The sequence below is a fragment of the Rhinopithecus roxellana genome, chromosome 6 (assembly GCF_007565055.1).
Source record: "Rhinopithecus roxellana isolate Shanxi Qingling chromosome 6, ASM756505v1, whole genome shotgun sequence".
In the NCBI taxonomy this organism is placed as follows: domain Eukaryota; kingdom Metazoa; phylum Chordata; class Mammalia; order Primates; family Cercopithecidae; genus Rhinopithecus; species Rhinopithecus roxellana.
Genome location: NC_044554.1, coordinates 139944522 through 141040860, shown reverse-complemented (window position 1 = coordinate 141040860; position 1096339 = coordinate 139944522). Strand labels below are relative to the sequence as shown.

The window sequence follows — 1096339 nt, the reverse complement described above, 5'->3', positions numbered from 1 at the left end:
ATGAAAGAAATACTGGGATCTGGTTAGGCCCAAACATCCAACTGAATTGCCTAACCTTTAGTTTACCTTTTGGGTTATATAAGAAGTCTAAGAGCTATAAAATTTATATTAAAAACAATTTTTAAATGTCAATGAAATAGAATTCATAGCATGCTCTTAGATTTCTTTCCTTTTGCAACTATGAGAAACATTCTACTTTGCACATCACCCTCTATAGGGCCTAAGTTGGGCGTTTTTCATGAGTTTCTTCCTACTCATTCTTTGCAGCCATTTGTTAACGTGGCCTTGCGAAAGACTAGGAGCTGCAGGCCTCCTCTTAACCCAGAGGGAAGCACAATGAAAACAGAGATGGATTCTGAGGAAATTCACTGTAAAACATCAGGAGCCAAAGGGCTCTGGAAATGCAAATGATTATCATTGGAAAGTAATATGCAACTACTGAAGAAACATTTGAAAGAGTAATGTGGTCTAGCAAAACAATCCTGCAATCTGCATTCAATCAAAACTGACCAAAAATGCTTGCAGTGGTCCTTTGTATTGTTGGAAGCCAAATGCTCTCTGGAACTCATGAACAAAGCTTTACAAAGTGGCTTATTACCAACAGAATATTAGTGAAACAATAACCAGCCTTAGAGTTGACTTTTCCAATAAGGTGGAGAGTCTCCGACTGCAATGGCCAAGGTATTCAGAGTGACAAGAATATTTATATACCTATCAAATGCTCACAGATGAACTTTGTGGGCCGATTTCTTTTTAGTCTACAGCAATTGTAACTAGACATCCTGCCCACAAAATAGCTTTTGTAAGAAGATAATTAAAATTCTGTATACAGAGTTTTGAAAATCATGTGAGGCAAAGCTATACTTAGTAGACTGGATGGGAAGAAAGCATACCTCGAACTTTTGGAAACTACTTAATTAATTTTGATTCTAGGCCACTTTAGTAAGTCTCAAGTACAGTGGCACTGAAAATCCATTAACCTTATTCTACAAGGCACGTATTCTTTATAGATTGTGATTTTCACTGCTCACCTGTGGTTCAGTGCCTTAGTGAGCCTGGGTTTTGGACTTCAATCTTCAAGTGAAAAGTCCTAAGGCTGACTATGATTAAGTTTCAGACAAATCATCTGCCTTCTCTCCTTCTGGTTCACACCTGGCCTCTGTGAGCAGGGCCGCCTCCTTGGGATGCCGACTGGCAGTCATGAGACAGAAGCCCCGTAGTTTTTCATGAAAGAACCACTTATCCTAGGGCCATAGATCACCTAGTACCAAAGTGTGTGGTTTAGGAGATGTCAAGTGCGTTCAGGGATTTTAGACCTCATTCATTTACCTACCAGAAACAGAAATAGGTTCATAGGTAGTTTGTTCAACAAGTATTTGTTCTAAAGTTAGAACAAAATTGAAACCTAATGTACTTACTGTCAAAACCAGGCAGGCAAATGGAAAGTCCAGTAAAACAAGTACCTTAGATTTTCTAACTCAAATATATTATATCTTTTAGTTTATATTTATTTTTCTGAAAGACAGTATAATCAAATTAGTTAAAATCAATATTTAACTGAAATGGAACATTGAAGAATAAGATGATGGCCTTTTTGGAGGCATTTAAGAAAAATTAAGTAGGCCATATTAGAATGTGAATATTTAAAAGTTTCCATAAATTTTAACCTTATATGAATATTTTTTCTTTATATTCTGAAAAACATTGAAAGATATATTTTTATTTTATTATCGGTGCCACCATTATATAGTAGAAAATGTACTTGCACAATAAAACCATTCAACTGTAGCTTTCATGACTCCCTTATACTTCCTTCCCTCCTTCTTTCCTCCTTCTTTCCTTCCTTCCCTTCCTTCCTTCTTTTCCTTCCTTCCTTCCCTCCTTTCCTTCCTTCTTTTCCTTCCTTCCTTCCTTCTTCCTTTCTTTCTTCCTTCCCTCCCCCCTTTCCTTCCTTCTTTTCCTTCCTTCCTTTCTTCCTTCCTTCCTTTCCTCCCTTCCTTCTTTCCCACCTTCCTTCCTTCCCTTCCTTCTTTTCCTTCCTTCCTTCCTTTCTTCCTTCCTTCCTTTCCTCCCTTCCTTCTTTCCCACCTTCCTTCCTTCCCTTCCTTCTTTCTTTTCCTTGCTTTCTTCCTTTCTACCTTCCTTCCTTCCCTCCCTCCTTCCTTTCCCTTCCTTCCTTTCCTCCCTCCCTTCCTTCCTTTTCCTTCCTTCCTACCTTCTTTCCTTCCCTCCCTCCCTCCTTTTCCTCCCTTCCTTCCTTTTTACCTCCCTTCCTTCCTTCCCTCCCTCCCTTCCTTCCTTCTTTTCCTTCCTTCCTACTTTTCTTCCTTCCCGCCCTCCCTCCCTCCCATCCTTCCTTCCATCCTTCCCTCCCTCCCTTCTTCCCTCCCTCCTTCCTTCCTTTCTTTCTTTCTTTCTTTCTTTCTTTCTTTCTTTCTTTTCTTTCTTTCTTTCTTTCTTTCTTTCTTTCTTTCTTTCTTTCTTTCTTTCTTTCTTTCCTTCTTTCTTTCCTTCCTTCCTTCCTTCCTTCCTTCCTTCCTTCCTTCCTTCCTTCCTTCCTTCCTCCCTTCCTCCCTTCCCTCCCTTTCTCCCTCCATCCCTTCTTTCCTTTCTTACATTTTTTACTTTTTTTTCCAAATAAAGATGACATTTTAATTTATTTTAAAGCTTTAAAAATAGAGCTTTAAAAATTCAAGTTCAAATGGGCACTCCGGTTTTTGAGAATTTACGTTGAGACTTTTGATATATATTGAGTATATGATATTTGTTAAAATATTCAGATTGATGGAGATGAAGAGATTAAGTTAAATAAAAGGGTGCTTTCCCAGGAGATATTGTTTTTAACAATTTATTAAAACATGCTGAGTTTTTCTGCTTAATTACAATGTGCTTAACAATAACAATCACTTTATAGAAAACTGGGCTTGGGAAGGGACAATTATCAAATTTTATGTGTTTAACAAACCAAAATCATCAAAACTCTAATGTTGTCTTTGTTTAGCCCCTCATGACGTTAAAAAATTATTTGTTTTATATAGTTTTTTATTTGAATACAACTATTTGATGCTTAAAGGCCTAATTTTCTCTAAATGCAGTTTGACCTAAAAGGGTGATAGATGCTAGATTACCAATTCATCATCATGTGTCTTAACTCACTGAATCCTCACATTGACTCTCTTAAGTGCAATTTCTTTCGTTATATAGTTGAGGAAACTGAGCCTTAGAGAGTGTAAGCAACTTTCTAAACGTCAAGTGGTCATTAAATATAAGAATCTGAAGAATAACCAAAAGTGTTGACTCTAGAATCTTAGATTACTCAACTGAAAGTCAAGGACAATAGGCAAACAATTCTGTTTAAGTGAGGATGCAGTTGGTAATATTGCCTGCTTTTTTCAAGAACAGTAGTTCATATTAAGCATAAAATTAACATTTTGTCTATTGTAAATTATATCAGAATGTTACGATAAGTAATAAGAACATGAATACTTGCAAACTTCACACCTTGTCTATTGTTCTTTCACCCTGCAGAAAGGATGAAGCATGGTGAATGTTAGTTAAGATCCATTTACTTGAATCTTCTTCCAATTGTGTGGGCTTTGGAAATGAGAAAATTTTATTTTCTTTAAAGTCAAAATGGTGCAAGAAAAATATATCAAGAGGATAGAATAGACATATAAAGGTAGACCCCTCCTCAATTGCTAATATATGCCATCATTATAAAAAAAAAACAAAGAGTATACTTGAACAAAAGAAGTGCAATATGGTTTGGAATTGTGTCCCCGCCCAAATATCATGTCAAATTGTAATCCACAATGTTTAAGGTGAGGCCTGGTGGGAGGTTATTGAATAGTGGAGGTGGATATCCCCCCTTGGTGTTGTCCTCATGATAGAGTTCTCACGAGATATGGTTGTTTAAAGTATGTAGCACCTCCCTCCACTCTCTCTCTTCCTCCTTTCTGGCCATGTAAAATGTGCCCCTTTATCTTCCACCATGATTGAAAGTTTCTTGAGAAACTTTCCCCAGAAGTCACTATGCTTCCTACAGCCTGCAGAACGATGGGCCAATTAAACCTGTTTTCCTTATAAATTACCCAGTTTCAGGTATTTATTTTAGCAACGTGAGAACCCATTAAGACAAAGTGTATTATTGAGGCTAGGCACAGTGGCTCATTCCTGTAATCCCGGCACTTCGGGAGGTCAAAACAGGTGGGTCACATGAGCTCAGGATTTTGAGACCAGCCTGGGAAACATGGTGAAACCCCGTCTCTATCAAAAATACAAAAAAATTAGCCAGGTGTGGTGGTGCACACATGTAGTCCCAGCTACTCGAGAGGCAAAGGCAGGAGGATCTCTTGAGCCCAGGAGGCAGAGGTTGCAGTGAGCTGAGAACGTGCCACTGCACTCCAGCCTGGACAACAGAGTGACATCTGTCTCAAAAAAAATAAAATAAAATAAAATAATAAAATAAAATAAGTAAATAAAAACAAAGTCTATTATTGAATTTTTTACTATTATTTATTGTTTTACAATATATAACTTAAAATTTATCATTTGAAACATCTGTAAGTACACAGTTCTGTGGCATTAAATTTATTTACGTTGTTGTGTAACCATTACCACCATCTATCTGCAGAACTTTCCCATCTTCCTTAACTGAAATCCTGCAGCCATTAATCACTGACTCCCCACTTCCCTCTTACCCCAAGCCTAAGAAACCACCATTCTACTTTCTGTTTAATAAATTTGATGACTCTGTGCACCTCATACAATTGGTATCATGTTATATTTTTCCTTTTTTTGACTGGCTTATTTCACTTAGTGTAATTTTTTAAGATGTATTGATGTACCAGAATTCCCTTTGTTTCCAAGTCTGAATGATATTCCTGATGTATGGACCAAATTCCATTTGTCTTTTCATCTGTGGATGGACACTTTGGTTGCTTCCACATTTTGGCAATTGTGAATACTGCTGCTATCAGTATGAGTGCACAATATGTGTTTCATCTACAATAACAGATTACAGATTTTATCTGCAACACCCTTAAAACCTTTGGAAATTCCTGAGTTCTATGTCATCCACTATCAATGCAATAAAAATATTTCTTTTTTGCTTTCTCAGGAGCTGCACATACTAAAACTATATAAAGCAAATAAGAGCAAAACATTACCATAAAAAATAACATTTCCAAAATGTCTAGAATTTTTCTGTTGTAGTGAACATTAAAGTTAAAGAAGGAACAAAGGAGGGCTCCAGTTTTAGATAACATATATAGTATATTGAACCTACAAACTTATGTCTTCTTCTTTCTAAAAACCTATTGCATTAAGAGCAATGGAATAAAAGGTATGTATCTACAATGAAAATAGAATAGGAGTAGAATAAGAGGGAAATGATTAGAAAGAAGCTTTTTGGAAGTTGGAAAGCCAATTCATAGATGGGTAGTGACTGGTAAAAGAGTTTTGTTTGGGTCCAGTGAAGTGTGAGTAGAAGGGGCTCTAACTTAGGAAGAAGTAGTTTTGCCCCTAAAGAGTCTCAGTTGATAGAAATAGGAAGTAGGAATAAAATGTGGGCATTAAAATAATAATCAATTGAAATTTTATGTGAAAGACCTCTCTACACTTAGCACGAAATGTTAATAGCCAGGTGATACCTCCTTAGAAAGGAAAAGTGAGAATTCTTCTCTAATGAACTCTGAATAATTTAGGAATTGGCACCTACTATGGTTTGAATGTCTTCCCAAAATTCATGTTGAAATTTAATTGTCTTTGTAACGGTATTAAGAGGTGGAATCTTTAAGAGGTGATTAAGTCATGAGGGATCTGCCCCCACGAATAGATTAATGCTGTTATTGAGGGAGTCGGTTCATTATCACAGGAGTGGGCTTTACATAAAAGGAGCTGAATTCAAAAATTCAGCCCAGTTCTATCTACGTATCCCTTGCTTGTGAGCCTTTTCACCCTTTCATTTGCTGCCTTCCATCATGGGATGACCTTTGCCAGATGCTGGTGGTGCCCTGCCCTTGGGTTTCCTAGCCTCCAGGACTGTAAGCCAAACAAACTTTTCTTTATAAATTACCCAGTCTGTGATATTCTGCAATAGCAACAGAAAATGAACTAAAACAGAAAACAAATACTGAGAAGTAGGGCTGCTGCTGTTACAAACACCTGCAAATGTGGAAGCAGCTTTGGAAATCGGTAATGAATAGAGGCTGGAAGAATTTGTAGGAACAGACTAGAAAAGGCCTAGATTGCTGTGAATGAAGCATTAAGTGCAATTATAGTGAAGGCTCAGAAGAAAAGCAGAATAGGGAAAGTCTAAATCTTCTTAGAGATCACTTAAGTGGTCATGGCCAAAATGGTGGTAGAAATGGATAATAAAAGACATTCTGGTGAGGGTCTCACACCTCACCAGAAATGAACAAAGTATTAAAAATTACAGTAAAGACTATTCTTATTACAAAATAGGAAAGTCCTTGGCAGAATTGTGTTCATGTTCTAGGACTTTATGAAATGCAGAATTCAAGAGTGGTGAACTGGAATATGAAAAAATTATCTAAGTAGCAAAGTATTCAGGCTGCTATACGGTGACTTTCAACTGCATACAAGGAGATTCTAGAGCAAAGAAATAACTTAAAGATTGTACTTTTAGTTAAGAGGGAAGCAAAGTAGAAAGATTTGGAAAATTTGTAGCCTGACTACATAAAAATGCACAATCAAGAAAGAACGCTAAAGGTACAGCAAAGCAGCCTTTTGCTAAACAGATTACTGTAGATAGAAGGGGACCAGGTGTTATTCATCAAGATAATAAAATAAAAAGCCCAAAGACATTTCAAAGATCTTGGAGGCTTTCCTCCCATCACAAACCCAGAGCTCTAGGAGAGCAAAATGGTTTGGGGAGATGCCCCCAGAGAATGCCCCATAGGTTTGCCACTCAGAGCCATCTTGGGACTCTCCTCCCCTCGTTCTAGCACAGTACCCCTGTGGCACCCCAGCCATGGTTCAGGTGAGCTTGAGCGTGGCTTCATCTCCTGCTCTGGAGGGTAAAAGCCATGGCAGTGTCTACCGGTTGATAATTCTGCAGGCTCACAGAACGCAAAAGCTCTGTGGTATAGCTGCCTCCACCTGGATTTCAAATGATGTTACATATAGCCTGGGGATTCAGGCAGAAATCTGCTGCAGGAGCAGAGACACATGGAGTCTCCACTAGGGCAGTGTCTAGAGGAGTCATCAGAGTGGAGTTTTCTCTGAGACCCCAGAAATGTAGAGTTACAAGTGTGCAACTTCAACCCGAGAGATAGAAACTGTGAACTGAACCTAGTGAAACTAAAGACTTCAGGGCCTCTACCCCTGCCCTAGTGTGTTCCCAGAATTTAGGAAATGGAGTCAATGGAGATTGTTCTCCAGCTCTAAGACTTAATATTGCTTTCCCTTTTGGGTTTTTGACTTACTTGAGAAAAGTCATCCCTTTTTTCCTGCATAGCTCTTGATCTCAGAATGGGAATGTCTGTTCTATGACTGTCCCACCATTATATTCTGAAAGTAGATAATTTGTTTGATTTCACAAGCTCACAGCTGGAGGAAATTCGCCTCAGAATAAAGGGTGCTTTTAGTCTCATTCATATTTGATTCAGATGAGACTCTGGACTATGGACTTTGGGGTTGATGCTATAAAAAGTCGAGATTTGGGGGGTTATTGTGATAGCTCCCGATTGATGTTATGACCCCTATTGTGATGGATGGATGTGTTTTAAATGTGAGAAGGACGTGAGTTTTGGAAGGAATAGTGTGGTTCAAATGTCCCTACCAAAAGTGATGTTGAAATTTGTCATTGTAACAGCATTAAGAAATGAGACCATTAAAAGGTGATTAGGTCATGAGGGCTCCACACTTATGAATAAATTAATGCCATTATCACAGGAACGGGCTCCTCATCAAAGGACAAGTTCTGTCTAATTTCCTCTACCTCACATTCTTGAGTGCCCTTTTGTCCCTCTGTCTGCCATTTCCTGCCATGTGATGACCTTTGCCAGATGTCCATGCCATGGTCCTGAACTCCCTATCCTCCAGAACCATAAGCCGAATAAACTAAAAAAGTAAATAAATAAATTACCAGACTGTAGTATTCTGTGATAGCGGCAGAACATGGACTAAAACAGTGCCCTAGAAGAAAGTCTCCTTCCTTCTGGTGTTTACTACTTACGAAATGTTACATAACACTCCTTCTTGTCCACCTAAAATCTAAATGTGGGAGTCAAGAAGCTGCACTTATGTTCTAAGTACATACAGTACTTTTTTTTTTTTTTTTTTTTTTTTTTTTTTTTGAGACGGAGTCTTGCTCTGTCGCCCAGGCTGGAGTGCAGTAGCACAATCTTGGCTCACTGCAAGCTCCGCCTCCTGGAGTTCATGCCATTCTCCTGCCTCAGCCTCCCGAGTAGCTGGGACTACAGGCGCCCGCCACCGGGCTGGCTCATGTTTTGTATTTTTAGTAGAGATGGGGTTTCACCGTGTTAGCCAGGATGATCTCGATCTCCTGACCTCATGATCTGCCCGCCTCAGCCTCCCAAAGTACTGGGATTACAGGCGTGAGCCACTGCGCCTGGCCACATACAGTCATTTTTAATAAAGCCTCTTTCTCAGATGGAAAGAGGCACTAAGAAAACACCAGATACAGGAGAAAAAGCAGCAAAACAAAAGATGAACACCGATTTATACAAACAGGAAAACAAAAACAAACAAACAAACAAAAAAGGTCTACAATCAGACACATCACCATTAGATTTCCATGCACTAAGTGTTTCCAGAGAAAAAGACAGATTATGCAGTAAATGAGTTTCAGACTTCTCAAAAGGATTATTCTGCAGGAAAGCAGTGCAATAATGCCTTCAAAGGCCTGAGAGACAAGGAAGTTTAACCTAGAATTCTGTATCAGTCAATTTATCAATGAAGTCAGTAGTTAGCATCAAGATATTTTAGTCATGCAATGATTCAGAATATTTCTCTGCAAAATTCCCTTCTTAGAGAGTTATTTGAGAACATATTCTGGCCAAATATTGAATAAAAAGAGAGGAGATGGTAAGGCAGGAACAAAACTCCTCCAAAAGGGCAGTATCAGGATGTCCCAGGATAACGCTAAATACTACTAATAGGGATTGAACCAGGAAGGAGTTCTGCAGGCTGAGGAGGGGTGAGAAGAGTGGAATACATAAAACGAATAATACAATTAAGACATTGGGAATAATTGACTATTTATTGGGATATATAATGAAAATTGATTTTAATTTGTGTCCCAAACATTTTTTATTGAGAGACATATGGTGGGCATTGGAGTCATAAAAGAAAGCAATATCATTATGTAGTAAACACTCTTTATTGATTTTTACATTCACCTTATCCCCCAAAAGAAATAGTAGAAAATGTAACTGTGTCTATTGAATGGAGAGTATATATATTTACCTTGGAATTATAAAATTGGAGGTTTAGAAGATAAGCAGGGGAGTGTAAGGGGATTAAAAAAGTGAACAGAATGATGGAAGATCAAATATCTTCTATGTCACCGAGTAAGAGTTAAGATATGCTATTTATGGCAAATGGCCAGAAAACAGAGGTTTAAGAAAGTCTTCTAAAGTAGATGAAAAAGAAAAGTGTACTGGGTATCAAATATGAGCCTGTTACTTTCCTACCAGAAGAAGAAATCAGCAGACAATATCTACATTTTGTGAATCAAGAAAAAGTGTTACAAAAAATTAGAAATTGATGTATAAACCACTGGAACTAAAACCAGAAAACAGCAAGAGCATTTGCTTCACGAAGAACAGAAGTGTTGATAGGTGGCAAGACTGTTTTTAAATGAAATAATGTATCTTTGATAAAAATAAAAGCAACTAATTTAAAGAAAAATAAAGACCAGAGAGAAGTTTGTATGTGCTAACAAAGAAACATCCTTTTCATTCTTTTCATTATCTAACATATTAACTTTGTCATTTAAAAATTTTTTTGGTATGTTTCAAATGCAAAGACGTCATCTCATTAAAAGCAATGTAGTTATGTCCTTTAATTTCTAACAATTTGGATGGAGCAGATGTATTCTCTCATCTGCAAAATTAATCTAGATCCAACAAAAATGTTTTTAAATCATGTTTTTTCCTCCCCTTATTTTAAAAGAATCAGATTTGCATTATCTTTTTATGTTTATGAAATTCTTTAAAAATACCTTCACAATACCTTTATTTGCTAGGCAAGAATGAGAGATCTAGTTGTGAAAGATAAAATGACATGTCTTGATCATATGATTATCCAGTGGTAAGTCATAATAACTCATGTCTTTTTGACTCTTGGTCCCAGAAACTATTGTCTATACTTCTGTTTAGTTGTGTATAGCATCCTGCACATTCTGTCAGAAACTTGTGATTTCAGTAACACTAAAACTTCTCATTCAAATGATACAAATATTCAGTTTTAAGACAAATAAGCTCTGGAGATCTAATGTACAACACGTTGACTATAGCTAATAAATCTGTATTGCTTACTTGAAATTTGCTAATACAAATTTGCTTAAGTGTCCCTGACCCAACTAATACATAAATTAAGTCTAGTGAAGGATGTGATAATTAATTTGATTTTGGTAATCATTATACAATGTGTAAGTATATCCAATCATCACATTTTACATTTGAATATATATAATTGTTTCCAAATAACCTCAATAAAACTGGGATAAAAACTATGTTGTGGTTTCTCTTGATACAAGAGAAAGTAAATAATACAACTTCTTGTCTGCACCCATACATTGTATAAAATATCCTTTCTGATTGCAAACAAGAAGCATTTCTTTAAATATTCATTTGAATCCTAAAAATTAGGCATATTTACGTGCTCAAGGGAAAAACTGAGTCAGCTGTAAATCAGAAACTTGAACATGGCTTCTCTCTGGGTCCGTTTATATTCTGGTCTTCATCATGCAGAGGAAAAAAGAGGAACAAAGCCCGAAGAAAGAGGATAAAAAACTCTTTTCATGCTGCAATCACATAAAAGGAAATGTAAATAATGACTGTATGTGTTTGCTTTTCATTTTGCTTTTGATAAATTAGGTAGGTATAAATCTTGAAGTATAAAAATAGAAAAAGGTAAATTTAGACTAGTGTAATGATAGCAATTTAAAAAGTGGCAGACATGAAATAAATGTTAACTATTGTTCTCAACACTATTACGTCGCTACTCTTTGTATATGAAGATATCATTGCTTCCTTGTGATCTTGGTTCTGAAGTTCCATGCATCAGTAATAAATCTGCTCTGTGATGTATATAACATATTAAAGTTTAGTAGAACTCAATGGATACTGATTATGTATAATACAAATTTCATAGTAAATACCTTTCCTATTTTTAACAGAATTCTCAATTTTCAATTTTCTTCAGCCTTGAATTCCATATTTGTTGATAAATTAATTTGAAAACTCTGATAAATAATATTTAATCTATATATGATGTTTTATTTAAAGTAAGTTAAAGTTCTATAACAGTGAAAATAGAATGAATGACAAGGACTACTAACGTTATTATCATTTAAAAATTATATTCCATTTTAAAGATTAAAATGCCATGTGAAATATGTAATTTCCTTTTTTGGACAGAAAATCATTTGTTGAATTATCACTGAGATATATAAACAAAAGAAGAGGGATTAGACCTTATACAGATAGGAGAGAGAGAATAAAAGAGCCAAAAATAAATAAGTATATAAAGAAATAGGGGTATATATGGAAAACATTCAGATGTTTATTGTTTTCTTCCACTGGAAACACCATAATCCCTATCTACATTAATTACATGAAGTTTCCTCCAAAAATCATAACCATTGTGTGTGTTAAAACTACTCTTCTTTGTCAGACTGATGCTTACACTAGCTCTAGCAATTCTGAGTGAGTGAAACTGGAAAGAAGAGAAAATAATACTCCCTTTTGTACTGGAAGATAGTTAAAGTAGCTCTTTTCTTTTTTGATACTGACATCTATTGGAAAAATGGAAGAATATATTGATATGTTTGCTTTTTGAAAGCAAATAAAAGCTAATTAGATTTAAAACCCAAATTTAAATTAAAAATTATGAATGTATAGTACATTAACCACTTTAATAGCACTATTATCTAACTGCTTGAAAACATAGATAAGTTTTTAATCCTGTAAACCTTTTTAAATTCAGTAGTTGTTATTGCAAATACAGTGATATATCCTTTAAAACTCATTCATTCTAGACAGGATTCATGATTCAAACTATTGAATATTAAATAGTAAAAGAAAAGAATAAAGTTTGGCTTATATTCAAGTTTTGCCTATAGGCTCTCTGAATATTTTTTATCATTTGGATTGATGATACATAAAGAAAATATGCTTTCTACAATAATTTAATTCAATCTGTGAATGTCCTTTTCATAGAAAAATATTTTTGGAATGTATTAGCTAGTTTTGTTTTTGTTTTTTTTTCCAAATTTATTTAAAATATGTGTGCTCAGTAAGGCATGGATACTTACTATGTAACTACTACTGTATTATGTCTTTAAGTAGATCTGGGAGTGCTTGGTCTACACAGGGTGTTTTGTGCCTAAATGACCTCTCTTGCATTTCTATGGGAATATAGAGAACACAGTTCTGAGGAACCACTCCTATCTGGTAAAACAGTCTGTAAAGTACACATTTTGTCTACACTGAGCTGGTTGGAGAGTTTACCAAGGAGTCCATCTTTTTCTTTGAGCTTTTTCCAATATGATAAAATTAAGCATGTGATAGAGAAAAGTCTCTTTCTTAAAATTTAATTTATTTTTATTCTCTATTAGAAATTATACGTTAAAAATTACAAAAGCAATATATGATTACATTACAAATGCATATAGTACATGCAGATCAAAAAGTGATGATTCCTCCCCTAATACCATGACTCCTCATCTCCCAAGTAAAACGGTTAACTTTAGTTTTCTAGACTTTATGTATTTACGTATCTGTGGATGTGTATACACAAAAGGTACAGTGCATGTTTCTCTTATTTCTATTTATATCTAATTTGTACATCTACATATTTGGGGGATATATTAATTTTAGAAATTCAAGAAATACATTGAAGTACCAAAAAATATAAAAAAGAAATTACCAAGTCCCCAAATGCTACCATCAAGAAATATTTGCTCCCAATATTTTACAAACATCATCTCAGGCTTTTCACATCTCTAAACAGAAATAAAAGAGAAACATAAAATGGGATCATATACTTCATGTCATCTGAAAGCTTAAAATGTATTAAAGATAGCATGAAATTTGTAAAATTTTTAAAAATTGAAATAAAATAAAAAGGATCACTGAGTTTTAAATGTTTCTTTACCTAAAACATATTATTTCCTAAAAATTAGATCCCACTAAACATAAGAGAAAAAATAGAAAGAAAATGTGAGAGAAATATGAAAAAAACATAACTTTTCTTTAAACGAAGTTTTCAAATTTATATCTATTGGTTCTTTGATATGTAAAATAAGGAAATTTGTAAACTTAAACTCCTAACTTCCTTTTTATTCCTTAACCCATTTTCTACTAACCATATTAATGGTATATGGTCATGATTCTATAATGCATAGCACTACAATTTAATAGTTTTTATCCGTACCTATTTTATATTTCATTTGTAGATTTTTATTTTATTGTCTTTACACTTCTTTGCCCTGTTAATTTGTAGTTTCATTCTGAATCTCATGGTGATGATCGAGGGACCAGATATACAATTTAATTTTGACTTGTGTTAAAGGAGCTAGATTTTGTTCATACCATTTAAGAAATCAATGTGACTTTAAAATGAATCAACGTGACTTTAAAATGAATCAATGTTATATAAAATTCCAAGCAATAACAATCTGGTCCACAAAAGTAAATGACATTTTATCCCTTCCTATCAAATCAAATATACCACGCTGTTCCTTTGAGTTTTGTTTTGTTTTCAAGAAATAGGAATGTCCTTTGAATTAGTTTCTTTGCATGCCTTTGGGCCTTTTGTAGTGATACAAGTAAATAAATTTACTTCAGTAAATGTATTCAATAGATTTACTTCAATAAATATATTCAGTAGATTAATTTAACATATTTACTTTTCAATAAGGCAAATATATTTAGTAAAAAGTATAGAGGAAAAAAGTTACAAAGAAATATTTTATGTCTTAAGCAGATGTAATGAGATGTAATTATTTGAGAAGCCCTCCTCTTTGAGATTTGCTTCCCAGCTAAGTTGTGTGTGCCTATCACTTGTGATGGTAAATTTGTTCAGATATAAAATATTTGCTGGGTAGTTTCTATGTATGAGTGAAAATGAGGTGAATGAAAGAGTGCCACCCTTTTCCTTGAAATCTCCCCACACAGTCTCCACAACGCTTGACTCTGTTCTTCACTTCACACTTCACCTGTGTCTTCCTCTTCACCAATTCTGGATTCTAGATAAGAATAATTCTTCCTCACACTTCTGGAGCAACAGAGAAGTTTTATTGCTGAGACCTGAAAATCCACCGGGACTGGAGTTTGAGGAACTCTTCTGGGTCTCTCTCACTGGAACTTTCAAAAACAAAGCGTACTCAACCACCAATCAAAGTCTTAGGGAAGCCTGTCAACAAATGTCACTCTTCACTCCAACTAAGTCAGATGGCAGGTTTTCTTTAAGTGTTGATGCTTTAGTCAATCTAGGCATGATCATGGAATCTACCTCACTCTTCTGAAGTCTACAAAATGATTGCTGCAATCCCAGTTGTGGCCCTCTCTATGGGACTGAAGGTAACTAAGTACCATCTTGAACCCTAACCCAGGGATGGCTCTGGAAGAAAGTTGAATTGGAAAGGTATGCTTTACACTCAACTTATTTAAATGTACTTATTGAGATTCACTTGATGTCTGGGAATGTATCCTCTGTTGACAGCTCTGTACCTCCCTCTGGAATGTTGGCAATGTTGTACACAAAGGATGGCCACGAACACTTACTTTATTTTTGTATCTGAGGATGGGACACTCTCAGGGATACAGTGAAGACTAACTACAAACAATTAACTTCCAAATGTAATCTGGAGCTTCTGCTCTAAGTCTTGCTATGGTGAACAAAACACTCTAGCATGTCTTTGTGTGGGAACCTAAAAAACGAGCCCATCACTGTCTCATTGAGTTGTGGTTATGAATTTTAGATCTGTGATTATCCCAGGCCCTCAATACTTGTTTTGTAAGTGGCCTACAGTGCTGAGCCACAGAGATAGGTATTTAGATATCTGGGTTTCTCCACCTTTGAGATAGTCAATTTCTTCATAATTTCTGTCATTCTTTAAAGTCAGCTTACATTTGTGGCGTGAATCTTTCCCCCAGATTTCTCAAGTTTCTTGATATTTATTGCAATGTTTATAATAGAGAGATAAAAGGCATGGTGTTAATGTTAATTAAATGTTAATAAAAGACTGGTTAGAAATAAATTATAAAACACACATGGTGTAGACAGCCAATTAAATAATGATACAAATGCTATAATTTATGACATAGAAAGATACAGTAAATTGTTTAGTGAAATAAAGTGCTGATTAAATATATTACACATCACTAAATGAGGAAAGTAGAAAATTCCCCCATGCAGAATAATTCTAAATAATTTGTGTTGATATTCTGCTCTCCAGGAGGTAAAGCTTAACTCCTCACAACCCAAATCTAGACTAAATACAGTGACTTCCTTTCAAAAAGTATAGTATGGAAAGGGGAAAGAAGTGTATACTTTATACTGACAGATACTACTGTGATGGATGATCAAGGTCAACCTCAACAGTGATAAGTCATGTTGACAGTATATACCCTTGATAGAATGTGTGGAAAATGACTCTTTTCCTCTGTGGTCTTCCTCCTGTAAACCATAACCCAAGTCTAAATATGAGAAGAAAACAAGTCAAATCCAAATATAGTAACATTCTACAAAATACCTAACCAGTACTCTTTAAAACCATCAAGATCTTCGAAACAAGGAAAGTCTCAGACACTATCACAGCCAAGAGTGGCCTAAAGAGACATGTCAGCTACATAGAATGTATCTGTCTGAAATGGGATCCTGGAACAGAAAAAAGGCCTGAGGAAAAAACTAAGGTGACATGAATACAGTATGGACTTTAGTTAATAACAATGTATCAATATTGGTTCATTAATTATGACATCTGTACTCTGCTAATGAAATTAACTTGGAATGGAGTATATGGAAATACTCTATACTATCTTTACAAATTTTCTGTAAATTTAAACTAATTCACAATTTAAAAATTAAAAAATAAAAATAAATATAAGCCTTTGTTAGTGGAAAGTTCATACAGATGTATGCATGTATATATATAGCAAGACAGCTAGAATGACATTATAATACAGTAACCTCGGCTATTCCTTGATTGTGGGTATACTTTTTTTTTGTTTGTTTATCTGTATTTTTCTATGTTAATTATTTCTTGCTTTACTACTGTAAAATTACTTTTCCGTCTCCTTTTATACATCTCATTTCAACTATTAAATACCAGCTACAGAAATAACACATAATAAATAAATGTATTTTCTGGAAAATCAAGAGATCCAGAGGTAAGGTTGATACTCTGATGCAGAAGTCAGAGCTCTAGGAACGTCTCTCTCTTTCAGTTCCTGGCCTTCAGCATGACAGTTTCGTCCTCAGGTTTGCTCACCCCTGGTCAGAAAATAGATGTCAGCATTAATTACATGGCAACATGCTTTTTGGTTTATATCCATGGAAGAGGGGAAAACATCTGCTCCAATCTTCCTACAAGATTTGAGTCAACTCAGGTAACTGTACCCACCCTTAACTAGTCACAGTTGCCATCACATATTACAAATGTTCACTGGCTTAAGCCAAATTCTGTGAACCAGTCACTGTTAATGGAGTAGAGAGTTACAGGTAAGGCCTAATCAAATCCACCTAGAACCAGAAATAGAGTCACCTTCCCCGATACATGGGTTGCCTGAAGAAGACTGAAACAAACAACTTCATTGACTTCTTATTTGTCTGCAGATGGGACATGAGTGGTCACATTACTGACTCCAACTGTTCTAAGTAAAGTGTAAGAAAAGACACCAACTGGCCGGGGGTTGTCTCGCTCCTATAATCCCAGGACTGTGGAAGGCTGAGGCAGGTGGATCACTTGAGGTCAAGAGTTCGACACTGGCCTGGCCAACATAGTGAAACCCCATCTCTACTAAAATTACAAAAATTAGCCAGGTGTGGTGGTGGTGGATTCTTGGAATCCCAGCTATGTGAGAAGCTGAGGCAGGATCACTGCTTGAACTCAGGAGGTGGAGGTTGTGGTGAGCCGAGATCGCAGCACTGCAATCCAGTCTGGGCGTGACAGATTTTGAGACTCTGTCTCAAAAAGAAAAAAAAAGAAAGAAAGAAAGAAAAGAAAAAGACACCAATTACCCACAAACTACCTATGATTCAATATCTTAATTCAGTCAAATTGAGAAATATGAACTAATGGTGTAATCAGCAATCGGTATATCAGTGGCAGATTCACATTCATTTGTTTACATATTGTTTGTGGCTGCTTTCGTATTGCACGATGGAGAATTGAGCAGTTATGGCAAGGATCACCTGGCTTGCAAAGCCAAAAGTATGTTCTGGTCAGCCCTTTATAGGGACAGTTTGCCAACCTGACCTAAAGTCAATCAGGGACTTTGCTCTCCCTGGCTTAGTGAAGAAGGTCAGCAGTCCTACTGCTCATCTGTCACTTTATTGAGGTCTCTCCACCCCATGAACTAATGCTCATCTGGTTATCCACCTGGGACCAATAATAGGCAAATGAGATTTTCCCCTAGGACAACTCTGAACAAGGTCAAAACATTAATCCAACTTCAAGGCTGAAGTTCCATTGTTCGTTCTAAGTGACTTCCAACTATGTTTATCCATAGAGCCTATCAGAATTTCTGCAATAAGAGTGGTACTAGGAATTTATAATGAAGGCATCCCCAATTGCCAGCTTTATTCTAAGTGTCTTTGTTTCACATCCAGCGTTACTGAAAGCATCTTCATTCTGTTGTTTTTTGTCATATGTTTTGACACCCCAAAAACTGCATTGAGTGTGGGCTCCATCTAGTGACAGAGCGTGCGTACTTCCTTTTCAGTTCTGAGTCTGAGTAACTATTTCTATTGTCTCATGAAAATGCCTACGCTTAAAAATAGGCTGCCTCTTAAGGAAACAATCTTTCTTTCTCATATGTAATTAGCCAATGCAGAACCAAATGAAGACCAGGTGCTAGGGATGATACCCATGTCTGTGGACAAGCTCTTGAATTCAAGGTCAGCCTCCCCACATTTCCCTTCTTAGCTCTGGATGCATGATAATATTTTGGGCAGCACATGCTGGCTAAGCAGGTGGTGCCCTAAAATGTTGGAGGTCAGGGCTTCATGAATGCTTTTGAAACAGGAAACATTGATCTAACTATTAATGCATTACAGGGCTATAAAGCCTCTCCCTTTTTATTTATTTATTTTTCATTGCTTTTTCTGATTCCTTACTTCTCTTGCACTAACTTATTAGGGCTTGAGACCTACCACCAGCATATGCTGACGATCTCCTCTCCCTTCAGCAGGTGTCCTAGGCATAGTTAAAAATTAAAATCAAACTGAGCATATGTGCCCTGAGGCTGCCTGTGCTGGCTAATAACCTGTAAATTTACTGAGGCCAGTGCAGCTGGTATTAACTGGCCACACCCTGTGCAATCAGAATCTGCAATAAATGTCTGTGTGGCTAACAGGTCATTCAAGGCCTGTGAGCTTGTATGTTTGCTGAGATATATTTAGCCTCTGCACCATCGCTAGGATCAGCTTTGATTCTTGTGTGTTCATCGAGGTCTAGCATTTCTATACAGACAGCTCATTGCCTGTAGATAAGATCACTGTGTCCTGCCATGAATGATGATGTCTATATCCCATATTTATTAAGGTTTAGAAGTGCTCCTTGAGGACACAGCATTTAAAAATTAAATCACACTTTCATTTCCAGAACATCTTCCAAAAGTGCAGGATTTAGAATTTTAAATGTTTACTGCCATACAGCTAAAAGACAGGTTGACGATGCCAAAGCACTGACAGGTGTAAATGTCTAGCTTGAGTTGACCTCAGAGAGGCTTCTAAAGTGGTTGAAAAGCTTTCAGAATCGTAATCTTCGCCCTGCAATTTTAGATAGATGTGAACTTTTGGTTTTCAGTCTAAGAACCTAGTGAATGGCTAAAATGTGTTAAAATTGTCTTTAAAAATGTTCCATGATATTTTTTCTTTCCTTTTAGTGTTTGGAGGTTGTAATTGCCAAAGCAGTATAACGTAGTCACCCAGTTTTTTTGTTGCAGTCTACTCTTTAGCGTCTCTTGCAGAATGTTACTTGTGATGTGCCTACTTATTATTATTGAATATAAGTCTCTTCACAATCCTTTTGAACAAATAAACTCTGAAAGAAACTATTTCTTAATTTTAGAGATATTAAATAACCAGCTTAATTTATAAAGCAATGTTTGAAATAATATTTTATGAGTTGTTTACCTTCAACACCATATATAACCAAAATTTATCAATCATTATTTCTAAGTAGTGTTTTTCAAACTCTCCGCAGAATAATTTTTAGTGTATTCCAGTGAAATAGCTTTTCAATATTCGTGGACATTGTTTTAATCTCTATAAAACTGGTTGCTATAAATTTTCATGATTTATGGTGTTATTTAGAATCTTAGATTTTTTTAGAACTTATTGATAAAATTTAGAACATCAGTTTAGATTATTAGAACTTTCCCAATGTGAGAAAAAATAAAAATAGAATCACTGTCTATTATCTTTTCTCCGACTATCTACTGGACTTTCTACTGAATGGATAAGAGCCCTTTTAAATTCAGGATTTCTCAAACTGAGCACCTGACCTCCTTCTTACACCCCTGATCTTGCTCCATCCAAAGACTTCTCTATCTCAGTTGTCAGAAATGCCAAAATTCTACTTTCTCAAGCCAAAAGCTTGGATCATCCTGGACTCCTCTACTTCTTGTACTCCCCACACTGAATTCATTAGGAAATCCTATTGATGTTACACTAAAAACATATGAAGAATGTCACCACTTATCACCTTCACTGCTTTTTCTCCCATCCCGCTTCTTACTGCATGACTGCAGTAGCCTTCTAACTGGTTTCTCCACTTTTCCCCACTTTCCCTTAAATAGTCTTCTTAATATAGCACCTGGAATGATAACTTTTCTTAAAACATAAGATGGATCCTTTCCTACTCTTTTTAAAACCTACAAACAGCTCAGCATTTTACTGAGAATAAAAGCCAAAGTTGTTACAGGGTCCAAAGGGAAATTGTATGATGGATGCCTTCTTCCTCTCTGACTCCTCTTTTACTACTCTCTCCCTCCCCACTCTGGTCTCTCGACACCAGCATATTTGCTGTCCCTTGAATACACCATACACCCAGCTGCCCTGGGGCTTTGCACTCACTGCTCCCTCCACCTGCGTGGTCTTTCCCGACATGTCAGGATGGCTCCCTCTTCATTCATCTCAAGTCTTTGCTCAAACACCCTTCTGGTGATTCCCGTTAATAGAGCAACCTGCTCTCGTCACTCAGCACCACCAATCCTTCTTATCTGGCTCTGCTTCATCTCTTTTTCCTCTCACATCTCTAGTATCCATATAATAGCCTTATTTATTATGTTCATTACTATCTGTCACTTCCTATAAGAATGTATACAAGGCCTAGGGTTGTTGTCTGTTTTGTTAACAATGTATCATGCTCAACACATGGTAGACACACAATTATTGAACAAATGAATGATATAAGTAATATTTCATATGAATGTTTACATATTTATATACATACCTATAATTCACTTAAGGTATATTTAAAATTATCTTGTGTGAGTACACAACAAATTCTTCTATTAATTCCTTACTATGGAGCAATAATATTCTTTAAGTTCCCATTATTTTAATCTTTAATGAACAAGCATGTAAGTAAATATTTTTATACTTTCTCATTTATAGAAAAAGTACCTTGGGTAGTTTTACAATATCCCAATTAACCATGTATTATATCCCATTTTAAGAAATTAAATTATATGTCATATTGATTTAAGTAACATAACAGAAAAAAGTTGTACTAGACTAGGAACAGTAAAACTTTTCAGATATGCTACTCTTTACTTCTGGGTAAGTTATTTAAAATTCTTGAGCTTGTTTTCCTCAACTTTTAGAATAATATACACTTTATTTATCATCTATCTCATTTGTTTATAGGGTTAAATACAATAACATAAGGGTGATTATTTTAGGAACTGTAAGACTCTATTGAAGTGTAGTTTTACCATATTAAGTTACCCTCAGACTCTGAGTTGTAATTTTCCTTCAGACTGTTATCTTTTATGCTAACTTTCAGAAATGTTTAATGTTTATAGATTCAGGGAGTATATGTGCAGGTATGTTACATGGATATACTGCATGATGGTCAGGTTTGGGCTTCTAGTGTACCCATCACCTGAATAGTGAACACTGTACTCAATTGGAAAGTTTTCAACCTTTATTCTCTCCTCCCTCCCCACTTTTAGCATCCCTAGTGTCTATTATTTTCTTTGGTATGTCCATGTGTACACACTGTTTAGCTCCCCCCATAAGTGAGAACATGTGATATTTGTCTATATCTTGAATTATTTCACTTGGAATAATGGCCTCCTGTTCCATCCATGTAGCTGAGAAAGACATGATTTATTCTTTTCATGACTGTGTAGTATTCCATAGTGTATGCGTACCACATTTTCTCTATCCAGTGATCTGTTGATGAACTCTTAGGTTGATTACATGACTTTGCTCTTGTGAATAGTGCTGTGATACACATATTAGTGCAGGTGACTTTTTGATATAACAATTTTTTTCTATGGATAGATATCCAGTAGTGGGATAGCTGAGTTGAATGTAGTTATATTTTTAGTTCTTTACGAAATGTACATACTGTTTTCCATAGAGGTTGTATTTTACATTTCCACTAGCAGTGAATAAGCATTACCTTTTCTCTGCATCCTTGATAATATTTGTTGTTTTTTGACTTTTTAATAAAAATCATTCTGACTGATGTGGGATAGTATCACACTGTGGTTTTAAGTTTGCATTTCTCTGACAATTAGTGAGGATTAGCATGTTTTCATATGTTTGTTGACTACTTGTATGTCTTCCTTTAAGAAATGTCTGTTCATGTCCTTTACCTACTTTTTAATGGGGTGTTTTTGGCTTGTTGAGTTTTTGGGTTACTTATAGATTCTGAATACAGATACATAGTTTGCAAATATTTTCTCCCATTCTGTGGGTTATCTGTATACTCTGTTGATTATTTATTTTGCTATGTCTAAGCTCTTTAGTTTAATTAAGTCCCATTTGTCTATTTTTGTTTTTGTTGCATTTGCTTTGGGGATTTTAGTCATGATTATTTACCTAGGCCAATGTTTACATAATGTTTCCTAGGTTTTCTTCTAGGATTTTTACAGTTTCAGTTCTTACATTTAAGTCTTCACTCCATCTGAGTTAATATTTGTATATGGTGAGAGATAGGGGTCAAGTTCATTCTGCATATAACTATCCCATTTTTCCAGCACCATTCATTGAATAGAATGCTCTTTCTCCATTCTATATTTTTGTTGACTTCATTAAAGATCAATTGGATGTAAGTATGTGGCTTTATTTCTGGGTTCACTATTCTGTCTTATTCATCAATGTGTCTATTTTTATACCAGTACCATTCTGTTTTGGTTATCATAGCCTTGTAGAGCCAGTAATAAAAATTCCCCCAACGACAATAACGACAATGCCCAGGACTAGACAGATTCATAGCCAAATTTTACCAAGCACACAAAAAAAGAACTGGCACCAATCTTACTAAAAGTATTTCAAAAAATCAAAGAGGAGGGATTTCTCCCTAACTCATTCTATGAAAGTAGTATCATCCTGATATCAAAATCAGGCAAGGACACAACAATAAGAAAAGCAAACTATAGGCTAATATCCCAAATGAACATAGATGCAAATTAAAAAAAAATACTAGCAAACTGAATCTAACATGTATGAAAAAGATAATACATCATGATCAAGGGATTTTTATCCCAAGGATGTAAGGGTAGTTCAACATATGCAAATCAATAAATGTGAGTCACCCTATGAGCAGAATTAAAAACAAAAAACCATATGGTCAATTCAATAAATATAGAAAAAGCATTCAATAAAATCTAACATCCCTTTAGGATAAAAATCCTCAACAAACTAGATATAAAAGAACATACCTCAAAATATAAAAAGACATATATGACAAACCAACAGTCAACATCAAACTGGGTGGAGAAGAGTTGAAAGTATTCCCCCTAAGAACTGGAGCAAGACAAGGATGTCCACTCTCACCACTCTTATTGGACATAGTACTGGAACTCTTAGTCAGAACAGTAAGACAAGAAAAAGAAATAAAAAGTATGCAAATTGGAAAAGTGGAAGTCAAATTATCTCCGTTTGCTGAAAACATGATCTTAAACCTAGAGAACCCTAAAGATTCCTTCAAAAGACTCCTAGACTTCATAAATGACTTCAGTAAAGTTTCCGGATACAAAATCAATGTACAAAACAACAACAACAACAATAACAACAACTAGCATTTCTGTACACCAATAACCTTTCAGCTGAGAACCAAATCAAGAACTCAGTTTCAATTATGATAAGCCCCTGCTAAATGAAATACCTAGAAATACACTTATCCAAGGGGATGAAAGAGCTGTACAAAGAGAACTATACAGCACTGGTTAAAGAAATCAAAAATAGATGATACAAATAAATGGGAAAACATCCCATGGTCATGCATTACAAGAATCAACATAGTTAAAATGACCATAGAGCCCAAAGTGATCTACAGATTAAATAAAATTATTATCATATTACCAATGACATTTTTCACAAAATTAAAAAAAAAAAATCTTCTACATTTATATGGGACCAAAAACAGCCCAAATAGTCAAAGCAATCTTAAGCAAAAGAATAAAGCTGGAGGTATCACTTTATTTGACTTCAGGCTCTTCTATGTTAACATTTGTAGTAACAGAGAAAGAGACAGTGATTACCTTTTATTACTTCTTTTATGATTTTATTATTACTATTTTCTGAGACAGCATTTTAGTCTGTTATCTAGGCTGGAGTGCAGTGGTGCTATTACAGCTCAATGTAGCCTCAAGCTCCTGGGCTCTGGTGATCCTCCCACCTCAGCCTCCTGGGTTGCTGGGACTATAAGTGCATGCCACCGTGCCCAGCTAATTATTTGCCTTTGTTGTAGAGATGGGTTTCTACCATGTTGCCCAGGCTGTTCTCGAACTCCTGAGCTCAAGTAAGCCACCTGTCTCGGCCTTCCAAAATGCTGGGATTACAGGCATGAACTACCATGCCTGGTCACTTTGATTATTTCTAATCACCCCATTCTAAAATGGCATAGCAAACCTATGATAAGATTTGATCATACAGAAACCTACCTTGAGTTGTCAACTATTTGCAAATTATTAAAGTTGTATTAGTCCGTTTTCACACTGCTATAAATATACTACCTGAGACTGAGTCAATTATAAAGGAAAGTGGTTTAGTTGAATCACAGTTCTGCATGGCTAGGGAGGTCTCAGGAAACTTAGAATTGTGGCAGAAGGTGAAGGAGAAGCAAGGCAGGTCTTATGTGGCAGCAGGAGAGAGAGAGCACAGGGCAAACTTCCATTTTTAAAACCATCAGATCTCAAGAGAACTCACTCACTATCATGAGAACAGTATGGGGGAACCGTCCCCATGATCCAACCACCTCCCACCAGGTCCCTTTCTCAACATGTGGGGATTACAATTTGAGATGAGATTTGGGTGGGGACACTGAAACAAATCATATTGTCTTATTGAATTGAACCTATCTGAAATGAACCTTCTGAGGCAAACAATTATCTTCACGAAGACAAGAAAAATGTCTTGTTCATCTGTGCAGCCCACATACTAAGAGGGTGCCAGACACATGGTAGATATATTACTCAGAGTTCTCCAGAGAAACAGAACCAATAGGGGGTGTGTGTGTGGAGGGGTATACATGTATGTGATTACATATGTTTATACATACACACACACATATACGTATACATATACATATATGGCATTAACCCTTACATAGATTATATATGATATATCTATGCATAGATATAGGGATATATATGGATTATATATGGATACATATATGCTTATATACACATATATGTAAAATCCACATATGTGTGTATATATATAAACTCATACAGATTATATTAAGGTTACATATATCAAGGTTACATATATGGATTATATATGAGTTAAAACATATATGACATATGTGTATATGCATACAAGCATATACATATATGTGAATATGTCTGTGTGTGTGTGTCTGTGTGTGTGTGTCTGTGTGTGTGTCTTATAGAGAGAGAGAGCGAGAGAGATTTTAAGGAGGATGCATGGATGAGTTGATATTGCAGCTTGAGTCTAAAGGCAATCTGCAGGCAGAATTTGCTCTTTCTTGAGGAATATTTGTCTTTTTTCTTGCAAAGTTTCAACTGATTAGATGTGGCCAACCTGCATTATGGAGGGTAATTGGCTTCATTCAAAGTGTACTGATTTAAATATGAATCTCTAACTGTCTGGATGTGTGCCTCAAAAGCATTTGTTGGAATCTTAATCTCCAGTGCAACAGTGTTGGAATGTGGGGCCTAATGAGAGGTGATTAGGCTATGAGGGCTCCGCCCTCATTAATGGATTAATGCCATTATGACAAGAGTGGGTTCATTATTGTGCAAGTGGGTTCCTATAAAAGGATGAGTTTCATTCTGTTTTCCATCTCTCTTCCACTCTTTTGTCCTTCTGCCTTTATCCATGAGATGATGTAGCATGAAGCCCCTTATCAGATGCTTGCGTTTTTATCTTGTACTTCTCTCCTCCAGAACTGTGGGAAATAAATTTTTGTTCACTGTAAATTACTCAGCCTCATGCACCCTTTTATAGCAGCACAGAGTTCATTAAGATAAATCTCATCTAAAAAATACTTTCACAATAATAACCATACTAGTATTTGACCAAATACCTGCATTCCATGGCCTAATCTATTTGACACATGGAATTAACCATTAAAGCAGGTGACTAAGAAATATTTTTGAATGACTATACTGGATAATTATAAATATATTTGCATTACTGTTTATTTCCATAAGGTATCTATGGTAGTTTATTAATTTTTCAGATATGTTAAATTATATCCTTTCAAGTTTTGTTATTTCATATGTGTACATTTAGGTAGATTAGATTTATAGATAAATAGATGAATGGAAATAAAAGATGGACAAATGGTATATGGACAGATAGACCCAGATAATACAAATATACAGTTCTTGTTAATAATATTTTGAGAATGTAAAACCATTACAGATTTGTATTTTATAGTTTTTAATACTTCTTTGTATCAGACACAGGCCTGACAAAATTTACTATCAAGGTTACTATAAACTGAGATGAACACAATTAAGAATTTTTCTCCCTGCCATTGAGAAAGGAAGAAATCCTTCTGACCCTTGTGTGGTAATATGAAGAAGAAGGAAATAGTAGTGACTGAAAGTCAGGTGTTAATGTTAAAATTCCTGCTTCTCACTGTTCCCTGATCAATCCCGTTGAAGTTTAAGAGTGCTGTGAAAATATCAACGTACATGAGAAGTCCTCTTCATTTGGCATGAGATTACCTGTATATTTCCAAGAGAACTTTGGGATTTGGCTCAGCTTCATTATCTGATATAGTGCAAAAGTGATAAATCAGCACTCACCAAGGGTGGTGAGTGGATAAACAAAAGTGAAGGAGCATCTTTAGCTTCCAGTGCCCAGTAGGCAAAAAAACAAGTTTACACATGTCCTGGGAGAGAAGTACATCGGATCTGAGAATGTTGGAGGAATGATATAGGTGTAGGGATCACAAGAAGAGACCACACAATATGCAGGACCTTTGTCACCAGAAGCAAATGAATGGATACATTGGACCTTAATGATGAGGGTCAGATGCATTGTGAGAATCACATGTAGAAAATCTTATTTATAGTATGCTTTGAAATATTTTTTTTTTCTGAGAATTCACAAACTAGCAAAGTTGACGCAACTGGAATATCTTTGAAAGTATTATCCTGTCCCATTTGCAGTCTGTTAGTATTCTCTCTGTATATTGGGACAGTGGGACAGCGTCATGCCTCAGGTTGATGTTGGTACAGATACTTTCAGTTGCTTACTCCTTTAAAGCTTTCTTGCTTAGTTCCTGTTTTCCCTAGGAAAGGCAATGACATAATTATTTTTTAAATGTGCCTTCTAACTGAGAATGAGCCTGGGGAGAAAGTAGTAAACCTGTGTTCTTTTCCAGTCCTGGACTCATGCCCTAGGAGCATGCAGTGAGAAGAAACAGAAGAACTGAAATCTCAGCAGAAGAATTAAAAACAAAGCAATCAATCACTGCACTGTCTTTTACCACTTGTGTAGAGCTTAAAGATTTTTATCAGACTAAAACCTTGAGATATTTTGAAAAGTTTATTTCAACCAAGGTCTGCAAAATTTGCCTCATCATAAACAGGTTTATCACATTTCCCAATCCCCTTGAATAACTAAAAATATGTTTTTAAAGTGTATCTCAAGTTTTTCTTCTTTCATTTTGCACAATCAGTTATTATTGAGGGACCTGTACTTTTGTGGTAACACATGGGGTGTTATTTGGAATAAAATACAAAGAAAATATAATCAAGAAACTATTTTATTTCTTGATTATCTTGCTTCTTGATATATTATAAGAAACTAATATGTGTATAAGAGATATACACATATTAGTTGCTTATGAGAATGTAGTTTTATCTACTCTTCATCCCCACCCCAAAAATAGCAACATGCAGTCCAATTCTGGATACTTGCCTTTGCTCAACATTTTGTATTTATTTTTAAGGACTAAATAAAATTTACTTGCAGACTTGATTTTTATCTTTATTTTTTTTTAGGAGTCCACATCGATTAAAACACTGTCCTAAGTCCTGACATATATTATGCAATTTATTTCTCCCTAGAAAGAAGATTAAAATTTAATTCAGAGACAGGAAACAAATAAGAGCCAATCAATTATATGCTGGGGCTTTATAAGCACAACAGACTGAACGATTCTGCTTTATGAATGGACCTAGTTTATTGTAAGTTCCCTTTGCCTTTGGACCTTAATTCTCAGGGGCTCACAAGACATATTCATTGGCATGAAACTATTTTCTTTGCAAGAATGTTATTGTGATTCCACAGTAAGACTCATGCATGGGAAAAAACAAAATCTGAAAAACCAAATGAATAATGAACAAAGTTGAAGTGAAGCATTTTTGGCTGCTAGGTTTTGTTTTTGCTGACATGATATGTTGTTATTACACCTTTAAAAAGTGTTTCCCTGCAATTGTGCTTCTCACAAATGTAAAGGTTGGTTTTCATTGTTTCTCTTTTAGAATGTGACCACAGAGATTTCCTGAGGTCCTGAAACACCTGTGTCCTATAGCAGTGCTGCTCACACTTGCCTAATGAGAACAATTGCCAAGGGAGGTTGCTAGAATGCATATTCCTGAACCACAATCCAAACCTAGTAACAGGGCCAAGTTTTTCATTAGCCACAGTAGGTATGGTGCCTAGGGTTCATGGTACTTTTAGGGATTTAAAAAAATGCACTAATTTCTTTTGAAATCTGAAGAAAAAATATAATCCATCCTCAATTATATTTGTCTTTATATCAATACAGTCATAAAATATAATATTTAATAATTTTATGGATAAAAGAGTCTCTCGAATATAATAGTGCCTAGAGCCCCTGAAAATAAAAATGGGATCCTGCCTAGCAACCAGAATATTCAAGGCAAGAGCCCCAGAATCTGCATTTCAACTAGTACTCACAAGGAAGTTTTTGAAACACTCTTGAGCAGTATTTTTAAAAAGCTACATCCTTTCTGAGTTCAGTCAGGTTTCAATCAGAGAAATGGAATTATTGCAAGTATTACAGAAGGAATTGATCAGAGGAGTTAGACCTTCTGTAATACTTGCAATAATTCCATTTCTCTGATTGAAACCTGACTGAACTCAGAAAGGATGTAGCTTTTTAAAAGTACTGCTGAAGTACAGAGAAATAAGGTTGAGAAATGAGATGTGGAGGATTTGAGAAGTCACCAGCAAGCTTGAGCCTGGATGGGAGGTTAGAAACTCACAGATAATCTGGAAAGCCAGGCTTGTCCCCCTTTGGAGGTAGGACAAACAAAACGAAGGTCAGTTGGGATAAGTCTCTTCAAAGCTGTTGCCTCTGTGTCTACAGAGATGAGAGTGTGGGATCAGGGTTCACTGTTTATCACCAGGACCTGCAACTTGGCAAAATGAGAGTGGGACACTGAGTAAGAAATAGCAAAACAAGCTTGAATGTACCTGTAGATACCTCCAGCTTAGCCAAGCTGACACGTACAAAATGCAGCCTCTTCTTCTCCTCAGATGTTAGAGAATTTTTATTTACATAACACATACTCTGCCCTCGTGGGCTGATCACGGTTGTGTCACTCCACTCTTTACTCTCCTACCCTCTTACTTACCAGTTGTTGATCTGGGAAGGTATCTTACCGTCCTAAGCCTCATGGTCCTTCCTCATTTGATCATAGAGAGAATAAGAGTGCCTGCTTCAAAGCATTGCTGTGAGAACTGAATCTGATGAATAAGGTAGGGTGTTTTTCTGCCAGACTGTCAGGCACATGATAAATGTTTGTTACTAGTGCTATTAATAATAATAAAGCTTTATTAATAATAAAGTAGACCACAATTCAAGTGAATTATTATGATATAACTGTAGCAATAATTCTAAATCTGCAATAAACTACAGTGCTATTTGTTGTCTTACTGGTTTAATAGCCAGAAAAAATAATTAGGAAATTAAGTAGGAACAATAATTCGATGGCTGACTTTGTAGTAAAAACTTTGAAAGCGAATAGAAAACAAGGAAATAATATGTCCAATGTTCTGAAAGAAAATAATTGTAAGATGGAGAGCCAAGATGGCTGACTAGATGGAGCTAAGAAGAGCTTTTCCCACTGAGAGAGACTGGGCCATGAAATAGACTGGTGCATCTTTGGAAAGAAGGCATCTAAAGTGGACAGAGGGAGGATACACACCTCAAGCTGAAAGGGGAGGAAGCTACCAACACTGCATGTGGTTGCTGAGCATGAAGACTTGTTCCTGGCCCTGAGTGGTTCCTAGGGAAGCAATAAATGAAACAAAAGTGGAGTGGCTTACTCTCATCATTGACCTCCAAGATCAGAGCTGCAGGAGATTCCACAGCCCCCATGAACACCTGAGCTGGCAAGAACTCCCTGGGGAGCTGGCAGAGACAGAACTCCAGCCTGCAGTGATCCCAGAGGGTTTGAGCACAGCCACGGGTGCCCATGTCCCAAGACTCTAGCTTATATTGGCTGCTGGAACTGGATAGAACAGGGTGTCTTGCCCATGGGAGGGGGCCAGTCTGATCTGAGCACCCCCTATCTGCCAGCCTCTCCCAGGGTTATTACCTAATTATACCTGCTTGCAGCACAGCCTCAGCTTGCCAGCAGCCACTGCCATAGCTCTTTCACTGGCAGATCTTGCCTAAGCGCCACAATGTTTTTGCAGATGGACCCCTGCCAGTGCATACCCACCTATAGCCTTTCCCTGCCAGTGTGCACTTGCCCATAGCCTCCCACCACCAACTTGCTGGTGCACATGCACACACGGACTCCCTGCCACCCTGCTGGTGTGCATGTGCACAAGGGCCCTCCACCACCTCACTGGAGCACTATTACCAGCAGCCCCTATTAAAGTGTAGTTGCCAATAGCCTGGGAATACCTCAACCCCTCTATCACAGCAGGTTGAAAAGAAATTCCACCTTGAGGGGCCAGAGGACAAAGACAGAGTCCTGGTTACAACCCTCCCAGGGTTAGAGCAAGTAGCCAAGGAGTGCTGGGCTGAGCCTTGCCTGCCTGAAAGTATCCAGAAACAAACAAAATAAACTAAAGCCAACTTATTCCACAGTCAAACCTTCAAGGGCATCAAAGAATATAAAAGCAAAATGTCCCATACGAAAGATAGCCACTTCAAAAATTAAAGGAGCATCGGCCAACACAGATGAGAAACAACCAGTGCAAGAACTCTGGCAAGTCTCAAAGCCAGAGTGTCTTTTTATCTCCAAATAACTGCACTATCTCCCCAGCAATGTTTGTTAACCAGATTGAAATAGATTGAATGACAAACATAGAATTCAGAATCTGCATGGCAAGGAAGTTCATCAAGATATAAAAGAAAGTTGGAGCCCAATCCAAAGAAAACAGTAAAATAGTAAAACAGTACAATAGTTGAAAGATGACATAGCCATTTTAATAAAGAGCCAAACTGAATGTCTGGAAGTGAAAAATTCACAACAGGAATTTCAGAATGAAAAAAAAGAAATTTTATAATGCAATTGGAAGTATTAATAGAATAGTCCAACCTGAGCAAAGATCTCAGAGCTAGAAGACTGCTTCTTTGAATCAACATAGGCAGATAAAATAAAGAAAACAAAAATTTTTTTAATGCAACAAAACCTCCGGGAAATATGGAATTACGTAAAGAGACCAAAACTGTGACTCATTGATATTCCTGAAAGACATGGAGAGAGAGCGAACAACTTGGAAAACATATTTGAGGATACCGTCCATGAAAATTTTCCCAGTCTCTCTAGAGAGGCTGAATACAAATTCAGGAAATTCAGGGAACATTTTCAAGACGCAATACAATACAACTATCCCCAAGACACATATTCATCAGATTCTACAAATCAACGTGAAAGAAAAAATCTGAAAGGCAACTAGAGAAAAGGGGCAGATCACATACAAAGGGAGCCCCATCAGGGTAACAGTTGACTTTTGATCAAAACCCCTAAAAGACAGAACATATTAGAAGCCTATATTCAGCATCCTTAACGAAAAGAAATTCCAACCAAGAATTTCTTATCTGGCCAACCTAAGCTTTATAAGCGAAGGATAAATAAAATCCTTTCATACCAGAAAAAGCTAAGGAAATTTGTTACCACCAGACCTGCTTTACAAGATATCCTTAAGGAATTGCTAAACATACAAACAAATGATTAATACCTGCCAACTCCAGTGGCCTAGTACATAGCTCACTGACACTCTAAAGCAACTATATAATCAAGTCTACATAACAACTAGCTAACAGCACCACCATGTGATAAAATCTTCACATTAATTCAAGGTTCAAGATTAACCTTGAACTCATATTGGCTAAATGTACCACTTAAAAGACACAGAGTGGAAGTTGGATAAAGAAGCAAGACCCAGCTGAATTGTGTCTTGAAGAGACCTCTCTTAGATGCAAGGACACCCAAAGGCTCAAAGTAAATGGATGGAGAAAGATCTATCAAACGAATGAAAACCAAAAAAGAGTGTTACTATCCATGAGCATGGGATGTGTTTTCACTTGTTTGTGTTATCTATGATTCCTTTCAGCAGTTTTTTGGAGTTCTCATTGTAGAAATCTTTCACCTCCTTGCTTAGGTATATTCCTTAGTATTTTATTATTATTTTTTGCAGCTATTGTAAAAGGGGTTGAGTTCTTGATTTGATTCTCAGCTTGGTCACTGTTGGTATATAGCAGAACTACTAATTTGTGTACATTAATTTTTCTATTCTGAAACTTTGCTGAATTCATTTACCAGTTCTAGGAGATTTTTTGGATGAGTCTTTAGGGTTTTCTAGGTATATGATCATATCATCAAAAAACAGTAACAGTCTGATTTCTTCTTTACCAATTAGGATGCCTTTGACTTATTTCTCTTGTTTGACGGATCTGGCTAGGACTTCTAGTACTATGTTGAATAGAAGTAGTCAAAGTGGGCATCTTTATGGATGGGTAGAATCAATATTGTAAAAATGACTATATTGCCAAAAGTAATCTACAAATTCAATGTCCATCAAATACCATCATCAAAATACCACCATTAAAATTTGTATCAAAATACAATCACCATTCTTCACAGAACTAGAAAAAAAATCCTAACATTCATATGGAACCAAAAAAGAGTTTGCAGAGCCAAAAGCAAGACCAAGCCAAAAGAATAAATCTGGAGGCATCACATTACCTGATTTCAAACTATACTATAAGGCCATAGTCACCAAAACAGCATGGTTCTGATATAAAAATAGGCGCATATGCCAATAAAACAGAATAGAGAACCCAGAAATAAACACAAATACTTACAATCAACTGATCTTCAACAAAGCAAACAAAAACATGAAGTGGGGAAAGGACACCCTGTTTCAACAAACGGTGCTGGGATAATTGACAAGCCACATGTAGAAGAATGAAACTGGATCCTTATCTCTTATCTTATACAAAAACCAACTCAAAATGGATCAAAGACTTAAATCTAAGACCCCAAATCCTAAACATTCTGGGAGACAATATTGGAAAAACCCTTCTAGCCTTTGGCTCAAGCAAAGCCTTCATGATCAAAAACACAGAAGCATATACAACAAAAATAAAGATAAATATATGGAACTTAATTAAACTAAAATGCTCCTGCAAGGGGAAAGAAATAATCATCAGAGTTAACAGATAACTACAGTTTGGGGGAAGATCCTCACAATCTATACATCTGACAAAGGACTAATATCCAGAATCTAAAAAGAATTTAAACAAATCGGCAAGAAAAAAACAAAATCCCATCAAAAACCAAGCTAAGGACATGAACAGACAACTCTCAAAAGAAGATATACAAGTGGCAAACAAACATATGGGAAAATGCTCAACATCACTAATTATCAGGGAAATCCAAATCAAAACCACAACATGATACCACCTCACTCCTGCAAGAATGACCAAAATCAAAAAATAGTAGAAGTTAGCGTGAATGTGGTGAAAAGGGAACACTTTTACACTGTTGGTGAGAATGCAAACTAGTATGACTGCTATGGAAAGCAGTGTAGAGATTCCTTAAAGTACTAAAAGCAGATCTACCATTTGATCTTGCAATCTCACTACTAGCTATCTACCTAGAGAAAAAGAAGTCATTATACAAAAAAGATACTTGCACATACACCTTTATAGCAGCATAGTTTGCAACTGCAAAAATATAGAACCAGCCCAAATGCCCATTAAACAATGAGTGGATAAAGAAAATGTTGTATATTTATACCATGGAATACTACTCAGCCGTAAATAGGAATGAAATAATGGCATTCACAGCAACCTGGATGAAATTGGAGACTATTATTTTAAGTTAAGTAACTCAGGAATGAAAAGTCAAACATCATATATTCTCACTCATAATCGGGAGCTAAGCTATGAGGATGCAAAGGCATATGAATTAAACAATTGACTTTGCAAAGTCAGGTGAAAGGGTGGGAGGGGTTTGGAGGACAAAAGACTACACACTGGGTACAATGTACACTGCTTGGGTGATGGGTGCACCAAAATCTTACATGAACTTATTCATGTAACCAAACATCACTTGTTCCCCAAAAACTTATTGAAATAAAAAATAAATTTAAAAAATTTGCATACCTTCAGTGCAGCCCTGAACTGCTTACCATTTGATGCTGCCCAATTCATGAATTTCTATTTGTTCAAATAAACTTACAAAAGTTTTAAAAGAAAACAAAAACAAAACAAAACAAAAGAGTGTTGCTATTTTTATTTCACACAAAACAGACTTTAAACCAACAATGATCCAAAAGGACAAAGAAGTGCATTGTGTTACATAATAACAAAATGTTCAATTCAAAAGAAGATTTAACTATCTTAACTATGTATGCAGCCAACATGGGAGCACCCACATTCACTAAAGAAGTTCTTAGGGACCTACGAAGAGACTTAAACAACTAGACAATATTTGGGAAATTTCAACACCCTGCTACAGAAATTTCAGAATGCAATTTGAAGCATTAGAAACAGAATAGACTAACCTGAAGAAAGAATCTCAGACCTAAAAGACCAGTAGCAGTGTTAGACAGATCACTGAAACAGAAAAGTAACAAAGATGTTAGGGACCTAAAGTCAACACTGACCAAATGGACCTAACAAGTATCTGCAGAATACATCACTCAACAACAACAGAATACACATTCTTCCCATGTGCACACACCACATATTCTGAAATGGACCATATGCTCTACCATAAAGCAATTCTCAACAGATTTTTAAAAAGATCCAAATCCTACAAATCATACTCTCACACCACAACACAATAAAAATAGAAATCAACACCAGGAATATTTCTCAAAACCATAAAATTACATGGAAATTAAACAAACTGCTTCTGAATCACTTTTGCATAAACAATTAAATGAAGGCAGAAATAAATAATTCTTTAAAACTAATGAAAACAAAGATACAACATACCAAAATCTCTTAGATATTGCAAAAGCAGTGTTAAAAGAAAAGTTTATAGTGCTGAACACCTACAGAAAGAAATTAGAAAGATCTCAAATCTAACATCACACCTAGAGGAACTTAGAAAACAAGAGCAAACCAACCCCAAAGCTAGCAGAAAAAAAGAAAACCACAACAAGCGATGAACTGAACACAAATGAGATGCAAAAATCCATACAAAAGATCACTGAAACCAAAAGCTTGTTCTTCGAATGAATAAATAATATGGATTGCCCACTAGCTTGATTAATAAAGAAAAAATAGAGAAGACTCAAATAAACATGATTATAAATGACAATGGAGAAATTATCACGGACCCAACAGGATAAAACAAACAAACAAACAAAACTTAGAGACTGTTGTGAACCCTTCTATGCACACGAACTAGAGAACCTATGAGAAATAAATACATTCCCAGAGATATACAACTTCCCAAGACTGAACCAGGAAGAAATTGTAATCCTGAACAGATCAACAACTAATTCTGAAATTGAAATGTACCAACCAGAGAAAGTGCTGGGCCAGAAAGATTCACAGCCAAATTCTACCAGACATATAAAGAAGAACTGGTACCAATACTACCAACATGTTTCAAAAAAAATCAAGGAGGAGGGATTATCTCCTAATTCATTCTATGAGGCCAGCATCATTCTGATATTAACAAAACCTGGTAGAGACACAAAAGAAAAGAAAACTTCAGGCTGTTATCCCTGATGAACATAGGCACAAAAATGTTCAATAAAACAGTAGCAAATCAAATCCAGCTGTAAATTAAAAGGCTAATTTACCATGATCAGGTAGGCTTTATTCCTGAGACGCAAGGTTGTTTCAATGTATGCAAATCAATACCTGTTTTTCACCACATAAGCAGAGCTAAAAACAAAAACCACTTGATGATCTCGATAGATGCAGAAAAAGGCTTTCAATAAAATTCAACATCCTTTTATGTTAAAAACCCTCAACAAACTAGCCATTGAAGGAACATACTTCAAAATAATAAGAGCCATCTATGACAAAACCACAGCCAACATCATACTAAATGGGCAAAAGCTGGAAGCATTCCCCCAGAAAACAGGAATAAGACAAGAATGTCCCTTCTCAGCATTCATTCCTATTTATCACAATACTGGAAGTCTTAGCCAGAGCAATCAGGCAAGATAAATAAATAAAAGGCATCCAAATAGGAAGAGAGGAAGTAAAATTTTCTCTCTTTACAGATGATATGATTCTGTACCTAGGAAACCTCGTAGTCTATCCAAAGTTTCCTACAACTTAAAAACAACTTCAGTAAAGCTTCAGGGTATGAAATAAATATAGAAAAATCAATAGCATTTCTATACTACTTAGACCAATAATGTCCAAGCTGAGGGCCAAATCAAGAATGCAATCCCATTCATAATAACCACCAAAAGAATAAAATACCGAAAAATGCAGCTAACCAGGGAGGTGAAAGATCTAAACACTAATGAAACAAATCAGACATGACACAAACAAATGGGAACACATTCCATACTCTAAGATAGGAATAATCAGTTTTGTTAAAATGTCCATATTGCCTGAAGCAATTTACAGATTCAATGTTATTCCTATCAAATTACCACATCATTTTTTTCCACAGAATTAAGAAAAAGCGTTCTAAAATACATGTAAAACCAAAGAAGAGACCAAATAGCCAAAGCAATCCTAAGCAAAAAGAGCAAAGCTGGAGGCATGACACTACCTGTCTCCAAACTATACTACAAGGCTGTAATAACCAAAACAGCATGGTACTGGTACCATGCAGACACATAGACCAATAGAACAGGTTAGAGAACCCAGAAATAAAGCCACACATTTACAACTATCTGATCTTTAACAAAATGGGCAATAGAAAGCAATAAGCGGAAAGACTCCCTAGTCAATAAATGGTACTGTGGTAACTAGCTAAACATATGCAGATTAAAACTGGATCCCTTCCTTTCACCATATAATAAAATCAATTCATGATAGATTAAAAGCTTAAATGTAAGACCTAAAACTATAAAAACCCTAGAAGAAAAGCTAGAAAATACTTTTGTGAATGTTGGCCTTGGCAAGGATTTCATGATGAAGTCTCCAAAGGTAATTGCAACAAAACAAAATAGATAAGTGGGACCTAATTAAACTAAAGAACTTCTGCATGCTAAAAGAAATGATCAACAGAGCAAACATACAACCTACAGCATGGGAGAAAATATTTACAAACCATGCATTCAACAAAGGTCCCATATCCAGAATATATGAAGAATTTAAATCAACGAGCCAAAATAAATGGTTTCATTAAAAAAGTGTGCAAAGGACGTGAATAGATATTTCTCAAAAAAAGACATATACATGGCAAATGCATATAAAATAATTCTCAACATTACTAATCATTAGGGAAATGCAAATTAAAATTACAACGAGATACTCTCTCACACTGGTTAGAATGGCTATGGTTAAAAAGTCAGAAAATAACAGGTATTAGCAAGGTGAGGTTGTGGAGAAAAGGGAATGCTTAAATATGCTGCTGGGAATGTTAATTATTTTAGCCACCGTGGACAGCAGTTTGAAGTTTTCTCAAAGAAACAGAACCACCATTTGACCCAGTAATCTAATTCCTGGGTATATACTCCCCAAAATATACATTGTTTTACCAAAAAGACACATGCACTTATATGTTAATCCTAGCACTATTCATAATAGCAAAGACATGGAATCAGCCTAGATACTCATCAACAGTGGACTGGATAAAGAAAATATGGTACATATACACCATGGAATACTATATGCAGCCATAAGAAATGGAATCATGTCGTTTCCAACATGGATGCAGCCACTATTCCAAGCAAATTAATAAAAGAACAGAAAACCAAACAGTGCATGAATTCCCACTTATAGGTGGGAACTAAACCCTGAGTACACGTGAATATAAAGAGACAACAATGGATACCAGGACCCACTTGAGGGTGATCCACAGGACGAGGGTGAGGGTCAAAAAACTGTGTACAGGGTACTATGCTCTCTACCTGGGTGATGAAATCACTTGTACACCAAACCCCAGTGGCATACAATTTACCCATGTAACAAACCCGAACATGAACTCATTGAACCTAAAATAAAAGTTGAAAAAAATAGAAAATAACTGTAAACCTAGAACTCTATGTCCACAAACCTATCTTTGAAGAATAAGAGCAAAATACATTTTACTCATAAGAGATTTACCACTAACTAACAAATCTACCCTAACAGAAAATCTAAAATACGTGCTTTCGGCAGAAGGAGAATATTTCCACCAAGAAGGGCCAAAATATAAAAAGGAATAGTAACGCAAATAAGGAAAATGTTAACTAAGCCTAAATAAATAGTAAGTATTTTAAAAATAAAATTAATACTATTTGTAATTGATTCCTTCTGATATGCTTTACCACTGCTTTAGTTTGAGCCTCCCCTCTTAAGTGATTGGAAAATATTCCAAAATTGACACCTCAATTTGATGCTATGATAAGCATATTTTATACTGAATAATAGTCAAAATAATAATGCTCAGGCTAGTACAGGTATAATCTCCAAATCAAGACATGATTTTATGTTTCAGTACTTTTTTTTACCATTGCAGTTTTTCAGGGACTTGCCTTTTACAGTCTGTGTAAGTCTGACTACGGCAGAGGCTAGTAGGTTTCTCTTAGTATATATTTTTCCCTCTTTGATAGAGACAGAGTTCCTTATTTTTAACTAGTCACACAGCCACCCAAAATGGAGCCTACATTTTTCAGTCTCCTTGGTAGTTGGTTGTAGCTCTGAAATTTAAGTTCTGGTCAAGGAAATCCATTAAAAGATATTTGGTATGATATGGCTTGGCTGTGACCCCACCCAAATCTCATCTTGAATTGTAGCGCCCATAATTCCCACGTGTCATAGGGTGGGAGGTAATTGAATTGTGGAGGCGGGTCTTTCCTGTGCTGTCCTTGGCATAAGTCTCACAAGATCACAAGATCTTTTTTTTTTTTTTATAAAGGGGAGATTCCCTGCACGTGCTCTCTCTTGCCTGCCACCATGTACGATGTCTCTTTGCTCATCCTTCATCTTCCGCCATGATCGTGAGGCCTCCCCAGCTGTCTGGAATTGTGGATTTAATTGAGTCCATTAAACCTCTTTCCTTTATAAATTACCCAGTCTTGGGTGTGTCTTTATTAGCAGCATGAGAACAGACTAATACAGGGTACAATTTCTAGGATGTGTATATAAAAGACAGGAGTGTGCTACTGACTGCCCTCCTGCTTCTCTAAGGTTGGGGTGTGGTCCTGAGCCATGCATGAGCCACCTTGGACCCTGAGGAGGAGGCACCCCATAGAAGGCCAAGCAACAAGAGGGGAGAAGCTGGGACTTCAGACACATGCAGAGCACTTTATTATTCTTTACGCCATTGTGGTTTTTTTTTTTTTTTTTTTTTTTTTTTGGTATGTATTTTTTAACATTTTGTGGAATGTATATCCTAAATAATAAAGTGGTTATAAAAAATACATACGTTAATTTATTGGCATACGGAAACTCATTATTGTAAACACTGTTTAAATCTTTACATTTCACTGAATATAGTGTTAACTCCTTTTTATGTTGTCAATACTTCACTGATTTTCAGATGCTACTTTATATTTTAGAAGATGATGCCACGATCATGAATGCACTAGAGGAATCTGCAGGGAATGTTTTATGGTGATACTTGCATCTGTGAAGCACTTGTCCTCCAAAAAGAAAGCATGTACTTTAAAGGTTAAATTCCTGTGCCCTGTTCAAATGTACAGGTAACTTTAAGTAATAACAAGAAAAATAGAGAATGCTTGCTGGTTTTAGTTTTAATAAAACTGGAATGGAGACTCAGCTAAGACAACTAACATATATAATTACTTCATTTTAACAAAGAGTACTTTGGTACTTTGACAAAAAAAAGTAGCTGCTTCCTTTGGCTAGACAAAATCACTTTGTAATCTTTGTAGAGCTAGGTCTAGGAAATGATTAAGTTATACAATATTTAAGCCTAGTTTTCATGCAACACTAATAATTCTATCGCATTTTTCTTTCTTTCAGTAATTAATTTGGAATTACAATATTTGAGCCCTACATTAAGCCTGGTGTTTCATATATAAATTATTTACATTCTTATTTTAAGAAACCTGTTTCTGAATAAGCTAAATTTACAATAAGAAAATATTAACCTTTCAAGAATCTGAAAATACATATTTTATAACATAATCTTTATTTGATAAGATTAAATGGTTATATTTCAAATATTATAAAAGTATATTAGATTTAATCATGTGGTTATATTAACTGTGCTATAGTAGATTTTTATTTGTTAGCTATATTTTGAGTGAAGGATTAGATCTATGTTTTGTTAGTTTTTAATATTAAAATGCACTGAATAAATCAACCCATTCCATGAACAAAAATTGTTCAATTTTCTTAAGTAAAACATAATTGCATAAACATTTTAACAATCAAATACCTTCTGCTTCATTGCTAACATAAACTTGCCTTTGAGATAATTATAAACAATACTTTAGAGCATATTACACCAAACATTTGAAGATGAAATTAGAGTTTTCTAATTTGTTCTGCTTTGGAAGAAAGTCAATATAGGTTATAGGATTCAGTTTGTATGGCGTAATTGTGTAATGATGATTACATATCTGTTACAGAATATCATCAAAAACCTATGGGTAATAGCCTTTGTGTCTTCTACTGTGGGCATAATGGAGGCTGACATTGTGAAGTTTATGGAAATACGTGAAAGGTGAAAAGTAATTTACTCTAAAATAAGGTAAACATAAAATTTATTTTTCCTTTAAAACACTAGAGTTTAAAGGGTTAAAAATACCAAAAATACAGTAAAAACAATTACCCATAGTACTACTATCTTAAGATAGCCATCATTAATATCTTGATATATTTCTATTCTGTTGTTTACTTTGAACATATAAGCTTATATATCTACATACCTACATATTTATGAAAATCATGAATTTTTATTGTATTCATACTATTAGACAGTATTTTCATTTATTTTAAATATCTTTTTAAATAACCGTGCTATTATACTTTATAGGATTTTTATAATCATTCTTCATTTTGTAGGCATTCAGGAAGCAATTACCTTTTAAAATACTATTAATAGGAAAAAAGTTGACAATGGCAAGTAAGACATAATACATCTATTTATTATTTTACCTCATCTTTTTTCAAAAATATAGGGCAATAGGCAGGTCATATTTTGACGCTATTGATGAAAATAAAGTTATGCCAGCCAGGCGCAGTGGGTCACGCCTGTAATCCCAGCACTTTGGGAGGCTGAGGCAGGTGGAACATGAGGTCAGGAGATGGAGACCATTCTGACTAACAAGGTGAAACCTCATTTCTACTAAAAATACAAAAAATTAGCCAGGTGTGGTGGCGGGCACCTGTAGTCCCAGCTACTTGGGAAGCTGAGGCAGGAGAATGGTGTGAACCCAGGAAGCGGAGCTTGCAGTGAGCTGACATCGCGCCACTGCACTCCAGCCTGGACAACAGAGCAAGACTCCGTCTCAATCATAATAATAATCACAATAATAATTTTAAAAAAAGGAAAGTTACGCCACTTGTTCTGCCTCCATTGGAAATCAGACACAGATGTAATTCCTAACACCAGTATGTATACAGAACATCTTGACATTTAAATGGTGATGTAATTAAATCTTTGTAGCCTGCTGTAAAGCAGCAAGTGTAGACAGTCATGTAAAATATCATTACAACTGAAGAAGTGCAACTAGAGGTAAATATAAGGTACTTTGGAAGCATTTATTGTTCCTGACTAAAAATGTGCATGCACATACTTGAGTACCATTCTCTAAACACATACACATGTTGAGGTGTTAAGGATTTCTGAAAATTCCTCTTCACACATCTCTTTTGATTTATTTTTCTCATTTGCATTTCTTATGCTTTTCTAGGTAATAGGTAAACAAACACTTGAGATATTTAATTACTATTTTTCAATTTTTCAGTTTCTACTCTGTCAAAAAGATTGGGAAAAGTATTCTACCATTTAAATAATTAAAACATCATTTTCTATATAAGTCAAAGATTATATGATGTTATTGAAAAAAATCAGACCTGTGCATTTTTTTTGGATTATCTTATGAAATGTTTGACTGAATATATTAGGCATTATTCATCTGCCTAATAACACCAATGTTAGCTAAGTTTCTAGACTTAAGAAAAAAAAACCCAAAGAATCTAATTGCCTTTCTGGTCTGACAAGTTTATGCATTTGAAAAACATACATTTGTAAATATGATATTCAAATTTAACACTGATATGTATCTTTTTATAGTGGCCAACTAGTAAAAATTTAAAATAGTTCAATAAGTCAATGATTGTCAACAACACCAAATACATGTGTTGTGATAATTTGTTTATACCTTAAAGATTCCTATTGAAATGTATAATTTTCAATGCATGCTACTTATAAGTTTTTAAGATGTACAATGTGCTGGCTTTCTAATTCCTGAGCAATCTGTCCTATTTGAGCATTCACAAAATGATTAGTACAGGAATAGCGTTGTTCACGATGACTAAAGCTATTCTCAAAATCTTACCGTCATTCCTTCCATTCTAAGAAAACATGAAGTTTTAATGAGCAAGCTGTTCTATAGTGTCAGAAACTATTGCTGTATATGTTTTACATGTGTTTTAAGTAAAAAAAACAAAAGCAAAAACAAAACAAGCAAACAAACAAAAAACTTCAGTGCCAACTCCTTCTGTTCATCTTGTTTCACTGAATGGAAATACATTTTTAAATATTTCTGAATATACCCATAGTACCAAACACCAAATATTTAAAGTGTAAATATTTACTTATTATTGCCCAAAATGCCTTTTACTGTTAAAGTACTTCTGAGTTTACTACAGTCTACAAGTTCAGTTAGTTAGATGTTGGCATCCAGTGGGTTATGCCATGTTTATGGTAAAGGGAAGGAATTTGAGAAGGGATAGGTAAGAATTCTAGCCATATCTATTGGGTAGACAAATTGAGCACCACCTCAGCGTGTCACATTTGTTAGGGCAATAATAGCGTGTTGGTCCATCAGATTTACAATGCATGATGTCAGGGGTTTCTGTGGAGTGCCCTGTATGTATAAGCCTAGTTTGGTGTATTTAACCAAATTAATTTTTATTCGTTATTGCTTTAATTTCTTGGAGCTCAGTCTCAAATGCCTGAATGAAACTTTCTCTACATTTTATGGCAAATGTTTATACTTTTGATATTATATTTTTATAATTTATATTTGATTTCCTACAGCTAATATATAGTTTATAACTTTATTTTTGCCAAGTGCAAATCTCCTTTTTTTTTGTCCAGTTTTACTTCTTCTTAGCCTGAAACTCTACTTGTATTCTATTTCCTACCATTATAAGGTTCTAACATATTTAATTTATTCTATACATTGTACTTATATACTGTTGTATTAAATGCTGACTAATGTCAAGAAAGTGAATCAATGCTAACTTACATACTGTATTATTATTATTATTATTATTATTATTATTATTATTTGTCTTTTGAGACAGGGTCTAGCAGCTTTGTAGCCCAGGCTGGAGTGCAGTGGTGCAAAGGAATATATTGGAAAGAAATTTGGCACAATCTCGTAAGATTAATCATTCGTATACCAAATGATCCAGCAATTCTATTTCAGTATGTACCAACTCCTTGCCCCTAAACAACTCTAATACCTGACCATCAAAAGAAAAGAAATCTATAATGTCACTACCAAGAGTAAAAAATTGAGAGCTAACTGACGAGAACTCATGAACACAAAGAAGGGGACAACAGACACTGGGGCCTACTTAAGTGTGAAGAGTGGGAGGAGAGAGGGCAGCAGAACAAATAACTAATGAGTACTAGGCTTAGTACCTGGGAGACAAAATAATCTGTACAACAAACCTCCATGACATAAGTTTACCTATGTAACAAACCTGCACACGTCCCCCAGAACCTAAAATAAAAGTTAAAGAAAGAACAAAATATTGGAATCAATTAAAAGCCCCCTTTTCAGGAGAATACTATAAACAGTGAAAAATGAAAGAACAACTACATATACCAAATGTGGATGAAATGTAGAAATAATTGCCAGTGGATAAAGCAAGTCAAAGATGACATTGTTCACCATAATACCATTTTAGAGAACTCAGAAACAGAGTTAAAAGTATCTGTTACCTGGAGTTACATATTTTATGTGATAAGAATAATAACATGGCAAGTGGGTGATAAATTAAAATTCCAGAAAGTGGTTAATTGGTTGAGAGTAGGAAGAAGAGTAGATAGGAAGACACAGATAGAAATTTAGGTGTCAGGAACGCTCTAGATCTTAATTTGGGTAGTTAGTTCAGGGAGGTTATTTATTTTATTATTAAGCTTTATAAGTTACTTATGTGATATATGTAATATATATAAATATACATAATGTTTATAATGTGTCAAATATTACTTAATAACGTTGTTAAGAACTAAATGAAAAAGTCAATTTATAATTTTTGAGAATTTTATTTCTAGATTCAGGCCTTACATTTATTTTATTATGCAAAGTCTCCATGGGCATTTTGTCTTCATTCAAAAAGATTTAATTTTCTATTGATCAACCTTATTAAATTGATATGCTACCATCTCAGGCTATACATTATTTGTGAATGGGTAAGTATTGAAGCATTGGTATTTAGATAACGGTTTATTAGGCTTCTCTCAGCTTAATTGACTCTTGGTTGTATGTGTTGCTATGTAGTGCCTAGAAATACAGACAGTTTTAAATGCTTTCAGGTTACTTTATGTATTTTTGGATAGGATATTTTTCTCACATAGATAATTGAAATCTTATTTTATATCACTAAACTTGATGAATACTGATTCAGCAGATCATTGTTTCAGAATACAATCTTTGAGATGTCAGTATTATGATTTAGCCTGTCCAAGTGGCACAGTTGAATTTAATTACGTTACATGCTTTGTGTTTAACTCTACTGAGATCATCCAGGAGAGAGTAAAGTCATGAAACTTATACAAAATGTACCTCGCCATTACTTTCTAACTTCAATTGCACAAAGTGTTTCTGAACATAAGAGAATGAAACAAAGTGCCCTGGCTCCAGGACTTTGGAAAGGAACGGGTTCAGAATAAGTAACAGTTATGCAAGGTAAAGGTACCAATAATAGATGTACTAAAAAAAGGAAATGTCATCCAAGAGGGGAGGGCAATTCTAACTTTTTGAGGGGCTGGTGAGAGAGTGAATGGAGGAACAAGAGAGCTTAGCTAGATTTGAAGTGGGTGTACAGTATTATCTGGGGGGAAAGAGAGGATAATAGCCTTTGAGGGCCAGGATATGGCTTAAGCAAAGGGCCGGAGAGTGTTGTGGACTCAGAAGTGATGAGGGGACTACTGTTCTCATCAAACAATAGAGCAGGGAGAGCAGTTGTTTCAGTTAAAGCCTTTTATATTGTTTCATTGCCTCTTTCCTCATCTCCACCCTCTCTCTCCTCCTTAACCTATCATTCTGCTCTTTTAAATGTACTTTTAGTCGTTTCACTCCCCAGCTTAAAAACATTCACTGACATTCCCTTACATATGATGACATTTATTCTGGGGCTTGAACTCAAGGATCTCCTCAACATGATCATTCTTGCGAATCATCATTCCTACTAATCTTCCGCTATAAAATTCTTTCATGAAAAAAATGAACCGATCCATTAACTTCCATCTTTGGTTTGGATGCTGGTCTGCGCTTGATTTTACACATTCACCTCGACCACCACTGCATCACAACCTTTGCCATCTGTTTCAGGACTCCTATCAAGCCCTCCTTCCTCTAAAACTTTCCCCATATTCCTGAGGAACAATTTATTCTTCAACATTCTCTACAGTACTGAAAGTACAACACTAAACTAACTGTTAGCGATTTGAATAACAGAAATCAAAGAACTACGGACAGGGAAAAAATAAATAAAAATAAAAGAGAAATATTCATTACTGAAGAAAATACGTTATCAGATAAAAAGTATCCAGGAGCTTCCCAGCAAAATGCATAAAAAATTGTTCCAGTATACATCATTCAGAAGTTTCTGAACTGCACTGATGAAAAGAATATGCAAAGCTTTCTAGAGATACAAGTTACTGACAAATGTGTAAGAAATATCAGAAACCATGAATACTTGAAGGCTGTGGAAGAAGGCTTTCAAATTGTAAGAGAAAATAATTTTGAACCTAGGCTTCTATAGTCAGAAAATGCACAACCAACTGTGGAATGTAAATAAATAAATCACTGTCAGACACAGAAGACCAGAGAATCTTACGTTCTGTGGAATATCTTACTGGCATCTTATGAAAACAGGATTTGGCAAGCCAAAGAATTAAGCTAACGAACAGGAAGTCATGGAACCTAGAGAACAGTCTTTAGGCTAGAATTTCAATGTAGGGAAACCTCTGTAGGATACCTGTATAGCACATCTAGACAGTAAACCATCCCACAGGAGGATTCTGGAGGGGGAGAACTTGATAAGAGGTAGGTAGTGGAAGAAAATAAAACCAAGAGACTCTTAAAGCAAATACGCACGTGCACACACACACACACGCACACACACAAACATTACACAACAATAAAGGCGGTCTTATTAGGAATTAATTGCTTTCATATAGAGCAAACAAAATATGGCATAAAACAATTTATGAACTGTAAGAAAACACATTATTTTTCCTTCATGCAGGGAACTTCAATTTTCAGGTGCTCCAGAGACTGAGATTTTGGACCCAGTGGGGAAGGAACATAATCCCAACACACTATTAGTGACAGAATGGAATCTTAGTAATAATGTAAATGCTCCTTTAAAAGAAAATTACAGATTTTAGAGTCAACCAATGCTAAAGCAATGATGACTCAACTGCAGAAGGGAATGTGGGTGTACATACCATCATTATATAAATGGAATAGTGCAACTGACAGTAATTAGGTAATAAAAAGCAGGGAGGAAATGTCTAAGAAAGGGTAGGGGTGCTTGTAGCCCTTTTTTTACAACGTGACACATCAAGATATGATACTAGGCCAGGTGTGGTGGCTCATGCCTGTAATCCCAGCACTTTGGGAGGCCGAGGCAGGCAGATCACTTGAGGTCAGAAGTTCGAAACCAGTCTGACCAACATGGAGAAACCCTGTCTCTACTAAAAATACTAAATTAGTGTGGTGTGGTGGCACATGCTTGTAATCCCAGCTACCAGGGAGGCTGAGGCAGGAGAATCACTTGAACCCAGGAAGCAGAGTTTGCAGTAAACTGAGATCACGCCATTGCACTCCAGCCTGGGCAACAAGAGTGAAACTCCGTCTCAAAAAACAAACAAAACAAAACAAAACAAAATAAAGAAAAAAAAAAGAAAAGAAATATATAACATTAAATGTTGAGAATAAAACATAGTTATTTCATTACATGACTAAAAAATATAAAATTTTAAAAATGAACATTTAAAATAATAAGTAGCAACTATTTGAAGAAAGACAGCTGGAACAAGGGGAAGTAAAAGGAAAAAAAAGTCCTCATCTTTCCTATGGGAATATTAATACATTTGTTTAAAGTTGGCATATTGTCTAAAATCGACATATTAAGAAATAGAGGAATAAGCAGATTACCTGAAAATATAAAGATGAATACCAGAAGAAATTAAAACAGAAACAATTTAAGAGTCCTCTGAGGAACAGGACTTTGGTATCAGATATAATTTCTTCTTATCCTAAGGTTTTCATTATTTGATATACTACTATATTAATGAATATTTATAAAACTATAGATTTTTACAGCAGTATTATGTGATTTAAATATGCAGTTTTTTTAATTAAAAAACCCTTTACATTCATTTTCTAAGCTAGCCTGTTTCCAAATATTGAAGACAAACTCATAAAGTCAAAATATATGGCTGTTTCATTTATTATAGCAAATGTTACAGCCATGAAGACAAGTCAGTGGATGCTAATTTGAGAGGCGATGTTCTCCACATTTAGAGGGGGGTGGATACCTTGAGCAGAGAGGAAGTTCAAAGATTCTCTTCAGCTTCGATAGCTTCCTGGGTTCCATTTTCATAATGAGTCTTTGTTATCATGCTAAAAAATTCTCTTAACTACCAGTTTGGTAGAAAAAATTATAGGCACACGTATATGCAACACACACACACACACACACACGCAAACACACTAACTCTAGTTAGTGTTTAACTAGAGTTATTAATTTTAACTAATTAAAATTAATTTATTAAGTTATTAATTATTAATAATAAGTTATTGTTATTAATTTTAACTAATTAAAATTAATAAATAAATTTTGATTAGCCCTGCTATTGTTCTCCACTTATATGCATATACTTGAAAATATATATTATATATGTTACATATGATATATATATATATATATATAATTTAAAATTTACTTATGTAAAAATAATTTATTCCTGGAATCAGATGGATAGAAATTTAGTTTTTTTAATAGCTGTAATCTTGAAATAAGGAGAGTTACCATGAAGTGACATATTCACTGAAAATATGTGAATGTCATTCATGTGTAAACTAGAAGTTTCCACTGTTGACTTCATTAGATTTAATTCCCTAGTCACATTGCGTTAGCTCTCAGTTATGTGTATGTGAAGTGTTTTGCAGAAAATCTTTTATGTTCCCCAATTTCATTATCAAACTGCTTTCTTTCCCTTTCTTCCTCAAAAACCCCCACTCCACTATTCACAACACCAAAAGAATGGAATCAACTTAAATGTCCATCAATGGTAGACTAGATAAAGAGAATGTGGTACATATAACCATGGGATATTACGCAGCCATAAAAAAGAAAGAAATAATGTCCTTTGGAGCAACATGGATAGAGCTGGCAGTTAATATCCTAAGCCAACTAATTAAGGAAGAGAAAACCAAATTCCACATGTTCTCCCTTTTAAGTGGGAGCTAAACTTTGGGTGCACATGGGCAAAAAGAAGGGAACAACGGACACCAGGGCCTACTGAGGATGGAGGGTGGGAGGAGAGTGAGGACTGAAAATATCTATTGTGGTGTATTGCATAAGCTCAGGAGTTTGAGACCAGCCTGGGCAACGTGGCAAAATCCCATTTCTACAAAAAAAAAATACAAAAACTAGCCGGGCATGGTGGTGCACACCTGTGGTCCCAGCTACTCCGGAGCTTAAGGTGGGAGGATCACTTGAGCTCAGGAGGTGAAAGTTGCAGTGAGCCAAAATCATGCCTCTGTACTCCAGCCTGGGTGAGAGAGTCAGACCTGTCTCAGAAAAGAAAAAATAAAATAAAATACCTATTAGGTACTACACTTATTATCTGGGTGATAAAATAATCTGTACAGCAAACTCCTGTGACTTGCAATCTGCCCACGTAAAAAACCAGCACATGTATCTCCGAACCTAAAATAAAAGTTAAAAAATTATGTTCTCAAATTCTCAACGGTATTTATGATATAGGGAACGTAACAGAAAGGTGTGCAAAAGTTTATGTGCTTAAGAACTGGAAAAATTGTCAGAAACAGTTTATTTGGGGAAAGAAGCCAGTTTGGAGGCAATGATGAGGTGTTCAGTTTTAGATCCACGACATTTGAAGTGTTGGTGCGCTGTGTGAGTGAACACTTGGCTGGCAGAACAACTAACTTGTGTCGCTGCTGGAAGTTCTCACCCTCACCTGGGTTGTGTTAATGTTGGATTCTGGGGTAACAAAGGCAAAACAGTTATTAATTTAGTTTTTCAGATTATAGCCTTGATGATGTCACCTTTCCTATATATCACCATCCTCTGCCTAGCTTCAATTGTTTAAGTCCACTTTTATACTTCGAAAAAAAAAAAAAAAAAAGAAATCCCAGCTCCTTTGACCCATATATCTTTGAATTTATTACTTACCTATTTTTATTGATGCCACTGACTTGCCTCTTGGTCCTTATTCTTTTTCACTGATGATTTTAGCCTCCAGCTAATGGTATTCTCTCTCCATTCTATCTCTTCCCTGTTGTCATCCCTACTTCCTTAGAGTCCATGATCCGTATGATAACTACTCAACTAAAACCATTTCAGCACTTTTACCATCTTCGTTTATTGTCTCCACCTGTTTAGTTGTTGAAACCAATCATCCACTTTCATTTCGTCTTTACCTGAGTAGCTGGATATTGCTACAGACACTTACACAATAGGAACAGCTACTGTCCCGAAGTGATGCCTGCAATTCCTAAATAGGTTATTGCACTGCTTGTCAATCATTTCCTAGCATACTCTTTCCCACTTTCATACAGGATTATGTCACATTTATTCTTCCCTCCTCAAACTTTCTCAAAACGCTAAATAACTAATTTGACACAGCTTTATAGATAAAAAGGAATAAGTTACACAGAAATGCTCAATTTCCCACTAAATGTAATCACTTACCATATGTGGCCTCATATTCTTGCCCGTCTCGGTTGTTTTCATAGTGAAACGGTTCTGTCAAAGTTTGACCGTTACAACTGTGCTCCCCTCTTGCATCCCTCTTGCCTTTCTAAAGACTTAACACTTGTAATTGTGAGCTTTTTCTCTTGAATTCTTCACATGTCTCTGAATCAGATCATTCTTGACAGACAAATAAGCTGTAATAACTCTCTGCTGTAAAATGAAAACAAATAAGGGAAAAACCTTCCTTGACTTCACATCGTCTTTGTTATTTATCTATGTTTTAATTTTCCCTTCTTAAAATCTGAGTACAGTCTTCATTGCCTTGATTCACATTCTGTTTTCAGCTCACCCCATTTGATCTCCAGCCACGGTCACTTTCCCAAGATTTTTAAATTAATGTCACAAGTTGCCTCTATGTTGTTAAATCCACTTTGCTTGTATTATCTTCCAGGACTTAGCTTAGTGCCATCCCCTCAGAGACACTTTCATTGACAATTGTACCTAAAAGGAAACCTGCAACCCTAAGTCACATCAGATTTTTCTGTTGTCTTTACAGCACTTACCATTAGCTGATATCAATTGATTGGTATTTGTCTTCCCACACCATCAGCTTCATAAAAACTGAATCCCAACTCTGACAGTAGTGCCTGAAATATTAAAGTATTTCATCTAAATGTTAACTATAAGTTGTTGAATGAATTCATGGATGCCTAAATAAAGTTAACATTTTTTACACTCTTCTAATATCAGCGAACACCAGAGTTGCCTTCTTGTAATTTTGATTTGATGTCTTCCAGGTAATAATTCCAGTGCTGCATGGCATCTTCTGTGTGGCTCTTGAAATCCATTCTGCACCCATCTCCACTCCTCTCTGCCTCAGAAGGCTGGCCTGTATGGATGCAGCTACAAGTGTTCCAATTCCCTGCTTTCTGATAAGATTTGAATGACTGTGAGTCCAGCAGGAGCTTGGAGGCAGACAGGAGAGTGGATTCAGGATCTTTATTACTCTAGATCTTTCTCTGTGGGGTTGCCTTAGGCCAGTTCCATTTCCTCAACTCAAGATGGCAGTTGTTCTCATGGCAGCTTGCTCTACCCAACTCTCTCCTTTTGGCTTCTATGCGTGCCAGGAATTACTCCTACCTTTGTGTGTGTGTGTGTGTGTGTGTGTGTGTGTGTGTGTGTGCGCGTGAATTTGTTTGGCTTTTTGAGCCTAAGTGTGATAACAGCTTTTCTGTTACTAGGTCCACAGTACTGCCTTTTCCTCTGTGTTTTCTCTACATCTTATCCTTACATTTATAAATTGCCCCTTTAATGAACTAGCCTCCAACAGTCCTGTTTTGAATATACCATCTACTACTCGCTGGAACACTGAAAAATGCAGAATAAAAACAAATTCTGCGAAGTAGTCAAACAATTATCATGTCTGCCTTGACTGTGGCACAAGTTGTGGATGATTACTTAAATGATCTTGTTGTCTTTTAAGCTGTGGAGCTCTGACTCCACTTTACAAATGATTCAGCAATTTTATGCCCTTCCTAAAATACTGTTTTATTCATCAATGACGAAAACTGTTCTACAGATCAACAAGATTCTGTATGTTGATGAAATCGTTGTTTAAACCGAGACTCTTATGAGGCTATGAAAAGAACGCCTCCTTCTGATATGTGTTTCCAAAGTTGCCTCCTGTTTTACGTAAGTGGTTTCATACACACACACACACACACACACACACACACACACACACAAATACAAGCAAAAATTTGGAACAGAATAATATAGCTATTGGCAATTAGAATTTCAAACGTTTTTAAAGCTTAATAAATTATTTTGATCTTTTAAAATTCTTTTTCATAAGCCAAGGTTCTATGTTAAAGGAAGTTAATTATTTCAAACAATAGAGCAGATGGAGTGCTCAAGAAAAGAATGAAAAGCATTGCTCATGTATTACTCACTCCTGATAAATATCTTTGTATATATACATAGCACACACATAAATGCCAGACATGTCACTGAGATTAAAGTGATGTCATCATTTCAACACTGTATTTTCTCACTTCTGTATTCCTTTAAGCAATATTTTAACAAACACAAAATATTCTTCACTAAAAAACCAATAGCAAAGTGTGTTAATTCTAACAATTATATAGCTAACATAACTTAAATATTAGTATCCTAATCTGTTCCCCTATTTTCAACTATTCCTTTCCTTGTCCACCTCTTGTGGTGTAGTATTCTTTACCACATTTTATAGCGATTAGAGAAATTTTTTGTGAAATATCATATTAGAACAATGTTTTAAACAATGTTCAGAGCTCATCATTTTTAGGGGGACTGAGTGGAGAGTGAGGAGTGGAGAAAGATGTTGAGAATGTGCTATTAACATTCAAGAAAATGTCTTGTTCTGGAAAATCATTTTTAGTTCTAGGAGAGAAAAAAGAAAAACAAGAACAAAAATAATAAAAATAGAATTTGACTATTGTCAGAAAAAAAATAAAGGTGGGGTATTTGTGAGATTAAAAGATATGCCGCTTTGAAACATGAGAGAAAAATGGAAAATAAATATTAAGAGTTCTGAAATATAATTATCATAATAATTTGAAAACCATTGCTCTAAACAAAGCTGGGTGAGCAGAGAGCAATTTTAAATATATTTTACGCTATCATAAAATAAAACTGTATTTCTAGCTTGATTCATATGTCCAATAAACTAAGATATTAAAATTGCAAAGGGGGAGGATTCGCATGTATCACTTTGCAATTTCCTATTTCTGGAACATATGTCCTAGACCCCCAACTCTTATACAATACAGGCTTTCTAATTCTCTCTTTAAATTAAACCTTTGGGATTACTCGAGCATGGCTGATACACTTAGATAATATCAGGCATTTAATACACACGATGTGCCTTTGATTTACCTGACAAGTGACAACAAGGCTGTATTGAGTTAAGCAGGCACTATCACTAAATGAATATTTGCAGAATCTGCCTGTGGTTATTGTCATACCAGAACAGAATTCTTGTTCAATATCCTGTTTGGGAAGCAGTCTCCACCAGATGCTTCCAAAGCAGGGCAAAACCACCCATAATGCAATTGGATGGATATGAAATTCTATACCCCTGAGGGAAAACACTTCCTCCTGGCCCCGGGTGGTGGGCCACTAATACCTTATTTGTGTTCCTAAGAGAACTTGTATCTTTAAAGAATATATTTTTAAGTGACTCTTTAGTAATATGGACTTTACCTTTCTAACACTGATTATTTTTCTGTGATTATAAGTCACCACAATGGGAAATATTAAATTGTTCAGAATGAGTTGCTTTTCCTTATTTTTCACACAGAAAAAGATTCTTTTATTTAAATGTGATGTGAAACACATAGAATTATCTTCCTATATTTTATTAATTTCTAATTTCCTATACATGTTCTCTGAAATAATTTGGTAAACTACGTAGTAGAAATAAAATTGATTTATGTGTTAACTGAGAAGCTGGATATACAACTGAACAATGGCAGGCAATATAAGTAAAAGAGAACAATGACCTACAACCCTGTAGCAACCAGCCCTGGAAACCAAGCAACAACTTCTGCAGCAACTAATTTCAGAAGTCAAACTACACTTACGTAGCAATCATACTTTGATGATTGACTTGGTCCAAGACTTCAGCTCACCTGTCCTCTCCCCATCTCTTACCTGCCCCCAACTCAGGATCAACCAGAGAAAGCCAAACATGCTTCCCAACTAATCACATAGGATGCTCCACTTCCAGTAAGCCCACCACCACCCCCATTCAAACAGCCTCCCATTAGGGGAAACCTGAAGCCTTTCCTTTTTTCACTATAAAACTCTTGACAACCCTGACTGCCTTTGAGTATCTGCCAAATGTAAGCAACATTGTCTGACTCCCTATCTATAGCAAAGTGACATTGGCTGCCATCCTTGCTATAGCAAGTTGTTAATAAACAGACTTTATTTATGCTAATTTAAGTGCTGTTTGTCTACTTCTGCTACATGTCAATGGTCTTAAAGCATATTCATAAAATTTTAAGATTTTAGATTACAATTGGTTTTAAGGTACATTTTAAACTGTTTCAAATGATTATTTCTGGGGAATGGATTAGATGTAATGGGTAACTTTCTTTTTTCTACATATACACATACACATATAGATATATATACTTATGTACTTTTACTGTATATATATTTTACTTGAATATCACTGATTCCAAAATTATTTACAAACAATAAGAAATAATCTTGGCTTCAGTTAGAGAGCTAAGCTTTATTTTATGTAAAGAACTAAGACACATTACACATCCAAAGGAATTATCACAAAGTCCATAGCAAGCATATAGATAAACAACAGTTTTATAGGCACCAATAAGTGACTACTAATAACAAAACAAATTAAAATTTGTTTTAGAAAAGCAGTTCACCTAGCATATCTTCTATTGTATTGGTGACTTGGGGAAATTGAAGAGTTTCTTCAATTTCATTAAATTCATCTCTTCCTTTTCTTTCTTTCTTCTCCCCAGCTATATGGAGATATAACCACAGCTGCTGCTGCTTTGCCTACCTAGGAAACCAGGCATGTCTATTATCACACATGCTTGGATCGGTGCCACCTGTTTTCTCCTCTGAAGATGTCTTCCAGAGAAGGAAGCACTACTGACAAGAGGCAAACTTGGGCGGCACTGGCAGGATTCAGGGCAAGAAAGGCAGGACTGATGCTCCAAACAAAGAGGAGGAAATAAACACAGAATTCAATATGAACCTTGTAGTTGTATATCCAAACTACAAGCAATGGCTTAGAACTAGGGAAATTATATGAATATGGATGGCAGGAATTGAAGGAGGGAGGGAAAAAGCATGTCACTAATGGAGAAAGGGGTGAAGAAAACACTGTAAATTCCTGAAGATATGGGAAATAAACATGAAATCAGATGGATTCTAAAAAAAACTATTTTTACTACATTTCCAAAACTGAAAAATTAAAATAATTAGAAGTTACATTTACAAGCACAGAATAAAATATTTAAAAGACTTTAGAGAAAAATGAACATGTGATTTCATTAAAGTATTGACGAGAATATTGTTTAAATAGAAATATAAAATCCAATTACCGATAATTTTAGAAAAGTTATTCTTAGTGATAATTCCATAGTAATCGCTCAATTTTGATTCACGAATTTTGTTATGGGATGATTTAGACTTTTTTATCTAGACTAAGTGAATTATTATCACCTGATCTTTGAAAGGAGACAGTCATTAATTTGGAACATATTTCCTTTGATGTCTTCTGTTAGAGTGAGTTTAATAAGCTCTCTCTCAATGTCAAAAGATCTTGGAGAACTGTCAATATATACTAGATAATATATTTTCTGAAGATTTATTTATGTATTACTTAGTAAGTTCTAAGGTTGAGAAAATTTTTGTTATTTCAACACAAAAGGCAACAATGGTGCCATATTATAAAAAGAATACCTTGGCAGGAATGAGTCTTAAAATCATTTATTTGTGTGTGTTTGTTGATGAAAAGAGGCAAACTCTGTAAAATATTTATAGATTTATTCTGAGCCAATTATGAGTGACCATGGCCTGTGACACAGCCCTCAGGAGGTCCTGAGAACATGTGCCCCAGGTGGTCAGGGTACAGTTTGGTTTAATATATTTTAGGGCAGCATGAGACATCAATCAAATACAGCTAAGAAATACATTGGTTTGGTTCAGAAAGATGAGACAACTCAAAGCTGGTGGGGGGACTTCCAAGTTATAAGTAAATTTAAACATTTTCTGGTTGACAATTAGCTGAGTTTATCTGAAGACCTGGGATCAATAGAAAGGAAATGTTCAGGTTAAGATAAAGGATTGTGAAGGCCAAGTATCCTTGTACAGAGGAAGCTCTCAGATAGCAGACTTCAGAGAGAGCAGGTTGTAAAATATTTCTTATCAGACCTAAAAGGGTGCCTGGCTCTTAGTTGATTATCCCTTGGATCTGGAAAGGAAGGAAGGAAAACAAGGGGAAAGAGAATTCTCTATAAAATGTGGAATTTTTCCCACAAGGGACAGCTTTGCAGGGTTATTTCAAGACATGTCAGAGAAACATGTTTTGGGGTAAAATATTTTGATTTTCTTCCTTGTTATGACACAGTCAGATTGGAAAGTAAGTAACAATATCCAGGGTTAAATAAAATCTATCTGATGAGAATTTATGGTTTGTAGGGCATGACTCCCCAGACCCCTTAGATAGGAATTTGGGCAAGATTATAAAAAAATCAGAGCTTAGTCCTGCTTATTTTTCACTTTTGGATTTGATCACTTGAACTTTACTTTATAGGCAACTATCAGAAGCACATATTCTTTATTTCCCATGATTATGGGCAGTCATAGATCACAATAAGGGGCTACTAAAATAATTTAATAGTTTTTAGCCAATAGGCATGCTCTATGATTCATATAAATTTGGATATGATTACATTTCTTGCATTTTTTTTACTTCACAGTGTAGGCTCCATTATACAAACACCACATTTATATTTAAAATGTTACTAAGATAATGTTAGCATTGGCTTTATATAAAAAACAGACTTAAGGAGTTTAAGTATTTTTTATGAAAATATACAGCTAGTAGGTGGTAATGTCTAAATCAGAACCCAAGTCTTCTCATTTCAAACTGAGTGTAATTTCTATTATGCTATGTGTGTCTCATCAGAAGGAGGCTTCCGTTTGCCTAGCTCCTAGCTCATTTTGAAGTAGACTATGCTACTTCACCAAATGCCTGAAGCTAGTTACAGGCAATCCTAGCATTTGAATAGCATTCATTACTAATTAATATACTATTAAGTACCTGTTAAGTACCAGGTGCTGTATTTGGTGACTTACAGATATTTTCTTTAATGCTTACAATAATTTTTTAAATGTAGGAGATATTTATCTCTCTATTACATAAGAAGATTGAGATTCAGAGAGATTAAATAATTTGTGTAAACTCACATAGATGACAGAGCTAGGATTCATACCCATGTCTATTTAATTTTTGTTTTTTTAAGGATCTGCTCCTTTTGAGATAGAATACCTTCTTATTTTTATGTGACTATTGTTGAATCTTCTTTCTTGATTCTTTAAGGACCAATCAATTGGCTAGTTTACTTAAGGCCTCTTTTTTTCTAAGCTGATGGTCATATATAGGTATTGTCTGGAAGAGAAACAGAAGACACCTGGTAAGCATAAACACTTTTGCAAGAGCATTTTAAAAAATAGAGAGGATTGCCACAGAAAAAGAGTAATAATAGCTAAAGCATTCTGGAGATGAAGCAGAGGCATACTTCAAAAAGTTGGAAGTTATTTAAAAAGTTATAACTCTATGATTTTTATATCAAAATCAGTCACTTCTTAGCAATAAAGTACGGGACTCTTGGTAGTAGTCTGAATGGAAACCTACCTCCACTGCCCTTCTAGCCACAAACTGCAGACTGCAAACCTCATTGGTCATTGTGTGAGTAGGGCACAGAAGAGGTAAGAAGGAAGTCACAATTCCAGCTTCTGTGCTCTGAGGACAAACTCGTGCCTTCTAATTACAGGTTCAACTTTTCAACTGGAGAAGCAGCTATTAAATATCTTCTGAAAGTGAACAAACTGCAGAATACTGTTTGTGTGGGTTATAAAATAGACAAGAACTTGCACATAGGGGTATATTGGTTTTGGAAGTGATGAAAAATACTCCCAGTAGGTGGTTCCCAGCTCAACTGTCATTTCTTTTCCAAAGGCATCTCATTCCAAAAATACTGTTTTAACTTTCTCATTTTTTTTATACTTTCACATTATTTCATAAATTTGTTATAAAGTTTACCAAACTCTATTTTGTGACTGATTTTTGTGTCCCCCCTCTATCTTCAGCCATCAGACTATGTTCTAGTTAGCAGCGGCTTCATTGCATCTTGTTCAGTTTTATAACTTAAGTGCTTCCATGACTTCAGCCTTTGTGGGAGGCACTATTTTCAGGAACACTTGCTGAATTTCTGAATCCAGTTACAAGTAATCCTACCATTTGCATAACATCCTGAGAAGTGGTTAATTGATATTATCCCTGACTCAAATGTAAAATCTGGTAAAGACTCCAATGTTGTTGAAAAATGTCCATCTTCAGTTATAAAGAAATGAAATCATTTGAATTCTAAAGAGATGGAGGGGAGGACAACACCATCTCTAGCTTCCTTCTAAAGATCAGAAGACTGGGAGAGTATGTCAGCAAATTTAATATTTTCAGCAGGAGAATATGTCAGCAAATTTAAGCAGGAGAAGCTTTAGCGGATTCAAGTTCAGTGACCTGATTGAAAACTGTAAATTGCCCCAACTTCTTCATGGGATCTTCTTGTATCCTGGCTCATGTTAGGCCAAAACGACACAATATAGACTGCTGGAAAATTCTATTGTCATGATAATTGGCAATCCAAACTGACTATGGAAAAAATTTGGCCATGCATATTGGATCATACAAAAAGAACATTACCAAGGAGACACCATCGCTACCACAGAGATAAGTGGCTCAGGTGAAAGGCAAGGTAGGGAGAAAGCCTGTCAGCCATCACCAAACAAAGAGTAATTCTGTTAGCAGGTTTGCTGGTTGGGTGGTTTGTTGGTTTGGGTTTTTGTTGTTGTTGTTGTTTTGCCTGCCTTTTAGTGCAGGCACACAGGGAAACTCTAAGTGGGAAACAATGACTGTGCAGGACTGCATTTTCATCAGTTACACCATCTCTACTGCAGGTCTTCATTCTAAATCTCATCAAAACCACAAGCTTTTTAAAACACTCTGGCTATACTACAAGGTACTAATATGAGACATGTCGTAAGGATATTTGAGATTGGCACTGATACAGATTTAATAGATAAGCTACAAGAAGTTATCTGAGTAAGAAGCTTGTCCTAGCAAAACATACACTCACTTTACTGGAATAAATTACTTCATTTTACTGCTTCTCATGTCAGTTTTTATGTGATCTAAATCAACTCATCAATTATTTATTTAAAACCTGAGTCAATTAAGTTATTTCTTCAGTTGGATAATAGCCAATTTCTCTTTTTTTATATGTCATTTTTTATTGAAGCATAATGACTAAGCTCAAACTTACTTTATGATTTCTAATTTATCTTATGTTCATGTTTCTAACTAGGAGACAGAAGAGATTAGCAGGTCTTGAAGACTCATTTTAAAGTAGGAGTAGCAATATTTACATTATCAAAGGTCTAGAATGAGAGTCAAGTATAGTAACATGTTAGAGATCATTGTAAATTTTGAAGTCCTGTGCGAGTAGAGGTATTCATTCATCATTCATTCATTCCTTTGTTTTTTGTTCATTTTTTTATCCACAAATATTATTGAGGCCTTCTCTATGCCAAATACAACACTAGGCACTCAGGATACATTGAAAAAATACGTTCTCAGATCTCATATGGCTTACAGTCTAGTAGACAAATCAAAGATGCAACATACTTAATAGCTACACTATATACTATCTTGGAATGTTGGAGGTTCTGTAGATAAACAAAAATAAAGGACAGTAAGTAAGAATAGACGTTTCAGGGGTGAGCTGTTGAATTTAATTTGTAAATCAAAATAGAGATCATTGAGCAGATGAGTTTCTAGCTAAGATTTGCTGGAGGTGAAGGAGTTGATAATGCGGATATTCGGGAAAAGAAAACAACAGAAAGAGAAAACACCAGTCTAGGTCCCTAAGATAAGAGCACGACTAACATGCTCTAAAAATGGTAAGGAAGCTGGTGTTCAAGAAAAGAGAACACGAAAGGGATGAGGAAAACATGTCAGAAAGCATCAGCAGGGTCAGATTATATACTATCCTGTGGGCAACGTGAGGACTTTGTTTTTTACTCTGAGTGGAATGTCTTGAGGAGAGTAGTGACATGATTATGTTTAAGTTTTTAAAGGTTCACTCTGGCCACTCTGTTAAAGCAGAATGTAGAAATTAGGAGAGAAGTGAGGAAAACAAATAAGTGTATCACAATAGACATAGTAGTGGCTTACACCAGGGTGGAAGCTGTGAAGGTAGAAATGGTTGGATTGTGGACAGATTTTGAAATTTTATAAAAACAATATTTCTTAGAGAATGGATGTGACTGCTACAGAAATAGAAGACTCAAAATGGAATGCAATGGTTTCGGCTTAAGCAAGTGAAAGGGTAGAAATGTGAGTGACATGGAGTAAGACAAATTTCTGGAGGAGCAGGTTAGGGAGAGGGTGAGCAGGTTAGGAGCTCATTTTGGAAATGTTGATTTGAAATCTCTGTTAAAATAACCGGTAGAGATGTTGATAAGCAATTGAATATATGAATCTGTAGTTTGGGAGAGAAGTGTGAACTGGAAATGTTAATTTAGCAGTTGTTGGTGCATTGATTATATTTAAAGTCATGGAATCTGACGGGAACAAACATGGTGACTGCAGATAGAGAAGTACACAGCAACAATGAATGAGCCTATGGATAGTCTGACATTAAGGGGTCGGGAAGAAATTGAGGCATGAACAACATAGATTAAGAAAGAGAGAAGTGTCTGTTCATATCCTTCACCCACTTTTTGATGGGGTTGTTTATTGTCTAGCAAATTTGTTTAAGTTCCTAGGAGATTCTGGATATTAGACCTTTGACAGATGAATAGATTGCAAAACTTTTCTTCCATTCTGTAGGTTGCATGTTCACTCTGATGATAGTTTCTTTTGCTGAGCAGAAGCTCTTTAATTTACTTATATCCCATTTGTCAATTTTATCTTTTATTGCAATTGCTTTTTGTGTTTTAGTCATGAAGTCTTTGCCCATGCCTACATCCTGAATAGTATTGCCTAGGTTTTCTTCTAGAGTTTTTATGGATTTAGGTTTTACATTTAAGTCTCTAACCCATCTTGAGTTAATTTTTGTTTAAGATGTAAAGAAGTTTCAGTTTTCTGCATGTGGCTAGCCACTTTTCCCAGCACCATTTATTAAATAGGGAATCCTTTCCCCATTGCTTGTTTTTGTCAGGTTTGTCGAAGGGCAGATCGTTGTAGTTGCGTGGTATCATTTCTGAGGTCTCTGTTCTGTTCCATTGATCTATATATCTGTTTTGGTAGCAGTACCATGCTGTTTTGGTTACTGTAGACTTGTAGTAGAGTTTGAAGTCAGGTAGCATGATACCTCCAGCTTTGCTCTTTTAGCTTAGGATTGTCTTGGCTACTTTTATGCAGCCAACATATATATGAAAAAAAGCTCATCATCACTGGTCATTAGAGAAATGCAAATCAAAACCACAATGAGATACCATCTCACACCAGTTAGAATGCTGTTCACTAAAAAGTCTGGAAACAACAGATGCTGGAGAGGATGTGGAGAAATAGGAACACTTTTACATTGTTGGTGGGAGTGTAAATTAGTTCAACCATTGTGGAAGACAGTGTGGAGATTCCTCAAGGATCTAGAACAAGAAATACCATTTGACCCAGCAATTCCATCACTGGGTATACACCCAAAGGATTATAAATTATTCTACTATAAAGACACATGCACATGTATGTTTACTGCAGCACTATTTACAATAGCAAAGACTTGCAACCAACCCAAAGGCCCACCAATGATAGATGGGATAAAGAAACTGTGGCACATATACACCATGGAATACTATAGAGCCATAAAAAAGAGTAAGTTCATGTTCTTTGCAGGGACATGGCTGAAGCTGGAAGCCATCATTCTCAGCAAACTAACACAGGAACAGAAAACCAAACACCTCATGTCCTCACTTAAAGGTGGGAACTGAACAATGAGAACACATGGACTCAGGGAGGCGAACATCACTCATGGGGGCCTTTTTGGAGGTGGGGGGAAAGGAAAGGGAAAGCATTAGGACAAATACCTAATGCATGCAGGGCTTAAAACCTGGAAGATGGGTTGATAGGTGCAACAAACCACTGTGGCACATGTATACCTATGTAACAAACCTGCACGTAGAGTACATGTATCCAAAAACTTAAAGATAAAAAAAAAAAAAAAAAAGAATATAGTTCCAAATAGTGTGAAAACTTAAAAAAAGAAAGAAAGAAATATATTATCTTAGCTCAGGTTGCTTTAATAAAATACTGTAGACTATGTGGCTTCAACAATAGACATGTAATTTTTATAGTTCTGGAGGGAGGGGAGTCCAAGTTTAGCATGCACACTGATTTATTTCTAGGTGAGGTACCACTTCCTGGTTTGCTGAACACCTTCTGGATGTGTCCTCACAGGGTGAAGAGTAGGAGTTGTGGTCTCTTTTCTTCTAAGGACACTAATCCCATAGTGGAGTCCCATCCTTCTGACATTATCTATAACTAATTACCTCCCAAAGCCTCCATTTCCAAACACCGTTACATTGGGGTTAGCGATTTAACATAGGAATTAGGAGAGGACACAAACATTTAGTTCATAACATATTAATGTATATTAAGAAGGAAGAACTAATCATCCAGATCAAATGCTTCTGATATGTCAATTAAAATGAGATCTTAGGATCGACCACTGGATTTATAAGTTTGAATATCACTGGTGACCTTGGGAAAGTACTTTTAGTGGAATGGTGAGGGTAAAATCTGGTGGGAGTGACTTCAAAGAGAATGGGAGAAAAGGAAGTGGAGGTAGTAAATGAAAGATCTTAAAAAAAATGAGCCTTTTTGTTCTTTTTTGGTTTTTGTTTTTGATTTTGGTAGGGAGAGGGTAAATTGCAGCATAGCTTCTATGTCAATGGAAAAGATCCAGTAATGAGTAAACACTCAAAAATGGGATTTCAAGGTGTGAATTGCTGGAAAGATGTTCTTAATTAGGTGATTCAGGAGAGGAACCAGTGCTGAAGAGGAGAAACTGGATTTAGAGAAAAAAAAAAAAAAAAAAGAAAAAGAAAAAAAAAGCATGCATGGTTTATCTCTGGTACTACATTTATAAGGGAGAGGGTGTGAAAACTAATGCTGGGAGGTTGGAAGATGTGTGATGGAAATATGCACAAGTTTTTTTCTAAGTGTTTCAATTTTCTCTGTAAGATATAAAATAATTAGCTCAGATTGAGTCTGGGGGAAAAAGTGTCTAGTTAAGAAAAAGAATGTCTATAATTGCATATAGTATAATTGTATGGAAGCATAAAGGACTGCTATAAGGTTCCTGGTCATGTATTAAAAGCAAAATCAATCAATAGTTTGTGTATTTTTCTCCAGCCACATTCAGCTGCAAGAGTGTAGGGATTAATACATTGGATATACTTGGCCAAACAAGTTTCATAAAGTCAGAGATGTTGCAGGGAAGCTGAGGATATATACAAGGAAATGTTTATGATGACTGACCTTAGAATTTAAGTTAGGTAAGTAAGTAAGAGAGACATCAAGACAGTAGAGGATAGTTAAAAGTTGTTAGGTTAAAAATTTAAGATTGTAGAAATTATAAGTATTAAACTGGTATAAAGAAACAACCAAGACTGGGTAATTTATAAAGAAAAGAGGTTTAATTGGCTCACAGTTCTGCAGGCTGTGCAGGAAGCATGGCAGCATCGACTTCTGGGGAGACTTCAGGAAGCTTTCAATCATGGCAGATGGCAAATGGGAAGTGAAGCACTTCACATGGCCAGAGCAGGAGATCCAATCACCTCTCACTAGGGCCCACCACCAGCATTGGGGATTACATTTCAACATGAGATTTGGGTGGGACACAGATCTAAACCATATCAGATGCCCAGAACTCCTTCACTGTTCATGTCTTGCTTTCAGAGCAGGTTGGAGGAATCTCTATTAGTGAAATTAATATCAATCAATTTTCCACTCATATTTAGTTCTTATAAAGGTCAAAAGAAGGAAAAAAAATAGCTTAATTCTGTGTTTTCTATCATGCCACTGCACTCCAGCCTGGTGACAGAGCGAGACTCCGTCTCAAAAAAAAATGTACTGACATCTGGGCATTATCCGAGACACTAAAATATCTGGGGTAAGAGGAGAGGAAATGTGACACTAAGTTTCTGTATTTTTTTAAAGCTCCTCAGGTGGTACTAAAGGAAAGCCAGGGTTGAAGACCAATAGCTTTTAAAAGAAGTTTATTTATCTAGTCATATTGAGCTGCACTTCCTTTAGCAGAGATAATCAGTGGTTGACAAAGGCAAATTATACTCATCACTTCTCTGGTTTCATAACTATGGAAAGTGTCATTAGTAACATATCTACACAAAAGACATTAGAAATGTTAACACATAAGGCAAATCAACAAGGAAATCAATTATTTTTGTTAGATAGGAAAGCTGTTTTTTGTTAGATAGGGAAACTGTGATAGACCGAGTGAGCTTATGCTGAGAAAACATGATCTGTTTATATAATCAGTAGTGACAACCCTCTAAGTAAGAATTGCTCCCTGGAACATGACTGTTTTATAATGTTGATATGTAGTTGATCAACTTTTCAAGTAACATTACAAAGGGAGATTATGTTTGCAATAAGAAAATTTCTTTTGTATTTTAGCTGAAAGTATTTAAAAAGCATTCATTTCATGTTTTTAATCAATGCCATTGTTGGGTGAAATACGTTTTCATCACACTTGGCAGTTTCAATTAAAAAAAAAAAACAACCTCATCTAAAACAAGGAGATTTAGAACTGAGAGCAGGAGATAGGAGAATAATAAATACATTAATAAACCATAATATACTAGATTATCCTTTCCTGTACCCTTAACGTGGCTGAGCACTTTACCTATCTTTGGTTAATCTAACACCCATCTGAAGTTTTTTCATTGGTCATAACAGTAAATAAGAAAGCATGTGGCCATATGGACATTTGTATCTATAGTTTTCTTCAATTACTTCTCTTTAAAAATTTTACATTCAAGGGGTACATGTGCTTGTTACATGGATATTATAGGTGTAATGGTGAGGATTGGGCTTCTAATGTACCCATCACCCAAATATTGAACAGTATACCCAGTAGGTAATTTTTCAACCCTCACTCCCCTCCTTCTCTCAAAAGTTAGGTGTATTGGAGCACTAATTTACAAACAGTGAAATTTATTCTTTCTAGAATTAAAATTCTTTGAGTTTTGACAAATGTACAAAGTCATATAACCCTCACAACAATCAAGGTGTAGAATATTAACCTAGAAATGTTAATACAGGTCAATTATGGACGTTTACATAATATCCATTACATCAGTTACATCATCCTAATAAAGTCCTCCCTTGTTCCTTTGTAGTTATTTCCCTCCTATCATCTCCAAGACTTGGAAACCACTAATCTGATTTCTGTGGTTATATGTTTGCCTTTATTACAATGTGATATTAAGGTAATCATAGGTCACAGTATTTTGTATGTAACCTCTTTTATTTAGCCTAATGCTTTTTAGGGTCCTCTATGTCATTACGTGTATCAGCAGTGTGCTTCTTTTTATTGCTTAGTAATAACCATCGTCACAATTTAGTTGCCCACTCATGAATTGATTGATATTAGGGTTGTTTATAATTTTGGTGTGAAGTATAAGGCTGCTATGAACATTTGCATACAGGTCTTGGGGTAGACATGTATTTTTATTTATTGTGGAAAACTGCCTAGAAACAGTATTATTGGCTTGTAGGTAAGTAGGTATTTTAATGTTAAGAAACTGTCAAAGTGTTTTCTAAGTTTTCTGTGCCATTTTGCTTTTCTAGGAGCAATGTATGAGAGTTGCAATTGCTGTACTCCTTATCAGCACTTGGTGCCGTCTATTTGCATTTTGATTTTCACATTCTAATAGGTGCAACATCTCTTTGTAGTTATATTTACATTGCCCTTATTACTAATAGAGTGCTTCTTTGCCATCCATGTTTCCTCTTTGATGTAGTGTGTGCTCAAATCTTTTCTTGATTTTTAAAAATTGGATCTTACTTTCTTTAATTGAGCTGTGAGAATTCTGTTAATATTGTGGATATAAGTACTTTATATAAATAGGTCACTTGCATCAGATATGTCATTTTTCTCCCAGTCTTTGCCTTATCTTCTCAGCTTCTTAATGGTTACTTTAGAAAAAAAAAAAAAAAAAGACGTTTGGTATTTGATGAAATCAATTTATTCACTTTGTTTCATGGGTTATATTTTTATGGTCTTATCCAGAGCCACAGTGATTTTCTACTATGATCCCTTCTAGAAGTTTTATAATTTTAGGTTTTACATTAAAATCCATGATAAATTTTGAGTTAATTTTTATAAGTCATATGAAGCATACATTGAAGCTCATTTTTATTGCATATGGGCATCCAATTTTCCAGCATAATTTTTTGAAAAGATTACCTTTTCTCCATTGAATTACATGGTCATCTTTGCCAAAAATCAATTGGCCGTATATTTGTTGGCCTATTTCTACACCCCTCTTATGTTCCAGTGATTTGTATATTTGTCCTTTAGGCAAGGATAGAATGTCTCTATGTTGTAAACTTACAGCTAAGTCTTGAAATCAGGTTGTGTGATTTCTGGACCTTTCTTCTTTTATGAAAGTACCTTGGCTCTTCTTGGTCCTCTACTTTTTAATGTAAATTTAGAAATCAACGTATTGATTTCTACCCAGAAAACCCTGCTGAGATTTGGTAGAGATTGCATTGACTCTATTGTTTAATCTGGAGAGCACTGATATCTTAAAATGTTTTCTTCTAGTCAATTAACGTGGCATATATCTCTATTTATTTATATCTTCTCTGATTTTTCTCATTAAATTTTATAGTTCAAAGCATATACATTTTACACATGAATTTTTCAGGTTTTACTAAATTTATCTTCACATGTTCTGATATTCCGTTTTTGATGACATTGTAAATTACCTTAGTTTCTATTTCAGTGTCTAATTTTTCCACTGTTAATATGTAGAAATAAAGTTGATTATTTACATTGACCTTGTACCATGGAAAGTTCCTAAATTCATTTTCTTCACACGGTAATTCTAGTAATATTTTCTTCTACTGTTTTTTGGTGATTTACTGCATAGACAATCACGGGATCTGTGAACAAAGGCATTTCTATTTTTTGTTTTCCAAGTTGTTTGAGTTTTTTCTTTTCTTTATTACTGGTTATAATCTTCAATATGATGTTTAGTAAGAGTGGTGAGAGAAGACATCCTTGACTTACTTCCACTATCAGAGGGAAAAATTAATCTTTTACCATTAAGTATAATATTAGCTGCAGGTTTTTCATAGATGTATTATGAAGTCTTATATTAATATTTGTAGAGTTTTTCTCATAAATGGATCTTGGATTTTGTTGAATGACTTTATCTGTTAAAGTAAGTATATGGGTTTTGTCTTTAGCTAATAACAATTCTAAACAACATTAATTGATTTTCAAAAATTGAATCAACCTTGAATTCTTGGGATAAAATGACTTGCTCATGATATATGGTATTTGATATATTGCTATCTTTGATTTTCTATTAATTTGTTTAGTATTCATCTATCTATGTATATGAGGTATATTGTTGCATAGCTTCTTTTTTGTAACATCTTAGCCTAGCGTTGGTCTCAGGGTAATGCTGACTTTATAAAATGAGATGGAGAATGTTCACTCCTCCTTTATTTTCTCTAAGAGTTTGGGTAGAATTAGTATTATTTATACCTTAAAATTTTGGTAGAATTTTCCATTAAAGCTTTCTGAATGTAAATATTCCCTTCTGGAAACTTTTAAATCACAAAATCAATAAATTTAGTAGTTTAAAAAATTTTAAGTTATCTATTTGTCCTTGAGTGAGTTTCAGTAGTTTATGTCTGTTAAGGAATTTATTTAATCTATATATTCAAATTATTACAAAAAAGTTTTTCATAATGTTTCCTTTTTTATCCCTTATGACTGTCTAATCTGTAGTGGCATCCTTTCTTTTGCTCTTGTTATTAGTAATTTTTGTGTTTTCTTTCTTTTTCTTTACCTTGATCAATGTGGTCAATATTTATCAACTGTATTTATCTTTTGAAAGAATCAGCTCTTGGTTATATTGATTTTATTTGTTATTTTTAAATTTAATAACTCTTGTTCTTCTCTTATTTTCTTCCATTTGTTTTAGACAAATTTTTAGATACTGGCAAATGGGAGAGCAGCACCATATATTGAATAATGATTTACAGTATACACCACACCCTGGAAAACATTGCTCCAGTTCTGCCAGGGGGTGCCATCTAACTGATAGTATAACTGACCCTTCCAAAGGCCATTCAACCATTTTAACAGGCCAGTGGTTTCAAGTTCATAAGAAATGTGGTAAGACAAATGAATTCTATGAACACGAACCAATTGCTCTACTTCTTTTGTTGTGAAACAAGTCCTTCACCAGAAGCGGTGTTAGGTAGAATACCATGATGGTATCCACGATGATGGTGGGTAAGTCTTTCTGTAAGTCCAAGAATGATGATTTTGGCAAGATGCATTGAGGATAGGAGAGGAAAAGCTATATCCAGAGCAAGTGTCTCTTTCAGTGAGAATAAAGTAAGGCCTATGCTAAGATGGAAATGACTCAACGTAATCAACCTGTCACTGTGTAGCTAACTAATTCTCCCCTAGTAAATTATGTTATATTCCAGGCTAAATGTTTTTATCTGATTGGCAATTGGGCAGTGAGAAGTTGCTTAACCTTAGTGAGTAGCTCAGCCTTACTGAGTAGCAGTACATGTTGCATGGCCTCATTTCTGACAAAACAGTCACTTTGTTCATAAGCTTAATATAATGACAAGAATTATAGAATGATCCATCTTCCCACCTTAGCATTAAAATTCTCCTCTCTTGCAGTCACACATTTGTGAGCATTTACATGCAACATAAATATCTTCAACTTGTTGTCCACTTAGAAATATCTATCCAGGTATCTCTCCCTGAGACTAGTTTTCTAATTGTGAATTTTGCAACATTCAGTGAAACTATTACCCCACTGTTTGTAAATTGGTATAAACCATACCTCTCTTTCTCCCTCCAACAAAGGGACTGGTTTTATTGCTCAAAGTTCTGCTGATCAAGTGGCTTTGCCTTAATTGGAGTCAACAGGGCACCACAGAGTAGAACTATAGCGTTTCAACCGGTCACATTTGGATGGAACCTACTTATCAAACAGAACTCATATATTTCAAACCCTACTTATTTCTTTTCAGTCAATTAGTCAGAGACACTCCCAATGAAGTCATAGGTGAAGGTTGAGTAAAAGAATGTAAGTTTTGCAGGAGTAGGAACCATGGGCTTTCCGGAAACGTTCTCATATTAATTATATGTGCCCGCACAACCTGCTGAAGCCCAATCTCAAAGATATCATTTTCACTTGATAACAGCATGCTGCTGTCCACACACAAATGTATGGTTTGGTAGCTCAGACAATATCCAATTTAGGATGAGCAGCTCAAGTTGCATGATAATTCGGGGGTCATGGTCAGGCATTCAGTCTCTCCTAAAGCCTAATAGCAAACCAGAATCTAGATAAACATCTCAAAAACAGAGTAGTTAGCCACCAGAAAAAAATGATGTTGCTTTTCATTACATTGATGTTATTATGCTGACTGGATCTGGTCAGCAGGAAGTAGCAACTACTCTAAACACAGTGGTAAGACTCTTGTGTGCCAGAGGTCTAAAAACAAAATACACAAAAAAGAAGGATCCTTCTACCTTGGAAAATTTTTAAAGAATTTGGTGGACTGGGTCGGGCGCGGTGGCTCAAGCCTATAATCCCAGCGCTTTGGGAGGCCGAGACGGGTGGATCACGAGGTCAGGAGATCGAGACCATCCTGGCTAACACGGTGAAACCCTGTCTCTACTAAAAAATACAAAAAACTAGCCGGGTGAGATGGCGGGTGCCTGTAGTCCCAGCTACTTGGGAGGCTGAGGCAGGAGAATGGCGTAAACCCAGGAGGCGGAGCTTGCAGTGAGCTGAGATCCGGCCAGTGCACTCCAGCCTGGGCGACAGAGTGAGACTCCATCCCCCCAAAAAATAATAATAATAAATAAATTTGGTGGACTGGGACATATTAAGATATTTCTTCGAAGATTAAAAATAAATTGCTACACCTGGCCCCTCCTACCACTTAAAAAGAGGTAAAATATCAACTGGATCTTTCTGCATGTAGGATCTTTCAACATATACTTCACATGTGAGGATTACTTTAAGACATTTTCTGAGTTATATAAAAAGTTGCAAGACTTCTGCAACAGGTCCACTGAGATCATTGAGAGGTGAATCTCAGTCAGATCATCTGACTTCAATAAACTTCTACCTGGACTGGTGAACCAACATGAAGTTTTGGTTCTGCAAAAATTAGTGTCAGCTCAGATTCAGTAATGAGTAATATCCTAAAAGTCTATTTCCTCTTCTCCAATGTGTAGTCAGTCTTGTAAATGGCTAGAGGTCTCTGAGGAAGGATAAGAAGGTTATCCCTGTAAATATTTTGCAGAGTGGAAGGGTCCTTCCTTAATGGAACCCACCTCTCCTCATTTAAGGAATTTGGGACTACAATCTTGTTCAAGTTTACAAATTGATTGAGGGTCCTGCCTCTTTGTTTTGGTGATTCAAGTCAACCTTTAATTACTAGATCTAAAGTTTTCCACTTACGCAAATCAAATGAGACTTCAGTATGTCGTGTACCTATTTCAGTTCTAGGGACACTATAATCAAGTTGTCAATAACACAAATTTTTGTGGATCAGACTATTCTGATCAATGTTCTGACTCTGTGTCTAACACGATAACCATACTCACTTGGTCCTTGAACATTAAATGACACTACTTGGTCCCTGCAACCCCAGGATTCTCATTGTAATTATAGATTCCTGTTTAACTATAGCAGTTTCCTCTGTAATAACTGGCCTACAGAGAAGAGACACTATGGAGCTCTTTAAGAATATGGGGAAGAGGAGGTAGAGATTTTCTTCAAAATTTTTCCCACTTTCATAAGAAAGAGAGTGTACTTTAGACCCTGGAGGGTATATTTAAGGGATGAGAGGGTTGAGTAGGTCTTACATGGTAAATGCAGCACATCATTCCAATTGCACTAAGCCTTTGGATGACTTCCTCTACAGTTTACTAAGACAGAGAAAACATTTCAACCTCATTTGATGTGGGATTATATATGTACATATATACATATGTACAAACACACACACACACATATGCACACATACACATATACATATTTTTTAAGGACATTTTTACAGAGATTTGCCTTTATGCTAGGGCAGGCAGTCAGGAAGTAAAGATGGATGTAAAGTTTAGAGGACATGTGCAAGGAAAGCCATGAGCACAAACTAGAGTCCGTAAGGCCAGAACGGAGTCTATACACTTCTCATTTACTCCAGCCTCGATTATGTCTGTGTCCCATGGAAAAGTTAGTGTCATTTGTTACAGAGTTAAACATACACTTGGCCCAGGAGTTGGGAAAGCTGAAGGAGGATCAGTTGCTAGACTCTCTGCTGTCTGACACCACTAAGGTGAGCAAAAAGAAAAGCAACAGCATGCATTAGCCTGAGCCCTGGCATTTGAGCATAAAAAACATGGCTGCTGCTTCACTTCCACAGTCTACATCTCATGAAAAATATCTTTTGAAGCTCACTATTATTAAGAGATGCACACACACCCATGCCTATGCAAGTGTATGGAAATTCTGAGAAACAGAGTTCAGCCCTAGCCAAGTGAACACACCCTCAAATCTGCCTATCCATGGCTTTCAGTCAAATGCATCATTTAAAACCATACAGAGCTTTACCACTTTGTATGGTCTTAAAATACAATAGCAATTTTGGCTTTCATTTTAAAATGAAGGTAGATGAAGTAGCAGTTCATTTAAGCTGATAAGTTAATATAAAAAGAAGACTATATTAGATGTCTTAAAAGAATAACAAAAGAAAGATCCATTGTATAATTGGCATGATAATAAGAATTATAAAATGTTTGTTTGTTTGGGAGAGGCCATATGATTGGGCACCTGACTATATTTTGATCAAGTTGATAGATGAGATTATTGTAAGCTAAAGAAACTAAGTAAAAATGGTATAGATTTAAAAAAGATATGTTACTAAAAGTGAGGGATAAATTTGTTCAGAAGATTACGTGTGTGTGTGTGTGTGTGTGTGTTTGTGTGTACGTGTATTTGCATGCATATGAGCAACAGAAATTCAAATAGATATATATATTTAAGCAAATTCCAGGAAAACAAGGGAGAAATAGCCATAGGTGAATCTGAATTTGAAAGAGTAAATGAGTTTCCCTCTGTACCTTTGGAAGATCAATTCAAATTTCAAAGTAATATAGAGGTGCACTAGATGAAAGAGAGAAAGAGGAAAAAATACATTGAAAGTTAATGAATATTAGCTGGTGCCAGTTAGAAGAAATTGAGATGGGATGTTTGAGTCACTGAGAAAGTCAAATCCATATGTTTTTATAATAATTTGAGGAAGGTTGCTGGAGATAGTAAGATCAAGGTCAAAACGGCTTTACAAAAGAAATATTGAAAAATTATAAATAGCATTAACTTTTCATATACATATATTTTCATTTGTGGAAGACACTGTGTAGACATTGGAGATACATAAATACGTATGATGTGTAGTCTCTGCTCTTATGAAGCATAACATCTGTTTAGGAAGATGGACAAATAAGTATAAGACAACAAGGCCTATGAGGAAGGTATGAACAGATTTTGGAAGAACAGAGACACACATCTAGTTAGACTAGGGGACCAGGGAGGACTTCCCAGAGGAAATGACAGTAGTTATTCTCCAGGTAAAGATGAGATTGTGACCAGATGGAATTTTGTGTCAAGAAATTTATGCAATTGTATCAAGCAATTTTGTCCATTATGTGCCTAGTAACATCAAGCAATTACATCAAGCAGTGTACATCTGGAATAGCTGAAGTATTGTTTCTTAACAGATGGGTTCTGTGAGATGAGTAAGGTAAGGCAAATAGTAATCAAATCATCAAAACTTGTATATTTAACTAAATATATGGGTTTTGTTATATGTTTGTTAAGCAGGAGAGGGACATGATGAGTTCTTTATTTTCAAAGACTACTCTATGGAGGTTCCTCAAAAACTTAAAAATAGAACTACCATATGATGCAGCAATTTCACTACTACATGTATATCTAAAGAAAATAAAATCAGTGTGTCTAAGAGATATCTGCACTCCCATGTTTATTTCACCACTATTCACAATAGCCAAGATATGGAATCAACATAAGTTTCTATCAGCAGATGAATGAATGAAAAATGTGGCATATACACAATGAAATATCACTCAGCCATAAAAAAGAATGTAATTCTGTCATTTGTGGCAACATGGATGAATCTGGAAGGCATTATATTAAGTGAGATAAGGCAAACATAGAAAGAGAAATACCACATGACCTTACTTATGTGGAATCTAAAAAGTTGATCTCACAGAAGTAGGGAATAGAACAGTGGTTACCAGAAACTGGGGAGAGTAGAGGGAAGGGGTAAAAGGAGGGAGTTTGGCCAATGGGCACAAAGTTAAAATTAGACAGAAGAAATTAGTTCTAGTGTCCTATTGCACATTAGGGTAACTATATTTAATAATGTATTGAATGTTTCAAATTGACTAGAAGAGAGAATTTTGAATGTTATTACTACAAAGAAATTATAAAATGTTTGAGATAATATGCTACTTGTTCTAAATTGATCATTACATGATATATGTGTATATATATATATGTTGAAACATCACATTGTACCCCACAAATACATACAATTAATGTGTCAATTAAAATAAAAATAAGGAGTACTTTCAAAGAGTGGTAAGCTTGGAAAGATGAAGACCAATTGGGAATGCATCATATAAGTCAAGGGTCATGTTCTGAAGATCTGAATCAAGGCGGAAGTGTGAATAGAGATATAGGAATAGATTTGAAATGATGATTATGATGATGGTGATGGTGCTAATGATAGTGATGCTGATGCTGATGAGGATGTTGATGCTGTTGCAGTTGCTGCTGCTGCTGATTACAGGTAGTATCTTTGAGCACTTACTAGTTTACATGCACTGTGGAAAGTTTATTACATAGATTATATCAAAGAATCCTTATGGAAGCCTTCTAAGATTAAATTTATTTTTATCTCCATTTAAGGGAAGAGGAAATACATCCTTTAAAATTTGAGTATTTTGTTCAAGATCATAGAGACACTAAAAATTGTATGTGGATTTCAAACCAGGCTATCTAAAGCTCCTCCTTTAGGGCCACTTTATGATTTTCCTTCTCTACAAATATTTAGGAATGAAAATGGTCAAGTGGAAGGTAGGGAATGAGTTTGAATTAGATTAAGTATCTAGGATTTTTCTCAACATTCTAACTGAAGTAATTAGAATAATAGTATTTCCATGTATTGAAACTGAGAGTGCTAGTGGAGGTACTAACACTAACATTATCAGTTGTTGAAATAGCAACAGTATAGTGAGATCTCGCCTGAAAATATATTTGAATTTATCTTCCTAGAGAAATAACCTCACCAGGAAATTTTCTAAAGAAATACTGTAGGGTAAAGGAAAATATTCTGCAGACGCACACAGCTGGACCAGGAATTGACCATTATTGTATTAACAATGTATTTTGTGGTTCTTCCTGTTCTTCATTTTGTCAATGTCTCGTATTGTTTTTCCTTATTCTGTTGGGTCATTTCATTTTAAAAATCTGAATAAATTTAACTCCACATTGATTTATGAGTAGCTGCAGAGTTAAAAACAAACTGTTATCAGAATCACATAAATATGTATCTTCAAAGAACACATATTCTGAAGAAATTTATTAACAGTATGACAATAATGTCTAGTCACACTACAATTCTACCTGAAGAAAATAGATCCCTATCCCTCTACTCTAATTTGGATAGTAACCTCTGCTTTTGTACTGACACACTATGATAATTGTGCCACCTCTAATTTTACATCTTTATTAGCTTTTGTGTGAAGCTAGCTAGTCTGGTAATAACAAAAATTCTATTGCTTTCTTCATGGATATTACTTTTCACTTTAACAACAATAAAAAAATACTAGGAATACCCCTTGAAAACTGCATTCCTTGTAATAAATCTTATCTATAAATAGTTACATTCCTTGTAATAAAACTAATCTATAAATTGCCATTATTATTATTATTGTTAATATTTATAGTGATTAGGCTACAAATGAAAAATATCAATGCTTTCTCAAGTAATTTGTCCATCATGTTTAAAACTTAGGGAGACTGATAATTATAAAGATTAAAAACTTAGGGAGACTGACAATATAAGATTAAAAACTTAGGGAGACTCCTAATTATAAGATTGAAAATTTCCACAGTAAAAAATATAAAACTTAGGGAGACTGCTAATTATAAAGATTTAAAACTTCCACAGGAAAAAATATAACTGTAATGCTTTACTTTGATGGTTTTTTTCATTGTAATGAGTTGTTCCTTTCTGAAAGTGTGGATACAAGTCTGTGCATTCCTGCAAGCTTGTTAATGGTATTCTGTCACCACAGAGCACATGAGGTGAACCCCCTGTGGGGGAAAACAGAATGTCTTATCCTAAATGGACAGCTAATGAGATACTTAAAAGCACAGCCAGTGAAATGTGTTACTGGAATAAGGTCTGTACAAATTTGAGACTTCCAGTCCATTGATTTGTTTATAGAGATCTCTTAGATACATATCTCTTTCACTGCTATAGTCTCGTATAGACCGAAGTCATACTGAACATTTATTTGATGAGCGTCCCCAGAGGGAGTATCAAAATTAGCAGTCTCCATTAATAATATTTGAGGGTCTTCTGCTTGATTGAAAAACACTAATTTAATTAGTCATTTCATTTCTTCTCTAATGCTGTTTGCATTTCATCCAATTCTGATTGTTCAGTAATTTCCTCTGAAGAAACAAACAAAAACCACATGTTCTTAATATTGTCATTACTGTCCATCTAATTTATAACTAATTTAGCTGTGTCTAAACAAAGAAAGAAAATGAAGAATTAGGCAATTGAGGAGGGAATTTATTTTCAACTTAGCCAGACTAGATCACAGTATTTTTCACAACATTTCTCAATGACAACATTGATTCTCTACTTTCATGTCCTATAAGTAAAAAGGCAAACTAAAATTGAAGCATGTGTTTATACAACATATATGTTTACGAAGATATCTGAAAAAGATAGTATAGAGCAGGGAGTGACATCAACACTCTTAGAGGGGAATGAACCCAGTTCAGGATGTCTTTTGAGTGGAAATCTGACAAAAACTGAAGTGGGTAATATCAAAATGTCACTCCCTGATTTTCAAAGAGAAAAACTGAAACTTAAATAGTATCAATATAATTTTTAACATAAGTACTACTAGAATGGAGAGTTACCAGAATCATATTATAGAAAAACAAAGATGAGAGATGTTTAACCAAACATAAGGGGTTCAAGAAAAGTACACACACACACACACACGCACACACACACAGAAATATATATAAACTATACATATCTATCTCCCTAGATGTATATGTATATAAATGTAATATATGTATATTATATATTGTATAAACATTATACATTATATTCTTATAACAGTATATACATATTGTATACAATACATGTATATAAATGTAATTACATACATATATTACATTTTCTTGAACTTATGCTTGGCTAAACATCTCTCGTCTTTGTTTTTCTGGGATACAAATCTGGTAAATCTCCAGCATATATATACATATCCTGGGGAAATATTTTATATTCGTGTGTGTATATATATGATACATATATATGATATATTGTATACAATATAAGCAACTCCAAATCAATATATATATATATATATATATATATATACACACACACACACACACACACATACTGATAAATCTGCAGCATATGTATACATATCCTGGGGAAACATTTTATATGCATGTGTATATGAAATACATATATATATGATATACTGTATGCAACATAAGCAACTCCAAATCTGAATATATATACATTCAGAATATATATATATATATCACAATCAGTAGGGAAGCTATTACATTTACAAACAAGTTAAATACACTACAAGGCTCCATGCATTTGTTAGTGTACCTAAGGAACACCATTTATCCTGGTGCTGCATTATTTTTTCTCCTTACCTATTATATTCCTTCAAGTTGTCTTTTTTCCACATTTTATTTTTCCTGCCTAATGTTTATGGATACATAACAGTTGTACAGGTACATGGGGTACATGTCATATTTTGACATAAGCATGCAATATGTAATGATCAAACTTAGGGATATGCATCACCTTAAACATTTATCATTTATTTGTCTTGGAAACATACCAAATCTATTCTTCCACTTATTTTGAAATATACAATAAATTGTTGCTGATTATATTTGCCCTATTTGCTACTGAACACTAGATCTTATTCCATCTATCTAATTGTATTTTTGTACCCACTAATCAACCCCTCTTTATTCTCCCTCCGCATTACCAATTCTAGCCTCTGATAACCAGGATTCTGTTAACTATCTTCCATGAGATCAACTTTTTTTAAGCTCCCACATGAGTGAGAAAATGCAACATTTGCCTTTCGTTGCCTGGCTTATTTTGCTTAACCTGATGTTGAGTTACCTTAATCAGTATTTTTCCTAACGTTTAGTATTCACAGTAATTATTTTAAGTATTGTCTCTATGACGTTAATTTATTTTAACCAACCATTTTTATTATCTTTCTTGTTTCAAACTCATTACTTTTGTTAATAGTATTGCTTGCTTCATTTGGTTAAGTTCTTCATAATTCTTTTACTACCTGATTTAAGTCTTGTTTGTCTCCAGAACCAAGATTTTATTTCAGAGATGTGAATTGTATGTTATTACTGGTTTTCTACAAGGCTGAGTAGGGGCATTGTGTGTATTTGTAGGTGTGGGGGAAAGGTCAGAGTGGGTTAGAGTCAAAAGTGCTAAGTTAGAACGACTTATTCAGTATGAAAACGTTAGTTTTCCAGTAAATTCATATTTTTCCAGTAGTTTGAGTATAGTACCTACACCGTCTGCTTGGAATATATGTGATCACTTTTTTTGGAATAATCTTGAGCTGTGAATTTTTTCCCTAGTTGTATAGGATACTTTCATTTTGTGAAAACATGACAGTTCAGGTGTCCTCATTCCCTACTTTATCCATATCCACAGAGCTGTCTATTTATACTCTTCTTATAACCATTTAAAGAATAGAAAAAATAATTAAGGAACTTTAGCCATGATTTTTATTTATCTGCCAGAGCATGGGGTAGCATTTTCCCTAGACTTTCCTTCATGTGTCTTTTCTAGAACAGTCAAATGATCCTATCTTTTGTCTTCTAGTTTGCATAATGCCATGAATTTATTTCTTAACAATAAGTAGCTCTAGGTAAATAGGATCATTGTACCTTTCCCATATAGTTTTCCTCCCACAAGAAAAACTGTAATGCTAACCTGTTTTGGTGCTTTCTTTCACACTGAGGCATAAAGAGAATTTCTGTATTGATTCTTAAGACAGCATGCTTTGGAACTTTCAACAGTAACTATATAATACCATATAGTTTTCCTCCCACAAGAAACACTGTAATGCTAACCTGTATTGGTGCTTCCTTTCACACTGAGGCATAAAGAGTATTTCTGTGTTGATTCTTAGGACAGCACGCACCTTTTAATTCAAATTAAAAGAAACTTCAGACTTTTGTGTGCATACTGGAATAAGAACTATGCCAATCTTTTTCTAGTAGTGCAGGTTATGAGAATCTTCTATCTCTCCCTAACTATATTCAATATTTTAAATTGTACCACAATATTTTATTCCTTTTATGCCTATATGTGTGTGTGTGAAGGGGCAGGTGGGATGCTTTCTAGCTTTACCTATCTTTTGTTAATTTTATTAATCTTAGAGACAAAACATTCCACTGTCACTCAATCGTTATTCTGCTGTTTTATTCAGAATGTTAGAAACTATTATAAATGTTTTCACTTTTTCAATTCTAGAAATGCTTCAAATCAATTTGGAAGGAAGTAACATATAAATAATAAATGACAAAAGTATTAGTTATAAATAGTTGGTGTCCCCTGTAAATCTGTATCAATAGCAGGAGAATGTGGCTTCGGTTTTGTCAAAAAAATATTTTGAATTAAATTTAAGTAGATTTCTAGCTTCATTTTTTCCTTTTATAATCAGTTTCACTGCCTGATATGAAAAAGTAGAGAATTTTAGCTTGCAAGGCATTATATAGTTACTGTTGAAAGTTCCAAATTGTGTCAAACAGATGGGTTTGAACTCAGACCTGGTTTTGTTACTAATTGAGTGATTCTGTGCATATCATTTTACCCTCCTCCCTCTGAGTTTCCTCTTATATTATCTATATCTTTGGGTTGTTGCGAATTCAACTGTAGGTGAAGTGCCTAGTATAGTCTGGCATATAGAGAGCTCAATAAGTAGGAGTTATTATCATTAGTTGATGTTTTAGTGTTTTATTCAATTTTAATAGAAACATAAAGTGACAACTACACTGTGGCTTTGTCATAAACATAAAGCAGATAAATGCATATAAATGTTGTAGTTACATCTTACCACAATAAGACATGAAAAATTATTTTCTAAATTCTGAGGAATTTTAGAGGAAAATTCCTCAAAAACGAAACACATTTGTTGACGTTTTTTTGTGTGCTTGCTTAGTAGATCTGAGATATAATAGTTCTGAGATCAAGCACATCTCATTTTACATCAGAGTCAACAATTTTTTAATTCTCAGTTATTTTTAAATTTTTTTCCCTACTGATTATAATTTATCATATTTCTTTAACATTTGGAATAATAACTTCAGTTTAAAATCTTGTAACAAATTTATATCCATTTTAATTTAGAAAACTAAAACACTAACAAAATATGTCTTCTGGAGACCTGTGTTTTCCATCTTTTCTGCTTTGGTAATCAACTGTCTCATAACTCTTCTGGGGAGAGAAATCTAAGATTGCTATTTAATAAATGAAGAGGTGGAGTACAAGGATTTGTTAATGCAAATTAAATTAATGGATCCTATTGACTACTGTGCACTTTAAAACTCATTGACATCTATCAAAGAAAATTTTGAGAAGAACCATGTTTTGATAGGCCAGTTTTTTGTCTAAAAAAAATAATGTTTAATGCCATTACATTTTTTAGTGCATTTGTTAGTTTCCTACAAGCAGGATACTCAGAGAAAAAGCATATGTTGATTACGTGTGCGCCATGTTTTCTTCCTTATATTTATTTTTAACTTCCAGATTTTAAAAGTTAAGAGAAAATCTTTTTAAATCAAGAGCAAAATTAATTGAAAGCTGCTTCTCTAGGGAAAGTACTTAAAAATCAGAGAAAGATCTATACAAAATTTTTTGGGCCTCAGGAGAAAAAGTCCCATAAATGAATCCCAGCTATTTTATTATTTCAATGTTCATAGCAATTATGTTTTGTCCAATTGGTTCATTTGAACCATGCTTTTTTTTGTTTTTTTCTTGTTTTGGTTTTTGAGATGGAGTCTTGCTCTGTCTCCCGGGCTGGAATCCAGTGGCTCAATCTCAGCTCACTGCAAGCTCCGCCTCCCAGGTTCACGCCATTCTCCTGCCTCAGCCTCCCGAGTAGCTGGGACTATAGGCGCCCGCCACCACACCCGGCTAATTTTTTGTTTGTATTTTTAGTACAGACGGGGTTTCACCGTGTTAGCCAGGATGGTCTCGATCTCCTGACATTGTGATCCGCCCGCCTCGGCCTCCCAAAGTGCTGGGATTACAGGCATGAGCCACCGCGCCTGGCCTGAACTACGATTTTTAAGATAGCCATTATACACCAACAAATCTATTTTATATTCTTTTAGTACCATCCTGGTGATCAGCTAAATCAAATTCAGACAGACAACTGCTGTGAAATTTTCATATTTTTTTTTGAACCTGAATAGCTTTTTCAGTATGGCTGTGGACATGTAGACCCTTAATGCGTTATTTGAACATAAAAATCACTCTACATCTATATTTACGTTTTTCTCAATTTTTCTGAAAATAATTTATTTTTATACAATTATGCGATAATAAAGGCTTTCTTCTTTATTAAGTATTATTTGATTTCAGAATTTTACTGAGGAAATTATTTCCAGGTTTCTAATAAATGATTTACTTATAAATAGAAAACTTGTATGGGTAGTTTTTCCATAAGTACTAATTTCACAAAACAAGACAATTTGTACTTGAACCTCTGAGAAATGATTCTACTGATCGCATTTCAATATTCAAATGTTTCAATCATGCTTATCATTCCACAAATGTACAAATATTTCACTCATGCTTATTATTGCCTTCAAACACTAAGTTCTACTAAGGATGTCACTATCTTTGCTTGTTAAGCTTTTATGGCACCGTTAAGCTTCTTAAAAATCCAATTCCTATATGTTAAGTGGTGTATATGAAAAGAGAATGCAGGTCTACTCATTTACATGGTCTTCAGATTTTTTCATTACCTCCATCTTTGTCTTTTCTCCTACTTTCCATAACTGGAACATATTAAATGCATTCTGTGATGGAGAGACTGTGAGTAGCATTCTCACAACCATTACTCATTTACTTTACATCTTGACACCACAGATGAAGCTCAGTTCAATATCTGTGGAAATAGATAAAATCTCTCATATTGTTTATGTTCAACTAAGTAAACCCAAAATGTCACCGTGAGAAAATCCATTTTCAGACTGAAGAGATTTCTCTTCGAAGGAGCAACTAATGACTACTTTTCCTATTCCTTGTCTCCTTCACAGGACAATTATGATGGCACACGGTGAAAAACCAGTCCTCTCTAAAATGACATGTGGCATTTAAAAACAAAAATCTCTATTTTCAGTGCTTGCATAAATCTGATGATTTTCTCCTCTTGAGCAAAGAAACTCTAATGCCTTCCTGGTGTGTTTTGCAGAGCATGGGATCAACATCACACATGGAATATATTTGTGAAGAGACAGACAGAATTATGTCATACCCAGGGGGGAAAATAATCAGATATCAACCCTGCATTTGCTGCATTAATCATATTTTTGTGACTAAGAGAAGTAAGAATAGAGCTGATTATTAGACTTTTGATGACCTCGTTCCCAGTCTCCAGTTTTGGTGCGGCAAATATGTTCATCTGTCTGCACATTGGGTTATTGGTAAAGTAAGGATAATCATGCATAATACTTCCTTACTGGCTCAGAGCTTTAGAAAGTGATTTCACATTTTCTTGTGTTACTTGAAAAATTGTGTGCTATTCAGGTGCTAATGGCTCTCTCTGGCAAAGAAAACTAAGACATACTCTCTTATAATTTCAAGATGATTTTAAGTGTATAATTGCATTTATATCTAAAGTAAATGGCATCTCATTTTTACATCATAAGAATTAGGGTTATCAGCATTAACAAAATTCAAAATGCAGGAATTAAGGATATTATTATTAGGGAAAAATAACAATATGAAATTTTAAAGGAAGGATTTGGTTTTAGGAAAGATACTGTTACTTCGTACCTGGTAAAAGATAATTCAGTAAATATTTTTGAATATAAATTAGCTTTCAATTGAAAATGGTTGTGATTTTAAATGTCAAATTTCACTAGAAGCCTTTGGGAGAAATTTTAGGTATTGAAGAAGTTAAAATATATACAATTTTACAACCTATGAGATATATTGCTAATATGATAAAGAAAAGTCTATGCGACTATTTTGAACCTTAAAATATTTATATAAAAATAGTAATGAGTGAAAAAAAATTTATTTCTGGAGAACAAACTGAACACTTTAAGCTATAGAATTGTGTTCTGTATTTTCTGTGTATCAGTCTTTAATATTGTGCAGGCAACTCAATTTTAATATATAAAATAGTCTGCGTGATGATACTCATGCCCAACAATGTATCAGTTGAATTGGAGTTAAAAGCACTGCACCAATGTTATTAATTTATACTTGTTCATTTAGAATCACGTAAATATGCACATAACTTTTCTGATAAAACTCTAGTTAGAAAAGCCATAGATGGAGAGGAAGACAAGGCTTCCAAATGGAGAATGTCAGTATTCTAAATATCTCATTGCCAACAATTTTGCGTGTCTATGTCAACTTACAAAGAAGAACGGAATAGAACCAACATTACAAGTAAGGTAAGGTAGAATTGACAGCCATTTCTCCTTTTTTGTTGCCAGAACATTAGTCCTGCTTAGGATACCCATATACTAAAGATTATATTTCAAAATTTGTATACCAGAGACATAATTTTGCACAGCTAAACCTATGATGGCAATTTCAGTCATTATACCAATGACTGAAAGATGAGGAAAAATCTACAGGGGGATTTTGGAAAAGACTATATTATTCTCACTGATAACAAGCAAAAGTTGAGGAAAAATAAAAAGTCTTCTCTTTGTTGGATTTTTTTTTACACTTGAAATTTTGGCAGTCATTTTTGGGAACATAAGTAGAGCAAGCATAAGATAATTAGTCAACACACATGTAGGCAGAGAAAGTCATAGAAAGAACATGAGTCATTGTGATGTAATTTATACACTAAATTAACTGACCATTCTGCCTCTGATCATTTTATAAGCAATATTAAATTTATATATTGTGTAGTTATTTTGTTTGGCTCTTCTCCTACTTGCGTAAGAGACGATACTTGGTATTTAAGGCATGGAAGTGCCTATTTTATAAAATATTATTTCTATCTGAGATGAATTTGAGAGCATTGAGCATGTGTCAGTGGCCCAGGTACTAGTATAATTGTGTTCATCTAAATTTGTGGGACAACTTTTAGTCAATATTGTTGAAATTTAAAGCAAAAGAGGACCTTGGATAACTTTACCCACATTTTATTTTCAACCTCCATATTTTACAAAGAATATGCTGAACCGCAGAAATATTAATTAACTTACTAAATGTAGCCTAGATCTCTGTATTTACAAAAGTTTTATTTAGAGCTATATGTAAAACACTTGTCTTTATTCCTAGTTCAATTTTCTTTCCATTATGCTATGCTTTTCCTAAAGCCTAGAAACTAAGTCAATATATGATTTTAATTATCACCTTAAAAGTCTTGTTATGTAGTTGATCCATCTTTATGAAACCTGTGGTGTTTATGAGCTTTCCAGATTAACTGATGAACTGGGCTTAACTATTGGGTTTGGTGAGTCACTGTCCATGGTACTGTAATAGTAGGGATGGGGGGCACTTTCCAATTATTGTTTGACCCTTACTTTTTGATAGCAGTCATAGGTGCATGATATCATCCAAATGTAAAATTTATTCCCTGATTATTGCCCTTTTTAAAAATAACAAATTTACTGTTGTCTTGGAAATTAAGAATCTGAAATTTCCCTTATATCCTCGTTAATCTGGCATCAGTTTAGATGAGTTTGGTTTTTATTCTTCTTCTTCTTTTCCTTTTTTTTTTTTTTTTTTTTTTTTTTTCCTGAGACAGGGTCTCACTCTGTCACCAAGGCTGGAGTGCAGTGGTGCAGTCTTGGCTCACTGCAACCTCTGCCTTCCAGGTTCAAGTGATTCTCCCACCTCAGCCTCCTGAGTAAGTATGTTCTTAATACATTAGATTCTACACAGTCTTCAGTAAAAGAGTTTTAAAATATAACAGGATAGTATAGCAATGAAACAATTGACTTTTCTTAGAAGACCACAGCACTGATTTAGAACTGGTAAAGTTATAGTTTTTCTTTTTTTTCTCAGATAAATATTGGCATCTCATAGTGACATATCATAACATTATCCAGAATAAGTTATAATGAAGACAGTTTTCTCTGAGGATGGAGAATCTCGGCACAGTTGACTGACTAGTTGGTCATAAAGGAGAACAAGAAATTCCATACAAGTGCTTTCTCTAAAGGGTCTGCAATCAGGCAACAGAGATTTCACCTAAAAAATGTTGACTAGTGTATATTTCTACCTGTGGAAGTTTCCACATGAAACTTGATCATGTGGGACTCTCACTCACTTGTGTGAATAAAGTATTTTATAGGCCTCAGTATTTCCAGAAGAATAGGTCGAGACATGGTTTGAACATTCACAATAAAACCACCCATCTTCTGTCTTTCCCATCTCAATCAGCTAGAATCCAAAGAGCACTGTGTATTTGGAGTAAGACCACCTCTCTTTTGACTTTCTCACCTTACAGTCAAGTGGTCGCCTCATAACTTTGCATGTTCATGACAATTTTTTTTTTCTTTTTCTTTCCTTCCCTCAACACTTCCCACTTATCACCTTAATCTGTTTTCAGGCCATTATTTCTTATTTCATCATATTATTATTTCTTGTTTTTGACAATCAATTTCAAAAGCTCAATCTTCCAGTCCATCCATCATTTCCTTGCTCCAAATCAGGAATCTGTTCATTCCTTTATCTCCCATTCATCACTAACATCTAAAAAGCTTCAACAGTTTCCTGGTGTCGGATATTAGCAAAATCCTCCCTATCCGACACTTCTTATTGAGTTTTTATTTTAACTTCCTGTTTTAAGTGGTATATGGCTGTCTTCCACAGCTTCCTCTGCAGCCATTCCAGTTGTGTTTATCCTGTCTCATACACTCATCACAGGCCAGGGCATTCAAGCGAGGTAGTTGTCTTCCTTAATCCTCATTACCACATCCAAAATATTCTCCCTCCTTCCAACTTAGAAACCCAAACTGTGGTTCTCATATATGCATACTGTAATACTCCCTATGTGCATACTGTAATACTCCTCATATGTGCACACTGTAATACTCCTCATATGTGCACACTGCAATACTCTTCATATGTGCACACTGTAATACTCCTCATATGTGCACACTGTAATAGTCCTCATATGTGCACACTGTAATACTCCTTACAGCTGTCGGTTACTTATCACACATTTACTCACATCATTTCCCTTCATTTCCTAAATATTTTGGCTCCTGGATAACTTTTGTTCTTTTGTCCACTAATCCTTGAAAATGTGGCCTCTCCTGTCTCTGATATCTTATTCTCCAGTGATCCTGTCCTCCACCTTGCCACATGTTGGTGGTCATTTCCTATATTTTGTCCTTAAGACTAACTCCACCTCTCCAAGATATCAGCCGCATGCAACCAGGAATCCAAGTGTCATATCTTATTTTTGTAGCCCACTCACAGTTTCTTACCACTGATGATCTCACAAATATACTGAAATCTACAATTCACTGATTCTATCACTTTTTAACCATTCGTTACACCCCTTCACGTTCACATTTTTCGCTATTAAAATTACTTAGCCAATCATCATACTCCCCATTGCATATACCCTTAACTCATTTTCCCTACTCAAACTTTGTCCTCTTTACTTAGGACAATCATAACCTTGGTTTCCCTTACTTACGTGTGTACCAATGAAGCTAAAATTAGATGTATAAGCTACAAATTGATTGTACTGTATTTTATTTGTCCATTTACTTTCTCCTCTTTAGAACAAGTGTTAACAAACTATGTCCCATAGGCCAAATTCAGCCTGCTGCCTGCTTTTCAAAATAAAGTTTTATTAGAACACAATAATGTTCATTCATTTACATATTGTTTATTGCTACTTTCATGTTATAATGACAGAGTTGAGTAGTTGCACAGAGATCACATGGCTCCCAAAGTTTAACATATTTACTCTCTGGTCCTTTATAAAGTAAGTTTTCTCATTGTTGTTCTAGATGACTATGCCATTACCTTTTCACCCATCCTTTTACATCTAACATATTCTCTCCAGTTCTCACTTTCAGTGGGTGAGATTGCTTCCAACTGCAAGAAAACCAGAACAGTATATAGATACGCCTTCCTGCTCACATCATATATGTAGGTAGGTAGTATGTGTGCTAGCTACTGACATAAGTAAACCTAAGCTGAAAATTTGGCCTTCTCCCTTGATACTGTAGACATTATTATATACATGCATTAGATTCTTCACATGAGCATTAGATCTTACAACTTCTCATCTACTAAAGGACATCAATTTAATAGTTAACTTTTCTCTCTTGAATCATCAATTTCCTGATTTCTCTTTTTGTTGTATTGTTCTCATGAATATACAGATATGCTTTTATATCTTCTCTTTTTAAATAAAATCTCCTGATAACATCTCCCTCTCTAGCTTCTTCAGTAAAACCCAAAAGTATTTTCTACACTTACTGTTTTCAATTTATTTCCTGTCATTCTCCTTCTAATGCATTCTCATCAGTCCACAAAAGACATACACATCGCAAAATCCAGTGACTGAATCTCAATATTCATTCTCTTTTACCTATTAATAGCATTTTCATTAAACAAATACTTACTAAATACTTATGTATGTGGACACTGTTTAAAACATTAGCCAAAAATGAAAAAAGATAAAAATTTCTGCCTTTAAAAGGTATATGTTTCACTAATTAATCATATTTAATCATGCATTCTTCCTTTCTCCCCTCCTACACTTCCTCTCAATCTGCTTTATAGTTCTTTCTATTCTCCATGACCACTTAATGTTGCAGTATTCCAAGGATAAGCAATTAGATATTGTTATTTTCTACCTGCAGACACTAACTCTATGAACTCATTCATTCCTGTGGCTTTGAGTTTATACTTTTTGAAACTTTAAATGTGTATCTCTAACCTGTACTTCTGTCCTGGACTACAGATTCATATATAATATATGCATATATGATTTATATATATTATATTGCCTATTTAACTTGGATGACTAATAATCATTACATACACAACATGTTTTCAGATGAACTAATGATCTTCTCCTCCAACCCTTCTGTATCTCAGTTGATAGCAACCCCATCCCCAGTGACCACCTCCTGCAAGCAACCATCCCTTACTTGACTTGTCACTATAAACTCTTAACAGGTCTTCCACCATGTATTTTCAGCACAACAGCCAACGTGACACCTATAAAATGTACACCAGACCATGTCACTCCTCTCCTCCAACCCCACTAGCGGATATCATCTCATTCTTAAACAGCAATGTCCTTACGAAAGCCTATGAGGCACTATATGATCTGGTCCTCCCTAGCCTCTTTCACCTTCTGCTTATCTCCCCCTCTTCTACTTGTTACAGTAGTTGCTTCCTTGATGTTCCAGAAAGAGACCCAACAGGCTCTCATTTGCAATTTTAGCTCTAATTGTTCCCCCTTCCTAAAATGCTCTTTTCCCCATATATCCACTGGACTTACCTCCCTCCAGTATAGGCGTAAGTGGCACTTTTCTCAGAAAAGATGGCAAAAAAAAAAGTGCAAATAAAATTGGTTAAAATACTGACAGCATGACATTACTTGGTCATATGATAAAAGACTCAAATAACCATACTCATAACCTCCTTAACTATTTTCATAATTTTATAATATGTGCATAAGAAGCTTTTATGACCCCAATAGCACAAAATAGCTCTCTTTGTAATTATATATGTAACGGAGCCATTAAATTTTGGTATGGCTTTTCATTTAAACAGTTTAATGCAAGGGCTAATAATATTTTTCTCACATTCAAGATAAAATATGACCAGATAAATTTTCTAAGACCAACTAACTTGAGAGTAATAAAGCTAGAAAAATACATGTTTTTAATTAATACACTGAGCATCTACAAAGCATAATATTAATTTAAGAACATTTATAAAAGTAATTGTTGAACATTCCTTTACTTTTTGCTTTTTGTTTAAGAGCTTTCTATAGCTTTTCAAAGATAGTTTACCTTATTTTTCTTTCGCTTAAATTATTTTCAAGATAAAAGAATCTTTATCCAGCCATATGCAAAATGCAGTACATCGTTCTTTTTCACTAAAAAGTAGAATTTTTATCATCTAGATCATAAAAATCTGTAGAATTTAAACCAGCATTCTTGAGTCCTGAAGACTTTTTCATTTTCACCCTGACCCTGGACCCTAAATTAGTTTCTCCAATGGCTCTATTCCTTTAGGATTTACAATTACATAAAAGAGAGTAGACTAAAAGAATCTCTAATAATCTAATAATCTTAGAAGCGAAATTGAGTAAACCATGAAAATCATGTCTGTCTATGACCCCAGTGGATCTAAAAATATTCATGGTCACATGGGAACTTTCGAATATTTCTGTATATCATGAACAAAGTTACAGCAGTCCAACCAGTTTAGAAACTTCAAATGCCTTGAATCAATGGATTTTATTAACATATTACAAGTTTACACTGTGATAATTCAACCTGTCTATTAAAATTACTTCCATTAGCCCATGATTGCATACTCTGTTTGCCCACAAATATAAATAGTTATTTGAAGCACTGTAATTTACTAATCCTGAAATGAACATTTAAAAGAATAAAGAAAAAGAAATCACAATTAAAAAGGAAGAGTGAAAGAGAACTTTAAAATTTAGAGAAGATCTGTTATCAGGGTACTAGGGCAGGTACCACGATACATATTTTCTAAATAAAAGAGGTTGGGGAGTGGGGGAGATTTTTATAGGAATTAATTACTGAGAAGCATATGCATAAATGAAAAAAAGTATTATTTTCCTAAATTCATCATCATTCACTGTGGGAGAGAGTTAACAGTATTTCTTCCCCATATCTGCATACTCTTTTTTTTTTTTTTTTTTATACTTTAAGTTCTAGGGTACATGTGCATAACGTGCAGGTTTGTTACATATGTATACTTGTGCCATGTTGGTGTGCTGCACCCATCAACTCGTCAGCACCCATCAATTCGTCATTTATATCAGGTATAACTCCCAATGCAATCCCTCCCCCCTCCCCCCTCCCCATAATAGGCCCCGATGTGTGATGTTTCCCTTCCCGAGTCCAAGTGATGTCATTGTTCAGTTCCCACCTATGAGTGAGAACATGTGGTGTTTGGTTTTCTGTTCTTGTGATAGTTTGCTAAGAATGATGGTTTCCAGCTGCATCCATGTCCCTACAAAGGACGCAAACTCATCCTTTTTTATGGCTGCATAATATTCCATGGTGTATATGTGCCACATTTTCTTAATCCAGTCTGTCACAGATGGACATTTGGGTTGATTACAAGTTTTTGCTATTGTGAATAGTGCCGCAATAAACATACGTGTGCATGTGTCTTTATAGCAGCATGATTTATAATCCTTTGGATATATACCCAGTAGTGGGATGGCTGGGTCATATGGTACATCTAGATCTAGATCCTTGAGGAATCGCCATACTGTTTTCCATAATGGTTGAACTAGTTTACAATCCCACCAACAGTGTAAAAGTGTTCCTATTTCTCCACATCCTCTCCAGCACCTGTTGTTTCCTGACTTTTTAATGATTGCCATTCTAACTGGTGTGAGATGGTATCTCATTGTGGTTTTGATTTGCATTTCTCTGATGGCCAGTGATGATGAGCATCCTTTCATGTGTCTGTTGGCTGTATGAATGTCTTCTTTTGGGAAAGGACTCCCTATTTAATAAATGGTGCTGGGAAAATTGGCTAGCCATAAGTAGAAAGCTGAAACTGGATCCTTTCCTTACTCCTTATACAAAAATTAATTCAAGATGGATTAGAGACTTAAATGTTAGACCTAATACCATCAAAACCCTAGAAGAAAACCTAGGTAGTACCATTCAGGACATAGGCATGGGCAAGGACTTCATGTCTAAAACACCAAAAGCAACGGCAGCAAAAGCCAAAATTGACAAATGGGATATGATTAAACTAAAGAGCTTCTGCACAGCAAAAGAGACTACCATCAGAGTGAACAGGCAACCTACAGAATGGGAGAAAATTTTTGCAATCTACTCATCTGACAAAGGGCTAATATCCAGAATCTACAAAGAACTCAAACAAATTTACAAGAAAAAAACAAACAACCCCATCAAAAAGTGGGCAAAGGATCTGCATACTCTTATACATCATTTTTTGAATAAGCAGTCATGTGCAAAACAAGTGGTCTTCTGACCATGAGCCTGCTAACTTGGGTATAATTGCTCTGTCACAATTTGTTTTTATACTTCATTCTACATTTTCCTTTTGCTGCTGCCTTTTAAACTTCCTGCCTCTATTTGCTAAGGTGGTTGATGACTAAAATGTCTAGCCCTGAGGAGACAATCCTGAAATGAAATAAAACATGATACGCACGATGTCTGCAGGTAAATCCAGTTCCTAATATTTGAGCTGTTTCAGTCTAAGTGTAATAAAAACATCAGTTGATCTTAAAAAAGCAAAACAAACAAACAAACAAAACCTTCATTAACCTTGTCAAAAAAGAAAAACAGCTTCATTATTCTGATAGAATTCTGGGATACTCCCCCGAAAAATCTCCTAAGACACAGTCTGTTTGTACCATAGCAAAGTGACCTCTTTGATCTAAGATAATTTACTCCTCAATTGAAGTTTCAATTATTTTATTTTTTCTGACATCTGCTAACCTTGATGGTATTCCCAGAATCTCTCAGCATTACTACAACAGTGCTCATTAGTATAGGAAAACTTTTAAATGAAAATCTGCATTACATTTTAGTAAACACTTTACTAGCACTTAGGCCTAGTTATAAAATATCCTATTGCTTTCTTTTCCTTTTCTTCTCCTTTTACTTTTCTCTTTATTTTTATTTCTTGCATTACTATAAGAAAAAGCTGAAATCACTTAGATCCTTAAATACAAGAGTGTTTAAATATCACTACTGTCAAGAAAAGTTATACAACTGAAGGGTGCATTGGAAAGGTATGAAATACAAAACTCAGGAAACCAAGTTTCCATCATGGAGTTCTTAATTTCTGTAGTCAAGTGCATTCTAGGTAGCTATACTTGACTTTTCCATTCTTTGTAAAGTATGTTTTCACCATTTCCATCATTTGTCTTCCCTTGCTGCCACATATATTCTCCATGAAATATTCTACTTCCTCTATATTCTGGGTTACTAGACTCAGAACTCTACTTTTTGTAGTAACATGGTTAGCTCCCTAAACTCAAATTTTATATTTGCTTTTGCTGTACAAGGAAAAAAACTATGGAGGTAGAGTAAATTTTATTTCAAAATTGTATGCAAAAAACAAAACTTCTGTGCAAGTTTTCAAGATCTTAATCACCCCTAAATCTCTCCCCTACTTCCCACTACTATAACATGGCACATTACATAAAGAACACATAAAATCTTTAGATTGGAAAACAAAGTGGGGTTTTTGATGTTTACTAGCGTCTTTTCTTCCCTTGCTTCGTCATTGTCTATGCATCCTGCTGTCTCCAGTCTTCCTAGATTTTTGAACTTTCACAACATTTAAAATCTACATCTGGCTGATAATCATTCAGTTACCCACGACAAGTTTGTGTCTGTTCCACTGAGCTCACTAAGCTTAGTGTTTTTCTCTCCTGGGGAACCTCAGCCTCTCGCATGACTTCCAAGTTCTATGTTTCCCAAGGTAGAGACATGGGTACCACCTCTTTCTGGACACAGCTCACGTGAAGGTTAATGGCTTCTAGCAGCAGCTGACATATTAATAGTTGATCACTGTCTCTTTTTTGGAACACTGACTTCTCTAATTTACAAGATACAACATTTTCCTGGTTTTCTTATTTCTTTGACTTCCTTTTCAGTTTCCTTTTTGCTGATTCCTGTTTCTGATTTTACCTTGTAATCTAAACATGGAATGTGTGTGGCTGTACTTTAGATCCTTCTCTTTTTATATATGTCATAATGTGTCTATGTACATGATATATGTCATTCTATATATGTTCTATATATATCATCTCCCTATATAATGTATCTCTCTATATGGATCTTCTCTCTATATAACAATGTATCAGTTATTAAAATACTGTTGAGAAAAGAAATATTTATATTCAAAGATTCATGACATATTAATTATAAAAACATGGAAGATAATTTGTGATCAATTAGCATGATATAAAATGGAGATATGCTGTGTAATTGTTTTTTACAATTGAGAGATGTGATACCTATTTTTCTTATATAAACTATTAATTTTATTACTATGTATGTAGTACACATAATATATGTGGCATAAACATATATTATAATTCATACAGGTGTGAACCATCTTGCGTGCCTAAACAATGTTTGTTTTATGTGATAGTGTCAATGCATAAAATAATTCTTAAGATGTGTATAGATCATTTGCTCCATTATTATTTAGCTTGCTTTTAGATACAGAATTCACTAGATTCAATGGATGTTACTATGACATTTATGATGAAATAACAATGAATTAAAGTTTTTTACTGTATGTATCATGTGCTAATCACATTTGGTGGTTCAAATGACCAAAATTACCAACTTGGAATTACTGTGTTGTGTGGGATTTTCTAAAGACTTGTAACTGGAGCCACAAATCAAAACCAGCTTACATAACTTATTGCCGAAAGTAGTGAATTTTCTAAAGAATTGTATTTGGGTTTTCTAAAGAATTTTCTAAAGAATTGTAATTGGAACCATAAATCGGAATCAGCTTAAGTAACTTATTGCTGAAAGTAGTGTATCGATTTTCTTTTGACACTGCAATGCTGCAGAACAAAACAGCTGATAGCTCAATGGTTTTAAACAATGACCGTTTATTAACACACAAGCCCTCAGTTCTGTGACTTAAATTGGACTAGATCATTTTGGCTAGACTCACTTACAGGGCTGAGAATCTATCAGCCAGCTGTAGGCTGATGAGGACTGGCTGTGGAAAGACTGAGGCAACTAGTTCTCTCCACGTGTCTTTAATTGTCTCTGCTCCACTTGTCTTTAATTGGCTAGCCTTAGTCTATTCTCCTACCAATGACAGATACAAGGGCACAAATGAAAGCTTGAAAATATTTTTCAAGCCTCTGCTTTTGAAAAAACATTCCATTGACCAAAGCAAGTCACAGAGCCAGATCCAGAGTTAGAGTGGAAGGATACCACAAGGTTTTAGGTCAAGGAATCTGAATACAGGGAGAGGAATAGATAATGGACAATAAAGAAATCAATGTACCACATATGCTATAAACACATTGAACGTTACCATAAGGGGTCATTATCGTCTGTGGAACATTCCAAACTACACACATACATTGCCTTTCCCCTTCAAACCTTCTCATTCAAGGTGCCTATATATTAAAAAACCCAGAGACTAGTAACCTGCATACTCTTGGTTACTAGACTCAGAACTCCACATTTTGAAGAAGCTCTGGATTAAAAAGAAATGATTTGATTGAAGTATATAACCTGATTGAGAATGATTAGCTTAAATTAATGCCAGAAGCTATGGCATGGCAATTTGATTGGCTTAAGCAGAGTATTCTTCTATTTTAGGAATTGCCAATTTACCAGCTTCAGGCCATCCACAAAAACTCTAGGAGAAGAAAGATGTAAATACAAAGGAAACTTCTTAGGTCTTATGATTTCCCCATTGTTCTTGCTTTTCAGAATATAAAAATTGAGCACAGTCATATGTCTAGATTCAATAAAAAATTCTTCTTAGATTCCCTGTCTTACGTTTTCACTTGATCTTACTACCTACTTCATTTTCTAATCGAGTTTTTCCACTTTATCTAGATTTCCCAAAGGATCTATTTTCATTCTGTGACTCGCTCTGATTGAATGGACTATTCTAATAATAACTTAGTAATGAACTCCTACTAAAGCCTGTGTCAAAAATCATTTTAGTCTTCACTCTTTTCATAACAATTAATAATATGAGAGCATTATTTCCCACTTCCTTTGTAGAACATGTTATTTGATGATAAATATCTCGATATAACATAAATCATGTTAAAATAGAGAAATAATAAAAATATAAGTGAAAATTGACTCACGAGTAGACACAATACATACCAGGACTCTACTAAGTTTCAGTCAGACAAAAATACACACAATCTTGTTCTTTTGTTTTGCCTATTTTTTAATGTCCTTCATTGGTTGACTTTTAAAATAATTCCTCATCAAAAAATCTTCACTCTTACGAAAAACTAAAGTTATGTTTGATGATCAAGAGTATTATGGGGTTAAAAATTAGCATTTAATACCTTATTGAAAGAAACAATTTAAATGCATTGTCGACTTCTTCAAGGTTTGAGCCCTGATTTCAGAAAGTTGGGCCAGAGAAACCCTCTGAAATGCTTGAGGCATGTTTCCTGGCTGTGTCTTGCATCACCTTTTCTGACTTTGTAGCCAAGGCTCATAGCTTCAAGAGTTGGATGTTGATTGTCAATGTGTTACTAATAAAAAGTTAAGCCCTCATATTTTTAAACCAGACATATTTGCAAAAACCATTGCAATTTCTTGTTTTTCTTTCTGTATCAGCTATTCATCTCACACTCCTAAGAAGCAATACATGACTTCATTCATTATGATCTATGCTTCAGTCTGAACAATTTGGGAATATTCATCAGGATTTGCCATTAATCAGTTAAAGATGTTCATAAACAAAGCCAATGAATAATTCATATAAAACCAAGTACATGTGCTCTTATGATGAATAATCATGAACTGATCTGGAATTTATTAATGACTTATGAATATTTATCTCTAGATTGTACTCCTGTGCAATTCACAATTCCACAAAAACTGTTTCCTTTTACATTTCATCCTGTACTTTTGCTGAAGATGCCTTTGAGACCATTAAATATTTTTCCAAGAGGGCTTTAATATGACAAAAATTGTGAATATGATGTCATCTAAAAGACCTTACTAAACACACCAAAAATTGCTCCTTATTTCCATAATCCCAATCTAACAGATTTTTCTTAGGTAATATTGCCTTTCACCATATGATGTTTGTATGTATGACAGAAAGATGGCCATGTGAAGCCCACTTAACTAGTCAGATGTGAAAATGCAAAAAAATAAAATGAACTGAAAGCTGAATGCCGGAAATAACGTTTTCCTTGAGCAGCCACTAATCTTATGCCAGGTGCAGGCTGTGATGCCCTACAATGAATGTCTTCTTAGTGTGCCCTCTGGCCACTCAAAAATTGGAAATTTCACAGCAACTTTGGACTGAGTATTTATATGAGATGAGACACTTCAGGCTAGGATTGTCATCAGCTGGCCCTTCACAGGATGAGGAGAATTAACAAGCAACATTTTTGGAACTCTTCAAGTGTTCTGAGTGCTTGGCAATCATTTACCAGTTAATCCTCCTTTGAGGGAGGTCAGTCCTCCGCTTGAATTTTCACATGAAGTATTTCACACAGATGTGAAGTGATCTCTAAAGGCCACAGTGCAGCAAATCTGGGGTAATAAAAATAATCAGAGACAGACTTGGACAAAATTGGAGAGTAGGAAATTGATAGTTTGGGTTACCCAGTTGGATGCTCTTTCTGAATACTTCTCGTAATGAAAGCATGGTTATTCTTTGCTATATATCAGGAACTATTCTAAACACTTATGTGCAGTAGTTAATTTAATCTTCACCACAATCCTACAAGGTGGGTAGTATCATTATCTCTATTACACAGATGAGGAACTGAGGCACAATGTGGTTAAAACAATCGTCCAGCATACAGCTAGTAAGTGATTGAACTAGAATTCAAATCTATGCATTGGGGCTCCAGGCTGGGCTTGCAACTTCTTCCCTGAGATGCCTCTGCTGCCCCATTTTTGTCTTGCCAATCACAAGCATCCTACCTCAGCTTGTCCACCCCGGCAATTACCTGGATTATACATTTCTGCCAAGTCTTTGCAAAAAAAAAATTGTTTTATGTCCAGTCACTCACTGTCTTTTCTCTGGTAGGGAACTACAAAATTATTCCTACAGTGGGCCTGTATTTGACCGCTGAAGTATTTTGAAAGAAAGAAACATTCAAAAATTCTTTTAAAATATCACTGAAGTAAATACATACTGTGTTCGTTTTACAGGACCACCTCTGCAGGAAAATGTGGTGAAATTTTACATCATTTTTTTTTTCTCTTTTCAGAAGATCTTAAAAGTTACCGGGTCACTTAGTGGGATGCTCGTGCAGTTAATTCAGGCAGAGGTTCAAAACTAGCTGGTGTGCACACATCAATGATTAGTGAGAGACTGAACCAGTAAAGTAGAGTGCATCTTCGCCCAGACTTTTTATCTACTCTGCCAGGATATATTCATAAGTATAAATGGTTTTTCGGGTGTGTTCAAATTACTTGGAGACTGCAGATTCCATTGATGTCACACACTGGGTGGTTAAATTCCTCAATTTATAAGGAAAGTTAATAGTTTCTATGAGATCAGCCTCTATTTATAATAAGTATTCCATTTAGGGGGAGAAATGGGAGTCTTTGAACTACTTGGCTTTCCTTAAATTCAGGACTATTTTCACACACTTTTAAGTGTTTATCTTTAGACTAAGCTTTTAGGTGTATATCTACATTTTTAAGTCACTTCTTCATGAACCCCGCTCCATTGCATCCAAGGATATTTATATTTGAATTACCCATAACTAATTACAAATATTAATGGTAAAATGAGATTAACATCCGATTGCTTAAATAAAAGGGGTCACAAAAAGGCGACGGTAAAGACAATGATACAACAAAGAAAGAAATTTTGAAGTCTGTGTAAGAGGCCAAATGGAAAAAGGCATGCCTTAGGGTCAATTTAAAAATTACAAAAAATCCTGATGTTCACAGCACCTCTTCCATTTATAGAACAGGTTTAACACTTTCCCTGTAAGAGATTGCCAGTTGTTTTTCTAAATGTCTATAAAATGTTATGACATGTATTTTATTCCTCATTATATGTATTTATCTCTAAATAAAATTAAGCAGCATGAAAATGTATATTTATTAGAATTAATAGCAATTTTCAATGGAATAATTTTATATCCAGAATTTTTCAAAACTTTTAACTCTCTCAACTTGCTAATACTTTGTACAACTTTATACATGATTAATATGAATTATTTATTTGTAAATGTATTATTGTCATCAAGAGATTTTTCTCATTTAATATTTCATATTACTTATAAAAATCATAGTTGCCACTTTTTATAAAAGTGATATATGTATTTAAAGTAAATGCCATGCATGTATTCGTTCATTTATACTTTTATGCCTGCCTTAGGTAGTTACCTTCATTATCCCTCTTTTCATAAGGAAGAAAAGATTGAAACATAGAGGTTTCCTTAGTTACGCAGAGTCGCTCGGTTAGTAAGTGGTCAAATTGGGGGTTAAACATAAGCCTTTTAAATACGAGGTATTGCTTAAGAGCAATACTCCATTTTGTTTTAAAATATCTAATAATACTACAAAGCTGATAATAAAATGCCTTTTCTATGCCATCATTAATTACTACTTCCCTTATACCCTCCATCATGCTCTTTTTAAAAATACGTATTTCCAAATTTCTAAGCAATATAGTTTATAGAGCTATTTGTTTATTTTTCAATGTTAGACATTACTTATTGACTTACATTATAGAAGAAAAGTATTGCTCATAGAGTTCTCCCTTTCGGCACTTCTCCTACTGTCATCCTCCTGAAATACTAAAATCTCACTTTCTAGTTAGGTCAAATTTCAGAATTCATATTTTACGGTTTTGCAAATACTACCGTTAGTTGTGTCATCGATCAAACTTTCTCACGGTTTTCATTGAAGACACACTTTATTGGATGCATTATTTTGTTTGTTTATCCTGGAGTTACCCATTTTCTTCAGTTGCTTTTCTTCCTATGTACCTGTCATTAACTCAGCACACTAACTCACTGACAGAATTGTAAAATTATCCTCAATACCTCTCTGTTTCTCTGTTTCTCTCTTCTCCTGGGACCTTTTTATTCACAAAGTCTATTACACATCTGGCTTTGGAAAATTACCATTTTCTTCATTACCTTGAGAATTTTCTTTCCCTCTGCTCTCTGTTGAATCCTGTTTATCTTCGTCTAGTATCTTCCTTTCTAGTATTTACTCTCCAGCTTTGGTGGAGTATTTTCTCTAAGAGATCAAGAGTTAAGAGTTTAAAGATCTATACTTCTAAGCATGAATTTATTTCACGTTAAGTATATTGAATTGTAGCAAGCTGTATTTATTTTACCAGTTTTTAACTTTGGACTTTTTAGGCAAAGTGATTCAGATGGATTATTTGCATAAATAAAACAAAAATTTAAATTATTTCTTTTTTTTTCTTTTTCTTTTTTTTTTTTTTTTTGAGACGGAGTCGCGCTCTGTCGTCCAGGCTGAAGTGCAGTGGCCGGATCTCAGCTCACTGCAAGCTCCACTTCCCAGGTTTACGCCATTCTCCTGCCTCAGCCTCCCGAGTAGCTGGGACTACAGGCGCCCGCCACCTCGCCCGGCTAGTTTTTTTTTTTTTTTTTTTTTTTTTTTTTTTTTTTTTAGTAGAGACGGGGTTTCACCGTGTTAGCCAGGATAGTCTCGATCTCCTGACCTCGTGATCCACCCGTCTCGGCCTCCCAAAGTGCTGGGATTACAGGCTTGAGCCACCACGCCGGCCTAAATTATTTCTTTTCATCTGTATAACACTCTTTTATGGAGGAGGGAGTAAATGTTCAAAATGAAAAACTAAATAATAATATTGACAGTAGTCTTCTAATATTAATGTGAATGAATCCAGTATCCTACTAGCCCTTAGTTTTAAGAATTTTTTTTTATTTTCCAAGTAATTTTAACTTAAGAACAGTTTAATTGAATTCTCTAGAGACATCTGTTAATGTAATTGTGAACATTTTGTTTCCTAGTGGCTCAGGATGTGTGGAGTGATTTTATAATATAAATTATTCTTTAATTTAAGAGAAAAATCTAAGTTCATTGTGGTGTTTGATTTCAGTTCCCTGGGCATTTATTTAGGATATTAACATCTGTCTTTATCTTTTTGTTCCTAAACAATGTTTTTGAGTCTTTTATAAATACATGTGTATGGCTAAACTTTTACTACTGATTTAATCTATGCTCTGTGCATATGAGACTATATGAGAAAACATTAATGCTATTCAATCTAAGTGACCAATAATGGATGCTGACTTAGCAAATTAGTTATTTTAGTTATTTTCTCCTTTTTTTTTTTTTTTTTTTTTTTTTTTTGTCTTCTCCCTCCAGGAGGCATTGACTCTATAGCTTCCAAAAAGTGAAAAATAAGACAAAAGTAGATTTTTTAAATACTTAAAGTAGTTGAGTCCCTTTGGATAAGAAGTTCTAGATTAGGCATCAATATATATCTGCCAGTGATATGATTAAATTAATTGGCCACTTGAGCTAATACTAGTAGTATTATGTTGTGTATTCTTCCAGCTCTTATTCTTTTGTGAGGTTTGATTGTTCAGCTGTTTCAATTTCTTTTAGCCTCCTCAGATATCCATGTACTAAATTCCTATGTCCGAATTAAGCTTTAGATATCTTGGCAACCTAAGGGAAACATTGAAAGACTATATAGCATTGAATTATCCATTATTTGAAAGCTTGAAGGAATTCACTGGTAAATTCTATTATCTGAGAGCTTTATTTGTAAATGTAATTCATGAATTTTTATTATGTTTTCTGCAGTTATCTGTGTATTCATATTTTCCCTTTCTTGAGTCAGTTTCATCTATCTATATATATATAGATAGAAAAATGTTAACTTATTATAATTTCTTGTTAATTAGCTTACAAATTGACATAGTTTTTCTTTAAAATATTTGTAATCTCCTTTACATATATTGGAAGTATTCAACCATGTAAACTCTTCAGAGCTGTCGAATTGCTATAGGAGATGGGAATCCAGAATGACAATAGTTTTTATTTGCTGTGAAAGTTAAAACATTCAGTCACCTGCAAACATTGCAAAACTTTTTGGAAGGTTACCTGCTCAAATTACTTCAAACTGGAAGGTAGTTTCTCAATTTATTGCATGATGAATTTCTGAAACATCCATGAACTCATGACTTAGTAACTCAATAATATGCAGCTCATGAATGGCCATTCAAACTCATAGGTACTTATTGTCCCATGGTCATTACCTTTCTCTAGTAAAGACTGGTAGCAGATGGAGAGATGTTTCTCAAACTAGAATTTTTTCTCTGTCATAGTAAATATGTTTTTGCTCCAGATTCCAAGGGATCTGTATTGCAACTCATCTATTAGGTCTTATCAGAGACCCCATTCAGCATCTCCATTCACAAGGAAAACTCCAGCCCTGTCAAAAGTTTTGGATAATATAGCTGAATTGGCAGGGAAACTTAAACCATAGTTTGAACTTGCTTCAGAGCCCTCCCTTCCCCTGGGACCTACTTATAACTAACAGCCTTTCACAACTTGTGATAAATGAAGCAGAACTATATGCTACTTTTTAAAGTCCCAGAAGACCTGACACTGTTGTGCTTATTTCTGAGAAAGAATAAGGTTCAAAACTTGCTCATCATCTTAGAAGGGACGTCCCAGAACATTCTAGACTATTGGCATGTTCTACCCCTAAGTTGAATCAATGCAATAAGCTCCTCCATGTTTGTAGAATTTGTCCAGTGCTGTTCTGGTAAATTAATGTTTAACAGCCAGCTCTCCAGGTAAAAACAAAAGGTCCTGACTTTCAGTTTTGTTATTTTTTAAAATATAAATATTCCCACCATGTCGGATTTCAAAGTGTTAATTGGGCACCCCTGAATGTGTCCTTGGGAAGAGATATGTACCCCCAAGACTCAGAAAATACCATAAACCAGCTCCCAAAAATGTCTTTTACACTCTGGCGCAAGTGAATTACTAGAGCACCTAGGATACTTGCAACATTCTGCTTATTGGGAGCAATATAGTGTTATTGATTGTAGAGCATGTATGATAGTCTATAGGCCATGTATGGCTCGTGTTTGTTGTTTTGTGGCATATCAAGAAAAATCAAAACCTCTATGAATACATTAGATACATGGATGCATTACGATACAAAGTCTCTATAGACAGAAAAGAGTAGAATTAATCAGATTTCTATGTTTAAGTTGTACTGCTGGTCTTAACATATAAAGGCAAACTGTTTGATCTCCCATCTTGGGTACCAAGAAGATATATTTTCCAAATGAATTTCTGCATACTAAATACCAGAGGCTGTGTTGATCTGATTCAACCCATTCCATGTCAGACACAGCAGTTTCAATTGATATTACTCCTTTAATAACTTTACAATAGGTCACCATTATACACCATGATCAGTATGAGTTTTATCAGAGGCCATGCAGGTGAATTGAAGGGTAAATAATGGAGCCTAGCATTCTGAATCCTTCAAATCTTTTTATGTGTGTGTAGTGCTTATATCTATATTATCTATTGATATATTTTATAAGTAAAACCAAATATAGGTACAACTCTGATACTTTAATTATGAATGGCAATGATTTGGAAAGAACCCTATGGTTCAAAAAGTTTATTATACGGATAACTTTGAAACAGTAAGAGTTATACATAAATTATTTTAATAATTTTTGAAAGATACAGTTCTTTCCAAATTATCTTTATTAATTCAAATGGAAGCATTCAGAAGATAATCTTTCATTTTCAACCTTTTGTTAAGTATAATATTTATCAGCAAAGAACTTATCTGAAGTGTCAAACTCAATAACTATTCAAACAATTGGGCACAACCACATGAATGGCACTCAATCAAGAGGCAGAGCATCATCAGAACACCAGAAAACTACCCTGTGTACCCCATTTCACTTAGTACCCCCATAAGGATGCTAAGTGACTTCAAAAACATAGGTTAGTTCTGCCTTTTTTTGTCCCTAATATAAATGGAATTATACATTTTGTACACATTTGTGTTTGCCTTCTTTTTCTCAATTTTTTTTGGGAAATTCATCTATGCTGTTGCATGTAGTTGCATATGATTATTTTTATTACTGAGTAATATACTATTGAAAGAATATTACATTTTAGTCATTCTAGTGATTTAATAAGTAACATTAAAGAAGGTCAGTACTTTTTCAAATATTTATTGGCTTATTAGATAGTATCCTCTGTGAAGTGTCTGTTCAAATCTTTTGTATATTCTTTTTTAGGGTTTATTTCTCAAATAAATTTAGTTTGAAAAATCAGTTTTTGTTAGATGTATATACTACAAATATTTTCTCCACTCTGTGGGCTGCTTTTGCACTCTTTTATTGGTGTCTTTTGACAAATATTAAGATTGTAATAAAAGCTTGGTCAAAAGAGGATCCCTTAAAAGTTGTATTTATGTGTATTCCATCCTACCCTATCCATTTCTGTTTTTTTGTTTGTTTGTTTGTTTGTTTGTTTGTTTTGAGACAGAGTCTTGCTCTGTTGTCCAGGTGGGAGTGCAGTGGCGCAGTCTTGGCTCACTCAACCTCTGCCTCCCTGGTTCAAATGATTCTCCTGCCTTAGCCTCCTGAGTAGCTAGGATTATAGGCCCACACCACCATGTCTGGCTAATTTTTGTATTTTTAGTAGAGATGGGGGTTTCACCATGTTGGTCAGACTGGTCTCGAACTCCTGACCTTGTGATCCGCCTGCCTCAGCCTCCCAAAGTACTGGGATTACAGGCATGAGTCATTGCACCCAGCCCTATCCATGTCTTTAAAAAATTTACCCTTTGATGAATTAAAGAATAAACATTTTTTTCTCAGTTTTTAAATTAAAAGTTTTTTTTTTTTTTGTTACCAATGACTTTCCACTACCTGAATTATCAGGTTGATTTGCACAAGAAAGGCCGTTGGCATACTAAACTGTTTTGCACCAATTAGATAAAAAGTTAAGATGCATCCATATTTAATGAACTACCATATGGTTGATATTGTAGTCAGTAGTTGTATCAACTTATTTCTAAACGTCAACATTTTAAACAAATTATTTAAATATTAAATTCATTTTTTCCAGGAGATATTTTAACAGTTCCCTGTCACATTTTTTTCAGTAGATAAACTGGCAATTCTCTTACGTATGAATGCATGCATGGATATGTGTATATCATGTAAAGACACATGCATTGTAACACTTTATATATAATTTAAAACAGTCATTTACTAAAGGAAAAGAGGCAAATTATGTTTTAGGCCCGAAGAATATTTAGGTTGCAGATATCAGTTTGACTACACTTATTACTGTGATTTGTAACAAGTGTGTAAGATTAACTTAAAGTAGAAGGATGCTAGATTTCTTCTAGGAACAGTCATTAAAATTAAAACTTTTGACTTCTTATATGCATATACATGTAACTATTTTATCCTCAGAAAAATATGTCGGGAAAACGTTGGAAGGGCCAGCTGGAGTTGTTATTAAACACTTTAAAGCACTAATTTGTTTTAAAGTATGCTTTAAAAACAATCTTTATTAAACAAAATCATTTGCCCATAAGCAGGAGTGAGAACACAATATAACAGAGAAATAACACCATTATTATGGAATTATGATTTTGCAATTTTAAAATTCCTACCATTGTTCAAATTAGCCTAAGGTTTTCTGCAGATTGCATTGAAGTAATTTGCGTGGTGTATTTTCTTCTTCTTTGACTTGTTTTTTATGACTAGTGATTAAAGAACAAAAAGAGAAATGTTTCTTTGTATTAATTCTCAGGTTCAATTGATTCCTTAGAAGACTTTTTTTTTTCTCTTTCTCTATTGCTTGAATTGAAAAAACATTAATGTAAGTTGAAATACGTTCTCTGATGCATCAGAAACTTCTCCTTTTTGTTTTTGAATTTGCCTCAAGGGATAAGATGAATTCATGAAAATTGAGATGTAAGTTTTTTTAGCATTGTTTAATATAACACTAATTGTTAATATAAAAGAGCACTGCATTTTTTTATTATTATACTTTAAGTTCTAGGGTACATGTGCACAATGTGCAGGTTCGTTACATATGTATATATGTGCCATGTTGGTGTGCTGCACCCATTAACTCGTCATTTACATTAGGTATATCTCCTAATGCTATCCCTCCCCACTCTAAGCACCCCACGACAGGCCCCAGTGTGTCATGTTCCCCTTCCTGTGTCCAAGTGTTCTCATTGTTCAGTTCCCACCTATGAGCAAGAACATGCAGTGTTTGGTTTTCTGTTCTTGTGATAGTTTGCTGAGAATGATGGTTTCCATCTCCATTCATGTCCCTACAAAGGACATGAACTCATCCTTTTTTATGGCTTCATAGTATTCCATGGTGTATATGTGCCACCTTTTCTTAATGCAGTCTATCATTGATGGACATTTGGGTTGGTTCCAAGTCTTTGCCATTGTGAATAGTGCCACAATAAACACACATGTGCATGTGTCTTTATAGCAGCATGATTTAAAATCCTTTGTGTATATACCCAGTAAAGGGATGGCTGGGTCGAATGGTATTTCTAGTTCTAGACACTGTCTTCCACAATGGTTGAACTAGTTTACAGTCCCACCAACCTGTAAAAGTGTTCCTATTTCTCCACATCCTCTCCAGCACCTGTTGTTTCCTGACTTTTTAATGATCACCATTCTAACTGGTGTGAGATGGTATCTCATCATGGTTTTGATTTGCATTTCTCTGATGGTCAGGGATGATGAGCATTTTTTCATGTGTCTGTTGGCTGCATAAATGCCTTCTTTTGAGAAGTGTCTGTTCATATCCTTCACTCACTTTTTGATGGGATTGTTTTTTTCTTGTAAATTTGTTTGAGTTCTTTGTAGATTCTGGATATTAGCCCTTTGTTGGATGAGTAGATTGCAAAAATTTTCTTGCATTCTGTAGGTTGCCTGTTCACTCTGATGGTAGTTTCTTTTGCTGTGCAGAAGCTCTTCAGTTTAATTAGATCCCATTTGTCAATTTAGGCTTTTGTTGCCATTGCTTTTGGTGTTTTAGATATGAAGCCCTTGCCCGTGCCTATGTCCTGAATGGTACTGCCAAGGTTTTCTTCTAGGATATTTACGGTTTTAGGTCTAACATGTAAGTCTTTAATCCATCTTGAATTAATTTTTGTATAAGGTGTAAGGAAGGGATTCAGATTCAGCTTTCTATGTATGGTTAGCCAGGTTTCCCGGCACCATTTATTAAATAGGGAATCCTTTCCCCATTTCTTGTTTTTGTCAGATTTGTCAAAGATCAGATGATTGTAGATGTGTAGCATTATTTCTGAGGGCTCTGTTCTATTCTATTGGTCTTTATCTCTGTTTTGGTACCAGTAACGTGTTGTTTTGGTTACTGTATCCTTGTAGTGTGGGTTGAAGTCAGGTAGTGTGATGCCTCCACCTTTGTACTTTTGGCTTAGGACTGTCTTGGCAATGCAGGCTCATTTTGGTTCCATGTGAACTTTAAAGTCGTTTTTCCAATTCTGTGAGGAAAGTCCTTGGTAGCTTGATAGGGATGGCATTGAATCTATAAATTACCTTGGGCAATATGGCCATTTTCACAATATTGATTCTTCTTTTCCATGAGCATGGAGTGTTCTTCCATCTGTTTGTGTTCTCTTTTATTTCGTTGAGCAGTGGTTTGTAGTTCTCCTTGAAGAGGTCCTTCACATTCCTTGTAAGTTGGATGCCTAGGTATTTTATTCTCTTTGAAGCAATTGTGAATGAGAGTTCACTCATTATTTGGCTCTCTGTTTGTCTGTTATTGGTGTATAACAATGCTTGTGATTTTTGCACATTGATTTTGTATCCTGAGACTTTGCTGAAGTTGCTTATCAGCTTAAGGAGATTTTGGGCTGAGATGATGGGATTTTCTAAATATACAGTCATGTCATCTGCAAACAGGAACAATTTGACTTCCTCTTTTCCTAATTGAATATCCTTTATTTCTTTCTCCTGCCTGATTGCTCTGGCTAGAATTTCCAACACTATGTTGGATAGGAGTGGTGAGAGAGGACATCCCCATCTTGTGCCAGTTTTCAAAGGGAATGCTTCCAGTTTTTGCCCATTCAATGTGATATTGGCTGTGGTTTAGTCATAAATAGCTCTTATTATTTTGAGATACATCCCATCAATACCTAACTTGTTGAGAGTTTTTAGCATGAAGGGCTGTTGAATTTTGTCAAAGGCCTTTTCTGCATATTAAGTTAATCATGTGGTTTTTGTCTTTGATTCTGTTTATATGCTGGATTATGCTTATTAATTTGCATATGTTGAACCAACCTTGCATCCTAGGGATGAAGCCAACTTGATCATGGTGGATAAGCTTTTTGATATGCTGCTGATTCATTTTGCCAGTATTTTATTGAGGATTTTTGCATCGATGTTCATCAGGGATATTGGCCTAAAATTCTCTTTTTTTTTTTTCTTTCTCGCTGCCAGGCTTTGGTATTAGGATGATGCTGGCCTCATAAAATGAGTTATGGCGGATTCCCTCTTTTTCTATTCATTGGAATAGTTTCAGAAGGAATGATACCAGCTCCTCCTTGTACCTCTGGTAGAATTTGGTTGTTAATCCATTTGGTCCTGGACTCTTTTTGGTTGATAGGATATCAATTATTGCCTCAATTTCAGAGCCTGTTATTGGTCTATTCAGGGATTCAACTTCTTCCTGGTTTAGTCCTGGGAGGGTGTATGTGTCCAGGAATTTATCCATTTCTTCTAGATTTTCTAGTTTATTTGCATAGAGGTGTTTATAGTATTCTCTGATGGTAGTTTGTATTTCTGTAGGATTGGTGGTGATATCTCATTTATCATTTTTCACTGAATCTATTTGATTCTTCTCTCTTTTCTTCTTTATTAGTCCTGCTAGTGGTCTATCAATTTTGTTGATCTCTTCGAAAAACCAGCTCCTGGATTCAATGATTTTTTGAAGGTTTTTTTGTGTCTCTATCTCCCTCAGTTCTGCTCTGATCTTAGTTATTTCTTGCCTTCTGCTAGCTTTTAATGTGTTTGCTGTTTCCTCTCTAGTTCTTTTAATTGTGATGTTAGGGTGTCGATTTTAGGTTTTTCCTGCTTTCTCTTCTGGGCATTTAGTGCTATAAGTTTCCCTCTACACACTGCTTTAAATGTGTCCCGGAGATTCTGGTATGTTATGTCTTTTCATTGGTTTCAAAGAACATCTTTATTTTTGCCTTCATTTTGTTATGTACCCAGCAGTCATTCAGGAGCAGGTTGTTCAGTTTCCATGTAGTTGAGCGGTTTTGATTGAGTTTCTTATTCCTGAGTTCTACTTTGATAGCACTGTGGTCTGAAAGACAGTTTGTTGTGATTTCTGTTCTTTTACATTTGCTGAGGAGTGCTTTACTTCCAACTATGTGGTCAATTTTGGAATAAGTGTGCTGTAGTGCTGAGAAGAATGCATATTCTGTTGATTTGGGGTGGAGAGTTCTGTAAATGTCTATCAGGTCTGCTTTGTCCAGAGCTGAGTTCAATTCCTGAATATCCTTGTTAATTTTCTGTCTCATTGATCTAATATTGACAGTGGAGTTTAAAGTCTCCCACTATTATTGTGTAGGAGTCTAAGTATCTTTGTAGGTCTCTGAGAGCTTGCTTTATGAATCTGGGTGCTCCTACATATTTAGAATAGTTAGCTCTTCTTGTTGAATTGATCCCTTTACCATTATGTAATGACCTTCTTTGTCTCTTTTGATCTTTTTTGGTTTAAAGTCTATTTTATCAGAGACTAGGATTGAAACCCCTGGCTTTGTTTGTTTTCCTTTACTTGGTAGATCTTCCTCCATCCCTTTATTTTGAGCCTATGTGTGTCTCTGCATGTGACATGGGTCTCCTGAATACAGCACACTGATGGGTCTTGACTGTTTATCCAATTTTCCAGTCTGTGTCTTTTAATTGGACATTTAGTCCATTTACATTTAAGGTTAATATTGTTTTGTGTAAATTTGGCCCTGTTATTATGATGTTAGTTGGTTATTTTGCTCGTTAGTTGATGCAGTTTCTTCCTAACATCGATGGTCTTTATAATTTGGCATGTTTTTGCAGTGGCTGGTACCGGTTGTTCCTTTCCATGTTTAGTGCTTCCTTCAGGATCTCTTCCAGGGAAGGGCTGGTGGTGACAAAATCTCTCAGCATTTGCTTGTCTGTAAAGGATTTTATTTCTCCTTCACTTATGAAACTTAGTTTGGCTGGATATGAAATTCTGGGTTGACAATTTTTTTCTTTAAGAATGTTGAATATTGACCCCCACTCTCTTCTGGCTTGTAGAGTTTCTGCTAAGAGATCTGTTGTTAGCCTGATGGGCTTCCCTTTGTAGGTAACCTGACCTTACACTTTAGCTGTCCTTAACATTTTTTCTTTCATTTCAACTTTGGTGAATCTGACAATTATGTGTCTTGGAGGTCCTCTTCTCAAGGAGTATCTTTGTGGCATTCTCTGTATTTCCTGAATTTGAATGTTGGCCTGCCTTGTTAGGTTGAGGAAGTTCTCCTGGATAATATCCTGCAGAGTGTTTTCCAACTTGGTTCCATTCTCCCCGTCACTTTCAGGCACACCAGTCAGGCGTAGATTTGGTCTTTTCACATAGTTTCATATTTCTTGGAGGCTTTGTTCATTTCCTTTTGCTCTTTTTTCTCTAAACTTCTCTTCTCGCTTCATTTCACTCATTTGATCTTCAATCAATGATACCCTTTCTTCCAATTGATTGAATTGGCTACTGAAGCTTGTGCATTTGTCATGTAGTTCTCATGCCATGGTTTTCAGCTCCTTCAGGTCATTTAAGGATTTCTTTACACTGTTTCTTCTAGTTGGCCATTCATCTAATCTTTTTTCAAGGTTTTCAGCTTCTTTGCGATGGTTTCGAACTTCCTTCTTTAGCTCAGAGAAGTTTGATCACCTGAAGCCTTCTTCTCTCAACTTGTCAAAGTCATTCTCCATCCAGCTTTGTTCCATCACTGGTGAGGAGCTGCGTTCCTTTGGTAGGGGAGAGGCACTCTGATTTTTAGAATTTTCAGCTTTTCTGCTGTTTTATTCCCATCTTTGTGGTTTTATCCACTTTTGGTCTTTGATGATGGTGACATACAGATGGGGTTTTGGTGTGGATGTCCTTTCTGTTTGTTAGTTTTCCTTCTAACAATCGGGACCCTCAGCTGCAGGTCTGTTGGAGTTTGCTAGAGGTCCACTCCAGTCTCTGTTTGCCTGGGTATCAGAAGTGGAGGCTGCAGAACAGTGAATATTGCTGAACAGCAATGTTGCTGCCTGATCATTCCTCTGGAAACTTCGTCTCAGATGGGGTACCCGGCTGTGTGTGGTGTCAGTCTGCCCCTACTGAGGGTTGCCTCCCAGTTAGGCTACTCAGGAGTCAGGGACCCACTTGAGGAAGCAGTCTGTCCATTCTCAGATCCCAAACTCCATGCTGGGAGAACTACTACTCTCTTTGAAGCTGTCAGACAGGGACATTTAAGTCTGCAGAAGTTTCTGCTGCCTTTTGTTCAGCTATGCCCTGCCCCCTGAGGTGGAGTCTACAGAGGTAGGCAGGCCTCCTTGAGCTGCGGTGGGCTCCACTCACTTCAAGCTTCCTGGCCACTTTGTTTACCTACTCAAACCTCAGCAATGGTGGGTGCCCCTCCCCCAGTCTCGCTGCTGCCTTGCAGTTCGATCTCAAACTGCTGTGCCAGCCTTGAGCAAGGCTCCATGGGTGTGGGAGTCAGGCATGGGATATAAATGGTGTGCCATTTGCTAAGACCGTTGGAAAAGTGCAGTATTAGGGTGGGAGTGACCCGATTTTCCAGGTGCCTTCTGTCACTGCTTCCCTTGGCTAGGAAAGGGAATTCCCTGATCCCTTGCACTTACTGTGTGAGGCAATGCCTCGCCCTGCTTCAGCTCACACTCAGTGGGCTGCACCCACTGTCCTGCCTCCACTGTCCAACAAGCCCCAGTGAGATGAACCCAGTACCTCAGTTGGAAATGCATAAATCACCCATCTTCTGCATCACTCACACTGGGAGATGTAGACTGGAGCTGTTGCTATTCGGCCATCTTGGAACCACCCCCCTAAAATAGCATTACATTTAAGCTAGAGCTACTTCTTTACATTGAAGGCATACTTCCAAATAAAATTATCTACACATACTCATGAATATAAATTAGTTAAGCCACACAAGGCAGATTTTTTACTTGAAATTTTATTTCACAAAATTAAAAAAATCTGGCTAGAAATAAGTAGATTGCAGAAAATACATAGCTTATTTTTTGTCAAACTCATTCAAGCCAAATGGCTAAATGAAGCCAGCACTCATCAAGGGGAAGACAGGGAAGTAAAGAAACAGAAATATTTACAGCTCATTTGCAATCAACAGAGAAATATGATGAAAGACAAGTGAACGCATTCTGCTGAAGGACTCCCTTTGGAGTTGAGGAAGAGCACTTGTCTCTCTATTTTATATGAGAATACAACTGGGCTTCCAATCAGCTTCTTTGTGCTTGTTGCTCTTAGGGGTGGGAGATTTCCTAATCTTGGCTATATAAAAATGTCTGTGATAGTGTCCTGCTGGGAGCAAAAGTATAAATGTCCAATGACATATCAGTCTTTAGATTTTCACACACAAAATATTTTTGAACATTTCATTCTGATGAGTCTGTCAGAATGAATACAGGTGTTTTTATCCAAACACCTAATGCATTATCATATTTAAGTTAATCTTCTCACAGTTTAATAGCTTTCTTCTCTAAAGTTCCCAACAAGGACTCCTAAGTATGAAGATGTATTTCAGAAATGTATAGCCCTTTAGAAACAGGTTAAGTTTGTAGATGACATCAGTGTCCTTGAAATATCATAGCAAATGTATACTTCCAAAGCATTAACAACATATTATAATCTCATTGTTCAACGCAGCCCACTCTCCCTTCCTAAGTCAATACTTTGGAGGTAGGATACACAATTATCTTGTGTTTTTCTTCAAACTTTTAAATGCTATATGAAGACAATTTCATAGAAGTTCACTGGGCCTAAAAGTACTTCTTGGGTAAATTTTTAACATTTCTCTAATGTTTGCCACAAGTTGCACTAATAGGAAGGAAAAAGATTACTAGCAAAAATTGTCAAAACCCAAAAGCAACCTGGGATACACTCTGTAAAAGTTAATTATACAAAATGGGTCATTCTTATTATACCTAGCCAAAACAGAGTTTAGGGGAAAGAGCACTTAGGGCGCACACACATATTGCTCCAAGAATATAACTCTTTGCAAGACTAGCTCTTGTAACTGCCTGCTGTAACCAAAAACAAGTTTATCTAATGTCTACGAAACAACCTGCAGCGATTCTAAGACTAGTTTTACCTGCCACTGTTGCTCACCAATCAGAACTTGCCAGTACCTCAGAACTTTACCAATGAATTTTCTCAAATAGTGATACTCAGTCTCCTTTTTATAAAACTTCTAATCTCCTCTTTGTGCCGCACACATAGAGGAGACCAGCCAACATGTGTGGTCTGTGTGTATGCCTTGAATTGCAACTCTTTCCTCCCAAATAAGTTAAATTTAGAGACTTGTCGCTACATGTTTTATTTGAATTTGACAAGTCTCAGTCTCAAAACCAAATTTTCTTTATTTTAACTAATCCAATTTTAACTGACAAATGTATTGAAACAGGGAATTTAGATTAAAAAGTTTTCTACAGTCTTCCATTCACAAATTCAATAGAAATGTAGCAAAAGATGAGATTTCTTTTTCCGTTTAGTGAATCATTACTTGATGTAAAATCCTAATACATCCTTTTTCTCTTAGAGTTTTACTTTCTTTTATAATTCACTCAAAATAACATCAAAATAAACACAACTTTATTTTCTAGGCAAACTGTGATTGCTTTTATGTGATTTGGCTTTTATTGTGGTATAATAGGATATTATGTAGGATAAGGGTGGGTATCTAGCTCTTTTGTCCAAGGGAATTTTCAGTGTGTGACTAGAAAAGGGTGAGAGAGTGGTAGAGAGCTTTTATTTTCAGAAAGTTTAGCATATAGCATTGGCCTCTCTGTAGTTTTTCATCAGTGGCTTGCAGAGCATCATTATCTGACAGACTCAGTTCACATAACTTAGTAAAAGGGCATGGCCAATAGTGTTGGGGAGGGTAAAGGTAAAATTCCTTCTAATCAGTGCAAGTGAACAGTGGTGCCCATGAGCATATAACAGAAGGACTGCATGCCACTGCTGAATCTGAGCTCCGTACCTTACATATTTCATAGATATTTCAGGTGGACTTTGTGTTCACTGCCTTGTGGCTATTGATATTTTGGAATATGAAAGAATAAAAAAAAGAATCTACTTGTCTTGAAATATTATTACATGAGACAGTTTAATATATCCCCACAAAGGAGCTTTGCTTGATCAGACACAAAACAATCTATTTTAGTTCTTTGTCATACTTTTTTTTTTGATGATAAGGTAATATAAAATCAATGTAAACATGTTAAGCAATATAGAAATTAGACGGCCAAATTCTCCAGGTGCGGTGGCTCACACCTGTAATCCCAGCACTTTGGAAGGCCAAGGCAGGTGAGGTTGGGAGTTCAAAACAAGCCTTACCAACATGGATAAGCCCCGTCTCTACTAAAACTACAAAATTAACCGAGTGTGGTGGTGCATGCCTGTAATCCCAGCTACTTGGGAGGCTGAGGCAGGAGAATAGCTTGAACCAGGGAGGTGGAACCAGTTGTGGTGAGCCAACATTGTGCCATTGCACTCCAGCCTGCGCAATAAGAGTGAAACTCCATCTCAAAAAAAAGGAGAGAGAAAACCAAATTCCCCTTCTTAAAGTATATTTTTCAAAAATATAAAAACTTGACTCTTATACATATATATATACACACACACGTATAGAATGAATCTGTATCAAAGATTTAATTCATTAGTAAAGGTACTTGGAAGATGTTAAAAACAGTTGTCAGCACACTGAGTATTAAAAGGTATTTTTTAAAAGGAAATATTGGAATAAGTTTTCTAGCTTAGATATAAAAAATCATTAATGTCTTACAGAGCAATAAAATCAAATCCTTCAGGTTTATTTTTTCTGTCAGACAGAAATCTAGAAGTTACTACATCACTTCTTTGTTTTTTGAGCGTTAATCAAATAGTAAATAACAACATCAAACACAGGTACATTGTCCTAGAGGATTTAATAACCCTTAACTGGACCTGTGAAAACAGCTCCAATATAATATTGAAAGAGTGTCATGTATTTTCTTTTGTCTTTCATCCTACTTTTGAATAGTTTTTCTCAACAGCTCCCTCATTTTGATATAAAATTTCCAAAGGTTATTCTTGAGCACAAAGTTTGTGCTGCTTATTTGTATTGTTTCAGTAAAAGGTATTGATTAACCAGATATGTGTCTTTGAGCGCTGTGGTCTGAATGTGGTATGGTTTTGCTCTGTGTCCCCACCCAAAACTCATCTGGAATTGCAATACACACATGTCAAGAGAGGGACCTGGTGGGAGGTGATTGGATCATGGGGGTGGATTCTCACATGCTATTCTCATGACAGTGAGTGAGTTTTCATGAGATCTGATAGTTTAAAAGTGTGGTACTTCCTCCTTCTCTCCCTCTCCTGATGGCTTGTAAGACATTTGCTTTCCCTTCCTCTTCTGCCATGATTGTAAGTTTTCTGAGGCATCCCCAGCCATGTGGAACTGTGAGTCAATTAAACCTCTTGTCTTTATAAACTACCTAGTCTCAGGTAGTTCTTTATAGCAGTGTGTAAACAGACTAATACAGAATGTTTATATCCCCCTTGAAATTCACTTGTTGAAATCCTCACTCCTAAAGTGATGGTATTAGGAAGTGGGCCCTTTGGGAGGTGATCAGTTTACGAGGGCAGAGCCCTCAAGAACTGGATAAGTGCCCTGATAAAAGAAGCCTAAGAAAGCCCCTTTGCCCTTTCTGCCATGTAAGATTAGAGTGAGAAGCAAGCTGTGTAAGAGGAAGCAGGTCCTCACTGGACAACAAATTTCCAGCACCCTAATTTTGGACTTCCCAGCCTCCAGATTGTGAGAAATGAGTTTTTGTTGTTTATAAACCACCCAGTCTATGATATTTTGTTATATTAGCCCAAAGGGACTAAATTATCAGGCAAACAGTTTTGAGCAAGTACTAAACATCTACTAGGAAATTAACTTTGTCTACAAATTCTTGTAAAGAATCTCAGTTTGAATTTTTATAAGTATATATTATTTAACTTTTTATACTAAGACCAGGAAACTAAGCCCAAGAAAGTTTTTCCCATAACGTTGGGGAATTCTACTTTGTTTGCAATGTGTAAAATCTGCTAAGATCTTTGGTCTGTCAGGAAGGGCATTCCGTACTGATGAAGCTAGAAATATGTAACAGGTAACTCGTCCAGTTTACCTGAGCATTTCCTCCAAGCATTGGCTCTCTATGCAAACTTATTCCCTAAGTGTGAGCTTGATACCTTGAATAAACGAGAAGCATTCTCAATATGACACTCTAGGTATAATCTTGGATTTATGACTAATATTTCCAATTATATCTTAGTAAAAGGCCAACAGATTTTTACTTAACCTATGCAAACGACTATATTAACATAAAAAGTACAGAAACTTAGTAGAGGTGTTTGCTTCTGAATTATGAGGAGTAAATGAGACTTGCAAATTGAGGGTTAGCCTTAAATTAAGAAAGAAACAAGCTTCTTTTTAATATACCAGCCTGAAAATAGAACTGTAAAATTAAATCAACAATACTGTAAACAAATAACCACAATTAAATTTCCCTCATTAATTCATTCAGTCCAATGGAATTAATTCAGGTCAGCTGTCTGTTTTTAATGAAATTTTCTGCTTCTAGTTTTTAAAAAGACCTAGCTCTCCTGACTCAGTCTGCTGGTATGATCTGACACTTGTCTGAATGATGTCAGCTTTAAGCTCCAAAGCCTATAACCATGAGTCTATGCTGTGAAGCATCAATAGGTAAAAGTCCCAGTATATTGCTTTCCATGAGTCTGTGAGTGCAGCTTTCTTTATTGAAGAAAAAAATTTACTCTATAATTTACAACAGAGCCGTCAGGCAAGCATAAGATGACAGCAGCAAACGTCTGTAGATGGGAGTCAATCGTTGTGGTTAATTTGTTACAGAAACGAATGATATCAGTTCGGAAAGGAATAAAGTTGTTTAATAGAGTACAATAAATAGCACTTCCATAAGAATTGTATCAGTGTTGCCTCTGATAGTATATTATGGGCAGAGAGAGAATTGACAACTCTTGAGGGCCTTCAAATCCATTTTATAAATTGGAGAATCTCAGAAATATTTATATAACTCACAAGTCACTTTTATAAAATCATAATTTGGTTTGGAATCTCTTTCTGTGCAGCATCTTTTTTTTTTTTTTAAATAGTGTGAAGCAAATCGAGAAATGTGCAGCATACCAAATAAATGTTTTTGTTTTCTTTTTTAGTGGGGGTAAGGTGAAAGACCTTTGTGACTCACCAGAAACCCTCTGAGAAACTCAAACTTTAGTTGTAAATGTAAAAGACATGCACTCTTCCTCACTAAATTTAGGATCTGATTTGATAGAAGAAAAAATGTAAAAGATTCGCTGAGGAGATTTGGTCACTTGATTAAAATAGGATTACTGATGCCTAAAAACAATCACTCAATGTGACAGTATAATATCTTAAGTAAACATAGGAGAAGGAAACTCAATAGTTAGGAACCTCAGCTCCTTCAGATATGAGCAATAATTCATCACTGTTTAAATCTCAAGAACATGATAAAGGCAAAACAAAGCACTGAGAATGATTCAGTTAGTCTGATGAGGCAGTTGTCTGGTCATACCATTTTAATACTTCTTGTTAGGAAAAGACTAGATATATCAATTATTACTTTAATGGATAATAAAATTTAGTTATGCATTAATATAATATGCATTAGTAAAAAATTCTAATTTATTTAAAAATACATTATTGATAAAGCCATCAAAAATAAAATTTTGCCAAATTTTTAATATATTTTGTTGCTTCTTTTCAGGCTCATTATTTGCAAGAAACCTATTTCCACGGCAAGTGAAATTAACATCTGTCAAATTTTCTAAAACTTGATACACACGTTTAAGCGTTTCCTTTTATTTCACTTTCGTGTATTCTGAAATGACCTGACAAGTTTACATTAAAACAAAACCTCTTTTTTATCTTAAAATGAAGAACTTTTCTCTTATAGAAAAGAATTGCTTTTCTACAACATTAACAGTCCTAGTATAATCTCAAACATCATTGTTAGTTATAACTTTTCATGAATGTAACTTCTATTACACAGAGAAAACTGCAAAGTAGTGATTGATACCTGACCATCAACAGCAAGAATGTTGGCAGACAGCAAAGGCTCATGAGAACATCAGTGATCACCTACTGAGACCCACCTCCCTTTCACTCATTCTTAAAGTGGCTAAATATATATGTTCATTAACTTGACCCAAAATACAGCCATTATGTAACATACTAATTGTTAAAGAGAATATACATATAATTACATATATATGTAGTTAAAGGTAATTAAAGTTACAATATCCAACCTTATTTTTCACTAGAAGTTTATATATTATTTACTAATCCGTGATTAAATAACAGAGAAATCTTTGAGTAAGGACATAGGAAATGATTTTAAGATCATGTACCTAAAACCATATAGAGTATGGTTGTTATTAATTATTAAAATAGTAGTACATTTAAAATGTTGGTATTGCAGATGTTTTTGTTTCCCTGGGAATTCTTGATTTCCCTAAAATTTGACTTATGTTACCCTTGTTGGTCTCTATTAACTAATTAAACAAAGTTCCTTCAATTTAAGAGACTTTATAATCCAAGTTATTGATATACTCTGAAGGGAAAAAAGTGTTTTAAACTCACAAGGAGATGTATAGGTATTTCCCAGTTATAAACACACGGATATAGAAAGAGCTTGCAGTTTAACTTCCACAACCTCAGTCACAAGTTAAACACAGAGGAAAAACTTTGCTGTTGAAGACCTCAAAGGGCTGCTCTGCTTTCCAGTGTGCAAGAAATGTTTTCTTCATTGAGGTAAGTTCCACAATAGAAAAGCACACAGATACAATAAAGAACCAAATAACCAGATTTCTTCCATGTCTCAACTGCCAAAAAAAAAATTTTTATCATCTCAATAGAGATCACCAAATATTCAGATCATAAAACCAGTACCCTTTTCACTGTTATCTCCAAATGGGGAATAACTTATTGGACACATGCGAAGCAGAAGCAGAACCAAACTTGATCAAGAAATTGAAACAAAAACAAAACAGAATTGAGAGAGAGAGAGAGAAAGAGAGGCAGAGAGACGGAGAGATGGGGTCAATTTCTATTATCACTTGGGAATAACTCTAGGGTTCCAGAAAGATATATAAGCCATTAATGAGGAAATCACTAAAATGATAAAGCTGATTTCCTATAGCACTTGAGAAGCTGGACATTTATGGGTATACAAAGAGAAGTAGAAAGAAGAAAAGTAAGAATAGAAGACTGATGTAAGGATAAGTTTGTTAATTAGTTACAATCCTGGTTAATGTCCTACATGGCAATAAAACCATAATCTTTGGGGCTAGTCTTATCTATCAGATAGAAATCTAGAGATTAATATATAATATTACAGTGGGCTAAAATTACATAACAAGTAGGAAAGTCAAAAACAGACACACTCCCCTAGGATGTAGAGATAATTAAACGATCCTTTTAAAAAAGGATCCTTTTAAAAAAGGATCGTTTAATAATATTCTTAAAAGGGCAGGCTTTTTATCTGTTGGAATTCTTTTCTACTTGCAAGTTTGTATTCTATTTCCTAATACTCTGTAATTTCAGTGTTCAGAGATAACTTTTTTCTGGCACAGATTTTCTATATATATATACTTATATTTGGGAACTTAATATGGGCCCTTACAGTATGAAATTTACTAGCTTAACGTTTTTTCACGGTGGAGTATAAGCTGAATAATTCATTTTAGATCTCCTAAGTAATTAAAATGGCCCAATGATATATTCTTCTCCTTTTATCCTAATACATGCCTTCATTGATTGTATTAAATGATTATATTAAATTACTTGGTAAATTTTAAACTCTTGGAATTTTAATCTTACATTAAAGAAAAAAATCTTTAGAACACATTTCTAAATTTATTAGTAGTAAAGTATTTGGGAGATTTTGTGCTATTTTTAGTTCACAGTGGTCAATGAGGAAATAATTTCTTAATATATTAGCTTTGAACCAAGTTCATTTTATTTATATTTTATATAAAATTAATGAATATTTGTGTCCCACTGGTTTCTCAGTAATGTTTATCCACTTACTTTGTCTTTAGATTGCTTCCTCTACCGAACAAGAGAGGTCATGTCTAGTGATAGCATATTATTCTCTACAAAGACTCTGTATATTCTATCTGGTTTTCCTCAGGTAAACCCCGAAGGTTACTAGTAATGTTTTGATAACTTACATTTCTTGAGATGAATGAGGATGTTTTGAATGTCAGAAAAAGATATGGGATACAGGAGTGGAAGAAGAATGAAAGAGAAAAGGAAGAAAATAAATAAAAAAGATACTTCAAAATGTAACACCTCATGAAGAAGTAAAACCCCATATATAACATCATAAATATTTCATAAATATATTATAGGTACATTGTAGAGTTATCTTGCTTTTCGATTTCTGTAAATAATTTCCATATTGAAAATAATTATCCTTTCTTGTGCCCCTTTAATTTACAAATGCAAACATTTTTTACAAATAAAACCATATTTATATTTTCAAATATTCTCCAAATTTTTAATTAACACAATTATTCAAAATGTATATTTATAAATGTTTATTTCTCAATATTCCCCATATTTGAAGACTACTAAATTACTGAATTTTTGTAGTCTCCTCCCCTGAATTATGCACATTTTTTTTTTCATGTTGCAGAGCTTACCGAAACAGTCTTTTCCATTCAAATGCATCATACTCTTTTCTCCAGACATCTTTATACCCACTGAGTTACTGGGTTCAGCTGATTCTAGTTCTCAAAACCACCAATCCCATCTAAAATGTGTGTTCTAATGCCAAGTTGGACTTTTGTGCCAGACATTTTTCTTTATGATGAATTCTATCAAACACCTAATTAGTTTCCTACAACTTGATTTCCATTTGGACCTCCAAATCTGTCAAAAATATATATATATATGTCCTAATGTCAATTACAGATTTGGTTAAAAATAATTTTCCCCAAGGAGTTCCCCAGAGGTTGCCATGTAAATGAGCGCATACTACTATTCAATACTTTTAAGTTCATCTGTCAGGTTTATTCTCTTTTAACCCTCACCTAGAGTGGGCACTTTGCTACTTATACATATAACACAATATAATTCAAGTTTTTGCGAATTTTAATATTATTAACTTTACATGACATATTCTGAGATATTACTGTTTAATATTTTATAAATAAAAATAGAAGTGCATAAAAGTTTTCATATTATTTCTTGGGAAAAATTCAACTGCCACACAATGTATTGTAAATTTATAGCTTGACACATTTCACAAAAATTGACCGAAATCATGGATGTCAGAGAACCTAGAGCTGATTACTAAATATTTGATAAATATCAATAGTTTTATTGACTCAAGAAGAAAATTAACTAAACAATTTTCCACAGAAAAATACATTAAATAAAATTATTTTTTATTTGAGCAGTATATTTTTAAATGAAGTTTCATATTATTTTTCTAAACTTTGATAATACTACTTTCCAAGTACTTTTGCAATTTCATTGTTTTATTATTATTATTGTACTTGTATATGTTTAAGTTTCAATGATAAGTAGTTTTCCAAAGACAAAAAGTATAACTATTAGAATATAGGCACATTGGGTTTTAGATGGTATACGTTGTATAGAGATAGATAAATACCAATACACAATTTTTCACATCTATCTAGTACCTACTGTTAATCCCTTTGGGAGTCTGAAATGAGCTTTCTAGATTATTTTACTTCTTTCTTCATGCTATAGACTTTATTTTTCTGCCCAATTTATACTATAAATATAAAAGGGTTCAATTTCATTTAAATATATGAATATACTATTAATATGTTATCCAATTTAAGAAAAATATTTTGTAAGCCTGCTATGTTCAGTCAGTGTTAGAGTTTTTAATGGGATTGAAAAAGAAAATAAAACTTTAAAAACACATAAAATATATTAAATGCAATTTCATCAATATAATTTTTAATATATAAATATTTTGAGTTCATGTTTGCCAAATCAGATATATATAGCTTTAGGAATGCTGAATACCATTTACAATGTCTTACATTTTTCAGCACTCAGCAGATTTCAAGGAGCTTCAAAAAACATGATCTTATTTAATTACTGTAACTTTATAAAGGAAGGTAGGCAGAAAAAGAAACAGATTCAGGTTCATAAAGCGACTTGTTTGAAGTAAAAAATGGAGTAACAGCTGCATATGAATATGCCTTTTAGACTTTTGATTGTAAGCACAGGTCTTTTCTCATTATAACTTTAGCTCATTTTTCAGGAATATATTATTTATCCTAAAAATGAAACTGTTTCCTTGATGCCTGGGACTAATTCTAATTTGCTTTCTCACTCTCACTGGCATCTTTTTGCTTCAGTAGAAATATCACTGACCTGCTTGAATATGTGTGGTGTACATCACATAGATTTGCAGGTGTCCAAAATACAAACTTTGTTTTTTCTCACACACTAATATTAAAAATTTGGATGAGTGTCAATTTCTCTGGTTATAGTATTCTGTGAAATGAAGAATCATTAAGTTAAATATTTGCTCAAGTCCATTCCAGCCCAATTATTCTGTTCTGTAAGTGGGTTATTACTCTACTATAAGACAGAACTTGGAAGCAAAAAAATGTTTGTCAAGAAGGAGTTTCTAATTATGGCCCATTACAGGTAACTCTTTACTTCTATATGTTTCACTATACAGACACATGTCTTGTGTGTACTTAATAAAATGACAAACCTTCAGTTTGGATGGAAGATCTTATTAGGATAAAAAAAATCACTATAATCACAAATTTAAATATACCGGATATCATCTCAAAATACATGTGTAATTAGTTAAAAAGCAATGTTAGCCTTCTCTAAGGATACTCTTTCTCACACAATAAAGAGGCAATGATTTATTACTGATGCCTAATACACCACAAATGTTGAGTTGTATTATTTTGTTACAAATTTGAGAATACAAATCTTGTATTTTCAACTTCTTGAATTGTTGGCCTTCAAACAAGAGTGGTTCTTTTCCAAATACTCTCAGCCTGACATTCTGTTACTGTTACATGTCAAATTGAGTTACATCATGTAATAAAACTTACTCAGAAAGGTGTACAATTTTACAGAACTTTTCCAAGGCTCGGAACAAAACATCTTGTATACATTTTTCCTACATGCGTTTTTTCATCAAATAGAAAAATCAAAATGCCATAATTATAAAAGCAAATCATATACCAATTGAAGCATCATGTTAGTATATCTTTACCAGACTTTTGAAAACATTACTGTGAAGTTGTCTGCATAAATATCTATCTTGGAACATACATGATTTTGGTAAGGAAAATTTGGAAAATTGGTTGCATAAAAAAAGTGTCATCAGCTTTATTCACAACGGATACTTGATATCAACAAGGATGAGTTTTCATCCTTCTTTGACAGCAGGTTAGTCCTATCTTCTCTACACAGTAGAACAGTTGTCCATGAAGCCAATGAGGAAAGGTACAAGCTTGTATTCAGTGAGGATTTAGACATGATTTCTTGGCCCCAATTTCTAATTTATGTTACTAAAAAACTTTATCTCTGATCAGATTTTTTTCACCTGAGGCCAGTATGTAGAGAAGATTATACACTCACTCAGTCAAATTTAAATTTCTATTACTTGGAGTTATATTTGCAATGCAATTGCCACGTCAGATTTTAGCTTTGTAAAGAATTCTGTCAACGCTTACGTTTAAGGACACAAGTACAAAAATTTTGAGAACTATTGACTGGGCATGGTGGCTCATGCCTGTAATCCCAGCACTTTGGGAGGCCGAGGATAGTGGATCATGAGGTCAGGAGATCGAGACCATTCTGGTTAATACGGTGAAACTCCGTCTCTACTAAATATAAAAAAAATTAGCCGGGCGTGGTGGCGGGCGCCTGTAGTCCCAACTACTCGGGAGGCCGAGGCAGGAGGATGGCGTGAACCCGGGAGTTGGAGCTTGCAGTGAGCCGAGATCGCGCCACTGGACTCCAGTCTGGGTGCCAGAGTGATACGCCATCTCAAAAAAACAAAACAAAACAAAACAAAAAAAACTATTGAGAACTGTTTCTAGAAATATGAAGTAAATAATATTGAAATAGTTTTGAATTATTAAATATATATGATAGAAAACACTAATAAGTAATTTTGTTAATGCTTTTAAAAATTCAAAAATTAATACGTAAGAGAGAAAAGGAGAGGGTCCTTTACATCAGTTGACTCTCATCTGCTAGAATGTTGGCTTCTGTAGTGCGCTAGTCTTGGTTGCTCTCTTATGCCTTCAAACATATGGTTTTATTTCTCTATTCAGTTTTGCTACTTGTTCTTGACAAGAAAATTGGTCCCATATATTAGCTAATCCATCACAGTGGAAAGCATATGGGGTTTTTTGAAATGTAAAGATAAAATACTAATTATAAGATGACTTGAAAATTTCAAATATATAAATAAACATGCACAGTAAAAATTTCTAGTGTAATAAAGAATGAAATTAAGAAATTCATTTAACATGAATCAGATGCATTTCTAACGAACACAGGGGAAAAAATCATATTCTCATTATTTTAAGCTACACCATATTTTCCCCTCATGGCATTTGTGGATCGTAAAAGGAATACTACATAATAATAAAATAGAATTTGTAGCCATTTTAGATATGCATGTCTGGAGCAAAATAGTCTCAAAATATATAAATATTTTCAAATGTTGAAACAAACTTGAACACCTGGAATAAATCCCACTTAACCATGCTATATAATTATTCTTATGTATTGTTGGATGTGATTTGTTAATACTTTGTTGAGAATTTTCATGTCCATGTTAAGACAGACATTGCTATGTAGTTTTTTGTTCTTCGCCTAGTTTGAGTATTAGAGAAATACTTACCTCATAGAATGTGGGGTTACAAAGTGTTTCCTCTGCTTCTATTTTCTGGAAAAATTGTGGAAAATTTATACCGTTTATTCTTTAAATGCTTGCTAGAATTCACCAGAAACCCCATCTGGGCCTGGTGATCTCTGTTTTAAAAGGCTGTTAATCAGTGATTCAATGTTTTGAGCAAGTAGTACATTCTGCTTATATGGTGATCAGAGTAAAGTTTATAAATTTGCCAGCACTTCTCCCCACACAGCTCTACCGATGGTGTGTTCTGGTTGCCAGAGACTTGTTTTGTTTCAAGGTAGGATGCTCCTAGAGTCTGGGCAGGAAGTTGTAGTCCACAGGTTTCAACCAGAGGAAGAGCTGCAGTGGCCAGCAGATCTATGGAAGGTCTACAGATGGCCACAAAAGCTCTTTGCAACTACTCCTATGGCCACTGCATGGTGCACTGAAGGTGTCATTTGAATTATGGACACAAGGCTAAGTCTGTTTGGGATTCCCTTGAAAATTTTGGTATGTGCTGTTTTAATTGTTCTTATTGTGCATAGCCATGACTATGAAGGGAAAGGAGCTAGCACAGACACTTGCTGACTGAGTTGAAGAGAGAAATGTAAAGACAGTGGGAATATCAGACTCATTATTAAAGCCTATGAGTTATCTAGTCACTTGCATTGGTGGTCAGTCCTCTGATGTTAAAAACTCTGTGTTTGGCAATACCTAATAAAGATTCAAATGGGTCCATGATTTCACTGTGGGATACAGAAGAGCCTCATGACTAAGAGCAAAAGAGCCAATTCCACAAAATGTTATTTCCTGAATGATAATGGCTCATCTTAAAAGATAGACACAGTCATTCAAAAGAAGCATCACAATCCCAACAGTGCCAACAGTGCCAAGTAACTGAGGCCAAAATATGTTAATGTCATTTCAGAAGACTATAGGACAATATCAGAGAGAAGTTGTTAATGGTTTTGATAAAAATGTTCAGCTTGAAGAAGCTCTTTGTCCAAGAAGCTGCTGGAAGAAAAGAGTGTGGGACCTAAAGAAACAGAAAAATATATTAGAAAACATCAAAACACAAAGGGAAAAAGAGGTCAATTGTAAAGAGAACCAGTAAAAATTTGTAATGGACTCTATTCTGAAGATGATAAACTTATCTTCTCCTTTTAGAGAAGATTACACAGATGATGACAAATTGACAACTCCTTTTAGACAAGATTACACAGATGTTGACAAATTGACATTAGACAAAAAGAGTTTTAGAAAATGGAAACCAAGATTATCAATTTTCTTCAAATATCAATTTGAAGAAACTCATTAATGCTGTTAATTTAAATATTTTCTTTAAAAAAAGTTAAAGAGAAAAACAAGCAGTATTTTAAGAGTTCCCAATTAGAGCAGTGCAGTGAGAAATGCACAATTTAAAATTGAGATTCAAAAGCTTCCTTTGAAACTCCAGACACTGCCTGAACTAAATCAAGAATGTGAAATGAAACTTTGCAGAAAATCAATGGAGAAGGACATGCATCACATAGAAATAGAGGAGAAACTTCCCAAATTATATGAAAGCATCATCCTTTTACATCAACACCCTGACTCCTATGGAAAGATGTCTGAAGGCTTGGAGAAACAACTGAACAGTTTGTTTCATTTAATCAAAGGTGGATCATCTCTCATGAGAAAATAGCTCAACAAAGCTTGTCAGCTGTTGTTATGATCAAGAGAGTGCAATGATCTAAGATAACAGGATGGTCACAACACGCAAAAATTGTCTGAATTAGAGTTTGCAATCCAACTTTTCCCAAGTGGCCCCTTTGCACCTACTGTTCTACGTGTAGCCCAGTGTGGTAGCCAGTGAGAGTATCAGATCGGCTCCTGAATCCTCAGGTTCCCTGAGGAGTAGGAGGGGTGAGATGTGATAGCTCAAGGATGCAGAGTGATGTGCAGGTATGACTGAGGTTTCCAATAGCTAAATCCTGAACATCCACATACTTAGCCAGATATCTGATGTCTTTTATCCGTTTAATTAATTCTGATTGACACCTTTTGATTTAACTTATTACTTAATTGATGCTGCATTTTCTCTATTCAACTTTTATATATTAATAATGATAAAATAAGATATTGTTTTCAGAATATAGATGGTTTCAATATAGTTCTTAAGAGCATATTATTTCATTTTATCATACTTTCTAGAATTAGATCATATAAGTATTGTGCTTTAATTTACTTAAATGATAACTGAAGTTGAACCCAATCAGGAAACAATGGAAACATTAAAGATCTTTTCCATATGCTGTGAGATATGATAACAAAAAGTAATATTTACATCAGTAAATGTTGATTGCTGTTAAATACTTCAAGAAAACAAAAAAGCCGTATTAAACACAACCAAATCCCCAGCCTAATTTGTAAATACTTGTGTTTATTTATTCCATATTTTATAAATTAAGTTTGGGAAGTTGATAGTTGTTGATATGGTTTGGATCTGTGTCCCCGCCCTAATTTTGTCTTGAATTGTAATCCTTCACGTGTGTCTTGGGAGAGACTTGGCGGGAGATAATGGATCAGGGGGCCTGAGGCATCCCCTGCCATGAGAAACTGTGAGTCAATTAAACCTGTTTTCTTTATAAATTATGCATCTGAGGTAGTTCTTTATAGCAGTGTAAAAGCAGACCAAAACAGAAAATTGGCACCTAGGAGTAAGGTGCTGCTATAAGCATAACCATAAAATGTGGAAGTGGCTTTGAAACTGGGTAATGGGCAGAGGTTGGAGGAGTTTGGAGGGCTAAGAAGAGGACAAGAAGGTGAGGGAAAGTTTGGAACTTCCTAGAGACCTGTTGAATTGTTTGATCAAAATGCTGATAGTGGTGTAGACAATGAAGTCCTAGCTGAGGTGGTCTCAGATGGAGATGAGAAACTTATTGGGAAATGGAGCAGAGGTCACTCTTGCTATGCTTTACCAAAGAGACCGGCGGCATTTCCCCCCTGCCCTAGACATCTGTGGAACTTTAAGCTTGAGAGATGATTTAGGGTATCTTGCAGAAGGAATTTCTAAGCAGCAAAGCATTCAAGAGGTGACCTGGCTTTTTCTGAAAGTGTACAGTCATATCCTTTCAGAAAAAGATGATCTGAAATTTGAACCTATGCTTAAAAGGCAAGCAGAACATAAAAGTTTGGAAAATTTGTAGCCTGACCTTACAGTAGAAAACAAAAACCCATTTTCTGGGGAGAATGAATAGCCATTAGCTGTAGAAATTTACATAACTAAAGAGAATCTAAATGTCAATAGCCAAGACAAAGGGGAAAATATCTCCAGGACATTTCACAGATCTTCATGGCACCCCTTCCCATCACTGACCCTGAGGCCTAAAAGGGACAAATGATTTTGTGGGCTGGGTCCAGGGCCTCACTGCTCTGTGCAGCCTCAGGACATGGCACCTTGTTTCCCAGACTCTCCAGCTCCAGCCGTGACTAAAATGGGCAAAGGTACAGCTCAAGCCATTGCTTCAGAGGATGTAAGCTCCAAACCTTGGCAACTTCCATGGGGTGTTGGACATGTGATGCAGAGAAGATATGAGTTGAACTTTGGAAGACCTCACCTAGGTTTCAGAGAATGTATGGAAATGCCTGGGTGTCCAGGCAGAAGTCTGCTGCAGGAGAGAAGCCCTCATGGAGAAGCTCTACTAGGGCAATGCAGAGGGGAAAATAAAGGGTTGAAGCCCTCACACAGAGTCACCACTGGGTCACTAACTAGTGGAGCAGTAAGACGAGGGCCACCATCCTCCAGACCCCAGAATGGTAGATCCAGTGACAACTTGCACCATGCACCTGTATAAGCTACAGAAATGGCCAGGCATGGTGGTTTGTGCCTATAATCCCAGCACTTTGGGAGGCCAAGATGGATGAATCATCTGAGGTCCAGAGTTTGAGACCAGCCTGTTCAACATGGCAAAACCCTGACTCTACTAAAAATACAAAAAAAAATTAGCCAGGCCTGGTGGTGAGCACCTGTAATGCCAGCTACTTGGGATGCTGAGCAGGAGAATCGCTTGCACTTCTGTGTGGGCCACAGAGTAAGATTCTGTCAAAGAAAAACAAAAAAGAAAAGAAAAAAGAAAGAAAGCCATGGAAACTCAACTCCAGCCCATGAAAGAAGTTGTGGAGGATGTACCCTGCAGAGCCACATGGGTGAAGTCCAACCCTTGTATTCAGCATGACCTGGATGTGAGACATGGAGTCAAAGGAGATTATTTTGGAGCTTTAAGATTCAATGACTGCTCTGTTGGGATTTAGACTTGCAATGGGGCTATTTCCCATTGGTTTGGGCCAATTTCTCCCATTTGGAATGGGAGAATTTACCCAATGCCTGTACCCCCTGAACACTAATGTCCCCTAGAAGCCCTCTTTACTTTCAACCCACATACATGCAATCAAAAGTAACTAAGTTGCATTTGATTTTACAATATGATAAGCAGAAGGGACTTCCCTTGTCTCAGAAGGGAATTTCACTTGGACTTTTGTGTTAATGCTGGAATGAGTTAAGACTTTGGGGGACTATTGAGAAGGAATAATTGTATTTTGCAATGTGAGAAGGACATGAGTTTTGGAAGGGGCAAGGGATGGAATGATAAGGCATGGCTCTGTGTTCCTACCGAAATCATCTTGAATTGCAATCCCCATGTGTCAAGGGAGGAACCTGGTGGGAGGTAATTGCAACATGGGAGTGGTTTCCCCCATGCTATTCTGGTGATAGTGACTGAGTTCTCAGGACAACTGATGTTTTAAAAGTGTGGCACTTCCCATTTGCTCTTTTTCTCTCCTGCCACCATATAAGGCATGCCTTGCTTCCCCTTCACCTTTGACCACAATGGCAAGTTTGTTGAGGCTTTCACAGCCATGCAGAATAGTGAGTCAATTAAACTTCTTTTCTTTATAAATTACCCAGTCTCAAGTAGTTCATTACAGCAGTGTGACAATAAACTAATACAGTTGGCAACCATTTGTTTCTTATTTTGTTTGTTCTTTACAACCCTTGTTTTGCTGTTTATAATATTTTTTACTGTTTAAATATTTCTAAATTGTATACATCCAGAATAAAATATAATTCAATTGCATGACTCCTGAGCTTCATTTTTGACTTACAAACAATCTTCTTATCTCTTTTTTTAAAACATTCTGTTTCTCTCTGGTATATTTATGGTTACAATTTTTCACATTAAATGTTTGATCCTGTCCTGCTTTGCATAAGAAAAAAATTATAAATCTAACATCATTTTTCCTGAAATCTTAATGCAGTTTTTCTGAGAAGGTTAACAAGTCAGTTTATGCTCTCCAATTAGTTAACATGTCACTTTGGTCAGGTATTAAATTCCCATATGTTTTTAGATCTATTACTACTGCTTTTTAACAATGATCATAGAGATTTTAAAATACTCAAAAGGATAGTGAGTTCCTCATTTATTTTTTTTTTTCTTTTTACATTTCTCTTGGTTGTTTAATATTTCCTATGACTATAATAAAATTTGGTCAAGTTCTCATCTCATTCCTCAAAACACAAAATGTATACATTAATTTAGGAGAGTTGACATTTGTTTAATGTCTTCCTATCTAAGGACAAGCACATTTTATACTTACTCACGCTGTAATTTATATACTAGAGTTTTCCTAATCTATCACTTCACATTTATTTTTAGGGTTGTTGGTAGGCCTTTAAACTTATTATTAATCATAAGTGTTTAATATTTTGAGATTTTAATACATATTTCCTTCATTCTATATTTTCCCTTTTTCTTTTTTTCATTATGTACTTAGTATAAAGCCTGAGCAAGCGGACATGATGGGAAGATAAATCCAAAGTGTTCAGAATATTCTTGACTTTTATGTGGCAAATCTTAAACCCTAGGATGGAGAGTTGATTTGGAGAGTAAAGAATGTGCCTTGATAAGAAAGATGACAATAGTAGAATGCTCCTCTCCAACTACTACTTCACAAAAACCACAGAAACACATGTACATGTCCCATTCAGACTCCACTAGAATATGAGAAGACAGATGAAAGAGAGGTAGAGCTGGATTTTCTAGTATTCATTCTCTTTTCAACCTTCTTTGGGACACTTAGAGACTTTCTTCAGCAGCAGGCTGAGGGACCTAAGAATCATGGTAGAGTAAGACAATGTCACAGGAGATCATAGAAGTAGATTTTGCTTTCCTGACAAAACTTTGGCAATACGTGGTCACTCCCTTAATAACCACACATGCTAATGTCCCCGAGAAGCCCTCTTTACTTTCAACCCACATCCATGCAATAAATTCAATTTCTTATACTCATGGTATGTTTTTTCATTAACCCCCACCCCCTGTGATTTTGTGGAGTCCTTTGAAATCAGAAATACTTCCACATCCCTTGATTTTGTCATTTCAGGAAAGAGGTAATGAGCCCATATATCAGTTGCTGCGATTTTTACAGAATTCCACAGGGTTCGCAAAGTGTAGAGAAATATGTTTCTCTTGAACTCTTCCCTTAATTTAGTCTATATTGTACTAAGTTTGGGATGTAATTTCATAGTGTAAGACTTAGGATTGCAGTTGTTTCCAGGTTTGATTTACTTTTTTTTTTTTTTTTTTTTTTTTTTTTTTTTTTTTTTTTGAGACAGAGTCTCGCTCTGTCGCCCAGGCTGGAGTGCAGTGGCCGGATCTCAGCTCACTGCAAGCTCCACCTCCTGGGTTCCCGCTATTCTCCTGCCTCAGCCTCCCAAGTAGCTGGGACTACAGGCACCCGCCACCTCGCCCGGCTAGTTTTTTTGTATTTTTAGTAGAGACGGGGTTTCACCATGTTAGCCAGGATGGTCTCGATCTCCTGACCTCATGATCCGCCCGTCTCGGCCTCCCAAAGTGCTGGGATTACAGGCTTGAGCCACCGCGCCCGGCCTTGATTTACTTTTATAAACATTTAAGGTCAAATATTTCACACAACATAAAAGTTAAGAGTGAATATACAGTCAATAATTACAAAGCAATGTCTGTCACAGCACGATGGCCAAAAAAAAAAAAAAAAAGTATCTGCAGTACTCCCAAGAGCCACCTTCCATGGCTTGCAGGGCTAGGTAGCTTAACTACATGACATTTTGTTTTCTTAGTATGAATCATTAATAAGGCTGGGTTTTCTTATATGTATTTTATATTAACATAGAATTTACACACAAAATCTTTCACGCTTTCTGTGTATAGTTCCGTGGGTGCTGAGAAATGTGTACAGTTGCATATCCACTACCACAATCAAGATATGGAACAGTTTGTTTATATCCTAAAAATTAGCCCCTCTCCTTCAAAACTGTCTCTCCAGCTCATGGTCCCTGGCATCCATACATGTGTTCCATGTTCCAACAGTATTGCTACTGCAAGAACATCATACAAATGGAATCAAACAGCATGTAGCATTTGAGTCTGACTTCTTTTACATAGATTTATCCATTTGTTGCATGTGTTAGTGCTTTGTTCTTATTATGAACAGTACTCCATTTTACAGGTGTACCACAGTTAATTTAATGCTTCATCAGTTAAAAACTATTTGGTTTGTTTCCAGTTTGGGGTGATTACAAATATGTTATATACATGTGGTTTTAATTTATCAAGTGACTAAGAGATTGAGCATTTTTATATTCTTGTTACCAATTTAATGTCTTCTTTGGTGAGGTGTGTTTAAATCTTCTGCCCAATTTTTCATTACTTTCTTAGGAGTGTTTGGGAACTGTTTGCATATTCTGCACACAAGTCCTTTATCAGGCATATGATTTGAAAATTTTTCTCTAATTGTTTACATTGAGTTTTCAATATCTTAGCAGTGATTTTTACAGAACAAAAGTTTATTTATTTTGATAAAGTACAAATTATTCTCTCTCCCTTTCTCTCTCTCTCTCTCTATATATATATACATATATGAATATGTAATATATAATGATAAAAATCAATTGAGCATATATTCTTGTGAACGTATTTCTGGACTCACTCCTCTGTTCCATGCATCTCTCTTTACATATACATATATCCTTTTCAAAGACCACCTGATGTTAAGTACTATTGTTTCATGATAAATCTGAAAATATGGCAGCAAGAATTCTCCAACTCAGTTTTCATTTTAAAAATCATTTCATCCATTAGAGATCCTTTGTCTTTCCATATAATTTTAATGATTTATTAATTTGTCCACAAAATCCTGTGGGAAAATTTTTTTAGAATTTTACTGACTCTACAGAAGAATATGAACAACTGTAGGCTCTATAGAATCACGACAACCAGGTGACCTCTCCTCCCCGGTAGAAGATATGATTAATTTGTTTGAATTGAGTGGGTAGCAGGAACTAAAACCTACCAGTCAGAGATGAATTCATACAATAAGATATTATTTAGCCTTAAAAGAGAAGCAAATTCTGTCGTTAGTGACAGCATGGATGAAGCTAGAGAACATTATGCTAAGTGAAATAAGACAGACACATGACAACACGATTCCATTTATACAACGTATCTAGAATAGTCAAACTCAGAAGCATCAAATGGTGAATGCCAAGGACAGTGGGGAGGAGGAAATGGGGAGTCAGTCAATGAATAAAAGTTTCTGTTATGCTAGATGAGTAAATTCTAGAGATCTGTTTACAACATTGTGCCTATGTTTAACAATACTTTATTACACACTTAATTTATTAAGAGAGTAGATTTCATGTGAAGAGTTCTTGTTTTTAAAAAAAAGGCAAAAAGAGACATTTGGAGGTGAGGTGTATGTCTATTTCCTTAATTTTGGTGACAGTTTCACAGGTGCGTGCCTATGTCCAAGTCATGGAATTGTATGCATAATTTATGTGCAGTCTCTGAGAGAGAAAGACAGAGAGAACCCAGCATAAACAGGAGCTGTGCCTAGTTCCCCTGAAAAGAAGGGTGTCTTGGCTGTGGACCTTATCTTCGGGAGGAGGGATCAGAGGAGAATTTGCAGTTAGGACGTCGTGGTATACCTATTTATTCTCTATTTTACATTCATCTTTTTTTTTTCTTAAAATTATAGGAGTGCCATGTTTAATGTTAGTGGAATCTCCAATTATAACTAAAATTCGAATCCCAGTATTAATTAAAGCTGTGAAGGTTTGTGCAAAATGCAATTAGTGCATTTTAGTAGATGGTAAATTTAATTTTGAACCTATGTTGTAGAGGTGCAAAAGCTGATCAACTCCCCTTTATATTTTTGTTGTATAAATTATTTTAGTAAAGTTTGGATTTCCAATTGGGTCAATGTGTGCACCTACTTTTTTCTAGTTTTTTTTGTTTTCTCTCTTTTTTTTTTTTTATCGTGGTTTCTTCCTCCTTTCCCCTCGTCTTTCATTCCTTCCTTTCTCTTTTTGTTTTCCATGTTTGTCACTGTATATACATGAGTGTGTGTGGGGTGCGGGGCTCCTCTCTACTCTACTCATACTTACAAACTTATTCCTCCAGAGAGCCTCAAATTAGTATCATTGTGGTTAGAGACTTTCCCGATGGCAATGGTTGTTTTATAGGGATGAAGGACCTCGAGCTTAAGTCAAACTAAAATTAACTCTTATTGTGCCTCAGTGGTGTCTGGGGTGTTTTCCCTACCACCCGGAGAATCAGGATGTTTGTTCAAAAGAGATAAAGACAGCAGAGTGGCACAGTTAGAGTGCTGGGCTCATAAACCAGGTATGGATGTGCTGTAACCATCCTCTGCTATGGCCTTACCTTTTCTGCAGTGCAGGCTTCCTTTTCTTCCCCTCTTTTCCTCTGTACACATTCCTTCAGAGTATTTTGAATTTCTAATCACATAAATCATGACTTTTAGTTTCTATTTCTGTCTGATGATTCAGGGTGCAAAGTGCATTGTGGGTGGTGACAGGGAAAAACCCAGGAGCCCAATAGTCGCTCTCATGAGTGCCTCCCTCCTTCTCCAGGGAGTGCCAGTCAATCTTCTCAGGTGAGAGCTTCACAGTCATAATTTCATTTTATCTTGCTGGGGGTGACAGCCATCAAGCTTGTGATTGCAAGATTATTCCTTTGGTCAGCTGGTAAGCAGCAGCACTAAGCAAAGCCTAGACACACTGGCTAGGGGTTGTGCATTCTCCTTCCCCTTTTCTCATCAGTGTCTGGGCCACAGGCTGCCATGGTCAGGCACCTCATTACCCTGGGAGGTCAGGGAACAACACAGGGCAACAGCAAAAGAAGCAGAAGCACAGAACATGAGCAAAACCACTACCCTTGCCTGAACATCAATGACTCACATTAGGCAATTAAGTGCCACGCTTAATTCTCTCTGGAGTGGTGGTCATCTTCATTCCCACAAGCCTCACAAAGGTCCATTACTGGTCCTAGCCCCACCTATCTGCCTATCTGCCATCCCATTCTGTTTGTAATGCCAATTGATAAGGCTGCCCCAAACCGCCAATGATCGTCACCAGGACAAATGCAGTGAGCAAAGAGCTCCAGCCTGTCCCCTGTTTAGTGGAACTCAAGCACAGGTTAGTGAAGGCACTGTGTTGTCACTGCTTTTCTGACTTGCCAAACATGTGCTCAGTCTGACATTAGGCTATGTTGGGGTATAGTCAAATAATAGCAATTCTGGTCTTAGGGAGAAGAATGTTTTAGGGTGGGCATTGATGGAAAAACTCAAAAAAGGTACAAACTGCACAGACAAAAGCATAAACCAACAAGTAATTGGAAGTTCTGTCTCTAAAGGCTTCACTGTATCACAGAACAAGTTAGTTAGCAAAGTACTGTTAATTAAAGCTGAGCAGGTATAGGTTATGGATGGGCCATCCTGTTCATTATGCCAATTGTTTTAATTGCTTCAGATTCTTCCCATTGGTTCAGGATGGATTTCACCTTAGGGTTAAGCAGATGGCCAAACACATGCCACCTGACACTGGACAGATGTGATCTACAGCACTTCATTAGTCACATATACTCACAGCCTGTGGAAGGAGGACCTGCTTGCCACATAGGGTTTACACTTGGGAATGGAGTGAACAGGCAGGGGCTGTGGGAGCCAGGCTTTGTAGTATCAAGGTGAGATGACCCCTTGTTTCCACTAGAGGATGTGATTGACCTGTTTGAATAATTCCATTGGCTGACAGGGAACTGAAATCCACTATTCAGAGGTAAGCAGGAACTCTGCCTGGTCCCCTATACTAGGAGACTTGTACAAATGGGAACTTGCTGTTAAGCCATGCATGTCTTTATTTTATGAAAATATCGTGACGGCACAGATGAATAGTTTTTTGGGTCTTACATTTGGGTCTTGCACCACATATATGTTCTGTCCATTTTTGCAGAATATATTTTGAAACTCTGTTGTTAAGTACATTAACATGCATGTCTACTTCCCCGTCTTGAATCATGGATCTCTTTATCATAAATATTGGAAAACCATATATTTGATAGGGGATTTGTATCCAGAATGAATAAAGAAACAACAAGAAAAAGACAAATTATCAAGTTTAAAAATGAACAAAGGGTTTGAATAGACATTACTCCAAAAATAGCCAATAAGCACATGTTCAACATTTTATTAATCACACAAATGCCAATCAGAATCACAAGGAGATATTAAGTTTTGGAGAGGGTATGGAGAAGTTGGAACACTCATAATCTGCTGTGAGGATGTCAAACAGTGCAGCCACTTTGGAAAACACTTTGACAGTTACTCAAAAGGGTAAGCTTTCAGTTCGCATAAAACCAAGCAGTTCTACTCCTGGGTATATACCCAATAGCATTGGGAACATATATACAAACAAGAACTTATACATGATTGTTAATAGTAGCATTATTCATAATAACCAAAAAATTGAAACAATCCAGCTATCTACCAACTGACATATATTAATAGTTAAATAAAATTTGGTATATCTATACAATGTGATATTATTTACTAATAAAGAGAAAAGAATTAGTGATACATGCCATGGCATAGATAAACCTTGAAAACATTATAATAATAAGAATCCAGTCACAAAATATCATAATTTGTATGATTTAATTTAGATGACATGTCTAGAATAGGGAAGTCTACACATTTGGAAAGTAGATTTATGGTTGTTTCGGTTTGGAGGAGTTGAGAATAAATGGGGAGTGACTGCTAATGGATATGGGGTTTCTTTGCAGAATGATGAATATGTTCTGAAATTGATTGTAGTGATAAATACATCACTCTAGAAGGAAACTGAAAACATTGAATTGAATACTTTAAATGTGTGAATTGTATGGTGTGTGAGTTATGCCTCAATAAAGTTATTATATCAAACAAACATATGCCTGCCTCTCTACAAAGAAAACAGCAGACTAGAGGACTTCATTGGTAAGTCAAAAAGTACCAAATTTACACAAGATGTTCCATATGACAGAAAAAAGAATACTTCTCAAACATATTTTATGAGGCCAGCATAACATTGATATCAAAACTGAGCAAAAGGTTATGAAAGAAAAGTTGCAGGTGGGTCTTCTCATGAACATAGATATTAAGATCATTTCCAACAAAATTTGAAACATAAAAAAGGCATAATACATCAAAACCAAGTTGGATTTATTTCAGGGATACAGGCAGATGCTAACAGTCAAAAATTAATGTACTTAAAGCCCTTCCCAAGTGCTGGCAGACAACTGCGCATGCGAACAGCTCACCCAAGGAAACATCCAGGGAGGAGAGACACAAATCTCCGGAACCACGCCAATGTATAAACCCCAACTAAAGGGCTGAACAGCACACTTGGATCTCTCAAATTGCCCACTTGACTCTCTTCCAAGTGTGCTTTACTTCATTTCATTCTTGCTCTAAAACTTTTTCATAAACTTTCACTTCTGCTCAAAAACTTGCTTCAGTCTCTCACTCTGCCTTATGCCCCTCAGACAACTTATTTCCTTTGAGGAGGCAAGAATTAAGTTGCTGCAAACTTGTATGTATTCACTGCTGCTAACACTAACACAGATATTTTATTCGTATTTATTTTTGACATTTCAATAGGTTTTCTCAAAAAGATCAGAGAAACTTCCAAGTATTCCATCACCCATCTTGATCTATGTATTACATTAATATACAGTTGTTATCTAAAAATATGACTACTGCACAAATTAATTTTAAAATAATAAGCAAATTCTCGAGAATAACAAAAGAAAGAGTGAAACTGTCTATATGCTTCCAAAACATTAATGACTTTCCCTGGTTATTTGGGAGTTTTTATTAATATAAGCTTCACACTAAACATTTTGTCATGGCTAATAGAATTAAGCATCTCATATGTTATAAAACAAAACTTTCAGTATAGTATGTCTAATTTGTGTACCTACTGATTTAAGCTTTGGAATTTACTATGAATACAGCCAAATATAAGTGAGCATATCCTGAACATTATGAAATGCACTTATGCATTTTTATGAATTGGTTTCTTTCTTAGCTGGTTGCATAGCCTCCATAAAATTGAATACCTGAAGAATTTCAATACCAAATAATTGACTTTCCACTTATTTATTACTACTACCCCTCATTTCTGTTTTCTTGGCACTAAATAACCTAACCTTAGAAGCATGTATTGAGTAGTTTTGACATAAATGGAAAATTGACATTGTTTGCTAAAAGAGAGCACTAGCCAATTATAATAAAAACATTGGACTGCCCTACTTTTTAAATATAAACTGTTATATGTTCTCATTCAAACACCCTTTAATATTCTTGGTTCTCTATCTCCATTGTCACTATCCTACTTTAAATCCAGTTATTTTATTGTTGGATCCATATACAGCCTCCTATCTGTTCTACTTACATCCACCCAACACATCTCCAATCATCTTCCATACAGAGAGATCCCAATAATGGGAAAAATGAATTATGTAATTTTCTGCTTAGAACTCTTCAATGTTTGCTCAATGTTTCCACCCTTTTCATTATCACTCTTCCACTCATTGTGGCTTTCTTTTAAACAGCTTCTTCATTAAGACTCTAATCTGTTTGGAGTCTTGACATGCACACTGTTTCCTCTGCTTAGAAAATACTTGGTCTTTTACTTCACAACCAGATTAGTTTGACACTTATATTTTATTCATTCAGGAAACTTCTATTTATCATGTACAATGTGCCAGATAACTATGATAATATTGGGGAGTAACTTCAGACATGTGACCTGACTCTCAACGTTACTATAGTCCAAGGACCAAGAAAACAAAAACAAAAAAACCCCAACAAATTATTGCACAAATTAATTTGCAATTCTGAGAAAGTGTTCCAAAAGAAAAGTGTGTGGTTGTATGAAAACATATTCTAACAGTGTAATAAAGAGATTTCATCTAACTATAGAGGACAAAGAAACTTTCCAGGGAGAAAGGATGATTAGCTGACTTGTGAATGAGTAGCAATTAACTAGGCAAAGTGAAGGAAACTGCAGCAGGAATGGTGAGATCAAGAGGGAAGACCTGAATTTTCCCTTCCTAGTGGAAGGCCTCCCAGACACCCCAGATGACAATAAAGTGCCCCTGCAATAAACTGCCCCAGGTCCCTTGCAGTCTGCCCTCTCTTGATCCTGTCACTCAGTTCCGTTTCATTTTTGTACTGCTTCCCACCACTGCCATTCATCTACTTTGTGGCTTGTAATAATGGCTGTTCCAAGTTCCTTGTTTACACAGATTAGCATCTAGAACAGAAATATACTCCTCCTTCCTTCCCCGACCCCCAGAGGCAAATTCCAGGGAAGGGCATTGATTGACCCTGCTGGGTCACAGACTGGGGCATTATTGTTGGCTATCCCTGGATTCTGTGCTCACTACTGTACCCAGGGTCAGGCCTTTTTGTCAGAAGGTGCACAGGGGAGAATCATACTGAACAACCAGAAACTATCACTGTGACAATTTTCAACCACACTCAAATTTTGGCCCCCTCCACTAATTTTTTTTTACTCTTATTTACTTATTTGAGAGTACTTCACTTTGAAAGGTGGTTCAGTCTTCTTTAAATATTTAGAAAAACGACAAACTTAAAGAAGTCTAAGAAACCATTTACAATGTGACTAATGTAAACTTTTTTTTTACATTAATAAAGTTGTTATAGTGGAATACTTGAAATTATATCACATACTAGAATTCAGAAGCATTTTATAACCACAAGAGAATTATAAAATTTTAAGCCAGCTGTTTCAGCTTTCATAAGAGCTAAACCTTTTTCTGCACTCATTCATAAGACAAGAATGGATTGTATTAACTTTTCCATTATACTGAAAATTACTATGTCACCCGTGAAACCCCTCAACACCTGGAAAATTCATCCAAAGAGAAAATAGTGCATCTAACATGGAAATATTTCACCATCCTCGATAAAATGTAATATGGATGAAAATATAAGTGAATAAAATAAACAGTTATAGTAAACTCACCAAGTTGGAATGTTAACTGTTATTTTAAGAGCTGCCAATCTACGTTGCATACCATAATAAATTTCAGAGTAGAGACTGGTGTTTTTCTTTATCGTTTGGGATCCCTGGGACTCATTCAAGGGTACAAAGAAAATAAACCCATAGTCCTAAATTATCTATAGTAATATGTTTGTCTATATGTATGTTAAAATTATATATAGCAACAATTTCATTTAACAAGAGTGAGCATTTACAAATTTATTGAATGCTTACTCCATGCCTAGCACTGTTCTTGGTATTTGGGATACGTCACTGAATAAAGTCAAGTCCTCGGAACTTAAAGAATTTATGTCCTAGAAAGTTCTAGTAATTATTTATATTGATAGTTATGTGAAAATTTCAAAGATATCTCACAATGTAAGGAATCTAGGATGGCATGCTCCTCAGACCCTACAAGTAGGCATTTATCTTGGTTAAATCAGTGTGTTTCATAGACTGGCTTTGATCCAGATAGATTAAGAAATCTGACATTGAGTGCATCAAATGGCTCTATGTCTCTCACAGGTGGAATCAATTAGCTAAGTTTACAGACATCAGTGACTATAACAAAAACACTGATTTATTGGCTTACATTGATAACTACAAAGGCTGTTATCCAGGGACTAAACAACCTTATGCCTTCTTTGTAAATAGTTTCTGAGAAAAGCCAAACTGTAATAAGAAAATTGCTTGTAGAGCATGATATTAACAACATTGTAGTTAAAAATAGGTTTCAAATGTTTGCAGTATCAGGCTGAACATATATGCTAATACGAACATTCTATGAAATATCTAGCTCCAAATTTCTGTTCAAATTATTTTGCCTCATCTGATATTACCCTAAAATCCACCCATAGAGAAACAGAGATGCTCATACTTCTCTGCGGCTGATTATAAAAAGAGCACTCTGATTGTCTGATTAGAAACATTATATCCCAGTCTTCCCATTGATTTTGCCTCAAATCCACCAACTTGGGAAAATAAAAGGAAAAACATGCAGAAAACACACTTGTCTCTGCTTTTGTTAATTGCATGATCTTCCTACTTTCCAGCCAACCTGCCTTCACAAAAATAACACTGGATTTCAATCTATAACTCCCTTTGTTTCTCTAAATAGACAATATTCTCAAATGACTTTTTTTTTTCTAAATGGTAAGCTCTTAATCTGTGACACTCTCTGTTCCTTGACTTACTCTCTGAAGGTTGGTTTTATGCAGTCTTAATGATATTCCTCACTTCTTCCCCACCAACCACAAGTATATTATTTTAAACTGTCCCTTGTCTGCTCACTATAAACATCTCTGTTTGCTTGCTTGTTTGTTTGTTTGTTTTGAGATGGATTCCTCCTCTGGCACCCAAGCTGGAGTGCAGTGGTGTGATCTAGACTCACTGCAACCTCTGCCTCTCAGGTCCAAGTGATTCTCCTGTCTCAGCTTCCTGAGTAGCTGGGACTACACATGTGCTACCGCACTCGACTAATTTTTGTATTTTTACTAGAGAAGGGGTTTCACCATGTTAGCCAGTTTGGTCTCAAACTCCTGACCTCAAGTGATCTGCCTGCCTCAGCCTCCCAAAGTGCTAGGATTATAGGTGTGAGCCACCGTGCCTGGTCTGTAAACGGCTCTTTAAAATTGTTTGGCCTTACATGCTCCTGGTACATCCTCTGTAGATGAGTTTATTATCTTTCTTACTCATTTCCCCAATTGCTGTGTCCTGTGTCTCCATGAGGAGTTGTAAGTCTGGTTTATATACGTAACACAAAAAGTGATCCCTATAAAAACAATGGCAATTGTGCAAAATGTGGTGCTTTCAATGAACTGTAACATTGAAAAACAGCACTTATGATATTGAATTTCATGTAAATAATGTATATACAACAAGATCAACGGTGTGCCTGTTCTTAAAGGTCACTCTGAAAATGGCTTCTAATTCACTATATAACCCATGCTTCTCAAATTAACATCAGATCTGCTTCTCATCATTGCCTGAAGTCGTAATGTCATGACCCATCAGATAAATCTAATTTAATGTTTGGTTATTGGTATGTCATAGACTTACCCAGGACATGTTCCTTTACTACTAAAATCATTGCTGCTGAAATATTCATTTATTCTTTAGTTAATTAGTTAGCTATTTTTGACAGACAAAGAGATTCACCACTCAGATCTTTCTTCCTTCAAGCATTAGACTCATTTCCCAGCTGCAAACACTGTAGGGAGCCTTACAGCTTTAACTCCATCATGATTTGATGGCTGTCCTTGCCCACTCCTGCTTCCTCTTATTCCCTTTCCCAGGTGTGTGTTTGCCCAATATAACTTTTGTAGTCCTAATTCCAGTCAGTATCTGTTTCCAGGAGGACGCAATGATACTACAACTGAGGTTTTTGAATTGGATCACTTACTGCCCAACTGGGAATGAGAACCACATATCGAGTGAACTGTGAGTTATGGATAGTCCCCAGCTCAAGCTTGCAGTCCAACTGCTAACATTCCGCCATGTCACTGGTGCAATGACTCAGGCTATGAAAAATGCAGAGAAAACAATGCATACAAGGTAAAAAATGAAATTTGTTATTAAATTTCATTGCCAACCTGCTGAAAGATACTGAAAAGCTAAAAACTGAATACTTGAAAACTAAGTGTAAAAGCCAGCACCCCTAATATTCTGCAAGGAGAGAAAATAAAAAGCTAAAGACAAACTCAGAATTTAATAGAATGGCCAAGTTTGAATGACATTTGAATATTCAGCTAAAGCAGGTCTATTATGTCAAGGCTATGGCTGTGATTGAGAAAATCTAGGTCTCTGACACATGGGATCTAGGTGAATGAACCCAAAGGTATCAACTTCCCAGATGTCTCAGAATCATTAGAGACTGTTTATGTGGCCCATCCTTCCCTACTAAGAGTTGTGATTTCCCTGTGTGGGAAGACACTGCAGAAACCTCCCTTAAGCAAAGTAATAGGGCTAACCTTGGGATCTGCCCTCACCATCTGTCCTCTCTTCAAAGCCAGTGGCTAGAAATAAGTAGCAGCATATCTTAGCCGACAGCACGCTACACACCCCTACAGAGGTAGGGGACTCTGTCAGAAGAGCTGTAATTATCTGGCAAGTAGTGGCAGGAGCTGGAGGAGTATCAGTGAGACTAGATTTTGAGAAAGTTTGCTGAAGAGGATCATATAATAAGATTAGATAAAGGAGGATTTTTTGAATTAGGACCTCCTTGGGATACACAATTTAATATCATAGCAAGCACCCCAGCAAATTTCCTCCTAGAGTGGTACTAAAAGCCTGAAGAAAATGATGGTTTTGTTGAACCAACTTGAAATGTCAGATGCCTTGGCAGAAATGGAGAAATGGATTAAAAGGCTCAGGAGGTGAGCGAGAAGAATGGATATATTCTATGTAAAGCCAGATGCTCCACCAAAGGATGACATTTCTGAAAAAGGCAGACACACAGTTCACCGAGACCACCAACAATGCAATGGTAAAAAAGACACTAACATTACTAAGAAATTAAGTGATGCCTCTCCTTTGCACTTCCAGGGCTGCAAAAGTGGCTGTCATAGAGTGTGACTCATTTAATAATGTTGAGGATGATGAGTTTATGAAACGATAGAGAACCTGTTGTGGTGCCTAACAACTAAAGCTGGGTGTGGGGGGAAGCAGAAGTGTCACAATTTTATAATTATTTACAAGGTTGGAGTGCAGCCTAGGGTATCTGACATTCAGAAAGTTATGGAGATGATTAAGTTAATATGGTGCCCCTGGGAGCAAGACAGAGGGGCTATTAACAAGGTATTGCTTAATATATAGAATGTAAATAAAGTAAGAACAAATCACAAAAGCACTGCAATGCTAAAATGTCACCATCCCTTGTCAATTTTCCTGGACTCAAACCACTTTTCAGACTTACAACCTGTTGACTGAAGAGATGAATGGTTCCCCAGGAAGAGGGAACCTCTAAATCTGTAAGCAGTATGTAAGAAGGACCCTCTAAAACTGTGAGTAGTATGTACTGTAATGATTCCCTTTAGTGGTGTGTGTGTATGTGTGTATGTGTGTGTGTGTGTTTGCTTTGTTGTTCTGAGTTTTCGTTTTCATTGTTTAGAAAATGCTTTCTTGACCCACTTTTGAAGTTCTGGTCAGTTTCCCTTCTTGAGAAGTTGACTTAAGTTCATATGCCAACCACTGTCCTTACTAGGCTCTTACACAGTGGGCCACTATTCAGTCCCTAATTGTCCCAGAGCCAGATGGCAGACAATTAGGGACAACACCTATGATCCAGAGCCTGCAAAATCATTCAAATTAGCCAATCTAGAGAGAGCCTACACAACTTAACCAACCCTACCACACTTGCTGTACATAAGCTGCCCTGTAGAGTGTGAGCCTGATGTTACAATGTCCCAGGTGCAACCCCGTATGTGGCTCTTCCTGCAGCCTTGTTTTGTATGAAGCTGTAACAAAGAGTTCTGCCTTCACCTACAGTTTGATTTATAGTTTCATCTACAGTTTCATCAATGGCGTCTGTGGTGTCATTGTGTTGTGTTCCACTATCAAAATTATCATTAAGTCTTATAAAACACCCAGATTTTTCCCAGTGAGACCTATGGAATTTACTAGGGTAACTCCATATTGAGGAAAGATAAGTTGCCATACATATTTAGAAATCTGAACTGTTATTCTAGTGGGGGGATGAAGGGCTCAGGTAATACAGAGAGTCTGGTTGAGGTTGAGTTTATGGTGAATTCACTGTACCTATAGACAAAACTAGGGGCCATTTCCAAAATTCTGGAATGTATAATTGCTACAGACATATATAACAGTTGGAGTAACCATTATATTGGTTTCTTATCCTGTAGATTAAGGGCTATCATAGTACATAAAAAAAGTCGAATTAATCTGAATTACACTCCAGCCAGTATCTCTATGAGGATATTAGCAGAAATATTTTTAAAAATACGATGGCAATTGTCTCTATTATATATCTCCATTACATTAGTAAGTATGCTTTCTACAGAAACTAGATAGATCTTAAAGTATAACTGGACTACCAAACCCCTCCAAGAAGTAGACCTGCACCATGCTCATGTGGTTTATTGCTAGAGCAGATTAATGTGTCTTAGGTATGTGGTACATAGCCACAGATTTCGTGAATAAGTTATTTTCTATCCCAGTCAGGAAAGGGGATCAGTTTACATTATTATGGAGTATACAGGGCAGCAAATGGGAAGGTATATTATCAATGGCTCAGACCACTCTACTTAAATATTTTTTACAGGAAGATTAACTCGTGATTTATTCTCATAATTTGAAAGCTTTGCTCTCTAAGCTCTCCTGTGAACTTTTCTCCTGTGAACTGTTCTTTGGTTGGTTAGTTTTTCTAATCAATTTTAGATGACATCTAGTGCTCTATTTCTAAAACTGCTTACAGTGATACCAGAAGTAAGTTATATATTTTGAACAATGACTAGTCAGTAAAGGCTGATATAGTTAAAAAGAATCAAACCTTTTCAACTAATTTGAATCAATTATATTTTTAAAGGCAATCAGAATAATTTTACTGATTTACTAACTACAGATTTAAATTGTGAATATGTTTTTAAAAATTTATTTACTTTTTGTATTTTGTAACGTACTGTATTTTTGCACTAATTTTTAATTGATTTTCCCTTAGGTTTAGTGTGCTCATATTATAGACATTTTAGAATTTTATACTTATGTTTAAAATTCAATGATACATAGGAAAAAATAATAAGCAGTTTTTGAGGAAAAAGGATAGTTTTATAGTTTATGGTTTCCAGTTTTACAGAAAGAAAAACCTCAGAACCTTAACTGGTGGTGTTTCAGAAACTGATGTGAAGTTATGAAAGATAGAAAATGTATAAATTATACAGATGAAAAGGGCTGATAAAAAAAGAAAAAAAAAACAACTTTCTTAGAATGGAATGATAATGATATCCAGAGGTTTTGAGGAGGTAAGATTAAAAGAATTTAAATTACTTGGTCTTCATCCTCTTAAATAAAGTAAAAATTGAGAAGGAAAAATGAAGTCTATAGTGATTTCTACATATATTAATCCATCCATTTTACCTATTAATTCTAAAATACTTCAATGTAACTTTATTTTATATCATGAAACTATCCCTGTATCCTTGTTTCAAATTCTATCTTTTCTAATTTTTTGTTGTTCTCCGTTCTTCCTAACAATTTTAATCTCATGTTTTGTATTTGGGCTGCATATTTATACTCTTATTTCCATTTATTCTAATCCTCATAGATGTCTCACTATCTCTTAATTTAGTTCTATCAACTACACATGCAAAACACTGTAGTATAATAGCAAGGATTTGCTGACGTATGTGGACATGTAAATCTGTCTTAACCCTCAACTGTTGTTATCCCGTTTGTTTCTTAGTTTGTATTGTTGAACTCCATATAATATTCTGTAAGATCTTAATTATTTTCCCATTATTCATTTGTTTATTGTGTTTATTGTTATGTTTCCTTGACTATGTCAGTCATGGGTAAAAATATCCAAAGGATACACTCTTCCCTATTATGTAGAAAATAACCCACTGGATTAGAATCTATTATTAGAGTGTTTTTCTAGATGGTATATAAATCTTTTAGTTTAGCGTTCTCAATGTTACTTACATTACAACATTATTTAAGAATCTGCAGTAACTGAAATAAGAATAGACAGTAAGCATGTAATTTCCAAATACACTACTGAATAATTCATTTCAAAATTCATTGCTTTGGAAATATGCCATCTATTTAAAAAGCTTCAGATAGGAACTAAAAAAGTGGAATATACTTTTTAAAAATGGGCTTCGAAAGACCTTTGCAAGTATCTTAAAACTGTGTCTCTATTTTCTTAGAGCTGTTTGATAATGAGAGATTTAATCTAGACTCAAAATTATAAAAATTCTAAGGCAATTATTCGTGAAAGAAACATAAAGAGAAAAATAATAATCTAGTGTGCAATCAAAATAAAAGTGAGGATATATTCAGGAAATTGTGATTACTCACATATCATTTATGACTATTTTCTTATTTCAAGTAAATGGTTACTTGGTCATTTCATTTAAAAGTTTAAAAAAAAATCTTGACTAGTTGTCCAAAGAGACTTAATCAATTTCCTTAGGATATTATTTTTAAAATTATTGCAATTATCTTTTAACAAGCTTTATATATTTTAATGCAGAGTGTGAACATCAGCCTACTTTATTATAGCATTATCCAAATCTTTCAAATGTATTGATACTAAAGCAAACTTAATTATGTGATGAATATGACATTTTTTTCTCTTCTATGTTTTTCTATTTCATTTCACCCAGTGAAATACTTTTGTGAACAATTACCAAATTATCTCATCCATGTTCTTCCACCCTAGTCCCTCTTTACCTTCTTCCTTATTTCTTACCATTTTTTCTTCACATACACTACTAGTTTCTACTGGCATCTAAATACCACGTTCATTTTAAAATGACTCAGATTTTTAGATTCGTGATTGCATTTTGTTGGCTAATTTATCGTAGTGCTTTTTCCAGTCCATGTCATCTATATCAGAGAAAGTTCTCCTGGAAGTTAAATTGCAGAATTCTTCAACATGGAATTTCAAACAATTTAAAAATTTACAAAAACAAAATCTCATGATCCTAGGTAGGCAAATAGAGCTATACCCCTGTATTAGGGTTCTCTAGAGGGACAGAATTGATAGGATGATGTACATATAAAGGGGAGTTTATTAAGGAGTATTAATTCGCATTATCACAAGGTGAGGTCCCACAGTAGGCTGTCTGTAAGCTGCGGAGCAAGGAAGCCAGTCTGATTCCCAAATCTGAAGAACCTGGAGTCTGATGTTCCAGGGCAGGAAGCATCCAGCACGGGAGAAAGATGTAGGCTAAGCCTGTCTAATCTTTCCACATTCTTCTGCCTGCTTTTATTTTGGCCTCATTGGCAGCTGATTAGATTGTGCCTTCCCATACTGAGGGTGGGTCTGCCTTTCCCAGTCCACAGAGGCAAATGTTAATCTCCTTTGACAACACTCTCGCAGACACACCCAGAAAGAATTCTTTGCATCCTTCAATCCAATCAAGTTAACATTCAATATTAACCATCACAAACCCCCAGGGCCAGTTGTTAACATTTGCTGTCACACTACTGAGTTCGTTAACATTACCTTCCATTTGTAATTGAACATTCCCCAAATGATGCCTTATATGTGCTCTCAATCCAATGACTCATCAGTGAGAATCTCATTCTTTCATGAAGAGATGGTTCTATCAGTTTCTGATCTTCTATCTTATGGAAACACAGGCTGAGGATGTATACCATATCCTCATTTCCACATGCATTTACTCTCCATACCCAAAACCTGTACAAAGTAGGATAACAGAGGAGCAGGAACACATAAAGCATTGCCCCACTGCTCCCAGAAACTGAGCTACAGCTAAACTAGATACAGATTTTTGTTGGGCCTGTTTCCCAGGGGACTAAAAGCTTCTGTAAGACAGCAAATGAGGAAATACGATGCCTCACCATGACCAGCAGGGATCTGGACCCATGTTAACCTTTCATAAGAGCAGTTGATGTTCCAAAAAAATTAAATGAGGAAGTATATATAAAGATAGTTTTTAAAAAGTAAGCCCAAGTTTCCCATTATTATAAACACAAAGAATAATGTTAAAATGTGTAGTTAATTGTTAGGAAGTTCTTTTACTTGTATATAACATATAACAACCAATAAATTGTTTTCAAGCAACAATGGAAAAAAATAGCAGAATTTATATGAAATATGAGAGAGAGAGAGAAGAAAAAAAAAAGCAACAGATGGCTTTTGTAAATTTTTTTTTCCTTTCATATTAGCTGGCAGCCGGCAAAGAGGTCAGTCAGGGTGTTCTGCCTCTTGGCAGTCCGACGGGTCATCAAAGAAAACAATTTTAACTGTTTATGGATTCTCTTGACAAACTTTGGCGCACGCATAACGGGCTGTCTCTGTATAATACCTATCAGGGTCCTTTGTTAATACTTTCTTCTTAGAATAGTTCTGTACATGGCCCTTACATCAGAATTCCTCAAACTAGAGCTGGGAATCAGGTGATATCGCTAAAATTCCTCAATGAAAATCTGTACCACCTCTGGAAATAACATAACTTCTCATTTATTTATTTTTTGACTATATTTTTAAAAATCAGCATGTGTTTCCACTTTTATCAGCATGCTGTTATGATATTACTATAAACTAATAAATATTTTAAACTCCCAATTGCAAAATAAAAGTTCTGAATGGAATACCCACCACCATCAACAACCTGCACATCTCTCAGTCTTCTCCATTGCAAAACTTATTTGTTCAGTTGTCTCAGAAGAAAAATTTAAATATGAAATTCCTGGGCCTAATGGGCCCATTAGAAGCACAGCAAGTAAGCCTGGGCCATTTTTTAGTAGAAAAGCAGCAGATGTGGCTTGTAGAGCTCTTGATCATGTGGAGTTTTGAGGCCATTATAAGGACTCCTGCTTTTACTTGGGAGAATTTGGTGCAGTTTACATTTTAACAGGAGCCCTCCGTGTGAGTATTGAGAAAAGAATGCTGGGTAGAAATGGTGAGTACATGAACTCTTTTAGGTGGATTTATTGCAATAATCCAGGCAAGAGTTGATAATGGCTTGGACTAAAGTGTAGCTATAGAAATGGTGAGAAGACTTGGGATGCTGGGTAAAAGATATTTGTGGAAAGAATATAGTATATGAGAGAAAGAGGGAAATCAAGATCGACTCTGATTGTGTTGAGGTTGAACATTGTACTGAAGAAGTTTTATGCCTTAAACATTCTGCTGAAGTCATTTTAATAAGGTTGTGTGTTTGTACTTGTGGAAATAACTGAAGAATTAGAACAGCTGCATTTCACAGGATTATTTTGGACATCTAGATATGGGGTAGAGTTGTGAGACATTGAAAGGATGCTCAACCCCATTCATGGCTAAATAAATGCAGTAAAAACACCAAGGAGATATTTTTCTCTTATCAGTTTGGCAAAAGCACAAAGTTTAATAGTACACAGAATGATAAGGGAAGGAAGGGATTTTCATATACACCGAATGAATGTGGGAAAGTAATTTGGTAAGACCATGGATGGGGGGGTGATATGGTATCTAGCTTTTAACCAGAAATTGTACTGCTCAACATTTAGCCTACAGATAAATTTGTAGGTATGTTTCACACATAAAGATATGCATTGTAGCTCTTTGTTTTTTATTTTTAATTTTTTGCAATAAAAATCTAAAAGCAACCTAACTGCCCATAGGTCATTGGTTAAAAAAACATTTCTCTCTCCTGTGTACATTCATTTGAAAGATTACTATGCAATAACTTTTAGAAGGTATATAATTCATCTCTATATTCTCAAGTAAAAAGTGAAAGGTAGATAAAGGTTTATAATATATTCTTTTAATATGAAAAGGATATGTGTATGTATTGGTATGTAATATCTATGTATATATGCTTTTCTATACATAGAAAATTTCTTGAGGAGAATATAAACAATTAAAAAAGTAGTGTTTGTGAAGAAAATGTATTACTTGTAAACAGAGCTTTGTGCTGGGCCTTTTTTGCAGTGCTGGATTTTTTTTTTCATTTGCATGTAATACATATTTAATTTTAATTGTTAAAAATATAAAATTTGACTACTGTTCTCCTCTGTTTCCACATGCTATCAACATTTAGCTTAAGGACACTAATGCCATAGGAATACTTAGGACACTGCTTAGCATGTTGCAAATTTGAAATTATTACCTGTTTATTAATTAACTATCATTTAATAATTCTGTCTTTAGTTCATGAAAAACACCAGGACTGTGTTCTATATGTTTCACCTTCTGACTCAATGCATGCCAAATTTGTCTGTAATTTTAGTTTCAGAGGTTCTGAAATAACAATTAATTTATTATCATCTAAATCCTATCAAAATCTTATTAATCTAAAAAAATAAAATTTGACTATCACAGTGAAATGGTGTGATCTAGTATAGACCACAGTAATGTAAAATATCCCTATTTTTATCTTTGGAATTGTTCTAATTTTAGTTTATTACAAAATATCTATTAAGTCTAATGTATATGGTCAAAATTCCCTGAATAATTGCTTTATTAAATAACTCTTAAATTATATTTTGGACTCAAAATGAGCATTGAGTTGTTCTTGTGTACTTAGTAGAGACTGGATCAATGAAATGCCAATGACTTCCTGACTGATAAACTTAATATTTGCTTTTCAACCTTTATTCTATTTGATCTCCTTTAAGCATTGCATTGCACTGTCAAACACCTACTGATGGATAACTGTATTCTAACTTTACTTCCAGATATTACGCTCTCTTGAATATTTTTCTTTTCTACTATTACTCCTCAGGTTCTTTTACTGGTAGCTCCTCCTCTTGTGTATCACCCTGAAGAATTCATTCTCCCCAGTGTCTGTCACTCCAAGTCAAGCATTCTTAACTTGAAGGTTCATAGGCTCAAAGTTGTTCCTAGAATTCAAGGTATCTAGAAACTTGGATAAGAAAAAAAATATATATATATGTTGTATTTTATTAAGTTATTACTTAAATTTTAAATATACGTAAGAAGCCACAATAGTATTACAGTACCTATATCTTGTCGCTAACAGAAATTGAGTATGTTGATATCATGTCATAGTTATCATAGATACTCAGTATACCTTTTACACCCATCACTAGTTTAAAGTTATAGTAGTTAGATTTTCCACAGAGCTTGTTATCCAAGTTGTTAGTAAAGATGCAGATGTATGTTCATAACTCAAATGTATTTTATAAATATTTTGGTAATTATATTTTAATAAGTGGTTTTCTTCCAGACCCTATATATTTAATATGACACATTTAGAAGATTTATCCAAGTTTTCAGAGACTTTTCCATTTTGTCAAAGATGCCAATAACATAGAAAAGTGAATTTTTCCTTTGAGAGAAGAGAGAAGGAAACCCCCGTCCCCCTACTCTTCTATATTGTTTTATGCTCAGTACCTGATTTAAGAAAAAGACAAGGAAGCGAAATCAAAGGCAGGCAGCCCGGTGCCAGGCACCAGACCCAAAACCACGCCTGGGTCTGCCTGACCTTAGTCTGATAGTTAAAATTCAACCCATGACTTAGCAACCAATGTTATCCATAGATTTCAGACATTGTATGAAAGGACCCTGTGAAACTCCTCGTTCTGTTCTGTCTCACTCTGATTACTGGCGCATACAGCCCCTGTCACATACCCCCTATTTTGCCCAATCAATCTCGGCCCTGTCATGTAAAATCTTTAGTGTTATGAGCCCTTAAAAGGAACAGAAATTGGGCAACCAACAAGCTCGGATTTTGAGATGCTAGTCCGCTGATGCTTCCAGCTGATTAAAAGCTACTTCCTTCACTATCTCAGTGTCTGTGGGATTTTGTCCACGGCTCCTCCTGCTTCATTTCTTGGTTCCCTGACCGGGAAGCGAGGTGACTGATGGACGGCCAAGGCAGCCCCTTAGGCAGCTTAGGCCTGCCCTGTGGAGCATCCCTGTGGGGGACACTGGCCCGCCTGAGCAAGGCGATCCAAAGAGGGCTCCTAGGTAGGCAATTGCCCTGGTGGAAGGCCTCACCAGAGCAGCGCGTGGCAGGCCCCCGTGGAGGATCAACGCAGTGGCTAAACACCGGGAAGGAACTGGCACTTGGAGTCTGAAAATCTGAAACTTGGTAAGACTAGTCTTTGGAACTTGCCCACTCCATCTGAGTGGAAGCGTGGCCTTATAACCCAGGGCGTGCCTGTATCGGCACTTTTGTTCTGGTTTTGACTTGACTTGATTTGCTGGACACTTTGGTTTTGGTTTTAACTTGGCTTGAATTTGTTGGTATTCTGATTTTGGTTTGGTATAAACGATAAAATTGTATGTGGGGCTGGGCACGGTGACTTATGCCTGTAATCCCAGCACTTTGGGAGGATGAGACAGGCGGATCATGAGGTCAGGAGATCGAGACCATCCTGGCTAACACGGTAAAATCCCGTCTCTACTAAAAATACAAAAAATTGGCCGGGCGCGGTGGCTCAAGCCTGTAATCCCAGCACTTTGGGAGGCCGAGATGGGCGGATCACGAGGTCGGGAGATCGAGACCATCCTGGCTAACATGGTGAAACCCTGTCTCTACTAAAAAATACAAAAAACTAGCCGGGCGAGGTGGCGGGCGCCTGTAGTCCCAGCTACTCCGGAGGCTGAGGCAGGAGAATGGCGTAAACCCGGGAGGTGGAGCTTGCAGTGAGCTGAGATCCGGCCACTGTACTCCAGCCTGGGTGACAGAGCAAGACTCCGTCTCCAAAAAAAAAAAAAAAAAAAAAAAAAAATACAAAAAATTAGGCGGGTGCAGTGGCAGGTGCCTGTAGTCCCAGCTACAGGGGAGGTTGAGGCAGAAGAATGACATGAACTTGGGAGGCGGAGCTTGCAGTGAGCCTAGATTGCACCACTGCACTCCAGCCTAGGCGACAGAGCGAGACTCCGTCTCAAAAAAAAAAGTGTGTGTGTGCCCTCTTTACCCGTTCTTTGTTTTGTGGTGAGTGTATGGTGTGAGTGTGGTATTTTGTCTTGAGAAAACATGGGCCAGGCACAAAGTAAGCCCACACCATTGGGAACTATGTTAAAGAATTTCAAGAAAGGATTCAATGGAGACTATGGAGTCACTATGACTCCAGGAAAACTAAGAACTTTGTGTGAAATAGATTGGCCAGAATTAGAGGTAGATTGGCTATCAGAAGGAAGCCTAGATAGGTTTCTTGTTTCAAAGGTATGGTACAAAGTAATTGGCAAGCCAGGACACCCAGATCAATTCCCATATATAGATTCTTGGTTACAGCTAGTTTTAGATCTCCCGCAGTGCTTAAGGGGACAGGCAGCAGCAGTACTAGTAGCAAAGCGAGAGTTAGTTAAGGAAGGTTCTCACTCCACCCGCCAAGGGAAGCCAGCCCCTATAGTTCTGTCTGACTCTGAGCCCAAAGACTTGTGGCAGGAGATGGCACCAACAGTGCCCCCCCTTACCAAGTGGAGAGGCCCCCTACTCCTAAGCCCACAGCCCCCACACCACCCAGAGTAGATAAGAAAGGAAGTGAAGTTGCAGGAGAAACTCTTCCCTTGGCGGCCTGCTTACGGCCCAAGACTGGAATCCAAATGCCCCTGAGAGAGCAGCAATACACTGGGGTAGGTGAGGATGGACACATGGTGGAAAGGTGTGCCTTTGTATATCACGCTTTCACCTCTGCTGACCTCCTCAATTGGAAAAATAATACTCCATCTTACACTGAAAAGCCTCAAGCTCTAATTGACTTGCTCCAAACTATTACGCAGACTCATAATCATACTTGGGCTGATTGCCACCAGCTACTCATGTACCTCTTTAACACCAATGAAAGGTGAAGGGTGCTCCAGGTGGTAACTAAATGGCTAGAGGAGCACATTCCAGGCAATTACCAAATTCACCAGGAATACATAAGAATTCAGCTGCCAGGAACGGACCCTCGATGGGATCCAAATGAAGTACTAGATATGGAGAGGTTAAGACGATATCGGGAAGCATTAATTGAAGGGCTAAAAAAGGGGCTCAAAAGGCACCAATGTAAATAAAGTTTCTGAAGTCATCCAAGGAAAGGAGGAAAGCCCAGCCCAATTCTATGAAAGACTGTGTGAGGCCTATTGTATGTACAATCCTTTCGATCTGGATAGTCCTGAAAATCAGCATATGATTAACATGGCCTTAGTCAAAGCAGGGAAGATATCCGGAGGAAATTGCAAAAACAGGCTGGTTTTGCAGGAATGAATGCCTCGCAGTTACTGGAGATAGCTAATCAAGTATTTGTAAATAGATATGCAACAAGCTGCTGAGAAAGCCTTAAGGAGGGTGAACGCCAGGCCAGGCGGAACGCTGATTTGCTGGCTGCAGCAATTAGAGGGATCCCCTGAAAGGCAAGGAAAGGGGAGTTCTGGGAGGAATGCCCAGTCCAACCGCTCACGTCTGCAGCGTAACCGATGTGCCTACTGTAAAGAAATAGGACATTGGAAAGGTAAGTGTCCTCAACTAAAGGAGTAGCAAGGTGATGCGGAGCAAAAGACTACAGATAAAGATGAAGGGACTTTGTTCAATCTGGCCAAGGGGCTACCAGACTGAAGGGGATATACATATACACACACACACACACACACACACACATATATATAAACATATATATATAATATATCCTGATAAATTCTGGGGGAAAGGACATAAAATATCAACAATAAATTATGCAATTATTAGAGGCAGTATGGAAACCCCAAAAAGTGGCAGTCATGCACTGCAGGCGACACCAGCAAGCTTCCACCTCAGTAAGCCAAGGAAACTCGTGAGCTGACACAGAGGCACAAAAGCAGCACCTATTCCTTACTGGACATCAGTCACAGCTCCCCTACTCCCTCAACCACTTGATCTGGTGCCTACCTATTCTAAAGAAGAAAAAGACTTTCTTCAGGCAGAGAGAGGACAAACAATAAAAGAAAGATGGATAAAGTTACCAGATGGGAGAATAGCTGTGCCACAGCTGCTAGGAGCTGCAGTCGTGCTGGCTGTACATGAAACTACCCATTTAGCCACAAGTCAATTGAAAAGCTGTTAAGCCGGTACTTCTACGACTCACACTTGCCAGCTCTTGCTAAAACAATGGTACAGTGATGCATTACCTATCAACAGCACAATGCAAAGCAAGGTCCCTCTGTTCCTCCCGGTATACAAACCTATGGAGCAGCTCCCTTTGAAGATCTTTAAGTGGACTTCACAGTGATGCCCAAATGCGGAGGTAAAAAGTATTTACTGGTTCTAGTGTGTACTTATTCTGGATGGGTAGAGGCTTATCCCACAAGAACTGAAAAAGCTCATGAAGTAATCCGTGTGATTCTTTGGGAGTTCATCCCTAGGTTTGGACTGCCCCTACGGATTGGCTCAGATAATGGGCCGACATTTGTGGCTGACTTAGTACAGAGGATGGCAAAGGTATTCGGAATCACTTGGAAGCTACATGCCGCCTGCCGACCTCAGAGTTCCGGGAAGGTGGAGCGAATGAATCGGACTATCAAAAATAGTTTAGGGAAAGTATGTCAAGAGAGAATTAAAATGGATACAGGCCCTTCCTATGATATTGTTTAAAATTAGGTGCACCCCCTCTAAGAAAATGGGATACTCCCCTTATGAAATATTGTATCATAGGCCTCCTCCTATACTGCGAGGACTTCTGGGTACTCCCCAAGAGTTAGGTAAAATTAAATTGCAGCGACAGCTACAGGTCTTGGGGAAAATTACCCAGACAATCTCAACTTGGGTAAATGAGAGGCGCCCGGTCAGCTTATTCTCCCCAGTTCACCCTTTTTCTCCAGGTGACCGTGTGTGGATGGAGTACTGGAAGGTAGCTCCTTTACGGCTCCGGTGGAAAGGACCCCACACCGTAATCCTGACCACTCCCACAGCCGTAAAGGTGGAAGGAATCCCGGCCTGGATTTACTGCAGCTGCATAAAGCCCGCAGCCACTGAAACCTGGGAGACCAAACCAAGCCTGGACAATCCCTGTAAAGTGACCCTGAGGAGGATGATAAGCCCCGCTCCAGTCACATCCGGAAGCTGACTGGTCTACGCACGGCGGAAGCATGAGGAAAATCATGGTGGGACTTATTTTACGTATGACATGGACTTGTGTGGTAAAAGCTTCCACTGCCTCTTTTCATATGGAGGACTGCTTTCCATGTATACATCAGGTCACTGAGGTAGGACAACAAGTTAAAACAATCCTTTTGTTCTATAGTTATTACGAATGTCTAGGAACTCCAAAAGGAGCATGTTTATATAATAACACTCAGTACAAAGTATGTAATCCAGGGAGTGATCAGCCTGGTGTGTGTTATGACCCCTCTGAACCTCCCATGATCACAGTTTTTGAAATAAGACTAAGGACTGGTCCTTTTCTAGGTGACACAAGTAAAGTAGTAGCTAGAACAGAAGAAAGAGGGGTCCCCAAACAGGTAACTCTAAAATTTAATGCTTGTGCCAATATTAATTTAATCAGCAAGGACTAGGATGTTGTTCTCTAGATTGGGAAAAAAGCTACATGGCAGAAAATAAGTATATCTGCCATGAATTGTATTTATGTACAGATGTGTGTGAATACTGGTCTTGTGTCATCTGGGCTACTTAGAAAAAAAATAAAAAGGATCTTGTTTGGCTTCAAAAAAGAAAAAGTAGCCCCTCCTGCACAAGTGGAAGCTATAACCCTTTAAAATTAATAATTACAAATCCCTCAGACCCAAAGTGGGAGAAAAGAGAATCCATATCTTTAGGCATTGATGGAAAAGGACTAGACCCTAAGGTAATACTTTAATAAAAGGAGAGATTTGAAAATGCTTTCCAGAGCCAGTATTTCAGACTTTCTATGATGAGCTAAATGTGCCAGTACCTGAAATTACAGGAAAAACTAGAAATTCATTTTTGCAGTTAGCCGAGCATGTAGCTCAGTCTCTAAAAGTCACTTCATGTTATGTTTGTGGAGGAACTGTAACAGAAGATCAATGGCCATGGGAAGCCCGAGAATTAGTTCCTACAGACTCAGTTCCTGATGAATTCCTGACCCAAAAGAACCACCCTGCCAATTTCTGGGTTCTAAAAGCCTCAATTATTGGACAATATTGCATAGCTAGAGAAGGAAAAAATTATGACTTAGTTGTCTTGGACAAAACTGTATAATGGTACCACAAAAACAGTTACATGGTGGAGTTCCAATTACACAGAAAACAGTAAATTTCCAAAATGGCAGACTATTTGGGCCCATCCAGAATTCCACTGACACTGGACTGCCCCCACCAGGTTATACTGGACAAGTGGACATAGAGCCTACGCTAAGCTACTTGATCAGTGGACAGGTAGCTGTGTAATTGGCACTGTTAAACCATCCTTCTTCCTACTGCCCATAAACACAGGCGAACTCCTAGGATTCCCTGTCTATGCTTCCCGCAAAAAACGAAACATAGCCATAGGTAACTGGAAAGATGATAAATGGCCCCCTGAAAAGATTTTGCAATACTCTTGGCCCACCACTTGGGCACAAGATGGCTCGTGGGGATATTGGACCCCCATCTACATGTTCAATTGAATCATACGGTCGCAAGCTGTTTTAGAAATTATTACTAATTAAATCAGTCAAGCCTTGACTGTTCCTGCCTGGCAGGAGACTCAGATGAGGAATGCTATCTAACAAAATAGACTAGCCCTCGACTACTAGTTAGCAGCTGAAAGAGGAGTTTGTGGAAAATTTAACCTTACTAATTGCTGTCTACATATAGATAATCAAGAACAAGTAGTTGAAGACATAGTTAAAGATACAACAAAACTGGCACATGCACCCGTGCAAGTGTGGCATGGATTTGATCCTGAGGCCGTGTTTAGAAATTGGTTCCCAGCAATAAGATGATTTAAAACCCTTGTAATAAAAGTTATGATAGTAATAGGAACCTGGTTCTACTCCCTTGTTTGCTTCCTGTATTTCTTCCAATGATAAAAAGTTTCATTGCTACCTTAGTTCACCAGAATGCACAAGTGTATTATATGAATCACTATCAATCTATTGCACAGGAAGACATAAGTTGTGAAAATAAAACTGAGAACTTCCATTAATAAAATGAATGAGAATCTCAAAGGGTGGAAATGAGAGAATAGAGAAGGAGACACCCCCCCCCCCCATATTGTTCTATATTGTTTTATGCTCAGTGCCTGATTTAAGAAAAAGACAGGGAAGTGAAACCAAAGGCAGGCAGCCCAGTGCCAGGGACCAGACCCAAAACCAGGCCTGGGCCTGCCTGACCTTAACTTGATAGTTAAAATTCAACCCATGACTTAGCAACCGATGTTATCCATAGATTCCAGACATTGTATGGAAGGACTTTGTGAAACTTCTCGTTCTGTTCTGTCTCACTCTGATTACTGGTATATACAGCCCCTGTCACTCTGATTACTGGTATATACAGCCCCCTAGATTGCTCAATCAATCATGGCCCTGTCGTGTAAACTCTTTAGTGTTGTGAGCCCTTAAAAGGGACGGAAATTGTGCACCCAACAAGCTCTGATTTTGAGACACTAGTCTGCCGATGCTTCCAGCTTATTAAAAGCTACTTCCTTCACTATCTCAGTATCTGTGGGGTTTTGTCCACAGCCCTTCCTGCTATACCTTGGGTTAGTTCACCACTTCTAAGACTTCATTAATCACTAAAATGCAAGTAATCCTTTAATTTGCATCTTCAATAAAGACATTTCTCCTGAATTAGACCATACACAAGTCTCACAAATTTGACTCGTCCAGGTTGAGACTCTATTTGTCCATCACTCCTTACTTTCTACATCTCCACCTTCAAACCTGAACCCTCCTATAATCCCTGTATTTGGTCATAATGCCCACATCAATCTAGTTTTGTAAACCAAAAATTATACAATCACTCTTCCTCTGGCTTTATTTAAAAAAAACAGAAAAATCCCACTTGACAATTTCTGTGCCAGGAGTTATTCAGGATTTGCATCTCAATTTCATTTTATCTTCCCAAGAATCCTACACACAAAGGCAGTTATTGTAAGCAGGAAGACTCCCTAGCATAATAAACTGGATATTACTAATGGACAAAATTAGGATTCAAGCCCAGATTTGTCCAATTTAAAAGCCTATGCTCTCTCTTTCACACAGGAGGTGAATAGAGTTCATTATTGTTTTTCTTAGCCCACCAGGAACTCAAGGAAGCAGGACCCACACCTCTTCCATTTATTCATTCTTCAAACATTTATTGGTCTTATTCTATGCTTTAAAGATCCTAAGTTCTTTGTTCGGAGGAAACATAAAGTTATATGAGACAGACTCTCAAGTACCTTAGAGTTTACTTTTTCTGCAATTTAAACATTACCTTCAGGCAAAGCGATTTCCATGAATTGGAAGACATTAAACATTGCCTTAACATTTGGATACTTTAATAATAAGGATACCGATTATTATTGTTAATGCCAATTGAAATAATAAAAAATAAGTATGGCTAAGGATAGCTTCCAAGCAGCAGTAACAGGATTTGTTCTGCTATGTTGGATTTGTTACCCAATCACATTCTTTTTGGTGAACATATTCCGTGCAAGGTTTCCAGCACTGTCACAGAGAACAAATTTGCTTACAAATGCGTAGACTGCTATGACAGAGACCATATATTATTGTCAGTGATAAAATCCGAGTTTCCACATTTTTTTATTTTCTCGCTGTGACTAAAATAAATAGGTTTTGTAGGTTCTTAAGAATTTTCACCATAAGAAATATAACTATATTTAAATATTTGAATAGTGGTTTTGGAATGACTGATTTAATTTTTTTGAAAAATAAACAATTAAAAAATATATATAAATTCAAAAGAAAAAGGTAGTAGATCATCTAATATCTTATATGCACATAAATATGATTGATAGATTACCATCTCAGGCAACTCTATCACATGCACAAATGGAAGAATACATAGATAGAGACATATAGGTGGAAATTTTTAAATTAAAATTTGATTATACATGCCATTTTGACACAAAGCATGAATAAATAGTCTTTTTTTTTTTTTTTTTTTTTTTTTTTTTTTGAGACAGGGTCCTGCTCTGCTACCCAGGCTGGAGTGCAGTGGCATGATCACCACTCACTGCAGCCTCAACCTCCTGGGCTCAAATTATCCTCCTACCTCAGCCTCCTGAGTGGCTAGGACAACAGGCACATACCACCATGCTCAAGCTAATTTTAAAAAATTGTTTGTAGAATCAGGGTCTCACCGTGTTTTCCAGGCTGGTCTCAAACTCCTGGACTCAAGCTATTCTCCCACCAAGGCCTCCCAAAATGCTGGGATTAGAGGCATGAGCTACTATGCCTGGCCAATAAAGTCTTTTAGAAAGGAATATACGGCTGGATGCAGTTGTTCACGCTTGTAATCCTAACGCTTTGGGAGGCCAAGGCGGGTGGATCATGAGATCAGGAGTTCGAGACCAGACTGGCTAATATAGTGAAACCCCATCTCTACCAAAAATACCAAAGTTAGGCAGGCGTCGTGGTACATGCCTGTAGTCCCAGCTACTCAGGAGGCTGAGGCAGAAGAATCGCATGAACCTGGGAGGCAGAGGTTGCAGTGAGCTGAGACTGTGCTGCTGCACTCCAGCCTGGGTGACGGAGCGAGACTCTGTCTCAAAAAAAAAAAAGGGAATATATTTTGCATCTCTTGGCAACTTTTAATTTCCTAAGTGTTTTCAAACAAAGGAGAAAAATCTGGTTCAGAGTCTAAAAATGTGTTTAACTTTTCAATTGGGTGAAGAAAGTCTGTTGTAATTGCTTATTTGACAGTTTTAGACATTGTTTATGAGGCATCCAATAAAATTAATTAAAGAAGAAAACATTAGCATAGAGGTGGTCCTCAATAATTGAGAGGAAGGAAACCTTGCCCTCAGAAACAACCTGGAGAGCTGTTCCATTGTAGTAGCTGCCTTCATGTTCTTTCCATAATCACTTTGGCATTTTGAGCCTTACTTAACCTTGCTGGTGGGTCTTTCTCATTTTGTCTCCTACTATGGTTACTGTTGGACACACGGTTATTATTCCTGGATTTATTTATTTTTATCTCTGTGCCACCTTGCTTAAGTTTCTCCTCCATTTGCAGCCATAACAATTACCTTTTTGTTAAGATTGTATGTTCATCCAGGGACTAATAGTTCCCACATGAAGGAATTGTGAGTTTTCATACCTATATTACTTACTTTCATAAACTGTATGTCCACACCACATCAACAAGAGGAAGTTGCTGAACACATATGGTTTTATACATTTGTAAGGTGCTTTGCATTTTTTAATTTATTTATTTACTAGTCTCACAAATCTTCAGAAGGAGATATGTTGTATTGCTCTTTTAAAAGAAGAAAGAATTGAAAGAGTAGCAGTTTTATGGTTTACCAGAAGGTATAAAATGGATTATAGCAGTTATAACTAAAGCTGGGAACCCAGTGTCCTGGTTCCTAAAGCAGGACATTCTCTACTACATCAAGACACACGCCTTAATTGATATTGCCAGTGAAAAAGAAAATACAGTCATCACTTAGTATCCATCATTCCAGGACCCCCGTCAGATACCAAAATCCAAGGATGCTCAAATCCCTTATATGAAATGGTATAGTATTTGCATGTAACCCATGCATATATACTTTAAATCATCTCTACATTATTCATAATATCTAATTCAATGTAAATGTTTTATAAATAGTTATATTTTATTCTTTAGAAAATATTAACAAGAAAAAAAGTCTGTGCATGTTGAGTAGACACAATTATCCTTTTTTTTTCTACTAGATTTTAGTAGAATACATGAACATGGAACTCACAGATAGTGAGTTCTAACTGTAGTAAGATCTAACTGTAGTAAGAACTTCACAGAAAAGTACAGCAGGAATATTGTCTATTGCATTTTAGTATATATGAGCTATTAATGTTATCACAAACTTATTCTAACTCCAACATACTATGGTTAATTTGATTCTGGAATCACATTTTACTTGATTTCTTTTAATTCATTGCGGTCATTTCCTTTGAGAAAAGCTCATTAGCTGAACCAAAAATAGAAGAATAAGTTGTTCGATGCAATTTAGAACATCTGTAACTAGGTGCAATTTGTGTGTGTGTTTTAGTCTTAACAAAACCAAATATAATTGTTTTGTTTTTTCTAAGACCACCAGAGCGGGTACAAAAGAACCAGCGACTAGGCAAGGGTAGGAGCAAAACTGCAAGTTTAGCGTGTCCGGGGGCGTTCCGCAGGTGCGACCAGGTAAATCTTGGTCTCTTCAGATTGACATCACCTGGCGCATGCCTAGTTGGTCTGCACCTTCCCGGGTCCCGGCTGGATTTTCGCGGGCGCGGGAAAAGTTGGTGGGGGGAAATGAAGAACCCGGAAGTGCGCCATCTTGCCTCCGTTCATCCAAACAATAATTATGTTTGCAAGAAAAAGAATTTGGGGTAGGCAAATTGGGTATCTTAAGTTTGATTGACTATATTTTTATGTAAAGTTATCTTTTTCTTCCTGAGCTAAGGTATAAATTTTAGAGACTTAAAGGCTGAGCAGTTTAAGTATCAAATCATAGATCGGTGAGCCCCGAATATCTGAGACAGGTCTTAGTTAATTTAGAAAGTTTATTTTCCCAAGGTTGGGGACACGAACCCATGACACAGCTTCAGGAGGTCCTGATGACGTGCCGGAAGTGGTCAGAGCAGTTTGGTTTTACACATTTTAGGGAGACATGAGACATCAATCAACATATGTAAGATGAACACTGGTTCAGTTTGAAAAGGCAGGACAACTCAAAGCAAGGGTGGGAAGACTCATGCAGGGAGGGGGCTGCCAGGTCATAGGTAGATAAGAGACAAATGGTTGCATTATTTTGAGTTTCTGATTAGCCTGTCCAAAGGAGGCAATCAGATATGCATTTATATCAGTAAGCAGGGGGGTGACTTTGAATAGCATGGAAGGCAGGTTGGCCCTAAGCAGTTCCCAGCTTGCCTTTTCCCTTTAGCTTAATGATTTGGGAACCTCAAGATTTATTTTTCTTTCACAGATCTTTAGTGCTAACTTCCAGTGATTACATGATATTTGTCATTCCTGCATATAATAATAAGCCCAGAAAAAAATTAATGTAGGAAAATCATTCTAATGGAACCCCAATGTCCCCTTTCTTGGTTCCCTTCCTCAACTCTTTATGTCCTCCAGGGCCTCTGTATTCATGGTCTGGCTTCCCTTCAAAATCCATTAAGGCTGAGTTATTGTCCTCAAATGTGATGAAGATTTATCTGAAAATAGAACTGGTTGATTGACATAATTCATTTTACTCCTGAGTTCTATTCATTGTGATTGCTGTGTTGAACTAGTATATGAAGGGAAAGTTGTTCCTCGTGGCTGCTCACCCTTTGGCACCTCCATACTTGTCTTGAAACACATTCAGCCAGCTGAAAGCTAGAGTTGGGTTTCACAGGCTCAAAAGGATTGTCTTGCATCATTATTTTGTTTCAGGTTTATAATCCTTGCACAGCTACAGACCATTCACTATAGCAGCTGAGGGACAAATCACCAAGTTTTACATATTTAATCTAGGGGACTAGAATGTCAAAGTGTGTGGCCTTGGCAACACCTGGCCTTTCCTTAATGGAATGAGAATGGCTTCCGCAGATCTAGCCCTGACTCAGCTGGGAAGCTTTTTCATTTTAATGAAGCTCAGACCCCGCCACCAGAGGTTTGATTTAACTGGTCTTAAATGATCCTTAAATGACTCTAATTTCTAGCCAAAGTTAAGGCCTACTGGTATTGCATTGGTAATCATAAATGCTTACCAGCTGGGTAAGAGACAGGATGCCAAGTGATACCTTAAGGTAGAACCCAGTTGCTTTACCTTTGCTATGGTCTTGATTTCACAGCAAAGCAAACCCAGGGCAAGGTAAATCTCATAATCAGTATATCTACAAATATTATAAAAATAATTGATGCCAGTTATTTGACTGAGGATTACTCCTTTGGTTTATATTTAGCCTCAGCATAGAATATATATTCATTCCATTTATATACCCACAATCTGGCTTGTTTTTCTATAAATAAATTTAAATTGGCTTTAGTGGCTTTGGTCTCTAGAACTCTACTACATCAAATATTCTGTAATAGAAATACAAATATAATAATTTTAACCACTCCTGTCTTTGTTTTAAGGGTAGCTCTACTGCCAACTAATGTGACTAGGGCACTTGGGGCATAATAATCATGATTTCTCAATGGTATCTGGCTTCTGTAGCTGACAGGCAATTGGGGAGATATGATTCCAACATCCACTGAGAGGTACTGGAATCATTGGCTGATGTCAGTAGTTTGGGGAGCATTTGCAATTTTCAGCCTTCCTGGAGAATAAGAATCTTAGTGTGGAAATTATATATATACTGCATAGTAACAAAAACATACCTTCAACAAAGGCAATTAACAGAAAAAAGCAACTATACTTGTGTTGGAGTTCTATAAAATGAACTCACAAACAAAGCAAACAAATCTGAGTTTGTGAGGTTGTAAGAATATTGGAAAGTTAAGGAATGGAAAAGACACCAAAGAAAGAATAAGAAAGTAGTTGGAAAGTCAAAGTGTAATAAAATATCTCAGTTCCATTAGAGGTAAGTGTAAATGTGTGTGTGTTTATGTGTGTATGTTAAGCAAGCTTTCCCAGAGAAGGAAAATATTTTGTTAAAAAGGTATTATTTTTTAACTGTTGAGTGAAATATAATAATATAAGTAGAGCACAGCATATAAATTGTATTAGCCTTATTTAACACAAGGGGGTTGTAAAATATATAATTTGATAGTTAAGTACAATCAATCATAAAGTCACTATAACCTCATGTGTCATTAGAACAAAGTACTGTAATTTTTTCAAACTGAGATTATTTTTAGAGGGCATATTACTGCTAAATCTCTCCTCTTTCCATCTCCCTTCTGTAATTGTACAGTATCTCATGTTAAGAAGATGTGGGGTTTCCTCTTGGTGCCATAAAGGAATAATACCTACTGTTTTCAGTCATACAAAAATGCCTTTAAAACAAAAATATCAGCAGTTTTCTGATGATTTGTAATAGCTGTCTCTCCTTGAAATATATTTTAGGAAAGTCAGCAGGTAGGTATAAAGTTTTCATGGAGGAATTATAAAGTTTTTATATATTTCATAAATATATACGTATATTCCTGCATGATTCTTTCTTGGTGCCCTTCCTGCTTAGAAAGAAGCGCAAGTTCATTGATGAATAGTATGGGTTATACCAGGCTTTAATGCTGATGTCACTGAGCTTCTGGGGGGAATGCTGTGAAACTGTAGGAAAGCTGTGAAATAGTTACTATTATTCAGCAATGACAGCATCACACAAGTCACGACTATACAAAATATTAGCACCTGTCACTGATTACTGGGTATTTGACTATCCTCAGGGGATGGGTCTAGTGGGGGACTGCCTTTGTCTGCCCCGCTAGTATTTGAATCTCAAATGACAGGTAAACCAGTTTTCCAAGGCAGAGTTTTAGAATCAGATGAACTCTGCAATTTAGTACATGCCCAATGAGAAAAAGTGTACCTTGCTCTTAAAAACTGACATAGGTACAGATACCCATGTAAATATATACATGTTTATAAATCTATTTACTCTTGTTATAATTTATAACTGGTCTTATTTATAAACTTAACCAAATTTAAATCATATTTCTTATGCCCCAAAGTCTTCTACTCCAAAGAAGAAATTGGCCTTAATTTACCTTCTATTTATTGTGGAAATGGATGTAAGTTTAGGATTTTCCCATATTGATCACAGAAATGTTCTTAGAAATGCTTTCTCTACAATGTAAAGTCAGATACTGTGAAAAAGAAAAGAGATACCATTAGCTGTTTTTCTCCTAGTGTGGATAGTTCCATGGTCTAATCAATGCTGAGATGAGAAAATTACTTTTTCTAGATCACAGCTGTGCATAGGCATCTGGCTTAGAATTAGAAGACCAGGTGTTATTTCTGGCACAGCCATGTAGTATTCTGGGCCTGTCATTTAGCTTTTCTGATTCTCACTACTCATTTTTAAAGTGAAGGTAATACTTTTGTCTCAGAGAGGAATTTTAAGGATTCATTTTTAAAAAATCTTTTGTAAACTTGTAGTGAGTGGATTATGCAAATAACTGTTTGCTAATTTTTATCATAATTTATAAAGGATATATGAGGTAGCAAATATGTAGTGTTTCATACACTTTATTTTGGTTTATTTTCAAAACAACCCTGTTGCGTAGTGTTTTGGTTATCTATTGCCACATAAAAAACTACCCCCAAATTAGTGGCTTAAATCTTTTTGCACAATTTTGTGCATCATGAATTTGGAAAGTCTCTGCTGGAGGGTGTGTCTCAGATCCACTTGTGTTGTCAGTTAAGGCAGCTGGGACCAAAGGCTCTAGCTTTAATATGCTTCTGGACTCACATGTGTGGTGTCCCAGGGCCCCTTGGGGGTTCTCTCTCTCTCTCTACCTGGCTTCACATCCTTTACAGCTTCTCTATGTGGCTTCTCACAGCATGGTGATCTCAGAGTAGTCACTCTTCTTATGTGGTTTCAAAAGAGAGGAGCAGTCGAGCTCAGTTAAGGGTTTTGTACCCAGAATTTGTTGCATCATCTCCACTGGAGTCTTTTTATTCATCAAAAACAGTCCTAAGGACTATGTGGGTTCAAGGGTCTGGAAATATCTATTCACCTGAAAATTCCACTTACTTCCATTACATTGAAGATTGATAGTTGTATAATCACTCTCAGATGCTGAAATTTTTTTTTGTCTGATACTGAAAGATAGAATATTTACCCTTTATTTTGGCCAAGTCATGAAGGCAGCTACCTCCTCTGCGTGAAAGCAGTCATGCTTTTCATAAGTTTGAAGTGTGGAAGTACATTTGTGGTATATGTGGTATATCAATAGGACTTATATCACCACTATTCCTTGGAATAGTTGATTAACTAGACCACCACATTCCTTCATGAAATCAGGAAACAGAAGACTTGTTTTTCTAAAATTGCCATGAGTTTAGAGCCATAATAGCATGACCTCTATATGAAGCTTAGTTACCGTGGAAAAATCCTACTGTGGCCATTCTTCAATACTGTGAACTCGATGTTGAGGGACAGTTTGCTTTCTATGTTTGTTTTTAACCTCATTATTTTCCATCTATTCTGGAGTAATCTCAATATCACTTTTCATCATCTATACTTTGTATCATCTCTTGGCATCTGTTTCTCTGACTTTCTCCTCTCGTTCTCTACTTGCTCCCTTTCTAAAAGGATTTGGCCAGGCACGGTGACCCACAACTGTAATCCCAATACTTTGAGAGGCTGACGTGAGAGGATTCCTTGAGGTCAGGAATTCAAGAACAGTCTGGGCAAGATAATGAGACACTATCTCTACAAAAAATAACATAAAAAAATTAGCGGGGCATGATGGTGTGCACATATACTCCCAGCTACTTGGGAGGCTAAGGTAGGAGGATGGCTCGAGCCTAGGAGTTCAAGGCTGCAGTAGAATATAATCCCACCACTGCACTCTAGGAGGGATAACTGAGAGAGACCCTTTTAAATAAATACATAATATTGTTTAAAGGATTTGGTTATTCATCACAGTGAAGTACACCCCAGAAAGAGTCACATCATTTATAAGCATCAGGATCTTAAACTGTATTATGAGCCCTCTTCTCACTTCTGTCTATAATATGGGCTGGACACAAGTGAAACTGGGCCTTCAGACTTTATCTATTTTTCCCTATTTTTTTTTCCTATTTGTTTACCCTCTTGAGACATGAGTAAACAAATATTTCTCTACTATAAAAAATTTCATCAATAGTAGCTGATACTCAGCCTCATTGTAGAGGAGACAATGAGGTGTAGTGAACACAACAAGTGCAAGGACATAAGCCCTATGGAAGAGGCACAGGCATCACTGAGCTCCAGGTGACGAAGGTCATGTGAAAATGCAGAGCTGCTATATTAGTATCACATCTCATTGTGATAGGAATTCTCCTGATTTATAAAAGTTGATGACTATTTAAAAATTAAAAACATGACAAAATATTATATAGGCCAGTGGAACATATCTGTGAGCCAGATTTTCCCCATGGACCACTAGTTTGTAAATCTGTTCATGACTCTAGACTCTTATCTTCCTCTTGAGCTCCAGATTCATACCCAACTGCTTCTAAATTTTCGTCAAATATCTAAAACTGATCATGCTTCATATATCTAAATCAGAGCTTTTACTATTTTCCTTAATTTTTTCTATCTCAGGAAATGGTTATCAACTTAATAATCACTTAATTATAACTTTTTTCTATTCTTACCCATAACTCAATGCACCAACAACTTATGTCACTTCTAATACTCAAAAGATAGCTAGAATGCATCTGTTTTCCTGTCTTCACTACTACTAATCTTTACTGTAATTTTAAACTCCTGGATTAATACAATAACCTTTAGATAGATCTATCTGCTTTGATTCTTTCTCCTTTTCGATCTATACTCTGTCAGCAGTGGAAAAATATTTGACAATAGTAAGAAAAACAACAACAACATTTTTCCTCCACATATCTTTCAGTGACTTCCATTGCTGTTGAAATAAATGCCATAATTTTCTCTATGGCCCACTTCTTAATAATAGACTATTCCCATCATTCACTATTGTTGCCACATAATCCTTCCTTCTGTTATTGAAGAAGTCAAGCTGTTGTACCTCTCAGGATCACGGTGTTCGCTTCTATCCTGGTGATTGGCTCCTTCTCTATTTCATGTCTCAGCTCAAATGTTTCCTCAGAGAGACATTTCCTGACCATCGTATCTAATGCAACCCCCTCCACTCCATTTCTCTCTGTAACATCACCCTATTTATTTCATGATTTTAATAATGAATATTAATAAATTTAATATTTATATTGTATTTATATTACAGCTTCTTTTTTTTCTTCACCAGCATTAACTCTTCCCAGCCCCACCCTCTGCAATGTAAACTCTATGAAGGCAGTTACCTCATCTTTCTGTCTTGTTTGCTATAGTAGCGATAGTATCTAGCCTGGTGCATGGTACTTTCAGAACAAATATTTACAAGAATAAATGGCTTGAATATCTATGGAAACATACTTAGCATGAGGACATCACAATTTTTTAATGAGTTTTAAATTATTAACATGTTCTATGTTATCTTGACCTACCTACATGCATCATGTTGGTCAGCACCAGCCTTCTGCACTCTTTTGAACCAGTCATGTAACTCCCTCACTCAGTCATAGATGCTGTTTCTTCTGCCCATAGTGACTTCCCAACTCTTGCTCCTTTTAGCTAACTCTTCCTCATTCTGTTATCCCATCAAATCTCAACTGAAAGTTATTTTGTCAGTGAAGTTTTCCCTGCCTGACTCCCATCCCACCTCCTGAGTCTTGCATAGGTTCCCTCCAAACTGTGGTTTTATGTACTTTAAATTTGTATCCCTATCTAATTTGTAATTAACCTATCTTATTGATATAAGCATTTGTTTACCATCCTTAAGGACCAAGTCTGCCAAATTTACTGCTTCTTACAAACTTCCTAGAGCAGAACTGAGACTAAATAAGTGTATTAGTCAGGGTTCTCTAAAGGGACAGAATGAATAGGATAGATCAATATATGAAGGGGAGTTTGTTAGGAGAATTGACTCCCACAATCACAAGGTGAAGTACCACAATAGGCTGTCTGGACACTGAGAGCCAGGAAGCCAGTCTGACTCTCAAAATCTGAAAAGTAGGGTAACCGATAGTGTGGTCTTCAGTCTGTGGCCTAAGGCCCGAGAGCCCCTGGCAGATCACTGATGTAAGTCCAAGAGTCCAAAAGTTGAAGAACTTGGAGTCTGATATTTGACGGCAGGAAGCATCTAACATGGGAGAAAGATGGAGGCCAGAAGACTCAGCCAGTCTAGTCCTTCCATATTCTTCTGCCTGCTTTTAATGCAGCCTCACTAGCAGCTGATTAGATTGTGCCCACCCAGATTGAGGGTGAGCCTGCCTTTCCCAGTCCACTGACCCCTCAAATGTTATCTCCTTTGGTAATTCCCTCACACACACACCCAGGAACAATACTTTGCCTCTTTCAGTCCCATCAAGTTGACACTCAATATTAACCATCACAATAAGTATCTGTTAAGTGTTTGTGGACAAGAGGCAAATGAAAATTTAGAACTCATGAATCTGTCATTCCTGTTCCCCCACGGTACAAATTACTTAACATTAACACAAATCAATTTGTATGACACTGGCTGTTATCCTCACTTACTAATACGGGATATTCATTCTCTGAAAAGTTATCTTCCATTATTTTTTGGAAGTCTTGAGGGATTTGCTTATGTGCTCATGAGCCATTTTCATCAGCCATCATGAAGTCTGCTGTTTTGTCTCCTCCTCTTTGACCCATTGCTTTCTTAATATTTGTCACCAGCAGAGTCATGTGTAGGTACTGTGCCACTGTCCCTCAAACTCTCAGAAAGACAGACTTCCATTCGTTACCCTTTAATAACATCACCAATCTCTGTCAACCTCCATGTCACTGCTGCTCTGGAAGTGTTGGGTGAAACATTTTGTGAGTACTTACTCTGTTGAGTAACATACAGAAAAAGAGAGAAGGCTCCTTGCTTTCTCCTGAATTTTACATCATGAAATAATAACATCTTGTATTCCAGTGTTCTGAAGATTTTTTAGAGAAGAGTTTGATAATTTATTTATGTTATTTAAATTCATGGCTACCTCTTTTAGAATTCAGGCATAAATCCATGAGGCCCCGAATGAGATACAAATCTAGAGACGGTTCCATGCTTTTCTCATAATCACTTTACCCTTCTGATAATTGAGGCTTTGACGTGGTTCAAAAACAGCTCTCTCTCCACGGAGAGTCGTTTTACATCCCGTACACACATACATATCTAGAGAACAATTCTCAACTGTTTTCTGGACATGGAACACAACTGAGGATCCCCACACCTTCAAATTTTGTTTCAGTAAGGAAACAAACATAGCAGCCAGGCAGCTTCAGATCTGTGTTCAGGTCTAACTGTGAATGCTTTGCAATTCAAGCATGATGATCCACCTGGCATTGCTATGTGTTGTGACATATACAAAGGCAAAACAATGAGTGTGGTTTTTGTATCACAGAGGCAGCAATTGGCCTAGGGTACAGATACAGCAAATCCATCAAAATCATCAGGGATCCCAGCCAAAACTTCTTTCTTTCTCCTTTTCGCGTACCACCACTGATGATTCCAAGGAATTTCATATACATATAAAAGGAGAAAACACTAATGTGAGCCTAAGGACTAGGAATGATGAGGACTCTGTATTTTTGCAGGGAACGTTGTTTCAATGTGCACAGTGACTAAACTTTTCCATTGAAAAAATTTTCCACCCGGATAAATCTGCCACACTTTATGAGCAAATGCAAAACAGGATGATAGACACTGAACAGCATAGAGATAGCCTGACCTGCCTTTTATTGCCTTCAAGGAGCCAATTTGAGCTCTGAGCAATGAAATGAGTCAGTGCTTGAGAAATGTAGAAACACCAGGTGAAACTTCAGAAGAGGTTTTTGTTAAAATGCAAAAGGTTTTTTTGTTAAAATCGAAGTCTTATTCTTAGGAAAATTAATAGATACAGAACCACCCTGAGAGCAAATGTTTAATTCAAGGATAATAAAAATCGTTAAGGAAAGCATAGACGGAAGAAAGACTTTACCATTTCTTAGACCTTGTTTGTAAAAAGGAACCAAAAGGAAGAATGAATATAACTGGAAACAAAAAGCATTACTGTGAACAACTTACTTTAGCACAGAACTTCTATGTATTACTTTTTAAATACTTACAGTAAGATTTAAGAAAGTATCCACATAGCGATTACAACTACATGCATCACAATGTCTTTGTTGATTTTTTTTTTTTTTTTTTTTTTTTTTTTTTGAGACGGAGTCTCTCTCTGCCGCCCAGGCTGGAGTGCAATGGCCGGATCTCAGCTCACTGCAAGCCCCTCCTCCTGGGTTTACGCCATTCTCCTGCCTCAGCCTCCCAAGTAGCTGGGACTATAGGCGCCCGCCACCTCGCCCGGCTAGTTTTTTGTATTTTTTTAGTAGAGACGGGGTTTCACCGTGTTAGCCAGGATGGTCTCGATCTCCTGACCTCGTGATCCGCCCGTCTCGGCCTCCCAAAGTGCTGGGATTACAGGCTTGAGCCACCGCGCCCGGCCGTCTTTGTTGATTTTTACCACATGAAATAGTGCTGTAAGCTAATACTCCATGTCAGTGACTAGAGATTATAAAACAGCATTATTTACAGTAGGTATCAACGTATTTATTCAGATGTGCACAGAAGCTGGGATTCTTGTTGTAATTAAATAGAACTCCCACTAGGGGGGGCAAGAAAATAAATCTCAAGGCCCTATGTACAGGCACCTTTCCAACCGAAGGTACGCTAGATACCAGACGAAACTGCTCGGTATTTATTTATTTATTTTTCTTCCTGGTGAATCATTTGCAGCCTGCTTTTTCACTGTGGGAAGTTTCTTTCAGATTTATTTTCTCTGGTTTTTCAGCAGCTTTCTTTGGTTGTAAATCCATGCTGTGGTTGAGCAGCAAAGCAATATTCCAGCAAGCTCCAACAGGGATATATTTTTCTACAGGATTTTTTAAACCTTGCAAACTCAGTTTCAGCAGAGCCTTCCCCAGTTCCTTGCCAAAGGTAGCGCTCTGGTAACAGCCTGGAGCTGATAGAGGGATAAAATTAGATGAGGAGGGACACATCGCTAAGGGAAGCTTTTGGAACTGCTTAGTGACTCAGAAAGATGAACTGGGGAAGCAGGCAGGTCAGCACAAAAGAATGTAATTAACAAATGCAATTAGCATCAGCGCATAAATTCCTCCCCCTTGACATTCTCCTTTGTATTGCCAAGGCAACCCAGGCAGCCTCCTCCTTTCCCACCTCCTCCATTCCAGCAACCCCAGGCTCCCCGCCCTTCTCACTCACTGACTTTGCCCTTGGAGTTGATTTTAAATAGGTCGCACCTGGATTAACATGTGTGAGGGTGCAGAATGGGGAAGATGGAGGAGTGAAGGAAAGGCGAGGAGAGGGTTGACCTAGGTTTAGCAGTTGCAATTTTTATTTTTTGCTGGTTCATAGTCTTCGGAATGTAACCCATGCTAGTTTGGGAATATTACTATTTGTGACCATCAGCTGGCTTGAAAAATGCCTATCTTTTCATCTATCCAGTTTGCAGATGGTTAGACGTGCACTCAGGCACTTCACTCTGTGCTCTAAGTGTACATATTCTATGCTTTGGTGTGTCATTTCAGCTAGTTTGTTGTCAGATAAACAATGTTTCCAGTTAATTTTCAGGGTCACTAGTAGCCAGAAAAGAAATGAACAGCACTAATATATAATATACTTTATTATATTATATTCAACATTAAATGTTATATCTATATAATATGTATATTTATATATGGACAGTAGTAACATCTGAGTGAGAAGTGCTGTTGAAGGCAAAAATAGGTACTTTAACTTTTATTTAAATAGTTTTGTTTTTTATCATATTAAATACAAATGTTTTGCTTTTTAAAAACGTAAAACTAATCCAAAAATTAAAATAAAATGCCTTTAAAAATAAAGATATTATGATCAGTTGGAAAAAAATATGTTATAGAATATGAATGAAGCAAATAACTCCAATCATTACAAAAACTTCTATTGAATGTTTTCTGAATGCCAGGAAGTATTTAAGTACTTAGTTAAGTCTCAAAAAAAAATAAATAAATAAATAAGAAATAACTATTTTTATCCCATTTGTTTTTCCAGATAAGGGAGCTGAAGAACAGATAATTTGTTCAATATTTCTTAGCAGTATAAACTACCATGTCGTAACGTTTCTCATAATAAAAATTATGTTGCAGTTTGCTCATGACATTATATTAGTTGTATAGTCCTTTAAGAGAGAAATTACAGAGGAAAGGTAGGTAGCTTGATAACATTAAACATAATTAACCCTCACGTAAATGTGACTTTGGTGTCCTGAATAATCTTATGGATTTTGGAGTCACCTAGAAGTGAACTCACATCCAGGCTTCACCCCTTAGGCTTGGTAGGCTGCAATCTGAGCCTCAGTTTCCACATGTGTAAAATGATGTAGTAATAGGCATCTCTCTTCTGATCTGCCCACTTCCCTTTAGGACCTCATTTCCCCCACACCCACCACCAACCCTGATTTTAGATACTGTCTTCTTCCTTTTTGACAAGGAAGGAAAGACCTGATAAACACATTCAGATAATACTTTAGTTTCATAATGCCTTCTCTAGAGTATTGACACTATTTAAAAAAGATCCAATCAGAAGTAAAAATACTTATACCAAAGGCATGGTTTATTTATGAAATATTGTGGGGATGAGATCCTTAATGCAGCTACACCCTGATTTGCACTCTCTTTGTTATTTGCACTTTCTATTTGTTCTGTGGTAAGCAGGTCCCAAAGTTAAAGGAAGCTGAGAGGCTGAAGAAAGAGGCTGACAAATCTAGTTTCTCAGAAAGAAACATTTAACAGAGACTTACGAATAGCAGCCATAGACTTGGGCAGCGGTGAGATACGACGATCTGCCTCACTAACCCCCAGACTCAGGCTTATATACCATAGGGAAAGGGATATGTACAGCAATTGCTTAAGGGCTAAATTTATGGTACATACACTAACCTCAAAGTTGTTTTGACCTAAGGGCAGGAATTACAGTAAGTAGTACATGCTATTGCACGAGGAACAAGGGATAGACTAGAAATCTTAGAAGCATTCCTGAAACTGAGGTTAATCAGAAGTCAACATGGTGAGGCAGGGCAAGGTGGCTGATGCCTGTAATCCCAGCACCTTGGGAGGCCGAGGTGGGAGGATCACTCGAGCCCAGGAGTTTGAGACTAGCCTAGGCAACACAGGAGACCCAATCTCTGTTTAAAATATTGAAAAATAAGAAGAAGAAGAAGTCAGCATGGTGGATAAACATCCAAGATGGAGTTGCTTTAGCCTCCACACTACCTAGGACTTAAATGTAGTTTTCCAAATTAGTCATATATGTACAGCACATACAGAGATTTAGAAATGCTGGGAGACTTTGCAGCACACTTCACATAAACGCAAAGCCTTTCCATAAGGACGAGTTCACATGGATGACGCAGCCACAAATCAGGCCCCTCAATTTTTTTCAGCTGCTTTTTCCTCCACAGGCTATTTTATGAGGAAAAAATATATATCAAAGGCTCCTGTTTCACTTTATATGGTGCCCTTGAATGTGAGCTTTAAATGGCTTATATAACTCACAGAAAAACCTGCTGTCCTCATTGCAGACTCTGGACTTGAGAAGTAAACAACTATTAGTCCAAAAGGGACCCATATCGCTTTACTGGATAGGATACCTGCTTCCAGAATCCAGGAATCGGAAACTTTCCTTCAGCTATGTTCAGGCTACCACTTGTTAATGCCAAAAACAACGTGTTAAACACCCAGAAATATATATATATTTCTGTGCAGGCAGGGAATTTGGTTGTATGCCCCAGCTGCTTGGTTGGTGCCACAGGGTTTGGCAACTTTCTGATAACAGATTGTAGGAGAGGAAAGTTTGAATCTGGAAGGGACCCTCCCACACACACGCTTGGGAATCCATCTTTTTAGCTGGCATTTTCAGCAAATATTAACATGGCTAAGGGAATAATATCTCGGCCTATTAGAAAATGGTAGTCAAATGGGGTAGAGCTAGAGAGTTTTCTTTCCATGAGAATGATTTTGGCTTCACCTAAAAGAAAACTTCAACTCAAAATGTCTCAAGCGATTAAGAAAATGTATTATTTCACGTTGTTAGGAGCTTGGCAAAAGCTGATTCAAGGGTGGGATGAATGAGTGAATCAACAATGCAATCAAGGACAGAGTTTCTCGCTGTCGTTCCCTTCTGCCATCCTAACAATGTTGGCTTAGTACCTTGGCTTTGTCCCCTTATGAACACAATATGACCTTGCGCTTCCAAGAGTCGCATCCTCAAATACAACATCCAATGTTCCAAAGCAGGAGCAGGGAGCAGTGTGTGGGGAGGAGTGTGTGACCTCCTTGTACACTTTTGAAGAGCCTGTGAATTCTCCTGGCAGCTGCTTCAGTTGACTTGCCTCTCACCTCTCATGGGCCCGCATCATGTTCCTATCTCTGAATCAGTCATTGGCAAAGAGAATGCCAGTACTGTGACTGGAATAGAATAAATAAGATCCATCCCTGCCTTATCCTGAGATAATAGTCACATCTCTGGAACCAAAGGAGTTCCATTAGCAAGGAAGAAGTAAATGAATGTCAGTCAATGTTGTCTGGGCAAGGGCCAGTGAGCATGTTCCAGAGACAACCTAGGGAGTTAATTACAAATTATCTTCTCTGCTGTAACTCTGGTCTGTTACCCTTGAACCCTGAATGATATCTGGACAACCTTTTTTCATTTTGCTGTGTGCCTTACAGGAAAGGCCTGTGGCATACCTGAGCCAGAGGGGTAAGCAGAAAGTGGCATAACCTGGAACCTTCCATGTCACGGCGGCTATGCTTAGTAGATCACAAGAGAAAAAAGAATGTGGGGCTACGAGTTGGGGCTTTGAGATCCATCTACTGTTTCTCAAGTGGATATCTCTGTCCCAATTTTCTCCTTGGAGGATCCATTTGCTCATTCAACAGATTTTATATGAATATCTAGCATACAATCAGGCTTAGTTCCAGGTACTAGGGATGCATCAGCAAACAAAACAAAAGTCCATGCCCATGGTGCTTATGTTTTAGTTAGGTTAGTGGGGGAAAGAAACACTAAAAAACAAAATAAATAAGGAAATCATTTAGCACATTGAAAGATCATAAGCCCTATGGGCGGGGTGGGTGGGGAGAAAAGCAGAGCAAGGAGCAGAGGGGACTAAAAAGTGAACAATTTTAAACATGGTAGTCAGAAACAATGACACTGAGAAATAGCATTTGAGAAAAGTCTTGAAAGAGGCCGGGGGAGTGACCCTTGCAAATGTAGTTGTGAGAGGAGCATTCTGGGGATAGGAACAGCGCATACAGCCCCACAGTATGAGGATGCTGATGCATCCCAGTAACAGGAAAGAAACCAGTGAGGCTGGGGAGGCACACTTTGCCTATAAGAGCCACAGTAAAGTGAAACAAGGTTGTCAAGAGGCCTGACTTTTGTCAGTCTAATTTTTGGGACACCAGTCATTGAATCTAAGATAATCAGAAGATAAAGAGAAAAAATACCCCCTTTATGTGTCATATTTCTATAGTGATTGCATCTTCCAGTGAAAATGGGTTGAGGGTTTGCCTCCAATCCTGACTCTGTTAGTAGCTCACTTTCTCACCTTGGGCCAAGTCACGTCATCCTTCTGGATCTCATTGTTTCTTTTATAAAAGTAAAGTGGCTTCACCAGATTATCTGAGGTTCATTTCAGATTCAACGTTCTATGATTCTTTATGTCTATTATCTGATAGAGCAAACAGCTCACTCTTCAACTGTAATTGAGAATAATTGTAAAAATATCACAGAAAAGATGGTCAAAATGACTTTCTAAATGTGTTTGGGAACCATTTTAATTCGGAAAGGAAGGCAGAATTATTTTAAAGCATTATTAGTATATAAATTATAGATATTTCTAAAGGTCCAAATATTTGAGCATCAGAAATATTTGTTTACAAGTAAGATAATATCAAGTAAGATAGTATATTTTTGTAAGTTTGAATGAATTGCAATGTTTTCTTCCCTGAAGAGAAGAGTCTCCTATTGGTCTTTATAGCTTAATTATAAACCATTTAGGAAACTTCAATTAAAACCAAAGGTATGTCTCAGTAAAAGTTACAGAAAATATCATACCGAATAAGTGGATCATTGACAGATTACCAGGTTTACATTATCTATCCATTTATTTCAATAACATTTATTTTTAAATTAATCCAAAATTTAAATTTGCTGATCATGAAGCATTTATTCTATGGCCCAAATCATCCTTCAATGAGTCATTTCAAATAGTCATTCAAAATAAAGCCATTCAAATAGTCATTTCAAAATAAAGCCATTCAAATAGTCATTTCAAAATAAAGCCATTCAAACAGTTATTTCAAAAAAGTCCTCTCAAAGGGTCTCATTACAAATTTTCTGGGAAACTGAGATTCTTGTATAAATTATTCTCATAGGTTGACTGTTCAAAAGCGGTTAATTACTTCATTCACTCAATAGACATGTAAAGAGCCTATTATGTGCCAGGCACTACTTTGTATCTTGGAGACAGAGCTATTAAAATAGTTCCTCGGCCTACAGAACTTTGCTTTTAGTTTATTCATGTTTATTTTTACGTGTGAAATGGAATAAGTTAGAAGAAACTAGGGTGCAATATTGAGTATTTAGAGATATAATTCTTAAACAAAGGTTGCTGCCTCATATGTTTAAATTCAATTATTAAGTATTGCTTTCAATTTTTTAGTTTTTAACTCTTAGTAGTGCTGCCTGGCACTGATAAGTAAGGTGGAACTTTTAATAGCTTTTCATAGACAAAGGATTTTTTCAACTAGAACAAAAAAAGCGTACTTGTTTGTTTTAATAAATACAGGTACAATTATTTGGAATGAAGAAATTGTTTTAGAATCAAAAGTTTAAGCTCTAGCTCTGTCATATACTGTGGACTCCAGCAAGTTGTTTATCTTGACTGAGCTGAGGCCTCATACGTGAAATGGAGCCTAGGAACAGGTGCCTCTCAAGGTTAAATCTCCAGTAATAGGAAATATCCTATTATTCTAAACTCTAAAAGCATATCCTATTATGCAAAAGTGAAACACTAATTTTTATTTAAAACCATAACAACTAAATTTATTGTAGACCTATAATATAATACACACCTGTTAAAAAGAATAAAAATATAAATAGCATTTAAATAACTTGAAAATTTTATCACATCACTTCGTTTATTGAATATACCAGATAAGTCCTAAAAATGTATCAATGCATTTCTATTTTTTTTTTAACTTAGATCAGAATAGCACACTCAAAACAGAGTGTGACAGAAAAGAAAATGTGTTTACTTCTGCTGATCTAAAAAAAGATGAGCAAGGATAATTCATTTTAAAATGAGACTTTTATGCATCCCAAATAGAACACACACATGACCTAAGAGAATATTTTTCTCATTTCTAGTATTATATCACCCTTCAGAGATTTATTAAAGGTGACAAAAATATCCCACAGGTACTATTGATTAACTCTCCAGGATTTGTTAGACTCAATGAGATAATAAGATAAAGTACCCACTGAGAGAATTTACAATCTAAATAGAGAATGGAAAATGAACAGCACCAACCAAAAATATATCCCCACAGATAAGTTAAAATGGTCTTTTAACCTTTCACAATCAATTTAAAGACTCCAATGAGCAGAATATAAATAATGGCAATGCCCTGTCTGGAATGAAGCATAGGTTATATACTAAGTGCCTATCACTCATCTCAAGCAGAACAAGCCATCATTTTCAGCCAAATGTTAGTCTCATATTTTACTCTCTATGTCTCCAGGAATGTCCTAGTTCTAAAGTCTTGCTAAAAAGATGTCATATTTTAAAATATGTACCTTAAATATTTGCAGGGTAACATTTTATCCTTATTCATTTAGCATTTGTCATAAATGTTGTAAGACTTCAAGATGATGTCACAGAAACTAATGCTTGGAAAAAGAAAAAAAAAATCTATATGATGATGTACATTATTAACTAGCATTTCTTACTATAAAATAATTTGGGTAACTCATTAAGCTGAGGCAGGAGGATTGTGTGAGCCCAGAAGTTCAAAGCTACAGTGAGCTATGATCATGCCACTGCACTGAAGCCTGGGCAACAGAGCAAGACCCTCTCTCTTAAAAAAAAAAAAGAAAAGAAATACAAATAAAAATAAAAAAGAATTTTGTGCCTAATCCTGTGATCCACATTTTACAAATTACTTATTTAACTTCCATTTTGCTTGATGAAGTACTAGACATAGCCTTTGTGGACCTGAGGACGGCAGCAGGAAATAGACTTTAAAAAAATCAACATTTATTTGATATTCAGAAATTGAATGAAGAAAACGTTTTAAAAATCATGCATGAGACCATCCTGGCTAACACGGTGAAACCCCGTCTCTACTAAAAAATACAAAAAACTAGCCGGGCGAGGTGGCGGGCGCCTGTAGTCCCAGCTACTCGGGAGGCTGAGGCACGAGAATGGCGTAAACCCGGGAGGCGGAGCTTGCAGTGAGCTGAGATCCGGCCACTGCACTCCAGCCCGGGCGACAGAGCGAGACTCCGTCTCAAAAAAAAAAAAAAAAAATCATGCACACATATGTATACATATATAACAAACCTGCATGTTGTACACATGTACCCTAAAACTTAAAAGTATAATAAAAAATAAAATATTTAGAAATAAAAAATAAAAATAAATAATAAAAAATTAATAATTTCACTAAAAAATACAAACATAAATGGTTGTTTTACATTATATCACCATTTAAATAAATGAATCAAGTGGCAACAATTTCTTTTGTAAACCAAATGCACTTGCAATCATATATTAGCATGTGATTTGTGTCCCACATAAATTCCCCTAAAGCTATTCCTTTCTTCTATGCAATATCAATTGAATGGTCTATGGAGAAAATTTAATAGCTATGCTGCACTTGGTACACCACTTGTCTCATGCAGCTTCCCACCAATTTTGAGTAAGGAAAAGAACAAAATTAGAGTTAAACTGTTATGCCATTGACAAAATAATAAGTAGGAACCCAATAAAATATAGTGAAAGAATAAAGACATGAGAAACCCATTACTGAAGACATTTATTTCACCCCCACATAAACCTAGTTAAATATTCCAAAGAGTAAATACAGATCAGAAAAGTGAGGTAAAAACTGCAGCACAATCATCTACACGCACAAAAGAGATGAGTAATTAATTTAAGGAAGTCTTAATATTAAGTTTAATAATAGAGACTCATTCAAACTCCTTTTCTAAATAAATCTTAAGTTAATATTTGGCTTTGCTTACATTTTCAAAGGTCAAATAGAAGCTGAACAGATATCATGTCCTAAAACACGACAGTAAACAAATGTGTCAATTTGCTATAGTGAATTTGCTCCTTTAAGACCAAAGCACTAGTTTCCCCAGGTGCTGAGAGTGATGCCTGACTCACAGCAGAGTCATTCCCCAATAACTGCTTTCTGCCAAAAGGAGTCATCTCTCTCCACTGGTCCAGGAGTGGAAGAGTATAAAGGCTAAGCCCTCTTGCCTCAGTCTGGGAAAATTCTGAAGGGCCATACCAACTCCAGAGCTCCCCCTACGGATCAGCTAAGTCCTATTTCAGCTCTATCACTCTCCACCTTCTCTCTCTGTCCAATTCTGTATCCTTCACTCTCTTCCTGGTGTTGCTCTGAAGGGCTCCACCTGATAAAACAGATGCATGCAAATATAAAATCTCAGAGTTGGCCTCTGGACCTTGGCATTGGTCTCCTTTCTAATTAATAATATTTTGAAACTGCACACATTGTAACAGGAAATTGAAAAATCTATGCATGTTCTCATTATTTTGCCATCATTTTATTAAAATATTTTTCCTATTTGTCTCAAAAATCCTTATAATGCTTTCCTCTTTTTCCTCTATTATATCCTTGATCAAATTCTGATCATATCAAGAATGCAGGACACTGACTTTTTCTTTTCTAAATGATAAAAATCATGATTTAATAAGGACAAAGAAATTTGAAAGGTCATTGAATTCAGTTTTAGTTATAGTTTTTAAAAACCAATAGACTATGAACATTTTATTTAGTCCTCCAAATTAACATTAGTCATCTCTGTTCAAAGAAGCCCTTGTCCGATAGTTCAGATTTATATTTGCAGACATTGGGTTACTACGAAAATTAAGTTTAAAAGAAATAAACCAGAAGTTATATCCAGAACACTGTTATATTTCTATTAGGGGCAATGTATATTTTTTAAAAAAATATGAATAAATCCAATGTAGTGATTCCTGAAAGACCTAAACACAGAGCTACCATTTGACCCAGCAATCTCATTACTGGGTATATACCCAAAAGAATAGAAATCATTCTGTTATAAAGACATGGATATGCGTATGTTCATTGCAACACTATTTACAATAGCAAAGGCATAGAATCAACGTAAGTGACCATCAATGATAGAGATAAATCAAGGATAAAGAAAATGTGACACATATATACCATGAAATCCCGTGCAGCCATTAAAAGGTACAAGGTAATGTTTTTTGTGAGGACATGGATGGAGCTGGAGGCCATTAACCTTAGGAAACGATCACAGGAACTGAAAACTAAATACCACATGTTCTCACTTACAAGTAGGAGCTAAATGATGAGAACACATGGACACATGGAGGGGAACAACACACACTGGGGGCTATAGGAGGGTAGAGACCGGGACAGGGGAGAGGGTCAGGAAAAATAGGTAATGGGGACTAGGTTTAATATCTGGGTGACGAAGTAATCTGTACAACACCCCTGTGACACAAGTTTACCTGTATAACAACCCTGCACATGTACCCCTGAACTTAAAAAAAAAAAAAGTTTGACAGGAAAGAATAAAAAAGTTAATGGCTAAATATATATAATACTTAAAAGCTGATTAAATAAAGGTCAAGAAAATCCCCCCAAAACCCATAAATCTATTAATTTTAAAATGATTTATTATTTACTATTTAAATTTTTTATATCTACTATGTATCATACTGGATACTTTTTATATACCTTTACTAGACCTCTCAACATACTAATATATATTTATCAGTATTATACAAGGAAAAATAAATAAGGTTCATGAGTATTAAGTAACAAGGCAAGACTGTGTTTAATTAGTGGTATTTTTGAAGCTCATTGAACAAAGGCTGCCAGGGATACATCAGAGCTTGCTGTAGCAAGAAAGAACACTCCACAGGCAAGTTTTAGGAGTTTCTGAATCTGAGGAAGTCAGGACAGGCTTTTTAAATAGAGTCTTGGGGCTTGGTTTAAGTGACTTTAAGAAGGATTGTGCAAAAGAGAGGAGGTTAAAAATGATAAACTGAGATAAGCAAGGGATATTTGCTGATCTCAGCTTATAAGCAGAATCTATTCACCACCTTCTGCACACATTACTCCTAAGGGAACTAGGGATGTTTAAAAGACTGCACTCACTAAGCATCACCCATCCTGAACCCCTGTGGTACCTTTTGCTGAAAATATATTATTTGACCTCATCATAGAAAAATGTAGCTTGGAAACAATTTAGAGTGCTCACATTCACCAGTTCTCAAAATGATCGACTTTAGTTATGATGTAGATAGCTGGAACTAGCAGAAACTTCTGACAAATATATATGTTTAGACAGGACATGAGCTCTGCTTTTAATTTTTCTAGGTCATATGATCAGTATATATACACATTTTTTTATTTAAGAAAAATTATTTGAATTTTATGTACATAACTTACACTGAACTCAAGTTTGAAAATACGTTGGATTCTTAAATGGGACTTTTTTTTTTAAAGAGGACTTTTTTTCCTTTGAACATTATTTACTTAAATAGATTTCCAAAGCAAGAATTTCATTATTATCAATTTGCACATTTAAACAAAATAATATATCTGAGGTTACTAATTAAACTAATAGTAAAATACATGTGTTCTTTTTTTAATCAACAATTCATTAACAAGTGCATAAATTTCAATGTTTGACATCCTCAAAAATCATAAATTAAGAGTTGCTGGTTTGTAAACATGTCATCAAGTAAAATCATCATTGTAAACTGTATAATTGGCAGTGAATTACAACGAGAATAATTTTTGTAAAGTTTAAATATCACCACTGGCTTTACTTTTAATAAAACTATGTTTTATAATTTATCTTTATTATTTAGACAGATTAAAATATTTACTCTAATTATATTTGAAATTATTTCCTATTTTCATAACTATTATATTATGAGATTTATAACTTTATTCACTTGGTAAGCATTAATTGAGCTTCTACTCTTGTCAGACTGTTATACGGATATAATAATGCATGAGACCAACTCCATCCCCATTGTTCTGAAACTTACATTTTTTCTGAATGATGCAAACAAAAAAAAAAAGAAAAATAGCTAAATATAATATGACACAGTAATAAGTGTCATAAAAAGTTAAGTCAGAGAAAAAGACACAGAATAAAGGGTGGAGTGGGCAGGGATACTTTTTCAGGTCATATGGTCACCCAAGTCTTTTCTATGTAGGTGCTATTTGCAGATGTTAATAAACTGAGAGTGAGGCATGCATGACTCTGCATCAAACAATCTCTCCTTCCCTGACTAGATTGCTGAACTGTTTTATGGTACTAATTAATATCTCATTATATATGAAGCTATTTTATTATCTGCTCCCTTGGAATGTGAGCTTAAGGATGACAGAAATTAAATCAGTCTTATTCATCATTATATCTTCAAAGAGAGTACTATAAATATATCTAGTTTTACAGATGAGGCAGCAAAGGCCCTTTGGCAATCAAGTGCCTTAACCAAAATATCACACAACCTAATAAATAGGATGAGAAGTTAGGAAGAAGAACAGAAAATATGTTAAGTGCTCATATGTGCCAGATATCATGACAGGTACTTTATTTTTATTTATTTATTTATTTATTTATTTATTTGAGACAGAGTCTCCCTCTGTCGCCCAGGCTGGAGTGCAGTGGCCGGATCTCAGCTCACTGCAAGCTCTGCCTCCCGGGTTTACGCCATTCTCCTGCCTCAGCCTCCCGAGTAGCTGGGACTACAGGCGCCCGCCACCTCGCCCGGCTAGTTTTTTGTATTTTTTAGTAGAGACGGGGTTTCACCGTGTTAGCCAGGATGGTCTCGATCTCCTGACCTCGTGATCCGCCCGTCTCGGCCTCCCAAAGTGCTGGGATTACAGGCTTGAGCCACCGCGCCCGGCCGACAGGTACTTTATATTATTAATCCTCAAAGCACATGTAACAAGCTGAGTAATGACCCCCTAAATATCAACATCTCAATCCTTAGAAACTGTGACTGCCACCACATAGGTAAAATGTGTACCATATAGGTAAAATGTGCAGATGTGATTTAGCTAAGCATCTGGAGATAAGGAGACTGTTCTGGATTGCCCATGTAGGCCTGGTGTAGTCACAGCAATTTTATAAGAGGGAGGCAGGAGAGCAGAAAGGAAGTGACTTTGGAAACAAGAAATGGGCATGATGAGAGGAGGAAGCATGAGCCAATGAAGGCAGGTGGCCTCTAGAAGCTAGAAAAGGCAAGGAGATGGATAACTGCCTAGAGTCTCTAGAAGGAACAAGCCCTGTCAACACCTTGACTGTAGCCCAGTGGAACTGATTTTTGACTTCTGGCCTGTAGAAATACAAGAGGATTCATTTTAACTTTGTGTTGTCATAAGCCATCAAGTTTGTGATAATTTGTTATAGCAGCCAAAGGAAATTAATACAGCAGCTCAGCTGGGGAACTCAGGTAAAGGTTAAATAATTTGTCCAACATTACAATACCTCTGTAGCAGAAAGTTAATGTAATTTTCCTGTATTCTCAGCCAAAGCTCCGAAGCTGATAATACTAGGCAGAAATTGCCCCCATATTTTAGAGTGTCAAGTAGTTACAAGTAACCCTTATAGTATTTAATCCAAGATGGCAGCGTTAAGTCTTTTGACCCTCATGCCCACAACCCATCCAGACTAAATAAGGCCAGGTCTAGAGGAGTTTACGTATAGAGGGAATTCATTTGGGTTGTTGGCTTGTCAGACCAGAGGAGAGTAATGGGTAATGGAAGCTTTTTCTCTCCCAAGGCAATGTAACCTTAGAAAAGCATGCAGAAAGACTGGCAGTGGCTTTAAAAGATGTAGATTCTTTCTCACACCATAGTTGAATGTTTATGAGCCACAGATTCTCAGTCTTATCTTGGAGCATTTCTTGGAGGAGAGCACTAGACAGTGCTTAACTGAGTCCTATGAAGGGTGGATGCATTTATGCATATGAAAGCTTAGGCCTCTTTACTGCATGGAATCTTCAATGGATGAGAATGTGACTTGAGCAGTCCACTACTGCACAGGAACGTGTAGGGTAAAGAATAAAGGGACTTGCACTTCCACCATTGGAACTGGCAAAGGTGCATGGGCCAATAGAGTCAGAATAACACAGCCCAGCTTAAGTCTTTTTGAATGTACCCTAAGAAAGAGGGAAGCCTACCGAAAGGAGAGTCTCCAGAGCCTGACACCCATGAGACCAAATAGTGTGCATTGTAGAGGTTCCTACAAGAACTCTTTAAATATTCACACATATACCTTACATAAACAATCGTATATGGATGCTGCCAGGCAACAAAAACAAAGGCACAACTATAAAAATAGGAGGAAGGAAGACATTTGTATCTCTTCTACCAACTCCCCTTTCTCTCCTCAGTCTAGAAGGAGGTAGAAAAAGAAAGAAAAGGATGATGGAAAGTGAAAAAAAGTCAACATGCCTTTTGTCACTAGAAGCCTTTGAGCCACAGATCAATCTTGAGTTGTGCAGAAGAGAGAAACTTTGAATGGAATTAGAGTTTGGAGCTCTGATTTAGATTGGAAAAGAACATCTGAATAACAGAGAGTGAGTCATAATGATTGAAAAGAAAATAGAAGTGACTTGAAAGTTATGGGATGTTCATAATGTACCATCAGGGGGTGGAAAGATTTTGAAGAGTTCATGAAAAATAAAGGGGCTTCTTGAACACATTTTTAAGTTTAGCTCACTCAATAAGCCAGTTAACCTTGTAAGGTATGGAATGAAGCAGCCAGGGCTTGAGAACAGACCTCCAATATTTTTGTCAAGTTTTCTACACCATAATTGGTTTCCAATCCTCCTATAAATCACTTTAATATTAAAATATAATCTCTTATGGATTTTACTTCCAGTGAATGTGCCTTTCTAATACATTGTACGATGTACTGATTTTAGTAGTCATCCATCACTTCTCTTCCTGCGTTAAAGAAACCACTTGAAATTTACACTTCCTCAGTGAGATGTTTTTCTTTTTCTTACTAATTTATCCTTTCATTTTCGGGTTTGCCTAACTTCGTTCTTCCTTGGAAATTTGCCCATTTTTTATATAGTGGCCAAGAGGTAGAGAGATAAAATTCTAAGCAATTAAAAGATTTGTTTCCAGGAAAAAAAAATGAGGTTACCTTTAATAACCTGGGGGCAATTTTAGTGTAACCTTTAGGATTTATGATAAAATGAAAGGAATGAAGAACATGAAACAACAATAAACAAGAAAACAAAAAACTGGGGAACATTCTTTTGTCTAAGTGCTTTCTTGAACAATTCAAGGTGTCTTGAATATCAACCAATCAAGAGACTGTCAATTTGAATAACTCAGTTCTGCTAGTAGAAAACAAATAAGCAATAATGACGGAGAAAAAAATTGTGTTCAGTTATTAAACAGCCTAATTACATTTATAAGATAATTAATTAAGCACCTCTTGAGACAAATTAAAGCACAAAATATTAGTAAAGCTGCCAACCTTATCCAACCCAGGGCCCGCGGGCCACATGCAGCCCAACATTAATTCGTAATCTTTCTCAAAACATTATGAGATTTACGCATGGACCTTTTTTTTTAAAGCTCATCAGATATTGTTAGTGTTAGTGTATTTTATATGATGTGGCCCAAGACAATTCTTCCTCCAATGTGGCCCAAGGAAGCAAAAGATTGTACACCCCTGTCAATTATACAAATTATCGTTGGAAGAGTGAAAGCGCTCTTCTTTGTCCCTATTACTTGAAAATTGCTAAGACTGAAGATTTCTCAATTTTCTGTTTCATATCATGAAGTTTAACACTATGGTATTTAAACTGACATATATTAAGTATAAGCCTGGATGACTCCTTCTATTCTACTTAAACATCGTAAAATATATGTGTCTATCAAAAATGTTTCAGCCTACTATGTATGTGTTATTACAGTATTTAATGGTCATATTCTTTCCCTTCTTATAAAACAAGCAGTTAGTTACCGAGTTGCAAATTGTCAAATCTAGTTGGCATATTAGCACTTGTCTAGATTCTACTCCCCTCATAGTGGAAGTTGGTTATCCAAGATTTCTCACCTAATCATTTGTAGAACTTGAATCCATGAGCAATTCGACTGAGTGCTGACTCCTATCCAGTGCGTCCACCCTCTCGGAACAGCATTTTTTTCTAAGCTCTGAACAGCACATATATTTACCGTCCCCACCCAAATAATACGAGATAAATTGTGGGACAAAATATTATTTGCTATTTCCGATTTTCAAAATGCAAAACCATGTTGTTTTGTGAAGTGCCTTTCCTCCTCTTTTTTTGCCTCCTCATTTCTGTGGCTCTAATCCTTAATACTTTTAATTATTCATGCATTTGAACAACTTTGAAGTGGAAACTGCTACCTGGGACCTGGGGAATCAGTTTTAAGAGAATAGCACAAAAAGTAGGAAGATGACAAACCGGAGAACTCGGATACAGTAGTTTGACCCATTTTCCAATCACTCAATGTTACCTTATAAGGGTTTGCTCTATTTTATGCCAAATTAGGTTCTCATGACAGCATAAAAATAAAATAATTTCCATCAAGTTTCTGTAATCATTTCTGAATGAGATAGGGAAGACTAAAGCTCTTTAACAATAGACTCAAAATCTAACGGCTCAGAAAAAATAGACATTTGTTTCATTCTATGCCATAGTCTAAGGCAGTGCTCTCCAAAGTAGGATCCGTGTAGCCATAACCTGGGAGCTGTTAGAAATAAAAATTCTTGAGCTCCACCCTCTATCTATTGAGTCAGAAACTGATACTGGAGGCCGACAATCTGTTTTAAACAAATCTTCCTGGGTGATTCTGATGCAAATCAAAGTTTGAAGTTCACAGAGCAATCAATCCAGGAAAATGTGTGTGCACAAGGATGAGAAGGAGGTTGTCTCTACTCCATAGAGTCATTCAAAGACCCAAGCTGACTGAATCTCTGTCATCCTCAACGTGCCCACATGAAAAAGGGAAGTGTAAGTATATGTGGGATGTTTTCTAGGACAGTTACAGTGCTTCTTTATAAGAAATTCAGCACATGGTCACAGATCACTGCAAGGGAGGGTGAAAAATGTAATAGAGTTTAACAATAACGTACTCATCTACTCTAAAAGAAAGGAGAAAGGATTTTGGTAGTCAGCTGATGGTCTCTGCAATGATGACATAATTATCTGTGGATGATCAAGTCTGCTGCTCATGTGTTGTACCTGTTTTTTTTTTTTTTTTCTTACATTCCCATTGTTTTTGCTTTAATTCAGGTACTTGCTTTAATTCTGGCATTGGTCAAGTATATTGCATAAAGAGAGCTGATGATTAAGCTGATGAAGTAACAGGGTCTGTTAGTCTGTTGGTGTTGCTAAAAAGGAATACCTGAGACTGGGTCATTTTTTTTAAAGAGGTTTATTTAGCTCAGTAGGTTTATGATAAATACCAAACTTCATAAATTTAGTAAGTCTCCCAAGGCTTCAAAATTAACACTCATGTAAGAGGTTTTAATAATGTGACATCATTTCTCATTTATTGGAATTATAGAAAATTCTAAAAAGAAACTCGTCAAATAAGCCAATACTTCATGTTTATTAAAAATAATTGGCCGGGCGCGGTGGCTCAAGCCTGTAATCCCAGCACTCTGGGAGGCCGAGACGGGCGGATCACGAGGTCAGGAGATCGAGACCATCCTGGCTAACACGGTGAAACCCCATCTCTACTAAAAAATACAAGAAACTAGCAGGGCGAGGTGGCGGGCGCCTATAGTCCCAGCTACTCCGGAGGCTGAGGCAGGAGAATGGCGTAAACCCGGGAGGCAGAGCTTGCAGTGAGCTGAGATCCGGTCACTGCACTCCAGCCCGGAGCTAAATAAACAATGGGAATTTAGCAAGACTCCGTCTCAAAAAAAAATTTAGCAAGACTCCGTCTCAAAAAAAAAAAAAAAAAAAAAAAATTAAGAAAATTGAGTACACATATTAACATTCAGATTTTTTCCCCAGCATTAAAAACAACATGCATTTCTCGATCATTATTTTAAAAATTAAGTCTCTAGGTGCTTACAGATTGTGAGCTGGGCACTTATCTAATGCCATGCTTTTCATCCTAGCAGTGGGACTTCTTTAGACTTCTGAATGTGTCATGTACTTTGCTAAAGCTCACCATGTTGCTCTGAAAAGTTGAGTCAAGCCTAGGTGTTCTCTGAGAGCAGATTCAGAGATTCTAACTACTGCTTGAGAGTAAAGATTCACCACTTACCTACAGGCTGAGTAATCCAGGATGCCCTACCTCTCAAAGCACAATACACTAAAATCATATAGAGATTCTCCTGAAAATTCATTGTCAATACATTCACATACAATTCCCAACATTTGTTAGGAATTGAAATACTTAATTTGATCCATTAAACTGTATTTGCATGTCCCAGGTTGCTTATCTTTCTAAGTAGGCATATAACCTATTTTTGAAAATAATTTTTAGATGTTTGTTGGTTGGTGGTTAACATAGGTTTTCAAATAACATGGGGCTCCCTTGAGTCATTATTGGTAGAGGCATATGTAAGTATCTTTGCTACCTGAGATGTCTGTGATTTGTAACTAGTTCTTTTTCTACCTGGTCTCTACCTTTAAAGGTGGGTATCATGAGAGAACATATTTATGGTTGGCCTTTATAGCAATGTTTTCCCACCTCTTCAGCAGATGTGAGAACACAAATGGGCTTTATCAAATTAGATTGCCATAATTTTTACAAATCTATATTGGATGATTTCTTTTTTGATTTATGTGAAGCAAAGCCTGGTTTCATCTGACTGTGAGTGTTGAAGAACTTTGTAGAATTATCAGTGCTTTCTAGAAGTGGTATAATTTTTTAAATGTTTTATACTGTCTCAACTACAATAAAGGAATCCAAGAAAGACCACAGAATCAGAAGAACTATCAGTTATTTAGCCATTTAGATAAATAGTTTAATTTCTATAAGTGAATAATTCTTTTAAATAATTTCAACATATATAATGCTGTGGTCAACAAGTTAAATATCCCACCCTCAAAAAAACATAAAACAGGCTGGGCACGGTGGCTCACGCCTGTAATCCCAGCACTTTAGGAGGCCGAGGCGGGTGGATGACAAGGTCAGGAAATCAAGACCATTCTGGCTAACACGGTGAAAACCCATTTCTACTAAAAATACAAAAAATGAGCCAGGTGTGGTGGCAGGCGCCTGTAGTCCCAGCTACTTGGGAGGCCGAGTCAGGAGAGTGGCGTAAACCCGGGAGGTGGAACTTGCCATGAGCCAAGATCGTGCCACTGCACTCCAGCCTGGGTGACAGAGGGAGACTCTGTCTCAAAAACAAACAAGCAAAGAAACAAACAAACAAAAAACATAAAACAAAATGAAACAAATACAGGCAGATGGCAATTTGGCATAATTGCATTCCATTTTTGTGGAATTGCATTCCACATTAATTTCATTTTTATATTCCTCAACTTTAGTGAAAATGGATTATGTATTTATCCACATAACCAATTATTATTTTGCAATTATATTTAAAAGTTTAGTAATACAAAGGTTTCTCCATTGATTATATACTAAATTTTAGTTGTTGCTGCATAACAAGAGGGCCAAAATGTCTATTTTCAGGGTCACATCCTTACTGTCTTATTTGACAAAGCTAGGTTCATGAGTAATTGGTATTTTTATTTCTTCTCTGATCACTTATTCATTCAGCAAGTAGTTATTAGGCTTCCTATCATTTGAGAAGCATTTTATAAGGATTGTGGATACATAGAGGAAAAAAAATAGAAAAAGCTCTGCCTTCCTGACACTGGAGAAACCTTGAAAACAAACAAATTAATATATATTTGTTGATGAAAACTGGAAAAGGAAATAAAGCAGAACAAGAAAGCTAGAAAGCACTGGGTTTATTTTATACAAGACACTCAGGGAAGATCTCTGATATGGTGACATCCAAGCAAAGACCTGAGCAGGTGACTTAAATGAGGACATTTTGAGGAAAAAGAATTACACTGGAGTGCATTCAAGGAAGTTCAGAAAGGCCAATGAGACAGAAGCAGAGTAAGTAAGAAGGGGATACAGGTATGGTCAGATGGTTAGCAGCATCAGATGGGGAAATTAGGGATTATAGGCCATGGTAAGGACTTTGACTCCTACTCTAATTAAGGTGAAAACCCACTATAAGAGTTGAACAGGGAAAAGACATGTTCCGATTCAGTTATAAAAGGATCATTATTATGGCTTATTTGTGGAGTATATCCTTCAGAGGGATGAGTGAAAGCAGGGAAGCCAGTTAGGAGGATATGTTAATAATCCAAGTAAAATATATTGGTCACTTGGACAAAGAAGAGGTGAGACACTTAGTAGCATACTAGGTATATTTTGAAGGTGAGTTGGCAGAATTTGCTGATGGGTGGTTGTGGGTATGAGAAAAATGTATGAGGAAAGAGGCAATGATGAATATTCCCTATCCTCCAGCTACTGGAAATTGGAAGAATAGCATTTCGACTTATTTGTACAAGCAAGAGTGCAAAATGTGAAAGTGAGGTGGGGGTGGGGGCTGGAGTTTGGTTTTAGATATGGTGAGTATGACTAATGTAGATTGATATTATTTGTAATTACAAATGTAAGATAGATAATTGAATATATGAACCTGGACTTAATTGGAGAGTACCACAGTAGAGATAAATTTCAGAGTTATCAATGAATGGATGGCTGAGATCATCAAGGGAATGGATGTACATTGAAAAAAAAAAAAAAAAAAAGATGTTAGGGCCAAGGACTGAGCCCTTAAATATTTAAGGATTAAAGTTGGAGAAATGAGGGAAAGCCACTTAGACTGAAAGGAAACCAGTAAGTTAATAAAGCACCCAGAAGAGAGTGATAACCTTAAAGACAAAGGGGGTCATTATCAGCCAGATCTAATATTGATAATGATAAGAAAGAGAGGGAGTAAGAATTGGTCATCAAAAGTGGGACTGGTAAGTAACTACTTCTCTTAAAAAAATCACAAATAAATCCACATTATTTTATTTTTGTTGTTAGTGTACTTGCAGTCTTGATGTATTTCACCTTAGTTTTCCCTCTAATTTAATGTTCCTTATATTTTGATGCTAAATTATTTTCCAATAAAAATGCAAACAAAATATTTAATATCTCTTTTCTTATTCCCAGATCTGTTATTTGGTATTGCATTTTGCTTTGAAATATAAAATCTGCAGCAACATTTTAAACATTTCATACTTGTGGTCTGTATTAAATGGAAAAGAAAGTTTTATTAGCAAGTGAAGTATCACTTATTGGAGTTTTACTCTAAAGTTAGTTTTTCATGTCAAGGAGTCATAGTCCCTAATAGATTAAGTCAGTTACCTTTATTAATTTATGGCTGAATAATGCTTGGAAATAAATTTTGTATTAGACAATCCTCACCTTAAGTGAATTATAAATTATACACTAAAACACAACATAATAACATTTATAGTATTAGCAAGATATACAAAACACTTTGCCCAATATTGTTACATGACTTCATAAAATAATTAATATCAAGTTTTTTATTCCTTCATAAAAATTCCATATACTTGTTGAATTTTTATTAGAGTACAATGTGCTTTTACAGCTACACTATATATAGTATACCCACACTGTATTTTATATATATATATCATGATACAGTATTTTTATTTGCAGAACTTATCAAAATTATGACTAAATAAAGATTTGTATAATTATGCAATTCTTAATACATCATATACTCACACAGTTCAAAAAATATTCATGCAGTTTAAAGTCTCCAACCTGCCCTGGGTGCCTTCCAATAAATCTCACCCACCTCTATCCTTGACTTTCATTTACCATCAATGTTAATTGTTAATGTCAAATTTTTAGTTATGTACACACATGCATGCACACACACACACAAACATACTTTGCTTATCAAGCAAGTACGAATAGGATTCCTGTTGTCTACCTTTTTTAACATAGAGGTTGTTGTTAGATACATTGTCCTATACTTTTTTACTTAACAATTTACTCATAAAATAATATAAAGCTTTTTGTATTACCTCATAAAATACTAATACTATATATTTGTTGAGTTTTTACTAGAGTACAATGTACTTTTATAGCTATGCCATGTACTATATATGGTATATTCATACATCTATGGCATTTCAGGTGTATTAACTATTATTGAGTACCTTCTGTGTTTTGGGTGCTATTCTAATAAGTGGATATACAATAGAACACTGTAATTTAAAAACTGCTGCCTTTATGGCTTTCACATTCTAACATGAGATAGCTTGAAGATATTGTTGTTGTTAGGGTTTTTGTTTGCAATTTGTTTTTTCCGTACTTACCATTTTGTTGAAAAGATGGTTCATAATTTAAGTAACACTTACTGCTATTACCAGTAATTAAACTTTCACATTTATAGTTTTGGCATGGCTTTAGAGATAGCTGTAGAATAAATGTTCCACAGGGGGATGTCTAGATTATAGGTATTTGAATTATAACTTTTGTATGTTTTATCAAATTGTCATCCATAGCATATATAAGATGCTTCTATCTATTCTTCATTTATGAAATATTTTTATCAAGAATGATTGCATAAATTTCCTGATGTGAAGTTCATTCTCACACTGTTATGCAGAAAATCCTATAGAATCCACAAAAAAAGCTATTAGACAAATAAGTGAGGTTAGTAAGTTGTCAGGATCATATTATCTGTGGATAAAGACAGTTTTATTTATTCTTTGTCCTTCTGGATGCCTATTATGTATTGATTGCCTTATAGCACTGGAAAGAACCTCCAGTGCAATTTTGATACAAACCAAACCCACACAAAATCATCACAAGAAACTATATAACAATATCACTTCATGAATATAGATATACATATTATAAACAAATCAAATCTTACAATATAAAGAAGATCATACATCATGATCAAATAGGTTTATCCCAGGAATGCAAGGTTGGTATTTGAAACCAGTTAATGTAATACACCAATATTAACTAAATAGAAACTCCTATGGGAACAAAAACTTTTTTTGAAAAAAATTTAAATTCCATTACTAATAAAAATCTTCTTCAAACTAGGGATACCTGTATAAGGGAAGTTCCTTAACCTGATTAACAACATAATTGAAAAAGCTAAAGCAAACATTATACTTAATAGCAGAAGACTAAATGCCTTTCCTTTAAGTGTAGGAAAAAGACAATGCTGATTAAGATGTGAGAGACTTGGAAAGAACTTCAAAATAATTTTTTTTTGTTAGTTTCCATTTCCCAAGATTTCTCATCTTCATTGTTTGTGTCTAGAATTTCATATTTTTGATGCTACTGAAAATTTTAATTTCAAATTGTTTATTGTTAGTATATAGAAATGAAATAAAATTTTTGTATGCTAATGTATTCTGCAACCTAACTTATTGAATATATAGGCATATAGATGTTCATAATATTCTCTTATTATTTTTTAATTTTTCAATAATTTTACTGATACAGCATTTCTCATTCTTGATATTGGTAATTTGTGTCTTCTGTGTATTTTTTCTTTTCAGTCTTACTAGAGATTTACCAGTGATATAGATAATCTCACAGAACATGATTTTAGATTTATCAATTTTTGTGTATTCCTTTTTGCTTTGTACTTCATTGATTTGTGCTCTGATCTTTAGTTTTTTTTTTTTTTTCATTTACTTTGACTTTGCATCTTTTTCTAGTTTTTAAAAGTGGAATTTGAAGTCATTTATTAAAATCTTTTTTAAAAAATTTTAAGTTCAGAGGTACATGTGCAGATTTGTTGCATAGGTTAACTTTGTCACAGGGGTTTGTTTCATCACCCGGGTTTTAAGCCTAGTAACCATTAGTTGTTTTTCCTGATCGTCTCCCTCCTCATAGCCCACAGTGTGTGTTGTTCCCCTCTATGTGTCTATTTGTTCTCATCATTTAGCTCCCACTTATAAGTGAGCATGTGGTATTTGGTTTTCTGTTCTTGTATTAGTTTGCTAGGGATATGACCTCCAGCTCCATCCATGGCCCTGCAAAGGACATGATCTTGATCTTTCTTATGGCTGCAGAGTATTCCTTGGAGTATATGTACCACATTTTATTTATCCAGTCTACCACTGATGGACATTTAGGTTAAGTCCATGTCTTTGCTATTGTGAATAGTGCTTTAATGAACATATGAATGCCCATGTCTTTATAATAGAATGATTTATATTTCTTTGGGTATATATCTAGTAATTGGTTGAATGGTATTTCTGTCTTAGGTATCACCATACTGTCTTCCACAATGACTGAACTAATTCACACTTCCACCAACAGGATATAAGCATTCCTTTTTCTCCACAACCCTTTCAGCATCTTTTATTTTTTGACTTTTCAGTAGTTGCCATTCTGACTGGTGATAGATGGTATTTCATTGTGGTTTTGATTTGTATTTCTCTAATGATCAGTGATGTTGAGCTTTTTATCATATGATTGTTGGCCACATGTATGTCTTCTTTTGGAAAGCATCTGTTCATGTCATTTGCCCACATTTTTATGGGTTTGGGTTTTTTTCTTATAAATTTGTTTAAGTTCCTTATAGATTCTGTATATTAGACCTTTGTCAGATGTACAGTTTACAAAAATGTTCCCCCATTCTGTAGGTTGTCTATTTACTCCATTTATAGTTTCATTTGCTGTGCAGAAACTCTTTAGTTTAATTAGAACCCATTTGTCAATTTTTGCTTTTGTTGCAATTGCTTTTGGCTTCTTTGTCATGAAATCTTTGCCCAAGCCTATGTCCTGAATGATATTGCCTGTGTTGTCTTCTTCCAGGGTTTTTATAGTTATGGGTTATATTTAAGTATTTAATCCATCTTGAGTTAATTTTTGTATATGGAGTAAGGAAGGGGTCCAGTTTCAGTCTTCTGCATATGGCTAGCCAGTTGTCCCAGCACCATTTATTGAATAGGGAATCCTTTCCCCATTGCTTGTTTTCGTTAGGTTTGTTGAACATCAGATAGGTGTATGGTCATATTTCTGGTTTCTCTATTCTGTTCCATTGGTCCACATGTCTGTTCTTGTACCAGTACCGTGCTGTTTTGGTTACTGTAGACCTATAGTATAGTTTGAAGTCAGGTAACATGATGCCGCCAGCTTTGCTCTTTTTGTTTAGGATTGCCTTGGTAATTTGGGCTCTTTTTTGGTTCTATAGGAATTTAAAAATAGTTTTTTCTAGTTCTATGAAAAATGTCAATATAATGGAAATAACATTGAGTCTATAAGTTACTTTGGGCAGTATGGTCATTTTAACGATACTGATTCTTTTTATCCTTGAACATGTAGTATTTTTTCATTTGTTTGTGTCCTCTCTGATTTATTTGAGCAGTGGTTTGTAGTTCTCCTTGTAGAGATCTTTCACCTCCCTAGTTAGCTGTATTCCTAGGTATTTTATTCTTTTTGTGGCAATTGTGAATGTGTGTTTGTTGGTGATTTGGCCCTCAGCTTGACTGTTGGTGTATAGGAATGCGAGCATTTTTTTTACATATTGATTTTGTATCCTGAGACTTTGCTGAAGCTGCTTATCAACTTAAGAAGATTTGGGCTAAGATGATGGGGTTTCCTAGATGAAAGATAATATCATCTGCAAACAGGGTCAATCATGTGTGGGTGTATCTGTCTGTGTGTGTGTGTGTGTGCTGAATTGCATCCCTCCAAAATTCATGTTGAAGTCTTAACCCCCAGCACCACCTCAGAATGTGATGACATTTGGAGATAGAGTCTTTAGAAATGTGATTAAATGAAAATGAGGTCATTCAGGTAGGCTCTAATTCCATATAATTGGTGTCCTTATAAGAGGAAGAGATTATGACTGAGTAAATAGAGACGGAAGAGCACAGGGAGAAGATGGCTATTTACAACCTAAAGAGAATGTCTCAGGAGAAACCAACCCTGCTAATGCCTTAAACTTTTAGCCTCTAGAATGATGAGAAAATAAATTTCTGTTGTTTAACCCAGGTTGTGGAACTTTGTTATGGCAACCCTAGCAAACTATCTGTCTATCTATCATCTATCTACCTAATCTATCTATTTTTATATGTAAATATGTGGAGATGTATACTGACATATTTGATTAAGAAGTATGAAATTTGTTACTTTAAATATAGACAGCTTATTTTATATCAATTGTACTTCAGTAAAGCCACTTTTTTCCCTTAAATTTGTGCAATATACCTGTGAAAAGACATATAATTTATTGTAACTGTCACTACCGTTTATTCAATATAAGACATAGAAATTATATTAATTTATTATATTAGCTATATATGCAACTTTTGAGAGTCATCAGCAGAACAAAGAAAGCATTAATACCTGTTCTTTCTTCTGAGACACTTTTTGTTTGGGCTTATGCTGTTGTTTTAGCTAGCAATTTATGTCTGTAGTTTCTTGGGAATTTAGAAATGTAAAAGACAACACTTTTATTCTTCCTGTCTCAGAAATGGACATTTAAAATATGCAGATAACTTCCTAATTCAATCATTTTAGAATAAGAATTTTCAAAATGAATTTTAAAAATTAAAAATTATTACCACTATTAATTCATAATCCTGTTTTACCTGTGGTATAATGTAGACATACAGTTTTTTATTTTGGAATTTTTATTTTTTTAATATGTTTACTTGGTTTTGAGATTCTGGCTAGAGACTGGTCAATTGCCCTTTCTCAGAGTCTGAGATCTTCCACACTCCAACCACTTCCTTAATCAGGTTCTTATACTGTGGGTCACTATGCAGAAGCCCCAATCGCCCCAGGCAAACTACCAGACAATTAGGAACACCATTATAACCAACGAGAAGGCAGTCTGAGAAACCTAGCTAACCCTGCCTTGCTTGCCATGGATACCCTAAATAACTGCCTCCTACAGCTCTCTTTTTCCTGCTATCCTGTCCCTGAGTGCAATTCCCTATATGGCCCTGCCTGGCAGCTTTCTCTTATTAATACCTGAAAGTAATAAGATATTCTGCCTTTCATGTATTTGAGTGACAGTGTGTTGTATCCTTCCATCAAAATAATCCTAAAATCTTATAAAACAATTTGCACTGTGAGCAGATAGCATGGCTGTGACTGCTGACTCTTGGATAGCTTTTCAAGAGGCTGCTCTTGGCTTACTAATTGGTTCCAGACCTCTATGAGAGTGGCTTGGACAGAAATTGAGCTTGTGCTTTAGCCTTGTTGCCTGCTTGCTGTGTCTGTCTGTGCTTGCCGTGTATCCCCACATCTCTCAGAGTATTCTAATGAACAGTGCTACCAGATTAAACTCTGGAGGCTCAAGAAAAGCCTTGGTAGAGGCTCACTCCATGGATATGCGAGTGATGAGCCTCTAAAATTGCACTTTCTGGGGCTAGGCATTCTATCCTCTTTCTAGTCCCTGTGTTCAACAGAGGCTGACCCCAGATGCCCTTACCTCTTTGTTTCCTTTTTTATTATGTATACCAGAAATAAAATGTTAAGCCCACCAACTGACTCATAGACCCTCTCCTTGGCCAAGGGCATTCCAAAGTTAACCTGAAACACTAGTTCAGGGCCACAATGGGAAGTAGAGGCTGGACATGCCTCATTATACTCTCCTCCCTTTGAAATTCAGGCACAACTGAACAATACTAACATTAAAACAGAGACCCTATAACTGATAGAGCAGACTATTTCAGTTTGATCAGAAACATTTACAATCTATTCTCTCTGAAGCCTGCTACCTGATGGCTTCACCTGCACAACAAGAACCTTGATCTCAATAAAACTTGTCTTAATGCAGTCACTTTCTTCTATTCCATATCTTTAGATAAACTCTTGCAACAAAGTGTCAATCAGAAAATCTTTGAATCTACCTGTGACCTGGAAGCCCCCACCACTTCAAGTTGTCCCACCTTTCCAGACCAAACTAGTGTACATCTTACATGTATTGATTGATGTCTTCTGTCTCCCTAAAATGTTTAAAGCCAAGCTATAGCACAACTGCCCTGCACATATTGTCAGGACTTCCTGAGGCTGTGTCACAGGCATGTCCTTAACCTTGGCAAAATAAACTTCTAACTTGATTGAGACTTGTCTCGGATACTTTTTGGTTTGTAATTATTACTTAGGGCAGAATGATGATTTGTCCATGTGTTTCATGCAACCTTTAAATAAAGATGTTGGCTGGGTTCCCCCATGGTAAAGCAATGGCACCTCTGTCTCATAGTCAGTGTTGCTCTGGTCAGGTAGTTGTCGACCTGTCTTCTTTGCTGCATATTTTGTTGCTGTTGTTTTTAGGGAACTTCAAGTTCCCCAGATCCTCAGGAATATCATGGGCTACCCCGTTGGATACCAGCCATTCAATGTTTAACCCTGAGAGGCTGTCTGTGGCAAGAAAACAAATATCTCACCCCAGCAACCCCCTTCTGAACACCTGCAAAAGTTACCCAGTTGTTTAAATGATGTAAGACCCCTAGCCAGTGTGATTGGGCTTTAGTAAGTGCCCCTGCAGGTCAACATGAAAAGGGACAAAAACTTAAAGGAACTTATTGCCTGACCCAAGGAGAGGTGACTACAGCTCTCAAGTGAAATCCCAATCTTTCACAGGTAGACTGAGAAGCCTTAGGATGAAGAATGGCTGCCTATGAGGCAGACCACTGGGTTCTTTCCTCCACTTCTTTCTTGTAACTGTGAGACACAGATGGAAACTAAAAAACATGACTTCAGGAGGCTAGAAGCCCAAAACAGAGGAAAAATACTGGAATAAAGAGAAAACCAGCCGGGCGCGGTGGCTCAAGCCTGTAATCCCAGCACTTTGGGAGGCTGAGACGGGCGGATCACGAGGTCAGGAGATCGAGACCATCCTGGCTAACACGGTGAAACCCCGTCTCTACTAAAAATACAAAAAACTAGCCGGGCGAGGTGGCGGGCGCCTGTAGTCCCAGCTACTCCGGAGGCTGAGGCAGGAGAATGGCGTAAACCCGGGAGGCGGAGCTTGCAGTGAGCTGAGATCCGGCCACTGCACTCCAGCCCGGGCGACAGAGCAAGACTCCGTCTCAACAAAAAAATAAAAATAAAAAAAAAAAAAGAAAACCTTGACACAAGAGAAGAAATTTTAAAATAAATAGTGTGTGTACATAGATATATATTTATTTACTTATATAACTCTCTCTATATATATGTATATACACAAAAAAATTGTACATAAATTAACCCAATTAGAAATCCAAAAATCTGCTAAAATATTTTTTATAAAACTAATATAAAAATTGTACTGATCAGGCTTTTGTGTCTGTAAAATATAGGTTCTAACTTAACTTTAAGATCTGCTAAAATACACCAATTGACAAAGCTTTACAGACTTAATCATACTGGGTCTCAACTTGTAGTTCTACTCAAGGATCTCACTAAATTTAAACATAATACTTCCGATATTCTTGGGAGAGTAACTAAATATAAAATAGAGCCCAGTCCAGTAGTACATGCCTGTAGTCCCAATTACTTGGGAGGCTGAGGAGGATCACTTGAGGCTAGGAGTTTGCAGTTGTAGTGAGCTATGATTGCACCTGTGAATAGCCACTGCATGTCAGCCTTGCCAACATAGTGAGACCCTCATCTCTTAAAAAACAAAACAAAACAAAACAACAATTTTTAAAAAATTTTAAATAGAGAAAAAATAGGTATTCTTTTCATTATAGTATTTTCTAAATTCCATTTTAAGCATATATGTTCTGATACAATGAGTAATGCATTAAAATTAAGTTAAGTTTTTGTCATGGAAAAATTAGCTTGAGAAATAAGACCCTATGGGTCCCCTTATTACAACAGTTAAGATGTTCCAATGTAAATTTTAAAAGGACCTTCAAGAATTCAAACTTATTTATATAAAACCTAACTAATATTTGCAAACCTCAAAAAAATAAGTAAAGACAGATGCATCAGGGTGGTTTATTACAATGCCGTGGTTTCGTCTATTGTGATCCTCATGCATAATACCTAATATTAAAATTATTGACATCATTTAACTAATCACCAGTAAATACTTTGCTATTGTAGATTTTGCTAATATTTATCTTTGGTGGCTATTTCAATGGCCTCTTGACTGTATTTTGCCTTTATCTCCAAGGAAAAACGTATACTTTTCCTAGGTCACCTTGTAGGGCAACTCAATAGTGTTGCCATTGCATGCAATCTTTGCAGACAAGAGCTTAATTGCACCCACCTTTCTCCAGCAGCACAGGTTTGATGTTAAGTTGATAACATCTTCCCCCGAGAAGTTTTATTTGACATACTCATTATAAATGTAAACATTCAACATCTTTTAGTTCTTTTTTCATTCTGGAGGCAATATATTCCAATTTGCAAATTCTACTTAATGTCTCTGATACTGCTGTTTCCAAATAAACTCACCTTAAATGGGGACCACTCAAATAAAAGGCTCTAAATTCCATCCATCTTAAATTTAGCTGATCCTGCAGAGGCCCGTGACTACAAAGGGTGTGGCAAAGTGTTCATCGGGAGCTACCATCTGAATTGCCACATCCTGATTCACATTGGATAAAAGCCTTTTATTTGTTCTGTTAATGGCTGTGATAAAAAAAAAAAAATCCCACACAAAATCCAACTGGAAGAAGCATTTTGCATGCAAACATGAAAATCTGCAAAAGCAATATGTATGCAATTTTGAAGGATGTAAGAAGACCTTTAAGAAGCATCAGCAGCTGAAAATCCATCAGTGCCAGCATGAAAATAAACCACTATTCAAGTTTAACCTTGAAGGATGTGGAAAACACTTTGTTTCACCCTGCAGGCTGAGAGGACAGATGCAGGTTCATCAGAAAAATATATGTCAATAGGGATGTTATTTTGTGGCAGAAACATGGACAGAGCTTCCAAAGCACATGAGAGAAATCCATAAAAAGGAAATAACATATGATGTATGCCAGAAAACATTCAAATGTGAAGATTATCTCAAATAATCTGTGAAAACTCATGCCTCAGAATGAGATGTATGTCAACATCCAAGAGACGGCTGCAGCAGAACTGTATTTAATCTCCAGAGCTGTCTTCTTTCTTTTCATGAGGAGAATCAGCCATTTATGTGTGAACATGCTGGCTGTGGCAAAAGGTTGGCTATGAAACAAAGTCTCACAAGACATGCTATTGTGTATGAGCTTGACAGGAAGAAAATGAAGACCAAAGTAAAGCTATCTTCTGAAAAATGAAATTTGTCTTCTCATCTCAGTAAAATATCCCTCATAAGAGGAAACAAGAACAAGGTTTATCTTTTCATAAAAATGGAGAGTCATTGAATCGTATTGATCTCGACAGCTTCAATGCTTACTGTCAGCTAAAAATCAGATTTCTTTGTTTAAAAGACTACAGACCAATGAGCTCAGTTATTTTCCATCAGAAGTATATTTTTTGTTATTAAAATCATTGATTTAGGAAAAAAAGAATGACAGGCACTTGATAGATTCACTATAGAAGGTTTAGCAACCTCCTTTCATATCTCCTGAAGTCTCTGGACAACTATGATGGCCATAGGCAGCCCACAAACTTTTGAAACGAGAAACCGACATTCCTGACCCTGCACTATATATAGCATTAAAGCAAAAAATGTTGGCCACATACTGGGACCTCCTGGAAATAGAGGCCCTTGCAGACCTTGAGCCTGTGATTCTCCATAACCAGTTGCCCATTATGCCTTCGGTCATAAAAGCAGCATCCCAAAAACTCAGCACTGCTACTGAGTCCTCCTTAATATAATATGGAGCTGAACCTGGTCCCTCTGGATTATTAACCTGGAAGGGGTGGTCTCCACTGTTCTCAATTCCTTGACAGATGCAATGGTGTTAGATGAAGTCACCTTTCCCTCAAACCCATTGGTTATATGAAGAGCTCCTTGGATTTAACTGAGTGTTCAGCAATGGGAGTTTGTAGGCTGTATGGATGACACTGTCATCATTGTAAGTGATAGAACTCACTGAAATTTTGTTGCTTTACCTTCCGATAAAAGGACAGAACCCCAGGGTCAGCACGAGTGGCTGGACTTCAGGCAGTCATCTTAGCACTGGATGCCCTGGTCAGCAAATTGCCTCACAAGAAAATGTTCACAAATTATTTGGTCATTGCCTAAGAGCTGTCCCTTCAGAATAAAGAACTCTGTGAATCCCTTTTTTCACAGATATCCAAAATATAAATCAAAATCACACATATATGAAGCTTCTGTAGGACACTCCTTTTTCTCCTTGGAGTTCCAGACATTAGTGGTAGTAATCAAAGCACACATTTCATGTCTCAGAATCACACCAGGCTCTTGAAGAAGGCATTCAATATAACTTTCATATCCCAAATATGTCCAAGACAACTGGTTTAACTGTGAGGCCTAATGGGCTCCTCAAAGAACTTGTATTTAAGTTACAAAATAACCAATTAACCCCTAAATGGATATCTCAGTCCTGCCCCAGGCATTAATATCTCTCAACTCAAGGCCCTTCAGCCAACTCAAACCACTTTAAACAAATCTTATTTTGGTGTTTTAGCCGTGAAGTCTTTGCCCATGCCTATGTCCTGAATGTTATTGCCTAGGTTTTCTTCTAGGGTTTTTTTATGGTTTTAGGTCTTATGTTTAAGTCTTTAATTCATCTTGACTTGATTTTTATATAAGGCGTAAGGGAGGGTTCTAGTTTAAGTTTTCTACACATGGCTAGCCAGTTTTCCCAACACCATTTGTTAGATAGGGAATCCTTTCCCTATTGCTTGTTTTTTTCAGGTTTTCAAAGATCAGATGGTTGTCAATGTGTGGTATTATTTCTGAGGCCTCTTTTCCGTTCCATTGATCTATATATCTGTTTAGGTACCAGTACCATGCTGTTTTGGTTATTGTAGCATTGTAGTATAGTTTGAAGTCAGGTAACATGATGTCTCCAGCTTTGTTCTTTTGGCTTAGGATTCTCTTGGCTATATGGGCCCTTTTTTGGTACCATATGAGATTTAAAGTAGTTTTTTCTAATTCTGTGAAGAAAGTCAGCAATAGCTTGATGGAGATCACATTGAATCAATATATTACTTTGGGCAGTATGCCCATTTTCATGATATTGATTCTTCCTATCCATGAGTATGGAATGTTTCTCCATTTGTTTGTGTCCTCTCTTACTTCCTTGAGCAGTGGTTTGTAGTACTCCTTGAAGAGGTCCTTCACATCCCTTGTAAGTTGTATTCCTAGGCATTTTATTCTCTTTGCAGCAATTGTGAATGGGAGTTCACTCATGATTTGGCTCTCTGTTTGTCTATTATTGGTGTATAGGAACCGGGATCTAAGTAAACTAAAGAGCTTCTGCATAGCAAAAGAAACTATCATCAGAGTGAATAGGCAACCTACAGAATGGGAGAAAATTTTTGCAATCTGTCCATCTGACAAAGGGCTAATATCCACAATCTAAAGGGAACTTAAACAAATTTAGAAGAAAAAGATAACCCCATCAAAAAGTGGGCAAAGGATATGAACAGACACTTATCAGAAGGACATTTATGCAGCCAAAAACATATGAGAAAAAACTCATCATCACTGATCATTAGAGAAATGCAAATCAAAACCACAATGAGATACAATCTTACACCAGCTAGAATGCTAATCATTAAAAAGTCAGGAAACAACAGATGTTGGAAAGGATACGGAGAAATAGGAACACTTTTACACTGTTGGTGGGAGTGTAAATTAGTTCAACCATTGTGGAAGACAGTGCGGCAATTTCTCAACGATCTAGAACCAGAAACACCATTTGACCCAGCAATCCCATTACTGGGTAAAAACCCAAAGGATTATAAATCATTCTACTACAAATACACATGCACACATGTTTATTGCAGCACTGTTCACAATAGCAAAGACGTGAAACCAACCCAAATGTCCATCAATGATAGACTCGATAAAGAAAATGTGGTACATATACACCATGAAATACTATGCAGCCATAAAAACAGATGAGTTCATGTCCTTTGCAGGGACATGGATGAAGCTGGAAACCATCATTCTCAGCAAACTAACACAGGAACAGAAAACCAAACACTGCATGTTCTCACTTATAAGTGAGAGTTGAACAATGAGAACACATGGGCATAAGGAGGGGAACTACACACCGGGACCCGTCGTGGGGTGGGGGACTAGGAGATGGATAACATTAGGAGAAATACCTAATGTAGATGACAGGTTCATGGGTGCAGCAAACCACCATGGCATGTGTATATGTATGTAACAAACCTGCACATTTGGCACATGTATCCCAGAACTTAAAGTATAATTTAAAAAAATTAAAAAATTAAAAGAAAACCTTTCTTATCACCCTCTGCTGTATTTTTAAAGAGAGGAAAATGTCTCATTTCTGTTAGTATGAAGACTCATTTTATATGTGGCCCCTTATTAATGTCTCCTCTTATCTTTTTAGATTTTCTATTTTGCTTCTACCCCATAAAGTCAATACACCAGATCTAAGCAAAGATGCCTTTGAAACCCATTAACCATGGATTGTCCCATAGGCCAGAACACTGCCCATGTGCTATGGGAAGCATTTGAGTCAAAATTTCCACCATCCAATTCACTTTCTTTAATGTTTACATTTTACAAAGTGGATGATTAGTTCAAGCTCTCCCTCTGATTCTCTCTAGAAAAGTTAAAATTGGTTTTCCAGGGCCATTCCCATAGACAATGTGGACTACCAAGAAAAGAGATAGAAAACCTCACTTACTGAATAAAATAAAAGTAACTTTCAAAGATAATAGTGAAATCAATGTCATATCTCATAATGACAAAAGCGGACAACACCTCACTGGCAATAAAACGTGCTGGTGTAAAATTAGCATGAGACAACAAAGTCCTGTCAGGTGCAGCTACACACCATTCTGTTGACCATTGGTTTCACTACTGTAAGTCTAGATACTTACATTGGTTTGCAACCCAGAGGCTCAAACTCTCCAAGTCAGCCATTGTTTGACCACAATAAATGCTTAGGTCCACATTCGATTGAGTTTGACAAGGTGAGTAGAAGCCCGACAAACAAAATACTCACCTGGTTTTCTCATCTGCAATCAAACCAGCAACTGAGGCAAAAGGCACATTGGCTAAATTGGAGGGCCTGCCTACATGCTGATGGTGATCCTCCAAGCTCAATCACAGGTATTTTAATAGGCGAAATTGTGACACCCTATTAACCACATGCATGCAAATCTGGACACATCATTTAGAACCTATTTGCAGCAAAACGCTCCCCATCACTCATCCAGACAAAACCTTGGACTATTGGGAGCTTTTTGGTTCAGGTACTCTTAAGGCCTTAATTGTGCCAGCCAGGTTACAGGATTTGGTTCAATTATAACAACATCACGAACGCCAATATCACCATTCTTAGCTATGTACTCATAAAACCCTGTCTTAAAAGATATTTATAAGTCAAATTCCCAGGTGAAACGTTGCCCTAAAATTTCCCAAGAGGTTCAGTCTTACCATAATACTGGTGAACAACACCCACAGCAACTCAAGTGGCTACCTACTTAAAAAAGATACCCTAGTTTCATAGACCACATCACATTGACCTGTCCTAGGAGTTCACCATTGGGGATCACATCACCCCAGGCAATGTCAGCCCATCCTGAGACCACAGAATTGGTGATGGCTTCATCCCCTGTGCCAAAGACAACTTCACCTCAACACCAAGACCACCATGTCAACAACACTCCCGGGATACCTCCCCTGACGTTCTTTCAAATTGAACACTGGACATTTGTTACTATTTTTTCTTTTGATATTAGGTTTTATACTACATTTCCTGAGCTTGCTGTTTGGTTAGCCCAGAATCCTGGCATGCTCCTTGCTCTCTATCTATACTCCCATTCCTAAAGGGAAGCCTTGTGAGGTTCTTTCTATCTGCACCATTCTAAAATTAATGTGCATTATTGCCTCATATTGATCCATGCTTGGACTGGACCTCTCACTCCTCAGAAAACTTCTCCTACCCTCCCGCATCCCCCAGCTTGCCACTGCAACCTCCTGCCTTGCTTCTCTATGGCCATTACAACTACTCCTCCCCCCAGTTATAAATGCTGTTAACCTTTACATATATCTTATTAAACTTTCAGTTCATATTCTCAGCAACAAAACTGCCATACCTACCACCTTGATTCAAGAAATACACTGAGTTATTATTACCACAAAACATAATATAACTCATAAGTTAAATATACTTTATTGGAAGTATCTGAGCATACACTGGCGTAAGAGGTTTTCAATATACAATAATAGTGAAAAGAAAACACAGGCAATAACTCCACCAACACACTGTTAAAGACCCCAAAATTTCAGAATGTTTTTGCCATATACATGGGAAACTTGTTAACAGGATGGCCTGCAAGGACTCTGCATATTTCTACTTGTTTCCTTCCTTTCTACTCTTATACTGAAAAGTTTTTTCTACACTGCGTAGGGGAGCTTATACCCTACTGTTTAAAAGTCTCCATTACTCTTTGGGCCACTGTAATACCCCTAGTAATTGAGTTTACCACTAATGTCAAGACAACAAGGGGTCCAACTAGGCATCTTGACCTAGTTTTGAGTCTCTGACTAGAGGCCAGTCAGTTCCCCTTTCTGAGAAGTTAATGAAATCCACACTCTAACCCCAACTTATTGGGTTCTTGTATGCTGGGACCAATATACATCCCCTTATGCCCAGAGCCTGCAAACTTCTTAACCAGCAAATTTGCAGGGGGTCCATGTAACTAGACAAACCCATGCTATTTGCCCCTACAGCTATAGATTGTCATTACCCTGTTCCTACATACAATTTCCTATCTGGCCCTATCTGGCAATCACATCTTGTTTTGAGCAGTAAATAGCAGAGTTCTGCCTTTATCTATCCTAGTATCAATGTGCTATGTCCAACTATCAAAAAACTCTTTACATCTCATGAAACATGTAACTTATCCTCTTTTACTATAAAGCAAGTAGAATGCCCTGCCCAAATCTGAAATTTTCTAAATGCTTAGAATTGTCCTCAAATAAAAAAAAAATCACATCATTTAAACAGAAATTGATAATATGACATTTCCACCTTAATAAGGGCATGTAACCCAAATGTCAAAAGAAGGTTAAACTGATAGATATTGATTCTTCATAAGTATTATTTTTTTGTCTTAGTGTTTATTTTTTTCCTTCTGTTCAAATCTATTGTGTCTGTTTCTTCTGGACTCAATATTTTTTTTTTATCATTGGTATTCTAAATTGCATTCTTCAATACAGTAGCTACTAGTCAAAATTAAATACAATTAAAGCATTTAAAATTTCAAATTAACCAAAAAGTAATTTGTAAATAAAATTAAAAATTAATTTCCTAGTGACTAGCTATATTTCAAAGGCTCAATAGGCACATATGACTAGTTGCTATGATATTAGTCAGTGCTGGAGAGTCTTTTTTTCATAGCAGAAAGTATGATTGGAGATCTTTTATCTAGAGTATGCATGCCTATTAATTCCTTCATCTACTACTGGCATTATTTGTTAGGAAGAGTTTTATGGAGTATACCAGAGATATTTTATTTGAATATATGTTAACCTAAGTGTAAGATCAGCTAGTCTGGGAGAAAAAGTTATGGGAAGTAAGACACAAAACACAGCAGATTTTTTTTTTTTTCATTTTTTTTAAGCTAAAGGAAACAGAGATGAAGTGTCTGTTATGATATACCAGAAGTAACACATTATCTTAGATTTGACCTCTACTCTTCTGGGTGGTAAAGGTTTTTCTTAACACGTTTGGGAAAAACAAAAACAAAAAAAACAAGTATATGCTGTTTCACAAAACCAAGAAGACTTCCTTGGATGGCTCTGAAAATGTGTTCATCACAAGATTGTTAGCCCTCCAGACAGGGCTTGTTCATAATGTTAACAGTCTATCCTTTGGGATTAGATTTTCTGGCAAGGCCTGCTGAATTGAAGAATGGTTACTTTCCCAATTATGTATGCATTGCAGCCAGACATATTCACTTTGATTCAATAAATTACATGCCCATGTATGTCTTATATAACCTATAAGAAATAGTGTTCAACACGGGTACTGGTTTTGAGGTAGCCTAGTTTTCATTGTCTGAAAACTAGGATGGTACATCACATACTATGTTTAAGATTAAGCCTTGTTACATTAACATCCTCATAAGATGCAAATGATCTAATCTGTTCTTTAGGGTCAATGAATGTGGCCCTGATTATCATTCAGTTTTATGTATCTCGTGTGTGTGTATATATGTGTATGTCTATAGCAGTGTTTTCCAACTTTGGCACTGTTGATATTTGAGGCATTTAAGACAGTATAATTCCTTGTTGTCAGGGTCATAGTGTCCTATGTATTGCAGGATGTTTGGGAGCAACCATGGCCTCTACCCACTAGATGCCAGCAGCACCCCTCCACCTCACCCAGTTGTGACAATGAAAAATGTATCCGGACATTGCAGATGTCTCCAGGAGGGCAAAATAGTCTGTATTTGGGAAGCACTGATCTATGATAACCTTTTAAAAGTGAGACTGCAAAAGAAGTGATAATGACTAAACACAAATGATGCAAAAAGAAGTACATTTCATTAGACAATGTATGTTTATAAATATGTTTCTATAAATGAAAATATAATGTGCTATTAGGAACATGTATTTAGTGCTGCTTTTGGCCTTCAATATCTCCTTACTAACAATGTAGTAAAACTACTGGGACTGGGAGGTATTTATTTAAGGTCTGGACCTCAACCTTCCATTCTTTCATGATAATTTTTAAAATTTGATAAAAATATTATATAAATTACATACTATTCTTTACTATATGATCAAATCTCTGTATTAGATCTTTTAATAACAATGAATAATCTTTTCAATCTCACTTTAAGCATAGTTCACAAATTTCTAGGGAGACTTCTACCTCTGTTCTTAGTTATCTGGTATGAACTTGGAAATATCAGGAAAAAACACAAAACACAAAACAGAAAACCTTCAATCCTTTGCTAGGCTCATGCAGAGGGATGTCTGGTAGGACTTTTGGTTTGAGTGGAAGGAAAGCACACTCTGAGTTGAGAATCCTTGGTCAAGTTCTCTATCACTATGCAAAAATCATTAACTCCTTGATACCTCCTGTATCGCAATAGCAAATGTCTCTCTTGAGTATAGCCACACAAAGTTATACTGTTTAAAGCAGACATGGCTACATATTGTATGGCACAGTATTATAGGATAGTAAAAAGTGAATTTTCTTTATGACTTTAGAGCTTTACTCATCTACTTTTTTTTAGTTACAGCGATGCACTGACTTAGACGTAGTTTAATCAACCTTCTCTAATGCTACATGACATTGGGTTGGGCACATTGTAATTAGAACTTTGTTTTCTTACGTATAAAATAAAAATCGGATACCAGTTTCTGAGTTTGTTAGGATTTGAAAAGCTAACATATGAAAAGGCCCTGGTCTAGTGGCATTCAGGGAAGGTCGAGTCCTTTTTCCTAATAAAGGACAGATAGAGAAAGTAGTTATTATATGTTATGCTCTAGAAGTCCCTTCTTAGGCTCTGATAATATAAGGAAGCAATCCTCCTGTCTGGCTGAAATAGGCCTGGGCTCAGATTTCATAGCAGTTGTAGGTAACAGCAGAGTAGCAATGGTTGCCAATGAACCTCATCCCTGGCTCAACTCTATTGGAAACAGTTGCAACTTTCTGCTTCAGTGGCAGCCCCAACAAACATTAAGATAGGACAATCAGGGCTTAGGAAATGTGAGAGACTGGCAGGGATTCAGGCTGTACTGGAGTGTCAGATCAACTAAGAAAGAGATGGTGCTTAGAAGCCAAAATAGCCACACCATATTCTGCCTCTTTTGTCTCAAATGGCTCACGTTTCAAACAGTCTGAGAATGTGTGGCATAAAATACATATTCAAAATATCATATGTCAAATCTGTGGCTTGTGAAAATTTCTGTACAAAAAGAAAATTCTTTATTAACAATATGGAATCAAAATTAGCTCTATGAAAACCTTTCTTAATAGAGCCCTTAATAAACATACCAGTTTTTTAATGATCTCAAAAATGGTCTTTTCAATGTAGACTATTATATATGATCATATCTAAGTCATTATTTCTGAAGTAAAATTACAAGGGTTACAAAGGAGCAATGCTGCTTTTCAGAGTCCAACCAATGAGAATGATAAATGGAGTGAATAGTTAATTGAAAGTAGTCACATTGCAATTCTGATGGTTTATCATCTACAAACTGAGAATTTTAACACAAATCAAAAAATATTTATGAAAATAATGTTACTTTGCCCAGAGAGCCTCTGATACCCCTTTATTTAAATTATTTAAAATTATCTTAGCAGATGAAGAATTGATGTTGGTCTAGATTCACACATTTGTGAACGACATCATGGTCTTCTCAAAATGAGGCTGCACAAGCCATCAGAGATATGCTTCCAAGACTAGAACAGGGAGTAACTTCCTTCCAGATGTCATCATGCGAACAATATGATCAAAATCCATGATTGATATAGTTTGAATACTTGTTCCCACCCAAATTTCATGTTGAATTGTAATAGCCATTGTTGGAGGTAGGGCCTGGTGGGAGGCATTGGATCATGAGAACAAATGCCTCATGAATGGCTCGGGCCAGCCCCTTGATGATAAGTGAGCTCTCACTCTGAGTTCACATGATATCTGGTCATTTAAAAGTGTGTGGCACCTTCCTTCCCATACTCTCTCTCACTTGTTCCTGCTCTTGCCATGTGACGTGTCTGCACCCCCTTTACCTTCTGCCATGATTGTAAGCTTCCTGAGGCCTCCCCCAAAGCCAGGCAGGTGTTGGCACCATGCTTCCTATAAAGCCTGCAGAACCATGAGCCAATTAAACCTCTTTTATTTATAAATTACCAAGTCAGGTATTTCTTTATAGCAATGTAATAATGGCCTAACACAATGGTTCATTATGAATTATTATTTCAAAAATAAATCTTATAACATTTGTCTGAAAAGTTCAATTATTTTTATCATAGTTTAGTGTTAAAATAGTTTACAGGAAAATATTTAAATATTTTTAAAAATTATAACACTTTATTTTTTCATTTTTGATATGATGGTGACCTAAAAATTGGAGCTCTCTATCTCTGAGAGCTTTGCTAATGTCATTCTTATTGTTTATTGTAATGGCAACCTGCATAGCACCAGAGCAGGAGGTAACTGGGCCACTAAATAACATCTGAAGTTTCAATAACAGCCCTTTGTCATGAAAGATGATGACTGAAAGCATTTTGTCAATGTTCTGTAGGATAGAATCCAGAATTCTGGACTATCACCACTATATCACTCCTGGAGTCCAAAAAACATTAAAAAGGATTTAACAAAATAATTAAATTGAGCTCATGACTTGAGGAGATTTTGTATTTGGCAAAGGCACTTGAGAGCAAAATCTTCCTTAGCAACCGGTTAATTATGATCTCTTGGCTATGTTCACCAATACCCTCATCATCCATTCAGACACTGTTTTTGTCTGCATTTCACAGATACATATAGCTATCAATTCATCTGAAGTCCTAGGTGCTCTACTTAAGAAAGCAATTTACCTGTAATAGATTAAACAGTATACTTGATGACATTTTGAAATGTAAAACACACTAGAAATCGGTGCTGTTATTTTTCTCAGATAAATCGCTGCACTGATTACCATGAAGTACATTGATGTCACTATCACTATGACAACATTGTGACAAGAACTAGTCAGTCCAAGCTACCTAGTAAAAGGAAATGTCATCTATATTTCTGAATAAAATATAACACACAGGACCTCTGCTTTTGTACATAAATTAGTACCCTACTGGCTAGGGAATGTTGAATCACAGTTGGATGAAGAAACAATTCATATTAATGTTTCTCTAAAGGTAAGATTTGAATATTTGAAAAATGTATACTTTAACTTTTTGATCAATTAAAAGGGAAGCATGATTTTATCATAATATAAGGACCTATTCGATGGAATAAATGCCCTTCTCTTTATTTGATTATATTTTGCACTTAAAGTACAATTCAGTTATAGGAACAAATAGTCTAAATAGGTGAGTTTTGAGATATATTTGAAGATTATTATGTGAAGCAACATTTGAATCAGTCTTTATACTCTTAGGATATTGCATAATTTTTAATTTTCAGCTTTTAAAGATAGAAGTGAGTCATCTACTTGTACTATTCCTTTTTTAATTAAGCAAAGATTTAAAATCTTTGTTGTTGTTGAAAAATAACTTGTTTCTCATGTATTTTCTGCCCCCTTTCCCCAGGGGTGTCCTACAGAAAATACATGCAGCATGTTATAACTGTAGGAATAAAGTATTAGTCATCACAAACACAACTCATTTACAAATGCACAGCTGCCAGTATTTTTGGATTATTTATGCTCAATTTTGTACTTGTTTTAGTTTGTACAGTATAGTGTCAGTATTCTGACATTTGGTGTTTAAAGAACTGTATTACCACATGATATGACATGGAACAGTTGACAAATGGCAATTTTCCCAGTAATGTTTGCCTTTTTATTTGATCTGAGCCAAATCCGAAACTCTTAAGAGGAATTCCTTCCTGATAAGACTTGGTTAATTTAAATAATATATTTTAAATAATATGTTTTAAATTTATTTTAAATAATTTAAAATTTATATGTTTTAAATTTATTTTACATATTTATAAATTTAAATATTTTAAATTTATTATAAAATAATATATTTTAGATTTATTTTTATATGTATTATGTATATGCAACCTGTCTTAAATTTAAAATTCTACTATTTATTTTGGTCAATTAAGACAATGTGACTATTATACATAATATATAATATGGGTTGTAATCTCAGAGATGGACACTTTAATGCCTTATAATTTCTTAATTGCATAAACATGATTAAAAGGCTATTTTTTTTCTAATGCATTATTTGGTGCTAGAGACACTGAAAGAAAAACAGAAATATATTTGGTGAAGGGTGTATTATTCTGAGTGTATTAACTAATGCAAAAACTCAAAGTATGTTTTTAGTATTACTCAAATACCTATTTAGAACAATTGAGAAATAGAAAAATTGAGCATGGAAAATAAGTAGCTCCAGGTCTCTCTGATAAATAGTATGATTAACTTAATTTTCAATCCATATGTTATTGTATCAATTTCTGTTTTAGAGTCCAGACACATATATTTTGATTATATTAATTTAACTAAACAATATTTTCTAACTTATACTGACTATGGCTATAATATACACAATATAGATAAAGAAGAAAATACATTTAATTTCAATTAAAATGTTTTAAATATTCCTTAATAGTATTTAAATAAAAATTAAATAGAGGTAAGCATAGACATAAGCAGAGAATAAATATATTCAAAAGTCTGTTGGATACATAGAAACTTCAAGACGGGAGGATTTCAGACTTGTATTTTTAGTGAAAAAAATTCAAAACTGATTGCCTTGTAAGAGATTTATTTTCTAGAGGCATACTTCCCCTACAAATTATAGTTTCTATTTTAAAATAAGCCTTTAGCAGAGCATATTGTATATCATTAAAAAAATCTGTTCCAAACCATCCATCTAACCTATTTTTATCATATAATACAAGCATTAATTGGATTTCCTAGACCCTATATAACATTAACTCACTTTCTGCAAGCTCCCACCTATACATATATGTACACACATATGCAAACATACATTCACATGCTTTGTGTTTAGAGTGGAAAGATAAGTATGTGCATATTCCTCTTTGTAATCCAATGGTATATTTCACTATAATTACATTTTAATCTTTCTGTTAAAAATTTTAAAGAGGTAAACAAACTTAGAATCCAATTTCCTAATAATAATTTTTTATTTGAAGATTTAAGCAACGATAGATTTTGTCTTTTTTTTTTTTTTTTAACAATCTTTGAGAGGACATCAGCAATCATGTTCTTATAAGAGGCATTCAAATCTTAAGAAATTGAGTTCAGATCTAATGGAATACTAGTCATATCTTTAATTCATCACTTCAGTGTGATGATTACTCCTTCATCTAATGTTTTAAATTTATTTAAGTTCAGTGATTTTAGAGCAAGTCAGAAGGAGAAGGTAGCAAGTTATTTTTTCTTTTCCTTTCCTATGGATTAGAAAGCAAATGCTTTAGTTAACCAATCTGGAAATGAATAAAAAATTGTTGCTTATAAATTTAGGATAAAAGGAGAAGCACCATCTCTGTTAGTCACAAAATGATATAGTCCAGTTTGCCAGCAAAAGTTACATCAAATAGCTTTTAGAGTACATAAGGAATTCTAAAATTTAGAAATATATTAAATCAAAAATGGAGATTTTTACTAGTATTTATGTTATAGAATGATGATATATTAAGCTTTAGTTTATTTTCAATACATGGTGAAAATGGCACTTGTGAATAAAATAGGCATTCCAAACTCTAATTTTTTTCACACCTAGAACCTAATGTAAAGTGGCCTGCCGTTATTGTCTGTAGCAACATCATCTTGAGTTGCTTTAAAAATGCCTTCAATAGGCCAGGCGCGGCAGCTCACATCTGTAATCCCTGCCCTTTGGGAGGCCTAGACTGGCAGAGCACCTGAGGTCAGGAGTTCAAGACCAGCCTGGCCAACATGGTGAAACCCCGTCTCTACCAAAAGTACAAAAAATTAGCCGGGCGTGGTCGTGCACGCCTGTAATCATAGCTACTCAGGATGCTGAGTCAGGAGAATTGCTTGAACCCAGAAGGCCGAGGTTGCAGTGAGCCGAGATTGTGCCACTGCCCTTCAGCCTGGGTAACAAAAGTGAAACTCCATCTCAAAAAAAAAAAAAAAGTGCTTTCAATATCCTTTTGTAGGCAAGTCTAGGCATTGCTGTGACTTTTTGAAGAAAATAAAAGTAAATAAAAGGTTTTCATCTATCCAGGAATTTTTCCACAGTGTTGCATTTGATAAGTTTAATTTTAATGTACTTATTATTTCTTTTTTTATTCTTTTTCCTAAATAAGCCTAGTTGGTTTCACAAATGTTGCTTTAAATTCAATTGACTGTCTTGCAGTTAGAATATGAAAAATTGGCTAGGAATTTTTACTCAGCTACAAATCTTGAACCAAATAATTCTTGTAAAAGTACTGTATTTAATGTTCACACAGTCAGCTATCTTGTGGCTAGAGTTTTCTGCCAAGAGTACACCACAAGCTTTTTGTTAATATTATTCAGAAGTGGGAAAGGAGGTAGGAAACTTGATTTCCTGCAATACGAATGAGATTTTTCCCTCTAATATCTCAGAGTTCAGTCAACATAGGGGCACTTTGAAATATATTTATTTGTGACTATTGTTCCTTTCATGAGCCCAAGAATTCTCCAGCTTCTGAAATACACGTCTTATTTACTTGCTATCACCATCTGTCAGAAAATATTTTGAGTTGAACAGAAGCAGCAGAAGAATAATCCCACCTGCAGATGCTGTTCAACTGAGAGATTAATCCCAGCAACTGAAATCATCACGAAGAGAGCTCTGACTTAGTTTTCTTTTCATTGTGACACAAAAGTTTACCTTATTTGACTCCTTGGGAAAAGGAAAGTAAATGCTAATTATATTTCATTCAGATTTGCATTTGAAACTTTAGGGCTTTACAAAAATATTATTCAAGAATTCTGTGACACCTTCCCTGCCACATCCTGGCCTTGTTTCCCTAGTATCTGTGCCATCCTAGTATACACTGTCCATCTGCACTCCAGCCTGCCATTCAGAAATGGTGTCCATGGCTGAGGAGGAGTTTGGGGTTAACATTTGAAAAAGAGATTCAAGGAATACTATGCAGTGTATTCCTGGCTTCAAGATTTGCATCCCTGTTAAAGCAAGATAAAAGTATTGCCTTTGAGAGTCAGGAGGAGAATTACAGCAAGGCAGTCATTCACCTTTGGGGAAAGGGTATGAAAACAAGTGAGCAATTTTACCTGCTTTCACTTTGTGATTGATGACATGGGAGGATTTTGAGGATATGTTATGTGTTTTTTTCTCCTTTGGTTTATTTACTTATTTATTCCTTCATTCCTTTATTTCATTTTTCCTATGAGTAACTCACTTTTTCATGTATTCAATCAACTAACATTTATTGAACATTATAGCTTTATAAATCTTTTTTTTTTTTTTTTTTTTTTTTTTTTACTTTATTTGCCAAACTTCTTTCTGCCTCAAGGTTCTACAGTTTCACATTACCCTGTTTTATTTCTTCATAGCACTTGTCACTTCTGGAAGCCATACTATTTTTTTGGTATATTATCTGATTCCCTCTTAGGAAGTGTTAAGTTTCATGAGAAAAGAAACTCTATGTTGTTCATTGCTGAATTCTCCAGATGTAGGAGGATGCCTGGCATGTGATGCTAATAGTTAATCATCATCATCATCAGCAGCAGCCAATCTTTACAAAACTTTTAATTTTTTTTCAGTAAATGAAAGAATGAATGATTGAAGTCACATAATATAATTCGTTGGGATTAATTAAGCCCAACCCATGTTACTGCACCTAATGATCTGTTGATCCCATACATTTTCACTTTCAAATACAGTCACATGCCACATAATGATGTTTCATTCCAGGACGGACTGCTTGTGCAAGGAATTACATGATAATTACACTATAATAATTTATAGTAAAAATGAAAATTTTCTATAGTCTAGTGATGTCTTAGACTTCATAATGTCATAACGTGTTGGTATAACACATTGCCTTTTCTATGTTTAGATATGTTTAAATACATAAGTACTTACCATTGTGTTATAATTGCCTACAATATTCAGTTTAGTAACGTGTTATACAAGTTTGCAACCTAGAAGCAATAGGCTATAACATTTAGCTTAGTTGTATAGTAGACCAGTGGTCCCCAACCTTTTTGGCATGAGGAACCTGTTTCATGAAAGACAATTTTTCCATGGGGGTGGGAGGATGCATAATTTTGGGGTCATTAGCCATTAGACTCTTAAAAGGAGCACACAACCTAGATCCCTCGCATGCTTAGTTTACAATAGGGTTCATGCTCCTGTGAGAATCTAATGCTGCTGCTGATCTGACAGAAGGCAGAACTGGGGCAGTAATGCTCACTGGCCCACCACTCACCTTCTGCTGTGCAACCTGGTTCCTAACAGGCCACAGACAGATACTGGTCCTGTAGTAGTCTGTGTCATCTAGATTTGTATGAGTACAGTTACAATGTTTACACAAAGAGGAAATCACCTGACAACATGCTTCTCAGAAAGTATCCCCATTGTTCATTGAAACCTGACTGTAACTTAGTTTCCTAAGCTGGAGGGTATCTGCAATCACCCTTCTTTAGTATCACCCAGACATATTTGTGTTAGACAGGGATTAGCATCAGTGTTTTGCAAGATCTGAAAGTATGAAGTTGATATTCATCTAAATTTGTTTATGATACAAGAAGTCTTAAGAAAAACTGATAGACGGTAATATCATGATTCTGCCTTCCTTTGGTTGTTCTCTGGTATCACCATCATCTGTTGCTGCAATTGTTATGATTGTTTTTGTTAAGTCTTTCACAAATAGCATAATGCTGGTCAAGACAATGAATCATCAAAATAAATGACAGACTGGAAAACCAGTAAAAATAATTCTGCAAAAATGAATGGACTCTCTTATATTTAGGTTTAAATATGTAGCTGAAAATACATAGTAAGAAAATGCCCAAAATAACAGTATTAACTTTTAAACAAATACATCACATTATTTGCATGATGCAAATGAATGGTCAATATGCTAAAAACATCAAATTACCTGTGATTTAATAAATGTGTATGTTCAAATAAAGAATGCCATATGCTACATTTCAAGAGAAATGTCACATTTTACTTCCATTTAGACAGGATCAGTTTAATTATTCCATGCTTTTCCAGAGCAAAGGCCTGAATTTTTTCACTGGGAATTTTTGGGTAAAGAATGAGTAACTCTCTCCGTGGCCTTGTAGGGAGAATCCAAACAATGGCTAATAGAAATGGCTGGATAACACTCAGCTTCCTTCAAAGTTGAGATTTGGTTATTAGGTAAATTACTCAAGGCAAAAAAGGAATCCCAGGAACGTGAATGGGAAAAGACAGTTAGGATTTTTATATTTCCAGTCATCAAAGAACTTATTAAATATTTTTTTCACAAAGCGCCCTCTTGAAATCCTAATATTTTGATTCCATCTATATTTAAAGGAGCCACAAGTAGGTAATTTATTACCATAGATGCTTTTTACTGTGAAAACAATATTACATTTAGCTTGATTCAAGTAGTCATATACACAAACACAATAGATCAAAGATTATTCAAATAAAATGTTCTAAAGCCTCAAGTTAGAAACTAATTTTAAAAAATTGTTCACGTTCTAATTGTTACTTATCAACTAAAAGCAAGCTTAGTGTTCCTTCACTAATGTGAAAGTACGTCAATGGCAGTTTGTTTTTATACTTTCCATACTTTAATGTTTTGTTGAAAAAAAAAAGAGATGAGAACAAAGATCAAACTTGGCTTGAGATAAAAAGACATGAAGGGGATCATGTTAATATTTATTACCTATTTGCAACCAGTAGCATTAAGCAGAAAGTGGACAAAGATATTTCAGTTTTGAATTTATCTGCTATATCGAGTGTGGCTGAATGAGCTGTCAGTCCTTTTTCCTCACTATACGTTTGTCAGAAATAGAAATACTCATTGATCCTCAGCAATTATTAGAGTAAGTTATTGCCTTGCACTAACTTTAGATTTTGTTTCTCTCTCTCTCTCTCGATCTCTCTAATACATTTTGCTCTAATTATTTTATCTGTGTAAAATTTTCCACTGCAATTCATTAGTCTTACATAAGTTACTTACTTTTAGCATTTTAAACAATTTACCAGTAAGAATATTTCCAGTTTCTTAAGCTCTATAATTACATTATTGCAGAAAAATAAGTATAAAATCGGGCCAAATCAAAAAATGAAGGTTTGTTTTTAATTATGAAAGATATATATATACATATATATTTAAAGAGTCAATCACATACTTCTAAAGTCAGAAAACAGGGGGTGGGGGCGGTGGCTCACACCTGTAATCCCAGCACTGTGGGAGGCTGAGGTGGGTTAATCACTCGTGGCCGGGAGCTCAAGACCAGCCTGGCCAACATGGTGAAACCTCATCTCTACTAAAAATACAATAATTAGTCAGGCATGGTGGTGCGTGCCTGTAATCCCAGTTACTTGGGAGGCTGAGGCAGGAGAATTGCTTGAACCCAAGAGGCAGAAGTTCCAGTGAGCTGAGACAGTGCCATTGCACTGCAGCCTGGGCAACAAAGACTGTATCTCAAAAAAAAAAAGTCAAAAAAATATATACGGAAATAAAAATAAATGGAGTCAGAAAACACTTGTTCTTTAGGATGTGCTGTGGATGAAATAGTTTGTTTGCATTCTTATGTAGGAGTTTTGAAATCCTCCTAGATTTTCCCCAGCACATATGGATTAAGGTTTTCATTTAAAATTTTCCATCTTTCAAGTAAAAAATTCTGCAACTAACCAGCTGAAGTTTCAGTCTAAATATAAATGTTAAAATCAATTCAGTAGTTTAAGTGAACCAATAACTACCACAAGGCATTTCCCTAAATTGGTTCATTTCAAATAACTGGTTTATTGCAAAGGTTTGCATTACATATAAAATGAATAAAATACATCAAAAGCTATTGGACAATGTACAATTCATGCATAATATTTCCTTAAGATGAAATTTGAAAGGGCTTTATATATTAAGCATCTTGCATCATTTTATTTTTATTTAACATTCTGCAATGTAGATTGTATATAGTATGTAATGAAATATTCTCAGTAATTATATATAGTCCCTTCTCTGATTCTCAATTATTTATCTTTATAATATCTCTATATTTGAGCTGACAAAAAAGGAATGAAAATCAAAAATTAATTAGATTGCCTGAGGTTATTCCATGGAATAGAGCCAAAAATAAAAATCCAAACAAATCTCTCATCTGGTCAGTCTGTTCTAATGGAAGCAGCACAAGCTCAGGCAGTAAACAACTTTGATTGAATGTTCCCTTAAAGGCCAGGCGTGGTGGCTCAAGCCTGTAATCTCAGCATGTCAAGACCCTGAAATGGGAGGACTGCTTGAGGCCAGGAGTTCGAGACCAGCAGCCTGGGCAACATGGTGAGACCCTGTCTCTATTAAAAAAAAAAAAAATACACATATATATGCACAAACGTATGTATGCATTCCCTTGAAAATTTCACCATTTATATCTAATTAGAATTTCCCCTTGAATAAGGAAAAGGATGTGAATCCATTCTGATAGTACCAACTTGAATCATTAAAAATTATTTAGTAAGCTTTTATTACATCTTTCATGTTGTGCTATGTGAGATATAAAAAAGTCTCTTAAGACTTGGTTCATCAGTGTACTACATGTCTAATCAGGGGGACAAATTTAAGAGTCAAATTATATTTTACTTTTTAACCTGTAGAAAATAGGAGAAGGAAATTGTTAGCATGGACTGTTGTAATAAAATTTTTATGGAGGAAAAAACTTCAACCAATATTAAGATTTTATTTTAACCATTAAATAGAAGATTTTAGACAGTTTAAGTTTAAGAACTTCTGAAATTGTTTTAGAATATTTATAAAATTATTTTCAATAAACATATTCTTCAAGAAAAAAAAAAACTTCAGCAAGGGTGTTAGATTTGGGAGGATATAGTTTTTTTTGACAGAAGTATAGAGTCATATGATGCACAAAAATGTAATCAAAGGAGCGAAATGGAAATTGCTATTTTAGAGTATGCCTATGTGTGAGTTGAAAAATGGTTTTCATTATGTAGGACCAATGCCAAATAAAAGAGAGCACTGAAGGGCCAAACACGTGATTTTTTGAAATAATGAGACTTCTTTTTTAATAGTTTTATATTCTTTTGATGTCAGGCCAATGTAAGTTTAACAAGGTATGAAGGGTGGTTTTGCTATATTATTATCACTCAGTTCTATTTCATTGCTGTGTGTTAAACCAAATTATAATTTTACTTATGAATGTACGTGAGATTAGTAATCATTAATTGATAACCACGAATATACCCTGCTACTAATCCATAATAAAAAATTGTTTTTGTTTTGTTTATTTGTTTTATTTAATGTTCTAAAACTTGGGGCACATTTTTCTTAGAAACCATGCTATAAATGGTGTCAAGTTTCTATTAGCAATTTTCACAAGAACTTCTTAATAAATTCCATCTACTTGAGATAAGTTATTCATATAAAAATATGCTCTGAGTTCTACTTGGAGTATTAAAAACTATTCTCCTACTCATACTTGCATATTAGTTGCACACTAATTTTTATAACTCCTCTCATTCTTAACTATATACTTATGACAATATATTTATTTTCAAAGTACAGTGTACACAACTATCTCCCAAATCTGTGTCTTTAAAATGACTTAACCCCATTCAAGTATAAACCAATATAACCTACTGCTTCTAGGATTTTTCTACTTGCATATCTAGAGTATATTCAATACTACATATCAAAATAAAATGTATTATCTTCCAACTAGACCTGTATCTTATACTCTTCTGATCCTCCCAAATGAAATTGGTGTTAACATCATAAAACCAATCATCAAGAAAGAAATGTTGTGAATCCATTCCCTCTACCGCTGCTTTTTTCACTACTCAGATCTAGTCAATCCATATCCCTTATTTATTTTATCTTCTCTACTCTATTCAAATTGTCATCATAGTTAGGTTATGATCCAGTACTATCTGTTGCATAAGCCACTCTTAGTTGGGTTTCAGTCACTTGCAACTAATGAAACCCTGAATACTATAAAAGCCTATAATGTAAATCTTGAGTGTCATTGATTTGGTTCAAGAAATTATCCCTTTTGCATCTTATCTCATTTAATGACCAACAGTCAATTCGTCCTCCATATTTCCTCCTCAGTCTTACCAGCAGGATCTCTTAAAAATGAGAGCTTCATTTTCTCACTTCCCCCTAACTAGCCCAACTCCTGTTTACAAACTTCCAATTATGATCAAATAAATTCTAGTACCCTCTGCATAACCTACAAGATCACTGATTTACTGGCCTTTACTAACCATCTAAAATCTGTCTGTAATACTCATATGTTTTATCTTCCATTTATCTTATTTATTTATTTATTTATTTTTAAGACAACATCTAGCTCTGTCACCTAGGCTGGAGTGCAATGGTGCGATCTTGGTTCACTGTAGACTCTGCCTTCTGGGCTCATGTGATTCTCCCACCTCAGCCTCCCAAGTAGCTGCGACTGCAGGTGCAATCTACGCAGCAAATTTTTATAGTTTTTGTAGAGATGAGGTTTTGCCATGTTGCCCAGGCTGATCTCAAACTCCTGAGCTCAAGCCATCTGCCTGTCTGGCCTCCTAAAGTGCTGGGATTACAGGTGAGCCACTGGGCTGGGCAATCTTAAATATTTATAACTCTTCAAAATATGATACCATTTTGTAACTCTATGCCTTAACACATATTATGTAACTTATTCATAACTCAACTGATAAGCAGAGTGATTCTTCCAAATGTTTACTGGACATCACCTCCAAAGTGAAACCTCTCCCTATTCCCAAATTTCCACACTTTTTCTTATAAATAATTTTCCTACTGAAAATTTTTCAGTATATCTTTATTATAACAAATATCCTACATCTGTATATATATATGTATATATAATTTTATTTTTACCTTTGTGTCTTCCTCATTGTGCTACGTGCAGCTGCAGAGCAAGATCTGTGCCATATGTATTCATGTTTGCCAGTGATTGACTGTAGCATGGTAAATTTTATTAATATTGATCAAATTAGAGCAAATCTCCTGGAAGACCAAAAAAACTCGATAAATGTTAGCTAAGAAATGGGAATTTAGCACATATTTAAAACCAGGAGCACTACAACAAGCCTATCTGGCAATCAAATCTTTCTCCATCACTCCCTAGCACATCAAACAATTGTCCAGCCGTTGTCTCTGAATTTTAGTAAGTGAATCGATTCTCAACAGGCAGATCACCATTCCCCCACTCCAGTGTGAATTTACTTTTAAGGAAACACCTGATTAATTTTTCATAAAAGGGTTAAACTTTTTTAAATTCTCAAATATTTGTTCATCTTACCATTTACAAACTAAATAAATTGAATTCTAACTGTTCCACTGAACTTTTATTTTGGCAAATTTGATTACTTCAATCAAATACTTAGAAGGAACTTCCACTGAAATAAATCAAAGGAACAAATGTGCACATCCACTGATTTTCCCTGGCTGCCATACTTCCCATCATTTGTTAGACAATGAAAAGTACATTTTGCATATTTGCATATTTATTTTGTCCTTCCAAAGCTCAGGGTTCCCAGAGCAACTATTTAGTTTTATATAAGATTCTCCTTTCAGTAACTCCCCTCCTGGAAACAGAAGAGAGCATCCACCAAGTAAAATAACAAAACATTTCTGCTCATGTATTTTTAAAGCTGGGGTTATGGGATAAAGATTCTTTATTTTGGAATGGAAACCTAAGAGGGGAGAACCTGAAAACCATCTGGTCAATGTTTTTAGCTTTATAAAGACAGCTTGAGAGAATAAGATAAGCAGGGCAAGAGAAACAAATATGAGAAATGAAGAGAGAGAATGAAAGTGCTCAATTGGGCAAGTGGCTTATAAAATTTTGGCTCTGGTTACTTTGAGATCTACAGTTTAATTAATGGGTCAATATAGTTTATATCTTGCCTAAGCTCATTTTTGTTGAGTTTTTGTCACTTGCAACTGGTAGAATCTTGAATTATATAATAGCTTATACATTAGTAACCATGACATTGTATGTTTAATGAAAACATTAAAATGGAAAAGGAAAAATTGTGTCTCACTTGAAATCATTGTAAGGAAGTTTATTAGCCTTGCCAATTTTACTAACATGTTTTCTAGTCATTTGCCTGTATACGTGTGCACACACACACACACACACACACATACACAGCTATAGCTATTTACAGAGCACTTTATAAATATTAATCTGTTATGTGAAAGCACAGGTAAATATTTCATTACATTTTGAATGAGTAAAAAGAAAAAGACAAAATTTGACCTATCCGGATCATGATGAAAGACATCTATTTATAAACATGAACACATACTCTACCTCCAAATAAATTATTTCATTCAAAATCTAAAATGATTAATGCAATTTTGATCTTTAAAAAAGATCAACACAATGCATATGTTGTTGCTGCTGCTATTACTTTAATCACTACAGCAGGAAAGGTCAGATGTCTTTTAAAATTCTGTTGCTGAAGTAAAAGATGCAAATGGAAACAGCCATTCTCACACTGAAAATTACCTTATTCACTTCTGAAATTGAAGAAGTGGTACTCAGAATATGGACATATAAGTTTTTTCTCTATTTTGAATATCTGGAAATGCCTCATAAAATATGTAAACCATTACATACATAATGAATTAAACTGATGATTGAGAAGTATACACTTGTGTCACATACTATTCAAAGTTACAATTTTTAAAGTTCTAGACAAATGGTTTTATGTTGGTGACATTGAAATTTTAAAGAATTTGTAAATATATCATCCCACTTAATGTGAAGGCTGAGAGGACATGTTTTTACCCATTGGAAAGATAACGTAGTTAATTAGTCTGCAATACTTTGGGCTGTGTTACTAGTAGATCATTTCTGCATTGTGTGAACCTTAGATCCTCTGAGCAGCAGAGGCTGAGACTGAAGTTTAGAGAGGCTAGAAAAGTTTATTGGAGAGTAACACCTATTAAAAAAAAGTGCTGTGGGTGGGGTGAGAAAGAAGCAGGATTGTGTAGGAGGAAATTTCAGACCACATTTTGGATTTTATAAAATCTACCAGCCCAGCAGGGAGATCTGAAAGAAACATTGCTGGTTAGGAGAGTTCCGTGTGTAGCAAAAATGGCCCAACATTTGTATCATAGTTTGCTCAGTTATCTGCTGTGGCCACTTCAAGAAGAGTGACCCCAGCTCAAAAGCTGTGATGAAACAGAAGGAGCTGATAGGTGAAAGCTGTTGATCCCAACCACACTTTTCAGATCTGGGCAGTTGGTTCTCCCTTGCATCTCCATAGGCAGGGCCATGGCTGCCACATCTCAGCCACATGAGACTAATAAAACGGAGTGCACTTTAATCAACTTACTAAACACAATTCATTGAGACAGAACATTTAATAAAATCCTAAATTATATGTGCTTAAATTAGAAAGGTTTGGTTACTAAAGAGTCTTGGCGTTACCACCAGGGTGTGTCTGAAGAGAAAACGGAGGAATATGGAAATAAAATCAATGTTTTGTTCAAAAAACTTTATTATATGGAAAAAAATAAAAGCTAAGCTGCATGCACACAAATCTTCCAAACAAATATAATAAAATGTAAATATTTTCAAAATAAATTAAAAATTCAGGAAAAAGCAGAAATTGAAAGCATTATAACTGAAGATATGTCAAAGATGGATGGAATGGAAAGCTCCCCTGCATACACATTAAATAGATTTGTATACTTTTTCTTCTTAGTCAATCCACCCCATGTCAGTGATTTTTAGTGAACCGTTAGGGAAAACAGCCTATAGCCCTCACAATAAACTGTAATAAATCTTTAAATTGGGATGTCATGTCCTCTCATGTTTGTCCTAAGCCCTCCGCCTGAGATCATGGGTAATAAAACACTTACCAATGGCTTATCTTTGGCTTAATTTGACAAGAGAAATATTTGTTAGTATAAATTATCACATCTGGGAGGAAGGTAAGATAAATGTATTCACAGTACAAAGTGTACAGTATTCACAATGGTGTCAGAATGTACAAAAAGATGATTTGTGATGTGACATTGATAGTAATAACACAGATTGACCTTTGTTGGTATCAAAAAAGTTTAGGGAAACTCCTCACTTTCACTGTTTGACTGGATTTTCTCTGACTTCATTATACAAAATTATATTTGTATAATCATTTTTTCTCAAATTATAATATACAGGAGCTTATATTTATATTCTTCATACTCTTATTTACCTTTACCACAGTAGTATTTCTTTATTGATGATACTTTCAAAATATATTTTATTTAAAAATAATACATTTCTTAGGTCCATCTTGTAAAACACAATAAAAAATAAAGTCAGAGGATTACCTGTAGTTTTAGTATACAAATGTAAGTACTGGTAATATTTTGGATTCATTAAAAAAACTTTTTAGGTGAAAACTTCTTTTCTATAATCAAGTAGTATAAAAAATTCATATTTTCCTTCTTTAAATAGATCACAATTTTCCAAGCTGTTATATATTCTTTAAGTACTGTTTTGAATGGCAGCAAAATATTCAAAGTGAACTAAATGCATTTGTCACACCTCACACTTGATTCTTACGTTTCACAAATTCATCTTCAAAATATATAAATACATCAAAGTTAAGAGGCTGATCTTAGTTATCATCTATCTGTAACTTCGAAGTTAAGTAAGTCTTCCAAAAGTCACACTGAGGTAAATTTCTAATTTGTAACTCATACCTGTGTTCATAAATGACTGATGATGAAGTTGTCTTCCCTATAAAAATACAGCCAGTGTGACCACTTTGTGGAAAAGTGATGAAAGAAAATGTTATGTTTTCCCTCATAAATATTAGAATCATTTTGCTTAAGGAAAAGCATGAATAATTCTTATAATAGGGATACGTGTACATATTTAGATATTTTTATGTATATAGATATTTTCATATGAAGTGGGATAAAATCTTGTAGGTAAACGGATTTAAAGTGAAGGATAAATACTATAGAAAATGCTGTTTTTTTTTTTTAAATCTCAGTGATAAAATCTAATGCTATAGAGCTTTTCATTCATTTCTCTCCACAGCCATGATTGTGGAGGAAATACAATCACCTCTTCAGAACTGAAATTCTCAAATTAACTGAGCTTTCCAGTTACTTCTTTCACGCACACTGAAAGAGCACACTGGAGCAGTTACTTAGTAAGTAAGCATGGCAATATGTAATTTGGTGACAAACCTGGTTACTAGGTTACAAATGAGTTATGTTGTCCTTAGTGAATCCTAGGGCTGTAAATACCCAAATTAGTTTCCTCCCCCAAATTTAAAAATATTAAATTCAAGAAACTGGATTATGATGTCAGATTGAAGGAACAAAGGCATATAACTCCCCTCCCATCTAAAATGCCCTGAGGATAAAACACATATATATTTTTTAAATCTCTCTATTTCACTGGAAAATGCAGGTATAAAATCAGTCAGCTAGGTATAAAATCAGTCTGTCAGAATCAATAGCGTTCACATAAACCAGCTGTAACCCATTAGCAAATGTAACTGAAAAAAACTATAAAGTACCTAGAAATAAACTTACCAATAAATGTACTAATTATATGACAAAATGCATAATAGTTTTTCAAAGAATATAAAATAACTGAACAAATGGTAAAATATTCAATTTTCCTAAATGAGAAGACACATTTGGAAAGATGTCACATTTCATCCAACTGTCCTCCTGTTGATCTATACAACAATAAAATCCCAAACAAAATACCATATAACACACCACATCAATATCAGTGGTGATTCTTCAACCAAATGACAGAGATGAATTCCAGAATAAAACTTTGGAATCATGTAGTTAGGTTTTTATTTGGATTCTGATATTCTGAATCTGGATTATTCATTCAGAAATAAACACAGTCATTTTCTTATAGATAGGATTTTAATCCACCTAAAGGCTTGTTCTTAAGGGAGGCTCCCATGGAGGAGGAGAGATTCCAGCACGCTATGTGGGGACAACATCCTCATAACATCCAGCTCTCTGCCCAGCAGGTGCCAGGAAACTTGCTTTATGAAAACAGTTACATTTACATATGAGGAGGTGATAAAAACATGGCAAGGATATGCAATCATATGACACAAACAGACTAAAGCTGAAAAGGCTTGAAGCAATGAAAATACTTGTTACTTTCAGAAAAGGAAATGGCATCTTTGGGACATTTTGTCATAAAGCCAGTAATTAAAGGAAGAGTACTGAAAGAGAAGTTTCCTGAAGTTTAGGCTTCTTTGTTTTTCTGACTTTATTAATATCTCCTGGGGTGTGTGTGTGTGTGTGTGTGTGTGTGTGTACGTGTGTGTTGGGAGAGGTATTGGTGTGGGATTTGCGCTTAACAATTAGGAAAACTCATAACTGTGTAACACGTTCAGTCTTACATCTACTCCCTTTATTTGTCTAACATAAAACCATTATGTTGTATGTAGGTTTCCCTCAAGGGATGAGCTCTTCCTCATGAGACCATTCAGCCCTCTCAAAAGCTTTCTTCATTCTATCCTTGAAAACTTTGCGGCTCTAAGGAAAACTAACCTGTTAGATGTGTGAGTCTCCTCTATAGAGTAATATGGACACTAGGATTGACTGGATGTTGACTTAATTTTTATAAACCAATGCTGCCAAAATTGTTTGAATAATATAAGAACAATCTAGAATTTCTATAAGGGTTACAAATTAATGCATTTAAGTGGTACATATACAGTATAACAGATTCTACCTTAAACTGATTCTACATAAACACAATATTTATCAAGTAGTAATTTGTTAACAAGGTTGTATTTCTATTAAAAAAAGTTAAATAAATATTTTTAAAATTTATGATTTTATAGTGCTATGAGTGTCAACTGAATTTTGAACTTTCACTATCTTTTTATTTGTATCATTCATTTAAGACTCTAAATGAATCTATTTACTTTATTGTCGAATAATTTCAGGTACACTATATGAAATACTTTGGGGCAAGTAAGAAAAAACCTTGAAAAAAAGTAATAAATACAAATGGCAATACAGAAAAAGTAATAAATAGAAACAGGCATGGTTATATATCGTGGCAGTGTCATATGAAATAGAAACAATTAACAAAGCAAGATACAGTATATGAATGGCAATACGTAACTTATAAAAAAGGAGTTTCAAGATCACTGTTGGGTGCACAAAAGCTAGCCTTGGGAAACGTATTCATATATTCCTCCCAATTGTTTGAGGCACATTTCTATAGTCTCTTCAACTTCTTAGTTGAAATTATTCTCTCAACTTCTTATATTATCATGCTCTTTTGTACCCCAGTTATCACATTTTACTTTGTACTATAGTTGGCTACATAAGAAACTGTCTCCAATGCTAGGTCACTTTATTTATTGTACCACTCCCATTAGTATCACACAATAAATAACTCTTCAAATAGACCAAAGCAGCATTCTAAATCTTTCTTCTCAGGATATCACTAGAAAACTCCATAAGTAATGTAGTCTTTTTAAACAAAGGATTGTTAGGGATGTTCAATTTCTGTCTGGGGAACCCTCTTTTTAGTCATTGAATCAGACTAAGCATTTTAAAAAATGTTTTTTTATGCCCTTTGTTTTTTAAAAACTGAGATACTAGATTTAATTAGACGTTAAACTTTGAAACGGAAATTTTCAACCATGAAACTAGAAAGCTCAAAAGGTTCACAGATTCCTATTTGGGCATTTGATAGCCTCTGAAAAATGTTTGTGTACGATTGACAGGCTTTAAGTGAAATTTTTAATTCCTCTGCAATGGACATGTGAAGGTTGGGTTGGAGGGAGGAAGCCAGGAGGTGGCAGACAAGAATAAAGGCTACAAGAATGTTTAATTTCGTGTTAACTGCTCATTTGCCTTAAAAAAAAAAAAAAAAAAAAAATGAAATGACTTTTCCCTCTAGTAGAAGTATCACAGTTCAGATACAAACAAAAATTCACCTTAATACTGACACTTACGGATCTTTACATCTGCTCCGTTGCACTCATGGGGATATTTATCTTCTTCTCCTCAAGTGCCTGTATATTTATATGCAACTACATTGGTCTTTGATGTTACAATAATATTTCTTGTATAGACATTGAAGTTTTACTGAAAGCTAAGAGCTTCTAGAGGTTGAGAAGTTGTCTTATTCATGTAGCCTCTTTGATACTAATAGAATGTGTATTAATTCTTGGTTAAAAGGAATTAATTAGCAGTTCATTTTCACAACCCCTAAAGATATGAGCCCATTAGTAAATTACTCACTATTTTGCAGCACTTTTTGATTTTTAACAAAGGCTTCCTAAAATCCTTCCTAAATATTGACCAAAACTTTAATTTATTAAATTGCAGCACATAGGTGTGTGCTGGTAGTGAACTTTGCTGAGTAATAGAACTCAAACTTTTAACAAATTTATTGAGTCCTTTATTATGTAGACATAAGAGTCATTGTAGGGGGCAAGATTCATTCTGGTATTGGAAGGATCCTACTATTCAAATGCACTGCATTTGAAATTATCAAAATGTGTGAAATCTCCTTTATGGATAAATGGAAAAGGCAGTTAATTTCCTAATCTCTATTTGAAACAGTTTTACATCTATCGATTATCATTTTTTCTTAAAGTTATCCTGAGATAAGTCTTAGCATATTTTGAATTGCTGTTCATTTGTTTTACATTTTGATATACCTTGTTATCATGAGTTTTGCCAATGTTATTTGTATGATCTGTCTTAGAATGATCATATTTACTACATGACAGGTGCTACTCTTATTCAGGCTACACACACCTCATGCCTACCTCTTCAATGTCACTCTAGTAGTTCTTACAAAGTAGTTAATCTCCAATGGCCTAAAAATCAAATTAGGTTATGAGGATCCTACAAGTATTCCATCTGTTTATATTATTTGTAATAAGAATGACTTACATGGTGATTACCTATATACTTATGATTACACATATCATCTGTGAAGTTTTCTCTAAAGAGAACAGCTACGTTTATCAGCAGCAGCATTGTTTCAGCCAGACATTTTAACTAGGTTTATCATTGCTTTCCTGTTTCTTTTGTGTGTTGAAGTTTTCAAGCATTTCTTTCTATTCTTTCAGCTGCTTCATTCTTTCCTCCCAGTATCTTGTTGGGCAGGGAGCTTTAGGCTTTACTTAAACTGAATATTTACATCAAGGCTGTTAGTTATTTCCCTCTGAGATGCCTACATTCTTCTGAGATGCCTCTGAGATATGTTTATCTTCAGTCACTTGAGGCTTCCAGAAGGAAGTTAGTTGAATATAAATAGCTCTGAGGACAAAGTTTTGCTTAAAGGAAGGCGTATAGTTCAGATGAGGTAGGAAAAGTGTATACAATAAGAGGAAAAAAGAGAGTAATTCTAACATTTTGGAAATTGAAAGAGAATGAGATTCTTATGAAGGCGATTAAGAAGCACTAATTTTGGCAAGAATTTTTCACACACATTTTATTTCTTCTCCTCTTATTCACTCTGAAACTGGAAGAATGGTAACAAGAAATCTTGGTTCTGCCCTAAATTTTTTATTAGATTTGTTCTTGCAAGTGATTTTTGTTGTTAAATTAAATGTCCACATTTATCTCCTGATTTTGTTCGATTTCTCAGCAATTTTTTTTATAGTGTTGATCTCACCATTATTCCAGAAACATTATTTGCTTGCCTTTCACAACCCTACAGTCAGCTGGGAGCTCTTCCAGACTCCGTAGCTGCTTCTCTTGTCTCCTCTGTTGTACTCTTCCTGTTCCAAATCTCTTAATGTTGAAGTTTGTTCAGGCTTAGTTGTAGATCAGTGTATCTTTGTATGCTCTACCTATGTTTGTCATGGATTTGGAAAAAATACATACATACAAAGTATATGATATGTAGGTTCTCAAATTTGAACTTGAACTTAAACTTCTCTTAAGCATTTCAGCTCAATGTAACCAGCTATTTACTGGTTATCTCCACTTGGCTATCTAGTAGGTATTTACAATTTTATATATTTTATTATACATATGTCTTATTCTTCATATCTCCTTTTCTTTCACCTTATATCCAACACATAAATAATTATTTGTTCTTCCTACAGAATGCATCTTAAATATGTCCACATTTTATATCTTGCCACTATTATTTTTAACCCTCCCCCAAAAATCACACTTGCCTGGATGCCTATAATAGCCTCCTAATCTTCTAACCTTCAAGTTTGGTTTCTTTTGAGTTTATTCTCAATTCAGTGGCTGGAGTAAATTTTTAAAATGCAAATCAAGTCAAATCACTATACTGTTTAAATAATTAATGATTTGCTTTAACTTAGGATAAATTAGAGGCCTTGCAAGGTTTTGCATGATTTTGCTTTTTTTCTTTTTAAAGCCTTATCCCATACCTCTCTGACACTTAATGTATTTCTCCAAACTTTTTCATCTTCAGTGCTCACCTGCCTGAAATGCTCTACATCCTCTCTACCAATAGACTGTTCTTATGGTCAGCAACATGGACATCAATTGCCAGCTTGTTAGAAATGCAGAATCTCAGCACGGAATGAACATTTCAGTTTGAAGGTAAAGAAGACAGAGATGATGCCAAGTTTATTGACGTAGGCAAACAGGTCCACACCTCCTTCCCTTTCTACACCTATTGTAGGCCTCAGAATAGATAAAACATCTTCAAGAAGCCTTCTTTGATCCCCTAATAAAGTGATTAGACCGGTATCAAAGTCACCTGGAGGGCTTAGTAAAACACAAATTGCTGGGCCCCAGTACCAGAATTTCTTCTTCTGTTGGGCTGGTGGGGAAGGCTCAGAATTTGCATTTCTAACAAGTCTCCAGGTGATGCTGATGCTGTAGGTCTGGGGGCCCGTATATTAAGAACCGGTGGTGCTCTCATAAGCAACTCTTAGCCTTTGCTGTGCAGTAGAGTCAACTGGGAGAAGATTTTTATTTTAACCCTAACATTTGGATTCTTTACAGTTCTTGTCTAGTATGAATAATGTTACTATGAACGTTTGTGCACAAGTTTATGCATGAGCATATGTTCTCATTTTTCTTGGGTCTACACCTAAGAGCAGATTTGCTAGATGAACTGGTAACTCAAGGTTTAACTCTGAGGATCTGCCAAAATGCTTTCCAGTGTGGCTGCACTGTTACATGTTCCTATCAGCAGTGTGTGAGTTTTCTAATCTCTCCATTTATGGCAACACCTGTTATTATCTGTCTTTATTATAGTCATCCTAGTGTGTAGGAAGTGGTATCTCGTTGTGGATTTGATTTGCATTTTCCTGATGACCAGGTATTTTGAGCATTGTTTTATGTGCTTATTAGCCATTTGTATATATTATTTGGAGAAATGCCTGTTAAGATATTTCTCCTATTTAAAAATGATCAGTCCTCTTATTATTGAGTTGTAAGGGTTCTTTACATGATCTTGATAGAATTCCTTCATCAGATAAATAATTTACAAATACTTTATCCATTCAGTAGTTTTGCTTCAATTTTTTTTGATGGTGTTCACTGAAGCACAGAACTTTAAATTTTTGAAGTCCAGTTCACTTATGTATTTTCTATTTTTGCTTCTGTTTTAGTAAAGTATCTAAGAAGCTATTGGCAAATCCAAGGTCAGAAATTTTACCCTGATATTTTCTCTAATAGTTTGATAGCTTTTATACTTACATGTAGGCCTATGGTATATTTTTAGAAAATTTTTATATTGGATGTGAGGTAGTTAGGGGTCTAATTCTATACTATTGCATGTTCAATTGTTAAAGCACCATTTGTTGAAATGACCATATTTTCCCCATTGAATTGTTTTGTCACTGTTGTTGAAACAAATTGTAAATGTGATGGTTTATTTCTAGATTTCCAATTATATTCCATTGATTTATATAATATCCTCATGCCAGAACCACTTTCTTAATTTACTGTTGCTTTGTGGTAAGTTTTGAAATCAGGAACTATAGGTCCTCAAACTTTATCTTTATTTTATTTTATTTTATTTTATTTTATTTTATTTTATTAAGACAGAGTCTTGCTTTGTCACCCAGGCTGGAGTCCAGTGCCACGATCTCTGCTCCTGCTGCAACCTCTTCCTCCTAGGTTCAAGCAATTTTCATGTCTCAGCCTCCTGAGTAGCTGGCGTTAGAGATGTGCGCCACCACGCCTGGTTAATTTTTGTATTTTTAGAAGAGATGGGATTTCACCACGTTGCTCAGGCTGTATTTTTTTGTTTGTTTGTTTGTTTTGAGGATTATTTTGGTTCTTCCAGCTTCCTTGAATCTCTATATGAATTTTAGAATCACTATATTAATTTCTTCAGAGAATTCAGTCAAACTTCTGACTTCTTAGATGTCAGTGATTCTGTAGATTAACTTGGGAAGTATTGCTATATTAACAATATTAAGTCATTTGATCCATGTACATGGGATGTTATATCAGTTTGCTAGGGCTGTCATATCAAAGTATCACAAATTGGGTGGTTTGGGCAACAACGATTTATAGTCTTATAATTTTGGGGGCTAGAAGTCTAAGCTTAAGGTACCATCAGGGTCATGCTCCTCTGAAAGTGCTGAGGAAGAATCTGTTCCAGGTCTCTCTCCTGCTAGTTCCTTAAATTGTACCAGCATAACTCCATTCTTCACATAGCATTCCTCTGTGTATATGTATGTGTCCGAATTTTCCCTTTTTGTAAGGATAAAGTCATATTGGATTAACCGCAAACAACTGCCTGACCTCAACTACATCAATAATATCCTCAAAAACCCTATTTCCAATTAGGTTCACATATTGAAGTACTGAGAGTTAAGATTTCAGCATATCAGTGGGGTGGGGGGACACGGTAACCTATAGCATACCTTTCCTTTTGTTTAGAGCCTCTTTAATTTGTTTCAACAATGTTTTATGGTTTTCAGAGAATAGATTTTTTTTACTTGTTTTGTTTTTATTTTTAATAGACTTTATTATTTGAGTACTTTAATGTTTATAGGAAAATTGAATAGAAAATAGAGTTCTGTATACACCCCTAATGCCTCCTCTCTCCAGTTCATTATTAACATCTTCCATTAGCGTGGTAAACTTTTTATAATTGATGAGCTAATATTGATATATTATTATTACCTAAGCACATAGTTTACATTGGGATTTGCTCTATATTGTACATTCTGTTGGTTTTGACAAATATATAATGACATGTATTCACCATTATTATATTATACAGAATCATTTTACTGCTGTAACAACTTCCTCTGCTTCGATTGTTCATCTCTTTTTCCTCCACCTTATCCCCAAACCTCTACAACCCCCTGATGTTTTTACTGTCTTCATAGCCTTTTCCAGAATTTTACATAATTTGAATAATACAGTATGTAGTCTTTACAGATTGGCGTCTTTCACTTACATTTAAGGTTCTTCCATGTCTTTATGTGGCTTTGTCCATTCCCATTGCCAGTTTGTGTATCCATTCACCCACTAAAGGATATCTTGGTTGCTGCTAAGTTTTGACAATTATGAACAAAGCTGTCAGAAACATTTCTGTGAAGGATTTTGTGTGGAGTAGAAGTGGTAACAGCAGATACCCTTGTCTTGTTCCCATCTTAGGAAGGAAAATTTCAGTCTTACTACTATTAAGCGGGATGTTAGCTGTGGAATTTTTATAGATGCCCTTTATCAGATTGAGGAAGTTACCTTCTGTTTCTAGTTTTAGTGATTTTTTCCCACTAATCATGAAAGCATGATTAGTAGAATTTTGTCTAATGTTTTTACTGTGTCTATTGACATGATCATTTGTTCTATTAATATGATATGTTATATTAAATGATGTTTGGATGTAAACCAAGCTTACATACATGGAACAAATCCCACTTGATCATGGTGTATAATCAACTTTTTGTTCTCTGGATTTGATGTGCTAGTATCTAACTGAGGATATTTGTGTTGATATTCATAAAATATATTGGGCTGTAGTATTTTTTCTTGTAATATCTTTATCTAGTTTTGTTATCAATGCAATCCTGTCTTAATTGAATGAGTTAGAGAGTGTTTATTTCTCTTCTATTTTTTGGAAACAATATTTATTCTTTAATATTTGATAGAACCCACCAGTGAAGCTATGTATGCCTGGACTTTTCTTTGTAAGTAATTTTTTGTAACTGATTTAACCTCTTGCCTTATTATAGGTCTATTTGGATTTTCTCCTTAATTCTTGATTTTCATAATTTGTGTCTTTTTTCTTTTTTCTTGATCAGTCCAACTAAAATTTTGTCAATATCTGATCATTATAAATAAAAAGTTTATGGATTCATTAATTTTCTCTACAGCTTTTCTGTTCTCTGTTTCATCAATTTCTGCTCTAATCTTTATAATTTCCTTTCTTCTGGTTGGTGAAGCTTTGATTTTTCTCTTCTTTTTTCTGGTGACTAAGCTGAAAATTTAGATTATTAATTTGAGCTATTTTTTTAATATAGGAGTTACAGCTATAAATATCACTTTATACATTGTATTAACTTCATTTTATTGGGGTTTTCTTATAAGAAATGAGTCATATTTTCGTAACTGCTTCCAAGATTCTCCTGCAATCCCAGCACTTTGGATTTTCTCTTTGTCTTTGTCTTTCCAACATTTTTACTATGATGTGCCTGTGTGGATATCTCTGCATTTATACTATTTGGAGTTTGTTGTGCCTCTTAAATTTGTAGATTAATGTTTTTCATTAAATTCTGTAAGTGTTAAGATATTATTACTTTTTCTTTTTCCTTTTTCCTTTTTTTTTTTTTTTCTTGAGATGGAGTCTCGCTCTGTTGTCCAGGGTGGAGAGCTGTGGTGGGATCTCAGGTCACCGTAAGTTCCACTTCCCGGGTTCACGCCATTCTCCTGCCTCAGCCTCCTGAGTAGCTGGGACTACAGGCGTCCGCCACCATGCCTGGCTAATTTTTTTGTATTTTTAGTAGAGACAGGGTTTAACCATGTTAGCCAGTATGGTCTCGATCTTCTGACCTCGTGATCCGCCCGCCTTGGCCTCCCAAAGTGCCGGTGCTACAGGTGTGAGCCACCGTGCCTGGCCTCAGGTATTATTACTTTGAATACTTTATTGCTTCTAAATCTCCACTCTTATTACTTCTGTTATACATATATTGATTTGCTTAGTGAGTACCACATTTTTCTGAGCATGTGTTAATATTTCTTCTCTTTTTCCTCTTTTTTGTTTGAGTATAATGTTTCTGTATTATGTTTACAATTTTCTGTATGATATGTGTAATTTTTCTGTTAAAGCATCTCTAACATAAAACTTACTAAAAATACAATTAGAAGTGGTTTTCCAAAATACTTGTACCAATTTAACACAATCATATGCTATAATACAACCCTTTGCTATAAGTCATCTCCAACGTGTAGTATTGATATTTGCTTAAGCAATGACTGTAAACTAGCATCTTATTGCTTACTTTTTGCATTTCCCTATTATAAATGAGATTGAATATTTCTACATAGATTGTTTTATAATTAACGTTTCTTTTGTAAAATACCTGTTTTTTCATATTTTAAAAAATACTGTTTGGCTTATAAAATTTCACTTTGTATACTGAATATAAATTCTGTGCTGCTCATATGAGTTGCAAATGTCTTTTCTCAATTTGTATTTTGTTTCTTCATTATTCCTTTCTGTATCCGAAATCTCTCATCTGGGTTCACTTTATTATATCTTGCAATATATCATTTAGTTGTTTCTTGTTTTTTGATTTTTATAATGCAAATCTTTTGGCATATTTCTATTTATTTCTTTATTTTTCTCTCTTTTTAAGGAGTTTGTTCTCTCTTTACTGAAGATGTTACTCCCCTATCTTCTAGATTCCATTATTGCTATTGAGAAATCTGATATTAACCTATTATGTTGTTAATGTTTTTATTGATTCTCATTCTTAGTAGTAATTTTGATTATAGCTCATATTTTACTATGTATAATCGATAGAGAATACCATAACCTTAAATTGGTAGTAGATTGGAAGTATCTGCTTCCTGACAGAATTTTAGTCTGTTTCTGATGATGAGCAGAGATGCTACTGACAAGTTTAATCTTTTTCATGGTCTTTAGATTAATGTGAAAGATTTAGCTTCAACTTCTTCACATTCCTGGAAGATCTATTTTTTAGTATACAAATCTCTGATTGCTGATATCTTAAGGAAGACCATTTTATGTTTTATATTTTCCTTGCCTTGTATCACTGCTAAATTTGTTGCTGTTGTTTTAAGCTTCAGAAATTTCCTTAACATTCTAGTGAAACCAGTAGTGCATGACACTTATTGTGTGTTGTAGTTCCTGCAGAGGCTTAGTTCTATCTGACATAACATGATTTAAATGCCATACTTCTAAATCTGAAGTGTTACAAGGAAAATTCTGTGCAAAGATAAGAGGTAAGAGTTGTTTAACATTTTTATAATAAATAAAGTTAAAATAAATTATCCTTTAGTATAGATTAGAAAAAGAAATCTGGTAAGATTTCCTATTCTATTTCAGATGTTCTGATACATTCTTGCTCCTGAATTTCATTCTCAGAGTGCCATAAAAATTATTTGCTTTTGTTGATATGGTCCCCTTCAAATAACGAAAATAAAATTGCCAATATATTAACTTCAAATTTGTGAAAATGTAACCATTCCCTCTGAGCAACCATTTAAAGTGTTGCTTCAGGTGTGTTGGTTGAGCAAATGTCTGAAATCCCTTCCCTGAAGGAAGGGATTGTTTAAGTTCTTCCTTTCAATCATCATAATATTTTGGTTTGGTATGGAAGTCAATGAATTGGAAAGAATAAGAATAAATAAGGGGAGAAGTTCTGCAATGAAAGTAGTAGATGAATGATAACGGGTTTGTTGGAATTATGGAACATGTTGCTCTGGGAAAGAATAACATGCTTGGACCAAAAAGGTTCTGGGGAACTGAGTATATACCACTCATCTAATACAACTCTTTCCCCAACTTCTATTTGAATATACAGGTTAACATATATATGATATAAATTAAAATACCTACACACAGACACAGCCATAAAAACTTTCAGGTTTGTTTTGAAAGCTCTTCATATATCTATACGAGGAAGAACATTTTTCTCCTATGAGTATCATTTAATATATGCTATTGTATGAGCATATAATTACATTAAACTGACTCTTTTATGGCTCTTTATTTTAACGTAAATGCTTCAGTTAAAGATATGCATAATTTCTATATATGTTTCAAAAAATTAAAGATTGGAGAATATATCTTTTAAAGTAAAAGTTTACATGTTAACAATAATTCAACCAGAAACAAGTGGAATGCCAGAAACATAAATTAAAAGATCCTTAACAGAGCAGTTTTGTTTTTCCATTTCTATATAAAGAAGTTTGTTTTACAAGCAAAGTAACAAATGGCTTAAAACAATCTTCTTGTTGCTAGGCTCTCAGATACCTAAACAGACCTTATACTTTTTAGGTTTAAACCTAATGAACTGAAACATTATAAAAATACTTAGTAAAATAAGAAGGTGAATCATCTCAAAAATTAGAATTTTGCTTTCCTAGTAAATGTCCTTGATATTGTGTACAATAAATATTGATTTCTTTTTTTTTACTTTCTCCCTTTTTAATCCTTCCCTTAAGTAAAACAAACTCTCTATGCTAATTAATCTTTTAAAAAATACAATACTTCTTAAAATATGTTCTTAGAATATAACTTATTTCCTAATTGTTATAAATAAACTATTTCATTTTGAAGTGTTCTAAAGTTATTTATATCAGGTAATAAATGTGGGTTTGATGATTTGTTGGATTATAAAATGTCAAGTATAATATAAAAATAAATTGAAGAACTTGATTCAAATGTTAGAGGAATCTTACAAAGTAGTACAGATACAGTGGTAAATAATATTGAGAAATGAGCTTAGAACTATACTTTCAGAAGACCCAAGTGACTTTCCAGTTTCTATTCTTCAATGGCAAGGATATTTGCTACAAGCCACATTCCGTTTGAAAACTTCTTTGTTTCCCACTCATGTAACAGGTTCCTTTGTGGTGCAAGACATTTTGAAACATGAGGGCCTGATATTTGTGTGTATGTGTGTAGTTTCGAAGTGGGGTTGTGGATTGTTGGGGACTATTATTGAACTATGTTATATTAAGAGGTAGGATTAAATATCTCATTGTAGATTTTGTTTTATTTTATATGCTGTGTGTATGTGTGTTAGATGAGGGAATTCAGCTTGAATAAAATAGTGCCATGATCATGATGCATATAAATATATTAAGAAGATAGTGTAAAAACAAATGGGAGTTTGGCTTGGATAAATGTACTTAAGGAAATGGAGGGTCCATCCATTTTCTCTTCAAGCCTTGGTCTATGATTTCTTTTTCTCCTTAAATCTCTGTCAAAATTCAAGATTAAATTCTACTGGAAATGTTAAGCAGATTATGAAAAACCAAAAGTACAAATGCTATAAAACCTATATGAAATAAAACTACAAAATCAACTGGGAAAATTATGGAAAACTTAGCAAGAAACACTTAATACTAAACAGTGTGTGTGTGTGTATATATATATATATATATATGCTCAAAAAATCAAAATGAAAGAGATCTCAAGAATACCCATATATTAATAATATTTTATCTATTCATGTCAAAATAATACATTAGATGTTTAATATACATTCATTTTGATACATCTGAAATGAAAATATTTAATTATGCAGTATCTCAGCAATATCAGTAATGAAATATTTTCCCCTCAAAATTCAAGATTTTTCTTTTAGATTATAGATGTAGAAAACTTCAGGAAAAAGTTGTGACTTGTCTACTATAAATAAAAATTTGTTAATTTATTTAATATAAATATATTGCACATGTTATTGATAAGTAATCAAAGAATAGGAATTTTACTAATTCTAACAAAAGTACAATAAATAAACATAAAGAGCTGGAATATTGATGTTTGGTTCTACCTTGTTTTTTCATTTATCTTCATTTTAAAAAGTTGTATTTCTATTAATAGAATATTTGTAATAACATCTATCAGTTGCCTCTGTTTAGTGGCATGTGTTCTGATTTAGTTGCTTCTGATGTGTGCGGTCTTCTTGCACTTTTGCGTGTGCCTGTGTGTGAACGTATAGGAGAACAGTTATTACAGTTACTAAAAATAATGAATGTTTATAAAAGATCTGATTGTGTATGTTTATTTGTAACCAGAGCAGTTTTTAATATTGTAAGTACATGTTTAATTGATAACGTAAAATAAAGAAAGTGGGCAAATTATAAGTGTGCAAGGCAATACATTTTTAGAAATGAAACACCCCCATGTAACCAGACCCACGTTCACGAACTAGAACATGATCAATGTGCCTACTTCCTTCTGGTTACTATCACCTCTCCAAAGACAAGCACACCCCCAACTTCTAACTCTATAGATGAATTTTGCCTGCTTTTACGTTTCATGTAAACACAATTATATAATATATACATTATTCTGTCTTTCTCAGCATTATGCCTGTAAAGACTTATCCCTGTCATTGCTCGTAGTTGTAGCTGATTACTTTTTGTGTTGTGTAGTATCCATTACGTGAATTATACTGCAATTTATTTTTCCATTCTTCTGATGTGAATATTTAGGTTATTCCCACTTTGATGTTATTATGAATGTGCTGTTGTAAACACATGTATATGTACTTTAGAGAACACATGTAAGTCATTCTGTTACATATATACTTCAACGATTGTTATTTTTCTACTAGACTTTTTTCAGGTGATACTCATATGATTATGGTATGATTATCATCTGAATAAATAAATTATTCTGATTCTTTCTAAGATTTATGCCTTCTGATATACTTATGGTCTATACAAACTAAATAAAATGCAGATTTAATTCAGGTTTTTTCCATCAATCTCAGCATTATTGACATTTTTGATAGCATATCTATTGATTGTGGGGTTCGTCTGTCCTATACATGGTAGGCTAGTTAGCAGATATCTGGCCTCTACCTATGAGATGTCCCTATGAGTAGCAACTTTTTCACACACACAGTCATGATCAAAATTGTCATCAGAAGTGCCAAATGATCTGGGCAAGGCGGGAGAAATCATCCTCCATTAGGAGTCACTGGGATGAAATTTCCAGAAAAATTAATAAGTAATAGTGATGTATGTATTACAGAAGAGAAATTATGTGGTTTGATTCTCAAGAAAGTTCATAAACAAATTCTTTAAAAAATTTTTTATTATACAGGCAAATGTGATTATGAACTTCTCATTTTCAAAAATAATCAATTCCAAAAGAACAATGTTTAGTTACTCTAGATTTCAAAATCCTTGTCATCAGCTGTTACTGTCTTCTGTTCTCTTCACAAATATCACAAATTCCTATTTTATTAGGTAATTTCAATACCGACAATTCTATTACCTGCCATTGGGGTTAAGTGATACAAAATAAATTCGTATTCCTGGATCTATCATTTACTAATTTTATGATCAAAAGTGAGCCAGTTAGTCTCTGCAGTCCTCAGTTCTTCCAGCTGCAGAACATTTTTGCCACTAGCATGTGGAATTATGAGAGCTAAGTGAAATTCTGTATGTAAGGTATCAGGATAAGAAAAACAACACTAATGAATTTATTAGGTAATAGAATGAAATATAATTTTAACAATGACATCAATGATGAGCTTTAATTCATTTATCAGCTTGCAGAAAAGCTCTGCTGTGTAAGTAAATTGGCCTGTGATGAATACATTTGTCAAGAGGGTGAGAAATAGCCTCTTAGGGTAGTGAGTTAAGAGTGATCCACTAGAGAAAAGAGATGAAACCTTAAAAGAAAATAACGAGTTGTGGGGGCCAGGTAAGGAGTTAATTGACTTAATAATAGTGAAATGTAGTAAATAATTCAGAAGTAATAGATTTTTAATATTCATTTCCTTTTATTTTTAATATAAAAGTGTAAGTTAATTTAATTTTAATGATAGCTGTGTTTGACAACTGCATCACAAAATTCTTGAAAATTTAATGATTGGCTCTTGTCCCTTGTGAGTGGTTACTGTGGAAACACATGAGTTATATATACATATATTTGTGTGTGTGTGTGTGTGTGTGTGTGTGTGTTTCACTTCAAAACTAGTTATTACAAATCAAAGTTCTTTGTAACAAATGTCTGGCCACAAAATGTCTCTGGATTATCAAAACATCTAAAAACCCAAGTTTAAGACTTATATTTATTATTCTAGAACAATAAAAATAATGAGGATGATTTCTTCTCAGAATTGTCTGTTTAAGCTTATCTACTGGAGTGGTCCATGAACACAAATTGTGTCTATTCAATAAGCGTCTAGAAGTAATCATTCTATCTATTGTATACTTCATTTGATTTATTATGTCAATATGACTTTTAATTATAGAGGTATTTTTCTTATGGCATATTATGCATAATACTGGAATTCAGGAAAGAAATTAATTGATGTATATGAACATGTTTTTTTCATTATAAAACTGGGACTTCATTAACTTTAGTAATGTATAATATATATATCTAAGAACAATGTTATAACACAACACATGGACAAGTTTAAATATATCTCAAGTGAAGGAATGCAAGCATGACATTTTAAAAACACTTTTCCATATCGAATATAAAAAGAAAGAAAATAAAGCATACCATTACCAGTAAGTCATTCAGTCATACAACTAATCTTTAATGAGCAATTACAACGTGGTCGTTTAATTATTCTACATATGTATGAAATAGACTACATTCCTGTACTCAAAGAGATTTTATTCTAGGGATAAAAACAGACAATGAGTAAATGAAAAAAAATCACATGTAATTCTAGGTCAGACTTTGAGACAAATTAAGAAAGTGCTATGAAAATAAAATAATGCATGATAAGAAGATTGCAAGTGAAATGCAAAAAGTATTTTAGGTAAAGGGATAAGGAGAAGACTCTTGAAAAAAAAATGAGTTTTTATTGGGGACTAAATTAAATAAGGAATTGAGTCATGTAAATATCTGGAGAAAGAGAACTCCAGACAGACAAAAGGGAAAGGTCAAAGAACCTGAAAGGGAAGCATGTTTGGAGTTCAGGGAACAGAAAGAAGTGAGTAAAGCCGGAGCACTTTAAACTGGAGGAAGAGTGGTGGATGGAAGAGATACCAGGTGCAAAATCACAGCCTGAAGCTGTCATTACTTCAGCACTGTTAGAATATATCCCACTATTAAGCCACAAATGAGAGTATGACCCCAATCATTCACTTGTAAAAACACAGAACATGAAAGAACTTTAAAATAAGGATGTGATTAATATTAATAATATAAAATGTAATATAAATGAACAGGAATGGAAATAATGTTATTACTATTAAATTAAGTTGTATCCTGTTGCTGAATATATCATGTTTTAAACCAGCCTAAAACAGAAGTAAATCATAATGCATGCCTTTCTCGCCTCTCTTTTTCTTTTGAAAAGGGATGGAGCCTTCTCTTCATTTTCAGTGGTAAATTAGTCCTTAACAATAGTCAGATTACCATTTAGGACAAGTCTGATTCAGGATCTGGAATGAGGAAAAGAGGTCACCTTAATTAAACAAATTGCTTTGCCTAATCTAAAAAATTTTCTTTTTAATCTGGGGTCTGCTAACAAGGAAGCAGGGATTGAGCAAAATAGTGGTTGAGTGGACAAACAATAAATCTGCCATTTTATATTACTTGATTTACTTAAATTGACAAGTCTTTCATTCAGTTGCAAAAATAAGTTTATGAACCAATAAGCAAAAATGAATGAGGCACCAAATATATGATTACGTACTGAATTCTAAAATTAACTGTTACTAAAGGTTGATTGAAGTAATGAATTAATACTTTTTGAAATTATACCTTATTATATCTATTTTGCTTTTAATCATCCCTTTTATTCATCTGTATCTAAATCATTTAGCACAATCTTTCAGTGTCTTTCCATTATATTCAAACCTGAAATCTAGTACCATTAAAAAATTTTATGTAACCTTATTGTATGATTAGGAATTGACTCCTTTAGCTACCCAATTTCTCATAATGAATAAATCAATTGGTTTTTACATTTAGTACCATTCACCAATATTTAAAACATCCTCATTAATTGTTTAGGTGCCATTTCAAGAATTTTAGGTAAACTGTAAACCATCTCCACATCTCCACAAATAACTATATAAGTTTACAAATTATGCATACATTTTTTGGAATGAACACTCACTCACTTTGTATGAAACCCATTTAACTATGCTATAAGTCTATGGACCTCAGGATAAGAATCTTAATGTAAATTAATATTTGAAAAAAAACTCCTTTGTATTCAATTTGATCAGCTGATTTTAATTAGCTGGATCCCAAAATGATATAGTTCTATCCAAAAATTACATATCAAATACTTTTGTGGATAAGGCTGTCAGTTCATAAGACCAGATTCCATACAATCTCAGATTAACATTCTTTTTCATCACATAGAGCACTACTGTTTTAATAATTTAGTTTTTTGCAAGTACTTGAAAAGTAGTAATTTTTAATGACAAAATCAGTTCTATTTATATTAATTCCTGCATCCATGCCCTACTGAAGTTAGTTGGCTTTTGTTTTCAGCCAGATTAAGTAATTCATCTCATATATTTTTATGAAAAAATGTAACTCTGTCTTCCTCACATCTAGTATTTAAATTATGGTCCTGACCATAACAAGAAGTATGATCTGTACACTTTGAGAATTCAATGATACATTTACGTTCTCTCCTATCAAAGTCTTATTTCAGACCTAAGCTATTTGAGAGAGACAGTCTAATAAATTATTAAAAATCAGTAAATATCATGCTGCATATTCATAAAATAAAATACTTGGAATCTCATCTCTCTGTCCAAAGCTACATACCTAAACTGAAATAAAGTTTATCAATGTAAATAGTTTTTATAGACTAATAATACAAGAAATGTTAGATTTTGAATGGTGATTTTGGGTTCTTGATAAAATGTGGTCCCAGACAAATGTGCCTTACAGAGAATTTCAGAAATATGTTTGTCTTTCTGTCTACAGATTTGTTTATACATTGTATCAGATAGGAAAAATAATGTAACTGAAAATTTTCTTTATTTATTTTAGTTAAGAAGGAAACTCAGTCCCTAATTATGTGCTTATCTATTATCAGTCCATCTCAAACGCCTAAACATGTTTACTCTCTAGCTCTTCTTACTTGCTCTGTATTCTGTTTAATCTCTTAGACACCACCTTTAAAATTATATTCGGAGCCATTTCAACATCAGTAGGCAATATATGCACATTTTTAAAGCACCTTGATTGTGTGTTCCGAGGACTAAGAGACCACATACAGAATATCCATAGTTTTCTAGATTCCTCTTTGCATATGGGCACACTCACAGTTGTGTACCTGCTTAAATACTTGTGTATTTGTACGCACATATTCATATAAAATTGACCCTTAAACAATATGTAGGTTAGGGGGACCTATCCCCAGCACAATAAAAAATTTACATATACCTTTTGACTCCCAAAAACGTTGACTGTTGGCTGAAGCCTTAATAAACAGTCAGCTAATGCATGTTTTATTGTATTATAGACTGCATTTACAACAAAGTAAGCTAGAGAAGAGAAAATGTTATTAAGAAAATCATTAAAGAAGAGGAAGTATGTTCACTATTCATTAAGTGAAAATGGATCATCATAAAGGTCATCATCCTGTTGTCTTCACAATGAGTAGGCTGAAGAGGAGGAGGAAGTACATGGTTGTTTTTGCTGTCTCGGGGGTAGCAGAGGCAGAAGCAGAAGAAAATTGCATATGAGTGGACCCACAAAGTTTAAACCTGTGTTGTTCAAGGGCCAACTGTATATTAGAGCAGGGAAAAGGGAGAAACCACAAAAACAGTAGGGAAAAGAAAAGTCAAGAAACACATACATATTTCTCATTATGTGTCAGATACTAAGATTACTTCCTTTAATATTAGCAATGATGCTTTGAAGCTGGTATTAATCATCTTCCTATTTTACAAATTATACATATACACACAGACTATCTATAATAATGTTATTTAAAAAAATAAACTTGGAGTCTCCATTAATATGTACCTGTGAATGTGATTGTTCACTGATTGGAGCTGATTTGCCCATATTATGCTGAAAATATGCAATGTATCTGGATTCTTGTAAATATAGATATACATGATTGTCTCCTTTCCTTGAAAGGAGAGCATCTTTTTATAGGGGAGTCTTCATATAACCTTTATATTTAATCAGAATTTAAATACACTTAAAAAACCAAGCTATATTTAGAAACATGAAAACTTGTTTTATTTAAATTCTATTAGTAATAGATTAATTGATTAATACATTGATAGTATATACATTGTAAAAACCATGAAGACATGTATTACATAGACAATAAAAACATTAAAAATATAGCATAATTATAAATTTAACAAAAGATGTGTGTGTGTGTGTGTATGTGTGTGTATAGTGAATGGACATAATCAGATCAATAGCTGGTTTTATAACACTGAAGCAGGAAGTCATTACAAGGAGATATTTAATCATTTATATCATGTGAGAAACAAAGACGGGGCAGGGACCACCCTGATATAAATTAAAGGCTAGTCCCTTCCAAGTGCCACCACTGCAATGATTTAAGTATTCTCTGCCCTTTTGTAACACTGCTCATGGTTCACATTCCTAGAAAGGCAAGTTTTATTGGCCTGGAAACTTGGAGGCCTGATAAACAGCACAGCAGGATGACATGGGAATGGTAGAATAATCATTTACCAAAGGAAAGTCTAAGTCTGCTGCCAAAAGAAGGTGGGGGTGAAAGATGCCGAGCCAGCAAAGAGGCTTGCCCTGTGTTTCCCTGCAACCCTGAGCTATGACCACCTCCATTCCTTTTTTTCCTTCCTTCCCTACCTCTTTTTGAAGACATATGAAAAATCATTATAGACAAATCAAAGCAAGGCATTTAAGACATTTAAGGATTGGTAAAGAAATAGAAAGTGTACTTTAGCAGTATTTGCCACTTTATGAGTTCCTCCTATTGTGTCCTTCAGAAGGTTCCAAAACCTGTCTTTAATTACTCTCTAAAAATGGGGACAGTGTACAAGGAAATTATGTACCTCCCACGTTAGTTTGCAAAACGTAATGACCTCATGCTCAATTTTAGCCTCCTTTTCATTTTGCTTCTGAAATAGGAGTTTCTCTTCATTCAAATGTGATATTTCTACTTGTGATTTTGATCCAATTTAGTCTATTTTTACAAAGACAAGTTCTCCATCACTTTTCAGCATTCTTGTTTGTACAGTCCAATCTCTATCTAGTGACCTCACTTTCCCTGAAAATACATTAGAGTTTACCTGTATAAACCATGTTAAAAACCTGCAGAGGCTCCTTATGGCTCAAGCTCATGGCTCTGAAAAATCACACATCTTAGTTTCTTCTTTCTGAGACTCATTGTCAACATCCTCTGTTTAGCCACCCATCATTACTTGCTGCCTGAATTAGCATTTCCCAAACTGAGTTCTATAGTCTTGCTACTCAAAATGTAGTCGATGGACAAGCAATGTGGGCATCACCAGAGAAGTTTTCGGAAATGTAAAATCCCTAAACATTTAGAATTTGAATTTACATTTCAACAAGGATCTAGGGTGACTTGTTTTGAGAAGCACTTTTCTACAAAATATTAGTTCCATGAGATTTTTGGGGGGAAATGGGGAGAAAGAGTGAGAAATGAGAGAAAAGGAGAGAAAAGAGGAGAGGAAAGAAGAGGAGAAGATGAGAAAACAAGTTATTTGCTTCTCGGGTATCCACAATATAATTAGTCTGTTTAAAGCTAATGCAAAGTCTTACCATACAGAAATAGTATTCTGCATGTATATACATTGAAGATCTTGTAAAGATCATCATATACATAGTAACTATTTTATATTTACTCATTTCCTCATTTTCCATAAAATTACTGCTGCTGTTTATGGTTACTATGATCTGACTGAAAATAACTGATGGAAAGGTTTATTTGCATGCATTCAGTAGAAAATGCATATGTAGTTTCATTTGTTTTATGTAAATGTCTTTTTTTGTCAAAAATTCTCTGATGGGATATTTTAATTCCAAAAAAAAAAAAAAAAAAAAAAAAAAAAAAAAAAACCTTTTGGGTAGGCATTCTAGTCATTCATGCCTGTTATTAAGACTTAGTGAAACTCTTGTAATTCAATCAAAACTCAAAGAGTTCATCTTGCTGTTGTTGTAAAAGAAATGTTTTTCTCCTTGATAAATAACTTGGTGTGACACACCTACCTCTTTTACAATAAACGCTGTCTTTTTTGTTAGTTATTCCCTTTAAAAACAGCCACAATTCACAGATCGATAAGCCTGCCAAAGCCACTTTAAATTGGAAAACCATTTGCAGTCTCATTAGAGCACATAAAGAGACAGGCCCCAGCACCACGATTTGTCAGCTGATATTCTCAGAAAGAAGCAGGCACTTGAATGTTTTCCTGTACAATAATACTCAAATTAGCTCTAAGGCTTCTCTCAATGTTAGTACATAATGTACTTTCAGAACCAGGAGTCTCTAAATGTGACATTAGGCTGTAAGTAGAATTATGACTGCAAAGAAATTCAGTTATGTTGGTTTACTTTCATTGGTTTCAGTCACTGATAAAAATGCATTAAATTTAAAAAGTTGGACAGATGTCAAAGTACAGATCAATAACCACATGGAGTTTTAAATTAAGTTGGGGGGTTGATTGAAATAGACATTCTTTATTATAATAATTTGACTTTGTTTCTCACCTGCTTCAGTATTAATTCTGAAATATACCCTTCTTTGCGTTTTAATTTTACATGATAAATTTCATTATGTTAGGTAGAATATTATTTTAGAGTTATAAACAAAACAAAGATTGGTGTAATGTATGTATAAAGATCACGTTTCCTTGTTAAAACTGGTATTTGATGATTTCTTATTGCTTGTCTCTTCTCTAGTTTGATGTCTACTTTGCACATTCAGAAAGTAATAGCTTAACCCTAAAATGATTAAAAATAAATAAACGAAAACCAATTTTTAATTCAATGAGATTACAGTATGCCAAGTAGTCTGGCACTCACAGAATTGATAATCTAGCATATTTTCACATAACTGCTTGCTTTTCTCTATATCACACTTTTAATTCATATTACAAACACTTATTTAGAACATCAACACACAAATACATAATGCTTCTTTTGAAACTTTTTAAAAAGGGATATTTCTCTCCTGTGAGCAATTTATTACATAAATAATTTTGGATATTAGTGAAATCAAGAGGGAAACATAATCTAAATTATTTCTCTGCTGATCAAATAAATGGAAGTTGAAATTATTCATGAGATTGAAGCACTGAAATCTTGTTTATTGAATCCAGAGCTGACAAGTTATTCAAATGCTCAGTTTTTTCTGAGGAAATTGATCTTCTGCAGAAATAAGACAACAAAAGAATATTCAGGACAGTAGTATATTGCTATGCTATGGAAAAAAATTATTACTGACAGATCGTCATTTTTCTACAGGCTTAATAGGTGGATTTCAGAGAGGGACATATTGGGATATCATATAGTCAGGAACACAAGCTTTCATAGTTTTTGGCTTATGTACTATAATTGATTTAAAAGAGCAATTTTTTTGTAATTTTCAGATATCAACCAAACAGAGGAACTTCTAGGGCTGTTGAAAATTGGATATTTTAAATATCTTAAATATTAATCATAATGGAAGAGCAGCAAAACAAAAGACACAAACTAGGAAAGTTGTATTCCGTAGAAGCTTGGTAAACTTATCAGGTTCCTAAAATTTAAATTCATGTATTAATAAGACCTTAGTTGCTTTTTTATCCTTTTATACATTAGTTTTGTAAATTGCATAGGTTAATAAACATTTAAATTCTGAGGACTGCAGAGAGGAATAAGACATAATTTCTATCCTGAAGGAACTTTTGGAGTGATGCAATTAGCACAACAATATTTGTTTGAAGACAGAGGCAGAAGAGATACAAATGTCAATGAAAAATGCATTCTATTCATTCAATACATAGAGTACTCATATATGATATGCAAAGCACTACACTAAGAGTAAGAATTTAACTGGGGGCACAGGGAGAATTTTTATAGGCCCATCAGATTTAAGAGAGGAACTGAAGGATTGATAGACAAATTTGCAGTTACAGAGAAGGAACAGGACATGTCCTCCAGCGATACAAAATGGTTGTGATATAGTGAGCATTATAGGAAAGTTTAAATATGTTCTGTTAATAGAAAATAATTGGGCCGGGCGCGGTGGCTCAAGCCTGTAATCCCAGCACTTTGGGAGGCCGAGACGGGTGGATCACGAGGTCAGGAGATAGAGACCATCCTGGCTAACACGGTGAAACCCCGTCTCTACTAAAAATACAAAAAAACTAGCCGGGCGAGGTGGCGGGCGCCTGTAGTCCCAGCTACTCCGGAGGCTGAGGCAGGAGAATGGCGTAAACCCGGGAGGTGGAGCTTGCAGTGAGCTGAGATCCGGCCACTGCACTCTAGCCCGGGCAACAGAGCAAGACTCCGTCTCAAAAAAAAAAAAAAAAAAAAGAAAGGAAATAATTGAATAGAAAAAATTAGTGAAGCTTTAGCAGTAGATTAACAGGGAAACAAAGATTTATTGTAAGGGAGGGAAATGCTGGTGGTTAGTTCCTCTCAGTGTCAGGTTCATCATTTTTATAATATGCTCTGTTACAACAAAGGTGTGAGTTTGCAAATCCATCTTCAGATTCCCTTACCATCTGAGAGGTAATAGTGAGAGATTGAAAGGACAGAGGAGCAGAGAGGAGACGATTCTTGCCCCCAAGTTGTTTCAGCTTCAGTAGATAGTAGCAGCTCCAGTGCCATTTGATATTACTGGACCGACCAAATAGCACTTTCCAAGGTGGCCCAAGACGACCCATAAAGTTCCTATCACTCACTGCCTCTTTTTCCCCCCCAGCCTCCCACTAGGTACCAACGCCAGTTGCCTGGAAGCCCTCTGGTGGTCACCAGATTAGCTTTGATAAACTCCTAGTTTCTGGTGACCCTTATGATACTTTCGTTCTCAAGCCTAAGGTGTTATAGCTGCTTCTTTTAGATTCTATATAGTTTTGCATTTTTAATACCTGAGGAACCAATTATTTACATTAAGTGACTTATGTTTGAAATTCCTAGCATTATGTCTATGTGTTGAATGTGCCTTACCTGATATGGAAAGCATTGAGATATTTTGCCCATAGGGGTGGCATAAAGTGAGGTACTTTTAAAAGTGTGATTTTGTGGTTTGCAGTATTAACAGAATATACAATAATCTGGCTAATGGTGTTCATTAGGAAGAATTATTAGTAGTTTGGGTGAAGATAGACAGTCTTTATTTTTTCTAAGATGGCTGAGTAGAAGCATTTCCATCATGCTTCAACCGCTAAAAAGAATCAAAACCGTGTGTGGTCAATCACACTTTCAATACATTATCAAAGAGCAAACATGGGAGTTCAACAGAAAAGCAAAGGGAAGATTTGAAATCTAGGATGAAGAAAGAAAATAGGTAGCCTGAGTGTCTGGGACTGGCTGCGAATCAGGAGTAAATCCCCACCACAGGAGAGAATGAGTGAGTGCCTTTCTGCAGTCCATCTTCCCATGTGGGATTTGTATAGTCCAGAACATGGGAGAGCACCTTGACCCTCTCAAGCTATGAGCCTAACTTGGGTAGCAGCTGGGAGACTGTGAGAAGAAACTTCTCCAATCTAGGCAGCTATTTTGGAGTGTCATATTCAATCCTAGCTCTCAGGAGTCTGTCCATGGTCCTGGGAACCAGCAGTGTTGATTGCAACTGTTGGAAAAACTCAGGTGGTATTTGCAAAACCAGGGCTTGAGCAGAGGATGGACTTCTGCAGCCATTTCTGAGAAGTGAGTGTGTAGTGGGTTCCAGAAACTGGCAATGAAACCAGGTATGCCCACCCGCCACTTACTCTCCCGCACCCTGCTCCCTGGGACCTGAACAGGAGAAGAGTTGCCACTGAGGCTTAGTCTTGAGCCTGGTGGTGTATCTTATAATCCAGGACTTAGCTGCAGAATAGGTGCAAACTTCTGGGAGACTGGGTGGCAGATTGTCTACCACAGCCGTGGCCTGAGAGGAATCCATGCTGGGACTGGGTCATAAGAGGAATACAAGTTCCACTCCCTCCAGCCAAAGCTGTGGCTGCGAGGACTGTCCACCCTCTGCATGCCAAGACCTCAGCACGCAATGGTCACTTCACACCCAAGCATTTTCACCAAAGGTCTGAGGACTGCCCCACTCTCCTATCTAGATACCAAAACCAGACAATGACACAACAAAAAATAAAACCCTACGAACCAGTATTTCAGATCAACATAGATACAAATATGCTTTAAAAGTACTAGCAAACTGAATCTAACAGCACATCAAAAAGTTAATACACAATAATCAAGTAGGTTTAATACCAGTGATGCAAGATGGTTTAACTTATATACTAATTAATAACTGTGATACAACACATAAACAGAATTAAGGACAGAATCACATGATCATCTCAATAGACAAAGAAAAAGCATTCCATAAAATTCAACATTCCTTCATGATAAAAATACTCAACAAACCAGGCATAGAAGAAACATCCCTCAAAATACTGAATATCATATCCAACAAACCCATAGCCAACATCATACTGAACAGGAAAAGTTGAAATCATTCCCTCTAAGAACTGGAACAAGACGAGGATGCCCATTCTCACCACTCCTGTTTAACATAGTACTGGAAGTCCTAGCCAGAGCAATTAGACAAGAGAAAGAAATACAAGGCATACAAATTGGAAAAGAGGAAGAGAAACTATCCCTGTTTACTGATGACATAACATCATATCTACAAAAACCTAAACACCTCACCAAAGAACTTTTATATTGATAAATGAATTCAGTAAAATTTCAAAATAAAAATCAACTTACAAACATCAGTAGCACTTTTATATAATAATGACCTAGCTGAAAACAAATTCAAAAATGCAATCCCATTTACAATAGATATAAAAAATTAAATACTTAGGAATATATTCAAACAAGGAATAAAAGGTCTCTACAAGAAAAATACAAAACACTGATCAAAAGAATTATAGATTACACCACCAAATAGAAAAACATCCCATGCTTATGAATTGGAAAAAATAATATCATTAAAATGACCACACTGTCCAAAGCAGTGTACAGATTTAATGCAATGTCTATCAAAATGCAAATTTCATTTTCATAGAATTAAAAAAAAATCCTAAAATTCACATGGAACCAAAAAGGCACAAAACAGCAAATCAATCCTGAGAAAAAAGAGCAAAGTTGGAGGAATCATGTGACCTGACCTCAAATTATGCTATAAGGCTATAGTAACAAAAACAGCATGGTACTGGTGTAAAAATAGACACATAGCTCAATGGAACAGAATAGAGAACCCAGAAATAAAGCCACATATTCTCAGCCAAGTGATCTTTTATGAAGCTGACAAGAACATACATTGGGGAAAGGACACAGTGTTCAATAAATGATGCTGGAAAAATTGGATCGCTGTAAGCAAAAGCATGAAACTGAACCCCTATCTCTCACCATATACAAAAATCGACTCAAGATGGATTAAAGACTTAAATGTAAGACCATAAACTACAATAATACTAGAAGAAAACTTAGGGAAAATTCTTCTGGACATTAGTCTAGGCAAAGAAGACCTCAAAATTATGGGCAACAACAACAAAAATAGATAAATGGGACTTAAGTAAATTAAACAGCTTCTACACAGCAAAAGGAAATAATCAACAGAGTGAACAGACAGCCTGCAGAATGGAGGAAAACATTTGCTAACTGCATTCTACAAGGGTCTAATATCCAGAATATGCAAAGAACTCAAATAACAACAATGAAACAAATAATATTATTAAAAAGTAGGCAAATGAGATGAATAGATATTTTCCAAAAGGAAGCATACAGATGGCCAACAGGTATATGAAAAAATGCTCAACATCACTAACCATCAGAGAAATGCAAATTAAAACCACAATCTTACTCTGATCAGAATGACTGCTATTAACACATCAAAAAATAACAGATGTTGATGAGGATGCGGAGATAATGGAATATTTATACACTGTTGATGGGAAGTACATTAGTACAACCTCTATGTAAACAGTGTGGAGATTTCTCAACTAACTAGAAATTGAATTCCCAGTTGACTCAACAATCCCGCTACTGGTTAGCTACCCAAAGGAAATAATATCATTATACTAAAAAGATACCTGCACTCATATGTTTATCACAGCATTATTCACAAGAGCAAAGCTATGGAATCAACCTGTTTATCAATTGATGACTGTATAAAGAAATGTGATGTATATACACAATGCAGTACTAGAGTGTATAAAGAAAATGTGATTGTGTGTGTGTGTGTGTATATGCACACACAATGCAGTACTTTTCACTCATAAAAAAAAGAATGAAATTATGTCTTTTGCAGGAACAAGCCATTATCTTAAGTCAGACTCAGAAAGATAAATATTGCTTGTTCTCATTTCTAAGTTAGAGCTAGATAATATGTACACATGGATGTCGATTGTGGAATAATGGATAATGGAGATTCAGGTGGATGAGGGAGTAGGAAAGGGATGGATGATGAGAAATTACTTAAACGGTACACTATACATTATTCTGTGATGTATATCCTAAAAACCCTAACTTCACCCCCATGCAATCTACACATGTAAAAAAGTATTGTACTTGTCCCCCATAAATTTATAAAAATAAAAATATTAAAATAAATAAAAATGAACATACACACAAAAAGAAACAGTGTGATTCTGTTTTGACAAGAGGTCACTGATGACATTCTTAAAAGCAATTTCTCTGGCAAATTGAACACAGATTGCAGATAACAGTAGGATGAGGCACTGAAGAAGTTAATCTAGCATGTGTATATCACTAATTAGAGAAGAAGTATTTATTTGTGAAAGAACAGAGAAATTCTATAACATAAATATGTGTGATCAGAGATTATTTTTAAGTGAACAGAGGAAACAAGATATATATTTGTTCATTATTTTGAGAAACCAACTCAAGTGAATTTCTAAGAAAATTTTAGTAAAATCAGTGTATCAGTAGGATAACTAGGTATTTAGATGGTGGAAGTTTTTTGAATATTTGAAAATTCCTTGTGTCTCCATGATCGCAATTAAATAGATTTCTATAAACTCATGCACTAAGATGCAAGCTCTACAAGTTCAGGGCTGTATGTTCACATCTGCTCATTAAATATCTGTTGAAAGAATCTATATTTTGGCATATTTATCTTAATTCTTATAAATATAATGTTAAATATATTCTGTTTTCAAGTTGAAAAGACTTCTATTTAATTAGATTTTTCAAATTCACAGACTATTTCATTAGTTACACTTGTCATGTCATCTAGATGTAGTACTATGAAGGATATATTTGTACTAACTATGTTGCCTTTTTATAGACTTGCTCAGAATTTACTATAAATTGCCTCCAAGATACTAGCCAATAATGTAATTCTTGTAAATTGAATCTTTACTGAGATCTCAAAATCAGAAATTTTAGAGCAGATTTTACATATAAATATTTAGGAAAAGAGAAGATGCAAATGTAAGTCAGCTGCTACTTTATGTACAACTTGTTATCATGTTTTGAAATATTCTTTTGATGATCCTGAGTTTGTTTTTCATTCTCTGATATTTTTCTATGAACACAGATATTGTAGCTTTAGAGAAAATGAGGAAATGGTAATTGAAAAAGGTGTATTTTTTCTTCATAAAAAGCAGAAAACAGTACACCTTTCTTAGAAGTATATATAATTACACTTTTATTTTAATATTTTTTGACCATGACTTCTGTGTTTAATACTGCCAGATTTGTGTAGGAGTTTGCTTTGAATTTTTTATAGTTTTAAAATGTTTCAATTTGAGAGCTGATATAAAGCAAAGCAAAGCAAAACAAAACCTACCTAGCATCCTCATAGATCAACATGGATATTTTTTAAAAGATAAGGATAATGTGTGGTAGAACAGATGTTTTGCCATACCCACTTTCAGGAAGCAAACAAACAAAAAAGTTAAATAAAATGTTTCAAACTTAAATCAATGAACTGGAAATAAAATTATTTCTTAGTGGTTCAAACTAGGAAAGAGAGGAATCTCAAACTAAGGAAAAGAAGGAAGTCATACTTAAGGAGACCATTCTAATGAGCTACTGTCCTCCTTATCCCTTAATAAAATCAAACCCCACAAATTCTAAATCATCATTTATATAGATAAGTAAAAATATCTCCCAGCCAACCACTCCAACAGGAAACTCCGAGAAACTTGGCCTGTCTTGAAAGTTGATGCTTGGTGTAGACAAATAATAATAGTAATCATCATTCCAGTGAATCTGTAATAATAAACATGCTTCTTCAAGAGTCTGAAGGCCAAATTTTCACTAACCTGGTATTTCAAAACTGAAAGCTCAGAATTATACTCAAATGAAAGGGTCACCAGAACCCTTCCAATTGGATGGAAGCAAATGCAAATCTTCTGTAGGGAACCACATTCAGCAAAGCATCAAAGGATTTCCATGGTAAATTTTAAAGAAAAATGAACAGATTGCTGAAACGTACAAAACACAAAAAAAGAAAGCAGGCACTACCAACAAGAGCCAGAAGAAATAATTAATACCAGATTCATCTTCAGAGATACTAAATACTGCGTATATCAGAAATAAAATACAAAATACTTATGTTAAATATATTTAAAGAAATAAAAATGATGGTTAAGAATATGAGACAGCAGCACAAGGCATAAAAATCGACCAATTAAATTTGTAAAAACAAACCAAAAACATAAAAAAATCTTGAAATATGGGACTTCTGGTTCCATGACGATAGAGAAGCGTATTCTTCACAGATCCTCCCACTGACCACTAAAAAAAACTAAACATAATGCAAAACAATGAGAAAAAAATTGGAAGATTCCGAAAGGTGGAAAAAAAGTAGGCGAGCTGTCTAGGAACTGCAGGACTTGAAAAATGAAACATTCAAATATTCAATCAAAAATGACTCATTATATATCAAGTGCAAGGGAAATCACAAATTGAATGAGAAAAGAAAGTCAACAGATGCCAATATGAAAATGAATCAAATGGTGTGGTTGTCTGACAAGAATTTCAAAGCAGCCATAATAATTTGCTTCAAAAAGCAGTGATAAGGTCTCTTAAAACAAGTGAAAAAAATGCATCTGTTTCTTTAAACAGAAACAGTTTAAAGAAAAATCATATGATATTATACTAATAGATGCAAGAAAAAAGTGTTTGGTAAAAATTAATTCATGATAAAACTCCCTGAAAACTAGGATTATAGGATTTTTCTATCAATTTGGTAAAGAAAATTTACAAAAACCTACAGTTAACCTCATACTCAATGGTGAAAAGCTGAATATTCGAGATCAGGCAAGGATTTCTGTTCTCTCTACTCTTATTCAACACAGTGTCAGAACTCTTCTACCCACTGTGATAAACCAAAGAAATAAAGACATGTATATTGGAAGTGGGGGTAACCCAACTATTCCTATTTGCAAATGACATGAATGTCCACATAGAAAATCATATCGAAACTAAAAAACTAAACCAAACAATACCTTGGAACAATAAGTGAATTTTACAAGGTTATTGGATGTAAGATCAAAATATAAAATAACTTGCATTTGTATACACTAATTATGAACATATGACAACTGAAATAAAAACACAATGTGATTTACAATTGCTCTAAAGAAGATGAAATATTTAGGTACAAATCTCACCAAAGATGTGTAGAATATATATGCTGAAACTTAAAATTTTTTGATGCAATAAATGAAAGAAGACCTAAATAAGACATACCATCTTCATGAATTAGACAACTCAGCATAATAAAATCTATCAATACTTCATTAATTGACCTATAAGTTTAATCCCTTTCCTATAAAAACTCAAGCAAAGCCTTGTATCTGGAATACATTTTAAAAATCTCCAAACTCTACAGTAAAAATCAGGCAATCTGCCTAAAAATATGCACAAAAGACATGAACAGATATTCATCAAAGAAGATATACTGATGACAATTGCCATGTGATTCAATGGTTTTACTCTTCAGCATTGATCCCAGAGAAGTAAAGCATATGTTCACACAAAAACTTTTTCATTGATGGTCACAGTAGATTTCTTTGTAATGGGCAAAAACTGGAAGAAACTTAGGTATCCTTCAGTGGATGAATAATTGAGCAGACTTTGGGGCAACTGTATCATCAGATACTACTGGGCAATCAAAATGAAAACATTATTAATACATAAAAAAACTTGAGAGAATCTACAGAGAATTATGGTGAGTGCAGAAAGCCAATCATTATAAGTTACCTACTGTATGATTCTATTTATATAACAAATTTAAAAAGACAACATTTGAGAAATAGACAAAACATTTGTGGTTTCCAGGTTGGAGACAGGGGGAGGAGAGAAGCTGTGCAGCAGGGAGGTTGATGTGATTATCGAAAGGCAACCTGAGGAATCACTGTAAGTCTATTAAATGCAATAAAATTGTAAAGTTTCCCATGAGAGGAACTGCGTAAAGGGTACAGTGGTGTTTCTGTATTATATAACTGCATGTGACTCTACAATAATCATAATAGAAAGTTTAATTTTAAAAACATCATGCTGTGGCAAATTACACAAAATTTAATGATTACTATTAAAACAATCTAGAAATTAAAAAATATTACAAACCTTTGATGGATGAATTTTTATTAGATTAACCCTAGATGAAGAGGACACTAGTGAACTATGAGATAGATCTGACCAAATCGTAAAGAATGCAACCCAGAGAGGAAAAATACGAGAGTTTCAGGATTGTAGAATGAGAAAGAGTCTAATGGATATCTGATTAAAACTCCAAAAGGAGAGAGAACAAAAGTAGCACAGGGGAAATCTCTGAAGATATAGCACCTGAGAACTTTTTATAACGTTGGAAAGATTCAGGAACCCCATAAACTAAAAAGAGAAGTAAGTATCATAGTGAAATTAGAAAATACCAAAGAAAATAGAATTTGCCTTCTAGGAAATCACAATTTGACTGACAGCTGAATCAATAGCAATATTAGAACCCATATGACAGTGGAATAAAAGCTTCAAACTGCCTAGAGAAAATACCTGTTTAGAACTGCACACCCAGCAAAAATATTTTTCAGAACTATGGAAAAATAAATACCATTACATAACAGGAACAGAAATCCACAAAACCAAAAAAACTAAACAGTTGGAATGAGGACATGAGGACACTGTCATTAGAGCTCAGTTACAAATAGTTAGTAACCAAGACAGACCTGCCTTCAGGTCATATTCAGAAACTTTATCGTGAGAATAGGACAAAGCTTTTTTTTTTTTTTTTTTTTTTTTTTTTTTTTTTGAGATGGAGTCTCACTCTGTCTCCCAGGTTGGAGTGCAGTGTGGCACCAACTTGACTCACTGCAACCTCTGCCTCCCGGGTTCAAGTGATTCTCCTGCCTCAGCCTCCTGAGTAGCTGGGATTACAGGCATATACCATCACACCTGGCTAATTTTTGTACTTTTAGTAGAGACAATTTTGTACTTTTAGTAGAGACATTTTCATCATGTTGACCAGGCTGGTCTCGAACTCCTGACCTCAGGTGATTTGCCCACCTAGGCCTCCAAAAGTGCTGGAATTACAGGCATGAGCCACCATGCTCAGCCAGGACAAAGCTTTTATATAGAGGAGTTTAAAAAGATTTTGATGGCTGCTCCATGGAGAATGCATTAGAAAAATGGAAGAATAAATGCCAGATATCAAAAGGGATGAATACAATGTTTCAAGGAGGAAATTATGATGGCTTGAACTACAATACAGAAAAGGAAAAGGAGGATGTATTTGAGATTATGAATTTCAAAGAATTTTAGATAAATTTTCTTCTAACTTGCATATTCTACAAATAAGGAAACAGAGCTTTGAGTGGAAAAGTGACTTGCTTAAAAATCATAAAACTATACAATCTAATATATATGTGGAATCAACAAAAAACAATCTCATAAAAATAAGTACAAAGGGTCTCGTAGATATCTGATTGGAGCTCCAAAAGGAGAAAAAGAACAAAAGTACAATAGGGAAATCACTCTAGATATAGCACCCATGAACTTTCTATAACTTTGGAAAGACTCAGGAAGTCCATAAACTAAAAGCAGAAATAAATATTATAGTGAAATTAGAAAATACCAAAGAAAATATAAATTGCCTTCTAAAAAGTCATCACAATTTGACTGACAGCTGACTCAATAGCAATATCAGAACCCATAGGAGAGTGGAATAAAAGCTTCAAACCGTGTACTGAAAATACCTGTTTATAATTGGATACCCAGGAATTCTAGAAGAATGGTTACCAGAGGCAGTGGTGGAAAAGAAGGGATGGAGAAAGGGGAGATATTAATCAAAGAATACAAAGTTTCAGTTAAACTGAAGGAATATATTTTAGTGCTCTATTGACTGCATAGTGATCACAGTAATAATATGTTGTCTATTTCAAAACTGCTAAAAGAATAGATTATTTAATGTTCTCATCACAAAAAATGATGAGTTGGTAAAATGATGGGTATGGTTTTTAGCTTGATTCAATCTATCTTCAATTTACACATAGCTCAAAACATAACATTGCATCTCATAAATATACTCAATTATTATTGGTCAACTTAATAAGAGTTTTAAAATCACACAACTATTTAGTAGCAGAGAGAGAATAAAAATTCAGGTAACAATAATATCCTCGCTAACAACTTAGGATATTCTTGGCTACATCATGCTGAAATGAAGCAAGGATATATGCTTCTGCCTCCTGTGTTCTAAACCCTGCTGGTATTCTAAATCATTTCTGTAAAGAGTTTCCCACCTTCTCTTTCTCTCTCTCTCGCCATACCCACCCTCTTTGATTGATGGCACTAGCTAGAACAATGTAGTATGACAATATTTATTTTTATGAAGAGCCATACTATTCCCCTAATAAGTCTGATACACACACAGACACACACTCACACACACACAGAGTGGATACACACATATATGTAGACATATATACATACATAGTCTTCATGTTATACTAGAGACAGTGGGAGTATAGAGGTACATTGCACCCCATCCCTGGAATCTATTAAATTAATCACCTACTCTCCCTTCCCTTTCTATCATTGCTTTGGTTTAGCCTTTTTAATTCTCTGCTTCAGCCATAGAAACAGTTTGTAATTGCTCTTCCGTCATGCTTTTCTTTCCATTTTTTTCTACATCGATATTTATGAACATAATTCCACCTCTACTAAACATCATGGTGCATATCATTCAGGAAAGACACTCTGTGCAAGTCACCATTTTAGCATCTCTTCTGAAAAATGCACTTATTGTAGGGTTTTTTTTTTTTTTTTTTGGTAAAGATTTTTGAAGTTCTGATTGAACGATAAATAAGATAGTTTGCAACATACCTCCTAATCAGAACACAGTGGATTGGGAAGATACTGAGGTTAAGAAAAGCTTTTCTATACTGTTACCAAAATGACTGGTATAAAATGTAAATTTAATCACATTGTATCTTGCTAAAATTTCTTTGAAAGACATCCACAGTATTTAGGGTAAGTTTCAAATTCCTTAGTGTGGTTGTCAAAATAACCTATGGTTTAAGTCTTGCCTTCCACTCTTGGGCCCACAAAACACATTAGCCCAAGTTTCCTTAATTTCTGCCATATTGATATTTTGGGCCAATTATTTTGAGGAGCTTTCCTGTGTATTATAGGACGGTTAACAGAGTCCCTGGCCTTTACTCACTTTATGTCACTAGAACTGCTCATACCCTAGTCATGACAATCAAAAACATTTGCACACATTGCAAATGTTTCCTGGGGAGGACCTGGGGTTCTCCTTGGTGGAGAACCACTGTGATATACAAACAACTTACATTTTTCACATAGGTTGTTATTTTCTAATTATGTTTGGTTTGGTATAGACATCACTTTTTAAGAATTAATACCCTTTATTTCTTAGGAGAATATTACCTTTGCAGAGAAATTAAGCAAATAGTTCAGAATTCGTATATACCCTTCTCCTTCCCCATTTTGCCAGCACACATCTTGCATTAGTGTCCTACATCTCTTATAATTAATGAACCAATATTGGTACAATGTTATTTCATGCATCCACAATTACAGTTTCATGTAGAATAGTTTTGACACCCTAAAAATCTCACCTACTCACCACTTCTCCTCTCCCTCCAAAACCTCTGGAAATCACTGATTATTTTCCTATCTCTCTAGTTTTGCCTTTTCGAAAACGTCAGATGGGAGGAGGTGAGGATTGAAAAACTACTTATTGGATACTATGCTCATTATCCAGGTGACAAAATAATCTGTACACAAACTCTTCACAACACACAATTTACCTATGTAACAAATCTGCACATGTATCCCTGAAAGTGAGAATGGAAAATCTAAAGTGGGAATGAAAAAAATTTTTATTTAAAAAGAAAATGTAATTTAGTATGGGAGCCTTTTCATGCTTACTAAGAAAAATACATGTAAGTTTATTTATGTCTTTCCTTGGCTTCATAGCTCATTTCCCTTTATCACCAAATAATATTTCATTTTAGAGACGTACCATAGTTTACTTCTCTTTTTGTCTGTTGAAAAACATCTCGGTTGCTTTCAGTTTTTTGCAATTATGTATAAAGCTGCTATAAACATTCCTGTGAAGGTTTTTGTGTGGACATAAGTTTTCAACTCAGTTGGGTATATACTTAGGAGTGTTATTGCTGGATCATATGATAAGACTATGTTTAGCTTTTTAAGAAACTGCCAAACTGTCTTCCAAAGTCACATTTACATTTTGTATTCCCACTAGCAATGAATGAAGTTCTTGCTGTTCTACTTCCTCACCAGCATTGCGTATTGGAGAATTTTTGGATTATAGACATTCTAATAACCGTATCATGGCATCTTATTGTTCTTATAATTTGCAATTACCTAATAACATATGATGTTTTATATATTTTCATGTGTTTATTTGCCATCTGTATACTTTCTTTCATGAGGTGTCTTTCACATATTTTTCCCATTTTTAAATTGTTTCCTTATTCTTGAGTTTTAAGGGTTCCTTGTATATTTTTAATAAAATTGCTTTATCAGATATGTAATTTGTAAATATTGTCTTTGAGGCTATAACATGTCTTTTTATTCTCTTAACAGTATCTTTTGCAATAAATTTTATATTTAATGTCCAAATTATCATTTTTCTCTTCTTGCATGTTTTTCACTTTTGGCAGTGTATCTAAAATCTCATGAGGAAACACAAGTTACCTAGATTTTCTATGTTATCCTCTACATGTTAGCATTCATTAGTCTGTTTTATGTTGCTATAAATTAATACCTGAGACAGGGTAATTTATATAGGAAAGAGGTTTATTTTGGCTCATGGTGTGCAGACTGTACAAGAAGCATAGTGCTGGCATCTACTTCTGGTGAAGGCCTCAGGAAACTTACAATCATGGTGGAGGGGGAGCAAACATGTCACATGGAGAGGAAGGGAGCAAGAGAGAGGGGAGGAGGTGCCAGGCTCTTTTAAACAACCAGCTCACATGTGAACTAATAGAGTAAGAACTCATTCATCATGAAGGGGATGGCACCAAGCCATTCATGAGGGATACACTCAATGACCCTAACACTTTCCACTATGCCCTACCTCCAACATTGGGGATCACGTTTCAACATATTTGGAGGGGACATATATCCAAGTAATATCAATGATTTATAGTTTTGTCTCCTACATTTATTTCTATAATCTGTTTTGAATTTTTTTTGTGTGTGAAAAGTGTAAGGTCTCTGTATAGGTTTCTACATGTATGTATGTATACATTTGCATATGGATATCTAATTTTTCCAGCAGCACTTGTTGAAAAGACTGTTTTTTCTCCACCAAGTTTCCTTCACTCTTTTCTCAAATATCAGTTAACTATATTTCTGTGGGTGTATTTCTTGGCTCCCTGTTGTATTCCATAGATCTAATTTTGCTATTTTTTGTCAATAACCTGCTGCCCTGATTACAGTAGCTGTATAGTAAATATTGAAGTTGGGTGGTGTCAGTCCTCCAGCTTTGTTTTTCTTCAGTATTGAGTCACCTATTTCTGGGTCTTTTTTTTTTTTTTTTTCTTTTTTGTGAGGTGGAGTCTCACTCTGTCACCCAGGCTGGAGTGCAGTGGCATGATCTCAGCTCACTGGAGCCTGCGCCTCCTGGGTTCAAACGATTCTCCTCCTCAGCCTCTTGAGTAGCTGGGATTACAGGCACCCACCACCATGCCTGGCTAATTTTTTGTACTTTTAGTAGAGGCGGGGTTTCACTGTGTTGGCCAGGCTGGTTCGAACTCCTGACTTCGTGATCCACCCGCCTCGGCCTCCCAAAGTGCTGGGATTACAGGCATGAGCCACCGTGCCCAGCACCATATAAATTTAAGAATCATTTTGTTAATATCTGAAAACAACTTGCTGAAATTTTGATTGGAATTGCATGGATTCTATAGATCAAGTTGGCATAGAGATCAATATTGACATAAAAAAATTGAATATTCCTACTATGGATATGAAACATCTTTCTATTTATTTATTTATTTAGATCTCCTTTGTTTTTTTAGAACTTTGTAGATTTTGTCATATACATCCTGTATACATTTTGTTAAATTTGTACTTAAGAATTTTACTTTACTATTTCACTAATCTTAGAGTAAATTGTATTGTGTTTTAAAATTCAATTTCCAATGGTTCATTGTCAGTGTATACAAAGGCAATTTAATTTTACATATTATCTTTGTATCCTGCAACCTTGCTACATTTGTTTATTAGTTCCAGGAAGCTTTTCCTTTGTTTGTTTCATTTTTGTTGTATTTTTCATACTTTTATACAACCATGCCTCCTGTAAGAGTTTTGTTTTTTACTTCCGAGTATGAATGCTTTTTGTTTTGTTTTCTTATCTACTATGTTACCTAGAGCTTTTAGTACAATGTTGAGTAGGAGTGGTAAGAGGAGACATGTTTTTATTGTTTTGGATTTTAGAAATAAGCCCTTATTTTCTCATCATTAAGTATGATGTTAGCTATAGATTTATTGTAGATATTCTTTATCAAATAGGGGAATTTCTCTCTTGTTAGCAATTGAGATTTTTCATGAAGAATGGGTGTTGAATTCTGGCAAATGCTTTTTCTGCCTCAATTAATACGATAATATAATTTTTCTTCTTTAGCTTGTTGATGGGATTTATAAAATTACTGATTTTCAAATGTTCAACTAGCCTTGCATTCCTGGAATAAATCTCACTTGGTAGTGGTGTACAGTTCTTTCCATACGTTGTTGGATTAAATTTGCTAATATTTGGTTGAGGATCATTTATGATATATAATTATCTGCAGTTTCTCATTCTTATAAAGGTCAGATTTGGATCTGAGGGTAATGTTAGTTTCATAGAATGAGTTGGGAAGTGGTCTTTCTGCTTGTATTTTTTGCAACAGATTTTAGAGAATTGGTATTATTTCTTTCTTAAATGTTACAATTCAGTAATGAAACTGTCTGGGAATGGTGTTTCTGCTTTAAAAGGTTATTCATTGTTCATTTAATTTCTTCAGTAAATATAAGCCTATTCGGATTATCTGTTCCTACTTATGTGAGTTTTGATAGATCATGTCTTTCAAAGAATCGGTCCGTTTTAACTAAATTATAACATTTGCGAGAATAGAGTTGTGTATAGCATTTCTTTATTATATTTTTATTGTAAATGGGATCAGTAGTGATGATCTCTATTTCACTACAGATGCTAGTAATTTGCATATTCTCTTTCTCTCTCTTGTTAGTGGTCTGGCTAGAAGTTCACTAATTTTATTGCTTTAAGATCCAACTTTTGCTTTCATTGATTTTTTTTTCTATTGATTTCATGTTTTCCATTTTTTATCTCTGCTCTTTTATTATTTGTTTCTTCTGATTGTTTTACATTTATATAGCTTTACTTTCTTTAGTTCTAAGATGCAAGCCTCAATTGTTGATTTTAGATCTCTCTTCTTTTATAATGTATGAATTAGCGCTACAAACTTACCCTCTTAGCCTGCTTTTGTTGTGTTCCACGTATTTTGACATAAGTATTGTTTTCCTACTCATTTAGTTTAAAATATTTTAAAATTTCTTCTGAGACATTTTATTGGACTCATGTTATTTAAAAATGCTGTTTAATTTCTAAATATTTTATTATTTTCTAGCTATCTTTCTGTTACCGATTTCTGTGTAGTTCCATTTGAGAGCATACGTTGGTTGACTTATAACCTCTTAAATTTGTTAAGGTGTGTTTTATGGCCCAGAATGTGGTCTATCTTAGTGAGTGCCCCATGGGAACGTGAAAAGAATGTGTATTCTGTTGTTGTTGGACAAAATCTTTTGTAAATGTCAATCAGATGCAGTTGATTGATGATGATATTCAGTTCAATTGTATCCTTACAGATTTTCTGCCTGTTGGAGCTGTCAATAGCAGTTATAGAGGTGTTGAACTTTCCACCTATAATAATGAATTTTCTATTTCTCTTTCTATTGCTATCATTTTTTGTCTCATGTTCTTTGATGCTCTGTTTTTAGGTGCATACACTAAAGAACGGTTATGCCTTCTTAGGGAATTGTCCACTTTATCCTTATATAATGCCTCTTTTTATCCCTTATAATTTTTATTGCTCTAAAATAGACTTTGTCTGAAATTAATACAGTTAATCCAGCTTTACTTTGATTATTATTATCATGGTTTATCTTTCTCCATCCCCTTAATATACTGGTTGAATCTGTTTTACATGTCCTCTGTCAAGTTTTTATTGTACGTATTTAGATCTATCACATTAAAAATGACTATTTATATAATGGGATTGGCGTGTAGCTTGATTGTAACTGCTTCTTACACATTGCACTTGCTATTTAAAAAAAACTTTCCCTCTTTCACAGCTTTCACTTCTTTTAACTGACTATTTCATATGATTATATTATTTTCTTCTATATTAATTATACTTCTTTGAAAATGTTAGGGGTTATCTCAGAGTTTGCAATATGTATTGGCAACTAATCAGCATCCACTTTGAAGTACAGTATACTGTTTCAAAGATGGTACATGCATGTACCAAATAATAGCATAAAGCCTATTTTTCACTTTTATTCCATATAACATTGTTGTCATCCATCTTACTTATCAATAAACTATAATCACTCCATACATTATTCTTATGAATAGTTATCTATTAGATTAAGAATAAGAAAAGCAAAACATTTTATTTTACCTTCATTCATGCCTTCTCTGATACTCTTTCTTTGATAAATTCAAATTTCTGAACTGTATATTTTTATTCTCTCTGAGGAACTTGTTTTAACATTTCCTGCAAGACAGTATTACAGGTGATAGATTCCCTGTTTCTCTTTTGTTTGTTGTTTGTTTGTTTTTTCTGAGACAGTCTTTATTTTTTCTTCCCCTTTGAAGGATAATTTTACTGGATATAGAATCCTAGGTTGGTGGGGTTTTTTCTTTCCACACTTTAAATACTTGACTCAACTTTCTTCTTGTTTACATTGTTTCTGATTAGAGGTCCAATGTAATTCTTATTCTTATTCTTCTATAGGCAAAGCATTTATTTTCTCTGACGTTTGTCAAGATTTTCTCTTTATCTTTTTTTTTTTTTCTGCAGCTTGAATATAATATGCCTGGAAATATGTCCTGCTTAGTGTTCTCTGAGCTTCTTAGATCTGTGGTTCAGCGTCTGCCATTAATTTTGGAAGAGAGCTGTTATAACATCTACAAATTTTTCTTGTTCTTTCTTCCTTTTCTTATGGCAATAGGGCCACATTCGGTGACTAAGGCTGGAGTGCGGAGGCTTGATAATAGCTCACTGAAGCCTCGAATTCCTGGGCTCAAGTGATTCTCCCATCCCAGCCTCCCAAGTAGCTGGGTGAGACTAGAGGCATGTGTCACCAAGCCTGGCTAATTTTATTTGCTGTATGTCCCAGGCTGGTCTCAAACTCCTCAGCTCTAACAATTCTCCCAACGTGGTCTCCACAAATTCTGGAATCACAGGTGTGAGCCACTGTGCCTGGCCTCTTGTTCTTTCTTATTTCTTCTCTTTCAGATGATGCTTATGTTTATAATTCTCCCATAATTCTTGGTTAGTCTGTTATACTTTTTAAATTATTTTTCCTCTTTGTATTTTATTTCAGAAAACCTTCTTTTCCTCCTATCTTCAAGCTCATTGATTCTCTCCTCAGTTCTGTCCAGTATACTGATGAGGTCATCTTAAATCTTCTCCATTTTTATTACAGTGTTGGTATTGTTTTGTTTTTTAATTTCTAGCATTTCCTTTTGATTCTTTGTTAGAGCGGTCTTCTCTCTGTTAACATTAATTGTCTGTTCTTGAATGTTGTCTACTTTTTCTGTTAGATCCTTTAACATATTAATCCTAGCTTTTTAAAAATTCTCTACTTAGTAATTTTAAAAATCTGTGTCATATCTGAGTCTAGTTCTGATGCTTGCTTTGTCTCTTCAGACTTTGTTTTTTTCTTGCTTCTAGTATGCTTTACAATTTTTTGTTGAAAGCCGGACATGCTGTATTTGGTAACTGAGGTAACTTAGCCTTTGATGTGATCATTTATGTTAATGTGGCTAGGAGTGAGGGTTGTGCTTGATATTTGCTATATTGTATGTGCTAAGGGACTTAGTTTCTTCTAGTTTCTTTTTCTTTCCTTTTGTTATTGGGTTTCCCAACGAACTTCTTCTTAATTAGAGTCTGTATCTTGTAGCTCTTTCAGTGGTAAGCCCTGTTGATGAAGTTCTAAGTATTTGGGAGTGTAGTTTTCTATAATCTTATGATTAAATCTCAGTTTTCTTAGTGGGTCTGATTCCTTTGGCAGAGACCTGAGATGCATATATCAGCCTTTCTTTTCCTTCCCCTATGTGAAACAAGAAGGGATGATGGAGTTGAACTTTTTAATTAATATTTTTCCAAGTCAGAGAAGGCTCTGGCAAAGTATTTCTCTTGAGAGCAATTCTTCATTATAAATACTATGGACTTATTTCAAAATCATTAATTTCTCCTGTGATATTTTAAAACAATTACTTTTTCCCTTCCTCTCCCTAAAGTATGAGGGAAAGTTATTTTTCTCCAATTTTCACCATGAGAACCTAGTAGGGCTACATTTATTTATTAATACCAGTTACTTGCTCAAATGTTTTCTTCTAGGTAAGCTGATCTCAGCTGTGATTCTCTATGTTTGCTTGCCGCTTTGATTTTGTGGGTAGTAGTTTACTCTGTGAATTCCATTTGTTGATTAACCTAAGAAAAGTTATTGATTAGCTTGTTTAGCTTTTTCTTGATGTGTGGATGAGAGTGATGACTTCCATGCCCTTTATATGTTGGAGTGAGTTGAAAGTATAAGTCAAAAGATTTTACCATTATTTTTTATCTACAAAGTCATCCTTGAAAATTCTCCCCAAATATCAGCTACCCCAGGAAAACCTTCCATGTCATTTTCTTCCCATTTTAATTTAGTTTGCCTGCTTTTTTGCTCTTCCATACCTACTTTTCCTATTGTTATCACTTTCCTCTGAAATATTAGAATTGTTTCTTGGATTCCACCTAGTTAAAGGTCCTTAACGTCAGAGAGATATGTGGCATTTGTGTTTGTATTTACAGTGATGAGCACAATGTCTAGCATGTAGGACACAATTTTCTTACTCAAAGGTAATAAATATTATGATGATTAGGATACATAACCTCAAGAAGTTACATGTTTTAGTGGGAGCAACAGGAGCATTCACAGAAATTTTCTAGAAAACGTAAAAAGTGCCATAATGGTGAAAACAGAATAACTGCTCAGTATGCATGTGCAAAGGGAGTCAACAGGAGGGGGAAATCATATATTTTCCAGAGGAGAAGAGAACAGAGCTGAGTGTGACATAAGGAGTTACTGTGTGCCAAACAAAGCAAGGAAAGGTCACAGCGTCATCAATGTTTCAGGGCAGAGAAGACATCTTGAGTAAGGGTATAAAGGTGAATGACAGGACAGTAGTATGAAGACTCTGATCCACAATGCTGGAACATTATGAGTGAGGCTGGTAAAGCTAAGAAGAGTGCTAACCAGTACCACATTTCCTGATGAAATGGAAGGAAATGACATCTTCTATGAGAAAGGTTGAACAAAGTGGGGCACTTGATGAGAACTACAAAATCTGAAAGACATGGGGGAGAATAATTACCTGTGACAAGTGAAATAAGGAACGTTCATTTAAAATAATGAGGGACAACTTAAAGGAACAGAGAAGTACTTTCTGTACAAGGCAATATGAAAGATGGTCTGTCTGTAGGTAAGAGGTAGACGTATGGGACACTCATATGTGTGGGAAACTCTGCACCCTACAAGAGAAATGGAGCCTGGAGCCACAATTAACATCATAAAATGACATAAGTGATAAAACCTATGATGACAGATTTCCACTACAATATTTAGCCTTGACATTGGCATCCACTTAGTCCTACTTTGTTGAAGCTAATAAAAGAAATATTGATGAATTTAGTGGCTGAATCTACATAACACTAAATACTTTTTATTTTAACTCCTTTAAAACAGTTCTGACTTCTCATGTAAGCCATTAACAGCCTCCTGCGTGATCCTCCAAGTACTTGTCTCATTTTGTTCCGGCACATTCTACCTATTACCATCAGATGAATTGCCCCAACCAGTCCCCCAGTGAACTCATTCCTCTGAGGCACACTCTAAATGTTTCAGTGTTGCTTGATCTAACTGCTAATGTTCTTATTGCAGGAAAGTTAAATAAATTCTGCTTACTTGATGCAAAATTATAATATTCAACAAATATGAAGTAGTTGACTGACTAAAAGAAACCACCATAGGACTGGACTTAGAAACATTAGGAAATAGGCCTATTTGGAGATCTAGATATGAAACATATGAGGATGTTTCTTGAATTTATCACCTCCAACAGCTTTGAATGCTTTGGAAAGCTTAAATTTCCAGACAGAGAATCCATTTCATCTAATATATGTCCACTTGACCTTGGAAACAAAGTTGCCTTTATTTATATTCCAATAAAATTGCATTCAAAGAAAAATCAGAATTTGTTACCAGAAGAAGGACACTGGACACTGAGTAGAAGCAAACAAACTAAAACAAGTACAAAACAACCAGAACTCAGATGTGTTTTGAACATAGTCCAAACATTTTAGATATTAGGCAGACTCTCCTTTTTTTTGGCATCCGCATACTGTTTTATTGACATATAGTATTCTAACATGTTATTATGTAAACGGAGTTAGAAACTCTATAACAGGGAATGGTCCATTAATTTTACTAATTGCCTTCATTTTTATTTGCACATCTTTGGTCTCCCATCTGAGATCAAATGAAACAGCGTTGTTGAAGTTTTGCTGTCCTGGATCATAGTACCCGGATACTTTCCCTATGGCTGTGGCACTTGTGAAAACCCCAGGTGAACACATACACTTTTTCAGATGATATAGATTTGAAAAAGCCAGCCTGTTTTTTAAAGGGAAACACAGAAAAAGAAGAGATCTATCAACAGTTCCTGAATTTGTTAATTCCATTTACACTTGGGTAGTTAATAAATCATTAAACTTCAGTGACAAAGCACCAGGCATTGAACTAGTGTTGGAGCCATAGTGGGAGGAAAAAACTCTGAGAATCCTGGTACTTAAAGAGCTTATATGTTAATGATATTGAAAAATGTTTAAAATAATGAATATACTGTATAATTAATTATCCTAAGCCCAATAAAAAAATGAGAAAATATAAATAGTTATACTCCAACACCAGACTATGAAATAACTTAAGATCAACTATTTAAAATATTTTCAGCATTTGGACAGATCCTTACACAACTACTCTTATTGATACAGTGATAATTTTGGTAGTGCTTCTAATTCTATTATTTTTTTCAAAGAATTAAAGATAAGCAAATAAAATGTGGCCCTTCTGTCCATGAGTTCATACTGTAATTGGAAATCACTATAAAAAATTGATAACTATAACAACATAACTTATTTTACTACATGTATACATTGTAAGGTCTATATATATATATATATAAAGATTAATGAATTAATGACTGTATACAGTTATATCTTACTTTGGCATAAAGTATATGATACATACTATACATTGCAGTAAATATGCTTATGCTTGAGATGGATTACAACATGAAAAAATGAAAGAAAGTTTGAATTTGGAATTTAATTAGGTGATTAGATTATCACCCCCCAGGTGATTTAAAGCTAATATAAAATATCAAAATTTCAAGCATTAGTGATATTCTATACTGATTAAACATAGATTAATCAACTACCTGTTGTATTGCCCTCACCATTCAAATTTCAAATATTAAATCTATTTGTCTCTCTAAAGTGGAGAGGCAATATAGCAGAGGTGTTAAGAACAGGAACTTTGGAGCCAGATTATCAGTGCTTTTGTCATTCCCACAGGCTGTATATCTTTGGATAAATTAGTTAAGTTCTTTGTACTTCTGTTCATTCATCTGAAAATTGAAAGTAATAAGAGTATCTGCTTCCTAAGATAGTTATAATAGTTAAATAAGATGTTACTTCTTGATTATGTATCTTAGACTAAATCCTAACTTAAAAGTATTTTTTTCTCACTAAAATGAGCAATTTTGGTGGACAAAAAAGAAAACAAAAAGTTTCCATAAAGGTGTATGTCTTCCAGTCTCCTAATATATAGGGTTCTTTCTTTTCTTTCTTTCCTTTCTTTCCTTTCTTTCCTTTCCCTCCCTCCCTCCCTCCTTCCTTTCCTTTCCTTTCCTTTCCTTTCCTTTCCTTTCGTTTCCTTTCCTCTCCTCTCCTCTCCTCTCCTCTCCTCTCCTCTCCTCTCCTCTCCTCTCCTCTCCTCTCCTCTCCTCCCCTCCCCTCCCCTCCCCTCCCCTCCCCTCCCCTCCCCTCCCCTCCCCTCCCCTCTCCTCTCCTCTCCTCTCCTCTCCTCTCCTCTCCTCTCCTCTCCTCTCCTCTCGTTTCCTTTCCTTTCTTTTTTGTTTCTCACTGTGTCACCTAGGCTGGAGTAAAATGATGCGATCTCAGCTCACTGCAACCTCCACCTCCCGGGTTCAAGTGATTCTCCTGCCTTGGCCTCCCGAGTAGCTAGGCACTACACTAGTCACTAGTCCCAAGTAGTTGGGACTACAGGCATGAACTACCATGCCCAACTAATTTTTTGTATTTTTAGTGGAGACGAGGTTTCACCATATTGGCCAGGCTGGTCTTGAACTCCTGACCTCAAGGGATCCACTTGCCTCAGCCTCCCAAAGTGCTAGGATTACAAGTGTGAGCCACCGTGCCCAGCTAATACGTGGTTTTGATTATTTAAAGCATCATTAAGTCACAGTGTCCCAAGATTATCCCAATGGAACATAATTTTCCCCTCCTAATTTTGATGTCAGTTTCTATTGATGTAAAAGTACATATTATGTGCTAATGTTTTATTAAAAAAACTATTCAACCTCAAAAGCCATTATTAGATAAATCACCCAGGACAAATATGGTTTCTGAATTCAGGTCATCCCAATTGAGGAATAAAGTGTCTGATTTTTAAATATATATTTAATCCTTGTTTTAATTATGCAATGTATTCTGATTTTGCAATCTGACATGTGATAAAGGCCATTTGCAGATTTAAATTTTTATACTAGCCAAGAAACCTCAATTTTAAACATTGGGCTAGGTATAACTATTTTAAAATTGTTAAATGAAAAACAATTTTATTTACATTTCTACAAATCATTAAAGTGCTTCTTAACAACACCCTAAAAAGACCTATGAAGCTAAATCTCAATAATATAGTGCTTGCATAATATTGATATTCATAACAGTAAAGGTTCTATTAAAAGCATATAAGAATGATTAGTAAAAGGCAACATTGCACAAAACACCCCCTCTTTCAGCATGTCTTTATGCTGAGTTTTTTTGAGAATCTGTCATTTTAAAACATGGTTAAAATATAAAGACAAGACATTATTCACTGTAGGATGAAACCAATTGGCTTTAATAGACATAGCTGTGTGAGCTGCACAGTACATACATGATTAAGTTTTTCTTCTTCGATTCTTCAAGTTGGATGCAGGGAATGTACAATAGAAAGTCATTGCTAAAAGCATAAGAGTTCAATTTCAAGGACATTTAGTTGAGGCTTAGAATGAGCCTTTCTATTTTACAAATACATTTTATTATTTTAATATCTGTATTTATCTTCCAGCCAGTCATAGACTGAGAAGTTTAGTTGAAGAAATGCATCCTCACTTTTTCAAACTAACTTCAAGGACAAATACCACACAGATGGCTGATTTACAACAGTGAAGGTAATGATAATGAATTTTGTTATTAAGTTTCCACAATTATATAGCATCTGTTTTTTCAACAAAGTGCTTTGTTAAAGTCACCCCAAAACCTGTCTATCTGTATATGCATTTTGATGCATACTGTGTGAGGCTATCATTACTGTTACAAATTTTTCCACTCTTCCTTTAAAGTTATCTGTCTGTATAGAAGTTACAGAAATGTAAGATTTCATTTAATAAAAAATAACTTTAAGGTTAAATCACATATAAGATATAATAGAAAGCTATTCAAGCCCTCCCCAACTCTGCCAAAAAAATCTGCTTTTATCTTAAGGCATTCTTCTCTAAATTGTAAACAATATAAACAGATTTAATCATTCAGATGGCTTAAAGCTAATGTATTTATTTGCTTGCAATTTATAGCATGGTGTTTTAAAGATTTAGCTATTAGATGAAGGTTATCTGTTTTCTTTCAAAACTGACATTTAAAATGATTATTTGATTTAAGTCCATATCAATGCAACTGAAAATCTTTTGAGTGCCTTCTGTGTGCAGGGCTCTGTGTAAATATGAATATAATTTGGCCTGTAAGTCTAATGTAGAGACACGTAAATTACATCCAGAGTGTTAGGAAAAATGATGGGATATTGTTCAAGGGTTAGAGTGGGTATAGAAGAAGTAGTTAAATAGGCCTATGTAGTTTCTCAAAAAATAAAATTAAATAAAAAGTCACAACAATATGTACGCCTCCTCTTTTTTTAAACCATTGGTCTAAATAATAAAGTGAGGTCATGCAATATAAAACATGGACATTTTCAGGAACACTGTGTGGATGACCATTGCTAAATCAATTATAGTTTACTCCACATCCATCACTGAGACAGCCAAATAAATGGCTGGGCTATATTACAGTCTGCTAATTTTCCACATAAAATTTCAGTTGGACAACTACAATTTCTCTGTCATGGAATTTCTATGCTGTACTTTAAATCGTGTTTTGCTGCATTTTCTGTGGTTCCTTAATTATGCATCCAACTTAGGACTTCACACATTGTGGGTGCCTCAGAAAGTTTGACTGAATATCTTCTTCACTAATTCATATTATGTATCATTGCTCAGACCATTTTATAATACCAGGTACCTTCACTGAAGCAGAGGAAGAATTCGCTTTCTGATTTAAAAAATTGCCTACGGTCGGGCGCGGTGGCTCAAGCCTGTAATCCCAGCACTTTGGGAGGCCGAGGCGGGTGGATCACGAGGTCAGGAGATCAAGACCATCCTGGCTAACATGGTGAAACCCCGTTTCTACTAAAAATACAAAAAACTAGCCGGGCGAGGTGGCGGGCGCCTGTAGTCCCAGCTACTCGGAGGCTGAGGCGGGAGAATGGCGTGAACCCGGGAGGCGGAGCTTGCAGTGAGCTGATATCGCGCCACTGCACTCCAGCCTGGGAGACACAGTAAGACTCCATCTCAAAAAAAAAAAAAAAAAAAAAAAAAAAAAAAAAAAAAAAATGCCTACTAGGTCAACAATAAGCTTGTTGCCCCTAAGAATCATTCAGATTCTGTCACCACCATTCAATTACATTTTATGTATAAAGAAATAAGAATAATTTGAAAGTCATATACTTAAATGTTAACCTCAGAAATTATGGTTTCAATGAAGATAGGGTACACAGTTATGAAAACCATTACACCTGTGCACGTGTGTTTGTGTTCATGCACGTATACATGTAACTGCACACGCAGAATGCTACCAGGCACTGTGCTATGTGCTTCACACATGACACGTTATTTGATTCTCTCAACCACTTTGTGGGGTAGGTCCTATAGGCATCCTCATTTTATAGGTGAGGAAACTAAGGTGTAGAAAAAATTATTTTCCCAATGTCATAGAGCCAGTAATTGACCTAGCTGGAAATTGAAGCATGTCTGTTTTGTGACAAAGCCAGGAAGTGCAGTGGAAAGACCTGTAAATGGCCTGCCCAGAAATAAGTGACGGTGATCTACTTTGTTAGTTTCCTCTCCTGTAAAAGAGGAGAATTGGACCCAAAGAGATCCGAAGGCCTATCAAATCCCATATTTTGTGATCATTATTCTTTTCAAGGGGAGCGCAATATCATGTCTTTTCTGAATCTCTCCTAGCCTTTCAGTTTATGTCCCACTGATTCATTGATTTAAAACCAGTGGAAAAGTTTCCATATGACATTTTGTTAAATTTAGGAAGTAGCTCTCCTCTCATTATTAAAGCCAAAGTTGGTGAAGATTTAAATTATTGAGCAATTTAATTTCTTTGAAAGATAAAATACTCATATAAAAAATTTAAACTGAGAATACCTTTATTTATGGGATTGTATATTCTTTAAAAGACAAAGCTATATCCTATTGAACTATGTTTCTTTTCCCAATGCTTTGCAGATAATAGATGCTTAATAAGTGTTTGTTGAATAAAATTAACATGACAAAGTAATTTTTAAGCACCAGTTTACATAAAGTGCTATGATTAAAGATGGATTTCTGGAGGCCGGGTACAGTGGCTCATATCTGTAATCCCAGCACTTTGGGAGGCCGAGGTGGGTGGATCACGAGGTCAGGAGTTCGACACCAGCCTGACCAACAAGGTGAAACCCTGTCTCCACTAAAATACAAAAATTAGCTGGGCATGGTGGCATGCGCCTGTAATCCCAGTTATTTGGGAGGCTGAGGCATGAGAATCGCTAGAACCCGGGAGGCGGAGGTTGCAGTGAGCTGAGATCCTGCCATTGCACTCCAGCCTGGGTGACAGTGCGAGACTCCATCTCAAAAAAAAAAAAAAAAAAAAAAAAACGCCGGGCGCGGTGGCTCAAGCCTGTAATCCCAGCACTTTGGGAGGCCGAGACGGGCGGATCACGAGGTCAGGAGATCGAGACCATCCTGGCTAACACGGTGAAACCCCGTCTCAACTAAAAAGTACAAAAAACTAGCCGGGCAAGGTGGCCGGCGCCTGTAGTACCAGCTACTCGGGAGGCTGAGGCAGTAGAATGGCGTGAACCCGGGAGGCGGAGCTTGCAGTGAGCTTAGATCCGGCCACCGCACTCCAGCCTGGGCGACAGAGTGAGACTCCGTCTCAAAAAAAAAAAAAAAAAGATAGATTTCTATCTAATGTCAATAACTTCTGATACTTTACAATTTAAGCTCTGTCTCTCATCATTTATTTTGTTTGTTTAAGAATTACTTTATTAAGAGTGATTAAAGGTAAATGAAAGTTGTCTTGCTTGTGATCCTTGATATATGACTAACATTTTAGGAGCAAGCACACATAAATGTGTAACAATCTGTTTTTTTTAAGGCTCTAGTCCAGTAATCACAAGACTAGGTAGGGATTTAGAAGTCAAAGGCGAGTAGAGAGCTGTGCCTTTCTTAGGGATTAAATAGGACCTTGAAAATGTCAGGAAATTAGATTCTAGATAACTTTATTGATTGAATCTGTATAGTAGAAAATTCATTTTGGAGGAATCTTAAGGACAGGCATTATTGTGCAGTTTTGTGGAGCCTGTGAGTGATAGACATGAAAGGACACTTGGAGACCCTGAGAAGTGCATCACATCTTTAAAGTACCAGTTATTTAGCAGCAGAAAAAAAGACGAAAAGAATTCAAACACCCTTATTTCCAGCTCACTTACCTTCCCAATGCCCTGTACTCACAGATTAATTCATTCACTCACTTATTCAAAAGTTATTTTACTGTGCACATACCACTTTCTAAGCAGTTTAATAGATGCTAGAGGCACATGGATGAACTAAGCAAACATAGCTTGCTTCTACTGTTGTACAGTTCGCAAACTTTTGGGTTCTCTTCAGTAAATAAGTGTCATTAAATTACAGAATTTAGTTTGGGAATACTTGTTTTGATGATGAAGGAGATGTAGATGAAAATTAATATGATTCCTGTCTATATATTTTCACAAACTGATGATTATGTTGACAAACGAGTGTTTATAGAGCAAGTTCATTTTTCTCTTACTTATTTTTTAGATTGATGAATGATAAACAGATTCCCATGAAGTTTCTGAAAATATAGTGATGGGAGCAGAGAGGCATCTTGGAGAAATGGGCACAGTGTCGTAAGGGAGTGATTTGTAAGTTTTCCCACAAAATGGAAAATCTTGAGTTATGAGTCAGGAATAAAATTCAGTCATCAATCCTTAACTGAAAATTTTCTTCCTCTGTTACCAAACCTTGTAGTTTTAAGAGAGTGTTTTTGTTTTGTTTTGTTTTGTTTTGTTTTGCTTTGTTTTATAGTGAATCTTAGTAATGCTATAAGCTGTGGGAAAAAAAAAAAAAAAAAAACTTACAAGATAGATGCTAAACACTCATTACCAATTATGTTTAACATCTTGTGGCTCTTCCATCTCTACCCAGACCAGATGTTTAGACTCCTTATTTAGAATGAAGATAGCTAATAAATTATGTCTCTCAATAATGTTTAAAGTGTTAGTGCTCTTCCTAAATATTATTTAATTTCAAAATAGGAGTAAAGGTAAAAACAAAAAACAATAACCAAAAAATCAAAAAGAAAACCCTGCCAAACTACAAATGGTAAGATCCTGCTAGTTCTAGTAAGGGATGAATGTGTGGAGCAGGGTAAGTTTAAATTTGTACCATTTGTGGATAAAATTGGCCTTTTGTATCAAAATGTATTTCTATGTGCTAGAGACTTCTTTTGCCTACTTCCTTACACTGCAGTGTACACAGGTATAAAACAGGTACTCTTCAGACTGTTAATAATATTAATTGTGTGATATAATAATTATTTAATGGACAGACAACAAATGAAGAGAAAAAATAGCAGCTATTTGGCATCATGTTTAATTAGAATTTTGACGTTAAAAAATTCTGGATACTCTTTGCATTTAAGGTATTATATGATTTTTTTAAAAAAAATTAGCCTCTGATAAAATCTGTTAAAATTGAAATTAGACTGGCTTTGGCAAATTGATATTTATTGGATAATTGATAAATGCTTTGCTCATTAACTGGTCTTTGTTTAGCTAAAGGCAGTAATTTTCTAATATAAACACATCAGGAAAAGATATATTATTTAATCCTTTTGGGTTCTTTTCTTCCTTCTGGGTCTTTTCTTATACTTTCTTTTTTTCTGTGTTCCCTGTGTTTAATTTAACCCTGATTACACAAGCCCTAACAACTGGGAAAAAATACGGCCAATATGAAAAGTACTCAGAGGCAGAAATAATTAAAGGTGTGCATTACAAATGAAATCAAAAGGAATTAAGTTTATTTTTAGCTCAGACAACTGGAGGCTGAAAGTGGATTAAAAGTACTATTCAATTAAGCGAGGTGTGTGTGTGTGTGTGTGTATTTAGAAGGGGTTGTTCATGATTACTCAATCTACAGAACAAGAAAGTGAAGACAGATTATTACTAGAGCAAATGTTACTAGTAATTAAGAAGTATTCTATTCTTTGGGGGATTTGAGAACGTCTTCCATTTCTTAGTTCTGCTGAATGTCAAATTTTTTATGAGAATATGTTGGAGATTAATGAGAGCAGCCAATAAGGAGAGCAAATGAAAGTTAATAGAAGACAGAAACAAGTTGGTTTTACCAGAGTCTGTAGCTGAAGAAGAGATGTTAATGCACTGAAATAATTGAGAATATTATATAGGTAAGTTAAGAGCAACTAAGGGACTTCTATGTCGAGATACCCTGTGTTTAAGTTGGTAAGCATATTGCTTAATAACTATCTGGTTTGTACACAGTCCACAAAAATCTTGATTATTGACTGACTTACGTTTTTCTTACCCTAATACACTATTTTACACACATGGCTAAAAATTGTTAATTTTATCTGTGCCCTGATTGGTTACACATACACAGAGTTTCCCTCAATATTTAACTGCCTTTCTACTTCATCCATCCTCCAGTCACCTGCTCCGAGGTTACCAAGCTAGAATGCAGCAAGAGCGTCTACAGCTGCTACAATTGGTAGAAGTGGGTTAGGCAGATGGTTGCGGAACAATGACCCATCAAGGACTATAGTTGTAGAAGGGGAGGGGAGACAGGTATCATATTTCCTGCCTGAGATGTATACTGAGTGGTAGTAATTGCAGTGAATCCAGCTCACTGCCTCAACAGCCACTCACCTGCACCGTCTCCTCCCCTGTCTTATAACTGGACCAGCAGTTAAACAGCTGTATAGCCTTGTCTCCCCGTCTCATTTTCCCCTGAGCTCCATCAGCAAGAGTAGCAACAGCAGCTGGAGAAGCGGCAGCCAGAGATAGGCAGGGCTGGTTCTCGCAGCCGCGCAAATCGCCTCCTCTTCAACACACACACACACACACACACACACACACACACACACACACACACTGCACAGACTTCCAATATCAACGCGTCTTGACATAAATCAAGGACTAAGAGAGACTAAAGAAGAGCGTTAGTCATGGACAACAGGTATTTCATCTCTGACAAATTGTTTCCTTCAGCTGCTTACTGATTTGGATGATAAAATAATCATTTGTGATAGCTAGCTTGAGTGGGAGACTGGAGGACTGGGGGGTGGCCGCGATAGAGGAGCGGGGATGAAGTGGGAGGAGTGAGAGGTGGGGAAGGGGGAAGCCAAAGATGACTTTCAGGCTCCGAAAACCTACGTCTTTCAGCCTCCGCTGTTTTTGAGTTGCAAATGATCAGAGAAGGGTGAACTGCAGGCAGCCTGTGTTGCTGCCTGGAAGTAGATTTCCATCTTTCAGACACTAGTTCCAATGGGTCGGGTGTTCTGGAAGGGGGTGGCAGTGGAGAGGAGGATGCTGTGAGCAGAGTTCTTGAAGCTCCACTCCTCTGGGGAAGCCGAGCTGTGTGGGAGCCTTCTTACTGTGCGGGAAGCGTGTGAATTGGAAAGGATCCTGAGAGCTGGCTAGTCCCAGTTCCTCTCCGGAAAAGCAGTGGCTCTCGCTTCAGAGATGCGCCCAGCTTTCGCCTGCATCACACTGCAGTAAGTTAAACTGGACATGGTTGGCAAATTGAGTGGCTTCTGGGTATGTGGTGCGGGGGAAGGGAAGCTGAGAAGAAATGGGGAGGAAAGTTAGAGAAGCATAGCTTTGAATTCTCCGTGAAATGTTAAATCGGTTCGTCTCCCTGACTCCTGTCCTAGTTATGCTATAGTAGGGGTGCTCTGTGATTTGCAGGCGGATGCCGCTTGTGTATTAGCTATGCAGAAAGTGCCCTGTCCATTGTGATTTTAGGCAACACAGCTGGTAAATGTTTTCTAAATTTAATTCCAAGAGTGGTCTCCTCAAAGTTACCAATGAGATAGCAGCTTGTCTTTTCAAAAGGTAATTCATAAAGAGGTCAGCTTAGACTTTCAAATGCCCTAGTTAATTGTTACAAGTTCCAGTCCAGATTTATTCCTAATCTGTGAACTAAACAAGCAAGCAAGCAAACAAAAGTCTTTGATTCACCTTATTACATTAAAATAAAATGTGAAGTAGGTCTCTAGATAACTGCTAGGCAACAGCCTAGGCCACACTGATGATATGATAAACATTCAAATACTATTTGGTGAGTGTCACATGGAGGGTTCCCTCAATTTCTTCCTGCTGTAATAATCTCCTCCACTTGCTGAACAGTTTCTTTCTTGTGATTTCAAAGTGGAGGTTTTTACATAGATGGCTCTATACTTAGAAACCAAGCAGTATTGTGTTCACTGGCAGAAAATGAAGGCTTAAAACTTTTAAAAAACAACTTCAACTGGTTGCTCAAATTGCAGATAACCAACTCTTTTAAAAACAGGTCAGCAAGGACCAGTCCATTGTAAGGCAAATGACTGAATAAACATGAATGCAAGCAGAATACTGAAGGTCTTTTCTAGAAAAGAGATCAGAAATAATTAATCTAAAAATGTTGGGGTACCTAACCAGGTCCTCACTCATTCACCAGATTTTTATAGTGGTTGTGGGTAGTGGGGAATCCCACAAGCAGAAAGGAGATATTACACAAAAATGTTAGACTTAGTTAGAGGATCATTGGAGAAAACACTGTATTAGTACATTTTTCTCCAATAAAAATTATTGACAAAACAGAAATTACCTAAAAGAGAATGTAGGATTTTAATCTGGATACGTCCATAGGCTAGCATAAATTCCACAGGATAAGAAGGCTTCAAATTTTATAAAATAACAATTGTGAAAAGCAAAGTAATTTTAAAATAATCTGTCCTTAGAAAATAGGTAACTAAGGACTACTCTTATCCTATAATTTCAGTTTTAAATTGTGCTACTCTTTCTCTAATCCACCAAATTTCATGCTTTTACCAAAAATAAAACATGTCAAGAATGTCATTGGAATTGTGTTGGCTAATTTTCTACTCATCATGAGGATCTCTAGGTATAAAGGCTTACTTAATATTTTTTGGCATTGTTAGAATACCCAATTTGTTATTCGTGATCCATTCCACACATATACATAGTATCCCTGGGCATAAAGTCTACATGTGACTTTGTGAATCACTGAGTAAAATATAATTCAGGGAATATATTTGCTACAATAGTGCATACATGAGGGTGATTAAATTTTTTTGACACCAATGAGAAAGAAAACAAAAAAGTCTATATGAAGAATAGAAGAATATGGTTGGAAGAAATTTGCAAGCAGTTCCCTAATACTCTAGAGTCAACTATTATTAACTGAAACCTGTATATAGCTAAAGAGAAGGAAAATTAGGTTAAAAGCACTGATGAAAATTTGACAAAATTTTTTAAAATATAGAAACTTATGTAGTTGGAGTTGAGTGGTGGCAATGCCTTTGCTTCATACTTTCTTGTCCTACTGGTAAGCAAAGCTCATGTTTTGACTGAGAAGAAGATTATCAAAATCGTTTGTATAATAAAACAATTATTTAAATTGTTTTAACAATTTAAGTTAAAACCATTGGTAAGTTTTTCTGGGATAGTATCTGAACTAGTATCCTATGACTGATGCTTTTTCTTGCACACTATTGAAAGAAGGGAGAGTTGTAGCCAGACAGGCCAGATGAAGATAGCTGCTGATCACGAAATCTAATTCTGCCTACTAATAATGACTGTGATGTGATGGATAGGCTTGAAATGACATTTTAAGATGATCCTCTCCTGGATGCCGCTTCTAGCTGCCTTCAGGAACAGAGCTGTATTTATATATGCACAATACTGTTGCAGTATCCTCTAAAGAGTAATACCTCTAGCTGAGAAGCACTTGCCCAGAGCAAACTCCAGGAAAAATTGTGAAGAAGCCTGTTCCTGTTGCCCCTCTCCCAGCAATAGCATTTTCTTTCTCTTGTAAAACACCAATGCAAATTCTGACCAAGTGACTCACGTATGGTATGTCCCAATACCACAGTCAATATCTTGGGTATTTACTATGAAGTAGGTTCAACTACTTGATAACCCTGGATTATTTCCTCATATGCTTTGTTCATCACACAATGAATGAGTAGTGGGTGGTTATTTTGAGTGTGGCAGTTGCACATACTGGGTCAAGAGCTTTACATATGCCTTCTCATTTATGGTATAACACCTACAGGAGGAAGATGGCATTTTCTCCCCCTTAGAAAAAACTCAAACTCAGAGGGAATAAACAAATTTCTGAAAGCAACATATTTAGTGAATGCTGGGTTAGAATTAACCACTCAGTGTGTCTAACTCTAATTCTTAATTGCTTTGCTACTTAAAAAAAAAATTAAAATGGTACTCCACTATGGATCGGGGTGGGGTTGAGCATATTATTTTGCGGATGCCGTGGGTGGGTAGTGTTTGAGTGGTCTTCCTTCTCTGATGATACCCAACCTTGGATTCACCTAAATTGAAATCCACCTGATTGACCCCAGATCCAAACTTGGCACACTCACCATTCCAATTTCAGGCTCTGCTTTGGCTACACAAACTCTGAAAATGAACATGGGGACATTGCCAGGAAGAAAGATAATGCAGTTAATATGGGAGGAGAAAAGTTGGAAGACCTAAACACAGATGGGTATAAAAAGAAAATAAGGGAATCATATAGTGAAAGGCTGGCCCAAAATATGTCCACATTCTTTGTCCTGAGGGACACTAAATAACAAACTCTTTGGACTGTGTGTGGGGTAGAGATCTTTAGTCACAGATAAAGTGCAGGCTCAAAACATCTCTTTAAATAGTTGTAAGGTCTTATTACAAAAATTAGATTATGCTTGTCATCAGATAATCTCCTTTACATACTCCTTTTAAAAGTGGAAAAACAATGATTCAAAGAAAAGTGGGGGAGAAAGGCCAGATGCTGACTGAAGAGGTAAAAGAGTAATTGGAAATATCACTAGTTCTTGCATAATCACTTTCTGAAAACGTGCCAGGAAGCAAAAGGCCATCTTTAACTGGTGAGGATAAAAACAAAATGGTTCATTTAGGTAAAATGTGAAGTGTTACAGAGACTAACATGATTACTGTCACTTGTCTTCTTATCACAGAAGACAAACACTAACAAAGAATAAAGTGAAAATGTTATGGGCGTAGAGCCAAACAATATTTTAAGATTGGTCTTTCTCAGCATGCTAAATTTAAACAGCCAAAATTCTTTTTTAAGGATTTTCTGAGTCAACAATTTGAAATGAAGGATTTGCCTTTTAACAGGGAATTTGTATTGCATTGTGAATTTGAAACACAATGTCCTCAACTCAGTTATTTTTGATTGGCAATATGCCGATCACTATAGATGCAAGGAGCACAAAAACTGTTACCTTCAAAATCAGAGAAGAAATGGACACGCTTCATAAATGAACTTGATGCTCCTGAGTTATTGTCAGATGTGTACGTGGTGACAGAGCTTTGCAAATACATTCACATTGTTGGCCCTGATTCATTCTCTTTTCATTTGTGACACTTCAGGTTAGGGTTGGGAATAGAGTTAGTTTTCAGGGTTGATTTTTGAATGTGGTGCTAAAATCAGCTCTCTTGCCCATTGGCTCTCTTCTTCTTCTAGTTTAAAAATAATGATAGTAACTTTCACTGAGTGCTTACTACATGGCATTTGCCTTTATAAATATCTTGCATATTTAATCTTGATCATACCCTTTTGGGATAATTTTATTATTATCCTCATTCCCATTTTATAAAAGAGCAAACTGAAGGACAACAGGGTTAAGTGACTTATCACAGTTACAAACTGGTAGGAATAGAGCCAGGGTTTGAACCCAGGAAGTCTAGCTCTGGGGACCACTCTTCTAACCAAAAGGCTCTAAATCCACTATTATTATATTATATTGATATTATATTAAATACCACTGGCTTATTATAACCCTCCACAGTTCACACAATGTTGCACCTTCTTTGTCTCTGCTTATATTTGCCTCTCTGTAATTTACTTTTGGACACCCAAACCCTTCTGCCCTCTCTCCACGCTAATGTGTTTCATTTGATAAATTAAAGGACAAATTAAAGTCTTTGTCCTTTAATCTCCTACTCTAGTATCGTGACACTTTGAGGTATCTAGTTGGTTTCTGCCACGGGCCCAACAGTTTTTCTATGTGGTTCCACTGAAACTTGTGCTTGCCTTTATTATTGCATATGCCACGGAGAATTGAAATAATCTGTTTTCTGCATTGAGGAAGGGGTTCAAACTTCTTTATCTTTGAAAGTTTAGTGCTTAACACAGTGTCTAATATTGGATCTTAATAAACACTTCCTTTAATAAACTGTATTATTATAGGCTCTAATTCTATCCACTGAAGGAATAGGTAGTCCCACTTCTACAATATTTAGCCTTTGCACCCTGCCCACCAAAGACAAGAGAATTAGCTTTCAAATAAAAACTATGATGTCTGAAAGCAAGTGTGTATTTTAATAAGTAGAAGTCATGATTAGCATAAAATTACTCAGAACACATTTATTACCTTCTATGGTATTACATATTTAGAATACATGGGGCAATATTTTGGAATATGACAGATAAAATATTTATTTCCAGATCACAAAATCAAAATTTTTACTGATACCTATTTTCTGGTTTTAGGTTATTAACGTATCTTCAGAGGGGGGAAAAACCCAAATAGTAAAATAAGTGGCTCATCAAAGATGTTTTGCTCTTGTGGGACAATAATGTGAAGTTGTGAAAAGGTGATTTTTAATTGTTTCTTAAACTCTTATTTCCCTTGAGGAAAAACACACTGATTTTAATTCAGTCATAGCTCATAAATTGTGAATCATATCTGCAAGCAGACATTCAAGACTTCACTACCACTAGAGAAAAGTGATCGTTGATGGTGGGAAAATCAATCCAGAAACCCTGTCCTACAAATTATCAGGTTATGTGATCATTCAAATTCTATTTTTAAGTGTTTTTATACATTTATTTCATTTACTATTCTAATATTGTATCTATGTGAACTGTATAACACATAGGGCTTTCCAAATACATTTCTTTTCTTAAAGTACCATCTTAGGTCAAACTATTCTATTTTAGTCTTCTTTCTAATCCACATGAATCAGTTATTGAATAATCAGGGGAAGGGCAGATGGGATGAGAAGTGCGTAGCTATTTAAAATGTCTTTAGAGTCCATCAATAGAGTAATCTCAGAATGAGTTTCCCCCAGTGAGGCAGCTGGGCTGTGCTTTATAATACACATTTTTTTTTTAGAATCCCAAGTTGTGTATTGTGTTTTGATTGTTCATAATGAGATGGAATTGTGAATAAGGATATGGAGAGGTCAACTCCATATATAATTTCTCAATATGAAAAGAAGCTTTGTTGAGTTTCATCATTTTCCTAGGTTTGACGATATAGGACTTGAAACTTAGTTTCTGCATTCAAACTGACTGGATGTAAAATCCTTACTTTTTGGATGAATTTAAGGAAGTAACTTAATTTCTATGCTTTAGACTCCTCCTTGTAAAACAGTGATAATGAAAATGCAATCCATTTCATAGAATTAAATGATTTAATCATGGATGTAACGGGCTTAAACAGAATACACATAATAAACACTAAAAAGTATTAGCTATTATTTCCAACTTACTTGGAATATTGTCTCAGAGAAAAAGTATCAGTAGTAAAGAAAATGTTCTAAATAAAATCTGAATCTAAAAATGTTTCTTAGTTTTATATTAATAAAATATTCAGGCTACAAAATTTATTAAATATTATTATAAACACTTTGTAAGATTTCATTACTTACCATTGTGCCCCAAATATTCTTATTAAACTATAAAAAGTGGTAACTATTAACCTACATAAGTTAACCAACACACGTAAACTACCCAGAATAATGGCTGGCATGCAGTTAGTCCTCAGAAATTTTAACTCCCTTTCTCTTACCTAAAATGATGATGAAAGGTCTTTCATTCTTTCTCCTCTGATCTTCTTAAAACATAGTCATAGCTATCATCATTTAATATACAAAAGTATATTCTGTTTTGCTCTATATTGACTACTCTGCTATTTGTACCTAAGCATGTTGGGGAAACATGACCTCTGATGTGAGGAAACCTATTAGTTTCTAGATCAAACTCCATTTGGACTATATGAACTGGAAAGGAGGAAGAAACAGAGGTGCTATAGAAAAACATGACAAGATCCTTGACCTGAAAACAAAACTTCAGGCAGAAAAATGAGTTGGTAGTTTATTCAGTAACTTGTTTTGCTGAGACAGAAAATATAAGGAGGTGTTTCTTGTTTGGCTCTTAACCAAGGAATCTGTTTGTTGGTTCCTTAATGAAAAGAAATAAGGGCTGGGGAATTCTCATTTGTCTTGCCTTTCCTAGTATGTATGATGGAGATTGTCAGTAATATTCAGCTAGTTCTGGGAAGTCTAAGATTCATATAGAGATATGAAAACTATCCCGTAGGAGACAGAAGTACTTACTTATACCACAGCCCTGTATCCTATTCATCCTTCAGTCATTGATGGGCTACTCTGTCAAGCATTCTGCCAGGATTGGTGAAAGAAGAGGAATGGGTGGAAAAGTTCCTACAGTACTAAAGAGTTACACTTTGGTGGAAGACAGATGTGAACAGACCTAAACAAGGAAACAAGTGCATAATTTGTTGTGGTGATAGTGCTGTGAAAGGAACAAAGAGCTGTTGAGATGAGCAAAAGATCCTATTTACACAATAGGAATAATATAATTAATAGGAGAACAAGCTGGTTTCAGGAGGCATAAAGACCACTCCTGCCCCACCCGCAAACCCCCATTATGCTTTGTTTTCATTGTAGACCTCATCTGTCTTGTGGACAGTGAGTATAAGAGGTGACAGTGAGTAGAAGAGGCTTAAACACCTGAAGTAATTTTTAAGACCAAAACAGATGAACTCATAGTGAATCAGAATTTTAGAATTATTAAACAAAACATTTTCATTCTGTCAAAAACATAACTCCCACATTGCTTTTCCTGTTACCTGTGTATTATAGGATTATTCAGCTTTGGACAGCTTTTAAAGATTAGAAAAATGCAAGTATTTAATGTTGCTTAGTAACTTCTCTTGCCTGTCATTTTGGGCTGCACATAAACAACTTGTAACTTCCCCACACTTGTCCCAAATAGAAAAAGAGCACAACAAGCTGATGAGTCATTTTGCTATCATGTTGTTCTTAATGAGAATTCTGATTACTAGGAGGGGTGCTCTATTGTTATATGATGTTGTTTGTCATTATATATATTAAAAGTTTCTGTTTGGCAAATAGAGATTTCTTCTTTGTTACACATTAAAGATAACATAGCATAAAAGCCATTTAGGGGAAGACTGTCATTTTACGTTCTGATTTTGAATGTACTCTATCCAAACTACTAGACAACATGTTCTGAAAGTAAAGTGATAAGGTTTTTGAGCTTGAAGTGGAAATTTTGTTTTAAAGCTATTAATGCTTTTTTTTGTTCAAGCTACCTGCATAACTGCATGGTGGTACATTTGGTGCTTAGGCAACTATATTAGCAAAAAGATAATATCAAAAGTGAAAGAGCACTTTCAGTAAACAAAACAAAACAATGACTTGAATGTGACTATTATTATATTGCTATTCTTTATGGCAATGTCCTGAATTAGTGACTTTGTAGAAAACAAAACACAAAAAGAATATGTTAGATTTGATGTATTTGTCAGTACATAGCAGTGCCATGTTCATAAAAATTTTTTCTCCACTAAGAACTTTCAAAGTTATATTAAAGAAATTAGAGCCTGTATCTTATCATCATGGAGCATCTGGATCAAAGAGAAGGAGCCATCCTCTCTGGTTCTTTAATATGTGTTTTGCTGATCCTCATGAGTTAAAATTCAAACTATGTTAAGAGATAAAGAAAGACTGTTTGAGGAAAGCTAATACATATGTTAAAAGAGGAAAAGAGAAAGACATCTTCCTTATTTAAATATTAAATAAAGTTGAACAGTTTTTTATTTTAAGAACTTCTTACAGTCCTTCACATGTGAATCAGCATCTCTAAAACAGAATTTAGTACAAACTTCCCTGGCCTTATTTAACCACAGAATCCATCCTTCTGGGAGCATCTATTAATATATATTTGAAAACCCTGGAGCACATTTTAGGAAGTACTGGTCTATTGGCATTTAAATGTTCACTTAAAATTTTTGAGCACCTACCAGACATCAGAGTAGTAGATTCTGGAAGAAAATTATGAATAGAACCTGATTTTGACATTATGGAGATCCTATACTGGGAGTTGGAGGAAGACACATGTATAAATTATAATACCATGGGCTATGTGCAGTTGTAGAAGTAGGCGCGTGTTGCTATAGGAGATGGGGAGAACAAGAGACTCAGGAATTAATCACAGATAATTTAGAATTTGAGTTAGATCTTGAAGGAAGAATAGAAATTTACTCAAGAAGGGAAAGTAAAAGCAATTCCTAATATATATCTAGCAATCATTATTCTTTTATCCTCTTATAAAAACTGGTATTTCTTTCATTTATTCAGGCATAATTCTAGATTAAACATTTGGCTATGCGATTAAAGAGATAATGGCAACGAACTAGGAAAGAGATATAAAAATTTGGTGGTATAGATGGGGAATGAAGTCTTGGCATTGCTACAAATCTCTGGGAAGAGAACGTAGAATGAAAAAGGAGGTAATTTTAGGAACAAATCTTGATATATCCTAATACTTTTAAAGTGCATTGGAATAGATGAGTTTGCAAAGAATGAAAATGAATTGTCCTGGAGGAGGAAAACAACAACAGAAACCTGGCACATTCTAAAGACCAGGAGAAAAACGTCTTATAAGAATGACAAAGTAATCATCACTGTTGGATGTTGCTGAGAGGTTAATTGAGATGAGAACTAAAACATATGCATTGGATTTGAACACTGGAAGATCACTGGTGATTATAGCTAAACATGTATTGCTGGAGTGATGAGGAGTGAAACCCAGACAAAAACTTGTTGAGTGAGTAGGAGTTCAGGAAATGGAGGCAGAGTGACTCATTCAAAGAGTTAATCTATGAAGGTTTAGAGAAAGGTAGAGCTGTTTCTCGAGAATAATAGAAGTTTGAAAGAGCTTTTACTTTTCTGAATTGGGAACTTTTGATTATGTTTAAACATCTATGAAAAGTAGGGTGTGAATAGAAATACGGGGGGAGCAACATACACTAGGGCCTGTAAGGTGTGGGGTAGGGGGAGGGAGAGCATCAGGAGGAATAGCTAATGTATGCTGGGCTGAATACCTAGGTAATTGGATGATCTGTGCAACAAACTACCATGGCACACATTTACCTATGTGGCAAATCTCCACATCCTGCACATGTACCCTGAACATATATATGTATGTGTATATGTATATATACATATATTTATGTATATGTATATATGTATATATACATATACACACATAGATGCATATGCATATACACATCTATGTGTATATACACACACACATGTATATACACATATATATGTGTATATACACACACACATATATATAGGGTGTTGGTTGACTTTGACTGGAAGGTACTCTGCCTATAAAGAAAAAGCAGAGAAAAGAAAGAATATAACAATTTGAACAGGTATTTAGGTTTTATAGTCGTAAGTTAGGTATATTTCTTTAATTTAAATTTTCTCTGTAGAGTTTGAACAAGGTGGAGAAAATTTGAAGTTTATGGATAAAATTAGACAGATTTTGGACCAGAGTCATGTATTGTGATCTAGGTTGTATTGTGGGGGCAGGTAGGAGTGGATATTTGACAAGATGATCATGAATTTATAATGATAACAATTTACCTCAATGTGTAACTTTATTCGTATTTATTTATGTGTGTGTGTGTGTGTATGTATATATATATATATATATATATATATATGTATATGTATATGTTTTTCATTTTGCCTTGACTTACATTACCACCATCTACCCCTCAGTGCCATCTATTACCTTCCTTATTACTCTTTCTGATTTAGAAGTCTGTATGGCAATGTTCCTTTATTTATATCTCTTGTCATCGTTAGGATTGGTTAAAGTACATAGGTAAGGTAAGTCAATTATCCTTGGCAGAAATCCCTTAATCACCTTACCTTCATTGACATTCCACATCTTTCCATGTTATCCACTGGGCATTGCCTCCATTCTGGATCTTGGTATTACCTGGAACTTCTCCACTTTGAAATCATGAGATACTCTAAATGATCACATTACTCTCTCTTCCTCCCACCAATATCTAGTAGCTTGACCCACTTCATTTTCTTGATGACTTTTTTCTCATTCTCCCTCCCCTTACTGTCCAAACAATACCTAGTATACAACACAAATAGCTCTATTGCACAAATCTTTATTTCCCTGTATTACTCTTTTCCTTCCTTTTTCTATATGGCAAAATCCTTACCCTTTCTCAGTTGAGCAATCTGGCTTTGCATTTTCAATTGGGATATTGAATGCTATTGAAAATCACAAAACTATGAAAACTGGTGTCATAATAAGTCTATGATCTCTCACCTCAGTCTGACCCTGGTAATTCTTCTAAATGTCCACGTTTTATTTTTCTTTTCACTGTCCACAGCAGTTTTCTTATAGAGCCCTGCTGCCCATGTACTTCATATTTTCTTATGAAAAGAGAGATAAGTATTTTGACTTCTTTGTGTCATTTATTTTTATTTTGGGTACTAGCATTTAGACATTTGAATTAAATTTGGATTTTAATTTAAAAATCATTAATATCAATATCAACGATGACTTTAACCCTGCTTCTCTCTGTATCCCTTGCTTTTAGGCAAAGCTTCATAGCATGGTCCCTCTTTATCTCTTCAACAATGTCTATTGTCACTTTGTTCTCTTCCAATCTAATGTTCCTTTGACATTAAGCTGCTTATTCATTCTTTCAGTGCTGCTTTTCCACTTTACTTGTACTCCTATTGTGTCTCTGGTTCTCCGTTTTTTGTTTTTTTATCCAGTGGTTTGAACATTGCCTGGCACAAAACAGGTACCTAAAAAGCACTGAATAAATAGGTGAACTCTAATAATGCACCTTTCTTGATTGGGGATGATGAGTTATCTCATAAAGCATCCCTCTGGGTCAATAGTGTTTTTTATTGTTTTGTCTACTTTATTAAAGAGGTAAGTGACTATCTTCATTCTCTGAAATGCACTACATTGTAGTATAGAGTTTGGTACTATTCGTGGTTTCGGGCATCTACTTGGTGCTTTGGAATGTATTCCCTGTGGATAATGTGGGAGTACTGGTACATCCTCTTGGTCCATTTATCAGTATGGTTTGTATTGATGCTGAATAAGTACCTGTACGTTAGCATATTTTCCCCTCTTTTATATTTAGCAGTAATACCTATGTTTTCTCATTCTGGAGATAATATTCAATAATGCTATTATATTTTGAGAAAATGAAAGTATTTTTAATTTGACTAAGTGTAGTCATTGGAACTTTCTTTATTCAATTTCAAAAGCATAAGTTAGACTTAGGGATTTTTTTTTTTTTTTTTCATTTGTGGCATTCTGTAAATTGGTCATTGGTATTCAGATTGTGAGCCTGGATATAAAGAGGAGGGATAAACGTTATTTTCAGTGTCTGACAAGAACAAGTATGGAGGCTTCGAGGTCTTACAGGAAGTAAACAGAAGGCTAAGAGGTCACACACATGGGGAGAATAGATGATTAGCCGGTGTATTTTCCCCAGTGCTATGTCGCGTTCTCAGTCTCATTTAAATGATAATATGCCCATGGTAACAGAAAGAAAACATTTTTCTCAGACATATCCCATATTTACTATGTGAAGTGTGGAGAAATGCTTATTAAAGATTTTTGTCATGGTTTCCAGGTTCAGTTCAGGAGTGGGTGGTCACTTGTGCTAGGACTTTGTTTCTTACAGCCCTATCCCCACATCATTCTTTCCATGGAAGCAAATATTATCTAATGAGATAAGTGAAGGCATTTTAGGGGAAAAGCATGACTTATAGCAAACTGTAGCTTCAAATGGATTTATCCGTAGTAGTATACTAGTCTATTTTGCAAGTGTACATTTTTCATCTATCAAAAATCATGTTATTTAGCTTCAGAAATCATAAAATGAAATTGTCCCTGGAATAACTTTTAAATATCTGGCATTTCTTTCCTATATAATTTTATGTAAGCTATATAAATAGGGTTAGCTGCGACCTAAAAAAAGTATACTCAGTCATTTTGTCTGAAGCACAATATAGCATGTGCCCTCATTAATTTTATCTGTGGGATTTTTAATGGTATAACTTCGCAAATTAATGAAAACTGTATGGAATGAAAACTCTCTCAGGCTGAGGAATATCATTAGATTTTATAATTAGGTAAATTCTGACAAGTTGCTGCATTTTTTAATGCATACTTGTTTTACTTGTCCTCTTTTTCATTGGTTTTATACATCACCCAAAGGGGTTAATATATTTCTGTATTATATTTATCGCAGGCAAAACAGAAAAATAATTGAAAAACTTATTTGACTTTGAAGAAATACTTCCTTGACAGGTCTGAGTTAAAAATTATGCCTACTTCTATCAAGTCAAAGTTGTCCCTATCTTATGCTGTTCAGATTCCAATTCTATACTTTTTGTTTTTGTTGGTTTGGAGTGGAATTTTATGTCTTTATTTTAGGACTCTTTTCCTTTCCATTTCAACTTTAGATTGCTTAGAGATTGAGTATAAACTATTAATTGGTCCCTATGAAACTTGTTTTTTCTTTCATAATGGGAAAACTTTGGTGGTCTGTTACTACCCAAGGTTTATTTATTCTTTGCTAGCTGGATGCGCAACTTCAATTTCCCAAACCAAGCACTGATTTGTGAGTTGAGCTTCCTCTCCCATCTCCCATCTCCTTTTCAAGTGGGTTTTCAGTGGGCCATAACCAGGCCTACCACACTGGAAGTTTAGATGGTCTAAGAAAGCACTAAGAAATAAAATGCAGAAGTGTTTATCTGAAATGCGACAAGAAGCTCCCCAAAAGGGACTAGCCCTTTAGTCCTGACACAACCTCCCATTCAGACGGTTATAAGAGATCAAACTCCCATATTTTGCACTTTGCTGACTGAGAGGATTGCAACCTCTGCATGGAATGCTGGTAGAGCTGAACTTTGGATATGCCCTTGTGTGGAATAAAACCAAGCCTCAGAGAGCATCTATTCACTTGCATTCTTAATCTTGTGTTTATTCTTCACAAGGATAATTTGCTGGTATGATAGTAAATCAAAGTGAATGCTAAATATAGCTGAGTCATGGTCCTCATTATTGCCAATGCTATAACCTGAACAGCCTTTTTGTTCTGACCAGCTTGGAGTCTTTTGTGGACTGGTTCCTACACTTCTAACTGCTTTTAAAATAATGTAATTAACATTTCCTGGCTGCTGCAATCCATGGTGTTACTGTTTCACCCAGAATCAAACACCTAGATGCAAGCTATATAGTCTAGCTAAGTGTTTTCAAAATCATTAAACTTAGAAAATTATGACAGGCCAGGAAATGTTAGGCTAACCAAATACTTATGTACTTATACTTCCCAATTTCAATATTTAAATAAGAAACTTCAAACACTACCTAAATGTAGCCACCTTTGAAACTTAATTTCACAACGATGTTCTACCCTGACAATTTTCAGATATATAATACCTTCTTTACACAAAGATGAAAGTGAAGGAATAGAACCAAGGGAAATTTTGAAGAATTAACAAATATTCTCTTTTAGATTGCTCAGTCTTTTATTGGTATTCCAGTTTCACTTTGCTTTTAAATCTACCAGTGATGTTTTATTTTCCTTACACTAGCAAATAAATAAGGGGATATCATTTATATTTTCGCTGTAATGCCTGAAATGCAAAATGAAATGTAATGTATTCTAAGCAATGATCGATCCTCACAACTTTCAGATGTACGGCTCCTTATTCACACAAAGAGGAAAATGAAGAGGGACAATCCTTTAGGATAGCCCATAAGGAAGAGGACTCTTTAAGTATGGGTGAGAGGGGTATGGCTATGTTTGCGCAGGAAATTTCAACACTGGTGTATGGAATGAAAAGAACCGATGTGTTTAGAATAGTATCTACCATCTCATGCCTACCTTTGGAGCCTCTGTCTCTGTGCCTTCCACTACTTCCTTAGCCAGTTATCATCTGCTATCAGTATGCACCATACTTAAATTGGCCTTAAAATGATTTTATAACTTCCTAATTATTAAATACATTTTCCTTTTACCAGTTCCTGTCGTTCTCACATTTCCTGTTTGTAATAGATTTACACCTTGTTGCAACTCTGTCCTCCTTTGTCATTGTAAAGATTGCACTATCCTGATAGTATTTCTACTGATTCAATCGGTCAGAAAGCATTTAATAATACCCATTCAACAGGTATTGGGAAAACAATGATAATTAAACACATAAGAAGTTTCTGTCTCCATTGAGTTTTCAGTGTAGTGACAGTGATTGGTATTATCTGTGATGTAATTTCACAAATATATTTTGAGCAGCTACTTGATGCCAGGTGCTGTTCTAGACACTGGAAATGCAGTTTTAAAGTAGCATATTTTAAAATTTACATTTTCTTGGAGGAGATAGCTAGTAAAAATTAAATATGTGATACAATTTTATATATATATGTCATTAAGAAAATAAGTCAGGGCAGGAGGAACAAGAGTGATGGAGAGTGGGTGCTATTTGAAATAGTGTGCTATTTTAGATTTATTTTTAAAATATGTTCCATTCTTCTATTGACATAATATATTTGAAATGTCTCTAAGATTTCCAAGTGATGATGTTAAGTAGACAGTGTGTATATGAGGCTGAAATTAAGGGGAGTTGTTGGAGACAAAAATCTGGGAGTTGTTTGTAGACCTGTAACCAGAAGAGAACCCCTAGGGACTGAGTGTAAGTAGAGAAGAAGGTCCAATGCTAAGCCTTGGAGTAAACCAATTTTTTGCAATAGAGAAGAAGTACAGAAATCTGCAAAGTAATTAAGAAAGAACAGGAAGAGAAAGCCAAGAGAACACATTGCCCCTGGTGCCAAGAAAGGAAATGTTTCAAGAAGAAAGAGCTGTGTCAATTGCTACTGAGAAGATCGGCAAGATGATTGCGGATCAACTACAGGATTGGGAAAGATGGATCTTTGCTGGCCTTTTAAAGGGAAATTTCAGTGGTGTGGTGGAGTAAAAGCCTGATTAAGGCAGGTAAAGTGTGAATTGTTGGTGTTAAAGTGGAGAGAAAACATATATAATGACCACACAATTAAATAGTAAATCACACCAGAAATGTTCTAAATAACACAGTATTATCTGTCCTAGTGAAGAAGATTGGAAAGGCTTTTTGAAGAAATAATTATAAACTGAGATTTGATGGATGAGTCGGTATTAACTAGATAATAAAAAGAATGCAGAAAAGCATGTAAAAACACTTTATTGCAAGACTGACTTAGGAGCTAGAAGTCCATTTTGGCTGGAGTGGGTATGATAAGAGATTAAGCAGGAGTCAGATGGCACAAGGCTGTTTTATCTTTAACCTTAGAGCATTGGAAATAATTGAGGATTTAAGGGAGGTGAGGATATGTGGACAGCATAATTTATATTTTGATAGGATTACTCTAACTGCAATGTGCTGGATGAACTGCAGGTCAGCCAGATGGAAGGTGGTAGCTCGCCAGCCATGGTAGTAATAAAGGTGAGTGATTATTTTAGCACGGATTACTGCAGTAATGGTGTCAACAGTGAGAAAGAGAAATTGTAGTGATATTTATGACATGAAATTGGCAGGGCTTGTGATAGTCTGAAATGAATATATGAGGAAATGATGCAGAAAAGTCAAGAATGACCTTTAGCCTTCTGGTATTTGCAACAGGGAAGCCAGTGCCTTGTACCAATTGAGAGAGAGTTCAAAACAGAAGTCTTTGGTTTGCTGTTATTTTTGTATCTCATGAATTTAATTTAAACGTGTTGAATTTGAAGGACTTTTGAGCCATCCTCATCTACCTACTAGATTTTTCTGTCTATATATCTTGCTGTCACCTCAATAATAGTACCAAAACTGAGTTTATCTACATCCTTCCAAACATTTCTTCCCATGTTTGGATCTCAGTCACCTTGAAATGGTCCCTCTTTCTAGTATCTTCCCAGCTTCCGTATTGGCTAATTCAAATTCTATCTTTTAATCTTTTCTGTCTCTATTGCCTCTCACATTTGTCCTTTTCTTTCAATTTCTGCCTGTACTAGACAATTACAAACTCTTACATTTCACTCGACTGTATTCTTAACTTGCTGTATGGTCTCTTCATTTCTAATGAATTCTTGCTTAATACTTGCATTCTATCCTCCTCACTATCAATTTTCTTGTACAGGGTTTTGATTTTACCATGTTCTTGCTCAAAATAATTCGGTAGATCCTTCCTTTATTTTTTGTAAGTCAGTCATCGATTCACCTTGGCCTGGCATTCAAGCAAAAAGAAAAAAAAAAACTGTAGATTCCCCTTAGCTTGCTGCAATTGTTTAGTACAGTGATTAAGAAAGACTTGGTTTAAATCCTGGCTTTAGCACTTACTAGTTGTCTGATTTTGATTAAATAATTTAATCACAATGTTCAGTTTTTCAAATGGGATTAATAATAGCTACTCATTAAATTGCTATTTTAAGGCCTAAATCCATGATATTATGGATTATCCAACGTAATCCATAAATTATCTTAGCACAGTCCATGGTACAAAGTTAGCATGAATTGATGCAACTCCTATTATTAATCTATTAATAATAGAGTAATTTTAACTGTGCCCCATCCATGTATGTAGGCACATTTAACCACTTAATGAAGCATACCTTTTATTTGGTCTCTATGTGCCACTTTATACTCCTTGCATTCTCCTTCTTCTCTCACAGCAGTTGACCCTCCTCACAACGGTTTCTTCCTAATTTCTTTCATCTTTCCAGGAGCAGCTCTATTCTCACTCTCTCCAAGAAACATTGTTTTCTCTCCCAACCCTTTCTTCATCCACAACTTCAGGTTCTGTTACTCCACCTTTGTATGTATTTTGATGTTAATCTTGTTTGCCTCCTGTATGTCTGTAGCTTTCTTAGATCTTCTACTACATGGTTGTCCTTGAGTACAGGAAATTTATTTGTGTAGTGCCCATAGTTATAACAATATTTGAGAAAAAGTGATTGCAGTGTTAGGAGTCCCTTCAGTTACATGTAGATATTCTCTCCTTTCCTTCCTACACAGACTGATTTTGGCTCTACTCATCATTCAAGGAACATCAAGTTACCTCGCTCGGATGTTTCTTAAATATAGAAGCTTTCAAGTCAGCAATCATCTAAACCAATCAAGGCTAATGCATTTTTCTGTGCTCCCAGGAAGTCTAAGAGCATTTCAGCTAAGCCCTTCTGTCAGTGATGGGCCTGCTTTTGTGTTCTAAGTCCTTAGTTTTTTGTTGTTTTTCATTTTCTCTGAGTTTTACGTAATTTAAAGAAAGCAGGCTTCAGAGAAATCATGAGGTTAATACTGTTTCGCTCAGAGATCTCTAATCATTGGCTTCTTAACAAAAAGGGGCATGAAAGAGAATATTTAGTGTCTTTTCTGTTTCCTACCTAATTTCCCCTGGTCTAAGTTCTGACAATGGCCTTTGGAGCATGAGTTGCTGTTTTGTAGGATGTTCTAAAACATGAATCAGGATTGATTCTTATTTTATTCATGGCTATACTTGACAGTAATTTACAGAGCCTGAGATGAGGGTTTATTTTTCCCCTCTGAAGGTTTCAGGGATGTTTTTGTCAGGATTTGGAAAATGTGCTCAAGGAGCAGAGTGATGAATTGAGTGCTGCCTCAGAAAAAGTCAGGCTGTCAGGGAACATATTTATCTCCACGTTTGGGAAGCAGGCAGGAGAAGTACAGATATTTTAAAAAGCTGTGTGGAAACCTTCTAAGGTAAGGGACAAGGTCAATCTGACATGGCTTTCTATCCATTTTATTTATAACTAAAGGCTGCCTGGACATAAAGAATGAACTGAAATTCACAATAATTCAAGGATGGACTTTTTTTCCCCGGTAATACTGAGGGAAAATGGATAGTTAAATGGTTCAGTTTCAATAATGGATATAGTATAAGAGAAATAAATAATTATATTAAAAATTCTTTCAGTGTTGCCTGGAACAAGGGTCTGATTGTATTTTTAAATAAAGTTTTATTGGAATATGGCTGAATTCTTTTGTTTACATATTTTTTAGGACTATTTTTGCACTGCAACAACAGAGATCACTAGTTGCAACACAGACCTGTTGGCCCACAAACTCTAAAATATTTTCTATCTGGTACTTTAAGAAAAAGTTAATTGACGCCAGGTCTAGAAGGACACTTTAAGATTCAAAGATGTTTATTCCTTTTGATTCACTTTGTTTTCTATAATGACATTAATACAGAGTTGGCTCTCATTGTGAGAAGTGGCAGAATGGTGATGGAAGCAGGTATTTATTAATTGGTGGTGTTATTCTACTGATTCACTTGTTTGTTGGGTACAATTGAGTTGAGAACAGGGCTAAAAGTGAAAAGAAAATAAATTTATATGTACTTCATTCGCTACAGCATTTGTTATGATCCTAGTTAGATGTGGCACATAATTAGGTATTATTTGCCGAGCTCCTGAATCCACTTATGTGTGCAAAATGCCAATTAAGACTTTAAGTTCAGGTCTCTCCTTTTCGTAAGAAGTTCCGAAAAAGGGACTCTCAAATTTGTTCAAAAGTATGAATAGTCACAGTTGTTAATACAAAACCACATGGCTCTGAGTGTACACTCCAAGGAAAAATCTTGCAGCTATCTCAATCTCTTTATAACTAAGTATCATCTCTATATCTCTATCTTCATCTCTGTGTGTATATGTATGTATTCTCCCATTTTCATATTTATTTTAAAAAGCTAGAAAATTTGATTTCATTCAATATATTATAGATCTACATATTTTGTGTTATGGTATGCATTTGTTTGTGGTTCACTGGCATTCAGTGATACTCACTTAATCAAACATTACCACTGTGCTCCATCCCAAAGGTGAGCAAAATGGCTTGCTTCCTAATTTTATTGAGGCTCCATATTTTAGGGGAAGAGAGACTCTTAAAACTTTGCAAACAAATATATAGATATATATTATATACGTGTACACATATGTATATATGTAACATTTATAAGTAAATTACAAATCTAAGTTAGGCAAAGACAAGAAAGGAGGAGGAGAAAATATATCCCAGAAAATATCTTTATACATTCATGATTATAACCAAGTTCTCCACTGTAATAATTTTACATTTTTTCTGGAAAGCATGCTTTCGTGTCATCAAAAATGACACAACTTTTCTATTCTTCTTAAATCTTCAGCCATTACCTTTCACCCTACTCTCAGATAGCCATATTCTGTATTTCATATAGAAATAGAAAATGAATAATATGTCAAAAGATACCTGCGTGCCTGTGTTTATTGCAGCACTATTTAAAATAGCAAAGATTCAACCTAAGTGTCCATCAACCAGATGATAAGATAAAGAAAATGTGGCATATATACACAACGTAGTACTATTCAACCATAAAAAAAGAATGAAATCATGTATTTTGCAACAACGTAGATGGAACTGAAGGTTATTATCTTAAGCAAAACAAGTCAGACATGGAAAGGAAAATATTGCATACTCTCACTCATAAGTAGTTGCTAAAAACTGTACACATGTATATAAACAGTGGAATGATAGACAATGGAGACTCAGAAGGGAGGAGGGATGGGAAGAGAATGAAGGATGATAAATTATGAATGAGTCAATGCATGTTGTTCTGGTGATTGATACACTAAAAGTTCTGACTTGACCACTACACAATCTATGCATGTAACAAAATTGCACTTGTACGCCAAAAATTTTCAATACTACCTACTATATAAACCTACCTCATCCCTACTCTTTCTACTCTTGCTATTGTGAGCAAAGAAGATATGGTCCTTGTGTGAAATTCAAGACTCTGGTATAAACTCTGATTGTCAAACAATGCCCTTTTGTGGACTACATCCTTCAGGTATGCATTCTCATTCCCTCCCTCTTTCTTTCTCTCTTATCCTCAATTTCTCTTTACCCTCAGACTCCCAAATACATCCATATTTACTTTCTCATTTTTTTTTTAACTCCAATACTTTCCTTCTCTCTATTAATCATCTTGAGACCATGAAAATCTCTTGCCTGGGAATCTTCTGTTGAAGTAGAATTTTTTAAGTTAAACATATAACTTACATAAAAAATACAAAATGAGCTTATTTCAAATATGTTATTTGGCTCATTCATTAATAAAGGAACTAGTAAAATAGCAGGAATGATTCAAAAAAATTAAGAAATGTGAGATTTATAGAGTTGAACAGTTAAAGGAATGCAGAAATAAATTTGCCAAAGGTTACTGGAGTGGTTAATGGTGTACAAGGCAATATATTCTAACCTTTGGGTTGTGGTATAAAAGTCATTTGCACTACTTTTGGATAAATAATATTTAAATTTTTCTGAAAGAAGAATCATTAGCATTTTACTCAATCTTCTACAGGTTAACTAACTATGGCTCTTAAAGAGTTCAACATATTCACGTCAATAGCAAATACGAAGTTGAAGAAAGGCACACAACCCTACAAAATCAGAAATCTCCACCACAGTTTTCCTGGTACAAAACAACCAGCATTCTACAAACATAATATCTAGCAATCTTTTTTTTTTTTTTCTATTTCCTAATGCTAATAAATGTTTATGACTTCATTGTTCTGCATACACTGTTAATTCCCAATTTGCTTTTGAGAAAATGGCAAGAATGTTCTTTTGGCAATTTTGTTACACAGAAATTTAAAATATCTTAGAAAATTTATCTTAATAAAAATCAAAAGCAAGTGATTTGTTGAGAGAAAATACTTGTCATAATAGGCAAAGGGTTAATTTCCCTAGTGTTCAAGGATGTACTAAAATGCTTCAAAAAAGGTGACAGAACTATGGAAATAATTCAACAGAATAAGAACAATCAATTTATAGTGGTGACTGTAATGGCCAAATATGTGAAAAGATGCTCAACTTCAATAATAGTCATAGAACTGAAATAATGATCACAATACCAACAATAACATTATAAGCCAAAGTTCTCTCATCAGATTGGCAAAATTTTAAAACATTTGGTAGCATCTAGTCTAGTAATGGTATAAGGAAGTGGTTTCTTATAAATTGTCATAACTCTGAAAATTACTGTAAAATATTAGAAATATATTTTATCATAACTTATTAAAATTCAAATTTCCTATAATCTTTGGCCTAAACAGCCTCATTGTATTTATTTATTCAATAAAATAGACACTTGAATAGAAAGACATATGACAAGGAATTTTTATTGCAGCATTGTTTACTATAACATAAAACTGGAAACGAGCAATTAAACATATATAGGTTGAATTAGTAGCAACACATTATTCACTATATATTATGTAGTTGTATAAGCAAATATAAATCTATACACTGAGTTTTAATGGTGATTAAATTAAAGTTACAAGCTTGGTATGAGACTTCTAGAGACAATGTTAGTTTTGATACTTAAGCATTTTGTTAAAAAGAGCATTAATTTCATAATTATAGGAATGAATAATTATAAATTATTGTATGTTGTTATGTCTCAGTTTCCCTGCTCAGAGTCTTTTGAGGGGCTTCTTATGGCATGGGGATGCAATCCAAACCTCTTCCATTTGTAAGATCCTTGCAATTCAACTATGCTATTGTTCTAACTTGACCTTGAGTAACTCTAGCAATCTGTTGCTTCATCTAGAAACAATATACAACTTTTATTTGCTTTATTTTATTTATTTATTTATTTATTTGAGATGGAGTCTCTGTTGCCAAGGCTGGAGTGCGATGACACGGTCTTGGCTCACAGCAACCTCCGCTTCCCAGGTTCAAGCAATTCTGTCTCAGCCTCCCAAGTAGCTGGGTTTACAGGTGTATGCCACCACACCTGGCTAATTTTTGTATTTTTAGTAGAGACAGGGTTTCACCACGTTGGCCAGACTGGTCTTGAACTCCTGACCTCATGATCCACCGACTTGGCCTCCCAAAATGCTGACCAACTTTTATTTTATTTTGAAAGAATGCAACTCTTTCTTACCTTAGAACCTGCCCTTTCGTGACTCACTCCCTCTGGCTGGATACACTTTTTCCATATTCTGTTACTTCACTTTAAATATCACTTTCCTGAAATTACCACTTTGATCCTTCAACTGAAATTATTTCCCCCAGTTATAAATTCTCATAAAGATTCTTAGGGACACAATTTTTTAAATAGAAACCAAATTGACATCTTGTGAGGCTGAGAAATGCTAAGTAATAGGACGATTTTGAGTATGCTAGCATGATGAACTAGAAATTAAATATAATTTTTTAAAACTAGAGTCCCATTATGAGAGAAAACAAGAATCAGACACACAATTGTCATTTACTAGTCATTTTGCACAGTTTCTGGATTATTTCACTTTAAGAGGATTTTAACTTGTCATACAAAAGTCTTAAGAGCAAAGATTCTTTCAGCATTGAGGTATTTTACCATGGAGAAGAATGAATAGCTTGTTGATTATTCTTCCCAACTAAAGGGACTGTTACTATGAATGTTTTTGTTGGGTCAAAGAAAGGGGTTTTACAAGTTTGTGTACTAACAGAAATATTTAGGATCATAGGGAGATACTTGGGGCTTCATAGCTTTAGGTCATTTCAGATATTTTTAAAGAGTTTCTGCCACTCAGGTCAGTATCTTCTAAAGACATAAATATTTACATAGAAAGCAAGTTTTACTTTAAGAGAGCCTGGCAAGATAACATATGAAATAGCCAAATAACTCAAAAAAAAAAAAAAAAGCAAAGTGTTTTACATTTAAAGAGCAAACTCACTTCTGAAGTGATAGAAACAGTCATTCAAATAATACAACTGACCCTGAACGCATTCATTTACTGAATGCAAAGCATGGAAGTTTACCATATTAAATATTCTTTTAGATAGTCTGGGCTCCCTAACATAGACAAAGCAGGAATCTAAACAGAATATTCTATACCTCAGGTCATGGATATTTTGAAATAGATTATTTTTATTTGTCATTATTTGAGAAGAGCTACTTTACCTTAATCTGAGAATCATTGTCTTGCTATACATTAGTTCTTTGCTAAAACAAATATATCAAGGATCTGCATGACATTTTGCTGTGTCTAGTGACAAGACCATGAGTATTTAATTTAGTATAACATAAAAGAATGTGTTTTTGAGCACCAGAACATGACAGTTTATAGAGTTATAAAATTCATTTTGGTAGTGATGTTTAAATAGATATTGATGACTTTTGATACGAAGTAGAATGGCCAGCATATCTTATAAACTACAGCCCATTTGCTAAAACATACACAAGACTTGCAGTGGATTCAATAGAAGGAAAGCAAAATTAGTTTATGAGATGTTTTAATAAATCACATGATATAAATAATAAATATTTAAGTCTTTGATTTTTTTTTTTTTTTTTTTTTTTTTTTTGAGATGGAGTCTCACTCTGTTGCCTAGACTGGAGTGCAGTGGCACGATCTCAGCTCACTGCAAGCTCCGCCTCCCTGGTTCACCCATTCTCCTGCCTCAGCCTTCCCAGTAGCTGGGACTATAGGCGCCCACCACCACGCCCAGCTAATTTTGTATGTGTGTGTATTTTTAGTAGAGACAGAGTTTCACCAAGTAAGCCAGGATGGTTTTGATCTCCTGACCATATGATCCGCCCGCCTTGGCCTCCCAAAGTGCTGGGATTACAGGCCTCAGCCACCACTCTTTGATGTTTTTAATACCCAAATAAAATTATAGTTTATAAGTGACTCTTCACTTACCTTGGAATTATGGAGTGAAATCTATAGTCACATAAGTGCTCTGACTGCTGACAATCTTAAAGCTATGATGCAGAAACATTAGAGCAATTGCAAAAGAGAAATATAAAACAGTAAAAATTTTACTCTACATTTCCATTTAAGAATGTAGATAAAATCAAAAGGTGAATGTAAAAACTATTGTTAACTTGTGAATTATTATTGCCATGAATATTTTCTTGTCAACTTGGTTTAAAGATTTAAATGTACAAGGCTAATACACAAAGAATTTTTGTTGACAGGCTCTATTTGTGTATGTACATATTTCACTGACAAAATACTGTTGGCTTTTTTTTTTTTTTCTGTTTTGGGGCAATCCCAAAGTCACCATAAGTTCGATGAGTTAAAAGTGTCTGTATTTGTCCTTCTATAAGAATTATTGTCACAAATAGAGATTCTTTATTTGAACAAATACATAAAAATTGGCACTAAAGATATAAACATTTATAACATAATAATCAGGCTCTCAAAGCTGGAAGTTTGATTTAAGTTTTCTATATATGATTTTTCCTGATAGCAACTCAGTATATTTTCAAAATCTTCGAGGAACTATTGTTTGTGGAATTTAGCATTGTGAAGAATTATTTATTTCTTGGTAAAAGGTTAAAATTTGAAGTCAACTTGGTAAATAAACATTCCTTAAGCATTTATCACAAGCTCAGTTTTCTGCAGAACATTTGAAAACAAAGGTTATAAGTTATAAACCATTTACTTATGCAAACTTCACAGGGTGATGGAAATGCAATGCCAGAGGGGTCACCCAAAATAAAATTTTTCTTTACTTTTCTTTTTTTTTTTTTTATTTTTGAGACAGAGTTTCGTTCTTGTTGCCCAGGCTGGAGTGCAATGGTGCTATCTCAGCTCACCGCAACCTCCTCCCAGGTTCAAGCGATTCTTCTGCTTCAGCCTCCCAAGTAGCTGGGATTACAGGCATGTGCCACCACACCCGGCTTATTTTTTGTTTTCAGTACAGATGGGGTTTCTCCATATTAGTCAGGCTGGTCTCGAACTCCTGACCTCAGGTGATCCACCAGCCTCAGCCTCCCAAAGTGCTGGGATTACAGGCGTGAGCCACCGCACCTGGCCATAAAATTTTTCAAAAGGATATTTAAATAACAATGAGACCAAAAATTTGGCCAGCTTTCAGAAATAATATAATAAGGGGTAAAACACATGTGAATTCTGAATTCTCTGAGATTAAAAAGAGTGACAACATGTGGTATATAGTTATAAAACTTCCCTAGCATCCCAGCATTGTTATATGAGAAAAAAGTTACTGATTAACTGTGGTCATATGAGTTCTTTTATGTATTTTCCACATATTTAGTGCTTCTTTGTAGCACTAAACACAGTTTTAGCACATAAAATGTGCAAAATATTGAAATCACAGGCATGTCTAATTTTTCTATTCTGTAAACAGAATTTGGAGGATATTACTAATCTGGTTTAGTAAATAACATATAAGAAAAGTAGTGTGAAATATAGGTTTTTATTTTTAATTGATTCAACTGAATACAAATATTTACACTGAATGTATGATAATTTTGCTAGGCACAATGTACGTTTAACATATGTTGTCTAGTTAGTTGAGGAGGTATATAGAATTTTGAGTCTATGTCATTGATTGACAATATGTAGCATCACATGATTGAGTCTCAACATTAGTTGTACAGCTAACAAGTCCAGGAAAGCAACCAAGTTGTATGAGCTGAATTTGATGCTACTTATAAAAACAACAATATAAAACTTACACCATATCAAAACTGAGAGTAAATAAGCAACAAAATCTAAGAAACCTAAGAAGTTTAGGAAAGTTGGTTGAGTGCTAGCTTGATCAGTAACTGAGGTGATGCTGCAAAGGCGAGCTCCAAAGTGAGGCATAGCCTGTGAGTGTTCTTGGCCCTGCCCAGGAAAGAATTCAAAGGCAAGCCAGAAGTAGAAGAAAACAGCTTTACTGAACAGGCAGTGCTATGTTTCTGGCCTTGTTACAGCTCTGTCCCTGCTCCTGCAGAGCAGGGCTACCTCTTAGGCAGAGAGTAGCAGCTCAGTGCAGTTTTTCAGTCATATTTATAACTCCTTCAATTACATGTAGATTACAGGCCATTTATGCAGAAGTTTTTTAAAACGGGGTGGTAACTTTTGGGTCATTGTGTCATTGCCATAGAAAAAGGCAGTAACTCCCTGGTATTGCCATGGCAATGATAAACTGACATGGCACACTGGTGGGCATGTCTTATGGAAAGCTGCTTCCACCCCACCCTGTTTTAGCTAGTCCTCAATTTGATATGGTGTCCAAACCCTGCCTCTGGAGTGGAGTCCTGCCTCCTACCTTAAAGGCAAAAATGTAGATATGATAGTTATAAAGGTCTTATTGTTTACCTGAATGATGCTCAACCGTGTAAGGAGATGATTTCCTTTTATCCCAAGGGTGTCCAATCTTTTGGCTCCCCTGGGCCACATTGGAAGAAGAATTATCTTGGGCCACACATAAAATACAACTAACACTAACGATAGCTGATAAACAACAACAACAACAACAAAATCACGTATAAAATCTCATAATGTTTTAAGAAAGTTTACAAATTTGTGTTGGGCCACAGTCAAAGCTGTCCTTGGCCACATGTGACCCAAGGTGGGTTAGAAAAGCCTGTTTTATCCTAATCTGTTCACTGGGATTAAAATGTCACACCCACACAAATATGCAATGTATTCAACACATACACACTTATTAATTCACATGAATTTCATAATGATCTTCATTGATAATTATTGAGCAACAAGATCAACAGTGGTCCTAACAGTTTTGCCTTATCTACTTTTACCAATAAATAAATAAACAAAGGTGAAAGCAAAAGACATTATATTATGCTTGACACAGGCATTCTTATTTCAAAATGTTGCAAATTGGTATATTTCAGATTATAGTGTTTAATTACCTTTGTGGCTTAATTTTTTCAAAAAGCATGGTGACTCCTAAAAAGTGAATGATTAAAGTACTCCCAGATTTTAAGTTATAAGCTGATAGAAGGAGCAGAATTCTGTTTTTGAATTAAAGAAAGTTAATTCAATGGCAGTCAATGTGGATGTTAGAAACAGCCAGGTGGCAAATAAATATAGAGGTATGAAACTTATTTTGTTTGTAATTAATAGAGACAGATTCGTTTCTTCATAAACATTTATCTTACTATGATATTGATCAAACTGTATGATCAGTTATTGTTATTGTTTTTATTATTATTATTATTTTGGTGTGCTTCCTATGGCTTTCAGGGAAATTCATCTTAGCTCCATCACATCTATTTAATGACACATCAAACTTCTCCCTAAACAATGGGTATTTTTTTCTAACAGAAGAAAAACTCCTTACCATGTAAAAGCCCTTGTGGGACTATGTAAAATATCTAGCTATGTAATTCTTTTTTTTTTTTTTTTCTGTTTTTCCCTTACACTAGCAAAATAAAAAAGAGTTTGGGAAGGGAAGGTACTGTAAAGCTCTTTTTTTTTCCTGCTTCTTTTGGAAAAACAACTCGAATATTTATATGCAGGGGACTGTGTGATCTAAAACTTTATATTGCATCTACTAATAATCTGTGTGGGAGAATTGATTTAGAATAATGCCTAGAAGATCGGGATATGATTAATTTTGTTGCAGTTCTTGCTTTTTTCAGTTGTAACTATAAAAAGCAATATTTCAGATGGCTTTAATCTTTTATAGCAATATTCCCTCACATCTTTTATTATTGTTTTTCCATACAGAGGAAACATATTATCTACCCCATTTATATATAGATATGTGTTTTTATATATATCCTTCTATATATAGAAAAAGAGAGAGAGAGAAAATTATATGGTATTACATGCTTTGTAAAATATTGTAGTGAACTTTCCTCACTATAATCTCGTAGGATTTTTGTAGATACAAAAATTGGGATACTCATAGATTATGTTCATCTGATAATATTAATACAAATGAATGAAAACTATACATTAATGTTAGTGGACTAATCTGAAATGTGGAAAATGCATGCTGTTTCCAATGCTAAGCTATCAACTAACTTGTCTCTCTAAAAATTGTATTTTTGTAAATGTATGTCTGCTTCAATTATCAATGAGTTCAAGTGTGATTTAATAACTCCTAATTAAAGAAAAGTGAGTAAGGCAACCAAAGAGCCTGAAACATACCACAGAATATCAGGCTCTGATTTTTTCATGTATTTTTAAAACTAGTTTCTCAGGGAAATGTTTGTGTATGTGTAAGTGGTACTGCTGGATAACTGAGTACATCCCTTCTTCATCTTCAACTAGAGAAACTTAACATTTGTTTGATACATAGGTGTACTGGTAGAATTTTATTTAAAGAGAGATTACTGTTACTAAAAATGTTTTAAAATTACTACTGCCTATTATTTGTTTCATTCTTAGTAATACAGCATTCTATTTTATGTTTTGATTAATAAGTTTATTATTCCATATTTTATACCAACTACTTATATCATATTTTATAAAGAGGTTACCAATGTAAGACATAGTGTCAGTCCTAAATTCTAACTATTTCTTTTTAGAAGCTGAATAATTTTAAAATAATTTTCATTTAATTCAGACTGTTGGCAATCGTGAATCTATAATTTTGGACTGTAAGGGCAACTTTGCTAGAAACAGTGGACTCAAAGTTAACTATAAATTGTTGTGTATGTACATATTATTGAAAAAACATTTGCATACATATGTATGTGTGTGTATATATATATAGTATATATAAACTTCCATAATAAGAAATTAATGGAGATTAAGATGGCAATATTTATCTTTATTCTTTTGATTTGAGTCTTTTCCCACCAATATTATAGATATATTGTTCAAAATAAAAAATCTAATGTTCTTGAATTTCTATAATTTGTTAAACTTGAGTAAATTTCTAAATTTATAGCAGCCTTATTATCTTCCTGCCTTATATCTTTACTCTTACTGTGATCAGAATATAGAAAAATTAATTCATTATATGTTTTAAGACGTTTTCAGTTATGGCACTATTAAGCAGGCTATTATCATGATTAAGAAAAAAATATGAAAATGCCTATTCGTCTTTTATACTTGAACAAGTAAAAATGGGCTAAACTGAGTGTTTGATTGCAAGACCACAGAAAGTATAATAGAAAGGGGTGCTAGCCCCATTGACCTTATGTCAAGAAAATTATTACCAGACAGGAACTTCCCAAAGATAAAAGTTATTCCTGAGAAGTTTAATGAACATTCATGAAAATTCTATTTCTCAGCAAGGATGCTTTTTGATAACAAAATCTTTTAGGGTAGTTTGAATTTCCCATTACCTGAGTCAGTTATTGTAGATTATTTTCATTTTTGGTTACTTTTTAGAGCTTACACTTTGGCATCAGAGGAAAGGGATTACATTTTAATGTGTTATGATTATCATTAAATATTTGTGTTCTTACTCTCTTGATTATCAAATAAAATGTTGAATTCTTAGCTCCTTTTGTATCAGCTCTGATTTTTAAATTAGAAAATCTTTTATATATTAAAGCTTTATTACATATATTATATAATATATATTATAAATATAAATTATATTATATAAATATATGTTATATAAACAATCAAATTTAGGATTTTAGGAAGCAGGTCTCCTTTCCCAGAAGCCAAGAGTGAAGCTGAAAGAGTGTCCTTGAGTAAAGAAACCTTGAGGCCACACAGTATCTAATGTCTGTGAGACAAGCTTCAATTTCAGAATTTTTGCAGCAACTTGGGTTCTTTAAACAGTGAGTATAATGGTGTCACTGTGCTTTATAAACATTCACCAAAATACTACATTATTCATTTAACCAAAATTTATCCAGTATCTACATTAAATCAGGAATTACGTTAAGCATTGAGAGTGCATATAACATAAGGCAGAAACTTAGCTGTGAAGTTACTTTCTGTAAATTCTGCAATTCTAGAGCAGGTGTTGACAAATAGTTTTCATCACATATGCCAACATCAGTCAACTGGTAGTGTTTGCCTATAGTGTGCTCTGTGGAGATCCTGAGTCTGCTGCCTCTGGAATCATCAGCAAAGTGTTTTAACCATTTATTTATGATTGTTGCTAGTGGTAGCAGGTATAGTGTATGTTTGTTATTCCCGTTCTACCACTGTTATTTAGAAATAACATTTCATTGGAGAAATTGGTATCATTTATAAGTACCATATTTATGCAATGAGAAATATGAAGAGATTAATATATGACAGATTCTTATTATATTAAACCCCAGAGATGACTTATGATGCTTGATCCTTCATCTTTGAAAAATTTATATTTATTTTTAGATCTAGTGAATCACCACTTTGCCCTTTGCTTTGCAAAGAACTTGCAGAGGTTAATGTTCTTGAGAATCCAAGTCCTGTGTCGAAGATCGCTTTATTTAGGGCAAAGTGGCGTATAAATCATCGAAGTTTTAGCAAAAAACTTCAGAGAATACTTGTGTTTCAAACTTCTAAAGATTATTTAAAATAAAAGTATGAAAACTAAATGGATAAAATTGAAAATTCATTTTAATTATAATCCACTAATGTCTGTATGATGCCATCCATCACCACACCTCCCCATATATAGCAATCTGCATAATAAAAATGTTAATATTTTTATAAAATATAGACAGTGCCAGGCACTTAGAAAAGGCTCACAAAATGCTTATTAATGATTTGATAGATGAGTGAGCTTCATGTTCCTAAAATATTTTCTCAGTATTGTGTTATGCATATTTTATGAGAAACAAAAGGCCTAATTTTTCTCAGTCAGTCTAAATTCCAGGTACCAGATACCAAATATCTAGGCATATTAACATCCCCAAACCAGAGAACATCAACAGCTTCATAAGTAAGTGATAAACTGTACAGGATTGATTCTGAGGATAGTAAATTGGAGTAGGGTGGATCACGGTAACTAAAGACAATCTTTTTCAAGATGATTAGACTTTTTACTCTTTGACCAGCATCTCCCCTTTCCCATCACATTTTCTCAATCCCCACCAGCCTCTAGTAACAGGAGGAATGAGTTCTGGTGATCCATTGCACAGCATGGTGACTATAGTTAATAAAAATGTATTACATATTTTGAAATTGCCAAAAGAATGGATTTTAAGTCCTCTCATTACAAAGAAATGATACATATACAAGGTGATGAATAAGCTAATTAGCCTGATGAGATCATTCCACAATATATATGTACCAAAACATCATATTTTACCCCATAAATATATAGTTATTGTTATTATTATTTTTAAGATAAAGTCTCACTCTGTCACCCAGGCTGGAGTGCAGTGGTGCTATCTCAGCTCACTGCAACCTCCCACTACTGGGTTCAAGCGATTCTTCCACCTCAGCCTCCTGAGTAGCTGAGATTACAGGTTCACGCCACCATGTCTGTGTGCTTTTGTATTTTTAGTAGAGATGGGGTTTCACCATATTGGTCAGGCTGGTCTCGAACTCCTGACCTCATGATCTGCCCACCTCGACCTCCTAAAGTGCTGGGATTAAAGTGGCATGAGCCACTGCACCACCCGGCCAATAATTTGTTAATTTAAAGTAAAATATAATGATAACAAAAGTTCGTACTTAAATCTTTGTCAGGATTTCCATAATTAGAGAAAATAGGAAAATAATTTTTCAGAAATGCTTGGGAAATTTTTCTGAGCAGAAGGCAAAAGTATTTTCTAAAGAATTAACTCATTAATTCATGTGTTTACTCATTTCATTTTACGCATGTATTCCATATCTATTGTTTGAGCACATAAAATACAGATTACAGGAAGCTACAAGGTAGGAGAAACAGGACAGCAGAGAGGGCAATTTATCTGAAGTATCTGTAGGTTACCTAGTTAAAGATCTCCAGTGAGTATATGGCTCTGTGGGCCTGGATGTTAGGTGAGAATGGTGGACTGCAGATAAGTTTAGAAAAATTTTTCATATAGGTGGCAATGGAATCCATAGATGCGAATAAGATCACTCGGGAGGCCGGGCTCGGTGGCTCAAGCCTGTAATCCCAGCACTTTGGGAGGCCGAGACGGGTGGATCACGAGGTCAGGAGATCTAGACCATCCTGGCTAACACGGTGAAACCCCATCTCTACTAAAAAATACAAAAAAAAAAAAAAAAAAAAAAAAAAAAAAAAAAAAAACCAGCAAGGCGAGGTGGCGGGCGCCTGTAGTCCCAGCTACTCGGGAGGCTGAGGCAGGAGAATGGCGTGAACCCGGGAGGCGGAGCTTGCCGTGAGCCGAGATCCGGCCACTGCACTCCAGCCTGGGGGACACAGCGAGACTCCGTCTCAAAAAAAAAAAAAAAAAAAAACCACTCAGGGAATAGCATGTAGAGCCAAGACACCCAAGATGGAACTCTGGGTCTCAATATTTAAAATGATGATAGACAAAAATGGATCAAGAAAAATTTTAAAATAAGAGAGGTTGGAGAAGTCAGGAGAGAGTGTAATAAAAAAATCATGGGTAATAAAACATTATTTAATATTGTCTTCCAAATCATAAACTAGATCTAGTATAGCATGAGCATTAGTGAGTAATCTCTTGTTTGTTTATTACTGTGTCATAACCCATCAATACTGACTGGATATGTGTAAATGTATGTAAATATAAAGCAAAATTAATTTAAATATATGAATATATATTGTGTATATAACTGTTGAAAAACATTAGTAACTGAAGTATAGAATAGAGAAGGGCCCATGCATAGTAATTATGTATAATATATTCTTCCCTATTCATGATCTATTTTCACATAGTTCAGTGAGAATAAACTCACAGAAAAGCTTCTGTCGAAGTACGATTGATTATATTTCATTTTAAAAGTAAAGCATGTAATTGCTTGATATGAATTAATTTACTTTTTCAAGAATGAGCATTAATAAAAAATACTATGATAGCACATGACAGTTTAAACACTTTCTAAAACTACAAAGAATGTTTCTTAATTGGAGGAGTGTATATTGATTGTAAAGTTGTAATACAATGTGTCAGAAAAATTAAAAGAAAACCTTTAAACTTTAAAATACACAAGAAATTATGGACCCAGTTAAACCTTAACTGTATAATCCTTTCAAAATCTGACAAGATTTCAAAGTCTCCAAGGTAAACCCCAATGTGAAGTAAAAGGCAAGGCTAAAATCTAAATTGAATTTTGTGTTCTAAGAACTACAATAGGTTATTTTTAGTTTTCATTACTCATTTTGATGAAGAACAACTTTTTTAAATGTAATATTCCCTTTGGCAAGATGCCATTCCTTATCTGTATGGGCTTGGTTATTTTAGAGATTGCTATGCCAGGTCAGAAATGATAACATCTAGTCATGAAGAATTCTGACAATGTTTAGATTATAACATCTACAAGGACTGTCCTTACAATTTGATAAAAATGTTCTATCTTTACCTCTAAGACAAACAGTGGTGAGGATTTCTTTCTCTAAGTGTCTTCATGGAGCTGTTTTATGTCTTCATCTTCCCTGAGGAATTTAAAATTTGCATCTGTGCAAGGAAGCAAAGAGCTAACAGTTTACTAACACTGATTTAGTGCTTAAATATGCAACAGAATCTGTGCTAGATTCTGAAGTATTGTCTTTAATTTTACCTCAGCTTTTGAGGTAGGCATCACTTTTCCACATTATATTTAAGAGGAAAAATTTACCTTCTCTTCTACTTCTAAAGAGGAAGAGGCCGGGTGCGGTGGCTCAAGCCTGTAATCCCAGCACTTTGGGAGGCCGAGACGGGTGGATCACGAGGTCAGGAGATCGAGACCATCCTGGCTAATATGGTGAAACCCCGTCTCTACTAAAAAATACAAAAACCTAGCCGGGCGAGGTGGCGCCTGTAGTCCCAGCTGCTTGGGAGGCTGAGGCAGGAGAATGGCATAAACCTGGGAGGCAGAGCCTGCAGTGAGCTGAGATCCAGCCACTGCACTCCAGCCTGGGCGACAGAGCAAAACTCTGTCTCAAAACAAACAAAAAAAAAGAGAGCGAGAGAAGGAATGGAAAGTGGAAAATTGGAGAAATTGAGGAGAAGAGCAATGCTCATTAAAGGTAAAATGATGGGGAGAGTTAAAGGGAAGAAGGTGAGAAGAAATTGGAATGAGGGGCAGAGCTAGAGCTACTATTCCACATAGAAGGTCTGTGAAGTCCGAGGTCAGGAGTTCGAGACCAGCCTAGCCAACATGGTGAAACCCCATCTCTACTAAAGATACAAAAAATTAGCTGGGCATGTTGACACATGCCTGTAATCCTAGCTACTCAGGAGGCTGGGGCAGGAGAATTGCTTGAACCCGGGAGGCAGAGATTGCAGTGAGCCAAGATCTTGCCACTACACTCCAGCCTGGGTTATAGGGAGAGATGCCATCTTAAAAAGAAAGGAAAAAAAAAAAAAAAGAAGGTCTGTGAAGTCTGACTCTAGAAAAATGTGGCAAGAGGCAAGCGTACGGGGCAGTGACAGAAGGGGCATTTTACTTTGAAAAATGTGTACCATAGCTGCTGCCTCTGTATTTTTCCACAAAAGTGTCCACAAAATTCACATTATTGTAAGTGAAAGACTGACCCTAGGAGGGTGCTTGGTTACATCAGAGCCAGAAGAAGAAGGTCCAGTTACATGGACATATGTTGATGATGAAATGGAGACGCAGAGGTGTTCATTAGGATTAAAAATTGGGATTCAATCCAGGCCAGTCTGACTTCAAATCTCAGTTGTTTTGTTCCTATATCTCTTTGCGTGAAATTTGAAATAAGCTATAAATCCAATGGGGAGCACCTCAAGAATGCTGCAGGATTCTTTGCTGAAGCTACCTTAATTAGTGCTAATGATGTTTGACTGGGACAGCTGATTTGATTGTTTTGGCAGATAACTCAGTTAAAATTAGACATTGGTTAAGGAGTCCATGCTGATTGTTTTTACATGCATATGCTAAGGAACTGTATTTTCTCTGCTTGGCTAGTATATTTATAAAGAACATTCTCAAAGGAGTAAACAGAAGCTTAAATTAGTTTCATGATCTATTAAAAGAAAATGAAAATATGATTCATTAGGGGTATTTATATGAGTTAATTACATTTATATTTTAATAATTTATACATATTTAGAGCTTTATAATTAGTTTTCACAAACAGTATGTGGCAAATGAGGTTGAAAAAAGTTGTGCTCCAATATCAGGAAACACAAAATCAGTTTTTAAATGTAAGGAATAACACACCGGAGCAAAGATAGTCTTTCAACAAATGAACATCCACATTTTGAAAATATGGAACAAGTGAACATCCACATTTAAAAAAAAAAAAAAAACAGAATCTAGACACAGACCTTACATTCTTCACAAAAATTAGCTTGAAATTAATTATAGATCTAAATATCCAATGCAGTAGTACAGAAATCTTAGAAGATAAGAGAATACTTAGATGACCTTGAATATGGTAATGACTTTTTAGATACAACACCAAAGGCAGAGTCCATGAAAAAAACTGATAAACTGAATTTCATTAAAATTAAAAGAAAAACTTCTGTGAAAGACAATTTTCAGTGAATGAGAAGACAAGGCACAGACTGAGAGAAAATATTTGCAAAACATGTATCTCATAAAGGACTTTTATCCAAATTACAAAGAACTCTTAAAACTCAACAATATGAAAATGAATAACTCAATTAAAAATGAGCCAAAGACTTTAGCAGACACTTAGCCAAAGAAAATATACAGATGGCAAATAAGCATGTGAAAAGATGCTCTACCTCACATGTCATCAGGGAAATGCAAATTAAACAACAGTGAGATATTACTACACACCTATTAAAATGGCCAAAGTCTGGAACACTGACATCAAATGCTAATGAGGATGGGGAGCAACTGGAACTCTCACTCATTGCTGGTGGGAAGTAAAATAGTATAGTCACTTTGAGAAACAGTTTGGTGGTTTCTAACAAAATGAAACATATTCTTTCTGTATGATCCAATCATCAAGTGCCTTAGCATTTACCCAAAGGAGTTGAAGAATTGTTTCATAAAAATCTTCATATGAATGTTTTTAGCAGTTTCATTAATAATTGCCAAAACTTGAAAGCCACCAAAATGTCCTTCTAGGGTGGCTACATAAATACATGATGATATATCCAGACAATGGAATATTATTCAGTGCTGAAAAGAAATTAGCTATCAAGCCATGAAAAGACATAGAGGAAACTTAAATGGAAATTACTAAGTGAACAGCTATATACTATATGATTCCAAGTGTATATAACATTCTGAAAAAGGCAGAATTACAGAACAGTATAAAAGATTAGTGTTTGCTAGGGGCTGGGGGGAAGAGAGATAAATAAGTGGAACAATAAGCATTTTTAAAGCAATAAAACTAATCTATATAATGAAGAACACAAGTCATTACAGAATTTGTCCAAATCCATAGAATGTGCAAGAGAGATCCTAATATAAACTATGGACTTTGGGTGATTATGATGTCTCATTGTGAGTTCATCAGCTGCAACAAATATACCACTCTGGTGGGGAATTTTAAAGAGTGGAGACTATGGATGTATATGGACAGGGAGTACATGAAAAATCGCTGTACCTTCCTCTTAGTTTTACCATGAATCTAAAATTGCTCTTTTAAAAAAATTAAGTCTTTAAAAAATAAGTCTATGCTTCTCTTAGCCAGGACTCTTGTGTTGGAAGTAACCTTCTTCTATTGCCACTTCTCATCTCCCTTCTATTATTATCTGTATTTTTGTATTCATCTCTGTGTCTTTGCTTATACAGTGAAATGCCTTATTTTCTACCTTAATTCATTGAAGTTATATTTTCAGTGGTCTCTTTAGGTTTTACTTTTTCTTGAGTACATTTCAAATTATTCTGAGCCATACAAAGTCCTCTGTCCCTCAACCTTACCTCTCTCATTTTAGCTTATTCATGGTCTTCTTTTTACTCAGCACATGCTCTTGGAGTAGTAATCTCTCTTATGCACATCAGGACTCCCAAATCTTTAAATTTGACCTCTAACTCCACCCTGGATTACCACTCTTGCATTTAATCATTCTCACTGTATATGATAGTTTGAATATTCTACATAGAATCCACCAAAGTTCAGCCAAGATACAGGAACCATTTTAGGCATTTGGTAAAAAAGACAATAGAAAAAGAAGCCAAACAGAGAATGGCAACAGCGGGAAGCCACTAGTACTTTAGGATTGAAGACATTAAAGAGAAGTTTTAACAATAAACCAAAAGTTAAAGCTGTCCTGGGCGAGCTTAGTCCACAGTGGGATGGCCAAGAAGGTGAGGAGCTAGAATTATTTTGAGATGCAACCAACTGCCAGAAATAGAACTATCCGCATGCAGGCAGGGCAAGAGAGAAAGAAATACCTTGAGAACTCCTACTTCCTACGCTTCATTCCTATGAGATAGTTCGGTAAACCCAGATGTCAGGGGAGCCCAGGAAATGTAGCAGGAGAAAAGGCAATGGAACTGAGGATAAATAAGCAAGAACTGGGATTCACAGATAGAGAAATGCAACATAATTTTTATTAAAGTCAGTTTTTCTTAACCCTAACACAAGTCTGTTGCTCCTCCAGAGTTCCATTAATGGAATTAACATTTACATGGGTCATCTTGATCACATTTTAGTTCACCAATAGGTCATCAATTCTTTATAATTTTAACTCTGGAATTGCCTTTTCCTCTTCATCCCTCATCTCCGCTGCTATGGCGTTTGCGTCTATGCTTAATATGTCTCTTCTAGTATCCATGCAAGGCATTCTCATTAGCAGCTCCACCGCCAGTCTCTCTTTAAATGCCAGCAGAATTCTGTCTGGAAAATGAATGAAACCATGAGATCCTCCCACTTATATTTTAAAAATAGTTACCCATCCCTAAAGGATTAAGTCTTATGACCTGATCTGGCTTCTGCCCCCCGCCTTTTTTTTTTGTCATCATGTCTTATCCCTTTGTCCATAGCCTCTGCTCAGTCCCATTACATGGTTTGTAACACCCCTGACTGTTGTACATTTCTCTGTCTTAAGTATATTGCTCTTTCTGCCTGGCTAATCGCTACTGCTTCTAGAGGATTCTGCTCTGATATCCTATTTTCTGTGAAACCTCTTCTTTAAAGCCTGGAATCGTTTCCTACCACTCAATATGCCTGGGTGTAACTCTATTTGTATTTTTCTTTCTATATTCAAAACACATATATAACATTTATTTCCAATCAGACTGTATAATTTTCAAGGTTAAATACTGTGTTTCATTTACCTGTGTATCACTAGAACTTGGTAACAGGCTAGGCTTGTTGTGGATGCTACATAAAGGCATATTGATTGAAGGGTGGTGTATTTCAAGTGCTCATATAATCCTTTAAGATAGCTCTACTCTGATTACATGGGTGTGTTTGTATGTGTATGCGTATGTTTGTTGTTATTGTTTTTCAGTGAATATTTGACATAGATTCTGCTATTTAAATGATTTAAACACAACCAGGAAAACACAGAAACTTAACTGTACAAAACCATTATGTGAAATAAAAATACTATAATTATAAAATAACAAATACAATTGGTTATAAATTTTCAAATAATTTCAATTTTCCAGTGTCAATGTTCTTTTTCTTTTCTTTTTCTTTCTTTCTTTTTCTTTTTTTTTTTTTTGAGACAGAGTTTTGCTCCTATTGCCTAGGCTGGAGTGAAGTGGTGTGATCTTGGCTGATCACAACCTCCACCTCCTGGGTTCAAGCGATCTCCCTCAGCCTCCCTAGTAGCTGGGATTACTAGGCATGTGCCACCACGCCCGGCTAATTTTGTAGTTTTAGTAGAGACAGGGTTTCTTCATGTTGGTCAGGCTGGCTTAAACTTCCAACCTCACATGATCCGCACTCCTTGGCCTCCCAAAGTGCCGGGATTAGAGACGTGAGGCACACCCGGCCTCCATTTTTAAGTTAATATTTTTTTTAAATTTAACATATAGTGCCCTAAAGTCATTCTTACCCCCAAAAAAGTGAAAAGTTGATGAGGTGATGGATGTGTTCATTAGCTTGATTGAATCTTTCTATAATGTATAAGTAGATCAAAACATTTCATCGTATCCCATAAATATACACTATTATTATTTGTCAATTACAAATTAGTTTAAAACTTTAAACTATATTTTAATTCATATCATAGCATTTTTATTTAGGTACCAATATAAATATGTAGTATATGCCCATCTCTATTGTGTTTACAGTGATTTTCCACTTTCTCCTATATTAAAGTGATGTGGTTTAGAATTAATATAAAGATAAAATTTTCCGAATAGTGTATTGGGAAATTTTAATTTTATAGTTAATTCTAAATTATTTAATTTTTAATGTAAATATTATTACTTTCTTGAACATAGTTTAAAAATATGACTAATAATTTTTAAATCTAAATGAGAAAAATATTTATAAAACCTAAAAGACACAGATGGTTAGTACCTAACATAAACTATTATATTAAGAAAATTAGTAGAAAAAAATTCAAAAATTTGAAGAGGCGTTTCACACACAAACTCACACACACACAATTACAAATGTTTAATAAATATAAAAAGTTTCACAACATCTCTAAAATTGAAGACGATACAATTTAAATGGTTTGAGGTTTTAAACCACCACATAAAAATAAATTAAAAATAATATTATTAAAAATAATATCAAGCATTTAATTTGAGCCCTCCACCAAAACCAAATCTACATTTCCTGACTTTTTATACAAGTGTTCCTATTGTGACCTCTTACAGTATCTAATGTAAAATGAGCTCTGTCAAAAGTCATTTAAAATAATCATTTCAGAAGGAAAGCATAGAAAAAAATCAAAGGTTAGTATACTAAATTTTGTGGGTGTATAATATGTTTAACATAGTAGAATTAAAGTAGCTGAGAGAAAACACAAATATCCAAAATAATTGAACGTTGAATGAGGATGTAAAGTTGCATTATATATTAAAAAACAGTGAACAATTTGCACAGAGAAGTTATAGGGGTTCTTGATTCTTTTCTTTTAACTTTTTTCTCTTTGAATTCTGTACTTTGAAATACAAGCAAAAAGCATTTAGTCCGTATATAAGGGAGGCAACAGAGTATAGTATAATTACAGTTGGCTAAGAGTTGAGACTCCTTTATTGAACTCCAAGAGTTTGAATTCTGGTTTCATTGCTTATTAACTGTGTGACTTTTGGCACATAATTTAAAATCTTCATGTCAGTTTTCTTATCTGTAATATGAAAATAATATTATTATAATACCTCACCCAGAAAGTTGTTATAACCACTAAATAAACATAAATTCTAAAAAATGTACTTAGGTTATAGAGAACACTTAAAAATCATTAGCAGCTGTTGTAATGTACAGCATGGTGATTATAGTTAAGAACACTGGATTATTTACGTGAAATTTGATAAGAGGATAACTAAGTGTCCTCATCATGTACATACACATACATACACACAGTGGTAACTATGTCTGGTGATGAATGTGTTAATTAATTCGATTGTGGTCATCATTTCACTATGTGCACACATATCAAATCACCTCATTGAATGCCTTAAGTATACACAATTTTTATTGTCAGTTTTACCTTAGTGAAGCTGAGGGGAAAGAAAATAAGATTATCAAGTTCATTAATAGTTAAGGAAGCAAAAATTTAAAATCACAATATCATTTCATATGTATCATGTCGACTAAATGTAAGAAGTCAGATATTATCAAGTATTGGTGATAATGTGGATCGGTGGTAAGTGTTGATGGTCATATAAATGAGAAACACTCTTTGGAAAGGAGTGAATGACACATCACCTTACAGGTAGAAGAATGTTCCTAAGAGCATTTCCATAAGAACAAATCTTGCAAGCAGCTCAAATGTCTTCAACAGTAGAAGAGAATAATTAAGATGTATTCAGACAATGGAATTGTCACAGCAGTAAAAATGAAGGAATTCAGTTCTATGCCTCAATGTAGATGAATCTCAAAAAACATAATACTGAGGAAATGAAGGAAGCACAAACAAATAAATAGAGTATGATTTCATCACTATAAAGTTCAAAACAGGCAAGGCCATAATAGGTGGTAAAACTATATAGATAACCATAAAAACATAATGAGAAACAATGTGAAAGGGAGTGCTCTAAGAGACAGGCAAACAGGTCTCTAATGTGCTGGCAATGTTCTATTTCATAAACTGAGCAGCAGGTACAAGGGAGGATATTTTATTGTTTTTCTTTCAACTTTTTATATAATTTTATACATTTCCTATATGTAAAATATATTTCACAAGTGAAATGTTTAAATAATGAAAAAAAAAGATCAGCTATGTTTACTATATTTGAAAGTTTATTGCTAACTTTTTTTTGGTTTTTATTTGTAGCCATATCAGAAATTTCTTACATATGGATTATATTGAAAGTCAAATATTTTAATTCGTTTTTATACTTAAAAAATCTATGTAGTACTGGTATTTTCTTTTTGAACATGTAACTGAGCAGAAATAGTTTTGTACATCTTATTGGATGCCTTATGATTGGAGAATATAAAATATAAAATATACAAACAGTATGATTTATATAACAAGTCAGAGAATTTCAGTGGTCTAGAATTTATTACGCACATATGCCGGGTACCTGGCAATACAAAGAGACTGTGTGAAAATCACTCAGGTTTTGCATTCTGAGTCTGAATTCTCCCTATATTGACCTCTTACATCTCTGCTAAGAAAGTGATTATTAATAGCAACTAATTGCCACGGATATAATGTGGCATGCAGTGTTTATGAAGGACATACATTGTGTCTTTTTTAATTCTCAGAAAAATCTATTATCTTGATATTTATAATTGTATTTCCCTAAGAAAATGTTGCAAAATCTATAAATTTTCTAGGTATGCAACCATATTCATACAGTTTTGTACATAAAATCAGGTTGTTCAAAGACCCCTGAAAATGTACATGAACAACTTAATGCCATAGGGAAAAGACTCAAGCCAAGGAGGTTGTTATTGAAATCTTCTAAACATAGTATAACTGTGTGCTTTGAAACTCCAAAATCAATAAATAACTAACAGTAAAAATCATCTAATTAAAATTTTTCTCTAGATAAATGTTCAGCCACTGAAATCTTAGGATTTATGTACTACTCATTTATAAGAGGTGACAAAAAAGAATGGAACATATGTCTTTGGAAAATTATAGTAAAATACCATTTTTAAAATCCTCTCTTCCTTACCTACTTATTTTGGATTTTGTCTGCCCTTCATGAAATAATTTCCTGAATATTAATTTATTAGGCATCAAGTATACATACAAAAGAAATAAACAATGGGAGACATATGTGAATGTATGCAATTGTCATCAAAATTCAAATTTGGTCTAAGAAACACTTATGTTACAAGGCAGGTGATAAATTAAAATGAATGAAAGAAATTTTTGTAAGAAAATGCTTACTTATAGATTTGTAATCTAAAATATTTTAAGTGATTTATGCTCTGAAATTTCACAATTTCTAAAATGAGAGATATTTTAAGTATACATCGTGTTGTCCTTTTTAGTCAAAGGCAGTATTTAACAAGGAAAATAGTTGGCATATTGTTGTTAGAGTATATCACGTAAGTATGAAAATACAGAGCTGAATTTTCCATTATTTCAGTGCTTAATGAAACTGTTTTCTTTATGTCATTTTGTTTTCAACAGTGACAAATCAGTCAGTAGGTATCATCAAATTGCTTCTTATTTCTTAAGAAGAAAACTTTCTGGTTAATATTGCCTATCTTTTTATTTCCGGGCTTTGGGTACAACTTTGGCGAAAGTTGGTGCTGTGTCCAGTCAACTGCCCATGTTGTGTATTATAAAGTGACGTTATTACATAGATGGGATCATTGGTTTTAACACAAGCTATTGTGAGATGCACAGTTATGCATTTCACGTATTTGCATTTAGTCAGGAAAGTAGTTAAGGGGAGATAGGAAAATATTATTAAACAACATGTAAATTTCATAATTAAAATTCCAAACTAAATGTTGCATCAAGATAATGTAGTTGCTTTCAGTGGGTTGGATAGAGAATGGAAAAGAAAATTTGTGAGTTCTAACAACTACAAAGAAAACAAAAACCCTGAAAATGTGTATTTTCTCCCATTCTCAGCTTCTTCTTTTATACCATTGCTTGTATATCTATTATAACCCACTAGTTACCTCTTTCTCACTCTTGCACATTCTAAAGACAGAGTGCAGTGTTCCCCTGTACTTGAGCTCTCTGCTTCACCTTTTGAAGTCGTTTTCTTATCTTCTTTCTGACTCACCTATATGGTCTGTTTCTGACTCTGAACAAATATATCTAATGAAGTAATGACATTTTGTGGCTTTCACATATAGCTGGGAAATCAAATCTCATTACTGAGACTGACAAAGGAGCCTCAGACTTTAACTCTGCCTCCCTTTTTACCTTCCTCTTTTCTTGATATTCAGGTCTTTTGTCCAGGTACAAACCACTTTTTTCCCAGACTTCAGTTTCTATATCCAACATCCACCCACAGCCCATACTCTCTGTCTCGATCATTTCTTGATTACTGATCATGACATTTCTGCTGCCTGGAATTTGCCTTCTCTCATGTTCTCTCTTTTGCTCCTGGTGAACAACACATAATCCCAGGTCAAACTTTGATTCCACTTCCTCTTTGTAGGTTTCTCTAATCACTCTAGTTAGAATCACACTTTCACATCTATGCTTCTCAAGCATTCTGTTATTTATCAAGCTGTCTCATATAAACATGAATATGTTTGTCTGTTTTCCCTAATAGTCTGAGATTATTGAGATCTGAAGCACTGCTTTATCATGTTTACTTTTCCCAGAACCTATGACAGTGACATGCACTTGTCACTCAATAAATGTTTGGTTAGGATATCTGTACCCTGTTTTGCTGGCTAGTCTTTATCAACTGCCTTGATGATTTACTTTGTCTCCATCTTTTGGTCAATTACCTACAACTCCTACTAATATCTCTTGGCTTTCTGCGGATCTGGTTGATCTTTCTCTTCTCCTCTACTCCTTGATCTCTTGCCATTTGACACTGTGACAACTTAATATCCCTCACGGTGCTCTGCCACCTAATGATAATCCACCTTCTGCAGGCCCAGTAATTACTGCATAACCCTTTGAAGCTGCCACCCCACTTAACAAATCTTGTTTGTTTTTGCTCCACAGGGCAGTATCTTAATCAAATGTGGAGGTTATTGTCCCCTTTTACAAAAGTCTTTCATTGCTTTTGCATATATTCATATTTTTCTGTACATATTTTCTATTTTTATTTTCTCAGAAGAAATATATTCATATCCTAAAATGAGTAAGAGAAAAGTATATTCATATTTTTATTTGATGTGTATTACTATTTATTTTCAAAGTCCTACAGTTAAATTGTGGTCATTCTTGAACATAGATATCTGCTGTAGACAATTTGACTGTGGCAATTAGACCCAAGAACATAAACACGTTGAAATACTGGCTGTTTCCAGTGAAGCAGCATTGCATTGTGGCAATTTAAAGCAAAAGAGAAGTCCTCAAATTGGTTCCAGGGTATGTTTTTAAACTGCTGAATGTTAATATCAGAAAACAATTTTACCATCACATACCCATTCCTCACTCCTGCCATGAATATCCATTTGCATTACAATGAAAAATGCCGTTATATGTGACTGGAATATAAGCCTTAATTATGGCTGAGAGCTACTATCCTTTGAGCATTTATTATAAAGGTTCACCAGTCAAGTAAATAGTTATCCATATGGACACATTTACATTGGACACATATTTTCTAGACTTCATGTTTCTTAACTGAAATAGTTAAAACTGAATGTGATATGAAAAAAGTATATGATAAATTATAAAATATATATTGATACATTTAAATAAAGTAAAATTTAAAATCCTAACAAAAAAGGCACCAACTAGTACCACCAACTGAAAAATGCTTTAATCAAAGAAGCTATATATGAATAACCCCTATATATAAAAAAGAAAAAGGAAAGCATCCCAATAGAAATGTGGAAAAATGATACAAACAGGCAGTTTATAGAACAGAATATTTGATGTTTCAAAAAGCACATAAAATATGTTTAGTGTTTTAGAATTTGAAATATGGAAATTAAAACAAAGGTAAGATGCCATCTCATAACCATTCTATTACTTTATGTTTTAACAAATTACCACAAATTTTGCAGCTTCAAACATCCACTATTTATTATTTCAGTTTCTGTAGATCAGGAATCTGAGCCTGGTGCACGTGAATTCTCTGCTTAATATCTCACAAGGCTGAAATCAAAGTGTTTGTGGGCTGTGTTCTCATCTGAAGATTTGACTAGAGAAAGATCCACTTTGGGGCTCCTTCAGGTTGTTGACAGAATGTATTCCCTTGAACCTGTGGAATTCATAGAAGCTTGCTCCTTCAGGGCCAGAACACACACACACACACACACACACACACACACACACACACACACAGCATGGGGTTAGATGGGGGGGGGGGGAGAGAGAGAGAGAGAGAGAGAGAGAGAGAGAGAGAGAGAGAGAGAGAGAGAGAGAGAGAGAGAGAGAGAGAGATCTTACTTGCTGCTTCAATTCTCTGACCTCTAGACCTTATTTTTAAAAATTCATCTACTAGATGGAGTTCACCCAGAATAAGCTTCTTTCAGTGAACTTAAAGTCAACTGACTAGGAATTTAGATTGCACCTGAGGTTGTACATATAATGTCATCTAATGCAGGGAATGACATCCCATTCATGTTGCCATGTTCTATTGGTCAGGAACATGTTGCAGGTTTTACCCACATGCAAGCGGAGGGGAGATGATGTTAGGGGTGACCCATAGGTGCTTACCCTAAGGTGTGTTCCCCATACTCATTTATGGGCAAACACTTAAGAAGCTGAGTAAAGTAAGTCCAGTTTGAGAGGAATTTGGCAGCCTATAATAAAGCATACCCTAAAACCCAGTAATACTATGCATAACAATGTGTCCAAGAGAAGTGTGGGTATGTTTATTGCATTATTGATTTTAATAATGAAAAAATAAAAATAAACCCTAAATCTTCATTAATAGAATACTAGATGAATAAATTTTATATATATATATATGTATATATACACACACACAATGAATACTTTTACTCTACAGCAGTGACATCAATGAGCCAGAGCCACATACACTAATATGAATACATCTGAAAATCTTGAATAAAAAATGCAAGTTGCAGAAAAAGGCCATCTGATACAAGTTGTATAAAAGTTCAAACATGTAAAATGGTATTATGAAGTGTGGATACTATATATATTACATATTCAGTAAAAGAATAAAGGAAGCATAGAAATAATAAACAGTGGTGTTAACATCTGGAATTTAAAAGGTGTGAGTTTTCTGTGAATGTGGAATAAAATGTAGGCTTACCAACTGAAAAAACATCAATCATCGTTGTATACTTTTATTTTTGTATCTCAATCAGAATCTTATTTCAAACGATAGTTCAAGATCTTTGTGTGTTTTCTGTTCTACTGAGATGGTTTTCAAATTTTAATCTGGAATTTTACAACTCTTAGAAATAAGCCTCAGGAGACTAATAAGGAAACATTCATAAGTTGAAAGTGATTCACTTATGGGTTCCTTATAAAAAGTATTCTTAATGCCATTAGACTTATATCTGACTTTCAGATCTGATTTTATCTGTCATTAAACTTGATAGGCACATGTGCTTCAAAAATTCAAGTGCACTGTAGAGGTTTAGGAATATGTTAATTATTGGTATATATATATATATATACACACACACATTATCTAAGTTAGTATATTGTGACTAAATACTACTAGTATTATTAGAAAAGTAATAATATTTTAATATAGTGTGTCCTACATACTGTATGTTAAAGTTTTATGTTTCTATTATTTATGATATATTACTCAGGATAAATATTTTTTAAAGGCATTTATGAGTTGCTCTTCACAGAATAGAATGGAAGTTGTATCAAAAGTCATATCTAATCCACATCAAATAAGGTGTTAATATTTAGGAATGAAAATGAGGACAAGAAATTAAATATGAAAAGAATCTGGGCTTTCCAAAAACATTATAATCAAAAGAATCTTTTGGTAAGTAAAGCAATAACTGAGACTTTCCTTAAAGAGCTTACCTATAACCTAGGAAGGCAAAATGCTGAATCAGCATCTGACAAAATGTGTGCATATGCATGGGGGTATGTATGTATTGCATGTGGGTGTGTGTTTGTGTGTGCCTGTGTGCATGCATGTGTGCTTATTTGGGTTGGAGGTCAGCTATGTCTGTTGGTCAATGGAAATATAGATTTATGTAATGAAATTTTCAGTTCTATATCTTTTTTCTAGTATGTCCTACTGTTATATATAGCACATATTTATAATAAATACCTCAAGATTAAAACTATATACCTAAGTAGAAGGGATATATATTCTGTTTCTGAAGGAACCTTAAAGAAATAATCTGTTAGTTGGAAGTCAATGTCACGGTGTGATTTAGGCTCTCCCTGGATTTCCAAGTGTTGCTAAATTTAGTTCATTCTAACCAGGAGAGGCTGAGGCATGCTATTTCTCTGCTGATCTCCAAACAGCTGCTGCTGTTCACCAATCTTTTTTTGAGATAGACCTAATTTAAAATATTACAACCTCATTTCACACTTTGAATTTGTCTTAAAAAGGAGTAATTTATTTCTAGTAGCTTTTTTTAGAAACCTACATTAGAACCTTTATAATACGGTTCAGTTTTTTAGAGTTTCTGTTCTTTTGAAGGGTGTCTCTTGGGTTCCCTTGAATGCATTACATCTCATCATGCAATTATTCCATTTCAGAATTTGTTCATTTTTTAAAATCATTATTTGGTTTTAAGAGCTATTACATGTCTTTTTCCCTTCATGTTGGCCAAGTAACACAGAGTAGACCAATTTTATTAATCAATCAGTTATTTTGTAATTCTGTGGATAAACTTCTATAGATTAAAAAGAAAATCATAGCTTGTACTAACAACCCCTCTTTCAGTTCTGTCCCTACTACAGGGGTCCCCAATCCCCAGGCCACATACCATTACTGGTCTGTGGCCTGTTAGGAACTGGGCCGCACAGCTGGAGGTGAGCAGTGGGCCAGGAAGGATTACCGCCTGAGCTCCGCCTCCTGTTGGATCAGCAGCCGTATTAGATTATCATAGGAGCACAAACCCTATTGTGAACTGGGTATGTGAGGGATCTAGGTTATGTACTCCTTATGAGTGTCTAATGTCTGATGATCTGAGGTGGAACAGTTTCATCCCCAAACTGTCTCCCCTACTCCATAACCATCTGCCTCCACCCCCGTCCATGGAAAAATCGTCTTTCATGAAACCAGTCCCTGGTGCCAAAAAGGTTGGGGGCCGCTGATCTACTATAATAAACATTGTGGCAGGCACTAAGTGGCTTACACAACAGATTTAGTTCTCCTGAGATCATTTGTATTATCCTTTTGCTCACCATGAGAATGAGGTATAAAGAATTTAAATATCAAAGTGACAGTTTTAGGCAGATTAAGCTCCAGAGTCACCTTACTGAAATGTCACATGCTAACCAGTTCAGAGTGTATGTCTAAATTATATATGTCTAAGTTTGCAAATTGCATATAATCCTATAGGTAACATAAAACTATTAAAAGATGCCAGATGAGGAAATCACATGCAGATAGACTTTTAGAAACGGTACTTTGATTTTACTGCAGATAATGAAATAAAGGGAGCTTACTGCTAGTGATTCAGGTGAGATGTGATAAAGGTGTGAAGTAATTCAATGACCAGAGGGATAAAAGCAAAATATATTTTGCTAATAGAATGTCATGTGAAGTTTCTACCAATTACCATTTTATGATAATTTTTCTTTTTTTCTTTTTTTTTTTTTTTTTTTGAGACGGAGTCTCACTCTGTCACCCAGGCTGGAGTGCAGGGGCGTGACCTCACCTCACTGCAACCTCCGCCTCCTCGGTTCATGCCATTCTCCTGCCTCAGCCTCCTGAGTAGCTGGGACTACAGGTGCCCACCACCACACCAGGCTCATTTCTTTTCTTTTCTTTTTTTTTTTTGTGCATTTTTAGTAGAGACGGGGTTTCACCATGTTAGCCAGGATGGTCTCGATCACCTGACCTCATGATCCACCCACCTTGGCCTCCCAAAGTGCGGGTTTATGGGCCCGAGCCATTGCCCCCAGTGCCGATAAACTTTAAAGAATAATTATACTTCAAAAATTTCTGAAACTCACTTCTCAAAGTGTTTGCAATTTATGGTTTAAACATTCCTAGTCCTGTATAATTTTTTTAAAAATCAAAGCACGCTTAATATTCTATCAAGCAAAACAGGCAATATTATAGATTTTGGTACTAGCAACAATACAGAAAACAAGTGAGAAAATGATATTGTAAATGTTTCTTAGTGATGTATTTGGTGAACCAATATGCACATGAAAGGTTTAAGGCAATGGTTTTAGAAGAAAATAAAACCATGTACAGTCAAAATATGTATTTTTCTATTGGTGACATCTATGCCTGTGTAAATTGACTCCATTTCTCTGTTTTTATACTGTGATTTACTATAAACATTATTTGTTTCTCAGTGCAAACATCAAATATCATTTGGTAAAAATGTCCCTCACGTACTTCAATCGTGATTTTCCTTAGACAATTTTGTTCTCTGTCTTGAGGTTGAATAACAGCATTAGAGTAGATTATTTTCCAGGGATTAAAGGTTTGAAAGATATGAGTTCCTTGCCAGCAATCATCAGTTTCCAGGAAGTGCTCGTTACTAAATTTATTATTTTTTAATTAATAGAAAAATTTGTAAAATTGGTTAGCACATGAATTCCTAATTCAATACAAATCAGAATACGTATTATATCATAGTTTCCTTGGGAAAGTAGTTTTTCGTTGGAAAATTATTTTTAGTAAGTTTCTGTTTTCTGAAGCTGGGGATGGAAAATAAAGATAAATTTATCAACTTGCAATAATCAACATTCTAGGAAATATCTGTTTCTGTTGAAAAAGCCCCAGGTCAGACAGATTGAGAAAGCCATTCAACTGTGTTCTTCCTTAGTTGGTATTCTCTCCTGTTGGGGAAGGAAAGAGTTCTTTATTCACAGTCATTTTTTTCCTCTTCATTTGGGCTCATGTTTATGAAACATCTTTATGAAAGACACAAACAAATATAACAGAAATAACAAAACATGTCCTACAAAATGGATCTTCTCTCTTTCTGGGGTTAGAACCTTTTTCTTTTCCAAATGTACTATGCTTGATTTCTATTTTTTATTTTTTGACTTTCACTATTTCAGCTATTCCTCTCTGTAAAGTCCAAAGCAAGAAGAAAACTCAGATTAAATATTTATATTCAACTCCCAGAGCCCTTATTCTTCACTTCAGAGGAAGATGAGAATTGATAAATAATATGCACCTGGCTATATAATGTAAGAATGGTAAATTAAATTGAATACACACACACGAACACACACACACACTTCTTTCAGTATATGCTAAAATGTAAAAATGGTAACAATAATAACTTAATAAATTAAGAGTTAAACATACACACATACATACTTCTTTCAGGGCATGCTAAAATATAATAATAATAACTGGAATAGTAACAGTATTTTAATTTCATTTTATATGTGTCAAATGTTGCCTGAAGTAACTTGTTCTAGTTAATATTGCATAACCAACTACCAATAATTAGTGCTGTAAAATAATCGTTTTACTGTGTTTATAGATTTGGTAGGCCAGGAATTCAGAATGGGCATAGTAGAATTGGCTTTTTCTGTTCTATGGTATCCTGGTAGCTCAGCTAAGAAAACTTCAAAGTTGGAGAATGGGGCTACTAGGCAGACAGCTTGGGCTGCAATCATCTGAAGGCATCTTTCCTCATATTTGGGGGTGGAAGCTGGCTTTTCGACTGGGACTTCAGCTGGGCTGTTGCCTGGTATACTTATACATGGCTTCTTCAAGTAATCTCTTCACATGAGCTACTTTGAGCATTCTTAGGATATATTGGCAAGCTTCCAAGAACAAGTATCCCAAGAAAGAAAGGCTGAAGTGTGTGACAATTTATGATGTATATACAGATGTCATATAGCATCACTTCTGCTATAAGTTATAGCTTCAGAAAGTCATAAAGGTATTCGCAAGTGCAAGGGGAGAAGCCATAGACACCACCTGCTGAAGAAGTATAATAGTGTTCCTGAAGACCATGTGAGATGAAAGATATTGTATCATTGTTCTTGAAAAATAGGATCTATCATAGCATTATTTCATATTGAGAAATATTCTATCCCTATGGATAGAATCTATCCTTATTTTCACCTAACCTGCCAGTCTCAATTCTAAAAGATGTTTTAAAATCATATGTGAAAAGAAAGAGAATAGAAAATTCACTGGAAGTAATTTAAGAAGAATAAAATAATAAACCAAATTCAAAATCTTTATTTTAAAAACATACACAATACAAAGCTTGCTGTATTTTCCTCTTTTGCATCACCAAAGATTTCCCTTGAATTTTTTCTTTTAGATTTTTTGTGTCAGCAGAGTCCAAAAATAACAAAATTATGAATTTTATATTAAGCCACCCACATACTCCTCTAAAAGAGTTTAGATTTCCAATCTTTTTTCCTTGTATATGTACTGTATATATGTCCACTTTCAATTCTACTAATAAAAGCAATTCTACTTGTAAAAGCAAAGAGAAAATAACCATTCTTGAGAATCTCTTATTAGTTAGTATTGTGCACATGCTATTTCTTTAAATGCTAATGCTCTGTGAAGTGGGTGGTATTATCTACTTTTCATGAGAAAGGAAATTGAGGCTCAGATTTAATGATTCACTACACAGTGAAGACACATAGCTCAGAAATTGAATGAGGATGCAGGTCTATTTGACTCAAATGTGTAAGAATATGATTATTTGTCCTTTAGATTCCTTCATCTATAAATTAATCATTAAAATTGTTTAAAATTGTTATAAATTGAAGCAAGCTGATTATTATAGTTCTCAGCTAATGAATAGCAATATGCATTGACTTTTAACTCTATCTGCTGTTTTTACCTCATGCCTTTAGTGAGATCACCACATTTTTATGTAATTTTTTCATATCTTCACACTGTTACTTACCTCTTGCCCCATCATTTCCTCCTAAGTCAACTCTCAGTTCATCGCTAAGACTTATACATCATTGAGAAAACAGAAATAATCAACTGGACATCCTCCATTTCCTAAACACTAAGTCCACAAAACTACTCATCTGTATCCATCCTTAAGATTAATTTTGGCCCTCACAGACTTTCTGGGACTTATCTCCCCCTCTTTTCTAAGTAGTTTAAAACATTAGTCAGCTTCTCTCTCCTGAAGTTTGAACCAGTCTCACTAATAAACTCTTCTCATTAACTTTAAAATTGATTCCAGTAATTTCTACAAGAAAAAAAAAAGTTTCTTGATTTCACATTTTTTCTCTGGATAGCTACTTCTCTCTCTCTGCTTCTCACAATTACACTCTCCAAGGGTTGAGGAGTCAGTCTTCATTTCCTATTCTCAGTTTCACCATGCCACCTTTACTATCTAATGTGCCCAACTTCAAAGAAATTGCTATTGCTAAAGTCACCAGTGGCCACCATGTTGCCAATGGATGCTTCAATTGTCATTTAATTGCTCAGAAACTTTTGAAAAATGTCTTCTAGTCTCTCCTTGGTGGATTCTTTTCGTTCCCTTCTGTTGTCTTTTTTGACATCATATTCTTTCAGTTGTTTTTAGGGGACGGGTGGGGGTAGGATAAAGTGGGGGAGGACTTTTTTCACTTCTAATCTCTAAATAAAAGAACTCGTCTCCTCAGAGTTTTGTTGTGTGCCTTTCTTCCACTATACTCTTGCCCCAGATGTGATGGACAGTGTATATTTTTCCCCTTTAGATCCTCCATTATCCTTGTCTTGAGGCTCTGTACCTCAAGGGATTGTTTGAAATTGGTGAGACTGATCAGTGGTGGTCTGTGTCCTCTGGCTTATGGTGAGGTTTGGTCAGTGTGAGGCACTGGAGGAGAATGGAGATTTGGAGAAAGATAACATTAGAGAATTTATTACTCCACCTCATGCCCAGCTAGGTCACTCCAAAAAGAAATGTGTCCTGTTATCAAATGAAATGACTCCTGTTTCAGTCCATTTTGTGCTGCTCTTAACAGAATTCTTGATACTGTGTAATTTATAATAAACAGAAATTTATTTTATAACAGTTCTGGAGGCTGGAAAATCCAAGATCTAGGTGCCAGCATCTGGTGAGGGCCTCCTTGCTGCACCGTCACATGGTGGAAGATGGAAGGGCAAAGGTGCAAAGGAAGCTGAACTTGCCCTTTTATAATGGCATTAGTCCCATCTGGAAGGGTGGAACTCTCCTGGCCAAAATACCCCTCAAAGGTCCAAATTGTTAATATTGTTACAATGGCAATTAAATTTCAATATCAATGAGGGGGACAAATATTCAAATCATAGCTGCTCCTATCAAATGACCCCCTATATACAGCTACTCTGGGGTTCGTTAGCTAAAACATCCTTAGTCCCTTCAGGAGGTTCAATAAGTTTCCTACTATTGCTAGTTTAGGATACTGCATTAGTCTCTAATAGCTTTCCTTACCTGTCCACATTTCCTAAATAATCTTTTCATTAAACTCTTAATTATCAATTTTAAGTGTGCCATCTGTTTCCTACTGGGATCCTGACATGTGGGATTCTTCACAAGGAAACAAATACCAAGATGGAGATAGGGATGCAAACACATATCAGATAATTATTCCTATGAAACATAAAAAGGGGAAAAAAACAAGCAGAGTTGGGCAAGGAAAGCTTTCAGATTGTAATACAAAACTGATGCTCGTGAAAAGAGAAGGGGATATGCAGGGTTGGTCAGAAATAGCCTCAGACCACAGTGCAGACCTGATAAATTCTCAACCAGCCCACTGGGGAGCTCTGGAACAAAAAAGGACAATTTAAGGGGTCTTCATCGGACAGAAATATCATGGCCCTAGTACATCCATCACCTTTTTGTTATTGATTCTTGTCTGGGAAAAATGTGACCTCAGTTCAAAACCTAAGTTGACTTCTGAAGACAAGAAGAAGTACAGGCTGTCAGAAGTACAGACTGCTAATTGCAGTCTTTGCCCTGAATGGCAAGTTCTATCTTGAAGCAGAGCTTAGGGGCATAGCTTCTTTGTCACCACATCAGGGAAACAGCCATTCCCAATTCTTGAAATATCATCTATACAGGAAACTCAATATTATACCTATCTCTTATCTTAGCTCTAAGCTTAACTCAAAATCTACTAGTACATTCAATTCAGATATATGATAATCATCTCAACTTCAATACATCCCAAAACAATATAGTGAGTTTTCTGTTCTCATCAATCCTGGTTCTATTCTAGTATTTGGAAATTGTTTAAATTCTACCTTTCCATTTCCAGCACTCAAGCCAAAATACAGAAGTTACTCTTGATCCCCTCTTTCTGCACAGAACTTATCCTATTCATTATCAAGTCCTACTTCAAAAATATGTCTTGAGTTCAGTTATTAACCTTGATCTTTATTGCCATTCCCTAAAGCCACGAGCTCTCACACAATATTGGAACAGCCTCTTAATTGGTCTTCCCTCTTCCATTCTTGTCCTTTTCATATCCATTGATTAAAGTGGACTTCTTAAAATATGTCAATCATGTTAATCTGCACAAAAATGTTTCAATGGTTTCATAATTTACTTACGACAAATTGTACTGTCCTTAACATGGCCTCTAATAATCTCACTTATGTAGCTCTTTTTAATTTTTTCTGCCTAATTGTGTTCTCTACTTCTTGCTTACCAGGATCCAGTCATAACTGACTTCTTTATAGATCTTATAATATTTGTAGGTTTTTTTCTTTACTTCTAAGTTTCTGCTCAGAATGTTTTTAATCTTCATTCAAGTTTACAATTATTTAACTTTTATCAGTTAGTTTAAATAAACCTTGCTCTCTGAATTGCTCTCTGAATCTCTTAAAAGAAATAAGGAGTTGCTGTTGTGTTATAGACTTTGTTGCCTTTTTTATGCATTTATTTATGGTCATAGTTGGTTTAGTTATTATAGCTCTTTCCCACTAAACACGATTTAATAGCTCAAGTATCATATCCGTTTAGCATAACACTGCATCCCCGGGGTCTGGCATGATGCTTTGCATCCCATTCATTGGGTCTCAGATTTAGACTTCTTTTTATGGTTAAATGAAAAAGCAATTATAAACTAACCTATAGAATTTATATTCCATGTAATTTCATCCTACTTTTTCTTCAGCAATTCTATAGTTTTTATTTTGGCTCTGCATCCTTTCCCATCCCTAGGATTTTTTTTTTTCTGTTGGAAATCTTACAGTTTGGAGTTTATGACCCTTGAGACACAGTATACATATATTATATATTCTTCAGTGTCTTTTTTTTTTTTTTTTCACTGCAAGCGCTGCCTCCCAGGTTTGCCATTCTCCTGCCTCAGCCTCCCTAGTAGCGAGTAGAGAGTAGTTGGGGCTACAGATGCCCGCTACCACTCCCGGCTAATTTTTTTGTATTTTTAGTAGAGACAGGGTTTCACAGTGTTAGCCAGGATGGTCTCGATCTCCTGACCTCGTGATCCACCTGCCTCCGCCTCCCAAAGTGCTGGGATTACAGGCATGAGCCACTGCATCTGACCCAGTGTGTATTAATGTTTATTAACTTCTCTTCAATGATTGAAGTCATGGCATATTGACTTCTAATAATTACTTATAAATTTACACTTGATATGACTCACAGATAGCGCATCCAACCCAACAGATTGACTCATCTAGATATTGCCTAATGGCTTCTTCATGAGGAGGTTGATTTCTCCCCTAATTATAGGGATTGTGTTTTAGCCCAGGTACAATGGCCCAAAGAGTCTTTTTCAACTCTTCCAACGTAATTATTTCCTGCTACAAACTAAGCAAAGCGGCACATCCACTGACTAGAAGAGAAAGCCAGAATTAGACTGCTTGCTAAAAGCCAGCAAAGTACATCCCTCCTGACGCTCATTTTATGTGCCTAAAGAAAGAATTCTGCAGGGGAAGAGGAGATTTGTGAATGCACCACAGGGAATCTCAGATGAATATTGTCACATTCTTTCTACCCATTTATGAAGAGGTGGAGACTGTAAGAATGTGCTGCCATCATTTTCATTACCTTCTGAGGCATGAGATATAGCTGTGCCTCTGTATTTAAAATTATACATGAAACATTTATCTTTTCATAGGTTTGTGTACACCAATTCAAATAGTAAAAAGATTTGACTAAGAAAAAATTATTCACTTGAACCCCACCCTTATTTTTACTATTTAGCTACATGTTACATCACATGATGAGGGTTAGAACTATGAGAATGATGAGAAATCAATGGCTTACACTAGAAGAAAGGTGAGAAAGAGAGGATTTATTCAAAGCATTTTGGTATTGGAATAAACAAAATCCAACAGCCAAAGTAAATTTACTGTGAGCCCCTCAGAGATACCATTATTTTGTAAATATCACATGTCAAAATGCAAATGGGGTAGATCAATCCTGAGAAGCTTTTCTTGTAACAAAAAGTGAAGACCTAAGTTGACCAGGTCATGCTAAATGAAAGAAAGTTAAGTAGTATTTTTGTTAGATATTGATAAATAATTTAAAATATACTTGGTGGTCATGTGTAAGTGTTGTTATGGTAAATTGGTTAGCTGACATCACAGGGCGTCCCTTGGGAATGATGCGTATTTATATGGAGTTAGTTAAAAAAAATTCACAAAATGTGAAATAATGACATCCATTTTCAACTCTAAAAGCTTGGTACCCTGAAAGTGCACTTTTTTTTTTTTTTTTTTTTTAATGCCCATTCAGTTGAAGAAAATGGATGTAGTCCCTAGGAAAACTGAAGCCCAGAGTGACTTCTGTTCTTGTCTCCTTTATGCACTATTTTCTCTTTCTCAACCTCAGGGCCTCCTTCTAATTAATTCTTCCACTCAACCTTTTCTTTATGAACAAAAAGGAAATAAGTGAATTCATTCAAGAAATATTTATTGACCTGAAACTATATACCAAGCACTCTTCTAAGCACTGGGAAAACAGCAGTGAATAAATGAATAAAAATCCCTGCCCTCCATGGGGCTTGCATCATGGAGTGTAGCACAGGATGGTGATGCAGAATCTAACATACAGTTTGGATGAAAATCAAGGGAAAACCTAGTACTTTTAGTTGCTTTGTCCTTTTTGTGAAATTCCATTAAGGCTCAAAACAACTTACATTTCCCCTAATTGTAGTGTGTGGAGACAAATGTTAAATAATATACTTAAGTGAAGTATTTGATATTAAAATATTATATTCAAAACAAATAAAAAAATGAATGAAGGGATGGTCTGTAGGAGTGTACAATTTTAAATTAAATAACCAAGTGAGCCTTGATACATGGTTAGCATTCCTGTACAGATCTAAGGATGACAGTTCACCAGTCATTTTAAATTTAAATTTCTCATAATGAATTGGGGGATATTTTTCTTCCTTCCTTTTCTTTTCTTTTCTTTTCTTTTCTTTTTTTTTTTTTTTTTTTTTTTTTTTTTTGATACAGGGCCTTGCTCTGTCACTGAGGATGGAGTACAGTGGTGCAATCAAAGCTCACTGCAACCTCTACCTCCTGGGCCCATGCAATCCTCCCACCTCAGCCTCCTGAGTAGCTGGGACTACAGGCACATGCTATCATGCCCAGCTAATTTTTGAATTTTTGGTAGAGACGGGGTTTCTCCACATTGCCCAGGCTGGTCTAGAACTCCTGAGCTCAAGTGATTCCCCTGCCTTTGGCCTCCCAAAGTGCTGGGATTACAGGCTTGAGCCACTGTGCCCAGCTGGGGGTTTTAATAAATTTCAGAGCAGGTTTCCAGGTGGAAAGATATAATTAAGACAATTATTAAAATTATAATTTATTAATTAACTTATTGGTAATTTGTCAGACAGGCCTCAGGAATCATCCTAGTTCATGACCATCCAAGGACACCAAGGGGGTTTGGGAAATGGCCATGTTAAGAAAGGGCGAGACCTCAGGGAGTGAGTTAAGAAGCTATCACAAAAATGCAAGTGAGAGAGAAAGGAACTCATTGAAAATACTGACATTTCAGAAATGTAAGAATGATCAGGTTTGTGGGTTTTTTTTGTAGTCCTTTTGTTGTATCTTATTTCCCCTGAGGATAATGCCCAAGCCTCTTTATTTAGTATTGAAATCCCTTCAAAAACAACCTATTGCTGGTTTCTCTTATGGATGTGTGCTCCAATCACCTATACTTACAAAAACAGGTGGTGGACCAAATTTGTTCCCTAATTAGTTATTGGCTTACCTCTGTCTAGTTTATGTGGACCTCCTATCCTTAACACATAGCTTCCATATTAAAGTTATCTATTTAGTACAAGAAACTTCTGGATTTGCAGCCAACATGTCACCATTTCAGGTAGTAAGGTGGAGGAAAAGAATAAAAGGTTGCTTTAAAGGGCACTTGCCAGCAACTATTTCCTCTAACAGAACTTTTCTATATGCTTCACCAACATCTACTTACATCTCATTGGCCACTTCTTCATGTAAGGAACCTGGGGAATTCAGTCATTTAAACAGATTTATTTTCACCATCTTTCTTGTTACCAAGTAAGCAAAAGAGAAGGGATACTGGGTGGAATAGTCTGTGCTACACCTACCAGATTCAGTCACCAGTGTCACTTTCTCCATTTGTCAAAAGGGGAGACTATTAGCACCTACCTCACAGAGTTGCTTTCTGAAGATTGAATGACCTAACACAGTAATGTGATTAGGAGAGTGCCTTTTGCTAACTGTAAGTTCTCAATAAAGCTGATACATTGTTGGAGTAACATTATTTTCATTTTTTATATGTTTTGATCTTTGATCTATCTTCATTGCCTAGAAAGCTTTCTGGCAGACAGCAAGGCTCAAAAAATATTTGAATAAACAAATAAACTGTTGTTATCACCAGTTAAAATTTTTGCATTGTTGGCAATTAAAAACTTATTCTGTCTCACTTAATCCTTGACTTTAAAAAAAAAAGTTATTAACATTTAACTAACAAATAATAATTGTATATATTTATAGGGTACAGTGTGATGTCTTGGTATATATATACATCTAATCCTTTTTTTTTTTGAGACTGGGTCTTGCTCTGTTGCCCAGGCTGGAGTACAGCAGCATGATCACAGTTCACTGCAGTCTCAACCTCCTGGGCTCCAGCGACTCTCCCACCTCAGCTCCTCCACTATTCCCCCGGAGTAGCTGAGACCACAGATGTGCACCACTACATCCAACTAATTTTTTTAAAAAAATGTTTTGTAGAGAATGGGGTCTCATTATGTTGTCCAGGTTGGTCTCAAACACCTGGGCTCATTCCATCCTCCTGTCTCAGCCTCCCAGTGTGCGGGGATTATAGGCATTAGCCACCTGCCTGGCCTTAATCCTTTATTAAAAGAATATCACAAGCTCCTGGAAGTGACAAGATAGCTGGAGAGTCAGGTTTAGACAGGAACGAGTATCCAATTATTTCTGTTTTGATTTAGGTACAGCTGTTTTCACCCTGTCCTTGAATCACTCCACTCAACATTTAAAGTCCTGGAAGACAGGGTGTAATGTGCAAATGTGACAGAATCATCTGTCTCCCTTTGATTCGAGGACAGAACACATCATTTCACAGTCCCACCAAAACTGCCTGTAACCGGAGAGAGACAGAGAGTTAGGATGAAATTAGTGTGAAAGATGAAATCAGCAGAAGGAAACTGGGTGGAAGATGTCCACAAATGTCATTGCATATTCCCCTTCTCTTTCAGTTGTATTGCGTCCCCAAACCCATGGTTGCCCCTGGGAGAGAAAAGAGAAAAGATATCCAGCAGTTTGGCCTCTGTGAACACATCAATATCATCATTTTCCCCATTGTATAGTAAACTACCATATTGTAAAACAGTGCAGGGATATGATCCCACGAGACCAAAAAAACCCAGTTTTTAAAGACAAGGATGACAGGATTTGACAGTGAGGTCCTGGGGTTGATATTGGAAGACAGTAAAGAGATGTTGAAGAAAGGCAAGGCACTAAGACCAAATGAGTCTTGTCCGTAGAAGTACGGTGACTTTAAGTAATGCCATATGTAATGACATAAATGAACCTTACAATGATTACAATTTTACAAATAATTCTTGTGAAATATTTCATTTTCTATAAGGAATACAGTGCCAATCTGACTGATTATTGAGCAATTGATTATAGTCTCTGATAAAAACGTTGAAACCAGATGGTTTTTCATTTTGTTTGCCTTTACAGATATAGCCAGTAGATGTAGGTCCATGACAACCTAGAGATTTATTTTAAGGCGTGATTCACAATAGAATCATCTACTGTCATTACACAAGTCTTACAGACATTTGGAGTTGCTTTAGTTGACCAATCTTTTGGATATTTTTTAAATCATAAAACTAAAACTTTATTTGATTGCTAGAAAAAAAAATTATATGACTTCTCCAAAATTAATTCATATGATTGGAAATATATATACTAGTGCCGATGAACATTCCAAGCAATTATTGGCAGTCTATACTGTAAACTAGCAAATCATATGCATAGGGAGCTAGAGATCTTATTTTAGCCTCCTTGGATAATTTAAGTCTAGATTTTATACGTAATGTTTGCATATTTAAAAATTGGTACAGACTGATAAAAATGATACCACTGTCTACTCTTGGAATGTGGAATTTGTAAAACTGGACATAAAAATTTACATTTATGAAAATGTACTTTATAAGATTCTCTTCACAATTTGTACTCTTAATTTATATGATTTTAAAAATATTTAACATTCTGTACCTTGACATTTTTTTTCCTTTGTGCAATCATGTTAATTTTTTTTTTTTTTTTTTGCAGTTCTTTAACACATTATTGAGATTACAAACATCCAAAGCAGTTTCATGTGGACAGATTGCATATTTTGAAAGCCTGAGATATTTTATCATGAAACACGCCATGTGGAATCTTTGAAGCATAGATCTCTGTGCAACAGCTGAATAAAGAATCTTTCACCTGGTATGTGACAGAGCTTCTCACCACCACCATGACAAACCAGGAAAAATGGGCCCACCTCAGCCCTTCGGAATTTTCCCAACTTCAGAAATATGCTGAGTGTAAGTATTCCTATTGATATTATGAGATTATTTGACATTTGTGCTAGACAAAGTATCATTTATTTATAAAAGTGGATCATAGATCCCGTTCATCATGGGGATAGATCCAGGTCTGCCTTTTGTGTTTACAAGTCAGGTTGACTTGAGACTACCTTTCTGATATGAGAGAAAGGAAAAGATAAATTAAATCAAGTATTACATCTTGCAGGAAAGGAACTAAAATGTTAGATGCGAAATTAGGCTTGGAAAACACTCTAGCTGTAATAGAAATAAAGCAGAGGATGAGACAGCCTGGCAAAATGGAGAGTGGTTATACTGTAACAGACAGGGAGAAGGACAAACGGGCGCAGAGAGTGAGAAGGAAGGAAATAGAGAAGAGAAAAGCAATGCTGTGCTTGAGACAGTATGGTCTGACTCATAGATACCAAGAGGGAGGGAAAAGGGAGAAGTGTGTGTGTGTGTGTGTGTGTGTGTGTGTGTGTCTGTTTCTGTTTGATAACCTAGCATTTCAAAAGAGAGTAGGCAGTAGGGAGTCATAGATACATTATGGAATTAGAATCAGAGTTTGTAAAAGAAAGAGGTGTCAGGACCTCAAGTTAGGATAGAACAACTTTTTTAGTGTGTGCATTGGTATAAGTGATAGGCTATGATCATTCACTTCACTGTAAGTTTTTTTTTAATATTGTTTCTTTGCATATGTAGAGTAATCTTTTATTTATAAGAAATTTTTTTAACCCTAGATGATCAGGAATACATCTATTTCATAAAGTGACTTTCAACTATAAATATGAACAGCAGTTGATTCATGTGTTGAAGAGAGGAAAAGAAGCAACTGATTAATAGCAAGCACCAAAAGGCTTGGAAAATGATGAGTACAGAAAAAGCAATATAGAGAGAATGCAGTAAGAAGAGTAAGAATAGAAAGAATGACATGGTGACAGGGAGAATAAAATGAAAGTAGTGGAAAGGAGAAAAAGAACCAAACAGCACATGATAGTGAAAGAGGTAAAAATTAAGGCATCTGGGCGACTTGTGCAGAAAGATGTTGTGGGATATAAGAGTTGTGTATCAGGAATGAGTTGAATGATATTATAAAGTAGAAGCAGAGAAAGGGGTTAAACACATATTGGGACTTAGAACATGAAGATAGATTTGGTGGTAGTGGTGAATACTATCACTCACATTTATAGAGTACATATTATGAGCTGGGAACACTAATAAATGCTTCATGTATATTATCTGAAAAGACTAGTTTCAAAGGTATTCTAGAACCTTCCTAATCTGTGGATTGAATGAGGGTATGAGAATGCTTCTGGGTATTTGTAAGGAAGTTCAAAATCTATGATTTCATGGGCATTTTTAAAAACTTTTAGGAAAATGCCTATGACTATTGACTGAGTCAATAATAATAAAAATATGATTACAAAATATATGATATTTGGAAATTTTGCCATCAACATATGGTTCTCACACTCAAAACTGTTTAGGGCCTCTGAATGTATAATATATGCATTTATCATATTACGAATATTTACATTTAGGTTTGGGAGGCGTAGGCAGAAGGATTGCTTGAGCTCAGCAGTTCATGACTAGACTGGGCAAAACAGTGAGACCCTGTCTCTGTGGGAAAAAAAAAATTAGCCCAGTATGGTGACATGCAGATGTAATCCCAGCTACTCGGGAGGCTGAGGTGAGAAGATTGCTTGAGCCCAGGAGGTTGAGGCTTCAGTGAGTCATTGTGCCACTGCACTCTACCATGACTGACAGAGCCAGAACCTGCCAAAAAAAAAAAAAAAAGAACAAGAAAAATAAAGAAAATTTAGTTCAGAATGGCCTAATTCTTCTTTTTCACTTGCAGTCTTATACTCAATACTTTTTAAATTGGTTAAAAATTGATTAGCCTATGATTTCAAATTTCCATATGCTCTGCTCTTTGCTGCTGTGGTAACCTAATCATGAAGTAAATATTTCTGAGCATCTTCTTTAGAGTGAGTTTTCTGCATGGTGCTGCAGGAGATGCAAATATGAAGAAATATGTGTCCTCCCTTCAGGGAATTTACAGTTTAAAAAAGGCTAGAAACTAATAGAAAAATAATTCTATGTCTAGCCAGAATGTTGTATGTGATACAAGCAGACTTTAAGGTTATTTTGGGTTTTACAATTCCACTGGAGATAGGAAAGGAAAGGGAAGTCTTCATACACGAGGCAGGATTTGAAACAAATATTTAAAAATTAGGTTTAAGGTAAATGACAAAGGAAGTGATATGGATAAAAAGGAAAATTTAGCATAAATTTAAGGAAGGATAGGTGAGGCACATTAAGCCCATTACAATTTAAGGGAGAGAGTGAAGTCTATAAAAATGAAATGGTATCAAAATATGCCATACTTGAGTCAAACAATGAAGTCATTGTACAGTTATAAGTGGTAGAGTGACAGAAACAATGTTATGCTTTGAGAAGTTTACTTTGATGACTGAGAAGATGGTATATGTGATGGAAAGATACTAGAGACTAGTTAGCAGGGTGTTGGCATAGACTGTATAACATAGATTATGGAAGACGACTGAAAAAGTGAGGATTCAGATTTTATCACATTGAAATTAACAGAGGATATCTTGGAAAATAATAAAATACAACAACTGACAGAGAGAGAGAGAGATGAAGAGAGAGAGAGATCTGAAATTTTCCTCCAGCTTTAAAAGAAGGGATTATGATGGTATCTGTCAAGTAAAGAAAACACTGAGTTTGGCTTAGGTTATGTTGAATTTGGCTTGTTTATTAAAATATATTTTCCAGGTTTGAGTAGTCATAAGAAAAGTTCCTGTATTATATGAAACATTAATATAAAATATGCAAATTATTGCTGTGATAGCTAACATTATTCATAATTGCTATTGCTCAGCTATAGAAAGAAATTCCATTTGAATTGATTAGCAGAAACACATTTCTACTAAATTATTAAATGTATTATAGGCTGCTACTTATATTTTATTGGCTAATGAATATGGTGATGCATTTAATTATATCATAAAAATGCACAAATTAGTAATAAATTTGTGAAAATTCCTAAAACAAGTGGTAACAAAAATTATCATAAGTGTAAAACTTATACTGAGACAAACATCAATGGATGTTCAGTAAATTGGTAATATGAAATGTCACACTGAGTGTAACAGCATTATTAAAATGGATTCAATGAGAAGACAAATTAACAGATGAACTGTAACTTTTTTTTAAAAAGTGCCAATTCCAAGATTATTACAGTCTTTTTAAATAACGAAGACAACATGAAAAGTGCTAGATTTACTGCTCCAAGGACTTTCCTGTATAATTAGGAAGCAAAGAATATCATGATTAGAACGTATTCTTGTGTGATAAATTGCCAGTGCCAAAATATAATGGGAAACAAACATCATCCTGAAGATTGTAGAAGTCATTGATTTTTCATGCTGTTCAACATGCATGATCAGTTTATCGGGGGCTTTAAAGACTAAACTTTTCATGTTGTAACACAGTATTGGTAAGTGACATTTCTCCATACTCTATTAGAAAAATGATACATTGCATTCACTTTCTTGATTTTAATTGATTTGTATTTTTAACAAGAATTTCTTTGTATGCATTAAAGAAGTCTAAAAAAACAAGTTATTGATTTAAAGTTAAATTTGCAACATGCTAAGATTATATTTCGTATGTATCAAAGAAGTGTTTAATTTGCTTTCTTGGGATAAGGTGGGGCTGTGGAACTCTTGGGCAAGATGAGTGAGCTCCTGGGACCCCAATTCCAGCAAAACCAAATCATTCAATGTTGGACCTAGAGAATACCATAAAGATAATTGTCTCAAGTTATCTGATTTTACATTTTCTCCACAATTGCCAGAATGCACCTTGTAACTATGATTGTTCTCCTAAATGCTATGCTTTTCTTAAAAATAATTAAGGATAAGTAGGGTGATACTGGCACAACATTCCTGGATAGGTATCTAGCATACCAGACAGCTTGTGTTTAAATACTGCTCCTACCATACTTCAGATATCTGACTTTGAGTAACTTAACATATCTGTGTTTTATATGGGAAAAAATATGTCCAGTGCTGTAAGTATTAAGTTGAATGAATTCATATATATGAAGTAATGAGGGCCATGCCTGGCAAATTGCTAGTGATATGACAGTTTACAATTATTATCTTACTAGAGAGGGAGAGTGTTCTTCTGGCTGTTTGAACATATTGTTAATGATCAAGTAGAAAAGAGCCACATTTTGGAGCATGAAGAGTCAGTGTCTGTTTCTCTGCCACAAGATTAGACTCTTCTCACAAGGTAGAAGCTTCTGGTGTAATTGGCAGCCTCTGCTCTGTGTTGTCCCTACAAATGCAGAAGGCAGCTGATGTGGAGCCTGCTGTGGCTGCCTACAGCATGCTGTGACCGCACTCCTGTTTAGGGTTTCAGGCTGAGTCACTCCATGGGAAGCATTTCCCTTGATATGTGGGAGAGGAGTATAATTTTCTTCCTCACTCTTGATATAAAGTCATCCAAACTGTTGTTATAGGATAGAAAGCTCTCACTCCTGCCCTTTAGAGAATTAAGCTTATTACGTATTAGTCTATCAGTGCTTTCTGCTATGGTTCCATGGAACAGCAAAGGGTTAAGAAACTCCTGGGCTTTTCATGGATAACAATATTTTCTATGTGAAATCTACGTGATATTTCCAAATGATTCATTATCTGCCCACATATTGTCACTTAGGATTAGCTTTTTATTTGCTATATATAACACGTGTTATATAGCATGTAAATTATTTTTGAAAAATACTGTGTTATTATGGTGGGAACCTTTCCAAACTTTCATAAATTTCGTACTGTTTATAGCAGCTGGCATTGTAAGGAGTTGCAAAATTACGGTGAATTTGTTCTTTTCAATAAGGACCAATGTGCATAACGTTTAGACCTGGTCTGCAATTTCTTCCACTGGAGTGAGGTATGTGGTGTGACTTCGTGGAAAGAGCTTCGGTTTCGCAGGCAAATATTTGACGGTGTGGAATCCCAGCCCTGTTTTCTACTTATTAGTGGCACGGCCTTCGTAATGTAACATAAACTACCTGAGCCTCAGCTTTCTCACTTGAAAAAGTAGAATCCCACCTCAAAATCTTGTTGTAGGATTTATTGAGACAATAATCAGCATCATACTGAATAATGGATTTTTAGTGCCTACTGTAAATAGTATACAAGTATTAACTCATTTAATCCTCAAAATAAGCCTCAGAGGGAGACAAATTACTGCTGTTTATAGCAGAGTAGCTGGACCAGAACTGTGGCACAATAAGTGATAACAAAGGTCAAACCAGTAATAATTTGTTTATGTTTTTAATGAAGATTGATAAACAGATTCTTAGTCATGTTTCCAAAATAGGAAAAGCTAGAATCCAGGATTCAAATAATGTAATATCTCGGTCATGAAAGGGGAGAGAGACTTGACCTCCTCACAGGTGTATAGTCAATTTATTTTTAGGCAAATTTAGATTACACGCTAGCCCTCTTGCCCATTTGTCATGCTGAGATTAGCTTTTACTTCTGTCCTGAGCCCTGTGTTAGATTGGCTCTATTTTGGGAGGCCCAGCCACTTATTGATAATTACCCTCTTTGTATGAGACAGAAGGATAAATGGCACAGGGCCATTTTGCAGTGTCTGAGAACACATAATTTGATGTCAGACAAAACTGGGTTTGAAGGCTAGTGTTGTGATGTATACTTCAGTTTCCTCTTAGGGTTGCCTTGCTGATTAAATATGGAAATGTATGTGAAGTGCTTGGAATTCAATATATTACTGTTATAATTAGGATTGTGATAGTGGTGGCTGAGACAGTTTATATGAAATGCGGACTTTTAAAATATTTAAACCTTTTCAATTAAAACACTTATCTGAAATGTTTTCACTTACCAGAAATGTCTTGACTTTACCCTGACACTTGGTCTGAAACTTGAATCTGAAACTCTGTTTTAGGTAATTCATGTCTCTCGTTTCTGACTCTTTCTTCTGATTCACACTGATTAACTCAGCCGTTCCTGGCTCTGACCCAGATTATATTTCTAGAATGTATGTTGGCTTCATAATCTCTTTTGCTTCATCTCTGGCTCTGGTTCCTATTTGTTGTACTGCTTCAGACACTATTTCCTGTTGGTGGCTTCTCTGTGTCCATATGTCTTAAATCTCTCAATACCTAAATTTTGCAATAGTAAAAGAAAAAAGTAACTGTGAATGTCTAGACTCCCATTATTTTTGTACCCTAAAGATGCAAAACTTTGGGTAAGTTCTTTTCAGACTTGACCCCCCCCCCAAAAAAAAAAATCCAATCGAGTCCAATTTATGGTCAAGCAAACATTGATATTGAAGTAATGGCATCTGTGGAATATTGGTCAAAGTGAGCCAAATCATGACATGTCTGAAAAATTCACAAAGTCTCAGTGGGTTAACACACCAGAAGTTTATTTTTTGCTCATATTACATTTCCAATCTGAGTCAGCAAGTGGTTTAATCTCACATAGTCTACAACGAAGTCCCAGTCAGATGGAGCAGGCATCAGCTTTAAAAATTGACAGTTGCTGTGAGAGGGAGAGAGAGAGAGAGAGAGAAAGAGAGAGAGCACTTGTGACTGTGTGCTGGCTCTGAGACCTTCTCCCTGGTAGTGATACACTAATATTTCTTTGGCCTAAGCAATTAATGTGATCATATTTAATTTTAAGGGAGTAGCATTTCTTCCATCTGCCCAGTGCCAGGGGAGAACTGAGATATTTGGTGAAAACTATTAATTTGGCCATTATCACAGGAGTAAATAGAACCTACCATTTACCTTGGGACATTAGCCAAGTCATCACAATTTCTTTATACTTTCATTTCATCCCCTCAGTTTATACTGAAGATAATAATCACTGTGTATAAATGATAGCTCTTATTTTTATTAGTGATATTATAACAATTTATAACAAAAATTATCACCAAGGCTTATGTATCTTAATATGATACTTTATCCTTAACTCAATTATGGTTTAAAGGTTGTGATTAACTAGAAGTTTCCAAGTTTCCTTAGTTGCCACTTTCTACATTATTATGGAAGCACCACAATAACTAATAAATAAATAGAGTACACAAGTTAGAGGAACTTAACTGTACTCATTCAGCAGCCTGTTCGGAGAGACAGATCGGGTGGCAAATGATGACAAAGCAATGAAATGCATTCTCTGAATGTTATGTATGCAAGATTCTTGGAGAGCTTTTAACTCTGCTGCATATGGATAGAAGTTGAGAGAGGAATGGGATTTTAATTTGAATAGAAAGTATTGAGTAGAGGTAGGGGAAGAAGAGAAACTCCAACCAGTTATCAGAGCATGTGGAGAAGCAGGAATGAATGTTACCTATCAGGGAAGAACTTGAAGTGTGTGTTGGTGTATAGATATATTTGTGTATGAGCATGCATGTTATGCATGTGTGTACATGGGCATGAGTATAAGCACTGAAGGTAAGGCTGAAGAATTTAGCAATAGTCACAAAAAGTAGGTCTTTAGATGCCATTGATAAAATATTATCCATCAATATTGCCTAATAACGAAATGAATACACACCTGAGAGGAAGTCAAGCCATTCTCCCCTTTGCTGATGGAGGTGTTAAAATCAGAATGCTGGAGTCTAGCTTTTCCTATTTCTGAAACATGATTAAGAAACTTTTATTAATATATCAATCTTCATAAAAACACAAACATAAACATAAATCTTCATAAAGACATAAACAAACAAACAAATTTTTACTATCTCCAGAATTAATGTCTTTAATATTAATTCTGGAGATAGTAAAATATCTGAAATATTGAAGATTTTAATTCTGGAGATAGCAAAATTGTAAGATTTAAATTTCAGAAAGAAGTAAATAAATTGTATCTTTGATGAAAAGGAGACTAAAAACCAATTAGGAGATTATTTTATTAGGGCAGCCTATTGAATATGTGGGGTTCCATGAAGGTTAAGGCATTGTTAACTGAGAGAGAGGTAAGAGAAGAGGTAAGCACATGTTACAGGGAGTATCTAGAGGCAGAATGAACCAAATTCAATCACCAATTGAATATGGGGACTAAGGAAGAAGGACGGGGCATTTCAGCTTTTAGAAGTAAGTCAGTGTGGGTCACCCAATTCAGGAAAGGAAAACAAAAATAAATAATTGAGAGGGAAAGTAGAGTGGTTTGAGTTTGGACATATGGAACCCTGAGTTTACAGGTTATGAGATTGAGATATAAATTAGATACTTGGAAATACATATCTGAAGCTCAAGAAAGAAATCAGAGCCAGACATATAGAATGGGCGTGCCTTTGCATTGTGAGTAGTTATCAAATTATGGGCATAGATGAGATGATTTAGTGAAAGCAGATTGAGCAAGGAGAGAAGGATGGAGATGAACTCTAGAAAGATTTATTTATAAGACAGTTGGAAGATGAGATAACCATGAAAACAACTGAGAAATCATAACCAGAAAGAAAGAAGAGAATAAGTGATTGAAAGTATTCCACAATCCAAAGAAGGAATGGGTTTTCAAAAAATGAGATTGAACTTGAGATAATAACCAAAACACATCCAGAGTCTTTATCATTTAGAATGTCACTGGTGATTTTAATATGGATTTTTTTAAAAAAACAATAATAGATGAGATGGATGGAAAACAGGAAAGACAGAGAGAACACATGTAAGCTACCCTTTATATAATTTCACCATGAAAACAAAGTGGAAGGATTATAACTAAAGTAAATAGTGTAAATAGAGGGATTTTGTTCTTCCGCATAGGAGAGAAAGACATGTTCACAGTGGACAAGTGGAAGATTTAAAACAGAAAGGAAATAATTCGTGACAAAAGATTGTGATCCTAGGGCCAAATCTTGATTTTTGTTTTTGGTTTTATTCAGTTTGCTTGAATCTATATCAATTGTTTATTTTCTCAACTTATTAGTTTTGGCCGTCAGCAAGTTATGTAACCTTTTCTAAACTTTAATTTTCTCAACTGTGTAATTAAGAAAATAAAAAAGACTATTTCAAAGGTTGTTATAAGACTCAAATAAAATAATATGTGGAAATGCGTTGTAAATTGCAAACCACCATATGTAAGTTAATTATGCTTTCATTGGTATGATCAGAATGTACTGAGTTATTGTTCTACTATATTTTCTTTTTCTGTAGTTCTATATCTTGGCTTTTCCCAGATATATTATTTATTGAATTTGCAATTTGCTTTGATGAGACTATGTGAGAAATGTCCTTATGCTTATAGTGGTCTGATTTTCTTCTTTTACCTCTTGGAACGTAAATAAACGAAGTTTATCTTCAAATCTATTAGGAGCAACGATTATTTTCTCATACTGAAAAATGTATTTTATAAGAAAGACCATTGCCCAGATGGTGGAAGGTCTGAGATATTTCTGTAATAACAATGTAATAAGTTAGCCTGCTGCAGATCCTTGGATGCTAGGAGAAGACATGAGACTCCTAGCTCTGAGACAAAGAACTGTATTTATTATGTCATAGCAAACAGCATGTACCTCATGTTTGTTTCTGTTCCCCTACTTCAGTTTTATTGGGAAACATGAAAAGGGCCAGATCACATCTGCACAAGCAGAGAATTGTGTCAGGAGGAAATCCCCAAATTTAGGGAATCTGAGTCTTTCATAAACACAATAAACCCATCTTCTTTTTGCTCAAGGGGGAGTTATAATCTCTGTCTTCCAAGGCTGTCTACTACGAAAACATCCTTGGAATGACAGTCTGGAACATAGGCTGTAAATGCTTATCCTTGTAAAATATACAGAAACATGAAGGAAACATTGAGAATTATCTTTCAATAAATATTAACATGAAGTAGACATTAACATCATTATCAGTGTCCAGAAGGTAATGAAAATACATATTTCCCCATCAGGTTGCCTTTTGGTCAATGTAAATATATCCTCAGATTTGTTCACAGAAGTCTCCTTGTCTTGGTCTCTCATTGTTTTTTTTTTTTTTTTTTTTTTTTTTTTTTTTAATCCCTTTGCCCTATGACTAAGTTCTCAGATCCAGCTTATTTGTGCCCTACTTTTTCAAAGTAGAAGGAGACTTACTCACTTTTCTATATTTATCCAGGAAGAATGAAGGGGAATTCATGTATTTGCTGTGTTTAGTAGAACCTACCCATGAAAAATAGTCTTAACTCTTCCATTTCATTTAAAAAATTGAGTCTCTTAAGACACAGATATTCACACACACACACATGCACGCACACACAAACACATGCATGCGTGTGCACAGTTTTTCTTTCAAATATTAGTCACCATTAAGTTATTTTCAGTACTTTATTGTAAAATGAACATAGACAAAAAAAAAAAGAATTTGGGGCAAGAGGTCAAATGGCCCTTATCCAGCTGTAGCAACTCCTTTTGTAAAATGCCTTGAAAACTCTTGCAAGTGAATGAATCTCCAGCATGCCATTGATATCCCATATGGTGTCATAGTGTCTTTAGAGCAGGGTGTGTTCCTTTTTGAGTGACTGCAGCTGCCAAATGATGAAAAGCTTCTAGAATATTTTTCAGGTTAGTTTCTTACTGAATCAAGACAATCCATTTTCTCTTGAAACATACCCCAAAACTGAGGTCAGTGGAAAATGAAAGCTTTAGAGTAGGACATCAGGAAAGGAATAAAATGCTAGTAACTATAGCTTTGACTTTGAAAGGAGAGTTCCCCAGATATTTACAAAGTTCTGTTAAATATGTCTGGTTTATAGTCTCACTGTGGATATTAGAGAATAGTCATGGTATTTTTTAAAAATTTCTGCCTAATAAAATTATTTCTCTAGAAATGGGCTCTTGAAAGCTATGCCTTGGTTAGAAGGAATTCAAGGAGGAAGTTTGTAATGAATAAACACCCACAGCATTCATGGAACAGAGAGAATAGATTCTGATTATTCATAGGATATGATTTGGTATGACTGCTGTAAACTCTATTACTAATATCAGATTAGCTGTTTCTAATGGGAAAAAAATCAACCCATACAATTTTTTTTTATTATTATACTTTAAGTTCTAGGGTACATGTGCATAATGTGCAGGTTTGTTACATATGTATACCTGTGCCATGTTGTTGTGCTGCACCCATCAACTTGTCAGCACCCATCAACTCGTCATTTACATCAGGTATAACTCTCAGTGCAGTCCCTCCCCCCGCCACCCCATAACAGGCCCTGGTGTGTGATGATCCCCTTCCCGAGACCAAGTGATTTCATTGTTCAGTTCCCACCTATGAGTGAGAACATGCGGTGTTTGGTTTTCTGTTCTTGCAATAGTTTGCTGAGAATGATGGTTTCCAGCTGCATCCATGTCCCTACAAAGGACACAAACTCATCCTTTTTTATGGCTGCATAGCATTCCATGGTGTATATGTGCCACATTTTCTTAATCCAGTCTGTTACTGATGGACATTTGGGTTGATTCCAAGTCTTTGCTATTGTGAATAGTGCCGCAATAAACATACGTGTGCATGTGTCTTTATAGCAGCATGATTTATAATCCTTTGAGTATATACCCAGTAATGGGATGGCTGGGTCATATAGGACTTCTAGTTCTAGATCCTTGAGGAATCGTCATACCGTTTTCCATAATGGTTGAACTAGTTTACAATCCCACCAACAGTGTAAAAGTGTTCCTGTTTCTCCACATCCTCTCCAGCACCTGTTGTTTCCTGACTTTTTAATGATTGCCATTCTAACTGGTGCGAGATGGTATCTCATTGTGGTTTTGATTTGCATTTCTCTGATGGCGAGTGATGATGAGCATTTTTTCATGTGTCTGTTGTCTGTATGAATGTCTTCTTTTGAGAAATGTCTGTTCATATCCTTTGCCCACTTTTTGATGGGGTTGTTTGTTTTTTTCTTGTAAATTTGTTTGAGTTCTTTGTAGGTTCTGGATATTAGCCCTTTGTCAGATGAGTAGATTGCAAAACTTTTCTCCCATTCTGTAGGTTTCCTGTTCACTCTGATGGTAGTTTCTTTTGCTGTGCAGAAGCTCTTTAGTTTAATTAGATCCCATTTGTCAATTTTGGCTTTTGTTGCTGTTGCTTTTGGTGTTTTAGACATGAAGTCCTTGCCCATGCCTATGTCCTGAATGGTATTCCCTAGGTTTTCTTCTAGGGTTTTTATGGTATTAGGTCTAACATTTAAGTCTCTAATCCATCTTGAATTAATTTTTGTATAAGGAGTAAGGAAAGGATCCAGTTTCAGCTTTCTACTTATGGCTAGCCAATTTTCCCAGCACCACTTATTAAATAGGGAATCCTTTCCCCATTTCTGGTTTTTCTCGGGTTTGTCAAAGATCAGATGGCTATAGATGTGTGGTATTATTTCTGAGGACTCTGTTCTGTTCCGTTGGTCTGTATCACTGTTTTAGTACCAGTACCATGCTGTTTTGGTTACTGTAGCCTTGTACAAAGCTGGAGGCGTCACGCTACCTGACTTCACATACAATTTTTTTAAAAAATTACTGGTCAGATGCATTTTAAATAAACCTTCCTGGAGGGCTCATTTTACTTTCCACTCTCCTCCCTATACTCATCTTGCAGGTGCCAGAATTAAGAATAATGGTTCTTACACACTTTTTATTTTCGGGACCAGAAATACTGCCCAGTCATCTCCAGAGCCTCCTCTCTTCCTAGGTATGAGATGATATCCAGTGCCTTCTCTCTCCCTTGGTTTCAAAGACATGAGGCATTGCTCTCAGCATCTCTGGGAAGTATTTCTGAAGTAGCAATAACTGCTGCCACAAGCCACTTATGAGGCACTACTATGTGATACCCCTCAATTAATATTATTTTTTTGTCTTTTCCAAAGCTAATTTCTAGTGAAGGCATCTTGAAGAATTTTTTCTTCTTCTATTGGCTGCCATAATCATAGAGTTCTGTGTTAATTTTCCTTTTGTTACCTTGTCTACAGTATGATCAAAAAAGCATGGAGTTCAAAATTTAAAAAATAATACCATTAACATAAGAATTGCTTCATGCTAAGAATCCATCTTGGAGACACAGACGTTCCTAAAGCGTTCACTGATAAAATTCCATGTGTCCTAGAATTGCATGTTGCTCCACCGTTCCTGAGGCCACGTTGCACAAAACATGAGAGAGCTTTCCCTCCTCCCTTCTGGTTTCCCTGTCACAGACTCTTTCAAGTGCTTGGGTACCTAAAACCTTCCAGCGTCAAAAAAGCTTATACTTTGTGTGTGACTTCTTTTCCCAACAGCCTATAGACTGAGATACCTGAAAATTTTCTCATGATACTTTCTGACTTCTATCTGATTATACAAGTAGGCACAAAAGCATTTAAGGGGAGCATGATAAGATGTCAGACACTCTTTTCCATAAGTGGTAATGAATAATGGGTCAATACCCAAAAGAAGTTAGAATTTGCAGACAGCACTGGTAGCAGAAGGTAGGGTACCCTTTTGAGGGGAATGCCATGAACTTGCCCATGACGCACCCCTAGCCATGAAGGTAAAGATTGGAAATTCTCATTCCAACCATCCAACACATCCTGTCAGCTTTCAGTGAGACACATCATCTGAGTTGATTTATGATCTTTGCCTCATGAACCATTTCTATTTTTTTTTCTAGGTTGTTGATAAACCTCTGACTTATATTCTGGCTTAGCAACATTATTTAGCAACATTAGTCTGGTTGCAAGTTCTGGCTCCACATGTGTCACTTCTCTGATCTCCTCTGGCAACTTCAGGGGCTCTTCAGCACAGCTTGCCCAGGTGCAGATAATATCCTACATTCAGACTACTGAGTGTTATGTCAATAATCACTGTGGGAAAATGTGGACACTGATGCCCAGAAAAGGACTAAATAATAATGGTGCCTTAAGAGTCTTTGTCCAGAATTCATCTTTACTTGTTAGTGCAGAAACTTTAGACTGCTCACACTTCTCTCAGAGTATTGCAAGATAGGAGTTCCAGTAGGATGCTATTGCCAGAACCCAAGCAAATCCAACACCATGACATTTTGTCCAACTCTAGGAAAGAATTCCTTAGAAGTAAAATTTACTACCATGTACTAAATGCTCTCTCAGATAGTACTGGTAGCAGAAGGTGGGATGTCGTTTTGAGGGGAATTCATGAGCTTGCCCATGTTATACCCCTTCCCATGAAGGTGAGGACTTGCCCATGTTACACCCCTTCCCATGAAGGTGAGGACTAGAAATTCTTTTCCAACTATCTAAGGTATCTACCAATATGCGAGCTTTCAATAAGATACATCATATGAGTTGATTTATGATCTTTGCCTCTTCAACTATTTCATTTTTTTTTTCTTGGTTATCAATAACCTCTGATTTCTCATCTTGCTTCTGTTTGAATTAATGAAAATCACAGGGATGCTCAGACATCTTGGAGAGATTGATGTTGTTAGGCAGAGCTTGACACTAGGCTATATATTAGGGATCAGCTCTTAACTGAGTCTCAATTGGTTCTCTTTTCCTAAGCCTTCCTCTCTAATATCCTTTTTAAAAACTTTCTAGTATATCACAAAATTGCATATGTTTTATCTGCTCTTGTCTAGGTGGTTAAGAACTTGCATATGTATCTTGGCATTTTTTAAACTACTGAAGACTTACTTTCTAAACTACTGATCACACAGACCTCAGCAAAACAGTGGTGCTGCCACCTTCTCCACGTTTCTCCAGATTTTCCTCCATAAGCCACCTCGAAGCTGACATTCTAGCCTCCCACATTTCACATTCATTTCAGAGTTCATATTTCTGTGTGTATCTACTGCTTGTTCAAATTTTCCTTCCCTGTAACTTTCTCAATAGCCTGACAAATATTTTGAGTTTTCAGTGCCTAGTGACATGTAGCAGAAGCTATGCCACTTATCCATCATTGTCTACAACACAGGGTCTGTGTGGAGATTACCCAGGTATTATGTAGACCGTCAAACTAAACCATACCCCCATAAGTCTTTCCTCTCCATAAGGCATCTCCACATTTTAAAAATAAAAAAATGCATAATAAATAAGGGATAATTTGTTCTATAACAGGCTCCTTGACCCAATATTTCTGGGAAGAAATTTCTTTGAGGGATCAGTCTGGTAAACATACATAATATGGGTTAGTTATGACTTTGGAGTAGAAACAGCATTTTCAAAGAGTAGGTTCTGTCAGCAAGTCCACTGCTAGAGGCTGAGATATCTCCATCTAGTTAGTCTCTCTCTCTCTCTCTCCCTCTCTCTCTCCCCGCCCCTCCCACTGCCTTTCTGCCCCGCAAATACTCTAAGTCTCTTTGTTATTCAGTTTAAATACAACAGAAGAGTCCTCTGAAACTTTCAGTGGCATACTTGGATTCAGGTGTGACCATTCCACAGGTCAAAACTTCGGGGTAATGCCTTATCTAGTTGTTCTCATGCTATTTATTACTCCACACAATGTTTTAAAGGTAGTCCCTGTACAGTCCACGTTCCACAAATAATGTGATACGATGAGAAACTAATCAAAAAACACACCTGGAATACACAGGATGGCTCAAAACATTTGGTTATTAGTTGTGTGACCTTTCTTCTGTTTCCCTTCCTTCTTTCTTCTTGTAGAACATTCTGAGTATTTTGACTCCATCCTGACTGAGTCCCACAATGTCAAAGCTGGCAATGCCATTTTTTTGGCATCATGTGTCTTCAGGGTTAGCCATTATTCATGGGTGTACCCATAAGAGCAAAAGATGGCTCAATGAGCTATTTTAGAGTATTCACAGTAGTGCATTTTTAAGACAAGCTGAGTGTTTACATGCTGGTATTTATAATCACTCAGAGAATATCTTAGATGGCAAATATAATATCTAACACTTATAAAGAGCTTATTATTATAGGTCACATTATTCTAAATGTCTAAATGTTAACTATGTTAACACATTTAATCTCCATAGCAACTCTACCAAGCCAGTACTTATTATTATTATTGTCATTTTTCAGATGAGGAAATTAAAGCCCAGAGAAGTTCAAAAATTTCTTTGCCTAAGGTCAAAGAGATCTTAAACTATAGGGTCATGATTCAAATCAGGTAGATTGTTTCCAGAATCCATGCTGTTAGTCACACTGCTATACTGGCTCTTTATACATTATCTTTTAGGTAATCGTTATAATAAAAACAAACTGCAAACTAGCAAAACTGCTATCCAACAGGAATGCAAATAGAAAGAAAGAAAATGAATATAGGGACCAGGAAACCCTCTTCTGCTACAAGTTCAAATTATTGATAAAAGATGAAAATGTTTGATATGACTAAGACAAAATATAAAGTATGGTAATTCCTGGAATCAATTGAGGCAAGAAAGGATAATTTTGAAAGTGATTCCTTTAAGACAGATTTGAGATAGTTCTGATTAACAGGGAATACAGAGTCATTTTGAAAGCATCGAGAGTCCCACAAAATAATTAGAAGTTATAGGCAGAAGCTTCCACGAAGAAAAGGATCTATTTCTCCCAGGCAGAATCCATTTCCAGGTGTTAGTAGGAAGAAGAATGATGAGGTCAGCCAAGTTGTTTGAGTAAGCACTTAAAGGCTTGGCTCACTTTCACTGCAAGTTTAACACTGCTACTTTGTGCAAGCCCCAGAGCAATGTAGGCAAAATCAAATAGGCTGCCTCAGGCAGCAGCAGTAAGGAGAAATGCTGAAGTTATAATCCAATAAGTGGGCAAAGGGAACTTTGGCAAGTTAATGCAATTGACAAAAATGACAAGAATTAGTCAGAAAGCCCAAGGGACCTCCGTGTTTGTGTTCCTTCAATCCTCCTTCTAATAGTATATCATCTGTTGATGTAATACAGAGGTAAAAGCTCACTTATAGTTTTGTTTTGCATAGAGAATTAATTTTAAGGAAGAGAAAAATTGCCTGGATCATTTGTTTAAATTGTGAACTTTTTCTAATGTATTTATGGAGAGCTTAGTTGATCTAAAACAGGGATCCTCAACACCCCTACCACTGACCTGTACTGGTACCATGGCCTGTTAGGAACCAGGCTGCACAGCAGAAGCTGAATGGCAGGTGAGCCAGTGAAGTTTCATCTGTATTTACAGCTGCTTGTCATTGCTTGCACTACCACCTGACCCTTGCCTCCTGTCAGATCAGGGGTGCCATTAGATCTCATAAGAGATCTAATGTATGTAATGTATCTAATGTATGTATGTGCATGTAAACTGCACATGCAAGGGACTAGGTTGTGTGATCCTTATGCAAATATAATATCCGATGATCTGTCACTGTCTCCCATCATCCCCAGTGGGACCATCCAGTTGCAGGAAAACAAGCGTAGGGCTCCCACTGATTCTATATTATGGAGAGTTGTACAGTTATTTCATTATATATTACTACAATGAAATAATAATAGAAATAAAGTACACAATAAATGTAATGCACTTGAATTATCCTGAAACCATTTCCCCACTCCCTGATCCATGGAAAAATTGTCTTCCATGACACTGAACCCTGATGCCAAAAAGTCTGGGGACCAGTGATCTAGAACACAGCCCTGCTCTGAAGGGCAGCTCCTCAATTCAAGCCAATTGCACGCCAGACATTTCACACCACTGGGGAACACATAGAGAACAATGGTGTTGATAAATTAATGCTCTATATATCTCTGCTTACCTAGTACATGTGAGATACACACACACACACACACACACACACACACACACACACACACACATACACATATGAGATAAATATATGGATCTATGTACATATTAGTTTGTTAGTTTGGCTTCAGTTTACGTGTCCAGCAAATCAGCTATTTTTCTTGGGACTGGTCAATGTGGGATAGATTATATTATTACAACAATCAAAAAAATCTAAAAATATGTAACATTGTAATCAATAAAAATAGACCTCTAAATGACGTTTTATATAAATTCATATACTATGATCTTGAAAGACAAAGATTAGATCAATTTAATAATTTTTAAAAGTGTAAATGTACATAAACAACACATTCTCTAATTTCTCATGTAACTCACCTTGGATCAGAGCTCAGAAAACATGTTGTGACATGCTGTGACAAAGCAGATCTTTGCCAATATTTCTCTAAGTCTAGATGAATGAAAACATTTTTGAGGATCTTGATTTTTTTTTCAACTATATTATATAATGTAGCTTTCTGAATTCTGATTAAGAATAAAAATAACTTGGTAATTTCATTTCGCAAAATATCTAAATTTGATCTATCTCCCACTCCCTCTTTTGCTCGGTCTGTCTCCTCACTTATTTCTATTTCTCTCCTATTTTTTCTCCCTTATACCTTCTATGTCCATACCTAATTCTAAAGCCAGACAGAACAAAACAAGTATTCTAAAAAGCAAAAACAAAATTATTGTATTTCTAACATGAAAACTTAATTTATCAGTTACTGTTTAGAGAGGAAAAAAACAATAAGGAGAACATGGTTATACAGTGATATGGTTTGTCTGTGTCTCCACCCAGATCTCATCTTGAATTGTAGCTGCTGTAATTCCCATGTGTTCTGGGAGGGACCTGGTGAGAGGTAATTGAATCATGGGGGTGGGTCTTTCCCGTGCTCTTTCCCACGATAGTGAATAAGTCTCATGAGATCTGATGGTCTTATAAAGGGAAGTTCCCCTACACAAGCTCTCTTGCCTGCTGCCATGTAAGACTTGACTTTGACCCTCATTCACCTTCTGCCATGATTGTGAGGCCTCCCCAGCCGTGTGGAACTATGAGTCAATTAAACCTCTTTATTTTATAAATTACCCAGTCTCAGGTATGTCTTTATTAGCACCATGAGGACAGATGAACACATAAAGCTAAAAGAAAAGTCAATGGTGATACAGGTGATGTTAATATAGATTAGTAGGCAAAGGCAACTGATGAAATTACATTTTATTTTTAAAAGCTATATGAATTTCTTTTAGGTAACCTGCAGTATATGGAGAAGCAGGGAAGGCTTAGAAGGGAAGTTTAGAAGAAAACCTCACTTTCTTCTAAGATTGTTTTCAATCACAGTTTTATTGTGTTTTTTAATTGCTGTTATTTTGTTTGGGGTAACAAATTTTAAACATTGTTTATTTTTTTCTTTTTCCCATTGTCAAAAATAATGATGTCTTTAGTGCAGAGATAAATTTTAAAATCTGACATTTTAAAGCATGGATAGTCAACTCTTTCAATTACTTCTCTCAGTTTTCCCAAACCGTTCTCTCAGTTGAAATTAACAAAAATCTGAAATTCTCTATGTCTTAGTGATTTTTACCTTGAATAATACATTATAATAACTATGTTTTTTCTCCAAAGGCTAATTTCTAACACAGCAAAAGCATTCTATGTTTAGTCTTACCACAGAGACCAAATTTTAAAATTGAGAAAATATTTTTAATCTGCTGGTTTTGGAAAGAAAAAGTAGTAATTAAACAGAAATAGGACTTAAAAATCAATTAATAATTATATGTTGTAGCTTATCTACATATTTCAATACTTTATCTATTCATTTGCCAAATTTTATATCCTACGTAATTTATTTTATATAGAAATCTCACTGCTTCTTTACAAATTTTGAATAGTTTTTTGTAACTTAATTTTCTTTTAACATACAAAGATATCTTGAACTCTTTGTAGTTGTATGAAATGAGATGATTAGACATATGTAATTCTTCATTTTTTAAAAAAAGTACTATTTACAATAGAATAGATAAATTGGGTTAAATGTTTGGTAAATTCAGCTGAAAATGGATTGAATCATCCAATTATAATTAAGATATTAAGTAGAAAAACATATTTGAAGACATCTCTGATTTCTGAGATGAAAGAACAAAGTTGGTAGAAATAGATTGTCAAATCAAGTTCAAGTCTTTAATTTGCAATTTCATGTTTGTTAGAACAGTTGTGGAAGAAACTAACACTTTGATCTGTTATTGAGTAGTTAATATTTAACCTTCTATTAACTCACTAGCTCTCAAGTTGATTGATTGCAAGGACTTCCTCTATTCTGTAGACCCACAACTACAATTCTTATTTCTTATTTTCTCTATGATTCTATCAACCTCCAAATATACTGTAGAATAGCCTGTCATATAACAGCTTGACCAAACATATCTACTCCCCATTCTACTTATCTGTCGGCTTCTGCTCTTAACAATCTCTAAAACTATTAAGGCTAAGGTTATAACGGTCAATAGTTTTTTTTTGTTTTTTGTTTTTTGTTTGTTTGTTTGTTTGTTTGTTTTGAGACGGAGTCTCGCTCTGTCGCCCAGGCTGGAGTGCAGTGGCCAGATCTCAGCTCACTGCAAGCTCCGCCTCCCGGGTTTACGCCATTCTCCTGCCTCAGCCTCCCGAGTAGCTGGGACTACAGGCGCCCGCCTCGTCGCCCGGCTAGTTTTTTGTATTTTTAAGTAGAGACAGGGTTTCACCGTATTAGCCAGGATGGTCTCGATCTCCTGACCTCGTGATCCGCCCGTCTCGGCCTCCCAAAGTGCTGGGATTACAGGCTTGAGCCACCGCGCCCAGCCGGTCAATAGTTTTTTACTTCATTACCTGAGCTCTTCAAATTATTTGACTTAGTAACCACTCATTTCTCCCCCAAACCCTCAACTGTCTTGCTTCTAGATCTATCATTTCTTCTTTCCTACCGTATATCTGATCATTATTTTCACTCTTTTTTTTAGAGTCTTCCTTCTAAACCTGACCTCTAAATCTTGGCTGGTTCCTGGATTATGTTCCCTTTTAAAACTTAACTTTCATTTCCTCTGTGATCATCTGTTCCAAAGCTTTAAATATCACACGTGTGACAATGACTTTCAAATGTATATTTCTAACCCAAACCTCTCCTCTCAATTTCAGGTTTGAATAAGCAGCTGTCTAATTGACATCTTCAATTGGATGGCTCACTGGAATTATTCATTTAACAGTTTAAAAATGCATTATTTATTTCCTTTCTGCCCCATTAAAATAAACTGAAAATTACATACATCTCTGTCTCTCCCTTAGGCTATTACATTTTTAATTTGTGCTACCATCATTCCATAACTTTGGGGGAAAATAAAGTTATGACTCAACCTTAATGCATCCAAGATGACTTGTCCTCACTCTCAACATACCAACTACTAGCAGGTCAACTCTCTAAAATAATTTCACTTAATTTATGCTGTTCCCACTGTAAGCTTAGTCACCACTCTTTCCTGAACTACCACAGGATCCTCCTTATTGGTCTTCCTGTGTCTTCTCCACGCCTCTCTCCGATATGTCCTGCACACAGAGAGGCCAATAAAATCCTTGAAAAATATAAATCCAACTGTGTCATTCCCCTGCCTAAAATCTTGATGTCCTGATGTACATAAAGCAAGATTAAGAATCCTTATCATGTCCTATAAGATGTATATGGATTTTCTCTGGCCCACCTTTCAAACCCATCTGAAAAACCACTCTCTTTTACCTTCTATGATCAGCCACACTAGTCTTGTCGTATTCTGCTCCCTTTTTCTGAATGTATTTTTATGTTTATTTTTCCCAAGCTTCCTTTTCACCTTTCAGTTTTCGCCTGAAATGCCAACCCCTCTATGAGACCTCTCTTGACCACTTGAACTTCCTCCTCCTTGATGTTATCTACGTCTATAGCCTGTTCATTTTCTTCAACACAGTTAATATGATTGAATTTATGTATTTCCTATTTAAGTTATTTGCATTCATCATCTTTAGTTTCTGAAGATAGTTTGCTTATTCACAAATATGTACCCAATCTATAAACATAACATTTAATATATAATGGGTGTTCACTAAGTATGGGTCAAATGAATCAATGACACCTAGGGTAAATCGAAAAAAAAAAAAAACAAAACCTATAATCTTCATATATAGAAAGAAACTTGTTAGGGGATAAAAGATGCTTTGATACAAAAATAAACTTTTCTAACTTTAAGATTTTACCCTTTTTAGACAAAGGTATATTATTGACTAAAATGTGAATAGACCTTTTTTTTATCTCTAAGTAATTAAGTGGTTATGGGGTAGGAGCATAGGCCTTTCCCGAATCTGGTGAAACATGTTTCTAGAGAGGACAGATAATTCAGTCTATTTACTATATATACCTAAGTTGTTTCTGAAAGCCTGGTCTAAGATAATAAGTCTGAAATTTGGCCCAAAAAGTCTTATGTGGACTCAATGCAGTTCTCTGGGTCCAGTTTGATTTAATTATCGAGCCACCTTGTGCTCCCGAATTTTTCAAAGTTCTGTCTCTGAGATAACTCACTATGTTAATTTTGGGTTAACATAGTTAGAGTTTCTTGCCTTAAACCCAACAGAATGGTCATGTCAAGGAAGGAGCATTATCCTCCATAGCATTTCATATACAACACACTCACATGAAACATTCCCCAACTATCCATCCAAGGATATTTAAAGCATTTGCTGTTTTCTTGTACTTTCCTTGATTAAATTTGAAATAGTTTGAAGTTTACAATAAGCTTAGCTAATGTAAAACTTTAATTAATTGGAAACAACAAATAGTAAAACACAATTTCCTGATTATATGTGCAGTTTAAAATGATTTGAAATGTTCTAAAATGCCCAACCCAAGAAAATTGTTGCATGCACTGTAATAAGAGGCATTGCAGAATACCATTGCCAGGGTTTGTATAGGATTTTAGCATTTGGCACACTATACTGTAGCGTTTAAATAATACACTGTGGCACAAGCAGTTTGGAAAATAATGAAAAACCATTACTAAATTTCAAGTTTATTTAATATGAGATTGCCTAGATATTATTATAATAATAAAGGAATAGTATTTTCTAAAAGATGTTTTTAAAAAAACATGAATTAAAATTTGGTTTGGAAGGTATTTTTTATTGATCTAGGATCTATATTATTTATATAAAAGGTGACCAAGGATGGCCTAAAGCCATAAATCATCATTAGATGATCGAATGTTACTAGGTAATTCCTACTACAGTGAGCTAGCATCAGTCCAGTATTAAAAGAGAGATAAACAAATTTGTAATTTCTACCTCTCTTTTCTTTACCTTCTCTTTTTTTCAAAAATCTCTCTCCTGAAAAGAACCCCAAAAATGATATGGGTTGTGTGTTTGTTGGGGTGGAGGGTGGCTGTTACAAAAACCTCTCTGAATATTTATACCTATTCTAATCCAATCTTGGTCTCTGGAATTTATTGCATTTCTTGGCTATGCCATTTATTTGACCCTTCTATTAGTTTTAATATTTTACCTAGTGTGTTTACTTCATATACTTTTTTTTTTATTCTTAAAGATATATGGTACAGATATTAAGAACATGGGCTTGGAATTTAACTCCCTAGGTTTAAATTTTAACTCTACAAACCATACAACTTTGTGCAAGTTACTTCATCTCTGGGTATCGGATTTTTCATCCGTAAAATGTGGGTAATTATAGTACCATATGTACGTCATAGGGATGTAGTACTAGCAATTATTATTATTATTTTATTTTTACATTTTTAAGACCGTGTCTCACTCTGTCACCCATGCTGGAGTGCAGTGGTGCAATCTCAGCTCACTGCAACCTCCGCCTCCCAGGCTCAAGTAATCCTCCCACCTCAGCCTCCCAAGTAGCTGGGACCACAGGGATAGGCCACCACGACTGGCCAATATTTTTTTGTATTTTTTTTTGTAAAGACAGGGTTTCCCTTTGTTGCCCAGGCTGGTTTGAACTTCTGGGCTTAAGCGATCGCCCGTCTCTGCCTCCTAAAGTGCTGGGATTACAGTCGTGAGCCACCGCACCCAGCCAGCAATTATTATTATCGTTACTCACTATTGTTATACACTTAGGAAATTATTTATCCAGAGAGAAAACATATAACTTAAATGCAGGGCCCATATGTCCCATTTATCCAGCGGGGTTATACATACTAGGTACTCTGTATGTATTAGACGAATGGAAGAGGGGAAAAAATAAACAGAATATGAAAAGAGAATGAATCATTGGCATCTGGAAATGACGGGCATAGACTAAGAGAAAACCAGGAGGAAGTGGAAGGCGGACACATGAAGAGCAAATAGCCTAAAGATTTGATACACTCAGTTCCATAATCAATAATTAAATATGTGCTATCATATTCATTCTTAGATTGCAGAGCTATGCCTATTTATGTAGTAGACACTTAAATCTAACTTCAAGTCTTGGTGCTTCCGCGTGACACCATCCTCTCTTACTGTTTTTTTCTCTTCCTCAAATCCTACCACCCCTAATATATAGAATTTTGAGCATAGAGTAGTCCAAATATAGATTCAACTGCAATTAACATATTATTGCCTTTATCCTCATTCCCTTCTCCTCACTAGAAAACTTGCATTTCACAACTAAAAGTTGAATTTAGAATCCTGACTGATAAACTAATCTGACTGGAGGTGATTGTATTTTTCAGTTTTTTTCTTTTCCAAACAGCCATTGCTTCTATTTCTGTTTCCATTATGTTGTAGCTGTTCTATAGTTCCTTTCTTCATGTCCTCTACTCAGAATTTTACCCAATTTTTGGATGCTGTGGCAATAGGGCAGGAGGCAGAAGGGAAAGCGTAACTGCAGAAGTATAGTGGGCTGTTTCTCCTTACCACTGGGGAACAAAGTGGGTAACACAGCCTGGCTATTTGTCACTCACCCCTTATGTTTTCAGGCTGCCATTCCCATCAGAGCCTGATGGTTCAAGATTCTAGAACTACATGCATTAGAGGGGACAGAATTAAGTATGTGAATTAATAAAGAATAGAAATTGGACCTCCCTTGAGTTAGTCATTTTATTTATATTTCTGGAAAATACCTTTAAACTACTTTCAATAGTCACTTGTAGGAGGATTATTCAATGGCCCTTGATGCTTTTGAAATAAATGTGCCTTAGTTGTTAAGGGGCCCCCTTCAGTGAGCATATACAGGTTTAAGGCTCTTAAGAATTCACGTTCTAATCTTCTGCAATATTGTTATTATCACGGTTTCCTAACAGAAGTCATAATTTGTGTACCCAAGAGAAAATTTGGAGTTTTTCCCAGTTGGTATCTGGGCTGCTCTCTCTTATATTAGCACCTAGTAAGAAAGTCAGAATTAGGCTTGGCAGATACATGAAATGCCTACTGATTTTTTTTTTTTTTTTTGTCACCAGAATTGATTCTTTCTGTCAGCATCATGCCATAATTTGTGTGCTTCTATTTGCACATGTACATTTGCTTCATTACATTTCAATAGGAAGCATTTAAAAATAAGTCTATTTTTTATACTTATTTTTAAAGTATTCTTATACTTTGCGCTATATCATTATTGTCAATATCTGTAGCAGGGATATGGAAATAGACACTAAGTAGACAATTGGTTTTGACAATATAATCTAAACATTGTGTCATTGGTGCTTATTTTAGATGAAAATATGCATTTCCCTGGCAAGAAGGAAAAATGTATATTAATTAAAAGACCTAGCTCTTATTCAAATTCTAAAACTGAGTAAATTACTGTAGAAGCATAGATATGAAATGCCTCAATAAAGAGAAAAAATTTTAACATCTTACAAATCAAAACGCAACGTTTACTTCATTTTCAAATTACTTTGTTACCACTCTCTGATTGTTTTTATCATCCTTAATACCTTAGAAGCTTTTCTTTATTTCTATTTGATTTTGTTTGATTTTTTAAAAAATATAATAGCATCTGGCTAGATTTCATCTTTTTTGTTTGTTGTTTTCAAACTAAAACCAAATTTTGAGCCTAGACACTTGCCAGTCAGTTCTTACTCTGGTGTAACTATACATGTATTATGATTGACAAATTAAAACTTTACAACATTCATCAGACTATGAGATGCACTCTCAGTGGAAAAAGTAACTAAAATATCTCAATAACATTTAGTCAGATATGTGCATGTGTTAGGGGCAACCATAAAGCAATATTATCAGAAGTGAAAGTCACGATACTGAGGAAGATGATCTTCTAATCAAAATAACCTGGAGATGGACTTCAGGAAACTATTAACCCTTAGCTATTTCCTGAAATCTAAAAAAATAGAACTGGATCTGAGCTTTAGAAGGGATTAGAAAGTAGCAAAATAAAAAGATAAAATATTAGTGCATATTATGAAAAGAAATATCTTACATACAGAAAACTGTGTTAATAATCTGCAAGTTTTTATATTAGTGTGTCCCACTTGTAGCAGAGAACACAAACTCACCAGTTTATCCCTGAATAACATTACATAAATAGGTTGGGTACCTGGAGAAAGTCATTGTTATTATCAGCATATATTGGTTCACAGGTGGTTTTATTTTTGCTATTACAAAGTATTGACAGAATGCAGATACCATCCTACTGGAATAATTAAATTCATGCATATGTAAAAAATTATGCTAAATCCTTTGCTCTCATCATCTCATTTAATCTTTACATCAAATGTATGAGATAGTATTGTTTTTACTATTTTTTTCAACCAAGAAAATCAAGGTTTAGAGAGGTGGCACAGTTACAACATGCAGTCAGAAGTGTAAATCTGGTCTGATTCCATAATCCATGGCCTTTATTCACTTGCTATTCTGATGAGTAGCCACGAATCCTTTTGCCTAACAATGACTAAAGACTAAAAGCAATGATCAAGGATTGTTTCAATAACTTCCAGGATTCAACATGGACAAGAGTTGAGAAAAACAAACAGCAAATTGGCAGTCTGGGTGGAGAATGAAAAGGAACATAAGGATTATTTCTTTCTTTCTTCTTTTTTTTTTTTTTAGACAGCATTTCACTCTTGTCACCCAGGCTGAAGTGCAGTGGCATGATCTCGGCTCACTGCAACCTCTGCCTCCCAGGTTCAAAGATTCAAGTGATTCTCCTGCCTTGGCCTTCAGAGTAGCTGGGACTACAGAACCATGCCACTATGCCCAGCTAATTTTTGTATTTTTATTAATAGAGACGGGGTTTCACCATGTTAGCCAGGCGGGTCTCGCACTCCTGACCTCAAGTGATCTGCCCACCTCAGCCTCCCAGAGTCCTGGGCGTGAGCCACTGTGCCTACCCGAGATAATTTTTAATAAAAGAGTAGGACTTTGTGGTTACTCTCTACAGAGGTAAAATATAGCCATGCCTAATATTATAACAGCTTGCAGTGTGAGCCATTTACATTTAAAAGCTGCATATTCTTCCTTCAGTTTCACCTGAGCAGTTATATTTTATCCATCCCCTGGTGCCCAACAAATCTGGTCCAGGGAATGCTTTCCCCCAGTGTGTTCCCAGCAATGTGTTCTTATCATGCTTGTACATAGTCTGTGACCTCCTCATGAACTCTTTTTGTGCTGCTGTTGAATAAGGAAATAATCAAAGGGAGGAAGAAGGAGTTCTGAGTCTGCTTGGTGGGTAGTTCTATGGCTTGAAGTTCTCCATCCCCAACACTAAAACCAGGGAATGGGTTCTCCAAGAGAGCCACTCCTAGAGATCAGGATGACTGGAAGAGAACAAGGCACATAACTCTTTGTCAGATCTCCAGTTAGACTTGGATAATGTGCCATAGCACTTCTGTAAACGAGAGAAAAAAATAATCATGTGGAATGAATAGCTGCAAAAAGAGAGGGCAGAAATGGGGCAACCTGTATCTCATCTTTTGGCATGGCAAGGATGTGTGAGTTCCCCATAGGTTAAATGGATTTGCCAAAAGATATCTAGACTTGAGCTATTTTGTGAGTGCCCTAATCAACGGGGAGGCCTGCTGTAAGGGGACCTGGCAGCAAGGACTCTACTAATTTAATCTGGGCAAGAGAGGATGAGCTGGAGACACATTTTCTGTATCAGGGTCTGTGAATGGGATGCCCTGAATGCAGACTTTATACCTACACATGAGATTGCTGACATTTGATACCTGTCCCACAGTGAATAGTGACAGCCAGCAGTCACAGTTAGATAAGCAGCCACCATAAAGATGGAAACAAGGAGACTTCAATAAACATAAAAAACAAAGTGGAACATGTTTTCTTACTTTCCATATCAATCCATTTTCTGTTTATACCCCTCTGTATTCATTCGTAATTCATAATATTTCACATGTAATAATGTAGAATGACAGGAAAAGGATTAACTATTAGAAACAAGAAAAAATATGGAGGTTAGAGAAACTATAAAATCTGTAATCAAAATGCCAGAATAAAAGAGCAAAAGGAATCGATCACAAATATTAATTAGTTATATATTAGAATAAAACTTTTCTGAGCTGAAGAGCATAACCTTGTTGATCAAAAGGGTTAAATGAATAAAGCTACCTAGAGTATATTCATAACATTTTAGAATTTGAAGGATAAAGAAAACATTTACAAGCACCTTAAGCAAGTAATCTAAAAGAGGAATATTTGGTCAGATTTCATAATTTACCTCTTCAGAACCAATTTTCAGAGAAAGATAAGGTTTGTCAGTTGAATGTTGAGGGGGAATTGACTCCAGAATTCTTATCTCAATCACATTTCCATTCATAAATGAGTGTAACAGATACCAATACCAAAATATTTATATAAAGGTCTTTTGATCTTGAAAATTACTCATTTTTAATAAAAAATTAATTTTAAAATTCTTATTGTAGAGAATGTTTTCAGCCACAATAACAGAAATCCTGACTCAAAGTGGCTACAATACATATCTCTGTGTTTTTTTCATACAACAGGAATGGAGAGGTAATGTAGGCTTCAGGCTTGATAAAAATAGCTCAGTGTTACCATTTTTAAAATCCCGTTTTTTTCCATCACTTTACTTTGCTGTTCTTGGTACTGGTTTGACCTCACTCTGGTAATAAAGTGGTTGTGACAGTCATAGCCAATGTCCAGAGAAAGAAGAGAACCAACTTTTCTTGCAGTTATGTCTTAAGAGAGAAGATACGTTTTCTGGAAGCTCTCTGAAAGATATCCTTTTACATCCCATGAAATAGAATTGGGTCACTCACCATCCCTGAACCAGTCTCTAGTTGTATACCTATGAAACAAATTTCTCCAACTTTTCCCAATGAGGATTGCTCTTGGGAATGTCAAGACTGGATTACCATCTTGGGTGGAATAAAAACTGAGGAATCAATTGTAATGTTCACTATGGTCTTCCAACGACTGGAAAATAAACTAAAATACAGAATTGAGAAAATGTATGGAATATAAAGATTAATGGCAATTACTAAAATTGAATATAAATAGAATGAATTGTAAATATTTGTTTAAAATATGTTGATAGAATAGAAATTTTCAAAATTGTTCATCAAAAGCAAACACCTAATATAAAAACACAAGTAAACAATTTCATTTCTTAGTTTTCAGATAACACCAATAAAAATGTGTAAATATAACGAATGGATCATGATAACTGCTGAAGCTAATGAAGGATTTTAAAAAATCACTACAGTAAAAGATTCAATGAAAGAAAACATTATATATTACAAAAGATATAAAACAAAACAGCTTAAAAGCATAAAACAAGATGACAGGAGTAACTTATTACAATAAATGTATATAGATGTAATTTTTCTGTTAAGTGGTATACAGTTTAATTTTGAGTTAAAAATAACATACAGCTGTATACAGTCTGTAAGAGACAAAGGTAATACAAGGTGAAGCAAAAAGGTTAGATAAGAAAGAGGAGAGAAATGTTCTTTGGGGAGAAAATATCTGGTGGCTGCTGAAGGGCTCCACAGCCATCAATTCTGGTCGCTCTCAGGCACACTCCGCCAGCCTGAGGTTGTGCTGCCGATTGCTTTGTTTCCATGTGATCTCTCTCATTGCTACTTATTTATGTGGTTGCTTGACATTCCCAAGAGCAATCCTCATTGGGAAAAGTCGGAGAAATTTGTTTCATAGGTATACTACATAGGAGAGTAGTTTGTTTATTGCACTTGAAGCAAAAATTAAATGTTGCATTATTTACAACTGCTTATCTTTATATCTCTTCCTTCTAAGACTTGAAAATAAAAATAGCTTAAAGCAAGGAACGACGAGCGTTAGAAATTCAGTCAGTGAAAGTCCTTCGAATAGTTCTGGTTATTAATAAAATTACTGAATGCTTCTCACACATCTTTGAACATTCCAAATATGGCATTGAAAAAGTTAGATAACAGTCTACTTTTTCTCAGGATTTTATGAGCTTTGCTCTCCTATTTTTAGATCGTATTTGTTGCTTCACTGTGTTTGTTTAATTTTTTCCTTGGTTTGGATCATGTGTTCTCAAAATCATATTTACTAGAGGGGAATAAATCACAATGGAGAGTGAGTTATGGATTGTGGATAAAAGGGAATTGGAGATAGGGGAAGCACTTAACTGATGCTGCAAAGTTGCTAAGGTGCAGTTTCATAGGACTAAATTTACCCTAATCAAGCACACATGGCATTTTAGTTGTTGAAATTGTGTTGCTTTAAAAATGAGTTTTTAATACCAAGAATAGTTCACGTGTGGGAGCTAAGAGAAGAATTAATAGAGTGAAGAGGGTTGAAAGATTGAAACCTGGGATATTTGACAAGATAAATTCCGACAGAAAATGTGAAACTGGGATAATTTATCTGGGACCCTGGGAGCTGTAGCTTAGAATATTCTATAGACATTTTCAATTTTTAGAATTCAGCATGCTAATATTTCTACAGGTGAAATGATTTAATATTCAAGAAGAATGACTTTAGAAAATATATAGTGGAATCAGAACTGGAAAATAAGGGGCAGAAAAAATTTAAATGTCCACTTGAGTGAATGTATCTGTTCTATTAGGAAGAAGGACTATAAATATTATCAACATACACACATAAAAATGCTTTATTTATTTCATTCTAAAGTGAAAGAAAACTTTAATACCATTTTAATGAGATGAAAGCATGAAAAATAACTGAGCCCCAAACTAAAGACAGATAATAAAAGTTAAAGCCCATGACTCAAACAGGTATTAGGAAATCATGTTCAAAGTAGCATTATTCATAAAAACCAAAAGCTCCAAAAGCAACCCACATGGCTATAGAAGCATGATTTGATAAACAAAATGTAGCTTATACATGTAAAGAAATATTAGCCTGAAAAAAGAAGGAAATTTTGACACATACTACAACATGAATGAAGCTTGATGACATTATGCTAAGTGAAACAAGCCAGTCCTCAAAAATACAAATGTATGATTCCATATATACGAGATACCTAGAGTAGCCAAATTCACAGAAACACAAGTAGAATGGTGTATGCTAGGGCTGAGAAGGAATGGAAGGAGGGAGTTAGTTTGATGAGTAAACAGGTTTCAGTCAGGGAAAATAAAAAAGTTTAAAGATACATAGTGCTGATGGTTGCACAATACTGTGAATATACTTAATGCCACATAACTGTATACTTAAAAATGGTTAAAATAATACAATTTTTATGTGTGTGTATACATATACACATATATATTTATATTACATATATATATATATTTACTTACCTAAAAATAAGTGATAGCCTAACTTTTAAAACTCTAGTGGCAGGATAAAAATGATCAACTCAGGGAATTCTGAGATTAGAATATTGTTTTAATCAATTACATAAGTAATTTGAATTGTCACCTTCACCTGAAGTTGATATGATATACTCATTTTTCCATTTCCACTATTATATATTTGGAATAATTAAATATCATATGAAAAGAATTTCAGGTTGAATAATTTCACATTTGAATAATAAGAATTTCATGAGAAGCATGGGTTTTCATCTAGAAAAGCCAATGTTTAAAATCATGTAATCCTTCTTCTTTTGTAATTCTGAGTAAATAATTTAAAACTGAGAGCAATTTAAGTATTATTAAAAATTTCTGTCACTAGGCCAGGTGTGGTGGAGTTCTCCTGTAGTCCCAGCTACTCAGGAAACTGAAGTGGGAGGATCACTTGATCCTGGAAGTTTGAAGCTGCAGTGAGCTATAATCACACCACTGCACTCCAGCCTGGGCGACAGAGCAAGACTACATCTCTCAAATAAATAAATACATGATTTTTATAGGGATTATGCTAATAAATGTTGAGGAATCTGGCGTATTTCAGCGAGATCTATTCTGAGCTTCCAGAATGCCACTTTTTAGTTATACCATGACAATCAAAGAGCATTTTAATAATCTTCAAGCTCATGGTGCTCTGCTTGGACTGTTTAAAGGATTTAAAACTGTAACTTCATTGTCTCAAATGGTTGCCACTAGCCACATATGGCTATTGAGGTGAAACGTGGCTACTCCAAATTGAGATGTGCCATAAATATAAAATGAACATCATATGTCAAAGACTTTGTAAGTAGGCCAGGCACTGTGACTCACACCTGTTATCCCAGCACTTTGGGAGGCCAAGGCAGGCAGGTCACCTGAGTCCAGGAGTTCAAAATCAGCCTGGCCAACATGGCAAAACCGCATCTCTACCAAAAATACAAATAATTGCCTGGCCTGGTGGCACATGCCTGTAGTTCCAGCTACTTGAGAGCCTGAGGCACAAGAATCGCTTGAGCCTGGGAGATGGAGGCCGTAGTGAGCCAAGATCGTGCCAAGATTGTGCCATTGGACTTCAGCAGGCTGCATGATAGTGTGAGACTCTGTCTCAAGAAAAGAAAAAAGGCTTAGTAAGAAAAATGTATTCCTTAGTATTTTTAAAATATAAATGGGCCGGGCGCGGTGGCTCAAGCCTGTAATCCCAGCACTTTGGGAGGCCGAGACGGGCGGATCACGAGGTCAGGAGATCGAGACCATCCTGGCTAACATGGTGAAACCCCGTCTCTACTAAAAAAAAATACAAAAAACTAGCCGGGCGAGGTGGCGGGCGCCTGTAGTCCCAGCTACTCCGGAGGCTGAGGCAGGAGAATGGCGTGAACCCAGGAAGCAGAGCTTGCAGTGAGCTGAGATAGTGCCACTGCACTTCAGCCCGGACGACAGGGCGAGACTCCGTCTCAAAAAAAAAAAAAAAAAAATATATATATATATATATATATATGACATTTTGAAATGTTAATATACTGGGTATATTGAATAAAATAAATTATTAAAATTAATATCTGTTTTTATGTTTCTAATGTGGCTACTACAAAGCTTTAACTTGACATTTGCAGAACACATTTGTGGCTTGCATTATATGTAAATGACAGTGAGCTATCCCATAATGTTGTAGCCTAAACATGGCTGAGAATAACAACGAGAGTCATGTTCAAACCAAGATCCATTTGGTCTGGATATAGATTAATTACCATAAGTGACCAGGTTTCACTAGATTGGTAGAAACCAGACAATAGGTCACTTGTTTCCAAATCATTGTAGCATCTTGAGAATGGCACCATGGCTGCTTGTGTCATTGACCTCTGAGCCTAGCCTTTAAGGATCATATTTCCTACTTTCAGGCCAATTCCCAAATATATAAAATAATTCGTGTTTGCAATATGCATGAATTCTTTCAAGTCTCCAGGAAAAACTGAAATAAATTAAAGGACTTGATGAAGAGCAATCTGATTTGAAGGAGTTAACACAGAATCCGAACACGTTTAACACTGATTTGCTTGTGCATCAGATTTAGTGGAAAACAGGAAAGTCAATGCAATCCTAGAAGTTTCAGATTGAAAATCAACAGAAATACATTTTTCTTGTTAATGCAAACACCCCAATATTCCTAAAATTTGTTAGGGGATGCTGAATCAAGGATGCTATTGGTCACTTTTATACATGGTAGTTTAGAGCAACAAGATTACAATTTTCTTGAGGTAACAACTGTATTCACCATTTTTAATGTTCCCAACTCCTTGCAGTTTTGTGGTCTAAGCCACTGCTACATCATTGGCACTGAATTATTATACACGTTTGATTAAGATGTTTGTCAGGCAGAGATTCAAATTAATTATGCAAAAGATATTAAAATTTAAGAAAAATGCTTTTGGCAAAAAAAAAAAAAAAAAAAAAAAAAGTCCCAGTATTATGCATTCTTTACTCGTAAAAACTTAGTAGGGGACTCCAAATTTCTTACATGTCTCTTGGAAAAGCCCTACAATTATTACATGGATGCTATTAAAATGTGACCTCCATATTCTTGCGATTGGTGACATCTCCTACATAATCCACACACTCCTTGGTCCCAGCTTTGTTTGAACTTGAAATCTTAAACTTCATGACTCCCTCCCTCATGTTTCACTCCCATGTTTTATGACCTTGAAAACATGGCCTCTATTTGTATTTGACCTGAAATGCCAGAGGTTGAGGAGCACTAGGTCTATAGCAGAAATCCAAGGGCTACCAGGTGAGTAGTTAAAACTATTATAAATTAAATCACAGTCTGTACATATAAAATACTATTAAGTACCTGATATAAATAATATAGTTAGAATTCTTAAATTTCCAGATAGAATTTCTCATGAGATATTCTGATCACATGTTGCTTTTTTAAAGTGGTTTTATAATGCAGTAACTGAAAGATAATACTAAGAGAAAACTCAACCTACATTAAAGTTATCACTTTCTCATTATTTGTTTCTAGAGTTCTCTTTAATCTCTGTTAAAACTGAATGTTTTTATTTCTACAATATTTGCAAACTTCAAGCAGCTACAAGTATAATGGAGTATGGCTGATGTGGCCAAGGTGCTCTGGAATTAGTAGGAATTTGGAGCTGTACCTTAGTTGTCATCTATTTCATTCCTCTGTTTTCAGTAGAGGAATAGATCTGCTTCTTGAGTTACACAAGGTCACAAAGCTGATTACAGATCTAAGATAAGGACTTGGAGTACCTATACCCTAGTGTAGTGAATTCCACTGTTTCATGAAGAACCTCTTGGCATTTGCTGGCCAAATGAAAGCTACAAATTAAAAGCAAACATTCTATTCTCATCAGTTTTCACCTGGGTTACTGTAACAGCCTGTGTTTTACTTCTTTTTTACAATCTCTTTTGCTGAATTCATTTTGTACCCAATTATTATTTCCATCAAGTCTTTATCCCGTGCAAAACTTTTTCACTAATGACAGATTCAAGTTCAGTGTCCTTATTCTATCCTTGAAACTCTTTACAGTGAAATCTCTCTTTTTTTTCTAGTTAATCGTATTACATTTCATTTGGACTCTTCATAGTTACAGTGAAGGATGGTGAACATTTAGGAAGTATTAATGTATGATTTTTGAATAGTTTGGGACATTTTCTATAACTACCTCAATGTGCAAGTGTATTTACCCTTTTCATGTTTCTAAGTATTTATTAGTTTTGTATAGGATTTTCTACTGTAAAAACTTAATACTATTTTCTGTGTAGCAAATATTGTCACTTTTGGGACTAGTATTTTGGGGAACATTCAGGAAATGATCATCTAATCTATTTGTTCATATAAACATCACTTGCAAAAGACTGTTTAGTCTATAATAAAGAAAACAACAATTTGCAATACTTCTGTCTATCTAAAAGAGGAACCTCTAAAGAGCATTCTTACGACAACTGAAGATATTAGAATATGGCTTGGATATTATATTGTAAATGGTTGAAAATTATTTCAGTCATTATAATGACATTGTAGCTTTGTAAGAGAACATCTCTATTCCTAGGAGTTACATATTAAAGAATTTCTGATGAGACATCATGATATCTATCCCTGGCTTTAAAATAACACCAAAATATGCATGACCACAAATGAAATATAAATAAATACGACAAAATATTAAAATTGTTAAAGCTACTTTGAGGACATGCTTTTCATAATATACAAATTTTTATAACATAAACAAATAAAAAACCCAAAAGGAGATGCTTTAAAGAGCAATAATGCTCAAAATTCTTCTACCATAAATGTCTGGTTGATGACATCATCATTGAAAGCAAGAGCTTCTATGGCAGAGAAGAGAGGATGCATGTTGAGCTATTTCCAGGACTATATTTTCAAATCCATCCCTTTCTATATAATTTTGTGTCACTTGTGAAACACAACAATACGGATCTTATTTAATCAATATGATTTTGACACCATAGTTGATAACTATTTTTCTAATTTGAATTCTGATTCTTCATAATAATTTTCCATGGGACAGAGTAGGAGAAAAGTCATATTTATTTTCTGCCAACTTAATATATCAAACTGAGAATTATATAAAAAATTATCTATTGATCATTTTACTTAATAACTACAGCCATCTATCTATGAACATTCATATATTTATTCATGTATTCTTTATTAAATATTTAAGCTGGTCATTGTGGTAAGAACTGTGCATAAAACAGATAATAAGAAATCATCTCTGTTCTCAAGAATCATAAAACACAGTAGGTGATACAGAGGAGAGACCAGACAATTATATGTGTGAGGTAGAACTCCTGCAGTTAGAGAGAAACGAAACTCTTAATTGACTACTATAGAAAGAAACACAGAGGGAATTTATAGACTTAACTGAAAAATATCAGAACTGTTATAGCTTCAGGCATAGCTTCATGCCCTCAGGAATTTGTCTTCATCGCTCAGCATTTTTTTTTCCCCCAAGAGCTTCGTTGTCTTTCCTTCTGATCACAGGATTACTCCAGCAGTGATAGGTAAATACCCTACTAGTTTGCAAACCTGGCAGAATAGGCTATCACTGTTTTTAATTTTTCAGGATAAGTCCTGAAATTGGCATCCCAGCACGCTTGCTTATCCATACAACAAATGCTCTGGCTCTGATTTTCTGGGCCTAGGTTATATTTATCCCTGTTGCCCTGTAATAAGGGAGACTTCTGGAGCAAAATGATCTGAGAATAGGAGCATCAGGGATTCTTAAAGGAAATTTATATGTTATCAGGAAAAGGAGGGCAGTTTATGAATACCAAATAGGCAAATATAGCAGATATTCATTATCTAGAGCAAGAAGATGAGACCGTTACAAGGTACTACAGAAAAACAGAAAAGACACTATATATCCATAATAGAGGTGCCACATGAGTTAAGAACATGAGTACAATGCCTTATTTTAATATTTTTGCATTAAAATCTAAAACAATATAGATGCTGTTCACATTTTTACAAAATAGAGAATAATTATTAATTGCCCATTTATGTTTACTGTTCTCTCAATTTGAAGTTACATATTTACATCACTAGTGGTAAAGAGCTAGGTATTAAATGTTATGAGCTTAACCAAATTTTAATGTATACATGTATAAGACCCAGATTGTTTTTAAGAATTTTAGTGTAGACTCTGTAGCCATATAATGTATATATAGTACAATGTTAAGCAATATATATAATCCTATTACATATATATCCTAACATACATATGAAAGTATTAATTAAAACCATTCAAATATCAATTGGATGAAGAATAGATTTTGATCTTTATAAACATCACAACATAGCACTTTGAGTTAAAGTTAGGTCTTCATGAAGACTGAAGATGAAGCTAGAGTCGTAACGAGAATAGAAACTGAGCTTCTCTGCAAACCTATGATATGGGAAGGAAAGAATTTTGTGCCATTTTGTAATGTAAATTTATAAAAAAAGGATTTCAACTACTTTCTGGGTAAAATAAATTATTAATGATATTACTATATGAAAATTTTTAGAAAAAGAATCAAAGTTAGAATAATCTGAAACCATTTGAACTGGTATAGGATATTTTCCAAAATATTATTATAATTATAAAATATATTTTAATTAAAGAATGTAAATATACTTTAGACTCAAATTCTCTAAATTTTTGGTAAAATTACTCTATATGGAAGTTTCGGCTTAGAAAATTTGAGAACCAGAAAGATAATTTCCTTGGGATTCTTGCCAAGATAGAATTGCAAGTTCATATCATTTTGTTACAAACATTTACTATGTTGATAAACTAGATATTTCAAAAATTGGAAAAAAAATATTTCTCTAAAGAATAAGATAGACATCTCCATGGACTAAAAATTGGGAGAAATAAAAATAATATATGTAACCAAATACGCACACATGTTGGACTTTGTTTTTTGTTCAAATAAAAGAGGTGGAAGCTTCCGTTGCTTTAAATCCATGGCAACTGAAAAAAAAAAAAAAAAAAAAAAAAAAAAAAAAAAACACGAAAAGTGAGACACAAGAAGCAGATTCAAAGGTCAGATCCAGATACTATGATGAATTTAACCAGTTAGTGAAAAGAACTTTAAAAATGAAATGCCTGCTGCTTGGGACAGTATATACAGAGAAAAAGAAAGAAGCAGCTAGAATCTTACATTAACCCACTCACAGGTTTATTCCTACTTTGACTGTTGGATGGTGTCCCCTAAGGCAACAGCCTACAGTGTGTAGATGGTGTATTATACAATTCTCAGAACGATCACTCACTTTGGAGTCCAATTAAATGGGTCCATTGGAGTTGCGTAGTGATAGCGTTATGCTGCAGTCCTGGAAATAGCAATTCACTAACATAAATTTTATTTTTTGGCAGTTGGATTTAGGATTGAATGGAGGCAACTAAAAAAATTCTATAAAGGAAGAAGTGAGAATAATACAAGGAGAAGAATATATTCTACTCAAAATGTGCCTAAAACATCAAAGTGCAATAACTAATAAAACCGACTAAATGAAAATCAGACAATAAAAATTGGCTCTACCACAAGAATTAATAATTATATAATGTCTAAACATTTTGAGAGGTAGGAAAGAAAACATATAAATAGACAACAGCAATAAGAAATAATGAATTAAACAGAAATGAAACAATAATAGGGTACTTGAAAGGAGACAGATCTAAGAAAATATGGTCACTGAGATGCTATAACCTCATTCGATGGAAAAAATGCCTGTATTGGAAATAATCAAAGAGATTAGTGGATTGAAAGAGAGTAGAGGATTATTCCCCAAAAGTATTATAGAGGAAGTTAAAGTAACAAAGGAACGGTTAACAGATACCAACAATAGTTTGGAAATAGGCCAAATAAGACTGTTATGAGTGCCAAGGAAAGAGAATGGCGGTTGAGAGTTGCTATTTGGAAGATGATTTCCATGAGTTGTCTAGAATTGAAGAAGGACACATGTTTTCTACCTAAAGGTGAACACCTAGTGCTGGCCTGGAAAGATAGACACGAATGGACAAATGATGGATGATTAAATTAATAGAAATAGGTCAAAATAATAATACATACATACATAGGCATTTATGTTTGTAGAGAAATAGAAAGATAAAAATATAAGCATAAAAACTATATACTTAGACTATCATGCTGAAGCTGCAAAATATATAGGACAAGGAGAAAAATCTTAAAAGTGACTAGAGAGAAAGGCATGTTACCTATGTTTTTTAAAGACAGAAGATATCCCCTGCAATAAGAGACATCAGAAGACAATGGAAAAATAATCCAAAATTGTCAAGCAAATTGACTGTAAAATAGAATTCTGTAAATTGACAATAACTTGTTCAGGAATGGAGGGAAATAAAGCATGCAGTCACAGAGTTCAGTACAAATATGCTCTCAATGAAAAAATTACTAAACACACACACTCAGAAAGTGAAGTCAATGTGAAGAAATAACTGGCAAATGTAATGAGTTACAGAGTGGTATAAATAATAATAAGTAATTTCTTTATGTTTCAAAAGAAAGTACTAAAATTCTGGATAATGATTCCACAGAAACTAAGGGAGATGTTCACTTGTGAGTAAAGCATGCTAAGAATCTTTTGGAACAGTAATAAAGATATTGAGCTCTTTTAGACTTCATTGAAAATTGTATTGATCATTTGTATTAAGCATATAAGAGTAATTAACTTGAAAAGTGGTATACACAGTTTTCAAACACCGTAGTAAATACCAAGAAAATACAGAAAGCTTTATCTGTCTTCAGAAGCCAGAGAGGAAAAACAAATAAGCCAAGAAAGATCTTAGTATACCAAAACACATGCATACACAACAGGTGTCAGAAATAAATTACATTAAAAAGCAATCATAATAAATTCAAACATACCTAACTCAGTCCAGAAGGGACAGTATCTAACAGTGTTGAAAAAACAAAAAGCCATTTGATTCTTTAAAGTCAACCAAAAACTAACAAATGAGAAGCATACAATTAAAAATCAACAGGTAAAAATAAAATAATGGTGAGAGATGTTTAGTTACACTGCAATCACTTTTTACGCTTCTTACATCTTACACAGAAACACACTCACGTAGAATTAACTGGGATAATAATATTAGATACAAGGATTAAAAAATAAAAGCATCAATAAGGAAAAAGAGAGTTTTATCCTTGGAGACTCAGACAACTGTAATAATAGATGAGGAAAATAAATCACTTTCTCTTCTCCTTTAATTGTTTGTTCAAGCCTGGTGCTGTGACTCACACTTATAAGTTCAACTACTCCAGAGGATGAGGCTGGAGGCTTGAGACCAGGAGTTCAAGACCAGCCTAGACAACATAATAAGATCCTGTCTCTAAAATAAATAAATGAGTAAATGGAAAAAAAAAAAAAAGTTTGTGCAAATGATACCTTCTCCAAGAGGCCTACATTCACATCTCTATTTAAATTGCAACCTATTCCCAGTTAGCATACTCCAAATTTTCCTTATGTGCTTTATTACAGCACTATCATTGTCTAATTTTTTAAAATTATGTTTTCTTAATTGTATGAGTGAGATAAGTTTGTGAAAACTTTTATAACCATTTATGTAAATATTAGAAACATAAGCATTCTCTATGTGAACATATAAATAAATATGCAGCAAACATATGAAAAATTGTGATGGTGAAGAGACACTTTACTTTCAGGAATATAGCTATTTTCAGGGAAGGTGAGAGGAATGTATGTGCAGATTTTAGTAAATCTTTGATTTTTATGCTGATTTTTATAAATGAACTGAAGAAAATGAAACATTTAACATTTGTTAAATCTTTGTGGTAGGGTCACAAGTATTCATGGTTTTACTCTCTAAACTTTTCTGTATATTTGAAATATTTCTAATGGGATGATAATTTCATCTACCATAATTTGGTAAGACTTCAATTCAGCATTGGTTTATAAATTGAATTATATCAAGAATGTTACCACAATTTTTAAAATCTTCAGAGACATTTGCAGAAATTAAAAATAATACTTGGAAAATCTTCAAAAAGTAGTCTGAGAGAAGCCAGAAAACATACTACTGACATTATTAAGCTGACTAATTTTTAGTGGGTCTACTAATTTAAATGCTACAACACCCACTATAGCCTATGGTTTGCAGTGGACATTTCCAGAAAATTGATTGCTTTTGTAAAATTGATAAGAAAAGAAAAACATGAGAAAGCTAAAATTTGTGAATTATAGATATAACTACTACTTAGAAAATTCAGTGTCAGTATTAGTGGTGGCAGTAATTGGAATCACTGGAAATTAAATCAAGATTAGCAATGATTAAAATTATCTTTATAGTTTATAATAAAAGTTAAAGTAACCCAACTCTTACTTTAGAGGGACTATAAATAAGTGGGACAATTCCCAGACTTGGACAGCAATCGTAATATTACATATTACATATTAGTCAGGGATCTCTGGAAAAACTGAGCCAGTAGCATATATTTGTGTGTTTCTCTCCAGAAAAACAAAACCAGAAACACATATATGTATGTGTGTGTACGTGTGGGGTGTATGTGTGTGCATGTGTGTTTGTGTGTGTGTGTGTGTGTATGTATATACACGTATATATACACATATACATACACATGTATAAACATATATAATACATATATACATGTATATATAGATACACGCACATATACATATGTGGGGGGAAAGAGAGAAACTAATTTATTATGAGTAATAGACTAATAAGATCATGAAGGCTGTAAAGTCCCTCAATGTGCCTTCTGCAAGCTGGCGATACAGGAAAGATGGCGGTGTAATTACTTCAGACCCAGGTCAAAAGTCTGAGACGGGGGAGCTGATTGTGTAACTGTTAGTCCCAGGAAATGAGAAAATGAGACAAGATGTCCCAGCTCAATCAGGCAGGCAGGAAAAAAGGGGCAAATTCTTCCTTCCTACACCTTTTGTTCTATTAAAGCTCTGAGTGGACTGGATGATGCCTACTCACATTGGGAAGGGCAATCTATTTTACTAAGTTCACCAATTCAAATGCTAGTCTCATATGGAAACATCTTCACAGGCACATTCAGAAACAATGTTTAATTTGAGAACCCCATGCCCAGTCAAACTGACCCATAAAACTAACCATCAGGTGTCCACTGCTTGTCAGCTGAGCATCCATGCACACCCCTTAAACCATTCTTAATCTCCAAACAAAGACAGTAACAAGATCATAATTCTGCCTAACATGATGCAACTATCCTGCATACAACCGAAAAGGCACTAGCCTTTTCCCAGAAAAGGAAATAGAGTTTGTGGAGTGATGTCTGCTCTTCTCCTTGGTATCCTGTGACATAAGCCCTATGATGTATCCTGTGACATAAGTCCTGTGACATAAGTCCTATGATGTAGTCCTATGATGTAGATATGTCTTATGCGACATGATAAGGGAATAAAAAAGGGAAGGAATCAAATATACATATGCACACACACATACACTTATTCATAACAAAATAAGGAGGAAACACTTATGACCATTACAGTCCTTGTTTCCTTGTTTCTATAGCTGATCACATGGTCATAGGGGGTGTTTATAGCTACCTTCTACTACTACTCATACTGTATTCTCTTTGCTTTCAACATGTACCTCAACTGTTCGTGGCTCTTTTCCTGCTGGGGTGACTCACACCTCCATTCCTGGAGGATTGGGGCCATTACTATTTCTGCTGGATGGGATTGTTGTAGTTTTCCATTGACAGGACATGGTAATACTAAGCCAACATTGTAACTCAATTCTTTGTCTGTTGATTCAAAGGCATGAAAAGTCCAAGTGGCCTGGCAATCTTAACTTCCAGTTCAGTAGAAACATTGGGTTTCCTGGTAGAAGCATTTCTCCCTCTAGAACCAAAACCTGTAGACCAGCATAGCATGAAGTCAGGAGAACAGGAAAAAAAAAAAAAAAAAAAAAAAAAAAAAAAAAAAAAAAAAAAAAAAATGTTAGTGAGTCTTACAAGTAAGAGAAAGTAATACCACCCACATTTCTACCCCTTGATTCATGGCCCCAAGAATCCTGGCCATGAAAGAAAGGGCACGTTTATTGGACATTGATTCAGGGCATATACAGCCTTCTGAAAAACTTGCTCCAGCCCTGCAAAGTATTGTTATGCAGCCGATGTCATAACTGAATCTTTAAAAGGCCATTAGACCAGTATATAGATCCAGTTCCTTTGGGATGATGGGGAACATGGTAAAACCAGTGAATTTCATGAGCATGGATGGGTTCATTGCCACACTTCCTTTGCTGTGAAGTGAGTTCCTTGATCAGAAGCAATGATGTTGTGGACTACCTGGATGGAGAAGGCATTCTGTAAATTCACACATGGTAGTTTGGGCAAAAGCATTGTATGTAATGAAGGCAAATCCATATTAGAATAAGTGTTGATTCCAGTTAGAGCGAAATTCTGTCCTCTCAAGATGGAAGCAGTCAAATGTAATCACCTTGCCACCAAGTAGCTGGCTGATTATCCAGGGGAAAGATGCCATATTATGGAGTCAGAGTTGATCTCTGCTGCTGGTGGATTGGGCACTTAGTGGTGACCACAGTCAAACTGGATTGAGTGAGTGGAAGTCCTTATTAGGGACTCCATACATAACTCCATCCCTCCCACCTGGCCACCTTGTTCATAGGCCTGTTGAGTGATGACAGGCGTGGCTGGGAGAAGAGGCTGACTAATATCCACAGAAATGGTCAGCCTATCCACTTTATTATTTAAATCTTCCTATGCTAAGGTCATTCTTTGGTAAGCATTCATATTCAAATATCTTCATGTTTTTTGTCCATTCAAGAACTATCCACATACCTCTTCCCAAAAACTTCTTTGTTACTAATTTTCAAATCGTATTCCTTCGAAGTTCCTGACCATCCAGCCAAATTATTGACCGCAACCCATGAGTTGGTATATAAACACAATACTGGCCATTTCTCCATCAAACAAAGTGAACATCAAGATACACTGCTCCAAGTTCTGCCCCTGGGAAGATTTCCCTTCACTACTGCCTTCAGGAATATTCCAGGGATGGACTGTAGTGTTGTATTTGTCCACTTTGGGGTGGTGCCTGCATATCCTGCAGAACTATATTGAAATCAGGTTGGAGTCTTTTCTCCCTATGCCAACTTATCTTAGGGAACTCCTCATGCAGCCATAGATGTTGGCTTGGGGATAGAAAACAGTGTATAACAGGAATGAGGAACTTGGGCACTTGGGTCAACAGCTACTCAAGCCTGATCCATGTGATGAAATGTTGCCATAAATACCAACTTTATGGCTTGTTGAGTCAGGTAACATCCAGTTCATGGGCATCTCAGGTTGTGTGGTAGCTTGGTGACACATGGTTAAGTACTTAGTCTTTACTCTGTAAAAGGCAGGGTTCTCCAGAGGGACAGAACCAATAGGATATATATATATAAAGGGGAGTTTACTAAGTATTAACTTATACGATCACAAAGTCCCACAATAGGCTGTCTGCAAGCTGAGGAGCAAGGACAGTCAGCCTGAGTCCCAAATCTGAAGAACTTGGAGTCCGATGTCTGAGAGCAGGAAGCATCCAGCATAGGAGAAAGACGTAGGCTGGGAGGCTAGGCCAGTCTCTCCTTTTCACGTCCTTCTGCCTGCTTTATATTTGCTGACAGCTGATTAGAGTTTACCCACCAGATTAAGGGTGGATCTGCCTTCCCCAGCCCACTGACTCAAATGTTAATTTCTTTTGGCAATGCCCTCACAGACACACCCAAGATTAATACTTTGTATCCTTAAATCCAATCAAGTTGACACTCAGTATTAACCATCACACTCCAGCCTAGTAGCAGGACCAGAATTGTTTTGGAAAAGGAGAATAGGCCAGGCCTGGGGGCTCACACCTGTAATTCCAGCACTTTGGGAGGCTGAGGTGGGCGGATCACGAGGTCAGGAGATTGAGATCATCCTGGCTAAAATGGTGAAACCCCGTCTCTACTAAAAATACAAAAAGTCGGGCTTGGTGGTGTGCACCTGTAGTCCCAGCTACTCAGAAGACTGAGGCAGGAGAATCACTTGAACCCAGGAGGCGGAGATCTCGGTAAGCCGAGATAGCACCACTGCACTCTGGCCTGGGCAACAGAGTGAGACTCTGTCTCAAAAAAAAAAAAAAAAAAAGAAAAGAAAAGGAGAATAGTTATCTGCATACAGGCCCTTGCATCAAAATACTAAAAGTCCACACCGTGCTTCACCAATAGAATTCTACCAAAGACTCCTCACACTATCCCAATATGCTGGTTCATATGGCCCAATTGCCATGGCAGCTTGCACGGCAGCCTGTACTTGCTGCAAAGCACTCTCTTATTCTGGGCCCCATTTAAAACTAGCAGCTTTTTAGGTCATTCCTTAAGTGAGCTGAGGTAACACATCCAAATGAAGAACATGTTCCTTCTAAAATCCAAATAGGACCATTAAAGGTACTTCTTTCTTAATTGTAGGGAGAGCCAAATGCAACAACTTTTTCTTCACCTTAGAAGGGATATCTTGAACTTCCCCACACCACTGGACCTCTAAAAATTCCATTGAGACAGAAGGACCTTGAATTTTAGTCAGAGTTTACTTTTTACCCTCTGAAATACAAGTGTTCTACCAATAAATCTAGAGTAGTTGCTAATTCTTGCCCCCTACATCCAGTCAGCATGATGTCATCAATGTAATGGACTGCTGCCATATCTTCTAGAAGGGAAAGGTGATCCAGATCCCTGTGAACTAAATTATGAGGCAGAGTGGGAGAATTTATCTATTGCTGAGGTAGGACAGTAAGAATGTATTTCTGGCCTTCCCAGCTAAATGCAAACAGCTTCTGGTGGGCTTTATGGACAGGGATGGAGAAAAAGGCCTTTGTCAGATTAATAGCTGTATACCAGGTACCAGCAGATGTTTTAATTTGCTCAAGCATTAAAACCACATCTGGTACCGAAATTTCAATTGGAGTAACCACCTGGTTAAGTTTATAATAATGCACTATCATTCTCCAAATTTCATCTGTCTTCTGCAATCAACACACATTCCAATCAACACACATTCCAATCAACACACATGACCAATCAACACACATTCCCCCATTCTAAGCCCATAAAACTGTGGACTCGGCCTCACAGACAGCAGCCTGATTTCAGGTCCCCTCTCCCTGCTGAGAGCTTTCTTTCTGTTGCTGAATAAAATCTCACTCTGCCTTACTCACTCTCCGGTGTCCGTGTACCTTATTCCACTTGGTCATGGGACAAGAACCCAGAACTTGCCAAACTGAGGGCAGCGGGAGTAAAAGAGCTGTAACCCTCCCTCCTGCTCTGTTGAAAACAGGAGAAGGAGCCACTGGGCGCCACTCCCTCCAACTCACCAAACAATGGGAGAGAAGAAGAAAAGTCACTGGATGCCACTCCCTCCTGCTCACTGAACTACAGGAGAGAACAAGCTCCAACATTATTATGTAGATGAAACCTCACAGATGGCGGTCCTTAGGAAAAAAAAAAAAAAAAGATGGTAAATATTCCTTTTAGAATTTTAAAGTTTCCGACTCTCAGTTATAACTTTCTGAGATCCAGACAAGGGAGAGCCTCTGAAAAGTCCTGATTTTATCCATGCAGATTTTCTTTACAGATGTAAATATATTCCACAAAAGACAGCTTTTCAGTTACTCTTTTATTTGTAGCCCTTCTGGATAAGCATCTTGAAATATGTCAAAGGAGTATATTTGTGAGTGAATTATTTTGGTTTCCTTGAGCATAATTATCCCGATAAAATGCCATAAGTCCTTTGGGGAAAGGTTAGAAAAAATATTAACATTATAATATTTTGGAAATGCACAGGGTCCCTTCCTCAAGAGGACCTGGACTAGCCTTTATTCAAGGAGTTTGAGGTTTGTAAACTGATTCAAATATGGAAAATGATTGAAGAGCCATGACTCAGGTTAGACTTTTGTTCACTTAACCTAGAACTTTTCTGCTTGCACAAGAAGACTTCAAAAAGATCATGAAAAACATGAAAGTAAAATATAAAAATTAAAAACATTGACTTTATTTTTCAACATAAACTTCACCAGTCAAGATGCGTTTGTAAGCAATGATACCAGTCATTTAGTCCATCCTTAAAAAACTAAGGGTTTTCAGAATGTAGCCATGTCAGTTTAGTTTCTACATTATTAACTAAAGAAAAGTGAGTAATTTTGCCTTTAAAGATTTTTTTTAAGGTTTGGAAACAAAAAGATGTCAAAGGAGTCAAATCAGGACTGTAAGGTGGATGATTGATGATTTCCCATCAAAACTCTTGCAAAATTGCCTTTATTTAATAAGAGAATGATCAGGAGCATTGTCATGGTGAACGAAGACTCTCTGGTTAAGCTTTTCTGGGAGATATTTTTGCAAAAGCTTTGGCTAACTTTCTCAAAACTTTCTCAAAATAAGCAAATACTTTTTTTTTTTTTAACTTTCTAGAAAGTTTACAAGCAAAATACCTTCAGCATTCCAAAGACTGTTACAATGATCTTTGCTTTTTAGCAGTTCACGTTTGCTTTGACTGGACAACTTCCACCTCTTGGTAGCCATTGCTTTGATTGTGCTTTTGTCTTCAGGATTGTACGGGTAAAGACATGTTTCATCTCCAATTACAAGTTTTCAAAGAGATGCTTTAGTATCTCTATCCCACTTGTTTAAAATTTCCATTGAAAGCTTGGTCTGGTCTGCAGCTGATCTGGGCACAACAGTTTTGGCACCAATCAAGTGGAAAGTGTGTTCAACTTTAATTTTTTTAGGCAGAATTGTGTAAGCTGAAGCAATTGAGGTGTCTATGGTGTTGGCTACTGCCTTTGCTGTTAATTATTAATCTTCTTTAATTACAGAATGCAAAAGATAAATTTTCCATGAAAAATTGACTTGTGGTCCTCTGCTGTGGGCCTTGTTGTCAAAATTGTCTTGCTCCTTCTTAAAGCAAATTATCTATTTGTAAACTGCTATTTTATTCTGGGCATTGTACCCATCAACTTTTTGTAAAGCATCAGCGATTTCACCATTCTTTCACCCAAGCTTTACCATAAATTTGGAGTTTGTTCTTACTTCCATTTTAGCAGAATTAATTTTGCTCTCAAAATTAATTCCTATTAGAGATAAGGGCTATTTTCAAACTGATGTCTTAATCTCCTTAGTGCCTCAAATTAGATCCTGTTAAGACATGTCATAACTTTAGTACAAGTTTATTTTGGTGCAAACATTTTTGAAATTCATGCCTAGTTTTTTCATAATATGCTTTTAAATAAGCTTTTAAAAGACCCCTTGTACAGATTAAGTAACAATTTGATAGATTTTCTATTTCATGTCTAGAAATGCCATGATCAGTAAGCCTAGTCCATAGGTCACCATAAGTCAGACTATTATGATTGTTGCTTTAACTCTGCTGTCCATTACAGTAGCCAGGTAACCAGCTCTACCTTGTAGGTGGTGGCTGAGTGGCCCCTCCCACTCCAGGATCCAATTACTCTAATTGCCTTTAGGCTTCTCAATTCAGTGACTACAGTTTCCACTCCGTGGTCTGGCCTACAGACAGTGATCACAGAGATCTTTAAGGATGACAGGGCTCCACTCACAAATTTATTACTCACAGTATTAGTGAAAAGTATGCCTTCTGGACTCTCCCACTATGAATAAGTAGGCCTTAAATGACAGATCTACCCTAACATTACAATATATCTCTAAGCCTTTGTATTTCTTCTACATTTCAATAAGGCATGTCAAGTATTTTCAACTTTCTCATGCCGGGCTACCATTTGGTCCTTATCTCAGCAGTTAACCAACCAACCTGTTAGAACCAAACTGCACAAGCTGCAACATTTAATACAGAACCTTTACTTAATGAGTTCATGCCAAATTCGGCCTGATCCAACATTAACTTCCTTCCACCATTATCCCACATCCTTAGTCATCAATTCCTGTACATGTTCTCCAGATTTCTTTCTGTGTAAATTAAAAACTCAAGTAGTTTGTTTGAATTTAACATACTTCCCCATGGGTCACACATTGTACCTCACCTTTAGGAGACTGATGAGACTGGAGTCTAATTATAGGTCTAGAAGCAAAAAGCTGGGGTGAGGGTTGGTTCTGCAGAGAATCAGCATTGTATGGCAACTGCATTGTATGGCAATTGCCTTGGGGGAGGTCAATGTAATGTCAGTCTTTTATAACTATAGAGGCCGAGAGACCAGTACCACTATGGGTGGGAATACTGCTGTCACTGTGGGTAGAAGAGGCCAATTCTGCTGGGAGTTGGGGAGATCTCTTTTACTGGTAATGAAGACTCACCAGAATTTAGGGGCTCAATGTCCACAGCTTCATCAGGATCTCTCCCACATGTTCCCTTTCCAACTTGGAATATCCCATTCTTTTTCGATTACATGCCTTCATTTTAACTATAGACCTCCTGCCAGACTGAAAGCTCAACTTGCTTTGTAATTCAGCCAGTTTCAAGATAATGTAGATTTTGATTGTTGACCATTTCAGTCCTGCAACTCTAGGAGATAAGGCTATTCTTCAGGGCGTACATGGAAGCTCTTAAGTCATTTATGCAGCACTTGAGCTGGGAATTCAAATCCTTAACTTATCCTTTTCTCTTACCACTTGATCAGCAACATCAGGAACAACCAACCCTTGTCATTTTATTAGTTAGTTTTCTGAAAATCTTCAAAAGTATTTTATACAGAGGTATTTAGTTCTTTGCTTTTTGTAAGTAGTTGATTAGGAGTATCCAATGCAGATATTTTCTATATCTCTATTAAAATTTTAGGCCATAGTCTATCAGTGCTCCCTTTACTACTGAGAATAGAGTTATTAGTGTCTTGAAATATCATCAAATACAGAATCTCTTCTAGAGACTCCAGAACCAATTTTGAAAACTCATCTTTAAAATTAGGTTTCTCTAGAACCACTAGTGTTTCCAAATCTGTGTTAATCAGGGCTCTTCAGAGGAACAGAACAGATTTATTATGAAGAATTGATTTGCAAGATTAGAGAGGCTGAGAAGTCTCACAATGTGCTTTCTGCAAGCTGTTGACCCAGGAAAGCTGATGGAGTAATTTAGTCCAAGTCTGAATGTCTAAGAACTAGTGGAGTAGTTGGTGAATTCCTATCTGAAGGCTGGAGAAAATAAGATGAGTTCAGTCAGGCAGGTAGGAAGCAAAAAGAAGTAAGTTCTCTCTTCCTGCACCTTCTGTCTTACTCAGGCCCTCAGTGGACTGGGTAATGTTCACTCACAGTGGGGTGGCAATCTACTTTATTGAGTCCACAGATTTAGATGCTAATTTCATGCCAAAACTCCCCCACAGAGACACCCCAAAATAATGCTTAATCTGGATATTCTATGGCCAGCCAAGTTGACATACAAAACTAACCATCACACATGTAATAGGATAATTCCTCATAGAGATAGTTAATTTCGTCACAATTTTTCTGTCAGCTTATGCATATACTCTTCACAAACACAGAGAGTCTGTACATCCTTCTTCTCCTGGCAAGCAGTATTAATTATCATCATAAAAACTGTTGTATATTAATTACAGAAAATATTTGAGTTATACTTTAGAAAGTATGTAGTCATCCCTGATTTCTAGCGGCTGAAGATCCTGAGGCTCAGGAACCTAGGCATAGAATACAAAACAGACAGAAGGCAAAGCATCTTCAATCCGTTCAGGAAATAGAAAGGAGCAATATGGTATTTAGAATGTCCTAACTGAGATGTGTAGGGGAAAAGACAGGAATGTTTTCTTGGGGTAGCTGTGGTAGGAATGCATGTCCCAATCAGGCAGCATTGGGGGATAGCAATTCAACCATTGTCTTTTCTGAATCTAAACAATTTTACATGACATTTCTATCATATAGAATGCATTTCTAATATTCTTCTATGAGAATAATGTCAGTATTTTTCTTAAGTGTCATTATAATATTTACGTAGAATTTTTATTAAACCCTTTAAGCATTCTAAGAAGTCTGTGGCTCCTGTGTTTACCTTCTTTCCTCTAAAATGTGTATTACATACACATATGTTTGGTAGGGGAAGTCTTTTTGCAAAAATCTCATTTGGTGTTTTTGCCTCACATGACTTTTTGTGTCTGTGTATATCTTCATATACCTGTGTTTTTCTTCTCTATTGAATTCAAATATTAGTCCTTGTGACAAAAGAGCATTTTTCTTTATAGAGTTAATTTATATGTTCATTGATTGATGAATTCAAGGAATTTAAACTAGCAGTAATTTCCTATAGAATTTATTTTTATGGGACTAGTATTATGAGATACGTTTCTTCAAGTGGATTGAAATGGAAGTATTTGAATAGAACAAAATGTCAGGGTATAATAATCATACTGTAGATATGGTGTCTTTTCCTAAAAGATTATGTAAAAAGATGAAGTGTAACTATATTAAGCAAGCAAAACATATTTTAACTTACATTTGCAAAGTAATCTTCAAACTTTGCTCAACAGATATTTTTTTGTTTGGTTTAGTGTTCCACTTCACTTGACTCTCTGCCAGCCTATTTTTACTGTAGGTATGAAGATATTTCAGGGAACCAGGGTTGTCATTTACAGTAAGATTAGAAAAAAAAGGATTCCTTTTGCCCAAAATGGATGAGTTCTTTTTCTTAGTTGTGCCTATCACTGTCCACCTACTTGAGTTGAGACTTTCCTAGTCCCGGGCCTTCCCTGAGTGGCTTCTAAGAGATATTATCTATTCCCATTCTACTTCTATTACCTGAATTTAGGAATAAAGGATAAGAGTGCTGGTGATGATAATGGATATTTTAAAACACAAAGAAAGCACTTAATGTATACCAAATACCTTATATTCATTATTATATTTAACTTTCATTACATTCTTTTGGATTCAATAGCATAATTACTGCAAATAATATAGCTGAAATTTACAGAGATGCTAAGTAACCTGTAGGTGTCATGTAGCTAGAAAATACAAAAAGTAGATTTCAAATTCAGGGTTGTTTGATCTAGTGTCCAATCTGGTTCCAACTGAGATCTCAACGATGCCTCCTAACCATTCATTTAAATGAAACAAAAAGTTAGTTATGGCAAGTCTCATTTCCATAGCAACAAGAGGGTTTCCCCATTCATCCCTGTCCTCATCTCTGGTTCTCTATTGGTAACTCTTTTTATTAGTTTCTTATTTACCATCCCAATATTTTGTCTTGAAAATATAAGCAAAATCTAAATATATATTATTATATTTCCCCCTTCTTAAACACAGCTTTTCTAAGCTGCATATTCTCTTTCACTTTGCTTTTTTAGTTAAACCCTGGAACTATTCTTACAGCAGTCTACAAAATCCATTCTCGCTTTTTTTTCTTTATAGCTACATTGTATTCATTATTACTTAATGGAATTTTCTCTCTAACAGTCCTTGGCTTCATATCCACAAAGCTATGTATTTTTTTATTAATTGGGCAGTATCCTTCTTTGACTTATGGCAGTTATCAAATTAATTTTGCAGAGGAGGTAAATGAAAATCAAAGAGGCTATCTTCTTTGTAAAATGGGGGAAATAACATATATCTTAGAATATCATATTAAATGAATTCATTTGTTCATTCTAAAGTCATTTAAAATAGATATCTCAAAGACTCAGCAAGGTTATTGAAAGAAGGTATAATTATTGAGAAGCAAAGAATTTAATTGATAAATTAGAAGATAGAAATACATAAAGGTAGGCATGGAATACCAACCATATCTACCTTAATCACACTTTGGTCTTTATCACAACTTGGTCTTAAAGAAACCTGTATTTGAAGTCTTCTCTGCTACTTACTGTATCCACAAACATAGATAAGTTGTCTAGCCTCCTTCATTTTTCATTTATCGCCTCTATAAAATGAGGAAAATAACATGTATCTTAGAGGATCATTATAAAGATGAATGAGATGATTCATATAATTCTAAACAGTATGTGATATATAGTAGATACAATAATTATGTTGTTTTCTTTCTAGATCATATTGTTCAAATTGATATTTTAATAATAAGAGTATTATATGATTTTACATCTTCCTCGTATAATTTTATCAATGAATTGTTTAAAGCAAAAATGTCTTTCTTGGAATACATCAATGTGATTTCCTTTTCAGCTATTATGTAGTCTCTGTCCTTCTGTTGGATCTTTTTCTCTGCAAGGCTCCCAATGGTTATATAAGAGACAACATAAGTGATCAAGGCCACTCACTGTTTTTAATCAGAGCTCCAGAACTGCACATAGCTGAAAAGGCCTATGTGGCAAGGCTGAATGCTAATTGGATTTGGGGATTAGGGTGGCATGAATAAACAGCAGGGTTTCCTCATTGTTATACTTGGTGACTATTAGAGCATTTTGCTCTGGGAAGGCAAAACAAATGATAGGTTTGAAACAAGGTGAGTGACTGTAAAACTATCAATCAGAATTCTGTCAAGGCTCCCTGACTTTTGTTAGCAAATCTATTTCCAGAATAGTAATAACAATCCCACCCACCTAGTTGGCTATTTTAAGGAACACACTACTGAAAACTTTGTCAGAATATTCTTTAGACAATTCCAACTGGCTAGATGCCCTTTGATCTGTATTCCATCTTACTATCTGTTTTTGCCACAAAAATAGATCACTTTGAAACATTTGACAAAAGAATAGCCAATAAGAAGAATGACATGCCCATATTTAATTTCCAATAGAAAGTATTAGATGCTTTATATTAAAGCTGAAAATAACCTCTGTGGACTATTCAGAAAACTAAAGACCTAATTTATAAGATATGCCAAATAGATTTGTTTTAAAATGTATTTAAACTATACATATACATATCAGCAAAATAAAGCTGATCATTCTGCCTTTATCATGCTTCTGTTATTTCTCTTCAAGGACTGGTTTGTGCCTTCGTAGGCCTCTCTGTGTTAATATCTCACTACATTGCTCCTGTAGCCTTCCCTGTAAAAGCTGTCTTTTAAAAAAACATGGTTGGATTTGTTGACTTACATGGAACACCCACTCTACTTCAGGTGTCAAGTTTTATAAATCATATACTGGCATAGAATAGCATACTAGTGTAAAGATTATAAGTGAATGATATACAGAAATCTTACAGATAATCCTGTTCAATTGCAGTCTTACTGCTTCTATTTCCTTCCCCACAATTATGAATAATGCTGCTTTGAACGTTTGAATACAAGTCTTTGTGTCCATAAATATTTTTATTTCCCTTGGCAAGTGCATAAAGGTATGTAGAGTAAATATTTAAGACAATTATATTATTAACAAAGCCTGGTAAAGAGATGTAAGGGAAGGTATAGAACTGAATAGATAGCTAATACATAAATCCACACATTTACAGCCAACTGATTTTTGACAAAAGCACAAGAACACACAATAAGAAAATGAGTATTCTCAATACATGGTACTGAGAAAATTAGATATCCATATGCAAAAGAATGAAATTAGATATTTTTCTTACATCACATACAAAAGTCAATTCCAAGTGGGTTAAAGACTTAAACGTATTACTTGAAACTGTAAAACTACTAGAGGGAAACATAGGGGAAAAGCTCCATTACATTAATCTAGGCAATGACTTTGTGGATATGACCCTGAAAACACAAGCAACAAAAGCAAAAATAGGAAAAGGAAATTACATGAAACCAAAAGGACTCTCCCCAGTGAAGATAGGAATCAACAACATGACGAGACAATCTATAGAATGGGAGAAAATATTTATAAACTATGCATCCAATAATGGGTTAATAGCTACAATGTAGAGAATGACAACTAAATAGGAAGAAAACAACCTGACTGAAAAATGGGCAAAGGACCTGAATAGACACTTCTTAAAAAGAGACATGCCAATGGCCAAGAGGTATATGAAAAGAAAATGCTCAACATCGCTAGTTACTAGGCAAATGTGTGTTAAAACCACAATGAGATGTTTTCATACCTGTTAGACAAAAGGTAACAAGTTTTGGTGAGAATGTGGAGAAAAGGGAGTATTTGTAAACTGTTGGTGGGGATATAAATTATAATAGTATAGCCATTACAGAAAACTATATGGAGGTTTTTCAAAAAATTAAAAATAGAAATACCGTATGATCCAGCAAACCCACTATTCGGTATATATAGAAAGGAAATGAAATCAATATGTCTAAAAGCTATCTGTATTTCCATGTTTATTGCAGCTTTATTCACAATAACCAAGATACGGAATCAACCTAAGTGTCCAACAAACGATGAATGTCAAAGAAAATATAGTATACATACAGAATGGGATACTGTTCAGCCACAAAAAGAAGGAAATTTTGTCATTTGCAACAACGTAGATAAACCTGGAGAACATTAGGTTAAGTGATATAAGCCAGGCACAGAAAATCAAGTACCACATTATCTGACTCATAGGTGGACTCTAAGAACATGAACGTCATAGAAGTAGAGAGTAGAACGATGGTTACCAGGGCTGGGGTGGTTGGGGTTAGTGGTGGCAGAGATATTGGTCAAATGATACAAAATTTCAGTTGTATAGGAGCAGTAAATTCAAGAAGTCTTTTATACAACATAGTGAGTATAGTTAATAATGTATTTTATTCTTAAGAAATGCAAAGAGAGTGAATGTGAAGTGTTCTCACCACAGAAATGGTAATAATATGAGGTAATACATATGTTGATTAGCTAGATTTAGTCATTCCACAGTGTATATGTACTTCAAAAAATCATATTGTACATGGCAAATACACACAATTTTTTCTGTCAATTAAAAAAAATTTTTAAATGTAAAGAAAAACTGAGAATTACAGTTGAAGAATTCAATACTCCTATCTCAACAATTGGTAGAACCATTATATAAAAAAGAAACAAGGATATAAAAGAACTATCAGTCAACAGGATCCAATCACTATTTATTGAATTGTCTATGCAATGATAGCAGAATGCACATTTGTTTCAAGTGGCCCTAGACCATATCAATAGACATATCCTGGGCCATAACACAAACTTAACAAAAGAATTGAAATAAACATTGTGTTTTCCTAACCACAATGGAATCAAACTAGAAATCAATAATAGCAATATAATAAGAAATCTTAAACAGATTGAAAACTAAACAAACACTTCCAAATACACAACTAGTCAACGAGGAACTCTCAAGGGAAATGACACATATTGAGCTGAATTAAAATGCAACTAGTCAAAGAGGAACTCTCAAGGGAAATGACACATATTGAGCTGAATTAAAATGCAAATATATCAGTAATTGTGGAAGACAGTTAACGAAGTATTGAGGGGAAAATTTATAGCACTAAATGAATATATTAAAAAAAAAGTAAAAGAAAAATTCCAAATCACCCCTCTAAGCTCTCACTGCAAAAACCTAGAAAAGCAAGAGCTAAGTAACCTAAAAGTAAGGAGCAGGGATGAAATAATAAAGGTAAGAACAGAAATCAATGAAATTAAAAACAGAAAGGCTGGAGGGAAATTAAATTTTTTAAAAAGATGATTCTTTGAATACATCAATAAAATTCATAAACCTCTGGGAAGAGTGACAAAGTAAAGAGAGGGAAACAGAAATTGTACCAGAAATGATACAGGGTATACTACTATGGATTCATTACACAGAAAAAGGATAAGGGAATATTATGAACAACTCTTTACACAGAAATTTGATGACATATAAATAGACCAATTCTTGGGGGGAGGGGGGGGAACTACCATAACTTACCCAATATGACATGGAGAATTTGAATAGTCCTACAACTATTAAGCAAACTAAATTAATAATTTAATTTCTTCCAAAAAAGAAATCTCTATGCACACATGATTTCTCTGAGGAATTTTATCAAACATTTAAAGAAGAATTAATACCAATTCTACACAGTTTCTACCAATAAATAGAAGGGAAGGGAATACCTAGCAATTCATCTTATAATGCTGGTATTACCCTGATACCAGAACCAAAGAGTAAAAATGTAGAAAACTGCAGACCAACATCCCTCATGAATACAATGAAAAAATTCTTAATAAAATGCATAGTGTAGAATTCAGGAATACATAAAAGGATACATCATATCCGATTATGGTTTAGTGCAGGGATATGAGGTTAACTCAATATTAGAAAATCAATGTTATATTTCATTTTAACAGGATGAAAATAAAAATTTCATATTTTTATTAACAAATACAGAAAATGTGTCTGACAAAATCCAACACCCATTTGTAAAATAACAAGAAACAAAACAAAACTTCTCGGATAAAACAGGAAAAGAAGGGAATTTCCTCAACTTGACAAAGAGCATCTACACAATACCCACAGCTAACATCTACATAATGGTAAAAGAAGACTTTTCTCCAAAGATTGGAAACAAGAGAAAGATGTCCATTATCCCTTTTTTAATTCAATACAGTGCTTGAATTTCTAGCCAGTGCAATAAGACAAGTAAAGAAAATTTAAAAAAAAAAATATATCAGAAATAAAGAAATAAAACTACCACTGTTTACAGATGACATGATTATTTTGAAAATCTCCAGGAATCTCCAAACATAGCTCCTTAGAATTACTGAGTTTAGACAGTTTGCAGGATAGAAGATAAACATCTCAAAGCCAATTGTATTTCTATATATTGACAATGAAATTCAAAATGCAGTATCAATTATAATTCCACAAAATACTTAGGTGTAAGTCTAACAAAATATGTGCAAGACTTGTGTGGTGAAAACTAAAAAATTCTGCCAGGCACAGTGACTCACACCTGTAATCCCAGCATTTCAGGGGGCAGAGGTAAGAGGATCACTTGAGCGTAGGGCTTCAAGACCAGCTTGGGCAACATAGTGAGACCCCATTCTTTACAAAAAGAAAAAATGTTTTAAAAATCTGATGAAGGAAATTTAATAAAATCAGAATAAACGGATAGATATACAGTTCATGGTTGGGATTCTGAACATAGCAAAGATGGCAATTCTCTCTAAAATAATATACAGATTTTAATGTAACTTTAATCAAAATGCCAGGAATTTTTGTGGTAGATATAGACACGGTTATTTAAAGTATATGCAAAAAAGGCAAAGGAACTAGAATAGCAAAAATGATTTAGAAAAATAAGAATAAAGTGGAAGGAATTTGCCTACCCAATTTTAAGACCTTACTATGTACAAGCTACATTAATCAAGTCTGTGATATTTGCAGGATTAAAGCATAGATCAACAATGACAGAGAGAAGCCTAAAATAAACCCACAAAAATATGCCCAACTAATTTCCGACAAAAAGACAAGAGCTCAATATTAGAAAGATGCCCTTTTAAACAAATGTGCTTGAGTAATTGGACATTCATTAAATAAATAAACCAATCAACAACAACAAAAAAATGAGCCTAAATTATGCACCTCAGAAAAATTAAACAAAATGGATTGTGGCCTTATAGTTAAAATATAAAACTGAACAGTTTTTAGGTGAAAATTGTAACATAAAAGAAAGTCTTTGGGAACTAGTGCTAGGCAAAGATTTCTTAGACTTGATACTGAAAGTGCAATCTATAAAAGGAAAAATAAATTGGACTTCATCAAAATAAAAACTCATGGTCTTCAATAGATTCTGTTAAGAGAAGTGAAGAAAAGGGTTGACAATGGGAGAAAATACTTGCAAAACATGTATAAATCACAGGACTAGCATGCAAAATATATAATGAACTTGCAAAATTCAAAAGTAAAAACAAAACAAACAATCTAATTAGAAAATGAGCCAAAGGCATGAACAGATATTTTCCTGAAGAGAATATTCAGATGGTAAATAAGCACATGGAAAGCTATTAAACATCATTACCCGTTAGGGAAATTCAAATCAAAACCAAAAAGAGATATCATTATTCAGCTATTAGAGTAGCTAAACAAAAAGTGGTAACAACATCAGCTACTGGAAAGGGTGTGGAGACACTGTATTGGTCATCCTCTGCTGGTGGGAATTGAAAATGGTTTTCCAGCACTCCGGAAAAGATTTTGGCTGTTTCTTAACCAACTAAACATGGCACTACTATATGACTCAGCGAATGCATTCCTAGGCAAATGCACTGTGGGAGGAATGAAAATATGTTCATATGAAAGCCTGTATGAGACCCTAACTCTGCAAAAATTTTTAAAAATTTGCCAGATGTGATAACACGCACCTGTAGGTCCCAGCTACTAGCGAGGCTAAGGCAGAAGGATCACTTGAGCCAGGAGTTCAAGGCTTTAGTGAGCAAAGATTGTGTCTTTTTTTATGAGACAGGATGAGACTGTCTCATAAAAAGGGGAAAAGGCCTATACACAAATCTTTAAGAGCACTTCATTCATAATAACCTAAAAACGAAAACAACCCAGATAGTTTTCAATTGGTGAATGCTTAAACACACTGTGGTAGCTCTATACCACGGAATAGTATTCAGTGATAAAAAAAAATCGATGGATCAATAATAAATGCAACAACCTGGATGCACATAGCATTTTTGAAATGACACAATTATAGAAATGAAGAACAGATGAAAGTTTGCCAGGGGTTGAGGAGGAAGTGAGAGACAGAGGGAATTGTGTACAATTACTAAAAGGCAGAATGAAGGACCTTTGTGGTGACAGTGTTGATCTGTATATTGACCATATCATGTCAATATTCTACTTATAATTTTGTACTATAATTTTACAAGACATTACCATTTAGAGAAAATGAGGAAAGGAGACACGAGATCTCTATGACTTATATCTACAAGTGAATCTGCAGTTGTCTCAAATTTCAACATTTAATTAAAAAAAAAAAAAAATCCTCCAGTGGTAAGCTGCAGCTTTTTTTGTGCTTAAGGTTGGGTCTGGAGTACTGAGTTTTTCTGTGTTCCTACTCCACTGTTCTCCTTCGGCAGTCCTGCAGTGCTGTGACACAGAACGGGCTTTATCTGTGTTGCCTCCCATCTTTGGGGAGAAGACTGCTATTGGATTTTCCTGGCCATACGGTATTTTAAAAAGCAAGTTTTGTTATTTAGGCATCACAAGGCCAACAGATTAGGAGCTGAGTGCCTTTGAGAAGGTAGTTTGTTGTACTCACAAATCCCAAGAGAAAGGTACCCACTGTACCATGGGGCAGGCGGTACCCAGCGAAGCATCATAGGAGACAAGGAGGAGAGAGGGTGAGGAGAAAAGATGGGCAAGAAACTTGATTGCGTTGGCCGGGCACAGTTGCTCATGCCTGTAATCCCAGCACGTTGCAGTTGCAATCCTAGTCTCTGATTAAACAGACTTTAAACCAACAAAGATCAAAAGACACAAAGAAGGCCACTGCATAATGGTAAAGGGATCAATTCAACAAGAAGAGCTAACTATCCTAAATATATACATACCAAATACAGGAGCACCCAGATTCATAAAGCAAGTCCTAAGAGTCTTACACAGAGACTTAGACTCCCACATAATAATAATGGGAGACTTTAACACCCCACTGTCAACATTAGACAGATCAACGAGACAGAAAGTTAACAAGGATATCTAGGAATTGAACTCAGCTCTGCACCAAGCAGGCCTAATAGACATCTACAGAACTCTTCACCCCAAATCAACAGAATATACATTCTTCTCAGCACCACATCGCACTTATTCCAAAATTGACCACATACTTGGAAGTAAAGCACTCCACAGCAAATGTACAAGAACAGAAATTATAACAAACTCTCTCTCAGACCACAGTGCAATCAAACTAGAACTCAGGATTAAGAAACTCAATCAAAACCGCTCAACTGCATGGAAACTGAACAACCTGCTCCTGAATGACTACTGGGTACATAACGAAATGAAAGCAGAAATAAAGATGTTATTTGAGATCAATGAGAACAAAGATGCAACATACCAGAATCTCTGGGACACATTTAAAGCAGTGTGTAGAGGGAAGTTTATAGCACTAAATGCCCACAAGAGAAAGCAGGAAAGATCTAAAATTGACAACCTAACATCACAATTAAAAGAATTAGAGGAGCAAGAGCAAACACATTCAAAAGCTAGCAGAAGGCAAGAAATAACTAAGATTAGAGCAAAACTGAAGGAGATAGAGACACAAAAAACCCTTCAAAAGATCAAAGAATCCTGGAGCTGGTTCTTTTGAAAAGATCAACAAAATCGATAGACTGCTAACAAGACTAATAAAGAAAAGAGAGAAGAATCAAATAGCCGCAATAAAAAAAGATAAAGGGGATATCACCACCGACCCCACAGAAATACAAACTATCATCAGAAAACACTATAAACACCTCTTTGCAAATAAACTAGAAAACCTAGAAGAAATGAATAAATTCCTGGATACATACACTCTCCCAAGACTAAACCAGGAAGAAGTTGAATCCCTTAATAGACCAATAACAGGCTCTGAAATTGAGGCAATAATTAATAGCCTACCAACCAAAAATATCCAGGACCAGACGGATTCACAGTCGAATTCTACCAGAGGTGCAAGGAGGAGCTGGTACCATTCCTTCTGAAAGTATTCTAATCAATAGACAAAGAGGGAATCCTTCCAAACTCATTTTATGAGCCCCACATCATCCTGATACAAAAACCTGGAAGAGACACAACAAAAAAGAGAATTTTAGACCAATATCCCTGATGAACATCGATGCAAAAATCCACAATAAAATATTGGCAAACTGAATCCAGCAGCACATCAAAAAGCTTATCCACCATGATCAAGTGGGCTTCATCCCTGTGATGCAAGGCTGGTTCAACATATGCAAATCAATAAATGTAATCCAGCATACAAACAGAATCAATAGCAAAAACCACATGATTATCTCAATAGATGCAGAAAAGGCCTTTGACAAAATTCAACAGCCTTTCATGCTAAAAACTCTCAATAAATTCAGTATTGATGGAACGTATCTTAAAATAATAAGAGCTATTTATAACAAACCCATAACCAATATCATACTGAATGGGCAAAAACTGGAAGCATTCCCTTTGAAAACTGGCACAAGATAGGGATGCCCTCTCTCACCACTCCTATTCAACATAGTGTTGGAAGTTCTGGCCAGGGCAATCAGGCAGGAGAAAGAAATAAATGATATTCAATTAGGAAAAGGGGAAGTCAAATTGTCCCTGTTTGCAGATGACATGATTGTACATTTAGAAAACCCCATCATCTCAGCCCAAAATCTCCTTAAGCTGATAAGCAACTTCAGCAAAGTCTCAGGATACAAAATCAATGTGCAAAAATCACAGGCATTCTTATACACCAACAACAGACAGACAGCCAAATCATGAATGAACTCCCATTCAAAATTGCTTCAAATAGAATAAAATCCTTAGGAATCCAACTTACAAGGGATGTGAAGGTCCTCTTCAAGGAGAACTAAAACCACTACTCGAAATAAAAGAGGACACAAACAAATGGAAGAATATTGCATGCTCATGGATAGGAAGAATCAATACCATGAAAATGGCCATACTGCCCAAAGTAATTTATAGATTCAATTCCATCCCCATTAAGCTACCAATGACTTTCTTCACAGAATTGGAAAAAAAACTAAAGTTCATATGGAATCAAAAAAGAGCCTGCATTGCCAAGACAATCCTAAGCCAAAAGAAGAAAGCTGGAGGCATCATGCTACCTATCTTCAAACTATACTACAAGGCTACAGTAACCAAAACAGCATGGTACTGGTACCAAAACTGGTACCAGATATAGACCAATGGAATAGAACAGAGTCCTCAGAAATAATACCACACATCTACAACCATCTGATCTTTGACAAACATGACAAAAACAAGAAATGGGGAAAAGTTTCCATATTTAATACATGGTGCTGGGAAAACCGGCTAGCCATATGTAGAAAGCTGAAACTGGATCCCTTCCTTACACCTGGTATGAAAATTAATTCAAGATGAATTAGAGACTTAAATGTTAGACCTAAAACCATAAAAGCCCTAGAAGAAAACCTAGGGAATACCATTCAGGACATAGGCATGGGCAAGGACTTCATGTCTAAAACACCAAAAGCAATGGCAACAAAAGCCAAAATTGACAAATGGGATCTAATTAAACTAAAGAGCTTCTGCACAGCGAAAGAAACTACCATCAGAGTGAATAGGCAACCTACAGAATGGGAGAAAATTTTTGCAATCTACCCATCTGACAAACGGGTAATATCCAGAACCTACAAAGAACTCAAACAAATTTACAAGAAAAAAACAACCACATCAAAAAGTGGGCAAAGGATATGAACAGACACTTCTCAAAAGAAGACATTTATGCAGCCAACAGACACATGAAAAAATGCTCATCATCACTGGCCATCAGAGAAATGCAAATCAAAACCACAATAAGATACCATCTCGCACCAGTTAGAATGGCAATCATTAAAAAGTCAGGAAACAATAGGTGCTGGAGAGAATGTGGAGAAATAGGAACACTTTCAAACTGTTGGTGGAACTGGGGACTACTTCAACCATTGTGGAAGACAGTGTGGTGATTCTTAAGGGATCTAGAACTGGAAATACCATTTGACCCAGCCATCCCATTACTGGGTATATACCCAAAGGATTATTATTATTATTGTTATTTTATTTTTATTTTTTCTTGAGACAGTCTCACTCTGTCACCCAGGCTGGAGTGCAGTGGCTGGATCTCAGCTCACTGCAAGCTCTGACTCCCGATACCCAAAGGATTATAAATCATGCTGCTATAAAGACACATGCAGACGTATGCTGATTGTGGCACTATTCACAATAGCAAAGACTTGGAACCAACCCAAATGTCCATCAATGACAGACTGGATTAAGAAAATGTGGCACATATACACCATGGAATACTATGCAGCCATAAAAAAGGATGAGTTCATGTCCTTTGTAGGGACATGGATGAAGCTGGAAACCATCATTCTCAGCAAACTATTGCAAGAACAGAAAACTAACCATCGCATATTCTCACTTATAGGTGGGAATTGAACAATGAGAACATTTGGACACAGGAAGGGGAATATCACACCCTGGAGCCTGTCGTGGGGTGGGGGTAGTGGGGAGGGATAGCATTAGGAGATATACCTAATGTAAATGACGAGTTAATGGGTGCAGCACACCAACATGGCACATGTATACATAGGTAACAAACCTGCACATTGTGCACATGTACCCTAGAACTTAAAGTATAATAAATAAATAAATAAATAAATAAATAAATAAATAAATAAATAAATAAAATAATTTTAAAAATATATCTGTTGTTTTCCTTTTATGCATCCCTATGTCTATCACCCTTTCTTCTTGGTCTCTGTCAGTGGTGAAACAATGCATATGTTCTTCAAGGATTTTGTCACTCTCTGGAATGAATTACAATCTACTCTGAAGTCTCAGCTTTTACTTTGAAGTCTCAGCTAAGTTTTGGGATTAACATAAAAGATATACAGTGTTTTAGACTAAAAGGCTTTTTGTTCTGTTTGATAAGAGTCACATTCGCTTGCAGATTTCTCTGTAATAAGTAGAACTCTGAACTCAGCTTTATTTCTAAATAATTGCATTGCTGGTGAAATGCTAATTAATTTTTAATAAATTGCTAATATGTAAGCAATTGAAATGGTACATCTTCTGCCCCAACATTCCACTATAGAATTTTGTCCTACTGTTATTGCTTAAGCTGGTCCTGAGTTCTTGTCCCACATCCAGGATGAATGAGGTATGCATACCTCTGGAGGGTGAGTAAGGTGAGGTGGTGCTTTATTGAGTGACAGTACAGCTCTCAGGACACCCAAACTGGGTAGCTGGTATCTACTGGCAGGTCGTCCCAACATCTGCTCAACTCTCAGCCAAGAAGAGACCTACAGTGGATAGTTCCTCTCTGCAGCATGTCGTCCTGATGTCTCAGCTGTCAGTGGAGAGGAGATCCACATTGGGTAGCTCTTTTCCACAGGCAGGTCACCCCATCGTCTACCTGAGTCTGGCTGAGTCTCGGGGTTTTTAGCTGTCCATGCAAAGGGGCACCTGTAGGCCTACGCCGAACCATACTCAGTGGCCCCTTGGTTTCCCTGCCATGCTCATCGGCACCCAAAGTCCAGAGGAGGCTGAGGTGGCAGGGGACTGATGTGTCAGTGCCACCCCAAGTGCATACACATCTGGCCAGGTCATGACACAGGCTCCGCCACAACTTTGCTCTGAAATCAGAGTGGGTGCCGGGAGCGAGAAGTCAGGCAGTGAGAGCAGGTACTTCTGAGCACAGGGATGCTTGGGTCTGCAGCTGCGTCTGGGAGTGCAGGGCTCCTGGCCCACCACCTCTTAAGGGGACAGGTTTCCGCCTGTTCCTGGCTCCTGCCAACTCCAAGGAGCACACAGCCGTGGCCATGCCTTCCCCACTGGAGCCAGTTCCTTTGCAGCAGCCGCTCCAGATGGGCCACAGCTGCCGTCAATTTTACAGGAGTTGCTCAGTCTGTTTTGGTAAGTAATTGACATGGAATTTAGATATTTTCAGTTTAAATATGGAGGAATAGCAAAAATGTTCCAAAGACGTTACAACCTGATTGGTAAAATATAAACACACACATAAGCATGCACACATTCAACCAATTATAACCAGTTAGAATTAGTTAGAAAGTAGTTATTTGTAGATAATCAAGTTCATAGGAAACTAGTCACTATATACTAGAATATAATATTGTAAGGCTGTGTGTGTGTGTGTGTGTGTGTGTGTGTACGCGTTCCTGGAAATTTTTCTAATCTTTGATTGCTATGAAGTTTGTGACACAGGAAATCTCTGTACAATTGCTTACCAATGTCATGAAGACCAAAAAATGGAAAGATGGATGATTTTCAAAAAGGATTTTCTGCCAAGGAATACAAAATCTATTTTGTAAATAACTCTTTAAACTTAAGGAATAAAAACTTGAAAGATGACTTTCTTTATCCATAGATCTTATAGCTCTTGCAAAAAATAAAAGAAAATCTCCCTCCTTTAATGTCTGAGAATTGTACTTTCTAATAATATTCAGATAAATTTGATGTAGTCTACATTTTGGAGTGTAAAATAAATGGTTAATGTCATGTGGTGTTTCAGAAATAATAGCTCTCATGGCTTTTGAATATACAATGGCTGTGTATTTCAAGGTTATGGATCAATATTTAATTTTCTATTTTAGAATTTCGGCTTGGCAAAGTAGGCTTACATTTCTTTGTGACATGCTCTTCCAGTTATATGCTTTCTCCCACATGTTTTTGAGGCAGGTGGCCTTGAATTTTTAATTCAGTTCTGAGGAAACCTATGGCTCTTTTAGTTCTGCAGACAAAAGTATAGCAGTTAATGGATTTAATTTAATTTAATCGTGACTTATGAGGTTTATGCCATGTGTGCACATAATTATATACATATACATGTATGTGCATACATGTATACATATGATTTTAATGAACTAATATATGAGTGAATAGATATTAAGAGCCAAAATAAATCAAATGACTGGGTAAGAAGATTAGAAAATGACACTGAAACTATTTTAATGAGCTAGTGAGTTTGCCTGCCATTTTCTATACTGTTTACAAAATAGTTATAATAAGATACCTGAAGAGAATTTAAAAGTGCCAATTTGTTATTTATAAATCTTTAAAGTGCCATATTTTATACAACATTACTTTTTTCTTTATTTTTTTTTCTAAGACTTTGAAAGTTATGTGATAAAATAAGTATAAAATGTCAAGGGGAAATGAAAAATATAGATAAAATCATTCATGATATTTAGTTGACTCTTTCTTGCCCTTTCTTTAACCACGTTGTGACCTCCATCTCACAGTTGACAGAGATAATGAACATGCTAGTGTGATATATATACAACCTTAGTTCGTAATAGCTGTGCTGTCATAAAAGAATGAGATACCAGTAGTGTGGCAGACTAGACATATTGAAAAGTATTTCAGCAACAAACGTACATAGAAACATATTGTTGGGATCATGAGAAGTATAAAAAATTTCCAAAGGTCAAAAAACAATTTAAAACAAACAAACAAAAAACAGCAGTTGGCACAGGAGGTAAGAGAACAGCGAAGCCAGGTTGCCCTGGGGCAAACAAAATTAAACAGATCTTAAGTGCATAAGTAATTGTAATAATTTCTAACAATGACTAAAAAATAGATAACAAAAATCCTTATCAAAAATAGCATATAAACTGTGTGTGGCGGCTCACACCTGTAATCTCAGCACTTTGGGAGGCTGAGGTGGGTGGATTGCTTGAGGACAGGAGGTCGGGACTAACCTGGCCAATGTAACGAAACCACATCTCTACTGAAAATACAAAATTAACCGGGCGTGGTGGTGTGCACCTGTACCCAGCAACTGGGGAGGCTGAGGTGGGAGAATTCCTTGAACCTGGGAACCTGGGAGGCAGAGACTGCATTGAGCCAAGATTGAACCACTGCATTCCAGCCTGGGCTACAGAGTGAGACTCGGTCTCAAAACAAAACAAAACAAAAAAAGCAAAAAAAAAAAAAAAAAAAAGTGTATAATTTGGACGGAGGTGAACGTGATCAAAAAGGTTTTTATATTGCTTTGATTTGATTAAAAATAGACTTTAATAATGTATGTTGTTCTCTCCAGTATAACCAAAGAAAAGCTTAGAGGATAGAACATACACAGCAGTAAGGTAAAAGAACAAAAAAGAGCTTCAGTTGAGGAGGATAAGTCAGTAGATTGTAGTAAAAAAAAAAAAAGCAATATGTATCATAATCTAATTATATTTACTTCAAGAAAGCAAAGATGTTTTAACACTTAAAATACAACAACCACAATTTACGTTAAAAGATTCATGTTTAAAACATGAAATGCATTCAATAAAACTCAATATTATATTTATGATTCAAAATTCAATATTGAATATTTGTGATTCTTGTAATTCTTTGTAAACCAGGAAAACAAGAAAATTTTCTCAAATTGATTTCAAGTATTTAACAGAAATTTAACAAGGGATCATTTTTATGCTTATTCTTGTATGTGTGTGAAATATTTTATATTAAAAATAATTACTTACTATGAAAAAGATCCAATTTCTTTCATTCCCTACTTCGGAAGCCATCAGGAAATCATTGAATCTATCAAGGTCTGTCTTCTCATCTCATCTTTCACTCATTAGTGAAAATAAATTACACTAAACATCCTTGGTATTTACTTTTTCCCTTTCTTTGTATGTGTACAGTCTGTGGAGAAAGGTAATTGCCAAATTTAATGATGACAAAAGGAAGGCCAAAATATTTGCACTTGTCAGTGTCGATAATTCTTGTATTAGAGTTTCATAATGAGCAGAATTTATTGTAGATAGAAATGACCATACATAACCACTCCATTAATTGCCTAATGTCAAACAGCAAAATCAGGCAATGAAAGCAGGATGAAATGGCTTCAATAAGTGAGAGGAAATTCAGATGTAAGGGCAAGTTGCAGTGGGAAGGCAAATTAACTTTTTTCCAGGTTCATACTTGCAAGGGTTTCAAAACCTTCAAAAATCTTTGAAATATCTTGTGATCAGTAATTCAGGAGTACATATTTCTTCCTCTTTCATTTATGTGGTGTGACAAGCAAATCCGAGTTTTGGAATTCTTGCTCAATGTATTCTCTTTGGTACAAGAATGAGACATATTTTGAATAACCATATCCTGTAGATTTGCCTAAAATTCATGTAATTTGATCAGGTCGACTATCAGCTCTTTTATTCATTATTTCAAGTAATATTTAATCGTGTTACTATATGTTTCTTACTTACCAGGGATGGTGAAAAGGACTGAAATGATCTGAGCCTTCAAAAACTTACAGAAGACTTACATAATAGCCAAATGAAAAGTTAAGAAAGGCAAAGTTCATAAACTTTTATAGAGAATAGTATGAAAGAATATGTTCACATAGCCAGACACTGTGGCTCACGTCTCTAATCCCAGTGACTTGGGAGACTGAGGCTGGGGGATTTCTTGAGCCCAGAATTTCGAGGCAAAAGGGAGCTATGATTATCACTGCACTCCAGCCTGGGCCACAGAACAAGACCTCATCTCTCTTAAAAAAAAAAAAAAAAAATATATATATATATATGTATATGTGTGTGTGTGTATATATATATATGTATACACACACACACACACACATATATATAATCATGTGAGCAAACTGAGGTACAATCACACCGGTCTCCTTATTCTTCCACTTTGCCTTTACACTAACCTAGAATAGGCCTTCCCACCTTCTATGGGGCTTTCTCCTTTAGATCTTTGCTGAATTGTCACTTCTTCAGAGGGACATTATCCAACCCCCCTATTTAATTCACTCTCCACTACACACTCACTCTCTTCTTCATCACCTGTAATTCTCTATTACAATTTTATCCCTACTGGTGTACTATTTGTCTTCTTTTCCTCCAATCCCTTCCCCATGAATTTTTCCAAGAAGTTAATATTTCTTTTTGTTTCTTATGCTTTTATTCCACATGCCTAGAGCAAAGGACAGAGTAGGCACTGAATAAATATTCTTGAAAAAAAGAAAATGATCACAAATGAGATATACCCAGTTAGAGGGTGAAAGTTTTTTTCCCAAGGTTGAAGAAACAAAATATTAAAGTCTAAGTATGATGCAATCGTAGTATTCGTTACTTAACTCATTCATTTAAAAATTCAGGCTGGGGGCACAGTGGTTCACGCCTGTAATCCCAGCACTTCGAGAGACTGAGGAGAGCAGATCATTTGAGATCAAGAGTTCAAGACCAGCATGGACAACAAGGCGAACTCCATTCTGTACTAAAAACATAAAATATTGCCAGAGTTTGGTGGCACAGGCCTATAATCCCAGTTAGTCAGGAGACTGAGGCATGAGAATTGCTTTAGCCTCAGTGGCAGATGTTGCAGTGAGCCGACATCTCACCACTGCACTTCAGCCTGAGAGACATAGCAAGATTCTGTCTCAAATGAAATAAAATAATTCCATCAATTATGTTTTCTAAGAAATGCTTTCTACTTTTGGCCAGGTATTGTGCTAAATACTAGGGATTAAAGATGACAAAACTCTGTGTCTTCCTGGAAGGAAGGAAAGAAGAAAAAGAAAGAGGGAGAAAGGAAAGAAAACACCATTTTCTGATTTAGCTTGTTATGGCCTAACACAAAAACTGCATTATTCAAAAGGATTGTAATGATATAAACTTGAGAAATATATTATTTTAGGGTACAGTAATGAGGATAAGCCCAGAGTTATATGTTATAATACAAATATTGCATATAAGAATGGTGATTAAAAATAACTACATGCTTTTCAAGTAGAATAGTTTGTTTGAACAAAGACGGACATGATCAAATTTTCTGATTAAAACAAGTCTCTGAGTAATTTCTATTACAACTGCAAAATAAATGTGATTTGACAGCCCAGAGCAAAGAAAAAAAAAACAAGGAAAAATTGTGATTAAGAAAAAATGAATATAGAAACCACTGGTTTTAGACAGAATATTAGCAGGTGAGGAGAGCTGTGGGGAGGCAACCAGAATAGTTCGTAGAAGGGAAATGGTGAGTGAGTTGCAGCAGTTTTCTCCCTTCCAGTATACTCAAAGATGTTGGATGTGGAGTATTTGCATTTAGCTAGTATAAAGAATACTAATTTCTAATTGAAAATCAAAGTGTACTTATGGAGGACCCAGAAGGTGAATACTGAATTGAAAGATAAGCGGAATAAAGCAAATCCCATGTAGGGGTGAAATATACAAAAGCACTTTATATCAGAATATTGCCCTCCACCCTTGTTATTTTTGAAGGCTATGAGCTAGTCGGCCCCTTACTCAACCACACATCTTAAGGGGAACGTACCTTTTGATAGAACCAGTCTTTTGTGGTTAAACAGACTTACAAAACTGGGAAAGAAATCAACCATAGGTACTTATTGCCATCAAGTTGGAATGTTTAATCAAGAATCACAAAATATTTGAAGAAAATGAACAGCCAGGAAGAGAAACATCAGAATAAGAAGTGACACAACTGAATCTGAACAAACACATGACAAGGAAAAGAGACCATTGGGAAGCAAAATGTGTTTCTATGTACTATTGTTAGAGCTGCATTATAAAGAAAGGCAAGTAAGTGTATGCTGAGGTGGGAACAAAGATTAGCAAGCCTTCTCAGAAACTACATTATGATGCCAGCATAAAGAATGTTAAATAATGCAACTTATATGGGTGAATAAGATCTTAATTATCTAAATATAAAACCCTGGATCTATTTTGCACATAGAGCAGAGTATGAGAAGTATGGAAGGTCTAGTGCTCATATAGTAAGCACCTCAGTAAGAATAAAGAAAGGCACATAAGCATTGTGAAAAAAAAAATCTGTAGAACATCATGCTCAAAATGCTATGCAAACTAAAATACAGCATGGGTTCAGCTACTGATTGAATATAAGAATAAGAATATGGAATATACTTGATGCTTTGAACATTCTCCAAGTGGCATAGAATTAACCTAGCATCACAACTGCTCTCTCAGGGGCCAGCCACACTATTTGGTGAAGAAATAAATGACACTATTATATACCTATTGTTGTAAATGGTGCTATGTGGTTTTGAAATTGTAGAATCAAAAAGTAGGCAAAATACGGAAATGTGTTTGTTAGGGTGGGCGAAGATGCTAAAGCAGAGAACAAAAATTCCGAGATTTAAAGAACAAAGACATTTATATCCTTCCTGCACAAAAGAGTCAGCTGGAGAATGTTCCAGATCTGTGGGTGGCTCTCCATCACAGGGTCATTTATAGACTCATGTTACTTTCATTATGTGCTTTAGGCTGGGTCTAGGTCCTACTCATTTCCCAGTTGGCAAAAGCAGGACAGAGAAAGCATGCAGAAGGCACACCACTATTTAAGTGTCCCAACATAGAATCAGCACAGATCACTTCCATACATTCCATGCCCCATTTCTACATCTTAACTGGCCATGCACCCAGCAACAAAATTAAATATAGAAGAAGAGGAATCTCCATGGAGGAATATAAATGTAAAAATAAAGGTATAGTTAAGAAAAGGTGGAAAAAGAGTGGTGAAAGAAGAAAAAGCTAGGTCAAACCATTTTTTGCAGAGTTGGTAGAGAACAGACAATAGATACTCTGGAATTGAAGAATTAATAAGTAGACTTCTTAGTAAAATACTTACAGTTATAAAGGGCCAATCAGAAGACTAAAACCAGAAATAATTTTGAATCTCTCTGCGTATGTTGGATGTACATTTCTCACCTTTTATAGCAGGAAATAAATAGATATTATGACAAGAACGGGATGGCTAAACAGAACAGAAAATGATAAAATATCCAATTCTGGAATTTGTGGGAGCCTTCACTTTTTATTTTATACCTTTTGTTATTTTTTAATATTTTGATTATTTTGCTTAAACTAGCTGAATCTTAAATGATGGTTATAATCATATTCTTTTTTTCTCTGTTGCCCAGGCTAGAATACAGTGGCACAATCTTGGCTCACTGCAGCCTCAAACTCCTGGGCTCAAGCCATCCTCAGCCTGAACCTCCTGCGTAGTTAGGACTATAGGCGTGTGCTACCTGACCTAGTTAATTTTTGTATTTTTTTGTAGAGACGGAGTTTCACCATGTTTCCCAGGCTGGTCTTGAACTCCTGGGCTCAAACAATTTGCCACCCTTGGTCTCCCAAAGTTCTGGGGTTACAGGCATGAACCTCACCCCTCTCCACCTACTTTTACAATTAAAAATAGAATAATGTTAAAACAGGGCAACTATGTGTCTTAAATAAAAATGACAAACTTTTCATATTTTATTTATTTATTTTTGAGATGGAGTCTCACTCTGTCTCCCAGACTGGAGTGCAGTGGCACGATCTTGGCTCACTGCAACCTCTGCCTCCCATGTTCAAACAATTCTCCTGCCTCAGCCTCCTGAGTAGCTTGGACTACAGGCATGTGCCACCATGCCTAGCTAATTTTTTGTATTTTTAGTAGAAGTGGGGTTTCACCATGTTGGCCAGGCTAGTCTCGAACTCCTGACCTCAGGCATTCTGCCTGCCTCAGCCTCCCAAAATGCTGGGATTACAGGTGTGAACCACTGTGTCTGGCACAGAATTTATTTTTATTAATTTAAGCAATTGGAGTAAAAATGAAAATAAATATTTTCTTCTTCCTACTATGTAACTCATAATTAAAAGTCACAAAAACGTGCTAATAACTACATTTAAAATACTTGGTTATCTATAAGAGTCAAGGTTACAAGTCAACTCCCTCTTCAGCTCTCTCTTCTAACTGAATAAAACCAATCCTTTCTTAGTTTAGGCATATTTTTCTGTTAGTAAACTTTGCATGAGATCTCAGTTAACTAGTTTATCTTTACCTTCTAGTTTGTCAAGCAACTGGAAGAATGATTCCATCTGCCAAGGGCTACAGAGTAATTAATACTGGAAAATCAATTATTATTTTATTTTTACAATCCTGTGAAATGAAATCTGATTAATAAGTAGCCTAGCATGCTCCTTTAAAATAGACTGTAATGTGGAGTGTGTAGCACATAAAAATGACTGTTTTGCAAGGTACTTTATGCAGTAGGTTCTATGAAAAAAAGCTTTGAGAACAGGTCGTGGATATTAGCTTAATGGAGACTGCAATATACAGGGAATGTTTTAGAAATGGAAAGGCCTTGAGATTGCTCAATCTGTCATCTTTATTTACAGATAAAATAACAATAGGGTCCAAGAAATGTATTTACCCTGCTTGCACAGGTCTTCTAACTCTGAATCCTGTTCTCTTTCTGCTTCAAAGCACTTTTCTTCTTCAGTTTTTTATCTTTAAGAACATGGTGTTCAGTAATCACTCTACTACAATGCAAGTAAATCAGAAAATTTACTAATACTGATGTCTCCTTAATTAATTTATGATGATATAAAATCTGAATTAATGTGACATTTTTACTTAAGCATGTGATTATTGTAGCTAGATTTAAATAGATTTGCTTCACATTAGAATTACTCCCAGATTCTATATACAACAGCCAACATTTCCCTCTAATACACTGCTATGACAAATTAAATTAGTTCAAACTTACTGAAACACATATTAAGCAGGATATTAAAAAAGAAAAAACACCTTAAATTCTGTGAGCCCTTTGACCCATTCACACTACCTTTAAGAATTTATGGTAAGGTTCAGATGAAATATATTCTAAATGTATATGTATTAGTCCATTCTCACACTACTAATAAAGACATACCTGAGACTGTGTAATTTATAAAGGAAAGAGGTTTAATGAACTCACAGTTCAGGATGACTAGGGAAGCCTCAGGAAACTTACAATCATGACAGAAGGAGAAGCAAACACATCCTTCTTCACATGGTAGCAGCAAGGAGAAGTGCAGAGCCAAGAGGGAGAAAAGCCCCTTGTTAAACCATCAGATCTTTTGAGAACTCACTCACTATCATGAGAACAGCATGGAGGTAACTGCCACCATGGTTCAGTTACCTCCCATCAGGTCCCTCCCATGACATGTGGGGATTATGGGAACTATAATTCAAGATGAGATTTGGGTGGTAACATAGCCAAACCATATCATTCTGCCCCTGGCTCTCCCAAATCTCATATCCTCACATTTGATAACACAGCCATGCCTTCCCCACAGTCCCCCAAAGTCTTAACTCATGCCAGCATTTACTCAAAAGTCCAAGTCCAAAGTCTCATCTGAGACAAGGCAAGTCCCTTTTGCTTATGAGCCTATAAAATCAAAAGCAAGTGAGTCATTTCCCAGATACAACGAGGGTACACACATTGGATAGAAACACCTCTTCCAAATAGGAGAAATTGGCCAAAACAAAGGGGCTACAGGACCCACGCAAGTTTGTAGTCCAGTAAGGCAATAATTAAACCTCTAAATTCAAAACTGATCTCCTTTGACTCCATGTCTCACATCCAGGTCATGCTGATGCAAGAAGTGGACTCACACAGCCTTGGGAATCTCCACCCCTGTTGCTTGCAGAATACAGCCTCCCTCCTGGCTGATTTCACAGCTGGCACTGAGTGTCTGTGGCTTTTCCAGGCACATGATGCAAGCTGTTGATGGATCTACCATTCTGGGGTCTGGAGGATGGTGGCCCTCTTCTCGCAATTCCACTGGGTTGTACCCCGGTAGGGACTCTGTGCTGTATGAAGGCTCCAACCCCACATTTCCCTTCTCCTCTGCCCTAGCAGAGGTTCTCCATGAGAGCTTTGCCTCTGCAGCAGACTTCTGCCTGGACATCCAGGCATTTCCATACATTCTCTGAAACTCAGGCAGAGGTTTCCAAACCTCAGTTCTTGACTTCTGTGTACCCACAGGACCAACACCACATGAAAGCTGCCAAGGCTTGAGGCTTGCACCCTCTGAAGCCAAGGCCCAAGCCATATCTTGGCTCCTTTTAGCCACAGCTAGAGTAGTTGGAATGCAGGGCACCAAGTCCCTAGGCTGCACACAGAAGGTGGGCCCTGGGCCCACTCCAGGAAACCATTTTTTTCTCCAAGGCCTCCGGGTCTGTGATGGGAGGGGCTGCCATGAAGGTCTATAACACGCCCTGGAGACATTTTCCCGATTGTCTTGGTGATTAACATTCAGCTCCTTGTTACTTATACAAATTTCTGCTGCTGGCTTGTATCAGAAAATAAACTTTTATTTTTTATTGCATCCTCAGGCTGCAAAGTTTTAAAACTTTTATGCTCTGCTTCCTCTTGAATGTGTTGCTGCTTAGAAATTTCTTCCACCAGATACCCTAAATCATTTCTCTCAAGTTCAAATTTCCACAGATCTCTAGGACCGGGGCAAAATGCTGCCTGTCTCTTTGGCTAGCAAGAGTGATCTTTACTCCAGTTCCCAACAGCTCCTCATCTCCATCTGAGACCACCTCAGCTTGGACTTCATTATCCATATCACTATAAGCAATTTGGTCAAAGCCATTCAACAAGTCTCTAGAAAGTTCCAAACCTTCCAATATTCTTCTGACTTCTCTGAGCCCTCCAAATTCTTCCAACCTCTTCCTGTTACCCAGTTCCAAAGTAACTTTCACATTTTTGGATATCTTTACAGCAGCACCCCACTCCTCCCAGTACCAATTTACTCTTTTAGTCCATTCTCACACTACTAATAAAAACATAACCTGAAAATGGGCAAATTATAAAGGAAAGAGGTTTAACTGACTTAAAATTCAGCAGGGCTGGGGAGGCCTCAGGAAACTTTCAATCATGGCAGAAAAAGAATCAAACACATCCTTCTTCACATGGTGGCAGCAAGAAATGCACAGCGAGGTCAGGGAGCTTTTTATAAAACCACCAGGTCTCATGAGAACACATTCACTATCACAAAAACAGCATGGAGGTAACCATCCCCATGATTCAATTATCTCCCACTAGGTCCCTCCCACAACATGTGGCAATTCTGGGAATTATTAGGTTGGTGCAAAAGTAATTGCAATTTTGGCCATTACTTTCAATGCCAAAAACCTCAATTACTTTTGCACCAACCTAATACAATTCAAGATGAGATTTGGGTGGGGACACAGCCAAACCCTATCAGTGTATGGATATCACATTTATTTTACTGTTAATATTAATAAAAATTTAACAGTTATTTAAATGCTCAAAATAAGAGGCCAGTTAGTAAATGAAATTGTGGTCTAGCTATAAAGGAATTACCATTCAAGCAATATGGTGGTAGTATCAATATATATGTATTAACATGAAAATAAATTTAAATATATTAAATTAAAAAGTAGCTTCAAAATGTCATGTAATCCCTAATTCCATTTTAGTAATTTTGGATCCAAATTTTCTAAACATGTATTTATGCGCACATATTCAAAATATTCTAGAAGGATGTCAATACAGTGATAATAGTAGTCGTTTCCAGGTAGATAAATCATGGATGATTACATCTTTTTATATTTAAGTGCTTTTACTTTTAATGAAATGGGCATTTTTAATTATACAATCATAAAAATGCAATGATCTTGCCTTTAAACATAAAAGTCGCTTCCAGCTTAACATCAAAAAAACACATGCCACTTAATATGATGTCAATCTGGACAATACAGCCAAGGCATGCCAAGAAATCTGTGATGGAAAGAAGATTTAAGACAGGGAGGAAAGAAATTAGAGAATTCTAAAACAATAACAATTTGTTTTTTAAAAATCTTACAACTTGAGATAAATTTGCTGCCAATTTCACTTAGTTAACCATCTGTCTTTATTATCTTGGATTTCCTGAGAAAATGTAATAATTTGGAGAAGACTGTCACATGTGACTATATATATTCTAAGGTTGAAAAAAGAATAATTGATATTCAATTATGATCTAATTAAGTTTTAAATAACATTTTCAAAGCACCAGTGGTTCAAGTCATTAATCAGATAACCTCATTTATAGAAACATTCAAGTAAAATCATCAGTATGCTATAGCAAAATAATAGTGATAATAATATATGAGTAAGAGGAGTCTTAAGATTTTTCACATTTTCCATTTCATACAGCCTGTTTTGGCTTTTCTGTAACTTCAGATTTCAAGTGGAACAAATATTCAGTCAAGTTAGAATCTTCTTTATACTTCTGTAGTGCTTGGACAATGTGCCTTAGGCAAAGCTCTTCCAAGGTAACAATCAAAGTTTATGTATTTTCTTGAAATACTCTTTATTTAGATGGCTTTTCTACAAACCAACTTTGGAGGAGATACTTTCCAAGTGTTTTCTCAGGCTCTTCCTATTACAGAAGCAACAATGCCTAAGAAATTTCTCTATGGCTTGAAAATCTTTTATGCCCAGTCATTCAGACAGACTTTTAACTTGTCCTTCCACTCTTCCCAAGCCTATGAGTGAGAATAAATGACACTAATGGAGAGTCAGGGCAAAAACAAACAATCAAACAAAAACCCAAGGCAACTGGCTGTCACAAATTCTAGTAATTTAAGCCCATTTGCAAAAGCCATACCCTCATGGAAATGAGCTTATTGTGTAGAGCTTTTCTTTCCCCCTTTGCAGAAAGACTACAAAAAACTTAAAAGGCAATGTGGGTTCATGAAAATGTAACTATTTAGCACTCACTTGCCTCTATCATAATGTATGAGAGGACGCAATGTAAAAGAATATCCCACAAAATGTAGGCCAAGTATATATATATACACACACACACACGTTTTTATTTATGATCCATCTACATGTCCTGGTGATGTCAGCTTTTGCCCACAGCAAAAACCATCCCATTCTTCTTTCTGGAACTTTTTCTAAGGTAGAGGGTTTTGATCATGTGTTTTTGTGCCTCTCATTATTGATTATATTACTATACATGAAGATAGAACCCCTTATTTAGAGCAGCTAACAAAGGGGACTACACTGTTCAGGTTTAGTTGGACTGTCCCATCTGCTTGGTTAACGTCCAGTGCTATTTTTTGCTTTTCTCACTCTTGTGGTCTCTTCGTTACCTTCTCTGTCATTCTTCATTTACTTTAAATTCACTGACTCTATACCCTAGTTCTACATAATAAGAGTAATGCATATATCCTTCATTATCTGAATCTAATACATTATTGTAAACATGTTAAACATTGATTTTTTTTTTTTGTAGTAGGGGCCTGTATGCTGTTATTTTTAGTAGGGAAAATAAGAATGCATTCTCAACATATGAAAACACCCAACCAAATTTTCCCAAGTAATAATAAATACTGAAACATGTATATAAAACTCGACAAAGACTTTTTCATAATATAAAGCACTAAAGTATCAATTATTTAATCATTTAACACCTAATTATTTAGCACTTTATGTGCTTATTAGTACATATCCATGCAATGTACAATGATGCTGTCTTGTAAAGTATTAGATGCAAATTACATTTTTCTTCTAAGCAGAAGCTTGACGAATAAATAATATGTTAAAAACACAATGAATATAATTAAGTCTTAACAAAGCAACATAAGGAGACAAGGCATGTTTTGTTTCTTTTGAAAATTAAAGCATTGAAGATATCCCAACTGAGGTACAGTGGTTGAAAGAGAAAGCTGGAAGATGTAGTCAGTGCTGCTGCTTGCTGAAGGGGAAGGATGAGCAGGAGGGAGCATGTGAGGGGTGAGAAAGGCAGAAAGTAAATGCCTGAGGTCTGGCCATGTCCAAATACAGGCAAACAATGGACAATTTCCTCCTGGTTGTTTGACTCTGGAAATGGATGCCTGTCCATTATCAACTATCAGCTGATGCCATAGACAACAACAATGGGAGGATTAAAATTCACATTCCATGTCTCCTTCCATTCACTTTCCTGGTGTTAGTGTAACAGGTGACAGGGAGAGTGTGTGATATATTAATGTCATAATCACATCCAATTGCCACATTATTTTATCTATATGATCTAAACTTTAAAGATTTTCATCAAATATGCATGCTTTCTCTTCTAATTCACAATAATTAAGTTTAGTAATTATTTTCTGTAATTGTATTTCACAAAAATTCTTCAACATTTTTACTATCCAATGTGGTAAAACAGGCCTCCATACCAGATTAACGTATCTGTTCTGTGTAATTGTCTTCAAAAAAAAGTTGGAAGTTTAGCGACAAACTATAGAACCATTTCTTTTTTCATACTTTATTTATTGTTAGGCATGAGATTCTTTTCATAGCCCAGTTGACCAATTTGAGTACCTACTTGCTGTTGACGAAAAGAGTCAAACTCTGTAAAATGTTTTAAGAGATTTATTCTGAGCCAAATGTGAATGACCATGGCCCTTGACACAGCCCTCAGGAGGTTCTGAGAACATGTGCCCAAGGTGGTTGAGGTACAGCTTGGTTTTATATATTTTTAGGGAGGAATGAGACATCAATCAAATACATTTAAGAAATATATTGGCTTGCTTCAGAAAGGCAGGACAGCTCAAAGCCGGGGACTTTCAGGCTCTAGGTAAATTTAAACATTTTCTGGTTGACAATTGGTTGAGTTTATCAGGAGACCTGGGATCAATGGAAAGGAATGTTCAGGTTAAGATAAAGGATTGTGGAGATCAAGTATTATTATGTAGAGAAATCTCTCAGATATCAGACTTCAGGGAGAGAGCAGATTGTAAAATGTTTCTTATCAGACCTAAAAGGGTGCCTGACTCTTAGTTGATTATCTCCGGATCTGGAAAGAAATAAAGGAAAACAAAGCGGGAAGGGGATTCTCTATAGAATGTGGATTTTTCCCACAAGAGACTTTACAGGGCAATTTCAAGGTAAGGCAAGGAGATATATTTTGGGGAAAATATATTTTGATTTTTTCCCTTGTTATGCCAGAGTCAGATTGGAAAGTAAGTGACAATATAGAGGGTTAAATAAAACCCATCTGAGGATGGGAATGTATGGTTTGTAGGGCATGACTCCCCAGACCTCATAGAAAAGAATTTGGGCAAGACAAAAAAATCAGAGTTTAGTCCTCATTGCTATCAAGACCATTTAATTAATCTTTCATCAAAGCAAAGTCATCTATGTAAGCACCCCCTTTAGATACTGCATCACCAACATTGGGTAATATTGTTCCCAGTCCAAAGCGAGGGTCAGGCTGTTTATTCTTGCCTCCCAATAACGAGATGCAGAGGAACTGGGAAAGAAGAGAGTTGATTTCTGTTACCAGGTACAGATAACTGGGAGAATGCTGGGAAAATATCACCAGACCAACTCAAAATTACAGTTTTCCAGAGCTTATATACCTTCTTAGCTATGTGTCTGCATGTAAGTTTGTATTTATCTAAAGACATATGTAATTAACTTCTAATCTATAACTAAGATCTGAGAGTCCTGAAGACCTTCCTCTGGAGCCTCAGTAAATTTACTTTATCCACATGGCTCCAGGTGCCAGGGGTGATTACCCTTATTTTATTCATGCTAAATCAAGGAGATTTGGGGAGATCATTTAGACCCCAATAAAACTTGTTTATGGAGGTCTGAGGAGTTTCTTCAGATACCCCAATAAAACTTGTTTAATTCTAAACAGATCCTGTGAAAAATTCCTTCATTATCTTGTTATGCTTCAAGGCCCAGGAATGGCCTAGGCAAAACTCTTGGTGGGCATTTGTTACATTCCATCCTTTGTATAAGAGCACTGGCTCTATCTGCTTTTAATATTTAAATTAACAACTCAGTCAGTGCTGAAATAGTTGTCATGGAGGCCTGTCTGTTCAGCTGTTAGAGAAACCTGGCCTGCCACAATATGCCTTCAAGGTTGCCAATACCTCTTGGCTCTAATCATAACAGTGGCGCTAGGAGACATAAAGATCTCTTGGATATTGTCTCATAATCACCAATCCTAGAAGGAAGTCCTGGGTTGTTCTAGAATTTCCTAGAGATATCAAAAGAACTATGTTTGCAAAATTTTCCTTCTTCAGTTTTTCTTGGAATTTTGATAAATGGTTACAGAAAACTTCTCTCATGAGCTTTGACTATCTATTCTTCATTTAGGCATGACACTTTAGATTTGCTACAGTTCTGACATGGAGGCATGTTCTCCCTGGACTGTTCCCAGGCAATGACCAAATGCAGTTGTGAAGGTAAATCCAGGAGATTTCTTTATAACAGAGAATCACAACAATGGATGATGTTTGCTGGAGAACCCCTCATTGGCCTTGTGAAGACATTCTCAGAGCTGTGCCACAGTATAAAGTCTTGCTACCCAATCCTTGTCTTTCTTGTCCCCTCTTGCTGCTGTTAGACCAGCATCACAGTCTGAAGGTGCTCCTTGCCTACTCCTGCTCTTTGTCCTTCACAGGTGTTTCTACCAGCTTCTTGCAACTTAAGGCTTCTCAGAGACCCTAAATGAACATGCCACTTAATAACTGTACAAAATTCCATTAGGCCCTGGGATTTTAAGGCTATGCATCAGAGGAGGTTTGGCTGAACATTACCTTTAAAGTTTTGCCTACTGAGTTCAATTAGTTTCTCCTTTAAAAGAGATATGTCCAAATCCTAACCCCTGGATACTGTTAAGATGGCTTTATATTTGGGAAAAGTAATGTAAATTACTTTGTAATTACATATAATGTGATTTGTATGTGTAATCAAATTAAATATATCAAGATGAGATTATCCTGGATTTCTGATGGGCTCTAAGCCCAATGATTAGTGTCCTTGTAAATGACAGAAAGGGAGAAGATCATGTGAAGACAGGGCAGAGATTGGAAGGATGTGTTTGCAAGCCAAAGGTTGCCAGGGATTTCCAGCAGCCACCAGAAATTAGAGGAGAGGCGTGAAACAAATTCGCCATGAGAGCCTTCAGGAAAAAACAACCCTACTGACACCTTGATTTCAGACCTCTGGCCTCCAGAATTATGAAAAAGTAAATTTCTGCAGTTTTAAGTCACCAGGTTTGTGGTAACTTTTTATAGCAGTGCTAGGAAACAAATAGTGTTAGCTTTCCTTTGGCAGATTTTACATTTTATGTTCTTGGCAGTTTTTTTTTTTTTTTTTTCCCATTACTAAATGAATTTATGAGATGGTGTTTGTTAAAAAAAAAAAAAAATCCTAATATCAACATGACTGAGAATGTTCTTTGTAATATAAGCACATTGGTCAAATGAATTCTACAATTCACTTTGAAGACTGCTGCAGCCTCACTCATTGGAACTGCTCATCCTTGATTTTCAGATTGTGCAATGTTGCATGGGCTATAAATCTCTGAAACCATCTCAAACTGACTTTGTAACTAAACTCCTTTACAAAATTTTTCTTTCTTTTCTCTTCTTTCTTTCTTTCTTTCTTTCTTTCTTTCTTTCTTTCTTTCTTTCTTTCTTTCTTTCTTTCTTTCTTTCTTTCTTTCTCTCTCTTTTTTCTTTCTTGCTCTCTTCTTTCTTTCTTTCTCTCCTTTCTTTCTTTCTCTCTTTCTTTCTTTCTTTCTTTCTTTCTTTCTTTCTTCTTTCTTTCTTTCTTTCTTTCTTTCTTTCTTTCTTTCTTTCTTTCTTTCTTTCTTTCTTTTTCTTTCTTTATCTTTAAAAATGTTTAAACAATGTAGGACTACCTTTGGTTTTACCAAATGAATGTCTGAAATACAGCTAAGATACATCATAAACCATCTCACTTAAAATACCCTACACATTTAGCCAGTATTTGAGCAGGCATTTTTTAATTTGATAGCAAATTATGACAAAGTTTGTTACAACAAATATTCCAATGTAAGAACATAGATTGTGAAAGGTGCCATTTTGTACAAATGAAGATTTAGATTTCCCTTCTATATACTATTTCACAGGGATTTTCAGAGCTAAGAAACAACATGCATACCTGCAGTGTTTTGCCTCCAGTCAGTTCTCCTCCCCCACATTTTTTAAAAATATAAAGATTGATTGTCACATTGTAGGCAATGTTCACAGCTTAATGCAGTCAATATAAGCTTTTAGAGAGCTTGATCAAACGATTATTTTTTACAGTAATAACTATAATTCTGAAGATATTCCTGAAATATAACACCAGTGCCAATATTACTGGAGGTAGTGATACCACTGGGGAATTTGACGTGCTAGAAAATTGATCTCTTTCTGAACTGAAATATTTTCTTCGCCTTCCTTGTATTTTTCAGTTTACCTGGTGGTGGGATTAGAAACTGCTAAGTTCCTTAATGTAAGCTTGCTGTTTAAAAGTGTGGTAGGGATTGAGAGGAGTGAAAATTAGAGACAGGAATATTAGGAAGGGAATGTTTAGGAGGTGTGAGGCTGCAGGTCCTCGTAAGTGTCTGGAGATATGCATTATCATAGAATCAGAGAATGCTGTAGCTGGAAGAGTCCTTAAGTATTGTTTCTTTGAAGTATCAGAAAGAGAAAATGAAGGTCTACTTTGTGAGAAAACTATGCTATAGATCATCTAAGAGCCAAGATCAGGAAGCAAATCCTTCAACTATATTTAATTATGTGTACAGTTAGTTATAGCCTCCTTCTCACATTAAAGCTTCATACCTCCTGACGTACTGTAAAGATGAGGGGATGCATAAAGTCACAAGGTAAATATGACACATTCCTGACGTTTTTTCTCTATGTAAGATTTGGGGACAATATTTTTGAGTTTTATGTTCTTTAAACTATGTATGTGAGCAAATAATATTCCTTAAAATATATATGCTCGCAGGATAAATAGACTTTGGTTTCTCCATACTGCCTAATATTGTGTTTGTTGATAAGTGTACAGAGAACTGAATCTTTTTATGTTCAGAAACTAATTGGAAACTTTAGTAATTTTGTATTGTCTTAAAACAGGATGTTATTAGCATTGTGACTATAGAATGCGGAATTGTTACCAGAATGTTTGGTTTCTCAGTAAGTGTTTTGCAACCCACATAAGAACTTAAAAAATAAAATAAAATGAAACTGTCATCTTCTGAACTAGCGTGGGTTTAAATATTTTTAATGTACACATTCAAAAATATAACTCATACTTGCATTTCCTTAAACGTTTTGATCTAAACACATAAAATGACTGCATTTAATTCTATTGCCCACAAAAGTGAATTTTCCATCACAAAAAAATATACAATTTCTATTTTACACATAACTTTAAGACATCTTATATTGTATTCAAGTTGTTGGTTAAAGAGAGGAAGTTAAAAGCATTTAGTGAAAACGTAAAAGAAAATTAAGAAAATTATGAATAATCTGAAATTAAGGTTTTAGAGAAATGAAATCCCCAGAGCTTAGCTTAAGCCTGATGGCACAGGTGATGATAAGGGCTCCCTGTCAATGAATATATACTGTGCACCAGCTACTAATTCCGGCCTAAGGACAAAGATAACATTATTATTATATCCACCTAACAATAGCAATGATGTCACCACAAATCGTTGCTGTCACCACAAATAGTGAATGGTAGTTAAGCAGCACTTGTCAATCTTCCTTCCTACTTAGGTAAACTGTTCATGTCTCCACTCTAAGCCAGACCTTCTGCTGTGAAGAAGATTGCATTCTCTCTTACTCACTAAAGGATAACATTCTAGTGGGTGTTTAAAAATTTTTTTTAATTGTTTATGTTTTCACTCTTGACTGGATAATTTCTATTAGCAAGCTATTTTTTTTCTCTCTTTTCTTAAAAAAAAATATTTTGCCTTCACTTCTTGCAGTCTAGCTACTGCCCAAATTCTTTCCTTCTGTAGCAAAAAAAAAAAAAAAAAAGTTTTTGAATGAGTTGCCTATATTTGCTGCCTCCCATTCCTCTCATCATATTTTCTCTTAAACTCACTCTGTGTTTTTTTTTTTCCCCCAGCTACTGAGTTGAAACAGCCCTTGAAAGTGACACAAATGATTTCCGTCTTGCTAAACTTAAAAGTCTTAATCAATCTGCTCCTCATTTAACTTGATATTATATGACACTTTGCTTTTAGGACATATTATTTTACCTGGTATTCTTGCTATTTCACTAGGCATTCATTATTAGTTTCCTAGCAGATTGCTTCTCTTTTCCTGGTGCTTCAACTGCAGAGTGCTCCAAAACTCAGTCCTTGCTATCTTACTCATCTATAATCACTATCCATGTGATGTCATCCAGTTAAATACTGATTATATAGAAATGACATTCAAATTTAGTTCTTCAGCCCAGGCTTTTCTACTGAATTCCACACTCATAAATAGTTGCTTTACTAAATGGCCACACTTGGATATCTAATAGATTTATCAAATATAAAATGCCTAAAACTAAAATTGAAGACTCCCTATTCCAAACATGGTTTATCAGCAGCGTTCCTCATTTTACTTATTGGCAACTATATCCTCCAATTGCTCAAACCTACAACTTTGGGACTCTTGACACATTACTTTCACAACCCATATCCAATCAATAAGGAAATTCTTTTGGCTCTACTTTCAAAATAATTCATCTTTCCTGCTCCACCACTGACATTTTCATGCCATCACATCTCTATACTGCATTGATATAAGAATGTCTTAATAATGTAGTATGTTTGTATTCTATCTTCTTGCACTAGAATACAAACTATAGGATTAGGCATATTTTCTGTTTTGTTCAATGATATATTCCAATAGTTAGAACAGTACTCGTTCTAAACTCAATAGGTGGCTTGAGAATATTTGAAAGAATGATTAAGAAGTCATAGCTGCAGACTTTTATTTCTGTTCTTTATCTCCAGATTTGTCTTGACACACCTATTTATTCTTTCTAAAGTACATAAAATCCCATATAGATTGATTCATTAATTATTGCTTATCAGAGTTGAATGTTAGCATTCATTCCCAACTCCACATTAATGATGTCATGTGGGAGACTTGAAATTGTCATGGTGGAAATATTTATAACACAGCAATTGGCAAACACTACAGTATGTACCCTCCACGTACTGAACAGTTGTTAAACCTTTACCAGCACACTATTTGTTCACACCAGTCCATTCTGTCCCTAATAATATTTCCTAATTAGCAATTATGTTTTCAATAGAAATTTTTAGTTATAGTATAGATGACTGGCTCGAAGGCAAGTATATTCTTTTTCTTAATGTATTTTCTACACAATAAAATATGTATAAAGGTGGAAATTATTTCATATGTTCCTAGTGTCTGGATAGGGTTTCTGGATAAATTAGCAGATATTTGTCTGGGTTGCTGGCTAAATTAGCAGATATTTGTCTTTCAAAAAAAAAAAAATCACTCTTACAAATATTTTGTGCAAGGCATTGGATTAGATTCATACATCAAAACATTAAATGTAGATAGATGAAGGAGTAAAAATTGCTAGCAAATACAAGAAACAGTTAATAAAAACTGATGTTTAAGAGAATTAACAATGATAACAAATATGAAAAGGAGAAAGGAAATTTTCTTCATATTCTCAAATCTATAGTCATTTTGGAATTAACTAGTTTTTGTTTTTCATAAGTAGAAATACTTATTGCTATATGTATAACAGTTTGCTCAAATATATTATGCCCATTATCATTCTAAGCTAACAATGATTCCAAGAGCTTGGCAGGAATAGATAGAGAGTGACTCGCACTCAGAGCAGCTTAAAGGATTTGCCCAGAATCCTGTGGTGAGCTAGAAGCAAAGACCTGAACAGAGGGTTTGGATTTTGTACAGCTTTTCCTTGTGTAGCAGTATCCTTAGAATATTATTTTTAGGATTTTAAAAAATCCAAGTGTATAGATTTCAAATAGAATATAAACTGCTACAAGATAGCTGTTATTATTTTTAACAATAGTTCCATATTTCTTTTTCAATCTCTTTGTACTTTTATGAAAATTCTCACATAAGTACATATAAACTTCTGTTTCTTAGTAACTAGTTCTCTAAATCTCTTATTCTATAGTCCTGTAGGTATTTCCTTTCTGTTGCTGGCTATAAGTATAACTTCTTTTATATTATCTGGGGGAATTTCATTTAATGACAATATTATTTTCTGGATCTCTCTGCTGGATTCCAAAATGCTATTTTTGCTATTGTGACCTAAGGTGAGAGTAAATAAATCTTTAAATAAAATGTTCTCACGAGGTTTTTTTTTGCTTCCCTAAAAGAAGTTCCCCGTGTAGCAATCAGACAAAATATATATTCATTCACAGGAAAATTTAACAGGATACAAATCGCTGATTAACTCTTACTTTCTTTATGCATGTGATTAAGGATCAGAGCAATGATTAATTCCATCTCAACTGCCTATAAGACTCAATTGAGAAGCTTTTTTAAAGGTCCTCATGACTAGCCAGTTATGGAGATGTAGGCCAATTAAATCTGCATCACTGTGTTTTGAGCACAGACATCAGCGAATATTAAAAGCTCCCCAGATGATCCTGATATGGATCCAGGTTTGAGTATTACTAGATGAAGATAAAGCACTGTTTCACCACTTTTAAGTACTATATAGCTAAGGGAAACTTTATGAAATGTAACATTGGACTGAATGCTACTATATTGTCTATACAACAGTTATACAATTTAAGTATACAATTATACAATTAAATTATATAATTTAATTATAACTTTACATTTAACATTTATATAATTGATAAAGATATCAGACACATTAATGCTAGCTAAGTATCTAAATTAGAAAAATCTTCTCTTTAAACAGTTGAAGTTGCAGAGCCCTCTCTACTACAGGGTTAATACAGTTCCTGAAAAAATGCTTTTTGCTGAGCACAAGAAAAGTCTTCTAGGCCATGAGTATGTTTTGTGATAAGAGGAAAAATCTGTGTGGGGAGGCTTAGATTTTAAAGGAAACTTTTGAAAGCACTGAATTGAGAGACCCGAAAGATGACTTTTCCATGGTCCCACTGAACCTCTCTCACTTTGTAAAAACTATCATATTGGCCTGGAAAACCAACATCTTTACTGAACGTGGGAAACATGGCACTATTTTGGTAACACAAAACAAAACAAAACAAAACAAAATCATATAATGAACCCACAGTCAGTCCACTAAAAACACATTATTTATAAAAATGACAAATGCATTTTGTAAGTTGGGTCTTGACTTTAACAGTAGAATATATGATAGTCTCTTCACAGCAGCTATGACTACTATTTAGGTGGCAAAATTATTGGCCTTGACTTTTAAAATATATTTACTGTACAGGAGTTCAAATCACTACTGTACATTCTTTTGGCTGTGTGATTTTAGCCGTGTAATAACAAGGTTCCTAAGCCAAGTTATAAACTTGTATTTGCTCTTTTTCCAAAGTGACGAGAATGGTTTTGGGTCGTACACAATAGCCTGAATCATTGTATCAAATTTTTTTAGCTGTGTGATCCTAAGTAGGTAATAATTTCCTTAACTTTGATCTCTTCATGTGTTAAGCGAGGGAATATTTGTTAACATTATTGTGAGTTTTAAATGAGATAATAGAACACTTTGTAAACTCTAAAATGCTCATGCATTCAAGCTATAATTAATAGCGTTACTAGTGCCCAATACGCAAATTGGATGCAGATTCTAAGAGAGTTATTATGGGGTGTCCCATGGAGCATGAGTTACGACCTACTGTGTTTGAGAAGGTCCTGAGAGATTTTATGGATAAGTTAACAGATAAACCGTGCCATACATTATGTTGAACTTCACTCAACATTGGAGGGATTCCTGAGGAAAAAAAATCATCAGCAAAAGAAGAGCTCTAAAATCATGGGATGCCTTCAGAATTGGATGAATGGATATTGAATAGTAAATATGGAAGGTATAGAAAATAACTGTTGGAAGACAGGTTTGGATCATATTTTTACACATCTATGGTGCCAAGAGGAGGAGTTTGTGCTTTAATCCAAAGGCAAGAGGAAACTGCCGAAGGGTGATGATTTGTTTAAAGTCACGTTTAGGATGAAACAAAGGAACAAGGATTTATTGGGCACCAGACACTCTGTTAGACACAGTACTGCCAGATCCCTATCATTATTCTAATTTTAAATATTAGAAAACTGAACCATAGAGAGGTTAAAAATATGCCCAGGGACATTCAGCCAAGAATTCCAGAGCCAAGCTTCAAACCTAAATCTAGCTGGCTTTAAATCTCTCCATTACTTCATGGGGCCTTTGAGATTAATCTGACAAGTGTGTGTTGAGTTTTTTCGGAATAAAGAGGCAAAGAGGCAGGAAAATCACAAAGGAAGCTCACTCAAGATGTAACAGATGCCTAAAGAGATGTGAGAGGAACTAAAAGTGTTTCATTTTTCTTGTAGTACTTTTTTAGGATCCATTTGCTATTTTCTAAACATTACCAAATGCTATTAGTCATTTATTTATTTTCAATTCAGGCTAATGTAAAGGGGCTTTAATTTTTCTTGAAAATCAAGTAAAAATTCTGAACATTGTAAAAGTAAATAAAAATTTAATATTGATCCCTAAAATGTAGCTCATTTAACTCGCATGGCATTGTTTATTACATGACTCAGCCAAAATGAGAAGATTCACAGGATGTGTGCATTTTGGGGGGCCCCTGGAATTACTCAAGTACCAGAGCAGGTGATAGAAAGGTAAAGTATAAGAGAAAGTCAACTCATCTACCCATAAACATTTTCTTTGTTCTTTCCCAGCTCATTCCAAGAATGTTTGCTTAATAAAACACCTCCCACTTTCATGCTTAGTACCATTTTCAGCTCTAAGGTGATTCTGATAGTCATGAAAAAGACAGCCTATTGTCTCAGCTGTAGTTATTGGTATAGTATTAAATTACTTACTGGAAAAATGGATATGTTAGTCAAAGGGCAGTAATTTGTATTCACTGTTGTTTTCCAAGTATCCTGCCCTGCTAGTCAAGCCAAGCATAGGAACCTCTGAAATTAGCTCCATGTTTCAGAACTTCCCCAAGTCATACCCCTCCTTTGCTTTCCAGGAGATCCAATCTTTTGTGCTGCGCATCTGTCCAGCTCCCTTATCCCAAGAACTAAACCTGCCATTTTCAACCTGGCTGCTTAGCACTGAGTTGCATAGCGCTTCACTGGTCAATCTTCCAGGTTCTTTCTCCCATTACAGACATGTGTTTACTAAACTGATCTCCAAGCTCACAGCTGTCTGCCTGGCTGGCTGCTTGCCTGGATTTCTCAGCATTTCTCAGCCCAGTATCTGTCACTGTGCTCTTTCTTGAAGCTCTATTATTAGCTGAATTATGACTGAGGTCACATCTTACTATCTGTTCATCCAGGTATAACTTCCTCTGTTTATTTTGTCCTAGAAGGCAGGTCAGGCCTAGTTATAGATCCTTTCCCCTCTCCACTGCCCCAATGTAGTTTTGGACAGAATGTAACTCAGAGTTGGCTCAATAAAAAAGATAGGAATGTTTATGGTGATAGCTCATAGGAAGAAATTTGGACAAGCAGTTAAGTTACAAATAAGATAAATGTGTGTTCCCCCCCGAAAGAAGGTAAAACATAGCAGTAGGATTTTCACAACCTAGTGCAGTTTGGGTGCCCGAGAAGACACGTAGATAATTCACGTTAAAAAAGTGCTGTGGAAAGGTTATGGATATGCCGAACTCTCTGATGTTCCATATGCAAATCCTGATCTTTAGAAGATATCAGTCAAGTCAGGGTCTCAGTCTTAGAGAAACTGGGTCCAAGAAATGTTATTGAGACAGGAAGACAAGAACAAGATAATGCTCCAGTTTCCAAACTAGATTGTGAAATGGAGATCGGGTCATAGTTAAACTTCAGATATTAAGATATTAGAACTGGAACTTGAGAATTGGAGAGGCAGTGAGTTGAATTGATAGTGATTCATCTGAATATCAACTAGAGCAGCTTAAATTGTCTCAGGCCACGTCATTATTGAGCCCTAGTTCATGGAAAGGGGAGTCATATATCTAGAGGTTTTTGGCTGTTAATTTAGCTCATGATTTCTCTACTAAGAATATTCAGTATAAACTATGACCAGTACATTTTATGATTAGTAAAATGTTGTAGGAATAATTTTATGAGCTTTCCCTTTTTCTGCATCGTTTATAAATAATTATTGAATGTGTTTTTTACTCTCATATAAACCTGAAATGAAAAGGCCATCTAAGCAGTGTCTCTAAAGTTGTGTGGGAGGCCTATGTGGGAGAAACTAAAATTGTTTTCTCTGCCTTCCATTTTATCATTGGCTTAAGATATGGTTAAAATAAACATAGTCTATTGAGATATGATATTCCATAATGTATGCATCTGTTTATGTGTGTGTCTCTGTGGGTCTGCACAGTATGGGTTACATCTACAATTATGGATAAAAAGAAGTAAAAGCGGTTCTGCTAACTTATAATAGTGCCTTATTATCCACAAAGAAGGATTTGAGACTAAGAAATCAGCTTCATGTCTCTTTTTAATATATAGTTTGGTCTCAGTAGTGTAAGTTTTCTAACAAAGTACATACAGAAGCAATTACTGTAATTTATTGCCATTTAGGAATAGCTCTGATTAATTTAATCTCAATATTTATTGCATTTCTGTTGTTTCAACTTTGTGATAAAGGTGAAAGGTGTGCAAAAATGAAAATACACATTTTCTGCCCTAGAACAACCTCCAATCTAGCAAGGGACATGATATAAAAATTAACTCTGATCACAATGTGGAAAGCGCCAGCAAATTATATACCAAAAAAGAAATACATAGGAAACTGTATGGGCATCAAGCAAATGCGCATGCGCGCACACACACACACACATACACACACACACACACCTCAGAGGATGTCCACAACAAAAAGACAAACCATCCAATTAAAAAATGGTCAAGGAACTTGAATAGACATTGCTCCAAAGAATATACAAATGACCAATATGCATATAAAAAGATACTCAACATTATTAGTCATTAGCAAATGACTAATCAGATGTGAATCAAATCATTTCACATCCACTAGGGCAGCTAAAACAAAAAAACCCTTATACCTTACTGGTGGGAATGTAAAATGGTACAGCTGTTGTGAAAATCAATTTAGCAGTTCCTCAAAACGTTAAACATAAAGTTACTGTATGACCTGGCAATTTTATTCACAGGTATATAGCCAAGAGAACTGAAATATATGTTTATACAAAAACTTGTACACTTGAATGTTCATAGCAACATTCTTAACATCCAAAACTGGAAAGAAGTCAAATGTACATCAGCTGATAAACAGATTTTTAAAATGTAACATATTCATTATAATGCAATATTATTCAGCTATAAAAAGGAGTGAAGTACTGATACATGTTATAACATGGAAAAACCTGGAAAACACTAAGCTAAGTGAAAGAAGTCAGACACAAAGGAAACATATTATATGATTCCATTTACATGCAATGTCCAGAATAGGCAAATCCATCGACACAGAAAATAGATTAATGATAGCCAGAGGTTAGAGGAGAGAAAATACAGGCAGTAACTATTTAATGGGTATAAGATTTCTTTACAAGGTGATGAAAATATTATGGGATTAATTAGTAGTAATGATTGCACAACATCATTAATATGCTAAAAATTACTGAATTGTACACTTTGAAATTGTTAATGTAGTCAATTTTATGTGACATGAATTTTATCTCACTTAAAATTACTGTTTCACAGGCTGGGCACTGTGGCTTATGTCTGTAATCCCAGTTCTTTGGGAGGCAGAGGCAGGCAGATCACCTGAGATCAGGAGTTCAATACCAACCTGGCAAACATGGTGAAACCCTGTCTCTATAAATTTTATAATTTTATAAAATTATAAAAATTAGCCAGGCATGGTGGCGGGCCTCTGTAATCCCAGCTACTTAGGAGGCTGAGGCAGGAGAATCAGCTGAACCCAGGAGGCAGAGGTTGCAGTGAGCCAAGACCATGTCATTGCACTCCAGCCTGGGCAACAAGAGCGAAACTCTATCTAAATATATAGTTTCACACACATACACAAACCCACAGAATTTACCATATAAAGAAAGGAAATGGTACATTCCAAGTAAAAGTAAAATTCACAAAATATAGGCGTTATGTATTCAATGGGCATGTATGAGAGAGTTTTCTAGCAGGATGTTTCAAAAACTAATTTGTGAATTAGTTTTCTGGAACTGGGAAATATTTTGTGGTAGTCTACATGTCAGACTCTTAGCGAAGCTCAACAAGAATTATATGCAAATAGTAGCAAACAGTTTTCCATGCTCTGTTCCATAAAAGAAAACTGGAAAATCCACGTATTTCCTACATTTTAATTTTGAGGTGGTTTTTCATTATTATTCAAACTTGATTAAATATTCAGATGACTTATCCATATTTCTTAGCTGTTATTTCCTTCTAACTTAAAAATGCATTGTAATTCTGAGATTTCTCAATCAAAAATTATATTCCAATATGTATAATGAGCAATATTTTAGTAGACTGAATGAATATATCTATATCATATTAATGTATTTAACTTTAATTGTAATAATACTTATGATAATTCTTTTATGACATTATTTTATTAACTTAAAATTTCTTGTCACCAATTAATAAGAGGAAAGGTTTAAAAATAATAGTACTTTTGAAGAAAATAATTTATAATTCTTTTGGTAATATGTCTAAGCTTTGTTTCTTCATTAAATGGGGTAATCTTTATACATAACAAAACTAAAATGTTATTCACAATGCATATATAAGGTAAAATACATGACATAACTAAGTTAAAGCTTACTTACTAAAGCTTTAATTACTAGAGTAAGCTTTAGTTTAGTTGTGTTATGTGTGTAGAGAAAATTCTCCTTAAAAATATCTACAAGATACTAAAATCTATAGCTTTCCTCAAAATGGACTCACCATTGAGGCTTAGCTACACATTTTATTTTTCTTATCCAGCAGTATTGTTTTTATTTAACGCAGTGATCTTTTTGTTTCTTTGTAATTTCTTTTCCAATCAAATAGCCTTTTAAAAATGGCAAGAGACATTTTATATGTTGGTTTTTAAATTTAGTTTCTGCTGATGCTTATTTACATTTTAAGTGGTCTCTGTTCTGGACTGGGCTATACAATCACAATATGTGCATATAAACAATTTTTGTGTTTTCTGTTTTTTATAGATTCTACAAAGAAATTAAAGGATGTTCTCGAAGAATTCCATGGTAATGGTGTGCTTGCAAAGTATAATCCTGAAGGGGTAAAACTTCTTTTTCTTTATATCAGTTTCATATATATGCTTGGAAGAAGATATTTCTTAATGAAAAATTCTTGGAAAAATGTATGTGTGTGTGTGTGTATATACACATATACGTTATATATGTATGATACAGATGTATATGTGTGTGTGTATATATATGCACACCATAAACCATTTACCATGTACTGTAACATAAACAAAATGAAGTTCATCATGCAGTGCTATTCTAGAAGATATATTAAATGTTGTACAACATTTTTCATTCAAATAACTCATCTATATTGTATGCTTGAAAGAATATGAATCATTTAAGTGTAGTGTTTGTTATTTTCCTAGAAGTCAGGAAACAGCATTGGATAAAAGAGAGAAGGAATATGCTTGGCTCTCAGTCTATGACCCACAAATTTCAATCCAAAATGGATATTGGTGTAGGGGTAGGGAGTTACCCCTTTCGGGCAATTATTTCCTTGACCAAGGAAGGATTTTGTGTTGCTTATACCAGGTCTGTAACCTTAAGGAGCCAACTTGTACAAAAAGGGAGGAATTTTTTTGAATCTTCTATTTTACCTTTTACCAAAAAGCTTAAGATTTCTTGAAATTATTTTCTTATGAAAACTTTGCATGTCTTGTCAATTGTTTTTGAACACTATGCTTGAATGAATGCCTTTTCCTTCCTAATTGTTTAAGTAATCTATTTAATATTAGTTGAGAGATGTTACATGTTTAATGTTTGATCACCATTACTGTTAGTTCATTTGTAGCTTCAGAAGGCAACATTAGGTTGCTTCAAGCTTCTCTTTGCAAAAGATTCTTTTGTCGGGATGTATTAACTAGATAGATTTGTTTGCTGACTAAAATGTGACTTAAATTTTGCGATTATTGTTTCGTTTTTGTATGTTTGCAAGAACAGACTTCTTAGTTATCTTTCAATATTGTACTTCCCTGGGATTTATAGAACTTAATTTTAGTTATCATAACCCTCAAGCTATTCAAATTGTTTTGAAATTTCCTATCAGTATTTCTCATAGTTAGCTATTTTTCATGTCACATATTCTTATTCTCTCTACATTCTGGTACATTGCTGTGACTTTTAAAACTCTTTAGGCTGGAATTTATTTTCTTAAAAAATAAAATTAATATTTGGTGCCTATAAATGATGGAGAAAATAAAGGCTATTTAAAGCCATTACCATTGTTCAGTATTGGAAAAAAAAAATAGATGTTTGACCTACATTTCCCTCATATTGTATTTTTCTAGATGGCATAGAGGAGGGGGAAAATAAAGTTAACAGGTAAACTTACAAAACTGAGAATTTCAAAGCCTAAGAAAGCAGAGTGGGAAAAGTAAAGATGAATTATAGCACTGAATTGCTATAAGAAACAAAAATTGTCATTAGTATTTATATTCACAACAATACTTGAAAACTTATTTGCTTATCTAATCTATATACAGGGATAAAACCTGTTTTTCTCCCTAATGATAGCTGCTGGCTACAAACTCTGTTAAGTGATCTTGTTTGCAAAGCAGCCTTTTTGCTTCAATTTTTTTTTTTTTTTTTATTTATAGGGCTCTCAAAACTTAGTCTTACTGTTATTATATATTTCATGAGAATTATCATTCACCATATGCTGCATTTATTTATTAAGGTAGTTATTAGACACATTATTAGACACACATATCACCCTTTTCAACCGTGTTATACCTTTCATAAATGTACAGATGTATTGTTGAAGCATGTTATTAAAATAATGAACAGCTGAAAAACAAAAAGATCTCATTACAACTCAAGAACAATTCCAAATTAAGAGCAAAACCACTCTCTGATCTTAATTAATTTTGATAACATTTTTCCTTCAGAAGAAAATTTTAAGGTTTATATAACCATTTTAAAAACTAGTATGTATCTTCTAAAAGTCAATCGAAAATAATTAGGACTATCTAATGATGAGAAATAAATCTTTGATTTTGAGAAACAAATCTTTGAGAAATAAATGACCTTAAAGTTCTCTTCAATACATGACCTCATCCAATTTATAAAAAGTTACTCTTACAATATGACAGAATTCCTAATGTCAGTTCACATGTGAAGTTATCACTCTCCATTGGCTTGTTAAGTTGATCCCAAAGTTGTTTGCACTGATGACTAGATAATGATGCTCAATTATACAAGAAAAAATGGACAATTGAGTAATCCAGCCTGAATTTGGAATGATAATTAATTCATTGTTTTCCAAAAGGAACATAGCTTGTATCATTTACATAAAATGTATTTGCAAAAATTAAATTGCTTATCCTCCTACAACATAAAGCTATTTAAATGGTAGATGTACTATTTTGCTCATAATTCCCTTGAATTACTGAATTTTTAAAGTGCTGGGGATAAAAATTTAACCCAAAAAGATGTGACCTGTTGAAGTCTATTTTAATAGAGAAAAAATATTAAGTATAATTTGTGAATGAATCATTTACTTTTAATTCCTATTAAAGATCAGTTGATAATCATTACTTGAAGAAATGAATAAGAGAAATCTAAACAATGGTCTAAAAGATTCTGTAGGAATAAAAACCTTTCAAAGGCCTTGAGATTCCCAAATTAATAAAATTACAAAGTCTTTAAATAAAGAAACTATTTTAAGAAAAGTGAAATAATTTGTCCAAGACTCACCAGCTAGCTCACAACAGTAACCACAACAAAAACCTAATTGACTAGAATCCCAGTTTAAGGCTAATGCCCTGTGCTCTTCACTTCATTGACCAAGCCATAGGGGAGAGGACTGTCCTCTTAGATAGGAAGGAAAAAGGTTAGGGGAAGGCATGGGAAGACATTTCTTTTGTAGTGAGTGTGGCACTTCCCAGTACACATACATGTTAATGACTCATGCCTGACAAGGGGAGAGAGTCTTATTAGTCTCCACCTACTCTTGTGTAAATAATATAATGTTAAGAACATTATTACAAGCTAGTTTGTAGCAGAGATCCAGTCTTAGTGAGATTATTCACAGTAAAACATGGTCAGGCCATATAAAGAGTCTCCTGAGGGCAGTAGAATTTGGTAGTACGAAGGGAAGACAGTTTAGCATGTGTTTTTTTTTTTTTTTTTCTTTTGGTCTTGGACTTCAAGTTCAATTTCAAATTTTTCTACTCACAGCTGAGATATGGGAAGAAAGTGGCAGATGTATATAGAAATATATTTTAATCCTTAAGGGTATGGAGAGATGCTAGGTGTGATGCTGATAGAAGGAAACCTTAGGAATGGGAAATACATATTCAAAATCTAACATACCTTTATATGCATGGTTATATTTCTATTAATCCTCTAAAATATTTTAATCATACTATGTGTGTTACATATTATATTTATCTAATATCGAACAGGTTGCTTATTATATACAAAGATTGATCTAGTCATTGATTCTCACATTTTAGTGTACCTCAGAATCAACTGTGGGGCTTGTTAAAACATGGATTGCTGCCTGCCTCCCCGCTACCCCACGCAGTTTTAGATTCAGTGTTTCTGGGGTGGGGCTCAAGAATTTGCATTTCTGTCAGTTTCCCAGCTTATGCTGATGCCGCTGTTTTGGAACCATGTATTGAGACCTATGGATCTAGGGTATGTTTTAAAATCAATTGTAAACTTGAACTTTTAGCTAAATAATCAGAGATATGAGATAATGAGTATAAATTATCTTACATTAACACATGTATTCTTTCTTTCCTTGCATGCACAGAAACAAGACATTCTTAACCAAGTAAGACATTTTCTTTTCTATTAAAGTCTGTCTTTTCTTTCTTTATTCTGATATGACCTATGAATTTCTCATCCATATCACTGAACTATACTTCTGTACCAATACGATTTCTATAGTATATGAGATTGCCTATAATACTCATAGGTTATAATTGAGTTGAATGTGACACATTCTTTTTAATCAGTCAAAGGATTTGATGCCTTAATAGGAGCTGGTACCTTAATAGACGAAAAGGGTCTCAAGTGTGGCCTTCAGTTTTGTAGACTCTGGAATTAATTTTTCTAATTTCGCCAAGATATATCAGGCTGTGCTATTATACTTTATTTAGTAAAAGTCTTAATTTATTAATTTACCATGGGAAATTTTAAAATTAAATTTAAAATGCAGTGATAAGGCTTTGTTTTGTTTTGTTTTGTCTACAGTGCTGTGATAGAATCTGTGGGGGAAACATAACCAAAGAGTTGTTGATTTTTGCCCTCCTGGGAAGATTATTCAATCTGTTGCTTCAACCACTCTTCCTGAAAATCTATTTTGTAAATTAAGTTTTAGATCAGTAGTTCAGTTGGGTGCACAGAATTCCAACACATTTTCAGGTGCTCTAAATGGATATTTTTCATCACACTAGAGTAGCTATATCAACTGCTTTCGCCACTGTAGAAATATTTCCTACCAAAATGCATGAGTTGTCTAAAACTGTAATGTTGTCTCCTTTGGACAATCTTGTACTAGCTGCTTCTTATTCTTAAATTGTTTGATGGTTTTAATGACAATAGTCACAGTAATTTCATGTCCAACATGTAAGGTACAATTATAACATCAGAATGATACTGGTGGACTTAGATACAGGTCCTACATCTTACAATATCCTATAAAGAGGCACTGGTAACACGACAACTCATCGACTGTGACGACATTTGCTAGCCTCCGTTTCAGAGGATGGCCTTTTCCTGATTTCACCTGTGACTTTTCTGGAAACTTGTTTCCCCAAATATGGACTAAGTAGGCTTTATGACATTTAAGAGGCAATCCCTTGGAGTAAATGATTGTTCTCAAGAATGTCATTCAAGAATTGTCATTCAAGTATGTACGTTTTTAGGACTTGGCTATTAAATGGCTTTTGTTGAGCACCCAACAAACACACCTTTCTGCACAACCTGCATCCTTTCTAGAGGCTCTCTGAAAACTCATGTCAAAATAAGCTCTAGCTTTTGGGGGGGGTCAGCAGAATGAGTTTCTTCCTTTTCCTTGCCCAGTCTTTGTTTCACGTGCAATGACTTAGCAGGCAAGCAATTGCAGTTACAGAATAGAAAGAATTGACAAAACTGAGGGTATTCAAGGGGAGAAGAATGAGAGCCTGCACATGTTACCGCTCTATGTGTGCTCTTTGTCTAGCAGTGTTCTCTGAGCATAGGATTTTCTCCATACATGTTTCCTGTCAGTGGATGTTCCTTGCCCTGAGGCTGAGTTACGCTTTTGTAACTCCGCAGGGGCTTTCTTTATTTGTGCACTTGGTACGCTGTAATGTAGTTTCTCTTAATGTGTATACCCTTTACATTCAGACAATATGCTTTTACCCCTTAGTAAGGAACCTGGGGATTCAAAACCTACCTTTTGTAGTGCTGCTGCCTAAAGTAATATTTTAAATGTCTTTAACAAGGATAATGACAATGATATAATTATTAACAATGATATAAAAACCTTTTTACTGTAAGCTATAATTATCCTTCTAGAACCAAATTCAACCCTTTCCATTATGGAAAGCATAAGGAAAGTGTGACAGAGAAAATATGGTCTGAGGAGTCTGACTGAACTGAATTCATCTTAACCGGCTTTGGATAAGTTTTCTATCTGTCGTTTGTTCACCTATAAAATGAAGAGAGCATCAGCCTTATCGGACTGTTAAAAGGGTTAGATTCTAAACTGTATGTATAATAAATAGCTCTGCATCTTGCACATAACAGGTGTTCCACTAATGTTTAGAGACAGTGGCTATGGTCATACTTTAATGATCAATGTGATTTCATAGAAAAGTTCCAGAGCACATGCCAAAGATGAGAGTGAGAATATTGGCGATATACCACCAGCAAATTCTGTTTCCTTCATTTTCTCAGGACCTCATTTTCTCATTTTAAATTGAGGAACTATAACTCTGATGTCTTCTGCACTCAAAAATAATTTCCTTCCACCATGTGGTAGGAGTGGGGATCATGCCATGTAATTTGCTTCCCCTCCCAAACCTGGCCACAATCCGGAGTGTTGTCCTGGTAGCAGAACTATTATCTGTTGTATTGCTCCACTTCCTACAACTACATGGTACTAGGACAGTTGGTTAGCAAGGAACAGAAGAAGCATGTTAACCAGTATTTCTGCTTCTCTTCCCTATTACCATCAATACAGTTTCAGTGATGTTCCTCTTCTTATCAAATCTATCTATAATTATAAAATACAATTATACCAATTGTGACCAATTGCTTTCTTTACAAAGAAGTTTGAAATCAAGCATAAATACATTTGGGAAATAAATAAACAAATAACTCTCCTTAGTTTAATAATAAATGCCAACTTTGAAAAGTGGTATTTAAATTCACATTGTAGAATGTTTGTTCTTTCATTTCTTTAATAACATTTATTAAACAATTGGTATAGAATTTAAAAATTAATGTTGGGGTTTCTAGGTGATCTTTGTACTTTTCCAAATATAAGTTAAAAAGTTAAAACCAACATTACTCTGTCACATCTAAATTTTATTTTCAGGGTTTATCTGTTGTTTTTACTTGTGCTTTTACATCATTAGAAGTAGCTTTTTTGACCAGGTATGGTGGCTCACACCTGTAATCCCAGCACTTTGGGAGGCCAACACGGGCCAATCACTTGGGGGTCAGGAGTTTGAGACCACCCCGCCAGCCTGGCCTACATGGTGAAACACTGTCTCAACTAAAAATGCAAATATTAGCTGGGTGAGGGGGCAGGTGCCTGTAGTCTCAGATACTTGGGAGCCTGAGGCAGGAGAATCACTTGAACCCAGAAAGTGGAGGTTGCGGTGAGCCAAGATTGTGCCATTGCACTCCAACCTAGGCAACAGAGTGAAACTCCATCTCAAAAAATAAATAAATAAATGAATGAATAAATAAATAAATAAATAAATAGAAATAGCTTTTTCAAGCAAAAGAGCATTGCAGGGTACTAAAGGAATATAAATCTAGACATTTTGGTAAAAATGCTTAGAATGTCTATAAAGTTTAATTTTTATAGGTGAAAGAAATCATAAATCATATTTTTAGGTGAACAAGTTAAATTTTCCATTTAGAAAAATACCTCCAGTAACAATGTGGGCCATGGACTTGGGTAGAAGAGAAGACTAGATATGAGTTATGGAGGCAGTCCAATCAAGTAAGAACATTAGATGACAATGGGCATCAGAATGGAGGCGGGGGGTAGGCAGATTTGAACCATTTCAGATATATGACCCAAAGTAATAGGTTATACTTTGAACACCAAAGGGTACAAAAACAGTTACAGTCAACACAGGGTTTTCAAGAGTGGGAAATTGAATAATCATACCATTACTTTTAATTGTTATACCTTATTTTTGTATATCTTTTTTTTATCTGAAATGGCAGACCAATTTGACACAGCGGTAAATGCATCTAATACTGATAAACCAGTGGGAAATTACCTTATACCTTGTGTTATTATTGCAAAATCTGTTTAGAAAATTATACTTTAACTATAACATAATGCACATTGAAGTTAGAAATATTTATGTCTTCAGTGTCAATTAGAAGCTTTTGGTGTTGGGCAATTTAAGGAAATTTTCTGAGCCTCAGTTTCTTTGTCCATAGGTATTGTGATGATTAAATGATAGCACACATATAACATACTTAGTGCAGTTCCTAAAACATAGTAACATGTGGATAGTGTTACATAATGTAAAAGACTGTGTGATGCAAAATCGTGTTGGATCATATAGCCCTTCAGGAAAAAGAAGTTTTTAATTGTCTTTCTACTGAGTCTTCATAATTGTAGTCTTAGGTAAAGCTAGAGTTAATGGAGTATGTGCCTCTGAAGTGCTAAAATAGTTTTCATTTGCCAAAACTAATTTAAAAATTAAAATTCAGGGTTTTCACACTTTGCACTCTTTCTCTTCAACGGAACTATCTATATGACAGATTTAGGGGACTATCAAAGAACTCTCTGAAATTTGAAATAATGAATAGTCAATTGCAGTGCAAGATAAGCATAAGAAATGCAATATTTAAAATATAAATTTTTCTAAATGAATTTTAATATAAAAAATTGTATTTTGAAATCTCAGTAAGATAGCCATGCTGCATATTTAATCAATATACTTTCACTCAGTGACCTTCATATCAATTTTTAAAATTTAATATAATTAGTTAATGATATAAATTAGAATGCAAAATAGAAATGGAAACTGTAAAAAAAACTTCTGATTAATTTAAATTATTATCTATTTAATTTCATCAGAGTTCTTTGCTCAGTAAGTGCATAGTATTTTACACATATAGGTACTCAGTTAACATTTGTTGATAGATAAAGTGATTTCTTTGTGGTTTCAAACAGTTACTTTAACTATAATAGTTGAATGATTCATTTTTGTGTTTTAGGGATCATTTATTAATTTGTGGTGAATACAAGTTAGAAAAACATAAAAACTGCCCATAGGCTCTCTTTTGTCTGATACTAATAAGTGTTATCATGGTCACATGGTTCTGTTAAAATATGAGTCAGATCATGGAATTTCCTACTAAAAACTTACTCCACGTTAAAGCTATAACTCTCTTTTGATGATCTAATATCCTGTATGCTCTGCCTGGTCCACACATCACCACGGCTTGAGTCTTTGACCTTGTATTCTATTACTCTAGTCCTCCCTCACTCCTCCTTCAGTTTCCTGCTCCTCCTCACTGGCTCCAATGGAAATTTCTCTGGAACAGGAGCATCCTTATAACTCAGGGCCATTGTACTAGCTGTCTTCTCTGCCTGAAATGTGCTTTCTCCAAATATGTGCAAATATGTGCCGCATCATCTTTAAATCTTTACTGAAAGAATAGCTTCTCATTTCTTGGTAATTGGATTTAAAAAACTATAAGCACATTCCCCCAAGAAATCTTTTTCTTCTTTATTTTTTTTTTCTATAGCACTTAATACCATTAGGCATTGTAGATTCAGCACATTAATGTTGCTATTTTCTTATTCCTTTCATTAGAAGCTAAGCTCCCTCATGGAAGGAATTTTGTGTGTTCTAGTAACATCTTTACCCAAACACCTAGAACAGAGCCTGGTGCTGAGTGGGTGCTCAAAGAACACTTTTTGAATATGAGAAAATCCACAACCCAAAACTACGAAAATAAATTAAGGATAGAGTGATGACATTTATTTTCATTCACTTTGAATCTGCTTGGATGAATACTAGTGTCTTCTCTTTAGTATTAACAAGGATTTAAAAACAAAGGATCCAGATGGTCAGAAATAATAATGAAAGGCATATAGAAATGTGCCTTGAATCTGTGCCAATTTGGCAGCGACATCTGAGCAGCTCCCTCAGTCAGTATTCTTTACAAATTCTGTTATCTCCCTAAATAGTCGGTGGTTGTTCCTTAAGGAAAAAAAAAAAAAAAAATGAAAAAGCAGTTTTAAAAATTTTGAACATTTGTGTGTGTGTGTGTGTGTGTGCGTGGATGTGCGTGGATGTGTTTGAGCCTACAGCAATTCAATTTTTGAGTAGTCATTCAGTTAAGTCTGACCCAATTTTCATCATTAATGGCTTCATTGATATGCATATAAATGATCTCATTCTATTTAAAGGTCACAGTCTTCCAAAAGTAATTCTAATGCTGTTACATGACAGCAGTAGAAACTCTGATGCCTAAATTTGGAAATTTTCTTGTAAGTCATGATCTAAGGAAAATGTACAGATGAGGATATCATCCATTTATTAGAAATGTCTAATAATATGGACAACAGAATTGTAGGAGATATTTGAAAAGACTTTACTTACAAGAGAAGAAAAGGGATGGGTTAACCAGGAAACTCACTGAAGACACATTTCTCAGTGAATTGAAAACTCTGAGTTAGAAAATCAAAAAAAAAAAACCATTAACCAGGCATGATGGCACAATCCTGTGGTCCCAGATACTTGCGAGGCTGGGGTGGAAGGATTGCTTGAGTGCGGGAGATTGAGGCTGCAGTGAGCTATGACTGGGCCAGTGTACTCCAATCTGGGCAACAGAAAGAGACCCTGTCTCAGAAAAAAAAAAAAAAAAGAAGAAGAGGTTTGTGTTTTCTCACATTGTAAGCCCTATCTATTGCCAGAAAATGTGAGATAAATTAATTTTGCTCCAAAGAACACGGTGAAGAAGTTTGAGAAAGAAATTTACATTGTCAGTAATACTTCAGCAATAAATATTGTGATGTCATCTTGTAGAAATAATTTAAGAATTGAGGAAATTTTTACTTCATTCTTATATCTGTAATAGGCTTTTCTTTTTCAAAGGAAGATTTTTTTTAGAATTATTGCCTTATAAAAGTTGTTATTTGTCTCTGTTACCTGACACAGAAATGTCATAGCAAAGTATTTGAGACACACAAAACCTGAAGTTTTTATTCAGAAAGATGCAATGAACTTTACAGTTTTCTGTACCAATAAAAAGGCAAATTGGCTGGGCATGGCGGCTCACACCTGTAATCCTAGTATTTTGGGAGGCCGAAGCAGATGGATCACCTGAGGTTAGGAGTTCATGACCAGCCTGGCCAACATGGTGAAACCCTGTCTCTACTAAAAAATACAAAAATTAGCTGGCATGGTGGTGGGAACCTATGATCCCAGTTATTAGGGAGGCTGAGGCAGAAGAATCACTTGAACCCAGGAGGCGGAAGTTACAGTGAGCCAAGATCATGCCATTGCACTCCAGCATGGGGGAGAAGAGCAAGACTTTGTCTCAAAAAAAGAAAAAAAAAAAAAGGCAAATTAAGATAACTTAAAAATGTGTCTAAGCTTAGGACAGTGCTTCCTTTAACCTACTCCTTTTATTTATTTTATATATTATGTTCCCAAGTGCATGCTAAGTGCTTTACGTCAATTTTTATTACATTGAGACAACTCTGAATGATTGATTCCTTTTTTTTTTTCTATATGGAGTCTCTGCCTCCAAGGTTCAAGTCATTCTTCTGTCTCAACCTCCCGAGTAACTGGGACAATAGGCACATGCTGCCATGCCTGGCTATTTTTTTTTATTTTTAGTAGAGACGGGGTTTTGCCATGTTGGCCAGGCTGGTCTTGAACCCCTGACCTCAGCTGATCTGCCTGCTTCAGCCTCCCAAAGTGCCAGGTATGATCCAGCATGCCCAGCCTGAATAATTGATTTCATATACCACTTTATATGGAGGGAATTAAGACTTAGAGCTGTCAGAAAATAAAACAGTATTTTGCTTGCTGAGCCAGAGAGAACTACACTTCAGAAATTTCAGAAAGTCTTCCTGAGTGCTGAAAAAAGAAGAGTCAAGAAGAAATGTATTGCTTATTAGGAGAAATGCCAATGATTCAGGAATTTTTACTCCTTAGTTCAGCTAAATCCAGGTTCTTGTCTCACAACCAGGAAAAATTAAGCATGCGGACACATTGAAGGCTGAGGAGAACAGAATTTATTAAATGAAAGGAAAGTGCTCAGAAAAGAGGGTCCTACACACAGGTTTTCACCTCACAAATTGAATACCAGGCCACCACACATGAGATGAAGAGGTCAGGCTCCTCCCCTGCATAAAGCACAAATTTCTGGTGGCTTTGCCCCATCATTCCAGTGCACATGTGGGTCCTTAGTCTGAGCCACTACACGTTGATTCATTTCCCTACTGAGCATATATCAAAGGACAGAATTTTTCTCTGTGACCATGCTTAGGCAAGCCCCCCTGTGCACAATGGCCTGGGTGGATCACAGGTTCTCTGCGGACCCTCCTTTATCTGCCTAGGCATTTTTCTGCCTCCTACCTCTATTATTCTCCCCTCTAAAGTGGTACACAAGAGGTACTGCAGTTAGAATAGGGATGAAGACTGATCTTAACTACTTCCTGCTGTTAGGGGGCGCTGTTTTGGAAATGTGGCAGTCATAACTCTCTCAAAAGCCTATTTAAGGTTCTCTGTTAAAAGGGGCCATCATTCGAGACTCTGGTTTTATGACCGCTTGGAGTTTGATGGCCTGAAGGTGAGAAGAGACAAACGGGGTTATCAGAAGACATACATTAAAACCAAACAAAGAGGGATGGGTAAGGGCAGCTCAAAAATCCTAAGACTGCCAGCATGCCCAGAAAGCTGGTGGCTATAATTATGCCTGCAAGATTTGGTTGCATGGGGCTTGACTTTGATTAGCTCCTTTCCTCTTATTTTCCCAGAGGAACCTCTGGGTTATGGGCACCCTATTTACTCCTATCATCTGTCGGGATTTGCAGGATAATTTTTCAGAATAAAAATATTGATCCAGATTATTACATTACCTATGCATTTTGTTTCTTCTGAGTTGTAGCCAGAAATTGCCAGTTGGTTCACAGGAATAAGAGGGTTAATCTAAAATGTAGGCAAAAAAAAAAAAAAAAATTAAAAACAACTAATGAGACTAGAATTTGATGACAAATGTGTGATAAGTTTTGAAACATAATTTTTCTCTCTCCAGTCCTCATTTTTGTTAAAAACAAATCATGATAAGACTGAGTTGTTTGCAAAATAGACTTCAGTCTTATACTTGGCCTGACAGTTTGCATAAAGTGCAGCAAGAATAATTATTTTTACATAGGCTTTTAAAATTGCTTTCAATGGAATTCTATTCCATAAGGAATCTCAGATAGGACTTGTAAAGTCAAGCCCAGCCATGGGTTAGTACCCTCAAATACCTAAGAATTGGGTGAATTCTTCTCTTCTTGAGGTCCCTAGAACATAGAGTTCGTGGGCCCATTAGAAAGTGACATTCTTTACTCATCACAGATTAGGAACCCAGAACGAGGGCTGTGTAGACAAGGTATGAAGCCAGTTTTCCCAAGGGGCTTTTATTGGCTCTGCAAGTCGAGCTTGATTCCTTAAAGGGAAGCATACCTCTCCAGTCAAAGCCTTAGTAAAACAACCAGTTTCTCCAATTGTGTACTGTTGCCAAAGAAAATGAATTCTTATTGCAGTGATGCAAATAACCATATTGCCATAAGTTAATAATACTCACAGATAGTTTCCAAATTCTAGAGGAACCAGGCAAAGAGAAATAAGTATGCTCCAAATTTTGTTCACATGAGTATACCTTACTCAATTATTAAAGACTGTAAACAGCTAAAAATAAAAGTTTTCTTGACTCTGAATAACAAAACAAGGATCAGCAATGTTTCAAGCAAAAAGTTTTAAAAAGGATTACTTCAGTTTTCTATTAGTTCAGTCCATTCAGTGAAATCTTGTTCTGCTTGATATCCATGAATGTTTCAGCTCTTCATGAATCCTGTACGTTTTCCCTTTAGTCCAATGTTACAGTCTCCAACGTTATCAGAAACTTGTATTTGAGAACACCCATCAAAGTTTTATAGCTGATTATAAACCAACTTTTGAAGATGATCAAAAGAAGACAATTGTGAATAAAAAAATGACCAGGGTAGTTACAGTCAGAAATGTGATTGACAAAATGTGGTTATCTCTGTGGTTTACAATAACTTAATATAATAACCTTAATTGTGATTGATAGCATATGCTCAAACATTAGAATTTTAGAAATCTCATACAATTTTGGGACATATGCTAGTATTATTCACTAAAATATAACCCAAAGAAAATTAAACATCATTTTGGCAATCCTGTGTACCTAATCATGTTAAAGTATTCTGTTTACCTCTCTTCTTCTGGATGCTCTAGGGACTCTCTGTAGCATCCAAAAGCTAGGGGTCAGGAAAGACAACCTTGAAGCTGAAATTTGATTATGGGGAAGGCTGTTAAACGTTAGAGGTTTAAAACATTGATAATGTGAAATACAATCCCAGTTAGTTATTTTGTTAAAATGATGACTCAAAAATTTTAAAACGGGGAAAACCTTTACTCATTAAGAGGAAGGACTTCACTTTTCAAACAATTTGTCTCCTGTCTTCTCTTTCTTTTCCTTGACAGTCTATTTACAAGGCAAATTAAAATCATTCATTATTCTTTACTATTACATAAAAATCTTGAACAAGGGCGAGAAAGCTAAATTTTACCCTTACATTAGTTTACTATTAACCCAAATTTTCTAATGAAATCTTATAGACAATTCTATACAGTCTAAACCAGTTTGACCATAAGGTAAGATTCTTAAAAACCTTTTATAACCCATTACAAAGTTTACTAAAGAACAAATTAGTGCCTTAAGAAAACCTTGTTGTGCTTTTATTTCATTGTTCAGTTTACAGAAAAAAAAAACCATATAATATCCTTTGAATTTAGTCTATGTTCATACATAGAATTTCTTTTACAATATTAAATTTGGAAAACTTCCACAACTTGTTTAAACCTTTAGCTTGACCTTATCTAATTTAAAACAATCCTTTAACCCTAGGCAAAAATTTACTTACATTTCCATGCCTTCTTATAATCTTTTACTGAAAATACATTTTACTATTCTTACACACCTTGCATGTATACCTATTTTCAGTGGTGGTCTCAATTACATGTTATAATGGTAACTCTTAGCAATTTTTGACTTTAATGTAAAATCCAGTAAGTTGTTTTAATTATGCACTAGGCACCAATAAAGTTTGATTCCTTCTAGCTTATTCAAGGGTTTGGTTAATTCTGTATGTCCTCAGGCCTTACCAAGTTGTAAAGCAGGCAAGTTGAACAGTCCTCAAAGGCCAAAGAAGCAGTTTACAACTTTAAAACATTTAGCAAACTTAGTATCTGACTTGTACAATTTAGACCACCTATTAAAATTTTAATGACATTTGAATTTTACCAATAATCTTTAAGACTTTTTATTTCTCAAAGATTAAAACTACATGAACTAAAAGGTATAACAGCTTTTATTTTCATTGAAAAAATGTTTGATCTAGTGCTTATTTTTCTTTAGGCCAATTAATTAGAATGCTTTTATATAAAAATCACATATATAACTATATAGACAAAGAAGATCCAGTAGTTTTAAGATTTTTCATTTGCCAATCTCCTAATTGGATAATTGGCCTGAGGGCAGAACCCTTTAAGAAACAGAGGTAACAGTACCTAATAAGCAGATATAGGTGGAAGACAATAACAGATTTTGAAAGGGATTATCTGCCTCTAATTACTGGGATTCCATGAGGAAAACAGAGGTTTCTCCAAAAATGGAATACATTATATCTTTTCTGTTTTTCCCAAGTAGTTTCAGTTCATCAGAAATTATCTTAGGGTGTCTCATGAGTTCATTAAGAGTGGCAAGACAAAATGGAGAAAAAAAGTTCAGTTGATGGGGAAGAAATCTTTCTCAGAAAAACAAGATCCATGAAGAGAAAGACATAAAGGCCTTTTAAATATCCCTATAGCTTGGATATCCACTTTTAATTAAGTTGAACATTCTTTAAGAAAATCCTTTTAAATCCCTGGCTCTCAACTTTAGCCACGCCAAATGGCTCATATTTATGGCTTTTGAACTTTACCAAAAGTAACCTCACAGATGAAACCAACAAGCCTCAAAAGGTTATGATTTAACTGTGAGTGTATGAGGTATTTTCAAAGGGGTGGTAAGCAGTTTTTACAAAAACTAGAACTTTTAAGGGTAGCTCAGAGAAAGGAAGATTCACAAAAGATAGCTAGAAGTTGTTCATGGAGTAGGAGAGAATCAGCAAATGGCAGAAGTCACATAGGTATCTACCAGAAACTACTCATTCCCTAAGCCAGGACTGATCCCAGGCTGCCACTGTAAAATGGCAGGGATGAAAACAACATACTGCCACATGGTTACAGGTTACCCTTCCAAGGATGTAAAACAAGATGGAGACCTGCAGAGTAGTTTGGTATTGGGCAGTTTGCAAGGCTGACTTGAACAGTGGGCTTATGGGGTACTAGGTCCTTATCCCATCCTAATGTACTCCTCTTTCTGACAGAATGATAAAGAAAGACATGCAAAGCACACCAGATTGGCTACAGCTTGAGACCAATCTCATAAATCCTTTTTGATTAATCAAAACTTTACAGATAATATAAACAGTGATCCTTACCTTTCCTTTTACTGGTTTGCACAGGGAGAGGGAGGCCAAAAGTCTGATTGTTATAAAATATTTTATTTCTTTTTTTTTTTTTTTTTTTTTTGAGACGGAGTCTCGCTCTATCGCCCAGGCTGGAGTGCAGTGGCCGGATCTCAGCTCACTGCAAGCTCCGCCTCCCGGGTTTACGCCATTCTCCTGCCTCAGCCTCCCGAGTAGCTGGGACTACAGGCGCCCGCCACCTCGCCCGGCTAGTTTTTTGTATTTTTTTTAGTAGAGACGGGGTTTCACCGTGTTCGCCAGGATGGTCTCGATCTCCTGACCTTGTGATCCGCCCGTCTCGGCCTCCCAAAGTGCTGGGATTACAGGCTTGAGCCACCGCGCCCGGCCAAAATATTTTATTTCTTTGCTGGCATGTCAGGCTTCTGGGTTCCCCTCCCCTGAGCTCAACTCTAAGCCAACTAGTTTAAGGTTTGAGAAATAAACTTTTCACAGGTTGAAGGATGCATCCGAGAGGAGTGTCCTGTAGTATGGAGACATGATTAACCATCTGTGAAGAGAGGACCAAGGGGGAAAAAGAAGGCATTTTTTCCAAAGGAGCCCCACGGCTCAGAATGTATCTGTAAGGGGCACAGACTGCAGATGAATGGCTACTCATCTAGAAAGAGGGAACAAGGTGTCCCTGGTTCCTTTCTTTTCCTAGTGAATGCCCAGGGTACATGAGAGAGAGAAGGAAAAAGCTTCCTCTTTCCTTCTTTCATCCTTATATCCCCAAGTCCTGGTGACCACAACAGGGTGCCATCCATGGGTGTCAATGCAGCTTTCACTCATGTTAACAGGTGGGCCTCGGGCATGGGATTATCCGCACTTCCCCATGCACTCACTGCCTTTCCCTCTGCTATAAGTAGCCTTTGAGTTCGCGAAACCTCATTTACGCCATGGATACTAGCATGACCTCTATCCATGAAACGGGAGGCTTGGCTTAATCAACTGGAATTAGTCATACTCATGTGTGGTGTGTGCCTTTTAACTTCCGTTGTTGTCTGCTTCTGGATCCCTAAGATCCAGTTTTCTTTCCTAGGGCTTCAATCCAAAGCTTGGAATTGAGTTAGGGACAAAAGAATTGCCTCCCTATCATAAGCCAGATGCTAAGGTGAAGCTCTAAAATTGGGTCCTCTCAAACAAGAGAGAGAAAAGGGTGTCCTGTGTGTTGGAGTCCTGGCCTAATAAAACACCTTTCAAGAAAAATCCTTTAGCATTGAGAAGCCCTCTGTACTCACAGGGCTGTGTTATTAGGTTGGCGCAAAATCAGTTGTGGTCCCTGCCAATCTAGGTAACAGCAAAAACTGTAACTACCTTCACACCAATCTATGAACTACTGACATGGTGGAGAAAAGAAAGAAAGAAAAAAAAGAAAAGCTTAAGCATAGGGCAGGGAAATGCCTGGGGAAGAAACCTCTTGTTCTTATGCAAACAGAGAGAACATTTTAATTGTTGTCCCACCAAGCTGGACCCCTTGGCCAGGGGAGAGGAAGACTGTTTGGATGTGTGTCAGGGAACACTGGCCACCTGTCTGCACAGGGTCTCTGGCCCCCAATATTGCCCTAGGGCCCAGGAAGCAGCTTCGGCTCAGTCCCACTCTGCATGGCTGTTGGACGCCGAGTGTACATACAGCAGACATGGCCATGTGCCCCAGCAGGGAGGGAATGGGGCACAAGGAGCCACCACTTTCACATCTTTCCATGTGGCAGCCATTGGGGTTGGGGTGGAACACCCTTGATACTGTAAAAGAAAAGATAGGTGCCATTACAGTCCTGAAAAAAAAGAAGAAAAATGCCTTAGCAAAGACTGGGTTGGACTGAGGCCGACATTCCCAAATCCAAGAGTGACGCAGGGGATGCAGTTTCCTCTGCCTTCAGAGAAAGTCTGAGGACTGGAAGGCCTACAAACGAAAGTGAAAGGAAGGGTTCACATTTTACTCACCCTTCCTCATGTCCCCATATAGGCCACCAAATGATGCAGGCATTTTCGGTTCTTAATTCAGCTAAATCTGGGTGCTTGTCTCACGACCAGGAAAAATTAAGCATGCAGACACATTAAAGGGTAAAGAGGGTGGAATTTATTAAGAGAAAGGAAAGCTCTCAACAAAGAGAAGGGTCCTGCATTCAGGTTTCCACCTCACAAATTGAATACCAGGCCACCACACATGAACTGAAGAGGCCAGGATTCTCCCCTGCATAAAGCATGACTTTCTGGTCGCTCCACACCATTTTTCCAGTGCACATGCGGGTCCTTAGTCTGAACCACTTCACAATGATTTATTTCCGTTACTGAGCATGTGTTAAGGGACAGAATTTTTTACCATGGGCGTGTTTAGACAGGCCTCCTGTGCACAATGACCTGGGCAGATTGGAGGTTCTCCGAGGACCCTCTCTTATCTGCCAAGACATTTGTCTGTGTCTTGCCTCTATCAATAGATATTAAAGTTCATTTTTCCTTTTGGTTGGTTATTTTTCTGGCTTTCATCATTAAATTACAGGCAGTGATTTTAATGACCATCTACCTGGGTTCTGAAAGGCTCTGTAAAGAGCACACACTTGAGATTTGGCATGTTTTTCCTTCAAAAGAACAGATAAATTCCTTGCCCCACATCAGTTAGGTGGTGAGTGGAAGTATTAGAATTTGAAACACAATTGCTTTATTCTGAACTCTTTGTTTTTGTTGGTTTTGTTTGTTTGTTATGTTACCAGGTTAAAATCTTGGCTTGAAAGAAGTGCTTTAAGGTATAATTATGGTCCAAAAGCAGATCCAGAGAAAAACTTTCACTAATTTCTAGTCCTTTACTACTTCTAGAAGTTCACATTTTATTACCAGCTTTTAAAATAGCAACAAAGACAACAAGGAACCGTGCATGGCTTGTTAAATGCATATGAAAACATGTGAAGTAATGTGGCTTTAGGCTTCTTCTTCAAATATTGTTTGGAATTGTGAATTTTTAAAATGAAGATTCTTTACACAAAAAGTGATTTAATTACATACAGTGTTTACTGTGTGCCAGATGTCATTCAGATGCTTTAAAAATAGTAAATAATATGTTCCTCCTAACAAATCAAGAAGTAGGTGCTATTATTCTCATTTTATAGATGAAGAAATTGAGGCACAGAGAGCTTAAATTGTCCACAGTCACACAGCTTGTGTTGGATTCAAGAGTAGATTCAGGTAGTCTGACTTCAAAGACCATGCTCCTTATCATCTGTTATGTTGCTAAATAAAATACTGACTATGAAAGACCTAGGAACAGAAGGAAGTGCTACCATAAGTAACTTTGCTTCTAACCATAATGCTTGTGAATATTTTCATCCCACAGACTTCCTGCAACTTTGCAATAAAATCAACTCTTGGTTCCTCATGGGCCTTTATACATGTTGAAGATTAGCTATCAATTTTGGTCACTCACCCAAATGAATGTGGAATACTTCTCTTTAATAGGCCGTCTCTAAGGAGCCCTCTTAGTAAGAGTAGTTACTCATTTTCAAGGAAACTATTTGGATCTCATGTCTGACTGTTGGCCTAATTGCCATGTTTTTAAGTGTTGGCTGAACTCATTGTAGCAAATCGCTTTTTTGGAAGTACTACTCCTACCTGAGGCTATTCTTCACATTTTTTATATTATTTAGAGTTTTTAGTTATGTAGTTCACTCTTCTACTAGAATTGACAATCTTCTTCTTCTTCTTTTTTTTTTTTTTTTGAGACAGAGTCTCGTTCTATCACCAGGCCAGAGTGTAGTGACACAATCTCAACTGACTGCAACCTCCACCTCATGGGCTAGAATTGACAATATTCTATGGTGGTGGTAGTGGTAATTTATTAAATATGGAAGAAAATGAAGTCTTCTTACTGCCACCAAAATAAATATCTGAAGTGTCCTTGTGAGAATCAATAAGCAAAGTGAAACTAAATTAAAAAGTTAGATTAAGGTATAGGCGGAATCTTGGGACTATTAATAAATAAAGTGTTTGGTTTCATTGTTTTATTGTCTGAGATTCTATTAGGTAAAAAAGCAAACATCGTATGTAAACTTAATTGGCACATGATCAAATCTATACAAATTTACTATCTCTAATGATATTCCTGAATGTCATATTTAATTTTAGGTTTGTCCCAAATAATGCAATAATAAAATCGGTCATTCCCTGTGTCTTTCCCCCAGTATTATTACATTGGAAAAACAAACTTTCTATTCCAAAGTTAATTTTATTCTTACCTGCCAGGAATGTGAACAGAACTGAGAGTATCCGCCAGCCAAATTTCCTCTTTGTCCTATTTTCAGTTGCATCTCAGCACATTAAACTGGGGGAAAAAATTGCCCTTCAAGGACTTACTATCAAGCCCATCCCTTGCACAATCTTTTTTTTTTTTTTTTTTTTTTTTTTTTTGAGACGGAGTCTCGCTCTGTCACCCAGGCTGGAGTGCAGTGGCCAGATCTCAGCTCACTGCAAGCTCCGCCTCCCAGGTTCACGCCATTCTCCTGCCTCAGCCTCCCGAGTAGCTGGGACTACAGGCGCCGCCACCTCGCCCGGCTAGTTTTTTGTATTTTTAGTAGAGATGGGGTTTCGCCGTGTTAGCCAGGATGGTCTCGATCTCCTGACCTCGTGATCCGCCCGTCTCGGCCTCCCAAAGTGCTGGGATTACAGGCTTGAGCCACTGTTTTTTTTTTTTTGAGACGGAGTCTCCCTCTGCCACCCAGGCTGGAGTGCAGTGGCCGGATCTCAGCTCACTGCAAGCTCCGCCTCCCGGATTTTACGCCATTCTCCTGCCTTAGCCTCCGGAGTAGCTGGGACTACAGGCGCCCGCCACGTCGCCCGGCTAGTTTTTTTTTTTTTTTTTTGTATTTTTTAGTAGAGACGGGGTTTCACCGTATTAGCCAGGATGGTCTCGATCTCCTGACCTCGTGATCCGCCCGCCTCGGCCTCCCAAAGTGCTGGGATTACAGGCTTGAGCCACCGCGCCCGGCCCTTGCACTCTCTTGATCTGGGTACATGTGACTTTATTCCAGCCTCTTCTCTGTAAGTCTTCTAGTCCTTTCAAATGCCCTACTGGAGAGAACCCAAGACCACTCCATCAGCCTTCTCCTCCATGTGGTCTACATCTGTTTCCCAGAAAATAATCATGCACCATTGTTCCTGCAGTCACGAGGAGTTTTGGCCAACTTAAAATAGCACCATTTTCTTGCCTTTGTCCCCAGAGCACCCATGTGCTTGTCCTCAATTTCCTAGGAAGGAGTCAGATCCTGGCCCACTGCCTTCATCTGCAAGGAGAAACCAAGCTCTTCACTATGGCTGCTGTGAAAGGCTTTGTTAAGCTTGAGATTGGAAGTTGTCTTCTATCACCATTTCCCCTAATGGGCATGGAGATCCTAACACCACCAAAATTCTCTCCAAATAAATGTCTACTCATTTATATAGTTCTACAATGAGTATCAGAGAGTAAGATCTTAAAATATGTTTCTTTGGAAAGTCTACATATGTAGTTTGAGAAGGTTATATCAATTGAGCTTGGCATTTAGTTGACACATTAAGGTTAACCTCTTTTTACATTGTCAAAAGCAATAAGCACCATTAGTGACAAGCAAAAAAGATGGAAAATTCCTTTCTCTCTGAGTGCCTGTTGTATATAAATGACTCTGTATTGGCTTGTTCACAAGGATCGCCTGATTGAATCACTGCAACAACTGTGTGGGGTGGGATTATTATTATTCCCAATTTAGACAGGAGGAAACTAAGTTTCAAAGAGTACATTTTTCAAGCATTACAGATAGTGGAAATAGAAATATCTAACTAGAAACTTATTCCTCTTCCTGCTATGCCATCACAGGTAAGACATACATATCCCAATGCCAATGTTAGCCCAGGACGGCCCACCCTGTTTCTCAAATAGGCACTTTCCTTTTGTTAAACTTGGATATAAAAATGGTTTGAGGTCATTTCTACTTCTAATGATTTTGAACACAGCACAAAATTTTAATATTTGGTTGGATCTTAAAGTATATGTTTAAATTTTTTTTTTCCAGACAATAGATTTTGAAGGTTTCAAACTATTCATGAAGACATTCCTGGAAGCCGAGCTTCCTGATGATTTCACTGCACACCTTTTCATGTCATTTAGCAACAAGTTTCCTCATTCTAGTCCAATGGTAAAAAGTAAACCTGCTCTCCTATCAGGCGGTAAGTTTACTTACTTTAAACGTTTATATAATACAAATTTCAAAGGCTAAATAAATATCTAGTTATCGTAAAAAAAAGAATGATGATTTGCATAAAAATTGTTTTGTTGCAGGATTTAGACTTTCACAATAAGATTGTGTGAGTTATTTAAAATGCTTCCAGTATAATTATAGCTAATTAGAGAAAATATAATTTTTCCTTATCTATCACTTGCTTTAGAATTCTATGTTTAGGTAATAATTTGAAGAGATATTTCCATCAAATTTGGAAAACTACTCTTTTTAAATAGCTAGATAAGTATAGATTGCTGAGTATTTGAAAATGTGGTCATAAAGCAATTATATCTAAAAAACTTACAATATTTAATATCTATTGTGCTAATTGCCAATATACTTTCACATATTTAGATTTGTAAGCGCAGAACAGAGATTTGATTTTTCTTTTAGGTACCTTAAATTTGTGTCACCATAGAGATGGTGGTTCTCTCATTATGGGTAGATTTTTAGAGACGCATAATTACATTAATACCTGTTGTATAAATCTCCCTCCAGTCAGGAAAACAGAAATTTAACTGTATTACCCAATGTAAAACAGTATAATTGGTTAAACTGTTTTGAGGGTTGAAAAAGCAAAAAGAAAACACAGGTGATGTAGATAGACTCACAGGAAACATGTGCTGCCCTTAGATGGCGATAATCACAACCCAGAAGCCCTGAGGAAGGATTCCTTGGAGCTGGGATGCAATTCTGAGGTGAGGGGTTGCCTAGCGGACCCAGCTTTTGTGCTTCTGTGGCAATAATAATTCCCGGCTGCCTCTGGAATTCAAGCTCAGGAATTTAAGACGGGTCTGTAGCCCAGGAACTCAGACCTGTGAGGAGGGTGCATCACCGTGGCCTGTCCCAGATTGCCTAGCGGGGAGCTCATTGTGCCTTTGATGGTGTGAACATGAGCTAGAGACTAGAGCCTACACTGGACAACCCAGTACGGGGCTGAACGGCTGCAGAGATTCAACAGGAGCAGCAGGTTCTCTCTCAGGGTCCACCCCTTCTCCCCCAACTCCCCACCCCACCGCCCCAACCCCTGTGCCTTCTCATCTCTCTCTAGTGTCCTCTATGGACAGAACAGGAATCCACTGGCAATGAAGAAATATCTGCAGCAGTGTTTCTCACTCTGATCACAGGAATCTTTGAACTCTTAAAAACTGAGGACCTGAAGGAACTTATGTTTATGTGAGTGATATCTATTGAGATTTACCATATTAATGATAAGACATTCCAAAAATAACAAGAATCAACCCACTACCTGTTAACAAAAAATAACCCATTCTTATGAAAAATAACTATTTTCAAAAACAAACAAAAATAGTGAGAAGGGTAGCATTGTTTTGCATCATTGCAAATCTCTTTGATGCCTGGCTTCATGGAGGACAGCTGGGTAAATTATATCTGGTAGTATGTTTCTGTTACTGGATCATATGTCATATAGCCTCTTGAAAACTTCACTGTACACTCAAAAGAGAATGAGAATAAGAAAAGCAAATAATATCTCAATTCCATTATGAAAATAACTTTGACCTTAAAAATCCCCTGCAAGGAACTCAAGGATCAAGGAGAGCCACAGGTCTAGAGATTCTCAACTCTAGAATCACAAAGTAGCATATAGAATTGTTGGTATAGAGGCCAGACGCAGTGGATCACGCCTGTAATCCCAGCACTTTTGGAGGCTGAGGTGGACAGATCACAAGGTCAGGAATTTGAGACCAGCCTGACCAACATGGTGAAACCTCGTCTCTACTAAAAATACAAAAAAAATTAGCCGGGCATGTGGCAGGTGCCTGTAGTCTCAGCTACTCGGGAGGCTGAGACAGGAGAATCACTTGAACCCAGGAGGCAGAGTTGCAGTGAGATGAGATCACATCACTGCACTCCAGCCTGTGTGACAGAGCGAAACTCCATTTCACACACCACACACACACACACACACACGTGTTGGTAAAGAGATAAGTTCAATAACGGACATTCTGAAAAATAAAAATGCAAGAACATGTAATTAAGAAATAGATGGTTGAATCATAAATGAAACTTAGACAATATGATGAAGAGTCCATAATATTAAGCCTTACATTGTACTGCTTCCCTCCCTCCATCCCTCCCTCCTTCCTTCCTTCCTTCCTTCCTTCCTTCCTTCCTTCCTTCCTTCCTTCCTTCCTTCCTTCCTTCCTTCCTTCCTTCCTTCCTTCTTTCCTTTTCTTTTTCTTTCTTTCTCTCTCTTTTCCTTCCTTCCTTCCTTCCTTCCTTCCTTCCTTCCTTCCTTCCTTCCTTCCTTCCTTCCTTCCTTCCTTCCTTCCTTCCTTCCCTTCCTTCCCTTCCTTCCCTTCCTTCCCTTCCTTCCCTTCTTTTCTTTTTCTTTTTCTTTTTCTTTTTCTTTTTCTTTTTCTTTTCTTTCCAGAGTCTGGAGTGCAATGACGAGTCAGGCTGGAGTGCAATGATGTGATCTTGGCTCACTGCAACCTCTGCCTTCTGGGTTCAAGGGATCTTCCTGCCCCAGCCTCCCAAGTAGTTGGGAACTACAGGTGCATGCCAACATGCCCAGCCAAAGTTTATATTTTTAGTAGAGACAGGGTTTTTCCATGTTGGCCAGGCTGGTCTCGAACTCCTGGCCTCAAGCAATCTGCCTGCCTCAGCCTCCCAAAGGGCTGAGATTACAGGCATGAGCCACGGCGTCTGGCCTTCGCATCTATTAATGATGTAACGTATTTTTCCTAAAGTAATCACATGTTGATAGAAGCTTTTTTAAAACAAGTGTGCCTATTCCACATGATAGCCCTTCAAGATGTATGGTGACTAATACGTTTGTCATCATTTTTCTCTTCTTATAAAATATTTTTAGATTCTTAAATAATTATCTTTCAATCATGAATTGAGAGACCTCGCCACACTTTCTGTTTTTCTCGGAATGAGTTTCAGTGGATCTGTTCTTAATATGTAGTATTACAGTTTAATAGTGTTTGGGGCTGAATATTTTTAAATGATTCTAGAAATTAAAACTTCCATGTTCTCTGTTGCATGCTATAAATGTATCACACATACCTTAAATTGAATTAAACAAGAAAGTTGTCCTGTATTTAATTCTACATGATATGATATTGTCCTTGAGTTTTGGGAAAGAAGAGAAAATCCTTCTGGATAATTTTGTCTGTCTAAAAAACTGTATCACACATAGAAGAGAACAATTCTGATAATTTAGGTGATTTTGTAAGAAATTCAAACCTAAAACTTCCTTTTCTTCTAATAGCATATATTTACTACTGAATAGAAGATGTCAGATTTATTAGAGGTAAAAATCAAATCAGGTTTCAAAATGGAAAAAAAACAAAAAAACAAACAAAACAAAACAAAACAAAAAACCAAAAAACAGATTGTACTTGATTTGGGAAAAATTGCACAGACAACATGAAAGGAATATGGGCTATGTAATCCTCATGCAGCAATGATTAATTAAACTCGGATTCCTTTTCAAAGCTTGGTCTCCACATTTTAGAACTAAGTACATAGTGTACTGTCTAGGACTATTTCTAACCCTATATATTTTTTCAGACCCACCTTTGATAGTTTTTGTTTTTGTTTTTGTTTTTTTCCGTGAGGAAGAAGGAACAATAGACAACAATAAAATTTTCAAGGCTGAGGTAGCCTTGACTCAAAAACTGACAAAAGAAATGCCTTTCCATTCATAGAATCTTGCTTTGCAATAATCTGTTATCTAATGTATAATGAGGTGTTTTTGTGGCTGAAAAATAACAGACTTTTGAACAGAGAGGGACTATAGTCTGGTTTGGTTTTCCTGTTATAGTTCACCATATTTCATTACCACAGTTCCAGCAGGAATAGAGTAGCTAGTCTTTTACTCTAATAGCAACTAAAAAATAAGGGCTTCTCAAGAAAAAGCAACACTGAAAAGGAAAAATAATTATGCTCACTACAGAACGATAATCAATTATAAGATATATGGTAAAAGTAAAACATTCAGTTTTTATAGAATAAAAATTTTAAAATAATTATAAATAGGCATAAAGGTTGTATGTATTTATACATGTGCATATGTATATCTGGGTTTTATTTACTATAGTATGTAATGATCCATTTGGGATTTCATGAAGAAGATGACTTATTTTCGTAATATAATTTGTTATAATATAAGTGCCTCTTATCACCTATTTAAAAATAATGTCACTACTTCTACTGTTTCCATATTTGACTTTTGGTTTTTGAAGATATTCCTAATGCATTATCTCTTCAGCTTTTTCATACCACTTTTGCGTCATTGCAAATGTCAGGTCTCTAATCTCTCATCTCTGCCAGTTCAATGACCAATTTCTGATCTTGCTTTCATCCTTAGGGTCCACTACTTGTTAATTACCCTGTTTATACACTTTTAAAATCAGTTAGAATCTTTCTTTTTCTACAACATGGTTGCAGAAAGATTGTTGAGGCTCACAACTTCAACCATCAATCAAAATTGTTATCTCCTGTATCAGTCCCTACAACTTGAACACTCAACATAACCTGAGAGAAATTTCATAAATATGCAGATTTCTGCCACTATAAGTTCCTAGTACCCGATGTTTATATGACCTTAACACTTCTTTAGTTTTTTTAAAAAAGTAACAATTATTTATTGGCACTGTACCCTAGATCAATTATGTTGATTTTTAAAACTTTTTAAAGTTTATTTAGATACGTCTTCTCATTTCAACGTGACTGTTTTTGCATCATATAACACATTGGCACTGTCAGACATAATGTACCTCAATTACTCCCCACACAACCCACACAGATCACAAATAATATTTATTTACTATATTTTAGATGGAACTCTGTCTGGATGTCCAAATATTTCAAACAGTTAGATACCAAACTGACTGTGTTTGAAACTTCATTAGTTAGATAGTACCCAAACCTGCTACTATTCCTACCTTCTATTTTGGTGAATAGCATCCAAGAATCTGTCCACTTCCCGGTCCTAAAATATTGGAATCCTCCTACCCTCCACTGTGTCATTTCCCATATTTAGTTAATCACAAAATACTCTCTAGTACTCTTTATAACTGCTTCTTCCCAAACGTTCTGCCAGTGTCATAGTTTAATTCATCATTGCATCATAAACTATCAATTAGCAGGCTCTCAGAGCAGGCTCTGACTTCCCATTTCCAAAACGTCCTTTCAAACAGAAGCCTGATTCTATTGCTCCTGAATTTCTAAATTTCAGGCCTTCACTGTCAACTATCATAGCATTTTTAATTAAACTTATTTTTCAAGCAGACTTAGATCTTCTATATGTAAAGCTAACTAAAGCAGAGTTGCTTTAGTGAAGGGTATGGGTGCAGGAGATATATGAGTACATGGAGTCGTAGTCATCCCCACCTTTTGAGACATTCATTCCCACCTGGAGTTACTTTAATGAGACTCCAGGATCCAGAGTCACAGTGAAGAAGTGATAAAATCTGAGTTCCATGGACATGAAGCACAATGCCACGTAGGCTATAGCATCTGCCTACAGCCCTATTTGCTCCATCTCCCTTCCCTATGCACCCCATATCCAAATATTTCCAGTGACTTAAACCTGCTCTTCTCACTTAGGACTGAGTTTTCTTACATGATGTTTCTTTGCCTTTATCGCATGAAAATCCAACGCTTCCTTAAAGCCTCAGCTAAAGTGTCACTCTTAATTAAATAGCGTGCAATGTGTTCCGTACTAGGAATTCAATGATTAATAAGATGGCACACCTGGAGTGTGCAACTCGGAAGCAACCCTGGCACTCTTGTAATTTTACAAGACACCATTTGTCCCTTGTAGCATCCCTGTCCCTTCTCTAGCCCCACCCATGCCAACTCCAGCCATTTAGTATTCATTAATTGAATTAACTGCCTTCAGAGAAATTATCTTTCTTTACATATAGTGTAGAAATCAACAGCAATTACTAGTAACTGGTAGTTTCCTGAAGAATATAGTAATTAAAAAAGGGCGTAATATAGTATATTAACTCACTTAAGCACTCATACTGTTTGTTTCTGTTGTGCAACACAATGTCCAAAATGTTGCATCTGCAATAGGAAATGTCTGGTACTTGTTGCAGGTCAGTGTGACAGTTTTTGTTGTTGTTTCTTCCCAATTGTTTTATAAGAAAGAAAGAGAAGATTTTCCTGGCACCCTTTAAATAATAATGGGCGCTCAATTGATAGGTGTGTCATTTAGTAATTTATTTTATTCTATTTTATTCATTCATTAATTCATGCATCCCATCATCCATTTATTTAAACTCATTATATGCTAGGAATTCCATGGGAAAGCTGAGGATTCTTTAAAGTCAAGCAGAAAGATGAACAATTATGTGATCAATTATATTATAATAAATATTATAACCCACTTTTGAACTGACTATCTGGAGAAAACAGTGAGGTGCCTACAGGAGCCCAAATAAAACTAGAGGAAAAGAGGAGGTGAACCATTGCAGGAGTTATTCAGGATAAATTGGAGTTATCCAGTATAAATTGGATTTATCCAGGTAAAGTTGGGGAGGGGAGTAGGTACAGATGGGAAAGGATGCAAAAGGATTTCCAAGGAGAGAAATCAACATATACATTTCTATTCAAATGTTTTTTTAAATGTCCCATCAAAGGGCAGTGTATGAACTGTAAGGCATTCAGTATTCATTGATTCAAAATTCATCACTTACAAATTGATATTTACTGTTCAAGTTGTTAGGGATACATCAGTGAGCAAAGTAAAACCCGTTTCCCCTAGTCATTTACATTCTAGTGGGGAGAGGCAGACAAACGGAAAAGTAAATGTGTGTACCATATCAGATGGTAGTAAGTACTATTGGTAAAAATGTATACAAAAAGAGGCTGGAGGCCGGGCACAGTGGCTCATGCCTGCAATCCCAGCACTTTGGGAGGCTGAGGCAGGCAGATCACAAGGTCAGGAGTTTGAGACCAGCCTGGCCAACATGGTGAAACCTGTCTCTACTAAAAATACAAAAATTAGTCGGGTGTGGTGGTGCACAACTGTAATCCTAGCTACTCAGGAGGCTGAGGCAGGAGAATTGCTTGAACCTGGGAGGCAGAGGTTGCAGTGAGCTGAGATGGCACCACTGTACTTCAGCCTGGGTGACAGAAGCAAGACTCCATCTCAGAAAAAGGAAGGAAGGAAGGAAGGAAGGAAGGAAGGAAGGAAGGAAGGAAGGAAGGAAGGAAGGAAGGAAGGAAGGAAGGAAGGAAGGAAGGAAGGGAGAGAGAAAGAGAGAGAGAGAAAGAAGGGAGGGAGGGAGGGAAGGAAGGAAGGAAGGAAGGAAGGAAGGAAGGAAGGAAGGAAGGAAGGCTGGAAAGTGCAGTTTGAGGCTGAAGATGACCGGGAGTCTGGGATTCTCATAACTAAGATAGGAGATCAAAAAGTTCATTTCTGTTGGTCCCAGAGCAGATGATGCTCATGGCTTTTTAAGTATTGGGCATGGCCTGGAGTGGAATGAGGGAAGAGGGCCTGTCAAGGTCATAGCCCCAAGGACCTTAGGAGACTGGAGGAAGATAGACTTGTCAAGAGCACTGAGAGGTCTGGGTCTGGCCTGGACTCCAGTTGTGCTGCTGCAGATGAGGCGAGAGAGGTAGCCAAGACCAGGTGGTGAAGAGTTTTGCCTGTCATACTAAGTGATGCATTTTATCCAGAAGAAATTGGAAAGTCATTATGAGATTTTAAGCCAGAAAATAATTACACTGCTAGTAATGTAGAAGCTATCATGGAGAATGAGGTTGAAGATGTAAAAGGGTCCAGAAGATATTTCAGATTGAGAGGAGATGTAGTAACAGCTATCTCTGAAAAAACATTAGGTGCCTTATCATTGGTTCCCAACTCTCCCATTGCTTGTTTGATGAGGCAATGGTTAATTTGCACTGTGATGCTACACGTATCAATAAGCTATAATATCAATAGGAGGATTATGTCATTTTATGTTTTCTGTGCATTGAAGTCACACTCCAAGTACTTTTTAGGCAGAAAAGGAAAAATGATTATTTTATGTCTGTCAGAAAGTTAATCAATTAAGAACAGAAAATTGTACAATGAGAATGAGATACTTGAACCTTGGGAGAAATGTTCTTTCACCAAATAGACTTACTGAATGTTCTTGTCCAAAGGTATACTTTATTAATTGTGCTGAGAAGAAGATATTTCTCTTATTAGGACTGTCTTGAGGATATTAAATATATATGTGTGTATGTGTATTTTTTATTACTGTGCTGTACCTTAACAGATCTTTTATAATTGATAAGTTATTTCAGTTTCCACAATGCAAACAAGGAAAGACAGGGTCCCCAAAACACAAACTGAACATACTACATAGCTTGTGTGACTATGAGATCGAGGAATTCCTGACACATAGTAGATTTTTAAATATTTTGATATTTATTAATGTCGATATACTTATTACTGTTGAGGTAATAAACTTACTGACATAGAAATGCTCCAGGAATAAAGATGAAATAAATTCTGTCTACTGGCCAATTCACATTTATTTATATCAACATTTACATTCCATATACCTCTGTAGTATTTAATTCATACTTCTAATTATTATCATTAGAAGTAATGATCCACAAATTATTTTACTTCAAAAAATATTTTATCCTACCAACCTCTTCCTTGCAATAATTTTGTGGTCTTGTTTTTAATACAATTACTGCCAGTAAGGGACGATTTCTCTTCAAGTCTCTCCTTTAAACATTAAATGGTTTTTAATATATTAGACTTGATTAATCAGGTTTCTTTTTTCTTCTATCTGAATATTCCAAGTAAAATTTGGTCCTCAAATTTTCCACCTTTACTTTATTATTAGATTTATTCACCCAACACACAGGGATTTCTGTATTTTCATTTGCATCTTAATGATTGCATACTAAATGATAGTGTTGTCTTAACATTTTTGTACTTTCATATTCAAAAATATTTATTTACAGTTTGTAATATTATAGTAAAAGGAAATAAGAGATTTAATACCCTGCAGAGGCCCAAATCTATCATAACATTTTTTCACTCATAAAAACACCTAGTCATAGCTAGAAAATATGCAATGGTGTTGGACACTTGCTTTGATCCCCTGGAATGAAAAGTCTGTGGAAATGGGATTTTCCTCCTTTGTTCAAAGCTTTATCCTCAATACTTGGGATCTGGTTTTACATGACTAATCTTAAGGGTCCTGAATATTTATTGTATTTATGATTATAAAGGGCATGCTAGTTGTATATCTAACAAAAACACAGATGAGCAATAAGAAAAATCATACATAAAGATTTGGCAAATATATGTGCATGTTTACACATGCAAGCACATATATAAATACATGTTCACAAACATATTAAGATGGATGGCCCAAGACATGGGCCAAATGGAAGATGAAAATTTAGAGTTCTCAGCTATGGCTATGATTTCTAATATTCTTTCAAATGTTTACGACTTAATCAATGTATCCACTCTTAAGAGTCTTGAAAACCAGACTCTTGCCGGGCGCGGTGGCTCAAGCCTGTAATCCCAGCACTTTGGGAGGCCGAGACAGGCGGATCACGAGGTCAGGAGATCGAGACCATCCTGGCTAACACAGTGAAACCCCGTCTCTACTAAAAATACAAAAAAAAAAAAAAAAAAAAACTAGCCGGGCGAGGTGGCGGGCGCCTGTAGTCCCAGCTACTCTGGAGGCTGAGGCAGGAGAATGGCGTAAACCCGGGAGGCGGAGCTTGCAGTGAGCTGAGATCCGGCCACTGTACTCCAGCCTGGGTGACAGAGCGAGACTCTGTCTCAAAAAAAAAAAAAAAAAAAAAAGAAAACCAGACTCTTAAAAGGAAGGTCTTTTATTGAGAGGCAGAAGACAGTTTCCTCTGATTTATTTTTCTCTGACCAGCCTCACAGAATCATGCTTAGAGTATAAAACTCCAATTCAGGCCAGGCACGGTGGCTCACGTCTGTAATCCCAGCACTTTGGAAGGCCAAGGTGGGTGGATCACCTGAGGTCAGGAGTTTGAAAACAGCCTGGCTAACATAGCGAAACCCCGTCTCTACTAAAAATACAAGAATTAGCTGGGTGTGGTGGCAGGTGCCTGTTATCCCAGCTACTTGGGAGGCTGAGGCGGGAGAATCACTTGAACCTGGGTGGCAGAGGTTACAGTGAGCTGAGATTGAACCACTGCACTTCAGCCTGGGCGACAGAGCGAGACTCTGTCTCAAAAATAAATAAATAAATAAATAAATAAATAAATATAATGAAACTTCAATTCAGACTGCATTTTGAGTCATACCTGTGCAACTCGTTCTCACTTCTGCTTTCTTAAATGTAAAATGAGGATAATATGTGTATGTTTTTTATTAACGATTGTGAAACTGAAAGAAAACATGATGCATGTAAATCATTTGAAATACTATTGTGTACATTATAAATGCTTAATAAATGTCAGTCATTACCATTATTCATTAAATAAATTATGTTTCAATGTTTTGGTGTGCATACATAGCATAAAGGTCAAATTCAACATATTGGTTGCGCATGGTTGCTCGCACCTGTAATCCCAGCACTTTGGGAGGCCAAGGTGCGTAGATCACTTGAGGTCAGGAGTTTGACACCAGTCTGACCAACATGGTGAAACTGTGTCTCTACCAAGAAATACAAAAATTAGCTGCGTGTGGTGGCTCACACCTGTAATTCCAGCTTCTTGCAGGCTGAGGTGGGAGAATCTCTTGAACCCTGGAGGTGGAGGTTGTAGTGAACGTGCCACTGCACTCCAGCCTGGGCATCACAGAGTGAGACCCTGCCTCAAAAAAAAAATCGACATATCACTTTTCTTAAAGATATTATACATTCTGAACAATATCTGTACAGTGAAATTTAAGAAGATTATTGAAATTTATTTTCATGTGATAAATACAGAAAATTTGGCATCATGAGCTCTTTTAATATGTGGTGGTTTAATTATTTTTGTCCCATACTTAAATATATTCAAATTACTGAGAGTAATTTAAATAGTTTTCAATTATTTACCTGCATACAGTATATAGCCTACACAACTGTATTATCTGCATACAGTATATAGCCTACACAACTTGATATGGTACCCACTAGCTATCCATTGCTATTTAAATTTAAATTCACTAATAATTTTGGTCAAATAGTCATAGGTAGTTAATTTTATTGTATTGAAGAGTGCAGAAAGGTTTTTTTTGTTTGTTTGATTGTTTTGTTTGTTTGTTTTCGAGAGACAGAATCTTGCTCTGTTTGTTGCCCAGACTGCAGTGGTGTGATCATAGCTTACTGTAACCTTGAATTCCTGGGTTCAAGTGATCCTCTTGCTCAGCCCCCCAGGTAGCTGGGACTACAAATGCATGCTACCCTACTGGGTAATTTTTAATTTTTTTATAGAGATGAAGTTTCTCTATTTTGCCCAGGTTGCAGCTCGAACTCCTGGACTCAAGTGATCTTTTTGCCTTGCCTCCCAAAACACTAGGATTATGGGTGTGAACCACTGCTCTCAGCCTGCAGAAAATTTTATTGGACAGCACTTGTGTAGACAGATCTCATTTTTACTGCTTTTAAAAAGATTCCAAAGTTTGGAATTAGATGATTTGTCCTCACCTTTTTGCTCCGTTGACTGACTGGTATGTGATCACGAACAGTTTACTTACTGACTTTCCACTTTCTCATCTTTAAAACAGAATTGTAGGGTCAAATAAGACCACTGTACAAAAATAGTGTTTGCACACAACCAGAGCTGTTATTAATATTGTTCCTTCACAGAGATTACTCTGCTTTTCAAACATTATCCCCAAAGACCTGCACTTTAAGTCCTTCTCCCTATAATTGCTTGTTTGAGGTTTTTGCCAATGTCCAAACAGATGAAAACCAGAGTGTGTTCTCAGAGAGGTTTGTCTGATCCCAGTTTCATATCGGGGACTGTAGCTCATAGTCTGTCTTCTCTTTATAAAGAATCACTATCTCTATTACATTTCTTATTCACTGAAAATGCCATCTACCTCATTTTGCTGTCGGTTTGGATAAACATAAAGAACAAAAGATAATTATAATATACTACAACAAGCATAGTTGAAAGATTAAGTGTAAAAATCATGAAATGTATGATAATACTGGTATCAACTATTTTTATTCTGATTATCTATGCTACTCATTATGACTAATAGTAAAGATGTTGGAAATGTAATTATATTATGTGATAAATAAATCTGATACATTTCTGTAAATTGAACCAATATTTTAAAAGAAAAAGCTAAATTACCAGTGTTTTATTGCCTTATACATTTAGAAATGTAATTCATGTTACTGTTTTTGACTATTTCATTAAGAAATAGAGAAAATGTCACTGTTTTCATTATCTGAACTGCAAGTGTTTGAAAATAAAACAAACTGGACCAGAGGCACTAATTTAACAGGTACCTAAAACTTATCTGCTAAGAATTGAACCTGAGGCTGGAATTAAAATTATCTATTAAACACAACTTTTGAGGTTATTGTTTCAAGAAGTGAAGTGTCTAGATTGGAGGATAATGAAAATCATGTGTTTAGAAATACGATAACAGTAGGCAACATTCAATTTAACTAATGCTAACTACTTTTTGTAACTAAAGCTTTGAAGAATGTGTATATGCATATGTATGTATGTGTATATATAATGAAATTATTTTAACAGAAATAAATGCTAAGTACAAGATAATTATTCCTAATAAGACTAATATGCTCCAGTTACAATGGTTATTTTTCACTTTATTTTGTACTTTGTTATATATTATAATATATACACATACACATATATATGTATTATATATATATATATACACACACACACACACACATTTACTTCACTTTTGTGATGAAATATTTAAAGTAGTATAGCCTAGGGCAAGTAGAAGAATCTGCAGATTATACTACTTTAAGTTTCAATTGCAATATTTACTCTGAAGCTCTGAAGCAATATTTAGCTCTGATCACTTGAGGCCAACAAACAAACAAACAAACAAACCCATCCTTTTGTTTTGCCCAGCTATATGTTTCGTTTTAGTTATAAAGAGAGAATTTCGCTGATGACTGGGTGGGTAAAATTGACCTTTGTTAATTAAAGATAGAATTTTGAGCTTCCTCACCAGAGGCTGTTGCTGTTAGAGAGGATCCCACTTACTATTTCATGTTGTCATTTTACCATCTCAGCTGTAGTCAAGAAGCCTGGCTTGCAACTTCTTGGTTGCCATACATGTTGTCTCCTAAGCTTCTGAATAACCATTAGATTAGTGCAAACTTCTTAAAAGGAAAAAGGACTTTTCTTCAGGGTAGTGAACTGCATTCGAGGAAGTAGTGAGCTTCAGCCAGATTTAGGGAAAGGGCAAAAAAAAAAAAAAAAAAAAAGTAGAGTAGAGTGTAAAAATAACCCCTATGGAGTTAGATTGAGGACTAGGGCCTGCTTTCAGAAAAATAAACGATAACATAATATAAAGAAACATAAGAGAAAGTGGGCTGATCTTGGGGAGGTGGTGGGAGCAGGAATAAACCTGTGAGCTTTTTAATTTTAATTTTATTTTTACTTTTATTATTATTATTATTATTATTATTATTATTTTGAGACAGTCTTGCTCTGCTGCCCAGGCTGGGGTGCAGTGGCACAATCTTGGCTCACTGCAACCTCCACCTCCTGAGTTCAAGTGATTCTCCTGCCTCAGCCTCCGAAGTAGCTGGGACTACAAGCATGCACCATGACACCCAGTTAATTTTTGTATTTCTAGTAGAGATAGGGTTTCATCATGTTGGCCAGGATGTACTCGATCTCTTGACCTTGTGATCTGCCCGCCTCGGCCTCCCAAAGTTCTGGGATTACAGGCATGAGTCATGGTACCTGGTTGAGCTTTTTTATTAATTAAACACCTCAAAATTTAATCAAGTTGATGAATGAATAAACTGTAGTACCTCCCAACAATGCAATGTTACTCAGTGATAAAAAGAAATGAGCTATCAGGCCATAACAAGACATGGAGGAAATGTAAATGCATATTAATAACAGAAAAATCCAGTCTAAATAGCCAGTCTGTATGATTTCAACTCTATGACATTATGGGAAAGGCAAAATTAGGGAGAAAATAAAAGGTTCAGAGGTGGGTGGGAGGGCAAAGATAAATAAACAAAGTAGAAATATTTTAGGGCAGTGAAACTTCTCTGAAAGATACTATAATGGTGGACACATCATTATACACCTGTCCAAACTCGTAGAATATACAACAAAAAGAGAACCCTAATGTATATTATAGAGATTGGATAGTAATGAGATGTCAATGTAGTTTAACCAATTGTAACTGATGTACTACTTTGGTGGGGAATGTTGGTAGTGGGGAAGAATATGCATGTGTAGTGGGTAATAACTTTATAAACAGAAGTAGAATTAATGTGAAACATAGAGAGATATTTGAAATAAGCAAGGCTTTAGTAAAGAAAATGAAGGAAAGATGTAAAGCAGTGTTCAATCTCTATGCGGTCTCAATTTTGTTGTGAGCCTCAAACTTTTTAAAAAAGAATAGTCTTTAAAAAATTAAGTCCTGTTCTATAATTTTCTTTTTATCAGGTAATCATAATAAAAGGTCTTTGACATCTTATCTTCTTCTTCAGTGTCCTCTATAAATCATTGCAAAAGAATATATTTTACCCCTCATATTTGGCTGCTATTGGACTTAAGGAAGAGTTGATTAGTTCTTCAATGTATAGATTGAATATATGCCCATATTTCTTTTACATAAACTTTAAGCTATTTAAATGTAAAACTATGACACAATTAAATATGTGATATAGCTTTAACATTCAGTTAATAATATTTCATGGAAAGAAAATACATGATACAGCTTTAAACATTCAGTTATCCATATTTCATGTAATAAATACATGATACAGCTTTAAATGTTCAGTTAACAATATTTCATGAAAAGAAAATGGAAAATATTACTTATTTTTTCAAACAAAAATAATTTAGTACAGTAGCATATTCCTTGAAAAACGTGGTGCTAAATACAAATTATATGTGTACGTTCATGCTCAATTTATACATTACATACAGAAAAGACAAAATTATGTGATCCTTACATTCTCAATTGTTTGTGTTCAGTATGCTGAAAGCTGATAATTAAACACCGTGTACCTTAGTTGTGTAAGTACAAATGATCATGCCGTGTTCTGAATAAAGTGAAGATCTATAATATATTTGACTTTCTTTCAAATAAATGTCAGAGCATTTTCTTTTATTTCTTTTTTGTTTTGTTCTGAATTTTTCTATAAAAGAGTTAAATCAAGCTGATTAAATCATTTCAGTACCACAAGGGGAAACGTTGGAAAAGAGGATTAGCTCATCAGCAGGATGAGTTAGGTCACAGCTTATCCGACCATAATTCAAGAGCTGTGTTCTCCAAGTCTGAAAGTTATGGTCATGTCAAGGGTCAGCGCCAAATGTTTTTTTTTTTTTATCATAAGTTGGAACTGCTTATTCCTGCAGCTGGCTGAGCTTTAGTTGACTAGTTTCAATTACTCGGGTCATTTTTTTTTTTTTTTTTTAAAGCTCAGGATTGTCTTCAATTTTCTGCCTTCCTTGGTTCATAAATAACTATTAGTTTGTATTAGATATATATTGATACTTCTATTAAGAAGGAAAGTCCATTTACAATATATGTCTCTGTTGATAACTTTATAAACAGGAGTAGAATTAATGTAAAACATAATGCCACATTTAAAATAAGTAAGACTTCATTTAAAAAAGAAATGGGCCAGGCATTGTGGCTCACACCTGTAATCTCAGCACTTTAGGAGGCTGAGGTGAGTAGATCACGAGGTCAGGAGTTCGAGACCAGCCTGACCAACATAGCGAAACCTCATCTCTACTAAAAATACAAAAAAAAAAAAAAAAAAAAAAAAAAATTAACCGGGCGTGGTGACATGCACCGCTAATCCCAGCTACTCAGGAGGCTGAGGCAGGAGAATCACTTGAACCCAGGAGGCAGAGGTTGCAGTGAGCCAAGATTGCGCCATTGCACTCCAGTCCCTGGGTGACAGAGCGAGACTCTGTCTCAAAAAAAAAAGGATGAAAGACAAAAAAGCGTGTTTTTTTCAAACTGTGATTTTTGGTCCGTTGGTGGCTAGTAAGTTCAGTTTAGATGGTCTTTGAGAAAAATTTTAAGAATAGAATAGAATAGGAGTAGGTTAATATAGAAAAGAAAATATTTGAGCAATTATGAATCCCACTAGTGTGTGTGTGTGTGTGTGCATGCATGTGCATTGTGTTAAGATGGAAATTATTTTTCTTACATTTTTATGATTGACCTTGAACAAAAATAGTTTGTAAGCTACCAGTGTAGAAACAAGAAGGTGAACTTGTCTTGCTGGTTATGAAACTCTAGGAAATTGAAATCTGTAAGACTGTCCCTAATCTGTAAAATGGGGAAAATGCACTCTACCTCACAGGGTTCAGGTGATAATAATGTGCGATAATATGTGTTAAAGCTCCTACCATGATTTCAGTCACATATTAGGCACTCAGTAAATAGTTCCCTTTATTAAAAAACTCCTACTGTGATTTCAGTCACATATTAGGCACTCAGTAAATAGTTCCCTTTATTAGTGACAACATCACCAATGATAAAACTAACTTGGGACATTTCACAACACATTGAATTATATGCCTGGGAATCTTCAGATGTCTTGACGAGATGATGGGTATTCATGGAAAGTTACAAATTGAAAAACTAGACTAGAGCGAGAGATATGCAGGTAGATCTGTGCTAAGAACAGGGTTCTAGAACTGTATTTTGTTCCAATTATTCCTTACAGTAGCTTCTGGTTGATTAGGAATCTAGTAGTCATTCAACCCATTAGTTATTGCTCCCAAATACCTCTAAAAATGTCATATATCCCTCAAGGGATAATTGGAGTTTATCTTCAGGCCTTGTCAGATACACACAATCTGACTTCAGTGGCTTCTGGGTAAGACAGAACTAACGAGTTATTGTGAACATATTTCAGTTAGATTATCACCAGGCAGGTAATAAGCAACCTATATCCTTGTCATAGCACAGACACAGATAATGGGTTTCAGAAATAAAGTGAGAACCATTTAAAAACCAAACCACTAATATGTTTTTACCTCTCTAATATCGGTCATGTTTATCCAGAGTTTTGCTTATGTTCTCTTTATTCTTACTCATGGGCAAATCCTTTGATGGTAAAAAAGGATGTCTTCTTCATGGTACTGGCAAATATTTAAAACAAATACATGACTTTATGAATGGATGATTACTTATTATCAATAGAGAAATTATATTGTGAAAGACTCACATTTTTTTCTTTAGTATTTTGTGAAAAGTCCATTTTAAATATCTTCCCAATGGATTTATAGCTATCACTACCTAAAGCAGAGAAAGGTGGGATAGGGAAGTGGGTCTTCAAGCATTTACATGTGCACCAATTCACCTAGGGTAATATTATTTTGACCCGAATACCATCCAGTGGGAGACAGAGCAGTGCCATGTCTGTGGATCCCAAAGAACTCTCCTTCATCTACAACAGTCGTAGGCTGTGTCTAGCTGCTATACTGATATTCCAGAGAATTTGGTTATTCTATGCCTAAAAAATATGATTTTCTATGTAGCCTGTGTGTTCTCTCTCTCTTTTCTTAATTTGTTTTCTGTTTGAGATCACTGTAAATAATTAACAAAATATAAAGACAATTTTTTTTTCCAGGTCTGAGAATGAATAAAGGTGCCATCACCCCTCCCCGGACTACTTCTCCTGCAAATTCAAGTTCCCCAGAAGTAATCCACCTGAAGGACATTGTCTGTTACCTGTCTCTGCTTGAAAGAGGAAGACCTGAGGATAAGCTTGAGTGTATGTGTTTCTTCATTTTGTTTACTTACCACCGTTGGGGGCAGGAGAGAAAGGACTGAATATTGATTAACTTAAAATTGCATTAGTACAGTTCTATACTTTTTGTGAAATAAAGTGACCCTGCTTAATAGTAAAAATTTCCTCCTGCTGATAATCAAACAATTAAAAGATATTAAGATCTATTAATTTCAGGTTCTTATTTATCAAGTTCCATTTATTACTGATTATTTCTTGATTATGTTTGTCATATGACTTTAAAAAACTGTTCCTCAGTTCTTTGGAGTTAACAAGATGCTATTAGAAAGTAGCTTTTGAGTTGTTTTCATAAAGCATTTATTTCTAGTGTGTGAAGAAACCTTCCCATTAGTGAGTAAGAAACTTGCCTGTAAGTATGCAACCTGCACCTTTTCCCCAGTGGAAATCTCCCTTGCAATCTTCAGCACTAACACTCTTGTTGGCAGAGACACATTATTTCTCAAATGCTAAACCTGAAAGTGTCATTTATAGTATTTGATACTGGATATTATAAATCATTAAACAATAGCTTTGTTTCTTTTAGGATATGGTGGCTAGAGAATTTCTATTCAGCTGAGGGAAAGTAAATAATTACTGTCTTTAACAAAATATAGTGACTGAGCTCTCTCTGGTGGCTAACTATGCTCATTGCAATATAAGAAAATATTTTTCAAGCATTTACTCTAAACCTGTTCATTTGATCATCTATTCTATCTCTGAGGCTCTTTCTAAATATAGTCCTGGCAACTTACTCAATAATCTGATAAATTTGATTATATAGGATATGGTAAATTTAATGAAGAATGCTTGCTACTAGAATGATAGTGAAGATAATAGATCTAAACTTTAATATTTCTAAAGCAAATATAAATAATCATGCTGTCTCAGAATTATTATTGGGAGGCATTTTTAGTTAAATTTAATAGTAACTTTTTGATAATATTTCTCCTTCCAATAAAGGATTTACTGTAATGTGATTATTTAAGAGTCACACCTGCTTAGGTTATGAATAAACCATATGAATATCATTCTTTAAATATATATTTATTATTCATAAATGTTGAATATTTGCATTTCAAGATTTATTTTGTATTCCTAAGAAGTTACAGAAATCTGTCTCATTCCAAAGTAAATATTAATGTTCAGTGAATTTCTATTGAAGTGACAGCCAGAGAGAAAGTTTGCTCAGGTGTTATCAGGAGCACGTTTGGGATGATTATAAACATATAAAGACAAACATTTTTTCCACATCTGAAAATGAATAAAGGCACCATCCATCCTCCCCAAGATGGTATTTGGTCTTGCAGTTTAACTATTTCTGGGTCAACTGTATGTATATTGCTTTTAAGGTGGAATTCCTGAGAAGAATGCTTTTGAGTTTTCACTGTGCATCCTTGAGCCCACATAGATTTTGTCCACAGTTGCAGATAGAATGTTAACTCACCACACTTTTCAAAAAGATGTGATGAATCTCATCCAACTGACCTGCCATTTACTTTTCTTTAGTGTTGCCAACTCCCTTCTCCCTTCTCTCTGTTTTTTTCTTCGACTTTCCCAGCTTTCTTTCAAGCTTACACTAGATGCATTGCATTTTCCTTTTTTTTAACCATTTCTTCAGACGGTTCTTACAGGCAGTGTTGTTATGGCCCAGAATTATCACTATCATTTTCACCAAACTCTTCAAAATACATGATGCTGTCGGTCTGTTTTCTCATATCCTCTAATTTGGTGATTCTTACCACGGCTATACATCAGAATCATCCGAAGTTTGGTTTTCCTTTTCTTTTTTAATGCCAGTGCCTGGCCCTTTCCTATGTCAATTAAATAACAATCCCTCTTCCTCATCCACTTTCTTAACAATTTACCATATATTTTTACTCTTCTAAATTGCATATGTAAAAATTACTAACATGTATTCTTTTACAGTTACAGATTTTTAAAAACGAATTCTCAGTAAGACTCCAAACGTTTGTATTGATGGTTAGTTTAATACATACTTACTCCAAAAGGGTTACAACTTATTAAATACAGTATAGACCAAAAGAATGAAAATGAGAAAAAGCAATTATAATTAACACAGAGACACACGTGAACAAGCACCTAAAATTAACTTTTGCAGGTCAATGTTGAATTTGGATCTTATTTCCAGGTAGCTAAGCAGAAAGAAATACACACACGTTGATTTAGGTTAGAGGTTCTCAAACTTTGTCACACATCAGAATCACCTGCAGGACTGGTACATCTGATTCAGCTGACCTGGGGTGGGATCTGAAAATGTGCATTTCTAAAAGTTTCCAGGTGATGCTGATGCTAATGTTCCAGGGACCACATTTTGAGAAGCACTGGCTTATGCAATTCCTTCTGTCCAGTGAAAACACACATACACAAAGAATTCACCTGAAATAACAGTTGTTTTTCTTGGAGTTGATGAATAGTGACAGTATTTGTTAGGTACTTTTACCTGAGTTATTAGATAAAAGAATTACACTGTTGTCAATGTTTATATAAGTAGTACTTTGTTTCCCCAAATAATATTTTAAAAATCTATTCAGTGCCTCCCACCACTTTCCATTGCCTGTTTTTTCTGCCAGGCATTTATAAAATGTTTATTATAAAGCTTATTCCATTAAAAAATAGCAAACCAAAGTTCCCAAATGTTTTACTGATTACGGGAAGTCCTCACTTAACATCCTTAATAGGTTTTTGGAAGCTGTGACTTGAAGTAGAACAATGTATATAACAAAACCATTTTTTTTTTTGCTCATCAATGTTATAACAAAATGTCATGGAAGGAAAGGATGTTATTCGAGAACCCTCTGTACATTGTTTTGCTTGAAGTACAGTTTCCCAGTATCTAGCAATCATATTGAGTACTAACCATGTAAGTCATGTCTTCAACTTTATTTCCTTTATGCAATCCTAATTCTTCTCTCTGAGGAACTTCCCCGTCCCAAGGCTCTATCAGGTAGAAGGTGATTGTTACCCTTAGACGTGTGCTTTGCATGCATGCATACGTGCATGTGTGCCTGTGTGTGTTGGGGTTGTGGGGAATTCCATTTTTATCTCCCCTGGTTGGTGCCAAGTACCAACCGCCCCTGTGAATGAACAAGGACGTGGTCTCAGGGCTGATTTGCCCTTCTAACTTCAAGCGCTCCTTCATACTTTATGCAGAGTCATCAACCTCTCTTTTACCCTCAAATCCTGTGGCTTTGCCTCCATTTTATTTCAGCCCTTCACTTCTATTACAATACTCCAAGCCTTGTAACTGCCGAGAACTGCTATTATTCTAAAACTAAACTGTCAGCTTTACTTTGATCCCAGCCCGTATTCACTTAGCTTCTCACTCTCCTATTTTAATTTAATGATTGCGTAGTACAGTAATTAAGAACCTTGACTCTTCATTTATAATGATTGAATGCAAACCCTAGGTTGAGAATTAACTGTCTCAGTGATCTGAGTACATTTTTAAAACTTCCTCAGGACTCAATTTTCTCAACTGTAAAATTGGAATGATTAAATAATCTCTATCCCATAGGATAACTATGAGGATTAGATAAACTAATATTTTTTCACATATGTCCCTTCACATTTATTACTTCACATAAATGCATGTTAGGTGAAATAAAAGTAAATTAAAACTGTTTTACCCTTGCCCACTTTACTCTCTCTTGAATTTGCCTGCTGACTTTTGGTTGTCCATCCTTTCAAATTTGAACTGATCTCATAATCCATGATGTCAATTAGTTTTTCACACTTAATTTCAGATATTCAACTTATTTGCTCCTATACTATACTGAGTGGCAGAGAATTGGTGAAATAAAAATATAATTCTTTGGGTTGTAGCTCTACTCAAAACCTCAGCTGGCCTTCAGTGCTCGGTGTTTCTCTCGTCTAGTTTTCTAGTTAAAAGTTAATCCATATAATGTTTTCTTTTTCCAAACAGCTACCTTTTTAATCATCATCTTATTCATTTAGTGTATGTTCTTGCAACTTCCTTTTATTTTACTTAAAACCTTATCAACTAATATACTTTTTTTCCTGTTTCTCTTCTGATTCAGAGTGAAAAATTCCCTTTGATAGTTCCTGATTTCATAATGCATATAATTGAAACCCTAAGGGCATACATACACTGATCTGACCCCACACTCTGCCAGGCTTGCTTTGACTGTGACCTGCACACATATGCACAAACCATGTCCTAGTCACATGGGTCAACTTTTCTAACATCAGACAAACCCTGAACTTTTCCACTTTCATCCCTTTGATTACAATGTGCAATTGCTGGGTTTCACCCCCCTGCCTCCCCACAGTGTAGATTTGATCGAGTCTAGTCCACATTTGAGGTTTACCCTGCATCATGAATCTCTTGCCATCTCCTAATTGGATTTATTTTGCTCTCTTTTGTACCCTTGCACCTACATCTGTGTGTGTGTGTGTGTGTGTGTGTTTCAACAGGTAGATGCTCAATAAATGATAGTTAAATGGAAGTGTATTAAAGTCAATGGGTAAAAATAAAGTCAATGAGTGCCTGAAAATATAAAAATAACATCAACTGTTTAAGATATCGAATAATACTAACTTTATATTTTTGACTTTAAAATACATGATATTCACATTTGAATTTGTGCTTATCAAGTTATTAATGATTCAACAAGAATTTTTAATATTATCTTACATTTTCTTAAAATGTGTCACTGAAGAGAAAATCAGTAGGGAAATATTCAGAAAGTAGATAACTGACATACAGAGATTGAACACCCACCTACATATTAAAAGTTACTTCCCCGTGCAGTATTAACCTTAGAAACAATGAAATTTAATAGTGAAGAGACCTTAAAGATCACCTAGTCAACTTTCCTATAGTTTGTCAATGAAAAAAAAAAAAAAAAAACCAATAGAGGGTGGTTATTAATTACACTACCAGTTTATCTAGTTATGACTAAAACCCATAATTTCTGAGCTACTTTATAGGGCTCTTTTTATTTTGAAAAGCTGTCTTTTGTTGTTTTTATTGTTTCTCTCGTGAATAAAAGGAGAATCTATCTCTCTGTTATACTGGATGTGAAACACACCTAAGCAGCTGATAGTTTTCACTCTGCTTTTAAAGTTTATTAAATCAGTATTGAAATATACAAGAGTGGAAAACAGTGAATTAAAGAAATTCCAGCTTAAATGCCTTTTATAAATATATTTTACATTTTATATTAATAACATATCATATCATATCATATAATGATCATATCAACAACGTATAATGGTAAGTGCAAAACACCAGAGTATGTATAGTAGGATATATTCATTATGAAAACAGATAGAAACTTGCAAATCTTTTGGAAGAGAAAAAAATTGGGATATAAAAATTTATCTTGCATAATATGCCTTTGCTCTGATCTTTTAACTAAATACATGTGTGGGCATATAATTGTTTCTATATAAAGTGAAATTACATGAGCATAAAAATAGGAAAAATGTGGGTTAAACTAGTTTATAACATTGAAACAGGTACCCCTATTTGGAAGCTGTCATGTTGTCAGAATAATTTTAACATTGGGCTTTTTAAGTTTTTGCAGCCAAATATCTATATATTTATTTTGTTTTTAAAAATAAGATCCTTTTGTTCAGTGATTCCCTTGATCTTCAGGCCTGACTTTACTTTTAAATACTAAGAAATAGTCTTACTATATAATTTGAAAATTCAATATTAATAATGTCAATATTATTTTTAACTATAGTTTTAAAAGGGAAAGGTTTTATAGGCTCACCAGGCCAAACAAATTTTATTTTCCATGGAGTTAATAGCTGCCTTTTTTCTAACCTAATTAATTATTTTTCTTATTTATTTATTTAGAGACACAGTCTCACTCTGTTTCCCAGGCTAGAGTGCAGTGACACAATATTGGCTCACTGCAACCTCCGCCTCTTGGGTTCCAGTGATTCTCCCGCCTCAGCCTCGCTAGTAGATGAGATTACAGACACGTGGCACCATGCCTGGCTAATTTTTGTATTTTAGTAGAGATGGGGTTTCACCATGATAGTCAGACTGGTCTCGAACTCCTGACCTCAAATGATCCACCCGCCTCATTTTCTCTATTTCTATAACTAATCAATTCCCAATTTCTCCACCATAAATTTATGTTCGTAAACTTGCGCTCTTCATTTGCTCTTGAATATTTTAATTGATAATCACTTTCACCCTTTATTTTAGTTGTTCTCTTTCTTGAACCAATATGATTTGGATGCTGAACATCCAAGATAGAACTCTGAATTATTATTTTTTCTTGTTTTTTTTTTTTTTTTTTTTTTTTTTTTTTTTTTCTATTTTCCACCTTCTTTTCTTTCTTCTTACGTTTTTCAGTCCATATCTGGGACATCTTTTTTACCTGGTGATGAGATTTTTCCCAATTTTTCTTACATTTAACTTCACAGAGAATCCATTTTATTCTTAGCTTGATCCTTATATGTTCCTATTTGTATTTCATGGATTGAAACTTTCCTTTTAGTTTTAAGGTTTCCCCTCCTCCCTCCTTTGTTGGTTTCTTCCAAACTACTTGTGTTGAAAGAACTTTTCTGATGGTCGTACTTGTATAGATGAGTACTCATACCAATGGTATTGACTTACTGGGGATAAGGAAAGGGACTTATTCTTTCAATATTCGGTATATTCGCTTTCACGTAATTACCTTGTTTTGGTCTTGTGTCCTTACACTCAGAATTCCTGAGTACCTTTAGCCCAGAATTCCTTTCATTTTCACTTTTGCGGAACTCAAAGATCTAGTCTTCTGTTGGGGGAGAGAGCTTACATACACCCCAGACAATCCTGTGAAGATTATCTGTTAATTTTCCAACTCACCACCTTTCTAAGCAAATCTATGCTTCTTCACCTCTACCAGCTTAATTTATATTTCTAAGATGTCTAAGTCAACATATATGTGTACATATTTTCTCCAGCTCCTGAAAATTGTGTTAGTGTTTTCTGCTCTCGAATTTTCTTTCTGCTTACAGATTTATTCATATTTTATCTCTTACTGTCACTATAGTGGTAATTCAATAGAAAACCAAGGTAAATATGTGTGTTCAATACTTCGTGTTTTGCATTACCTAGCTACAATTTTAAATTAGAAAAGTAGACTTATCACTGAAAATTAAAGTCTTAGAATTTCTCTTTCTTCTCCTGGATGAAAGAAAAGTTTTATCCTTGACCTTGACTTGGTAATATTTAGAGTACACAGTACTTGGTATTCAATATATGTGTGATATTTTTATTATTGTTATTATATTAACTAGAGCTTAAAACTCTTCAAACTTTTTTCCTTGATGAATTAGACAGAATTTATAGAGAGCATTAACTCTTGTTAATGTGTTTAGGAATAAATTATTTAAAATATTAGATTCTTCAGGCACTAATGAAGTAGAGATTTTCGGACCAACTTTCCTACTGGAATCAACTGGAAAACTGGAACAAATGTATAGTTTTAAAACCTGTTTAAAAGTTTCAGGAAAATATCAAGGCAACCTGGATTTTTAGGGCAAATTTTCGGGAGAAAGAAACATGGCTTTTTCCATTGAATTTAAGAAATTAAAGCACAAGTCACTTATATATTTTTCTAGATAACGAGCAGAATGGAAGCCAGATATTAGCAATCAAGTACAGTTATATATGTAAAGTGGCTAGAATAACATGTCCAGGTTCAAGTTGGGATTATTACAGACATTTAATTTTGGCCTAACATTAGAAAGTGAAACAATGTATTTTGCCACATTAAGGGAATAAAGAAGAAAATCATAAAAGTATTTTATCACATTCCATATGTATTCTATTCATAGTTGAAAGCAAAACAACTGTAATAGCAGAAATTCTTAAGTAACAGAAAGTAAAGAACTCTATTTATCTAATAATGTGTATATATAGGAAATTCCCATCAAACTTTAAAAGTGAAATATTGAAGTTTCTCTCATTGATATTGGGAACAAGGCAAGAATGGTCACTACTCTAAGTATAATTCAACTTTGTGTCAGAGATCATTGCCCATGGCAATAAGGCAAGAAAAATACATGGAGTTTAAGAGGATGGGAAAGAAGAAATTGAAATTCATTGTTTGTTATAGACTACTCAGTAATCTACAGATAGATCAAATACTTGAATTAATAAGTGTGTTTAGCAAGAGCTGTGCCTACAGGGTAGAAATAGAAATCACTTGTATTTCTGTATGACACCAACTAATAATAAGTAAATAAAATTTAAGAAATTTTACCATTTATCAAATCAAAATTAGTAAATACCTGGGAATAAATCTTTAAAAGCTATTTGAAAGGTATCTAAACAGAACAGTATGAAACATTATTGAGAGAAATTAAAGCTCTAAATAAAGAGGATTATAACATGGTTGTAGATTTCAGGACGCAGCATTTTAAAGATTCTCCCCCAAACAGATCGATAGATTCAGTACAATCACATTAGAAATCCAGCAGTGTTATTTTGGTTAGTTTTTTGTTTTGTTTTGTAATAGGAGAAAGAAAAGATTGGCAAATGTTTTCTAAATGTCATATTCAATTCAATTCAAAAGAAGGGATGTAGAAGTCAAGATAATGGGTGTCTTTGGAGAGAGAAGAAGAAATAATGATGGAGGAGGATGAAAGGAGTTCTGATTTGTTAGTAAGAATTTGATTTCTTGATTTAGAGGTAATAGTTACATCGGTGTGTACACTTTAATAATGTATTAAATAATACATTTATCTGTAAGTGTAATATTTCAATAGTAAGTTCCTTTTTAAAACCAATGTTAAGTATACACTACCCTTGGGAAAGACATAGAGTCAGGTTTGTTTTAACTGGTTGTTTTTAATAAAGCATGTTATTATTTTTAAGCAATATTTAGGAGCACACAGAATCATTGGGAGAGGTACAAAACAAATTCTAGAGGCTGCCCCTTCAGGAATGATGACCAAATGAAGTATAAAATTGGGCTGGGATGGTTTCTTCCAAACACCCGACTCATCCAGAACCCTGGATGTTCTCTCTGAAACCACTGCCACCTCCCGTCACCAGAATGGATTCTGTGCAGACTTCTTTTGCTTAGGTCACTAGCATCTGATTGATAACCTAGGACTGTGCTTCTGTGTGGTGGAGCCTGGGTCATGTGCACAGTCTAGCTTCAAGTCAGGCTAGTAAAGAAAAGGTATCCAGAGTTTTCATTTTCTAATGGTCTTCATAAAGTGTGATTTCCGGAAAATAGGAAGAAGTTTCAAACACTGTCAATAATGAATGCCCAATATCTACACATCGTACCCATGTGTGTTTCTTTGAGTTCATGTTCCCAGTAAGGTCAACAAATAGGAACAGGGTTTCCACAAATTTGAGCAATGTGAAATGGTCATTTTTGCAGTCATTTACTACAGTAAGGGTTAACAGAGTCATAAATGTCCCTCAATCTAAAATATATTTAGACTTTTCTAGGTATTTGCCTTATTCCTGGTAGTTAATCCTTTCTCTGAGTAGTCAGTCAATTCTTACCACTTACAAAGATATTTTTTACTATTTGCTGCTGCACTGCAATCTCTTGGAATGCTAGGTATGCATAATGTTGTATGTTGCTGTTTCCTTCTGCATTTTATTTATTTATTTTATTTATTTTGTTTTGTTTTTTGAGACAGAGTCTCGCTCTGTCGCCCAGGCTGGAGTGCAGTGGCGCGATGTCGGCTCACTGCAAGCTCCGCCTCCCGTGTTCACGCCATTCTCCTGCCTCAGCCTCCTGAACCGCTGGAACTACAGGCGCCCGCCACCTCGCCCGGCTAATTTTTTGTATTTTTAGTAGAGACAGGGTTTCACCATGTTAGCCAGGATAGTCTCGATCTCCTGACCTTATGATCCACCCACCTTGGCCTCCCAAAGTGCTGAGATTACAGGCGTGATGGATTTTATTTTATATATTGACTATGTGAGAGGGAATCATTACCATGATTTATAAATACAGATATGTATGTCTTTTAGTTGGCTTAGTATTATCGCCCTTAAGTCAATAGACAGACATTTGTTTTCTTACACTTTAACATCTTTAACATTTGTTTGCATCTTACAATAAATAGAATATTATAGTTATATGGCTAACGTTTTATTTCTTTTTAGCAATATATAGACCAATTATGCATCTTGTTAATAATCATATATTAGAATTGGTGAAATGCAGTAACCATTAAATACAAAAATAATCACCTACAGATAGACTATCAAGGTCATTATATAATTATGCCTCTTAGTTAGCAACGTCTTTATTAACATTATAGACCTCAGAATCAAGATCATTCAGGAAATTATACAAACTCAACATAAACCCTTACTTCCATTCTTCTATTTTTACAGCTGTGTCTTTCTTCTCTGTTTATCTCAAAATGGCACCTGTGGCCTCTTCCACAGCCTCCTGGGGATGTGTGAATTATACAAGGGAATCCTCAGGCCCATCAGGGACCTCTGTCATCTGCTTTCCTGAATCCCCTAACAGAGAGCCAATGTTCTCCTTTTCCTTACTTGATTAGTTCAAAGATCAGTTACCCTCTGAAGCTCCACCTCAGATTTAAACAAATAAACCACGAAAGCCATGATCGTAATGCAATTTTTCTGTGCTGGCTTCCTCCATCAGAAAGAATCTGTTATTTTGCACTCCTCCTTCCTCGCCCATACTGCTTGGGGATCAATCCTAACAATGGCATCTATTTGTACCATGATCTATGGCCTTCTGTTCACTTTTATATCTATAGCCTCCCTTAACTTTCATGGTAAATGTGTGTTATGGTAGAATGATTATTCTCATTTCACAGATAAAGAAAACAGTTTTTGACCAAGCTCTTGTAATAGTGAATGATTGATTTCAAATTATACTTGATTTCGAAAATTTCACATTAGTTGTTTTTCCTTATGCACTCTGCTCTTTAATACCCAGGATTTGAATATTTCAACTTCTTCCCTTTTATTTTTGAGTTGACATTTAATGATCTTGTAATAAAGAGTTTAAACAAATAATAGTACTTTTTAGTGTCTTCTAGAAACAAACAAAATTTAATAGACATTATATGTGCTATCCAGTATTTCTATTAATTGATTCATTCATTTTCAATTAAGTTTGAGAAATAATCCCACAAATTAATTGTTTGGAGCAGGGTAGGAATTTAGTATTTGTTTTCAACACAAACTAAATGTTAATGAATATACTTTAAACTAACATTGATCTTATTTGCCTATAATCTTGTTTTCAACACCTCTTTTATTCTAGTTATGTTTCGCCTTTATGACACGGATGGGAATGGCTTCCTGGACAGCTCGGTAATTTTTTTCTTCAAATTTTCTGTGAAAACTTCAAAGAGTTTCTTCTGAAAAATGCAATGAATAAATGTATAGTTATTACCACAGAAGTCACACTTAATGTAATTTACATCCACTCATATGGCATTTTTATCTTTTGACTCTTTGAAAGAGAGTGATCTGAGGAAACTGTTGGGATTACAGTTGTTCTACTGAATAGTTTTGCTACCACTACACGACTTTTTAAGATTTTTTGTTTTCCTGCACTGAAGTTAGGTAAAAAATGAAAGGCCCCAGCCTTGTCTGAATAAAACATAAGATTAAGTTGAAACCATTGATCTAGAATGAAGGAAAAACTATTCGTAACATTTGGCATTAAGGAAACTTGAGACTATAAGTAGAATTTTAAGGATTTGTAAAGTCAATTTAATTATCTCATTCTTTTCCCAGTTTTACATGGTATCTTTAGTCCTATATGCTGCTGAAATAGGCAAATATATTTACAGATTGCTTTCACAAATTTTGCTTTTTAAATATCTCATCCAATTTAATATTCAGTTTACATTCTTATAGTCATAAAAAATAAGAAAATACCATCTTTCTATGCTTAACTGAAAGGAAAAATTAAACGTTTGTTTGTAATATATGGAAATCATTCCTAGCTTTCAGAGAAATAGAAAGTAGTTTTTCATCCTAGTGCACAGATCAGTACCATGCATGAAAGTCCATTTCAGGTTCTGTCCAATAATCTACCTTATGTTTGGTAACATATTTTGCATATTATATTATTTCTTGTTCTATCAAGGAAATAAAAGAATAGTAATAGAATAAGTGTCATATTATGGAAATTTTGAAGTGCACCATTTTAAATATATTTAATATTATTAAAAAACAAATGTTTTGATATATTTAATAATGACTGAAATAGACATGATCTCTGAAAATGAGTGAGGTTTTCTTGTCGTCTGATAGACCACCCTATGGCAGCTAAAATAGACTTTTAAAAGCAAAGCAATGAGGTTGGAAGCCTATTTACGTAACTTTGAGTAGGATAATGGTATATCAGCTTCTCCAGAGAGAGATTAAAATATATAACTCCTACTCTAGGAAATGACCATCACTCTGAATTGATGCTGTTACTGTGGGATTTATTATGTTTAAGTCTCAGTAATTTTTCAAATACTGGCCGGGCATGGTGGCTCATGCCTGTAATCCCAGCATTTTGGGATGCCAAGGCAGGCAGATCACCTGAGGTAAGCAGTTTGAGACCAGCCTGGCCAACATGGTGAAACCCCATCTCTACTAAAAATCCAACAATTGGCCAGGCGTGGTAGTGGGCACCTGTAATCCCAGCTACTCGGGAGGCTGAGGCAGGAGAATCACTTGAACCTAGGAGGCGGAGGTTGCAGTGAGCCGATATTGTGCCATTGCACTCCAGCCTGGTCAAGAGAGCAAGAGTCTATCTCCAAAAAAAAAAAAAAAAAAATTGTTTTTTTTTTTTTCAAATGCTATTATTTTTTAGTGCCTTGTGGTCTTCAGTTTCCCAGTAGAAATACCAAGCTACATAATAAATTTGCTCATTTTATGGTGCCATTTCATGACTAGAACTTTTCATTTCTTTTGGATACTTTAATATGTTATTATAGCACTTGTGACTAAACTAATGGAAATTATATTTTAATGGAGAGTTGTTTTATTTAATGTTTCTTTTTAAATTAAATTAAAATGATGATTCTTTACTAGGCTTTAGCCATGGGTTGGCAGTTGATTTGAAAATTCAGTCAAATAGTCCTTATTTTATTTTTTGGTCTCTGGCCATTTTTTGTTAGCATATACAGCAGATTACTAGCAATATTTAGAACTGTAGTCCCAATATTAAACAATGAATTGGAGATAAATATATTTAGTTTTGGTTAAACTAGTCTCTACTGTTTGTAATTAAAGGTCTGGATTTCATTTCTAGGTTTTTCTCCACAATACCTACTGCTCCAATATTTTTCCTTCACTGTCAGGTTTAAATTGTACCTTCTGACATCATGTGTCTTGATAACGTTAAGGTGTGGCAGTTTACCTACTGGGGGCAAAACAGAAAGAAAATGATAATTTGAAAATTGTCACTATTTCTAATAATAATAGTTAAGATTTGTTGATCATTTGCAATATGGCAAACAACAAAATAAATGCATTTTGTATAATAACATGTTTAATCTTTGCAGCAATACTGTGAAGGAGTTAAAGTTAGAGTAGCTATTTTGCCAATGAGAAAACTGAGTCTTAGGTGGGCTGGCATACCTAATATCACATGCCTACATAACAGTCCACCAAAAATAGTTTCTGTTCTTAAAAGATATCCAGAAACTTTAACACTTTCAAACCATTAATGCATATGTAAGCAAAGATGGAGTAGGTGAGAGATTAGTCATGCATGTGTGCACACACATGCACACTTTTAACCTAGAATTCAAAGGGATTTATGTTTTAAAATCTGTTAATCTATAATAAATACATTTATATTTGTATTACTTTTGGGGCAGACTGTCTTACTTAAGTAACATATTCATAATTATTTTTTTTTCTGGAGAGAGGGAATATAGCTTTTATTAGTTCCTCGGGGGGATCCACGGCTCCCCAAAAGAGAATCTGTCTTATCGTATTTCTTCTCTATTCCATGAACATCGACTACATATATTAGATTAGAGATTTGAGTAGAATAATCTTTCACTACTGTACTTTCAAGCTTCATTCTTATATACTTCTTACATTTTAAATCATATACCACTTTTCAAATTGTCACGTTTTCAAGTAGAATTACAAGCATTTCACAAAGCCATGTTTCATCTTTTCTGTAGATAGACAAAAATTAAAACATTCGATAAATAGGTAGGAAAATGTTTCAATTAATTTAGCCAGGTCGTATGTATTTGCAATTTGAAGAACTTGCAATTCTTCAAAGAGTTGTTAATTGAGCAGAATAATATGGAAATTCAAACTAAAATTTCATCCTCTCACAAAATAAATGCTACATATACTTGCCCTGCAAACTTTGACCCCGAACACTCTTCTATCAAAAGCAAATTATTCGATACATGACTAGAACAGTCAATATACATTCTCACTGTATCAAGATAAAAATAGACTTCTCACTTGTCCTCAAATGATTTTTCCACCCTTTCACATCTGTTTTCAAGCCAAAGGTTCAGGGAATTCAGTGTCTTAAAAATCACATGTGACAATATATAATCTGCTCCTGCTTTCTTCAAGAAAATGTATTTTTTGTACAGTTGTGCCCTCTCCTGGTGAACATTTCTAGACAATGTGTAAGATAAACTTATATTTAGGATTCTCTTTTCTTTATATAGTTAATTAGACCTTTAAAAAGGATTATGTACATATATATATTCCGATGGAACTCATTTAACTTTTTAAGTTACACATTGAACGAAACAATTCCTGCAAGTGAAAGATTTAAAACTCACTAAGATCTTGTAGTCATATTTTTTATCTCTCTTTCTCTTCCAGGAGCTAGAAAATATCATCAGTCAGATGATGCATGTTGCAGAATACCTTGAGTGGGATGTCACTGAACTTAATCCAGTAGGTATATGAATGGTTTCACTATTGGCTAAATTCTGGAGGGCCACTCTCCTCTCCTTCCCCTTCCCCTTTTCCTTCCTCCTTCCTTCCTTCCTTCCTTCCTTCCTTCCTTCCTTCCTTCCTTCAGGAAGGAAGGAAGGAAGGAAGGAGGGAACGGAGGAAGGAAGGAAGGAAGGAAGAAAGAAAGGGAAGGAGGGAGAAAGAGAGGGAGAGAGAAAGGGAGGGGAGGGAGGGAGGAGGAGGGAGGGAGGGCGGGAGGGAGGGAGGGGGAGGGAGGGAGGGGGGGGGGAGGGAGGGAGGGAGGGAGGGAGGAGGGGGGAGGGAGGGAGGGAGGGAGGGAGGGGGGGAGGGAGGGAGGGAGGGAGGGAGGGAGGGAGAGAGGGAGGGAGGGAGAGGGAGGGAGGAGGGGAGGGAGGGAGGGAGGGAGGGAGGGAGGGAGGGAGAGGAGGGAGGGAGGAGAGAGAGGGAGGGAGGGAGGGGAGGGGAGGGGGGAGGGAGGGAGGGGGGGGACGGGAGGGAGAAGGAAGGAAGGAATTAAGGAAGGGAAGGAGGTAGTCCTTCCTTCCTTCCTTCCTTCTCCCTCCTCCCTCCCTCCCTCTCCTTCCTTCCTGTCTTTCTTTTTGTCTTTCTTTGTCTTTTCTGGGACCCTAATATACTCCTGTCACTTGATTTTGTCTTTTGATAACTAAGTTACTATTTCTAATCTGAAGACAAAGTGGATTCTGAATAAGATAACAAGGTATATGTGGAGTTCTGAAGCTCTTAACAGTAACTTTTGCTTTCTTCCTCATGGAATTTATTTTGAATGGTGGTCTTACATACATGTGGATAAGCAGAAGATCCTGATAGACACTGCCAAGGTCATGCCATGCCATAAAAGAAGATGGTAGTTTTCCAGGCACAGTGCATTGTGTTACCTTGCATATATGTGTTATATAATGCTTTCAACTCTCTGAGGTAGATACACTATTTTTTTTTTTTTTCATTTTGCAGAGGAGTAAATTAAGACACAACTATGTTAAAATTACTTGCCCAAAGCTCTTTAGTTAGTTTGAATCAGGAATTTTTAATTAAATTGTTTAGAGAAAGAGTATCTAAAAATGCTTATAAGAGCACAGCATTCTTATTTTGAATAAATTTCAAAATTTCAACATTATTCAAATACATTTTAAAATATACTTGATTTGAAACCATAATTTTGGCCACAAAAATATTCTGGGGAAATTTGATAAGAGATATTGAGTTTATATTGTTTTTAAAACCTTTAGTAAAGTGCATATGAATAAAGCAAATGCAAATAAATTTTATTTAAATGATTTACATTTTATGCAAATTCAAGAAGTGTATATTTAACCTCCGTTCACATTTATGAAGTAAACAACAGGATAATGGCATGATTATATGCTGCAAGAACTCTGATAGCATTTTCCTGTCTTACTGGGATTAGAATTTTTCTAGTTTTAAATCAACTATTGGGAAATGCATGTGCTGTGCTTATAGTGAGTGGCAGATGTCATTAACAGGTTGCCATTTGTATGTGGAATAATTAAGTAGATGGTAACATGTATTTAATTGTTTGTTTGACTCACTTTAATATTTTCACTGAAAACCAGGAATTTCTGATTAGTTCTGTTGCCCTTTTAATCGACAACAGCTTTCTCCTCTCCTACTCACCTTGCTACCTGTGCAGATGAGTCATCTATCAATCAAGCCAACTTGTTACTAGAGGGAGAGTGGGAGGGGGATTTGCTTTTCCATTCAGGTTTCTAAACAGTGAGCACTACCACTTCTCATCAAAAGTATTTTTGGTATGTGTGTGTGTGTGGGCGGGGGGTGTTTGTAGCTTTGAGAAAAAGGAGATCAGGATGCTAGGAGGAAGGGGAGGGCTGGTGGCTGAGTAGTCTTTCTACAACAAATACCTACTGTATTTGTCAGACTATTGACTGGAGAATACAAGCAATAAAGTATAGCATTATTTGACATGTGTGTTACTGGTAAGTCTGCTACAATTCTAGGGAGCTGAAATGGTACAAAGTTATACATTATGTCTGCTGTCATGGAAACTGCCTCATCATCTTGCCTAAGGCTTCAGTAATAGCTCTCATTGTAAACAAATGTACACATCAGTAGGCTTCTGATCGTTTGCATATATAAATAAAGAGAAATGGGCAGGTCTCAGTGGCTCGTGCCTGTAATCCCAGCACTTTGGGAGGCCGAGGCAGGTGGATCACAAGGTCAGGAGATCGAGACCATCCTGGCCAACACGGTGAAACCCTGTCTCTACTAAACACACACACACACACACACAATTAGCCAGGCATGGTGGCGGTCACCTGTAGTCCCAGCTACTTGGGAGGCCGAGGCAGGAGAATGGTGTGAACCTGGGAGACGGAGGTTGCAGTGAGTCGAGATTGTGCCACTGCACTCCAGCCTGGGCTACAGAGCGAGACTCCGTCTCAAAAAGAAAATTTAAAAAAAAAAAAAAAAAAGGGAGAGAGAGAGAGAGCGCGCGCGCGAGAGAAATGAGCATTTGAGGTTGATTGTAGTAGTAGGGAAGACTGGAGTGTCCCTAGAAATTTTTATCAAATTAACTCAGGCTCTACACTCAGTTCAATCTTATTTTTTTATGAGGCCCACGGGATTGGAGACACAGTCAGAGGACGTCTTTAACGTGAGATTTACTAGGTACAAAAAGGAAAGCATCACGCATCTGAAACAAATGTCACTGTTTTATTTCTCTTATGATTGTTACATTTCTACTAATTCATCAGCAAGCTCTTGAGAATCAGGGGGAGAAAAATAATCTAATTTTCAAATACGATACTTCCTGAGTGAAGACACCAAGCACAAGAGTGTCGAGGCAGACAATACTTCTACCAACAAATTAAATATTTCATGCATTGCATCTTTTCCAATCTCTGTTCCAATGCTCTCTGCATTTCTTTTTTCCGAATTGATTAACATTTTTGTATTATATAAAGACAGTGAATTCCTTTCTTCATTAGAATTCTTACCATGTTTGCCATCTTGATGCCATTAGATGGGAAGCACTTTGCTTTCCCAGCAACCAAGGGTAATATGTTTGGAACTTATATGTAATTTCTATTAATAATAACACAAACAACACTATATGACACTGACTCTATATGCCAGGGGCTGCTCTGCTTATAATACATTAGCTTATTTAATCCTCACCACAGCCCTTCTGAGTAAGTACTGATACTGCCACCATACCACAGAGAGGTAAATGTATTACAAACAAACACCGCGGAGAACATTTTAAGACATTACGTGCAAGTCATCTTTAGAAACGAAGTTTAATTAAACATGATTTGATCCTTTAACTTCTTGACTCTATTAAATTCTGATAGGCAATTAAAAAGCAACTGAATTCCCTCGCCCCTTACTACTTAGCAAAGAATTATATGAGCTCTTTGCCATGAAGTTAATTTGTTCAGACATTTTCTGGCATATATATAAATCTGAAAAATAATCTGGAGAAAGTTATTAAAGACTACTTTCACACTTATTAAAGATTCTTCTTGTTTTAGCTGTGCTGTTCATTGAAAAAATATTGAAAAGTTAAGCACTTATTTCTAAAAAGTGATCAGTGTAAGTGGCCAGGTTTAGACATGCTAACAAAGTCACTACTTCATCAGTAATAGAATTATGTTGTACTGAGTTACCAAGACAGTTATCCCAACTCTCCACTTAGCTGTTAGTCACAATTTCATATGTGGTAGCCTATGAAATTTATTTTATTGATTGACCACACATTTCCCTTATCTCCTCTACTCCAGATCCTCCATGAAATGATGGAAGAAATTGACTATGATCGTGACGGAACCGTGTCTCTGGAGGAATGGATTCAAGGAGGAATGACAACAATTCCACTTCTTGTGCTCCTGGGCTTAGAAAATGTAAGTATTTCCACAGAGGAGGGTGGCCTGGTGGTGAGTCAGTGGGGCTCTCTATTACACATTTTGATTACAAATTGATCTGACCATTTTCTACCATGAAGCATGTAGTGAGTGCCTGGAACTTTTAATAAGTATGCCACGGTGCAATTCGACAGTAAATCCTTGTGTAATAAACTTGCCACACACATATTGAATCACTTTAGGTATTACTTTAGGATCAAAAATATATTCTCTCTCTTTTGTTTTCCTCTATTTAAAGGGCAATCTAGTGTTTTTAAGTTACTGACCTCCTTATATAAAGCAAGAGACTCTCCAATATTATTGTATTTTGCAGTTCTTGTGGTGCTTCATTTCAATGTTCCTCCTACCTATAAAGGTAATCTATTTTATTGATAATTGATACTTGAAGGAGGCAGTTAAATATCTGCGGTGGTTTAAAGAATAGTGGTACAGAAGTCATTGGGGTTTCTGCCATTAAAAGTAATGGCAGAACCTATATAAACACCAACTTATATAAACGTAAGTTTTTCTTGAATCAGCAGCAGCCAAGTTCTCATTCTATGCTCATCAAAAGTTTTCTTGGAGTAGTTCCTCTAGATGCAGTTAAATACCATTGTGAAGGAATAAAATAAAGCAACCTAAGATGAGAATGTAATATAATAATGACGTTGAAAGCAAATCTTGCTGACCCAGCCTTGAAGCAGATTTTAGTCATTGTTAGTTTAAAAATCTGATGACATCTATAGTGGATGCTAGATTTTTAAATTCAGCATTAATAGTTATATAATAATCTGATATAATATGTGTACAATAACATGTCTACTTAATTTCAAAGAACGTTGGGGTGGAAAGCACAATGACATTGTAATATTTAGAGTTTTAAGGTGTAAGACTATAGTATTCACCACTTTGCTGTCAAACCCAAAACTTTTCGTACTTCTTGTTACCAACTGAAACAATTTTACAGATTCAAGACTATATCATAATTATTCAAGACACCAAATTTTTAAAAGTCATTTCTCAAGATATCTTACTGTCTGTGTTTGTAAAACATATGAGTGTATATAAAAATATGTTGGCACGTATGGGTTTAGGAATATATAAACGGGCTTTAGGAATATACAAATGAGCTAAGGGTTAAGGAATATGTATCAGTTTAGGAATAAATAATGGGCTTTAAGAGATCACCGTTTGTTTTCTTTTTTACCTGGGTCTTCAAATTCTTCTAAACTCAGTTGAATCTTACTTTTCATGAGGCCCATGGGATCTGAGACATGGTCAGAGGGTGGAAAACAATAAAATACTAATAGGTGACATATGGAAAATTACCCTTAAACTAATTTATTTAAACCAAAGATAATATATATATATATATATATATATATATATATATATATATATATATGTATTATTGTTAATAGGTATGTACTTCTACACTTAAAAATTTTGTGAAACAGTATTTCCTTGTACCTGAAGTTCTTATACTACACATAACTGAGTATCTTTTTATAATGGTATTTGGCATCATGATATTTATCTCTATAAGTATTTATTTAATTGTTCATGTACCTTATGACAAAAAAGCATTATGTAAAACAGACTACTGGGAGAAAACAAAAGAAAAACTGACAAAATGTTGACATTTTAAGGTTTAATGTATACTTTATCCTGAAAAATTGTGTTCAGATAACTTTAGTCTGGAAATTCTAATAATAAGGGTTCCCTACAAGGACATTTTATGTTTGTAATGCCAAACTTTGTATATTCTAAGCATTTATGGAAATTTTAAGATGAGAGAAGGAGGGGAGATGCAGGAATGAGCAAGTATATCATCTGGTAGTTGAGGGTGGGATAGAAAAGTGCAGAAAGGGACATTCAGATGGCTATATTTTAAATATCACAAGAGATTTTTTGAAAGATGTTTTTCATTGGAAACTATTGCTGATACATTATTTTTTATTTAATTTATCAATGTAGATATTTGTGAAGTTATAAAAATTAGCACAGGTAATAGAGTCCACAAATCTATATGATTTAACTCAAAGTATTTTAAACCAATATAATGCCTCATTAGCTTCTAGTGTAGTATTATTTCAATTGTAAGGCGATTCTATGCATGTAATGTGCACTCTATTAATTATACATAATTTACCTTCTAACAGTATTTTTAAATTTTTTTTTTTTAATGTTTTTAGTTAAAAGGGAGTGTTTGGAGCTAAATAAGAGAAATCTATTAAGAGCTTTATGATAGCAACAGAGCTGGGTTCCAGAGTTGTGTTTCCAGTGATGGCCGCTAGATGGCAGAGCCACATTGTTTAACCTTAAGAGAGCACCTTAAATCTGAGATTAGATTCTGCCCTCGCCCCATTTCTGTGAAGAACAACTTTAAAAGAAGAAATTTCCCTTTTCTTTCATCTTTGTGAAAAAAATAAGCCACCCACATTTTAAGCTGTCTTTTAATAAAATGTATAAGCCATATAATCATGTGTAATGATCACAAAATACAGCATCTATTTGTTAGAAAGAACTGTTTAACTCTAAGGCATGGTAATTGTTTTAAAAAGCGGGAATGACACCGAGACAACTGAGTGATGAGAGCCTTTTTTAGTAATTGAGATATATTTCCTTTCTGTAGGCAGTTAATGTGTTACGTTATTACCTGGAGAGAATTTGATTCATGAATCTATCCCTTCACCTTTGCTTATTTAATTGAAAATCTAGATACTGCAGTTTGAAGTTGGCCACTTATTGTAAAGCTTGTCATGTTAGGTTGTCCTATATATTATTGTCTATTGTCAATTATGAGCTCGGGGAGTAGATTCTAAATGATAGTGCATATAAAATACCGCAGTGTATTTGAAAGTGACTGTGGTATCCTAGCCAAATTACACAGAAAAGGAAGTAGTCCTGGGAGAGTAATCTTCACTTCTAATGTAAGGCACAACAACAGTTACGATTTCAGTGCAATTTATTTTTCTCTATCAAGAGTAGTTTAAAAGCTAGCCTTTTTTTTTTTTTTTTTTTAAAGAATATCTGTTTCGGTACCAAAATCAGAAATGGAGTTGATGGGGACCAGATTCTATACCAAATAGTAGAGAGTAAGATCCATTTCTTTTCTCTTAGGAGAGGCTCTACAAACTTTACAAAATACAAGATTAAACAGTCAGAAATGGTATAGAGTGTTAGTGTATCTTACATTTGAAGGAAAATCGAGAATTTGGATGGCTTCGTGATTCTGATTACCACAATAAAAATTTATACCTGAGACTTATTCATTCTTCCTTCAGAATTCATCTCACTGGAAAATTGTTTTTTAAAAAAATATCCCATGTAATTAAAACACTTTGTTGAATAACTTTATCTAGAGGTAGATTCTGTTCCAGTGATTGGAAACTGTCTGCAGAGGAGAGATATTAAATAATTTTGGCTGTGGGGCCATAAGGTTTCTGCCACAACTGCTTAACTCTGCTGTTCTAACACAAATGCAATCACAGAAATTATGTAAATGAACCAGAAAAGTTATGTTTTAATAAAACTCCATGTGCAAAAACAGGTTGCTGGACAGGTTTGACTCAGTGTCATAATTTGCCAACCGCTGATCTATCACCAATTTCTCAGATTAAAAAACAGAAAAAGTTTTTAATTTATTTTAAATAATTTGGAAGAAAGGAGTTTAATACCTTTTACTTGGCAAAATCAGACAGCCACAGCAAGACATGAGGACGAACAGACAGAAAGCATAGGAGCAGTGAACGTCATCAAATTAATCAAATAACAGACCCTGGCTCTGTTATTAACTTACTAGGTCATTTTGTGCCAGGCAGTTGCTCTCTCTGGAAAAATGAAAAGTTAGTCAAGAAGAGAAGTTAGTGTTTCCTAATACTCTTTCAGTCCAAACATTCCTTTTCCTGCATGAACGAGATGATTAACAATGCTTCAATTTCTGAAATCTCTAATTTTGGATCATCATTTAATTTTTTTTCAAGGAAAATTCCTGAATTTATATTATAGGGAAAAGAGAAATGTACGTTTAAGCAGTGGCCTAGCTTGAAGTAGCGATACCTTAACTTGTTGTTGTGGATTGTTGCACCCACATTTAGCCTGCATGGTTTCTGGATGGTTTATATTTCGGTCTCACTATATGTGTGCAAAAAATCCTGGTCTTCAATTCTTATAGGTCATTTAAACTTTGCCTTTGATTGAGATGGTTTAGGACACATTTTTTGCTTGACTCTCAGTAAAGTAATATGCGAAGTTTTCTCTGATGAAATTCTTGAGCGATGGAGAATTGAAGACAACGTACTCTTGGTAGATTAAATTATATTTTGGAAGCTGATGTTCAGCACATCAATTTTTAAAAGTTTTTAATTTGGTTAAGAGTTTTTCTTCTGCTGTCTATACTTTGCTCAATGTAGAAAGCAGTTACACAACTAGATGAATGCAAAAATTACTGAGATTCCAGATTGTGTCATTTAAGAAAAATGACTACGTGGTGTAACCTGCTGTTGATTTTGCATTTGAGCCTCAAGAATGGCAGGTGACCTTACAATGTGTGGTCTGGAGATGAACAGTTGATGACAGCTCCACTCAGAATTTTAAAACTTTTCTCTGCATTCTCTTTGCCCAGGCCTAATAGAGCTCATCTTTTTGTCTAAAAGAGAAGCTTATTTCACATTGTCATAATTTTTTTTGGAGACCTTGAACAAAAAGTAAGGTAATTTAATAGTCTTTGTTATTTAATGAGTTGGAGGTAACTATTTGTAACATTAGCTCATATATATATATAATACATATATATGTGTGTGTGTGTATATATATATATATATATATATAAAAGTTAAGTCAGTTGAAACATAACTAGGTGTGGGGGGAGAGAAGCATATGGGTTAGGACATCAGTGAAATTTCTCCTTGAGTTCTTCTGAACAAAAATTATTTATAGTAGCCCTACTTCACTTGAACATTTTATGTGATCTTGGAAGTATTCATGGAAAAACTAAAACTTTAGAATCACTAGGATAATGAAATAGGTTTTAAAAGTTCTAAACAGCATTATTTCCTTTGAAATATCCCTTTGCCTTCTAGGGAACTAAGAGTTGGGGAAAAATGTAAAGTTCCTTCTCAGCATGGAGTAGCCTAGGATTCATTAAGCATTTCTCTGTCATAAACACAGACCTGAACAGCTTCATTACAATATACAGTGTTACGTCTGGTGATGAAAAAAGAGCACATTTTAATGAAATAAAGTGAAATTTTAGGTATTTTTCTCAGTTCTTTTGGCTGAAATATTGGGATGTTACACAACCCCAATGAGGGTAATAATATTTGCTGTTTATATAACACCAGTCTTCTGAGAAACCAAATTAACTTCACAGGTATTGTATAATGAAACCTCACACCACAGTCCGGAAAAGGGAAGTGGGTACTTTCCTTTCATTAGAGAGGAAAATAGGAAGAAAGGTGAAATGGCTTATCTACATTTTCACAGTAGGCTAGGAATCAAGCCTTTCTGGATGCCCTGCTTATTTCTGTTTTATAAAAAATAAATTCCCTTTTTTGACAATAAATATATATTCGCAATGGAAGTACTAATAGGAATGTGTTCTACTGGCTGATAGAATCTAAGGGACAGATTCTTTCTCTCCCCGTTAAGTTTACATTCTAAGTAAGATAAACAAGACAAGACATGAAAATAGAGAGCTGGAGTATAATTTGTACTGCTGAGAAGTAATTGGCTCCTGGTTTCAATTTCTTCTCTTAAAGAAGTCACATACATATTTCATCCCTTGCATATTTTGGCAATGTATCCAGCTAAGAGCTATAAAGCTATTTAATTTGTTTTTTTGGTAAAGCATTTTATGTCTGAGTAATGGATTTGTACATCAGTTGCAGCCTGTAACATGGCTAAGTGTTCTGATTGACAGAACACCCACGTTCACACTTGTTTATTTTTTGATAAGGAAAATGCCAGCTAACTTACTCCATATGTGCTCTTCAAAGGATGAAGCTTATTCACATGTAATGGACAATCATTTAAAAATAAAATGACAAGAATTACAAGAACAGTAATACGTATGAAAATTCGATTTTTGTCCTTTTTACTTAAAAATGTTTTAAAGCACTTAGCTACTACTTTTAATTTTTAAAATATTAATTTAGTTTGTAAAATATTAACAACCCCATATTTAATCTTTCCACACAAGGATGTTTAAATATTATTTGAGGGGATATAAATTTTAAAATATAGACAGTTTTGAAAATATAGCAAAATATAGCAAAGTTAAATATATAAAGTATTCTATTCACATGATAAAGCTACTAGAAATCTATGACTCACCAAACCAAAACAGGAGATTCAGAAATTTCTTAGGTTTTGAAAGAAAATTGGAACACCTGTGTTTTCTGAAGTTTTCTGTATGACACCTGCGTAGCTGTATTTGTTGAGACCTTTGTGAGCCCCTTGTCAGAAAGGTAAATCTGGGCAATGTCAAGAACTGTAAAGGGTTTACATTTTACAAAATTTACCCTACTGGATATTAATGTGTTAGCTTGCCACAGTTTTATGGATGCTGCCAGAGGACATGAGACTCCTGAGTCAGAGACAATGGACTTTGTTATTCACAACAAAGAAAGTAACAGGAGCTTCACGTTTGAGTTCACCTTGCCTCCCAAATCTCGTGGGAACGACAGAGTGGGACCCAAGTAATGATTGTACACAGCATCAAGTTTTGGAAACCCTGACTTAGGAAAACTAAATGAATTATAATGTGTAGGAAACGAACCCATTTAACCTTTGCCTACAAGAGAGAGATTATTTTTATTATACTCTAAGTATAGTAAGCAAACCAGCCCTTACCTCTGGAGGGAGACATGTCTCTATTGTCCAAGGCTAGGCTGTTTGTTACTCAAACATCTTTGAAAATATAGTCTTAAGAAGAAAAAAAAGAAAGGACAGTGCTTCGGCTTTCAAAACATGAAGAAATTCAAGAGACCCACCGAGAATTATCGCCCAGGAAGCATTTCATTAATGTTTCATGTTATGATGCAAATTTGACATTTCTGGTTCTAATGTAAGAACTAGTTACTGTAGATTTTCTCTAGTATTACAAATTTAGTGGTTTGTGCCTTGACTGGGAATAGGAAAGGTAGTTAAGATCATTATTATTAATATTTTATTATCAAGAGAAACAAGATGATCTGAATATATTTATACTGACTCACTACTACAGGACTAATGTTAATGCCCAAGCACTTAATAGGTGCTCAAAAATTATTAGGTGAATGTGTTCTGAGAAGTACGACAATTTGGCTAACCTGAAAAATTATGACAAATAATGTTTTCAATAGAATACCAATAAATGTTTATCTGTTTGATTTAATTTGGTGATTAGACTACAAAAAGTACATGTTAATGGAGAAAATGATGGTAGCAAAAGTAATGATATATAATAATTTCATTTAATATCTTGACCTTCTTGTAAGGAGTTCAAGGAATTCCTAAGCATCATATTATTTAATTTTATTTTAATCTTGAACAATGCAGCTCTGATTAAACACCTACGTGAGTAGCTATTATGATACAGAGAGTTTCACTCAGAAGAGAAAAAAATGAAGTGTTTTGCTAAAGTGGGAATTAATTTAAACCTAAGTTTGTATTGTGGCAAATAACTATAGTGATTGTTATAAATAATAATATTAATACAGTTTTAATATTTTTACCTTCTTTCTGTGAGATTAAAACTACTTATATTTTATAAGAGGGGGTAAACAAAATGTAACATCATTAAATCCTTTAAAAAGTTTACCTTTTAAAATACACTATTTCTGGCATACTCAATATATTAATATAAATTGGAATACAGTATAAGGACTCCTGGAAGCCCTAGAATGTCACCAATAACTTATCTTTTAGTATTAGTTTTGCATCCCATCCCATTTCTCTGCCACCTTACATGACCTGATCACCATCATGAATTTTGTATATTAAGTAAGCAAGGGTTAATGACGTCTTTGCAAGTTTTTATTTATCAGGCTCTTCCACTGAAGGGTGTTTTGCCTTTCTCTTTATTTATTTGTTTGTTTATGGAATTGTGCTAAGGATAAAGTATTTAAAGGAGAGGCAATCACGTCCCTGATCCATTTGGCAGGTCATGACGATGACCTGGGGTATGCTGTTGAGCTGTTAATATTAGACAAGAATTTGTGGGTTGCTATAGCATCGGTGATTTGTTAACACTATCTCATTTCACTGGAGCACATGTGTTTTTCTAAAGGCTCTGCGGTGATCTTGGAGAAAGTCAGGGATGAAGTAACAGATTGTCTTCACATGCTTCGGTCCAGCTCTGAATTTTATTGGCACTTACATCTTTCACTGTTTATTTCATTAAGTGAAATCTGTTTCTCTTACGTCCCATGCAGAATGTGAAGGATGATGGACAGCACGTGTGGCGACTGAAGCACTTTAACAAACCTGCCTATTGCAACCTTTGCCTGAACATGCTGATTGGTGTGGGGAAGCAGGGCCTCTGCTGTTCCTGTGAGTACATTTGCTCTGCCTGGATATCATCTCCTCGAGTGAGGAAAGGTTGATTTTATGGAATAGTCTTATTTGTAGATGGAGACCTAAAATCCGATCCAGACTGTCTCTGTACATGTGATTTACATTTTCCTGTACTGTGTTTTTGAATGTTTAGGTTACTCTAATTTCTTTAGTTTTGGAAAAACCTACCCTTGGAAAAAAATGAAGGACATTTTCCAAGTCTTCCGCAATTTTCTTTCCACTGTAGTTTAATTTATTCATGTTTCCCATTTCTTCAGGGATTATTTTGAAGATTTCTACTAGTTTTTCATACTTACATCTTATTCATATGTATCCCCCTCTCACCACGTTAGTCACTTTATTCACATGAGCATCTTATAATGAGTTGCTTCCTTTGGGTATTTTTGTAAGTTACATTAATTGATTAAAAATAGATTTGCACTAAAATTAAGAAATCACAAGATATACAAACTAATTTTACACCTCAAGCCTATTAATTTTAATGCTAACATAAAGAAAATCTTCATATATGGTTAACAGATATTGGAATGCAAAGCATTGATGATTAATGAGTTCTGGCCACTTAAAAAATTTCAGTTCACTCATCTTTGCAATTTTCACTTTATTCTGTTAACTCAGTACTGCCAATTAGAATGTTCTTATAGTGTACATAACAGTTAGTTTATAAAATCACCTAAGCAATTTTAAATCTACAGCATATCTACCTGAGAAAATTTTACAATCCACGATATTCCTGATAGAGAAGAGTAGATATTATAATCCCTTCATTTAAGATCTCCATTAATCCATCAATTTATCTCTCCCCAACCTTTTCAGCTTGTACAGAATTACTGAAACTGTCAAGTGCATTAGACACATTCCATTGTTGTGCATTTAATTAAATCTAATGTCTTACCTGGCTTCCATACCATTCATGGCTTATAGGTTTTTTGTTTGTTTGTTTGTTTGTTGTTAGCTAGCAGCTTCTTTGGTAATATGTTCGATAATTTCCTTTCTCTCAGCTGTATTATTTGAAATTTAATACCATGTTTTAGTGCCACATATGCATGATTTCTGAACTGTTTACGAATTTTGATAGTTACCTGAAATTTGCACATATAACATAGTCTATGACAGCTACCTTTGAAAGGTTAGTTACATGTTAGTTACACTAGAACATTCTCCATACACAAAGGAAGTACTTTGTTTTTAAAGTTCTATTATTTTTAAGAAAAGGAATTTTTGTGGTAGAGTCTGTTAATAAGAACACATAAAACAAAATGATAGGTCTCAAATAAGATGAGTGATATATGAAGAATGAGAATTTTGCTCATAAGCTTTTACTGATTAGTGTGGTGAATGCAATACTCAATATTATTTTTAATATAGAGGACAAGAGAAAGCATCTTTTCTCCCTCAATGTTGCCAAAGAAAATCACAGATATGAATATTTTGGAAGAGTTTTACTATATAAATATTATGTGGATTTAGTGTTTTTCATTTTAATTTGAGGCAGTGGTTAGTTTTTTGTTTTTGTTTTTATTGAGGAGGTTATATAGTTATTTTTAAGTATTGTTTTATTTATTTATGCATTTAGAACTCTTAATTTGGAACCAACATTTTATTAAAAGAATACATGTAGTTGACCCTAAATCATATTCAGACTCAAACCATAAAGAATTTGAAGATACCAAAATATATGTCTTGGTTTTCTGACACATGTTATATATATACATAGATACATATATTTGCTTATGTGTATGTATACATTTGCATAGTAACATAAATTTTTGCATATGTATACAATATGCCGCCCAGCAAAGGCTGTTGCTTTTGGACAAATGATGCCATGATGGCCGAAGGCCTGGCATATATGATGAAATCTATTCTCTGGAAATAGACTAATCAGCCATGTAAGATTTAAATAAGAGACAAAATAGCATAAACTCATGGGCTTTTATTCCCATGCCTGCCAGCTGCTCTCATGCCTATACTTTGTAAAATATAGATCTCTTCCTTCTAGCAAATGACACCAAGCCATTTGGCAGTCATCAATTTGTCTTTAATATCTTTGTCATCTGGGAATTATTGTGAAAAATTTGAGTGAGGACTGATTTAATTAAGCATTTCCTGCTATGCCATGATAGAGGAGCCTTGGTTTTTCACATGCATAATATTTCCTGTACTAATTGGCCTTTTATATTCCATGGTAAAAACAGTCGACTTGGACTTCTCCTTGATGTGGCTGATTGGATTGATTAGGGAGCAGTGGATATGAAATGAGGTTCTGTTAATGTCATTCTTTCTCTATAAAATTACAACCAGGACCAGGATTAGCTCTGAATTTGTGTACCTGCTTCCTTTCAGTCTGCAAGTACACAGTCCATGAGCGCTGTGTGGCTCGAGCACCGCCCTCTTGCATCAAGACCTATGTGAAGTCCAAAAAGAACGCTGATGTAAGTTTGTGTGCATGCTTGCTTTCTGAAAGTGGCCATTCTGTGGTGTGTCCTCTTACCACAATGATGTCATTCTGTTCTAGGTCATGCACCATTACTGGGTTGAAGGTAACTGCCCAACCAAGTGTGATAAGTGCCACAAAACTGTTAAATGTTACCAGGGCCTGACAGGACTGCATTGTGTTTGGTGTCAGATCACAGTGAGTAACAATTGGAAAACAAATCCCAGCATTCACCCACTTTGAAGACTGTGTATCTCATGTTCTCTGAAAGTCTTGCCCTAGAAGGGCTTCCTGAGACGCAGTGTAAGCATATAACCATGGAACTTCTTATTTCAGCTTGTTTGCAAAGAGATAGTCTCAGGTTCAGATTTGTCCCCATAGAGTCCAGAATTTTAGAGCTGGTGACAATCTAAGAGATGATACCGCGGTATGGTTTTTCAACTCTGTTCCATGGACTGCTAGAGGTTCCCAGGAAGGTAATCAGACGCCATGGCTAGGATTAAGCAATGAGAATAGGATACTGATTGGGTAGAACTTGTCTCTCCCTTTACTCCACAACCCTGTGTAATAAGGGTTTTCTGGTTTGCTTATTGTAAATTTATTTTAGTCATAAAATCTATGGGCTTAAAAGGGTTAGAAAAATGAACAATGAGTTTCAGTGATTTAAGTATATAGTGAAGACTCTAAGACCAAAAAAGTTAAGCAAATTGTCCTTGACCACGTGACTAGATGGAAGTGCAAGTAGGCTGTGTTTTATTTAGGTCTTGATGCTTCTACAAATTCATCTTACCCTTCTTCCCAACATATTGTTGCGTTCCTGTTTCAGTTAAATCATACGTTGGGGTATAAGAGAGACTGATGTAAATGCTGGTCTTGATGGTGTTCACAATTAAGTGAGAAGAGATAAATTGGTCTTTTCTGGGACACTTTGGAATTTCACCTGGCTTGAATGACTGTCAAATCTAGCTTGAAAAAATGTTTGGAATGAATGCAGTTGTTAGATGGTACTTCTACAGTTATACGTGTAATTTCTGGAAGTTACTTAGAATCACACATTTTCAATAATAGCTATTTTTGATAATGTAGTACAAAGTATTTATGGGGCTGGAGTTTTCCAGCATAGAGTGAGTATTCATATTACAGGACTAAAGTTTTTACTTCTGTCAGAATAAAAAAGTAGGAGGCTCTGAAGCAGTTAAGCAAATAACTGTCTCCACTGGGTCCCCAAGTGCCCCACCCTCAACCCAGGGATTAAACAATTCTCTTAAATGCTCTCTCTTTCTCTCTGTTTCTCTCACACACACATGCACACACACTCACACACATGCACACACTCACACAGGATGATGAGAAAAACAACTGACTTTCTTTTCAAAAATACAATTAAGTACTTTCTTTGAAATGAACAAATTTTCTGTAATCATTTTCAGCTATTAGTTAAATTATGTTTACATTTGAAATTTTCCCAATTATGAAAGATAGCTTTTTAAAAGTGTTTGGTTCGTATAATAAAATGTCTAATGATGATTCAAATTTTACACACGAAGTACTCAAACATTGAATTCTCAGTTTTAAGAAGATCATAACTACTTCATTTTTAAAACATGCATGTACATTTTTTAAAATCAGGTGTCTTTTTTTGCTAAGCATTTACAAAAATATGTAGGTTTTGTTTCAGACCTCGTGGGAGCTTCCTCTTATTTTTTTCATATAGTGAATATTTCACTGGTTATATCTTAACTTTAACATAAGCTGAGATTAGAGAACATTAGAAATAATTTCTTCTTTATATCTCCAATTGTTTTCCTATTCTTCATAAGTTACAAACATATTGTCTTAGGTTTATTATTCATATTTTCTTTTTTATTTCTTAAAAAATCAATATTTTAAAGTGTGCACTCAGTTTGAACACTCTAAAAACATGCATTGCTGCCTTTTCTAAGGGAAAAGCTTTCAAAGCTGTTAGAATTTTCTGTACTTGAATCCTCTCATTCTTTCTCTATTTAATCTCCATGAAATCTGTCTTCTACCCTTTCCAGCCATGGGAACCACTGTCCTCAAAGTTACCATTGCTAGTGGTCTCTTATTGGTACACAAGGCATCTTAAAATTCTTCCTTTCCTTGTTTTATATTCCATTTTGTTTTTCTCATTGTTTTCCTTTTTGTTTTAACAGTTCTTCTTATCTGGTACTCCAGAATCCAAACCTAGCCCTACCATTCATAAGTTACGCATTTTTCTTTGGTCTTGATCCTGAGCCTAGCCTTACAAGAAAAGAGGCACTTTCTTTCACAGGAAAAAGGATGTCGCTTTTCAGTAAACTGTACTTTTAAAAATCTAAATATCATATGTCCCAAATCAGATAAGACAATATACCCTTAACATTTTATTCTTAGACTAAATATCATTGAATAGCTGAATGTGATTTTGTTTGTCATTATGGCAAAGCACAACATAAACAGCAAATGTCTTAAATCCCCAAGTTCAAAATTATTAATAAATAAATCAATTAATCAATCTGACATTTCTACTTAGGAAACAAAGCTAACCAGGGATCTCTGATGGAGTTAAGGCAGAGTCAGAAAGAAAAAAAAAAGCTCTCCTCTTACTAAGCTCTCTAAAGTCCTGAGACTTTTAGCCATCCTCAGCGTCATTTTCTATAAACCATGAGTTCCAGGGGTCTTATGGGTGTGCAAATTTTAAAAAGTTATCATATATCTGGGAGACTATATCAATTTCACAAAAGTCACTTCAGCCTCTGTCCAGTTCTGGATTTTTAGTTTTAAGCAATTTTAGGGACACATTTACTTAATTATTGATTTTGTGCCTTGGTTAAACAGGATATATTTACCTCAGCACATTTATATATTTAGTAGTATTTGTAGTTTTCTATTGAGCCATTGCATGAAAATTTCAGCATAAAATTGATCTGCTCTTGACTGATGGGTATCTACTACTACTGCTTGCCTTTAAACAACTGAATGTACTTTCTTTTGCTCTTATACTTTCCAGAAAGTACTATGAACATAACAAAGAGCTAGCAGAAGTTATGGAAGTAATGGGATATGGCACTGCCAGTGCTGGCTTCAGAAAGGCCTATCTGAATGGGTTCCATGAAGAATATATTATAGAGAGAAACAGAAAGAATGAAGCGTGGCTTTCTTTCGGGGTTTGTCCAAAAGCCATTACTTCCTTTTATATATTACTTTTGGAAATGACTTGACTGTTGTAAGTCAGACCAACGAGATTCTTAAGATTGTCTCCTCACTTACTGGTTGTGCCATCTTGGGCCGTTTATGTAACCAGTTTGGGCAAATTTCCTAACGTGTCAAGTGGAGTTAATGGTACCTAAGTTATTAGATTGTTATGAGGATTAAAGGGGCTTAAAGAATCTCTGTAGATATGTTTAGGACAAGGCCTCATACATATTAGTGCTCAATAAGTAACAATTATATCTGTGAGTGTTATGAAATACTATTTGGGTGCATATAACCAACCCCTGGTTTCCAGAGGGCACTCCATGAAGAACTTATGTCGTTTCTGTCTCACCTGTAGAAGGATGGATAGTTGCCCAGTCTGATTCAGAACAGCACCTGCATGCACTCAAAAAAACATCCAGAATCCTGTGGTCCTGAATCTCACTAAATCCTAAGCCAAACTGACTGATTTTCATTCCCAAAGACTACTACTACAACTCTCTCATTCTATCAGACCTGGTATTGTCATGCTTCCAGTCACTGGAAAAAAAGTTAGAAGTCAATTTTTTTTTTTTTTTTTACTTTTGTCTTTTACCTTTATCTCATGTACACAACCTGTCAGTGAGTCTTGTCATTTCCTACTTAAAATATCTCTCTCAGATTTGAGGTTTTGTCTCCACATTCGCAGCCCTAGTGCAAGCTCTTAGCACCTCTTGACTAGATTAGAGTCAAAATCTCTTGGATCATCTCCCTAACAGAAGGTACTTTTCCTATAATGCAGGCTGCATACCACCTCCAGAAAGATCTTCTGAAAATACTGGTTTGTTATATGCCTTCTTTAGCAATCTATAATAGTTCTGTGATAATAAATGCAGCCCTCAACATCCCTTGCCTCAACTTGTTTTTTAGTAGAAATCAGAACCAAACCTAAACATAACTGTATATAATATTCCTCTTCTACACACACCCTCTGCCATAGCTGTGTATTTCTGTTGACAGTCCCTTGAGGATGTCATGTTTCCCTCATGCCTACTATTTTGTTCATCCCCTTCCCTTGAATGCACGTATCTTAAATTCTAATCATACCCTAAGAGCCAAGTTAGGTTACTTGTCTTCCTTGAAATTTTTTTTGACACTAATATATCTTGATTCGGAATAGCTTCTGTACTTATATTCCACATCCAAAGGAAAAATTCAAATGCTCTCCATTAGTTTCACACTGCAGGCTAACATTGTTTGCAATGTTAACTATAGTCCGCTCCTGTTGCTTGTCCATATCACACATTTTTTCCTAATCACCTGAAGTTCTTGACAAAGTACTGAGTATAGAGAAGTCTTCAGTAAGATCACTTTAATCTTTGATATGCTCTTCTTACAGTAGAATATTAAATTTCAAACATATGTCCTATTTAAGTTTTGTTTTATAATATCATCCTGTAATACTCAAATCTCCATCAGATATGCAAGTAAGCTTAAACAAACACTTAAGAATCCATTTTCACACCCATATTTCAGTTCATACTTGTGGCTTCTTGATGTACTTTTTGGCCATCTTGTAGACATAAAATTAGGCTCTTAGAATGAAATTTTCTTTTCATTTGTAAATCTAGCCACTTCAAAATTAAAAATACAAAAAGCTTAGGAAAAGTCAATGGAAAACTGCCTTCTGATATTTAGGCAACCAGTCTCTGTGTTTCATATTTCAATTCTCTGTGACAAGCAAAATATTCGCCTCAGTTATCTTTTCTGTCTTGATTACTAACATCCTTAATATCCCACTGCTTATGCCTGTTCATTTCTTCTGAAAGTGTGTTTTCTTGACCTTCTTTGTAGAACATGTTGTGAATCATTGTTGGTCAAGGTAAGCTGTCACTGGTCAGGCAGGACTAACAAGGTTGGGAAGTCGAGACATTTTGTTTAGGCTTGAAAAAAGAACACCTATTTCATAGAAATGATTTACTAACTTTTGCTATGATCTAGAGATAGTATTATTTATTAAGATACTAAATTCCTATAGGTGTGATTTACTAACTTTTGCTATGATCTAGAGATAGTATTATTTATTAAGATACTAAATTCCTAGCAATAATATTTAAAAGTTTCCAATGCCATGGAAACATTTCTGCTTCAGTAAATGCCAGTCTTAGGAAGTACCCCAAAACTGTGAAATATTAGGGGCCAGTGCAATTAAATTATTACTGACTGTAGTCACCCTGTTATGCTATCAAATGTAGGTTTTATTCATTCTTTCAAACTATAACAGGTAAACCAATAAATATGTGCCTCCAAATCAGGCCTTCAAATTTTTCTTTAGAAGAGTAGTTTATTTCTCTTCTTATTTTCCTCTAAATTCCTATGAACACTTATTTTCTAATTTTCCTCCTTTTGACTTCTTAGATTTCATTTTCTTCTCTGACCAGCAAAGCCACTCTTTCCTCAACTCCACCCATAACTATATGCCGGCACACATGCACACAGACATCCACACACTATCTTTTTCTTTTTATCTTGAGACAGCTTTTTCTAATAAACATAGATCTGGCTCTAAATTAGGTGCTACTGGAAGTTGTCATAAACTCTGAAATTATTTCCAAGTGTTTAATTCACTTCCAGGAAAAGCTGGTTTCTATTATATGACTTTGCTACATATGGCACTGAATCTCTTAACATGAATGGGAATTTCTGGCTGTATATTTAAAAATGAGCTAAGGATTTCTATGCCTTAGCTTGAAAAAAATACAAAGATAACTGAACAAAATGTTTTTTTTTTTAATTTTAATTGGTAAACAATCCCTTTTCTCTGGTGCGCTATTAGTTATTTTACTCAAGCGACAGCATCTTCAATGCTTTAGTTTATTTCTATTCTTGATGAGAATCTCTGTGTTTAGGATTTTGCTGATTCGGGATACAGGTTATCTTTAAAACAATTGTCAGTCTTCAGCATCTCATTTACACTGAGAAGGACTCAGCTGTGTCTTTTACTTATATTCTTGTCCATGAAATATGGTAACAAGTTTAAGCAGCTTTTTATTGTTGATGATATTTACTTATTTATTTTTTTATTTTTAATTTTTGTGGTTACTTAGTAGGTATATACATTTATGAGGCACAGGAGATGTTTTGATACAGGAATGCAATGTGAAATAAGCACATCATGGAGAATGGGGTATCCATCCTTTCAAGCATTTATCCTTTGAGTTACAAACAATCCAATTATCCTCTTTAAGTTGTTTTAAAATGTGCAATTAAATTATTACTGACTGTAGTCACCCTGTTATGCTATCAAATGTAGGTTTTATTCATTCTTTCAAACTATAAAAATCTTTTTATTGAAGGAAAGTGTACATACAGAAAAGCATTTATATCCAAACGGCAGAGCTTGATGAATTTTCCCCAAATGAATATTCTATAAGCAGTACCTGATCAGGAAACAAAATATTATCAGTATCTTAAAGAAAAAAAAATTGTAGCTTTTGAATCCTATTGTATAATTTTGTTGATTTTTGCTTTTTAAAATAGACTTTATGATTTAGAGCAATTTTAAGTTCACAGCAAAAATGATGTTTGCTTTTACACTTTATAGGTAGTCCTGAAAACGATATGTATTTTTCACACTGGCTTTCACATTGTGTATTTTTTCCTCAAGTATACCTCCAAGAAATATGATGCATAAACTAAACCTGTCATACAAATTTGACTCACAACTTGTAAAATGATCCGTACTCCTAACATGATGCCCTCAGTTTTAACACTCTTGGCTACAAGCAATGTCATAATGTTGATGGCTATGCAAATGTATTTATTAGCTGCCAGATTCTAGTCTTAATACAAGCATAAGGTATTACTGCATATTAGCAAGTATAGTCTTCTTGGTTAGGAGAATTTTCTTGCATTGTGTGACTCTGTTTAACAGATGATATTACGACTGCCTAGACAAAACTCAGGGATCTGGACCACAGTGGCAATCAAACCGGGAAATCCCATACTAGCTTTATTTGACTCTGTAAAGGCCAGAATTTCATGGGATTGATTGTCAGTACCTATGCTCTGAAACTCCCAAACCCCGATATATAGAACTGTCCCTTCACACACACTCTGGTAAGCTCATCTATTGCTTGATTCTATCTGAGTCTTCGATTCTTTCCTTTCATCTAGGAAACTAGTCTAAATGCTCCCAAATCATCATTAAATTAATTTTATTTTTGCCATCCTTTCTTACATTAGTAACCCTCAAATAACTATACAGAGAGCTTAGTCGTCCGTTACCGTATCAGTTGCAAATTGTTGGAAACACATGGTTGGAGGCGCGGAGGAGGCTGAGGCCTCTGACTGTGCATCTGTAGTCAGTGTTGGCATGAGACTCAGTATGTCCTGCCCCTGTGGCCTTCAGAGTCACGTGTTTAGCTTTACACTGTAATCAAGAGTAATATTTCAACACTTTCTTGCTGTAAACACACATAGATTTTTAACTTGGATCTGTTTTTTGTAGAGAGTTCTTAGAGTCTGTTTTCTCAGTTTTAAGAAAGTTGCCCAAGATTAAAGAGTAAAAACTCTTTCTCTGTGACGTCCATAGTGCAGCAGAATCTTAAGATCCATAGTCTTTCTTCGGTTTCAGTGCAGTTTTCATAGTACTGGGTTTATTAGTTTCCTAAGGCTGCTGTAACAAAATGCCATGAAATAGGTGCCTAAAACAACAAGAATGTATTCACTCATAGCTCTGGAGGCTGGAATTCCAAATGTCAGCAGGTTATCCTCCCTCTGAAGGCTTTCTGGAAGAATCCTTTTCTGCTTCTTCCTAGCTTCTGGTGGTTTCCAGCAATCCTTGGAATTCTTTGTCTTACAGTGCATCACTCAGATCTTGACCTATGTTATCAGATGGCCTTCTCCTCTCTGTGCCATTGTCTCTCTTTCCAGATTCTCCTCTTCTTACAAGGACACCAGTCATTGGATTAGGGTCCAGCTAAACCAACATATTAATTTACATACATCTAGAAAGGCCCTATTTCCAATTAAGTTCACATTCAAAGGTCCCAGAAGTTAGGACTTCAGCATATCCTTTGGGGGGAATTGATCCATCCCAACACTTGATAATCTATTAACTCTAAATCCAAACATCCATGGCCATGGCATACTCTAAGAAAGTTCATTACTAAGTCCAATATATTAATAATACATTTTAAATCAGTCACTGATTTTATTTTGAGGAAACTATGCATTTTAATTTGCTCTGAGTATCAGTTTATTTAGTTCTATTGTGCATTTAACTGCTTCTCTATCTTCAGTACTTCTTGACTCTTGACAAAGACCAGTAGTGCCTAATATGATTAAATCACTTTTTTATAGAGAAGTTTATATGCCCCTGAGAAGCAGAGCTGCTAATTATGGATGAACGTGTTAAGATACTTTTATTTCATGTAATGTAACCTAATGTGCATTAATTATAGTACAAGTCACCTTCACTCCAATGCAGGGAGCTAGCATGACGACAGTTTTAGATTCTAGGATGGCAGAAATACCTCTTTGATACTATTCTGTTACTAAAAATGAATCAACACTCATTAGACTCCTATGCTTAGTTGATAATTAACTGCTCGCAAAGGTATGTATGTTATGGAAATTAATGCAGCCAAGGCTTAAATGGGGTAGCTTTTGATTCAAAATGAAAAAATAATGTGGCTCTTTCTTGTTTTGAACATGACATGTTGTCTTATTGAAATGTATTTTTTTTTCTAAAGTATGAATAGTTCATATGAAATTTATGCATAGTACAGAAGGGAGAAATCTCTAGATGCCTTCAAGCAAGTATTATTTTACCAAATCTGTGTAATTCTTTAAAAAACTAACACTTCAGTGTTAAAACATCACTATTTAAAACACCATGTTATAACTCCTTCATGTAAACTTATGACCAGGTTAATAAAAATATTAGTTTTGGATCATACATATTAAAAAATAAATAAGACACTGTATGATTATATACTAACTTAATGTTGAGCTGATAAATACAATATACAGATAAATTTTTATAATCATAATCATCTTCTTTTATTTATATCCTGCTCCTACTGAGATGAATCTCTGGTTACATTTACATATTGAATTACAAAGTTAAAACTAATGATGGGATCAATTATGCCCCATACTGAGCTGTGCACTTTGGAATGACTTTGAGAAAACAGGAGGGTCAAAAAAAAAAAAAAAAAAAAAAGCGTACACAGGCACAGTGGTTTCAAGATTATGCTAACGGATAAGCAAAGGAAGAACTGTAATGGACAATAATTTGTGTTTGTCAAAGAAATCAGGCTTCTTTGGTGCAAAACCTGAAGTACATTTTTAATATAAACATTTCTGAAAATTACAAGATGTATAGAATAGGTCACAGAAGCTGCTGAATGGTTTATTTAGGGTACATATATAAGGACAAATGTATTATGAATTATTGTATGACTGTTTATTTGTTCTTATAATTTCTTTATTGTACTTTTAATGTGTTTGCAATATCTCGATTGAAATATAGTTTCCTCCATGTTAGGCATTGTCATGTAGAATTTGACACTATCCCCCTTTCTCTTTTTCTAGCTGCATAATAAATGTGCTTCTCATCTAAAACCTGAATGTGACTGTGGACCTTTGAAGGACCATATTTTACCACCCACAACAATCTGTCCAGTGGTACTGGTGAGTTTTTCCTTATCATTCTGCTATAACTCAGGGTTGCTGTGACTAATCAGTATCGTATACCATTAAAAGCTTCTAGAGATAATTTTTCATCAATCAAGGTAGAAGTATATAGATCTAAAATACATCATTCCTCTGGAACAGCACACCTTTGCCCACTATATTTCCTTTTTCTTTCATGTCACAATAAACTTTTTAGAACGGTATGCTTGAACTGAAGCTTACTTAGGTTTTATCACTTAGTCATGCTGTACTTACCAGGAATTGTAAAGGCAGAACACTTCAACATTTTATATATTTTAGAGATCTAGCTTCCCAGAATAATGAAATTATTCTTATGGGCAAATTTGCTGGGGACCACATTGTATGTCTGCAACGTTGAGGGCTCTCATCTAGGTTAGAGGCTACCTAAAGTGATGATACAACCATGAAGAAAGTTATGCACTGCTATTGCTGTTTTTTAAAAAATTTGTATTGAACAATAAATTTAACTACCTGCAAAATAATTACTTAATTCAATAAATATAAAAGTGAAAATGCATGAGTAAAGTAACTCTGAAAAGAACGAACCTTGGTAGGAAGAGAAGCAGATACTCAAACAACATTCATATTCAAAATCCAAATTGCCTCGAAAGTTAAACAGTTATTTTAAAAAACAAACTATTTTATATCCATGATGCACTTCTCATTTTGAAAAACAATATGGAAATTAAATGGCTTGAACTTCCATTTGTTATAATAAAATTATAACAACTAAGAAATCTTAGAAAAATACTTTTCTAAAGGTCAACCTAGAAATTAATCATATTACTCATTTTGTACCACTTGTGATTCATTTTGTAATTATCTGTAAAATACTGGTTGTATTTTAAATGCCTTTATTTAAAAAAATTATTAAAAACTCTTCATTTTCTCAAACTACAAAAATAGAGGAAAAGAAAATACCTCAATATTGCTAAGTATAGCAATAACTAATTCTAAATTTCCTTTCTTCATGTAAGGTTTATTAGACATCCTATGGTAAATAAGATTAATTAAATATAATGAGAGCCATATAAAAATATTTTACATTTTAGTTTAATTTAGTGTTGTTTTTATTCATTTAAGTATTGTCTTGAAGACTTCTAGATTTTTGTATTATTTATATTCTTATTTTGAAATACAGCAATTTTATTGGTTTAGATCATTTTTGATCTCAGATGTTAACTCTAAGATGAGATCTGCAATTCCTTCCTACTATCCATCTGCCTGTGCAAAAGACCCCACTCAGTTCATTGAGTCTGGGGACTGCCTCCTTGACGTGCTTATGTCAACCCCTAGTTATATAAATTCAAACATAAAGTGTATTCTTTTTGTTATGCTATCACTTCTTTGTTTGAGAGAATCAAATGTAAAGAGCATGTGTATGTGAATTTTCTTGTCTTTGAACAATCTTGCAAAATCTTTCATTGCTACTTTTAGACATTTTTTATTCTGAAGATTTATCTCCAATGATTAAATATCCCCACAGTTTTAATACTGATTTGTATCTCATCGTTTGCTGTTTACCATTTTTGTTGTACTATCTACTCTGAAGTGTGTGATGACTGTTGAGCATTCATCCTTCCAAAATGTCTACCTTTCATTGACTTCTATTATATCTCACTCCTGGTCCTTTCTCTGTTTCTCTGGATACTTGCTTCCAGTATCTTTCCTGGGTTCACAATGTCGACATGCCCATGTTGGTGCATCCCTGGATTCTACCCTCCTATGTCATGGCGTTCCTCTCTTAGTATTCTTCTCGATGAGATCTTGTTTATTGAGTTGATTGCATTCCCATGTTAATTTATATTCAGCTCATCCTCCTAAATTCCAAACCTAGAACTGCCACCTGCAGGACCAATATTATTTTAAGTGCAACATGCCCAGTGTATTATTATTACTGAAATAATTATACCTCTTTTCATTGAACATGTATACTATCCCAGGGACTATGCTAAAATATTATTTAATTTTTCAGTAAATATTCATTGCATGCCTAGTATGTGCCAAACAGTATTATAGGTAGGAAAGAAAACATTAAAAGCAAAGGGAAATCTTTGCTTTTATGGAGGTTACATTCCAGCAGAGGTAATGTAGACAATAAACAATAAAAATAAATAAATTATTTAGTACCTGGTTGTACTAAAATATATAAATAGAGTAGAATGTTGATTCCTGAAGATATGAAGAGGGGAGGACTGGGGGGGATGATGGTCAAAGAGTACAAAATTGCAGTTATGTAAGATGAATAAGTGTAGAAATCCAACGTACAGTATGATGACTATAGCTAATATTGTATAACATGGCTGGGCACGGTGGCTCATGCCTGTAATCCCCGCATTTTGGGAGGTCAAGGTGGGTGGATCACTTGAGGTCAGGAGTTCAAGGCCAACCTGGCCAACATGGCAAAACCCCTTCTCTACTAAAAATACAAAAAATTAGCCGTGTGTGTTGGCAGGTGCCTGTAATCCCCGCTACTGAGGAGGCTGAGGCAGGTGAATCTCTTGAACTCAGGAGGTGGAGGTTGCAGTGAGCCAAGATTGCACCACTGCACTCCAGCCTGAGTGACAGAGTGAGATTCTGTCTCAAAAAAAAGTATATATATCTATATCTATATATGTGTATATATATGTGTGTGTGTGTATATATATATACACACACACACACACAAAGGTAACTATATGAGGAGATGGATATGTTAATTTGCTTGACTATAATAATCATTTCACTATGAATATTTACACTATGGAAAACAAAATAACAACAAATTTATTTATAGATCAAATTGGCATTTATTCATGAATTAGGACAGCCTCCTTTCTACAGAGTAGAATGAGAGCTCCCACTAGACCTAGAACAGTGGGTTTTGTAAGGTGGGAACAAGAAACACAACAATACAAAACAAAAGCTGATTGTTTAACATCATGTTATTTCAGGTTACTCTTTGGGTAAAGAGTTAAAGCAGAGGTTACATCCTTATTATACCAAGTCAGGTAGACTTGAATTTCACATTTTCAGAAACAACTGATGTTTTTGGGGATCAGTTTGCTTCCTTAAAATTTCAGCTTGATTATGTGACACTTTAGTACAAGTTGTTTGTACTAAAGTTTGGTTTACATTTTGGTTTGGTCCGGTCTGTTGGGACCTCCTGTAGGAGCTCAGTCCAAAATAATGGCCTTTGATAATTTTTATTTAACAATATCAAAACATTAATTATACAGTAATTATATGCCTTAAATACATACAATAAATAAGTACTGGTTTTGTTTAAATTGTTAAGGGAAAAATTAAAGAAGAGAAAGAAGAAATGTTGGTTCGCAGTGATAAAAGAGGCAGTCAAGATATTCACTGACAAAATAGTTGAGTAGAGTTGAGTGATTTGAGGGAGTCACCCCTGTAGCTATCTGGGTACATAACTTCACTGACAGATTCTGAGGCAGTAGACACTTGACAGATCTCAAAGGCATTGGGGGGTTTAGTGGCTAGCCTTGAGTGTATAGGAGGAAAAATAGGAGTTCGAAGTTATCATAAGATTTTTATATTGAGTGGGACAATTTAGGCCATTGTAAAATCTTTAGCCTTTACTCTGAATAAAATAGGAAGCCATTAGAGGACTCTGACCAGAACCAGAAATTATCTGACTTATATTTTAAAAGGAACAATCTGTGCTGTGTTGAGGGGGCAACAATGGCAAAAAGATATAACACTTCTGTTTTCTCAAAGAAATAGAAAGCTGGGTCATTAGCTACAGTGAGGATGGTGCAAGATGTATAAGAAGCCTGTGGGAACAAAATGGATCAAAGAAACTGTGATTTTCAAGGAGAAAAGAGCAGCTACCTCTGGTTAGTAATCATCCATTTAGTACACAATTTCAGTCAGCTTAGATGAGTATATTTCTCTACTCATATTCATTCACATTTATCTAGTTACATTCCAACTTTATGAATGGAATAGGCATAGCCCAGTCTTCATGTGACTGTGTCTTTTGGTGAATGTGATATACAGAGAGGGCAGCCAGAGAGTTGAGAATATACGCAAAGGAGTAATTGTAAGGCTTAACCATGGAATTTAAGCTGGAAATAAAGGAAGTAAGGACATTAACTATGAGGTACAGTAATAGCTTTTAGGAATAGTACATTGTAAATTACAGTGAAGTAAAAGGTTGTTGGAATCAAGGTTAATGGTGTCAGATTGAGAGTGAGTGAGGTAGGAATTGAGATTATGAAGGGGTATATTTATAAGTAACACAATATATGAATTCATTTTGTTTCCACAGTGACAACATAAGATAAACATTATAATTGTTTCCATTTTACGTATGAGGAAACTGAGAAACAAAGAGGTTAAGTAAATTTCCCAGTGTCCCATGAGTAGTACTTGGCAATTTAGAAGTGGAGCCCGAGTGGTTATCACTCCAGAGCTGTGCTCCGAGATTTTCATTGCCACCCTTTCTCCAAATCCCAATAGAGAGATTTTATCTGTAATATCTCAGCTACTGGACCCTTCACACCCCACCTTTCCCAAACTAGAAACCTAAGCAGCATTTTTGATTTCTCATCTGGAATATCAGATTACTCAATTCTGTTTTAATGTTCTTAATCCTGCCTCTTTACTTCAGCCCAACTATGACTGTCTTGTATACCAGCCTTACAAATTTTCTTATAGGATTGTCCCAGTAGCATCCTTGTGAACTAACTCCTTTCTGTACACCCCAACCTGCTTCCTGGGTCAACTTTCAAAGAATGCAAATATCATAAGTCTCTCTCACTCATAAAATAGTTTTGGTGATTCCCTATTTGAATCTCAAATGCTCTAAAATGGTAAACAAGGCTCTTTAACTGGATCAACCTACTCATTCTCTCCTATAGTACCTTATCCACTGGAAATCAAGGATAATTGAACTACTTGTAATTCTTTAAGTACACCTGTTCTCTCAAGCCTTTGGGGTCTCGTATGTGTTAATAAATCAATCTAAATCACTTCGCTGTAAAATTTTGCCCACCTCGCTAAGTAAGAATTAAAAGGTTACTTTCTTGTCATGGAATAAAAATATTGACAATTGTACACATTAACTATTTAAATGATCATACTTCAAACAAAGTAATGAAACTGTTCTGCCCACAAAATTGCTTAATCTTCTCCAGCTGATAGGCTCTGAGCCTTTTCAGCCTGTGAACCTTCAGTAACTTTCCAGGAATAATTTCACACTTCATGACCTGTAGCCCTTCATTTAAAGCAAATCATTAGTCCTGACATATAACATGTTGTTTTGTTTTTTATTTTTTAATACCAGTTTCCTCTTTAAGAAATTGTATGCCACAGTTTCTTGTGCTAATCTTCTGTAAGAGGAGCAGGTGAGGTTCAGACTCAGTTAATACAAAGTGAATATTGATTGATATTATCTCTATCACATTATAGAAAATATTAAAGAACTTAAGATGCCTAGTTTTATTTTTTTCCTTAGTCTTTGACTCTGTAGTTAGGAATTGGTTATTGAATGACTTCTATAAATATAGCGTGGGTCCTTAATTTCTGGTTGAAGCTCACATAGCCTTGTAACTTAATGACATATCACAAGGTCAAGATCCGTACCCAATGTCTTCTTATATTTTTGAACACCTTCTCCAGCGTCATTAAAAAAAAAAAAATTGTACCACCCTTCTCAGCCATTCCATCCCTCCCCCAATAGTTGTTTTAAGCTGTAGGTTAATGATTCAGTAGATATATGCTCACCATTTCCAGAGGTTAGCAAGGTAAGCATCTCCTCTGCACTGATGAAATGCTTTTTATAAGCATGCACTACAAATGGCTTCCACAAATAATTGGCCTTGATAATGGCTATTGCCATAAAAATGGGTTAAAATCAAGTAGTCTGAAGTTAAAATCATTATCAGATGATTTTTTCATTCAAATAAAAATTAAACAATGATTCCCTACATCATATATAATTAGTTTTCTGAGGTTGCAATTGGCATCCAGTAGCTTTTGAAAGTACTATCAAAAACCTGTATTACTTAAAATTTATTTATTGTGGGATTTAGTCAAGATTTTTCCATGACTGTGTTTAGGTACGTAGAATGCTTTTTTTTTTTTTTTTTTTTTTTTTTTTTTTTTTTTTTAAATGTTCTGGTAGCAATTATAGCTATAGTTCATTTGCTGCCATATTGGAGACAGATCAGGAACTGTTTACAAAGACAGATTTCCTTAAATCCTCCCCTTATTGTACTTCCAAACAAATGTAGGATGAATCCCAACTCATCGAGACTCATAAGCGGCTTAATTTCTATAAAAGGCCATTAACCCTTCCCAGTTGATTGTCAAAACAGATGTTCCGCCTTTAATAGAATATATTTCAAAACTGCACTCTTGGTTCTTGCTACAGATAACACACTGAAATCTTAGCTGTCCAATCCAAAACAAAGTGACATTGCAAATAAATTTTAATAATCTCATATGGAATATGGCCTAATGAGACCATATGCAAGCCACTCACTCTTCTATGTTCTAATTTGCCCCTAACTCAAGACAGATGTAGTCTTTGTTGTTTTAGCCCTTCGCAGTTTTGCTTAAATTAAATTGGGCTTCAACAATTATGTCATCAGCCTGCAATGAAAGGGATTTTTAAAAATTTTTTAAAAATCATATAAAACTCCCTATTTTAACAAAAAAAGATACGTTGGAAAATCCTTCATTACCTGACAAAAGTTCTTCTCAGTTCTGTTTATCACGGTGTTATCTCTTAGACTTCATGTGTCATTACCATCATGTTTCATTTTTTTGTATTTAAGAAGCTTACAGTTAAATTTATACCAACATTGAACTATGATGTTGGAGTATATGTTATTTATTTGTATGTTTTATTATATAACTTTATTACTATTCTATTCATAAATTTCTCTTCTGTTTCTCTATACTGGCTTAAGTTCATACTTTTAAAATTATTTTGGGTAGTACATAATTTTGTGAAGTCACAGAAATCAATGAAATAGGCCTATAGAATCCCTTTGATTTTAGAGTAATCTCATAGAGTAAGCTACAAATCTGATCAATTTCTCTAGAATTATATTTTAGTTTTATATTCATTCTAAGTTTTATATCTTTTTTATAAGGTAAAGTGGCTCTATAAGAGTGCACATGTTTATGTAATTATTTTTCAGTTTTGAAGGGGCCTTTGTTTAATTAATTCTGCCACTATCAACAAAAGAAGACTTGAGATATCTCATGACAAAATCACATTTTAAACTTTGAAGAGTAAACTCGAGCAAATTATCACAAAAATCATTTCTGTTGTATTTACCTCCATGATTTAATTTTGTTTTCTGTGTGTACATATTTTGTGTTATAATTTAAAAACAATGTTCTTATTTTAATTTAACTTTTAGGTTCAGGGGCACATGTACAGGTTTATTATATAGGTAAACTTGTGTCATGGGGGTTTGTTGTACAGATTATTTCATCACCCAGGTACTAAGCCTACCACGCATTAGTTATTTTTCCTCATCCTTTTACCCCAACCCTAAGCCCTCCATCATTGTTGCCCTCTATCTGTCCATGTGTTCTCATCATCGAGCTCTCACTTGTAAGTGAGAACATGTGGTATTTGGTTTTCTGTTCCTACATTAGTTTCCTAAGGAAAATGGCCTCTAGCTCCATCCATGTTCTTGCCAATAACACAATCGATCTTGAAGAGCAAGGTTCTTAATTCTCTAACAAAGGGGTTAATTACTTAGCCATTTTTCCATATCAATAACAATATTTTAGTGTCGATAAATTGGAATCATGAATGACATAGTTTTAATATGCTGATTATTTAAAGTTGAAGCTGTATGATATATATAAACCATTGTTTTATATGACTTGTGGTTTTTATTTCTTAAAGGTACCTTAAAGATCATTGCATTATTTTATATACATCTGCAGTGCCAGCTTCCTACTGTTTATACTTCTTCTATTTCCTCTTTCCTTCCTTCCTTCTTTCTTTTCTTCCTTTTTCTTCCAATTAATTTTTACTAAAGTCACTGGAGCTAAACATCCACATAAGAGCAGTTCTCTTCTCTCCTGAAATTCAGAGTAAACTAGATGAAGCATCCAAAGAGATTAAATATTATGATGTGATAAATATTCACTTATAGGAGCTCTAGAGGTGGGAATCTTAATGCATCCTAAGGGTAAACAGTAAATGTCTGAGTATAAATAAGTATTTTGAAGCAAACTGTAATGTGACATTTACATAAATAGTCTCAGTGACAAGAGAATACACAGTGTGATCATGAAACTCCAAAATATTTTTTAAAGGTTATGTGTAAGGGTGAGGCTGGAGAGGGAGGTCCAAGATAATGGCTTCCTGGCCTGTCTTGTCAAGGAGATTGGCTTTATCCAATATAAATATGAGCTTAAATGATTAACTTTGTGTTGTAGAAAGACAACTTTGCTAGCAATGTGGTGTAAACTAAATGTAAAGCAGGGAGCAGAAGAGATATGAGAGTATCAGTGGGAGATTGCAATGTGAATAGTCAAGATACACCAACAGAGGAAGAAAATTAGGTAACCAGGAGAGAAAACTGTAGCAGAGAGTAGAATATTAGGATTTGATGTGATTTCAAAATAGATTATTTTCAGATGATGGTAAGATCCAATATGCAGTCATGAATCTGAGTGACTCCACTGATGTGCAGGGGATGTTCATTAGATGTTAGAAAGTAAGGGAACTCTGAGAATGGCTTATTGGTTGTTATCCTTAAAACCACCCAGGATAGTTGCAGAGTCTTAAAAATAGTTTTTACTTGACAGTAAAGAATAAAGGTAGAGAGAAGAACTATTAGATTTCATGAACCTCGAATGTAAAGAGAATCTACTTTGGAGCTGGACAAGTGGTAATTTTGATGCAAGGCCAAAATATTGCCCTTAAACACAGAATAAGGGTAGGGAGGAGAACTATTAGATTTCATGAACCTCAAATGTAAAGAAAATCTACTTTGGAGCTGGACAAGTGGTAATTTTGATGGAAGGCCAAGATATTGCCCTTAAAACTATGACACTTGAAAGGATTGGGAGAGTGAGCTGCCTCTTTTCAGAAGTGTTATTAGCAAAAGTGGCAATCATTTGGAGAGGAAAGAATAATTTGTTTTATTGCACAATGGTTCCAGAGAGTCCAGTGAAAAGTTTTAGAAAAGAGGAGAAGTGTGGAAGATTGATGAGAGAGAGAGAGAGAGAAGGGAAGGGAGGAAGGAAGAAAAGAAGGGAGGAAGGAAGGCAGGCAGGCAGGCAGGAAGGAAGGAAGAGGGGAGGGGAGGGGAGGGAAGGAAGGAGGGAAGGAAGGAAGGAAAGAAGGAAGGAAGGAAGGAGGGAGGGAGGGAGGGAGGGAGGGAAGGAAGGAAGGAAGGAAGGAAGGAAGGAAGGAAGGAAGGAAGGAGAAAAGAAAGAAGAGAAGGAAAGAAAAGAAAGAAAGAAGAGAAAGAAAGAAGAGAGAATAATGATAGCCAGAAAGTGTAGAAGACTAGAGTCCAGAGTTCTAACATGAACTCCTAATCTGTGGGCAGGTCATTTCCATCCAATAGTTTCAGAATGGTGACAAATGACTTGTGTATGAAATATAAAAAGAATTTATATAAATCAATAATAAGCAAACAATTCAATTGAAAAGGGAAGGGACCTAAACAGGCATTTGAACTAAGTCTATTTATAAACCACCTATAAACATATGAATATGTATTCACCATTATTATTTATCAAGAAAATTGATATTAAATATCAGGAGATAACACTAGACACTGAAGAGAATGATACAAGCACATTAAAGAGCCTAAGCTTTGTTAAGATGGAGCCAAATTGTTCATCCATTGCAAGTGAGAGAGTAAATTGGTTCAATCACCTTAGAACTATGGCAGTATACCATTTGTATTTTAATCCTGGGATTTTCACTAGTTTTGTGATACGAAGCAAGCTATTAACATTTTGTCCCTCTGCATTCCATTTGTAAATAAAATTAAATGAGTTAATTCATGAAAATTGCTAACAACTATGCTGGTGGTGAGTGCTAGGGTATCATCTAATATTGCTATTATAAGTGTTATGCTATAATTTGAAAAGTGAATTTTAACATTTTATTATACCATAACTATGTACTCAAACAAAATTTTAAAATAATAAAGAAAAAGAATTTAAAAACTTCAAAACCTGTGATATAGCTATATAAGAAGAATCACAATTAGTATATAAATAGAAACACTATTAAAATTACCTTCCTGGTTTTTAGATTTTTTTTCACCTTTTTAAAGTTAACCTGAATATACCATGTGGCATTCTATTTTAACATTTAATCTGATATCATTAAATGTTTATGTATTTCCATATACTGTGGGACATCACTATTAATGCTTGCATAATCTCATTAAGTAAAGATGTCATATTTTAGTTGAAACTGTTTTTGTCTAGCATCTTTTCAATTCCTCATTGTGTGATTATAAGTAACATGATAGTGAACATCTTTATGAAGAATAGTTTCTTCTGGCTGTTCTCTACTCAAAAGTGCAAAGGATCATTTTTCCCACACTGTGTTATTTTGTCCTACAAATAATTCAGCTTTTACAGTTGTTTAATTCTTTCTGTACTATAAAACCATTCCTAATGAAAAAAATAATGATTAAATATTTCCTAAAACAGAAAATTTGTCTTAGAATGGAAACTTATTTACAATTTTAAAATCATTTTTAGATGATTATTCATCTCACTTATTATTAACTATATTATTACTATCCATTAGCAGGAAATGATAGGATGTGAAACAATGAATATGTGCAACACTATATCCCTTTAGACCAGTTATGGTGTGTTCTTCCTGGAATACATTCTCTTGTCATAATATCTGATGAACCTTTAAGAATAGAGTTAATACAATGAGAACACATGGACACAGGAAAGGGAACATCACACCCCAGGGCCTGTCAAGGGGTTGGGGGTTAGGAGAGGGAGAACATTAGGACAAATACCTAATGTATGTGGGGCTTGAAACCTAGATGATGGGTTGATAGGTGCAGCAAACCACCATGGCACATGTATACCTGTGTAACAAACCTGCACATTCTGCACATGTATCCCAGAACTTTAAAGTAAAATTAAAAAAAGCAAGAATAGAGTTAACAAAAATAGCATCAAAATAAATTAGGAAGCTTGTTAGTTCACAGAAAGGACAACAAAACTGTTTGAAAATGTATATTTTAAAATATTATTTAGTTTTCAAATGAATTAATCCTGTTTTACTCTTGTAAACATAATTTTTAAAATTATAAATATTTATTAAAAGTATAAATATAAAATTATACATTTTATTATTTATCAGTACATAATATTTGTACATATTTATGGGGTACATGTAATATTTTGTAACATGAATAAAATGTGTAAAGATCCGGTCAGAGTCTTTAGGGTATACATCACCTTGAGTATTTTATTATTTCTTTATATTGGGAAGTTCTCTCTTCCAGCTATTTTGAAACATACAATATGTGAAACTATTGTCATCCTACTCTACTATTGAACATTAAAATTTATTTCTTCTATCTAACCACATGTTTGTATCCATTAACCGACCTTTCTTTATCCTCCTACTCCATAAACATGCAAACTCTTCCCATCCTCTGATAACCATCATTCTACTCTCTACCTGCATGGAATTAACTTTTTAACTCTCACATATGAATGAGAACATGTGATATTAATCTTTCTGAGCCTGGCTTATTTCACCTATCATAGTGACCTCCAATTCCATCCGTGTTGCTGAAACTTAAAATGGTTCCAGTTCTACATCTCTTTTTTCTTCACTGTAACTCTGAAAACTTGGCTAAGTTGTGATGTTGCTGAAGGAGCGATCTACGTATCTCTACCTATAACACCCTCAGAAAACCATATGTCATATTAACTTCTCCTCTTCTTCCGATGTTGCTTGCTCTTCCACAATTTTAAGAATTCTACTAAATTATGCATTGTAAATATGGTGATTAAGTCTTAAATAGCATAGAGTATGTTAAATCTTTCCTTAGAGCATGTGTTTAACTAAGTCATTATTTCTCAGCAATGTCAGAAAGTTTGTTAGGAAGTAGAAGTATGGTATATGTGTCTTTCTCACAGCTCCAGTAGTATGGAAACTTTCTGTATATTTTTTCATCTGACTTAATTCTAATCAGCAAGAGTTGATAATGACAATCCCAGTGCTACATATCAGCTAATTCAAGGAGGGTGGGAGATACTCAAATCCTCTGTGATTCTGAAATTTGAAAATTGAATTCTCTGTAATATTGTTTCTAGGCTAGTTATAAAACTTCCAGAAATGCAGAGTCTAGTTGGGAGGTGTGAACATATAACTAAGGATGTATCATACTGCACTGAGCTTCAGCTTTTATTTCACATCATTATGGCTGTTTCACCCTTCTTTTAAATTTACCTCTTTAACCTTTAAGCAAAGTTACTAAAGTCATCTATTTTCTTGAAATCCTATGTCATCTACCGAAGGTTTGTGCCTATGCAACATTCTTTTTTGTTGAAAGAGCAGGGAAAAAGCACATTGTCAGCTCTCAATAAATGTTTCATCAGTGTCATTACTTAATATTCATTTAATTAATATTCATTATAGATCAATTCATAATTGTCATCATAGTAATGATAGGCAAAAAGAAACCTCATTTTTCCATATTTTGGAAATCTAACTCAGACTCAGTTTCATGGTATTATTCATAAAGGATAGCTGCTTTTTATTTATTTAATTTTTTAAATGTGTAGGATTCCATTCTCACTGATTCAAATTCTGGAACATATTAAGAACTAGGGTGCTAATACTATTTATAAAATATGTTTAAATTCGTTCTGGTTTAAAATATTCTACATGTACATATATTTTAAAGAGACATAGCATAAGAAAACTGGAAGGGACCCAGCCTTACTAACTGATGATTTCATCATCTTACCCTTGGGAGGTTAACCAACCATTTATCTGTTACATTGTCTTAGATTGGTTTTGTTGCTTTCTGACAAACTATCTTTACATTGAACTAGTTTATATTATGTAAAATATGTATAATTATAAACAGGGTCTAGTCTAAAAGAAAAAGTTCAAGTGTTACGGACAATTGTTTTTGTTTCTACCTAAGTGCATAAGGTAGGGTTGTATACTTAAAGGGTTTTTTTAAACAGGGATATATGTGTGTATATATATCCTATATATCTACTACATATATAGGATATTTGTGTATATATATCTTATATATACTGTATATATAGGATATGTGTGTGGATATATATCCTATATATATATATATACTGTATATATAGGATGTGTGTATGTATATCTCATATATATACTGTATATATATCCTATATGTATAGCTGTACCCAGGGTAAGCAATAATAATTTTTTTCAAAAAACAAACTTGTGCCACATTGGGTTTGCCATGATTTATGGAAAAGTCAAAACAAAAGCCCGATAAGACATGAATTGGAAGTTCAGCTAAGAAGAAATCTGATGAAAATCTTTCATTTTAATAAATGAACAATTGAGATGTTAATATATTCAGGATGCAATGTCCTATGGATTGACTCTTGACACCCAAGAGTTCACAGTCAAGAAGATTAATTAGGCCATCATGCCTATGATTAATTTAAAATGTCAGTTTTCTTCACTGACCTCAAACCTAGAACAAACAACAAAATTTAAGTATCTAAAAAGCTATTACAGGTAGAAATGTTCTAAAACTTTAAGTTCAGATCATAGGTGTCTATGTAACATCTAGAAGGTACATTGAAATTGCCATGAAATTTATATTCCCCAAATCAAAAATAATAATGAAGTCATAAAAAATCTTTAAAAGTTGTATTTGCATGATTTTGGTTGCTTTTTTGCAGTTTTTGTTTTCTTCACTTTATCTTTAGTTACCATAATAATTTTACTTATTTATAGGATGCAGAATGATATTTTGATGCAAGTATGAAATATGCAGATTAAATCAGAGTAATTAGTATAACCATCATCTAAAACCCTTACCCTTTCTTTGTACTGGAAATATTCATAATTCTCCATTCTAGCTTTTTGAACATATACAATAAATTATTGTTAGCTGTATTCACACTATAGTGATATAGAACATAACTTATTTATTATATCTAGCTGTAATTTTGTAACAGTTAACCAGCTTCTCTCTTTGCTCTTCTCATCCCTAACTTCTCAGACTCTGATAACCACAATTCTAGTCTTTTCTTCCGTGAGCTCAGTTTTTTAGCTCCCATATATAAGTGAGAATGTGATATCGATCTTTCTGTGCTTGACTAATTTAAGTTAACATGATGCCCTTCAGGTTCATCCATGTTGCAAAAAAGAACAACGTCCCATTTCTTTTTATGGTTGAATAGTATTCTATTGTGTATATATAACATAATTATTTTATCCACTTATCTATTGATGGACATTTAGGTTGATATCGCATCTTGGCTATTGTGAATAATGCTATTATAAACATGGGGTAAAGATGTTACTTTGATACACAAGTTTCCTTTCCTTTGGCTAAATACCCAGTAATAGGATTGATGGATTATATGATAGTTCTATTTTTAATTTTTTTGAGGAACCTCCATACTGTTTTTCATAATAATTGTACTAATTAACATTCCTTCCAACAATGTATGAATTCCTTTTTCTCTGCATCCTACCCAGTATTTCTTATTTTTTGTCCTTTTGATAATAGTCATTCTAACTCGTGTGAGATGATATCTTATTGTGGTTTTGATTTGCATTTTCCTGATGATTAGTGATGTTGAACATTTTTTATATACTTTTTGGCCATTTGCATTTCTTCTTTTGAGACATGTCTTTCAGATTCTTCTCCACCTCTTAATGGGATTATTGCTATTATTATTAGTGCTTTTAAGTTGCTTGAGTTCCTTGTATATTCTAGGTAAAAGGCCCTTGTCAGATAAATAGTTTGTAGATATTTTCTCCCCATATACAGATTATCTCTTCACGCTGTGATGGTTTTCTTCTCCGAGCGAAAACTTTTTAAAAGTTTCGTATAGTCTTGTTTGTCCATTTTTCTTTTTGGTATCTGTGCCTTTGTAATCTTATCCATAAAAATCTTTGCTCAGACCAGTGTCCCAAAGAAATCCCCCTCTGCTTTCTTCTAGTAGTTTTATAGTTTTGGGTCTTACATTTAAGTTGTTAATACATTTTGTGTCAATTTTTGGATCTGCTGAAAGATGGGGATCTGGTTTTATTCCTCTGCATATGAATATCCAGTTTTCTCAACACTATTTATTATAGAGGGTGTCTTTTCCCCAGTGTACGTTCTTAGAGCCTATGTCAAAAGTGAGTTGACTGTAAATACACAGATTTATTTCAGGGTGTTCTGTTCTATTTGTCTGTGTGTAAGTTTTTATAGCAATGCCATTGTGTTTTGGTTACTATTGCATTGTGATATACTTGGAAGTCACATAGTGTGATTCCTCCCTTTGTTCAGTATTACTTTGACTACTTGCATTTGTTTGTGGTTCAATATAAATTTTAGGATTTTTTTCCCTATTTATTTGAAGAAAAATGTAATTGCAATTTTTAATAGGGATTACTTTGAATCTATAAAGTGCTTTGGGTTGCATGGTCATTTTGACAATATTAACTTTTCTAATCCATGAGCATGGGATGTCTTTTGATTTCTATGTCCCCTTCAGTTTTTTTCTTCAGTGTTTTGCAGTTTTAATTTTAGAGAGTATTAACCTCCTTGGTTAAGTTTATTCCTAAGTAGTTTATTATTTTATTTAAGCTATTATAAATGGGATTGCCTTCTCCAGTTCTTTTTCAGTTAGCTTGTTTTTGGTAAATAGGAATGGTAATGATTTTTTTGTATGTTAATTTTTATATCCTGCAACTTTATTAAACTTATTTATTAGTCATAGGAGTTTTTGGTGAAGTCTTCAGGTTTTTATATATATATAAATTATCTCATTTACAAGGAGGGATAAGTTGACGACCTCTTTTCCAATTTGGATGCCCTTTATTTCATCCTGTTGACAAATTGCTCTGCCTAGGTCTTCTATTACTATTTTGAATAAGAGTGGTAAAGGTGGGCATACCTGTCCTGTTCCTTCTTGTAGAAAACGCTTTAAGTTTTCTCTATTCTGTATAATGTTAGCTGTAGGTTTGTCATAAATGGCCTTTATTGTGTAGGGTCATATCTAGTTCTGTGTCTAATTTTTGAGAGATTTTATGATGAAGAAATTTTAGGATGAAGTTTTATGAAACTCTTTATTTTGATTTCTATTGTGGCAATCGTAAGACTTTTTCCTTTATTCTATTGATGTAATATATCACATTTATTGATTTGCATATACCAACCATCTTTGCAACCCTAGAATAAATCCCACTTGATCATGGTGAATTATCTTGTTAATGTGATGGTGAATTTGGTTTGCTAGTATTTGGTAGAGGATTTTTACACTCATATTCATCAGGGATATTGGCCTGAAGTTTGTTGTTGTAGTTTGTTGTTGTTTTGTGTCTATGTTTTGTTTTGGTATCAGGGTGATGCTGTACTCTTAAAATGAATTAGGAAGAATGGTTTACTTTTTTGTTTTGTGGAATAATTTAAAAATAATTGGTTTAGTTTATCTTTAAAACTTTGGTTGAATTCAGCAGTAAAACTATCTGTCCTGGGCCTTGATGTTGTTGTTGTTTTCTTTTTGGGAGACTTTTTATTAATGATTCAGTCTTGTTACTTGTCATTGGTCTGTTCAAATTTTCTATTTCTTCCTGGTTCAATTTTGGCAAGTTGTAAGTTTTCCAGGAATTTATATATTTCCTCTAGATTACCCAGTGTGGTGGTGTATAGTTGTTCATATCAGTTTCTAATGATCCTTTGTATTTATGTGGTATCAGTTGTAATGTCTCCTTTTTTGTTTCTGGTCTTCTTTATTGAGATTTTCATTATTTTTTTTCTTAGTCTAACTAATTGTCATTTTAGTTTATCTTTTCAGAAAGCTAACTTTTCATTTTGTTGACTTTTTGTAATTTTTTAGTCTCTATTTTGTTAAATTCTGCTCTGATCTTTATTATTTTTTTCTTCTACAAATTTTGAATTTAATTTGTTCTTGCTTTTCTAGGTCCTTGAGGTATATTGTTGGTCTTTATTTTAAATATTTTAATGTTCTTGATATAGGTGTTTATTGGTATACTCTTCCCTCTTAGTACTTCTTTTGCTCTATCTCATAGGTATTTCTATTTTCATGTTTTCAAGAATTTTTTTTACTTTCTTCTTAATTTCCTCATTGACCTGTTTGTCATTCAGGAGCATATTGTTTAATTTCCATGTATTTGTACAATTTCCAAAGTTCTTCTTGATATTGATTCTGATTTTATTTTATTGTGTTCCGAGAAGATACTTGAGAGAATTTTGATGTTTTAAAATGTTTGAGACTTATATTGAGGCCTAATATATAGTCTATCATTGAAATGTCCCATGTCCTGAGGAGAATAATATGTATTCTGCAGCTGTTGGATGAAATACTCTGTAAAAATCTACTGGGTTCATTTGGTCTACAGTATAGTTTAAGTCCAATATTTTACAATTTATTATCTGTTTAGATTATCTGTCTAATACTCAATGTGGGGCATTGAAGTTTCTAGCTATTATTGTATTATGGTCTCCAATGTAGAGTGTGTATGTATATGTTTGTTTATTTTTCTGTAATTGTTATAGCCTCTTACTGAATTGACCACTCAATTTTTATCTAATGACCTTCTTTGTCTTGTTTTATGTTTTTTTGACTTAAAGTCTACTTTGTCTGATATAAATATAGATAATCCTGCCTACTTTTGGTTTCAGTTTGCATTGGAATATCTTTTTCTATTCCTTTGCTTTTAGTCTATGTGTGTCTTTGCAAGTGAAGTGAGATTTTTGTAGGCAGCATATAGTTGGATCTTGTTTTTTAATCCATTCAGCCAATCTCTTTTAATTGGCGAATTAAACCTCTTCATAGTTGTTGATAGGTGAAGACTAACTACTGTCCCATTGGTATTTACTTTCTGATTGTTTTGTTTCTCTCTTTTTCTCTCATTTATTTTTTGCAGTTTGCTGGTTTTCTGTAGAAATAACATTTCATTCTGTGTCTTTCTCCTTTGTTATCATAATGGCAGATATCATCCTTTTGCTTCCAGATGTAGAACTCCCTTATGTATTTCTTGTATATCCAGTCTGGTGGTGATGAATTCCCTCAGTTTTTACTTGTCTGAGAAAACTTTACTCTTCATTTCTTAAAGATAGTTTTGCTGGGTATAGTATTCTTGGCTGATAGTTTTTTTTTTTTTTTCTTTCAGTATTTTGTATATCATCTCATGCTCTTCTGACCTATATGGTTTCTTCTGAGAAATGTGTTGTTAGTCTAATGGGAACTCCCTTGTATGTGACTTGATTCTTTTCTCTTGTTATCATTTACTGTTGACTGTTTGACTATAATCTGCCTCAGATAGTGTTGTGGCTTTTTCACTTCCACAGTTCAGTGAGTGAGAGTAAGGGCATCCAATGGCTTCTTTGCTCCCATTATTCAGCAAGCAGGAGAGGGTGGCACCCAGTGACTTCTCCGTTGTTCAACAAGCGGCAGATAATGTTACCACTCTTTACTCTCACCACCTGCCCCTCAGCAAGCAGGAACATTACAGCTCTTTTGCTCCTGCAGTTCAAAGATTTCAAGTTTCTTGTCCGTGACCTAAAGGAACAAGGTATGCACACACTAGAAAGTGAGTAAGGTGAAGTAGAATTGTATTGAGCCACAGAAGGAAAGCTCTTGGCAACGAGAGAGGACCCCCAAACAAGTAGCCATTTGTGAGTCTGAGTCTGGGGTTTTTATGGGCTTAGAATGGGGGAATGCATGCTGATGGATCCATGGGCAGTCTTGAAAAAAGTATAATTTGATTGGTTAAAAGACATCATTCAGAAGGAACCAATCAAGGGCAAGTGGGTGAGATGGAGATAGAAGTTCTCATGCCAGCTGTGGACTCTATCTGGAACTGGCATCTTGGTTTTCAGGCTTTAAACTGTCCTTGGCTTGAAGGTTGGGTTTCACTGGGGCCCCATCCCTGTCTGCCTAGGAATTTGTGTGTCTCCTGTCACTATCAATAGGACCTTTTTAATTTAAGTCTATTTGGGGATATTTGAGCATCCTGTATCTGGATGTCTACTTAATCTCCCAAGACATAGGATATTTTCAAGTATTATTTTATTCAATAGGTTCCCATGCCTTTCCCCATATTCTCTTTCTGGAACTCCCAGAATTTAAAAATGTGTTTGCTTATTGTTCTCCTGTATGTCACATAGAGTTTCTTCACTCTTTTTAAAAATTCCTTTTCTCTTTTTCGTGTGTGACTAGGATGCTTCAAAAGATCTGTCTTTAAGCTCAGAAATTATTTCTTCTGTATGACAAGTCTATTGTTGAAGCTCTCAACTGTATTTTTTATGTTTTCATTGAATTCTTCAGTTCTATAATTTCTGTTGTATATCTGTTGAATTTCTCATTCAGATCATGAATTCTTTCCTTGATATCATGGTGTTGCCTATCTGTGTTCTCTTGTAGTTCACTGAATTTTTGAAAGAGATTTAGTTTGAATTCCCTTTCAAGTATTTTATAGATTTTTTTTATATTTGTGGTCTGTTACTGCAGAATAATTATTTTCCTTTAGAGGTGTTGTGTTTTACTGCTTTGTCATGTTTCTTGCATCTCTACACTGATATCTACATCTCTGGTATAGCTGCCACTTCTTTCAATTTTATGAAGTAGCTTTCATGGGGTAAGACTTTTTTTCCTATAGATGTATCTGTAGAGTCAGTTAGGTTAGGTGCTTCGGTTTTGGTTCTACGTAGGTACAGTAATGTATTCTCCATATGATTTTTTTTTTGCTATAATCAAATCAGTAGCATATGTGATTTACTTGGTAGTTTAGGCTGCAGTTGTTTGTGGAGGCTGTGTAATAACTTTCTTTGGGAAAGCCCAGGTAGGCTAGTCTTCAGGACCCTAGGGGATATTTGCAGGCATGGGTGGGTGTTGGTGGCAGTAGACCCTGGTTGGTCCACTCCTCTGGCTCCTAAATGGTGTGCGAAGGTGCACAGCAGCCCCACTATTGGAGTGGTCAGTGTTTTGGGGTTGAAATTGCAGCAGTTCCTGAGGAGGATGCTCTTGGGCCCCTGGATGGCACACCCTGGGGCATTGACAGTGGACCTCAGTTAAGCTGGTTTGCAGGTTATTGACATTGCACATGGATATGTGGTGGCCCCACTGCTAGAAAGGGAGAGATCACTGTTGGTGGTGGCAGATAAGACAGGTGGCTCTCAAGCTCTGGTGAGCACATGCTTCAGCTACCTATGTCCTGGAGGCAGCCTTCCTAAGGTTTTAGATCATCTATTTTCTGGAGTACAGGGAGCTACATGGGCTCAGATACTGAGGACATGGTTGTACCACCTGTTCCAGTTGGTTTCATGAGACTGTAGCCTTCTCAGTGGATGTGGGGGAATATCAGTGGAATACTATGGATGTAGAGATAAAGGGGATATTGGCCCAAGTCAGAATGTATTCTGGTCATGGTTCTTCTCTCAAAATAATGCCATGATGTGTCAGCTTGGGTCCCAGAAGTGTGAGGCACCCAGCTTGAATTTCCTCTCTGGAACAATACAGTCATGTGAACTCCAGGAAACATTCTGTACTAGGCTCAGGGTCTGTGAGGGCAGAGGGCTTTTCTCTCCCTAGGATTCTAGACATCTATGATGGGAATGTAGATGGCTGGGGAATCTCCCACCTACCTTTTCCCTGCAAAGAAGAGTCTCTCCTACCTCTATGCTGATCCTGGCTAGCTGCTTTGCTTTTATTTTTATGGTGCCATCAGGAGTTTCCATGTCTTAGAAGGGCTTCATCATTTTCTTGCTGAATTTATGTTCTCCCTTATATGCTCCATTTGATTTGTGGTTATTTATTTGCTGTTGTAGCCTTTCTTTGTATAAGAGATGAGTGCTAGGTTCCTCTAGTCAGCCATCTTGATGGTGTCTGGAGATCTTAAACATATAGCCATACATGAGCATTATCCAAAGAGAGATTGAAATGTATTAAAAGCTAAATTTTAAAAATAGACTTAAAACAAAGAGTATTGTATATGTCTGATTCTAAAGTGAGGATGGTAAATTATATATTCATGAATGATTTAAATTATTTTACAAGTTATTGCTAACAGTATTCAAAACAGCTTATATAATATACCATATGCAGCAAAATAAAATATAGTCAGTTTGTGCCAAAATTAAGTTAAAACTCAAATTTATTTGGCAATACCATTCAAAGTTAACAGAGGTACTTTTTCAGAATTTCCCTGAGTTTCTTGGTAGCTTTAGCAAAAATAAATATTATAGGCTTGATTGTATTCAATTAGAGAAAATATTTTTTATTATTTTGTGGTTACTGAGACCTGAGATTAATTTTTCTGTATGAAGTTGTTTCTGTATTGGACAGTACCTAAACAATAGTGCAATAATCAGTGTAGTTGTATTTGTTTCCTTTGACTTTTCTCTTTTATAACAACTGCCAATGCAGACTGTTTATGACCCAAGTGCATTTTGGTATTAAAGAGTCTACCTGTTGCCAAATAAAATACTAATAGCTATACAACTCAAAAATAAAGAAGGATGGCAGATAAAAGTGAGATGAATGCCATACATAAAGTTTTATTGCACCAAACAGAAGAAAATGTCAATAGCAATTGTTTTAGGTGGTCAAGAATACTAAAGAAAACGTTTGTTTTATAATGCACTGACTTGAAAGAAACAAAAGAATTAAGAAAGAGCATAGAAAAAAATAATGTCTTAGCATATCTGTATTAAAATAAGGCAAAAATCAACACAGGACAACTAAATAAGTAATCTGGAGAAGAGGATGAAGAAAAGCTCCTTTTACTACTGTGGAGAATGGCAACAAAGTGAAAAGAGATCATGTTATCCCTAAGCAAAACAGACAGATAAACGAACGAAAAACTAAAAAAACTAAATTGTTCTCTTAAGTGTAAAGAAAATTAAACTGAATGAAAAAGAACCTACGTCACTTCAAATTAATGTATCTACTTGGTGCAATTTGCATGCAATTTTTTGGCTGGACAAAATGGTTTCTAATTTTTCCTGGAAGAATAAATGTACATAAACATTATAAAGTCTTAAAATGGAAGAGTAATAAGATAATGCTTATTCTAATGAAAAATCTTAAAAATATGTTTGTTAAATTTGCAATGATCAAAATAATATGGCTCTAAAAATTGTAAAGATGTGATAGAAAGTCTAAAGACATATTGAACTATATGTAATTATGTAGTCTGTAATAAAAGTCATAAATGAAATCTGGTGGAACATCAACAGTGTCAGGATTATTGTATAACCACATGAAAATAGAGTAAGGTAAATTCTGCATTACATCTATTACAAAAAAAAAATCAAATGTGAATTAAAGATTTAATTTTCACCTAGGCATGGCCTTTTCTTTTTTTTTTTTTTTCCCAAAACAAGAAAGATAAAATGTTGACTGCCTTGAGCAATGAAAATTTATTTTAAAGAAAATGCTAAATCCCAAAACTTACAAATCAAGTTAAAGATAAGGATCATAGCAACAACAATAACAATAGCAACAACAAATCTTTGTATTGTATAATGCCATCGCTATATTGTAAAACAAATCACTGTATTGTAAAAAGTAATGAAGAAATATAAATTAACACAATGAGATTTAATTTTTCTATCCATTTTGGCAAATATTTTAAAAATTGATAATACCCAGTGTTGGCAAGAATGTGCAAAACTGGTTATTCTCAGTAAACATGAGTGAAACTAAATTGCTACAAACTATAGCATAAAAGCTCCCAAATATGTGAACTATGTTGATATAATATATCTTCTACTCTCACCTTTCAAAGAAATTTGGGGTTGCACAAGGCATATATCTAGATCCAATAGCATTACACTGGAAACTAATGCTTTGTATCATTTGTATCTTTTAATTTTTAAATTTTGAATGCAGTCAAAACCAGACATTCTTAACCACCACTAGACATTGAAAGATAAATTTCCCCTTGCAAGGGTAACCTGTAGTTCTAATGATTCCTACTGAAACAGTGGTGATCAGAAATTATTTATGTACATGGCTTCTTTTGTTTACTATTAAATATAGCTTGCTTATTCTCAACTTTTACTTGAAACCTGATGAAGAATTAAGTCACATATAACTTTTGGTCAACACATCAATTTTGTAAATAATACCACAATCTCTGTCTCCTTCCTGTCTTTGTTCCCTAGTTCAACCCGTGTTCCCCTTTATGTGGAATAAGGATAGTTATCTTGAGCTTTCCATGACCACACCTTGCTGTCCAGTCTAGTTGATAAAAATCTATCATTGAAATTCTGTTGCTAATACTCTAAAGAGCTTCGGCTTATTCAGCCTTATTTGCCCAAGGAAACCCAAACCCTGAAAGGTTACAGCTCTGTACCTAGTGATCTATTCTTCATTACATTACTCTCATGTTATCTTGACCACAAATATTTTCAAATTACTTCCCTTGATTATCATTTCTTCAACATCCTTGAGTCACCCAATGCATATATTCTTCAGATTTCTTTCACTCTAGTATTCTCTGCCTTAATTCTCCTGGAATTCCACGTTTTTCTCCCTTCATGGCATTTGTCACAAATCTTTAATAAAATATCAATTTCCTAATTCACAATAGGAAAAACCCAGACAAGGTATAATCCAGCACACTTACGTAAGTTAGTACTAAACAGGGTCATGATTTGAGTCCAGTAGTTCAATATTGTTTTTACTGTTAGTGTGTTGTAGAACTCATTCCAGTGAAAGGGCTGCTCGTCCTTCTCCTGTGCAATTCTATTTCCTGTATTTGCATGCTGGCTCTTGTCTGGTTCTTCGCATAACCATAAGTATGTTTGTGCAGGTGTGTAGATACACCCACTGTGTCACATTCCTCTCTTCCTTCTCAGCCCACATTAATGTAACTTCTGACTGTAACAGAGATATGAACTTGTTCTTGCTATCCTTACTAAATCAAATTGCACTCTTTTAGGTGGGTTTCCAAGGAGTAGAGCATTAAGCCAAGATTTGGCTTTGTGTGATTTATGGAGGGAGAAAAAGTTCTTTAGATAAAACAAACCAACGAACAAACAAACAAAACCTTTAATGAAGGGAGGGAGGCAGAAAAAGGAAGAGGCAAGCTCTAAGCAAGAAAGTTGATCATAGTGACAGTTTAGCCTTGTCCTGTACCTTTAGGGCCTTGGAGCAAAAATCCTGTCATAGGATCGTTTCCAACTTAAGGCAAGAAGGCTGGCCTTTTCTCACCTATATAAATCAGTCATTCTCTAGGGCCTCCTAGCACAGCCTATTTCTGTGGATAAAGGTTAATTCTTAGGGACGGCTGCAAGCTTTCGTAAGTTAACATTCATAGCAACTGGTGATAATTGCTCTGGTAAGGTAGCATAGGATCTGCTTTGAGCTACCAACAGCATCTACTGGAAGCCCTTTCCAAGTATAATCTTTTTTGAATGCTCTGCAGTGCTTGACACTGAGATGCTTACCTTTCATAGCCTCTAACACTCATCCAGCACATTTCCACTAGGTTTTCTTTTACCTTTTAAGCCACACTTTGTCAATGTTGCTAAATCCCTAGTCTTCCTTTCATTCCTTAATATGTATAAAACTTCAATTTTTTGTTCAATTCTCATCTTATTACACCCACAGTTTATAAATTATATTATCCAATTCCAGAGCTAGAGCTACCACGTTTTAATGTGTCTGAGCCCACTCTCCCCACATGCATCTAGATCGAAATGCTCACTTCATGTTTTTTAATTTAATTTGATTTAATTAATAAATTTATTTATTTATTTTTGAGACAGAGTTTCACTCTTGTTGCCCAGGCTGCAGTGCAATGGTGTGATCTCGGCTCATTGCAACCTCCACCTCCTGGGTTCAAGCGATTTTCCTGGGTCAGCCTCCTGGGTAGGCATGATTACAGGAGCAAGCCACCATGCTGGGATAATTTTTGTATTTTTTTAGTAGAGTTGAGTTTCACCATGTTGGCCAGGCTGGTCTCAAACTCCTGACCTCAGATGATCTGCCCACCTTGGCCTCCCAAAGTGCTAGGATTACAGGCATGAGCCACTGCACCAGGCCCTACTTCATGTTTTAAATCTTCGCTCGGATATCCCACAGAAACTTAAAAGCCAACATAGCAGGAATTGAACTTGAAAAGTTTCTTGTGAAACTGTCCCTCATGCTCATTGACTAGCACCCCCATTATTTTTATCACTCCAAGCAAAAGGGTTTATCTTTGTGTCTCTAGTGCCTGGTTTGATTTGGACATGGACTAGATGCTTGACAAATATTTGCTGAGTGAATGAATAACATTCAGTCAGCTTTTGAAAATTCCCATCACTTATCACTCTTTTCCTTGAGTCAAGAAAAAATATATATCAGACAGTAACATATATATTAAGTAAAAATTAAAACAAATATATAACAAGGCGGCTTAGTTTTAAAAAGTCATTGATAACTCATAATTAAATCATTTTGTTACAAGCTAATAAAATTGAGTTTAAAGTGTGTGATGATGAGGAAATGTTAGTGGATACCAAATTAGCATTGTATTTAGTTTCCGGAATGGCTCTTGCAGGATTTTATAGTTACTACTAAATTTCGAAAAGCTTGAGATTGTTAGGTGTTGTAGTTATAGAAAATATCCAATAGATGGTACTGTAAAATGCCTCACATGTAAAATGAGGAGTTACAGCAGGTAGAGAATATAAAGGGAACATCTTCAGAATTCTGAGGAGAATTGAGATGTTTTTCTCTGGATATTAAATTGTGTTTAAAAATCTGATTTTTAAATATAATTTAAGCAATATAGTTTTCCATGTAAAATATAATAAATATTCATTCTTCTTTGTGTTCAGAAAATGAAAATTGATGTTTTTTATAAAACGGAGCTTCAAAAATATTCACATTCTCTTGTTTAGAAATTGTGGCTTTTTGGTTGTAATTACTCTTAGTTAATGTGGCATTTTAGTGAATGTTACTCCAGTAGAATATTTTCAGCAAGCAGCTATAACTACATGTATTTATTACTGAAATTCTAAACAAAATTTAAGTTAACAGTAAAGCAAACCTTTTTGAGACAATCTTCATTTGCTTAGCAGAGTGGAACCATTATTTGTCTCACTTGTGGTCTCCACCAAGACCAGTTTAGTGTCTGAATAGACTGGTATACCAGAATGTGATTACAACATGCATACATATATTTATGAATATATGTGTATATATGTATATAAAACATATTTTTGAATGTTGCAATCACAAGTATATACATGTGTACACACATATGTGTATATATATACACACATATAAATATATAATCTTATAGAGTTAAACATTCTTGTAAAAAAGAGTAATAATTTCAAACTGGTTGGAGTTTGCTCCTAAAGAGCATATAAAAAGTATAAATTTGTAGATAGCCTAGTTTATCTTAATACTTATGCAGAATTTCCATTACGAAGTGGTGCATGTCTACTTATAAAAGTGAATGCCAAATTTTTATTACCAGAACTATGTTTTATAAAACCTATTTCTGGATCTAAAAATTTCTGAGGAATATATAATAACACTGAAAGCTTGAAAATATGTATATATCTTACTTTATTACGTGTAGCTCTGAAATTTTTGTGTTAACAGTTCATGACATTGTTTCTGACTAATGCTGAGTATTCCTTTGTACAAGGGTTACTTATTTATTTAACAAAGCTTAATTAAATATAACTATATGCCTGGAGAAATAAAGATGAATAGTTCTTAGGTAGAATGTTACTGTTTGAATAAGCAGCTTCTTGTAGGCTGTGTATCGTGTGTCCCTCAGCTTCTTTGAGCATCTACTATTTTTAAATATGTTTTTTATAATCAGAATGTGTGGTATGATGTATTATTTATTATTTTAAAAAGAAGATATTCTGAGCTGTATTTGAATGTGCTGCTTAAAGAAAATATGCTACTGTAATAACTTGAGCTAGCTTAAGGAATTCAGGTTATTTTATAAAAATACAAAAATAATTATAGTTTTCACAAATCTGGGCTTTTCCAGTTGTTGTCTCCTAAGCCATATTGGGACAAATATTTTCAGATTTGTAATATAAGGCTGTAGGTTAAACCAATAATTGTTTAGATAGTTTGAGTTAAAATGATTTTTGCCCACCAGATAGATTCTATCTGATGATAACATCTTTATGGAATAATGGGGCTCTTAGATTCCTACCCAATTCTTAAAGATTTTATAGTTATCATATCTTATACTCCTTTAAAAAATGATGACATGCACTGATTTATGTACTCAGATTTCCTAGTACACTGGATGTATATAACATTACATAGCAAAGTTTCTATTTCAGCTAAATGGATTTAAATATAAACTGTGCATGCAGATCTCAAGTGATACTCTCTTAATAGATGTCAGATACTCTTTATTGCTACCCTCTTTTATTTCAGTAACATTTTAATTAATTCACACTGATTGAATAAATGTACATTGAGACTTGTTTCCTAATGAGGGCGCATTTAGAGGAAAGGTTCTGCATCATTCTGATATCCTGTGGGTAATTATATTCTAATTATATGGTCGGGGAAAAAGAGTCTATAACTCAGAACTGATATTGTTCGTTGGACCCAATTAATTACATGCACATAATGAAAGTTCATGATAAGGTTGACTGGCAGTCAGTGTAAAATTTTAACTCAATTGAATCTTAGCCTAACGTGAGTACAGAATTGGACTTTAACCTGGTTAGAAAATACTTTGGCATGAGATCAATGGATATTTAAAGGAGCAAAAGACAAGAGCAAATTCCATTATAACCTCTTTGTTTTTTAATTCAAGATCTTTTCCAAGGAGGGTAAAAAGGAGATCTAGGCTTTAATTCTAAATATTATTATCAATGTACTTTCATTACCTATAGTACTATTTTTGTTTTCTGGAAAGCAGCAATACACTAACTATACAATGATAAATTTCTAGAACTGGCTCATGTTTTTATAAGGAGATAAAATAGGTATAATAGGAAATATAAATTAATTTTATGAACATGAAATTTATATGTATCAGTCTATTATACTGAGTTCTTTGAAGGGGGTGATTTTTTTCAAGTTACCAACATCCCTCAGACCCCTGTCCCAAACATAAACAAACATAATCACATATACATACACACACTCATAAATAGGTTTCTATTAATGAATTATATGTAAATTAAGAGTTCTGAAGAATAATCTGAAAAAATAAATAGTCTATAGGATGTGCATGTTTCATTTTGAAATGTGTTTTGAAGGTGGTTGCTCTAAATATCAATTCCCATCTTTCTGCTCCTCGATTTCATTGTTTTCTTTGCTCAGTCTTTGGAAAGAACAGTTTCCATAATTGAAGAAAACATCAGAGAGAGAATTTTGTTCTTTCTTTCTTTTAAGAGCTTCCTCTGTCTCCATTTTTTCTCCATTGCTTTCTCTCTTTCATTTGTCTCTACCCTCCTCCACCATTTCTACTGTATAAAAACAAATAGATGTTTTTATTTTTAAAAATTCTGTTGGTTCTCATCCACTTATTAGCAACAGCAAAAAAAGGTTCAGATGAAGAAAGTGTAACCCATCATTTCTTGCTGAGTTCTTAAGCAGGCAGTGAAAACCAAGGGAATAATTTTGGTTCTAATGTTAATAAAACAGTTAACCATCTATTGAGAACTTAAATGTGTCAGACATCATCCTTTTAATCCTACAGGTAGGTATAGTTATGATGCCTAGTGAACATTTGAGGAATGTGAAGTTTAGGGAGATTAAGAAAATTACCTAAAACTACTCAATTTGCAAGTGGCAGAAGCAATAGTTGCTTTACTCAATACCCCATGTTCTAAAGCTGTTTTTATGTTCATGCTGCAGTCCCCAACAATTAATAATGCTTGAAATAAATTCAAGGAGCCTAGACCAGCCTTTCAGAAAAGGAATGGAAAGAAAAACAACAGATTAGAGAAACTAGAGAAAAATAGACATGAAGAGTAAAAAGAGTAGAATATACCAGAAAGTGGGGTAAAAAGAATGAGTAGTCATTGTAAAATTATTTTACAAGTGTGTAAATATTCAAATATTCTTATGGTCACGACTTAAATTAAAGAACACCTTTTTAATGATATTTACTTCTAATGAGTTTATGAGGCCTAGCTAAGTAGAGGGTGTTACTCATTTCTAGTGACGTCTTTTGCTAGCTAATCAACTAGGCAAGCCAAAAATGCTAAAATTTGTTTTAGTTGTTCTTGCTGATTGCTTTTGTATTTAGAAATCCATGTTTGAGATGATTTGGATATCTCTATAAAGATAAATTCTTTACATTTTTATTGAAAACATTTGATATCTTTTAAGTTTTTAAACATCCATTGCACTAGGTACCCATTGCACTAGTTTTACCTTTCCTGAAATTTCAGTTGCATGTCCTTGCCAGACACACCTAAACACATATTGAGGGAGAGAGGATGGATGGTGCCTCACACTCCCTTCTTATCAATAGCCTCCAGGCAAAACTCTACAAATACAAATAGACATAAACACTCATATTTACTAAGTAAGTATGGAATATTTTGTGAGCAATTACAGTTGAAGGGTAGTGAAATAAACACAGTTAAAATATATTTTACCATTAAATTTCTGTTAATGCAAACTTTATTTTTTTTTATTATACTTTAAGTTCTAGGGTACATGTGCATAACATGCAGGTTTGTTACGTATGTATACATGTTCCATGTTGGTGTGCTGCACCCATTAACTCATCATTTACATTAGGTATATCTCCTAATGCTATCCTTCCCTGCTCCCCCATCCCCACAATAGGCCCCGGTGTGTGATGTTCCCCTTCCTGTGTCCAAGTGATCTCATTGTTCAGTTCCCATCTATGAGTGAGAACATGCGGTGTTTGGTTTTCTGTTCTTGTGATAGTTTGCTGAGAATGGTGGTTTCCAGCTGCATCAATATCCCTACAAAGTACATGAACTCATCTTTTATTATGGCTGCATAGTATTCCATGGTGTATATGTGCCACATTTGCTTAATCCAGTCTGTTGCTGATGGACATTTGGGTTGATTCCAAGTCTTTGCTATTGTGAATAGTGCCACAATAAACATACATGTGCATGTGTCTTTATAGCAACGTGATTTATAATTTGAGTCAGGTGAGAAGTAGTCAAGGGACTCTAGATAAGATTACAATATGTGTAGCTTTTAAAATGTTTTATTTTTATGGTTGCATCTTAATTATACATATCAGAGTTTTTATGAAAAAGAGAAATGATTTATGATTCTTTTCATTGTCTTGCTTGCATTATGACTGAAATAATCTTGTACTAAACATTTTAATAAAGACAATAGTATTGAAATCATTTTTATCTCATCTCCTTTTTAAAACTTACATTGTGTTCATATGTATGAGAGTACACAATTAAGGACCTCAAGAATTATAACGTTTAAACAAATTATATGAAACTGAAATATAAAAATAAAATTCATGGAAGCCAAAAATGTATATAATGTTTATATCCTAGAGATAATACATTTTATTATCTTGTGTGGGAGAACAACTTTACCTGTTCAGCTAAGACAAAGTGTCATTTTATGAAGATAACTTTTCTTTACCTTACCCTAGTCTTTGTCTCTGTCTCTTCTTTTTTGATGTCAGAGATATCCAATTGTATATGAAGGAAAAACAGCTATTTAATATAGTTTTATTTGGAACACTTCACTGCATTTGAAGTTATTGTGTTAAATTAATTCATACTATTATTCAAACCAGTTTTTCAGGCAAAACAACAAGTTTGTGTGTGTGTATCACTTTGTAGATATAGTGATTTCTAAATATTTTTCATTCTTCATCAATATTTTAAAATAATTTTATTCCCAAATCACTTAAAAAATGAAGGCATGGCTAAAAATAGTAATTTTTAAAAAGTCTCTTCTTGCAGCTACTGTTATTTGAATAAATAGAGCCTGGGTTAGGGAAGCAATATTCTGTCACTAACTTTATTTTCCTGGGTTAGGCATCTAAGCTCTCTGATTTTCAGCTTCTCAATCTGAAAGAAAAAGTATCTTGGTTTAGTGGGAGTATTAAATGAGGCAAGATAACAAACATGAAAAATATATAAATTTTTTTATTTATATAATATGCATGTATATGTATAAATGTAAAATATATATGTATAAATGTAAATGTTCTTATATAGGTATAAAGTATCATTTTGAAATTTTTCCTTTAGTCTGAAATAACTAATGACCCTTTTAATGTGAGTACTGTGCTCTCATTATATCTTAACTAAGTCAAACCTCCAATAATCTCCACCAAAGATTTTTCTTTGTCCTATGACAATTTGGATTAAATTGTCAATTTAAAATGATTACACATTAGAAAATATGAAGACAGGAGATATCCTAATACTTAAGAATAATAGAATTTTAAAAAATTCTTTGATATTAAATTGAACTTAGTAAGTGCCCTGAAGGCAAATGCATCTTTTAAACTAATTATCTGTACTGTGTATTCTATTTAATATTAAAAAGATACTGATTAAATAAAATCAATCACATTCCTCTGTAGTCACACTTCACATTGGATTAAATAAAAACATACAGTTTCTGTATTAATTCTGATTAAAAATATATTACATTTAGAATCATGCACTAATGATAATTTTCAGAAAAACTAAAACATTTACTCTGTTCATCTTTGATCTTTAAAAATTAAGTACAGGAGAGTAAAAAAGGAAGTAATATGATAGCTAAATTTATTTTCTAATAGGTTTCTACTTTTCTTTTAGATCTAAGTACCATGGTTTGCTAATTGTAACAGAAATAAACTACCAATGGGTGTGTACATTTAATATATAACTCTTTGTCTACACATTTTGATTGTAAATTAGCTTAGATATATGTTGGTTTTGTCACTCTTATTCTTGGAGTAAATTTGTAGTGTTGCTCTCAGAAGGCTGAGTGTTGCATAAGAAAATTCATAGGGCTAGTGGCTTTCTCTCTTACATATTTAAAACTTCTAGCTCCAGCTGGGTCATCAGTGTTGGTTGATCATTCTACTCATCCTTAGCAAACTGCTTTTTTATTTTCAGAAAAGAAGTGACAAACCTCTGTTTCATTACCTTTTTCGTTGTACCACCTCTCTGCCAACCTCAGTTGTTCTCTATCAGTAGATATCTCATATCCCTGCTGCTCTGAGAAAGAGGAAGACTGCAGGTATGTTATCCATAAATTACTAATTAATAGCAAAGTGGTAGCTAGGTTTCAATTTCATACCACAATGTCTTTTCTTTTTCTTTTTTGGATAACTTTAAATGGGATGTGTATTATCCAGCATGGCATAGTCTGCCTTGGCAACGTCAGACCTGTCTTACCTATTTGTATTATCTTCTTGGCCCCTGTGGGTTTCTGGATTTGAGACCCAAAAGGAACACATTTGGAAAAGTGCAATGCCTGTCAATAAGGGCTTCTGCTCTAACTGAAATATTGCTTTTTCAAAAAGCCCTTGTTTTTCATTTATCTTTAACAGTTCCCTCTCTCTCTCTCTGCTCCTCTTTCCCAGCAGCCTAGAAACTTACCTCTATTTTTTCATTTTAAATGAGAACTCTGTTTCTATGAAAAAGTGCTCCTTATTTCTCTTCCACCCACTCCCACGACTTCTCTCCCAACCTTCTAGCAACTTCATAGTTTTCACTGAGATAATGTACATATTTTTATTTCATTGTAGAAACATCTTTTACACACTTTTAAGCATTAAAGGATATAATGAAGAAGTAGAAAGAATTTTTTCTCTCAAATTTGATTACAAAATATTCACTAACAATACAAAAATCCAAAGTATTTCCCACATATAGTCAATAATTGCTATTATGTTGCCATAAATTTTTTTTTTTTTTTTTTTTTTTTGAGATGGAGTCTGGCTCTGTCGCCCAGGCTGGAGTGCAGCGGCCGGATCTCAGCTCACTGCGAGCTCCACATCCCGGGTTCATGCCATTCTCCTGCCTCAGCCTCCTGAGTAGCTGGGACTACAGGCGCCCGCCACTGCGGCTGGCTAGTTTTTTGTATTTTTTAGTAGAGACGGAGTTTCACCATTTTAGCCAGGATGGTCTCGATCTCCCAACCTCGTGATCCGCCCGTCTCGGCCTCCTAAAGTGCCAGGATTACAGGCTCGAGCCACCGCGCCCGGCCCATGAATTCTTTATATATACTACTCTCTATATGCATATATGTGTATGTATATATATATAAAGCTGAAGCTTTTGAAAGTAAGCTGCACATAGTGTAACACCACATCCGTAAATATTTCAGCAAGCACCTTCTAAGACTAAGGACAGTTTTCTACCTAATGACATTATTATATTCTCATCTAAGAAAATTAACAATGATTCCATAATATCAGTCATTATCTTGTCCATATTCAAATGTCTACAGTTATCCCAAAAATGCCTTCTGTTGATTTTATTTGTTTACTTTTTGGGCGTGGTAAAAGTGGAAGTGGACCGGGATCTATTTGAAGCTCCTGCATTGCATTTGGTTGCTATTGTGAAGCATTTAGACAGCCATAATCTTTTCACTTGGCTTTCCAGGCTGCTGTCAGCAAATGTATGCTTAGTAAGCATACACTCTTCTAAGGTAAAAGGCATCTCTGACTCATGTTCTGGAGGCTGCTTGAAGTCTCTTATTTTGGTTGCTTGTGACTCTCTGAGAGTTTCCTGGGTCCATGGCACAGAATAGGATAAGGATCCACAGGATTACATTCCTGATCTGAATGAGAAGAAGAACAAACTTGTATATATTATGATAAAGATGGAAGGACTATATCCATGTTTTGCAATGTTCATTCAGACCTTAAGCTTCAACCTGAAGCTAAGAAAGAATGACAATAAGGTTGGCAAATATCTTTGTATTGACTCAGAGAGAAGCTAGCACAAATATTCATTGTCCCTGGTGTTATGTAGACTGATTTGGACTCAGAAGTCAAGAATATTACTGAAATCAGGAAGTTTTCAGTAAAGGCTCTACCAAACCTATTGTCAATTCATCTTCAAACAGCAGTAATCATTAGATTCTCCTGTAGAATGGCATAGTTGACCAGAGCTCATACTCTTCCACTTCATGGCTTCTTTTGACTAGATCTGCAGCTACAGTACTTTCTACTTATATTACGGAAATATCTTCCAAATAGAGCTGGATTCCTGAACACCTTAATTTTTTGTGGGGCTGTGCTAGACCTCTTCTTCTTCTTTATGACTTCTGAGTGCACTGAATTCTTTTAGTCCATCTCTATTCTGTGCAGCTGTGAGGGTGTCAGGTTTTACCTATCTCAGGTTCAGGTATTTTATTTATTTATTTATTTATTTATTTATTTTTATTTTATTTTTTTTGGTTCTTGCTGCCTTTCTAAAATTATCCTGGGTAAGGGAGTATAATAATACCTGGAGGCTCAGATTTTTCATACCCATCTTGGTAATCTAGCATTGCCCAGACCCTCCCTCAGATACCTCGTATCTAGGGAAGAAAAGGGAATATTCTGACTACCTCCTTCTTTTCAGGGACACACAAATATCTAAGAACTCCTGGCTTCCCATCCAACTTTTCTTCTCCTGCTCCAGTATGGGGAATCTTTATCTAGTATTGTGTGTGTGATTTGTCAACTATTTATCCAAATTTGTATTTTATGTTCTCCTTTCCATAGAATGCAGGCTTCTGAGGTGATCTTTTATCGTTTCTTGAAAAAAAAAAAAAAAAAAAAAAAAAAAAAAAAAAACCTTTCTAATGTGAACTACAGAGTGGATAGTGGTGGTAGATAATGGAAAATACAGTCATGAAGACTAATGTCAGTGTATTTAATCCCATCTTAAAAAAATTACTCTCCAGTAAAAATCTTGTCACTTATTTATTATTTAATTATACTTTTTATTCTTTTACTGATATTAATGGAATATGTTTCCTTATTTCCAGAGTATCATGAAACAAAATGAACATCATAAACTATGTCTATGTTGAAAAGACACAGTACTTTTAGGAAAGAATGAGAGTTGGATTTCAAAATGAAAAGTGGGATGGGTAAAGGGGCAAGTTAAAAACATTAGTGGAAATTGTTTATTAAAGATAATGGAACTTGGAGCTAAAGCTGGCCAAAGATGTTGATCAGCATGCTTTGGGTAGATGAAGTTGTGTTTTGGATAAATAATTTCACAACCTAACCCACTCTGTGTTAGATAATTTCTTATTAAATGAAAAGATATTTAATTATTTAATTCAAGGAAGCAGTAAAATTATACCAAGGAAATGTATTTTTAATTTACTCATTTATTTCACAGGAGTATAATGATATGAGAAACTTCATTGATACTTTGTTTTGAGTTTGACTCTTTTTCAGCTTTCATATGAACTTCTCTTTTTCAGCAGACTCTGCCCACTTCAGGAGTTTCTGTTCCTGAGGTGCGTAAGCAAAAACAGGTTTTCACACTTACAATTATAGGTCATTATACATCTTGTATAGCTATAAAGAACATTTTGTGCTGGCTCAGTGACATTCGAATACCAGCTTTTATTTTTTTCATATTCTGCTAATTGGAAGTGGTGGTTTTCATATTTTCGGTGATGGGATAGCCTTGAAGAATTTTCAATCTATATTTGTGATAAGTGTTAAGAAAACAAGAAGTTATGTGACCCAGACTTCACAGAGAAAAATAAAGGTTACTCTACAAAGAGTTTTTACTAGCACAGAAAAATAATACCATTCCCATTTTTTCACATTAAAATGTAGATACATTGCAAGAAATCCAAAACAATTTATTCTTTGACCCATCAAAATGTAAGTTTCAATGGCAGTATGTTGAGAGACTCTTGCTTACTTTGAAGTGCCCATCACTTTCAAATGAATACAATTACATTAATCACCTAGTCCATGCCATTGTATAGAAAGACATCAGAATAAAATATAGTCACAGAATAAATGACTTTTAATTTGAAAATAAATGTAAGCATTGCCACAACAATTATTTTCAGTAACATTTTTGCTTTACCTTTGCATTGATGATGCAAAGCCTCCACATTGTTCTGTGACAATATCCTATTCAATTGTTATTATCTCTATAGGAAATGCCCAAATGGTCTTGTTTTCCTTAAAATTTTAATTTAAATCTGCTTATTTTAGAAAGTGTTACTTATATGAATGCTACATAAGATGATGAATTTATTTAGAGGATAACATGCTTGCACAAAAGGGTAATAACTGCTCTTTTCTCCCCACCAAAAATGGCTTTTTAATCAGTGTAGACTCCTTCGTTAAATTTAAAAAAAAAGTTCTCATGTTTAACCAGAGACATACTGAAAAATACTTGGAGATAACACTTAAATATAATGTTTCTAATCTAAGAACATGTTAAGCTGATTTTATATTCTTTGAGTTGATGACATTATTATCACGATTATTATTATAAAATAGAGATGCTAAATTACACACTTAAGTGACAAAAGTATTAGGACAGTTTATTATTTCATTGGGTTAAGTGTGAGAGAATTAATTTTGCATCTCAGGTTCTTGAGTTTGTTTCTGCCCCTGTTATCAGCCCCATCAAGTGAATATAGCCATTGCATTTGAGATGTAAATTTTTTCTTTAGATCTGTTAATCTCCAAAGCATCTCTATGTATTCAATTCTATAATTTGTGTCATATAGATTGAGTAAATAGATCCAAATTTTTGTTTTTATATATTTTTTCATTTTTTAGGATAAAAGTATTTTGATATGAAGTTTTTAAAAGTCTTCCTATACTTATTTTTTTTTCTGGCACTATATATTGGTTTACATTAACTTAAGCTTTCCAGTATCCCTCAAAGTCATTATATAAGTTTTTCAACTTTGTTGTTCCAAAAATTTCCTTAAGCCCTTGCATGGATATATGCATGGCTGAGTGTGTGAATACACATATATACACACAGAGAGACAAGAAACCTTATGTTCTACCATCAGGAACAGTTGCTTCTTGGTTAACGGAAAATGTGGTTAAAGTATATGTGGGAGAACATATAGAAAGATATATACATACATTAAATGTTTAACTTAAAATATGTAAATTTATATTCATTGGCTATATTTTTGAAGATTAAAGGCTTTTCTATGAGTACAGATCTTCTAATTGGAAATGGTATCTTGCCTTTCTTGCATATATCACAAGCTTATTATCTATAATAGTTTCAGTTCTTTTAAAGTATAACAAAAACTCAAGAACATCTGTGAAGTAATTTGAGTGTAAAAATACTTACTATTTTTATTATTAATACCTAAAGCTTGCACAGTTGTTCTCTCTAAACTTAATTTGACCACTCCTCATATACACCACACACACATGCCACACAGGCGCACACACACGCACACACACACACACACACACACGCAACTTGTGTTATTTTGTTTTTCTAAAGCTTGCAGATTATTTTTTATAAAGACAACTCTTTCATTTTGTATTCAAAATTCAGTGATGTGAGTAATGATTAAATTACACAATTACAATTACAAGATAAGTTTTACTTAGAACTGGCATAAACAGATTGAGGGCTAATAAGTCACTATGTTGAGCATTTAGCTTAGGTGGTACAAAGAGACAATGAGTGTGAGCATAAAAGAGCTGCCTCCTGGTACTTACTTTCAGTTTGCTGTGGACGACAGTCAGTATGGTTTACAGAGGTATTGGAGAGTGAGGAACATTGAAGTTGGTTACAAAGTCTGCTTTTTTTTTTTTTTGGAGACAGAGTGTCACTCTGTCACCCAGGCTGGAGTACAGTGGCATGATCTCAGCCCACTGCAGCCTCTGCCTCCTGGGTTCAAGCGATTCTCCTGCCTCAGCCACTGGAGTAGCTGTGGTTACAGGTGCATGCCACTAGATCCAGCTAATTTTTTGTATTTTTAGTAGAGACGAGGTTTCACCATGTTGGCCAGGCTGGTCTTGGACTCCTCACCTTGTGATCTGCCCGCCTCAGCCTCCCAAAGTGCTGAGATCACAGGTGTGAGCCACCGCGCCCAGTCCAAAGTCTTCTTTTGTATATAAAGTATATACATACATATATGTGTATGTATACTATATATATACACACATACACACACACACACACACACAAACATTATTTTATGATGGTGCTGCAATATACTATCACATAGCCAAAATTAAATTATTTTGGCATACACCCTCTTATTCCTAAATTTCATTCCCTTCAATAAGAATTTCCTTAACAGAAATCTTGTAAGTGGTTTATACCCAGGATAATATCCTAGGAGAAAAATATGAACTTCATGTGTAATGTATGAAAACTTGGACTTATGGATCAAGTCACCAAGTGTACCTTCAAGTTGAGGAAGCAACTAACATCCCCAGGTACTTTAAGACCAGTTGTCATTTTGTCTGCTTTGTTGCTCCCCATCTCTCCCAAAGACACCACCCAGATCACCACAGCAATTATTCTCAGCTATGGTGACTTAGTGGGCAAATAAAGTACAGGATGTTAAATGAAACACTTCTTTACAACACTTACCTTCTACTACTATGACCAAGCAGTTTACCTGTGATTAACTTAATAATAAAATATGTAAAAATCTTTATCTGTACTTCAAAATCATTGCCATTTACTGAGTGCCTGTTTTATGTCAGTACTTTTATCTAAATTTTCTTACTTTTTTCTAACATAAACTTTCCAATTTGTAGTTTAAATAAATGGTAACATAGCAATGGTAAATAACTTGCCCCAGCTGACACAGAAATAAAAGACAAACCTGCATTTTGGCGTCTAAGCTCATACTTTTGCCTTTACAAAAAGTTGTTTTTGCTTTTTTTAAAAGTACCTATTTAAGTTTAAAAGACATAAAAATCTTTAGACCTTATATTGTTTATTACATTTATGTTTAAAACTTTATAATTAAAAAAAAATCAAGACTGTTTTTTCTAGTCAGCAAATAGTTTTGCTGCAATTTTTAAAGAGTACTAATAGATTTAGAGCCTTCATCATTTTTGGAATGAATTTGTTTCCTTCAGCCACTAAAATGTTCAAATCTCACATTAAGTCCATATTGGTTAAAGGTGCAGCTATACAGTTTGTTAGTAAGTTCGTATCTCAGACCGAACCTTTGCAAGTCCCACTGAATGTGGTAACATTTCTGCATCAGAGAGATCTTAACTGCTGTGAATCTTTGTGATACCTTGGGTTAAAACTCTAGGGTTTCAGGAAAATTAGTGTGGCCTAGCTCCAGCGGCAGAAAGGACTAAGTCTCCATCCAGGCAAGTTGTGCAGTAGTAGCAGCTAAAGTAAGTTCTACGATTCAAGTGATGGCTGCTGTTGGCAGGAAAGCACTCGCCTTTGTAGCTTTGTACCAGTGGAGGTGCTTTGCTGCTGCCAGTTTCTCATGCTGAGATTGGACAAAAAGAAGAAAACCCTGTTCTTGAGGTAATCATCACTTGCTGCTTGCAGTTTGCCAGCGATCAATAACAGCAGGCTTAAGTATTGTGGTAAACAATCCTTTTGTGAAAGCAGTTTTCACCAATGTACAAATACTCTACCTCTGAGAATCAGCATGATGTAGACAAAGATTTTTTTTTTAGAGCACATATTTAAAGTGAGGTCTTTTTATTTTATTTATTTCATCTTTCTATTTTCTGTGAATGGTCTTTTTGGCTTTTCTTCTCTGTTTATTATGATGATTATTCTTTTGGAATTCTAATACAATATAATCCCCAGTTAAGATCTGTTGTGCTGCTTGTCTAGTCTACGAATCACAAAACACTGAATTCTATATTTAAAATGTCTACATAGCAAACACAAATGGCTGATATTTGAAAATGCTCAAATATCAATAACTGTATTTTATATTTTGTAGTTATATGTTCTATATTCTTTCATGACTTTTTTTTTTTTTTTAGTTAGAGTAGCTCTTTTCAGTGTTTGAATAATTTCTATTGATTAAAGAAACAATTTTCCAACTCTTTGTGTATCTAGGATGATTTATCTGGCAGAAGGAAATTTGCCTTAATTACAAAATGTAATTTATTTTGTGGTTTAGAGCCCCAAAACATAAAGAAAGAAACTGAAGGTTAAATGCAAACACTGTCCCCTGTTATCAGAGAGCAATTTTTATCCTGAATGATTGTGCAAACTAAGATTGGTGAGCTCTTTCTGAAACTTTTCAGTAAGTTCAACATTGGTAATTAACTCTCATAAATATCATAATAGAGGTCTTGCTGCCAGTCAGGGTCAATTTACCTCCCAAAAAAGCTAGTGAAACCTGATGGAGAGGAAATTTTTCAAGGATGCAATTGCCTCCCCCTTCCTGTGCCTCATATAAAAAGGAGAGACAATTTTCTCAATGCAAACAGAAGAACAATTAAATAGTGATGAGGCTCTCCTGTTTTTAAGATTTTAGCCTGGATTAATTCCACAAATTCCACACATTTGCATTTTTCCCCCAAAGAATTCACTTGGTTTTCTTGATGCGTGTGTCTGTGTTTGTGTTTAAATGAATGCTCACCATTTTAGTATTAGCTAGATACTATAATAAAATACACAGACAGATGGATACACTGAGAATTTTAAAAATTAACTTGTTATATGCCTCTGTCTCATAATTCTGGATATCATAAATGAAATCTCATGAGTTGAAAACTCTAGGGTTTTAAAATTTGTTTTTATTTATATATTTATTTTTTGAGACAGAGTCTCACTCTGTCACTCAGGATGGAGTTCAGTGGCACAATCTTGGCTCACTGCAACCTCCACCCCTAAACTCAAGTGATCCTCCCACTTCAGCCTCCAGAGTAACGGGCCACAGGTGTCCACCATCATGCCTGACTATGTTTTTGCATTTTAGCAGAGACAGGGTCTCACCATGTTGCCTAGGCTGGTCTTGAACTCCTGAGCTCAAGCGATCTGCCTGCTTCAGCCTCCCAAAGTGCTGGGATTACAGGCGTGAGCCACCACACCCGCCTGTTTGTATTATTTCTGATTGCTTATGCTAAAGCAATTGTTTAGTCTCCTGCCCAGCTTACTTAGGGGGCTGACAACTTGGAGGGACATGATGCCATTTAGTCAACTGCTATCTCTGCCAGTTGGAGGTTCTTATAACACAAGAATTGCCCTAGATATATGTGTGGCTAAGAGTAAAGTAATATTAAGAGATGGTTTCGTAGCTCTTTAAAAACATATACTTGCATGTCTTAAATTTCCATTAAAACATAAATACATAATCTGGTACAAATTTCCAGTTCCATTGTAACTAATCAAATTGAATTTTATTTAATTCTTCAAATGTACGCATTTTATAAATTGAAGGCCAAACAACAATTGTTGGATAATTTGGAAGAATAACTGTATTAAGGTATATCTTTCACATTGCAGATTTTTACAAAATATTGATTCCACGTTTTATATATGTGCATGCAAGAATGCTGGAGTAAATTATTTCCACACTCACCAATAGCATTAAGTTTTTGAACGGCTAACACAAGCTATGCGTTTTCAAATATAAGCATTGAACTTTTCAATTTTAAATATGTTCCTAATGTAACCACTGATTTTTTTTTCATACATACACACATTTGGAAATACAAAAACAATGTTGATGAGCACCCAAATAGGCAACCACAACTATTTTACATCACTCATAGTAACTTTTATATTGAATACATACTTTAATGTAGGGACAATATTACAGACTATACATTTTCTATTAAACCTTACACAACTCTGAAAAATAGGTATCACTATCTCTATTTTGCCAAAGCGTAGACTCTCTAAGTTACATAATACTTAAGTAGTAGAGATGAGATTCAACTCAGGCATTGTGATTCCAAACCTCATCTAATAATTCACTCCTCTTATACATTATGCCATTAACTGTCTATGAATGCAATTATAATGTGCAAACTTAAAAAGAAGGAACTTTCTTTTAAAAATCAATATTTTTGCCAGAAATTATGCTTATATGAAAGCATATCATTTTCCAAACAACTTGAATTTCAGGAATCCTATTATGGCATCCATTTGCAGCCACACACAAAATATATTCAGTGTTTTTGCACCATGGAATTGCAAGGTAAATGGACTATACAGATTAGCATTTATTTTAGTCAGAGACAATTTCTGATCCATCTAGCCCTAATATATTTAAAAACAGCTCTACTTTCAAAGCTACTTAAAAATGTCTTTCTAGGAAAAAATTCAATGCTTGATAGCAGATAAAGATGATTATACTTTAAATATGTATTGTTCTTGGGCGATGATCACTCTAAATACCCTTACTTGATCACTATATATCATATATATGTAAAACATTTCTCAGTTACCCCATACATTTGCACAAATAAAAACCGATCTTTCTAAACTGCAGAAATTGAAATGATACTCTAACAAGCAAATATAGGAACTAGGAAATATATATAGCTGAGTAAGTGATAGGAAATGTATGGCACTAAAGCACTTAAGCACCCATGGCACACATTGCTGATCAATTAGAACAATTTTTCACATCAAGCCTATGTCCCCAAGAATCCTTCTCAATAGTATGCTTCAAGAACTTAGAAAACTTTTTAAAAAAGTTTTCCTTTATTTCTTCATTCATTTATCCTGACTTTTTTTAGTCACTGATTTAGAATCTGATATAGACCAGTGAAACAAAGAAAGTTCTTTTACTTATGGAACTTTGATTAAGATGAAAGAATGCAGGCAATTAAACAAATCAAATACATAACACTTTAGGTTGTAATAACTGATGTTTTAAAAGGCGGCTGAAAGGACTAGAGAAACTTCTCTGACATTTTACCACATCATGAAGTGAGGACCAAGGTCAAGAAATGTGCAGTGGCAAGTTTTCTAACACACTGAAGAATGTCTGCAAAATCTCTCAATTTAAAGCATGATTGTTATGATCAAGGAACAGTGAGGAGGCCAGTGCAGCTGGAGTGTAGTAAAAAAAGGGATGAGTTTGACTTTTGTGTAGAGAACTGAGTGTAGGAAGACAAAAATGGAAGTAGAATGATTCATTAGGTGATAGTTACAATAATCCAAGCAAAAAAAAGATAACGGCTGTTTAAACCATATAATGAGGCAGGTGGTGAGTAGTCATCCAGTTTGAGATTTATTTTCAAGAGACAGAATACGCAGGACATTTTTAAACTAATCTTAGAGATTTTACAATTACGTGTTTTAGGCCCTCATGTGGACATATAGAAACAGTGTCTGCATATAGAAATTAAGGCTCAGATAGAAATCAGAACAAGGATTATACATTTAGAAATATTCATAAAAATGAAAGCTGTGGGGATGAATGAAGTTACCTAGGGAGTAAGAGTAGATAGAGAAGATGAGAGGTCCAAGGAAGAGGCCGAGTCTTACAGGTTGCAAAGCTGGAGAAGCAATGTGCAAAAGAGACTATGAGGGCGAAGTTTTGAAGGAAGAACCCTCAGAGAAAGAAGTGTCCTGGAAGCCACGTGAGGCAAGTTTTCAAAGAGTAAGAAGAGATCAGTTCTGTCAGATGCAGCTGAAAGATTTGAGAAGATGAAGACTGACCTTTAGATGTGAAACTGAGATGGACATTGGTGATTTTAATAAATGATAGTTTGTTGGAGTAATGGTGATACAAGTTGATTGGGTTGTGTTAAGAGAGAGTGAAAAGAGAGGAAATAGAAACAGAGAGCAGGCAATTCCTAAAAGAAATTTTTTTACTATGAGGAACAAAGTAATTAGATGAGATGGAATGTCAGTTTTAAGATATATGCTATTTTTGATATAAATAGTAGCTTAAAAATCCATCATGCAATTAAAAATAATTTTCAATATTGCACATATTTATAAGCTTTTCTTAGTAGTCAATACCACATTCTTTAAATTATAATCCTATACTCGTTATCTGTATCATTGCATATGAAAATAATCAACTTTAGTAATCCTTAATAACTTTTGATAAAGAGTCACAATTGGGCACATAGGGATAATACAATATGGTATTCTTTCTCATTATTTCTTTAAATGGTGGTTCGATCATGAAGCTATCATATATATTGAGCCAGCTGAAAACAACAGCTTCCACATTATTCACTAGGAACTTCAAATTAGAAAGTTGAGCCTGGGTTTGTACCCATGAAACTCTTCTATTAGTAAAACGACTTACTTTTTTTAATGTTATTTTCGTAATTTTTATTTTTATCAAAGATTTTCTTTTTTACAGGAAAGACAATCAACAGTGAAAAAGGAAAAGAGTGGTTCCCAGCAGCCAAACAAAGTGATCGACAAGAATAAAATGCAAAGAGCCAACTCTGTTACTGTAGATGGACAAGGCCTGCAGGTATGATTTTTTAAATCAAAATTTTAGTAGGTTTCATATTTGATACTTCTAGGCTCTCAAAGGGGCATATGTTCAGCTATCAACACATTTGTTTAATCTGCATATTAGCTTAGTAGACTCTTTCAGAAAGATCTTTATTAATTTATCAAGATGTCAGTCTTATGGTTGATTGACAGAGTAACATTCTGGTTAAATTAATCATTTATGAGTTTATCTCCATTTAAACTCAAATTGGCAAGTGATCTTTTGAAAGATTTGCAAATTATTGCTAAATATACACATTTATTAAATGCATATGTGTTATCTATTTACAGGTATACTTTATATCTCTCTATATATTTATATTTAGTGTGGGTATGATTTGAAGTGTCACTTTGATAGCAAAAACGTCTTTAGGAAAGAAGAAAATGAACTCTGAATACATATTTTCTAAATAAATAATTTTTAATAATAAAGAATTTATTGTAATATATTTCCAGCTTTCAAAATTTTAAGGCAAAATTTAAACCCCAAATATATTTCTAGGTTAAATAAACACAGGTAGTCATTTTTTAATACTATTATATAAAAACCTATAAGTTATCTTTATGGTCTCTAGCATCAAGAATGACATTTTAAGACATTGCATGGGGTGAATGTATAACATTTACTTACCTCTGTTTTTTACCTGTATTTCTTACTTCAGCAGGAAAATGGTCAATAAATTTCACTTAATTTATGACATTGTGGATTTAAGTATGTTTTTCTACTTATGTTTTTGCATTCCAATTGCCTATACTTCAAGTTTCACATTCTCTGGGAATATTTACCAACAATTTAACATACAGACATTATGTTACACACTTGCACTCATTATATTTGATTTTCTATCTTTTTTTATTTCTTACTTTATTTCTGATACTATAGATTATGTCTTTTGTATTTTTCAATATGCACAGTTCAGGGCACGTAGTAGATGCCTAAATGCTTGCTTCTTTATCGTCTTGAATGTATCATTAAAATTTAATAATAATTTATTAAATATTGATAACTAAGTTACTGTTTGTTTTTTATCTAAAAATCTATTGTGAATAGAAAAGTTTTCATAAATTATTTAACTCAAATATAAAAGGAGGGAATTCTGAATAATAAAATTATATATTAGAGAACAGAAAATGTAATTATAAAAAAGTAAATCAAGATGTACATTTTGGAACTCATATCCATATTTTAGAAATTTCATAGAAGCTGTCAAATATAAAATCTATCCACAATTTTATTAGCCAAAAATTCATTAATTAAATGATCCTATAAAATTTTTATTGAAAAAAATCAACATTTTAATTCAATATGTGGATGGCTAATATTGATAAGTTTCAATTTTCAGCTACTCTGGATTCCTGGGATGAAATTAATGAAAGGGAAGCCTAATTCTGAAATCTAATTGTATTTCATATGACTAGGCACATACTTCTCATCACAGATGGGAAGCATATATCATTTGTTAAATAGGATAGCTTAAGCATTATAATGGTATTTTATACATATTAACTACTTTAATTCTCTTAATAAGCATATGAGATCAATACCATTATTATTATTATTTTCAAAATCATGTTGATGCTCAGAAGTAAGATACATTCCAAAAGGACACAGTCAGTGGTAAAACCAAGGTTTGAATGAAGACCATCTGACTAGAGTTTATGTGTTTCATTCCCAACGTACCCTGTTTCTTGGCTTAAAAATTTTTAACATGTATGTAACTGCTAAACTTCTGGCCGTCTTGTTCTTCTATGTACTTTTATATTGCTGCAGGCTTTGAGATAAAATTTATGTATGCAACAGAATTTTAACTCCTCTAATCTCAGTTTTCCAACATTTTCATAATCATATCTCAATTTTCCCAGACATCAAAACCAAAATTAAATAGTACATGCAGTATTTTAAAGGTTTTAAACCTACATAGTAATATGTTTCATTTTATTTGCTATTTTAAAATGATCTGAAATATTTGACCTTATTACAACTAAATTAGTCACATTAAAAATCTTAGATGATTAACATTCTTCGTGGATGTGTTTCATCTCTCTAGCCAGATAATAACTTTTTATAACTTTCTTTGGCATACAAAAGTGTCAGCTAAAATTGTGAGTGGGACAAGTATAGAAGTCAGCCCTATCAAAACATCAGTAAGAAAATACCATATGTGTAGTAATAATTTTTTGAATTAAAAAAAGTTGGTATAGAATCATGTGCAAAAGTCTGTTGTACCTCAGCAGAAAGGACCAAAATAGAATACACATATATAGCCACATAGTTTTGGAGAAAAAATAAATAAAAGAATAGAGTTCTGGGTAGCTATTATATGCAAAATGAAAAAAAATAGTAATTTTGTGTTGTATTTATCAATTTTAAATACCAAAAGGCTTGTTCATTATCAAGAAAGGTAAAAAGATCTACCATAAAATTAATTTTTTCCATGAGCTTTAAAAAATATGTATCATTAAAAAGCATTGAGTTGCAGCCCGGTTTGCATATAACTCAGTGACAGAAGAGATCTACACTGCTTAAAGAAGACTATTAATCATAGTTAAGCACATTCATCTTATTTCTTTCCAGCTAACCAGCATAATGATCAGGATTATTATTTCTAATTAGAGGAAGTAATAGATCATGTATAACCTTAGGATGAGTCTCATTAATTAACCCAAGTCCTAGGGGACTTCAAATAGAGGTAGTTAGGCACTCTGTCTTTGTCATCACTCACACCATAGGTTTACACTTAATACATATGACCAAATGTAATTGAAACTATGACTTCTTAACATGCAAGAGATATAAAATTACAGATGGCTCTCCCACATGTGAACAAATAAGGAGAAAAACAGAACAATTGTTTAAACTCTATTTACGTTGAAGTTACCTTGATCTTAAATATTCATTGAGAAACATTTCAAAATAAAAGGGTTATTAAGAACTAACGAATCTAGTTTGTAACACTATTAGCGCAAGAAAGAAAGGAGGACCCTTATACTTAAATATCAAAAACTGAACTAGTGTCTTTCCTCACAAAACTACCTCTTTCTTTTATCTTCCTTATTTGTAATATTTTATTATTTTAATCACCAAGACGATAAACCATACACCCATGCACTAAATGTAACTGGTATAGTACATATGTATATTAAATTAATTATCTCTATATAATTAATTCACTTCCTTTGATGTATGTGTGTGTACGTGTGTGTGTGTATGTCCTTTGCTCATTTTAGCATTCTCAACCCTGTTGACTTTTTCATAAATAGCCCTTCATTGACATTCTAATTCTCTATCTAAATCCAGAATTATTACTCTACAGTTTTGAACATTATAGCAAACTTTAAACTGAGTATCTCCATATATATACAATGGTAGATAATAAATGATGTAAAAATAGAGCTGAGTAAGATAAGAAGTATCAGGGCTGAGAGTCAGAATTGTCTATAATTTTAAGTACAGTGGCTAGATTAGGCCTCATTAATAAAGTGATATTTGGGTCAAGACTTAAAAGAGTTGAAGCAGTTGGTCATTTGGATATATGGATAATGGACAGCCCTAAGATAAGTATATGCCTGGAGAGTTCTGGGGTCAGTAAGAACTGTAGCTGGAGTAGGGTGGGCAAGATGGGAAGTGGTAAGCAAGTAATTCAGAGAAGTAATAGGGATGAGAATTTTTAAAGGCTTGAAGGCTTCACTAAAGACTGACTTTTGATCTAAGTGTGATGAGAAGATATTGGTGGGAGGGATGAGCAGAGGAGTTACATGATTGAATGGTGTTTTAAAAGGCTTACTCTTATAAAGATTAGATTGCTGGGGAGCCAAGAGTCCAGTAGATTACTGTTGAAGTTGTTCAGGGGTTATAGGATGTAGGCTTATTAGGATGGAGCAGTGGAAATAGAGAGATGTGATGGGATTCTACATATATTTTGAGGAAAGAGCAAAAGATATGCTGATGAATTGACTACAGGGTTTACAAGAAAAGTGAGGAGTCAGGAACTTCTCCAATATAGTAATAGTTTGGACCATGCAACTTAAATGATGAAATTGCCATTGACTGAGATAGGGGAGCATCTGTATGAATGTTTAGAAGGAAATTTCTGTTGCTGTTAGATATCCAAATAAAAATATCAAGCAGATAGACCAATATGTGAACCAAGAAATTAGAAGAAAGGACAGACATGAATTTGGGAGTGAAAGGCATTGATGGCAGCCATCAGATAAGATGAGATCATTAAAGAACAGAGTGTGTATATAAAGAGAAGTGATTGAACTGGGATTCAAAACCAGTCTAACTCTAAAATCATGCTCTTTAAATGTACTATTTTTAACTGGCCCTTTATATGATCAAATAAGATTTTACATGATGAATTCTATTCAGTATGGTGGAGAATCCAGTGTGAACAGTCTCCTGGAATGCCCTGCACATCAAATTTATGACCATTCTTCAAGATTTCAACTACCACAGATGCTTTAAAATCTTCCTAAACACTTTCTCTCTTCATCAGTTTTTTTTTTTTTTTTTTTTTTTTTTTTTTTTTTTTTTTTTTTTTGCATGTGATACCATATTACTCTATCTCATTTATTGTTTAACTGTTTTGAAAAGACATTCCGTTCTGTAGAGAGCCTCAAACACAATGGAAGAGTCACGGGAGATTGAGAGCAGGTTCAGGGTTCTTTCATGCTTTAAACAAATCAACTAGGATGTCATCTGTTCTATATGCTGTTCTACTTCAAATGATCTCAAATGCTGTATAAATATATACTTCAAAGAATGAATAGTTTTAAGCTGACAGAATTTTTGATATAGTTGTGTTTTTGTCTTTCACCTCCTACTCCACCAAAATCTATCACAAAAGGGACACAATATTTTAGGATGGTAATAAATATGTTTTCAGAATAACTGAGTTTTACATCTTATTTCACAATTGTTTCGTGAAAGTGACATTTCTAAATTCATAGACAGATTAGATACAGTTCAAAAGAAAATTAGTAAGCTTAAATATAACATTGGTACCTAACTACATTGGTACCTCAGATCCCATTTAGGTTTCATCAGTTGTCTCAATAATAGTTTTTTTCCACAAAACTAGTCCAGAATCATATTAATTTTCTGTTATTGATGGTTGCATTGTGTGTATATATATATATATGTATATATGAGAATGTTTTCATATGTAGGAAATACTAATGTAAATGGGAGTGGTAGTGATGGAGCAGAATTTTGGCAACTTACTCTCAAGTGGCTGAGGGAAAAAGTTAATTATAGAGTCATTGCAACTTTTCTGTAAATTTAAGATTAAAAAATAAAAATATTACTGTAAAATTTAAAAAATATTAATGTAAGATATTTCCATAAAACTTTATTCACCAAAATCAGATGTACTGAGTTTCAGAAACTAATGAAACTATTTATATTCATTTTATCAGTAGACATGTTTTGTGTTGCAATACAATGCAAAGATAGTTCTTACCTGAGTGACCTCTCTGAAAACCAGAATCTGCAATCAAACAGTCAGATCAAATTAAGTAATTGAAAGACTGCATGTGATAATATCTACAATTTTACTTATCTCATACTTTATATGTTAGGACTGTCTGAAAATGCACTCATACTCAATAATGAGAAAAGTATTATGTAAAATGATGGTTGCTAATTGATTGATATTATTCCTGTATATCCATATTGAATATTCAACATTTGCCACTTGTGGAATATCATCATTGTTCTAAGCTCTTTAAATTCACTGATTTTTCTAAACATTTAATCTGTTTTTCCGTTTAACTACCCCTAAAAATTGCATCAAGATTTTGTATTTTATTTTGAGATGCCTTACAGACTATAATCTATTCCAGTGGGATATTTGTTCATAACAGTATATAACTTAAAACACAATTTTAATTCCCCTTTACTTAATAATTTATAGTGATGTCTATAAATATTCTAAAAATTAAATATCTATGAAAGACATTTCAAAGCATAGTTTGAAAATAATTTGATATATTGGACTCAGTATGAATTTTTATATAATCTTATATAGTTATAAAATGAATGTTGACTTTAGGGAGAAAAGGAAAACTCATCCTAATGAGTATTTGGGGTTCAGATTTAATACTTTGCTCAAGCTTAAAAATCTATTTACCTTGAGATTCCCATTTCTACTTAGAAACAATTCAAATTGACCAAAAAGTCAACTAAAACTACATCTATTTATTATTGTGTATTTGCTTATGAAAACATTAGGAGTTTCAACTTTGTAATAGGCTGAGAAATAAAGAAGATCGAACACAGGTTTTTAAATGTAGTTGTTTTTTGGTGTTTTTTTTTGTTTGTTTTTCATTTTAGTTTTTAATGGGAGGAAGGGGTACCCATTGCAATCTGAGCCACCATGGCTTAAAGATGATAGGCACTTTATATAAATTAATTGATAGCACACATTTGGTTCAGGGGAGACCTGGGAAGTTAGTGCAGAAGTTTCTCCTGCTTATCCTTCTCCCAGCTGAATTGGAGACAAATTAGGAAGAAAGAAACTTTGTCCTCTTTGCAATGGAAAGTAAAATAGAAACAAACACAATAATTATAATGAGAGCTAGTTAGATACGAATAGAAAAATTATGAGTATCTCATTTAGTCTTCCCATTTCGGTCATGTGAAGATTTTAACATTTCCCTGTTGCCTGTTCTCATTAGAAAAAATGCCATTTTACTAAATAAGTGGAGGAAAATATGTTAGTAGAATATTTTAACTTATATAGTTAAACAGGCAGGAAGGAAGGGCATGATATGGTAAAAATTTGTGTTTTTAATTGTTTCATTAAATATTTAAGAATACTTTCTAGGGGAGAAATAACACTGCAGTAAAGATAATTTGAATCTACTTTCAAAAAAGCAGATTGATCCAAAACTGTTCCACTTAGTATTTAGATGACACAATTAGCTGAATACTTTTGTTATTAAATTTTTTTTTCATCAAACTGTATTTAGATGGGTGTTATATAGGGTTACATTAAATAGGAATACTTTTATTTTAAAAAGTCTATTATTTAACATTGGACTCAGGTAATAGACAACTCTACCCATACAAATACGTGCCATCACCTTACCTGCTTTATTTCCCATCATGGCATGTTTCGTTACTAAATATGTATTTGTTTATTGTATATCTCTCCACTATAATATAAGCTCCATTAGGACGGAAACTTTGCCTTTCTTGTTCAACTGAGAGCTGAGTTGTGATGAAAGCTGTAGCACATGATGTATAGTCAAGTCAATTCCTGTTACCTGAAAGAGAGATCAATAGTTAATGGACTCTATTTAGCAAATAGACTTGATTAACTAGCAACCTATTCAGCAAGCAGGAAAAGAAAGCACTGAACAAATTGTGTAGATAAGGACTCTTAGGCCAAAAGGGACCTCAAAGGATCTTACTGAGTTTCTTTCTAGGTCACAGGTGGTTGGGAAGATGGATTCCACAAATGCCTCAAAACTCTCACTTAGGACTCCTGCATAAAAGGAGGGCTCTCTATAAGTTGATCTCTTTCTTTGCTTCTCATCCCTTTTCCCTCAAATTCTGCTTTATTTTGGCTTATTCACTTACTGTCTGAAAATCGTAACGTTTGTTTTCATCTTACAGGATTTACAAATGTTATTCCCTCTTCCTGACTGCCTTCCCCTCTGCCCTCTACCTAGATAGGCATGCCTTTCTTTGTGGAGGAAGTTTTCCTGTTGAACACACCACACACACACACACACACACACACACACACACACACACACACATTGCAGAAAGTAATATTATTGAAATTGCCTATTGGTATTTTATAATTTAGAAATAACAAGGAGTCTTATTCATATATAATGGGCCTAATAATTTTTCCATATATATAATTTTTCTTATAGATCACTCCTGTGCCTGGTACTCACCCACTTTTAGTTTTTGTGAACCCCAAAAGTGGTGGAAAACAAGGAGAACGGTATGTTTTTAAATTAATTTTAGTGTCTATTTCACATATATGTTAAAAAAAATAGACAAAACGATGATGTAAAAATGCTTAAAAACAATTATTCCTCTCTGCTAATTTTAATGTAAAATAAATGATGCTAGCATGTAATATGTTTATATGATCTTGTTTTTAGGATTGAAATTTTAATACAATGGCCTTTTGTAACTATTTTTATTATTATAGCTCAAGTGTTTGAATTCTCTCTACCCCACCTATCACCCCTATCCCCTAACAGAGAGTCTGGCTTCATAAATACTGTTGAATGAAAATTGGTTCTCTAAATGATTACCAAGATGAATCCAGGTAAATCATAACTCAGTACTGAGGAACAGAATTTATACCCAACTCCTAGGCAAAATATATTATAATGATTTTCTGCATATGCTTTTTGGAGAACATGATGCCATATTTCCTGGAGAAGTACAATATATTTAATCTGAATACTAATGAGTTGCATTATCAGGTATTTCAGCATTCTGGCTGATAACATTTTATTCTGTAATGAATGAATGATTAAATTATATTATTTAATACAAATATGAAAATCACTATATTGAAGAGTAAATCTTATGTCTTACTAAAGATGACATTCATGAACAAAAATGCAGTTATACCTGCCTTAATGCTTTTTAGAAACCTCTCCTAATCTCAACCAAAATAAGCAAGCAGATGAAAGCACTCATAACAAACCTGACAATAGCATAACAAATTTCCTTTGTGGTTCACCAAATAGCAAAGTTGAAATGTTTCCATGAATAAAGTAATTTTTTCTACCATTTAAATTTCTAACTTTCTTTCCATGAAATGAAGAATGCTTTTCATTATTGAATCAACAAAACATTGTTGTTTTAAAGAGTGTAAGATTTTATCCTAGCACTTTGGGAGGCTGAGGTGGATGGATCATGAGGTCACGAATTTGACACCAGCCTGGCCAACATAGTGAAACCCCGTCTGTATTAAAAATACAAAAAAATTAGCCAGGCATGGTCCTGGGCTCCTGTAATCCCAGCTACTTGGGAGACTGAGGCAAGGAGAATTGCTTGAACCTGGGAGGTTGCGGTGAGCCAAGATCGTGCCACTGCACTGCAGCCTGGGTGGCAGTGTGAGACTCTGTCTCAAAAATAGTAATAATAATAAAATAAAATAAAATAAAAAGAGTATAAGATTTTTTCTTTTCATCAATATCTAGTTATGTTTTACTCCTATAAACATGATAGAAATTATTTTAAATAAATAATGTTTTAATAATTAAAAATATTCCCAATGCTTTATTAAAAGGAATAGCTTTATTCATAAAATAATAGTTAAATAATGATGCTGAAATTACTTTCTTCTTTACTACTTACAGTCTGTTAGCTGTATATATTATTGATAGCTTGAACAAAAAAGAAAGCTTTCCACAAATAATTAGATGAGACTTAAATCCACATTGGAAATTACAGAAAATCGAAGTCTGAAGAGGAAAATAATATTTTCAAAGGAAAATAATTTTTTCTCAAATTAAAATAATATGAATCATGTAGAATGACCCTTAATTGAATATTTGCCTTCTCTTTCTGCCAGTACATATAAATAATTTTCCCTAAATTAAAAAAAATACATATACATATATATAGTTACACTAAAATCTTAAGGAAATTAAACTTACTGGAGGCTTCAACTTTGAACTCTTCTCTATACACATTCACTTGTGTTTTGTTCTTTATTCATTGACTGGGACCACGCAAAATCAATTGTAATGTAAATATGTTTTAAAGGTGATCTGTTTTGAATGCAAACATAATTTTTCTGCCTGCATTAGAGGCACCTTTCACAAGGTGATCCCATTCAGTGTTTTCTTTTCCAAATTTCTTGGCTTTTGTGACTTTGATATGTTAGACAAGTTGTAAAAGGTCACAGAATCATAAATCCACATAAAGTTTTCCATATCAGTCAATAAGTCTGAAAATGTTCACATATGTGTTCAGGCAGCAACGCTTAGTTGAATCCAAACTCTGCTGCTAGTGACTGGGAATAAGAGGCATAAGGCACAGTCATGCAGAGAGGCAGGGACATAAATAGATCTATTGCAATACTATATATTACACGTTAAACTAGAAATGTTTAAAATAAAAGTTCTATTGAAGTTCAGAGAAAGAGATAACTATCTCTGAAGACCAAGAAGTCTTTAGAGAAGAAGTAGCCTTTGTATTGTTTCTTATATGATAGATGTTTGCCCGATGAAAGAAGGAGAAAGACAGACTTGTGAAATGGCAGGGTGTCAAGGAAGAGGAATTTACCAGGATGACAATGTAAGGAGAAAGAGGGGAAAGATGAGAGAGAAACTGTGGCTGAATTGTGAAGATGTCTGAATTTTATATTGTGAATAACTGGACACTGGCATAAACTTTGCATCACGGATAAGGCATGACTGTACTTAGACAATAGTATAGAGGAGGGCTGGGTTGCCAAGAATTTTATAAAGCTGGTGAAAGAACTTGAAGACCTTAAGGCAGTGGGATAGAATAGCCAGGTTTGATAGGCATTTTTTAAAGTTTGTTGCCAAGGACAACGTCAGATAGGCTATTTCCTAGGTTTTCTTTTAGGAAGGCACAGAATTGTCCACTAGTAAGTTCAGGTGCCAGGGAAAAGAGGGTATTGAGAACAACTCTAGGTGATATAGGCAGATATTACATACTGAATTTGGAGAATTTTATCAGTAAATATTATAAGAAAGTGTTTATAAAATATGTAATCGTATTTTCATATGTGTATAAAACCAATTTAGTAACCTAAATATATCCCTTAACTTTAAAAAAATCTTTTTAATTTCAACTTTTATTTTAGATACAAGAGGTACATGTGCAGGTTTGTTACATGAGTATATTATGCTCAGGTAGCAAGCATAGTACCCAATAGGTAGTTTTTTTTCATATCTTCCTCCACTCCTTCCTTTCCCACTCTGGTAGTCTCCCATGTCTGTTGTTCCCATGTTTATGTCTGTGTGTTCTCAATGTTTAGCTCCTGCTTAACATTGCATGCAGTACATGCAGTATTTGATTTTCTGTTTCTGTGTTAATTTACTTAGGGAAATGGCCCTCATCTCCATCCACATTGCTGCAAAGGACATGATTTCATTCTTTTGTAATGGCTGTGTAGTATTCCATGCTATATATGTATGGCATTTCCTTTATCCAGCCCACCATTGATGGATACCTAGGTTGATTCCATCTCTTTGCTCTTGTGAATAGAACGGGAATGAAAATAAAAGTGTAGGTATCTTTTTGGTATATGGTGTGTTTTCCTTCGAGTTTACACCCAATAATGGGATTGCTGGGTTGAATGGTAGATCTGTTTGAAGTTTCTAAAAAAAATATTCAAACCATTTTCTACAATGGCTGAACTAATTTACATTCACCACAACAGCGTAGAGGCATTTCCTTTTCTTTGCAGACTTGCCAGCATCCACTGGTTTTCGACTTTTTAATAATAGCCATTCTGATTGTTGTGAGATGGTATTTTATTGTGGTTTTAATTTTCATTTCTATGATGATTAGTGATGATGAACATGTTTTCATATGTTTTTCTCCTGCTTGTATGTCTTTTTAAGAAGTGTCTGTTCATTTATTTTGCCCATTTTTAATGGGGCTATTTGTTGTTGCTTTTTTCTCATTGATTTAAGTTCCTTATAGATTCTGGATATTATACCTTTGTTGGATGAATAGTTTGCAAATATTTTCTCCCATTCTGCAGGTTGTCTCTACTCTGTTGATGGTTTCTTTTGCTATGCAGAAGCTCTGTAGCTTAAACAATTTCTGTTTTTGTTGCAATTTGAGGACTTAATAAAAATGTGTTGCCAAGGCCAATGTCGAGTGGGATATTTCCTAGGTTTTCTTTTAGAAATGCAGTTTGGGGTCTTACATTTAAATTTTTAATCCATGTTGAGTTAATTTTTGTATGTGGTGAAAGATAAGAGTCCAGTTTCATTTTTCTGCATATGGCTAGCCAGTTATTCCAGTATACATATTGAATAGGAAGTCCTTTCCCTATTGTTTGTATTTGTTGGCCTTGTTGAAGATCAGATGAAGGTTTGCAGCTCTATTTCTGAGTTTTCTATTCTGTCCCATTGGCCTGAGTGTCTGATTTTATACCAGTACCATGCTGTTTTTGTTATTGTAGCCTTATAGTGTGATCCTTCCATCTTTGTTCTTTTTAGCTTAGGCTTGATTTGGCTATCCAGGCTCTTTTTTTGGTCACACATGAATTTTAGAAGAGTTTTTTTCTAAGTCTTTGAAGAACGACATTGCTAGTTTCGTAGAAACAGTGTTAAATCTGTAAATTGCTTTGGGCAGAGTAGCCATTTTAACAATAGTGATTCTTCCATAAGCATGGAATTTTTTTTTCGTTTGTTTTGTGTCATCTCTGATTTCTTTCAGCAGTGCTTTGTAGTTCTCCTTGTAGAGTGCTTTCACCTCCTTGTTCAGTTGTATTCCTAGGTATTTCATTTTGTGTGTGTGTGGCTATTGTAAATGATATTGTCTTCTTGACTTGACTCTGCCAGGATGTTATTGAAGTGCTGTTGATTTTTATACGTTTATTTTGTGCCCTGAAACCTTGCTAAAATTCTTCAGTTCTAGCAGCCTTTTGGTGGAATTTTGAGTTTTCTGAGTATAGACTCATTATCAGTGAAGAGAGAGAGCTTGACTTATTTTCTTATTTGGATACATTTTATTTCTTTCTCTTGTCTAATTGTTCTAACTAGAACTTCCAGAACTATGTTGAATAGGAGTGGTGAAAATGGGCATGTTTTGTTCCAGTTCTGAAGGGGAATGCTTCCAGCTTTTGCTCGTTCAGTACGATGTTGGCTGTGGGTTTGTCGTAGATGGCTTTTACTATTTTGAGGGATGTTCCTTTGATGTCTAGTCTGTTGAGGATTTTATTTTTAATGAAATGATTTTGTATTTTATTAAATGCTTTTTCTGCATCTGTTGAGATAATTATATGGATTTGGCTTTTAATTCTGTTTATGTGGTGAATCACATTTACTGATTTGTGTATGTTGAACCAACCTTTTATCCCAGGAATAATGCCTGATTATGGTAAATTAACTTTTTGATGTACTATTTATCTCTTTGCTTTTAGTATCTGTCTAAGCATTCATACCATGTGAGATATGTGCATGCATAGAAACATTTTTATTGCATTTATTTATAAAGATTGTTTTCTTTTAGAAAAAAAGAATTATTTAATATATGCTGCTAAGACAGTTTAGCAATTTTGTGAGATGACTGGTCAAGATCTTGTTTATATGAAATGATTAGGCCAGATGAGGCTACATTCTTTGCTTACATGTACATATATACAATATACAGTCCCATTTCATATAGGGGATAGATAATTTTCAGATCTATTAGAGATCTATAGAGGACAAATTATTCACAAGGATTTATTGAGAGAAGATATTTAAGCAATTTTATACTGAAATATTTAAAAAATATGTATTTATTTGAAATCTAATTAGCTAAATAATGTTCAAAAGAGGGTTAGAGAATATTCTAAATGCATATGCATATTAAGGATGCAAGCAATATTTCTAACTTATGAACTATATTGCCTTAATAGTGACAACTAAACATTTTAAAAAACCATTAGTTCCTATTGAGCTGTTGGACTTCTGATATTATTGATTCAAAATTTATTAAATTGATAGAATTTTTAATTAAATTACATAATTAATTGCAACTATATATGTTTATAACACTGAGAGACGTTACTTATTTTAAAAGTATTGAATATTATTGACTTTTTCCCGTATTTTCACCTTTATAGAATTTACAGAAAATTCCAGTATCTACTAAATCCTCGTCAGGTTTACAGTCTTGCTGGAAATGGACCAATGCCAGGGTAAGTCCAAGGATAATATTATTACCATTAACTCAATTAATGTTAATTAATTAAATAAGCTGCCAGACATATCAAATAATGTTATTTGAATACAGCAGCATATTAGTACACAAAAATGAAATATCAACTACATAAGAGAAACCAGTGCAAATACTATTTTTCCAAATAGTCCATTTCTAGCAGATTTTTCTTCTTTCTAAATATGGTGAAGTAATGCTCCTTATTGTACTAATAATGATAATAATCACACACACAGAAAGAGACAAACTAGCTGAATGTCAGTTTGAACACTGCCACACCATGTATTTGAAGAACCGCTCTCTTTTTTGTACTTCTTATATTAAAAAAAAAAAAGAGAGAGAGAAAGTAAAGAGCTAGTTAGCCTGTTTATGCCTAGTGTTCCATTATTGGAACACTAAGCATGTAGGAGTTATTTATATCCTACAGCTCAACATCATCACCAAGATCTGATTTTTAAATTCAAGTTAAATTTTAAAAACTGCAACCTCCAGCATAAATGGTTTAATCAAAAAAAATCATATGATTTATTACTTACAAAATCTAATCACTATCTCTCTTATAACATACTTCATCATTAACAGGTAAGATCTAGTAAAATAAAATATATTTTTAAACGTAAACTGTATACTTTTGATGTCACTAGTATGCACCTAAACAAATCATCATTAACTTGGTTTAGTTAAATAATTAATATCATTTTCTTTCATTGACCTCTTTTCTTTCTATCAACATGAGGGTAAACATTAGACTACATGAAGTGGACAGAAGCTCTATAAGCTTTATGCATGCTTCATATTTTTTTTAAAAAGCAGTTGATTTAAAATAAGTCTTACATCTCATTCTCAGGAACCAGAAACCAAATATTTTAATTGTACTCTTTTAAAAGCTCAGAATAAAATTTATACCATAGTGTCTGATACAAAAAAAAATACATTCATAAAGTATAATTAATTAGCATAGTTTTCAGTATTATATTCAGCTCTTTCTTCTACTGCCTTGCTGCCTGCTGTCTGGGATCAGTTTCCCAATGCTGAGCAGCAGTCTGCAGGACCTCCTTCCTGTAGATGACAGGCTTACCACAGAAATTCAGTTCAGAACAATGTCTTTGTCAAGCTCCACACTCCAGAATCTAGAGGATCATGATCAGACTGTTGGCTAAGTGAGCTAGCTACATGCAGGAAGTCCCCATATAGATAAAGCCAAGCAAAAGTAAAGTATTGTAAACTCAGAAGCTCAGTCAGAATGGCTCTTTTTCTTGTCGTTTAATATTCTCTGGAATTCAAAAAAGTAGCTTTTCTGTAGAATTAGGATATTGTGCATTCAAAACTGTTACCATTCCAAGACCCCTATAAGTTGAATCAAACTAAGTTAATCCAGGATTTTCCTGTATTTCATAAACAAGAGGTCAAATGGCTCTGTTAATTACAAGTCTTATAGTTTAACCTCTGTGTGACTTCATTATCTTATCTGTAAAATGAGCATTTGTGCCTGCCTTGTAGGATAGTTGTGAAGTTAAATGGGATAATGCCTATGAAGCAAATAACAATGTGCTTACCGCATAGCATGCCCTCAATGAATGTGGCTTATTATCCGTATTATTTGTACAAATATGAATTAATAATTAATAAAAACATGACTATTGTGTAGCTCTATGTAAATACATTGGAATAAATTTGATTTTAGCCCTGTTCTCTCATTTCACGTTTTTCCTACTACCCTTTAAATACGAACTACATGTTTCCTTCTACTCTTTCAATTCTAGGCATCCTATTATCTTCTGCTCTATCTTAACATATTTAAAAAATGAAAGTAATATATGTAACTGTAAAAAGCCTACACTACAATAAATATTATTTAGAAAAAAATTTAATGGTCCCACTTTGAGCACTACTACTCCTCAGAAATTAGGAGTGGTTGTTTGGTGTATCTTACCAAACAATCTAATACACACATGTAAATGAGCATATTCCTATCTATCCGTACTATATTTATACACACGCACACACACATATATGTTGGAAAAATAAGTAGATAGTTTTTTACATAACAGAATATAGATTTTATATTGGCTTGCAACTTCCTTTCTGTACTCTAAAGCAGGTGATACACATTATTCCGTTTCAGTAGATATTGATCAGTTTCATTTTTCTAACTGCTGCATATTCCATAATTATGTGGGCCATCCCATTACTGATGAATGTTTAGATTGCCTGTGTTTTACAATTATTACCAAATATGCTACATCAATATCTATCAATTTATCTGCATATTCTTGAAAGTATGTTCAAATATTTTTATGGAATCAGTGGCTATGGGTAGAATTGCCTGGCTGAAAATATTCAATGTTAAAAGTTTGTTTTAAAAAATGAACTTAAATATTTGTGTTGAACTTTTAGCTTCATCTTGATTACCATGAGAATGTCCTGTTTGCCTCTGATACTGATGCCAACACTGCATCCCTAGTGTCAGACTCAGACTTCTGTTAGAGAGCTAGTCCTTGTTTATCCTAAAGGCAAATGCCACAGGTAGTTGCTCAGAATGGGGACTGTGACCAGGCTATGATGTTGTCCTTTCTTTGAACCCAGTGACTGATCTCCTCCCAACCCTGTTTCTAGCTGTATTGCCCCTCATCATGCTAAGAGTGTCCTATTGCAGTGATTCCCTTTTAATGTATGGCTTTAGAAGTTTCTCTATTTCATAAAGTCTCCCTATTACTCTGATACTCTTGGTGATTTATACATTCTAGTTTTATCACCATTTCTAGTTTATTACTTTTCCAATGCTAACAATAGATTTTTTGAATGCATACTCTTGTAAGTGTAGTATGCATTTTATCTGTCACTTTAAACCTGCAGACGTTCATTCTTCCAAATTCTTTCAAATTTTTTTTTCCTTTTTACCATACCAGATTGATGTATTCTTTTGGTATAAAACTCTTCTTTTATCCCAACTTTATTTTTTTTCAAAAACTTTGTTTATAAGAGGAAATAACTTTCTTGAACTAAAACTATTCCTAATCTAAACTTTCTGGCAAATACTAAAACTTATTGGGCATTTCATTTTTATCTTTAATTATTTTTAAAACAGAAATGGGTGTGTATTATGTGTTTCCATTCTATCTCCTTATATAAATCATCTCTCCCTGATCCTGATTATTCTGTTTCAAGGTGTCTGAAACAATAGTCTATTTCAAATCATTGTTTCCTTCCTAATGGAACATGTTGTGATATAATTGAATGCATTATTTGGAGGTATAGGTTAGCTAGAAGAGATGAAATATAAAATATAAATTACTCTTGGGTTTTGCATAGCAATATGTTTTCCTTCACTACATTAAAATAAGTATATATAGCTCTAGCTGTACACCAACTTCACATGTTAATGTGACTTATGAAAAGTTCATATCAAGTTTTTTGTATACTTGTGACATTACTTTTCCCCTTCTGAGTCTAATCTTCATGAAAATACAGATGGTCTATTCTCACATTATTTCTAAAATTTTAAGTGAGAAATAGGAAGTACTTATTGAATTGAAATAAAATACAAGTTAACTTTAAAATATGTAAATTATTTTTCAGATTGATCAGGATAATTAAGAATAATTAATTGTTTGTGAGAAAGCTGCTCTTAGAAATCTTTGCTTTCATCTACCTGAACTAAATACAAAAGACACATAATTTTAAAACTATAATGCAACAGTCAACCTACAGATTTACATATTTCAAATATCATGCATATCTCTATAGTGAAACTTTGGAATACATTCTCCTATTAAAATAAATGTATAATTTAGAAAATGCGTAACAGACTCCACAGATTTCATTACCTTCTCAATTTAAAATATCATTTTATATAACCAAATTTCTACCATATTTTATTTAAGTAAAATCTCTCTTGAATCCGAGCTTATGACCTTTTACATATGCCTCTTGTTATGAAATTATGACACAGAAATGAAGAGAATCCTCAAAAGGCTAAGGAAATGTTCATCAAAATTTAATTGAGCGCTTTTGCAAATTTCAAAAATAAAAATTTTTCTTTACTAATATAAAAGTGAAGCACTCAACTCTCTCCTTCTTATGATTAATCATAAAATAAAATGCAGATGATTCTGCAAGCTCTCCCCCAATTAAATGTGTAAGCATAATTCTGATTCTGCCTTGGTCACTGGAGTGATAGAGTTTGAAAATTGATTCATGCTTCTAAATTAAAGATCTACAGATTAATAAAAGTAACAAAAATATGTTACCACAATTAATAAAGTCACATAATTCCTTGTCTTTCACACAAATTCCCCCCTTGAGTCATAGTAGGTTTTAGTCACTTTTTACATGCATCCTCAAATGCACTATGATTTTAAAGATGTTGAAAAGTCTAACTTTTATTATCTATCTCACCAACAAAGGCCAAATAGCAATTAGACTAGAGATCTATGTGTCACTGTTTAAAAACTATTGTCTATCAAAATTGCTGAAACACTCTAAAGAAACAAACACGTTGAATGACCAGTTCATATTTGTGTATGTGCTTTAACTTGTGTTTTATTCTGTTCTGGCTGCTATAACAGAATCCCTTAGACTGGCTAATTACAAAAATAAATAAATAAATAAATGTATTTCTCACAGTTCTGGAACCTGGGAAGTCCAAGATCAAGGGACCAGGAGATTTGGTATCTGCTAATGGCTCACTTTTTGTTTCCAAGGTGGTGTCTTCTTGCTGCATCCTCTGGAGGGAATTAATGCTGAGTCCCCAGAAGGCAGAAGGGTAGAAAAACAGCTGGCTAGTTTCCTCATGCCCCTTTATGAAGGCACTAATCCCATTCATAAGCGCAGAGTCCTCCTCACCTAATCACATCCTCAGTACCCCACCTCCTAATACTATTTCATTGGGCACTAAGTTTAAGCATTAATTTTGGAGTCATATGAATGTTCAAACCATAGCATTCTGGACTGGATCCCCCAAAATTCATGTTCTTCTTACATACAGATACATTAAATTCATTCCATCCCAATAGCCCCCAAAGTCTTAATTTGTTTTAATACTGACTCAAAAATCTCTAATCTGGAGTCTCATCTAAATATCTTCTAAATCAGATATGGATGAGACTCAAGATATGATCCATCCTGAGCTAAATTGCTCTTCTGCTGTACCCCTGTGAAATCAAACCATTTCTGTTGTTTATAAATTACCCTTCATGGACTTTCAGACTTTACAGTCTAAGGTAGTTTGTTATAGCTGCCAGAATGGACTGAGACAGAATTGGTACTGAGGATTGAGGTGCTAGTGTAACAAATTCCTAAAAACGTAGACAGTGCTATAGAATGGGTAGAGGCTACAATATGGAGGAGGAGGAGAAAGAGGAGGAGGGAGAGGAGGGGGAAGAGGAGAGAAGGGAGGAGGAATAGGAGGTAGAGGAGAAGGAGGAGAGATTGAGGAGAGAAGAAGAAAGAAGACCATAGAGAGAGCTTCAGTCTTAGAGATTACCTACGTGGTTGTGAACAAAATGTTGCTGGAAATATGGATAAGAAAGGCCATTGTAATGAGGTTTCGTAGGAAAACGAGGAACAAGTTATTCGCAACCAGGGGAAAGTCAATCCTTGTTATGAAGTGGCAAAGAACTTGGTCGAATTGTATCCATGTCCTACTGTTTTGTGGGGGGTTGAATTTGAGAGTGATGAAATACCACAGTGTGATACTTGGTAAAAGAAACCTCTAAGCAAAGTATTGAGGGTGTGGCATGGCTTCCCTTGACTGCTTATAGTAAGATGTGAGAAGAGAGAAATGAATTAATGACAGAATTTGTCATCAAAAGGGAAACAAAAATTAAGGATTTGACAAATTCTCAGGCTGACCAGTTTGTAAAGAAAGAGAAAGAGTGTTCACAACAAAACACCAAGGGTGTCACCAGTGAAAGTTGGATGAGTAGATTAGTATGTCTAGAAGGAATCCAGAATGCTATTCATCAGGACAATGGAAGAGTGGCCCTGAAAATGTTTCAGAAATCTTCAAGGCTGCCACTCCCATCACAGGCCCACAGTGTCAGGGCCTTGAGGATGGAAAGGCTTCAAAGGAGGGATTCAGAGCATCTGTGGGATCTCAGGGCTTACTTCCCAGAGCTGCCTCAAGTTTCTGCTCAATGCATTCTGGTCCAGCGCTCCTGGGCCACTCCATCTGTGGCTAAAGTGAGCCTCAGTGCAACCAGGGACACCCTTCAGGAGACAGAGGTGGTAAAAGTTGGCAGCATCCAGCTGGTGCTAACTCTGCAGTCACAGAGTGCAAAAGCTGAGAAGGCATGCCTACCTCTGCCTAGATTTCAAAGGCTGGAGAGGTCCTGGAGGTCCCCAAGCCCCAGACAGAGAACAGCTACATGGTTCAGGCCCCTGCAGAGAGCCTCCATTAGGGCAATGCCTGGTGGAGCTATGGGGGCTGGGCCACCTCTGAGACTCCAGGCTAGTAAAGCCAGCCTGGGAGAGCTGTCGGCATTTAACTCTAACATGTAAGAAACGCAGTGTGGGCTTCACACAGCAAAGCCATGGAAGGAATGGGGTTTTCTGGAGCCTTAGGGGCTTAAACTCTGCACAGTGTGTCCAGAAGGCAGGACACATAGTCAAAGCGGGTTATTTGGTTTTTGTTTTTCCCAGTTTTAAGAGTTAATGTTGTTTGCTTTGCTGGGTATTGGACTTACTTGGGACCTGTTACTCCTTTCTTCCTTCCTATTTATCCCTTTTCAATGGTATTGTCCATTCTATCATCCATCATTGTATTTTGGAAGGACCTAACTTGCTTGATTTCACAGGCCCACAGCTGGTGGGGAATTTTCCTCAAAATAAATTGTACCTTGAGTGGTAACTCTATATGATTTAGATGATGATGAGAGGAGACTCTGGACTCTAGACTTTTTAGTTGATGCTGGAAATTGTTAAAACTTTTAGGGCTCCTGGGATAGAATGGATGTATTTTACGTATCAGAAGAATGTAAATTTTGGGAGAGCAGAGGCAGAATGCTATGGTTTGAATACTTGTGTCTCTCCAAAATTGATGTTGAATCTTAATCACAAACGCAATCATATTAAGAAGTGGAGCAATGAGTAAATGATTAGCTTATGAGGGTTCCACCCACATGAGTTGGATCAATGCCCTTATAAAATGGCTCAAGGGAACTAACTCTCTCCTTTCCCTCTCTACTGCCATGTGAAGATATAGCATTCATCCCTCTGCCATGAGTGAATGCATCAAGAAGGTGCCATCTTTGAAGCAGATAATAAGCCTTATCAGACAACAAATCTGTTGGTGTCTTGATCTTGGACTTCCCAGCCTCCAGAAATGTGGGAAATAAATACCTGTCGTTATAAATTATCCAGTTTCAGTTATTTTCTTGTAGCAGCACAAATGAACTAAAATAATCCCTTTCTGATTTTTTTCTATAGGAGTTAAGTGTTTAATAACATATTTAACTTAAATATCCTCCGATTTACTGTTATCTAAGCATACACAGTAAAATTACTGGCTCAAATTTACCTCCAGCTCCAGGCAGTTAAATGATCATAGCTTACCAATAAGTAAAAATAAGACAACCTATACCAGATAAATTGATTCAAAACATTTATTCAGTGGCTCCCAGATACCAGGAACAATCTTATCACTGCCAATCTACTCTGAACAAAACAGATAATAACTCTTGCCCTCACAGCCTTATATTTTAGTGATGGAAAACATATACTAAACTAACAAACAAATGAAATATACATATATTAGCAGGGAATGTGAACAAGGAGTGTGCATTGTTGGTGAGGATTCTGTGGTTGTTCTTTTAAATGAGGTGGACAGAGAAGGACTGGCTGAGTATAGATGTGAAGATGAGGAGGTAGCTCATTGTCATTTTGAAGAAGAGCTTTTAAGGCAGAGAGAGCAGCACGCATAAAAGCATCGTGACTGGAAAATATTGTACAAGTTTGGGAAACATTAGCAAGAAGGCCAGGGAGACTATAACAGAGTGAAGGGCAGTCGGATGTCAGAAAGGTACGAAGCACTAGTTCACACAGGGTTTCAGGATTACTGTGACCATAATAATTAGGTTTACCTAAGACTCTTCGGGGTTATTTCTGGTGTCCTAGCTTCTGTCCCAATTTAGCATTTGCCCAGGACTGTTGTATTTTAAGTATTGCTATTAATAAATGCACTGCAATAAAGAATGATGATGATGTGTTTGGCAACCCTCCAATTTCTAAATCCACCTTTTGCTATGTTATCCTCTTGTAATGTGTAAGACACACGTCCAAGGAACAGAGATCTTACTTTAATAGGTAATCATTAAACCTAAAATGTGACCAAAAATAAACTCTTTTCCAATGTTTTTTAAACACAAAAACAAGTGACAACTTTTGAAGAATTGGTATCCCTTTTATGCCAGTCCATTATGCTGTGGTCTGGGTTGCAGAGCTCTCTGAGAGTTGCAAAGGGGCACAAATATGCCAATCAGCAATGCCTGTGGAGATATTGACAAATCATAGGTTAGACGTTCATGAAATGTATGTGAGAAAAAGAGCATGAGCAGTTTTACCAAGAACGTATAGTGACTGGCTTGAATATACTTCCTCAATGTTTTATGTTTCGTTAAATATATAGTTTATAAATATTTACTTTTATAATAGATTTTTATTTTGCAATAACACTTTTCAGCAAAAGATAGCTTAAAAATAAAATGTCTTTTAAATGAAAATAATCTGAATTTCAAAACAAAAATAGTTCTCAATTTCTGTTTCTTAAAGTGTTGATGAATACATAATCTGTGTGAAATATTTATGAACATTTATCATCTGCAATGAGAGCTCTAGTGATATCATTGACTATGCAGAAATCAGTAAACACAACTATGCTGAAGAAACATCAGCATCTGCTTTAAAATTAATTGTTAATTCTCTGCCCCAAAGCAATCATTTAATATGCAGAAAGTCTCTTTGCATATCAGTCTTTGAAGCATGACTTTTCGTTTAGATCAAATGACTTTTCAAAATTAGTGTTCATTTTCAATTCCAAGTTTCTTTATGTGTATTATTAATGAAGTTATAGCTGTTAATATCTTGACTCCATTAGCAGAAGAACTTTTCCAAAAGATCAAGTAATGCCATTTTTATATCAGAGTGATCAGAATGTTTTAAATGAAACATCTGTTTGTTGTAAAGATGATTTGAATTCAATTCATGCACTCTAAATTAAGTTTTTGGAAGTTCATTTGGATGAGGGCGAGACATTAGATATTAGTGATAATGCTATCATAAAATCAGTATAAAAGTTTAGCACTACTGATATAATGGTTTCCTTCTGTTTTAATAATTTGAATGTAGATTTTGATGAAGCACACTATCATGGCAAAAACATGATTTCTAATAAAGTAATGAATTGATTGATAAAAATTGTACTTTAAATTGGTTGCTCACATCAATTATAATCATATCAAAGAAATTTTAATATTCTAATAATTAAAATAAAAGCCATAATTATCATATTGCTTGTATGCATGCATACACACATACACACACACATAAATTATTCAGTTATTCTACTGATTCAGTAGTCACCCAGGGACCTTCTGTACCAAAATAATAATAATAATGACTCAAGTCTTAGGTGACTAAAGTAATAAAGTCCTGTAAAAATCTCTCTGGACAACACTCCTTCAGCCAGTCTTTTCCTGCTTATACATACCCTCCTCTTCTATTTAAAATCTGCAACTCAAGGAGCATGAAGGTTTAAGGTAATTTAATATAGAGGTAATCAGCATATAGAAATCTACAACTTGAATTATATAATTGGATAACAACGTTGTTCGTAATCAAGACAAGTTTAACCTAATAAACACACTCCGAAAAGACAGATAATTGGATTTGGAATATAATACATTTGATAAAATTGATACAAATTATATTTACAACTGTTAAAACCATAAATATCTTGGTGTCTAAGATACTAATCTTCAATTATGTACATGTCATTTCCTGAAAATGGCAGATGTTTGTTGAATTCATAATGTTTTATTCTCCAATTAAATTATTTACTTTTATTTATCTCTTCTTGATGAGTCATATTTTTTCATTTAGTTACCTTTATGCCTATAGTTAGAATTCTGTGTAATTAAGTTATTCTTTTTTTTTTTTTTTTTTTTTTTTTTTTGAGACGGAGTCTTGCTCTGTCACCCAGGCTGGAATGCAGTGGCAGGATCTCAGCTCACTGCAAGCTCCACCTCCCGAGTTCAAGCCATTCTCCTGCCTCAGTCTCCCGAGTAACTGTCGTATTTTAAATTATGGTCTCTGACCAGTATTACGCTATAGTAAGATGTGTGCACAGAAGCAGATGCTCTTGAAGGCAAGGAATCTTCAACTTCAGTGTCTCTCACTTGCAAGGACTCCTTTCAAGACTATAGGAAAGATCTTAGCAATGTGGCTGTATTGCCTTTCTCATTTGAGTTTTTAATATTTTAAAAAGAGGGTATTTTAACTACAAGAATTTTTACGAACAATGTTAGTTAAAGCAGCTCAGTAGTAATGCATAGAGAGGCAAATATATCAATGGAAGATAATTAAGAGCCCTCCCCAATGCTCTGTATATGTATTGGTATTAACTAGAAAAATTGGGCATCTATATGGAAAAATAAAAGTAAAACAGTAAAAAAAAAAAAAAGACTTTTGTCTCCATTCCAACTCCTTTTTTCATCACACTTTACCTAGTGACTAGTAGCATTGGAATGAGCATGAGCATTTTAGGATTTGACTAAAAGAGGATGAGATCCAATTACATGATTGAAATCTGAGGCTTATAATATGTGGTTCACTGATTTTTTTGTCTATGGTTGTTATTGCTAGTTCTCCTGGTGTAAAAATGACTTCCAGGCATATCCCCGTCACCCAGTGTGACTTTACACTGGTTTTCTGACATAAATTTAAAGAGCCAGAAGACATGTCTTGATAAAAATGGTCCAGAGCCTGCCTGTTAACAGAATATGTGTATAGTAGAGGAGAAATGAGGTTTGAAATGTACAAAGTTCAAAGCTTATCTGTGAAAAAATCCTTCTAATCATCCCATTCAGTTCTCTTTAATGCCTCATCAAAACAGAAGCATAATTCTTCCAGGAATGCAGTTAACAATGTGGTATAAACAATTATAAATTTTTATTATTGATGAAAGTTACATGATATTAAATTTATCATTATTCCTGTGCTTGTAGAGCACAGTCTATATCAGCTCCACAACCAGCAGGCATGTTTATGTGTAAAGTACATGTTTTATAAATCTCTATGAAATATCGCCATCAATGAAGATACATAAAACTCACAATATGTCATGTTATTAATATAACAATGGTTAATGTATATCATTAATTCAAAGAGTACTTAAGGTTAATCATTGAACAAAAAATCTAAATGCCTGCAAGTCTTACAGCTTGACTGTGACCAAAAAACAAATATTGATTTTCACATATTTAACAATAATCTAAAAATTTACTTTATCAATGATGACTTGTGAAGCTGAGTGGAACATTCCTAATAAATCATCAATTTAAACGTATCTTAATAAATCATTCTAGAGGAAAAGAAAATCATCTTTTAACCTCAATACAAATATCATTTAAAATTGTCGTATAAAAATGTAAAAACGAAGCATTAGGCCGTTTATTAATTCACAAAACTTTGTTATTATTCTAGATCCCATGATGTAATGTTTGTAAGTTATCTTAAATTTACAATGTAATGTGATTTTTATTATAAATATTTATTTATATATATACACATCACTTTTATAAAAGTTTATACACATTTATTTTGCATATTTTTTCTTAAAGAGGGCCTCAATTTTTATACATAATCAAGATTCACTCTCCTGCTCCTTATTTATCAAAGAGAGATCATAGGAGGAAATTAACTTATTATTTTAAATACTCCATGAACACAAGTTCCATGGGTATCTCAAATTCCACATATCTATTACTAAACTAATTTTCTCACCTTTTCCCAAATTTACACACTTTTTATTCTCTAATTTGATGAATAAAAAGGCCATTCACTAAAGCACTGCTTTCCCATTCCCTCTGACAGTACGTCACTTCAGGCTTTCAAGATTTGTCATGTAACCACTCTCCTAGAATCTATATTTATTTACCCTCCTTCTTACATAATAACCCTTCACTCAGTTTCTCCTCACGTCAGTCCCTCCATTCATCAGCTAATTAACTTTACCCAAGCTTCAAGATTCAACTCATGTGTCTGCAAGTCCACATTAACTGCCCTCAAAGAACATCTTATAGTGACCTGAACTGTGTGTTTTCTTGTCTGCCTTCTCAGTTAAGCCAGTGAGATACTCAAAGGCAAGAATTCTACCTTGTTTTTGAATCTCTGGAATCTAACTCAGTTCCTAGTACATAGTTGTAGTTACTATATTTATATTAAATAATATAGATGTATAGATGCAGGTGACATTTAATTTATAGTTATTCTTTTGTATTTGACCCTAAGCAAAATATTTTTTCCTCTAGAGAAGTCTAGAAGTATTTCTTTTCAGAATACATTCTTACGTCACACTCTAAGCTAACTCAATGGGATGATCTGATCTGTACAAAATAAAAACACATTCTAATTATTAATATTAAAAACATTCACACGACAGAATGGATTTCAGCAACTTTGTCAAACAGTCTTGAGCAACCTAAGCACTTGTGCTGCTACATTTTAGGGGTTAATTTTATAGACTATGAATTTTGGACCATGAATGGTATATATGTGCTTTCCAATTAGAAGCAATAAGAATGAATCATTTCATTTTAACTTCTTTCAAATATCAGGAAGACTGTGTAACTTCTGTTTTAATTGACACTCTGTCGTATTTTTCTCTTCATTTTCAACTCATTACATCAGAATTGTCTGTCAATTCTCTATGTTTAGTCATGTAACTTACAAGTAATATTTTAAACTACATTTCCAAACATATATATACATATCAGTACACACATAACTTATGCATATTCATTAGTACTTTTAGAGATGGACTTTCATGTAGCATGACCATAAATTTTACTGCATATTTGTAGCAGTAAATACAGGATGCAAATATTGAGTTCAATTAAATCCCTCCCTTTCTAGTGTAGAAAACAACTTACAGATGAGAGAAAATGGCTTTTAAAAAGGTGTTTTGTGTTCTTCAGTGTCAAAAAACAAAATTATAACAAATTTAGTTTAAAGATCTCGTTGGCTTATATTTGCAATTCTAGAATTGGGTAACACCTAATTCTATAGAATAGAATGAGTGTTCCAACGAACTGAGCACAGGAGTTTGACTTTACAAGCAGAAGAAGGCTAAAGAAAGCAGAAATAAGGAATGAAAGGTGGATTGGTCATTTCAAAGTTACTTTTCTCACAGGGTCAAAATAGAGGGGACTTCCTTATCACGCTAGCTCCGGTGAACTGGGCCCAGTCAGATTGGTTGCTGCAAATCTCCTTTTTTTTTGTTTGTTTGTTTTTTAACTGAACCATTTCAAGTTCAGTTTGACTACATGGCACTTAGCACAGTGACTCCATTCTGGTTTGGTCTGGCCTGTTGCGGCCTAGTGCAAAAGTTCTGTCTAAAATAATGACTGCTCATAATTTTTGTTTAACATCGGTTAGTTGGTTTTTAAATATTAATTTGTATATTTAAAAAATATCCTTAAAGCATTATAATTTTCCATGCGATAGAAAAAAAATATATTTTAACAAAATATATTTACAGAAGTGTTTTACTTATACTAATAAAATTATAAATATTTTCTATATGAGGGCAAGAATATTTCAATGAAATATTAATGTTTCTATTCACTCAGAAATGACTTTAAAAATTTTGATATTTCTGCCAATATTAATTTTTAAAGAAATATGTACATTAGTCAAGAAAGGAAAAACATTTTAAGGCTACATCATAGAACCTGTCATTTACTGACCTTTCATTTCTAACTCATTTTATAGTAGGAGGAATATTAAAGTTATTTAATGAGATAACATTATAAGTTCCCCAGGAATAAACATTCACTCATTTTCTGTGTCTCATGCTCTCTTTTGTCATTTCAGTCTGTGTTTTTCCCTTTCTCTGTCCCTCTCTCTTTCACTTTTAACACACGTAAGCATAAAAGATTTGTTTGAGATTTCCAGAAATAATGAAGTGAACGTTTCACTTATTAATGGTCCACTGGAATATGTATATTTTTCAAATACTCTAAAACTTATTTCTGGTTATTATGGTAACAGAATTAAGTTGCACTGGGTTTATAAAGATTAATTCAAATTATTTTTTTGTAACTATCCCACTTACCCACATGGAATGTCTTCCCAAAACAGTGTAAATTCAGCTTCTATACAATATCTCAAAACTCTCACCGAATTTCTTGAAACAGGTGCATTTCCTAGTTTAACTAAATTTTATAATGTATTGTTGAAATAAAGTACATAATATATTAGATTGGAGGATATTATTATAATTAATTTTACTTTAAATTAAAATGTTGAGAGCCACATTAAATTCATGAAACATCAAAATCTACAGAGAAAAACATGAAATAACCTTTCCCCCATTTTGTAATATATGTAATAGAATGAAACTTTGGGGACTATAAATAATTCATGCATGGAGTTTTAAAAGATATTACACCAGCAATAATAATAATATCAATGATACCAAGGTATGTATAAATACAGTTTGGGTATTAATAAATAAGCTGAAAGTTATTAAAAATTGGTTTTCTAGACCATAAATATTGTTTCAAAAACAATGGTAACCTCACAAATCAGAAAACTCAGCCAGATTTTATTGAGGAAATTTTGAATCCATCTAATCTTGTAACTTTAAGAATAATATAGTATGTAACTGTGTACATGCAAGTATAAATATGAATTGAATAGAATAATCAGAGGCAAGTATGCTTCTTTCTGTCTCTAAATGCTTAAATCAGAATGCAGTCCTTTCTTAAGGCAAGCTCTTGAAATTATTTGTTCTAAACAAGAAGGAGGAAAAAGAGAATTGATGACGTATGGTAAAGTCATTTTGGATCCTTCAGCCTTGTGTTGCTTTAATACAAAGAGATATGAATATGTATAATTAAAGTGAGCATTCACCATGCGTGGATATGCTGAAAATATTTATGATTCTCATACTGATTTCCTCTAAGTATCAAAAATATCATTTTATCATCTATAACATATATATATATACTACTTATAGCCATAGATTTATTTATTTTATATACTTGATCTGTTTCTAACCCATATAGCCACATTGTATATAAGTGACGGTATTTTTTAATAATAAAGTATAAGATTGGAATGAAAAGTAATATTTACATACTGAAGTTAAGAATTCTGATTTATGACACTTTCCAAGATTCTGGAATCACTAGTATAATTTTCTTTTCTTTTAAAAAAGGTTTTCCTGTTGTGCTTTGTACCTAGTAACAATTAGGTACAAATGAAAATTTACTGCCTTTTCTGTATCTATTTTATCTTAACACAAGTAAGCCTCTGAATCTTAGATGAAATTTTCTGGATTTGTTTTTGGTAATATTAAGCATCACAATTTCCCCACCTGCTCTTTTGTTGTGGTGGTGGTAAGAACAATGAACATAAGATCTACATTCTTAAAAGCTTTTTAAATGTACGAAACAGTATCGTTAACTATAGGAACAGTGTTGTGCCGTGGATCTCTAGAACTTATTCATCTTGCATAACTGAAACTTGGTGGAATGTTATAGTGGTGATTATAGAGCAAATATGATAAAAAAGAAGCGTCTGACAGAGGGCTGCTAAACCCAAATAATAGGCCCGCTTTCAAATTTAGCTATTGCAGATACATAGGAAACTCTCTAGATGAATCAATGCTCTAAAGGCCAACATTGCAAATTCATCATCATTCATTTTCTTCATAAATCATTTGAACTTTTAATTTCAAAAAAATTCATAAATTGATGCAAATAAATTCAGGACCCGAGCATGATTTCATTGCAAAATGTTTATGCTTATTCATTCTTCACATGGAACACTGTGGAACTGATAGGTAAATAGTACAATACACAGTACAAAAATTTCCCCAGAGCGAAGTCCTTCCTGACACTCCTCATTTTCTCACTTCTCCCCATTGAAATGGTGACTTGTGATGTGGAAGCCTCACAGCTGCTCCTCATCACAGCCTTCCTGGGTGAAAAGTCAGTGCCACGCAGGACCTTGCATTTTGGCTCTTGCTGAGTCTCTTCGATTTACTTGTCCTCTATCACAGCTGTTTTCCTCTGTACCTTATGTCTGCCATGCTATAGGCAGGTCTCCCAATTGTCCACTGGCTAGTTTCAGATTGGATGCAGAAAAACTCTGCTTACTACTTGTTAGAAAATTGTGACTATTCTGCCAGAACAGTGCAGGCAGAGGAGGTAGGGAAATCGAGGAGTGGCACTCTGATCTAAAACACACCTATACTACTTTTAATAAAGAAAAAAATATAATTAAATTAGTAATAACATGTGAATAGTAAATTGCATTTACATATGCATTTTCTTTATGTGTATATAAAGAGCCCAGCAAACCACGTGGTGTTAACTCCACTCTAAAGTTATGGAAACCGAGGGTCCGAATCACTAGATAAATCCCAAGCATATTATTCAATGAATGAATGCAGTAAGGAATGAATGAGTTTCTAGGGAAAACTGCATGGATTGAATGGATCAAGAAATTGAGATAAAGAGAGGTCAAATTTTCCAATTAGCCATCAATTTACAGACAGTAAGCTGGTCTGACAGTCACATGGGGTTTATGTTTGGGGGTAGGATGCTGCTGAAGAACCAATGATGACAATTTTTAAAGAAAACAAGAATGAATAAGAGATGAAACATCATCATGGAATAGAAGAACAATGGTGAGTCAACTGAATGGTTAGGCTTTCACCAGAAACAGCTAGCTCTGTGGGAAATGTTGCAGCTACTGCTGTGTTTTACAAAGTTTTCTTAAGTTGCAGTGCCAATGTTTGAAAATCTGGGAGGGAGAATCAAATGGCTACAGGAATATAGCTGGAAAAGAAGCTGACTTAAGAAGAATTTAAAACCATAAATTTTAAAGAATAATTACTAAAGTAATTTAAACAATGATTTAAGACTTTTCTCTTAAAAAAAAAAAAAAAGAAATTTAGGTTTTATATGCAAGTGCTACCAGTTTTCAAAGAACTTCAATAACTATACAAGTTCTTCCACACAAATAGTAAAAGGGGGACTACTCTGCAACATGTTTCATGAGGCAGTATGATTTTAATTTTAAAAAGTAGATAAAAGTGGTCTGAGGAAGAAAAATAGGTCAATTTGTTCATAAATGTCGATGCAAAGTTTCTAAACAAAATATTAGTAAAGAGATTCAATTATCTTAAAAATATTAATACACAAGAATCAATTCGGGTGCATGAAAGGATTGCAAGCATGGTTTAATAATGCAGAAATATATAAATGTTTATTCTCACACTAACCAATAGACCTTGTCAAATCTCAAAAATGCAGAAAAACTTAATATTTATGTATAATAAAAATTTTTGTTATGATAGGAGTAGAAGGAAAACTTGTTAACCTCATAAAAAATCTCCATCAAAAAAAAAAAAAAAGGAAAGTAAAAAGAAAGAAAAATAAAATCTCAATAGCAGATATCCTAAATGGGCGGATTCCAAAAGTAATTCTTAGCTTCAGGAAGAAGATCTGGATATTCACTATGAATACTCCTATTCAACAATATGTTGGAATTCTGTCAAGGAAAAAGAAACAGGGAAATAAATAACAATTACAAGGACTGGAGATTACTAATAATACCATTGCTATTAACAAATGCCACAATTACATACATAGAAATCCAAAAGTATCCACAAACAAAATGTAAGCAATAGAAAAACAGTGGTAATGTGATTATTTATAAAATTAATGTGTAACAGTCAAATATGTTTATATACACCAGCAACAAAAATGTTAATGTTATTAATAAACATAATTTTAAAATGTTTAAAATACCAACAAAAGCTACAAAACAACCAAGAATAAATCTAACAAAATATGTGCAATAACAAAATATGTGCAAGACCTGTTAGCAGAAAATTTAAATCTTTGTTGAAAGATTTTAAAGACTATCTAAATAAATCAAGCAATACTACATTCATGAATAAGGAAACTTGATTCATATTATACATGTGTTATTGCTTCCAAAATTAATATATAGTTTTAATGCAACTTCAGTCAAAATCATGATTGGTTTTTCTCACTATTATCTTAATTTTTATGAAATATGATGAGTTTAAATGTATATGAAAAAAAGAAATAATTAGTAAGATTCTTCATGCCCTGAGATATGGACTTACTGGAAAGCTATAGTAATTGTGAGAGTTTGGTACTAGTGCAGAGATGGACAAAGTGGTGAGTAAAACATAATAGAGAATACAAATAGAAATGTACTCATATGTGGAAGTAATATTCATTACGGACTTTGCATAGTAGAAAGTTGAATTATTCAATAAATGAAAATACGGATAAAAAATAAATAGAAAAAATAATGCTGCACTACAGCTAAAAGGAAGAATGAAAGGGAGTGAGAAAGGAAGAGAGGGAGGGCCAGAGGCCAGGATAAAGGGGAGATGGGAGAAAGTGGGGAGAGAAGAAAAGAAAGTACTTCACACCACATCAAACTAAGAATTTCTATGTCGAAAGTAAAACTGACATTTTAAGAGAGTATATGTGAGTTCTGAGCTCTGAGTAAGGAATCTTGTCTTACAGAACACTGGTTAAGGTGCTAACCACTTATCAAAGGGATGATGAAATTGAATATTAAAACTAAGTTCTTATTCATTACAATGAAAGTAAAAGAAGAAACTCTAAATTTGTAGAAGATATTTGAAAAAATTATCAAAAAAGGACTAAAAGACATGTAAAACTTTTTTTACAAACCAACAAGGTGAAAAGGAATAGATAGTAGAAACAAAAAGGATAAATAGGCATTTCATGAAAATAAGAAATAAATAAAATGAAAAAGTGTGACAAGTGTTAAAGAGAATGGATTCAATAGAGCACATCCATTGTACATTGGTGCAACTTCTTCGCAAAAAACATTGACCTTATCTGGTGAAGTTGCATATTAATATGCTTTACTCTAAAGTGGCCACTGCCCTTAAGCACTAAGATGTATGTACAGGCATACCTTGGAGATATTGTGGGTTTGGTTCCACACCACCACAATAAAGTGAATATCACAATAAAGTGAGTCACACAAATTTTTTGGTTTCCTGATACATATAAAAGTTATGTTTATACTGTTGTCTATTAAATGTGCAATAGCATTATGGTTTAAAAATGTATATACCTTAACTTAAAAATAATTCATTGCAAAAAAAATAGTAACAATCATCTGAGCTTCCAGGGAGTCATAATGTTTTCTCTTGTAGAGGGTCTAGCCTTGATGTTAATGGGAACCAAATGATCCGAGTGGTGGTTGCTGAAGGCGAAGGTGGCTCTAGTAGTTTCTTAAAATAAGACAACAATGAAATTTGACCCATTGATGGATTCTTGCTTTTATGAAAGATTTCTCTCTAGCGTGTGATGCTATTTGCTAGCATCTTACACACAGTAGAACTTCCCCAGAATTTGAGTCAGTCTTCTCAAATCCTACTGCTGCCTTATCAATTAAACTTATGTAATAATCAAAATCCTTTGTTACCATTTCAACAGTGTTCATAGCATCTTTACCAGGAGTAGATTCCATCTCAAGAAACCCCCTTTTTTTGCTTATCTCTAAAAATCAATTCCTCATCCTTTCAAATTCTATGATGAGATTTCAGCAATTCAGTCACATGCAGGCTCCACTTATAATTCTACTTCTTGCTATTTTTATGACATCTGCAGTGACTTCCTCCACTGAAGTCTTGAACCCTTTACAGTCATCCATGAGGCTTGGCATCAACTTCTTCCAACTCTTGTTATGCTGATATTTTGACCTCTGTCCATGAATTGTGAATGTTCTTAATGACACTTAGATTTTTAAATCCTTTTCAGAGGTTGTCAATTTACTTTGCCTAGATCCCCAAAATGAATCACTGTCTATGGCACCTATAGCCATATGAAATGCATTTCTTAAATAAGACTTGAAAGTTGAGTTACTCCTTGATCAATGAGCTGCAGAATGTATGCTGTGTTTGCAGGCATAAAAACAACATTAATCTTTTTGCACATCTGCCTCAGAATATTGGATGACCAGGTACATTGTCAATGAAAATAATATTTGAAAGGAGTCTTCTTTTTTTTTTTTTTTTTGAGAAGTATGTCTCAATTGTGGACTTAAAATACTCAGTAAACCATGCTGTAAAGAAATGTGCTGTCCCTCAGGCTTTGTTCTACTATTTATAGTGCACAGGTAGAGTAGCATAATTCTTCAGGGCCCTAGGATTTTCAGAATGGCAAATGAGCATTGGCTTCAACTTAAAGTCATCAGCTTCATTAGACCCTAACAAGAGAGTTAGCCTGTTCTTTGAAGCTTTGAGGCCAGGCATTGACTTCTCCTTTGTAGTTATCAAAGTCCTAGATGGCATCTTCTTCCATTAGAAGGCTACGTTGTCGGCCGGGTGCGGTGGCTCACGCCTGTAATCCCAGCACTTTGGGAGGCCGAGGTGGGCGGATCACAAGGTCAGGAGATCGAGACCATCCTGGCTAACACAGTGAAACCCCGTCTCTACTGAAAATACAAAAAAATTAGCCGGGCGCGGTGGCGGGCGCCTGTAGTCCCAGCTACTCAAGAGGCTGAGGCAGGAGAATGGCATGATCCCGGGAGGCGGAGCTTGCAGTGAGCTGAGATCGCGCCACTGCACTCCAGCCAGGGGGACAGAGCGAGACTCGGTCTCAAAAAAAAAAAAAAAAAAAAAAAAAAAAAAGGCTATGTTGTCTACATTGAAAAATTGTTGTTTAGTGTACCACCTTTATCAATAATTGTAGCTAGATCTTCTGGATAATTTGCTGCCACTTTTTCCTCAGCACTTGCTGTTTATGGAGCTTCTTTCCTTAGGCTTCAGGAACCAACATCTGCTTGCATCAAACTATTTTTCAGCTTCCTCACATCTCTCAGCCTTCATAGAATTGAATAGAGTTAGGAGCTTGCTCTGGATTTGTCTTTAGCTTAAGGGAATGTTGTGGCTCCTTCGATCTTCTGTCTAGTCCACTAAAACCTTTTCCATATCAGCAGTAAGGATCTTTCGCCTTCTTGTTTGTGTGTTCACTGGAGTAGCACTTTTAATTTCCTTCAAGAACTTTGCCTTTGCTTTTACAACTTAGCTTACTGGCACAAAAGGGCTAGCTTTTGGCCTGCCTGTGCTTTTGACATGCTTTCCTCATTCAGCTTAACAATTTCTACCTTTTGATTGAAAGAGAAATGCAACTCTTTGTTTCACTTGAACACTTAGAGGACATTGTAGCGTTGTTAATTAGCCTAATTTCAATACTGTTGTATCTAAGGGAATTGAAAGGCCTGAGGACAGGAAGAGAAACAGGAGAATGGCTGGTGGGCAGAGCAGTCAGAACACACACAATATTAGCGATTAAGTTATCTGTCTTATATGGGTGTGGTTCATGGCACCTCAAAACAATTACTATAATAACTTTCAAGGTGATCACAGATCACCATAACAGATATAATAATAATGAAAAGTTTGAAATATTGTGATAATTACAAAAATGTGACACAGACACCAAGTGAGCATGTGCTGTTGGAAAAAATGGCACTGATAGACTTGCTAGAAGCAGAGTTGCCACAAACATTCAAGTTGTAAAAACTGCGATATCTGCTAAGCTCAATAAAGTAAAGAGCAATACAATGAGGTATGCCTGTACAAGAATGCACTTTTTGCAAGAATGTAAAGCAAACCAGTTGAAATGCCCATTGACATGGATTTTAAAAGACATATAAGTGGTATTTAACACAGCAGTAGAAGTAAAAAGAACTTCAACTACATGTGGAAAAAGCTTCAGCTACAACATAAATGAATCTGAGTACCAGTACTAAGTGGGAAAAGTAGAAAGACACATATTGATTATGTCAGACACATGGTAACTCAGTATTCAGAATAGTGCTCACCTTTGTAAATTGGAAAGAGCAGTGCTATAGGGAAAGAAAAGAGAGAAATATGTAAATTATTGGAAATGTTCTACCTCCTGGAATGGGCAACTGGTACATATGTGTTTATTGTATTGTACATATATTAGTATAAGCAAAAAAATAAGTATTAGAACCGAAGAAAATATTTGCAACATGTCTCACAAAGGTTAAATATCCACAATATAATAAATGAGAAAATGCATGAAAGTTTCCTGTTCTAAATATCCATGGATATTATAATAAGATGACGGGTTTTAGTAATTTTTATACATATTCTATTATGTTTATGCAGTGTTGGTATTACCTTGACAAAACTTTTTTAAATGATGCAAATTTAAATGCAAAGATTGCTATAATATGCAAAGAGTTTGTAAAGTATTATTAGAAGACAACTCGCCCAGCGCAGTGGCTCACACCTGTAATCCCAGCATTTTGGGAGGCTGAGGAGAATGGATCACCTGAGGTCAACAGTTTGAGACCAGCCTGGCCAGCGTAATGAAACCCTGTCTCTACTGAAAATACAAAAATTAGCCAGACGTGGTGGCGGGCACCTGTAATCCCAGCTTACTTGGGAGGCTGAGACAGGAGAATCACTTGAACCCAGGAGAAGGAGGTTGCAGTGAGTCGAGATTACACCATTGCACTCCATACTGGGCAACAAAAGCAAAACTCCATCTTAAAAAATAAAAATAAAAAATAAAAAGACAATTCAATAGAAAGAAAGGTGCATCTTTGAATGTTCTTTGCATAGGAGAGGTTACACATCTCCAGGAGATGTATAAAAATATGTTCAACTCACTAGTAAACAGGGAAGTGTGATTTTACAACAAATACAAAGACATTGGTTTTCACTCATTATTACAGAAATATCATAAAGTTGTTCATATGTAGTGTTTTGTGGTTGCAAGGAAATGGACCCTTGCATATTTGACAGTGGGAGCCATTCAGAGGGATATAATGATGTAATGGAATATTTTTCTCTAGAGTAGCCTTCAAAACACATGTGCATGTTTACACAAATGTTCTTCAAATAATGTTAAATACGACACTTTTTTGTAATAATGAGACATTAGAAAAAGCTTAAAAATTCATAAAAAAGAAATCATTTATTTTATCTTGTAGTATGTGCACTTATTATAAAACATGATGCAGTGCTTAAAAATAATAATCTGACAGAATACCACACATGACATCTGCATATGTTATATACTGATACACAAAGTTCTCTAAGACATATTTGAAGTTAAAATAAAACCACACAAGTTAATGAACAGTATGTATAGCACAATTTTATTTGTGTTGAACATATATGTGTGATAAAGACATGTATGAAAATTTATATATATAAGTACGTAGAAAAATTCCTTGGATAATTGCATATTATATCACTAACAGTTGTTATCTTTGAGACAAGGGAGGTGAAGGGACACATACCAAAATTTCTGTCCTGTTTCAAATTTTTGTTGCAATAAAGTAGACTATGACTGTATAGCTGGCTGCATTACCTGCCTTTGCGGCTTTTCCCAAGGTAGGTTGCATTATTAAGCACACTGCATGCAGTAACAGCAGAAGCAGTGGGTATTTACGGCAGCTGACCCAGCAATTAGGCTGGAGTGTTTCTGGATAGAAAACACTGTCAACTAGGTCAAAATACAAGGTGAAGCCTGACTCCTACTTGCAGATTCTCAGTCAAAAGAAAAATTGGCTAGAACCCCAGTTGCAGTCTGAGCAATTTCTCCCAGTAATGGAGAAAGTACAAAATTGTTAAAGACATATTTACTGACATAACTGTCACATTTATATATTCACTCAAAAGATAATTTTGGATTGAAGAAATTTATTAAGTGAAATAATGTTGTATATGACATTCTGGGTTATGTGAACTGCAAATCACATCTAGGAGAATATCTTAATGAAAATTATTATAATTTGCTAATTTTATTCTTAAAATTTTAGAGTCTATTAAAGAAAAATAGAGTATATTCATTATGGAATCTAGAATATATAATTACAAAATATTTTTAAATTATAGAATCTTGAATATATAATTATAAAATAGGATTAAAGCTATGTAAGTTATGACTGAGATATTTTAAGTTTTTATAAAATAAAAATGTATTTCATCAGGTAAAATACTAATGATACAAAACTGAAAATATCTTATTTTTAAACTATTAATCATGAGCCATAACATGCTTATTTTTCAGGTTAAACTTTTTCCGTGATGTTCCTGACTTCAGAGTGTTAGCCTGTGGTGGAGATGGAACCGTGGGCTGGGTTTTGGATTGCATAGGTAATGCAGACACATACTTAACATGACTGGGGAGAGAGCAATAGCTTTCAATCCTGTTTCATCTGTGTATCTATTGCTTGTATCATTATCTTTGGAAGCAGTGATATAATTGGACATCTGGAAGTTTGTACCCTATTTACTGGTTTAACATATTATTCTATAGTTCAAAAATTTAACTGGCAAAATAGTTTACAAGTATCTAGAAGTCCTTCCTTTCTAATCCACTTCTTACAGTGTTTACCAAATTTTCAGAGTTGTTTTCAAATGCGGCTCTAGGAAATCAGATTGTTTGTGTGCCCCAGACAAGGAGCTGAAGGAGCAGTCTTAGTATTTGTGATAAAGTCTGTGCCAAATTGATGTTCTTACATTATTAAAACATGGACCCTCAAAACCTTACCCTCTGTATACATTCATATCGTTATCCACCATCATCATCATCATAGCTAATTTTTATTCATCATGTTGTCTTGTTTATTCCTCACAACTCTATGACACAGATAGTATTAATAATCCCATGTAGAGATAGGGAACCTAAAACTTGGTAAAAGTAAATAACTACAATAAAGTCTTATAGTTGTGAACTGAGAGAGCTGAGATTAGAACCCACAGTTAAACCTTATTCTATATTGCCTCTCTATTTAAATTGAAAAAACTCGATTTTTATAAGCAAACAACACAGGAACATCACTGAGGATATAAGGTAAGTATGCAGCACAAGAAAAACTATAAATTCAGGAAAATTATTTGGTTTTTCAGATATAGTCAGTTATCAGAACTGGTTACTAGCTAGAAAAAGAGATCATGAATAGACCTTTATGAGGAAATAAATCCAAAACAAATATTGACTCTCTTTGGTCTCATTTCAGTTACTGCATTGATCAATTCTTTGTTTAAAACAGGCCCTTTCATAGAATGAATTGATTCAAAAGAAGTTTTACCTTCTGTATAAATTGAAACAGACACCTATTTAGTCAATGCAGATAACATTCTGTCTTTGCATACACTAAAAATATGCAAATTAAAAATAAATACATGTCGGCAACACTTTTGATAAGGATTTAACAGCTTTAATCTATTAATATTTGATTTAAAAAACAACAGTGAAAATTCTGATCTGACCTTCCATTAAACAATGTAAATCGTATTTATATGTTTAATCTGAGAAGACAACCAGAATTCAAGAATTACAAAAGTTAATGAATTCGTTGGAAAAGTATCTGAGGACCTGTAAGGATTTTAGAGGAAAACTAGCAGGAATTCTTAGCTTGTTTTAGCCCTCAAAATCTTGTCATCGGCTATTTCATTGTGACATATCCCTACATTATCTAGCCCCTCTATCCTACACACATATGTACACTGATTTTGAGGGGCTAAGGAGGAAGAAAAGATAAAAGAAAGTAATATACATTTGTGAGATTAATTCAAGGCATGCGATGATTCAAGCCAAAGCATATGGGATGTCAGCAGCAGAGATCTTTACTGCTCTGAACCCAAAACATTATGTGATGTAAAGATTAATCTCATGGAAAACCTGCTGATCTCGGTGTACTCCAGGTGTTAACGTTGTGTTCCGTTTGCTCTGACACAAAGCAGCACCATAGGTGGGAAAAAGTCAAGGACATTGTTTGCAATTTACTCACTTTTATAATTCAACAGTTTGCAAATATTTTATTCCTCTAAGTAAAATGTACCTGGAATTGATGTTGCAAAAGGACTTTATATAGGAACCTACCCATCCATCCTAGTTGTGTCTCTGTATTGTAATCTTATGCTGTATATAATATCCCTGACTATTGTAATGGAGACAAGACACACAACAATTTTTAGCTCAGTTAAGATATTTAAAAAGCTTTCCTCTTGCCTGAGTTTTGAAAATTCCATCATTCTGTGAATAATAGTATTTGTGTTTTATCAATTGCTACAAATGTTTACAAATTATCCATAATTCATTATTGTATATATCTTAAAAATACAATTATGTTTTGTTTATGAGTACCTATTGATATTCCTTCATTTAATGTCATCAGCCTATCTTTCTATTTCCATTGTTTTATTTGAATTTGAAATTTTCTTTATTTGTATTTTTTTTTTTTTTTTTATTCTGCAGAAAAGGCCAATGTAGGCAAGCATCCTCCAGTTGCAATTCTGCCTCTTGGGACTGGCAATGATCTAGCGAGATGCCTGCGATGGGGAGGAGGTAAAGCAGCTGCAACAACAAAAGCAGAAACAGTACACAACACCCCTTTCCCTTGCAAAAAAAAAAAAAAAAAAAAAAAAGAAAGAAACAAAAACCATATGATTTCAGTGAATATAACGGATGTGGTATATATAATATATCATTTTGAGCAATAATCTTGGATAGAAGAACAAATAGTGGACAAAGAGACCATGGGTATTGGGTTTTAATGTGGTATTAATTACAGACTGAAACTAGACGAGTGCAAGTTTCCAAACATCTCTGGTTTTTGTTTTTGTTTTTTATTTTCTGTTTTTATTTTTTCTTTTGATTTTTTTGTTAGAAAATAAGGTACACATGGATGCACTTAATTTTTATATTTTTAATTTATAAGTTGGGTGGTGAAATCACAAACAAAGGAAAAATGAAAGGCTTAACGAATTAGTTTCCCAGGAGTGAATACATTAAATGATACTCAGTTTTTAAGACTCACTCTATGCTAGCCAGCTGTGCTCTGCACTTTGGCTACAGAGTTGACAAAATAAAAACAAAAAGTACCTTAACTTTTAGTGGCACATAAAATCACACGTGAGACTTTACACTAACAAGTAAACAAATGATCATTGTAAGGAAAGACATCACTGAGGATATGACATAGAAAAGAGAAAACTACTAGCTAGATAATGACACAGCCATGTAAAGCTGGGTGTGAACTTCATAGGCAGAGGGAACATCGAGTTCAAAGGCCCAAAGTGGCAAGGCACTTGACGTATTCAAGAAACTGAAACTGAAATAGTGTGGATGGAGTAGGGTAAGCAAAGAGAGAATATTTTGAGATGAGGTCTTAAAACATTTTGCAGAGTCACTAATAGGCTATATTTATCTGAAGATCACTGAACACCACCAGATAAGATCACTAAACACCACCAGACTTTGGTAAAGAAGCAGGACTTGAATGCTAAATATTTTTAGCATCAAAGCTCATTTAGAGAAGTTTGAAAAGTGTCTACTAAGACAAGGTGAACAGAGTCCCTGGGGAGCTTGTTAAAAATACAGTGGCCTGATCCCACCCCAGACGTGCTGAATGGAAATATCTGGAGTTGGGAACTGAGCAGATTACTTTTTTTTTTTTTTAACAAAGTCCCTAAGTAACTCTGATTTACAGCAAAGTTAGAGAACAATTCCATGAATATCTGACCAACTAGCTCTAAGCTGTGTACATGCTTGACTAAATCAAGAACTTAGTACGTAATCTATTTGGGATCTTCAGTAAGAATATACTTAAGGAGTATTTTCATGAGTTGCATTAGAGTTCATGAAATCTAAAGAAACGAGTAAAGACATCACTATTTCTGATAAGATACTTGTATTTGCCAGGGTTCATACAAGTGCATTGATTAAAAAGAAAGAATATATGTGTGTCTTCTTGCCATAATCTTCGGTAACATATATTTGATGTATATGAAAATTAGTAATTTTATTTTTGCTTCCAAATTAACAAATGGCCTAAATCTCAAATTTGATAAAGAAGTCCATGTTTGGCATACTCTAATCATTCTTGTGAAACTGCATACAAAGTACTAACAATGGACAAAGGCAAGGACATGTGTCAAAGTATCTATTAGTGTTGAATTCTCTGTGAGTGTCTGATATGTGTTGGCACTCTTCTAGGTACTAAATATACAGTGAGGAAATAAACAAATGGCTTCTATCCTTCTAGAGATTACATTTTCATTGAGTATAATGGACAATAAATCAAACAATAATGAAACATATAGTTATAAAATGATATCAAGGAATCAGAAGAATGAATAATAGGATGAACTATCTAGCTAGATGGGAAAAAAGGTCTCTCTGAGGAGGTAACATTTAAGCTGGACCTAAAATATAAGAAGGAGGAGAAATAGCTCTCTGTGTTTCAAGGACTGAAGGAAGGAATGCAGGTGGGGTTGCTGAAGAAGCAATGCAGTGGTGGGCAATTAGGGGTGGTGAGTATTATGACTTTGGAAAGATAATTGGGAGCCAGATAATGCAGGAATCTGTTTGTCATTCTAAGAGTTTTATTTGATTGAATTTGACATGCAAAGTGAAGCTTTGAAAGTCTCAGAAGCAGAGTAACACACTGACACATTTTCAAAACAGATTAATTTGGGAGTAGAAAATAAACTGGTCAGAAAATGTGAAAACATGCAGAACTATAGTTCTCCAAATGAGAACTTCTATTATAGCTGTTCTAATTACATAATAAAGTGAGTAGACTAGAGCTTGTATGATGTAAATCAGGCAAGTAGACAAACTGGAGGTACGTTTTCAGGCTCAGTTTAATTGTACTTACCAGTGGATTGGTTAGGAGTTTTAGAGAAAGCAAGGTATCAAGATACCCAAGTTGAGCAATTAGGGAAATGAAGATGCCATTTGCTAGAGATTATTAACAAAGAAATATGCTTTACAGTGGGATTATTTCTTGACAGATGTGAAACTTTGAGCACGTTACCTAAAAACTGGATGTAGATTCCTCATCAGAATTTGAAGAAAATAATAGTGTGTACCTTGTAGGTTCTTGTGCTAAACTGATAAATTGTTTGCACAGTGTTTGTGTTAGTTTGTTTTCACACTGCTATAAAGACATACCCAAGACTGGGTAATATGTAAAGAAAGTTTTAATTGACTCACACTTCCAAATGACTGGGGAGGCCTCAGGAAACTTACATTCATGAAGGTGAATGAGAAGCCAAGGCATGTTTTACATGGCAGCAGGTGAGAGAAACAAATGAGCAAAGGGGAAATAGTCCCTTATAAAACCATCAGATATCATGAGAACTCACTCACTACCACCAGAAGTGCATGGAGGAAACCACCCTCATGATCTAATCGCCTCCCACCAGGTCCCTCCCTTGACACATGGGGATTATGGGGATTACAACTAAAAATGAGATTTGAGTGGGGACACAGAGCCAAACCATATCAATGTGTGTGTTAAGAACTTTATGCAGTTGCAGTAATTATTATTATGCTTAGTATTTGTAGAATAAAGTACTTCATTCCACCATTAATCATTTGGTTCACTTAAGATTCAGGGAATCTATTGACTTGAAGCCTCTTTTTTATAAGCATATATTTTCATATTTTGGAAAAGTTGACACTGTAAGTCTGTAGGATATCCTAGCTTAATTAGCATTATTTTTGTAAATTTCTGGCATTCATTAGTCTCTCTTAACAACAATTTAATGGCAGGGAAAATCTTGTTAGTGTAAACTAAGGAGGTAAGTAATAGTTGTAAATGGGACACACTTTTATACAGATTTGTTGTTGCATTTCTTTATGTGATTTTCATTTGCAACAATTTCTATGACTTTTTAGATTCAGTCATTATAACATTATATCATTAAATATAAAATAAATATTAATTATGTTTTCATTTTGTTTCTTAGCCTGGAGTGATTACAGGCTTTAAATCAAAATAATAAAAGTAAAATAACATTGTTCTTTTCTATAAAAATCTTTTGCTGGCATATTTAGTGGATTTGATTTATCTTTTTTAAAATCATGATCTTCTTGGGTACAGGAATCCTATTAATAGTTACATATCATTATTTAACTACCTTGAGAATACATACAAGAAGTAGGGAAAAGATATTTGTTAAAGTTCATCTATGTGAATCACTTCTGAATTGCAGATGTTGTAATTCTCAAGATTTATCTATTGCCTCTTTCTACTTTTGCTTGGCTAGAAGACAGATTTAAACTAGCCTTTTTCATGTTTAGTCATAAAAATCCCTATACACATATCCAGTGGTAAAGATTTTAAGCTGAGTGATCCTGCTGCAATCTAGCAGTGGTAATTGATTTTCATTACATTCATTCCTCTCATGTTCTCTCCTGGTTAGGTTGCTGTTCCTACATTGTTCCAGTGTTATGTTGGACGGTACTGCTATTAACCTGAGACATGACTGAGAACAAATTCAACATATCTTAAAGCACTGTTATTTACTTGTATTTCTACTGCTTGTGTATATGTGTACACATACACACACGATACTCCTATATTATAATATATATTATTATATGCAAATTAATTTATGTCTAAAGACTATCAAGTTTATTCTGAAATGAAAGCAGAATTTGGAAAATAGATGAATATATTTAAGTGTTTTTATTTAATTCAGTAGGTAAAATAATATATATGTATATAATTTATTTGTGGAGCTATTACTTCTTAAAAGAAATTAACACTTAGAAATGAATTAAACATTTAGAATAAGGTGGCACTATTAAGAAACATGAAATGTTAGTAAATATAATTATCATAATCTTGCAGTTTAAACCATTCAGTGTTTTGCCACTGAGTACAGCTATATGCATATTAATAATATTTACATCTACAAATTATACTATAGGATATATGATAGCTTTTAAAATAATATTTAATGTTTTTAATGTTTATGTAATCATTACTTATTGTACCCTTTACTGTATGTATTAAATAGCACGTAATTACTTTTTAAACCTGTGTAAGGTAAGAAGTGATAATGGGCTCCAGAAGAGGTATTCTAGTTTCTGGTGGCCTTCACCTTCTGATAGTTAATTGAACAGATACACCTTAAGTGTAATATATTCCTCTTTAGGGAATTTTGGCATATGAGAGTGCCTGTTTTCTTTTAACCCAATGAGTTTATTCAATGATATGTATGCAAATAGCTCTAATGAGGACTCATAGCCTCTGGCATTTCCTTGTTCAACAATTAAATAATGAACAGAAAAAAGCAAAAACTGAAAATATTGTTCCAAACAAAATATCATTTTAGGGCTATATGTGTGCTTTTATATGGGTGAAGAGAGAGATGATTTAATTTAGTACAATATTTCAAATTCTGATGATATCATCATCAGTAGTATAATATTATTGAGAACTTTCTATTCTCTGTTTTAGGCCTCATGTACTGAGATCTTTTTATACATTATCTTGCTTAATCTTCACAAGAAACCTAAGGTTTTGACAGGGAAGGAACTAATGTTAAGGGAGATTAAGAAACAGAAAGAGTAACTCTGTCAGGTTTAGGCTGCAGTGATAACTATAATGTTATATACCTACAGGTAAATTGAATATTGATAATGCAATATTGACAAGACTTTTATTTTCAGGTCATGTTGACTATCTATCATAGATTCATTAAAAAACTGATTTGTTGAGCATTTACTCTATGGCAGGCCGGGTTAAGAGGAACCTGTAGTGAGAAAAACACAAGTAACAGCAAGGTGGTGTACTAGTTCTAAGATAGGGCCAGTTTTGAGAACTGTGTGTAGGGGACTGAAGGAGGGGCATCTGAGCCATTATTTTAAAAGGGTGCTTTCCAGAATGAAGTGCTAGCAAATTTATTAATTTTATTTAAATTTATTGTTTTAAAGATGGAATATTGCTCTGTTACCCAGACTGGGATACAGTGGTACAAACATAGCTCACTGCAGCCTGGAACTCCTGGCCTCAAGTAGTCCTCCCGCCTCAGCCTCCTGAGTAGCTGAGACTACAGGCATAAGCAGCAGCACTGGGAAGAAGTATTAGCAAATATAAAACCGTGCCAAGGAAATAGATGCAAACCAACCAGAAAGAAAGGGGGTACCCTGAGTAGATAGAATAAGAAACAAAATTTTAAAACGAAGAGTAAGACCTTTGACTTAAATTGAAAGTTTTATATCACTAGAGAGGAAAAGGTGAGGGTAAGAGAGTGATGGAAAGGAAAAAGTCTAAAATGACATCCACATTTTTGACTTTAGCAACTGGGTAGAGGATGATGTCTTTGTGAAGTCAGCTGCACAGGAGGAAGATATGGAAGCAGAGAATTCATTCAATTTTGAATCTATTTATATAAAGTTTTGTGGGGTATACAGTACAAATGTTCACTTGGCAGTTGTATATGCTGAGAATTGGCACCACAAAAGAGAAGAGAAATACAGTACGTGTTACAAATTAAAGTTAAGAATTAAATGTGGGTATGAGTATAATGTTATAATTAATTCTTCATTTGGTGGTAGAATGTGCTTCAAAATCATTATTTATCTTTAGAATATTACATATGCATAAACATACGGAAACATAAAAATACAGCTTTTTTATTTGGTTGGAGTTCTTTTCTCAAGGTATTTTTTTTTCCCCATTAGGTTATGAAGGTGAGAATTTGATGAAAATTCTAAAAGACATTGAAAACAGCACAGAAATCATGTTGGACAGGTGGAAGTTTGAAGTCATACCTAATGACAAAGATGAGAAGGGAGACCCAGTACCTTACAGTATCATCAATAATTACTTTTCCATTGGCGTGGTAAGATTTTCCACTAAATTTTACCTTTATACCTATACTGGATAATCACAGTAAGAAAACTTTTACACTATGAAACTTTACTGATTATAAATAATTGATTTTACCTTGTGCCATCAAAACATCTCTTCTAATAGGCAATTATTATTGCTCTAATGACTAATTATTATTTTTATCACTTACTAATTTAAAGTCAGAGTATCAGCAACTGACATATTTTTCATGTTTTAAACAAGGGGAAAAAAACTATATTCTTTGTAATTGGTTTATTTGTGTTACCAAAATGAAGCTTAGAATGATTTAATATACTTACAAGTTTTAGAGTATAAGCTAAAGCTCCATGTTATTGAAAATGTGAAAATATTGCATTAGATTTTATCTTACTTTGAGATTTATTTTATAAAATCATTATAGCTTACTCAAAATCTAAGAAAAGTCTACAAAAAATCCTGCTACTATTCTCAAGTGATTAATAAGTCAGAAGGCTGACTTTTCACTTCATTTCTTTTAGAATTTTACACAGAGTAAAATATTATTTGGCAGTTGAAATAGTTGTTAAAATGTTAATCCTAAAGGAATAATTTTAACAGTGATTATATGTATTTTTAGCCAACGATTATGAAATCTAAAAATATATAAAGCATTACATTCCATTTAATGTATGTCACGCCATGCTAATTTTATGTCATGTCACATCACACACACACACACACACACACACACACACACACACACACAGTAAAAGGCTATAAAAAGGCTAGTAGAATATAGAAAACATTGGTTGTGTCCATGAACTTAAGAGGTAAGCTACCTGGGTAAGAGTCTTTAAGCAAATTATTTAATCTCAGTATCTCAGTACCATGCTGGTTGTCATTTCCTCTCTTATACAGTTACAAATATGATTGTACATTTAAAGAATCTCATAGAATGGTAGATAATAAAGGCTAAATATATAATGGTTACTAATACTGTAATGACTATTTTTATTTGAAAGAAAAATGCAATGTCTCTTGATGCAGAGAAGCCCTCCTATTCACACTGGTATAAAAACAGTATTTTTAAGGGCTTTCTTAGTGTATCACTTAGACACAACCTAATTCACTCATTGTAAGTGCACTTTTTAATGATTTTAGTAAATTAATCCATTTTTAGAACATTTCTATTATGCAAATCAGAACCCTCATGCCCATTTTTATTCAATCTTGGCTGCTTTTCCCAGTTTCAGGAAGGAATTGATTGGCTTTCTGCCTCTAAGATTCGTCTTTTATGGACATTCTGTATTTCAAAATATCCAAAATCTCACAAATAAGCACTAAAGGACTTACTCATGTAACCCAATACCACCTGTATGTACAATAACTTATGGGAAAATAATTTTTAAAATCACACAATATAGGACTTTTGCATCTGGAGTCTTTCACTTAAGATGAAGTTTTTGAGTTCATTCATGTGAATTGTATAAATACTGTTTTCCTTTTTAGTTGTTGAATAGGATTCTGTTGCATGGAGGTATCAGATATTGCTTATCCCTTCATCAATTGATGGACATTTTGATTGTTTTCAATCTTTAGATATTAATGATGCCAATCTCTTAAGTCTCTTAGGATTCTTTGTTTGTTTTGGTTACTAGACTTTTTAACTCCCGAATTTCTACTTGGTTCTTTTGTTTATAATTTTGTATCTTTAATTAACGTTTTCTATTTGGAGAGTCGTTGTTGCTATACTTTATTCTTTAAATGGTGTTTCTTTTAATTCTTTTGACATATTTATAATATATGTTTTGAAGTATTTATCTGTGAAGTCAAACATCTGTGCCCCCTCAGAGACCTTGCTTGTTTGCTTATTTGTTATTTTCCTAAATGTGTGACACATTTTCCCATTCTTTTGCATATCTCCTTGTTTTTGCTGAAAACTGAAAATTGTTTATATTTTTAATTCCCTGGATTTTTATTTGCCCACAGTGGTTATTATTGTTCCTATGTTTGTCTATTTAGTGACTTGCCTGTGGAGCCTTTCTTTCTTATGGTGTATATTGCTTTGCTAAAGGTCACCACTGTGTCAAAATGGTTGTCTAGAGATTGTTCTCAAACACTTCGAGCCAGTAAGTCTTTTGTTTGTCATCGCATCCATGTGTTCATTGAAGAATACATTCAAAGTTCAGGCAATTAGAAATCACCTTCAGCTTTTAACATAATCTGCCCTTTCTTTTGTCTCTTCTGCTTATGTACAAAACCTCTCATTTAACCAAGGAAGTGTAGATAATTAGGATCCTCTTATGTCTCTTCTGAGCATTTGTGTAGCCTTGCAAATCCATACAGATTTTCAGACAGCCAGGAATATATAGAAGTTTATCACAGTTCATATGAAAGTTTGATTCCAAGATCTTTTGTTAAATTTCTGGCCAATCTGCTAGTTAATTGCTTGCCCTAGAGTCAGTTTCACAAACTATAACACTGGCTCTCCCTGTTCATTTGCCACAGATATCACTACTGTAAGTGTAAGCTGTAAAACAATGTTCTAGGCCATAGAGATTTTCTGGCTTCCATTTCAAATCAAGTCAGCTCCACACAATGAAGCTACTTGTTTTCTTAGCTTATTCCACAATAAGGACTACAACACCCAGGAACCTGAAGGCTAAGGAAGCAGCCCAAGACTGAAACATCACTAGAGAGTTCTTATCTGAAGCTCAATAGTTTTTTCTAAATATTTCTCATTTTTTATATGCTTTGGTCAATTTCCAGGGATTCTCAACAGAGGAGAATTTTGCTTCCTCCCGGAGGACATTTGGCAATGTCTGCTTGATTGTCATGACCAGAGTAGGTTTTTTTGTTTTTTTTTTTCTTCTAAGTAGTAGGTAAAGTTGGGAATGCTGCTAAATACCCTCACTGCATAGGACAACACCTCAAATACAAAGTAAAGAATTATACAGCTCAAAATGTCAATAGTGTCAAGGTTGAAAAACCCTTATATTAGTATACAGAAATACACTTGACCTTTGAACAACACAGGTTTGAACTGCACTGGTCAACTTACAGATATTTTTTCAATAAAAGCTATACCCAGTGTAATTTGGCTCCCCTTTCACCTTCTCCACCTCTTTTGCCTCTGCCACCTCTGGAACAGCAAGATCAACCCCTTCTCTTCTTCCTCCCCTTTAGCTTACTCAATCTGAAGATGATGAAGATAAAGACCTTTATGATGATCAACTTCCACTTAATGAACAGTGTATATATTTTCTCTTTCTTGTGGTTTTCTTAACATTTTCTTTTCTTTAGCTGACTTTCTGGTAAGAATAGAGTATATAATATGTATAATATACAAAATATATGTTAATTGGCTTTATGTTATCAGTAAGGCTTCCAGTCAACAGTAGAGTATTGGTTGTTAAGTTTCTGGATAGTCAAATGTTACACTCAAATTTTTTGGTCTGCAAGAGTGGTCGGCGCCCCCAATTCCCATGTTGTTCAAGGGTCAATTCTGTTTAAATACAAAAAGTCAAGGTGTTTGAAAAGGAGAAATGATACAAAACCAAAAAACTTGAAAAGGAACGCTATTACAGAAATGAGGCAGAAAATAGCAGAGAGTAACAACAACAAAAATTCATAATGTTGACAAAACTGAAAGCTGCATTGTTGAGAAAAGTTAATCAGACCTATTGAAAAACTGATTTAGCAAAAGTACTATAAAGAAAATTATAAGTAAACAATATATGGTGAAAAAGAAAAAATACAAAATGTAAAAAATAAATGATAAATACATATATATATTTCAATTAAAAAATATATAATTGAAAATATATTATGACTGGTATGAGAGTATAGCAAATTTGCCAAATATAAAATCAACTTAAATATTCACTAGTATATTCTTATATTAGCAATAATCAACGAGTTTCCAAAAACAATAGCCAAAAAATTGAAAGTATCTGGGAATTAATTAAAAATATACATGACCTAATAAAGAAAATGTTAAAACTCTCTGCAAAGACACACAAGATCAGAATAAATGGAAACATTTTCTATTCTTATATGAGATTTCTTGATATAATATTCAAATTAATTTATAATTTAATGTATAACTACTCAAGATTGGAGCTGGAATTTATGACAAACTTATTTAAAATATGTATGACAAAAAGCTAAGTCAATTTTAATAATAAGGGCAGAAATAAATTTGTTTTACCAAATTAGACATGCTACAATCAGATTGGATAATTATAACAGAATGGTCCTATGAAATAATAGATGAATGAATCAATGAGGAAGTACAGAGACACATACTGGAACTTAGTATAGGGATGGCACTAAAATTCACTGGGGGAATGACAGATTATTTAGTTGATAATGTTCAAAACTAGCTCCCTAGGAAGAAAAATATTTTGTTAGAACTCTACCTCACATTATATAAGTACATGCCAGACTTATTGCAAAACTAAATTTAGAAGGCATTTAGAAACTAATAAAAACTGTGTGATAGAACGTTTATGATTTAAGGCAGATCAGAACAAATTAAACAAATAAGGTGGCTTTAACTGAGTTTTCTTTTAAAGGGTCTTTTTCCCTTTGACTTGGAGCTCTTTTGGCTGAGCATAATATGGGGATTAGGAGGATGAAGGGAGGAGTCATTCCACCTGGAAAGATTTACTCCTGCCCCAGGAACGTAAAATCTCAGTGCTCAGGGACATAATCACAGCAATAGATCTTCTACCTTGAATGTCATTCAACAAAGTCATCTACTCAGCAACTTGCTTTCCTCTTCCTCAATCAATGAATCTAGAATATAATGAAATAAAATAAATTAACTATCTCAAACCATTCTTGAATATATAACAAATAGTGGAGTTGAAGGATTTAAAGCATATGGGATGCATCTCAACTTTATGCTATAACCAGCATGAAAAAGTTTAAGATGAGCACATAGTTTGTACTTGAGATTGTCTCTGGGAACCCTTCTGCTGTCTAGTTACAAAGTGATCTCCAAGTTTGATTCTACTCTCAGTATTGTTTTCATTATATCAACTATTTTCCCTTATTTACTGACTGCTAGCATTGCACAATCTACAAAGAAACTTGCCTCAGATTTTTAGAAAATTCAAGAAGGTTAGAAATATGTAGCTATATCATCTTTATATTCATCGTGATATACCCTTTGTATTATTCAGAATGGGTTGACTGCTGGTACAAACAAACTCAAATTGTCAGTGGTCTAACAGTAATAAAAATCAGTTTTTCCTCACGTGACAGGTCAGGATGGGTTAAAAATTGGGGAGAGGCTCTGCTCTATTTTGTCAGTCAGTGACCCAGGCTCCTTCTATCTTGACTGATAACCTTCTCTATTCAACAACTGAATGGCTAAAGAAAGTGGATTTCTTTTTAGTGGGCCCATACCTGGAAGATGTAGCATCATTTCTACTCATAACTCACTGGCCAGATCTCAATCACTTGCCTGTACATAATTGTAAGGAAGCTGAGGAAATAAATTTGTCTACCTACGAAAAAAAGGGAAATTGATCAATAACTAGACACTATGCCAATTCCTTCTTTTTAGTGCTTTTCCAATTTAGCCAGAACTATTGGAAATGATCCTGAAATCACAATTAATTCTAAAAATAGATATTCTTCCACAGTGATGGTCCATCAATAAAAGCATATTTATTTAGTACCTTCTATGTACCAGGTACTGTTTGAAGATTAGCAATGAACGTGATAGAAGTCTGTTTAGTCACTAAGCTTACATGGCAATGAGGTGAAAGAAGATTGTCATGAGATACTAGACAGCTGGACATCAGAAGCAAAAACTAACTATAGATAACTTTACATATCCAAGGAATAAAACGTTCTACCCCATTAGTTTTATTTCCATAATTGATTCTTCATTCACTTATTTAATTAAACAAACAAGCAAAAAAAAAACTAAGCACTTATTTTTTCCAGGCTCTAGGGTTATGGGAGTGAATTAAAGACACAGGTCATCTGGCTGGGCTCTGTGGCTCACGCCTGTAATCCCAGCACTTTAGGAGGCCAAGGAAGGTGGATCACCTGAAGTCAGGAGTTCAAGGCCAGCCTGGTCAACATCGTAATACCCCATCTCTACTAAAAATACAAAAATTAAATGGGTGTGGTGGCACATGCCTGTAGTCCTTACTACAGGGAGGGTGAGACAGGACAATTGCTTAGACCTGACAGGCAGAAGTTGCAGTGAGTTGAGATCGCACCACTGCACTCCAGCCTGGGCAAAAAAAAAAAAAAAAAAAAAAAAAAAAATATATATATATATACACACACACACACACACACACATATATATACACATACATATATATGTATATTATACATATATATATACACACATACACACATACACAGGCCATCTCATTATTAGAACTTGGAGTTTAATGATGCAAGGAGATATTTTTAAAAAGTAAAAAACCAATGCACAACTACAACATTTTTGAAAATTATGATAACTACTGTGAAGGAAAACAAAAGCTACCGTGAAGAACATCAGCTATAGATTTGAGAGTCAGGAAAGGCTTATATAAAGAAGATGCGTTTAAGATGATATCTGAAGAATATACCTAAGTGAGATGGACACCAAAGAGTTGTTATGAGCTTACCAGGCGAGTATAACTGTATGTGAAAGACGAGATAAGAAAGAGCTTAGTGTCTTCGAAGTTCTGCTAGGTCAATGTGCCTGGAACATGGAGAGGGATAGTGGGAGTGAAAAACATGAAAGGCTGCTGTTAACACAGCTGCCACCATATCTTGAAGTCTCCTGGAAGACTATGGTGTGATATTTGCCTTTTAAGTGGTAGGTCACTGAATAATTAAATAATTATAATTAGGGAATGAGGTAACCCAATCTATTTGCAGCAGAAATTCTTCTACTAAACGTGATAGTTGGATATTAATTGAAAAATAAAACAATTGTCATAAAAATGACACAAACAACTTTAAATATTTTCTTTCTACCTAAAATCTATAAATATAATTGAATTGGCCATCTTCCCTAATAAACCCAGCCAATGTCTTAGTTTTGAATGTGAGTCACTGAGGCTCTACAAACTCTGCCTTGTGTAAACCACAGTCCATAATAAACCATCTATTGTTTTCAGTTTCAGTTTATTTAAAGTAGAGTAAAAACTCAGAAGATACTTGTGAAGCCATATGAGTAAAATCCTTCTAGATACTTACAATTGTTTTTAAAAATCTTTTATAATTATTACCCTTACATATAATTATATAGCAAAGTTTCAGCATTTCATTTATATTAAATTTTCCTAAAGCATTTGACTTCGTTTCTATAAACTGCATCTTTTTAAAATTATACTTTCCAATTATATGGAAAATTATACTTTCTAAATATAGGTAATTAAATTATATAAGTAAAATACAAACTAAAATAGGCATAAACAGGTTTGGAAACAACACGAGTGACTCTTGGTCATCGTAAATCTCAAAAACTAAAAAGAAAAATGTGCAGATTTACTAGATGGTAGTCTATTAACAATATTTAGATTCAATATAATTTATGAAAAAAATATTAAACTGGCCACTCACTTAAAGGAAGCTCAGTCTTTTAAAAAAATTACTATATTAAAAAATCATTCTGGTTGTCACATGGAGAATGGCATGGGAGTTTTCAAGAATGGAAGCAAAGCGACCATCCTAGAATATCTTCTAGTAAAATAAGATCAGATGAGTACACTAAGAGCCATGAATACCAAGAAAACTGGAGAGACTTAAGAAATATTTTGAAAATAAAATTGACAGTGTCCAGGGGATGGAATGAAATAAAATATCCTGAGGTTTTATGTTTAAAAATTAGATGGTCTCATTTACTGAGATGGGCTTAATTATTTATGATTCAGGTTTGGTGGAGGATATAAAGACTTGCTCAATTTGAGGTGCATGTCAGTGGAAATTTCAGGGCTATGGGTGGATATTTAAGTTGGAAGCTTAGAAGACTAGCTCAATTAGGGAGAATTTGGAGTCACTGACATATTTATTATTTCTATATGGCTATATGAATCACCTTCCTAAAATTCAGTGGCTTAATATGCTAACCATTTTATTATTCACAAGTCTGTGTGTCAACTGGGTGGTTGTGTCATTAGTGGAAGATTACCTGGAGCTAATCTATGCTGGTTTCCCTTGTATATCTGGCAGTTGGTTCTGGCTGTTGGTAGGATGATGATGATAAGGGGCCATATGATTCCCAGCATCCAACAGGTTAAGCCAGACTTTGTTACATAATGGTGGAAAATTTTTCAGTAGAAAAAGAGGGTAAAGCCCCATGCAAATCTCTTGATGCAAACTTCTGTTTGCATCCAGTTTGTTAATGTGGCATTAGCCAAAGAATGTCACATGACTAAGCTTACATTCAAGGAGAGAAGATGTAGAAACTACCTCCTGATGGAAGACAGTTACATTGCAAGGGGACATTCAGGAATGGGAGAAAAGTTTGCCCATTATTTTCCATCTACCTAAACATATACTTAAATCAGTGTGGACTGATAAGTATAATAGGGAGAGCTCAAAAAGAGAAGAAATGGAACTTTAGGATAAACTCTTGACGTTTACTAATACCTAGAGTCTGCTAGAGGAAGATTACATGGGAAACGTCCTGGAAAGCAATGACCAAAGAAGCAAGAGGAAAATAAAAACTATACAATGTTTAGGTAAGCAAAAAAAATAAATAAATAAAAAATAAAAAATAAATTAAGAAAAGAATGGCTTACTAAATAGAAAGCTGCTGAGAAGTCTGGTAAAAACAGGACAAAATAGAAGAAACTGGGCCAGTGAAGATGCATTTATAAAGACTATATAGTAACAGATGAGATATTTTAAAAATGAATTTTTACATTCCATTTGATATTAAAATACAAATAACAAGAGTGATATCAGCAACATGGCAGACTAGGAAGATCTTCATCTTCTTCCCCTGACAAACATATAGCTTCAGAAATATTTTACAGACTAATTCCCTTTGTGAGAAATCTGAAAATCTTTGAAACACCACTGTACCTTGGGAGAATGCAAAACCAGACTCATTTAAGTTGGTAGGGAGAATCGGGTTCCCTTCTCACTGGAGACCAGGCCCAGGCACATCATCATATGATCAGTAAGAAACCCCTCAACCTCCAGCTTTACCTACAGGAAGGGGTTAGTTTGAATGTCCAGCACTTCTACTTTTCCAAGGTATTTCCCTGGAAGGCTAGTTTCTGTCTTTCCAGGTTGGAACACTAATGAGTCCAGCAAAGCCAGCCACCTAGGGGAGAATACAGGCAGTGGCTTACACTAATGGACAACATTGATCCTTCTCCTTGCTCAGCACAGAGCAGGGAGGGAGGGAGGGAGGGAGGGAGGCAGGCAGGCAGGCAGGCAGGCAGGCAGGCAGGCAGGCAGGCAGGCAGGAAGGAAGGAAGGAAGGAAGGAAGGAAAGAAGAGAGGAAGGAAGGAGAGAAAAGACAAACAAGAAAAGAAAAGAGAAGAGAAAAGAAAAGGAAAAGAAAAGAGAAGAGAAAAGGAAAGGAAAAGAAAAGAAAAAAGAAAAGAAAAGAAAAGAAAAGAAAAGAAAAGAAGAAAGAAAAAAATTGAAGATGCTTAAGTTAGAAATAGCCCGGTGCCCACTGGGACTAAGTGACATCCTCAGCTTTCACTAAATAGATGAACAGCTCTCTTCACGAATGTTTCAGATCCAAGACTTTGGCATCTCAGTGACTTTAGTATTATGATTAGGCAACTGCTAAATATTTTGTTTTCAATGCATCAAGTTTTTGAAATAATTTAATAAACTCATGATCTAACAAAAAATTCAATTGACAGAAGTAGTTGAGTTTTCTAAAGATAAATTGTATAGTATAAACCCCATTACCTCTAAGGGGCATATGTTGTAGGTAATAGAAGGTTGCATAAGATTATTGTCTTTACCCCAAAACTAAGGCCCAACCTGAATGCATACTAAAGAGACTGCCTGAATTTTAGGTCAGCAACCTTTACAGAGAGCTTTTTGAGGGATTTCAGTTCAGAATGAGTAGACCATTATGCTCTCCCCTGTTTCCCCTTCCTTCAAAATGATGTAGGAGGACTGCAGAGCAAAAAGTAACTGAGACTTTAGAGACATAACATGGTATAATGTATAGGGAGAAATTCTTTAATAAACTTGGTATATGCAATTGACAAAGAAAACAGCAAGGAAAATATAATAGATTTTATAGGTTATTCTAACCTAGAGTACTACAGAAATTTGGAGATAGAAAAAGTTTATGTGCTAAGAAAGTTGATGTAATTACAGAGTATTTCTACATTTTTGAAAAAAATCACCATTACGTTGGAAATGGTATTAGGTCATGTTGGTCACAGGGAACACATACTAGCACGTTTCACACATACCTGTGGGCTTCCCCAGGGGAATATTTGGAGGCTTCTAAGAAAATAGGGACATGCACGTGATCCGCTTTCTTCAATTGCTTCAACTCTCCTGATTCAAATGGATGCTGGAGATCAGGGGCAGCTGGGAGCTAGTATACCTTGGCTTTGCTGGAGTCTTAGCTGAGGTACTTTAGGCAGGGATTTCTCCCCAAGTGGGCCGAGAAAGCAAATGGAGTCTAAGGACTGGAAAGCAGCAAATCTGAGGAACACAGAGTCAAACATACTGAACCTATAGGAGTGTTCTGATCCCCAACAGCCATAAAATTACTGAGCAGGTGAGTTGAGTTTCTTACTCAGATATCTAGATACAGCCTCTTGGTTTTCCTCAGCGGCTTGCTGGATTTTCAAAAGATACCAAGAAATTTACATCCTTAGGGAATAGTGTGTTTTCTGGAATATCCATGAACAATTTATTAAAATCAATTACACACGTGGCTACAAAAAAAAAATCAATTTTTTTTTTAGAAAAAGCAGAAATTTTAAAGGCAAATTGATCTCATATACTTCAGTCATATTAGAGGTATGCAAAAAGTTGGTCTAAAAATCTTAACATTTGAAAATTGTAAAACATTTTTGTTTAATTATAGGGTCAAAGTTGAAATAAAAAGGAAAAATGGCAAACTATACAGGAAATATACAATTCTAACGTAAAATTGTGAAAGGCATCCTCAGAGGAAGACTAATAAACTTTCAGTTTTAGAACATAAAAAGGAATTTAATATTTATAGCAGAAATTTAGATACAAAGATAATATAAGAGAAAATTCATTACTAAGAATGTTGTAATTATGATATACTAATCCTCTATACAGAAGGTTTACGTATGTATATATATCTAAATTATTTATTATATAAATATTGATCATAAATATATAAATGGCAATTATATATAATAACTCTATATAGATATATAGAGAGAGATAAAAATGTGGAAATGTGGTTCCAGACAAGACCAATACTGGATGCATCTAGAAGGAATTTCTTGAAAAAGAGCTATGAAAAAAGAACATCTTAGAAATTTCATTACAGCTAACAAGTAAAAGAACAAAATAGTAAACATTGAGAAAGATAAATGAGATAAAATAATCAACCAATATTGCAGTAAAATAATTTTAAGAATTTTTGTATACCATAATAAATAATAAATATATAAGGAGTCTAAATGATAATTTCCTTGATGACAAACAAATAAATTTGGAAATAAAAATAAACCAAGGGACACCAAAAATACTAAGAAATTTAATAATTTCCATAAGCAAAATTAAAATTTTTTAAAGTAAAATGGAAATAAAAATGGAGAAAGCATTATTTACAAGTTAACAAATATATGAGGATTTTCTATCAAAAGCCAATACGCATATGGCCAAAACTGTGTATGGAGGAAAAAATTATAGCCATAAAGGTGTTATTTTATAAAAAAGATAAAAATAAGCAATATTCAAATTAAGAAAGAACTAGGAAAAAGCTACAAGACAAATAGAAAGTTAAGATGTAATTGACAAAACGAAAATAACTTGGAAAAAAATAGCAGAAGTATAATGATAGACAAAACCTAAAGCTTTTTTCTCCTCTAAAAAAAATGGCAAATAGAATACAAATAAATGGGCACAAGTTTTTTTAACAGAAAGAAAGAAATACACAGCATAATAAATTTAAAGACATAGCCACAGCTATGGAAAATATTTTAAAAAGTATAAGTATATCATCTGTGTTTATATGGCAATAATTTTTTTATATAGAAGAAATGGAACATTTTGCATCCAAATATAAATAGCTAAAATTTGCTGAAGAACAAGCGGTAGCAAATCTAAAACAGTGGTTCTTAAATTTAAGCATAAATTAGAATCACCTAAAGGGCTTGTTAAAATGCAGATTACTGGTCTCTACACCCAGGTTTTCCATTTGGTTTGTCTGCGATTGGGGGCGGGAGCTGAGAATTTGCATCTCTAACAAGCTTCCAGGTGATCCTAATGTTGCTTGTCCAGTATGCTATTTTGAGAACCACTGCTTTCAGTTAGCCAAAGGGGAAAAAGTAGAAATGTAGTAAGAGAACTACTAAGCTTGGTGTCAATTCCATTTACTATTAAGAGCACAAATAGTTTTTATATTTTAACAAAATTTCAGAATGCAGATTAAAAGGGAATGTTTCTCCAATTCGTTTTACATATATTGAAAACCTCAATATCAATACCTCATAACCATAGCTTCCAAAATAAAATGTACGTGTGAATATAAATGCAACAATTGCAGACAAAAATAATAGGAAATAAATTCAAGTAGTATATCTAAGAACAAAAATCTATTGACCCAGTCAGGTTTATTTCAACAAAGCCAAAACAGGTCAATATTACTACAATTATTTGATTTAAATAAAAAACAAGAATTGCTGTTTTTTGTGATTAAAAACAAATGGAAAAAAAATTAAACTTTTTTTTATAAATCAACATACAGGGGCATAGTGTATGCATTCCAAATAAAATGAGGAGGAAGACCATAATTCTTCTATCACTATTTCAGTAAACAATTTTTTCCAAGTGAACTAATTTAATAATGAAAAATTAAATGTTTAAAGATATAGAGAAATCAGTTATTAATATTTGAAGGTGATTATTATATATAATAAATATTCATCAACTAGAAAGAAACTAGTAAAGCATTGTAATGAATACTAAATATATATTTTTAACCTATAACTTTCCTTTGTAATAATACCAGTTATTATGTTAATATGAATAAAATTTTGTTAACAATACCAGGAAAACTAAAAATATGCCAAGGTTTACATTTAGTTAAAAAACCACTCAGCTTATATGAAGAAATCTAAATAATTGTATGCAAAGTTATAAAATAAGGCTTGAATGTTAAGAATTTATCTTATATTTCTGTTACAGGAAAGGGGTCTCAATCCAGACCCCAAGAGATCATTCTTGAATCTCCCGCAAGAAATAATTAATTAGAAAAATTAATAATTTCACTGTAAGCTGAAAGCAACTTTATTAAGAAAGCAAAGGAATGAAAGAATGGCTATTCCATAGAAAGAGTAGCCCCAAGGGCTGCTGGTTGCCCATTTTTATGGTTATTTTTTATCATATGCTAAACAAGGGGTGATAATTCACGCCTCCCCTTTTTAGACCCTGCGAAGTAACTTCCTGATGTTGCCGTGGCATTTGTCAGCTGTAATGGTGCTGGCTGGAGTGTAGCAGTGAGGACTACCAGAGATCATTCTTGTGACCATCTTGGTTTGGGTGGGTTTTGGCAGGCTTCTTTACTGCAACCTGTTTATCAGCAAGGTCCTTATGACCTGTATCTTATGGCAACCTTGTATCTCATTCTGTGACTTACAATGCCTTAACTGTCTGGGAATGCAGCCCATTAGGTTTCAGTCTTATTTTACCTAGCTCCTGTTCTAGATGGAGTTGCCCTGATATTCCTTCATGGACAGATTCAATATTATTAAGAGATCAGATCTCCCCAAATTAATTTATATATTAATTCCTTTATTCTGAGAATTCTGATAGGGTCACTGGGGATTGTTTTTGATTAATTTTAATTTGCAGTTGAACAAAAATGCCATTAAAATATTAGGAAATAGTGTCCTACAATGGTCAATTTCCTTGCCATGTACTAAATGTTACTGAATTTCTGTAACTAAAATGCGGTGGCAGAAAACTAGATTAATAGAATTGAATATAAAGCGAGACAAAAACAAACAAAGTACAGAGATACAGAATATTTAATATTTGTTAGATGTTAAAGTATCAGATCATTGGAGAAGGATGAAATGCATAATACATGAAGTGACAGAATTGGTTATTCATTTACATAACAATAAATTCATATTTCTACTTCAAAGCCATGTGAAATATACATCAAATAGATTAAAAATACAAATAGAAGAAATACACTTATATTAGAAGAAAATATAGAAGTAAATTGCTATCATCTGGAACAGGAGAAACTTGTCTGAGACCAGCAAGAATCTAGAATCTAAAAGGTAAAGGAAATTACGGTTGTGTTTTCTTGATCTTTCCTTTTAAAAATATATATTAAAACTCATTAACTTTTAAATTTCAAAGAAATGTTTTCAACAAAAATAATAGAGTTAATAAACTTAAATATTGAATTCCAGTTTAAAAAATAAGCATGTAATAGAAAAATACTGAATAGCCAGATAAAAAAAAATTCCTAATATTTTTAGTTAACAATGAGAGATAAAATTATGCAATAGGTTACCATATTTTGCCTTTCAAATTATTCAAAATTACAAAGATTCATCTCTATCCGTCAATAAGTCAATAAGTATGATGCTGTCAAACTTATTGACATGATGATGTTAATAGAAAAATCGCCACATTCATATTGTGTGATGGACTTATAAATTTAAATATTTTTATTATGTGATAGTATCTATTAAAATTTAAAAATGTGAATACCCTGTGAGCCATTCATCTCATTTTAAAAATCTGTTCCACAGGGGAAAGAATAGAAAAGCATAAGCTGGGCAAAACATATTTAAAGACATAGTAGTTGGGGAAACCTAAAAATTTATCAATTTGAAAATAATGTACAACCAGAAAAGAGGTCTGCAAAATTTAACATTAAATTACCAAAACAAATTGTCCATAAATAACATTATTTCTCATATCCTACTTTGGTGAAACAGGACAATACAGAAACGACCTTAAGGAGTTGTTTGGGACTTTTAAAGCTCTTACAACACTTAACAGTACTGCTCAAGAAACATTAGGGAACACAGTGGTGATCAAATATCAATGTCTATACGTAGCTGTCTCCTAAAACATATAAAGGAACACACAAATATATATATCAAAATATATATACCAAAACATATAAATGAGTCCACAAATATATGCACCTCCAGCATGCGAGGAGACAGAGGGAAATAAAACTTCTTAATGTAAGTTTAAAATGTGGTGGGATTATGGGTGATCTTTAAAGTTTCATAACATTATTCAATGCATTTTTTTTTAATTTTTTTATTATACTTTAAGTTCTAGGGTACATGTGCATAACGTACAGGTTTCTTACATACGTATACTTGTGCCATGTCGGTGTGCTGCACCCATCAACTCGTCAGCACCCATCAACTCGTCATTTACATCAGATATAACTCCCAATGCAATCCCTCTCCCCTCCCCCCTCCCCGTGATAGGCCCTGGTGTGTGATGTTCCCCTTCCCGAGTCCAAGTGATCTCATTGTTCAGTTCCCACCTATGAGTGAGAACATACGGTGTTTGGTTTTCTGTTCTTGATATAGTTTGCTGAGAATGATGGTTTCCAGCTGCATCCATGTCCCTACAAAGGACTCAAACGCATCCTTTTTTATGGCCGCATAGTATTCCATGGTGTATATGTGCCACATTTTCTTAATCCAGTCTGTCACTGATGGACATTTGGGTTGATTCCAAGTCTTTGCTATTGTGAATAGTGCCACAATAAACATATGTGTGCATGTGTCTTTATAGCAGCATGATTGCATTTGTAAACCCATACATACCATGACGCTAACATTCCCATTCAAATATTCACTTTCAGCTCGCTCTACAGTGCTGCCTCTTATTGAATTGTTTTAATAATGATTTGCGATTCGATGTGGTTTTACTTGCTTTGATCATATTTTAACTGTATAGACAGAACTAGCTGCTGTTCTACTGATTCTTTTTCATTTCATTTCATACAATCTTGTGTCTTTTCCTTTTCTTCACTTACTTATATAGCGATTTGTTTATTTATGTGAGTAATCACTATGTGCTGGATACTCTTCAAAGCGTTAGAAGAGAAACAGAATTAGTATTGGAGAACACAAGAGGGAAAACCAGTTCTCACTCAGTCTACATTTTCTTAGGAATAGGACACAATAAACAAGTGCTTTTATTTTCTAACTTTATGGTTTATTGATAGCTGTGGCTTTCCCAGTCCATAACAACGCTGACCCTGCTTTATCATGTTCTTGTCCTTGTGGCTTTGAGCTACAGGATCAATTTCTGGTTAAAATGTTGGTAGAAAGTCCACACATCTGAGAACTATAGATCCATATTTTGTGATAGCTCTCTATTGAAAAACATTTTGTTTTTCCTAGTGTAGAGAAAGGAAAACAGATTCCTTACTTAATATGCTAAGAGTGTAGTCAAATTCATGGTAGCTGCCCGACAAAACAATTATTTTAAGTCTTTTTAAACCTGATAGCTTTTCACATTTAAAAACATAAAAAACATGGTGACATATTCCTTATCCAAGCAACATGTGCAACAATGCAATAGGGAGAGTATCATGAGACAGGGAGGGAGGAGGGTTAGCACACAGTATTATTCCCAGTGGATAATCCAGTTAAACAGATTTGCAAAACATACTCTTTATGGGTCACTTACTGGGCTTTACAAATGGCATTGTTGAATAAACACTTCTTAACTACTTCTGACAGTGTACTTACATTAGTATAAAAATCTAAAATATTGAGTTATCATGGGCATTTAGCATTTAACTCCTTGGTATTTTAATCACAAAGGAGTGCATTTATTAGTTCATTCCACAAATATGTGTTGTCTAATTGCTGACATAAGCATTATAGTGGATACAAAGATGAACTTGGTGCCAGAAAGAAGTGTGAATTCTAGTATATTGGAAGTAAAACATTATACACAAGTATATTTCCTTGCATGTGGCTAGAAGAGATACAAATAAGTAAGAGCTCAGGGATTTATTACCTTTTAAACTGTTAGCATATTTATCCTGTTGTTTACTATTAAGTATAATCTTATATAGCATATTTAGCCCTCCAAAAAGAGATGTAAAATATTTTTAGGTCATATGTTGGCAACTACCTTATGGTTCTGTAATTAGAACATTAGGGCATAATAAACTAAATCCACAAACATCTGTATTATCTTTCAATTTAATTTGTGAAGAAAAAAATGTAAGACTCACAGTGAGACAGATTGCAGTAACAATAATAGTCTGACTTAGTGTTTCTACCATAATAAATGTTAAAATAATGAAAGATTTAAGCAAACCCATTTCTTACTAAGTGTAACAGTGATCATCTTTGCAACTGAGAATATGCATAATTATGCATAATTAAGACCTATGAATTATCTTCCTCACCTCTTATGTCTCTGAGGCCGAGTCTGAAAAGCTCATGTATTATATCCATGGAAATGCTTCCACCGAGATAAATTATATTTGGCTTGCTGACATGAATAGATACTCAGCCACAAAATAGTGCTCATGTAAGACCATCTTAGCCCAATTCTGTTTTCCCTACATAGAGTATTGATTTTGTAGCAGCTGTTAATCATCCCAGTAAGTTCCAATTTGGACACTCTTCAACACAGAAGTCAGCACTGAGAGAAGAAACAAGCAAGGCAAAAAGAATTGCAAAGGCTTCTGGAAAGGTCCTCCGGTTTTTGTAGAACATATCCAGAAACAAATTAGTATCACATGCTGTGTAAAAAGTGAAAGCCAACATGAAAATGAAAACCTTATCCACATTAGTTCTTCTGAAATCAGAATTGGGTCTATGTTCACTGTAGAAATCTTCTCTAAGTCTGGAAGAAATCTGACAAAGACAAGTGGACTTTTACTGCACATATATATTACCACCCAAATGTCCTATCAAATAGATATTTGCATGGTTATGATTTAATATCCTTCAGCCTTAGTCAGTCACTAAGAGCCTCTTATTCTGCCAGTGTAGAAAAAATATGACTACTTAATTCTCATAACCATAAATTTCAAGTTAGTGGAAGAGTTAACAAGAGAATTTCTCCAATTTTCAGCCCTTTGTAACACATTCTCCTATATCTTTACTGAAAACACAAAGGAAATATCTTAACCAAAGAAATTTAGCAATACTCAAACTCATTAAAAAGGAAGAATTTTTTGTCTGGTCCTATGATGAATATAATTGGGCTTTGAAAATAATCAAAGTCATTTTTTAAAATTCCATTTTCTTTTATTTCTACGTTATCTACCTCTTTAGTAAAACTGTGATATAATTTTTAGAAGCTGTCATTTTTTATTACTTTGATTTATATTTGTTTTGATCAAATTCTGTTGGTCTGTAGATAATTCTGTCATCATGTTAATGACAATCATTGTTATTTGGTACTTAAGTGAGATTGGAGTTTACATTTGAGAAATTGACAAGTTATGGATGATCATAGCAACCAAATGAAGACTATAAAACTCATTAAAGAAAGACAATGTCCACAATTGTATTTTTTATTATTTTGTGATATAAAGACATTTTTAAGGACATTAATGCTATACTGCTGTAATGTTTTTCTTGGAAAATCAACTTCATATCATTTTGGAAGATGCTTTTTAGTAGGACATTGGCTTCTGAAACAGGTTATTTATCTCCAGAATGACTTAGATTATTTGAGTAAATTATCAGTCACAAAAAGATTCTTAATCTCAAATATTTGATAATTTTACCTCAGAGCAATTTATTTTACCCATAAAATTTCATTGCAAATGTAATTTCAACTATTTTCTTTCAATGACATTTTGTTTCTGTTTTATTAAGTAGGTCACACTAAACTCCCTAGTGAATAAATATTTTAGAAAAAAGTTAACCTAATCTCTAATGAATGATAAATAAGTTGTATATTAAGCAACAGATTGAATATAATATAACTTTTTCAAAACAGATCCATAATATAATAACCAATAATGAATAATATGTTTTTATCTGCAATACTTAAAACCGCAAACTAGAATTTTAAATGACAGAATAAAACAAAATTGCTGTTTTAGTTTTATTAATGAATTTTCAAAAATTGCTTGTTCATTAAGCAACTAATGGCTAGAGTTTGTTTGTTTGTTTGTTTGTTTGTTTAGATGGAGTCTAGCTCTGTTGGCAGGCTGGAGTGCAGTGGCAGGATCTCAGCTCACTGCAACCTCCACCTCCCAGGGTTCAAGTGATTGTCCTGCCTCAGCCTCCTGACTATCTGGAACTACAGGTGCATGTCACCATGCCCAGCTAATTATTGTATTTTTTAGTAAAAACGGGGTTTCACCATGTTGGCCAGGATGGTCTCGATCTCTTTTTTTTTTTTTTGTTTTTGTTTTTTTTTTTGTTTTTTTTTTTGTTTTTTGTTTTTTTTTTTTTTTTTTTTGAGACAGAGTCTCGCTCTGTCGCCCAGGCTGGAGTGCAGTGGCCGGATCTCAGCTCACTGCAAGCTCCGCCTCCCGGGTTTACGCCATTCTCCTGCCTCAGCCTCCCGAGTAGCTGGGACTACAGGCGCCCGCCACCTCGCCCGGCTAGTTTTTTGTATTTTTTTAGTAGAGACGGGGTTTCACCGTGTTAGCCAGGATGGTCTCGATCTCCTGACCTCGTGATCCGCCCGTCTCGGCCTCCCAAAGTGCTGGGATTACAGGCTTGAGCCACCGCGCCCGGCCGGTCTCGATCTCTTGACCTTGTGATGCACCCGCCTCGGCCTCCTAAAGTGCTGAGATTACAGGCGTGAGCCACCACGCCCAGTCAGCTAGAAATTTTAATTGTCTTTCCTTTCACCAGATAACTTTTCTGTATTTTTAAATGTTCAGACTTAAATATTTTCAGTGTTACTGCTCCCTGCATTTTCTTTATCGCTCAACAAAGTTTAAAATGGGTTTTGAATACTGAACCGGAATTTCTGATTTCTGAAAATAGTAAATGTAGTATTTAATATAAAGTATTCTAAAAAATACAAAGTATTAAATAGAATATTTAAAAATAACTATATAGGTTATTTGGTGAAAGTAAAAAAACAGAAAATATATATCAATTTGTTTAAAAAAAAATTCCTAGGCAATTTCTGGGGGTAAAACAACTTCTTTTATGTTACGACTTCACCATTTGTGGAACCAGTGCAAACTGGTTTCTCAACTTACTTGTACTCCTATCACATGCCTAAAACTTCTTTGGCTATGGTCACCCTTGATGTTACAGTAACCAGTTCAATGATACCATCTTTCTGAGTGTTTTGCAGCACTTAACCTTGACTCAGTTTCTATTTTCTGAAATATTTTTCTTACTTCATTGGGCTTCCATGACCTTACACTGTCTCAAGTCTTATAATTCTCTGACCACCTTGCTGGTTTTATGTCACTTTCTAGAGATTTTCTAATTTTACTTGTCCTTTAATTGCTGATGATCACCAGGATTGTTTTTCTGTTCTCCTCTTTCCTCTCTGCATTGCCCTGGGTTATTTTACTCCTCCTCATTGATTTCAACCACCATCTATGCAGAAGACAGCAGGCCCTAGATCACTCATCTAGCATTTCACTTCTGACCAAGAAATCCTGTTCATTTTATCATGCAATCTTCTCTAAATATTTTCTGTTTTTATTTGTATAGTCCCCTAGGTATCTGGGACTCTCATTGCCTCTTACCATTATAGTCACCATGCCTCCTCATTGCTCTGTCTGCTTCCAGTCTTGATTTCTCAAACCCTTGTTCCCCATAGCTAGTCATGGCTCCAGTGGCCCTGCTGTTGCATACAGATGAATTCCAAGCTTCCTATCATGTTCTGGGCCTGCCTCATCTCCAATCTCATCTCCAGAAACTGCCTGTAGTTTCTAAGATGCTTTTACTTTACTCTATTCCTTTGCTTCTATCATCAATTTTGGATGAAACTGACCATTCCCATCCCCTTCCTCCAATTTCCTCTTTACATCCACCTTTTCCTCATTCAGGAGTTACAAGGCTAGCTCCTCTCCATTTCTGAATAATCAGTGGAAGCCTCTCTTCCCTCCAAAAGCCTTTTCTGACCTACCAAACTGGGTTTGCCACTCATTTTGGGCACTCCATATTAATTGTTGCATATCTTTATGTAACCTTAATCACATTTAACACATTGTTTCTCAGTCGTGCCTTTTTGTCTATTTTCCCCTAAAATCTGAGCTCCTGCAGTTGAAGGAATGTAAGTTATTCAAGTGTGCCTGCTCTGCACATACATTGACACATAGTTCTCAAACAGATGTCAAATGATCGTTCACATGTAAATAAATAAATATTCTATGGTATTCAAAGCTACAGACAGATTTCATTAGCTCTTTCTATGTTCACAATTAAGAACATGGCCATCATTAGGTAAAAGCAAATGGTATAAATTTCCCATCAGAATTTAAATAATACTTTCTAGGTATAGATAAAGGTAACCGTGTTATTCTTTTAAATATTTCTAGCAGTTAGAAAATGTGAATAGTAAAAAGCTGTGTAATGTGTGCTGAGGAATTTATAATGTGACAAACATTTTTCATACACATATTTCAAAGCAAGGGATCTTCTAAAAAATGCTCTAGGATGCAGATGAAGCCTCTGTCTGACATGAATGATTTTAACAGAATTTTTATTTTCTTACAGTCATTTAATTTCTAGGACATGAACTTTCTTAATGTTCCATAGCTAATTTAATCTTACCTGCTTTTAGCTGTCATGTGTTTTTAATGACTAAACTTGCAAAATGTATCACAGCTAAGGAATTTTTTTAACATTAAAAAAAAAGTTCTACACTCTTGCTAAAAGCTATAATGCTCCAAGTGACAATGATAAATGAGAGTGTATTCCTGAAGATGTAATTAATCTGTAACAGGGTCAGAACAGCTCCTTAGGTAAATGAAACTAAATCAGCTGTGTAGTCTATAATTAACTTACAAAACCATATTAGCCCAAGTGTAATATTATTCATTATATATGTAAGGTATTATTTTCTCCATACGAAAGTTGTAATTTGCTAAGTAATGATTAACAATTCATCTTAATACTTTAGTCATATTATCATAATATAATTGTCAAACATTTTCCTTTTATTCCATTTGCCGTTATTATCTGAAAGGCAGAAGTAACTGTATCATTTATGTGGTATGTACAGAAATTAAAAATTTGAAAATAAAGCTGATTTCGTATGATTAGATTAGTTATCACTGGCACAGGATGTAGCAGGTTTATTTTGGATTCCTTGAGGATGTGTAGGTGTATGTAATCAATATTGAGCCAAAAGCGGAGGCATAGCACTGAGTAACATTAAGTATAGAAAAACTCAGAAGAAATAGAGAAAAGGATTTTGACCTTTAAAACACGTATCAACAATTTTAATTTCATATTGCTCATTCTGTATTGAGCAGTGAATTTATGGCAAGCTTAGTGATTGCTTTTAATATTAGTTAACTAAGAAAGAGCCTATTTTGTGCAAAGTATGGTGGTTTTAGAAATATTCAAGAATATTTTTGGAAAGTTGGGAAAAATATTAGACTAAGTACAGAAAGAAAACATGTTTTGATCAGGATTGCTTAGGATTCAAATGGCCAGAATCCCACTCATGTAACTTTAAACTGAAATCAGACTATATTCACTCATCTCCCTGGTCCAGGAGTGTTTCTGGCATCAGGCTGGATTTAGAAACTCAACAGCATCATTAATGCCATATCACTTGTTGCATCTTTCAGGTCAGTTGGGTCCATTCTTTTCTAGCTGGGTCCCAACAGTATGGTCTGGATTCAATTTCTCTTTCCACTTTTGGATCTGCTTGCCTCAGATGCTCCTGACCTAGTGGAAATTTGCAGCCTGAAATTCCAGATCTGTAGTGGAAAGACACAATCTTACCTTCCAGTTACACCAGAAAACCTTAGGGGGATGTTAAAATGCAGTAGTTGAGCATTAAATTGTGAGGAGACCCTGATGAAGGCTAAGCCCTGCTCTCCACCAGTTACATGCCCATGAAGACAGCCCGGCATGTACTCAGTCTCAACTGTTTCAGAAGTGGCCTGAGTTACAATCATACTAGAGAAGAGGAGAGGTAATGTTGATCAGGATATTTCTACCTGAGCCACAGGGAATATGTTCTGCATAGTAAAGAGAGTTCTATGTTGCTTGACAGGCAAAGTCATGAAGTTGTTCACTAGAAGTTATTTTAAAACTTGGGCAGTCATTTGAGAAAACAAAATTAAAAAATAAATTCAAATGAAATTAAATTGGGATTGGTTGGGTTCCATATGTATGCAAGGAATTTTCCTTGGTGGTATGAATCAAGTAAGTACCGTAATGAATAATATTTCCTCCAAAGATGTTTGCAATGTAACCGAAAAGATTTGACAAATCGTTAGAAGAAAAACCAGAATATTGGAGATTGGAGAACATGTCTAATGATTATCAGTCAGCTCCTTTGCTTAGAAAACACTCAGTTTAATCCCTACACCACACCCAACACACTCATTCCCTTATCAAGGGTGTTAACTTTAAAGTCCCTGTGACTTCTGTGCAGACTGGTCAAAGTCCAGATGTTCTGGCCTAATCATAATTGTCTCTTCTTCAAGAGGTGATAAAAGTAGTCTGCTTCAGTTCTTATTATGGCCTTTCTAGAGGTAGAGACCTAGAATCAAAAATAACAAGTTTCCTGCCCTTTTTCTTACCCAGTATATGATGACAGATCAGGAACAAGTTGACAAAAATAAAGTTCCCAGAAAGGGAAGAATGGGCATTGCCCAGCAGATCCCAGTTTGTAGCGATTCTTCAATCCTGCTGAGCAGCTGTTGTGAGGATTCCAAGTGTGATATTTGTGGCGGAAGCTGATTAAGCCTTTAATCTGGGCTCCATTGTCCCTTTTTCTTCATAGTTCCTTTGCTCTAGTCTGTTTTATTATCCTCTTTGGCCACATCTGATGTAGGCATCTCGTAATACATGTCATTTTTGAGAAGTGTTTTCTCCATACACTTTCTGCTCACAAACTGTTGAGGCTCCATGGCCTATTGCAAGTCTGAAAGAGTCCCAATCGCTTTTCATCCATGCTTTTGGCAATATATTTCACAAACTTCATTAGATTCTTACCTGTTTGATTTCAGTCAGGAACATGATCTAATACTCACACTCACAGTTAATTGTATTTGAGGTTACTTTCATCACATAGACTTCAGTGGGAGTCTCTCACCCTTAATCATTTTTCCCCAGAGTCATCTTTTGTGACTGAAAAAATGTACTGTGTATCATGTCATTAGCCTAACTTTTTTTTAGTGTGCCTTAATTGTTATCACAGCATAGATGCATAGAAATGAGTACAAAAATAAATAAAAATTTTAGAAAAAAATTGAAAGATAAAACATAAAGAGGGAGGCTGAAGAAAACAGTGATAGAAAAGTAGCAAGTATAGTAGCAAGTATGAAGAAAATGGGAATGGTTAAAATCTGTTTTTTTTTTTTTTTTTTTTTTTTAATTTTGGCATTGACATGAAGAAGCATCTTTCAGCAAAAATACAAGTGGGAGTGAATAAAGGGGAAAATTGACATTTGGGAGAAAGCCTAGAAAGCAGAGATAGAGAAAGAACTGACTTACAGGAGAAAAACACAGTATGATGGGACTGGAAAGCAAAGATGGATTTCTACAAAAGAGACAAAAACACTCCTGAGGAATTTAGCACCCTGTCCTAGAAGACTTTTCCTGTCAAAAAACAACATGTCACATTTTTATTATCATTACTATTATCTAGACTCCAACATTTTTGACTATCCCTGTAATTATAAATGTGACTAATATAATTTAGAATTTTTTCTTTGGAAAATAGTAACCTAAATTGCTTTCCATTAGACACTGAAGTTTGACTTGTGTATCAGCAATGTTAGAGAGCTTGTGGGACTAAAAGGAGATGTCACTGACATTTTTATATACAAAAATGAGTGAATTTACAAATATGTAACTCATTATGCAATTTAAGTTAAATGATATTTAAATTTCTATAGCACAGGTTTTTCATTATTTGAATGAAACTGTATTTTACATTTATTCACTTAGATCTATAAGCAGTGTATCCTTTGATTAAAATGTCTTCAAGGCTAATACAAGCCACTACTATTCTACTGAGGATTTGCAAACAAAATGTCAGGTAAATTGACACTTTGTAATTCTTATTAGATGGTTTAGTCAGTTTATATTTCCAATAACTACATCTGGTCCATTTTTAAAGGCCTTCAAAAGTGAGAACTTTTTTCTTCCATTATCTTATAACCAGAACAATGACAACAGCTTTGTTCTGATGTTCTGCTGAGGTTTTCTAAATATATGTGATTTTTACATATCAAATGATGTCTTACATCCGTAACTCAAGGAATATTTTCAGTTATCTCCTGATTTGGATTCTCAGAAATAATCAGTCCTAGGGAAATAAAAGGGAAATAAAAATCATATACTAATAGCAATACAGTTTATTTAATAAAACATGAAAATTAAATTTTAGCACCTATACATGTTTATGTGTTTTTTTTTTTTTTTTTTTTTTTTTTTTTTTTTTTTTTTTTTTTTTTTTTTTTTTTTTTTTTTAGCGGAGTCTCCTTGTCGCCCGGCTGAGTGCAGTGGCAACTCATGCAAGCTCCGCTCCGGTTTACGCCATTCTCCTGAAGTATGGTACTACAGGCGGCACCTCGCCCGCTAGTTTGATTTAGTAGGACGGGGTCCCGTGTTAGCAGATGGTCCGATCCCTGACCTTATCCGCCGTCTCGCCTCCAAAGTGCGGGTACAGCTGAGCCCCGCCCGCACAAGTTAATCTAAACACTATTACTTCATTTAAAAAATACTCTACCTGTCCCTTGTTGTATTATATAATCATTGTCCTCCTCTTGGAATCCCTGTGGTGTATGCAGGTGTCTGGAAAAGATTTTTGGAGCTTTCTCGGTAAGAATTATAATCAATCAGTACCTTCTGAGCTAGGAATGTCTTAATTTTTTAAATTCGTGGCCATAACAAAGTTTCTGACTATTATTTATTGAGTTTCTATGTGTGAGAGTAACATTGTGCTAGATTCTTTACAAATAGTTTTTAATTTAATTATCTGCACATCAGTGTGAGCAAGTTACTATTATTGTCTCATTCCACTGAAGAGAAAAGTGAAGTTCAGGGAGATTAATTTTCTCAAGTTCGTGCAGCTGGTATTGAGAAGGGAATATCAAAATGCAAACAGTGTTTTATTTTCATTCTTTCAGATAGAACTTCTAACTCTATTATATTTAGGTCTTTTTTCTTTTTTTTTCTTTTTTTTTTTTTTTGAGATGGGGTGTCACTCTGTCATCCAGGCTGGAGTGCAGTGGTACAATTTTGGCTTACCACAGCCTCGACCTCCCCAAGCTCAGGTGATCCTCCCACCTTAGCCTCCTGAGTAGCTGGGACCATAGATGCATGCCACAATGCCTGGCTAATTTTTCTATTTTTTGTAGAGTTGGGGTCTTGCCATGTTGCCCAGGCTGGTCTCAAACTCCTAGCCTCAAGCCATCCTCCCACCTCCGAAAGTGCTAGCATTACAGGTGTGACCAACTATGCCTGGCCATGGTCTTTCTTGACAAACATATCTTTTTCATATACTGTAGTATTAACAAAATGGGCACTTGCTCATCATTGTGTATACATTCTTTCAAATTCTAACAGTTTTGAGATAGAATGAAAAATGACATGGACAAGTAATATGTTACAACCCAGAGTGTAACACTAGCTCACACACTGACATACCCATATCTTTATCTTTATCTCAAAATCCTTAATTGGCCCAAATGAACCCATCTCCATTTTTTAAAATCATCACAGCAAAGTCAGCTGAAACAACACTCCCTGGGATCTGTGTAAACACAGGTTTAAGAACAGTGTGGTTTTAGAGATAGGGCATTTTCTTTGAGTAACAACAGATAAAATCTCCAAAAGTCCTCTGATGTGATTGGTAAGTAAGTGGCAACTGCTGGGACAGGAGATACATAGTTAAAATCTCAGGCAGATATTCCCATTTGAAACCCTTAGCATCAGAGACCCTTGAATTCTGTGCTTGGACCCCCGGAAAGCAGAAATATTATACCGCTTTTATACATATATAAAAGATAATGTCTGAATTTTTTGCCTCTGCTGGGGAGTGGCAGCTACAGAATGGTTCAGGTGACCAGGCAAAGTAGTGAAATGCAAAACTAGTGAAATTATATAGGAAATCTTCTTTAGGATCATGTAAGGGAGTGTAGGTATTAAATAGGAAAATATAGTGTGTGAGGGTTTTCTGGGCAAGAAGAATGATGTGAGTAAAGCTATGAAGTAGAGAATACGGGTAGTACAAGTCGTGCTTAGGGAAGGTGACTGTTGTGCTGTAACAGAGGATAAATAGATGCCGAGGAGAAGGAGATGATCCTAAAAGTTAGGAAAAAGCAGTAGGGAGCACCTGACTTGCACCAGCACTTTGGAAAGACGAGGCAGGATGACGTGATTACTTGAGACCAAGAGTTTGAGACCAGCCTGGGCAACTTAGCAAGACTCTGTTTCTACAAATAATAATAATAATAATAATAATAATAATAATAATAATAAATAGAGATATGAATTTATTTAAACAGATCATGGAGGTTAAGAATGGCCCATGAAGAACCACTGTAGAATTTTGTAAAAGCAATTGATCATATATAAGGAATGGTGTTTTAAGAAAAGTACTCTGACTGCAGACAAAAAAAATCTATTTAAATTTGAGAAAAATGAAGGCAGGGAGGCCAATAACAAGTGAGGAGGCTAGCAAAGTCGCAATGCTGTGAGATGATATGTAAGAAAATTGGGTAGGATAATTTGAATGGAAATATTAGAAATCTAAATGTGCTGAGAACAAAAGAGACTATTGACAGCATATGACAATGAATTTGGCATTGAAATTGAAATTTCTATTAAAATATTATCACATTACAACATTCTCTGACTTACTGATGTCAAATTGGGAATGCAGGTCTGGAACATGGAAGAAAGGGTTTCAGCAATAAAAATTAAGGAGTAGATTGATGTGGATGTGATTGCTCAGAAAAGCCTACAGAATGTGTGACAACGTAGTCTAGGACGTAGTGAATTAGTCATGATGTGCTTCGGGAAGGTTTTGGATTAGGTTGCTTCCTTGTGGTTCTCTAAAAATAACTATCAGTCTGTTGTTTCTAAATATGACATATATATGTGACCTAATGTAAACATGAAAATTTACTTTCAGATGTGCTATTCTATACATGTATTTGTGGTGGCATTTCAGTAATGTTTTATCTGTTTATGACTTGCTTATTCTCAGTAGGTGCAGTTCATTCCTGTTCCATTTGCTCTGTTACATGAGAGTAGGCTATGTTGACTACAAAGTCACTTTTTCTTTTTGGTTCTTCAGCATTGCCAAATATTTTCATGCAGTTTAGAAGCACGTCAGTGTGCTCACAAGTGAAGTGATATTGATAGCTGACCTAATGTTTGTAAATGATGTTTATTTTCATTTTTATTAGTATAGCATCATTATTATAACCATAATACTACAGCTGCCACTTGCTTGGGCTATTCTCTGCTCCCACAAGTGAAGGAATCCCACAGATCTTTAGACATGACATCACTTGTCATATGAATGTGTCTAGAAAATAAAAAAGGAGACCAACAATATTCTTAATGCACTGTTTCTCAAGGTGTCAACTACCTATTACTAGTGGATCATTGTGGTCTATCAAAAATATCAAGGAGTCTGGTAGCTTTGGATGCAACCACAATGAAGTAGTTGCGTTCATATACATTGCATGAATTTGAAAAGGAAGATTATCATTTTCATAGATATTCTACCATACTATAAATCATTGAATTTGAAAGGTTCTATCAAGACCGAAAAGAAGACAGTGTTGATCAGTTTGTCTCAGAACATGTTCAGCTGACAGGCTACATTTCCCCTCAGCCAATATGTTCATATCATTTGCCTGTTACTGCTTATGTGTTTTAAATATGTAGTTGGCATTGTTACTATTATGTTGAGTTCTTTCCACAATTTGTAGAAAATGAAACAAAAGCTTGAAATAAATCACTGCAATAGGAAAGTAATGATAAAATAAAACCACTCATAAATTTGTAACTCAAATAGTAAACTAAACTATATTACCAATGTAGAAGGTAAATTTGTATATTCTCAGATAAACAAATTAGCAAGTGTGATGACTTTGCACAAGCAGTCAAAACAGAAAAGTATGATAGGAATTATGAAGATAAAAGTCTTTTAAAATGAGATTTAATTGGATTGATGATTTTTTTAACTTACCCCAGAGCTTTTTAGGTTAGACATCCCTGCCAATTTGGGCCATGAACTTTTGTTTAATTTTCAAACAAAGCACAATAATCTCTCTGGTAAACCAATTGAGTTATGTCAGAACATACATAATACAATGTTTATAGTATAAATTATTATTATTTTCGCCAAAGGCAAGGAAGAGACCAGCACTTCTAAGGCATCATTAAAATTGCATCTTTATAGTAAATATGTCACATGTTTGCTGATAGTATTATAGCAACAATTGCAAAGTTAATAACAAATATTATACCCCCAAAAATGATGTATGGGAATGTTCCTTTATTAAATGATACTATTGATTCTGGCATAATATCATTGGCTTCTTCCTTGGAAGACCAAGTACAGTGTCTGTACATGTTAATAAATATTTTACTTAAGTGAAATATTAAGTAAATGATGTGGTAAGTCCACAAATGGTAGTATATAAATGAGAAAAACATAGTCAATGATTTTTTTCTGCATATCACATGAAAATTCATGCTATAGGAGATTAGTTAAAATTATTTTTCAAATTATTATGGATAATTAAAAAGGTATATTGTGATTGGTAATAAAAACCTGAGTATTATACCCTGAAGTGGTTACTTCTGGAAGTCACTCAACATACTATGAATATTTAGTTTGTGATAAATACAACTCTGGATTTTGATTGAGAATTAAAGCAAATCAACAATGGGAAGGTAAAAAAAGGACATGTACTAAGTGTAAACCTTTATAGTGTGCTGTAATTCTAGGACTGTGCTTTTCATTACTGAGTTAACATGGCTATCAAGAAGACTGTATATTATGTAAGATTTGAAATTACAAGTGAGATTTAAAAAAAACTTCAGAAGAACTTCTAAGTTGCCTGCTTAACTTTTATATCTCAGCATTAAAACAGGGTTAGGAAATAAAATTTGCATACCTCATGATTAATCCATTCTAGGGGTGAAGTTTAAGATTTTTTAGTAAATTTATAAAGTTATACAATCTCTTTCATGAATGCTATTTTATTTTTGCCATATTGATTAAGCTTTATTAATCTTTACAATACTTCATATATCTTATTTCATGTATTAGTGCAAGGAAAACATGACAGTGTGGGATTTCTATTTGGTGAGTTTCCACATGTATACATTCTCACTACTATCACCATAATGAGGGTAACAAACATATACGTTACATCCAAAAGTTCCTTTGTGTCCCTTTGTTTTGTTTTTGTTTTGGATTACGAACAATTAACAAGATATCTATTCTGATCAGTTGTTAACTGTCAGTAATTTATTATTAACTATGAGCACCATAGTGCTCAATTTTGTAATTGGTCCAATTACAAAATGGATTACTCATTTTGTATAACTAACTTTACACTCATTAAACAGCAACTCCCCACATCCCACCTCCACCATTGCTTGGTAATTACCATTTTACTGTCTATTTCTATACATGAGACTGTTTCAGATGCATCATGCAGTATTTGTGCTTCTGTGACTAGCTTATTTCACTTAGCATAATGTCCAAGTTCATCCATGTTGTCACAAATACTAGGATTTCCATCTTTTTAAAGGCTGAATAACATTCCAATGCATGAAATGCCAAATTTTCTTTATTCATTCACCTGCTGATGAAGATTTGGGTTGTTTTCATGTCTTGGCTATTGTGAATAATGCTGCAATAAACATGGTGTGAAGATATGTCTTTGACGTCCTGATTTCCATTATTTCAGACACATATTCAAAAGTGGGATCACTGGAACATATGGTGGTTCAATTTTTTTTTGAGGAATCTCTATACTATTTTATCACAGTGGCTGCAACATTTTCATTCTTACCAAAGGTATACAAGCATTCCAATTTCTCCATAATGTTACCAACAGTTGTTATCTTATGTTTTTTGATGATAGTCATCCTGAAAGGAATAAGGTGATACCACATTGTGGCTTTGATTTGCATTTCCTTGAGGGTTAGCAATATTGAGCATCTTTTTATACACCTGTTGAGCATCATTGCATCTTTTTTGGAAAAATGTCTGTTTAAGTCCTTTCCCCATTTAGTAACTGGGTTATTTTGTTGTTTTTTGTTTGTTTTGTTCCACTTTTCAAATACATAGCTTGCAAATGTTTTCTCCTACTCCATAGAGTACTGTTTCATTTTGTTGATTGTTGTGCAGAAGATTTGGTTTGATGTAGTCCCACTTTTTTTTTTTGAGACAGAGATTTGCTCTTTCTGCCCAGGCTGGAGTGCAATGGCATGATCTCGGCTCACTGCAAACTAAGCCTTCCAGGTTCAAGCGATTTTTCTGCCTCAGCCTTCTGAGTAGCTAGGATTACAGGCACCCGCCATCACGCCCAGCTAATTTTGTATTTTAGTGGAGATGGGGTTTCTCCATGTTGGTCAGCCTGGTCCCAAACTCCTAACATCAGGTGATCCACTTGCCTCAGCCTCCCAAAGTGCTGGGATTACAGGCATGAGCCACCACACCCAGTCCAGTCCCGCATATTTATTTTTGTTTTTGTTGCCTGTGCTTTTGGTGCCACATCGAAGTAATCATTGTCAAGATCGATGTTAACAAGGTTTTTACCTATGTTTTCTTTTGAAAGTTTTCTTTTGTTGTTGTTATTGTTTCAAATTGTGCATTTAAATCTTTAATCCATTTTGAATTAATTTTTGTCTGTGGGATAAATGTCTGATTTCATTCTTTTGGAGGAGGATATCTAATTTTACCAACATCATGTATTGAAGATACTCTCTTTACTCTGTTGTGCATTCTTGGCATCTTCCTCAAAGATCAGTTGACTGTATATCTGTGGATTCATTTCTGGGCTCTCTATTGTATTCCATTACTCTATAGATCTGTCTTTATGTCAGTACTAGACTATCGTGATTGCTATAGGAAGTGTGATGCCTTCAGCTTTGTTCAAAATTGCTTTGGCAATTTGTGGTCTTCTGTGGTTCTGTATGAATTTTAGAATTATTTTTCTATTTCTGTATAAAAATGTCTGATATTTTGATAGGGATTGCACTGGATATAGAGATCAATTTTAGCTAGAATGAATATTTTAACAATATTAAATTTTCCAATCCATATTCACGGATCACTATCCATTTGTTTGTGTCTTGTTTAATTTCTTTGATAAGGGTTTTATATTTTCAACTTGCTAGTCTTTCACCTTCTTGGTTATATTTATTCTTGGGTATATTTTTCTTTTTGGTGATATTGTAAATGGGACTGTGTTTCTAATTTCATTTTTGGATAGTTAATAGTTCGTGGATAGAAATGCAACTGCTTTTTCTGTGTTTAATACATATTTTGTAACTTTATTCATTTTGATTTTTAATTCCCTCAGTTTTGAGGTTTTTACAGTTTCCTTGATAGAATATAATGCCATCAGCAAGCAGAGATCATTTTACTTCTTATCTAATTTGGATGCCTTGTGTTTTTTTTTTTTTTTTTTCCTTTCTTAATTGCTCTTGCTAGCACTTCCAGTACTATGCTGAATAGAAGTGGTGAGAATGAGCATCCTTGCCTTCTTTCACATCTTAGACGAAAAGCTTTCAGCATTTATCTGTTGAGTATAATTTTAGTTGTAGGATTTTCCTAAACGACCATTATTGTATTGAGACAGTTTCCTTCTATACCTAATATACACCTAATTTGTTGAGGGATTTAGCGTGAAAGAGTATTGAATTTTGTCAAATGCTTTTCCAACGTCTTTTGAGATTATTGTGTGGTTACTCTCCTTTTGTTTGCTAATGTCATGTATTCCATTGATTGATTTGCATGTGTTAAACTGTCCTTGCATCCCAGGGATAAATATCATTTGATCATGGTGCAAAATTGTTTTAATATGCTGTTGAACTTGATTTGCTAAATATTTTATTGATGATTTTTGCATCCAGGTTAATTAGGGATATTGCATTCATGTTCATCAGGGATATAATTTTCTTTTCTTATAGTGTCATTACTTTGTTATCAAGGTGATACTGATCTCATATGAGTTTGGAAGTATTCCTTATCTCTTCTATATTTTTGGAAGACTTTTAAAAGGATTGGTATTAATTATTTTTTAAATGTTTGGTAAAATTCACCTGTAAAGCCATCTGGTCCTGGGATTTTCTTTATTGATAGGTTTTTACTGCTGATTAGAACTCTTTATTCATTATCAATCTCTAAATGGTTTCTATTTCTTCTTTCTTAGTAGATTGTATATTCCTACAAATTTATTCATTTCTTGATTCTCCAATTTGTTAGCATATAATTGTTCATAATAGTCCTTTTTTTCTTTTTATTTCTGTGGCATTGGTTTTATTGACTCCTGTTTCATTTCTGGTTTTACTTGAGTCTTCTCTCTTTTTTTCTTAATATGTCTATTGATCAGAATTCTTCAATTTTGTTTATCTTAAAAAAAACAGGCCAGGTGCGGTGGCTCATGCCTATAGTCCCATTATGTTGAGAGGCTGAGGTGGGTGGCTCACAATGTCAAGAGTTCGAGACCATCCTGCCAACATGGTGAAACCCTGTCTCTACTAAAAATATTAAAATTAGCTGGGCATGGTGGCGGGTGCCTGTAATCCCAGCTACTCAGGAGGCTGAGGCAGGAGAATTGCTTGAGCATGAGAGGCAGAAGTTGCAGTAAGCTGAGATCACACCATTGCACTCCAGCCTGGGTGACAGAGCAAGACTCCCTCTCCAAAAAAATAAAAATAAATGAATTTTTAAAAATAAATAAAAAGCAACTCAGTTTTGTTGATCATTTTCTATTCTTTATTTCATTTTTTTCTGTTCTAATCTTTAGCATTTTCTTTCTTCTGCTAACTGTGGCTTTAATGTGTTCTTTTTGTAGTTACTTGAGGTGTAAAGTTAGGTTGTTGATTTGAGATATTTCTTCTTTGTAATTTTCTTCTTCTTCTTCTTTCTTCTTTCTTCTTTCTTCTTTCTTCTTTCTTCTTCGACAGGGCCTTACTCTGTCACCCAGGCCAGAATTTTATGGCACATTCATAGCTCGCTACCCCTTGAACTCCTAGGCTCAAGCAATCCTGCTGTCTCAGCCTCCTACATAGCTGGAACTACAGGCTTACACCACCCTGCCTGGATAATTTTCTTGTTTGTTTTTTATGTTGAGACAGTTCTCACTGTGTTGACAAGGCTAATCTTGAACTCCTTGTCTCAACAATCCTTCTACTTTGGCCTTCCAAAATTTTGGGATTACAAGTGTGAGCCACTGTGCGTTGCCATTTCTTCTTTTTAAAAGAGATGCTTATTGCTATAAACTTCCCTCTTCACACTGCTTTTGCTGTATCCCATAAGCTTTGATATGTTGCTTTCATTTCTGTTTGTCTCATGATATTTTCTAATTTCCTTTTTGATTTCTTTTTTCACCCAATGACTTTTCAAGAGTTTATTTTATTCACATGTATTTGTGATTTTTCAGTTTTCTTTCTGCAATCGATTTCTATATTTATTCCTTTCTGGTCAGGAAACATACAAATAATCAATCGTCTTAAATTTTAAGATTTATTTTGTAACTAGTATGTGCTTTATCCTGGAGAATATTCTGTGTGTGCTTTAAAAGAAAATGTATTCTACTTTTTGTCTCTCTTTCTCTTTTTTTTTTTTTTTTTACTTTGTCTATTTTGTCTAATTACAGTCATCCCAACTCTTTTGGTTTCCATTTGCAAGGTTATCTTTCTTCTATTGACTTACTTTCAGCCTATGTGCGTCTTCAGATCTAAGGTGAGTCTCTTATAGAGAGAATCTAGTTGGGTCATGTTTTGGTAGAAAACATCTAGTTGGTTTTCTGTTTGTTTTTGTCCATTCATCTACTCTATGTCTTTTGATTAAACTGTTTATTTCATTTACATTTAAAGTGAATATTGTTGGCTAAGGTTTTACTATTCCCACTTTGTCCATTGTTTTTTGTCTGTTTTGTAGTTATACTGTTCCCCTCCTCTTCTCCTGGCTATCTTTCTTTGTGGTTTGGCAATTTTATTATAGTGATATGCTTTGATTTTTTCCTCGTTATCTTTTGCTTGTCTACTACCTTTGTTTATTTTACAGTTACCATAAGCCTGCACTAAACACTTATAACAGTCTATTTTTGGCTGATAACTTTTCTTTAACTGTTCATGAGCATTCTATAGTTTTATTCTCTTCCACGTGTAGTGTATATTATTAGTATCAGAGTTTACATATATATATATATATGTTTTTTTGAGACGGAGTCTTGCTCTGTCACCCAGGCTGGAGTGCAGTGGCCGAATTTCGGCTCACTGCAAGCTCCGCCTCCCTGGTTTACATCATTCTCCTGCCTCAGCCTCCCGAGTAGCTGGGACTACAGGCTGCCCGCCACCTCTCCTGGCTAGATTTTTTTTTTTTGTATTTTTAAGTAGAGACGGAGTTTCACCGTGTTAGCTGGGATGGTCTCGATCTCCCTGACCTCGTGATCCGCCTGTCTCGGCCTCCCAAAGTGCTGGGATTGCAGGCTTGAGCCACCTGCGCCCGGCCGAGTTTACTTATTTTTATATTGTTTATTTATTAAACAAATGTTGTGGTGATAGTTATAATTAGATCTCTTAATCTTTACACTAGTATTTAAAATGATTTATATAACATTTCAGTATTAGAACATTGTTTATTTGCCTCCATATTTACCTTTACAAGTGAGATTTGTACTGGCATATGCTTTCATGTTGCTAAATAGCACATATTCTTTTGAACTTGAAGAACTTTCTTAGTACTTCTTGCAGGATATGACTAGTAATAAGGAATTCCTTTAGTTATTGTTTATCTGGGAAAGTATCTATCTTTGATTTTTGAAGGACAGTTTTGCTGAGTACTTTTGTTTGACATTTTTTTTTTTTCTTTCAGTACTTTGTATCACTCCACCCTCTCCTGGACTGAAACATTTCTGCTGAGAAATCTGCTGATAGTTTATAGGTGTTGCCTTTTTTTGTGATGAGTGATTGCTTTCAAAATTCTCTCTCTGTCTTTGCTTTTTAACAATTTAATTATAATACTTCTCATTGTAGACTTCTTTAGATTTACATTATTTGAGTTATTTGTGGCTTCATGAATCTGGATGTCCATTTCCATTCCCAGAATTAGGAAGTTTTTAGCTATTTTTTTTAAATTAAGTTTTCTTCCCTTTTCTTATCTCTTCTCATTTTGGGACTTGTATAATGCATATATTGTTTCACATGGTGGTATCTCAAAAGTCTTGTAAGCTTCATTTAGTCTATTTATCCTTGTTCTTTTTGTTTTTATGATTAGATAATTTCAAATGAACTGTTTGCAAGTTCATTCATTCACCTGATTAATTGAGTCTACTATTATTTATTCTGATTCAATCTACTATTGATTGAGTCTACTATAGAAGTTCTCTGTTGAATGTTTTAGTTAACATTGTCTTCTTCAGCTGTAGGATTTCTATATTTTATGGTTTATGTTTATTTGCTGAACTTTCTGATTATATTCAGTTGTTTAGTTGTCTATCTGTGTTATTTTTTAGTTCACTGAGTTTATTAAAGATAATTAGTTTGAATTATTTGACAGGTACTTTGTAGACCTTCATTTCTTTAGAGTTGGTTATGGGAATTTTATTAGATTCCTTTAGTAGTGTCATGTAACCCTTATTCTTTGTGATCCTTTTATTCTTGCAATGGTGTCTGCACATTTGCAGAATAGTTTGCAGACTGACTTTGTCAGGGAAAGACATTCACTTATAATTTTAATTGCCTAATATATTGTATTTCCTGAGTAATATTCTATGGACACTCTAAAAGAACATGTAGCTCCTGTTGGTAGGTGGGGTGTTCTATGTCAGTCTAGTCTATTTGCTTGATAATGTTTAGGACTCCATGTCTTTACTGATTTTCTAACTGTCTTATCAAATATTAAGAGAATGGCATTTACACATCTGCATATAAGTGTTAAATTATTTCATTTCAATTTTCTCACTTTTCACTTCATGCATTTTGGTGATTTATTGCTATATGTATATACACTTATTATTATTATATATTTCTTATATATTCACTGTTTTATCAACATGAAATACAACTGTGAATCTCCAACACTATTTTTACTTAATGTTTATTTTCTCATATATTAATAAATCCACTCCAGCTCTCTTATTTTTACTATTTATGTGGTATAGCTGTTTTCTAGTCTTTTGCATTTTCTCCATATGTATCTTTGGTTCTAAAGCATGCTTCTTGTAGACAGTATGTATAGTTCAATCTTGTTTTGTATCCTGGCTGACAATCTCTGCCATTTGTTTAATGTGTTAGTCCATTCATATTTGTGAAATTATTTATGTGATTGATTTTGCGTCTACCATTTGTTTTTGTTTGTTTGTTTCTTTGGTTTTGTAGGTCTCATGACATTTTGGGTTTCTTGTTGTTCCCTGTGAAGTTTATTTTTCTGGACTATTCTTTTGGTGTTATATCTAAGAACATTTTGCCTAACCCAAAGGTCCTGAAGAATTTCTCCTATATTTTATTCTAAAAGTACTACAGCATTAATCGATTTATTTGGATGTAGGATTCATTGCAATTTTTGTATATGGTTTAAAGGGAAGGTCTAACTTCATTTTTTGCATATTGATATCTAATTATCTCACTAGCATGATAAACGTTCTATTCTTTCCTCCATTGAATTGTTTGATACCCTTCTCAAAAATCTATTGATCATAAATATAACAGTATTTTTTCTTTAATTTTTCATTGATTTATATGCCTATTGTTATACCAATATCACAATCCTGATTTCTTTAGCTTCTGCAGCAAGTTTCTAAATCAGATAGTGTAACTTTTCCAATTTTCTTCTTCCTTTTCAAAATCTTTTGGCTCTTCTGAGTTTTTTCTCTCCACATAGAATCATCTTATTGATTTCTCAAAAAGGAATCTGCTGTCATTTTGATAAGGATTTTATTACATTTATTTTTCACAATTAGTATCTTGTCATATTTATTTTCCAATCTATGAACATAAACTCTCTCTTACTTCATTTAGACTTTCTTCAATACTCGCAGCAATGTTTCTTAGTTTTTATAATACAAGTTTCCATTCTTTGGTTAATGCATTTCTAAATATTTTAGTCTTAGAAACTACCACACATGGAATTATATTTTGACTTTACTGTATGATTATTAATTGCTAGTATATTGAAATACAGTTAATTTTTCTGTATTGATTTTGAATCCTGTGCCCTTGCCAAACTTCTTTATAAATTCCAGTAATTTTGTGGGGGGCTCTAAAATTGGAATATTCTACACATAAGATCATTTCGTCTTCAAAGAAAACATTGTTTTTTTTCCTCTCTCTTTCAATTTAGATACTTTCAATTTATTTCTCTTTTTCTTTATTGTTTAGTTCTAGCCTCCAATGAAATAGCCTCTAATGAAAGATTGATTATATGTGGTAAAAGTCAACATTTCCTTTGGTATAGCAGATTTTTAAGGAATAGATAAGTATATTTGGAGAAACAAGCTGCTCTTTGCGTGTATTTTCTGATATAGGAATATAGAAGTAATTATGACATGTCTGTGACAATATTTGGTGGTGATATTAAGTAGTCTAAAGTTATCATTGTATTTCATATTTTACAGAAGATTTTTTTTGCTTTAAATTTAGATTATTTGATTACATTGTATATATTCTTAAGTTATTTTATAAAGAAAATAGCCTGGATAAAATGAACTGGGAAATAAAGTTTGCATTCATTCATGACATTTTCTGCTAGCATCTTTGTCTTATAGAAACTGGCATTCTATACAAGAACAATGAGTTAGTGGGAGAAATGAGAGACAAAGGAAATATTTAGTCTAATTGTAAGTCATATGAATTATTCTTGGTGAGATTGTCAAGTAGTCAGTTTGAACTACCTTGTTGTATCTTGTATATGGTACATAGCTCCTCAGGAACTCCATATAATGGGTAGCTTGATCTCATCTGTATTTTCATGACAATCCTAATATCATATGGTAAACTCATTTAAAACATGGTTTCATGTTTAATATATGTGATTTAATTTTCAAGTCTCACCTCTTTATAAAGGAGATATAAATTTTAAATTGAAGGTTATATAAGTTAGGAAGCAATCAAGGGAGGCATGTGAAACTATTTATATGTCAATCATACTTTAATAGAGGGTTTTTTCTGAAAAGGGATCAAGGGAGAAGGCAATTTGAGATGAGTTATTGTATATACAGGATGGCAAGCCTTGTTAATTACTTATTAACTCCTTTTCTCAGGATGACCAAAGACATAACTCAGAACATGATATTTTTTCATTATTTCCCCTTTTTGTTTGCTTCGTAAAACAGTGTATATAATTTTTTTAAAAAATAGGACTGTAAAAACATATTTTTTAAAAAGCAATTGTAAATAATTTTAAGTTATTACTTAAAAAATATAACCTTAATAAAATGGCATTTCCATTTTAGAAGCATTATTGACATTTTGATTTAAAGCAGAGACCTTTAATGAGCTCTCAATCAAAGGAAATACTTCAGTAATGATACATTATTTAATCGATCCTGATCAAATAAATCTACTCCAGTCCAATTTGATTTCACTTTATGAGTAGCTGCTCAGGTCAAAAGAGTAACAACTTCGTAAGTTACTACTAATAGCATTTCACTTGACTAAGTATTTGTATCTAATTGGACAAGAGAATATTTGAGAGGATTTCATACTTTATTATAGTGTAGAATTCCATAGAGAAGGAACATACCAGGCAAACAATGTAAATTGACAATCCAAAATAAACCATGCAACAATACTCAAAAGTGTATTTTGTTTCACGGACCTGTTGGAGAAAATAGAAAATCACTAAAAAATTATGATAGTAAAACTTTGTCAAATAAACAGAATTTGAAAGTAACCAAGTTTAGTTTTGATAGCATTATCATTTCTTTAGACATAGTCAAATTATTCACATTCCTTAGGTAAGGAATTTATAACTATTGCTCAAAGATATTTTTCATGTAGACTGATAAATTCATGTAGAATCCATTTTTCATATTAGAGTTCCATACCTATGTTAAGTACAAAATATTATTATAATTACTTCATGATGGAATCAATATGATCTTTGTTTCAGGGTTCATATTAATGTTTCTAATCATGTTACCAAGAAAAAAGTAGTTATTTATTTAAATAGACTTTAAAGATTACTCATTTTTAGCATCATTGCTCAACAAAATAGTTGATTTTTCAGCTTTTATAACAAACACACGTTAAGCCATAGTTTCTCCAAACACTTCTCTTCTTGCCCATCTTCAAAACTCCACCATTTCTGTATTTCTTCAGGAAATTTCTACATTCAGCCTACATCAAATGAATTTTTAGGGGAAACTTCTTTATTATTTCCTTTTCTAATTTAAAGTAGCCGCTTTTAAAATATTTTAGGTAAAAATTTTTAGTGTGTTTCAGAATCATTGTAAATACTTATCCATATACTTCTCATGTTACTTTGTTATTTTAGGAAGAAAACGTTGAGAGTTTGTGAATGACTCCAAGTTGGGTCCCAGTAATTGCTAATGAAGTTAAACTACCCTCTTGATTGGGTTTAGCCATGAATCCCAGTGCAATGGACCAGTTTCTCAACTCCATCTTTTTTGACCTTCCTTTTATCTGTCACTGCCCAAGTTATTTGCCATATCACAGCAATTTTTAAAGAAATATGCAAGGAAATTTTATAAGAACTATTAAAAGGTACAATGTCACTTCTGTATGTTATAGACAAACCATAGCAATTCTAATTTAAAGTACCAATTACCTGTCTTACAAATGATATATCCCATTCACATATTTCTTTAATGAATCACGTAATATTTTTGGTTAACATATTTATGCTCTATTACCATAAAGTCTTGGTAATTTTTTTCTGTTATCGCTTCATAGAATGTGTATTACCATATAGCTACTCTGCAATTACTGTTCAGGAGTACCACAATACAAATACATTTTCTACAGATTACTTCATAATTATACTGCAAGTTACTATGTAGTTCAGTGACTAATCACCATGTTACTTGCAATTTTTGTATCTTGTAAGTCTGCAGTTTAAAAGACAGAAATAATCAGATAATTAGTCTTTGATTACATAGTACTCACCCTGTTCTTAAATGTACTTAAATGGTCAATAATTACCATGTAATTACAGAGCAATTATTATAGACATTCACACCACCATATGTAAGGCATTGTGGGTGATTTCATCCCCTGTGTTTAGGGATTTATGACTCAGTCATAGAAAGGTCACTGCAGTCTGCGTCAGGGCAAAAACTGCATGAGAGAGTGGGCTATTTTATAAAGGTGAGATCAGGTGTCAGTGCAGTGGAAAGGCCTGTTAAAGGAAGGTCGTGGTGACTGCCTTTTAAGATTTTTGACTTAGGAAATGAATACAAAATATGTATAAAAAGAGAAAATCCAGAGCTTACACTGGCTGTTGAAATTTTATGAAATTCATCAACTTGTACTTTTCAGGAACTCATTTTTCTCTAAGGTACTTATTTCACTCTACTCAAAGATGCTTTTTTGAATACTAACAAACCATTTAAAATCACATAGTATTGGTTTCACACACTAAAAATTTCCGTCTTACTTTCATATAGCAAGAAGTTTTAAGTGCCAGTACTCGGCACCTCTACAAAAGATCATAGTTAGCACGTTTTCTTTTTATTGAGTTGTTGCATGGCAAGAATTGATAACTTTTTACCCTGGGAGTTAAATAAAAGTTGCTGCTTCAGAAATCATTTTTCTATGATTCTAATTTCCTATTAAACATGTAATTTAATTCTACAATGTTGTATTTTATAACTGATATAATTATATTTCATTAAAAATGGAAGTATTCATGTTAACAGGGAAGAATAGATCTTAAACCCAACAAAAATTACAGCTTTTCAGGACACTCTTATCCTACACTTCTTCTGAATTTTCCAAAAATGATTTATATAGGGTCAAGTATGCATAAGGATCTAGAGAATATTTTCAGTTGAAATCCAGTCCAACTCTAATGTTCTTGGTGCATGCTCCAGTATAATAATTGCAGAACTGCTAATATGCCAGAAATTTGGATGTTTATTTTATTTTTCTCCTTTTTTTTGCCAATTAATGAGAAAAATAATACCTACAGCTTCTGACAGAGCTACTAAAATGACCATAAAACAGAGGAAAGCTCAATATAAGTTTTCAAATATTGATCTAGATTTACTAAACAAATTACTAAATAAATTCCCAAATCTGTTCTGTATACAGTGGACAATGCTAACCAATCAATTGTGTCCAATAAAAGATTATCTCTCATTGGACTAATGATTGGATACATGTCCTTGGCAGATCCTTTAAGTAACTTTCTTTAATGACTTTTCAATTATAGGCATAACGCTTAATAGTAGGCAAGACCTGGTGACCCAACTGGACTAACTATGTAGTTTCAGAGATGAAAGAAAGCAACCAGAAATCAATGCTGAGATATGACAGTAAATTCAAAGTAGTGTTGCACCACCTTTGAACATAAATGCTGAGGATATTTAGCATAAAATAGAGGTTCCTGAAAGCTAAATAAATGAATTGAACATATTACTAGTAGGATTTGTAAGCATGTAAGTGTAAATCCAATTAGGTCTTCAAACAACCAGATTTAACATTAATATTTGATGGAAAAAAATGGTGGCCACAATAGGTGAACTGCTAAGTAAGTAGGAAGTAAAGTATTTATTCACATCAATGTGTGTGTGTCTGTGTGTGGCGTGTATGTAACTAGTTTTGGTTTGTATGTATGCAGGTTTAGAATTCATTCTTTCTCTATTATGAACTGCATTAGATGCACAGATCAATTTCAGTTTGATGAAAATGCACTGTTTAATATCCTACCATTTCTATGGCTTTGGAAGCAACTTGAGTTTTTAAATATCAGTTCACTATGGCACTATCTTACATACCTTCACATTAACCACATATTATTTTTTAAAATATTTACCCTTAAAAGTGTTTTGAATTGGAAAACCTATCTCTTATCACAATGTCTTTCTCAACATCTTTAATTCTTTTTATTTTTTGACTCTTCCCATTATTTGAGCTGTAATCTTTTGGAAAGTGATTAAAATTTAGGAAGATGTAATGCAGAACTCATTGCTTTGAAACACAGGTTCTTAGTGGAGTTGATTTCGTCCCCAGGGAGATCTCTGGCAATGTTCAGAGACATTTTTTATTATCACAACTTGAGGGTGGGAATGCTATTTGTATTTAATGGGTAGAGACCGGGGATATTGCCAAATATCCTGTAATGCGCAATACTGTATAGCCCCCCACAACAACGAAGAATCCAGCTCAGACTGTCCATTGCGGTGAGGTTTTAAGAAACCTGATTTAAATGAATGAGCACACTTTGAATTGACCTTGATAGTATATAATTAATCACATGGAATTCCAGCAGAATGTTCATTTTTTTTCCTTGAAATTATTTAAACCACAGATAAGTGAAGAAAATAATCTTTTGGGAAAATATTTATATGTGATTGAATTTGAAAAACTAATGTCACATAAAATATAGAAATTAGTTTGCTTAGCTTTTTGAGAATGTGCACATATTTTTCAGCATATGTAAAATGTCATACTAAATCATTACTGACTTAAAATTTTTAAACTTTCCATTCCCAATGCTATATTTCTTCAAATATTGTTCCTTTACTTCACAATTTAACTTTGCGGTTCCAATGTAATGATGACAACACATTAATAAGTACTGGAAAATATTTTGAAATTCTAGTTACCTGAACAAATAATAAAAAAGACCAAAACAAAATTTTTCTATTACACAAATAAAACTTTTGCTTTGTCTACTGTTTTTCTTTTTTATTGTCAGTGTAATTGGCATCATATCTTGACTACTTGTCAAGTATTCAATTGTCAATAATTGGATCATCATATCTTGACTATTGTCAACAGTGTTATGTCTCTAATTTAAAGGTCATTAGAGCAAGTTACTTAGGTGACCTGCTAAGGACGTGTACCCAATCATTAGTCTAACAAGAGAGAATCCCTTGTTGGGCAGAATGATTCTTTCCTTGCTGCTTAATGGAGACAACTTGATAACACTCTTTTCAAGATGGTATAAATATAGCAAAAGAGTATAATTTCCAGAACAGTCATTCTTGTTTCCAGAAGAGTCTAACTCAAACTACTAAGAATATTTCCTTTTTAATCTGGAACTAAGGTCATATATGTACCTTTCAGCTTCCCTGGAACAAATGAAGATGAAGTTTGGGATCATGCATAAAGAAGTTTTCAACTGGAATGGGGAGAGCATTATTCAGATCAGGGCTACAGAATGGAAAAAAAAACAAAATAGTGACTTACTTAGAAGTGGTTGTTCCATTTGAATTCATGACAGGGTTACCAAACCAGAGATCATAATTGAAAATAACTTATCAAAGAGGTTGAAAGTACCAACAGTTCAAAAAAAAATTCCAAACTTTTTTTTTATGGAAGCCTTCAATTATACCACAAAATGGAGAGAAACATAGGATGACTACCATGTGCTCATCACACAGCTTCAATCATGATCAATAGTGTGTCAGTTTTATTCTTCCCACCCACGTTTTTATATATATTGCAGAAATTAGGTCATTTTTCCTACAAATATTTTAGTGTGTATATCTTTCAGTGATAGAGGCTTTTTATTCATTATACATGGTATATGACCATCTTCTGTCATCTCTCACAAAATTAACAGTAATTTCTTAGTATTTTAATTGTCTCATCAGGAAAGAGATGGCACGTTTAAATTAGAATCCTCTTTTTTTTTTTTTTTTTTTCTTTTTTGAGACAGAGTCTTCACTCTGTCATCCATGCCGGAGTGCAGTGGTGTGATCTCCGCCCGCTGCAACTTCTGCCTCCCAGGTTCAAGAGATTCTCCTGCCTCAGCATCCCAAATAGCTGGGACTACAGGCATGTACCACCATGCCCAGCTAATTTTTCTATTTTTGGTAGAGACCGGGTTTCACCATATTGTTCAGGCTGTCTCAAACTCCTGACATCAGGTGCTCCACCCACCTTGGCCTCCCAAACTCCTGGGATTACAGGCATGAGCCACTGCGCGAGGCCTAAATTAGGATTTTTTAAGAATAGTTTAATGAACAGACTATTTCTGAAGGTGTAAGCAGGGTTTGAAGATAGCCGAAGAGACAAGGGATAGTTCAGTAGCCTGGCAAGTATCTAGGAAAAGGTATTATACTACCACTCTATTGACCTGAAGCCAGAAATGGTAGCAGTTACCTAATGCCAGAGAGACAAAGAAGCTGAAACCAATTCCTTATGAATACTCTTTTCCAGGAGCAGTAGGTTTTTTTTTTTTTTTTTTTTTTTTTTTTTTTTAAATTTAAACTATTGGTGTATCATCTAAGAAATTTTTAGAATATGAAATAGGTCTTATATTCTGAATAAAACACAATAAATATAAAATATAAACATTAGACAGTTTCTCAGTATTCATTAAATATATGTTAAACAAACATTTCTAAAACATCAGTTGGAGAAGATACAAAATTATCAGCTGATTTGATATGCCCATGTGTCTCAATCTGAAGCTGGGAAATGCATAGCAATGAGCAGTATTAGCTCTTGTCTATACGTCAGATTGGTGTTCTCTATATAGTATAACCATTTAGTTATTGCAGAAACATAACACTGTAACCCCTCGTTAGTAAGATGACTAGTGTATAGCAAGGAGAGACTAAATTACATTAAATCACATAGCTATTAAGTAATAGAGTTAGGATTCAAACACTGTTATGTCTCACTCTAAAACTTAAGCTCTTTCTACTACAAAACACAATGTTCCCCATGAAACATACTCAGTAGCAGTTTGATTCCATATACCTCATTATTGTTCACAGATAATATTATATTTATAATAGAATTCATTGTATTATATACATTTATATTATATAACAATTTCCAAACAATATAACATATGACTATTTTATTGATATTATTCAGATTATGTTATAATATGAAAGCATTTATGTTTTATATGTGGCCTTGACTGGAGTATAATTTTAGCACAAATATCCTGAGATCCTGAGCTTACTGTATGGAAGACTATATTGTAGGCTGTTGATTGAACTATAAGAAGGAAACAGTTCAATATAGAGCACTGACCTATTTTTCAGCCAATTAAGAAGGCTGAACCTGAGGGAGCATGCATGGCTATGGCTCATACCAGCTATTGGAAATAATGTAGTCATTTCATTCTGAAACAACTTTCATGAACAAGGAAATGGTAGTCTCCTTTCAGAGGTGGTTTCCATGATGCCTTCTTCAAAGGAGATGGTGCCAAAATAAAGTGGTTTTTAGAGAAATTATGACTGCTGAGAAAAGTTTTCACTTTTAAACATGCTTTCAAAGAGAAATCATTATTTAGGAAAGAAATCTACTTAAAACCATAGTTTAAAAATATACCTAACATCAATTTAATCTTGGTTCACAGCTTCCTGTTATTAACGTTTACCTTTTATTTTATAACCAACAGCTATGAACTATGAAGTATAATTTTGAATCCTCTGGCCTCAGAAAATATCAGGCCATAGATAATATGGTACTGTTAATCAGAAAATTGGGTTTATATTCAACTTGGTCATTAACTTTTAGTGAAAAACTAGGCCAATTCCATATGCTTTCTTGTCTCAGTTCCTTTATCTGTGTCAGAATACCACATATTTCTCTATCTAAACTTTTGTTATTTTTAAGTAATTTTGTATAAATCAAGCAGTCAAAAGTCAATGGAAGGCATGACAAAGTGAGAAGTTGACAAATTCTTTCCCCAAAAAAGCTGTAAAGCTGGACAAACTTGTCAAAAACAAGTAATTCTTTGCTCCAGAATCCAACCAAAGGCATAAAACCAACTGAGAAGTGTTTATGAATGAAATGCATGAACTTCAGTTGTGAGTCCGTGGCATTTTTTCCTGGTCATGCTCCCATCAACCCCATTTCCAATATGGTAGTTCAACCAGGACAGGGCAGGGCTTGCTGCCACTGCCAAAGGGGCTCATTTGATTTGGAGTATCATCAGTTTAAGTGGCCATCTCAATAGCTAGAGAACAGGAAGGTGGCAATTTTGTTAGAATGAGTGTGCACATTTATATGGTGCATTCAGTACATCAGCGGACTAGCCAAGGATTTGACAGACATTTTTGGAAGGTTGGATAGTCAAAGATGGCTTGATAAACACTCCAAATATCCCAGGTTGACTGGAGTTTATGTGCATGAATGACAGATAACACAACAGGCGAAAGCTACCCACACCTCCTGGGCCTTTAAAGCCTATGCATGTGCAGCAAAGATGTCAGAAAGCCTTATTTAAAGTTAAAGTCTGGAAAAACTTCAAATGTAATCTGAAATGTAAATGTTCTATCTAGGCCACATATATATCTATCAGCAGAAAATGAAACTTTAACCAAGGTGGTAAGCACAGCTCTGACCAATCTTTGGGTGAATGCTAAGCTACGTGTAACAGCAACACACTACTACACCCTTAGGATGCAAGGCTTAAAAGTAAAGAACAAGAAAAACAAAAGTAGAAGAGGTCTGTGTTGCAGGAGGTCATACACAATGAAAAGACAGACTTCACAGATTTAGTCCAGGCAGAATTATGAAATAAATAACAAGCCAAAAAAATAAATACATCTTAAGAAGATAAAGTAAAAATCAAGAGTTGCTATGTTACATAAAAAGTTCAGTATTCAATAGAAAATTATGTGATATGCAAATAAAGAAGAAAGTGTGACTCATACTTAGGAAAAAAAGCAGTCAGTAGAAATAGTTTCTGAATTTTCCCAGATGTTAAAACACAGAAATTGTTATCAAAACAGTCATTATAAATACGTTTTAAAAATAAAAGTTTTTCAAAGAATAAAAGGGATCCATGAAAATAACTCACTGAATAGATAATTTCAAAAAACAGATAATAATTACTTTAAATTAAACAAGTGGAAATGATGGACATGAAAAGTACAATAACTGAAAAATATAAAAATTCACTAAAGTGGCTCAACAGCAGGTCTGTGGTGTCAGAAAAAAGAATATAATGTTTGAAAGTTTCTCAAACTTGATGGAATACATTAATCTACAGCACTCTAAAATCAACGAACCACAAATAAAATAAATATCAAGTGATCTGCACCAGGATACATTTATTTGTTTATGTGCATGAACATAAACAAATATGAAACAATAACCAAGGTGGTAAGCACAACTCTGACCAATCTTTAACTGTGGAAAGACTGTGGAAAGACAAAGAGAAAGTGAAAATGCTAGCCAGTTATTCCAGCACCATTTATTCAATAGTGAATTCTTTCTCCATTGCTTGTTTTTGTCAATTTTTTTAAAGGTCAAATGATGGTAGGTGTGCATCCTTAATTCTGGGCTCTCTATTCTGTTCCATTGGTCTATGTTTCTATTTTTGTACCAGTATATTGTTTTAATGTGCATTTGGCAAATGTTTTTAAACAGAAGTATTACATATATCACACAAAGTTTGAAGACAGCTAGATAAAAATAACTCTTTACATACAGGTAAAGGACAATAAAAAAAATCATAACATCTAGTCAGAAACAACAAAGGCCAAAAGATAGTGGAATAACATACTCAAAGGGCTGGAAGAAAAAAAGCCTCTCATATAGGAATAGCATGTTCAGCAATATTATAGTCTAATGAAGATATTGGATAAACATAATAGTGTGATCATCAATATTTTCATTTAATAATGAAAATCTCTGAAGAGAGATCTTCCCAGATTAAAAAAAGACAAATATTCCATTGCTGGCATCTCTAGACATATATTAAGCACCCTACCAAATGAATGCAGAATGTACATTCTGTTCAAGCACTTGTGGAACATTTTCTATTAGGAACCATTTACTGTTTCACAAAACAAGTCTCAGTGAATATTAAAAATTGAAGGCATACTAAATGTTGCTCTGACTATGACAAAATTTTATTAAAAATTCACAACAGAACAAAATCTGGGAAAACAATAAAAAGTAAAAATTAAATAAATATACTTTGAATCTCTCATGGATCCAAAAAAACACAAAGAAAAATAAAATATATTTTTACCTGAATGAAAATTTAACTCTAACATGTAAAACTTTATGCGAAGTAGCTAAAGCAGGGTTTAGAGTAACATTTGTAGATGTAAATGCCTATAGTAGAAGAGAGAAAAAAGGCCTTAGTAACCTAAGTTTTATACAGAAAAAAAATTGTATCAGAGATTGTGTGAGGCTGGTGGTCAGAGGAGAGATGGATTGCAAACAGATTTGAAAAAAAAAAAAATTGTAGCTCTAAATTTATCTCTAAAACGGAATTTTGGTATAGCTACACAACTCTATAAAATATTTACCAAAAATTATTGAATTGTATATTTACAATGAGTGAATTTTATGATACATACATTAACATCAATAACATTGTTTAAAAAGTGAATAGTGGTTTGTAATTTATTCCTTTTATTTAAATGGAAAAACTCCATGTGTAGGGGTTTCTCAAATTATGACCAAAGTAGGTTGGTGATTCTCAAAGTATGATTCCTGGAACAGCAGCATCACAATCACTTGGGAACTTGGAAATGCAAATTCTCAGACCCTATCCCATACCTACTGAATCAAAATGTCAAGGCAAGGACTCAAAGAGTCTGTATTTTAACAAGCTCTGGGTGATTGTGGTATGTGCTAAAATTTAAGAGCCACATTCCTGTAAATTCCTATAGTAATAGAATTCTCTCTTTTCTTGGGAACAATTCTTATCTCCTGAGTCCTCATGAGCCAAATGCCCTGGGTGATGGTGGTATATACTAAAATTTAAGAGCCACATTCCTACAAATTTCTATAGTAGTAGAATTCTCTCTTTTCTTGGGAACAACTCTTATCTCCTGAATCCTCACAAACCAAATACTTATTTTTTAATGTGAGATTGGCAAATATTTTTAAATAGAAGTATTATATATTACACACAAAGTTTTAAAGTTCACATATCTCTGGAAGAATCACAAGATGTGTCAGTACTCCTCTCATCTTTTTTTTTTTTTTAAAACTTTTAGGTTCAGAGGTACATGGGCAGGTTTGCTATATAGGTAAATTATGTGTTGTGTGTCATGGGGTTTGGTATACAGATTATTTTGTTACCCAGGTAATAAGTACAGTACCCAATAGGTAGCTTTGCCATCCTTGCCCTCCTCTTCATCTTCACCCTCAAGAAAATCACAGTGTCTATTATTCCTTTCTCTGTGTTCACATGTACTCGATGTTTAGTCCCACTTATAACTGAGAACATGAAGTATTTTGTTTTCTGTTCATGTGGTAGTTTGCTGAGGATAATGGCCTCTAGTTCCATCCATGCTGCTGCAAAGGACATAATCTCATTATTTTATATGGCTGCATAGTATTCCATAGTGTATATGTACCACATTTTGTTTACCCAGACTACTATTGATGGGCATTCTACATCTTTGCTATTGTGAATAGTGCTGTAATGAACATATGCATGCATATGTCTTTATGGCAGAATTATTAATATTCCTTTGGGTGTATACCCCAAAATGGGATTGCTGGGTCAAGTGATAATTCTGCTTTAAGTTCTTTTAGAAATTGCCAAACCACTTTCCACAGTGGTTGAACTCATTTACATTTCCACCCAGTGTGTAAGTGTTCCCTTTTGCCCACAACCTCGCCAACATCTGTTACTTTTTTGTTACTTTTTAATGATAGCCATTCTGACTGGTATGGGATGGTATCTCATTGCAATTTTGATTTTCATTTCGTTAATGATTAGTGATGTTGGGCTTTTATTTATATGCTTGTTGGCTGTGTGTATGTCTTCTTTTGCCGTGTCCATTCCTGTTTTTTGCCCACTTTTTAATAGGGTGTTTTGTTTTTTCCTTGTAAATTTGTTTAAATTTCTGGTAGATTCTGGAAATTAAACCTTTTTCAGATGCATAGTTTACAATTTTTTTTTTTCCATTCTGTAGGTTGTCTACTCTATTGATAGTTTCTTTTGCTGTGCAGAAGCTCTTTAGCTTGATTAGGTCCCATTTGTTAATTTTGGGGCTTTTTTTTCCAATTGCTTTTGGTGTCTTCATTGTGAAATATTTGCCAAATCCTGTGTCCCAAATGGTATTTCCTTGGCTGTCTTCCATGATTTTTATAGTTTTAGGTTTTACATTTAAGTCTTTAATCTATCTTGAGTTGATTTTTGTATGTGATATAAGGAAAGGGTCCAGTTATGATCTTTTGCATATGGCTAGTTAGTTATTCCCGCACCATTTATTGAATAGGGAATTCTTGTTTTTGTCAGTTTTGTTGATGATCAGATGGTTGTAGGTGCATGACTTTATTTCTGAGCTCTCTATTTTCATTCCATTAGTATATGTGTTTGTTTTTGTAACAGTACCATGCTGATTGGGTTACTGTGGCTTTGTAGAATTGTTTAAAGTTGGGTAATGTGATGCCTCCAGCTTTGTTCTTTTTGCTTAGGATTGACTTGACTATTAAGTTTCTTTTTTGGTTACATATGAATTTTAAATTTTTTTTTTTTTTCTAATTCCATGAAGAATTTGTAGTTAGATTGGAATAGTATTGAATCTGTAAGTTGAGTTGGGCAATATGGCCATCTTAACAATATTGATTCTTCCTGTCCATGAGTATGGATGTGTTATCTCTGATTTCTTTAAGCAGTATTGTGTAATTTCCATTGCATAGTCTGCCTAATAGCTCCCTGATCTGATATACTACTTCAGCAGAGTTTCAGGATACAAAATCAATGCATAAATATCAGTAGCGTTCCCACACACCAACAACATTCAAGCTGAAGTAAAATCAAGAATGCAATCCCATTTATAATAGCCACAAAAAAGAATAAAATTCCTAGTGATACAACTTCCCTCACATATTTCTGATATGGCAGTGTTGAACTGAAGCAGGATACCAGATTTCCCTTGAGAGGGGAAGGGCTCTTCTTCAGTGTGCCTCTGAACCACACAGCTTTCTTCACTCATCTTCACTATGTGAATGGCCTATTCCAGATCAGATCTTCAACTTATTTCCAAACTATGAAGCAAATTAGATTTTGGAAAGTACATTGAATGCTTCAAGTAGGCAAGAAAGTATTAGCAGTATTGTTACAAATGTCACTGGGAGAGACTGAGTAGTTTGATTTTTATAGACGTATTTTTTTGGCTTCATTCAATGACTTTGTTTAAATATGCACTTCTTTAAAGTTCACTTTTTTTGTTTCATTTGCTGAGAATTCCAACAACATATTTCTCATAACTAGAGTAATACATTGTTTAGTTTACTTGAGATATGAAAAATTGTTTTTCTTTAAAAATATGACTGAGCACAGTGGCTCATGCCTGTAATCCTAGCACTTTGGGAGGCCAAGGTGGGCAGATTGCTTGAGCTCAGGAGTATGAGACCAGACTGGGCAACATGGCAAAACCCCATCCCCCAAAAATGAAAAAAATTATCCAGGTGGTGGTGGTGGCACATCCCTGTAGTCCAGGCTACTGAAGAGGCTGAGGCAGGAGGATCAGCTTGAGCTTAGGAGGTCAAGGCTGCAGAGAGCTATGTGCTCGCCACTGCACTCCAGTCTAGGCAACAGAGCAAGACTTTTCTCTCAAAAAAATAAATAAAATAAAATCTATCTCTTCTAACATAGCAATTTGGAATGAGAAGTCTTCTTATAGTTCTGTAATAACTACATTATTTACATATAATCCAAGTAGCTTTAAGAAAAATAGTCAAGGTAATTATTCAAATAATTTAGTGATGAAGGTTTTATTTCTAGATGACAAAGACAGAAGGTTGAGTTTGTTGGTCAGATTACAACAATGCCTAGTAAACACTTTGGTATTGAACACTTAAAATGTGAAATTTATTGATTTTTTCTTTTCCTTGATTTATACATCTTTGGATAAGGTGCCTAAGTCTCTTTTTGAAATTAGTTGATGTGCAAGTTTAGTAGATAAATGAAAACATAGTTTAATATATTTTAATTATTAAACATGTTAGATTGTTTGATTCAGTTTCTGACTTATTCGTAATAGCAGGGAAAAAGTGTCTGGTCTGCCTGTCAAGGACATCAAAGATACAATCCATCTCAATGCAAATAACTTTTTTCCTTACTATGGGGTCTCGAATACAGTTATCACTGTATTCTGATTTCATGTTTTCCTGGCAAATAATCACAGAATCTGCCATAATCAGTTTCCTCAGAGATATTGTGTAATTTTTCTACAATTGCTAATTGAGGAAAAATAATGAAATAATATATTGATGTCATAATGTGTTTCTACTTTTTATTTTTATTTGATTTTGATATTTGTTAATCAACTCTTTCTAACCCTCTAAACCTAAGAATTGTTAGTTAAGAAATATCCATTATTCAGAGAATGTCCCAGCTCTGAGTTGGAGATCTTGAGGTCACTAACCCTTAGTATTCTTTTCTTTTATTTGTTATTTGTTTTTATTTTCATTTTGAGACAGGTTCTCACTCTGTCATGCAGGCTCACTATAGCCTTGACCTCCTGGGTTCAAGTGATCCTCCCATCTCAGGTTACTGAGTAACTAGGACTGCAGACTACCACTGGACATTTTTTTTTTTTTTTTTCTGGAGTTGTGTTCTCCCCATGTTGCTCAGGCTGTTCTTAAACTCCTGGGCTCAAGCAATCCTCCTGTCTTGGCCTCCCAACATGTTGAGATTACAGGTGTGAGCCACAGTAGCTGGCCTCCTTTTTTTGAAAATGGGACACTAATGGTATCTTTCTCATAAGGTTGTTGAAACAATTAATTGAGAACATGTATTTTATTACTACATGTGATACAAGATAAAATTAAAAATTATTTGATATAAATAAGATCTCAATATATGTGATTCTGATGAGCATCTATCTTAATAGTAACAGAAATATTTAATTATGTGCTGGTTTTATAATTAAGTTACCCATCCATACTAAATTATATATTCAAATTTGTCAATAAACAATTATTTGCAGTTATAATCAAATTCTATGGAGTGCGAGTAAAAGCTGAAATTATCTTCACATTGTCCAAAGAATGCAAGGGATAGTTCTAGAGTTCTACTTGTAAGTAGCTTTGAGTAATGTCAAGTTAATATCCTATTTTTCAAAAGATTATTTCAAACTGGAAAGATGACCCTCATATATTGATGCTTTCATTGTCAATTCTGAGCTAAATGTTTAATTTGTGAAGACAGCAGTCTGTTCAATTTTTTTGTATATTTTGGGAGGAAATGTATCGTCATGGTTCAACAAGAAAATCAAATGTTTTTAAAATTTATATCACAATTTAGAAAGAGATTATAAAAAGAATTTCATTAGCTAGAACTACAAAAGCCTTGTGATTTAAGTGGTACCCAAAATCTAATTGGTTCTCAAGTTAATTAGTAAGGTTTCCATTGGCATTTTATAGATGCTTAACATTTATCATGTATCTCATGGATTTTAAGATTTTAATTTACATTGATATAAAAAGTAACATGTTAAAAAAGAATCAGATTACTTTTGTGGTAATTAAACGCTAGAAATGTCAGTAGACCGAAAGCAATACCAGCAAATATTGGGATAAAATAAAAGGTAGAACATTTTAACAAGTTAGTAGCTAGTAGAACATTATAACTAGATAAAACATTTTTATATTTAGAAAACCATCCATATGCCCAATTATTTTAATTTAATTCTACACTTTTTAACTTTCTGCTTAAACTAAACATTATTCTAGGTCCTAGGACGTATACAAAGATGAACAACATATAGTTCCTACATATAAAGACATTCACAATTTAGTAATAAAAGATTGTGTTTTATTTGTATTTTAATGTAAAATTTGACACTTCTCTTGTTTAAAAATGGCCTTCAACTATAGTGCCTGAAATGCAATAAATGTGTTAAAAATATTGTTTTAATAAAATTGTTGTGCTGGCATGGTATGAAAATACAGGTAATAATTATCTGAGTGCTAATTGCTCCCAGAATGAGACTGTTTGATTATGTCTTAAAGTTGAATGAATAAACTCTCAAAGGTCTTATGTGATTGAGCTCACATAACTAATCAAATCATTTTAATTTTATGAGAAAGGACAAAATACACAACAAATTTACACTCAGAAAAGGCAAGTTAAGCTGTTTACATAAATATGACAGCTTAAAACAGGCACAACAACCATCTACTGTGTCCCATATGGATTAAAAAAAGAGAACTTTAGCTTTATTCTTAATTATATGTAATACACCCGAATGTGGTCAAACCTACTTAATACATGTAGAAGATAGAATAATAAAGTATGGATTCTGTCTTAATCACTCTTCCCTATTAAATATTAAAAGGCTGTTATTAATAGCACTTTTATAATGGATGTCATTTTCTACCTTGAATGAAAACCTCATCTCCTTTCATGTATTCATTGCAGAAGTTATATAATCTTTTCAATTATGAACCTTGTACCAAGGAGGAATTTTCTTTTGGTGACATGCCATGTCTTCTTTGTATCTGCCCCAGTTCTTGACACATAGTAAATTTTCAACAATTACTTGGTGAATGAATAAATGACCGCATGATTGAAAGAAGGAAGGAATATAGAAAGAGAGTAAAATGAATGATCATAAAGGAAAACTTCCTTGTTTAGTTCAAATAAACTCTTTCAGGTTTTAGTGTGTAAACTTTGGCTGATAGGGAGATTTTATAATTTCTGGTGTTTCAAAACCTGTATAAAAATAAGCTGTGTTATAATTGAGTTCTATAATATGTAAGGGACAGGGAGCCATTTAATCACAGTTAGTAGAGAAGAAAGGGTGTTAAAACAGTAAATTTTGATATGTACACCTTAATTATAATTTGAGAAAACCATACACTACCATACCAGTTTCTTTGTTTTCTCAATGGCTGGAGGTCAGATTCTATAATCTGAGGTATCTGTAGGAATGCTTTAAGAAAAATTTAAAAAGAAAATAAAATATTGACTTGTCAGGAAGAGATTTTAGAAAGAGCATTCCAGCAAGCTAATGACATTTTAATCTATCTAATGTACAAGTTGAACTTTAAGAGTAAGGCTATCTCTTAACATGTTAATATATTACAAGAAAAACACAGTTCTGATAGAGAAAATTCTACTCTTTGGATAGTCATTGATTATGTATAACTTATTAAAATCCTTCTTGGTAATCAAATGAATCCCAATAATTCCGTCATGTAAAGAAAGTAAAAATAATGTAGATTTCTCAAACATCAATTTCTATAATTGTGTTTCACGTTTTGCAAACGTAAGTATGCTGGTATTGTTCTGAAGTACAGGCATATCTCATTTGATTGTGCTTCGCTTCATTGTACTTTATAGACACTGTGCTTTTTATAAATTGAAGGTCCATGGCAACCCTATTTTGAGCAAATCTATCAGCACCATTTTTTTAAATGCATGTGATCATTTTATGTTTCTGTCACTTTTGGGTAATTGTTGCCATATTTCAAATATTTTCATTATTATAGCTGCTTTGGTGATTTGTGATAAGTAATCTTTGATGTTACTATTGTCATTGTTTGGGAATAACACAAATGCACCCATAAAAGAGAGTGAACTTCATCAATTCTGCATTCTGACTGCTTCGCTGACTGCTGGTGGAGAAGCTGCAGCCATTCCTCTGTCTCGCCTTCTTCTCAGGCTTCCCTGTTCCCTGAGACACAATACTGAAATTAGGCCATTAATAATCGTACAGTGGCCTCTAAGTGTTCAAGTGAAAGGAAGAGTTGCATATCTGCCATTTTCTATCAAAAGCTAAAAATGATTAAGCGGAGTGAGGAAGGCAATTTGAAAGCCAAGAGACACTGAAAACTAAACCACTTGAGCCAAACAGTTAGTGAAGTTGTGAATGCAAAGGAAATGTTCTTGAAAGGAATTAAAAGGGTTGTTCCCATGAACTATGAATGTTAAGAAAGTAAAACAGCCTTATTACTAATATGGAGCAAGTTTTAGTGGTCTGGACAGAAGATCAAACTAGCTACATTTCTTTAAGTCAAAGCCTAATTCAGAGCAAGACCCTAACTCTCGTCAGTTCTATGAAGGCTAAGAGAGGTGAGGAAGCTGCAGAAGAAAAGTTAGAAGCTAGCATAGGTTGATTCATGAGGTTTAAGGAAAGAAACCATCTCCAGAGCATAAAAGTACAAAGTGATGCAGCAAGCAAGTGCTGACAGAGAAGCTGCAGCAAGTTATCCAGAAGATTTAGTAATTTAGCTAGATTGATGGAAGTGTACACTAAACAACAGATTTTCAATGTAGACGAAACAGACTTTTACTGAAGAAGATGCTATCTGGACATTCATGGCTAGAAAAAAGAGGCCAGTACATGGCTTCAAAGCTTCAAAGGACTGGCTGACTGTCTTGCTAGGAGCTATTGCAGGTGGTGGCTTTAAGCTGAAGTCAGTGCTCACTGAACATTCTGAAGATCCTAGGACCCTTAATAATCATCTCAAAATCTACTCTAACTGTGCAATATAAATGAAATAACAAAGGCAGAATAGAAGCACATTTGTTTACATTATTGTTTGCTGAATATTTTCATCCTACTGTTGAGACCTACTACTCAGAAAGTAAGATTCCTTTCAAAATGCTATGATTCATTTGAAATGTACCTAGTTACTCAAGAGCTCTGATGGAGATATACAAGGAGATTAATGTTTTTTTAATGCCTGCTAACACAACATTCATTCTGCAAGCCATGGATAAAAGAGCAGTTTTACTTTCACGTCTTATTATTTAAGAAATACATTTTGTAAGGCTATAGCTGTCATAGATAGTGATTTATCAAATGGACCTGGGAAAAGTAAACCTTTCTGGAAAGGATTTGCCATTCTAGATGCTATTAAGGACATTTATGATTCTTGGGAGGAGGTCAGAATAGTGACAGTAACAGGAGTTTGTAGAAGTTGATGACAACCCTCATGTATGACTCTGAGGTCACACATGTAAGACTTGAGTGGAGAAAGTAACTGCACATGTGGTAGAAATAGCAAGAATAAGAAATGGAGCCTGAAGATGTGACTGAATAACTGCAATGTCATGAAAAAATGAATAAATGAGGAGTTATTTTTATGGATGAGCCAAAAAAAAGTGGTTCCTTGAGACAGAATGCACTCCTGGTAAAAATACTGTGAACATTGTTGAAATGACAACAAAGGATTTAGACTATTATGAAAACTTAGTTGGTAAAGCAGCAGCAAGATTTGAGAAGATTGACTCCAGTTTTGAAAGATCTCCTGTGGATAAAATGCTATCAAACAGTATCAAATGCTGCAGAGAAATCATTTTTGAAAGGAAGTGGCAATGGATGTGGCAAACTTGATTGTCGTCTTACTTTAAGAAATTGCCACAGTCACCCCAGCCTTCAGCAACCACCATCCTTATCAGTCAACAACCTCAGCATTGAGACAAGACCCCCTACCAGTAAAAAGATTATGAGTAACCAAAGGCTTAGATGATTGTTAGCATTTATCATCAATAAAGTATTTTAAATTAAGGTATGTCTACTTTTTAGACATAATGCTATTGCACATTTAATAGGCTACAATATAAAGTGATTATAACTTTTTTTTTTTTTTTTTTTTTTTTTTTTTTTTTTTTGTTGAGACAGAATCTCACTCTGTCGCCCAGGCTGGAGTGCAGTGGCCGGATCTCAGCTCACTGCAAGCTCCGCCTCACGGGTTCACGCCATTCTCCTGCCTCAGCCTCCTGAGTAGCTGGAACTACAGGTGCCCGCCACCACGTCCGGCTAATTTTTTCCATTTTCCAGTAGAGACGGGGTTTCACCGTGTTGGTCAGGATGGTCTCGATCTCCCTACCTCGTGATCCGCCCGCCTCGGCCTCCCAAAGTGCTGGGATTACAGGCGTGAGCCACTACCCCCGGCCAAGTGATTATAACTTCTATTTGTACTGGGAAACAGAAAATTTTGTTTCTCATTTTCTTGTTGGATTTGTTGGGGAAACCAGCCCCACACCACCCAGAAGGTACCCTGAGTCTGGCGGAGACGAAGGAGTTAGAAAGAGACACAATAAGCGTTTAAAAGGCGGGTCCAGGGAAACGGAGCGCCAGAGACTTTCTCACCGCCCAGAGCTCCCGGGCTCCGCCGAATTTATTGGTTTACAAGCTCTTTTGTTCTTAGGGCAGGGATAAGGAAAAGGATTAATTGGTGAAGGAGAACTCGGGAGTCATTCAATAAAATGTATAGCAGTGGCGGTTTCTGTGAATTTCCTTGAGTGTCTAAACTACTTAAGATCTTTAACTTATCAGGACTGAAATGGGTGGGAGTGGGTTTCAGGAGGAGCCAAGATGTTTGATTATACTCCACTGCTTCAAGGTAGTGTTATCTCCCTGAGCAACCTGTGGCATGCCCCTGAGCGATTATGCTCTTGGGGCATAAAGACATGAAGGCAATAAGGAGACTTTTCTCTTCAAAGACCGCCCATGGCTCCCCATGGGTGTCTCATAAGGGGAGACCAACTCAACTGGCACCCCAGAAACTCTCTTTCCCACAGTATTAGCTTTATGTGGTGTTCTAGAACTGAACCCTCAATATCTCTGAAGTATTCCTGTATGCCTTCAGTGTTTGGTATACAAGATATACCTGTAGGCAATAGACATAAATTGACCAGGAATCAAAACATAAATGGCAGTATGGTGTCCAATCAAAAAAGAGACCCAATGCTATGGAATTTAAGTAATTTATGGAAATATGGCAGGATGTAAAGACTCACTTTTGAAAGGGCAAATTTTTTTCTTCGTGTTAGATTAAAATTCTAAATTTATATGACATTGTTCATAAAATACTCACTTGAAGAGTGAATGTGATGTTCCTACATATACCTTAAATTGAAAATGCTTATATAAATGAGCTAATTCAACTCTGTAAAATGTCAGGATGATAGTATAGTAACAAAAACACTAGATTTAGGGTCAAGAGACATGATTGAATTATATGACTTATTAAGCAACATATTAAATAGGTCATCTATACCCCAAATTAATTTTCAAAGTATTTTCAACCTTACCTCTAGAAGTTCAGTATCAACTTATCTAACAGATGCCCTCTCTAAAACTGATTTAACAGGAATTGTCCTTACAAAAGCTCGTAAGTAAGGTGTAGAGATTCTGGGAGCCTTTTACAGTAGTTGCTAAGCAGCATTTACTGCAATGATTAAACTTCATCCTACCTATATATTCAAAACCTAATTCTATTCTTTTCTCAATAAAATTTTTCCATCTAAAATCGACAGCTTCAGGAAATACAATAGCTTAACCTAAGTGGCAATAACTTAAGACATTTCAGGCAAACTGACAAAACAGCAGAAAATGGATTATTTAAATGAATAAACCTTTTAAAGATCTTCAGATCAGGTACTATTCATTTTATGTGTTCACAGATCCAATCCTGATAATGAAGTTTACTAGTTTATAAAACACAATACATTTTTTTGATCAAGCAGGCAGAAGAGGCCAAGGAAGAGTATTTAATAGAGCTGCAATTTGAGCCCTACTGTCCTAACAGTATTTCGTCTCAGTGTATAGTGCCTTAATATTTTTCTTGTGTTTTAATCTATAGTTTATATAAATAAAGACAAGACACACTTTTCTCCTTTATTCATGACTAGTATAGGTAGAAATAATTGTTTAAATGTGCCACCTGGTTGTCTATTGAGAAGTCATCTGGGTAAAGACAAAAGACTAAATACCAACCTTTGTTGAATCATTGCCTTATTGTTACCCACAGTAGCCAAAAGGAGATTTAAAATCTTTTAAATAATTGATCTAACTCAGTGCTAGATTATTGCTGACAAATCTGTGTCTCTTAAGTATGTACTATAAGCTTAGGATGGACAAGTGTTTGGACCTGCATTTCTGGGAATTTTGCCATCAGTACCCACAGTTGACTCACATTTTTTTTGGCTCTTTACCCTCCTGCCATCTGCATGTTTGGCATTGTGCCTACTTGCAAGTTGGTCAGACCTGTGCCAACATAATGGAATTTCGATAGATAGTACATAGAATGCTGCAAGATGTAGCATACTAAAGAGGAAAACCTGCTTCAGGGGGTATCACATTGGTTCAACATATGACCCTCCCTGGATACCTGAAAAGAAAAGGTGAAAGAAGAAATGGAAACCACAGATACCTCCGAACAGCAGTAAAAAATGAGAACACTGTGAAAATTTCTGTGCAAAGTGTAATACAAAATGCAAATATCTCCATATACTTTATGGTTTGACATATTTATTTAATTATTAACTAGTATGTGTATTTTCCATTATAATGTTGATTAGTAAGAGACCATTTAGACTTTGATGTAGCACATTAAAAATTTTTGGAGCATTTCTGACAGTATGCTCAGGGGAATTAAGTATTTCATTAAAACTGGCAATATGCCCTTTAGAAAATATCAGAATCTAAATACTACTTTTAATTTATGAGGGCCAGTGAATAAGATACTAGATTCTAAATTGCCATAAAAGCACCAAAAAAAAAAAAAAAATTGCTCTTAATTTTAGATGTCATTGAGTGAGATTTATAATAATATATAGTTATTTGAGTTAAGCACTCTAGGCTAGGTGATGCTGCAACAACAAGCAGGCCTTCAAATCTCTATGGCTTAACACAATAGAAGTTGTTGTGTTATATCTTGTCTATTGGTCAGGCTGTCCTCTTTTAAATAACCCAGACACCAGGCACTTGCAGCTAGTGCCTCTGCCATATTTCTCCTTGTAACGTGAATACAAATTTGTATGTCACCTTGGCATCATCCAGCCTGCAGATGGAATAGAAAAGAGGGCAAAAAATGGAACTCTTGATACATAACTACTCTAGGCCAGAATTGATATATATATGACTTCTACTTACAATCCACTGGCCAGAGCTAGTCAATGTTCAGCTTGCTGGAAAAGACAGCAAATCACAGGATATCAAGGAGTATCAGCAGCCTTAGCCATAGCAGAGAATATCAGCAGTCAGTGTTCTTTTTTTGTGTGTGGAAAATTCCAAGGAATGGTATGTCTATTCACCCACTTATAGTATCCTGGTCTGGCAGGGACTCTAGGGATTCCAGGTATGCTGCCCTCAGAGGCTAGTGCAGGCTCTCCAATTTTCCAGTGCCATGCTCAATCTATGGCACATCTTTGTTTTGTGAATGAATGAATTCATGAAATCAGAACTCTTATTTTGTTTATCAGATCAAGAGAGATTAAATGACTTGCTTGAGTTCCCAGAGTTAGCTATGCCTTCTAAATCCTGGTACAGCTCTCTGCCAATGTACAGAAACTTTATTTGCATATTGTCTACCTTTTTGTAAATAAATGTTTTATAGCTAGTCTATTTTTTCTCTTTAAGAAGTTTAAAACATGATTAACCAATAGTTTTTGACTGTAGGAATTTTCCATTTTGCCTTACAAAATCTTTTACATCATATGAAGGTTTGGACTTGCGCTAAGCTTGCTCTGTGGGGTCAAGACAACATCCTTTATGTGGGTGAGTTTACATCTATTGATTTGTGGGAGGCATGAAATTTTATACTCTAATCAGAAAATTTTGCCAAAATCTTTATTCTGTGTTACCAGGAAGTGTGGTTAGTCATAGTGTCTAGAGAAGTGTTTTGTTGTATAGTCTTTGGCTGTTTGCACTAGAAACAGCTGGAATCCACAACTGTAATAATTTTTGTGGTTCACATTGTGAGCTAGAGAGTATGCATTTAACAACGAATGCCATAGGCCTGCTTTGTATTACTTGAAGATATTAGGCAGAATTATGAAAAAAATCTGGATATGAATAAAAGTGAGAACATTTTTAATTACACTACTGACAATGGAAGAATGCTGCTCTGCCTTTTAAATCAGCAGGAAAGAGGCCTGGAAAGTAAGCAAGTGTCATGGTAAAGAAGCAAATTACTGGGCATTTGAGCGTCATTCACATTTTGTACTGCTCTAGCATTTTCTACTTCCATATCTTCTTGAGGAAGTTTTGCTAACATTTTCTTCTAGCTTACAAATAAAGATGTTATCATAGTCTAAGGCAGATAATTATACATACACACATTCAGGAGGCAATTTTACATTGGTCTGTGGAGGCAAATGATGGGTAGCATGGACCGAGTGTTTTCAAAACTTTCACAAGGCAGCAAAGTTGTAAAAGGTAGAAGTTAGTGTGTAAAGACAATGAGTGGCGAAGTAAGTTTGCATTTATTTATTTATTTATTTTTATTTTTTTCTTTTTTTGAGACGGAGTCTCACTCTGTCTCTCAGGCTCCCAGGCTGGACTGCAGTGGCACAATCTCCGCTCACTGCAACCTCTGCCTCCTGGGCTCAACCGATTCTCTGGCCTCAGCCTCCTGAGTAGATGGGATTAGACTGCATGCCACCACGGGTATTTTTAGTAGAGATGGGGTTTCACCTTGCTGGCCAGGCTGGACTCAAACTCCTAACCTCAAGTGATCTGCAAGCCTTGGCCTCCCAAAGTGCTAGGATTACAGGTGTGAGCCACTGCACCTGGTCAAGTTTAGTCTATTCTTGAAACAAGACAAAACATATTCATAAGAACATAAACTGCATAGAATATGAGGGCAAAGAATGGATATAACATCTGAGCTCTATGCTTTCATTGTGGCCAGGGATTAAGAGATAGTACTGTAGAGCTTTATCAACATGAAGGCTTATTCTTCACTTCTGACCCAACAGGTGCTGATTTCTGGCTCTCGTTCCTTTGAGGATTTGGAAATGTGTTAGCATGTTCAAGAGATGACTATAGAATTAACAAAATTACCACTGACTATTCTTATCTATCCAATTTGCTTGGTTGAAAGAAATCATCTAGTATTTAGTGGCATGTTGACTAGTGTAGATGCAGTCAGCTCTTAGAAGTTATCCAGTAAAATACCTATTAGAATATTTAAAATAAAAATCAGCCTCAACTCAAGTTATAAACTTTTGTGGGAATCATACCTTCTTTTTATTTGTTTTAAAGAAAAATAGTACTTTCTGATTATTCTTTGTGTTTTCATATACCAACAACTTCTTATTGATGTTGATCTTATTGATGTGACTACTTGCTTCAGAACATTCATTCACTTGGAAAATTATAAGCAGAAGAGTGCTTAAAATTTTACAGTGCATTAGTAATCACACATCTCAAGTAGACAAATGACATTCTGTGAATCACAAAGCAAAAGCTATAGGGAAAAAATAGTCAACAAGTTCATTTCTACATGCCTCTTAGTTGTAAACCTCCAGCCACTATTTGTCAATACTAAACTTTAATGAGTCCGGATAAGAAGCTAGTCAATGGATATCCATTTAGCTAGTGACAATCTGAACTCCAGCTGATTGTCCTAGCAGCTGTGTGACTTCATTACCATTAGAAAGGCGCACAGCCAAGCCAGCTGGTATCCAAACCAGCTACTCCATACACAGAGCCTCTCTATTTGTTGGTTTACACATCGGAATTACACAAGGCTCCATGAAAAGTTTGAAGTATAAAATAGAATCTGCATAAAGATTTAATTTAAAGGGCTTATCATTACTATGCCAAGTACAGCTAGTTTGTTTTGTTTCTACTGTGATATAGTATATTGTGGTTGTTTTCAGTTCTTCCATAAATGCAGCCTACATGCAAAATTTGCATTTAGATACCAAACATAACAGCACATCATAATTTCCCAGTTAAGAAAACATCTTTTTGGTTGTGTTTGTTTTAGTGCTTACAACAGTACATTTTCATTTTCTAAGGCAGATTTAATAGAAAACAGTTTCAGGAACTTGTTAATAGCTAGTTTAGCTTCCATCTGTCTCCTCCTTTCTATTCCTAATATTTCTGCGTAGATCAGGCCTCTCCTGATACCTTCGTTGGACTTTTGCAAAGGATTTTTAACTGGACTCTGCCCTTTAGTCACTCACTGCCTTACATTACTGTAGGATATTGTCTTAAATCACATCCGCATTGTCTAAAGCAGTATTTTGTTGTATAGTTTTTGGGCATCTGCACCAGAAACAACTGGAATCCTAAAGCAAGTGAAATGCAGATTCTTAGCCTCATCTCAGACCCATAGAATAAATCTAGGAGTTAATCTCATTTATACTATTTGTTGAAAACCACTTTTTTATTTATATAACTTTTTAAAACCACTTCTATAAAAAGATAAACATCTATTTTTTGCCTCAAGGGTACTCCCAATATAATTAAATGATTAACAGTTTATATTAAGTAAAAATGAGTCAAAATATAGATCATGATATAAATTTAAAATAGGTAAAAAGTAAGGTAATAGAAGTAATTCATGCAGTGTTATAGAAGAGAGAAAGCAGTCTGTTCAAATGACCATCTCCTCTTTGGGAAAATGTGATAGGCAGGGATTGACTAATCTTTGGAGATGATAGACACACAAATGTGGAGTTAGTTTTCCAAAAGAGTTTTAAGAATCACGTCTTACCAAACTGTCTCCATAAACTTACAAGCTTTAAGCTTGTAAGTATTTCTTTTTGTCTCTATAAGAACAATTAATATCACATAGATTCAGCAATAGATCTAACACAGATGTTGAAATAGATAAGAAACATATTTTTTGAGCAATTGAGCAACAAAAAATGGTAGAAGCACAAGCATGCAGATATTTTATAGAAATTAGATTCTGGAAAGGCATAAATCACAAGGGAGAAAAACGGTTACCAGAGTGAAGGCAGAAAGTCAAAGAAAGAGCTAGTTCTCTCAAATGTTAAGCTGTCTAGTGGTTCTTTTGTTGATTCCAGTTTTCTGTAAGTAAACTGATCCTTTAGAGAAAGACTGGAAAATATTGAAGATGAGAGGAGTAGGTGAATAGAAAAGAGTATTAGAGTAATAGAGTAATAGAAAAGAATCCTAGCTATGTTTTTTTTCAAAGGAGAAAGAAATTGTGATGGGATTTGAATGATCAGTGCATACGGCCAGAGTGCTTTTGCAGTTGGGGTGCTCTGTGAAGAGAATAGTGGTAAAGATTACATCATATTTTTGAGAATTATGTATATAGATACTTTATATGTAACCTAAATCAGGCCTCAAATGAAGTTTCCAATCTAATGTCAAAATTTGTGATCTCTATATTTCTATCAATTATATTTAAGGCTCCAACCTGTAAATATAATATTTTCCCACCAGAAAACTAATTATTGCCAAACGTACTTCAGAATCATAAATGAATCCTGAAATGACAGTATAGCTGTGTTTGGTTTACTTAAGAGTTATATATTGTGTAACATGTGACTCTGAAGTATAATGGCTTTAAACAACCATTTTATTTTACTCACAATTTTGTAGGGGGAGAATTTGGAAAGTGCATAGCTGGATGTTTTTTTTCTCAATTTTGGGCCTTAACTCTGGAAGCTGGTGTTGGGGATAAAATTCTAAAATATTTTCTTAACCCATATGCCTAGAACCTTGGTTCTACTTGACTTCTCTCTCTCCAGGAGAAGGCTTCTTTCTCATCTCAAAACATGAAGGTAACAGATTAGTTGGACTTCTTACATGAAAGCTGTTTTTCCCAAAACAAACTTTCCAAGAGAAATAGGTGAAAGTTGCAAGGCCTAGAATGCCACTTTCGTTACATTCTATTAGTCAAGCCTGCATCCAAGACATGAAGATAAATGGACTTCCTCTTTCACTGGGATATGACACGTGTGAACAAGCAGGGAAAAAATAATGGCAACTACTATTGAGACAAGCTACAATGTCCACCCTCTTAACCCAAAAATATATTGCAATTCCATTTGCAAAATATACTCACCATTTTCCAAGACCCTCAAAAACCTCATTCCATTGTGGCATTTGTTCAAAGTCCAGACCCCATTATTTAAATCAGGTCAGGGTATAGATGGGGTTCCTGAGTGTACTTCCTCAGGTACAGCTCCTTGAATATAATTCATCTTGAAATCCAGACCTATTAACTAAAGAGACAAATTATCTGCACCCCATATATACATCTAACATAAAATGATATAGGATAACAGCAATAAACACTCCCATTCAAAAAGTAAGGAAACGCAAAATACATAGCAGTCATTTGTTCATAGCAATTCTGAAATTCAGCAGAACACGTATTGCTAGTTTCTTGTTTATAATTCAGTTCAGCTTCCTGGAGATGATTCTCTGAGCTCTTGATTCTGCTGTTTGAGTCATTACTTCTTTTCCAGAGGAACATATTTGTGTTGTTCATTAAGTAGGTTTCTCCACCTGCTGCCTTCTCACAGTAGACTGGGGGTTCAACAACCTCTTTTCATTTTGTACTGTATCTATCACTTTTAGCTAAACTATAAGCATTCCTTTAAAAACTTTGTATGTTTCTTATGTATTAAATTATAAGTCTGCTCAATCAGACAAAAGCCATAACCATATACCTCTTCCTGATGATATTTTTCTCACTTGAGATGCTACTTTGAGACACTGTCCTTAAGAAAATCCCTATTAATTGAATCCATCTATAAAGCATACTCTTAAGAGCTTTAGAAGCCCTCCTGGGCAGGCTCTTAAATATTTTTAAGGTCTCAACAAAAATCATACAGTGACAACCTTGTGATTCCTATAACCCTAAATCCCACCATTTTATTGGTAGTACATTGGATTTGATTTTTTCCCTGAAGCCAATTCTTATCTTGAGAATATTTTATCTGGGATGGTCTCAGGATGAGGAATAGTTTTATCCTCAAACTCATCAAGCTTATTAATATTTTCTGTAAACTTTGCCTTAAAACTTGTAAATTCCTTTATTCTTGTCCTGTTTATTATTATATGCAGCTAGAATATGTCTGAACACTTTTGTACATTTTGCCTAGAAATATTTGCAGCTATTGTCATATTTATTGATATCTTTTATATTTTTCATGTAAAAAGAAGCAAGAATATTGCAAAAAAGAAAAAAAAAATTCACCATTATACAATAGAAGTCCTCTTTCCTCTAGCCCCCATAACACTTTTCTCCCTATCCTTCAAACCTTCACCAGTAGACTCCATAAGGTCCTTTGAGCTTCTGTCCATCACCTAGTATCAAATGTACCAAATCAATTTCACACCCAACTACCAGACACCATGCTTACAACACCACTAGATTGCTTACCTGTAGGAGTAAAGATATTATTTACTTTTTTTATGGTTAATAATAATAATAGTGAAATTAAAAGCATGGAGGTAAAAAGATTTTTACCAAATATATGGAAATGCTACTTGAAATATAACTTGTACTCTTGATTGTACTATTTGAGGAAAGATGACAGCAATAAAAAAAAAGAAAAGAAACTTTTTAATTTTGTTCATTTTCTTATCTTAAACCCTTTCTCCAGTACTACACATAGAATAAGGGTTCAATGAATAAACAAATTTGTATTAAAAAGACCTATTTTTAAATGCTGATAAAGGTAAAATAGTTTTATTTAAAATGCTGATCAATAAAAATAATATGAAAACACTTTTTTTTATCAAAAAGGTGAAGCTTAAGAAAATTTATAGTCTTGATCAATACAGTTAAAGGGCAAAGATGTTAAGAAAATTTAGACTACAAGAAAGGAAGATATTATTTTATTTTTAAAAGTTAGCTTGATTTATAGCAAATACAAATATTTAAAAGTTTTAAAATGTTATGGAGCATATAAAATTAGGGAACATAAAAATATGTGAAATATTGAAAAAGGCCAGAAGGAATTTGTGACTATTAACTCCACAAGGGAAAATAACCTGTTTAGGTTATAGTAGTCCTGGTTCAACTTATTTGAGTTTCTAACATTTGAAGTTGACCTGTGGGAAAAGAAATGTATTCTCTCAAAGCCAATGCCTAAAAGAAAACACCTGGATGGGCCACGGGTCTGATTCACTATGACAGTTCTTAGGTTCTTTCCACATGTGGAAAATATTTAATCATTCTTTCCTTATCTTACTACACTAGGCTATGCTTTGAGCAATTTCTGCCATTTACGTTTCAGAAGAATATTTGATTTCTCCACTACTTGACATTACTTTATGTAGTGTAAAGGTTATACACTAGGAATCATGAAGCATAACCCTGCCACCAGCTCATTATTTGTAAGTCATTCCATTTAAGGTGTTTCCTCAGTTTCCTTGCTGAGGAATTTTCAAACAAGATGATCTGTGAGGCTCTACCTTTGTGATTTTTTGTGATTACGGTAATCTATCACTGATCTGCCATGTCTTCATTTTCACTTTTGGTATTCAAGAAGACTTAAGCCAGAGGGAGAGAAATCAAACCAAAAGTAATCTTTCGGGGGTGATAGCCAATAATGGTTTCGTGGATTGTGGTAGCAAATACTCACCCATCTTTCTTTCGAAGAATTATTCTGAATGAGCAAAACATACTGCAAAATTAACCATATTTTTCAAATCAAATGAAGACTTGCTTCCTGCCAAAGTTATTAAGTCTCAGCCTCAAGCAATAATAATAGATGATATTAACTCCTAGATGCCAACCCAGAACAAACTTAGTTACCTTTCTGAGCTAAAAGCAGTAAAAGAGACAGAAAATAATTTTAAGCATGTAGAAGATTGCAACTATTTGCTACATTTTACTACTCAAGCAATCAAAATTTATCATTTATAAAATAATAATAATAACTCAAAAACAGAACCACAGTTATCTTTTTAGAATGATGCCCATCTCTAAGAAACATCTTTTCTCTACCTCTATTCAAGATTGTTTAATTCAGAGGACTATACTTCCAATCAAATGAAATTAAAACTCTTTACCTTCACACTTTCAAAATCCTTCATGTTTACACACAATGTCTTTTCTTCATCCTCAAAAACCAGTTTCCAGCCCATCTCCGAGTGATTCCTTTCTCTTGACTTTCCTTACCAAATATAATCTATTTCCCTCATATGAGCAATTGGTAAACTTACTGCAAGTAAATAAACTATATTGCTGTACAAGGTAATTGGTAATTCTGGCATTGTTATTCTGTTGGAATTAATATTTTCTCATTGCAAAATACAAATTAGTTGGATTCTCTTTTTCTTGCTAACAAAAAGTTTACTACTACTACTGGATAAATTATAGCATGCATTGACAAAATGCTGTAAACTTTGAGGCAAAAATATCAACTAAGTTAGCAATTCCCCAAAATTACCTTCAGTTGACCTTAATTCTGATGATTAATCCTAACATTGAAAAGGATGCTTGCATTTTAGTTCAGAACACTTTAGTTCTACTCCTGCTCAGCATTAACATTTAGCCAGGTTCTTTTTTTATCTGAATCTCTGGTCTTGACTTTCTACAGACCATTCAAGTTTTTAAAATTTGATGGCTTGTTACCTATTCCATTTTCCTTTTAAATTTGTATCATTATGATTGTATAATACTTTGTGTTAATTAAGTTGTCTATATTAATGTATCCTTAGCAGAGCAATTTTAAAAATGGAGCACTTGTTTGTGAATATATTTTAAAGAGATTTAAACACATTTGAGCAAGGTAAGCATCTTCAACAAATGCTACTAAGGAGAATGTGTAAGGTGGCAAATTTGCTTCACTAAGACAATTACTGTTTCCTTTAAAGATTGTTTTCACAAATTAAGCAGAAATAGATATAAATTACCTTTTTAGGTGAAAAATATTTCTATACTTGATTAAAACTCTCAGATACAATAAAGCATGAATATTCCCCATGTATTATAACTGTTAAGAATCTAACTCAAAAATGGAATATAATCCATAAATAAGAATATATTAAATGCCTCTTTGTGTCAATAAAGTTAAATGTACCACAAAACTTGTACTTTGAGTGCTAGAAGATCAGTTATCCTTCCATGAGTGTCACTTGGTTATATAAAGCAATTTTTTTCAATATTCAGTGGGTATTGTGGAAATAAGATAACTAGCCATCTCCTAGAACAGAAGGAAGCAATTGAACTGTGTTCAAATACCAGCTATACTCACCTATTGGTTTTGCAGTATTGCACAAATTACCTAGCATTGTTGAATGTCAGTTTGTTCACTCTTTGCATAGTAACATACAACATTCAATAATTTAGTGAATTATTGTTATTCGGGTGATGCAGCAAAGTTCGAATTCTTGTTTGTTAGCTCCAGGACATTTGGTGCTCTGGATTATGCAGCAGAGGCTATTTATGGTCATTTGTGCCTGGCTGAAAGTGCACTGAGAAATATAGTGACCTGATTGTTACCTACCATTAGGAGAGCGTAGGAACATAATGCTAAGGAAGGCATTTTATGATATGGGGGGATGGACTTCATAGTTCTTTGTAAAGTCATCACAAAAGTATAATACAGTCTCAATATAGAGGCCTAGCATAGAAACTAAAGATGTTCACTTTTCTTTTTTTAAAACATTTCCTATGTTTTATTTTAAATTTTTTATTTTAATCTCTTTAGAAGTAGTTTTTGGTTACATGGGTGGATTGCATAGTGGTGAAGTCTAGGATTTTAGTGCACCCATCACCTTAATAGTGTACCTCATATGCAACAGGTATTTTTTCATTCCTTGTCCCCCTCTCTTTCTCTCTGCTTCCAAGCCTCCAATGTCCATTATACTACTCTGTATGCCTTTGTGTACCCATAGCTTACCTCCCACTTATAAATAAGAATATGTAGTATTTGGTTTTCGATTTCTGAGTTACTTCACTTAGAATAGTGGCCTGCAGTTCCATCCAAGTTGCTGCAAAAGACATTATTTCATTTTTTATGGCTGAGGAGTATTCCATTTTATATATTATACCACATTTTAAAGATGTGCACTTTGCTTACCCCTCCTCCACCTCCTACGATATAGACCTTGAAGCGCCCTCACATATTTTTAGAAATGTATCCTTATTATCTGTAGTGACTTTGGATACCATACCTAAAAATGGAACTGCATAATCACCAACAGAAGTTTTTAGTAATCAAATTATTATAAATATCTGAAGCAGCTTTATCTTCTGTTTTCATCTTTGTAGCAAAAATTATTGCTTCTGTTTTCAAAAATTTTAGAATAATGCTTCTGCCTCTTTGTCACTGATGCATTCCCAGTAAGTTTCAAAGAAAAATGAGTAGTGAAGGGAAGAAGAGATTTACAAATACTATTTTCCTAACAGAAGGTCTATGTTTTATTTAATTTTTGTCTTTTCAGAACCTAGCACAGTATTTGGCATACAGTAAGTGCTCAATAAATGTTCTGAAAATGACTTTGCAGGTTATTTTGATGAAAATCTTCCTTTTGTGCAAAATATTATATTGTACCCTTATACCACTCATTTTTGCTTGATCATTCTGATATGAATAAAAGAACCCCAAAGGCACCATTTTTGTAAATCATAGCCGTTTGTAACTGAGAAACAAATACCCATCCATCTATCTTACCACCTTTTATATTTTTATATTTTTAATATGCCACCGAGGTTTATCTTCATAAAAACCCAAGAACAAATTGCTTCAGGCGATTATTATAAGTTTGACCATATGGGCATTACTTCTGCAATCTACATTTGAAATTCAAAAACAAATCTTATGCACATGTTTGATGAAACATGAACTATTTATTTGTTAAAGGTAAGGCAAAAGAAAAAGCTACTTCAGTAAATTTTTTAAAAATGCAAGTCAGTAGGTTAATTATTAATTTGAATGTCTACAATAATGGGTACCTCTGCTATTTAAGGAAGTCGTTATCCCACTGTGTAGTCAACAAGTATATTGATTAGAATTAATTCACTACAAGAAGTCTCCAATAATATTTAACATAAGTTTTGCCTCTTTAACGGTAGCCTGAGCTTGTCTCTTTTCTTGTGTGGTCAATTTAGCAACGAATTTGCAATTAATCATTTACTGATTGCAATGAATGGTCTGTCAATAATACACAACTCACATTGCTAAAAGGGTTACACTAAGCTTTATTGTTTTCTTTTTGTCTTGGGAATCTTTGTCTAGCTGGGCTTCCTAGAATGGATTTTGAATAGTTGTTTTGAAGTAAACCATGCCAGTTTTAAAGAGACACTACAGGCTGCTCTGAGGGTATTAATCAAGATATGCCCTAACTTTCTTTTGGCATTACAATATTTGGACATCTGTTCTGACTCCTTATATGTGAAATAAAACTCATACCAGATAGTAGAATAAATGAAGGATTTCATTATCTTAAATGTCATAACATTTGTTTGAATTATCATGTGTAGATTTTAAATGCTGAAATTGTCATCTTGGTTTTGCTTCGTCTATTTTGCTGTCCTTTCAAATGACTGTAAGCCTGAAAAATTCTTTTTTCAATTGCATTAATAATTTAAAAGAAATAATTTACAATTTTGTGTAATAACAGTGAAATTGTTGTGCATGGGCTATGTAGTCTGGTAATTTCTAAAAGCATAAATATTTTACTGAGAAACATACCCTTTTAAAGCACAAAAGGTTTCTTGGTTATAATGGCAGTGTATTTAGTGACAAATAATGCATTTTAAAAGAGCCGTTTGTTGACCATTATTCTCTTTGTGCAATGGTATTATAGATTCTTATGTGTTCACTTATTAAAGTATTTTCCATTGTGTGTATCAGGAAGGATTTGTCTCTGAATTCAATGGTGCCACTGATTAGCGGGGACTACATCTAGAGAATCATGGGTCAACTTGAAATACAATAGGAATATATTTGTGCTTTTCATTTAAGCAACAGAAAATAAATAATTTGATTCTGATAGATATCAACAATACTATCAAATTTGGTCTATTTAACCTTTGTCTTTCTTGACGACATTTTAAAAATAGTATTACTAATCATGTGAAGATAGTTTACTGTTTTATTATAAAGCCACATAACATGCAGATCCATGTGGATTGTATATATTAGTAAGAGTAGATACTGGTTAAGTGTATGTATTTTTTTAAATTTCATGTTAGAGTGAAACAAAGGCATACATTTGAAATACATAAAATGATTTAACTAAATCATGGAAGCAAAGCAGTGCTTTACAAATGTATAATTTTGAATACCTTTAAAAAGTTATGGGAGCTTTCAACCTTCTACTCACTTTGCATATTTGATGTCAGAGAATGAGTGATGTTTTGCCTGGCAAAACATTGCAATACAAGGTGTCCCATAATATTTTGTTTGTGAGACTAATTTAAGGTAGTTATCATTCTTAATAAGTGAATGCCATATTAAGCCATAAGTGGGGTTAACCCATAAATATTGCTTATTTGAAATGATGAAAAAGGCTAAATTTATATTCCTGTATTTGCAAAGACTAATTTTTATTTCTTTTGGGGGGATAGGGTCACAAATTAAGATTAGCACAGCACAGAAAAAAAGTGTCCCACTTGAATCACTAAATGTAGATTATCTCAAGATGCTTATACATTTTGTTAGGCATCTAAAATCTCATTTTATAAAATTCTAAAATTAAAATACTATGTGAATATAAAAGATAAAAATGCCAGATAAGAAATGAACTAATACTAATACTTGACTACTAAGTTAATATCATAGAAAATGTAGTCTTTTAAGGAATACTTCCATAAGACAATATATTTTGATTATGTATCTTTTCTGAACAAGGGGGCCTTTAAAATAATTTAATATGCAGAGCATTTCCATATATTTTAAACCTTCAAAGAGCTTGAAACATTGAAGCTAATACATTGGTACCAAAATAACGTGGAACATTTTGACCATACATGTAAGTATAGATTTTATATTGGATATGACATATGTCTAACATCACATTTCAGTTTAATTGCTATGATGTATACATAGCCGTGTGTGTGTGTGTGTATGTGTATGATACCATGATAGCCATGGTATTTTATGATGACATTTTAATATGTGAAAAGTTTACATGGTGGGTAAGTCCAGAAATATAGAATGCTTAATATGACAGTAGTCCCCTTTATCCGTGGTTGTGCTTTCCACGGTTTCAGTTACTGCAATCAACAATAGTCTGAAATGTTAATCAAATATTCCAGAAATAAACAATTTATATGTTTTAAATTGCACACTGTTCTAGTAGCATAATGAAATCTTGGACCATCCCTGGATCTCCCACCCAGGTCCTGAATCATCCCTTTGTCCAGGGAATCCATGTTGAATTTGCTACCTGCCACTTAGGTCACTAGTAGCCCAATGCTACCTTCATGGTGCCTATTCACTTCCCTTTATCTCATCCTGTAAGCTTCATATCATCTTGTTTCATCACAAGAAGTAGGGTGACTACAGTACACGAAAATATTTTGGGAGAGATAAACACCACATTCACATAACTTTTATTACAGTATATTGTGATAATTTTTCTATTTTGTTATTAGTTATTGTTATTATGTACTGTACCCAATTTCTAATTTAAATTTTATCATAGGCATTTCCATATGTATGGGAAAAAACCATATATATATATATATACATGGTTCTGTACTATCTGCAGTTTCAGGCATTTACTGAGAGTCTTAGAATATATACCCTGTAGCTAAGGGGAAAATATGGTATGAGCATTATATTAGCATTATATTAATAATTTGGTTAATTTCAATTAGATATCTCAAAGTGACAGCATAGTTTATTTATTTGCATCTCATTTCATCTAGGCAGCCATGTGCCCAGCTAATAAACAAAATGATGAAATACTATTTCATCAAGCATCACAATCTCTTCCTTTTAGTCTTCAAATAGCAAAGCAGAACGTAAAACTCCATTTTCAATCCATAATTTATTCAAACAAACATAATTGATCACATATACATGCCTAATTAGAGAACCATTTTGCTGGAAACTAACATAAAACTATTTTATCAAAAATACTAACACTAGGCAAATATGCCTCTGAAAGTTTGCATAGATTAAGCATTCAAAGTAGAGGTATTGAAAAATGGTTATGTCTATGTAAGCATACAGGGATAGTTCCATGTTTGCAAAATTTGACTATGGCTATTACTATTTATTACAATCTACAAACAGCATAATTATAATATTTCTTTCAATCCATTAAAGTTTAACCCATTTTTGTCATGTACTTTAAATGTGTAATTGCATTGAGTTATTATTGCTATTGAATGTTAACTGTCAAAAGGATTTAAATTTCTTGGCCCCTGTTATTTTTGAGGTGAACCATGTGTTTTATTTTTAGAGGTGTTTGTGAAATTACTTTATCTTGGCATAATAGGTCAGACCTAGAAAGACATCAGGTCTAGAACTGTAGAAACCCATCATAGGCGGTTCATGGTTTGCAGAAAACAGAGATTAAAGTAATATATCTAATATCCATTAATTCTGTGAATCCCTGTAAGCTGTACCACACTAACAAATGTGTCAATTGTATTTACTTTTCTTCAAACAATCCAAAATGTAGATAATTTTCCTTGCATAAAGACTAGACCTTTGTTTTTAGGTTGGAAAAACATGAGCAAATATTTTAAATGCCACCAAAGCAATATCTTATATATGTTCTTTTACTGATATTTTAAAATTTTCCCTCAGGACTTTCAACTCCAGCTGTAAGCCCCACGCTAGATAATAGCTACCCCCTCACTCCATCAACAAGATTTGATCCTTCTGCAGTACATAAAACCTGTTCACATTATTGTTCTTTTCTCTGCTGCCCATTGGAAAGTCTTCAATAGACTAGTTATAGCCCTGTTTTGGGGTAATAAAAGCAAAGATTAACAGGAGCAATTTCCCCTTATACATTTTATGTCTAGAATTTTTTCTAGATACACAATAGATTTTAATTTTTATATTACATTATAAACAAAACACTTTTATCTCTGTAATCTTTTATGAATTAAATATTAATCATTTATGAGGATAATGTAATAGGCCTATATTCTCTTTCAAATAGTAGTTTAGTGTTGTGGGAGTTCTGCAGTCACTTTTTGCAATGTTCTTTGTAGCACTGAGGTATGAGATATTTTTGCTGAGGGATGTTGTACTCAATTTTTCTAACTTAAGTTAGATAAATTAGGAGTCTCTCATTATGGTTTTAAGCTATTCATTTACTGATTTGATTTTCTTTAATTACTATGATTACAATAAAGGACATTTAAAATAATTTTATTATTGAGAACAAAGAGTAAGGACAAATGCTATTTATCATTTAAAAAGAACCAATCAACATTATTTTATTTTTTGACATCCTCAAGGAACTAAATCATTAATTAAATAAAACCTACCATTAGGTTAAGAATAGAATTATGGACAAAGGCAGCCTCTAAATTTCTGAATAATATGTGTTCTTTTAGGAAATATTGGATGCTAATGGCATTAGCAACAATAAATGATGAAATACCTTAGAGAAAAAAGCAGAAGTGGTTCTTCATGAAAATTAACATCAAGTGAATTATCCAGTAATCCATATTGCTTGGCGAGATGTGTATTAGTCCATTTCCATGCTGCAGATAAAGACATACCTGAGACTGGATAATTTATAAAGAAAAAAAGATTGAATGGATTCACAGTTCTATGTGCCTGGGAAGATCTCACAATCATGGCAGAAGGTAAAAGGCACATCTTACATGGCAGCAGACAAGAGAGAGAATATGAGAGCCGAGTGAATGGAGTTTCCCCTTCAAAAAACATCAGATGTCATAAGACTTATTCACTACCATGAGAACCATATGGAGGAAAAGGCCCCCGTGATTAAATTATCTCCCACTTACTCCCTCTCATAACACATAGGAATTATGGGAGCTAAAATTCAGGATGAGATTTGGGTGGGGACACAGCCAAACCATATCAATGTGGAAGTAGCACCATGAGTTATGGATTGGGAGTTTAAAGACTAAACTCATTCTCACATCTAGGGAGCTGCATAATCTCTAGAAAGTCCCTTAAACTCAGATCCATTCTTTCTAAAAGGCAGACATTAACATCTCTCCTTTTTCTGCATTAAAAAAAAAAAATTACCACAATTAATCAGGTCAAAATGTATAATTTACCAGAAAATCCTTTGGAAATCATGCAGCTCTATATAAATACAAAGCTTTGTAATTTTGTCTCTAAAGAAAAATAATTAAGTGAAATATTTTGTAGAAATATCCATTACAGAATTCACTGACTCCCTAATTCTATGTTCTCACAGGAATGAGGCACTGCATAAATGGTAACCTTTGTTTCAGTTAGGATCGTGATAGGCTTTATGGAACAATAACAAAGTTCTAAGTCCCAGACTTCTTTTCCCAGGACAACTGAAAGAAGTTAGTTCAAAGCCAGTATGATAGCTTCAAGTTGTCTTAAAGGACTGGACTCCTTTTTTCCCCTTTTTCACTTTTCAGGAATTAAGTCCACATTCCCATGAGTACAGTGGTAGTGATGAAGGGTGGAATGGACCTCTATCTAGATAACCATTTCTAGTTACAAAGGAACCCAGGAAATTCAGAATTTATTTGTTTATTAGCTGGGCACATGGCTGCCTAGATGAAATGAGATGCAAATAAATAAACTATGCTGCCACTTTGAGATATCTAATTGAAGTTAACCAAATTATTAATACAATTGTCTTTCAGGTATAAAGAATATAACTATATTTTGGAAATTATTCTTATAATAAAGCTTGACTCTCTTTGGAATTCATAAGCTAAAGCCTTTTGAGATAGTAGACTATGTAACTATGTGCTATTTACATATAGGTACATATATTCTGTTTTAAGTTTTGGCTACTTTAACTCGATTTTTGCTGAGTTATGTAAACGAATTAAGTTTCAGTTGTTTTTTTTTTTCTCAAAAACAATATTTACCTCATAGATTCACTAAGGAAATTAAATGGGATTAAAAACTATATAATTGCACTTTGCACTCTGTTCTTGGTACAGCATCGATACTATTGGTATTCTTGAGTTAATGAATGTTATAGAAAGCCTTACTTTCAGACTTTTGCCATGAAAGTTATATTATTTCTAGTTGTGGTTCCACCACACTATCCAGTTCCCTTCTCTCTGTCCCAATATAACTCTCAAGGGACCCCTTAGCCTCAATTGCAGGCTTATTTCCTCCCTCACCTTTGAGATCTATTCTCATTTCTACTTGTAGATAGTAAACATGGTTTTTTTTCTACCTCATTTCCCCTCCTCCTTTGTGTCCACCTCAGACTCCACTGCTGCCTGTATCCCTACATCTTACTCTCCCATCTCATCCCAAGTTACTGGTGACCACTCATACCACTTTGGTCATTCCTCACTTCAGTTTAATGATTGCAAATGCACATGAGGTTTTGACTTGGATTTATTTTGCAAAATAAGTATTATGCCGTCACATTCCAAACTCTTGGGTATTCAAAGATGATACGTCTTTCTTTGCAGATTTACGGAAATTACATCAAAGCACTGAACAAATGTGCAGCTTTTATCAGATTGAATGAATACAGTAATGACCGATCAACCTGAGACATAAATGTAATTGATGGATACAACTTTTGTGCATTAACTGAAAAAGATATCTTGATTATTGAAAATGATATATATCAGCAGAAACACGTAGGGTTTCCAGAAACTAAAACAGAGTTAAATATCTAATTTACTGTGAAATGAACAATTTGAAATATATTATATTGACTTGATTTCTCGATTCAAAATCTCAAGCAAGTGATTATAGTAAATATTTTAGCTATGTAAGTTTATCTACCTGTCATTGTTTTCTAATTGACAAACAGGAATGGAAACTATGAAATACGGATTCTATTAGAGGGAGACCAAAACACATTGGAACCATACATTATTCAGTAGATACAGGCAGAGTTTGTGAAATATTCTAGGCCTATGATCATCTTAGTAAAGATTTTTGTTAAGTATTTTCTTGTCAGATGAGACTCAGGGAAGTAGACTGATTCTATGTTAAGACACAGATGATTTGTTTCTTCTGTGACATGTTGGATTACATTTTTAATTCAGTTGCTGATTGTATGCTCCGTACAATTTTCTTCATTTTCGATTTCTAGACCTAAATCTAGAGGTTTTGGTTTTTGTTGTTTTTGTTTATGTTTTTGTTTTTTTTGGAGACGGAATTTTGCTCTGTCATCCAGTTTGGAGTGCAGTGGTACAGTCCCGGCTCACTGCAATCTCCTCCTTCTGAGTTCAAGCGATTCTCCTGCCTTAGCCTCCTGAATAGCTGGGACTACAGGTGCGTGCCACCACACCAAGCTAAATATATATATATATATATATATTCTTATGTATATAATATACTTTTTATTATATTTTATAATATATTTTAAAATATATACTTTTAAATATATTTATATGTATTATATATATATATATATATAATATACTTTTTTTTTTTTTTTTGAGTAGAGATGGGGCTTCACCATGTTGGTCTCAAACTCCTTGTCTCAAACTCCTGACGTCAGGTGATCTGCCCACCTCAGCCTCCCAAAGTGCTGGGATAACAGGTGTAAGCCATTGAGCCTGGCCTAAATCTAGAGATTTTTAATTAAAATAAATGCCTTGAGAGAAATTCCATCTCTTTAATCCATTAAAAATGAATCTGGAATTTGCTTGGTAGAAGAAATTTTGTATTTAAGAGAGTATTTTAAACACAGAAATGTTATATTTGTAGTTATAGTAAGTGTATGGTAAGTTTATTCTTTCTACAAGTTTGTTCCTGAAGCTTACAGTTAATTATGTGAAAAGACCATACAGAAGTTTTCTGGCATTGCTAATGCTATGTATTGTATACAGGAAAGAGCAAGAGTGGGATTTATAATTTATATTCTCTTCTTGGAAGTTGTCTCTAGACTCTCTGAGGTCAATTTTTTTTCATATTTTGAATTAGTCTACCCAACTTCATGAAGTCTTCTGTATGAAATATTTGTAACCTAGAGAAATTCTCAGTAAGATTATTAAAACGTAATTAAAATCTCCTCATCTGATTCCCTAGCTGTAGTCATGGGTTTCTGTTTTGGAATTGAAACTCATAGTAATCATTTGTACATTTGCTTTCAATCCTGCCATATTCTGTCATAATTTTCATAAGTTTTTATTTACAGCAGATGAGAAATATGTTTTATTTCCAATAATAATTGATTTGTCAAAGGTAATTTTTGCCAGGTACATTGGCTCGCACCTGTTAATTCCAACACTTTTGGAGGCTGAAGTAGGAGAATCACTTGAGGCCAGGAGTTTGAGAGTAGCCTGGACAACATAGCTTGACCTCATCTCTTGTCTCTAAAGAAAAAAACAGAAACATTAGTCAGGCATGATGGCTCATGCCTATAATCCCAGCTTACTTCAGTTGTCAAGGCAAGACGACCACTTGAGTCCAGGAGTTCAAGGCTTCAGTGAGCTGTAATCACACCACTGCACTCCAGCCTTGGTGACAGAGAGAGATTCTGTCTTAAAAAAAAAAAAAAAAAAAAAAGGCCGGGCGCGGTGGCTCAAGCCTGTAATCCCAGCACTTTGGGAGGCCGAGACGGGCGGATCACGAGGTCAGGAGATCAAGGCCATCCTGGCTAACACGGTGAAACCCCGTCTCTACTAACAATACAAAAAAAAAACAAACAAACTCCCGGGCGAGGTGGCGGTCGCCTGTAGTCCCAGCTACTCGGGAGGCTGAGGCAGGAGAATGGCGGGAACCCGGGAGGCGGAGCTTGCAGTGAGCTGAGATCCGGCCACTGCACTCCAGCCTGGGTGACAGAGCGAGACTCTGTCTCAAAATAAAAAAAATAGTTTCTTAAGAACTTTGACTTTTTGGAGTAAACTGCAAATCTAGGCAGTAGGCATAATTAAATATTTAGAAATAGTTACAATGATCAACTTAAAGTTCACATAGATAATTACTAACATTCGCTTATGGTAGAAGCCCATAGAGTTTTAATCCAGCTCCTTTTATGCTTATTGGTCCTATTCTAGATTCATCTTGGCTTTTAAAAACCACTTTACTTGTGTAACCTATGAGCATTATTTAAGGTCAATTCAAATTTAAAATTCTTTTCAATACATGAAAATTAAAATCAAGCAAACAGGAGGAAACTGCTAGGGACAGGCATGTTGTTTGCAGCAGGATGTGAATGTTAAACAGTCTAATATGATGGAAGAGGAAATAAGTTAAAAATCCTGAAAAGATTGAAGGCACAACTACCACTCAGCAGTCTGGAGTCATTTCATGGAAAATGAATAGCCTTACACACTCTGCCCACCACAGTACATGGCGTGTGTTACTTAACAAGATGACTCTTGCCATTGTGAAAATGTTAAAGGTAATACTATGTATCAATTTTAATAAGACACAAGATTAATCTTTTACTTCAATTAAATTAAATCTATAGATTTAATGAAATACTTTTAATCTAAATTATTGAAATTTAAATGTAAATGTTTAATGCATAATGTATAGTGGCAAATATAAAACAATTTATATTGATACTCTAGTGGTCACCTTAATTATTAATTGTCAATACTTTATCATAGATTTGGTACTGGTGCTTTTTAGACTTCTGTGCACACACAGCTCTCCATTCTACCATAAGTATTAAATCTCAAGGACTGTGGTCCCTGTGTTCTGGGTGCTTCTGTTTGCCTCTCTCTACATATTCTCTCTGCCCTTGTCCATTCAGCTGTCTCCCTTAGAAATGTCCTGTACAGAAGACAGCAAAGTTCCCTTGCCCTCTTTCTTCTAGTGGAATTGGCCAGTTGAGATCTCTGCAGTAGATGAGAGGAAGGAAATCAAGGTTTGAGTTCTTATGTTCCTGGATACCTCGGTGAAAAAGTCACCTGGGGCTGGATGTCTTTTCTTCCCAAGGCCGTTTTCTCTATGGGTCTGGTAACTAACTCCTCACATTGTCCCTTTGGACATACAAATGTTTTACCTACCACAGTATTCTGCATGATCCTATGTGGTTTCCCCGCAGACCTTTTGGTAGTCATTTAAAAAGAGTAAACTTTCCTCCAATTACAATAGTGCACTTCTCCAGATTAGAGGCCACCATCTGTTTTTGATGGGATAATGATGCTTCCCCTTCTCCCAGTGTATAATTACTACTTTGCCAAGGGGCCCTTCCTGAATGGGAGGGACAATGGGAAGATGCTGAAGTAAGGCAGGCCTTATCTCACAGATAACCCAGTTATCACTGCCCTCTGTAACATAATTACAAGAGTGATATGACTGTGTCCAACTTTATATATCAATAATTTTTTTAAAAAAAAAGACTAAAGTGGATTGTAAAGTTTGAAATTAATAACTTAAACTGAATTCTAATATAAATTTTGCCATCACCCAATATCAAATACCCAAGAAATTAAATAATTCACTTGGAACCTGCTCATGGGTGCAGCCTCCTTTATACAAAGGTGTCCCTATTTTTTTTTTTTTTTTTTTTTTGAGATGGAGTTTTATTCTTGTTACCCAGGCCAGAGTGCAGTGGTGCAGTCTCGGCTCACTGCAACCTCCGCCTCCTGGGTTCAAGTGATTCTCCTGCCTCAGCCTCCCAGTAGCTGGGATTACAGGTGCCTGCCACCATGCCTGGCTTTTTGTGTGTGTGTATTTTTAGTAGAGATGGGGTTTTACCATGTTGGCCAGGCTAGTCTCAAGTGATCTGCCTGTCTCAGCCCCCCAAAGTGGTGTGATTACAGGCGTGAGCCACTGTACCCGGCCAGGTGTCCCTATTTAAAATATGGTTTTAAATTTTCATGTACCATTCAGCAAATCCGATATCCTACTCTAGGGATTTGCTTTATTCTAAATCCCATTAACTTGCTTTCAATCATGTATTTCTCTAAGTCTTTAAGTTATTTCATTCTAGAAAAATGCCCTGGTTGTTCCAGCAATGTAATCCAAAACTAAGTAACAGAAATCCACAATGGGTTCCATCTGAAGTATTCGCAGCAGGCGAACTTGCAGATGTGCAACATAATGCTTCTGAGTTCCTGTGGAATCACACACACACACACAAACACACATACACACACACACACCCATCATGAGCCTTAGTTCTAAAAGACAAAAAATGCATTCTAACAGAGAAAAGTCCAGGTGCTCCTACCTTTGCTCACATTTAGAAGAGCTTCTATCATTCCTCAGATACTGTAACATCAACTCCCTAAATCTTTGTAACTCAGGATAGCATGCATCTCCACTGATTGTGTGTGTGTGTGTGTGTGTGTGGTGTGTCTTTCAGTAATTATCATTTTTCAACCATAGGACTCAGATTGGCAGACGTTTTACCTATATATTTATAATTACTTTTGCCATTGTAAACGATATTATTTTCTGTTACTTTGTTTTCATGTTGTCAGTTCCACTAATTATTATATACTATACTTATATCTGGGAAACTTCATAACTCTTCTCTCAGTTTATGTGGATTTCAGTTTATTTCTTTGAATTTGCTATATAGAACATTATATCATGTATAAATAATGATAGCCTTTCTTTTTCTTTATGATACATGTAACTTTTATTGTTTAACTCTTGATCTGTTATATTTCTAAAGACCTCACATACAACGTTAAATAAATACTCAGCAGTGCTATCTAGGGTGTGTTAGGCCATTCTTCCTTGCTATAAAGAAACACCTGAGGCTGGGTAATTTCTAAGAAAAGTGATTTAATTGGCTCAAGGTTCTGCAGACATATAGGAAGCATAGCACCAGCATATGCTTCTGTTGAGGCCTGAGGAAGCTGACAATCATGGTGGAAGGCAAAGGGGCAACAGGTGCCTAACATGGCAATAGCAGGAACAAGAGGTAAGGGGGGAGATACCACACACTTTAGGAAGCCAGATCTCACGAGAACTCACCCACTGTGGCAAGAGCAGCACCAAGGAGATAGTGCTGAAGCATTCATGAGAAATATGCCCCCATGATCTAATTGCCTCCCACGAGGCCCCACCTCCAACACTGGAGACCACAATTCAACATGATATTCAGAGGGGAAAGCATCCACACTATATCATCGCGTTAAAATAAGTCTTTCTGGCCGGGCACGGTGGCTCAAGCCTGTAATCCCAGCACTTTGGGAGGCCAAGACGGGCGGATCACAAGGTCAGGAGATCGAGACCATCCTGGCTAACCCAGTGAAACCCCGTCTCTATTAAAAAATACAAAAAACTAGCTGGGCGAGGTGGTGGGCGCCTGTAGTCCCAGCTACTCGGGAGGCTGAGGCAGGAAAATGGCGTAAACCCGGGAGGCGGAGCTTGCAGTGAGCGGAGATCCAGCCACTGCACTCCAGCCTGGGTGACAGAGCAACACTCCGTCTCAAAAATAAATAAATAAAATAAAATAAAATAAAATAAAATAAAATAAAATAAAATAAAATAAAATAAGTCTTTCTTTTCAAAACAACCATTTTTACCTCTAGAGTTTTGCTGTTTGGTTGTTGTATGTTGACTTTGTGGAATTGACATGTATATAGACTTTGCTATGCCTGTTCTAATGTGCTCATATGCCTTTTTGCTAAGTTATAGATTCTAAACTGCATGTTAAATACAACAAATAATGCAAATTCGAAATAAGAGGATAAAAAAACATGGATTCAAGAAAGAATTGAAATATTATAGAATAATGTTTTTCTAAAAAAAAAAAAAAAAACCCTACATGAACAGATGAAGTATAAGTTTCCCATGCCTGCTATAACCAAATTACCACAAACCCGTTGGCTTATAACAGGTGAGAAATGTATTGTCTCACAGTTCAAGAGGTGATAAATCCAAATTTAGTATCCCTGGACTAAAATCAAGGTGCTCCCAGGTTTATGTTCTCCCCAGAGGCGATGGGGAAGAAAACATTTCTTGCCACTCTTGGCTTCTGGTGGCTTTCAGCATTCTTTAAGTTGTAGCTGCACCACTCCAATGTTGGCCTTTATAGTTGCATCAACTCCTCCTGTCTAATCTCTGTCTCTGTCTCATAAGGAAATTGTGAAAGGAGTTAGGTCCCACCTGGATAATCTTCTCATCACAAAATTATTTATCATATTTTCAAAAACCTTTACCAATCTAAGGTAACATTTCAAGGTTCTAGAGATTAGGACCTGATATGTTTAGGGATCACAGTCATCCCACTGCTAACTGTCCTCTGGCCCCCAAAGATTCATGTCTGTGTGCAAAATACATTTACCTTATATTGATATCCCCAAATGTCTCAGTCCTTTACATCATCAACTTAAGTAGAAAATCTGATCTAAATATCTTCAGCTCCAAGTTCCAAAGCTTACCATGTAAATAATCTAAATCAGATATAGATGACATTTGGTATGATCCATCTTCAGGTAAAATATCTCTCCATGTATGGACATGTGAAAGTAGAAAACAAGTTATGTGCTTTCAAAATACAGTGGCAAAAAAAGCATAGTATGACAGTTGTACACATTCCTATTCCCGCAAAAAGGAAGTGCAATGTAGAGAAGAGAAGAGTCACTGGTTCCTATCAATATTAGTCATGAACTTGGTCACTTCTGTAAAAAAAAGTTACCAGGTTCCAGCTATTAGGATCTGATAACATTTTGGGGGGCACCATTGAGCCCACTGTAGATGAGGTAATAAAAAGCATAATTTATGAAGAGATAGAAAAACTAATATATCAGAAAAAATAAGAAAACCAAAATGTTAATCTCTCCAAAAAAAAAAAAAAAAAAATGCCAGGCCAACATTTCACAGATGATTAAAGAGCAAATAATTCCCATGCATTATTAACTATTCTGCAGCATAAAGAAGAAAACCTTCTGGCTCTATTTATCAACCCAGCACTACAGATATCAATATCTGATACAATCTGCCTGGGAAATAATCCCACTTGTGGCTATTAATTGTAATTTTCTTTAAAAATATTAACAGGTAAAAATAGTACCTTATATAAATAGTATATTCAGGTAATGATTGTCAGGAGAGCACAGTACATTCAGGTAAAGATTGTCAGGAGAGCAAACATTGCTTTATTCCAGATGGGAAATACAGAACCACAACCTCTTATCTAAAAGCTCAATCTAACAAAGCTTTGAAAACCCAAATTTGTATAGTTTCTTGGTGAGAACTATAACCTGAACTAAGCTGCTCTTTGTAGTATTACAAAGTGTAGTGTTTCTAGTGTAACTGTAATTACAGTTAGCTCTACCTCACATTGTTGATTTATCTTTCCTTGAGTCAATATTCATATGTACTAGTGCAGAAATATTTATGTGAAGTTAAGTATAGTGTGATATTCCTGACCCTTTTGAGTTTGTTAGATAATTTATCAAATATGAATGCATAACCCATAAAATTCTGAATACCAAAGCAAAAATTTCCTCATGTATTTCATCTTAAAGATTATGCAATTTATTTAATTAACCATCTCAATAAACCAAAGGAGAAGGTATTATGAGTCTCAAAATCATGAATATATTTCAATAATAGTAACAGCTAGCATTTATTTTCTTGCTTTCTATACACCAAGCACAGTTTCAGTTATCTTCCAGGTATTAGAGCACTAGATCTTCAAAGCAAGGCAGATATTAAAATTATTCTTATTTTAATACAGGAAAATGACAATAATGAAAATCTAAGCAAACTTTTTGAGGTAAAATACTCAGTAACTTTTAGAGCTGGGTCTTGAACCCAGTCAATTTAATATACAGAGACAAATGGACACAGACTTCAATGTGTAATCCACATACGAAGAAATATGAATGAACAAAAGCATAGGAAAAGATTGTTGTTACTGTATACCTTTGACAAAACTTATTGAAGTGTACACTTAAAATTGACAATTTTCTTGTATGCAATAACACTTCAAAAATATTAATGGAAATCTTTAATAAAATATTCAACAAATAGAGCACTGAAAACTTCAGCTTTTGAAACTTCTTAGTAAATTACAATTTTTGAAGAAAAGAAAAGTTTGCACACAGGGATAAATTGGAATTTATTCCTCCAAAACCAAGGAAGAACTAAATTATTTCAACAATAAAAACCCATAGAGTATGCAAGATTATTTTTAATTTTAAAATTTTAATTCTAAAATTTAATTCTAAAATTAGATTTTTAATAACTCATTTCTAATTGGATACATTTATATTCTATTCTAAAATGGAATAAAATTGAAAAGATATTTAATGTGGTGCAATGGCCAAATCATCAAAAACCAGAACAATTTACTTGACAAATTTTAGAAACTATTTGTGAGAGAAAGAGTCTTTAAACAGAATAAAAGATAATATTGATAACAATATTTGGGTAGATATATTTTACATTTTATAAAAACAATATTCTCCTCAGCAAGATTTGCTATAGGCTCTGAGATCTCAACACATATAGAATAGTCTCTCAATTGAAAAGTTATGATCCATAGAAAATAATCAGCTTTTCAAATTAATATCATAAAATGCAGATTTGGAGATTTAGGGCAATTTTATTTAAAACATAAATAAGCCTATACAGAAAAAGGAAAAATACGTTTCAGAAAAATACTAGTGACCAAGTATTGGAGACGGATATGGCTAATAAACTGATTATTTGATATACATATATTAGTATATACTGATATATGTAAATATAGCAAAAATGTTGCTAATTACTTTTTTACTGTTTGAATAGCACAGTGAGGTTTAAATTTGTTTTGCTTTAATAAAATTGATTTATTTTCATTTCTTAGATATGATTTTTTTAATTAAAAATAAAGCTATATAGGTTAAGGAAATAATAAAAAGCAATTTGAGTCTGTAAAAATATATTTCAAAAATATGTAACTTAACCATGTTTAGCATTCTCTTTTAACTTTAAGAAAATACTTGTTTGTATATAAGATGTATGAAAATCCCAGCTATATAGAATACTGTTCCAACTGCTATAGAGAATGATATTAAATCTCCACCAAGGTACTTTGAAGGGATATCAGTATCCTCTTTTAAAGATAAGGAAGCTGTGATTCTCTTATAAGTACCGCGCGCTAACCGATTGCGCCACTGGAGCCACAGGAAGCTGTGATTCTCAATGAACAAATAATTTGTTTAAAGTCACAAGGCTTGGAAGTAGAAATTCTGAATTCAGAGTTTCTGCATTCTAGGAAGCGGAAGTAATGCTGATTTATTTCCGTTGTCTAAAAACTATAATGCATTCAGACAGAAATGGTAAAATTTATTTTAAAATGGCATTTTAGCTTTTTCTTATTTGGTATGTCTTTAGAGAACCTTTAGTGTCTCTTGAAAAATGGCTGCTGGATAATGTTGCAGATTTTGGCAGTACTCTATCAAACCCTTTGGGGTTATGCCAAAGGGACAGGGTCCCATGTGAATTGAGTCTGAATTCTCATCCAAATGAACACCTGCTGTCATTGTTCCTTATCAACCCTGTAGTCGGCAATGCCAGCTCTCTTTTTATGGTGGAACCTATTCAACACATGGAAAAGACCTACTAGTGTTTGACACTAAGTTTTATTTTTTCCCCTCTTAACTAAATGATCCATTGCCCAAGAATCTTGAAGATAGATAAGCTAATATTAGTTTTATCTTTGGCTATGCAGTCCTGTGTTTCTAGGAGTTTACCCGATTATAGTCAGTCTACTTAAATGGTCTTTTGCTATCTCTCCCCTCTCTTCTCCTCCTTCTTCTCTTCTTTCCTCTCTCCCTTTCTCTATTCTGTTTATGTTGCTTTGAAAAAGGAAGAAATTTGTTATTACAAAAATATACACTTGTAAAAAAAAAAAAGCACTACACAATCTATTTTTAAAAGTCTCAGTCTCCCCAACTTAGCAGAAACAAATAATTCAAGCAGAAGTAAATTCAATGATACTCTCCCTATGGGAAGCAATACTGATCATTAATTTTTAGTGTTAGATTCATATTCCTTTGCTTTTGTTTAAATAGTCTGCTGAATGTATGCATTTAATTGGAAGGTATTCCAAATTGATTTTGTACCAGATTACGGATAAAGTAAAAATAAATGCTTTTCAAAATTAATTAATTGATCATGCTACATATACCATAAATAGCCCAGTTCAGATGTTTTTCCTGTAATCTCATACCACAGTAAGACAACTTCATATTATAAAGTATAACATGTTTATGACATAATAGAATTAAATTTATAAAAAGGAACTCTGTGACTAGTTTGAGAGTTATCACTGGACCAATAAAAGTGAACCATCTTGATATTTGTACTTCCTAGCAAACCAGGAAGTTGGCCATGTATATATAGCAAAATAAGGTCTTAAATATTAAACCGTAGAGGGGGATTTTTGTAACCTTTATTATAAGCATTGTTTCTGTACACCTCTATCTATGTGTCTGGGTGATTTTCATTCATGGATTAATTCAATTACTTGACAAATTTTAGGGTATCAAATGTTTGTACAGAAAAAATTACAATTAGCTCTATCCTGCAACTCTCTGCCATCTGCAGTGGGCATTGGTCCCTCTCCTTTTGTGCTTCATGCTTTGTTATGCATGAGTAAGCACATTAGCCTTTCATTTCATTCATTAGACTTTTAATCCTTGATTAGTGTTTTCAAGATTCTCTCAAATACACAACTTCTTTATTTCCTTGCGTTTGGTTTTCTTTTACTTTTATCTCCACTTTGAAACAAAATTAACAGTGAATGTCAACAATAGCCCTTTTCTATTGAGGTGACTGGTAAATATATTAGTTTCTCATTTGAGTGATTAATCATGTGTGGATGAAGAATGGGAAAATATCTCCACACTTGGAATAACAGAGATAATTGTTTAGAGTCAGTTGCAGCAGTCCGTGCTTGAAAAGCTTGGAAAGCAGTATTTCACCAGTCTCACACATTGAGTATGATTTCTATCTCATGAAAAAAAATCTGTATTTGCTAAAAGTAAGAAACATCCATTAGGGTCAGAACTGATGCACTTGGAGTCTCAGAGACAAATTGTATTTGTCACCAGTTCCCCAAAAATTTGCTCTTTGTTGTTGTTGTTTTTCTATTCAACGAGATATGCCAGAAAGTAACTTGTGGTACAAACTATTATTAATTACACATCAAGACAACCTAAGCAAATTCTGAAGTCAAGTATCACACTTATCTTTACTAGACATGCACCCTCACACTATCTTTTTACCCATAATTAATATCAAATAATTAGGAGCTTCTGTACTGATCATTTCTCCACTTACGCCATCCTACTAACTGTTGTTTAACAATATTTTTAATTACTATTTGACATTTACGCTTATATGTGCTATCTTCAACATATGTTGAACATGAGGTCAAAGCCGGTCATTAAAGGAGATATAGAAATTAAATAGCAATAAAGTCTTAGATGTAAATGTAACAAATAATCAATTGTGAAATTATTACATAAATCACTTCTGCATATAATTTATATGGATCACACATTTTTACCTAATTTCACATCATCTTCTTGGCAATAATATTGTAAAGAAAAGTTCATTTTATTTTTTTTTAATTTTAGTCTACATTTTCATGAGATAATAGGATCATAAACCATCCTGTTTTTGTTTTCTATTTTCTCCCCTTAGGATGCCTCCATTGCACACAGATTCCACATCATGAGAGAAAAACACCCAGAGAAATTCAACAGTAGGTAAGGCAACAAAAGAGATGAAATTATAGATATAGTTGCTGAATTTTGCCATAAAAAGATCACTAGATGATATAGAATATTTTATAATGTAGCGGCTTAATGAGGCTTTGTGTGTGTGTGTGTGTGTGTGTGTGTGTGTGTGTGTGTGTGTGTAAGTATTAAGATGATAGGATAAATGAATTAAATTTTTCTTAGGTTGTGATGAAACTATAATGAGGAATGCAATGGGTCATCTCTGTTTCATTTTCATGTACTGTAAAGAAAGATTTCAAGTAAAAGATGAAAATGATAGTTTTAAGATACACTGAAAGTTTGCATGACTTATATGAACAGCAATCAACCTTAATCCCAAGGAAAAACACAGGGTTTTGATTTGATAATGCTAAGTGTATATTACACAGGGATTATATATCTTTGGACTATCAGCTTCAAACTGGCCTAAACTAAATGCGAAAGAAATTATAGTAATATCAATGCCAATATAAATTAGTTTTAGAGACATTTCTTCAAGGGGAAAGCCTTGACGAACAAAATCACTTTCCTCATAAAAGCAATAGGCAAACATTTTTTATTCAAAAATGTAGACATTGTCCTTCACAGTTACTCAGGGAAATAGGGAAAGCCTTGGTTCCATATCTTCCCCATTTCTAGAAGGAAATATGGCTCTCTCCACCTCACTCCCCTAGAAAAGTGGGACAGAAGAAGTGAATTATCTTTTGCTTCAATTATTTATACTCATTTCCACTCTATTCAGCTCACAAAGTCAAAACCATAATTAGCATTTCTGTATAGATATTTAAGTGACTTTATCTATTGACATTCAAAGTCAGGGACTTTATTGTCTCCGCATTTGGCTTACATCTTGCCATAAATGTTACAGACCATTTATTATATACCAGCCCCTGGACATTCTTACATTTATTTCAATTTTGTCACTCATGAGTACATTGATGTAATCTTCTCTCATGTGGGTTCACAATAAATAAATGCTGTTGAAAACTATTACAAAATTGTTTTATAGTTTTCTAAATATTAAAATTGAGTGGAGTAATTTATGCATAAATCATCACAGCAAATGTTTCATGATTAGTGAGTTTGTATCTAATTTTTCATTAAATTTACTTATTAAGGTATTTTTAGTAGGCCAGGACACAGTGGCTCACGCCTGTAATCCCAGCACTTTGGGAGGCCAAGGAGGGCAGATCATGAGGTCGGGAGTTTGAGACCAGCAGCCTGACCAACATGGAGAAACCCTGTCTCTACTAAAAATACAAAAATTAGGGTGTGGTGGCAGGTGCCTGTAACCCAAGCTACTTAAGAGGCTGAGGCAGGAGAGTCGTTTGAACCCAGGAGGCAGAGGTTGCAGTGAGCCGAGATTGTGCCATTGCACTCCACTCTGCGCAACAGAGCGAGACTCTGCCTCAAAAAAAAAAAAAAAAAACGTTTTTAGTAACTAAAAACATAATCTAATACCTATGTTAAGTATTGCCTTGATTTGTTTTTTACCCTACAAATAAATCATGACCTTATGATTTGCTTTTTTCCTCACAGTTCAGAAAACTATACTTTTTATTATAAAGAAAATGAAAAAATCATGTATGGATATATATATGTACATGTATTTTCAGAATAATTCACACAAATTTTATAACTCTGGTTCCTTCTGGAGAGGGGAGCAAAGTGGTTGTGGTGACAAATGTATTTTTCTTTATTGTACTGTCTGAATTTTGCTCCAGGTGCATTTCAAAATTAAATCAAAGTAATCTAATTAAAATTTTGCACCTATCAGTTGTCTTTGTACCTAGAATAGACATTTTTATTTTACGAGATTTAGTTTCAGTTCATGAAACACATATAAAAATACATTGACATAACAGTCAAAGTATATGTACTGTATAGATTTCAGCACTTGATTATATACCTGGAATATCCTGGAAATGAATATAGCTATTGATGTATCCAAAACATATTATGAGATAGAGTAGCCTATGCTTTCCCATGTCATTCTACAAAGCATTAATATTTATATTCATATATATTATTTGTTTTGTTTATAAAAATGTGTATATTCATATATTAAAATAGATTTCAAGCAAAAAATCAAAAGCTGTGTTTGGATAATAACACATGGAGTGTGCCTCTTAGAGAGTTTAACATAAAAAAGTTCATTAAAGGCTCTAAGAAATATACCAAGAAAATAAGTGTTCGCAATTTATAAGGCATTACTGTCCTAAACCTATTGAGGAGAGAGGGAAAGAGAGAGAAAAAGAGAGCCACAGCAACAGGAAAAGGAGACAATTGTAGTGGCATGGTGAGAGGGCAGGGGAGAATTGAATGTATGGAGAGGTATACCAATATATTTATGTGCTAATCAAATTTGACAACCTATATGTAGGAATGCCAATATTTATTACCCTCTTTCAAGTGGCAGAGGTTAATGAATTTCTTTCTGCAGAATAATTTTTAAGTCTTTGTAATAATAAAGACTTCTATTATTCACATATCGATTTAATTTTTTATTATTAATAGCTCTACTAATTTGTGACATTCCTCACTGCTTAGTATGTGATTAGATGCCATTTACAACAATGTGTTTGTAAACTTCAATGTTTTTTATAAGACATAAAGCTAACTTTATTAAAACTTCTTTGCAAATTTGAGTCATGAATGAATCTTGCTTATAAATAGCTTATAGGGACTCTTTGCTAGAGATCGTAACACAAAAAATGCCCTCTAAAATGACACAAAGTCACAGGTTTCTATTGTGAGTTCAAGAACTGGGTATAGAGTAGATGTTCAATGTATTATTGGCCAAATATTTTTTAAGGTAATAGTCAGCCACAGAATTCCATATATTACCAAGTCAATTAGGCATGTATGTTTCAATCTATACATTTGCAGATTAAGTCTACACTTACCATTTGAAGCATTTAGGCAATTCCCTAAACCATAATGTGATATATTCAGGATATTAACATTTTCTGATGAATTTCTGTGAGGAAGACATATTGTACACAAGCAATTTTGTACCTACAATGGCAGATAGTTCAGATTTCAACATTGCGACAGGTTCAGCCATAGCACACTTTCATATTTTCAGGAATTTGCAAATGGATTTTTTTAAGTACTCCTAATCATGGTATTTCAGATCAGATCTCTTGTCACAATAAATCACTTCCATTAATATTATCCTCCAGCATGCTCACCTTGAAATTCATTTATATTTTAAAGAACATGATGTTTCTAACATTATCTTAAGGAAATTAATTACCAAAATATATAGTTCTGTTCTCTATGCTTCTTATGACAGAAATTGAAAGAACTGGGAAAGGTAATGATTTTTCCGGTGCTTAAGAGAGTGCTAGTTGAAAGGTTTATATCATATTCTTTCCAAATTTCTATATAAATCTGAGTTAACTGTTAAAACAAAGTATGCTATTTAACTTTCTAAACTTTAAGATATTCTTCCGTCAAACTGAATTTGAATAAAAACTTCCAGTCCTTTAGACTCAAGGAAAAAAAAAATTAAATATTTATGCTACTAGAATTTTAAACTATTTATTACATAATATTGGTATTTAAAATATTTATATAAATTGACAATTAGTATTCACAAACATATTTCCATTCATAATACACACACATAATACTTCTCATGGTGCTATTTAGATAGATGACTTTAAATACTTCCTTTTTTGAAAAAAAAGATATTGTAATTGTTTATTACCACACTAAAATAAGCAACATTAAAAAGGGCAATTATCAAGGCATCTAATGATTTTAGACAAACATGCAAAGCACTGTGGAATTCCATGTATAAAACTATGTAACACTGAAAAGGACTTCCAAGTGATATGCAAAATAGAACCAGTTATAGGAAAAGTATTGGTGGTATATTAGTCTGTTTTCACACTGCTGATAAGGACATACCTGAGACTGGACAATTTACAAAAGAAAAGTTTGTTGGACTTACAGTTCCACGTGGCTGAGAAGTCCTTACAGTCATGGCGGAAGGCAAGGAGGAGAAAGTCACATCTTATGTGGATGGCAGCAGGCAAAGAGGGAGACAGCTTGTGCAGGGAAACTCCCCCTTATAGAACCATCAGACATCATGAGACTTATTCACTATCATAAAAACAGCAAGGGAAAGACTTGCCCCTATGATTCAGTTACCACCCACCGGGTCCCTCCCACCACACATAGAAATTCAAGATGAGATTCTAGTGGGAACATAGCCAAACCATATCATTCTGCCCATAGCCCTTCCCAAATCTCATGTCCTCACATTTCAAAACCAATCATGCCTTCCCAACAGTCCCCCAAAGTCTTAAGTCATTTCAACATTAACTCAAAACTCCACAGTTCAAAGTCTCATTCGAGACAAGGCAAGTCCCTTTTGCCTATGAGCCTATAAAATCAAAAGCAAGTTAGTTACTTCCTAGATACAATGGGAGTACAGACATTGGGTAAATACGCCATTCCAAACGGGAGACATTGGCCAAAACAAAGGGGCTACACGCCCCACATAAGTGCAAAATCCAGCAGGGCAGTCCAATCTTAAAGCCCCAAAATGATCTCCTTTTGACTCTATGTCTCACATCCAGGTCATGCTGATGCAAGAGGTAGACTTCCATAACCTTGAGCAGCTCTGCCCCTGTGGCTTTGCAGGGTATAGCCCCCCATCCTGGCTGCTTTCATGGACTGGCATTGAGTGTCTGAGGCTTTTCCAGGTGCATGGTGCAAGCTGCTGGTGGATCTATCATTCTGGGGTCTAGAGGATAGTGGCCCTCTTCTCACAGCTCCACTAGGTGGTGCCCGAGTAGGGATGCTTTGTGGGGGTTCTGACCCCACATTTCCATTCCTCACTGCCCTAGCAGAGTTTCTCTGTAAGAGTCCTGCCCCCGCAGCAAACTGCTGCCTGCCCCTGCAGCAAACTGCTGCCAGGTGTTTCCATACATACTTTGAAATCTAGGCAGAGGTTTCCAAACCCCAATTCTTTACTTCTGTGCACTCTTAGGCTTGGGAGCTGCCGAGGCTTGAGGCTTGCACCCTCTGAAGCTATGGTTTGAGCTCTATGTTGGTCCCTTTCAGCCAAGGATGGAGCAGCTGGGACACAGGACACCAAGTCCCTCGGCTGCACACAGCATGGGGACCCTGGGCTTGGCCCACAAAACCATTTTTTCCTCTTATGCCTCTGGGCCAGTGATGGGAGGGCCTACCGCAAAGGTCTCTGACATGCCCTGGAAACATTTTTCCCCATCGTCTTGGGGATTAACATTTGACTCCTTATTACTTATGCAAATTTCTGCAACCTGCTTGAATTTCTCCTCAGAAAATAGGATTTTCTTTTCTATTGCATTGTCAGGCTGCAAATATTCCAAACTTTTATGTTCTACTTCCCTTATAAAACGGAATGCCTTTAACAGCACCCAAGTCATTTCTTGAATGGTTTGCTGCTTAGAAATTTCTTCCACCAGATACCCTAAATCGTCTCTCTTGAGTTCAAAGTTGCACAAATCTCTAGGGCAGGGGCAAAATGCCACCAGTCTCTTTGCTAAAACATAATAAGTCACCTTTGCTCCAGTTCCCAACCTGTTCCTCATCTTCATCTGAGACCACCTTATCCTGGATGTCATTGTTCATATCATTATCAGCATTTTGGTCAAAGCCATTCAACAAGTCTCTAGATTGCTCCAAACTTTCCCTCATTTTCCTGTCTTCTTTTGAGTCCTCCAAACTGTTCCAACCTCTGCCTGTTACCCAGTTCCAAAGTTGCAGTCACATATTTGGGTATCTTTTCAGCAGTGCCCCATTCTACTGGTACCAATTTATTGCATTAGTCCATTTTCATGCTGCTGATAGACATATTAGAGACTGGACAACTTTCAAAAGAAAGGTTTATTGGACTTACAGTTCCACATGGCTAGGAAGGCCTCACAATCATGGTGGAAGGCAAGGAGGAATGAGTCACATCGTACGTGGATGGTGGCAGGCAATGAGAGAGCTAGCTTGTGCAGGGAAACTCCTCCTTACAGAACTGTCTGATCTTGTGAGACTTATTCATTATCGTAAGAACAGCATAGGAAAGACCTGCCTCTGTGATTCAGTTACCTCCCACTGGGTCCCTCACGCAACATGTGGAAATTCAAGATGAGATTTGGTGGGGAAATAGCCAAACCATATCAGATGGTCTTACAAAGATTTCTTAAAATTGTAGTCAGAGCATGATTTTGATGATTCAATTCAAATTCTTAATGTATAACACCTAAAACCATTTTACTAGAATAAACTAAAAGAAATTAGCTAGTAAGCACTCATGGCCAGTGATCACAATAATACTGTTTAAGTCCACTCAGCTTGTTTAAAAGTATCTGGTCTCTAATTTTTGGAATGAAACAAAGATAGTTTCTCAGCCCCCTGGTCAGAAGTATGTGATTTATTTCTGTTCTACTTTCTGCTTTTTCTCTCTTGGGCCTTAGTAACTACACAGTTTGTGGAACATACTATATACTCAATAGATATTTATTCTTTAAGTTATTTACTATTTCACGGTATGTTTATCTTCTATACATTTTTTATATATCTTACTGTCTTTACAGTTTATTCTTTTATAGTGCAAAAAATGCAATAAAGACTGAACTGTGATATGTAGAGTGAGTCTTGATTCTACATAACTCTTATTTCAGGTATTAATACCTTTTAGTTTTCTCAGCCTTTATGTACCTAACCTTCAAGAACCAGCAATGCAAAACAAACAACAATTCTTCAACATAAATCCTTGAGCATTGTGTCTAACAAATAAATAATACGAGATTATTCATAGATTAGTTTGTGCTTATTATCAATTTATAAGTCAGCAGTATGCAATTTTCAACTTATTATTCTTTATCTGTTGATGGTATTGAACTGAAGACTATATAAAATATCACTCTCCTTATACATATATGTATGCTTATATATGGGTGTGTATATATATGTGTGTATATATATATGTACACACACACATACACACACCATTATATATGGAAAATTATCATTTCTAAGAATAGAAAAAAATCAAACTTGTCTATTTTTTTAACTTTCTATTTTGCTATAGAGACAAAGAAAAGCCCACAGACTAGAGTAATAGAACACAAAATTGCCATTTGTTATCCAGAGATAAAAAATTCCATTAAAGTTCTAGAATATAATGAGAAATTAAAAATAAAATATTTCAGTAGTGACAGAAAACTGCTATATTAAAGCCAAACATTTTTACTTACCATGTAAAGTGCCATTGAGAAATTATTTCTGTGAATTCAACAAAATAATTTTTGAAGTTCCAGAGCAATTCAAATTGCCTTACATTATGATGGTGTATTTTGTTGATGTATTCATATTTATAATTTTCTTGATCTTCTGTAAGAATTTTTAATGTACAAATGATAAAAGCCAATTGAAAATTGGCATCCAATGGATTTCATGATATATTCTCTTATGTGTATATCTTACATATATTTTTGAGTCAGATGTGACATAGCAAATAGAATATAGAAGATATTTGTATTCATTTTCCTCTGAAGGCTTTTAACATGTATCTTTGTAGAATCACATTTGTAGGAATTCACATTTTCTTTCACTTTAAACTTTTAGGAATTAAACTGTTATTTCAGGAGTACAATTGATGTTTAAATTACTGACATTCACGATCTATTAAAAACAGTGAAAGTAAAGAAAGGATGAAGTCTATCACAGTGTCATCATTCAGGTATTTGACTTCACTTTCTCCTCAGTCAAGACAACTTCATTAATGTAGACTGATTTTTTTTCATTTAAAAATGTAAATTATTATCATGTTTTAAGGCACACTTCTACCTATGTGTATGTCACTATCTTTTATAAGCCAACTAGGTGAACAGTACTACTGAAATTAAAAGTTAAATGTTTGTCATTTTTAGTGTTCTGAATAAAATCAGTTTTATTAGAAATAGTGGTGTCGTGCAGGGACCTTTTGAAGAGAATCATATCTTCATGAGAGTTTCATGTGCTGAAGCACTTTTATGTCTTTAGTTTCTGTGTACTAGAACGAATTGGTGTGTTTTTAAATAAAAAACATACTCATTTTTCATTCTAACTTAGAATACTTCACTATATCATTTAAATGAAATTTTCAAAATTTGTGTGTGTAAGCATTATCATGAGGCCAGTTTTTCCATATGACTAAATTATGGGTTGCCCATGAATCATATGGTGTACAGATAAATAAATAGGTAAACACATAGATGTATATATGTGTATACATATATGTATTTGTGATGCCTAGATTTATATATTTGTATACATATATATTTGCTAAGAGTTTTCATTTTATCATATTTATATAAATCTCATAATTATGTGTGCTCTTCTATGTGTGTATTTCTAATGTAAAGCTTTTACAATAATGTACGATGCTCCTCAATTCATATATTTTTATTTGTATGTTGAGACTTGTTTAAATCCTTTGTTGGATCTGAGCAGGTAGAAATGAGAATGGTAAAATGAGTCAAAACTGTATGTGTTCTTATGCAGGGGGTTTCAATTCACCTGAAGCTTCCTGCATCATTTCTTGGCACCATTAATAACACCAGAACACTTACTTCTGTATCCAGGCTGTTTAAAATCATGTTTGTAAGACGGCTCTTTGGAATAGAGTGAGTGAGGACTGGAGGATGAATAAAGAAGAGAGTTAGTAACTTTTCTCCCTTCTTTTTTTGCCCCTCACTCCCTTTCTTCTTTCACACCAAATTTTTTATTCTCCTGTTCATTTTTTACTTTTGCCACTGCAGTGAAGTAATGAAAAACATTAATGAAATTTCTGAGGCTTGGATAAAATACTGCTTATCTGCTATTGATTTGGTTGTTTATTTTTCTGCAAACATTTACTAAGGAGCCCTGTTTATGTGATGGACATTCAGCTAAAGGCTAGATTTTTAGAATCTAAGGCAAATGAAAAAATGGAACTTGGGATTACAGAGAGCTTAGATAATCATAAGTTCTGCAGAAGAATATAAACCAGAGAAAAATTATACTTTGTAACTGTACAGAGGGAAGATATTTCCTGGGGCTCCCAAATTAACGTGACCATTGAGCTCTAACAGATATATGCTGAAGAAAGGGTTGATTGTATATTCTCTAATTTAAATAAAACAAATATTTATTTCTAGTTTCTGTTTGCAAGACACTTACATTTTATTATTATCATTTCCATGCAAATATTTTAAATATTTTCCCCTTGATTTTGCCTTTCTATTCCTAGGGTTCGTATTATTACTTTACATGAATTTGCATGTGGTCTATGCAAAAATTTTATATACACACACATACAAATACTTCCAGGATAACAAATAAAGAAACAAGATTTGTAAAGTAACAGTAATTAATTCAGAGATGTCCACAAGATTACAAAAATAATTCAAGTTTAAGTATCATCTTATAGGGAAGAGTATTAAACAGTAAAAAACCACTTTTAGAAAAAATTTCTACTCATTACTGTAGCTTGTATGGCTACATGCAAACTTTCAGGAAGTATTCGTTAAATTAAAACACAAAGACAATTATTTATTGTTCCTTATAAGCTGACAACAATATATATATATGTAATAGATATATAACATAGATAATATTTTGTATATATATATGTATATAATTTTAATTAGTCCATAATAAGTAAACTATCAATTTAGTTTAAAGGGAAGAAACTGCAGATAAGCTTGGACAACAGTTAAATCTATTATTTCCAAAAACCCTATCCTCAATTTATATAGTTATGGTGAAAACACTGAAGCTTCTGTTCCCTTGTGTTCAGCCTGACACCTAGGTTAGCATCAGCCTCTCCAACTGCAACAAAATTCAATTGTGTTCTGGAGACAGAAGGGATCCTCTAAACTAATTAGACAATGGATAGTCTACTTTTGGGAATAAACCTGTGACCTTAACCCATATCAATGATAGAATTTTCTTCCCCTTTGATGTTCATAGATAGCCGATAGATCTGCATTTGGAATTGACTAGAGTTCAATTGCTATTTTGTTAGTATAAGTAAAATCAGTGCCATATAATTTAGTTAATTTGATATGAAATTTAAATACTTACTTTCTAGTATCTAGATGTGTTAGGATTCATTCTATCCACAATATAATAAAAATGCTTTTTGGTTCTTCTGGAATAGAATCAATTGATTCTTGGTGGAAATTATCCCAGGGAACAATTTTGAGGACCCTCGTTGTAACACTTCTTTAGAGGACATATTAAGTAGAAAGTAAGCCTGGCTACAAAGAGGTTAATCACCTCATTATAAGGTAATCTTACCTAGAAAGTAATCCTCTGGCATGACTAATTGGAACTAATTAGACCCTCTGCGTTGCTTCTCCCTCCACGTAAGCATTAGTTACTCATGCATTTCTTTTGGAATACATCTAGTTATGTGAACATGTTCAACATTATTTTCTGACTGAACAAAGTTAATTCTACAATATTAATCTTGAATGTCTGATTTATTTTTAAAAAATGGTTCACTCACAAACATTGCTCTTTGAAGAGAAAAATAACATTCTCACATATGCAGCATTTTGAAATTTGTTTTTTCTGCATTAACAATGTTTTCATATTGGGATATGTAAACCCATGGTTCCCAAACTTCAGTCAGCATAATAATTATATCATATAGAATTAAAATATATATGTTATGTTTTGTATAAGTATATATATGTACATATATTTGTCTATGTTACTTATATTTTATATTTTTTGTTAAAGAACATAAGTTGTATTTATTTATGATGTACAATAGGATTCTTTGATATTTGTATACATTGTGGAATGGCTAAGTCAAGATACTTCACGCATGCATCAACTCATATACTTTTGTGGAATTAACACTTGAAATCACTTTTAGAAAATTTCCAGCAATTTTATATAAATAATATAGTTAATAATTGTATAAATTAGTATTTATGTAATAAAATACTTAAAATAGTAATAAAATAATTATATAATAAATGTATTTATGACAATTAGCTTATATAAATATATAATAGTTATATACATAACATATAAAAACTCATAAGTATAAATATGGTATATGTTTATACAACTTTCTGTCCTTTTTATGCTTTGATTTAATTGGTTCAAGGGGTAGTCCAGAAATTTTCATTTTTGACCGTGTCCCCAAGAAACTCTGATGGACGTAGTCCAAGAACTGTGCTTTGACAAGCACAGCTCCACATCACTCTCTAGATAGGAACTTTGGTAGCTTGACTGGTCAAATAAGAGACAGTGAGTGCAAGTCATCAGGCTGAATTCATCTAGCCTCTCTATGTAAACACCATCCTTAGTAATGTTGCTATTTATTTATTTATTTATTTATTTATTTTGAGACAAGTCTCGCTCTGTCACCAGGCTGGAGTGCAGTGGTGTGATCTCTGCTCACTGCAACCTCTGCCTCCCAGGTTCAAGTGATTCTACTGCCTCAGCCTCCTAAGTAGCTGGGACTACAGATGTGCACCACCACATCCAGCTAATTTTTGTATTTTTAACAAAGACAGGGTTTCACCATGTTGGCCAGGATGGTGTCGATCTCTTGACCTCGTGATCCACCTGCCTTGGCCTCCCGAAGTGCTGGGATTACAGGCGTGAGCCACTACGCCTGGCCTTAATGTTGCTATTTTAAGTATGGTCCAAAGCTCTGTTGATCAAAGCTTGTTGAATGCTCCTAGGCACTCAATCAGAACTTGTTCATATTTTTCAATGAAAGATAAGACCAGTTTGATTACCTCATTCCTGTTTCATCGTCACCGAACCACTGACAACTCCTGCCTTATTTAACCTTTTTTATGTTTATGATCCCTGAAAGTAGATGTGTAACTGAAATGTTTAGGTTTTATATGATAATTACCCCTCCCAGTTGATGGCTCATTTCTGTTCCTCGGCCAGCTTGTGTGCACATGCAAACATCTACTTCCAACTCATGCAAATCCCATGGATGATGCATCACAGAAAGTCTCAGTATTTGTGGTGTACACCAGCAGCTAGGAGTAAGGCTCACGCTACATATATCATATGTGAGCAAGTGTGACCTATGGGCCATACTTCACTATGAAGAATTAAGACAACACTAATACATAGGGGATCTTATTGGAGAGTCATGCTTGGGTCTCCTCAATTTATCTCTTCTTTCCCCCAGATATTTATAATGTGCTAGTTAGGGTTCCCTGGCTTCGAGCAGTGGCTCTTCCACCTCCTAGCTGTGTGACTTTAGGAAAATTGCTCCTCTCTCCATGCCCCAGTTTTCTAATCAGTATAATGAGGATTGATATTAATGGCATCAACCTGAGGGGTGTGTTGCAAAAATAAATTAACATTGGATGAAGAACATTTTCACTGTGTCTACCAAATATTGTGTTCCCTCAAATACTAGCAGTTATGATTGATCATCTTATCACTTATTGCCTCCAAGTCCCACCATCTGGCATTTCCTTGTATTCATTCTATACCTATTCCCAGGACATTCTGACTCTCTTTCAAACTTTCCTCATTTTGCCTTGATTGTTCTTTGAAAGTCTGAATTCGTCATCAGGATCATACCTGCAGATTCTTATGTTTTATTTTCATTATTTTGTGTAGCTTGAGAAATTATTATAGTTCTATAATGTGAAACTATTTGGAGAATGAACAATGTTAATATGAAATATCCTCTCTGCTCTTGAAAAGCCTTTGGGCCTACAGGGAAGACAAAAGTCAAACATGTAATCACAATAAAATATGGTAAAGACTATCAGTGAGGTAAATGCAAAATTGAGTACAATATGCTACTGGGAGGAGGTGCCCCTTTCTGTGTGAGGACTGGAGAAGACATCCCCAAAAAGTATTCTTCTCATACCCATGTCCAATGCCCACAGCATCTTCACCAAGTTTTTCTACTGGGAGTCACCCATGTCGCTGCTACTCATATCATGACTTAATGACCCAGCCACTCTTAAAGCCAAGAGCTCAGGAAAATGTGATCTCTGGGTGGGGGGGGTGGCGGTGTCATGTGCTCACATAAAGTCTGAGAGGTTCTTGTGCACACAGAAAGAAAGAAAAATGAATACCAGGGGTCAAAAAGCACTCTCGGCCAAAATCTTCATATATTTAAAAATTGAGTTGGACTTTGCAAAGGCTAGGTTTTGCAATTCATTTCTCAGCTTTAAGGTAGTCACTTAAATTGAATTTCTATGATCCTCATCTGCTACTGAAACTTCTTAATGATATGATAAAAATACTAACAAGTACAAGGAGAAATCCCGATGTAACAAAACCATTTGCTGCGCAAGCAAGCATCTCTACATTTATATACTTTTTAAGAATAAAGCTTTACATGTACATTTATGTCTACGCAGAACACACACCACTTATGTACTCTTCTTATTTACTGATAAGTTTATTAGTCACTGTGATGGCATAATTTGTTTGATTTTTAATATATAGACACAGTTTGTTCTTTATACATACTCTTTTAATTTTTTGGTTTACTTATTTTTCATCTTACTCTTACTAACTTTGTTTTATTTAATTAATTTTGCTTTAATCTTTACGGCATATTTAAATTACAAAAGTCATTTGGAACTTTGGCAATAATTTCTAAAATACCAGAAAGTTTCATTTACTGTGATTCATGTAGTTTGCAAATTTAGGAATATAAAATTCATATATGTTCAAATGCAATTACTTTAATTATTTTGGCTGTTTTACCTTTCAACCTGGATGCTTTAGCCTGTTTTCTACTCACCTAATGATCAAAATTATTTTCAAATATATCTAAAGTAATTTAAAGTATCATATGACATACAGAAAAGAACACAAAGTTAAAAAAAAAAAAAAGAAAGAAAAAAAAAGCTCTATTGTTTTTCCCAGATCTATAGATCTTACTTCTGTTTATCAGGGGGAAAAAAAAGCTTGGTTACCATGAAAACTTAAGCTAATATCATTAATCATTAGTCCCAATCTTATTTTTATTCTCAATTATTATAGCCTGATAAACAGTTGTAAATATAATAGTTGTGTGTCCTTGTGCCAATAGAGAAAATAAAACTCATCATTTATATTTCTTTTTTTTTTTTTTCTCATTAAACTTTTTTAATGGGTCTCAAAATTCTGTGACAAATTTTTGGTCAAGTTGTTTCCATTAAAAAGTACTGATTTTAAAAACTAATAACTTAAAACTGCCACACGCAAAAAAGAAAACCAAAGTGGTCCACAAAACATTCTCCTTTCCTTCTGAAGGTTTTACGATGCATTGTTATCATTAACCAGTCTTTTACTACTAAACTTAAATGGCCAATTGAAACAAACAGTTCTGAGACCGTTCTTCCACCACTGATTAAGAGTGGGGTGGCAGGTATTAGGGATAATATTCATTTAGCCTTCTGAGCTTTCTGGGCAGACTTGGTGACCTTGCCAGCTCCAGCAGCCTTCTTGTCCACTGCTTTGATGACACCCACCGCAACTGTCTGCCTCATATCACGAACAGCAAAGCGACCCAAAGGTGGATAGTCTGAGAAGCTCTCAACACACATAGGCTTGCCAGGAACCATATCAACAATGGCAGCATCACCAGACTTCAAGAATTTAGGGCCATCTTCCAGTTTTTTACCAGAACGGCGATCAATCTTTTCCTTCAGCTCAGCAAACTTGCATGCAATGTGAGCCGTGTGGCAATCCAACACAGGGGCATAGCCAGCACTTATTTGGCCTGGATGGTTCAGGATAATCACCTGAGCAGTGAAGCCAGCTGCTTCCATTGGTGGGTCGTTTTTGCTGTCACCAGCAACGTTGCCACGACGAACATCCTTGACAGACACATTCTTGACATTAAAGCCCACGTTGTCCCCAGAGAGCTTCACTCAAAGCTTCATGGTGCATTTCGACAGATTTTACTTCAGTCGTTACGTTGACTGGAGCAAAGGTGACCACCATACCGGGTTTGAGAACACCAGTCTCCACTCGGCCAACAGGAACAGTACCAATACCACCAATTTTGTAGACATCCTGGAGAGGCAGGCGCAAGGGCTTGTCAGTTGGACGAGTTGGTGGTAGGATGCAGTCCAGAGCCTCAAGCAGCGTGGTTCCACTGGCACTGCCATCCTTACGGGTGACCTTCCATCCCTTGAACAAAGGCATGTTAGCACTTGGCTCCAGCATGTTGTCACCATTCCAACCAGAAATTGGCACAAATGCTACTGTGTCGGGGTTGTAGCCAATTTTCTTAATGTAAGTGCTGACTTCCTTAACAATTTCCTCGTATCTCTTCTGGCTGTAGGGTGGCTCAGTGGAATCCATTTTGTTAACACCAACAATTAGTTGTTTCACACCCAGTGTGTAAGCCAGAAGAGCATGCTCTCGGATCTGCCCATTCTTGGAGATACCAGCTTCAAATTCACCAACACCAGCAGCAACAATTAGGACAGCACAGTCAGCCTGAGATGTCCCTGTAATCATGTTTTTGATGAAGTCTCTGTGTCCTGGGGCGTCGATGATAGTCACATAATACTTGCTGGTCTCAAATTTCCACAAGGAGATATCAATGGTGATACCACGTTCCCGCTCAGCTTTCAGTTTATCCAAGACCCAGGCATACTTGAAGGAGCCCTTTCCCATCTCAGCAGCCTCCTTCTCAAATTTTTCAATGGTTCTTTTGTCGATGCCACCGCATTTGTAGATCAGATGGCCAGTAGTGGTGGACTTGCCCGAATCTACGTGTCCAATGACGACAATGTTGATATGAGTCTTTTCCTTTCCCATTTTGGCTTTTAGGGGTAGTTTTCACGACACCTCTGTTCTGGCGGCAAACCCGTTGCGAAAAAGATCATCATTTATATTTCTTAAAGGCTGGGCTATGTTCTGGATACTCTACTAAATGGATTTTTCTGGATTATTTTATTTAATCCACACACAATCTTAGGAAATAGTTACAATTATTACTTTTACTTTACATATTAGAAAACATATTCAGAAGTATAACTTGCTCTAGTTTACATATTTAGCAAATTACTAAACATTCTGTCTAGATAAATACTCATTTGATGCAAGGCTCATATGTGCCAGAAAAGACTTCTTTTGTTCAGGCTAGAAGATGAGTTTGACACCATTACAACCACTTAAGAGTTTATAGCTTAGCTGGGAAAAGATACATGCAAACACATATATAATACTGTAAGATGAGTGCAATAGTTGGAGTATCATACATAGAGAATACAAAGGAGAAAATACTTCTTATGCAGTGATGGGATAGCATTGATTAGGAAGGTTTTGTATAAAACCTAATACATAATTTTAAAAGATACATAGAAGTTGTACAAATGACTTTGGAGCCATATGATATATCAATGAATAGTGGTGACCACGAATAGTTCAAGTAAATACAAAAATAAGTAAATAAATAAATGTGAGAAACAGAAGATTCAAAGGAATATGTAGATCATAGTCAGATCTCAAAGAACTTGGGTAGTCCTACTGGAAACATGCCCATTATCCTTGATACAATATGGAACTATAGATTTTAAACGAAGACTGGATAAGACCAAGGACATTGATTTGTAGAAGAGAAAAGGGGTTACTAACATCAAGTTTGGTCATTGATATTGGTATGAATGTGAAAGGGAATGGAATGATGAGTGAAAATATGTGAATGAAGGTAGAACGTTGGCAATACCAACCAACAAGTGCATGTAGAAGAAGAGATGTTGTGTAGGATCAGGATTATGCATTTGATTCTGTGTCTGTTAAATGTGAGGTATTGGAGCATTATCTAGGTCAATTACATAGACAATACATTTTACTGGCCTGGATTTAGGTGAGATACGATGAGATATGATGAGTTTTTATGAGTTTTATGATGGAGTTGAATAGTCATTGCAATAAAGGAGCCATTATTGTTTTATTATCTGCAAAGTGTAGTATCAGTAAAATCCAGAGTAGTGGTAACTCAATTAGTTGACAAAATTTTGTTATTTTGAACCATACTCATTGTAATCTGATTTTTTTTTAACGATTGAAAAAGTCATTGGCAAATTGTACTTCATATATAATGAAAAAATTACTAGGCACCCTAAATTATTATTATTTTTTATTTTTTATTATACTTTAAGTTCCTGTATACATGTGCAGAACGTGCAGGTTTCTTACATGGGTATAAACGTGTAATGGTGGTTTGCTGCACCCATCCACCTGTCATCTACATTATCATCTACATTAAGTATTTCTCCCAGTGCCATCCCTCCCCTAGCCCCCCACCTCCCGACAGGCCCTGGTGTGTGATGTTCCACTCCCTGTGTCCATGTGTTCTCACTGTTCAACTTCCACTTAGGAGTGAAAACATGCAGTGTTTGGTTTTCAGTTCCAGTGTTAGTTTGCTGAGAATGATGATTTCCAGCTTCATCCATGTCCCTGCAAAGGACATGAACCCACCCTTTTTTATGGCTGCCTAGTATTCCATGGTGTATATGTGCCACATTTTCTTTATCCAATCTATCATTGATGAACATTTGGTTGGTTCCAAGTCTATGCTATTGTGAATAGTTCTGGAATAAATATATGTGTGCATGAGTCTTTATAGTAAAATTATTTATAATCCTTTGGGTATATACCCAGTCATGAGATCATTTGGTCAAATGGTATTTCTGGTTCTAGATCCTTGAGGAATCACCACACTGACTTCCACAATGTTTGAACTAATTTGCACTCCCACCAACAGTATAAAAGTGTTCCTATTTCTCCACATCTTCTCCAGCATCTGTTGTTTCCTGACTTTTTAATGATCACCATTCTAACTGGCATGAGATGTTATCTCATTGTGGTTTTGATTTGCATTTCTCTAATGACCAATGATGTTGAGCTTTTTTACATATGTTTGTTGGCTGCATAAATGTCTTCTTTTGAGAAGTGTCTGTTCATTTCCTTTGCCCACTTTTTGATGGGGTTGTTTTTTTTTTTTTTTTTTTTTTTTTTCTTGTAAATTTATTTAGGTTCCTTGTAGATTGTGGATATTAGCCCTTTGTCAGATGGATAGATTGCAAAAATTTCCTCCTATTCTGTAGGTTGCCTGTTCACTCTGATGATAGTTTCTTTTGCTGTGCAGAAGCTCTTTAGTTTAATTAGATCCCATTTGTCAATTTTGGCTTTTGTTGCCATTGCTTTTGGTGTTTTAGTCATGAAGTCTTTGCCCATGCCTACACCCTGAATGGTATTGCCTGGGTCTTCTTCTAGGGTTTTTATGGTTTTAGGTCTTACATTTAAGTCTTTAATCCATCTTTTCTTCTTATTATTATACTTTAAGTTCTGGGGTACATGTGCAGAATGTGTAGTTTTGTTACATAGGTATACATGTGCCACTGTAGTTTGCTGCACCCATCAATCCGCCACCTACATTAGGTATGACGCCCAATGATATCCCTTCCCTAGCCCCCCATTCCATGACAGACCCCAATATGTGATGTCCCCCTCCCTGTTTCCCTGTCTTCTCATTGTTCAACTCCCACTTATGAGTGAGAACATGCAGTGTTTGGTTTTCTGTTCTTGTATTAGTTTGCTGAGAATGATGGTTTCCAGCTTTAATCCATCTTGAGTTAATTTTTGTATAAAGTGCAAGGAAGAGGTCCAGTTTCAGTTTTCTGCATATGGCTAGCCAGTTTTCCCAACACCATTTTTAAAATAGGGAATCCTTTCCCCATAGCTTTTTTTTTGTCAAGTTTGTCAAAGATCAGATGGTTGTAAATGTGTGGCATTATTCCTGAGGCCTCTGTTCTGTTCCATTGGTTTATATATCTGTTTTGGTACCAGTAGCATGCTGTTTTGGTTACTGTAGCCTTGTAATATAGTTTGAAGCCAGGTAGCATGATGCCTCCAGCTTTGTTCTTTTCGCTTAGCATTGTCTTGTCTATACAGGCTCCTTTTTGGCTCCATATGAAATTTAAAGTATTCTTTTCTAATTCTGTGAGGAAAGTCAATGGTTGCTTGACGAGGATGGCTTTGAATCTATAAATTACTTTGGGCAGTATGACCATTTTCACGATATTGATTCTTCCTATCCATGAGCATGGAATGTTTTTCCATTTGTTGGTGTCCTCTCTTATTTCCTTGATCTGTTCTCCTTGAAGAGGTCCTTCACATCCCTTGTAAATTGTATTCCTAGGTATTTTATTCTTTTTGTAGCAATTGTGAACGGGATTTCACTCATTATTTGGCTCTTGGTCTATTATTGGTATATGGGAATGCTCTTGATTTTTGCACATTGATTTTGTCTCCTGAGACTGCTGAAGTTGTTTATCAGCTTAAGGAGATTTGGGGCTGAGATGATGGGGTTTTCTAAATATACAATCATGTCATCTGCAAACAGAGACAATTTGACTTCTTCTCTTCCTATTTGAATACCCTTTATTTCTTTCTCTTGCCTGTTTGCCCTGGCCAGAACTTCCAATACTATATTGAATAGGAGTGGTGAGAGAGGGCACCCTTGTCTTATGCCAGTTTTCAAAGGGAACAGTTCCAGCTTTTGCCCATTCGGTAGTATATTGGCTGTCAGTCTGTCATAAATAGCTTTTATTATTTTGAGATACGTTCCATCAATACCTAGTTTATTGAGAGTGTTTAGCATGAAGGACTGTTGAATGTTATCAAATGCCTTTTCTGCATCTATTGAGATAATCATGTGGTTTTTGTCATTAGTTCTGTTTATGTGATGGATTATATTTATTGATTTGCATATGTTGAACCAGCCTTGCATCCCAGGGATAAAGTCAACTTGATCGTTGCAGATAAGCCTTTTGATGTGCTGCTGGATTAGGTTTGCCAGTATTTTATTGAGGATTTTGGCATCAGTGTTCATCAGGGATATTGGCCTGAAATTTTCTTTTTTTGTTATGTCTCTGCCAGGTTTTGGTGTCAGGATGATGCTGGCCTCATAAAATGAATTAGGGTGGATCCTCTCTTTTTCTATCACTTGGAATAGTTTCAGAAGGCATGGTACCAACTCCTCTTCGTACCTCTGGTAGAATTCAGCTGTGAATGAATCTGTCTGGTCCTAGGCTTCTTTTTTATTTGGTTTGTAGGCTATTAATTACTGCCTCAATTTCAGAACTTGTTATTGGTCTACTCAGGAATTTGACTTCTTCCTGGTTTAGTCTTGGGAGGGTGTATGTGTCCAGGAATTTATATATTTCCTCGAGATTTTCTAGTTTATATACATAGCGGTATTTATAGTATTCTCTGATGGTAGTTTGTTTGTGTTTCTGTGTGATCAATGGTGATATCCTCTTTATCATTTTGTACTGTGTCTACTTGATTCTTCTCTCTTTTCTTTATTAATCTGGCTAGTGGTCTGTCTATTTTGTTTATCTTTAAAAAAAAACAGCTCCTGGATTCACTGATTCTTTGAAGGGTGTGTGTGTGTGTATGTGTCTGTGTCTCTATCTCCTTCGATTCTGCTCTGATCTTAGCTTTCTTGTCTTCTGCTAGCTTTTGAATGTGTTTGCTCTTGCTTCTCTAGTGCTTTTAATTGTGATGTTAGGGTGTTGATTTTAGACCTTTCCTGCTCTTTCCTGTGGACATTTAGTGCTGTAAGTTTCCTTGTAAACAATGGTTTAGTTTGTTCCAGAAATTCTGATATAGTGTTTCTTTGTTCTAATTGATTCCAAAGAATTTATTTATTTCTGTCTTAATTTCATTATTTACCCAGTTGTCATTCAGGATCAGATTTTTCAGTTTCCTTGTAGTTGTGTAGTTTTGAGTGAGTTTCTTAGCCTGAGTTTTAATTTGATTGCACTGTGGTCTGAGAGACTGTTATGATATCTACTCTTTTGCATTTGCTGTGGAATGTTTTACTTCCAATTATGTGGTCAATTTTAGAACAAGTGCAATGTGGTGTTGAGAAGAATGTATATTCTGTTGATTTGGGGTGGAGAATTCTGTAGATGTCTATTAGGTCCTCTTGATGTGGAGCTGAGTTCAAGTCCTGAATACTCTTGTTAATTTCCTGTCTTGTTGTTCTGTCTAGTATTGAGAGTGTGGTGTTCAAGTCTCTGTGTAGGTCTCTAACAGCTTGCTTTATGAATCTGCATGCTCCTGTATTGGGTGCATATATATTTAGGAGAGTTAGCTCTTCTTGTTGGATTGATCCCTTTACCATTATGTAATGCCCTTCTTTGTCTTTTTTTATCTTTGTTGGTTTAAAGTATGTTTTATCAGAGACTAGGATTGCAATCCCTGCTTTTTTTTTTCTTTGCTTTCCATTTGCTTGGTAAATCCTTCTCCATCCCTTTATTTTGAGCCTATGTGTGTCTTTGCATGTGAAGTGGGTCTCCTGAGTACAGCACACACAACGGGTCTTGACTCGTTATCCAGTTTGCCAGCCTGTGTCTTTTATTGGAGGATTTAACCCATTTACATTTAAGGTTAATATTGTTATGTGTGAATTTGATCCTGTCATTATAATGCAAGCTGGATATTTTGCTCTTTAGTTGATGCAGTTTCTTGATAGCATTGATGGTCTTTACAATTTGGTATGCTTTTATATTGGCTGGTACCAGTTTTTCCTTTCCATATTGAGTGCTTTCTTCAGGAGTTCTTGTAAGGCAGGCCTGGTGGTGACAAAATCTCTCAGCATTTGCTTGTCTGTAAAGGATTTTATTTCTTCTCCCCTTATGAAGCTTAGTTTTCCTGGATATGAAATTCTGGGTTGAAAATTCTTTTCTTTAAGAATGTTGAATATTGCCCCCAACTCTCCTGGTTTGTAGGGTTTCTGCAGAGAGATCTGCTGTTAGTCTGATAGGGTTCCCTTTGTGGGTAATCCGACCTGTCTCTCTGGCTGCCCTTAACATTTTTTCCTTCATTTCAACCTTGGTGAATCTGATGATTATGTGTCTTGGGGTTGCTCTTCTAGAGGAGTATCTTTGTAGTGTTCTCTGTATTTCCTGAATTTGAAAGTTGGCCTGTCTTGCTAGGTTGGTGAAATTCTTCCGGATAATATTCTGAAGAGTGTTTTTTAACTTGGTTCCATTCTCCCCATCACTTTCATGTACACCATTCAAACATAGGTTTGGTCTTTTTACATAGTCCCACATTTCTTGGAGGCTTTGTTCGTTCCTTTTCATTCTTTTTTCTCTAATCTTGTCTTCATGCTTTATTTCATTAAGTTGATCTTTAGTTTCTGATATCCTTTCTTCTGCTTGATCAATTCAACTACTGATACTTGTGTATGCTTCACAAAGTTCTCATGCTGTGTTTTTCAGCTCAATCAGGTCATTTATGTTCTTCTCTGAACTGGTTATTTTAGTTAGCAATTCACCTAACGTTTTTTCAATATTCTTAGCTTCCTTGCATTTGGTTAGAACATGCTCTTTTAGCTCAGAGCAATTTGTTATTACCCACCTCTGAAGCCTACTTCTTTCAAGTCATCAAACTCATTCTCCATCCAGTTTTGTTCCCTTGGTAGTGAGGAGTTGTGATCCATTGGAGGAGAAGAGGCTTTCTAGTTTTGGAATTTTTAGCCTTTTTGCACTGGTTTCTCCCCATCTTTGTGGATTTATCTACCTTTGGTCTTTGATGTTTGGATGGGGTTTCTGTGTGGCCATCCTTTTTGTTGATGTTGATGTTATTCCTTTCTGTTTGTTACTTTACCTTCTCACAGTAGGTCCCTCTGCTGCAGGTCTGCTGTAGTTTGCTGGAGGTCCACTCCAGACCCTGTTTGCCTGAGGACCACCAGAAGAGGCTGCAGAACAGCAAAGATTGCTGTCTGTTCTTTCCTCTGGAAGCTTTGTCCTAGAGGGGCACCCACCAGATGCCAGCCAGAGTTCTCCTGTATGAGGTGTTTGTCGACCCCTGATGGGAGATGTCTCCCAGTCAGGAGGCATGGGGGTCAGGGACCCACTTGAGGAGGCAGTCTGTCCCTTAGCAGAGCTCAAGTGCTGTGCTGGGAGATCTGCTGCTCCCTTCAGAGCCAGCAAGCAGAAAGGTTTAAGCAGCTGAAACTGCACCCACAGCTACCCCTTCCTCCACATGCTCTGCTCCAGGGAGACTGGAGTTTTATCTACAAGCCCCTGACTAGGGCTGCTGCCTTTCTTTCAGAGATGCCTTGCCCAGAGAGGAAGAATCTAGACAGGCAGTCTGTCTACAGTGACTTTGCCAAGCTGCGGTGGGCTCTGTCCAGTTCAAACTTTCCAGTGGCTTTGTTTACACTGTGAAGGTAAAACTGCTTACTCAAGCTTCATTAATGGTGGACGCCCCTCCCCCCACCATGCTGGAGCATCCCAGGTTGACTTCAGACTGCTGTGCTGGCAGCCAGAATTTCAAGCCAGTGGATCTTAGCTTGCTGTGCTCTGTGGGAGTGGGATTCCTTGAGCTAAACCACTTGGCTCCCTGGCTTGAGCTCCCTTTCCAGAGGAGTGAATGGTTCTGTCTTGCTGGCATTCCAGGAGCCACTGGGGTATGAAAAAAAAAAAAAAAAAAAAAAAATTCCTGCAGCTAGCTCACTGTCTGCTCAAAAAATGGTCACCCAGTTTTGTACTTGAAACCCAGGGCCCTGGTGGGGTAGCCACCGGAGTGATTCTCCTGGTGTGCGGGTTGCAAAGACCATGGGAAAAGCTTAGTATCTGGGCCGGAATGCACCATCCCTTATGCCACAGTCCCTCATGGCTTCCCTTGCCTAGGGGAGATAGTTCTCTGACCCCTTGTGCTTCCCGGGTGAGGCGGCACTTCAGCTCACCCTCCGTGGGCTGCACCCACTGTCTAACCAATCCCAATGAGATGAGGTGGGTACCTCAGTTGGAAATGCAGAAATCACCTGCTTTCTGCGTTGATCTTGCTGGGAGCTGCAGACAGGAGTTGTTCCTACTCAGCCATCTTTCCAGCCACTGCTGGGCACACTATATTATTAATGATTAGTTTTATCAGAAGTATTTTTTTCAGAATTTATTTAAACAACTTATTTAAATTATTTTATTTATTGTTACACTATTTTATCAGATAGTTCACTTATTTATTACATAGTCATAATAATTTATTAAATTTTTAATTTAATTTTATGATAAGAAATTTGGGAATCTAATTTTATTGTGATCCTCATATATTCAGGTGGTTAGAATACCTAAAATCAAATTAAAATTTAAATTTTTAAAAGGCTTCCCATAGATTCCTAATTCCAGAAAGAGAAAGAATCTTTAGGGCATCGTTTTTGTTATCAAGGCTAGATTCTTGATTTAAAGACGTTGAAGAATCCAACCAGCAGAGGGCGCTAGTCCACATGCACTCAGCCTTGCTGCACTTCCCGCAATCCGGAGAACACTGGATGAGTCCTTCCTATTAAGCACATTGGCAAAGTCATTGTTTTGATTTGAGTTGCGTTGCCGGGACTTAGATTTTTTACACTAGTAGTCCTTCTCATGTAGATGTATACAATTCTTTTAGCCAAGTGTAATTTGAGTTATATTTGAATGTCAGCCGGCATACTTGAGAGTCTGTTGTAAATGCTAAAATGTTAGCAATCTGTCACAGGAGGTCAAAGGGCATCTGTGTACCTTAGTCCAGCCTACTAATTAAGGAGCTTTTGATCACATTTGATGAACAAGACCAGTTTTAATCTTACGTGAAAGGGACTTTGCTTCAGACCAACTAAAAGTCAAAGTGTTGATACTCTTTCGTAATTGCAGCATTGCAAATTAAATAAATGCAAAATGTCTGAAATAATTTGCTAATTGGAACTGAGATCAGTCTTTTAAGAATTTTTTTATTTATAAGTAATTCAGTTTAGAAATAATAGCTTTAACATAGCAATTAATAGCAAGAATATTATTTTTAAAAGTTTCCAAAATGCAAGCAATACTATACTTACTTTAAGAACATTTTAACAAATTTGTGTATTTTAGGTGCCTTTATTACTGTAATTGTAATCACTTTCCCCATTTAGGTAAGCAAATAAGGAAAACAGTTTTAACATGTGCCAGCTCTTTATTGTACAGAAATTATAGGCAGGTGTCCATTTTAGGTAATTACTTAATAATATCAACTAATTGTTAATAATGCAGTCCTTTTTACATACCCTCTTTACTAGTGCACTATGATATCATATTATTATAACATGCAGCATACATTTTAACTTGTATACAATTAAATATATGATGTATCTGAGTAGTGACTAAAGTCTGTTTATTTTTCAAAGCTGATATGAAAGATATTTGCTTCTTATCTCTTGAAAAGCAGTTAATGTTGTCATTTCTGCTTTATGATTCAGCACAGTGAAAGTGTAAGAAACTGTTTAAAAACCTGTGGGAAGTTAATTTTAATGTGTAATCATATGAGGGGGGGTCCCATCTCTTTTCTTCATTCTATGAAGCTTATAACAAAGATGATGATTATTTAAGCAAGTGACAAACTGTCCCACTGATAGGATACATTAATTTGCCTGCAAAGCTGTTCCTTGTCCTCTATAAGAAGGTGATAATTAGGTTTTCAGATTAGAAAAAAAAAAATAATGTGAATTATGTAGATGCTTGTTAAAATATATTTAATTCTTTGTATAAGCTTGAAAGAATTACAAGTTGAAGAATATTTTTGTGTAAACTTTTAAGTGAATACAGCTAATATATCAAATTAATATTAAGTTAGCACAACTCTTGGGAAGACTAACATTTGGAAAAATAATATAAGAAGTGATTAACTTCTCAAGTAAAGCATTAGGTTTTCCCAGAACATCTACCTAATAAAACATCATTTATTCATAGCATGATTTAATTTATTCATTTGGCCATACTGAGTATGCAATTTCATCTTTGGAAAGTTATATAGAATTGTTTTGTGCATGTATATTAACATCCCCAAATTCTAATGATGTTGAAAACTTGAATTACCACCAGGTACTGCCAATGATTATGTTTTTTGGCTTATATTATACACAATTCACTCTACATCTGAGTGCCTAAAAGCATACTACAGGTTCAGTAGCTCTTATGTGAAATGTTTGAGATCGTAAGTATTTCAGATTTCAGATTTTTAACATTTTGGGATATTTCCATATACATAATGAGGTATCTTGATGATATGACCCAAGTCTATCACAAAACACAAAACTCATTTATGTTTCATACATACCTTATATACAACCTGAAAACAATTTCATGCAATATTTTTAATAATATTGTGCACGGAACAAAGTTTGAGTTAAGTACTTATGTGTTGAATTTTCCACATGTAGCATCACGTTGGCCCTCAAAAAGTTTTAGATTTTGTAACATTTTGGATTTTGGATTTTTGGATTAGAAATGCTAAACCTGTATATGATATATACATTTTAAACAGTGAAGGCACAATTTATAAACACAAAACACTAGTGACTTTTTAAAGGAAGACCCTTGCATTGCCTTGGAGTTGATTTTAGCACGTTGTCTTAAAGTTCTTAAACCCAATCTTTTCTAGCTTTAAATAACCAAAGGTAATTTCCTCTTCTTAAAAATTTCAGGGTATTAAAAACTTTCCTATATCTATTTCCTGAACCAAGTTGAAGAATGTTCAGTGCACATTCATTTAAAATACCTTTAAATGTTCCGACTCAATTACTTTTAATAGAGTGGAGAATGTTTGGTGTTTCTCAGAGTGCACAGCCAGAAAGGTTCGGTTTTAGTTAGAAAACATAGAAAATTACTTCCTGTGCAAAGGTACTCTCTAGAGAAATATAAGTAACCAGAAAACCCTACTGAAGACCAGTATATGTACGGTAAATGTCATGTAATTTCTCTGCACTTGTTGTGAACAGAATAATGGCATAAATAATGTTATGGTAAGACATTGACAAGATAAAATAAAAAGAGATTTTTGTTGATAATATGCAAAAATGCCACATCTGTTTTTATTCATTCTGCACTTATTTCTTTGAGGGAGCATTTCTACAGCTGTGAAAACCTAGGGAGTTTTTTACAAAACAATTTTAACAAATGTTCATGATTCCACACCAGTGAAATGCATTTTAATTCCATTCAGAATGTTCCAAGCTCTCTAGCAGATAACCAGTAATAAAACTCATATTGAAGTTATGTCTGTGATTTTTAACTTCACTGCTCAAATGATATAAGCAAGTTTTCCTGGTTGTCATAAAGAAATACAGAGAATTCTAAACAGAGTTTATAGAAAATTAAAAAGTATATTGATGGTTGAGAAGTTCAAACCTGATATTGGGTTCTATAGATAGCCAGGAGACACTTCTGATGTCATACAAAAAAGACAAACTTTCAGTTCTATCTGTGTCTGAGTTCTGCTTCTGCCTCTTACCATCTCTGAAGCCTAGGGTAAATTATTTAGAATTTAGTAGCATCCATTTCATCACCTATGAGAATAGAATAGTGATTCTTAGTTCTCAGGATTGTTATACTATTAAATTAAATTGAATAATGCATGTCATGTAGCTAAAGTAATACCATTTCTTTTGTCTTTTATTCCCACCAGAATTTACTATCAAAACTAGCATGTGACTCAAGTGTATGCAGGCTATTGATGCTATAATGCAGGGGTCCAATAACTCTCTGGGATTTAGGAAGATGTGTCAGAAATATTAGGTGATTCTTGGAAGGTGAAAAATGGAGTTGAAAGTTCATTGAAAGCTTTATGATTTAAAAGTTAACATGCATCTGATAGTAATCATATGTGATTTCCATATAATGCAAAGATAATGTCACATAATCACAAGAGCACAAAATTTAGATTAAAAAGCCATATTATAATTCCTGAATGTGGAAGCAACTTTTGTAAATTGGAATGGTTTTCTTAAGACAATCTCACAGATTTACTGCAACTATTGAACATGAATGTTTGTAAAAACATAGGCTACTAAAGAATTGTCTTAAAATGTGTTTGCAGTCAAAATCATAGTCAAGAAAAGAATATAGGTTTGCTAGAGACATAGAGGAAATACCATAGAATTAAGTGATTTTTTAAAATAGGGAAGTATTTTCAAATTAGAAGTGGATTAATGGGTACAAAAATATACTTAGATGGAGTAAGTTGTAGTATTCAATAGTACAGTAGGAAAATTATAGTTAACAATAATGTATGGTATATTTCAAAACAGGTAGAAGAGAAGACGTGTAATGTTCCAACACTAGAAAAGTTGAATGTTTGAGGTGATGGATATTCCAGTTACACTGACTTGATCATTACACATTATATACGTTTCAAAATAGCACATGTATCTGCAATGTGTATAACTATGATATATCAATAAGATATAATACAAAAATAATATTAATGAAACGCCTCCAAAAAGCCCCTTAATTATACTCCCCTCAAAAAAGACAAAGCAAGATATAAACACTTCCCACTCTTGAGTAATAAGACCGATCAGAGGTCAGTCTTAAACTGACTATGGCCTATATGCCAGTTCTGGCCCTCTGCTTACTTTATAAAAGAAATGTTTTGTTGGAGCACAGCCATGCTCACTTGTTTTTCTGCTATCTATGGCTGCATTTGAACTACAAGGGCAGAGCTGAGTTGTGACAGAGACCATATGATCCATATAGCCTAAAGTATTTACTATCTGGGCCTTTACAAAGAAAGTTTGCTACTCCTGTGATAGATGAAAAACTGTAGTCTGAGAGAAAGTGTTCAAAAAATTAGAGATAAATTTCAGAACATATAAAAGGAGTAAAAACTTCAGGTTCTGTCATATAGGGAACTATACAATGGAGATGGTTAGAAATGCAGTGGATGGGGAACTTAAGGAGATTCCTTGTCTTAAGTAGCATGGGAATTTTGAGCCATGGTAGAGAAACAGACTCTGCAAAGTGGAATGTTTTCTAGTCCGGATCCATATGTGCTACACAAAATGTATGGAATAGAGACGCTGGAGTAAACTAGTCACTTCTCTGTGTTGATTTGGCTTATTTGTTTATTAGAAAAGGTAATACCTACCAGGATCACGTAACTGGATGCTTGAAATAGCTGTGGTGGTGACCAGAAATGACTGTGGTGGCTCTGGAACCTGACAGCCCAAGTCCAAATCCAGGCTCCTCCACTTATTAACTGGGTGACCCTGAACAAGCAGCTTAACCTTTTCTGTGCCTACTTTCCTCCTCTGTAAAATGACACAATGATAGTTCTTACTCCATAGAGTGCAAAAGAGTAAATAAGTTAATGCATCTAAAGCACTAAGAACAGTGCCTGGCGTGTAGTCATCACTATATGTGTAAGCCATTGCAATTTCCATTTACATGCACATGCATACAGTCATGGACCATGTTACAATGTTTAAGCCAGTGACAGAACACATATGTTCTGTAAGATTTAATGGAGCATTTATAGAAATTTAATATAGGGCATTTGATATTGGTTTTGCAAATCAAGTAGAGGAAATGATTGATATTCAGTAATGGTGCTGGGACATTTCGTTTTCCATATAATATATATATAAATAAAAATATACAGGTTTGTGTAAGTACACTTTATGATATTTGCACAATAACAAAATTTCCAAACAAAGCATTTCTCAGAAGGTATTTCTGTAAAGTGACACATGACTGTAAATTAGCTTATATTAGTTGTTTCCTTTTTTGCATTCTACCTATGATTTTTTATTATATAATATAAATTCAGTCAGTTTCACTTGACCCATTTTTGTCTTTATAGTGTTCTGAGTTAAATTCACCTTCAGGTGATTCTTATTAAAAATTTCAGGAAGAAATGCCCTTATCAAGTTGCATTAAAAACCATTTGCCAAGAGTAGTTATCCAAATGTTAGCTGCTATCCACATATTGCTTTAGAGACTTAATAGATGAAATGAAGCATAAATATTTCATTCTAAATGATACAATTTGAAATTCTAGGATCACAGATATTTTTCTCAATTTTCAAGTAAATATTATTTTTAAATATCTTGTCAAATAATTTGGAATTTATTTTCAGAACAAGGTTGTTCTTAAATTCTAGGAAATTACCCTAGTTGTTTTTACATTCTGAGAAACCTATTGATCCTTATTATTATTGCTTCAGTAATAAAATAACGTGTGCTTACTGATTTATAGTTTTAAATAATTGCTTTTGTATAAATTATTTTATTTGCTCTTGAGATGTTTAAGCCCACATATGTATGTCATGCATGCTCTTTTCTATTTGGCAGGAAATATTGCAAGCATATTGATGGTGATAATTAATATTTTCTAAACAGTCAAAAACAGGTGTACCTTTCCAAATAAATCTAAATAAGATTCAAAACAAACTTGTTGAATGACTTCAGAAAAGACTCAAAAATTCTCTTGATGAGCTTCAGATAGCAATAACCACTTTAATACAAGCAGTAAAATACAAAACAATCATAAGTCTGACTTTGCAAAAGAGGGAGTTTCATTAATTTCTATAATTGATCCCATTTTGTTTTTGAGTCATCACTCTTACTGATGAAGTAAGAGTTTGGGGCATCTGACTTATGAAGTAAGCAGCTGGTCTTGTTCATTAAAAGCACTTCAGTCTTCTCTGGTTTAACACATTTTCTCATTGGTGTAACTACCCAGTTTTTCTTGGTGTCTTTCTCAACTCGCTGGTTTTGACTTTCCTTTCCTCTTTCTCAAAACAATGTTTAAGTACAAAGGTTGTAGCACAGCTACTCATAATATAGGAGTATTTTAGGTTACTCCAGAGAAACAGAACTAATTGGAGATTAGAAGGAGAGTGAGAGCGCGCGAGAGAGATTTATTATAAGGAATTGGCTCACATGATTGTGGAGGCTAAGAAGTTCCAAGATCTGTAGTCAGCAAGCTGAGCTCAAGGAGAGCTGATGCTATAGTTCCAGTCTGAGTCCAATAGCCTGAGAAGTAGGAGAGGGTAATGGTTTTAGTTGGAGTCCAAACCTGAAGGCAGAAAACCAATCTCCCAGCTTAAAGATATCAGTCAGAGAGAATAAATTCTCCTTTACTCAGCTTTTTTGCTCTGTTCAGACATTCAACACATTAGATGAGGCCTACCCATATTGTGAAGGGCAATCTGCTTTACTCCATCTACCAATTCAAATGGTGATCTTACTCATAGACACCTTCACAGGCACACACAGACTAATGTTTAACCAAATATCTGGGCACCTCATGGCTCAGCCAAGTTGACATATAATATTAATAGTCACAATAGGGAAAGATTCTGTCTCCCAGATGGCAGATGGTCTCCATTTCTGCTGAAGTGTAGCAGAAGCCACCTGGTCTCTGGGCATCTTACACTGGTATCCGCTGTGGAGACCCATCTGATATTTTGGGCATCTGACTGATAGCTATACCTGATGGTTGTAGACTGTGTAATTACCTTCATTCTCAACATCCCACCAACTACTTGTCCTAGTTCCTCCTAGTTCATTCTCTGTTTCCTCCTAGTTCATTCTCTCAGCATTTTTGTGTCCACATTGTTCAAGGGTCTTGTCATTCTAAGGTGCTTTTTTTCCTCCAACATAATAAGGTCTATGTGACTCTGCGAGGACTTTCCTCAGACCCACTTGATAGGACACCTCATTCTGCTCTTTGCTACTTTCTACTTCCATGCAATCCATGGCATAGAATTATGAAAATGGGCATCGTTCTTCTCAGTCACAGAAAGGGTCTCTCAAGACTACCCCTAGGATTCTTTGATTGCCATATTTTACTTAGGAATTTTTTTTCTGCTCTTAGGTGTTGACCTGAAGAATAAGGGGACCAATCCTGACGTCCAATCTCTTGTCTCTCTAATCCCATGATTTGGGCTTTGCCACCCACCACCTCCAGTCAGCCACTGTAGGGCTTTGCCCTCTTAGTTTGGCAGAAATCTCCCACTATGCCTTCTTATTATTAACTTCAGCATATTAATTATCTTGTCCTCAGTCCTCTGGGACTTGTCTCTTGATCTGAAATCTCTGCTGTGGAAATACAAAGAAAAATGCTTTATCATTCAGCAAGGCCTAACACTTGCAAAAGTAAAAAAAAACATGTCTTTAGATTATTACCTGGACAGTGGCATCCCTATGAAGATATGCATGTTGTTGACATAACTGGTATGAGATTCACAGGCATTCAGGAATTTGGTGTTAACCAGCATGGCAATATATGGACTTACAATTTCAAAAATTAAAAAGAAATTGTCTCCATTTCATCTATTTTGCATATTGATAAAATGTGTTCTTGTCATAGCTTATTTTTTTAATCCCAGGGAACAATTTATCCAAAATATAAAATCGAAATTAGTTCCTGTCGCCTAGCAAGTAATATATAATGAACTTTGAGAAGCAAAGTACACTAATTTAAAAACAATTCACTACTTTGTTTACTTTCCACACTATCATATGTTCGTAAAGAACTAATTAGATAGTGTCACTCAACATTCTCCATGAGAGTTTGGCATTAAATCCTAATCAGAACACCTAACTGGGTTGGCTGAACATTTTGATACAAGAGACAATGTTAATGCTCTTATTCTTTTAAAGCTGATATTTCTTTAATCTGTCATGGCAGAAATATTTGTAAGAATATATTACTACTCTAAAGGAATATAGATATTGGAGAGGAGGTTACATACCTCTGCAAGATATTTAGAAATTATCTTGTCTTATGGATTTTATAATGGTAAAAGATGTAAGCAGTGTTCAAGAAAGTGAATGCAGATATTATAGGCAATTGAAAGTAGTAGGTGGTTATTGTCGCTGGAATGCCTCCCAGAGCAGATGGTTTTTTAGGAGTTTTTGAAGGAGAAGAGCAAGGTGGCCTGCATGGCGTATATTAATTGGGTGCCTGTTCCAAGTGTAGGGGGTGTTTGGAAGAATGTGTGATGTCTTGAGTGGGCGAATGATACAAACAGGCATAACTTCAAAATAACCTGGAATTTATATCCCAGAAGGCTTACAGACAATTATCAAAGACATAGTTTCGTCTGTAGGGAATCAGTAAAATGCAAAGGTACACAAACATAAAGTTAACACCACGTAAAACAGAACATGACAAACCATAGGCAATGTTTTCCACATTTAAACTTGGCTATTGCTCATGAACAAAAAATAATAATTCCCTAATTAGGAAAAATTACTTACTAAAATTACTTGCTGAGTTTGTATGTAAAAAGAACAGATCTTATCAAGCATTTAAAATATGTGATTATTAAGTTCTAATATTTTCTATGCATGTTTGATAGACATAGATTCTTTAAGAAATTACATGGTTTAACTTACTCTATAGATTTTATGTGTAGTTGTGAGTTCCTAAGGACACTTGTATCTATTTCATCCATCCGTTTCCAACAGCCACCACGCTGGTTTAAATAACATTATCTCATGTTAACACTGCTGAAAATTCTTCTAATTGAATTCTATTCTTAGTCTTTCCAGTTCTTTGAACACATCTATATTTGCACTCAAATTAATCTTAAAATCTAACTTTGTTCCCTCACTTTGATAGTGTAATAGTTAATAACACAGAATTTGAAGCAGACTTGTCTGGATTTGAATCCCAGCTCTACCACTTCCTAATTGTGACCTTGAGCAACTTACTTAATGTATCCATTTTTTAGTTCTCCAAGTATGAAATACCTGGACAATGAAACTAACCATCTTAGAAAGTTGCTATGAAAAGTAAATTACTTGTTTATTGCAAAAATATTTTAAACAATGTACATCACAAGTGCATTTGTAAGTGTTTAACTTACAATGTCACGGTCATGCTCAGGAACATTTAGGATTCCCTGTTGTATAACGGAGCATTCAGAATTCTTAGCCAGACATTCAAGATCTTTACTACCATCTGCCTTCCACTTTCCAGTCTTATCAAAACTAGAGGCAGACATTCTAATCAGTGTTCAGTGTATGTTGTGTTTTCTTGTTTGTATCTTTTAACCTGTAGTTTTCCTCAGACTAGGATGCTGATTATCATTCCAACACCACACCCATCTCTACCCCCAAATTACACATGAGATCAAACACAACTTCTCAGCATCCTCCTTTAACTCCACTTTCTGCTAAATGCTTTCTTTTCCCACCCCGTTTTCCTAAGTATCTTTCTCTTCCAAATGCTCCCAATACTCATAGAGGAGGTCATAACAGCATTATGTGGCTCTTTAATTATTTTTGTAATTCATAAACTCTCTCCCACTATATTGTTAAATTCCTCGAAAACATCACACCAGCACTCAGCATACTGTCTTGTACACAAAAGTGCTCAATAAATTTATGGAGAGTGAGAAAATTAATGAGCAGATTAGTGAATTCATGCATAAGCTGGAGTATTCAACAAAGAGATTTATTGTGTTTTAAAGAGATTGAAATGTCTAAGTTTCATGGCATTTAAATGTCACTCTGTGAGTTTTTCGATGGTTTTATTTTAACCAAGCACCCTCTAAAAATCAGATTAAATCATCTAAAATTCCCAGTGAACTGCGGAAATTAGGATTTCCTGACACTGTCAAAGTCAAGAAAAAGCTTTTGGATACACAAAATAAAAGCTTAGAAAAAGTCAGTGGTTATAACCAGTAAGTATGCTGTGACAACTTGGCTGTGATACATTATATGATTATTAACATAGGTTTTTTGGTATCTAGAAGTGTTTTGAACATTTTCATGTGTGAGATCCAGACATGTTGCTAGCTCTACTTTTAGGACGCAATGATGGAGAAAATTAAAAAAATGATAAAATGATGCAAACTAAACATGAATATACCAATGCTTTAAATTAAATTTATCTTATAATCTAACTTAAAATAAATATCTTCACAAATTATCAGTATATATCAACACAAAACTATTTCTATAGATAAGTAACTCTGCATATGTGAATTGTCAGACCCATATCAATAAATTAATGTACCCTAGTCTTTATCCATGTTGTGGAAGCTATTGTCACCATCTCCTTATTCTTTAGTTTAGGGAGGTCCAGGTTATTGTCCTGTGACCAAGAATAAGGCACACAGACACCAGAAAATGAGAAAGGCAGAGTAGGATTTATTAAGCAACAGAAAAGCTCTCAGCAGTGAGAGGGGCCCCAAAAGAGGGTTGCCAGTAATGGGGCTGAGTTCTGTTTCTTTTATGTGGAAAAAACAAGGAAGTCTTCTGTGGGTTCCACCCTGATGGGGTAGGTAAAGTTGCCCCCTAGGGGTGAGGCATCTGTGCATACCTAGGGTTGGACATAGTGACTCCATCTTGGTTACTACCCTTTTTAGCCTAAGTGAAACCCACGAGGAATGCCAAAACCACAACGATAATGATATTACAATTAGTAGTGGGTCAAGTTAAGGACATTTAGTCAATTTATTGTGCCTGTGCCTAAGTTGGGACAGTCCCTTCTGAGCAGACATCTGATATAAGAGGAAGTTCTTAACCACATTTCCACCTGCTAGTTACATCACAGGGGCGATACGGGTGCATTCCCTTGGGCACTGACTCTCTCTTGAAACTCTCCCTCTCTCTGCCGAGCCAGCTTCTAACTGTTGGATTAGAGCCTGGCATTAATGAGACCAAATGTATGAATTTGTTTTTATATGAGCCTCTATGTGTCCCTGGACAAAAGTCTTTTTGACAGAACCCTGTGCCAGGTACTTTAAACACATCTTTACATACAAATTGAGCAAATATTGAGCTAAGTAAGAGGAAAACTTAGAGAATGCTAGAAAACATGGCTTATAAATTTGTGTTTTATCATATTTTGTTGAATATATTACCATTCAAAAATTTGATCATAAGTCAATGTTTAGTTGAATTGTTTTTTAAGTTGCCATTAATGATCCCACTCAGTGTCCATCTACATGTCATGTGCTAAAGCAATATATGAAAGGTGGTAAAAATTAACAAGGTGAATTTCCGTTAAACTGTTCTTTACCCTTATTGTATCACTCTTAAAGAGTAAACAGGCCGGGCGCGGTGGCTCAAGCCTGTAATCCCAGCACTTTGGGAGGCCGAGACGGGCGGATCACGAGGTCAGGAGATCAAGACCATCCTGGCTAACACGGTGAAACCCCATCTCTACTAAAAAATACAAAAATCTAGCCGGGCGAGGTGGCAGGCGCCTGTAGTCCCAGCTACTCGGGAGGCTGAGGCAGGAGAATGGCCTAAACCCGGGAGGCGGAGCTTGCAGTGAGCTGAGAGCCGGCCACTGCACTCCCGCCCGGGCGACAGAGCGAGATTCCATCTCAAAAAAAAAAAAAAAAAAAAAAAAAAGAGTAAACAGAGCGATTGATGAAAGACTAAGTAAATCAATTTACCTAAGTTCTCAGGAAGCTTTGATAAGGATCTTGGAAGAGATTTTAAGGATGTGCAAATAACTATCCAAGAAAATAACCCCTTTTGATTGAATGAAACATTGGTTAAGTAGCTGCTTTTTGAAACAGAAAAAGTTTGTTTGGCTCTTGGGTCTACTATTGCCTGGATTTTCTCTAAGTCTTTTGGAGGACAAATTGACTTCAAAGAGAATTCCCTTCATGGGATACCTAATACATTGACTAAACAAGAGATTACAAGAAGTATTTGGAGAAAGTTTTAGTTGGGATATGTGTGAAAGGAGAACTAGATATTCAATTAAGTCAACAAAGCACGGGTTTTCCTTATGTCATAAATTATAGTGATAGAAATTTAACTTGAAAGTAGAAAACGTCTGTGAGCCTTTCAATGTAGATACGCACTTTTGGTAGAACTTAGAATTCTAGTTAATTCCTACAGCATAAACAAGTATACTTTCATGGAAGGCAACTTTAAGACTACGCTTTAGAATATTAAAATTATTTAAAAAGGATATAGCATTTTCATAAGATGATGATGGTTTATAAAAAACATGAAACTTATACCTGTGTTTCATGGATATAAGTCGTTAGGGACACTATTTTTTAACATACAGATTTTGCTTTATGATCCTTGGGAAAAATTTCTACCTGTTAAGATCAGAAATTGTAATCATTATGGAGCAGTTCCTTCCATTTATCTTATAATCACTGTTAATTAAAGGCAAATTGTGACCAATGTACACAGAACTTCAGATTATGCATTTTACCTTAATGTTATTACCTCTTCATTATCTCCTTTCTGCTGGTTCTTCTTCTTTTTTTTTTTTTTTTTTTTTTTTTTTTTTTTTTTTTTTTTTTTTTTTTGAGGCGGAGTCTCGCTCTGTCGCCCGGACTGGAGTGCAGTGGCCCGATCTCAGCTCACTGCAAGCTCCGCCTCCCGGGTTTGCGCCATTCTCCCGCCTCAGCCTCCCGAGTAGCTGGGACTACAGGCGCCCGCCACCTCGCCCGGCTAGTTTTTGTATTTTTAGTAGAGACGGGGTTTCACTGTGTTAGCCAGGATGGTCTCGATCTCCTGACCTCGTGATCCGCCCGTCTCGGCCTCCCAAAGTGCTGGGATTACAGGCCTTCTTCTTTAAATACATTTCTGAATTTTATATCCTAGTAAAACATTTTGAAGTAATTTAGGAAAATAAAAAGAAACATGGCTGACAAATAAAGAAAAGGGCTATTGCAAAGTTTGGGGGATAGTTGATTTGGATTTTTTCCTCAGTATCAATTGACTTTTCCTTGATAATAATGACAAGTTTCCTCTTTCACATAATAAATCAAAGCAATGTAGCAGCTCTTGGGTGAAATATTTAAAATGTGTAGTGGGAAAAGGGAAATCAAGAAATTAGAAACTTCACTCTTTCATTTCCTTCAGTGTTTTTCATCCTAGAAGACTTGAGAGTTTTTACTCTATACATTATGGTGAGGAGCTACCAAGAAAAGAAAGAACAAGAATAAAGGAACAAGACAGAGAAAAGACCAAAGTTTTCACAACTATTTTCTCAAAGGAAGAATAAGAATATATAAGTGATAGAGGTGGGGACAATAGTGGTACAGGTAGAGAATCTGAAATACATAAAGAATTAATGCCATATTTCTATTACTCAGCAACTGAAAAAAAATGGCACTTTGAACTAATAATTAAATAGTTACGATATTTCTCAAATATACTTATTGTAAGGAATTAACAGAAATATTTATTAGTGGCCCAGTGAATCTTGGTTGTGACAGTATATTATCTATATTTTATGTTTTTTATACCACTCTTAAGAATACAATATTCATGAGTTCATCCTAAAATTGAAGGGTTGTAAACATAATAATAACCATTACTTTTTGGAAATATATATTGTAGTAGGCAATATGCTAAAAGCTTTATGGCATTACATATATTTGTAAAGTGGGGATAGTAATAGGACTACCATCATATTCTCCTTTGAGGATAAAAATGTCTAAGTGATATCAAAGGCTTATTGTAATTTTCAATAAACATCAGATGTTAATTATATTATTGCTATTTTATATGTTAGTATTTAATGCTACCAATTTACTATCCAAATTTTCTAGATTAGGAAACTAAAGTTTAGAGAAATAGAATAAGTTACAAAACTTGTAATTGTTGGAGACTGCATGTGAATTCTTATCCATCCACCTGAAAAGTCCATACACTTGTCAACTATTATATAATGTTGCTAATGAACACATAGCTTATCATTTTGTCATACAGGATATTGCTATAATGTTAAGTGAAAATTTACTAAGAAAAAATAACTCATATATACAATTATCAATAAGATAATGCATGTACATGCCAACTGAATAAAACTAAGATAATAACTATCATATACAATGTCAAAATTGTACACAAAAATGTTAGAATCTTTAGGGAAGAAAAATAAAAATGTTGCAGTTATAGATATAAAGAGGATTTATAAAACTCAGGTGATATTATACCAATATTTTTGACAAGGTCTCACTATTGTTTACGAAGCCAATTTATTTGAAAAACAAGCCAAATTCAATGTCTATAAATGTAAAATATGAATATTTAAATTTGAAAAAAATCCTTAGTAGAGGATTGATGAATATTAAACACAGGCTAAAAGAGTATTAATGAAACAGAAGATATAATTAACATCTGATGTTATCTTCCTCCCACAAAATTGTTTGCAGATATAAATTTCCTGTAAATTTCTACAACAATTCTGTCGTAAGAGTTTTAATATGTAATATTTTACCACATATTATTTCTAACTTTTTTCTAATGTCCAATATGATTCTTTCCTTTTTGGGATAGGATCATCTATAACTGCAACATTTTTATTTTCCTTCCCTAAAGATTCTAACATTTTTGTGTACAATTTTGACATTGTATATGATAGTTATTATCTTAGTTTTATTCAGTTGGTATGTACATGCATTATCTTATTGATAATTGTATATATGAGTTATTTTATTCTTAGTTAATTTTCACTTAACATTATAGCAATATCCTGTATGACAAAATGATAAGCTATGTGTTCATTAGCAACATTATATAATAGTTGACAAGTGTATGGACTTTTCAGGTGGATGGATAAGAATTCACATGCAGTCTCCAACAATTACAAGTTTTGTAACTTATTCTATTTCTCTAAACTTTAGTTTCCTAATCTAGAAAATTTGGATAGTAAATTGGTAGCATTAAATACTAAAATATAAAATAGTAACAATATAAAACTCTTAAGATAGAATTGTTGTAGAAATTTACAGGAAATTTATATCTGCAAACAATTTTGTGGGAGGAAGACCAAAAAATTAATGAGCCAATTATCAACTTTAAAAGCTAGAATGAACTCCAAAAATTTGAGGAGAGTTAAACCCATTTGTAAGAGATGATATTCAAGTTATAGAATAAAAACCTAGAGAGAGTAAACAAAGTTAGATACTTGTTTATTGAAAAGACAAATATTCTACCAAAAGAGGTTGAAACAACAGAAGTGATCATGAAGAATTTTAAGTCATTATTAAGAATATTAAGAATTAAAACATAGAAACCCAAGTAACAAAAAATATATTATAGAGAAATTTATTTCCATGTACTTGAAAACTAGAACTAGAACAAATAGAAAAATGCTATTTACAAAACTGATAACAAAAGAAATGAAAACTTTAAAAGAAAAAACTCATGAAGGAAATTCAGTCAGTAATTAAGAATCAATTCACTCCTTCATTCACTGATATTTTCAAAGGCAATTATAACAAATATTCTGAAGCATACTTACAAATCTAGAATGTATAAAGAATTTCCAACTCATTTTATGACATTTGAATCTAAGACAGAATGAGAAAGGAAATTAAAAGCTAATATCAAGTACTAGCATAGATGTAAAATTATAAGGAAATACTAGGAAATCATATCCTAATATATATCTACTGTGTTATGACAAAGTTGTATGATATCTCCAATATACAAGGATGACTCAATATCGGGGTATTTATAATAGAATAAATCTATCAAAGGAGAACATACATAGAAATGATTTGTTACATGTGTCATTAAAAGCAAAAAATAAAGGCAGTTGATAAGAGAGCAAAAAACATGTAACTGTGTACAAAAAACTTTAACAAACCAGACACATAATGATGAAAATTAGAACCATTCCTTTGATTCAGGAATGATCCTAAATGCTCACAAGTATTATTTCTGTAAATTACACAAAATAATTTGCACTGCACTGAAGATCTAAATGTAATAAACACAATTTTAACACTTTTACAAGAATATATAGGAGAACAATTTATGAGTCCAGAGTAAAAAATAATGTCTTAAGCAAGACAAAATCATAAATATTTTTATAGTTAAAAATTTTTAACTTTGTCAAAATTGAAAATTGTGCATCAAACAAATGCAAAATGAAAGACTAAAGATAAACTTTATTCAGAAAGTTCAAGGTCTATAATTGACAAATGATCATTATTTGTAATATGAAAATAACTTCAGTGAATTTGAAGAGGAAGACCAGCGAATCTGCAGCATGAGGGTCGGGCACGGTGGCTCATGCCTGTAATCCCAGCACTTCAGGAGGCCGAGATGGGCAGATCACTTGAGTTCAGGAGTTTGAGACCAGCCTAGCCAACATGGTGAAACCCTGTCTCTACTAAAAGTACAAAAAATTAGCTGGGTGTGTTTGTGCATGCCTGTAATCCCAGCTGCTAGAGAGTCTGAGGTAGGAGAATCGCTTGAACTCTGGAGATAGAGGTTGCAGGATCATGCCACTGTACTCCAGCCTGGGTGACAGAGCAAGATTCTGCCAAAAAAAAAAAAAAAAAAAAAGGAAAAAAACAATTCTAAAAGAAGAAAAATGAATGCTCAATAAACAGAAGAAAAACTATTCTACTGGTTTCAATTAGGAAAAATCAAATAAAAATAAGAGCTGTATCACAGCTATCAGAATACTAAAAATGGTATCTTACCATACCAAGTGTTGGCATGAATTGGGTAGCAAAAGCAAATGTTAAACAATGTCCATTTGTATATACATTGATGTAAACACTTTGACGAGCAATTTGTCAGTAGACATAAATTTAAATACATGCTCATGTTAACACTCAGCAATTTCCTTCCTAGGTATGCATAAGGATAATTGTTTAAGAGTGTTAAACATTTGCATTACTTATGCAAAATTAATTGGAGTCAACCTACTGTGCCATCCACAGTGGATGAATAAGTAGACTGTGTTAGCAAATTAAAGGAATAGAATATCAGTCAGCACTGACAATGAAGGAATTCAAGTTACCTCTGTCAATCTGAATGTATCTCACAGACCCACATTTTGGCTTTTAAAAGAACAGACTACAAAATAAATACATACCTTTATTTGTTGAAGGCTGATAGAATGAGGGTCATGATCAACTCAGTATACCACTGGAGGCTACATGAGTAAACAGCAAACTGTTCTCATGAAAGCAAGATGTTGACAAACTAACAAACTGCATCTGCTGCCAAGAAAAAATGCTGAGGGCAGTCACGACCCAGGCACAAGTGTTTCTTGTGATTAGGCAAATCTGAAGCCTGTTAGCTATAATGTGAACCTGTGATCAATCAAGCAGCTGACCAATTGTTACCTCCTCCTCCCTGCTCTTTCTACCCAATAAATACGAAGGGCTGTAGAAGCTCAGGGCTGCTGCCATTTGCTCACTAGAAGCAGGGAGCTCTCTTCTTCTTTCCTGGACCCTTCCTTGAAAACAGTTTCTTTTGTTTTTTTGTTAGCATTTCTGCATTCGTCCTCCTTCGTTCAGTCTTGTAATGATGGTCTCAAGTAGTAACAGTAGTGACTGTCGTAATGACAGTCTCAGTCTCAAGCAGTAACAGTAGTAGGTGTCCTAGTGACAATCTCAAGTAGTAACTGTTGCAGTTTGCCACATTTACTCATTACTTTTTTTTTTTTTTTTTTTTTTTTTGAAACAGAGTCTCTATTGCCCAGGCTGGAGTGCAGTGGCATGATCTCAGCTCACTGAAACTGCTGCCTCCCAGGCTCAAGCAATTTTCCTGCCTCAGCCTCCCAAGTAGCTGGGATTACAGGTGCCTGCCACCATTCCTGGCTAGTTTTTGCACTTTTAGTAGAGATGGAGTTTCATCATGTTGGCAAGGCTGGTCTCAAACTCCTGACCTCAAATGATCCATCCACCTCGGCCTCTCAAAGTGCTGGGATTACAAGCATGAGCCAGTGTTCCTTTAATGTTTATGTTTTAGAAACCCATACATACATAGAGAAAGCATAAATTCATGGAAATGATGAATGCCAGACTGAGGAAAGTGCTTATCTATGAGGACAGAGGATGGGAGAGGCAGTGAGGAAGTCAGTACAGGGAGCTTCACTCATTATTTGTGGCATTTCATTTCATCAAGGGGTGAAGAGAACACAGGTCTTTTTTGGGAATTATTTCTATTCATCATTATTTGGGCAAAGATTTTAGATACTTTAGAAATATTTCTATTTCCTTTACTGTATATTTAAAATTTGCTTAAACAAACATTCAGAAATATCGTGAAAAGGCACATTTTCTTCTCTACTGAAATAGAAGTAACACTGATGACATTAGCTAATATATCAGGAATGAGGCCACTGTCAAATGTAAAGGGGAGCGTTTAGGGATTAGTACCTATAATGAAAGTAACTCCTCCTTTAAAAATCCAGACCCCCTTAATGTATTTTTGTTTGTTTTCTAAAGACACTTTAGGTGGAGACATTTCATCTGGCTATGTTGTTTCCAATGAAATACAAGAAACTCTTGGAAAAAACTTGAACTAAAAGAAAAAAAAAAGTGAGGCTTCCCCCATTATAATGTAATTTTCCCACATAAAGGATTTGAAGTGTTAAAAAAAAAAAGTCTTAGAAATTTAAAGGTTAGGGAGTATATTCAGGTCACTACATTTTTTTCCCTTATTACTTAGATTTTAAAACATGAAAGTGTTAACCTTTCAAAAGATATAAGGAAGATAATTAGGTGACAATTATCTGCTTCTTTTAGAAATGTATTGTTGGATTGAAACCTATTCTTGCTGCCAACACTTACTAAGATTGCTAGAAGGACATCTTGCTTCACAGTGTCTCAGTCTAATTTGAGATAAAATAATGCATCTAACTATGCTGTTATCTGTAATTCCTGGCCACTCATAATTGTAGTTCATTGAAATCTCACACTTCAACCTCTGTCATTCCAGGAAGCAAGATTCATAGCACTTTTTTCTTTCTGTTTTTATCTAGATGATTGTGTTAACTGTATAGTGGCTTTGAGCAGTAAATTGTTCTCAGTAAACACGTAATCAAAGTCAGGCTTGACAATATCTCTTTAATGAGAAGGTCTGCGTTTGATCCTTTTTATATAATGTTTAGAACATGAGTACAAAATTAACAAAATGTTTTCGGTGGATTCTGTGCTGAGTCCTCCAAATGTGACGTGCTTGGTAGCACTGTTAAAAAACTGACTAGCTTTGCTCTCTTGACCTACTAATTCGATTCCATCAGCCTCACTAAGAAGCAGTGACAACATAGAACCCGATAACGAGGCAGAGAGCTTGAGCCCCATTTTCTTAATCCTAACTATTCTAGTGTTACACTGACAAGTTGGGTCAGAAATCCGTCAAGTTTGAATTAATGTCTCCTACTATCCCTGCGTTTTTATTCGATTTAGATAGATACTCGTTCTGGGGGTTGTGGTGCGGGGAGACTTGTTTGGAAACTTCAGAATTTCTCAAACTACAGTATAGCAGTATAGATAATAAGGCTTTGTCATTTATGTACTATAACACCATTTTTGTCATTCTGTAATGCAACAATGAAGGAATTTTTGTAATTATATCACTTCTATGCTAAAGAAAAAATATTGAACTCTGAGCTTCTATTTCTTTGATGTGTTTTTCAGTTATGTAAAGACCAATAAGTCCTGTCTTTAAAAAGCTTTCTCTAGAATTCTCTAAGGCACAATCTTATAGTCATTTCCTAAGAAGGGCTTACAATATAACCCTAGGGAAAACTTTGGGGGTTATAGAGTAAGTGGGGAATTAACGTTTAAAAATTATATCATAAATTATTGAAAAATATATTTTTAATTCACCAGAGATTACCTTGAAGACAATTCTGTGTCTTGAAAGATTCCCTTTCAAGATGCAAATTAACACAATTATCTTAGTTGAAAACATATTTAGGAGGTATGCAATCAAAATATTAAATCAGTTAAATAAAGCCAACATGTGCAATCATATTTGGTAAGTAAATAATTTTTAATTAGAAACTTTAAAGAATATATTTAGCATACTTTTAAAAGTGGAGCATATTTTCTGCACAGTTAGTACTGCTCCTCAATTTGTGTTTAACTTTATTTTTCTAATCCAGAAACCAATGAGCTAGTAAGTGTGTAGAAAACTCAAATACAAAAGCATGGATAGTTTTATAATTATCAGAGTGATTTAACGTTAATTCTGCATTACTGACTAAAGAAAATGTTGTTCTCTACTCTTATGGACTTGGTTACTAAATTAATAAACTCTAGCTTAATTTTTAATTGGAACCACTTTTTCTGGGACTGATATAAAGTTTTTTCTTGTTGCTGTTGTTTTTCAGATCCCCTGTATATTTAAAAATAAAATACCTCTCCATAAATCATTAAGTCATGGCTCCCAGGAAAATATTTTGTGTTCCAAAAATAAAATTTATAGTTTGCTGAGATTGCAGTTCTTTACTGCTAAAACACATAAATAAGCAGAAAGAAACCCAAGAAAGAGGAAAAAATGCCAAATGCCAATGGAGTTACGTTCATTCAGAAAGGTGAAATTAATTGTGTTAATTAATGGATACTAGGAAAGCATTTTAACTATAATATAGTTTTTAATAATTCACCTAGCTAATTTTACTCTGGGGTTCATTAAAATATTTTTGAGGACGACTCTCACTTTTTTTTTTTTTTTTGATTCCAGCACTTTTAATAATTTAATATTGCCACTTCATTAATTAAAACAAAGGTCAAACTCTTAAAATTTGAGCTAAGGTTAGACTATCTTTAATGAGTTTTGTGGTAGAAATATGTGTACCTCTTACAAATGAATCACAGGAAAATCACTAAGAGTGAAATAAAAAATCAAAGTAATATACTTACATCTAATAGCATTTAAGTATCTAATTACTGAATTTAAGTTAAAAACAAAATGCTGCACTTTGGAAAGAAGGGGGGCGATCTGCTTTTTCTAGGGAAAGAGGCCAGAGAGTGGTCACAGCTATAGCAACTTGTCCCCAAGTAGACAGCATACCAAAACAAATGTCCAGGGAGTCAGAAATGCTTATGAAGAGAGAGGGCAGGAATTCTCAGTCCTCAGCCATGGTCCAGAGGAAAAGCAACATCCATAGTGTTGGTAAGTCAATCAAACTCTTGTTAAACATTAGTTTGATGAAGTTAGTATTCGCCTGTATTTATTTAAAAATGCTATTTGGTCAAAGAGTTAAACATTCAATACTATTAAAAATAAATCGACAATAATCATTGGTATAGGAAATTAATTTTTAGAGTTCTCTGATTTATTTTCTTTTACTATAGTAACAATACTTAACATGAGATCCACTGTATTAACAAAATTTTAAATGTACACTACAGTATTTTTAATTACAGGGACAATGTTATGCAGCAGATCTCTCAAAGTTTTCTATCTAGCATAATCAAGACTTTATGCCAATTGTAAAGGTCTATAGTATCTAAGTTAATATGCCAGCACATACAATGGGAAAAATTAGGCATTAGATTCCATTTGAAATATTTTGTGCCAAAAAGACTGATAACTTCTATTGAATTTCCCTTTGATATTATTCTAAGTTCTAGTCTATTAGACTATCTACTTGCCATAGATGTCCAGAAAAGAGTATTACAATAGTAGGTGCCAAAATTCAAGTTATACACAGTTGTTGATAGCTCAGAACATATTTCCAAAAATAGTTTTATAAATAATAAACTTGCTTTCTGACATAATTTATAATAGAAATTTAAATATAATTTTCAAAAACCAAGTTTCAAGTTGATAAAACCAACTATTCAATTTCACTTTTTTCTTGGTTATTGTTGCATGAATAATAGACCATAAATTAGAAGAATATGTGAACATGGGCACAAAAGCTATCAAAGTTAACATGGCATTGAATATAATATCGGGAGCTTTTTCAGGACAGTATTTATTATGTCAATGGTTCTTATAATAAAAATAATAATATTTATTTAACGTTTATTATTCTATTATCTTGCTATAGTACTTTATGTTCATTTACTATACTCACGTAACTCTGTTGGGTCAGTATAGCCCATCTTTCATAGGGGATAAACTGTGATTTAGACATTTAAATAATTTCCTTGACATGAGATACTGACCAATTGGAGGAGCAGGAACTGAACTGGAGCCTGTGTGATTTTAATTAGTCCTCTACATACTGCATTCTTCTCCTGAACTCTGTATTTTGTTCAAATCACATAAAACCTCAGGGATTCCCTTTCTTTAATTTTGATAAATCAATGGATGTTTAGTTGTGATTAGAGTCTTTCCTCATGGTACAAATAAACTATGACAACAAATCAAGCGAGAGCAATGCTTATTTCTGCAGAAATATGAAGAAAAATGTTAATTTAGATAGGGGTTGAGAGATAAAAATCTAGATCAAGAGCTAGTTTGAATTAACAGGGTGTTAATATTAAGCAAAATAAGGTGAGCAATAGGAGGCAAAAATAAGGAAAGAAAGTTTTCAGGTATTTCTCAATGTGATGGAAAATATAACTTTTCTGGTTATGTATGCAATTGAAAGAAAATGGGGAAGAGAAGGTGCATCTTAGAAGGTCAAGAGATGGAACTGGTAAAACAAGTTTAGTGTGAAAGAAACATGTTGTAAATGTACAATCAACCATTGGTATATGCCAAATATATTTTATTCCAATGATTAATGTCATGTTCTTACTGGTTTCCATCTTGTTCCCTTTCTTTCCATGTGGTTGAGGCTCTTTGGTCCCTAGACATGGCCAACTGGTTGGTAACCTTTCCATGAGTTACGAAAAGTGTACTCGTTTTATATTTCTGCTTAATAAATCAACTCAAATTTAGTAGCTTAAAATAACATACACATTTGTTAAATGTATTATCTTACAGTTCTGTAGGTCAAATATTCAACACAGGTCTCACTGAACAAGAATCAAGGTGTCCAGCGAGCTGCTTTCCTTTCTGGGGCTCTACGGGAGGAGCTACTTTTGTGTCTTTTCCAGCATAGCTCCTTTTCTTCTATCTTCAAAGCCAGCAATGACAGGCTGAACTGATCTCACATTGCATAATTCTAACCTCTTTTGTAGTCACATCTCCCTCTAATTCTCTTCTGCCTCTCTTTTTTGAGGACTCTTGTGATTACATTTGGCTCACCTAGAAAATTCAGAATAATCTCCCCATCCCAACATCCTAAAATGTAATCACATCTTCAAAGCCCACTTTAGTACATAGTGAAACATATTTATAGGTTGTGGAGATAGAGATGTGTACATATTTGGGACAGGGAAGGACTTTCTGCCTAACACAAAGAGTTTACTATGTTCAAGTCAAAATGAAGATAACTGAGCAGTGGCAAACTGTCCATCTTAATTTGTTTATATCCAATTGAAGTAATGGAAAAATCTCTTTGATTCTAAGATAAATATCTTATACTCCAAAAATGAAACTGGTGACCATCCCTAATCTTAAACTCTGAAATGCTAAATGTTTCAATATCCAAAATTTTCTGAGCACTGTTATAGCTCCACAAGTGGAAATTTTCACACCTAACCTCCTGTGACAAGTCATAGTAAAAATACAGTCAAGACTTTGTTCCATGCACAAAATCATTAAAATATTTTATAAAATTATCTTCAGGCTATGAGTGTAAGGTGTATATAAAACATAAATTAATTTCACATTTAGACTTAGGTCCCATCTCCAAGATACCTCACTGTGTATATGAAAATATTCCAAAGGCAGAAAAAAATGTGAAATCCAAAACACTTCCAGTCCCAAACATTTTAGATAAGGAATATTCTACCCTTAATTAAATTCTTAATTAACTGTTTTGGTTGGTTACCTTCTTATTTTCCTCAATCTGTCCAAAGTTAAAAGGGGGGAACAAAAAATGTATTAAGTGTCTACTCTGCAACAGTAACTGCTTTAAATATGTGATTTAATCTTTCACTTATGTAGTGGTTTTTTTTCAGGGAATTATGTTGTACAACTTCACTGATGTCACCACCATAGGATAATCCTGCCTTCTTATTACCCATTTTTGCCTATAGAGACAATAAACCCCAAAGTACCACAGCTAGCAAGTAAAACTGCAGTTGAATTCAAATCCAGATCTCTCTGACTCCCAAAGCCTATTGTTTCAGGTCAAGTTTATTGGATAAAAGATTCTGATATGGAAATTTGCATGCAAGAATCTTATTGCAATCAATACTAGCAAAGCAGTGGAGGAAACTGGATTGAGAAGAGTTGAATTGCAATGAAGTCTCAAAAAGGCATCGGCTAATCTCATGGGGGGGCTCTAGAATTGGAATGACTCTTGACAGTAATCCTTGAAGCAGCGGAACCAAGACTTTTATCTTCCTGCTAGCCAGTCAATAGATGTGACGTGCTCCCAGGGAGAGTCTGTGACTTCAGACAAGGAGGCTCCCCCTGCCCAGTTGTTGTCTGTTGTCAGCATTTACAGCAGCTGGGAAGAATGAGTACTTTAGTCTTTAAGGAAGGGGATCTGGGAATATCACCAAAGCATCCACTCCACCATGCTCTTGTCATGTGTGTTTATTACAGTTCCTTCCATTCATTGCATTTGACTTTCTTCCCTAAGTTTCTAGGCTTTATATTTCCTCATTTCTCCCAGGTGATAGTTCTGGAGTGTGTTACTTGACATTAAAAAAAAAAAAAAAAAAAAAAAAGAAAGAAAAAAAAAAACGGTTCTGGAGCATTTAAATAGCAGAAAGAAAGACAAGGGAAAGAGAGAGAAGCATGAAATGAGGGAAATAGAGGAGATAAAATAAAAACTGAAATAAAGCTAAAAAAAATCTAAACTAAGGCACAGGATGAAGGTCAACATGGAAACCACATCTCAAATTGTTCTCCTTTTGGGATTATGGTTGATGGATCCACTCTTACAGATCAAATCTGTCTACAAATTTTAAAAAGTAGTTGCAAACCAGAAAATCTAGTGGATACAATTCAAGCCAGAGGTCACAAAGAGTAACTATCAGTCACTATTTAGAGAGGGGAGAAATAAATCTGAGGGAGTAGAAGTAGGATAATAAATGAGAAACAGAGTGAAGAGCTAAAAGTAGTTTGAGCTGGAATTAATTTAGGAGTATATCTTGAAAGAGTAAATACATGTGGAAAAGTGCTACAGACATGGATGGTGTTTACAGCCTATTGTTTTGCATGGAGAGAATGATGATGGGGCTTGAGTACACAGCGCTTAGAAGGGTTATGTCTACTCCTCATTATTGCCTGTTTTGCAAATTGTTCTATTCTTACTCAAGGTAAAAAAAAAAATCCCTTTACAGGGATGGTAGGGCAACAGGAAGTACAGAAACTTACAAAGGGAAATGTAGCAACTTCTGTACTTTGCAGTGAGAAACCAGTAAATGTTTGCAGGAGATTTTGTAAATCAAAAATTTTTCCTGTATAGATGCTACCACACTGAAGTCTATTTTATCAACAGACACAAAAATGTAAATATTAGGAGAAGACACATCATTGTTTTTATATTTCTGGGTAAGCACTTTCATTTTCCACTGAAACATACCTGGCATAGTTTTTCACAGCTAACAAATGTCAAGACATTGCAAAATGTACATTTATAAATAACACATGTAAACATAGATGTGAAGGTTATAATAAGGACATGATCTCCTATACCATAACTACAATATAAATTCATGTGGCTTTCCCATTATTGCATATGAGGGGTTATTTTTCTTTCATATAATTTTTATGAAAAATCTCATATGAATCAATATATACATCTTTCTCAACAATGTATCAGGTCTATAGTAATATAGATAAAACTTAATTTGATTATTGGATTAAGTGCAAAACTAGTTAAGATATTGTCAGAAAATTTGCTAGATACTTAATGACTTACCACAATAAAATATAATTTTAAAAGTACTTTTTATAGATAAAACGTATTCATTAGGGCACCTAGAGTATTGCTTTTAAAAAGTAAACAATGTTGTTTGATAATACTTAGAAAGTCTATTATGTAAGAGCTACTAAATTGTTTCTTTGGTTCATGACATGGTGTCAGAGCTTTGAAGTAGAGGAGTTTGAATTTCGAACATTTTCAGCAGCACAGTTTATGTTTACACTTAATATTAGGTTGATCCAATTAAATTGCTAATATTCAACTTTTCACTTAAAAAAACAGAAAAAAAATCTGTTGTAAATGAATATCACAAGCTTTAATATTACAGTTTAAAGTTATATCACAGTCTCAGCAGATAAAAATGTAAGGTTTAAGGAACCCTAAAAGGTGTTAAAAGTTCCACTGCAGAACGGGGGATGGTTCAGCGGTCAGGTAAGTGGTCATGATGATCCAGCTTCCAAAATGGGAGATCAGGGAAGAAAGTCAATCAATCATGCAGAAGAAAGGCTTACACACATAACAATGAAAGAGAAAAACAGGAGACAGCTCAAGGGAGAAGAGGCCTTTTTATGTTGGGAGCTAGTCAGAGACCCAGGAGAGCAACTATAGCCAGGAAAGTCACATTGCCTGAGAGATCAAAATAAGAAGTCAAGAAAACTGGCCACAGGAAAACGATACTTCAGAAGGAAATTCCTCTCTGAGGTAGACTCTTCTAGGTAGATATATCTATGCAGAACAGAACAAATCTAGTGGTAGAATTGTTGGCAGGATAGTTATAATTAGATAATAAAGGTAGATTCTTAGATAGCATGGTAGAATATGAAAGGAAGTATTCTTTTCACCCAATCATAAAGAGCTTCTGTGACACATAAAAATGTGCCAATGAAATTACTCAGAAATGTGAAAGTAGTAATATATTATAAAATGCGGATATCTGAATAAAGTCACTTGGATGGTTTGCCCAAATATACAACAAATATTCAACTAATAAATCAATTTATATTGTATTCATCTAAAATGAAACTTTGTTGGCATCTTAGCACTGAACATAATTTAATAAACATTTATTGAATCAATGTGTTAGAGACTTGGCATGGAGGATTCTGTAAATTATTAGAGAAATTTGAAATTTTAAATCTTAAAACTATGTATGTAGCTTCCAATAACTTTTTCCTGGATAAAATTAATGGACCAACTTCACATGTGAACCAACTATGATTTTGGATCCAGATGTCATTGAAAAGAATGATAAATTGGCAGATTGTGACTTATATCTCAATAGCCAGTGAAATATTTTAATCACACAAAAATATAGATATAAGTCACATGGATCTCAAAGATTAACAATGTAATAAGTATTGTTAGTCTTTCAAGACAAAGAACTTTGATGAAATATTTTTAAAAGACCGTTTCATAGCATGGTCTAAAGGTGTATATCTTGGTCCAAGTCTGACTTCATTTTCCTTTGAATTTTGCCATCAGTGTGTGAAAGTGCAAGGAAGTCATCAGCCACTTGCTAGGACCCAAAATGGGCCACAGAGAAACGCTATATATTTTAATAACAAGTCGAACACAGTTCCTGTGAAAGAATGTAACTAAAAAGTCTAGAAGGAGCAAACAATCAGTAAAAAGCAATCATTTCCCAAGTGAAGGCACACCAATACTTGCTAAAAAAAAAGTATACTTGCAGGAATTTCCCCAAAATACATTTTGCTTTTTTTTTTTTTTTTTTTTTGAGACAGAGTCTCGCTCTGTAGCCCAGGCTGGAGTGCAGTGGCATGATCTCCGCTCACTACAACCTCCACCTTCCGGGTCTCGGTTCAAGCAATTCTCCTGCCTCAGGCTCCCAGCTAGCTGGGATTACAGGCACGCACCACCATGCCCAGATAATTTTTGTATTTTTAGTAGAGACAGGGTTTTGCCATGTTGGCCAGGCTGGTCTTCAACTCCTGACCTCGTGATCTGCCCGCCTCGGCCTCTCAAAGTGCTGGGATTACAGGCGTGAACCACCATGCCTGGCCCCAAAAATACATTTTCATTCGGCCAGGCTGGTCTTCAACTCCTGACCTCGTGATCTGCCCGCCTCGGCCTATCAAAGTGCTGGGATTACAGGCGTGAACCACCATGCCCGGCCCCAAAAATACATTTTCATGTGCATCCACTATAAAGTGGAAAGGGCCCAGAGTGAAGAGGTGATCAGACTCTTCAGATACATCTTCCATGTGACTACCAGGACTAAAGGAACCTAAAAGTGATCATAAATGTCTTAGCTCAGAGTGCTGTTTTAAATTTCCATAGGATGGGTGACTTAAATGTTCAGGACGTACAGGTTTGTTACACAGGTAAATATGTGCCATGGTGGTTTGCTGCACCTATCAACATATTACCTAGGTATTAAGCCCCACATGCATTACCTATTTATCCTGATGCTCTCCCACTCCCCACTCCCTGACGGGCCCCAGTGTGTGTTCCCCCTTGTGTGTTTTGAGTGTCTCACTCTGTCACCCGGGCTAGAGTGCAGTGACACTATCTTGGCTCACTGTAACCTCTGCCTCCCAGATTTAGGTGATTCTCATGCCTCAGCCTCTTAAGTAGCTGGGATTACAGGTATGCTCCATCATGTCTGGCTAATTTTTGTATTTTTTTTAGTAGAGTTGGGGTTTCCTCATGTTGACCAGGCTAGTCTTGAACTCCTGACCTCCAGTGATCCACCCGCCTTGGCCTCCCAAAGTGCTTGGATTATAGGCATGAGCCACCATGCTTGGCCCATAGTGGAATTTCTGAATAATACAGAGTTAGTGGAACTAAGTACACAAATTCAACAAATTTTAAGTTCAAGGCCCCAGAATAGGTTTCATCCGTATGTCTAGCCTGTTAAATAGTTTGCCTTTTCTGAGCTCATAATTTTAGCATGGTTGCCTAGGATACTTCATTCTCAACAAATCACTCAGATCCCAGTAGGCAGATAGGTAGTAGTGGGGTAGCATTAAAGCTGTTTTAGTTTGGTCTCTATAAAGACTTGTTATTTCCAGCTGTGCCCCCTAACTATTGAGGTACATGACTTTATTGTGCAAAGAAGCCGCTCCATGCATTCATGCATCCATTCAGCAAATATTTGCTGATCCCCCATGGTAGGCTAAGCACACATGAATGCTACTTCCTCACAAATAAAGCTTACGGGTTTGATTCTTATGTCTCACATGTACACTGCATGGCTTTAAATCACTTACTTAACTTACAGATTTCTAAGTCCAATCTTATCCTTTATACATAAATAGCAAATTTTCAGTGCAATGTGCCAGCATCTCCAATAGTAGACAGAGCCATTGTCTTCCAGGCCTATAGGTAATCTGAGTTCAATAATTCATAAAACTTTGAATTGACTACACATGAAACTAGCTTGTGGTATGTTTCTCTTAGAAGTAAATCTTTCATTTTCTGTTAATTCACATATAGCTATTAGCGGTAGCCACAATAGTTGTTTAAATCTGGATTCAAAAATACAGGAGTTTCAGGTTAATTAGATAATATTTGAATTTCAACAATCTAAATACCTGTGGCATTTTCTTTCAAACTGTTACCCACAAAAATTGAATTAAAATATTGTTATTTTGTTTGAGATGGCTTTGAGGGAAAAGGAACATAACGATTTTACTACTGTAACACTGACTTAAAGTGATCTAAAATACTCATTTCTGTATATGCTATGAGACTGCACTGATTAGGCACCAAAGAAGATACTGTTAATCATCTTTAATGCAAGTTTAATTATAAGATAATGTCAATGACATACTGCAGGATGTTGTCACAAGATAACTTGTCTTCTCTCTCCTGCTGTTACATAAATGCTGAGACAAAACTGAAATGTTTATTCTCAAAGCAGGAGACATTGCTCTTGTAATCAAGCTCTATTTCAGTCACTTTATGTCTAATATTGACTATCAGATTATTGCTTGTATTGATTGTTTCTATATGTTGGATATAGGTGTTCCAGTAGTAGCTTTATGTATCTTGCAAAAAATTTGAAATTTAGGACTTTCATGTCAGGATTATATTTGATTTCAGTATGAAAATGGCATTTATTTTTCACCTGTGACAATTAGTAAATTCAATTAAATATATACAGGCTGATTTCTGTATAAAGCAACTATATGGTGCAATTGATCTTATTCTTTCACCATGTATATACAGACAAGTGAGAATTTTTATTATGGCTTTAGTCTAATGGTACATTGCAAAGATTCTAATTGAAAATGTTTTATATTATGGATAAACATAGTTGAAATATGTCCTACTTATTATTTTAGAGGGATTTTAATTCAATGATCAAGCATGGATATTGAACAAAGCAAAGTTTAGCAGTATGTTGTTGAGAGGATAGAATATTAGCAAATAATAGAAGAAAAAAATGAATGAAAATCATTACATTTCAAGCCTTAATTTTATAATTTCTAGAATAATATAATATTGTTAATGTTCTATATCATATGTGCACTTTTCTTATATTTCTACATCAACCAAATTATAGATCTAAGATAAGTATATATTTATGTGAGACTTGAGTAAGTGAGCAAAAATAAAGCTCAGAAAAATGGAAAGTGAACACACGTCTTATCTTTGGCTGGCAACTGGCAATAAGGACATCACCTTGTCCATAGGAAGGCAGTGTGCTACAGGAGAGTAATCATCAGATTTGATCAACCTACATTTGAATCCCTGTTCTATTACTTACTTGCTGTGTGATCTGGGCAATTATCTCAAATCCTTGAGCCTCACATTCCCTATTTGTTAAATTGGGAGAGTTTTGAGGCATAAATGGAATTATGCAGTTGATGGAGAACAAGGACTGAGGAATCCAGAGACCCAGTTTGAACCTTAGTCATACCTTTAGTGTGTTAAATTTTATTCAGTTACTTAAGAGAAATAATAAAACCTACCTCTCAGTAGTGTCTTGAGGATTATGAAATAGCAGATATAATACATTTAGCAGAATGCCTAGAATATAAGGGATGGTTATTATTAATATAAAAAAGCTTGCAGAGAGTGATAGACCTAACTCTTTTATATAGGGTGGTCAGAGAAGGCTTTCTGTTAAATGATATTTGAGCACAGACTTAAAAAGAAAAGAGAGAGAGATGAAGAAAATGTGACAGTGGAAATCTGGAGGAAGAATATTTTGAACAGGGAGGAAAATGGGCATGAAACATCCAGGACAGACCCAGATTAGGTGTACTCAAGGAAAGACTAATGTAGCAAGAGCTGAGTGATTGAAACAAACAAACAAACAAATAAACAAAACTGGGCAGGGAGAATGAGGACAGAAAAAGGGCAGAGGTTCAGGCCACACATGACCCCAGAGATAGTGATGACGATTTGGTTTTACTGAATGGTAGGATTTGGCTAGATGAACAGGGGCCAATCCTGGTTTTTGCATGGAAGACACATAGAGTAAGGATTTAAATGGTGAAACCAGTTAGGGGCCTATTGCCCAAGACCAGGCAGGGAGTAATATTGGTTGAACTGAGGTGATGGTGTCGAAAGTGATGAAATATGGCTGGATTCTGGATACATTTTGAAGTTGATATTAATGAGTTTTACTGGTTTATTTAAATGACATGTAGAAGACAACTAAATGATAAAGATTTGGGCCTGAGCAACTACAGGAGTAGAGTTACCATTTACAAAGAGGAAAATACCAGGCCAGAAATAGATTGATGAGAAAGCAATTAAGAGTTTTAGATTCAATATATTGCCATATACCAAATTCAAGGGTTAGAGCAGTGATGAATGTTAAATGTGTGTCAATGATTTTAATGCAGTCATCATTGAGTGAAATATCAATTATCTCTGTTAACTTTTTAAGACAAATTCTGTTCTGAATTTTAGTCCAACTTTATACTGAATCACTTTTGCATGAGTTAAAAGTTGCAAAGTTATTGTAAACGCTCTCAAAATATATCAAAACCAATTTTATGAACTGCTAATCAGTAATTACAGTTAAATGAAAATGTATGTGCACCTAGAGTCACTGATTTTTACGTATTAATTATGAACCAGATGATATTTGAACACTCATTTTGTGAAATCTAAAAGTATAATAGTTAGGAGATCATTTAAAACCTCTTAAATGTCAGACAATTTTACTAATTTTCACATAATTAATATTGCTAACTTCAAAGATAAAGAACACTATTCTTTTTGATATTTATTTTAAAGAAGAGCCATTTTTTAAATCTTACATTTTGCAACTGAATAACAAGGTATGTAGTTACTAGTTCCTAGGATGGCAAAAACATTTATGAATTTTTAATAACAGTGATATTATTCTGGCTATTGTCTAGGAATCCAGTTATCTTACCATATAGTTTTCTATCTATAATTTGGGTCAGCTATTTCCTTCTTGTCAGGGCATCTAGTTTAACCAAATCATACTGGTTTTCTTCTAAAGTAGAAAGAGTGGTAGAACTTGATTATTAAACACAGGCTTCATCTTCAGAATGTAATTTGGGTCCCAGCACTGCCAAGAGTTAGCTATATAATATTGCATTAGTGATTTCATTCCTTAGAGCCTAGTTTCCCTAGCAAAACAGGTACTGGTCTCATGGATTTATTTGGGGAATAATGTATGTAAAGAACTTCACCTCATACCGGTGAGGTAGAAAGTACTCAAAAAGAATGTTTGCTGTTAGTATTCTTTATATTGTTGCTATTTCTTATTACTACTACTATTATTATTATCATAAACATTATATTGCGAAAAATCTATTCACTATTCTACCTTCCACCTTTTTAATGAAACAGTCCCATGCATGACAATCATAGGATTAAGTACTAAAATGTTTTTAATTGGAAAACTTTTTAGCTAACTGCTAAAACAAACAAAAAACCTATGAGAGAAATAGAGTCTTAAGACTTCACTATCAAATAAAATAATATAAAGGTATTTTCTTCTCAAGACAGTTTTGGACATTTGAAATTAATAAAGCCTGGAATGATTTTGTGTCCTCTGCTGCTGTATGTGAGTAATTGTGGAAAAATTACATGATCTTCTGCCAAAATAAAATGTACATGGGTTTAAGTCTTTCTGATTCTAAGAAATAATCAAAAAGTATACATGTATTTGTAATTGTCTGTTTCTTTACTAGCAGTTTTTGACTGTACACAATGTTTGTAACAGAAAAATCTCAACAATAGCAACAAAAAGTTAACTTCACAAAAATAAATATGTATTTACTCTATTAAAAGTTGTCACCCCTTCCTTGACTTTTTAGAGGCCAGCAAGCAAATTCTGAAGTACAGTGATACTTTGTTGACACCAGATTAATCATATTTAGAAACAATTGAAAGGAGACTAAATTTAATTGTATTTTTCCTTTTAGGTTAATGGAACTGAAGAAGGTAATATGATTCAGCAAATTGATAAAGGAGATTAGTTGTCACAAGTGCATTTTTAAAAATAGGTAAACATAATGTATCAGTATTTTTATATATAACTTCTACAAATATGCTTATTATTTTCCCAGGAGACTGTAATAGCTTTTTTGGGTACTAAGGAGTGCCTGAAGTGAATTTTTATGGCCCAGTTATAAATGCCTAAAGAAGGGTTTATAATGGAAACATGGTGAGATATTTAATATTGGTACTGAAGTAGATACTTCTGAGCCCCATATTTGTTTGAAAATAGTAACAGCAGTTACATTTTCTCCCAGAGGTATATTTTCTTTAGCAACATGTCTAAGTATCTCTAATTACATCAGTGCTCTTTGTGCCTATTCAATGTTGATACTAAATATTGCTTTCCATTATCATCACTTTCTTATTTTAGAGCTTTTTAAAAGTACTCTACCCAATAAAATATCTGTGGAACTTGCATTTTGAGACTCAGTGAAAGATTTTCCATTGATAAAGATTGAAAGGCAAAACATTTCCTTTTCTTAAAATCAAAACTCCTAGAGGCAATTGATATTCGAATAAGACAAAGGCCAAAAAACATTTGAATAACTTATTTTACAACAGATATTATCCACTTTGATTAGAAAAAGATAAAGATAACAACAACTCATTTATTACATACTAGTTTACAGTTTACTATGCACTTTATAAACATACATTATTTTATTCAAAAAGTTATTTTAAAAATTAAAATGAGCATATATGTTTGTAAAGTATGTGTTACTAAAGGGTTCTGAGAGTGAGTCATCTACGCTCTTGGTGTATTAAACAAAGAATTGAACAGCATGCATGAACAAGCAACAAAAGCATAGGTTTATTGAAGCAAAAGACAACAGAAACACAGATTTATTAAGGTGAAAATAAACTCTACAGAATTGATGCGGGCCCAAGCAAGCAGCTCAAGAGCCCTAGTTACAAAATGTTCTGAGGTTTAAGTACCCTTTAAAGGTTTCCCATTGCTCATATCCTATGTAATGAAGGATGGAAGTGGAGGTTTTGACTCTGGCCAATCATAGGCTGAAATGGATTGGCACCTTATGCAAATAAAGGATTGCCCACGCTTGACCCACATCCAATCAGAGGTGCTTTCCATTTTCCATTTGTGATGCAGTGGGAGGGGTGGAAGTTGTAGAAGGAGTAGCATTTGATCCTTTGTCACTTGGGCATGGAGAGGTGGGGTTTTCCTTTTGATCCAGTTCTAGGAAGTCAGCATGAATTGGTCTTAGCGTCCCTGCCTCCAGACCATATTCTCCTGCTTCGTATGGGCAACTCTTTCTTTCTCATCAGCCAGAGAAGGATTTAGTTAGTTAATATTTGAATTGAACTGAATCAGCATGTCAGCCCCATATAGGTGAAACTTAAATTAGAAGTTTAAGGTAAATGAAACTTCATGCAGTAGTCCATGTCTATAATAATTTCCAACGAAACTGAAGCTTATGAGTTCATATCACAAATGGGATAGATTTAGAACAATAGCAGTCACTTTCACTTTTAAGCTACTGTGATGATTTATTTTTCACTTCAGAAGTACAGAGAAAAAAAAATAGATTCTGAAATATATTTACTAATATAAATAGAATCGATACTGCCCCCTGCCCAAATCTGCTCACTTCATAATAAAGGAGATACTTTACCAAAACTCACTCTAAATGTGATTTTCTAGCAGTTATATTGACAAATGAATTAAAATGGAAATCTGAAAACCCTCTTGCAGATTAGCTTTAGGAACCTAAGGATCAATAAGACAAGAGAACTTCATAAAATGTAAACATATTTTTGAGCCATGTCACAATGAAAATATTACCACTTGAATTCATCTTTAATACAGAGTAGATGTATTACAATACAAAACATAAAATACATATACAAACAAAAAATTTGTTTATATAAAATGTAAATAATGTGTGTGTGTGTATATATATATATATATATATATATATATATTGTTTAGAATAAGACTATTTCTTTTAAACACAAGTTTTCTATGCCCAGGGCTGCATTTTAGTTAGAATCTCTTAAAAAATGTTAAAATAACCAATAATATTGATGTTTGTTCTTGAAGTTTCAGTTTAGATGTATTCAAAGCCTCACGCATATCTGTCCAATAAAAGCATGGCAGTATAAGTTGACATTATTTAAGAAATTAGATGTCCCTCTCCCGTGTCCCAAATACCAGCCAGACACAATGTCCATTTTGCTCTTTGATCTGGACAAGCATATTTCTCTTTGGAGATCCATGGACCATATGGAACACAAGGACTTTGAGACGGCTCTTATCTTCATGAAACAAAGCCAATGCTTTGGTATTTTACACTCATTTGTCACATAGTTTATATCTTGATTGTAAAGGCCACTCAGAGCTAACTGAGAGCCTATATGTCTCCATGTCTAATAAGATTGTTCACTGTTCCCTGTTCATGATTTCTGTCAACTTTCCTGGAACACTATCAGTTACAGTCCAACATTTTTTTTGAAATTAAGCCCATTTATCTTCAATCATTTCAACACAACTTTAAGGATAATGTAGAGGCTGGTAATGATCACCAAAATCTCACTAAATAACATTTTTCATATTGTCTTTTGCCACATAGCAAATATAAACAAATAGATGATCATAATTTCCTTAACTGTAACTAAAAGCCCAAAAAGGAGTAATGATCTGAATTTTGCAAAGTTTGCATCTCCAAAACTCAGCAGTTTTACAGTTGACTGAGAATTGGACAAAGAAATATTCTGAAGTATCTTTGCATATGTATTTCCTAGTACAATTTTGATTACATTATAGTTTCTATTCTAAACTAAAAAGTGTGTTATATATCATATTAACAGTCGAATTTACTCAATTACTTTCTCACTCTTTTTCTTTTCTTTTTCCCATAGTATAGATAATTTTGCTGAGGTTTATTTTCTTCATACATTATTATAGTGAATTTATTTTTTGAATAAAATTATAATTGTGTAAAGAGGTTTTTTAATAGTACAAAACATTCTGCTGTCCCAGAGTAAGGATTCTATTATTCTCCTTCCTCTGCTTTCTCAAACACAACAATCATATTCAATGATGGGTTTAATAGAAGTGGGTCTTGTCTCCCTAATATGCTATGCAGAACATATGGCCTGGAATATTGTGAATGTTTATAAATGTTTATATTTTAGAAGCAGCCTTATTTCCTGATTTCAGGTTCAGTTAGCCCTCACTGAATGCCTTCTGTGTGATAGTTTTGTGATAGTCAATTTCTCACCTTTTTGTCACACTTATTTTTAATTTGCTACTCATAAGGAGTCTGAGAGATAACCATTATTGTCCTGTTTTTAAAATCTAAGACAACAAGCTTAAGGGTAACCATGCTAATGAAATTAACCTAGCTATGAAGCAACATCGCTAGGATTAAACCTAGTAGTGTGTTGACTGCAAGCCTAACCCATTTTTCAACACAGGCCAAGATTGTTTGTTATTTATGTTTGCATCAGAATGATAGCCTATTAAAAAGAAATAAACGGATTGATACAAACCATCAGGGTTTCTATAGCTATTTAATAGTACGAATGACAGCTAACATTTGTAGGGTGGTTATTTTGTAGGAGACACTCTGGTTCACTTTGTATTGTATGCTTTATTATTATAATTAGAAGGAATTCCTATTTTACACCCTGCCATAAAGGAAATATGTATACTCACACGAATATGTGTGTGTGTGTATATATATATATTAAAAAAAAAAAAAAACTCTAACTCTAGAAGCATTATAATCAGAGGCTGTGTAATGCAGCAATATAGAGACGTACAGAGTCCTACAAACACCACTGTGATATAGAAAGCTGCATTCCTTAATAAGCAAATGATGACCAGGCATCAGCATGCCTAAGTTTACTTACATTTATAACTCTCTGACATTTTTTGAAAGAAGCAAATTAGTGTATAATGAATTCGAGAAGGTTTGCATCCAAACTAGATAAAAAGTTTTTTTGTTTTATTTTCTCTCCTTTTTTGCTGCAAGGTAGAAACTCTCAAATATCCTGAAGACCTTGCTGTCCAAACTATCCTTCTCATCCAAAACGTTACAGCAGAAAGCTTTACAGAGGTTTATATTTAATTATTTATAGTCATAGTAAAATAAATGTATACTGTACAAGTTAAAAAAAAAAAGTAAAAATCACCAGAAGCAATTTATTATACTTGCCAGTTTTCACATGTCCATGCAAAAATTTAACCAGAATTGAGCTGCAGATTATTATTTAGGGAGTTTCTTAAATTGGGTAAATGATTTTTAATCATTTTAAATGTTATTTATCAAACTTCTCTGTTGAGGTTCAGGAATAATTTTTTCCCAGCTGAGATAAAAAAGAAAAGTGTCCATAAAGTATATCTGAAATTTAATATTCTGAATTAGTGGATACCTCATAATTCTAACAGCTCTTACCATTCAAAAATTTTTATAGCTTAGTTCACTGAGCCAGGATAACTCCACTTTAGTTATGTGTCTTGAAGTCTTTTGTGTGAACATTAAAGTTGCCAGTTACTTCACAGTTTTTATTTTGTTGTAATACAGCATCTGCATATAACCATCTCAAAACAAGTTTATACTAAATATTTTAAATTGTGGAATTAATTATAATTATAATATATTCAAAAATGTAGAAGCCTAAAACTTTAGAGGAAATGTAATCTTGGAAAACACCTAATCATTATGGAAACCAGCAGGGTGCAGAGAACTTAAGTGTTGTTCTGAAGGTCCCAAGGTAATTTATTAGAAACAATAAAATACCATATCTGTTCCTGTGGTCCTAGTTCTTTCCATTAAAACTGTGTATCTCTATACTCAAGAACATGTACAGTAACTGTGAGAATGTGACACTGCTGGATTGCTTACACGAAGGAAGAAATTGCCCAGTGAGTGATGCCTGGGGAGCAGACAACCATCTTGTTCATTGAAGGCAATGGTTACCTTCAATGAAGGTGGATCACCAGAAAAAGGGAGCCTTGAGTAAAACTACATGTACATGTAGAAAGTAACTAATTTAAACCCAGTTAAAAGGGACTTGTATTAGTCCATTTTCAGACTGCTGATAAAGACATACCCGAGACTTGGTAATTTATAAAGAAAAAGGTTTAACGGATCACAGTTCCACGGGGCTGGGAAGGCCTTATAATCAAGGTGCAAGGCAAAAGGCTCGTCTTACGTGGCAGCACACAAGAAAGAATGAGAGCCAAGTGAAAGGTATTTCCCGTTAAAAAACAATCAGATCTTGTGAGACTTATTCACAATCATGAGAACAGTAGGGGGGAAACCACCTCCGTGATTCAATTACCTCCCACCCGGTCCCTCCCACACCACGTGTGAATTATGGGAGCTACAATTCAAGATGAGATTTGGGTGGGGACACAGCCAAACCATATCAGGACTTGAGGCCAAAGGTAAGAATTTGGTCATAATCCATAATGTAAATCAATTTGAAGGGTATATATATATTTAAACAGCATACATTTTACAAAGTTCTTAGCAATGAGTAAGAGTGGAAGGGACATCCTCTTACCTTCCAAAATTTCAGAAGTTATCCTGATTCTATGAAACATAACTGAAAAAAAAAACATAGAAATTTTTCTTAAATGTATTCACATCAAAAGCTAAACCCTATATAAAAAATATATGAATGTCATTTGACTCAACATTAATCATTAATTTGATACATAAAACCAAGCTAATCTTAATATTCACCAGAAAATAGTCAAATTCCAAAAAGGAATAAAAATATATTTATATGTAATCACTTTATATAATATGTATTATATATTCATTATTTCATATGCTTATTTTAATGCATTTACTTTTAGAAATACATATTTTAACTTTTAAACCTGTTCTCTGTTGAGACTCTATAGGAGGGATTTTTTTTATTGTTTGTTTGTTTGTTTCAACATAGATCACATCAGAAAGTCTTGAAATGAGAAGGCTCTTTCTTCAGAGTATTTAAATTTTATGTAGTTGTTAAAAATTATGTGCACAACAGATAAAATTTTAATGGATAAGTTACACAGGGAATAATGTCAAATGACTCAGCTTGTCAGAAATGTTAAGTGCCCTTCACACATCCCCAAGGCTGGAGAATGTCATTTCACACCCTGTCAACCTATTTTGAATTAAGTCAAGGACTGTGTGGCGCTTTTATTCTCACTTACACAGGACCTACAAAAAAAGTTCGATAATGTTATGCTCTAGAGATACTTAAGTTTACCTCAATGTATATATTTTTTTCTTACAGCATACCTATTCTCTTAGTTATAGAAGTAGAGAATTTTAATGCTGTAAGAAACTTACAGAAAATGTAGGGAAACTCTTTAAATACACAAGTTAAGAAACTAAAGCTCTTATTAATTAAATGACTTCTCCAAGCTACTGCCTTTTATTATTGACACAGATAAAACCAAACCCGGTGCCTGGCTTCTAGGGAAGGGCTGTTTTGCAGCTGTACCACACTATGCCATCTCCAAAACAATTTGTATGTCATATAATATTGAAATAACCTTCTTACTATCACAGGAGTCTTTTCAACTCTCTCATTTTTAATTGCTCGAGTTAAGTTTAAAAAAATCTTCCCAGGGCCTGCTCTGTTGTACTTTTGGAGGGTAAATTTTCCTAACCCCCTCCAGATTCTTTATACTCAACTTATCTCTAACTTGTTCTATCCCAGTCTTTTACAATGATTGTTCACCTTCTAAGCTCCAGACATTTGTAAAGGGTATACAGATTCCTCTAATTCATCTACTTTATATTTTTATTAATATATTTTGAAACTTTGTATCTTTTATTGCAATCTATTTAATATTTTTTTCTTGAATTATCTGCGAGATATCACAACTTGTAAACTTAAAAAATGTACAAAAATCTGTTAAAACAGTATAAATATTGAATAAAAGGACTTAGTGTGGATTTAGCCTTTAACTTCCAAGAGCGGATCTCTACTCTTAATGTGCTCAAATCTCTCCCATTAAGAAGCAAATTCTACACTAATTTGCCTTGCACATGTTTTTCTGGTGAATATTCTTCGTTGTTTCTCCTCTTTATAGCCAAAATACTGAAGGTGTTTTTCATACTTTTCTATTTTCACAGCTCAAGTCTGATCCAATACTGTCTACACGTTCATCACTCTTGCCCTGGCTGCCAATGACTTCCATCCCTCTTTCTTCAGGGAGATTTCTTTTATCTACATCTTAAATGAGTTCTCAGCAAGATTTATTACAGTTAGATACCTGAAACCCTTTTTTTTCCCTTGGTTTCTGTGACATTATGTCTCCTACTCTTATCTCCCTTCAGGCTTATTCTCCTTTACCTTGAATACCTCCAGACTCATTACTGGGCCCTTTCACCTTTAGCTTTATTGACCACATATGTAACCTCGTAATTTCTGTACACAGCCCAGACCTCTCCTCTGAGATCCATGCTCATTTTCCCAACTACTACATTGGCATCTCCTCTTGAATATTTTGAAAATAATTTAAAGTTATTACATGTAAAACTGAATTTATGACTGTCCCCCTCAAAACTAATACTGTTCCCTATCTCCCATCTCCATGAATGGCAATGTTATTCATAGTGTTATGCAAGTAAAAGTTCTATAAGTCACCTTCATCAACTGCTTCCCACTCAACATCAGTCCCTTTCTGTGCCTGGCCCCGTGTGAGATGATGAAATGGCGTATTGTTTTTTTCATTCTTATATCCTTGTGTGATAGATATTATTATTTTGTCCATGTTGCACTCTCCATATCCAATCCATTGCTATATCATTTTAGTTTTGCCCTGTAAGTAGCTCCTAGATCCTTCACCTCACCTCACTGACTTTTTATTTTTTATTTTTTTTTGAGACAGAGTCTTGCTCTGTCACCCAGGCTGGAGTGCAATGACGTGATCTCAGCTCACTTCAACCTCTGCCTCCTGGGTTCAAGTGATTCTCCTGTTTCAGCCTCCTGAGTAGCTGGGATGACAGGCATGCACCATCATGCCTGCTAATTTTTGTACTTTTAGTAGAGATGGGGTTTTACCATGTTGTCCAGGTTGGTCTCAAACTCCTGACCTCAGGTGATCCACCTCCCTCAGCTTCCCAAAGTTCTGGGATTACAGGCGTGAGCCACCATGCCTGGCCTTCCTTGGTGACTTTTGTTCTCCTATAGTCTATAGTTAAAGTGATGTTTTCCTAACAGATCTCTGATAATTTCTCTTCTATGATCACCTCCTCAACTCTCCTTATACATCTGTTTTGATCTATCACCTGCCTCTCCAGACTGCCTGAGCCCCAGGCTCATCTATTAAAGCCACACCGAATTCCTTTGCTCCTTTTCCTGGGCTCTCTTTCCTCCCCATTTTGCTATGTATGTCTTGCACTTTTTGCAGATTTCAGTTCAACTGGGTCTTGAGCAGGGAATTCTGACCTGCTTTCAAAAGTCAATGTGCCTGTTATATTCTTCCACATCACATTGTCCCTTTGTAGCATTGTCCCAGTCGCAATTTGAAATCTATTTTAGAGATTATTCTAACAACATCTAGCTTCCCAATATCTTCTTTGCTGTACAAATTTGTGTTTGTCTTTTCTTACTGTTTATCACCAGAAGTTAGTATGGTATCTGCTTCATAGCAGCAATTCAGCACATTTTTTTTGCATAGGTGAATGTTTATAGACTTCTTGTCTTTCTCTGTGCCTATGCATACAAATACACAATCACACATGCATATACATCATATCATGCTCATGCATGACCCATGCAGAGAAATGCCTGCCCTTATGGGCATAACCACCCCCGACACACACACGTAAACAAAATTGTGATAATAAAACACGTATTACTTTAACAACTTGATTTTCTGGTATATCGATATCACTTGAGCATTTTACTAAATAATCTCATTAATTTTTCTATAATATGGTTTAAATGGTCACATATTATTCTACTATATTAATATGACAATCATGTATTAAACCAATGCCCCCATATTTTACTGTTAGAGATGATACTTTGGTTAACAACTTTGTATACAGAGCTTTATATATCTATAATTATTTCCAGAGAAAAAGAAAGAGGTAGGGGAGAATGATGAGAAACTATTAAAAACTATTAGAATGATGAGAAACTATTTAGGGCAAAACTAAAGTGATGTAGCGATGGATTGGATATGGAGAGTGCAACATGGAAAAAATAAAAACTGTTGCCTGAAGAACAGTTATCATTTGTTAGAAAATGTGTTAAGATGTTTCTATTATACTGTTTATCTTACAGCCACCTTGAAAGATGGTTGTTATGATCCTATTATGCAGAAATTTTAGCTAAAACTCATGGAGTAAAATGAGTTACTGAGATTACATAGCAATCAAGTGGTAGACCAACAATTTGAACCCAGAACTCTGATTACCATAAGACTTGTTAAATAATACACTGTAAGTATTTTGATGTTTGTAGTCAGACATTCTCCAGAGATTTTATATTAATTTATCGTTCTTTACTCCCATATCTGAGCCATTACCAACTTATTAAAGAAAAATATTTTGGCCATTTGAAGATACAAATGCTCCCTGACTTACAATGGGTTTACATCCTGACAAACCCATTGTAACTTGAAAACTACAACAAAATGTCAAATAAGTTAGATGCACTTAATACATCTAACTTACCGAACATTATAGGTTAGTCTAGCCTAACTTAGACGCACTCAGAACACTTATATTAACTAACAGTTGGGAAAATCATCAAACGCAAAGTTTATTTTATAACAGTGTTGAATTTCTCATGCAATATATTGACTACAGTACACTGTAGACTACAGTATTGGTTGTTTACCCTCCCGATGGTGTGGTTAACCAGGAGCTGCAGAAAGCTGCCACTGCACAGCATCGCAGGGGTATTGCGTATCACTAACTCGGGAGAAGAACAAAATTCAAGACTTCAAGTAAGGCTTCTACTGAATGTGTATATCACCTTCTCAACATTGTAAAGTCAAAACAATCACTTTAAGTCAATGAGCTTAAGTTGGGGACCTTCTGTATAGGCATTCATTTTAATACAATTTTATATATTTGTATTTCAATAGAAATTCAACACATTTTCATTTTTCTGTGAGTTATCTTTTATTTTAATTTGATATAATTTTAAAAATATTGATTCCTCAGAGCTCTTTTTATATTAAAGATATTTATGTAGCTCAGATATTGTAAATATTTACTCATTTTGTCAAATTTCTTTTAATTTTATTTGTGGGATACGTATGTGTGTGTATATGTGTACTTTTAGTGTTACAGTCATTTTAACCTTTTTATGTAGCCAAATTTATTCAGTCATAGCTTTTGTCATATACAAGATTTGACATTTGAAAACATTTTAACAATGGATAAATGTTAAATAATTCTTGAAAGAAATGTGTCTGGAAATATAAATATGTTTGGTTATATAAATGAATGCAGATAAAATCTATTTTAGATGTGTCTTGCTGAATAAAAGTGTCTTAGAGATAGGAATAGCAAAAGGTTTAGAAATAGAATGAATGTACACATGAGATGAATTTGGAGAAAAATGAATAGAAAGTTATACAGAACCAGACTTTATAAAAATATACAACTATATTAAAATTTTAAAATATGTTAAGCTTATCTGAAAGATTATAAAGAGTATATATATATATATATACACACACGTGTGTGTATATATATATTTATATTTAGTGTGTGTATTATATATATTTAGTATAATTAAAAGGTCAGAAAAATTGATGGAAGTATACCTGAGACATTGAGTGTGAATACAGATTTTGTTAATTGTGATATCAGAGTGTGTTGGCTTATAGTTGACCCTTGAACACTGCAAGGGTTAGGGATACCAACTTCCTACACAGTCAAAAATCTATGTTTCACTTTTGACTTCCTCCCAAATTTAACTGTTAATAGCCTATCGGTAAGTAGAAGCCTTAGTGATAACGTACACCGTCAATTTACACATATTTTGTATGTTGTGTGTACTATTACACTGTTTTCTTAAAACAAGGTAAGCTAGAGAAAAGACAGTGTTATTAAGAAAATCATAAGGAGGAGAAAATACATTTATAGTACTTGTCTGTTTATAAGATGAATTGTTTTTGTCTGAAATGGGGACAAATGTAACTGCGGACTTCAATTTACAGTATATATCAAGCAATTCAACTTTTTCTTTTATGTCATGACTTTTTTCTGCTTCTCGGGAGCACATCAAGCATCATTATTAGCACTTCATGCGGGTTTCATGGTATTATTCAAGGTTTATGGTATTGCCCTAAACACGATGAAAATTACGCAAGGACTGAGAAAGATGGATTTTTATTCTGCTGCGGAATTTACTAGAGAGAGGAACTGTTCCCTCAGGATGAGCTTCATGTGGAGTTTTAAGCAGATACTCGCAACACTTGAGCCCATCACAATGGCAGTAAGAGATAGTGACAAAATTATTTCAGTAGTACCTTATGTACTACAGTTAATTTTATGCAAGTCTGATTTGCCACTGAATCTTTGTTTGTTTACATTTCTCTCAGCTGCAAATAGTTCCATGTACTGTTTGCAAGTGTTCCTGTGTGTATGTTCCAATACATTTTCACTTTTAATAATAAATTTATGTATACTTTGTGGTAGTAAATGATAAACTAAACCAGTATCTACATATATTTTATGAACTCATGACATATCTAACTTTTTCTTCATGTTTTTCCATATTTCTAGGTTATAGGGTTCATCTGTGAGTTTTTTTCAAATTGTCCCAAATCTTCAAAGGGTTTCCAATATATTGATTGAAAAAAATCCACATACAAGTAAACCCATGCAGTTAAAACTCATGTTGTTCAAGGGCCAACTGTATTTACTCATTTTTTAGCTTGTTTTTAATGCTTGGATTCATTACTTTATAATGAACCAAAAATATGAAATCCAAAATACTATATTTGAAATTTAAAAGAATCAGTGAGCTAGAAGAATAGGATTATAACATAACTTAGAAATGACAATTGTTCTATGTATTTGGAAGGTTGTTAAATGTATCCTCCAATGGTATTTTACCCGCACCTCAATATATAAATTATTCAGACTTTTCCAGTTCAGCCTACAACCAGGTAGTATTAATAGTGTGGCTAATTTTACCCTATGAAAATGATTGCTTTGTCTTACAAGCCTACTATATTCCCCATATTGCTAGAACCATACCAGTCACATAAACAATTGCTTATTGATTTCAGAAATGTCCTTATTCTGTTCTTACTCCCTCTAAGACAAAAATCCTAAGTACTTCCATGATAATTAACCAGGTTATGGGTGCTTTTCCTGCCTCCAACACCTAGGGTTTATTAATGACAAGTTCTATAAAATCCCAATCAATCACACTTACTCTGATATCCTCAGAGAACAAAACTTCAACTGATCATTAAATCCTGAAAGAGGGATGTGCCTACTTTGTCAGGAACCACCATGTTTTTTCTTCATAACTGTGTTTGATAAAATATATTTTGTCTTCTTACAGGGCGTGTTCCACAAGTTAGCTTCTAATGACTAATAATTATCAGTATGCCCTCACAACCTGCTATTTATGGTTTGTGAGGATTGGGGGAGGCTAGTTTCTATTTTTCACTGCCTTAGGCCCTATCCAGACTGTTATTCTTCTATGTTCTTGTAGGGGCATGGAGAGGATCATGGGTTTTCTTGAACATTAGTCCCTAATTTTGTCTATTCTATCTCTCTTGTTGCTGGTCACTGTTGACTTCCATTCACTTGCCAATAGTCTCAAAGTCTACTGAAGCACATGATTTATAGCATTTGTCTTCATTTTTATTGTATCATCATTTGAAATATTTACTCTGTCTTTAACCAAAGATTTTGCCATATGATTTTATAATACAACTCATTAGAAAACCTCTTATTAATTTGTTTTCAATTTATTTTAATAAAATATGAATTGTTTTGGCCATCAAAATTTTAGCAGATGTGAAGTGAGTTGAGGCTTTAATTTGCTTGTGTGACTAGGTTTTGCCTCCTGTACTCTGTCACTCACAATGAGAAGAGCATACCCAGGTAGCTTCTTCTCTATCAGCCAGCCCTCTAAAATGAACATGCATAGAAAAGACTGAAATCCTGGAGCAAAGTTTTTCAGACCCACACTGTGGAGCCAAATGGTCCAGCCTAGATCAACTGAAAATAGTCAAACCACAGTCTGATAAGCACAAGACACAATGTTATTGTAAGCCGATAAGATTTTTGAGGTTGTTTGTTATGCAGCAGCATTGACCAATAGACATAATAGCACTTACTACATTTGATGAATAAATTAAGGACAAATTTCAAACCCATGTGGGCAACTTTCTAACTCCCTAACATGATAGTTCCTGGAACTCCTGAACAAGAACTATCACTTCCATTCTCTTCAGCCACTCCCTGTCACATTCGTGCACTAGAATGCCTCATTGTCCAAGCTGACTTCTACTTTACATCCTTTAGCTTTCACACTTCTTCACTCCTTCTTAACTACTGTTTGACCTTCTGTAGACCTCATGTACTGGATCCTGCATTTTCTTTCATAACTATAATCATCTTCTTGGACTAAATTATCTGCTTAATACAGAACCCATAATCACTTGATTATATTTTCAACCAATCTGTTCTTCTTTCATTTCCTATATCTTCTCTGAAAACCTCAAACATAGATCAAGCCCTCAATGTATTCTCTTCACTCCTACATCCAGACTAGCAATAGCACTTGAGAAAATTGTATATAACTTGAGTAATTCCATAAGATGAGATGCAATATGGTCATATCTCATATTGTACAAATAAATTGTTCGACGTGCTAGTTAGCTTAAAAGCAGAAAGTTTAGCATCTTCTAAAGGTTTCTCTCATTCTGTGCATCTTACAAGATCCCAAGGGATAGACAATCCCAAAGTGGGTCAGTCTACCTGAACCTAAAAGCATGTTTTTTTTAAATAGAAACAAGGATCACCAGTGATTGTTATATGGTTTTCCATGTAACAGCCACTTTTCAGGAAGTTAACCATTTAGAGCCCGTAAGTGCTGTCATGATCAGTAGTACATGGACTTGTAGCGCCGACAGTTTTTTCTGATATCCTCATTTCTTTATATCAGGGTCAGGAAGGATTTTTCTTTATATACCTAACATACGACATTTTAAAATTCATCCTCTTTCCCTGCATAGTGGGATTATTTTCCCAAAGTATTAAAGCAGTTGACCCTTAATGACTTCAAGGGTCTACTGTTCTGAGCCAGCTTGCTCTCCGGGCAATTTCTTATGCTTTGTTCTTTCTATTGGGTGTATTGGAGATTGAATTCTTAGACTGCATTTGCTAGGCTGTTGTATCATCTGGCATCTGATTTGGTTCAGTCACTGGAAGTCGTTGGTGGTATAATGAATGGAGAGATTAAGGGAAATTTTCAAGATATCTCTCCTTCTCCCTCTGGGGCAGCATCTCTAATAATGGCTGTATCTCTTCTTTGGATTCAACTTCTCTTGAATATACCAACTAAGATTCGATGTTATGCTGGGTTACTCCACCCCTGGGCTCTGGTAATACAACCTCCTCATTTTTCTCCTGCAAGCTAAAGATAGTAGCAACTTCCTGCTGTTGCTAATCTTGTGTTGCTTCATTAGCCTAAGATTGGATTTTCATCTTTTCCTAAAAGACACCAAGCTCTTTCCTTCCTCAGTTCCTTTGTCCTTCCTGATGTCTCTGGCTTAGAATGGGCTTTTCTTATATTTTTTCATGGAGAGCTCCTTCTTGTTTAGGTCTCATTCCAGACATCATCTCTTACAAAGCTGTGTCTGGTTTCCATTACTCTCTCACATACAAAGTCCTTTTGTTTCATGAGGCACAGCCTATATAGCTTGCAGGATTATTGTTTACTTGCATGCTGACTTTTTTCTCCAAATTGATTGTAGCTCAAGGGTGGCTAAAACTTTGTCTGTCTTGCTTGTTTCTGTATCCTCAACACCTACAATGAAACATGTTAGATTTATGAAACAGATTTCTTAAATGAGTAAAAGAAAAAAAGAATGAATACAATCTGATTATAGCCTTTAAGAAGCCTATCTCATTTAATTCTTACTACAAGCTGATTTCATAATTGCTATTATTATCCAAATTTAACAGTTGAGGGAACTGACATTTATAGAGATTAAGTAGCTTGTCATGAATTATTTCAGAAGTCATAAGATTAAGTAACTTATTAAAAAGCTAATAACATGGTGGATTCTGTATTTTAAAAGTAGGTTTTTGTGATTCCCCAGCTCATACTCTTTACTGTAATTTATTTTTAAAAAATCATTAGAATGATACTGACAAAGTCATGTAGAAGAATGTTACCCATTCTTCTGTTGACTAGATTATGTCTCAGTTATCCACATATGCAATACTGTACACAATTTCTAGTCGAGAAACTTGAGGTAGAATAGATTTGAAATGTAGAAATCAAGAATTTCAATTTAGATGTATTAAATATGAGGTCCAAATGGTGGAATCTAGTATTCTATTGGAGTTTGAAATTTTAGGTATAAATCCGGAAATGATCAAGTTCTATGTGATGCTTTCAGCAGCAGCACTATATGAGATTACCCAGAGATTAACCAGGGAGAGGATGGGGACACAGCACTGGCCTGAAGCTTGGGTTGCCTTAGTGTTTAATGGCTGAAGTGAGAAGTGGGAGTGACTAAGGAAGCAGAATAGGAGCAGTCATCGAAAGACAAGGAAAAGCAGAGAGTGTAGGTTCCCAGACATGAGCAGGAGGAGCAATTCAAGAAGACATAGTGGTGAAGGCCCAGTAAGACAAGCAGAGCACAAAAGAACACTTCTGGTATACAGGAGGGGACTGAAGGGAGGGATTGAGTGAGAAGCAAGATGAAGTGTTGGAGAAAGTGACTAGAGACCACAGCCTTGGGAAATGTTGTTTCAAAATGAGGCTGCAGCCCTATTTCCATAATTAAGCTTAGTTTCTGGCACAGAGTGGCTACTCAGTAAATGTTAATTTCATGCAACTAGATTAAATGGGATGCTGAGTTATAATTTGTTTTAAGGAACAGTGTATAGCAGAGTGGGCAGTTGAGTGTGCATGCTAATTTGCTGTTGGGTAGAATGGACAATGAGAAAAAGTCACTTGTAGATTTGTTCTTCTAAGCATTTGACTCCCACAAGAGTTGGAAAGGTGTGTATGTAACAGTATAATATTCAATAAAAAGAAGGCCATGATAACATTTCTTGTTTCAGAGGCTGAAAGAAAAAAAAGGGCATTGCATCCAAATTGAACAGTAGGTTAAATGGGGATATCCGAGACATGTGTATGATTCATCTCAAAATATCAGCATCCAACAGTTTCTCACATATTCTGTTACTTTTAATCTAGTATCCATCTATGTTTGATTATTAGAACAAAGTAGATATCCAACCTTACTAAATAAGTAAGCTTAATTTTGCACCTTACACTAAGCATGCCTTTGGCCTGAAAGTGACCCACTTCTCTTTGATGTGATAAAATGCCTTGACTTTTGAAGACTACTTTCCTCAAAGAACTTTTTACTTCTGTTTTGGTGAGAGGTTTTATTCTGGTGCCTAAGGAATTATAATTATTTAAGTGGGGGTATCATTATAATCTTAGTTTTACATATGAGAAAGGTGAGGGACATCATCATTAGGTGAATTAACAAAGCTTAGATGAGTATCACAGGTTCTGATTTTAGGTGTCTTTGGCCAGATTCCATGACTCATGTAGGGTTTAGTGGTTTCAATAATAGTCCTCATCAAAGGATATTTGAAAAAAGCAAGCTAGTGTGGTGGTTGATAAATGGCAAATCAGTCATATGTAAATAGTTTCCGAGGTTTTTACATAAGAAGTTTACTTCCTTATTGAAAACTAATGGATACAATGGGACACTAATTAGGGTTCCCTAAGAGTTCTCCAAGAGGAGTTGCATTGGAGTTGATGCGAATTGGCAGAAAGCAGCATGAATTGATTTGATCACTAAAAGGCCTTGCATTTGGGGCTTTTTTTTAAAATGGAAAATGGTTCCCCAAAGAAAACATATATCATAGGAGAATGAGAGGAAGAGAAGATAAAGAAAATTGAATGTTCATTGCTGATCAATTATTCAGAATCAATTATGGTTTGCTAGGGAAAGCATACTGTGCCAAAGCCAAACCAAACTCCAGTAAGCATTAGGATTAATTACTCTCATGCCTGTATAAGCTAGAGGAAGGAGGGCTGGCATCTACTGGCAGAACTTGACTGTTCTCTAGGAGCAGAAAATGATTGTGACACAAAGAGAGAGAACATCCTGTTTCAGAATATCAGACTTTACTTTTTCTAATTAAAAGAGAGAGTCTGTGTTCAATTTATGGGAGGGGTATGTAACTATATATAATTTCTTCTAATAAACACTGTATTAGTGTTCTCCAGAGAAGCAGAACCAATAGAATGTGTGTGTATCTATGTATGTATATTCATATACAGATAGATGGAGTTGAGAATGATACATAGAGAAAGGAAGTAAGATTTATTTTAAGGAATGGGATCATGATATTGTGAAGCTGAAATGTCCGAAAACTGCAGGGCAAGACAGCTGGCTAGAAATTCCTCCAAGAATTGATGTTGTAGTGCATAGTCTAAAAGGCTAGAAACTCAGACAGAATTTTCAGGTTGCAATCTGGATCCTTTGATCTCTTTTCTTAAGGCTTTCAACTGATTAGATGAAGGCCCACCTACATTAGGAAGGATTATCTGCTTTATTCAAATCTAATGATTTACATGTTAATCATATCTATACAATGTCTTCACAGCAACATCTAGACTGGTGTGTGGCCAAACTGGGTATCATACCCTAAGCAAACTGACACATCAAATTAACCATCACTCTTACACTACCTACTTATGGTTCAGGTCAGTGCTATAGATAATAACTTTTCACATTTTGATAGCTATTTTTACATACTGTCATAGTCATAAATTTCATATTCTCATAACAGTAGTGTAGGTTAAACAGAGTAGCAAATTTTACTATAATGACATAAATGAAGAGACTGAGTCATTTAAAACATACAATTCCTAAATTGTAGACTAGAGCCCACACCCAGTGTCATAAAGAATTTTATTAGCAGTCAATAAGGAAAAAAAAAAGCAAAAGCAATGTCAGTAAGAAACTATGTTCCTGGAATGAAAATTAGGCATTGATATGGGTAGGAGTATCATCTTTATCATTAAATTAGAATTATTCTGTGAATTTGAAATTGCAAGCAACTTTCATTTAGCTTGAAATATTTTCACTCACAGAAATAGCTAAGCTGTGATAAGACAGTTTAATGGTAAGAATGACACAATCTTCCTAATTTCTTTTAAAAAATAATAAGGATTGAATGTCATATATGAAATGAAATAGATCTATCTCATATAATCTATGTCTATATATAGAAATAAATAATTAAAAATAGAACAATAATTATTAGTCCCTGCCTAAGAATCTGTAGTACCCCACAGCCCACTCACTGAGAAGGATTTAAAAGGAAAAGGGCAATGATTCATCATAGCTGAATAGGGTGTGTGTGTGTACAAATTACTGTGTTTTTTTTTTCTTGACATGTATTTCCTCCTCTGTGGAGGCTCTCTTTATTCACAGGTATCAGACATAAGGGAATAAAAATCCTATCAGTATTAAAAAGTCTTCCCCAGTGAGACAGTATTTTCCTTTCACATTTGACTGCCGTTGAATGGTCTTTTGAGTTGAGAGAGATTGAGAGATCTTTCTCATTTTTAAAGGGTGAATTGGTTAACTATAATGCCAGAAAGGGAATATCATAGCAATTATTTGAAACATTTAAAAACTGGGCCTATTGCAAGCAATTATGTTTGGAGTTAATGAAGCGCTGATACCCCTAACATAGTAAAGGGAAGAAAGATCTTTTGCCAATAAAATCTCATCAGATGATGGCCTTGACAGAACATCCCACTATTCCTGTCAGCCAGAGCTGTCATAAACAAAACATTGATGAGACAATGACAATAATTAACACAGTGTTAATGGGATATGGAGCCTCACAGTTATTTTTTCAGCTACAATGAACTTAATGCATGCCAAGCAGTGCACTGGTTTAACATCATAACATGTTTCTCTTGTATTTACTGTGGCTATGTTGGCTCTCTTGTGTTACAAATCACAGATATGCTTTCTCAGGCTTATGAGAAGGTAGATAAGGGAACAAGATGCTAGAAATCCAACAGCTATGTTCACATTACTATTAAAGGTTGAGAGTTAAGAAATTGGCTTGATCTGAACTGTTTAGATAAGACTATGGCCAAATGGAAGACACTTTGGATTATGATTGTAAATCTAGTAGATAATATTCTTTTAAAAGTAGAAACCTTGAGCCAAAAGTTAAAATAATCAGAGACATTGGATTTTGTTAGAGATGCTGTCACTGGCAGAATTAGGTTAATAAGGTCATGCAAGGTATTGGCTGCCGCTACTATAAGCAGACATATTTGGTGGTGATTATGTAGGCAACAAGACAGCATATCTGGTACAGGACAACAAATTGAGTGGGGAAGCAGTCAAGGATAGCTTGGTAGGTTCCCTGAATATAAATCTCTGGACCCCCCACTGAGTATGACCTGCTTAAACTTGACTATCTTTTCAAGGGTATATCTAAGAGGCCTCTCCCTCTTGGCATTTCTGTTTTTCAATAAGATACTTATAAAACATATAAATATGTCCTTAAGTCACATTTCAGGATTAATAAATTTCATCTCACACAAGGAACATACATGGTACGTCTAGACAGAATTTTTTTTTTTTCATTTTAGCCTTTCTGCTTGAACTCGAATCAAAGGAAATAACTGCATTACATAAAACGCATTCACTTGTGGAAATGGTAATGTTTTGATCTCCATTAAATACTGGAAATAAAAAAAAAAGTTTGAATGTACGCTGAAAAGCAGGATTATTTTTACCATCCTGAATGACAAATCTTTCTGAACAGGCTTTCCAGCAATTAGTCTTGCTCTAATGCTATTTCTACACTGGCAAGATGAAGTCTGTTACTTGCCAGATCTCTGGAGAATATGGTGCTTTCTGTAGAGGCACAAGTATATGTCCAAATGCCAGAGTATATACTTGTACTTGGCTAGTGTAGAAACAGCAGAAGAGACCTGAAATACGCAAATTTTTATTGGATTAGCTCAGTGATTTCTCTGAGGAATCATGCTTAACTTCTCTAGGAGTCACAAATTATTAAACATAATGTAAGGAAGTCTGTGGGTTATTCTGACTATTTACTGAACATGCATTATGTTTGGCATGACTGAGAGTCACAAGGAAATGAAATCATGCTCCTTACTCTAAAGGAGACCATAAAGGGTATTTTCCTCTTTGATTTGCAATTTAATTGAAGAGATTAATATGATGCTTCAAAATGGATTTTTAGAAACTATTTTTACATGCACTTCAGCATACAAATGCTTTTTTATGGAGAGTCTGTTAAATACTTTAGAACTTCTTTTAAAATAATATGAAAATATTATCATTCTAGTCAAAATTTATGGTGTTTTTTGTAATATTCTAAATTTCTTGTTAATATTGTCCTTCGTGTATCTCTTCTATCAAAAGAGAAAAATCTGGCAGTCTATGAAGATTGTTTAAAAAAAAACTTTCATTTTGTCATTTTGTTAGATTCAAAGGCTTCAGAATAGTCTGTTCCCTATTCTGTCTCTTTTTGAGAACTTCAAGAGGAATGACTTTTTCAAAGAACACCCTGTTGAAGTAGATTTTCATTGCCACTCTAGAAACACATAATTTGGATGTCATCCCATAGTCTGTCTCAATTAAAGTACTATCAACCCTAAGTTTTCTTTTATCTCAGGCTAAAATCAAAGCTTGCTTTTTTATACAAGTAAATATATAGGACAGTCACTATGTATGGTACTCAATTCACATTTTTTCCTTAAATCTTAGCACTTAGTTATAAAATTAATTAAAGGTTGTTTGTCTTATAGGTACTACTGTTTCACGATGGCAGGTACTATGAGTATTATTATTAATAAAATATATTTTTTTCTAAATTTAATATCTAACAAGTTACATACTTCTCTCTAATATTTAGGTTTTAGGGCATTAAATGGAGTTATTGATTATAAAATAATGGAAAACTCAAATATGATAAGTTATCTTTTTCTCACATAAATAGCTCCATATACAAAAAAGTTGTGGATATTTAACCATTATTATATATTTATAATAATGAATACTAACGTATTGTTTTCTGTACCAAATGCTTTCAAATACATTTTTTATATATCTCAATAGCTTTAGACCACTTTTATTCTAGGAGTAGTAATGGTGGTGGTAATAGTGGTATTGCCATTTTGCCAATCAGAAAATGAGCCTTAGAGAAGTTTAAAAATCAACTTGGATACATATGTTTTATAACTTGCCGAGGAAACTCTTGAGTCCAAATCTCTTACTAATTTCGCTATACTTTCTCTTCATGTCTATGGGTTGTAAATGTGAGATATTCAGATCTGCAAGTTTTACAGGCATATAACTTGTTGGGGTTACATTCAAGCAGCCCCTAGATCTTTTCCTAAGCATCAGTCTGGGCCCACAACCAACCTGAAAACCTTAATGAATTTCAAAATCATAACCTTCTGCAAGTCAATGTCTTGCCCCACTCTTGTTTCTGCAACTATTTTTTTAGCCATAGACCATGTGTTAGCATCCTGAGCTCACATTACTTCACAGATGACTCCAGATAACAAATGCCAACAACTGTTCACTCTGATTCCATCCCCTTGATGAGTTTCTAATCTCTATTCTGGCTCTACTCTCATTCTAGCTCATCAGAATAAAGTTACTACTAAATCTTTTACTTCTGTAGATGATTTGCTCATTTTGGAAGAGCAAAATGATAATAAAAACAGAGTCCAAGATTTTGCCTTCACACATCCCAGTAAGTTTTCTTTTTTATAAAAGAATTTTATAGCTTTGCCTCACTATTTCTTTTGAAAATGATAGTGTGAATTTGTCAAAATCATAATGTGAATTTGTGCTCAAAGCATTGATTGTCAGTTACTCAGCCTTTTGAATGAATTATGCCTTTAGTACCATATACAGATCCTACTGATGTTCATTATAAAGTGCCTGTTTTTCTAATTTTCATTTTGTATTCACAAGGACAGTCTCAAGGCCTCAGCTCAAGGAAACATAGAAGACCATTTATTTATTGGTAAATGTGGTTTAATGTAATGTTTCACAATGAGATACTGTAAAACTTGGCATTTCTTCATTTTTCCTATCTTTAATCTCCTCACCCAGTCATTACCATTGATCAAAATCATTCAAGAGGATGAGATCAAAGTAGATATTTAGATAGTTGCAGTAGGTGAGCATTTATGGTGTCTATCTTGCATTTGTCCAATGCATAAAACATTCTTTGAAGTGATTCCAATGTTTATATTGATGCTGAGTGTTCAGATATTTCAGCAAAACTGTGGCCATCTGAAATCAGATTTTTTTGCACCACTATTTTTTGCAGCACTATTTTGTACCACTATTCATTTTGAAATAACAAACAAAAAAGGCGGCTCACAGTTCCTTGAAAATAAAGCCGAATTGTTGAGCACCCAAGAACAATTAATTTATCTAAAAGGAGAAAACCCAAATATTACACATGATAAAAGAAAGCATTCATATGAGAAATCTTCAAATTACCTAACAATCACAATCCACATTTTTTCACATGAAAGCTAAGAAGTACAAGAGAAGCAACATGAAACAAAACATACCCAAACAAAAGTGAAATATATAATCAAAAGGAGCAATATATGGCAAAGAAGTGTCCATTGGACCCTGGTGGTGAACATGCAGGTCACACGTAGTGACAGAAGTGGTAAAGAGACTGTAAGGGGGGGGAGGGATTGCATTGGGAGTTATACCTGATGTAAATGACGAGTTGATGGGTGCTGACAAGTTGATAGGTGCAGCACACCAACATGGCACAAGTATACATATGTTACAAACCTGCACGTTATGCACATATACCCTAGAACTTAAAGTATAATAATAATAAAAAATATATATATAAAAAAAGAAAATGAGCAATGCAGAAACGCAATGACAAAAGCAACTTTTTGACTAGAAGGACACAGCAGTTCTAGACTGCTGTGAGAGGTGATCTTCACTATCTTAAAAGAAGTAAAGAAGAAAAGGACTAACTTTCCACAGTAGAACCCAAGAATACACTCACAGAATACTTCTAACAACTGAACTATGGAAAGAGGGACAGGTGCAAATATGCAATAGTACTTCTATTCTCCTAAGATAGTCCACATGTTAAAAGTAGGCCAAACACTATGCTTAAACCTTCAGAGAACAGCAAACTCCCATAGGTCAGTGAACTCACAAGCCTTATTCCCTGCCCAGTCTTGTACTAATGAAAGTGATATTTGTAACTTTACCTCTTCATATAGTACACTACAATTATTCATATTAATAATCTAATTTTCTATCATCAAGAGCATTTAAATCATATCCTGTTTACCTATGTAAAATTGTGAGAAAATATGTAACCCTTAATAGAGATTTCCATGCCCCCCAATTTCTTCTGTAAGTAAACTTTTCTCTCTCTCTCTCTCTCTCTCTCTCTCTCTCTCTCTCTCTCTCTCTCTCTCTCTCTCTCCCCCTCTCCCTCTCTCTCTCCCTCTCCCTCTCTCAGAAAGCTTGAAAAGCTTATTGACTGGAATAATTTAATCTGTTCAATATTTCCATATAACATAATTTTTGTAAAAAAAATCATGGAAATGAAGTCATAGCAATCTTCTCAACCTTGTTCAAAGTCAGGAATTCTTCTTCTTCTGAATTAGTAAGATACAGAGACTAGGGCAACTATTCTGCCTGTTTTATTCAGAGAAAAACCTGTACATGTTCATTCTGGCTTCAGTCTTCAGAGTTTTATTACTCTATAAACTCAGTAGATAGTCACATAGCATGGCAACTTTAGCTGAAAGAGAGCTTGGTGTGGATTGAAGCATATTGTCACCCTGGTGTGAAATGTGGTCCGAGCACTTTAAAACATACTGCTTATAGCAATTTTAAAAATAAATACTGGTTCTGTTTAAATATGCCATCTGCTTTAACCTACATATCATTAAGGTTGTTGAATATCATGCTTTTTGAAGAAGCTCATCAACAAATCCAAGCTCAAAACAGCCTTTTGGTCCATGGCCACACAGATGTGGGGCTTTCAGCCTTGCGGTGAACTTGAGTATCATCTTTGCATTAAATTTCAGTATGTAAGGTCTAACAAAGAGTGCTGTGAATCTAAAATTAATGGAGTCCCTGATGGTAAGGCAACATAGCTTTCTTTTTCTAGAAAATATAATCTGTTAGTAATTAAATGAATGACCCAAACTATTTGTTCCATGTAGGTTTTGATAATTTAGTCACCATGAAAGGCTAGGCTACTGTGCCTCTTGTTTCTTACAAGATATGCTACTTTATTTCACCTTAAAATTGTTTTATCAAATAAACAAATCTTCAGTTAAATTTAGAAAAAAATGTGAATCAGGTAACAGACTTTGCAACTATTCACAGTTAATATATTTAAAATATATTAATTCCTAACCAATAAATATACTCTTTCGTAACAGAAGAAAATCTCATCCTAACCAACATGTGAGGTTAACCTTCTCTACCGTTCTCCAGTGATAGTCATGTAATTACAGTCTAGGAAACTAAACAATTCACACATTGATGAGTCATAATGAGAAAAGTTATATTGAAAGCAATCCTTCAAATGTATATTTTAAAACCAAGAAATTTTACCTTATTGAAGTGAGATACAAAATAACTCACAATGCAGATAGTTAGATCATTTTAAGGAAATAAAGCATTAACCCTTTTTCTTAGAGAAACTAGTAATCCAGTAGGTTATATATATAGATGTTCAAGAATTTTTTCTTAAAAAATTTCTTGTTTATTATCAAGAACTTCTGTTTATTATCAGTGAAATAATTTATATCTTAATTTCTTTCAGAAAAAATGTGAATAATAAATGAATGGAACCTAAAAATGACTTTAACAGATTTAATATGTCAGAATACAGAATATTACATGTTTGGTATTTGCACATATTTTATGTATAGTAATATATCATTTAAGCATGGTAGTTCTCTGAAATTTTTTACTTATCTAGATTTTAGAATGCTAAAATTCTTGTCTAAATCTCATCACTATGTGATGTCTGAACATCAACTTATAATAAGCAACTTTAAAATGTTTACCCATATCTTTAAAACTTTAATAGGGATGTCCAAGTATGATCAAAGATGAAAATTCAACTCAATTTTGCAAATAAATTCCATAATACATTTTTCCTTTTTGTTACATTTATTCTGGAAATAATGTCAAAATATTGTGTAACAGGTTTATCTATTTAAAAAGTATATTTACTAAATTATAAAAATTATTTTGTTCCAAAAATAGCTTTGAAGATATTATTTTAAGTGTTTCTAATGTGTGAGCAAGAAAAACAGCAAGAGGTAGGGTGAGAGTAAGAGATACTAGTCAAAATATTTCATCATTGTATTCATTACCATAAATCAAAGGCACTATAAGATTTGCCTTTATGTTTGGGAGAACAAGCTTTTTATTGACTGTCTTTCATAATTAATAGCATTTACTCTTTAAATCAAATTAGTCTACTTTCCTATTAAAGCCTTACTGTAGGATCATTTTTTAAAGCACAAAATGACCTTGACAAAAATGAAGGATCGATAATATGTTGATTAGGAGTCTATTTGCTCTAATAGCAAATGTTTCCTCGTTGTTAGTTCCTGCTGCAACACTCTCAGAGGTCGTAGTTCATTACTATCTCCTGGCAGTGGTATTTTCTACATACAGAAAAGTTGACCCTACTGAGCAAAACACTGATGGATTGAATTAGTCATATATATGGATTTCCTTAATACTTCTTTAATCAGCTCATTTTTGGATTCAAGATTGTGTTACAGGATATCCATCAATTGGGCAGGAAGAAGAGAACAGTATGCTGTTGAACCTAGCATCCTTAGAATATCTCGAGTTAGACTTAATCAATGAGGGGTATGGGAGCCATGTTTTATGGCAGAAAAAGAAAAGCTTAATGTGATTGAGGTTTCAGAAAATAAAAAGATGGTCATTGATGGGGAAATGAATAGCAGGAAGAAAGGTAAAGATACAGTAACAACTACATGGCATTCATGTTCGATGGGTTGAAGCTAGAAAAGGTGATACACGGCAACTGGAGCCCTTTCTGAATTTAAGAAAATTTCCTATGAAATATTGTTATTTTTAATACAAAATGGCCTCCTTTCCACTGTGGTTTCTGAGCAAAAGAACAAAAATATTTAAGCAACAATTCAAATAATGAACAGAAACAATTAACGATATATTATTTGTCAATAATATATGTGGATGAGCTGGTCTAAAATAAATGTATTCAAAGAAAAACAAAGTTTGCTTTGAGTAGCCAAGAGGAATAAAGGAAAAATGAGACGCAATTAAGCAGAGAATAATTTAGTATAACTCTAATAGCAAAGTCTTTAATGATGCTTTGGTACAGATAAATTTGATTTAGAAATATCTCCCAAGTAAGTTGTGGAAACCCATCTCTTTAGTCACTTAAATTTGGACAGGCCAAAGTTAATATGCTGAAAGAGAAAATTGGAACCTTGGAAAGGAGCTAAATGACCTAATTGATCTTCTCCATCACTGATTTCTAGATACCACTATGAATTAAATGACAAAAATATAATTTTGTGCTATTTAAGATAAAAAGAAATGAACTGAACTGGGTGTTTTTTTTTCTTTTTAAAAATTCACCATACAGCCATGTCCAGCTAGCTGCCCTCAGATTTGGTCAGTGTCATCAGATTCATGTTGTTCTTAGCTGCATGGCTTTAAGGTGGTATACACAATCTTCATGTTATATGTAACATCAGTTCAGAGAGGTTGCTTATGGTTTTTCTATACCAAACAGTAGACACCAAGTTTCTCGTTCAGATTTAGAACAAAGAAATGTTAGACACTATAAAAACATTATCCTTCAGGGTTCCGTAAGCAAGGTGGATTAATAAGATAGTTAAATAGATGGTGAAGTGAAGGGAGAGAAGATAAAGGCCTAAAGATGTTGTATGAGCTAAATTAGCAATGTAAGTATTTCATGATCCTTAGAGAGCAGTGTGATACACTGGCACTGGGATTGGCAAACTTTTTCTGTAAAGGCCAGATAATGAATTCTTAAACTTTGCAGACCAAGATGCAAAATTAAAGATATTTATGTAGATTATTATATAAAAAGAAAGAATAAATTTCTACATAGTATGCATTAATAACATTAAAAATATAATATTAATTGAGTGGTTTTTTAAATCATATGGTATACTAATGAGAAAGATGGTTATCTGTTTTGGGGAAATAACATTTTGCTTAATAGTGGTTCAAAATTTGTGTTCCTTGTCATCAAATCACTTACACATTAACAAGCTGTATAAAAACAGGTCTGTTTTGGCCCTCAGGTTATAATTGGCTGAGCCCTTCCCTAAAATGCTTTTGATGTAGCACAGAGCTATTTCTGTAGAAGTTTTATCTCCTATGTGAAAGAATGTTAGAGAAATTCTTATTCCAAAGCTATCTTGGTGTATAGAATAAATGTCTTCTAGTCAGTTGAATGTGACTGATCAAATTCTTACTTTATTCATTGTAATTGTTTGTTATAGCCACTTTTTGTGAATGGGATTTGGAATTTCCAATAGGATTTGACCAAAATGTTTTATTCCCAACCACTCACCACTCTCCACTCTCTGAGTTTAGACGACAGCACCAAAACAGCTTCACTCAGTTAATTCATTCTGTCAATGCCACTGCATGCCCTGGTAAGACCCCAGGGACACAATTAATAAATTGTCTAAGCTGCTGCTGCAGAAACAAAATAGTAGTCTTTATTTATAATCATATATTCATTTACATATTCATTTATTTATGTTATTTTAACAATCATGTGTTGAATAGATAGTATGTCCCATTCACTGATAATTATGAGGATGCAGAAATAACTTATGAATGTTTCTTAGAAAAGTGATTATATTATATTAACTCAAAAAAAAAAAAAATAAACAACTAGATTCTCACTACCTTTTTGTGTTGGCAACTTTATCCAGCACTGACAACTGCCAGATAAAGGCTATAACCTTACAATCTTGAAAGGTTTTGACTGGCAAATCAAACCCTATTGATATAAAAATATGTATCTATATATGTTAGTGTTTCTCAAACATCAGAATAAAAATGAAGCTAATACAGAGAAAATTTACATGCATTCATACTTCCAAATCAGTTGGTACTAAATGTTTCCTGACAAGTAAGAAATAGATACATTTTGGTATTGTCAGGTTTTGGAAAACATATGAAATTTATATTATATATGTACTAGGAATTATAATTCTTATGTAAATTTTCACACAATTTAAGTAAAACTTTAATAGGGACATTCAAGTATAATCAAAGATGAAAAATCAACTTAATTTTGCAAATAAATCATTTCTATCTGATTATCATTTCATATGATTAGTAAAGTTTCTCAATATTATATCATTCCAACCCAATTTTAGAATGAGAATACAGTGAGCATTTTGACTTTAGCTTTATGCATGTGAAAACTACTGAAGAATTAAAAGTATGAAAAGCAAGTGTCAATATATCTAAAAGACAGAGAAGAGTCCTTTGTCTTTACCATTTTTTTCTTTCTTTCTTTCTTTTTTTTTTTTCTGAGACAGGGTCTCATTCTGTTGCCCAGGCCAGAGTTCAGTGGTGTGATAACTGCAGCCTCAACCTGCCAGGCTCAAGTGATCCTCTTACCTCAACTTCCTGAGTAGCTGGGACTATGGGTCTATAGGCATCTGCCACCACACTGGGCTAATTTTTCTTTTCTTTCTTTTTTTTTTTTTTTTTTGTAGAGACTGGTTAAGCCGTGTTGCCTAGGCTAGTCTCGCCTGGGCTCAAGCGATCCACTTGCCTCAGCCTCCCAAAATCTGGGATTACAGGCATGAGCCACCATGCCTGGCCTCTATTATCATTAAAGTCACCTTTTTCTCTCCCCCTGGGAAGAATATCAGCCATCAAATAAGATGGAGAATATGAAAGGTGATAGTGAGAAAGTTGGCTTGGCTTATGAGGAGCAAAATCTGTCACAGTCAGATTCTCGGCATAGACTTCTTCAAAGTACAGCAAAACCCAAAATCGATAAAATTCTACATTTCCATGAAAAAATAATTAACTGAATTCTTAAAAGTGAATTTAATGTGGCATTAATAATTAGTAAAGTTATTATTTAATCACAAAATACCTCTAGCAAATGTAGTTAACAAATGTATCAAATTGAATACAAACTTTCAGGTTGATTTTTATTGAATTTAATTTTTCCCCATAACATTTCAAAATAATTAAGAATTATCTCTAAAACAAACTTTCTGGAAATTGAAGAGGTGAGTCCTTGAAGAAGGCAGCAGCAAAAATTTCTGCAGGACAAGTCAGTTTCATATGCTAGCTCAATATTAGTCATTAATATAACTTTCATTCCTAAATGAGTATATGTTGCATACATATTCTACCTCCTAAATTCTGTTGTGACTATTTTATCTGAATAATTTATTTCCCTTTATTAATTCTGTTGTGATAATTTTACTTAAAAAAATATGAAAACAGGCCGGGCAGGGTGGCTCAAGCCTGGAATCCCAGCACTTTGGGAGGCCGAGACGGGCGGATCACGAGGTCAGGAGATCGAGACCATCCTGGCTAACACGGTGAAACCTCGTCTCTACTAAAAGAATACAAAAAACTAGCCGGGCGAGGTAGCGGGCACCTGTAGTCCCAGCTACTCGGGAGGCTGAGGCAGGAGAATGGCGTAAACCCGGGAGGCGGAGCTTGCAGTGAGCTGAGATCTGGCCACTGCACTCCAGCCTGGGCGGCAGAGCGAGACTCCGTCTCAAAAAAAAAAAAAAAAAAAAGAAAACAATCTCTAAATGAAATACATACCAAGACATAATAAGAGATCCTTGGGACCTTTGGAAACACTATTGTTGTTGTTTTGTTGAAGAAATGTCTTGGATACCATGAATACCTACATTTGAAATTTTCAAGTAATCATAATTCATTTTTGTCTTTGTGGCTCTTATCAAGAAATCGACAAAATGACATAAAAATTAATTGTATAAAATAGTACAAAATAAATTATTCCTACATTATCACTTCTTCACATGAAGCCATAATTATGAAGCCAGGATGGAATTTAAAGGATAATTTTAGCTTATCAAGTTGAAAGGCAAGGGGAAATTAATTTAAGGAATGGTCTTTTTTATCCAGGATTCTTATCTTCTAAAACCCTGAAAAACTGCATTGCCAAGCTGTTATTATACTCATTATTAAATTAATAAAGTAAAATTAGTAAAGGTATGAGATTCTCCATTTGCTGACATGGAGAGGTGAAAGCATGTTGGTTTAGTACATCAGGAAAGTTCTGAATAGCTTTTACTGTTCAGAATCACAGGAGTATTTAAATAAAAACATTCGGGAAGGACTGGTAGGAATAATGAGAGACTCTCTAGCAAATAGCCTTATGTATCCTAGTATAGTACACGCAGAAATGGGCAAGTAGCATTTCCTAGCTTGAAACAGGAGTAAGATATGCCTCCTCATACTCAAATTACTGCCTCACCCCCATTTAGGGTTTTTAGGCCATCTGCCAACCAGTAGAACTTTGAATTATAATTTCTCCTTCACTGTGTTGGAAGTGTTTCACTCTAAAGGGGGTTGAATGGGATGCCCTCATCCTTTAACTTTAACAAGGGCTGCTGATGGATGTAGTCCATTTGAATGTACAACAGAGAGCTGAACTAGATAACGAACTTATTATTCCTCTCAGAGGATTACAGGCTAGTCCCGAAGGAGTTCAGTAAGCCAGAGAAATCCATATCTACTGGCTAAACAATAGCCAGAAGGCTGACTAGAAATATTGATTTACTTTCTAGGCCATTTAGGCCTTAATGGCAGAGAAAAGCTGAAGTGCTGTTTACTTTTCTGCCAGAATCGACCAAACAACCAGTCCATTTTTTACAGGTTTTTGATTGATTTTGCTTAGAGGAATTAGAGGTGATTTATTTTTAAGCTGAAAGCAACCTGTAAATATCTTCAACAGCACAGGTTCCCTGAGAGGAAATGTTAAGTGGAAATACTTATTGAGAAAGACTTTGTTGCAAATCAATGGGAACAGGTACCATGGCTCGCTGTGAGCCGTCAGGTGTCAGACACCCTTTCCAGAGCCCTGTCAGGACTATAATCTCATCCCTTCAGCTACTCTCCTTTTGAAAGCTCTCAAGTTCACCAAGCTTGAATAAATTTAATCGCCTGACTGAATTTCAGCCAGATGCACCCTGCTGACTTTCAAAGGGTCCTAGATGGGACAACATAATGGTGTGCAAGGCTCACATGGAGCATTTTCTATGTTTGATGGGTGAAAACAGTAATTTATCACACAAGTGGCAATTTTCCGTGATTCCTCTGTCCCACACACAGAAAATGTGGAACTTCAACAAAAGAATAAAGCAGACACACAAAAGAGGCCTCATCCGAAATGCTGCCATATTAGTCTGACTTTTCAAAATACATCAACTCTTAAATCAGTGATAATATTGAAAGCTATACCTCAGCAATAGCAGCAAAAAAAAAAAAAAAAAAAAAAAAAAAAAGGCTTATAATTTATTGTTCAAGCTGGCAAGGTTTGAGAAGGCTATCATGAAAGGGCAGTGAGTGTTTTAAAGGATTGTTCCAAGAGTGCTTGTCTTCATGCTTAGAATGAGTTAACAAAGGGGTAAAGGACAGCACTTGGAATTCTATATAAAGGCTCTCTGTTCCAGGTTGGCAGGAGAGAGAGAGAAGTAGTTCAACAAGCTTCTGATTTTGTCTCTGTGCTCTTTCCTCAGTTGTCACCACCATATCCACTATCTTGTAACTATTTCTTGAAATGGTGCTGCTTGGGAGACTTGTCAGTGTTTTTTTTTTTCTCCATCTTCCTGAAAGAATTTTATTTAAAAGTCTATTATCAATAGAAGTTAATTTTTGAACTTTGGAATTTACTAATTTACTTATTCTTACAATTTTAAAAGATATACTATCAATCATCATTTTTCATAAGAATTTCTCTTCCTCTCAATAAAAGCATACTTACTGTAGAAAATGTAGATAATACATAAAATTTTAATTTTACGAATCAGCACTGTTGCCTTTTCAGCATTTTTAATTTCTTTTTCTCTTAGATACATATTTTATATATAATATATATCCACATATACAAACACACACACCTATATATAAAAAATATACACTTAAATAAATATATGTGTATATTTAAATGTGTATATATATTTAAATGAATATATGTATGTATTTGCTTAATATTTTAAAAAATAGAACAACTGCATATGCACTTTTTTTTGGCTTAACATTGTTTCAGGACCATTACCAAATCTGCAGAAGTTTTTTTTTTTTTTTCCCAAAATATGGTACCACTATTTTCTAGCAGTGAGAGATTGAAAAGGACACCTCACATCTGTAATCCCAGCACTTTAGGAGGCCAAGGCGAGTGGATCATGAGGTCAGGAGTTAAAGACCAGCCTGGCCAAGATGGTGAAACCCCATCTCTACTAAAAATACAAACATTAGCCGGGCATAGTGGCAGGTGCCTGTAATCCTAGCTACTTGGGAGGCTGAGGCAGGAGAATCACTTGAACCTGGGGAGGTAGGTTGCAGTGAGCCAAGATGGCGCCACTGCACTCCAGCCTGCGCGACAGAGTGAAACTCTGTCTCAAAAAAAAAAAGGACATTTCAACTGATGATACCTGTACTAACCTATAAAATGGGAATAATAGTAGAGCCCACACCTTATAAGATTATTGAGACAATAAAAACGTAAAAAAGGAAAAAAAGTAACAAGAGTGGCAACCCATCATTTAAGTTTATAGCTCTAAACTGTTTTACATGAGGCTAGGCATGATGGCTCACACCTGTAATCTCAGCACTTTGGGAGGCTGAGGCAGGAAGATCTCTTAAGCCCAGTAGTTCAAGACCAGGCTGGGCAACATAGTGAGACCCTGTCTCTACAGAAAACAAACAAAACAATCCAAGCATGTTGGCAAAGATCTATACTCCCAGCTACTCTGAAGGCTTAGGTGGGAGGATTGCTTGAGCCCAGGAAATTGAAGCTTCAGTGAACCTAGATTACACCATTGCACTCCAGCCTGGGCAACAGAATGAGACCCTGTCGTCGTCGTTGTCGTTGTTGTTGTTGAGACGGAGTCTCACTCTGTTACCAGGCTGGTGTGCAATGGCGTAGTCTCAGTTCATTGCAACCTCTGACTCCCTGGTTCAAGCGATTCTCCTGCCTCAGTCTCCTGAGGAGCTGGGATTACAGGCACATGCCACCGTGCCTGGCTAATTTTTGTATTTTTAGTAGAGATGGAGTTTTTCCATGTTGGTCAGGCTGGTCTTCATCTCCTGACCTTGTGATCCGCCCACCTCGGCCTCCCAAAGTGCTGGGATTACAGGCATGAGCTACCGTGCCCAGCCAGGATCCTGTCTTTAAATAAATAAATAATCAAAACAAACAAACAAAACTGTTTTACATGAGTCTCACATATATTTTACTTTCACAATAATTAGCTCCCTGCCTGCTTTAGACATCTATTAATAAAAATAGCAAGTACCATTTAGTTCTTAATATTTTAACTGTTTTAATCGTCATTAAAATAACAAGTATCATTTAAAGAATTCATAACTGAGAAATAAGGCTTCTACTAGATAATTTTAAAAGAACAAACTTAAAAACTACTTTAATTGATGTAAATAATGTTCCTCTTCCCTTTTTCCTCATCTTTTGTCCTTCTGCAACCCACCCTCAGAATATCTGATCATTTAGAAGAGGCCAAGACTCCCCAGAGAATTGTACCTGAATATGCTGATAAACTTAAAAGACCATTTTGCTACAGATCATCGGAGGGAGAGTTATCTACAGCTTCACTGTAATTACTGTAGACTGAGGGCAGCGGTAATTTATGGGCTGACAATTTTCACTTTCTTACTCACTTATCTCTTGCATTTCACTAAAATCTGTGCAACTATTTCAGCAACTGGCACATGGTTGTGTCATATTCCTGTGGCAAAAATTACCTTATCACCACAGGGCTTTCTTGATGAATGAGGTTGCTTAATTAGAAGGGAGTTATACATATGTGATGCAGGAGTCACATGTTAGGGCAAAGGACCACAGGCAGCCTAGATTTTCTAAGTGTGGAGGTGTGAGACAACTCATTTTTATTTTCATTCTGAGAATTTAAATGGAGATACTTGCTAAGAAAAAGTATGAAGTTCAAAGAAATTTTTTAAAAATCATATCTGAAAGTGAAATACATCAGTAAAGAAAACAACAGCTGTTATCATGGAGCTGAACTGGATTTGAAAACGCTAGCTTAAAACAATGATTATAAATGCAATACCGCATCATTACATTAGAAGCTTCCAGGCGTACAGCACTAGCTGAAGGCAACATTTCCCACATGGCATGTGAAATTATCTTTTCAAAATATATTAAAGTTTCTATATTCAAATAAGTTCAAACAAGTCCCACAACCCTTACTTTTGGAAATTCACAAGTAACATAACATTTTAAAGGCTCTACGATGGTTTAAACCTTAGTTTTCACTTCACTGAAATTTAGCATTTTCTTCCATTTGAATGAAGATAACAAGCTATAGTAATATTATCAGTACTTGTGACTTTGTCCCCCCAAAAAATGACAGATGTTTTCATATCACATCACAGATATTGAAGCTGTCTTGAAATATTCTTTATACTCACTACTATTTTATGTTTTTCTTTCAGAATTTTTTTTTTTATTATACTTTAAGTTCTAGGGTACATGTGCACATCATGCAGGTTTGTTACATATGTATACATGTGCCATGTTGGTGTGCTGCACCCATTAGCTTGTCATTTACATTAGGTATATCTCCTAATGCTATCCCTCCCCCCTACCCCTTCCCCACAATAGGCCCTGGTGTGTGATGTTCCCCTTCTTGTGTCCAAGTGATCTCATTGTTCAGTTCCCACCTATGAGTGAGAACACACAGTGTTTGGTTTTCTGTTCTTGCGATAGTTTGCTGAGAATGGTGGTTTCCAGCTGCATCCATGTCCCTACAAAGGACACAAACTCATCCTTTTTTATGGCTGCATAGTATTCCATGGTGTATATGTGCCATATTTTCTTAATCCAGTCTGTCACTGATGGACATTTGGGTTGATTCCAAGTCTTTGCTATTGTGAATAGTGCCGCAGTAAACATACGTGTCCATGAGTCTTTATAGCAGCATGATTTACAATCCTTTGGGTACATACCCAGTAATGGGATGGCTGGGTCAAATGGTATTTCTAGTTCTAGATCCTTGAGGAATCACCACACTGTTTTCTACAATGGTTGAACTAGTTTACAGTCCCACCAACAGTGTGAAAGTGTTCCTATTTCTCCACATCCTCTCCAGCACCTGTTGTTTCCTAATTTTTTAATGATTGTCATTCTAACTGGTGTGAGATGGTATCTCATTGTGATTTTTATTTGCATGTCTCTGATGGCGAGTGATGATGAGCATTTTTTCATGTGTCTGTTGGCTTTATAAATGTTTTCTTTTGAGAACTGTCTGTTCATATCCTTTGCCCACTTTTTGATGGGGTTGTTTTTTTCTTGTAAATTTGTTTGAGTTCTTCATAGGTTCTGGATATTAGCCCTTTGTCAGATGAGTAGATTGCAAAAATTTTCTCCCATTCTGTAGGTTGCCTGATCACTCTGATGGTAGTTTCTTTTGCTGTGCAGAAGCTCTTTAGTTTACTTAGATCCCATTTGTCAATTTTGGCTTTTGTTGCCGTTGCTTTTGGTGTTTTAGACATGAAGTCCTTGCCCATGCCTATGTCCTGAATGGTATTACCTAGGTTTTCTTCTGGGGTTTTTATGGTTTTAGGTCTAACATTTAAGTCTTTAATCCATCTTGAATTAATTTTTGTATAAAGTGTAAGGAAAGGATCCAGTTTCAGCTTTCTACTTACGGCTAGCCAATTTTCCCAGCACCATTTATTAAATAGGGAATACTTTCCCCATTTCTTGTTTTTCTCAGGTTTGTCAAAGATCAGATGGTTGTAAATGGGTGGTATTATTTTTGAGGGCTCTGTTCTGTTCCATTGGTCTGTATCTCTGTTTTGGTACCAGTACCATGCTGTTTTGGTTACTGTAGTCTTGTAGTATAGTTTGAAGTCAGGTAGGGTGATGCCTCCAGCTTTGTTCTTTTGGCTTAGGATTGTCTTGGCAATGTGGGCTCTTTTTTGGTTCCATATGAACTTTTTTTTTTTTTTTTTGAGACGGAGTCTCCCTGTCTCCCAGGCTGGAGTGCAGTGGCCAGATTTCAGCTCACTGCAAGCTCCGCCTCCCGGGTTCACGCCATTCTCCTGCCTCAGCCTCCCGGGTAGCTGGGACTACAGGCGCCCGCCACCATGCCCAGCTAGTTTTTTGTAATTTTTAGTAGAGACGGGGTTTCACCGTGTTAGCCAGGATGGTCTCGATCTCCTGACCTCGTGATTTGCCCGTCTCGGCCTCCCAAAGTGCTGGGATTACAGGCTTGAGCCACCGCGCCCGGCCCCATATCAACTTTAAAGCAGTTTTTTCCAATTCTGTGAAGAAAGTCTTTGGTAGCTTAATGGGGATGGCATTGAATCTGTAAATTACCTTGGGCAGTATGGCCATTTTCACAATATTGATTCTTTCTATCCATGAGCATGGAATGTTCATCCATTTGTTTGTGTCCTCTTTTATTTCCCTGAGCAGTGGTTTGTAGTTCTCCTTGAAGAGGTCCTTTACATCCCTTATAAGTTGGATGCCTAGGTATTTTATTCACTTTGAAGCTATTGTGAATGGGAGTTCATTCACGATTTGGCTCTCTGTTTGTCTGTTACTGGTGTATAAGAATGCTTGTGATTTTTGCACATTGATTTTGCATCCTGAGACTTTGCTGAAGTTGCTTATCAGCTTAAAGAGATTTTGGCCTGAGATGATGGGGTTTTCTAAATATACAATCATGTTATCTGCAAACAGGGGAAATTTGACTTCTTCTTTTCCTAACTGAATACGCTTTATTTCAGGCTAGGCCTGATTGTCCTAGCCAGAACTTCCAACACTATGTTGAATAGGAGTGGGGAGAGAGGGCATCCCTGTCTTGTGCCAGTTTTCAAAGGGAATGCTTCCAGTTTTTGCCCATTCAATATGATATTGGCTATGGGTTTGTCATAAATAGCTCTTATTATTTTGAGATGCGTACCATCAATACCGAATTTATTGAGAGTTTTAACATGAAGGGCTGTTGAATTTTGTCAGAGGCCTTTTCTGCATCTATTGAGATAATCATGTGGTTTTTGTCTTTGGTTCTGTTTACATGCTGGATTACGTTTATTGATTTGCGTATGTTGAACCAGCCTTGCATCCCAGGGATGAAGCCCACTTGATCATGGTGGATAAGCTTTTTGATGTGCTGCTGGATTAGGTTTGCCAGTATTTTACTGAGGATTATTGCATCGATGTTCATCAGGGATATTGATCTAAAATTCTCTTTTTTTGTTGTACCTCTGCCAGGCTTTGGTACCAGGATGATGTTGGCCTCGTAAAATGAGTTAGGGAGGATTCCCTCTTTTTCTATTGATTTGAATAGTTCCAGAAGGAATGGTACCAACTCCTCCTTGTACCTCTGGTAGAATTCAGCTATGAATCTGCCTGGTCCTGGACCTTTTTGGTTGGTAGGCTATTAATTACTGCCTCAATTTCAGAGCCTGCTATTGGTCTATTCAGGGATTCAACTTCTTCCTGGTTTAGTCTTGGGAGAGTGTAAGTGTCCAGGAAATTATCCATTTCACTAGGTTTTCTAATTTATTTGCATAGAGGTGTTTATAGTATTCTCTGATGGTAGTTTGTATTTCTGTGGGGTCGGTGGTGATATCCCCTTTATCATTCTTTATTGCATCTATTTGATTCTTCTCTCTTTTCTTCTTTATTAGTCTTGCTAGCGGTCTATCAATTTTGTTGAACTTTTCAAAAAAACAGCTCCTGGATTTATTGATTTTTTGGGTTTTTTTTTTTTTTTTTTTTTTTTTTTTTTTTTTGTCTCTATCTCCTTTAGTTCTGCTCTGATCTTAGTTATTTCTTGCCTTCTGCTAGCTTTTGAATGTGTTTGCTCTTGCTTCTCTAGTTCTTTTAATTGTGGTGTTAGGGCATCCATTTTAGATCTTTCCTGCTTTCTCTTGTGGGCATTTAGTGCTATACATTTCCCTCTACACACTGCTTGAAATGTGTCCCAGAGATTCTGGTATGTTGTATCTTTGTTCTCATTGGCTTCAAAGAACATCTTTATTTCTGCCTTCGTTATGTACCCAGTAGTCATTCAGGAGCAGGTTGTTCAGTTTCCATGTAGTTGAGTAGTTTTGATTGAGTTTCTTAGTCCTGAGTTCTAGTTTGACTGCACTGTGGTCTGAGAGACAGTTTGTTATCATTTCTGTTCTTTTACATTTGTTGAGGGGTGCTTTACTTCCAACTATGTGGTCAATTTTGGAATAAGTGCGATGTGGTGCTGAGAAGAATGTATATTCTGTTGCTTTGGGGTGGAGAGTTCTGTAGATGTCTATTAGGTCTGCTTGGTGCAGAGTTGAGTTCAATTCCTGGATATCCTTGTTAACTTTCTGTCTTGTTGATCTGTCCAATGTTGACAGTGGGTTGTTAAAGTCTCCCATTATTATTGTATGGGAGTCTAAGTCTCTTTGTAAGTCTCTAAGGACTTGCTTTATGAATCTGGGTGCTCCTGTATTGGGTGCATATATATTTAGGATAGTTAGCTCTTCCTGTTGAATTGATCCCTTTATCATTATGTAATGGCCTTCTTTGTCTCTTTTGATCTTTGATGGTTTAAAGTCTGTTTTATCAGAAACTAGGATTGAAACCCCTGCTTTTTTTTTTTTTTTTTTTTTTTTCCATTTGCTTGGTAGATCTTCCTCCATCCCTTTATTTTGAGCCTATGTGTGTCTCTGCATGTGAGATGGGTGTCCTGAATACAGCAGACTGATGGGTCTTGACTCTTTATCCAGTTTGCCAGTTTGTGTCTTTTAATTGGAGCATTTAGTCCATTTACATTACATTAAGGTTAATATTGTTATGTGTGAACTTGATCCTATCATTATGAAATTAGCTAGTTATTTTGCTCTTTAGTTGATGCAGTTTCTTCCTAGCATCGATAGACTTTACATTTTGGCATGTTTTTGCAATGGCTGGTACCTGTTGTTCCTTTCCATGTTTAGTGCTTCCTTCGTGATCTCTCGTAGGGCAGGCCTGATGGTGACAAAATCTCTTAAGCATTTGCTTGTCTGTAAAGGATTTTATTTCTCCTTCACTTATGAAGCTTAGTTTGTCTGAATATGAAATTCTGCGTTGAAAATTCTTTTTTTTAAGAATGTTGAATATTGGTCCCCACTCTCTTCTGGCTTGTAGACTTTCTGCAGAGAGATCTGTTGTTAGTCTGATGGGCTTCCCTTTGTGGGTAACCAGACCTTTCTCTCTGACTGCCCTTAACATTTTTTCCTTCATTTCAACTTTGATGAATCTGACAGTTATGTGTCTTGGAGCTGCTCTTCTTGAGGGGTATCTTTGTGGTGTTCTCTGTACTTCCTAAATTTGAATGTTGGCCTGCTTTTCTAGGTTGGGGACATTCTCCTGGATAATATCCTGCAGAGAGTTTTCCAGCTTGGTTCCATTCTCCCTTTCACTTTCAGGTGCACCAATCAGATGTAGAGTTGTTCTTTTCACATAGTCCCATATTTCTTGGAAGCTTTGTTCATTTCTTTTCACTCTTTTTTCTCTAAATTTGTCTTTTCACTTCATTTCATTCATTTGATCTTAAATCACTGATACTCTTTCTTCCAGTTGATCGAGTCGGTTACTGAAGCTTGTGCATTTGTCACATAGTTCTCGTGTCATGGTTTTCATCTCTATCAGCTCTTTTAAGGTCTTCTCTGCATTGATTATTCTAGTTATCCAATCATCCATTCTTTTTTCAAGGTTTTTAGTTTCTTTGTGCTGGTTAAGTAGTTCCACCTTTAGCTCTGAGAAGTTTGATTGACTGAAGCCTTCTTCTCTCAACTTGTCAGTCATTCTCCATCCAGATTTGTTCTGTTGCTGGTGATGAGCTGTGCTCCTTTGGAAGGGGAGATGTGCTCTGATTTTTTGAATTTCCAGCTTTTTTGCACTGCTTTTTCCCCATCTTTATGGTTGTATCTGCCTTTGGTCTTTGATGATGGTGATGTACAGATGGGGTTTTGGTGTGGGTGTCCCTTCTGTTTGTTAGTTTTCCTTCTAACAGTCAGGACCCTCAGCTACAGGTCTGTTGGAGTTTGCTTGAGGTCCACTCCAGACCCTGTTTGCCTGGGTATCAGCAGCAGAGGCTGCAGAAGATAGAATATTGCTGAACAGTGAGTGTTGCTGTTTGATTCTTGCTCTGAAAGCTTCGTCTCAGGGGTGTACCCAGCCATGTGAGGTGTGAGGTGACGGTCTGCACCTAGTAGATGATGTCTCCTAGTTAGGCTACTCAGGGGTCAGGGACCCACTTGAGCAGGCAGTGTGTCCATTCTCAGATCTCAATCTCTGTGCTGGGCGAACCAATGCTCTCTTCAAAGCTGTCAGACAGGGAATTTTACGTCTGCAGAGGTTTCTGCTGCTTTTTGTTTAGCTATGCCCTGTCCCCAGAGATGTAGTCTACAGAGGCAGGCAGGCCTCCTTGAGCTGCGGTGGGCTCCACCCAATTCGAGCTTCCTGGTGGCTTTGTTTACCTACTTAAGCCTCAGCAATGGTGGGTGCCCCTCCCCCAGCCTCGCCCCTGCCTTGCAGTTAGATCTCAGACTGCTGTGCTAGCAATAATGGAGGTTCCATGGGCGTGGGACCCTCCAGGCCTGATGTGGGATATAATCTCCTGGTGTGCCATTTGCTAAGACCCTTGGTAAAGCGTGGTATCAGGGTGGGAGTTACCCGATTTTCCAGGTGTTGTATGTCTCAATTTCCCTTGGCTAGGAAAAGGAATTCCCTCCCCCCTTGCACTTCCCAGGTGAGACGATGCCTCACCCTGCTTCACCTCTCACTGGTTGGGCTGCACCCATGGATCAGCACCAACTGTCCGACATGCCCCAGTGAGATGAACCCGGTACCTCAGTTGAAAATGCAGAAATCACCCATCTGTGTCACTTGCGCTGGGAACTGGAGGCTGGAGCTGTTCCTATTCGAGCGTCTTGGGTGCCCCCCTCACTACTATTTTAAAAGTATGGTAGTTAGTAGACCTACTGCTAGCTCTTATTATTTAATGTGATAATAAAGAGATATTTAAATTCATATATCACCAATTTATTTTTATGTTTTGTTAATTACACTTCAATACAATTTATTTCCTTTGATACCCTAAAAATTTTGCTTTATGTATTTAATCACATTAATTTGAGAAGGGATCTGTGATTGCCAATATGGTTTATCACACACAGAAAAAAGTGGGTAAAAACACTTGCTATAATTAAACTTGTTAACCTCTGTAAAAGCTAGTAATCTCTAAACTCATTTACTTAGGAATTATTTTATTTTTCACTCTGAGAACCATGTTTGAATAAGTCATCCATGAAACACTGTTTAGAAGATTCTGCCATGATTGCTTCTCCTCTGACCTAGTACATCGTCCCTGGAACTAGTCTACAAATAGCAGCTTCATCAGGTTTCACATCTCTAGAGTTCCTAAGTTTCTTCACCACCAGTCTTCTGAGTGCCATTAATATCTGGGAGGTAAACAGTGAACCTCCCAGATGATGATATTGTGAGTGTTCTTCCTCTAGTTCTTTTGGCCATGGAATTCATTTTTCTCTCTCAGAACACAACTCAGGAGTTAGCATACAACATGCATGACATTGTGGGTGAAACACTGTGTCAGCCCATTTGAAGTGATTAATGGCAAACTTTGAGCTACTAATTCAGGTAAAAATGGTGTTTTCATTTAGAGAATAAAAACAAGGAAGGAATACAGCAAAATCTCCACCACCAAGAAAGAATGCCACAATTATTTTACCTTTAAGGAAAGTGGTTTCTCCTTTTGATTATTGACAACTACCTATTCAGTCCTACGGAGTTCTCACTTACCATAGAGTTTCTCAGTCTTAGCACTAGTGACTTTTGTGCCAGATAGTTCCTTGTGTTGAGTGGCAGTCCTGTGCATTGTAGGATGTTTAGCAGCATCCCTGACCTCCACCCATCGAATGCCTGTGGCAGCCACCTCCCAACCCCAACTTGTGACAACTAAAAAGGTCTCTACATATTACCAGATGTCTCTGGCAGACACAATTGACCTCAGTTGAGAACCACTGAGGTAAAGCTTTAGTCTGTTTTAGGAAGGAATTTGCCATTCTTTAGGAACATCAGAGTCGTTAAAAATGGATTAATCTGCTATATAATTAAGTAAGTATTAAGCAACTTTTCAGGTGATTTCTGTGGGCCCTAACTTCTAAATATGATGGAAATTCATTGTGTCCTGTATTTTGTTTTGCCTATGCCAGGGATCAGCAAACATTGTCTGTATGAATCCAGATAATAAACACGTTGAGTTTAGTGGTGGGGGTGTCTAATACAACTACTAGGTTCTGCTGATATAGAGTGAAAGCAGCCACTGAAAATATGTAAACATATGAGAGTAACTGTGTTTCAAAAAAACTTTATTTACAAAAAAGGAAGTAAAACAAACTTGGCCTGTAAGCTGTATTTTGCCAATCCTTGCCCTAAATATTACATAATAATCTTAGGTCCAGAATTTTAAAAATGCTAAGGTAGAAAAAGTTATTTATTTGATATATGTTTAACTAACCGATCATTAAACCACACTGATTTTCAAATTTATCATTGTCTTATCTAAACATTTACTTACATGAATTAAATTAGATTGGACTGTTCCTCAAATATGCTAGCATTTGGTATCGTGCACCTAAAATTAAGGTAGGAATGACTAAGTGTGTTGTTACTGAATGTTGGTCGGTACATACCTCATCTTCAAAAGCCTTTCAGTCCATGATTAATGATGACCAAAGTGCAGTCAATCTTGTTCCTCATAAGCACACTACATGCTTTATTAAAACATCAGTATGAATGCCAATTAGCACGTCCTCTGTTGACAGGCTATGCCAAATGACACCGCTTAATAGCCATGCTCTCTTTCTCCCTTACCATTAGAACTCAGATTTTAATTCCAGGATGATAATGCATTCAGCTAAAAGATAACATCTTCCAGCCTCTTCTGAAATTTTGTGTGTCCACATAACTAAGTTTTGGCCTATAAGATATACGCAAAAATATTGTGTGGGACCTTCAGGACAAATGCTTAAAGAAAGTTGACTCAGTTAGGAAGGAGCCTCCTTTTGTTCTCCTTAGTTTCTTCATTCTACTGGCCTAGTACATTGATATGTGGGCTGGAGCCAAAGTAACTACTTTGGATCATGAGGTTAGAAACCACACATTGAAGATGGCAGAGCAGAAAGACAGGAATCTGGGCCCCTGATGTCACTGGAAAGCCAACATATAAGACTACACACCTCCTGACTTATTCTAAGTGAAAAAATAATAGACCTCTGTTTTCTTTAAGCTAAAATGATTTGGACTTTATGATATATGCTGCAAAATATGATCATAATTGATTGAAATACACTACAAGTTTAAAACTGATTCTAAATATCATTTGATGCAAGTCAAGTTGACCTAGGAAACACTGACTTTCTTAGGTATTGCTTTAGGAACTGGTCTACTTCAGATATAACCAGGCATCAGTTCCCCCCAAAAAGATGTGGAGGGACAAGAAATGATATTTAGAGACCCTGTGATCTCCTCAGATGTTCTTCCCTGAGAGTAAAACAATCCATTTTAAACAGGAGATCTTACTGAAAATAGAAAAATAAAAAGCAGTATTCCAGTTGAACCTTGTTTTTTTACCACAGGTCTTTCACTACCACAGTGTACTCCAAAAGAAAAGGAGAAGGAAGTTCTTATTCAAAACTGTCAAAATATTACCAAATTGTCAGTAAAAACAGGGATGAGGTTATCCCATTTCTTGCCTGGACACCACATTTTTATCATATTTTTATCCTTTTCTTAATTTCCTAAAGGATCCCTCCTGGCCCCTTCCTCATCCTCTGTTCCACTGTTGCTGTCCACTGGGCACCATTGCTGCTGGACAGTTCACTCTGGCTGAGGGTCACCACCATAGGCCATTCAGAGATTCAGAGATATTGTCCTAGTCACATCTATGCTTCAAGCACTCTCTGTTAGTTCTCCCCAATCTAGAACTACAAAAGAAAACCCAAGGGAGTAAAAACATAAGCTTTATGTTCCTTCATATCATAAATACTCCTCTCTTAAACGTTATCTGTTGGGTTCTCCAAATGTTCAATTTCCTGTGAGTTGCTATTCTGGTCCTTAATAAATCAGTAAATTTTCTAAGCTGGTTATACCTATCAATAGCGATGTCTAAACATTACCCCTGTGAATAGGATCAAGTGTTTTCCTTCCATAAAGCAAACTATAGTTTTATGAACTTAAGGATATGTTTTTGTGTGTGTGTGTGTGTGTGTGTTTATGTGTGTGTAGAGGCATGCACATATGTAAGCACTGAAAAGATTATGAGCAACAGATAATGGAAATGCAAAAAAAAAAAAAAAAACTATGTATTTGAGCGAATAGAGAGGAATCTTCCTCTCTATAGGTTGTATGTGGCTTGTTGAATAATCCTTTGGTGGACAAAAAAAAAAAAAAAGTGCCACTGTTTGTGTATCTGTGCACAAGTGCTCAGCTCTACTGATTATGGATAAGAAATTCATGGTAGGCATATCCCCAGTCTCCTCTTCTAATTGTGCTCTTTCTTACTGCATCTACATGCAGCTCCTTGGTCCCTCCTGACAGGACTATTCAGACAGCTGCTACCAGCCTATCAGAGGTGAAACCTGAGACAAAAACGATTTGTAGTTTAGACGTAATTTTTTGTGTAAATACAAAGTAGACGAAAGATGACTGAACTTGAATTCATGTCCGATGCATACCTCAGACTCCAGAAAGAAGTCATACTGACAAAACAAAAAGATTTTATTATGATAAAAACTTTGCAGAATCAAGAACTAGAGTTCTGAGTTTGGGTGCTATTCCTCCTAAAGTACAGATGGAAACTGAAACTGTAGCAAATATCATTACTATTCTTCTGGGACCAATATAATTTAAGAAAACTTTTGTTATTTTTGATTAGAGTGTGGCTAGAAACAGGAGGAAGCTGAGCACAGTGGCCTAAACCTGTAGTTCCAGCTACTGGAGAAGCTGAGGTAGGTGGATGCACTTGAGCCCAGGAGTGCAAGGCTGCAGTTCACTATGATCATGCCTGTGGATAGCCACTGCACTCCAGCCTGGGCATCTCTAAAGAAAATAAACAAAACAAGAGGAAATTGGGGAAGACAACTATTTCTACCCTCCCTTTAGTCAACAGATTTCACAGGAATGCTTTCCATTAGTAAGATTCGTTAGTAAGATCACTCTACTCCTGTAATGTCATTTACTCATCTCTAAAATGTGTAAACACATTATTCCTACCTCAAAGAATTATCTGAATTAAAAAAAAATAGTACATGCCAAGCTGTTTGCATGATATCCAACACACAGAGGACATTGAGTAAGCATTCAATAAGCTCGTTCTTCAAATTATTATCTCAGGCCTACACCTGAAATTGTCAGGACCTGGAGCAAAAGTACAAATGGAGGTCCACATAGGACATTCCTATATATTTAAAAAGTTTTAGATCACGCTGACCTACTTGCTTATTGGAATTAAATAAAAGAGACTCTACCTTATTATGACAACATTGAAGGCCAGGTTCCAACACTGGAGTTTCTCACCTAGAGATGGCAGCACAGAGAGAACGAGCCCCTGAGCTCTCAGCCAATGGCCTTCTCTCTTGTTTTCCCGCCCACAGCTCCATCACACACCGTGAGGAGCCTTCCTTCGAACTACAGGGTGTCCCGGTCAGCATATATCTTCTGCATGTAGTAGTTCTTTACTTTGAAGAATTTATTGGACTTAATGTTCCTATTTTAAAGTTCTTAACCTTAATTACATCTGCATAGTTCCTTTTGCCACGTACCAAAACATAATCACAAATTTCAGGGATTGGGTATTGGTAGCTGTTCTGCCTAATACAATGTCTGTAGAATTAAAATATAGTCCATATGCTTTGATTGCTAAGGAAATAAGAAATCAAGTTAGAAAGAAAAATTGGAAAAAATATATACTATTACAGCATAATTCTTTGTACTCAACAGACCCTCAGCAAAACATATTTAATTAATGTGTGATGAAAGCAATGAATACTCCTTATTTTTAAATTTGTTTTTTAATAATCACAAAATAAAACATTTAAAGTTAATAAGAATAACACTATGTTGTGATAATTAACCACATAATTACATATTTTGATGATGTGCAGAGCTGGTATATATCCCATTTGAACACATAAAGCAAAATGAAAGCAATATGAGTGATATTTATTTTCTATGCTAAAGGGAACTTTTGCCAAAACAGTAAAACAGTATGATTATTTAACTGTATTTTTAAAGCACTCTGGTATTGTTTATAAAATTTACATTAAGAAGAATTTTATTTTCTTTAGCATAACAACTGATTATCAGATTTTTCATCCCCTTTTCTTTACCTAACTTCCAAATGATTTTATTTCTTTTTCAATTAGGCATAATTAAAAACATGCTGCCATTGTCTTTTTTGTTGTTGTTGTTTTGTTTTGTTTTAGATTGACAAGGGGTTTCTAAATGTATACAGTGTTTATAAATCTTTTAGGACTGGGCAGTGATAACTGTTTTAATCACTGAAGACAAATTTCTGCCAGTTTTGGATATAGCTAAGTATGCAGCATGTATTTGATCAATTCAATAGGGACATAACTATAATTGCCAAGCGCTTATCAGTATAGAGTTTCCACCAGCACTTCAGCTGGACTTTACAATTACCAAAACCAATTCCTGACTGTAGCCTCACAGTTAATTTAGAAGAGGAATTATTGTATTAAAAGCAATTGCTTAAGGTGGCTCACACCTGTAATCCCAGCACTTTGGGAGGCCGAGGCAGGCAGATCACGAAGTCAGGAGATCGAGACCATCCTGGCTAACATGGCGAAACCCCATCTCTACTGAAAATACAAAAAATTAGCTGGGCATGGTGGCATGTGCCTGTAATCCCAGCTACTCGGGAGGCTGAGACAGGAGAATTACTCGAACCCGAGAAGTGGAGGTTGTAGTGAGCCGAGATCGTGCCCTCCAGCCTAGGTGACAGAGTAAGACTCCATCTCAAAAAAAAAAAAAAAAAAAAAAGCAATTACTTAAAGCCAGCTGAAATCATCCACTAGGGGGTTACAAGACACTAGTCAGAGCGCTCCCCACTCTCTTTCCTTATTCTTTGAATCACCAAATTTCTCAATAACTGGCAAGAAACAGAAAGTGGAAAAAAAAAAAAAAAAAAAAAAAGACACTCCATAATTTCTTTGAGTCGCCTAATGATGGATTTCATCCTAGAATTTCTAGTAGCAGTGGTGCGTGAACTGGAAAGTTGGTTCAACAAAAATGATTTTGTACATGGTTAAGAACTTACAGATGATGAAAAGAAATGGGAGCTCTTATTTAAAGAGGGTTTCAAAACAAACACTCGCTGAATTCAGCATAATGAGACAAGAAAATGAAGCCAGAGAAATGAATTCCATTTACAAATAACAAATTTAGAAAATGAAGAAGTCTAGTGTAATGGGAAAAAGTCTTAAAAATGTGTATGTGACATAATTGTCTGCAGTACTCTCAAAAAAGGATGTTGGTAAAAACTGAAAAAAAAAATGAGATTTTTTTCCTCAGATGACATTTTCCCCAATCTCATTATGCTTTACTTTATTTTTAATCAAAATTTCCTCCTATCCATCCAAATCAGTTTTGCTAACAACCACTTTCCTACTTCACCAAAATGCGTAAATATTTATAATGGACAAGAGCAAAAACATAGATTGTTTTTTTTCCCTTTTAAATTCTATTTGCATAATCATCTAGTATAAAGGAAGCCTGAAGAAAATGAGTAGGTAAATATTTTTAAGTACACTGTTGATTTAAAATAAGGGACTTTTTGTACATTTTGAATTTTAAGTTTTCAGTATATGTCCTGCTGCAGACCTCCCTCTAATTCTGAGTGTTTTACACAGAAGCACACATAGGTTGAGGCATTTGATGTCAGTCTCTAATGCAAATTAATTATCAATGTATCTAGGAGAGGCGTTGGATCACTTTCTATCCTCTACAAATATTGATTGTATCATTCTCTGAGATTTAAGTGACTTTTTGTATCACTAGGGTCCCCTTCTATCATCCACAGATTTTTTTAATTTATTTTTTTATTTTGGAGTAACTAGATTTACAGAAAGTTTACGAAGATGTTACATAGATAAACTGCATCCATTTTATCTATTTTTCCCTAAAGTTAGCGTCTTACATAATCATGATACACTTTTCAAACTAAGAAATGAATATTCAAAACCAAGAAATTAATATTACTGGGCTTTTTGACTCTGTTTATGTGGGCAAATGGATTAGAGTATCATTTTCTCTTCCCCTTGGAACGACTGGATCTCCAAAGAGAATCAATGTTCATAAAAAGGTCAACTTCAAAATTAGTAGCCAAAAAAAAGGGACCCCATGAGCCTAGAATCAAATGCATTTGTCTTCCAATATGTCCTGCTTTCAGTGGAAGTCTTTCATTTTCATGGTTACAAAATGTAACACTTTTGGCTCAGTCACCCCCTGTAAAGTCTAATCTATTTCAAGAATGTCTGACTAAGTAACTCTGATGTTTCTACTATACTCCAGAATCACAGGGGGATTTTAGTAGGCTAGCAGATCCAGAAAATTCTGAACCTAGGAAAAATCCTTTGTGGATTAGAAAGACAGAAGTTTTAGGACATTATCAAAGGAGCTCTCCGAGAAAGGGACAGTATTATATTGATCACAAAGACTCTTCTGTGGGACAATCCCAAACCATGGCTGTGAAGAACTGTGCAAAAGGTGTATAACTTACCCTGGGAACTGGAAACTGGATTTGGCAAGAATCCCAGGAAGATCCCAGGGATCCAGGAAAGTGATCTAGCCAAAGTAAGGTATATGGTGAGCAATGGGTGTCAGGGTATTTCATTGTTCCCACAGGCATATTGAGGGCCTAGCTAGGTATATGGTTTGCATATACACTGTTTCAATATGCAACCTTTTTGGCTGCATTTGCCACCAAATTACAAGTACACAGTATATGTTTTTATTAAAATCACTTATCAATTGTTTTCATACCTGTCCTAAAAGATAAGAATGGTTATTTAGAAGTTTTAAAATAGAAGACAGAAGCATGGCCCTCAAGAAAAGAAAGTCCATACTTTAAATCATAAAGCAAATCAAAAAAGTTTAACAAGACTACCATCAATGCAATTTTTCATTTTAAATTAAATCATGGGAATAAAACAATTTTCTTTTTTCTTTTTTCTTAAGAGCTTAGTACATTATAATAGATATGACATTGAGTGATTGTTAAATTAATGAAACCATTGTTAGAGTTCTCTACAAGTTTAGAGATAGATTTATAAAAGGTACATCTGGCTGGCCGGCTGCTCAGCCCTATTTTAGTCCCTTTTAGCTTTGACACAGCCTAATCAGGAAACAGTTCTGCACTATGGGTCACAGGATAAAATCCCTTGAGACAGAGCTCAGAATATCATGACACAAAACGGTCTCAAATTTAGGGGTTCTCATGGTTCAGAACCCCCCATCCTATAACCCAGATGCTGTCACATCATATCACTTAAACATGTAAAATACAGAGACAATTGTACTCACACTTAAAAGAAATTAGCTGAAATTACATAGTCCACGTCCACAAGGGGGCCTTGCATTATGGGTCTCTTGAAAAACTTGCCCCTGGCTTTAGGGACTGAAACTCAAACTCTCACTGTCAGCAAAATTGCCCTTTCAAGTTCGGTCATTTATAGAAAGCTTACTTCTGCTTCGAGGAACAAGATTACAATTTGAATGTCACTAATCTGCCTCTGTGGAAATATCTAGGCACCTTACTCATCCTAGGAAAGTTATTTAGCACAAAGTGTTCATAAAATGGCTTTGCACAGGTTTAGTATTCAAACAAGCAACACACGTGCTGCTGAAGGGGCTAGGGGGAGTCATGGTTTTATAAGGTTTTTATAATTCTAGTTCCTAAAATTTAAAGCACTGTAACAACGGTTTCATTAATTTGTGAATCATTCAATGTCATCTCTGCTATAAAGTACTGGACTTTTAATGGGTTTAGAGAGAGAGGAAAATTATTCCTATGATTTAATATAAAATGAAAAATTGCATAGTTAGTAACTTTGTTAATTTTGGGGGCGTGAGCTGGTAAAATTTTCATCTGGTGTAAGGTTATTTTTGTGATGAGAGTATACATCTGTTTCTATAATTTTTCAGACAAGAAGGATAGAAAATGTATTTTAAAAACAGCATGATGGATTTAGGCTACTTACATAAATTAAGGCGAGTTTTGAGAAATATAAAATGTTACCAAGGTAGATTATCACAGCAGATGATTTTGGTGCACCATGAAAAATTTTCCTGGCCCAGTCTATTTTTGGCCACAGCTGCCGTGGGTGCTCCAGGCCAGGTCAAACTCAACCCTGGCTGACAGGCGGCCAACACAAGTGAAAGCAGGTTGTCTACCTGCTTTCTGCCTCAGGGTCCTCCTCTCTGGAAATAAGCTATGGAGGCAGGAAAGAGTCACTTCTACTCTCTTGAACCCTGGATTATCTATATGTACCCTGGATTACCTATATACAATTTGCACAGTCTTGTTTATAGAAAACGAAAATGAAATCATTCTTGAAACAAGTTTGAACCAACATTTCACTCCAAGACTGTATGCCTAGTTCAAATACTAAGGCCTTCATATTGAGCACTGAAATTTACTCATCATTTATTCAACAAATGTTTATGGTGAACTTACCAAGTGTGAAGCATGTTTCAGGTACTGAGGATTTAGCCTTGCAACAAAATCATTGCCCTTGAGGAACTTCCAGTCTTTCAGAGGAGAGAGGCAATCAAAGTAAACTAGCAGCATTTCAGATGGCAGGAAGTGCTATGGAAGAAAGCAAGGCAGGAAATGCCAGCATGAGGCATCTATTTATTACTTAAAATAGAGCACTCAAGAAATCCTACCCAAGCAGGTGACATTTGAAGAGAGACCTGGAAGGTGAGGAGAAAAGGCATGTGGTTAATTGGGGGAAGAAAATTCTCAGCAGAGGGAACAGCAGTTATGAAGAATGAAGGCAGATCTATGAAGCCAATACCTGATCTGAAATGAATACTTTATTCTCTCTGAGTTGTGATTTTGTCTTTTGTAAGATGAAGCTAGCTAGTGCTAATTCATTGTAAGGACTGAATGTGTTATTTTATGTAAAGCACATAGTACATGTTCAATACATTAGCTCTTATTATTATCTCTCACTCAGTTTCATCCATTCCACTTACAAAAGAAACATCAGCGAAGGCTTTTGATTCAGCCAATGACATATCTAAAAGAGAAAAGATAAAATTAAAACTGTTCTGCCTGGAAGGTTCTCCAATGAGGTCTAGGTGTTTCCTCAAATTTCAATTGCATTATAAAGGCCTAATCCTGTTGTAGTGGCTGGGGTATGTGGCATATGCCATAAACCAATGCTCCAAAACTATCTCTGTGGGAGGCGGAGAGAGGGAGGGCTGTAACACACCTGGGTAGCTACAAAAGAAAAGTAATATACAAGATGCTTTATCACCAGAAGAACTGACTTAGTTTTGGGAAATCATTCAGGGATAAAGATGAGTAGGAATTTTTTAGGTAGAGAATGAGCAAGATAGACTTTGAGACAGAGGGAATATCACATATGAAGTTTCTAAGGCAACAGATGGACAATCTGTGCCCTCCTCAGGAGACATTCGGCAATATCTGGAGGCATTTTTGATTGTCACGACAAGATTGGGGGTAGTAATCACATACAGTTGATAGAGGCCAGGGATACCGCTAAAAATCCTACAATGCACAGGACAGTGCCTTATAACAAAGAGGTATTTGCCCAATGAATGTCAATAGTATTGAGATTGAGAAACCCTGCTCTACAGCAAGAGAGTTCTTTCATAAGAGAAATAGAAGACTCATGCGACTAGCTCTGATTATCATACCAAAGGGTTGTTAAGACAGGCAGAATTTGGATCATGTAGGATTTAATTAGATTTTAATCCTAAATTCAAATGAAGCCTCTGAAGACTTTTTATCAGAATGTGTGTGTGTGTGGGGGGGTGGTGGTGAGGGTATATGAGACAGGTGGAGTTGGCAAGACTTGATTTCTGTTTGCAAATGATTCTAATGGAAATTTCAGCTGAGGCACATTGCAAAGAGAGATGCTAATGCAGAACCAGTTTGAGGACTGTTAAAGCACTCTATCAAACCAAAAGTATGGAAGAGTACCCATGGGGAGACGGGAAAGGTTTTTCAGAGGTGCCTCTGGAGAGAGAGATGCTGTCAGGTCCACTTCTTTGCTCCCAGTGGCGTAACCACTCCTAACCCAAAGTCAAAAGAGGAAGTTTAATGTCTCGCTTGGAGGTCTTAGAATCCACTGCTTTGTGGGTCATCAAGTATGAGTCACGTATGAGCAAGTAAAGGGTGGGGAGCTACTCATAGTAGAGTAGGGAATTGCAGTTCGTGGAAATGTTGTGGACCCTGAGTTTGCCAGGGTGAAATTCAGCATGTAGGCTAGAGAGAGAGATCGGAAGAGAAGAGAAGAGGAGAGCATGAGCTGCTTTGGACTGTCTTAGATCTTTCAGGAAGGGCAAGGGGACCTCAGCAGAGGAAATGAGAATTAAATTGGCAGATGCCCAGGGGATAAGGAGAAACTCAAAACATGCACTTGCGTGTGTCAGGGCACTGGTTGTGTGTAAAAGATCGGGAGAAATCTCAGAAAAATGAAAAAATGAAAGCATGGGCCCATCAGAAAATGAATTTTAAAATATGGAGAAAGTAGAAAATACTAGTGGGAGTTGTCTACCATGGTACCAATCAAGGAAGAACTATCCCTTCTCGCCTTACCTCTTCTACTGCTTGTTCCAAATTGGAGGAGTCAGAGAATATGGATAGCCAAGATAGAGCAGGAGAAAAGAAGTCTTAGGTGAGAAATGAGTGAAGAAGTTGTCCCGTCTCTTTCTTTTTCATGGGCTTTATTCTTGCATCAGCCAATAGCTAAGGCAGGGAAGTAACCTCAACTTTAAATTAGATTCAGAGCTTTGATGAGACTAGCATTTTAATTACTGAACTCAGATTTTATTTTTGGCAAAGAACTAACTCTATGGAATAAATGTAAGACAAATTTTAAAATTTTATTTACTTTATGATAGCATCTTTCTGTCATTTTTATTCAATAAAACAGTTACTGTTTCACAAATAGAAACAAACAAAAACGTGGTTCCTTTCTGAAGAATAATTTGGAAGTGGAGCAACTGTATTTGAAAAGACACATTAGTGCATGTTTTAAACATGTTAGGAAGCGTTACACCAAGGTAACAAAAAGCCCCAAAATAACAATGACTTAAATCCACAAAGGATTATTCTCTATCACGTTCCAAATTCTTTGCAGGGGTCGCGGAGCTCTGTTTCTGTATTTATTCAACGGTCCAAGATGACACAGTGGCCGTTAACTTGAATTTTGTCATTCAGTGTGCAAGAAGGAAAAAGAATTCCAGTGAATGTCATGTAGGTAATTAAGTATTCCAGACTTGAAATTACCCACATCATGTTTCCTAACACCTTATTGATCAAATGTAGACTTGTGGCCTTATCCCCTCCATAAAATGGCCAGGAGATATACTCCCACCTTGCTCCCAGAAGGGGAAGTGGAAATATTTGCCAGATGTCATTGATTCAATAATCAAGGTAATAATTAATTGGATAATTAGTAGGACTAAAGAAGGATAACAGATATGAATTGGCAGATTCAATGGATAAACTTGAATAAATCCTTCTAGAGCTAAAATGTTTGAAAAAATAGCCATTTATACTATTTATATGTTTTCCAAGAAAGTATGTGAGCCCCTAAAACAAGGTGAGTAGATAAGAGTATAGATTAATAAATATAAATATAATTTGTTTAGTACCTATTAATTAAGAAATCATCATTTGTAATTCTTTCTGTTATACACATTTCTAATAATGGTAAAGATATCAAAAAGCAAGTAGCACCCAAGCCAAAGGATGTAAAGATATTTATCAAGGTGTTACTTTGCCATGTGTTTCTTTCACTTGTTAGCTACTTGTTGTCACAAGTGATGTACATGTGCTACTTAACTTATGATGAGGTTAAGTTCACTATAGAGCCATTGTAAATTTAAAATATAGTGCCCCCCTCTACCCACTCCCAAGATGGCAGATTAGAGGTAGCGTGCCTCAACCACTTGGAAGTAGCAGGATAGTACATAAAGATAAACTATGTGAGTTTTAATTCAAGAAGGAAAAAAGGAATCAACCAGAACCAGGAAAGACACCCCAGGTAGTGGGGTTGTTGGCAAACAGCTCCCTTGGTAACACCTGGATGATAAACATAACTGAAGCCCAGATAGGTGAGAGGGGCAGAGAGTCTCCCTCTGTGACTCACATTTCCACTGGGGATCTGAGCAACCTAGACCGAGGAAGAGCATTTTGTTTCTCCTGAGCACTGGAACTGCCTTGGAGAGAGGCTTGGAGGTGCTGAAAGAGAAAGACACTGGGAAAAGCTGAAGACATTCTCCCAGACTTGGGACCAAGAGCAGGATGCCATTTTTAATCCAGGTGCACACAAAGTCATTCTTTGGAGACCTGGCAGCATGGCCATGGAGGCATTTTAGTCTCATGCCAGAGATTGGAGTGCCTTCTCTGGAGTGAAGCAGGAGCCTCCACAGCCAGAACTGTGGAAAACACCTCAGCAGTAGGTGCTGAAATTGTGCTCTCCCTCATTGCTAAGTAATGTTAATACAAAATTTAAAACTATAAGAATCCTAGAAGAAAATCTAGGAAACATCAGCTTGGGAAAGAATTTATGACTAAGTCCTCAAATGTGATGGCAACAAAAGCAAAAATTATCAAGTGGGACTTAATTAAACTAAAGAGCTTCTGCCTAGTGAAAGAAACTATCAGCCTACAGGATGGGAGTAGATACACAACCTACAGGATGGGAGAAAATATTTACAAATTATGCATCTGACAGAGGTGTAATATTTTGAATATATAAGGAACCAAAATAATTCAACAAGCAAAAAACAAGTAAACCCATTTAAAAATGGGCAAAAGACATGAACAAACACTTCTCAAAATAAAACATATAAGCTGCCAACAAACCTGAAAAATTACTCAACATCACTAATCATCAGAGAAATACAAATGAAAATCACAATGAGATACTATTTCACACCAATCAGAATGGCTATAATTAAAAATCAAAAAGCAGCAGAAGCTGTTGAGACTGCTGAGAAAAGGGAATGCTTGCTTATATACTGCTGGTGGGGATGTAAATTAGTTCATCCACTGTGGAAAGCAGCTTGGAGATTTCTCAAAGAACTTAAAACAGAATACCAATCAACCCAGCAATCTCATTACTGGGTATGTATCCAAAAGAAAATAAATGATTCTACCAAAAAGACACTTGCACTCATATGTTCATTGTAGCACTATTCACACTAGCCAAGACATGGAATCAACCTAGGTGCCCATCAGTGGTGGACTGGATCAAGAAAATGTGGTATATATATATACCAAAGAATACTATGCAGTATTCATGTCATTTGCAGCAATATATATGCAGCTGGAGGTCATTATCCTAACTGAATTAACTCAGGAACAGAAAACCAAATACCATGTGTTCTCACTTATAATAAGAGCGAAACATTGGGTACCCATGGACAAACATGGCAACAGTAGACATTGGAGACTACTAGAACATGGAGAGAAGATCAGGGACAAGAGTTGAAAAACTATTGAGTACTATGCTCACTACCTGGGTGACAGGATCATTTTTATCCCAAACTTCAGCTTCATGCAATATACCCATGTAACCAACATCCACATGTCCTCCCTGATTCTAAAATAAACGTTGAAATTATGCTTTAAAAATCACAAGGGAAGGGAAGGACCTCTTTAAGGATAAGTACCAATTGCTGCTCAAGAAAATAAGAGGGACACAAACAAGTGGAAAAACATTTCATGCTCATGGATAGGAAGAAACAATATCATGAAAATGGTCATACTGCCCAAAGTAATTTATAGATTCAATGCCATCCCCATCAAGCTACCACTGACTTTCTTCACAGAATTAGAAAAAACTAAATTTCATATGGAAACAAAAAGAGCCCCTATAGCCAAGACAATTGTAAGCAAAAAGAACAAAGCTGGAGGCATCACGCTACCTAACTTCAAACTATATTACAAGGCTACGGTAACCAAAACAGCATATATAGACCAATGGAACAGAATAAAGGCCTCAGAAATAATGCCACACATCTACAACCATCTGATCTTTGACAAACCTGACAAAAACAAGCAATGGGGAAAGGACTCCCTATTTAATGTATGGTGCTGGGAAAGCTGGCTAGTCATATGCAGAAAACCGAAACTAGACCCCTTCCTTACCACTTATACAAAAATTAACTCAAGGTGGATTAAAGACTTAAACATAAGACCTAAAACCATAAAAACCCTAGAAGAAAACCTAGGCAATACCATTCAGGACTAAGCATGGACAAAGACTTCATGACTAAAACACCAAAAGCAATGGCAACAAAAGCCAAAATTGACAAATGGGATCTAATTAAACAAAAGAGCTTCTGCACAGCAAAAGAAACTATCATCAGATAGTTCTTTCCAGACAGATAGTGTGTATTTACATAATTTTACAGAATGGGATAAAATTTTTGCAATCTACCCATCTGACAAAGGGCTGATATTCAGAAGCCACAAGGAACTTAAACGAATTTACTAGAAAAAAACAACCACATCAAAAAGTAGACAAAGGATATGAAAAGACACTTCTCAAAAGAAGACATTTATGTGGCCAACAAACATAAGAAAACAGGTAATCATCACTGGTCATTAGAGAAATGCAAATCAAAACCACAATGAGATACCATCTCATGCCAATTAGAATGGCAATCATTAAATAGTCAGGAAACAACAGATGCTGGAGACGATGTGGAGAAATAGGAACACTTTTACAAAATTGGTGGGAGTGTATATTAGTTCAACCATTGTCGAAGACAGTGTGGCGATTCCTCAAGGATATAGAACCAGAAATACCATTTGACCCAGCAATCCCACTACTGGGTATATACTCAAAATATTATAAATCATTCTACCATAAGCACACATGCACACGTATGTTTACTGCAGCACTGTTCATAATAGCAAAGACTTGAAACCAACCCAAATGTCCATCAATGATAGACTGGATAAATAAAATATAGCACATATACACCATGGAATTCTATGCAGCCATGAAAAAGGATGAGTTCATGTCCTTTGCAGGGACATGGATGAAGCTGGAAACCATGATTCTCAGCAAACTAACACAGGAACAGAAAACCAAACACCGCATGTTCTCACTCATATTTGGGAGTTGAACAATGAGAACACATGGACACACAGAGGGGAACATCACACACCGGGGCCTGTCAGAGGGGTGGGGAGGGGGGGGCTAGGGGAGGGATAGCATTAGGAGAAATACCTAACGTAGATGACGGGTTGATGATTGCAGAAACCACCATAGCACATGTATACCTATGTAACAAACCTGCACCTTCTGCACATGTATCCCAGAACTTGAAAAACAACAACAACAACAACAAAAACACAGCACCGTTGTCCAGAACTTCTCTTTCTCTTTTACAGCAATTGGATCTGCATGATGGTCTGAGGGCTCTCCCAGGCTCTTTCTGTGCCTACCTACTTTTCCCTCACAAGCGTTTTCCCTAATAAATTATCTTGCATGTCTAATCACATTTGGGCTGCATCTCATTGAGTAAAAACTAACATACAAGGCTTGATTCTTTGCACTTAGCTTTTTTTCTCTGTCTCTCACCTGTAGTCAGTAACTTTGTCCTAGTGTTTTCTGTGTTACCTCTTTTTCGTTATATCTGTGTATTTACATAAACTATTTTTCATACACACACACACAGAAAACACCTTTTGTATTTTTTCTTTATTTCTTTTGCAACCATTTACTTTTAGTCCTCACCAGTCAACTCAAGCTGACGATTAATGCTAATGTTGCCTATTGTTAGTGGGCACTTTCTATGGTCCAGGCCTTGTGCTAAATACTTTACCTGTATCTCATTTGAGTCATAAAATAACCCTAAAAAAATCTGGATGAGTTGGTGGAGCACAGAGGATTTTTAAATCAGTGGAATTATTCCGTATGATACTATAAAGGTGAATACCTGACATTATACAGTTATCAAAACCCACAGAATGTACAACACCAAGAGTGAACTTTAATGAAAACTCGGGATTTGGGGTGGTAATTATGTGTCAGTGTAGGTCCATCAATTATAATAAATGTACCACTCTGGTATAAGGTTTTGATGGTGGGGGGACTGTGCATATGTAGGGGTAGGGAGTATATGGGAACATATGAACATATGTCTATATGTTCTGCACAGTCTTGCTGTTAATCTAGAACTGCTCCAAAGAAAATGAATTCTATTTAAAAATAAAAATTAAAAAAAAAGAAAATATCATGTCAAAAATGCATTTAGTATATGATATGGTTTGGCTCTGTGCCCCTACTCAAATCTCATCTCAAATTTTAATTCCCATAATCCCCATGTATCAAGTAGGAACCTGATGGGGGGTGAATGGATCATGCGGGTGGTTTCTCTCATGCTGTTCTCATGATAGTGAGTTCTCATGAGATCTGGAGGTTTAACAGTGTTTGGCAGTTTCCCCTCTTCTGTCTCTCCTGCCACCCTGTGACAAAGGTCCTTGCTTCCCCTTCAACTTTCCACCATGACTGTAAGTTTCTTCCAAGCCATGTGGAACTATGAGTCAATTAAACCTCTTTCCTTTATAAATTACCCAGTCTTCGGTATTTCTTAAGAGCAGTGTGAAAACAGACTAATACAATATACCTAACATCATATGAGCATCATAGCTTGGCCTAGTGTATTAGCCTATTCTCACATTGCTAATAAAGATATACCTGAGACTGGGTAAATTATAAAGGAAAGAGGTTTAATGGACTCACAGTTCCATATGGCGGAAGGTGAAGGAATAGCAAAGGAACATCTTACATGGCAGGAGGCAAAAGTGTGTGCAGGGAAACTCCCCTTTATAAAACCATCAGATCTCGTGAGACTTATTCACTAACAGGAGAACAGCAAGGGAAAAACCCACCTTTATGATTCAATTACCTCTCACTGGATCCCTCCCAGGACACATGGGAATTATGGGAGCTACAATTCAAGATGAGATTTGGGTAGGGACACAACCAAACCATATCACCTAGCCTATCTTAAACGTGCTGAGAACACTTGCATTAGCCTACAGTTGGGCAAAACTATCTGGAAACACAGTACACTACAGACTATCAATTGTTTATCCTCAAGATAGCATGGCTGGGAGCTGAGGTTGACTGACGCTGCCTGGCAATGCAAGAATGTTGCACCACATGTGTCTAGCCTGGGAAAGGGTCAAAATTCAAAACCTGAAGTATAGTTTTTGCTGAGTGTGCATTGCTTTCACACCATTGTAAACTATGAAAATCATAAGTTGAGCCATGTAAATTGGAGACCATTGTCCTTACACTGAAGGCTATAATGTAAGTTACAGGTTTCTTCACATTTTGTCATTAATTTTCTACAATTTTGACACAATAAAGTATATAATTACAAACATATGTTCCTTTCCAGAGAAAATCTTTGAAGAAAATTGAAGTTCAAATCTGATACTTAGCTTTTAATAGCATCTATATTTAATATTAATTTTTCTTTAAAAATATGCCTAATTAGATGCCATAAAATCCTTTCTCAGTTCATCCTATGTGTTGAATTGAGAATAGATTGAATTTGGCTTCAGGTACAATAATTTGCATTATGAAACAAAGATTTGTCAATTTTTTTTGTCATGTATTAAGACAAATGAAAGAGAATAAAGCAGTAAATGTGAAAATAATGCGTTGTAGGATGCGAATACAGATGTTCCTCTCACTAACAGCAAGTCAGCTTCCCATAGGTCAAATGTCAACACATTCAGGATACAGCAATGTCAATTTGCCTGAGGCAGGAGTATGCATTAATTAGGTTCTGAGGGTTAAAAACCCACTCATCAGATGTAAGCAACTCTAATTTTGTGAATGCTTATTAGTACTGCATAACATTACCTGAATACAACTCTATATATCACGTCCAGAAATATACAGTGATGGTAAAATGTGTCTGTCTTCTCAGTTTTAAATGAAAAGATTCATTATTTTGTTTTATGTGGATTTCATGTGGATATATGAAAACACAGTTTAAAATTGTAATCTAGCATGATAAATTCTGGTATTGACTAACTTTTTGGATAAGAAATAAAAGACAATCTACATCTAAAGTCTGTCATGTATGATGAATTCCACCTAAGATCTTTGTTAATTTCTCAGATTGCAAATACAACTATAGTCAGAACTTCTGAGCTGGACTTACACAGTCCTGGGCATTATTAATAGATTTCAAGACTGTAAAACTCCTGAAATTTTAGCCATAATTCTGCACATATATATCATGTGTTTATATCAAGGTAGATGGTTCACACCTGTCATCAAATTCTTCAAGTATCTGTGATCCACAGAAAATTAAAAACCACTGCTCTAAGTATTAATATTTACCTAATACAATTTATAAAGCTATTTTCAGACTAATTGGCTCTAGCAACCAGATTTCTTTTTTGTGCTAATTGTATTTTTTACAGAAAAGAAATGAAAATAAAAGGCTTAATAACACTTGACTAAGATTTCTGCATTCATGGGAAGTAGAGAATAATGAGGCTAAGTGAAGTGTTGGACGGTATAGAACTTAGGTTGGTTCAAGAGTTAATAGAGATCTCATACCTCATCTTTACCAGGTCTTTGCTTTTGTATTATTTGCCAGTAGCTAAGAATATAAACATTAATAATTACAAGGTAGATATGATCTATGTATTATACAAATATACATATATAAATATACTATATACAAAAAGGAAATTATTTTGTCCAGTCCTTAGACTTGCATCACTTTGTGACAGGATTTGAATTTATACTGTCAGTTCTGGGCTATCCCTTCTCCTTCTAACTCTGTTCTGATTCTTTTACATATATCACTCCAGCAATGAGTGAGCAAGACGTGAAGTTAAAGATTATAATTACTGAGACAAAAACTCTTAGAAGATATAGGTACATTTATTGACTCTCAGAAGATAAATTCTGGTACAAATTCTACTGCATTAAGACTTGGCTTCCTCCTCCACTGGAGAAAAAATTTCTGCAAAACTTTTCTGCCCTAAAAGTAGGATTCTACCATTAATAAATTTATTCTCATTATTAACTCTCCAAATATCAAGTACTTATAAGGACAAACCACTATGGAGGTGATAAAAATTAAACTGGAATGAAGAGCCCCTACCCTCAAGATGTTGACTATCTAGGAGGACATAAAAAACCATAAATGATCACAGTATTTGAAAGTGGTAAGTTTCAAAAGAAAAGTAGAAATTTGATGTTTACAGCCAGTGTCATAAAGTGGTATTAGGCCTACCAAATATATTCACTTATGTGACACATTTGCAGATGGTGACCTTCTATATGATAATTTTGGTGCATTTCCTTAGAAAATTCTGTTTTTCTGAGGTCTGTTGCTCCACGACTTTTGGTTCTTGAGATTTATGCTCCTGTGCAGTCTGGGCCTGAGCTTCATTAGCACCTGATTTACCATGAGTGCAGATGGTTATTGGAAATAAAAAGTCAGCCATTTCCTATGATTAAATCTCTCATGGGCGGCATCTCCCTCTTAGCTATTTCCTTACTATTGCATATGATTCATTCGCAAGCAGAACAGTGATTATTATATGATTGTTAAATCTAAAGTGGAAAGGAAAGTAGAATATTAGAAAAAGTCTAGTAGCTTATTAATATATATTATGTGCTACAATGAAAATGATTTTACCTACGTATTAGCAAGATGATAGATTTATGGATGATGAGAGAAAATTACTCTATTGTGATGACTGAATCTAACAAAAATACAGATTTTCTCCTTTTCCTTCCCTTCCATTCCTTCCTTCCTTCCTCCCTCCCTCCCTCCTTCCCTTCCTTCCTTTCCTTTCTTCCTTCCTTTTTTTTTTTTTTTTTTTCCTTTGCTTGCCCTGTTTGAAGGAGTTATTGTTTAAACCAGTAATCCCCCAAAATGCCTCCTCATTTTGGTCACTTGCCAGCACTTCTGGGCAATAATTTTATTGTGATTCTTGCAGGCAAAGGACGGGAATTTCAGGGTTGTTAATTGCTATGTCTATATTTTTAGAGCTTAGAGGAAAGCAAACCTTGTTTTTAACAGAAATGTGCACTAGTTGTTTTATTGGAAATAATTGTTATTTTTTCATTTGGCACATTTATGAGAATAATAGTAGTGTCGGAAAAATTTCATCACTTTCAAAATTTTGCATATTCTTTATATTATACTGAGTCAATAAAGTCGATGGCCACACAGTATAGAGCTAACCTGTAGAATAGAAACTTGTTGATTTGCCTGGTTATATACAGTATTTAACTGTCCTATCATATTTCTTTTCTTTCCTATTAAAGTCTAATTGTACAATTGAAAGACAATCACAATTACCAAAGCTCATTTCTCTCTAATTCATTTTCATTATTAGATTTATTTAGGTTACTTAGTTTCCACTCTAAGAGTTTAGATATGAAAGAAGCCTTAGTAATGAAATTTAAGCACTGCCTCTGCTGATTTTTTGGAGCATGTTTTGCTTCTATTTCCCGAATGCTCTTGTAGCAAATAATTGCTTAAAAAGATAAAACGCACATACACAAAGAAACCCCATTTTTTTTTTTTTTTAATACAAGCACTACCACTAACTGTATCCTCCACATGTCAAATATGCTACATAGCTAAATGCCTGGCCATAACCTACTAGCACAATCTTATCTCTTCATGAGCTAACCCTCTATTGCAGGCTCATAGGCCTTCTTTCCACTGGTTTCTGGTATCAGCTCCTTTCTCCCACAGTGACTTTGCACTTACAAGTCGCCTGTGCCAGAAATGTGCTTCCCCCTAGGAATCACAACCTATCATAAAATATTTTTACTTTTCTTTCTTTTACATGCCACCATAGCAATTTCACAATATTTGTGTGACTATTTGAAGAGTCCGTGTCTTTTCCTCTATACAATACGTTAGAGACTATAGACAAAGATTATGAAAGCTTTTGCTGAGTTTTGCATATGTTGCATTTATCACAGTGTCTGGTATATATGTTTTTGTGTCTTTTATCTATTTGTTCTGAGCACACCAGGCTAGTTTTAGTTTTATTTGTTCTTAGCACACGAGACTAAGTTTTTAGTAGCTTTAATCAGCAGTAAGTTATTGTTTCTCATATTTCTGTGAATTAGCCTGGCAGTTCTTTAGCTATAGTAATCTGGTGGAGGAGCCAGAGGCTAAGCCCAGCCAGGATACTGTGTCTCCCTCTCCTAGTGGTTTTCCATTCGGGGCTTATTAACACAGAAGTCTCATGACAATGCTCCAAGAAGGGGAAGGTGACATTTATGTACCCCACAAAGCATAGGATCTGGAGCTTACACATCACTTCCGTAATGTTCCATTTGTCAAAATAAGTCAAATAATATAATAATATGAATATAATTGTCATTTAATTATAAAACCTAGCCCAGAAATTGACTAGATTAACTGTTTTATGTTTTGTTGAATTTTGTTTTGGGTTTTTATTGTATATACACTTTAAGAATGAGAAGAGGTGGAGAGAGTGTTATATTAATTCTAAGTTATATAGGCAATCTAATCTTACAGTTATATAAATAATAATTATAAGCAATATGAGGGCAGAAACTTTGTATATTTTAATCATTGATGAATTTCCAGCAACTAGAATAGTGCTTCATGCATAACAGGTGTTCAATAAATACTTGTTGAATGAATGAATGAGCAAAAATAAAAGACATTTTCTCTGTGGTCTTCCCTTTGATGTTCATTGGGAAGTTGCCATTTGTTCTCATCTGTCTCGAATGATTAAATTCCAAATTTTTAGAGAAATAACTTAACAAGAAATAGAGGTCCTGCTCACATATGTTGTTCAATGAATTCTTGATAATCAAATGCCAAAATGTAAGGACATTAAAACTTACAAGAATAATCTTTATGAGTTATTTTATGAACATTTGATCACCCACTAAAAAGAGCTTCCAGGAGATTTTGCTTTCTTATTGATTGGTACAAAATGACAGTAATATATTTTATCTAATCTCTGTAATCTGTTCAGTATAGAAAGCACATCTAAATGAGTCATTAACCTAAATGAGTGACCGTAAATATCCAATAATATTCAGAATTTGATTTCAATACTGTATCTAGATTCAGGCTGCAGTACTATTTCTCTGGACTAGAGTCTCACTTTGTTCTGACTCATGTAAAAATACAGGTCATTTTTAAAATTTAAATCTGGTAAATGAATGCCACATGTTGCTAGTATTTTAATATAGAGAAAAAGGGTGATTTGGCTATTTGTTGATGATAATGCAAATTGAAACTAGTTTTATCTTATAAAATATTCCTATTTGGAATTCATCTCCATTTATTATCTGTTTATATGGTCATAATTTCAAATAGGAGAAAATGGTATAAGGGCTAGGCATATTTTAAAAATAAAATATTAGATAATATTGGAGAGAAAAGGAGAGGGGATGTTTCCTTTACATACATCTTAGAATTATTTAACATGTACTTGAATGTACTGGCAAAATGATTAATCCCCAAATGACAATTCCTACATCTGTCAATTAGTTTATGTACAAGTCAGCTTGAATATTTTATATAAATTATAGCATCATGACTGGAAACAAAAACAGATCATGATATTGCAGGGAGTCATCTGAGTCCCTCAAGATGTAAATCAATGACAAAAAATGCAATCTAAATAATAATGGATTTACTGATTCATGTGTTAGACTATATAATTCTTCAATTTGATTAAAAATATCAATATTTTCAATATAATTCAAGTAGCCTGATTCTTATTTCTTATCATTTTTCTACAAGATAATTAATGTGTATGTAAAACCACTCTTTCATAGCATTAGAAAAAGGAGAATTGTTCTGTTTTTTTCTATTTCTAGCATGAGAGAACTTTTAAGGTGATTGGCATTTTCAAAATGCAAAGTTATGCTTCTTGTTACAGAATTGGAAAAAGACTGCTGATGTGTGAAGAAAAACAAAAGGTAAAAAACACTTAACTAATTTTCAGAGAATAGAAACAAGTTTTATTAGAAGTATTTCTTTTTAAGTTGTGAAGCTGTGGTATTCTTCACAGAATATAGGTAAGGGAAATAATGTGTGAAGGAGCTAGAGAGGTGTAATTTTTTTCTCGAATTTTGCAAGTTTTACAAAATACAGCATCTAAAAATTGATTAAGAAAAATAGATTAGAATGTAGCAGATATAATATGTTCTAATGTTACACAATTATTGATTTAAAGTTATTCTATACCACTGAAGACATTTGAAAAGTATTAATTGGCCTTTCAGTGATGAAAGTAAAGGTATTTTTCCAAAATAAATGTATACTCTCTTTTTTCACATGTTGAACTGCCTATGTTGCATTTTGAAATTGCTTTGTCTGGTGATTTGGGGTGTCATTCATATTTGAATATGCCAAGCAAATATTAATAAACAAGGTTATTTAGCTTAATAATCTGAATTCCCTTCAAATATTTGTTAGATGCCCAAAGTTACCAATTAATGTCTATACTAGTAGCAAAAAGTTGCCCATGATTTAGGATGGGAAATCTGACCTGTCTTTGAAGTCTACTGAAAAACCTACATTAAATTAACTTCCTGAAACTTAGTAGGTGCTCCTTAAATATCTGTTGAACTCTATTAAAACTATTGAACTCTATATTATTTTTTAAAATATATACTTTAAGTTCTAAGGTACATGTGTGCAACGTGAAAGTTTGTTACATAGTTAAACACGTGTCTTGTTAGTTTGCTGCACCCATTAACTCGTCATTTACATTAGGTATTTCTCCTAATGCTATCCCTCCCCCAGCCCTTCACCCCATGACAGGCCCCAGTGTGCAATGTTCCCCTCCCTGTGTCCAAGTGTTCTCATTGTTCAGTTCCCACCTATGAGTGAAAAAACATGCAGTGTTTGGTTTTCTGTCCTTGTGATAGCTTGCTCAGAATGATGGTTTCCAGCTGCATCCATGTCCCTGCAAAGGACATGAACTCATCCTTTTTTATGGCTGCATAATATTCCATGGTGTATATGTACCACATTTTCTTAATCCAGTCTATCACTGATGGACATTTGGGTTGGTTCCAAGTCTTTGCTTTTGTGAACAGTGCTGCAATAAACATATGTGTGCATGTGTCTTTATAGCAGCATGATTTATAATCCTTTGGGTAAATATTCAGTAATGGGATCTCTGTGTCAAATGATATTTCTAGTGATAGATCCCTGAGGAATAGCCACACTGTTTTCCACAATGGTTGAACTAATTTACACTCCCACCAACAGTGTAAAAGCATTTCTATTTATCCACATCCTCTCCAGCATCTGTTGTTTCCTGACTTTTTAATGATCGCCATTCTAACTGGTGTGAGATGGTATCTCATTGTGGTTTTGATTTGCATTTCTCTGATGGCGAGTGATGATGAGCATTTTTTCATGTGTCTGTTGGCTGTATGAATGTTTTCTTTTGAGAAATGTCTGTTCATATCCTTTCCCCACTTTCTGATGGGGTTGTTTTTTTCTTGTAAATTTGTTTGAGTTCTTTGTAGGTTCTGGATATTAGCCCTTTGTCAGATGAGTAGATGGCAAAAATTTTCTCCCATTCTGTAGGTTGCTTGTTCACTCTGATGGTAGTTTCTTTTGCTGTGCAGAAGCTCTTTAGTTTAATTAGATCCCATTTGTCAATTTTGGCTTTTGCTGCCATTGCTTTTGGTGTTTTAGGCATGAAGTCCTTGCCCATGCCTATGTCCTGAATGGTACTACCTAGGTTTTCTTCTAGGGTTTTTATGGTATTAGGTCTAACATTTAAGTCTCTAATCCATCTTGAATTAATTTTCGTATAAGGGGTAAGAAAGGATCCAGTTTCAGCTTTCTACTTATGGCTAGCCAATTTTCCCAGCACCATTTATTAAATAGGGAATCCTTTCCCCATTTCTTGTTCCTCTCAGGTTTGTCAAAGATCAGATGGCTGTAGATGTGTAGTATTATTTCTGAGGACTCTGTTCTGTTCCATTGGTCTATATCTCTGTTTTGGTACCAGTACCATGCTGTTTTGGTTACTATAGCCTTGTAGTATAGTTTGAAGTCAGATAGAGTGATGCCTCCAGCTTTGTTCTTTTGACTTAGGATTGTCTTGGCAATCCTCTTTTTTGTCTTGGCCTCTTTTTTGGTTCCATATGAACTTTAAAGCAGTTTTTTTTTTCCAATTCTGTGAAGAAACTCATTGGTAGCTTGATGGGGATGGCATTGAATCTATAAATAACCTTGGGCAGTATGGCCATTTTCACGATATTGATTCTTCCTATCCATGAGCATGGTATGTTCTTCCATTTGTTTGTGTCCTCTTTTATTTCACTGAGCAGTGGTTTGTAGTTCTCCTTGAAGAGGTCCTTTACATCCCTTGTAAGTTGGATTCCTAGGTATTTTATTCTCTTTGAAGCAATTGTGAATGGAAGTTCATTCATGATTTGGCTCTCTGTTTGTCTGTTACTGGTGTATAAGAATGCTTGTGATTTTTGCACATTAATTTTGTATCCTGAGACTTTGCTGAAGTTGCTTATCAGCTTAAGGAGATTTTGGGCTGAGACAATGGGATTTTCTATATATACAATCATGTCATCGGCAAACAGGGACAATTTGACTTCTTCTTTTCCTAACTGAATACCCTTGATTTCTTTCTCTTGCCTGATTGCCCTAGCCAGAACTTCCAACACTATGTTGAATAGGAGTGGTGAGAGAGGGCATCCCTGTCTTGTGCCAGTTTTCAAAGGGAATTTTTCCAGTTTTTGCCCATTCAGTATGATATTGGCTGTGGGTCTGTCATAAATAGCTCTTATTATTTTGAGGTACGTTCCATCAATACCGAATTTATTGAGCGTTTTTAGCATGAAGGGCTGTTGAATTTTGTCAAAAGCCTTTTCTGCATCTATTGAGATAATCATGTGGTTCTTGTCTTTGGTTCTGTTTATATGCTGGATTACGTTTATTGATTTGCGAATGCTGAACCAGCCTTGCATCCCAGGGATGAAGCCCACTTGATCATGGTGGATAACCTTTTTGATGTGCTGCTGAATCCGGTTTGCCAGTATTTTATTGAGGATTTTTGCATCGATGTTCATCAGGGATATTGGTCTAAAATTCTCTTTTTTTGTTGTGTCTCTGCCAGGCTTTGGTATCAGGATGATGTTGGCCTCATAAAATGAGTTAGGGAGGATTCCCTCTTTTTCTATTGATTGGAATAGTTTCAGAAGGAATGGTACCAGCTCCTCCTTGTACCTCTGGTAGAATTCAGCTGTGAATCCATCTGGTCCTGGACTTTTTTTGGTGGGTAGGCTATTGATTGTAGCCTCAATTTCAGAGCCTGCTATTGGTCTATTCAGGGATTCAACTTCTTCCTGGTTTAGTCTTGGGAGAGTGTAAGTGTCCAGGAAATTATCCATCTCTTCTAGATTTTCTAGTTGATTTGTGTAGAGGTGTTTATAGTATTCTCTGATGGTAGTTTGTATTTCTGTGGGGTCGGTGGTGATATCCCCTTTATCATTTTTTATTGCGTCTATTTGATTCTTCTCTCTTTTCTTCTTTATTAGTCTTGCTAGCGGTCTGTCAATTTTGTTGATTTTTTCAAAAAACCAACTCCTGGATTCACTGATTTTTTGGAGGGTTTTTTGTGTCTCTATCTCCTTCAGTTCTGCTCTGATCTTAGTTATTTCTTGCCTTCTGCTAGCTTTTGAATGTGTTTGCTCTTGCCTCTCTAGTTCTTTTAATTGTGATGTTAGAGTGTCAATTTTAGATCTTTCCTGCTTTCTCTTGTGGGCATTTAGTGCTATAAATTTCCCTCTACACACTGCTTGAAATGTGTCCCAGAGATTCTGGTATGTTGTATCTTTGTTCTCATTGGCTTCAAAGAACATCTTTATTTCTGCCTTCATTTTGTTATGTAGCGAGTAGTCATTCAGGAGCAGGTTGTTCAGTTTCCATGTAGTTGAGCGGTTTTGATTGAGTTTCTTAGTCTTGAGTTCTAGTTTGATTGCACTGTGGTCTGAGAGACAGTTTGTTATAATTTCTGTTCTTGTACATTTGCTAAGGAGTGCTTTACTTCCAATTATGTGGTCAATTTTGGAGTAAGTGCGATGTGGTGCTGAGAAGAATGTATATTCTGTTGATTTGGGGTGGAGAGTTCTATAGATGTCTATTAGGTCCACTTGGTGCAGAGATGAAGTCAATTCCTGGACATACTTGTTAACTTTCTGTCTCGTTGATCTGTCTAATGTTGACAGTGGAGTGTTCAAGTCTCCCATTATTATTGTATGGGAGTCTAAGTCTCTTTGTAAGTCTCTAAGGACTTGCTTTATGAATTTGGGTGCTCCTGTATTGGGTGCATATATATTTACGATAGTTAGCTCTTCCTGTTGAATTGATCCCTTTACCATTATGTAATGGCCTTCTTTGTATCTTTTGATCTTTGACGGTTTAAAGTCTATTTTATCAGAGACTAGGATTGCAACCCCCCTTTTTTTTTTGTTCTCCATTTGCTTGGTAGATCTTCCTCCATCCCTTTATTTTGAGCCTATGTATGTCTCTGCATGTGAGATGGGTCTCCGGAATACAGCAGACTGATGGGTCTTGACTCTTTATCCAGTTTGCCAGTCTGTGTCTTTTAATTGGAGCATTTAGTCCATTTACATTTAAGGTTAATATTGTTATGTGTGAACTTGATCCTGCCATTATGATATTAACTGGTTATTTTGCTCGTTAGTTGATGCAGTTTCTTCCTAGCCTCGATGGTCTTTACATTTTTCCATGTTTTTGCAATGGCTGGTACCGGTTGTTCCTTTCCATGTTTAGGGCTTCCTTCAGGGTCTCTTGTAAGGCAGGCCTGGTGGTGACAAAATCTCTAAGCATTTGCTTATCTGTAAAGGATTTTATTTTTCCTTCACTTATGAAACTTAGTTTGGCTGGATATGAAATTCTGGGTTGAAAATTCTTTTCTTTAAGAACGTTGAATATTGGCCCCCACTCTCTTCTGGCTTGTAGACTTTCTGCCGAGAGGTCTGCTGTTAGTCTGATGGGCTTCCCTTTGTGGGTAACCCGACCTTTCTCTCTGGCTGCCCTTAAGATTTTCTCCTTCATTTCAACTTTGGTGAATCTGGCAATTATGCATCTTGGAGTTGCTCTTCTCGAGGAGAATCTTTGTGGTGTTCTCTGTATTTCCTGAATTTGAATGTTGGCCTGCCCTACTAGGTTGGGGAAGTTCTCCTGGATGATATCCTGAAGAGTGTTTTCCAACTTGGTTCCATTTTCCCCCTCACTTTCAGGCACCCCAATCAGACGTAGATTTGGTCTTTTTATATAATCCCATACTTCTTGCAGGCTTTGTTCATTTCTTTTTCTTCTTTTTTCTTTTGGTTTCTCTTCTCGCTTCATTTCATTCATTTGATCCTCAATTGCTGATACTCTTTCTTCCAGTTGATCGAGTCGGTTACTGAAGCTTGTGCATTTGTCACGTATTTCTCGTGTCATGGTTTTCATCTCTGTCATTTTGTTTCTGACCTTCTCTGCATTAATTATTCTAGCTATCAATTCTTCCACTCTTTTATCAAGATTTTTAGTTTCTTTGTGCTGGGTACGTAATTCCTCCTTTAGCTCTGAGAAGTTTGATGGACTGAAGCCTTCTTCTCTCATCTCGTCAAAGTCATTCTCTGACCAGCTTTGATCCGTTGCTGGCGATGAGCTGCGCTCCTTTGCAGGGGGAGATGCGCTCTTATTTTTTGAATTTCCAGCTTTTCTGCCCTGCTTTTTCCCCATCTTTGTGGTTTTATCTGCCTCTGGTCTTTGATGATGGTGACGTACTGATGGGGTTTTGCTATAGGTGTTCTTCCTGTTTGATAGTTTTCCTTCTAATAGTCAGGACCCTCAGCTGCAGATCTGTTGGAGATTACTTGAGGTCCACTCCAGACCCTGTTTGCCTGGGTATCAGCATCAGAGGTTGCAGAAGATAGAATATTGCTGAACAGCGAGTGTACCTGTCTGATTCTTACTTTGGAAGCTTCCTCTCAGAGGTGTACTCCACCCTGTGAGGTGTGGGGTGTCAGACTGCCCCTAGTGGGGGATGTCTCCCAGTTAGACTACTCAGGGGTCAGGGACCCACTTGAGCAGGCAGTCTGTCCGTTCTCAGATTTCAACCTCCGTGTTGGGAGATCCACTGCTGTCTTCAAAGCTGTCAGACAGAGTCGTTTGCATCTGCACAGGGTTCTGCTGTTTTTGTTGTTGTTTTTTAGCTGTGCCCTGCCCCCAGAGGTGGATTCTACAGAGACAGGCAGGTTTCCTTGAGCTGCTGTGAGCTCCACCCAGTTCGAGCTTCCCAGCGGCTTTGTTTACCTACTTAATCCTCAGCAATGGCGGGCGCCCCTCCCCCAGCCTCGCTGCTGCGTTGTGGTTAGATCGCAGACTGCTGTGTTAGCAATGAGGGAGGCTCCGTGGCCGTGGGACCCTCCCGGCCAGGTGTGGGTGTAATCTCCTGGTGTGCCAGTTTGCTTAAAGCGCAGTATTGGGGTGGGAGTTACCTGATTTTCCAGGTGTTGTGTGTCTCAGTTCCCCTGGCTAGGAAAAGGGATTCCCTTCCCCCTTGCGCTTCCCAGGTGAGGCGATGCCTCGCCCTGCTTCAGCTCTCGTTGGTCGGGCTGCAGCAGCTGACCAGCACCGATTGTCCGGCACTCCCTAGTGAGATGACCCCAGTACGTCAGTTGAAAATGCAGAAATCACCGGTCTTCTGTGTCACTCACGCTGGGAGTTGGAGACTGGAGCTCTTCCTATTCGGCCATCTTGCTCCACCTCAACATTCTTAAAGAAAAGAATTTTCAACCCAGAATTTCATATCCAGCCAAACTAAGCTTCATAAGTGAAGGATAAATAAAATCCTTTACAGACAAGCAAATGCTGAGAGATTTTGTCACCACGAAGCCTGCCTTACAAGAACTTCTGAAGGAAGCACTAAACATCGAAAGGAACAACCAGTACCAGTCACTGCAAAAACATGCCAAATTGTAAAGACCATAGATGTGATAAAGAAACTGCATCAACTAATAGGCAAAATAACCAGCTAACATCACAATTACAGGATCAAATTCACACATAACAATATTAACCTTAAATGTAAATGGGCTAAATGCCCCAATTAAAAGACACAGACTGGCAAATTGGATAAAGAGTCAAGACCTATTGGTGTGCTATATTCAGGAGACCTATCTCACGTGCAAAGACACACATAGGCTCAAAATAAAGGGATGGAGGAAGACCTACCACGAAATGGAAACAAACAAACAAACAAAAAAGCAGGGGTTGCAATTCTAGTCACTGATAAAAAAGACATTAAACCAACAAAGATCAAAAGAGACAAAGAAGGCCATTACATAATGGTAAAGGGATCAATTCAACAAGAAGAGCTAACTATCCTAAATATATATACAACTAATACAGGAGCACCCAGATTCATAAAGCAAGTCCTTAGAGACTTACAAAGAGACTTAGACTCCCACACAGTAATAATGGGAGAGTTTAACAACACACTGTCAATATTAGACAGATCAACAAGACAGAAGGTTAACAAGGATATCCAGGACATGAACTCCGCTCTGCACCAAGCGGACCAAATAGACATCTACAGAACTCTCCACTCCAAATCAACAGAATATACATTCTTCTCAGCACCACATCACACTTATTCCAAAACTGATCACATAGTTGGTAGTAAAGCACTCCTCAGCAAATGTAAAAGAACAGAAATCTCAACAAACTGTCTCTCAGACCACAGTGAAATCAAACTAGAACTCAGGATTAAGAAACTCACTCAAAACCATACAACTACATGGAAACTGAACAACCTGCTCCTGAATGACTACTGGGTAAATAATAAAATGAATGCAGAAATAAAGATGTTCTTTGAAACCAATGGAACAAAGATACAACGTACCACAATCTCTGAGACACATTTAAAGCAGTGTGAAAAGGGAAATTTATAGCACTAAATGTCCACAAGAGAAAGCAGGAAAGATCTAAAATTGACACCCTAACATCACAAAATTGAAAGAACTAGAGAAGCAAGAGCAAACAAATTAAAAAGCTAACAGAAGGCAAAAAAAAATAACTAAGATTAGAGCAGAACTGAAGGAGATAAGAGTCATTTAAAAACCCTCAAAAAATCAATGAATCCAGGAGCTGGTTTTTTGAAAAGATCAACAAAATTGATAGACTGCTATAAAGACTAATAAAGAAGAAAACAGAGAAGATTCAAATAGACACAATAAAAAATGATAAAGGGGATATCACCACCAATCCCACAGAAATACAAACTACCATCAAATAATACTATAAACACCTCTATGCAAATAAACTAGAAAATCTAGAAGAAACGGATAAATTCCTGGACACACACACTCTCCCAAGACTAAACCAGGAAGAAGTGGAATCTCTGAATAGACCAATAACAGGCTCTGAAATTGAGGCAATAACTGATAGCCTACCAACCAAAAAAAAGTCCAGGACGAGATGGATTCACAGCCAAATTCTACCAGAGGTACAAAGAGGAGCTGGTACCATTCCTTCTGAAACTATTCCAATTAATAGAGAAAGACAGAATCCTTCCTAACTCATTTTATGAGGCCAGCATCATCCTGATACCAAAGTCTGGCAGAAACACAACAAAAAAAGAGAATTTTAGACCAATATCCCTGATGAACATCAATGCGAAAATCCTCAATAAAATGCTGTCAAACCAAATTTAACAGCACATCAAAAAGCTTATCCACCACTATCAAGTTGGCTTCATCCCTGGGATGCAAGGCTGGTTCAGCATACACAAATCAATAAACATAATCCATCACATAAACAGAACCAACAACAAAAACCATGATTATCTCCATAGATGCAGAAAAGGCCTTTGACAAAATTCAAGAGCCTTCACGCTAAAAACTTTCAATAAACTAGGTATTGATGGAATGTATCTCAAAATAATAGGAGCTGTTTATGACAAACCCACAGCCAATATCATATTGAATGGGCAAAAACTGGAAACATTCCTTTTGAAAACTGGCACAAGACAGGGATGCCCTCTCTCACCACTCCTATTCAACACAGTGTTGGAATTTCTGGCCAGGGCAATCAGACAAGGAGAAAGAAATGAACTTTATATTCTTACAGTCTCACACCTGTGCTTAAACAATTGCTTGACTTAATGCATTCAATAAAGACCACTAAATAGGATGGGGGGGGGGGGTGGAGAGAGACAGGGAGGGAGAGAGAGAGAGAGGGAGAGAGCCAAGAAAGTCAACTGGTGAATAGCAGAAAGGGGATGGGGGAACAAGCAATTCTTCCACTATTTGTTGTCTAGCTCAACATAGTCAGCTAATATAATCCAGCTAGTTGTTTCTGCTGCCTAGGAAGGTTATTTGGGTTTTCCAGTGGGCACTGTCTTGATTATGTGATCATCCATAGTCCAGAGTCTCACTCTCATCTTGGTAAATGCAGAGACATAATTGAATCATGACACCCAGAAATGGTCAGGCTCTTATTCACTTGCTCAACTTTACCTACTATAAAATATATATACCACTTATACATAGGGGAGGTGATGATAATTCCTTTCCAGGGATTCAGACACACAATTCCATAATTTAAAACATCCCATTAATGATATCAAAATCCATAGAAAGCCAAATTAACTTCCAGATTTCTTGGTTACTATGGAATTTCAGCAAAAGAACCTTTGGAAGGCCTAGCCAATTTCCTTTTAAGGAGAGCTCTCAACTTGCTTTTATTGTATACACACATACCATCTTGTGTATCTCCTTTATAGCACTTGATCTCAGTTTATAGTAAATAATGTATTTTTTCTAATACAAAGTAAGTGTTCTGCAGAGATCTTTTCTTGTATAAACATAATTCCCATTCTTATCACAGTACTGGACCTATAGTAAATGCTCAGATTGTTGAATAAATGAATTTATATTCTACTAGAAAGAGGGTTATGCTAACCTCCCCTGATATCCAAAGTCAGGAGTAGAAACATGCTAATATGTGCATTTGTAGTGCCCTCTTATTTTTTAAGTCTTATTGAAAACAATTTTTGTTTGTTGGACACTTTTTATTTATGATTATTATTCAATTAAATAAACTACAGCTTTTTGTGTATACAGGAACACATACCTTATTACATTTTGCTATCAGTTTTCACTAGGCTGTACATGTTCCTATTTATATTATAGAGAAATACCATATCTTAAATATTTTTGCAGATAATCTCAGACATCAAGGTATATTTTATTAATTCAAACACCACAAGGTGACTCTATTTGTAAGTTATTGGATGTGAGATGGGGGAATATGAAAAGTGTCAACTTACTCACCACTCACTGGTCTATACAGACTTCACTGACAATGATAAAATATCAGACGCAAATTGGGAGTCCTCCAAAAAAGCAACATTTCATGTTTTTTTAAAAAAAAATTATTTCACTCATATAAGTGTGAAAATGACTCTTAGAAAATTTAGGGGGACAGCAAGTCAGATGAGGAAAGTATATTCAGTGATATCTGCATACCTTGGCACAAGATATAAACAAGGAATTATGCTGAACAGAAATTCTCTACTTTACCTCCTTTATTTCAGCCACTACCAAGTTTCATATTTAGAAAAATAATATTGTATGAAAAATATATCACTTCATTTATGTTTTCTAGTATCTCAATAATATATGTGAAAATTCTCTTATAAAACATAGTGGGTTATGTTTTGAGTATGCTTTGGCTGCAAGTGACAGAATATGCAAAATAAATAATGAATCTATTTATAAATTTCTCATGAGTAGAAATTCAGAGACTATTTCACAGTTACTGATGAGCCAGTTCAGCTCTGTCCATCATCTGGGTCATCTCTGGGTTTACCTTGTCTTTTCCTGCATGGAGGCAAGATGGCTGCTTCATCTTCAGTTATTTTTCCTTCACAACATGCAAAAACAGGAAAAGAGAGGCAAAGCTTTTACTTTGTATGTGTCTTGATCAGAGAAAAAAATCTTTCCTAGATGCCCACTGTATACTTCCCTCAGGTTCCATTAGTCAGCTCTAGGTTACATTGTCTTCTTTAGTTGGCTTATTTCAGAAGAGGGAAATAAAGGCACTTAAACAGAAATATGAACAAAGGTGTCTTCTAATGATGAGCTTTCTGGCCTATAACATTTTCCTTATGGCTAAGGAAAAAAAGGTTCAAGTGATGCTGCATTCATTATTGTATATAATGAGAGACATTTGGGGAAAAAAAGCTAGGGTTTCTTGAGCTAGATTTTGCTACTTCCCATGAAATATTGGAAGCATCACTTCTAAGCTCATTTGAGACGGTGCTATGATCTGTAACAACAGCAATTATTACTATCATACATTTCATTAAATCTTTCTAACAAATTTCTTAGGGACACTTTTATTATTATGAAACATTTATTTTTGTTTGTTTGTTTTTGAGACAGAGTTTCACTCTTGTTGCCCAGGCTGGAATGTAATGTCACGACCTCAGCTCACTGCAACCTCCGCCTCCCGGGTTCAGATGATTCTCCTGCCTCAGCCTCCCGAGTAGCCGGGATTACAGGCACATGCCACCATGCCGGGCTAATTTTTGTATTTGTAGTAGAGACTGGGTTTCACCATGTTGGTCAGGCTGGTCTCAAACTCCTGACCTCATGATCCGCCTACCTCTGCCTCCCAAAGTGCTGGGATTACAGGCATGAATCACTAATAGTAAAGATTTAATTATTATTGAAATATATTCAATTCTCAACATGATTGGTTATTGTTTAAACATTTTATAGGTTTCATTTTACATTTCATATCATTATGAATTTATCACTGCTCTTAGGGACTTACTTTGTGTACCTTTTTGGTATGACTCTGCAATGTGGGATCACTACTGCTTATATACTTTTTCCATTTTCATTCTGTTAATTAGTTCTAATGTACAATACAAATAGAGAACAAGAGAACACTTAGGTAAGAAATAATTAGTATTATGATAGAAAATTCTTATACATCAAAACACTTAAAAAACCATGTTTTTTCCATAGGGAATTGTTGAAATAATTAAAAACTAAAATATTTGATCTTTGGGTGCATCCTTCTCATACACTTACATATAAAAAAAGTTTCTTTACTCCTGTAAAAGTAATTCAGGTTAAAAATTATAGTTTTAGAATATCCATCTTTTCTTTTACAAACTAAGATGGAATATCATATGATTCTGTCTGAAGTTTCTACAGCTTGTTTCATTGTCTCCCTGGGACTTAACAAGCACATCTTATGAATGAGCATTAGATACAAGCATTTTTATATGTCATTTGAATAAATTTATATCTCTACCTGTTGTCTGGAAATATGAAAAATGTTTGCTTTCTTCGGTATGAATATTAAATTTCTCCACTGCAGTGATTATAGTTGTGTTTCCTCCTTATAAAATAATATTGTCAACATTATTCTCTTACTCCAAAAACAGTACACATTTCTATGAACAAAAAAGCCTGGGTTTAGGGGTTTAAATAAAATGGAGTTCTTTCTATAACATGTATAGAATTTAGGGTCACTTCCACCACTAATGTGTTCATATGAATAGTAATTGCCATAAAATTGTAGTTTCAAGTTTCTATGAGCAAATACATAACTTTTTATATACTTGAATTTGATACTATAATTTTTACAAATTTGAGTAAAAGTTCTCATTCATGCCACTATTACATACTTTGAGCAACCTTTTTCATAACTCTTTATTGGTGATTTATAGTTGTCAATAAAAAAAAATTACACGCTGATTTTATTCAACTGGTCCAGGACTTAGTTCTTAACAAATACCTATGGCCATAGTTCATACAGATGACATTTAATTTCCCAGGGGACTTCAAGAAGTGATGAAAAACAAACTACAAATGTATCCTCCCTTTCCTTCTGCACCGACCTAGGGCTCCTTTGCCGACCAGGCTCCCTGTGCCCTGCCAACATTCTGCCTGCTGCAGCTACTCTGGAAGTGCTTTTCCCTCCCTGAACTAAAGCTTTCAGAAACTGCTCATTCACTGGTGAATCAGGTCCCACCGAGGCCCTTCCATTTGACTTGTGGTGTATTTTTTAAAGTGATACCTCACTACATTTAGGAATAAATGAGTAACCCTATAACCCATGTTTAGTGTAACGTTTCTTGGCAATGAAAAAGTGAATAAAACCGAATTGATTCTATGACATAAATGTACCACTTGAAACACTTACTCTGCAGTATTACTATAAGTCAACATTTCCCATTAACCACCATAGTTAAGCAAGTCCAAATTCCTGCTATGCTTCAAGGGTATGGCATAGAATTATGAGACTGAGTTTTAGTACTAAAATAAAGTTATTGCATAACATAGTTAAAAACTATGTTCTCCATGAGAAAATTATTTTAAAACCAGATTTGAAACAAACTTAAAATATTTTAATAATAGAACAAAAGTAAAAACAACTCATTAAAAATATGGTATTTCTGAAACATCCTTAGTAATTAAATATTTAATTTCATTTTAACTAAACTACTTAGAATATTATTTTTTTATTTGAAAAGCTAGTATCAAAAGAGATTTATTTTCTCCTCTGTTGAGCATGTTATCTACACAATATAAGTCAAATCACTTAGTTAAGGATGCTTGAAAATGAGTTCAGTGTCTAGCAGAAGTCTTTCTGTTTTATACATATAAATATTTTTATACATAATAAATTATCTTCCTGTGCCACCTAAATCCCCACTAAATACATGAAAAATAATAAAACAAATGCACCTGTAAGAAAAAATATGACTTCTCAGAGTAATTTCACTAAGTTAGAACTTTTTCGTTTGCTTATGATTTTTGAGCCTTCTACAGTAAGACAAATGAGATAATTTCATAGCCCTCTGTATGTTACATCTTTGTTAGAAATGAGTTTCATGTTTGATTAGGTAACTTTGTATTCTTTTTGGAAAATGCACTGGTACTTTACTTTCATTTGTTTGTTTTGTTTTATGTTTGCTACATTAACGTTACTAAGCCAATGAAAGCCAAAATAAAAGACATGTAAGGCAGGAAGAAAAACTCCAAGGAAAATATATTGCTGGAAATTAAATTACCCATTTGAAAGCTAAAAACGTGAAGAACTGAATATTAACTAAATTTCATAGCAACAAGGATTTTGCTTGAACAAAATCTCTGATAGTTCACATTACTCAGGACATGTAAAAGAAGCAAAATTAGTATAAAAATGCCAGGTAAATGGGAGCAAATTTCTTCATCTTTACCTGACTATCTGGTAGCCAAGCACTTTAAGTATTAAATGGAAACTTGTAGATTTACAATTACATTCATTGGCATAGGGTTTACTATGTTAATTCAAATAATAATCATATGAATAACTTTTTGTGAGGTTTATAGGACCTTTGTTACTATCCTTGGAGTCACGAAATCTGTCCAGGAATACGATAAACTTGACTTTGCTGTGACCATTTCACAGTAGGTTAAATGTCCAGTTGCCATATTCTTAAAGCCCAAAGCTATGTTTTCACTGACAAATTTAAGTTTGAATTATTTGGATCATTTTCTAATGTGAGCCATAAAAGCAGATAGCATAAATGCTTAAATGTGCTTTTTTGCATTTCTACAACCTAAAACCAGTTTGGTTGAAAAAAAAATAAAATTTAACAGCCTTTAATTTGTCATGTGGAATCTGATAACATGTGCATTTTATTACCTCCATATATTTATCTAAGTGAAACATAAAATGGTTGTAATAATGGAGAATTTAAAGTAGCTTTTGCACATGAGCAGTAATCCTAACTAATATGGTGAATAAGGGCTGAATGTAAATTCTCAGAATTTCTGTTTCTTGTGATATGTTTGCTAAAGTGAGTATATCTTGGATAACTGATAGAAACACACATAATCCCAATTAAGCTGTGAAGAACTTTGATGGGCATAATGTAAATACAAGGAATAATCATTTCTATACAAGCCAAAGCCTTGTGTGTATGTATGTGTATATATATATTTTTTAATTTTCAAACTACAATATAGTGTACATTAAATCACAGAACCTGCCAAAATATAAACCCATATCTCTTTGTATGCTGGATTAAGACTCTGGTATTCTCATCTATGTATTCAGAGATAATCTACGTATGGAATAAATCAGTATAATCAAATATCACCAGTTCCTATTGATTCTACCTCATTTACAGCTCTTGAATTCAACCCCTCTTTTCCATTTCTCTTGCCATTTGGTTAGGCCTTCAATTATATTTTATATGAATTATTCCAATAACTACAGTTCTCTTAATGACACCAGCATTTCAACGCTCCAGCCCATTTTTGTGTTTCTGACAGATTTGTTTGCCCATAAAACAAAGTTCACCATGTCACCCCTCTGCTAATAAACTTCTGTCAGCTTCTTCTTAATCCATAAGATCAAGTCTAAAACCATTAACTTGACTTACGTGTTCTGAAACAGACCGTACCATACTTGTTAGTCTGTATTCAGCCTACTCTTAAAATCATATAGCACTCCCAAAGGTGCACAGAACTTGTCTGTTCTTCCTTCTCTGCTTGCCTTCTACTACTTATTCATTCACATGCTACCTTTTATTCTAAAGCCTGAGGGACTCTTGAGATAAAATTAGTTGAATCATTGAAGTGTGTTCCTCCTACAATAGTTGGCTCATATTTCATTTAGAAATTATATTTATTATATTTTATAATAGACCAATGTTTTTATGTTCAGCTTTATTGAGGTACAAATCACCTGAAAATTACATATATTCAAGATTTTTTTTACTACTTTTTTATTTTAGTCATTCTGATAAGTGTGGGGTGATACCTCATTGTGGTTTTAACTTGTATTTCTCTAAAAGCTAATGTTGCTGAGCATCTTTACATATTTTTTTTCCATCTGTATATCTATTTTGGTGAAATGTCTGTTTATGTCTTTTCTTTCTTTCTAATTAAATTGTTTGGGTTGTTTTTACTGTCAAATCATCAGAGTTCTCTATATATTCTAAATACTAGTCCTTTACTATGATGCATTCATACCATATACTACTACTCAGTGATAAAAGAAACTGTTGATACATGAAACAACTTGGATGAATCTAAGTGAGAAATTCAAATGCCAAAATTTGCTTATTATATAAGTCCACTTATATCCATTCTTGAAATAAAAAAAAAAATTATACAACTGGATGACAGATTAGTGGTCGTCAGAGTAAAGGAAGGAGTGGGGGCAGGTGGAAGTGGATGTGGTTATAAAAGGGCAACATAAGGGAACCTAAGGGAACCTTGTGGTGATGGGAATGTTCTGCATCTTGACTGTATCAATGTCAGCACTGTGGCTGTCCTGTTGTACTAGTTTGCAAGATATTTTCATTGGGGGAAACTGTAACGGGCACATTGGACTCCTCCATGTTACTTTTTACAACTGCACCGGAATTTAAAATTATCTCAAAATAATGTCTACTTATTATTCTCCAGCTTTATTAAGGTATAATTTACAAATAAATATTGTATATATTCAAGATGTACAATATTATGTTTTCATATATTGTGAAATAATTATCACAATGAAGCTAATTACATATCCATCACTTCATAAAGTAACTTTTTGTGGTGAGAATACTTAAAATCTACTTTTCTAGTTAATTTCAAATATGTAATACATTATTTTCCCCCTTGCTACCATACATTAATTATAGCCATCATACTGTACATTAGGTCTCCAAAACTTACTCATCTTATAACTGTAAGTTTGTATCCTTTGACCAACATTTCCTTATTTCCCCCATCCTTGACCCCTGATAACCATAGTTGTACTCTTTGCTTCTATGTATTTGACTTTTTTTGATTCTGCATGATCTCAAGTGAGATCATGTAAGATTTGTCTTTATGTTCTAGTTTCCTTCACTTAGCGTAAGATCCAAGAATTTCATCTATGTTGCATCAAATGGCAGGATCTCCTTCTTTTTTAAGGCTGAGTAATATTGTGTGTGTGTGTGTGTGTGTGTGTGTGTGTGTGTGTGTACATATATCCACTCTTAGGTTGTTCATTCATCTTGGTGATTATGAATAATGCTTCAATGAACGTAGGAGTGCAGACACCTCTTTGAGGTACTGATTTGACTTCTTTGGGGTATATATACAGAAGAGAGATTGCTGGATCATATGGTTGTTCTATTTTTTAATTTTTTTAGGAAACTTAGTACTGTTTTCCATAATGGCTATAGAAATTTATATTCTCACCAACAGTATACAAATGTTCCCTTTTCTCCACACCCTTGCCAGTACTTGTTATCTGAGGTGTTTTTGAAAATAGCCATCCTAACAAAAAAAGAGGTGATATCTAATTGTGGTTTTGAGAGAGTACAGGGAAGAGACTCAGTCCTGGTAAATAAAGGACATAATAACCAAGATCCCAGTGAGCCTCACATGTCCAGGTATACTCCCTCCACTACGTTCCTGCCTCCCTTAACAAACTGATATGCCCATAAATTTATAACATTCTTAGCTCCTTGGGGACAAAGGTAATTGCATTTATATTTGTACCTTTAGTGCTTAACACAGCAAATGTTCTCATTAAACTTTTGTTGAATTAATGAATGAATCCTGGAAGATCTGGAGAAAAGAATAACACAAAAATGTTATTAGGAAGTTGCTGAATATAGAAAGACTGTTCCAACAGTCATAACGTATTCATTAAGAATGTCTTCAGACCTCTTTGTATAAACCAATCTTTTTCTCGCCATCTACAGAATGATATGTTTTTCATCAGAATGATAAATCTCAATAGTAAAATATTTTAATTTTACATGACTTCAGTGTATAAATTTACAAAAGAATATCGATTCTATAAAATAGACATTTACATTAATTTAATATAGATGCATATGTAGATACAGGCCCATAGATCTTGTCATTAAATGTTTACCTCCTACCAATCTCACCAGCTATCATCTATTTACATCTGCTCACATATATGAAACCCGGCCATAAACTAAGTCAAATATTCTCTGGAAAAGATTAAAGATTCATGGTGCTAGAATCCTATGAAACTTATACTGACCTTCAGATTACTGGCCTGAATATGACTGATTCATGAAGGGATTGTGAATTTTGTAAGCAAATAAAAACTTGTGAGAGCCTAAACATTATTGACTATGTTTAGATAGATAATATAGCATTACTTTGTATTTTATAATTTTATATCAGAGAACTCTGCATAATAATAAGCACTCTATTGGGTTTAACATAGCATAATAATAAGCACTCTATTAGGTTTAATGTCATTTTCCAAACCAATAATAGGCTTGAACTAAGTAGTAAGGCCCTTGCCAGATGTCTTTTTAATTGTCAAAATGTTTTACATTCTAATGTAAGAAGCAGATATCAATATTTATAAGTTAAACAGAATACTTCAATTTGATATGAGAGACATACTCGAATACCATAACAAAAACTTCTTTGTTTCATTTCTATGTGTGAAAATGTCTGTCACTTACATGTATTGTCTTCTAATTGAGGGCATGATCACTATTAGAACTATGTATAATCAAATAGTGCATTTTTTCACAAGAACAAAGTTTCAAATCCAATACTAGATAATATAAAAATCTATTTGACCTTTGTAAAATTACATTCAGTGATAACAAATTTAATTACCTGGTACAAAAAGCCAAAAATACCATCAAGTCATAGAAGAAAATAAATTTTGAGTCTTTTACTTTAAGATTAAATACTGAAATTATTTTAATTATATTTTCTTTGCAACTTTTATTGATATAATATTATTACATTCTTAGTTATTTTATTCTATATTAGTTCTTGAAATAACTAAAAAAAACTTTATGCTGTATCATAATTTCCCACTATTGCACACTCTTCACTTGTTGCCTAAGAACAAGCTAAGAATCATGAGCATTAAAACCATTTTTTAAAATGTGATGAACCAACAAAAATTTAAAGGTGCACTTGAGTCTGCTAGATCAACACATTCTTATAATCCCCTCAAGGCCATCATACAGTTTGGCACCAACATTAAAGCTTTGAAAATTATATGACCATCTATTACATTTTAGATGTCACATGTCCTCAGACCTTTTCTATTATAACACAAGACAGAGTTACATCATTTTTTAAAAGATCCCTCTGTTAATGATAGTTGTCTAAGGTGCTTCTTCCTTTTCTTTTTCAGAATGAAGAACAAATTTTGGTATTTTGAGTTTGGCACATCTGAAACTTTCTCAGCCACCTGCAAGAAGCTACATGAATCTGTAGAAATAGAAGTAAGAAAAAAATGGATTCTCTTTTGTAATACAATGAAATGGCTTGAGCTTGGTTGTTAGTATGTTTGCATTGGAGCCCATGGAATGAAATATATATTAGCAATCCACAGAGACTTACTCAAGATTTTAAATTGTCATTTCTTTCACTCATTTGGAATACAGCACTATCTGACATACTAAAGTTAAGTGTAGATATGGGTTGTTTTATGATAGTATAAAAGAATGAGAAGTGGAACACAACTTTGGAAATCGATGCAGTTGTTACTGGGCATAGTGCAGCTAGTAATGTGTAAGATAAAAGCAGTTGAAAAGAAAAAAGTTGCAGAATACATAAAAAATATTATTTTGGGGTCTCAATATCGTATAACCTTTAAAACACAGTTTGCTAAAATTGTACTTACTTTTATGAATAAAGGTTAAAAAGTATACTTTTCCATTCCATTCCCATTCATTAACTAGGTTTTCTCAGTTTCCAAGGTTGCCATTTCCCCATTACATTTATAGAAAGTGGAAATGCCAAGAAAGAGAGCAAAGATAGCAAGAAAAGACACATTTTAAAAAGACTTGGAGCAAATAGGTCTATAAAAAAAAAAAAAAAGACATTGTAGGACTCAAAATTCTGGAGAAATATTATAAAAGAAAATGACTTCGTTATATTGAGAGATTTTTAGGGGTTAAAGAAAAAAGAAAAGTTGTATTTTGATAAATGATAAAGACAAAACCAGAAGAACAGAATTATGAAACATGAAACATTTAATGACTAGTTAATATAAATTGAGAAACATTGGCTTCAACGCTTTTCATTTTAAAAATAAATGCAAAAATTTGCTACTGATTCCTAAATCATTAGTTGCTTATATTCAGGTAATAAGTTTGGTAAACAGAAGTAGTTATGGACCACACAATGGCCTGACTAGGTTCTTCATTATCCTAACTTTCCAATTTGCTGTTATTAATAATACTACTACTCTCAGTGTAACCTTTTAGCACTTTTATCTCATCATGATTGGTAAATATAATTAAGTATTAGAATAGATGGTCACTGAATGGGAAAAAAACCTTCATAACGGGATCAGATCATAACCTTTGAAAGGAACATAATAACAGAGGTGAAGGATTTGGGTTCAACATGGACTTTCTGTTATTACTATTTAGGATGATATATCTGTGTATATGTATATGTACACATATAACTGTATACAAAAATGATATATATATAAAACACATATATAACTATATACATGTATATCTATGTAACTATATATGTACTACAGTTACATATTTAGTTATATATTATATATGACATATAACTACATAAATATTTAGTATATATAGTTATGTGTCATATGTATTGTTATATACATATAAATATTTATGTGTATATATATTCAATAAAACATATACATTCCCCCTTTACTCTGAGAATCATTATTTTTTTTAAAAAACTGCTTTATATACTAGATTTTGAGTATTTCTTAACCTCAAAAATTATGCTCAAATACAATTTGCAGCAGAAACTGAAACGTTTTAGAAAAATTAGAAGTATGGCTTTGGTTGAATATACATGGAGATCCTGAATCCTCCTGCACCTCCCTTTACTTTATTCTACCCTTGAGCACAGATTGAAAAGCCGTTGATCTATAAAATAAGATTCTATGTATCATGAAGTAAAAAAAAAAAAATCTTTAAGTGTTGTATTTACAGCAAAATATTTTGAATGAAAATACATTTCAAAATGGTGATTTGTAATGTGATAAATAATGATAAAATTAAGTGGTTTTGATCCACAGAGCTTGAGATCTTAAACTATTTAGAATGTTCTCCAAGAAATCTGGGCCTGTAGAAAGAACTAAGTTATGTTTCTTGGAGTGCTGTTTCCACTTACTCTCTCAGCCTGGCCTTCTAGCTCTGCATCCCTGGCTTATTTTGGGTGCTATTACATAATATTTATAAATCACAGCCGGCACTGTGTGCATGCCCCCTTGTATTTTTGCATATCTTGGTGTGTGTGTGTATGTGTGTGTGTGTGTGTGTGTGTGTGTATGAATAGCAAGGCAAAATCTGCTTCTCTGCTCACTTTTTAATGAATCCTGTCTATCATATTAGCAGAATATGCCTTTCTACCCTCAAGGTTAGTTTATAATTAAATATAACAAAAACAGCAATTCGAAGATTTGATTCTGTTTGTTGTTGCTTCCTATTTGTCCTAAAATTATACCTACTATGGTTTGAAAAATATATAACAGAATAAACTACTTCAGTAAAAACAGAACCTCCAGCAATAGATACATGTTTTATAGGCAGCTTTTTCAAAATCAAACTCTCTTTTGTGTGTCTTTTTTATTTAATATTTCTCTTTCACATATGAGTTCCTCCCAAAGAGGGCAAACATTTGGGTATATATGAATATCATGGAATAATAGTTAAGATTTACCTATTATTAACTGCTTCACAGGTGATGCTAAACAATGCACATATATTATTTGATTTAGTCTTCATTAAAACCTTATGATACTATTATATCTCCATTGCAGAGATAAACATTTTCTTCAGTAATTTAAGAGAAACAAGAATTATGTTGCTGCCACAATGTTTAAATCTAATGAGCAAATTGATTGAAAAAAATATATATTTACATATATATGTAGAGTTAATGATACACAAAGTAGAATTTTTTAAAGATATTCATTTATCTTCTAACTTTATTATAAAAGATAAAAATAAATTTTTTTAAGTTACAAGAAATTTTTTTTTTTTTTTTTTTTTTTTTTTTTTTTGAGACGGAGTCTGGCTCTGTCGCCCAGGCTGGAGTGCAGTGGCCGGATCTCAGCTCACTGCAAGCTCCGCCTCCCGGGTTTATGCCATTCTCCTGCCTCAGCCTCCCGAGTAGCTGGGACTACAGGCGCCCGCCACCACGCCCGGCTAGTTTTTTGTATTTTTTAGTAGAGATGGGGTTTCACCGTGTTAGCCAGGATGGTCTCTATTTCCTGACCTCGTGATCCACCCGTCTCAGACTCCCAAAGTGCTGGGATTACAGGCTTGAGCCATCGCGCCTGGCAAGAAAATATTTTAAAACCAATGTTTATATTAAAGTATTTAGGGCAGGGGGTGAAATGTGTGCCTAAGAAACAGGTCAGCATTTGGAATTGAAGATACAGAGTTCATGAATGTTTAGTTTGCACAGAGTACTGGGCAAAGTTAATGAGAGAATAAGAAAGCCTATTCTATAGATATTTCAGTCTTTTGGTTGACAGGGAGACTGGGAAAGATGGTAAATTTTAAAGCCAAGAATTTCCATCCCAAAATACTGATTTATTGTAATTATTAAATACCCCTAGAAACCTAAATGATCTCGAGAATTAATAAATGGCATGAGTAGCATCAAAAACACAAAATAAATTAGCAGGATTCAAAAGACAATTGCTCAGCAACCTGGAAAACAGAGTTCTTAAAGGCAATAGCCAGAATTCCCAAGCACAGTCTCTGCCCCATGTGTCCTAATACCGAAATTACCTATAAAATAATGTTTTAGGTTTCATGGAGTAAAAATAGAAATTTTTATCTGATATAGACATAGAATCAGACCCACTATGGAAAAAAATTACAGTTTATCATTAATTGTATCTCATCACATTTACCATCCACACTCCAAAGTTCTTTACATGTTTTAAATAGTCCTATCAACTGACATGTTAAGTGGATCTGAAACACTAAAGTCACATATAAAGCTTGTTTTTAACACCTCTGTACAATGTGACTCAGGACTCATTTATTCATGAAGATTAAAACACATTGGCAGAAAAACTGAAACTGTCTTCTTTTCTTTTAGACAAATTTGTCTCTGGAATAAGATCTTCCATTTTAAAACTGAAAAGAGTGGACAATGGCATCACAGCCTTGCACTCTATAAATAGCTCCCATAGTACTATATGTTAACGACCTTTTTTCTACCTAATAAAAATACTCAGGATTTATTGACTAACTGAGGCTGTTAGCTTTTAAGCTTTTATATTCTTTTCCTCTGTAGCTACCTTTTTAAAAGTCATAAATCTCAAAGGGAATGAAAATATTATCTGACACAGTACTATAACTTGTTTATATTTCATAGCCTTCACCTCAGCTTTTATTTTCATGCACTCAACTGGTATGCTACAATTACTGGTCTCCATCAGAACCAGCACTGAAATTTTCCAGACTAATGAACATAACGTTAAAGCAAACAGAGGAAGGTAGCCTGGGGTCAAGAACAAGTGGAAACAAATCATTAATAAATAGCAATTTATTTAAGTACATTGTCCTGCTCTCAAAGGAACATCAATGTTCTTCATCAGTCCTTGTTCTTTGCAACTCTTTCAGAATTTTTTTTTTCACTTCTCAGAGAGCTACTTACTCTGTTTCCCTAAAACTAAACATGACAAGACTCTGAAGAGTGAAAACATGAATAATGGCATACACTGATGTTTTTCAATTGTCACACGTAACTCAGCTGCTTCATTTTTTTTTTTTTTTTTTAAAGAAGCCTCTTTGCAACATGCTCTCCTTTTCTGCAGATGAACAAAGGAATCCTCCTTCAGTAATTCTGAAAGTAACTTGTCACAGTGGGGTTCTAAGGCCTAGTCAAATAATTGTCTTAGTGTACTACCTGCTGTGTTCAATATTGAGTGAAAATGGAAGCCAGGCCCCGACTCCAGCTTATTTCATGATTCTTCTGTTATTTAAATGATTTTAGTCAGTTTGGGGGAAGCCAGACCTTTATAAATTAACAGCAGGGAAATACCAAAGGTGTCAGATTGCATATTTATCATCTTTTTCGTGTAATACTTAAATATGTATTAAGAAGTGACTGACATAAATTAGGCAGATTTCAGAAGCCACAGGCCGTGGCTTGTAGAGGACCCCCTTCTGCTTGACATTTCATCCTTGTCAAAGATCAAATTATTTTAATTTAGGCTGCAAATTATAAGGAATGAAGACTTCTTTGTGGGAATTCCCTGTGGTAATCTGACTTTTGTTGTTACTGCTGCTTGTCAGTGTGCAAAAGATATAATATGCATGCAAATAAGGTTAAAAAATATGTACTATCTAATTATCCAGCCAGTACATTCCACTTGAAGACAGTGGGAGGCCTGACACACAGTATGTGTTTGATTCATTGAGGCCTGCAGGGTATTTACACAAGATTACTTTTAATTATGAAATTAATATCTGTTTATCTAGAATATATAGCGGTAAGTGAGTATACACATGACCAGAATTCTTTAGTAAAAAGAAATCATCTTAATTTAGCACAAGAAAAGGAGGAAAAAAGCACTGCTTTCTGGCGGGGCGGCGGGGGGAGGGGACATCATCCAGATCTTGGTTTCGCCCTCATTGAAACAAATTAAATGAAAACTTGGCACTTTCTCTAGAATTTGTTTCTACCCCTGCCAAGGAGTCTCAAGATGTGTTTCTTTATTTCACAGTTTTTATTTTTCGGTGAACAAGATGCAATCCTAGCTTCAGTATGATGAGGCGAATGTGGAAAAAGAGAGGGCTTTTTTTGTTTTGTTTTGTTTGTTTTTCACCATTTTCATGGAATGCTGTGTCTTCTGAGTTCAAAAATCATGACTGCCATGAGAAATGATGAAGTTAGTGTCAATAGCGTTTCCTGTACTAAGACATAGCAAATGAAATAACGCCACTGTAAATATATTTCAGTTTAGGAAATGCATATCCCTCACAAAATTCTTTAAAAAACAAAGTGCTTTTATCTCTTTTCATATTCACTTATAATTGAAAATGGGATAATTTCTAGAATGTATAATAATAACTAGCATTTTAGAGAAGACAAATGAATAAATAGTAATTTTAAAAATACAGAATAGTCTTGTCACTGTCCACATATGTCCCTTAGTGGAAATGAATGGAAAATCCCAAAAACTAAAAAGTGACCACTCTGAATATAACAAAACATTGTTAGTGAATTTTACATTTTTCATAATCAACAGGGTGTTTTGTCACCAGGAATTTAAGAAAAATTGGGCTGATTAACCTTCTTTTTTTAAAAACCCATTTTTGCAGCAGCTATAAAATCATGCTGGATTGAAGGTCTTTTAACTGCTACTCCTATTTCTCTCACTCAATCTGCCTGGTCCTCTATATTCATTTGGACAACTGTGCCTCTCATGGCTTTTGACATCTGCTTAGGACTTCATCTAGTCCAAGAAGTCATCCTTGGTAAATTCAGTGTGATTGAAATCTCTTAGAATCACTGTTTTGAATTTTACTTTTTTTTTTTAAACAAGTATTTTAAGCTACTTCTTTCTTTGCCCCAAAGGTGTGAGACCAGGAGGCATCAATTTTGTTTCTTTACTTTCCCCCAATAGTACCTTGCAGTGTGTTCTAAATAGGGGCAATCATCACAATTTCTTCCTAAAATTTGACCATAGTTTCCAGAATTAACCTTTGTGTAACATATTAGAAATTTGCAGCTGGTCAAATATATATGCAGATACTAACAAGTCTCTCCCAAAGGTTTCCTACAAACAAAGATATACTGGTGACTTAATTTGATCATTATTAAGGACTACTAGAGATAACTGGTTAATGTTAGGGGTTATTTCATCTTTTATATTACTCAGGGTAAGCGTTTAACTGTTCTTGAAAGCCTTGTGTGGAAATGACAACACTATGGATTTCAATGCTCTTATTAAAAGATGAGGAAATGAAAAAGAAGAAATCAGGGAAATAAAGATAAAATATTTTACTGTTTGTTTCTTTCTTTTTACCCATCAGTGTGATGGAGTACAGATAGATTTAATAAACATCTCTCTGGAAGGAATTGCTATTTTGAATATACCAAGCATGCATGGAGGATCCAATCTTTGGGGAGAGTCTAAGAAAAGACGAAGTCATCGACGAATAGAGAAAAAAGGGTCTGACAAAAGGACCACCCTCACAGATGCCAAAGAGTTGAAGTTTGCAAGTCAAGGTCAGTTTTCTAACAATTAATTGTTAAATTGCTTGTTAACCTGCTTTCAAAGGCTTCTTTAAAAGTAAAGAGTTTTCCATTGCACTATAGTAATGTATATATTTTTACAGTTGTATTTTTCATATTATGAGATACCCATGTGTGATTAACTTATATCACAATAGATTATAACTCAAGTATAAATTGGCTACATTTTTCATTATTCTTCTTTGTATATAGCTCTTCCCACAGAAAATAGAATACATTTGGGGTATTTCATGGATAATAAAATAGAAGATATTATACATTAAGCTCTTCTGAAATGTGATTGCCTTAAATAGGACATTTGAGTTGCTGGAATAAGGACTTGGTTAAGGCTTTTCTAAGGTTGTGTTTTAAGGGATTTTGTTCTTTTATGCTTTGGTCAGGCTATGAGATTGAAGCTATTTTACATAGCTGTTGTTCTAAGTACCACATATAACAGAACGTTTAAATATCCCATGATAAATTTTGGTTGTCTGCTGAATTTTTCCAGAAAGTTCTAACAACAAGTAGGAGACCTGGGAAACAGAGAGCAAAGACCTAAAAAAATAGACTATACTAACTATGGGTCAGAATTTTCAACTCTATTATAATATAGTTCTCATTGGGACATGATAGCTAATTCTTAAAAGATTTTATAAACTAAGATATCAATGTGATATTCTGATAACTAATCATGTCCCAATAGTTTACGTATGTAATTCTACAATATCATTTTTACCTTCTAGAATTTACCTAATACTATTGATGACACTGAGAAATCAAAACATATTGTCTCAGCTCAGTGTACCAAGGACAAAATATGAAGAGATTTCAGTGTTAATAGACTAATATAAATAAATTACTAAAAAATGAAATAGAATAAAGTGAGAAAATGGTTGGTGGGCTTTATGGTGGTGGGCAATAGCTTTATGTTTTGGTGTCTTTGTGAGTACCTGGTTCAAGTTTCAGTAACAGGCAGTGACTTCTGTTATATAAAATTTGGTACCATGAAAGTGAAAAAGATTGATGGAGAAAGTGTTAGGTATTCTCTTGAAAGAAATGCTTATCACAGCCTGCCAATGACAGGTGGTTTTGATGCCCTTAAAATGTGTAAGTAATCTTGGAGAACTGTATTAGTACAAGCAAGGTTATAACAAGTCAATTAAAAATTATATACTCAAAATATAACTGTATGAAAATATCAAGGAAAATAATACTTTGAAGGAGAAATATAGAGAAAAAATGAGAGGTTTGTGCTATATGAATTAGAGGAGGAAAATAAACATAATTATTATAGAAGTTATTGACATTAATTTATATTTGTATTTAAACATACATTTAAATATAAAATTAGATTTCTAAAAAGGGTAATGAAAAATTCTAAGTATTGGAATTAGCTTAAGGATCATACTAAGACCAAACTTAAAAAACTCTTTTGTAATCGTGTAGGCTGTATCATTAGGTAGTACATATGTACTCCTTGCTTCCTTCCTTAAAACTATTTTTACTAAATAATATATACAAAATAATTTCCAGGTTAAGTTTTCTGTTTGGTCACTACATCCCAATACTTGGTATGTCATTCTACACATTCCCGATACTTATACAAATTGATTCTCAATGGCTCAGCTGCCAACTACATTCACCGAGTTGCCAAACATTTCTTAGATACACGACTGTGCTTCACCCAAACACATGTCTGTACATTCTGGAGCTGCTGCATACATGTCATTTACCTGGGCTCACTCACCCTCCTTTGTATGATTTTTTTTCAGGAACACACATTTGGAATAAACTACATATAAACCAGACTCAAATATTGTCACAGGCTGTCAGCACCTATAACTATTGGAAAAGCGTTCTCTTCCCTTTCTGTCTTCTTGCTTTCTACTGTGGAACTATTAGAACCAATTTCCCATAACTACTGGGAAATGAGGAAGTGGGAATATATAGGCCTGGTGACTCAGTAATACATTTTTCTCAGGACACAGATGGGAAAAAGTTAAAATACAGTAGAGCTCAAAGAGGTTTCAAAGGTCATTATATGAGCAAAAACAGAAGTATGTTAGGCTCAATTTTTGTTCCCTGACTTAACTGACTAGCTTATAGTTTTGATTTAGTATTATTTCAGGATAAACATAATCTCAGAACCAAGAATGACCTTTTGAGTTGAATATTTTTTAAAAACCTGTAATATATTAGTCTTTTCTTTTTAGCAATTTCAGTATTTTCACTTTGAGATATTTTGCAACAGAATACCAAAAGTATCTCAAAATGCTTCTAAGTTTTGATTTCATATTTATTCTGCTAATTCTTCAATGTTATACTTAATAGCCAAAAACAAAATTTGCTACTGAGTTAGTCACATTTACCCCTTTCCTAAATAGTAATATTTCTATCACTTGATTTTGTTTTCAATTTCTTGACATTAAAACAGCGATAGGGCAGGCATGGTGGCTCACACATGCAATCCTCACACTGTGGGAGGCCAAGGTAGGAGGATCACTTGAAGCCGGGAGTTCAAGCCCAGCCTAGGCAACGTACTGGGAAAGGAGGAAGTGGAATAGCACCTAGTGGGTGACACAGGCCTACAGTCCCAACTACTCAGAAGGCTGAGGAGGGACAATCCCTTGACCCCAGGAGTTCAAGACTGCAGTGAGCTATAATTGAGTCATTACACTCCAGCCTGGACAATGGAGCAAGGACTCTGTCTCTAAAAAAAAAAAACAAACAAACAAACAAAGCAATAGTATTAAATATGAGGATCAATCAGTATTTCAAATTTAAATGTATTTCAAACTCACACAAAATTATTATAAGCACTGACTTTAGAATGAATATGGCCAATATGGTTCTAGTCCAACTCATTTTTAACTTACAATAAAATTAATAACTTTCACTGTTAGAAAATATATGAAATGAAATGAAAAACTTAATAATGTAATTTTCTTCTTGTTCTTTCTTAAAATATTAACTAACGCTGTTTCTCATATGCCTCTGTAAAAAATCATCAGAAGTTTCAACTAAATTTTTACACTGTTGAAATAGATACTTGCTTTCATAAACTTTAGTTTCTTTTGGAAGGGGAGAAAATGGGGGAAGCTTATAACTAAATTCATGTAATAAATGTACTTATTTTATTCAATGAAAGGATTTAATTTGTTTTAAGTTTACTCTTTTATTTTAATTTAAAGAAGTATCATAGTCCAAAGGTATGAGATCAGGTTTGGAGCATTAAGTCCATATTTATACTAAACCATACATAATCTGGGACTTATGCACAATTTATTTGCTTGCAGTCTTTGAAGACACTCACATAATAAAATCAGAATATCTTCAATAAGTTCATTGGTTGGAAATTTTACTGTTGACTTTACTTTAGAGTTGACAAAATTATAAGTAATACATTTAATTACATTATTCCAGCAAAATATTCTAAAATAGTTGGATGAAATTCTGAAACATATTCACATTCACACTCAACTAATGCAGTAGACATTTTCTTTCTGTGCATATGTGTTTGTATATACAAATAAATGTATTATATGTAGATGGCATAGTCTTGAAGCAAAACTGCAAACTAGGCCAAATTAGTCTTCAGTTCTCTTAGCCTTAACATTCGATCTTTCCCATCTCTTTCAGTAGCTGAGTTCATCTTTTTCTCCTCCTCTTCTGAATTAAACTCAGAAAGATGTCTAATAAATTCATTCACATTAATGTATAAATGACTGATTGCAGATGAAAGTAGAGGTATTTGCATTTTAAAAGATATAAAGGCCTTCAGCTAAAACATTATTTTTCAAACTGTATTCCATTGAGTTATAACTGCAATTCTTCAGCAGTTCTGTAATAAATGTAACAAAAAATTCATTGCCAGATGTTGGGACAATAAAAAAAACTATAATAAAAAATATATTTATAATATTAACAGTTATCAAATCATTAACTTGTGTTACTAGACAAAAACAACTTCTCCTCTTTTTCTTCCTCCTTTTTCTCTCTATATAGGTAGATGAATATATAAATAGTTATACATACCCACACACACACACGTATGTATATGCATATAAAGAAATGAACAACTGGCATTCCTGGAAAGTCTGTCGATCTGCAATGGACATTTAAAAATATGTTTCTGCACATTTCGTGAGAAATACTGTGCAAATGGGCACATTAGCACTACAGTGCATGGGAACCACATGCAATTAAAAGGCCAGCAAATTCAGCTACTTTGGCATGGCACAAGCACCAAACAACATATGGCAATCAGTGTACATGAAAACAAAGTGACAATACCTAAATGAAAATGTGGACCACCGTAAGATGTATTTTTCTTCATAAAGAAATTGTATCAGTTAACTAACTCCCCCAAATATTAATAATAATTTTGTACTGGTTTATATATCAAGCACACTTTTATCAGAGAAGATTTAAACATGCTCACAACTGCATGTAAGGAGCCAGCAAATGAAATTGGAGCATCTCAGGTATGTACACAGAATAAAATAAACTTGACTAATTGAAGCTTTGCAGTTCAATGACACAGCAAGAATCATTATGTCATGAATTTGTTTTGTCGAAGGTGAAAAATTCTGTTAAAAAGACACTTTTGAAAAGTATTTTTTAACCAACAGTGAGGACCTCTCAAGGAATATGAACCAATTTAGTTATTCCAATTGATTTAGCTTTGAAGATCCAAATCCAACTATTCCAGTTTTCAGTAGTGGAAACAGAATGGTTCAATATGGCTGAGAAGCAACACACTCATACTATTTAATTATATATATATGTGTGTATCAGGATATTGCCAATACCACAAAACCAAAACAAAATGCAGAAATCTATGAAAAATAAGATATTATCGCAATGCAACTGTCTTCATCAAAATAGATCCATATTCTCACAGATTGATTGTGGGTTTTTTGTTGTTGTTGTTTGCTTACTTTGTTTTGTTTTGAGACGGAGTCTCGTTCTGTTGCCTAGGCTGGAGTGCAGTGGCGCCATCTCGGTTCACTGCAAGCTCCACCTCCCAGGTTCACGCCCTTCTCCTGCCTCAGCCTCCAGAGTAGCTGGGACAGGCACCCGCCACCATGCCCAGCTAATTTTGTTTTTGTATTTTTAGTAGAGTCAGGTTTCACTGGGTTAGCCAGATGGTCTCGATCTCCTGACCTCACGATTGACCCTCCTCGGCCTCCCAAAGTGCTGAGATTACAGGCGTGAGCCACCGCGCCTGGCCTCTCACACACTGATTGTATTGAGTGTTAGCAATTAGAACTTCTAAAATGGATTTGCACAAATAAAATTTCAATGTTCTCTTTTACTTACTGGTTTATAAAATGTCGATTTTTTAAAAATTAAGTTGTTGACTGCTTTAAAAAGTTTGATAACCACTGAGCAAAAGTAATTATATTCAAATTATAGAGTTTCAAACATTTGCCAGAAGCTAAGGGAGCAGCTGGACTTTCTGCCTGAAACCTCATTAAGTAGGTGACTGTCTACCCTGCATATGGATACAACTGTCCAGGTACCCATCATGCAAAAGTTTATTTAAAAAGTAATTAACATATTATATTGTCCAGACAAGTTTCAGTGATTTCATTCACATTTAACAGCTACTCTTTTCTTCGGGCAGAATTTCCCAAAACCCAGCAAGGACTCCACTGATGGAAAATGAGATAGGTTAGTGGGTACATGGATGAAAATTTTAAAAGTTTAATGGTTTCATATTTACTATTACAGTTGTCTTCTCTTTGTGGTAAGAAATGCTGAGGTGTTTACTATCATTCATAATATTAATCAAAATTTCTTTTAAAAATTAATTCATCAAAGTAAAAATAGAGTAAAACAACCTACCTGATAATTTAGAAGATACTTAGATATTGCCAAAATGGTGAAGGTGAAGTCAGAAAGACTGAAGTTTAGAAAACTACATTCAGCTGTTACAGTTTTCACCACCTTGAGAGTGTCTGCATAGCCCCATGTGGGAATACTTAGTTTAATCACTTCTATGCATTTCACGAAGGTGGCATAGTGTTCATGGTTCTTGGTGCAGCCACCAGATTCCAGTGGCTGGGCTCAAACCCCAACTCTGCTGCTTATCTGGACAACTTTGGGCAAGTAACCTCATCTCCTTGTACTTTAATCTCCCTATCTCTAAAATGGGCACAAAGAATGATGCCTTCCTCATATGGTGACTGTGAGAATGAGAAAAGATAGGCCAGATTAGAAGCTTAGAATAGGGGCCAGTACGTAGCAAATGCCTAGTTAATAATGCTAGCTAATATCTCTCATGGAAAAACTTAGGCCAAAAAAAAAAAAAAAAAAAAATCAAATAAGTAACCCCACGTGGAAATACTTTACTGTAAACATTGTTTTTATTCTTCATCATCTTGGATAAAATTTACTATGTATCATTTTCCCCAGAACAAACTTTTCCATACACTTTGCACCAAACATATCCTCATCCCACCCTATTTGATCTCTCTGTGCACTGTTGGGAGAGACTGTGTATCTGACTGGCTGTCAAGGAGTCTCTCTACTCAAGTGACTTTATTACTATTAATTTTGTTAACTCCCAGAAATTATGAAGAAAAGCAAAACAAAGCAATACAAACCAAATTGATCAAAGAGAATAAATGAGCTGATGTCTGTGAAAGCTTGGCAAAACTTAAATTTCTTTTGCTTCTGAAGATAAATATGGTTTCTACCATCATTCTTAGCAAACTATCACAAGAACAGAAAACCAAACACCGCATGTTCTCACTCATAGGTGGGAACTGAACAATGAGATCACTTGGACTCGGGAAGGGGAACATCACGCACTGGGGCCTATCATGGGGAGGGGGGAGGGGGGAGGAGGGAGGGATTGCATTGGGGAGTTATACATGATATAAATGATGAATTGATGGGTGCTGACGAGTTGATGGGTGCAGCACACCAACATGGCATAAGTATACATATGTAACAAACCTGCATGTTATGCACATGTACCCTAGAACTTAAAGTATAATAAAAAAAAAAAAATATGGTTTCTAGCTCCAATGTCTTCATCTTTAAAGATGAGTTTTGGAAGAGCTCACTGGTGGTGAGTGCTGGAAGAAATGAGATTCATCTATGTGTGCTTTACATTATATTATCCAGATAATTGTACGAAGTATTTCAATATTAAGATTCTCACACTTTGTAAACCTTGTAAAAGTTATTCTTATTTGAAAGTTGATGGCAATGGACATTTGTCATCCATTATTATCAACTTTTCTAGACATTTCTATGGGTTATTTAGGGTAATTTAGAAAGCAGTGTTTTAAGTTGTCTAAATATAAATGCAATATTCATTTTAGAACTGTAGATGATATATTTGGCGTTCGAACACCGGCAAGCAGAACAATTTCCAAGCATTTAATTTCAGTGATTAAATCAATTAAATTTAGAAACGAGAAAAGGATTTCATGCAGCATTATTATACCTGGTTGTGAGAATTGTTGAAAAAGATAATGGCATTTGAGATGCTCCATTTCACAAAAATATATGCATACACTAATACCATGATATTTTCATTGGTTGAAAATAGATAGATCCAAACATTTGCTACCTAGTAACCTTTAAGTAGATGTTTCAAAATGAGTTCCTAACTATGTTTTTAAACTGCCTCCTTTGAAATTTTTTAGCAATGTTAATGCAAATAATAGCACATGCTTAATAAGACTAAATATCAAAATTGCTGTTAAATTTAAGATTACATCATATACCTGGGTTTCTTAATGTGATGGCTCTAAGATTTTTTTCAAGTTATAATTTTAAAGTTTGTAAAAAGTAATAAAAAGAAATTAGAAAATATAAGGCATATTTCTAAAATGTAAAAATAAAAATATTTTCAATATATAATACCAGGTACTTTTATCTTTTGTTTGGCTATCCTATAAAAGCATATACATTATCGAGAAGCATTAATGAAATTTCTATTTGTCATAATACTGTAAAAACTGCAGACACTGGTAGCTCCTAGAAATTTAAAAAGCACAAACTAGAAATATGAATAATATTTTAGAGGAACTGAGCCACTAGATGACAATATTTAGAATATATTCTCAAATCCCTTCTGAAGCTATACAAATTACCTTTTCATGACCATCATTATTGTCCCCTTTCCCCTTGTTCAACAGTAAAATTTTAAAAATCTGATGTGCAGTATAATTTTAAAAACAAAATCTGACAAGCAGTATAATACTATAACTTTTTACAGTAAAATTGGTAGGACTGCAAAGCCATTTTAAATTGAATGTAACAGATAAGTAATCATTTAAACAGAAAAGTGGTGTTTTCCAGTACATAAATGAAATCATCACAATTGATCATCAACTTCTTCATTCCTGAAAAGAAGTTGAAATTAGGAAAATGGACAAAATCCAAAAAGGTACACAGGAATGGCAGAATAATGAGCAACTTTCTATCACCTAATGAATGTAGGGAAACAAGAAAAATGAGTTTTTAGCATCAGTCGCATTTTGAAAAATATCCGGTTTATTAATCAATTTAATAGTTGCAAGGGAAAAAGGAAATGAATGTGTTAACTCCGGATTTTAATTAAGGCTCAGATTGTTAATCTTGTATAACTTCTGAAGAAGAATATACCTTGTTTATTTTCAAAATTCTACATGCTATTCTAAAACCCTTCTATATTTCTAGCCATTGATTTTTGCAACTACAGACAAGATTAGAAAATACAAATGCTTTAATGGGTATGTTCTGTAGACCCTGACATCTGATATCAGTGTAAAATTATCATCTTATTTGTTTCTGTGGCACAGTTGTCTAGTCCTCTGTCTATTGAAAATAGTGGCAGATCACCTACCTAGAGTAAGTCTGCATCTTAACTTTAAGTCAATTTAACATACGCAGTGGTAGAAATATAAAACAGATTTCCAAACTAAATAAATATTGCCTGATAATATAATGCTTAAGTAATTAAATAACACATATAGAGTATACCTTCTAATAGTAGACACATAAAGTTTCCAAATATGAATCCATACAAATTTCCTAAATATAAAGCTTGATAGCAATCTCGCTCTTTGAGGGTAATGATTTGAAGCTAAGGTGGTAGATAGCTCCCCAGAAAATTACAATTCTTTTTTCTATCATCAGGATATCTGACAATAAATTGGGGAGGATTTTTAAATAACATAAGCATTAAAAAACTATTAAAAAGACATGAAATCAATTACAGAAAGTATGAAACATAAGTCATAGTTACTTTTTTATTGATATTAAAAACCATTTTTTCTTGTTCCTCCAGATAGAGAATAATAACTGAGAAACACTATAACCTAATTGAGAATAAAACTTCAATTGTACCATTTTGTGAAATGACATCTCACCAGCAATTTAAAGTTATACCAGAAGAGATATCAGGCTTTTATTTTACCTTCTTTATTTATATTTTGTTTTCTAATAACTTTAATGGATGTGATATAATGGCCACACTCTAGCACTTGATTCTTCTTGCACACATTTATCTAAGAAGGGTGCTAGGAGGGTCCAGTGAACTGCAAAGAAACTTGTTTCTTGAAAAATCAAGTCTCATCATCTACTAGTATTTGAGCTGTATGAATCTGAATTAAACAAAGCAGCTAACCATTGGAGTTCCACTGCCATGAGTTTAGTTTCCATGAATATGGTCTTTTATTATATAGAGCTAATTATCACATGAATAGTAGCTCCTTGGAAGTGTGAAGCCATTCTGTTTCGTGGAAATACATAGAAGCTCATATAGTTCACGAGTTCCACCACACTGAGAGTAATCATTCTCTTGGCTTAATGAAAATAGTTCCATTGTTCTTCTTTTAATAAATTTGAGTTTATCAACTCAGGTTATTATTTTAATGTCTGCTTTAGGCAAGGTTTGTTAGCTGTTGTACAGTATCAGATATTAATCAGATTAAGTATTGACGTCTGAATATCATAAGGTGACAGACATTTGCAGGAAGAATACAAATCTACATGGATAAACATGACTAATTTAAAATAGCCCTGGGGAGCATTTTTTAGAAAGTTCAAATACCTGAATGAACGCTGCACTGTTATTTCAATTATCCCATAATATGGCACAAAATAACAATCTCATTTCATCCTTTTATTTACAAAGCTGTTTCCATTATCATTATATTTTACCTGCTCAGGCTCTGAAAGATTACTCCTCGTTGAGAGATTCATTAGAAGAGAATAATTATATTATATTTCACAGATTGGCAGAAAGAAAATGTATCTTTGAACAATTCCATTTCCCTGAGCAGTTGTTCATTTCAGAGTTGAAGACAGGTCTATTAAGTACTTTCTACCCTTTTTAAACATGTCAAAGCTAACTATTAATACTGAAATCAGTAATTTCGCTCTGGTTTAATAAAAAATCAGCTGCTATTTGTAAAACTGATTTTTTGTGAATAAAACACAAACAATATTTTCAAAAATACTGAATAGCAAAGAACATTAATTTTATTTTGCAGAATATATAAATGCATGTCTCTTCTGATAATTAAAGCCCTTAGCACACTGACTTGCTTTCCTACTAATGCTTCTTAACCCAAAAAACTACATAAAACATATTTTCTTACTAAGTCTATGATATTCAAATTTTCAGAATATCCTGTTAGAAGAATAGTAAGAGATGGAAAGTCAACTAGTTATCAGAGAACATTCCATTTTTAGATTTACTGCAAGACTGTTTCATGGAATTTGTGATAAAACGTTTTATTCAAAATTAAAAAGTCATGTGCATAAAAATGTGACTTCCATATAAAATAGGTTTGAGAAGTCATTTCATATTTTAACGTGTTTTTGCCATGAAATAACCTAATTATGGTCACTTGCAAGTAACTGAAGATACTACTTATACATTTCTCTAGTAAGTAATTGAGCAAAAATGAAATACCGTGTTAATCAGTGACAGCTTTACAAAAACTTTTATACTTGATGATAAATACTTTTTTCCCCAAATGTCCTCGGTATTTTTGTCTTTTTTTCATGACATCACTCTGGCCAGCTCACCACGAGTGCAGTATCAGAATATCTAGTGAGTCTAGTGGGAAGCAAGGAGTCAATGCATCTTTTACTCAGTCTAAAAGTATGAAAATGCTCTTTTGATTTTAAAAAGACAGTAATTGTATCAAATTTAACAATTTACAATGTGTGTAGGATTTGAGGAGCTCTTAGATATGCAATGAAGTAGTCTGCGTGTCTCATTTTAAAAGTATGTTAACTAAAATATACTGATATATTAACAGTGGTGTTTTGAGTTGGATATTTTATACCTTTGTGTAGTTAGATATCGTTTTCAATTCTTTGTTAATACATTTTCTGTTTCTTTTTAAATTACTGGAAACAGTTTCTTCCAAAGGTTTTCAATAAATTCTTTATTGTAATTGTTTTGTAAAGATAAACTATTTTAAATTTCTGTTTGCTTTTTTTTTTGTTTCTCATTTCTGCTCTTTGTCTTCTGCATATTGTATATGTTATCTTTGTAAACATTACTTTTCATCCAAATGTTCATATAAAAGTCAGCAATCAAAAAGGAACTATAACAGGTGTTTTCATTCTTGAGGAATGAAATGAATGTGCTGTTTATGGTAGATACTGAAATTTAACTTCCTTTGCAATTCAAGAGCCATTCTGTTGTCCAAAACATTAAAAAAAAATCAAAACTGAAATAAATGAATTACTATAGATATAAAAGTTGAATTAAACTAAAAAACACAACTGACATTTGAAACCCCTGTGGTAGACTTTAGTACACATGAGTATTTACTAGTGAGTACTCAGGTATGTCTAGTGTATATGTGTTGTAATAGAGTGTGTGTGTTTGCATGTGTACTTATTTTGTTAATGGGGACAGGCTAATAATGGACATGTAGATTATCAAAATGAAGCATGGAATAAAAACATACTTGAACACAAATTATTTTGGAAGCCCTAATCAGAAAATCAGGCATGCAAAGTATCACTTCAAGAGGAAGGCGGGTTCGGGGGTGTTTTTGTTTTGCAGAGGAAGCTGATAGTAGGAAACAACAAAACAAGGTTCTCCAAGAAAACAAATCATTACGCCATTACCCCAAAGGAAAGGAGGATGGAAATGTAGTCAGGAGAAGGGAATTCCGTCTTTTGTCTTATTTTTTTTTTCTTCCACTAGTACTATCTCTTGAGAATAATGTTTTCTTCAGATTTCATTACTAGTCCTCCTCCAGGTGAGAATGTCCACTCTATGGTGATTCCTGCCACAGTAGTTGAACAACCCACTCTTCTCGGTTGACCCTTGTAGCACTGCTGCACCTGACTCATGCACCAGAACACAGTAGCTTGGGTGGGAAGACATTAATTCTAAGACTGTATTGACTTTTCTTTTGGTATTTTTTGGTTTTCAGTCTTCCCAAAGGTGCATGATAAAAATGAGTTATCATATTCCACGGGCAAGGGAAAAAAAGAGCAAATTAGTATCATACCAACTGGTTTATCAGAATGCTCAACTTACCCAGGCTGCCTTCCTTCAACTTTCTTTTCCACGTAGTAGCCGCTGATAGGGAAGACTTTTGACATGGACATTAAGGGCTACTGTGTTTCCTACACACAGCTTTTAGTTTTGTGCACTATAAGTGAGAGGTGACAACGTGCCAGCAGCCCTCGCTCGCTCTTGTCGCCTCCTCGGCCTTGTCGTCCGCTCTGACGATGCTCGAGAAGCCCTTCAGCCCGCCGCTGAGCTGTGGAGACCCCTCTCTGGGTCTGGCCGAGGCCAGATCCGGTTCCCTCTGCTCACCGGGAGGTGCGCAGGAGCCGGAGGTGTGTGTGGCGCTCGCGGCAGGTGCGGGTTCTGGGTGGGCGCAGGCTCAGCGGACCACACTCGGTGCGGCCAGCTGGCGACGAACTCCCTCTGGGCTGCCGCAGCGCCTGGGCTGGGTGCTGCAAAGTCTCACCATGGGTGCCAGTGAGAGGACAAGCCAGCTGGGCTTCCAGGACAGGTGGGGACTTGGAGAAGTTTTCTGTCTAGCTAAAGGATTGTAACGCACCAATCAGCGCTCTGTGTCTAGCTAAAGATTTGTAAACACACCAATCAGCACTCTGTCAAAACAGAACAATCATCTCTCTGTAAAACGGACCAATGAGCTCTCTGTAAAGTGGACCAATCAGCTCTCTGTAAAATGGACCAATCAGCAGGATGTGGGTGGGGCCAGATAAGGGAATAAAAACAGGACATGGGTGCTAGCAGCAGTAACCCAGGGAGTTCGTGTTGTAGTTTGTGGTGTCTTTGTTTTGTTGCTCTTTGCAACAAGTCTTGCTGCTGCTCACTCTTTGAGTCTGGTGCTTTTTTGTTAAAAACAAAAAAGAAATCTGTGATCTAATTATCTTTGCCACGTCTGTCTCATAACCTATATAAATGGACATAAACATTTCTGACTTTTCTACCTCCTTGTGTGATTTTTACAGCTCTACATTTTAAACAATGATTAAGTAGAAATATAAGATAATACTCTGTAAAATTTAAAATATGCACAAAGCTACCCATCTAGAATATTTGAAGCACATCCAAACATATAGCCCACATTTACTGCAGAAGTGAAGGGGCCATTTTCTAACTGTGCACCAGTAGCCCTTATAGAAATGAGTTCTGGCACCACAGAAGAATAAAAATAAATATGATCCATTTTTTAGTTTATGGAAAATTTTAAGTTTTCTAGAAAGTTGTGATTAAAGTAGTAGAGTCCTCATGACTGGACATCTTTAAATCAGTTTTAATGAAGAATTAGGTTCTGACTGCTTTCTGGTCCAGCTTTGATTTATGATGTGTTTTAATCATCCTTTCTGAAGAAAGGGGCAATTCCTATTAAAATGTTTGTCCCAATAAAAGTTTACTAAAGTTCACTCTTTTCAGGTATTGGGATGATTAGAACGCCTTATTTATGCAGGTAATTTCTTACTGTCTCGTCTACTCATTTGTTGCTTTCTTCTTCATGGTGAATCGTGGGATATCGTATTTTCTTACTGCTTTCCCTTCCGTTGCACATCTACATCGCTCACTTTCTTAAGATTGTATTGGCCAACAGCACTGATCCCCTCGGAACCACATAACCTAATCACCATGATGACCCTCACTGATCTATAAGCAGAGACCACGTCACCTCAGCAAATAGTTCAGGTTGTCCCTGTTGCTCTTAAATTTCTGATTTCCCCCTAGAGGTGCAATGCATTTCTGGTGATGCACAGAGCTGTTCGTAAGAGCACTGTCTAAGTGGCTGTAAGGGAAAGTACAGGCTGCCTAAGAAATTAATGTGAGGTGTGGCTTGCGGGGTGAAAATAAAGTGTAAGAGAAAACAGAGAACAGGTAATGGGCCCTACCTAAGCTGCAAAACTCTTTTCAAACAGATGGTGACTGCGTGCCAATAGATGTGGCAATAACTGTCAACAAGATTTATGACGCTTTAACATAGACTCAATACGAGAGGGAAGGTTGAAAGAGTTCTATGATTTTGTTTAAAGTTTAGTGTCTCCTGCTTCTGAAGCAACTGTTTTTAGGCAGAACTCTTGTCTCATTGCAGGACACCCGCAACTCTCAGGGAAACTGTGAGGTCTCAAGACTTTGAATATGTATCTTGTCCTCGCGTGTGTTATTGTTTTATTCTTGGTAGTGATTGTTGATGCTGCTATTTTTAAATTAAAAAGGAAAACATCACAGGGTAAAGTGCAGTATGTCTAGGTTCTTAGAAAATGTAGAAAGTATAATTATTGTTTTTTGCCACCTGGTAATGAGCTTCCACCTCATATGACGTTGCTCATTCTTCATGGACAACCCTAGATAATTATGTCTTTAAGAGAAATAAGTCCTTGAAAGAATGATTTTCTATTGTTCGGTTTCCATTGCTGCTGGTGTCGTGTCTTAAATCTGACATTATTTATTTATTTATTTTCTTTTGTTTGCCTTTTTCTTTTCTTTTTTTTTTTTTTTTTTTTTTTTTTTTTTGAGATAGAGTCTCATTCTTTTACCCAGGCTGGAGTGCAGTGGTGCAATCAATCTTGGCTCAGTACAACCTCTGCCTCCTGGGGTCAAGCAGTTCTGCCTCAGCCTCCCAAGTAGCCGGGATTACAGATGCATGCCACCATGCCTGACTAATTTTTATATTTTTAGTAGAGACTATTTTGCCAAGTTGGCCAGACTAGTCTTAAACTCCTGACCTCCGGTGATCTGCCGGCCTTGACCTCCCAAAGTGCCGGGATTACAGGCATGAGCCACTGTGCCCGCCAAAACTTTCCTATGTATATATAAAATTTGCATACAGCTCTTTTACCATAAATGATCAGAAAATGAGGAGATTATGCTTTTATTAACATATTTTCCCCTCAACTTAACTAATATCTTGATTAACTTCTGGTTTCTATCTTTTTCCTTCATTAGGAATTGTGTAAGATGAACAAAAGATTTTGTCCGGACTTTGAAGATTTAGTGAAATGGAATTCAGTTCTTGAACTGAGTGAAGTGATTACTCTGGTGTTAAATCTGTTGTTTTCTAAGGCTAATAGACAGGTTTTTTTAAAACCATTTTACAATGTTTCATGTATATTTAATGGACAGATAACAAGAAATAATCATGCCAAGACCAGAAATGTCAATCTTCATATAAGCCATTCACTCAATAGTTTAATATGTGTCAGCCAATCTAATTTGTGACAACTCTTCTCACTCTACTCAAGCCCAAGTAGCCTTTTGGATACTCATCAAACACATCAAATATGGTATCATCTCAAAGCCTTTGCACTGATATTCTCTCTACCTAGAATATTCTTATCTCAGATCTTAATATGACTTTCCGTGGCTTCACATGGCTTCTCACTTGCTTCTTTCAGATCACTGAAACAGGTCATTGTTAAAATATGCTCTCTTAGAAGAAGCTGTCTCTGATTCCCTGTCTAAAATATCACCCCATCTCCTCCCATTCCCTACTCCCTCTCTATGTGTTATCCTTTAAATGAACCTGAACGCTGTCATAAACTATAACATATGTGCAGAAAAGTGTATGTGTCTTATATGTGCTGTCAATGCATTTTGACAGTCAATACACCTATGTAACCACTCTCTCAGATCAATAAATAGAACATTACCAGCACCACAGAAACCCCTAGTTCACTTGCCCTACTCAATATGCTGACTTTTTTCACTATGAATAAATGTTTCCCATTTTTATATTTTATAGTAGAATGATATAGCATATATTCATTTGTGTCTGGCCTTTTAAATTCCATATTTTCATTATTTTATAGTATTCATTTTATGAGTATGCAGTTTTTTCCAGTGGGAAGCTATTACTAATTTACTGCTATGAACATTATCATTGAACATTATTTGTTTTTCTAGGTATAAATTGAATAATAAAAATTGCTGGGTCATAAGGTATGTGCATGTTCAGCTATAGTAGACACTACTAAAAGTGATTATACTGATTTGCGCTACAATCAGCAGTGGACAAGGGCTATTGCTGCTTTACATCCTGTCCAATACTTTGAATGATGAGTCTTTTTAATTTAGGCATCCTAATTTACTGTTCTGTAAATATGCATTTTCTGATGACTAATGATGTGAAATAGCATTTTATGTGACCAGATCATTTGGACATTTTCTTTTGTGAAATATCTGCCCAAGTCTTTTGCCTATTTTTTAACTGGTATCATATATTATTTATATTTGAAGGAATTAGAATCTTTTGTTGTCTCTATGGGTTACAAATATATTGTTTCACTGTGTGCCTTGCCTGTAGTTTACAAAGTCTTAAACATCAGAACATCTTAATTTTATTAAAGTCCAATGTATCAATTTATTACTTTTTTCTTATTGCTTTTTATCTGTAGTATTTAAAAATAATTTTGAACATCTGCTATATTATTTTTGAGAAGCTTTATCTGCTTAACTTTAACATTAAGATGGAATTGATTTTTGTGCCTGGTTTAAATTGAGATCAAGAATAATTTCTTTTTTCATGTAATTATCCAACTGACCCAGCATTATTTATTGAAAAGACTCCTACACCTACTACTCAGTGGTAACATAATCTTAATCCCAAGTTTCTATTTATGAGTTTATTTATTTCTGAACTCCATATTCCACTAGTAGGGATCAGAAACCTTTTCCTGTAGTGTCAGATAGTAGATATATTAAGCTTTGGGTCATATACTGTCTGTCATACCTACTCATCCCTGCCACTGTACCCCCAAAACAGCCAAAAACAATACCTAAATAAATGGGCATGGTTCTGCTCCAACAAAAACAGGCAGCAGGAAACATCTGGCCCATAGCCACAGTTTGCTGACACTTGTTCTACCCTATGGGTCTATTCATCAGTCTTTATGCCAATACTACAGTTTCCTAATTAATGTTTTGTTAATCAATTTGTTAATATCTCCCCTCTAAAATAAATAAATAAATGAGTAAATAAAGAAATAAATAAATACCACAAGGATTTTGAATACAATTACGTTGACCAATTTAGGGAGAACTAGCGTTTTTACAATCTGAGTCTTCTAAATGGTGAACATGGTATAGCTTTCCATGTTTTTCATTTTAGTTTCTCATAATGGTTTATAACTTTCTGTGTAGCTGTCTTATGCCTAGATATTTGGTGTTTAATGATGCTATTCTAAATAATATATTTTCCAACTTTTACTCTCTAATTGTTTTTGTTGTACCGAAATACAAAGCTTTCTAAAATCACTTATCAATTCTAATACTGTGTCTATAGACTGTTGGACTTTAAATAAATATAATCATGTCATCAATAAATGATGACGGTTCATTCCTTCCTTTTTACCCTTAATCCTTTTTATTTTTATTTTTTTTTTCTTATTTCTCTGGTTAATGTCTCCAGTGCAAGGCTGAATACATGGGATGATAATGGACATTGGTGTCTTGTTCTTGATATCAGAGGCTATGGGCGAGATTTCAATATTTCACCATTTCTCTAATGTTCCTTATATACTTTTATGGATACTGCTTTTCAGGTTAAAGATTTCTTCTTTATTTCAAATTTACTATGTTTTTGTTATAAAAACATGTTAATTTTTATAAAATTATTATTTTTCATCTATTGAGAGAATCATACTTTTTATTCTTTATCCTGTGGATGTGGAGAATTATATTGCTTAAAATTTTTTTTGTGACAGGGTCTCACTCTGTTGCCCAGACTAAAGTGCAGTGGTGTGATACTGGCTTACTGCAGCCTCTGTCTCCTGGCTCAAGAGATTCTCCCACCTCAGCCTCCCAAGCGGCTGGGACCACTGGCGTGTGCCATCATGTCTGGCTAAGTTTTGTATTTTTTGTAGAGACAGGGATTTGCCATGTTTCCCAGGATGGTCTCAAACTCCTGAGCTCAAGTCATCCACCCGCCTCATCCTCCCAAAGTGCTGTGATTACAGGCATGAGCCACATTTCCCGGCTGCTTAATTTTTAAATTTTAAAGGAACCATATATTCCTTAAATAAATCTACTTGGAATGATATGTTATCTTGTTATACAACACTGTATTTTATTTATTAATATTACATTTAAAATTTTGCATCTATGTTCATGAGAATGGTCATGAATTATTTTTCCTATCGTGTCATCGTTAGGTGTATTTAATAAAGTTCTGCAAACAAAAAGGGCAAAGTTGGTAGGCAGTATGATCTGCACTTGTGAGTATGGCTCTAAATACTTTATCTAATAACACAGAGGTTTATAGCTTTGTGTCAGACGCAGACCATAAAATGATTCTATTATAGGTCAAACTGAAATGCAAGCAGCCCTATAACTTAAGCTATAGGACAGACCCTACAGTACTATACACACACACACACACACACACACACACACACACACACATTTTATTTCGTTTTCCAAATAAAAGATAAAATATATATATGTATGTATATGTATATATGTGTGTGTATATATGTGTGTGTGTGTATATATATATGGAAAAGATGCTTTGTGGAGTTGATGACACACTTCAATAAGAGAATCACAATGTAGTCTAAGGCTATGGAGCAAGGCTATGGCATTGGCAGCAGAAAACTATATGTCAACTGAGAACCAGATCTGGACATGCTACTTGGACTCTATAAATATGAACATCTGACCATAGCAAGTGACCATAATGAAATCACAGGGCCCACCATATGCTGAGTTTTGTTAGACCAACCAAGTCATAAGCTCAGCAATTCATTGTAAGATAGAAGTAGAACACCTGAGTCAGACATGTGTAGGGCCAGAGAACAAGGAAAGCTGCATGAGTGTCTGTTGTTCCCTACCACGGCTGGATCCCCACCTCTCCCTCAGCTCCCACCTATGACTCTTAGGACCAAATGTCAAAGAAGGAAAAACTTTAACCATGGTTCATGAATGGTTTATCTTGCTTTGTTAGTGTGCTTCAAATAAAAGGGCTCCTATTCCAGCAGTGCTTCTTTTGGGGTAGTGGAAAGGAGAAATTCCCAATGAGCAGAGCTCTGGGAAGCCTGCCCACTTATCCTCTGTATAGAGAGTAGCCCAAGGTGAGAATACACATGGACCTGTGTATCTTAACAAAGTGTTCCAAAGAAGATGTTTGTGGATGAACTTATAGGAATGGGGACAAGGTACGAACATTGCACTTTTTCTTAGTGCTGGTAAGTACAAAATACAATAGTTTATCTTTTATTTTGGAGAACATGTCCTGACATACTACAGACCACTGGATCGATAATACAAAGATGAATCCCTGACTCTTTACAGAATTTGTCTTTCACACCCTGGCAAGTCACTATCTTACAAGATCTACAGCCTACATATCACTTATTGCTCATCTAGCCCAGTTAGCAAAAGAGTACACTGGTTCTCAAACTTTTAGTCTCAGGATCCCTTCATACTCTTAAAAATTATTGAAAATCCTAAAGAACTTTTGCTTATGTGAGGTACATCTATTGTTACCATATAAAACATTAAGGTTGAGAAATTATAAAAATATGTATTCATTTAAAAGTCATGATAAACCTATTACATGTTACCATAAATATATTATTTTTAAATAACTATATTTGAAAAACAAAAATGTAGTAAGGAGAGTCGCACTGTATTGCTTTTTATAAATTTCTGTAATGTATGACCTAATAGAAGACAGCTGGATTCTCATATCTGCTTCTACATTGCATTTATTGCAATATGTTGTTTTAATTGAAGTCTATGAAGAAAATCAAGCCTCACACAGATATGTAGTTGGAAAAAAGAGTGTTATGTTAATAGTCTGTTCAAATACTTTTGGATATTATTCTTTGACATTATATCAAAATTCAACAAGTAGTAGTTTCTTAAAGGTTACTTGCAATGTGAAATATAGAAATAGATCAATTTTTGTACTGTTTTGCATTAAAATCTACAGGTATGTCTTGAACTTGAATGGATTTCTTAACTATGAGTGATTTTTAACACCATGAATTTATCATTTGAAAATAATATCAGTTCTGTTAGGCAGGCTTTCAAATATTGACACAGTTTATTATACAGTATCAAAAATCATACTTGTTGATTTCAAGCTAAGACTGGTAAATACAAAAATTTCTAAATTCCTAATTTTCACTTGAAACATTGAATTTTATTATTGGAAACAAATACTGTCAGTTGTTTTCCATCAAACTGAAAACCTCCTTCCATTTTTAAGAAAGTATCTGTCAACTACCCCAAGATACCCAAGTCTGAATAACCATAATTTTTTACCATCAGTACCTTTGAAGGTGTTCCATGAACAAAGCGGCTGATTTTGTTCTCAATCACAGGAGGTTTTTCTTTAGACAAGTATCATGGTTTGTTATACAGCACAATTACTTTATGCATATTCCCTATTTCACCCCAAACAATACTAAAACATTGTACTCAAGCATAAATATTTAATAAATTTTTTACTGCTTCATCAAGGACATTTTAAAGCTTTGTTTAAAAACTGTAATTCATGGCAATGAACAAGGCATTAATAACAGGTATAGTTAGCTGCTACTTGTTTCATGCTGGAGATCCAGTAATTTTACAGAACATTGTTTTGCCTCATCAGTGCAAATGTTAACACAATGCATATAAAAATAATTCTGACCTCATTAATCTCTTGAAAGTGTTTCAGGGACCTTCAAGATTCAAAGACCACATTTGCAGAACTGCTGATATAATGGACCCATGTGGTGTTCCACAAACTGTGTAAATGTTTCAGGTCTCTATAGTGCATTATGATAGGGGTCAAGAGAGCTAACAGAACTCAAGTTAAAACTCTGTAAGTGTGTTCTTTTTGTTCCATGTGGATCTAAACTGATTCTGATTTTTCTTTTTGAAATGGCTGGAAATAAATGCATTTTCCATTTTGATGGCTTTATATCTCACACTGAAGGCTGTGTTAATGTGCTTCAGAAAAAAATAACGTATCTGGTGCAGCAACAGCAATTGGTGTTACTGTCTGGATAAGTTTACAGTTATCCACTGTCATGTACCATTATCTATCCATATTTTTATAGTTGCTAGACTAGTGTCAAAAATGGGAATATTTCAGAGACCACCTCCCCTGCCTTATTTAAGAACAAAATGGCTTTAACCCAAATGATTTACTATAGAAGTATTTTGATATTATACCAAAAATATGAAAACATTGTAAAATACTGTTTCTGATAAAATAAATTTTAGGAAAATCAATAAAGATTAAAAAAATTAGCCAGGCATGGAGGCTCATGACTTTAATTCTACCACTTTAGAAGGCCAAGGTGGGCACATCACTTGAGCCCAGGAGTTTGAGACCAGCCTGGGCAATGTGGCAAAACTCTGTCTCTAAAAAATATACAAAAAGTTAGCCAGGAATGGTGACATGCACCGGTCATCCCGGCTACTAGAAGGCTAAGGTGGAAGGATCACCTGAACCCAGGGAGGTGGAGGCTGCAGTGGGCCATGAACATGTCATCGTACTCCAACCTGGGAGACAGAGTGAAACCTTGTCTAAAAAAAATAAATGATGAAAAATGAGTAAAGTTGTGGATGAAGTAATAGCTGTTACATATAGAACAAAAAACCAGTGTGGGGGATCTGCCAACTACCAAGGATGTATAATCCAGTAATACCTTGGAAGATCTTGGAAAACACTATCTGGTTGGTCTGTGGACCCAGTGATTACACTGTGAGCCAAATGCCAGCCAAAACTCTACTTACTGTCTTGCTCCCATATGCCTTCATTCTATTAGGAGAACTATGCAATCAGTTTGGATGTCAAAGTATTAATTTCAGTATTTTGTTTTGTTTTGTTTTGTTTGGATATAGGGTCTTGCTCTGTTTTCCAGGCTGGAGTGCAGTGGCCGTGACCTTGGCTCATTGCAGCCTCAACCTCCTGGTCTCAAGTGATCCTCCCACCTTAACCTCCTAAGTAGCTGGAACTGCAGGCGCATATAACCACACCTGGCTAATTTTTGTATTTTTGTAGAGACAAGGTCTCACTGTGTTCTCCAGGCTAGTCTCAAACTCCTGGTTTCAAAGCATCCTCCCACCTACCCCAAAGTGCTGGGATTACAGGCATCAGCCACCATACCTGGCCCAATTTGAGTTTGGATTCTGAATCAAGCAAACCTCAAAAGTTCTGGATGTTCTTTGTTACCTAGTATATAGTCACTTGAGTAAAGGGTTTCAGGTCCCATTGGAAAAGGACTGGGAAGATTACAACTTCATATGTTAATGGTATTATTAGGTTATTTCCCTAAAAGATCTGTCCTCTACTTTATCAGTCATCTTCAATTAAAAATCTGAGAAGCAATGCAGGTCTAGAAACTGAGTAAAAGATAGAGAGTTGTGGAAGAAGAAGAAGGGTTCCTGCCCTTAACCTCCTGATTATCCATTCTTGATTGGTTTTGGTTGTATAAATTAATCAAAATCCTTGGTGGCTGTCCATCTGTCTTGCCTACAGGAACTCCATACTCTATTTATTATTCTACTGTTTTCTAAATTTTAGACTCCATGTTTGCCACTCCTGTCTTCCTTCTCATTTCCAAATCTACATCTGTGTTTCTTCTCTCAGTGAAATACCACCTCTTGGTATCTATTATTTAGAGATGCTATCATTCACATTTTTATTCAAGAATCCCTGTTCTGTAACGTGTTCTCCTACTAGCTGGCCTTCAGAAGACAGTTACCACTGAGCTTCTCAATAAGACTGATATCCTTCTCCACAACACACTCTTTATATTTCGGTAAATGGAGTGTCCAATGGTCCATCCTTTGGATTATATTTATCTTGCAGGATATCTAGCCTTCTGTATATATATTTTCTCAGGCATGCTGAATACACTGAGCCCTTTGATCCCTTCTTCCTTCATCTTCCATGGCAGTTCTGGAATTTCTACCTCACTTAATGTGAGCCATAAATTTTCCAAGTACCATCCTAGCAACTGTTAACATCATCTAGGGTGTGTGCCAGGATTTTAAATCTTAATATCATAGTAGAGTGCTTCCATATCCATTAGCTACTGTATCCAAATGTGTATTCTTTCAGCCTTTGTCAGGGCCCCTCAGGCTGCACGCTCTGTGTACTCTTCCTATGCCTGCAGATCCTTCAGCAATTTCAGTGATAGCCCTTCTCCTGTCTTATCTCGTAGCATCTTTGTTCCAGTTGTGCTGATATTTGACATTCAGTATTTGGCTGGTTGTCAGAGGGAGTGATGAGAGTAATCCCTGAAGGGCAAGGATTGTCCTATAAGAAATCTACCCCTTGTCAGCCTCTGTATGACCTTCAAGTAGGTGGAAGATACTATCTTGTGAAAAGAGGAAGTGAACCACTTCTGTAGGCCCAGAGAAAATCTAGAAATCTAGAAGTTCAAACTTTTAAATTGCATTGCTTCAGATATTCATGTATCATTATAACAACTATTAGGGTTCTCTGATCATGGAATAGACCAGAATTCTTTGAAGTCTGCTGCTTTTATGATTAGATTCTGAGCTGGGTTCTCTGCTATCCTTGCTCTTTGGCTGCAGAATCTTGTGTAAGAGGTCTTTTGGCTTTTGCTTTTTGCTTTTAGTTAGTGTTTAATCAGTGTGATGTTTGCTTTTACACAGAACCATTAACATAAATATACTGAAGATCTACTATGTGCTAACCCCTGCTGATACATGGTGAAAAAGACGGACAGGGCTCTGCTTGCAAAGAAAACAGTATTTTACTTTTTTTTTCTTTTGAGACAGGGTCTCACTCTGTCACCCAGGCTGGAGTGCAGTGGCACAATAATGACTCATTGCAACCTGGACTTCCTGGACTCAAGTTATTCTCCCATCTCAACCTCTCAAGTAGCTGGGACCACAGGCAAGCACCTTGACACCAGCTAAGTTTTTGTATTTTTTTGTGAGATGAGGCCTCACCATGTTGCCCAGGCTGGTCTGGAACTCCTGGGCTCAAGCAATCCTCCTGCCTCAGCCTTCCAAAGTGCTGGGATTTTAGGCGTGAGCCACCATGTGCAACCTATTTTACCGTTTTTAAAGCTGAAGAAACTCAGACCATTTAACTCAAATGCTGTAACAAAAGAACATCGAGATTGTTAGAAACCTACTTGTGGAACTGAAAAAAAATGAGTCCCAATTGTTTCATTTATTTTACAAAGGAGACCTCATTCTATCCTGGCATAATCTCTAAGGGCTTTCTTCTCTTAAGCTTCCCACCGGGTTTAATAGTGCCTGATCCCTCTTTCGTGTCCTTAATATAGCCCACACATTTCCCTTTCATCTACCTTCATGTTGACAAATTCACACTTGTTTTTAGGTTTAGCTGATAACTTTCTAACTGTTGTTTAATGTTTGTGGTCTTGTAACTAATTCACTCATATAATATATCAAAGAAGATAATTATGCCTTAATATTACTTTCTTTGTTTATTATAAGATATGGCAAAGATATTTCTGATAAAAGAAAAATTTCATTTGTAATTTGGATATTCTTTTAAACACATTTTTATACAAGTTAATAGTATCTTAGAAATATCCTATTAGAGGTTTAGGTGTTTTAATTTCATAATCATTATAGAAAACATCTATTACAAATTGCTAAGTACAGAAAGCAAATTATATACAAATATCTTCATTGCATAAGGATAAATAATAAACAATCCAAATTTAGAGGTATTGTTAAATTATTCGTGGCATAGCCATTAAAAATCTGAGGTTAAAGCTTTTAATAACATTTGAAAATGTTTGTGACATGAAATTACATGAGGAAATCCTGGTATAAAATCTTTATGATTTTATTTTTAAAATATATACATTCTTGAAGTATATAAAAAAGAAAAGCGATTATCTCTAAAACAGTATAATTTTTACATTATTTTAATTTTCTCAGATTTTCTGAAATTAGTTTGCCTTACTTTTAAAATCAGGAAAATGTGTTATTTCACAACTTTTTATTTCAAAAGATTCTTACTGTATTTGTTCTTAAAGTCCTAAGCCAGTAAGATCTTTAGATAAATTCATTGACGCATATGAGCTGGGGAGAAGGAAACTTCCACATTTAATTTAAGGAAGTCAATGTGGGAATATTTGAATGGCAGAAAAAGCTAGAGCTTATATCAGATTTTGACTAAGACATTATGATTCTAAAAGAAAAAGAAAAACTCTATGTGATACAATTCTATGTTCAGGGAAAAGCACAGTAAATATAGTTAGCAATGTATAAGTGAAACAAATTACCTGCTTTAAATTGTCTAATATTCTTTTTATTCATATTAACTACAAATATTATATTTTCTCCACAGATTAGTCCATTTGTAAATTGATGTTCAGTACAACACTTGGTAAAGATCTGTATTTTATTTGTACAGTTTTGAGCACATTTCTGTATCCTAAGAGAAGTTCCAGCTGTTCTTTGCCTATATGCATATACAGCAGCAAACTGCTCATCTTTCATTTAGAACATCCTCTAACCTTTAACCTTTACTGTTATTTAACTCTATTCAATTAATACGCCTAGTCATACATTAGAAATATGTTAAAACTTGAATTAAATGTCTTGGATCAAAGCTTATAACACCACATCATTTTCTTTTTTTTTTTTTTTTTTTTTTTTTTTTTTTGAGACGGAGTCTCGCTCTGTCGCCCAGGCTGGAGTGCAGTGGCCGGATCTCAGCTCACTGCAAGCTCCACCTCCCAGGTCTACGCCATTCTCCTGCCTCAGCCTCCCGAGTAGCTGGGACTACAGGCGCCCGCCACCACGCCCGGCTAGTTTTTTGTATTTTTTAGTAGAGACGGGGTTTCACCGTGTTAGCCAGGATGGTCTCGATCTTCTGACCTCGTGATCCACCCATCTCGGCCTCCCAAAGTGCTGGGATTACAGGCTTGAGCCACCGCGCCCGGCCACACCACATCATTTTCTAAGACAGACTTTAATTAATTGAAGTCAGAAAATATTAAATGATTATCAGCATTTTCTATACTATTAAAATTCTTTTGTTTTAGAAATTAGAAAGAGGTATAGTTTGAGATAGTGACCATAGGTATTAGATATTGGATTCTTACTATAGTCCAGATACAATTAAATGTAACCCTCAATTATTTATCAGTTTTCTACTAATATTATTGTGCTAATATCATATGCCAAGAAATGTGGTAGGTTCAAATAGAAAGAAGGTGGAAAAGAAAATTAAGTTGGTAATTATAATAAAGTATGATAAGTGCTATAATGAGAAAGTACTGATAATAAAGGCACACTAAGGGCATCAAATCTTGTTGAAAAGATTAGGGAAGTAAGAGAATACATGATATTAAACTGAGACCTGAAGAACGGGAACAAATTAGGTAAGCTAAGGGGAAGAGGAATGCTCATGTTATTCCAGGTTCCCGGTAGGGCAAGAGGACACATTTAAAGAGCCAAAGGCATCATAGCATGAAATCACAATGGGATTAGCTAATTATTGGCCCCTACAGCTTTTGTTTCTTTCTTTCCTAATAAACTTTAGCACCGTGAGGGCTCATAAAGTTGGTGTATAGTGAAGATAAGAACTCAATTGTCAAAGCTGATGTGGTTTCCCACACAACATTATGCCTCTTAAAAGAAAACCCATGGCCCAGTTCTGAAGCACAGAGCCAAAGGATGCAGGGAACACTTTATTTCAATTATCTGCTGTACCGACTGGACTATCCACAGATTCTCAGGAAAAAAAAAAAAAAAAAAAAAAAACTCTAGTGACTTTGTGAAATCCCAAATATGAACGTGGAATAACCATTTAATGGCTAATATCCTCTTAGGCATTGATTTTATTGTTATTAAAATTGGCCAGAAAAAAAGAGTGAGCACTTAAAACCCCAGCTGACTCTTGTGAAATCAATTAGCACCTCCTTCTTAACAAGGAAATATAGAATCATTTATCCCTCTCCTAACTCATCTGCTTTTCCCCTAATGTTTTTTTTTTTTTAATTTTATTCCTTGCTTACTTTCTTTTGGTATTATGCATTATTAAGCTGATTCCAGTCTATTTAACTTTTAAAATCTTGCTTTATTGACAATATTAATTCATATATTTAAATATATGTGTATACATGTATATATTTAATATCACTGGGATAAAATTAAATTAGTCCAAATAAGTAGATAGCTACTTAAGAATTTTAGCTGCTTTAGAATGAACTTAAAAATCTTATTTGGGAATATTATCTCTGAGGAAAAAAAGAAAAAAAGAAAAAAAATCGCTTAGATTTCAGGTCAACTAGATGAATAAATCTAATCTTCAAAGTTCTAGAATTAACCTAGGTCTCATGAATTCTTTTTATTCCTTGAAAGTTCATCTGCTTTCACTGTCTTCTATTCTCATGCTAACCAACATTAATTTTTTGGAAAAAAGCTTAAATATAGACCTCTGAAAAAACAAATTTGAATAGACTGGTAGTTTAGTCATCCTGTCTGTTAAGACCTGGTCAAGCTATGATATTAGTGTAAACCTGCTTTCTAATGTCAGTATTATAAAATGAGAAAGCTAAAGAGAATATAGGGATCACTACAATGATAAGATCATTGGCAAATCAAGGTCTTGAAATTACACTGGTACAATCATGGGACCACTGCCAGGAAGACCATCTACCCCGAGGCTGGTAGCAATTGTGCCATTTGATGGATCGCAAGCCACTAGAACTATAAATAAATGCTGCCGTTAACATGTTTAGAATGCTTTGAATTCCAGCTCTGAATAGGAATCCCAAATGTATATCCATGTATATGAGAGAGTTAACCGTCTTTAAAATCATTTCAGCCCAAATATGACTGTCTTATTCTCCTCCATGTCAACCTCAAACTTGACCACTAGGTATTAGACTTTTATTTAATAATATCAAAAATGAAGCAAGAAGGCACAGAAAGACACATATCACATGTTCCCACTCATATGTAGAAGCAAAAAAATTGATCTCATGGAGGTAGTAAGTAGAATGGTGGTTACCAAAGGCTGGGAAGTATATCAGAGAGAAGGGGTCAAAAAGATGTTGGTTAACGGGTACAAAAATACAGTTAGAAGGAATAAGTTCTAGTGTTCAATAGCACAGTAGGGTGACTAGAGTTAACAATAATTTATCGTATATTTCAAAATCACTAGGAGAGAAGATTTTGAATGTTCCCCACACAAAGGAACAATAAATGTTTGAGGTGATAGATATCCCAATTACCCTGATTGGATCATTACACATTGTATGCCTATGTAAAAATAGCACATGTACCTCATAAATGTGAACAATTATTATTTATTAATTGTTTAAAATGGTGGCAATCTCAAATGGTGTCTTTATGAGAGATGTATCTACTTTGAGTGAGCTAAAGTCATAGATAATACAGTAATAATCTGTGTAAACTCCAAAGTTACAAACTGCTTCTGTCGAAATGGTTTTGTAATAATATATTGTCAAAAATAGTCAATATCAATAACATAAACTCCTTAATAGTTTTCATTAGGATTAAAACAGGCCTAATGAAAAAATGTTTCCTTCATTGAACAATTGAGAAATTTCAGAAAATTTCCATTAAAATTTACAGAATATTGAAAGAAACATTTTATTTCTCAGGTTAAAAACTGAAAATCAAATGACATTTATGAACTGTAAACACACTACTGGACACTAAATTGGCAATGCTTACCTACCAGGGGAAATATCTGTGAACTGAGCATTGGTTAGTTATTGAAAAGAAAACAATCTGTTTGGGCTGTAATGTAAAAAAACTAAACCAGCAATTTCTTTTTTCTGAAGCTCAGCTCATTACCTAGCCTTCTGAGGCAGAAAAGTAGATGTAAGTGAATGCTATGAGATTTGGCACAAAGTGGAACTGTGGGATGTTGTGTATTATGACAAGAAAATCTGGGAGTATTGCAGAAATCAAAATGCTCTTAATGGTGCAATAAAAAAATCTATAAAATACCGCAATATAAAAATAAGCTGTCTTACATTAACTGGGTGTAATGATGCCAAATGTGGAACTCTGACAGGCTAGGTGGATCTCAAAAAAAATAAAAAATAAAAATAAAAAGATAATCCATCTGAAAGGTAGTAATTTTAACTTGAAGCAAACACATAAACCTTACCGTTAGTGTGAAGAATTACAGGTTGATTTGTTATTTTTGAGAAAAAGAGTTGCAACCTCCTTTGCTTGAGGTAGGGGTGAGAGTGTGTGCATGTGTGTGTGTGTGTTTGTGTGTGTATGTGCGTGATGTTAGTTCAATAAGAACAAACTGTTACAATAGCAGACAAGTAACATTAAAAAATTAAATAAAAGAGAAAAGAAATGCATTATCTAATCCAGGGTTTCATTAAAACACTAAATTATCTGTATCTGTGAACCTGTTAGCATTCTCTCCTCTAATACTTGATAGACTTTTCAATCCTTGGGTAATTTTCATGGTGGTGATAAATGCAAGCAAAGTGCATGAAAACTCTGCAGCAAGTGCTGGGCTACCTTCAGTGAAAGGCTCCTGGGCCACATCACTGTTCACAACTAAAGAGATGACTAAGTGTTTACCTGGAGTCAATGTTGCAGCACAAGTGGCAGGGACCTTTGGAATATCTATCCCTATTCTGGCTGATTTTCTTTGATGCCTGTAAGGTGATAGAGAGTACTGCCATGATTCACTAGATGCATTTGAACTTGAATGCAAGCACGGTGCAGCTAGATCAAGACTAGGTTTGGTCTGAGCAAAGAACAACAAAGAGTAAAGAAAAAAATTAAATGAGAAAATAAATTAGTATTCAAATAGTAAATATGGCAGGTAAGTTATTTAATTTTAATGAAATGGAAAGAGATACATTATTGAAAAGACCAATAATAACAAAAACATAGTTTATTAATTTAAGGATAAATATTCATTTTTTACTCTGAAAAGATGAATATGGCTTTAAATGAAACATTCTTTCTTAAAAACTAACTATGGAGGGAAATATAGTCATTCACACCAAAGTAAAGTTTCTAAAGCAGCATATGTAATTTCTCAAGTAAAAATGAAATGCAATAACTTTAGCATTACAAATAACTTTTATCATTACAAAAACTGTCATTACTACCTGAAGTAAGATATTTACTTTTCTTTGTGTATAATGTCCCTGAAAGAAATATTTCACTTAGGTGTTGCCATAAAAAGATGTCATTTTGAAAACTGGCACTGGACACATATGACAATTTGTCTAAGATAATTCTACATATCTGGGCTAAATAAATATTTGTATTGTTTAGCAGCATAACTAGGGCAACCAAATTATATGATGAGATCCTAAGTTTCTCCTACCACCCATGGTATAATAGACTAATTTTTAGGAATTGCCAAAGTCTTTTCTCAAAATAATTTTTATTAGCCTATGATTCATTTAGTGCTGAGAATAAAAACCAAAAGTATACCTCTCATCATAGATCTTACATTACAGCAAATATTTTACATTGGATAAAAGATATATTAATTACAAACTGAATGTCATCATCTGCTTTCCAATATACAAGGTAATAAGGAAATAAACAAGGTGATATGGAGCTTTTGTTGGGTTTTCAGTTGTCAATTTAGAATGAGTGATCAAAGAATACATCTCTAAGAAGGCTACAATTAATAGGAGGCTGAAGGATTGGGAAACAATTATGGATCAAGTCAATAAAAGTGTATTGCAGGAAGAGAAGAAAGTTCAAGTCCAAAGACTAAAATGGGCAAGATGTTTGTCCTTTTGAACAAGAGCAAGGAATTCCATGTACCTAGAGTACAATGAGCAATGGGGCCAGGGGCAGACTGTTTCCAGATCCTCTTATGAGGATTAATTTAAACGGTAAGATTTGCAGATGGGATTCAAATTAGATCAGTATTGCTGTTGTCTCTGCAGTACATGAAGATATCTTGACTGGGTATGGTATTTGTGAAAATAGAATGTTTTTTCTTTTGAGTAGAAATCTCATGACTTGCCAATTGTTAGGATGTGTAAGATATAGGAGGTAGACAATCACAGGTAACTGGAATATTTTCAGTACAGAGTAATATGATCTAATTTACAATTTAACATTCTTAGTATAAATACAGCACACAGGTACACAAATTTCAAAATAAACTATATACTTACTGAGTTATCACAAAGTGATCACATTGTACACATCACTCCAAAATAGAGGAAGATTGGCAGCAACACAGATTTTCTTATGTTCTCTCTCCTCTCTATACCAGAGGAACCATTATCTTGACTTTTATTAGAAATACTTTCTTGATTTTTCATATGACCTTAACAACTAAGAATATATTCCTAAACATTATATTTTAATTTGTGTGTTGAAATAAATAAAATAACTTAGTATCTATTCTTTTGCAGCTAGATTCATTTATTCCATATTATGTGTGTGAAATTTGCTTTTTGTTGCCTTTGCCTTTGGTTTGTTGATCGTCATTGCTCTGTAGGATTACAGAAATGGAGAGAGTCAAAGCAGAGCTGTGGTCCTTGTGAGAGTACCTCATTCTGATTTTCTTTTATTGCTAAAGCACTGCCATTTGGGGTCCCAACCCAAGACCAGGGGCATTTGCCAAGCCCCATACTTTGGTAGACCCTGGACTCAGTCCCACAAGTCTGACAAAAGCACTGTAGACGTTATCAACCATCCCTCCTGAAATGAATGAAAGCCCATAAGGCAAGAGTAGCCCGTCTCTCCAAATCTCTCCAAATCATTTAGCCAGATGGTGACCCATTTTTTTTTTTTTTTGCTCTCTTATTAGCCTCCTAAGCCTTCAAATGTGTGTGTGTGTGTGTGTGTGTGTGTGTGTGTGTGTGTGTGTACACACCTTTTCATGTATATATACACAGAGGTGCATCTGGAAATGTATATGTATACAGCAGCACAAGTTGTCCACATTGGTAGGATTGGCCCAAATTACCAAGTTCTTATTACAATAAGTAACAGTCCCTAATCTATCTTTTTAAAAGATTACTGACTGCTCTTATGAAGATTAATTTAAACGGCAAGATTTGGAGATGGGATTCAAATTAGATCAGTATTGCTGTTGTCTCTGCAGTACATGAAGATGTCTTGACTGGGTATGGTATTTGTGAAAATAGAATGTTTTTTCTTTTGAGTAGAAATCTCGTGACTTGCCAATTGTTAGGATGTGTAGGATATAGAAAATAGAAGAGATAGAGAGACCAATGCCCAAGAAAAGTTGCATTGAGGATCAACTCTTCTATCCCATTGTTACTATGTAGCCTAGTGAAATGAGATTTTCTTCTTTGGTGTCATTGTTTAACATTATAATGTAAAAATACATCCCAAGATTTTAGGCTTTGGAAATATATTTAAAACAAATAAAATATCAAATACTGCAAACAGATAAACTAGAGAGAAAGTGTCATCTTTTATTTTTAAAACCATGGCTATTAAAATCCTGTCAAATATATACAAATATATTACAGACTGTGTGTGCCATATGAAATGGTGATGTCTGATAGTGTAGGAAAGCTAAAATCCAATCTAATCTGCATCCAGTTCGAGGATTTCCTCAAGAAAACCCATCTGGCTCAAAACAAATGTCACCTTTGACTGGTAAACCAATGTGTAATAAATTTCTGTGTTGAATGAGTCATTGAATTCAACAGTCATTTGCTCTAGTTGAAATGAGGTACCTTAAAGTTCATTGTTGATGACAGAAATAAGACTATTCAAAACCAGGAAATGGAAAAAGAGTACAGCCATATAGGAGACATTTTTTAAAAAAAATGCACTTGTTAAAACTGGATTCTCCATGTCCTTAAGTAAGTCAATATGTTTAATATTAAAATCAAAAGTGGCATTTCTTTAAAAAACCAACAAAAAGATCTAATGTAGAGAGGAATTATAAAATTAAGAGAGTATGTAAATTTGGCTGAAAGTATTCAGAGATTTATAAGAATATATGACTCCATTAAATGGCTTTATAATGATTAATTACTAATAAAAATAAACAGTCATTTTTCACACAGGGCTTTTAAATGTAGAGTAAGTGATACAATGGGTGATTTTAACAATATCATTGTATGTATCAATGTATGAGTCATATCATTAACCATTTAAGAAAAGTCTGGTTGTACCAGCTGCACAGTTGATTAGTACACGGTATTTTTGATGCCATGCCAAGGTTGTAAGTTCATGCCTCACCTAGAGTACTCCCTACAAAAATAAAGTCAGATTGATGAGGAAAAAAAAATGAAATAGCAAAAAGGGGGTGTACTTTGCTATTATATGTTAACATTTAAAATAATAGTGAGATATAAAATAGGAAACATTTGTCAAGTCAAATTTTAAAGAAAATTTTTATTTTAAAAATAAAACATAGGATTTGAAAATATTGGTGGACTTTGGAAACTACACTGGAGCTCTTTTATAATATTTTATACTATTTTTTGGTAGATGTCTTTCAGAAATCATTAAAGTATGATAACATAGTCTTCCGTGTATATCTGGAAGTGGTTGCTATATGAATATAGTGGCCATATATCCTGTATTATAGAGGATCATGCCATTTAAAAATATTTTTATATGGTGCTAAATACAAGGTTTTAGCTTTTTTGTATTTTTTCGTGTTTTGCTTTACTTTGAAGGGTTTTTTGGCTGAATAACTTTTAGAGAAATAATACCTTGATTAATATAGCTCACTGGCTAGTGCTTCTCAGAAATCAGGAGTGAAGGGCATGCCTCATGGGGATGTTTAACAAAGTGCGAGGGAAGCGGCAGGTGCGAAAGCATTCCTCATGAGCTGATTCACTGTGGCTTCTTTCCTTTTCTTCCAGAACCTCTTCCCCTCATACCCTTTCCTTTTCATTCAGTCAAATGATGTGACTCAATTTTTTATTAAGAAAATGTTATCACTATGGGTATACATTGTGGGTGAGGAGCAGCTAAAACAGATAATAGGTTTTCACCTGTTAACTATTGTTCTTGTTGGTCTGCATGAAGCATCTTTGTAATGTTAAGTTTATTTAGCTTTTTGTATTTCAACAAAACTACTTTTTCTTCAAAATCTCTCACTAATGTATTCTGTAATTTATCTATCCATTCATTTAATATTGAGTCTTTAAAATTTATCAAAAACTGTTCTAGAAGATTGTGATACATTGGGGAAAGGATTCTTGTTACAGGAATGTAATTCTACATATTAAACGGGCTTTTCTATCTAGGCATTTCTATGTTTACTTTTCCTCTGAAAACTATACATTACAGACAACCTGAAATGATTATGAAATGCCTCTTTACTTTTTCTATCTGCTACTACTTACCTTTTCTCCAATACTCTCCTTCTACTGCCATGCCTCACTATAATTTGATAGATTTGAAATAGAGTTATGAGGATTGGTTACTATTATATAAAATAACATTAAAGCCTTAAAACAAATGTACACTCCCACCAACAGTGTAAAAGTTTTCCTATTTCTTACATCCTCTTCAGCATCTGTTGTTTTCTGATTTTTTAATAACACCATTCTAACTGGTGTGAGATGGTATCTCATTGTGGTTTTTGATTTGCATTTCTCTAATGACCAGTGGTGATGAGCTTTTTTTCATATGTTTGCTGGTACCATAAATGTCTTCTCTTCAGAATTGTCTGTTCACATCCTTCACCTACTTTTTGGTGGGGTTTTCTGTTTTTTTCTTGTAAATTCGTTCAAGTTTTTGTAGATTCTGGATATTAGCTCTTCGTCAGATAGATAGATTGCAAAAGTTTTCTGCCATTCTGTAGGTTGCCTGTTCACTCTGATGATAGTTTCTTTTGCTGTGCAGAAGCTCTTTAGTTTAATTAGATCACACTTGTAAATTTTAGCTTTTGTTGCCATTGCTTTTGGTGTTTTAGTCATGAAGTCTTTGCCCATACCTATGCCCTGAATGGTATTGCCTAGGTTTTCTTCTAGGGTTTTTAAAGCTTTAGGTCTTACATTTAAGTCTTTAATCTATCTTGAGTTAGTTTTTATATAAGGTGTAAAGAAGGGGTCCAGTTTCAGTTTTCTGCATATGGCTAGCCAGTTTTTCCAACATCATATATTAAATTGGAAATTCTTTCTCCGTTGCTTGTTTTTGTCAGGTTTTTCAAGGATCATATGGTTATAGATGTATGGTGTTATTTCTGAGGCCTCTGTTCTGCTCCATTGGTCTATATATCTGTTTTGGTACCAGTACCATGCTGCTTTGGTTACTGTAGCCTTGTAATATAGACTGAAGTCAGGTAGCGTGATGCCTCCAGCTTTATTCTTTTTGCTAAGGATTGTCTTGTCTGTACAGGCTCTTTTTTGGTTCTATATTAAATTTAAAGTAGTTTTTTCTAATTCTGTGAAGAAAGTCAATGGTAGCTTGACAGGAATAGCATTGAATCTATAAATTACTTTGGGAAGTATGGCCATTTTTGCGATATTGATTCTTCCTATCCATGAGCATGGAATGTTTTTCCATTCATTTGTATCCTTTCTTCTTTCCTTGAGTAGTGGTTTGCAGTTCCCCTTGAAGAGGTCCTTCACATCCCTTGTAAGTTGTATTCCCAGGCATTTTATTCCCTTTGTAGCAATTGTGAATGGGAATTAACTAATGATTTGGCTCTCTGTCTATTATTGGTGCATAGGAAAGCTTGTGATATTTGCACATTGATTTTGCATCTTGAGACTTTCCTGAAGTTGTTTATCAGCTTAAGGAGTTTTGGGGCTGAGATGATGGGGTTTTCTAAATAAACAATCATGTCATCTGCAAACAGAGACAATTTGACTTCCTCTCTTCCTATTTGAATACCTTTTATTTCTTTCTCTTGCCTGATTGCCCTGGCCAGAACTTCCAATACCGTGTTGAATAGGAGTGGTGAAAGAGGGCATCCTTGTCTTGCACCAGTTTTCAAAGGGGATGCTTCCAGCTTTTGCCCATTCAGTGTGATATTGGCTGTGGGTTCGTCATAAACAGCTCTTATTATTTTGAGATACATTTCATCAATACCTAGTTTATTGAGTGTTTTTAGCATGAAGGGGTGTTGAATTTTATTGAAGGCCTTTTCTGCATCTATTGAGATAATCATGTGGTTTTTGTTATTGGTTCTGTTTATGTGATGGTTTACGTTTATTGATTTGTGTATATTGAACCAGCCTTGCATCCCAGGAATGCAACTGACTTGATCGTGGTGAATAAGCTTTTTGAAGTGCTGCTGGATTTGGTTTGCCAGTATTTTATTGAGGATTTTGGCATCCATGTTCATCAGAGATATTGGCCTGAAATTTTCCTTTTTTGTTGTGTCTCTGCCAGATTTTTGGTATCAGGATGATGCTGGCCTCATAAAATGAGTTAGGGAGGAGTCTCTCTTTTGCTATTGCTTGGAATAGCTTCAGAAGGAATGGTACCAGCTCCTCTTTGTACCTCTGGTAGAATTCGGCTGTGAATCTGTGTGGTCCTGACTTTTTTTTTTTTTTTTTTTTTTGGTTTGTAGGCTATTAATTACTGCCTCAATTTCAGATCTTGTTATTGGCCTATTTAGGGATTTGACTTCATCCTGGTTTAGTCTTGGGAGGGTGTATGCGTCCAGGTATTTATCTATTTCTTCTGGTTTTTCTAGTTTATTTGCGTAGAGGTGTTTATAGTATTTTCTGATGGTAGTTTGTATTTCTGTGGGATCAATAATGATATCCCCTTTATCATTTTCTATTGTGTCTATTTGATGTTTCTCTCTTTTCTTCTTTATTAGCCTGGCTAGTGGTCTATCTATCTTGTTAATCTTTTTTTTTTTTTTTTTTTTTTTTTAAAGAAAAAAAACAGTCCTTGGATTCACTGATTTTTTTAAGTGTTTTTTGGGTCTCTATCTCCTTTAGTTCTGCTCTGATCTTAGTTATTTCTTGTCTTCTGCTACCTTTTGAATGTGTTTGCTCTTGTTTCTCTAGTTCTTTTAATTGTGAAGTTAGGGTGTCAATTTTAGATTTTTCCCGCTTTCTCATGTTTGGCAATTCCTCAAGGATCTAGAACCAGAAATACCATTTGACCCAGCAATCCCATTACTGGGTATATACCCAAAGGATTATAAATCATTCTACTCTAAAGACAGATGCACAAATATGTTTACTGTAGCACTATTTACAATAGCAAAGACTTGGAACTAACTCAAATTCCAATCAGTGATAAACTGGATAAATATAATACGGCACAAATATACCATGTAATACTATGCAGCCGTAAAAAAGAATGAGCTCAGCCGGGCATGGTGGCTCACGCCTGTAATCCCAGCACTTTGGGAGGCTGAGGCGGGCAGGTCACAAGGTCAGGAGATTGAGACCATCCTGGCCAACATGGTGAAACCCCGTCTCTACTAAAAATACAAAAAGTAGCTGGGCATGGTGGTGCACATCTGTAGTCCCAGCTACTCAGGAGTCTGAAGCAGGAGAATTGCTTGAACCCGGAAGGCGGAGGTTGCAGTGTGCCGAGATTGTGCCACTGCACTCAAGCCTGGTGATAGAGTGAGACTCCATCCCCTCCCCCCCCAAAAAAAGAATGAGTCCCTGTCCTTTGCAGGGACATAGATGAAGCTGGAAACCATCATTCTCAGTAAACTAACACAGGAATAGAAAACCAAACACCACATGTTCTCACTCATAAGTAGGAGTTGAACAATGAGAACATATGGGCACAGGGAGGGGAACATCACACACTGGGGCCTGTTGGGGTTGGGGGGATAACATTAGAAGAAATACTTAATGTAGGTGATGGGTTAATGGATGCAGCAAACCACCATGACACATGTATACCTATGTAGCAAACCTGCATGTTCCCCACATGTATCCCAGAACTTAAAGCATTAAAAATAAAAATAAAAATTCTTGGAACCAGGTAGATGGAGGATTGAAGGCTGGCATATTTATTTACTGGGAAGCAAGATGATGCTCAAAATTTTGAGATAGTTGTAATGAAAATAAACTATCACAGAAAACTTGTCTATAGAAAAAAAAAAAAAAAATAGGTGAGCCTCCAGGATCCATAGCTCCAAGCTTAGGCAGGAAACAGATATAGGAAAGATATAAATAGACTCTTGTTAAACAAATGCAGATTTTAGGCTTTGGAGAATTACAATTCAAACACACTTTTGGCCCCCAAAACTCCTTTAAAAGCTAAAGGAAACAATGTTTATTCTTCCATAATCGTAAATAAAGAAATCTAACATAGAAAGCTCTGGTTGTATAAACATTTATTTGAGATTGAATTTCTGTCAAAATGGTTATCAGACAATGATGGTTACATATTGCTAACTAAAAGCAAACATGTTACCAAATAGGCCATTTTGTATGCTTCCTTTCTATAAAGTAAAACTGCATATTTTGTATACATATATTATTCTCATATTCAGCAGATATCAATAGAGAACTTACTATGTGCCAGAAACCAGTCTACACGCTAGGGAAACAGTGATGAGATGAGAGAAGTAGGAGCCTTTCATAAAGCAACTTCTAGGGGAAGGAAAAATACAACACAGAAAGAAGTTTGATACCTGTTGACGGATGCTCTTCCTCAATTGTTGGTTCATCTCCATTTGGAAAAATTGGGGGAACCTTTCTAATTTAGACTGCATTAGGTCACTCTTTCTGCTTAGACTCTTTTGAACTCCCACAAAACTCTCCAAAACCCAGGCTAACTCCTATGTAGTCTGTATGTTAAGTGGTCACTTATCTGATTATCTCAGTAAACTAGTGAGTCACTTGAAAGACAGTTCTAGTCTCATTCAAAACTATATCCCCAGGGCCATCCCATATAATATATTCAATAATCTTTGAGTGGTTGTATAATAGGTTGCAACAAAATGTATTACCTGTTTTTGAGGAAGTTCTCTAAAAAGAAAAGAAAGCTAAAGTCTATATTTGGTTTATTACAATAAACTGATGTCAGGACAATGAAACAAGTATTTTTATTAGCCCTATAAATTTTAGCTGAATAAACTTGCACTTCCTCCCAATGTTTCTCTCACCTTATACTATTTGCAATATTCCAACAGTTCTGACTTTTCAATTTATTCATTTGGTCAAGTATGGTAATCTTTATATCACAGTGGCTATCACTAGGCTAATGCAGAGTCTCCATGCTTGGTGAAGTTAGGGGTAATGGGTAGTCATCTTTGACTCTCTAAGGAATGCTTCAGAGTGTGATAGAATATGGTCTCTCTCCAAAGATGACTGCATCCTAATCTTCAGAATCTATGAATACCTTATGTTATAAGTAAGGGAGAATTGAGGTTGCAGATGGAATTAAGGTGGCTAACCAAGAGATTATCCAGGAATATTTAGGTGGGCCCAACATAATCCCAAGGGTCTTTATAAGTGGAAGAGACTCAGAAGGAGGACCAGACACATGACAGGGTGAGACTGAGCCAAACATTGCTGCCTTTGAAGGGGGCCATGAGCCATGCAATACAGATGGTTTCTAGAAGCTAGAAAAGGCAAAGGAATGGATTCTTCCATTGAGCCTCCAGAAAGAAATGGAGTTTGCCAACACTTCAGTGTTAGCCCAGAGAGACCTACTGTTGACTTTTGAACTCCAGAAGAAAAAGAAAAGAAATCTGTGTTGCCCTAAGCCACTAAATTAGTAGCAATTTATTTCAGCAACAGAAAGCAAACAAAAAGGAGGAGAGTAAGAAAATCAGACTGTACAAAGTCAGAGAGGAAGGTTGTAAAAGACTCAGCAAGAAGAACATAAGGACTTTGAAATGTATTCCAAGTGCAGCAGGAAGCCATTGGAGGGTTTCAAACTAGAGAGTTTTTAAAAGTAAACTCCATCTAGCCTGTGAAGGATGGATTATAGGCATGCCTAGAGGATATCACCTAGAAAAAGAATGCAGATAGAAAAGAGAAGGCGGCCAAGGAAGAGATGAGGCACAGACATAGAAAAATTACCGGAAGGGCAAACCATATGTTACCATTAGTTATTTTTGGTGGTGACGTGACAGATGATTTATGTGTTTTTTATTTCTTTCTTTCTGTCTTACAAGTTTCTTTATTGAGTACATTTTACATGGTATTTTTTAAAAATAACAATAAATGGCATAACATATGGAGAATAAATCAGACACAGGTATGTTAGTTCCTATTTTGTAAAGAAAGAAGACAAAGAATAACCCAGCAATGCAATAGAAAACAGAAACCATTGGAAGATCTTAGGTGTATTTATTTGCCTTCATCTAGGCAGGTACAAATAGAAGCTGGGCACTGGGATATTTTTATCATGCACCTGCAAATTCAGACAAACGGTTCTTGACATGATTTCTGCAGAGCTTTCCTGCTTTTATATGAATGAATTTATAAAAGAAATTTTGTTCCCAAATTATTCGATAATTAAGATTTTGTTAACATAATGCCTGTATTAAACTGCCTATGTGCATATTTAACAAATAGCATTATCTCTAAGTAAAATATAAAGAATACAATTTTTAAACATGTACTCAAAGGACATGTCAATATGTATCCAATGAATCTTTTTCTTTTTTCCCTCTTTGTCTCTCTCATCCTAAGAATGATTTACAGGCAGTAATTTTAGTTTTCTCAGTCTCTGAATTGGCCATCCAGAAAAGCCCAGAATACTGAATGATTCATTTATGATCTGGCATTTTGCATCATGTAGAAATGGCCATTGTGGAACAAGTAGTGGTCAAACCTCTGTTTGTCTCATTCTTTCTTTAATAAAGAGTAGCCACTGTCAAAGCCAGCACCTCTGAAAAACTGATTTCATAAACAGAAGCCTCTCATTTCATGGCTTGAAATCAGACAGCAGGTACACAGAGGCACTAAGTGCAGGTAGGTTAAATGGTTTTCTTGGGATAGCAGCAAAATTCAGCCATAAGTAAGACCACCCCAGGATCTGAATTAGAATGAGCCATTTAATAAAATGTAGTCTCACCTGCTGGTTTAGGGATTGATACTCCCAAGGACGGAATGGTATAGATTTGTATAAAAATTGGTTTCCTATTTGGGGGCTCAAAAACACTGCTAAAATATGCCTTTTATTTTCTGAAACAATTGATAAAGAAACAAATAACCAGGTTTAAATTGTAGTCAATCCGAGATATGAATATGAGATACAGTTCAGCTGACACAGAATGGGAGTATTGCTGTGACACTTTTCACAGCTTGAATACACATAAAATACCGTGAGAAAGGCAGCCTCGCCATGTTCCGCATTCTGAGTCAGTGCTGACAGTGCGGCGCCATTTTGCAAGGGAAGACCCCATAGGAGGGAGAAAAGATGACATAAATAATCATGTCATATCCACCACAGATGAAAACGCATAAATGAGAAAACTTCTCACAGAAAGGGACTCTTGAATTTAAACCTTAAAATTCATATTTTCCCAAAAGACTTTCACAATTATTTCTTTAAATCCAAAAATAAAATGACTTTTCATGAACAGAGCAAATAAATTGTCATATTTTCTGCTGCTTTCCATACCAGTTCTAAAAATAACATTCACACTTTAAAAGGAAGCATGTGTCCTTCAGAGATTGTGCCTTTTTTTGTGAAAAAATTGAAAAGGAGGTAAACAGTAGAAGCTACTGACAACTTTTAGAAGTTACCCATCTGAAACTCCTGATATTACCTCCTGCTGCTCTATGCCAGTGTTTGCCTTGTTGTCTAAAATGACAACCTGAGCTGCTGATTAGAGAAGCAAAATGTTTAGGGCAACAAGATCTTTGCCCCACAGGTTTCATGATTTCTCACTTATAATGGTGGTGTTTTCTGCTTTCATTGAATAATTCTGTTGGATGTATTCCTGGTATTCACTGTAAAAATCTATAAAAATGTTCTGGGAATATAATTTTAAATTTGGAACTTTTATCTGGGTCCTATAAAAGTGATTACATTGAAAAGTTTTTCCATCAAAACAAAAATGTCAGAGAGAAAGAGTTCAAGCTTCGTTAGAGATCAGGTCTTCAGGACCTCAAAACTGTAGATTCTCTATAATAATGATAGGAGAATTCACTGATTTCTGAACCAAACCAATTTTGGGATTACCAAAGAAAGAGCAAAAATCTGAGAAGATATTTTAGACCTCATTTTACTTCAAGCAGTGCAGTGTCATGGATACTTAAAGCATGAGTAAAATTCTTTCCTATATCTGGGTCAAAAATGAAGAAATTCCTTGAATTTGCAAGAAAGGAGATTGCTTAATATTTCATCTCCCTATACTTAACATTGAATAGAATTTGCCAGTTTATAGATAGCATGATACTTTGCCATGTCCTCCCTAATACTTTAATGGTAGCTCCATGGATCTGCTCTTCATGGCGATTGTACTTGGCCTTACTTAAGTCATAGCTCATCCAAGTATCGTATCAGTCTAACATTTTCTCTCTTTTTTTTTTTTTTTTTTTTTTTTTTTGAGATGGAGTTTCGCTTTTGTTGCCTAGGCTGGAATGCAGTGGCATGACTTCTGCTCACTGCAACCTCTGCCTCCCGGGAGCAAGTGATTCTCCTGTCTCAGTCTCCCAAGTACCTGGGATTACAGGCATGTGCCACTATGCCTGGCTAATTTTTGTATTTTTAGTAGAGATGGGGTTTCACCAGATTGGCCAGGCTGGTCTCGAACCTCGACCTCCCAAGTGCTGGGATTATAGGCATGTGACACCACGCCTGGCCAACATTCTCCACTTAAGTCCATAGTAGCAGGCCATTCGTCTACCTAACTCTCAGAATATATGTTGCCTGTTACTACCTGTGGTAAACTATATTATTGTCCACAGACATGTTTTCTTGATGGGAGATAGTTATATTTGCTTGTATGACCTGTTGACATTCATCATGGCACGGCACTCTTTGCCCAATAGCATGTGAAGAGTAGTTAGTGTCTCCTCTGGGAAGAAGCTTTAAGAGCTAACATGTGGTTGGTATATACTTTCCCTCTACATCACAACCACCAACAATGATCAGGTAGAGGGTACCCAGGCAGCCTGAGTCTGAGCGAAGGAAAGATGAAGCCAATTGATGACTCAGCTTTGATGGACATGAGCATCAGTGAAAAATAAAACTCCATGGTTGTAAACCACAAAGACATTGAGGTTCTTTGTGTGCAGGATAACCTAGCTTTTTGTGAGTAGTATTATATCTCTCTCTCATAATTTATAGGCTTTCAGGCCATAAATGAAGTCTACACTAGATATGCAAATTGGAGAAAACCAAATAATTAAATTTCAATCAGTCATTCTCTGGAATTCAATTATATATCTTTCATCAAGAGGAATAAGAAATGTTATTTTTACTCTTTTATTTTCCAGATCTCTTTCTAGGTATTAAATTCATTGAAACTCTGAGGTTGTTTGGAATGAGGCACACAGTTTTTCCTCCAGAGCCTGTTTGGGCTTTGAGGTCAGGTACCTGCAGTTTGTCTGTGAACACAGGCAAGAAGTTGGTTGCAAACCCTTTAAACTGGTGGTTGTATGTTGCCCATGTTGTATGACAAATTCATAGACTTGCAATATACATTTTGGGTTGGATTATAACATTTGATTTTGCCTACATCTTGAGTGTCAATTAATGAGTTTGTAGTTCAGATTAACCACCTGAAGTAACAAGCATGAAAGGCAGAAAAATGCCACCGTTTTTTCATCTTAGTAATGATGATATTTGATTTGCAAAGTCCTGTTTGCCTTTATCAAGGTGTTTGCTTAGAATAGGCTAAGGACATGTTTCTCTAACCACATTTACCCCTAGAGAATTGCTTTCATTAGGGTTTATTTAATGGTCCATTTCTGATTTATGTTTGCTTTATTTATTTTAAAACAATAGTGATAGGTAAAGAAAGGGACTTTAAAAAAATGAAACCAAGATGATTATTTTTTAATAGTATTATCCTTCTTTATTATGGCATAGTGCTATGAAGTAGATGGAAATTTATAATAGATTATTCTTTCAAATCACTGATGACAAAAATATGTACTGATATAATGTGTGTTATTAGACAATATACATCATCTTCTGAATAGAATGTGTAAATGTCATGCTTATTTTTTAAACACGTTAGTGTAGTGTATAACATGAATGTATACTCATGCAAATATGTTGTTATTGTTCAGAAACTGCCAATATTATATTTGTGAAATGTCTTTAAATATATTTGCTTTAGGTTTTAAGCATTTTACTTTTATTGATAAATTTTCACCATATTTCTCTAATTAGAGTCAAGGATCACTGTATTAGTCTCATTACTAATGTTGCCCTTTTTACACCCTGGAGAAATACATAAAATTAGGTGGTTTTTTCAAGCACGAGTCACTAATGTAACATTTCAAAATAAATTTCCAAGATATGTATACTAAATATTGAGTTTAATATTAAGTCAATCAATTGCCTTCAAATCTATAGTCATTTTTAAAGCCTGATTCTATAATAAACAATATGTCTTGGGAAAATTAGGAGAAATCTGTTCTTACATTCTGAAAAAGTGTGCCAAAGAACAGCATGCTACAAACAGTATTCCAAAACTCTGTCGTTGTCACATCATTCTGTATTGCTGTATGTGCTAAAGGCTAAGTTTTGGCTGAGGCCCAGTCCATGTGGATGCTATCACAAGCCTTCCACTCAAGAGCAACAGTGCATATGGGTGTGGGCTGTTCTTTCTGATAGCAGAACCAGACTGACCCACCACAACACATCAAGGAACCTCCTGTTTGGATGCGTCTGTCTGTGGGGAGGTTTCCAGCTGGTCTATTTGCTATACATTTGGATGCTTTCATGTAAACAATGAAAACATTGACGGAATTGCCCATGGATTCTGACTAACAATCAAAGGCTGACTTGAGCTACTCTACAAGGACAAAATGATTCTGAAGGCAAGTAGAGTAGGAATAAGGGGTGTAAGGTGGGTGGCCATGAGGAAAACAAAGAAAATCAGGAAAAACTTTGCAAGGGAAGAAAAGGAGAGAGTAATGAATGACTGAAAGTGCAAGAAGCACTTTATCCCTGGGACTATTAAATTGGCCAGAAGTAAATGACAGCAATTGTCAATTAGGCATAACTACTAGAAATATACCTTTACAATCGATACCTGAGAGAATTCTTTTTAAATTGAGGAATTTGAATTCAGTATATGAAATATAACACAGAAATGACACTAAAGTTTATTTAAAAAATAAACACTGTAATCCTTCTCTCCCAGGTCTCAGCAGTATAGAGTTATACCAGTAAAAAAAACTCAGGATAGTTTCTCTCTCTCTCTCTCTTTTTTTTTTAAACAACAACAACAAGAGCAACAAAAACAGATTATCAAGAATTCTAGAAACCCTGAAATTCTGACTGATCAGTTCAGGTAGTTCAAAGTATAATTTCTTATATACAAGCAAACATGGTCTTTCTGGCTCCAATATGATACTATCTGCCATTGCTTCTATTCCTAATTTTAGCAATATAAGAATCATAAGAATCTTAAGAAGCTATTTGCAGAGAAACCTTGCACTATTCCTGAAGCATCATAGCCTTGACTGGTTCTGTCATTCCTCTCCATTATATGGTTCAGTGTATTCCAACAGGACTAATGTGGAAATGAGGCAGTATCAAGGGGATAATAATGTTTAAAAATCTCACCTTTTAGATATACTTCACAATGACTTCTATGAGGTCAGGCTGTCCTTCTATTAGTTAAATTTCTTAAAATGTCTTAGATCTAAACATGTTCATGAAATATTAAATGATAATTGGACACCAACTTCTGGAAAGCTCCATTTCAGGACCCATGTGTTCAGAGATACTTTTCTATTTTCCATCTTCATGACTCCTCACCTAGTTTAAGAACATGCTTAACTTTAAAGCTTTGATTGAAGTCTATCAGTTGTCTGTGTATTCCTGTTGAGGATCTATTATCACATTAACCACAGATACTACTCTTGTATTTATAGTGATGCAGTTTCATTATCAGCCATGTAGATCATGCGGTAGAGATCAGTAAAAGACAACTATAGGGAAAGAAATTGGTATTAATTCAACAAATCTTCATGGTGCATTTACCAAATGCTAACCATGATGAAAATCATTTAGAACAACTTAGAAATTCCTAGAAATTTTCTATTAAAACTTCTAGATATAAGAAAAAGTGGTATCACAAATGCTATTTCATTGAGATAAAGCTAATCTTAACAGAAGAGATACTGAAATGTAGAACCCAAGAACCCATTAAAATGTTTTAAAAGGACAGATGGTAGAGGGATCAATAAAATCTTAAACTCTCTAGTTTCATTTTTTAACATCAGATATATTCAACATGCTCAAAACCTAAATTTTATTCTGTCATGTTTGAATTCTAGAATCTTTAGAGTCTGATTAATAACTCTATAATAATAATAAATTCACAAATCTGCTTTTCTAATGGACGAAAATACTATATTTTACATCGTAGTCACAGAATTTTAATGCTGAAATGGTAGAGATCACATGGCCCTGCTTTACTTCCACTCCCACATACACCAAAAATAACATGTTTTGTTATAAAGGTTCATGTGTGTATGTATATCACTTTATATAGGAAGATGTGACCAATAGGAAAGGTAATGTAAGTGGGGAATGTGTTGATTGCAGGTGAAAAAATTTCATATTGTTCATGCCTTTTTGTCCATTGAAACATTTTTCTAAAATCATCTTAGGTTGTTGGCACATATTTTATAATTCTAATAATAACCAAAATATGTTAAGTTATAATATGCTTATGTATTTATAACTACAGTTATTGAAACACAGTCTGGAATCTCAGAAATTATCCAGACATTTAATGTTCAATAAACTTAGGAAAGTTTCCTATCCAGAAAGACTTGAAAAACACGTATTTTACAGCATATTTAAAGGACTGCAAAAATGGGAATTTAGGGCAAAGAAAAGTATTCAGTATAAGTAACAAAGTCAACTGTAAGTTCACAAGTAAACTTTTCCATTATGTGACTATTTACCTAATTCCTAATTCAGACGTATTTCCCATTTTAAAATAGTGATAGTTAACCATAAGAGATTCTAACATCCAATTCCAAATATTGGTTTATCTTATATCCTTTAGAGCAGGACTTTAGAACCCAAGTAATACATTCTCTGTATTCTTTCCCTATTCAAAGTTTAGATGCCAAAAAGTTGGTATCATCACCATGCTAACATGTGAAGCTATACTGCATGTCTTCAGTTATAAATGCTCTGTCCTTCCAAAGTATTATGCCCTCTCAGTGAGGCACATTTTTCAGATGGATAGGAAGTGAAATGACATAGCACTGGGCAAGGCTGGCTCACAGGTATTGTGTGAAATCTATAAGATAGATTTCATGAAGGGCTTCCCTAAAATTTCTTTATGGTTACAGAGAGGCTCTGGTTGTGGAGAATGCTTGGTTGTACACTGGCATTAATTGTAAATAATGATTTCCAACACTGCAAACTTTGTGAGTCATAGGCAAGGAGATCTCCAGCCTCTAATTTCTGTCACCTTGTAATGGGAGTTAGAAAACTACAACAACAGAAACCTATACTGATCCATTGATGCATACAATTTCTAGTAATAGAGAAAAAGCAGATCCAAACACAAGGTTTTTTTTTTTTTTTTTTTTGTTTTTTTTTTTTTGCACAAAGAAGATGTGATATTTAAGCATTTGAACCTACTCCAAAAATACTGACTGCCATTAGGGATTTTAAGGTCAAGGATTTCTCAAATATGCTAAATATGGATTTGTCTCATAAATATGTTCTTTGTTTCTCTAAATTATTTATATAACATCTTCCCACATACATAGGTATACCTTCCAAAAATATATTTCATAATTATTTTGAAATATAAAAAGCATTTCATATCTGTCCTTTGGCACATATTAGTGTTCAATTAATATACAATGTGAATTATCAGGTGCAGTTTAGTACAACCTTTAGTGAACCCAGCCCAACTGATACTTCATCCATGAAGTGGTCTGTGAGACTTTCAGCTGAAAATAATATTTTATTGGCCTTTACTAAATCAGTGTATATTTAATTTTAGGCTTTTTTGTCTTTATTCAGACTTCTGCACTTGTAATGCCTTGAGAAAGATGAATAGGATGAGCAGCTGAAACACCAGTGAAAAGGGCATTTCTGTATGAGACATTTACTTACTACATCCTCCCACCTCTTTGCTCCAATAGTAATTTGTAGTCCCTCTGCTAGAACAGTAGTTGTGGTGGACTCAATCAATGATTTGCCTCTGGACAAGCTAGTAAGTTGCACATCTCGTTCAACTTTGTAGCACCCGCCTAATGGCAGTATATTTTAGGAGCCCTATTAGGGCAGAGTATACGTGTATGGTCAAATCAATAGGGTACATATGTTAGAAAATAGGAGTAAATCATGTTATTTTTGATTCAATGTAAAGAAATAATGGTGTCTAAGGATGCAGAGTGAGAAAATATCACTAAGTAAGGTTTAGAAGTAGAATTTTCCAATTCATTTCTTAAAAATAATAAACATTTTACCCACTGTTAATTGGGTTATTTATTTGCTTCCTATTGAGCTGTTTGTGTTTCTTATATTATTATCATTAGTATTATTTTGCTTATTAAGTCTTTATCAGATGTATAATTTGCAATATTTTCTTCCATTGTGTAGGCTGTCCTTTCCCTCTGTTATTTCATTTTCCATGCAGAAGATTTTTAGTTTTATGCAATCCCATTTGTCTACTTTTTTTTGACTGTGCTGTTGGGGTCATATCCCCAAAAATCATTTGCCAGACCAAAGTCATGAACATTTTCCCCATATTTTATTCTAGTAGTTGTATAGTTTTAGGTCTTGTATTTAAGTGTTTAGTCCATTTGAGTTGATTTTTGAACATGGTATAAGATAGAGATCAAGTTTCATTCTTCTGCATATGGATATCCAGGTTTCCCAATGACATGTATTAAAGATACTGTCCTTACCTCATTGTGTGTTTTGGCATCTTTGCCTAAAATCAATTGATCATAAATATATGGGTTTATTTCTGGTCTTTCTGTCCAATTCCATTGGTCTGTGTGCCTATTTTTATGCCAGTACTATGCTGTTTTGATAGCAATTACTTTGTAATACTTTTTAAAATCAGGGCATGTGATGTCCCAGTTTTGCTCTTTTTACTCAAGATTGATGTGGTTACTCAGGGTCTTTTGTGGGTCTATGATAATTTAAAGAGTATTTTTTTCTGTTTCCAAAATGACATTGGGATTTTTATAGGAATTGCATTGAATCTGTAGGCATTTCTGAAAAGAAGACATACGAATGACCAACAAATTCACAAAGAACATTCTCAGAACTACCAATCATTAGAGAAATGCAAATTAAGACCACAGTGAGATACCTCACATCTGTTAAATTGGTATTTATAAAAAAGATGAAAGATAACAAAGGTTGGTGTGGATGTGGAGAAAATGGAACCCTTGTATACTGTTGGTGGGAAATGGAAATGTAAATTAGGGCAGCCTGTATGGAAAAATGGTATAGAGATTCCTCAAAAAATAAAAGTAGAACTACTATATGATCCAGCAATCCTACCTTAGGGTATATATCTAAAGAAATTGAAAACTGAAATCAATATGTCAAAAGAATATCTGCATTCTCAGGTTCATTATAGCACTATGCACAGTGGTTAAGATATGGAATCAGCCTAAATGTTCAACAGATGAATGGATAAAGAAAACGTGGTATGTGTACACAATAAAATACTATTCAGCCTTAAAAAAGAGGGAAATGCTGATATTTGTAACGACATGAATGAAGCCGGAAGATGTTATGATAAGTGAAATAAGCCAGACACAGCAAGACAAATACTGCATTAGTTCACATATATGCAGAAATTTGAACCCTTGCCAGGTGCAGTGGTTCACACCTATAATCCCAGCACTTTGGGAGGTCGAGGTGGGTGGATGGCTTGTGGCCAGGAGATCGAGGCTAGCCTTGCTAATATGGTGAAGCCCTGTCTCAACAGAAAACAAAAACAAAAACAAAACAAAACAAAAAGTACCTGGGCACGGTGGCATGCACCTGTAATTCCAGCTACTTGACTGACTGAGGCACAAGAATCGCTTGAACCCCAGGAGGTGGAGATTGCAGTGAGCCGAGATCATGTCATTACATTCCAGCCCAGGCAACAGAGTGAGACTCAATCTCGAAAAAATAAAATAAAATAAAATAAAATAAAATAAAATAAAATAAAATAATCAAAAAGTTGAATTCATGGAAGTATAGGAAAGGAATAATGAGTTGTTGGTCAAAGGGTATCAAATTTCAATTAGATTTTTTTAGAAATAAATTTAGAGATCTATTGCATAGTAGAATGACTATAGTCAATAATAACATATCTTATATTTTAAAATAACTAATAAAGCAAATTTCAAATGTCTCACCACAAAAAAGACATGTTAACTAGCTTGATTTAATCATTCCACATTGTAAACATATGTCAAATCATTACATTGTACCCATATATATACAATTATAATTTCCATTAAAAAGAATATTAAAAGATGTAAAGTTACAGAGCAATAATAATAATTTTAAAAATATAAATGTTTTCTTCCTTTATCTGTGAATTAAAGATCATAATATTATCTACATCATGTGATTATTATGTTAATTGAGATAATCCATAGAAAATATCTTAGCAAAGTGGCTCACACATTCTCTAAAAGTTAACAATTACTATTTTTATAATACTTAAAAACCATTCATAGTAATGCAGTTTAGCCTTGATTGCTCTAATAATTTACTATATGTGTTCCAGTAATTTTTCTAACATATGTATGATGTATATTCTCCATAAATGTAGAATAGTAATGTGTATATAATATTGTAGAACTAAAATTTTCACTTATGTACTCTGGGTATTTCCTTTATGTCAGAAGTGTTTTTAAAAATATGATGGCAATGGCATTATAGTATTCTATCATGTAGATATACTGTAATCAGTTTAATTCATGTTTTATCATGTCTTTATTGATATTGAGAAAATATCTATATTTTTGATATTTTCAAAAAGTATTTTCTCAATACTTAGTACTGAGAAAATACTTTTTGAAAGAACAATAGCAAGAAATAATAAACTATTAAAAGATATTGGCTTGCATGGTATAGATACAATGTAAGAAAATATATAGTCCTGCAATAAGAATGATGCATAGACTTACTTGCCTTTCTTTTAGGAAATGGAGAGCTGTGTGGTATCATTGGAAAATTTTCTGTTACTAAATGGTGAGGCAGAATTCTTTGCAGGGCAGATTACATGTAACTGTGCTAAGTTAAGAAACAATAAAGCTTCAGTGATTTACCTTATAGTGATGTGAACTTTGTACCATCTAATTTTTGAATATAAAAAGCCCCCAATATTCCCCCGTATGCGAATAGATCTATCACTACTGTATGTGAGGCTAGCAACTAAAAGCATGAACAGGATTTCAGAAATTTGTGTTTATGTTAGTAAAGAATAATTTCTTTACTCTATGAATTAGATAAGAATTAATTAAACACTCACCTACTGTACAAAGGCAGGACTAAACGACAGGTTATTTTGCTATTTAAAATTTGCATTGTGCCAAAATTTGGCCTCATCATCATATCATGGCAATTATGAATTAGTTTTAAAGGTGTTTCCAAACTTGGAATTCTTCTAATCTGTTACTGGTGGGACATCACTGACATTATGTGATTGTTAAACCTAGCACTATTAAGAATTGCTAGTTGATTTTTTAAAAGACACTATTTATTTCAGCTGTTGCTTGTCTTCTGCAAATATCTGAGGCAGAGGAAGTATGGCCTTTCTAGACGGCAGAGACCCTATGTGGATTGGCGCTATTAAAAGTTCCACACATGGACACTATTTGACTCATTCCCACACGCTGCAATTAGGTGCTTGTTAAATATTGCTTTCCTCTATCTGAATGAAAAGCTATTTGAAGGAAAAAAATGTGGAAAGATTTAAATGTAAGCCTGGATTAGTTGAAGAAGTAGACTCATGTCAAATTATGACCAAGGACTTTGTGTTTCATCCTTGGTGAAAAGAATGCTCACAATCCAATATTATTTCAAGAAGTATTCATATGAAAACTTGTATTGTGTGTCAACCCTATAACAGGGCCTGTGTTAGGAGTTGGGACTATCAAGATGTATGAAATATGGTAACTGCCTCAAGATGAGAAGACATGCACATTTAGAAACAAAACAATACAAAGCAAAACAAAACTATAATGTCATGAGAATAAACATAGAAGTTAACTATATTCAAGGCAATGGTAACATAAAAACCGTGAATTATTTCTGCCCAGAAATGACAGAGAGATGCTTCAGAGAAAGTGATGTTTAATCTGAATTTTAAAGAAGGAAAATACTTTCATCTAGGCCAACAGAGAAGGCTATTTCAAACAGAAGAAATCACATTTATAACACACACACACAAACACACACATACACATACACTGCTATGGACTGAATGTGCAACCCCCAAAAAATGCATATTTGACCTTCTAATCCTCAATGTGACAGTATTTAGACATGGAGCCTTTTACAGGTCATGAAGTGTAGATGACGTAATGATGATAGAGCCTCTATGATGGGATTAGTGCCTTTATAGGAAGAAAAAAAAAGCAGACCAGAGCCCTCTCCCTCTTTTTGCCATTTGAGAATACAACAAGAAGAAAGTGTATGCAAACCAGCAAGAGGGCCCACCAGATACCGAATACCAGATACCAAATTCACTGTCACCTTGATCTTGGACTTCCCAGCCTTCTAAACTGTAAGAGATGAATATTTATTGTTATGTCATTCAGTCTATGGCACTCGTTTGTAGCAGCAAACTAAGACACACATAAAGTTAGAAACAATAGAGTGAGAAACTATAAGTCTGATGTTAATGAGGAAAGGTATCAAGCGATAAAATAAAAGCAAGCAAAGAGGGCCTTTTATGCCATGCCAACAATTTTGAGTTTGGGGTAACTAGGATTCATTGAAAGGTTTAGTAGAAAATGACTTGAGGAGGTCTGCATTTTAGTAAGAAAACTCCAGCCAGGTGGGTTAACGTATGATTAGTTGTTGCCAAGAGAAAGAATAAAATAAAATTTGGAGGCTGTTGCCAAACACAGAAAACATCACTGCATATCACCTTCAAGGAATCTCCTGAGTACAGTGCCAAGAGCAGAGGAACATGTGGATCATGGGGCTGTCACATTCTTTCGAGGAGCTATTCAGGAGCTAACAGCCATTCATTGACCACACTGGCAATCACTTGCTGCTGCAAATCCTGGAACTGGCTTGCAATTGAGCAAAGCAAATTATGAACACCTATTAGCCAAAGCCCCACAAGTGTATCTGAAAGGGTCATTGGTCATGAGGTCTAGGATAATCTTCGAAAAAGCAATGAAATACAAATATGTTTCTAATAATTTAAAATCCTATAAAGAGTAATTCCTGAAGTAAAGTTTGTAAATAATCTTAGATATTGACATCTTGATTATCTGTGAGTACAATGAGAAATTACTGATATTCAGATATCTTTTTCGCACACATACATACTTACCTCAATATGAACTGAATTTTTAAAAAGTAAATTAAATAAATAATGAACTTAAAGCTACTTACCAGTAACAACTGAGTAGTATCATATCTGTATAGTTTTAGAAGACACCTTTTCAAAACAAAAATGAGCTTAGCCAGTGGAGATACAGCCAGTATTTGTATGTAGAGTTGTCATTCAGTTTAAATCTGTCTTCTGAACCTTATCATGTGCAAACTCACCATTCAACTAATATCCCAAATTATTCTCAAAACTAGCACTTCTGCCTTGTGTCAATACAACAATATAATAAATCAGAAAGCCCACAGTACTTGATATAAATATCTTGGCTATGCCTATAGAACAATGACCCTGAATCCATAAACTACATATGCACATTGTTTCATATCTTTACTGTTACATCTGAAATGAGATTGCCAAACATATTATCATGTATCCTGTTATAGACCTTTCTTTTCTTTCTTTTTATGTATTTTTTATTTTTTTGTAAAATGGATCTAGGTCTGTCACCTAAGCTGTAGTACAGTGACACGATCATGGCTCACTGCAACCTCCACCTCCAGGGCTTAAGCAATCCTCCCACCTCAGCCTCCTGAGTAGCTGGGACTACGAGATTTCCCCACCATGCCCAGCTAATTTTTTGTATTTTTTTGTAGAATTGGTGTTTCACCATATTGCCCAGGCTGGTTTCGAACTCCTGAACTCAAACCATCCACCTGCCTCCACCTCCCAAAGTGCTGGAATTAAAGGCATGAGCCACCATGCTAGACCCCATCGTGAACTTTCTAATGAATTCAGCACTTATAGTGTAACAAACATATTTGGTCACATTGGCTCCATTTCCTGGTCCTGGTGTATCTGATATTATCAGGTGCATCCTTTCAACTATTCCATGTATTCCCCCAAATAGATTTCTCTAGTCTCAATATGCAAATCTACACATTTTATATCTTTTTTTTTCCTTTCAAACTCATTATTCAGAATGAATTTGCAATTGGAACTTATCTTTCACTTAAGGATGGTAGGGCAATAGCCATTTCTGCAAGATAAGTGAAAATGTTAAATAGTTAAAAACCAGCAATATGCATTAAGATCATCTCCTAGTTCTTACAGGCTTTACTTTTTTATGTATGTCTCATAGACACTAATGGGTCTATGAGAAAATGTTTTCAGTCATGTAGGACATCTGCTTTAAGCAACAAAAGTAGAGTGACAATACACTTAGTTAAGGAGGTGCTAACAGTATGGCAGATAAAGATAACTACTGCGTAATGAATCTTGAAGTCATTATGTGCATAGCTTCTTCAAAGACATAAATCTCAATAGAAAAATGATTGGAAAATAGGTTTTTCTGAACTAAATCTTCAATTTTTTATCATTTATGCCACCTATAAAGATTTATAAAATGCATTTCTCTTTTATCATACGAGATTTTTCTTCAAAACTATAATTTTACATATATGTATTGCTAATAATGATGCCTGACAATTGTGTAGAATTTTTCATATACCCAAAGGATTATAAATTAGTCTACTACAAAGACACATGCACACGTATGTTTATTGCGGCACTATTCACAATAGCAAAGACTTGGAATCAACCCAAATGTCCATCTGTGACAGACTGGATTAAGAAAATGTGGCACATATACACCATGGAATACTATGCAGCCATAAAAAAGGATGAGTTTGCGTCCTTTGTAGGGACATGGATGCAGCTGGAAACCATCATTCTTAGCAAACTATCACAAGAAGAGAAAACCAAACACCGCATGTTCTCACTCATAGGTGGGAACTGAACAATGAGATCACTTGGACTCGGGAAGGGGAACATCACACACTGGGGTCTATCATGGGGAGGGGGGAGGAGGGAGGGATTGCATTGGGGAGTTATACATGATATAAATGATGAATTGATGGGTGCTGACGAGTTGATGGGTGCAGCACACCAACATGGCATAAGTATACATATGTAACAAACCTGCACGTTATGCACATGTACCCTAGAACTTAAGAGTATTAGTACTGAGAATCTATGAACAAACACCTTGCCTACCTGAGTGGGGATACTAAAAGATTTTGCATGTTTTATATTGTCTTAAATTGAAACCCCATTAACTTACCTAGGTCTTCAAATAAATACACTGTCATCTTGCATTGTTTATGAAAAATAGTACATAAATAACAATTGGTTAGCATGAAGTGTTCAGTTTTTAATCTCTTTTTGTCTTGCACATCAGATTATTAAGTTGTATATGCATATATGGTACTGTATGGTTATCTACAGGTTTTAAATCAAAATATCAAGGAGAGGAGATAACAGAAGACATGCAAATATAGTGCTAACATGGTACAATTATTGCATGAATGATCTTTCAATACCTAAATTAGTAAGAACACAGGAATATCAGTTTTGCTGTCTTTATCCTTATTAGCAAAATGTTGGGTTTTGTTCTAAAGAAGAAACATAATTCAGCTAGATTTTGGAAAATCACACTTTGCCTGTACCCTCGCCCTCTTGGCACCAGCACACACAAAAGGATACTAGTAAAACCAATTTATTGGGAGCTATTTTCTTTTTCCCTTCTAAGTCCCAACTAAAAGCTTTTGTGTTTGGGGCATTTAAGCTGAGAATACCTTTTTTGTAGTGCTCTCTTTCAGAGCACTCAGTTCATGTGCTTTGCCATTATTTTAGAATGGTAATGCTTTCCTTTTAAATGATGCTTCCCTTGCCCCTCAAAGGCCCCATTGTCTGCCTGGGATCCTAAGTTTGGTTGCTTTTAGCCCCTGATAAATTAGTAATGGAACAGAATCAGGAGGCTTTGTGGCCTCTGTGCCCTGTTATTAAATTGTGGTTTGGTGCTAAAATGTATGTGTACACCGCAGCCTCTGTAATGACAGGTAACTGTTTGACTAATTGGCTCAGGCTCAATAGAATCACAGAGCTACAAGGACCTTTAAGATGCTTTGGTCTAATCATCTCGTATTTTTAAGGAAGACTGAGGCCTTGGATGTTCAAAGATGTGCACATGATCATAAAAAATAGCAATGCAGTTTGGACAACTATATATTGTGCTTCTCATGTTATCTCTCTTTGAATGGAAGTTCAGATTTCTGTTAAAATACAAGGGAAAGTGAACTTAAATTTGGCCACATTTTGTTAAAAAAGATATGAGTCTTATAAAAATACGTTATGTAATTCAAGTCAGTTTAAAAAACATTGCCCTGTAAATGATTTCTGTTATTGTTTACTCATAAGACAGCTTGTATTTCTGTAGAACTATGTTCTCTCCAAAATCGTCCTTCTAGGCTTGTACCTGTATTATATCAGTTAACATGTTAGCAGTTCTATAATATGGAAAAGAAGATATTATTTTTTCTGATTTACTTGGTTTTAATCTGGACTCCAGTAACCATATGTTTAAGTTTTCTCTCTTCTTGAAAAATCACTTTCTACGTCATACTTTACTTGTTTGCTTGAATACCTAACCTCTCTACCCCACCCCCCAGAAAACTTTCGAAGGCAGGAAATCTTCTTAAGCAACTTTCAAGACCCACAAATTCCAGCACAGGGCTTCACAGGCAATAGGCCTTCAGGACATCAATTCAGTAAATGATCAAATGAATTTCTGTTTGACAGATGAGAAAATATTTCTTATGTATATGTTTTCTTAAGATCATTAATAAGTAAAAGAGAACCAAAATGCAGTTTTTAACTTACGCACCTATTTATTTATCATTGCACCACATGGACAAAGACTCAGATTGCCTGTACTACCAATAACTCACTTTTGAAAGGAATAAATGTGACCACAGCCATTCCTGAAAAGGAAGTGCTTTGTAAACCCTGGGCGCCTGTCTGCCCCATCTAGAGCTGATTGGTTGATAGGATAAGAGGGACCCTGGCCCATATTCCACACTACAGACATAGACTGACCAGTGACGTAGAAGCTAACGACAAGGTATAAAGAGAGGCAAGAGAGGCTAGGAAGGTTCATATGCCAGTTAACATTGTGAGGGAGCAGAAACTATGAGTAAGCAGAGGAAATTGGTTAGAAAGGAGAAAGAAAAGAGAACACAGTATATGTGCACTAAAAATGGAGATGCTTCTCTCTCATAGCCTATGAGAGAGAAACTGAGTAACCTAAGGCTAAAACTGCATAACTTTTGACAATTTTACTTGTCTGTTTCTACTACCATCTCACATGCACATTATATATAAAACTCCTTTATCGTGAAGTACGTTCAGGAATCTCTCTCTCTCCTCTCTCTCTCTCTCTCTTTTGCAAAAACAATAAACCTCATAATAAACTTAGTGAATGGCATAGGAATCAATGACCCTTGACTGAAAAAGGTCAGTACATTTTAATCCTGCCAACGTACTTACTTATTAATTCCTTGTCTTAATTTTATGAAGTGTTACAGGCTTTTAATACAGATAATTGAATATTTGCCACATATTTAAAGAAGCTGTGTTATAAAGTCTTCTCTATGTAGTTGATTTTAAGATTTATTTTGGACTAAAATCATATTACAATATTCCTCAGGAGTGAAAATAAAATTTCCCTAACAAACAAAATAAAGAAGATATGTAGATTGAATTGAAATAGGAAGTTTCTACATCCATGAACTGCAATTCCATTCTGGTTGTTTTCAGCCTTTCACTATTTCTCCCAATCTAGCTAACATCTTGACCTATAATGGTCCCGCTCTACCAGATATAAGGTTGCATTCTGAGAAGATATATTTGATTCTTGTAAGACTCAGGGGTGGAGTCAGGGAAATAGTGAATTCAGATAACACCTCTGAAAGAATATAGCCTTCAAAATATATACTAACCATGGCTCATAGCAGCAAAATGTTCACTAGTTACACTGTCACCTCTAATTCAGAACCAAACAGACCATTTAAGTTGATTCTTGCCAAGTCTTTACACCTACTTGTGGTGGTCCTAAAATGTGTCCAGAGATTCTTTGATGCTGCTTCCATTAAGTGGTGGAGCTTAATTTCCCTCTGCTGGAGTGTGGGGTGGACTCAGTGGCTCACTGCTAATGAACAGAATAAAGCGCAAGTGTTAGTGTGTGATTGCAGAAACTAGGTTGTAAAAATCACTGCAGCTTCCTCCTTTCTTCCTAACTGTGCACTCTGGGTAAAGCCAGCTGCCATATCATAAGGAGATCAAGCAGCTCTACAGAAAAGTCAGCATGGCAAGGAGCTAAGACTTTCTGCCGATAGCCTCTAAGGGACTGAGGCATCCAGTCAACAGCCACGCAAATGAGCCATCATGGAATCAGATCAGCCCAAGTTAAACCTTCAGCTTCTTGATGATGGCTTACCTGCATCATCATGACAGACTCAGTCAGAGTCACCTGACCCTGAATCCTTGACCCACAGAAACCGTGAGCTAATAAATGTTTATTGTTTTGAGCTGCTAAATGAAAAGATAATTTATTATTTACAATAGATAACCAATACACTGCTCTTACATATTACAGAGACACTATCAAAGCAAAAGTTAATGTTCCGATATTCAAATTATTTTAATAACTCTTTCTCAATCAAAAGTGATACATAAAATGTCCAGTATATGTTCTAAATAAGTTGTGCCTTATAGGAGTTAATTAGAATAAATTGCTAAACCAACATAAGATGTACCTGCTTCCTTAAAGGAAAGGCAAAATTTCCCCAAAACTGAATGCTAGGAATCCCCAAAGAATCTACATCTTCTAACATATTTCTTTTATTCATTTCTCAAATTGCACTAATCTCATTTTTAAATCTTAGAAAAAAACAAATGAAAGAAGAACTTCTCATGTGCTTTTACATTGTTATTCTGAGAACTCTTTAGGCACCTCCTCCTGCTGAATTCTAAATCAATAACCTTGCATATGCTTGAAGTATCTCCGTGTATTTATATATGTATATCTGAATACGAAAATACGTATGTTGTTTTTCATTTCATGTTTTATTTTTTTATTTATTGCTGTTGTAGATTAATTCCTTTTCAGAGCAGCTGCCTGTGGGTGGTGGGCTGAATCTCACAGCATCCTTATAAAATGTCTTATAATCTGGCGATGTGAGAGAAATATTTGAAGAGAGGCAGTATGTGTGTGTGTGTGTGTGTGTGTGTGTGTGGTACGGTGACTATGAGTGTGTGTGATTTTAATGTGTAAGATAAAGGTTTTTAAATCTAGAGGTCATGTAGTTCTATACAGTGGTTAGATCAGTGAGCTAGATAGTAAGCTAGCAGACTTGACTCATCTCCAAAATGAATATAGAAATTGGGTAATACTTGGCTGGCAAAATCCTGACTTTTTTCATTAACCCTGGAATTACAGACTTAATAGTTTCAATATTTCTGTGTACCATTGTGAGTAATTTTCTGGTATTTCAATATTTATCTTGTTGTAACCTGGTTAGTAGAATTGTTCTAAAATGGTTTGATGAAAAAAAATCATAAAATGGGGTGCCAGCCCAGATAATCACGCCATTTACCCTATGTTCTAGTTATGTATATTTATATAACACATCCTTTGAAATTTAGTGACTGAAAACAATAGGCCGGGAGCGGTGGCTCACGCCTGTAATCCCAGTACTTTGGGAGGCCGAGGCGGGCGGATCACAAGGTCAGGAGATCGAGACCATCCTGGCTAATGCAGTGAAACCCCGTCTCTACTAAAAAATACAAAAAATTAGCTGGGCATGGTGGCACATGCCTGTAGTCCCAGCTGCTTGGGAGGCTGAGGCAGGAGAATGGCGTGAACCCAGGAGGCGGAGTTTGCAGTAAGCCGAGATCGCACCACTGCACTCCAGTCTGGGCAACAGAACAAGACTCCCTCTCCAAAAATAAATAAATTAATTAAATAAATAAATAAGCACTTATTACAACTCATGGTTTTCTGGGCCAGCAATTGGGCTAGTCATCTTTCTGCTCCATGTGGCATGACAAGATCACTTGGCATCTTAGCATGGGTCTGAAAGTCTGAGTTCACCTAGGTCCACGTTCCTCTCCATGTAGACTCATGGCCTCTTCACATGCTTTTTGTAGCTGAATAGCTAGTTGAATTTCTACACAGTTTCTCAGGGCTCCAAGAACAAGTGTTGAGACAGGAGGTGGAGGCTGCCACTCTCCTAAGATCTGGCCCAGAAATGTGCAGTTGTCTTCTGTTACTTTCCTTTTGGTCAAAGCAGTCATAGAATCTTCTAAGACTTGATAGGAAAAACATTAAAAAACTTGTGGCATTTTTAATCTGTCACACCATAGAATACATACAAAGACATATACTCATTCTATACTCATTCACAAACATATTTCACATATCATCGATATCTCTAGGGGTAAACCAACTCGTTCATTATCTATATTATAAAATAAATTGGCTTTAAAATATAAGGTAATGTTTAGATAACAAAGAAATTAAAACAAAAAACCTTCAGTTACAGTTATGTACATCAGTCTGCTTAAGTATTAATGTATTTAAACATAGTGGTGATCATAAATATCAAAGAAACTGATTACAGAATGATCACCTTAGGTTATATTAAAATAAACAGTATTGTCCATTTAGTTAAACAGTTGTATATTCCTTTGTATATTAAAAGCAACTGAACCATTAAATCAATCAAAGGGTTAAAGAGACATAAATTGATACAGTGGAATGACAAAATGTTGTCATTTTATTTTGAGTGTCGCTGGATAAATAATGGTAGATGTATTTTGGTACATTGGTATTTAGAATCTCAATAGAAATACTTAAAAGGTCAAAAACACAGATGCCTCTTTACCTGTAACAGCAAAAATGACATCATCTCTAGCCTTTATAACTATAAACATTTTTCAAAGACAGCAATTTATGGATGCTGTTCTAAGAATTAGTCAATATATTAGCTTTCTTTAAAACATACAGCTGCAGCGGTAAGCCACATATATTTTATTTGGCCTTGCAAATTTTCTGTTGAGTTCTAGGAGCTATGGATTTTTGAGATATTTGGCTGAAACTCAAAATGAAAAAATCATTTTAAAAAATAGAAATGCATTTCATTCTTTAAAAATGCTAAAAATATATGATGCAAAATGTCATAGTTTGGCTGTAATAGCAAAATTCTTAGAATCAATCAGTCAAAAATAACTGTGTTATTTAGGCGCAATTTGAAGGCATACAAACTAAAAACAGTATTTTAAAACCAGCTATAAGAGCTTGATGGCTTCTCTACACACTGATAGCTATTTGCCTTATAAAAATAACAATTGAATGAGCACAGAGAACAGGCCATCACAGAAAAGGTTGCCTTTTATGTAGCACTAACATGTACTCAGTAGCATTTACCTACTGAGTCTGGGGCAGAGGCAAGAGGATGCTTCAAAAACAAAACAGGCTACCCTCTTTTGCCACCATTCTCACTATATAATCCCCTTGCAGTAAAGATAAGAAGCAAACTAAAATTCACATAAACACCCCAATTTGGAAATTGTTTTATGTATGTTTACTTTTCCAGAGTGAGCGTGGTATTGGAAAAAAGTAAAAGTACACAAGTATGTGGCCCAATCATCCATTCATATTTTATTCATTCATTTAAAATATATTGATAAAGAACCTCCTATGCACCAGATACTGTTGTCAACCATGAGGGTATATCGAAAAACAGACACAGTTCTTGTCTTCAATATTCTGAGTATCTAAGGGGAAGGCAGGTACAAACAGGTAGCTATACCAGAGCTTAAAAAATGTAATTATTAGAGCAAGGATGAGATATTATGGGATATATGAAGAAGTCATCTAACTCAGTCTTAGAGAATTGTGTAAAGATTTTCCAAAAGAAGTACCAGAAGGGCATGTGGGAATTAGCCTGACCAAGGAAGGGGTATAGAAGACACAATAGAAAGAAGCTAATATGAAACTGTCACAGGATTGTGGGGGAAATGTGCTAGCTGGAGTAATTAGCACAGTATGGGAGAGTGGCAGAAAAGCACAGCTAGTTAATTAATGTTAAGATGGGTAATATCTGAATGAGACTACTAAACAACAACAACAAAAAAAATTAAAGAATGCAAGAGAAAAGAAAGCATTCCAAATTGAGAAAGTGTATGCTAACCAGTAGGATCAGAGAAATAAGCTCAAGCCAAACAATGAAGCTCCCTGTATGAAACTGAAAAATATTGGTTTGTGTTTAGTGAGTGTCTCTGAATGTTTTAGAATTGTTTTTAGGGGGAAAAAAAAGGATCTCCGAATTGGAGGCAGGAAGATTAAGATGCTGTTGCATAAATTTGGGTGGGGCAGGGATAGAAACCTGAAAAAAGAAGTCCCTCCAGCTTTTATTGACAGTCTCCTTAAAGTCCTTACAGATTCTGCCAGTGTCCATCACAAAGCAAATGCCATACATTTTTATTTATGTTACAGCAAAGCCCTACTTCTGGTAAAGTCTTTGTTTCAGTTATTTATTACTATATGACAACACTTCACACATTTTAGTGGTTTAAAACAACAACCCCCATTTTTCTCATGATGTTGTGCATTTATTTGGGCCAAATTTGGTAGCTTTTCTGCTTCTAGAGATGTTGGCTGTGGCTGTGGTTATCTGGGTGCACAAATGGACTGAAATATCCAAGATGTCTCATTTACATAGCTGCCACCTATACTGTGATACTTGCACACCTTGACCTCTCTTTCTCTCAGGGACTATCACTCTTGACATGACTTCTCTAAAAGTAACTGTGTAGAACAGCCAGACTTCTTATATGGCAACTCATAGTTCTAAATATTACAAAAATAGAAGTTCTTTGACTTTCTTAAGATTTAGGCCCTGTTCATTAATAATCTCTAGTACTCATGAATTGAGCCTCTACTCTGGGTGAGATATTTAATTACAGTCAGGACTTACCAATATTCTCTTAGGACCTCTGCCTGTAAAACAAAGCAACAGAGGCATGCCTATGTGTGTCACCATCAGGCTACTGAGGTCCCAGAAGCACCTGTGTTCATTTGTCTTTAGGGTCTATTTAATATAGACATCAGGGCCAACATGAAATTATGTGGTTTGGCCTATTTCAGATAAATTTCTGATAAAAATGCATTCATCCTAAGAAAAGCTGTGAATTATCTTTTCCTGGTTCTCTGCTTCACCTGGATATGTCATCATACAATAAAGAACAGAACATATAACAGTCAATCCACTGTCATCTACCAATATCTAGTTCATACCGTTAAGTCCCTCATCTTACTACTGGCAATTCATTATGAATCTGCCTTGATCACATGGAGCTCTGTGATTCTACCTGTTGGAAGTCCCTGATACATTTCAAAAGTAGAACTGCACTCCCTCTACAAACTTCATAGAGGCTCTTCCTATTACAAAAATCTTGATATTTCTGCAAAATATTTTTTTCTAGATGCCAAGACTCTGCCCACACAGAAGCCTTGCTGTACATAAGAATAAATAATCAGCATTACTTGGAAACTTAACTCTCATGTTTCAGTGTAAACCTCCAGTGTGCGAAGTGGCATATAACATAAAGGATTCCTTTGGCCAAAGAAACAAATACAATAAAAAATGATTGCCTAAGGGATAAAGAAATTTCAAGTAGCAATTCTTAGGACAGTGGAGTTCCCAGATTAGGAAGATCTTGCCTTTAACTTTATGAATCTACAGTGTTCTCAAAAATGATCATTTCTCAACCTGGGTTCTGAGGAGTTCTCAAGAGCAAGAAAGAACGTTGCTCTTCTGAAAGAGGCCAGCGTAGATTAGGAAGATTTTTGGAAAAGGTAATGTCTGAACTGATTCCTAATAGATATGCAGGATTTAGCCATGCATAGCATATAAGGAGAGCATGTCATGTACAGAAACCCAGAGGCAAAAGAGAAAATGGCATACTTCAGGAATAGCAGTCTAAAAGTATGGCTGGAAAATGAGTTGTGGGTTGGGGAAAAATGGCAATAGATGAGTTTAGGGAGATAAACAGATTTTAAAAAGCAAAGGTTCATCTCATCATTATATATCCACCAAAATATTTTAAAGAGAGCTATAGCTACAGTGTATTAGAAATACTAGTCTGAAAGGAAACTGTAAGACAATACAACTGAAAAAGATGATGACAATCGTAGTAATACTACCTGCTGTTGTAGGGTTGCAAACTCACGGTTTACTCGGGCACATAGAAAACATTTAGTTTATGTTATCAATAATTATCTAGTTGAATTTACCTCCATTTGCTGAGTAGTGGGGAAGAAAAACAAGATATAGTCCTACCTACTTTAAAACATATTTATTCTGATTCTTAATGAATCCCTTTACATAATGCATAGTATTTCTAAGATAAAATGTGCAGCCCTTCAGGGTGTTAGTTACCCATCTTAGTCCTCAGATTCTTTCCAAGATGTCATCTTGATGTGTGGTGGGAAAATTGTGGCCCATGCTACCTCTTGCTGGAAAGGGAAAATATGATTTGTTTAATAAAATGTCTTCTGATTTTCTTGGTTCCCTGGGCAATGACCCCTGTTCAGTTTACTGCTGCTGGCCCAGTTAGTGTTCTAAGCGTCAGTCTGGTTCTACTTTAAAGTGGTCAGATTAGTTGGAGTTAGTTTGGCCCTAACTCTGAGTTTATCATTCCACATGCACTCCCTATCTTGTCCCTTCCTCCTCTTGGACTGTCCTTTGCAATAGCCTTGAGAAAGATGCCTGGCTCTGAGTCCAGAAATCTTCCAAGCTATTCTTCCAGGAACAGTAACTACATTTGGGTCCCATATGTGTTAGTTTGTTTAGGCTGCTGTAATAAAATATCACACACTGGGTGGCTTTTAAACAGCATAATTTATTTTTCAGGGTTCTGGAGGCTGGAAAGTGTGAAAACAAGGCCCAGGCAGATTCAGTGTCTGAAGAGGACCTGTGCTCTCACTCTCACTCATACACAGCTTCTTTTCATTGTGTCCTCACAAAGTAGAAGGGGCAAGCAAGGTCCCCTGGGTGTCTCTTATTAAAAAAGTAATCTCATTTGTGAAAGTCCTACCCTTATGATTTAATTACCTCCTAAAGGCACCACCTCTTGATGCTATCACATTTGTCATATGAATTTTGAGGGGACACAAACATTCAGACCACAGTACCATCCATTCTACAAGGTAAATTCTACAGGGCTCAATTATGCTAAACTCTTTCTGCCCAAGACCATTGGACTATTGGGTTTCCCTTTTTAGGCTGCAAATTCAACCGATATTCCATTATCTTGGGAGCTCCTATATTCCAGAGGACCCCTCTGCCCTCACTCACACTTTCTCCTAACCTAAGACAAGATAGGATAAATATATTTTCTTGATTATTCACCACACAACCCAGGATTCATTCAAAGTTTTCTGGAGTGTGTAAGGCACATTTCACTATGCATAATCTTATTATCATGGCTTGCTGTTAAGGTATTTAATTAAGGAGCTTTACATGGAAGAATTTATTTTGGCTTTGTGTTCTTAATGACATTTAATACCAATTGCTTTCCAAGAAAAATATGAAATGTACACTTTTGGAATACTGTGTTCAGTTGTAAAAGAATCAGGCTGACAAATTAAAATATTGAATTCTAGAATATAAAATTCAAAAATATCACCAGATTATTTTATCCCTATTAAAACATCACAAATTATATCTGTATAAAATATGTTTTGGTTTCTTTCCTATATCCATTTTAAGGAAGAAACTGCTGCTCTATCTTATTTTATATTTAGTCATGTATAGGCTATATATTGTATTGATTATGGATTAATTGAATCCAAATATAATATCTAGTTTTTCACCTAATTGAGGATTGACTTTCAAGTCAATCACTAGAAAGACAAAAATATCAACTCTAGGTGTTTTCGTTGAATAGATGTGTCCAAAACTTCTGTTCCTCACTCATCCTTCACCATATGGTATATGATATCTAAAGTTTACAGACGGAGAATATTGTATTTGCTTGGAATGATGTATGCCAACATTTAGGTATTTCTGCATAAAGATATGAAAAGGCAACCTATACATTATGAAAATCATTGATTTAAAAGCAACAAATTCAGCCTACAACACTAGTTATTTTATTTCTATGATACAAAACGTTTATAGCTTGGCTTTTTTTTTTTTTTTTAACTGAAATGACAGATTTTTCCCACTATAATATTTGTCTGAATTATTTTGGCAGTGGGCAACCCAACATGTTGAAAAGAGACTGAAAACAATTGCCTGCATAACTTAGACCAGTTCAAATATCCTTAAGAAAATCTAGCAATTGCCCAATTAACTTTTTTTATATTTTCCTATATTCTCCATATGTAAATACTACCATTCTGGATAGGGTTTGTCATTTATTTAGCTAATTTGATCAAGTAAACTACTAGACACACTTAGTGAATAAAATCTCAGGCTTGTTTCGGTTTTAAGTGGTTTTCATGACTTTTTGATTTCACTAAATGTATAACCAATCATAATCCACTTTACTTTGTGTAGACAAAATCTTCATGAGCAATGAATTAACTTTTTGCAGACGTAAAACAAGTTTTAATAATAACGTTACCTGATATAAATGTTAATGTTTTGGTTAGTGGCAACATTTACTAAAAATAAAATGTTGCTATTATCCCATGGTATTAAGGAGCTCTACTTAAGCCAAAAGGGTTGCTAAAATTAACTAAAAGTGCCTTATTGCCTGAACTTTAATAAGCTGAGGTCTCACCCCTAATTATACTGGTAGAAAGTTCCTAACCTAACTGATGTAATAGGAAATGAAAGCTAAACAAACTGCCTTATTTTATTAGTTGCAATAATGCCTATTGTTTTAAGGATTAAAATTCCCAAGACTTCTTACAAAATGATAATCATCATGAAAACAACAGCCCTACTGAGGTCTGAGTTTATTGGCATGTGCTGCTGGATGATCAGCAGCAGGGTTTGATTTTAAACTTGCTAACATAAAATAGTAACTGGAAAGCTATTTGTTTCCCTTATTCTCAGTAAAATTATGATGGAAAACTGTTCACCTGGGAAAATCCAAATTCATACCATAAACATAATGCTGCTTATAAGGAGTCCTAATGATATACTTTATGAATTTTAATTTCTGTTTGGAAGTCAGCAAGTGTGCATTCTATAAATGTAAACCATCTGTTGGCACCTTCTAAAAGACTAGATTTCAGTCCATCCCAACATGAATTATTTATTTTGATGGATTTCTTTCCTAAGCAAATTCAACCGTGTGTGTGTGCGTGTGTGTGTGTGTGCATGTGTGTGTACACATATGTAGGGATGTATATGTGTTTTAATTTGTTTTTAATCTGCAATAAAGTTTCAAAGTCAGGACATGAATAATTGCAAACCCAGAAGATAAAAGTGCTCAACTATTTGAAATGTATTTATTTTACATAACATGCTTGTCAAATTAAGGAACACCATTTAATATTGGATCAAAGGTAAAAAGAGAAATGGTAGCAAACAATAAAACATTCCTATAATTTTAATGCTTCAATGACAATGTCAGACATTCCTATTACGAACCAGAAAAGAGAACTCCATAGCTACCCACTGGGCACTACCCGAGACCTGTAGTTACAAGGCAAATGCAATGACAGTGAACATTTGAAATACATTGACTTTGGCTGGGCATGGTGGCCCATGCCTGTAATCTCAGAACCTTGGGAGGCTGAGGCGGGTTGATCACCTGAGGTCAGGAGTTCAAGACCATCCTGGCCAACATGGCGAAACCCATCTCTACTAAAAATACAAAAATTAGCTGGGTGTGGTGGCTTACACCTATAATCCCAGCTACGTGGGAGGCTGAGGCAGGAGAATCACTTGAACCCGGGAGGCAGAAGTTGCAGTGAGTCGAGATCACACCACTGCACTTCAGCCTGGGTGACAGAGCGAGACTCCATCTCCACACACACACAAAATATATATATATATAGGTATGTGTGTGTGTGTGTGTGTATGTGTGTGTGTGTGTGTGTATATATAAAGAGAGAGAGAGAGAGAGAGAAACTTTACTAGGTGAGAATTTACTATATTTTGAATAAATGCAAAAGATTTGATTGATGTTAACTTAATAGACCTTGTTAAATTGCCAGTATTGCATTTTTACATAATTTTTGTTCATAAATATATAAAATAGGCTCTTATATGTCAACACTTTCTACACATAATTGCACTATCATCTTTGAGTTGTATTCACCTTTTGCCTTTCTATGAAGAAATTCATTAGGTAGGACAGAGATAGTCAATGCCCATTTGTGAATCTGTTCTCTATACTAGGAGAGACACAGATGAGTGTTCAAGGGTTTTTTTTTTTAAACCGTGTTCAACAAGGAAAGTTACACTGTATAGAATGGTTGCTTTGAATCTATTCAACAAATTTCATAGACAAAGCCACCTAAAATCTACATTACAAATTAGAGCAGGACTTAAATCAGGCTTTAAGAGTCAAAATTTTCTTGGTTTTTTAAAAAAAGTGCCTCCCAATAATAATTCAAAAGCTGCAGATTTTCCTAGGAAGAATTGCATGTTTTTGAGGGATAGGCACAGTTGAAGCAACACATGTACCCTAGGGCTATGGATTCTTTTTTATTCCTTTATATGATTACTATTCCATTTATAACATAGACAAATTAAATCAACTGTGAAAAGTCTGTTCCTTTTTGCACCAAAGACCAAGTTCCTGCTGTACATAGACTTGATTGTGCTTATGTGTATTTCCATAACACTTGTTGCCATTGGAGAGCTGCAGCTGCATTTGCCGTCTCTGGGGTTGTTCCCTCCCATTCCTTTCACCGTCTAGCAATTCTTGTTCTCTTCCATTCAGGCAAATTTGAACTCATTAAATGTTCTTGGATTATGCAAGGAAGCTATAGGACAAAGTGGCAGAGAATATCCTGTTGCATTTCCCCCTAATTTCAGCTGTTTATAAATTTCATCTGTAGTCTTTGAAAACATATCTTTAATTATTCTCCTAGTCAACAAATCTAAAAAGTGTTTAATCCAGACTATTTACTGACTCTTAACTTTAAAAAGCTATAATGTACAAACAAAACTAATCTATATTTTTCTTCTCATCCAAAATACCTTCTCCAAGCATGATTACCTCTATTCTTAACACACAGTCTTCTTATTCTGGTATTCTTTTAAAAATTAAATTCAACCACACTTGAATACATGGTATCACAAAGTCCTACTGGTCTACAAAACTGTGAATGTTGAACAAAACTTATATTAATCCATTTCACAGTTAGAAGAAATTTTTCTGTTAAATATGTCAACTTTTACTCATTTTACTAGTCCGTTCTCACACTGTTATGAAGAAATACCTGAGACTGGGTAACTTATAAAGAAAAAATGTTTAGGCCAGATGCGGTGGCTCACACCTGTAATCCCAGCACTTTGGGGGGCAGAGGCAGGTGGATTATCTGAGGTCAGGAGTTCAGGACCAGCCTGGCCAACATGGTGAAACCCCATCTCTATTAAAAAATACAAAAATTAGCCAAGCGTGGTGGTGGGCACCTGTAATCCCAGCTACTCGGGAGGCTGAGACAGGAGAATCGCTTGAACCCGGGAGGCGGAGGTTGCAGTCAGCTGAAATTGTGCCATTACACTCCAGCCTGGGCAACAAGAGCCAAACTCCACCTAAAAAAAAAAAAAAAAAAAAGGTTTAATTGACTCACAGTTCCACATGGCTGTGGAGGCCTCAGGAAACTTATAATCATGATTGGAAGATGCCTCTTCACAGGGGTGCAGGAAAGAGAACTGCCAAGCAAAGGAGAAAAGGCCCCATATGAAGCCATCAGATCTCATGAGAACTCACTATCACAAAAACAGCATGAGGGTAACAACCTCTATGATTCAATTACTTCCCACCATGTGCCTCCCACGACACATGGGGATTATGGAAACTACAATTCAAGATGAGATTTGAGTGGGGACACAGCCAAACCGTATCACGCATCATAGTCCATTGGTTAATTTGGTTATCCTACTCAGAGACTTTTATAAAGAATGCCATTCTTTTGTATTGACAACACTTACAGTCTGTTTCCCAAGCTAATAAAAATGTCTATGTTTTGTTGAGGGTAGAAATCATAAATGCATTTAGTGTTCAGATAACAGAAAGCCTAGAACTAATATGAGTTATTCTAATGTGAAAAAAAAATTAGAATAAAATTGTATTCTAATAACAGATTACATTTTTAATTTCATTCTAATAAATGACAGAATAAATTCTGTCTAATAAATGACAGAATAAAAAATCTGTCACCCAGGCTGGAATCCATTGGGAAGATCATAGCTCACTGTAACCTGGAATTCTTGTGTTCAATTAATCCTCCCACCTCAGCCACCCCAAAAGCTAGAACTGCAGGAGTGTGTTACCACTCCTGGCTATTTTGTTTGTTTTTAGAGATAGGATTTCACTATGTTGCCCATGCTGGTCTCAAACTGCTGGTCTCCAGCGATTCTCCCACCTCAACCTCCCAAAGTATCAGGATTACAGATATAAACCACCGTGACCAGCTGAGTTATTCTCAAAATTTAATTAGAAGAGATACATATATAAAAACCAAGGAGAAGCTACTTGGCCCTGGCCCTTGCTCCCTCTTTCCTCACTTTTCTCTTTAATGTTATTCTTGATGCTACTACTTATTTTGTCCGTTATACCTTCAATGCATGTTTGAATCTGTCTACATCTCTTCTGCCTTTACTGAGTATCCTAATAAAACTACCATCTTCTCTCAATCTATGCAATAACCTCCAATTTATTTTCAAAATATCCACTCTGGCTATATTCCATTAGCTATCATAACAACCTCAGTAATCTTTTAAAACACGTAAAACAGATAATTTCATTTTCCCACTTAAAGTATTTTTTATAAAATTCAAAAAATAGCGCTTCAAGTATTCATACGTTTGGAAATTCTAAACTATCAAAATGAAAAAAATAAGTACAATATTTTAAAATGGGAATAAAAATTAAATACTGTAGATTAAGAGAGGCTTTCAAGTGGTATTTAAAGGGAAAATTCTATAAGTACTACAAAAAGATTAAAAATTAATGAGCTAAGAAATCAATATGACTATAATACAAGTACTAGGAAAGAAGAACGTACTAAGAAAGAAGTCCCAGGAAAGAAGAAAGCATAAAATTAAATGAGCTAAGAGATCAACTCAGAAATTTAGGAAAATGGCAGAGTTAATGCAGAAAATGTGGAAGAGGAAGATAAGAGATAAAAGTAAAAACCGATTCAGTAAAAAGCAAAGATTCAATAGATAAGCAAATAAAACAAACAAGCTAGTTCTTTGAAAGTCTAGTGAAATGGACCAAACTCTGCCAGTATTTAGACAGAATGATTAATAAAGAATGAGGAGAATCGTAAGGGAACACTATCTTAAAAAGCTAGAAATAAAGGTTTCTGGCACATAGAATTATTTCATGAGCTTCAGAAAGGTCAAGAATATAGGGACAGAAATATTTGTACTGTGTCTCACACTTAATAGAACCTCAGTGATCTTTGCTGCGATAGGTTCATTGGGGTTGGAGCACATGCTCAAAGCCTGATTGCAGTTTACAGAACAGTGAAATGGAAGGTGAGAAAGGGAAGAAAAAAGGACAAATAACCATGCTAAAAGCTTAGCTGCAAGGAGAAGAGGAGGGAAAAAAAGAGATGGGAAGACAGTGTAATAAAGATGGAGGGCTTTTTTTACAAACTATGGTGAATGAATCAATAGAGAGAATCAACATTAAGTTCAGGAGCTTGGAGTAGACATACATTATATTATTTTTTATACGTGAAAGGTTTTAGCAAGGGCATTATTGTAACGTTGTTAGTTATTCTTACTTTTGCAGCCACATAGGGGTCACCAAGTAATCTCTGCATGTGCTTCCTGTTTCACAGTGCTCTGAAAAGATTTCAAGAATTCTTATTCTTTTTTTTTTTCTTCCCACTTAATTAGGGGCCAAGGGAGATGCTGCAAGTAGAGTGAAATGTCTTTAATTGAATTCTATGTCTTGATCTTTATCATCATAAGAGTATACACATATTGACTCTGCTGATTGCATTATGTGTAGTAGCAATAGGAGGGTGATTAATATTAAAATATTTAATCACTAAAACACCTCTAATTAAATTATTTTATTTTTTTCCAAGGCTTAAATGGGAATGTTTTCATTTTTGTTTCAAGTTTACATCTTCTTTCAAAAGGAGTTTTCAAGCTGGTTGATTACAAATAATTCTGATCCAGGCAATGGAGAACAGTTTTAAGAAAGCTACTTTGTTCTGACACCATATTCAGGCTTCATCACATTGTCGTACCCATTTGTCTTTTTTTGATAACTTATTATTTACTTTAAAATTTTGTGAATTTTTTATATTGTTACTATAATGAATTGAATGTGGGACTTCCTCCAACTTCTACTGGATGCCTTGCCACTTTTAAAAGGAAAACCCAGTTGTTTACACTACCAGTGCTAGGGACACTGTTAACTCTAGGGAATTAATCCGAATTTGTAAATACTCACAGTAACAAAATTCCTTACAAGGTATTAGGGAAGGGCTGAAGATGGGGTAAAGAAGGAAAAACCTGAGATGGGTTCTATTTTTCATTTCTCATTTTACTTTTAGAGTATACTTGATCACATACTGCTGCATTTGCTATGGAGGAAAACAAACAAAGAGACACAATTCTGCACAGAAAGAAAGATTTTTAGGTATCTAGAAGTAGCTAAAAATAATTGAAATACACAAAGTACTCTATGTACATATATGTAGGGTTGATAAAATATATAGAGAAGTACTTTCCAATATATATTACAACAGTTTAAAATAGATCAATGCTAATTAATATGCATGTGGTTAAACTGAGTAAGATTCAGGGTTGTTGGATGATGTAACCAACATTTTATCTAGTGTACATCTGAGTTGAAATTCAAATGCAATCATCTGATTCTATATTCTGTGGTCCATTTTAAATAGCACCCTTCCTAATTAATGAGGATAAATTCTATGTTCTATCATGTGATGTCAAGATCAGAGAAATAGATTCATTTTGTCCAATAATTCACTAGCTGCATGTATCTCCCTGCATCCTCAACAAATGGCTGAATACTTTCATTGAGGTTGGATTGAGGATGTGAAGAAAGCGTGATAAAAAGAATCTGAAATCTCTTCTGGATGCGGCAAGAGAGTATAAGGCAGGTACAATGTTTTCAACTCAAATCTTGGTCCTTTCTCTTGGTTCTATAGCCTCAGAAAAGCTACTTGCTCTTCTAGATTGCAAATTTTCATCTATAGAATATAGTGCCCTCTTACTTCTTCTTTTGTACCTCTCACTCCTTCTTTCTCTTTGTCTTCACAAGTTCATATCAATGAAAGTGAGACCCACATAATATTGTCTAAACAACTTAATGTCAGGGAAATGTTTATCAGTTGCATTGGACAGTTATAAATAAAACATAACCTTTATAACCTAGGCATACTTTGTTTTCTGAGCATAAGCTATCATTCATTTTAATATGATCTTATTAACCTGGTCATAACTGAACTGGCAAGTGTTAGCACCTAAACCAAAGGCACATACTGTATATTTGGGAGACAAATGGACACATGGAAGAGAAGCCTCATGGATGCAGTCTGACAGAAGTCTAACACAAAGGAGATGCATACGTCTCAGATAATAAAAAGTGAACAGGTCATTTTAGTTTTCAACTTCAAGTATAAAATATTTTAATGGAATGTATTTTAAAATTTCATTTATATCACAGTATTCAAAATCTAATCCCACTGAGGGTAAGATAAACTTGATGGCAGAGAGATTTCAAACATAATAGCAATAAGGATAAAGGAAACTGTAGTTATTTCAGATGTTAATAATCAGTTGTTAAGATTAGACAACAGGGCCCGGAATGAATTGTTAGACAATCTAGTGCTAATAGCCTGGGCCAGACAGCTGGAGATGCAGACGAGATCACATATACGAAAGTCAGGGGACTCCTCAAGTGACAGCAAGATGGCAGAATAGGAGTTGGCAGCACTCTTGCCCTCACATGCAAATCAATGTAAGTGGCCAAGTGCGGTGGCTCACGCCTATAATCCCAGCACTTAGGGAGGCTGAGGCAAGAGAATCTCTTGAACCCAGGAGGCGGAGGTTGCAGTAAGCCGAGATTGCACCACTGCACTCCAGCCTGGGTGATACAGCGAGATTCCACCTCTAAAAAAAACAAAAAATCAATTTGAACAACCATTTACGTGCAAAGATATCTTCACGGGAGCTAAGGAATCTGGATGACAGATTATAGCACCTGAGTGGAACACAGAAATAAGAAAACACACATTAAAGAGGGTAGGAAGAACATTTTCACCTTACCCACAACACCAGTTTGTCCAAGCCCATATAGCACAACATGGAGAGAGAGATCCTCACATGGGAAAGAAGAGTGAAATGAGCACTCCTCTTTCTGTCAACCCCAGAACCATGCCCATCCCAGTGGACTCTGGCCCCAGACTGACCCCTGTGTACCCAAGCTCCAGTTAAACCCCATGGACCTAAGTTCTAGGCCCATTCCAGAGGCATACCTGCCTCCACAGTCCAAGGCTTTGGCCTAAGGACAAGGCCTATTTCTGTGGAGCCAGACACCTGGTTGAACCCTGTGGACCCAGGTGCCAGCGATGGTTACCCACTGACCCAGGCACCCAGCCGGCCTGTCAGAGTATTCTAACATCAAGTCTGCCCCTGGAGCTCATCCAGAATCTCTGGATAGGCTAACTTGTGAAGAGTTTTCCCTTCCTGAGTAGTCTATGTGGACTGAAAGAGCTGTCATTTCGTTAAATAAGCAGACATCAAGCAAAGCCATAAAATGATGAATAATCAGGAAAACATGATAGTATCGAAGTATCAAAGTCAAGCACCAGTAACCAACCCTGAGGAAATTGGTAACTACAAGCTGCCTGACAAAATAATTTTAAATATTCATCTTAAAGAATCTCAGTGAGCCACAAGGGTTCAACAGCAGACTTGATCTGGGTAAAATTTCAACAGCAGACTTGATCTGGGTAAAAGAATTAAAAAGGAGTAAAAGAAGCCTACAGGACTTATGGGACACCATCAAGAACACCAAATATGCATTATAAAAGATTCAGAATGAGTAGAGCAAGAGAAAGGGCAACAAGCTTATTTAAAGAAATAATGACAGAAAACTTCTCAATCTGGAGAGGAAAATGAACATCCCAATCCATGAAGACCAAAGAACCCTAACAGATTAAACATAAAGATCTTCATGGAGATACATGATAATCAAGTTCTCAAAAGTCGAACACCATTGTGAAAGTAACAAGAGAATAGTGAATTGTTACACAAAGGAAATCTCTGTAAGACATTCAGTGGATTTTTCCACAGAAACCTTGCAGGCCAGGAAAAGAGATGTGACACATTAAATGAGATAAAAGCAAAAAATAAAAGAAAGCAGACTAACCGGAAGTATAATACCTAACAAGGCTGTTCTTCAGTAATGAAGGAGAAATATTTTCCGAGACAAATAGAAGCTAGGAAATGGATCACTATCAGACCTAACTTAAAAGAAAAGCTAGAGTTCTTAAGTTGAAACAAAAGGTTAATTAACATAAAAGCATATGAAACTAAAAAATAAAGCTCCCTATAAAGGTAAAAATATCGTCAAATTCAACATACTCTAATACTATAATAATGCATACATTATTTTTAATCTAGTCTAAAAGTTAATTGACAAAACTTTAACAACCCATAGCTACAGTAATTTGTGAATGGATACATAATATAAAAAATGTAAATACTGACATCAATAACATAAAATGTGGGAGAAGTAAAAGTGTAGAGTTCTTATCTATACTCATAGTTATCAGCTTAAAAAAGGACTGTTATAATTATAAGATGTTTGAGATAATCCCCAGATAACTACAAAACAAAATCTGTAGTAGATACACAAAAGAGAAATGAATCACAGTATAGCACTACAAAAAGCCATCGATTCAGAAGTAATACAGTCAGAGGAAAAAAAGAAAGAAAGAGATGCAAAGCAGTCAGAAAACAACAAAATAACAGTGGGAGGTCCTGTCCTAGTAACAATTACATAAAATTTGAGTAGATTAAAGTCTCCAGTCAAAAGACGTAGAGCGGCTAAATGGATAAAAATACAGTATCCAGCTATATACTGCCTAAAAGAGACTCACTTTAGCTTCAAGGTCATGCATAGATTGAAAGTTTACAGAGATCAAGAGATATTTCCTGCAAATAATAAAAGCAGCAGGGTGGCTCTGCTTACATAAGATGAATTAGATTTTAAGTCAAAACCTGTCACAAGAGACAAAGAAGGTTATTATATTATAATAAAGTGTTCAATTCATCAACAGGATATAAAAATTATATGCATATATGCACCAAGTACTGGCACACCTAAATATATAAAGCAAATATTTACTGAACTGAAAGGAGAAATAAAACACAATGCAATAACAGTAGGGGACTTCAATACCCCATTATCTTCACACAGACAGAAAATCAATAAGGAAGCAGTAGACTTCTACAACACTACTGACCAAATGGACATAAGAAACATATACAGAACATTCCATCCAACACAGCAGAATGCACATTATGTTCACATGCACACAGAATATTCTCCAGGATATATATGTTAGTTCACAAATGTTAACACAGTTAAGAAGATGGACATAATATTAAATACATTTTCTGACTGAAATGGTATGAAACTAGAAATCAATAACAGGAGGAAAATTGGAAAATTAAAAATATGAGGAAACTAAACAACATACTCCTGAACAACCATTGGATAAAAGCCAAAATTAAAATGTAAATTAAAGAATATATTGAGACAAATAAACATAGAAACAAAACCTACTGAAGCCCATGTGATACAGCAAAAGCAGTTCTAAGATGGAAATTTAATAATAAATGCTGACTTTAAGAAAAGAAGCCAGGCATGCTGGCTCATGTCTGTAATCACAGCATTTTTAGAGGCTAAGGCAGACAGATTACTTGAGCCCAGGAATTCGAGACCAGCCTAGGCAACATGGTAAAACCCCATTTCTACCAAAAAAAAAAAAAAAAAAAAAAAAAAAAATAGGCAAGTGTGGTAGCCCACACCTGCAATCCCAGCTACTTGGGAGGCTGAGGCAGGAGGATCCATTGAGTGCAGGAGGTTGAGGCTATAGTGACCCATGATTGCATCACTGCACTCCAGCCTGGGTAACATAACAAAACTGTCTCAATAAAATTTAAAAAATGAAATAAGATAAAATAAAATAAAATAGAAAAAGAAAAGAAAGGAAAAAGATTTTGAATAAACAACCTGATGTTCTACCTCAAGAAACTAAAAAATGAGGAGCAAATTAAACCCAAAATTAGCAGAAGGAAGGAAATAATAAATGTCAGAGCAAAAATAAATGAAATCAATGTGATAAAATGATTTTTAAAAAAAGACTGATGAAATTATGAGTTGGTGTTTTGGAAAGATTAAAAAAAAAATTACAAACCTTTAATTAGACTAAGATAAAAAAGAGAAGATCCAATTAAAACCAGAAATGAAAGTGAAGACAGTACAACTGTAACCACAGAAATTCAAATGATCATAAGAGGCTATGCTGACAAATTAGATAACCTTAAAAAAATGGATAAATTTCTAGAAACACACAATCTACCAAGACTAAATTGTAAAGTAATAGAAAATTTGAACAGACCAATAATGAGTAAGGAGATTGAATCAGTAATCAAAACCTCCCAACAAAGAAAAGTCTAGGAGCTGATGGCTTCACTGGTGAAGTCTACCAAACATTTAAAAAGAATGCCAATGCTTCCAAAACTCTTCACAAAACGGAAGAAGCAGGAAGCAGAAGGAATACTTCAGACTAAATTTGCAAGGTCAGGATTACACTGACAACAAAGCCAGATAAAAACACTACAAGAAAAGAAAATTAGAGGCCCATATTCCTGATGAACATAGAAGCAAAAAACTCCACAATACACTAGCAAACCAAATTCAACAGCACATTAAAAGGGTCATACACTCTGATTAAGTGGGACTCCAATGATGTAAGGATGCTTCGTCATACACAAATCAATAAATGTGATATACCACATTTCCAGAATGATGCACAAAAACCATCTGATTCCCTAACTAGATGCTGGAAAAGCATGGAAAAAAAAATCAACATACTTTTGTAATAAAGACACTCACCAAATTAGGTATAGAAGGAACGTGCATTCCTTAACATAATAAATGCCATATAATAGAGACCCAAAGCCAACACACTCAACAGTGAAAAGTTGAAAGCTTTTGTCTTAAAATCAAGAATGAGTCAAGACTGCTCTCTCAGCACTTGTTTTCAATATGGTACATATAGGAACTCCTAATCAAAACAATTAGCTAAGAACAAAATAAAATTCATTCATATTGAAAAGAAAGAAGCAAAATGGTATCTTTGCAGATGGTGTGATCTTATATACAGAAAACTCCAGACTATACCAAAAGCTGTTAGAACTAAAAATGAATTGAATAGTACTGCAGTATACATAATAAACACACAAAAATTAGTTCCATTTCTATAAACTGAAAAGGAACTATCAGAAAAAGAATTAAAAAAAAAATTCTATTTAAAATAGCATCAAAAAATAAAATATTTAGCAGCAAAGTCAAAAGTGGTAAAATATTTATACACTGAAAACTAAAAGCATTGATGAAAGAAATTTAAGAAAACATGAATAAATGGAAAAATACCCATGTTCTTGAATTGTAAGAATTAATATTGTTAAAATGTCCATACTACATATAAAGCTATCTACAGATTCAATGTAATTCCTACCAAAATTACAATGGCATTTTTCACAGAAATAGAAAACACAATGCTAAAACTTATATGGAACAACAAAAGACCCCAAATAGCCAAAGCAATCTTATACAAGTAGAAGATTGAGGCATTGATGCATCACACCACTTGATTTCAAAATATACTACCAAGGTATAGTAATCAAAACAGTATAGTACTGGCATAAAAACAGACATGTCAACCAATGAAACAAAATAGCCCAGAAATAAATCCACTCATTTATGGTCAATTGATCTTCGACAAAGGTGCCAAGAACACATAATCAGGAAATCACAGTCTCCTCAACAAATGGTGTGGGGAAACCTGGATATACACATCCTGAAGAATAGAATCGAACCCCTAATTTGCAACACACAAAAAAATTCAACCTAAAATGGATTAAAATTTTAAAGCATAAAACCTTTAACTAGAAACTGCTAGAAGAAAACATCAGGAAAAGCTACTCCACATTAGTCTATGCAATTATTATTATTTTTTTATTTTTATTTTTTTGGCTATGATCCCAAAGTACAAGCAACAAAAACAAAAATAGCCAAGTGGTATTGCATCAAACTAAAAACCTCTGCACAGCAAAGGAAATAATCAATAGCATAAAGAGACAACCTACAAAATGGACGAAAATATTTGTAAATTATACGTCTGATAAAGAGTTAATAGTCAAAATATGTAAGGAACCTAACAACTCATTAGCAAGAAAACAAATAACCAGATTAAAAAATTTGCAAAGACCTGAAGAGACATTTTGCAAAAGGAGACATACAAATCGCAAAAAGATATGTGAAGAAATGTTCAACATCATTTATTATCAGGAAAATACAAATCAAAATCACAATGAGATGTTACCTCACACCTCTTAGAATGACTATGATCAAAAAGACTAAAGATAAACGTTGGAGAAGATATGGAGAAAGGGGAACCCTTGTAACCTCTTCCTGGGAGTGTAAACTGGTACAGCCATTATGGAAAACTGTATGGAAGTTTCTCACAAAATTAAAAACAGAACTACCATATGATCGAGCAATCTAAATGCTGGGTATATATAAAAAAATGAGATCGATGTGTTGAAGAAATCTCTGTACTCTCATGTTCACTGCAGCATTATTCAGAATAGCCAAAATATGATACCAACCTTAGTGTTCATGTGTCCAGGCATAGATAAAGAAATGTGTTACATGCACACATTAACACACATACACACACACAGTGGAATATTCTTCAGCCTTAAAAAGAAGGAAATTTTGTCATTTATGACAATACGAATGTACCTAGAGGACATTATGCTAAGTTAATAAGCTAGACACAGAACGACAAATACTGCATGATCTCACTTATATGTGTAATCTTAAAAATCAACAACATCTGACTTCTAGAATTAGGGAATAGAAAGATCATTGGCAATAACTAGCAGTTGGGGAAATGAGGAGATTATGTTTTTAAAAGGGTACAAAGCTTTAGTTATGTGGGATGAATATATTCTGAAGATCTAATATAAAGTATGTATTGCAGTGTGAATAATAATATACAGCAGTATAGTTAATAGTAGTGTTTTGTAAACTTCAGATTCGCTGAGTATAGATCTTGCAACACACACACAAAAGATAACGATGTGAGGTGATATGTTAATTAGATTGTGGTAATCATTTCACAGTTTGTATGTATATCAGAACATCATGTTGATGCCCCCAATATATACAATATTTAATTATACCTCAGTAAAGCTGGAGGGGTGATAAATAAATCAGAAGACTAATCTCTGAGCAACATTTGCTAAAGTTACCCGAAGTTTCTTAGCCAACAACAACAACAAAATTGAGTAGGATTTCAAAACTTACAGAGTATACTCTTTATAATTTGTTACTTAGTTTATAGTGAATCATATGATATTCTCAGCACGGAAGATGGATTTCAGCATTGTCAGTCCAATGTGACAAGCCGTTTGCCACAGGGGTTAAGAATGTGGGTTCAAAAGCTAGATTATCTTCTTTTGAATTTGGGCTCCTTCACTTACCAGCTTGTGATGTTGGACAAAGTACTTAACATTTCTGTTTCTCAGTTCCTTTGGTTATAAAATTACATTAATTTTAAAACAGAAAACATAAAGTTCTGTTACAGATTAGATGTGAAGCACTTCACGCAATATCTGTCAAACAATCACTACTCAAAAGTTATTAACTAATATATGTAGGCTTTATTTTATATAATATACTGATGAAGAAAACCCATTCAAGCAGTAATATATAGAGAACCCTAGGCTAATTGAAGCTTTCGTGAACATTACAGACAAACCGGTACAGAAATGTCCCCTAATAAGGCTCCTTTCTATATAGAAAGCTAATTTGTAACCGAAATGCCAATTCTTATGTACAACTTGAAATAACTATCAAATAATTCTATTTTCAGTCCAATCTAACCAGCACATTCTCTTCATGAAAACATGTTTGTTATTCTTTTGTTTTTGTTTTTGTTTTTCTGTTTTTGTTTTTTGAGACGGGATCTCATTTTTTGTCCAGGCTAGAGTGCAGTAGCGTGATCTTGGCTCAGTGCAACCTCTGCCTCACGGGTTCAAGCGATTCTCCTACCTCAGCCTCTCGAGTAGCTGGGACTATAGGCGCATGCCACCATGCCCAGCTAATTTTTGTATTTTTAGTAGAGACGGGGTTTCACCATGTTGGGCCAGGCTGATCTCAAACTCCTGACCTCAGGTGATCCACTCACCTCGGCTTCCCAAAGTGCTAGGATTATAGGCATCAGCCATTGCGTGTGGCCGAAATCATGTTAAATGGAGGGAAAAAAATTATTATAATTTTTCTTGGTAAACTTGTCCTTTAATTAAAATAGCCTGAAGCACTCTTACTCATTATACCATTAGTCTTGCCAAGGAAACCACAATATTTGAATGTTGGAGGCTGCTTGGAGACAGGTTCCTTACTTCTTGGCCAGAACCTACCTCTGTGATATCCCTTTTCCGATGCTTACCTGGCTTATTCAGCTGCATTCTTTTAGTTTTTGAATACTTTTCCCGATAGAGTATATTTCATTAAAAATGCTTTCTATATTTTTGTTTAATCAATTACATTCAAAGGTACATCATCCTTACCTGATATCACTGTTAAATAATCATAATTAAATATGGGTTTTTAGTAAACTTTTCAGTAGGACGTTTATTTTAGCCAGTAGTCTTTTTCTCTTATTATTCTTAAAGTTTAGCATAGTGTGTGTTTTGTGCATGTGTGTGTGTGTGTGTGTGTGTGTATGTGTACATATGCACATTTCCCTAATATAAATACAGTAAATATGGAGGTGAAATTAGTTTCAGATTTGGGGAGATTTATGACATCTTCATGAATCTCAATTTTCCTGCCATTCAAAAAGTACTGCATACGTGACTCTCCCTCATATGTGATATGAAGAACAGAAGTAATGAGAGTCATGGGGTAAAAAGAGTGGCCCGAAATTCATTACTGTCTTAGTCTATTTGGGCTGTTATCACAAAAATACTATAGACTGGCGGCTTACAGATAACAGAAATTTACTTCTAACAGTTCTGGAAGCTAGAAAGTCCATTATCAAGGTACTGTCAAATATTTGGTGTCTAGTGAGGGACCACTTTTCATAGAAAAGACAGCTGTCTTTTCTCTGTGCCCTCACATGTGAGAGGGACAAGGAAACTCTCTGGAAAGGGACCAGTCCCACTCATGAGGGCTCTACCCTCATGACCTAGTCAACTCCCAAAGGCACCCCCGTTTTTTTTTTTGCTTCACTCTGTCACCCAGGCTGGATTGCAGTAGCGTGATCTCGGCTCACTGCAACCTCTGCCTCCTGGGTTCAAGTGATTCCCCTGCCTCAGCCTCCCCAGTAGCTGAGATTACAGGCACATGCCACTATGCCCTGCTATTTTCTTTTATATATATATATTTTTTTTAGTAGAGATGGGGTTTCACTGTGTTAGCCGGGATGGTCTCTATCTCCTGACCTCATGATCCTCCCACCTCGGCCTCCCAAGGTGTTAAGATTACAGGCATGAGCCACCGCACCTGGCCAGCACCCTCTTCTAATATCACGTTGAGGATTAGGTTTAACAGGTGAATTTGGAAAAGACACAAGCATTCAGTCTATAACAGTGTCATTGTGCTAAAGGCTCTTATGAAAGAATAAATTTTGAGAAAACGTTTGACAAGAGCAACGGTGGCATAATCTTACTGCCCTTTCCTCTGACTTGTTAACATTCTGCACATTATTCAAGGCCTACTCCACATTCTATCTCCTTTTTATGTCTTCTCCAATCACTCTGTCAGAAGCCGAGTTGCTCCCCTTATGTGATAATAAGCACCTGGAAAGTAAATTGATCTCTCTCTCTCTCTCTCTCTCTCTCTCTCTCTCTCTCTCTCTCTCTGTCTCTCTCTCTCTCTCAGAATCTCTAATAACACTTTATTTTATAGAAGGAAAATCTGAATAAGGGAAATTTAGATTTAGATTTAGAGGTCTTCCACTCCATTTTAATCAAGCTAGGTGATTTGACCAATATCAACTAGCAAAGATGGTACAATCAATCAGTTATCATGGATCCCAGTTTAGTTTCAAGTTATGACAATGGCTGTAGAAATAGAAAAGACAAAGTCGGGGTCATTTTGAAGCAAGATCTGACAATATTGTAGATGAATTGGAAAGAGAGGCTACAGTCAAAGAAGATTGAGATATCATCAATCTTAATGAGAGAATAGAAGTAATATTAAGAGGAGATAGTTTTATTTATTTGATGCAATATGTTAAGGAGATAATCCAAACGTCTTATTTTATCCCTGAATGAAACATTTAAAAAGAGACAGTCTCAAATATTTGCTTTGGAAAATGAAATGCCACGCCAAGGTATAAAACTATAGCTCCTATATTTCTAATAGTGTCTTAGGTGGATGCAATACATGACTTTGGTTTTTAAAAAGAATCAGGATATTTGAATTAGTTATTTATTATTAAAATCGAATATGTTAGCATCCATATGGTTCTAAGAATTTTTTAATGTCTCTGCATTGCTTGATTCTCACCACAAGTTTCTATCATTTATTCACTGTCTTTGGCCTTTTCCCTTGAAGGAAATTAGTTCCGTTCCACTCACACTAGCGACAGGCTTCTAGATTCCAGAGTCACCACTGTACAATTCTTTGAGTGGGAACTCTGTTTCCCACACTAGAGTAGGCATTGGGCATAGTTTTGGCAACGTTTATACAACCTCAAAGCAATAAGCAAGTTTTCACTTCAGTCTCCCCTTTTTATATATTTTTTTCTTTTTCTACCTCTCTTTTTGTCTTGGAAAGGTAAATTACCTAAAAATAGGCTTACAGCATTTCCGCATAGACTTTTCCATTTATTTACATTTAATGTATGAACTTGCTTTCTTAAAAGATTATTCTCTCCTTCTATCTTATCCTTTTCCAATCTCCAGTCTTCATACTGTCACCTCTGTTAACAAATGTGCATATGCTTCTTATTTACATAAAGTCCAAATTCCAAACATTTGCAGTATTTCAGAGTCACTCAGAAAGCTTCACAATCTTAAAAGAAAAAAACAGCCTTCATATATTTGGATGGGTTTCTTGTACATTAACTGCTGCCGACACTTCTATCAAATTGAGTAGCACTAACATCATCTTCAGTTATTATTATTGACTTGGAGGTTATGAAGGGTATAGGTGAATTTAAGAACTATGACCTTGCTCTGAGGACACCAATTAAATTTTATGACTTATCTTATGAGAAGCTGGAGTCAAAAAAGGGACAGAATAACTTTTTCTCCCTTCAGGTTGTAATATAATTTATGAACAACCGTCAGGATTTGCTCAAAGTATTTCTACAATGTAAGATATTGCTTTGAAGGGCCTGGGTGGCATTACTGAATGAATTCTGACCTAGATTCCTAAGAGAAACAGGTCTCACAGCTCTCTGCTCCTTCTCAGATACACAGTAATCGGAGTCTCAGGCACAGAAAGCTGCCAGGATTTGTGACCTTTACTGTGAGTGATATAAGCTAAGCCAAAGTAGAGGCAGAATTACCTCTTACCTCGCAGAAAGTCACACAGGAGGTCACTTTCAGGACAATGTAAGGACAGGTGCCCTACTGCTTCTTTGCCCTGCAAGTCCTTTCGGTTTGGCTGATTTATCCATCCTCGCATACACCCTGCTCCAGTAATTCAAAGAGAACTCATTCTACTCTGGAAGATCAAGATTGGTAACCACTGGAGACTGGTTTCTGTGAAGGAAAATTATGTCAGCCTGTAGGCAGGTCAGGGATTGAAATAATCAAATGAAATGGCTAAGGTTTCTGCATTCTTCAGGCATCATCTGCCTAATAAATATAAATTAATAAAGTTGATTTGCTCCATATTGGCTTTTCAATATAAATATGTTGAAATACATAAATTAGGTCACTTTTGTGTATATATATATGTCTGTGTGTGTATATGTTGATGCAATTTGTCTTATTATCCCAATTAATTGTCTCTGCTTCTAAAAATAATTTGTGAGATATTTTCTTAATTATTTAATCATTAATTTGCAGTCATGTTATAATGTTAGTAAAACTGTTTTTCTTAATGTTTTCTCCCATGCTTTGCATATTGTATCTTTAATGTTCTCCTTTTCTGTTATTTTGTCTACATAAATGTTCTCATGACATATTTATAAATTCCCTGGGGTTTAGGGAAATAAATTTTACTTGTTCATTTTACTTTGCTTTCCTACTTTCAGGTAAAATCAAACCAGTTATAAAAAAAAATTCCAATTCAACTTAAAAAAGCTTTTCATTTGCAATATCTTTTTATTTAGTATTTATAAGCTACTTAAAGTCAGCTGATTTCTTAAGGACAATTTCCTGATGTATGTATTCTATAGGTTATTACTTACATGTCATTTTTATATTAAGCTGTATGACTTAGATTTAGGAACATAGCATTTATATATTTAATTGTAACACATTAGGATTTATGTTTAACCCTTCTTTGCATGGCCAAAATAGCTCAGTATTTTGCTGACCTTTATAGAACTACAGATAGCAATGAAAGAAAATTCCAAGGTAAAAATTTTAGGTAGGAGAAATTGTATGTTTGGACTACTAAATGTAAATTAGGCTGCTGGTTGTTTTTTCTGTTGTGATTTTGTCTTATGTATAGTATACAAATTATTAACTTTATAATTCATAGCAATAACAGTAATGAGCACTTACTTTCATTAAATGCCCATGGGGCTAGGTTAGATGAAAGCGCTGTACATTTATAGTTGCTCTGAAAGGCTTAATCTGGGCCAGAACACAATTTAAGTCACTTTCAGATCATTTCTTGATGATGCTTGAGTTTCCAACCTCTACTTGGCATTTATGACTGAGAGTCAACAAAAGGGCAGAGCTGACTTGATATTAAAGCCATATCTGTTGAAGGAAACTTGGAGAGACCCTATCTAAAGGGTTAGTGATTACCTAAACAGATTCTACAAATTCAATAAGGAGAATACATAAATTTTTCAGATACCTCTGTGCTTATTAAATATATATATTTTAGTAGCAACTTTTATTAATCCTCCTAAACTGTAACCATTTACTGTCACTCAGCTTATTAAGAGTTAATTACTCAGCAACTGAAAGACAGCAACAGAGAGCAAGATGTCAGAGTAGAAAGGTAGCTTCTCGCCACTATAAGTAAATAAAGAGACCCAAATGGCAGAAACTAAGTTTTTTCACCAAAGGTCTTTCTCTTGGGGAGGGAAGAAAAGGTAAGGGAGCGCTTTCTGACATTTTTGATTTAGGAGATAGAGAGACGTAGTTCATTTTTCCTTAGGAGTCATCTTACACCATGATGACAGGGATAGCTCTGATAATGATCTGGAAGTATGAACTGAGGTTTCTTAGGAGAGTCCAGGATGGCACAGGCCAAAATAAAATTATGTTGCTATTTATCACTTAATGACAGCTTTAGCACTCCAAAGATGATAACTTTAAAAATAATTATGCAATTATTGAAACATTGACACTTCTTGGTTGTTTTGGGTGCAAATCAAATGCTTTGTTAAAATTCTCTGATTTTTCACAAATATTACATAATGATCATACAAAATGTATTTTACATGGAACCTAGACTTTAGGGCATTACTAGGATATTCTTTTACAAGAGTGGGATGTAGAATGTAGAAATTATTTAACAGAGAGAGAAAAAAGTGAAATGTCTTTGGCAGAAAAGTTTTCCACTTATTGGGCATGTATATATTGGTAATATGTAATTGGTGATAAGGGAAGATACAGAACATATGTGTGCCTCCATGGTGTTATCTTCTCCATTTTGCCATATTTTTCTTTCCATTATTTTCTAAACAAAATGTATATGCAGTGGCTGGTAAGGTAGCAGGATCAAATTATTTTTAATTTTATCTTCATGGCAAAAATAAGACCTAAAGTATATTCCTTTAAGCATTTATGAAGGTAATGTGGTAAAATAGACACATGTTAGTCCTCTTTCCCAGCTAAACTTCAATCCCCTGATAATAGAGTCTTAATAAGTTTAGGGACACAATAATGATTTAAAATCACACATAAGGCTATGCTAACATAATCTAAAATCCCCAAACCTTATCTTACCACTTAGGCTTGTAGAAAGTCTGGAGCAACTGTATATTGTGAGGATTTTTCTGACCCACACCAGGCTAGGTAGGTATCAAGTTAATGTAGATTCCAGGCTCAGAGATTCATTGACCTTTTGACCTCAGCATATCATTTAACAAAGTGACTAGTCTTTTTTTTCCCTATCCTTAAAATGAAGATGCTAATTATCTACCTAGAAAGATTAGAGGACATAATGAATGAGTAATCACACAATAAAATTATGAAGTGCTATATAAATGTAAGGAATTACTATGACTTCATTGCTTGAAACTTAGGTATTAAAATGTACAGTAAACAGAAAATTGCACAAGGCAGCCTGCCATGTGAAGATCAAACACTAGTGAGCTGTTTTGGAAATACTTTTTAAATTTCATTTTCTCAAATTCTCAAATTTATCATATCTATGAGCTTTAAACTTTGCTGAATACATTTTAACATTTAAAAAAAAATTTTTGAAATCAGCAATAACGTTCTTAAAGCTGTAAAAACATGATGTTCCAACTGCACTTTTTTATAAGCTTTGTACCCTTTTCTTGGTTTTATTGCCAAAACAACCCATGGAAACAAAAGATGCAGAAAAGATATGAAAGGAAGTAACGACTGCTGAGCAGTTATCCTGTAGATGAATAATAGACAAGTAACATAAACAGATGCAAGCCTAACAGGAATGCAAAATGAATGAGAGGAAACAAACAGCAAAAGCAGTTACAAAGTTAGGCACTGGGAGTGGGCATTCATCTATCTCCCTTGGAAAATGCTCTATTGCTGACAAAACAAAGTCCGTCTTCACTGTAACATAATCATTGTTTTAGATGTCTCGATCTTTTTTTTGATCTAGTAAAAACAACAAATACAAAATTATTTTTAAAAATGCAAGACCCAGAGAGCCAAATCAGGAATGAACTTCCATTCACAATTGCTTCAAAGAGAATAAAATACCTAGGAATCCAGCTTACAAGGGATGTAAAGGACCTCTTCAAGGAGAACTACAAACCACTGCTCAGTGAAATCAAAGAGGACACAAACAAATGGAAGAACATACCATGCTCATGGATAGGAAGAATCAATATCATGAAAATGGCCATACTGCCCAAGGTTATTTATAGATTCAATGCCATCCCCATCAAGCTACCAATGAGTTTCTTCACAGAATTGGAAAAAACTGCTTTAAAGTTCATATGGAACCAAAAAAGAGCCCGCATTGCCAAGACAATCCTAAGTCAAAAGGACAAAGCTGGAGGCGTCACGCTACCTGACTTCAAACTATACTACAAGGCTACAGTCACCAAAACAGCATGGTACTGGTACCAAAACAGAGATATAGATCAATGGAACAGAACAGAGTCCTCAGAAATAATACCACACATCTACAGCCATCTGATCTTTGACAAACCTGAGAGAAACAAGAAATGGGGAAAGGATTCCCTATTTAATAAATGGAGCTGGGAAAATTGGCTAGCCATAAGTAGAAAGCTGAAACTGGATCCTTTCCTTACCCCTTATACGAAGATTAATTCAAGATGGATTAGAGACTTAAATGTTAGACCTAATACCATAAAAACCCTAGAAGAAAATCTAGGTAGTACCATTCAGGACATAGGCATGGGTAAGGACTTCATGTCTAAAACACCAAAAGCAACGGCAGCAAAAGCCAAAATTGACAAATGGGATCTAATTAAACTAAAGAGCTTTTGCACAGCAAAAGAAACTACCATCAGAGTGAACAGGCAACCTACAGAATGGGAGAAAATTTTTGCAACCTACTCATCTGACAAAGGGCTAATATCCAGAATCTACAAAGAACTCAAACAAATATACGAGAAAAAAACAAACAACCCCATCAAAAAGTGGGGAAAGGATATGAACAGACATTTCTCAAAAGAAGACATTCATACAGCCAACAGACACATGAAAAAATGCTCATCATCACTCGCCATCAGAGAAATGCAAATCAAAACCACAATGAGATACCATCTCACACCAGTTAGAATGGCAATCATTAAGAAGTCAGGAAACAACAGGTGTTGGAGAGGATGTGGAGAAATAGGAACACTTTTACACTGTTGGTGGGATTGTAAACTAGTTCAACCATTATGGAAAAGAGTATGGCAATTCCTCAAGGATCTAGAACTAGATGTACCATATGACCCAGCCATCCCACTACTGGGTATATACCCAAAGGATTATAAATTATTCTACTACAAAGACACATGTACACGTATGTTTATTGCGGCACTATTCACAATAGCAAAGACTTGGAATCAACCCAAATGTCCATCTGTGACAGACTGGATTAAGAAAATGTGGCACATATACACCATGGAATACTATGCAGCCATAAAAAAGGATGAGTTTGCGTCCTTTGTAGGGACATGGATGCAGCTGGAAACCATCATTCTTAGCAAACTATCACAAGAACAGAAAACCAAACACCGCATGTTCTCACTCATAGGTGGGAACTGAACAATGAGATCACTTGGACTCGGGAAGGGGAACATCACGCACAGGGGCCTATCATGGGGAGGGGGGAGGGGGGAGGAGGGAGGGCTTGCATTGGGGAGTTATACAAGATATAAATGATGAATTGATGGGTGCTGACGAGTTGATGGGTGCAGCACACCAACATGGCATAAGTATACATATGTAACAAACCTGCACGTTATGCACATGTACCCTAGAACTTAAAGTATAATAAAAAAAAAAAAAAAAAAAAAAAAAAGAAATAGAAAGGAAATAAAGGAAGAAAGAAATTCTCATAAAAAAAAAAAAAAAAAAAAATGCAAGACCCAATATAAAGCATGCTAACATTCTTAGTTTGTATTCATGATATTTCAATAAGCATCTAAAAATTAATTACTAAGTACACATAGATATAATATGAAATTCAACTATTTGTAACCATTCAGCCATTCAACCACCCAGAGAGAATTGCCTGTAACTACCCTGCCTAGATTCAACTTCACGTCCACCTCCTTTCTCTCTGCAGAAGACAACAACTTTACTCCTCCGGCCTGTACCATTTTGAGAATGATTTGCTATGATCATTGCTAAGTTTGATTTTTATTAAATCAGAAAATGTACTCTAAGAAAAGTTATTCTTGTTAAGCCAAAAATGTAGCCTGGAAATTCCTGGAAATTAAGTAAAAAATCAAAAGTATTAGTCTGTTTTTGCACTGCTATAAAGAACTACCCAAGGTTGCATAATTTATAAAGAAAAGGAAATTTAATTGACTCACCAATCCACATGGCTGGGGAGGCCTCAGGAAACTTATAGTTATGGCAGAAGAGGAAGCAAGGCACAGTCTTCACATGCCAGAGCACGAAAGAGAGAGAATGAAGGGGGAAACTGTCAAACACTATTAAACCATCAGATCTTATGAAAACTCACTATCGTGAGAAAGCATGGGGGAAATCCGCCCCATGATCCAATCACCTTCCACCAGGTCCCTCCCTCAATACATGGGAAATACAATTCAACATGAAATTTCAGTGGGGACACAGAGCCAAACGATATCAAATAATTTTCATTAATTCTTATTTCTGATAAAAGGTTACGAGTTTCAGAGGAATTTTTCTTTCACCAACCCCTAAGAGATATTTGTCATATGGTTATATATATAGGAAACACCAATTTAATAGACATATTCAAAATGTGTTAATACAAAAATAATATTGTTAAGTTTTAGTGATATATGTAGTAATATAAATGGCCTTTAATAATTATCACCTCTACTAGGCACAAGATTCTTGATTACTTTTTGTGTTTACATTACTATTGAATGAATGAATGATTAATATTCCTTAAACACTGCAAAGATTATCAAGAAAAATAAAAAATAAATATATTGTTTTTTATGTTATCTTAAACAGGCAAATTTAAAAAGACGACCTATTTTTAGGTGCCAAGATAACAATGCATTTTAACATCTTGTTGTATACCTTAGGTAATCATATTATTGATTCCACCATATAAACTATTTTGTTGCTCTCAGGCCTGTTTCTGATTCATATTCAAAATAAAAGTATGAATTATATATGAATGAAAATTCAAATGGCATTTTAAAAACTACCTTGAGTAACTGTAAAATATTATAAATAAAATATATATATTATCTATACTTACTCATGACTGTGTTCTCACATTTAATACCTATTTGGTGGCTAGGCAGGTATGTTAGTGGGTTGAATACACTACATTAAAGAATAAATTTCTCATATATTAGCACTTTCACAGCCTGCCTCCTGAAGGAATAAAGGACAATACATAAACCAGAAGGAAGTCAAAAGTAGTGGAAGGAAGGAAGGAAAGAGGGAGAAAGGGAGGAATGGAGGAAGGGAAGAATGAAACATGAATACACTGAACTTACCATTTATAGCCCATGTTTCTTGTTTCAGTGAAGGAGTCCATTTCACATTCACATTTATACCTAAATAATATATATACATATAAATACTTATATATGTGGGTATATATATTTTAAACAAAGTAATAGCATATCACAAATGATTCATGTAGAAATGTGTTAGGCAAGTGTAACGTTGGACTATGGAACTTTACCTGTGGTTTATAAAATGAAACTTATTTACAAGAAGAGCACAAATTTAAGCAATAGCAAAAAGAAGTTTATCCACATTCCAAACTGATTACTAGGGTTAATATGCCAGATTGGTTTATTGATGCTCTACCACATTGCCAAGAAATTAAGAAGTGGAGGATAAACATCACATTACAACTAAGGAAAGGAAAAAAATCATGAGAAAAAAAAAAGTGCTTAATGTTAAATTCTGAAAATGTTTAGGGGTCTACACGACTGTTTTCACTACATATTTTTCTATTTATTTTCAATTTTTGTTAGATGTGTGCTGGTGTAAGAATTGAACTGGCTTTCATGTGTTAGGTTATTGGTTTATAAGTTCTGGGTTTTTTTGTTTTTGTTTTTTTGTTTTTTTGAGACAGAGTCTCACTCTGTGGCCCAGGCTGGAGTGCAGTGGCATGATCTCAGCTCACTCAAAGTTTCTCCTCCTGGGTTCACGCCATGCTCCTGCCTCAGCCTCCCAAGTAGCTCGGCCTACAGGCGTCCACCACCACGCCCAGCTAATTTTTTGTATTTTTTAGTAGAGATGGAGTTTCACCGTGTTAGTCAGGATGGTCTCGATCTCCTGACCTTGTGATCCACCTGCCTCGGCCTCCCAAAGTGCTGGGATTACAGGCTTGAACCACTGCGTCCAGCCGGTTAAGTTTTTTAACTATCACAGGAAAGAGAAAGTTGGAATTGAATTACTTGTTTCTAATATATTTATTTCACAGTGGGAAAAAATTTCATGGCTTTGATTTTTAGAAAATTTTATGAACTTTATTTTGTTTCCTTTAGCTGAGATTTCCCAGCATTTCTAAAATTATTTCGGGAAAATTACAGAACTATAGTACATCTATCAGCTGTAAAAAATTTGACTCATTGAACAGAAAAAATTGTTCTTTTATCAATGTATATGTTGTTTCCTTTTTTTTTTTTTTTTTTTTTTTTTTTCTTTTTGAGACGGAGTCTTGCTCTGCCACCCAGGCTGGAGTGCAGTGGCCGGATCTCAGCTCACTGCAAGCTCCGCCTCCCGGGTTTACGGCATTCTCCTACCTCAGCCTCCCGAGTAGCTGGGACTACAGGCGCCCGCCTCGTCGCCCGGCTAGTTTTTTGTATTTTTAAGTAGAGACAGGGTTTCACCGTATTAGCCAGGATGGTCTTGATCTCCTGACCTCGTGATCCGCCCGTCTCGGCCTCCCAAAGTGCTGGGATTACAGGCTTGAGCCACCGCGCCCGGCCTTTTTTTTCTTCTTTAGGGTATTATAATAACTTTATGTTCTAGAAGACAATATTGAAAGGGTCTCTGGTTCATCCTACCTTTGCTATTAATTTTCCTTTTTTGGCCAAAATAATAGTTTGTTTTTCTAATTAATTGGAATGAATACTCCCCATTTTTCTATGAAAATTGTTCTGCCTTCCATGCTTATTTCAAAAGTGATAAGCTGCCTTTCATGTTGGGAGTTTACCTGTTCTGAAGCTTGGTTAATTTGTAATAATTTTTTAAATAATGATTTTGAAGTATTATTGGTTCTTTCAAATACTGTCTTTAATTTGAAAAGCCTATAATTGCAAGACAGGTACATCACTCTCAATTTTTTTCTTAATTTGCAGTAATATACATATTTTACAGTAATTTTTGACAGAAAAGTAAAATAAGTGAAACAGCTTATTTCTTATTTCAAAACTCTGAAGCATAAATTGTTTTTGTGTATCTGCAAGTATGTTTTGTGCATCCGTGTGTGTGTTTTGTGCAGTGTGTGTGTCCATATATGTGCACACGTGCACTAGGTAAGCATTCCAGAAATGTGGTCTGTTATTTACGCCTATCACATATGTTGCCACTAAGTTTTATAGCTTCACATAACAGCTAAATTAGTTTCAAGGCGCTAAACATTAATACATTGTCTTTTAAGTATGCAAGGATGGATTAGCTTTTTAGAGGAGAAGCTGAAACAGAATTCAAGAAAGAAAAACAATTAAGGGTATTGGGAAAAGTTGCCATTTTCCAATACCCTTAACTGTTTAGTGGTGCTTTACTTCAGGTTTCCACGTTACACTCTTAGCAAATATTATAAACAATATGCTGCAATAACTTTGAGTTGCACATTTTTATTTACAAAACTACATGAGTCACTGATTTTCAAAACAGTAATGGTCAAATACTGGCATTCTACTTCACTGATGAAACCTCTGATAAAATTGATATCCACTCTTGCATTCTGAAATAAGGTCCCATTTCTGAAGCCCTTCTCTGTTGTATAGAATGAGTTTTGTTTCTTAATATCAAATTCTTTTGCCTGTTCCAAGCAAAACAGATGGTTAAGATAATTATAATAGAAATGGCATGCTGAGAAAACTGTAGAGAGACCATTCCATTCTTGTATTTTTCCTTTTCCTCTTTCTAAATGCAGTGTAGAACAGTGTGGGACAATGAACAAAACATGCAAGTTAAATAAAAATGATTTCTAGACTTGGCTCCGCAGATGTGACCTGTGGTATTCAGATCAAGTCAGCTAACCTCTGTGGTCTCAGCTTCTTCTGTAAGATCAAGAGGAAGGGGTTTGTTTACCATGTGACCCTGTTAGTACTCAGGTATAATATCTGAGAAAGTCTTCCTGAAAGAAGAGAAGTCAGTGTGAGAGGGAGAAGAAGAGAAGGTTCCTGCAAAATTAAATACAAGTTACTTTTTTGTTGACCAAAAGAATTTTTATGCAAAAGGCATTTAAAATGAGTTTCAAACAGAGAGCAGAAATGAATCTGAAATGCCTACCGTATGCTTTTTCAGCACTTTCTAGCAATTATGACAATTTAGGTGGTTATGTAAATTACACAATTCTTGTAAAATGATATAATTATGAAATGTTGGGGCAGAAACAGAAAAGGACTACATTGCTTTAAAGTGAATATTGCAATGATATAAGATTGAGAATACTCCCCCTCCATCACCTTTTCTAAGTCCCTTGAGATTTTACCGTTGCCAATAGAAAAGCATCAAAATAAAGTGACTTTCTGAGGGGTATAAAGGTTAGTAAAAACCGGATAGGGAGGTAAAATATTTTGGAATGATTTTTTGTTATTTGGATTCAGATTATTAAATCTATGTTTGCATAAACAATTCATTCACATAAAATTATATTCAAAAATATTATTCTTTCCTTGCAATTTATTTGGCATTTGGAGTGTTTAAACCACTGGAAAAGTATTTGTAACAAATATTTCACTTAGCATTGTGTGGGTAATGTTTTCAAGAAGGAGAGGAATATTTTATTGGGGGATATTTTACTGCTAAGATAAATTCAAGTAGTTTAAGAACCATAAATATACACATAGTATACGTGTTTGTAAATTTCAGAAACCTTAACATTTACTTTTGGAGAATAGGGTATGAAATTTATTTTCCTTTTAAATCTATAGTTACTATCTTATACTTCATTCCTCAGTCAATTAGCAAGGACAAGGGTACATGCAACTGTGTTTGTGAGAGGGAGTACAGCGTTCTTTTTTCTTTACTATTTAGGTATTATGTTGAATTTCAAAGTCCAACACAAGATTCCTTACTTTTTCTCCATAGTTGACAGTTTCATCCCAACGAGACATAGAAGAAAAAACTCATAGCCAGAGGTTTGTAGCTCACAAGGGTTTGTACTTGCCTGGCAAGGGGGACCACAAAGATACCATGCCTTCCAGGCATTTGGGGCTGTTTTGTTGAATCTAAAACAGGTGCCCTTCTGACTCTGAGGTTTAGGGTTAAAACTGCCTTTGCCAGGCCTTTGTTTAGTTAAGTGTAATTGGAATGTCAGGAGTGACAAACAGAAGCTTTATTTCCAGTTTTCTCTCACTCTCTGGGGAGTAGGTGTGGAGTGGGAGGGGGATTGAGAAGTGGGTGGCTCTTCTCTTTATCAACATGTGGATCCACCCCACACACTCCCTGGATTCTGGTTTCTCTGCTTTGACAGTTGGTTCTTAAAAATGCAGATAATTTTTCTCTTGGATTACCTGTCCACTTTTTCTCCCCTCCTCCACGCAGTGTATGCTTCCTATTCTCAGATGATAATCATCATCTTTAGGCAGTTTACAGAAGTGTGTAGAAAACTCATTTCAAAACATTCCTGCTTTATCAACCTTCCTTCAATGATTCAGTTCACAGTACGTCTGACTAAGGGAAGAGTCATGAGTGTGGAGTGTGGACTGTCAATGGGGGATATTATCCCCAATCACACTCACTTTACACTTGCAAGATAGCAAAAAGGAAATTCTGGGACTCAATTTATAGGCAAGAACAAAGGACACTGGCATGAAATATTGCTTTACAAAATAGCAAATACGAACATCCTCCCTTGGCAAAGAAAAAGAGAGACAGAGAGACTTTGATGCTGCTCTTCAGTCACAGTTGCTTCAGACAGTCTCATTTGTCATTGGATCACCAGACTAGGGTGGGGAATTGTCTGAAAATTGTTTCCCCACCACTTCCTTTCTATGTCCCTTTTTTTCTTTCTTTGCCTCTGCATAGCTTAAGGCAAGTCCCTTCTTATACATAAGCTTGCATTGTCTTGAGGGATCTTCAGTGTGTTCCCCTCTGTCTTCCAACTCAAGCCAAGACACCTCAAGAAATTAATATTTCTTTTTGCAACCACTAAGGCAAAATAACAAGCACGAATAATAATCTTGAATATTCTTTGTGTAGCAAAAACAAAATACTATTTCAGAGTGACCAGCAGATTCTTCCTGTTGCTCTGGATGTAGTTAAGAACTTAAAATTGTTGGAGACTGGAAATTGACACGTTAGAGCTTGTAAAGAAGTTTTGCTTGTAGAGTCGAGTCTAGAATTTGTCACTAAAACAGACAGATTCATCATTCTGGGAGTTGCTACTTTAGTGAGCACTTTTTTGTCTTACAAGTGCCTCTTCATTATATTGAGAGCAATGAAACACTAAATTAGTAAAGTGATAAAACACTTTAGACTAAATATTGTTTTCTAATTAGTAACACATTTGGGGTGTTTCTAATCAGACTGTGCCCTTTAAAAAGTTAGTTTTTTGCTTTCTGAATTAGGAATTTGAATTAGTCCTGAGTGCATGCTATATGCTAGGTAGTTTAAGATGGAATCACACAAATTTTGAGATGCATTTGGTTCACTCTTATGGTTCTCTTGCTTTTATCTCCAGGATGTGGATATAGTGCCATGAGATTCTTCCCCTAAAGCAACTGCATGGTCATATGGCCAATCATCCTAAGTTCAAAACAAATAATAATAATAATAAGTCAACATTTAACCCCTGAAGAGATTAAATTCTTTTTTTTTTTTTTTTCCCCCACTAAATTACTCTAGATTTTGAGGGCAAGGAATTTTGAGCAGGGCAGCCTTTTGCCTAAAAAGACATATGGATTCTAAAACACCAAAACATTGAAGGATTGAGTACAAAATGGGCCAGTCTGTAGGGGTCTCTGAGAAGATAAGACATATGTATTCTAGAGAGCTCGAGTATCTAATCTCCTTTAGCCTTTTATAGTTCTTCATTTAATCCTCTTATATTACTCTTAGATCTTCACTTCATTTTATCACATATAGGAAAGGAATTAAGGGGGAAGCAAAAGGATATGAGAAGATAACAGCAACCTTAGCAAACCGGGATGGGCCAATAGAAAAATTTGGCCAGTGGTCTGCAGAACACAACCACCTGGCATATCTTTGGGTCTTGCAAGCATTCCTAAGAATTCTCAGAAAGACTAAGAGGAAAATCCAGTAAACACATCAACTTCTCTCAAACCCACCGAATGAAACTTTGGCTAAGTTGAACATTATGAGGAAGATTTCATTACTTTGGGATATTTGAATAATGTTACAGACATACTTCAAGCACGAGGTATTTTTTCCTTAGAAATGTCAAAACTGCACATCAACTCGACTTATTTTTCCTCCCTTTTTCTTTGAAAATCAATACAGATGACCATCTCTAATCAGAATCACATTAAAGTGAACCTTCAGACACTATTAGGGAATAGAACACAGTATGAGTTTTAAGTGGTTTTTTTTTTCTGTATAGCAGAAAATTACCATCCATTTCATACCAAGAGACTATATATAAATATATATATACACACACACATTCACACACACGTGCAATTATAGTTATATATGCATAATAATACACATATTCATACATAAAATATACATAATTTTATAATATGGAAATTATTTTCCTGAAGAAATCTTTTCATGATTTTCTGATATAGCTCTTTAAAATGCTAATAAAGTATTTTTGTTAAATAGCTTTTTATAGAATGTTATCAGAAAATATAATGTGAACTGGACAGTCATTAAAAAGCACATTTTGGGGGAGGCCAAGTCAGGAAGGTGAATGGAGGCCAGGAGTTCCAGACTAGCCTGGGCAATCTAGTAAGACCTGGTCTCTACAAAAGATTTTAAAAATTGGCTGAGCATGGTGGTGATGCAGGGCTGTAGTCCCAGCTATTCTAGGGGCACAGGTAAGAAGATTGCTTAAGCCCAGAAGTTCAAGGCTGTAGTGAGCTCTGATTGTGCCACTGTACTCCAGCCTGAGCAACACAGCAAGACTTTATCTTAAAAAAAAAAAAAAAAAAAAAAGTGTATTTTTAGCCTTGCTTAATGCAATTCATCAGCCAACAATGAACGACAGAGACTTAGAGACTTAGCTCTTGTCCTCCTGGAAGATCACAGCATAATAGTCAAGACACAAATTATAACATAGTAATTATTTAATTGTTGTGAAAATATTTATAGTAGTCTTACATGTTAAGAACACATCTCATCCGGTAGGAGAGGAAGAAAGACTTCCCTGAGGTACTTGGACTTAGTAGTAAATATGGAGAGGGTAGCTTTCCAGACAGAGGTAGTAATGTGTATAAAGGTTACTTTGATTAAAGAATGGTTCTTTACAGGAAGTGAAATGAGCGAAGTAAACAAGGAGAAGGAAAAGAGATAAGACTAGTAAGAAAGATCCGTTGATCTCAGAAGCTTATTCTAAAGTTTAAACTAAGGTTTTAAAGTATGTTTGAATCTGTAGTATTATAAAATGTGGCAATGTTACAATAATTCTCTTATTATATGTGCTTTTCACTTGAAAGAGTTTAGTTGTTGCTCTATCTTATTTGATGGCATTAATTTCTACTCCTGTTTTTTAATTTGTGGAGTATTTTTGACTTTACAGGTTACCTCACATAATAACTCTTTAATTAATGAAATTTTACCATAATAGCTTTTGAAAATATATACCATTTTTCAGGTAAGAGAAATTTTTCCTCCAGTATAATGGCATTTACCCCAAAAACACACTAAGTGACTAGGCCATGATAAGTATTATTTTGACATCATGGTTTCAGGCAAAAGAAGTATTCATCAATTTATGTGAAGTCACATTTTCTAGGAAGAGAAATCGTATGGAATAAATTTGAATTGCGTGTATTTGCCAAGTAAAAGAATGAAGACAAAGTACTTCAGTTTATTTCACATGAACTCTACTCTTGCTGTTTTGAGGCACTCTTTCGTTAAATATTTGTTTTGCCCTTAAAATGTTAAGTTCAGGTTTAGTACAAGATAAGTACGAGCCCATAGGAGGTAACAATAATAGAAAAAAATGTCCCAGTAAGACTTTTCCAAAGACCAACTATTTTTCACACCTCCTCTACCACAAATCTTTCACTATAAAGCAGTTTTGCCTTTTGCAAAGATAGTAAAATTTCATTACATTGCATTTATGTACAGAGTACATTTACTTTTGCAATATTATTATTAATACATATGAAATTTGTCTAATATTTATTTTTGATATTTTTTCTATCAGTTAAAACCATTTGGTTATCTTGGCATCAGATAAAATATATCATAATTTATTCTGTTACACTTAACAAAATATTTTATTTAACAACTTCACACTTAGAGACAGATTTCTTGGGAATGAAGGATGGTCATTGATCATAAGTGTATTTTGTAAGTGTTGCAAAAACAATATTCCTAAAGGTTAACCTCAGTAATTTTCTCCTGGGATAGCTTAATTTTCCGGCATTTCTATAGTGGTATAAATTTCATAGAAACAAATAAATAATGCCACAAGCACAAATATAGAAATACATGTTCATATATGTCCATATCTAGTCACGTAGGCAGTGCATAATGACATTTCAGTCAATGACAACTGCATATACAACTCTAGACCCATACGATTATAATACCATATTCTTACTGTACTTTTTCTATATTTAGATATGTTTAGATACACAAATACTTACCATTATGTTATAATTGCCTACAGTGTTCAGTAAAGTAACATGCTGTACAGGCTTTATAGTAAACTATACCATCTATATTTGTGTAACTACACTCTTTGATGCTCTCACAATGACAAAATCATCTCACAACACACTTATCAGAATGTATCCCTGTTGTTGAGCACTGCATTACTGTATATGAGTGTATATATGTATGTATAATACTGACCACATATTATAAACAAGTAAAACAATATAGGATGTTTAAAATTGGAAAACTTCTCTAACAAAGAAATAATCAGATTTGCTGGATTTTATATATAACTAAATTAATCTGGGCTAATACAAAATTTGTTCTGCTCTTCTTTTGTAGAATAGACTTTCTCATACATATACTTTGGTTTTGTGTACAATTTCAGCACAGCCTGATCATTTTCTTAATGAAATTTATATGTCTGGATTTACTGTGAGTACTTCTAAATGCTATTTTTCTTAATTCATTATCACCATTCACAGAAAATTATTTTTGAACACACACACACAGGGAAAAAAAATGATGCTAGGTAGTTGAAGCTTTACTCTTCTTTGGTGATGACAGAAGTAATGAGTTTTGAGACAGAGAAGAATACATTTTTTGAAAGTGTTTTAATATGTCCAGAGAAATGGCAGAGGTTATTTATTTGACCCTGAAAATCTTAGTATTAATTTCTCTCACGATTGATTTTCCTGATAGCTACAAAATTCAAAATCATCTACCAGCTTCACTGTTGCTCACAGCCATTAGTTTTGGGCAAAGCCAGTGTGCTTTGGGGTAGTCCTGTCTGAGTGGCATTATGAAGCACCCAGTGTAACATTGTACCGTGTGTGCAAGTGTCTGTGTGTGTACTATAAACAGCTCTAAAGTTGTTTTCAGATTACTCATATTAAATTTAGTGTCTCTTCAAGTTAGAGTCTTAGGTTTTACAAAACAATAATGAGTTGAAACTCCCATTCACAGTAGACAGGATACTTCAGAAGGTTACAGCATTAAAATAACAGTAAATAATTAATTTAGAACTGGTTGCAGTGGGAGGTGGCCTATGTGCCAGAATATGTCCAGCAACAACTTTGTCTTTGTCCTTCACTGTTGTCAGCCTCTTATTTCCTTCAAAGTGAAAAATAATAACACGAACTCCAGCTGTTTCTACCTTGTGTTCTACAAACCTAACATGCACCAGTTTTAAAAATAAAAATAAATGATGAAAAATCTTGTCGTCACTGGATTTAGTGAGACACAGAAGCTGATGATATAATAACCTTCATCTTGAAAGCCAGAAATTCTCCATGATTCTGAAATTGAGTTCTGTGAGCCTATAGGATAAGATGGGTTAAACTACTCTATACCACAGCTAGTTCAGCATAGACAAGGGCTTAACAAATGCCATCTTAATTGATATTCTTGTCAGACACAGCTGACAACGATAGCAAAAAACTTGCTAAACTCTTTCATTTTATATTTTTTTCTGGCATACATAGTCATTCAGAATTCTGAACATAGTATGATCTTATATGCAAGAGATAAAAGACAATAGATAAAATTTTAATAGAATTTCACATCTTAAGTGCCCCCTCATTTTGCCTGCTGCTTTCTGTTTTAATGAAATTATGGATAAATGTTATCACATAGGTATATGTGAAATATATATGCCCTTATACGCCCTTGTTCCATGCTTTTAGTATTTGCATTTTTAATATACTCCAGCACAAAGGACTAGGCCAATAAACAAGATTGCTCCCGTTGGTGGACCTGTTCGCGCTTGCCGGGTGTGACACTCCGTCCTGTAGGTCAGAAGTCTGGACGTGGCATTGACGACTGCTTTGCTCAGTCACACAAGGTTGAAATCGAAGGGTCTGTGTGCATCATTTCACAGTTATTGGCAATGGTTCAATGGTTTCATGTGCTTTGAACAGTTTCTTCTCTATCATTAAGAGGACACCTATACCAAAACCCCATCAGTACGTCACCATCATCAAAGACCAGAGACAGATAAAACCACAAAGATGGGGAAAAAGCAGGACAGAAAAGCTGGAAATTCAAAAAATAAGAGCGCATCTCCCCCTGCAAAGGAGCGCAGCCCATCGCCAGCAATGGATCGAACCTGGTCAGAGAATGACTTTGACGAGATGAGAGAAGAAGGCTTCAGTCCATCAAACTTCTCAGAGCTAAAGGAGGAATTACGTACCCAGTGCAAAGAAACTAAAAATCTTGAAAAAAGAGTGGAAGAATTGACAGCTAGACTAATTAATGCAGAGAAGGTCATAAACGAAATGACAGAGATGAAAACCATGACACGAGAAATACATGACAAATGCACAAGCTTCAGTAACCGACTCGATCAACTGGAAGAAAGAGTATCAGCGATTGAGGATCAAATGAATGAAATGAAGCGAGAAGAGAAACCAAAAGAAAAAAGAAGAAAAAGAAATGAACAAAGCCTGCAAGAAGTATGGGATTATGTAAAAAGACCAAATCTACGTCTGATTGGGGTGCCTGAAAGTGAGAGGGAAAATGGAAACAAGTTGGAAAACACTCTTCAGGATGTCATCCAGGAGAACTTCCCCAACCTAGTAGGGCAGGCCAACATTCAAATTCAGGAAATGCAGAGAACACCACAAAGATACTCCTCGAGAAGAGCAACTCCAAGACATATAATTGCCAGATTCACCAAAGTTGAAATGAAGGAAAAAATCTTAAGGGCAGCCAGAGAGAAAGGTTGGGTGACCCACAAAGGGAAGCCCATCAGACTAACAGCAGATCTCTCGGCAGAAACTCTGCAAGCCAGAAGAGAGTGGGGGCCAATATTCAACGTTCTTAAAGAAAAGAATTTTAAACCCAGAATTTCATATCCAGCCAAACTAAGTTTCATCAGTGAAGGAGAAATAAAATCCTTTACAGATAAGCAAATGCTTAGAGATTTTGTCACCACCAGGCCTGCCTTACAAGAGACCCTGAAGGAAGCCCTAAACATGGAAAGGAACAACCGGTACCAGCCATTACAAAAACATGCCAAAATGTAAAGACCATCGAGGCTAGGAAGAAACTGCATCAACTAACGAGCAAAATAACCAGTTAATATCATAATGACAGGATCAAGTTCACACATAACAATATTAACCTTAAATGTTAATGGACTAAATGCTCCAATTAAAAGACACAGACTGGCAAACTGGATAAAGAGTCAAGACCCATCAGTCTGCTGTATTCAGGAGACCCATCTCACATGCAGAGACATACATAGGCTCAAAATAAAGGGATGGAGGAAGATCTACCAAGCAAATGGAGAACAAAAAAAAAACAGGGGTTGCATTCCTAGTCTCTGATAAAACAGATTTTAAACCATCAAAGATCAAAAGAGACAAAGAAGGCCATTACATAATGGTAAAGGGATCAATTCAACAGGAAGAGCTAACTCTCCTAAATATATATGCACCCAATACAGGAGCACCCAGATTCATAAAGCAAGTCCTTAGAGACTTACAAAGAGACTTAGACTCCCATACAATAATAATGGGAGACTTGAACACTCCACTGTCAACATTAGACAGATCAACGAGACAGAAAGTTAACAAGGATATCCAGGAATTGAACTCATCTCTGCACCAAGTGGACCTAATAGACATCTATAGAACTCTCCACCCCAAATCAACAGAATATACATTCTTCTCAGCACCACATCGCACTTATTCCAAAATTGACCACATAATTGGAAGTAAAGCACTCCTCAGCAAATGTAAAAGAACAGAAATTAGAACAAACTGTCTCTCAGACCACAGTGCAATCAAACTAGAACTCAGGACTAAGAAACTCAATCAAAAACGCTCAACTACATGGAAACTGAATAACCTGCTCCTGAATGACTACTGGGTACATAATGAAATGAAGGCAGAAATAAAGATGCTCTTTGAAACCAATGAGAACAAAGATACAACATATCAGAATCTCTGGGACACATTTAAAGCAGTGTGTAGAAGGAAATTTATAGCACTAAATGCCCACAAGAGAAAGCAGGAAAGATCTAAAATGGACACTCTAACATCACAATTAAAAGAACTAGAGAGGCAAGAGCAAACACATTCAAAAGCTAGCAGAAGGCAAGAAATAACTAAGATCGGAGCAGAACTGAAGGAGATAGAGACACAAAAAACCCTCCAAAAAATCAATGAATCCAGGAGTTGGTTTTTTGAAAAGATCAACAAAATTGACAGACCGCTAGCAAGACTAATGAAGAAGAAAAGAGAGAGGAATCAAATAGATGCAATAAAAAATGATAAAGGGGATATCACCACTGACCCCACAGAAATACAAACTACCATCAGAGAATACTATAAACACCTCTATGCAAATCAACTAGAAAATCTAGAAGAAATGGATACTTTCCTGGACACTTACACTCTCCCAAGACTAAACCAGGAAGAAGTTGAATCCCTGAATAGACCAATAGCAGGCTCTGAAATTGAGGCAACAATTAATAGCCTACCCACCAAAAAAAGTCCAGAACCAGATGGATTCACAGCTGAATTCTACCAGAGGTACAAGGAGGAGCTGGTACCATTCCTTCTGAAACTATTCCAATCAATAGAAAAAGAGGGAAACCTCCCTAACTCTTTTTATGAGGCCAACATCATCCTGATACCAAAACCTGGCAGAGACACAACAAAAAAAGAGAATTTTAGACCAATATCCTTGATGAACATCGATGGAAAAATCCTCAATAAAATACTGGCAAACCGGATTCAGCAGCACATCAAAAAGCTTATCCACCATGATCAAGTGGGCTTCATCCCTGGGATGCAAGGCTGGTTCAACATTCGCAAATCAATAAACATAATCCAGCATATAAACAGAACCAAAGTCAAGAACCACATGATTATCTCAATAGATGCAGAAAAGGCTTTTGACAAAATTCAACAGCCCTTCATGCTAAAAACGCTCAATAAATTCGGTATTGATGGAACGTACCTCAAAATAATAAGAGCTATTTATGACAAACCCACAGCTAATATCATACTGAATGGGCAAAAACTGGAAAAATTCCCTTTGAAAACTGGTACAAGACAGGGATGCCCTCTCTCACCACTCCTATTCAACATAGTGTTGGAAGTTCTGGCTAGGGCAATCAGGCAAGAGAAAGAAATCAAGGGTATTCAGTTAGGAAAAGAAGAAGTCAAATTGTCCCTGTTTGCAGATGACATGATTGTATATTTAGAAAACCCCATCGTCTCAGCCCAAAAGCTCCTTAAGCTGATAAGCAACTTCAGCAAAGTCTCAGGATACAAAATTAATGTGCAAATATCACAAGCATTCTTATACACCAGTAACAGACAAGCAGAGAGCCAAGTCAGGAATGAACTTCCATTCACAATTGCTTCAAAGAGAATAAAATACCTAGGAATCCAACTTACAAGGGAAGTCAAGGACCTCTTCAAGGAGAACTACAAACCACTGCTCAGTGAAATCAAAGAGGACACAAACAAATGGAAGAACATACCATGCTCATGGATAGGAAGAATCAATATCATGAAAATGGCCATACTGCCCAAGGTTATTTATAGATTCAATGCCATCCCCATAAAGCTACCAATGAGTTTCTTCACAGAATTGGAAAAAACTGCTTTAAAGTTCATATGGAACCAAAAAAGAGCCTGCATTGCCAAGACAATCTGAAGTCAAAAGGACAAAGCTGGAGGCGTCACGCTACCTGACTTCAAACTATACTACAAGGCTACAGTAACCAAAACAGCACGGTACTGGTACCAAAACAGAGCTATAGACCAATGGAACAGAACAGAGTCCTCAGAAATAATACCACACATCTACAGCCATCTGATCTTTGACAAACCTGAGAGAAACAAGAAATGGAGAAAGGATTCCCTATTTAATAAATGGTGCTGGGAAAATTGGCTAGCTATAAGTAGAAAGCTGAAACTGGATCCTTTCCTTACTCCGTATATGAAGATTAATTCAAGATGGATTGGAGACTTAAATGTTAGACCTAATACCATAAAAACCCTAAATGAAAATCTAGGTAGTACCATTCAGGACATAGGCATAGGCAAGGACTTCATGTCTAAAACACCAAAAGCAATGGCAGCAAAAGCCAAAATTGACAAATGGGATCTCATTAAACTAAAGACCTTCTGCACAGCAAAAGAAACTACCATCAGAGTGAACAGGCAACCTACAGAATGGGAGAAAATTTTTGCAATCTACTCATCTGACAAAGGGCTAATATCCAGAATCTACAAAGAACTCAAACAAATATACAAGAAAAAAACAAACAACCCCATCAAAAAGTGGGGAAAGGATATGAACAGACATTTCTCAAAAGAAGACATTCATACAACCAACAGACACATGAAAAAATGCTCATCATCAATCGCCATCAGAGAAATGCAAATCAAAACCACAATGAAATACCATCTCACACCAGTTCGAACGGCAATCATTAAAAAATCAGGAAACAACAGGTGTTGGAGAGGATGTGGAGAAATAGGAACACTTTTACACTGTTGGTGGGATTGTAAACTAGTTCAACCATTATGGAAAACAGTATGGCAATTCCTCAAGGATCTAGAACTAGATGTACCATACGACCCAGCCATCCCACTACTGGGTATATACCCAAAGGATTATAAATTATTCTACTACAAAGACACATGCACACGTATGTTTATTGCAGCACTATTCACAATAGCAAAGACTTGGAATCAACCCAAATGTCCATCTGTGACAGACTGGATTAAGAAAATGTGGCATATATACACCATGGAATACTATGCAGCCATAAAAAAGGATGAGTTTGCGTCCTTTGTAGGGACATGGATGCAGCTGGAAACCATCATTCTTAGCAAACTATCACAAGAAGAGAAAACCAAACACCGCATGTTCTCACTCATAGGTGGGAACTGAACAATGAGATCACTTGGACTCGGGAAGGGGAACATCACACACTGGGGCCTATCATGGAGAGGGGGGAGGGGGGAGGGATTGCATTGGGGAGTTATACATGATATAAATGATGAATTGATGGGTGCTGACGAGTTGATGGGTGCAGCACACCAACATGGCACAAATATACATATGTAACAAACCTGCACGTTATGCACATGTACCCTAGAACTTAAAGTAAATAAATGAATAAATAAATAAATAAATAAATAAACAAGATTGCTGCCTCTTTCTCCTTTTTGACACCCTCCTTTCTTCTTCTATTTTCTGTGTAATTTTGTCAAGATAAAACCATATAAGTTTTAGTGATACCATATGTAAAATAGAAATTTAGATCGCTCGTATGCCTGGTAGATTGACCTTAGCAGATCCTTTTTGGATATTTTCATTATGATCTATTCTTTTTATTTGCATTGGCTAGTTTGTTTGGCTGTTTTTCATAGATTTCTCTGGTAGTTTGCATATTTAGGAAATGTTTTGAAATTCAAACATTAGCCACTATAATCATTTGAGTAAGAATGTAGGAAAAGATTGCTTTCCAAAGTGTGAATCTAGTTCAATTTACAGTGTGGTGTGCATGAAGTTTGGGCAACTATATATATTCTCAGACCCTCCAAAGTGAAATTTTTTGAACAAAAGTTCATCAGGATTGTGAAGGAAACAGAGTAATGTCCAAGGTAGAATGGACGAAGGCTTGGACCACCTGTAGTCTAACCCTGAACTTCTCATCCAATAGCTGGGGGCTTTGAGATAAGTTACATATCCTTTCTAGATGGCAGCTTTCTCTAAAAACAAACAAACAAAAAGATGAGATTCTTGTCTGGTGCCGTGGGGACACCTGTAGTCCCAGTTACTTAGACGGCTGAGGTGGGAAGATCACTTGAGCCCAGAAGTTTGAGTGCAGCCTGGGCAACATAGTGAGACCCCCATTAAATAGATAAATGACATTCTTTTTTAACCACATGAGTTAGAAACTCCTAGCTTTAAAATTTTGTAATTTAAAGTAAATGTTAAAAACAGCAAAAATTCTTCATTTTCAAAAGTAACCACAAACATGAATTGTAATCTTTTATGTGTTATATAATTGATTAATTTCATGTATTATAAGTTAAATGAAACTGGATATTGATAAATATTTGATAATTATCTGAAAAATTTGGCCAACATAGATTTAGTGAGCTATGAGATTCCGTTTGACATGTGTATAAATCGTAAGATAATTATGAAAATCTTTATCATTTCCTCTAGGGAATCTTAATTTATAATCTTCAAGGAAAATAGTCATGATATTAAAATTTAAAAGAGATATTGCAGAATGCCAGTTAAAATACTTCATTGTTAAAGCAATGTGTAATTGCTTTAATTTTAAAAAATATATTACTAGAAACTGTCTTTTCTCTTTACCAGTTTAATTTTCACATTTCAAACTTAAATAATCTACACGCCTTTAAAAAGTCTTAGAGTCAGAAGGAGAAAAAAAAATATCTATTTTGCTTACATATAATCCTCTTAGCATGCACATGCCAGATGGTGTTTCATATCAGGTCAGAAATAATGAAGGAATCTGGCTTTAAATCTAAGAATCAAGAAAAAAAATGAGTAACTAGGGATTACATGTTTGTGTAATAGCATTTTTCCCTGAAATTCAACCATTTATAATAATTTCTGATAGGCTTCTGTCTCTGTGTGTGGATTTATTTTTACTTATTTCATTTCTATTATACCTTCTTGGGATTCTGAAAGGTTATTTATGATGTGATTGGACGTTTTCTCAATCCTTGGATATCTATAGCCAAATAATAATTTGACCTCCAGATATTTCAAATGGAAACTTACTAACTAATGTACAAACTAGGAGATTGGGGACTTACGGGGAGGCAAAAATAAATAGAAATTCTACCAAGTATAGAGGACAGTAATATTTTTAAATTCATTTTAGAGAAATTAATTAGGAGATTAAACGGTCTAAATTGTTAAGTAATAAATAAATAATTCCCTTTATATAATAGTAGTACATTTTATTATCATAACTTTGACTGACTATATTTAAAGACTAAATTTAGGCCTTTGTGTCATAGATAAAGTAGAAAATTATGTTCTTAATCCACTAATAGCTATTATTTTCTTAATCTCTTAACTATCACTTTTTAAAAATATATCATGGAATTTTCTATATCATTAACTAACCTGATCAAAAGTAATCCATCACAATATTCTGATCATTCTTGTTAATATCTATATATAAGTATTATTTGCTTATGTGGCCTTGGCCACATTCAAGCTATAAAAAAAGGACAAACATTTCATTAATACAAGTAGCTAGATTTTTTTAAAAGTAAAAGTTTCTCTTTCAACATAAGGAGTTCTGTGGACCCACTCCTTGGTGAAACTGATAAAAACTGCTGTAAGAAAGTGTTTAAGTCTCTCTACATGGTCTCAGGGGCAACAAATCTCTGGAAATGTTCCTTCAGAATGCACACATGGATCATGTAATGAATAAATAAATAAATATGTAGTCAATAAAATCTGTTAAAACTATTGAGTCTCCCATACTCAGCAACTAAAGTTAGAGTGTCAGGCAGAAAAGACTATACTATTGTCCCCATGCCAGTTTGAAAGCTGTAGTTCAGAGGTTTTGCAAAGGGAAGAAACAGACTGCAAAACAGAAAGCTCCATCTCTCTTCCCACAGGAACTGACTTACTTTGTCATAGAGTGTGAATAAGTTCAAACCTAAGGTTGCTTTCAAAAACAGTGAAGGTAATGATGAAAGGCAATTGGGAGGAGATTGGTGGATTCTTTGGAAATACATGCTGCACGGTAGGCTGGCTGCTTTGCTGGAGTGAATCATGAATAGAGACAACTAGGAAGTGTCCTCCTAACTTCAAAACATATCTCAAACACCGACCTCAGGAACTATCTCTGCAAATAATCCTGAATTTGATTGGATCTGTTGTTCAAGCAATCTATGCACCAGGGCATTGTTAAAAACAAGAGCGTAAGAGGCTGGCAATTAGTACAACGGAATATGGTCAAAGAAAGAGATAGTCAAAGAGTGTCCTGAAAAAGTCACTATCATTGCAGGGCACATAGCCAATGTTGTATTCCGTTAGGAGTCTTATTAGAAACTTCACACCACAAGAGGGAAAAATGGGGCATTTGGTAGTGGTAGTGGACTAGAATTCACAGAGATAAGCCAGACAGTCACAAAACAAAGAAGCAAACAAGTCCCAATGTAAGTACTCAGAATAGCTAAAATACATTATCTAAAGTATCAAGTTTCTAATACAAAAGTATGATACCTGAAGAGAAACAAAAATCTGACCCATACACAAGGGAGAAAAAACAGGCAACAGAAACCACCTGTGATTGCAAGCAAATGTTGAGTTAAACAGACAAAGCCTTCAAATTAACCATTATAAGTACATTCAAAGAAGTAAGAAATCATGATTAAAGTAAAGGAGAGAATGATAACAATAACACGCAAATAAATGCTATCGATAAATTATAAATAAAAATAGGAACTATTTCAAAAGAAACATATTTAAATTCAAGGGTTGAAAAATAACTGAAGTGAAAATTTCCCTGGATTGAACTGGCAAAGAAATAACTAATGACTTGAAAATTGATTGGTAAAGATTATATAATCCAAACAATTTTTAACATTGAAGAAAAATGCTACTCAGAGAAATATTAACATATGCATGATGGAGTACTAGAAGGGAAATAAAGACAGGAAGAAGCAGAGAAATATTTTTTTTAAAAAGGCTAAAAACTCCCCAGCTTCATTGAAAAATATTAATATACATATCTAGTAAGGCTAACAAACTCCAAATAGGATAAACATGAAGAAATCCACACATACACACATAGTAAAAATATTGCAGTCCTGAGACATGGAAAAAAATTTAGAAGCAGCAAGAAGTAACCCCCACTTGATAAATTACAAGTGAATTTCAAGAAAACTAACAGATGGCTTCCCACCTAAAACAATGGAGGTCAGTATGCAATGAGATACTGTATTTAAAGGGCTGAAAGAAAGAAAAAGCAACCATGAATTCTGTGTTGATCAAAAGTCTCTCATAAGTGAAAGCAAAATAAACATATTCCCAAATAAGCCAAAACTGAGAAAATTTTTGCTAACAAACTTACTTACGTTAAGTAATAAACGCAAGTCTGCAGGTTGAAAGCAACTGATCCCAGATGCTATAATAACTTGAATCCACATTATAATGCAAAAGACACTGAAAAAGATAGTTATTTAATTATAAAAGATAGTATAAATACATATTCATTGCCCTCTTTTAACTTATTTAATACACCATAGTACAAGAAATTATGCATATAGTATATTATTCAACCCATAGCTCGGAAATGTAATGTATTTGACAGTAATAGCACAAAGGAGATGGATGAAAGCAAAGCTCTATTGGCTAAGAAATTGACTCCAGATTGTAACTTGATCCACAGGAACAAATGAAGAGATCCAGAAATGATAATAAGAAAGTTAATTAGCAAAAGCTATAAATGTTTCATGGCTATTCTTTCTTCTTTCAGCTTCAGTAAAAGATACAAAATTATATAATGTAACAATATAGGAAAGTAATGTGTTTGTAACATTTATAGATGTAACAGGAATAAAAATATAATAAAAATTCAGAAAGGAAGTTGCATTATGTAGGAGTAGCAGTTCTACATTTCACTGGAATTATGTTAGTATAAATATTAAGCTGATTCTGGTAAGATGTAGATGGTAAGCCCTAGAGCCACTACTAAGGTTGCTTAAGAAAAGATAGTAAAAAGATCATTAAGGTAAGATAAATTCTGCATTTGAAAATAGTAAATGCAAAAGAAAGTAATAAGTGTACAACAAAGACATCAGACTTATAGAAAACAAAAATTAAGATGGCAGACACAAATCCAGCCATATCAACAATGGTAGTAAGTGTGAATGGATTAAATAACCTAATCAAAGGCAGACATTGTCAGAATGGGGAGGAAAAACAAGATCTATTTGTATGCTGTCTTCAGGGGACACGCTTTAGATTATAAGATAAAAATAGATTGAAAGTAAATGACTGGGAAAGATCATGCAAACATCAATCACAAGAAAGTTGGAGTGGTTATACCTATAGATTTTAAAACAAAGAATGATACTAGAGATAAAGAAGGACATTTAATAATGACCGTCAATCCTTCAGTAGGATATAAGAATTGTAAACATATATGCCCTAACAACAGAAAATCAAAATAAAGCAAAAAATGACAGAAGTGGAAGGAGAAATAGACGATTCAGTAATAACTGGAGACTTTTATATCCCAATTTCACAGTGGTAGAATAATTACATAGAAATCAACAAGGAAATAGAACATTGGATCTCTGTGAACCACTCTATATGTATCAGCATCTATACAAACACCAATATAATAAATATCTGTATAACATAAAACTCCAGCCAACAACTGTAGACTATGCTTTTCTTTTCAAGTGTACATCAAACATTCTCCAGGATAGATCGTATGCTAGCACATAAAGTCAAACGCAAAGTTGAAAAATAATACAAAACATGTTTGGCAACAATGGAATAAAATTAGAAATCAATAACAAAAGAAATTTGGGAAATTTACTAATATATAAAAATTCAAAAACATACTCTAAAATAACCGATGAATCAATGAAGAAATCAGAAGGTAAATTAGAAAGCACCTTAAGATGAATGAGGACAATACATACCAAATTTGGGGGATGGAGTGTTTTGAGAGAAATTTCAAGCACTAAATATATGCATTAAAAAAATAAACAGCATAAATAAATAGCCTATACTTCAATCTTCAGACACTGCAAAACAAAAAAAAGAAGAGCACACTAAGCCTGAAGCAAGCAGAAGGAAGGAAAAACAAAGATTAAGACAGAATTTAGTGACATAGAAAAGTGAAAAAAATATATAAAAATCAGTGGAGCCAAAAACAGTTTTTTTTTTAAGATCAACACAATTAACAAACCATTAGCTAGACTGACCAAGAAAAAGAGAAAATTTAAACTGGTAGAATCAGAAATGAAAGAGAAATTATTACTATTAGCCTTTAAAAAAGAAAAGACTCTAAGAATACTATAAAAAATGTATTGCCAATAAATCAGATAACTTACATAAAATGAACATACTCTTACAAAGACACAAACTACTGAAACTGACTCAAGAAGAAATTGACTCAATCTGAATTGATAAGTGTAGAAATCAGAGTAGTAATCAAAATCTACCCACAAAGAAAAGCAATGACCCAGATGGCTTCACTGGCAAATTCTACCAAATGTGTAAAACAAGAAATCAATATCCACTATTCACAAACCCTTCCAAAAGATGAGGGGAAATACTCTCTAATTCTATGAGGCCAGTATTATGACACCAAAATCACATAAAGATATAACAAGAAAAGAATATGACAGACCAATATTTTTATGAATATAGATGCAAAAATTCTTAGCAAAATACTAACAAACTGAATTCACAACATATAAAATGAATTATACAACATGAACAAGTGATATTAATCCCAGGAATGAGAGTTGGTTTAACACCTGAAAATCAATCAATGTAATGCATTATAGCAATAGAATAAAAACCAAAAATCACATGATCAACTCAGTACACACAGAGAAAGTACTCAATAAAATTTAGTAATTGTTGTAATAAAAAAAATTCAACAAACTAGAAATAGAGGGTACTCTTCAACCTGATAAAGGGCTTCTGTGTAAAACCCACAGCTAATATCATACTTAAAGGTGAAATACTAGATGCCTTCTTTCTAAAATCAGAAATAAGACATGGATATCCATTTACATCACTTTTATTCAACATTGTGCTGGAAGTTCCAGCTAGGGCAATTAGGCAAGAAAAATAAATAAAAGGCATCAGATTGAAAAAGGAAGAAATAAAACTATTTCTATTTGCACAAAACATGTTCTTATATATAGCAGATCTTAAGGAATTCACCAAAATAATATTAGAACTAATCAATGAGTTCGGCATGCTTGTAAGTCACAAGATCAATAGGTTGTATTTCTAGACCCTTGCAATTAACAACAAAAAATGAAATTAAAAAAAAATTTGTATTATAGCCTCAGAAAAGAATAAAATGCTAAAAATAAATTTAGCAAATGAAATTCAAAAACTGCAAAATATCATTGAAAGAAATTTTTGGCCGGGCTGTAATCCCAGCACTTTGGGAGGCTGAGACGGACAGATCAGGAGGTCAGGAGATCGAGACCATCCTAGCTAACCCAGTGAAACCCAGTCTCTACTAAAAAATACAAAAAACTAGCCGGGCGAGGTGGCAGCCGCCTGTAGTCCCAGCTACTCAGGAGTCTGAGGCAGGAGAATGGCGTAAACCCAGGAGATCGTGTTTGTAGTGAGCTGAGATCCGGCCACCGCACTCCAGCCTGGGCGACAGAGCCAGACTCCATCTCAAAAAAAAAAAAAAAAAAAGAAAGAAAGAAAGAAAGAAAGAAAGAAAGAAAGAAAGAAAGAAAGAAAGAAATTTTTAAAAATTTTTTAAAAATTAAATTAAAAGAAAGAAAGCATTTGAGAACTGCAAAACATTGTTGAAAGAGATTAAAGACGATGTAAAGAAGTAGATAAACATCTTGTGTTCATGGACTGGAAGACATAATATTGTTAACATGGCAATGCTCCCCAACTTGATCTACAGATTCAATAAAATCACTGTCAGAATCCTAGCTGGCTTCTTTACAGAAATCAACAAGCTGATTCTAAAATTCATTTGGAATTGCAAGAGATTCAGGCCAAAATAATATTGCAAAAAGATTAACAAAGTTGGAGTATCCACATTTTCTGATTTCAAAAACAGAGTACAAAGCACGAGTAATCAAGACAGTGTGGTAGTAATATAAGAATAGACATATATATAGCATAGAATTGGGAGTCCATGAATAAACACATGTATCCGTGGTCAACTAATTTTAGATAAGAACACCAAGACCATTTAATGGAGACAATAGTCTTCAACAAAAAATGCTGGGGCAACTGAACATCCACATACAAAAAATGCAGTTGGACTCTTATTTCGTACTATACAGTCATTCCCCACATTAACAATCTTTAGTCAATGATGGACTGCATATATAATGGTGATCCCATAAGATTTTAATACCTTAATTTTACTGTGCCTTTTCTATGTTGTGACATGCAGAGATACCTACAATTGTGTTACAGTTAGTTGTCTACAGTATTCAGTACAGTAAACACGCTGTACAGTTTTGTAGCCTGGGAGCAATAGGCTATCCCATTTAGCCTAGACGTGTAGTAGTAGACTGTATCATATGTATTTGTGTAAGTGCACTCTATAATGTTCTCATCATAACAAAATCACCTAATGATGCATTTCTCAGAATGTAGTCTAGTCACTAAGAGACACACGACTGTATAGAAAAATTAACTAAAAAGTAATCAAGGAAATAAGTGTAAGATCTAAAACCATAAAATTTTTAGAAGAAAACAAAGGTAAATCTTCATAACCTTGATTCCACAATAGATTCTTATATATGACACCAACAGCATGAACAACAAAAGAAAAAATATGTAAATTGGACTTCATCAAAATTTAAAACTTGCATTTCAAAGGACTCTATCAAGAAAGTGAAAAAAAAACACAAGTGAGAGAAAATAATTGGAATCATATATCTCATAGAAATTTATTTCTATAATGTGCAATGATCCCTTACAACTCAATAACAAAAACTAAATAGCCCAATTCAAGAATGGCAGATGTCCTTAATAGACATTTATCCAAAGATCACATACAAATGGTATATATACGTATAGAAGATATACTAATCAGCACATGCAAAGGTGCTTAATATCCTTAGTCATCAGGAAAATGCAAATCAAAACCAATGCACATCCATTAGAATAAAAAAGTCAGATAACACTAAATGTTGACAAGAATGTGGAGAAATCATAACCCTTATACCCTACTGGTCATATTGTAAAATAGTGCTGCCAGTTTAGAGAACATTCTTTTAAGTTTATCAAAGGGCTCAACATAGATTTAGAACATTTACTCAGCACTTCCAATCTTAGGTCAGAGTCCATGAAAACTGAAAGCTTATGTCTACAGAAAGCCTGTACATTAATGTTTAAAGCAGCATTATTCATAATAGCCAAAGGTCAAAACAATCAAAATGCCAATCAGGGGAAGAGTGGATAAAGGAAATATGGGATATTCAAACAATCAAATACTAGTCACTTATAAAAATGAATTAAATGCTGATGCAAACTAGAACACGGAGTAACCTTAAAAACACACTAAGTGAAAGAAGTAAATCACAAAATACTACATATTCTACGATTCCATTGGTATGAAATATTCAGAATAGGAAAATCTACAAAGGCAGAAAGTAGATCATTAGTTGCTGGGAGAATAGTGGACTGAGGGTGGGAGGTGGGGGATTGGAGGATACAGCAGCAATATCTAAAAGATACAGGGTTTCTTCCTGAAGTGATGAAAATGTTCTAAAATTTACTGTGATGATGGTTGCACATATCTTTGAATATACTAAAAAAAAACTGAATTTCACACTTTAAATGGGTGATTGATATGTGGATTACATTTCAATAAAGCTATAAAAAAAAAAAAAAAAAAAAAAACTGTCCCAGGAATGGTGGTTCAGCTTCTTTCTCAAAGGATATAATGTAATATTTTAGTTTAGAAAGTCCATAAATGGGCAAAACCATGATCAGCTTCCCCTTATCTTCCTTCAAGCCATCTCTTATTCATTGTAGGCAGGATTCACTTTCAAAGCAGATCAGGTATTCATTTCCATTAGCATTTGGCCTTTGGTCAATTCAAAACACAAAAAGAACTTTTGTTGGCAGACATCTTAGACCACCAACAAATTCACCTATGAGGTTGAGCAAATATCATTGTGGTTTTCACTAGTTTTTCATTAGAATGATATTTTTATTTAACTCTTGAGTGCTTTTGCGAGGTGGTTTCAGTGTAGAGACAAATAGAGTAATCCTGATCAAGATTTATCTCCTTTTAAAACTATGACCTTGTAAATATGACTTCAAGTATCACAGCTGAGTTAAGTTAGAAGTCAAGTGTATGATCTGTTTGGAAAATATTTCAAATTCCTTCTCCATTTCTTTTTCTTTTCTCTATTTTGAACACATTAATATTGGAATACCTCATATTGAAAATGATTGTTCTTTTCTCTCAAATTTTACAGAATCTGAACTCTTTGAAGGCTTAAGTATCATGAACATGAAGTTCCACCTGGGACATGTGTCTGTTTTCATATGAATCGACCCTTCCAAATAAAGCTTAGTTTATTTTAAAGCCAAATGAAAGCTAACATTTGCATATTAGTAATGATCCTACTAGGAAACAAACACTCAAGTTAGAATAACTTAAGAAGGATTTATTTACAAAGGTATTTATTATTATAAAAGTATGGACAGGATCATGGATTCAGACGCAATAGAGTGTCACCACCTAGACTTCAATGGACAAAGGAAGAAAAAGATAAAAAGTGAGAAAGATGGAGACTCAAGTGTCTTGAGGAGAGCCTAACTTTCTATCAAGCACCAGTCCATTCATTAAGCCCATGGTGACCTCACAGGAAAAGTGTAAGGGACTAGATAGGTTAAGCTCCATGTGGAAAATATTCATACAGATCTATATGTGGAAGAATGATTCTTTTTTCACTTGCATCTCACTTTTAGCTTGATTTGAGGCCTGTTCTCCTTCTCGTGTATGTTCTAGTCTTTTTTTTTTAATTTCCCATATAACTGGTCAGCACATAACTTTTATATAAACCTGGTATAATTACTCATTTCAAAACTTTACAGTGGTCTTAGAGCTTTGGAATAGTTGAGAACACTGGTGCAGATAAACAACCAAGAATATTTGTGATTTTTTTTCTTTAATGTTACCAAAACTGGAAAAAGTGAAATTATAGAGATTGCAACTGGAATAAGGTACTAGCTTCAGAGATTTGGAGTCTAGGAAAAAAAGCCATGTCTCAAGGAAGCAAACAAAAATCCAAACATTAAATTAAAATAAAGGTAGAGGAAAGTAGTGAACAATTGTTCACAATTATATAAAGTATTACTAAAAACTATATTACTTATAGACAAAACTGAATTATTCTCACTTAAAAATTTTAATATCTAAATAGGACTTTAGAATACTTAGACATCTGCTTTAGATACAGTCCAGATCTCTAGGGGCTCCTTAGAGACTAGACTCTCTGGCCCTTTCTCTTGTCATTCGATGTGAAGGCCGGTGAATGAAGTGGCTTTCTCAATCCATAAGTTTTCATTCAGTGTGTGAGATGAAATGAGATTCTAGCTTAGAGGTTCAGAAGAACTTTTAAAACTATATATTTGTACATTTTTCTTGTACAATATACTACATAAAATCTGATAAACTGTATAAACTGTATAGAAAATAGATTGCTGGAAAGAAACAAAAAAAATTCATAATTCCATCTACCAAAGGCAATGATCACCAACACATTGGTGGAAGTCCTTTAAAAGACCTTCAAGTTATTTTAAGAACACACACACCTCTCTCCCTACCCACACATACACATACACATTGAAAAAAGAGGGAATTTGCTATATGTTTCTCTTTTTTTTTTTTTTTTTTTTTTTTCTGAGACGGAGTCTTGCTCTGTCACCCAGACTGGAGTGTAATGTTGCAATCTCGGCTCACTGCAACCTCCACCTCCCAGGTTCAAGCGATTCTCCTGCGTCTATCTCCCGAGTAGCTGGGATTACAGGCGCCCACCACTGCACCCTGTTAATTTTTGTATTTTTAGTAGAGATGGCGTTTCACCAGGTTGGCTAGGCTGGTTTCAAACTCCTGACCTCAGGTAATCCACCCACCTCGGCCCCCCAAAGTGCTGGGATTACAGGCGTGAGCCACCATGCCCAGCCTGCTATATGCATTTTCATAGTCACCTTTTTATTCTATAATTTAGGTTCATAATAATATTTAAACCAAATTTATTACTCGTGACATATAACAGTACACTAATGTGACCTTGAAAGTCCAAAAAAATCTTAGACATGACTGAGAGTTGAGTAATATTTACTGGTATTTACCGGTGTCATTTTATTTCTTCTCTAACCACATTCCTTATCTCCACTTCCGTCCCGATTAAAAAGTTAAAGTAGAAAAATTTAAATTATTTCTTCTTATTATTCTATTTCATAATGTGTTCATACTATTTCCTTAATGGCATTTGTTATATTTTACAATTGTATATCTTAGTTTTTGTTTTAAATTTGTTATACTCATTAACTGTAAACTCCAGGAAGGCAAGAATGTTATCTGCTTGTTTTCAACTCTTTAAAGTTCTAACATAAAACTTGACATATAGTAAGAGCTTTGTAACTGTCTGTGAATGAATCTGAAAATTAATCTGCTTAAAGAAACAATATCCAGGTCATATATGCAAAGTGGCAGACATACAGAGAGAAACATGCTTAACATTGTATAAATAAATATTTTTTAAGTGTTTGACTTTTGTGAATAAAATGCATAGCTTTCAAATCTTGTTTTTTCCATTTACATGGTATTTCATTGCACAGAGATGTAACACTGGTTACTAATTACACTTCTAGTTACTGTTATTATCTTGGAGCTCAAATCCTAAATCAAATCCTAAATCAGAATGGCTGATTGCAAATCCCATCTCAACCATGAATTAGTTAGGCCAGTTACTTAACTCTGTGTCTCAGTTACCTCATCAGCAAAATAAAGGTAATACCAGTAGCCACCTTATGAGAGTAATTGCAGATTAAATGAGATAAAATGTATAAAACACTTGTATACTAATTGTACTTATTATATATTAGTGGTTATTTTTACTATTATTACATCTTTATTATTATCTGGAATACATCTGCATGACATAGACTTTTATGAAATTTGAAAGGGAGTGTACATGTAAGTGATGGAAGAGGAAGAATGAATAATATTTATTCTTACTATGGGGCCCTGCATTTTGTGGGGCACTTTATAAATACATTACCTCTATTTTACCCTTGAGAATAATGTGGCTTGAAAACCTTAATTTTCTCCCAGGTTCATCATTAATCACCTTGACGCACATGCATGCCTATACTACATGTTTCTTTCTTATGGGATTGTTTATATTTGCCCTAGATTGCCATATTCTTCCTGTTTATTCTGTATGAGAAATCTCACTACATCTCTCAGCCACCAGGCAAGAGTTCATGTTTTTCTCAAGGCCACTTAACTGCTGCCTCCGATCATAATCATTGCCTTCATGCTTTTGTCTTTTCATTTGCCATCAGGATGAGTGTAGATACTTACAGATCAACTCCTCTATTTCAGCATGAACTTCTTGGACTTTCACTTCACTGCACATAGACAGTGCTTATTAAATGTTGAGTGGGAGGAGAAGCAAAGGAGTGGGAGAAGGAGGGAGGAGTGAATGGAAGTCAGGACAGTACTGTGTGACTCTGATTCTAAAACTGGTGAGGCAGGCATTGGACTTTCCTCTCAATTCAGCACTGTATTCCCTTAGTCTTATTCATTTGAAATTCACCTACATGATGACAAAGAAGCTGTTGGGGCATTTAGTTTTCATTTGGTATTTTTGACATTGTGCTGCATTTTGTTGGTAAAATTATATATTTTCTTCCTAAACTTTTTCTTTTGAAACTTCATTACTTGCTTTGTTGTAATTATGTAATAGAAGACAGTAGGATAGAGATGAAAAAAGCAGTTTTTTTAAGTTTTTTTCTAATTAATAGAGCAAAATATGTTTGTTGGAGAAAGAAAGAATAGAGAAAATTAAAATAACTAAAATAAGAAAATGCATTTATCCCATTATCCAGAAATAAGTACAATATAATATTTATTTATATTTTCTTCCTAAACTTTTTCTTTTCTTTTCATAGCAGTTTACAACCAAAACATATTTTTTCTCCTTATTTCCTAAACAGTAAAGGGTAAAAATTTTCTTTATTAAAAAACATTAATTTGAAATAGCACATGGAATTCTTTTTCTAAATGAATGAAATCCCCAAAAGAAGAAAGAGTGTGCCATATCCAAGAAAGTGAAAAGCTAAACGTAAGTTGAAAATGAAAACAAGAGTGTCAACAAATAGAGCTGGAGACAAGATTATATCAGGCATGTAGGCCCTGTCATGGGTTTCAAGTTTTATCCTAAAGACGATTGGAAAGACCAAGTGTTTTTAAGGAAGGAAGCCATGGGATCAGATCTGTGTTTGAGGGAGGCTGAGTAGACGTGGGGAGACCAGTTAGGAAATAATTGCAGCTACTTTGAACTAGGATGGTGGCATAAGAGATGAACAAAAGTGAAAGTGTAAAGAGTACTTGGGAAGAGATAAATGGCAAGAGAGAAAAAGAGGAAGAAGAAAAGAGAGAGAATGCAACATGTAAAACCAGAATAATCAGCATTTCTGCGCTAGTTCCTGAAGTCCCAGTTCCCACAGGATGAAACTAAGGGGGCCAGGTAACACCTGCTTCTGCAATGGTTTGCATCATAGGAGAAGAACACCAAGCTTAAGGGAAATGCTATTATACTGAAGAGCTAGCATGCCTTCCCCTTGCTCTAGAGGGAGACATGTTATCTTCCAAGGCTGTTTACTCTACATCTTTTTAAAAGATATTATGGAATCGATGACAGACAATGCTTTGCTTCCCAGACATACAGAAAAGTGACAAATCTATGGAGAATTTTCTCCCAGTACCACTTGGGAATGTAATCTGTCAATATCCTTTCAATCTCTATTTCTCTATCTTGAGAATCATTCATATAAGGAGCCATGCTTGAATATATTCATTGCAGCATTGTAACAGAAAAAATGAGAAAGCTCAACTTTAAATAGAAGAAACTCTAACAGAGAGATATATATAGTGTAGTATTTTGGGCATTAATTAAAATGAATCAAATTGATATATATACAAAAATAGCTTTCCAGGACATGTTTTTGCATGAATGAATCAAATTTTAGAATGTGTTACCGTTTTTTTATAAAAATGTATATACAAAACTGATAGATTTCAAATTGAACTGGTACATATATGAGTATAAGAATAGACAAAAAATTTGAATGAATATATTTCATAATTAGTATTATCTCTGTGTAAAGAAAGATGCCCAAGGATTAAGAGTGATGATGAAAGGGCATTATTGCCATTTTTTATAACGTACATAGTCATGTTTAATGTTTAATTTTTTTTAAAGTTAATTGGTGATACTAATTGATCCATTTGGAAAAGGAACAAGACAGAGATGTCAAAATGGTGAATTATCTAGCTTAATCAGTTAGATGGATGGTAGCGAAATTTGGAAGGACTAGGTACTTTAGGGGAAAAAAGTATTTTGGTGGCAAAGAGGACGATGAGCTAGATTCAGAAGTATTAGACTGAGATGTTGAATGAAAGATTTGATGCTAGGGCTTGAAGTTTAGAAAACAAATTTACTCTAAGCTGGGGATTAAAATGTGTAGCTCATCTGCAAGATGATGGCAATTGAAGCTGTATTGATGAATGAGAATTTCTAAGGAAAAAGTATAGTGAAGAGATGACTCAGGACAAATCCCTGCGTGATTCCATCATTAATTATTAAATACAGTGAAAAGGGAGGCCAAAGAAGACTAGGAATAAGTGTCCAGAGATGTAGAGGAACACAAAACATGAGAGTAAATATCACAAAACATAAGAGTAAATATCACGTAGTAGAGGCTAAGGAAAGAGACTTCATGAGGAAGTAATGGTCACACGTTTAAAATACTGCAGGAATAGCTATTAGGATGATAAAGCCCTTTGATTTTAGCAGCGTGAGGAATCGGGACCTATAAAATTAATATGATACAGTCTCATGAAATGTTGGGGAAAGGAGCCAGATTTGAACAGTTTGAGATGTGAGTAGGAGGAGAACACAGTGAAGAAACCTACAAAGATGTTTGATTGTGAAAGAATACCTTCACCCTGGGGAAGGTGATAGTTGTAGGGGAACACAACATCTACAGAGGTTTTCTTTGAAGAGGATTGCAAATAGATTAATATGTTCAGATGGCAAGGATACAGTGGAGAGGGGGAGTGCATGCAAAAATCAGGGAAATGTGGGTATATGAAAGCAGGAAGAGATGGGTTTGCTTTATAAAGTCAAAGACAGAGGTGTCATACATCTATGGTAACAGGAAGCAGAGAGGAAAGGTAGGTGCTGGTTTATGTAGATTCTTAGACAGTGGACTGCTAAAGCAATGCCCATTGATTTTCTCTGCCTTAGGTGACACAGTCGTCTCTTGAGGTGAAAAAGATTTGAAGACTTGAAGGGAGGGACATAATCTTTGGGTTGTTGGACATGTGAGATTTGATGTTGTGGAGACTAATGGATTCATGGTTTCCACACTTCTCACCCAACTACATTGATTCATTCTGAAAATCAGATGTATGTTGAGACTTTGGATTGAGCCAAGTCACATTAAAGCTCTGTTGTAATTCCGGCAACATATTAAAACCCTGTTATTTTCCTGGAAAATATTGGATATATTATTTAGGATATCTAAATATCTTGATATTTAGAAATAGGATTTTAAAATGAAAAGTTAAATGTCTCCAGATTATGCACATGGATATGTAAGTAACTAAACTGAACGGACAAAGCAGCCATCACATTGGAGTGCTATCTGCTAATTAGTCTTGAAGAGTTGGCTGGCTGCCTGTGGGCCTGAAACGAATTCCTGTTTGCCTTTGTATTGAGTTAAAGAGTCAGGCATTTGCCCCCAGTAACGGAGGCATTGCTACTTCTTGCTTGGCCATTGCACCACCAGATGTATCATATAAATACTCTAATGGATACTGGTGGACTAGGAACATAGGAGATAATCTGATGCAGACAGATGCTAGCAGTCAAGATTACTCAAGCTGTATTGAAATTTCCTTTGCACCTGGCACTGGAGGTGTTAGCCATGCCAGTTCAATCCCCCCAACACAGATGTTCTTGTTGTACCACTTTGTATGTATAACATTTAGGTTTCTGTTCAGCTTTGCCACAGTACACATAAATACTGTAATCCAAAGACCACCCATTTATTAGTGCACCTGCATCTTCAACCAGATTTCTTTCATTCTTTTCAATGAATGCTCAACATTAAAAAAAAAAAAAAAAAGACAGCCATAGGGTGAATAACCTTTTCAATTTGCCAGATAGCTTAACAAAATGATAATATAATGATAAAATAACAATACCAGAGCCCCTCCCATTCAAATTCACTAAAACAGTGTGGCCAAAACATGAGAATAAAATGAACTGTTTAATAAAAAGGATATTTTATTAACTTATGTCTTAAGCTTTTCTTTATTTCTTATTGGGGAAGATAGATTATTTAAGTAGGTTATTTTTTCCAAAGATAAATACTTCTTTTTTTTTCTTCAAATGGGAGATTGGTAAAGCTTACCTCTTCAGGGGCAGATTTTGCTGAATGTGAACCTCTGAGCCCCCATTTTAAATTAATAGGAGTGGAACTCTGTGCAGCTGAAGACTGCATATGACCTCCTGAATACAGGATAAAAAAGCCTTTGGAAGGAGACAAGATCATTACTCCAGAGAATAGCCTTGTATAGTTGCTGTCCTACTGAAGTGGAGAAAGGGCATCCAAATGTTTTGATCTTGTTTTTATAGTTGCAAGTAGTGTCTGTAACTTTCCAAATACCCAATTTTGTCATATATATCTCTCTATGAAAAGGAATTTCAATGCTACTTAATTTTGGTTTAGGGGGAGATGGGACTGACTTTAATTATTCATCTGAAGCAAATAAATGTTTAAACATGAGATATAATTTAAAAATTGATGAATGGTAATGGTCTTTAAAGTTTGGTATTTTCTTTCTATCAGTAGTAATAGTTACTCAGGCTTATACTCATGTCCTAAATATATAAGGACTGCTTATTTCCCACTCAGCATCTAGCTATAATTGTATTCTGTTTGAGACATGTGCCCCACAGAAAAAAAAAAGAAACGATGTGTGCAAGTATGTCAATATTACTCTAGAAATTTAGTAAGTCATTGTGTAGAATATATAGGCCACCAAGAAGCTAGCCAATTAGGAGATGGAGTGGAAAGAAGAAGATAATCCAACAGGAAGAAAGTAAAAAGGATAAATGGAAAAGAAAACTAGCTATTTCCAGGAGGCTATGAATATTTTTTGTTTATTTCTAACAACTCTTGGAGCACTCATATAGGACTGAAAAAACACTAGCTGTGTTTTCAGTGAATAAAGAATCAAAGTAGCTGCAGAGACTACCTAGTACTTCTATATTTCAAAACTAAAGAGAGAAGGCAAGAATGTAGAAAAATGAAGAACGGAACCAATAAAGCCAGTTCCTTTAACTATTGTAAAATTAATGCAACTCTTCTCATTTTGAATTCTTTTGTTCAATACAGAAATACTGGTATAAGTGTACACACAAACATGAAGAAACATCAATGCATAACACAGAAGAAAGAGGGAAGAAGATGTATAAAGAGGGAGAAATTGAGGCTGTTTACAATCCCTTGCAAACAGCAAAAGGGAGGGAAACTGTTTGAAGTCGAAGTTGAACCCCCATTAATCCTTCCTGCCTCCTACTTCAAACATGAAGATTAAATAGAATGTACTTCTTTATCCTAGACTGGTCTTTGTTTTCTTCAAGTTTTTAAGGCATTCTAATATTACACATCCACCAGCAGTTTAAAAACCTGAGTACTAGTCCCCACTATTCCTGTTCCATTCTTGAAATATTTTTTCAAGCTCAAGCAAATATTTTATTTTAATTGTTGGCAGTACTAGCAACTATTAAAAGTCTGTCTTGGGCCAAGCACAGCACTAAGTGTGTTGAATATACTCTCTCACTGGATATTTTGCTTTATTTTACAGGAGAGACAGGTGCTTATACAGATTAAATACTTTTTTCAAAGTCACACAATTAATAACTTAAGGAGCAACAATCTGGACCCAGAACTCATATAAAAGCTTGCATGTTTAATCACTATAAAACTTCTCTGAGAATATCATATAGTAGAGTTTTACAAACAAACTTCTACAGAAGTTCATCTACAAAGTTCTGTAGATGCTGGTTCAAGGATCAAATAAGAAATTGTGCTGACAAGTCATATATAATTTGGGGGGTTATTCATTTTAATTTTTTTTTAGTTCACTTTGAATCTAGAGTATTGGAATCCATTTCTTTCCCCTCTTTTGTTTCACATTTATACACTCATCCTCGTGGTTTTTGTGCCCTGATTCCTAAGCACAATAAAGGAGTTAAAAAAGGTTGCCACCTTAAGATGAAAAAATAGTGTTATTTTGACACATACATCAGTCAAGATTTTTACTTGTAAACAACAGAATCGGCCGGGCGCGGTGGCTCAAGCCTGTAATCCCAGCACTTTGGGAGGCCGAGACGGGCGGATCACGAGGTCAGGAGATCGAGACCATCCTGGCTAACACGGTGAAACCCCGTCTCTACTAAAAATACAAAAAACTAGCCGGGCGAGGTGGCGGCGCCTGTAGTCCCAGCTACTCGGGAGGCTGAGGCAGGAGAATGGCGTGAACCCGGGAGGCGGAGCTTGCAGTGAGCTGAGATCTGGCCACTGCACTCCAGTCTGGGTGACAGAGCGAGACTCCGTCTCAAAAAAAAAAAAAAAAAAAAAAAAAAAAAAAAAAAAAAAAAAAAAAAAAAAAACAACAGAATCCACTCTCATTTGTGGGAGGAGAAAAGGAACATATTTACTGACATTATTTACCCCCAAAATCTCTCCAAAGGACAGATAATTAGGCTTAAAAGCCATACCGCCAGGAACCACTGACAAAGTACATTGCCTGGCATTCCCACAGGTAACCTTATTGTCTCTGCTTCTGTGCATGAGTCCAGCACCTCACCATAGAGAATCTGGGCACAGGATGCTACTCCTAGGACTTCAAACTCCATGCCCTCAGAGAACAGAATGTCTCCATGCCATCCTGGCCAGAACTGTTTCTGCCTGTTATCTCCCTCTTCAAGCCACTGCATTCCAAACATCTCAAACCAATGCACCCGACTGGCAAAGCTTGGGTCATATGTTGGCAGATTACACTTTGAAAGATCCCACACACAATGGCTCACACTCTGATAGATTACAGTCTGAGGGATCAGGTGCTATCGGATCATATGTTGATGGATCACATGCTGATGGATCACATATTGAACTCAAAGGAGGCAGATGGAGAGAGCTTCTGTAGCCATCTCCTAAAGGCAGGGTTCCTATTTTTGAAACATAGAAGTTGCTTAAAAAGTGTTGGGTAGCAAGAAAGCATGACCAATCTCTTCAACTCCCAGTAAGAGAAACAGTATAATAAAAGATTAATTAAAAGTTATTGCCAACATTTATAAATTCCATCTCATACATTTTTACCCTAATACTTAAGTTTTCTTCACGTTTCTTAATTGAATGTCTGCTAATAACTGATATGAGTTGTGCTTTACTATTCATTGTCATGTAGTATAATCTATTTGCCTATTAGAGATTGGCTCACACACTTCCTACAAAAAATAGTTGCAACATTAAATAAACTTTATGCAATATAATATTACTTGCATATTAGAGTTTGCTGAATTTTAGCATATATCATTTGATTTGATCTTTGCAGCAATTCAATGAGGCAACCAGGATATATGACACTGTTCGAACTTTATGGATATAGAAACTAAATTTCAGCAGGTTCATGTGATTTCTCAACATCAAAAATCTGATTATGTTGTTTACTGTAAAAAATATTTCAATGAGTACCCACAGTCCCTTATATAAGTTCAAACTCTTTAACAAGATTTATAAGGTCATATGCCCAGGTATTGCTTGACTTATTGAGCCTAATATGCCTTTTCTCCCTCATGCCCTGAAATTCTGTGCTGCAGCCATATTGAATGGTTTCTAGGTAGATTTAAGCACTAGATTTCATCTCACCTTTCGCTGTACTTTTGCACTTGCTGTTTCTCCTCCTGAAACCACCATCACCTCCCTGTTCACCTGGATATGAGTCTCACGTGCTTCCAGTTGTTGCTTACACATGAATTCCTCAGGCAAATCTTCCCTTAAGGTTGGTTAGTTTTTCTTCCTGCAAACTATCTATCACCTTGAACATAGCCCTGTCATAACCCCTATCATGTTTTTCAACTGGTGTTTTAATTACACATTTTTCTATGTGGATTCCACATCTCTTTACAGTGTTTCTTAGTATAGACTGTAATCTCTAGAGGACACATATTATGTCTGTGTAGCTCATTTCAGTAAAGCCAAGTTTTAAGAGAGTTTACATTTTGTAGTTAATATGCAAGCTTTTATTTTGAATATGTGCATTATTAAATTAATTATCAACTAGTTGATATTGTATACCAGAAATGATCTTATCCAAAGTCTATAGTTTTCCTTGCCTCTATCTACCTATCGATCAATTGATCTATCTTCTATAACATACATATATATATTATTATTTAGCTTATCTGCCTGTTTTTTGCCATCCTATTTTAGTCAGCTGTCGTTAAGACTCTACCTCCCATATGTAGTAAGGTTCATTCCCTCATTCTGGCTGTGTGATTTTTGCAAAGCACAAGGTAGAAGCAGTTGAGAATGAAAGATCAGAAGACAAATCATAAATGCCTTGTGGGGCCAGAAATGAAGCACCCTGGGCAGGGACTTGGGTGACAGGAAATAGCATTTCCTGTCTAAAGGTGGAAAGGTTTATAAGAAGGAAAAGTTGACCCAATGTTGTCTGATCCTCCAATCTTTGAAGATAGTCTCAGAATCACATGTTTATGTAGAATCCACTTTTTAAAACCTTCAGCAAGTGTTGCAACATTTAGAACATAATATGGTATGAGCCAAACAATTCTGTGAACCAGATTCAACCCTCTGGCCAACAGTGGATGACTTCTGCTCCCAGAAGGGATGATATGAGATGTCCCCAAGAAAGAGAAGCTTTAAAACATAAGAAAAGAGACAGGAGAGATTCTGATGGTCCAAGCAAAGAAGGTGGTTACTGTGGCTGGGTCTCAAGAACAATGTAGAACCACAGTTGCTCCCTGGAAGCGTTTTTAGGAGGTGGAAAGACATCGTCAGCCGAAAGAGATGTGAATGCATCTGGGGAGGCAGATATCAGGATGAATCTCCACAAGTGTCCTCAGCCCCACATGGATAGGGCATCAGAATGCAAGCTTGTGTCACATGAATGCACAGTGACAGTATGACACACTAAGATGAGAGGCTATTTTCACATCTTCCTAGCTATTATACAATCTTTAGAGAGGAAATATGCCTGTAAGACATTGAGAGTGGATTTACTGATAGGTTGGAGCAATGGGAACATGAAGGCAGAATGAAGTTGATTAAGAGAATAAAAACATATGATATTTCTCAAATAGCTAATGTTGTGGACACATACACACACGATTAAAGCTTATGCAAGTGCTTAAAGTGTTTCCAAATAAAAATACATTCCCTGATGTCAAAGAATTGCTGGAAAATAACTACCAACAATTTATAGTAATACATTTCTTGTTCCCCTAGAGTTGATCTACATGAACATAAGTTCTCTTCCCATACTCATGGCTCTGTTTTTAACATCCTTTTTTCAATGTGGAAAATAATTGCTGCCCTGTTGTGACAACACAGGTCTTGGCTATTTTGTAATGTTCCAGAAACATGCTAAACTCCCTTTTAGCCAGTTGACTAGACACTTGAACCTTTTAGTTCTTATGGGCAAGGGGCCAATGAAGAGTTTACCAAGACAATTTAGGCTATATTAACCCATCACCAAATTATAAGCCCTATATTTTCTCAGCAGTTGTATGTTTCCCTATTTAAAATGTGAGTAGAGAGGTGGTCTCATCTAATGGATTGAAGTATGGTTAGTGATTTAACCAGAGACTTCAGGCTAATCATTTTCTTGCTCAGATTAATCCATATAGACACACTTAGAAATGTGTCAGCTCACCAAGCTACTTGTAGAACTGTAGCGAAGAGCTGCAATAAATTAGAACAGTTGAAGACTTGGGCCACATCAGGATTAAACATGGGTCCATATATAAGGCTCCTCAAGTTTTCATGTATTCAGATTTTATCTAGGATAGCAAAGCATGCTGAAATTTATAAACAAAAGCACAGTCCTCAAAGTACAGTATGTAATTTACTATAAAATAGATCAATGTTTTCATAAATGTTAATTATGTTGAAAAACATTAATGGACAATATTTTTAGGTAAAATTATACCAATTCATTTTCTCCCTGTCTAGGAATGTGCTTGTCAGTGAGTGCCATTTCCACTTCTCATTTTCTTAAATAGATGTCACTGGGAAGCTCAGCTAAAATAATGAAGGAAGAAACATCCTGCAATTAATTCACTGGGGGAGGAGGGAATAGGGATGAGATTTGGGTAGCTTTTATCCATGCTATTTGACCAGAAACTTTAGATTGTCTAAATATTACAGACTGTCAATTGGCATCAAGGTTTTCTTTGCTCCACATCTACTGAAGTAGGTGAAAACTGGACATCCTTCCAATGGTCACCAAAATATAGCTCATGGAAACAGAGATGAGGTTTTATGAAGCACTTTTATCTCAGTTATCCTATCTGAACAAACCTCTTTACATTTCCTTCCTACTCATGATGTTTTCCATGGCCCCAGTGCATTATAATTGTGCAGGATGTGCTCTATAAAATTCAAGAAGATGCCATTAGGCTGGGAGTGGTGGCTCACGCCTGTAATCCCAGCACTTTGGGAGGCCAAGACCAGCGGATCATGAGGTCAGGAGATCGAGACCATCCTGGCTAACACGGTGAAACCCTGTCTCTACTACAAATACAAAAAATTAGCCGGGTGTGTTGGCAGGCGCCTGTAGTCCCAGCTAGTCGGGAGGCTGAGGCAGGAGAATGGCGTGAACCCGGGAGGCGGAGCTTGCAGTGAGCCGAGATCCGGCTGCTGCACTCCAGCCTGGGCGACAGACAGCAAGACTCCGCCAAAAAAAAAAAAAAAAGAAGATGCCATTCATTTAGACCACAGTGTGAATGGTGACCCCTTCAGTTATGCATTATACAACCTGCAAAACTGCATGACTGCATGCATGCACTAGCGTGCAGATTTATTAACCTCTAGGATCAGAAGCTCTTTTTGTTTTTGTTATTTTATCCTAGCTGGCTAACTTTTCTTTAAATACATTGGTGCTAAATATTCTGGTTTTACATGTGTACTCTTCTCTGAACAGAGGTGAATCATCGCTGCTTTGGAATATATTCATCATCAGAATAGAAGAGTATAAGAATCAGAAGAAAACAAAATATATATCCATCTTTAAGTTCTACTGTGAATATTATAGTTTAATGTTTGTTCCTCAACCCAATTTATTATTGACTAATCCAATTATCATCGTAAGGAAATGTCTTATGACGGTTTTATGTGTGTGTCCTTTAACTTAGGTATAGAAAACCTTAGAGAATAGACAGAAAATAAATGCTGAAACTTTTAACTTTTTCTTTTTTTTTTTTTTTTTTGGCTACTGTACTTTTTGATACTGGCCCCGAAGTAGAGATTATTCGCACATCTGTTGATTTTTTTTCACGTTGCACACATTTGCACCTTTTTTTAAAATGTTGACTGAATCGCTTAATTGTAGACGAGCATTCATTTTAATGTAAATCTTACAGTATTACATGAGTGAATGTATGAAAATAGCTTGGAACAGTTTAAATTGGGCAGAATTCTGCTTTGATCATAATGTGCCTCTTCAGCATTAAAATAAACTTGCAACATATGCTGAAAAACATGTGTAATAAGTGCCTCTTGCATGGTGACTTATCTGGAAAAAAATAAATCACCATTTAATAGAATTCAAAATTCATAAAATACTTTAACAACTAAAAATGTGATAATATGATTGGCATCTTACAGTAACAGATCAGTACCTGGCTACTTCTGTTTCAAAGATGGAATTTTTAAATTTTAATAATACTATCAAATTGTAATCATTTTTAGAAATATTTGAAAACAAAATATTTAATAGGCAGTTCTATACAATATTTTGTTATGTTGTTACAGATTTGGTTCTAATTTATTTATACTATTTAAAAGATACCAAAAATATAGCAAATTATTTCAATCTTTAGAGAAGTCAGCATAAAAACAATGAAGTTATCAGTTTTCTTGAATCACTGTCAGGATTGACAAGAGTGAGTCAGTCATGACAAAGGAGTTTTTCAATAGTGTGGTTAAATAACAACAGCTTTTGCCCTTGAAAAATACCTTGGTAAGATATTAGTAATTAATGAAAGATACCTAAAGGCACTTTCCATCAGTAGCCTCATGATGTTGAGAGGAATTATGATATCATGGGAAGAACCCTAGACACTGCTGAATTACTGTGAGCAAAAAATTCATCTTCTCTGACTTCTTTCCTCCATCTGTAAAATTGTATCAGTAAGAAATGCTATTGGTTACCAGTAAAAAAAAAAAAAAAAAAAAAAAATCCAGTTAGCAATGTTTTAAGCATATAAATACTATGAGTACATTAAATCGTAAAAAAGAATGGGAAACTAAACAGAGCTAGATAAATATAAGAAGTGATTATCACATTAAAGATAATCCATTAATGGTTACCTTTATCAAAAGAAATACATTTGCAACTTCAAGAAGTGGTCTCTGAAATCATGAGCAATTATTTTGTTCCTAGCTAGTACTCATTGTAAGCCAAATTTAAAGGTGAGCCTATCCTTTATTGGAGCCTCTTATAGAAGACTATCAGGAAAGCTTCAAGTGTACTTAATATAATACATTATTACTAATTCAACGTATGCTTATTGATTGTCTGCTCTGTGCCAGGTTATGCATTTGGACATCTAAAAACAAAACAACAAACTCCAAAGCAACATGATATATGATTCTTATTTTTTAAATTTGTAATTAATTTGGAAATAATGTTCACATCCACAGATATATATTTACCAGGCCAGCCTCTCTATAAAGAGCTCCATGTGGATGTTCCAGAGTCCACAATACCAGCACGTCCAAAATCAAACTTACCATGTTTCCTACTTTCCCACTTGCTTTTCCCCCAGGATTTTGCACCTTAGTTGGTGACATCATCGACAGCTAGTCTACCAACCCTGATGCCTTCCGACACTCCCCAGGTGGCTATTCATGATGCCGTCAGTTCTACCTCCTAAGCAACTTTCACTCTCATGCACCTGGTCACAGCTTACTTTAACTCCTTATCATCTCTCATCAGCATTATTTCAATGCTTCTCTAATTGATCACCCTGCTGTTTCTTACCTTATTGCCTTTGAATCCATCTGCAATGGTCTGAATGTTTGTGTCTGCCCAAAATTCATATGTTGAAATTCTAACTCCTAGGTGATGTTACTAGGAGTGAGACCTTTGGGAGTTGATTAGATAATGACGGTGGTGCCATCATAATTGAGATTAATGCCTTTATAAAAAGGGACCACACAAGGATCCCTCAAGCCTTCTATCCTATGAGGTTACAGTGAAAAGACAGCTATCTAGGAAAAAGGCCCTCACCAGACACTGCCAGCACCTTGATGTTGGATTTCCAGCCTCCAGAACTGTGAGAAACACATTGTTGTTTATATGCAATTCAGTTTATGGTATTTTTGCATAGCAACCTAAAAGAATGAAGAAACTATCTTCCACAACTCACTAAATGTCCTTTATAAAATGTGATCTAACTGCTTCTCTACTTAGCTTAGGATTCTTAACTACACCCTTGTCAAATGTAAGGAAAATCTTAGCTCTCAGGCCCTTCATGACTGAATCTTCATTATCTAATTTCTCACAACTTTTTAGGCTTTCCCTAAGCTCCTACAATCCCAACTCTCTCCCCACCACCAACCACCCTCCAGAGAGTTAAATTCTCTCCCTTTTTGACAATGCTACATTACTTTTTTTTTTTTTTTTTTTACATGTTAGTGCTCTTAAGGAGACTAATAGCTTTTTACATCTATCTCAGTCACATTCCAGAGTACCTGGCACACATTGCTCTACTAAGCATCTGTTGGTGCTCAATGTAACTTTGTTGGATGAGGTGAATGGATAAATTGGCAAAGAAATCATATGTAGTATTATGAAACAATATGTATAAGAAAATAAACATGGAGATAAAATGTAAGCCAGGAAAATAAAAATTCTTGCCAAATTCCTAATCAAGAAGAAACAAAAAGAGACAATTAGAAATTCATAACAGCTATGTAAAAATGAGGACGGCTCTTGTGGGTAATGTGGAGAATAAATGAGTTGCACTAAAATATTCCTAGTGATTACGCTCAACAATGAGGAGTTGTCTCACTAGGTAATGAGGTAGTCAAAGTGCAAAGTGATGTATCATTTTTTAGCTTCTAGGTCTTGCACTCTGGGGGCACACTATGTGAAATTTTGACTCTGTCATTGCTGCCTCATAGTATAGGTTGAGTACCAAAGAGTCAAAAACATATCATGTTTTTATAACATTTAGCAGAGGGCTGGCAACATAAAAGAAAATATTAAAGGAGAATTGTTACTAAACAACTTTAAAGAACTAGATTCAGGAATGGGTGAATCCTCGTGCTCAATTTATTAACCAGAATGACCGCCATGCAGTGGCATGTTGGCCTCCAGAAGTTCTAGACTTACGGCCAGCTGTGAATCTGGAGTGAAATCTGAACATCTCCTTGTCAATTATTGTAGTAAAGGTCTCTTTTTATGCCCTGTACACCACTGTATACTCAGGAGCTCGATTTTGTTTGTTTGTTTGTTTGGATCCTTGTTTTTGTAATTTCTGACATTGTAATAAGTATTTGCTAAATAACAAATATCGTGCTTTGCAATATTTTTATCCAGAAAGCTAAGAAATTATATGCTTTGTTATCACTATTGCTTTTATTTCAGAAATCTGAAAGCAATAACATAGTAACATAATTATCTTAAATTATTAGCCTAATTAAGAGCTTCATTATAGTGCACTGCCACTTGCCCAGTTATAGTGAAGCTTTGTTCTACTTACTAATTGAATCCCACTGAACTTTTTGCTCTGCAATGCCTTATGCCTAGAACACCTGGGCATCATCTATTTGTTTCATTCCTTGTGGAAATGTAACCATGTGGATTTTATTTCTGCTTCTAGGTTCCCAGTGAGACCAGTCCTGTCCCAGGCAGCCTGCAGAGTGCTGACCTAGTTACTCTATCTTACTTTGATTTCATGGTGGAAATGCTCATATTCTCGCCCTTTCCTGAGGTGTCCAGCCTAATTACGTTTCCCATTCATCTGATCCAAATGCTTTCTTAGATTAGACATTTTTTATTTGCTGTTCTTTTCTTTTTCTATTCCTTTTTCCTATTCGTTCTACATTCCCCCCATCACTTTAATATTTGTAGCCAAATGTCTTTCATCTGAGCCCCACCACGCTCAATTACTTCACTTCCAATATTTTTCAAGCTATTCTCGTGGAAATGTTTGTCTATCAAAAGTGGAATAGTCACAGAATTTATAATTTTATTACTTATACATAAAGTGTATTTAGTCTAGGAGAGAAAGAGAATGAGCAAAAAAAATTACTACATGACTGATTGGAACAATATATTTAATCACAATGTAAGGTCAGTACCATTTCTCTTTTAGAGATAGGGTAACTGGGTCCCAGAAACATTAAATGACTTACCTGAAGTTGCCCTTTAGTTAAATCAAAATTTAGGACAAGAAATCAGAACTTCTGAGACATATTTCAGTTTAGTACCTTCCACTTGGACCTTCAGCATAGCTGTATCAAATGTTAAATTATTTAAATATTTCTGTACAGTTGGCCCTGTCCTTCTAGGTTCCCCCCATCCCTCCTCATGACCTCCCAAACTTTTCCAGATCCAACACCTAAAGTGTCAATGCCAGGTACCTTAGAGACCTCTGGGGCCCTATTTTCTTACACTATCTAGGATACACTGTGGCCAGTACTCTTGCTGATTGTGAAATATTTTGATATCTCCTGTATTTTAACACCATCATGGTAGCAATTCACATATGACCATAAAAATGTTAATAAGAGCTTCATTTTTTAGCCAGTTTGGCAGCTGGGAAGAGATCAGGCAGGCTTATTTTCTATTATGAAAGATCAAGGTGTCCTAAGCCATGGGTTCCTCTTCTATAATGCAGCCCATTATGTGTGCAGGTGTCTCCCAGACCTCTTTGTTTCACCCTATGGAAGTTGGGGTTTGGGGGACTGATTTAGATGTTAAGACTGGCTACTGCTATTGCTATGGGTAGTAAAGTCTTGGGTCTCTGACACAGGGGACTCACGTCTTCTGCCAGCCTTAACACAGCTGTGGCAGGCTAACATGTTAGCTTTCAAGAAAGGTGAAATCTGGGATGTTCCCACACTTGACAACTGGTGTATATTTCCCTAACAAAATTTTCTCTTCTCACCTTAGTTTTCCTTAGACCTCTGCTTTCTAATTTTTTCTTACTATTTTCAACACCTGGAATCAAAATTCCTTTTTAATGATGATTTATGCAAAGCAGATCCTTTTACTTACAACTGAAATTAGGACTCCTACATGAATCTGTTTAGTCCCAAATGCTAATTTCAGTCCCTTGTTGAGGCAAAGGAAAGAACTGAAGAGATGTGGAGGTCAACTCTGAAACATCACTGAATAACTCTATTCTTTTACCCTTTCCCCACACACTGTAAGTCCAATATGAGTCTCCAGATTCATTTTCCTTGGGCAGATCAGTCTGTTTCACACCTTGTGACCTTAGTTAGGAGGCCTATATCAGAAAGAAGTTGTCATTCCATGTGTAGCATTTGCTCAATAATACCTCCCTTTTCACCCGATGAATGCCTGTGAGCTTGTCAAACAGAAACCACTAGTAGGTATTCTTTGAAATGTGTATTTCAGCTTTACAATTGTTATTTGAGAAACAGACCTTTCTAATAATATTTTTCCAATGAAGTTGATACTCATTTTGCATTTTTACCTAAAAGAAAAAATAATAGGAAGGTTCTATATGGAAGCTTTAAACTAGCTGGTAAAAGTGGCAATTAGTCCAAACACATTAAAATTCTATTTTCCTTTACAAGTGTTTGCTGCAGATGACCCCCACTGATCTTAAATATATTTCTGTATCTGTAACTGAATAGAGGTTTTCCGTACAGCATGTTCTAATGGCACTCTGGCCTTTAGCCAACAAGGCACTGAATAAGGCTATTTTTAAAATACAGAAACTGGGAACAGCTGCAGCAATCAAATTTGATAAAAACAGAGAGGAACTTTGCTTTTTTTTTTACGGTTTGTTCAAGTTTAGTCTTCTTTCATAAAACTGCTTTTGTTCTGTTGTATGAAGGGCTGCAAGACCAATACAGTGAAGCCCTTTTAAACAAATAACTTTTAAAAGAATACGACTAAATAGAATAATTTTCCTTTGTACCAAGAGTTTCACTGCAATAGTATTTTTAAACTATTTAAAAGGGGATATGTCTCTTCTAAGAGGAGGTAGAAAAAGAATCAGATATATTGGCAAAGTTTGTACTACAAAAGAGGTTTTGGTTTCCCCCGCCCCACAAAGCAACTCCTTGAAAGGGAAGATAAAGTCCTTAGTTTTTCAGTGTTGAAAATCTGAAAGTTTGCATTTGAACCTCTCTTAGGGTTTCAAGTGTTGCTAGAGGTGATGATACTTTTAATGTCCATTTCTACTTTTCACGTTACTATTAGTCACGAATGTTGCTGTATTTTCCAAAAGCTAGATTAGTGTTAGTGCAGTTCCTTTGTAAAGATAAAATAACATGCTTTTTAAAACATCAATGAAAACTTTTTCACAGAGACTTTTTGTACTTATCTAAGTCCTTCAACATGTCTTTATACAAGGGCTTATTTTTTTTTTTTTTTTAATTCAAGCTCTTTGGAAACTTGTCAGTACATTATTAATACATGTCATAAGGTGACCAGATACTGAAAATCTCTCATGCTGTAGTAAGTTGCAAGTTCTCTCTTCTAAGTGATTTTATGTGTGGAATAGATTTCTCTGCTACTTTGTGATCTAAATGACAAAGGACATTGTATTTCTTATGGGCATTTACAAATGGAATTAATTTTAAAATTCCATCCAAATAAAACTATTTATGTCAACATTAATTCAATTTAGTAATCCAAGACAGTAATACAATTCTTTTTCTGTAGACATAAGGTCATGAAAGAAAATTACTTCAAAAGAAAAGAAGGGTGGAGGGAGGAGAAAAATATACAAAATAGGAGTATTCAGGTGTATTCTAAACTGTACTAACTTGTTAACAGTTAGTTTATTAGATATGATGGTCCACCTGCCTGCAGTCTGTTTATAAGCTTTAAAAAAGAAAACTGTAGCAGTCTTTTCTGACTAGAATAATTATTTCTTTGAGGCATGAGTCAAGAACTGCTCATCTTTAATGGTGAGGCAATGAGGAAAGTGTGTTTAGTGCTTTTGACAATAACAGTCCCTGTCTCAGTTCATGAGTGAGGGGTCCTCAGTCCTGCATTAACAGCAAAACTCCTTAAATACACACACTGTTCTAAGCAGAAACTATGACATTCCTGTTGTGCAGAGCCTTGAACTCAGCAGGTTTTCAAGGGTTCTCTGGCAAGTCACCAGACTTCATGATATAATCCTATATTTTTCGGCACCAAACAGTTCTACATGAAGGTTGCTGAGATTTAATTCTATTTAGTCATGTAGCCTATTCTCTGAAGACAAACTGCCAAGATAGTAAGGTTTACTTCTGACCAGCAATACTTTTATGCACAATAACCTCAAATATTATAAAGTCTTTCAATCTCTTGCTAGGCATGTAAGACTTATATGTAACCAGGGTAAATTAGATACCAGAAACAGTTCTGTTATACAAGGAAATATTTACTGTAAATCACTTTTCCTCATCATCATGTTCTGTCCTTATTTTAATTTTCAGCATTATTAAGTTTATAAATGAGTTCAAATGTACTACCATGTTTCTAAAATTTTATTTGTATGTGTTTTTCATGTTGCACTGAAACTAAAATAAAGGGACCATAGAAACATCTCATTATAGTTTATAATATATTTCAAGAAAATAACTGATTTCCACAGTACTTCTGGATATTTAGTGTAAAGACCATGGAGTCATATGTAAAGTAATGTTGGCACTGCCCTGTATTACATTGCATTTTAATTTGAATATTTGTTTGTTTGCTTTGTATTGCTTTTCATTGCTGGAACTGCTCAATTCTTAGGAGAATAAGAGTGGGTGATCTCCCTGGTGACTTCATCCCCTTAGCTGGCACCAGTGTTAGGGTGCAGGATGCCCCTCTAGAAGCTATTGAGAATTTGCTGACATCAGCCTTCATTCATGAGTGCTTGCTTTGTTTAGTGATGGCACTAATATGAGGAGACACGTGAAGTAGCTCGGTTTATAGAAAAGGGCAGAAGAGGCATGGTGCTGTGAAAACATTCCCACACACACTAACGGCTCATTCACACAGAAAACAAGTGAGAGCCTTCAGTCCCTTCACAAAGCTTAACGAGAACAAACTGCTTCAAGAACCCAGAAGCAGCAGTGTTCATATTCACCACTAGTTTATCCTCATAAACTCTATTTACATTTACTGATAATACGCATGGCCAGTGGCAGCAAAGGATTGCTGTGGGAAGTCTTTAAACTCTTTCTTTATGGATTTTGTCAATGAAATATTCATGATTTATTTGGTTGTGTTCTTGTGGTGAAGATGACTTTTCAAGTACACTATAACATGGTGACTTGCAGGCCCTGAACTCCTTTGGTCACAATAAAGAGGTTGTTGACAATATGCTATACTGTGATTTCTGGTCTTTTCTTAGTTTTAGACTCATTTAGCAGAGTTCAGAATTTTAGCACCAAAACAAAGTTATAGTCAGCTCTGGCTGGTTGTTTTCAAAAACTAGATGGCTTTAAAAGAGACGATCACATCCATTCTTTATATATATATATATACACACACACACACACACATACACACACACACACTTTAAGTTCTAGGGTACATGTGCACAACGTGCAGGTTTGTTACCTATGTATATATGTGCCATGTTGGTGTGCTGCACCCATTAACTCATCATTTACATTAGGTATATCTCCTAATGCTATCCCTCCTCCCTTCCCACACCCCATGAAGGCCCCGATGTGTGATGTTCCCCTTCCTGTGTCCAAGTGTTCTCATTGTTCAGTTCCTACCTATGAATGAAAACATGCTATGTTTGGTTTTTTGTCCTTGCGATAGTTTGCTGAGAATGATGGTTTCCAACTTCATCAATGTCCCTACAAAGGACATGAACTCATCCTTTTTTATGATTGCATAGTATTCCATGGTGTATATGTGCCACATTTTCTTAATCCAGTCTATCACTGATGGACATTTGGGTTAAAAGTTCTTTTTAAAGTCAGGCTTCCACTATGAATATATATGTATTTCTGTATATACACCTTAACCCCTCATTTTTTAGATTTCAACAGGGAATGGGACATTTCACACTGCTAGATTTTTAAAATGACACCTGTTAATCCATTTGTGAACCAGATTCTAATCTTAATTTTTATATTTAAAAATTATCTTTAATATTCCACATCTAAAAATGAGTGAGATAACATGGTTGAGATAATATTCATCATTCTGTGTCTGGCTTATTTCAGATAACATGGTGTCCTCCGGGTTCTTCCATGTTGTCACAAATGGCAGGATTTTATTCTTTTATGGCTGAATAATATTCTACGGTGTATATACGCCACATTTTTTATCCATTCATCCATTGTTGGGCACTTAAGTTGATTCCATATATTGGCTATTATAAATAGTGCTACAGAACTTGAGAGTACAGATACCTCTTTTGGCATGCTGATTCCATTTCCTTTGGCTATACATCCAGTAGTGGAATTGCTAGATCATATGTTAATTCTATTTTTACTATTTTTGGGGAACCTCTATACTGTTTTCCATAATTGTTGTACTAGTATATATTGCTACCAACAGCGTGTAAGTGTTCCCATTTCTCCACATCTTTACCAGCACTTGACTTCTTTTGTCTTTCTGGTAACCACCAGTCTAACTGGAATGAAGTAATATCTCATTATGGTTTTGGTTTACATTTCCTTTACCATTAGTTGTATCAAGTATTTTTTTCATATACCTAACGGTCATTTATATGTCTTCTTTTGAGAATGTCTATGAAAGTCTTTTGCCCATTTTTAAAATGAGTTATTTGGGTTTTTTCCCCATTGAGTTGTTTACGTTCCTTTATATATTCTATATATTAACCCTTTGTTAGAAGTATAGTCTACATATATTTTCTCCCATTTTCTAGGTTATCGCTTTACTCTTGAATAGTTTCCTCTTCAAAAGCTTTTTAGTTCAATGTAACTCCATTTGTCTCTTTTTGCTTTCTTTGTCTGTGCTTTTGAGATCTTATTTAAAAAGTCCTTGCCCAGCCTAACATCATAAAGCATTTTCCCTGTGATTTCTTCTAGTCATTTCATAGTTTCAAATTCTACATTTAAATCTTTAATCCATTTTGAGTTGATTTTTATATATAACATGAGTCACGGTCTAGTGTCATTCTTCTGCATGTGATTATTGAATTTTCCTAGCGCCATTTATTGAAGAGACTACTTTTTCCCCAATGTGTGTTTTTGGCATCTTTGTCAAAAATCAGTTGGCTGTAGGTGTTGAATGTATTTCTGGGCTCTCCATTCTATTCTATTAGTCTATGTGTCTGCTTCTGTGCTAGCGCCATGTTGTTTTGGTTACTGTATCTTTGTATAATAGTATATTTTGAAGTTAGGTAGCGTAATCCTTCCACTTTGTTCTTTTTGCTCAATATTTCTTTGGCTATTTAGGGTATTTTGTAGTTCTACAGAATTTTATAGTTTGTTTTGTTTTGTTTTGTTTTCTATTTTTCTGAAGCAGAGGTCCCTAACCTCCAGGACACAAGCAGGCATATGGGTCTGTGGCCTGTTAGAAACTGGGTCGTGTAGCAGGAGGTGAGCAGCAGGAGGTGAGACAGTGAAGCTTCATATGTATTTTATAGCTGCTCCCCATCACTCACATTACTGCCTGAGATCAGACTCCTGTCAAATCAGCAGCCACATTAGATTCTCACGGGAGTGCAAACCCTATTGTGAACTGCTCATGCAAGGGATCTAGGTTGAGCACTCCGTATGTGAATCTAACACCTGATGATCTGTCAGTGTCTCCCATCACCCCCAGATGGGACCATCTAGTTGCAGGAAAACAAGCTTAGCGGTCCAGCTGACTCAACATTATAGTGAGTTGTATTATTACATTGTAATACATAATGAAATAATGTATAACTATATATTACAATGTAATAATTAACATAAATAAAGTGTGCAATAAATGTAATGCATTTGGATCATCTCAAAACCACCTCCCAACCCTGTGGCTCATCTGTGGAAAAATTGTGATCCATGAACCATGCCCTGGTGCCAAAAACATTGGGAACCGCTGCTCTGAAGAATATCATAGTTATTTTGGCAGGAATTGCATTAAATCTGTAGATCACTCTGGGTAGCATGGCCATTAAAAAGAAATTCTTCCAATTCATGAATATATGTCCTTCCATTTATTTGTGTCCTCTTCCATTTATTTCATCAAAGTTTTACAGTTTTATTGTAGAGATATTTCACCTCCTTGGTTAAATATATTCCTAGGTATCTACATTTTTTAGCTATAGTGAAAGAAAGTTTTAAAATTTCTTTTTCAGAAAGTTCACTATTATATGGACATACTGATTTTTGTATGTTGATTTCGCAGCCTGCAATTTTAGTGAATTTGTTTATTAGTTTGATTAGTTTTTCGTGGAGTTTTTAGAGTTTTCTTTATGTAAAATATTATACCATTTACAAATAGGGACAATTTGACTACCTTCTTCCCAGTTCGGATGCCTTTTATTTCTTCCTCACCAACTCTGGTGACCTTTCCACCATTAGCAGCCTTCCTGTCCACTGCTTTGTTGACACCCACAGCGACTATCTGTCTCATATCACAAATAGCAAAATGACTCAGAGGATAGTCAGAAAGGCTCTCAACACATGAGCTTGCCAGGAACCATATCGACAATGGTAGCATCACCATACTTCAACTATTAAGGGCCATATTCCAGCTTTTTACCAGAATGGCAATCAATTTTTTCCTTCAGCTCAGCAAACTGGCAAGCAATGTGAACTGTGTAACAATCCAGTACAGGGACGTAGCCATCACTGATTTAGCCTGGTTGGTGCAGAATAGTCACCTGAGTAGGGAAGCCATTTGTTTCCATTGGTGGGTCATTTTTGTTGTCATCAGCAATGTTGGCACAGTGAACATCTTTGATGCATATATCCTTGACATTGAAGCCCCCTTTGTCCCCTAGAAGAGTTTCACTCAAAACTTCATGGTGCATTTCAACAGACTTTTTTTCAGTTATAGCATTGATTGGAGCAAAGGTAACCTAGTCACCACTCAGCACACAGGAACAGTACCAAAATCACCAATTTTGTAGAAATCCAGGAGAGACAGACCACAAATAAGGGCTTGTCAGTTGGGTGAGCTGGTGATAGGATGCATTGCAGAGTTTCAAGCAACATCGTTCCACTGGCCTTACTGTCTTTACAGGTGATTTTCCAGCCCTTGAACCCATGCATGTTAGCACATGGCTCTAGCATATTGTTACAATTCCATCCAGAAATTGGCACAGATGTTACTGTGCTGGCATTGTAGCCAATTTTCTTAAGTTTCAGCTTTCTTAATGATTTCTTTGTATGTTTTCTGGCTGTAGGGTGACTCAGTGGAATCCATTTGGTTAACAATAACTGTTTCACACCCAATGTGTAAACCAGAAAGACATGCTCATAGGTCTGTTCATTCCTGGAGATACCAGTTCAAATTTACCAACACAAGCAGCAACAATCAGGGCAGCACAGTCAGCCTGAGATGTGGCTGTATTCATGTTTTTCACAAAGCATCTGTGTCCCAGACTATCAATAATAACCAAGTAGTACTTGCTGGTCTCAAATTTCCACATGGTATCAATGGTGATGCCATGTTCAGGTTCGGCTTTCAGTTTATCCAAGACCCAGGCATACTTGAAGTAACTGTTTCTTATCTCAACAGCCTCTTTCTCAAAATTTTTGATGGTTCTTTGATCAATCCTACCACATTTGTAGATCAAAAGGCCAGTGGTGGTGGACTTGCCTGAATCTATGTGTCCAATTTTGACAATGTTGATGGGAGTCTTTTTCTTTTCTTTTCCATTTGACTTTAGGGATGGTTTTCATGACACTGTTGTTCTAACTGCAAACCTATTGTAAAAAAAGGTTGGTATCAGCTTTAACATCTCCTGCTTCATCCTTGATTTTATTTATTTGAGTCTTCTTTTCTTTTTTTGGTTAGCCTAGCTCGTGGTTTATTGATTTTCCTTTATCATTTCAAAAAACAAACTCTTCATTTTGTTGATCTTTTGAATTTTTGTTCTTAATATCAGTTTTATTTCTGCTCTGAGTTTTATTATTTCCTTCCTTCTGCGAATTTTGACTTTAGTTTATTAGTAAATCAATAACAAATCCTAGGTCTTTGAGGTGCATTGTTAGATTGTTTCTTAGAAATCTTCTTTTGTGATGTAGACAATTATTACTATAAAATTCCCTTTTAGTACTGGTTTTATCGTGTCCCATGGGTTTTGGTAAGATGTATCCCATGCTCATTTGTCTCAAGAAAATTTTAATTTTTCTTTTAACTTATTCACTAACCCATTGGTTATCTAAAAGGATGTTGTTTAACTTCCATGTATTAGTAACATTTCCAAAATTTTATTTTGTTAATTTCTAGTTTAGACCATTATAGAAAATATAGCTGATATGATCTCTCTTCTTACATTTGTTGAGATTTGTTTTGTGGCCTAATATGTGATTCATCCTGGAGAATGTTCCATGTGCAACAGAAAAGAATATATATTCTACAGTTGTTGGATGAAATGTTCTGTAAATGTCTGTTAGGTCCATTTGGTCTGTGGTGCAATTTAAGTCCAATGTTTCTTTGTTGATTTTTTGTCATTAGCTTCCCATTGTTGAAAGTGGGTGTAGTCCCCTACTATTTTGTATTGTGGTCTGTCTCTCCTTTTAGATCTAATAACATTTGCTCTATATATTTGAGTGCTCTTGTGTTGGTTGCATATATATTTACGATTGTTATATCCTCTTGTTGAATTGATCCCTTTCTCATTATACATAATAACCTTTTCTGCCTCTTTTAACAGTTTTTGACTTAAAATATCTTTTATCTGATATAAATATGGCTTATTCTGTTCAATTTTGGTTTTTGTTTGCATGGAATATCTTTTTCTATCGCTTTGCTTTCAGCCTGCCTTTACTGGTGTGGTGAGTCTTTTTTAAGTAGTATATAGTTGGGTCTTATTTTATTTTATTTTGCCTATTCAGCCACTCTACCTCTTAATTTGAGAATTTAATCCATTTACATTCAAGGTTATTATTGTTAGATAAGAACTTGTTTCTGCCATTTTGTTAATTATTTTTTCCTTATCTTATAGATTCCTTATTTCTTTCTTCTTCTCTTGCTATTTACCTCCATGGTTTAGTGGCTTTCTGTGGTGCTAAGCTTTATTTATTTTCTCATTCTCATTTGATTGTCTGCTTTACTTTATTTGTTTGTGATTACCGCAAGCTGACATGAAGAGTCTTGTAGTTAGAACTGACTGTTTTAAGATAATGGAAACTTATCTTTGGTCACATAAAATTAGACAGTTCTCCTTCCCCCTAAAATTTACACTTTTGTTCACTTAATTTACTTCTTTATCTGTGGTGTGTTCCTTAGCCATTAATTGTAATTCTTGGTTTTGACCATTTGACATTAAACGTTCATACTAGAGGAGTGAAGAAGTATATAGCACTCATATCACTGGAATATTATGAATTTGATGTATTAACTTACTCTGCTGTTGAGTTTTATATTTTCACTGGTTTTCCTGTTAGTAATTATGGTCCTTTTGTTTCCATTTGTAGCACTTTCAAGCATTTCTTGTAAAACTAACTCTATGGTAATGAATTCCCTTAGCTTTTCCTTATCTGCGAAGATTTTTATTTCTTCTTCATTTCTGCAAAGAAAATCTCTGCTTGATACAATATTCTCAACTAACAGCTTTTATTTCTTTCAGCACTTTAAATATATCATCCCATTCTGTCCCAGCTTTAAGGTTTCTGCTGAGAAATCTGCTAATAGTGTAATTCAGATTCCCTTATATGTGACCTGATGCTTTTCTTTTGTAGATTTTAGAATTATTTCATTGTCTGTGACTTTTGACAGTTTGATTATAATATGCCTCAGAGAGAATTTTTTGGATTGAATATAATTGGGGATCTTTTAACTTCCTGAATCTGGATGGTCATAACTCTACCAATACTTGGGAATTTTTCAGCTATTATTTTGTTAAATAAATTTTCTGTGCTTTTCTCCATCTCCTTCCTTCTGGCCCTCCTATTATGAGAAAATTGGTTCACTTGATGGTGTTCCATAAGTCCTGTAGGCTTTCTTCATTTTCTATTTTTCTTATTTCTACTTCCCCCCACCGCTCCCCTCTGGTTGGGCTGTTTCAAAAGACATGTCTTCAAGTTCATAAATTATTTCTTCTCCTTCATCTCGTCTGTTGTTGAAGCTGTCAGTTATGTATTTTTTTTTTTTCATTTTGTTCATTGAATATTTCTGCTCTAATTCTGCTTGGTTCCTTTTTTATTTTAGGTATATCTTTGTTGAATTTCTCATTCAGATCATGAATTGTTTTCCTGATTTTATTGAATTGTTTCTCTGTGTTCTCTTATATCTTGCTCAGTTTCCTTAAAATCATAATTTTGAATTTATTTTTCAGATAATATATGAATGTCCTTTTTGGGAGTCTGTTACTGGAGACATTTTGTGGGTGCCATGTTTATTTGCCTTTTTACGTTTCTTTTGTCCCTACATTTATATCTGTGAATCTAATTGAACAGTCACTTTTTTCCAACATTATGGAGTAGCTTTCGTAGGGATAAATGTTTTCCTGTAAACAGGTCCTAGGGTTAAGTGTGGTGCACTGGCTTTAGCTCTAGGTCGACTCAGTGCTCTGGTCTTCATGCAGTTTCTTCAGCTGTAATCCTCTTCAGTGGTATTTATTGCCTCAGTGCTCTAGGTTGCAGGAGTTTGTGATGGCAGCAGTGTAGTTTTGCTGAGGACAGGAGCACTAGGCTGGTTGTTGGACCCTGTGGCAATCTGTCTGGGAAAGCAGAATTATTACTGGACCAGCTGTTGGACCAGGCATGAGAGCAGTGATGCCAGGCATTCCTGCAATGGTATTTGCAGGGATATGGGACCACTACCAGACTGGCTGTCAGGCTGGGCTCAGGTGTGTGCAGGTGTGGTGATGCCAAGCAGGCCTGTGGCTGTCTGTCCAAGGAGGTAAGGCTGCTGCTGAACCAGCTGTTGGGCCAGCCACAGGTGCATGTGAGTACAGCAGGGCCAGGCTCTTAGCCTTCTTACTGAGATTCTTCAGAGAATTCTTCATACATCACCCCATGTGGTATTATAAATGGGAGCTTTGTACCTTATTTTAATTTTGTGATTACATTTGAAATAATTTAGTGGTAGGATTGTTTGCTGGACTATTTTAAGGTGTTATGTATGCATTCCTTTGTAGCACTTTTTCTCTTCCATCACTGATAACATTTATTTATTTACTTTTCCATAAGTTATTGGGATGCAGGTGACATTTGGTTACATGAGTAAGTTTTTTAGTGGTGATTTGTGACATTTTGGCACACCCATCACCTAAGCAGTATACACTGCGCCGTATTTGTAGTCTTTTATCCCTCGCCCCTCTCCAGCTCTTCCCCCCCAAGTCCCCAGCGTCCATTGTATCATTCTTATGGCTTTGCGTCCTCATACTTTAGCTCCCACATATCAGTGAGAACATACAAGGTTTTGTTTTCCATTCCTGAGTTACTTCACTTAGAATAATAGTCTCCAATCTCATCCAGGGCACTGCAAATGCTGTTAATTCATTCTTTTTTATAGCTGTGCAGTATTCCATCAAACATATATACCACGGTTTCTTTATCCACTCACTGATTGATGGGCATTTGGGTTGGTTCCACAATTTTGCAATTGTGAATTGTGCTGCTATAAACATGCATGTGCAAGTATCTTTTTCAAATAATGACTTCTTTTCCTCTAAGTAGACACCCAGTAGAGGGACTTCTGGATCAAATGGTAGTTCTACTTTTAGTTCTTTAAGGAATCTCCACACTGTTTTTTATAGTGGTTGTGCTAGTTTACATTCCCACCAACAGTGTAGAAGTGTTCTCTATTTACCACATATACACCAACATCTACTGTTCTTTGATTTTTTGATTATGGTCATTCTTGCAGGAGTAAGGTGGTACAGCATTGTAGTTTTGATTTGCATTTCCTGATCATTAGTGATGTTGAGCATTTTTCATATGTTTGTTGGCCATTTGTATATCTTCTTTTGAGAATTGTCTATTCATGTCCTTAGCCCACTTTTTAATAGGATTGATTTTTTCTTACCGATTTGTTTGAGTTTGTTGTAGATTCTGGTTATTGGTCCTTTGTCAGATGTATGGATTGTGAAGATTATCTCCCACTTTGTGGGTTGTCTGTTTACTCTGCTGACTGTTCCTTTTGCCATGCAAAAGCTCTTTAGTATAATTAGGTCCCAGCTACTTATCTTTGTTTTTATTGCATTTGCTTTTGGGTTCTTGGTCATGAACCCAAACCATGGGTTTGGGTCCTTGCCTAAGCCAATGTCTAGAAGGGTGTTTCCAATGTTATCTTCTAGAATTTTTATAGTTTCAGGTCTTAGGTTTAAGTCCTTATCCATCTTGAATTGACTTTTGTATAAGGTGAGAGATAAGGATCCAGTTTTATTCTCCTAGATGTGGCTAGCCAATTATCCCAGCACCATTTGTTACAAAGGGTGTCCTTTTCCCACTTTATGTCCTTGTTTGTTTTGTCAAAGATCAGTTGGCTGTAGTATTTGGGTTTATTTCTGGGTTCTCTATTCTGTTCCATTGGTCTATGTGCCTATGTTTGTACCAGTACCATACTGTTTTGGTGACTATGGCCTTACAGTGTAGTTTAAAATCAGGTAATGTGATGCTTCCAGATTTGCTCTTTTTGCTTAGTCTTGCTTTGTCTATGTGGGCTCCTTTTTGGTTCCATATGATGTTTAGAATTTTTTGTTTCTGATTCTGTGAAGAATGATGGTGTGGTATTTTGATGGGAATTGTACTGAATTATAGATTGCTTTTGCAGTATGGTCATTTTCACAGTATTGATTTTACCCATCCATGAACATGGGATATGTTTCCATTTGTTCATGTCATCTATGATTTTTTTAAAAAGTGTTTTGTAGTTTTCCTTGTAGAGGTCTTTCAACTCCTTGGTTAGGTATATTCCTAAGATTGTTTGTTTGTTTGTTTGTTTGTTTTGCAGCTATTGTAAAAGTGGTGGAGTTCTCGATTTGATTATCTGCTTGGTCATTGTTGGATATAAGGGCTACTGGTTTGTGTACATTAATCCTGCATCTGGAAACTGAATTCTTTCATCAGTTCTAGGAGCTTTCTGGAGGAGACCTTAGGGTTTTCAAGGTAAAAGATCGTATCATCAGCAAGCAGTGACAGTTTTACTTCCTCTTTACCAATTTGGATGCTCTTTCTTTCTTTCTCTAGTCTGATTGCTCTAGCTAGGGCTTCCAGTACTATGTTGAAGAGTAGTGGTGACAGTGGGCATGCTTGTCTTGTTCCAGTTCTCAGAGGGAACGCTTTCAACTTTTCCCCATCAGTATTATGTTGGCTGTAAGTTTTTAATAGATGGCTTTTATTACATTAAGTTATGTCCCTTGTATACCGATTTTGCTGAGCGTTTTAATCCTAAAGAGATGCTGGATTTAATCAAATGCTTCTTTTTTTGCACTTCCTGCCTAGAACTCCCAAGATTATATGCCCTTTGTCTTCCACTACCAGGGTGAGTAGGGAAGGACAATCAAGAGGAGGGCAGGGTTAGGAGTTTCTGAGCTCAGACTCTCCTTGGGTGGGTCTTGCTGTAGCTGCAAAATGGGGGATGGGGTTGAGATTCCCAGGTCACTGGACTTGTGTACCTAGGAGGATTATGGCTGCCTTTGCTGAGTCATGCAGGTTGTCAGGGAAGTGGGGGAAAGCCCACAGTCACAGGCCTCACACAGCTCCCATGCAAACTGAAGGGCCAGTCTAACTCCCACCGTGCCCCTACCAACAGCCCCGAGTTAGTTTCCAGGCAGAAGGTATGACGGGCTTGAAAACCCATCTCCCATCTGTGAAAGAAAAGGTCTTGGTTCTTCCCCTGTCTGTGGAGTTTGCACACCGGATTTGCGCCCTCTCCTGAGTTCTAACCAGGTGGCTTCTCACCCCGTTCAAATTGTTACAAAGTTTAGCTAGAGATTTCCTTTTCCCTGTGGAGTTTTACATCCTGCTCCTCTGGTCACCCTCCCGTTGGATCCCTGTGGTGTGGTGCCAGGCAGGTATGGCCGGTTAGGGGACCCTAGGAGCTCCCAGGGCCTTTCCGCTGCTTCCTCTACCCCTGTATTTGGCTTGGCTCTCCAAATTGACTCAGCTCCAGGTAAAGCCGGAAACTTCTCCTGGAAATGGATCATCAGCTTCTCTAGTGGGGGTGTGTGTTGGGGAGAGGAGGGTCTCCCTTTCCCACTTCCTCAGTTGGGCACTCACAGTATTTGGGGGATCTCCCGAGTTCAGCAGGAGCAGTCCACTTCCTTCAGAGGGTCTGTATGTCCTCTCGAGATTGCTGGTTTGTTCTTGCAGTCTGTTGAGCTAAAATTTACAATGCGAGCTGCTCTGTCTGGAGCTACAATCTAGTCCTGCCTCCTGTCCACCATGATGATCCAAGAGAACTGTTAACATTTAATTGGTTAGTTATTACTGTTGTCACAGTAAGTAACATGGAATTTAGAGTCAAGCATATCTATTTAGAAAACCAGATTTTCAATTCTATGTAAAGACTTGAACAAGTGACATAGTTTCCCTGTCAATAAAATGAGGAGAATAATACCTATCTCAAAGGACTGTTGAGAGTCTTAAATGGAAAAATGCCTGTAAATCCCTTAGCAGGGAGCCTGCTCATAGCAGGCACATAGTAGATGTATTAGTCCTCCCCATACGGTTCCTCCTTTATTAATAGACCTACAGTTGGATTGTATGTTCCTTCAGGTGTGAAAAGCCTGCCTTTATGTTTTACACACTTGTACTCTGAAACACAGTTTATATTAATAAATTTTTGTTAAAACTCTTTCTACCCACCCCCTTTTAAAATTTATGTCTTCTGGGTAGACAAGGAAAAACAGGTATTTATGCTTGTGAGAAGTATATCTAAATTAAGAATCAATTAGAAATAGATGGACATTTTGAAGACAAATCCTTGAATTATTCACTTTAGTGAATGGGTTTCATATGTTCCTTGGCTTTTTGAAAGTTTATTCTTGGTCCTCAGACATGTTTCATAATGTTGCTAGGTAAATGAAACATCACTGGAAGGCATGCTATCTACAAACCCTCAAAAGGTACAACTCCATAGGTAGCCTGGTCTTACTATGGCCAAATAATGACTCAATAAGTGTCAATATAATTAGCAATTTATGTTGATTTCAAAATGCTCCTGCGGAGTCAATGAGTACCTCCACATGGCCTCCGACAGTGGTGCAGAATGTTGCTGGACACTCTGCACAAAGGGGTTTATCCTATTCTGCTCCAGCCTTTCTCCCCCTTTCTTCAGTACCCACTATATTCTGCGAAATGCTACAACCCACATTCAGTCTGTGTTTGTAATGCATTCTCTTCTGTTCCTTCACATATGGCAGTCTGAAACAATTACATAATGAGACATATTATCAGGGCATAACTGTCAAAAATGAAGACTAAGCTATGAATAAATATTACCCACTTATTAGCTAAGCTGCTCGTGTGTCCTCTAATCTATATGTGCCCCGACTTTCAGATTTACATTCATATCCCTGATTACCTGTGTAACAAATGAATGCAGCACTAATTATGTTTGGAAAAAGATTTATAAAGTTTATAAAGATTTATAAACTTTAAAATGATGAATTCCATTCTAAAGTAAGTTTCCTTACCATTTTTGTGTTGTAGTCTTTTTTGCCAGTCTGGTGAAATCTACTGACTCTTCTCAGACATAATGTTTTAAAATTTATAAAATAAAATATGTAGGCTAAAAAAGGGAGTCAGTTAAATTAAAATACTGTTAAAATTTTGATTTAGAGATATATATGCTTTTTTTCTATGAAAAATTAGATTAAAATACTGTTAGAAATTTTCATTTAGAAATATATATGGTTTCTTACTAACAAATTAAAATCTAGAAGTTCAATAATTATTAAAATTTGACATAATGAATATAAATAACATTTTGAAAAAATACATAAGATAAAAATAAAAAACAAAATAAAATAAAATTTAATGTATTATTTTATTTTATAGAGACTATTGTAGATATTTTGGTATTGTGGATAATTAAAATATATTACCATTTCTTAAAGTAGGAAATACTGTAACAACTATAATGTGATACTTATCAGTGACAAAGTCACAGGTATTACTGACTACATTTATGTTTGAAAGAAATGCTTGATTTCAATTACATGTTAGTGAAAATAAAGTTGCATTTTTCCTATTCAGATTCACAGACCATGTGTTAAGAATCTTGATCTAGTATGACCCAATTTTGAGGATTTTATTAAGTTTCTTTCCTCTGAAATACCTTTTATAGATGCTCTGTTTTAAATGTGAAAATACCTAAATTGAAAGCTTGTCTTGTCTCTACTCCCATGGAGGTATTTAAAAAGACATGTAAACTCTTTCAGAAATGTACTTTGTTTTCCTTCAAAAGTATACTTTATAACATTAAATTGAACAAAAGCAACATCTTCCTCTAGATAGACACAAATGCGTCTCAATATCATGGTGTCAGGATTTCACAGTTCTTGACATACTACTTTTGAAGGTAGAGCTGTTTCCCACCTGAATCTCCAGGTCTGGTTGCAACTTCTGCCTTCCTATCTATGATTCTTCTTTTTCTCACACTCAAGAAAACCAACCAGAGGCAATGATTGGGCACACTAATGAATGCTACACTGTTCTACTTTCTTTTGTAATGAAATTATTTGGAAACTTGTGGTGTTCCCTGATAAATAACCAATGAATTGTGGCAATGTTCCTAGTACACAAGTGTGGTGAAGCTCCCTGGTAGAGAACAGTTGTTCTATGCATGGTTACATACACTGTGGAATTAATGCTGGAACATTGTGTCTTTCAGCCCTTAAAAAATAAATTGCCATTTAGCATTTATAGCAGCAGTACTAAAGTGACAACCTTAGTGATCTGGAAGTGTTCATGTTTCTCTAAAGCATAGGTTGGTAAACTTTTCCAAAGGTCCACATAGTAAATATTTTCAGCTTTGTCGACCATATGGTCTCTACTCTGCCTTTGTACTACAAAAAGAGACATAGACAAGACCTAACCCAGTGAACGTGGCTGTGTTCCAATGAAAACTAATTTATGGGCATTGAAATTTGAATTTTATATAATTTTCAGATGTTATACTACTTTTTTTTTTTAATATATAAACACCATTCTTAATTTGTTATGAGTCATACAAAAAAGGCAAGGGGCCAGATTTGGTCCATAGGTCATCTTTTGCTGCTCGCACTCTTAAATATGAAGTCAATAGCCAGGTAGCAAACCAATTAAATAGGTTGATCTAGCTGGCTAGGCCATCCCAAGGAGAACTGTTCTTAAAATAACTCTTAGCTAGAATGTGAGGTGAGGAAGTCTGATGTTCCAAAGGATACCACATATAGAAACAGAATTCAAAAAAAAAAAAGAAAGAAAGAAAGAAAGAAAGAAAGAAAGAAAGAAAGAAAGAAAGAAAGAAAGAAAGAAAGAAAGAAAGAAAGAAAGAAAGAAAGAAAGAAACAGAATTCAAAATTGCATAGATAGAAACTTTCTCTGTCTGAAATCAATCAGGACCCTGATCTCAAAGATAATATGTAGGGGCATCAATTGTATACAGACAGATTGCAGATTGTGCTGTATCAAAAAATGTGGAAGTGTTATGGGAGCAAATTTGTACAACACAAATTTAGAGTTTCGTTTTGTCTTTGTTTTCTCTCCCTGAATGCCTAATTAAAAGGAGTATGGTATTTATTTGCCTTTGCTAGAGTTAGTAAACATGGCACTATTCCTATAAAATTATTTGTGTTAGCAAGAACATGAAAGTTTAAAAGGCTTGGTCTTCTAAATCTATGAGAAATATCTTTATTACTGATTATTAACAGCAGAATTGATTTTCAAGGCATTTTTGCAAGCAGAAAAACAAAGACAAATTAAAGAAAAAAATCAGAAGGAGGGTGGTAGACAGTAGCAATATGGTGTGGGTGTAGACAGATCCCTGTGATTCATGAAAAAGTTAGGGCTCACAGATTAACTCTGTCTTGAGAACGTGTTTCATTTCTTATAGAATGGTTCCCATCAACCAGTTTCAGATCATTGCGGAAATTAACACAGAATTCTACCTATTTAGGAATCAGGCTGTGCAAAATCTACAATACTAAATGTGAACTCCAATCCTGTGGTGGTGGTGATCGTGGTGGTAGTTGTTGTTTTATAAATATCAGCAGGCACACATCTGGGACTTTAGTGCTTGCCACAATGTCGTTTTCTGGTTGACATATATCTAAGAAATGCGTATATTAACACCCAGGCTATAGAGCCAAGCACATTTTAGTGCCGGCTACAGCTGAAAGAATATGTTTCCATTCCTTGTCCATCTGTTCTTGGCAACATAAATTTAAACTAGAAACACAGAATAAGTTTCATGAGAAATATGTCTAAATGGGGTTTAGAACAGCAAGGTGGAAGCTCTAAGTTAACATTTGATTTTGTAGCTAAAATATTGTTTTTACTTGGAGTAATCTCATGCTACAGCTACAGCTTAAAGTTAAAAATAATAGATTTTTATTATTCACTTAAAAGTTTGGTGGCTTGGTCTCATATTCTTTTTAAAGTGATTTTATTAAATTTGCCTATGATCCTGGGCTTTGAGATTGCAAAGCACTATTTGCTGCCACACAGTTGAACTACACTGAAAATAAATCATTAGCATCTCTAAACTCTATGCTAAAATTGAGTTATTAGAGAGGAGTGAGCACTTTCTGTACAAAATGGATTCCATACAAAACACATTTGCTTGTTTTTCTACGAGTCCAACCTCAAATATGACCAACTATTATGTGGCTATCTTGTATAATAATCATGCCTCCCACTGTATTCCACCCCTCTAGTTTTTCTGCTACTAAACAATATAAAATTATGTATTTACATTTGAAAATACACAAAAACACATAAGAATATTAAAATGGAAAAGAACCATATATGGGCACCTAGACTTTGGCCTGCAAATCAAGGGTCTCAGGACTCTGAGTTAAATAGGTGAGCAGAAGGGCTGTCACTGAGTCTTGGGACAGGACTGTCTGGGATTCCACTGATGTGAGTTCAACTTCTGATTTCCGGCTGAATGCAAGTATTCAGATTGGAAAGGAACCTTGAAGCTCACACAGTGCGATCTCCACCTTTATGTTAAGATGATTTCTAAAATTTTGTAAAGTCTGCCCTTTTCATATGATTGACTTATCAAATGTAGCATAGTGCATCAAAGCAATAGGGTTCACATTTTGGCTCTGTCACTTTCTAGGTACGTGAGTATGAATAGTTTTTAACTTCTCCAATGTTTAGCTTCTCTATCTGTAAATGGGAAGAATCACATTTATCTTAAATTGGTCTGGAGCAGGAGCAAATGAGATAATATAATTAGTCCTAGTAAATACTCAACAAGCAATAACTCTTACTATTAGCACCTTCCTAATGTCCTCTGCTAAAAAAAAAAAATTAATAATAATGATTGCATGGGACTAATTATCTAGTATACTACCAAACAGTATTTTGGTAGAATATTCCTTAACATCGGAAAAACATTTCACAAAACTACTATTGTTTCTTGAACTTCTGTACAGTTACCTATTACTGTAGACAAGTTAACGCAAAGATTTAGGGACTCCATCTCTAATGTATAAAATAAGAAGCTTCAACTCCATGATCTCTAAGATCTCTTGTTCGAGTAATTTAACAAAACCATGTTTGACAGCATATCCTCATATTTTATTTATAGTGTTGAAATGTGTATTTGCTGCCAAATGTCTGATGTGGGATGTATAAATGGTCCTTATATACATGTGGAATAACATTAAGTTTGTTGATGTTAAAAACTACTGGGTTATTTTTTTTTTTTTTTTTTTTTTTTTTTTTAGTATTATTTGGCTCAGAATCTGTGTTTCCCATTTTGTTTTAGAATAAGCTGACAGTAAATCATTTCCCACAGAACCTCAAGGTTTAGTTAAACTGAGAGTTATAAAAGTAGGCCATCTTTTTATTACTTTAAGTTTCTAAGACAAGTTTTCTTTGTGAAGTGGCTGTTATGTGTTTAAAATCTCCGTAATATCAAATGGCATTAAATTGTGGATATATGTATACACATTGCAACTTAAAAGGCATCTACTTTCTTTCAGATCTCAGTGACCAGCTGCTGGAGGTGGTCGGCTTGGAAGGAGCCATGGAGATGGGGCAAATATACACAGGCCTGAAAAGTGCTGGCCGGCGGCTGGCTCAATGCTCCTGTGTGGTCATCAGGTAGTTCTCCTTCTGTACTTGACAAAGGAGTTTGATATGGCGTAGCCTCAAACTAATTAAAAGTATGTAGAACTCTCATAGTAACATTGTTGTCTTTGGGTTCCAAATAATCAGTGACTAATACTGATATATTTCAGAATAATGGACATAGGCAGATTGTATAAAATATTGGTTAGCTATTACTTATCTGGTTTGTTGGAATCTAATTCTCTCTTGTTGACTACCATGGACACATTGATGCATGAATTCAAATATGCAAATTTTATGGTTGATACTCACATTAGTCTACTGAAGCACTAAAGTATTTACTGGGCAAATTATCTAATGAAAATAATGACAAGACACCATTGACTTAAATTCTTTCAAGGATTAAAGTGCTGCATTAAGATTTTATGTATGTTTTAAATTTTAACTTTTTCAAGCATTTTTTTCTCCAAAATTTCACCTGCAGAAAAAAAAAAAAAAGAGGCCTTTTGTTGCCCAGGCTAAAGTGCAGTGGCACGATCATGGCTCACTGCAACCCCCACCTTCCAGTTTCAAGGATTCTTCTGCCTCATCCTCCCACAAAGCTGGGATTACAGGCACCCACCACCACACCTGGCTAATTTTTGTATTTTTAGTAGAGATGGGGTTTCATCATGTTGGTCAGGCTGGTTTCAAACTCCTGACCTCGTGATCTGCCCAGGTGAAACCACGGATTGTAACACAGACATAACTGATATTATTTATCTGAAAGTATTGGTGCTGGAAAATCTGAGACATCAAACACCTTTCTCCCAGTTTGCAATGTAGGGTTATAAAAACAAGGAATCTCTTTTGGCTGTAGAAATTCTGATCGTGTCATTAAACATAAATCCTGAAATTTTTCTTTTGACATCCAGAATTTTTTTTAATATCACTACATTTAACAGGAAACTCATAATATTCCTATGACTAAGGTACTTTTCAGGGGATTTATTAATAGTGGAGCATTGAAACTCCTTTCATAGGAGATAAATTTAGAGCCCAACTATTACCATATTTGCCTTCCCTGGTCTCATCATCTTATATCTCACATATAGTCTGTAATATAAAGTATTTCCTTGCTATACTTAAAATGAAATATTTTCCCCCAGGACTAGCAAGTCTCTGCCAATGCAAATTGATGGGGAGCCATGGATGCAGACCCCATGCACAGTGAGTACAGAATAGTTGATATGCTATGTCAATCTCCGTTTTTCTTTCCTCTTTGACTAATCACAATAACTGATTTTTTTCTTTATGTCTTTTCAACTTATCACCAAATAGTCCTTTTGTTGTTGTTGTTATTTTCGTGTCAGAGCCACTGCATTTAGGTTTTAGACATTATATACCCTTGGCAATGATTTAGCTCTTGAATGTTTGTGCTAGCCTAAGTATAAATAGATCTTTTACATAGATCAATTATAAACCATCAATAAATTATAAACTCTGGAGCTAAACAAAATATTAATAAAAGTTTATCTTAAACATTTTTGTGTTTATTTCAGAGCACATTATGAGAATATTATTTACGAGAACTGCAAACATAAGCTTACATGTGAATTTATTTCTCAGCTATTCTATTGCCTCCATTTGGGGGATTTGAGGGCTTTCTTCTCCATAAGAAAAAAAATTCTCTCCAGTTTCTACCATAGTTGTGTTTTCCAGATTGAGCTATTAGTTAAGTCAGACATTTCACCCCTCTCAAAAAAATTCAGTTTTTATTTGCATAGTGAATATTTTATTGCATTTCAAAAACAGGCTAGGAACTGCTTTTGGCACTGGGAGTAGAAACATGAACAAGACTAACAATGTAATTTCCTTCAAGTTTCTTACATTCCAATAATAGGGGGCCAGATAAATAAACAAATATTTGATAAGTATAACTTCAGGCTGCGAGAGTTATTAAAAAATAAGGTGAAATGATGAAGAGAAACTGGATTAGCTGTGGAGAATACTACTTGATATAAGGGAGACCTCCTTGAAAGGACACAGCCGAAAGCTCAGTATAAAATACAAAAAAAAAAAAAAAAAAAAAAAATTAGCTGGACTTGTTGGCGCACACTTGTAGTCCCAGCTACTCAGGAGGCTGAGGCAGGAGAATCACTTGAACCCAGGAGGTGGAGGTTGCAATGAGCTGAGATCATGCCATTGCACTTCAGACTGGGTGACAGAGTGAAATTCCATCTAAAAAAAAAAAAAAAAGACACTAAGGAAGGTGGTGCGACCAAAGCTTCTAGAATTAGGGGAGAATGGTAAGAGGCTAAGTAGAAAAGGTAGACAGAGAACAAATCATGTAGAAAAAATGATGGTAAAGAGATAAGTTTTGATTCTAAGTACAATAGGAAACTACTGAAAACTTTAAGCATCATCTGATTACATGTTTTTAAGTTCACATTGGCTGCTCTGTGGAGGATTGATTGTACTGAGCAGCAACGGAGAGATGGATCTATGCTAGTACTCTGGACTTGGGCAAGGATGGCAGCAGGGAAGTAAAATGAAAGTGGATGAATTTAAGCTATATTCCAGAACTAGAACAAGAAAAATTTATTAATGAGTTCCTGCGGATGCAGGAGGTGGAGGAAAGGGCTGAATTGAAGTTAACTCTTACCTAAGTATGATAGTGTCATTTACTGAGTAGTTAAAGTTCAGAGAGAAACTGGCTAGAGGGCAACAGGGGAAGATCTTAATCTTGCACAAGCATTGTGTTGAATGCTTGTGTTATATGTGAGTATTTATTAAATATTCACATAAATTCTAAATAATGAAGCCACCATTTTTTAGATGGAGAAAATACAAGTCCTGGGAGGTTAAATAGCATACACAAGGTCAGGTATGAAGTAGATATGGAAGTAAAATCCAAGACTCTTTAATTAAAGCCCATTCTCTCAACCACTAGTGTAAACAACTTTAGCTACAGATTTCAAACAGCACAGATTAGCATGTAAGAAGGAATTTTTCATTTTGCCTTTGTAATGGTGTTACTCTAAAGCTATTGGCTCAAACTTTGTGTATAACACATAAACATAACTTCTTGTTTGTTTCTGGTGTATTCTTTTAGCTACCTGAACACTTCATCTTTTTCCTCCCTTCACCAGTATGTGTACATATACATCTTTTTTGTAATCGTTCACTCTCCAAATGGCACTTCTAAATTCACATTATTCTATTCACATGGATGCTTAAAATGTTGTTGTTAGTGAAGGTGATCATTAACATCATTAATGATGGTGATGGTTATAGTGATGATAAATGTAGTAGTGATGGTGGTGATAGTATTGCCGGGGGGGGGGGGTGATGGTTATGATGGTGTTGGGGTAGTAGTGGCTATTGTAATGACGGAAATAGTGGTAAAACTGTGGTGATGGTGGTGATGGTAGTTGCAATGGTGGTAGTTGTAATGCAAGATAGTAGTGGTTGGTAGTGGTGTTGTTTTTAATGAAAAGTCACTTTTCATCAGCCTTGGTAACAAAAGAATAAGTAAATCAAAGAAAATAAAACCAACTAGCTTCCATGAATACTCTTTGTATTATTTTGGACACTTCTCATGAGAAGAGGCATTTAGCCTCTTCTTATGCCGTGTTTTGAGTCAAGAAGCGGTCACAGCTATGATAATATCTAATATTTATTAAGTCCTTAGAATGTCCTGTACATATAGTTGGAGACACTTGACCTATGTTGATGCATTTAATCCTCACAAAAATTCTATGGTTAGCCTTATTTTATGGATGAAATAACTGAGGAAGACAAAGGTTAAATAGTTCATCTAATTCTACACAGTTAATAAATAGCAGAGTAGAAATGGAAACCCAGGTAGTCTGGCTCTAGCATCTGCATGCTTCATCTCTGCTCCTCATTGGGAAGTTCAACACAAAACGGCCCCAGGGCATGCTGGAGATCTCCATCCAGAGTGTGTGACCTTTGGTAAATGACGGACTACCTTTCTCTCTGACTACCTTTCAAGCTTCTCCTGCTTGAAAATCTCTGCCTATTGAAATTTAATTAATGTGCTAGAATAATTTAAGCTTGTTTAACACAAGTACTTTTAACACTACTTTTGTTAATTTTTATTTCAATAAGTAATAAGACATTCATTTCACCTGTTAACTATCATGATTTACAATTGTTAAATTAATAATTTTATATAACTTATATTGAATTTTCTTCCCTTGTAAACTCACTTATTCATTTAAAACATTTATTGCAGCTTACAGTAGACCAAGAATCATAGTAGACTATGGCTCATTATTATGATTTTACATTCTGGCATACTCTACTTTTCCTAGAGCCACATGCGGTTCTGAACTTTAAATTTCACTGTAATTGAAGAGAATATTTAGTATTCATAACACTGGTATGGTTAACTATGGAGCATTTTTGCTTCAACTGAATAACCCAATATTTTTCTTACAGAACATAAGAATGCTGCAATGTTAAAATTCTCTGCTGAATTTAAATATCTGTAAGCTGATATTCAATTTATGAAGGAATTGCTCTAGACATAACTTTAGAGGAGAACAGAAGTTCTGTTTTTTCTTTAGTAGAATATATAAAGTAGAAATATCAATTAATGCTTTCTTAAAAATCAAGATAATACAAGTTTTGGAGTTGGTAGGTAGTGATGATGACACAACAATATGATTGTACTTGGTGCCATTGAACTGCACGCTTAAAAATGTAAGTTAAAATGGTGAATTTTATGTTGTGTATATTTTGGCACACTAAAAAAGTCACTGAGAGAAAAATTAATGTAAGATTTATTTATAAATTTCACTGATTGAGTTCAAAGATTAGGAAAAGAAAAAAACCGAAGAGCTTAATACTAACTCTTCAAATACGCACTTGGTAATTATTTTTAGGACCATCTAGATTCTGTCACTGTAAAGCCATCAACGTTAATTTTTTCAGTGCTCCTGTATTAATTATTTTGTAATAGTCACTGAGTTAACACAATTATTTTATCCATATAACTATTGCTTGTGATAATAAGCATATCAAACTGAAGACAATATTAATTCTAGAAGAGTGTATATTGAAAATCGTTTTAGAAGAGCTGTCTTTAGGCCAGACTCCAGAGCCTATTTTATTCTTTCTTCTTCCTCCCCCATCCTTCCTCCTGAGCACATAGAACATATGATTCTATAGTCAATATGTTCTTATAAAGGGAAGAAGAAAGAGCAGCTTGGGGTGGAGGGTAGAGGGAATAGAGTGGTAGGATAAGAGAGGACATAGACTAGGTAAGATTTTAGTTTGTATCTGTACAACTAGCACCCCTTCACTACCCATTTATTTTAAGTGATACATGACCAGTAAAGTTTAAGTGAGAAGCGACTATTCAAAGTCTCAGGAACCTCAAATTTATTACAACTAAAATGGACTCATCATTTGCCTCGCGACATCTCTCCTTCCCCAAATGAGGTCTTCTCACATCCTAGATCTGCGATTCTTCCCTATATCATACTGAGATAGTGAAACCATTGAAACACCTGGTGTTTCCTAAGCTAGAAATCTGAAAGTCATCCTGTACCTCTCTCTATACCCTCAAATCCAATTTACATGTCCATATAATGATATGACCTATTTCTGGAATCTTTTCCTTTCTTTCTCTCCCTACTAACCACTGTCTTAGATTTGGTCCAATTCATTTCTCTCTCATTCCTGGCAAAATCACATCAATATTTCCCTATCTCAATTTTTGTTCCAATTAAGTCCATGCTTCACATTTCTATCAGAATGGTCACTATAAAATATGAATCTCACCGTGGCACTCTTCTACTTAAAATATCCTTTAGTTACTTTCTGTGTGATAAAATGTAGTTTGAGCGAGGATTCCTGTTTTACCAACATAATCTCTTACTTTTTAAAAAGTCTTTTCTTTTTGTCCAAACAAATTTTTCCTCTTCTTTAGTTTGGTAACCAGCTCATCTTTTGAGACTCATTCCTTGCTGTCCCTGCTCCATAAATCCTTCCCTGAGCATGACCCCTCCTTCCACTTCTCCACTCCTTTTTCTCCAAATAGCCTAAAAGCTCAGCCTCAGTGTTTCACAGTTTTATCAAAACAATAACAACATTACGATGGAATTCTCAGTTATATGTCCAGTTCCTTTTAGACACAAGCTTACCGAGATCATGGACCATGATTTGGATCATCTTGGTAGCCCCAGAGCATAGCACTGTGCCTCACACATAATTATATTGCCAATACCAAATGCACTTTGAATTTGCAAATTTCTGAAATACTTCTTGGGGTAGTATAGCATTTTTTAAAAGTGTTTTTCTACTAAATCTTCTTTCACTGAACATAATGTAGGTTGGCTAGCAATTCATTCACATATTTTTATATATAAATACATGTAAAAGTTATTTTGAGTTATCTTTATTCATTATATTCTCAAAGCAAAGAATTTGAATGTATCACAGAAGAAATTCTTTCTCAATCTCAAAAGATTTAATCCTTCTATTTCCTGTATGGTATGGTTAAACTTCTTCGGGCCACTTCCCGCTGGATTATCAATTATATATTGCTTTTGCACATTCAAAAAGCCGCATTCTGTTAATTATTTGAAATATTAATAGGCATGTATTATTACTCATGACACATTTATGAAAAGTAATGCCAACAAGATTTTAATGCAAAATTTCTCTGGGTTTCTTGTTTATGATGAAGACAGAAAAAACTCCTGAAACTTCCTTCCATGTGGTAGAGAACGGAAACGAAATCATGAACAGATTACACATTAAATAGTGAAATGATCACTGGTAGACTAAGAAGACTCTACAGAGTGATAGCTGAGCCCATGGCAACTTCTAGAAAACATTTATGTATGTCTTAACCCTTCTTTGCCTTTTTTCTGTACTTTCCCTGGCATAATACCTCTTAAGATCTTAAACCTGTTTGCCCAATCTTAGCTTACAACTACTTTCAATGTGCAATTGAGCCCTAACCTGGTGTGGGACCAATACCAACCAAGCCTGGTAGTCTTGCTGCCTTAGGTATGATCTTTTCAAATCCTGGATACCCTATGAGCACCTGCCTCCTGCTGCCCAGATTTCTACTGTGTGACCCATTCCATGAGATGCTGTTTTCTGACTTGACTGCCGGTTCCCCTCCCTGGCACTAGCACCTCCTTGACTTGGACACTGACTACTTGCTTTGCCTTTGTTTGCATCCTCTACTAGGAAGACTTGGTCCTTTTTCTATTGCCCTAGCCACTGCAGTTATCTAGACTTCATTTTGACACTTGTTGTCACACATTCCACCATAACTTTAAAATACAAACTATTTAAAAAGAAAAATAGTATTCTGGAGCTTATTACATTTTTTGTTTATGTGGTTGTTTTTTCAATTTGTTAAAATGATCATAATACTAAAGTGTTAGTTACTGTTTAATCACTTGCTAAATACACAATAGTCTCAGGCCATTAAGATATAAAGTAAAAGGTTGCATAAATTTAAGTTTTTCAAGACCCAGCAAGTTAATATCAACTAGACAAAGGTTGCTGGATTTTTCAAGACATAAGAACAGCCTGGAGATATTTGTAGTAAAACCCTGGTGACAATGCCTAGATATAACTTTTACCTTGCTTACCATGTACCAGTTTCTGTTGTATGCGTACATGTTTGTTACTTATTTAATCCCCATAGCAACCCTAAGATGTCAGTAAAGTTATTATAATCCCCATATTATAAATTTAAGAAAAACCTAAAGCCAGAGAAGTCAAGTAATTTTCCCAAGGCCACACAGCAAAAGGCAGAAATAGGCCATTGGGTTTTAATATCTTAATTATGATGCTTTGCTACCTCACTCAGTCACTCTTCAGAGGCTTAATGTATTTTTTTTTTTTTTTTTTTTTTTAAGATGAAGTTTCTTTCTTGTTGCCCAGGCTAGAGTGCAATGGCGCTATCTCGGCTCACTGCAACCTCCACCTCCTAGGTTCAAAGGATTCTCCTGCCTCAGTCTCCCGAGTAGCTGGGATTACAGGCATGTGCCACCATGCCTGGCTAGTTTTGCATTTTTAGTAGAGACGGGGTTTCTCCATGCTGGTCAGGCTGGTCTTGAACTCCCAATCTCAGGTGATCCACCCGCCTCGGCTGCCCAAAATGCTGGGATTACAGGTGTGAGCCACGGCACCCAGCTGCCTTAATGTAACTCTAATACTAATAATCAATTACAACTCTATCATTTAAAACAGAAAATCCCTTTTCATCTTATTTATATTATTCATTTTTATGTAATGCATATTTTGCTTTCCAATGCAGCCAAAGCTATCCATCGTATTGTTGCCAGAATTACTGCTGACCAGCACAGCTATGATTATCTTACTCCCTTGATCTCAAAGTTCAATGCCTCCTCATTTTACATAGAAAAAAGTTCAGAATCTTTGTCATGACATTAAATTATTTTCCCAAGGCCGGCAACAGACTGCCATGCCTCATAGGAACCATTTCCCAGAGGTTTACCATGCATAGTACTTCCTTTTTTGCCTCAAATCCTTACCCTCTATTTTGTGCTTTAGAAATAGATTCATTCTTCTGGTCTCCAGGCAGGCTACCTCCAAATCTGAGGCTTCTTTCAGTAGTTATCTAGGACCCATGGTTTGAATTTCTTTCATCTAGTCTTACCTATGGTTTATTAATTTCATATACTTAATTTTTCCCTTTTACTCAGATTGCCTGAATTAATTATTCTGTCCTATTGGGATATATGTATTTTTATAAGTTACTTCAAAATCTTTCTGGAAGGCAATGAGATATAAATACATACATACTAAAAATAAAATAAAATCTCTTCCTTCAATGCCAAGCTTAGAAGCAATTTCCTCATGAAGCCTTTTTAACTTCCCATCTGTCAGAAATATTTGCCTGATCCTTTGTACTCCTGTGACTGTGTTGATATCTTCTTAACAGCATTCCAATTCACAGACTTGTATTTCGGCTACGCATGCCTGCGTCCAGCTCTTCTGACTTAATTGTAAGCATTTTTAAATTTTGTCTTTAATTCCCCTTCATACTTTGCAAATGTCTTTTTACATAGTGCAATTTCTGATAAGAAATTCATAGTCGTTTGAATCATTGCTTCGCAATATGTAATACGTCATTTTTCTTAGGCTGCTTTCAAGATTTTTTTCTTTGTCTTTAGTTTTCAGCAGTTTGACTTTGATGAGTCTGGGCATGGGTTTCTTTGAGCCTATCTTGTTTTAGTTTCACTGAGCTTCATGAATCTGTAGCTGTGTTTTGCCAAATCGGCACATCTCCAGCCATTATTTCTTCAAATATTGACTTCTACACCACATACGCTCTCCTCTCCTTCTAAAACTCTGATGACATGTGTTAAGCACTTTATGTATTGTCTCATAGATCTTTGAGTCTGTTCATTTTTTATTTCCTTCTATATTTTCTGTTGTTTACATTGGATATCTATTCACCTGTATTTGAATTCACTGACATTTTTCTCTTATATCTCTATTCTGTTGTTGAGTTATTTCAGTTATATTTTTATGTTGTTCATTGTATTTTTCAGTTTTAAAATTTCCAATGATTCATTTTTAAAATATTTTCTGTTTCTCAGTTCAGGCTCTCTGTCTTTCATTTCATTTCATTTCAAGAGTATCTGCCATTACTTCTTAGAACATGGTTATAATACCTGTTAAGTCTTTGTTTGTTAATTCCAATAATTGTATCATCTCAGGGTTTGCATCATTGACTATATTTCCCCTTGTGGGTTTTTGAGACTTTTCTGTGGTTCATATCTTGAGAAACTTTTTATTATATTCTGAACATTTTTAATATTGTCTTATGAGACTCTAGGTATTTTCAATTTCCACAGGAAATGTTAATTTATTGTTGTTACTGTTATTATTTTAGCAGGTAGTTGACTCTGTTAGGTTCAGGTTACAAAAGCTGATCTATCTTCTGTGAGCTGTGGTTCCAATATTTTTGGTTTTCAAAGTGTTTGCAATGTTATTTAGATGTATCTTACTTGTAAAAGATCCATACGCCTGTCTGAAAACTTGGTGGTGATATAACCCCAAATGCAGTTCTCAAAGTCATCAGTATGTTTGTTAAGGTCAAATCTATGCATACACAACCCAGGTGTAAACTCAGGTGATCAAACACAACTTTGTAGGATAGCCTCCTCAAGCCACCTCCTCTCCATGATCTCTCTGATTTTTTTCTTTTTTTACTCCCAGGACTCTCATATTGTTTCTCTGACTAGGAATCCAAGGCTTTTGTTTCCTTGCTTTGTCATATATTTCTTGAATTAGCATCTGCCTCCAGAGCTCTGTGATAAAGGAATAGAGAGAGGAAAAAGGAGTAGGAATGCCCCATGCTTTGGAAACATAGTTTCTCTAGTCAGAGAAAAGATGTCTCCTCCATTGGAGTTTTAATTACCTTCCACTACCATGGAATTGCCAGAGGACTGGGATGGAAATGATTAACAGAACTTTTTTTTTTTTTTTTTTTTTTTTTTGAGATAGAGTCTCATTCTGTCACCCAGGCTGGAGTGCAGTGGCATGAAGTTGACTCACTGCAACCTCCGCCTCCCAGGTTCAAGTGATTCTCGTGCCTCAGCCTCCCTAGTAGTTGGGACTACAGGCACACACCACCATGCCCAGCTAATTTTTTGTTTTTTTAGTAGAGACGGGTTTTCACCATGTTAGCCAGGATGGTCTCAGATTCCTGAGATCAGGCAATATGCCTGCCTTGGCCTCCCAAAATGCTAGGATTACAGGCATGAGCCACCTACCACATCTGGCCTGGATTAACAGAATATTTTTCCCATTCACTCTGATCTGTAGGGTCCTTCTTTCTTATTTTTGTACCAGTAGGACAGGGTTTTTCTTGGCACTTTCTATGTGTACCTGGTGTACAATTCCGGTTTTTGGTCTGCTTTTAAGTCCAGGCCAGGAGATGCAAGAGGAGAGAAAAAAACTAAACACTAAAAATTCATCACTGGTTTGATGGCACTTCACGTTCTGGTGTTTTCCCCCAATTTGCCTTTTATTATTTTCTTTTCAGCAACTTCAGATATCTGCTACATGTGTTCTGCCCATGGTTTATAGTTGTACTCAGTGGGAGAGAGAGAGTGAAGAGTGCTTACTTCTTCTTAACTGAAATTGGAACCCACACCCCACCCCATTAGATTTTCTTGTCTATGGCTATTTTGGGATCTGGCTAAATTCTCTCCATCAGATTGGCATATTATTAGCTAGATGTACTTACATGCTGACTTGGAGATTTCACAGATTATTCCCCATTTTCATATTCCTCACAAAAATTCTAAATAAGTCTAATAAAAGGCCTAAACCTTGAATCTTAAAACATACGCAATTTGAGAAAACATCACTGATATTTTTTCTGCTCTTGTGCCCTATATTTAAGCAGTTTGAGACAGTGTTTACCTTGTTGAAAGAAAATAATTGACCAAAAAACTTAGTTGTTTTTACTCACTTATAAGATTAAGGTTTTAGGTATTTCTATAGGCTAGTAATGATATGGATGACCACACGAGATTTTCTTTTTTAAATTACATTGTAGGCAAACACATTTTAGGACCATTCCAAGTAAGTTATCTGTTAGTATGGGAGACTTTTAGACTGTACGGATGAGGTTCGGTGAATGTCCAAAGTCATGAAGCAAAGAGTTATACAACTGAGACTGTTCCTAACTTTACTTATTCCTGAAAGTGTGATCAGTTCATTAAACTTGTTTGCCTAAGGATAAAGGGTTCAGAAAGGAAGAAACACCATGCTTCTGAGGCTTTCTGAAATGCGCAGCGATGAATAAAGGAGCACATACGTAAAACAGAGAGTAGTCCAATGAGACTCCTTTATATTTTGGCTTTCTTTAGCAGTTCCACACTTAGCAAACACAGCCTAGGGCATCTACACGAAGAAGTAACATAAACCATTATAAGAAGAGAATGTTTTAATGGTCCTTTCAAAGGCCCATTCGAAATTGAATATCATGAAAATCCTTTCTATTTCAAATACCATTTAAATGAGCACTTCACATAATATATACTGGAAAAATAATGGAATCCATTGATCACTTTTGTCCCATAGTCTATGTGCTTATATCTTAATTTTTAGTTCAAGAAACAATAAGTATTTTTTAATTTAACTTGGGGATTGGACTATGTTTCTTGACTAGAAGCTTCTAAAGCCTAAATATAAACAGTACATGAGAAAAGATTTATAGCAGGAATAGGACAAATTTGAGAAATTAAAAAATAGCTAGAATTCACATTTTTTTGTGATAGGTGGATCTCCTTTTACCTACTACATAAATTAACTGATCACAGACCAGAAGACTGGAAACAAATTGGTAAGTTATACAAACTTACCACTCTCTTAGTACAGAATCTCAGCCATTTTATTAAAACTTCTGTTTACCAGATTTTTATTTAAAACCTATTCTAGGTTCTACTATTTTAAAAGTTAGTTTGAGAAAGTTGGCATATGCAACTGAAATAGTCAACTTTGCTAGCACTTTAACAGAAATTCAGTGTAGTCTGAGGTTAAAAATATTTTTCACTCCTTGAAAATAATGTTTTCTGGGATATGGGTAAGGAAGGAGGGGAAAAACTGCTTAGGAAGATTACTATCCAAAGGGGTAGAAAATAGAAACGAGGGCTGGAATCCGTGATCGTGTCTTTGCTTTTACAGTGACTTCTGGACTTTGGGGAGTTAATATTTTTCTTGGAATTATTTTCCTAGTCCTAAAACCTGCTACTTACAAGTCACAAAGAAGTATTGAATGGTTGTTGAAAACTACCATATATCACATTTAGTGATATTAAGAAATCATTAATTAATTTCTGGTATATATTAAGTATTGTTATATTTAATAATACATCTGAATTTTCTTCTTTTTCACAATTTAGACTAACTTCCCTGTAATCCCCAATTATACCTCCCCAAAAAGTTAAACCCATGTTATGCTACAGTGGGACAATATTTGACATCTTTGAAATTTGGACAAAGTGTTACAGAAAATGTAGCAACATCATTATTGTTTCCTCATTATCATTTACAGTTAAACTGTTATTAAAGAAAGACCTTGTTTTATCATAATATTTAACTTTCATAATTACATACAAAGAAAATTATGTTAAAACTTATCTAGAATAGACGCACTGAAAATAGTGCTCTGAAATAGTGCAATGAAGGCTATCCGCATAGTTACATAACTCTTGAATCTCCCAAGACCCTTGCATTAAATTGTTTCACTTTAAATATCATTAAATAATTATTAATGTACAAGTTTCATTATCTGGATAGTAGCCTTGTTTTGAAAATGTGAAAAGAATATTATTTTCTCTTTTTTTTTTGAGACGGAGAGTCTCGCTTTGTCACCCAGGCTGGAGTGCAGTGGCGCCATCTCGGCTCACTGCAAGCTCCGCCTCCCGGGTTCAGGCCATTCTCCTGCCTCAGCCTCCAAGTAGCTGGGACTACCGGCGCCCGCCACCTCGCCCGGCTAATTTTTTGTATTTTTAGTAGAGAAGGGGTTTCACCGTGTTAGCCAGGATGGTCTCAATATCCTGACCTCGTGATCCGCCCGTCTCAGCCTCCCAAAGTCCTGGGATTACAGGCCTGAGCCACCGCTCCTGGAGAAGAATATTATTTTCTAATTAAAAGTTGCACAGCAATTGTAACTTAATACTTGCTGACTTGGTAGACACACCATTTTTAAAGAATCTTAAGTTGCTGTAATGGCTTATTTTACCAAGGTGGGAGGCAAACTCAGCAGAAGAACATGTGTCTCTTTAGTGATGAAAGACAAAGAAAAAGAGTAACCCATAAGTAATCAGTAAGAAAATGCTTTAACAGGTAGGTGTAGATAATGAATATTTTCCTGATGTACCTAGAAACTGCATTTTGCCCAATATTTAAATACTATAGATATCTGTTAAAGAAATAAATACTGCAGTTTTTTTTTTTATTGTTGTGGTGGTGGTGGGGTTTTGTTTTTGTTTTGTTTTGTTTTGTTTGAGATGGAGTTTCTCTCTTTTTGCCCAGGCTGGTGTGCAATGGCATGATCTCGGCTCACTGCAACCTCTGCCTCCCAGGTTCAAGCGATTCTCCTGCCTCAGCCTCCTGGGTAGCTGAGATGACAGGAGCTCGCCACCATGCCCAGATAATTTTTGTATTTTTAGTAGAGACAGGGCTTCACTATATTGGTCAGGCTGGTCTGGAATTCCTGACCTCAGGCGATCTGCCTGCCTCGGCCTCCCCCAAAGTGCTGGGATTACAGGCGTGAGCCACTGCATCTGGCCAGTTTATTTAATAAGCCTAAATGTTGATATTTTGAAGAGAGAGAAAATTAAGTCTTCTGCCCCCTTGAAACACACTGGCGTGAGCAGACTGCTGTTCTTGTGAGTATATGTTTTAAGGTGTGAGTGGTAGTGAGACTCCAAAAGCAATTAACTAAAACATAGACTAAAAGCACCTTTTTCCCTAAATCTTCATTAGTAAATGCTTTTGCATAAATTTACATTTTTAAACATTTATTTTTCCAAAGACTGGCACGTTAGTGTTTAGTCGGACATTATTTTGTGCGTTCCCCTGTTACTTATGTATTAATTAGTTTTGTTTACCTGTGCATAATTTTTCCTAATTTCACAACAGTTATTGTTTTTGGTAATTGACAACACAATTTACTGCATGTGTGCTTTCTGGCCCTCAAACAAGAATGTTAAGGTGGAAAGCACCAATCTTTTCATTTCAGATTGGTAAAAAAAAAAAAAAAAAAGGATTGATTGTGACTAATTTCCAATTAATTTGCAGTAGTTACAGGGGAACAGAACCATTGCACCTACTAATTAAAATTTAAAATATTCCAAGGTGTCATCTTTAGGTGTCTCTGGAATATATAATTTCCATTTTGGTTCATTGCTGGATCTGTAACACCCGTGAGCTTGACAGCTCTATTAATTTAAAGGCTCAGTAATACCTATTAGTACAAAACATGAAAAAAAAAATACCATTAATCATTTATTTTAATTTTGCAGCTCTGTCATTTTCTCAGTATGTTTTAAAATTATGATGACACCATAATGTGCACAAATCGACCTGGATAAAGGGGAAATGGATCATACTACTTTGGAAAGATACTGAAGTACATTATTAGAGCTTAATTAATGCCAAGCTGATTAGATATGATTGCTTTTTGTATAAAAATATTTTTAAAACTTTTTTCTTGTCAGAGCATATTTTAAACGTTATCCATCCCAAATGCTATGTTTACAATTAAACTTACCTTTTTGTCGTTCTTCACTTTAATACATTCAATTTAAATATTGTTCAATGAATGTAAGTTTCTTTTATTCTTTATTTTGAAACCTGAATTAAACTATTCATTAGTTTCCAATTCAAAAATTTAATTTCATTTTGGCTACCAGATAGTAATATCTCTCCTAATCATATTCTCATGTAGGAACTCCAAACCTATGTTGGACACAATATCTAAAAACGTGAAAGATTAAAAATTAAATGAGAAATATGCCAGATATGTAATACCTTATGTATTTATATTGATGTGACCCAAGGCTGTAAGTATGATAAAAATGATAAAACTGTAGGTACTTATCAGAATTTTGGCATTAGTTTGCAAGAGGACCAATATTCACATCCAGTTCGAAACTGAATATCTTCCTCTGGAATGTGCAAAATTGGAAATAATCTCCCAGTTGATGAGTATCATCATAATAATAATGCACAGGTTTGATTGCTCTCAGCAGTTAGAAATCTGTCTGCTGGTGGATACAGACTATAGACTCACAAGGTCTGGGCCTGACTGTTCTCTCACATTTGCCTTCTGTCCTTGCCTTTTCTAACTATTCATTTTCTCTGATCTCTGATTTTGTGTATTAAAATTAGAAAACAAGGCTACCATATTCTAAGCTCTTCATTAAAAGGCAATAATCTGTATTGTTGAAAATTTTAAAGAGTGAGCCTGCTTATCACTAATACAGAACTAGTCGTGTTTCATAGGAATCTTCCTGGGATAGAATACCAATTTTCAATAAAAATTTGAACTTAAAATTCTTAATAAAAATAAACTGACTAGAATATCATAGTTATTATTTTTATTTCCTTGAATATTTAGAAGACAGTTGCACATATTTCTTTTGAGGAGACCTAAAAAACTCGAAGCTTTTTTTTTTTTTTTTTTAATTATACTTTAAGTTCCAGGATACATGTGCAGAATGTGCAGGTTTGTTACATAGGTATACATGTGCCATGGTGGTTTGCTGCACCCATCAACCCATTATGTACATTAGGTATTTCTCCTAATGCTATCCCTCCCCTTGTCCCCCACCCCACAACAGGTGTGTGATGTTCCACTCCCTGTGTCCATGTGTTCTCATTGTTCAATTCCCAATTATGAGTGAGAACACGCGCTATTTGGTTTTCTGTTCCTGTGTTAGTTTGCTGACAATGATAGTTTCCAGCTTCATCCATGTCCCTGCAAAGGACATGAACTCATCCTTTTTTATGGTCGCATAGTATTCCATGGTATATATGTGCCACATTTTCTTTATCCAGTCTATCATTGATGGGCATGTGGGTTGGTTCCAAGTCTTTCCTACTGTGAACAGTGCTGCAATAAACATACGTGGGCGTCTGTCTTTATAGTGGAATGATTTATAATTATTTGGGTATATACCCAGTAATGGGATTGCTGGGTCTAATGGTATTTCTGGTTCTGGATCCTTGAGGAATCGCCACACTGTCTTCCACAATGGTTGAATTAATTTACAATCCCACCAGCAGTGTAAAAGTGTTCCTATTTCTCCACATCCTCTCCAGCATCTGTTGTTTCCTGACTTTTTAATGACCACCATTCTAAGTGGCATGAGATGTTATCTCATTGTGGTTTTTGATTTGCATTTCTCTAATGACCAGCGATGATGAGCTTTTTTTCATATGTTTGTTGGCTCCATAAATGTCTTCTTTTGAGAAGTCTCTGTTCATATCCTTTACCCACTTTGATGTTTTGTTGTTGTTGTTGTTGTTGTTGTTGTTGTTGTAGATTTAAGTTCCTTGTAGATTCTGGATATTAGCCTTTTGTCAGATGGATAGATTGCAAAAATTTTCTCCCATTCTGTAGGTTGCCTATTCACTCTGATGATAGTTTCTTTTGCTGTGCAGAAGCTCTTTAGTTTAATTAGATCCCATTTGTCTGTTTTTGGCTTTTGTTGCCATTGCTTTCGGTGTTTTAGTCATGAAGTCTTTGCGCATGCCTATGTCCTGAATGGTATTGCCCAGGTTTTCTTCTAGGGTTTTTATAGTTTTAGGTCTTATGTTAAAGTCTTTAATCCATCTTGAGTTAGTTTTTGTATAAGGTCTAAGGAAGGGGTCCAGTTTCATTTTTCTGCATATGGCTAGCACCATTTATTAAATAGGGAATCCTTTCCCCATTGTTTGTTTTTGTCAGATTTGTCAAAGATCAGATGGTTGTAGATATGTGGTTTTATTTCTGAGACCTTTGTTCTGTTCCATTAGTGTATATATCTATTTTGATACCAGTACCATGCTGTTTTGGTTACTGTAGCTTGTAGTATAGTCTGAAGTCAGGTAGTGTGATGCCTCCAGCTTTGTTCTTTTTGCTTAGGATTGTCTTGGCTATACAGGCTCTTTTTTGGTTCCATATGAAATTTAAAGTAGTTTTTCTAATTCTGTGAAGAAAGTCAGTGGTGGCTTGATGGGAATAGCATTGAATCTATAAATTACTTTGGGCAGTGTGGCCATTTTCATATTGATTCTTCCTATCCATGAGCATGGAATGTTTTTCCATTTGTTTGTGCCCTCTCTTATTTCCTCGAGCAGTGGTTTGTAGTTCTCCTTGAAGAGGTCCTTCACATCCCTTGTAAGTTGTATTCCTAGGTTTTTTTTCTTTGTAGCAATTGTGAATAGGAGTTGGCTCTCTGTTTGTCTATTATTGGTGTATACAAATGCTTGTGATTCTTGCACATTGATTTTGTATCCTGAGACTTTGCTGAAGTTGCTTATCAGCTTAAGGAGTTTTGAGACTGAGACATTGAGGTTTTTTAAATATACAATCATGTCATCTGCAAACAGAGACAATTTGAATTCCTATCTGAATACCCTTTATTTCTTTCTCTTGCCTGATTCTCCTGGCCAGAACTCCCAATACTGTGTTGAATAGGAGTGGTAAGAGAGGATATCTTTGACCTGTGCCAGTTTTCAAAGGGAATGCTTCCAGCTTTTGCCCATTCAGTATGATATTGGCTGTGGGTTTGTCATAAATAGCTCTTATTATTTTGAAAAATCTCAAAGACTTTTAATAGATTGTATAGTATCATTCTCATGACAAGTCTGTAAGGTGAATAAAATGGCTATTATTAAACATGATTTTTAAATCCATAAATATAATTTAAGAGGAGAATACAACTATTTTATCCAAGCCAAGTCAAGAATATCAGTGATTGGCCAGGCGCGGTGACTCCTGCCTGTAATCCCAGCACTCTGAGAGGCTGAGGTGGGCAGATCACCCAAGATCAGGAGTTTGAGAATAGCCTGGCCAACATGGTGAAACCCCATCTCTACTAAAAATACAAAAAATTAGCTGGGTGTGGTGGTTTGGCTCCTGTAATTCCTACTACTCAGGAGGCTGAGGCAGAAGAATCGCTTGAACACAGGAGATGGAGATTGCCATGTGCCAAGATCGTGCCACTGCACTCCATTCTGGGTGGCAAGAGCAAGAATCCATCTCAAAAAAAAAAAATGAATTATCAGTGATTCATTTATTCATTCTTTCAACAAACATTTATTGAATTCCGTCTCTATGAAGCTGCTGACATTTTGTCCTAGTGTCAGCAATGGACAGAAAACAATACAAAGTGAACCAAAAAAAGACATGATCTCTGATCTCAATGTGGGTACACATAACTCAAATAGTCCCACAAATATAAAATTTCAATAATGATATAAGGTCTGTGAGGGAAAGTTCATGATCCTTTGAACTGTGATACTATGGTACTGTGGTACTATTGTACTGTGAAAGGGTATAATAGAGGTGTTTGATCTCGTTGTAGGAGGTCTAGGAAGGTTTTCAAAGAAACTCAAAATTGACCTGAAAACTAAAAGAGGAGGAGGATATAACTAGGCCCCAAAGAAAGGGAAGAGTGTCTTATGCAGAGAAAACAGCACAATATGGGAGGGAACATGATGTGTTCAGGGTGCAGAAGGAAGACATGAAAGAAGAGAGGCAGTGTGGGGTGAGGCACACGGTCCAGTGGGAGCAGAGCAGCAGGACCTGGGAGCCCTCAGGAGAAATGTTTAGCTTTAATTTAAGGGTAACGTGGAAGTAAAGAGAGGTTTCAACAGGAAAGTGATGTGAGTAGATGTGCACGGTGACAAGATCATTCTAGGTGGGGAATTAATTGGTGGGAGAAGCAATGACCATTTATAGAGTTCTATAATTGTTCAGGCCTTAGAACACGGTAGTAAAAAGGAAAAAAAAATTCAAGATATACAAAAAAATTTGAGGGATGAAAATGATTACATTCAGTAATAGATGAGTGGTTATGGGAGGTAAGGAAAAGAAGGTGTCAAGGATGATCTGGATTTCTGGATCATTTCGAACAACTGAATAAATGATGAAACAATACCTTGAAATAGGAGGACCTGGAAGAACAATCAGTTTCCTCTCTAGTCCAGTACTATTGCAACTGAATTACTCTCCCTGTTCAATGCCTTAAGCACATTGTTAGAAATATCAATTATCATAACACCAAGCAATGGCAATTTTTTGTGGATAAGTTATCAAAATTGAACATCTGTATCCAATTGTATTACTATGATGCAGTTTAATGCTGGGGAGAAAGTCTTTCAGATCAGTGCTATGATGCCCCAAATAGCCAAGGTTATGGCTGAACCTAGAACTTGGGCCATTAAAGAAGTTTCTTCTTCTAATAAGACAGTGTGAGCTTATTGGACTCCCTTGGTTAAACAAACAAACAAACAAACAAAAATAATTATGCTCTCTGATGGTTAGTAAATGTCCCACATTCACTTTTTTCTAATCTTTCTTTTGGGTAAAATTGGTGTCTGGTATGTGGCAGGAATGCTGCCAGGTGCCACAGGGAGAAGACAGATGGCCATAATATGCCATTTCCCAATGCCACCCAAGGGACACAGAAAGCTGTTATTGTCTCAGATAGAAGAGGGGTTAGCAAAATGTGTTTCCACAGGACTAAATATAGTGATGCTAAAAATAATAACATTTATTAAACATGTATATGACATGCATAGCCTTATTTGGTATTTGTAGTGGTCTTTCAAAGTAGGTGCTATTGTTGTATTACCTTAGCAAATAGAGACTGAAGGTCAAAACTGAGATTCTTTGGTCAGGGTTTTATAGCTGCCAGTGACTAATCTGGGAAACAAATCCTTGCCTCGTGTCCTGGGTCTATGTCCTTAACCCCATTACTACATGAAAAAAAAGGCCATATAGAAAATTTTAGTTGAAATATTACTCAGCAAGAAAAGTCAAGTCACAAGTTGTAAATATTCTCTAGTTAGGAAAAGAAGTGTTTTTGTATTGTTTTGTTATTTTTTTGTCTTCTATTTTCCATGTGCCCAAAGATTTGGAGATGCTCTAAGAAAAGATAAACAGTTACTGGTTTAAAATCGTGAGGATCTTTTCTCTGTAGAAACATGGAGATAACAAAAATGTTTTTAAAATGTCTTTGACCTTCCCTGGCAACCAACTTAGAGCCACAAAAATATTTTGGAATGAAGAACACAATTTATATGTTAAAAGAGATTTCAAATCCAGGTATGAATATTTCCCATGCAATGTGGCCAAATAGTCCATCACTTTCATGAACAAGTGTTCTCTTTTCCATACATATTTAAACTTCCTGTGAATTTCATTGGCAAGTAAACCTCTCAACCCCATTTTTGAAGGATTTTATTTTAAGTCTTCACAATGATTTATCTGAATTTGATGTTAGATCAAAGACTTTAACATTAAACTTGGAAATTATCATTCCAGAAAATAATGGCTAGAATCATAAAAAAAACTAGCAAACGGATTTTAGAAAATTGTTATGTTTCATTGCTTTGCTTTTTTGGCAGTTATGGACCTGAAAAATTTAGCATGTACTTTATTCCCGCTGTCATATGGCTCAGCTACACACATGAATTCAAAATGGTTTCCATTATTAGAAGGAGACAATCTTATTCCAGAATCAAGCTAGGTAACTTTTAATGTTTCAGATAATTGCTAAATTAAGCTCTACTCACAGATATTTTATGGCATTTATTTTGCTCTGAAAACCCCATTCATTTTTAAGGTAGCTTAATAAATTCAGTGATAATAAACTCTTAAAGAGATGAAGCAGGGAGAAAATTTTTGGCTAGATACAGGGTGAATATTTAACAGGAAAAATGCTACCTGCTGAGGTATGTTTGAAGAACCATAATATTATTAAGCCCACCCTGGTGCAAAGCAATGAGAATTAATTAAAAAGAGAATGCATTTAAGCTAAATTTGATCAGTTGGTACATTATCAAAATTGAGGAATGTTAATATATATTCTAATTCAGAATTTTCACAGAATGATTTCTGAATGGTGGTACTTAGTATAATAAAGATATGCCAGCCGGGCGCGGTGGCTCAAGCCTGTAATCCCAGCACTTTGGGAGGCCGAGACGGGTGGATCACGAGGTCAGGAGATTGAGACCATCCTGGCTAACACGGTGAAACCCCGTCTCTACTAAAAAATACAAAAAAACTAGCCGGGCGAGGTGGCGGGCGCCTGTAGTCCCAGCTACTTGGGAGGCTGAGGCAGGAGAATGGCGTGAACCTGAAAGGCAGAGCTTGCAGTGAGCTGAGATCTGGCCACTGCACTCCAGTTTGGGCGACAGAGCAAGACTGCATCTCAAAAAAAAAAAAAAAAAAAAAAAAAAAGATATGCCAAAGAAAATTATTTCCACTTTTATCCATCTTTTAGCCATTGACCCAATAAATCATGATTTTAAATTAAAATTATTTCTTCCACCTTATGCCTCATAATTCTAGATTTAATTTTCAGTATTTGACTTAATTATATCAAGGGTCAGCAAATTATGGCCTGTGAGTCAAATCTGACCAGTTGCCTGTTTTTGTGTAACCAGAATTAAGAATAGTTTTCATATTTTTAAATGGCTGAAAAAATCGAGAGAGAAGTAATATTTCCTAATGTGAAAATTATATGGACTTAAAATTATAGCTTTTAGACATAGAGTTTATTGGAACATGGCAACATTAATTTATTTACATGTAGTCCAAAACTGCCTTTGCTGTATAAGGGCAGTGCTGAGTAGTTCAGAGACCACAAAGCCGAAATCATTTAATATCTAATCCTTTACAGAACATGTTTGCCAACCCCTCAGGCAATATGAATGACTACTTATATATCATTCAATATATCACTATCAAATATAATAATTGTATATTTAGAATTAAGTTAAATAATTTAATAGCTTATATCACAGACATATAGACCATTGTACCAAACCGAGGCATTCCTCACTTTATCTGATGTAGTTTGAAGGTTTCACCCTAATTAATAGAAGAGTGCCTCATTAATAGGCACTCTGAGGATTGATTGGAAACGTTTATAAGATAGCACTTCTTTCAGTTTTTCTCCTACCTCTCCGACTGTTTGTATTCTCCTGCTGCACTCTTAAATGGCAGCATTACCCAGTTACAAAGTCTAACATCTGCTATTCATACTTGCCACACTAGTCTTCAGTAATTTCTTCTCAGTTGCTGACATTGTTATAAGATAATCAAACCCAAATCTATCTCAAGACCTGTTCTCCCTTCTGAACACCACATCCACAGACCAAAAAGATACTGAATATCTCCTTCAGAATGTCACCCTCAGCAGTGGGTTCACTGGATTTCTGGTTTTCACCCCTTCCTGGTTTTCACCCCTACCAAAACGTTTCTCTTTCTATAAAAAGCATCACTACACACATTATGAAGACCAAAAACATGGAAATTGTAGTAATAATCTTCGTCTTTTTCCAGTGCCCCACACACCCACTCTACCATCATATCCTGTACTTCTACCTCCGCAATATCTCTTAAATCTGCCTTCACTCTGTTCCCATTGGCACTGCCATGACTAAAGTCTATTTCACTTCTTTTCTGGATAACTACATTAACCTTCCATTTGATCTTCATACCTCTGGTATGGCACCAGCCCTTAACCTCTGCTGTCAGAGTGATGTGACTAAAACTCAGTTTTAATTCTGCCACCGTCCTTCCACCATGATCTAAATGGCTTTTTTTTTTTACTCTTATTGTACCCTGAGAATATCCCTAGCTAAAGCATATTACAATCTACCATCACATGTCCTCTATCATCATTATACTACAAACACCTCGGTTAGGTTTAAAAAAAAAAATGTCTATTTAACTTGCAATCCTCCATACTAAATTAAGGTAGGCTGGTACCTAGTACATTACCAATAAAGGTAATTAAAGTTGAGTAAGATAGGATTTTTGTTTTCATGTGTTTTGGGGGTGTAGAAAAGGGAATTTTCATTCAATCATTTATTCAGTTGGTCAGTCAACAGATTCTTATTGGTCTTGCCCCTTAGGAAGAGAAGTACAATGACAAATAGTCTGGGGCTTCTCAAATTTAAAAGCACAGAGGAATCACCTGGGGTTCTTGTTAGAAAGCAGAATCTGAATCAGAAAGTCTGGGGTGGGCCCAGGGAGTCTGCATTTTTAACAGTGATGTCAGTGTTCCTAGCCTGTGGATCACATATGGAAAACTAAAAGACTAGAGTGCAGGAGAATCACCTGCAGAGGGATTTTTAAAAAGTATTTAAAAGTTGGTACCAAAATAGTATATGCACATGTAGCAACAACAACAACAACAAAAAAAAAAAAAAAAAAAAAAAAAAACAGCAGAATGTATAGACTTGCAAGAAAAATAGCCATCCTGTGTCCTTTTTTCTGTGTCAACAGATCTTCTCATCATATGCTACCACTTTGATTCTTGGACTATTTCTTCTGATGGTTTACTCCATATCTGTAAATATGCTTTGCTGTTACTTTTTTATGGATTAGCTTTAGGTATAATCTACTTACTTAGTGCTATAGAAAGGTGGTTTCTAACACTCTTACATTACTGTGTTTAACTCTATTACTAATAGTTAACATTTACTGAGTGCTTTTTTTGTACTAGGTAACAGTCTAAGCATTTCATGTACATTGATTCATTTACTCCTTACAAGAAACCAATGAGACACTATATTAAAAGCTCTATAGCATTGATGAGGGAAATGAATCGTAGTAACTTGCTCATAGCCCCTAGATAGGAAATGGTGGGCCCAGGCAGCCATTAAACTGTTCTGCTTCTGAGAAGTATATAATAATTGTATTTAAATCAAAAAATATATATAATCATTGAGACTATAAAAATGTTGTCAACTGCAGAACCAAGTACTGACCCACCATCACATTTTCTTTCCTGTAAAGCTTTAGAATTTTTTTCTTCTCTTTGCAAAGTGATCCTTATAATAGTTCTCATTTTTCTTAAAAAAAAAAAAAAAAAAAAGACAAAACTCTACCATATCAATTTATCTATTATCCACACTCCTTTTGTTTATATGCCAGAAGCCCTTCCCTTTAGGTTTCTGTCTAGTTCTCTTGCAAATCTGTCATCCTGGATCTGAGTTGAATCCTTTGTTTTTTGACTCTCCTTCTTAACTCACTCATTTACTTTGCTAGAGAACACCCCAAAAACGTTTTAAAGGGTATATAAGAGGAAAATTCTCTAGATACTTTTGTGACTGAAAATGTCTTCATTCTACCCTTGCAGTTAATCAATACATTGGCTAAGTATAGAGTTCTCAGATAAAATTAACTTTTCCTCTGGGGTTTGAAGGTGTTTCTTCATTGTCTTCTAGCACTAATGTTTTTGAAAAGCCTGATGCCATGCTGATTTTTATTTTTCTGTAAGTGACCTATTTTTTTTTCTCTCTGAGGACATTTAGAATCTTCTTTTTATCCCTGCACTTTGAAATTTTACAATAATGTGTGATTTAAGCTGGGCAGGACAGGGATAGAAATTTGATTGGCAAAAAAGAGAGGGAATGCTCTCTAGGGCAATAACTAGCACAAAGGTGCAGAGGTGGGAATTAGCAAGGAGGGCCTAGGAGATTTGAGAGTCAACTATCAAACCCAGCTCTTGCATTTACCTACTTGAGTGATGTTATGCAGGTAGCAGAACCCTTTTAAGTCTCTTTGTCCTCCAGTGTAAAGTAAGGATGTTGACAGCTACCTCCCAGAGTTGTTAGGAGGCCAAAATTAGATATTATAAAAGTAAAATTATTTTTAAAATAATTTCAGCAGCAGGTATAAGAATTCCTTAAAGAAAATAGACCCACCTCTGTTCTAAACTTATCAGAATGCTTCAGTAAATGATTACGGAAAGGATGTTGAGCAGTTGTTCAGATAACAAAAGAAAGAGAAATGCTACTTTTCATAATAAAGGGTTTGGAAATATTTGATGTTGGAAGACAGGGAAGCAAGAAAGAAATCACCAATGAGCTGAACCAAGAACTGTCTGGGAAACTAATCAGGGAAGACCCATTTCTCTTCCCTCTGATTTTAGTTGTGCTGAAGAAAGTCTTTGAAGAGAATACAAATACCTGGGGAATAAACATTATTTGCTATGTACTGTGAGATATAAATACCCTCTTCTATCCCTTTTATGAAATTCTACTTCAGTTTTACACTCTTCTCTAATAATATTTTTTTTTATGGGAGTGGACTTTGAGGGCAACTCAAAGAGGTGAATGAAATAGGTGGCACCTGAATAACGTATAAAACACTTAGCAAAAATCTCAGCACACGGTAAGAGCCAGATCAATATTATTTTTTATTCTGGTTGTTATTCTTAACATTACAGCTATGAGGTGGAAATATCACAACTATCAAACTACTCAACCTTAACAATGTAATAGAAATAAGAAGATGAAGACTATGCTTTGTAATCTTTGATTCTCTTACTGGTTTCTATATGTGCATCCTTATTGCATATTGAATAATTATAAAAGTAAAACTGAACCCACATTTTTGGTATTTATATTCTTAGAAGTGGACAGTCTTAATCTGAAATAGGAAGACAGAAGTAGAAATAGTCACGGGCAGTAGAAGAACCTTTCTCTGCCACTGTTGCTTTTCTAAAAGGGTACATGATAAGGAGAATGAAGAGTTTTATAGGAGGCCACCATTCTGTATCTGATAGTGTTTATCTTGCATGTTGTAAGCAATGCTACTCTACCTTCACGGAGCCATTCTAGTTTCTAGGAGTCCCATCACCACTGTTTATAAGTGCCCAGTATTCTCTTTCAAATAATAATGTCAGAGTCTCTTAGAAACTAAACAACCAAAATCATGTTGCAAAATGCCTTGTTCATAGCCAGTGCCCCAAAAATATTTGATGTATCAAGGAATAACTGAGAAGTAATTACTTGACTCTTAATAGAAGGAAGCACTCAAAGAGAGGCCACTTGGTTCATGTCCTTGTCCTTAGATTGCTGAAACTTAATATATTCTAAGGTTTTTGGGGATAAAATTTTTACTCATTGTTATATCTCTAGTGGGTAGAAAATTAAGAAAAATATTAAAACAAGAATGTTCAATGTATACAAAACAGGCATCAGAGTCATAATTATAGGCCTTGTCAACCTCCGTTAACCAGAATTTTGCCACATGAGCAACCTGAGTCTGCAGGTTCACTTGAGTCTCTGCAGCTTCCTAGAGGCTACACCTGGAATTTCTGTGACTGTGACACCGATAATCCATGTGGCTTGGAATTATTCTCATCTTTAGTAGAGTGATTTTGCTTCTGCCCAAATATACTAAGACATGTAACTATCCAGTGAAATCAGGCATGTGAAGAGCCAGGATTCATAATAGGCATTTATTGAATGCTAGTTTCCTCCATGTGGTCTCCCCTAACAAAGAAGAAAATACAACCAATTGGTTCTCGTTTCCATAAACAACAGACAAAAAGGATGTGAATTTCATTTTTTGCAGAAATAAACTTAAATTAAATAAACAATTGTGTACTTTGACTACAGAAATGATTAAACAACCAAGAAGACAGGTTACCTATAATTTTTAAAATAGTACTGGCCATTATTCTGATGAGTGACTGGAAACTTGAACTTGTGTTTTCATTACTCACATAGATGAAAGGCCCCATTGTATCAAGAGCACTGAATGAGATACTGTGCTATTTTTCAAAGGCATAAAATCATGTAATTTCTTTTTTTTTAAAGGTTTCCAATATAAGAATAGTCATAATCAAACAAAATTTATATGCCCCCCCAGAAAAAAACACAAAGAAGAAGCTAAATCTTATAGCTAATAATTATGTGACATTTTGGCTATGCTTTGTCATAAATTGATACTAACTTATATATATAAATGGCTAGAAAGATATATTTCTTTCATCATCTTAACAACTATTTGGAAATAATGATCCAATTTCCCAAAATGCCCTAATACTATTATACCCTGTAAAGCATTTAGTCCAGAAATTATGAACCAGAAATCTCAACCTTCTTACTTTAGCTCTTAATGTTCTATTTGAATCTAAGGTAATCATGTAAGTAATATGTGATAACTGCTTTCCCAGTACTCATTTAAAAATGACATTTGTGCGTAAAATGATTCATTTTCATTTTCAATGTTAAAAAATAGTGCCTTTCTGCTAAGCCTCCCATTTCAGCATCCGTAACACTATTCAGTGTGCTTGTTCAATTTACCTTTCCTGCTAGACTATAATTTCTTGGGGGCAGAGATTGTATATTGTCTATTTATTCAAAGTTCCTGATACAGTGTCTGAAGCATAGTAGGGGCTGAACAAATTTTGTGAAATGAATAAATGATGAATGATGCAGTATTAGATCCTGTCTACAGCTAGAATTTCGGAGGAGTTTAAAACTCAATGACATAAGGTACAGTATAATCTAATGCTGACTTACTGAGAGAAAATCTGGTATAGATCATTTTCAATCTACATAGTTAAGTGCATTCTGGTGTCTTAACTATATGACTGTCAAGTCCCTAGTTCATAATATAACAAAAATAAAATGAAGTCAGATATCCATAGAGTTTGAGGCTGGGTTAGCCTTAGTGGCCTTTTACAGGTGCAATTTATTTTTGCAGGAAAGAGAACACTGAATCCTTCCAGAATAACCTGATTCCAGCAGACTTAAATAAAGTTGTTCATTCTTTCAAGGTTTTTCACATACTTCTGTCTTTCTAGACTGTGAAGTAAATTTCCATTTCCCAAAAGCCCCACTGCAGATTTTAATGATCCTGTCCACGTGATATACATTTTTTTTGTTTCATTGCTATTAGTGAATGACAAGTGAAGGATATTCATTTTAACTTGAAAATGTCAGGTATGCACTTTAAGAGATATATTTTTTGCAGCTTTTAATGAGGTGGTGTTTCTTTTTGAAAGAAATACTCATCTCTGATGCGAATGCTGTGCAGGTGACAACTGATATTTAATAAGCGATGGTTCTTGTATTAGTTGCAGTTCGCTAAAGAAAATGTCTCAGATTGCTTTTGAAAAACTCTTAGCGTCACTAGCCCAAAGGCAAGATGTGACCTTTTTATTACATAATGAGAATCATTTATTATCTTACAATGTATCTTAAAGTCACAGACAAAATGCCACTTTGATAATTGCTTTCAATTAGCTTTAAGCATAGCATATATTCATAAAATGTCTTCTCTAATTTCGAGTTGAATTAGAGAAAATTGCAGACGTAATCTACTTTAAGGTTGTCTCATTTAAGGTGATTCGTAGTTTTATATCAAAGAAATCAAAACGAGTAGCTTTAGAACAGTCTCTCAAAGTATTTTAAGCAGGCTTTTCAATATTTGATTCTATTCTATTACCAATTAATTAACAAATTAGAAAGCTAGTTCATCATTTCTGACCTTTTATGCATGTTAACTTTTAACTTTCATTTCTAATGACTGTTTTGAAATTAAGCCTTGCAGTTCATGTTGAAAGACAGAAACAATCTGATTAGCAAGATAAATAAGGCTTGCTTTGATACCAAGTACATCTTGATATTGGGCTATAACTAGGACTCTGGAAACTATAATGGTGCATTATTTCCTGACTTCAATGAATAATACATAACTAATGGTCAAGAAATAATACTAGATAATCATGTAACCTAAGTAAGCCGTTCTGGAATATTACTACAAGTGAGGTTAAAGGTAACATAATATTTAAAATGTGACTTCAGATAATTTTTAAAATTATTATCCTGAGCATTGGGATAGTATTTAAGTGCATATCTCTATCTCCCTTAAAAATATTTTTGAAATAATAGAAACTCTGAAATTACATTTTACACTTGTGGTGTTTCAGTCACTCATGAAATATTATTAACCTTAACAGAGAGTCTCACAAATTGGTATTGTATCTGGAGATTACTCTACTCTCTCTCTCTCTCTCTCTCTCTCTCTTTTTCTCTAGATAAAAATTACACACAAGAACCAAGCTCCAATGCTGATGGGCCCTCCTCCAAAAACCGGGTTATTCTGCTCCCTCGTCAAAAGGACAAGAAACCGAAGCAAGGAATAATCCTGTATTGTTTCATTCTTAGAAATTGAATTAGCATAATTGGGCCATGGAACACATATGCTGGAAATCTGAACCATTTCAAGTCTCCTGCTCATACACAATCATGGAAGTTGTTTAACAGTTTTTGTTACTAAGCTAATGTAAAATTCAGCTATTAGAAAATTTATTGTTTCAGTTTTTATAGGCATCTTTGCATGAAGAAAGCAGCTTACCTGAAGTGATACTGCATATTTTTGTTGCATGCATTCCCATAGATTTTTACATCTCCCACCCATCTCTTCCCCAATTTCCATTTACTAACCTGTGAGAAAAACCTGTGAAACATGAAAAAGGAAATACCATGGGAAATGTGATTCTCAGTGTCATTCCAATTATTACGAAGCACTAATCAGTAACGCTACAATGATCATAATTGCAGATTGCTATACGTTTCCCTTTTAGAATCAGTGTATCAATGACCTATGACTTGAAGAGAAACTTTTAATTCAAAGATTTTATTAAATAGTTGACTACAATACCTTGTTATATATACATAGTTTTTCTTCAACATCTTAACTCTTCTGAGTGGAAATAAAAATATCAGGTATAAAGTTTTCTCTTGCTGAAAAATAGAATGCGGTTTTTATTTTGCTTAGCTTTCTTTTTAATTCCAGAAATAAGTGAAAATATGTTACTTGACAGTCAAGTGTGGTAATATGGCAGGCCTTGTTCCTTTCTGCATGAGAATCTAGGAGAGAATTCATAACCACACCAATAACCAAATAGATGTTTTAAACTACGTGCCTAATCAATGTGTTTCCCACCAAAGATTCAGAAAAAGATGCTTGAGAGAAATGGGTTAATGCATAATTAATTAAGCATTGTGGAGCAAATTTATGGTTCCTGTGATTAATTTTGTGATGACTAAGAAGCTGGAAAGAGAGGGGGTTACCCATTAATTATGATTAAAATTCTCACCTTTCACAGACAGACAATAAGCCAGACAACACAATCAAAGCTCAATAGATGATTTCTTGCTTTTTTTAGTCATTTATAAATATAGATGTAATTTTTCATGGATCAGTTAAGTACACTTGAAAGAAGTAAATGATTGTTTCAGTTTCTGTCTAGTATAAATTGGTACCTATAATAATACTGAGCTCTTGGAAGGGAATCATGCATGCAATTAGCTCCCTCCTCCTCACCTACTCCACTCCCATCTTTATGACATTTCAAATGTTTATTTGGAAACAACAGCCTAGATCACTGTTGAAGGTGTTCATGGCATAGCTGGAGTCTCTGATTGTTTTAAAAAATCATGGAACAGTACTTTTCTTTTAGTGTTTCATTAAGCCTATGTTGTAAAATGAAATGCTTCTGAGCAGTCTTGTAATATTGTTCATTCACATTGACCTGCATCTCATCATTGCATGTTTTATGTTTTCAAACATGCCATAAGGAAAACGAGTGCTTGAACTGCATGATTTATTAGTTTCTCTCCACTCTGCATTAAAGTGCTAATGATTTATCAGTTCTATTTTGTTATTGATTCATTCATCTTTGAATAACAAATAGCATTTAGTGATTCTGTTGAACACAATCCTGTGCATGGATTTATGGATTTCAAGTGAAATTGCTATAATTTTAGTTATTTGGTTTGAAAACTCAACTGAATGCTGTTATATCAAATAGCTGCTCTCAAGCAATGTGCTATAATGGAAGATTATGTACAAAGTGTATTCTTTTAGTGTTCCTGGAACATTGGATGGTAAATATCAGTCAACAATAAGCTTAATGACTTTAAAAATAAAAGCTTTTGAATAAAATTAAGACATAATTTAGCATTCCCAGGAAAATTATGATTACAATTGCAAATTTAGTACAGCAATCACTTGCCCTGGTATAATAAAAAATTGTTTGGCAGAACAGTAATCTAGACCAAAAGAAATCTCAAAACAGTAACAAGTACATTACCGACATAATGTTACACAACACACACATTGATTTTTTGTATCTATGGTTACAGGTAATAAATATTTTCACATGAATTGACAAAATTTTCTACAATGGGCAGACAGGCTTTGTGTCAAAAACATATTTTGAAACCACAAATTATTTTATGTTCGCTACAACATACGATTACTTCTTGGCTACCTTTTATAGTATATAGTTTGAAGGCAGCAACAGTTTGTGAATCATTCTTAACAATCTGTGCAGTAGAAAGCTGTTGGATAGACAGTGGGATGAGACAAATTAAACAACCTGCCTATAAGATTTCAATAATTGAAATAATGGGATGCAGCTTCACTTCAATGTAGCTGTATAACTACAATTAGTGCTAATAGTGGTTACATTTTCAGTCAGATGGATTCTTTGGTACCAATAATAAACGTTCAAATATGAATCCAATTTGACTTTTCTCAACTCATTTCCTAAAGACACTGATGTGCTTGCCCCCTCAAGTATTCTGCCCCTGGGGTTTGAAAGTAGTTTTTAAAAACGTAACTTGATGGGTTTGAAATCAGAGAAGATATTCTCCTCAGTTTTATGACAGCTTCATATGAAAAATATATAGTTTAAGGAAAATTCTATAGTACATTAAAATATTGAATGATGAATGTTAGCTTTACAAGATGGAAACTTCTCTTCTATGTGTGCGGATGAATTCTGAGCTATCGAGTCGCCCTCTTTCAATATAGGAGACATAGTGGTATAAAGTCTTAAGTGGATGAAACTCTTAAGTGTAAATTAACGCTGGACTTAACAGCAGTCAGAAACAAAGAGGGAAAAGAGACATACACTCTGCTAAACATTGCTAGGCACTGAGTTGATGAGATTCCAGAGAGAGATTCCAGGGTAAACCTTGATATCCACACTTCTAAGAAATAGGAAGGGAGGTATCTATATAGAACCAGAAAGTTTAAAAGACATACATTTATTTTTTCCACTTCCATGTATACACCATGTATTTGATGTGAAAATGCTGGTCAATTTATTGTGGTGGAAGGAGATATCTTGTAGGAAGTTTAAAAACTAACATTTTAAAACAATTTTAATTTTATTTAAAACAGGTTCATGTGATCATAGCCAGAATAAAACAAAAGTCTCAGATGTTTAGCGTAGTCTACTTCAGACAGAAATTTAAATCCAGTGAGGGCTAATGAATCACATGCATGTTTCCACATTTTATTTTGTTTTCATTTTTTAGGCATATGGGAAGTAGTTGCAATTTTTCAGGGAAGAATATGTTTTTAATCTCACACTGTATTCTCCTTGAACGAGACAAGATTTTGAGATCATTCTTTTCCTTTTTGTGTCAATGTTAGTTTGTTGTTCATTGGTTATAAAAAGGAAAATGTGGCCGGGCGCGATGGCTCATGCCTGTAATCCCAGCACTTTGGGAGACTGAGGCGGGCGGACCACAAGGTCAGGGGTTTGAGACCAGCCTTGCCAATATGGTGAAACCCCGTCTCTACTAAAAATACAAAAATTAGCCAGGCATGGTGGTGCATGCCTGTAATCTCAGCTACTCGGGAGGCTGAGGCAGAAGAATCACTTGAACCCGGGAGGCAGAGGTTGCAGTGAGCCAAGATCGCTCCACTGCACTCCAACCTGGGTGACAGAGCCAGACTCTGTCTCAAAAAAAAAAAAAAGGAAAATGTATTTTTCATGGCACATATAACCCCCAAAGGATTATTCAGTACCGAATAATTAAATAATAATTGAATAATATTGAATCATATTCACCATTATTATTCAAATAACTGAATAATATTCTCTATTAAAAGATTGAACACTTGTAACATATATTGAAGCTGTAACTTTAAGAAAATAAATACATAAAACCCTGTAAAAGAGCTTCTATTTTGTGAGAGGCAGAAATCACCACTTAAAACTCCCAATTAAATTCTGCTATATTTAAATAAAGTTTGAGTAAACTCACATTTGAGAGATTCTGTATAACCTTATCGTGTTTAAAAACATGGAACTCATTTAATTATAGTACCTTAATTATTTTCTCAGAAAGTGATATATACAATATCCTGCTTTTTGAAATAAAAATGTTAACCACTCAGTTCAGTGTCATTTCTTACGGCTATTTTGGACAGATTTTGTCTCTGAAATGAACTCCTTCAGCAGCTCAACAATCCATCTACCCCACTGAATATATCCACTAGGGATATGAGGCCAGACACCCTACCTTTTGTCAGGGAGTAATTAGGGACTGAATTATATGCAATTAAGAACCAAATTATTCCAATTTGTGGTGCTTTGGGCCCCAAGTTGCTGCTGTGCATATTATTCCAGCAATTTTAGATTCCAAGAAGGCAACAACCTGAATGATGGAACTGTGGGAACTCAAGTTGAATTTTCTGGATGAAACCAATTTCTTATTTTATTTTGTGTAACAGACTTCAACAAATATCTCTTGGGCATTGACTAGGCTAAATATATTATGCAAAGGGACTGCAGCAATTAAAAGATGTTTAAGGAAACAATTTCTTCTCTAAACACCTTTGAATCTTTTAGAAGAATTAAGTAAACAGATGACCATATTACACAATTGGATAAGCAAAGAACGAAGGCAAGTAAAATATGATACAACCTATTCAAAGGAGGAAAAGACTATTTGATGAATAAATTTGAAAAGGCTTTTAGAGAAAGTAGATCTTCAAGTGACTTTTTGAAAAGCTAAAACTTACATAAGGAAAGAAGTCAAATCAAGGAAATTCAGAACAAGAGAAGGCGAATGGGAGTAGGGACACAGAAATCAAGTCCTAAATTCTTCATTGACTCATCTCATAAAAATGTTAGGGAATTTACAGATGAATCATTTGGGTAATGCTTATACTTAAAATTATTAACTAAACAAAGAACAAGAGAAGAAGAAAGTACAAGAAAGAGTCAAGAAAGCAAGTAAGAGAGGGAAGGAGAAAGAATAATGCAAACCTCCCAAATTAGAAAATTAATTTTGCATTCTGGGAGAGAAAAAAATGAAAAAAAGAAACAAAATAATTCCCAGGTATTTTGGCTTGAAAACTCTGAAAGCAGTATCTGGCCATTCTCCATTTCCAGGGAGTTTGGTTAGATTATATTCTGTGAATGTAAGTGACTTCATAAACTCTCTGAAGCTCATGAAACTAACTAGAGAACACTAATTGTAAAATGTTGATGCTAAGTGTGTAAAAAATTAAGTATTGAAAATACATATAAAACAATATAAGTTAAAAATTTGTAATAGAATATTAAATCTTTCCAACAAATTACCACTGGTGGCAGAGGCACTAGAAGTTCCCAAAAGCTCTTTCTCTTTTACTCCATATTTGAATTCAAACATTCATTCCTTGAAGTCAGTTGATCTCAGAAAAACATTTCTGTTTAAAATAGTATTGGTAATAATAATCCTTAAATTACCAAGGACTTTATAACATGTTGGTTGAAAAATTAGAAATCATGTTTGAGCTGAAAGAAGACTGCCCAGTGCTGGCTGGGCGTGGTGGCTCACACCTGTAATCCCAGCACTTTGGGAGGCCAAGGCGGGTGGATCACCTGAGGTCAGGAGTTCGAGACCAGCCTGACCAACATAGTGAAATCCTGTCTCTACTAAAAACACAACAAATCAGCCAGGCATGGTGGCACGTGCCTGTAGTCCCAGCTACTCGAGAGGCTGAGGCACAAGAATTGTTTGAACCTGGCAGGCAGAGGTTGCAGTGAGCCGAGATCATACCACTGTACTCCAGCCTGGGTGACAGAGTGAGACTCTGTATCAAAAAAAAAAAGAAGAAGAAGAAGAAGAAGAAGAAGAAGAAGAAGAAGAAAAGAAGAAGAAGAAGAAGAAGAGAAGAAGAAGAAGAAGAGAAGAAGAAGAAGAAGAAGAAGGGAAAAAGAAGAAGAAGAAGAGAAGAGAAGAAGAAGAATAATAAGAGAAGAAAGAATAAGAGAAGAGAGAGGAAGAAGAAGAAGAAGAAGAAGAAGAAAAGAAGAAGAAGAAGAAGATTGCCTAGTGTGTATATTTTTTCTACTGTAGCTGCATATTTAAGATCTTCCACCTTCAAGTAGCATGTAGTGCTTCTACATCTTTTTTGCCACTCAAAAAAAGATGGGACTTTACAGTCTCACAAAAGTTTCTTTCAACGTTCTGTGAAAAGGTCGACGACCACCCCATGGTGCGTCTCCCAATGACTTCTCAGCTTCACAGTTAAGGGCATCATACTGACATATTTCAGCATGAGATTTCTGGTGCCAGACCCGGGTACAACTCTTGGATCTGCTGCTCACTAGCTGTGTGACCTCAGGCAAGTTATTTAAGATCCCCGAGTCTCAGTTTTCTCAACCATGAAGTTGAAATATGTATTGAAAATTAAATAAATTAATACATCAAATAATTTAGAGCAGTTCTGGCATGTAGACATTAATATGCCAGGCCTGGGTGTATAGTATAGCAGGACAATAAAAATCCATAGTGCAGAAGATCTTATTCTGTTCTGTAAAAACAGTTGACAAATGGTTGTTATTTATCTGTTAGAAAACTAGTAGTCAACTTCAGGTTCAAAATAACTTGTCATTGTATGTTCCGGTTATGTATGTAGTATTTGACTCTCCCTAAACTAATTCCCTCACAAAATTACGTGGACATAGGCATATATGTCAGAATAACCTCCTACAATCTCTAAATCTGAGCAAATGTTATTAGACCACCAAGAGAATTCTACAGTTGCACAACTTCATAGCATTTTGAGAATTAAAGTAATATAATGTCGTCATGAGACACATCACTAGAATCCATGGCTACTGTCCAAAGGCATGCCTTTCTTGAAGCCTCCATTAAATTTGTATTCATATTCTTCTGTGTGCTTCTCCCTCCATCCCACACATCATCCTTCAGACCCAAATCAGTTTTATCCAAATTTCATTTTCAACACTCAAAGTCTGCAACGAGTACACATCTTACCTCTGGCATTCCTTAGACTCACCTCTCTTTGGAAAACACCAGGACCTATAATAGTTGATTGGTGCTCAGACCTGTCAGATCCCAAAAGCCCCACATCATTGGTATTGCTTTTGCCAGTCTTTCCTCCCACTAGCCCACTCAGCAGGGATCCAGAAAGCTCCCCTTGTTCCTGCTATACCACACACCCAGGCCTGGAAGGCCCTGTCTATAGCCCATTACAGCTCCATGGCTCCCACACACTGGTGTCTTTCTTATTTGCCCCTGGTCAGACACCAGCAAGGACATGAGCAGGCTTCACCCTGCCAGCCAGCATTTATCCAGAGCTTCCCTCTCAAGGGCTCTGGTAGAAACTGCAGAATCCATGGACTTCATGGACTTCAGGCTGTGAGAAAACAGAGGCGAGGCTGGAAAAGTAGGAGGGCAGGCAGTAAGGAGAGGCCACTGTGGCCTAAGCAGAGCCATTGAGCTACAAAAAGGAGGCTGCAGTGGATAGAGAAGGCCAATGGAGCACTATGGAATCAGGGGTGGCCCCTCATAGGTATCTTATGTTGCATTATCCTGATGAATTACCCCTCTACTTAAGTGGACAAGTTTGTTGAAACCCACCAAAACCTCACTTATCACAGGCATTGACAATGTTAATTTTAGTAATAAAAGTAGAAGCCGATATTTATATAGTGCTTGCTTTGTTCCAGGCATGATTCTACACATAAATGAACTCACTCGAGTTCTGTAATTATCAACACCATTTGCATTTCACACATTAGGAAACTGAGGTCCACAGGTATCATTTAGAACTTCTAGTTAATCTCATAAAAGTAAAAAGTAGAACAGAGGATACTAGATGCTGGGAAGGGAGAGATGGGGGAGAGATTTGTTAAAGGATACAAAATTACAGCTAGATAAAGGGAATAAGTTCCAGTATTTTATACCACTGTAGGATGACTATAGCTAACAATGATATATTATGTACATTCAGAGAGCTCAAAAGAGTATATTAAATATTTCCTACACAAATAAATAAATGTTTGAGATGATGGATATGCTAATTACACTGATCCGATCACTATACATTATATGTGATCTGATCACTATACATTATATGTATCAAAACATCACTACGTACCCCATGAATATGTACAATTATTCTTGGTCAATTAAAAAATTATAACAACAACAACAAAAAACCCTTCTCTGACAGAGTCAGTAACGGAGACCTGAAAAGCAACAACAAATCTTCTTTTCATAATGACCGTGATACACCCATCTTTCACCTGGCCTGAAGGATTCAGTTAAATGTAACATGATAATAAACTATATTTATTACTTAAATTGTAATGGAAATATTAAACAATAAAATTCTCATCTCATAGTATGAGTAGAAAAAATTGATTCAATTGTTACTAATACAGCAATTGCCACAAGAAGATTCAAGACTATGAACAATATCACTGATGTTAAAAAGACATTATTGAAATTCAGAATAACCTAATGACTATCAATTTAATAGAGAAGTTGTTGGTGATGTTTCTTATGTCAAAACACAGCTCAGAAGGCAAGTGGTACTCATCTGGCAATAACCACATCAAATAAGAGATCACATCAGCAACTTCTGTATTGTAACAAGTAATTTTAAAATCATTACAATGATTTGATGGATTACTTGCATTCAAATGATAAAATGTATATCATTTGAGAAACAGATAGATCAATGGATGGAAGGAGAGATGAATAGATACTATTTTTGAGAATTAAAAAAATAAAAACACTTTTGATTCATAAATTCATTTATATTGTTATGTAGGCCAGGGGTCCCCAAACCCTGGGGCCATGGATCGGTATCAATCCATGGCCTATTAGGATCCAAGCTGAACAACAGGAGGTGAGCAGTGGGCAAGCAAGTGTTACTGCCTGAGCTTCACCTCCTGTCAGATCAGTGGTGGCATTAGATTCTCACAGCAGCACGAACCCTATTGTGAACTGCACATGGGAGGGATGTAGTTTGCACATTCCTTATGATAATCTAATGTCTGATGATCTGAGGCAGAACAGTTTCATTCAGAAGCTACACACTGCTCCCACCCTACCCCTCCTACCCCGCATCCATGGAAAAATTGTCTTCTACAAAAGCTGTTCCTGCTGCTAAAAAGGTTGGGGACCACTGATGTAGGCTATTGAATACTTCAGATTTTAGCCCTGGGTCATTGATCTATCAGTTTAATAACGCTTTTTTCAACCCTCTCTCTATATATACATTTCCTTATCCATGGATTTAAATATACCTATATGCCTAGAACTTCCAAATTTACATCTCCAATCCACCCTTTTCTGAACTCAGCTGATAATTTGACTGGCGATTCCTACAGCTTTACTTAAATATCTCACAGGCATATTAAATTAAAGTCTTCCAAATGAAACTCATCTTACCTCCCAACATTATCCTACTCTACCACCTTTGTAACTTTCCCAGTGAATCTCACCAGTCAGTACCCAACTAGTTTCTCAAGTTAGAATCCCAGGAAAATCCTCAACCACTCATTCTTCTAGATTGCCATTCCTATGAGTCCCATCCACTCTACTTATCAACCTAATATTTGTCAAATCCATTCCTTTTCATCACCTCCACTGGTGGAGGCCTTTTTTCAGACTTTCATCATTTCCTGCATAAATTATAGCTGTAGGCAGGAGTAGATCCAATTTTTGTGAGTCCTGAAGCTCCCACATTTAGTGAGATCTCACTAAGAAAAGGAATATAAAATTACAAGGCAAAACAGATATTTAGAAAGAAAACTAATGCCTGATCCATTTCCATATTGTTTCCTGTATTTTTGGCTGTATCCCCTTTGATCCTCTCTTTGTAGACAACAATTTTATAACATTTTTCTACCGAGAAGATATAAATATAACTCAATCTTTCCCCAAAATGACTAAAAAGGTTTTAAATTGATAACTTAGAAATTTATTTTGGCATCCTAATTTCTGTTGGTAATGTCACAACAGTAACTCCTTTACAGTGTCTTGCCCAGGTGGTGCCTATGAGAATTCTAGACCTCTGACCTTGCTGGTCGTGGTCCAGCTCATTTAGGTTTTCACAGGGCCAGGAGAATAGGTGGCTGGGGTCAAAATGCCTAGTAAGCATGGGCTGTAGTACCATCTCTTTGTGATCTTCCTTCTTGGAGTCAACACTGGTGAAGATGCTCATCTAGGCTATTCAGAGTATTGTCTGGTGGATATAGTGGCTATGGTGGATATGATCCTGGTGGATATGGTGGGGTGGCCCCGATAGTGGGGCAGCAGTCTGTGGCTCTGCCATGTGACTGACTAGGTTCTTGCTCCCTATTTGAACTCATCAAGTTTGGGAAAGGACTTATGCAAATGAGGGAACTGGTAGCTTCAGCTTGAGGACGTCAAGGTAAGTTAGCCTGTGGGGGCTGTAAGAGGATTCTCGGGATAGCTGTGTAAACCTGTATCCCAGCTGCTCATTTTTACAGGATATGTGTCCAGGGAAAGTTACTAAATCTCTCTGAACTACAGTTTTCTCATCTGTTCAAATAAGGATAAGTATAGCACCTGTTTCAGAGTTGTTGTGAGGATTAAAAGGATGTAATTTTCAAAATTATTTTCTACTGGTAAGCATTCAAGTAGTATCTTTAGTGACAGTGGTCATAGTCATAGTCATAATAGTTCTATCAGCAGCTGATGGAGATAAGATAAAGTCTTCTTTATCTCTACTATCATTCTTCTTCTACAACATCAATTGCATTTTTTTTACAAATATGTAATCTCCTTTATTAGATCACCATTTTTATATGATAAAAGTCCAGCATCCTCAAGTAAGCAAGGACATTCATGAGCTGGACTTAATCAGCATTTCCTGTTCCCGCTCCCCTTTTATCCACATGTACTTAGCTACAGTGATGCTGTTTCACTTGCATTTCACCCATGGTCTTTCATGATTGTGCACTTTTGCAAGTTTTATACTCAGTGCCACATTCCCTTCCTCAAAGATTGGTTCACTTTCTTTGGAAGAATGTCTGGAACCACTGTGACCCAGCAGAGATTACGTTGACTCTCCTAGTGAGTCTCTTTTGCACTCCCTTAAGGCCTCCTGATACCCCTACTAAAGTTCTTCTTATTCTGTATTTTAAATGATCACTTCTTTTATTCTTTTATTGAACTGGTGAGTCCCTTGAAAGCCAGTCCTGGGTCCTATTTACTACTCTTCCCCTCAGGCAATCTCACATTACATATCCAATCATTTTTGAATGAATAACTGACAGCTGCCAAAAATATTTCTTGGTTGCAATAAAATATATTACTTGTTTCAGATATAAAAAGAAGAAACATAAACCATCTATATTGGGGAAAGCATAATAAATTTATGTCAGCATTATAAAAGAAGTATTTTTTATTATTCTTTATAAACTTTGGCTGAATAAACTTATACTTCATCCTGATGTCCTTTTTACCTCATGCCGCTTTCCTGATGCAACACCCAAACATTTCTAACTTTTCAGTTGATTCAATAACCAGTATGGCACACTGTAACTCACAGTGGCAATCACTGGGCCAGTTCAGGATCTGCATGCTAGTGAAGTGGAGAGTCATGGACAGCTGTCTTTGATTCTCTAAGGAATGCTGAAAAGTGGTAGGCAGAATAATGGTCCCCAAAAGTTGTCCACATCCCAATCTTCAGAATCTGCGAATATGGCACGGTACATGGCAAAAGGTAATTTATGTTGCGGATGGATTAAGGATGCAAATCATGTAATTTCAAAATAAAGAGATCTTCCTGGATTATCCAGGTGGGCCTACTATAATGCCAAGAATCCTTTAAAGTGAAAGAGGGAAGCAGAAGGGGAGCTCAGTGTCAGAGAGAGATTTGAAGATGCTACACTGCTGGCTTTGAAGATGGCGAAAGAGACCACAAACCAAGGAATGCAGTAGGCCTTTAGAAGTTGCAAATGACAACGAATCAGATTTTTCCCTAGAACCTAAAAAAGAAACACTGCCTTGTCAATACTTTGATTTTAACTCAATGACACCCATTTTGGACTTCTGACCAGAAATGCTATAAAATAATAAATTTGTATTATTTAAGCTATAAAGTTAATGGTAATTTGTTGCTGTGGCAATTGGAAACTATGATAGGGAGATATTAAAGTAGGATTTCCTGTTCAGAACTGCTGCTCTAGGCAAGCAGACCACACACTGATGCTCTTTAAAATAAATATCATCTCACTTAATCCTTAAAATGTTCGGATAGTTTAATCCTCACTTACTGCATGTGGATTGCTAGAACCCAGTACATATATGTTCTTACCTTTGATTCTAATAAAAATTGGTGAGGGAGAGAGAAGGATTGTTTCTATTGCCTGGTTCACAGCTTTTTATTGATATCATTCTAACGGGGAAAAAAATGAAAAAGTAAAAGCATTTGTTGTAATGAGACCTACCTCACTGAAGATAGCTATCTCAATTTATTTTTCCAGGTGATTTAGTTAATTCTGGGTTTAAGTATTGGGAAGTTTGCAGTATAATGTGTATTCCCCCATTCTCAGGACAATTAAGGCACTTTCTTTTCTCTGTTTGTATAAGAAAATTATATAGATGGCTGTAAATGAGAGGGTTAGAGTGCTCCTTTTAAGTGAAATTGTTTATGTTATGTCTGCTCCACATTTTCTGGTACATTCATTTCACAAGTTCAGCTTTACCAGGAGCAATAACTGAACAGAGCTGCTAATGAAGGCGCCCTTGCAAGCTGGGTCAGAGTCTTCCTTTTGCATTTGGATTGATATTCCAGTTTGAAGCTTCAGAAGAAAAGTGTACTGACAAACGCTAATGAATGTAAACTAGTTTATGTGTAAATTACTAAGTGTTTAAAGGGAAAAATTAAAGTTCTTTGTAAATATTTTACAGTATAAAAACTTTCTAGATTTCTTGTCTTGTTCATAGATCAGAATTTCTAGAGTCATAAAAAGGTCACCAGCCAAATGAAAGTTTGGCATGTTCTTAATGAGATTTTTCCTATTCCAGGACCTTCATTTTCACTCTTGTGACTGAGTTAGTTCTAACTATTAGAGATCCTATTGCTATCCATATATATGGAAGAAATTAATTGATCTATTCAATGATCTTTTGAGTACAGCTTTTGCTTTGGTGTAATGGAAGATTGGTATAAAGTTTGTATATTATCAGAGCCTAAGGAATGTTCCAGAATTGCAGTTATGTAAAATAATGTTCCCAGGCTGGGCATGGTGACTCATGCCTGTAATCCCAGCACTTTGGGAGGCCTAGGTGGGTGGATCACTTGAGGCCAAGAAGGCTAAGGAGCAAGAATCATTTGAACCCGGGAGGCGGAGATTGCCGTGAACCAAGATCGCACCACTGCACTCCAGCCTGGGCAACAGAGTGAGACTCTGCCTCAATAAATAAATAAGTTAATCAATTAATTAACATCCCCTTAAAGGCATTATTCACCCTACTCTCCAAGTAGATTTACATAATCGAAAAAGTAAATTTTAAATGGGAAGGTAGAAATAATTGTTCTTGCCCATGCAAAGCTTTAAAAAATTGATGATTTGCAATTCCATGACATGAACAGTTGTCAGAGGGCCATAACTCTTAGGACCCACCTGAGTTTACCTGTGGCTGTGGAAAGTTCCCTACTCACTGACCACTTCTCTGCCTGAGAACACTCTCCTACAAGGAAGCAAGCAGGCCAAGGCATGCCTAGGCTCAACCCAGAAGCGCAGCAGAGTAGTATCCCCTGGCTCAACTCCCAACCAATTGGAGATGGGAATCCATTGAGAAATGTCGCAGTCTCCCTCTTCTTTTAGGTCTGACAATTCAAAGGTATGATCCACCCAGTGCGACTGAGCCCAAATTGTCCACATTAGTAACCCACTCGTTAATGTACCCTTTATTAGTTTGTTTCCCCTCTCTGTCTCACTTTTCTCTATTTCTTACGTCAGCTTCCTAGTTTTATCTTCCAAATAAATTAGCAATTCTCAAGACTTTGTCTCAGGCTCTACTTTTGAGGGAACACAAAGACAGTATAAATGTCTGGTCTAAGCTTCTTGTTCTTTTAGAGACCTAAATATCAAAGGTTAAAGGAAAAGTTGCAAATCAAATGCCTCAAGAGGCCAGAAGAGTAACATAAGGAGTGAAATCCACTGGGTAAAACTGCATAAGCGGGCACTGGATGACGGTGAGGACTGTATTGCAATTGGAGAATGCATACTTTGCTTATAGCTGGCCATAGCTACTCAGGATAAGCAAATTGTTGCTATATGAAAAAGTTAGAACGCTATTGCCATTTATCCTATTATTCATGTGAAGTGACAAATTAATATTTTTATATGACATCTCTTAATGTTAAAATGCTGTGACAAATAGACAAAAATACCTCTGTAAATTTCATTTGAACCATGAAATCTAAGTTCTTATCGCCTTGTATTTGAAAATATTTTTCCTTGGAAAATGTCAGATCTAAAGTCAGGAGTTGAACGATGTGTTTTCCTGACAATGGTAAGACTCACTACTGTCTTAACCAGCTCCAATTTGTTTGCAAAATTGGACCATATTCAGAATCACAATTGCCATGACTTGTTTCAACTGAAATACTGAAATTAAGTGTGCTGAAACACGAATCTACCAAAAGTATGTATCTCTTGAATCCTTTAATAAATTTATGGCATGTTTATTGAATGCCTGTGAGCTATACAAGCATCCATGAATAAAACAGCCAAAGTCCACTGACGTCATGTGGATTTATCCTAACTGGTATGACTATTGAGCCGTTTCTGTCAACCATTTAAAATGGCATTATCTAATCTAAGAATTATAATTTTTAACTTTCACGACCTATACTATACTTGGGAAGCTTACATGCAAATATTTTTATCCCAGAAGCAATGGCTTTCGTGTTATATTTTTTATTAGGTTTGCAGTGTTTATTTCATCCTTTGCTCTTTCCTTATTTTACTCAGGTTTTCTAATCAATTTAATTGACTCTTATTTTACTCAGGGCTTTTACCACTACTCCCACATAATAAAATGAAAGGGATAAAAAGTCAATGTGGTAGGTGATTTATTTACATTGTATAATGTTGCTATTTTTTATTATTGGAGCTAATGATAATCTTCTCATGATCACACAGCTCAAAGTAGGAAGTGAATACAGCCCTGACTCCCTCGAATACTTTTCACTACCCCGCATGAATGCCTCTCAAGTTAGGGTAGGTAACAATATGCCAGAAGGGAAAGTTAGTTTATTCTAGAATCTAAGATTTACCTAACATTTGGGAAAAAAAAATAATTTTACGCAAAAACTAACACAAATCCATACACGTGTAAGATGGAAAAAATAAAGTAAAACAAATTAAAGTAAAACTTCATGTTTATAGTAGGTCACTTAAATTATTCCCCCAAGCTCCCTAGTTTATACAGTCAGAACTTTGGAAGGCACTTTGGGAAACCTCTGACCTACACTCAAATCTTTACCAACAACTGGGAAGTCATTTGTAAGTCACAGACCAGTAACCTACTTGTATTTCTACTTGGATGTTCCAGAGGCATCACAGACTCAACATCTTCAAAATGGGACTCAACCACATTCTCACATGACAATTTGCTTTCCTCTTTGTCTTTGATTTTCTACCTTAGCAGAAGCCTGACACACTCCTTTATATCTAGTCATCAAGTCTTTTCCATTCAATTTATTTCACCCTTTTTCATTCATCTTCTACTTCTATTCCTACTGCTATTGTCTAATTTTTAGTCCTGATCTTTCATTTGAACTTTTTAAAAAATTACACAACCTCCTTGCAGTAATTTCTGTGTTCAGTTGATTCTACCACATGACACAATAAATTTTTTCTGAAAAATATTTTCATGCCATTTACCTGTTCAAAACCTTTTACTGGTTCCCATAAGCTACTATAAAATCTAAACATATTAACCCAGTGAATGAGGCCTTTAATGATCAACTCTATGGCTTCCTATACAGTTGGATCTCCTACTACCCCAACCTTCTAATATTCTGTAATCAAACTATTCTCTAATATAATTCTCAAGAGAGTTCATCTTACAAGACACTTCTGTCTTTGCTAGTTAACCATACTGATCACCATGCAAATTCCCATTTCTCTTTTACTGATCAGCTTAATGATCATACTGAAGCCCTTTCCCAATATAGAATCTATTAATTTCACCATGTAAACTCTCTGCCTTATTGAAGTACTGAAATAATTTATGTAGATAGCTAATTCTTAAATAGACTTGAACTTTCTCAAGGGTAACAACAGATCCTTGTTCATCTTTACATTCCCAGGATTTATAATATTAGGTACACACACAAGCCAACCAGTCTTCTCCTCAAAAGAATCCCCCTTGTTTCCATTGTCAACTCCCTATTTATTCATCTCAGCTATTAATATTCCAATATCTTCTTATTGTCCCCTAAATCTGAGGAGTCTTTAAGCAGCTGCAATTTCCCCCTTGTTTCTTCCTCTGAATTAAATGTGGATGGAAACTCATGTTGATAAGTTAATAAGATAAAGTTCTGTCCTTCTAGAGTTTGAAGCTATGATCACCAAAGTGTGATTTTAAATGATTCAGGCCAAAATTATACCATGGGAAGCTAAAGATAGCATAGTAGAAATTATTATACTATTAACAATAAGTCGATCTCTCAGGCCACTGAAATAGCGGGAATTCTTCTGAAATAAAGACGAAAAGAGAAGAGATCTTGTAAGTGCAATAGGTTCCAGGATCCAGTTTTACAGCCTCAACCACAGAGTGATTCTAGAACAGAGTCCAGACTACCAGCAGTTGTATTTAGAATGGACCTTCCCAAAGAAGGTGCAGAACACTCTAAATCAAATACAGCTGCCCTGTCTTCCACTGGCCAAGATAGTTAACATTAGGTCATATTTTTAAAAAAAACAAATCTCAGTGGTAACACGAACAAAAAGGAAAAGTCTATCTCTCACTCACATTATAATCTCTCATGAATTGGATGATATGATGCTGTTAAATTAAGCATAAGGCCTCTGAAGTCACTACAGAAAGAAAGGACAGTGGGGATAAACACAGAGATCCTTTACAAACAGGCATGTAAGTTACTTGCATCGTATCTGCTCACATTCTATTAGCAGAACAAGTCACACCAGACCCCATCCACATGGCCCTAAACTAACTGCAAGGAATTGAAAAATCTAGATTTTCTGTGTGCCAAAATTAAAGAAATTAAAAAAGAATTTGGTTAGTATGGCATTGTAGCCATCACAGTAACCTTTTGTGTATCATACTTTTAGTTGTTCAAAGACAATGCCCCCTCTTTTGTAATCCACTTATCCCATATTTAAACATGTATACAGGTGAAATTCGGGATTAAATATCTTGAAAACACTATATGGGGGGAGGGGAGAGGGATAGCATTAGGAGATATACCTAATGTAAACGACGAGTTAATGAGTGCAGCACACCCACATGGCACATGTATACATACGTAACAAATCTGCATGTTGTGCACATGTACCCTAGAAGTTAAAGTATTATAATAATAATAATAAAATATATGTATCTTGAAAACACTATATCACTGAGAGAGGAAAAAAGAAAAATTTATTTTTAGTCAAAATATCAACGATGAGCAACATATTTGTTCCTCTTTTTTAAGAAGGTAGTTAGAAAGCAGAAAAGCACAAGGCTAAAATTACAGGGAATGGGACAGTATTATACCATATTAGCAATTAGACTTCTGGAGAGTTACTTAAGAACACTAAAGTTCAGTTTCTTCATTTATAAAGTGAAAACAAATTAGATTTTTCCACCAAGGTTAATTCTGTTAGAATTATCACGTGCATATTAAATGCTTATAACAGTATCTGCTACAGAGAAAGTGCTCAAAAACAGGGACTATTACGCACAGTATTATGACCATTGTTACTGTTGCTATCATGGTTATTATTATGTACATCAACTGGACAAACAAAATCCTGTTATGTCTCAAAGAATGAGAACTCCATTTCAAGCAATCTAGAACAAAACTTCCCATACATTATGTGGCAGTTTTTTAATGGCAAAGTTCAAAGTTAACATTTTGAAATGAAAAACTGAAAATATGTATGTCTCAAATCCTTTTATGGCTTCTCCGTACTATGAGAAGATACTTAGAATTATCTGCATATTCATTCACCTACCTTCTTCTCCAGCCTTTTCTCTTACTACTCCTTCCCCTCACTTTCTGGTCTTCAGCCATATAGACGTTCATTTAGTCCCTAAAATATACCTCCATAGAGGGCTTCTTTGTATAGCCTATTTGCTTTGATAACAAGGGAAGAAAAAAGTATCTTGCAGGCAGAGCAAGTAGCCTGTACTTTCTGATAGCTAAAACAGCCCTTTCTAATAAAAGCTTTCCCTGGGCTTGCTGTTGTTCAACTAACTATGAGAGGTGCCACCAGTGTAACTGCAGCTGTTGGAATCACAATGTCACCATTTAGCAGAAACTTAGGAGCCCAGATTTTCACTGGTGTTAAATCTCTTCTGATGCTGCTGGGACGAGCCTGGAGTCTCACATGGTCACCATGTCTGCTGATATTACTACACCAGCAGCCACAAACTGGCAGCAGGAAAAGCAAAGTCTTAATGCCTTCTTTTTTGCTTTGAGCCTCCTGAGAGTGCCTCCTATTAGTAAAGAAACAAGGTGGCAAAGTTTTCTAAGAAATGTAGTTTGTAGGTTTCCAACCCTGGAAGTACAAAAGACAACATGTGTGTAGTGATAACCAACAGAAAATCTGCAAAAAATCCTACTACATATTCTCCTAGTATTATATATCTCAACTTCAAAAAAATTCTGCTATATATTCTCATAGTATTGTATATCCCAACTTCATGGCATCTAGCACTTTTCCAACTCACTTGTGTATTTTTTAAATTAATCTCTCTCTCAGAGAAAAGTAATCTTCATAAAGATAGTGAAAACTGTCTTATATTTACATTTTATTTTACTCAATAATTAGCATAAAACCTGGTTCACAGAGGGCATGCAACAAAATTAAGGAAATGAATAAATGATATGACAATTAATTTTAAGGTATCACAAATCGTTTGATAAAAGAATTACTAACATTCTACCAATACACACTGAAGAATTACTATTTTTTATTCATTACTGAATACAGTGAATTTTTTATTTTTCACACATTTGTGAATTAGCTTCGAAGTTCTTATATGATAATGTGTCTTTAACCCTTTGTATTCGTATACCACACTTTGAATGAGTTAGGAAAGGACAGGAGTATTAGAAACACATACCAGCAACATCTTATCAAAATCATAGTCCAGAGTTCAGTTAGGTGAGTGATAGTGAAGAATGGACCACACATTGGTAGAAAACGTTGTTGGATAATAGCTGACCTAGAAGACCCTTCTAGCACAACTCAGAGCTCTCCAAGGACTTCCAAGGCTTCTGCCCTCATATTTTCTTTTCTACCCTCTTCTACCCTTACTATGTTAGAAAATGCATGTCTTTTAATGTGTACTTGTTCCCTAGAGAACTTGTTAATGCATTCAAAGCTTGTTTCACTGTATCCAGTCATAAAACAAATTTGTGACTTATCATGGATTGGTGTAAGGAATAATGGATAAAATAGGAGTTTAAAGCACTTAGCATCTATAAAGAGCTGCAGATGGGCTAAATAATACTTTCAAAATGTTTATACATATTTGCAACTTTTTCTGTGCTCTCTAGAAACTACGTGCCATGAGCTCTATTTGCACATCCATGAAGAATTAGTTGGGTTTTGGCTTGTAATATTTTGGATTACCTTAACAGATGTAGTTCTAAATACCTGGCGTTTCTTTTAACGTTGTTATATCATAGACATGTTTTTTTTCTCTTGTTCTCAATCTGTGGTGACTACCTTTTAGAGGCTTTTTTAGAACAAGACAAGTTTTGTCTAACACTCATTTCTTCACACACATACACAGGCCACCTCACACAATTTGGCAAAGTAAACTTGATTGAGAAATGGAAGAGATTGCAGTCATGTATAACATATTTTAATTATAAGGTATTAAAATTTATATTAATGAATGGAATTTAAAAGTATTATTGATACATGTTCATTTGATTGTCACTTTATATCTTTTGTCTTTTTATAGAGTAAGAAAATACATTGGCCAAAAGAGATGTTCTCTTTTGTTCATGCAACTTAAAGGGCAGCGGTGACCCTTTGATCAAAATGGTTTGTTGCTTAATAAATGCATAACTGAAGTTTCTAAATAATCCTTCGATTTCAAATTACTTCTTTTTGCTGCCAAATACATACTATTAACATTTTAGAACAATAACATGTATAAATTTAAGAACAAACTTAGCTCTTTTTATGTTATTCTGAGTGTTAGTTATTCTCCTAGTTTATCAATGTTCTTAAATTTAAAACTCCTGTCAACTTAAGAGAAATGAAAATAAAATTTAAAAATGGAAAACAATAACATCAAATCTATACTTCTTTCCAGACCTCAGTCTTCTACTGGTTTCTAGTTAAAATATTTTTTGCAAAGCATAATAGCATCTAATTTTGTAGCTATAGTGAAGTTCCTGGGAATTTGTTTTGCTTTAGAATAATGCTGGAATTTTATTTTTCCAATTTGAAAATACTGTGAATATATTAACATTTTAAAGCACATAACTTCATTTTAATTTTTTAAATTGTTATTTTTCTAAGTCTTGAAGAATGTGTATTTCAAACACTGAATAGCATGCTCACTCTCAGTATCTTAATCTGAACAAAAGTATTATTTATGTTCTATTATACGTTTAATTTCTATCATAATTCTAATTTGCACATTTTAGAATCAAAAAATATTTAGAGCTGGAAGAAATCATTACTAAACACTTTTTAAAATTATGCCTGTATCAATTTAAGTCCTTGGCCACATTCTTAGAGTTAGCTAACGGTAAAGCTAGAAATACAGTACCCAGTACCCAGTACTCCAGAACTACTCCTATCTCCAGAAATAGCTCAAATTGGCAAAGAAAAAGAAAAAAAAAAAAAAAAAAAAAAAAAACCTGAGACTTTTAAAACAAAAGACGTATAGTCAAATCTGAGTGAGAGAATGGTTATTTCCAAAATATTTGGTTTTAGAGAACAGTATGAATAATTTTAGAGGCAATTTACATAATTATGTTTTACTAGGCAAATATTAGAATTACTTTGCTTCCCCTGAATAAACAATTTCTGATGATAATGAGGATAATTGAGGAGTGGGGTTGACAGTAGTTGGCAATTTTTTAAGATAATTTTAATATATGTCTTAGGTAAAATGCAAAACCCCAAATCATTTTAGTTAATTGAAAGCTATAATTGAAATAACTGAAAAATAGTAGTAACAACAGAAGAAAACGTAATCATATGAGAACACATAGACATATGATGGGGAACAGCACACACTACAGTCTGTCGGGGGTGAGCAGGGGAAGGGAGAGGATCAGGCAAAGAAGCTAATGGATGCTGGATGATGGGTTGGAACCTAGGTGATGGGATGATCTGTGCAGCAAACCACCATGGCACATGTTTACCTATGTCACAAACCTGCCCATCCTGCACGTGTACCCCGGAGCTTAAAATAAAAGTTGGAGGAAAAAAAAAAAAAAACATTAAAAGAAAAATAGACTACCCCTCTCTATATATACTTATTAGAAAAGAGGACATCTGAACAATACATTTTGTGCTGGATTAGCTAAGTAGCCTAGTGGGGCCTTTCATGAGCAATATTACACTTTAACCTAAAAAGTTAATACCATACTTGGATATTTTTAAGTAACTGTGCTACTTGCAAGAGTCGAGGAATGCTGCTTCCAATTAATTCACTGTCTATTAGGCCCTTATTAACATATGGTGACCAATTTTAACTTTTTATGTTTTCAGGGTAATTTCTTTTTACCCAGAGAATTTAAGGAAGAGCAGTAGAATTGATTACAGTGATATTAATTGGAAGATTAAATCTGATTGAGTTGTTTATACTAAGAAGCAACTAAGATGGTTATTTATTACTTGTTTAGGTGTATTAGCTATTATAGTGGCCAATAAGACTGATTTCCACTAGTCACCTCAATTTTATTTAGAACAGAGGTTCTCAAAACATGGGCCCCATACTAACAGCACTGGCATCACCTGGGAATTTGCAAGAAATGCATATTCTCAGGGCCTATGGCCAACCTACACATCAGATCATATCTAAAGATAGGGCCCAGAACTTGCTTTTAACAAACCACACTGGTGATTCTGATAATAATAATAATAATAATAATAATAATAATAATAATCGAATGTTTTAGAAGTGGGCTGGGGAAAAGAACCTAGTAGTGATACTAGGCAGAGCGCTGTGTCTCACGCCTGTAATCCCAGCACTTTGGGATGCAAAGGCGGGCGGATCACGAGGTCAGGCGATTGAGACCATCCTGGCCAAAATGATGAAACCCTGTCTCTACTAAAATACAAAAAATTAGCCAGGCGTGGCGGCGCGTGCCTGTAGTCCCACTTACTCAGGAGGCTGAGGCAGACGAATCGTTTGAACCAGGAGGTGGAGGTTGCAGTGACCCGAGATCGCGCCACGGCATTGCAGCCTGGTGACAGAGCAAGACTGCGTCTCAAAAAACAAAACAAGCAAACAAACAAACAAAAACAAAGAACAAGTGATACTAATAGAGATATATTTTGTTAAGAGGAAAGAAAAAAGAAAACTTAATCATGCACACACATATATTAACTGTTAAGATATTATTTGTTAATTTGAAAGTTAGGCTACTGATTCTTTCATGATTTTTTGGTTTAGAAACACCACAGCCAGGTAACAAAAGTGTTGTCTAGCCACAATCATCTGAAAAAGTAAAATTAATATTACATCACTTGATTTTAGATAGAGAAGGGCATACTTTTCTTACTTTATTGTAACAAAAAAATGTATTTATTAAAAGCTGATTTGAAGTCATTTTACCAATAAAATAGAGATGCGTAGTTCAACACTTAAAAGAGTAAATACCGTAAGTATATTTTGTAATATGCTAACTCACTTTTAGCTTTTCTTTACCAACTTAATATGGATTTTAAACTACAGTCAAAAGCCACCTCCAAGGCTCATCTTCAGCCTTTGGTTTTACCTGGAAAAGGCCAGGAAGTGCGCTTCCCTCTTATGCCACTGCCTGTGCTTGCTCAGCCACTCCCCATCTACTTCTGTTCTGCAGTGGTGTCTGGACCAGTTGTTAGTGTGCTTTCAGTGGATTTACAGGGTCTTTTTTCTGGCTGGAGGCAGATAGAGAAGAAAATGGGTATATGTTTAAGTCTTTGACCTTCTCCACCAACCCAGAATTTAAATATAATCACATATTTTTTTGTTACCATGAATGGCTCACTTTATCACATTTCCTATCAGCACAGAAACCAATCAATATCTCCTTTTGCTGGGGGAATCACCAGGACCTTGTAATGTGTGAGGAAAGGTAGCATGACACAGAGTAAGGCCAAGATGAGTTGTGAAATACAATTGTGGTGTTGCACCCACTAGGTGACAGAGTTGAAGATTGTCTTACAAGCTTGACAATCTGCTTGTGCTGGTGTAAGTGCTTGACAGTCCTGCAGGAGCCACAACATCCCAAGTGTAAGCTTTGAAGCTGCATTTCTCTTCCTTACTCATACCTAACCATTATTACCCCCAAATATGACACCATGCAATGTTTGCTCTGTGGAATTTGGCTTTCTCCTTCACATAAACATTGTACACATATGAGTTCTCTTTCATTACCAGTAGACTTTTGTCGTAAACAAAAACACCAGCTGAAATTCTACTTTTCCTCAATATATATATATATTTTTTATTATACTTTAAGTTCTAGGGTACATGTGCATAATGTGCAGGTTTGTTACATATGTATATTTGTGCCATGTTGGTGTGCTGCACCCATCAACTCGTCAGCACCCATCAATTCATCATTTATATCATGTATAACTCCCCAATGCAATCCCTCCCCCCTCCCCCCTCCCCATGATAGGCCCCGGTGTGTGATGTTCCCCTTCCCGAGTCCAAGTGATCTCATTGTTCAGTTCCCACCTATGAGTGAGAACATGCGGTGTTTGGTTTTCTCTTCTTGTGATAGTTTGCTAAGAATGATGGTTTCCAGCTGCATCCATGTCCCTACAAAGGACGCAAACTCATCCTTTTTTATGGCTGCATAGTATTCCATGGTGTATATGTGCCACAGTTTCTTAATCCAGTCTGTCACAGATGGACATTTGGGTTGATTCCAAGTCTTTGCTATTGTGAATAGTGCTACAATAAACATACGTGTGCATGTGTCTTTGTAGTAGAATAATTTATAATCCTTTGGGTATATACCCAGTAGTGGGATGGCTGGGTCATATGGTACATCTAGTTCTAGATCCTTGAGGAATTGCCATACTGTTTTCCATAATGGTTGAACTAGTTTACAATCCCACCAACAGTGTAAAAGTGTTCCTATTTCTCCACATCCTCTCCAACACCTGTTGTTTCCTGATTTTTTAATGATTGCCATTCTAACTGGTGTGAGATGGTATCTCATTGTGGTTTTGATTTGCATTTCTCTGATGGCGAGTGATGATGAGCACTTTTTCATGTGTCTGTTGGCTGTATGAATGTCTTCTTTTGGGAAATGTCTGTTCATATCCTTTCCTCACTTTCTGATGGGGTTGTTTTTTTCTTGTAAATTTGTTTGAGTTCTTTGTAGATTCCGGATATTAGCCCTTTGTCAGATGAGTAGATTGCAAAAATTTTCTCCCATTCTGTAGGTTGCCTGTTCACTCTGATGGTAGTTTCTTTTGCTGTGCAGAAGCTCTTTAGTTTAATTAGATCCCATTTGTCAATTTTGGCTTTTGCTACCATTGCTTTTGGTGTTTTAGACATGAAGTCCTTGCCCATGCCTATGTCCTGAATGGTACTACCTAGATTTTCTTCTAGGGTTTTTATGGTATTAGGTCTAACATTTAAGTCTCTAATCCATCTTGAATTAATCTTCGTATACGGAGTAAGGAAAGGATCCAGTTTCAGCTTTCTACTTATGGCTAGCCAATTTTCCCAGCACCATTGATTAAATAGGGAATCCTTTCCCCATTTCTTGTTTCTCTCAGGCTTGTCAAAGATCAGATGGCTTTAGATGTGTGGTATTATTTCTGAGGACTCTGTTCTGTTCCATTGGTCTCTATCTCTGTTTTGGTAGCAGTACCATGCTGTTTTGGTTACTGTAGCCTTGTAGTATAGTTTGAAGTCAGGTAGCGTGACGCCTCCAGCTTTGTCCTTTTGGCTGAGGATTGTCTTGGCAATGTGGGCTCTTTTTTGGTTCCATATGAACTTTAAAGCAGTTTTTTCCAATTCTGTGAAGAAACTCATTGGTAGCTTGATGGGGATGGCATTGAATCTATAAATAACCTTGGGCAGTATGGCCATTTTCACGATATTGATTCTTCCTATCCATGAGCTTGGTATGTTCTTCCATTTGTTTGTGTCCTCTTTGATTTCACTGAGCAGTGGTTTGTAGTTCTCCTTGAAGAGGTCCTTTACATCCCTTGTAAGTTGGATTCCTAGGTATTTTATTCTCTTTGAAGCAATTGTGAATGGAAGTTCATTCCTGATTTGGCTCTCTGCTTGTCTGTTACTGGTGTATAAGAATGCTTGTGATTTTTGCACATTAATTTTGTATCCTGAGACTTTGCTGAAGTTGCTTATCAGCTTAAGGAGATTTTGGGCTGAGACGATGGGGTTTTCTAAATATACAATCATGTCATCTGCAAACAGGGACAATTTGACTTCTTCTTTTCCTAACTGAATACGCTTGATTTCTTTCTCTTGCCTGATTGCCCTAGCCAGGACTTCCAACACTATGTTGAATAGGAGTGGTGAGAGAGGGCATCCCTGTCTTGTACCAGTTTTCAAAGGGAATTTTTCCAGTTTTTGCCCATTCAGTATGATATTAGCTGTGGGTTTGTCATAAATAGCTCTTATTATTTTGAGGTACGTTCCATCAATACCGAATTTATTGAGCGTTTTTAGCATGAAGGGCTGTTGAATTTTGTCAAAAGCCTTTTCTGCATCTATTGAGATAATCATGTGGTTCTTGACTTTGGTTCTGTTTATATGCTAGATTATGTTTATTGATGTGTGAATGTTGAACCAGCCTTGCATCCCAGGGATGAAGCCCACTTGATCATGGTGGATAAGCTTTTTGATGTGCTGCTGAATCCGGTTTGCCAGTATTTTATTGAGGATTTTTGCGTCGATGTTCATCAAGGATATTGGTCTAAAATTCTCTTTTTTTGTTGTGTCTCTGCCAGGCTTTGGTATCAGGATGATGTTGGCCTCTTAAAATGAGTTAGGGAGGATTCCCTCTTTTTCTATGGATTGGAATAGTTTCAGAAGGAATGGTACCAGCTCCTCCTTGTACCTCTGGTAGAATTCAGCTGTGAATTCATCTGGTGCTGGACTTTTTTTGGTGGGTAGGCTATTAATTGTTGCCTTAATTTCAGAGCCTACTATTGGTCTATTCAGGGATTCAACTTCTTCCTGGTTTAGTCTTGGGAGAGTGTAAGTGTCCTGGAAATTATCCATTTCTTCTAGATTTTCTAGTTGATTTGCGTAGAGGTGTATATAGTATTCTCTGATGGTAGTTTGTATTTCTGTGGGGTCATTGGTGATATCCCCTTTATCATTTTTTATTGCATCTATTTGATTCCTCTCTCTTTTCTTCTTTATTAGTCTTGCTAGCGGTCTGTCAATTTTGTTGATCTTTTCAAAAAACCAACTCCTGGATTCATTGATTTTTTGGAGGGTTTTTTGTGTCTCTATCTCCTTCAGTTCTGCTCTGATCTTAGTTATTTCTTGCCTTCTGCTAGCTTTTGAATGTGTTTGCTCTTGCCTCTCTAGTTCTTTTAATTGTGATGTTAGAGTGTCAATTTTAGATCTTTCCTGCTTTCTCTTATGGGCATTTAGTGCTATAAATTTCCCTCTACACAGAGGGAAATGTGTAGAGATTTAAATGTGTCCCAGAGATTCTGGTATGTTGTATCTTTGTTCTCATTGGTTTCAAAGAACATCTTTATTTCTGCCTTCATTTCATTATGTACCCAGTAGTCATTCAGGAGCAGGTTGTTCAGTTTGCATGTAGTTGAGCGGTTTTGAGTGAGTTTCTTAGTCCTGAGTTCTAGTTTGATTGCACTGTGGTCTGAGAGACAGTTTGTTCTAATTTCTGTTCTTTTACATTTGCTGAGGAGTGCTTTACTTCCAATTATGTGTCAATTTTGGAATAAGTGCAATGTGGTGCTGAGAAGAATGTATATTCTGTTGCTTTGGGGTGGAGAGTTCTATAGATGTCTATTAGGTCTGCTTGGTGCAGAGATGAGTTCAATTCCTGGATATCCTTGTTAACTTTCTGTCTCGTTGATCTGTCTAATGTTGACAGTGGAGTGTTCAAGTCTCCCATTATTATTGTATGGGAGTCTAAGTCTCTTTGTAAGTCTCTAAGGACTTGCTTTATGAATCTGGGTGCTCCTGTATTGGGTGCATATATATTTAGTGTAGTTAGCTCTTCCTGTTGAATTGATCCCTTTACCATTATGTAATGGCCTTCTTTGTCTCTTTTGATCTTTGATGGTTTAAAGTCTGTTTTATCAGAGACTAGGATTGCAACCCCTGCTTTTTTTTTGTTCTCCATTTGCTTGGTAGATCTTCCTCCATCCCTTTATTTTGAGCCTATGTATATCTCTGCATGTGAGATGGGTCTCCTGAATACAGCAGACTGATGGGTCTTGACTCTTTATCCAGTTTGCCAGTCTGTGTCTTTTAATTGGAGCATTTAGTCCATTAACATTTAAGGTTAATATTGTTATGTTTGAACTTGGTCCTGCCATTATGATATTAACTGGTTATTTTGCTCGTTAGTTGATGCAGTTTCTTCCTAGCCTCGATGGTCTTTACATTTTGGCATGTTTTTGCAATGGCTGGTACCGGTTGTTCTTCTCCATGTTTAGGGCTTCCTTCAGGATCTCTTGTAAGGCAGGCCTGGTGGTGACAAAATCTCTAAGCATTTGCTTATCTGTAAAGGATTTTATTTCTCCTTCACTGATGAAACTTAGTTTGGCTGGATATGAAATTCTGGGTTGAAAATTCTTTTCTTTAAGAATGTCGAATATTGGCCCCCACTCTCTTCTGGCTTGGAGAGTTTCTGCCGAGAGATCTGCTGTTAGTCAGATGGGCTTCCCTTTATGGGTAACCCGACCTTTCTCTCTGGCTGCCCTTAAGATTTTTTCCTTCATTTCAACTTTGGTGAATCTGGCAATTATGTGTCTTGGAGTTGCTCTTCTCGAGGAGTATCTTTGTGGCATTCTCTGTATTTCCTGAATTTGAATGTTGGCCTGCCCTACTAGGTTGGGGAAGTTCTCCTGGATGATATCCTGAAGAGTGTTTTCCAACTTGGATCCATTTTCCCCCTCACTTTCAGGCACCCCAATCAGACTGTAGATTTGGTTTTTTTACATAATCCCATACTTCTTGCAGGCTTTGTTTATTTCTTTTTCTTCTTTTTTCTTTTGGTTTCTCTTCTCGCTTCATTTCATTCATTTGATCCTCAATCGCTGATACTCTTTCTTCCAGTTGATCGAGTCAGTTACTGCAGCTTGTTCATTTGTCACGTATTTCTCGTGTCACGGTTTTCATCTCTGTCATTTCGTTTATGACCTTCTCTGCATTAATTAGTCTAGCTGTCAATTCTTCCACTCTTTTTTCAAGATTTTTAGTTTCTTTGCGCTGGGTATGTAATTCCTCCTTTAGCTCTGAGAAGTTTGATGGACTAAAGCCTTCTTCTCTCATCTCGTCAAAGTCATTCTCTGACCAGCTTTGATCCGTTGCTGGCGATGGGCTGTGCTCCTTTGCAGGGGGAGATGCGCTCTTATTTTTTGAATTTCCAGCTTTTCTGCCCTGCTTTTTCCCCATCTTTGTGGTTTTATCTGTCTCTGGTCTTTGATTATGGTGACGTACTGATGGGATTTTGGTATAGGTGTCCTTCCTGTTTGATAGTTTTCCTTCTGACAGTCAGGATCCTCAGCTATACGTGTGCTGGAGATTGCTTGAGGTCCACTCCAGACCCTGTTTCCCTGGGTATCAGCAGCAGAGGTTGCAGAAGATAGAATATTGCTGAACAGTGAGTGTACCTGTCTGATTCTTACTTTGGAAGCTTCCTCTCAGGGGTGTACTCCACCCTGTGAGGTGTGGGGTTTCAGACTGCCCCTAGTGGGGGATGTCTCCCAGTTAGGCTACTCAGGGGTCAGGGACCCACTTGAGCAGGCAGTCTGTCCCTTCTCAGATCTCAACCTCCATGTTGGGAGATCCACTGCTCTCTTCAAAGCTGTCAGACAGAGTTATTCGCGTCTGCTCAGGCCTCTGCTCCTTCCCCTGTTGTTTTTTTAGCTGAGCCCTGCCCCCAGAGGTGGAGTCTATAGAGACAGGCAGGTTTCCTTGAGCTGCTGTGAGCTCCACCCAGTTTGAGCTTCCCAGCAGCTTTGTTTACCTACTTAAGCCTCAGCAATGGCGGGTGCCCCTCCCCCGGCCTCGCTGCTGCCTTGCGGTTAGATCGCCGCAGACTGCTGTGTTAACAATGAGGGAGGCTCCGTGGGCGTGGGACCCTCCCGGCCATGTGAGGGATATATTCTTCTGGTGTGCCTGTTTGCTTAGAGCGCTGTATTGGGGTGGGAGTTACCTGATTTTCCAGGTGTTGTGTGTCTCAGTTCTCCTGGCTAGGAAAAGGGATACCCTTCCCCCTTGTGCTTCCCAGGTGAGGCGATGCCTCGCCCTGCTTCAGCTCTCGCTGGTCAGGCTGCAGCAACTGATCATCACCGATTGTCCGGCACTCCCTAGTGAGATGACCCCAGTACCTCAGTTGAAGATGCAGAAATCACCGGTCTTCTGTGTCGCTCGCGCTGGGAGTTGGAGACTGGAGCTGTTCCTATTCGGCCATCTTGCTCCGCCCCCTTCCTCAATATTTTATTTTGGGAGGTGGTTTCTTTTTCCTACTAGTAGGCCTTTTGGAAAGTATCCTGTTCCACTCTTGCTTCTTTACCTTTAAATCTCAGGGAGGAGCAAAGGGTCGAGATTTCTGTCTAATGTCTCATAATCATCTCATTATTTCTTTCGCATTTCCTATAACCAGTGAAGAAAACCAAGACCCTCAAAAACTCATAGTCGTGATGTATTCACAGGAAGTTTTATTATATCCTTTTATAGATCTCTCACCTTCCTCAGCTCCTCTTCTTCACATTCCATAATTTAGATGTCTACTTACCTGCAGCTTCTCCTGGGGGATATAAGTAACTAAATCCTTGCTGCTCGAGCACCCTTTTTTATACCAGTGTGTGTACCCTTGTCTGGCCTGGGTAAAAGCTGTTAAATTAGCAACGATTACCCTCCTTCAGTGTTTCTTTCCTCTTTCAGAATCTCCTTGCCAGTGCCAACTGTAGATTGTTGCATTCTATCAAAAATGATTAATATTTCCCACTGAAACTGATATTACTGATTCAGTGATCAAGCAATTGATCACGTTACCCACATTAGTGTGGAATATTTATTACCAGGTCTTTGATATGGAGGGGTTTAGTTTTTACAAAATATTTCCTTTAAGAAACAACCTAGAATAGCAGAAAGCTCACTTGGTTTGCAGTCAGCCAGACACAATTCTAAAATTCTGAAAAAATGAAAGTAAAAAGAAAGGGAAAAGAAGGCACAGAATAAGTGTGCAATGACAAATTAGAAAAGAAGTAAAAGCTGCTCTTGTACTAATCGTTATTATTACATTTGAACTGTGCCACTAGGAAACAGAAATGAATGATGCAGTGTTTATATTTCAAGGGAGTTTGCCATGAACTTGAGAAGTATAAATAATGAATATTGAATTTTTTAAAAAAGTATGGATAGTGAAACTTAAAAGGAAATTCCAGGGAGAAAAAAGGTATTCTGATTTTGGCCATTATAAAAAGTAAATCTCTTCATAACAAATAATTCAGATGTCATCAGAAGCAGATGGCAATGAAAGATTTTATTGCTGAATTCAATAGAAAGAAGCATCATCTATGACCATTTCCTTCTGTAAAAAAGGAAGCCAGCCAGATTCTTGGGATACAAGCCCATGGTGTCTGAAGTGAAATTCACTAGTAAAACCAATTCAAATGAAGAATAAAGAAACTCTTGAGAAGTTCTAAAAGAAAATGCTTTAAAAGTACAGGACAGTTATTTGCATATCACAGAGGAGATTGAAATGCATTAAGTGAAAGAGAATTCATGAGTTCAACATTTTTGTAACTCTAATTTGGTTTAGAATAGGTAGACTTTAATTCATGGTATTTTGCACAGTGTTTTGTTCCTGATTTCTTTTTTTAAGAGCCAGTAGCTCTCTCAAACTTTTGATGTATATACATACATATACATGCATATTTATTTACTTACGCATATATAACTATTTATACATAAACCTAGCTTTCCAACTTTCCTATCTTTGTTATTTAATACTCTAGCAGTGACATATTACATTTCATAGGTAGATGTTGTCATTAATTTATACCGAAATAAGATTAGCTAATTATAAAATACTCATCAGTTCTAAGAAAAAAATATTTTCAGATTAATTGCAGCTTAATAAAATTTGCTTTAACATCAGATAAAAATTATTATTTTCTTTTTCCAAATTATGTTTTCTTACTCATTTGCCAATGGTCTAATTTATTTTTTCATTCAGAAATAAAGCTATTTTTTGGTTAGTAATTCAGGGAGAATAAATTATCACCAGAGTTGGGTTTTGGTAACCTAAGTGTTAAAGTTAGCAAATACCACAATCTGCATTTGATTTCTGTGCTTGTCCTGTTATTTACCAAGTGTCTCCTCCTGTGCCATAAATAATTTAGAGTTCAAAGTGAACCATGCCTCTAACTGCTAGAAAACCCCGAATCACGTTTATTTTATTCGCTAATGTTTCCCTCATATAACCAGAATCTGAAACCACTCCACTTGCCCCTAATTTCAAATGAAAGTCTTTTATAATGCCAACTTTAAGAATTCTTCTGGAAAACAGTAGAAGAGTAAATTTAATATGTGATATTAATTGATCACAGAACACTTTTTATATGTTTTTTTACTAGTGGCACTAAATTTTACATGCCATTCATATAGGAAAATACACAGTTAATATAACCGAAAGATCAGAGTATGAAAGCAATTAATATGGATTGATTTGGAAAGGGTTTTATTGATATCTGTTATTCAACGATGGCATTTAAAATGTAAGACAATTTAAATTTAAATGTAATTTGAGTCAACGTATACATAATCAACCTGCAACCCATGTAAGAATAAAATTACAAATCTAATTGAATAGTTCTTATGAGAATGTCTTGTGAATAATTTCAAATATTCACTTCACCATGTTGTGAAAATGAGACAGTTGATTCTTCCCAGTATGAGGAAGGAAACATTTTGCTACTTTACCATGGTAAGGTCCTTACACTGAAAAGCAGTCACTCCAAATGGTTTTTGATAGTTTTTTTATGTGACCTTGAAACAATCTTTAGAATGAGAAAAGACATAACGGAAAATCTAGCCCATACTCTCATTTTCATGATTGAGAAAAGAAAGGTCCAAAAAGTTTTACTTTCTCAAAGTTACAAAGTTAGATTGAAGTAGGGGTGGAATTAAAACCCCAGGATCCTTGTGAAAGGTTGGTGAAATTCTAAAACTCTCAAAATTATATACCCCAGGCAAGTTTAAGGTATCATTAGTATTATGTCATTATTAAAAATAAACAGTACTTCAAAACAGTATCTAACTTCCTGTCAGTAATTTAAATGTCTTACTTGAAACCAAAATATGGAAAATTCTTACGTTCCTCTTCTGTCTTAGGTCAAATCAGAAAATAAGGGTTTTAAGAAAATGAGCCAGAACTTGTCTACCTATTTATGTACATAGGTTGCATCTGCTTTTTCTTTATCTTATATATGTAATGAGAGCAATATTTAGCATTAACCAAAAAGAAGAGCACAGTGCTAAATTTCTCTAGGCTTGTTTGCTCATTTTAAAAATGTGAGTAATCACTGTCACAGGGCTTTTGTGAGGACTGGTTGTGATGATGTATGTAAAGAATTTAAAACAGTGTCAGACACGTAATAAGAGTTCAATAAGCTAGTTTTCAATTACTAAGTGTTGGGTTTTGCTTAATTATTTTCTCCTAATACGATCTGATTCAATTACTATATTTTACATAAAACATCTTTTCTTATTTATATTCATAAACTTTTTAGCTACCTCGTCCTCCTGGTTTAACATAATAGCTCTTGTTATTAAATGGAAGGAGATTAACATAGTATGTCTCAAGCACCTACAATAAGGCGCACACCTAGGTATTTCATACATCACTCAATTTGATTTTCACAATAATCATATAAGGTAAATATTAAAATCCATCATTGTCTCAACATGGACATTCAGTTCTAAGACGCTGACTTGACTAAAATCTCCCTAGCCATGTGAGATGCTGAATTTAAACCTAACTGTGACAGCTTTGAAAGTCCATCAATTATCTAGTAGACCTCAGAATCTGAAAGTACATGCAACTTTTAAAATTAAAAAATATATATGTCTATTTTAGCTAATCTTCTGGTACAAAAACAAATTTTGTTTAACTCACATACAGTTCCATCCTTCTATGTCATCCAACACCAATGAACAATAGAAGGTGACAAATAAAGATACTTCCAAATTCTACCTTATAGTGCTTACATTGGAGAAGCAAATTCCTGAGTTAGTCAGGCTTGCGCCTAAGACCATCGCCTTGAAGAATCTTCACCAGAAACAAAGAAAATATTTCCTCCAAGCTTTTTGAACAAGAAAATAGGGAATCAGGAATGAAAACTGTGTGCATTGAAAATAATAGCCTGTGACAGGATGTGATCATCTCCTTAAGAATATTAAGTTAAGACAGTCTTACTAGCCAACATCTCTCTAAGCAGTAGAGATACTTTGGTTCATGAAAGTGACTCTGTTGTTTTCCTTCTCATTTATTAAATGTGCTCTCTTCTGAAACCATAGTGCTTATGTAAAATAATAATAATTATTATTATTATTATTATAAAGATCTCCACAAAGTGCACTCTAAAATTTACTATGCATGCTGTCAGAAACTTTCCAGCTTATGATATAAAAACCTTTTGAAAGTTTAGTTATGATGCATGTTGTTTAGGAAATTTTGGACTTGTTCTCTTAGTGCTCAGATGGCTGTAATAAAGACAGCTGCTGGGGAGATTTGGCAGGTGTACAAATGAAGTTAGAAATGTACATGTTTATCACTTAGAAGCTGCATACACCTACTGTTCTTCTTCGCCAAAAGATAACAATTCCACATTTTATAGGCAATTGTCTTTCCTTTTTTGTCCCAGAGGCTCACCAAAATTCAATAAGTTTATTTTAGTGAAAACCACCTTGCTGCACTCAGCACCTTGCCTAAGCAGAATTCCTTAAAATAAAATGAGCAAGAGCCATTACTGCAAAGTGAACAAAGCCAAAATGATCACGAGCCCATTTCTTTCTAAATGAGCTCATTACTATTAATTTCTCCTGTCCTTAGAGAATATTGGAAAAAGCAAGTTCATCAGGAGAGTAAAATAAATGTTAAAAACGGAGTTGGTAAAAAATATCTCTTCACCTCTAAACTGCATCCTAAGTAAGGACATCCCTTAGGACACTAACTCTCAATAGCACAGGCTCTGAATAATAATTTTAGATGAATAAATAATTTCAGAATTGAGCTGTGCATGATTCTGGGAGCACACATGGGTGTTTTGACATTGGATGAAACAGAAGCTAAATGTTTGTAGAACCACCTCTGTAAATGCGTATAATTCAACAGATTCCATTCTCAAGAAACCTGTGACATTCCCTCCTTGGAAGTCTATGCAAGCCTGTAATAGGGAAGAATGTAATCATGAAGACAAAAAATTAAAAATAAATAGTTACATTCAAAGACCTTCTGTGTGGACCAAATTCTCTGACTGTCCCTACAATACCCTAAATAAGAGGACTTTAGTGTGCACAGTGGAGCCATATGGCTAGAGAGCAAGGCTTTAGGTGGGAAGAGTGAGGTGAATAAAGCATTTCATTTCTGTGACACTGTCTCAAAATTCTCCATTGAACTGCAGCTCCTTCACTAGCTTTTTGACATTGACCTTCTGCTACACTCTTAATTAGCCCTAGTTTTTGATCTACATGATGGCATAAGTAAATAGTTCTTATATTCTATGAAATAAAATAAGATACTATATATAAAGAGCTTACATGTACTCTGATATAGAGGAAGAGCCAAAAAACTGCATATTATATTAATGAATTTGGACAGCATTTTCATTCTTCAGTATGTTCCCTCCCAAATGGAGAATGTAGAGAGACAAGCATAGACCTGCTTCTCCTCCTTTGAAAAGACTAGCACGTCCAGCTGGGGTTTGGGACCACAGAGAACACTTTTATGGAGATAGGCATTCTTTTTTTCTGTGAGTTACATTTCCTATGCTTCCTAAACATATGAGTGTAGTAAATCTTCAGGTCTAAGACCAGGAAAAAGAGCAAGGTACACTATTTCGCTGGACTTAGTCTCAATCTTAAGTTAAAGACGCAAAAGGAATTTTGACTCACACAAGATCCAGCCTATTTTGGTATATGATGAAAGAGTAAACAAGGATTTGGGGTTATTGGCATCATCCTATATTGTAACTTTTCTTGTAAGCCTGTAATACCAGAAGGCCATCAAAAATTGATGGCTTGAGATTCTTGTAATTGCCATCAAGATAACACTTCAATTCTCTCTTTCCCTCTCTCTCAGTCTATCAGTCTAAGTATCCATCTATCTATATTCAAATGATAATTTCCAGGAGAGATCATTTTCATCATTATCCAAACTTCTTCTGGTCCTTTTCCCAGGTGAGTTCATTTAATGATATCTGAGTTCAAAAAGCCATACATAAAAGCTAAAATGCTGCTGATTAGCCTACACATCTTTATTAGGATTCAAACTGCTCAAGGTAATAAAAAATGGAAAGGAAGAAAGTACTATCTCATTTAAAAGCTGGAAATGCCCAAGTATTAAATAAGAAAGTGTCACACTGATGACGAATGAGTGTCCAAATCCAAAGCAGAAAAATCAACAATTTATTATTTGACTTCTGTTGCTTACAATTATATTTCAAATGCTTATAAACCTATATATCACTAATAAAATATTTTCAAAGCAAAGCAAATGTTCTAAACCAAACAAAGGTGGATTGACCCTTGAAATGTATATATATTTTTATTTTAAAAATGTATAACATTGAAAAAATGTTAAAATCACAATCTTTCCTTAGTCTGTCTGATAGTGTTTACATTACTAATACTACCAAATAAGTTAAATATGAAATAAAACCTTCCATGCTATGCTTCTCACACCTTCCAGGCTATGCTAACCTCTACAACATTTCTCTGAAGAAAGTCAGGTGGAACATCTTGGAGAAAAAGGCTTTGCCCCTGATCAACCAAAATATATAGAGGGCTTTGAATAATTTATCTAAAGCTGTCAATGCATATGCCCTAATATACTCTTTCAACATGAATGCCATAGAAGGTGAAAGATCCAACTAATTGTTTTTCCTTCAGGCTCTAACGTTTTACCACTGTTTGGAAAATATCCCAATGGTAGCTAAAAGACACTTGTATAAAGAAGGAAATCAGAAAAGATCATCAAATAATCAAAACTCAGAAGTTCTGAAAAGGAGATTGTACCTTATTTGCAGGTCTTTGAATATTATTTTGTAGGTTTTCCTTGTTGGGCATCAAGCAAGTGATTAAAATGGGATTTAGTTTATAATAATGATGTTCAAACTCCAGGAGCTTCCCTCTTTTTTGATTCTATGCATTGCCCACGTTTTTTTTGTTTGATTTTCTCAAAGGTGTATTCTGAGTTATATGAATGAAGTATAATGTACAGCTTTTGCCTGACTTTCTGGGTAGACCACACTCCAGCCCAAATGCTATTTGCACTTAGTTCAAAATAGTCAAACTACAAAGACTCAGATATAAATTGTAAAAGAAAGATGAACAATGTTGAGGAACTGCTTTTCATTATTTTGTTTATTTGAGAAGTCCAAGATAAAATTATCACAGAGAAACTAAAAATAAAACAAACAAACCAGCCAATCTGGGTTACAGAGACAAAAAGGCAGAGTCATTATGTGCAAGAGTTGAAGGGCATGGCAGAAGTGCCTTTAAAACTTTTGCACACAGAATAAAGCAAGAAACATATCCAACTTCATCATCCAGTAATGTATACACATATGCCCACACACCATCACAAACAAACACACACACACGAGTAGAGAAAGAGCTAAAATACAATTTTCATGAAATAAAATTTATCATCATGTGGTACATATTCTAGTATTTTCCAACCTATCTATCTCATTGTTTTAGTTCATTTTCATGATGCTATGAAGAAATACCTGCTACCTGGTAATTTATAAAGGAAAGAGGTTTAATTGAATCACAGTTCCACATTGCTGGGGAATGTGGAAACTTACAATCATGATATAAGGGGAAGCAAACATGTCCTTCCTCACATGGCAACAGGAGAGTGAAGTGCAGGGCAAAGTGGGGAATAGCCGCTTATAAAATCACCAGATCTCATGAGAACAAACTCACTATCAAGAGAACAGTATGTGGGAATTGCCCCATGGTCCAGTCACCTCCCACAATATCCCTCCCATGACACATGAAGATTATGAAAACTATAATTTCCATGTTATCTCATCTCATCCCATCCTATTCTATTATGTTTCACCTGTGTTGGGGCAACTTTTGTGCTCCAGATATTTGCTATTGTCATTACACATCACACGGTAGATGTGCCCCAGCTGCATCATGTATTTCTTGCTTTCTGCCCTGAGGCTTCTTAATGACTCCTGCTCGTGACTAGATAAGAATGTCATCAACCATTCTGATAGATGCATAAAACTAAAAGTGTGAAGTAAATAATGTATTTTGGAATAATCCTTGACTGTTAGGTGACTGGAGTCAGTGAAAAAAAAAATTCTTCTCTCTTCCCTTCTTCTGAAGCACATGAATGACAATGTGACAGAATAGCACACCTGTGGATTATTTCTTCCTTCTTGCCAGCTTCACTACTCTCAGTCCTCAACTGTGATTCCTTAGGATCAAATCCCATATAAATGATTTGCACAGATACTGTAGTCTCGATAACTCCTTTTGGGGGAAACCCAAACTAAGATATCGCTTGATTTTTTAAAAAATGTTGACTGTGAATTGATTTTCATGATCCATTAATATTAATTTGCAATACTGCAATCTAGGCCTTGGGAAGAAAAAATTCTCAAATACAAAAAAGACATCGGGTGATGGTAGAGATGAAGAATATTCATATTAATTCTCATACCAATTGGCTTGCAAACTACCAATTGATGAGTGTTACTTGAGATGCCTAATGTAACATGGCTATAAGGAAAGTGTTCTTTATCATCCCGACTCACTCTTGGCTGATTTCATGTAAAGACAAAAATGCAAATTCTGCATTTCAACTCAATGTAACAAATATTTATTGAGTTTCCACAATGCTGAAGGCTAGAATGTTTTTAGAAAAGACCTGAAACATATCTTACATCTTTTTGTGATAAGAAATTGCAAGTCATGTGTGTACCATTGATGGTTTCAAACTCTTCGTTACAGGAAATTAGGCATTTGGAAGGGAAATAAACGATACAGAAGTGAAAAAGTTTCTGTATCTATCTATCTATCTATCTATCTATCTATCTATCTATCTATTGGATTAAAGAAGAGATTTAAATGAAATTTGAAGCCTGGAGCTTAAAAATCTCAGAAAAAGAAATACATAGAAAAAAGAATTTTAAAAAATAACAATTAGAGTAACCCAGGATAACTACAACAACTGAAAACAGTATCAGGAACACAATTGTGGCATCAGATTCTTATATATGAATACCCAGGGAATGATAAGATAAACATGAAATTTTATCATAAGTAGCTACATAGGTCCACATAATTACTACAGGGCTTCCTTGATTACTAAGGAGGTTTATTGGTTGTACAAATTTCCTCCTCTGTGTATTTGTAGTCTTATCTTTGCCCATCAATCTGCTGGTTAGTTCTTTTCCATGGATCTCTAGAAACTTTTTTTTACATATTCTGAATAGTAATCTTCTGTCAGTTATATGTGTTACAGATGAAGTAGTCTTACTTCATTAGTATTCCAAAAGAGTCCCAGTAGCATCTGACAAACTCTTCACTTGCCAGGCTGAATTTAGTCAAAAATAGATGAGGACTCTGAAAGAGGGCACTGACTGTTTTAAGAAGTTTTATCTGTGGTCCAGAAACATGATACCCCAGGATTCTAAAGAGTCCCTATCATGATATTTGAAGCTCTATGAAGATCAATGGAGAGGTCAAAAGGTGAAAATTGTGCAGAGACAATCCTGCTGATCAAAGGCTTAACAGCAATTCCTACCTAAATTTCAGAATATTTCAAATGATCTGTAAACACCTTTAAAGGAAAAGAAAAGAAAAACTGCCACCTACACTTGTGCTGTTAAGCACAGGGCTGAGTAGAGTCTTGCCCAGTGCAGTGACATGCAGTAAGTGCCAAATAAATATTTACTAAACAATATGGTGGTACTGTAGGCATTGCATCTTAAGAGCGATGTGAACAACTGGGAGCACATCTAGTGATGGATGCTGAAGGTAACAAGCAGTCTGTTAACAGAAAAAAAAAAAAATCTCTTAATGAATTTTAAAGAGATTTATTCTAAATAGCTAGTATGAGTGACCATAGCCCCAGGAAACAGTCTCAAGAGGTCCCAAGTAAGTGCGCCTGAGGCAGTTGAATTAGTTTGGTTTCATACATTTTAGGAAGCCAAGAGTTACAGGCAAAGATACAAATCAATGTATGGAAGATAGACATTGGTTTGACCCAAAAAAGTGATATATCTTGAAGCAGGGGTTCACAGGTAATAAGTGGATTTAGAGATTCTTTAATTGGTAATTGGTTAAAGGAGTAAGGCTCTGTCTAAAACTTGGAGACAGCAGAAAGGAATGTTTTAAGTTAAGATACGGATGCTATGAAGCAAGATGGATGGCCTGCTGGCATCACTTAACACTTGTCTGGCATAGCCTTATGTCTTGTTTATAATTTGATATCCTATAGCCGCAAAGAGTATGTTTTGTCAGTTTTCTAATGTCTATTTTCACATCGGTGCTGATCAGTTGTGCCTAAACTCCAAAAGGACAGGGGTATCATGAGGCATGCCTGAACTCCCTTCCCATCTAGGACAAGAACTCAGATTTTCAGTCTTTTCTGGCGGTCAGTCCCCTTGACCAACAGGGGTTCTGTTCAGTTAGTTGGAGGGATTAGGATTTTATTTTTGGTTTACACATCTGAGGACCATGTCAGGTAAGAATCACTGAAAGAACTGAATTTATTAAACCTGAGGGAAAAGATGAATTTAGTGCCATGATACCTTTCTGTAAAAATTCATGTGACTTTGATATGGAAGTGATATTAGAATCAGTCTCCCCATGGCAAGATAGGCCCATGGAAGGAAGCTTAAGAGGGAAAGATAAGGAACTTTCTGATTTAATCCAGCAAAAAAAAAAAAAAAAAAACATTTCTTGAGCATATGTTCTATGTTGCAACACTGCTAGATGCTGGGATACAAAAATACATAGGACATGATATAAGTTCTCAAAGTGTTTTAAATAATATAGAATAGAAGAGGTCAATAGCTACAAAATTAAAAGTAATAAACTGTGATAAAGTAATATAAATAGTGTGCTAAGGGAACACAGAGATGTGGTGATTAATACATTTAAATGTGGCTAATCAGTTCATGGGTTGCCTGGAAAGCTACTGAGATCCCCAACACAAGAGGTGTTGAAGTCAAATCTGAATTGGACCCAAATACCTTTGCAAGTGTACAGTAAATACACTTGGGTAAAAGCTGGTTGCATTTTGAAAAAAACGGAAGTAAGGTGACTGTATTTCCAAGAATGTTTTTGCTTAGTGTGCTTCATTCTAAAACAAAGTGGAATCAATAAACAATTAACAAAACTAACACCCTGCCCATATATTAAGTCTGAGTTGTCAGTGTATGATGTAGATTGGAGGCTGGGCAAATTTTGGCCCATGGGTAAAATCCAGCTTGCTGCCTGTTTTTGCAAGTAAAGTTGTATGTAACACAACCACATTCATTAACTTATGAATTACTTGACTGTTTTCACACAACAAGTACACATTTTAGTAGTTTGCAGAAGACCTGGTAGTTTGAAAATCTAAAATACTCACTATCTAGTCATTCACAGGAAAAGTTAGCTGACTGCTGGTCAAGATGCTTACCTGTTAGCCATGTTGAAAGAGGGGTTATTGGGTCAACTATTGGATGAAATTATTTAAATTTTTATGTGACACTTTAAAATTATAATTACTGTGTATTTTTATTGTTTGATTCAGAGCAAATTGTTTCGCTAATGTAGATAACACGTTCTTATCGTTAACAAATAAAAAACAGTACTAACTCCCTAAGAGGGATTAAATTCTCAGTGCAATCAATCCCATTCAATTGGATCATGTCTGTTTTTACCTCCAATCTAAAACTTACACTGTAAATCTACAGATTACCTGGGTTTCACCACCATCTCCACTTAAAAGTACATTTAAATTGATTAGAAAACAGTTGAACTGATAGTGCTGTATCAATAGGACCTATATGATGAGGTAATGCTTGCTGGATATTTAATGTTAAATTAATGAGGATCATGCAACCATTACTACACTTAGAGTGCCAGTAATAGATGTTTTATTATTATGTGAGTAGAGAGATTCCGTCTTCTTACTATTTTGCTTGTACACTAATTGATGTGGCACAGCTTCCTGAAGAATTGAATACTGAGGTGTATTTTGAATGCAGGTAAGGAAGTATGAATTCGAAACTACTTTTCTGAGTTAAAGCAACTAACATTATACATTAGAAAAGTTCACATATCTATGTCTTATCATTCATATCCATCCTCTCACAAATATAATGCTCTCGATAGAAATGTGGGAACAAGTTCTCTTATGGGCAGCTGTGGCAGTCAGCCTTCAAAATGACACCTGATGATGCTCACCTCCTGGTATTCACACCTTTGTGTTGTGTCTTCTCATGTCAAATACAGCTGTCTTGTCTAATCAATAGGATTCTGCAAAAATGATGGCATCTGATGTCTTCAGCTAGTTCATAAAAGACACTGAGGCTTCCACTTTGCTCATAAAAGACACTGAGGCTCTCCACTCCTTGATCCAAGGAGAATTATTTTATTTGGATCACTTATCACAGGGAAGTCAGCTGTTATTACATAAGGATAGTCAAGAAGCCTAAGGGTGAAGTGTTATGTCAAGGAAATGAAATCTTTTGCCAAGAGCCAACAGCAACACTCCAGATACACAAGTGAACAACCTTAAAAGTAGATTCTCTAGTCCCAATCAAGCCTTCAGGTGTTTGCAGATATCTTAACTATAACCTCATGACAGACCCTAAGCCAGAATCAAACAAATATTCTACTAACAAATCCATAATCCACAGAAGCTAAAAGATAATACATGCTTATTATTGTTTTAAGCCACTAAATTTTGGGATAAATTGTTATGCATATTAGGTGACTAATACAGCAGCAGTACCCCTTCTTGAATAATTATGGAGCCCTGCTTCACTGAAAGGATTTGTCCACATGAAATAGCCCATGGCATTTTGGAACAGAAGGCCCCAGCCCAAAGGCTGTACAGCAACTTCATGCAAAATAGACGAAGGCCATTTCTCTGTGTACATTCAAACCTATCAGGGTTCCTGAATTAATGTCTGGAATGTTGCAAAGGGAAATGCTTGGGTTAAGAGACTGGTAAATACACTAGCTCTACCCATTTGAAGACATGTGACATGGAGCATGGCACATAACTTCTAAACATCGTTTCAGTAAAACTGAAATGAGTCTTTTCCTTGTTCTAAGTGTTATGATCAAATAAGTGAATTCATGCAAAAACATCTTTGAAATCAGTAAAGAGTAAGAGAGTAAGAGTCCATGTTAGTAATCGCTAGTCCTCAGCACCTAGTTTAAAAGGTGTAAACTGGGTCCTACTTGTGTATTTTTATCAGCCTATAAGACTCTGTCTATTTTTGTTGGTCTGAATTACTGGACATATGTGTGGCTCATAAAATTGTCTTCCATGCCTTGATGTATGCATATGTACTATATCTATTTGCTCTGTTTTAGCTCTGAACAAACAGGAAAAAAAAACAGGCCTTCCTTACCTATACTAATTGTCCTCATGTTTCCCTTCTTAACCATGTTCAGGCCAGCTTGCCATATCTATTCAATATAAGAAGAATCCTGATCTTCCACTCTTGTTAATCTCTGGACCTATGCTAGGAACCACCCAATGTTAAATAAAATAAAGAGTTAAAAGTAACACACTTTCTAGTACATGTTGTTCATATCATCATGGATGTAAAAAACATAATATTTTGTAAAGTTAATTCAGCTCACGTTCATTACTCAATGTATTCCTTTGTGTAATATCACTAATAATATAAATCCTATTATACTCTGTATCAGGGACTATTCTAGGTGCTAGAAATAGAGTAGTGAAAAGAGCAAAATCTCTACCTAATCAAGAGTTTCAGTTAGTGAGTGGGTACAGGCTGTAAATAAACTGTATAAAACACACAGCATAATAGATGGTGTTATCAAGAAAACCAAAGAAGGGAAGGATTGTAGGGAGTACATGGAAGTGCAATTTTAAATAGAGTTGACAAAAAGCGTTCGTGGAGAAAGTGACATTCAAGCAAAGATCTGGTGGAAGTAAAAAATGCCACGTGAATACCAACGGAAGTGCAAGTGTCAGTAGAGGAAACATCAGTGCAAAGGCTCTGATGTGGGAGCATGTCTGATTTGTTTAAAGAAGAGTAAGGAGGCCAATGTGGTTGAAGCAAAGTGAGCAAGGTGGAATTGTAACAGATGAGGCCAGAAGTTTTAACAGGAGTCTAGATCTTTTCCAATAACTTGGCTTTTACTTGAGATGAGATGGAAAGCCTTTGAAGAATGATGAGCAGGGAGTTGATCTGATCCAATTTATGTTTATAAAAAGCTATGGACAGTTGTGATAAGAACAAACTGAAGGGGCTCATGGCAGATGCTGGTAACTGGTGGAGAGGCTTGAGAATGATGGTAGTGGATTGGACGGGGATGGTAAAAGAAGATGTGGTGAGCAATGATGAGATTCTGGATATATTTTGAAGATAGAGCAAAAACAATTTACTGACAGACTGATTTATGATATTAGAGAAAGAGAATAATTCAAGGAATTTTGGCATGAGCAACTGGAAGGATGGAACCATCTTTAAGCGATGAGAAAGATTGAAGAAAGATGAGCTTTTAGAATGAAGAATATAAGGAATTTGCTTCTGAATATGTTAATATTGAGATGTCCGTTAGACCATTAGATGTCCAGGTGAAAATGTTAAATAGGCAGTTAATTATGCAAGTTGGAATTTCAAGGATGGGATCTCGGTTCATTTAGGTTTAGTCAAGATTTGATTATCTTAAAGTTGATATTTTATTAAACCTAAAGCTAAAGTGTGAATTAAAAACAAAAGATGGAACCCTGGAACACTTTAGTTTTAGATAGACAAGTAGAGGAGATATCAGCAAAAGAGCTTGAGAATGAGCAACCTGTAAATCAGGAGAAAAACCATGACATTGGGGTATCCTGAAGCCAAGTGAAGATAGCATTTTCAGGACAAGAGGCCCTTCAACTCTGTTGAATGCTATTGATAGACCAAAGATGGGACTAAGGATAGGCACAATGCAGAGGTCATTGGTAACTTTGACAAGAGTGATTTCAATGGAGTTGTAAGCATGAAAGCCTGAATATGGTGAATTCAAGGAAAATAAAGGCAAGGAAATTAGAAAGTGCTGGTGACAATTGTTTTGAGAACTTTTGTTTTAAGTAATGGAAAAATCTAAGTGTGGTAACCACAGAGAGGTGAAAGATCCAAGGAGAATTATTTTAAGGTGGGAGATATATAGAAAATTTGATTTATGAGAACAGTTTCAGTAGAGAGAAAAGAAACAATGATACAGCAAAGAGAGAAGATTTTCTTAAGCAATAAGCTTGAGTGGGCACACAGAAACTGACAAATAGATGGAAGAATTGGCCAGTGCTTGCAGTAAAAGATAGGTTTCAGCAACAGACACAATTCACAGGCACTGGTAATGATAGACAAATGTGTTTGCTGAGTCTTTCTGTAATTCTCTTTTGAGTGCTTCAATATTCTCAGGAAAATAGCATGTTGGGTCATGGACTGAGAATGAGCATAGAGGAGTAGGTGTTGAGGATTTGAAGAGAGGAAAGACAATTTGAAATAGTCATCAAGGAAAATGGGAGAGTGACTAGATTAGGAAACCACAATGTGGATTCTAGGCATCATTAAAAGCTCTCTTTAAATTTGTGGTCATGTTTAAAGTGATGTGGTGTGCTTTTCTCCAGCCAGGTTTCTACTGGGCAGAAGTGAAGGGAGACAAGTTAGATGTATATGTGACACATGCTGGCTTTGCCAAGAGAGTACAGCAAAGTGAGTGAAAGGCAAGGGAGATAAGTGTAGGAGCCAAGGAGTGGTTGCAGCAAATAAAAATGGAATTTAAGCAGATAAGAAGAGAAATAGAAATAGGAAGAAGGGTTTTTATTATTAGAGAATAATAAAAAGTGGTTGGTCAATTGACTATAGGCCCATGAGTTAAACAGGTTATTGGAGCTGGGGTTTTAGACTAAGTGAACTGGAAAGATAGGAAGTAGTTTTTGAAAAATGAGATACAAGTTAATGAAATTTAGAGGAACTGCAGTTACTGGCAATGACAAATTTTAAGATGTGATCTTGCAAGTGAGTAGCTGGGGACACAAATATTGAAGGAAAGGAGGTCAAACAAATGAAGGCCAAGATAGGGAAAATATCATCTAAGTAGATATTGAAATTCTTAATAATTATGGCAAGAGTTGTGGTGGAGAAAGTGACCCTAAGCCAGGGGCTAATATCTTCAAAGAATAAGAGAAAGTAACAAAAGAATCAGTGTTCGGAAAGAAACTCAAACACATTCAAAAGTGATTTTTCCTATTCTTTCAGTACAACAATAATCACTAACACAGGAGAAAACTTCTGTAACCAAATGTTGGGTTCTTCCCAGAACACTATGCAAGCAATCAGTTCTGTGGCAGACACCAACTGGGTGTCTTCCAATTTAATTCCCACATTATCTAACTGGAGATAGTGCCTGAACCTACAGGTTAAGGGTTCAGTTTCCAAGAAACCCCCACTTCAGACACCAGTTGCAAATCTGGGCCTCCAGAACTTCTGAGTGACTGGCATCAAGTTGGAGTTCCCATGACACCTTGGGTTAATTTGCTGGAGTGACTCACAAAACTCAAGGAAACATTTACTTACATTTATCAGTTTATTACAAAAGATACTGATGAAGAGATATATAGGGCAAGGTATGGAGAAAGGGGCATGAGCTTCCCTGCTGTCTCTGGGTGCACTACCCTCCGGGAACCTTCAGGTGTTCTGGATAGAAGCTCTCCAAACTCAGTTCTCTAGGGCCTTCTATTGAAACTTCATTGGATAGGCATGACTGACAACCATGTAGAAATGTGTTAGGACAAAAAGGGTATGATCTCAACCCAGAAAGACCTGTCTAAAAATAGGTACTTTTTAACTCTTTATTTTATTTAACATTGCATGGTTCCTAGCATAGGTCCAGAGATGAACAAGAGTGGAAGATCAGGATTCTTCTTATATTGGATAGATATGGCAAGTCGACCTGAACATGGTTAAGAGGGGAAACAGGAGGACAATTAGTATAGGTAAGGAAGGCCTGTTTTTTTTTCTGCAGCATTTATTCTTCCAGGATATGGAGGAGGACCCTCTCTGGAATGAGAATCTTATGACCGACAGTCAGATTAGTGTCCCGCTTTGGGCCAGTGAAAGAAGGGCAGGAGAAAGTTAGAGAGAGAGATTCTGTTTTCTGAGGCCGAAAGCACCTCAACACTGTAACAAAGAGCTATGGGAGTTAGGAGCCAGGGGCTGTGGACAAAAACACATAGATATGATGTCACACTTAGATACTGATATGGTTAGGCTTTGTGTCCCCACCCAAATCTCATTTTGAATTATAATCCCCATAGCCCTTACACATCAAGGGAGAGACCAGGTGGAGGTAATTGAATCGTGGGAATGGTTTTTTCCCATGCTGTTCTTGTGATAATGAGTGAATTCTCACAAAATCTGATAGTTTTATAAAGGGCTCTTCCCCCTTCACTTAGCATTTCTCCTTTTTGTCACCTCATGAAGAAAGTGCTTTGCTTCTCTTTCACCTTCTGCCATGATTGTAAGTTTCTGGAGGCCTTCCCAGCTGTACTGAACTGTGAGTCAATTAAACCTCTTTCCTTTATAAATTACCCAGTTCTGGGTAGTATCTTTACAGCAGTGTAAGAATGGACTAGTACAGTAAATTGATAACGGTAGTGGGGCATTTCTATAAAGACCCTGAAAATGTAGTATCTTTGGAACTGGGTAACAGGCAGAGGTTGGAACAGCTTGGAGGGCTCATTAGAAGACAGGAAGATGTGGGAAAGTTTGGAACTTCCTAGAGACTTGAACAACTTCAACAAAAATGCTGATAGTGATGTGGACATTGAAATCCAAGCTGAGGTGGTCACAGCTGGAGATGAGAAACTTGTTGGGAACCTGAGTAAAGGTCACTCTTGCTATGCAAAGAGACTAGTGGCATTTTGCCCCTGCCCTAGAGATTCATGGAACTTTGAACTTGAGATAGATGATTTAGGGTATCTAATGGAAAAAATTTCCAAGCAGCAAAGCATTCAAGAAGAAACAGAGCATAAGTTTGGAAAATTTGCAGCCTGACAATGCAATAGAAAAGAAAAAACCCTTTTTCTAGGGATAAATTAAAGCCTACTACAGAAATTTGCATAACTAATGAGGAGCCAAATGTTAATTACAAGACAATGGGGTAAATGTCTCCAGGGCATGTCAGAGACCTTCATGGCAGCCCCTCCCACCACAGGCCTTGAAGGCTAGGAAGAAAAAATGGTTTCATGGGCCAGGCCCAGGGCCTTGCTGCTTTGTGCAGTCTGGGAATTTGCTGCCCTGCAACCCAGCCATGGCTAAAAGGGGCCAACATACAGCTCAGGCTATTGCTTCAGAGGGTGCAAGCCCCAAGCTTTGGCAGCTTACACATGGTGCTGGGCCTGTGGGTGCATAGAAGTCAAGAATTGAGGTTTGGGAACTTCTACCTAGATATCAGAGGATATATGGAAATGCCTGAATGTCCAGGCAGAAGTTTGCAGTGGGGGGTGGAGGTGGAGTCATCATGGGAGAACATCTACTAGGGCAGTGTGGAAGGCAAATCTGGGGTCAGAGCCCCCACACAGAGTCTCCACTGGAGCACTACCTAGTGGAGCTGTGAAAAGAAGGCAACCATCTCCCAGGCCCCAGAATGGTAGATCCACTGACAGCTTGCACTATGTGCCTGGAAAAGCTGCAGACACTCAATGCCAGCCCATGAAAGCAGCTGAGATAGGAGCTGTACCACACAAAGCCATAGGGGCAGAGCTTCCCAATACCATGGGAACTCACTTCTTGCATCAGCATGACCTGGATGTGAGACATGGAGTCAAAGGAGATCATTTTGGAGCTTTAAGATTTGACTGCCCCACTGAATTTTGGATTTGCACGGGGCCTGCAGCCCCTTTGTTTTGGCCAATTTCTCCCAATTCAAACAAATGTATTTACTCAATTCCTATACCCCCATTGTATCTAGGAAGTGACTAAATTGCTTTTGATTTTAAAGCCACATAGGCAGAAGGAATTTACCTTGTCTCAGATGAAACTTTGGACTTGGCCTTTCGGGTTAATGCTGGAATGAATGAAGACTTTGGAGGACTGCTGGGAAGGCATGATTGGTTTTGAAATGTGAATGGGACATGAGGTTTGGGAGGGGCCAGGGGCAAAATGATATGGTTTGGTTGTGTCCCCACCCAAATCTCATCTTGAATTGTAATCACCTTTATCCCCATATGCCCTATCTGTCTAGGCAAAGACGAGGTGAAGGTAATTAAATCATGGAGGCAGTTTTCCCATGCTGTTCTGATGATAGTGGGTGAGTTGTCACAAGATCTGATGGTTTTATAAGGGGTTCTTCTCCCTTCATTTGACACTTTCCCTTCCTGCCACTTCACGAAGAAGGTGCCTTGCTTTCCCTTTGTCTTCTGCCATGATTGTAAGTTTCCTAAGGCCTCCCCAGCCAGGCTGAACTGTGAGTTAATTACATCTCTTTTCTTTACAAATTACCCAGTTCTGGGTATTATCTTTATAGCAGTGTAAGAATGGACTAATATAGACACCAACTGCAGCAAGGAGGGACACTGGATAGGATAGCCTCATGACATGGAATTGTCAGATTAAAAACTGGATGCTTTTAAAAAGCAAGATAGGAGAATTTTTTATATGGTTTGGCTCTGTGTCCCCACGCAAATCTCATGTCAAATTGTAATTCCCAGTTTCAGAGGAGGGACTTGGTGGGAAGTGGTTGAATCTGGAGGCAGATTTCTCCTTGCTGTTCTTGTGATGGTGCATTCTCACATGATCTGGATGTTTAAAAGTATGTAGCCCTTCCCCTTTTACTCTCTCTCTCCTGCTGTACCATGTTAAGACATGCTTGCTTCCCCTTCTGCCATGATTGTAAGTTTTCAGAGGCCTCCCTGTCATGCTTTCTGTATAGCCTGTGGAACTGTGAGTCAATTAAAACTCTTTTCTTCGTAAATTACCCAGTCTCAGGAAGTTCTTTGAGAACTGACTAATAAAATTGTCTTCAAACCATAATGAGGAGTAAGAAGGCCTTTTGCATCTCTGGGAGAGGGATATGCAGTGTGTGAAGGAGCAAACCTTGGCCACTTGAGATGACTACAGGAGCAAGAAAGTGAAGAGATTGTTTACACAATGTGAGAATGTGGGTAAGTTTGCTGATGAGCAACTATGTATAGAACAATCAATTATATAATTTTCTATTCTTTAGTAGTAACTTGAGTACATATTCAGGAATATAGATGTAGAGGTGAAACAACCTCTACACATGCAGGCATTATTGAACTGGAGCTGAGTTCAATTGTATTAATGAGTTACCTGGAGTCATTCACTAGCAATCCAGGAGGGACAGAGTCAAAACCGTCTCTGGCTTTAGCAGTTCCTTCTACTTCTATAGCTCCCTAATGTTTGTATGATAGACAAAAGCCTATGTTCCATAGCCTAGTCAGATGGGAAGTAAAACAATGGTATACAGTTTTGACAATAAGATAGTGACTCTGGTAACAAATGTAAATTTGGCAAGCTGATACAAATATTTTCAAAATAAGAAGCAACATGATAAAGTGGAATGGACACTCTACTAGACTTGCATTCTAGTATTATTACCCCCGCTATTTGCTCAACTTATTTGGGCTTTAATTTTTCATTGATATAAACTGAGAAGATCATACCAGATAAATTTGAAGGTCCTGACTCCAAAATTCCAATATACTAGTCTACTGACAAGGTAAATAATCAAATTATTTTTTATACATTAACTTTCTTTTCTACTTACTCTGCTTCTGGGTATTTGAAATCATATTTGTTTATGTAGTCAAAAATTGGAGTTCTAGATAAATAATATAAATAAATATTGCTTTTATATTAGAATGCATTTGAAAGAATGAAACAAGATAAATGCTTATACCAAACAAAAAGGATTGAAAAAAGTATCTTTCCCCCATTCCCAAAGGATAGCATTTGCCTGTCTTTCAACCATTACCAAGAAATTTATTGGTCAGCATTATAACTGATTTCTTTTTAATATATAATATAAACCCTAGAAAACAATGATGAAAGGAAAAATGCCTAGTATATAGAAAAGGTGGTATAACATTAAATAAAAAGAAAAAGCAATGTAAACCATTTCCAGAAAAACTCTGGTTGTAAGATTTTATCCTCTATCCATCAAAAGTGTCAGTTCTGAAATAAGCGCTATTCTTGAGAGTGCTTACAGCATCATAGCTAAAAACCCATCTTTAATATTAACCTTTATGTTTGTTTCCATCAAACATTTTTTAATTTTGTAATTGAAGTGGAGAAATAAAAGAACCAACTTGGTAGCAGATGATATAGAAAATAAGAGACATTTCTCTTCAGTTTTAACTCAAAGAGTAGATAGTAAATAATTAAAATATTAATATTGTGACTAAATATTAATCATCCATTGCTATGTAGCTATTGCTATTACTCCAAAGCTTTAATGTCTAAAAACAGCAGTATGCATTTGTTATTTCTCAGTTTCCATGGGTCATAAATTCAGGAGTAGTTTGGATGAGCAGTTCTGGCTTTGGGTTTCCTGTGATGATGTTGCAGTCAGATGTTGGTTAAGCCTGCAGTCAACTGAACACCTGACTAAGGAAGAAGTATTCAGTTTCAAGTTGGCTCACATATGACTGGCAAATTGACACTAGCTGCTGTAAGGCCTTGCTTCTTTTCCATATAAACCGTTTTCAAGGAAGTTGAGTGTCTTCATAATATGGGAACTGGTCTCCTTCAAAAGTGATACAATAGAACTACAGCCAAGCAAAAGCTATCCGTTTTATGACCTATTATGCCTTTTATAATCACATAGCAAGATTTCCAGCATATTCTAGCTGTTAAAAGTGGGTCACAAGTCCAGCCCACATTCAAGAGTAGAGAAATTATGCTTCCTTTTTTAAAGGAAGGAATAGTAGTGAATTTGCAGAAATATTTTCAAATTATCAAAGAGTACATGGTAGATTGATTTCTTCATTTTTTTTTTTTTTTAAATTGACTGATAATTCTTTTACTCTTACATCTAGGAAATTCTTTTTAAAATATTTGGTATTTTCAGAAAATTGATTTTTCTTCCATTTTTCTTTCTCATTTTTCTCTTTCTCTTCCTCCTCCTCCTTCTTCTAAAATCGGTTACTCATTTGATCACCTCAGCTCTCTGATTTGAAATCTAGTAGATATAGCCTAAGTGTTTCTTCCAAGGTCACCAAACCAAATGTGGGATCCAATTTAAGTTTTCCAAGTGACAGATTTGCTCATATTATTTTTAGTTATTTTGAAATAACCTACTGATGACAGCAGCTTGGCTTTTATTCCTAGGCTCTGTGATTGTAAATATAAGATCCAGGGAAGTGAGTTTCTAGTGAATATGAGATAGATACTCAGGTGAGGGAGAGAATTTATGAAAACTTAAAGTGACAAGGTCATAGAGAGAATTTTGGCATCCACATAGTATAAATTTGGTGCATGATGTGGTAAAAGAAATTGAACTGATGACTAGATAATGCACTACAGACCTTTCAAATAGCAAGAGCAAAAGTCATTTTTTCTTTTATTTCTTATTTATTTTAATTAATAATGTATGATGGTGATATCAGCAGTTTAGCACAGCAAGTTCCCATTCTCTCATTTTCTATCTGCAGTACAGAGATGTGACTCTGCTGTCAATATAGGTTGTGGCATTTGTTATATAATAAAAACCAAAACCATATTTAGTGTGGCTAACTTTTTGAACCTCTCTACATCAAAAGGATAAATTGTTGTCTGTGCTAAGAGATGATGTCACCTCATGGCTTGTTTAAAATAAGAGGTAAAGTTATATACTGAGCAGAGGCAAGGGGTAAAAGAGTCATTCTCTGCATATAACAAAACATAGAAAGCAAAGAAAAAAATGTCCGATTTTCATGCATATCATATATGTAAAATAGCCTATTGGAGAAGTATCAAATATATTCAGTCCTGCATAACTACAATGTGTACTATTATTATATTCACATTTAATTTCCAGTGAATTATTTTTTGAAAGCTTAAATGTTTAGCCAAGACCAGCAAACTTTTTCAAATGCATAAATATCTTTGCTACTCTCAAGCTAGATTTATGCTATACTTTCCGTCTGAATTACAATGCACACGGATCAAAGACTGGCATCAAAAGAGCTTTCACTGGCAGTGAAGGTCAGAAACTTCAAAAATAGTGCTAATAGAATAAGAAAGTAACAGAAAAGTGCTATCCAAGGATGGCTGTGTTTAGTGTACATCCAGGCAGCTGAGGAATTTTTCTATAGTTTATTTATGAAGTACGTATTCTCATTCCAACTTGTATTTGAA

At 35.1% G+C, this 1096339-nt stretch overlaps 2 protein-coding genes and 1 pseudogene across 20 annotated transcripts; 2 read left to right on the top strand and 1 right to left on the bottom strand.

Moving 5' to 3' along the window:
- The first annotated feature begins 203654 nt into the window (after positions 1–203654).
- On the top strand, positions 203655–204605 carry LOC115898204 (annotated as a pseudogene).
- A 10347-nt stretch (positions 204606–214952) lies between these two features.
- DGKB (diacylglycerol kinase beta) lies at positions 214953–1047032 on the top strand. Of its 19 annotated transcripts, none has more exons than XM_030932056.1 (26): positions 214953–215115; positions 347042–347298; positions 441766–441807; positions 445571–445591; positions 463855–464008; positions 481812–481955; positions 493235–493284; positions 496783–496857; positions 500658–500777; positions 509195–509312; positions 511683–511771; positions 511855–511971; positions 521548–521646; positions 557224–557259; positions 566029–566145; positions 574059–574132; positions 579971–580045; positions 604431–604516; positions 606624–606713; positions 612849–613009; positions 704939–705003; positions 848010–848100; positions 854875–855070; positions 1013195–1013315; positions 1014431–1014491; positions 1042871–1047032. In XM_030932056.1, the coding sequence occupies exons 3-26, from the start codon at positions 441787–441789 to the stop codon at positions 1042976–1042978; spliced, it is 2289 nt and encodes a 762-aa protein (XP_030787916.1). In that variant the 5' UTR covers positions 214953–215115; positions 347042–347298; positions 441766–441786; the 3' UTR covers positions 1042979–1047032. The 19 variants fall into 19 exon arrangements, with proteins under 19 accessions (XP_030787916.1, XP_030787902.1, XP_030787908.1 ...); XM_030932042.1 differs by having other exon boundaries at positions 441766–441842; positions 557227–557259; XM_030932041.1 differs by lacking the exon at positions 214953–215115 and adding an exon at positions 284545–285075 and having other exon boundaries at positions 441766–441842; positions 557227–557259.
- On the bottom strand, positions 719112–720860 carry LOC104668174 (elongation factor 1-alpha 1). Its single transcript, XM_010370827.2, is given in 2 exon segments — positions 719112–719892; positions 719894–720860. Coding segments are annotated over 2 exon segments (1386 nt in total). The 5' UTR covers positions 720802–720860; the 3' UTR covers positions 719112–719414.
- Positions 1047033–1096339: the final 49307 nt, after the last annotated feature.

Coding starts and splice junctions, on each gene's coding strand:
- DGKB (XM_030932039.1), top strand. CDS start 347,229: ATGACAAACCAGGAAAAATGGGCCCACCTCAGCCCTTCGGAATTTTCC. Junction 511,972..521,547: donor GTGTTTGGTGTCAGATCACA/GTGAGTAACAAT, acceptor CTCTTTTTCTAG/CTGCATAATAAATGTGCTTC. Junction 566,146..574,058: donor TAGATGGACAAGGCCTGCAG/GTATGATTTTTT, acceptor TTTTTCTTATAG/ATCACTCCTGTGCCTGGTAC.